Raw genomic sequence first — 1,030,559 nt, 5'->3', positions numbered from 1 at the left:
GGTATGTGAACAATGAGACTGTTTTGTATTGCGTTTTCTTTCGACTTAAGTTTAACTTAATTTCAGTTGATTTTATTTTTAAACAGTACCTGATCACCTTTATTTTTGCAGTTGAGCAAACGAGTGTAGAGATATCTTTACGTTGCGTGGTTGCCGAAGCCCGTGGACATCATGAGGTTGCATTCATTGCAACCAAATTGCATGCATTGAGACATAATGAGGTCGGAATCATAATTGATTGATAATACTAACGATCTCACAGTATACCATTCTAAGCCGACATGACATGGCAGCTTCTCGATAGAAACTGGTCAAATGGTGGTGGTACCTACATATCCGGACTCAATATGTTTAACCACCAATAAAAATGCACTATATTTTTTATTTCTATTTGCTGAAATGAGTAGATCAAATCACAGCCCATCTGGTATTAAGCGGTTACCAGAGCACATAGACATCAGTAACGTAAATGCCGCCACCCACCTTGATACATGAGTCCCAAGTCTCAGTTCTATAGTACAACGGCTGCTCCACCATTCAAATCAAAACGCATTACTGGTTCAACCAGAAATTGTCAGGGTGGTGATACCTACAAAACCTCATGCAACCAGAAATTACGCAAATTAATTTTTTTTATGTTATTCCTTCACTTTGGTAGTCATAATCGTTAATATTTGTTAAGTAGGTATTTCATTAGAAAAACTGGTATCTACTTGTGGGATTCGAGCACCGGCACGGTCGCATTGCTCGATACGAGTGCACCAGACGTCTTATCCTTTACGCCACGACGACTTCTTGACCCGGTCACCGTCCTAGTCGAACCCGTCGCTTGCGACGAAGGGCTCGGCGAGTCAATTAACCCATAGACACAGCCCACTGAGTTTCTCGCCGGATCTTCTCAGTGGGTCGCGTTTCTGATCCGATGGTAGATTCTGGGAAGCACTGCTCTTGCTAGGGCTAGTGTTAGCAATTTCTCTCAGGTTGAGTCTGTGAGCTCACCTACCCGTCGAGGCATAGCTCGAATAGTCCCTTAGGCTACCAGCGAATAGGTAGGGGAAAAAGAGAGATAAATCCTAGTCTTGGTCTCAAGTATAGTTATAACGGCTGCCCCACCCATGAAACCAAAACGCATTACTGTTTCACGGCAGAAGTAGGTGGTGTGGTGGTACCTACCCACGCGGACTCACAAGAGGTCCTACCACCAGTAATTACGCAAGTTATAATTTTGCGGGTTTGATTTTAGTACACGACGTTATTCCTTCACCGTGGAAGTCAATCGTGAACATTTGCTAAATGCGTATTTCATTAGAAAAATTGGTACCCGCCTGCGGGATTCGAACACCGGTGCATCGCTCAACACGAATGCACTGGACGTCTTATCCTTTAGATCAGGACGACTTTCGGACTAGGTAGGTATGCTTGAGACCTTAGAACTTATATCTCAAGGTGGGTGGCGCATTTACATTGTAGATGTCTATGGTCTCCAGTAACCACTTAACACCAGGTGGGCTGTGAGGTCGTTCACACATCTAAACAATAAAAAAAATCTTGATTATAAATTGGTGTTATTTCTTAGGCATGGAAGTCGTTCGCTAATCTCATATCAACTTTGGAGATGTTTTAAAACGAGGATTATTATTATTATGCTCCATAAATTACCTAATTGACGCGTTGAAGTCTTTACAACGCTATCAAACCAATTAATGAACCAATTTTAATATAATTTTCAAATATAGCCTTACTAAACTTTAAGTAGTATCTCTAATTTCGCTCAGTATCAAAAAATACCAACTGCTTGAGTGTCTTTAAACGATATAACTATCTTTGTTTCAAAAATATCGACCTATTAACAAAATTAATAAAATAAACATTAAAGTTGAAAAATTCGAAGGAAATTCACAACGCACACGCATAGATCCATCTGAAATCTCACGATTGTTGATGTACACTTAACACTAGACTAGACAAGCGAAGTTTTCGCACCATCTAGAACAATAAAAAGGTTAGAACAATGGTTTGATTTAACCCCTTATAAGCAATTTCATTGCCCATCAAACAATCCCTTAAAATCTACATGGGGTCATTAATACCTCGATATGCCATAGGTAAATATTGCTACAAGCAAAACATTGTTTTTTATTTACCTGAAACATTTATTACTGCGTTATCTTATAAATTAACAAACATATTAGCTTTTTAAAAAAATTAAATTTCAATTGCAATCTTTTAGACGTTAAACTACTCCTACTCCTCGTTTAGGTCCCAATGCTGAGGGTCGTGACCACCTCGCAACAAGAGTTTATTGTGGATCACTCTACGCCATTTGTTCCTATCTGCCGTCGAATGTAGAGCATCGTGGACTGTGGTATCGAGAGCAGGGCGGATCTGGTCAGTCCAACGTGTAGGGCCTCTACCTCGTGGTCTTTTTCCGTCCACTTACCCAGTAACCATTAGCTTCTCCAAGTTTGGCTCCAAGCAATGTGGCCAATTTTTTCATTTTTTATATTGCTTAGATGAGTGGACGAGCTCACAGCCTACCTGGTGTTAAGTGGTTACTGGAGCCCGTAGACATCTACAACGTAAATGTGCCACCCACCTTGAGATATAAGTTCTAAAGTCTCAGTATAGTTACAAAGGCTGCCCCATCCTTCAAACCGAAACGCATTTCTGTTTCACGGCAAAAATAGGCGGGATGGTGGTACCTACCCGCACAGACTCACAAGTGGTCCTACCACCAGTAAAAATTATTCCAAAACTCTACGTAAGCAGATGGTAGAAGGCCTCCTCTTTCTTGTCTGTATCTGGAGTTCTTGGAGGTTTAAAACACATCAGTGCGACGTGTTAAAGCCAATTATCGATTAAAACACCCAAGAAATCTATGTAAAGAGATTTTTCATAACCACTTCACACCAGGTGGGCTATGTGCTCGTTCGTCTCTTTTAGATTTGAAAATAGTAATATAAGTCACCGAATCAGCAATGTGATGTCTGCAAGCTGCTGTAAATAGAAATCTTTAGCTCAAGGAATTTTGAAAATTACCAAAACCTTTCGTTGACCACTACATTCATCCAGAATGCATTTCACAGACCAATTAGCGATTTATCACCTAAATTTACAAGGAATTTGCCAGCAATGTTGTTTCTCGAGTCTAATGAAAGATGCCAGGTTAAAAAATGTTTGATAAAATTCTATGCGAAAACTTCGAATTTTCTAAACTTCAGTCTAATCAGTCTAATTATTCTAAGAGGTTGGTCTTAAAAACCTAAAAATTTGATTTTGAAAGATTATGCTGACTGTTAATCTATACATATAAAAGTCGATGTGCGTATGTACATATATACATATAATATGTTCCCTATAAACTCCGAAATGGCCAGATACATTACAATAAAAAAAAAAACAAAAAATCTTCAGATTCAGGACAAGCGCATGATCCCGTGAAGTTTGGTAGCGACCGAATCAAGTCAAAAGCGCAGTCAAATCAGAAATCGGCCAGAAAAGCAAGCCGGATTTGACTAGTTTGCCATAGACACAAAATAAAAACCAGACGCTTCAACTATGGGTTGTAATTTATTGCGAAGTTTATTAGGTATTGATTGGTCCAACTTCTTTGGCTCCATTATAAAAATAAAGTACACATCGGATTCGAATTAAGTATAGACCCTAATTTTTTACGCAAGTAAAACATACCAACAGCGATACTATTTTAGTTTACATTCCTTAAAACTCTTTGCCACGACCTACGAAAAAATATATTCCGATAGCTTTTTAAAAACCAACTATCCTTCTAATAAATCTAATGCTAAGTGGTTATCGGTGTTCATAGACGTCTAAAACGTCATCACCCATCTAGAGACATACTCTTACCAATTTTATACAGCTATGCTGGTGTTCACAAACGACTGTCAAAATAAAGTAATAAGAGTGCTAAAAAATCAAAGCCTAAAAGAAGACTAAGACGCGTAATTGTCTTGAGGCTTGTTTAAACCAAGCGGGCCGTGAACTTGTCAGACAGCGACTTTATCTTTTATCATATTGCATTTTCCGCACAAGATCATCATCAAGAATCGCATAAAATTCTTCTTACTGGTGGTAGGGCCTCTTGTGAGTCCGCACGGGTAGGTACCACCACCCCACCTATTTCTGCCGTGAAGCAGTAATGCGTTTCGGTTTGAAGGGTGGGGCAGCCGTCGTAACTATACTGAGAACTTAGAACTTATATCTCAAGGTGTGTGGCGCATTTACGTTGTAGACGTCTATGGGTTCCAGTAACCACCAGGTAGGCTGTGAGCTCGTCCACATACCTAGGCAAGAAAAAAAAAAAAAAAAAGTATTTAGCGTGAAACATTCAGCATTAAATATCGAAACGTAATAAGACTGTTTTAACAAGCAACCGAACCAGTTCGTATAGGTTCGGAACGTTCAGACGGCAACAATTAATACAAACGGCAGATCAATCGGTTGTCGAATACTGCAAGAGTTGAGGACGCGGTACAATTTATGAAAAACAACGAGCCGCCATCGATTTTTTTTTATTGCTTAGATGGGTGGACGAACTCATAGCCTACCTTGTGTTAAGTGGTTACTGGAGCCCATAGACATCCACAACGTAAATGCGCCACCCACCTTGAGATAAGTTCTAAGGTCTCAAGTATAGTTACAACGGCTGCCGCACCCTTCAAACCGAAACGCATTACTGCTTCACGGCAGAAATAGACAGGGTGGTGGTACCTACCCGTGCGAACTCACAAGAGTTCCTACCACGAGTAAAATTACGCAAATTATAATTTTGCGGGTTTCGTTTTCATTACACGATGTTATTGCTTCACCGTGGAAGTCAATCGTGAACATTTGTTGAGTACGTATTTCATTGGAAAAATTGGTACCCGCCTGATATTCGAACACCGGTGCATCGCACACCGGTGAATGCACCGGACGTCTTATCCGTTAGGCCACGACGACTTCGAGTTCAAGTTTTAAATTACGACTTACAGAATTCAGTTTCACTCTTGTATTAAATTGTCCACTAACTAATGCACGCAAGAGTTAAATTAAATCGAAAGTGTAACTCAATGTTTTTTTTTTACAAATTTATGTGAGCAAATACGCTGACGGTCCATCGCTTGCTATACGGTTGCAGAAGCCTTTGATAGCACAATGCGAATGTCCCTACTTTGAGTTCGTCCAGACAGTTCTCAGAATAGGCAGAATGGTGATACCTATCCGTCCGGACTCACAAGAGGTCCTAACGGGTAGTAGTAGTCCGGACGGATAGGTACCACCATTCTGCCTATTTCTGCCATGAAGCAGTAATGTGTGTCGGTTTGAAGGGTGGGGCAGCCGTTGTAACTATACTGAGACCTTAGAACTTATATCTCAAGGTGGATGGCGCATTTACGTTGTAGATGTCTATGGGCTCTAGTAACCACTTAACACCAGGTGGGCTGTGAGCTCGTCCACCCTTCTAAGCAATAAAAATTTTTAAAAAAAAATTATCAATGTGGTAGACGTGTATAAAGGCTATCCGCCCTTCAAACCAAAACATTGGCTGTTCCGCTCTAGGAATAGACAGATGATTCTTGATTACGTTAGTACCTGTACACGAGCGGGCGATGTACATATTCCTTGTACTATAATCAATCATGAATCATGAAAGCATATTTTTCAATTAAAAACTACACAAAACATATCCGATGAATTTCACGATAGTAACCAAGACATCCACAGGCACTGAAAAAAAAAACATTTTTTTGTATAATCGCTATCGCTTACATTACAGGGCATAACCTCAGTAATCGCTCCAGGCTGATTGATGATACTCCCCCTCCCTTGGCGGGGTTACCCTGAGTGATCCATTGCTATGAGATCTATTACGGGGCCTACATTACCACACTGCTAACTAAGCTGCGTTTTATTTAACACGTTATATAGCGAATTTCGGTCGACTCTTGTACTTATAGTAGTATATATGTAGATGCTTAACGTCAGAAGGTTCTTTATGAGACCCATTTATTCTTGTACTATGTTTAAAGAACTATTCTCAACGCTAAATCGATATAATCAAACCTAATTAACAAATATGTGTTGTTAATATATTTTTACTACCTTCGAAATCAGACGATCATGCCCACCTCGTGGTGAGGACACAATACTTCATGAACAACAGTATAACCTGCGACATAACAAACCCTGCCAACCCTCTGAGTTTCTCGCGGGATCTTCTCAGTGGGTCGCAATTCTGATCCACTGGTAGATTCTTCAAAACACTGCTCCTGTTAGGGAAGATGTTAGCAAAGTCACCCAGGCTGAGCACTGAAAACACGTTCTGTATCTATCTATGTAATCTAGTATAGCCTCTTGAGGCTACCAGCAATAAGTAGGCAATAACATAGCAAGGCCTACCGTTCAGAGCTTAATGCAACATTGCTTCGATCAAAATCAAACCACTCCCTATGAGCTGTGGCTGGGAGAAATGTATTCTTTATTCTTTATTGTACACACAGTTAATATTACAGTAATTGCGTAAGATATAAAAAATGGCGAGCTTAACTCAACAATTGAGTTTTCTACCAGCTAACCGTTCTTAACGAAGGAAAGCTTTAAATGAGTGGGTAGAAGAATACAATCTATCTGAGACATCACCTTTAATTTCGTCTATTATTATTTTATTTTGTACCTTTATTTTACTTTTTGTAATTTATTTTTATTAACTTATTATCTACAATTGTTTATTTGTATATAATGGAATATTTGAACTTCATTTCCACCGACTTCAAGACGTCCTATTGAAAAGTTGCACCTGTATCTAGGACTGATTTTTTTAATTTTACAACTTCGTTCTAATATCGGGACTAACATTGACAGAATAAACAAAAGATGAATTGTTAATTCGGTTTGCTACATACTTAAGCGTAGTTTTTTAATTTTCAAACTACATTTATTGGTTACATTACATTAAATCCAGAGCAATAATCTATATATCCAGAATCATCATAAACGATAAGCAAGCAGAAAACAAATAAAAACTTTGAAAATAAACGAAGTGTAGATCGATAATTAATTAAAACTGTATTTAAATATTTTCAAAATAAATGTAGTGTAGATCATTAAAACTGTATTTAAATATTTGAGGTATTGAAAGATAAACAAATAAAACTACTTTACTTCTTTACCTTTACTTCCCCTCTCCTTAATACATAGTTTAACTGAGTAACCCTTTGACATTATAATAAAATTATTTGATAATAATTTATCGGATTCTGATTGTTTTAATTTAGATGATGACAGTATCAAAAATAAGAAAAAAAACATTTTTATTGTTCGTGCATGATCAATAGACATTGATACATTTCGTTGCATTTAGTACGACAAATTATTCATAGATGTCGCTGTACTAAATTGTCTATTTTCGGGGGCAACGTAAAACAATACAATGTGAAAACAAATTACTATATAGTTTAAGTAAAATTATCAGTCATCAATTACATTTACAAGTACTGTATTGTTCATCAAATAATAAGTCCTAAAACCACGAAGCAACAATAATGTAACGCTAAAATGTAAAATTTAGTAACATATTTCTAGTTAGTGGTATTGCTCAGAATATACGTCAGGGTTGCGTTGTTCAATTAAACCACCAGATTTGTTTAATTATATTTGTTATTAAAACTAAATGTCTCAATATGATGACAATGACGGTTAAGAAAAACCGCGCTACGAGAATAGCAAATAGTTCATGAATGTTATAACCGTTTTCTGATTTACAGATACAAGCCCTACCGATTTCAAGAAATGATGATGGTAGGTTTTTAGGATTTAAGGTGTTGCGATAATCATCATAGAGCATAAGACATTTGTCGGATGCCTGAATCTCGCTTACGACATTTTCAAGATAAGCTTGGATATCCTACATACCTAAGTACAACTTCCGAGCAAAAACATTTGGACCGTCGGACTACCGAGCAATATTACCCGCTCGGTGGAAGATCTTTCGTCATATACTCACAAAAGCATTAAATTAATTAAATATTCTAGAATATAATTAGTTCTAAGAGTGCAAAGGTCTCGCATAAGTCAAATAACGTCTAAAATAATATCATGTATAACCTTTTAAAATTTTCTAACCTTAACTTTTTTTTCCTATCTAAGAATCTAAGCTAATGGTCTAGAGAGACCATATCAGCGTCACTGGGCTAATAGGTGCCCTCACGGGGCTCAAACCTGACGACGTTGCTAACACGAACCCTAGCAAGGGCCGTGCTTCGCAGAATCTACCACCGGATCGGAAACGCGACCCACTGAGAAGTTCCGGCGAGAAACTCAGTGGGCTGTGTCTGTGGGTTCGTCGTTCGTTGGGTTCGTCGTTCGTCGAGTCCTTCGTCGCAAGCGACGGGTTCGATGACAACGATGACCGGCGCTTGGGGAACCTAAAAGCAACGTTAGTGGATCTTGAGGATCCGAGGTGACGTGTTTTGGGCGACGTCGACTGTTTACCATTCGGTCCGCAAGATCGGCAATGTAGTTACCGGTGGCCACGATGAAAGGGTTCTCGTGTCGTGCCACTTTATCGAAATGACACATTGATGCTGACTGTAAATACTTACTGATGGAGTCTAGGTCCAGGTCGTCGTGAGGGTCTATAACCTTAACGATTAAGATTATCAGACAACAAAAATCCTCCAATTTTATGACATTACTGATAAAATAACACAAAAGTATGGTAAATTTATTTGGAATGAAATTGGCAACCCTCAAACATTTTAACATTAACTAGTCAAAGAATTATTATTCATTATTTGCAGTACTGTCGTGTGGTCCGTCTCTCATTGAGTTCTGTGGTGTGCATTAATGTGTTCGCGGTCGGTACTCGCTAAGTGTTTCTCTGTAATGTGTACCTTCAAATATGCGAATAAACATTTTCGATATGCCCATATCACTTATTCAGAGTAGAGCCATAAAATACCTGGCAACTTTAAGATTAATTTTTAACGCCTTTGTCTCCCTTTTACATACATTTTTTTATATTGTATTTGTATTGTATTATACAGATCGTTGAGATCGTTGCGGAATTTCCAAAATTTCAATCAAATTGGGTGATCCTTTTGTGTATTAGTAAATTAAGCGCACGATTTTTTTTTTTCTAATCGTGCTTATATCATACTTTCGGTCCAGTCATGCCCGACTAAACCGCAATCAATGAATTTTAATATTATTCAGATAGATGCTATAATTTGAATGTTTGAGAAAGCTCTTTTTATGTCAATTTACTACGGCGATTTTGTGTAAGTCGGTAGTTACTATACGGACGCTACCTAGTGCTTACCTACCGCCCTAATACGAGTATAGTACCTATAATTTTGGTATATAATAAATATTTACATTGCAATGAGCGGGCGCATTTACGAAGTAGTCTCCAGTAACAATTCAAAATAAATTGGACTGATTACTCGTATTCCGTCATATTTTAAGTCAATAGGTAAGATCGGATAGTTAACACTAAAACAGAAAAACGAAATACCAAAAATTTAAAAAAAGAAAACATTTTGGGTATGAATACCTAAAATTAAACATAACGTAAGTTGTTGTGAATCGTTTATTGATATTTATTACAGAACGTTATTTTGCATTCCTCTTTGTATAAACCTAATTCGTTCAAATCGGATCGTTGCTCGTCGTTGGCCAACAACGGGCAGAAAACAAAAAAAAAAACAATTAAAATTAAATGCTATTTATGTTTCGGTCGTTGTGCTCGGCACTAGGGGGGTTAAGGGGAGGTGACGATGGGCACCATTTGTTCGCGGGGCTGTTGCTGTTCCGGCTTCGAAGACGCAGCCTCAGGTTGCTTAGCGGGTCCGGTTTTCGTGATCGGTACGATCCTTTCGCCGGCATTAGGTGGAGGTCGTTTCGGCGCCGTGACGGTGAGCACGCCGTCGGAAGACAACGTGCTGACCAGGTCGTTGACCTCGTATCCGGTCGGCAGGATGTACCGGCGGGTGAACTGACGGGAAATGAAGCCGTGCTCGTCCTGTTTCTCCTCGTGCTTGCCTTCGACGACAACCGTGTTGTTCGACGCCTTGACCGTGATCTCGTCTGGAGTGAATTGCTGAACGTCTAAAATAACCTAGAAATTAAAATATTTTTTATTTATTTATAGCTTAGATGGGTGGACGAGCTCACAGCCCACCTGGTGTTAAGTGGTTACTGAAGCTGATAAACATGGACAACGTAAATACCGCCACCCAACTTGAGATATGAAGTCCAAGTTACAACGTTACATTACCTATAGTTACAATGGTTTTCCCACCCTTCAAACCGAAACGCATTACTGCTTCACGGCAGAAATAGGCAGGGTTGTGGTACCTAACCGTGCGGGCTCACAAGAGGTATTAGCACTCTAATCCTCCCTCCGCAGAACCTCTGGGTCTGCGGAGGGACTTCGGTTCCCTCTGTATTTTGTACCGTATGTTCCATGGGGAGTGCTCTGAGGAATTATTCGAGATGATACCGGCATCTCGTTTTTACCACCGCACCGCCCGCCACCGGAGTAGAGTTCATCCATACTACCTGGAGCCACTGCGGTCATCCACAGTGCGCTTCCAGAGATCTTTTTTGCCACGCACCATCCGGCTATGGAATGAGCTCCCCTCCACGGTGTTTCCCGAGCGCTATGACATGTCCTTCTTCAAACGAGGCTTATGGAGAGTATTAAGCGGTAGGCAGCGGCTTGGCTCTGCCCCTGGCATTGCTGAAGTCCATGAGCGACGGTAACCACTCACCATCAGGTGGGCCGTATGCTCGTCTGCCTACAAGGGCAATAAAAAAAAAAAAAAAAAAAAAAAAAAAAAAAAAAAAAAAAAAAAAAAAAAAAAAAAAAAAAAAAAAAAAAAAAAAAAAAAAAAAAAAAAAAAAAAAAAAAAAGTAATAAAGCTCAGTAGGGTTCTAGATGAGTATTCAGATTAGGAATATAAGAATCAACGTATTGTATGCATTACAGGAGCGACTATGCGAGCCGAGACATGGACTTAAGATCAGCGTTAGTGTCTTCGTGCATTCTTATTCCCGGACCCCGTTCAGATCAAAATGTGGTTTGAGGTGAATGTTTCAATTGTGTTTTATTGTAATGCATGATTTGTTGACGTCAGAAACTATCAAGGTGGTGGCATGCGAGTGGCATCTCGCTATGATTTACATTGCGTGTTCACGAAATCTGTATGAGTTTTCCAGTAATGTCGAAAGCGCTTTACATATGCAGGGCGTAGGCGCAGCGGCTTCAGGGAGCGCCGGACTAGGCACTTTCAAATATTTTTTTCCTACCTATTCTAGTAACCTCGAGTGGTTATTGTAGATTCACCGAGCTAGTAGGTGAGCTCACGGGGCTCAAACTGGGAGTATTGCTAACACTGGCCCTATCAAGAGCCGTGCTTCGCAGAATCTATCACCGGATCGGAAACGCGACTCACTGAGAAGATCCGGCGAGAAACTCAGTGGGTTGTGTCTATGGGTTAATTTGCTCGTCACTTTCAATGAAGCTGTTACATTTGTATCTACTCCATTTTGTACGCACGCTTACTAGAGGGCGCTAAGGTACTGGTCGACAACCTTGTCAACCAAAATAGCCAAAGAAATATACATTACACATAATTGATTTTTTTTTAAATATATTTTTATAGCATTGTGCCTTATATAGCCAGAGGAACTGTGAAAGTAGCCCCGGTAATTAACAAATTAAAGAGCGGACGGTTAACGTGGTATGGACATGTGATGCGTAGAGAGAAGATGCATGTGACTAGGAGATGTATGGAAATGGTAGTGCAAGGTAAAGGGGGAAGAGGTCGAACGAAGAAGACATGGATGGAGTGTATGAATGATGATATGAGAGAGAGAGAGAGGAGTGAGTGTTAAGATGACGGCTGATAGAAGAGAATGGAAATGAAAAATTAGCTGTGCCGACCTCACCTAGTGGGATAAGGTGGAAGAAGAAGAAGAAGAAGATATTTTTATAGCCTTGTGTTTCAAAAATGTTTACTCTCGTCTCTTACAAAGCAAGATAATAAATATAATTCCGTGCTTGAACTAAATATTTCGCGGAGGAGCCTTAGCCGAGGAATCAAAGAACCGTATGTAACTCGCGAGCTGCGGGTTGTGGACCACTGCTGCTAGGGCAATGATTCCACACGGGCCTTACGTCGGCTAGAGACGACTGAATAACGTTATTATACTAATAAAAACATATTCCTATTTCGCAACGAAAACGATAGAAACAATATACACAGCATCTCGTAATACACGTCGGACAGAAGCAGCGAATTAATTTTCATGGTTCACGACTTTAGCGCAGCCAACTTCATAATGAGCTCATTGCTATATTGGCGTTACGAATGCAACAATTCTACGTTACATAATAATTTTCTTGTCAGACTACCTAAATGTTTTACGCTGAAGACTATTTAACTGGAACGTGGATAAAAATTTGAGATTTTAAATTACAATCGTTGCCCAATAAATGTGCGTTCGTATTAGAACGTGCATTCGGATATTACATTCATTATTGTTTTCGTTTTAATGTGATCTAGAAAATATCACCGGTCCCAAACACATGATTTTGATTACAACTTAGTACGTCAGGTTTGAGTTCGTAACACAACGTAGGACTTAAATACCTTACATACCTTTACCTACCTACCTACCTTGAGATATGAGTTCTAAGGTCTCACTTTTAACAGTACAATGGCCGCCCCACCCTCCAAACCAAAACGCATTACTGCTTCACGGCAGAAACAAGCAGGGTGGTAATACCTACCTGTGCGGACTCACAAGACGTCCTACCACCACCAAGATAAGATAAATAAGATACGCCTTAAGAATACTAACCTCAAATTTCTCTTTCGTCAAATTGATCGTCGAAGAAGATTCCTGCCTGGCTAAGCTCGCCCTCCAAGGTCTGAAGTATGAATTTCTGAAGAGCGAGGTCGAGGGGAATGAACTGATGGAGGATAACAGATCGTCCTTCTTCAGACCCATGCCGAAGTGCTGGTCCAGTAGTCTGGAGGGGCGCTCGATACGCTCCCAGTCATCCCACCAATCGCGAAACATCATTGGTACTATCGACATCTAGAATTCAAATAATGTAACTTATTAAATGAATAACAAAGCTAGACCTTGAATTCTTGGCACAAAATGAAAACCGACAACTTCAGGACATAATATAGCAGAACATATTGCTAACATGTTAACGTATATTTAGAGTAATTAAGTACTTTTACTGTACCACTCATAAATAATTCGCACATTACAGATGACTTTAGAGCTGGCAAAATTAATAATACTGATCAAGGATAATAACAATCTCTATATTTTTCTGAAGATTTTCACAAAACTATAAAAAAAAATTTTTTTGCGACTAAATTTCTTGTTACACTGTAATGCAACAATTTTATTTATCTAAAATAAAAAGCAGCTTGTATTATGAATGCAAAACATATTATTATGATTATTTTACAGACAATACTTATTATTTTTCGTTTCAGCCTTTTCTAAATAGCCTTCCTGGTTATTTTGAAATTTGAATTCTAATTCACTAAAATCCATTAAGAACGTACCACCAACCACGTTTTAATTCGTTCATAAACAGTTGAACTATTTAAATAACAAATCAAACATTGTAACTTCCAATGATCATCAGAAGCATGAGCACCTCATAGAAACGATCACGATAATAACATTGAAACACCAAAAGCTAATCAAAATTATCGTGAGTTTAATTTCTGTTTATTTGAGGAAAATAGATTCAATCTAACCCAAGATAAACTTTTGTTTTCTCTACTTTTAGATAGAGTTCTTGCGCGATCCGGTCCGGTCGTAAATTGACAAGGCTGTTCACGATTCAGAAAGTCAAGTAAACATAGATATTCCGTAACGGTTTATTTTCGGAGAACACAGTACGTCCAACACAAACGAAACGTTGGAATGCATGCGCATCTTCTGTGAATTAATTTGGGACTATCCATGACCTCTAATTTTATTAGTATCCGATTTACTATTTAATGACAGGCAATAATAGCGTGAATGGGCAAGCGAGCTCAGTCGCCTGCGAGATGTTTCGGGAGCCATAACCTTGGAAATCTCAAACTCTCGGTTTCAATGGAATAATGGCTATCCCAACCTTCAAACTGGGACATGTGATACCCAACAAGACGACCGGTGAGCATCGACAACACGTTCTACTAAAGATAAAAATTAATTGAGCAGATTCAATTATATATGAAAATAGGGTGAGAATATATTAATAGACTAGCTGACCCGGCAGACTTCGTTTTACCTCAATCGATAAATAAAAGACCTAAACTTTTGTATAAAATAAACTTAAAACAAACAAAAACAATCTGTCCGACGGGGGACACATCAAAGGAAAAACAAAATTGTTATTTTTATTTAATTCCGAGCATTTTCATATTTATCTATCTTTTAAACCTTCCCTGGACTTCCACGAATAATTCAAAACCAAAATTAGCCAAATCGGTCCAGCCGTTCTCGAGTTTTAGCGAGACTAACGAACAGCAATTCATTTTTATATATATAGATAATAGATAATATCGGAGCCGATGATTCAAAACTAGTTAGTAGTCAAGCTAGGACGCCTAGCCGCATCTTCCGATTATTACCGATATTTACAATTATAAATTGAATCGGTTATGGAGTATTGAGCGCTTCTGAATGTTGCGCCGTGGTTCGTGGCTTTGATTCGCAAATCGGACAAACATTCGTGTGATAAACAGGTTTGTTTGCTCTTTACCTATTAATATATTTAAACATATATAAGTATATATGTCATTGCACACACTGGGAATCCTAATTTGAGGCCGGATGGCTGTGCGTGATTTGTGCCCAGTTATTTATTATTATTATTTTTAATTTATAATATATACTTGTATAATATCCTCAGGTCTAAAATCAAATAGTTTTTTTTAATTAAAAACTTTCAAATTTCTGTGATGAAATGAATGATATGAAACTAAATCTCTATGCTTAATTATACCGTCCTGAACATTAGGTACTGACCTTTTTCTGTTCACTAACACCGATTACGAATCTCAAAATAAAAATATAATTCTGGAACAATTCCGAGCATGAATCACCTGTGAACGGTTTTAGCTCTGATGCAACTGAGACTGAACTAAATATCTACGCGCCATCACTACGACATAAACAATAATCTTCTACTAAGACACCTACCTATACAGTGTTCTAAAAAAAAAACATTATTTATTTAAAATTTTAAATTGAATTGAGAAATGGAACGGATTTTGTTGACGCAAAATCAGCATTTTTTTTTCTTTCTGTTATTATGAATCTCTGTTGTTTTTAAAAGTATTTTTTAAATTAATTGTTCACGAGCATAAATCTACTGATTTAGGTTTAATTAACCGTACCAGTATAAATCGAATAGTATAAATTTTGAAGAAAAAAGAACTATATGCTAAATGCGTGATTTTAAAAATAGTCTTCATGTTGATTATATGGTTAACCAAGGCAATTGTGAAGAAAACGTACCTAATAATTGACCAAATATTGTTATAAAACATTCAAAGAATGATTTCTACTTTTATTTCACTTTCTTCAAGATAAACATAGATATATGTATATCCCCCCCCCCCCCCCAAATAATAAAAATATAAAAAATACAAAAAAAAATCAACGGGTGATATTACCGAATTATTCTTAACGACTAATATAACAATTCCTAGAAACGTCACCAAAATACACCATCAAACGATACCTATTTTATTGTAATTTCAAATTAACAAACTAAACACACAATTTAAACTTTGCGAATCAATCCCGCGTTTTATATTTTCATTTTATTATTACCGACGTTGCGAATACTTCAGTTATCGTGGTCACGGACAATTAAGATTAATTATGTATCTCACTCACGAAAATATATGAAAAAATCAAATTAAACACGCTCAAAAAAAACGAAATAATTTGTTTATTTCATCATTCATCATTATCCTGCCCTTCTCCCAGTCACCTGGGGTCGGCGCAACATGTTTTCTCCTTCCATACTCTTCTATCATATACCATTTCTTCGCTCACTCCTCTCCTACCCATATCGTCTTTCACACAATCCATCCATTTCTTCTTAGGTCTACCTCTTCCTCTAAATCCTTCCACATTCATAGTTACACTCTCTTAACAACCTCATTTTCATTCCGTCTCATCACATGTCCATACCATCCATACTTAGAGCAACATGAGAAGGAATTGTTTATTTATAAGAATAAAATAATAACATTAACATTGTTCATGAATTGAAGTCTAAATAAATAAGCACTATTAATTGTCAAAATCCAATAAGTTTTCCCGCCAAATCCGCGTAACCGGTAACTTTAGAAGACAACAAAACGTGTGTGTACATACCTTTTTTATTTAAAGTTCGTTGTGAGCGCGCGCTGCTCTTCTCGTGTGCTAGTCGTTTGACTACTGTTTGGACGTCCAGGCAAGTGATTTAAATAGAATTTTCAGCTGCCCACAACCGAATGATTCATTGGGAAAACACCTTGAACTTGCAAACGATGGGTGGCCATGATTTTTCTCAGATTTTAGCCTGAAGCGGTTTACTTAAATCAGATATCTTAGGGTTTTCACGAGTCATGAACATAATGAACAGAAGTATCCACCTACTTGTACTATTCAATTTTTAAACCGAATTTTAGTTTTGGCGTACCCAAAACGGAAACAGATACATAAGTAAATTAGTTGAAATTCGAGCACGTCAATCAAACTTGTGCAATCTCCATATTATATAAAAAAAAAATGCTGTTCGTTAGTCTCGCTAAAACTCGAGAACGGCTGGACCGATTTGGCTAATTTTGGTCTTGAATTATTTTTCGAAGTCTAGAGAAGGTTTAAAAGGTAACTAAATATGAAAATTCTCGGCATTAAATAAAGTTTACGTCTTTTAATTATCGATTAAGGCACTACGAAGTCTGCCGGGTCAGCTAGTAGATGAATAAAAATAACGAGCTATGAAAATATTCTCTTTCTACTGAAAGACCACGAAAATATTTAAAAATATACGAGACCTCTAAAACTAGGCTACAAGACGTTTAGATGAAACAAAGAGTGGCTTTGACAAAGCTAAATACTGTACACTTACGTTTTACTGATCACATTCATTAACTACGCTTTAGTTAATTATGCTTAGTCAATCATAGCTTTATTCAAAAGTCTGTTTATGCTTTATCGTAATTTATGCAGCGAATTTCATCTTTCCAAATACAAGAAACTTTCCTACAAACAAAAGAGACATTCTTCTTCACATCATCCATCATCAATTATTCAATTAACTTTATTCATATTTTATCCACAACTGATCAAAAGCATGGGCAGTAGAACGAAAATTTTATAAATAGCTTTCATCTACTGAAAATATGTAAACAGTGGGTGACTTTCGAGACTTTTCTATGTACGTACACGCATTTCAGAGGTCGTATCGAGCGTAGGTAGTTGCGATATCTACACATAAATGACGAAAATTTTCATCGAAACACGTCGGTGAGACATGTAAAAATAAAAGCGTTTGTCACCAATGTTATATTGACAACAACGTACTATTTATAGCAGCGAAGATGCATTGAATTCGTAGGCGGCAGTATATTTTAAAAACTATTTCAGTCAGATTACAGAATACACAATTTTGAAATGATTAACAATAAATATTTTTTCTCTAGTCTAGTCATTCTTTTTAACGACGAGAACATTAATAATTCTTATAGCTGATTTCTATTCACATTTTTAATTAAATCAATTCACTTTGACTCCTATTATCTTTTGTGTGTGGTCTTGACATGTATATTATAGTATATACATAGTCTAGATTATAGTAAGTCTAGATTAAGTTCCAATATTCAGCATCATTCATCATTTATAGGTAACAATATCAAAAGGCAACCTCAGTAAAGGTCAAGCCCATACGAAGCAGAAATAGCATGATACATTTCAAAATACTAATTCAGAAACCGAATACGAGTTTTTTTTTATTGCTTAATAGGTGGACGAGCTCATAGCCCACCAGGTGTTATGTGGCTACTGGAGCCCATAGACATCTACAACGTAAATGCCGCCACTTATCTTGAAATAAAAATTCTGAGGTCTCAGTTGTAACAGTACTAGGGCTGCCCCACCCTTCAAACCGAAACGAATTACTGCTTCACGGCAGAAATAGGCGGGGTGCTGGTACCCACCCCGTGCGGACTCACAAGAGGTCCTACCATCAGTAGTTATGCAAATTATAATTTTGTGGGTTTGATTTTTATTACACGAGGCTTTTCCTTCACCGTGGAAGTCAATCGTGGAGATTTCTTAATTACATACGAATTTCATTAGAAAAATTGGGTCCCACGAAAACCACAGCGGTGCTCTTCAAAAGGGGTCGCCCTCCGAATACCACTTCGAGCATCCCACTTCCTAATAAGCGCGTTAACACCTCCGCCGTTAGCCCCATCACTCTCTTTGGCCAGCCCATACCGTGGGCCCCGCAGGTCAAATACCTAGGCGTCACCCTCGACAGAGGGATGACATTCCGTCCCCATATTAAAACGGTACGCGACCGTGCCGCCTTCATATTAGGACGCCTGTACCCTATGCTTTGCAAGCGAAGCAAACTGTCCCTCCGTAATAAGGTAACTCTCTACAAAACTTGCATACGCCCCGTCATGACGTATGCAAGCGAAGTGTTCGCTCACGCGGCCTGCACCAACTTGAAGCCCCTTCAGGTTATTCAATCTCGATTCTGCAGGATAGCCGTCGGAGCACCATGGTTCCTGAGGAACGTGGATCGCTACGATGACCTGGAGCTCGACTCTGTCAGTAAGTATCTACAGTCGGCATCATTGCGCCCTTTCGAGAAGGCGGCACGACATGAGAACCCTCTTGTCGTGGCCGCCGGAAACTACATACCCGATCCTGTAGACCGAATGGTAAACAGTCGACGTCGCCCAAAGCACGTCATTACGGATCCTCCCGATCCATTAACGGTGCTTTTAGGCACCACAAGCACCGATCACCGTAGCGAATTAACCCATAGACACAGCCCACTGAGTTTCTCGCCGGATCTTCTCAGTGGGTCGCATTTCCGATCCGGTGGTAGATTCTGCGAAGCACTACTCTTGCTAGGGTCAGTATTAGCAACACTCCGGTTTGAGCCCCGTGAGCTCACCTACACACGTCAGGGTGAAGCTGAAATAGCCTCTGAAGGCTATCAGCACAGGTAGGGAAAAAAAATAATTGGTACCCGCCAACGTGATTCGAACACCGGTGCATCGCTAGATACGAATGCACCGGACGTATTATCCTTTAGGTCACGACGACTTCAAGAGTTAGTATTTTCTTCGGTTTTCGTGAGTCTTAGACATAATTGACGTGATCACGAAAACTGTAAAACATTCGAAATGTTGGAAAAAAAATATTGGCAATAAAAACACGAGATTAAACTATAAATGTAGTTTTAATTATCATTATTTGTACACAGCTCACGCGGAGCAAACTGCCACGACGGTCTTTGTACCAGTGGTCGGGTCTGCCAGTCGGTCAACCTAGGCCTCAAGCCCAGCCCACCTATATTGCATCGCCACGCATAGTCGGCGGCTTGCGTGCGTGCGTGGGACGCATTCCTTACACGCACGGCACATTGAAGGAACCGCTGATTATGCGAGGTCCTTGATCTTTTTTATTGCCAAAGAAACTAACCAAAATATGGCCCACCAGATAGTGAGCAATACCTGTGGTACAGTCAAGGTGCTGTCCACTTCAATAGACTCTCATCAGACCTCGACTGTAAAAAGACATTCCGTGGAAATCTGGAAATCCCGTAAAAGAGAGCTTTCCCTCCCTAGAATCATGTAGTAAAAACTGGTCGTATTATAGTAGTAAGAATAAACTCTGCTCTAGTGGTAGGTGATACGATAGTATAAAAGAAAACGACGATAGCATCTCGAGCAATTCCTGAGAAAACTCCTAGCGGACCATAATATGTGATAACAAAAAAAAAACATAACTTCGAACTTACCGTCAATAGTTCAGGCTGTATGGGCAATGTTCTCTTTGCCTGACAGATAGATAACTCAAACCACGGAATCAAACCATAGACCTATATAGTAGGGACACGACATATTGTTCTATACGTACAATTGCTTATATAAATAGCACCCATTTTGAAGGCACACACATAAACATATATCTATCTCGTTCTTACTCAGCACTTTAACTCGCAAGAAAACAATATAACAGTATTTCAGTGCGTACATAAAATGAAACATGAATATACGTAAATGTCTCCGTCTCCGTCTAATGAGGCCGAAAATCCGCCATGTTTTGCGCGCCAAATGTCATTGTCACGTCAGTTCGGCCGTCTGTTTTGGGTTGTACATTATTTATTGACTTTCATGTCGATTTAATATGATTGCTTATATAAAATTTCTAATTTTATCATGCTTAAAACGTACATAAATAATAATTAAAACATATTTTATAGGATCTCAAGAAGGTCGATGCCCCAAAACTATTATCTATATATATTTAAATTCATTATGGAGCCCTCATCCGAAACATGGATTATACACTTAATAATATATTTGAATCCGAAATATCGGATACCATTTTTCGGTCGGAATCTATTCATCATGACACTAATCATAAATACCTCTTTAAAATATTATGTCATCAAAACATATTTAGACATTCTGTTTAGATATTTCGGGAAAAAGGCTATCGACAAAATCTCTTCGGAACTATTTAAATAAAATAGTTTTATTCCGCAGTGAGTAAAACACTATTGTAAATTCGTTAAATATTTATTAATTAAGTGATTTTAGAGAGGAAGTCACAAGGAATAACTTTGTAATTTCATTAACGAATAAATGTTCTGTAGGTGTTTTTTGTTATCAGGCGGTCCCTTGATAAGTTTAAAACTTCACTCCATATATCCTTATCCATACTTCAAACATAAGTTTAAAACCGCACCATTTGAATCACTCTCAAGTGAGAGTGATTCAAATGGTGCGGTGCACCTTCCTTGAGGTGCACTGCGGTAGTCTGTTGCGGACTTTAGAGTCAGCAAAACAATTAAAATAGATTGTAATAGTCTAAGAAAAACACGTACTCAAAATACGATAACATTCAGCATGCTAGAAATGGGCTGATGGCACTGTACTATGCCATATCTTTATGTTTTGCGGCAAACGACAACTTTATAAAATCAGTGTAGCAAATTTTAAAAATCGTCATATCGTTTACTTGGAAAATTTGAAGCACAAACTCGTCTTAGATTTCACATAATATCTAAATCACATCATCTTTGCACATAACAATATACTTAATTCCTATTAAAGTATAATTTCTACAAATACATTCATACTCAACAATATTTAAACTAAGCCAAGAACGTTTATCGATAAAACCTACTAACATTAAAATCTTCTGGGCAGCACTAAAGCCGCCATGTTTTGTGGCCAGATGACGTCACAGTGGCACGAATTTTTTGTTGACGTTTCATTTCCATAGGTTTCCTACTTCAATGAATCAAACCCATGGAGTTAATAAGTACTAACTCTATGATCAAACCACAATCAAACACTCGAAGTCATAGATTAGACACATACATAGATTATACACTTAATATATTTGACACATATTTCGAAGTAAAATTAAAAAAAGAGTTAGTAAAATAAATTTTGTTTCAAACCGCCTAATAAATAACGACAATAATATCATATTCAACAGCAGTTAGTTATTTAGCAGCTTAGATTTAAAATATTAAAGAAAGAAAAAACACACTTCAAACAATTCAACCGCCAATATTCACCAAAACAATGCATGATCTTATCACCAACAAAGCTGATTGACTGATAAACTTAACTGTCTTTACAGGTGTAATTAAGCGAACCATTTAAAAATGTTACACAGTGTGAACAATCGTACTAGAAAACACGCGTGGTGTGCAAAATTACAATAAAGAAAGTTACATTGTTTAAACGCCGGCTTTAAATTAAATTGTTAAATCAGCGAAAATAACAATGATCACATTATTGCAATACCGATGGACAGGGCTCTTCCTTCTAATCACGGCCTTAGGAGCATTAACCCTTTTCCTGTATGGATTTTTTCCACTAAAATATCATTCAGGAAAATTTGCCCACATGAGTGACCTTCCTAACTTCATAGATGGTGTAAGGTAAGTATTCTCTATAAATTGATACTAACCCGACGAAAATTTTGTGTTAAAGAACTAATTACAGAATTACAGAAACTAATATATTTTCATTGTTTTTACGATAACACACATTGATAAAATAACATAAAATAATAACAATATGAAATGTTTCTCATGCGTATGCTCGAGCCTTGACTTTTTCTTGCTACTGCTAATAAATTATTGTATCACATTCATAGTACAATCTAATTTACCGGTCAAATGTATATCTATGTTAATTGTAAGTCTGCATGAATAGGAACCACAATCTTCCCTATTTCTGCTGTGAAGTGATTGTCTGATGTGGTCTGATGGATTCAGTACCTATATAAAAATTTCTCTGGGTGTCTCAACATACACCACATTCCTTTCCTTTTTGATTCCTCTTAGCTTGGGTAATCATTCAACATCCAATAGACCACAGTCTTAATTTAGATGTCATTACTATAATTCATATTAGAAGGGCTTCAGGAATTTAATAACAATAAAAAAACTAGCTAAGTGTAAATATTTTTTCTATTCAAGTATTGACGGACAGCAAGTATATAACTCTGGGGAGAATAGTGTGATTCTAATGGTTATTGATGGATTACGCTATGATTTTGTAACAGAAGAATATATGGCATATACAGGCCAACTCTTGAAGAACAAATCAGCTTGCATTTATGTTACTGTTGCTGAGCCTCCTACTGTGACTATGCCCAGAATAAAAGTAAGCATTTGTTTTTATATGTATTTTCATAAAGTTGGGCATTGTAAAAACCTTCTCCTTTTCAAAAGCTACCAGTGCACTATAAACTCAAAATTAAAACCAAAAGCTGTTAAAATTATTATTATAAATTTTCAAATTATTCTAACATAATTTACATTCTTATGTCTCAGTGAAAGAGAGCATTCAAATTATGGTCTCAAAAGGCTCAAGCAAACCACAAGAATTGTAAGCCTTTCTAAATTAGTAACAAACACTAAACTCCCCTGCATAACTAGAAAACTTTTAGTTTACTCCCATCACAGTACCAAAGAAAAAATACAGAATAGTGAAACAATTTTCTAAATTTCACAATTATAACATTTTTTTATTGCTCATGCACAGTCACCAGAACGGAAAAAGGAAAAAGCACAGTGGAGACGCACAATAAACTTCTGGAGGGACATATTCGCAAGTGTCAATTATTTCAAATAGTTTTAATGCTTTTCAAATTAATCAAACAGCCAAAGAACAAACGACACACCAATTTGCTAATTAAAGGAATAGAAAATTAATTCAAACAGTTTTTTCTTTGGTGTTGTGCAAGTTTGTTTGTGTAATTCTGCTTTAGGCCAGCTATAAATTTGTGAAATCATGTAATACCACTAACATGTCACTCACTAATTAGGCGAAATAAAAATATACTCCAGTTTAATGTTAAAGAACAGTAGTGTATTAGTAAACATACATATACACATCACAAAACTGTCATGGTACTGAACACTTACGCTTGAGCTAATAATTCAGTTAATTAAATAATAAAACATTAGAACAAAACACTATTTAAATGCCTTTATTTATACTAGTCCAATAAACTGGCAGTGGCATTCTTGTTGCAATGTAACTTATATAATTTTACTGGTCTTAATTTGTTGTTTAAGTGCCATTTTGCTTTAATTTGTGCGATTTGTGCCATAACTCGCATAACTGAAATTAACAAAAACTATTTAAATTCTTGGTCCTGCTATTATAGAGCAAGAGCCCGCGACAGCCAGACCTTCGTTATTTTATAAAAGCTGAAAGTTTCTCTGTGTATGTCTCCAACACAGGTAAGAACGACCCGCGATTATAGAGTTCCGATTGTGGTTACTTGGGCAGGTAACAGGCAGTAAAGGTATATAAAATAGTACCTTAAATTCGTTAAAGTATACAGGTTTGTTTTTTAATATTTACTCCAGAATATCTTTAGAAATCACGATATCCGTTGCCGGACACTTTTTCCAGTTGTTACCCCCTGCCAGACACCCTTAAACTTTAATAAATTTTAATTATACTTTCGTTATACTATAAAAGCTAAATTTTATATATGTTACTTAGGGACTTATAAAAATATGTTACCCCAAGAGCCGGACAGTTTTAATGGTTCTTACATCTTGCCAGACACATTGAGAGCCCGCTGTAGGTGCGAGCGCGAGGTAGCAACTGTTCAAGCGGGTGTGAGCGAGATAGAGTGCTTAGTCTATTGTGATCTTTTACTGCACATCAGCTGTCGTTTATAGGATTTATCCGTTCTAAGCAGTGATATCGAGGCGCTACTCGGCATGGGAAGCTCTGTCATTCTGGCGGGCGACCTAAATTGTAAACACATCAGGTGGAACTCACACACCACAACCCCTAATGGCAGGCGGCTCGACGCGTTAGTCGATGATCTCGCCTTCGATATCATCGCTCCGCTAACCCCGACTCACTACCCGCTAAATATCGCGCATCGCCCGGATATACTCGACATAGCGTTATTAAAAAACGTAACTCTGCGCTTACACTCGATCGAAGTAGTTTTAGAGTTAGATTCAGACCACCGCCCCGTCATTATGAAGCTCGGTCGCGCTCCCGATTCCGTTCCCGTCACGAGGACTGTGGTGGATTGGCACACGCTGGGCATTAGCCTGGCTGAATCTGATCCACCATCGCTCCCGTTTAGCCCGGACTCTACCCCGTCTCCTCAGGATACCGCTGAAGCCATAGACATCTTAACGTCACACATCACCTCGACATTATATAGGTTATCGAAGCAAGTTGTGGCGGAGGACTTCCTTCACCGCTTCAAATTGCCCGACGATATTAGGGAACTCCTTAGAGCTAAGAACGCTTCGATCCGTGCCTACGATAGGTATCCTACAGTGGAAAATCGTACTCGAATGCGTGCCCTACAACGCGACGTAAAGTCTCGCATCGCCGAAGTCCGAGATGCCAGATGGTCTGATTTCTTAGAAGGACTCGCGCCCTCTCAAAGGTCTTACTACCGCTTAGCTCGTACTCTCAAATCGGATACGGTAGTAGCTATGCCCCCCCTCGTAGGCCCCTCAGGCCGACTCGATAGTTCAATATCGACGACAATGAGGAAAATTATAAGAACGATTAAATATTTTTCTTTGACATGTAATATTTTGTTTGTACTTTATAATATTAAAATAACCTTTTTTATTTTCTATAATATTGCTATGAACGTAATAAAATAATATTTTTATTGGATATCTTAAAAGATCACAATAGACTAAGCACTCTATCTCGCTCACACCCGCTTGAACAGTTGCTACCTCGCGCTCGCACCTACAGCGGGCTGTCAATGTGTCTGGCAAGATGTAAGAACCATTAAAACTGTCCGGCTCTTGGGGTAACATATTTTTATAAGTCCCTAAGTAACATATATAAAATTTAGCTTTTATAGTATAACGAAAGTATAATTAAAATTTATTAAAGTTTAAGGGTGTCTGGCAGGGGGTAACAACTGGAAAAAGTGTCCGGCAACGGATATCATGATTTGTAAAGATATTCTGGACGAAATATTAAAAAAAAAACCTTTATACTTTAACGAATTTAAGGTACTATTTTATATACCTTTACTGCCTGTTACCTGCCCAAGTAACCACAATCGGAACTCTATAATCGCGGGTCGTTCTTACCTGTGTTGGAGACATACACAGAGAAACTTTCAGCTTTTATAAAATAACGAAGGTCTGGCTGTCGCGGGCTCTTGGGCCATTATATTAAAACTACTTTGGCTTCTACTAGATAGTTTTGGGAGAATTGAGAGTATGTAGTATAGCACTCTGTCCAATCCATTAAAAAAATAAAAAAATGTTATTTTCTGGGAAATGGTGCACAATGTTTCATGTAATTCTTCCTGATTTGCATACTGTGTTAATCATTGATGTAATAACTTGCAACGGCCCACTGATCAATTATGCATGTTGCCTTACCACACATAATTACATTCATGTAATAGATAGTATTTTTATGTATTCATTCAAAATATATTCATTATAGACTACAGCAATGAGGAAGTACATTTGTTCATTAGAAAATAAAGTTGCACAATTTGTTTGTTTGTTATCCAATGGCACAAAATAGGGCTACGTCCAGACATGGATGAGTGTTATCTGTTGATGATGATCCAGTGGAATTTTCTTTGTGTTGAACTAAGTTGGTGGTTTGATTTACGATTATCCACATGCCCGAATTTGTCCCTGATAAATTACAGAAAAATTATCAGTTTTGAGACATCTTTATTTTATAAAGTAATTTAAAAAGCACTTTTGATCTGCTCAGAAAAAGAAGGGCAAGCGAATATGTTGCTGCTAAAACAGATGTAACAAAATAAAATACACAAACTATAATTTCATTCATTCATTTATACATTCTTTATTTCTTGTTTTTCATTATTATTTGCTATATGAGTCGACTATTATCAAAGCCGGCAATGTGACTTTTGGACAATTATTGGTAAATCAGAAAAACGAATTATTGACTTTGTATTCCATTGGCAGTCACAAAACTCTTCTGAACGACATCTTAGATAAATAACAGGTTAAGTATTAACCTTTATTTAATGCAGGTTTTGAACCGTATTCTTTGAAGGAGACGATTATATTCAAATCAATCTGTATTGACATATCAATAACATTTTTTTGTCCAAATGCACAGATTGCCACCTTTGATAATAGACGACTCATATGTTGCTTTGATGTTGCTATTATTAATTGTAGTTACATTGGGTTGCATTCACTTTGTCACTATGTGCATGTCTCATCTTTTTGCTTTGTTTTATTTTGATCAGAAATGACTACTCGTGCAGGGTATACTGGAACCGTTCAAATCGATAAAAAAAAAAGCATTAATAACAATAATGCTCGCCGACTAGTTGATTGTTAATTGGAGGAACTTGAATGAAATGCATTATACATATTTATGAATTACATAACCAATTTTTCCTGGCCATATTACATGCATAATGTATGCATGTGAATAGGATACTCACATTCTGTAGTTGAAAGTATGTTAGCGGATGCTCTGCTTGCTAGCCACTTCGCGTGTTCATTTATTTCATATTGCGCGCAATGTATCACTACTTAAAATCAATTGATGCGCGGGGTCAATGCTCTCGAGCTCTCTTAGTTATTTACACGAAATCTGAACTACTTTCCGTAACTGATTAAAACGTTAGGGTACTAGTTTCGAACGGTTCCTATATACCATGTGTGGCGGGTAGCCATCATACAATGCAAGATATTTGACAGATGCTTGAATCTCGCTTACGACATTTTCAAGATAAGCTTACATATATACAAGTTCCGAACAACAACATTGTCTTGCTTCAGATTCAGGCATCTGTCAAATATCTTGCATTGTATGATGGCTACCCGCCATACCATGTAGAATGAATTGGGTCTACGATTGACATTGAGAATCAAACAATAATGTATAGTAACTCTTCTCGATTTCAGGCCATGATGACTGGGAGTGTATCGACGTTTGCCGATGTAGCGTTAAACTTCGGAGCGCCTGCTGTTCGAGGGGACAGCGTACTACGCGTCGCCGCTTCTAGAGGTCGACGCACCGTCATGTACGGGGACGACACCTGGATCAGACTATTCCCAGGCCTGTGGTCCGAATACGACGGAACCACTTCGTTCTTCGTGACCGATTATACAGAGGTAAAAATAAACATCATTTAATGATATGTGTCAAAAATAATATTTTTCATGAACTACCAACAATTTTACGAATAATTTTATTTTTGACGGTAGTCAGAGCGCATGGACACTACCGCATAAACGTTAATTTTTATTAAAAGTTCTTGACCTATATGGCCTTTTTTGGGGTAAAAAAAAAGTATGAAACTTGTCTGTATGATTGATTGGTTTCACAGAATAATTCGTAACTTAATAAAAGTGTATTCATTTTAGGTGGACAACAATGTCACCAGGCATTTAGACAAAGTGTTGGCGCCTGATGAAAAGAAACAACCGAAATTCGACCTTTTAGTACTGCACTATTTAGGCTTAGATCACATTGGTCACTTGGAAGGCGCCCGCAGTACAAAAATCAAACCGAAGCTAGTGGAAATGGATGAGATAGTGAAGAAGATTTATGTGGCCATGCAAAAATGGGTAATATTCTATATTGAAAGTATAAACATAAAGCACCTAAGAATGTCCCCTCACATCGTATAGATTAGGAATGTTCACGTCATCTCGGATCCTCCCGATCCACTAACTGTGTTTCTAGGTACCCCAAGCACCGGTCATCGTTCTCGACGAAGCCGTCGCTTGCGACGAAGGGCTCCGCGAGCAAATTAACCCATAGACACAGCCCACTGAGCTTCTCGCCGGATCTTCTCAGAGGGTCGCGTTTCCGATCGGGTGGTAGATTCTGCGAAACACTGCTCTCGATAGGGCTAGTGTTCACAAAAATATCAGGTTTGAGCCCCGTGAGCTCACTTACTTGTTAAGGTTACGCTGAAATGGTTTCTCAAGAGCATCATAGGTAGAAAAAAAAGGAATGTTTCGATTGTAGATAAGACAATAATATCTCGTTTCCGATACGTTTGGCTGAATGGTATGCAGCGGCTTCCTCCTGGCTGAGCCTTTGCTCGCCCACCTGTCCTGGTGAAACTGGAAAGGCCTCCGGGCCACCAGTAATCCTTCAATCATAAAAAAAAAAAAAAAAATGCAGCGGCTTGGCTCTGCTCCTGGCATTGCTGAAGTCCATGGGCGACGGTAACCACTTACTGTCAGGCGGGCCGTGTGGTCGACTGCCTACAAGGAAAAAAAAAAAGAATGAACGACCTAACAGTACTTCTTTTAATTAAAAACAGGTCTGTCAATGAAGAGTTGAAATAATTAATATATTCGTTTTTGAATGTAACTAGTAATTACGACTTGGTTTGTACATGAACGTGTTATAACGTGGAGGTTTTTTATCAGTGTTCATAATTATCTGTTTACAACATATTCATAATGCTATTATATACTACTAAGATAAGCAATGCTTGCCTTTAAATTTGTCACACGACTTATAGTGATTGCTAACCAAGTCCAAGACATAAGTACGATTAGACACGTTTTCTTTAGATATATGGCCACGATGAACAAAAATCATACGATGTGGTATCTAGGTAAACAAAAACTATTATATTTTTGTATGGAATTTTTTTTCACTTTTTTTTTATTGCTTATATGGGTGGACGAGCTCACAGCCCAACTGATGTTAAGTGGTTACTGAAGCCCATAGACATCTACAATGTACATGCCGCCACCCACCTTGAGATATAAGTTCTAAATTTGTGTTTAAATTTTTATGGCAACACTCGAAACTTGGTGTATCTGTTTTGTCGCGTGGTGACGTCAGAACCCCGGATATAATTTGTCAAAATGAACCAGATGCTTAAACTATAAAACTTGACTCTTGTACACGTGCGATCCTATATTTCCTAAGATCTTAATATTCTTATTCATTATAAAAGCATTTTCGACAGGATCGTAACGGAATCCTAATAGTTTGCGGAGACCACGGCATGCGGGACGCGGGGGGCCACGGGGGCTCCACTCCCGCAGAGGTTCTAGTTCCTCTGGTGGTCATAAAAAGTCAAGATTTCGAATGCCCACATCCGTAAGTTTACACTGATACAATCGCTGCAAAAAACTTTGATGACTCCCAAAATCATCCAAAGAATTGTGTGGATCCTCTAATTGAATTTAAAAACGTTTTTTTTGTTTTATTGCTTAGATGTGTGGACGAGCTCACAGTCCACCTGGTGTTAAGTGGTTACTGGAGCCCATAGACATCTATAACGTAAATGCGCCACTCACCTTGAGATATATGTTCTAAGGTCTCAGTATAGTTACAACAGCTGCCCCACCCCTCAAACTGAAACGCATTACTGCTTCACGACAGAAAGGGGCGGGGTGGAGGTATCTACCCATGCGGACTCACAAGATGTCCTACTGTTGGAACAGTATTGGGCAACGAAAATAGAATATTTAAGATTCTTTCATAAAATAATAAGCAAAGGAACACAAATTAAATATAACCTATAAAAGTAAAGTCGTGCTGCTTAAAGTGTTGGACGCCCCCTGGCTGAGTGGTGGGATGACCTCCGAAGGGTGGCCGGCCAGAGGTGGATGAGGAAAGCCGAAGACCTGACTCAATGGTGTAGATTATGGGAGGCCTATGTCCAGAAGTGGACCACTGTGGGCTGATGATTATCATGTGTGGCTTAACATTGTGGGTTGAACTTTCTTTGAAAACTGGCAATATTTAGTCTGAATGTCCTGCTAGTTCGTGTCGTCATTTTGGCCCGTAAACATATCTATCCTAAATACGACTTGTCCTGCATAATAAATAGCGTTCTTAATTTGTGATTATTATTGTATCAGATTAGGGCCAGGACCTACGGTGGCTCAGGTCGACGTTGCGCCCACGATATCCTGGTTGCTAAACGCCCCGCCCCCCGGGGATAGCACGGGCCGGATACTGCCGTCCCTGCTCCCCGCCGACACGAGACAGCATCTCTACTTACTTCACATCATAGCTGAAAGAATGGCAAAACAAAACGACTTGCCCACAGATAAAGGTACAACTTCCTGTTCCAATTTGTGTGAAGCCCGATTGTGGCCCTGCTCTGAGTAGGGCCCTGCCCTGAGTACGGCCCTGCCCTAAGTACGGCCCTGCCCTGGGTTCGGCCATGCCCTGAGTACGGCCCTGCCCTGAGTACGGCCCTGTCCTGGGTACGGCCCTGCCCTGAGTACGGCCCTGCCCTGGGTACGGCCCTGCCCTGGGTACGGCCCTGCCCTGGGTACGGCCCTGCCCTGAGTACGGCCCTGCCCTGGGTACGGCCCTGCCCTGGGTACGGCCCTGCCCTGAGTATGGCCTTGCGCTGGAGCATCAGACGAGAAAATTCGACGGTACTCGCAAGTGCTTTTGTTCAGTTGAGTTCGGAGCAGACATACGCTGGGTGTTCCGCTATTAACGTCTGTATTAGATCGCTCTTTAATTAAATATATAATTGTAGTTAATTGATGGTATAATTTCACTACGATGAAACCACGAATTCAATCAATTTTTTTTTAAAGGTCGCATGCGCTTTTCTTTTCATTTCGATAATGTGTAAATAAGACAAATTAGTTGCATGCAGCTTCAAGTCAAACAATTATTAATAAGTTAATTATTTAATTTTAAGCTTCAAAATTGATATACATGTTTTGTTTGAGCCTTTTTTGTCTCACAGCCCACCTAGGTGTTAAGTGTCGCCCATAAAAAACCCATAAAAAAATGAAAACTACCCTCCGCCTAGTGACAAGAGATCTAAATCAGACGACTAATTCGCAGCAGAAATAAACTAGAAGATGATGTTCTATCACTAGTATTTTTATAGTTTCGACAGGTGACCGGGGACTGCCACCCGCCTCGGTGTCCCATAATAATGATAATTATAATAATTCATTAATGAAAAAACAATAAAATAAACAAAGAATATGTATTAACAAACAAGTAGGCCTTCTCAACTAAGATTATGATATTATTTCATACAAATTCTACCTTATATTTACGTAACAGGCTATCAGTATTATTGATAGTCCGCAAGTGAACCATGGTACTATGGTTCAAGTACCGACAGTCATAACAGTCTGCTAATGTCTCAACTGTATTAAATAAAAATTCTCCCACCCTGGATACCAGAACGCATTACTGCTTCGCGGTATAAATAGACAGGGCTGTGGCCCAGGCGGGTTCATAAAACGCCCTATTGCCAATAATCACCCAAATTATAATTTTTGCAGGCTCGATTTTTATTGTACGATTGAATATAATGCTAATGGTGATTATTCCGACCCACTTTATAACGTGATAAAGGTCCCAATTGCACTAGAATAACGTACTCGTAGAACTCGACAAAGAGGTCGACGTGCAAACTAACCCAAGCATCAGCCGGTAGTAGATTCATTCGCGAAGCAATTGCTCTTGAGTTGTTAGGCCTCCTTCGGAGGCGCTCGGGCAGTTGTTAGCAAATCACACCCCTCCTGGGTGAGCATTTGCTCGCCCACCTGTCCTGGTGAAACTGGAAAGGCCTCTGGGCCACCAGTAACCTTTCAATCATAAAAAAAAACTAGAATAACGGCTGTCTATAAAACGTTAGACATTAAATACCTATATACATAAAATTTATTCTTTGTTACTAAAACAACTGTGTCCTTTCTTATAGAGTTTTACAAGCAATTCGAGAGGGCCGAAAATCAATTTGCCCACTATTTGGCGACCGGTCAGCAAAGCGCCGCGAAAATATCAAAAGAGTTCTACGAACAGTCGCTGGCGGAGATGACCGAGTACCTCAACGGAACCACGGTCGACTTCGACATGTTCTCTATAGTAGTTGCTATAATACTGCTTTATTTTGTAAGTTGCATTTAAATAATTTTAATTAAATTCATTCTCTACGAACGGATGGCCGTTGGGGCCAGAAAGTTCTTGAGTGGCGATCGCGTACCGGAAGACTTGCGTGGGTAGGCCTCCCACAAGATGGACCGACGATCTACTGAGATTCGCGGGGATCCGCTGGATGCAGGCAGCGAAGGGCCGGTCTTTGTGGCGAGGCGTGGGGGAGGCCTATGTCCAGCAGTGGACGTCTGTAGGCTGATAAGAAGAAGAAGAAGAAATTCATTCTCGAGCTATTTATCATCATTAGGAACAAATCAATACCGAACGACCCGATCTTATTTTCAAATCCGTCATTTGAACTACAAAACTCGACTGAAAATAACTTCGTAAAGTGTGACGTCATTTGTGGTCAAAATAATCTACTACCTTATACGTACGTACATTCGTCACACTAATGTTACCTCCGGTTTGAGCCCCGAACGCTCACCTACACGCTAGAGTAACGCTGATATAGGCTATCAGCATAGATAGGGGAAAAAAACTAATCTTAAATTTATTTTTATTCCAATGCCTTTTCCCCAAATTTCGACCGCGAATGTGAAGCCGTATCCGTAGTACAACACCTCTTTTCGGTGGTAGATTCTGCGAAGCACTGTTCTCGTTAGGGCCACTGTTAGCGACACCTCTGGTTTGAGTCCCGAGAGCTCACCTACACACTAGGGCATCGCTGATATAGCCTCGAGGCTATCAGGAAAAAAAAGTACAACTCGATTGATTTTACATTTTACATTGCAGATTGTCGCGTCGCTTCTGTGCGTAACTCTATACTCACTCCAGCCGGACCACAGCAGGAAACACAGTACGACGAAGCGAGGCTACCAAAGCTCTAACGCCGGTAGAATAGTGGCGTTTCTATTCATGCTCTGCTTGTCCGGTAGCGGCTTGATCGTCGCCTGTTTCATAACCGAAACCAAAAGTCAGCTGTGCTCGTTCAACGGGCTCTGGCTACCGGTCCTTTTAGTCGTCGCGGCAGCGTTCACAATAACATACTTCATCATGAAAACCGGCATCGAGAGAATAAAAAATCTGTCGTCGCTAAACGAGCTGAACGCGATCGATTTTCTACTGATCGGCGGGACAGTTTTCCATGCGTGGTCTTTCTTCGGCACGAGTTTCATCGAGGAAGAGCACATGACGTGGTATTTCTTCTGGAACACATTCATGTTTTTCGTTTTGATACGGAGCATCGTGGTTGTCGTTATGTATTGGAGTAAGAAGATGACCGGCGCGACTGAAGTACAAGAGAAACCTGGCTTAGATGAGAAAATGAGCGCCGTCGGTATCAGTATTGTCCCGAAATGGGTCCTACTCATAGCCTTACATAGGTTAGTGAAATATATTATCAATAATTAAATACCATAAGCAGGATTTTTTTTATTTATTTATTTCTTTGTTTAATCAGCTTTAAGCACAAAGGTACATTTAATATTTTACAAGGAGGATTTAATACAAGTAGTAGTTTTAATAGATATGGTATAATTATATAGATACATTAGTTTTAATGTTCTAGACATGTTGAAGGGTAGGTAGGTACCATCATCCTGCTGAGACCTGCCGTGAAACAGTAATGCGTTCCGATGCGAAGCGTGCGACATAATTCGGTACACAATATAATTCAGATCTCAACATCGTTCTCATTTGATACCAGACTAGCGGCCCGCTCCGGCTCCGCTCCGGTCTTGAACAAAAATTTCAACGATATTTGACGTTATTTTATTTTTTTATATAAAAGAACACTTCCCGACACTTTTTGTAAATAACAATGTGTTCTACAAAGTCGTAGTACATTATTTTATTCTATCATCAATAGTTTTCGCAGGGCACGCGATTTAAAGAATATTTTAGGTAATTTTTTTTACACCTTGAGTTACATTATTGGAGTTTTAGTAAGGATCCCTAATTTTTTTTCAAAAAACATTATAGCCTATGTCACTCGGGTATAGTGTAGATTCCAAACAGTGAAAGAATTTTTCAAATCGGTTCAGTAGTTTCGGAGCTTATTCAATACAAACAAACAAACAAATCTTTCCTCTTTCTAATATTAGTATAGATGAGCCGTGAGCTCATTCGTCCAGCTAAGCATTGATATTTAGAATAATTACGTGAAATAATTTCAGATATTTGCGCACCATGAACCAGACCGGGGACCGCTGGTTGTTCCTGCCGGACACAGCGGACTGGCTCAACGAACCTGAGAACTCGCTATACTTAGAACTCCACGTGATCATTGGTAAGTGCTAAACGATATTTTTTTTTAACGAAGTTCCTTATCGCGCGTTGTGAAAGGGGGCTAGACGGAAAAAATTCTTACAAAAAGTTGTCACAACACTTTTTAGATCCGTCATTCTGACCAATCAACGTGTAGGGGCTTATCGCGTGACATTGCTCGTATCCGATTGGTCCGCGTAATGAGTACAGTTTCTCGAGATAGCGTTTCAACAATAGTAATATAATTCATAGTATTGTTTTTTTCTTCTTCATAATGCCGTAATTTATTATTATAACTTAAAAAAAAAATTACAATTCCTTCACTAATTAATCGAAAGGAACTTCGTTCCATCCGGGTGTCCCTTGACACCTCTGAAGTTTTTTTTCTTCCTGCCTAAGCTGATGGTTTTGAAAGACCATTTTAGCGTAACCTTAACTAGTAGGTGAGCTCACGGGGTTCAAATCTGACGACGTTGCTAACACGAACCCTAGCAAGAGCAGTGCTTCGCAGAATCTACCACCGGATCGGAAACCCGACCCACTTAGAAGATCCGGCGAGAAACTCAGTGGGCTGTGGCTGTGGGTTAGTTTACTCGCAATAACCGGTGCTTGAGGTACCTAACAGCACCGTTAGTGGATTGGGAGGATCCGTTATAACGTGTTTTAGGCGACATCGACTGTTTACCATTCGGTCCGCAGGATCCAAACGCCGCCGCACGTACCTACTATCGGTCATTAACTTAGTTATTTAGCATTTACCAATTATTACGTATTTTTGTGGTCAGTTTTGAGACTTATTGTTTTTTTGAAGTGAAAACTTCTTTAGAATCGTTGTGATTTCAAACCGAATGCAACGGAAAAAACGACAGGTAAGAGACACAAATACAAAAATGTGTAGGATGAAGCCAGCAAAGAATGAGACAGAAATATACATACTATTTAATACAGCGCCATCTGTGAGATTTTTTAATACTAACGTGTGTATGAAAGCTCTTGTAGTGAATTTTACTATAGGATTATACGTGAAATTAAAATATCAATTCACAGAGGGCTCTACCTTACAATTATTTACTAATGACAAAATTTTACATATACTTAAGACGTTTAGGATAATTGTATTTTAATTTTGGAAGGTTTCACTTCTACCACGTGTGAATTGCACACATTTTGTATTTAATTTTTTTAACTACACATGTTTGATTAGTTAAAGATACTTAAGAGCCCAGTTAAATGTTTTGTTCTAATTTAAAAATAGTGGTGTATATGTACATATTTATTAAATCCGCGAATAAAGAAAATTTTAGCCGCGAATATAGGAATTGGGTCGTACATATTTGTTTTAATTCGCGAATAGTGAAAACGCGAATGAAGGAAGCGTGAATAAGGAGATTTTACTGTATATTATATTTTTTTTAATTTAGACCTCCTTTCTGTGTTTCAGGAACTATAATGACAGTATTAATATGTGTCCACAATCTCGTTTACACGAATAACTTGATGTACATCCACACGGCGCTGACGGCCGCGGCCGCGACCTGCACCTTCTGCTACAGGGTTGCCACGCACGCCGTGCACGCACCCTTCGAGGACATGAAGACCTGGGACCCCATTATAATCGTCAGCGTTTTCTGGGGAATCCTAATGGCCCAGTTCATATACGAGATCATCACTTACGTTGGATTCTTCAAAAGCTGCGGCGTCCATCCCGCCGAGCACGCAATGAACAGCAAAAAGTTCGATTACGTGAAACCTAAGACAAAAACTGAAGATTATATCTACGATCCGACAATTGAGGAGCCGTGGAACGTCGAGGAAGTCAAACTGAATCTCGCTCGTTCGCTTTCGCATCTGATGCTCAATAATATGATGCTAGTAATACTGTTGCTGATGAGACCGCACAACGTGGTAATGGTGCCCAGTGTATACATTACGTGTGTCGTGAGTTCGAAATGTGTGGACCATAAACTGCTGGATCGGAGGTCCGCTAGGAACACGGACGTCGCGGACGTTCTGAGCAGGACGCTGGTGCACATGTGGATCGGGATACTGTTCTTCTTCTATCAGGTAAGAAGACTTGTTGCAACTATGACTCTGCACGGAAAACATCTCATACGTATATGCACTTAAAGGGGTCAAATATAGCTATCATCTAATACAGCAAGGGCTCCGAATGGGTTTTTTTTCCAAAGCTCGATGGGGCTTAGTAATAAATGGATTCCCCAGCGTTAAAAAACTAAAAGGGGCTCCCAAACTTATTTTGTCTACTGCCCACTTTGAGAATAAATATTTTTTTAGCGCCTCCGCTTTTTCACCATTTAGAAACCACTATAGCCAGAGCTAAGTCGATGTCTAAGAGTCCTATTAGATGAAATTACAAATCGCCTCCCAAGGCTCTACACAACGCCCTCTTTTTTCTGGGTCGTAGCCCCCCTTTAGGCCTACAGCGCTCACAAAGGGGCGTCGCCCACATTGGGAAAGGCTGTAATACAGTGTAATTCGCCCGAAAAATTGTTCGCTTGATTATCAGTATATAGCCAATGACTCCTAAGGCCCTTTGGGTTAATTTCGTGTATTATAAAAATTTTCGATTGTTTTTTTATCTGACTTAAAAGAAATATATCGTTGTTGTCAAACCTAAATCTGCTATGTGCACTTTTTGAGATTTTTACTTTTTGATCTTTTTGTATAGTTCACAGCCCTATCTACCGTATAAAAAACTGTTATGTTTCTATAGCTTTAATATTTATCTATAGCTTTCATTTGATACAAGTTCTTAAAAATTCACATTCATATAAACATTTTATACGTAAATTTTTTTACTTGTTAATTCAAATTAGAGTTTTTGCACATAGCAGATTTTGGTTTGACAGCGACGATATTCAAAAAGTTTTTTTTTATTTCGGCTCGGTTCGGTATGTCTCGACTCCTTTTTTTTCCTAACTATCTGGAGCCTTGAGAGGCTATTTCAGCGTAACCTTAACTAGTAGGTGAACTCACGGGGCTCAAACCTGACGACGTCGCTAACACGAACCCTAACAAGAGCCGTGCTTACCAGAATCTACCACCGGATCGGAAACGCGACCCACTGAGAAGACCCGGCGAGAAACTCAGTGGGCTGTGGCTGTGGGTTAATTTAATCGTCGAATCCTTCGTCGCAAGCGACGGGTTCGACGACAACAGTGATCGGCTCGACTCCGCTGATGGTATGTTATTTTGACAGGGTAATTCGAACAGTCTGGCGTCTGTGGACCTGGGGTCGGGGTATGTTGGTCTGCGCGAGTACAGCCCTGTGAGGGTGGCGACGCGCATGGGGCTCCACGCGTACGCCGGACCCGCGCTGGCTGGCGCCGTGCTGTTCTGCACCCTCGCTGCGGAGGCCCGCGATTGGCAACAGTAAGTGATAGTACCCAGTAGTTAGACGGGTGGACGAGCTCACAGTCGGTGTTAAGTGATGAAGTGATAATTACGCAAATTATAATTTTGCTGATTTGATTTTTATTACACGATGTTATTCCTTCACCGTGGAAGTCAATCGTGAGCATTTGTCAAGTACGTCTTTCATTAGAAAAAATTGGTACCCGCCAGCGGGATTCGAACACCGGTGCATCGCTAGATACGAATGTAACGGACGTCTTAGCCTTTAGGCCACGACGACTTCAAAATGATTATCGCAATTCGTACATACAAACTACTAATCTTTATTATTATTTGTCTATAGTTGTCTATTGGTGAAATATTTGATTATAGAAGTATAATAGTCTTTGAAATTAGAACCTTAATAATGTTCAAACTTATAATTTCAATTAATTATAGTCAAAGGGGAATGCCCATTTTAGGCCCAAAGCGGACAATAGATTATAGAAAAAATACTTAGTGACTTAGTGCATTAATTTTGTCATAAATAAATATGCATTTACTTCCTTCCAAATGAGCGCCACTACAGTTTACAATAAGTACTTTAAAAAAAGTAGCTCTATTGAAAAAACAAGGATTTTGATTTTTGCGGGGAAAATATTGCCAGCTTCAAAACCTTTTACGTTTGAAGTAAATATTTTGAGTATATAAATAAATCATTTTAAGTATTAACATTAATCAATAGATTTTAATGGATTTTATGCACATAAAATAACATCGAAGACATACCCATTGGACTTTAACTTGTAACTATACTTGAGACCTTAGAACTTATATCTCAAGGTGGGTGGCGCATTTATGTTGTAGGTGTATGTGGGCTCGAGGAACCACTTAGCAACACCAGGGTGTCTGTGAGCTCGTCCACCCATCTAAGCAATAAAAAAAACTTTACTAGTATTGTTATTTAAATATGTACAACTAAAACAAAAACATAAAAAATAATGTGTACTCGTAAAAAAAAGATTAAGATATAAATAAATTATCGGTTATTTAAAAAAATAATCGATATATGAATTTCATGTAATTATTTTTCTTAATACTGACAACACTGAATTTAATCTGACCGACTGACACTTCGCTTGCTGCTTGAGGTGTTGTGCTTGCGTACAAAATGGTTGTGTTTTGATTTTTCTTCGATTTATTTCACTTTTATCATTAACGTTTCATACTACGACTAAAAAACATTGTGTGAATTGTGGTTTTACCCTGATCGAGATTTAAAACCGTGTATATGCTCTCCTTTGCTATTTTTAGATAATTTACTAATTGTGTATGAAGATGAAGAAAATATAGATATTTAAAGAATTAAGTGGGTTTTTTTATACCGTATTGGATAAAAATACATTAGGAACATCTTAAACATTAAGAAAAGAAAAGTTCTTGAAGTATCTCACAATCCGACACTTATTTATATAGAAAATTAACTTCAAAACGAGTTTCTATTTTTATTATATTTTTTATAATAGTGGCGTTAATTTAAATATATTTTTTAGATATCCAATACATTTAAGAATTTGAATCAGTACATTTTTATAGTAATATTCGATGTCCATCTTGGGCCTAGCACACTATGGAGAGTGGGCATTCCCCTTTCGAATACTGAGGGACCACTAGTTATAAAAAGGTGAAACTTAAACCGTAAAAGTAGTTAAAACTCCAAGTCGTGAACTCCACATAAATGTCACAGCAATTCATCACAAATTTAACATTTTAAAATTTCTTACAGGTACTTAAAATCAATATGGCGGGCTACAAACATATTGGCGCTCCACAGAGTATACGCTGTCGTCTTATATACAGTGATAGCGACAATATTTCGACACCATTTATTTGTGTGGTCTGTCTTCTCTCCTAAACTATTATACGATTTCGTTGCAACAGTCTTTGGTGTACAGGCGTTAGCTACCATAGGTTATATTATTTTTTTAACGCATGTTACGAGTTGGCTGGCTAGAGTACTAATCACTAGATCAGGACTGAGGTAAGTATTAACAAAGCAGAAAAGTGTAATATAATAAAGTTGAAAATGATATGATTGTTTTATGAATTTGTATATTTTTTACAAGGATGGTTTGGCTGAATTTTTTTTTTTTTTTTGTTAGTGGACATGCTCACAGCCCACCTGGTGTTAAGAGGTTTGTGGAGCCCATAGAAATATACAACGTAAATGCGCCACCCACCTTGAGATATAAGTTCTAAAGTCTCAAGTATAGTTACAGTGAATACACAGCTGTGGGTGAACATAGTTACGTACACATTAAACGTGACTAATAAAAATTAAATGATGCTGTGGTTAGGCGAAGGTTCTAACACTTGAGCTTAGTTCGTCGCCCGCATGGCGGAGCCACACGCGCAGGCGTTTTAAGCTGAAAGAAAGTACGTCAGTACATGTATGTAATTACTATCATAGATAATACACTTTTATAATATTACGGTTTTAAAACACAGGCAGCCATCGTTGATGTTAATTAGTCTAAGGAACTATGGAATCATAGATGACTGCATTCCTATAATATGTATAAATAGCAACATAAGTATGCGAAACCATAATTTTTGTATATGTATATTTTTAAATAAAACAAGTGTTTGATAAATTTCTTTATTCAGAACCTTTTTTTTTTTGAAGGATGAAAACTATTATTGTGATGCTTGATGATGTTTGCGAACAAGAAACATAGTATAAAAATATACATTATATATACATATTAGGGTTTAAACTGTGTTAAAACTCCCAAGACTGAGATTTTAAATGCAGCTCTTAGCGAAACGATTGAAGCGAAATAAAAATATAAAAAAAGTATTATCAAACATATTCCTTGAAAATACAATTGGAATGACTTTGTCTCTTATGTAGAAAATAGTCAAAAAATATATTTTTATACGTTTACAGTATCATTAATATTAATTATAAATAATCAAATAAATACATATGTACATGTTTGGCACCAGTCGTGAGTTCTGACACAAACACATACATTATACAGGCTGTTTAAAAGTTTAATGATGACTAGTGAATTTAAAACACAATTTTAAATCAAATTACAACAGATATTTTTGCCTTTACATTTTATGTTACCCTAAGGCTTTTCAATATTAAAAATCTCGAAAACGAAATATAATTATTAAAAAAAAAACTATATTATGGAAAATAATAATGTGCAATTGTAAATAGTTTTCTCAAAGCAGTATTCATTTACCTAAGCCTATACCCTTTTTACAATACAAACAAGAATAGAATTACCTAAGTGATACTAAAACTGCAACTTCTAAGGATATGGGACGAATAAAAATCACATGATATTCATATTATGTAACAGCTGAATTTTTTTTTTACATCTATTTCAAGTAATTTTCGATAATATGTACTTCTTATATTGATTAATGATTTAAATTTTTATAATATCAAGTATTATCAACATCAAACGTATGCATCCTAATATTGATTTATAATAAATTGATATTGAGCACATCAACAAGACTCCTTACTATTAGAACTGAAGTTAGCTATCTAAGTTGACAGCAAGTTCTACTTGAGTTTTGTTTAATTATATTGTTTATTATATAACAATGCCTAACTGTGATATTTATTAATACTAACACAACAGCGAATATTGAAGTCATATATCTTTTAGTAATCAAGTCAGTAGTATCAGCGTATTATGGTGTCCTTAAGTATAATGTGCACCTTCCACCGACTAATTCACTCCACACCAACAAAATCTCCATTAACTGGAAAATGGTAAATGTTTAGCATGAAATGTTTTTTTTAGTCATTGATAGTGTTCAAACTTGATTCACTTAAATGTTCCATTTTTGATACTGATCCTATTGAATATTTAAAAAAATTCAGAATTTTCCCAGTAACATGAATATTATTTTTTTCTCCTACCTACGCCGAAAGTTCGGTTTTCGTCCCGCTTTACAGGGAAGAAAGTGTAACTTTTTCTCCCTGGGTACAAGTGCGCATGCGCGTTAGTGTCTACGTCTGCTCTCACGCACCTAAAATTCTCCGCCATTGTTGTGCTCGGGTAATTTACAATATTGTGTTTAGTGTAAAAGTGAAATAAACAAAAGGCAATAAAATTTAATAGTGAAGTATTGAACAAAGATGAGTTCATCAGACAGTTCTTATTTAATTAGTAGTAGTACTATTTAAAAATAAAAAAACAGTGAAATTGGTTTTTTTTTATGAGTAAGGGGGGGCTCCGCCCCCCTGCCCCCACCTGGGCTTCACCCTTGGACCCCGGCTCGGTACTTCACGAACTTTCGGCCTGGTAGGAGAAAAAATAGTATGTGCACCGCGGGAGAAAAGTTGGACATTCCCTGCCACGTGTTTGCTATTTTACACGCGGGAGGCAATGTCCAACTTGTCTCCCTTGGTGCACAATGTACTATAGTTTACCAAAATTTTCATTTCCTGGTTAGAAAGAGTTTTTTTAAAATCCATAAACATAACACAGGTTAGTATCCTGATCGTTGTATTTAGGAAGTTTTAATACAGTATACCAGTAACACCAGCCAGATGGTCAGATCTAGTAAGAGAAGCACTTGGTAATAGTCTGGAACCATGCGATCCATGCCACCCATGACCGAACACTATGGAGGAAGGTCATATGTGGTCGAGATCCTCAGCAGTGAGGGAACAATATAGAATATAATACATTATGTACTGATAATAGGGTATTTACTTACATATGTTCTAAACATCGTAAAATGAACGTCGCGTCAGTGCGCCTGCATTTTATATCTGTATACGAGGACGCTGGCGACACCCACCAACAAGCTGAGCAGAAGCGAGCCCCACACTAGGATCTGCAGAATCATAAATAAAATTAAAAGCTAGTTTAGTGGTAGCTATCACAGAACACAAGTTATTGGACACTATGCCAGAATCTCATGACAATTTCAAGACAAGTTTTTTTTTATTGCTTTAGATGTGTGGACGAGCTCACAGCCCACTGGTGTTCAGTGGTTACTGGAGCCATCTACAACGTAAATGCGCCACCCACTTTGGGATATAAGTTCTAAGGTCTCAGTATAGTTACAAGAGTTGCCCCACCCTTCAAGCCGAAACGCATTACTGCTTCACGGCAGAAATAGTGCGCGGGGTGGTAGTACCTATCGATGCGAACTAGATATACTATATACATATCTATATATATAAAAATGAAACCCGTTTTCCGTTGTCACGACATAACATGAAAACGGCTTGACCGATTTGGCTAATTTTGGTCTTGAATTATTTGTGGAAGTCCAGAGAAGGTTTAAAATGTAGATAAATATGAAAGTGCTCGAAATTAAATAAAAATAACAATTTTGTTTTCCCTTTGATGTGTCCCCCATCAGACGGATTCCTTTTGTTTGTTTTAAGTTTATTTTATACAAAAGCTTAGGTCTTTTATTTATCGATTGAGGCACTACGAAGTCTGCCGGGTCAGCTAGTAGTATATAAACTTCGAAGAATTCCATTCGGACCGTCAATCTACCGAGCGATTTCACTGGCTAGGTGGAAGATCTTCCTTTTGCCGTTTCTTATGAATCTCTTAGTCGGTTTTACGACACCGACGGGAAAAAGTGTTTGCTGACACCTGTACGCTACATGAGGCCACAAACAGATAAATGCTCCAGAACATTTCTGGCTATAGAAAAATGATTGGTATATCATATTAAAGGCCCTCGCTATCCAAGACCTCAGCTTCAAAATACGATGATCAGAATAAACAGTCTCATTTTGAAATTCTCAAAATGCCCCTACTGACAAACTTCGTCAATGCAATTGAGGTCTGACAGCATCAGTGTACCATGCAGTAAGACCTCCATTTCAAAACGGGTAAATCTAAAGAGGGGAATGAGCCATAAAAAAATGTACTTGATGAAGTATAGCATTTTTTAAGATACACAAAAACACTTCAACATTAACACATTGCCAAACTAACCTTAGACCTGGAAGGTTTCTTATCGGGAGAGGGTGCATCGCTTTTCGCCGACACGTCAGTAGTGCCCAGCATACGTTTAGCCAGTTTCCTTTCCACAGAACGATCCCTAGAAGCTCTTTGTTCGCATCGTTGTAATTCTTTTTTAGCACCAGTATCCTCGGGGGCTGCGGCCGCCGCTGCTTTAGCTGCCTCCAGGGCTTCAGGGTTCCGTCCCATCGCAGATAGAATGCGTGATTTGCGATAAAGAGCTTTAGCGTTTTTCGGTTGACATGAAAGTACTCTGGTTACGGCCTAAAATATTTAATAAACGTATTTTTATGGCGAATCAACTTTTATATTTCAAACGAAAACAGTTCGTGTCTAATATATAGTAAATTTTTACTATTTTTAATCAAAATTTCGTTAAAATTTATTGCAATTTTGTATTAAATGAGTACCTTTGTACATTTTTTAAATCTGTCACACGGCGTACCTGTAAAGCAGCTTCATAAGCTCCGGCCTTGAGTTGAGCAGCAGCCATGTTGTTATGAACCCTGAGTCGTTCATCCAGCAACTCTTTCAGTGCCTGGTTAGCGAATGTGAGTTCCCCAGACGGCGTGGGATCAGTGATCCCTCCTTCGCTTTCGTCCAGAATGTCGAGAGCTCTCCGATATAGCTGCACCGCTAGTTGTGGTTCATCACGACCGTACCACCAGTTACCGCGGGCTCTACGACGAATTCTGAAATATTTTTTTAAACAAATTACAATGCGTTTGATACTTTGTTCTTTTTGTCCGGTTGGGTGATGGTATTAATATTATAGTGAGTATATAATAACATAGTACCAACAAATTGAATACGAACATACAAAACTCTCCATATTTCACAAGTAATCAGACTTAAGTAATTGAACTAATAAATAGCTATTAGTAAACTCTGTTTTCGGGCTCATAAGCTTATCTTTACAAGTAAAATGCAGGCAATTTTTTCATATTATATATTTTTTAAACATTTGCATATTTTTTTTGTTCTACATTGGTCATGACAATTTCACAAATTAGTCATGACTCATTAATTAGTGAAATAGATAATGGAATCCGTAGAAAATACAATAGGAATGTCGCCACTCAACATAAAACATGTGGATGGTGTTATATATACCCCAGCTCTAATAACCTGCCACGGATAAATAAGCATTTTTTTTACACAATTTTTATTTTTATTACACGATGTTCTATCTGCTTTTGATAAAGCTTAAAGGTTAATAAGTTTTTTGAAAAATCCTTGCAAGGCTTGAAATAAATATATATAGTTGCAAAATATTGCATCAATCTATATGAGTTGGACTGGCGTCTTACTGATTAAGACATGGCCAACTTCAATGCAATATGTTTTTAAATACCAACTTACCCTTAAAATAGCACCAAGTGAATATATTAAAGTTTTGTCCCAATTTAAATATTATTAATCAGTCAACATGTTTAACCAACTATTGCAACATTTGGTGGGACCTTGATAATATTATTCTGAGCTATATCAACATTATTCAAGGGCATTATGAAATCAACGTATTTGCTAATTTAGACTACAAAATTAACATAATTGAATATTTTAGGTATAAAATCATAATTAAAAAATATAAGTTAGAGGCCCATTGTGAGTCAGAAAGGGTAGTCAACACCATTTATGTCTGAATCATGGAACAATAAAAAGGCTGTTATACAATACTATTGACACTTCAATCCCATATCTCAAGGTGGGTGGTGGCATTCTGGTTTTAAAACTAAAGACCAGGTGAGCTAGGAGCTCATTAACCTATGCATTAGTAGTGCAGTGCCGTAGTATATATTTTAAATAATACACAAGCTTTATTCTGTGGATATTCTAATTATGAACTTAAAATCCAACAACTATTGTAATTCAACATAACTTTCATGAGTTTTTCTTTGCTTACGTATCCTACTGGTAAAATCATAATAGCAACATTAAATTGAAATATTTTTTTTTAGTTCTATTTTAGTTTAGCTATAAATTAAAAGTAGAAAATTATATTATAGTTGAAACAGAAACATAAATACATTACCCGATTTCCATTTTTTCCGCTATTGACAATACATCGTGTTCAGGTTCTTCTGACCAATCATGCAGCACTAATTTGGCTTCAAGCCATGTGTCTGGTCCAATAATAGGTCCTTTATACTTGGGTTCATCACACTGTCCGACTAATCCAAGGCTCTCACCTGGTTTAAGTCCCATTTCTCCATAGGCAAATCTTGGAGCAAGTTGCAAAATACATTCCTCACCTCTGTACATTAAAGTTAATGCTAGGTCCAAACCTTGCAATACCTAAAATATTAAATTTATTTAATGAAACAGTTTCAGTTGTTTTAGTTAAAATAATTTTACTCAATTATATAGAAGAGATATTATTTAGGAACAAAACTGCCCTAGATACTTTTCGTCTATAATTAGTTTATAGTTGCTGTAATGTTTATGGTTATTTTTTGTTGGTTTGCAATATGTATAGAGTGCAAGGGAACACATTCCTAAAAAGAAAGACAGTAGGTTAGTGGAACCTCTCAGAAGAAAACTGCAAAAATATGATTTAATTCTTAAATTCTCAAAATCAATAAATACATCCTATAAATACCCATAAATAATAATGATTATGAAACAATATAAATACATCTTACTAAAAAAAATATAAAGTTACAAAATCATTCATTTCTGAATAAAATTATATTTTTGAATATTTTTAACTGACATATAGATTTCAAATGCTATTCATCACTTTTGCAAAACTTTCATGCATTCATTTCTATAGTCTTAAATTTTATAAGATGCAAACAAAAATTATCTAATCAATATGGCCATCATATTACAGTATATAAAGTAATGCATATAAGTAAATCAAGGAAAAGATATCGCTCACAACAGATTTCTGATAAGAACAAATAATAGATCTTTAACACAAAAATATACCTAAATTTAAAACATTTTTAGTCTTTGCATCACCTACTTTACAAGATACTTTTTACTATAAACCCTCAAAGGCAGAAACTGATAAAATGTACTAAATATATTCATAATCCCAAAAATTATCATCAATATATTATCTGTGAATAATAAGAAACAAGAACTTCTGGAAATGACAAAGCTTCATATTAGCAGCCCTAAAGCTTTTTTTTAATCATCTTCACACAGATTATTCATAATTATTAAATTTGTTTTGGAATGTCTATCGCTAGTACATGGGTGATAAACCTCATCATCCAACCACAAAACCAAAATCAGTGTCAACATTAATGACTCTAGGATTATTTCAGTTCACTTCAAAAAACTTTATTAGATAATATATATTAGAATCAGTTTTAACTCACCTCATTGTCTCCTAAATATATTTTTATCTGATCTCTTTTCTCCACAATGTTGTTACTGTCTTTTATTTTGAGTTCATAGCTGATTCTGCATATGTCCCCTCTTTGTGGTCTGGATCCAGATATTTCATCCCCTTGTTTCAATATCTGCAAATGGGAGTTTCTTTTGCTTTGAAATGTAGCAAATGTTCCACAGTAGAATACTCTTGTAAGTTTTAGTCAATTGATGCAATTTCCGAGGTGATTTTACTACTTTATGCATTTGATTTTAACCATTAAACATTTTCTTCTTTTTATTAAGACTTTGGATACAAGTTTCCTTGTTTAATTTGGAATAAAAAATTAAAAGCGGAAAATATATTTGAAATATTTTAAATTTGCCTCATGTACAGTTATTTTTTTTTATATTAAAATTATGGGTTTTAGTTTTTTTTATCCCATTATAAAAACTTTTCGGTGAATAAATCGTTAAGTAATGAACGAAATTAAATTTTTATTTATTTAATCTATTGATTTAAAGAAGAAGTTTAGATTAATATTTTTAAACTTTAAGCAACCTTTTTAAGCAGAGCTCCGGACCCAAGAACATCTTGCCATTCGTCATTCTTTACTTCTGGGGATTTTTCCTTCTCTGCTGCGGCAGCTTCGGCAAGTTTCGCTTCCTCGATCTCCTCAGCAGCCGCAGCCGCTAAGTCTTCGAAAGAGCTGCTTTCAGACTTGTCCGTCAAAGCTTTGCTTTCTTCACTCATCTGTAAATAAAGCGTGGTGTTTGTTCGATCGTAAAGATAATACGTAGTTAATGTTTATCATTCAATCAACTATTTTCATGTTGAAAAACATCTTATCGACATCGCAACTTGAATTTATCAAGAGGACATTTATCTTACTCTTACCTTTAAAAGTTTCTAGAAAGCGAAAGTAACAGATAATATTTATATATTAACACACAACAAAACTAGGTAACAAGTAGGTACAAATAAATCAGAGAATATTTGACAGTATGACAATTCAAGTTTTTGGCTTTGATTCAGTGTGACCACTAGATATGTGTCGTTCGTTCAATTTTAGAGATTCAGATCAGTACCGGTAAAATGGGGCGATTAGGGATTGAAAGGCGAATCGGGAAAAAACCGGGAAAATCTTTCGACGCTCAATATAAGTTTTATATTCGTTGCAAAATCTTCCATTTTTTTGTAGTTTAATAGTAGAATGTTGAAAGTTCACAAAACAACTCTGAATATGCATGATAATAGCTGCTAACTTATAAAAAATCGCGTTTCAAATTAACTTCCTGTGGTGGTAATTATTTTAGTGCTAGAAACTTTGCTCTCTTTTATTTATTTGATAATAATAGAAGACGACTATGATTTATAAACGTTATTTAGTGTTTGAACCAGCATATATATTAAAGGTAAGTCTCAGTTGTTATTGGTTTTAATGTATTTGATTAAATAAAAATACATGTAAAAATCTGTTGTTCTTGGGGATATTGGGGACGTCTTAGGTACAAATAACAACGAAAAAGGGGTCAATTGGGATGAGAATACGTGAAATGGAAACGACCTAAGTATAAATAGGTACAGGTTTGTAGGGTTGTCTATGTAGTTATAACAATCTTTTTTAAATTTGTTGGTAAAAATCTGGTTTATCGAAGCGAAATTGGGAATAAGTCTTTAGTTGAAATAGATAAGCAATTTAATATAAGTAAGTCGATTTTGCAGAGACATGTAACAAGATCAATGAAATCTCAAGGTGACAAAAATGTTTCAGTAATACATAATAGAATATTTAATATTTGTTCAGAGTGGGGGTATTCATCTGATTAATCCATGGAATAACCGACACACCTAATCTCTTAACCCAGATAGAAATATCAGCCCCCTAAGTACTTACCAAGAACGGAGAAATATAAACCGTTTCTAAGAAAGCCCACTATATATGTGTAAATATATATATATATATATATATATATTTTGTTGTTACTGCACTGTCGATTGCACCTATAATTGAGGTGATGTCTGCCATGTACTTTTGTCAGTTTTTCAATTTTTTTTATTGATGATCACTTTGTTGGTGCAACTAAATAAATAAATAAATTAAAACTATATATAAAAATAAAAGTAGTGCCAACCCTAGCAAATTTCTCATTTCGTCCCAATTAACCGCAATTTTCGGGTAAATAGGGATTACACCTATTTTTGCATTTTTTGCTTAAACTGGAATGCTAGTTGCTTATTTTTAAATTAGACAACAAAGATGCCCCCAAGACTCAATCATTTTGATCCTGATATAGCATTATATACATCAACAACTACCTTAAAATTGCTCATAAAGTTGGAATTTGTCCCTAATCGCCCCATTTTACGGTACTGACCTGTTGACAAAATGATCCGGTTCGTACGACCCGTTCAGTCGAACGTTTGGGTTACCGTTTATTACATCAATTTATGACGTAAATAATATTATCAGGTTACTGGCTGGATAAAGTTTAGTATTGAATAACAGCTTAAAGGAACTGTTATAGTTCGATTGTTTACGTGAGATCAAAACAATCCAAATGCTTTATGCGACATTATGTGACAACGAACGACTGAGCGAGACGGGCGCGGGGCAATTTCATTTCATATATTTTTAATCCCTCAAAGACACCTTTTAATCTGGATTAGCGTTTGACTTGCCTTAAAGGTCTCTTTCCCAGGCCACAAAATCCAAATTCTTCCAAAAAGAAAAAGCATTAGACCTGCGCCTGTATGCTCTAATACTATGATTTCCTTGCACGTTTATAACACCGGTCACTCACATGCGCACGAATACGCAAACCCGCAAGTGTAGGACGACATTTGCAAATGATTATGCAAAGTTTTCGCTACATTCGTGGTTTTCCAAGCTGTGTCGGTTTTTTAACAGACATCAAAGCGCGCGAACCGCGAGCCTTCGCGTAGTCTCCCACACATTCGTTTGCCCAGTTGCGCCGACGATTACGAAGGTAACGGACGTATCGTCATTTTCATAGTTCGTGACGTCTACTGTGTAACGTATCTTCATCAAAAGAAATCCCATAAAAACAGCATGGCTGTTAATGATGTCTGGGAAAGAATTCAAAACTCTTTTTCTCTTCAATGTCTATTGACGAATTAAAAAGGAGGAGAAATTCGTGAGACATTCGTAAACAAGTGTAGGAGGAAGCGCAAACGGGTTCGCGAATTGACTACCGAACCCATTTGCACAGCTGCTAAGTTTGCGAATGAATGTTTGACGGCCCTTCACATGCATAATAATATGTAGATTTATAAGATAGTTGTATGTAGTGTTGGACGGTGAAATTTGAGGGGATTGGGTTCTGTAGGTTGATGAGGGGCTATTTAAAAACACTCTGCTTCATGGTTAATATAATTATATTGCAAACACTTTGTACACTATAACATTATTACAATGTTTTATTTTTTATAAAACTCTTAGATGTTGCTCTGACCGTGTCTAGATGAGAAGTCGTTGTCTTCACTGACGAGAACACAATTATTTATTTTAGACTTTTAAAATAATTCCAATATTCGAAACTGTAACCTTACATGTGTCAACTGTTGCCGGCCATTACTTTCATATTCAAACTCCAACATGTAGTATGTACTAATAAGACAGAGGACTTTTTAGCAGGAATGCGAGGAGTGAAGTTGTGTGAATTGTTTTATTCTGTATATTTAGTGTTTCTTCAGGTTTAAATGTGGTAGTGTGTGATTAATCGTGGCTTATTAACTGTTTAGTATCTGTAAAAGTACACAAATATGGGAAAATAAAACAAAGTCGCTGGACGTAGCTTCTCGGGATCTTCCAAAAAGTCCACAAAAAAGTCTCAGTAAACAATCAACTTTTTACTGAGATTATATTTCACCCCATACTATCTCATCTCATTTAATTTCATTTCATGTCAAGTGATTAACGTTCCAAATTAATCAAATTCATTTAATTTCACTTCATATTATCATTATTCAAAAAATATATATCAAAAGCGTAGGCTGTATAGTAAGATACCTGTGCCTGTCCGGTTGGAAAAATAGAACAACTACTCAAAAATCAGTCAGTCCATAGATTATACACTTAATATAAGTCAGTCTAAATTAAAAACAATCGATCGAACTAAAGTGAGTAAATCTGTAGTTCAAAAATATGCAAAAATATGAGAAACTTGAAAAAATCGGTGAAGGAACCTATGGTACGGTATTTAAAGCCAAGAATAAAGAAACACACGAAATCGTAGCGCTCAAACGTGTTAGATTAGACGACGACGATGAAGGAGTACCATCTTCCGCTCTTCGTGAAATATGTCTTCTCAAAGAATTAAAGCATAAAAATATAGTGCGACTTTACGATGTATTGCACAGCGAAAAGAAATTAACCCTAGTGTTTGAACATTGTGATCAAGACTTAAAAAAATACTTCGATAGTTTGAATGGAGAAATAGATCTAGATGTTGTGAAATCATTCATGTATCAATTACTTCGAGGACTAGCTTTTTGTCACAGCCACAACGTTCTCCATAGGGACTTGAAGCCACAGAATCTCTTAATAAACAAGAACGGTGAATTAAAGTTAGCTGATTTTGGTCTGGCCAGAGCTTTTGGCATACCAGTAAAGTGCTATTCCGCTGAAGTTGTAACCTTATGGTACCGGCCTCCTGATGTATTATTTGGTGCTAAGTTGTACACAACAAGCATTGATATGTGGTCTGCTGGATGTATATTTGCAGAACTTGCAAATTCGGGCAGACCGCTATTCCCAGGTTCAGATGTTGATGATCAATTAAAGAGGATTTTTAAGCTTTTAGGTGAGTTCATCATAATAAATCTCCAAAGTTTTATTACTCTATTCTGAATTTAGGAAGCCTAATTATGATTTTATATTGAAAACCACATAAGGGCTCTTGGTGACAATAAAAAGTCATATCACAAAACTGGTTTAGATCTTAAATTAAATTTGAATGGCCGAGTCTCTGAGCTTAATACCAACATTAACTGCATATAATTATGCAAAAGTAAGAACTATGATTATGTCTGATTGATGCCTTATTTAAAGGATCGGACAGATTATAACAATATGTAAAATAAATTTATTGAATTTTAACTCTCCCAACAAACTAGAGAGTAGGCTTACAATATACCATATCACCATTGCTACTTTATTCTGTTGGGGGCTTAGTAAACAGCTGTCTGATAATTCCACACATACTATTTTCTAGTCAACCCCCTATTAGATTGCAGATTCTGCATAAAAAAGTTAGAAACAATCTATGGGTTGGCATAAAGATTACCGGCCTGACAAAAGTTGTTAGCCTAGTCCTCCAAGTACAAAATAATATAAGAATGTTAATCCCAACACTCACGGTCGAACAATGTCATTAAGTAGGAATAGTGTTTCCTTTCCTATAACTTATTGTAATTGATGAACACTTCGGCATTTAAATAATAAATCATTTTTTTTACTAAAATAGTCAATCATGACATCATGTACCATATTAAACTAAAAAATACATATTATACCATTAAAGTTTGAACATGTGAGTCGTCTATTATCAAAGGTGGCAATCTGTACATTTGGACAAATTTTTTTTATTGATATGTCAATACAGATTTATTTGAATATAATCGTCTCCTTCAAAGAATACGGTTCAAAACCTGCATTAAATAAAGGTTAATAGTTAACCTGTTATTTATCTAAGATGTCGTTCCGAAGAGTTTTGTGACTGCCAATGGAATACAAAGTCAATAATTCGTTTTTCTGATTTACCAATCATTGTCAAAAAGTCAGATTGCCGCCTTTGATAATAGTCGACTCATGTTTCAAATTTTGTGTTGTTATTTAATTTTTTTGCTGAGTCATATTGCAGACCCCTTCTATATATATATCATAAATACTTTAATTAGCAAATGAATATAATTTTCTGCCATCATAAGATTTCTTCTTCTGCATTTCAGAAACTTACGGTAAACATAGTATTTATAAAAATGCCTACAGAGTGTACTGAAGTGTTACAAAATAATAGTTAACTTTTACATATTTTTAGTAAAAATATATAGATTTGTCTAGGAAAATTACATCAAAGCTCTTGCATTGTAAATATTGTGCCATTTGCAAAGACTTATTCATTGACATACAAATAGGAAGTGTGTCACTGGTATTGTATGGGTGTATTAATCTGTCAGTTATCCTTTTTCAATCAAACTATGTTTACTTATCAGGTACACCCAATGAGGACACATGGCCTGGAGTAACTCAACTGCCGGACTACAAACCTTTGCCTGTTTATCAGCCAAGTTTAGGCCTCGCCCAAGTTGTACCAAGATTGCCGGCTAGAGGTCGAGATCTACTCGCTCGGCTGCTCACCTGCAATCCAGCTTTAAGAATGCCAGCTGATGATGCAATGGCGCATGCGTATTTCCACGATCTCAATCCGTCAGTCAAGAATGATCGATGTTAACAATCAATCCATCCGTACAAATGTACGTCAGAACTTATTTATTGTGAAAAGAACTATGATGAAATAGAAGAGTGTTGTGAGGATGAGACTTAATTAGATTTTAAGAAAAGTACTGCCAAATACTGTATTTTTACCAAGTAATTTTAAATACCATAATATTGGGAATTGTTATGTTTCAAATTATATTGATAAGGTTCCAGTATTTGGCTACTAGTGATATTTTTAATCGATTTTATAATTATTACTGAAATGTCCTAAATTAAAATGAAGTTAACTTTATGAACAAATGGTTTACAAATGGACTTTAATAATGTGTAATATGAAAGATGAAATGATGAATTAAAAAGTAAAAACATATAAATATTAAGTATAATATTGATGCGTAAAACATAAATGCACTTTGAAACAAAACAAAATTGATTGTTAAAATGAAACTTATTTATATTTAGCAATGAAAATGTAGAGTCAGATAGCTGACTACATATTTAAAAAACTCACTTTACAAAATTGTAAATGTGCATTCACATTATTAGCAACTGACTCCACTCAAAGTGCATTTAAGTTATGTGCATGCTATATTAGTTATATAAGTAACTATTAATTAATTATAAATTTTACTACAAACAGTAATAGAAATCTGATTGTAAACAATACAATCCAATCTACATACTCAACTGTGGCACAGTAGCATGATCAAATCAATCTAGTTGCTACTGTACCGTCGGGCGCATACTCGATTCCCTGACAAAGACAGTCTTTGTTTAAGATTTTGTTATCGGGGTATTGTTTTTGCTCTGGCCTCGTATGTATCCATAATGCAGAAAAAATTCTAGATTTAAAAATTTCGTGTGAACAACTCGTCTTGACTTATTCTGCGGTCGAGAAAGATGTTTAACTTTACAAAAACTTGGAATTAAATAGCTAAAGGGGAATTTAATGATACTGATACTAAAACATTTTTTTAAAAATAATTTATTGTATTTTCATGTTCTAATGGAAAAAACCTAGAAACTATAGTAGAATTATTTTGTCGGTGCAGTTTGGGTCATAAAACATAGCCCTGGTAGGGCGGTGAGCATGTTGCGCGGGCGCAACGCCATTATCGATAAAAACAAATAAGTCATCGAAGGCAGATACACGGCGGCGGGGTGGTATACGAAGGGTGGTGAGACATTGTTATATTATGAGTCATTTAATTTTGTACTTACCTGCAAATTATAGTATTATGTCGAAGAGAAATGTGTTTTTATGCACTCGTTCTCTGAATTTCTTCAGTGACACAATGGCTACTCCTTTGTTTTCTATCAAAACGGCAGAATTTATTCAAAATAATATTTGCACGTGTTGTTATCAACAATGTGTTAAATTTTTCACTGAAATAAGAATAGATCTCGAAAAGTTTCAAAGTGTTAATTTCTGCCGTTCTCGTTAACTTGCTGCGTCGATATGTGGTGTAAGTGTTCGTTGATGTTTTCTTTCATTTTTATTACTAACCCACAAAATGACAAAACTAAACACACTATCGATAACGCTTATCGACAACAATAATGTGCATCACTATGCCCGTCCATAAGGCTCGTGAGTGGAAGAGAGAGCGAAATACTCGCTTCACCGCTCCGATTTTTTATGACCCAAACTGCACGGACAAAATAATTCTACTCTAATCTTAAAATATATTAATTCCCAGTCGAGTTAAAAGTTTCAAAAAACAGATCGGAAGATTATTAGATTGGCAAAATCATTTACGATAATTAACTCTTTCACCAAGTATCTTTCGTCAAAATGGGTCTAAACAAATTTCTCGCTAAGAGCAGAAATCTTAGCGAGGGTTAATGAAATTATTTCTGATTCTGATTCCTTTAGAATTAGAACAATAGAATTAATTATAGTGACACGTAAAGTTGACTATAAATAAAAAGCGTATTAAAAATCAAATTTATTACAAATGATTATTTCTGCTTCGTTTTTTCCTCGCCTAAATGTTATAACACTTATAACCTGCAATTGGGTGATACGTCTAAAATATTCACTCGGCTAGTCAATATGTAAGAAAAAAAATGTGTGACCGTGATTTCGAATCAAATCGGTGACGTAAGAGTTGTGAATGTGAATTTATATTATGATAAAGCGGTCGCCGGCCGTACCTACTAATGCATAAACTGCAGTTAGACTAACTGCAAAGGAAAACACTGCGTAGAAGGGTACAAATTAATTTTACTCTGAGTAAGGGAGCAGTGTGCTTAGTGCGAGTTTCTTAACGTTCTCGATAGCGTAAAAGTTAACTCAAATTTGTATGCAGTTGGAACAGCGCCCCTAGCGGCAAACATAAGCGAACGCTCCTACTCCCACTCCAACTTTTACGCTATCGAGAGCGTTAAAAAAATCGCACTAAGCACACAGAAAACGAATCACGATTAACACACGTCAACAAAGGATTATACACATCTAGAGGCTGAAATAAAAATAAAATTATGGTAGTACTTATTTTGAACATAAATATTTTTTGTTTTTAGTCATTTTATATTTATTGAACCTGCTTTGAAACGCAGATGACATAGTACGACAGCTCATTGATAATTTAATTATATAGTCGGCCGATTTAAAACTGTTGCACTGCGTGCAATACGAAAAACCGTAATAAAATCAATTTTAAAGTCAATGTTTTCTTTGTTTGCTCCTGTTCTGAATCACTATCATAATCTTAACAGACTCAATAATTAATACAAAGTATACCATTATACCTATGTACATACATATATACCTGACCTGGAGTGATGTTATGGAGCAAGCGCAAGACGGTGAGTGGAGACAACTTGTGAGGGCTCTATATACCAGCTGGGTACCCTAGGGCTACTAATACTATTAAGCACAGATGAAATCACTTCTCAAGTACTTAGTGATTATTATCAAAGCCGTTAGATAAATGTAACTGCTAAAGGTTGATAGCCACCTTAAATGTGTTCATAATTTATTTCGTTCTTTTAATAAAGTATAATATAATTGTTTTACTGGAGTACATGGCCATTTTTTAACGTAGTTTCACACTGTAGCGTTGAGGGGTTAAAGATAACAAACTATCATATAGTTTAATAAAAAAAGTAATTTTAATCACACATTTTCGGCGGCCTCGTCGAGTTCGGCGCTAATGTCTTTAGTAGAAGTCATTTCAGTTCCTGTACCAATAGTTTCTGAATAAGATTTGTTTAATAAGGAGGATTGTTGACTCATAGATTCTGTTGTATTTTTCATGGAAAACACATTTTCAACATTCGACGACGCATGCAGAGAGGTCTGAGAAAATTGTTCTGTCAATTTTAACATTTCAGAACCTTTCTTTTCTGTCAATTCATTAGCGTTATACGATACAGCATCGACATTTGAATATAATTTTTTGGAATCTAGGGAATCACCTTCAAATTGTGACGCTATCAAACGACTATGTTCGGAGATTTCTGCCTTGTTGCGATTTATAAGTTCATTAGCTTCTTTAATTGCTTCATCGATATCTTTTTGTGTCACACCAAATTCACTTCTAGGTTGTAAATCTCGGAAAAATTTAGGATCATTAATTTCTACATTAGTTTTATATTCTGTTTCCGTATTAACATTCTTAAATTCCCATTCTTTAGCTTCACTTGTAGGTTTCAATTCTATTTTTTCAGTAATACGTTCCAACTCTTTACGTTCACTTTTAGAATCAGATTCATTTGGTATGTTTTTAAGTTCTGTTTTGTTTTTTACTTTGCTATCAAAATTTGAGGCGATATGATTATATCCGCAAAATTTGATTGGTACAACTTTTCCTGTGTCTTTTAAAAATATTTTCGGAGCAATAATACTTAGAACACCATCTGAAGACAAAGTTGAAGTTACATTATCCGCCGGACAATCTTTAGGTAGTACATACCTCCTCTTGAATTGTCTGGAAATGAAACCCGTTTTATCTTGTCTCTCTTCATGTTTTGCTTCTACGATTATTTCACTGTCTGTTACTTTGACACTAATATCTTCCGGTTGATAATGTTGGACGTCCAGGCATATTTTATACTTTTCTTTTTCTTCTATAATTCGTGAGCCAAAATCATTCTGCCAACTTTGATTCCACCATGGCCGGTAAGAATTTCTTTGTGAAAAAGGTATTAGATAATCTTGGTATAAATTTGGGAATGACTGGCCGGAAAATGGTCTAAACGGACAACGTCTAAGAGGGTCCATTATATTTTAATGTACATGTGAACAAATTGGATATCGTATTGAAGTTTGGCAATTGAATCGAATGCATTTATAGAGCTCAGTGTCTTGACGTCAAAAACAATTAACATGGTTGTCTAATCCTTCTAATTGTAAACTTTTAATCCATGTCCCAACTTATACCACATATTATGTTTTCGGGTTAAAGATATTCTTTATTCTCAAAAGAATTACATAAATTCACTTAAATGAGAACATTAAAATAGTTACAATTACTTCAGATCGTACAGTACATGACAATAATGTTTTAAGGATTACTTGTGGCCCGTACGCCTTTCCGGTTTCACCAGGACAGGTGCGTGAGCAAAGGCTCAGCCAGGAGGGGTTGGATTTGCTAACAGCTGCCCGAGCGACTCCGAAGGAGATCTAATAACTCAAAAGCAGCTGCTTCGCGAATGAATCTACTACCTATCGGATCGGAATCGCGACCCGCTGAAAAGATCTGGCGAGAAACTCAGCGAGCTGATGCATGGGTTAGGTTGAACGTCAAACTTGTAGAGTTCGACGAGAACGGTTACCGGGATCCCTAAGCCTGCTCCTAGTGTTAGAGCTAAAGGCGTAAGTGCAAAGGTGATTGGATTTAATGGACCCGTAAGGACGTAGGTATCTAGGGCGCGCATAGCTTTATCGAAGTACCGTTCCGACTCTGACTTAATGTATTTCCGCATTCCGGAGGCCCAGGTCTTCGTGTAGGTCAGCGTCTCACTTCACACATAGCGTAAAGCGGCTACACGTGCATACAGACATCATAACCCGAATACCGCTGCTCATCTTGGAACAAATGTTTAGACGTCGCACGGAGAGACTGCTGCTGCCACGAAAAATAACTTCTGAGACCATTTTGCACCGAATTATTGTGCCTGCGTGGAGTCCACTATTGACTTTCAAATGAAGCGTGCTGCGAAATTGTGTCAGTTCAACGTATCGTGCTTCATCCTCTGGGCTTCTTTCTGGAAATTTCATCCGTGATCATGTAATTTTCAAAATGATCAGTTTCCTGTTAATATGACCTTGCACTTCAGTAGATAGATAGCCGATAGTCTCGTATGAATATTGAACTTTACAGAAAATTAACACGTTGGTACAATGGACCATCCAAAATTGTTCACTATTTCGCCAGCACCATATACCAAATTCGTCAATACGAGTGTATTCTAAATCTACAAAGCAAATTTGTGATGGAATTAGGTCTTAATTAAGTATACATTACGTATATAGGTGGGTACTAATTGATTTAACTTCGAGACTTAAAACACTTCTATTATTGAATGATTTTGAATGGGCGCAGAGATCTCATATTGAAGAACTAGTATACTCAAACCAAACCAAAGTGGAATAAAGAAATGGTTATTTCCATTATATTTTAAAATTCTGTAATGCAACGATTTCTGTACGTATAGTATGAAGTATACATTTTATTTACATTAAAGCAATAGTAATAGTTTATAATAATATACGAAATATTGACACCCCTAAGACTGGCATTTCTCGCAAACAAATCTTTGAACTTTAGCTACCTACCTACCTACTATATAAATAGCATGGCATTAATGTGTCACGTATTCGAAGATTGAAAGCGCGATTGCAACGAAAACAAAACATGCTAAATATAAAGCTGTAGAATTAATTTCTTTGTAGTTGTCTTTTACACCCTGTTATAATGAAAGGATTAGCTAGGTTAGATAATGTCTGGAAAAAGCCTTGTACTCTGCAAAGCACAGCTAGGGCTTCGCCCAACCTACTGCTTCCATCTTTGGACCAAAGACCCAATAAATCTGCTACTTTCATTTGACTTCTTAAAAACTCCATGGCCGTTTGGATTGTCTATAATCCAGCTGTCATGTATCTTGAAGTCCACAGTTAAAGAAACTGTATGTTTTGTACCTTATGTTACCTGGAGAGTGCTTCGAGGTATTGTTTCAGCAAAATGAGCATTGTTGAACTCCATCACCTGGAACCGCTGTCTTTATCAATACTGAGTTACGCAATGTGTTTTTCCCATTATACTTTGGCATGAACTTTTAGTCCTTTTTTTGAATCCTGAACTTGCAACAACTAAATAGGAATTCCAATTTTTCCAAGGATAAATAGAATTAAGACATGGGAAACTGCAGAACCTCTTTGTGAAAACAATGTCAGTGTTAGTTTTGCAGTGCCTTTTATTTTCTGGGTGCGAACTTCCTCCGAGGTTCCCGCGCCTAAGGGGACGCGCGGGGTATGTGGAACTTGACGATCTGCTGATGTTGGGAGCAGTTTTTTTTCGTCAGGAGGAAATCGCCGGACTTCCGCCCTCCACTGGGGATGGAGGGCGGGGCATGTCAGAGTCGAACTGACTAAAACCTCCTGTCGCTCAACAACCAACGTCCAAACCTCGCATGAGACAGAACTCATGAAGAGGCAGAGGGGGGAAAGTGAAGCGTTTAGTGCGGAGCACATCTCTCCCATCACCCTCCCCCTCGGGACGCCGGACTGGCGGTCGTCGGCGCCACGACCACCAGCCCTCTCGGTCGGCAGGCTATCCGAAGCCCGCCTAGATGGCGCCGGTTAGAGTGAGCTATCCTACGGAATACCCCGCTGGACCAGAACCAGCGTGAATCGAGGATAGCCGGTCTTCTATCACCCGGATGCTCTTGCGTAAAACGCATGCAGAGCAGCTTGCACGTCGTCTTCTTAGGCCCCCCTCGCCGGTCCCCAGACCGACATGTGAGGGGGACCCGAAACACTTAGAGGGCCAGGGCTTGGGCGAGATCCGCCTCCCTGGCCCCCGCTCGACGGCGGCGGGATTGTGCGTCTTTCACGCGCCTCGCCGCCTCCTTCTGCGAGATGGTGCACTCGCAGAAGTCGAGCATCACCTTCCACGACTCGTCGTCGCCGTGCATCGATGCCACAACACTCGTCAACGACAAGTCGTTCCCTATTTTTGCGACGAGGACACGGCGCCACCCCTAGAGCGCGGGCCCAAGGAGTTTTAGGGCCCTACCGCACTAAACGACTCCCCCGCACTCTTATACCCGATCGACGGGTCGTCGAGGCGATAGTCGACGACCAACAACGCCGACCTCCGCGGTACGGCGGCCCTACCAGGCCGCCCGGGCGATGCCGCTGGTGTTCCGTGATACCCTACTGGGTTAGAACCAACTTGCTGGGTCGGAACGCGATACACCGCCAACCGGGTTGCTCTTCCACAGTATATTCGGCGACGATAGCAACGACGACGCGAACCGCATCGCAGACCGCAGCTGCACACACCTCTTCCCATTCTCCTGGTGCCAGCGTGCTAGAATGACGGTGGCGTGCGGCGCAGCCTCAACCCCCTCAGGTTGCGCCGTGACTATCGCCGGGAGGAGACTGCCTCCTCACAGGGGTAGATTTGCAGTACCATAACATAACTGAAGTAACATCATGAAACATTAGATGCTACAAATTTTTGTTTGACAGTGACCACACCACTACTAAATTATAAGGTTTCAATTCTCTTTTCAGAACAGATATTTAATATCCTTGCTAAATTTGTTGAACCCTATTCATTAATCATTAATTTTAATGAGTTTGAATTGATGCAACATCCCAATTGTAAAAAAGTATTGAGTACAATTTAACTGATGTTTATTACAGATGTTCTTTAAAAATGCTTTTGTTTGTAAAATGTGTAAAGAGAGCATTCTGGAAAAGGAACCTTCTGAAAATTTACTACAATAAAAAAAGGTTAAAAAAAAAAACATCTTAATTCAAACCATCAAAAACTACATCAAGTACTATACTATAATCAGAGATTATTTTGTTGGTGTTCAAATGTCTATAGCATTTCCATTTCAGCACGCTTTCTTTTCCTGTGATTTGCAACCATATTAGCTGTTGTCAATGGAGTGTCTCCTCTTTGTAACCAGGTTAAAAATGATCTCTCAGTATTAGAAGCATCTGCAGCTTGTATTCTCTCACTAGCAGAAAGTGGTTGCATTGTGTTTATTGAGTCACTCGACATACTGGCAGCCAATAACATTCTAAACCTTTGACGATATGTCTGAAAATATTGTTTTTTAATGTTACCATCTATGTTTTTTGTAGTTGTTTGCTTTTGCACATTATTTATGAGACTTGGAATTAAGCTGTTGGCATACCAGAAAGGGTTATTTTCCCTGTTTATTAAGATTAATTCACCATAACAGGTAACTGAGTATTGCAAACAAATTGGTAAGTATTTACTACATTTAGTAAGTAGATGCTCTACTATACTAGTATAGTACGTTTCTCTGTTCTAACTTCTATAAGATTGTAATTATCGAAACTTACATTGTTTAATGTAGCAGCAACTTCGCTTTTGATATCATGTTTAGCTACATAGCATCCAAGTTCATAGAAATGCTGCCCTAACTTATGAAGATCGACCGCGCACGCATCCGCATTTAGGATCTCTCTATATGATTCTTTATAGATTTTTGGCAATTCTACGCTAACCAGAGGAGGTCTTCTAGAATATAAGGATTCGGCTAGCCATAGTGGTATTTCTACACTGCAGCCGGCTTTTAGGTCAACATCAGCAGCAGAAGGGTCTAAGAATCCTATAATACAATAAAACAAATAGAAACATTGATATATATTAATGTCTGCAATTCATTAATTGGTCAGAAGTTATTACATTTTACACACCCATTTTAGGAAGATCATGTAAAAATTTACATGGCACTTTTTCAGTTGTAACTAATATGTCTGTAATTGATAAATAGCCAGAGTTTTCAGTGGACATTTGTTTTTGTTTTGGAAATATTCTATTATTAATTTTCAGATTTTGAATAAGGCTTTGACAGTTTATTACCATGGCATTTGGTAATTTGGTAGGTAGTAGTAGTTTTATTTTTCCAACTGAAAAGACAAAGGTATCATATCATACCGCTAATCTGTTGTGTATTCTTTTTTTATGAAAAGTGATATAGAGCGAAATAAAATAAAGTTGATTAATTTGAAGCATTAATAAAATTGACATACAACTAATTGAGATGAGATCATATTGGATAAAGTATAATCTGAGTAAAATGGTGGATATTTGCTGAGATTTTTTCAGTGGACTTTTTGGAAGATCCCGAGAAGGTGTGGCTTTGTTTCATTTTCCCACATTTGTACACTTTCACAGAGACTAAATATTTCCAGATTTAAGGCTAAATCTTTCTAGTTCAATAAGGACGTGCGTCGTGATAATCGCCTTCTCGTTGCCGCCGCTGACTACTCCCCGACTCCGGCTCATGCAGTCACCGTCTACGCCTTAGACACATCCTTACGGATCCATCAGATCCAATAACCCTTACATTAGACGCCTTCAGCTCTAACACTAGGAGCTGACTTAGAAATCTCGGTAACCATACTTGTCAAACTCAGCAAGGGGTACGTCGTGCAAGTCTGATGCAACCTAACCCATATCTTAGCCTGTTAAGTTTCTCGCCGGATCTTCTAAGCGGGTCGCAATTCCGATCCGGTAGTAGATGCATTCGCGAAGCAGCTGCCCTTGAGCTGTTAGGTCTCCTTTGGAGGAGCTCGGGCAGACCTTTAGCAAATCCCTCGCCCACCTCGCCCTCGCCCACCTGTACTGGTGAAAACTGCAAAGGCCTCGACGCGACGAGTATTCATTCCTTCATTTAAAAAAAACTCATAAAGTAGTTGTACAAACATTTCTTTACATCCTAAGGTTAATTATAAGCGCGTGGGAGATTACATTAGATAAAAATATGCATTTTCTACTTTTTCTACATTTATAATATTTTTCTGTTTCTAGACAAAAATTCATATTAGAAAAAGTATTGACCAAAGTGACTGCTGGTGATCGAATCCTTTAAGCAGGTACCTACAAATATATTTTTAATGACTTTCATGATGAAGAAATAACATCATCATTATCCTGCCCTTCTTCCAGTCACCTGGGGTCGGCGCAACATGTTTTCTCCTTCCATACTCTTCTATCATATACCATTTCTTCGCTCACTTCCCTCCTACCCATATCGTCTTTCACACAATCCATCCATTTCTTCTTAGGTCTACCTCTTCCTCTAAATCCTTCCACATTCATAGTTAACACTCTCTTAACAACCTCATTTTCATTTCGTCTCATCACATGTCCATACCATCCCAAACGTGCACGCCTCAGCTTCTCTGTCACAGGTGCCACTTTCATGATGAAGAAATAACATCATGTAATGAAAATCAAACCCGCAAAAATTATAGTTTGCTTACTGGCGGTAGGGCATCTTTTAAACTCGCTCCATTAGGTGCCACCACCCTACACCTATTTCTATCCTGAAACAGTAATGCGATTCCGTTTGAATGTTGTGGAAGGTGTGTGACGGTATTTACGTTGTTGATGTTGATGGGCTCTGGTAACAACTGAAAACCAGGTAGGCCGTGAGCTCGTTTATCCATTTAAGCAATGAAAAAAAAATCCTTTTCATTCCAAAATTACCTAACGTAGATTGGGGGAATCGGGACCCTTTCCAAATCCAACACAAATTTCCAATGGATCTTCTTAAGGTTCAATTAAATTGAGATTAAAATGGTTCTGGCGGCTTAAATTTTTATATACGATGCGTTATATATATATCTTTTTTTTATTGCCTTTGTAGGCAGACGGGCATACGGCCCACCTGATGGTGAGTGGTTACCGTCACCCATGGACTTCGACAATGCCAGGGGCAGAGCCAAGCCGCTGCCTACCACTTAATACTCTCCACCATTATTATACATAGTTCATTACAAAATATACTCAAAAACTGAAAAAAACTGACCTGATGGACTGACCTAACTGAACTGATTCCCCATGGCTTTGGGGTAGATCAAGTTACTTAGAGGGACAATAAAGTTTTTCGATAGGGCTGGCTATTTAGTTGATAAGTACCTAACTTTAGGTAATTCATTTTTTAATATCTTTAATGAGTTACATAAGTTTGATGACTAAATTAAACTATTTAATATTCTTAAATGTAATTTTCAGTTCACCAATGTTAAATCTAACAACTCAACAAAATGAGTGTGCACTGTATTGTGACATCCCAGATATATCCCTATTCTAACTCTAGTCTCTATTCCTCCCAATTGTGATTCATTTCACTTTAATAAAATTTCTATAATATATGTATATTAATACTTACCCTAATCGTATTACATACATTGTCATATCCTTTCCAAATTTCGAACCTTCTAATTGATTCCTAAATAAAACTGGTTTCCCTACCTTTTCCACACTAGTAGTGGCAAATGCTCAAACCATCCGAGCCACAATAAAAAAATCTATGTTTTTTTTCCAACATTTACTGTCAAGTGTCATTTACTAAATTATCATAAATTATAAACATTATACACTATTTGATTATAACCTACCGTATTAAATTGTTTGTAATTCAATTATTGATAGGTAATGTACTTCTTGTGGAAGACAGGATTTCAATAAAATACCTCGTTAAAATTGTGTATAATCAATTTATCGTGTGTAAGTTGCACACGTTATCTTTCCTATTTAATGTAAATTTTCGGAATAATTTTTAGGTGCATAATGGATTCTGATATTGAAGTAGAAGAGTGCGAAGAGTTTTCTTATAGAGGAAACGCTGGAACTATAATTCTTATCAATGTATACGATCCCCTATCGTGTAAATTCCCACAAATTGCGCATGTTGCAACGTGTCAGGCACTCAAACATTATCTACGTACATCTACTTCGCATAATGTAGGTGTTGTCTTATATGGTATTGATGATCCAACTTCGAACATTAAAAACGTATTAGAAGTTATGCCATTGGCGCCACCTAACATGGATGACTATAAAAAACTAAAAAACATCAACATTCTAGCTCTCAAACAAGCAAAAGAATTAAGATTGTCAGATGCGTTATGGTACTGCAATAAAATGTTTAATAGTTGTACAAAAACACTATCCTCTCAAACTATTATTCTATTGTCAAGACTTGATACACCACCTCTGTCTGAGGATGAAACACCAACATTTGATAGAATTGTTGAATTGAATAATTCTGAGATAATTCTCAAATTAATTAATTTGTCTGACTCTGAATATGAAATTCATCAATTTTATAAAGATTTGCTATTTGAGGTAAATAAAAACTCATTGCCAAAATCAGTTTGGAAAATTGAAGATGTTACAAAGTTAATTCTAAATGAATGTGACCGTCATTTAGCGACCGCTCAGCTTATTTTTGAAATTGGGAATAATGTATCAATTGGTATTTCTATCTATAAACTATTGAAAAGCAACATAGAACCAAAGAAAGTGTATTTAAGTAATGAAACAAATGCTGTTGTAACTAGTGACACTAAAACGACTAAAGTTTTGGTAAAACCTGATACTGATATGGATATTGATAGGGTTGAAGAACAAGAAATGCCTTTACTTAAGTCTGAGCTGCTTCACTGTCAAGAATATGGCAATGAGATTATAGCATTCACTGATAATGAATTTAAAACTATAAATAACCCATTTGGTCCAGCGAAACTAAAACTGTTGGGATTCAAACCAGAAACTTTCCTCTGTAAAGAGAAATGGTTTTTGAAAAATTGTTCTTTCTTATTCCCTAATGAAAAATCAATAGAAGGTTCTACAACTGCTCTCAAGGCAATGCACCAAGCATGTATTGAAACAAAAACTGTAGCTATTTGTGTGATTTGTTCTAGAATAAATTCTAAACCTAACATAGTGGCTCTTTCACCCTGTACTCGGCCCCTTGGTTTAGATATAGATATTGGATTTGATGTCATACCATTACCATTTTCAGAAAATGTAAGGGATCTCTCAAGTCTTTTTTCAGATGAAATAGCAGATACGTCAGACACACAAAAAGATATGCTCAAAAATATTATTAATAATGTAAAGTTTAATTACACTCCAAGCATGTTTGAAAATCCTAAGTTGCAATCATTGTATAGAGTTATTGAAGCAAAAGCATTAAAACAAGATGACATAGAGCCTTTTGTTGATACCACAAAACCACTAAATAAAATATTTAATGAGATTGATGGGGAACAATTTTATGAACTATTTGGTCCATTCGGAGTAACCGCAGTCAAAAGAAATAGTGAAACAAAACCAGCTAATACCAAACTACAAAAGACTGCTGATGTCAATATTGATGTATTAGATCAAAGAGTTAAAGACAGAAAAGTAAATATGTATACTGTACCCCAACTTAAAGATATACTGAAACATAAGAAAGCAACAGAAGCTCTGACAGGTTTAAATAAAAGTAATCTAGTTGATTTAGTTTACAAATATTGTAGTTAAAACATATTTTAAAGGGGATGATTAAAACATATTTGAATTTAAGATGTTAAAAAATAAAATTGATATTTACTATATTCAGACTTTTATTGAGGAAAATTACATTAATGTAGCAACATTAAATTAAATCTAGTTAAATATATAAAGACCCATCAGCTGGTCCTAAATGGTGTATTCCAATTAACAATGCATCCACTAGAGTCCACACTCCAAGGCCACCAAAACTAAAAAGTTTACCAATGCCTTCTTGCCAATGACCAAGATAAAAGCGGTCAGCTCCAAAACCTCCTAAAGTTAATGCCAGAACAAGTGCTGTACCCCAACGAGTTCCTGATGTCCAGGAGCATCTTACTTTCTTAAGGAACCGCCTCTTCCCCAAACATATAACATCATCAGATACAGTGCAATTAGTTCTGAAACAAATTTACTTATTTAGTATTTACTGACTGATTTTTAAACTAGATGCATAAATACTAATTACTCAATATATTCAATATTAAACCCTAATATTGCATAAATTCTGGGTATTTAATAATGATGAAGAACAAAGTACTTGCTAATTTATACTCACAGATAGTATTTGAGAGGTGAAGCTAAAGAATTACAATTTGCCTTTTGTTCACAACGATGTTCCCATTTATCAGTTTGATAGCAAAATCTACACATTGAGCTTTTGTTGAAAGTTTTTAACCCCTGCAATATCCAAAATCATCATTATAAAACACACACAGGCTTATTTGATACTTAAATAAATAGATGGTACCAAACAGTAATTGATGAATGAATTGAAGTGTTTAAAAACATACCATTCTAGATGTTTTACTAAGACTGTTATTAGAATTAAACAAATAAATTTCAAATCTTTTGTGACTAGATATTACGTGCTTATAAATAAAATAAATTGCAACTGTAAAACTGATTGAATTAACATGTTCCTCAATTAATTTTATTTAAAATCAGTTTAGCTAGATAATAATGTTGGTTCTATTATTTATTTATTGTAAACTTATCTATTAATTTTTCAAAATGTTTATATTGTAGTTTCTTCTTTCCTTTTTTCAATATTCTTTATCTCGTTTCAATGTTAGCTTATATAGATATTTTAAGTTGTGAGGTATAGTAATAAAATATACAATAAATGTTAAAAATTAAAAAGCATTGCAGGATAACATGAACTTCAAGTCTATACATATTCTTGTTGGATGAAAAAACATTTGTATGCACATAAGAATAAAATTAAAGGGAAGTTTCTAAAAAGTGTGTCTACTGTAACATTCCAATTTATAATGGAAAATCTGACTTCTTTTGAGACTACAAAACTTAGGATAAAATATTGGTTTGAACAAGATATACGGAGTACTTGAGTATTTTTTTATATATTTATATTTTATATTATGTGTTATAATTTGATCCTCTTCTTTTCCCACCTATTCTATTAACCTCGAGGGGTTATTTATGCTAGATTCACCGAACTCATACATAATTTACATCTTTGTTAATGCAATAGATAGAACTGGGCACAAGATTTTAAGTTAATACCTACCCATCGAACACTTAGGATCTAACTTTAGATTTCTTATCAAATTTCATAGCCTCTAAAGTTTTACAGTAACTTTTGAAGTTATACTTCTTATTAGTATTCATTTTTAGTAATATAAATGACAAAATTATTATTTAATATAATTCATACTAAATATTATTAAATTATTAACGTTAAATATTTATTATTAATTATTTAATATTAAAAAAAAAAGAAATAAATTTAATAAAAATAAAGTATAATTTCTTACGTGCGTACATAAGTACACGCACCCTTTTTTAAATTCTTATTAATTAATACATCACTTACTTGACAAACTACTTTTGGTTTCACTGTACATGTATAATTATAGAAACCTCCATATCTGCAATCTATACTCCGGTTACATGTTATACAAGGGTACAGTAAAGAGGAACATTCAGTCATATTCTCTTGATCAACTGATGGACAACTTTTTATGTATTCTTCATTCTCACTAAAACTTACACCTTTGTCATTTGAATCACCTTTTATTTTATTCTCTTTACTATGAAAATCCATGTTATTATTAGCTAGAACCAGAGTAAATAGGAACATTTATTTTTGCTTATACATTTTTGCCAATTACTTGCTAATACACAACTAGAGTATTTATTCTAAATTATATAGTAGCTACTAACTAGCTAATTAAAGTCATAGTTAACTTTAGTATTAAATATTTGAAAATCTAATTAAGCATTACTATATTATATATGTGTATCTGTGCCGCTAAAGGAATTAAAGAAAATAGTTCCGTTATCTTACATATAGAATATTAATTTCTACGACTTAGGATTTGTTTATTTTCCTTACCCATATCGGTGACATGTATTGTGTTCATTATTACTAATAAAATCAAAATAAAACAGTCTCGAATGCTTATACGTAAAGGCAGAGTTCTATGCATGTTGGAAATCAAAGCATTTCTTCTTCCATCGAATATAGGTATCTTACAAATGCTCTATATAATGTTATGATTTACGAATAGTTATTAATTCATTTTCCATCTCAACAATAGCAATTGATTCTCAATTAAATTAAGTGTATAATCTATGGCAATTGATAGCAATTTTCACGTAGGTAGCTCCATTTTTTTTATGGGATTTTATGACCTGGTAACTGCGACCTTTAAGTCATGTCTTATTTTAATTTATATTCATATTTTTATGAAAAATGATATTATGGAGTGAAATGAAATGAAGATGATTAATTTGAGACATTAACCAACTGGGATGAAATTAAATGATATGAAATGAGATGATATGGGATGAAATATAATCTCAGTAAAATGGTGGTCATTTACTAAGATTTTATCAGTGGACTTTTTGGAGGATCCCGAGAAGTTAGATCCAGCGGCTTTGTTTCATTTTCCCACATTTGGGCACTTTCACAGATATTAAACACCGTTACTACACATTTAAACCTGAAGAAGCACTAAATAGACAAAATAAAACAAATCACACAACTTTAGTCCTCGTGTTCCCGCCAAAAAGTCCATTAGCTCCAATTTAATTTTCTGCACAGATTAAATTAGCTTAAAGTTTTTAAAGTGTCTAGGCTATGAAATATTGAACTAAAAATTAAGCTAGTCAAATCTGTCCAATATTGGGTGCTGTGATGTTTTCAATTATTTTATGTTTTTTTTTAACTTAGCCGTAGAATAGTGCATAATTTAAAAGCATCAAAATAATAAGAAAAGTACCTAATAACATTCACTTAAACTATGACTTTACTCTGAATGATGAGGGAACTACGTTCCGCAAATTAAAGTATGTCGTGAGATGTCTCGTTGAGTTCACATATTTTAAATGCTTTGTAATAACATTAAATAATAATTAAATAATAACTATGTCTATGCACAATATAGCAGTAGTGTTCGCAGCAGACTTCATGGCGGTAGTTAACCAGCTGTGGATAGTACATTTTTGGTCTCTCCCTACGAAACTGCCGTTTAGTAAATATAAGTCTATCTGTTGTAAAACACAATAGATAAATATGCCTTCATCATACACTATTAAAAACTGATGGTTATAATTATGTGACTGTAGATCAGTGCTTAGTGCGAGTTTTTTAACGTTCTTGATAGCGTTAAAGTTAGCTCATATTTTTATGGAATGGGGTCGTTTGCCTATGTTTGCCGCTAGGGGCGCAGTTCCAACTGCATACAAAATTGGGTTACCTTTTACGCTATCAAGAACGTTAAAAAACACGCACTAAGCACTCAGATAAAAATTTCCCTTTTGTTGTTTTTATATGTTATTTTTATTGCCGTATAGACAGATGAGGACAGATGAGCATACGGCCCACCTGATGGTGAGTGGTTACCGTCGCTCATGGACGTTAGCAATGCCAGGGGCAGAGTCAAGCCGCTGCCTACCGTTTAATACTCTCCACAAGCCTCGTTTGAAGAAGATGTCATAGCGCTAGGGAAACACCGTGGAGGAGAGCTCATTCCAAAGCCGGATGGTGCATGGCAAAAAAATCTCTAGAAACACACTGGATGAACGCAGTGGCTCCAGGTAGTATGGATGAACTCTACTCCGATGGCAGGCGGTGCGATGGTAAAAACGAGACGATGGTATCATCTCGAACAATTCCTCAAAGCACTTTCTATTAAATCATAATTGGTGGGTCGATCAGACACGTTTTACTCGTGGCACACCACGCATAGTTATACGTAAGGCGTGACACTTGACACATTTTTTTTTTATTCTTTTCTTCAAACTTCTTTACGATTGCCTAAAGCCTTCACTTTCCTTCTTAAAAACGGTGAGAATAGTGAGCAAAATAAACTTTTCATCTAATGATGGATACATTTCTCCAAGGACGCCTTCAGCTCTAACACTAGGAGCAGGTTAAGGACCCCGGTAACCGTACTCGTCGAACTCGACAAAGAGGTCGACGTGCAACCTAACCCATGCGTCAGCCCGCTGAGTTTCTCGTCGGATCTTCTCAGCGGGTCGCGATTTCGATCCGGTAGTAGATTCATTCGCGAAGCAGTTGCATTCGGGCAGCTGTTCCAGATCCCACCCCTCCTGGCTGAGCCTTTGCTCACCCACCTGTCCTGGTGAAACTGGAAAGACCTCTGGGCCGCTAGTAATGCTTCAATCATAAAAAAAATCTCCTAATATTTTGTTGTGTCATCAATTATGAAATCGTAATTAAAATTCTTAAAAAATGGTAAAAGAAATTGGGATTCAAAAATTTCTTAATTCATTTATTTAAAAAAAAAAACATATAGCATCTAAATAAATTATTAAACTAATTACACACTAAAAATATAAACTAGTACAATCTAATTGTCTATGTAAGCACTAAACAGGTTCGTCGAGTCGCCGCCACTCAAGTAATCTATATTTAAATTTGTTTTTCGACTATCCTCATTTTCTTTTGACATTTCTGTGATAGTAGATAAATCGGGAATGGCACAAGCTATAGGAAATATTTGTTTAAGATTTGATCCAGAACCGCCAGTATTTGACCTACATTGGTCTAAGTTCACATTAGAAGTATCATCTTCACTGAATAAAAACCACTTTGAAAATTGACATTCTGGTTGCGACGGAGTATGGGTTTCATCAGATAAATCTTCCGTCATAAGACTAGTATTCATGATTTCAATGTTCTTATTTTCGGAATGACCTAAATTCTCCATTAGATTATAATCATCCGTTTTTCTCGAGTCTATGCCTAAAATGGAAATATTTATTTTTATAAAACTTTGTATATAATTTCATTATAAATTTAGAAAACGGTGTAATAGAACAACATTCAATATCGTTAGGCATTATAATCACTAAGCAGTTTTATTTATTAGATAGTATTTTTCGACGCAAATTTCTATTGCAACATTTGGCGTAGTATTTACATAGTCGTGGGACATCAGGTATTTTTTATTGTAACAAAATTTTTGCGGCAAATTTTATTAATTACAAATAAAACTATTTTGAGTTTTTCAAGTATTTTCTTAATATTTATACTAATTACGAAAAGGTTACGAGGGGAACCGCGGGCACACTTATAATATAAAAATTACCTTGTTCGTTGTCTTTTGCATTAACGCCCATTTCTATTTCTTGTACTTCAGTCTCTAAATTAGGAAAACTACTTTGGGCATTTTTAAATCCCATTTCCTGGATCCAATCCCGTGATCGACTAGAATCGCTGTTCAAGGAAATAATTGTATTTGAGATATCAACAAATTCGACGCTGTCCGCTACACATTCATTTGTGTGTAGACAAGTTTCCGAATGATTATGTATAAGGTCCACGCTGTCATCGAGAGGAAACAAGCCTTCCGTTTCCGTGGCATTAATCCCGCTGTCAGTACAGATTGACATTTCGCTAATTTCATTTACCGATATGACGTATTTTTCTTTTGATCTGCTTTTTTTTCTGGGCCGTAGTATCTTCACTTTTATTATGTCTTTCTTTTTTCGAACTTTGTCGATTTTGGTAACGTAATTATTTTCGTCGCAATCCATAGCGTTTTCATCAATGACATTTATCGAAGGAGGGCAGGATCTCGCCCCTGCTCGAGAATATTCCATGTGTTCATCAATGGCTTCGATATTGACAGTTTTCGTTTTTTTTTCTTCTTTCTTTTTACGCGGCGTCGAGCATCGCTTCTTGCCTTTTGATTTCTTTGCCAGTACCGATATGTTTTCGTCGACTTCCATATCATTAACATTTGCAGGTTGGGATATCTTCTTCGCACTTTCTAACAGCAATTCGCTCAGTCTTTTATCTAAAGCGTCGGTCACGGATACGCTATCTCTCAAGCCAACATTGCCTATCTGATTCACGAGAGATTCCGAAATAGGCACATCCGTCGATTTATTCAGCCCATTCCCGCCGCTTACTTTCACTTCGCTCAGTTGCTCCATTAGAGGTATGGTGACATCCACTTCAGAAATCAGGTATGTACTGTGGTGGGAAATGGCCGCTGTATTTCTTTCTTGTTTTTCGTTTAGATTGCCAATGTGTTCAGTACTACTGATCATGTCTTTGCAGACAGAGATATTTTCGACCAGCGACAGTTCGGGAGATTGCGGCAGAGAAACATTACTAGAGCTACCGATGTCTGTATTTTGCGGCGAACGAAGATAATGTGTTTTGAGCGTTTCAATTCGATTTTCGGAAGACGCATTGAAACCATCATTAGCCATGGGAATCGTCTCCTCGATCTTATCCAGTCTCTTAAGGGGGCGTTTACTATTTGCGAAAAGATATAAATACGAATCGGTTTTGTAAATTTCACTGGAACTCCTAAGCGTCCGATTCTTTACGGGGATACCGCATAATGAATTATTAGAGTCCGTTGAATAATCTTGAGTTACTACAAGCAACTTTCTACCTACGTTACGTCTCTGTTTATTTTTATTTTTATTCGCCACAGCTGTCGGCAAATTTGATCTTCTTCTCCTTATAATTTTCGTGGGACTCAGATCGGAATCTTGATAGCCTTGTGTGCTCTCTGACGCGCGGGAGTTGTCGGGAGATGAGTATACGGATGGTATTGCAAAGCTGTTGAAATTAAAAAAAAAACAAAAGTTGCGTAAAGCTGTGACATGCAAAGCACAAGAATAAGCGTTTAGCGTTAAATAGATGGAAGCAGGTTTGCAAAGCTTTTAAATGAAACTCACCTAAATTAATACTACAATAACTTTTTTGTTGTTTGGCAATTCGAAAAGAGGCAGCATGTTTTTGCAAAATAAAATAAAATTCATGTGTGTTTTTTATCACGAGACTTTATTGATATCAAACATGCTCCCATTGAGTACATTAGATATTTTTTTGTCATTCAGAAAGAATTATTTACATTGTTAACCCTAAATTATCAATGCTAATTTCGCAATTGTACGAAAAATACCTAATTACTCTCCACAGTTAATTATTAATTAGTTGCATTATTGCCAGTAATAGTAAAAAGTAAATGCTCTGATTGCAGTGAATAACAAAATAACTGTTTTTCAATTTATAGGCAAAACCAAGAAATTGTCATAAAAATTATTAATCAAACTTTATAATTTAAATTTTAAAAAAAATCAATATCGTAAACATGATACAACTCAATAAATACATTTTCATTTGGCACATAAAAATATATAATCGCCTTTTTTGGAATAAAAAAATATCGTCAATTTTGCATAATGAATGAGATCTATAAAAAATTAAATGCATTTCGTTTTAAAACATTTCACACTCATGATTCGATTGTTAGAAGTTCTTTTAAATTTTTAGCATAACATTATCAACTATTTGATTTTAAATCCGAATCATCGGTCAATCTTACATATTAAATTCTTATTTTGTAAAACACATTAATTTGAAAATATATTTGAAATCTAACATTATTACACAATACGTCACGAGATTAACTCCATATTTTTGTTAAAACACTACACGCTACCAACTATAAAACTAGTTTTCATTTTAACCGTCAGATTTATGCCAAAAAAAAACATGTCCCCTCGAAACTTTACTTATAATTAATGACTACCTTCTATTCGATTTCCGAGTTGTTTTGTTGGTATTACTTGCGGTAATTCTTTTTGTGGCTTTCTTTGTTGGGAGCATGTACCGAATGTTGCTTTCGTCGATCTTGCTGGTGTTGCCAGATCGCCGCAATTTTCCAATAGAACTCCTTGTCGTCCTAACGCCTACTGCCTCTTCATCATTTGATGATTCTAAAAAATATCATTGTTTTACTCCCCAAGTGTTAAGGTTGACCAGCATTTGAGTAGTGATAGCTTGCATGTAATAGTTTATGTAATATGTAATATTTTCAAGATGACTTTAAATGTATTTCTTATTATATATAAATTGCGTGTCACGTTATTTGTCCGCGATGGACACCTAAACTACTGAACCGATTTTAACTTTTTTCTTATATGTGTTTTATTACAACTTAGGCCATAGGGTGGTTTTTTATTTCGATTAATGGTCGCAATATTTATTAATTAACAATAAAATGATTTGTTATGCTGATTATTGTTATTAATTGTAAGTTTCATAAGTCTAAAACAGATGGCGCCTTAAATAAGTTTTTACAGACAATTGTAATACTGTCTGACATTAATATCTCATAGATGGCGCTGTGTTAAAAATACCAACGTTTCACATAAGCTACAATTTAATGGCATCAACACCACGTGTTGCTGAGGCTAAAGTATAAGTGAAGTTTATTTCGTAGTGAACGCAATACAGTGAAATCCAATTGATCTTACTTTGTTAATTTTTTGTATTATCATAGCCGGCCACGTGTTATTTAGAAACAAAGCCTTAGCCACAGCAACGTGTGGCCGAGTCTGCTAGTAATAATATATATGTATAAATTCCGAACAACAGCATTCGGACCAATTTCATCAGCTCGGTAGAAAATCTTTCCTTTATCGTAAGCCCTCCAAAAATATAATAGTTAGAACAGAGTATAGGACGAGAATGTTTTATAAAATTTTAATTTTTATACAATTAGATTACATACCATTATTCGATTTCTTTGGCGATTTATTCTTTCGTGGTGAAACGGCCGGTTCTTTCAAGCTCTTTCTTTCATTGTCCGTTATCGATTTCTTACTGTCAGATTCATTTTTTTTTGTGGGTGTTCTTTCCTCTGAGGTAATCGATGTTCTAGATTTCTTTGGGACGCTGTGTGTTGAAATCGACGATGACTTCCGGGGTCGTCCTCGACCTCTGCAACATTAATTCAATTTTTAATACATTTGTATTATGCACTAGCTGATCCGGCAGACTTCGCAGTGCCTCAATCGATAAATAAAATACCTAAACTTTTGTATAAAATAAAATTAAAACAAACAAAAGGAATCCGTCCGACGGGGGACACATCAAAGGAAAAACAAAATTGTTATTTTTATTAAATTCCGAGCATTTTTCATATGTATCTACATTTTAAACCTTCTCTGGACTTCCACAAATAATTTAAGACCAAAATTAGCCAAATCGGTCCAGCCGTTCTCGAGTTTTAGCGAGACTAACAAACAGGAATTCGTTTTTATATATATATAGATAATCTCAGAACGTAATACCGGATGCTTTAGCTATTATAGAACAGAACAAAAGCCTGTATTGCCTGCATTTTCGAGATAAGCTACCATAGATATTAGATATGAGTCGTCTATTATCAAAGGTGGCAATCTGTGCATTTGGACAAAAAAATGTTATTGATATGTCAATACAGATTGATTTGAATATAATCGTCTCCTTCAAAGAATACGATTCAAAACCTGCATTAAATAAAGGTTAATAGTTAACCTGTTATTTATCTAAGATGTCGTTCCGAAGAGTTTTGTGACTGCCAATGGAATACAAAGTCAATAATTCGTTTTTCTGATTACCTATAATTGTCCAAAAGTCAGATTGCCGGCTTTGATAATAGTCGACTCATATACAGGTTCCAACAACATTCGGACCGTCACTACGTGGAAGATCTTGCCATTCATTTATGTTGTGATGTCTATGAGCCTTGATGACCACTTCACGCAGTGAAGTTGTTCATCCATCTTTCCAATAAAATACATTTATATGGTAAAAGTAAACAATTTTTATTTGTATCATTTACAGTTGTATACATAACATACACAAAACTGTTCAATAGTTATATACGTTTGTAAAAACAAATTGATCAATGTTAAGTCAAATGTGTTACAATAAGACTTATTTACTAACCGTTTAGTTACATTATCCTCTGAAGTTTTTGACGCTACAGTTTCTTTGGGATGTTCTTCTTTGTCGCGCTCTTCGATTTCTTTGAAAATTTCGCTTTCGATTTTATCGACTTTCTCGTGTGTAACTGCGAAATATTAGTCGTTTTCGAACAAGGTATTCAAAAATTCGATATTAATTTCTACTCTGTACGTTGTGGGTCACGTGAACGATTCGGATGATGATATCAGATCCGAAATCGGTCGAGAATATCATGCGGAATAATTAAAGTTCCCTCTGAAGGTTTAATATGCTTATGTTAACTCTTATACTATGTAATTAATATATTTATATGCTGTCCCACCCTTTGAATCAGAGCGCATGACCGCATAGCGTAGGAAATAGGCAGCATGGTGGTACCTATTCGTGCGGGCTTACAATACGCCCAAACATGAATTACGCCAATTTATAAATTTTGTTTTTGAAGTAAACTTCTTAAGACGCGTTGAGAGAAAAATTTAACTTACGACAGATTCGTTACGGCTTGAGAGAAAAGATACCATTTAGGAAGAGCGAAGGAGAGAAGGAGTTAGGTCGTTTCTCTTATACACATTCTGTTTATAGGCGTCGGCCACTAAATGGCTTGTTACTAGTTTCTCATTGCTCTTGTAGATGCCAGTAACATTTAACTATATTGTATTTTATTTAAAAACGATGAATTAAAAAAAAAAAATTTTTCTATATATGATTTTAAATATATAGAAGTGGCGAAGATATCGTTTCTTTTATACACATCATTCCTTATTACAAGAAAAAATTGTTTTAAGGATGAAAACCACAATACTATGTACCGCAAAAGAAGTTTCACTTCTTTCACGTGCACCAAGTTACACGCTCACCATTTTTTTTTATTACACGATACTTCTTCATAGTGGAAGTCGTATGTGAATTGCGTTGCTTGATACCTACAAGTACACGGGGTGTCTTATACTTTAGGTCACGACAGCACCCAATAATAAAATTTAGAAAAAATTAAATGCCATATCACTTCATAGTATAAAACAAAGACGCTTTCTCTTCCCTATATCCCTAAGTATGCTTAAATCTTTAAAACTACGCAACGGATTTTGATGCAGTTTTTTTTAATAGATAGAGTGATTGAAGAGGAAGGTTTATATGTATAATAACATCCATTAAATAGTGGAGAAATCAATAATAAATTACAGTTTCCGAAGCGAAGCGAGGGCGGGTCGCTAGTTTGTAATAATAAAAGATTTAAAAAACATGTTTAATAATAAAACCTGGGTCAAAAGCGACCGGCGTTGATTCACCGCTGGTTATAACCGTCGATTGTTCGGGAACTTTCAAAATATTATTCTCCGCGTTGTCCTGGTGCGTTTTTGTATCAATTATACTGACGACTTGTTTCAATACTGTCTGGATCTGAGGCCATCTGCCTTCCAAGTACACCTCCTGGGAAATGAAACACAATTTTTTTTTTTTTTTTTTATTGCTTAGATTGGTGGACTAGCTCACAGCCCACCTGGTGTTAAGTGGTTACTGGAGCCCATAGACATCTACAAAGTGAATGCGCCACTCACCTTGAGATATAAGTTCTAAGGTCTCAAGTATAGCTACAACGGCTGCCCCACTCTTCAAACCGAAACGCATTGCTGCTGCACGGCAGAAATAGGCGGGGCGGTGGTACCCGTGCGGAGGTCCTACCACCAGTAATTACGCAAATAACAATTTTGTGGGTTTGATTTTTACATGATGTTTTATTCCTTCACAGTGGAAGTCAATCGTGAACATTTTTTGAGTATTTGCCCTAATCAAAGTTATACCCATACTTATTTCATCAACATGTTAATTCTCTTTTCTAGATACGTTCCAAATATTACTGTGCGTTTGCTATTTATACAAACGCTGATAAATAATTAAATCAATTACCTCGTTATTTCTGGTCAGTTTAATTTTCATTGTTTTATTTTCATCTTGTTCTTCGTGAGCAGATTCTTTTACTTGCACTTCTTTGTGGCCTATGATATTAGAAATAAAATTGAAATTCATCAAATTGATATATAAAAGGCTAGTTGTAAAACAGAATAAAACTTAATAATTTTTTTTTTTTTTTTAAAGGAAAAAAATAAAACGCTTTTTTAATGCATTAAGTTCTGACGCTTTTGTATCAATGTAAATATCACTGTAGTTTTAATGGTCCCACTAGAAGTCTATGGGTGATTACATTAGAATAGAAATTTCGAATTAATCAGCATGGACAGCATTAATGTTATGATGTCTATGGACTCCAGTAACCCCGGCACCGGATGTGACGTCAGCTCGGTGTCCATATGCGCTTATGAAATATTATTGTACAGAAGGTCTTTAACAAAGACATTGGAAAAATCCGATATATTGTAATTTTTTATTTGCACGAAAACTATTTCAGTGAAAAATATAACCATAATAATAAATAGTACGTTTATTGTAATTCATCAGTAAAATGATTTAGTAAACACAATGCCTATGTCCAGCAGTGGGCAGATAAAGGCTGATGATGATGATGATGATGATGATGAATGCTCAATCAGTGATTTTCTAGAAATTGGTTAACGTTTGGAAACTTACTAGTGCTTCCAATGTTAGAGGGTCTGATGGTGTTTCTGAAAATAAAAATATATTTTGTTTACGAAATCATATTCTAGTGTTTTATTTTTTAAATTTCAATCGGAACACCGCTGATAAAACATGAATGAGGTTTAAACATTTTTGCAAGTTAGAGCATACATTCCGATTGACTGTTATTACTCTGTAGCAAATTGAATTTCTTAAGATTGCAAGAAACTATGGAAGAACTAGAGCAATTTTTTTAAGATTTCGGCTAATCCAGATCAAATTATTTAAAGAGGGGTGTTGTTCCGAAATTTAATAGACGCCTACGATACACTAGAATGGATAGCAGCTTGAATCTATAGCTTGGATGTCAAAACTTAATTTTATAATTTTAATGATCATAATTTTATTATTTTGAACGAAATTTAAAATATAATAAATAAATACATATTTGCATACAAACCTCGGTGCAGGTAGTATAGGAGAAAGAATAGGATCGGATTCGCCTTTTTTTGATTCCTCCAGTAATCTGTAACGACATTAAATGACTGATTTTAGGTCGTGTTTTTAGTTCGTGTTCTATGCGGAAGCAAGTCGTTATCACGATTAAAATAAGTTACATGACATTTATTCATTATTCAACAAACTAAATTTGAGATTTGGAGGTGTTTATATTACAATCATTATAATGTTTTTTTAATTATTATGTTCCACTGATATAATTCGTTCTGAGGACCCATATATAACAATCAATCAATATCAAATCGAACAAAACATAGACCTAATATTTAAGACAGTAACCGTTTTATCCAAAGTTCACTCGTTATTATGGTTACTATGATACTGAACATTACTAAGGATGGGGTGTACATAAATACATTCGAAATTCAACTTTGTGAGATGGCCTTTTTGTATCAAAATCGCCTTGGGAATCTCTTCTACGCATGCAGAAAATACTTTATAAGAACCAGTCACATCTTTGGTCAAATCCTTGCCTATACCCGCAATAGCAGGAAGACTAAATATGGACAAATTATTTGACTAGTCTCTCGGTATATTAAATATTTGCTTAAACATTCTTATTTAACTCAAAATTGTTAAACTTAGTGAAGTGAAGTAAGAAAGTGAAGTATTTACTTTTTCAACTCTTCAGTTTTCTTCTTTTCCTCGGCATATTTCTGTTTCCAATATTTCTCATCTTCAAATTCCGACTCGCCTGTAAATTTTACAATATCGATAAAGCAAACCATAGCAAGTTAGATAACAAAGAACATTTTCAAATAGTTCGTTCAATGATTCAATTCTCTGGTTTTATTATTTAAGTATTGTAAGTATTTAACGGTATAGTAATTTATGATGTGACAAAAATATTCTATTAAGCTTTATTTACTCACTATTAGGTTTGTAAGTGAGATAATTTTTAACCATTTTTCCGTCTTTGACAAGGGGATAAATTTTCTTGCCGTACATCACGAAGAGACCTCCTTCCTCTTCCAAAGACAGTATTCGTGCAGATTTCGGTTTTCTGCAAAAAAAATTGATCTTGTAATATTATTTATTATTTGAAGTCGTCGTGGCCTAAAGGATAAGACGTCCGTTAATGTCGAGCGATACAACGGTATTCGAATCTCGCAGGCGGGTACCAATTTTTGTAATGAAATACGTACTTGACAAACGTTCGCGATTGTCTTCCACGGTGACCGAATAACATCATGTAATAAAAATCAAACCCGCAAAATTATAATTTGCGTAATATATTTGCGTATTTACTGTACTTTTACTGTACAAGTGGCTAGCGTAACGTAAAGTTAGACGGCCGTACGACCCACCCGGTCAGCAATGCCAGGGGCATATCCAAACCTTGATTGATCCAAGATTTGTTTCTAACACACTAAGAAATGTCGCTTTTTCGTTTCGTGGAGTTTAAATCATAACAGTGCTAATAAAGTATTCACTTAAAAAATATATTCAAAGGTCTTTACATTAAACTAGCCGAGTCCTGCGATGTTACCCGCGGTTATTGTCGTACCGCGAAAAAGGCCGCGGGGCGTAGCTTGTCAAAAAAGTAGCCTAAGTTACTCCTTATATCATCAGCTACCTATCAGCTAAAGTCCCGTCAAAATCGGTCCAGTCGTTCCAGAGATTAGCCGGAACAATCAGACAGACAGACAAAAAATGTTATTTTAGTGTATGTACCGTATATAGTAGTAAAAAGCGGTTATTTCAATATTACAAACAGACACTCTAATTTATTTATATGTTCCTACTGGTGGTAGGACCTCTTGTGAGTCCGCGCGGGTAGGTACCACCGCCCTGCCTATTTCTGCCGTGAAGCAGTAATGCGTTTCGGTTTGAAGGGTGGGGCAGCCGTTATAACTATACTGAGATCTTAGAACTTATATCTCAAGATGGGTGGCGCATTTACGTTGTAGATGTCTATGGGCTCCAGTAACCACTTAACAAACAGCTGTGATCTCGTCCACCCATCTAAGCAATAAAAAATAAAAATAAATAAAATTTTAGTACCTAACATTCATATTAATTATTTTATTGAATTCCAATTCCTAGAACCATCGGCGCGCAAACAAAAGACACTTACAAATACTTCTTAGTTTGTCTGTTCCGTCGAGCCCGGGGCGGCGACACAAACACTTCGGTTTCGCTTTCCGATGTCCAATCGCTTGTACGAGAGCCCGTTTCGTTACTGTAAATTATCTATATATTAATACGTAAAACAAGAAAACCTTTTTACGAAAATTGCGCAGAGGGAGAAGTATGAAACTTTCCACACTTATAGAGAATATAGAAAAGGAGTGCAGAATGTTGATATCGAAATCTATGCTGTGTGCACTTTTTGAGATTTTTACTTTTTTATCTTTTCGTATAGTTCACAGCCCTATCTACTGTATAAAAAAAACTTTTATGTGTCTATAGCTTTTACTTGATATAGTTCTTAAAAATTCACCTTCATAGAAAATTTTATACGAAAATGTTTTTACTCATTAATTCAAAATACTTTTTGCAAAATAGAGATTTTGGTTAGACAGCGACAATATACTTTTTTAATTATGCATTAAAAATATATTAAATCAATAAAAAACATTACACACCCTATCATGTATTTGACACACACACACATACACACACACATATACTCTTTGTTTGTCAAATTTTTGTTAAAGTCTGTGATGAAATTGAGAATAGGTTAATAATGTTTGTCTTTAATATTATTTTGTCTATAGTGTAGTCTTGGGGAAATCTGCTATTATAGAAGTACAATAGTCTTGGTCAATAGAACCTTTTTTTTTATGATTGAAGGATTACTAGTGGCCCTGAGGACTTTCCAGTTTCACCAGGACAGGTGGGCGAGCAAAGGCTCAGTCAGGAGGGGTGGGATTTGCTAAGAGCTGCCCGAGCGCCTCCGAAGGAGACCTAACAACTTAAGAGCAGAACTCAAGAGAGACGCTTCGAATACTTTGCAACTTTTACAGTCGTCCGTGAACCATGCGATTATTTACTAGTTTTAAAAATGTATCATTGAAGCTTAGAGGATCTGGTCTATAAAAAACTAAAATATGCGTCAGTCTGTTCATCAAGAGATTCTCAGAGATCACTAGCTACTACTCCTTTCTTTTATACTATATGTTCATTTCAATTACTTTAAACCCCTACTCAAAGTTTCTGCCACTGTGTTGAATCTTCTTTATTTTTACGGGTTGTATTTTAAGTCCACACGGGTGATTATCACAATGAAATTTCTTCTATTTACTTCTGATCGAAAAGGGTGGGATTGTAAGTATTGCAATTCTGTTGGCTTGCACCTTGTGCTTTAGAGTGAGTGACGCTCCCCGAATCCTGATCACGCAGGAGCAAGTCACCGTTGTCGCCCTAGATACGTCCTTACGGATCTATCAGATCCAATAACTCTTGCATTAGATACCTTCAGCTCTAACACAAGGAGCAGGCTTAGGGATCCCGGTAACCGTACTCGTCGAACTCGGCAAAGAGTTCGACGTGCAACCTAACCCATGCTTCAACCCGCTGAGTTTCTCGCCGGATTTTCTCAGCGGGTCGCGATTCCGATTCGGTAGTAGATTCATTCGCGAAGCAGCTACTCTTGAGTTGTTAGGTGAAATTGGAAAGGCCTCCGGGCCACCAGTAATACTTCAATCATAAAAAAAAAGAAAAAAAGTGAGTGACGTTTATCAGCTTCGTTAACCACTTAACACCAAATAGGCTGCTCGCTGTGCTGTCAGCATAAATAAACAAGAAAAAAAAAAAAAAACTTTAATGTAGCTGTAAAAATTAACATATACATACTATTTTTGGTGTGGACTCGACTTTTTTAAACTTAATTTTGTCTTTCTGCTTGATGTTACTGTTCCTGTAAAGAAATAAAGAGATAATCAGATAATGAAATATGTATCTTAAATCTTTTATACCATATTAATTGTATTCAATCTAAAACAATATTTAAAATTTTCAGTTTCATTAATGAAGATTCTAACATTCATAAATATTTAAATAATATCATAGTTAGTAATAATACATAAACAAATTTTTCCATAGAAACCAAACTGAATTCAATCAATTTTTCTAAAGCAAAAGTTAAATTTTCAACATAAAACTCACCACTGGAAAATCCAAAAACATTAGCCAAGGCCTTTTTCCTTTGCAATCTGCCGATTTTTCTGTCCTTTTTCGGAGTTTTTTCGGTGTGACTCTCAGTTTCTGAATGAGATTGTAAAACAATTACGTCTTTTTTTAAAATGGCTGTCTGTATGTTTTCGAATTCATCATTAGATCCAACTTTGTTTATTGTATTGTTAATAGCTCCGCTTGTTTCTGAATCATCTGATTCTAAATTATTGAATTGATCAGCAAATAAGTTAACACTCTTTAAACATGGGTTTTCATATGCAGGTTTTGCTTTGTTATTACTTGGTTTTGATTTATTTGCAATAACATTTTCTTTCTTTTTGATTTCATTGATTTTTGCTCTATCTTTATCTAAGCCATTTTGTTCATTTTTGTTGTGTGTTGCTACATCCTGAAGTATTTCATCAAACTTTGTTGAATTCTCATTCTTTCTCTTCTTCTGTTCTAAAACTAAAGTTTCTTCTGAACTAGTTCTTTTTCTTGAAACATTTAATATATGTTCTTCTTCTTCTCTGTGTTCAGGAGATTTTTCATTTTGATTACTCAAACTATTCTTGCTCAAACACTCTTGATTATTGGGAATCAAAGTGTCCCCAGAACTATTTTGCGACTGTTTATTGTGATGCTGATCCAAAACCTTTTCCTTTTCAGGTGCTTTGATATTATTTGTTTTATCTTTATTAGAGTTAATATCTTGATGTTCTTCTACTTCTATTGTATCGTTTTTACTTTCAGCATTAATAGTCTCTTTTTCTTTTTCAGAATCAATCACAATTGTGTCCTGTGTTTTTGTGTTACTTTTATTTTCAATGTTAGCTTTCTGTGTTTTCTTTAAATTAATTGATTTCGATTTTAATGCTTGTATCCCAGAGTCTTGAATCTCACTCAACAATACTTCTTCAACAAATTCAGCAGACAGCCCCTTAGCATTCTTCGCAATATCGGTGATAGCCATATTAGAGCTATCGTCATCTTGCGGAAATTTTGATTCATTTCCATCATCAATACTTTTATTTGAATCTTCAACTATTTCCATTTTCGGTTCCTTATCGGAGTCATCAGATTCTGTTACAAAATCATTTAACACATCTTGTAAGGTTGGTGCAAGAGTTTGTGTGTAAGTTTTGTCTCTGAGAGTATCATCTGGTAACATGGTTGCATTTTCTTGATCATCAGGCTTTGGAGATTCTAATATTTTTTGTATATCTTCAGCTGTTTCATAGTAGTTACTTGTTACATTATTTTCATTTGAAGCTATGTTTGACTTTTTAAGAGTAGAATCTTTGCCATCAACTGAACTATTCAGTATCTCCTCTTCATCATTTCGACTTGTCTTTGATTCTTTGATTGTCTCATTATTAGTTGTCTTTTCTTTGTTGCATGTTTCAGCTAAAATGTATGGAAGTTATAAAAAATTTGGATCTTGTGTAATTAAAAAAAAAAAAAAATATTCACCATTACTGCCAGAACCATCACTATTTGTTTTAATTTCCAGTTTATTCATTTTATCTTTTGCCACAATATCACACCTGAAATGAATTTTATAATTTTGTCGTAACTTATGTTCACTTCATTTTAGCATGATGTGTAATATATTTTTATATGTTTTTTCTTACCCTTGTCTGAAACTGATTACTTCTTCCCTTGTCAGCTTATAATAAGGGTTGTGTATATCTGGTAGTATGCGTTTCAAAAATGTTTCTTTCAAACTCTGCCAGGTCCTGGTTGTTATCTAAAAGGTTTTTTTGTAGACCATTATTTAATACCAAATAGGCATACAGTTGGTGTTTAAGTGTTACCAGACTTCATACACACATACACCATTTAAATATCATTATTAATTTTAAATAAGACAAATTAGATTGGGGAAACAAAATAATAATACCAGAAAGTATATGGCCACATGCTGTGCTACATCTTCTTAAGAGGAATTAAAAGGTGAACGAGAATGAGTTATGATTTTTTATCTTCATAATGAATGAGTTATGATTTTTTATCTTCATAATGAATGACTCATGCTACATTATGTGAATGCCACCACTGAACATGAAACATGAGGTCTGTTTTAATTGTAGAGTATAACAGCTATTCTATACTTCAAATCAGAATATATTACTGTCTTATGACATAAATAACAAATATTTCACAGCAATATGGTAGAAAATAGTTAGGAAAATACTATTTATAAAGAAATTATAACAGCTGTAGAGACAAAAAATATTATTATAGATCCTCAGAATGTTGCCATCAAATATAATTTCTTTGTAATAATATGAAAGTAAAGTACAGGATGAGCAAAAGTGAGTGTATAGTCTAAGGAATACTTTAAAAAAAACAGCACAAGAAAAAAAAATTTTTTCAATAACCTTATGATTGTTTTGATAAAATATTACAAAATGTCTATATTTTAATAATAGGAATGATAGAATGTACATTTCTATATTGATGTATGCAAGAATTTCACATAAGAGAAGCATAATTTATTGAAATAGTTTAAATAACTACTCTAAAAAATCAGAACAGTCAGTAAAAAGTCAGTATCTGGTCACATGAAAATAGGGTGTGGATTCGAACTTTTCCCTAAAAAATGACATTACCTGATACAGTGAAGCGAAAAGACAAAGCATCATTTTTGAAAAATGTTGCTATTGTTGTCCAAGTGCTACCAGAAAATTATAATGGGTATTTGTAAGAGTTAGTTTTAAAAAAATATTTATTTTTTATAATAAATTATTTCTATTTATAAGAAAAGCCTTATAATAGTAATGCTTAAATGGCGACAAAAGTAACAGTAATATATTATTCGCTTCATTCATTTATCAAGTATCCCTAGGCTCTCCTAGTTGTCATTAAAGATTCCTTTATTGTTTTAGTAGCTAATAAAAAAATTATAGATTTTCTATTACCTTTACAAGAAAAATTTCATAATAAAAAAGAGAAACTAAACCTAAAACTTGAAGTATCAGTAACTGTAGTAACATTTTTACCAGACAAAACACTAATTATTTCTTAAAGTGTGTACCTTAACGGCAGCCGTATCATATACTATATATATCATACAGAGGAGGGCCGTTCGGATTGTCGATAATCCCATTCTCACGGATCGTTTGGAGCCTCTGGGTCTGCGGAGGGACTTCGGTTCCCTCTGTATTTTGTACCGTATGTTCCATGGGGAGTGCTCTGAGGAGTTGTTCGAGATGATACCGGCATCTCGTTTTTACCATCGCACCGCCCGCCACCGGAGTAGAGTTCATCCATACTACCTGGAGCCACTGCGGTCATCCACAGTGCGTTTCCAGAGATCTTTTTTGCCACGTACCATCCGGCTATGGAATGAGCTCCCCTCCACGGTGTTTCCTGAGCGCTATGACATGTCCTTCTTCAAACGAGGCTTGTGGAGAGTATTAAGCGGTAGGCAGCGGCTTGGCTCTGCCCCTGGCATTGCTGAAGTCCATGGGCGACGGTAACCACTCACCATCAGGTGGGCCGTATGCTCGTCTGCCTACAAGGGCAATAAAAAAAAAAAAAAATATACTATCATTCAATTCTGTAGCTATTGATTTTTCAGTTTTGTGTATTTCAATTCAGTGGTTATGAAAAGCTTTTGCTGTGAAAAAGGCTGATAGTCATTTTCATAATTACTCAACAGGGTATTGAACCATTTTGAGTCATACAGGTCCTCTTGTATTGGATGCAGCAGACATTATATTGGGAATACATAACATGAATCTAAGTCCTGAGGTGTCACCAAATATGATCAAATATAGACTGGGCATACTATAGTAATATGTAAATACCTAAATGTATGTCTACAAAATTGATTTTTTCTGTTGTTACTTTATGGAATTGTATCAGGTGAAAAACTTTCAGCTTTTCAACTTTATGTTAAGAGTTTAGATCTTCAAGTTTGAATTTAATTTCAATTTGTTAGATCATCAGAGTGCTACTTGTTTTGTTATGAAGAGTAGGCTAATCTGTGTAGTTGTCATTTCACTGGATTCATCCCAATTTCATTTGGATGTGTTGTAAGGTTCAATTTCTTGAGTTTTCTTGAAAAAATTGTATTACCTTGTAATAAGAACAGTGTTGCTGTAATTGGTAAATTTAAACCAAATTTGATACCTATTGAACAATGCTCAATCTGTGTGACCACATTCTGTTCTACTATTCAGAAATAGCTTACATTAGAATTTGCAAAATCCATCCACATTTTTCTACCTCTGATTTCTGAGTAGACTTTATGTTCTGTCAAGTACTCGACAATTGTTTTCATCTCTCTCATAGAATATGGTTTTCTAAAAATGAAAACATTATTTTTGAGAGAATTTACTATCAGTTTTAATAACATTTATGTAACTCAATATTATTACTAGATTATTCTCTTAATGTAATGATTCTCGAAGATAAAACTATTCGTGAATCTTTGATTTCATATTGGAATTTTTTGTGTATTTAATATGCAAATAAGAGGTATTCGTTTAGAGCTATGTAGTGACTTTGGAACAACAATCATACCAAATACATTCAGTTGTAACACTTGAGTATTTTTATTTATATATATAGGTTTCGCTCATTTCACTGTATTGTAGTTGTGTTTATGTTAGGAAATAGTTACGAGTGACACTTTTTCAAAAAATTATAATATTTAACTGTAATCTTGTATTGAAAATATTGTAATTAAAGCAGTGAAACGAATTAAATGTATACAGTTTATTGAACATTTTAAATGGAATTCAAACTAAAACTTGTACCTTACCCCGACATTTTGGAGGGTGTTCTTACTTCTTATTGATGTAGTTATTCACTATAAGATGAGTAAGTATTAAACGATTGAGAAAAAATAACAAACATAACTTAGACAAATTTTCGTATTTTAATCACTTTTGACTTAATATTTCATTGTAAACTTTAAATTTCGGTAAATACAAGCTAACCTCTCAAAGCTCAAACATGACAATCTCCATAGAGTTTTCTGTTTTTAGTGTATTTATTATCTATGATAGAGCTTCACCAGCTTAAACCTTCTGTTCAGTCAGTTCAAACTTTATCAAATAGTTATATATTTCCCATATTATTATTATGACTTCATAACAACACTAAGAAAAACCGACTGTTTTTCATTTTTTGAAAAGTCTACCCATAACTGTATAGTACTTAGTGCAATAGTTGACATCTTATTAAAAAAAAGAACAATAATAATAAATTAATCTGTCCAACCCCACCCCTCCCTTTTTCTTATACATAGTAACACGATTAGAAAAAAAGATATATGTATTTCATAACTAACATTTAAAACAGTCGAACAGATTCGAGCGACGATTGATGGAGACCGCGCTGCTGTAGATATTAATATAGTTTCAAATGATTCTGTTTATGGGAAAATAAAGACTAAGATACCAGCGAGCGAGCTTTCTTATTTAACGGTTTATATTTCGCCGCTCTTGCCAAGTAGTTATCGATAGATATTTTTATCTGGGTTAGAATATTGGGCTGTCAGTTAGCCCATGGATAAATTTATAAAAAAATATACCACCCATTAATTTCCTTCGGTTAAGAGAATCTAGATTAAAGCGGCGAAGTCTATCTCCATAGCTCGTTAGCCATCTTCCCAGATTGTAGTTTTATGACAAGTTACAGAGAAAAGGCTTTTGGACAATTTACCATCGTTTTTTGTATAGTTCATACAACGCAGCAATATTCCAAGGTACTGCATATGAGAGCATTATAAATTGTGATCTTAGTGCTTGGTTTTTAAAACTGTCTGCAGTTGCGAAATATAAATCCCAATGGCATAGTCTTTTCTGTTATTATCTTGTGTGTACTGTATTGCAGCTTCCTATCAATGTTCACACCCGGAACCCTAATAGGATATTCCTTAGATAGTAGTGCACCTGATATGGTCGAGGAGAATTACGTATCACTTACAGCCATTCAGACATACGCCCCTCGCACCACAAAAACAAACTGTATATGTCCCTCTATAATAATTCGGAGCAAGAAATGAGTTTACATTCCTAAAAACTTTAAGTCGTCAGTGAACATTTAAGCTCTCTGTACGGAAACATGTACCAATGTTGTTAATGAATACATTAAAAAGCAGAGGAGCCAAATGTGAGTCTTGAGGAGCTGCGGACAAAAAAGCGGAATACATCGACAAGTGATTTCCCGCAACGACCGTGATGAACATTCTGTTTGTCAAATATGATCGAAACCAATACAAAAACATCGATGATAACTTCGACTGCAGTAAGTTATGGTTAGCTTTGTCGAAGGCTCTACTAAAGTCCGTGTAAATAACATCCAATGATCCTCCATCTCAACATCTTGAGCTAAGTCTTCGACAAATGATAACAAGTTAGTAGTCGTGGACCTTGCTTTTAGAAATCCATGCTATTCTATAACTAAAACCTGTCTAAAATGCCATGTTAAAACAGGATACAACGCCATTTCGAAAACCTTAGCAAAAACAGTTAGAATAACGATAGGCCTATAGTTCTTCACCATGGTGATGTGACGACTCTTAAAAAGCGGCAATATCAGTAACTGTTTCCACATTAAACAACATACTCCAAAGCTCAGTGATTTATTAAATTTAATTGAAAATAATGGTGTTGGGCACTGCACACTGCGAGCGCTTACGGATAGGTATCGCTGTCCGGCCGCGAAGAACTCGTGCGTTCTGCTTTAAAGAGGGGAGGCAGCGGATACCAATGCAATCGAGACTATAATATTTTGTCTCAATGGAATTTTTAACTCCGGTTAACGGGTTAAGAGTGGGTAGGCTGAGAACACTGCAGCACATTTGTAGCAAAATATGTTTTTATAGATATTTATAGATAATAATATTTACATATTTATGGTATTTTATGTAGATTTTTCAAATAACGAAGCTAAACTTTTTTTTCCTTTCTGTTCAGGATCCAAATATGATAAACTTAATGTTATAGTGGATAACTATATATAATTTTTTTTTAATTAAATATAACGAAGTTATTTGTAATTCAATGTTCTCAAATTCTTTTGAATTTTTTTCCATGTGCTATGGCGTACGTTAGTGGATGGGATTGAACGTGCGGGTGTGCGTAGTTAAAATTGAAATGGAATTAAATGTGCATTGTAGTATTTCTGAGGGTGGGACCGGGAGGTAAATGTAAATGTATACCGTGGCCCCTGCTATGGAGGCGATAGCCGGGCTTGCGCTCTCTGGTCGGCGCAGCCAGGGTGCGCGACCCGTCATTCTGTCGCGAACCGACGCCGAGGTATCACCTCGAACATATTAACGTTTAAAGCAGAGTAGCTGGTTTTCAATTTTCACCGAATTTTTTTTCGGCTATTTGTGAAGCCATATCTTAGTTGTCTTGGTCGTGCTATTTCGGCGTTGGTGCCCTTTATAGTTAAAAAACGCACGCGTGCGCGATTGAGCGCGTGCGCGGCGGTACTTGCGCGCAACGACGGGCCGCGAGCATGCGAGGAGCACGGCGCTGCCGCGCGTAGCGAGCCAGGCCGTGCGCGCTATAGCCATGGGCTGCGCTTCATCCGCTGAGGAACGTGCTGCCCTTGCGCGCAGCAAGCAGATCGAGAAGAACCTCAAGGAGGATGGCATCCAGGCTGCCAAGGACATCAAACTTCTGCTCCTTGGTAATGAAGCTTTCTCCTATCTCTTTCTATCATCCGTCATGCGCGCGCATATTGCCGGTTCGGGCTCTATTGACTAAAACCTCAGAGAGGGTTTTCAATATCGAAATATTTGAAATGCTTCTATGCTTGTTTATTTATTTTATTATTTTGTAGTTTAGCTTAGAGTTAAGTTTTTTATGTTACTATGATAGTAGTTTTTATTTATTGTATATATAACAATAATTTATAATATAATAACATTTAGAATTAATAAAAAATATAGTATTGTTCACTGTAGGTGGCTTTTAAAATCAATATGATGGGTCGCAAGCCCGTCTATCTTCTCATGTTCTAATAAAAAATTGTCAACATAATTGTGACCGTTCTAAATCAATATTAAGTAGAAAATGTAATTAATATATATTTGAGCTATAGTTAACCATATGAGCAGTTAATCAGAAAAAATATCACCTATTTTAATAATTATTGTTTTCTCAATTTGATCAATAACTTTCCTTAGCTCAAAACCAAGAAAGGTTTCATCTGCGTTTCATACGTAGGTAAAATTTACATGTATTAATTTTGATAGTAGCTTTACTAACACAGGTTTGTTTTGAATACGAACTGTGATTTTATAGTTTTCATAACACAAAAAAAATACGGGTATTAAGAATAATACCCCAAATTTAATTATTTTTTTGTTTTTAGAAAAGGTTCAGGTTGACATGAAAATTATTTAGAAATATAACATTTTTAATTAGGTTTTTTTGTTCCGGAAGATCAAATTTGATTAGGTGAATTAAGTTACATAGGTACTCCTCTAATTCCGCAATGTTATGCATATACACACCACAAGAACATGAAGCTCTAGATTCAACATCAGGCTCATATTAGTACACCAGTAAATAATCAATGAAGTTCTATATTATTTAAATTGAGATACTTATTCTAATGAGATAATTCTGAAGTCTGAAAGCCTTTATAGTACTTACTTTATTCATAGCACAAGTGACAGGCACATTTGATTAGTTACATTCGACTATTTTGCCTACCTTTCATGATTTTTATGAAATTATGAATTATGGTTTGGTAAGTTGGCTGCTATAGATCTCAATAGAGTTAGACCTCATATCTGAAGGCGCAATTCACTTTGTGATGTCTATAGACTCTTCTTCTTTTCGTACCCATCTCGTGCAATAAAAAAATAATGTCTACCTTTTAAGGACCAGATATAATTTTTTATGATTTTATTGAGTCGTCATGTTAGGATGAACGACGAAATTAAAAGACCCAATATATGAAATAATCAAACGAAAAACTTTGTCTTGTCGATTTCAAAGTGAATCAGTTTGATTTTTCAATGTGTTACTATGGTGGGAGTAGTAAAACCTTTGAAAATTTATTGTCAATAGAATCAAACATCGAATGCTTTTGTAGTTAGGTACTCCCCGAATCCTGATCATGCAGGAGCCAGTCACCGTCGACGCCCTAGACACGTCCTTACGGATCCATCAGATCCAATAACCTTCGCACTAGACGCCTTCAGCTCTAGGAGCAGGCTTAGGGACCTCGTTAACCGTACTCGTCGAACTCGACAAAGAGTTCGCCGTGCAACCTAACCCATGAATCAGCTCGCTGAGTTTCTCGCCGGATCTTCTCAGCGGGTCGCGATTCCGATCCGGTAGTAGATTCATTCGCGAAGCAGCTGCTCTTGAGCTGTTAGGTCTCCTTCGGAGGCGCTCGGGTAGCTGTTAGCAAATCCCACCCCTCCTGGCTGAGCCTTTGCTCGCCCACCTGTCCTGGTGAAACTGGAAAGGCCTCCGGGCCACCAGTAATCCTTCAATCATAAAAAAAAAAAAAAAAAAAAAAGTTAGGTACTATAATATTATTTAAAATTTAGACAATTCTTGTTACGTATATAGAATACAGGAATTATTTCTCCTTCTGTGAAAATGAAATGCTGCAATTTTATGGCGATATTCTGACATATATCGAGTACATTAAGATCAATTGCAAGAATTAAGAAAGCAATTTTTGGACCTGATTAAAAATATTGGAAAACAAAATTCAAGGCCAGATAATTGAATTTACCGGTTGTGACAAAAAAAAAGTGAATAATTGTCTTTGGTCATTGTTCAATTAAAGCGCAATGTTTTATTGCGTTTGTTCTCTTTCGTGTGTAGTATTGTCACGCATGTGTGAGCGAGCTCGAACGAAGAATTCCGAAAGGATCCGAACGTCAGTCGAGCGGGGCGCGGTCGCTGTCACGGAGTGGAGTTGGTGCCTGTCATCCGGCCGCCATTATCTCGCATTTGAACGAGTTCGTAAAATCAATTTAAGTTCGCGTTCCCGTCAAGGGTATTCTGTGCCGGGAGCATTCTAAAATCGATAGATTTGTTACGGTGCATCTACTTGTTGGAGGAAAGTGATAATACGGATTGTACGATCAGTGAAAAGTGGTACTGTTAGGTTCGTGTATTGGGTGCTAATATCGTGTAGGGTGGCTCCGGTAGTGCCGGAGCGACAGGACGCGTGTAGAGCGCATGCTGAGAGATCGGTGAGAGCGCGCCCGGCTCGGGAGTCGGGGCGGCCTGCGGCCATAGCATAGGGAGAACTGCCGATATGGGGTGCGCCCAGTCGGCCGAAGAGCGTGCAGCGGCTGCTCGAAGCAAATTGATCGATAAGAACTTGAAAGAGAATGGTATTCAGGCATCAAAAGACATCAAGCTATTGTTGTTAGGTATGGTATTTTACAGTTGTTTCATGTCAACATTTGGCCGCACCCATGTAGTTCCTTTAAACGTAATTTAAAGACTTCGACGACGTTTTCATAGCCCCGTTACCGCTCAACTCTTTTAACTATTTCTGTGCTAGTTTCTGTAGTTCGGTAATGAATTCTAAGTACTTTCTCTCATAATGAATCTAATCACCATATTACAGTGCATGTGTAGTTCTATGTGTAATCGAAAGTTCTATTTTGTTAAACAGGACGAAACAAAATCATTTTAAAGGCATACAAGAGTATAATTATCTCTTCAAAATACATGCACAATTAATGTTACATTCCTCCAGTAATCGTTTATTTATCTTTAAATGTGTATTTTATGTTAAAGGCCAATATGTTATGATTTTGTTGCTATCAATGCCCATTTAATAAATCATTCTCGGTGTTTTAAGTTCTAAAATGGATTGGAAAACGAACTTGATGGTCAAAAATAAGATATTTTTCACTGAATTTCATTGAATTAACCTACTGTTTATATTCTCAACAAAATCATCCAAATGAACTAAGAAGACGAAAAAGAAAAGATAGATTTATTGTATGTTAATAAATCATATACATCCTCACCATCACCATCAACTCACATTAGGATACCCATATTGGCCATCAGCACCAAATGTTCCTTCATAGATATAAAAATAATGTATTGTCGCTAAAAGAAATTTATTGTACTTAAATATATTTTTTGTTCTTCTGTATGTCTTTTACCAAAGCTTATTTTGGTAAAATAAGTAACTAGTATAGATTAGCAATATAATAACATGAGAACCATCTCATGTATTATATGCTAAACATATTTACACACATAAATACCAATTTATGTGTGTAAATATGTCTCTAACATAGATAAGTTTTAAAAGTGTAGAACTTTCAAAACTTATCAACTAAAATGTTTTGTAAACATTCAACAATTTAAAATTGTATTTTACCATGGCTGGTTCCATTAACCTGTTGACAAAATTTTGAACCCTTGCCAATACTCTTCGGTTCACATCCATTCATGAATAGTTTTACTCTAGAATGATGTAATAGTAGTAGTATTATTTTATGTATTTCAGTTTTTGTATTCTTTAAGCCTATTTAAATTCATTAATTGCTATATATTTAACATTAGATATAGCTATTACATATAAGAGTTCTACTATTACCACAAACTATTAAAAAGACGAGCAAAAAATCTAGAAAAGTCATATAATCAGTACAAATTAAATGAAAACAAACCTTTTGTCACCAAAATCTGAAATTTCAATCTATCAGTGAGTTTATTTGTATATTAGCCAAAATGTTGTGTCACAGCAAACTGTTTTCAAAGATATATCTAAACAATAATGAGAGAACCAAATGAATGCAAAATCAATGTAACTCATTTCAAATATATGAAAAAATATTGTCATATAGCAAAACAAAAATTATTAAAATAGCCTACAAGCTATCTCCATGTTTAAAAATAGATTAAATAGAAAGCTATCTAGTTTTAAATGAAACAGAAATTTTGTTCAAGTAGTGTTTACCCAATGGTTAAAATTCAAAAGTAGTCAGTCACTGACACTTTCAAGAAGTATTTGCATTTTTTTTATTGATCTCACTAAAGGTATCAAACAAAAAATACAACAGAACCGTTTTGTTTTGCCTACGACTTATAAAATACAAATAAATTACTATATTAAATTGACTGTTAAATATAAAATAGTAATCAAACCTATGCTTTTGCCTTTGTTCCGAAGAATGGTTCATAGACAAAACTGAGAATATGCTGACATAATAAACAAAATATTTAATCCTTTCCCATGTAAATAGTCATTAATCATAAATTAATATAATAAGAATTGTATGCTTAGTCATGACCCTAATATGAATCATTTGGGTTTTCCTCAGTTCATTAGCATAAGTAATTACATAAGCTCAAAATGCTGTCTTAAAAATTATCATAAATTTAAATATTCACAAGTAAATATGAAAATGTAAATACAGTAAATCAGATTCACCTACCTTTTTGACTAACTTCATAAATTTAAAAACACAAATTTATGAAAAAATGCGCAAGAACATTGACTTTTAGTGATTATTATACAATGTCACAGATTGTGACTCACTCTATCTTAATTAATGATCTAGGAATTTGGAGGTGATTTTTTGTGTAGAAACCTAGAAAGTAGTGTACATCTAGATTCAAGTAATTATGTCTATTTCTGCTGTTGCAGCAGTCGTGTTCCAGATTGATGGGTGGATCATCCTTTACGCCAGGGGCTCTCAAACTTATTTTGTCTACTTCCCACCTTGAGATTAAATAATTTTTTAGCACTCCTATTTTTTCACCTATTTAAAAACCACTATAGTGAGAGCTCAGCCGGTGTCTAAGAGTCCTAGATGAAATTACAAATCGCCTCCCAAGCCTTTACACAATGCCCCCCTTTTTTTGGGTCTTTTACCGCCCCCGTTTAGGCCTGCAGCGACCAGAAGGGGGCGTTATCGCAAAGATGCAATTAAATTGAGTCTGTGACCTCATGTCTTAATTTTAATGCCAGCATTACTTTCTATGTCTGTGATTTTTGGTAAATACATAATACCATGTAGGCCATGAACACTTTCATCCTACTATAATATAAAAATTAAATGTAGCGCATTTTTGTCGAATTAGAATTTTCACATAATTATTTTAACTAGTGTACGCCCAATGTTCGAAATTCGACCTTAATAACTGACATCTCAAGGTCTAGATTCGTTTTCGGCTTATATTTTCTCTTTAGATCGGTTTATTTTGAAAGGAAACCTGGTCAATGGCTTTAATGTTATGAAATTAAGAAAAGAAAGATTATTGGCTAAGAAACAGGAAAAAAGCGGTACTTAACTGTTTTGTCTTTTCCTATTCATAAATGATACACAATTTATTTTTATGATACCCCTCATGTAGATAGTAATAATCGTGTGATTAAGATTTTTAGTTGATTCAATAATTTGAATATATTTAACCATAAATATATTTGTGATCTAAAAGAATACACATGCTAGCTAATAAGCTATACGATATAATACGATATACCTAATAAGGTATATCGTTCGTAATTCTTACGAAGTTAATTGATCTGTCACGTCATGATGTCGTGGCCATGGTGCGTACCAATCCGACCATGAACATCGTTGCTTGTAGTTTGACTTATACATATCATAGGTATGTTTCATTTTGCTATTTAATTATAGTTTCTATCACATCAATATAGAAAAAAAAAAAACATAGGAATTGTCAATGAAAAGGTGAATACAATTTGAGAATTATTAATTTATTTCTTCAATTCCAACTACAAATACGTAATACTTGTATAATACTTAATGTTCCAAGTTCTCAAATTCTCTCTAAATAAGAGAATAAGAGAGTGATATTGGGGCGTTATAAGACCGCATGCTTTAGTTGTTCTACCTAAATTTGTCTCAAAATAAACATGCAAACAGGGTCTGATCTGAAGTGCGGGATAGCTGTTATTCCGATGCAATGTCTTAAATCCAGATTCCTGGTAGGCTCTTACAACTGCTATCGATTCCACATTTCTCGTCTGTGTAACGAAATCGTTGATCTCTCCGCCTTTGAAGATAAAATTTAGTTCTCTTAGTGTTGTGTTCTATGGTAAATAACTTTGAAAATATCCAGTTATTTCCTTTTACTACCGCAATGCCCTGAACAAGAGCAGGGTGTTCCCGATCCATTAACGGTGCTTTTAGGTACCTCAAGCACCGGTCACCGTCCACGTCGAGCCCGTCGCTTGCGACGAAGGGCTCGACGAGCGAATTCATCCATAGACACAGCCCACTGAGTTTCTCGCCGGATCTTCTCAGCGGGTCGCGTTTCCGATCCGGTTGTAGATTCTGCGAAGTACTGCTCTTGCTGGGGTCAGTGTTAGCATCACTCCGGTTTGGGGCCCCGTGAGCTCGCCTACTAGCTAAGGTTACGCTGAAATAGCCTCTCAAGGTGATAGCTTAGGCAGGAAAAAAAAGAGCAAAGTTCTCCCCTATCATTTTAAAACAATTGTGGGATTCATATATCAAAGTGGATGGAGGAATACCTTTCGATTTTAGCCTTTATTAGCTTGATTAAACTTCCTAACTCCAGCTAGGACGCGACCTGTCCATTTATGTCTAACAAAAAGAAAATTGGACAATTGTGTCAACTTCATCTAAAATCACCGAGCTCTGGCGACTTTCCCAGTTTCTCTGTACTGATTAATGTAAAAATTCTAGTCGTGATTTAATACTAAAGTAATATAACGATTTTCTGTCTCATTTGTTACTTTAAGATTTGTCGTTTATTGTGAATGAATCTCACGACAACCTTGTTTTCGATTAATAGAGTTGTGTCAAAAATGTTCTTAAAAACATTGTACTATAGCTCGTAACTATGATGTCACCTTTGGTTAACGTTGAAGGGACTATCAGATGTAACTGGCAGATATTTTATCAGTTCACCGTCGTTTGAATGGCTGATCTTATCGGAATGATAGCGCAAAACGGCTCAATACCTGATGCGCACAGACCCATCAAACTGTTGATACAGAAAATAATTCTTGATATTGCTTTCGTCGTGTATTTGTAACAAATTTTAAATGGAACAACATTAAAGGGTTAGTATAAAGATAAAAAACATATCCCAAAATGTTAATGGAGTTACTAAATAATTCCGATTTTTTTTTATATAAAAATATTTTTTATATAAAAATATTTGAGATAGCCCGTAGATATCGGCTCCAGTAAACACTTAACACCAGGTGGTCTGTGAGCTCTTCCACCCATCTAAGCAGAAAAAAATAATTTAAAACAAAAAAATATTCAAATGTTTCATAAAGTTCTCAAACTAACGCTTATTATGTATAGAATTTGGCGAGATACCAAAATTAATATCTTTTGGTAAATTTCAAATTTGTTGTTGTGACATTCAGAATCCCGTATACGACATTTATAATTTAGTTCCATAATAACTCACTCTATTAGTTTCTTCTAAACATAAAATGTAACATTTTAAATTGGCGCGTCCTGCAAAAAAAAAACAATATTATTATTTACGAAGACCGGAAATTTAAGATAATGATAGAATGTATTTCAATCGAGTGCAGTTGTCTAAGGTGATTATATCTATCAGCACTGGAGGTCGGGGATCGGGCATTCTCACTTGGTGATTCAATTAAACACAAGTGGGGTCACGATACTGGGAACCTGTATTTGACATAGTTCGTTTCGCTACGCCTACGCGATACATTATACTTATAACGAGATGTATAATTTTAATTTCTCACTTTTGGAAAAGTAAATTTTAACAGCTGTTTCGGTTAATTAGTGCTTAAAGTAAATACAATATTGATTGTACGGAACTGTTTGCAATCGAATTTCCAATAAAGCTACTATACCATATTGAATGGTTTTTTTTATTAACTACTAGCTGACCCGGCAGACTTCATACTGCCTCAAACGATAAATAAGGCTTAAACTTTTGTACAAAATAAACTTAAAACAAACGAATTCCGTCAGACGGGGGACACATCAAAGGGAAAACCAAATTGTTATTTTTATTTAATTCCGAGCATTTTCATATTTATCTACCTTTTAGACCTTCTCTCGACTTCCACAAATAATTCAAGACCAAAATTAGCCAAATCGGTTTAGCCGTTCTCGAGTTTTAGCGAGACTAACGAACAGCAATTCGTTTTTATATATATAGAAGATAAACAAACGGACCTCTAGTCGATATGGTTACCAGAGACCATAACTATTCATAGGGTCAATGCCACTGTGTGCTTAGTGCGAGTTATTTAACGTTCTCGATAGCGTAAAAGTTAACTCAAATTTATTTGGAGTTGGAACGTTTGCCGCTAGGGGCGCTATTCCAACTGCATACAAATTTGAGTTAACTTTAACGCTATCGAGAACGTTAAAAAACTCGCACTAAGCACACTGATCACCTTGAGACACAAGATTGAAAATTCAATTCATTTATACGACTACCGTCTATTGGCTTGTTTGCAAAAATAGCCATGATACCGTGCGGGCTTGCTACCTGTCCCATCTCTAGTACCGAATGTTATTTTTCCCCAAAAAAAGCAACTCGAATTAAATCGTAACCCTCTAACCGAGCAGTACTACAGTCATATTCGTACCTATTTAGCAACCTTGCAGACGGCCCGTATATCGAAGCTTTCACAAGGCAACTTACATTTATTTTTCGTTGCTATTTTCAATCTACGAACGAGACGTGCATAATGTGAACTAAAACAGTTTACATTTAGCCGGGTAGGTAATTAAATGTTTTTTATATCATTGCGTGTTTTATTACGGCGGTTGGGCGTGTATATATATATATGCTTTCAACGGAACTCATCTTTTAATCTGAGTTGTGTTTTTTAAGAAAGTAATTTAATTTTTCAATTTACACATTAAATTATGGTTTTGACAACACCGTGATATAGATGGTAGGTTACTGGTAGTAGGACCTCTTGTGAGTCCGCGCGGGTAGGTACCACCGCCCTGCTTATTTCTGCCGTGAAGCAGTAATGCGTTTCGGTTTGAAGGGTGGGGCAGCCGTTGTAGCTATACTTGAGACCTTAGAACCTATATCTCAAGGTGGGTGGCGCATTTACGTTGTAGATGTCTATGGGCTCCAGTAACCACTTAACACCAGGTGGGCTGTGAGCTCGTCCACCCATCTTAGTAATAAAAAATAAAAAAAGATGTATGATTAAGTTTCAGGATCCGTATATTATTATATCAAGTCTATAGATATTTGTTTTTGAATCGCTAAAACGATTCGATATTGTACTAAAACAAATAAATTATTTATTTCTCATATTTGCTGATTATGTCTAAGCTCATTTTTCGGCAGGACTTTTAGTGTCACTTTTTGTATTTATAAAAATATGATTAAGTAAACTTTGTAATTTTGTTCTCAGGTGCTGGCGAATCGGGCAAGAGTACTATAGTCAAACAGATGAAGTAAGTAACCGTGTGACATTGCAATTACGAAATCTATGAGTATTTATCGGTATATATATTTAGCGGTAGGCAGCGGCTTGGCTCTGCCCCTGGCATTGCTGAAGTCCATGGGCGACGGTAACCACTCACCATCAGGTGGGCCGTATACTCGTCTGCCTACAAGGGCAATAAAAAAAAAGAAAGAGTAACGATTAATAATTAGAAAATAAGTATGCATTTAAACTACAAAGAAACAGGAAAACTGTTAACCGTAACAAGAATCGCGTTTGATTTAGAATAAAGATTACATCATTTAAGGTTTTTTTAAATACATATACTTATTCTGCTATCGAAAAATATGAAATATTTATCGTCTACTTAATCAATATCAATAACATAATCTACAATTTAACACAATACGATTGCTCACTATCCCTCTATCTACTAGTCGACAAACGTTTTTACATTCGTACGACTTCGATCAACAATAGTAACTAGATTTCGGGTCGTGCATAAAATCCGTCTCGTCAAATAACAGCGCACTTGAAATGTGAGCTCTTATTTTGTTTAGTTCACTTCAAACACAGCCAATGTCAACCCGTCTCACAATACCGCAGTGTGTATTCAAAAGTTGCAAAAATAAGGCCCGAAAAAGCAATTTAACGGCCGGAGTATCTTACTTTCGGTAAGTACATGAAGTATAAACTATATTGTAAGCTTTAAACTTATAAATAATATTAAATTTTGAACAAAATTACCGATTTTTAACCACCGCTACAAATGTTGGCCAAGGCTCGGCCAACACATGGACAAACTTTTGCTTAACAGAACAGTAAATGCATGGAGTAGATTTGTGTTGTAATAATTTTTTAAAATTTGTTAGCAGCACTTCAAAATTAGTTGGTTAAAATTGGTTAATGCTGCTTTTGTGTCTGTTTGTTGGACTCTCATTAGATACTTAGCTTTCCATTTTTATTTTAGCTTTCCTAGCAATCACGTGTGCAGAATGGATTTCGATTGTCGCCAGAGAAACAAGAGATGACTTTTATAAGCCAGCTAAGAACTCCGCTTATTGACACTGGACATCTTTGCCTTCCGTGCTCACGGCTACTGAAATGTGGCCGAAACATTGTAATAAAAATACCACGCTTGAAACCGTTTCAACGTTGTTTTATTATGTGCACTGGTCGCGAAAACTTAAAAATATATATTACACAAAAACGTAACGCTAATAAAATAATAAGTAATGTATAGATACTAACAAACATACATTTCCAAAAAATAAAAAGTAAACAACTAAACTTTTACTTTAATTCATTAATAAATTATTTTAGTGTTAAGCGCGACTCCCTTACCTCCTGTAGTAAATAGAAATCGGTATTTCAAGAAGCAAAAATAAATAAAGCAAAACGATGTTAGTTCTCAGAGCAATTAAGGGAAAAGTTACTTTATTTGTTGCACCTTAAGATTGATTTAACATTAAAAGTTGTTTAAAATATGTCTTTTTATTGGTAAGTGACAGGAGTAATTTATTGCTTTGCTCGTTTTATGTGACGAATGATCGTAAGTATTAGATAATGTTTTGGAGATTTGTGACTTTATTACTAGGTGCCATAGTTGTTATTAGTTTGAAAGTAAAAGTGTTTCAAAACTTTTTTCTCCGTTTGTTAGTAAACGAATGTAGCTATATAAGTATATATTCACGCGGACAGTTTTTGCTTTAATTTTGTACGTATCCCTTTATCTAGTTACTATTGTTGATCGAAGTCGTACGATGACGGATTAGCGACGCCGCGACGTATCGATTCCTCGGGTCGCACCATCACGAAGATAATACCTTTTTTTTGTTTTTTTTTTTATTGCTTAGATGGTTGGACGAGCTCACAGCCCACCTGGTGTTAAGTGGTTACTGGAGCCCATAGACATCTACAACATAAATGCGCCACCCACCTTGAGATATAAGTTTTAAGGGTCTCAGTATAGTTGCAACGGCTGCCCCACCCTTCAAACCGAAACGCATTACTGCTTCACGGCAGAAATGGGCAGGGTGGTGGTACCCACCCGCGCGGACTCACAACAGGTCCTACCACCAGTAAATATTACCTGTTAATATTACAACATATTGTCATTTTGATTCACATTTTGTTTTCGTACCTATTCTAGTAACCTCGAGGGGTTATTCTAGATTCCCCGAGCTAGTAGGTGAGCTCACGGGGCTCAAACCTGACGACGTTGCTAACACTAACCCTAGCAAGAGCCGTGATTCGCAGAATCTACCACCGGACCGAAAACGCGACCCATTGAGAAGATCCGGCGAGAAACTCAGTGGGCTGTGTCTGTAGGTTAAGTTACTCGTCGAGCCCTTCGTCGCAAGCGACGGGTTCGACGAGAACGATGACCGGGATATTTTTAATAGTAAATGATGTTTAAGCAATCTTCGAATTAGAATTACTCCGAATCCACTTAATGGCTCTCATTTCTTAAGTCGATACTCTAGTTGCTCTAAACACAAATTCGGCTCAGACTTGTACGTTTTTTGTTATGTTTCATTATTTTAAAATTATATTTTGGTTATCTTAATATCTTCTTATCTTATTATTTGAATTGTATGTTTTTTGAGACAAATAGAAGACAAAAATTCGGATTATATGGGTCTCGCAGATTATTTAAAATCTCTAGATCAACAAAGATATTTTAGTTTTTTCTTTTGTATTGTACGTCTCGTTCCCTTAAAATTTCTTTGTAATGATCCGTGATTACCATGACCAATGATTTTATCATATTTTAGATTACGGGCATCCTCTCATCCTCCATATTCCTGCTCCACGGTTACCGTTGCAGCTCATTTCATTCCTACTATCGAAAACAATTGAATTCAACTAGTTAGAACGCTTGTATACAATACCTATGACTAACCACAGCCCTAATGATCTCATCAGGTGGGGCTATAGAACCGTTTGCCTTTGTAAGCAAAAAGTAAATGGTGATAATACCTATTTTGTTAATCGGAAACGCGACCCACTGAGAAGATCCAGCGAGAAACTCAGTGGGCTGTGTCTATGAGTTAATTTATTCGCCGAGACGGTGACCGGTGCTTGAGGTACCCTCTTCACCGGTCCTAAAAAACCGGTGAAGAGGGTACCTAAAAACTGGTGAAGGGGTTTCAAAGCAGTGCGGGCCGCGATAGCGAACGCTACACCTACGTAGGCTGACCTTAGGTCATGACCGGGCGTATTGGTCAGAACTTTATGTGAGTGAAAAAGGTTGTAGACATAACCACGAAATATTACACTTTTTTCCGGTAGACAGCGGCTTGGCTCTGCCCCTGGCATTGTTAACGTCCATGAGTGACGGTAACCACTCACCTTCAGATGGGTTGTATGCTCATCTGCCTACAAGGACTGTAAAAAAAATGTTAAAGATATTTTATTAGAGGTACATAAAAATATAACAAATGCTTCATTTAAGGAAAACAGTATGCAGCAGCTGTCATATATATGCATGTTAATAATTGTAATTTAAATATTAAAAATACCTAGGAAACTTCGAGTTAAAATTAATCATTACATTCATCAATACATTAAATACAAGTCTTAAATTTATACCAATGTTATTGATTTGAAGTAGTAAGAAGTTTGTAATAATAACGAGGGCGATTCAAATAACTGTTATTTCCACAAATATGTCGATGATGACGTAACATCGCGTCCCGGATGCGAAAGATCTATACTGCACCAGATGCTTGACGTCAAAATAATCTGTAGGGGCTTACCCAACATCGATATTTCAATAATATAAAACTGCGTTAGCATGTTTTTGTTTTGATTTAAAGGAACTGAAATTGCAGTTTTGACGGGTGCCTGGATGGGATTTACTGAAAGTATAATTTATAAAGAAATATATGAGAAGAGTAAAACTTGTGATGAGTGGTAAATATTTTAGACGGAAATTGTTGTTTTGTGCCACGCAATAAAATAGTCGTCAAGTGGAAGAGTAGGTATATTCACAAAAACGTTGAAATAATTAATTTTTCAATGCGGATACTTCCCGTACAAAGGAATGATGCCACGGCGTGCCTATTGTTAGGTTGTCATGGTTTTTTATTTTGTATGGTAACAATCCTTTACCTTTAGCTTTTTACAACAAAGGAAGTCTATATATAAACATCGTTATACTGTCAAATAATGAAAAAAAAAAAAACTTTATCCCTACTTAAAAGTTACAGAATTACATGTAATTTACAAATTAACATTACAAAATTACATGTAAACTTACAAAATTATAATTTGCGTAATTACTGGTGGTAGGACCTCTTGTGAGTCCGCGCGGGTGGGTACCACCGCCCTGCCTATTTCTGCCGTGAAGCAGTAATGCGTTTCGGTTTGAAGGGTGGGGCAGCCGTTGTAACTATACTTGAGACCTTAGAACTTATATCTCAAGGTGGGTGGCGCATTTACGTTGTGGATGTCTAAGGGCTCCAGTAACCACTTAACACCAGGTGGGCTGTGAGCTCGTCCACCCGTCTAAGCAATAAAAAAAAAGGTTTCAGTTACCTTAATAATATATATAAGATGCCCATATAAGAAAAAATATTGTGTCCGATTTTTTCTTCTGGAGACATGAAACATAGTAAATTTTACATGAACACTATAAAGAAGTCATAACTACTTTTGTTACATTCTGCTCGGAGAAATATATTTGTTTGCAACTTATTTACGCTTTAAAACAATGTCTCATTTATTGTGGTTAGTAAATGAAGCGCTTATCTTTAAAGTTTCTCGTTCAAGAACAAGTCCGAAGTAATGACTAAGTAGAATTGTGTACATTAGCAACCGGTGCAATTGAACTATGAATCAGACGAGAGTGATCGATGGCTCTGTTTTGCTTCATTTAGTAGCTTGTTCGCAATTCACGCCTAATATGAAGTTGGTTTGTTTTCAATTAAAAATGTTTACTTACCTATAAAGGATCTATCAATGGCACAGGAGGTGGAGGTCAAATATATTGTACATAAAATGTATTTATTTGCGACTCTGCACAAATGCTTGTATATATTTAAAAAAAACCGTTCAGAAAGCAGCAGTATGTATTTTTCAAAATTACAATTCCTTTGAGTATCTCAATCAAAAACAAGCTATTTATGTGACACTTATGAAAATCTATGAACCATCACTTTTGTTTTACTACAAAATATTGTTGAGAAACACGTCACAAAAATAATTGTTTTACCAAGCCTTTAGGACTACCATTAGTGACTACCTAACGAACGGTGGTTCTAGTTAATAATATAACAACAGTTTACGATGAATATTTCAAATTAAATCACAACTTTCAGTGTTTAAGATGCGGACAAGAACTCAAAATGTCTCATCTTTGTGTCCCAGTTACTATACTAGTTCATTGTTTGTGGTATATATGTAATAATATATGTCATCCTTCATACTATCAAAATTTTTTGAAATGATTCGTAAAGATATTTATGGTAAAGAAACAAGTACAAATTGTCTAAGAATCGATTTTAGATCAATACGTTTATTGGGATTAAATTTAAATGTAATGATATAATAATGATATGATAAATGTGTATAATCGATAATCAAAAACATGATTAAAGTGATCATCGATCATAATTCAGTCATGTTGATTAAACCGTATCAGAAAACAAGTTTTCTTCTATCTTCCGATGACAAATAAATATATGGAGATTAATTTGATTTTTTCTTTGTACAGAATTATCCATGAAAGTGGATTCACAAATGAAGACTTCAAACAGTACCGGCCCGTGGTCTACAGCAATACGATCCAGTCGCTCGTCGCCATCTTGCGTGCCATGCCCAACTTGGGCATCATCTATGGCAATAGAGACCGAGAAGTAATTATCAATTTTTATTCATAACTAGCTGACCCGGCAGACTTCGTAGTGCCTCAATCGATAAATAAAAGACATAAACTTTTGTATAAAATAAACTTCAAAAAAAAACAAAAGGAATCCGTCCGACGTGGGACACATCAAAGAAAAAACAAAATTGTTATTTTATATTTAATTCTAAGCATTTTCATGTTTATCTACCTTTTAAACCTTCTCTGGACTTCCACAAATAATTCAAGATCAAAATTAGCCAATCGGTCGAGCCGTTCTCGAGTTTTAGCGAAACTAATGAAAAGCAATTGACTTTTATATATATAGATTTTAAATTTAATTTAAAACTATACGCCATAGTTTTTATCTGTGGTTAACATTTTCCGTAGAACACATAAGTTATAGGTATAATTTCTTAATATTTAAAAGAGAAAAGTCAAAAAGGATTTCATGTTCTAAAAAGCACTTTATATTCTAAAGTGGTCATATAAGTTTTATAAATGATAAAATATAGGATGGATATTTGAAACCGGATAGCGCGACTAGCTATTTAGCTGTATAGTTCTTAAAATAACCATTTGAAACTGCATCCAATTTTTCATCTCATTCAATTGTTTTCTTGAATTTCGAGCACCAAATTTTGACTTAGATGTTTATACAGTTTTAATATCCGTCTCAAATATCCACCATTTGTTATTTTTCGTTTCTAACATACATATATGTATTTAAAGTATATTTACAGCATACTATTAGTTTCGTCCTTATTTCAAGAATTTTTCCTAAAAACCAATATCCGTTTGTTTTCCGGAACAATAATCCGTTTCCACGAACGTGCTTCGTTGAGAGATCAATACGACGCATACTTTATTCACGAAAGCGCTCGGATATATTCCTAGCTTTGCTGCATATGGAACAAAAGTTTATTGCACGGCTCTCGTGCACGTGACAATATCGCTCCGTTGAACCGCAATAAATTTACGTCTCAACGCTCGTATATGTATATAATGATATAGAGTACTTCAGAATGAATAAACAATAAAAGTCTTCATTGCGTTTTCTGTTATATGTCTAATAAAAAAAACAAATATTTAAAGCCCTTAATCTCTTTTAAAATTAATATTAAAAATTAAACAGTAAACAGTAAACTTAACTCTCTCTTTACTCAATGACAGATTCACTGAATGATACTGACGAAAAATCCTTTTTTTAAACTAAAGAATTTTTAATGATAAAGATTTTTCTTTACATGTAGTTAATTATTTAAGCGCCGACAGACACCCTTCAATGCCCACGTCGTTATCAGAACACTAAACAAACCAGCCCGGAATGTGACGCGATAGCTTATCACTGTTCCGTTGTATCCATCCACCTGTAGAGGTGCATCTCATTATCATTTCCAAAACGTCACTGCTTACACAACAGAGCTGGATGCTCTCAAAACATTGTAATGAAATCCATTGTCACCGGTTGTGACGCACACAAATAATTATTATTGTCCTTTGACATTAGATGTCTTTACCGTAAAAATAAATTTGTCCGCATGTTTAATGTATTATTGCGTCACTAGCTCTTGAGATTTCAGAGCATTGTACTTTAAATTGTGTAATATAGTATAATATTTTGATGACCTCTTCACACGACAATTCGCAATAAATATTCCTTTACATAACCTTTATGTATGTGTGTATAGTTTGAATGATGTAGAAGAATTGTTCGGAGCTCGGAATGGAGATAACATTTAAGTGAACAATATTTTTAATCCATCGGTAATCGCATCGAACAGTGGATGTTTAACATAACATTAAATAACATGACATGTGGTAAAAGTAGTCGGTAGAATGGCTTTAAACTAAAAGTGTCTAGTGCCTGCCGCCCTCGTTCAAATGACCTATGCATATTAGGTGAGTGACTCACCGAGCAAATGGCGCATTCAATAAAACCCTTCAACGATACATGTACCTATTATATCTTTGGGAGACGTGATATCTGTACGATAACTTACGGACGCCGCGAATGTGGTGTTTGCGTCTAACTTAAAAAATGATTAAAAACACGTGTACAAAGGCTAAGTGTGCTGTATGACGTTGTCCGCTTTGTTTAAATACATGATTTCAATAATAGGTCAATTATCTACGGTGTCTGTATTATACATATAAGTAGGTAAAGACAAAATAGGTATTATTTTCTCTGTTAACTGTTTGTCTTGTTTTGTTTAATAGTTTTAAAGATCTTTAAATGTTGACAGTAAAAATATTAAGGAAATATGTAGTCTTCTTTTTGTTGTTATTCCGGTGCATGAAATCGTCGTGGCCTAAAGGATAAGACATCCGGTGCTTTCGTATTTTGCGATGAACTAGTGTTCGAATCCCGCAGACGGGTACCAATTTTTCTAGTGAAATACGTACTTAACAAATGGTCACTATTGACTTCCACGGTGAAGGGATAACGTCGTATAATAAAAATCAAAGCCGCATAATTATAATTTACGTAATTACTGTTGGTAGGACGTCTTGTGAGACCTTAGAATTCATATCTCAAGGTGGGTGGCGGCATTTACGTTGTAGATGTCTATGGGCTCTGGCAACCAATTAACACCAGATGGGTTGTGAGGTCGTCCACCCACCTAAGCAATAAATAAATAAATAAACATGTAGAATAGAGATCGCAGTGCATAAAATAAAACTTCCACTGTTCCAAATAATAATTAAAATTCAATTTACGCCTTGTTCATTTAACCGTCTTCGCCATCTTCCTATTCTCTGTCATTCTGTCTGTCATTCTCTTTTCCTTTTCCTTCCGTTTTGTCTCACTCACTTCTTAAAGCTCCGTTCCGCACTCTCTTCATACGTCCCATTCTTACTAATCCCACAAACATATAGACAAAATGTAATAAATCTAAATATGATCGAATTACGTTCATCGGGAGGAAAACTAACTCTTACAAACTATAAAGTTGAATGAAAACAATGTACATGTATTATTAATAACAACGGAAAAGAGTTTTGAATATAATCAACTGAGAAAATGTTAACTGAATATATACAATTTGTGTTTTAAAAATAGGTGGTCTCGAGCTTCGGAAATACGGGTGGGGTTGTTTGAATGGTTGTGTTCTTCGGGCCTCTTGTCGCCTGTGGGGAGGTGGTTCGCGCATGCGCACTTTCTCGTACCACCCGTCAATTATAAAAATCTCTGCAGCCAACAAGAGCATACTATATATTATATTAAAAGAACTGTTTATTAATACGCTTTTATTAGCTTCAGACGTATGTACGTTAGTATGGATGTTTGTAACGGAATCTTTGAACATGATTTTGACTCCCTTCAAAACGTCGGATCAACTCGAAATTTGGTATACTTATTGAGGACCGATGACAATTCAATATTTAAAAAAATATATTGATAGAATTGAAATTCAAGTAAAAAATGAAAAATAAATAATAGTTAAAAAAACTACCAAAATAATCATTTTTACTTACACTATTTTTTTTTTCAAATTTTTTTAAATTTATTTTCTATATATAGCGTATTTTGTTGGTTTTTTTAAACCATTTTTTCTTTTTTAAATATTTTTTGACATTGTCCTGTTGATATCAAATATATATATTATATGTATGTATAATAATTATTGATAATTTACAATGAGCTCAAAACTAGTTAATAATTTTATCTAATACAAAACGATATTTGAGTGAGCGTTGTATACTTAATATTATGATGTATTTTTTTTATTATTTTTTTTATACTTATTGTACACACAAAGAAAATACAATAAAAAAACAGATTTAAAGAATGTCTAAATACTATGTACAAAGGCGAGCTTAACTCATTCATGAGTTTTCTTCCAGCAAACCAATAGCAGAGTGAAATACGATGTATAAGAGGGGAATAGTGTACAATATAAAAGCTATTAAAGCATGATTTTTAAACTAAGCTTTAAAAAAAAAAAATCTAATATAAAATGAAAAATACATATAAATAAACATACATAAAACAATAACTTAAATACAATTAAAGTGACAGGAAATGTTTCTTCATTTGACTCGTAAAAACTTCTAGAGAGGAACTAGCACGAATAGGTTGAGGGAGAGAATTCCATAATCGCACTGCTTGTATTGTGATTGTATGAACGAATGCAGTTATTCAAGTATCTCTGTATTGCGTAACGAAAGCTTACACAGTTCCGAGCTACGTTTGAACGACTCGCTAATCCGATTAGCGCATCTCCTTTGAGATATCGGTTCACTAAACTCAAAATGAATATTCGCTCTGTTCGAAGATTCGAATGTACGATCGGATACGAATGTAGTAACAGTAACTGTGTAGAAATGGTATATTTTATTACCTAAAAAAAATCATTGTGAATTTAATACATGGTACATAGATAATTTTATTGCATGGACAAATCTATAAGTTAATTGCCTTATAACATTAAAATACGAAAGTTTTTCTATAAATAAATTTAATCGTCCTTGACATTTGGTTTATGATCGATCATACGGGTAATTTACAATTTAAAAAAAAAAACTTTATTCGAATATTCATTATTCTAATATTACGAATGGTCCTCCGGTAGTCGAAATTCGACTATAATTAATTGAAATTATAAGATTGTACACTATTATGATTCTATTGTCAAAGACTCTTATACTTCTATAATCACAGATTTCGCCAAGACTACACTTAGACAAATATTAATAAAGACAAACAATATTCAACCTATTCTCAACTTATCCACAGACTTTACCAATAAACAAAATCGTATATATGCGTATGTGTGTCAAATATATATTAGTGTGTAATGTTTTCTTTATTGATTTTTTTTTTTTTTAAATATTTGCGTTGTGCTGCACTCCTTCTCTATATTCTCGATAAGTGTGGGAAATTTTATATTCCTCCGTCCGCGCAATTTTCGTAAAAAGGGTTACAAAGATTTTGGTATTCACGAATATGGTTATTGCCTATCATTTATGTACAAAGTAGCTATTGTCGCTTAGTCACGTTTGCCTTTCAAGCGTCGATATAGATTAGTATAGAATCTATTGGTTTCTTTTTAACACTACGCGGTATTTGCAGAGCGATGGTAAGATGGTGTTCGACGTGATTCAACGGATGGAGGACACGGAACCGTTCAGTGAGGAGCTTCTCGCCGCGATGAAAAGGCTCTGGGCCGACTCTGGCGTTCAGGAGTGCTTTGGTCGTTCCAACGAGTACCAACTCAACGACTCCGCTAAATAGTGAGTACTTGAAGTTTTTTTTTATAGCTTAGATGGGTGGACGAGCTCACAGCCCACCTGGTGCTAAGTGGTTACTTACCCATAGACATCTACAACGTAAATGCCCCACCCGCCTTGAGATATAAGTTCTAAGGTCTCAGTATAGTTACAACGGCTGCACAATCCTTCAAACCGAAACGCATTACTGCTTAATCTACCTACCCGTGCAACTCACAAGAGGTCCTACCACCAGTGTTGTATTAGCATCAGATTGCGTGTGATCAGATTATTTGAAATAGGGTACCTGTTCATATTTGAGTTAATATTTATCGCAGTGTGGGTCGTTTTCAAATTTGGGTCCAAAAGCAAGTTATTTGATTTAATACCTTAATGTTACCGTAATTATAAGTACAGTAAATTTGTGGTCATGACAACAGGCACGTGGTCCTACAACTATATATTTTTAAACATTGTTCAATTAGGAGTTGTACATTAAAAACTACCCCAAATCTCATTCGTATCAGTGGTTCGAATTTAAAATTCTAACTCGTTTGCTATTTTTCCAGTAATGCGTGTTGAAATTCGGCAATTTTATTTAATCACTTTACTTCTATTCGCTATATTATTTTTGTCTAGTGAAACCCAGCGCAACAACTATCCCATTTAATTTGATTAGAAACTAAAGATGTACTAAGCTGGCCAAAAGTTAAACATCAATAAAAGAATACTACTCATTTCTCTTGTTCAATGTAAATTTGAGAGATTCATTCGGTATATATGTGGGCGTTACGCTGTAGGTCAGTTCAGGATGCCTCCACAATACGTTATATTTTTGAAATATCTGAAATAGAAATAGTCATTAGAATGTTTTTGTAATTTTGATATAAGTAGTGGTCCCGCAGTAGTTGAAATTCGACTTTAATTAATTTAAATTATAAATTTGAACATTATTATAGTTCTATTGTCAAAGACATAAACTTCTTTATTCACAGATTTCACCAAGACTACACTATAGACAAATAATATTAAAGATAAACAATACATATTAATTTATTCTCAATTTGACCAGACTTTAAATAATAAAAGTTTGACAATAAACAAAGTATACATGTATTTAAGTGTGTGTTTGTCAAATAGATGTTGTGTGCGTAATGTTTTTTTTATTGATTTAAAATGTTTTTTATGCATAATTTAAAAAAATATTTACATTCTGCACTCCTCTATATTCTCTATAAGTGTGGGAAATTTCATACTCCTCCGTCCGCGCAATTTTCGTAAAAAGGGGTACAAAGTTTTTGCTTCACGTATTAATATATAGATGTCTCGTAATTTGTATTACTAAATAATAATAAAAAATCAATGATTACCCTGGCCAGTAAAAGTTGCAATTCGACTTCGGCGAATCTCTTCCCGACGCACATCCGTCGACCAAATCCAAAGGGGAGTGACGCGAACGGGTGTATCCCTATTTCCTTCTGCTTGCGACAAACGTCCGACACTACTGTACGATCGCATGTTCTCGATATCTCGTCCGAGCTATGCCTCTTATCGAATTGATTCATCGCTTTTATGGGATATTGATCTTTGCCGGCAATATCGTTTTCTCGTAACCAACGTTCAGGCACGTATTCGTGCGGTGACGGAAAATATCGTTCTTCGTTCGATAATACATAGTGCGGGAACACTATATGAGTCTGGAAATAGGTATAGGTTTAGTGAAAACAACTCACAAGAGGCCCTACCACTAGTAAAACACAAATCAATATTAACTAAAGTATGGTTTAGTTATAGTTACTTCACTAGCTAATATTGAGGTTGAAAAACTTACGCCTTTTGGAACTTTGTAGCCAGATATGGTGGTGTCCGATTGAATGCATCGTCCGTTTCCCAAAATTACCGGTTTCATTCTAGAACATTTAAGTCGACTATTATCAAAGCCGGCAATGTGACTTTTGGACAATTATTGGTAAATCAGAAAAACGAATTATTGACTTTGTGTTCCATTGGCAGTCACAAAACTCTTCTGAACGACATCTTAGATAAATAACAGGTTAAGTATTAACCTTTATTTATTGCAGGTTTTGAACCGTATTCTTTGAAGGAGAAGATTATATTCAAATCAATTTGTATTGACATATCAATAACATTTTTTTGTCCAAATGCACAGATTGCCACCTTTGATAATAGACGACTCATTTAATACATTTCGAATGCATTATAATTAAAATAAATATTCTTTCATTCGAATTCGTGGGACAACATCAGACAGCACATAATTATAACAGATAACATTGATTAATAATGCGAAATAAAATATTTATTAACAAGTTATTCCGTTTACTGTATATAGGTAATGGTGAGGTAACAAAATATTCATGTGATTACGTCAATGGCACTGGCACATTACATTTGGCCATTCGCAGTACCTGAAATAAGTGATTTCAGTTTGATAAATGTAAAGTGCTCAAGATTTCTCGGCGAATGAAATGGCACTGATTTATAACATGGAACACATAACACGACATTTCGATATATTTTATCACGAGAATTAAATTATTCATTCCAATTAGTCAGACACGGCACGAAATAAACGAGTGCATTGAGAAATGTAATCGAACGCTGACCATCAATGATTATGTTACAATAAGACGATACATCGTATCATTTTTCTACAATGTAGGACTCATTTTTTTGTTGTTGCTGTTTTGTAACTGTTTGTCGTTGTTCGCAGTGTATAATATTATTAATCGTTGTGCTTTAAAATGGTTCTTTGTACGTTTAAGATATTAATGATTCACAAAAATACAACTAAAATAGCTACTTATATGAAATTAATGAATTAAAAATTTAATAATAAGAACTTACCGCAACGCTTCTTTTATACAAGCTTTCAGATAAGGAAGTTTGTCCAAGTCTTTATCATTCAATATCCTATTTTTCGGTAAATTCGTGTCTAGTTCTTTTTGAAGCGCTCTCTGTGCCCTAGGTACATTAGCTAATAAGTATAAAGAGCTCGCAGCTGCGGCGGCTGTTGTGTCCACCCCAACTAACATTAAATCTAAAGCCAGGATTGTGGCTACTTTCTGACCGCAATTTTTAGCCACCTGAGCACAGACTCCTTTATCAGTTAATCTTTTTAAACAGAGTAATCTGAAAGAGTCCAGTGCTTCGATATAGGTTTTGTAAGCGGGCGTTGAATATATTCTCCATAACGGTGCGGACAACTCCAATTCGGGTACACTGTGAAAAAATCCATGTATACATTTTATCATTTCCTTAGCGTCCGTTTTGGTATCGTTTAAACATCCTAATCGTGTGCCCAAAGCCCACGCGCCCACAGCTGAAAAAGAACGAGATTAGTGTCAAAATTTACCTTTTAAAACTCGTTAAGAAGATGATTTTTAAGTAACACTTATCGAGTGGCACTTACATTCGAGAGCCCATTTATAGAGCTCCGTGAGGAAATCTTTTGGAAGTTCCCTGTTCAGATCAAGGAGATGTTCTAATCTGAAAAATTGTAAACGTCTGTCAAGTTTCGATGTTTTTTTTTAATGACCGCAAAATACATTACTATACTCTATCCAAATATTCAAATATTGAATGCTAATGTTATTTTAAATGTAACGAAAGAAAATGTTATTCTCTTACGTTGAATGAGGTTTGTTGATTCCCGCAATGAGTCATTTAATCGTCGGTTCAAAACAAATGCGCAGACGTAGTTGTTAAAAACGGGATGTAGTCATTAAACCGAGATTTTACATTCGTATCATTGGAGATTCAAACTATGTACATAACATCCCAGGGGGGGACCTTATATGACAATACAATGTCTTGCTATTTATTAATCCGAAAATGTTATTTCTTCTTCGATACCTTGTCCATAAAGCAATATTATGATGATACCTCATTTTGGATACTTAACTTTCCCTGAATCCTCAATACTTTTATTAGTGGTTGGACATTATTGACTTCGCTCACAGGTCAATCCTACAATCCTATCAATATTAGCTTGTAATGTAGACTGGTATGCTCGTATAAGATTTTTAGATAAACAGCGAACAATTGAACACTTTGCATTTATTAGTTTCAACTTTTGATGTTACAGTTATTAAAATAGTCCAGTTTTAATTTTAAGCTATATAAAACTAAAGTTATATCTACTACAGATTTAATAATTAAAATAAATTAACAGTTTAACCAATTGCCATTAAAATTAACTTTTTACCACAAAAATCACCCGATAAGTTTTTAGTATTATTACATTATCAAATTAATTAAAAATCGTATTAAGGAAATTTAGATTGTTACCTTATAACAAAGTCATTAGCGACGTAATCTAACTCCGGTACAGCAGCACGTGCCGCTTCGGGAGCTATTAATGCTTTGGATACTTTTGACCGAAATCTTGACCACGGTTCTCCGTGACTGTTAAATAATTTATTAATTGATCATATAAATAACAATTGGTTTAAATAGACTTATTATCTTTTCGATTTCATTCTACTTACATTCCAATAAGTCCTGGTTCGTCTCCGAAGAAATCTTTCCTTAACTCTTGTTTGTAGTGCTTCAGACATGGAGCTGCGGCTCTGTGGGGCATCGCATCTTCCCTCCTGTATATCCTCGCGGTTTCTTCGGCGCAGAAAGGGAAAACGAGATCGGGATGACCGAATAGTTTGGCCACTTTAGCGGCACCGCCCGCGCCGGCTAACGATCGTAAACACCAAAGCGTCAAGTCCAGCCTTTTCGTTCTCCATGGTTTCCAGCCTAATGCGAACCTCCATGAGTTGCCGAGAATAGGCAGGGGCCTTGGTCCCGGCATGACTGTGTAACACCGAGCTTTGTCCATCGCGAATCGATCGTCAATGGAGTGTTCAGTCCCTAGGTTTAGTTTTGTTGTTGTAGTCACACAGTGGGGGCGTTTGTTGGTTACGTTTTCAGATGTGTCGTAATCCGCGCCGGTCGACCAGCCTGACGCAGTAATACTATACGCATGCGTAAAAAAAATGTATACGTAAGCTGCTTAACAGCTATGAACTAGCTATTCATGTACGAAAAATATAGTAAGATATGATATGTTATTACAGATATAATTTGTTGTACTAATCGTAATTGTAAATTTTGATAATGATGATATTTAATTATATACTGAAGTGACTGTTTTCTGTAAAAAAAATATCTAAAGGACACTAAAATTTCTAAAACTCTCTAATGCTGCTGCCACAGTAGTTTGATATTTCATTACTATTATAACACAGCGTATGTGTTTCGTATAGTGTGCAGTGCAAGCACCACTTAACATGCACTTGTAAATTATAGAAACTGTTTACAGCAAAACGCAAGTCATGCTTAGGGTATCGTGTAACACATAAGGAGCCTCGTGAGTTTCGTTGTTACACTATCGCTTGTAATATTTGTCCAACGATGGTAATACGTTACGAAATTAGTTTTATTTCCATCCAATACATACAATTTATGTTCCGGAATTATTTGCTCGATTGATAATGTGATACATGTGCGCTTGCTAAACTCCCCCCCGATGAAGGGCACGTCCGTGCTCTGTGCCGATTGGATCGTCCGGTCTGCCGACGTATTATGTACAGTGTCGCATCTTCCGCAATCACGTTAACAAATTAATTTCGCTATTAAAAAACGAACTGTCACGCAAATCAAACGATTATATCACTAGAAGCTAAAACGTGTGTCATGGTTAAATAGTCAAAATGTGTGTCAAATAAAACATTGCAGCCCATAAAGCAAATATTAATAACATATTTACTATTAAGTAAAATTTCACACGAGACAACTTCACCGTTGAACCGTATTGGGGTTTATAGCACTACCAACTACTTATGAGCGCTTGCAAAATCGGAAAACAAAGAATGACATAATTTGACTTGTTTTTCTTGTTTTCTTTACCGATCAAATGGTAAAAAGATTAAGATAGCCTTTATTAAAAATCTAATTGAAATTATTTATTTATTTATTTAATAACTAGGTCGCTAGCGCGATTTTTTAAATATGTAAGTGTACACTTATTATCTAGTTTTATTATTCTACACCGGTTTCTTGATCGTCTTGCTGTAGAGCATAGGCCTTCCCAAAGGCTCTCCATAATGTTCTATCCTGTGTTTTTCTCATCCAAGTTGTTCCTACCACTTTTTTGATGTCATCTACATTGTTGTCTTCTCTATTTCGATTTTCATATCTTGGACAACATTCTGTCATTCCTTTGGCCCATTTTTCTGTTTTATCTCGAATTATAACATCGTAAAATGATACTTATGAATAAATACTATGTACCTAATTAAACTGGGATAAGAGATTAGTAGCCTTATGCGCGAATCCAGACAACGGAAGTTCTTGCAGTACGGATAAGGAGCTCTTTGTAGAAACACTATTCATGTTTGTATGTTGATCTGTTTATATCTTATCGTAATCACTCAGAGATATATTATGTTTCGCAAGATTTCTTATTATTATTATGATGGTATTATGTTCAAAAACTATGGTCATTGCTTTTAACATTAATCAATATTAATTCAACTCACATTTTCAATCAGTAACAAAATAATTTGTAATGATGTACTTTGAGCTCATGAAAGGTACTGCCATTATTCCACCTACCTTTGTGTGTTATGAAGCATGTTAATCAAAAAAATTTGTGAGTTTGCGGTTTTCATTTAATATTAAGAATTTTATGAGTAATGTGTATTTAATATAGGTACACAATTTTACTTTTGTGTAGACCGATAGGGACGCTAATCGTGGATATATAAAAAAAACGACGATGCTCTCGTCTGTTTCGATGTAGTCAACCGACCAGAGAAAATCAGTTTTTTTTTTGTTTAAACATTTGCTCATTTATTCATTAACCCGAACCGAATAACTGCTGAATTAATTAATTCACATTAACTATTCTGTGTTCTATAGTTTAAGACTAAGAATACGTCTTTATCTGTACTGAAATCCATACAAAATCCCCATTTTAAGTATTTAACATTGAGCGACTGAGACCGCGTGGCATTTAGTATTTTGGGATGAATTTAATTTTAAGTTCTTTAAGTTTTGTACGTTTTTAAATGAATGTATTACAATAAAATACAATAGAACACGAATTCCTGAAGAGTTCCATACATACGATTCCCCTTTGTGAACTAAATTACCGTTCCACAACATGAAAATGCGTATAGGGAGAGTGGCAGTGAAAAAATTATGTTCGTCCATGTAAGTTAGTGAACATTATGGGATCAAATTCGAGGGGAAATATTATAATTCACCCGGTGACCTACTAAATAATTACCATTTAACGCGTCTCATGTGACGATGAATGAAATAAAAACGCGTACTGTGGAAGTGTTATACTATTTAGAGGAAAGTAGGTTTTGATTTGAATTTTATTGTTTTTTTTTTAAATATACAATACAGTAGAGGAATCCTAGCTTGAAGCCAGGATGTGACTTGTCAACGTTAATGCATATGTATAGGTATAGTTTTAAAAATATTGACATTAGAATACATTTTTTTGAACCTGTTCTACATTAGGATTTGAATTTTAAAAAAACATGATTAGCAAATACGGTGTTTTTAGGTCTATGGTTTGATTAGGGCTTTGGTGAAATAATCCTTCACTCCATATTAAATATTTATACATTCAACGTTCGATACATAGTTTCAATATATTCCGTATAATCATTATGATGTAAAACCGGTATCTAACTGAGATACTAAACGCCCACATTTGGAACTGGCCGCATGGAACAATTCGCGTTGACACATTTATGTGTTGGTCATACTATTCGCGCTAATTCAAGCAGATTTACGAATTATAGTATATTTTAACGATTGACTGTTCTTGCTTTGTGTACTTATTTGTGGTAAAAAAAGATATCTTATAAACGGGATTTTATTAGCAGCTAGCTTGTTAGCTCGTTATTAGAGCGTAAACCGTATGTGGTGGAAAAAATTGCAACTAGTTGTACCTGTAGAATAGTTCTCTAAACTTAAAACAATTCCGTCATAACTGGTTTCATAGATAAACTGAAGCAGAGAGAGTCAAAAATGTAACGTGTTTTAGTTTTAAGAGGTAGGGAGAAAATTACAATATTAAAAACTTAAATAGTTAAATAACTTAAATAAATAGTTTCATTTAGATCGACTCTTCTATTTTATTATTTGAATTCATCTGAAATACTTATAACTCACAATAATCTGAAATCGAAGTAAATTGTTTTGAAAAAAAATTCTACTAGTTGTACCTCTAGAATAGTTCTCAAACTTAAAACAAATCCGTCATAACTGGCTTCGTGGATAAACTGAAGCAGATAGTCAAAATGTAACGTGTTTTAGTTTTAGCGGGTAGGGAGAAACTTACAATATTGAAAACCAAAATAGTCCTCTATTTTCATTTAGATCGGCGCTTTTATTTTATTATTTGAATTCATCTAAAGTACTTATTACTCACTACAATGTGAAATCGAAGTAAATTGTTTTGAAAAAAATTGCGACTAGTTGTACCTCTAGAATAGTTCTCTAACTTAAACCAAATCCGTCGTAAGTGGATTCGTAGATAAACTGAAGCAGAGAGTCAAAGTGTAACGTCTTTTTGTTTTAGCGGGTAGGGAGAAAATTACAATATTAAAAACAAAAATAGTCCTCTATTTTCATTAGATCGACGCTTTTATTTTATTGTTAGAATTCATCTAAAGTACTTATAAATCAATACAATTTGAAGTAAATTGCTTAGCTTCTATGTTAGTCGGTTAGCGATCGGCGCGGTGAGCGTGATATCGAAAGGGCTTGACGGCGGCGGCGTGCAACGTGCGGCGGCGCGGCTCCGCGTATTGATCGCGGCCGGACCTGTTGCCGAGCGAGTCGACACCACATCATCATACATGAATTCTATGCGTCGGCAGCTCTTGAATGCACGCTGCAATCTATACCAATGATTTTTATTTCTATAACTAGCTGACCCGGCAGACTTCGTAGTGCCTCAATCGATAAATAAAAGACCTAAACTTTTGTATAAAATAAGCTTAAAACAAACAAAAGGAATCCGTCCGACGGGGGACATATGAAAGGAAAAACAAAATTGTTATTTTTATTCAATTCCGAGCATTTTTATAGTTATCTATCTCTTAAACCTTCTTTGGACTTCCACAAATAATTCAAGATTAAAAATTAGCCAAATCGGTCCAGTTGTTCTCGAGTTTTAGCGAGACTAACGAACAGCAATTCATTTATATATATAGACATAGAAGATAGATAATTGCAAAGGGATTTTTATTCTCTCGTAAAAATCACGAATTGAATCTCGAATATAATGTGACGAAGAACTAATTAACATTTGATAATTTATATCATTGGAATGAAATTGATGGTTTATATAAATTGAGTTATTTATTTCGATCGTTCAATTAAATACTATTAAGTAAATAGTACTTAGTATTGAACGATAATGAAATTATTTTGGCCGGTTCGAGTGTAATTCATCCTTGTTTACTGACCCAGTTAATGTTGACATAGGCTTGACGTCAGCAACGAACGGCCAGGACTGATGTGAAAAAAGCGTCAGTATCATAAACACTCGGGTTTCAACATTCAACACATGCCGCATTGCTTATGATAAGCATGTATTTTAGTTATAAGGACACTTTGCTGCGGAACTAGCTATATGTATTCATTTCTAGTTCAGTATTCATGGAATTTTTTATTGGCTTCTTTCTTTTTTCGATTTACTTGAACATTTTTTTTTAAATTTAATTCAATGCGGGTCTAAAATAACGCGTGTCTCGTTTGCATTTAATGTAAATCAGTCACAAGATAATGCTCGTTTGAATACTTGAATAAATATCGTCCATCTATCGTAAGTAAACTAGAATTTAAATTGTTGATTTACTGGAAATTGTTATTGTGATGTCATGGAAAGTGTGTAATGTGATTTGATTGCTTAAAAAAAAAGAGTCCGATGATATATATTATATTTTAAAATAACTCATCTTTTATATATGAAACATCTGCTAATAAAACGTAACATTGTGTGGTCAAGGCATCCTTAGCGGTTAGAGGTCCTTAAAGTATAAAAGCTGTAATTTATATAGTAAATGTTTCAACTGTAAGATCTTTTTAAGATGATAAAAAGAATAACAATTTCCGTTGCCTTGCGGATTGTATGTAGGTACTTTTTTTTATCGTGATCTAAGAGATCACGTAAGAACATTAGCCAAAAAATAATAAAATTATTTTGTCATTGTTTCTTGTTCACAAATTTTCAAGTTAATCGGGCGTCTTGAACTAGGCGAAAGTTACGTTGAAGGATACCGTTACCATAGAGGAGTGAATGAGCTAGAAATCTTAATATCTTTGTAGAACGGCTGTTTCACTATGGAAACCCGAAATAAGTGACTGTTTCAAAAAGACAGAAATAGGCAGAACCATAGTACCTACACGTGTGGGTTTATGACACGCGCTAGCACTGATTTAAAAGCAAATTAAATATTCCTTTATTGAATTTCAAGAGGTATTTATACTTTTACAACTCCCTCCTAAAAAATGAATATAGGACTGCGACAAGCCTATTTCTGCCTGGAAGCAGTAATGCGTTTCCGCTCGAAGGGTAGGGCAGCCGTTGTAACTATACTGAGACCTTAGAACTTTATCTCAAGGTGGGTGGCGCGTTTACGTTGTAGATGTCTATGGGCTCCAGTAACCACTGAACACCGGGTGGGCTGTGAGCTCGTCCAACAATCTAAGCAATAAAAAATAAAGCCACAGGCTGAGTCCAATGTTGTCTAGGTTTTGTGTTGGCACAAGGCCAGGGATGTCGGTTCCACAATCTATACAGATTTGCCCTTGAACTGTAGCACTCGTCGCTGACAGGGATCACGTAGATTCATACGTTTCTTGAAAATTCATCAACACATCAATCAATGTACGTACGTAATTGACTGGACTTCACAGTTAAATAGATTTACGTTAAACATATTTGTGGTGAACCAGGAGAGAATTCTTATGATATTAAGTTCGCTTATATACAGATTTTGTTATATGTATATAGTGTAAAGTAAATAAGAGCTTCGATGAGTGAATAATGTCATAGAATACAACTGCTGTTAAATGCCTACATGAGACTAAAGACATCATAGCGATACCACGACCCACTCCGGGAAATGAGGTCGTACTATCAATAGTATTATTAAAAAGGTAGATTGGTGGTGTTATCATGCGTGCTTACAATACGCTACACCAACCTATTGTAAGAATTAAAATAAAATGGCCAATTGTATACTTAAAAATTAGTAATAGTATTCTTATTATGGTTATTCTAATACTGTGAAAGATATTCTTCTTCTTAGTCGAATACTTCATTGCTGAAGGTCGTGTCCCTGAAAGCCCTTCGTGGCTCTTTGTACCATCAGCTTCAATTTACTTCGGTTTTCGGCTTATCTCAGGGCGCGACCGACCAACGGTTTGGTGGCCGGCCGGCGGGTCTTTTCCCTTCTACCTTGCCCACCACAATCAATCTGTCAAGGTTGTCTGGTGGTCGCCGAGCAATGTGACCAAAGTAACTAAGAACCTTCTGGTAGCAAATCGTCGACAGTCTCGTTTCTATACGAAGAAGAAGGTGAAAGATATATGAGTATGTAATAAAATTAATTGTTATTCCTTGTTGGTTGTGTTCTACATTCACTGATATTTGTGAATACAAATTAAACAGCAACGTACGTAATTATCTCAGTATTTAGTTGAACTAGAACGAAGCAAACTAAAATTCGTGAATTTGTAATTTCCATTTCGACCGACCGAAGAAATGCGGTGGAACAAAAAAAAAAAAATCTAATTGCAGAAATAAACCTTGCGTGACTCGAAGCATACTTTTTTCATTTCGTATAAGTTACCGGTGAATCGTGTTAGCGCTGGCCTTTCACACGAGACGTTTTAACTACTTATTTCGTAAGTACCCTCTCACGAATAATTAAGATAATTTGATAACACGTTCAAGTGCTTTACGTTGGTGGCTATAATTTTATTTTATAGCTTTGAATAAAAAGTGTGATTTGTATTTTTTATAAGTACAAATGTAAGTCATGTTTATAAACTAAACGTTACGACCGTGCTGCTGGCTTGGGTCACTTTTGAAAATACCATTCATAAATGAATTTTTTGATCATAATATGTTCTAGCACTATCACATAAGGCCCACTTCACCGGCTAATTAATTATATACATACAGAGACAGTAATAAAAATCTATTTTGATGCGGATCTTTTCTTTTTCTTTTCACTTAAATTAAATTGTTTCAAGCAAGAATCTCGTCGACCCGAAAATATCGATAAAGTACCAAACATAAAGTTATATTGTTTAAATTCATTATTATTGCTTTTAAAAGGTATGTTAATTTAACGTAAAATCAGTGAAGACTCGAATAGCAATTTTTCTTAGTAAAATAACATAACAATTGACGGTCCTTACAAAATGAAATCAGATAAAAGGGTTAGCTTAAATTTTGTACTTATTCTGTTTAATATCATTATCATATCGTATATTATGTATTCAGAAGTTCGACCTCTATTAAAATTTTCAGTTTCTGATAAGGTAGGTGCGTGTAATTCAGGATTGCGTAATGCACTTTTCAATTGTGTACATTTTACAGCTCTACGCGACTTTGACTTATACCATTGAAATGTCAGTATTATTAGTATACATCCTCTTATGAATAAGACTCTTTACCTCGTCCGGTTAATGTATTTTTATATCTAAAAATAGGATAAGCGTCCCGTCGCTTCGGCAACGATCGACCTAAAATAATCAACAAACAGAATAGTCGATTTTCCTTTCCATATAATATGTATTCCGGTTAGTGTTCCATTTTCAAGGGAAGGGATCTATTATCACAATAAAAGTGACACTTTTACCTTATTTACCAAGGTGAATGGCCCGCTACGCTGCATAGAGTTGATGCTTAAAACATCACTTAGAATTAGATTGAGTTGCTACTGAACATACAGCATACATAATTTTATGTACCATTATCACTTCCCTCATCGTACCATTGACAAAGCTTAGAAAGTTCGTTGTTTTTTAAATTATTTTCCTAGTGATAATAAAATCATAGATATTTTTGATTGCATACGACAAGGGGAAATTGTGAAAAGGCTTACTTTAGCGCTCTTCAATAAAACGGAGTCAGGATTAACAAAATAAAATCAGAAACTATGTAAGGGTCGCCAAAGAAAAATAATTGTTTTATAATCTATACTAATATATAAATCTACAGTGGTTTTTACAAATGTTCGGTTATAACTACTGAACCATGCATCCAATTGACTTGAAACTTGGTATTCATGTATAAAATACATGAACTTAATGGATAGGCTAATATTTATATCAGCGTTGGACTCTAATAATAATGACAATAAATAATAATGTTAATTTAAAAGGTCCAGTAAAGCGGGCGAGTGCAGCTAGTAGTTTCTAAAATCCAAACTGACTCACTAGTATTAACGTGACGTTTTTGTGACTGGGATGAAAAATTTAAAAGATCACGTTACTCAGAAATGAATGATGTCGTTGTTGCTAGTGAGTCACTAAGGCACGATCCGTGACGTCACGCCGATCTTTTAGACCGAATATTCATATTGGATCTCTTTGGAAGTATAGGCTCGATTAATAACCAATTACGAACAGTTTTGAAAAATATATTCTAGCGTAAATTCTAGAAAATACGCTGCGTATTGACGTCGTTCAAAGAGATACACTCGACAAAATGCAAAAGCAGAAACGTTCTTTAGCTGAGCACGAAGAGGGGGCTATACAAACGAATGCTGTATTTATTCAAGGATCGCGTGTCGTCTGCGAGCTCGTTAATATGTATGCGACATCACCGCCACCGTCGACTGCAACTAGTGGCAAACAGGATGCTAAACGTGCAGCTCGCCCTATACGATCATAGATTTCTAGGAGTGGGTAATATCGGTTTTGCCGCGTATCGAATCGTATCTATATATCGAGGATCAATATCGGATATTGAATCTATATATTTTCTGAATCTATATATTGATGGATGCTAGTAGTGATTCATGATATTTGAGATTTGAAACATTATTTTCAGTTTTTAGTATTTTGTGTCTTAATTTAAAATTACAAAATAAACCAAAAGAGACAGATACAAACACAAGAAATAAACTCAATTATTTGGATTCAACTAAAAATAGAAAAATGTGTACTTTAAAAATCAAACACAAAAAACTTTTAAGTATTTATAAACACTTGTCCAAAAATTCTAGTTCAAGGTCAAAGCGCGTGAAATTAAATTCAACGATGCAAATAGGCTATACTGCATTCAAGTTAGGGTCGAAAGTTGAAACTTCTTTCCTTAATTGTATCCTGCTGATACGCTAAGAATAATCTGCAGACATATGGACTTAAATATAAGGTTTACAATTGTATGGATAATGCCTGTTTCTGTTTCATTCATCACATGATATCCCTATCGTGCGCTCACTCACTCTGGCCGATTCGATACGAACCAAACGAATATTGCTGATATTAACGAATCGGTACGATATGCCGATGCGCATCACATCGAGCAATATCGTGTATCGGCTGATATCGAAATATAGATTTCGATTCACGAATCGGTCCGATATGGCGATGCGCATCACATCGAGCAATATCGTGTATCGGCTGATATCGATATATAGATTTCGTGCGGGGCGATATCGGATTCAACGATATTGCGGCGATATATAGATATTGAATCTATATACGATTTATATCACCCACTCCTATAGATTTCTATCTTTGATTTCTCGCTTGAGTGCGATTAGTCTTTAAATGTCTATAGGTTTAAATTAATTTGACGGTTTTACCGTCTCGGTGGTGCAGTAGTTAGTATCCCTGATTGCGGAGCCGAGGGTCGTGGGTTCGATTCCCACACCGGGCAAATGTTCGTGTAACGAATCGTTGGGTAATCATTTTCTATTTAAAATATGTATCTATTTAAACGTATGAATATAGTTTACACGAACTGTCACTTTAACCATTACATAATTGTGTTATTAGATGCTCACCCCAATTTCCAATAAAAAACCAATTTAAGTTTTCCATTGATTAATATAAGAAAAACGCTTTTATTCGTATCTTAGGTTACCCTATGCAATCGTTATCATTGATTTATATTCATTTACATACGTATAAAACCGTAGACATCATTTTAGGAACAATGTGTGTGGATGCCAAATATACTGCCATTGTTAAGGCACAAAAACAAATGAATGTGACCCAATACTATTTGAATGCGTGACTTAAACCACGTACACGTTGATACGCCTGACTGTGTATCCTAACAATATACCTTCTTTAAAATTTGACCTAGAATGTCAAATATCTTCTTCAAAAAACTAAACATCAAATGAGTCGTCTATTATCAAAGGTGGCAGGCAATCTGTGCATTTGGAAAAAAAAATGTTATTGATATGTCAATACAGATTGATTTGAATATAATCGTCTCCTTCAAAGAATACGGTTCAAAACCTGTATTAAATAAAGGTTAATGCTTAACCTGTTATTTATCTTAGAGGTGATTCAGAAGAGTTTTGTGACTGCCAATGGAATACAACGTCAATAATTCGTTTTTCTGATTTACCTATAATTGTCCAAAAGTCACATTGCCGGCTTTGATAATAGTCGACTCAATACAAACAAACAAACAATTTGTTTTAAAATAGAATGGTATGTGAACATTTTCATACAAGCGCCCATACACAAAGAAATTAATAAAATTAATAATTAAAATTAAAGTATAATTAAATTAAAAAAAAAGAACTAGTTTTCCAAACCAATAAAAACATATTCGTATTCGTTCCTTATCAATTCTGAATAATGAATACATTAACGGCAAATCGAACTGTAATTGCACACGTATTAAGCATTCTAAATTCACAGTGAAATCTATTAAGGAAACACAAACAGAATATTTTTATATAATTTTAATGCCCACTATCGCGCCCTACCTCCTTATGGTTTCTATTGTAAAAGAAAAGGTAAATTGATTAAATTTAAAAGTGATTAAAAATTCGAAATTATTCAAATCATGTTGAATGTTTAACTCTCTATTGTGGTATACACTAGTTTAAGTTCATAGAGTGTTTAAAAGAATAAAATTTGATTTTTTAAACCCTCGCACACTGGCAACGTTTTTTTTGGTTGTTATGTAATTACTAAAATGTAACTTACACATGATAATATCAATGTCATCTATATATTAATACGTGAAGCAAAAACTTTGTATCCCTTTTTACGAAAATTGCACGGACGGAGGAGTATGAAGTTTTCCACACTTATAGAGAATACAGAGAAGAAGTGCACAGTGCTAATATTTTTTGTAAATTATGCATAAAAGATACATTAAATCAATAAAGAAAACATTACACACACACTACATACCATGTATTTGACGCACACACGCATGCATACTATTTATTGTCGAACTTTTGTTCTTGACGTCTGTGGTCAAATTGAGAATAGATTAAATATTGTTTGTCTTTATGAATATTTTTCTATAGTGTAGTCTTGGCGAAATTTGTGATTATAGAAGTATAAAATATAATCATAATAGTGTACAAACTTATAATTTCAATTAATTATAGTAGAATTTCGACTACCGGTCGACCACTAGTTAGTGAAATTCAACAATTGTATTTTCGGTAATGCTCACGGTCTCCTTTGATTCTAGTTTCCTGGACGACCTCGACCGGTTAGGAGCAAAGGATTACCAGCCCACCGAACAAGATATCCTAAGGACTAGAGTCAAAACGACTGGAATCGTCGAAGTACATTTCTCCTTCAAAAACCTCAATTTCAAGTAAGTTGATCTTTTCAGGCAACGGCTTTAAATAGTAACTGATTATAGGCGATTACGGAATTTGCCAAACGAAGAGACATCAATTTATAAGGGGCAATAAGTATTTCAATAAAATTGTAAGTTGTATTTATAATTTGAAAGATGATTATAAGGCGACCATGAGTGATTGGTTTTTATTAGTTTAATGTACAAAATGTAGCCCTAAAACAAATGTTAACAATTGTCTGTTTGTTCCCCTGTGTTCAGGATTAAAGTGAACAAACAGGCTTATTGAAATTGTTGATTGTTGTTTTTCTCTTCAACGACGAGAAACGTGGCCCATGAAAATATGTCACGTGTTTCAGTAATACATATTTAGTATATTTGATAATGATTTCATAATCTATTAACTTATGAGATTCATAGTCTATCATGACGACACTAATACGAAATGAATATGTAGTTTGTCTAGAATTGTTAATCAATGTAATTACGCCTAAGTCAATCAGGGATTACAAATAAAGTTTGCACGCGCAAGGACTTTTATGTCGTCATTAGTAATGTTTCATTGTTGAATAATTGCAGTAAGTTTATAATTGTTTCTATTACATTCGTATGTACATAAATATTTCGAGCGCTTCGAACATTATCAGTATACATGGTTGAACTAGAGTGATATAGTGACGACATAAATAGTAGTATGATTCAATCAGTAACGCAAATTATGTTTCCAGATTGTTCGACGTGGGCGGGCAGCGATCGGAGAGGAAGAAATGGATTCATTGCTTCGAGGACGTGACCGCGATCATATTCTGTGTTGCCATGTCTGAATATGATCAGGTGTTGCACGAGGATGAAACAACGGTCAGTATATACAGTAATGAATGAGCCGATGATTCAGTTTTATTTATTTATTAAGAGTAAGATTATTATTTTTCTCCACCTTATCGGTAAGCAGCGGCTTAGCTCTGCCCCTGCCATTGCTGAAGTCCATAGGCGACGGTAACCACTCATCATCAGGTGGGACGTGAGCTCGTCTGCCTACAAGGGCAATAAAAAAAACCCACTATGTGGGGTCGGCACAGCTAATTTTTCTCTTCCATTCTCTTCTATCAGCTGTCATTTCAACACTCACTCCTCTCTTTCTCATATCGTCATTCACACACTCCATCCATGTCTTCTCGGTCGACCAGTTCCCTTTCTACCTTGCACTACCATTTCCATACATCTCCCTAGTCACATGCATCTTCTCTCTACGCACCACATGTCCATACCACGCTAACCGTCCGCTCTTTAATTTTTTTATTACGGGGGCTACTTTCACACTTCCTCTGATATACTCATTCCTTATCTTGTCCGTTCTTGTCACTCCACACATCAATCTCAACATTTGTATCTCTGCCGCATGCACTCCTCTTTCATGTTTCACTTTCGTCGCCCAACATTCAGATCCATCCATAAGATTAGTTAATAAAAAAAAGGTTTTAACATTATTGTAACCAATGTCGATGAAACGATAGGGTGTTGTGTGGAGGCTCCTGGTGATATCTCACAGGTCACTAATTTATTGGAAACTATTACAGACAGAAAAGCTGTTGTTTCTTATCATTAAGAATAATTAATTGATCTCAGATCTTATTTGGAATTTTTTACACATAAATATTTTACTAGAATTTTCGTCAATACATTTTTGTTGTTATATTATTCGAATTGCAAATATATAACTGTTATGTACCAAATTAATCACATTGCATTTAAATTTACAGAACCGTATGCAGGAGAGTCTAAAGTTGTTCGATTCTATCTGCAACAACAAATGGTTCACCGACACCAGCATCATCTTGTTCCTGAACAAGAAGGATCTCTTCGAGGAAAAAATTCGCAGATCGCCGCTCACCATATGCTTTCCAGAATATACAGGTATTTTATCGTTTTACTAATCACAATTTAGTCTGAGGATCTTGCATGAAAATATGTCTGACCGGTATTATTAATACCTAGTTCTTCATGACCGTAAAAATGGTAATTTCACAGCTTATGCATTGCCATTTGGATATGCCAATCCAAGGTCTGTATTCCCTAAGACTTTAAGCTAAGCCAGTTCGAAACTAAGTATTCTTGACCAATCCAGTGGCGTTAGGGCAGGAAGAAAAATAAATGAACAACTTTAATATTTATGCATAGTTTTACAAGATGTCAGTATTACTATTGTTTTTATTATTTTCATAGGAAGATGGTTATCGACCGTAAGCTCTTGGCATAATCATACACCGGGCTTATTGGCTTATTACTTATTAAGCCACGGACGGTTCAACAGCAATTACTAACAATTTTCAAACCTTATTTGAATATTTGGCATGCTGAGTAATCACCGTGGAGGAAAGTTTTCGGACCTTATATATTATATATGGTATTTCTATAGATCTTTCTTATTAAGTTCCCACACACTATCAGAAAAAGTATATACCATACGTCTGATACCAGACTCATCACAAACCGCTCGTGAGGCGCATAACATCTGCCCACAGCAATGATACTGAATGACGATCACGACCGCCCCGACAAGAGTGATACGACAAAGGAAAAAAAGCAATAGAAAATACATAATGATGATTATAATGCGTTATTTGCAGGCGCGCAAGAGTACGGCGAGGCGGCCGCGTACATCCAGGCGCAGTTCGAAGCGAAGAACAAGTCCACCACGAAGGAGATCTACTGCCACATGACGTGCGCCACCGACACGAACAACATCCAGTTTGTGTTCGACGCGGTGACCGACGTGATCATCGCCAACAACCTGCGCGGCTGCGGCCTGTACTAGCCGCCTCGCACCCGCCGCCACTATTACATATATTTATACACCGCTATTTTTATATCAAAAATAAAAAAAAAAACAGCGCTATCTAACCTAACCGATACACACGCTGCTAACGATAAAGATAATTCGAAAAACGAATATCGAAAAATCTAATCCCAGACCAGAGACAATCGTGTCTAATTTGTTGCAGGATTCTAGTAAACTACAACTTGTCATCTCGAATTAAATTCTGAATACTCGAATTACGATAATTCGAAAAACGAATATCGTAAAATCTAATCCCAGACCAGAGACAAGCGTGTCTATGAATTTGTTGCATGATTCTTGTAAACCACAACTTGTCATCTCGAATTAAATTCTGAATACTCGAATTACGTTCGAACGCGTGTATCCCGTAAAGCCTGTTCAAATTTATTTCTGGTAATTAAATCTAGTGGTGTATATATTTTTATGAGAAGTAAGCTTACTCGATATGTACCGCCGACGTGCAGTTATCACGAGTCACGCGGCTCCGACGTGCGGTGCGCGACTAGATGCGAGACGTGCGGGTAGCGTTTCATTTCCCTTGTAATATATAAACCGTCGTTCTGTTCTTCGTTCCGGACGAGCCTTCCCCGCTGGAACGTTCTCGTTAATACCGGGTCCGAGCGAGTCGATTATATCGATTATTCGCGAATCGAAACATAAATCGATTCAAAAGTTTGACATCTTTCGGTTGTTCGAAGTGTTGCGTTGAGAACTATTCGACCCGTCTGGACCTGCCGTTAGACATGTTTTTCAGTGGAATTAGCGATCTAGTGTTCGATTCTAAATTTTGGTGCTAGGCGTTCGTTCAGCGTTTGGTTCGTTCAGAAGTTCGTTCGTTTACGATCTAGTTGTGTCACCGTCGGCCTCGCTCCGGCCCCCCCGGAGCACCGGTCACTAACTCTGCTTATATACTCACTCTCTTACGGACCGAGGGGCAACAACCAATATTAGACATCACAGACAAAAAGTCGGATATCCGCCTTTTTGCAAAAATCTACTGGTTCGTGATTATTAATCTGTTCTTTGGTTGCTCCCTGATCATTAATTTTTTGTCACAATAATTTTTAAATATATTCTACCTAAAATAATCGCATATTCTTCACACATAAGAATCGAATCAATAGGTTTGAGTTCAATGGTTGGTTTTAAGTTACATAATAGAATGGATGTCCAACATTTTGACTCTTGATGTCAATTTTAAATTATTTGATGTTTCACACCGAACTGTAGTGAATTACGTGGAAATGTTCACAGGCCTATTATAACTGATTACAATGCATCATTCCACTATTAAGTATTAGCACGATGGAAATATATTTTTATACAATTTTGAAAACACGAACAGTAACTCTACGGGATTTAGAACCTTTGTTTATGTTCCGATATATCTTAGCTAATATTGTATTGTGAGCTGAACTCTTTCCTAACTTACTTGAGGTTTAGTACCTATTTTAATTTAAGTGATGTAAGCACAAACTATTTATTCCAGTTTAATCATTTTATAATGCCATATTTATATTCATTATTAATTTTTTGTCATGTCGTTTGGACATTTTGTACTTTTTAAGTTATAGCGTCATATCTAATCATCTATTAAAAAAATCATGTAACTATTTAATTTATAAAGGGCCTTGTTTAGTCTGCACTCTAAATGTATTCTGTATAATAAATTAAAAAAAAAGAAAATAAACGCACATGAAGTTGTTTCGTTTTCCTCTCGGCTAATGGTGGCTCTCGCTCTTACTTCATCACCATTATCATTTCATCACCATTCAATATCATTTGACAAATTTTTAAGGAAATATACAACATTGCATATAAAACTTTGCAGCCGATATTAATATAACATTGATTGTCTAGAAGTAACTCCTTTCAGTTACCGTTCACACTAAATGAGGCCCTGTATATTTAGCGTTTAAACAGTTAATATTGAATAAATTAAAATAGCATTATAATCGTCGTACCTATAATGTTAACATTATTGTAATTGTTCGTTGATGGAGTCTGTGACGTAGGACGTGCATTGTTTATCTTAATGCGTCAGAGCGGATGTTGCTTTTTTTTTTTTAAATTTGTCGTCGCAGATTCAGGTTGGAGTGATTATGTCGGGATCAAGCCAAGAACAGGAGTGTCAATGACCTTTTATACGTCAAATGTAAGTATGATTTGCGAAGCAGCTGATCCGTTGAAATGGCTTAAAAGTATGTTGTGATTTACATTATTTCATTAGTTTTTTTTTTTTTTAATTACGTTCTCGGGGAAACAGAATTGCGCGTCAGACCCGTTCCTGTTGTTGGTTTGATTTTAATATAGTTTAGTTTTTGAAGGCTTTGTAATATTTGTAAGCTACATACGTATTTTCGTGCAGCCGATATCTGGTCGTGGTGTCGTGTCTTCGCCGGCTCTCTGGTGTCGGTGCTGCAGTAACGTATCGCACAAGCTGCACAAAACTCCTTAGCGTATAGTTATCCACTTATGGCTACTATTCGTATCGAATGTAAGATTTGTGAGTATATAAACTATGTATGTATACATTCGCGAATTAGCGTAACCGATTCACCCAATACATATTATATACTATATAACATAATTTATTATTAATAATAAATAAATAAATAAAAACTCCTAATTTAAGCATTAGTACCATAATTGTATCAATAAACATAATTATTAATGCAATTAGACAGTAACCTTTACTATCGATTGTCATAGTTAGGTGATTTATTTTCATTTTACGTTTATGAATATGTAAAAATTGATTTAAAAAAAATGGAAAACGTAACGCCTACACCGTGACCGCGCGGGCCACACGCCGATCTAAAACGAAGCGCTCAATGTAATGCATCGTGAGGTTGCTTAAAACCAAAGATTTTGTAAAATGAGTCCTATTTAGGAGATTAAAATGAAAAGAAACATGTAGACAACCGAGTCGCGAGACATTCGTTAGATCGGGGGCCGCGGTCGAGTCGGCGGCATGCGGCGCGGGCCCACGCTCGCTTGTTGCTAGGTAGGTTTTTTACTGTTATGTAAACAATATGTGTACGTAAATTAATGAAAAAAAATAATAATATTAGAGCAATTCTACATTCAACCAGAAATTTGTAGTTAAGAACGCTTCATTACATTATAAAGATTTTGTTTAATGAGTGTACGACGAATGTGAGGTGGTGCATCATTCTGCTGGCTCCGTCGCGTCGTCCGCGCGGACCGCCATTTGCTTAATATTTCGAGTGAATGTGATGTAAATTTTGTACACTGCCGCATTGTTTATTCGCTCGAATCACGTTTAGTTTTGTAAGACTCGACGAGGGAAGGACCCGCAAGCGTGGCGCGGCGTGTTCATGCGAGCCGAGATGTTTGATCTCTGATGCGTTAGTTTTTTTTGAATCATCTGAGGATATCGAGTTCGGGTATGCGGTACGATAGTTCGGCTGGACTCTACTGGTGTTCGAACGATCAGTCCTCCGGACGTCGTCCGCGCGTCGTCGGTGTTAGTTAGCGAATGAACGACATCAGTAAGAGCGTTTCATTAAAAGTGCTGGGTCTTTGTCACTATAGTGTCGTTCTAACAAAAAAAAATATCACCATGCTTCATTCATATTTGCCAAAGTTATTACTAACCTCACTATTTATACATACTGAATGTTCTTTGATATCTAAATTATGTCTGAAAGTAAGGCAGAGGTCGTGTATGTAGTCGTATCGGTACCGATCAGAGTACAATGTTGGAAGTATCTATTATTAGAATTGATGAACATGTAAACATTTATTTCTAGTGCGTACGAGAGATCGGTCGAGTCGTCACCAGCGCGCGGCGGCCCTGGCGCCTAGTGGTGACTAATGGTGACCAGTAGCTTCCGGTGACGACGACCGATCACTCTGTTGAACAAAAGTTTATGGAAGTAACATTTTTAGTCACTAGTGTAATTTTTGAATGTGATTCAATCTTATCTTTATTTTTCTAAAACAAGTGACATCTTTGATCGTTTGTTTGATCTTTCCCGACTTATGTTTTGTGAATTGCATTTACTGAAAGCGATGTGTTTAACCAACGATGTAATTAAACAATATTTTCTCTTATTTGTATCTCGTCTGCACTGGTATTTTTTATTGAATTTACTATAAATGTACTTTAAGTGTATAATTTTAAATAATTACTGAAAATGATTATATTCTAATTTTTATGTTCAAATATATCATTTGTTTTTATTTATTCCTCCCAAACAATTCCCTTCTTTTTATATTATTAATATGTGTATAAATCTGTACCAGTGCAAATTTGAGAATAGTATCTACGGAATTGTATGATAGTAAACGACCATATACGACACGAGTGACTGGGCCATGCAAGCCGACGCGGCCTGGAACAGGCCTTGTCAGATCCCCGGATCTACTGTCGGTGGTTTGTGGTTTTAGGCTCTTCAAGCACTGATGATCGTCCTAACCCATAGACAAGCGTACTAACTCATAGACAGCCCACTGAGATTCTCGCCGGATCTTCTTTGGGGGTCGCGATTCCGTTTGGGTGATAGATTCTGCGAAGCGCTGCTTTTGTTAGGGCTGGCATTAGCAAATTCTCTCAGGTTGAGCTCGTAAGCTGCCCTACCCCTCCGCGCAAAGCTGGAATAGCCTCGCGCTACCAAGCAATAGGTAGGGGAAAAAATAAACGACTTTAGACTTGCACTAGGCTAAGACATTGAATTAGTTAGGTACTGTCGGAAGGCTCACACACGATAAACAACAAAAGCTTGATAGCATTTCGTTTCTCGTGAACTGATTCTTATTTAAAATAGAAAGTTTACGGCACGCAATAATATTGACACAGAGTAATATTTATTAAATCAATGCAATAAGTGCAAAGTTCAATGTGACTGATGGTATATGGTACCAGACTACCAACAATCGAAAAGGACAAAACATTTTCACTGAATGCACGTCTGATTAAAGCGCTGTACGGGATAATAAAGGTTTAAAAGAAAGAAAAAAATACTTTATCGAGTCAGTCTAATTCAAACCCGTCATTGCTTGCATTCTTTTCTTTGAGTAAGCGACGCGGCACGATAATCCTCATATTGTGGCTGCCTACAACTATATTTTCGACCCAGGCGCTAAGGCAACGTAAAACCAATGTCACCCCAAAACACGTCTTATCGCATCCTCTTGATCCATTCTCGATGATTTTAGACACGCCAAGCACCTGTTACCATTATCCATTCATCAGTAGTCGTTTAACATCTGTGGTGAAAATGAAACAAAATTACTTACCGTAATTTTCCAGTTTCTTTCAAAAAGTCCATTAAAAACTGTACCATCATCTTACTACTAGGTTCATTTCATGTCATCCTACACCTTTAGGCACTTTGAGAATAAAATTTATTTCGGGACAGATTCGTTACGACTAGAAAGAAAACATACAATTTAGGAAGAGCGGGAGTGAGAAAATGGACAGAGCGTCTCGCGACCCACTCTACCGTGGAGAGAAGGAAAGGACAAAGGGAGCTAGGTCGTTTCTCTTAAACACAGCATTCCCTATTACAAGAGAAATATGAGTTAAGGATGAAAAAGGAAGAATACCACAATATTACACACCGCATAAAAGTGTCACTTCTTTCACGTGCACCCTTTTTTTGGTGTACTTTACTGTTTGCTCAGGAGGCATTTATTACTTCAGACCTTAAAAATATTCAACCTATGAGCTTAGTTCCCATTGCCTCTCTAATGAGAACTAACAAAAAGTATACGAAAATAACCTCAAATGATTACAAACAAAAGTCAAATTCAAAAATCAATCAAAAGTGATCAGACTGTTTGGTTGTTTGGTACTTCTGTAAACATTGGAAACTTAAATATATTTTTAATATCGTTTAAATAATTGATGCTTTACAATGAAAGACTTAGTTGACGTAATGGCTTTGCAAAACAGACGTGAAAAGCGCGTACCCGACTATCGAGGCGCGCCGAACCACAGCTTAGCAACAAATTTTGTTTTTGAATGTGGAATAAAGCTTGGCTTGCAGCCTGCAACTATAGCAACTGCTGCCATATTTTACCACAAATTCTTCAAAGAGGCCGACAAGAATGATTACGACTGCTACGTAATCTGCACTGCTTGTTTGTGTGCAGCCGGGAAATCTCGAGATGAGCCTGTTAGGCTGCGAGATGCTGTAAATGTAGCACACAATTCGATAAATCGTGGAGCCGGTCCGTTGGAGTTAGGCGACGAGTACTGGTCATGGCGAAGTGCTGTAGCTCAAGCCGAGCTTCTTGTGCTGAGACTGCTGGGATTTAATCTGGAAGCGCCGTCGCCACACCGGTATCTATTGCATTATCTCAAATCGCTGCAAGAATGGTTTCCAGTAGCGCAGTGGCGTTCAGCTCCCATTGCTCGAATGGCAATGGCTTTCCTTCAGGATTTCCATCACTCACCAGCAGTACTTGATTATCGAGCACCCCATATAGCAGTGGCGTGTTTAACTTTAGCTTTACATGTATTAGGAGTATCAGTGCCATTGGCATCCACACTAGATGATGATGCTGCATGGTGTTCAGTAAGTTGTTTTGATTTTATATTCAATAATAACTAGAATTTTCACATTTAGTTGATATTATTTATAGCATATATAATTTCAGCTACTATTTATAATTAGCTAGAAATTATTAAATAATGGTGTTGACTGAAAATGATATACACTTAATACAGAGGATATCAACAAAGGGTTTTTAAAATAAATCAATTCTCTAATGCATTTCACTCAGAATATAGACAAAAACAATAAATAGAACAGCATTTATGAAATAGGAAAAGGCTAAATTTATAAGAAACACAAAATAGTCCCAATAGTCTTATATAGTTAGTTGGATGTAATAATGTGAACTTTGAAGCATTAAACCATCATAGAGACTAGTATTCACAAATAAAAATCAATACCAGATATGTGATAAGGCAAAGTTTATATGAAAGATTGAAAAATCTACAGGCAACTTTAATAAGATAGTTACAACAGAGTATATCTGGATTTCAGTACTATTAAAATAGTGCCTGATATTACATCTAAGTTATGTCAAACTGAGTATGATAAGATTTAATAGTATGTTATTTTTCAACAATATTAGTTTAGGTTTTTTTTTTTTTTTTATTGCCTTTATAGGCAGACGGGCATACGGCCCACCTGATGGTGAGTGGTTACCGTCGCCCATGGACTTCAGTAATGCCAGGGGCAGAGCCAAGCCGCTGCCTACCGCTTAATAGTCTCCACAAGCCTCGTTTGAAGAAGGACATGTCATAGCGCTCGGGAAACACCGTGGAGGGGAGCTCATTCCATAGCCGGATGGTATATATGGTATCTGTGAAAGATTCATATTCAATATGTGATTCTTGTATTTACAAAACAGTAAAAATAATACATATAGTAATAAAATGAAACCAATACTAAAATCTACTCATCAAATGTTTCAGGTTTTCACAAAGGATCTGCAGAAAGAAAAAAATTGGGAAATAATGGAGAAGATAATGCAAGTTTATGGTCGTGAACCGGAACCTTTGTAACATTCTCAACATTCTCAATGTCTAATTTTTTAATATACAGATGATGAAAGTTACAACTTAATTAAAAATGTCTTTTATTTAACACAAAATGTGTTTGACCAGATGGATATTACATAAATTTCCTTTCAAGTTTACAATACCTGGTGGTGAAATCAAAACTGAGAAAAACTTTTAGTTGGACACCTGTATTGAATGAATCACCTAATCTTTAATCATCAGATAGACTAAATTAACTTCTGAACTATTCCAATTTACTAACAGGATGATCATAGAACTGTTAGAAGCAAGCATCAAATTTGTTCTTGTGAATATTTTTTTTATTATGGGCGCCAGAGAAATTTATAGTCCTTATTTAAGTGGTTTCCTCTCATCAACAAAAACACTAGAGGTAGAGAAAAGCTGCATACCAAACAACACTTAATGTGGATGAAAACCATGTGTTGAAATTTTTAGTAATAGGTTAGCATTACTTACTATTCCGTTGACTTATAAAAATGAAATTTGACAGGAATCTCGGTAGGTGTATCTTACAGAACATCTATCTATAGGGAAAAATCTGAAAACCGTAAATATTTGTACGGAACCCGTGAATACGCGAGCTTGTGAAATTTTGCCGCCCCCTAAAAAGTGCCGCCCGGGGCGGTCTGCCCTCCCTGCCCCCACCACGCTACGCCACTGCACTAGACGACTTGCCCCTACACGTGTGCACGCTCGGATGACTATCGGACATATTTCCCTGCATAATCTTACCTATTTATTATATACCTATGCTAAAGATAATTCAATTGAAGGTCATGGGAGTTTTCACAATACCTAAAAAGACTAAGGTCTGACTAAAATTTTGTAATCAAATTTAGACGGATGGAACTATGGGTACTCCTTTGTAATATAAAACTGTGCTTTTTAAACGCTGAATCATGGCGTCCAAGACGTATTATTAATTAATAGGGATTAAATTGGTCTATTTTGTATTTTCTATACTAATATTATAAAGAGGAAAGATTTGTTTGTTTGTTTGTTTCGAATAGGCTCCGAAACTACTGGACCGATTTGAAAAATTCTTTTTCCATTAGAAGCCGACATTGTCCCTGATGAACATAGACTAGGTTTTTTAATTATTATTATTTTTTTTTTTAGTTTCATGTGTTTTAATGTTTCCGAAGCGAAGCGAGGGCGGGTCGCTAGTTGTATAATAAGATGGCTTCCTTCGACATTGTCGAGATGTTCATACATTTTTGAATTTAAAATGATAGCGATCGCTTCACATTAACTAGAGTTATCGTGTTTAAACATTTTACTACACACAGAGCCCCAACAATATTTCCAACCAAAATAGTAATTGACCCGCCACCAAATTTCCAAAACTCAAATTACGGATATTTTCATTAATATCGTCGTTGTGGCATAAGGATGGCATAAAGGTACTTAACAAATGTTCACGAATTATTTCCACGGTGACGGAATAACATGGTGTAATAAAAATCAAACCCGTAAAAATATTATTACCTTATAATCACTGACAGAGTAGAGCGTCTGGTCCACACGGGTAGGCACCACCACTATACTTATTTCTGTCGTGAAACAGTGAAGTGTTTCGGTTTGAAAGCCGGGGCAGCCGTTGTACTGTAAAGCTGAGACTTTAGAACTCAATGCCTCAAGGTGGGTGGCGGCATTTACGTTGTTGTTGTCTATGGGCTCCGGTGATCACATTACATATGGTGGGTCGTGGCTTGTCAATCCATCTATTTTTCTTCCTTGCCTATTTCGCTGTTAGGCTAGGGGGCTATTCCAGCTATTTCATATAAGCAATAACTGACATTTTCTAATAAATATATTTCAGACTACCCTCCACATTGGCTACTTCTAGCGGGGTATAGACAACAAAAAGTGAATGGTACCTTTTTGTTTGCAAGTGGTTTTTTGTCATTGATTCTTTTTGAGAAAAAGCTAATGAGCGTACTACCCCCTTGAGTAATTTCCAGTGCTCATGGATATCAAGAATACTAAGTGCATCGCTGAACTGCCGCCAAGTTTCATTGCACATAAATTTTATTTTCACTTAGTCCATTTAAGACGTTACTATCGAATTATAAAAACGATTCATTACATCAAGGATAGGCAAAAAAATAAACAACACATTCCTTTTTTTAGATCTACAAACAAATATAATTCAGTTTTCTAACATTTTACGATACATAATTTTTATAATTGTACAGGGTAAGCTCATGACGTGGGAAAAGCGGTACTAGTTTTCAACCGGCTACCGGATGTACAACGTAGTGCGAATTAACATTTCGAACCGAATGCGAAGTTGCATTGATATGCTCAATTTGTATGTAACAGGTATATTAACTATGACGACTTAAATTCTAGGGGTGTGAGTGAATATCTGGACCGTGGTCCGTATTAATGTGCTGTCAGGTTTTAAAAATCTACATTAGACACCAATGACTAGTATAATTGTATTCAAATGAATCACGCTACGTTTAAGCGTATCGAATTATAATTTTTTAAATCAGTATGCCAGAGATTGCGTAATTAATTACGTTAGCGCTTTATCAACGCTTCGTAAATGTTTTTTTTGTTGGTATTGGTATCGAAACTTCTGTGCGTCCCGTGGAAGACAAACAGAATCATTAAATTTCATTAAACACTTCCAATTTGTGCTACACGCGACAATATAAAAAAAATAAATTGAATACTAAAACACCGTTAAGCTTGTATTTTTGACATACATGAATAAAACGTACCTCACAATACTAAGTTTACTTTTTTTTAAATTACCTTTAATACTTCCACAAATACAATTTTAAATATTTGATACTGCAAACTACATACATAGACAGTAATAATATTTTATTATTATTATAATTATTATTATTGCACAATACTAATAACTACTGGGTTCAATGAAATGGGGACACACAGACATTACGGCGGTGAACACGTGGCGCCCCTCACCTGTACAACGTAATAAACACACGTTACACACGGATATATCGATACCTCACATAATATTAATGTAAGATATTATATAAACACCAATCACACGCAATAAAAAAAACAACATTTCAATTATTATAGGGCAACGCGAGCTGATTAAATTCGAAAAATTCACCATTCATTACCACACAATAGTTTTGCACAATGGCGGATCCAGGGAGAGGGTCATGGGGGTCATGACCACCCCTTGAGCTGGGTCCAGGACTTAGGTGGACCACTAATTGAATATAATGATTTTATTTATATATTTTGTCACCATACAGATTTTATGTAACTACATACCTTCAATATTTAATTAATTTAATATAATATAATAACTTTGTATAATGGCAAACGCTTGGGAACGAACGCATCTAAATTTGACTATGTGACCCCCTCCTAGCGCCAAAGCTGGATCCGCCCTTGGTTTTGCAAGGGTAAACGAACGTATATTACAGATATTAATTTAGCTGTTTCAACTAATTAATTAAAACATTATTATTTTAGCGTTTCAAAATACGAATAGTTCACAACACATTTCACAATCTCACACTAAAAAGGCATTAGGTCATACAACACCGTGAATACATTACAAAGTGCATAAGTGTGCGAGGGTATAAATAGTTGGGTTTGTTCGACTTAAGGAAGAGGCACTTGTAGTGAACAGAGCGACGGAGGACAGAGTGTTTCATTACAACAACAAAATAACTTGTCGTTTAGAACAACGGAAGCCTTAGTCACACAAAAAAAAAAAAAAAACATGTTAGTCAACTGTAAAGCGATGGTTACAACTAATATACAAATAATGTAAGCAACAGTTGGGACACCGGAATAGTGCAGTGCTAAATCTAAAAACGAAAATCAAACTTGTAAAATAAATAAAACTACTAAAACTTCTATGGCATCTGAAATCAATTTGTACATTTTTCTAACAAGGCGAGACACCGTCAAAACGCCTATGCCCGATTTCGACTACGGTCCTTTTAAAATTTTCCTAATCTACCAATATTAAAATTACAATAAGAAACGACAAAGAACTAACTACTACAATATTTAAATATAGACTTAAATATTTAGCGTTAACGTACGTTATCGCGTTCACCGACTTTGGCTGATGTTACAAATGAAATTAGAGGAAGTTCTAAATAAATAATACTGCGGGGGTGTTTCTACCTGACGGTTGTAGGCGCCATGCAAAGTTCTTTCGCTCCAAAACATTGTTAGGGATGTCATAAAGTTGACGTCATCGCCTTAACGTATTCGACGGTTGAGCCGTGTGTCGGTCACAGCGGTGTTTCCGGTGTTTGACAAACCTCAGATCTAACTTTTCATATTGTCAAAGAGCAAACAAAACAATAGGAACACTCTCTACAACAGAAGAAGAACCAATAAAAATATAAATTAAATAAAAATAAAAAAATTCAATGATAACACAAAACAATTCCTTGTCGATAACAAAATTAATACCAACAACAAAATATTAGAAATACTATGCGAAATAAAATAATCTATAAAATACATGATGTTTTTAATAATAACAAATACGTTTTCTCATTAATCAAAGTATGTTATGTGCTCCGGCATGTGTTTACAATAATTAGTCAACAAAACACCATTAATAAATTCAAAACGACATTAGCATGGCAGCACTCGGTAAACAACATACATCGTAAGAAATCGTCAGGGTTAATATTAAAATAACTATAAAAACAAAACATGTACCGTGAAAAGATTTAATCTAATCACTAAAATTAACTACACACTTTACCTAAGACAAATAAATAAATATTTTGTATGTGTACATATTTGGCTCGATATAAGCCTGCGTCAATTAAATGTATCGAATTTCTATAATAGAGTTCGCGGTTATTAGAAATAAAGTTGAACGTCGCACATTATCGTTCTGTATATATATCGATATATATTTTATGATATTACAACTAGCGCTCTTTACCCTTACTCTTCCATTAAGTAAACTTCCGACATTCCCAAGGCATCGTACTAAACGAAATATCGATAAATCCGATAACTGTTACGACTCTATTAACTAAACGATTGTGACTTGCATGTATTCATGTATATGGCACCTAGAATGAGCACATCCTTTGTTATTTCGTTTCATACGCAGTCCGTCTATGTCCGTGCGACTTACAAATATATAAATATCTAACGTTTTCTATCTAAAATAAGCGTAGATTCATTACAATAGCGCGCGACGTTCGACCAACGACAATGTGTTTTCTCTGTCAAATAAATAAGTAGCCATTTGAATTCGATCCGCGATTATGTCACATGTGTTATGCCACAGCAATTTTACTATATCAGTAAAACTTAATCCGTTTGAAATAATAATGTAGGTATATATAATATATATATATAATTTTTTTCGATGGTTTTTTTTTAAATTTGAGATCAAACGACAAATCGTGGAACTGATTTCGAAACGATCTTTATATTTTATTAATGAGCAAATAAGTCGATAATCTCGTGTACGCCAAGCGGTTGAGTTATGCGGTAGGCACGCCCAAAGAACATGCGTTACTGTTTCGATAATAATAATATTTTTAGTATGTTTATTGTAAGCATAAGTTTTTGTTTGCGTGTCGGGACCGCACCGGTCGCTCGCTGACTCACACGCCATTTTAAGGGATTATTAAGCTTATGCTGTCTCGATATGATAAATTGTGTAAACTCAATTAACAAACCAAAACCTTAATCTTATATCTTTTATTAAAAACGACATATTTTCGAAACAGCAAAACTTATTTAAAATTCACAATCGAACAATACGGTGCACTGTAAACTTGTTGCTTTATAGTGTAGACAACATTTGTAATTATTAACATTTCCCTTAAAACTTTCATGTCAATTTTTTTATTTGTATTTATCACTTATATTCATGAAACCATAAGTGTTACTGTTCGCGATTTGAAAACATTTTATATCGTACACCGTATTGTCTGATCATTAATTGAACAAAACAATATACATATATGTATATGTATGCAACGACTAAATCGGTATATATGTCAATTAAAGTCAAGAATATCCGCATTTTATAAAAAAAAGCTGTAGATGTAAATTTTTGCGATGCCAAAAATCATTTTAGCGGACAAATGACCCCAATTTTTTGCAATACATTTCGAGAAAAACGACCTGTTATTAACTTGTTGGGTAGGTATATAAAACCGTTTCTTTTTTATGTTTACATCAACTGTTTCAGTAATGCTTTAAATATTTATTGGAAACAATAGGTGACGCACGAGAATATTAAAAAATCTGAGGCTAATTTTTATTATATTCATCACTGATTAAATTGTGAAAACCGCTGTTACCTACATACTGTAAGCTATTGTTTAGTTAGACTCTCACGGCTTCATTCGAATGACGGATGGAGACGAAACTTCTAGAATTATCAAATAACATTAAGACTTTCGCGGCCTCATTTGAAAGGCAAGTCGGAATAGGAAACTTCTAGAACGTTAAGTTATCAAAGAGCACATATCGTCTTCTCGCATTAAAACTGTATAATCTCGAAACTTACTAATTTTACAGGAGTGTTTTAAAAGTTTAATATGTGATATTTTTAATATTTAATCTCTGCAACATTTTTTTTTAATTTTTTTTAAAGTAAGATAAAATTGTTTTAATTTTGTTAATAGTAAGTAGTCAAAACATAGGTAAAAAAAACAAAAAAAAAAAACTAAAACTAAACTACGCTCTTTTGACAGTATTTATTAGAAAAATACTGGCGATACCAAATGATTCCGCATTTTTTTTATTGCCCTTGCCCAAGCTGCTGCCTACCGTTAAATATATTAACTCAATTTCGAATATTAAATTGGAAATCTTTTAATGCGAAAAGACGGTATATCCCGATTTAGTCGTTGCGCGTTGGCGGGGGGGCTGTGTGTGTGAAGGCGGGAAGATTTACGTTGCGTGGAAGATAGGAGGTTGCGTGTTCGCGCGTCGGCCGTTCATCGCACGTCGGTGAGGTTGCTCTTGTCCCCAAACAACTTGACGAGCTGCTCCTCGTAGTCGTCGATGTTGCGCTTCATGATCTCCATGCACGGACCGAGGAGGCGCTCAAACGTCTCGACGTCCAAGACTGAAACGAGAACGTTGCGTACGTTAGTGGTGACGTTTTTTGGACGATGCGTTCCCTAACCGAGAAAAAACGTCCGTAACGTAAGATTTTGATTATTTATGTATAGTCTATCTACGTGATATCAATAAAAAAAATCATGTTAAAAATGTATATCCGAATAATTATTTTCTTTATACCTCGAATAGAACTTAAAATTAACATTTTTATAATAAACAACTTCGTTCCTATCCGGTGTCCCACGACACCACACATCATTTTTTTCCCCTACCTATGCTGATAGCCTTAAGAGGCTTCGCCTTGACGCGTAGGTGAGCTCACGGGGCTCAAACCCTGGCCACTGGACACTGGCCCTAGCAAGAGCCGTGCTTCGTAGAATCTACTACCCGATCGGAAACGCGACCCACTGAAAAGACCCGGCGAGAAACCCAGTGGCCTGTGTCTATGGGTTAATTTAGGACGGACAGTGACCGGCAGTGACGTCACTATTCATACATAGTACCACGAACATTAGACATGTGACATTCAAAATTCAACTGACGCGAGCCTAACGCGGTTAGCTTTACATTGTGGATTGGATAAATACATAAACGATTGGTATTTTGATGAGATGAGCAAACTGTTTTTTATTCATCATGAGGTATTATTAATCTCCTTCTCGTCACGTAGTGTTGAAAAGGGCAGACTTGATGCGTCTCACGATGTCCCGCCATCTCTCCCTGCTCGAGGCCATTCTACTGCACTTATTTAGGGGACCTCCCACTGCAGTTTTAATTTGGTCGGTCCACCGCATTGGTGACCACCCGCGCGCCCGCGCATTATTATTACCTAAGAGTAATCGTAATAGTCTCCCTCAGGAAAAAATATTCCCGGAACCTAGTCACTTCACAATATAAATGACGTCACCCATAGTAAGACATGACGTCTTCATTGTATATATATAAAGACGAGAGGAAGAATACGCGGTAAACAATAAAAAAAAACAGTTTCACGTGTAACCATGCGAACATAAAGATGTTTCTCGTAAATACAAGGAAGTTCTAATTAGTATGATGTACGTAAAAATATAATGTATTGTTTCGGATTTAAATAAAAACGTAAGTTATATCTTAAGAAGATTGAGATTTTAAACAATGATGAAAACGTTTTTTTTTGTTATGGAGGGATTCAAACTGTGAAACTCAATAGGTTATATATTATTATAATACGTATTCACAAGATCTACTTTTGTTACTATGAATTATTGGCATAGACTTTTATTAAGTAAAATTAATATTAACGATTTTGGTAAATTAATCGCCAAAACGTATCAAATCGTCGAGTATAAAAACTCACAGCCGTGACGAGCCCCACAATTAATATGATTATTTTATTGTATTACCAAGGGCACTGTATCTAATCGTCAGCGGCGCCACCTTCTGTGTATGCCTTTTTAAAATCAAAGACTACGTGTCTTTCTTTTTTTTTTTTAAATGCGATCACAATTTTATTTTTAATCTACGTCACACGTGATTTCCTAAAATCGACCGTGATCGTGGTTATCGAACTCCGTTCAAATAAATAAACAGCTGTATAATACTTACACGCCACCTTGGTAGCGCCAATAGCGTAAACAGAAGCGGCACGCGGCTTGTGGGTGACCAAGGCCAGCTCTCCGAAGTAATCACCTTTGCCTGTTGCAAACAAAAAAAAACATGTTACATTAATATATTTCATTATTTGGTTCAAAGAAATAATATTAAATGCTAATAAAATATTATTAAACTGACGAGTTTTTGTAATTTTTTAATTATAGTTTTTTTGGGTTTGAATTTAGTAAAAAAAAGAACATTTAGCAAAGATTTAAATCTTAAAATTTATATTAAACACATATTTGTGGGTAGTTTCTGTGCAAAATATACCATTTTTTTTTATTTTTCATGTCTGATGAATGTGTTATTACTATATATTAATATAGTTATATAAATATATACATATACAATTATATACGTATAAGAATATGTAAATGTTTTAATGCAATATTTTACTTTTTCTCTTTTTTTCAATGAAGAACGCACCTAAAACAGGTCTTTTAGTTGACTCGTAGAGAATGCCTTAGACATTAAATCCGGCACTATACTCTTGTGCATAAAGTTTAAGAAATAAATAAATATTTGAAAAGTCTTCTCTGTCAAATATTTAAAATATAACTAGTCAGGTCATAAGTATTGTCACACAGTAAAAACTTTTCTTTTAGAATGCTGGCCACAAAAAAGTTTATTGAATTCGAATTTCGAATTGTTCATGAAAATAAAAATGTATACTTTTAGAATTTTACTCATTTTTAAATATGGAGTGGACGCTTAAAGAAGACCGTGTTGCAGTTATTGCGTTGCATCGTTGCGGTTACGCGCCAATTAAAATTTTTAACATACTGAAAAATTTGAATATAACCAAAAGATTCGTTTATCGTACCATCAAACGATACAATGAAGACTCTAGTGTAGATGACAGGTCAAGAAGTGATCGCCCTCGGTCTGTTAGGACTCCAGCAGTGATAAAAGCTGTGAAGGCGCGAATTCAAAGAAATCCCAAACGTAAGCAGAAACTGTTGGCCCTTCAGATGGGGTTAAGCAGAACCACGGTGAAAAGGGTGTTAAATGAAGACTTAGGGCTTCGGGCATATCGAAGAAAAACAGGACATCGTTTGAATGCTTCTATGTATTTATATTTTTTGCATTGCCGCGCTCGACTTTTTTAATTTTTTTATAGTATTATAATTTTTATTTATAATTTTTTACTATATAAATATGTGCATTATTTCTTATTTAGTAATCTGTGAAGTTTGTAGTGTGTGTAGTTAGTTCTTGTTTTCATGTTGTTTTCAAATATATATATTGCTGTAACATGTCATAGTGTGTTATAAGAGATTGCTGTACATGCCTGTAACTGGCTTACATACCAGTACTTAGTTTTATACATGTTAATTTTAAGCTTGAATGTTTTGTGTGTATTGCTGTTGGTGTGTCAAAAAAAAAAAAAAAAAAAAAAAAAAAAAAAAAAAAAAAAAAAAAAAAAAAAAAAAAAAAAAAAAAAAAAAAAAAAAAAAAAAAAAAAAAAAAAAAATGCTCGTCTAATGGACCTGAGACTGAAGAGATGCCGCGCTTTGTTGAAGCGGTACGCGGGAAACAAATATCGGGAAATTCTTTTTTCGGTTGAAAAAATTTTTACCGTAGAAGAGAGCTACAACAAACAAAATGATAAGGTGTACGCACACAGTAGTGAAGAAGCGAGCAACCGTATTCCGCGTGTCCAACGAGGTCATTTTCCATCCTCGCTCATGGTATGGTCGGGAGTTTCTTATTGGGGCTTAACAGAGGTACATTTTTGTGAGAAAGGTGTAAAAACGAATGCAGTTGTGTATCAAAATACAGTCCTGACGAACCTTGTGGAACCTGTTTCTCATACCATGTTCAATAACAGGCACTGGGTATTCCAACAAGATTCGGCGCCAGCTCATAGAGCGAAGAGCACACAAGACTGGCTGGCGGCGCGTGAAATCGACTTCATCCGGCATGAAGACTGGCCCTCCTCCAGTCCAGATTTGAATCCGTTAGATTACAAGATATGGCAACACTTGGAGGAAAAGGCGTGCTCAAAGCCTCATCCCAATTTGGAGTCACTCAAGACATCCTTGATTAAGGCAGCCGCCGATATTGACATGGACCTCGTTCGTGCTGCGATAGACTGGCCGCGCAGCTTGAAGGCCTGTATTCAAAATCACAGAGGTCATTTTGAATAAACTTTAGTGTCATAAGAATCTATGTTTTGTTAAGTTCATTTTGGTATATGAATGGTTACATAATGAACAAACTTGTTTCAATTATTTTACATTAAACATGTGACAGAATTTATGACCTGACTAGGTATAATTTAGCTAGTCTTGTTATCGTCATAAAATACAGATGGACATAATATACATATGGCCAGCTGCTGATACCAATACCAAGCCGATATATTACAAAATTGTAAAGTCAGTTTTTTATGAAACAGAATAAAAAAAATTCTGAAAAGAGATTATATGGAACTTTAAATGCTAAACTGTGTAATTGATACTTGTCTTCATCAGGTGTCTCAGTGGTACTAGGTACTAGCTGTTAATAGTTTTTTTAATTGATTATATAGATGGACAAGCTCACTGTCTACCTGGTGTTAAGTGATTAACAGAGTCCAAACAAGAACGTAAATAACGTTTCCCAGTTTGAGACATGAGTTTAGTCTAAGGTCTCCGTTTTCACACAACGGCTTCAAACCGAAATGCATTACTTCTTCACCGAAAAAATAAGCCAGGTACCTACCTCGTGTGGACTCACAAGACGTCCCACCACCAGTAATTACGCAAATTAAAATGTTTGGTGGGTTTGATTTTTATTACACGATGTTATTCCTTCACCGTGGAAGTAATTCGTGATCATTTAATAAGTACATATTTGATTAAACAAATTAGTACCTGTCTGCGAGATTCGAACACTGGCACAACCGCATCGCCCGATACGAATGCACCGGGCGTCTTATCCTTTAGGGCACGACTAATTAAATTTGGCTTTGCCTGTCGCAAAGCGGAACTGGCTCGGCATTGGCAGTCGCCGTTCGAACCCCCACTACTTCTGGTCACTTTTACCAATTATAATATTACATATTGTAGTGCCTCCCTAATAAGTTACTAGATACCTAACGACTTTAAGTTAGCGTTTTTTTGTCATCGATGCGATAAATCCAAGAAAAAATAAACTCAACAAAAAAAAAAAACAATCGAATCACTAGATGATGCGATCGTTAATAAGAATAGCGTAATACGTACTATATTTTTTTTTTATTATCAGTTTGTCAAGAATTAGTTCTTAGTTCCTACGCCATACGACCACAAAGTTATTACGTTACAAGCACGTACATTTAGCTCAGGGTTCCCGAGGGAAATGCTTTAGTAATTGTATCCCTCCCGCAACAAATTTAATCAACAGAGACAGTGGATTCAGAAATTAGATTCCGGCTTTCACAAATTTATTTTTAAGACTCCGAAAAAATGCAAATAAAAGTGCAAATAAGTTTTATTTTTAATACTATTCCATCGATCAATGCGAATCGCTTGTTTGGAACCTTTTAAATTGTAAAATTGTATATTATTATAGTATTCTCGGAAAGCAAAATTGTTTCTGCATAAATTTGTTATAGTGCTTGTCCATATCGTTTGACCGATTCGTTTCCCATTGAAATTGATAAAAAAAAAATTGAAGTATAAATAAAACTGGGCCGTCATTGGTCGATCTACCACCAGGCGGCGCGTGCGTACGTTTTAATTGTGAAGGTGACCACAATTTTCCTGTTATGCGGATAAAACTATATGACGTATTGAGCTTGAGACTGTTTGTATTTAAATTGTCACGCAGTGTATTTCTTAGGTTGTAGATCGACTGATTAGGTATAAATGAATTAGAATTTTATGTGAGTTAAGGTTGTACAAATATTTAAAGCAGCTACTGCTTATTTGTTTTGTGAAGGGAAGCTTATTATTGTCAAGAATCAATTAGAGATGTTGACGATTTTCAAAAGCAGCACATTATTAATCCAGTCTCGACGACATCGAGACCTAAAGGATAAGACGTTCGGTGTATTCGTATCAAGCGAACTGCGACTGTGTCAGTGTTCGCATCCACAAGCTCAACCCACAAGGTACCAATTCTTCTAATGAAACACATATTTCACAAATATTCATGAATGACTTCTAGGGTGAAAGGTAATTACAACCAAACCCTAAAAAGCTAAAATTACTACTGGTATCTCGTGAACTCGCACGGGTAGATACCATCATCCTGATTATTTCGGTCATGATGCGTTTCGGTTTTAAGAGAGGGCCGAATAGCCAATGTCCTGTAACACTGAGATTTAGAACTCATGTCATGGCCGTGAACCACGTCCCACCGTTTAAGTCATATAAATAAAATAAAAAAACGGTGCGCGTGCAACTTGGTGCCGTGAATGAAGTGAAACTTCTTTTTCGACGTGTAGTATTGCGGTTTTCTTCATTTTTCATCATTAAATCAGATTGCTCTTGTAATAGGGAATGCTGTGTATAAGAGATGCGACATTTTCAACAATTAAATTATATATACAAAAATTAAATATTTATATATTTAAATATTTCATTAAAATATGGGATGCTACACGTTTGCTAACGCTCGCCCTGGCCTGTAACAGGTATACTACACGCACGCGTTCGAGTGCCGCGCATTTAATCTCGATCCGTCTCTTTCTATTCCATAGTAGCGTTAAACTTTTAACGCAACCTTGTTGGAAGTTGCATTAGAAGTTTCACTTCAAAAAATACAATTTTCAAAAAAAAGCTTCTTTCGAAATCCCTTTGAACTGATGTGAGATTAGAGGATCTTATTTGATTTTTCCAGTCTTCTTACAGTTATTGCTCAACCGAACTCTTTAGTTTCATTCTAATCTCAAGTACTGGCGAGCACGCAGTACTATAGTCCTAACTAATTGTCGTGAAGAAATCATGCATTTAGGTTTTAAGAGTAGGAACATCTGATTTGTAAATATCAAGGTCGAAGACGGCATTGACGTAATCGCATCGGTGGGGTTCGATAAAAGTTCAAAGTATGGGGCGAGACAATATTCATTAATCTAATAATAAATACATAGACAATTTCAACCGTATTATAATGTTATACCGGTATGTATATATTATTGACGTACAATATCTAATATATCGGGCCGAGAGTGCCTACACAATACAGGAATATAATTAGCAACCTCCGCGAGGCGACGTTCGCAGGAAATTCAATTTTCTCCATCAAGCAGGATGTACCGTCGAGTTAACAAGCTTTGTGTATTATATATTTATATTTGATCGTGTGTCCAATTTCACCGTGAAATGTTATATGTTTTTAAAAGCAGTGTTTCGCGATAATTACACTAATGTTCGGGTTAAGATCATGTAGGGGAAGCGTGTATTTTCTATAAATATTTATTTCCACATAAGCTTTGTTATTATTATTCAAGATATATACTAATCTTGGGACCACTTGTGAGTCCGCGCGGATAGGTACCACCGTCCTGCCTATTTCTGCCGTGAAGCAGTAATGCGTTTCGGCAAACCGAAGGGTGGGGCAGCCGTTGTAGCTATACTGAGACCTTAGAACTTGTATCTCAAAGTCGGTGGCGCGTCTACGTTGTAGATGTCTATGGGCTCCAGTAACCACTTAACACCAGGTGGGCTGTGAGTTCGTCCACCCATCTAAGCAATAAAATATATATGTATATTATGGGACGGTGTTCATCATTAAAATCTTTGTTGAATGAATAAATTCACAAACTCGTGATATAGAATAATATGTAATATTGATACACAAGACCACGGGTGAGTGAGTGAGTGTGTCGACATACCGAGACGTTTGATTTCGTGCTCGTTGCCGTCGTCGCGCGTGATCCGGATGCTGACGGAGCCATCCTCGACGAAATACATGCCGTCGGCCGTGTCCCCCTGACGGATGATCAGCTCGCCTTCCACCAGAGTCCGGGGCAGCAGGGCATCGGCCAAATTAGCGCGCTCGTACGGCTATAACAAAAAAAAAACATATACATAATTGTAAATAGACATGCTTTAACAAAAACCGACTTTAAATAGATAAAAAAAGATATTCCAAAACAAATTAATTCATCTTCTATAAATGAATTGCTGTTCGTTAGTCTCGCTAAAATTCGAGAACGGCTGGACCGATTTGGCTAATTTTGGTCTTGAATTATTTGTGGAAGTCCAGAGAAGGTTTAAAAGGTAGATAAATATGAAAATGCTTGGAATTAAATTAAAATAATAATTTTGTTTTTCGTTTGATGTGTCCCCCCGTCGGACGGATTCCTTTTGTTTGTTTTAAGTTTATTTTATACAAAAGTTTAGGTCTTTTATTTTTCGATTGAGGCACTATGAAGTCTGCTGGGTCAGCTAGTATACACTAAAAACTATAATCATCGAAATCGGTTGGCGTGATATTGAGTTATTCATATATTTGTCGCGCACGTACTTAATGCAAATTTAAGACTTATATGGTTTTCTCACCGATACCACTATCAGAACTGGACTAAATTGAAATGGGACCGCGGACACGGGAAGCATCAGCTTTCTAATAAAAAAGAATCATCAAAATCAATTCACCCAGTCAAAAGATATGAGGTAACAAACATAAAAAAGCGACAAACAGTCGAATTGAGAACTACCTCCTATTTTGAAGTCGGTTAAAAATCATTTTATTTACTAAAGAAAACCTATCAGATGTTGTTTAAAATTCACAAACGTAAAAACAATCCCACGATCAGGAGGCGTTTGCAATTCATTAACATTTCTTAACATTGACAGATAGCCCGAAGCTAGAGCTGTGTAAATAGTATGACTGTAGGTTAAAAAAAATACTGGTTTGAACAATGCGATAACGAGCTAGTAAGTTCTATTAAAGGTCGTCAAGTCAGTGAGTGAGTTGTAGAGAAAAAACATGTGCACCTTTTCGCGGATTCTAGACAATACCTTTCACGTTAAGGCCAATGTTGGAGAAGTTGACAATTCCAACTAGGTAGTACATATTATAACGCCAATCCGAAATATGATAAATGCTCTTACGCCTTTATTATTGCTTTAAAAACCGAGTTATGATCTACGAATTGTTGAATTGTGTTTCTTCAGTCAACTCCAAACATCTAAAGACGGAATATGCTGCGTGATCTAGTCACGCGCATTTATTATAAATACACTTTACAAAGTAAGGAATAATTTAGTTGCCAGTCAACGCGATAGAGTAGTCTCATGCCAATGGGTAATTGCGACTAATAAATAAAAAAACCTCGTAAGATGGCGATACTGAATATACATATATATATATTAAATTATTTCAGAAAAGCCAATTACGTAAACCAAATTTTGGCATTCGATTATTTTACGGGTGGTAGGACCTCTTGTGAGTGTGCACGGGTAGGTAATACCCACCCTGCTTATTTCTGCTGTCAAGCAGTAATAATGTGTTTCGGTTTGAAAGGTGTGGCAGGCGTTGTACTGTAAAACTGATATTCAGAACTCATGTCTCAAGGTGGATGGTGGTAGAGGCATTTACATTGCTGATATCTATGGGCTCTGGTAACCACTTAACACCAGATAGGCCTTCAGAGCAATAAAAAAAAATTCAGCACATCATTGTGTGTATCTGTGATATTCAGTAAGCGATTTGTCTAATTGTGTGCATTCTTTCATTACTAGGACCTTGCTAACGGGACTTTTTCGAATTGTAATCTTTAAATTTTGCCAATTATGCACACGCGTATACTTCTAAATACATAGTAAAAGGTATATTTATAATGAACAATTTGCTAATTTGAGTTTGGTAGGTTAATCATAAGTACTAAGGTATCTACATAGCTTACAAGTTATTTAATTGAAAACAGCTAATAGCATTTTGTCCTGATCAAGAATACGAAAATTATAACTTAATTAAAACGTTACTATTACGAAACATGTAATATTACTTTTACATTAGAGTTCTTATCACTTACAGCGTCACATAATACAATTACTTTATTTACTTATATATTATTTAGTCGGCGATTTCAATGACCCAATTAGAGTTCGTCCTACAATTGACCTGTACTTTTCCTGTTTGCATTGAAGTAATCGAATCAAGCACTATTAATAGCATACATGAGCACTATATGTATCAGAAGCAAACAGTTTAGTTTTATTGACACAGGTGAATTTTCTATTCAAATATTATCATCACAAAGATTCTTAATTTTATTAAGGACGCCTTCCGCTAACGTGTTTTCATCGAAAAATTTTGTTTTTGTTATTGAATCGGTTAATTTCAAACTCAAGGTTATGAAAGTTTTTTTTTTATTGGGAAAACGAAACGCAATAGTATTCGTTTTTTTTAAGATGATTTTTTTCAAGGTCAGCTTGTAGTGATCGGTTATAATCGTTGCTCGTGCAAACCGGTAATTCCACGGGTCAACCAATGGCTGAAGCTGCAATTACGAATTATTTTATCGTGTAGTCGGGTGAACATGTGTCACACTCGTAAATTTTTCGATCGTGATTCTTTTCAGTGTTATACAGATTTATCATCATTGTCTATATATACTGTATTCCTAGCTGAACAGACTCGATTTTGATTTTTGAGTTGTTTTAAGATTGGGAGAGTTTAATATGACATATACTTAATGGTACGGTTCGTCATTACAAATAATTTATTAAAAAAAAATTATTCACATATAGTATTTGTACGACTCTTCGCCTAGCTTACGATAGTGTCAATAAAAATGTTATAAGTACTTTTTGGCTTCCGCTACATTGTGTATTTGAGTTTATTTTACGAATACATCCACGTTCACATATTTGCTCAACAAAAATAGTAAAACTTGCAAATAATCTAGTTCAAATATGTACTTTGAACGAGCTGCCTCAATTGGCTATTACAATGCACCGGCCAACGCGTCCCTTATCAACCGTAATCTTAGCTTAAATCAGTATTAACTGATAAGCTATCGTTATAAACATACACGATATCATGTGACGCGGCCGATCTATTACATATTTTCAATTTTTATCGTCTACTTATCATCATTCAATTGCTTCTTATAACTTTCGATTGTCATTGAATATTGTCGGATTGTACGTTTGCGGTATGAGATTACGAAATATTTTCATCATACGCAGTTATTAATGAAATGTAGATTTCATAGTGAGATCGATTTTCACTATGAAAATAGTGTTTGCTTTTATTTTTATTTCAATTGCGTAAGTATTAAGTAATTACCTTTTATATTGTTGTTCTATCGTACGTGTAGTTTGCGGTTAAATCAGTCTACAACGTTGATAGAGGACAGTATGAAGATAAAATCGCGTTAGTTATAATTATGATCAAAAGTTAATATTATACAAACGATTTGTTTTAAGTTTTCGCGGCTATAGACATCACACAAACTATTATTTAACGTGTTCTTACAACGTATTTCACATTTTTTTATGAGAGTAAAATCGCCGAGCGCCGCTTCCAACAGCGCCGAAATACCGAGAACTTTATTATATGTGAACTTTGTTGTATATTTATGTAATTATACACACGTATCTTTCTGGCAGCTCGATGGAATGTATAGATAGATACGCAATGTTCAGTATAGTTCCACAACCACAGTTTATGATACGGAATGGATACGTGTTATAAACACATTGGGAACGTGACAAGGTTAGCTGCTTGTTGGGCGCACCTTTCTTTGAAACTATCGACTGCTTTGCCTTTACGATCGCACTAGGCGTCTAGACCTACTATTTCAAAACGTTTAACGAGCGTTTATTTCTGAGTTTCCGTTTCAATTGGTATGTCAAGACGACGACCCATTCTAATTTGGAACAAGCGAAACCTTTTGCTATTGAAAAATCCGAGTTATCTTTCCCTACCTAAGCTGATAGCCTTGAGAGGCTATTTCAGCGTAACCTTAACTAGTAGGTGAGCTCACGGGGCTCGAAACGGAGTGATGCTAACACTGACCTAGCAAGAGCAGTGCTTCGCAGATTAGCCCACTGAGTTTCTCTCCGGATCTTCTGTGGGTCGCGTTTCCGATCCGATGGTAGATTCTGCGAAGCACGGATCTTGCTAGGGTTCGTGTTAGCAACGTCGTCAGGTTTGAGCCCCGCGAGCTCACCTACTAGTTAAGGTTACGCTGGAATAGCCTCTCAAGGCTACCAGCTTAGGTAGAAAAAAAAAAAAGCTTCGCAGAATCTACCACCGGATCGGAAAAGCGACCCACTGAGAAAATCCGGCGAGAAGCTCAGTGGGCTATCCGAGTATAAAACTTAAAGTTTGCTCTTAAAAAGAATGTTAATGTAAATTGTCTGTAAAGAATCGCGAAGGCGGTTTGAAGGGTTCGGTTATTATTGATTGATAAGTTGTCGAGTAACGAAACTGGTCAGGTAATGTTTTCGGGACGATGAGCATTCGTTCGCTCTAGTGGAAAAACGTTGGGGTTCCGCGCCACACTCGGCTTATTGACTGTTCTCATGTGTAGTTAGTTCGCTTTGTTCGTTTAATTATAGACGTTCAGAAAGAACAAGGGGAGGTGGCTTGTCATTTTTTTCTTTTCTTTAGTTGATATTAAATTTACACGGGCCACTGCGAGCAGGCTGAGTTATCAAAACTTTCATATTTGAAGCCGTCAGCGCAAAAGTGGCCTAGCCCACAATTTTTCATATTCTTGCTTATATATTGCAATTTATTACAACCCTCAGACACAGCCCACTGAGATTCTCGCCGGATCTTCTCAGTGGGTCGCGTTTCCGATGCCGGTGGTAGATTCTGCGAAGCACGGCTCTTGCTAGGGTTCGTGTTAGCAACGTCGTCAGGTTTGAGCCCTGTGAGCTCACCTACTAATTAAGGTTACGCTGATATAGTCTCTCAAGGCTCTCAGCTTAGGTAGGAAAAAAAAGCAATTTATTTATAACATAACTTGTGATGCAAAACCGGCCTTTTTTTTTTTTTTTATTGCTTAGATTGGTGGACGAGCTCACAGCCCACCTGGTGTTAAGTGGTTACTGGAGCCCATAGACATCTAGAACGTAAATGCGCCACCCATCTTGAGATATAAGTTCTAAGGTCTCAGTATAGTTACAACGTTACGGCCTATCCATAGTCTCACTCATACATAACAGATGGCATTGTAAATGCTTTTGCCTACGAAGCGGTGTAAAAGTAAATTCTAACCTCACTATCTCCATACTAACTATGACAAGTTTAGGCCATTTTTGCGCTGACTGCCTCATTTATTGTAGGCGTTACGTATAGTTTAACGATAAATTTTTGTTTTTCAATGAAAATGAATTGAAGATGCGGCTCAGAAGTCTGCGAGACGCGCATATCTGCCCCAACTTTATTTTATTATTTGTTGAATACTTTGCTTTACAATGCGAAAGATTAAATTGGAAGTGGTAGCTTATTTGCTAAAACGAATGTTTGATGTGTTTTTCACTTGCGGTTATCTATTTACCTGTTATTGTTTGTTTTCGCACATCGCCGTATGTTTGGGCGGTACATTTCGTCTGAGCGTGTCATCGATTTCAGTATGTATATAAAATACTATTGGTACATTCGGGTGTTGCGTAAGTAATAACACATATAAAATTATTTAATTTCGTTAATGTTTTATTCCTGTTCATAGACTTCAATAAAATTCAATACTATCCATAAATCGTGAACGGCTACGTCAAAGTCACTTACTTAGCTAGATATTATAATTGATAAACGAGTTTGATGTAGACGGCATCAACAGTTCGCAAAGATTTAGCTCGACGACTCGTCCTTTATGTAGGGTAACGGTAACCACGCTTGTCGTAAAAATCATTTTTTTAAAGCTATTGCATAGCTTTTATCGCGGGTTTTGAGCGCGGCGACCGAATCAAGAAATTCCGTAACGAAAATAAAATCTAACACCCCCACTCCGCCTACCATGTAGCTCGCATTCAACACATTCACACGTTGCGCTTGTGTAGTGTTTGTGAATAAGCGCGCAGCGTGACGTCGCACTGTATGCGCATCATGAAAATTCTGCCCATCTCTCTCTCGCGCGGTCTAGCTTATGTGTGTGAAGGGGACAGTTAATGTTTTGCTTTTGTTAATGTTTATAAATACAGCGTTGTCATATTTTATTATTGTTTTTATATTAAATTATTATTGTCTTTGCATTGGTTATTGCTTAATAACACAAGTCAGAAATATTCAGGGAATAATTAGAAATCGTCAACTCAACGTTACGAGCCACAGAGGATATCAAATATGGAAGAGAAATTTATGGAAGGAAGATTTATAAAATCTTTAAAATCCGCTGACACTTTGGTTCACGGTTTTCTATATTTTTGTATTATAGTACATTAAATCTGCTTTAGCGTTAGCGCGTCGACTTGAAAGGCGTTCCTAGCCCATGTAGTGCCCGTGTTCAATCATTATCCTAGCGCCCTCTAGTAAGCGCGCGGTCAAAATGTATTAATTCATTGACAGTGTCGAGGAGTATTCTAGTAACCTCGAGAGGTTATTCTAGATTCATCGAGCTAGTAGGTGAGCTCACGGGGCTCAAACCGGGAGTGTTGTTAACACTGGCCCTAGCAAGAGCAGTGCTTTGCAGAATCTACCATCGGATCGGAACCGCGACCCACTGAGAAGATCCGGCGAGAAACTCAGTGGGCTGTGTCTGTGGGTTAATTTACTCGTAGAGCTCTTCGTCGCAAGCGAACGGATCGGCGAGGTGACCGGTGCTTGAGGTACCTAAAAGCACCGTTAAGGGATCGGGAGGATCCGTCATGACGTGTATAGGGCGACGTCGACTGTTTACCATTCGGTCTACCCCAACGGATCAGGTATGTAATTACTGGCAGCTACGACAAGAGGGTTTTCGTGCCGCCTTGTCAAAGTGGAGCCCCCTGATACCGCTGCACCATACGTAAAGCTGTCTCTGGTCGACTTTTCCACTTCGAGAACGGTTTACCTTACACAAGTTTTAAGGAAGATAATCATCGTTGTGCACAACGTACCTGCAGCGCCTTCAGCATCGGCACTTTGTCGAGGAGCTCCTCGTACAGCTTGCGTTTCTTGAATGCGCTCTTGAGCAGGATGCGACGGAACGTGTGGCGGTCCATGGCCCACAGAGCGCCGGCGGTCTGGGCCCGTACAGATGCCGCCCGCGGCATGTTGTACATCAGGGCCAGTTCGCCAAACGAACCGGAACCTTCGTATGTGTGGACCACCTACGAGACAATGTAAATGTAGGTTTTTTTCTTCAGGATTCGGTAATTTAGCAGCGTAGCGATTGAAATATGTACACATTAATTAGATTAGATATATTTTACGGACTCCCATCAATCCGTGACTACGTGAAGTTTTCGACATTTCTGATCTTTTAATATTTTTAAAACATACCCTCTTACACTGCCTCTTACTTTTATACTATATCGTTCTATTGTTTTTCTTACAATAGAGTTTCTCTTTCTATAGGCAAACGAGCTCCCGATTTATCTGTCATTACTTTTTTATTACAGATGGGTGTGCGAGCTCACAGTCCACCTGGTTTTAAGTGGATGCTGGAGTCTTACACCACAAAGCGAATGCCTCCGTCGACACCTACCTACATTTTAGACGGATGTCTTAGTTACATTAGAATTGGCGGCAAGTCGATAGCACTAACTCATGTAGACTTAGAACAGGTTCTAAATTAGCACTCAGGTAAGAATTAGAGGGCGTAGTAGAGAAAGATAAGTAGTTAAATCTTCTTGCCCTCATCTCACTATGTAGGGTTTGCGTAGCATGTCCTCTTAACCATTTAGGCCTACCATACGTCTATCATACGTCATCTGATCAGAAACGCATCGATTACTAACAAACAAACAGACATTACTTTCGATACATAAAAAAATATAATTTGGAAAAGTAATAATCGTTAATGAATACCGAAGTCCAAGACTCGAATCCATAATCCAATAATCCAGTTTCAATATTCAACATTCCTATATTTATTCATGGCGGCTAATTAAATGTCATGACGGAGTAGGCATCGTGAATTTCGACGGCTATCATTATATTAATAGCTCCTCAAATTCGGTAGTTATGCGTATCGCACTCTATTATTAGATGAGAAAATTCATGCTACGGACCAGCTGTAGCTTTCTACAAACAGCACTAGCAATTTCGTGAAGTTTTTCACTCGGGAACATAATAAAATGACAGGTTTCGTAATACTATGACGTCTCTAGGCCGAAAATTGCGAGATGTCGTCGTGCGTGCGTCATACCCTCACACATGTTCAGTGTTCTCAGGCGGTAGACGCTCAGATAAATCATATTATAATTACTAAAATACGCTATAACGTTATGTTAAAATAACGCAAGAATTACACGCCTGGACCGTCTCACTTTGGCGTATTCATAAAAATCTGTTAAAGTCATCTGCAAAATTGAACAGATGTTTCGGCCTAATCTATCCAATCATCGTGTAAAATAATTTTTCAATAATTTTTCGTTAAAAAGGACGAATATAAATTTCAACGATTAGTTTCAAAGTAGGTACATGTTTAGTTGAGACTATTACAATTTAGTTCATAGTTGACTTCTTTGATTAACTAAACATATTCAAATTGGTTTTCACAAATATTTGGAGCATTTTAACGACCTTCCGTAGCCGCTAATTTTGTTTCAAACCAAAATTCAAAGTATTTGAAAATTAAAATAGTTTAGTAATATTATTAATAGTAATTTGTACATACAAATTGGTTACCTTGACAACGGAACTCATATTAACACGTTGACTTCCATGTAGGTCACCGGTGCCCTACGCAGCGCATTCAAATAATTATGTCGATTTCTGTTACTAAGCGACTGGATTGCCTAACTTTGCCTACTTTTGTTAGTTAATGTATGTTTTAGTCTTTTAGATCTCTTAGAAATAGATTGATACTCAGAATTTTCGGATTCGTCTTTTCCAGAGTCTAGTAGATATTCCGGCGCCTTAATAAGAAATCGACATAATTACTGTTTAATATTGAACCTTTAATACAATAGGAATATTGTCTGATTGAAAATACACTGGTTCTGGGCATTTAGTTTATTGTAATAACTTCATATCTATCTATATGTATATAAAAATGAATTGCTGTTCGTTAGTCTCGCTAAAACTCGAGAACGGCTGGACCGATTTGTAATTTTGGTCTTGAATTATTTGTGGAAGTCCATAGAAAGTTTAAAAGTTAGATAAATATAAAAATACTCGGAATTAATTTTGTTTTTCCTTTAATGTGTCCCCCGTCGAACGGATTCCTTTTGTTTGTGTTGTTTATTTTATACAAAATTTTAGGTCTTTTATTTATCGATTGAGGCACTACAAAATCTGCCGGGTCAGCTAGTTTATAATAAAAATGGAGCACGACAAAACACGTCTATAGTTTGTTAAATGACCAGGAACGAAGAGAGCGAGACAGAGAGTGAAATAGCATATATCTATTTATTAGAATAATAAACAATTACTTCAGTGCGCCACGTGGGGCTCCCGGGAACTACATGGCAGTCAACGTGTTAATGAAGCCGTGTGTATGTAGTAAAAGTGCACTAACCTTTTCGACGCGGTCGTCTCCGGTGACCAGGACGTCGAAAACGCCGTTCTCGATGACGTAGAAGTTGTCGCCGTCATCGCCCTGTCTGATTACGTACTCGCCGGGCTCGGATCTCTTTTCGAACATCGCATCCAGAACCTTACGTGGAAGATGAATCATATTGTCATATGACATTTCAAACAATTTACATTAAACAGTAAAGCTTCTTTTCCGTTGCCTAATTATATTTTTTGACCCAAAATGGGACTTGCAAGTCACAAGGCTTTAATAAAATAAAAAAAAATAGAAATTGCGTAACTATTTATGGTAGGGCGTATTGAAGCGTTAGGGTAAACGTCATTTTATATCATTGAAACTTAGACCTTATTTCAACGTGACTGACGGAATTAATTTTGTGATTCCTCCAAATATGTTTTTTTTAAATACGCTTTTATTAGCTTCAGACGTATGTATGTTAGTATGTAACGGAATATTTGAACATGATTTTGACCCCCTTCAAAACGTCAGATTAACTTGAAATTTGGTACACTTATTAAGTACCGATGACAATTCAATATTTAAAAAATTTAAATTCAACTAAACAATGAAAATTAAATTATAGTTTTAAAAAAACTAACAAAATACGATTTTATAGAAAATCCAACTAAAAAATAGAAAATAAATTTGATTTAAAAATAGTGTAAGAAAAAATGATTTTATTGTAAAAAAAAAGCGTGGGGTGCTTTTCAAGATATTATCAAAATAACCCTTGTACTCATATCTGTTCATAAAATATTTATAACTACTGATACCATGCAATAATATTATTTAAAGGTTGAACAGCGCAAATATCGTACATATAAGAATAGAATTAGATAATGCTCTTGAAGAACTGACCTGCTGCATTTGCTGCGCGTCAAGAGAACGGAACAGCAGTATGCCCCGGACCGCCTCAGCGAGACGGGCTCTCTGTGCGTCCGACTTGGGGAACACGGCAGGGGCTCCTTCGTCAGAATCATCCTCTTCGGGGTCATAAGTCTCGGCGAAAACGGATTTGCGCCGATTGTTAAAGCGCGCCACTGGCGGCTCTGTTATACCAACATAAATATGTTTATAACGATGGTTTAGCTTTAACTATAAAATACCTACAAATACTAAATTTAAAAAATCCAGTAAGGATAAACTATAATATCTTTTTCAAAAATACTAAATTCAAATCAGCCATCGGTCTACAATTGTCTACATGGTTTATTGCTTAGCGATTGTTTGATGTATTCGCATAAAAAACTAAATGATTTTCCAATCAACAAACTATATTTTTAATTCTCTATAAAACACCTAGTTTATTACGTATATAGAATGTAGTAGACATCAGCATGAAGATTTGATTTGATTACATCGAATTAAGATAATTAACGGTATTTTGGGATACACGGTGTTATTTTGACAAGTCTTGTTTAAGTATTCGATTCACCGCAATCACTTTAGGCATTCCAATTATCTGATGCACGTAAATGTAAGGACCGGCTATCAATGATGGATGACTGTTACGTATGAGTTCTCATGACGACAATTTACGTCAATGAGATAAATGCATCGAAGCTACGAAATTCTTGAATAAGTACAAGATAATACGCATGCAGCCTCGCGCGACTGTATCATTTCATCAAATCGCTAGAAATGTCAGAGCTGCGTAATTTTTACTCCGAATTTTCGAAGTTAGAGATAATAACTATTTCAGCCCTTCCAATTCAAACATATAGTTGATACTTTGTATATACTACAAATAATAAATAAATAAAAGTTTAGTGGTCGAGCCCATTTGAAAAATTCTAAACGCGAATTCATGTAAAAGCGGTTTTATGCTTCTGTTATTAAGAATTATAATTACTGTAAGTTTACAAGTTTGTTTAAAGCTATATAATATTTAAGAGTAATTGGTATTGCTTCGATAAACTGGTTTTATATCTAGGCTAATCTTTTCACAAGTGAATTATTAATCTTGGTTGAAAATCGATTGCATGTAACTCTACTTATGTTTAACCGACATACGAACGACGCCTGTTTATTGATATGTTGCAAAGAGAAAGTAGGAATTGTCAATCATTCGTTTAAAATTCACGTCTTGCAGTGAGCCTCTTGACAAATTGCATCACAACATTAACTTCGAAGTAGCTGCATGTTTCTTTCAAAAGGATTCCTTTGCTATTAATAATTTTAAAAGAGTAAAAAAAAAACATGCTTTCAGAGAAACATTAGCTAATTTACAGTATCAAGGTTTTCCAGATAACAATGTGTAATATTAAAACATTTCACACTATTCAATATTATTGTGCCATTGTTGCCGAGTTGCATGATATCTCTACATCTCGGAATTAATGTAAATTTGAATAGATCTAACATTGTGTTTTTTAGCAAAAAAATGACATCATTGTCGATTTTTATAAGCATATAAGAGGATCAATCTAGTAAGCTATCTTAGATTTTACAGGCAATATATTACTCTGATAAAAGAGTAGATGACATCACAACAAAGGTGTTTACGACTAGCTGCTATTGAATAAGATAATGGCTATACTTGATCTTAGTCAAAGTAGATTAAGCGACAAAACGTAATTTTTCAAAATGAGTCACCGGGTATGTCTCTAATTTTATCTACCACATTTCAATCCAAAGAATAGGTCTTTACATGTACTTAAAGACACATGCTAACAGTATTATAGGAATTTTTTTAAAGCACACGCTAAAGCAAGCGTACAATTGCTCAAGGACTAATTAACAACACCTGATCAGTTCATTATGCTTTGTACCGTGTTACCTGTCATTACCTACATAGCTAATAATAAGTGAAACATACATAAAAATTCCAACATCTGTTTCGATTCACGGCGCCGAAGCGATCCGCGGGCTTCGAAAAATAATCCAAACTCATCAACACACAACTTCAAAGCGTCGAAAAAACAAACTCACAAATATGATGAACATGTAGTAAACATACTGAATTTATAACTCCACAAACAACTTTTTTTAAACACTTGCATTAGTCTGTTGAATTCTTACAAGCTTGTTAGTGGTCACTCAATGATAATGTATACTGTGATACTAGCTTTATGTACACAAAATGTGAAAATTACTTTATTTAATAAATTATTTAACATTTCAATGCGTTCAAGTTTACCTTGATACTAAAGGTGTTTTTGCTGCTTGACGACAGGAAGAATATATGCCTTCTTCAATCTTTGTGCCTCAATAACTTTGATAGTTAAAGAGAACTGTACCACACAGTATTAAGTGCAATATTTTATGATTTAAAAACATGTTTACTTTTTTCTCCTATACATATAATTAAGCCCAGCTGTAGTAGATATGACAAGAAATCACAGTTTGGCCTACCAAAACCAGCTTCCAAGCTGGGATGATGTTTGCAGGGTAAAATAGACATTCAAAAACAATTTACAAACACACCCATTTAACTTCATTTTATATGATGTCAAATTCTTTATAGGTTGTGTTTTAGGGTTTTAGTCTTGCTGATATTGTGTCTATTATTCAAAAGACAAGGCTTCAGGCATATGCAATTAATTCTACTTTTGCGGTATTATCCATTCCCAGTATCCTCCACTACACAGGGGATAACCCATTCTCTAGTGTCTCTAGTATCATCATCATGGCAAGGCTTCGAAGTTGAAACTATTTACTATCTTGTCTATTTAGGCCAAGTGTCAATTTTATATTTTGGAATGTTCTGACTGTAATTTTTAGAATGCAAGTAAGAATTCAATGTTACCAGTCATAAATTGGCAACAGCATTCTCGTTGTGCAAGGCCTGTAGTAACTGCACAATATTAAGGGGGCTGCGAGCCCATCTAAGTGGACTTGAGTGCAACAGATATGCAATATATGAGATTACACAATATGCCCTACTGCCTACTATACAAGTACTATGAGTAATGTTATAAATTATCACTCTCCCTTTTTTACTGTGTATTTCAGTTTTGGACCAGATGTATCAATCAAAGTGCAACATTTTTTTTGTACTGAGCTTGAAATTCCAATTACATAGTAATAGCAGCTATCCAGCTTTTCAACATAAAATATGGACCTTTCCATCTAATTTTGTGATTAAAAATCTTAAGTACTATGGACAAGCTCCTATGGAGACTGCAAACCACTTTTTTCTTAGTTTTATAAGAACGTAGTAAAGCTCTTAGTTTAAATTAAACATATTATTGTTATGTATTTTATTTATCAATTGGCAACCAAATGTTATCCCTTAACAGTATTGTAATAGTATTTTACGAGCAAAGTTGTAATGGCATATTGCCAAAGTCAGATGGCTATTATCGTAGGAAGCATGCTTCTGGTCCAAAAGAAATTTATTAAAGACAAAAATGACACAGTGTAATTATAGTTGTGTTTTTTATATTTCATTTTAAGGTTACTTCTTATAAAAAAAATATATTTTTTAAAACCAATTCTTCTTTTACTTTTTATTTATGAACAGTTGCTTGCATTTTAACCATTATAGAATTAGAATTTTTTTGTAAAATAATATCATTACACTTATTTTATTATAACTATTAAATTGATGTATTTATTTTGGTTGATGTATTTATTTTTCTATATTAGAGTAGTTCAGAGTAACACATTCAACAAATTATTAATAATAATGTTAATAAAATGCTAATTATCTAAAAATGCAACTGAACAAATACCTTGCAAAATAACACGGTTCTAAGCACTGGATGTGAAAAAAATAATTTTATGACAATCTATTTCCTCTCCTAGTTTATAATTTGTTAGAAATTAGGCCAGTGATCAATTAAAATTAACTGAGAACTACTATTTTATATTTATTTTATTAAAAATACGACGTTTTTAATCTTCCCACTTGCAGTTTCAATGAAACATTTATGGCCCTCACTAGCGAAACAAATTACTGTTCGTAAAGATGCAACGGTTGACGAAAACGGTCTTAATACAGTGTGTAGATGTAGTTTCCACAATAAATATCTTGACGCAAGATACCATCTACGAAATATACAAAATGTGTACCTTCTTCGTCTGATATTATGGACTCATCAGGTGTGCCGGCGACAGGACCCCGTACGATGGTCGTCGTCCTGTTGTTTTGTAACCTTGTGAAGAACTCGACCGCGTAGTTGATCACGTCCCCAGGCTGCTCCAGCAGATAACTTATAGTAAACTCCAATAAGATCTCTCTAAGGTCATCCGGGACTTGAATGCGTCCGCCCTGAGGCCTGCTCATTTCTAAAGGCGTCGCCTCACTTTCTCGATATTACCCGAGTGGAAATTGTCGAGCGACGCGTTATGATTAAAACTTGGATATCATAGCCATCGAATTAGCTAAAGCGAAACACCAACGAGCAAATTTACGATGGGGAAGTAGCACTACATACAAACGTTAGTAATAAATAAAACCACACTATTATACTAAAACTTTTTCAAATAATAGTTTCCGCTACTAAAAATTAAATCTAAAGACACACTTTTTACAAAATATTCTTCGTCCTCCAGCCTGACAATTTTATAAACCTCCCTTCACTAAAGTAAAAATGGCGAATTTTGATTGCCCTACAGTCCACACTCCACTTTACCTACTTCATCCCGTGAGATTCTTGCTAGACAAAAAAATACATAGACAATTTACGTAAATATTGATCAGTCTTTAAATCTTTGTTAGTTTATCTCTATGTTTCTAGAAAACACTTTTTGTTCAGCAAAATTTGTAAAAAAATTGTATTTTAATGAAATAAAATATTTAATTTGCCAAAATGAATATTTTATGTCTTACACTGGAATTTAAAATACAATTTTTCACAATTTGTTCAATTTTACGGCTTTGGATCTTAGTATTTTGAGCCAGATCCTAGTGTCTCTGTGCGGAGCCGCAATGAACGAGGGAGATTCCGTCAATAAACTATTAATCGTATCTATGTATGCATTTAACAATTTCCAAGCATTATTATGCCGATTAGGTATCTTTTAGTAGTATTTCGTTCTTTGGCTATAATAATATAAACTTACGTCCCCATGTTTATTGATTTAAAATCCAACCATCGATTATAGAAACTTTAAATCAGAACTTCGATGGATATTGACACGGAAAACTTACTCTTCCTGTCAAATTTTTATTCTTCTAATAAAATTTAAATTTAGAATCTGCTTTTCAGAAGTTAAATATTGTAAAAAAGTCCTTTGGCAATGTTGTTTTTAAAGAAAATTTATACACATTTATTCGTAAATGTTTTATTTTTGTCTACGCATTAACAATATCCATCTAATAATGGCACGTAGTCTGACGAACTTGTTGTTTTTTTACACATTTTGAATTTTAAATTAAACATTTTTTGTATAAAATTGAGTTTATTTTGCAAAAATGGCACGAAAGATTATACAAATATGCCAAGTGAAGTGCTATATAGCAGAAATGGAGGATAGACCCTCCATAGTAGCAGAACAATATTATTTGACCGACTCGGTGGTGCAGTAGCTAGCGCCCTTGACTGTTGGGCTGAGGGTTGTGGGTTCGATTTCCATACCGGGAAACCATTTCTGTGACATCTTTGTTTGGCCTTTGCCGGGTAGTTAATACCTATGTGTTGTTTAAATTTAACCGTATAATAATACTGGTAATAATAATGGTCACTGGTTCCCAGAGTACAAGGAATCTTAATTTGGAGCCAAGTGGACCGTGTATCACATGTCCTCGGTTATTATTATTTCTACAAGGATGCTTGACGCCTTCTCTGATTTTAAACGTTTTTATTTCGATTTTAAATTAACGTTCGCTTCAGATGGTAGCTAGACCTAGAATGGGTTTTAATTTATTTATCTTTAATGAAATAAAGCCTATAATACGGTTCCAAACTTAAGATCTTCGGCAATTTGTTATGCACCTTGTCCAACTTGGCACTATAGGTATAGGTATGTGTGATTATGAGGGTTTACTGTTTTAAATAAGTTAGAAAAGATGACCTGAGACGGCTCTCTTGGGTTTTTGTGGAAAATGAGGGCGAAGTGTAGACTGTTTTATTTTGTTAATTTGGTATTTCTTCAGATTTCAAAGTACAATAATAGTGCTTTATTTTCCATTTAGCATCTGTGAAAGTACACAATTTTTCTCGAAAAAGTGGCACTTCTCAATAATCTTCTTATTTAGGTCGCCTGTAACTACATACCCGACTACACACAGCCGCCGTGGCCTTAAACATGTCTTTGTGCTAACGTGCTTTTAGGCATTTCATGCACCGATCGCAAGTCTCGTCAAACTCGTTGAATGCGACGAAGGGTTCGTCGTGCAACTTAATCCATAGACACAGCCTACTGAGTTTTAGGCCACATCTTCTCAGTGCAATCACATGGCATCAGAAGAAGCCAATTGGTATTGAATACGAAAAAAAGAAGAGGGCTCTCTTTTTCCTTACATTACTTTAGTCTTTGGCCTTGTATGCAGTAAGCTATATAGATTAAATTAAAAATATAATGTGATCCTCGACTTTCAACATGTGTGCTTAGTGTGAGTTTTTTAACATTTTCGATAGCGTAAAAGTGAATTCATATTTGTATTATTGAAGTATGAAACCTAGTTTAAGATATGTATGCAGCTGGAACAGCGCTCCTGCCAAACGTAGGCAAATGTTAAAAGTTAATTTTATTTTTACGCTCTCTTTTTTTAAGGGATTTTATGACCTAGTAACTAAGACCTTTAGGTCAAGTCTTATTTTAATTTTAATGAAAAGTTTTTTAAATGAAATGAGATGAGATGATATGGGATGAAATATAATCGCAGTAAAATGGTGGTCATTTACTGAGACTTTTTGCACTTTCATAGATACTAAACAGTTAATAAACCACCGTTATTACATATTTACACCTGAAGCAACACTAACTAGACAAAATAAAACAAATCACACAACTTCACTCCTCGCTTTCCCTTCAAAAAGTCCTTTTACGCTATCGAGAACGTCAAAAAACTCACACTAAGCACACTGACCGTTTTATCTCGTGAGCTCTTGTGAGTCCGTACGGGTAGGCACCACCACCCTGCCTATTTCTGCCGTGAAACAGTAATGCGTTTCGGTTTGAAGGGTGGGGGAGCCGTTGTAACTATACTGAGACCTCAGAACTTCTATCTCAAGGTAGGAGGCGGCATTTACATTGTAGATGTCTATGGGCTCCGTTAAGCACTTAACACCAGGTGGGCCGTGAACTCGTTCACCCAGCAATAAGATAAAAAAATCAGATTTTTGATACAACACTCAACCCATAAATAATAACAATACAAGATTTGGCTTTTTGCACATTCAACCCTGTTCTTCTTTAATCTTTGAATTGACTTCGATCGTCTCGTCGGTCGAGTGGTTAGTGAACCTGATTACTATCTCACGGGTTTGGATTCGATTGCTAGTCGATATAATTACCTGAAAGTGGAACGTTTATATCTTCCCAAAGACTATTAATGCTAAACTTTATTTATGCCCAGTACTGTATTCCCTTAAATATTATCGACTAGCTGACCCGGCAGACTTCGTAGTGCCTCAATCTATAAATAAAAGACCTAAACTTTTGTATAAAATAAACTAAAACAAACAAAAGAAATCCGTCCGACGGTGGAGACGTCAAAGGAAAAACAAAATTGTTATTTTTATTTATTTCCGAGTATTTTCATATTTACCTACCTTTTAAACCTTCTCTGGACTTCCACAAATAATTCAAGACCAAAATTGGCCAAATCGGTCCCGCTGTTCTCGAGCTTTAGCGAGACTAACGAACAGCAATTCATTTTTATATAGATAGATAGATAGCAATAAGTACTATAATAGGTATATACTTACATATAATGTAAAAAAATGTAAATTTCTTTAAATTCATCTTTACTTAAGCATTACAGTTCGATACATAGGTTAGTTTGATCTTTTACTGTATGATGAGACCATTAACTTTCTCACGTATGCGTAACGGCAGGTACAGTTTTTGATTGGATAAACAATTATGTTGTTAAATGACTCGTAACAATTATATTCAGTACTTTCCGTATATACATCATCGTCCGAAAATAGATCCGGTTCTATTGTCTTTACACAGCTTAGTGCAACGCATTTCATCTTACTTAAGAAGACACACACATCCTGGACCGCTCTGCAACTTAGATACTCGCACTGATCCGACAGATACTGTATTGTAGCTCCCGGGTATTCGCATATTTTGCTTACCAAAACGCCTGCCCATTTCAGGAATATATCTTGTTTTATTGTGGCATCGGTATTCAACCAGGGCGTGGGTATAATGTATTTGTCATCTATTTTAATAGTCAAGCTCTCTATAAAATTTATAGAAATTAAAATGTTTTCGTTGTAACCGATGCGTTTTATGATGTTTGCAGATTCCAAATCCGCCAATTGTTGTATGAGTGCTTTAGTGTCTCCATTAATTTTCTGAAAAAAAAAAAATGTGTTACGTGAAATGGATTAATAAAATCTATCTAAGTGAAACTAACCAGTTTTTTTCTATTAAAAAGTTCTGCGTCCGACTGAATACTTAATTTAAGTTTCAAAAATGATTAAATGAAGTAACATTATTAGATAAACAATAATAATAACTCAGGTTCATAAACAAAAAAAAAATGCGACCGATTTAAAAAAATAGCTTATTGTATTAAATTATTTATAATATTCAAAATACATAAATACTCATTATAATATTCAAATAGTCTTTGAATAAAGTAGTTTAAGAGATACTGTAAACTAGGGGTCTTTTTTTCCCTACCTAAGCTGATGGTCTGGAGAGACCATGTCAGCGTCGCCGGCTTAGCTCATGGGCTTAAACCTGACGATGTTGCTAACACGAACCCTAGCAAGAGCCGTACTTCGCAGAATCTACCACCGGATCGGAAACGCGACCCACTGAGAAGATCCGGCGAGAAGCTCAGTGGGCAGTGTCTATGGGTTTATTTGCTCGTTGAGCCCTTCGTCGCAAGCGACGGGTTCGACGAGAACGATGAGCTAGAGGTCAATAGTTGATAGCAAAAGAAAATAAAGAATAAAATGTCTCCTTCAAAATTGGCCATACTTTAATTATATATATTTTGTCTATGGTACGGCCATTTCAATATCACTGGCTTTCACGGAAACTTTTGATTAAGAAAGTCAGCTTTACGTTCGGTTGAAACACTTCATCAATGTTATTCGGCTTACCTCTAGTTCATAAAATGTTGCACCGGATTCACCCTTTGAAACAATGTATTTCAGGACCTTACCCTCTGCACATGGATATGTTTGTTTTGTTTTAGATGGTATAGTAGCTTGTCTGGGGATAGATTTATATATATTAAAATTTTTACTTTATTATTTTTATTTTAAATTTAAATTTTGAACGTAAAAATGAAATTCGTTATATACAGGGTGTCCCAGAATGAATGGATAATCCTTGAACCCCGCACGGGACAGCTCTCCAGCGCTCAGAAAAGAATATCTAAAAAAAATAATTCCAAGTGATACCCAAAATATGATTTTTTTTAGAAAAACATACGTTATTTTTACTTTACTTCACATTCATGTGCACAACGGCCACAAAGTTATGAAATTTGTGTACTTTTTGGTGTTATCTTATTCCTGATAGATTATACTACTAGAAATACTTTAAATAATATAAGTATCTATGATACTTTTTTCACAAACAAAATAAGAACTTTAATTTTTAACCTGAAATTTGATATCAAAATAATTTTGGCGTAGTTTGAGAGTGTTTCATGTAAAAAAAAAGTATAAAAACGTAAGTGGCCAGCTATTTTAAAAAAATGCGCAGCTCCTACAGCTTACAAAATGGTATCATACATCTTTTTATCTAATACCACTACGAAGTTATTGCTATTGAGATGCAAAAAGAGTAAATACAACTAAAAAATAAGTCTTAATAAATTTTAATAATAATAAAAAGTCGGGTGTACACAAATCAAGCTTTATTCACAACAGGTGTTCAAGTTGTCTGCCACCGACTCTAATACACGCTCGATATCTTCTATTAGAGGCTCTACTAAGATAACGTCCATAGCGTCGTTCATTTGGAACGGTCAAAATGGAACCCAAACTACCAATCCATTTATTTGGATACGTGGCATTTAAATAAGAAGGGACGTTTGTACCATAATGTGCAGGGCAGCCATCATTCTGTAGCCAATGGGATTCCCTTACCTTCTCAGGCACTTTTTCCATTAAGTTCAGGAGATCATTTTGCAAAAAATTTAAATAGCTATGGGAAGATAAATTTGCCGGCAGTTCGAAAGGACCAATAATTATCCCGTTTAATATACCAGTCCAATAATTTACTTTGAACTGGTATTGCGACCTCTCTTCTCGCATTAAATTTGGATTCGAGAGTTGTCAGCTGTGCAGATTATGCATATTAAAGTATCCGTCTTTTTTTAAAGTAGATTCGTCGCTCCATAGAATTTTTCCAAAGAATTGTGGATCTTCTTCTATTTTTGCAAGCATTTATCGACAAAAAAACAATCTTGCATCGTAATCTCTCGGTTGCAGAGCTTGGACGCGTCTAATATGGTAAGGATGATATTTATTTATTTTCAGTACACGGTGCACGGTCGTTTTCGGGATTCCAGTACGCCGTGATATTGTTCTTACAGAGGGGTCTTGCTGAATTTCGTCAAGCACAATGTCTTTAGTATTGGCATGATCAATAATCAAGACTTATTTGACTAGTATATTAAACGGGATAATTATTACTCCTTTCGAACTGCCGGCAAATTTATTTTCTCATAGTTATTTAAAGTTTTTGCAAAATGATCTCCTGAACTTAATGGAAAAAGTGCCTGAGAAGGTAGGCAGTTAGTTAAAAGATTGGAATTGTTTACACATCATATCGTTCGGACAAAAAGTATTTATTTTTCGATAATTTGTTTGTTGTTGTTTAACCTATCTCTGTGCTTGTCACTCCTTCTTTCTCTTTGTTAACTTCTTGTGTGTATGTGATTAAATAAACTGTTTGTGTTTGTGTACGGAGTGTACCTACATTATTTAAAACCACCTACCAACCATCACAACCACCGAAGGTAATTGAGCTAAAACGCATTAATACAACCAAAGCAATAACTTCGTAGTGGTATTAGATAAAAAGATGTATGATACCATTTTGTAAGCTGTAGGAGCTGCGCATTTTTTTAAAATAGCTGGCCACTTACGTTTTTATACTTTTTTTTTACATGAAACACTCTCAAACTACGCCAAAATTATTTTGATATCAAATTTCAGGTTAAAAATTAAAGTTCTTATTTTGTTTGTGAAAAAAGTATCATAGATACTTATATTATTTAAAGTATTTCTAGTAGTATAATCTATCAGGAATAAGATAACACCAAAAACTACACAAATTTCATAACTTTGTGGCCGTTGTGCACATGAATGTGAAGTAAAGTAAAAATAACGTATGTTTTTCTAAAAAAAATCATATTTTGGGTATCACTTGGAATTATTTTTTTTAAATATTCTTTTCTGAGCGCTGGAGAGCTGTCCCGTGCGGGGTTCAAGGATTATCCATTCATTCTGGGACACCCTGTATATCTGGATCCATGGGAACTAAAAACTGAATGACGAAATTAAGAAATCGTGATCTACAAATTTTATCGTTAATTTATTCACTGTAATACACTGCAATGCAATATCGTTTAAAAATTAGCTGATGCACGGGCTCCCCGGTCCTATGAGATGTAGAGGAAGGCATCTGTTAATTTATTTAATTAAATTTTCACTTTGTTTTCACAATGTTTTTTTTCCCGACCTCTTCGCAGGTGGAAAAAGTGACTATTCCAGCTATACGCGGAGGAGTAGGTCAACTTCCGGGCTAAACCTGCGATAATTTGTTAACACTAGCCCTAGCAAGAGCAGTTCTTCACAGAATTTACCACCGGATCGGAATTGCGACCCACTGAGAACATTCGACGGGAAACTCAGTGGGCTGTGTCTATGGGATACTCATGTATGTGTGGTTCACATTAACAGCATAATATTTCTAGTTGATATTGAAAGATTCCTTTAGAGGACAAGTTTTCCTAGCCCCTTTTTAGAAATGCGCAAATTCAATGAATGAAAACTGATATTTAATTATTTACCTGGATAATTCCTTTAGTGCAGCATCAAAACATTCGAAATCGTTCATATATTTAGACATTTTTTTAAACTGTGTTTTATTTTTTAATGTTAGCGTACCGGACTTCAACTGATATTTAGTTTCGACCTCGAGCACGCTTATGTGTTCGTCTAAAATAATCGATGTTCCAGCAACATCTACGATTACCGGAATTGTAGATGAAATTATTTCTAATACATTAGCAGCTTGCATCTCCAGTAAGAAACAGTTTAACTCGCTCGATCCTTTGAAGCTGTTTTCGGGTAATTCAGAATCAACAATAGCCGCAAGATCATCAATGAAATCAGAATTGAGTCTGTCGGCCCATTTGCGTTGGTAACTAGCCGAAATCTTATACGAGGCCTTAACGGAATCTTCGAAATTAATTCTGTACAAATAATTGTTGAAAATCTTTTCTTTCGCTGAAACCGCTCCACTTTTCCTCAGCTGATCGAGGGCAGCCCGTAATGTCATCTCAGGATACTTCTTTAGGACGTTGAAAACTTTCTTACTAATTTCTATATTAGGTTCCTGGTTGAATGATAAAAACAACGAAAGAATTATTCCTTCTTTCAATGCTGCCTGTTCAGGAGCTTTGTAGAGACGAAACTGTTTATTCCCCGTCGAAGGGGTTATAGTAAATTTATTGTAAAAATCTTCGATGTCTAAGGCGATGCACGGCTGTTTTTGCGTAAACGAACTGCTCTGCACGATTTGATATAAGATCCACATCAACTCCAACATAACCAATCTGGCCTCGTGTAAAAATCTAGTCATATTACCCGAGTTACGAAGTCTTATTTTTTTTAACTGCCCCTCGTATTTCTGAACGAAGCGTCTTCGACTCATTTCGTTCAGTAAGCACTCCTTTTCATGTTGCCATGTCGCGTTTGTTTCGAGAGCAATAGCACGTCTGTGCACTGCACCTTGATTCTTCATAGGATCCTTGATACTAAGTATATCTTTAGCAACCACGTTCCTGACTGTGAGGCATCCGGGTTGTGAAATTGGACTCATTATTGTTATGGCAACTTTGCTGAGTATTATAATTCTGTCTTCTTCTTTTGTCCAACTTGCTGGACCTTCAACCAGCCTTTTTCTAGTTCTTGCTAATTGGATTTTCTTCTTTGCTCCCTTCTGAAGTTCAGTTGCTCGCTTTTTTCTTTTCTTCTTAGGTTTAGCCGCCCTGACATTCTTAGGTATTATGATTTGTTTTTGTGGACCTGACTTGGCAGCTTTTACATATACTGATAGCCAGAGACGAGGAATTTCCGTATAGAAAAAGGAATCGAAACCGCAGGCTCCTAGCCCATCGCCATACCGTTCTCCGTTATCGTGCTCTGCTACTTCATCAAATTTGCGTATTGGAGGAGTGAATTTTTTACGCTTGCGATCCACTAGTTTTATCTTTGTGTTTATGCTTATATTTTGGACTGTAGCCCAATAATCTTTCACATCATCAAAAGTTTTAAAACGATATGATTTAACATTGACGCTCGGGTTTGCGATAAGCCTAGGCCAAACGCCTGTTGTGTCAATAATTTTAGCATTTCTGTTAACGTAGAATAAGAAAGTTGTGGTATTATTATGGTCAATTGAAAGTACTGCCGATTGATAAATGAGTTGCACAAGACCGAACATTGCTAACATTTTGACAGCGGTTCTTACAGTGGTTGTCAAATTTGTAGACTGTAAGATCATGGTGTACAGATCGTTTGGGGCATCACGTAATTTAACATTAAACAACGACTCATCTATTTTCATTTTGCCAACATCTGATAAATTTTTTAACAAACAGATGGCGAATTGTACAGTCATTTCCGGTATAATATCGACCAGGGTGGTAAACCCCTGTGGGTAGTTGTGTGATTCAGATTTTATAGGTTCGAAATATACAAGCTTAATGATGAATTCGTGTAGCTTTTGAAGTTTCATATATCTTGGATACGGTGTTAAGTTTATTGGTCTTGAAGCGTTTCCAATATCATTTGATTTGACTAATTTTCCTTTTGCGTTCCAGGCAGCTCTGACGCTTATTTCTTTGTATTTCGATTTGATTATATCATCCGTCGCTTTCACATGTGAGGCGCAAATGAAATTCGTGTATCTGTTTTGAAATCCTGGCCATTTTACTCGGTACATTTTAATGTGACCATTGTTGGCCAATTTTTGTAAAAAGATTTTGAAGCATTTAGCATCTAACGGAGTCTCGCCTATTTCTGAAGCGACAAGAGTGCTGAGCGATATGTATCCGCATACACATAGTCGCTCTTTAATAACTTTGAGTACGCCATTAGCAAATCTTAATTGTCTTAAAGTTGGGTAGCTTTCGGTGTATAGTGGTTTTATTTTTGTTTGATCTAGGTCACAAAAAACTTTAACTTCAGTTATTGGATTGTCTGGGTCATTAGTTACACTTGTATTTGTTTTATCCTGAATGTCACCTGCCATTGCAACTTCAGTGGAATCAGATTGGTCGTTATCACATCTACTCGTGCTTTCTTGGAGGTACTCTAGAAACTTTTTCTTCTCTGTTGCATATGTGTCATCAATTTTTTCAGTATTAGCTATAGCAATGTACCTGAAACATTGTTGAATAAGTTATTTTATTTGTCAAAAGTAAAACACTTACACTATAAAAACAAAAGAATAACAAAAACTTGCCTTGCAGTTCTTTGTCTACCTTTATCTTCCAGAAAAACGCGTACAACATGTTTTGCCTTGAATACACCGCATATTATTCTACTTGTATATACTTCTACTCCAAGCATCTTAGATATGTCCACTTGAGTTAGACCCTTGCGGCCTGCTGCTAGTAGTAACTCATAAGCCTGCCTTAATATTGTCACACCTACTTTGTACTGACATTTGATAGGTTCCACATTGTTTTCGTCTTCTGAATCTGAGGACTCATCACTCTGAGGTACGATTTGAATATATTTTCTTTTCATTACTCTTTGTTTTTTAGAATCAATCACTTCTCTGTCTTCCTGGAAATTTTGATATGAAACTTGTTATATTTTGCAGTTAAGAACATTAGAGAGCCTAACAGGTGATTGGTATCGCCCACTGTGCTCATATTAAGTATTCCAATATACTATGCCGGTATTCAAATCCAATATCAGTTTTTGTTAAGTAATTGTTACTTTTGAGATGAGGACTTCTGACATGACTTGCAGTGATGTCAAGGGGCAAGCGTAAGAGGAGACAACTTGTGAGGGCCCTAAGTACCAGCGAGTTACCACAGGACTACAACAAAAACAAATGGCACCTAACATGTGTTCACAAACTACTTTCCCAAAAAAATAATTATATCGTGGAATTAAAATAAAAACTGTAATAATCAATGGACGTATTGTGAGCCCACAAAGTATAATATTTCTTTTTTAAATCGTACATTTCGTCTTGAAAATGGGACTGCTGTTAAACATCAAAGTCAAATTTCGATCTTATGTGTCAAGGTGAGCGGCGCTATTTACATTGTGGTGTCTAAGAAGAATGCTCCAGTAAGAACTTAACACCAGGTAGGCTGAGGGCTTGGTCACCCATCTAAAAAATATAAAAAAGTTGGATGTTGCAGCAAGGGCGTATTGACAAATACGATAACTTATCAGATATTAATAGATTAACTGCAGTATTCTAATACAATACTCTTAGTGAAATAAAAAACAGATTTTATTCAATACTTCTTTCACTCAGTCAAATTTATGACAAATAGTAACTTGGTCTATTTATTTTATACAAGTTATCATAAGAACTAAAAGAAGAATTCAATACTTACAATATTGAATATGTTAGCTCCTTTTTTCATCTTTTTTATTTGTGCTGAAGTCAGCAGGCCTTTTTTTATTAATACCTCTGTTCTTTCACTATAATCAGGTTTGCTTTTTAAATACTCCACAATATTATACAAGCCCCCTTGTTTTGGTATCGTAAGTATTTTTGGTTGGTGGTACTTCTTGAGTCGCAACATTAGACTTTTTACACCTCTTGAGTTTAGTACTTGCGTAACATATTGTACTTTTATTAAGTCTAAATCTTGCAGTTGTTTCCTATGGTAGAATAGACTTTTTGGTTCTTTAACTATTTTGTTGATGTTACTTGTACCAATTGTCATTTGACCCTGGAGTGAAAATGAAATTATTTTTCATATTAGTATTATAATTCAGGTGAAATGTTGGCAATTTCAAAATATTGATATGTTAATTTTAGAATTGTTTGATTTCATTTCTTTACTTAAATGTATTTTAAAATTTTGATAACATAACATTACAGTTTAGTTAATTATGAGAGAAAATCTAACGTATTTCACAGATATCCTGGCAGTTCTATTGTATTTAGCCTATGGGAAATTATATCTGATATCGTACATTTGCAATGAGCAATTGTAATTTTAAAATGTCTTCTAAATTAAAAATATAATTAATTAATACTAGACTCAACCAGGCAAAGGCTTAGGATAGATAGTAAGGTAAGACACTTAACCAAGAACTTTGGTAAATGCTATAGTGGTAATTTTAACTTACATTTTCTCTTGATCTTCCGATAAGCTCCAATATGCAGTAATGTATGTTGGACAAATAATTGAGGTATGTTATAGGCAAGTGTGGGCCCAAAGCCCTCCATCGTGCTTCTATGTTTGCCACAATCACTAATAAATCTCCATATTTTGATACCACCTCATCATAGGATATACATCTTATAATTTCATTAGGTAAAAGAGTTCGTTCTCTGTAATACTTGCAAGAACCATATTCATTCTCAATTGGATTATATTCATAGGGCCCATCAATGTATTCAGTCTAAAATAAAATGGAAATATTAGATTTTAGCGTATATAGTCCAAAGATACTGGACAAATTGAATATTTTGTGTAATGAATAATAGAAGAGTGTATTATAAGTTTACATAGGTAGTTACTATATACTACCTATTTTCTGTAGTGAAGCAGTTGTGTTTTGGTCCGAAGAGCCTCTGTACAATATTGATAAGAATTCTACCTCATATTATTATGTCAATATCAGTAATAGTTCTGACAACATGACGTCTGTCAGCTTGGGTGACCAATTAAGATCAGGTGGGCCCTCAACTTAATTAACTTATTTTACAGATAAAGGGTCATATTACAATCTTATCAAATGGTAGGGCATTTTGTAAACATATATGGTGGAATAGCACTTCTCTTTTTTTCTGTGACAACAACAATTATGTTTCAAGCTGAGTTAAGGTAGCACATATACTATTATAATAAGCGCTTCAATCTTAAATATTATACTGAAAAACATCTGCATGGTGGTGTCTATATCATCAATTTAATTGCTTGAAATTTAAAAGACATGGTCTTACTTAGGTTATGTTGTATACTTACAGGATCTCTGAAGTTACCACTATCTGGATCAACTAATGCAAACCTGTCTAAAATTGGAAATATAGGCACGGGTTCTGGCAGCAAATAGAAGCATAAACTATTTGAATTAATTATAGTATTCCATAAGCGTATCTTCATTTTCTGAGTTACTGGTAGAGACAGACGATGTTCTATTCTTCTCCATAGCAAATCGATTCCAATGCCTTCTAGGCCGTCCAAAGCTATTTCATCCAATAATATGTCTTTAAAATTAAAATGGAAATGTTTTAATCCATTATTCTGCATTTTGTTCTATTCGTACATATTAGTTAATATTTATCATTTTCACTTTTTAATTTTTTTACGGCTGTTACTAAAATGGCAACTCGACCTTTTAGCATTTTTACCACACCCACCCACATTACTATTTAGTGTGTGTTGGTGTGGTGTGGTTCATTCCCGATCCTGCGGAAAGAATGGAAAGCAGTCGACGTCGCCCAAAACACGTCATCTCGGATCCTCCCGATCCACTAACGGTGCTTTTAGGTACCTCAAGCACCGGTCACCGTTCTCGTCGAACCCGTCGCTTGCGACGAAGGGCTCGACGAGTTAATTAACCGTCAGACACAGCCCACTGAGTTTCTCGCCGGATCTTCTCAGTGGGTCGCGTTTCCGATCCGGTGGTAGATTCTGCGAAGCACGGCTCTTGCTAGGGTTCGTGTTAGCAACGTCGTCATGTTTGAGCCCCGTGAGCTCACCCACTAGTTAAGGTTACGCTGGAATAGCTTCTCAAGGCTACCAGCTTAGGTAGGAAAAAAAAAGGTGTGGTTACTATATTATCATGTAATGAAGTTTCCGAAAGGATTTCTGAAGTCCGATATGTTGATGACTACAAAACGCCGGCAACTCCTTTGTTTATAGGTACACTTAAGTTTGCTGTGCTTGGCTAAAACTGTTATAGACCATGATAATATTGGAATGGCTAACGTCTAATATAAAAACATGGTTCTTCGATTAGCGGCATGTTTTCGATTCGATGTATGAAGTTACCATGACCTTAAAGAGAGGACGACTGGAGTGTTTGGAGTAATCGTATTGAGCAATGCCACTTTAACTGGTGTACATGGTAGTTCCGATTTTTGATGAAATTCTAATGAAATACGTACGTGGCTCGTGTTCACGAATGACTTTTACGTTGAAGGCATTCCTTATTCGTGTAATAAAAGTCAAACCAGCAAATATTGTAATTTGCGTAATTACATAGACAGCAAGCCGCAAGGTCGGTAGCGACATTCACGTTGTGATGTTGGCTTAAGTGAGCTTCAGTTCTAGCTAGGTAAGCCATAAAGGAAAATATTCGAATGCGTAGGCTTAGGTAGGTTTTTAGAAGCCTTTAACGGCCTTTTAACTTAGATTCAGTATTAAAAAAGATATAAATATAATATTAAATAAAAAACCCAGCTAAAATTAGGTTAGCTCGATGGCATTTTTTTAACACAACATAATTAATATATAAAGCAGCTGCTTCACTGATCGAGCTTGCAAATCGAAATGGCAACCCATTGAACAGATCCAGCAAAGTGCAGGAGACCCTACTTAAGCCCGCGCGCCGTGACCCTAAAATCGCGAACTATAACATGGTCAGGAACGACAGGCTCTCTGCCCGTGGTGGTGGTACCGTCATTTACTATAGAAGAGCCCTGCATTGCGTCCCGCTCGATCCTCCCGCGCTCGCTAATATCGAAGCATCAGTGTGCCGAATCTTACTGACGGGACACGCGCCGATCGTTATCGCGTCCGTTTATCTTCCACCGGATAAGATCGTTCTAAGCAGTGATATCGAGGCGCTGCTCGGTATGGGGAGCTCTGTCATTCTGGCGGGCGACCTAAATTGTAAACACATCAGGTGGAACTCACACACCACAACCCCGAATGGCAGGCGGCTTGACGCGTTAGTCGATGTTCTCGCCTTCGATATCGTCGCTCCGCTAACCCCGACTCACTACCCGCTAAATATCGCGCATCGCCCGGATATACTCGACATAGCGTTATTAAAAAACGTAACTCAGCGCTTACACTCGATCGAAGTAGTTTCAGAGTTAGATTCAGACCACCGTCCCGTCGTTATGAAGCTCGGTCGCGCTCCCGATTCCGTTCCCGTCACGAGGACTGTGGTGGATTGGCACACGCCGGGCATCAGCCTGGCTGAATCTGATCCACCATCGCTCCCGTTTAACCCGGACTCTATCCCGTCTCCTCAGGATACCGCTGAAGCCATAGACATCTTAACGTCACACATCACCTCGACATTAGATAGGTCATCGAAACAAGTTGTAGCGGAGGACTTCCTTCACCGCTTCAAATTGTCCGACGATATTAGGGAACTCCTTAGAGCTAAGAACGCCTCGATACGCGCCTACGACAGGTATCCTACCGCGGAAAATCGTATTCGAATGCGTGCCCTACAACGCGACGTAAAGTCTCGCATCGCCGAAGTCCGAGATGCCAGATGGTCTGATTTCTTAGAAGGACTCGCGCCCTCCCAAAGGTCTTACTACCGCTTAGCTCGTACTCTCAAATCGGATACGGTAGTAACTATGCCCCCCCTCGTAGGCCCCTCAGGCCGACTCGCGGCGTTCGATGATGACGAAAAAGCAGAGCTGCTGGCCGATACATTGCAAACCCAGTGCACGCCCAGCACTCAATCCGTGGACCCTGTTCATGTAGAATTAGTAGACAGTGAGGTAGAACGCAGAGCCTCCTTGCCACCATCGGATGCGTTACCACCCGTCACCCCGATAGAAGTTAAAGACTTGATCAAAGACCTACGTCCTCGCAAGGCTCCCGGTTCCGACGGTATATCTAACCGCGTTATTAAACTTCTACCCGTCCAACTCATCGTGATGTTGGCATCTATTTTCAATGCCGCTATGGCGAACTGTATCTTTCCCGCGGTGTGGAAAGAAGCGGACGTTATCGGCATACATAAACCCGGTAAACCAAAAAATCATCCGACGAGCTACCGCCCGATTAGCCTCCTCATGTCTCTAGGCAAACTGTATGAGCGTCTGCTCTACAAACGCCTCAGAGACTTCGTCTCATTGATTTTCAAACTATTCAACATGGGCGTGCCGGATAGTCTCGTGCTCATCATACGGGACTTCTTGTCGAACCGCTCTTTTCGATATCGAGTCGAGGGAACCCGCTCCTCCCCACGACCTCTCACAGCTGGAGTCCCGCAAGGCTCTGTCCTCTCACCCCTCCTATTTAGCTTATTCGTCAACGATATTCCCCGGTCGCCGCCGACCCATTTAGCTTTATTCGCCGACGACACGACTGTTTACTATTCTAGTAGAAATAAGTCCCTAATCGCGAAGAAGCTTCAGAGCGCAGCCCTAGCCCTAGGACAGTGGTTCCGAAAATGGCGCATAGACATCAACCCAGCGAAAAGTACTGCGGTGCTATTTCAGAGGGGAAGCTCCACACGGATTTCCTCCCGGATTAGGAGGAGGAATCTCACACCCCCGATTACTCTCTTTAGACAACCCATACCCTGGGCCAGGAAGGTCAAGTACCTGGGCGTTACCCTGGATGCATCGATGACATTCCGCCCGCATATAAAATCAGTCCGTGACCGTGCCGCGTTTATTCTCGGTAGACTCTACCCCATGATCTGTAAGCGGAGTAAAATGTCCCTTCGGAACAAGGTGACACTTTACAAAACTTGCATAAGGCCCGTCATGACTTACGCGAGTGTGGTGTTCGCTCACGCGGCCCGCACACACATAGACACCCTCCAATCCCTACAATCCCGCTTTTGCAGGTTAGCTGTCGGGGCTCCGTGGTTCGTGAGGAACGTTGACCTACACGACGACCTGGGCCTCGAATCAATTCGGAAATACATGAAGTCAGCGTCGGAACGATACTTCGATAAGGCTATGCGTCATGATAATCGCCTTATCGTTGCCGCCGCTGACTACTCCCCGAATCCTGATCATGCAGGAGCCAGTCACCGTCGACGCCCTAGACACGTCCTTACGGATCCATCAGATCCAATAACCTTTGCATTAGATGCCTTCAGCTCTAATACTAGGGGCAGGCTTAGGGACCCCGGTAACCGTACTCGTCGAACTCGACAAAGAGGTCGACGTGCAACCTAACCCATGCATCAGCCCGCTGAGTTTCTCGCCGGATCTTCTCAGCGGGTCGCGATTCCGATCCGGTAGTAGATTCATTCGCGAAACAATTGCTCTTGAGTTGTTAGGTCTCCTTCGGAGGCGCTCGGGCAGTTGTTAGCAAATCCCACCCCTCTTGGCTGAGCCTTTGCTCGCCCACCTGTCCTGGTGAAACTGGAAAGGCCTTCGGGCCACCAGTAAACTTCCAATCATAAAAAAAAAAAAAAAAAAAAAAAAAAAAAAAGATCCAGCAAGAAACTGATCAGATCAGATTGATGTTTTAAGTGTATTGTTGAACGTCTTTCTGAGTTCAACGAATACAGTGACACAATTTCTGCTGTACTTGCTCACTGTAAACACGTATCTCTTAGAAAAACTATCTGAATTTTTTTATAAAGAGCTGAATCATATCGCATCGTAAGAGCTATTTTTATTTATTTAATGATTACCTATATGTGAGAACGAACTCATGACCAACTGGCACAAAGTGTGAATTGGAGTCTATAGTTATCACAACGTGAATGCCGCCACACACTGTGAGACATACGGTCGAAATAATAGTCGGGGAAAAAGTTTCTCCGCATTTAAAAAAAAAATCACAACATTTTTTAATATAGTTTATTTACATTTAACTAAAATAAGTAGGTACCATTTTGTCCGATAGCTTTTTGCCATCTTGTAGGTAGGGACATGATCCCATTGCTATAGAAGTTTTGAGGCTTCTGTTCAAAATACCGCGACAATTGGTTTTGGCAGTCCTCTCGTGATGTTAACCTGACACTGCCTAAAGAATTCTAAAGAGGCCGAAACAGGTGGAAATCTGAAGGTGCAAGGTCAGGACTATACGGCGGATGCATTAACACCTCCCAGCCAAGCTCTCTTAATTTTTGCTGAGTGGCTTCAAATGCGTCAAAACTATTTTGTGGTCAATTTCCAGTTTCCGATCTTGCTCCACTTTTTCAAGAATGGTATCCATTTCATCCGTAATAGGGCGACCAGAGCAATGTGCATCTTTGACATCAAATTTTCCGGCTTGAAAACGCTAAAACCAAATTTGTGCCACTCTTGCGGCTTGCGTTGCATTTTTACTTATTTTGTAGTAAAATTTTTAATTTTTTAAAATTTTGAAGTCGTCGTGGCCTTAAGGACCAGACATCCGGTGCACTCGTATATAGCGATGCACCGTTGTTCAAATCCCGCAGGCGGGTACCAACTTTTCTAATGAAATACGTACATAACAAATGTTCACGATTGACTTCCACGGTGAAGGAATAACATCGTGTAATACCAATCGTGTATAACCTCTCGTGAGTCCGCACGGGTAGGTACCACCACCCCGCCTATTTCTGCCGTGAAGCAGTAATGCGTTTCGGTTTGAAGGTTTTTTTTTTTTTTTATTGCTTAGATGGGTGGACGAGCTCACAGCCCACCTGGTGTTAAGTGGTTACTGGAGCCCATAGACATCCACAACGTAAATGCGCCACCCACCTTGAGATACAAGTTCTAAGGTCTGAAGTATAGTTACAACGGCTGCCCCACCCTTCAAACCGAAACGCATTACTGCTTCACGGCAGAAATAGGCAGGGTGGTGGTACCCACCCGCGCGGACTCACAAGAGGTCCTACCACCAGTAATTACGCAAATTATAATTTTGCGGGTTTCATTTTTATTACACGATGTTATTCCTTCACCGTGGAAGTCAATCGTCAACATTTGTTGAGTACGTATTTCATTAGAAAAATTGGTACCCGCCTGCGGGATTCGAACACCGGTGCATCGCTTCAACACGAATACACCGGACGTCTTATCCGTTAGGCCACGACGACTACAAAGCAGGGTGGGGCAGCCGTTGTAACTATACTGAGATTTTAGAACTTATATCTCAAGGTGTGACTTTTTGGCGGGAACGCGAAGAGTGAAGTTGTGTGATTTGTTTTATTTTGTCTATTTAGTGTTTCTTCGGGTTTAAATGTGTAATAATGGTGGTTTATTAACTGTTTAACATCTGTGAAAGTGCACAAATGTGGGAAAATGAAACAAAGCCGCTGGACGTAACTTCTCGGGATCCTCCAAAAAGTCCACTGAAAAAATCTTAGTAAATGACCACCATTTTACTGAGATTATATTTCATCTCATATCATCTCATTTAATTTCATCCCAGTTGATTAATGTCTCAAATTAATCATCTTCATTTCATTTCACTCCATAATATCATTTTTCATAAAAATATGAATATACATTAAAATAAGACGTGACTTAAAGGTCTCAGTTACCAGGTCATAAAATCCCTTAAAAAAAAATTCTCAAGGTGTGTGGCGTATTTACGTTGTGGATGTCTATGGGCTCCAGTAAACACTTAACACCAGGTGGGCTGTGAGCTTGTCCACCAATCTAAGCAACAAATTTTTTTTTTTTATCAAAAATCATCATTAGATTCACTCATCTTGACAGTACGAAAAATTAATAAAAATCACACATTTTCCTAATTTGAATTTGGAATTAACTTCTTTAAAATTTAAACTTTTAATGATACCAAAACCAGCCAGATACAAATAGTAGGTATAGCCAAATATATTTTATTAAAAATTCATACATATTATAATGCGAAAAGACTTTTTCTCCAACCTATTACTATTTGTATTTTATAATGGCTGGCCTACTAGTACAACCGGAAGTCGGAACGTATGACTGCTTCGCGGTACGAATAGACTGAATAGTTGGACCTACTCGTGTAGATGTACAACCCAAAAGTAATAGATGCTGGTTAGCGACAGCAGTTCACTTGTATAATAATCAGAGAATAGTGCTGCCCATTCTCCGGCGAATCACTTAGACGCCCTTTATGAAACCCACGGAAAGAGAAAAACTAGTCCTGTTCTAGCATAACTTAATATCTCTCGGGCTATGGAGTTAAAATGGAGGCAAATAAAAACATATACAAATTTCAATATTTATTTACTAAAGAAAAGGAATACATTTTATCCTTTGCTAAAATATTTAGCATAATAATGTTAATAATATTTTAATGAGAAAATGATCATAACATTTCATGCAATGATGGAAAAAAATACAAACAACGTTGTAGTTTTGCATTTTTTTACATCATTGACTTTCATTCTATCCGTCTCTAGATATAAAAAAATTGCACTCTATAAATATGGGCAGCGAATATAGTGTAACAGTTCTATCACTGCGAATTGCATTTGCATTATAAAATTCCTACTTAACCCTACGCCTTACAAGGGGATAGAAAAACTTCCTACTGAATGAAATACATATTACACTTCTCTCTACTATGAGTAACAAAACATATTTCATTCAATAGAAAACTAAGATTTAACGGAGCGTTTAAAAAATGTCGTATTAACGGTACATAAAAAAGACCGTTTTTGTATAGCTTTGTCAACAGTTTATACATAGGAAAATATGTTTCTTGAAACTGGAAAATAATGCCAAAACGGCAATCGTACGTGAAGAGTCGAGTTTCTAAAGAGCAGCAACTATGTGATACTAAAGGCACACTATTAGAAACTCATTTTCAGAGAGTAAAGTGTAGATAAATTTTAGCATAGTCTCAGTCCCCTTAAAACAGCTTTTCGAGACAATACTCACTAATCTAGCGTCTATAATAATACATTATACTTCTGGAAGTGAGTGTATGGCCGGTACGTAGGTTACAATGTCGACTACAAAAGTGCAGGTAAGTAAATTAGTTAGGCACTTTCCATAGTTTGTTAACTCCTATTTTCTTAAACTCATCTACCAAAATTATGCATTTAAATATTTGTGAAGTGAAACTTCTAATGCGACTTCCAAAAAGGTTGCGTTAAACGTTTTGACGCTACCAGAAAGAGACAGAGCGAGAGTGAATGCGTGGCACTCGAACGCATGCGCATAGGTATCCCGTTACAGGCCAGCGCGAGCTTTAGCAACTAGTAGCGTCCAATATTTTAATGAAGTATTTAAGAAAAAAAAAATATTTATTTTTCTATCTATAATTTAAAATATATCTATTATAATATAAATGTTGAAGATGCGCATCTCTTATACACAGCATTCCCTATTACAAGAGCAATCTGATTTAAGGATGAAAAATGAAGAAAGCCACAATACTACACATCGAAAAAGAAGTTTCACTTCATTCACGTGCACCAAGTTGCACACGTACCGTTTTTTTTTAAAATATATTTTCATGAACAGAATGTTATTATTCTATTTGATTTTTTGACGTTAGCATTGCACAAAAATTGTTGTTTCTGAGATTGTCTAAACTTACAAGCAATATAATATTAGTATGGTTTTGAATCTTTACTTGAAAAAATTATTTTATATTACTTTGAATGAGATTCTAAAAAGTAGTTTCTTTGAATTTCCGTACATAAGTGCTGTTTTCACAATTTTATTCCTGTTTATTCCACTGTAAAATACTGGAATAATAATTTGGTGGATAGGAAAATTAAAAAAAATGGTAGTAAAAAGTGAACGGTCGAGTTTCATACCTATTTTGTATGGCCAATAAAATATGACGATTGTTCACAGATTGTTTTAAGATAGATAAATATATATTATCAGAAGAATTAATCAGAGAAAGAGTTTTATCCTTGATATTTATGGATTTTTAGGTGATATTTAGGTACGTATTCGTATAATCTATTTGGATTTTTGCTAAATCCTCTGCTAAGTTTTATAGGTACTTACATTATTTTCAATAAAAGTCTTCGATTACTAACACTAAGGCTTTGAGTTTCATGAATAAAAAAGAAATCAAAATAAAGCATTCTATAATAATCTACGTTACATAACTTATGCATTTTTTTAATTAATTATTAGAATTTTTAAAACCATCGTAATTCTTCAAGCATGTTACAAATGTTTTTAAGAATATTTTACGATTAACTTTTCATTTATTTATAGTTAATAATCGAGTACAAAAATGTGGTTCAGTAACATGAAAATTGCTAATGTAAATATCGTTTTTTTTTTTTTATATATTGTAGTACAAAAAACAATAATTAACAACTCTTGTTCATTGAAATTTCTCGCTTACTTCTAAAACTTATATTATTTTTCTTTATTCGACAAAAACCTAATTTCATTACAGAACTCGCTATTTACAATAAATACTAGCCTCTCTTACGTATTACATGTTACGATTTTCTTTTTTCTTTTTTTTTTTTCTTTTTTTATCGGCACTGATAATGATAACCAAAATATAACAACAATTATTTTCCATAGTATTTTACAACTTCATGGCAGTGCACTTATCATGGCGTAAGGTATTATAATTAAAATATTAACAAGTTAAATACATTTGGTTATCATTCTCAAGCTGCACCAAATGATTCTAAAGAATAAATTTGTTTCGTCAAAGCTTCTATTATTATACACCATAGGTGTATTGAATGGAATATAAGTAATTTATATAGAAGGACTAATGTGCGTTTACTTAACATTTTTAAGAAAAAATGGCAGTTACATTAATTTTAAATCAGTTATTTTAAAATAAATGTTTAATTCATTAATTCTACAAAATAAATAATTTACAAATAATGAATTCTTTGGTATATGAAAATGATGATAATATTGAACTGTATATTAATCAGTTTGAAAATAAGGTTAATTGTTGACAACAAAAAATGCTATGAATTGCATGTAGCTTTACATGTTAATGTTTGTATTGAGTAAAATGTAGAGAATTATATTATTGTTCATATGTAGTGCTTGTTTCTAAAGAGATCACATTTTCATTGCAATTTGTGGTTGTTGCAGTGTTGCCAGTGTTATATTCAAATATACAATATTTTAATATTGGCTAGCCAATATAGCCAAATTATAAAAATAAGCAATGCTGAATGCTCCGCCACGCTGAAGGAGTTGACTTTTAATGCAATAAAGTGTGCTCTAGTATTTAGCTAATTTTTACCCATCGTTTTGGTTAGTGTGAAACCATAGTTTTGGCCTTGAAAACCTAGACACTAGCAATTTGAGAAGAAATCCTGTTCATAGCATTTTCGTTCCCAAGTTTAAAAAAAGAAATTACGTGTCGTCTACTGCGATATCTGCTTCAACGGTGTCCAATTAATTCTTAGATCCGTACAAAAGAAACACTAGTCTTGCCACCGTTCGCAGCACGTACTTAGGCACTAAGTTATTACATATAGAATTGACATTTCCTTACACATTCAATCTTCAACAATGAGCGGTGATGACTATTCAATACGAAATGAATATGAAGATTCAAAAAGCGATACCTAAATTGAATTAAGTTTCTATGAATCAACAAACTGGATCAGCAGGAACATTTGGATCGACACGATCGTTATTTGGCCCGCGGTTATTGAAACATTAGGGAAATGACAAACGAAATGAGAATACAATGATACATCATATAACGTATGTACAGGATGATCTTAGTTACGTTTTGTAACTTTAATATTGCGCACCAACAATGTTTCCATTGGCATTGCGGTAGCACAGTGCCTAATCCTAACCTATTCATCTATGTATACAATCTCTAAATTCTATAAACATTATCGAATTATCAAAACGATCTCCTAAGAATCTAGATACACCCATAAGAAGCACTTTAATGAATGAATAATCATCAGAACTTTACAAGTTTTTATACACATGATAAATATATAATTTTGTGTTACATTTATTTATATCATTGGTTTCAACTGTACAAAACTTTTTTCTCGACAAAACATGACTAGCCGCGAATATTCGGTACAGTATCGATTAAATTTTTAAATATCGATAAGATGATTATCTTAATCGCAGTGTAACTGTTTTACATAAAATTTACCACGTATAATCGATAACAAACATTCTAGGTACACGACGTGTTTAGCGATCGCCAGTGATATTCACGAAGTCGTGATGTTAGCGTGTTGTCGAGTTTATAATACTATGCCTAATTTTAGAATAAAGGTAATTCCCTATATTTAATGACTTTATCCTACAAATATTTGTATGTAAAAAGCATTCTGTGTATTAATTGCATTTTTTACATGTTAGACGTTTATACGTATGTATATTTTTTGTTCGCAACAATGAATTACTGACTATAAAAACTTGCAATTACATTCACTTTTTATATTAACTATTCATCAACATTTTATCAACAAAACCTTATATTTTCGTCTATATTATATGTAAACTATATTATATATCTCTAAACAATCTACAATTTGTTACGTTATTAATTCTTACATCAAACGAGAATAGTTCCGTTTAAAAAAAAAATGAGTCATCCGTGGAGAGACATGGTTCAGATCGTCTGTAATCCCCGTATATTTTTGGGAAGAATGACATCACTTCACACTGAAATGTACGATATCAATGTCTTAATTTTATCTCGTTATACAGTTCAAGGTTCGACCATTACAATCAATGGAAAACACACACAAATTAAAAATACATTTAGGCAACAAACATTCTTGTACGTTATTGTATCCACAATTTTATTCAAGTTATACTAATATAGAGTACAGCACGGTTGTCAGATTACTCGAGCAATCGAGTTCTCATAATACAATCAATTTATAATACAATCGAATCAATATTGTAGAAAGTCGATTTTGGAATGTCACGTGTCAATTGAATTCTTGACGAATGATCACGTGAATTCTTATGATGCACGTAATTTGTATCATCAGTAATTATTCAATAAAGCATTATAATACAAAATGCAAATCGATAAATCACTAAAAATCGTTTCTCACAGTTCGAGTCACATTTGTTACAAAACCGATCACTCAATAAATAGTTCAACACCGGAATGTCACGATCGGTTGTCGCGTTTCATTTAACGCTAATGGCCTGTTTCTAAATACAACCTTTAATATAATAATATGCGTATTTATTCTCTGCAACCAACAGAGGCCATGCTAGTTATAACACACTCTGTAAGTGGGGCTTACGTAGGGTTACATCACATAAGACATTCGGTCTTACTCTTATGCTTCAGTCGATTGATTAGACGTACAACGTTTAGAGTGGGCGGCTTTTATCTTAGAATCAATATTCGTATTTCAAATTTGAATGTCCAGTAACAGTGGCGAAGAAAAATGAACTGACACCACGCTTGTTGTGTTGTAACCGAAATAACGGTCGCTCAACAAAGACTACGTGTACGTGTCAGTCGGTGTTTCACACTTAAGTGACTCACCGATATTTAAATGTAGCCTACACAGTATAATGCGTTTTGATCAATAGACTGAAGCAAAGCATAGATTTAATTTAAATTTTTTGAGACTTTGATATTATCGAGGGACCACTAAGTTAGTAAAGGATTGGTTGTATGTAGAAACTGACAGTGTTTCGTCGAGTTTAGGGGCGGACGGTGCGGGGCGGCACACTAGTTGCGGTAGATGTAGGCGCAGGGCTGCGGGGCGGGGGGCGGCGGCGTGGGGGGACGCTCGCCCGACGGCGACGGCGACGACGAGGGCGGCGAGGGGGACGACGACGAACCGGCGCTAACCGTGCCAGACCCCGAACCGCTGCTACGCTGAGACACTGCACACAATATATTTCTAATTAATATTTTGAACAGCGAGGTTTTGAGTTGTAGTGGCTTTATTGGATTTCGTTGGCCAAATCAAAAAATTGTTGATGATATTTTTTTTATTATTGCATAGATAAGTGGACGAGCCCTGGTGTTAGGTTCTTATCGGAGCCCAGACATATTTTTTTTTCTTTTTCTTAGATGGGTGGACGAGCTCACAGCCCACCTGGTGTTAAGTGGTTACTGGAGCCCATAGACATCTACAACGTAAATGCGCCACTCACCTTGAGATATAAGTTCTAAGGTTTCAGTATAGTTATAACGGCTGCCGCGCTCTTCAAACCAAAACGCATTACTGCTTGACGGCAGAGCTAGACAGGGTGGTACTTAAACGAGCGGACTTACAAGACACCCCATTACCAGTAAATCTGTCCTTTGTATTATTTTACCAAAGTTAAATAATATAAATATTCTCACCCAACGTATGGTGGTGATGCGTATTATGTTTGTGATGGTGAATCTGGTCGCGCGAGTCCGCCCCGCTTGTTTCTCAGAGATACACTTTCTTCACGGAACGCGTCGTCGAGAAGCCGTTGTCGTTGCCGCGCCGGTACCCATCGCCCTGTGGTCCGAATATTCCTGTGTTAACTAACATGCCACAAGTGAATATGCGTGCGTGAATTAAATGGAACATGTTAATAGTTATTACAGTATTCAAGTTCATATAAGCGTTGAAACATCACGATATTTGTATTATTAAAAACGATGCACGTGCAACTTGGTGCATGTGAATGAAGTGAAACTTCTTTTTCGATGTGGTGTGGTTTTTTAATTTTTTTAAACGAGATTGTTCTTGCAATAGGGAATGCTGTGCATAAACATTTATATTATGTAGATTTCAAATTACAGATAGTTTTTTTTTTTTTTTTTTTTTAATATTTCGTTAAAATATTGGATGCTACTCGTTACTGCGTTCGAGTGCCACGCATTCATACTCGCTCTGTCTCTTTCTAGTATGGTAGCGTTAAACGTTTAACGCAACCTTCTTGGAAGTTGTATTAGAAGTTTCACTTCAATAAATTTTGATAGATTTAATTTAATTCGATATTTCATTTTAATTACACGATAGAACAGGCAGCTAGCCTTAGTAGATTACACTTATGCGAACTTGAATAATAGGATAATGTGATGGATCATGAAGAGTAGTTGAATAAAAAAAAAAAAAAACATGAATTTAATGAATGGGCAGGCGATATGGAGTTCTATTCGAGCAGATATTGATTTCTTCAAAAAATTCAAGTATTCAATGTTATATGAAAATGATACATTCTATTTCTCGTAGGTTGGTTTTATAAGTCAAAGAATTATAGAATAATAGTTAATCTGTTAGTTTAGGTAAGCAAGCTATGATACGTTCGAGGTATTAGACGAGGCAACAACCAAAGAAGGTAAATAAGTTGATATGTGATCATGGTGGTTATGAAATATTCAATGAACATGAAGCTGGGAAGCCAACAGATGAAGAATTGAAAACGTGTTCACTTACTTCGTGTTTTAATTCGGTAATATGTTGGAAACATTGTTACAAGTAGGTACTACACAGTTTAATTCCTATTAATTGTTATAATTAGCTTATACATAAAAAAACAATATGGGGAAGTACTTAAAGTAATCTAAATTATATTAAAATAAAGTTTCAGGTAGCAAATTTTCAATACTAGTCAAAATTTTACTAATAATAATACTTTTATTATTTTTCACTGAGGAACAAGAAAAAAAATCGTTGTTTTTTTGTTATGAAAATTACCACCTGAAAAGTTTTACTTTACGCGCTCTTCTTATGGAAAAAAAACCTGTAAAATCTACAGATAAAGGGATCCATGCAAAATGAAAGAGGAGAAGTAACTGACATTGACCTGGTGAGAGCGGAGGGTGCCGAAGTTGTCGCGGCGGTACGCGTCCGGCTGGAACTGGAACAGCGTCTCGTGGTGAGGGTGGTAGGGAGGATGCTTCCGCAAGGTAGCGCGGGGGGACGCCGGCTTCGGCTGCGGCGCCAGCACGGGCTCGGCGTACGTCACCTCCTCGACCTGCTGCAGCAGCTTCGGTTCGGCTTGGATTCTGCTAAGACATCGTAAATAATTGTGTATTTTTTTTTTGTTTATTGCTTAGATGGGTGGACGAGCTCACAGCCCACCTGGTGCTAAGTGGTTACTGGAGCCCATAGACATTTACGACGTAAATGCGCCACCCACCTTGAGATATAAGTTCTAAGGCAGCCTTTCTCAAAGTGGGCGATAACGCCCCCCTGTGGGCGCTGCAGGCCTAAAGGGGGCGGTAGGAGACCCAGAAAAAAAATAGGGGTGTTGTGTAGTTAGTGACTTGGAAGGCGATTTGTAATTTCATCTAGGAGGACTCTTAGACACCGACTGAGCTCTCGCTGTTATGGTTTTTTAATAAGTGAAAAAATGGGGGCGCTAAAAAATATTTTATTCTCAAAGTGGGCAGTAGACAAAATAAGTTTGGGAAACCCTGTTCTGAGGTCTCAGTGTAGTTACAACGGCTACCTCGCCCTTCAAACCGAAACGCATTACTGCTTTTCGGCAGAAATAGGCAGGGTGGTGGTACCTACCCGTGCGGACTCACAAGAGGTCCTACCACCACCAAAATCGTATTAGGTACCGAGTTCGTTTACATAGTTTCGAAGTTGTTATGAAGTTTCTCGCCGGATCTTCTCAGTGGGTCGCGTTTCCGATCCGGTGGTAGATTCTGCGAACCACGGCTCTTGCTAGGGTTCGTGTTAGCAACGTCGTCAGGTTTGAGCCCCGTGAGCTCACCTACTAGTTAAGGTTCCGCTGATATATCCTCTCAAGGCTATCAGCTTAGGTAGGAATTTTTTTTATCAATAAATGCCATTGAAGTAATAAGATGTTTCAAACCTATTGATGTTCTGTCGCTGTTCGAAATATTCGTATTCAGTATCGGGATAGGGCATGTTGTCGTCTTCGTCCTTCTTGCATCTTCTTCCGCAAATGTATCCGGCCGCGAATCCTGCGCCCAGGGCTGCCAGAGCGCCGGCGGCTACAGCTAATGCAAGTGTTTCAACGGAGTATGCTGCTGGTGGTGGATCAGCGGCCAGGACTTCAGGTCCTGTTGAACAAAGTTACGTTTAGCAAATGATTTTTCCTGCCTTAGAGAGCGATACAGACTCTCTTCCGGCAGACATCACATACATATCGACGCTTGAAAGGTAAACGTGACTAAGCGACAATAACTGCTTTGTACATAAATGATAGGCAATAACCATATTCGATGCGCAAAAAAATATATCGACGCTTGAAAGGTAAACGTGACTAAGCGACAATAACTGCTTTGTACATAAATGATAGGCAATAACCATATTCGATGCGCAAAAAAATATATCGACGCTTGAAAGGTAAACGTGACTAAGCGACAATAACTGCTTTGTACATAAATGATAGGCAATAACCATATTCGATGCGCAAAAAAATATATCGACGCTTGAAAGGCAAACGTGACTAAGCGACAATAACGTCTTTGTACATAAATGATAGGCAATAACCATATTCGATGCGCAGAAAATATATATTTCTAGGTCTATTAAAATTATTTCAATCCTACAGCTACTAGCTAGATTCTACTACAGCTAGATTCATTAAAATAAATTTTGTTTTCAGGTATTTCAACTTTAAATTAGTCTACTGTAAAGTTCACGCATTGTCGCTTAGTCACGTTTGCCTTTCAAGCGTCGATATATTTCTAGGTCTATTAAAATCATTTCAATCCTACAGCTAGATTCGTTAAAATATTTTTTTTCAGGTATTTCAAATTTAAATTAGTCTACTGTAAAGTTCACGCATTGTCGCTTAGTCACGTTTGCCTTTGAAGCGCGATATATATATATATATATAACCTTCCCTGGACTTCCACGAATAGTTCAAGACTAAAATTAGCCAAATCGGTCCAGCCGTCTCGAGTTTTAGCGAGACTAACGAACAGCAATTAATTTTTATACATAGAGATTTTGTCTACGACTAAGGACAAGTTGAGTATCACTGATGAAATATTTCTGTAGTTATTCAATTAGGTTATTATATATATATATATAAAAACGCTTAGACAGGTGACTGAATTCATCTGATTGAGTTAAATGGTTAGAGAGCCCATAGACATTACTAAGTGAATGCTGTCATCGATCTTAAGACATGAGATCATTAGACATCTTAAGATATGAATTATAGTATATAACAGCTGTTCCATCCATCAAGCTGAAACATATGACCTTACAATACGCCTACCGTCAGTTAGCACGTACCTTCATTGTTGTTGCTATTTCCCTTCCCATCCTTATCTTGGACAATATTGATAACCTCGCCTTTATTTTCTCCTCTTGCGTCATCGTAAAGACCCGAACTTAAACCACCCACTGCACCTGCGTCTTTACCTACAAACAAAGTATAATTTCAACACCTTTTTGGAATTCATTACGTGATTCATACAAGCAAAAAGTCGATATCGCAACAGTATTGTGTGACGATTTAGCCACACTTGATAATGGAAAAGCTTCGTAAAGCCGTATGGGCAAGTATTATATTGTTATGCCGGTAAGAGTAACCCCATTTATCATCAAATAGCAGAAACGAATATCAAAAGAGCTAGCTAGAGTACTATCGGGTGACATTCGAGAAGTGTAACGCCATCTATTATCAAATAACAAAAATGTGATCGAAACGATCTTTATGGCCGCTCTGAATGTAGCCGTCAGTACGAACTTGCTCATGGTACAGTCGGGTGGACATTTCATAACCAAGTTTTTTTTGTTGTTGTAATTAATAACGATAGCAACGAGAAACAAATAACAAAGAAATAGCAATATGAAAATATTCTGAACGCGACGATACTGTCATAGCTCAGCGAGTATGTCATTGGTGTACGAACGTAGCACTCACACAACGCGCGGGTGGCGAGGACGCTTGTGAGCGGAAGACAGAGCGCGCGGGCATGCCCTGCCTCCAAGGTCAGCGCACGTCCCGCTGATACCTGATTTTGTGTTCTGCGCAGCGTAATGCGGCTAGGTTCGGAGCGGCCATAAAGTTTGGCGAGTACTATACTATCAGAAATGTTCTTGATAATTGCAGACATGTCGTGTTGCCTATAAAATCGTTGCAGAGATGTGACGAAAGCAGTTTGTAATCAGTTCTACTCGAAGCGAAACAGCGAACGGATCACTTGAATCGATGCGGACGAAGAGAATTGAGAATTGTGAAGTGGACCTTTAGTGTTGTAGTTGTTCAATAGAGTTTTTATTTGTACTTCCGTGAAGGTTTTATTTATCCCGACCTCTAGCGCGGAACAATACTATTATCGTGCGTTTTATAAGTCATTACTGTGAGGGCAGGCAGTATGGCTTCCCGTGCTGACACTCTGGTAGAAGGAGTTTTCGTCCAGCCAGCGACTGACGCCGTGCGAGTACGCTCGACACCGTCCGGCTTGTTTGTCCCACGCACAGTACGGATCTTGTAGAGCAACACATTCGCTGGGGAAAAAAACAAGCGCATTGTAAAAACCGTTTTAAGATTTTACCTTGAAATCACTTTCAAGAATTATTCTTTTAAGACAACGATGGAATAATCAAACCAGTGAGTCGTTTGTTTTTAATTTGTAAGATGAGAACTTAAGGAATGAACAATAATTATTTTATAGGCGAATTTTATATAAGTTTCACGAGTTGATTTTTTTTTATTGCTTAGATGGGTGGACGAGCTCACAGCCCACCTGGTGTTAAGTGGTTACTGGAGCCCATAGACATCTACAACGTAAACGCGCCACCCACCTTGAGATATAAGTTCTAAGGTTTCAAGTACCTATAGTTATCACGGCTACCCCACCCTTCGAACCGAAACGCATTACTGCTTCACGGCGGAAATACGCGGGGTGGTGGTACCTACCCGTGCGGACTCCCAAAAGGTCCTACCACCAGTGAAAAATTAATTCCGCTAAATGTTTTTAAAAAAATTATCACAATCGGTTTATCCAGAATAAAATCTGAGGTAACACATAAAAAAACCGAGTAATTGATAACCTCCTTTTTTGGAGAGGGGTTAATAATAGTGAGACAAGGCACGGTTTGCTTGTCTGAAATTTAGTATAACTTTTATATAACATACTAGCTGACCCGGCAGACTTCGCAGTGCCTCAATCGATAAATAAAAGACCTAAGCTATTGTATAAAATAAACTTAAAACAAACAAAAGGAATTCGTCCGACGAGGGAGGGACACACACATCAAAGGAAAAACAAAATTGTTATTTTTATTTAATTCCAAGCATTTTCATATTTATCTACCTTTTAAACCTTCTCTGGACTTCCACAAATAATTCAAGACCAAAATTAGCCAAATCGGTCCTGCCGTTCTAGAGTTTTAGCGAGACTAACGAACAGAAATTCATTTATATATATATATATATATATATATATCCTGCAACACTTTTGGCATCCAATGAACACAAAAGTACATTTAAAGTGGCGACCACCGACATTTGGCGACCAATATGCGGTCGCCACTTTGTTTCTCAATATTTTTTACACCAGTCAACTGTAGATGGAGTTATGGTTACTATATCAATTTTTGAGATGGTCACCAAATTGCCTCAGAAACGTTTGGAAAAGCATATCGCAGTGTCGAGCGGTGCCGCCAGAGGGTGTGTATACGTAGCGCTGTATATTGGCTTTTACCATACCGATGATTTGGCGTCGCCAGCCAGCTCGAAATTTCGCTTGTGAACAACGTGACGTTGCCGACTATTCACTTCGGATTCAAATTATACAAAACTATGTACTTATTATAACGTGGGTGTAACCCACTTATTAATAGTAGTACTAGTAATTATTTCGGTATTACGGTCGGTACATTGATATTGATATTTTTTTTACTAAAAAAGATTTTTTGGTGTCATATTTGCAATTATACCATATATGATCATTATACACCTGATGAATGTGACTGTAATTATCAAGCTAGGTTCATCTAGGTTTACTTCTACAGATTGATTAGTGGTTAATTCTCTTTTGTTTATAATCAAAATGGATAAAAAGCAAACGAGAAACGGATAATATTATAACAGCCGGCATTATAATATTCTAGTCGCTGTTTATGCGCTAAGATTTCTTGTGTAGAAGAAATAAATCACCCTCAAATTCCTGTGACACTGAAACTTTGCAGATTACTAGGTGTCACCGGTGACACCTTATTTCGGATTTTGATTCTTAAGATAATAAAAATCATATTTAAATAACTATAGCGAAAATCAAGAATCGAATAGTCATAACAAGTCTCTTTCGTTTTCTCATTAATGTTCGAAACATTAATTTCAGATTTTTCAACACTTCTGAACCAAGACTTGATGATTATACTAAATTATAATAAATAATTAATATATTATTATTATTAATAATAATAAAATAGGTATTTGGATATGATTTTCTAATATGGCAGTGTGCTAGCTGCCTCCTGTCACATTCTTAACAAATAAATTATTTAAACTCAAGGTCTTAAACATAACTAAATCTGCAGGTACAGGTGGCAACAGAAATTTGTGACGAAAATAATCTTGAAAAAAGAGCGAATTTCACATTGAATTCTAATGTTAATTCAAGTACATTCACAAATTAGTACATTGTGCACCAAGGGAGAAAAGTGGAACATTTCCTCCCGCATATACGCTTTTTTTACAATAAAATCATTTTTTCTTACACTATTTTTCAAATTTATTAAAATTTATTTTCTATTTTTTAGTTGGGTTTCTATAAAAGCATATTTTGTTAGTTTTTTTAAACTATTATTTTTTATTTTTTAGTTGAATTTCAATGTTTTCAATTTTATTTTAATATTGAATTGTCATCGGTCCTTAATAAGTATACCAAATTCTGAGTTAATCCGGCGTTTTGAAAATCATGTTCAAAGATTCCGTTCCAAACATACATATGTCTGAAGCTAATAAAAGCGTATTAAATACCACAAACACACAAAAATAAAATAAAAAAAGGCTACGTCTTGCTGCTTGAGCAGTGCCCATCTGCGGAGGTGGTGGTCCTTGCTGACTTTAACGCTCATCACCACGAGTGGTTGGGGTCCAAAACCACTGACCTCCCGAGTCGGGCAGCCTACGATTTCGCTTTGTTCTACGGCCTCACTCAGCTGGTGACACAGCCCACCCGTGTCCCAGACATTGAGAGGCACGAGCCTTCTTTGTTGGACCTTCTGCTGACATCTCACCCAGCTGGATACAGTGTGGTGGTCGACGCTCCACTTGGATCGTCTGATCACTGCCATATCCGTACTGCAATACCACTCTCTCGCCCTAGTCGTCGAATGATGACCGGGTTTCGAAGAGTTTGGCGGTACAGGTTAGCAGATTGGGACGGAATGCGTGAATTTTACGCATCCTACCCATGGGGGTGCCTCTGCTTTTCCTCCGATGATCCTGACGTCTGTGCAGACCGGCTTGAAAACGTGGTGCTTCAGGGGATGGAATTATTCATTCCTTCTTCTGAGGTGCCCGTTGGGGGTCGCAGCAAACCCTGGTATAATAAACCTAGCAGGGATGCTGCACACCTCAAGCGGTCCGCATACGCGGCATGGAATGATGCTAGGAGATGCCAGGACCCCGACATTTCGGAGGAGAGGCGGAAATTTAACGCCACCTCTAGGTTCTATATGAAGACTATTGCCAAGGCGAATTCGGAGAACGTTGCCAGAATTGGTAAGCGACTGAAAGGCTATCCCTCTGGGAGCCGTGCTTTCTGATCACTGGCTAAGGCTGCAGAAGGCGACTTCTGCAGGTCTTGTCTCCCACCACTACGTAAAGTCGATGACAGTCTGGCCCATAGTGCAAAAGAGAAGGCTGACGTTCTGGTCAAATTCTTCGCCTCGAACTTTTTTATTTATTTATTTATTGCTTAGATGAGTGGCTCGTGTGATGAGTGAGCTCACAGCCCACCTGATGTTCTTACTGGAGCCCATAGACATCTACAACGTAAATGCGCCACCCACCTTGATATAAGTTGTAAGGTCTCAAGTATAGTTACAACGGCTGCCCCACCCTTCAAACCGAAACGCATTACTGCTTCACGGCAGAAATAGGCAGGGTGGTGGTACCTACCCGTGCGCACTCACGAGAGGTCCTACCACCAGTAATTACGCAAATTATAATTTTGCGGGTTTGATTTTTATTACACGATGTTATTCCTTCACCGTGGAAGTCAATCGTGAACAATTGTTGAGTACGTATTTCATTAGAAAAATTGGTACCCGCCTGAGATTCGAACATCGGTGCATCGCCTCAACACGTATGCACCAGACGTCTTATCCATTAGGCCACGACGACTACATTCGACGACGACGAACTCCACTATGGATGACCGGGGCGCCACACCACCCAACATCCCCTGGTGTGATAGCTCTCTGCCTGAGATCTGCTTTAGACAGTGTGCAGTCAGGCGGGAGCTGCAGGCCCTGGACGTCCATAAGTCGAGAGGGCCAGATTGCATCCCTGCAATGGTTTTGAAAACCTACGCCCCTGAATTGACACCTACGCTAACGCGTTTGTATCGCATCTCGTATAGTACTAACTAACAGGGTCCCGTCTTCATGGAAAACCACCCACGTCCATCCTATCCCCAAGAAGAGTGACCAGTCGGACCCATCGAGCTATAGGCTTATCGCGATAACTTCCTTGCTTTCCAAGGTGATGGAGCGAATAATAAATACACAACTCCTGAAATGACCGACAATACGGTTTCCGTCACGGTCGCTCAGCCGGCGACCTTCTTGTATACCTTACTTACAGGTGGGCTAAAGTCTTGGAGAGCAAGGGCGAGGCTCTTTCTGTGAGCTTCTTATCACGAAGGCCTTCGACAAGGTCTGGCATAGGGCACTTCTGTCGAAGCTACCATCTTACGGTATCCCCAAGGGACTCTACAAGTGGATCGCTAGCTTTTTGGATGGGCGGAGCATCACGGTCGTTCTAGACGGTGGCTGCTCCGATACCATGACCATTAACGCTGGTGTTCCACAAGGTTCGGTGCCCTTCCCCACGCTTTTCATCCTGTATATCAATGACATCTATTGATGGCATGCATTGCTATGCAGATGACGGCACGGGGGATGCGCGATATATCGGCCATTTGAGTCTTTCACAGAGCGTGGTGCAAGAGAGACGATCTAAGCTTGTGTCTGAAGTGGAGAGCTCTCCGGGGCGAATCTCCGAGTGGAGTGAATCGAACTTAGTTCAATTCAACCTGTTAAAGACAAGTTTGCGCGTTCACTGCGAAGAAGGACCCCTTTGTCGTGGTGCCACAATTCCAAGAAGTATCCCTGAAACCTTTCACGAGTATCGGAATACTTGGAGTCGACATTTCGAGCGATGTCCAGCTTCGGAGTCATTTGGAGGGCAAAGCCAAGATGGCGTCCAAAATGCTGGGAGTCCTCAACAGAGCGAAGCGATACTTCACGCCTGGACAAATACTTTTGCTTTATAAAGCACAAGTCCGGCCTCGCGTGGAGTACTGTTCCCACCTCTGGGCTGGGGCTCCCAAATACCAGCTTCTTCCATTTGACTCCATACAGAAGAGGGCCGTTCGGATTGTCGATAATCCCGTTCTCACGGATCGTTTGGAACCTCCGGATCTGCGGAGGGACTTCGCTTCTCTCAAAATTTTGTACCGTATGTTCCATGGGGAGTGCTCTGAGGATTTTTTTGAGATGATTCCGTCATCTCGTTTTTACTATCGCACCGCCTGCCACCGGAGTAGAGTACATCCATAACTACTTGGAGCCACTGCGTTCATCCACAGTGCGTTTTCAGAGATCTTTTTTTGCCACGTACCATCCGGCTTTGGAATGTGCTCCCCTCCACGGTGTTTCCCGAGCGCTATGACATGTCCTTCTTCAAACCAGGCTTGTGGAGAGTACTCAACGGTAGCCAGCGGCCTGGCTCTGCCCCAGGCATTGCTGAAGTCCATGGGCGACGGTAACCACTCACCATCAGGTGGGACGTATGCTCGTCTGCCTACAAGGGCAATAAAAAAAAAGGAACTTAATAGGACAAATTTATGAGGTCTGCAAAGTTACCACTTACAATATTTTAGGGTAAACCTTAATGTAGATTTTTCAATGTAGTTTATCTGTTTCTCCTACTGAACAATTATGGCATTAAGTATATTATTTTCATAATTTTGATAATTGACTGCACATGGGTTTCGACAATTATAAGATCTGTGAATGGTAGTATATTTTGTCAGTAAGTGAACATGTCAGAAGTACACGCTAATGGGAGGAAGTCCGACGTTTGTAGGAATGAATTAAGTATACGGAACAATATACAGAGTTCCAATTTATTTCCAAAAAAACGGTAGACTTATCTGTAGTGAATTGATTAGTAATATATTTAAATATACGCGGATGGAGTAAGTACACCAATGTAGTTTGGTGGTCAAAAGTACTGCGAAGAATATTGATATTAGTATATTAGTATTTTCTAGGATATTGCGACAAGGTGAATTTCGAGTTACATAGTCAGTTTCATATTCGTTAATACGTTAATATACATGATTCATTTTGCTCTAAGTTTATTAGAAGTGGTGGTTGTCAGAAGGTTGGAAAATGAAAGGTTGCCAAAAGAGTTACGGGATTTATATATATATATATATATATATATATATATATATAGATAACATATTAAACTTACGAGCACGAGCTGATCTTATCACTGGAGCACCTATGGAGCCTCAAGCTGAGTACTTCTCTATCGGAGACGGCAATGAGTCTGGCGGCGTCCCGGCCGGCGCGGGCGACCCGCAGCGCGCGCACAGGCGAGCCAGCGGCGAATGCTTGTAGCTCCTCAATGACGATCGGCACGGCGCGTTTGTTTGAATCATACGAAATCGCGTTGACCGCTTTTATTATTTTACCATTGTCTGTAATAAAAGGAGTAATGTGTACGTTTTTGTTATAGATAATGATGTTCTAGATGCTTAGACGTAAGATCGAATTCTCGATGTAAAGCGTCTGTAGTCCTTCGGCCTGCTTAGGCGTTAGAAGTAAAGATCAGTAAATGTAGATATATTAAAATATTAGTTGTCTAATTGTATAGGTATTATTCTTAAAAATTATCAAAAAATAATTTGCAAAAGTTTAATTATGCAAATGCTTTATTTATACTTTGGTTATCTTTATAATTTGAATGTCTAAAATTACTGATGTATATAATAAATTTTCTTTAAAAACAAATAAACTTTTGATACTAAATCAAATACAATTATTTTGTTAAACGAAACGTATTTATAGTTTACCTGTGCCAATAAACAGTACGTCATACGCTTTCCCGCCCGGAGTCTTCACTTGTGGATCTACTGCGATTTGCGTAAATCTGTAGCTGTAATAAAACATACAATGTAATCGTTAATGTCAAGTTTTTTTATTGCTTATATGGGTGGACGAACTCGCAGCCCACCTAGTGTTAAGTGGTGACTGGAGCCCATAGATATCTACAACGTAAATGCCGCCACCCACCTTGAGATATGAGTTCTAAGGTCTCAGGATAGTTGCAACAGCTGCCCCACCCTTTAAACCAAAACGCATTACTGCTTCACGGCAGAAATAGGCAGGGTGGTGGAATCTACCCGTGCGGACTCACCAGAGGCCCTACCACCAGTAAATCTATTTATGTAATGGTATTCACAGGGTGTTGTACAAAATGTAAGAGCAATACATGTTTCGGCTCGTATCTGATACTTCTCGCCTAGGTACATAATATATTGTCTGCCTCTAGCCTCCCGGTTTGAGCCCCTCACCTACTAGATCGGTGAATCTAGAATAACCCCTCGAGGTTACTAGAATAGGTAGGAAAAAAAATTTGCCTCTAGGAGCAGATACATTTTTTTTTTGTTGCTTATATTGGTGAGCGAGCTCACAGCCCACCTGGTGTTAAGTGGTTATTGGAGCCCATAGACATCCACAATGTAAATGCGCCATCCACCTTAAGATATAAGTTCTAAGGTCCCAAGTTTAGTTACAACGGCTGCCCCACCCTTCAAACCGAAACGCATTACTGCTTCACGGCAGAAATAGGCAGGGTGGTGGTACCCACCCGCGCGGACTCACAAGAGGTCCTACCACCAGTACTTACGCAAATTATATTTTTGGGGGTTTCATTTTTATTACACGATGTTATTCCTTCATCAAGGAAGTCAATCGTGAGCATTTGTTTAGTACGTATTTTATTAGAAAAATTGGTACCCGCCTGAGATTCCAACACCGGTGCATCGCTCAACACGAATGCACCGGACGTCTTATCCGTTAGGCCACAACGACTTCAAGAATGTATATACTTTTATGTATATACGTCTATACTTCATTAAATGTATATACTTACTGAAAGCTAGTCCTAATAACGATAGGTTCTCCAAAGAACGCGGGCACAGACTCGTCCATTAACGCGTGGGTTTTTATGAAATTCAATGTTTTATCCGGCAGTTGTCTCGAGTCGTTATGACAGGTTCCCGGGCGTGGTTCAGGTACCTGGCAAAACAAATACACAATTAGTTGATGGAATTTAGTAATTGGAGTCCGGGTAGCGGGGTCTTTGACATTTAAGAAAATTCGTGTTTCGAAATCGGTACTAAAAATAAATAATAGTTTAAAAAAACTAACAAAATACGCTTTTATAGAAAAATTGTTTTTATGCTAAAAAAGCGTGGGGTGCATGGTATCAGTAGTTATAAATATTTTGTGAACAGATATGAGTAGAAGGGTTATTTTGATAATATCCTGAAAAGCACCCACGCTTTTTTACAGTAAAATCATTTTTTCTTACACTATTTTTGATTCAAATTTATTAAAATTTATTTTCTATTTTTTAGTTGGATTTTCTATAAAAGCGTATTTTGTTAGTTTTTGAAACTTATTATTTATTTATCATTTTTTAGTTGAATTTTAATTTTTTCAATTTTTTTAAATATTGGATTGTCTTAAGTATACCAAATTTCGAATTAATCCGACATTTTGAAGGGGGTCAAAATCATGTTCAAAGAATCCGTTACAATCTAACATAATATACTAACATACATACGTCTGAAGCTAATAAAAGCGTATTAATAACTAAATAATTTAATTATTTTGTTCTATATACGAGTATAGACGGCGAGCTTGTTGCTTATTAGACATTCTTCTTTCTTTACCGGTTAACCATTGGGTTATAAATTATAGTTCTCTGAGGCAATACAGATAAGGCACTTTAGGTAATACAAGAAAGAAATTAAATAAAACACATTGCGAATACTTCTCATACATAACCCCTATATCACATGCCTTTGTAGTTACACATAAATACGTACATAATTCAAAACTAAGTAAATATATTATTATAATTCCAAAATGAGGGAAAAGTTCATAGATCGTGAGGCGCGGTCTGCGAATAATATTCGTAGCCGCTAATTTCATGATGACTTCGGCCGCATCATCAAAAGCGCAATGACGTAGAGCCTTAAATGGAACGCCTCAGAGCGAGGTAACGCCGCATGAGTCATGTTTTTTCGTGCGTGCAGCTGGCTCCATCGAATTATAAGACGTTGTCACGTCAAAACAAAAACTTACTTTAGCATTGTTGACAGGCAGCCAATTTGAATTAAAAGCGCTTTGTTCCTTGAAAGTTCCTTCGAACGTGTCGGCTATGTCCTGCATGCTGAACGCACAGACCGCACTCCCGGATATACTGTTAGGCGGAGTCGTGAATGTACCGTAGATTAGTTGAGCGTTTAAGCCTCCGTAAACGCCCTCAATTAGTTCGGTCGTCGATTCTGTAATGCAACACGAGAAAGCCTGTAAGACGAATTATGATTTGCAAAACATTATAAATAACTTATTTAATTTATAATACTACTAGCTGACCCGGCAAACATTGTTTTGCCATATATAAGATTTCTAGGGAATTTCTAGTGTAGAAAAAAAAACTAACTTATTGTAAGTGTGTAAGGATGTGGTAAATGAGTGAAAGAGGCATGTAGCGCTGTGGACGTTGAGGGAATATATAATAAAAATAACAAAACCTCATTCAACCACATAATACCTCATTATAACAAAAAAAAAGTCCAAATAAAAATAATATGTTAGGGGTGGACAACCCTAATCACTTAGGGGTATGAAAAATAGATAGTAGCCGATTCTCAGGCTTACTGAATATGCATAAAAAATTTCATGAGAATCGGTCAAGCGGTTTCGGAGGAGTATGGGAACGAACATTGTGACAGGAGAATTTTATATATGTATTAGATTAAAACTGGTATTTAGCGACTGTATACAGTACAGTTTTGCGATTTCATTCGATTTCTTATTTCTTGAAGTGAAGCTCTATGCTTCTTCTTCTCTAATGCGACTTCCAACAAGGTTGCGTTAAATGTTTAACGCTACCATACTAGAAAGGGACAGAGCGAGAGTGAAAGCGTGGCACTCGAACGTATGCGCGCAGTATACCTGTTACACGCCAGCGCGAGTGTTAGAAATGAGTAGCGTCTAATATTTTAATGAAATATTAAAAAAAAAATTAAAGTATATTTATTTTTCTATCTATAATTTAAAATACATATAAAATAAATGTTGAAGATGTCGCATCTCTTATACACAGCATTCCCTATTACAAGGGCAATCTGATTTAAGAATGAAAAATGAAGAAAACCACAATACTAAACATCGAAAAAGAAGTTTCACTTCATTCACGTGCACCAAGTTGCACGCGCAACTTTTTTTTTATGTAACATTAAATAAATTAAAAAAGGTACTGACGAATCTCGTTAAAGTAAAATGGGAAGTCTCCGGCGACTGAACAGTTCAGTCTTGATTTCAGGAACGACGTCCAGCGCTGCTTGAACCTATGCGGACCTCCTCGATCATCACGACAGACTCTAGCAACTCTAGAAAAGACGGACTGAAAAAAAAAATACATTTAAAATAAAATAATAATAATAAAATAATAACTTTACTTATTAAAATTAAACATTTAAGTATTTTATTACTGTATCTTAACTGAACTGAAACTGTATCTTATTATTGATTTCTCCACTATTTAATGGATGTTATTATACATATAAACCTTCCTCTTCAATCACTCTATCTATTAAAAAAAAACGCATCAAAATCCGTTGCGTAGTTTTAAAGATTTAAGCGTACATAGGGATATAGGGACAGAGAAAGCGACTTTGTTTTATACTATTTATTATTTATATATTATTATATTATTTTTTTAAAGCCATGTTTAACTTAAAACTTTGTATACATGTAATGACTATTTATTTTAAGGAAAAATATAGTTATTAAAAGCAATCGCGATGTTAACTAAACAGGAAAAAGCATTAATTATTTCTCTTTCATTGTTCCTTTTTCGTCGAACCCTATAAACATTAAAAACGTAGATACTACCACCTACCTTGAGATATGAGTTCTAAGTCTCGCCCTACCACGAGTACACATTAATCATGAAACTCACCTTGCCGCAGTTAATGTATTCCACTGCTGTTTCTCTGAAGAAGAAATAAACGAAATTTCCGTGCACCAGTGAATTCACGAAATCCGGAGCTGTAAACATAAAATATGACAATTATTTCTCAGTTCTGTCAGAATAATTGTTGTTCAAATTGAATACGGCTATATCGTTCTAGAACGTTCGAAGTTAATTAAATTCGAAGATAATATTGGTGTTCAATACCAAATAAACGTCATACAGGTGATGCAAAGGGACGTTTATCGTAGGCGCTATAATTCTAATACGAACCTAATCGGATTTAGCGATTGTTGACGCGTCATACGTCACTCAAACGACGCGGGTTCAGCCCCGTTCTAAATTCAATTAAATTGACGGATGTGTATATGTCTGACAGCCGCATTCGAACGCATTCAGCTGTGTGGACATTACCGATAGCGTAACGTTTGTTGTAACCATTGATTGTAACGATAATATAATCTGTATATTAATTAATACGTGAAGCAAAAACTTTGTATCCCTTTTTACGAAAATTGCGTGGACGGAGGAGTATGAAATTTTCTACACTTATAGAGAATATAGAGAAGGAGTGCACAATGCTAATATTTTTTTTAAATAATGCATAAAAGATACATTAAATCAATAAAGAAAACATTAGACACACTACATACCATGTATTTGACGCACGCACGCGTGCATATTTATTTAATATTTATTGTCAAACTTTTGTTCTTGACGTCTGTGGTCAAATTGAGAATAGATTAAATATTGTTTGTCTTAATAAAAAAAAAAATATAGTAGCCTTGGCGAAATTTGTGATTATAGAAGTATAAAATACAATCATAATAGTGTACAAACTTACAATTCTAATTAATTATAATTGAATTTCGACTACTGCGGGACCTCTAGTTTAGATAGATGCTTGTGATTTAAAGCGAACAAATCTAGAATACGTTGACTTTGTAATTTAAATTATAATACAAATGCCCTTTTTTTTATTGCCGTTGTAGGCAGACGAGCATTCGGCTACCCTAATGGTAAGTGGTCACTGTCACTCATGGACGTCAGCAATGCCAGGGGCAGAGCCAAGCCGCTGCCTACCATTAAGTACTCTCCGCAAGCCTCGTTTGAAGAAGGACATGTCATAGCGCTCGGAAAACACCGTGGAGGGGAGTTCATTCCAAAGCCGGATGGTACGTGGCAAAAAAGATCTTTGGAAACGCACTGTCGATGAACGCAGCGGTTCCAGATAATATGGATGAACTCTGCTCCGATGGCGGGAGGTGCGATGAAAAAAGGAGATGAGGGGATCATCTCGAATAATTCCTCAGAGCATTCATAGACCATACGGCATAAAACACTGTTCTATTTTAATTTTTATTACACTAAGTCCAAGAATGACGTCATATTATGATTAAAACAACAACTTCTAATATTACCATCGTTACCATATCAAATATTGGTGGTAAATTAAATTAATAATGTTATATTGCCTTGTTTATGCGTTCTAACCATTTTTAGATTGCTAGGCTTACCCGGAAGTATAGTTACATAATTATCGTTTGTTTATTATTTGATCCGGAAACTATTATATATGTTTTTCGCTAATTAGTGTTTGAGCCGGAAACGGAAGCTGAACGTTGCTTGTATTTAGAAATCACTAATAAACAGTGTGTAATGATCGACCCTGATAAAAATAAGTATTGAGACAGAAAACTATTTTTTTTTAAATATAATAAATAAAGTTAACTATCATTATTCGCCCAAGTTGCAGTTTCATACAACAATTGTTACCACTGTCTACGTTGTAAACACTATTATTCTTTCTTCACGGGTTTTTACCACGATTTACACATCTAGTAGATTTTCGATGCATCGGCGCTGTTGTAAATTATGATCACGGATAGTGAAGACTGCGGTAAGGATGTTAAGAATAGACAAAACTGTCTACTTTCTTTCTATTTTAGAATTGTTACATCATTACTGGCCGCGACAATATGCTTTTATGTTAGATGTGAAAATTGGTGAAAGAGCCTCTTAAATAACAATATTTACAATAACAATCAAAATATTGTAACGAGTGACAATCAGTTAACATAAATATGGAGATACCTGGTATTGTATGGTTTGATAGATAACCAAATATTCAAACACAAAAAGTAAAATGCATGAGCAGTATATTAACTAGTAATTGATAATTAAAATTAATTCTTAATATCAATGCAGATCGACTGTAATACTGTCGAATGAAGAAAAACGCACCATACTTGTTTTGCTGAAAAGACTGAATATGCTTTATTTGCACTTCAGTCTTTTGGCATCCACTGCTGGGCATAAGTCTGTTTTATATCATAATGTGTGCTCGCCCCACACTCTCATCCACATCCGCCCTGTCGTCTTGACTATGTCATCGGTCTTCCGGCACTTACATAAATTAAAATAACCTTTACGGTTCCATTATGCGTTTATTATTTTAATTTTACTATACAGCGGAGAATTAAAGTATTCACAAATAACTTCGTCCGTGATTACGCAAATTATTAAGTCTTCGTAAGGGTGTTGTTAATGAAAATAATAAAATTCGAAATTAAAACGTAAATATGGTTTTTAATCTTGTCAGCGTCTCGCGGAATGTAATTACAAAGAAAATTAATTTACCGTTCAATGTCATCGAGTCGTAGGGTTCGGTCTGCAACGGTTCTCGGTATATTATTGGTTCTATTCCACTGAAATCCGCAACTGTCCCCGAATATAATTCGCCATCTGTAAATCATAATAATCGACAATATTATTGATCATTTTTGACAAACGTCAATCAAATTATTAGAGTACAGGTATTAATTCTACTATAATACGGTATTTTACAACACGGTTCCACTCTAAAACGAAAAGAAAAATTCCCAAAACCTCTCTTTATAAGACGGCACTTCTAAACGAGATTTTTGTTTAAAATTATTTAGAAAATTATATTATGAATATGCAATATATACGAATAACCAAAGTTTTGCGGGTTATTTTTTATGTATAGGAGGTAAAAAATACGTAGACGCATATTTGAATGTTTAATTCAGAAAAAAATCTCTTCTTTTTGTACTGGCTTCTAGTCTCATATAATATGGTTTCGCACAACACTGAACTTTTTAGGAACGTATCTATCGTGTTATAGGAGGGCCACCTTTATTTAAGTTATACTGATAAAACAATACAGTAATTGATAGTCGTATCATACCATATCTTAATTTAAAGTATACGAAAATAAACCTTATTTCAACACGCAAAATAGCGATTTTAAAACGATTCATATTACAATTATATAAGAATCGATAATAATTTCTAAAGTAAATACAGGATTGCTATACATATCTGCAATGTGCATAGTTACATGAGCAGAATTACGACGGAAAAGCTTTACATGTCCAGTCATCTATAGGGTTGACAGGTATATTTATCTATACTAATATATAAATCTACAGTGGTTTTTACGGATGTTCCGTTATAACTACTGAATCATGCATCCGATTGACTTGAAACTTGGTATCCATGTAGAAAATACGTGTACTTAATGGATAGGCTATTATTTATATGAGTGTTGGACTCCCTAATAATAATGACAATAAATAATAATGTTAATTTTAAATTCCCAGCAAAGCGGGCGAGTACGGCTAGTTTGTAATAAGCCTATTGTGTTCTATTTTAGGATAAAGGCTCCCATTCGAGATGTCAGTTGCGTGTCTTTGGATTCATGGCTCTACAAAGTAATGACAAGACGATCTTTACGCACGCAATGGCAAAGTAGGTATTAATCCATTAAAAAAAGCTAAACTAAGATTAGGTTGACTAAGTATTAGTGTGTTACATAAATTATAAATACTCAAGTTTCCAACTACAGTACTCGGAGAGTCAGTCTACTTAGCAATAACGATCGGCGGGGGAACTTTATTTTGTCGTCTACTCCAAAATAGTCATAGATATCTGACGCAAACGTACAACATTCCTTAAATTCTAATGGAATTTAAATATTTTTAAATATACTGGTGGTAGGACTTCTTGGGAGTCCGCACGGGTAGGTACCACCACCCCGTCTATTTCCGTCGTGAAGCAGTAATGCGTTTCGGTTCGAAGGGTGGTGTAGCCGTTGTAACTATACTGAGATCTTAGAACTTATATCTCGAGGTGGGTGGCGCATTTACGTTGTAGATGTCTATGGGCTCCAGTAAGCACTTAACACCAGGTGGGCTGTGAGCTCGTCCATCCATCTAAGCAATAAAAAAAAAAGTTTCCCTGAATTGTTACTCTGAACTTTCAACAGAATTTATATTATACACATATAATAATTCAATACCACATCATCTTGAGATCTTAGTTTTTTTCGTAATAAATATAATAAACATACTTTTCTTATTTCTTTTTGTTTTCATATTACGTCGATGCGATAAGTAATATATCTTTGGAACACAAATTTTAATTAAAACAAAGTGTCTGACTATGTTTGAAGACCTGAAAAAATTCAATAATTAATAATGAATCACGGGTACGCAAAAAACATCAAAGTTGACATTAGCTTACGTTTTTTTTTTAATGTACGACTAAAAGATCTACGCTGATACTGCCAGCCCTAAGGATCTATATGGTAAGACTCATCGGACAGAGCTCCCCGGGGCGTCGCTGCGCTTAATTGGACCAGATCAATAGGAGATAACTAACCGTGTCCACTCCTTGTAAATGGACATACTGGCCACATATAACATGTGAACTTTAATTGAATTTATTACGTATGACGCTTTAAAGCATAGCTCTATTGTATATTAACCGTGGCTAGGGTTTAATATAAATGAGTAATTTTATAAAACACAGGCAAGGAAATTATACTTAATATTTAATAAATATGGCTACCAATTTGTGACTTTAATATACGATATATATTTGTCGCAAGATCTGTGTGTATTTAATTAAATTTTCACTCAATAGATAGCTTTTTTTATTTTTTATTGCTTAGATGTGTGAACGAGCTCACAGCCCACCTGGTGTTAAGCGGTTACTGGAGTCCATAGACATCTACAACGTAAATGCGCCACCCGCCTTGAGATATCAGTTCTAAGGTCTCAGTATAGTTACAACGGCTACCCCAACTTTCAAACCGAAACGCATTAGTGCTTCACGGCAGAAATATGGTACCTACCCGCGCGGACTCACAAGAGGCCCTACCACTGTAATACATAAGTATGAATACTACGGATATCTACCCAAAAATATATTTACACGGTGTAAACCACTTAAAAATGATTAACCATTTCGTATTTTTAAAAACCATCCAACACATCTTGTGCAGCCGTTAATGCTTAGAGATAAATGCGTGTGAACGTGCAGGGGTAGGGGGATGCGTTAATTCAAAGAAAATTGCACAAAGGGACGCTCTGACTGTTATTGATGGTGTTCAGTCTCTGCGAAGATGCGTTTGTACCGTGAGGGGAGTGCTGTAGATGATATTATCGGAGGAAGGTATGGTGGAAACTATTGGAAAGGTTAATTAGCTATAGAACAGGAAATTAGGATAATGGAAGTTGCGCGGGTAGGTACCACCGCCCCGCCTATTTCTGCCGTGAAGCAGTAATTTTGAAGGGCGGGGCAGCCGTTGTAACTATACTTGAGACTTTAGAACTTATATCTCAAGGTGGATGGCGCAATTACGTTGTAGATGTCTATGAGCTCCAGTAACCACTTAACACCGGGTGGGCTGTGAGCTCGTCCACCCATCTATCTAAGCAATGAAAAAAAAAAGTTTCCCTGAATTCTTACTCTGAACTTTCAACAGAATTTTTATTATACATATATAATAATTCAATATCACATCATCTTAACATCTTAGTTTTTTTCTTAATAAATATAATAAACATACTGTTCTTATTTCTTTTTGTTTTCATATTACGTCCATGTGATAAGTAATATATCTTTGGAACACAAATTTTAATTAAAACAAAGTATCTGATCCGAGGATAAATTATCGTTACTCTCTGTTAAGATTTAGCTTCAAGACATATTCGCATTCTACGAAATATTATCACAATAGCGGTAAAGCCAGCTACTTAATTTCGTAATATATCTTTTAGAAACTTGGGAAAGAGAAAGTAAATATATTTTTCCACAAAGGCCTCTGAAAGACTTTTGTTTGTTTGGGATAATCTCTTGTCCTTTTCAGTTGCGAGGCCAAAATGGACTAGCTTGCGCGGGAAATAAAAAGGAAACACAATACCTTTTAATATCACGAATAAAAAATATTCGTATTCATGTAAAACATCCCCTTCATTGACCAGAAGAATAACAATGGCCGTTGAAATATTGAAACGCGTTGTACAAAGAATAAAGATTCTTTATTAATTCGGCTAGCATATGCTTTTGCAATTAATTATTGATAACTAGCTGACCCGGCAGACTTCGCAGTGCCTCAATCAATAAATAAATAACTAAACTTTTGTATAAAATAAACGTAAAACAAACAAAAGGAATCCGTCCGGGGGGGGGGGGACACATCAAAGGAAACACAAAATTTGTTATTTTTATTTAATTCCGTGCATTTTCATATTTATCTACCTTTTAAACCTTCTCTGGACTTTCACAAATAATTCAAGACCAAAATTAGCCAAATCGGTCCAGCCGTTCTCGAGTTTTAGCGAGACTAACGAACAGCAATTCATTTTTATATATAGAGATTGCGTTCGTTATGAATAACTTTAAGAAAGGTATTCTGATTTTGGTGGTGGCGAGGTGGGTGGCGCATTTACGTTGTAAATGTCTATGGGCTCCAGTAACCCCTTAACATCAGGTGGGCTGTGAGCTCGTCCATCCATCTAAGCAATAAAAAAAAAAATCGAACGAAGATAATTTGTGAAGGCTTATATTCGAAGCGGCCTACCGAAGCTATAGCGTAGCCCTAGTTCAACGATGTAAATATCCAGCACACTGCATTTCAGCACGCAGCGAAGTCACGTCGTGAAACGTACAGGCATTCCCATTGAAGCGGCTTTCAATGCAACAATGAGTGGCCATTGTACGCCACTAGACTGTGTAAGTGGGTTTAATCGATACGAAAAAGATTTTCCTTTTCCTAATTTCCCAACAATGGGAGCGACTGCGACGGATACGCCGCGCACATGTGACCCGGTTAGCGGAAAGGGTTCAACGCGAAATTGTCACTAATATAAGAGTAGGTAGAGTTATACTGGTCTTAGAAAATGTGGGTGTGTGTTATTTTCACAATTGTGCTACTAATATTTTATAACAATAAATAAGATATTATGTTAATGTTTTATGTTTAAATGTATTACTTTAGTGGGCAGATGAGCGAACAATACACTAATGCTAAATGCTTATCATCCCTAATGGACACTGGGAATGCTGGCACAATCATACTGTTGTCTACTGCTGCTTTAAAGTTCATTCTAGATCCGGAGCGTTGCCAATGTTAATTTATTTCAAATTCAAAAGAAGGCGGATGTTTTAAATTCGTGGCGCATGTATGTAAGTACATAAATTTCCCGATTAGAAATTAAACGAACAGTTACGACAGACAAGGTTAATAGATAATTATATTTTTGTAACTACAGGTGATAGAACGTCTTGTGAGTCTGCACGCGTAGGCAGAAGCAGTAATGCGTTTCGGTTTGAAGGGTAGGGCAGTTGCTGTACTGTACTGAAAACTTAGAGCTCATATCTTAAGGTTTGTAGATATCTATGGGCTCCACTAACCACTTAACACCAGGAGGGCCGTGAGCCCGTCCAACCATCTAAGTAATAAAAAATCGAGGTTAGAAGAATGATGAAACTAGACTAAGTTACGTATTTTAATTATAAGATTGTATTATGTGTGTTAAGGTGCTAGTTACACGATTGTGACACTTTTAAAGAATTTCTAAGAACTAACACACCAATCTATACTTCTATACTAATATTATAAAGAGGAAAGATTTGTTTGTTTGTTTGTAATGAATAGGCTCCGAAACTACTGAACCGATTTGAAAAATTATTTCACTGTTTGGAAGCTACACTACTCCCGAGTGACATATTTTTTGAAAAAATTTAGAGCTCCTTACTACAACTCTGATAATGTAACCCAAGGTGTAAAAAAAATTCCTAAAATATTCTTTACGTCGCGTGCTTTGCGAAAACTATTAATGATAGCATAAAATAATACTACGACTTTGCAGAGCACATTATTACTTACAAAAAGTGTCGTGACAGCATATGTCAACTATTATAGTAATGCCGCAATAAGTATTCTTTTATTTAAAAAAAGAAAACAACGTCAAACATCGTTGAAATTTTTGTTAAAGACCCGAGCGGAGCCGGAGCGGGCCGCTAGTTTTATATATGAAGACTAAACTCAATGTAGTCCAGCCAAGGACTTAGTCCTTGAAGCCCCGTACGTCGCTGTAAGCTTACACGATTCACAAATGCAACGTGTTCTCTGTAACGGCAGTGGTAATGCTATGCATTAAGCACTAAGTGGATTACATTAATCCAATTAAATTGGATCCAATATTTGTGCTCGTTTGACTAATTGGTTTATGTGTTTACAGAAATGGTTGATTTTATTGGATGTCTTATTTGAAATCGTGCCCGTTTTTAGAGTAAACCAGCTCTGAGCTTATTTTCTTTCCACAGCATAAATATCGCCATCCAATTTGAAAACGTCACGCCTCTGCTATTTATTTATGTAATGGCTGTCTTATTTTTCAAATGCCGAAATGATTTTGTTTTTTATTGTAATTATTTTTTCAGAATGTTCCTTTTCATACTCATCAAATCCATTGATACGAACTAATCACATTTATGGAAGATTTTATCGAAAACTATAAATTGTTAAAATACTACCAATTTTAACCAGGTTTAGCTGAGATGCTACAATAAATAAGGCACCCACTACATGTTTTATTTATTTATTGCTTAGATGGTTGGACGAGCTCACAGCCCACCTGGTGTTAAGTGGTTACTGGAGCCCATAGACATCTACAGCGTAAATGCACAACCCACCTTGAGATATAAGTTCTAAGGTCTCAAGTATAGTTACAACGGCTGCCCCACCCTTCAAACCGAAACGCATTACTGCTTCACGGCAGAAATAGGCGGGGTGGTGGTACCTACCCGCGCGGACTCTCAAGAGGTCCTACCACCAGTAAGTACTTATTTACTTATTTTACTTATATTAATTATGTTGAAGCGACAGTAGAGAAGAGTTTTTGCGTACCAGCATAAACAGCAGTAGAATTATGTTCAGGGTCATAAGGGCAGACTGCCTGTCCAGACTTCTCCCTCTCCATGTGGTACGAGTCTCGCTGGACTCCGTACTCTCTGCAGAAAGGCTTGAAGCTATTCGTACCGCATACCAATAGCCGTCCTGGGCCCAGCGAGACCAGGACGCGAATGTAGTTCTGACAGCTCTCCTGGAAACAAAAAAATATATTGTACATTTAAATTTTAAGTTTAACATAGAATAATTGGTATTTAGTCGGAACCAAAACCAATCCACAATGGTTCTCGAAAAAACTAATAAATTTTGCTTAAATATGGAACATTTTATTTGGATTAGTTACTTTTTAACTTGACTTCATTTTATATTCTACACTGAAACTAAATAGGATCTAATAGAGAAGCTGAAGTTATTTTCATTGTGATTACTAAGTCATATTTTACGCACGAATTACCGGCGACGACGGCTTGAATATACCGTCGCGTCGCGTCGTGTCGGCTTGTTTCCTGAGATAGCTTGGCTGATAATTCGATGATACGTGTTATGACTGTGGCTATCCTGCCAGTTCTTTATGAAATCCTACCGCCTAGTTCGTCAAGTGACCTCGATTATTTTATTCATCTTAATTCAAATGTTTAGTATTCGTATGACAGGATTATTTAGTATTGGTCATTTAAGAAAAAGAAAAAAATAGCCTTTTACGTTCATCGGGTACATCGTATAATACAGTTTATACATAACAGTTTATTTTCGACTTTATCCTTATTCCAGTTCTAGTTTGGAAATTTAGAAATTTTTGTTTTGTTTCATAATTAAAATTCTCACGTTTTATTATTGAACAATTCAGAATCAATTAATGTACATATACACATGTTTTTAATATTAAAACACTTCCATTCATATAACACAACGTATATGTGTGAGCCATAATTTGATTGCATTTGCATATCCATAGTTCTCCCAGATATTGGGCAGTTATCCAATTCGATGGCGGTTCTATTTGCTAGATTCCGTAGCAATCTTAATGGGTGTGTATGCTGAGAAATGATATTGTGAACCTAAATGCAATTGGGCAAACCAGTGGAAATTTCCGCTTAGGCTTTATTTATTTAGTGTGTTTAGTTTTTGTTGTTTTCAACGTGAATTGTTGAGTGATAATTGTCTTTAAAGTCACAGTTTAGGATGTGATCTCAATGTAATGTAATCTCAATGTAATATAAGGATATAAACAGACTAGTATACATATCGACGCTTGAAAGGCAAACGTGACTAAGCGCCAATGCGTGAACTTTACAGTAGACTAATTTAAAGTTGAAATACCTGAAAAAAAATCAATTTTAACGAATCTAGCTGTAGGATTGAAATCATTTTAATAGACCTAGAAATATATATTTTTTGCGCATCGAATATAGTTATTGCCTATCATTTATGTATAAAGCAGTTATTGTCGCTTAGTCACGTTTGCCTTTCAAGCGTCGATATGTTTTACGATACATCACTTTAAGCATCATTGCGCGCATGGAGTTATAAGAAACCTAGACAAAAGATATTTTGTTTTAAAATCGCGATGGAGTGAAATCACTGGTGTGAGCTGGGCCGTGATTGCTCAAATCGGTTAGCCTTCTCAGCTTATCGTATCCGTTCGACTCGATGCCACTGTAGGTATTCAGTTGCGACTGAACAGATATGATCGCGCCGCCATACATGTAGACATTGAGTCAGCATTAACATCGAGCGTGACGATTGCGAGGCGTCTTCGACATTTCATTTCCTTAATGAATCCATGCCAAAAGATTATGAAATTCATTGTCTTGCTATGTAGTCTATTTCAATGCTTATTGACCAGGCAATTATAAGCATATTATAGGCATAATATTACTTAGTATAATGGTGGTAGGACCTCTTGTGAGTCCGTACGGATAGATACCAACGCCATGCGTATTTCGGCCGTGAAGCAGTAATGCGTTTCGGTTTGCAGGGTGGGGCAGCCGTTGTAACTATACTGAGACCTTAGAACTTATATCTCAAGGTGTGTGGCGCATTTACGTTATAGATGTCTATGGGCTCCAGTAACCACTTAACACCAGGTGGACTGTGGCTCGTCCACCATCTAAGAATAAAAAAAAATCTTATTATATGTTTATAGTTTGTCTCAGCGAGATAAATGACACAACTATTCAACTAACAAAAAAAATATCAAAATAGCTTAAAAAAAGGAGCCTCGCCATTTAATATTTAGATAATTTAGGAAAAAACTGGCTAAAAATTACGATAATAATCATAAACAAAGTTAATGTCGTATGTAAATGACGATTTTCAGAACAAAAGAAAAACTCTTTTATGCGGAGGCGTACCTGATAAGACTGCTATTTAGTTCATTAGTTACATAAAGTTATTTTCGTCAAGCATAAGTCAGCTACTTCAACTAGTCGTATTATTGTTTTGTGAGTAGGACGAAGTACTAAGAAACAGTCGTAAGTTTGTGAGAGGTTTCCATACAAGAGCGTCAGCTGTGGCCATTACGCAAGCTGACTCGAACGCATCCCACAATCCTTAATAGGGACGTCGCGTTTCATTTCTGATTAAACTTTATAGTATGTTTTGTTTGTATAAAGATACAATCTGCATTAGTTAAGATATCTTATGGTAGTTTTTATTTTTTATTTTGATTGCTTAGATGGTTGGACGAGCTGACAGCCCACCTGGTGTTAAGTGGTTACTGGAGCCCCTAGACATCTACAACGTAAATGCGCCACACATTTTGAGATATAAGTTCTAAGGTCTCAGTATAGTTACAACGGCTGCCCCACCCTTCAAACCGAATCGCATTACTGCTTTACGGCAGAAATAGGCAGGGTGTTGGTACCTACCCGCGCGGACTCTCAAGAGGTCCTACCACCAGTAAAGTGGTAGTATGCCTAGTTATTAATCAGATACGGTAATACTCACACTAATTCCTATTAAGATTTGCCGCTCCAAAGTCTATTGTGGAGTTGATGTAATGATGAGAACCGTTAACTACCAGTTAATTAAAACCAGTCTCATTAGGTTTTAATCACTAGATCTAACATGTTTCGGTAGGCAGCGGCTTGGCTCTGGCCCTGGCATTGCTGAAGTCTATTGGCGACCGTAACCACTCACCATCAGGTGGGCCGTATGCTCGCTCGTCTGCCTACAAGGGCAATAAAAAAAAACATGTTTCATTTTTATTCATCATCATTCTCTTGCCCTTCTCGCAGTTACCTGAGGTCGGCGCAATATGTTTTCTCCTTCCATACTCCTCTATCATATACCATTTCTTCGCTCACTCTCCTCTTACACGTATCGTCTTTCAAGCAATTCATCCATTTTTCTTACATCTACCTCTTCCTCTATTAACAAGTTCTTTACTAATAAGTAGGTTTTATTTTTAAATTTTCACTTAACAAATCTCCAGTTGAAAATTAACTATGCCATAAAACACAGAGTTCATTAACATCACATATTAAGTATTTTGTTAAGAAAATAACGCGACTTGGCTCTTATCTGTTTGACAGCTTACCGTGCTGAGGTAGGCGAAGGTTGTCGTCACTGAAGAAGTTCCAAAAGCCGTAGAAGTAGGGCGGCACAAAGCGGCTTGTGCACAAAATGAGGAGACGCTTATACCCAGTAGTTAAGTTTACAATCGTCCTATTGGTCCCAAAGTTCCTGTTAAGAACATAATTTGTATAACGCTGTTCGCATCTCAAAAGCGACATCCTTGATTGTCACTATGGTAGTAACCATTCTGTTCTGATTGAAGCTATGCGACTGTTGCTATTCTATTGTTTATTATGAAGCTTTCGTTCTATGTTCTGTGTTTGAAACGTAGTCAAAACATATTTATCTATTTAAAATCCATAGTTTTATGCATATCTTTGCATCTTCGCATCTTAATATAAATATTATATCTTGCCAGTTTGATAATTTTCGATCAACGGACATTTTCCTATATGTTTTGATAAGTGACAAAATATGGGTATATCTTTTTGTTTTTTTTTTAAATTATAAGCCATTTTTTCTGATTTCTAGCCGCTTATTTCAACTTGATGCCTGGATAACTCGGTATCCGTTCCTGACTAAAATGGCCTTGAGTGTCGAACTGACAGACGTACAAGAAAGTGATGCCATTAGAATCCTGACTTCTAACAAGCCAAAAATGTTTAGTTTTTATGTAAATTACTAAAAACACATCAGATATATTTAAAAAGGCGTGGCCTTTTCATGTTTGTCCCTATTAAGCCTCATGATATTGATTTTCATATTGAAGTACATGTTTTACTTCAAATTGTGAACATTGATTTAGGCAAAATCAGTTGAAAAACAAGAAAAAACTCGAAGTCAATTGAATTCCTGTAAATTTATTTAGGAACCGGCTGCATTCGGAGCACGTTACGACGATGTGTACTGTTACGAAATAGAGAATCATTACAGAAGGATCATATGAAAATAATGATTTCAAACAAAAAAAATTTAAACTATATTATTTCGATATTGTCAAAGTCAATGAACATTATTAACATTAAAAAGCTATTTGCACAATATTTCTCATTGTAGTAACTTGAATGGGGATGCAACGACTGAAAATATTAATTAGTGCATTTTTTTTTATTGCCTTATAGGCAGACGAGCATACAGCCCAACTGATGGTGAGTGGTTACCGTCGCTCATGGACGTCAGCAATGCCAGGGGCAGAGCCAAGACGCTGCCTACTGTTTAATACTCTCCACAAGCCTCGTTTGAAGAAGGACGCGTCATAGCGCTCGGGAAACACCGTGGAGGGGAAGCTCATTCCATAGCCGGATGGTACGTGGCAAAAAAGATCTCTGGAAACGCACTGTGGATGAACGTAGTGGCTCCAGGTAGTATGGATGAACTCTACTCGGGTGGCGGGCGGTGCGATGGTAAAAGCGAGATATCGGTATCATCTCGGATAAATGGATTTGTGCCGACGAACAACATGGCCAGAAATTGTTTTTTGATCAATGAAATGACTATATGGAAAAACTACATACATATACACATGATAACAACAATACGATATTAATATCATTTCCTTTCACAAACGAGATTTGAAAAGAGTCCTCAGACGGTATATGTGTGTACGTACGACTTGTGTACGATTAAATGTCAAAAACTTTCAATTGAAACTATTTTCTATAATACAAAATAGATTGAATGCTTGTATAATGCATCTTGCATTAGTTTTTGTTAAAATGAAACATATTAAACATTATTAGATTTATACATCTGTATTGCATTTATTTTGTGTCACCATCGTTGTCGTGCAATCTCGATCCTGAATTTCTCTAGTCCCATGAGCGGCGAGCAATCACTTGCAAAGAGTACTACGGACTTTCGAAGGACTTGTTACTTTCACAGAATACCTATTCTACGTATATCTATCGATTGGTATTTTAGTGCATTTTTATCTTACTGTTTCTTCTTGTTTTAGAATAACCATACAATGTTGCAGAATTTCTATCGATCTCCGCTTTTTGTGATATAGTAGATGAAGTATATACTATGAGATTGCTACTTGAAATTTGAAATTATATGTTATTTTTTTATTGCCTAGATGTGTGGACGATCTCACAGCCCACCTGGTGTTAAGTGGTTACTGGAACACGTAGACATCTACAACGTAAATGCGCCACACACCTTGAGATATAAGTTCTAAGGTCTCAGTATAGTTACAACGGCTGCCCCACCCTTCAAACCGAGACATGCATTACTGCTTCACGGCAGAAATAGGTGGGTCGGTGGTACCTACCCGCGCGGACTTACAAGAGGTCCTACCACTAGTAATTACGCAAATTATAATTTTGCGGGTTTTAATTTTATTACACGATGTTATTCCTTCACCGTGGAAGTCAATCGTGAACAATTGTTAAGTACGTATTTCATTAGAAAAATTGGTACCCGCCTGCAGGATTCGATACGATTATCATGAAGACGAAACTCCAAGTCCAACAAAATGTCAAATTTCAAGATACTGTTAAGTCTATCTATGTACAAAGGAAAGTGTACTGTCAATATAAAATACTAGCGACCCGCCCTCGCTTCGCTTCGGAAACATTAAATTTTATTATTGATTGTTGAGTCCCGTTATGTTACCGGCGGTTATTTTCATACCGCGGGTGACGCCGCGGGGCGAAGTTAGTCTAAAAAAGGTAACCTAAGTTACTCCTTATATCATCAGCTAAATCGGCCCAGCCCTTCCAGAGATTAGCCGGAACAAACAGACATAAAGACAGACAAAAATTGTAAAAAACGTTATTTTGGTGTATGTACCGTATATATATTCATATGCATCTAGTAAAAAGCGGTTATTTCAATATTACAAACAGACACTCCAATTTTATTTATATGTATAGATAAAAAAAATCAATTTTCCTTTTTACACGATTGACCACGAAAACCATAAAATTTTGGGAAGGTCGAAAATCATAAAGCGCGAAATTGAACAATAAAAGTTATTGAACTCATGTCTAGTTTAGACTAAATTACGTGATAGTGTTGTCACTATTCAATAGTATTGGAAAACTTAAAATGTTTTAAAACAATACATATTATTAAATAAGAATATATTACAAACGCTGTTTTTAGGTATTTCCAAATAGTATTTAGAGGACGATTTCGGTATATTTAAAGAAAAGCTGTTCTTTATGTGTTACAAAAAGGAAATATTTCGTTACTGAGGAGAAATATAATCACCCAAACTTTTTGTATGAAGAAACGATACTTAATTGAATTCTTTTAAAGTCTGTTACTTTATATAAAAGTCGGTTTTAAATTACAAATGTTGTACTAATACTTTCTTACTCAAATTCTTAATGAGAGTGGAATTAAAGAAATATTTATTCTCGATTACATTCGTTCGTTTTAAATTTTACAAAGTAATATGTTCGAGAAAATTTTTTAATGATCTTCGAAGCCTTTATATGTTAAAGCAGGAAAAAAACAGTTTACATCCAAACAATTCGTTTCTGGTAAAATTACCATACCTAGTCTAAGTTGGATACTTAGACTTATATTACTAATTGTTCTCATTAGACGCCTCGTTTACTTTGCTTGAGCTTCGCAACTATCATCAGTAGAGCAGGAACTTATTAAACTGCCTCTCACGTTGCCAAATGGTTGCAGTTACATTAATCGGTCTAGTTATTCCGTTTTGGAACAGAACGAATGAATATTTTGTTAGTAGACAAATTCGTTGGGCGTAATCAAATAAAATCATACTGCAGATCCCAAGAAATATCTGTTTATCTAATTAGTATCAGTTATCAATAAATAGCGTCTGTGTTGTCGTTTCAAAGTTATAAAATTTGATGCAGAAGTTCTAGAAGATTTGTAGGCTCCATTTTTTTTATTGCTTATGTGGGTGGACTCACAGCCCACCTGGTGTTAAGTGGTTACTGGAGCCCATAGATATCTACAACGTAAATGCGCCACCCACCTTGAGATAAGAGTTCTAACGTCTCAGTATAGATACAACGGCTGCCCCGCCCTTCAAATCTAAGCGCATTACTGCTTAACGGCACAAATAGGCAGGGCGGTGGTACCTACCCGCGCGGACTTACAAGAGGTCCTACCACCAGTAATTACGCAAATTATAATTTTGCGAGTTTTGATTTTTATTACACGATGTCATTCCTTCATCGTGGAAGTCAATCGTGAACATTCGTTGAGTACGTATTTCATTAGAAAAATTGGTACCCGCCGGCGGAATTCGAACACTGGTGCATCGTTCAACACGAATGCACTGGACGTCTTATCCTTTAGGCCACGACGACATCAAAATAACGTAATACACGTATACATGCTCCATGATAAAACGTCACTGATATAAGATTTATTTCTTTACAGTTATGAAACCTTTTCCCTTCTATAACTTTTATAAAACAATAAAAAAACAAAATGTGTGCAAATCACACGTGGTAGAAGTGAAACCTTCCAAAATTAAAATACAATTATCCTAAACGTCTTAAGTATATGTAAAATTTTGTCATTAGTAAATAATTGTAAGGTAGCGCCCTCTGTGAATTGATATTTTAATTTCACGTATAATCCTAAATTAAAATTCACTACAAGAGCTTTCATACACACGTTAGTATTAAAAAATCTCACAGATGGCGCTGTATTAAATAGTATGTATATTTCTGTCTCATTCTTTTGTATTTGTGTCTCTTACCTGTCGTTTTTTCCGTTGCATCCGGTTTGAAATCACAACGATTCTAAAGAAGTTTTCACTTCAAAATTTTCATCACGTTAACAAAGGAAAACGTCAATTAGCCTAATGAAATTAACCACCAACAGAACTCTTTAATTTAACCAACGTTCAGTTATAAAACAACAAGGTATTTCACACAATTTTATCTTAATTATCGTTACCGAGAAATAATACAGTTGCTCGTAAAAAGTAGTTAACGTGTCGGTTGAATTGTTTAGTGTTTCTTTAAATGGTCGGTTTTTATAGATATTTTAAGTACATTGCAGATATAGCGTGTGTTTATTTATAGTTTCAGAAGCTTTAAGTTTTGCGGAAATTAATGCAATTTTATGAAATAAATTCTATTGTTTGTATTTGTTCTTTTACTTATTGTGCTTATATTTGTTTTTGGAAATCAAATTATTTTTTTTTGCTTATATTGGTGGACGAGCTCACAGTCCACCTGGTGTTAAGTGGTTACTGGAGCCCACAGACATCCACAGCCTAAATGCGCCACCCACTTTCAGATATAAGTTCTAAGGTCTCAAGTATAGTTACAAATGTAATTAAATTAAAAATTAGAATTTTTAAATCTTTTATATTTTTACAACGTTTTCAGCGATGCTTTTTATTTGCTTGAACTTGACAATCAAAGTTCATCACAGCTATCAAAATGCCAACTTTATAAAAATTTGAAACATTACAAAAAAAAATGTTGAAATATTAACAGCTCAGAATGACAATCAGTAAAATGAGATTTTATATTAATGTACAAAATAAAACATGTTCTCTCCGAGCATTAAACAACAGCATCGCTTCGGCATTCCAGAGTTTGTATTTTCGCAAAATTTCGTGGACTCATTCACATGCCACAATCCTGGAATGGCTTGAAACGAGGCCGCTCATTAACCTGAACTAAAATAAGATTATATAGAGACGCGTCTTGCCGAGCCTCGGAGTTCACAGTCGATTGCCTTTTTAATTTGCCGACATTTAGACAGAACACCTGCCAGCTATTGACTCGGAAATTGTATTAAGATATCGATGGGTATTAAAACTGAATAATACGGTGTTGTTTGTATTTGTTATAAATTGTTCTGTGATGTTCAAAACGTATCGTATTCGCGTTACGTTTATTCAATTGTATTTAAATTATTCATGATATTTTTGCAATTTTTGTTAGATTTTTTGGCAAGACTTCTGGTATAATATCATTTAGGCGGATAGCGTTATATGACCGAAGATATGTTTTATTTGCAAGTAAAAATAAGTCATTGTATTGAAATTGTCGTAGCAGCTATCTACGCAAATATTACTACGGCGTAGACGGTACTACAACGTAGGAGACGCTCTACGGAGTTACTGTATCCATGTCAGCATAGATGCGTAGCTGAGCTTAATTTATTACTAGACAATGACCGAGCTCTGCTCGGGATTTTTTTTATGTTAAATTGTGTTTTTTTGAAATTATATTTAAATACGAATTACATATTGATAAAATTATGAAATATTCCAAGATCGTTTAGGCATTGTTATGTGAACACGTGAGTTAAAAAGGCACAAATAATATAAATAAACAATTCATTTTCTTGGTCTAACCTTAAACCAAACACTCATTGGCTTCGGGTGACTTAACAACGCCATCTGCTGAAATAGCTTTAGTGTTATTGTGTATTTAAGGCACTTAGTTGCTCTCAATTATGAAAAAGAGTATTATTATTCGCCAATACATGTCGGGAAGAGTCATAAAGTTGATTATAGATAAAGTTGATTTTTGAAAACACGAATAAAACAACATTTTCTGAAAATAAATCGTAGCTAGATCGATTTATTGCCCCCGAAATCCCCTGTATACTAAATTTTATAAAAATCGTTGGAGCCGTTTCCGAGATTCAGATTATATATATATAAGAATTCCTCGTTTAAAGGTATAAATTAAGATAAGATAAGATAAGATAAGATAAGATAAGATTAACGTTACATACCTCATCTTTTCCTTTAACGACGCACATCTTGACGTCATTCTCGGGTGAGTACCAGATCAGCCTCCGCTGCTCCGTCAGGTCCGTGAGACTTAGGTTGTACACCACGTTCCTGAAATGAAATTATGTTTACAACATTTGGGTCTCGTAAAACTAATGAACCCTGTTCAGAGTTACGACTGTCCTAACTAAGCTCGCTCACTTATAATACGCCTATAAAACTCCTCAAAAACCTCGAAATAATAAACAGTTGTAAAACAACTTATTTCTGGCCACTTAGTTCTTCTAGGATGTCGGTCAAAGCACAGTTCCACTTTGAATAGAACTGTGAGTCTCTAATTACTGATTCGACTTTATTCGGGCGGGATAGTTCACTTTAGGGTGGAGATTCAAGCTCATAGTTGTTAGGCGAATGTTTGTTTGTGGTTTTAATCGCTCTTGGAGTTGAGGGTTCAGGTGAATTTAGTTGAAATGAACGTTCATATTGCAGGCTTTGTTTACGGTCGTTTATCGTGTCTCATTGCAGGTCCCTTGTTTGGTTTCGTGTAGGATAAGGTGAAACAATTCACTTTGATGTGTTTAGACACGTTACTGTTTGATCTCGCGAGGGATGGTGATAGGAATTGTAAGCCCGCACGAATTGATACCACCATCCATTCCAGTTCGAAGGCTAGAACTGCTATTATAGAATTTAGACCTCATGCTTCAAGGTAGGTGGCCGCACTTATATTTTGATATCCATGGGCTTCAATAACTACTCAATATCAGGTGGGTTATGAGCCAAATGACAGACTTACTGGTGAATAAAAAAATCGTTAGGCTGTTAGTGAGGAGAGACAAGTATGAGACCGCAACCTCTTAAACTATTTCCATATGAACCATGATTAAGAAAAAAACTAATATTTATGGCATAAAGAAGATGTTTGGATAAAAATAACATAACAGGTACAGATATGTAACCCAAATCAACGATTTTATAATTTTACAAAATTATGAAAGTGAACAAAAATAATCGACTTGATGTCGAGAAAACCCCACGGAATCTAATACATCTCGCAACATGACGTTATTAGGTCAAGGTAAAAATAAGGCATATTATAGATTTTTCTTTGGATCGGTTATTTTTTTTATTAAATCTATATTGAGATGATAATGTAAGACGAAAGAGATATGTCTAAGGACAGATATTGAAACAATAAGGAAAAATGTACAATTTGTTGATACCGGAATGACTGATGAGTGTGCAAGCTGTGAAAGCAATGCATCAGTGATTTGTAGTATAAAGTAGAAGTTTGGGATGAATGAATGTTGTGAGAGAGAAATAGAACTTTTGAAAATTTAGAATGAAGTCAATACTAATAAGATGAGCGACGGACGATCACGTAATGACATACATTAAATCAATTTTATTTGAACTTCCTTGAGGGTTATGGAAGTAAAAAAAAAACATTCGAAGAATATGACATAAACACAATTGTTGTGAAAGTGGACAAAGATTTTTCGGACAATATTGCGTACACAATATGTCGAGCAAAAGTTCACATTCTGAGATCCTCTATTTTCAGGTTCATTTAAAGCACAATGGTTGTTTTCCGAGATATTACTAGCACAAAGATTACAATCTAGACTAGACCTTTTGTGTTTGGAAAAATCCTTTAGGCGGAAAAAGGTCAAATCATCGTTATTGTGAAACACCGCGAATGTAGTGGTACTAATACAGATTTTGTTTTCAAAATAGCAATGTCAGTGAGTTAACAACTTCTACTTATAATGGAGGTGGTATTTGGCTTGTGATTTTTGAAAGTTTTTGTTAAAAATATACGTTAATTTAATGTGAAAAAAGCGCTTTAATTTATTCTATCCTGTTCCTTCACAACAGACCGAAAACAACGGTCAAAACTTATGACAAAATAGGATAATGATTATAAGTTTTTACACACCGTATTTATCACCAGTTTAGTGCATTCGATTTACGTCAGTACATAACTAATGTCTTCTGAATACACAATTTAATAATGAATTGTGTGACAAGTTGTGGCAATTCATTAAAGTTGTCAAGTCATACCTGCGCACTGTCTTGCGTAATTGCGAAACTGCCTCAACCCTTAATTAAGATATTTAGTACAGAAATTTCTTAAAGAAATTATGAGGTAAACTTTACCAATTATAACACAGCTGAATAACCGGTGTGACTTACATAATGTTTTTGAGATTTAACAGACAAACTTCCGTTTGCTCCCAACGGATTTCAACTTGAATTTTATTGATATTGCAATAGAGTTTTAAATGGCAATTTCATAAAGTTTTAATAGCACTTCTTTGTTTAGGATCCGACATACTGTAGACCTGCTCGTTTCGACCTCTGATTCAATTTTTACGAGTATTTTATTGAAATGGAATTATAAAAACGGCTATTCGAGCAATAAATGGACAGGAATTCTAACTAAAACACGTTTTTGTTTTTAAATTTATTTTTGTATTGTTTAAATTACATTGAACGTTTCGCTTCGCTTTTGAATTCTGGATTGAATGTTTCAGATGTTTGGAATTTTATATGACTGTAAATGAATCGTGAAGTCTATATATTAATAGTTTCATGTCCTGATTGATGAATACCAAACCTAATGCGCTGGGACTATAAAATACTCAAGAAATTTATATGTATTTATCACACAATTAGCGATAGTCCAAGCGTAACGTGACGTATACGAAGGTTTCTACAAATGTTTATGTAAAGTCCGCGATGTTTTAGCTTTTTCAATCTCCAGGTTATACATAATTTATAGGTTATGTATAAAATTCGTTACACCAAAAACGTTAGTTGTAAATCCTTAAGTGAGGTTATGTTTCACACAAAAGCCAGACATTTTAGATATTTTGTGCGATTGCATTTGTTTCCATCAATTGGCTAGGGGTCCGGCTACTGGAAATAAGGGAAACGACCATAATTTGGCAAAGTAAGGGGAGCCAATTTGCGGGAGCCCCAACCCCGCTCATATTTTATGCCCTAACCGTTTTTTGTTGACCAACGAAGTGGCATGATGTAATCAAGCAATCTTACACAAACAAAACCAGCTCATAATCTCATCTGTGTTGCAAATCGAAAAACGCCGTTGGCATGTTTTGAGATTTGCAAAAATCTCTTAGAGATGGATCCCTAAGCATAATTAAGTGTACAATATTTATTTAGCTTGGTTTGCTTTTACTATGTATGTTATTTACAGGAGATTTTAACAATTATCGTTTTACATACGCTTTACCCTATTCTATGACTTCAACACTTGCTGTTAAGAATACAAACTGTCATTAAGCCTATAATCTTGTTTACGCAATTCACGACTCTAATCTCCCCACGGTATGGATAGATTGCTTCGTATGATTGCACAATAATTCGTATGGTTTGGTGGGTTTTTCACGAAAGAACTCACGTCGATAATTTATTGTACCGAAACCTGAACTGGTCAAATATAAAGAACGATGTTATCTAAGATTGTTTGGAAAATTTGGAAAAATTGTTTTCTTCCTTTTTTTAAACTACATATATTATTTTGCGTTAATATAGATAATGAAGATCGTGGAAAGTTTGTATTATAATCGGGAAAATTCAACGGACACGCTAGCTGCTGCTAGCCGACGGCACAAAGTCTGTATCCTTTGTCAATTATACGCTCCAATGATTCCCGCCAAAAGGCGGACCGCGGCCGCCATTTTGTGTGTACGACGATCGTCAACGACGTCTATTGTTCGGGCAGTCATTCATGTTTTTGTGTTCTTCTATCTAATTCCGAGCTTTCTGATTGATGGTCAGACCCTACAATTATTTTCGTGTCCTCGCCGTGATTATTTTTCGTTTCTAATTCTCGACGAAATAAATCATCTAGAAAAAAAACTTTTGCTCTGTGGGAAATTAAAAATAAAACAGCGGCCATTTCGAAAATCAGAATCGCTCTCATCAATATACATGACGCACACGCGGCCAATGATCGAATCGGAATGAAGTCGTCAATGTTGTCAGTACTTTTATAAATGAAATTTACATAGTAAATAAAATTATTGGTTTAATTCAAGCGACTGTTTTCGCAGTGCATCTACGTTGGCACCATTTATATTTCGTGCTGATACAAAATGAAGTATGTAATTCAATCGAACTTTAATGAGAATGTACTGTAGTTAATATTAGTAATTAATATATTATGCAAAACCTGTTTTTATATCTGAATAGTTTCGCTATTGTAATCCGCTGTAGTGGCAAATAAGTAATGCAGTTCAGAAGCGCAAGAATTTCCTCTCAAATTTATCTGTTTTTCGTCTATACCGAAAATCTATGCTGTATGTGAGAGTCTTAAAGACGTCAGGGGATTACTAGGGGTCCATAAAATGCCTTCTAACTAGATGCAATAAAACAGACAAAGAAAACAGTGGGGGAGCAGAGGCGACGGTTCTGTCGTCGCTACGATAAATTATAGATAGCCTGACAAAGTGACTTTATCTTGGCTACAAAAATTCCCCTCGAAACAGCGTTTCTATTTGTAATCAGCAAACAAAAACGAGATAAGGATATTTTTTTTCTGGCTGCATTATACGGTGATTCGCCAGTGAGATTACAGGATGTGTGGTGTTTTCAAGAAGGGAAACTTTTTTTAATCACGGTCTCTTAAATATTTTCTTGGACGTAGAGAGATGAGGTATTTTGAGACCATAAGTAGTATCAACCTTCTATCACCGCCGAAAACCATTCAGACGTTTCGGTTTGATGGATGAGACAACTGTTATATACTATAATTGACATTACGACCTCACAGCTCAAGATAAGTGGCGTCTACTACATGAAGTGTATGCGTTTAATAAATTAACATCAGAGGGATGTATGTAGTATGAAGCCTTAAGAAAAAGTTTTTAAATCTATGTTTGCAAACCGATCATTGGAAAATGGACGAATTAGACAGCCTTAATTGAAAACTGCAGAAAATTGTAGTTCAAATAGGTCTAACTAAACCAACGGAGCGGTTGAATGAACGAACGAAGGAAGAAGAAAACAATAGATAGGCGTCACCAATATTTTCAAGTTCTTTTATTTCATTATCTCATTCAATAAACTAACCTTTTCTACGAACATACATATTTTTTTTTCGGATGCGTTTTCCCAAGAATATTCTTTTGGCATGTAATAAGTATTCTATTTGAGATAAAAAAAAAACTTTTGTTTTTAACGTTTATGTCAAATTTGAATTTCGAATGGAGGCATTCAGTCGTCTGCGAGTGCAATTTGTTTGCATGCGCCCCGCTCGGCGTCTATATTGGAAAAGTTACGAGTCCGGTTTAGAACAATATCAATAGAATAGTGGCACACGTGCGCCGGCACAAATATTTGTAAAGAGCAACAAGCTTTGAACCTGAAACAAAAACTCAAGTAGGATTTAAAGAGTTTTATTGAAGTGCCGTTAACGATGTCTTTTTAGAAATATTTAACGTCGAAGTTGACGTCATACCGGCCGTAAGATTGCGTGTCCATGTGGAGAATTTAAAATAAGTAGTGGTCCTGCAGTAGAGAAATTCGGGGGAGTGCTCTGAGGAATTATTACAGATGATACCGTCATCTCGTTTTTACCATCGCACCGCCCGCCACCGGAGTAGAGTTCATCCATACTACCTGGAGCCACTGCGGTCATTCACACTGCGTTTCCAGAGGTCTTTTTTGCCATGTACCATCCGGCTATGGAATGAGCTCCCCTCCACGGTGTTTCCCGAGCGCTATGACATGTCCTTCTTCAAACGAGGCTTGGGAGAGTACTTAACGGTAGGCAGTGGCTTGGCTCTGCCCCTGGCACTGCTGAAGTCCATGGGCGACGGTAACCAGTCACTATCAGGTGGGCCGTGTGCTTGTTTGCCTAGAAGGGCAATAAAAAAAATCCGACTATAATTAATTGAAATTATAAGTTTGAACATTATTATGGTTCTATTGTCTACTTCTAGAATCACAGATTTTGCCAAGACTACATTATAGACAAGTAATGTTAAAAATAAACAATATTAACCTATTCTTAATTTGACTTTATGATGACTTATGATAGACTTTAAGCAATAACAAAAGTTTGACAATAAACAAAGAGTATATAGGTATGTGTGTGTAATGTTTTTTTTATTGATTTAATGTATTATTAATGCATAATTTAAAAAGAAAATTAGTATTCTGCACTTCTCTATATTCTCTATAAGTGCGAAAAATGTCATACTCCTTCGTCCGCGCAATTTTCGCAAAAGGGTACAAAGTTTGCTTCACCTATTAATATATAGGATTTCCTGTCCTACGGGAATCAGACATACATAATGCGAATTGACTATCAGCCTAACAGTCAGGAGCGCTGGTACTGCTACTATTAAAACCTGTGCAGTTCATGCGCAGTAGAAGTGAAACCTTATGTATTTATGAAGTACTAAAGGTCCCGCAGTAGTCGAAATTCGACTATAATTAATTGGAATTGTAAGTTTGTACACTATTATGATTATATTTTTTACTTCTATAATCACAAATTTCGCCAAGACTACAATATAAAAAATATTAACAAAGGCAAAGAATATTTAATCTATTCTTAATTTGACAACAGACGCCAAGAACAAAAGTTTGACAATAAATAGTATGCATGCGTGTGTGCGTCAAATACATAGTATGTCGTGTGTGTAATGTTTTCTTTATTGATTTAATGTATCTTTCATGAATTATTTTAAAAAAAATATTAGTATTGTGCACTTCTTCTCTATATTCTCTATAAGTGTGGAAAAATTTCATACTCATCCGTCCGCGCAATTTTCGTAAAAAGGGATACAAAGTTTTCAGAGCTTCACGTATTAATATATAGATTCTATCTCATTTCCCTGCAGGCTAAATTTTAATAGGTATATGTTTATCTCTTTTTAGTGTCATATTCGTTTCTACAAGTTGCATAATTTCCCTTTCATTGAGTCTCGGTCAAGTCTTCACTAAATAAACAATTATCGCTAAGTGACAGATGATAGCAAACAGATGTTTTATTTATTAACTCGTTACAATATTGTAATCTTAAGGTATTACATAAGAGCGAGACGACAACGCGACGTAGCTGCGGTCTTAGATCCCGTCAATATTGCAAAACTTTCGCATCTGCCCCGAAAGAGTTGAATGTTACGAGATTTATTGCAATTGCTTCACAACTCACAACAAACATTCGTGTTTTCGATTATGTTTTTTTGAACACGCTTTCCTTAACTCGATCGCTATGGAAATTTGCTGGTATATACTATAATATTATTACTATTATTTATTTACCATTACCTTACCGTTATTTCTCGAATATTTTTTTCAAAACGTATGTAGTTTATTGTATGACATATTTAACCATTAAATCCACAACTAATTTTGTAATTTTGATTTGTTTACTAAATGGCATTAGTTCGCTATCGTGAAAGTTATTTGTGAATGCGAGTTACGTATTTTCTCCTAGAAGAATTGGTACCTGCCTCCATTTCCCCCGCAACAACGAATACACCGGGCATTTAGACATATAAATATGTAAGTTATAAATATGTTTAGGGATAATACCAACGATTAGCTCACTATTAGGTGAGTAAATATTTCTCTTCCACATTCCAGCAACGTATAATTGAAGAAAGATTTCACACTTCTAAATTCAAATATTGTTAAAGTATTTAATTGAATTATATATATTTTTTGCTTTTCACTTTTATTACAGTCCACAGTAAATATATTCTTCTTTTATTCCGTCTCATTCCTTTTTCCCTACTTTAAAGGTCTATGTTTTTCCCCGTTTTGTGAATTATTTTGTCATTTTCATAAAAAAAGTAATAATAGGAAAGTCTTCAAAAATAGAACACGAATTTCGTTATACAATTAACGTATTCCACGTATTTTTAGGCGGCCGATTCCATCCAGTTTTTACAATGTTAATTTGGACAAACGCTACATGCAGTCGATTTAACGAACCGAGATAAACCCAAAATAACACATCGACCGACCGCTGCGCTCATGTGAAGTTCGCTTCTGTACACGTGAGCCAAATAAAATATTTCTCGCTTTCGCACATGCACGCTCGTTTAAGCAGCCAGTGAAGAAGGCGCCCTCTCGATTATTTAGCGTGCTCCGTTTCCGCGCAGGAACTAAGGTCTCATTTAATTGGACATCCGGCAGCCGCCCGCATACAAATTCTTAACATTTTAATTAAAAGCGTTCAAAGTGTTCAAAATACCGACCGCACCGAGAGCCTATTGTTGTCTCACTCTGACGGCAGCGTGATTTATGACCCACGGAAATGGAAAGGGTTGCTTTCATCCTTCGGCGAATTTTGTATTTTATCCGAAATGAAATATTTCATTTTTGTGACAATTCAAACTGTAGGAAGAGTACGACTATAAGAATTGGAACAAGGCTATTGACCGGATACAAAAATTTTATTTGTGTAAAAAATCTCGTTAAATAACATATGATACTAGATTGCTGTCGAGTTCGATTTCCTTTAGTGCAACTTTAGTGAAAACATTTGGCACTCGGAATCAACAAAAACAAATGAAAACTTCTCAGAAAAGACATGCTGTATGTTGTTACAGACACTGAGTATTTTGAAATTGACTTGAAAACACATCGACAAGAAAGCAATTAGATTAAGAAAGGAATTCAGAGCTTCCGCTCTACCCCAACGTGAGTTACATATTTAATGATAAACACGTCAATCACTTATCGGATTACCTCAATGTGTCGAGCTCAGTGAGAAATCCTCTAATCTCGTTCGAACCGTCACTGTGTAGTGTGAGGCGGGGAATTTTGAAAACAATTAACCGAATTATTACAAAAGGTAATGTGCAAGTGTGTAATAGTATAGTGTAGTTACAATCTGTAATTCATGTTATGATACAAAAAGGAATCGGCTTCGATTTCTGAATTTATTTTTGAAATTTTTCCCTACGACAATATTTAGTGTGTTATTTTTATATTTATCATTCACCCAAATCTATATTTAAAATGACTAAGTTGACTTTTCGATTTTAGTATATTATATTGCAATGTGAAACTGATATTATTCAATAAACTTTAATGGTGGTAGGACCTCTTGTGAGTCCGCGCGGGTGGGTACCACCACCCTGCCTATTTCTGCCGTGAAGCAGTAATGCGTTTCGGTTTGAAGGGCGGGGCAGCCGTTGTAACTATACTTGAGACCTTAGAACTTATATCTCAAGGTGGGTGGCGCATTTGCGTGATGTCTATGGGCTTCAGTAACCACTTAACACCAGGTGGGCTGTGAGGTCGTCCACCCATCTAAGCAAAAAAAAAAAAACTAATTTATTTTCAGTTAGTAATGTATTTCCAAAAAGGAACTTATACAATCTATTGAAGGACAATAATAAAACAGCAGGAAAATATATAGACGAAGACAAAAAAGATTTTATACAAATAATGTTTTCGATAACAAAAAAATGTATCAAGCAAATTCAACGAATCTCCATCAGAAGGTGGCGTACTCACACACTTAACAAGTTAACTGATCTGTTTTCCCTGAAACTACTTTATTTGTTTAGGCTCCAACAAATAGGTACTGGGCAGGGTTTAGCAGGGACCGCCTCGGATTGCGTCCACAACTCTTGTATTGTTTAATGAAAAGAACGCTCAGGGAAAACGTATGGCCGAAATAATACGGTTGTTTTATTTACTTGCTTGTACAAAAATAAAGATTGTGTTTGTTTGTTTGTTGAGGATGTGGCCGGGCACTGTACGGAATAAAGAATTGGAGGCAAGGTCTTTGCGTTCTTGACTTGAAACGGTGCAATTCCGATATAAGTAAGCAGGAAACATCGGCGGTGTGAAGCACCAATTGTTTCCTTGACCTTGTTTTAGGCAGTATCTATGTATGTAAGTAGCTTAGAGTCAGCATTTGATCCAATAGATCTGAATAAATTACGTACTTAACAAATGTTCGCGATTGACTTCCACGGTGAAGGAGTAACATCGTGTAATAAAAATCAAACCCGCAATATTATAATTAGCGTTATTACTGGTGGTAGGACCTCTTGTGAGACCGCACGGGTAGGTACCACCACCCCGTCTATTTCTGCCGTGAAGCAGTAATGCGTTTCAGTTTGAAGGGCGGGGCAGTCGTTGTAACTATACTGAGACCTTGGAACTTATATCTCAAGGTGGGCGGCGCATTTACATAGTAGATGTCTATGGGCTCCAGTAACCAACCTTAACATGAGGTGGGCTGTGAGCTCGTCCACCCATCTAAGCAATAAAAAAAAGACCAAATTACAATTAAATTAAATTTAATATTACATTCTATTTATTTTATTTTGATACAAATGCCCGAAAATCAGACAAGTGGATGAGATACAGAAGATAAGGATAACCAACAACGTTGAATAATAGCCGTTATTATTCAGATTTGAATGCGTGTTGTTCCTCCATTAGCTTTTAGGAAGTGGAGAGAACCAGTTCACGGGGCGCAATTACCTTCCTGAAAAGGCCGGTAGGGTTGAATACTATTGACTTATGTTATTTTGTGTCGCAAGGAGTTTCCATGAGCCCTCTCATTCCGCTAATTCTAATTGAAGGGTACATGCCCTCGCGAGCCGCCCCACTCAACCTTGTTTGTACAATAGATACTAATTTAGCAAAGTTATACACTGTGACTTGCTGTTTGAATGGATGTGCTTTCACTGTATTTGAATTGCAAATCTTATGTGACTTTTAATATATGTAGTTTTTTGGGCTTCGAAATATTTGTGGTCGTGAATTTTTTATATTATCCACTAACGTTAGCGTGATTTTCGCGTGAATGTATACTACAAAATACTGTTAGAATTATTTTAAGTCAGTATAAAAATCTCCTATCGGGGATATGCTTAAGTAAGGTTTAATAAGGCTTTTTAGTTTTGTCAGAATTAATGAGATACCTAGCTACAACAAAACAGAATGACTTTAGGGAGGAATCTTAACTAAGCTCATACGTTAAAATCAAGGTGATATCGTCTTCTCGCATTAAAACTGTATAATCTCAAAACTTAATAATTTTACAGGAGAGTGTTTTAAAGGTTTAACATGTTAATTTTTTGAAATATTAATCATCTTTGCAACATTTATTTTTTATCAGTTAAAATATGTGTCTTTTAAAGTAAGATAAAATTATTTATTAATTTTGTTAATAGCAGCCAAAACATAGGTAAACTAAAAAAAAAACTAAAACTAAACTACGCTCTTTTGACAGTATTTATGAGAAAAATACTGGTGATGATGCTAAATGATTCCGCATATTAACTCAATTTCAAATATTTTGGGAAATTGAAATTTTAATGCGAAAAGACGATATGTACTCTGTTCAATGTGGCTTCATTCAGATAGTAATTCGACTAATGCATAGAAATATTCCGCGAATCATCATTTGTCTGACAGTTTCGTGCCCAGAGAGAATGCTTCACGATCTGAACGATTCGCGAAGGCTCCCTAGGGAGTACTCCAGAAAATATCTCTGCCTAGTGATGGATGCGATGATTAGCTTAATTTCTTTTTTGCCACGAACTATATCTTGTGTGTCATTTCATTTTACAAAGATAAGTGTGAATGCTAAGGCTAAGCAATATATTATGTAGTATTTGCAATTGTAATCTTAAAAAAAATTTAATTTGCTTAACATTCATGAATTAGGTATAGACGTTGGTCTTCAAATGTTTAAATGACAATCTTGATTAAGATCCTACATTATTTTAAGGGTGCCAACAGTATTAAGATTATTGTTAATTTATAACTAATACCTTTCTTTAAATTGGTTATTTAATGGAAGAATGAAACAAGAAGACAGTATGACGCCTAACTATATTTGTGCGCCTTAATTATCGGTAGTTTCTTATTGATAAGATTTTCTTAATGTCTCATAGCGTATAGGTTAATTATTTACGAACTATTTATATTTCATTAGAAAAATCATTTATAGAAGAAAAAAAAATCGTAAAAGATGACATTCGAGAATAAATCAAACACAAGAAAAGTGAAAGTGGAGGTAAATACAGAAACTGTTGTAGAAATTTAAATAGACAAACAGATATAGATATAGATAGACAAACAGATAGGTAGGCAATGCCCCTGGCATTGCTGAAGTCCATGGGCGACGGTAACCACTCACCATCAGGTGGGCCGTATGCTCGTCTGCCTGCAAGGGCAATAAAAAGAATAAAAAAAGATATAGGTGCGTCGCCGAGTAACCTTTCTATACTCAAGCAAACATTTCGAATGAAATATTCAAATGAAGTTAGTAACTAAATCAAATACGCTTACTAATTTGAATCTATTACAAAAGAAGAGTAAGCTCACGAAATAAACCCTAACTTGGGTTTGATTCAATAAAATACAGCCTTAGCCAATTTAAAGGCGTAATTGAAAGTTTTGTATGAGCATGACAAGCGGCTCTGAATAATTTCGCTTTCGGAGGTCCGTTATATCGTGAAAAATAAATGTTTTCATTGCCGAAATTGATTTTCGTTTTGGTCTTGTATGAATATGATTAATTAGGAGCGGATTTATTTATGAAAGCTAACAGTACGGACATGGGATTTTTGTAAAAAGTAAAAAGGCTATGTTCGAGGGGTTAGGGGAGGTTAAATGAATGTACGATTGTAACTTTTATATTGGTTTTTTTTTTCGCGAATGTTGTCCGTTTTAGCTTCGAAATTTTTACCTGGTATTTTCAAGGAACAACACGTGTTATTTTAAATGTGTTAGTTATGTTCAAACTTTTTATTTGCTAAATGGTCTCTGCGTTTTTATCGATAGTTCAGCAAAAGAGTTATACATTTTAAGCCTGTGATACGATGTGCAGGGTATACCGAAATCGTTCCTGAACACAAAAAAAGTAGAGTTGTGGATTCATTCATTCTTTATAGCAATAAAGAAACCATATTTACAAAAAACGTAAATTTTTATTTTAAATATAGTGTTTTGGTAAGCATTACTTTTAGTGTATTTTGTTCGAAAATAAGGGTAGCGTAGTCAGTAGTGAGACGAGCTTGGTTGTTTACTCTCAGTGATTTGTAATTGTTTCTTGGTTTGGTTTGTTTCTTTTATTTGTGTTTTTATTTAAGTCCTAGTTCATTATGTATTGTTTTGTAAAATTAGTTTAAGCCGATGGCTGTGTTGCCAGAGCTTTCAAAAAATAAAAAAGTAAAAAGTTTGGTTGTGTACGACTTTTTGGCGGAAACGCGAGTAGTGAAGTTATGTCATAATTTCATCATTCTCCTGCCCTTCTCCCAGTCACCTGGGGTCGGCGCAACATGTTTTTTCTTTCCATACTCCTCTACCATATACAATTTCTTCACTCACTCGCCTCTTACACATATCGTATTTCAAGCAATGTATGTACATTTGTAATCATATCATCATCATCATCATTCTCCTGCCCTTCTCCCAGTCACCTGGGGTCGGCGCAATATATTTTTTCCTTCCATACTCTTCTATCATATACCATTTTTTCGCTCACTCCCTTCTGGTTGTGTGATTTGTTTAATTTGGCTATTTAGTGTTTCTTCAGGTTTAAATGTGTCATAACGGTGGTTTATTAACTGTTTAGTATCTGTGAAGGTGCACAAATGTGGGAAAATAAAATAAAGCCGCTGAACGTAACTTCTCGGGATCCTCCAAAAAGTCCACTGAAAAAGTCTCAGTAAATAACTACCATTTTACTGAGATTATATTTCATCCCTTATCATCTCATCTCATTTCATTTAATTTCATCTCAGTTGATTAATGTATCATCTTCCATTTCATTTCATTTCATTTCACTCCATACTATAATTTTTCATTAAAATAAGAATATAAATTAAGGCTTGACCTAAAGGTCTTAGTTACCAGCTCATAGGTTGTTTACTGTTGTGTATAAAATCGGAGCGCTGCTGTTTGGGATTAACCCACAGATACAGCCCACTGAGTTTCTCGCCGGATCTTCTCAGTGGGTTGCGTTTTCGATCCAGTGGTAGATTCTGCGAAGCACTGCTCTTGCTAGGGTCAGTGTTAGCATCACTCCGGTTTGAGCCCCGTGAGCTCACCTACTAGTTAAGGTTACGCTGAAATAGCCTCTCAAGGCAATCAGATTAGGTAGGAAAAAAATATTTAGGATTACAGTTGAATGAACTACGGAACGGAGCTCAGCCCGCTGTTATCGGTTATATCTAACGTTGAGTACCCCCACTTTAGGACCTTCTCTCGGATCCTGCTGAACCATTCTCGGTGCTTTTAGGCATTCCAAGATGCAGTCACCGTTCTCGTCGAGCTCGTCGAATGCAACGAAGAGTTGTGGCACTCAACTCACAGATACAACGTACTGAGTTTGTCGCCAGATCTTCTCAGTTACCAGGGCATGTGTTAGCACTAATCTCAGCCTGAGTTCTGTGAGCTTACTCAGTAGTCGTGGTGAAGCTAGGTTGCCCCTAGAGACTCCTGGTAGAAAGGTAAAAAAATCCCGTTCAAGCTAGTTCAGATGAATATATTTCTTATTAATGATATTGTATGGATAAAATTACAATTTTTTTTATTGCTTAGATGGGTGGACGAGCTCACAGCCCATCTGGTGTTAAGTGGTTACTGGAGCCCATAGACATCTACAACGTAAATGCGCCACCCACCTTGAAATATAAGTTCTAAGATCTCAGTTTAGTTACAAGGGCTGCCCCACCCTTCAAACCGAAACGCATTACTGCTTCACGGCAGAAATAAGCAGTGTGGTGGTACCTACCCGTGCGGACTCCCAAGAGGTCCTACCACCAGTAAAACAAATCGCTACATCATATAATTTTGGGCTGTTATTTAAATAAGAAAGTGTCTGTCTCTTTCAGTCTTCGAAGTAACACGTTTCCTTTCTTTTAGTATCATTACGCTTCCCGTGTAAATTTACAATCTCGTATTTTTTTTAGATCTAAGAATTATACTAAAAACAGCATATAAACACATTTCGGAGAGTAGGATGTCGTAGAGGCATCGTCAGGAAGCACCGTTTGGCCGTTATGATATGACAGTACGGTTGTGTGTGATAAGACTGAAAGACCAGCTACAGACCGTTGTTTGCGACAACTGGTACGGCTTTGTATCGAGCAAAATGAACATTTAAATGTTTAATGAAAATTTTAACTTTTGTTGAAGAACGTTTTTTTTCATATATACAGTCGTTTATTAGAGTTAGCAAATCCATAGACACAGCCCACTGAGTTTTTCGCCGGAACATCTCAGTGGGTCGCGTTTCCGATCCGGTGGTAGATTCTGCGAAGCACTGCTCTTGCTAGGGTCAGCAACACCTCCGGCTTAAGCCCCGTGAGTTCACCTACATGTTAGGGTGAAGCTGAAATAGCCACATCTCAAGGCTATCAGCATAAGTAGGAAAATAAAAGGGATAACTTCTACCAATGCTTTTAGATTTTCATACTTTTATCTCTGATACAGTTTCACCACTCAGTAGGTTCAGGAATGAACTTACAGTTCGATATTTTCAAAATATCTTACATACGTTTATCCAGCTCCAAACTAGAATTTCCTGTACTATTGGAAAAAAATACACACTCAAATACGTTTAAATATAGACACATATAGATATTAAACACCTAGCCAATAAGCATACAAACATCACAAGAATCACAATCACAAGAATATTTGCCCGATATGGGAATTGGACTCACGACCCAGCATTCAAGGACGCAACTACTACACCATCATGCGAGTCAATATATTTAATACAAATTTAGAAAATCATCCATATTGGAATCATATACATAATTCAATCTGTTCACACTGGTGTTATGTGGACTACAATTTTAAACCCATATCTCAATGTCGTTACAATCTTGAAGCACGAAGGTCTGATTCTCAATTGCTTCTACCAATTACGCAAATGTATATAATTTTGCACCGATGTCTTTACGAGAAGATTTTGGTCCGTTAACGCGGAAGTTATTCGTGAGTAAACGAGAAATACTTAATTATTTAGGAGAGGAGGAAATTTATTTATATACAAGGTCGAAGTATCAAAGCTTTTGATTACGCTAATCACGTTTTGCTTCTGCGGAATCATTTTGTAAACAAAGATAAATATGTATTTTGTTTTCTCAAAATCAAACCTTTAAATCTAGGATTTTCAATGGAAGCGTTACCGCAGTAATAAGCTTGTATTATGTTAACGATATACTGATAGCGTTCCGTGTACATATGTGTGGACGGAACAACGTTAATTTCGTTAAAAGGCCGCACAAAAGAGGATCGCACCCTCTATAGCGGAATAACATTACATGGGACGCGGCCCGAATAACGTTTCCGCACGGTAAGCGAACTTATAAAATTAGGCTTTGGGCCTTGAAACAAGTGCCGTCGCTTATCGTCATCTAGAAGATTATTACATACTAGCGACCCGCCCTCGCTTCACTTCGGAAACATTAAAACACAAATGAAAAAAAAAAAAAAAATTAAAAAAAGTAGCCTATGTTCATCAGGGACAATGTCGGCTTCTAATGGAAAAATAATTTTTCAAATCGGTCCAGTAGTTTCGGAGCCTATTCGAAACAAACAAACAAACAAATCTTTCCTCTTTATATTATTATTATTATTATTATTATTATTAGTATTTATTAGTATAGACGTCATCAAAATAAAACGAGCTATTTTTAAATGAGCAGATGTTGCGTTGTGGTGAATAAGAGTGGACTGTATTATTAGTTTGATATTTTTATTAGTTCATAAGTGACAAATTAATGAATTTAAAATTAATGAATATAAGAAATATGAAATAAATGTGTCTGTCGCCCTTGGCGGCTGGAAATGAAAAGGGATTGACATACTTTTTTATGTAAGCGAGATCCTAACAAAGCTGCGTATAGTCACACGACTTTCTTTTATTTATTTATTTCTTCACCCTAGCGTGTAGGTGAGCTCACGGGGCTCAAACCGGAGTGTTGCTAACACTGGCCCTAGCAAGAGCAGTGCTTCGCAGAATCTACCACCGGATCGGAAACGCGACCCACTGAGAAGGTCCGGCGAGAAACTCAGTGGGCTGTGTCTGTGGGTTAATTCTCTCGTTGAGCCCTTCGTCGCAAGCGACGGGTTCGACGAGGACGGTGACCGGTGCTTGTGGTACCTAAAAGTACCGTTAATGGATTGGCAAGATCCGTAATGAGGTGCCTAGGGCGACGTCGACTGTTTACCATTCGGTCTACAGGATCGGGTATGACGATTTTCTATTTATTAAACGGTCTTAAACCTTTTAGTGCTGAGCTTATTTTCATATATTTTGCAGGAATTGCTAAAGGGTTTTTAGAAAAATATTAGTACCTCATTAATGAAGTGTGCACAGAATCTTAATTATTTTACTCAAATGTAGATTTGCATAATTCTTTTTGTTATGTGTCAAACTACACAAACGAAATATATTTTTTAATATTTATTTAACAAAAAAAAAGAAGACTGCGCAATAGTCGGTAATTGGACGCATTAATAGAGTCGATCTATCGACGGTTCGCGCTCTATGGGTTAAAGGTCAATATATAATGCAATGTAAATGCCTTCACATACGTTGGGGCATCAGAGTCTCAACTGTGTTGTATGAAGTATGTTTAAACCGGAACACATAACTGTTTCGCGACCGCGCCGGCTTTTAACACAGCCCGCTGCCCGTAAAGTAATTAGGCTAAAAAGCAACCGTCATACCCGGTATTAAGAAATGTAAAGAAACTCTTGCCAGTGAGAGCTCGGGAACACCCTTCACGCTACGTGCATATAGTTTAGTGAGAAGTGGAGAACAGCTTCACATCATTCCCGAACCTGTGGCCTCGGTCGTGAGAGACATCAAATTTAAATCTAAATTTTTTTAAAGGTTATTTCTGGATTCGCAGATTTCGTATACAAATTTATGTAAAATCTTACACGTACTGTATGTAATACTTAATATAACTGTGGCGTTTAAGAACGCATCTTTTTATGATGCGTAAGTCGGAACGCACGAGAGGTGGAAAAAAGAATATAGTCTGTGACACGGGACCTTTTTTACCGCCGAAAATTTAAAACATAAAAATAATTTATAATGTGTTTAATAACTAATGTAATATAATTACTTCGAATTGTTTATACCGCTACAACAATAAAATTTATATTGTTTCAACTGTGGTGTTAATTACATAAAACACGACTTTACGGCGAAATAAAGAAGGGACTCCCTCATAACCATACCAACAACAGCACGGAAATTCTCTAAAAAATCCCCAAAAAAAGTCCTTCAAAAGTGGAATTCCTTAAAAATATACCGCTTGTGATTTATATATTTTTTCGTGGCCACACTGAAATGTTAGTTCGGAAATCGTGCGGACGTCTTTGTTTGTGTGTCACTACAATCGTTTAAGTAGCATTTAAACACGCCAATGAAGATTGATTGTACGATAGCTAAATGAAAACATAATTCAGTCGAAACGGCCGTTCGCAAATGTACCTATTTTTAGATTTTAATCAAACACCGAAATGAGCATCGAATAAATTGTTTCAGCTATTTCCGTGGAAACCAAATAACATTGGTGACTATTTATGTCATAATCAAACAAACATAATTATTGTGGTTGATTGGTTAAGTAATCTAATTAGGTCATTTTTCATGTTAGCATCATTGGAAAATACATAAAACTTAGGTGTCAGTCGTTCGATTCAAACAAATAAAAAGGATCGTTGCTTGTTCTTTTTCGCGCACCCCTTCAGCGAAATCGTTTCGACATCGGTTTCATAACAACCTTTTTGCTCCCTTTAATAAATCCCCCGCAGAACACAGTTGAGTTCAAATGAGAATTTCATCGGGCCACGTCGTGACCATTGTCATGTAAATCTGATTTGGAAAGAAATGCAAACTTTGCTGGAACGGATGAATATTTCAAATTATACGACTCAACTAGACGTTCGTTGTGGAAAATATTGCGCAATTCACCACACACGTATCTGCTTCACTACATAGTATAAAAAAAAAACGCTTTCTATATCTGTCTGTCCCTATGTATGCTTAAATCTTTAAAACTACGCAACGGATTTTGATGCGGTTTTTTTTAATAGATAGAGTAATTGAAGAGGAAGGTTTATATGTATAATAATATCCATTAAATAGTGGAGAAATTAATAATAAATTACAGTTTCCGAAGCGAGGGCGGGTCGCTAGTTTTATATATATTTACTTTGGGGAACGTTCTGTCTGTGATTGTAGTTCGTTTAATGGAAATTCCGTGCCCAAATCGAGGTCATTTAATCGTTCGAAATTAACTACGTACGAAAACGCGATACAGTATTCTGATACATATCTAGTGTAATCTAGTATTATTTTTCCTAGAAATGCATGTTTGAAATAAAAGCTCCCGAGAACTGTTTGGAATATGGATTCTGTATTGGTTCCTAGTGTAAAGGCTTAAACATATCGATTGTCACATTCTAGATGGATCACAAGTAATATTGCCTTTAAAACGTGTTGGAAATTACATAGACTACATCAAATAGTTAAGTCGATGACAGAAAATTGATTTATAAAAATAATGAAAAATAACAAATTTTATTAAAGCTAGAAAGTAGTTATGATCAAGACATTACAGACTTAATGATTGGGATTGATCGTTTCGATACTTTCATATTATGACAGTAACGCGGTAAATTTGTTGCTAATATATTTCTTAAAATTTACGTTTTAATTTCGAATTTAATTTATAATATTTTTATCGACATCGTCCCAACACTATATAGCAATAACGTGGCAACTGTAGGCCGGCAGCGCGGGGTGTTTTTAAGTCTTGCCTCCGTTCAAATAGAGCCAAAAATCTTTATAGATGCAAGCGAGAAAGCTGCATACCACCTGCCTTACGAATAAGAGAGACAGAAATATGTACATCCAAGTTAGCCTTCTGTGGTTACTGGTAGATACAGCACGTTCTTACCGCTTCAGACTATGTGGTTAAGGGTACCCGAACTTTACAGCGAATTGGAGTGGAGTTGGAAAAACAAATAACTAAGTATCTCATTTGAATGTATAAGTTGGAGACTTTTAAAACGAAATAGGTGTTACCGGGCACGGTTGGGTTGCGGTTATCCGGCTGTCGATGCGGCGGACACTTTCATCAAGTTGTTCTCATATGAATTTAGGCACGCTTGTCTTAAAATGTACTGACGAAATTAGAAAGCATTTATATCAAGTACTTTTATATCATTTTAGGTTAGAAATAATGTATTGATATAATTTAATGTTGCCTGAATTGTCGAAAAACTCACAGAAATACACAGTCTTATATAGTATCAATGCAATCAATCGTGATATAGAGGACCAATGCCTACGCCTTTCAGTGAAAACAGGACCTATCTGAACAAATATGACCCGATCACTTAAAGAGGCCTTCTTCACAATGTGACGACTCAGAATAGAAATTTCTGTCGAAGACGAAATAGGAGAGCTAATTACGCCTAAGGCAGCATAAGGAAAAGAAGAAGAAGACTAATAAAATTGAAATTGTCATGTTTCAATTCTGAAATTGCTCTCGACCTTTATATAGTTAGTTGGCTGAGATAATTTTATTCCGATTTTGTTTATATATCTAATAAGTTTTTGACATTTTTTGTATTATATTTCGAAATCAATTTAAAAGTATTTTATTAAGAATAGTAGTATTATCATTAATAATGTATCGATGATGTATGAGGTTTAAGCTGTACCAAAAACCTGAAACCTGAACAGAGTTTTTCGACAGAATAACTAAATTGTTATCGATTACCATTAAAATTATTTATTCGTGAGATCGATTCATCTAAATTTGAATGTTCAAGGATCTTTCGCATGTAACTTTCCCTAAGGCGATGGTTACTTGAATTTTATAATGGCCTGTAGACCGAGAAGGTACATTTTGATACTTCGTTCTTTTATGTAAATAAATAAAAAAATTTCAGATGTGGATTTTGGAAAACTTGATTTTTCTTATTCTAGACCAACGTTTCTCAACCTTTTTTCCCGTATCCCTCAATAAAACTTTTTGTTTATGGTCAGTCGGTTTTCATAAAGTAAATTATAAGTTTCACTTTAATCTATATATTGTAGACATAACACATGTATTAAAATGTTTATTTTACCATTACACATATAATTTTCACATAACCTTGCGTAACTCCGGGAGTATGCTCACTACAGGCTGGGAATCGCTGTTCTATACTAACACGCACAGGTGAATCCGTCCAGACGTTTTGACAAATACATTAGTAAATTTCTATATCCCGTGAGACGTTTTTTGAATTTATTACTTGGTTAATAGGAACTATGAAAACCATCTCTAACACGATTCTGTAGATTGTATCTTGAAATGAATATTTATAGTAATAATGTAGCCGAATCGCTTACCTGCCGCCTACGAGTAAGTAATTTCCATCTCTTAGCAATAATCTGAAGAAGTCTGTGTGGGTTTCGTTTCCTAAGAACTTGTGCGTGTCGTCAACTCCTGTAACAAAAGAAATTTTGTTTTAATCTTAGTAAAGCACAAATAAAAAAAAACTATGGTCACTATTATTTGTATATATCATACATTCGGAACCTGTAAATATTGGTTTATCATATAGGAACATTTTTATTTAGAGCATTAGATATGTGGTTACTGTCCTTATAAATTGAAAGATCTTCCACCGAGCAGCTATCTTTGCTTCTATTCGAATGTTGTTGTTTGTAAGTACATACATAACTTATAATATGCAAGATTTCTTAAAATTGTCATTGGCAAGATTCATTATTTAGTCACATTTCTTCTATTCAGTTACAAATATGGCCATTAATTTGTACATTTTTAGCACAAATCAATTCGATTCCAATATTTTTTTAATTATGGTACGTCACAAAAAATTGAGTTCCAGTGGTGATACCAAAAACGGATTAGAAAGAGGATGGACGGATTTACCTGGTCCTAACATCCTATACACAGTCTATGTATGATCATGGCGCTTGCAATAGCACCGAAATATCGGGTACTCATAATGTGAAAATTGTGGTAAGAACTCGTTGAATAAAAGTTGGTGTAATAACATTTTATAACTAACTAGCTGACCCGGCAGACTTCGTAGTGCCTCAACCGATAAATAAAAAACCTAAGTTTTTGTATAAAATAAACTTAAAACAAACAAAAGGAATCCGTCCGACGGGGGACACATCAAAGGGAAAACAACATTGCTATTTTTATTTACTTCCGAGCATTTCATATTTATCAACCTTTTAAACCTTCTCTGGACATCCACAAATAATTCAAGATCAAAATTTGCCAAATCGGTCCAGCCGTTCTCGAGTTTTAGCGAGACTAACGAACAGCAATTCATTTTTATATATATAGACAATAAGCTACTTCTTAAAAATGAAAAATTATTCTGGAGCCCTGGGCCTATGTGTCCACCCAGAGCAATCTTACGACCATTACGAATTCTCAAAAGTCAGAAATATAATCAAAATATTCGAAGATAAGTAATTCGTTGAAGACTATATTAATATGGGATTTCTCATGATATTCCGAATCAGAGCGAATATTCGGAATTATGCTAAGTTATTTCGCGAACAAAATTCACGTTACATACGAATCCAATTAAGTTGAGAGCACGTAGAGGTTGCCTTTTTATCTTAATAAGATTGTACTGTGATCGGAAAGAAGAATAAGACAATCAGTTTATTGATAATAATTTTCGATATCATGATTTTTCGTAGAAAATTAATCACGGACTCTTTGCGGATTGTTATTCAGAAAGAGAGGGGGGAGTTAATACCAAAGATGATACTGGACAAAGATGATCCTCAGAGCACTCAACATAAAACATCTGGTACAAAAACAAAGAGAAACGAACTCTGTTGAAAACCACATAGTCCAAGCATCCAGCGGATCCAAGCGAACCTCAATAGGTTGTCGATCCATCCATTCCCCAAGACGAACCACACAGCATAGCCAGTATATTCAGTTTGTCACCAAATTTTAAAATTTCTTTCTTATTCTTATATCTTAGTACAGGTAAATCGATCTTGCTTCACACCATGAGGTTCATATCTCTCTCCATTTGTCCGCTTTAAAGAAGGATAATAATATCGACTAGAGGTCCCGCAGTAGTCGAAATTCCACTAAAATTAATTGGAATTGTAAGTTTGTACACTGTTATGATTGTATTTTATACTTCTATAATCACAAATTTCGCCAAGACTACACTATAAAAAATATTAACAAAGACAAACAATATTTAATCTATTCTTAATTTGACAACAGACGTCAAGAACAAAAGATTGACAATAAATAGTATGCATGCGTGTGTGCGTCAAATACATGGTATGTAGTGTAATGTTTTCTTTATTAATTTAATGTATCTTTTATGCTTTATTATAAAAAAATATTAGCATTGTGCACTTCTTCTCTACATTCTCTATAAGTGTGGAAAATTTCATACCCCTCCGTCCGCGCAATTTTCCTAAAAAGGGATACAAAGTTTTTGCTTCACGTATTATAATAATATCGATATCTGATCTTATGTCTCCTTAACACGAACAAAACTACTTAACATGACTTTTACTATTTTTATTTAACAGTTTCCAGCAAGCAAGAACTTACATTGGTGTTTTATATATTTAAAGAGAGTAGTTAACGCAATCAAAACTGGACCATCATTACTGAAACATCGTAACTTAAATTCATTGTTTGTATTGCATTTTCTCTGTTATTTTTGGCCTTTTATCCAGGTTAAAAAGCGGTTTAGAAAAGTTTTTATTGACGCTACTGTCGTTGAATACTAAACTAATACTAAACGAATACTAACTATACTAAATCAACAAAAATTCAAAAACAGAAAAGAAAGCGTTTATTTTATATTTAAGTAATATCACTATCACACTACACCTATCAAGGTTCATCTCTGCACCCCCCTAAGGTAAACTGTCAGAGAATGCCTATGGCATTAACTCCGCCTCTATACTGTCTAGTATATAAAGTTATAAATAAAAAAAAAACGATTTGAAGTTTTTGGTCTTTACCTACTTAAAGTTAATAATGTTTTTTAAAATAGCTCGTCATTTTCTTTAATTAAATAAGTCGTCCTTCAGCACGTTATTGTAGTATTCAATAGTATCTATCAGAAATGTTTTTGTAATGTTGGCTACGTAAATAAAAGACTGTTCCAGTTTCTTCACTGTATAATGGATTTCGAAATTATCGAAAAAAAAAAAAAACTAAAAAATATTCTAGATGTTCTAACAAAAACACTGACCTGAAAAATATTGCTTACCTAAAAGTGAGACATTAAAATAAACTGTCGAAAATATCTGGCGAAGAGTCTGGTCTGGAATATTGATTATGTCTCGCAGAGTTCAAGACTTATATTGTGTATCAATGCTAGCTAGTTTCAATGCTATATCAAAAACCTTTTAAATATCAGTTATATAATAAATTCAAAAAGCGTTTGCATACACTTTGCGAAACACATTTTTCTGCTGAGCACGTTTCACGTGATTAGTGAAAGTATTAATTAAATCGACTGAGTTGTTCTCGCTTAATTTATACATTCAGACTAGACAATTTATCTAGAACCTTCTACTCAGACCCAAAGGATTTAACTTAGCTTCAAATGAGGTTCCAAATAATGGGCGTGATACTCATTAACGACCTTTTGTCATGAACCCAGAGTAGGTCTTTTGACATCTGATATCATTTACCAGTTAAATTAGATTTTGAATCGTAGCCGTTTAGGTTAAGGTTTTGTTTATTTTGCGTATAATTTGTAATAAAGGATTCAGGAGACCTTGAAAGATATTTTACGAGGGCGGCACTGAAAATTTCGGGAATTAACGAAATGACACAACATTACTATTTAAAAATGTATTTATTGCTTTTCGAAGTATTCTCCGCGAAATTTGACACATTTTTCCATACGATGGAACCAATCATTGAAGCAACCATTCCATTCGGAAGTTGGGGTCTCCAAAATGGCCGTTTTGTAGGCGTCCACAGCTTCTTCAGGTGATGAAAATCTCTGTCCACGCAATTTATTCTTTATTTTAGGGAAAGTATAGAAATCATTAGGGCTTAGGTCGGAGCTGTACGGCGGATGGTCTAATAATTCTATGTTTTCTTGCTCTAAAAACTCTTTTGTTCTGTGCGCGGTGTGAGAACTCGCATTGTCGTGATGGAGGATGATGCGGCGGTTGCAGTTCTCTTTACGGAGTTCAGAAACGACCTGTGGCAAACAAATGCTAGCATACCATTTTGCATTAACCGTTCTTTGTCCCTCAAGAGGAATAGTCGTAACATGGCCGGTTTTAGAGACAAACGTGGCCACCATTTTTTTTGCAACACTCCGTGAACGAACAATTTTTGTAGGCTTTAACTCATTTTCGAACACCCAAACTCGTGACTGGTTTTTTGTTTCGGGTTCGTACGCGTATATCCAGGATTCGTCACCTGATACAATTTTGTATACAGCATTTGAGGATCCTGCGTGGAATCTTTCGAGAGTTCTGACGCACCAAGTAACGCGAGCCGCTTTTTGCTCTTCACAGAGCGAATGCGGTATCCATCGGGAAAACAACTTTTTTACACCTAATTGTTCATGCAAGATTATTTGTATTTGACTCAAGCCAATGTCTAAAGCTGCCTGAATTTCGCGGTATGTCACATGTCGATCTTCCTCAATCAGCTTACGCACAGCATCAACGTTTTCTTGGGTGACTGCAGTTTTTGGACGACCTTGACGGGGATCATCACTGAGCTTGACACGTCCACGTTGAAACTCAGCAAACCAGCGATAAATTGTGGTTTTGGATGGGGCTTGATTACCAAATGCAGAAATTATCCGGTCAACACACTGTTTTTGTGTTAAACCACTTCGAAAGTCATAATAAATCATCGCTCTTGAATTTTCTCGAGTCAATTCCATTTTCTCAACGACTAAACAAGTTTACAAAACCTCGTGACAAGACCGAGAATCTTTTTTTAAATAAATAAATGGTATTCGATTTTTAAAACCAAGGAGTTTTCAATTAAAAAGATTTTAATATGACAGGAACAGTGGAAATATTCCATTCCCGATACTTTTAGTGCAGCCTAGTAGTTATCAAAAGTGCCTATCTTGGTATTATATTAAATCACAATTTGCTGAAGCACATTCTAAGACTAAATATTTAATAAGTGATATTAAACCTGTCTCTATATAGTAAGTTTTCGATTGTCTTTGTAAAACTAGCATATGGGTCACATGATGGTAATGTCACTCATGGATTTTGATAAAGTTAGAGACTCAGCCCAATCTGCTGCCTGAATTAGTTGGATTAGTTACTGTAAGTTATAAAATTATATAGCCAAATACATGCCAATGTCTATGCCACTAATGCGAAGTTCTATTTCTGTATCTCTGAAATGTAGATGGTAAGAAGTTAGCTATATTTCCGTATCTTTAAAAGGAATACAGCTAGCTTTCTGTGTCTGCAACCTTGACCCATTTCCTCAATATACTAATTTGGTCGTTGAAGTAATGTTGGCTCATGATGTCGTAAAACGAAACAGTAAACTAAGCCCGACCTAAATGGTATGTACTCCAAATTTAATGGTATGCTGTACTGGTTTCCTGGCATTTTATTATTCCGCTACTGTAAATTTAATTTCACCTCGTTGATTTTGGACTGTATGTCTTTAGGTTTTTACTGCTGTATTGTTTAAAAAAAACTCCGCCATAATTTCATAGATACTTTTTGTTTTGCGTTTTTTTTTTATTGCTTTGATGGTTGGACGAGCTCACAGCCCACCTGATGTTAAGTGGCTACTGGAGCCCATAGACATCTACAACGTAAATGCGCCACCCACCTTGAGATATAAGTTGTAAGGTCTCAGTATAGTTACAACGGCTGCCCCACCCTTCAAACCGAAACGCATTACTGCTTCACGGCAGAAATAGGCAGGGCGGTGGTACCTACCCGCGCGGACTCACAACAGGTCCTACCACCAGTAAAACAGGTCCTACCACCAGTAACAACAGATCCTACCACCAGTAACAACGTGAACACGATTATTGCGTAAAAGGAAAGGAATGTCAAAAAACGACGGAACAAATTACTGATTTATTGTTGGTAATTTAATTTTGGTAATTTATTTCTCTACGGGTATATAATTTCGTGACAACCACCAATATGAATATTGATTCTTTTTTTTTGCATCTAAAGTTTTGTAATCGACAATCGATAGTATAAAATTTCTTAATCTAAAATGCTAGGATTTTTAAATGTGTTGAGTAGTTCCCGAAGCCCAAATACATTAACGAGGTAAATGCCGCCACCCACCATGAGACATAAGACATAAGTCTCATTTTTTTAGTATAACGGTTACCCCGTCCTTCAAACCCAGACTCATTACTGATTCACGGCAGAAATTGGCAGGGTGTTGGGACCTATCCGTGGGGGCTCACAAGACGTCCTACCACCAGTAAGATGCTGAAATCCAGTATTTTGCTTACGACTTCATTCCTGTTGACTAAATGTGTTCTAATTTTATGAGCACTTCGCACTCAAAAGAGAGCCTGGTATGAAAACTAACTAAAGAAAATATTAAATCCACTAGTAACTTTCTACGGAACCATTGGAGGTCGTGCAACAAGTACATTTCACTGTATATTTGAATACGTGGTCATGACACACGAATTTCCTGGAGCCCTTATCCAGTCCAATGACCAATAATGCGAAGGGGCACTACAGAAACCTTCGCGTCTCCAGATTAAGATGAAAGCGTTCACTTGCGCGTGAAACAATATTCATAAAAACCGAAGACGTTTCCTATTCGAGAAGCATAAAAACTAGAGTGCGAATAACATGACAAGTAAAATGCTTCGTCGGTAACGTACGATAAAATCAGAGATTACTCAAAGGGGCCTTTTTATGTCGAAGGATAGCTTCACGAGTCTCTTATAGATGTAGGTAGGACGAAGACAGTTCGGCGTGACGGTTTTATACCTATAAACGTGAATGCTCCAGCGTCTAGGTACATTACTATATATTTGAACAAGTGCGTCAATGACTGAAACAGGTTACGTGCGTCTTTCTTTAAGTTTTGAGGGAATTTTCATTGTCGAAAATCTCCAAACATTGTTTTATTTAAAACTAATTTTAATGTTTAATCTCGTCTGAGATCAACCTGTGACAACGAAAACTGTAAAAAGTACCTGTAACGTCGGAAATAATAAAATGAAAATGATAAAAATGTGTGGTGTCGTGGGAAACCGGATAGGAACGAAGTTCCTTATTATGAAAATATTAATTTAAAGTTCTATTCGAGGTATAAAGAAAGTAAAACTGGAGGTTTCGCAACAACCCACGGCATTCGGTAACGTGCGAACTTATTGTGGTTCACTTCATTTGCATAAGAGTTAGTGTATTACGCAAACGAACGCTCTGAGATCGTGATAAATGAATGATAAAAAAATGTTATTTTTTGTGCGTTCTTACAAAGTTAAGTCGTACACTGTGTGCATTACTAATTTGTACGTGCATTACTAATAAAAATCTTACGTTACGGACGTTTTTTCCCGGTTAGGGTACCCCTCAGCATCATCCTATGAGGAACTTCGTTCCAAAACGACATTAAAGTGTAGTAAAATTGGTTTTAATTATGGTTACGCGAAAGTCGAAGCAAAAATCCTTCTCAAGGTATTTTTTATTGCTTTTCTAGGCAGACTAGCGTATGGCCCACTAGATGGTGAGGGGTTACCGTCACTCACGGACGTCAGCACGGGCACAGCTAAGCGTTGTACACGAGAGGCGATTAAGACTTGTGTCTGAAGTGGAGAACTCTCTGGGGCGGGTGTCCAAGTGGGGTGAACTGAATTCAGTTCAGTTGAACCCATCGAAGACACAGGTTTGCGCGTTCACTGCGAAGAAGGACCCTTTTGTCATGGCGCCGGAATTTCAAGGAGTATCCCTGCAGCTTTCCGCGAGTATCGGGATTCTGGGGGTCGATATTTAGAGCGATGTCCAGTCTCGGAGTCATTTGGAAGGTAAAGCCAAATTGACCTCTAAAATGTTGGGAGTTCTCAACAGAGCGAAGCGGTATTTCACGCCTGGACTGAGACTTGCGCTTTATAAAGCGCAGGTCCGACCTCGCGTGGAGTACTGCTCTCACCTCTGGGCCGGGGCTCCCAAATACCAGCTACTTCCATTTGACTCCATACAGAAACGGGCTGTTCGGATGGTCGATAGTCCTGCTTCGCGGATCGCTTGGAACCTCTGGGTCTACGGAGGGACTTCGGTTCTCTCTGTGTTTTATACCGCATGGTCCATGGGGAATGCTCTGAGGAATTATTCGAGATGATTCCCTCATCTCCTTTTTATCATCGCACCTCCGGCCATCGGAGCAGAGTTCATCCATATTATCTGGAACCGCTGCGTTCATCGACAGTGCGTTTCCAAAGATCTTTTTTGCCACGTACCATCCGGCTTTGGAATGAACTCCCCTCCACGGGGTTTTCCGAGCGCTATGACATGTCCTTCTTCAAACGAGGCTTGCGGAGAGTACTTTATGGTAGGCAGCGGCTTGGCTCTACCCCTGGCATTGCTGACGTCCATGAGCGACGGTGACCACTTACCATCAGGTGGGCCGTATGCTCGTCTGCCTACAAAGGCAATAAAAAAAAGCCGCTGTCTATCGATAAGTAGTAACTTTTTTAACAAATTGTCTGTGGCATCAGTAATTTTCTCTTTTCGGGACGGTTCTGTATTGGTAAAAAAATTTTTCGGAAAAAATATCAGCAAAGTATTGAAAATCACGTACTAATCTATAATATAATAGTATTAGTTTAAATAAGTTAACACGATACCAGGTGTAGCCATAATAAAAATATTGCGATTTTCGTGTGAAAGATGAGAGTTACGGGTGGTAGAACCTCTTGTGAATCCGCACGAGTAGGAATCACCACCCTGCCTATTTCTGCCGTGAAGCAGTAATGCGTTTCGGTTTGAAGGGTGGGGCAGATGTTGTAACTACATTTGAGACCTTAGAACTAATTTCTCAAGGTGGGTGGCGGCATTTACGTTGTAGATGTCTATGGGCTCCAGTGACCACTTAACACCGGGTGGGCTGTGAGCTCATCCAACCACCTATGCAAGAAGAAAAAAACTTTTTTTGTTGCTTTGAGATTCATTAAAACACGAGTTCGGTAGTAACTTCAAACTTGAAGTATTTAACTCTTAAGTTATTTCCAATTGTATTTTTTTTATTCTATTTACTTATTCAATAATCATTTTAATAAGTCAAGTTCAAGTCCTGGTGTCATTTTAATGTTTTGAATTCAATAATCTTTTTATGACATTATTTTTTCTATTTCTGAAGATTACAGTAAAAAACTTCTGAAGATTTTTCCTGTTATCTGATAGTATTTTTATCCAAAACTCGGAAACGAGAATTCTAGAAAAATCCGAAGAGAGCGAAAATACAATTTCTTTTTTATATCCCGAAAGGACGCGTTTTTTTGGACTTTGATATAATCTGTGGACGAAACTTATCTGATAAAAAGTTGGAGAAAGTTTCAAAAGGCACACGGATCTTCAGCTTAAACAACTTTTCAGTTCACTGTCTCAATTGATAACGCACGTACCTTTTAATTCTATATCATTCAATACCTATCCTACATCAATTTTGAACTCTATTTTATTGGAAATAAAATCATTTGGGCACTATTTTGTTGAAAGACAAGAAAATTTATATTCGTATTTATTATTATTATTGATATTTTCAAATTAAGTCTTGATTGGACGTTAATTTTGTAAGTTGATTGAGGCAAGTAGTTCCTTAAGTGTGTAGGCTAATGTAAATAAGACGTGAAGAGTTTGCCACTAGAAATACAACCCAGTTCCATTATGCACATAGATGAGATTTAATTACCAGGTGTATTTGTATTTCTTCCAAAAACTACGTTAAATTGGTCATTCTAATCATCTTTTAGAGCAAGTGTAGCCTTGTATGATAAATAAGTATCCGTATTATTAAGCTCCCCGGTCAAGTATCTCCACCAAACTAATATTAAAACACAACAAAAACTGATTAGTCACCCTGACCAAGCATCAGATCTCTAATGAGACTTTTAATTAGTTGAGAAATAACGAACGTTCGAACCGGCCTAATAAAACTTTAGTGCTGAGATAACTGAAAGTATAAGAAACGGGTATTCTTTTTCATTAGATAAGACGATGAACAGATAGCAATATAACTTAATGGCTCCTTTATAAGACTTCTATTTTTATAGATAGCTTATGGTCCGAACTTTGAAATCGTTATCAGCGAATTCGAACATTATAATGTTTAAGTACCGTTCAATGGGTGGGATGGGTGGACGAGCTCACAGCCCACCTGGTGTTAAGTGGTTACTGGAGCCCATAGACATCTACAAATAAATGCGCCACCCACCTTGAGATATAAGTACTAAGGTCTCAGTATAGTTACAACGACTGCCTCACCCTTCAAACCGAAAGGCATTACTGCTTCACGGCAGAAATAGAGGGGGTGGTGGTACCTACCCGTGCCGACTCACAAGAGGTCCTACCACCAGTAGTGGAAATGGAAATTTATAATATTTCTTGACCAATAAATTTTTGAGTTGAAAAGATAAGCAGGCCCTGTTTCGGAGCTGCTATTTAGTCAGATTTCCTTAATTAAATTGTTAACACACTTGCTAGATTAGTTACGTGTACAAATAAACTTATTAACAAAGTACAGTTGTGTCCTCCTTGCGTCGTATTCCTCATTGCTGAGGGTCGTGACCACCCTTTTGTATCACCTTCGCACGCACGATCTTTCTCCATCCATTCTTGTCTCTGGCGGTGTGGAGGGCGTTGTGAAACGTGGAATCAAGAGCGGTGCGGATCTGGTCGGACCAACGTATTGGGCTGCGCCCCCGAGGTCTTTTCCCATCTACCAGTCACGATGAGCCTCTCGGCCTCTCGAGACAGTTGTGTTTGCAGTGTTAAAAATATGTACATATATACATAAATGACATGTACATACATATATACATAAATGACATTGAATAAATAAAGAAATAGTTTTAGAAATTTGATACAGGAGAATCTAACAGTAAAATGATTATTATTTTTTTTTGTTTGTTGCTTAGCTGGGTGGACGAGCTCACAGCCCACCTGATATTAAGTGTTTACTGGAGCCCATAGACATCCACAACGTAAATGCGCCACCCACCTTGAGATACAAGTTCTAAGGTCTCAAGTATAGTTACAACGGCTGCCCCGCCCTTCAAACCGAAACGCATTACTGCTTCACGGCAGAAATAGACAGGGTGGTGGTACCCACCCACGCGGACTCACAAGAGGTCCTACCACCAGTAATAAACACAGTTAATAGTTTGTATGCTTCGTACCGGTTGCATAGTTTATATAAATTTTGATACAAATATGTTTGGTTTATGTGAAAAAACTGCTACGCCGTACCTAGCTCTGTTAACAACAGTTTGTCAAGCAGAGACAATTCCTCGTGGATCTCATCGCTGATCTTGAGATATTAGCTCAAGTCTTAGTTCTTATCTGCATTGGAATAAAGTTAGTTTCGTTCTTCAAACCGGACCACAAGCTATTTATTAATTATCGGGAAAGTATATTAATTGATGCATCAAATTTCATTCGATCACAATGCTCCAAGTGTATTTTAACCTGTGTTGAAGGTGAATATTCAGTACCAAGTATTGTGTGAAGAAACTGTTCTGATTTAATAAAAAACCTGTTTTTGTAGGTTTTAATGATGGTAGCTTTGATCTTAAAGCTCACACAGGATGACGTAATTTGTGTGTATTGTCTCGTTAAAAGATTTAAGTTATAATCACATTACACCAAGTATCCTTGAAGACCGTCAGCCTATTTAACTGTATAAAGTATTTTGATTTAGTCAATATCTATATATATATATATAAATGAATTGCTGTTCGTTAGTCTCGCTAAAACTCGAGAACGGCTGGAACGATTTGGCTAATTTTGATCTTGAATTATTTGTGTTAGTCCAGAGAAGGTTTAAAAGGTAGATCAATATGAAAATGCTCGGAATTAAATAAAAATAACAATTTTATTTTTCCTTTGATGTGCCCCGTCGGACGAATTCCTTTTGTTTGTTTTAAGTTTATTTTATACAAAAGCTTAGGTATTTTATTTATCGATTGAGGTACTACGAAGTCTGCCGGGTCAGCTAGTACACAATAATACATAATTTTCCTATTACTCTGTACTATGTCTTTTTTTTCTGTGTGTACATAAATAAATAAATAAAAAATAAAAAATTATAAGCACAATAATAGCGTTTTAAAGTAGTTGTAGTCAAAAGAATAACATATTATATTCGCATGCTGGTTTTCCGTAGAGGAATCGTGTAGGCGAGGTAGCAATTTTTCTAATTAAACAGGTACTTAAAACAGGCGTTCGCGTATTTCTTCCAGGATGAATTGATTAATATAATGTAATAAAAAACAAATTCTTAAAATTTATAGCGTAATTACTGGTAGGTTGTCTAAATACACCCTCCTTCGCACGGCTAGTGGAGTATATTCTTACTATTTCTTTCACGAATCAGTCTTGCATTTCAGTTTGATGGATAGAACAGGCGTTGGGTAGAACAGATGGGGGTAATGACATCATGTGTATGCGATGGTCTGCAGGGAAATCGTCGTGGCCTAAAGGATAAAACGTCCGGTGCATTTGTATCTAGCGATACACCAGTGCTCGAATCCCGCAGGCGGGTACAAATTTTTCTAATGAAATACGTACTTAGCAAATGTTCACGATTGACATCCACGGTAAAGAAATAACATCGTCTAATAAAAATCAAACCCGCAAAATTATAATTTGCGTAATTACTTGTGGTAGGACCTCTTGTGAGTCCGCACGGGTAGATACCACAACCCTACCGATTTCTGCCGTGAAGCAGCAATGCGTTTCGGTTTGAAGGGTGGGGTAGCCGTTGTAGCTATACTGAGACCTTAGAGCTTATATCTCAAGGTGGGTGGCGCATTTGCGTTGTAGATGTCTATGGGCTCCAGTAACCACTTAACACCAGGTGGGCTATGAGCTTGTCTACCCATCTAAGCAATAAAAAAAAAGAAGGTAATTGTCGCCAATAATAAGTTGATACTCTACAAAACTTGCATACGTGTACGGTCATGACTTATGCAAGTGTAGTGTCGTCATGCGTAGGCTGTAGGTTCACGCGATTCGCATACATGTGAACAATCTCCAAGTAAGTAATACAGTCACGCTTCTCCAGCATAGCCGTCGGCGCATTATAGTATGTGAGGAATGTAGATCTTCACGACGATTAGAGCGTTTCTTCGAGAAACCGGCACGGCACGATAATCCTTTTATCGTAGCGCAAGTTACATACCCGACCCAGGCGAAGGGGTAACAAACAACCGCAGTCGTCCTAGACATTTTGGATCCTTCCACTATCAGTGCATTTAGACATTCTAAGCACCGGGAATGTGAGTTCCACTAGTTTGATGTGACACTTAACCCTTAGACGCAACCCTCCGGTTTGAGCCCCGAGAGCTCACCTACACGCTAGGGTAACGCTGATATAGCCTCTCAAGGCTACCAGCATAGATAGGAAAAAAAGATACAACCCACCGAGTTTTTCACCGAATCTTCTGAGTGAGTCGCTTCCGATCCGATAAAAAATTCAGCGAAGCATTACTTTTGCTAGTGCAATTAGAGAGACGTTAGGAGTTCTTTCAGGCTGAGCCACATGAGCTCGCCCATCACTCATGTTGAAGGTAGAATAACCACTCGAGGCTACTGTTAGATAGGTAACCAAAAAATCGTTATGATAATAGACTCTGGTAACCACTTAGCATCAGGCCGTGAGCTCATTTACCCATCAATACATATATTTTAATTAGATTTATATACGAAACATTTTACATTTATTACTGGTGGTAGGACCTCTTGTGAGTCCGCGCGGGTAGGTACCACCGCCTTACCTATTTCTGCCGTAAAGCAGTAATGCGTTTCGGTCTGAAGGGTAGGGCAGCCGTTGTAACTATACTGAGACCTTAGAACTTATATCTCAAGGTGGGTGGCGCATTTATGTTGTAGATGTCTATGGGCTTCAGTAACCACTTAACACCAGGTGGGCTGTGAGCTCGTCCACCTATCTAAGCAATTTTTTTTTTTATTATAAATGTAATAAATATTTTATAACAAAACTTAGAGTTTATTTCACTGTGTAATCATCATTAGGTATACGCTTTTCAATCTACTATATTAATTAATAGAGTATTTGTAAAACGGGAACTTCGAGTAAGTTTATTAGATTGTAATTAATGACAAGGCGATATTAGAATTCGATTTATCTAATTAATTGATATGGCTTGTCGTCAAGGAAAATTGTTAATTACTTTATATATTAAAAAGACTTCAAATGGATCTGAAAGTTTTTTAATAAGAAAAATAAATCATACATTATTCTGCTAATATTTTTATATTCTCATTAAAGGCGAAACGAGTGTACGGACCAGCTGATGGTGAGCGATCATAGACGTCGGAGCTGCAATGGCCACTGCAATTTTATATAAATAAGCCCACAGAAGTAAGCTTGCAAAAACGTGAATCGCGCCAACAATAATTTTAAGATCCTACGAAAAATAACAATAGGATTAGGTATTACGAGAAAAGTCCAAGTAGGTTAAAATATTGACATAGGAAACGGTATCGGGATGACATCTATGTTTTATATTAATCTGTATCTATATATTTTAGTATGTATGTTTAATAAATCATATTAAAAATGGTTAACAGATTTTACGAATGTTATATTGATGTGTATTCAAACCACGTTCGTTGGCCGCATGTGCGGATTTAATTGCCTGCATTCGCACATTCAAGCACCATGGAAAGTATAATAACCTTAATAATTATATATATTTTTGGAACGAAGTTCCTTATGGGACGATGCGGAGGGGTTTTTATTTATTTTTTATTTTCGGGCCGGGGGCCGAACCTCCTACGATGTCCGCGCGCCTAGGGGGCGCGCGGGGTATGTGAGACTCAACGATCTGCAGGTGTTGAGAGCAGATCGCGGGCCCAAGGATTTTAGGGCCCACTCACTAAACGACTCCCCTGCACTCTTACACCCGACGTCCGATCTCCGTCCGGGGTCAGAACCTGGTCAGAGTAGGGGGGTTCCCGCGGTCAACACTACAACCAGACACGCGGCGCCACCCCGAGGACGCCCGTCCGACGGGTCTTCGAGGCGATAGTCGACGACCAACGACGTCGGTCTCCGCGGTACGGCGGCCCTACCAGGCCGCCCGGGCGGTGCCGCTGGTGTTCCGGGATACCCCGCTGGGCCAGAACCAGCCTGCCGACGTGATGACGGTTATTATTATTTCTATGATAGAACATAATTAGGCTTCATTATTATTATTCATATAAATAGCTGTTTCTTTGTATATTATTATTATATATTTTTTATAAAACATTGCGAATAAAATAAAGTTGATAACATTGTAAAGTATTTTTATTTGTATCAATAAAAAAACATAATAACAAATGTATACCCGAATAATTATTTTCTTTATACCTCGAATAGAAATTAAAATTTATATTTTTATTATAAGGAGCTTCGTTCCTATCCGTCCGTGTTCCACGACACCACACATTTGGTTTTTTTTTTTTTGTAAAAACGTAATTCGACTTTACTTTAGTACTGATATTGAACGAAACCGTTATGTTAGCTAATTCTGCATACGTATCGCACGTAATATCGCATCCGCACTAACAATGTACTTTCCAAAGACTCTCCGAAGCAGCAGAGATTATTTTTTCGTCATAACGACGAAGATTTTTTTTTTTTTTTTTTATTGCCTAGATGTGTGGACGAGCTCGCAGTCCACCTGGTGTTAAGTGGTTACTGGAACCCATAGACATCTACAACGTAAATGCGCCACATACCTTGAGATATAAGTTCTAAGGTCTCAGTGTAGTTACAACGGCTGCTCCACCCTTCAAACCGAAACGCATTACTGCTTCACGGCAGAAATAGGCGGGGCGGTGGTACCCACCCGTGCGGACTCACAAGAGGTCCTACCACCAGTAATTACGCAAATTATAATTTTGCGGGTTTGATTTTAATTACACGATGTTATTCCTTCACCGTGGAAGTCAATCGTGAACATTTGTTGAGTACGTATTTCATTAGAAAAATTGGTACCCGCCTGCGGGATTCGAACACCGATGCATCGCTTCAACACGAATGCACCGGACGTCTTATCCTTTAGGCCACGACGACTTAACGATAACGCGTTTACGAGCGCTACATCCGGTGTCGTTCACCGTTTCGGATCACCTTTACAGAATCCGCTTCTATGTAATGTCTCGCATCGTTCACGCGATAAGCCAGAACTGTTATAGCGTTTTCATTAAATAAGTTCATGAGCTTAATTATAATAGAATTTATTAATAGTTAGTAACTGTATTTGTTAAGAAAGTATTAATTTTTTAAAAGCCTTATGTACTTTCTAAGTTTATTTAGTCGAAAGATGAGGAGAACTCGTCGGTTTTCAGGTTTTTTTGGAACGAGGTTCCTTATGGGACGATGCGGTACCCGGACCGGGAAAAACGTCCGTAACGTAAGATTTTTATTAGTAATACACACAGTGTATGACTTAAATTTGTAATAACGTACAAAAAATAACATATTTTTATTATATATTTTTTATAAATCATTGTGAATGAAATAAAGTTGATAACTTCGTAAAATAGTTTTTTTTTATTTTTATCAATAAAAAAATCATAGTAAAAAATGTATACCCGAATAATTATTTTCTTTATACCTCGAATAGAACTTAAAATTAATATTTTTATAATAAGGAACTTCGTTCCTATCCGGTGTCCCACGACACCACACATCTTTTTTTTTAAAAACGAAATCATTTTCCCACAATCTAAGTTAACAGTGACAGTTATTAATACTTTAAAAAGTAAGTTGGTTGTATATTTCGTTTTGGCTGTAGATTGACAGACGGGGTCACGTAACACACCGTGAGTACTTGAGATATGAGGTCGAAGTCTCAACTGCATTGTTTAACGGCGGTCCTATGCATCAAAGTGGATTGTATGACTGCAGCGCGGTATAAATAAGCAGAACGGTGACACTCATTTGTGCGGGCTTACGTCATACCATCGGTCAATTCTTTTATTTAGTTTTATTTTCGTTTTAATTACGTCATCGACTCCTCATAAAACAATGGACCGGGAACAGCGCAATTAATAAGGTATGGAGTCAACTTAAGTAATTGGCGTTGTTGTAGGAACTTGAGTTGGCATGTCAAAGCTGCCCAGCGTCGCTAATGTTGTGAGGCCAGTTTTCTGCCAATACCTTATTGAAACTATTGATATTGACGTGACAACGTCTTATAATTCGATGGAGCCGGCTGTATGCACGAAAAAACATGACTCATGCGGCGTTACCTCGCTCTGAGGTGTTCCATTTAAGGCTTGAAGTGCAAGCGAGAGCGCGCAACGAGCGACAAAGAGGCACAATCGGCCTCCGCGTTTGGCAGCGTTCGACATCTGTCTCTCTCCTATTTGAGTGAGCGATGCATCCGCGTGGACAGCTGCTATACAATAATACATTTATATGTTTTCGTCAAGTATGAAGTTCAGTGAAAAGTGAATGTGGTGTCAATTGTTTATAGCAACGATAATTGCGATAATTGAAAAATGAAACCATTCCATCAGTATTTTCTTATGACGTTGTCACGTTCAATTATCGTCAGGAAACCGACTTTACAGATAACCGATTTAATTTTTTATTGTATCTTCTGACTGCCAAAGCTGAAAAACAGTCGAAATGTACCAAGTAATAGACGCGAAATAATAAGCCGTAGAAGCAATATTAATTATCTCAATAATAAAAGTTCTATAAAATCAAGTTATTCTACTACGGACAAAATAGAACCTGAATTTTATGTACAAAAAAACGATTAATCTATTACTTGAAAATTTAACTGACACCATTTCCTAGGTTAGTGTTTAAGTTCCTCAAACACTAAATCCACGTGTCGCTCTCCCGAGAATTCCAGGTAAGTATCAGACTTAAATGCATTAACCTAATCTTGGCCCTCAACTTTGAGCGCTTGAGTGCTATCAAGCTACAAGGAAGATAGCAAAGTGATTGTTTAACAATATAGACGTGCTTGTACTTGGCGCTGTTTCACAATCGCTAAATAATAGTTTAAAGATTAAAAAAATAATCTCCCTCAATTAATCGACGGTTTAGGAGAATTTAAGAGATTAAGAGAGAGACAGAGAAGAGAGAAAACATACTTCATTCAAACACCAAAACGCATTAGAAAACATTCAACAACAGATACGTTTGTACAATAGGCGGTCTTATCGCTAAAAGCGATTTCTTCCAGACAACCATCTGATTACCCGAAATTCTGAACAGATAAAGATACAACAGATACATACATACAATAAATAGATATAGAGATTTAGAAATTGATTAAGCAAACAGAATTTTCCTTGTTGAGAATTGTTTTTGCTTTAAAATCGATAAGACGCAAAATCGATTCTATAACGTTTTGAAGGTATTTTGAAATGCTGTAACAACCAGCAACAGAGTATCAAAACGTGCAAAAGAAATTCTAATTTCGAACGCAATAAACACGAGAAAATTGTGTAGAAAAATAATTGATTGAAAACAAAACTGAATAATACTTATAAAAACCAGTTAATAAAAACGTACAGATTTTTCATGTGGTAGTCTAGAAGCGTATGTGGATCCTATTATGCTTCTACTAGACGTTTAAGACCTGGGGCTTAGAATACCTTTTGAGCAAGTTCGTTATACATTTCCGGTTGGGAATCTATTGGATTATTCAAATGCAATCTGTGAACTCAATGGACTGGCAATATTCAAATATTATATGCTGTCAAAGCTGGAGTCACTGGAGCCACTGGGAACATCATTTGCCGGATCTTCGCAGTGGGTCGCGATTTCGATCCGATGGTAGATTCAGTGAAGCACTGCTCGTGCTAAGACAGATGTTAGCACAGTCTTCTAGGGTGAGCCTAGTATGTATAACCACCCGGGGTTACCAGCAGTGGGTAGGCAAAAAATTCAAATTTGGTCAAAAATCAAAGTTCGTTTACTGTAGTTTTACAACTGACACTGAACTGATGTTATAAATATGTCGGAGACGGTCATTAGTTTGGTAGCTAAACGAAGTCGAAGACGGTCATTAGTTTGGTAGTTAAATGAAACGAAGCACGATTCCCGAGAGATGGCAGCACGATTACAGTATCGTCTGGTGGGGAATTAGTTCTTTATAAGCAGTTGCGCGGAGTGCACGCATTTGAGTGGATGCGTCTTGGTGTAAATACCACTATCTTTCGACAGTCAGTGCTGTACAGTATTGGATGTGGAACGTTGTCTTTGACGATTAGTACTGTCCCTATTGCGGTGGGCGCACGGAACTCTATCTGTGACAGACAGTACTGCCCTATGTGACCGATATAATTCACGATTGTCATTTAATTAGTTCAGTCTCCATTTTTATAGTTCATTTAAATTACTGGGGTACGATCGGTGATTATTTAATAGTAATAAATTCCTATGTGCTATTTCTCAGTTACATTCCTGATGTCTGAGTCTTAATCCGACAAACAAATAAGTGAAACCAAAAAAGAATAGGATAATAGAATAATTTGTATCAGTAATTGTAGATGATTAAGACACTGTGACGAGGTTAAGCGAAACTGAGCTGTGTTAACGAACTCTTGAATGTAGTAGGAGTACCTGAGTGCTATCAAGTTTCATGGTAGACTCAATGGTTCTTATGCAAAGCCTTTTGATGACCATTTAAAGGTAATATTGCGCGAAATGAACGTTTTTGCTGATTAGAATACTCATTCCATAATAATAATTATTGAAAAGTACATTGGTATTAATTACTTGGAATGTAAAAATATTTTTATGTTTATAAATTTACATTTTTAAATGTGAAGTGGAAATAAAAAAAGGATGCGTGTACTTATGTACGCGCGTAAGAAGTTATACTTTATTTTTATTAAATTTATTTCTTTTTTTTTAATTTAAATTTTAATCAATTTGAAAAAAAAATCGATTAAACAACATCCTCAAACACGCATATTGGACATTCCTTTTCTTGACATCGTATAAATTAGGTAATTCTCGGTACGATTCGGAAAGTTCACCTGCGGCTAAATTCAGACTCGCTCAGTTACGTCGTAGTAATGAGCGATTTAGTGGGCAACTTCATTCTGTTAATTTTGTGTCACGGTGCGCGCGCATCGTAAAATTTCACTCTCATAAATTTTTCATAACGCGCCTAAAGAAGTATAACTTCCAAAATATAATATATATTACATTTTCTTTTTATAAAATTTCTTAGGATTAAAGGCAAATAAATCAGTGCTATATCAAATTTTAATACTTTATCTCCAAATTTCTAGATGGGCTACTTATAATGTAACAATAGGTTGTGTTTCATTCTTTGAACCAAATGTATACAGTGTGATTTTTTACAAACATCTTTTTCCCATCAGAATTGCTTATTTTGTTTTCTCGTTATATTTAAATTGAACACTTAAAAGCGGTTGTCTAAAAGTTACTCATCTCAACTATTATTTTAAATTTTAGAATTCGTTCAGTCGCACGTTTACGACCAAGTAAAGATTTTAAAATATAATTTGAGTATCTTCAGACGAATTCTTAAAGCCCATCCCGTCCATAAGTCTTCCAACAATCAAATCAAATATAGAATTTTTTCGGATAACGTAGAAGCGAAGGTTTATTTCCCTCATTGTTTGGCAAAAAGAGTAGGCGATAACATACGGGCGTCGTTAGCCGTTGCCATGGCGTACCCGGGGCCATTAAATCTAACGAGCTGGGACTGAAGAGGACAAAATGTCCAGCGTGCCAACAATGACCACCTTACCTTACTAGGCCGGACGTTGGGCCCCTAAACTAAACAGCTACATAGCGATTAAAGTTTAAATGAATACGTACGGTACTTTAGTTTTCCGAGAATAGCAAATAGTACATAAGCCCGTTGCAATTTCCACGAAGTGAAATCAAACAGTAAGTGTACTTTTGTTTAACTAAAGCGAATGCGTCTGCTTATTTTAAGAATCGAGCTAAATATTTGCGTTACGTAAAACAATGGTTATTTCAATTCTTTAAACGGAATGCAAAAATAGATAGCATCGGTAATAACTAGAACAGTAATCCGCGTCTGTGACTCCACGGTGTTTCTTGATAGAACGTAGTGTTGAAGGTAAGAATGAATGATAGTAACTTCTATGTGTAGTAAAATTAATCAGGATATTACAAATATGTATTGATGTGAAACACATTTGAATTGGTTAACATTGTAAAAATATTAACTGCTTGAATTTTAGTAGCGACTAATATGTATAATACTTATAAAATTGGTGATTGCCTTTTAAGCGTCATCAGTCAATAAATCATCGTATATAAGTTACATAACAGCATAGTTCAGTAATATAAAATCATGCACATCATTAGATATTTGTCGAGAATAATTAATCTCTATACCATAGTATATGTTTATAAATCGCTTGATTAATGGCCCACATTATGGCACGAGACATAATGTGATGGTTGTTAGAGATGAACCTTTTGCTTGGACAATTCACAGAAACATTCTTGTCGAAGAATACTTAACTTTTATATTATACCTACTTATTGTTAGTTTGTATTTAAGCATTTTATTATTGACTACTAATAAATATTAATAATTATTTAAAATTATGAGAATTAAAATATTTGATTATTTATTTCTAATTTAAATAGCCGTTGTTCAGTAAAAACTGAGCCTTAGAACTCATGTCTCAAGGTGAGTGACGGTATTAACGTGTTGATGTCTATGGGCCCCGGCGACTACTTAACACCAGATGGGCTGTGAACTCCACTATCCATCTTAGCAATAAAGATACAATTTGATGTGGCCTAAAGGATCAGACGCATAGTGTACTTAATGTCTAATATTCGAAAAATTGAGAATCAGCCTCATGATTGGGGCCGGTATTGTACTATTAATATTAATTCCGGTAACCACTTAATATTATCATGTGCGGCGTGAAATCGTTTTTATGTCTACTAGTGCAATAAAAATGAAATTAAAACACCAATTAATGATCCTCAGGCTGCGACGTAGGTATTTTAGCCCATATTTGAAAAAAACATTGATATCTATTGCCTAACGTCATGTAGTAGCTTGATGTGCTGATGAGTAGGTTACATAAGATGCGAAATTCATTCGGGTGTTTGTCTGTGCGCCTGTACAACAAAATCCCACAAGATGTTCAGAACCTACTTCGATATAGGTTTAAGAAAACTATTAAAGAACATCTGTGCAATAAAGCCTACTGATTTGTTCGCTCCAGGCACTTCAATATTGCAATAATCGTTACGTTATAATACTTCTTGTAAAAATGAATATTTAAAAAAAAAATACATGCCCGCTGAGTTTCTTGCCAGTTCTTCTCAGGACGGAGGCTAGTTTTTATGAATTGGCTTTAGTTATTTTTGACGTTCAACAAGAATGTACTTCCATTTATGTTGTATTAAAAAAAAATGATCGATTGATTTGATTGAGTATTAAGAATTTCTTGAATAAATCTTATTTTAATACCAGAACGATTTGAATTAAATTCAGTTGTCCGTGATCAAACTATGTCTTTGTTTGCGCTGCGAGCACTAATGAAGAGATACGCCGGCTCGTTTCATTCAGCTTTACTGTATGTACTCTCTTGGTATTCTGTAACAAGATCCTAACAATAAAATATACTGGATTCTCTTTCTGTTTTCAGAAGATACGTGTTACGGGTGTGCTCTTTGTAAATATTGTGAGATTTTACATTTTTCGTCAAGTTTGTATTTGAACAACTGTCAAGGCTGTAATAGACAAGGATTTCACATGACCATGACTGCTCTTCCGAAGAGTAACCGACTATGATGATGATGATGACAATGGTGATGATGATATATACGAAAATATCGAATTGTATACGATATGAAATCAGAACGGTTTTAGTTTACTTAATATTGTGTTTACAGGTATTGATATTGTGTTTACTGGTTGGTGATAGGACCTCTTGTGAGTCCGCACGGGCAGGTACCACCACCCCGCCTATTTCTGTCGTGAAGTAGTAATACGTTTCGGCTTGAAGGGTGGGGCAGCCGTTGTAACTATACTGAGACCTTAGAACTTATATCTCAAGGTGGGTGGCGCATTTACGTTGTAGATGTCTATGGGCTCCAGCAACCACTTCACACCAAGTGGGCTGTGAGCTCGTCGTCGTTAATAAAAAATAAAAAGTTTGTATCACATATCCTTCCCGCTGGATCGATCGTGCGTCATTAGGTAAAGACCATATTATACATAGTTTTGCCTTTCGTAAAACAAGGCAGACAAGGTCAAATACCGAACGGTGGGAAATTAACATCTTATTCGAGAAGTGTAAGCGAAAGGGTGTTTTTTTTTTTTTTCTTTTTTTTTTTATCGCCTACATGTTATGTGGTTACTGAAGCCCATAGACATCTTCAAAGTAAATGCGCCACCCATCTCGAGATCCCCTTTGAAAGTCTTTTAAAGAACAATGGAGTTCCATTAAAACGATTTATGTTTTTATAAATTCCAGCTGAAACCTCAAAAAAAACCTTACAATGATAGTTGATTAAATAATAATACGACCAGCCACAGTCCCCACTCTTTAATCTCTTAATTTTGTATGATGTTCTATCACAGACGACAGATAGGGATCCCCAGAGGAAACCCCGACAAGGAGAAATGAAAATAAAGCGTTGAAAACCCACAGTTTCCTCATTGTATTCAATGTATGATTTATGTAAAATTAAGGAGTATTTGACTTATTTCATTTCTGAAAATAATAATTATGGACAGTTTTGTATCCTGTATGCTACTCATATATGCTATAATACTGTATGATATCAGTTTTTATTAATTATAAAAGATGAATTAAAAAACCAAATTATAATTCTTTTGAAGGTTATTGTAATGTTCCGATCTATTTGAAAACATCGCGATTATTTTTATTATGCATATTTATAATATTATTATAATGACTTTATACAGTGAATTCCTTTTTTTTATGATTGAAGTATTACTGGTGGCCTGGACGCCTTTCCAGGTTCACCAGGACAGGTGGGCGAGCAAGGCTCAGCCAGGAGGGGCGGGACCCGCGCAGCTCCGAAGAAGACCCAACAACTCAAGAGTAGCTGCTTTGCGAATGAATCTACTATCGAATCAGAATCGCGAACCGCTGAGAAGATCCGGCGAGAAACTCAGCAGGCTGATGCATGGGTTGGGTTGCACGTCGAACTCTTTGCCAGTTCGCCGAGTACGGTTACCAGGAACCCTAAGTCTGCTCCTAGTGTTAGAGCTGAAGGTACTAATGCAAGAGCTATTGGATCTGATGGATCCGTAAGGACGTGTCTGCTGTTGCGACCGCTATAAGCCCATATATACTGAGAGCTAAATGTAGCATATTAGGAGCAGACAAATCTTCATTTTTATCATCTTTTTCTTTTCTCCGCCTTTTTTACGGAATCTTCGGTTTTTTAGGATACTTTATTACTGGTGATAGGACCTCTTGTCAGTCCGCATGGGTAGGTACCACCGTCCTGCCTATTTCAGCAGTGAAGCAGTAATGCGTTTCGGTTGAAGGGTGTGGCAGCCGTTGTAACTATACTGAGACCTTAGAACTCATATCTCGAGTGAGTGAAGGCATTTACGATAGGCTCAGGTAACCAATTAATGCCGGTTGGGCTGTGAGATCGTCCACCATTTATGCAGTAACAAAAAATAAAATTGAGTGACAACAAAATAACGTCGCCGTCGTGTCAGCTCTTAATATTAAAATCGATTATAACCTTTTTATTAATGAAGTCGATAGTTATAAGTCAAAATTGAATTTGTATAACTAGAATTAGGATATCAACCAATACCCGATTAATATAATCAAAAGATGAATTGTTGAATGCAGATTAGATGGCATTATATAAATATTAATTGTGAAGGGGAACGCTTGAAAAACCCGATCGAAACCAGTGAAGCAAGTCACTACCACAACAATTTCGAACATTAAAGGTAAGAATTAAATAATTTTCGGAGGCAAGAAAATTAATGAAACCAAACATCTTCGAAAGTCAAAAAGAAAAGATCAATGCCGTAATTTTATCGTTCAAGAAGCAAAATTTCATTAAGAAAGTATTTCGTATAAAGAAAATTCTGATGAAATTAGGGTTCCAGAATAAATCACTTGCGCGTAAATAACATGTACTTATAAGGATTTAATTAGCGGCCCTCGGAGGCTTCCATCTGTGTCTTCAGCGTTACGTTTATTTGAGAGCAGGATAATGATGTTAATTTAAATATTAGATGTTGTCAGCGTATTCTCTGTTAAATCATTGAGCTTTTTTAATCATTGTTATAATTTGTATTCGGATGGATTTGAAAGCGAATTTTTGATGATATCTATCTATCTCTTAGGTTTATGGCGTTTCCTTTTAGATTTCGCCAATGTCAAGTGTATTTAATACTCTGCTTTCTATAGCGGGCTTCGTGAACGAGCAAGGTCACAGATATTCACTAAGAATTAAGTGAGTAGCTAAGAATGTTTGATGACAGGATCTCTGTTGATTTACCTAAAACAAATAAGACGCACACAATATATATACAGGGGTTAGTTCGATAACAGACAGACAAACTACAGCTTAATATTATTATGGTTAATGAATGAACTAAGAATATAAACGAAAGGGGAGTTGACAAGGGAAAGAATAGATTTGAGATCAATGGGGCGAGGAATATCAGGAGGAAGGAGATCATAGAGGGAGGAAGATAGACGAGGACAACTGAAAAACATGTGATTTGGAGAGCCTTCGTCAAGACCACATTTTTTTGATGATAGCGACTTACGTAATATTCCAGTTTTGAACACATTCTATTAACCACGGCCCAAGTTAGTTGTAGAAATCGTGTTCGTGCTTTGTTTTCATAAGCGTCAATTGTGATTGTGATTAGCAAAATTGTACCAAAAAATTGAACGGTATTGCAAATGTTTTGCCCTACAAATGTTCTGTTTGCGTTCGTACAGTCAGTAGTGAGATTGTTTGTGGCGGAACAAAATGTGACTCTTCAGTTTGAAATTTGAGGAAATACGTGATCGAATTTATCAAATAGTTGTTTATACATAACAAATACAAAAACTTGCTCATCGATTCACTGCTATTGGGTATTGAGGTTCGAGCGTGAATTTATGATCGCTTCGAGGTACAAATAGGTAGGACTTTACAAGTTGTTTATCCTTGTGAATACACAGGAGTCATTACACAAATTTACAGAACCATGTTACTCCTTCATCGAGGATGTCATTTTTTTAAATATTTTTTTATTGCCCGTGTAGGCAGACTAGCGTAAGGTCCACCTGATGGTAAGCGGTTACCGTCGCTCATGGCCGTTAGCAATGCCAGGGGCAGAGCCAAGCCGGTGCCTACAGTTTAAATTTGTGATTACATATTGGATGCCTAAACAGAAAGATTGGCATTTGTCCTAACATTTGATACTCTCTGTAGTGACAACATTCTGTATGAGGCCACCGATCATCTCATTCGTTTGGTCATCGAACCTTCTACTAATTATAATGTTTAATGTTGCGTAATATTAATTATATTCATACAGTTTATATATACAGTACATATAGCACAGAACCGGACCGAGTGGAGAATGACATACAGTCACGATTCTCAGCATTGAGGGAACGACCAAAAAGAAAGAAATATTAATAAAAATGTCACCTTGAATTTTGCGGATTCCTGACCTAGATTTAGTGAAAGGCTAAAATGCTGAATTCCCATTTATATTCCAAACTGAGGTCTTACCGATTTAATTTCCTGCACACGCTGCACCGAGACATTTCACTACACTTCGATATCAGAAAGTTGGATGTTAAAATTCAAAAGTTGCGGATCGAGAAATCTTATTAAAGTTGAATTTGTATTTGAGGTTTTGGAGTTCGAAACTTTAATCGACGTTAAACTGTTAACTTAAATTGAAATATGAGGAAAAGCTCATTGAAAACGTCTGGGTGTTTGTTGTTGTTAGTTGATTTGTGATCGCTTTAGGCCTTTGAGTATCTTTAAATACTTAGATCCTTACCAATCAATTACTAAGATTGGTGTTAAGCTTTGGTAGGATGTTTTTTCTCATTAATTAAAAAAGAAACACAAAATATTGTAATGTCAAAATAACGGCGTTTTATTAAATGTGTATAAAAAACTTTTTTTTCTGTCTGTTTGTTCCGGCAGATCTTCGAAACAACTAAACCGATTTAGACAGGAATATCACTGCCAGATAACTGATTTTATAATAAACTAGCTGTACCCGTGCGCTTCGCTGGGCATTTCAAATTAACGTTATTATTTCTCACCCCGACAAAGATTCTCATCATTAAGGCCCCCGCGTCTGATGTAGGAAGTCCAACACTCATATAAATATTATCCTATCCATTAAGTACATGTATTTTCTACATGAATACCAAGTTTCAAGTCAAACGAATGCATCGTTCAGTAATTATAACGGAACATCCGTAAAACCACTGTAGATTTATATATTAGTATAGATGAAATATTTTGAAGAAACACAATTATGGTACAGCACAAAAAAAGTCAATGGAAATGTGAACAAAACAGGGAAATATAATATTAATATGGAAATAAGACCTAGGTCATCTAAAATTCAATGGTCTTTTCAAGTTACAGGCAAATGATCTCAACGTGGTTTACGTGGTTTAGTATGGTTACCACTATCCTATAGCATTCGCATTTTTTTTATTTTTTTTTTATTGCTTAGATGGGTGGACGAGCTCGCAGCCCACCTGGTGTTAAGTGGTTACTGGAGCCCATAGACATCTACAACGTAAATGCGCCACCCACCTTGAGATATAAGTTCTAAGATCTCAAGTATAGTTACAACGGCTGCCCCACCCTTCAAACCGAAACGCATTACTGCTTCACGGCAGAAATGGGCAGGGCGGTGGTACCTACCTGCGCGGACTCACAAGAGGTTCTACTACCAGTGATTACGCAAATTATAATTTTGCGGGTTTGATTTTTATTACACGATGTTATTCCTTCACCGTGGAAGTCAACCGTGAACATTTGTTAAGTACGTATTTCATCAGAAAAATTGGTACCCCCCTGCGGGATTCGAACACCGGTGCATCGCTACATACGGATGCACCGGACGTCTTATCCTTTAGGCCACGACGACTTAAATGACACTGGCCATACTGAGATATGAGATCGTAGTCTTAGTGACATTGACATAATCATTATAGTAAGTACCTACTCTTCAAAACCTGAACGCAGTTCTTATGCACCAAGTATATACGTATACAAACATATAGTGGACCGGAAATGCAGAACGTTTCCCAGACAGTTATGGATGCGTTTCCGGCGGTCCAACGTTCCGCCCTCGATTAATCTTGCACACCTTTAGGCGAAGTTGCTTTAGTTCTGTACTTCGAATGCTATGGGCATCTGTCTTCGGAGAGTTAACGAGAAATGTTTGAATTTGTTTGTAAATAGCGTTAACTGGTACATTATTGGCAATATTCGAAAAGCAAAGTTTTTTTTATTGCTTAGACGGCTGGACGAGCTCACAGCTCACCTGGTGTTAAGTGGTTACTGGAGCCCCTAGACATCTACAACGTAAATGCGCCACCCACCTTGAGATATAAGTTCTAAGGTCTCAGTATAGTTACAACGGCTGCTCCACCCTTCAAACCGAAACGCATTACTGCTTCACGGCAGAAATAGGCGGGGCGGTTGTACTTACCCGTGCGGACTCACAAGAGGTCCCCCAGTAACTCGGGACTATGGGAATTTATTTCGTAACTCAAATTATAATACTGTAATTAGCGTAGGTGAATTTGCATTCCTATCTATCTTTCAACTTTCTCATCACCCGTAAGTAGTAACTCCATCAAAAACAGAGTACTTCACATGATACTGGCGGTTCTTTTTGGAATTCGAATTTCAATATCTATCCGACATTCAAATAGATTCGGAAAATGCATTGTAAAAGACACCAGCTGACGTCGGAGCGGTTTGCTCGGGTGAAGGGGACGAGACTGTCATTCGCACAGCCTTCCGCGCCAGACTTACACAACTTGTCAACAGACTTTATCTTGTTTCAGCGATCTTTTTACGCTCGTCGGCAACGGGATTCTGATTAATGTTAAGCCTCTTTACTGGAACGTTGTGATACACAAATTGAGGCAATTGCGCTGTTAGTAGTCGCGATGCTCCTAAATGGCGTCGTTTGTAGATTAGTAGCTTTATTTTTGATTGTAGTGCTCTTTCGGATTTCGAGATTACAATGTACACACCAACGCGAATTGTGACCGAGTGAATGTATGATCTTAGAACGTTTTACTTTCTTTTTAGTAGCAATAGGTGCTTTTCTATACTAATATTATAAAGAGGAAAGATTTGTTTGTTTGTTTGTTTGTTTGTTTCGAATAGGCTCCGAAACTACTGGACCGATTTGAAAAATTCTTTTTCCATTAGAAGCCGACATTGTCCCTGATGAACATAGGCTACTTTTTTTAATTTTTTTTTTTTTTGTTTCATGAGTGTTTTAATGTTTCCGAAGCGAAGCGAGGGCGGGTCGCTAGTAATGTAATAAATTTAGATGTAACTAAATGTACTAAAGCATTTCTTTTCGCATCTCAATGCCGAATCGATTTGGAAACACCATTATCTTAGCGCAAAACAAAAAGCCAGAATGCGGAAACTTCGAATGTTTCCGTTGCAATCTTGTCCCGCTGAGGGACAATTAATCTTGTGTATTTTTTGTGCAGAGTGCCGAAGCTAGCCCCTATTACGATGTTCGATGTCGAATTTCGCTTGACTTTGAAACACAAACGGGTCTTATTTTGTGTCATTGAAGAGATAGAGATAAGATAGAAATAAGATTGAAGAAAGTCAAACGAACAATTAACTGCTATTGAGCCCTTGCCACCAGACCTGAGCATTGGCAGTGACATTGCTAATTTTCTGAACTTGCGCTCTCTTTTTTGTAATGTTTTATCTTGCTTATATTTTGAATTCTGATTCACTAAAAGTCACACGTTAATGTTTTTGTATTTATAATTTAGTTTAAAAAGATTTGGTTTACTCTGAGGAATGGTTTGAGATGAACCCATCATCTCAATCTTACCATCGGAGTGCTCTCCGTTGCCACTGACTAGAGCCACTGCGTTCATCCACAATGCGTTTCCAGAGATCTTTTCTGCCACATACCATCCTGCTTTGGAATGAACTTCCCATCTTGGTGTTTCCTGAGCGCATGACATGTCTTTCTTCAAATGAGATTTGCGGAGAGTAGTCAAGGGTAGGCAGCGGCTAGACTGTGTTCCTGGCATTGTTGAGGTCCATGAGCGACGATAACCACTCCCCAGCAGATGGGCTATATGCTCGTCTGCCTACAAGTGCAAAAAAGTTGATAGCCTAGCGGCTTTTAATTACATTAACATTCTTCTCAGTCGTATGCACTCTTGGCAGAGTGGTCGTGGTCATAATTTGGGGTGGTGGTGCGCTTCACCAGACGTCGCCCTTCCTCGCGTACCGCAGCCCTTGTGCACTCGTTGACGGGACCATTTAGAGCTGCCTTTATTTGGTCGGTCCGTCGTAACGGTGATCATACATACATCGACTTAGTTTTTATTTAAAACTAGCTGATCCGGCAGACTTCGTAGTGCCTCAATCGATAAATAAAAGACCTAAACTTTTGTATAAAATAAACTTAAAACAAACAAAAGGAATCCCTCCGACGAGGGACCCATCAAAGGAAAAACAAAATAGTTATTTTTATTTAATTTCGGGTATTTTCTTATTTATCTATACTTTTAAACCTTCTCCGGACTTTCACAAATAATCAAGACCAAAATTAGCCAAATCGGTCCAGCCATTCTCGAATTTTAGCGAGACTAACGAACAGCAATTCATTTTTATATATATATATGTAGAGATTTGTTCTTTTTGAATTTGGGAGCAAAGTAAGGAATGGGCTAGATCACTGACTTCTTAAGCTTGCTTCTCAATCGAAATCAAACGTTTCTTATAGTCATGGTCTGCTTGTATTGAAAATTATCTTGTTACAGCGTGCTGACCTATTCGGAAGCATCATAGTCATTCTGAGATTATATGTAAATAACGAAGTCTTATACCTACTAAATTGTTAGTCGTTAGATCTACTGTTCAGCTATTCCGATAAAATACAATTATCCTTTTGATATCGACTATTACATTTCATTCTACAAATTTTCCCAGAATTCAGTAATAGCGCTCGTATAGTGGAGAGAGTTAATTCGTTCCGGGAGCCATTTCGTTCGTAGCGGTGCCCTGCATCGTCTTTTTGTTCCTTATCTCATTGTTCCTCTGTGATTCCATATCGATTCTTTTAAATTAGTTAACAGATATGTATGCTTAGAACGTATCTTTTTTAAATCGACTAAAATAAACAGCTTTATATTTACTCTTACTAAAGCTATTATTAGAATAGTAACTGAGTTTCACGTGATGACGTAAAATTTGAGGGGTGAAAGGTTTAAAGTGAAACTTTTATTACATCGTCTCAAACTTTTTCGCCTGTGTGTTGCATGTCGCGTGACGGTCGGCCGCGGAGTAGGGATAAGGTGAAAGGCGCTCGTAAGAGCAGCTAAGGCCAATATGGCGGTGCCTATAGTTCGCAGCAGCTGACCGTGTAGTGTATAGACTATTACTCATTTGTGCCAGTGCTCCACGCTATTTTGTTTGTTTTTGTCAGTGCTTAATGTAAATGCTATTTATCAGAGTTAAATGTTTTTATTTTTTTATTGCTTAGATGGGTGGACGAGCTCACAGCCCACCTAAATGTCTATAATGTGAAAAAAAAGTTTCACTTTTGGTGAAGGTGGTTTCATAAAACCAAACAATTCCTTTTTTTGGTTTAAACGAGATTTTTGTAACTTTACCCATTTGAAGTTTAAAATTTGGTAAAAATATCATAACAAAAAAGCTTCTTCGGCTATTTGAATGGAGTAGACTTAATTGAAGCTCAATCAATAATACTGAACTATTGATGCTAATACCAAATAAAACGCACATTTAATTACAAAGACAAATGTTGCTTTTTAAGCGAAACGTAGCTTAAACCAAATACCCTTCAGCTCTCGATATTTTCAAGTTAGTTGCTTGAATTAAAAGATTGATAATTTTGATCAATAATATTTCAATACGACCTGAATACTAGTGAATTGCTAATCAGTAAATCCTTGATGTTGCTATCTGAAGTGTCTCGTTCATTGAATGTAGAGAGAGGTGTAGTTAGTGTCGTGTTCAGTTGTTATCCGCATTTCACTGTGCACGGTAGAGGTTTATATAGGAGACGTCGCGTGCCAAGCTTGCATAATCTATGAGGTGCACTAAACTGCGGTTACGGGTTGCTAGATACGTAAACAAATTTCGCGGAATTTATTACAATCGCTTTTAGATCGATATGATAGTTGTTATTTATTTACCTGTTGGGGTGGTTGCGCTCGCTGTTTGTTTTGACGTGACAACGTCTTATAATTCGATGGAGCCGGCTGTATGCACGAAAAAACATGACTCATGCGGCGTTACCTCGCTCTGAGGCGTTCCATTTAAGGCTTGAAGTGCAAGTGAGAGCGCGCAACGAGCGACAAAGAGGCACAATCGGCCTCCGCGTTCGGCAGCGTTTGACATCTGTCTCTCTCCTACTTGAGTGAGCGATGCATCATGCTATCTATTAGTAGTATCTATTATTAGTAGTATATTTCATATTATATGTAAACGGTATATATCTGTTGTCTGTGTATTGTATGTATATATTTTCTATAATAATGTATTGTCTTTAGTACACCGCAACATACCTGCTATATTTTTATATTTTCCAGAATTTCTGTAAATTAAACGGTTGTCTGGAAGAGATCGCTTTTAGCTATAAGACCGCCTATTGTACAAATGTATCTGCTTTTTGACTGTTTTTTTGAATGTAAATTGTGTTTTGGTGTGCAATAAACTGTATTCTCTCTCTCTCTCTCTCTTTCTCTCTATCTATTATTATTTACATTTTACAAAATTTTGTCACTAACTTTTCGTCAGTTAAGTATCCTTTCCAAACAAAGAAATGTTGCTATATCAATCCTCAGTGCAACTTTAAAACCACGTATATAAGCGCACAATTCGTATTTTGTATTGTAACCGAATATTTAATGTCGGATAGTGAGTGTCTACATGAATATTTCGTGTTACTGCAGTACTCAAATAAAGTACATCCATATTGCTGGCAGCATGAATTTTGTTACGCTCATGGCAACATTAGCTGTAATGTGAAATTCAAAGGTTTCTAGCCTAGTGATTTTCTAAAATACATTATAATGGAATAGAGGCTTTGTGTTTTGTACTATCATATGTGTTTTGTATATACGTATGTACAGAATGTGTAATATTTGTTAATGTCTATTTATGTATATTTATTATATTCAATATTGTTTAGATCATATTATTTTTTTACTTTGTTTAGATTTGGACGTATATATTTAGTTTATTGTATGTATATATTTCCTATAATAATGTATTATCTATATTACACCGCAACATACCTGTTATATTTTTATATTTTCTAGAATTTCTGTAAATTAAACGCTTGTCTGGAAGAGATCGCTTTTAGCGATAAGACCGCCTATTGTACAAATGTATCTGCTTTTTTGATTGTTTTTTGAATGTAAATTGTGTTTTGGTGTGCAATAAAGTGTATTCTATCTCTCTCTCTCTCTCTCTAGATGTACGAGAATACATTTCGGCTGATTAAGTTATAGATAGCATAATTGGCATCATATTTTGGAAATTTTGAAAACAAGCTGTTTTGTAATACTGCAACAAAAATCAATGTAACTAACGTCGAGATTGCAAAAAAAAGATTTCAAGTTATAATATTATTTTCACCGAAATCGTAAGAGCTTACGGTCTACATAACGGTGAGTTATCACTTAGTGTATTATCGCGGAAGGGAGTTCATTCTAGAATCGAATGAATATAGAAAAGAATACTTATCGAAATACATTGTTTATGAATGAAAATTTTCCAAGTAAATGGTTGAAATAAGGACTGAATCACCTCGAGATTTCACAATAACATCCCCGTAATTACGGAAATTTACAAATGTACATATAATATAATGTTATTTCTTTAAAACGGAATGGGTTTTTGAATACGTATCATATGAATTACTTAGGAATAAACAGTTTCTGCCAGATGATTATTAAGCTATTGCATAGATTTTATCGCGGGCCTTGAGCGCGGCGACTGGATCAAGAAATTCCGTAACGAAAATAACCTGACACCCCCACTACGCCTACTATGTAGCTCGCGTTCAACACATTCATACGTTGCGCTTGTGTAGTATTTGAGAATAAGCGTGCGGCGTGATGTCGCACTGCCGCATGCACATCATGAAAAGTCTGCCCATCTCTCCCTCGCGCGGTCTAGGTTATGAGTGTGAAGGGGACAGTTAATGTTTTGCTTTTGTTAATGTTTATAAATATAGCGTGGTCTTATTTTATTGTTGTTTTAATATTAAATTATTATTGTCGATTTATAATTGCATAAGTTGATAAAAGGTTGCTATGCAATAGCTTTATCGCAGCAGTCTCCGAGTGCCACACTTTTTTTTTTAAATAGCATAGAATAAATAGCACAGAATATGCACTGTTCCGCATTTTTTTAAATTGTAGCATCATTAATACCGAAGGCATCAAGCAGACGATTTTTAATCGAATAATGCTTCTTCTTTTTATTGTAGAATTGAAATGCGTAGCTAAATTCACAATAGCGTGAAATGTAGTCTGTAGAACAATAACATTACAGAAGGCAAATAAACATGAGTATTAGGACGCTTGCACACGGAGATTACGAGTTCGTCTATTGCATAATGGTATTACGCAGTAATGCGCGCCTCGACTCGAGTGCTGCGTCTCCGTAGAATTACCGTGTGCAGACGGCTTTAAATTCGTTTAGAATAGCTTTATCGTTAGTGAGCGTTTAAGATTTTGCTTAGAAGTGAAAGAGAAGACGGTATAGTTTATAAGATTTAGTTTTATGCTTTTTTGCATTTAATGTTTTTTAACAAAAATTATCTAAAGTAAATGTATTTATAAAAATTGAGCTCACGTTTAGTATGACATGACATGAGTTAGCTTCACGCAGATCACATATACTGACAAAGGCATGTAAGATATTAAAGGATATGCAATGTCCAAGAAGGTTAATAAAAAACCCACTTATATTTCAAATTTATCTGAATCTTTAGGTAAATAAATAGGTTTGTGGCGATAAGACTCCTCATACGTCTAGTTCAATGTTCAAATGTAGCCACAACTATGTGTAATTAAATAAATAAACACGGTTAAAAAGACTGTTTTTAAATTAGAAACAGTTACGTTATGTATCTATCACCTACTTAAAACAAATAAGGACTGAAATTAATTTATGAGCCAATCATAACGTAGGTAGCCCGTAGGTACTGAAGATATTGGTGTAAGTGATAAAGCTATCTAGTTTCATGGGACAATCATTTTACAAATGTGATTGATTGGCAATTACGCGGTTAATAGTGCAAGAGCCCTGTTAATAAGATAAGGTAATATAGCACTTCGTAGTATTTGAAAATAGTTCTTTTTTTTCAGAAAACTACGGTGACTTAATACATTTTTTTTTCCATTTACAGCGGGAGCGCTAATTTTAATTTCCTGGCAGAGTTACAAGACGTCACCCCGAGATTAATCCGTGTGTGTAAATATTACGGTTCACTCCTTCGCTGTGTACATATTACAGACGAATGCAGGTGCTACGTATCCAACATTAATTATAGGCTTTTATTAAATTTAAGCAATCTTGAGATACCATCTTGTTTTGTATGAACAGTTTCCGTTGGCGTTTTGTAAAATGCTAAATATAATTGGGATATCAATTTTCAGGCTTTTGAAACTTACTATGCGTCCTACTACCAATAATCACTTGTGAATGTTAAAATCTAAACAAAAGCTTTCTTTCTTGGAGAAGCAGAGGGTTTTAAATCTTATTGGCAATGACAGCAAATCTTTAGAAGTTCAAACTTCGTTTATATATTCGTTGTTCCTACTCATCGAAGCAATGGAATTCTGTTCTTTGAATCAGACAATAAGAGAACCGTTAGGAATTCGTGAATCCAAATAAGTCGAGAAATAACTTCGAAATTTTACATTTCGAAATAAGCATTCGATTTTTTGCTTTTAATTTCGCGTAAACGCCGGAAGACGTCTATTGATACTGTCGAATATTACGATACCGGTGGCTTATTTAGAAATCGAGATATGAATGTTTACATTTTTTTTTTAAATGATGCTGCAGCTTACATTTTGTTTACTATTGAAACGTTCTGTTTTTGTGTTATATCTATATATATATAAATGAATTGCTGTTCGTTAGTCTCTAAAACTCGAGAATGGCTGGACCGATTTGGCTAATTTTGATCTTGAATTATTTGTGGAAGTTCAGAGAAGGTTTAAAAGGTATAACCATTTTGTTTTCCCTTTGATGTGTCCCCCGTCGGACGGATTCCTTTTGTTTGTTTTAAGTTTATTTTATACAAAAGTTTAGGTCTTTTATTTAACGATTGAGGCACTACGAAGTCTGCCGGGTCAGCTAGTTCCTAAATAAAATAAATTTAATTTTTAGAGCTTTTTTAAATCTGTTGTATCTTTGCTTTTCTTGTACTAATTTTAAATGTTTAGGCTCACTGTAAATTGAATACAAAAACGCTTTCAAGTATCAAGTGAGTATTAAATAATGTAAAATAAAATAGAAATACTGCTAATGGATATTTAGTGTTCTAATTTTAGCGATAAAACGATTTGATGCATTAAAAGTATAAGTTAAAAATAGTAAGTGAGTAAAGAGTGGTTGTGAATATCAAAATTGTTTATGTTATTGCTGTGCTTCCGGGCCCATTGAAAGCAGAAAATATCTCGATAGCATCGGAACGTTCTATCGAAATACTTTCTTGAATATTAATTATGTATTCTGTTATTAAGTGCGGAGATGAAGTTGAAAAGTTACGTCCAATATCGACGGAAACTTGCTCTGAAATGCCGTTGATTTGTGCAAAACTATTTTTAATTTCCCCTCGGGCAAGGCCGAACTCATTTATTAGTTTCGGATCGCAGCGAGCGACATCTGGCCAAGAGTTATACTTTGAATCCAACGAATGGCGTTACAAAATATAAAAGGCTGGCTTGAAAAAATATGGACAAACACTTCGGCAATAAAATACTCCGAACGGCCATTTTTTTGCTGCAAGTAGCAAGGAAGAGCAATAAAATAGTTCAATTTATGTGAACCGATCCCGAATCAAAGTAGCAGTGAATTTTAAATTGAAACAGATTATCGGAATTAGACATTTAAATCATCCTAACCTTTAATTATTTTTATTTGAAACGTTTTTTGTGTTTTTGTTTTTCTTCTAAGTAATGATTAAATAATTATATAAATAAATCATGTATATATGATCAGTAACACAGAGCTGTGGAGGATCACTAAGCAGACACCAATGGAGAAGGAGATCCTTACGCGGAAGTGGCATTGGATTGATCACATTTTGAGAAAGCCCGATACCCACCTATCAAGGAGAGCACTGACCTGGAAAGTGTCTGGCAAGAGGAAGAGAGGCCGCCCCAGAACAACTTGGCGTCGCTCGGTGGAGCAGGAGCTAGGAGTCTTGGGACATGACGTGGGGGGAGCTAGAACAGACTGCCCAAGACCGAAGCAAATGGAAAAATTTGATTCGAGCCCTACACCCCAGCAGAGGGTAATAGGAAAGAATGATGATGATAATGATATATGGCTTTACTTGGCATATTCCAGTATATTCTTACACTTATGTAGCGACAGCAATAATAAAAATGTGTTTTTATTTAGTATATATTTCATATGTATTTCATCCATTGCCATATCAAAGAGATAAATATAGAAGTAAAAAGGTTGTTATGTAAGAGTTTCCTCTTTTAATAAGACTGGACTATCCCATGAAGAGAGTTCGAAATCAATCTGTTTCCTAAGTCGATTTAGGCGTTAATGAGTTCCAGTAACCGTCGAAACAATTACCAAGTTTTGTAATTAAATTTATGCTCATAATAGACCGGGACACGTTGGAATTTGTAATGATATTAAAACTTCGTGCAAACATTAGTTCTAGCAACTAAGTTTCTTTTACAGTTCAAGTTAGATTGTTAAGATTATTAATAAGAAATTATTTTCTTATTAATAATCTTAAAAGAAAGAAAAGAGATTCTTTAAAAATTACTTTAATTTGTAATAAGAATATGAAATGCTTTTGAAGGCAACTTGAGAATGCATAGGAAAGTGTTACTGTAATAGTATATTCAACTGGGAATTTACATTTACTTTAAACATAATTATTCGAAGTATTATTTTAGTTTGGAATAGAATGAATTTTGAAATTTAAAATTTTAAAGAATTCAATCTAAATTAGCATCTAATTTAAAATATCGTGGGGGAGTCGACCCCTACAAAAAGCTAGCACAATATCTTACATTTGATACAGAGTATAGTGCGGGGGCTTAAATCGGATGTGGCGTGGGACGTTCGCCAAATGCCTGCCTCATTCGGGTCAATGCGGCTCGCAGATACTATCGGAATCGTTTCATTCTCACGTCGAATAAGTGTGCACGACATTCAGAACGATTGACTAGTACTTTAGATAGAGAAGTTTGTTCATAGGAATATATATAACGGTACTGGTGGTAGGACCTCTTGTGAGTCCGCACGGGTAGGTACCACCGCCTTGCCTATTTCTGCCGTGAGGCAGTAATGTGTTTCGGTTTGACGGGTGGGACAGCCGTTGTAACTATACGGAGACCTTAGAACTTATATCTCAAGGTAGATGGCGGCATTTACGTTGTAGATGTCTATGGGCTCCGGCTCTTAACACTAGGTGGGCCGTGAGCTTGTCCACCCACCTAATATTTACTAATATTTACTAACAATTACGCCACGGTAACTGATCCCGTGATAAGTTCGTATAGAACTTGTGTTACAGGTACCAGATAACGGAAATAAATGTAAGATTTTTATTATACACATACATATATTTAATATACGTCCATAACCCTGGAATAGACATTTATATTTATCATACAAATATCTTCCCTTGGCGGGATTCGAACCCGCGACCCCCTTGTGTAGTGACCATGTCACTTACCACTACACCAGACAGCCGTTATACCTACCTAAGCAATACAAAAAATGTTTTTGACAATGACATCGCTATATTTGATCATAAACTTGGAGACAGCTTTCTTGAACCAAGTGAAGGTTCATTTGAAATGGCAAAGAAATGTTTCTTCGCCGTATTTCACAAATATATTAATTGGAATTTCCTAACTTCACAACAATCATCATACTAACATCAATAGATTTTTTATTCAAGTTTAATATAAAATTAAATATGTAACAGAAATGCAGTATTTAGAATTTATAGCAGTTGTTTTAGTCAAAGATTCTGCAAACAATATGATAGAATTCTCGTTTTTCAAAGTTTGTATAAAAATAACAATAAATAGTCAAATCACTATCACTAAATCTGTCAGCTTTTAATGTTTAAATAGCTAAAGAAGACGAGTCAACAGATATTTCGTTACTTTCACGTCTATGCTCATCACTACATAGTATAAAACAAAGTCGCTTTCTCTGTCCCTATATCCCTATGTATGCTTAAATCTTTAAAACTACGCAACGGATTTTGATGCGGTTTTTTTAATAGATAGAGTGATTGAAGAGGAAGGCTTATTATGTATAATAACATCCATGAAATAGTGGAGAAATCAATAGTAAATTACAGTTTCTCAAGCGAAGCGAAGGCCGGTCACTAGTAGGTTTATAAACGCGAAAACTATAAACGGTCCGAATTTCGACTGAAAAAATATGAATCGAAAATCGATATAAAATGTACATGTCGCAGGGCGGAAGCGGATGTGGCGCCATAAATCCGCTGTTCGAGACCGCCCAGCGTACTTCCGGGTGGAAAATGCGCGCCCAAACTAAGGCTTTTTTGTACTATAGTAGTTATGTGCCATTGTTATCTAAAAAAATGTTTTTACGTCCCGAAAGTTCGTGAGCACTATTTCCCACATTGTGTACTTTATTACTGTGTTAATGATATTAAAGTAATCCCTATTTCTAATCCCTAATACTTCTAATTCTTCCATGCAGTCTTTCAACTTATAGTTTGGTTTATCTTACAGTTTTGCTCGATCTGTGCGAAGTCGATCTTCTATGAGAGAGAGAGAGAGATTAAACGAGAGATTATGAACTAACAAGGATATTATTACTATGGAAGTTAGTACAGAAGTTTGACTATTAGCTCGGGTAAGGGTAGTTATAGATTCTTGCTCTGCTAATCTATTTCTGCCACGAAGCAGTCATCGGTTTGAAGGGTTAGAGGATAATCATTATTCAGTACAATAGAGGTTCGGAGCTCGATTTTTCAAGGTCGGTGGCGACGTTCTAATACAGAGGCTTCGGAAACTACTGAACAAAAAAATTGGCTGAAAATTCGTTCACTCGTGTAGAACTAAAAAAGTAAAGTGAGTAGTAGATAAACTCAATGTTTTTTTTTGAGTTTAGTGGAGCTTATTCTTTAGGAAACGAATTTATTTTAAAGTTTCGGTATGACAATGTGCACTAAGATTGAGCGTACCCTAAAAAGGGTAATGTCCTTTCAGTCAAGTATGCTAATACATAAAATTTATCACATAGCACTTGAACATGAAGTCTATCGTATTCAATGGTCATGTCTTCTTGTATTGTTTCATCCCAAATTAATTATTTCCATAGTTCAAATCTCAAGCGTGGACTGCTTTACGGCAGTAATAGGCAGGATGCTGGTACCCTATCGTGACAGCTCACAGTATGTTTTACCAAAAGTAATCAGAACTACACAGCTTCACTGAGTACATTTTTATTATTTTTTTTGTTAATGCAATGAGTTTGTGTTAGTAGTGAATATAAAGATTATTTAAAGTGAATTCGTTAATTTTTATTCCAATACGGTTAGCGTCCTCGGGTATTATTAACTATGCCAGAGGAACAGTTAGATCACTGTAAGCCACAACATCAATACTGAGTACCAATAGGCGATTTATTTAGTGACAGTGTGTCACATGTCACATTTAATGACTAGACTATTTAAAATTAAATAAAACTATAGTTATATAGAATAAAATAATTACGTATTTATGCAGTTCCGTATCACATATAAAGAAAATATATCGCAACACTTCAACTTAAGATGAATCCAAGGTTTACTATTAACGAAGATTGATAATACCGCAGCGTGCGCCATCCATCACTCGCTACGTAAACACGCTTCTGCCTTGACAATGCCAATAACTGTCAATGTACAGCGCATCGTGAAATATCTCGCGACTTATGAAACTTTCGGGTGACTGGTATCGGATTAAAGGGAAGATGTTTCAAAATTAAATGTTAACGGCTGTGCCCTAAGCGAGACTAATATTTCACTAAAACGACCTCTTCAGCGTTAAATTTAGCGTTGATTTTTACAGCTTATATATCGAATATTTTGATTGGATTTGGGGAGCATTTGATTCTTAATTATTGTGCGGTTGAGATGAAGATATCAACTCAAATGGCAGCATTATACGATGTAACGAATCAAATAAACAAACACAAATATTTATTCACATATACTCAACAGTTAAGACACACGATCATATAATATATTTTTTTTATATTTTTTTTATTGCTTAGATGGGTAGACGAGCTCACAGCCCACCTGGTGTTAAGTGGTTACTGGAGCCCATAGACATCTACAACGTAAATGCGCCACCCACCTTGAGATATAAGTTGTTAAGTTTCAGTATAGTTATGTGGCATCATCCTGCAACGGCTACCTGAGTGCGGACCTGCGCGCAAGGATCAGGTGATGCGTGCGCGCGCCAATCAGGAGCCAACGCGCGGCCGCGTTATCGCAGGTGACGCCGGGCTGCTGCGCCGGGAGTCCGCCACAAAGCCTCGTACTGATCGCGCGTTTCTCTCTCATTATTGTAAATTCATATATTTGTTAGTCGTTTGTTTTGTGTCTCGTTAATTTGTTAATAATCTGTAGTGTATCGTGTTGTCATAATATATAACTATTTCCCGTATTGTTTCGTTTAATTTACCGACATCGTTTTGCTTGTGGCCGGACGCCGTTCGGGTTCGATTCCTGGACGTATCGACTGTTGGTGGGTTGATACCTGAATATAACCCGCTACATTGGTGACCCCGACGTGATCGTGGATCGACGTGCATCATGGCTTCCAAAAAAGATAAGAGCAGCGCGTCGACTAGCGAAGATACCGGCGGTACCGGAGACAACACAGGGCCGAACTCAGAGGTGAGCCGAGTGTCTGTACGAGTGCCGCCCTTCTGGCCTGAAGAACCGGAGGTGTGGTTTGCGCAAGTCGAAGGCCAATTTGCCCTCGCTGGCATAAATAGCGACAGCACCATGTACCACACGGTGTCATCACAGCTCAACCAGGAGTACGCTAGGGTGATGAAAGACATCCTAACTGCACCACCGCTTATGGATAAATACAAAACGTTTAAAGAGCAGCTAATCCGTCGGATAACCGTGTCCAGAGAGAAAAAAACGCTACAGTTGCTGCAACACGAGGAGCTGGGAGATAGAAAGCCGAGCCAATTCCTACAACATCTACAGTACTTGGCCGGACCGGACATTCCGAGCGACTTTCTACGGACGGTGTGGACCAGTCGGTTACCTGTAAACATACAAACTGTTGTAGCATCACAACCAAAGCTGGACCTCGAAGGCGCAGCCGAGCTTGCCGACCGCATCGTGGACATAGTGCAGCCGTCAACACCAGTAATAGCCAGTGCCGGATCAAGGACTACTTCGACAAGTACACCCAGTTCTACATTAGAGCTACGCATAGAAGCGCTGTCGAGGCAAGTAGAAGCACTTGTAAATATACAGAGCCGCCGTGGCAGACAGCATGGAAGATGCGACACCCGTTCCAGGTCAAACTCGCGCCACATACGCTCCAGGTCCAGAACTCAAACACGGCAACGACCAGACGACCATCCACACTGCTGGTACCACTTTGAGTTTGGAGATAAGGCAAAGAAGTGTAGACAGCCGTGCAGCTACGCCTCGGAAAACTCCAAGGGAAACCGCTAGTGGCCTCAACCGGTTGTCCCGCGCCATCAGGCCGAATCTTCGTCGTAGAGCGAAAAAGTAAGGTGCAGTACCTGGTCGATACAGGGTCGGACTTATGCGTTTACCCACGTACAGCAATACGAATTCCTGTACAAGCCAAAACAAAATACGAATTATACGCAGCGAATGGCACGATAATTGCTACTTACGGGCACGTTAACTTACACTTGGACCTAGGCCTTCGAAGAGACTTCCGATGGCGTTTCGTGATAGCTGATGTGTCAAAGCCGATTATTGGCGTAGACTTTCTCAGCTTTTACAACCTGCTCGTCGATTGTAGAAACAAAAGGCTACTCGACGGACTCACATCACTTTTCGTCACAGCACCACACCGGGGACGGATCAACGAACGATCAACGAATCCGTTCGCACAGTACTGAGCCATGAAGGTACGAAATACCACGACCTATTACGCCAGTATCCAGATATTACTCGTCCAGCTGGTAAACACGTTGATCCTAAGCATACCACGGTGCATCATATAAGAATAACCCCGGGTCCGCCAGTAACCAGCCGCCCGCGACGTCTTGACCCAGAGAGACTCCAAATCGCTAAAAAGGAATTCGAAGAAATGCTACAGAACGGCACCGCTCGAAGATCCGAAAGTTCGTGGTCCTCTCCTCTTCACCTCGCACGTAAGAAGGACGACGGCTGGCGACCGTGCGGCGACTACAGGGCACTCAACGCTCGCACTATACCAGACAAATACCCTGTTAGAAATATTCAGGACTTCACATACCAGCTGGCAGGTAAGACGATATTCAGTACTGTGGACTTAATAAAGGCCTATAACCAGATACCAGTTCATTCTAACGACATCAAGAAGACGGCAATAACAACACCATTCGGCATGTTCGAATTTCCGTTCATGACGTTCGGACTTCGGAATGCCGCGCAGACATTCCAACGTTTCATGGATGAGGTACTCAGAGGCTTAGACTTCGCCTTTGTCTTCTTAGGTGACATTTTGGTATATTCGTCATCCGAAGAAGAGCATCGCCAACATTTAAAAAAACTATTCCAGCGTCTTCAAGAATACGGTGTTCTAATCAACGTTGCTAAATGCCACTTCGGCAAACCAGAAGTCACATTTTTGGGATTCCACGTATCCTCTGCCGGAATACGCCCACTCGAATCGAAGGTGCAAGCCATTTTAGATTTCCCCTTCCCTGCAACGATTAAAGAGCTTCGACGCTTTTTAGGTATGATCAATTTTTACAGAAAATTTCTATCAAAAGCCGCAGAAATTCAGGCACCACTTAACGCGCTGCTATGTGGAGAAAAGTGCAGAGGGAAACAGCCGATTGAAGCAACCCCAGCGCTACAACAAGCTTTCGAGAACTGTAAACATTGCTTATGTCAATCCGCTCTTTTAGTACACCCGGACGTGAACGCTGAACTAACCATCCAGACTGATGCCTCAGATAAGGCTATCGGAGCCGTGCTCCAGCAACGAACGACAAAAGGTTGGGCACCATTAGCTTTTTTCTCCAGGAAACTAACGTCATCCCAGAAGAGGTACAGTCCGTACGACCGAGAACTGCTAGCAGTCTACGAAGCGATACGATACTTCAGATACATGGTAGAGGCAAGGACATTCGCCGTGCTTACGGACCATAAGCCGTTGACTTATGCCTTCACCACACGTCGAGACAGCTGTTCACCACGACAATACAGGTACTTGGACTACATTTCCCAGTTCTCAACCGACATCCGCTACATTCCCGGCAAAGACAACGTAGTCGCTGACACTCTTTCCCGCATCGAAGAGGTAGGAGCTGCGACGATAGAGTACCAGTCCCTCGCCCAAGCTCAGAAAACCGATGCCGAACTCAATAACCTCATCCGAGAAGGCTCAAGTCTCACACTCAAAAGTGTTAGAGTACCCGGCACAGATGTCGACGTGTACTGCGACATGTCAACATCAGTTCCACGACCATACATCACTGAGCAATTCCGAAGACAGGTATTCCATAATCTGCACAACCTCAGTCATCCGGGTAGAAAGGCTACAATCAAGCTCATCACCGACCGCTTCGTATGGAAAGGCATACGCAAGGACTGCAGCAAATGGGCGAAGGAGTGTCAGAAATGTCAACGCTGCAAGGTGCATAAACACACAGCAGCACCTTTGTCCGAGTTTAAACTACCTACTGCTCGTTTTCGTCACGTACACATGGACATTATCGGACCTTTACCTATTTCTGATAGTTACAGGTTTTGTCTTACGCTTGTTGACCGTCACAGTCGATGGCCCGAGGTAATTCCCCTGCGCGACATCACCGCAGAGACCTGCGCCAGCGCCTTTGTCGCTGGCTGGGTCGCCCGCTTCGGCTGCCCAGAACACATCACGACCGACCGGGGCAGGCAATTTGAATCTCACCTGTTCAAAGCTATTGCTACCCTGGTCGGCACCTGCCATCACACAACGACGGCCTACCACCCCGCAGCCAACGGCCTTGTCGAAAGGCTACACCGACAACTCAAAGCAGCCGTCATGTGCCACGCCAACCCACGATGGACCGAAAGTCTTCCCATGGTACTGCTGGGCATCCGCAGCGCCTGGAAAGATGACATCCAGGCATCCGCAGCAGAACTGGTCTACGGTGAGCCTCTCCGCTTACCTGGACAGTTCTTCAACACATCCGCAACACCCCCAGGAGACGACAACGACCTGGCTTATCGACTACGCGGACATATGAACAAACTTGCCCCTCGACCGACTACATGGCACAGCGAAAACCGAACCTTCTACGTGCCTAAGGACCTAAACACGACATCCCATGTGTTCTTGAGGCAAGGACCCCTCCGAAAGTCGCTCGAACCACCATACATTGGCCCCTACAAAGTCTTAAGAAGAGGATCGAAATCGTTCGACATTGAGGTAAATGGCAAACAATTAACCGTCACCATAGATCGCCTAAAACCTGCCTATATCACGCGAGACGATGGCAAGAGAGAAGACAAACAGAAGACCAGCGAGGCGAGCGAAGAACATCAGCGTCCAGTACAAAAGACGAGAAGCGGCCGTACAGTCACCTTCCCGGACTACTATCGACCGTAGCTATCGGTCTCGGCGGGGGAGTGCTGTGGCATCATCCTGCCACGGCTACCTGAGTGCGGACCTGCGCGCAAGAATCAGGTGATGCGTGCGCGCGCCAATCAGGAGCCAACGCGCGGCCGCGTTATCGCAGGTGACGCCGGGCTGCTGCGCCGGGAGTCCGCCACAAAGCCTCGTACTGATCGCGCGTTTCTCTCTCATTATTGTAAATTCATATATTTGTTAGTCGTTTGTTTGGTGTCTCGTTAATTTGTTAATAATCTGTAGTGTATCGTGTTGTCATAATATATAACTATTTCCCGTATTGTTTCGTTTAATTTACCGACATCGTTTTGCTTGTGGCCGGACGCCGTTCGGGTTCGATTCCTGGACGTATCGACTGTTGGTGGGTTGATACCTGAATATAACCCGCTACAGTTACAACGGCTACCCCACCCTTCAAACCGAAACGCATTACTGCTTCACGGCAAAAATAGGCGGGGTGGTGGTACCTACCCGTGCGGACTCACAAGAGGTCCTACCACCAGTAATTACGCAAATTATAATTTTGTAGGTTTGATTTTTATTACACGATGTTATTCCTTCACCGTGGAAATCAATCGTGAACACTTGTTAAGTACGTATTTCATTAGAAAAATTGGTACCCGCCTGCGGGATTCGAACACCGTTGCATTGCTCGATACGAATGCACCGGACGTCTTATCCTTTAGGCCACGACGACTTATTTAGTGACATTTTCGGTTTATTTATTGACAATCGAATAATAAACGCGAACCCGCATTTTTAAATAGATGTAAATACAACTGGGGCTCCTTGTGTGTGACATGACCAATCTACGTATTTATGCTACGAAACAATCATTTTGTGTTGAGTCTTTTAACGTTCTCGATAGCGTTAAAGTTAACTTAAATTTGTATGGAGTTGGAACGTTTGCCTAATTTTGCCGCTAGGGACGCTGTTCCAACGTTAACTTTTACGCTATCGAGGACGTTAAACGTTAAACTCTGCCCCTGATCTTTTCAAATATAATCTCAAGTCACTGGAACATACATACATACAAAACTCAGCGAGAAACAGATTTCAAACGTAGACCAAAGGTGCTAATGCATTTCGACCTTGCGTCTAAAACTTAAGGGTGAGTTTATAATTATCTTGTTTTTTATGTCAGAGCAACAGCTCCGCTTAACAGGACATAGGCTCGTACGTCATTTTACTATGATAAAAGATTGGTTTCCATTCCCCGTATCTTTTAAAGCGCGATGCAGTTTCGTAGCCCGAGGCTTGCATATCTGCGTTTCCCATCAGGGGTTACAAAGCGCGTTGATTACGGACTAGGCCGCGGGCAAAGCGTTTGAACTCAACCTTACATGTCCCGGGTTGTCCTATCGCACTCATTGACAGTAAACTTTGTACTATTTTCTTCGGTTTTCCCGATCCGTAAAAGTATAATTAAAACTCCTTTTACGGTTTAATTTAACGATTTTTATGGCCATTTTTTACGGAACACGTCCATGACAACGAAAACTGTAAAGTATATGAAACGCCCGAAATAGTATAATAAAAATAAGAAAAACGAGAGTAACCTCTAAATGTGGTTTTAATTAAGTAAATTTTGTTTCGTCTAAATGTTGTTCCTACTTAGTAGTTTTGTAAAAAGTAATATATTGTTCGGTATTTATATTTATAGCCCTATCCAAAATCACAGAGCAAACAAAAATACACACAATACACTGCAAAGGGGAATCATAAACATGACATTTTATATATAATTGTTTATAGTGTGCCACCACTGGTCGATGTAGTTGTAAAAAAAATCTGGTCGTACATAGCATGTGTGTTGTATTGTTTACAAAAAAAAAATAGCTTCTTTCTAAATCAAGTTTTATTGAAGCTAGCCAGTAGACAGCGACCCAACACAAAATACAGTCCACAGCCCGAAACACACACAAAAAAACACAAACACTTTCCACAAAATTTAAGTAATGGTAGTTAATTTAGAAAGGGTTTTTGTTGTCTTAATTTTTTTAAGGGATAAAATAAGTTACATAAATATTGAAGGGAATAGGGTCCAAATAATAGTGAACAGTTGATCTACGCACTAATACATCAACACAAAAAGTAATAACGATCGATTCGCGTTTACAAACGAATTCGAAAGACGACAATGTCTTCGGTAGAAACGAAGATTGATATCCCGCCGCGGGTCATCCATCAAACGATAGTGCCGACTTCACAGCACATACCCCGGAAACCCCCAAACAATGACTTAACAACAAACGAATTAATCATTAATAATCTCACACAAAAACCTCTTGACAATCTGATTGTTATAAAATTTCGTGGTGAACAATAAAAAAAACTTTCGCGCATCTATTTTTAAGTCATTAATGTTTTCGTAGTTGGCTTTTGTTATTTAATGTACGTATGTTGACCGGGTGGATTCAATAAAACAGTTTACAACTTTATTGACCTTTTAATAGGACACAAGAGACATTTTATATCTTTCAAAATCGATCTTACTTTCTACGGATAATAATGCATTGAAATTCGATAAAACTTTTTTTTTGTCTACCTATTCTAGAAACCTCGATGGGTTATATTAGATTCAATGAAAGTGTAGGCGAGCTCACGGGGCTCAGCCTTGCGAATTTGCTAATACCTACTAGCATTAGCAAGGGCAGTGCTTCGCTGAATTGACCACCGGCTTGGAACCTCGAAAGGTTAACGTTAGTATAACTTACTAAAGCTTTTTACGTCGAGACTGTGCGAGAATATCCCACCATCTATTAGTGCTGTGCACTCAGTCGGTTGTGAAGGAGTTACACAATAAAATCACTTTAAAAAATCATGGCGATCTATTTCTCCGTTTCCACGTAAAAGAAGGACAAAGATACTTTCATATTTAAAATATTATAAAAAATTATAAATATGGAATTATGAATATCAATATGGATTGTTCACTTTTTACAATTCAATCGAGATTTCAACGTCTTGTCTCAAAACGCAGCTTCTCTGTCCATATTTAGCAATAAATAAAAATTATAATCCGTAAGAACTAAATTTGTAAATTTAATTAATGTGATTCACATTATTATTGATTTCAAAGGACAATTTTATCTTTTAGGTACTTACTAACCTACTGATAAATATGTTCGTTTACTTCTAAATTGTTTACCAAAATTGTTTTCAAATACTTTGTGGTAAAATGTATTTTTTTTGTTTAAGACGAAATGATCGAAGTGAGTTAAACGTGGACAGCCTGAATTACATTTCGTCTATTTCGTCTAGATGGCAGTGATATCCACGTAATGTAATTACTATGCAACTGGCGAGCCGCTTGTTTGCAGTATACACGGGTTTTCACTCAGCGTTAGAACACCTCGAGCGTGCCCACTTGTGCCCGATTTGTATTCTGTATTGTATTACTATTATAAAGGATGTCGGTGTAAGGTTCAATGTTATAATTTAAAATTGACATTGACTAGTATTCATTGTAAGAATATTTTTGTTTAAACGTAATATTTATGATGATGAATTTTAATTGAATATTCGGTTCAGTAGTTTGTCGTCGTTTAGGATATTAACATTGTAATACTGGTCTTTAAAAATAATATTATACCTATATAATCAATCGTTTTCTCCTTTTCTGTCGTCTTGTTAAGCCTAAAGAAAAGTCACCTTGTCAAGTATCCGTCTTAATCTCTGTGTCTGCGTCTTCTAGACATAGTAGGTCAAACAAATGTCCTGCCAACGCCACGACAATATCCTTAGAGAGAGAACACTTAGGAGTCTTTGTCTACAGAAAGTAAGAGAAAAATATGAAGGCAACATGGAAGAAAGTTAAGTAATATCTCTTAATACGTTGGCATAGTTCAATACGTACGGCACAGTCAATGGTGGCCTTGCATTCCGTGCCCTTTGAGTTTTTATTCTTTTTATTGCTTATATGGTTCGACGAGCTCATGGCCCACCTGGTGTTAACTGGTTGCCGGAGCTCATAGACAGCGTAAATGCTGCCAGCCACCTTAATTAATAATAAAATTAATTAAATAAATAATAACACTATTTTAACATAAGTGCTCATTTCATAACATAGGAATGCTTAATTAAACACGTCTGAGTTTATACATTTATTGTTGCCTTTATAGGCAGACGGGAATATTGTCCACCTGACGGTAAGTAGTTACCGTCACTTATGAACATCAGTAATGTCATCGTCAATGTCAGTCCTACTGGGAAATAGAATTAAAAAAAAAAAAACTTCAGAAGTGTCAAGGGACACCCGGATGGAACGAAGTTCCTTTCGATTAATTAGTGAAGGAATTGTAATTTTTTTTTAAGTTATAATAATAAATTACGGCATTATGAAGAAGAAAAAAACAATACTATGAACTAAATTACTATTGTTGAAATGCTATCTCGAGAAACTGTACTCATTACGCGGACCAATCGGATACGAGCAATGTCACGCGATAAGCGCCTACACGTTGATCGGTCAGAATGACGGATCTAAAAAGTGTCGTGACAACTTTTCGTAAGAATTTTTTCCGTCTAACCCCCTTTCACAACGCGCGATAAGGAACTTCGTTCCAACAGCCGTGCTGAAAAACGAATATTCATTTGTGCCGGTATACTAAATGACACATAAATACATTAAATTATTTTATATGGAATGTGTTAATAGAATAGTTGTTTTTTTGTGTACGTATTTTTAGAAATTAAATTATCTGTACTCAAACTAGGCAAAAGATATCCCAACTTGGCAGGGAGGGCTTTGTTGCACATTTTTAACGATATAATATCGTAAAAATGTTAATCTAAATACGAACGATAACAGATTTATCAAGCAAGCATCAACCCTAACAGCACAGCATTGGCGCGGATCGTAGTCCTTAGTCCGAGCCCGGAGTCCGCCCTGGGCTGTTTTACAACTACGCTGCAACACACAGAAGGCTTTGTTACGAATCCAAAAACGTGTCGCGAAATGAATAACGATGTTTTCGAGTTGGACATTTTGTTATTTTAGTTTGAAAGGTTTCAACACGAGTTACTGAGTTTTCATAATAAATTTTGCACATGTTCCGTTTTTTGGTTATAGGTTTCAATAAAGCGCTAAAGGTTTATTTTATTCGACAGCATAAATAAAGTTTGGATGTTAAGAATCTCAAAAGATTAGACGTTAAATAAATAAAGAAATTTCATTAAATACAAACCCCTCGAAATTTGAATTACATTCGAGAGAAATTGTCTAATTACCAAGCGCCTGTCCATGTTAATCCAACGCGTCTATTTATTTATTCACAAAGGCTTAATTTTAGGCGGCATAATCCGGACGATAATGGCATGCGTCTGCGACTAGTTTCACTGCATTTGTAATGCATGCCCTCGCCCACCGTCGGCAACTTCAGACTGAAATTAGAATTGCAGATATTTTGTCGTCTCGTTGCGCGAAACTTGCGGTTCGGGGCGCAGTCTTATTTATTACTTTTAAAGTGACGGAGCGATAAGAGCCGGGATGTCTACTGTTGAAGAAGATATAAGATCAAACTTTAGGTTTATGTTAAATTCGAGTATTATGGCGATGCTCAGCTGGTTTTAATTAGACTGTTTCAAAACAGCTTTTTTTTTCTTAGATAGGTGTACGAGCTCACAGTCCACATGGTATTAAGTGCTTACCGGAGCCCATAGATGTCTACAACGTAAATGTCGTGACCCACCTTGAGATACGAGTTCTGTCTCAGAATAGTTACAACGGCTGCCCCACCCTTCAAACCGAAACGCATTACTGCTTCTCGGCAGAAGTAGGCAGGGTGGTGGTACCTATCCGTGCGGACTCACAAGAGATCCTACCACCAGTAATTACGCAAATTATATTATTTGTTAAATACGTAATTCATACGAAAAATTCGTACCCGCCTGCGGGATTCGAATGCACCGGACGTCTTATCCTTTAAGCCACGACGACGACATAAACTGCGACATTAAGCGTAAAAATGACAGATCGTAAGAAATCAGATAATTTGTATAGAATATTTTGCAATGTGACGTGGAAGCTTAGTACGTTTGTTGTAGGTACTTCAGAGAAGCTATCATCAGTGTACCTAACAATAGGGTGCGTATAGTTAAGGCAAATGTGTGTTTTACATACACTAGGGAAAGTCATAGCGGAGCGTGGCTGGATTTCTTTATTATTTTATATTAAAACCATAATAAAAGTATAATATCGGACGACATCTGTACAAACAAGACAAACCCGTCAACGAGGCACTTTAGCGTAAATTTTCCAAAAAAAAAAACGAATTAGGAACGTGGATCCGTAACCCAAACAAAATATATTACCATGAGAACGCGACCAAACAAAAGAGTCTGTAAATGAATACTTTTTCAATTAAATCACGGCCTTTTTTAATTAAACGGATGCTTAAAGGCTGTCACGGCTCATGGGGCAGTGCGCCGTTCTGTGACCCGCCCTTAATACCGATTGACATTTTACAGGGGCGCGAAAAATATATTTATCGACTGTTTATAGGCGTTTTGTTGTAGGAGCAATTGTGACAATACGTAAAGCCCTTAAAGCCTTGTCAGTATTCTGATAAATAGCTCAACGTAACTGTCAATGAGTGATTAGTTTTAATAAATATTCGTAAGTGGCTTTATGGGTTAGTTGCCCGGTGAATTGAGAACTGAAAATAAAAAGGCTACTGAAATTTGTGTTACAATTGCTTTTTTTTGTCTAGTGTTTAGCAGCAGGTCAGGTTCCAAAGTCCGACTCACAGTCATAATCTCTGTTAAAGTTTCAACATTTAGGGTCTGCATTAATTCGTATATCAAACGTGTTTTCTGTACCAATAATAGCACGGGAGAAAATATACGGTAGGTTGAATTTAGGACGCATATTTATATTGTATTTTACTTGTTAGTACCTATACTTACGAGCATAATGATGACACATCGCATGAAATGACATATGTCATCAAGACCCAATTAAAGAATGAAAGTAAATACTCAACTCCCCTTTCGTTTATATTCTTAGTTCATTCATTAACCATAATAATATTAAGCTGCAGTTTGTCTGTCTGTTATCGAACTAGCCCCTGTATATATATTGTGTGCGTCTTATTTGTTTTAGGTAAATCAACAGAGATCCTGTCATCAAACATTCTTAGCTACTCACTTAATTCTTAGTGAATATCTGTGACCTTGCTCGTTCACGAAGCCCGCTATAGAAAGCAGAGTATTAAATACACTTGACATTGGCGAAATCTAAAAGGAAACGCCATAGACCTAAGAGATAGATAGATAGAAAGTAAATACTTTTTTGTCAATTTCAGAGGAACCTCTAACGGAGCAAACACATAAGTGGTTAAATAAGGATAAAATATGTGACACATGTCACCCTAATCACGAGAAGCCATTTCATTATCAAATAATTAAGTAATCAACCAAAAAAAACCTAATAAAGATGAAAAAGAAAACAAGGGACAAAAAATTTGTGTCATACATAGATGAAAAAAATAGACGTACATCATTAATAATAAAAGATGTAGGCATATTTTTTATATATGTATTATGTATATGGGCAGAAAATCTGTAAAAATAATAATGACACTGTTAAAAGTCTGACTGAAACTTGACTGACTCGGTGGTTGTCCTGGGTTCGGTTCCCACATCGGACATTGTGTGATGAACAATGTGCTTAGTGGAAGTTTTTTAATGTTCTCGATAGCGTAAAAGTTAACTCAAATTTGTATGCAGTTGGAACAGCGCCCCTAGCGACAAACGTATGAAAACATTCCAACTTTATTCCAAAATTGATTTAACTTTTACGCTATCGAGAACGTTAAAAACTCGCACTAATCACACAGGTAGGTCAAAATCATTTCATTCAGTTCCGATTGCATCGCCGTACAGTCCGGACGCGTTCTTACGAAAAATTGTCGCTGCCGTCGCGATCTTGTGTCCTGAGTTTCACTGCACTGTCGTTGTCGCACCGATCGCGGCATTGTTGTGAATTCTTGACGCATTGTCGCTGGCGTCGCGACCTTGGATCGTAAAAACAATTCGAACTTGTTGATTGTGCATTCGAAACGACATCCTCACTATCATTTCACGCATATCATATTATTAAATTTATTTATATTATTCGGCGAGCAAAATAGTCTTTTTAAAGACTGAACCCCCACTGCGATCACCGCTTGTTGTGGCACTCACAACCCAGTGGGGCCCCACCTTCCAAACTCCACCCCAATCCCCAGCCAACTGCCGTTTTCACGGCAAAGGCACTCCCCCCCTTTGTTGCTGGTAAAGCACAAGGGGTGAACTCCTACTCAGGGGACTCGCCTTTCGGCGAGTGTGCCTTAAGTCCCGGGGACGCCCCCCCCGGGCAAAACTACGATGGAAGAAGAAGATAACCCCGCGTTGTTCGCGAAATTCGTTCGAGAGTACTGCCCGGACATTATGTCGAAGTTTAGGGCGTACAAAGCTAGCCTAGTAGCCGCGACTATCCCCGACTCACCGATGTCGCCCCCCACCCCCGCGCCCGCGTCGATCGCGTCATGCGCGGCATCGAGCTCCGGCTCCGACTCCGAGTCGGAAATGGAGTTCGAGTCGGCCGCCAGCCCCGAACCCGGACCCTCGGATGGGTTCCATACCGTTACGCGCGGCAAAAAACGCGCCCGTGCCGTGGAACCGTCCACGGCGCCAAAACAGCCTAAGGCCGCGAACGCGTCGCGTCCTAAAGTCGTGGTCACACCCGACTCCCCTCGCCGCGAAACTCCGTCGCCGAAACCCGCGCCCGTCAACAAAATCGTCGCGCCCCCGCCCGTAATTCTACGCGAAAAATCCGCGTGGAACCGGGTATCCCAGGCCCTTACGGCCAACAAAATCAACTACTCCCAAGCGCGTAATCTCGCGCACGGGATTCAAATTAAGGTCGCAACGCCGGGCGACCATAGGGCCCTCACTTCTTACCTCCGAAAGGAGAACATAGGATACCACACCTATGCACTCCAGGAGGACCGCGAGCTCCGCGTAGTAATACGCGGAGTACCAAAAGAGCTCGACGTCGAGCTAATCAAGGAAGACCTAATAAGGCAAACGTACCCGATCATAAGTGTGCACCGTATGCACAGCGGGCGCGATAAATTCGCATACAACATGGTTCTCGTCGCGCTGGAACCAACCGCCGAAGGCAAACGAGTTGCCTCAAGCCTCCGCACCGTTTGCGGGTTATCAGGGGTCACCGTCGAGGCCCCACACAAAAAAGGCACTCCCGGTCAGTGCCATAGGTGCCAACTGTATGGCCACTCCGCGCGCAACTGCCACGCGCGTCCGCGGTGCGTGAAGTGCCTCGGAGACCACGCGACAGCCGACTGTTCGCGGGTCAAAGAGACAGCGACCGAACCACCGAGCTGTGTGCTCTGCCAGAAGCAGGGCCACACAGCCAACTACCGCGGATGCCCCAAGGCCCCGCGGAAGCGTCTGGCCAACGCGCCTCCAAAAACCGTCGGCCCAAAGACTTCGGCGCCCCGCGCGCCGAAACCTGCCTTCGTGCCGGCACCGGTGCCCACCGTCTCCGCGTGGGCAAAACCGCTGCCGCTCACGTTGGCAGGAAAGCCACCGGCACCCCAGCCCCTGCTCGCGCCGCGCCCCGCCCCCGCCCCCGCGCCCGGTCCCGCGCCTCGCCCCGGCCCCGCGCGGCCTGCCGTTAACGAATTCTCAATCGTGCGCGATTATATCGCCGCGATAAATATCGACCGCATGCGTGCGTTCGCCGACGCCATGCGCAGAGCGGTCACGGCCGAAGACCGCCTAAACGCGACGTTCGAGTACATCGACGTCATCGAGTCCGTCCAGCGCACGCTGGTTTGATTACCGGTAATCAATGGCGTGCAACGGTAGGGAAAAACCGCGTTCCATAAAGTTAGCATTTTATAATGCTAACGGACTCGCGCGTCAGCGCGATCAAGTATATGAGTTTCTCCGCGATAATCTCATCGACATCCTTCTGGTGCAGGAGACCTTCCTAAAGCCCTCGCGTCGCGACCCCAAAGTCGCGAATTACGTCATGGTTAGGAATGACAGACTCTCCGCCCGCAAGGGCGGGACTGTCATTTACTATAGGAGGGCCCTGCACTGCGTCCCTCTCGATACTCCCTCGCTCTTACATATCGAGGCGTCAGTGTGCCGCATCGCGCTGACGGGACACCAGCCGATCGTCATCGCATCCGTTTATCTCCCCCCTGACAAACCCCTCCTGAGCAGTGACCTCGAGACACTGTTCGGTATGGGGGACGCGGTCATCCTGGCAGGCGATTTAAATTGCCACCACACTAGGTGGAACTGCCATCGCACGAATGTGAACGGTAGGCGTCTCGACGCGTTCATAGACGACCTCACATTCGAAGTATTCAACCCCCCGACCCCCACGTGCTATCCGTACAACGCCGCGCGTCGTCCGAGCACAATAGATCTGGCACTGCTGAGGAACGTAACTCTGCGCTTACGCTCCATCGAGGCAATGTCAGAACTCGACTCAGACCACCGACCTGTCGTCATGCAGCTCGGTCGCCCACTCAACCGCGAACCAGATACGAGGACCATGGTGGATTGGAAGAAGCTGGGCACGTGCTTAGCTGACACCGCTCCACCAATCCTCCCTTGCGGCCCGGATTCAACTCCATCCCCCGAGGATACTGTCGAATCCATAAACATCTTCACTGATCACGTCTCGACGGCGATCATAAGATCCTCGAAACAAGTCGATGTGGAGGACTGCTTCCACCGCATCAGACTTTCCCCCGAACTTAGGGACCTCGTTAGAATTAGAAACGCGGCAATCCGGGCCTACGATCGATATCCCACGGATTCAAACCGGACTCGGATGCGTCGCTTACAGCGGGAGGTCAAATCCCGCTTAAGCGACGCCCGAAACGAAAACTGGGATAGTTATTTAGAAGAACTCGCGCCCACTCACCAAGCATACTGGCAACTAGCTAGGACCCTCAAGTCCGAAACTATAGCCACTATGCCGCCTCTCGTACGCCCCTCAGGCCAACCACCGGCTTACGATGACGATGACAAGGCAGAGTTGCTGGCCGATGCACTGCAAGAGCAGTGCACCACCAGCACTCAACACGCGGACCCCGAACACACCGAGTTCGTCGACAGGGAGGTCGAGCGCAGAGCTTCCCTGCCGCCCTCGGACGCGTTACCCCCCATTACCACTTCCGAGGTCAAGGAGGCGATCGATAGCCTGCAACCACGGAAAGCTCCCGGCTCCGACGGCATCCGCAACCGCGCGCTTAAATTGTTACCAGCCCAACTGATAACGATGTTGGCCACGATATTAAATGCTGCTATGACGAACTGCATCTTTCCCGCGGCGTGGAAAGAAGCGGACGTTATCGGCATACACAAGCCGGGCAAACCGAATAACGAAACCGCGAGTTACCGCCCCATCAGTCTCCTCCCGGCGATAGGCAAATTATACGAACGGCTCCTTCGTAAACGCCTCTGGGATTTCGTATCCGCGAATAAAATTCTTATAGACGAGCAGTTTGGATTCCGCGCCAGACACTCGTGCGTCCATCAAGTGCACCGCCTCACGGAGCACATCTTACTAGGGCTGAACAGGCGGAAACCCATTCCGACAGGAGCCCTCTTCTTCGATATAGCGAAGGCGTTCGACAAAGTCTGGCACAACGGTTTGATATACAAACTGTATAACATGGGAGTGCCAGACAGACTCGTGCTCATCATACGAGACTACTTGTCGAACCGTTCGTTCCGATATCGAGTCGAGGGAACGCGTTCCCGGCCCCGTCACGTCACAGCCGGAGTCCCGCAAGGCTCCGCCCTCTCCCCGTTACTATTCAGTTTGTATATCAACGATATACCCCGGTCTCCGGAGACCCATCTGGCGCTCTTCGCCGATGACACCGCCATCTACTACTCGTGTAGGAAGAAGGCGTTGCTTCATCGACGACTTCAGACCGCAGCTACCACCATGGGACAGTGGTTCCGGAAGTGGCGCATCGACATTAACCCCACGAAAAGCACAGCGGTGCTCTTCAAAAGGGGTCGCCCTCCGAACACCACGCTGAGCATCCCTCTCCCGACTAGGCGCGTCAACACCCCCGCCCCCGCCGTTCGCCCAATCACGATGTACGACCAGCCCATACCGTGGGCCCCGAAGGTCAAATATTTAGGCGTCACCCTCGACAGTAGGATGACATTCCGCCCCCACATCAAGACGGTACGCGATCGTGCCGCCTTCATCCTAGGACGTCTCTACCCGATGATATGTAGGCGAAGTAAAATGTCCCTTAGAAATAAGGTGACACTCTACAAAACTTGCATACGCCCCGTCATGACCTATGCAAGTGTAGTGTTCGCTCACGCGGCCCGCATACACTTAAAATCCTTTCAAATTATTCAATCCCGTTTTTGCAGGATAGCCGTCGGAGCCCCGTGGTTCGTCAGGAACGTCGACCTCCATGACGACCTGGACTTAGAGTCCATCAGTAAGTATCTGCAGTCGGCGTCCATGCGCCACTTCGATAAAGCGGCACGACACGAGAACCCTCTCATCGTGGCCGCCGGTAACTACATTCCCGATCCTGCGGACAGAATGGAAAGCAGTCGACGTCGCCCTAAACACGTCATCTCGGATCCTCCTGATCCACTAACGGTGCTTTTAGGTACTTCAAGCACCGGTCACCGTTCTCGTCGAACCCGTCGCTTGCGACGAAGGGCTCGACGAGTAAATTAACTCTCAGACACAGCCCACTGAGTTTCTCGCCGGATCTTCTCAGTGGGTCGCGTTTCCGATCCGGTGGTAGATTCTGCGAAGCACGACTCTTGCTAGGGTTCGTGTTAGCAACATCGTCAGGTTTGAGCCCCGTGAGCTCACCTACTAAAGTTAAGGCTACGCTGAAATAGCCGCTAGGGCTATCAGCTTAGGTAGGAAAAAAAAAAAAAAAAAAAAAAAAAACAGGTAGGTTTGCTCTGTGTCTAGGTCTGTGTTATCTATATATGTATTTATTTAAACGTATATGTATAAGTATGTTTATCAGTCACTGGCATCCATAACACAGAGAGCCCTAAATTGGGGCCGGATGACCGTATATTCTCAAATAATATTATTATTATTATAAAAAATCAAAAATGATAAAATTGTTTTTTTTAACAGTGACGTACAAACATACATCGCTCTAACAATAATTATTTTAGCTAAAGCGCTTATAGAATATTTTCATGAGAGTTCGCCATTTTTCGGCGGCGGGTGGCGAAGTGGTTGAAGCGATTGCCTCATTTCGGGTCTGGCGTTCGTGTGCGACTCGTCCACTTCAAATTAACGAACTCTTTAAAAGTCACCACACTCGAAAACTGTTCAACATGTACCCTACAGTACGCATTAATAATTGTTTATCGCGGGCCTGTTCGGAATAGTTCGTGAAAAAATTTAAATTCAAATGAAATTCCCAACTAGATTGCGACGATTTAATGAATCTACAAATTTATCTGAAGTTTATTGCTTGAAATAATCTAAACGTAACAGTATTCAAAGCTATCTTAGATTCGAAATTCGATTATAACATTGTTTTCATTAACGATTTTATCAACGAAATTTGTCCGTCCGGGAACCTTTGTAAATAATTATGTTTTACATAAACATTTTAATCTAAATCGTAACTTCATTTCAATGCAATATTGTATCGATCCATTCATTCGTTGCAATATCAGAAATCTCTTTGATTAGTTCCCCGTCGGTAGATCGTGCTGAATGAGAGTCGAATCAACTCCTAAGTGCGGTCAGTCTAAACCGCAAGCTGTTAGTCTAACACTCGCCTCGGAAATAAAGCGCTGCAGCTGTTCGAAATATTATTACGCATGCGTATGGCGTAACTACTCTGGTTGGGTTACCATATAATTTGTCTATAAGGAATCCTTAAAATAATAGTTTTCTCATTCCCGATCCTGCGGACCGAATGGAAAGCAGTCGACGTCGCCCAAAACACGTCATTTCGGTTCCTCCCGATCCACTAACGGTGAGGTATCTCAAGCACTGGTCATCGTTCGCGTTGAAACCGTCGCTTGCGACAAAGGGCTCGACGAGTAAATTAACCCACAGACGCAGCCCACTGAGATTCTCGCCGGATCTTCTCAGTGGGTTGCGTTTCCGATCCGGTGGTAGATTCTGCGAAGCACGGCTTTTGCTAGGGTTCGTGTTAACAACGTCGTCAGGTTTGAGCCCCGTGAGCTCACCTACAAGCTCGGCGAATCTAGGATAACCTCTCGAGGTTACTAGAATAGGTAGGAAAAAAAAGATCGTTTTCTTATCGAGAAATTTAAAACGGAGCAAAACTATAAACGTTCAGTGGGCAGTGGTTTGGCTCTGCCCCTAGCATTGCTGAAGTCCATTTCTCGACGGTAACAATTCATCACCACCGTATGCTCGTCTGCTTACAAGGAAAGTAAAAAAGTATTTAGTTCTGAATGAAAAATAATCCATCACTATAAAATATACTAACAACGTAAGTCCCGTAAAAACGGGTCAAAGAAGAGTATTAAATTGACGCTAAGTCTTGCTTTAATCCTAATCAAAATGTAAAAGCCGGACATATCAGGATAAATCCCTTGGCATGGTAACCCCGCACTGTCAGCTGATCTTCACACAAATGGTTTTACGAGTATTCGTGTTTTGTATGTGTGTGTTAGCTTACCCACATCGGAGTCGGTTTTATCATACACCAGTGAGAACGAGAAAAAGACGAGATCAATATTTTGAGGCCTGTGAATAGAAAATTTGATTTTTTTTGTCATTTCTAGTTTGTTATTCCTCTTTATATAATATTTTCAAACTGGCAATTTTCACTGTAGCTAACGCTAAATAATCGCTTGCATTATACATTAAAGCATTGAATCATCTAAAATTAATAGCTTCTTGAAGTGCTAACAAAGTTTCCAATTAATCGAACCAAAGACGTGTTAATACATACAACAAAAACAAATAGACAGCTGAACACAAAAACTCCTAAACATCTTATTTTTTATTAATCGAATATGATTTCATGTTTACTATAAATTCACAATTCGACTTTACGATACTAATATTACTAGAAACGGATTTCATTATTATTTATAAAAGTTAACTCAGTGCAGGAAAGACAGTAGAAGAAGCAATGAGTGACGAAGAAACTTCAATGAACATTGTAGTGATGTAGTTACGTCGGATGTCAGTGCGCATTCTTCAACCACCTGTATTATTAAACAATCAATTCTACACACCGATAAATTAAATCACTACTAGACACATAGATGCAAACAGCACATAACATAAAGGGTTACCCAATGACACATATCTAATAGCACTACATGATGCGTATAGAGAAATGTAAAAGAGTAGAAAAGAGCACACAGTAACATCAAAGGCGAAATGAATATAATTAAAAATAATAATAATAATAATAAACAGTTATCAGGAATTGTGCGAATGTGATGAGATTCCAATAAAAAAAAAACAATATTAAAAACAGCAACTAAAAACACAGACTCAAAAGAAAGTGAATAAAAATTTTGTATCGTTCTTTATTAATTTGGAGAAGAGCGGAATTTAGATTCGCTGGAAGGATTTTTGATTTCGATTAGCTAATTTGGATTTCATTTCTGACGAAAAACAATTCAGTCATAACAGAATTAATAAAATAAATGGATAGTATAGGAATTAAAAGTACGCCGATTTGGCGTAAATTGTAATCTTGGTGTCATGAAATCCATTAAAACAAATTACTCACACGTACGTATGTATATGTCCGGCCAATTGATAAACTGAAAATAAAACTCGACAAATCAATTTAATACAACAACCATTCGTATATTTTGATATTATACCTTGGAGTCCTTCGCCAAGTGGCAAGGCTCACCTGAAACTGAAGAAATTATTCATTAAAACAATCTTAAAAGGAAATTTAAATACGTTAAATAGTAAGGTAAAAATAAGGTCATAAATTGTACATTTCTTTTATAGCTGTCATGTTTTCATCCGAAATTAATTTTTGTATCAAAAAGTTCGAAGCTTACACGAAATTCCCTTTGAATTTATTTAATACATGCAACGAAAAATATTCAAATTGACATATTTTCATAAGATAGTTCAATGGAATTCACTGCATTTTATTAACAAAAGTGGATTTTTCGATATTGTGATGAACAGTTGGACTTTCAATGCGTGCATGTTGCTAAAACGTGCTACTTATTAAAATTCGAAGCTTCAATTGTCGTATATATTCAGATTTAAATATGAAATACACCGTTCGCATACAATTAATGTTCCGTCATCAATTACGAACGGGTCTGCGGCACGTTTAATTGATAGTAGTGTTATGAATCGGCACAAATAATGGAACCACATTTAGATATTGCATGTTTCCGGTTAATGTTGTATTATCCCGATCATTTGGAACGTTCATATTTGTTTGAATTTCATGCTCCCGAAATTAATAAAATTTGTTTTGATAATTAGTTGCTTATTAACTTACGAGATTCCATATAAACTTTGTGTTATCGGGCAAAACTAGCACATCGTTATGCAGATCGTAAACAGAAAAAGCTAATAAAAATTATAAGCAAAACCAACTTCATGATATTTTTATTTTTCCAAGATATCGCGAACGAAATTGAAGGATTCAAACCGAGGCAGCCGTATATAGGGCAATAAGTCAACAAATGAATCCGGTATGATACATTGCTGGCTTCAACGCCAATATCGTCGGCATATAAGATTTCTTCCTTAGATTTATCACCCTCTACGCAAATAGTCTCTGTGATGGATATTGCGAGTTGCGGGAGACTCGAGTGACGTTGTGTTGAAATTAAGCTACCGAGATCAACTACTGCGGAATATTCTGGTCATATTTCCGATGATATAATATTAAATGTGAATTGAAGATTGGTAACGAGATTTCAGATAAGCTGCTATAGTGATTTCAAGGGTCTTCGTAACTTCAACTGCTTAAAAATTAATAGGAAATAAAGTTTACCGTTTCAAATGTGGTAGAAGAATGTATTAGCAATATAACAATTAATTTTAGACATTAATATTATACATTTCTACAGAAAGCTCAACTTCTGAAGATTTAGATATATGTACATGTCTCATACATAGCTACATATTATATTTCAAACCATTGGACATTATAGAATACTTATAGGATAATATATAGGACTAGAAGATAAGAAGGACCAATGGGATACGAAAACTGGAGTAAGATTTGATACAATTTTTCTTCGAAAATAAGTATAATGTAACAAATACTTGTTTTAAATAGAAAAATAAATCGAAATACATATTACTTTAGTAAAACAAATATACAAGTCTATGATGATTTCAGAGTTTGGAAGTCATAAATACAAACTTTCTCACAGATAATAGACTGATAGAATAGAATTATTATCAGTTAGAGTTATTCTCTTGTCCAAATGGAATATTCCAAAAAAATGAATACACAGTGCCAAGTTTTGATTTAATTTTCATTCAAAAGGAAATTCAATAAAATTGGTTAATTCAATAATTAGACAATATTGAATGTAATGACCTAAAATTGAGGAAAAATTTCTCAAGAAAAGTAAGAGAATTCCAACCTGTATGTTATTAATAACGTCTATTATTATCTTCTATTCTAAAAGAGAAAGAATACTGGGCGGATATTACAAGGTTCCAAATTCAAGCAAAATAATGAGTAAAGACAACAAAATATTGCTACTTTATTTTGAATAGAATACGGTAGTGGTCGATATCGAAGTACAGTTCCAATTAAGTTTAAATTTAGTTGGTTTGGCATTCCGGGCCGGATTAGCGGACCGTGTAGCCTGGTCAGCGACGGTCTGGTAATCAACCGGCTGCCGAATTAATCGCCATTATTGATTCCGTATTAATTGGAGCACAGTGGCTGTGAAATCACTGCGATTTCCTAAGGCTGTTTGCAGCGCTTGGAAAAATACCGCTCTCTTCGGTACTGTTCGAGCTCTGTGGTTTTCCGTCTTGTATCTTCTTTGGTCGGCGTCGATCTTTCTTTTAAATGTTACCGTGGCACCGTGTAAAGCCTGTGGCAATGACAGCAGTGACATTTTATAGTAATTTCACTTATTTCATTCAAAATTTGGGTGTGGCAATCTTACCAAAAGTGATGGTTAACTTAGCCATTTTTGTTTTTGGACTTAAATATCAATAATATTTAAGAAAACAATAGATATTTGATTACATTTCAACTATGCATAAAATACACTATCAAGCTGATTGATTGCCTATTATATTCTCATAGAGATTTTGTAAGAAAAACCTTTCCAAACTTTTTTATCTGCCAAAAAGTGGCAAAGTTGCCAGGTTTCACGGCATAAATAAATATAATCAAATTTAAAAATGTTTTTAGGTTCGAAGAAATTGTCAGTGGTACACGGTAGTGCTTCAATAAAATGACTTTAAATTAAAATCATTTTCATGCTATTTAGTTCATAAACAAAAAAATATCAACTATACATAATTTTAAATAACTATACAGAATGTTTAGCTAACACATTTGAAAACAGTCCAAAGCATCTTGCAAAATGTTTAGTCATTCAAAACCACTAGAGTGCGGACGCCAGATTCATTCCATTTGATTGGATCATGTGTGTCAATAGCCAATAACAATTGATTAAGTTGGTAACACTGCAACGCCATCTGTCGCCGATTGTTCTCTGACTTTGTGACGTGAGTTGGCAAAGTAACTAGAAAGTTGGCACGCTGTTGGCCAAATATTGGTGTGATTTGCCATTTACACTACGTCTAAATAGTATATAGAACATTTGTTTCATTTGAACGATACACACATATGTGGTTTTGTTAATATATTTATATAAACATACTTTATATATTTTAATTTAAAGGGTCAACGTGGAATTAAGATGGTTTTGTGCATTACCGGAATTAAACTTTACTACTTTTACGGTGCAATATGTTATTTTTATTTTAAAATTTACGTGATTACGAATAGTATTTGAGAAGCCGCGTAATGAAAATATTAATGGGAATTCCCATTTGACCAATACCATATTTAATGTAATTTTTGTTTTAGATATTTATTTATTTATTACAGAACAGTAACAGAAAAACAACATACATTTTTATCAAACATCTAAGCAGATCTGTTGCTAATCCACGGATTTCTGATGCAAATACATTCATCAGAGCTAATGCATAGGAAGTAATCAGTCGCAGGAGCCGTCACAGCGGCAAAGATATAAATCAAACCGGATTAAACCGGTTTAGGGGTGATGATTGTAAGAATTCAGGGGCGAGTGGATGAATGAAGCGAAAAGCGCTTTATACTTTTCAAAATAGCGAGAAGTAATTAAATATTATTCATACGTTTATTGAATTCTGTTTATTTCAATTCAGTTATCAATTTATTTCACTTGTTTCGTTATGATTCGAGTATGTCTATTGACATATACAGCATAATGTAATCAATAAACATTTAATAGTAATCATGACCTTTGTACGTGATATTGACAGTGATACCGATTGAAAGAGCCGTCAAGGCAGCCGATATATAAATCAAACTGGATTAAACCGGTTTAGGGGCGATGACTATAAGATACGAAGGGGTGAGTGGACTGAAACGAAAAGAACTTTCCTTTAACGAGCTGTTGTAAAATACTTTCAATTATTGAGTGGAATATAATAATTACTTCCTTTTGGTAAGTGAGCATTTTTTGGTCGACACCATAACAACATATACGCGGTGATATAGACACGTTATACTAAACCACATAACTTAAAAAGTTCGTGAGTCTTAAAATAAACTCCCGGGCTAAACTTAAAGCCTTGATAACACCGGCAATAGAGTTGGCTTTTAAAATTGTATTTGAATTGAAGCGAAAGTTATTTTTAAGCTATTGCATAGCTTTTATCGCAGGCTTTGAGCGCGGCGACCGAATCAAGAAATTCCGTAACGAAAATAAAACCTAACACCCCCACTCCGCCTACCATGTAGCTCGCGTTCAACACATTCACACGTTGCGGATTTGTAGTATTTGTGAATAAGCGCGCGGCATGGCGTCGCACTGCATGAGCATCATGAAAAGTCTGCCCATCTCTCTCTCACGGGGTCTAGCTTATGAGTGTGAAGGGGACAGTTAATGTTTTGCTTTTGTTAATGTTTATAAACATAGCGTGGTCTTATTTTATTATTGTTTTAATATTAAACTATTATTGTTTAATTATAATTGCATAAGTTGATAAAAATGCTATGCAATAGATTTACCGCGGCAGTCCCCGAGTGTCACACGTGTTTTTTTTCCAGTTTCGATCTCCATGGAATAAAAACTAGGAATAATTGCGACCACATTGAGTTTGCGGCGTCGACATACTTATCGCATCTGTCAATGGAAAAGTGTCGTGTCAGTATTGCATAATTTTTTATTTATGTTCTAGTTTGCAAACTCGGTAGTGTTGTCGTCACTCCGGTCTCGTTTTGAAAATAAGCACTGGTTGTGTGCGTGCAACTGACGGTCCGTTCAGTCGGGATAGGATTTATGGCGAAAAAAGAGCGCATTCATGTTAACCTTGTTTTTTTTGTCGATAAATAAAGTTTTTCTATTGTCTATCGAAATATTTCGGTGCCCTGATATCGATGAGTTTGCATCGATACACATAGAGTGGCGGCGAATGAAAACAAAAAAAATGCTCAACAGTTTCAAACCGATGACGTAGTGTAGTGTTTGATTGATATTTTTTTATCGGTTCATGTTACTTTTTAGACGTGTTAATTTTTATATATGACATACTAAGATAAGAAAAACCACTAACGCGACCGACGCCCTAACTTATGCACTAAAACTATAATGGAAATGGGTTGGCCATGTCGTGAGATATACAGTTCAGAGATGGATTGCGAAATTTACATCTTGGAGCAGCCCAACGGGCAAGAGAAGTCCAGGGAGACCACTAACCAGATGAGAAGACGATCTTAGACGAACAGCTGGCCCAAACTGGATAGACGTAGCACAAGATAGAGACGCTTGGGCATCTTTGGAGGAGGCCTTTACCCAATCCGGGGTTCTTGCTAACTAAGTTTTACTGTTTCATTACAAAGCTCTCTTTTACATCCTAAATACTAATACATACATTTATATATAGGTATATAACTAGTCAGGTCATAAGTATTGTCACACAGTAAAAACTTTTCTTTTAGAAAGCTGGCCACAAAAAAGTTTATTGAATTCGAATTTCGAATTGTTCATGAAAATAAAAATGTATACTTTTAGAATTTTACTCATTTTTAAATATGGAGTGGACGCTTAAAGAAGACCGTGTTGCAGTTATTGCGTTGCATCGTTGCGGTTACGCGTCAATTCAAATTTTTAAGATACTGAAAAATTTGAATATAACCAAAAGATTCGTTTTTCGTACTATCAAACGATACAATGAAGACTCTAGTGTAGATGACAGGTCAAGAAGTGGTCGCCCTCGGTCTGTTAGGACTCCAGCAGTGATAAAAGCTGTGAAGGCGCGAATTCAAAGAAATCCCAAACGTAAGCAGAAACTGTTGGCCCTTCAGATGGGGTTAAGCAGAACCACGGTGAAAAGGGTGTTAAATGAAGACTTAGGGCTTCGGGCATATCGAAGAAAAACAGGACATCGTTTGAATGCTCGTCTAATGGACCTGAGACTGAAGAGATGCCGCAGTTTGTTGAAGCGATACGCGGGAAAAAAATATCGGGAAATTCTTTTTTCGGATGAAAAAAATTTTACCGTAGAAGAGAGCTACAACAAACAAAATGATAAGGTGTACGCACACAGTAGTGAAGAAGCGAGCAACCGTATTTCGCGTGTCCAACGAGGTCATTTTCCATCCTCGCTCATGGTATGGTTGGGAGTTTCTTATTGGGGCTTAACAGAGGTACATTTTTGTGAGAAAGGTGTAAAAACGAATGCAGTTGTGTATCAAAATACAGTCCTGACGAACCTTGTGGAACTTGTTTCTCATACCATGTTCAATAACAGGCACTGGGTATTTATTCTAACAAGATTCGGCGCCAGCTCATAGAGCGAAGAGCACACAAGACTGGCTGGCGGCGCGTGAAATCGACTTCATCCGGCACGAAGACTGGCCCTCCTCCAGTCCAGATTTGAATCCGTTAGATTACAAGATATGACAACACTTGGAGAAAAAGACGTGCTCAAAGCCTCATCCCAATTTGGAGTCACTCAAGACATCCTTGATTAAGGCAGCCGCCGATATTGACATCGACCTCGTTCGTGCTGCGATAGACGACTGGCCGCGCAGATTGAAGGCCTGTATTCAAAATCACGGAGGTCATTTTGTATAAACTTTAGTGTCATAAGAATCTATGTTTTGTTAAGTTCATTTTGGTATATGAATGGTTACATAATGAATAAATTTGTTTCAATTATTTTACATTAAACATGTGACAGAATTTATGACCTGACTAGGTATATTGTTTTAAAGTTTTACTTTGTAAAAGCAAGAAATAAATGGCTTATTATGATTATTATTATAATTTTGATATTACAGCGAAGTTAGTCCACTGTACGTATTGCAAAATTTTCAATTACTATACAGAGGGTGTTCATTCCGCCCGCAGCTAGTCTTAAACTACTACGGAGCATTTCATCCACGTTCAGGATATTTCGCGCCATATGTCGGGATACACTTTAACGCCTGTTTACTGGGGCTCGGCTTGATGAGGGTTCCAGATAAGATGTATTTTATGGTCGAAACTTTTTAAATTTAATTAAAAGATTTAATACTTCAGATAAGCGTAATAAATCCGCTAAATTATTTCTTTAGGCCCTCCGCAGAATTATGTTCTCGAAACAAACTTAATTCTCGACGATTCCTTTCAATAAACCCCTAAACATCTCGATCGACAGCAAAGTAAAACAGAAAACTTTGTACAAATAGCCCTAATTATGTACAAAATAAAATAATTAGACGCTCAACACAAGCTTCTGAAACTTTTCCAAGACTTTATTGTGCGAGATTAAACCTAAATATTGCTACAAAGTAAAAGCCGAACTCTCAGTACAAGAGGCCACCAATTTGACAGTATTTCAGTATAAATAACACTGATGAATTCCGTCGAGCTTTTAACAGAAAGTTGAGATCGGTTCGAGTCGGTCGCGGGCTTTAAGTACAGTTGTTTTGCATCGAATTCGACGACAGCCGATGGAAATTATGAAGCACATCCGACGAACCTATAGCGTTCGGTGCGTTAATTAAAGTCAAACGATTCACAAACATAATAAGAAATTTAGATTACCGCCGCGATGAGTGTTTATTTGACAGCGGGAGTCATTTGAATAAAGGTTTTTGGGAGACGTTTAATATTTCAACAATCAGGGTTGACTAAGTGCAAGCTAACTTCCATCGGGCAATTAACGGAATTTGCAATTCCGAATTCGCCATCGTTAGCGACGGAAAAGAAATACGAAGCGAAAAATTAAGGAGTGGCGGAAAATAAACATAAACCGACTGGGGAAAAAGATAACATAAAAATACTCGGCACAACGTTAAGAATGGAAAAATTTTGCACGAAGTTTCAAAACGAGTTAGCCACCCGTAAACGTGACTTTAAAGGGAGAGTAGGTATCCTTAATTCAGTTTGAATTTATCAAATGGTTCTAATTAAGTTTATTCTTCACTTGGAAGTCATTTAGTTGCGTTGTCTACTTGTGAAGTGTCTTTGAACTGGAATTGCAGCTTTATACCTGAAACAAGAGATAGACACATGAATTTTATATAAAGTACAGGGTACAGTTAACATAATGTTTATTGCTTAGATGGGTGGACGAGCTCACAGTCCACCTGGTGTTAAGTGGTTACTGGAGCCCATAGTCTACAACGTAAATGCGCCACCCACCTTGAAATATAAGTTCTAAGGTCTCAAGTATAGTTACAACGGCTGCCCCATCCTTCAAACCAAAACGCATTACTGCTTCACGGCAGAAATAGGCAGGGTGGTGGTACCTACCCGCGCGGACTCACAAGAGTTCCTATCATCAGTAATTACGCAAATTATAATTTTGCGGGTATGATTTTTATTACACGATATTATTCCTTCACCGTGGAAGTCAATCGTGAACATTTTTTGAGTACATATTTCATTAGAAAAATTTGTACCCGCCTGAGATTTGAACACCGGTGCATCGCTCAACACGAATGCACCGGACGTCTTATCCTTTAGGCCACGACGACTTAAATTAAAGTAAATATGAAATAGACCCGTGTCAATATTAAAATACGTTCGTTTTACTTTGCTTATAAATTAAGTACAGAAAAAATTATAGTAACTTATTATATAAAAGGGCAAAGCGAAATTATAGTCATTGCATGTTTGTGTCTAAAATTGCCTGCAATATGTCTCTGGATCCTGCAATGCGGTATACTTCGAGACCCAGAGCTGAGATTGATTCTGGATATTTCCCGCTGCGAAGGATCCGCGATTGAAAATAATCGTTCCCCTCGCTCTGAATGGCGATCCAAAGGATTATTTCTTTTCTTTTTCCTTTTGCGCCATCGTATACGAGATGACACTGTCTAAATTAAAATTTATCGAAGTTGGCAACACACTGACTCAGATAAAAGTTACAGTACAATTTGGTAATATTTAATTAAAACTGCTTTTAGAGTTTATTATTGCCATTATATTATATCCGATGTTTCGAATATTTTACATTCTTGTGGTTCACGGACGAATAAGTGGAATATTCGTTGACATTGGTATATTGAGCTATCTACGGTCAATTTGGTAGAAAAAAATCGTGATTTTTACGTTTCATTTTACACAAAAAACTAATAATACCTTAAGGCAGTCTATTTTATTTCGGTTTTCATCTTAACGATAGTAGATACAAGGCATTAGATAAGTATTTTTTAGCAGTATTTTATCTATTTTGAAGCGGTTTTAATAAGTTTGCGAATTTCCCAAAATTCCCACTTTTCAACAGCCAACATTAACTTTCCTCCGCAAAAATAGAATAGAAGTTATAAAATATGTAAATAATCATTGTGGACCATAGACAAGAATCAGATTTTACTAAATTTAAATTTAATTCACGCACTATTTCGGCTGATTTGTAGTAGCTACAACTACATATTAAAATAACTGACTCTGTTTACAATCCTAAGTAAACGGTTACCTGAGATTGATGTTTATGAAATTAAATTAATTTCTCCGTTGTATTCGACCATGGTGTAAGGTAATAATAATATAGTACAATATTGGACTAAGGCAAGAACAATAACTGTTGTCTTTGTTTAAATGCAAATTCAAAATAATTTATTTTAATTTCAATGTTTTCCTGCACATTTATTGAATATGAAATTCAATCAACATTCTGAAGAACGGGAAAAACAAAGAGTTTTAATGTTTTTTTTTAAATCTTCAAATTAGAATGATTTTAATGAAAGAGGTTTAATACTGCAGCAGTATAAGGCGGCACTACGAATCCCCATGTAGTGTCATCTTTTGTAGTAACTAACCATAACTTTAACGTGAATTGTTCTACAGAAGTATTAGAATTGTAAACAACAGTTAGTCAAAATGTATTCACTATTGGACACAGGTTTCTATCAAGGTTGCCTATGTTGAACAATTCTATGCTGTCCCATCAGCAAAACAGTATCCACACGTCACGTCATACGTAAGTACCACCCGTGTATTACCGTTGTGACAATCTTGGTTTACAGTTTGAAGAGTGGCTCGTAAAAAGGTACTCAGACAGTAATGTACTGTGAGCGTACCTTGATCATTTTTTTTATAATGTTGGCACGCAATTTCAACCTTTCATCATTCTCTATTGGGAATGTAAACTATAATTCCATTTTTTTTTTCATTTTAATTATTATTGTTCATAAATAATAGTTTCTAAATAACACAGCAGTCACTGTTAGATCTAAGAAATAAGATCGAGTATCGAACAACCGTTAAACAAAGGGGCAGCATTTTTAATTTTCACATCTGTCGCTTCGTTTGCCCCCTTGATAAGGTCAGCCATAGTTGACTACCAAGCGGTGTGGGCTTAATGGACATTTGAATAATTTATTGGCATCGTAACGGGCTATTTCAAAACAAATTAAGTTTTATATTGATTGCATTACACGCAAATGAATCCATGACGCAGTTGCTTTTATTGTATTGTTAAGTTAACAATGCCGAGTTTATTAGTGAATGGAAGGATGTAGGTTCGGGAGACTAAATTAGAACAGAACACCCTTTTTTTTTTTTTTTTTTCGGGTAGAGGGCCGAACCTCCTACGAGGTCCCCGCGCAAAAGGGGCGCGCGGGGTATGTGAGACTCAACGATCTGCATGGTGTTGTGAGCAGACCGCGGGCCCAAGGATTTTAGGACCCACCCACTAAACGACTCCCCTGCACTCTTACACCCGACGCCCGATCCCCTCCGAGGTCAGAACCCGGATGAGGTAGGGGGGCTACCGCGGTCAACACTACAACCAGACGGCGCGGCTCACCCCAAGGACGCCCAGCCGACGGAGCCTTCGAGGCGAATCGAAGGCTCTGAAACGTCGGCCGTCTCGGTACGGCAGCCCGTCGGGCCGCCCAGACGGTGCCGCTGGTGTCCCGGAATACCCCGCTGGACCAGAACCAGCCTGCCGGGTCGGGACGCGATACACCGTCGACCGGTCGCTCTATTCACTCCACGGCAGCGCGCTAGAGTGCTGGTAGCGCGCCGCGCGGCCTCACCCCCTCAGGTCGCCCCTTGACCTTCACCGGGGGGAGACCGCCACCTACAGGGGCCGGGACGTACGGGCGTATTCCCGCCTCCGGCCCCCGGCTCGACGGCGACGGATCGGTGCGGAAAGGGAAGAGCTCTCCCTCTCTCGCTCCGCCGCCTCCTTCTGCGAGATGGTGGACTCGCAGAAGTCGAGCATCGCCTTCCAGGACGCATCGCTGCCGAGCATCGTAGCCACGACGCGCGACAGCGAGAGGTCCTCTCCAATGACCGCGACGAGGGCGGCGCGTTGCTCGTCGAATCCAGAGCAACGCGCCAGCGTGTGTTCCGCTGAGAACAGAACACCCTCTTTCACCTTTTTTTTTTATTGCCTTTGTAGGCAGACGAGCATACGGCCCACCTGATGGTAAGTAGTCACCGTCGCTCATGGACGTCAGCAATGCCAGGGGCAGAGCCAAGCCGCTGCCTGCCATAAAGTACTCTCCGCAAGCCTCGTTTGAAGAAGGACATGTCATAGCGCTCGGAAAACACCGTGGAGGGGAGTTCATTCCAAAGCCGGATGGTACGTGGCAAAAAAGATCTTTGGAAACGCACTGTCGATGAACGCAGCGGTTCCAGATAATATTTTTAATAATTTCTAATCTTAAATACAAAATAAACAGCCTTTATTCTTAATTCTTCATTTGACAACTCTCTCTGACATATCAACACACCTTATTTCTTATGGCAGTGTTGTCAGTATCGAAATTATCGTTAATTATCTGACTATACACATAGATTATTAGGTTTTTTTTGCTCTGGTTTGGTTCGTCTACCCAACAAACGTCTTACCTCGTTTTTAGTGGCTATCAGAATCAATAGATATCAAAAATGCGAATTCCATCTTGAGATATAACGTCAAAGTGTAGTCTAGTACACTACCTGCTCACAATACGGTTGTATAACAAAAAATCTATTTCAATCAACACCTTATGAAGCCTTCCCTAACCAGTTGGTCTTTTTTTTTATTGCCATTGTAGGCAGACGACCATATGGCCCACCTGATGGTGAGTGGTTACTGTCGCCCATGGACTTCAGCAATGCTAGGGGCAGAGCCAAGCCGCTGTCTACCGCTTAAGGACCTGGTATTTAAAGAGGTCATTTATACGGTGCGTATTGTGAGGACGTTTCTTATTTTGAAACCCTAAAAACCGGCGGTTTATGTCGTACACATCGTCACCAGCCACGATCTATTTTCGTACATAACAACTACAATAGATTATCAGACGTTGATTTGACACATTGTAATACTGGAGACGTTACCTACACATTTGTGTTATATAATACTAGACATGTTACAAAATTAGTTGACGTGATATTGAATTCAATCTGTCGATCGTGTGGTGTCATTACTGAGATTAACAATTACAAGAGGTTAACCTCACGTCATTATGTGACGTTTGACATTTGCTAATGTCAAATTCAAGAAATACTATAAACTATAATTCAGTGTACAACAGAACTATACTGTTGAAAATCGATGTGTGGAATTTATGTTGAAACATTAAAATTATTTCACTGAATTTCTTTTTTCATTCGTTCTTTCTGTTTTCAAATCTAGTATTTTGAGTTGTAATTTTAGAATATTAATTATTATTTAAATTTAGTTCATTAGTTAATAAGTGAATCTTGTTTTTTTCTAAATATAAGCTGTTATAAATAATTAATGCGAAATTGAATTTGGGAAATTTAATTATTATGTTATTCGGGAATATTATAGATAAATTTTATAAATATGTATTTACCACAAGACTGTAAAGGTGCGTAAGTTTCGACGAGCAAAAGATAATAATTATGCAAATTAAAAATTTTGCTGGCTTGATTTTCATTATACAAAGTTATTTCTTTACCGTAGATGTAATTCGTGAACTTGAGGTAAGTAGGTATTTCATTAGAAAAACTGATATATGTGGGATTTGAACACCGGCACAGTCGGATTGTTTGATGCGATAACACCGGGCCCCTTAGACCACGACCACTAAACCTACCTAAATACTAATTGCCTACGAAATTTGAAAACCAACTTCAATTAAGGGCAAACAATAAAAAAAATACTCGTAAAAATAACTAGATTTTTTAAAAGTAATAATTGTTTCAATTAAAACAAAGTCATTCAAATACGAAGCGATTAAATCTTCATCGTCAAAATTTTTTTCTTTATCAACTTGTTATCAAAACACGAGACAATAATGACGTAACGTAATGTATCGCATAATTCTAAAGCAATTGAATGCTTCTTATTTTACCTGATAAATTTTGCGTCTGTCCTCGTCGGAGTTGCAATTCCGAGTATCGTTATCGGATTGTCAGTACAAATAACAGGCACCTTTCAACCCCCCAGTCAAAAGACTGCATTGCAGAGTCCGACGCTAATCCAATAAAAACGCCACACGGTTAGCGAGACTCCAAAAACACTGTGTTTTCATGATTTTTAGACGGCTTTCATATCTGTATGATGCAATTAACTGATCACGATCCTTCATGTGTATAAGCCGGTATTAGGTTAGGTCTGTTTGAGTTTATTATTTGTCTGGCCATTGAAATGTACGTACTATGAAACTTTTTACTGAATGTTTCAGCTTTTATATAATGATATTCCGTCTTCTAGTTACTTCGTTCGATTGCTATTAATAGCCAGTGGATTGGAATACTTTACGTAGACTTTTTCGGAATCTGCTAGAGGTTCTTTGGTTAGGTCTTTAATTAAATGAACTCTGGTTATTTTCGTTTTTGCGTATTGAGGAAACTTGCCGTTTATTTTTGTTGCAGAAACTTGTTATTTATATTTATTCTATTTAAATAAATAAAATCACTATCTTTATCTGGTTTTTACCATCGCGCCGCCCGCCACCGGAGTAGAGTTCATCCATACTACCTGGAGCCACTGCGGTCATCCACAGTGCGTTTCCAGAGATCTTTTTTGCCACGTACTATCCAGCTTTGGAATGAGCTCCTCTCCACGATGTTTTCCGAGCGCTATGACATGTCCTTCTTTAAACGAGGCTTGTGGAGAGTATTGAGTGGTAGGTAGCGGCCTGGCGCTGCTCCTGGCATTGCTGAAGTCCATGGGCGACGGTAACTATACACCATCAGGTGGGCTCGTCTGCCTACAAGGGTAATAAAAAAAAAACTATCGTATTTAATCTAATGTACTAAATATCTTTTATGTATAATATAATTTATTATTTCTGATGCTGTTTGCTTAATATTCCATCATTATATATTTCATTTGTGCTCGTAAATAATTCTAGTTTTCATGTTGGCAGTCCATATCCCACGGTATATAATGTACTCTCGATCCGGACCAGTAAATGGGGCATAACTAGGCATTAGACAAATTGGCTGAGAGCCAGCCGGCGCCCCATGGCGTTGTGCTATCGTTATTATAACTCCGTATTTACCCAACGTGCATACGTAGTACACGAAGTTCCATAAATCTTGGGTTTTTTTTTTGTAATAAATCCATCGAAATCAATTTGTGTTCGCAAGTAGCACATTTGGAGTGTGGTTAAATAAGTTATATGATTCAGATTCATTCATAGACAACTTTTTTATTGCAAATACTTGAAAAGAAAATATTTATTTGTCAATAATAGAAGAATGTTTTGATACATTTTAGTATATATTACCGAAATAGTGATACGTTGGAAATTATAATACATATTAAAATATATTTTATAATGGAGGATATAAACCTTGAACACTATTAGTTTTTGCTGGGTAATATGAAGAGAATAATTAAATAAGCACTCGTTAAAATATTCAATTTACTCATATAACAATTCAAACACTTTATTGGGTTAAGACAATATTCCCGTAATATTCGAATGTACCATTAGGTTACTTAATGACAGAGACATAAAAGCTATTATGCTCTGTAGCGTTTCGACAATGGCCTGTTGCAAAGCGCATAAGTCCAATACAGGGTTACCAATTGAAACAAAGAATCACCAATAGAGACATTATTTTTATATTAATTTGCATTTCTTAATTATTTTAGGAACGAAAATTGAGAAACATTGTGTCCATTTTCTTGTATTTTGTTTTCGTAGAGTTAATTCATTTGTATATTACGAAAATAATAATAGTGTTCCAAAGTTTTCTGGTTTTTTACTTATTCGATAGAAAGTCTTCAAAAGTTAAGGCTACCTCGAGTTTTATTCGTGAATTATTATCGTAATATGTTTTTGTGAATAGTGAATTAAGGCTCCAGAGAGGAAATTCAAATGTTGGTAACCCTGGACCCAAAGAACCTGCAGTCGTTAATCTTAATGCAAATTCGTGCCAAGCACTCTAATGGAGCCCGTATTTACTATTTACACGTCTTATTCTTCACGTTAAATTACGCTGTACGTGGTGTGAATTGCTGGGAGTTCGCTTAAATTGGGATTCGGCTGGATTTAGTTCGAGTCTGGCCGCTATGTTGCTTAGAATATTCGCTCAATTGAGTTCTTTAGTTATACGTATTGAAACATATAAGATCAGTAACGATTAGTATTTCTGCCGTGAAGCAGTAATGCGTTTCGGTTTGAAGGGTGGGGCAGCCATTGTAACTATACTTGAGACCTTAGAACTTATATCTCAGGGTGGGTGGCGCATTTACGTCGTAGATGTATATGGCTCCAGTAACACCTCCAGTAACACCAGGTAGGCTGTGAGCTCATCCACCCATCTAAGTAATAAAAAAAAAACGTATAAGATCAGTAATTATTTGTGTTTTAACTGGTACGATTTTCACTATCATTGTATTCGAATTTCACGATATTCGAAATGGTTCGGTCAGATAGCTTTTCCAGTACTTAATGCCCCTTAGTATTCTTAACATTATTGTCTAGGTTTGACACGATCACGTCACCTTATTTGCTGTAAATTACATTTCAAAGCCTTGATATAAGCGGGGTCGTACTAGTCTGATTCATGTTTATCTGTAGCGTAAATTTTAGTTACCGATTGGCCTTTCCTCGCAAAGCTCTCTGTGAAAGCTGTTTGATTTTAGTAATTCGTAATTAATAGTATTGTTTAAAAAAATTGGAATTTTTGACGTAGTTACTCAAAAAGGCGAAGTCTGTTAAATGTTTTTTTTTTATTGCCCTTGTAGGCAGACGAGCATACGACCCACCTGATGGTGAGTGGTTACCGTCGCCCATGGACTTCAGCAATGCCAGGGCCAGAGCCAAGCCGCTGCCTACCGTGAAATGAGGACCTTCAAAATTGTGTGGAATAACGTTTTTTACAAGCAAAACATTTAATTGAGGTCATACATTGAACTGTATGCTTTAATAGTCATTTAGAGATGCGGACTCATAAATTGTTATTAGCGAATGTCGTGTAAATTGCGAGAAAATCTAGGTATTTTGTTAGTTGCCTCCTGCTCGTGGCCCTGTTAACGTAATCTTTACTGTCGACCTTTCGGTTCCATGAATTTAAATTTGCTGTTTAGCTGCTGGCTCAGCAAAAATAAACATTTTTTTTATTAGGATTTCCCAAAAATTAGGGTAAGTAAGTATTTAATAAAACATGGAACGTTTTTTTTTTTAAATAACCTATCGGCGTAAATTGTTATTTGTTGATATAACCTCAAGCCTTTTTGTGAGTAGATTTTTCGAGCTATTTCTAATGTGATGTGTGTAATAAAGAGCATGCATGTGCCAGAGCTTTTAGACATATGCGATGATGTGTAATTTTTCACGAGGGTAATCAGCGGGTTCCCCTTTTTCCTTGTCGACGAAAGAGCTGTAGACATAATGTCAGCCTTTTTTGCGACGTTTTATTCGCGCGAAAATCGCAATAAGGGGTGGGGTATACGGGGGAGATTAATGTCCCAGCAGACGTATCCGTTGACACTACCACTTTGATTACGAATGTTGCTTCGTATGTCGTTTGTCACGAAGGCTTATGCTTTTGTTGCGTGTCAATGCACGTTTTCACGCTTCATTTTTCGTCGATATCTGTGTGTCGCCGGTCGAGGCTCTTTGTGAACGAAAGTACCCGGGACTTTGAAGCTTTGTCACTCCAATTCTATTTTGTATTTTGCAGTTTATATTTTGTTTACTTAAAACGCTACTAGTGTTGGCCGTCAAAATTATTCGTTAAATCAGAGACAAAATATATATGAAATAAACCTTAAATCAGAGACAAAACCAATATGACAAAAAAAAAATACACGTGTGGCACTCGGAGACTGCCGCGGTAAAGCTATTGCAAAGAATTTTTTATCAACTTATGCAATTACAATTAGATAATAATATTTAAATATTAAAACAATAATAAAAAAAAGACCACGCCGTATTTAAAAACATTAACAAAAGCAAAACATTAACTGTCCCCTTCACACTCATAAGCTAGACCCCGTGAGAGAGAGATGGGCAGACTTTTCATGATGCTCATGCAGTGCGACGCCACGCCGCGCGCTTATTCACAAACACTACACCAGCGCAACGTGTGAATGTGTTAGCCCAAGAGCCCGCGACAGCCAGACCTTCGTTATTTTATAAAAGCTGAAAGTTTCTCTGTGTATGTGTCCAGCACAGGTAAGAACGACCCCCGACTATAGAGTTCCGATTGTGGTTGCTTGGGCAGGTAACAGGCAGTAAAGGTATATAAAATAGTACCTTAAATTCGTTAAAGTATAAAGTTATTTTTTTTTATTAATTACTCCAGAATATCTTTAGAAATCACGATATTTATTGCCGGACACTTTTTACAGTTGCTACCCGCTGCCGGACACCCCTAAACTTTAATAAATTTTAATTATACTTTCGTTATACTATAAAAGCTGAATTTTATATATGTTACTTAGGGACTTATAAAAATATGTTACCCCAATAGCCAGACAGTTTTAATGGTTCTTACATCTTGCCGGACACATTGAGAGCCCGCTGTGCGAGCGCGAGGTAGCAACTCACACCCGCATGAACATGCGGGTGTGAGTGTGACTGGCTGTCGCGGGCTCTTGCTCTATGTTGAACGCGAGCTACATAGTAGGCGTAGTGGGGTTGTCAGGTTATTTTCGTTACGAAATTTCTTGATTCAGTCGCCACGCTCAAAGCCCGCGATAAAAGCTATGCAATAGCTTAAAAAAAACTGAACGATGTTCTGATTAAAAACGTGTAAACAATCCGTTTTTCGATTTTCGAATGTATCATCGATCTATCAATTTGGAAAAACAACGATGCCCCAACAATGCCAATACGTAATCGAATTGGCGGTCGCTAGCCGCGCCGGGCTGCTCTACTCGCTTTTTGACGTGCTATCGTTAAGGGAATCTGTCGAATTATTCTCATGAATATTTATTCGTTCGTCTGACGCTCCGAGGCACCGTAATGGCACCACAATGGCTTCTGCATTTCGGTACGATGGGCGCAAGTGCAGAATATTGGATCGTTATTTTATAAATTGAGTTAATTTTCTAATAGAAAGCCAATCTCAACCGAACTATACTGAGATCTTAGAACTTATATGTCAAGGTGGTTGGATTAAACAAATTAAAATTAACAAAAAAAAAACAACTAACTTAATATTTGACCGTTTAGTGAATTTTATTTGAAAAGTTGTTTTTACGGAATCTTTGTTTTGACACGTAAATACTTCAACTTCGAATTCTATTAATATTAACTTTTTAATATCTTTAATGAGTTACAAAACTTTGATGACTAAATTAAACTATTTAATATTCTTAAACACTAAATAAAAGTCATTTTCAGTTCAACAAAGCTAAATCTAACAACTCAGCAAAAGTATTGTGACATCCCAAATTTGTCCCTATTCTAACTCTAGTCACTATTCCCCCAAATCTACTGTACATAGTATTATTTATTGTTTTTATTTTGCTATACTTGTTTTTAAAATGTATTTTTTTTATGAAATTGTTTACGAATATTGTTCTAGATTTTGTTTTTATAGTAATTATTAAACAACTGCTTGTGATCATCTGACATAAATTTCATTATTTACTACGAGTCCCGATGCAAAATAGTTCGTCAAGGTATGGAAAGTAGTCCAAAGCGTAAAAAAGGACTTTAAATAAAAAGTCAACCACAAATTGAGGAACGTTTTAAAGTTTATTATAACATAACTGAAATTGTTTCATGACTTTACATAACATAAAAAATTTAAAAAAATATTCTAAAAACATTTTTTTTTATTGTTTAGGTGGGTGGACGAGCTCACAGCCCACCTGGTGTTAAATGGTTACTGGAACCCATAGACATCTACAACGCCACCCATCTTGAGACATAAGTTCTAAGGTACAGTTACAACGGCTGCCCTGCCCTTCAAACCGAAACGCATTACTGCTTCACGGCAGAAATAGGCGGGGTGGTGGCGCCTACCCGCGCGGACTCACCAGAGGTCCTACCACCAGTAAAATGTAACCATAATGCAAAAGTATTCGTCTACCCTTGTCACTCACGCAAAATCGTAATATATTAATTTTAATAATATTAATCAAATTGATCAATAATTCTATTAATCCACGCCTGTTCCTATCTATTTACGTACATTGGATTGGTACGGTGATCGTATCTCGAAGCCGATTCGGTCGTTGAATCGCCGCGATCCCGACGGGATCTCGTGATCAGAGCCCAGGATAGCTGTCTATCACAGGGGCTCGATCCGAGTTAAGCGCTTTCCCGCTTTATCTCTGTTGCTCACCGCGCACACTGTTAATTCAAAGCCGCTAAGTATTCACATGCAGCATAGACTCGATTTCAAAGTGAAGTTGCAAGGAGCGTCAGTTCTCCAAAGCGGTCTTCGGTCAATTTCAAGTTTTGAATTAATGATAGGAGTTCATAACAAGTCTGTTGAATTTCTTATTGTGATTTGCTGCTTTTTTTGGAACGAAGTTCCTTATGGGACGATCCGAAGGGGTACCCTAACCGGGAAAAAACGTCCGTAACGTAAGATTTTTATTAGTAATGCACACAGTGTACGATTTAACTTTGTAATAACGTACAAAAAATTTAATATTTTTTTATCATTCTTAGAGTGTTCGTTTGCGCAATACACTAACTCTTATGCAAACAACCGTGAATGAAGTGTACCACAATAAGTTTGCACGTTACGGAATGACAGTGGGTTGTTGCGAAACCACCAGTTTTATTTTCTTTATACCTCAAATAGAACTTAAAATTAATACTTTAATAATAAGGAACTTCGTTCCTATCCGGTGTCCCACGACACCACACATCTTTTTTTGGATATCCATATACCATGCAAATAGCGCTTAGATGAGATTAGAACCTCCAAGATAATATTTTCAGAATTTAAATTGTTTTGTATTCCTTAATTTGTTATATTACCAGCTGTTACCCGCGGCTTCACCCGCGTAGTGAAGGAAAAGCATCAGTGTAGTTTAACATCGGAATGTGTGGTTTTTCCGTATAAATGTTAATCTATATAACCATTCTGATCTAATACTATCACTTTGGAAAAAAATTATATCAATCCGTTGCTTCGTTTCGACATGAAAGAAGGACAAACAAACCGACACGCTTTATATATATGTATATACATAAACACACTCGACCAACACACTTACAAATTTAATGTAAGGAAATAATTACATACGGAAACATCAAATATAAACATGAGCTGGGCCCGTGGGCTGGTGATGATATTTTTCTACCCTGTGTGTACCTTGTGTGTGTGTTTCATTACAATGACTACAAGAAAAAACAATGATCTAATTTAATAAGATCAGACATTCTTTATACACATATCGTGATAAAAGTCGTCCATTTTCGCCAGCGGCGCGATCTCGATATGCATCTCATTTTAGTATCAAATGTTCAAAGTTCAAACAAAAGCCCGGCAAGATCGTGTAACTACACATAATATCGTTAGCGGAACTCCAGATAACAATGCATCGTGTAGTTCAACCATTCGATACCGTAGCTCTAACAAAAGCTCTGAGATTACATAGAACAAATGACGTCAAATCGAATATACTACACAGTCTGTGCATTCCAGAACATGGTAACGATGAGAAATTAGTCTATTTATTTAATTTTTTTTTTATGGCTTAGATGGGTGGACGAGCTCACACCTTGAGATATAAGTTCTAAGGTCTCAAGTATAGTTACAACGGCTGCCCCATACTTCAAACCGAAACGCATTACTGCTTCACGGCAGAAATAGGCAGGGTGGTGGTATCTACCCGCGCGGACTCACAAGAGGTCCTACCACCATTAAAGAGTAATTTAAAGTTTATTTATTCTTGTAATTGTTCACTTTAGTGCGAGCAGGTACCACTATTCTGCCTATTATTGCTCGGAAGCAAGCCTTCCGGCCTGAAGGTAGGTACTGCCCTTACATGATACAATGGCGATTTCTAGCTTATGTCTCAAATGGTGATCGCATTCGCATTGTTTTGTCCCGAATAAAGTTTACATCAGATGGGCCAGGAGTTTGTTCCCTTATTCACACAGCAAATTATCTACGCAGTAAAAATACTAATAAAAGATAAAGTAGAGGAATCCAGTCACAGGTTGATGAGCTACTTCGATTCATAAGTGTAATAAATCGACTGCAAACAAAAACAGATAGGTAGAGGCTGTGTGGTGGGTGACATCAGCCTCTATAAATACGACCAAAACGACCAACCACTCTGAAAAGAGAGAAACAATTAAGAAAAATCTTCAGTCGGATAGACACTTAAGATCTAAGGTCCTTTGGACTTAAATTATATTGTACAACGCACATAGGGTGACATTGATTTGACGACTACCATAGTCCTAGATCCTAGATATGGGAGACTTTTTTCTTTTCAAACAACAGTATCGGTTAACAATTAATTATCGTAATGGTTTTGTAAATATCTGTCGCAATGAGTACGTTCATTGAGTGGTTTAGAGGAGGTATAAATCTCAATCATAATTTGCGCACGTCAGTACAGTGCCGGCGCGGCCAATGATTGATGGAGATGGGCTTGTGCGCTCGTTCTGAATTCAAACCAGCCTACCGGGCGCCGCCACGTGTCATAATGTCCGACGTTAAAGTGAGTTAATTAAATATCTGTTAGTTTATTTCTCCCGTTCGTGTTTATCGCTCTTTTAATGTCATAATATGTGTCCTAGTTTTAAAGATAATTTAATATTCAGTACGGTCGGTTACAGAAGTGCATTAGTTTTCTAACTATTTAAAACTCGCCGAAACATCTAAAGCACTTTAAAACGTCTTTTTTTTTTTTTTTTTTTTTCCACAGGAGAAAATCGCCGGATCCCCACCCGCGCGGCAGGTGGGGTATGTGGGAGTTGAACCTCACTAAAAACTCCTGCCGCTCACAACCGGCGCCCTACCTCGGACCGGGCCGGAGCCCAGTCGGGGCTATTGAAACGGCGGGACAGGGTTGACGCAGAGCACATTACATCCATCCCACCGTCCCACGGACGCCGGACCGGTGGCCGCCAGCGAAACGACCACCGGTTCCCTCGTTCAGCGGGCCGAGAGCCCGCTTTGATGGCGCCGCGTTACACCTTCCCCCAGAGCGGTCGGGGGAACGCGGTCTACCATCACCCGGCTTCCTATTGCGGGTGAGCGTGCAGAGCACGCCACCCCTCGTCTGGGTCCCTCCCCGCACAAAACGGGTGGGACCCCTAGCTCTTAGGGGGCCAGGTCACGGATACGACCCCGGTCCCGACCCCCTGCTCGGCGGCGGCGGGTTTCTGCGTAGTGAGGAGAGCTTTCCCTCACTCGCCCCGCCGCCTCCTTCTGCGAGATGGTGCACTCGCAGAAGTCGAGCATAGCCTTCCATGACTCATCGCTGCCAAGCATCGACGCCACGACGCCAGGCAGCGACAAGTCAGGTCCTATCTTTGCGACCAGGACACGGCGCTGCACCTCCCAAGCGGGGCAGACAGCGAGCGTATGCTCCGCCGTGTCCAGGTCGTGTCCACAATGGTGACACCTCGTCGTCGGCTCAGCCCCTATCCGGCGCAGGTACTTCCCGAAGCATCCGTGCCCGGTCAGCACCTGCACCAGACGAAAGGTGAGACGTCCCTCGCCACGATTCACCCAGTCATCAAAGACCGGGTAAACCGCCTCGACGGTCCGTAGCCCCCACGTGGGGTTGGCCAATCGCCTCGACCACGACTCGAGCACGGACCGCCGAGAATGGGCCTTCCGCGCCCGCAGCTCACTCTCGGGGACACGCGCCACGCCCCGAGCACGAAGCTCGCTGCGCCACCGATAGTCGGCAGCGAGCGACTCCGCCTCCAGCTCCCATGGCGGCGTCCCCGCCAAAACACACGCCGCCTCGAAGGAGACGGTGCGATATCCGCGGATGACCCTGATGGCAACGGTGCGCTGCGGCCGGCGCAAGAACCGAGCCATAGTGGCCCGGTTGCGCGGCTCAGCCCACACAGGTGCACCGTACAGGGCCATCGATCGCACCACCCCCGCGTAGAGACGGCGCACAACCTGATCCGGTCCCCCAATATTCGGGAGCAGCCGGCTCAAAGAACCGGCCGTCCCCATCAATCGGGGGACCAGCTCCGCAAAGTGAGCACGAAAGGCCCACCGGCTGTCCAACACGAGGCCGAGGTACTTCAACTGCACCCCGACCCCTATCCGGACGCCTCCAACCACGATGTGGGTGTCAACGGGTGGCGCCCTCCGCGGCCCGTGAAACCACAGAGCCTCGGATTTATTGAGCGCCACGTCGAGACCCAGCCTCCTTATCCTTCCGACGACGAGAGCCACTCCCGCTGTGGCGAGACGGGCAGACTCCCTAAAATCATCCCCCCGGGCCACGACCAACGTGTCGTCCGCGTAACAAATAACGCGGAGGCCCGGGAGGAGGGCGCCCCTCAGCACCCAGTCGTACCCGATATTCCACAAGAGGGGGCCGAGAACCGACCCCTGCGGAACACCACGCACGACCGGAAAACGATGAAGGGTCCCACCGTACCCGGTACATACGACCGACCTGGCCCCCAAATAGGACCCAACCAGCCGGCGGAGGTAGAGGGGCACTCCATGCCTCTCCAGTGCCCCCCCTATCACGGTCCAGGGCAGAGTGTTAAATGCGTTGGCGATGTCAAGAGACACCGCCAGCGCCACCCCACCCCGAGAAACGGCCTCGTCCGAGAGGGACCGCACGCGAAGAATTGCATCCACGGTCGAACGGCCCTCCCGGAAGCCGTACTGCTCCGCCGACAGGTCAGGCCCCACCCCGACCAGGTGCCGAACGATGCGGGCAGCCAGAATACGTTCCAGCAATTTTCCCGCCTCGTCCAGCAGCACGATAGGACGATACCCGGCGGCTGTATCCACCGGGCGCCCCTCCTTCCTCAACAACACAAGTCTACCCGTCCGCCAGAGCGACGGAAACCGTCCCGACTCCAAGCAGCCATTATATAGCTCAAGGAGCCGGTCCCCCAGGGCACCGAGGGCCAAGGCCAATACCCGGCCGTGGACTCCGTCCGGGCCGGGGGCCGTGTCTTTCGCAGTCATCTTGACAACGGCCACCCGGAGCTCTGCCTCGGTAATACGAGGCACCTCAGCAGGAGCTTGGCCGTCGACGGTGTCAGACGGCCCGCCCATAGCGGGAGGGACAAAACCCTCCCGCTCCTGCGGGAACAACGCCGAAACGATGTCCCGCAGCTGCTGGGGCTGGAGACGCTCAGTCATAGAGGGGGCCCACGGGCGCAACTTGCCGCGTACCAATTTGTATGGGCTCCCCCACGGATCCGCTTCGAGCGCCTCCAAGAGTCTCTCCATGTTCTGCTCCTTGGCCCGCCTGATGGCCAGCCGCAGGGCGTCCTTCGCAGCGCGATATTCGCGGTGCAGCCGAGCTTCCTCCTCCGCGAACGCGACGGGCTCGTCGCGCCGCAGGCGGCGGCGACGGCGGTGTCTAGTGCACCGGCGGCTCGCCCGAATGGAGACCGCACGCAGTCTTGCAATTTCGGGCGACCACCAGGGCGACTGTCGCCGTCCAGAGTGCCGAGAGCCGACCCGGGGCATCGAGGCACCACATATGCGGTGCATCGCGCCCCGGAACCATTCGGCCTCGGTTTCCACATCGACAGGTTGTGGGCGCTTGGGCGCCCACGCCGCCACCATAGAGGCCTCCACCAGGAGCTCCCTGTTCAGGAGCTTCAGTGCCCACCTAGGGAATGACCGGGATGCACTCTGCGGGGGGTCAACCCCGCGGGCACCTGCAGCCGGCGTCGGCGCAGGGGCAGAAAGATCGTACCGGATATACCGGTGATCGGACAACGATTCCGCCCCCACCACCACTCTCCAGCCGAGGATGCGCCGCGCGACGGGCGAGCTCGCGAACGTCAAGTCCACGATAGACTCGCCCGTCCACCGCACGCAAGTCGCGATCGAGCCCCTATTAACGATACAGAGACCGACCGCGACCGCCCACTCCTCCAGCAGCCTACCACGAGCGTCCGTGAATGGGGAACCCCAAGCGACAGACTTCGCATTGAAGTCCCCCGCCAGTATCACTGAACGGGGAGCGAGGTGACGAGCGATCACCTCTAGCCCGTCCAGGAACCGCTCGAACTCGACGGTAGGCCGATTCGGAGAAAAGTACACCCCGATCACGACGATATTTTCTAACTGTACCGCGACGATCCCGGGGCCCCTGGTCACCATCGCCAGGGGGGGGACCATCGCGGTTCTTCTGATATGTATGGCCGCCAAGCCATCAACGTCCCCAAACCAACAGTCATCCGCTGGGGGAACGAAGTATGGCTCGGCGACCACAGCCACGTCAATTGACCACTCCGCCATGGTCTGGAGCAACATGTCCTGAGCCCCAGCGGAGTGGTTCAAGTTTCCCTGCAGGAAGCGATAGGTGTGATCCATTAAGACTGAACCACATCCATCGCTCCCTCCCCTACTCCATTGCCCCCGCTATCGGGCGCGAACGCCTCAGCGGGGGACAAAGTGCCGGCCGGTGCTCCCCCGGCCAACCGCTTCTTTTGACGCCGCTTAGCTTGGCGGCGCCGATTTCGTTCAGCATTCTTGCTGGCCGGAGGGCAGGCCTTGCCCCCGGCCCGGTGGTCAGCCTTGCGCCCGGCCGCCGCACATAATAAGCAGTGCGGCGCAGCCGAGCACACGGCCGCCTTGTGTCCCGGCTGACCACAGCGAAAGCACAATCCGCTGCGGTCAACGGCACTCGCGCATTTAGCAAGGCAGTGCCCAGTGCTGAAGCACCTAAGGCACCGCCAGGCGCGTGGTTCGAGAAGGCGCACGCGGGCCGCTATCCAGCCCACGCGCAACCTGCCCGGTTCCCCCGACGGTCTCCCGGGCGGAGGAGCAGCCAAGGAGGTGGCCGCCTCTACCGGGCAACGCACCCAAACAGAGCCAGCCCCGGTATAACCGAGGCGCAGCTCGCCTACGGTTATATTCTCCAGGGCGCAGTTGCCCCGGGCGGCAATAGCCGCCGCCACCTCATCCTTAGTGGTGCAGTCGTCCAGGCCGGTCACTCTCAATTCAGCCATTTTGACCGGCCTGTGCACTCGAACCTCCTCCTCAGGCAGAACCGTACGGAGCTTCGCCGCCAGACGCTCCGCGATGCCGGAACTATCGGCACCGGGACACTCTAGTAGCTTGGCCCCATTGGCCGTCAGCCTACAGCGGAGGCCCTCCCCCGCCCCGATCTCGTCCAGATCAATAGCCGCGCACGCCCGGGAGACTACATCTCCGTATGACACGCCCCTGGCCTCGGCGGCCGGCAGCAGCGTTAAGACCACTGCCGCCGACCGCGGCGCGCGCGTCGACTTCTTCTTCGTCTTCTTTTTCTTGGCGGCCACAGGCGCTCGACCCTGTTGGGGAGCAGCCTGAGACGCCGCAGTGGCCGGTGCTCCACCCACTTGGGGAGCTGTCGGTACGGCCCTCTTGGCACCCCGCCGGGCCACCACATTCCACCCCTCGTCCATGTTAGACGGGGGCGGGGGCAGCGGACGGGGTTGAGGCGCTTGCGATGTGCACTTCGCGTTAGCGCCGCCCCCCCGCTTGGCTCTGTCTCGCCCCGGGCCCGCCCTAGTAGCTGTAGCCTGTACGGGAGTGGAGCGGGTCACTGCAGCACCCGACACCGCGGCATGTGTAGACGCAGGCCGTTCAGCGTCACCAGCGACAATACGTTTCGCTTCGAGAGCCGCCAGCCCGCCACCCAGCCTTTCCATTACAGCCTGGACGGTGCGATCGATAATCTCGTCCAGGCTGTAGCAATTCGGTTCCGGCAGGCCCAAGATCCGTGGCCCCGCGGATCCCTGCTGCCGCTCGACGGCCGTCGCCTCCCTAGACCGCGGCGACGGGAGACGCGAACGCCGCTGTACCGCGCGCGATGGTGGCAGCACGGGCCACGGGTCGCCAGCCGCCGCTGAGGGACAGGGACCCCGAGGGACCCCGGAGACCAGCGGCGACACCGCCGGCACAGATGCCGGAGGAGTCCGCGACCCAGCGGCACGCGGCAACGCGGGCGACGACCTCGTCGCGGCTACCCGCTTGGTAGCAGCAACCTTGCCATCGGGCCGCTGCTGCGCCTGTAGCTGTGCTCGGAGCCTCAAATTCTCCGCCATCAGCTGCACCACCTGGTCATTGGCGGAAGCAACCGAAGGCAGAACCTTCGAGACTCGCGAGACGACTTCCCGCAGCCTGCGGCCAGCAGCTTTGGTTTTGGCACTGGTCGCCGCATACGACTTGACGGTCTTCATGGCCCTGCCTATGACCAAGGCAGGGTCCCGAAGACCGCCCTCCTCCTCTTCTGTCGTCCGCCCGTCCAGCGAGGCGACAGACATCGACGCCGATGACGGCGCCGGTGACGGTGCGCCCTTCCCCCGAGCGGGTCTCCCTTTAGGGGGCGGCATCTCCTCCGCGGCAGAGGCCGAATCGGAGACTACCACCACTTTCTCCGGTGGGGCATCCGTGTCAGAGGACGACGTTAGCCCCCCCTTCCCTTCGCGGGAAGAAACTCCCCTCGATTTCCTCTTCCGCCTGACTTTCCCTTTCGGGCCAGCCGCCTCGCAGTCGCTGACGAGCGCAGAGCGCGTCGAGCCAGCGCTGGCACACCTCGGTTCGACGGGTTTTCCGCTGCCCGTCGCACAGCCCCCTTCATCGTGGCATGCTTTGCCCCCCCCAGAATACGTGGGGCAGCATGCTCCCACCGAAGTGGAAGCACGGAGGGATTCTCCACCTAGAGTGGTACCCTCCTGGGGTAATGTTTTTTGTAAGTTTGCCATCATTCATTTCGTTCCTTTGTTATTTAACCAGGGGTCGGTCCCCTGGGACGGCCCTCACGACTGGACACCCTCCAGCCACTCATCCCATCACCGGGCACGTCACAGGCTTAGGATTAGGGCATTTTTTATAGAGGTTTGCATCCTCGCGGCCCCTACTAGGCAGCGGCCCCCGCCCCCCACCAAGTGGGGATTACGGTATGGGACAACCCTTGGGACTAGACTCCCTCCAGCCATTCATCCCATCGTCAGGTGTCAAAAACTTGGGATTGGGGCATTTTTTATAGAGGTTCGCATCCTCACGGCTCCTGCTAGGCAGCAGCCCCCGTCCCCTACTCGGTAGGGATTGCGGTGTGCTTCTTCGAAGCCACGCCGGTAAACCGGTACCCCCCTTTGGGGGGCCTTCCCCTGTAGCCGCCAAGAGGCAGCCGGGGACATGGCAACCAGCGACCGGAAGGGAGTGCCCTCCGGTTCACTTCTCATCCACGTGGGGTCTACCATTACTGACAGACCCACACGTCTGACCACGGTGTGGCCACGCCGGCGTACCGGTACCCTCCTCTGGAGGGCCTTCCCCTTTAGCAGCCAAAAAGCTGCCGGGGACATGGCCTAGCATTCAAGACGGCTCCAGAAGGGAGCCATCTCCCGCTTCACGCACCCTTTGTCCAGCAAAGGTGGGAAAACGGGAACACGGTGTGCAGTCCTCTTTGTTCACGGCACCCCTGTGCAGACAACGCTGCTCCACGGTATCGGGGTGCACGCTTAAGCCCCACCGCCGCGACAAGGCGAGACCACGTTCGGTGGGGATTTTAAAACGTCTTAGGGTAAGATGGCAGTACTTACACTACTATCCTGCTACTTGCGGTGAAAGTTGTCTATTTACATTTATATTCACCGATAATTAAATATAACTAGTCAGGTCATAAGTATTGTCACACAGTAAAAACTTTTCTTTTAGAATGTTGGCCACAAAAAAGTTTATTGAATTCGAATTTCGAATTGTTCATGAAAATAAAAATGTATACTTTTAGAATTTTACTCATTTTTAAATATGGAGTGGACGCTTAAAGAAGACCGTGTTGCAGTTATTGCGTTGCATCGTTGCGGTTACGCGCCAATTAAAATTTTTAACATACTGAAAAATTTTAATATAACCAAAAGATTCGTTTATCGTACCATCAAACGATACAATGAAGACTCTAGTGTAGACGACAGGTCAAGAAGTGGTCGCCCTCGGTCTGTTAGGACTTCAGCAGTGATAAAAGCTGTGAAGGCGCGAATTCAAAGAAATCCCAAACGTAAGCAGAAACTGTTGGCCCTTCAGATGGGGTTAAGCAGAACCACGGTGAAAAGGGTGTTAAATGAAGACTTAGGGCTTCGGGCATATCGAAGAAAAACAGGACATCATTTGAATGCTCGTCTAATGGACTTGAGACTGAAGAGATGCCGCGCTTTGTTGAAGCGATACGCGGGGAAAAAATATCGGGAAATTCTTTTTTCGGATGAAAAAATTTTTACCGTAGAAGAGAGCTACAACAAACAAAATGATAACGTGTACGCACACAGTAGTGAAGAATCGAGCAACCGTATTCCGCGTGTCCAACGAGGTCATTTTCCATCCTCGCTCATGGTATGGTTGGGAGTTTCTTATTGGGGCTTAACAGAGGTACATTTTTGTGAGAAAGGTGTAAAAACGAATGCAGTTGTGTATCAAAATACAGTCCTGACGAACCTTGTGGAACCTGTTTCTCATACCATGTTCAATAACAGGCACTGGGTATTCCAACAAGATTCGGCGCCAGCTCATACACAAGACTGGCTGGCGGCGCGTGAAATCGACTTCATCCGGCACGAAGACTGGCCCTCCTCCAGTCCAGATTTGAATTCGTTAGATTACAAGATATGGCAACACTTGGAGGAAAAGGCGTGCTCAAAGCCTCATTCCAATTTGGAGTCACTCAAGACATCCTTGATTAAGGCAGCCGCCGATATTGACATGGACCTCGTTCGTGCTGCTATAGATGACTGGCCGCGCAGATTGAAGGCCTGTATTCAAAATCACGGAGGTCATTTTGAATAAACTTTAGTGTCATAAGAATCTATATTTTGTTAAGTTCATTTTGGTATATGAATAGTTACATAATGAATAAACTTGTTTCAATTATTTTACATTAAACATGTGACAGAATTTATGACCTGACTAGGTATATATAAATTAATTGCTGTTAGTTAGTATCGCTAAAACTTGAGAACGCCTGGACCGATTTGGCTAATTTTAGTCTTGAATTATTTGTGGAAGTCCAGAGAAGGTTTAAAAGGTAGATAAATGAATGAGAATACTCGGAATGAACTAAAAATAACCATTTTGTTTTTCCTTTGATGTGTCCGCCGTCGGACGGATTCCTTTTGTTTGTTTTAAGTTTCTTTTACAAAATACAAAAGTTTAGGTCTTTTATTTATCGATTGAGACACTACGAAGTCTGCCGGGTCAGCTAGTATACTATAAATTCTTGTGCGTAAGTCTTATCTAATAATACAATAGCGCGCGGTTATACATTTGTGACCGGCGCGAAAGTACGATGTCCTAAATTTATTAATAGATTGTTTATGGTTTAATGACACTTTATGGCATCACTAGGGGCCTCGGCTCGGGAAAATAGATCACCCTTAAAATAATAATGCGTTTTCATTGGGAGGGCTCTGAAATATTAATTTTATGAAATCAAAAGGGTGGTGCGCTGTCATCAATATTTTTGAATCTCCGGTATTCTCTTTAGCTTCTCAAGTTTGTAAAGTTATTTAGTTTCTCTTTTTTAACTATCGTTTTTGTCTTACCTGCCCAGCTACTGGACTTACTTACCTATGCTGAATACACAAAACCATCGACAAATTTTTAAGCGTCTAAAATTCCGATATGGTAAGTCAAAGTTATATATCAGTTTGAGAATTGTTCTTTTTTTTTTTTTCTTTACCGGTAACCAATGGCGCAAAAAGGTAGAGAAAAACCGTATTCCCTTACGTTAGCATTCTATAATGCTAACGGACTCGCGCGGCAACGCGATCAAATTTTTGAATTCCTCCGCGATAATCTTGTAGATATTCTATTAGTGCAGGAAACCTGTCTGAAGCCCTCGCGTCGCGACCCGAAAGTCGCGAATTACGTCATGGTTAGGAATGACAGACTCACCGCCTCCAAAGGCGGGACTGCCATTTACTATAGGCGGGCCCTGCACGTTGTCCCTCTCGATACTCCCTCGCTCTCACATATCGAGGCGTCAGTGTGCCGTATCTCGCTGACGGGACACCAGCCGATCGTCATCGCATCCGTTTATCTCCCCCCGGACAAGCCCCTTCTGAGCAGTGACATCGAGTCACTGTTCGGCATGGGAGACTCTGTCATCCTGGCAGGCGATTTAAATTGCCACCACACTAGGTGGAACTGCCATCGTACAAACGTTAACGGTAGGCGTCTCGACGCGTTTATAGACGACCTCACCTTTGAAATAGTCGGTCCCCCAACTCCAACATGTTATCCGTATAACATCGCGCTCCGTCCGAGCACTATAGACCTGGCATTGCTTAGGAACGTAACTCTGCGCTTGCGTTCCATCGAAGCAATGTCAGAGCTCGACTCAGACCACCGACCTGTCGTTATGCAGCTCGGTCGCCCTCACAACCCAGTCACTGTTACGAGGACCATGGTGGATTGGAATAAGCTGGGCACGTGCCTAGCCGACGCCGCTCCGCCAATCCTCCCTTACGGCCCGGATTCGAATCCATCCCCCGAGGACACCGTCGAATCCATAAACATCATTACCGATCACATCTCTTCCGCGATCATTAGATCTTCTAAAGAAGTCGATGTGGAGGACAGCTTCCACCGCATCAGACTGTCCCCCGATCTTAGGAATCTCTTAAGAGTTAGGAACGCGGCAATCCGGGCCTACGATCGTCTTCCCACGCATTCAAACCGGATTCAGATGCGTCGTCTACAACGCGAAGTCCACTCCCGCTTAAGCGACGCGCGTAACGATAATTGGCATAGTTATTTAGAACAACTCGCGCCCTCCCACCAAGCATACTGGCGACTAGCTAGGACTCTCAAATCCGAAACTACCGCTACTATGCCTCCCCTCTTACGCCCTTCAGGCCAACCACCGGCATTCGATGACGATGACAAGGCTGAGCTGCTAGCCGATGCACTGCAAGAGCAGTGCACCACCAGCACTCAACACGCGGACCCCGAACACACCGAGTTAGTCGACAGGGAGGTCGAGCGCAGAGCTTCCCTGCCGCCCTCGGACGCGTTACCCCCCATTACCACGGACGAAGTTAGAGACGCGATCCACAACCTCCAACCTAGGAAGGCACCAGGCTCCGACGGCATCCACAACCGCGCGCTAAAATTTTTGCCAGTCCAACTGATAGCAATGTTGGCTACAATTTTAAATGCCGCTATGACGCACTGCATCTTTCCCGCGGTGTGGAAAGAAGCGGACGTTATCGGTATACATAAGCCGGGCAAACCGAGAAACGAAACTTCTAGTTACCGTCCGATTAGTCTCCTCTCGACGATAGGAAAAATTTACGAACGTCTCCTTAGGAAACGCCTCTGGGATTTTGTTACCGCGAACAAAATTCTCATAGACGAACAGTTCGGATTCCGCTCTAAACACTCGTGCGTACAACAAGTGCACCGCCTCACGGAGCACATTCTGATAGGACTAAATAGGCGTAAACAAATCCCGACCGGCGCCCTCTTCTTCGACATCGCGAAGGCGTTCGACAAAGTCTGGCACAACGGTTTAATTTACAAACTGTACAACATGGGAGTGCCAGACAGACTCGTGCTCATCATACGAGACTTCTTGTCGAACCGTTCGTTTCGATATCGAGTAGAGGGAACTCGTTCTCGTCCCCGTCAACTGACTGCCGGAGTCCCGCAAGGCTCCGCGCTCTCCCCGTTATTATTTAGTTTGTATATCAATGATATACCCCGGTCTCCGGAGACCCATCTAGCGCTCTTCGCCGATGACACGGCTATCTACTACTCGTGTAGGAAGATGTCGCTGCTTCATCGGCGACTCCAGATCGCAGTAGCCACCATGGGACAGTGGTTCCGGAAGTGGCGAATAGACATCAACCCCACGAAAAGCGCAGCGGTGCTCTTCAAAAGGGGTCGCCCTCCGAACATCACTTCGAGCATCCCACTCCGTAGTAGGCGCGCAAACACCTCCGCCGTTAGTCCCATCACTCTCTTTGGCCAGCCCATACCGTGGGTCTCGAAGGTCAAATATCTAGGCGTCACCCTCGACAGAGGGATGACATTCCGTCCCCATATAAAAACGGTACGCGACCGCGCCGCGTTTATTCTAGGACGACTCTATCCAATGCTTTGTAGTCGAAGCAAACTGTCCCTCCGCAATAAGGTAACTCTCTACAAAACTTGTATACGCCCCGTCATGACGTATGCAAGCGTAGTGTTCGCTCACTCAGCCCGCACCCACTTGAAATCCCTTCAGGTTATTCAATCACGATTCTGCAGGATAGCCGTCGGAGCGCCATGGTTCCTTAGGAATGTGGATCTCCACGATGACCTGGAGCTCGACTCTCTTAGTAAGTATCTACAGTCGGCATCGCTGCGCCATTTTGAGAAGGCGGCACGACATGAGAACCCTCTCATCGTAGCCGCTGGAAATTACATACCCGACCCAGTAGACCGAATGGTAAACCGTCGACGTCGCCCAAAGCACGTCATTACGGATCCTCCTGATCCATTAACGGTGCTTTTAGGCACCACAAGCACCGGTCACCGTCCTCGTCGAACCCGTCGCTTGCGACGAAGGGCTCGACGAGCGAACTAACCCATAGACACAGCCCACTGAGTTTCTCGCCGGATCTTCTCAGTGGGTCGCGTTTCCGATCCGGTGGTAGATTCTGCGAAGCACTGCTCTTGCTAGGGTCAGTGTTAGCAACTCTCCGGTTGAGCCCCGCGAGCTCACCTACTCGTTAGGGCGAAGCTGAAATAGCCTCTCAAGGCTATCAGCATAGGTAGGGAAAAAAAAAAAAAATTTTTTTTCAAAATCGTCTGTATCAGTATACAATCAATACATCAATAATTGTTTATTAGGCAGCAGTTCGATTAGCATTGCTCCTAGCATTGTTGATGACCATAAACAATAATGACCCCTCACCACTAGGGGTACCCTTTGCCCGTCTGCCAACCGTAATAAAAAGATGGGCTAACAAATTATTTTATGAGCTAGTACTGTTTACAGCTACGTTATCATATAATTAGAAATATATATTTTTTGGAAATGTTAAAGGATAGAGACAAATGCGAGGTTGAAGATTTAGGTATTCTTCACACCGGACACTTTATTGCTTTGCGGCAGAAGTAGACGAAATCTTTCTGCCTACACGTGCTAGCCGACCACCGACCACCGAAATCTAAACCACATAACACCGAATCGATTATTTGTACTTAATGTATTTAAATGACTTTTAATGTGTAATGTAATAAATATTTCTGCAGTGTATGTGGGAGAATCATAGCTTGTTTCGTCTTTGGTAGAAATAATAAACCGGTCTAATACTTTTGATGACAGTGATGTACAAAAAAATGTACATAATATACTAACAAATGGAAGTTATAAAAAATATCTTGATATTGGTTAACATAACATCTAATTGGAATTTCGTTTTGAACTAAAATAATTTTTAGTTAGTACAAGACAAAGTGATATCAGAAACAGTATAATTAAAAACGCCGTCTGGTAAGTTCTGATGAAACGTATCGCGATATTGGATTCTGGCGGCGTGAGCAACATTTGTTGGCAACTACGACCAGCTAGAAAGCGTCACAAAGTAATACATTCGAACGAAGTTTACCACTTGAGGCCAAGTTGAGTTGTACGCGGACTGCATCGCTCTCGCTGGCCGAGTGTTACCAGATATTAAAAACAAAAAATAATCAAAGAATTGTGAGTCAAACTGAGTCAAACGAGCATTGATTTTAAACTCTACTTTTACTTGCTATATCTTCTAGATGCTAGATTGCTTTATAAAAAAATTATAAATTGATATAATAAGCGTTAGAGTCTTATGTTATATGTACCTACTTAGAAAGAAGATTAAAAGTTTCTATTTTTAAAACTGAATACATATTTGCATTTTTTTTATTGGGCTCTGATGTATTTACATGTATGATGTATTTAGAGGTATAAACGATCATTTGCAGAATAATACATTTTTTTATGAAATTTGTCTTAAAATTACAGGCATGAAAATAAAATTGTACACACGCTATTTTTATTAAGTTAGTAAATTTATAAATGATACTAATATCCTAAATATAATAGGTATTTCTATTGTAATACAATAATATATGTTTAAAATACAACGTACCTACTGTCATCTTTCATTTCTATTAAATTTAACCAAAATAGACTTACAAACTCTTAGACAACACGGACACAAATTTAAATCTTGTAAAATATCGAAGGGTTCTTGCAAACTTAAATAAATGGCAACTCTATTCTGAACTCAATATATAAGATTTTGAAAGTTTTTTGTTTGTTTCTTCTTGTTTCACGCAGTAGATTTATACCCGTAGGACTCTCGCGCAAAAGCGTATTTTGGTTTCATAGTATTTAGATTGTGGTAGTGTAAAACTATAAAAATACTTGTTTTTAGTAAGCGAGTGTAGTTCATTCGTATCGTAAAAACCAGTAAGAATATTAAGTAATCAGAACGTGAATTCCCTGAAGTCTTCATGGCCTACTAGATAGATAATTCTGACGTATTAAGCAAAGCGACTATGCCGGTGTTCGGACCAGAGTTTATAATGCCAATAAATACATTATTTTAATAAATAATAATATCTCTATCTATCTATCTAATAATATCTCTTTTAAACGTAATCGTTTAAAAGAGATATGGGATCCCTTGCTAACAAACAGCATTTAGGTTTATTTATTATTGCGTAGGTGGGTGGACGAGCTCACAGCTCACCTGGTGTTAAGTGGTTACCGGAGGCTATAGCCATCTGCAACGTAAATGTCACCACCCACCTTAAGATATGAGTTCTAAGGTCTCAGTATAGTTACGATGGCTGCCCCACAATTCAAACCGAAACGCATTACTGCTTCACGGCAGAAATAGGCAGATGCGGACTCACAAGAGTCTTACCATCAGTTAGGTTGCGTGTATTAAGTAAGTAAGTCATAGTCATGTAAGTCATAGGCTGTGGACATAAGACAAATCACATAGTATTATACATAGTATTAGCCGGACGCAGAGTAAGCGATCGTTGGCCTTAATTAATCACGAAATTATGTAAAAGGGTCTCGGATTCGCGGATGTGCGATCGTGATAACGGACTTTGTGCTTAGTCTGAATTACAAGAGAAGCGTTTTAATGTTCATCATTCAGTACGTGCAATGAAAGAAAAACTATCAACTGCGCTCATGATTTAGTCATAATTTATACTGCACATAACCAAAAATTCCAAAAACTAATCTTGAAAATAGTGTAATGGCAAACATCTTGAAAATCATTACAGTATCTATATATTAATTCTTCTTCTTCTTCTTCTCTGTCGTTTCCTCATTACTGAGGGTCGTGACCACCTTGGTCTAGTTTTTGCACCAGCTTCCTCCAATGCTGCCTGCATTCGGCCTGCTTAATGGCGCCCGGGACGCTGGTGTTTGTGGCCTCCTTGATAATGTCCGTCCACCTGATTGGCAATCTTCCTCGACTTCTCTTTCCTTTTATATATTAATACGTGAAGCAAAAACTTTGTATCCCTTTTTACGAAAATTGCGCGGACGGAGGAGTATGAAATTTTCCACACTTATAGAGAATATAGAGAAGAAGGGCACAATGCTAATATTTTTTTAAAAGAATGCATAAAAGATACATTAAATCAATAAAGAAAACATTACACACACTACATACCATGTATTTGACGCACACACGCATGCATACTATTTATTGTCAAACTGTTGTTCTTGACGTCTGTTGTCAAATTGAGATTAAATATTGTTTGTCTTTGTTAATATTTTTTATAGTATAGTCTTGGCGAAATTTGTGATTATAGAAGTATAAAATACAATCATAATAGTGTACAAACTTACAATTCCTATTAATTATAGTCGAATTTCGACTACTGTGGGACCTCTAGTATTGATTATTATCCAAAATGAATACACGCAAACTGAGCCTTATGATTTTTTTATGAATGTCATTAATTTCAATTGTTCATCTCGAATTCTTAATCCTTTAATTATTATCTGTACTTGTACCAACTGACCAGCCAAAGAGGAGATTTAACGAGACGGCAAATTCTGAAAAACAAGCGACCTCGACGAGGGTCAGACACTGAAGGTACAATTAAAAAGCGAAATGTGAGCCAAGGATTAAACCAACCCGGGGATGATGAGACGATTTACCGAATAATATTCGTTAAATTATTTCTGACAGCGGAATAAGACAGAAATCACGTTTAGAGTTGCCAAACTTTGCTTTGTAATATTATCGTGTAAATATTTAACACTTTTAATATTGTGACAAAAGATCTCAATCGACTAGATGTGGTTTTAATTTTTGAATTTCTTTAAACGCTTCTATTGTGAAAACGAATGCATATTTTCAATTACTGAACTCATTTTGATTTGTTATAACATATTATAATACGTACTTATCTAATTTTTTTTCCCTGAAAGTATCACACACTTTTAACACTGTCGAAATTTATATCTACTAATGTTACATTAATATATGAATGTGATATTCCCCAATTGAACTTTATGATCACATTAAAGATATATTTCTATTTAATATAACTGAAATATAGTAAATAATATTTTTTTTAAATAAATTCATTTAAGTGTTAGACGACTGCTTGTGACAGTCCCGAGGCTAGCTTTCACAATAATAAGACCACCGATAGGGCACCAAGGTAGGTGGAAAATTTTCCTTTACCAACGTCGGGAATCAAGAAGAAAATATCAACTTGATATTTTCTAGTTTAATTAACTTGGAATGTCACTGCATTCGATTGTCTTGTTTAAAAATAATTGTATTGATTTTAAATGCGATGTATGTAATTTGCGGCCTCGCCTGTACCGTTTTATGAAATATGTAGAGGTTAAATTGTGGAGCGAAATTACTTAGGTACACTCAAGAGCGGAAGTGTCCAGAATAACTTTGGTCACAGGTGTACTTCCAATATTGAGATACACTAAATTGAGTTTTACATTGTTATATGTAAATCTTAAACTTCAAACTATGAGCCTTGGTAATATTAAATATGAATAACTAAGCTAAGCTATAGAGCAGATTTCTGCCAAGAGAATGCTTGTGCTGATATGATTAAAGTATTGAATATAATTAACTGGATGAAATGGATTTTTAAATTAATACTTAAAGACAGTATTATTATTTTTTTAAATAAGGAAATTAGTGCCTATTTTTGATTTGTTGCGAATAATAAATTGATAACCACTAAATATATTTTTCTAGTTTTTTTCTTGCCCTTGTCCCACATATGTGGGGTTATATCACGATGCATAAGGATTTGGTATGAGGCCGTCTGTCTCACGAAAACCACACTTTCAAGTTTCAGCTTTTGGTATTTCTATTATCTCTTTTTGGTTTCACAATTATCAGTAAGTATCAGTCATAAATAGTATATTTTGATTATTCAATTTCTAATCAATAGTTTTTTTAGACTAGAATTCAAAAGACCAATCACACGCATATTATATCTACTAGACGATGACCGAACTTTGCTCGGTATTTTTTTTATATTTTACATGAAAAAGACAAATAAAATAAATAAACAATTCATTTTCTTGGTCTAACCTTAAACGAAACACTCATTGGCTTCGGGTGGCTAAATAACGCCATCTGCTGAAATAGCTTAATAGTATTATTATTCACCAATAGATGTCGGGAAGATAAAGTTGATTTTGAAAACACGAATAAAACAACATTTTTTGAAAATAATTCGTAGCTAGATCGATTTATCGCCCCCGAAATCCCCAGTATACTAAACTTTATAAAAATCGTTGGACCGGTTCCGAGATTCAGATTATATATACAAGAATTGCTCGTTTAAAGGTATAAGATAAGATTTAGAACACGTAGCTATGTAGAAAGTTAATTGAATCGGTTACGGACTTTAAATGAATTTCAACTGAAAGATGATACAGTGTAAATATAACAGAGCTAACATTCTATCATAAATCACGAGGGATGATTGAGCAATTAATAATCCATTCCGATGATTCACGGCATCAAACTGTGACGTAGTGATGAATCAATAACAAAATATATTTTGATATTGCCCCCGGGAACATTTAAAACACACTCATTCAATTAGGGTTGTTACTTATCAGAGATTGTGTTATCACCTTTCGAAACGGCTAGTATGAATGCATAGCGGCAGAAATAAGCAGGATTATCACATCGACCCGTGCTAACTATTTTTTATTGTTTTTAGATTTGTGGACAAGCTCACAGCTTACTTAGTGTTAGCATATATACACCAGAGCAGATAAACTAAGTCTCAGTTTTTATATAACGATACATCTAGTGACCGGGAGTGATCACCAGGAGTAAACGCAAGTCAGGGTCAAGTGAAGACAACTTGTGAGGGCCCTATGCACCAGCGGAGTGCTCTAGGACTACAACAACAACAACAACAACAGTACATCGGCTTTATGGTAGAAATCAACAAGGCTATGCGGGGTCACTAAACGCCCTAACACCAGTAATATGCCAACCATTAGTAAATATAATTCAAATACTATTTTACTAGATTTTATTTTTATTTTTTATAGCTTAGATGGGTGGACGAGCTCACAGTCCACCTGCTGTGAAGTGGTTACTGGAGCCCATACGTAAAATGCGCCACCCACCTTGAGATATAAGTTCTAAGTTCTCAGTATAGTATAGTTACAACGGCTGCCTCACCCTTCAAACCGAAACGCATTACTGCTTCACGGCAGAAATAGGCGAGGTGGTGTGGTACCTACCCGCGCGGACTCCCAAGAGGTCCTACCACGCTTCTTTCAGTTGTCTACCGTCTTATGTTCTAAGTGTAATCAATAATATGTACGACCCAGATAAAATTAATAAAATAGAATACGGAATAGTACTTGTTTTTGAGCAATTTTCTATATTAATGAACTAATTATGATCGATTTCAGTAATAGCTGTTTATTAAAATGGAAGGGTCTAAATCGCCATCGCAAGACATCGTGTCGTGACGTAATAATGAATCAATCGGGAAATGAATTTTGTTATTGCCCCTGGGAACACGTACGCTAAGGTTGTCAAAGCTATGTTTCTAAATATATTAGAAAGTTAAGATAATACGTTTTTCGTCGAATTTTCAAAACATGACCGTTTGGGAGTTCTGTGTTAACGCCGAAAACGAATTTGAAATATCACTGAAGATAGTCTGATGTTTCATTCTCTGCTGCTAATCTAAGTTTTATTAATAGGGTAACATCTAAAAGTGTAAATATCGCGAAAACTTGCCATTTTTTATTTATTCTTTTAGAGATATATTCGTGGCATGAAGTTCTGTTATCGTATTTCATAACACCGTAGTTGATAATTGAATTGAATTGATATTGAATTGAATCGTGTAATAAAAATGAAACCCGCAAAATTATGAGTTGCGTAATTACTGGTGGTAGGACCTCTTGTGAGTCCGCGCGGGTAGGATGAAGTCGTCGTGGCCTAAAGGATAAGACGTCCGGTGCATTCGTATCGAGCGATGCACCGGTGTTCGAATCCCGCTGGCGGGTACCAAATTTTTCTAATGAAATACGTACTCAGCAAATGTTCACGATTGACTTCCACGGTGAAGGAATAACATCGTACAATAAAAATCAAACCCGCAAAATTATAATTTGCGTAATTACTGGTGGTAGGACCTCTTGTGAGTCCGCACGGGTAGGCACCACCGCCCTGCCTATTTCTGCCGTGAAGCAGTAATGCGTTTCGGTTTGAAGGGTGGGGCAGCCGTTGTGACTATACTGAGACCTTAGAACTATATCTCAAGGTGTGTGGCGCATTTACGTTGTAGGTGTCTATGGGCTCCAGTAACCACTTAACACCAGGTGGGCTGTGAGCTCGTCCACACATCTAAGCAATAAAAAAAAAAAAGGCACCACCTCCCTGCCTATTTCTGCTGTGAAGCAGTAATGCGTTTCGGTTTGAAGGGTGGGGCAGCCGTTGTAATTATACTTGAGACCTTAGAACTTATATCTCAAGGTGGGTGGCGCATTTACGTCTTAGATGTCTATGGGCTCCAGTAACCATTTAACACCAGGCGGGCTGTGAGCTCGTCCACCGATCTAGCACTAAAAAAAAAAAAGAATTCCCGTAATTACTGACAACTGTGATCTCGCACGGATAGACACTTTCATCTTGCCTATTTCTTTCCCGAAGTACTTGTGTGTTCCTGTTCTACAATATCAGTGTGGGTAGTCTCGTTTATCGAACTGAACACAAAAAAAACTGCCAATGTAGTATTTATTGCAATTTAATCTAAAAGCGCGTCTGTCAGCCCTAATGTCGTGCGACCGAAAGCCGTGCGGTAGGACGGTGTCCCGCATTCAATTACCGTGATAATATCACGCAACACCACAATTACGATGCTAATCCGTCAATCGTATACGACCCGACACTTCGATGCGCCCTTACACGAGCTGCATTCACGGATTGATGCGAAATTTGGTTCGCGAGATTTGGTCTGTTTTCGAATTTGTTTCCGAGAAATAGGCAATGAGATGTTAGCGATAATTATCAACACTTATGAAAATGTGTTTTTTTTTTTCAATACAGTTTTAGGCCCAGTCAGTGCTGTAGTAGCATACAATGATATATGAGGTTATCCTACCCTCAAACTAGACCACATAATTACTTCATAGTATATGATAAAATGCTCTACAATCAGTTCTAAAACTGAGAATTAGAGGGTTATTACTGTTAGTTTTTAAATAGCAGACAAAAATTAAAATTTAAGCCACTATAAGTCAGATAAGACGTTTCTAAGTAATTTGCATATACGATCTACTACCATCTAAACCATCTACATATACTTGTGATCAATTTTGGCATCACAATGTGCGCATGAGGTCTGAAAGTTTGAAAATATAGATCAATGAATCCGACCGTGAACGACAGCATTCCTGATTAGATTTTCCTATTAGAATATCCCAGTTTGGATTTCGATTTTTTTTCCGTCCGGAAATACAAAGAATGCGTTTCATTTTGTAAATAATTTCGAATCAAATGTGATGATATTTGCTTAAAAAAAAAGTGCTTGCGTACAAAGTACACATGTCAGAAGTGAAACTTTTTTGGCGAACTAATTTATAAGTCTTGCTTATGTATTTGACTTAGAGGAAGGGAAAAGGAAGATATGTTCCCGCCAAAAGTCTGTCAAATGTCAATCTCAAACCTCAGTGTTGACAGTCACATTATGTTTAGATTTCTAAATTGTAAATGAGTAATATTTTGCCAATCGAATTGACTAATTTAATTTCATGCTATTTGATTAATGTTCCAAATTCTTTTCATTTCATTTCAATTCCTATTAACATTTGTCACAAAAAAATTATAAAATTAGGCTGTATGGTATGATACATTTGCCTTTCCAGTTGGAAAAATACAACTATTACTACTGACATTTGACAAGTACTTAATTTCAATAGTAGTTTGATGTCACTTCCGTTGCATACCTGCGTGACGTTCTGGAAAAAATTTACCCTCATGCGCCTAAAGAAGTTTCACTTCAAAAAAACATGTAAAACATTATTGACGAAACGTAAATAATCGAATTTTCTCCAGAAAGTGTTGGTGGGGCGCAGTCATTTCATATTCAATCGCTTCGTGTATCGAGTGGCTTTGATCTAACATCATTGATATTTGCCAAATAAAGTAATATATCAAACCGCATTACTAGGGTGCTTTAAACGGGGACGTACTTAGGTTGTATTACACCACGAATTCCGCCATTTCTTTTTTTGAATTTAAAACGATCGATTAATCGGATAGTATTGTAGTTATTGAGTATTTGGAAAACGCCAATGCTAATCATTTATATATTAAAAGTTTTTTAATTAAACTCTATATCACAAACCAGAATAATATTATATGATATAACTTAGCAGAAGGCTAGATCAACAAGGTTATAAAGCAAGAATGTTAATTCATTCTTTGAAAGTAATTACTAATCGATTTGCGTTAGATAAACTGCAAATTTAATTTTTCTTTATTTTGTTACTAAAGACAACTTTTTATTTGACGCCAATTTAAATGTAATTATTTTGAAGGTATTTCTAAAATGATAATAGTAGCGTTATTAGATTTCCTCAAATTTGAAAAATTAGGAGGTACTGTGTGGAAACCTGAATTCAGTTATAGATTAAAAACAAAAGTTTAATACCTAAATGCGGGCCTGTTCTCTAAGTTCCGCGGGGGAACAGAGAACATAATCTTGACCGATAAGTGCCCGAACGTCATTATATTTATTGCCGAAAGCAAGGGGGTGTTGATCGATCGCGTCGCACGTCTGTAGATTCCGTTAGAAGGAGTGCAGTGGTCACTCAAGTGTATACTATTTGTTTACTCGTATTTTGATTCACGTCGTTGCCAGCATTGTGTCAACGTAACCGTAGTTAAAACCATAAAACCATGGTAACCGACATAGCCCAAAGGATTGCGACGTTGAAGTGGCAGTGGGCAGGACACATTGCTCGTAGAACGGATGGTCGTTGGAGCAAGAAAGTCCTTGAGTGGCGACCGCGTACCGGAAGACGTAGTGTAGGTAGGCCTTCCACAAGATGGACCGACGATCTATCGAGGTTCGCGGTGATCCGCTGGATGGAGACAGCGCAGGACCGGTCTTTGTGGCGAGGCTTGGGGGGGGGGGGTATGTCCAGCAGTGGACGTCTGTGGTCTGATAAGAAGAAGAAGAACCGTAGTTCGAGCAGTTGTACTTCTAATAGACTGCAATGAACACTATTGAAATTTCAAATACTGAAAAAAATGTACTTTAAAATAGGAGTTAAGGGGTGAACGACTAATAGAAGATCTGCCGAACGGGTAAAATTGCTCGGTAGACCGATGATTCGAACGGAAAGTGTTCTGTCATAGCCACCCGCTTCAAAAGCCCATAGACATTAACACTTCATGAATGTACCCATCTTGAGACCTGAGATCTAAGTCTTAGTTGGGGTAAAGGTAACAGCTGTCCCACCCTTCAAACCGGAATGTATTGCTAGTTCGCGAAATGGTAGTGGAACTGACCCGTAGGGGTTCACGGGACATCCTACAATCAGTGATAAAGCAATTTTGCGTGTTTGATTTGTATTACATTATTTTATTCCCTCATCGTGGAAGTCATTCGTGAACATGTGCTAAGAAAGCATATCATAAAAAACTATATACCTGCCTGCGGGATTCGAACACAGGCACAGTCGCATCGCCAATACGAGTATACCGGGCATCTTATGTCTCAAGTTGCGACAACCAAAATAAATTTAATTTACTCCCGTTTTTTTAAATTATTGTATCTGTGCGCTCTAGAATCCAGAACATTGGGTTGCAATTTTGTTTTTTCAGAATATTGGAGTTGAAAAAAATATATGGGTCAAACGCAGTTTCTTTATTATTACACATGAAATAAACGGTGGGTATGTTGTGAATTTTAAGCCGCTAATCACACAACATACCATCCTCGTACCGAATTTAGAATCACTGGGATTTCAAACTCACGCAGGGATTAGTCATAGCGTAATACAATTGTTCATACGGTAACGAAAGATAGGTAGTGTAGCAGCAAATCGTGTGGTGTCGGACCAATCCTTCAACAAAGTGACCTTGTCAATTTTGCCTATATATTAATTAGTGATTGTAAAACAGAAAACAAATCACAATTAAAATTATTATTAATTTATCTTCCTTTAAGTTTATCAAGGCAGTTCACACTAAATTTGATTGTATACTTCCAAAATTATACATAGTTTATAAGTTGTTTATCTCTTCAGAACAAAGGATTTGATATTGAGAAATCAATGATGTCGTTATTTTTGTATCTTCTGAAAATATTCCTTTACAATGTCAATGTGAAAATACATCATCATACGATATCGATATTGAACAACGCGAAGAAGCTAACCTATGTATCGATTTGGCACATCGATATGACTCGCTCCCACCGCATTAGCGTTAAGGATGTTTTATTGTATCGATAAAGCCGATTTACAAACGCTGAGGGAGCTTGATATTATGATGTGAGATATTAGGACATTTTATCGAGTTTATAAGATAAGTATAGCACGTGAGGTATTAGTGTAGTCGGTTTTTTTTAAGTTGCATGAAAAGTGCTTTAGTTGAATGATCTCTTATTTGTTGTATAATATTCAAATTGTACTTGAGCAAACGATTTAAATTTGTTACGGTATCTATGAGCTCCGACATGAAAATATTTTTTAATGAAGGTGATATAAATCAATAACCATTTCACATTAGGCGGGCCGTGTCTTCGTTTGGTTTAGCTTAAAAATTAAATCATGTCTTTGTCTATTGACTACAATGTCCTTAAGCGGGAAGCCGTTGGTTTTGACTAATTGAACGTACGTATCCGAACAATAAGGATAAGCATAAAATGTCATCAAATTTTTGCCAAAATCGCTTTTCTTCAAATCCATATTTGTATATTTCAATGCATGCATGCGTCTTTTTATTAGCGCATAGCACATCTCTCTATCTAGAGTTTAATGTTAAAGATCAATTATTTAAATCAATTTTATACTAAAACTGTTTTGCCTTCGCAGCGACTTCGATTTCAAAAGTTAATAAAATGGACCGACCAGACGAGCTTATTTATTTAATGTCGAGGAATAATAGACTAAGCTACCGCTCTCTGTACTTTTGAGCCGATTATGTGTGTTACCTGTAAGAAAAAAGTATTCCCTTTTAATGTTATCAAAGGCAGTAAGTAACCTGACGAACTTTTCGTCTAATTTAGTGAACCTACTTACTGTACGATAGACCCGAGTTCGTCGTTCCTTTTTTTTTAATATTATTTATTAGAGCCATACACCTATTAGGTTAAGTCAGCTAGTTCGTCTCTTCTTGAAGTCGATATTTTTGCGGAAGAAATTTCAGACTCTGATATTAAATCTAACTCGCGTTTCCGATACTGACAGGAGAAATTCTAATCTACTATTGCTATTGTGGGGCTATTGAAGATGCAACGCTTGTTTCCTATTAAAAAAAGGGTTCACAAAAAACTTACGAACTATCAACATCTACATTTGTTCGTATACTTAAACAAAAAACAGGATTTGTTAATATTAAAAACATTAAATGTACAACTAAACAAACGTACCTATTCGGACATAATAGTCATATTTAGGAAGTTCTTTTATGCTAAGTGCGCGGAAATATTCTTTCTATTTTAGTATCCATTAATGTTGAGATATGGCTAATAAGCAGCGTGAGTCCAGTTAAAAGGCGGCTAAGAGCAAACTCCTGTCCCATATTTTGGGAAGTTCGATAATAACGTCGAATATTATGACCGGAACGGATTTGATGTATTGATTTGATCTAAGTTTTTTAAAGGTTTTTTTTTGTGAGTACCAAAGCTGTTTCAGTATGCACTTATAGGAAGATGTCGTATTGTACAGTATGGGGAAAAATAGAAGTTTGGTTTATACTAAGTTTCGCATCTTCAATAGTCCCAGATTAGAATTTCTTCTGTCATGATCGGAAACGCGAGTTACATTTAATATCAGACTCCGAAATTCATTTGGCAAAAATACCGACTTCAAGAAGAGAGGAACTACTATACTTCTTCGCTAGTTTATACTAAAAATCGGCTTGGCTCTGCTCCTGGCATTGCTGGTGTCCATGAGTGACGGTGACCACTTTCCATCAGGTGAGCCGTATGCTCGTCTGCCTAAAAAGGCAATAAAAAAAGGATTAAATCGTATAAGCTAGAGTCTCTAGCCTAGCTTTTAGTGTACTTTTGCGATAAAGTATTATGAAGTCACGATATTTTTTTATTTTATAAATTTCTTTAATTAAATTTAAATATTAACATAAAATTTACTAGTGGTAGGACCTCTTGTGAGTCCACACGGGTAGATACCAACACCCTGCCTATTTCTGCCGTGAAGCAGTAATGCGTTTCGGTTGGAAGGGCGGGGCAGCCGTTGCAACTATACTGAGACCTTAGAACCCATATCTCAAGGTGGGTGGCAGCATTTACGTTGTAGATAAATCTATGGGCTCCGTTAACCACTTAACACCAGGTGGGCTGTGAGCTCGTCCACCCATCTAAGCAATAAAAAAAAGAAAAAAATATATTCGCACCGTTCTATTTCTGATGCAAACTTAAATTATGTTCCGATCTTGGGCTAGGATAACCTGGTAATGCAGTTGACCTTGTCATACGGTGGGCAGTGGTATCCACTGTGTCCATTAGTTATTAATCCGTGAACGTATCTGCACACGTTAGCCTGTAAAAAATTATATAGATATACATGATTTAGGCTCAATTAACGAATAATTTCCTGCCTTTCATCATATTTGGTAAATTCTGTGTATCATATCACGAATACAGATATGCTGATAAATACTAGATGACAACATTTTGTACAGATATGCTGATAAATATTAAGATAGATGACAAATTTTTGACGCGAATCCCCTAAACGAAACCAGATCGGCCGACGAGAATATAATTTTCAAGATAATTGTGTTTAATTTGAAACCGATAATTAAAATATTAGTTTACACGTTAATTATTACGTATTATATTAATAAGCCAAATTACGGTACATGTATTAATTAACTAAGCGAGAGTATTTTCGTATTAATACGAGATAACTATTAATTTAGATTTAATATTAATCCACTCCACGGTGTTTCCCGAGGGCTATGACATGTCCTTCTTCAAACGAGGCTTGTGGAGAGTATTAAGCGGTAGGCAGCGGCTTGGCTCTGCACCTGGCATTGCTAAAGTCCATGGGCGACGGTAACCACTCACCATCAGGTGGGCCGTATGCCCGTCTGCCTACAAAGGCAATAAAAAAAAACTTTAAGATCGAGTTTTTGTAGGTGTAATAGTATTCCAGTAGTAGCTTAGCAGCATTTGCATGATTATTAGGGCGTCGTATTCTCCTAAGCCTAGCTAATGAAATGCTCGTAGTTAGGAGACTTGTTCTGGAGTTCTTTTTCCTCATAGCATGGGTTTATGGATAACTTTCGCAATAAAGAAGTAAAAATTAGATATACAGTAATTCCCCTATAATGGTGGTAGGACCTGTTGTGAGTCCGCGAGGGTAGGTACCACCACCCTGCCTATTTCTACCGTGAAGCAGTAATGCGTTTCGTTTTGAAGGGTGGGGCAGCCGTTGTAACTATACTTGAGATCTTAGAACTTATATCTCAAGGTGGTTGGGGCATTTACGTTGTAGATGTCTATGGGCTCCAGTAACCACTTAACACCAGGTGGGCTGTAAGCTCGTCCACCCATATAAGCAATAAAAAAAACTAGTAACGTGGTGGATTGGTTCAGCGTTGTAGGAGTATCCGCGTATGAGAACGCAGCCATGATAACGCGCATATAACGCGTTATGTACAAATTGTTCACGTTTAACTTTCTCGTTATTTCTACAGCTTTCAGTATACATATTTATTATTAATATTCTTAATTCGAAAATTAGGAACGCAAAGTAAATGATAAGTACATATCCACTGTCTACCGTCACATCCTTTAGGTCAAGAACATATACAATCGCGATGGCCATGCAAGCACGCACGTGTTCCAGTTTGAAGAACTGGGCATTCGTTGTATTGTATAATTGAGATTTCGAACTCATGCTGAACCCACATTGGGTGAAGGCAATCAGAGTTGTGACTGCTCCATAAGTTTATCTGCCTCTCTTATCTAACAAAATTAAACAAATGACAGATTTAAAGAATACTAACTAGCACATGTTTTCTTTGGAACAAAAAAAAAAGAGTTTACGTGGAATTTAGATAAAAATATGTATCAACTGTTCCCGTTCGTATCTACCTAGTCAGGTCATAAGTATTGTCACACAGTAAAAACTTTTCTTTTAGAATGCTGGCCACAAAAAAGTTTATTGAATTCGAATTTCGAATTGTTCATGAAAATAAAAATGTATACTTTTAGAATTTTACTCATTTTTAAATATGGAGTGGACGCTTAAAGAAGATCGTGTTGCAGTTATTGCGTTGCATCGTTGCGGTTACGCGCCAATTCAAATTTTTAACATACTGAAAAATTTGAATATAACCAAAAGATTCGTTTATCGTAGCATCAAACGATACAATGAAGACTGTAGTGTAGATGACAGGTCAAGAAGTGGTCGCCCTCGGTCTGTTAGGACTCCAGCAGTGATAAAAGCTGTGAAGGCGCGAATTCAAAGAAATCCCAAACGTAAACAGAAACTGTTGGCCGTTCAGATGGGGTTAAGCAGAACCACGGTGAAAAGGGTGTTAAATGAAGTCTTAGGGCTTCGGGCATATCGAAGAAAAACAGGACATCGTTTGAATGCTCGTCTAATGGACCTGAGACTGAAGAGATGCCGCACTTTGTTGAAGCGGTACGCGGGAAAAAAATATCGGGAAATTCTTTTTTCGGATGAAAAAATTTTTACCGTAGAAGAGAGCTACAACAAACAAAATGATAAGGTGTACGCACACAGTAGTGAAGAAGCGAACAACCGTATTCCGCCTGTCCAACGAGGTCATTTTCCATCCTCGCTCACGGTAGGGTTGGGAGTTATTGGGGCTTAACAGAGGTACATTTTTTTGAGAAAGGTGTAAAAACGAATGCAGTTGTGTATCAAAATACAGTCCTGACGAACCTTGTGGAACCTGTTTCTCATACCATGTTCAATAACAGGCACTGGGTATTCCAACAAGATTCGGCGCCAGCTCATAGAGCGAAGAGCACACAAGACTGGCTGGCGGCGCGTGAAATCGACTTCATCCGGCACGAAGACTGGCCCTCCTCCAGTCCAGATTTGAATCCGTTAGATTACAAGATATGGCAACACTTGGAGGAAAAGGCGTGCTCAAAGCCTCATCCCAATTTGGAGTCACTCAAGACATCCTTGATTAAGGCAGCCGCCGATATTGACATGGACCTCGTTCGTGCTGCGATAGACGACTGGCCGCGCATATTGAAGGCCTGTATTCAAAATCACGGAGGTCATTTTGAATAAACTTTAGTGTCATAAGAATCTATGTTTTATTAAGTTAATTTTGGTATATGAATGGTTACATAATGAATAAACTTGTTTCAATTATTTTACTTTAAACATGTGACAGAATTTATGACCTGACTAGGTAGTATGCATAGTGTATTTTTATCAACCTAATCAACCAAACGGTTCTTGGTTAAACTAAAGCAACTTCTCAATTACAGAATACCGATAAAATCATATAAGTTGCAATATCGGATCTATACGGTTACTGCACATATCAAAAAGTCAGCAACTTCTGACATGGCCCGGGGCACTCCCGCCAACAAACTTGTACATTAGAGATGAAGTTTCACACGAACTTACCCGGACCAAGAATTCACGCAATGAAACAAATCTTGAGGGAGCGTGCTTGTCGTATTATTGAGTACCTAGTGTCGCGTCCATTAGCACTGGTTAAAGACCAGGAAGAAAAACGAGAATACGAAAAGATAGGACATTTTCAAATTAAAAAAAAATACGTGTGGCACTCGGGGACCGCCGCGGTAAAGCTGTTGCATTAGCATTTTTTATCAACTTATGCAATTATAATTAGACAATACCTAATAATTGAATATTAAAACAGTAATAAAATAAGACCACGCTATATTTATAAACATTAACAAAAGCAAAACATTAACTGACCCCATCACACTCATAAGCTAGACCGCGCAGGAGAGAGAGAGATGGACATACTTTTCATGATGCGCTTGCAGTGCGACGTCACACCGCGCGCTTATTCACAAACACTACACAAGCGCAACGTGTGAATGTGTTGAACGCGAGCTACATGGTAGACGGAGTGGGGAGTGTTAGGTTTTATTTTCGTTACGGAATTTCTTGATTCGGTCGCCGCGCTCAAAACCCGCGATAAAAGTTATGCAATAACTTAAAAATGCGGATGTGTACCTTGGTTTAGTAAAACATATAATTTTCGCAGAAGTTTAGAGAGAGTTCTTTGTTTGAAGTGGGGATATCATAAAATGTAAACGCTTCCATGTTTTGAAAACAACGAGGCACCCTTCATTTAATAGGTCGGACGGAATTATCATCAAAATATTTTGACTATGCAGTTTGGTTTCTGGAAACTTCTTGTAAACTACTTCGCTGTGGTCAGTTGGTTTACTGAACTGAACATACGATTTCTTTCACTAAGGAAATAACCTTGTAATGTTAGGAATATTTATACACCTACTTATTTACAAAACAAGGATTGGAATTATAACATAATTAATAATAATAAAAATATGGAAAATAATGTTTTTTTACATGTGTAAATCAATATAGAAAACGTTTTAAGGAAATGTTGGAATCGAAAAGGACTTCTCCAAGAAATTTCCACATGAGAAACGTGTACCGTCAAGTGTAATTTGGCGACAAAAATGTTTTTATTGGCGGCAAATTGGTCTGAACACGTTAAATCCATTAAGCTGGGAACTTTCTGCGAATGGAAATTATAATTCTATATATCTTCTGCTCGTATATGATACAAAAATAAACGGTACATTTTCACTGTATGAAAAAGGAAACAACGGTTGCTTCTACGTTGATCAAACTGAACTCAGTTATAAAAATATCCGATCCATGAAAAAAAAATGTGTGGTGTCGTGGGACACCGGATAGGAACGAAGTTCCTTATTATAAAAATATTAATTTTAAGTTCAATTCGAGGTATAAATAAAATAAAATTGGGGGTCATCGCAACAACCCACGGTCATTCGGTAACGTGGGAACTTATTGTGGTACACTTCATTCACGGTTGTTTGCATAAGAGTTAGTGTATTGCGCAAACGAACGCTCTGAGATCGTGGTCAATGAAGGATAAAAAAATATTTAATTTTTTGTACGTTATTACAAAGTTAAGTCGTACACTGTGTGCATTACTAATAAAAATCTTACGTTACGGACGTTTTTTCCCGGTTAGGGTACCCCTCCGTATCGTCCCATAAGGAACTTCGTTCCAAAAATTAAAATCATTTAAATAAATTCTAATCTTTATCTAATCGTTCACAGGATTATCGCAATGAGCTAGACCAACTTCCACAAATTCATTTAGTATACATTTTCTTTCCAGGAACCTTCGGAATTCATTGCGAAACAGTCCGTGATGAATTTACGTCGTCAATCCGCTTGCATACATTTTCGAATCAAAAAAAGTTCGCTTTATTTCTCTCTCTATCATATAAATCGTTATACTGAGATTGAATGTCATATAGAATGTTGAAGGATATTTTCTTGTCTTAGAACGAAGCATGACTTGTCTTTAGTTCATATAAATATTTTGTATTGTCTACGTTTTTTAATAGGGACTTTTCTGTCTATGCTTGTACAAATTAACTTTTTTTATTGCCATTTTAGGCCACCGATGACTGGTCGATTAGCCAATATTAAACTGTGAAAGTAGTTATAATGACTATCACGCTAGTTTGTATTTTTTTTTTTTTTTTATTGCTTAGATGTGTGGACGAGCTCACAGCCCACCTGATGTTAAGTGGTTACTGGAGCCCATAGACATCTACAACGTAAATGCGCCACACACCTTGAGATATAGTTCTAAGGTCTCAGTATAGTCACAACGGCTGCACCACCCTTCAAACCGAAACGCATTACTGCTTCACGGCAGAAATAGGCGGGGCGGTGGTACCTACCCGTGCGGACTCACAAGAGGTCCTACCACCAGTAATTACGCAAATATATATATATATATATATATTTTTTATTGCCTTTGTAGGCAGACGGGCATACGGCCCACCTGATGGTGAGTGGTTACCGTCGCCCATGGACTTCAGCAATGCCAGGGGCAGAGCCAAGCCGCTGCCTACAATTTTGCGGGTTTCATTTTTATTACACGATGTTATTCCTTCACCGTGGAAGTCAATCGTGAACATTTGTTGAGTACTTATTTCATTAGAAAAATCGGTACCCGCCTGCGGGATTCGAACACCGGTGCATCGCTTCAACACGAATGCACCGGACGTCTTATCCGTTAGGCCACGACGACTTCGACTTGTATGTACAAGTATAGAAAATAAAAGTGAATAAAATAGGATTTAGCGTCATACTTGATTCATGAAATATACTTTGCCAAGTTTGAAATAATAAAAATCTAGTTTTGGGCCTTTGTAATTTGTCGACGAAATATAAAAAATATGTATAACATACCTACTTTTCCAGATTTTAAAAATAATACTATTCTAAAATAAAAAAAAATTAACGAAATTACGTCATTATAAATCAACTAGCCGTACTCGCCCGCTTCGCTGGGCATTTAAAATTAACATTATTATTTTTTGTCATTATTATTAGGGAGTCCAACACTCATACAAATATTAAACTATCTATTAATTACAAGTATTTTCGGCATGGATTCCAAGTTTCAAGTCAATCGGATGCATGGATCAGTAGTTATAACGGAACTTCCGTAAAAACCACTGTAGATTTATATATTACTAGCGACCCACCGTCGCTTCGCTTCGGAAACTGTAATTTATTATTGATTTCTCCCCTATTTAATGGATGTTATTATACATATAAACCTTCCTCTTCAATCACTCTATCTATTAAAAAAAACCGCATCAAAATCCATTGCGTAGTTTTAAAGATTTAAGCATACATAGGGACAGACAGATATAGGGACAGAGAAAGCGACTTCGTTTTATACTATGTAGTGCTTATAGTATAGTGAGTGATTATAGTATAGATAAATTTCACAAACTAAAATACTAGTAAAGCAAAAAAAACATGATATGAATTCTACTAAAAGAACATCAAAAAAAAAAGACAAGATCGATACCGTATACAATACAAACCTGCACAAAAAGGCGGGGTAGGGCACCCAATGTAATTTCCGCCGGCAATGGACCGTGATCACTGGCGAAATTCCGACAAAATTTCACCAATCGGCGTTATTAAGCGATCCGCGAGAACGGTACGCGTTTTGTGCCATGATGTATGGAGGTCCGGTGATCGATGCTCTGATGGACTGTTCGACTCCATTCAGAAGTTCGTTTTATTTCTTTTACCTTATAGGCTCGAAGAAAAAATTCTATTTTAACTCAGGTTTAGTGTCTATATGCTATGATGATCGGCCAGAATAAGTAAGAGACATAAATAAATGTTTAGTTTTAATACAATCGACTCAATAGGCCTTGACATGAATATTCCTTACACAATCCAGTGTCGTGTCTTTTTTGATTACTTGAAAGCTGTTTAGTAATTCCCGTTCATTAAAGTGCTAAAAGCACATACTTATGCGCCGCAAAGGTCGAGACTATTAACATTTTTTGAAAGAATTTACAAAATTATAAACAACATTTGAATATGTTTGTTCTTGTTAAAAATGTAAAAACCTCCATGTCAGTACGACTCGAAAGGCGGGAAATGCATTTGCAAATTAGATTTTCGTTCCCCTGCCGACGCGACGGCGTTATCGTGTCTTCAACCCGCTTGTCTTCAACCTCCGGTCACAGACGAAGGATTTCGGCAGCCATCTTTTTATTTGAAAATACTTCAATATTGTTTATGGTATTCGCGAAATAAATATAAAAAATTTATAGAAACATTTTTGAATTAAACACAATAAAAAATTACCGGGTATGCATTAAATTTTTGATCCTAAAATAAATGATAAAACCTTATAGGAGTACATATTTAATAAATAGAAAATTTCTCATATTATGAGGTCTTAAACTATATCTGCAAAAAATCTTGATTTTCATATTTAAAAGTCATCGTGGACTAAGATAAAAAGACTAGACTATTCGTACGGAGCGATGTCACTACGCCAGTGTTCAAATCCGAGTAGGTACATATTTTTTTTCATGAAATACGTACTAGGAATCAAATCTCCAAAAAATATCTGGTAATTTTCGTAATTACGATTTGTGAGTCTGGTCGGTAAGTATCACCGCCCTCCCTATTTCTGGCGCGAAACAGTAATGCGTTCCGGTATGAAGGCCGGGATACCCGTATATGGTTGAGACTTAGATCTCACGTCTCAAGGTGGAATTTACGTTGCTGATGTCTATGGGCTACGCTAACACCAGATCTTGTTAATTTGTCTACGATTTTTTTAAATCTAATATTGTGTGTGTTCATTAATACGTAATTAAGGAGTTCGATTGAGTTGTAATTTAGTATAGTTTTTGTTGAAAGTTCTGAGTAGGTTTCAACAAAAAAATAAGAGTATTTTGTGTATTTATTTTCGGTTTTGATTTCTTCTATTTTCAGTTTTAATTTACTATATAACTGGTTGTGAATGCTTGCTATTAAAAAGTCTTGTTATTTTATACTTGAAAAGGAAAGAAAAACTAACTAGAGAAACTCTCCGGAAATCTACTACCATGCCTACGTAGATTCCACGAAGTTTCCAAAATAAACCGAATTCACTGAATCTAATATCGTAACAGCGCCGCGTGTTCGTGTTTTTCAATTCGTATTTGCACCCCCCGGGCTGTAAACAACTAGTCTCTATGTATTAGGAAAAACCAACGGCGGTTAAAACCGGCGGTTACTGGTTCACACTCGATTTGGCAAGGAAATTGCTGCGTCTCGCTCCGCTTACATTCTAACATCGGATGCACAATCTCGTTCTATCCAAACAATACGAATAAAAAGACGATCCGTAATCCGTTTTTATAGAAGGGATTTTTCAAGTTTAAAAATTCAATTTATTTCCTTGGATTAGATAGATGTTCGTTTGATTTTGTTTACGCCGAATGAGCACATGCTTTATATAAATACAAGTTTTTTTTTGGATTTACGGCTTAGAACATTGATAAACTTTTTCGATATCGTTGACTAACGTTTTCGCAAAGCACATTTGTCAAGTTTTGAAGTTGTTTTGAATTTTATTTGTTAGTTTGATTGCTTGTCAACGTCAACGTCAACAGCAAAGAACATGGTCACCATCAGGGCCCTGAAAACGCGATACTTTAAGACAAATATTTTGTTGGTGTGGAAACTAGCGACATCTTGTAGCGCATGCCCCTAAATTCACAGGAGCAATGAGAAACTAATCGAAGCGAAGCCATCTAGTGGCCGACGCCCGTAAACATTTTTGTTGAGTGCTTGAGTTGCTTATCTAGAACTAATTATATCATATATATTCATTATATCGATGTTGTTCACTGCCTCACCATTCAACTTCAAATACACGAATGCTTCGTGGCACAAAAAATACAAAATATACCTTTTGCAGACTCCAAAGAACATAAAACAAATTTGAATTTAATTAATTTTATATTCGTTGCCAAGGATTTTTCTTCATTCCGATTCTGAAATTGATGTTTATCATCATACAATGCAAAAATTTGTATATGTTTATAAATGTAAATCATAATACATATTCACGAAGCTTTAATATCATAAAGCCAGAGCAGCAACGGTGAAAATTCCAATTTAATATTGTTCTTAGAAATTTCCGGCCCGAGACCATGTAATAATTAAAATATGTTAGAAAACGATCCTAAAAATATTATAATCCTGTGAAGTGTGAAGCCCGGCAGCGTTCTGTTGTGAATGATTAATTTTAGATATTATACTTTTTAAAATGCTATGTGCTCCACGCCACTTTTCTCATGTTGGTGGTACTGTGCCACAGATCAATTAAGCATAATTCAAATATATCGGTTAACACGAGCCAGTCAAACAAACAAATTTATTGTTATTTAAAAGATTAAAGACATCTTTAAACGGTATTTCGCTCGCTTGTGACTTCTAGAAAAACTAAAATAATCTGTAATTAACTTAGTCATTAAATTTATTTAAAATTTACTTATTAACTTCGTTACTGTGTTTTTTTTAATTACGCTAGATGAGTAGACGCTACCGCGTGTAATAGATATATACATAGATATGATATAGACGTATTTATATAAATATATTTAGACATAGACCGTATAGGCAATAGTAACGTCGCTAACTACCTTGAGACAAATCGCCTAAAAATTTTCTTGTTGTGTTTCTGGGTGAACGAGATTACAGCCCGACTGGTGTCCGGTGGTAAGCGCAACCCATGGACAACGTGAATGACATCGCACCTCAAAGTATGTGCTAAAGTCTCAATTGTTGTTGAACAATAGCTGACCCAGACTTCCAACTAGAAGTCATGACTGTACCGCAGTTGAAACAGGAAGGGTGAATGCACTTCATCCGGGTCCAACCGCGATGATGATTTGGCTATGATTGCTTTGATTTTTAATATACGAACTTATTCCTTCATCGTGGTAGTCGATCGTGAACACGTAGTAAGTAGACAATTGCTTAGAACAATTGGTAACTATGAGTACAACAAGCGTCTTAAATATTTTAAATGTTGGCTATAAAATTTAAATTCTGTATTCAGAATATATGATTTTTTGTTGTGGAGCTACTACGCCAAAGAATGCATTTTTTTTTGTTAGGCCATATTGAAAGTGCCCGCGGTTAGGTGTCCCGGTCCAGCCTAGATTTTCAGTGACGCTCTCCCGCATGAGGCTTGTATACCTATATGATGTTCATTATACAATTGAGCAAAAACTTCATATCTCAAGTTGAGTGAAGGCGTTAGTTTTGTAGATTATATAAATCTGTTAGCTGTAAAACAAACTGGAGAGAATATTAATACAGTGAAAACACTCGGACAGAAAATAATATATTGAAATTTGACATTGCATAAACAGTAGGGCGAGCACGCGTCCACCTCATGTTAAGCGGTTTCCTAAGCTTATAGACGATACAATACGACTTCTACTACGAAAATTTAAGACATGAGATCAAAGCCTCTATTGTATTTTTAGCAACTGCTCAGCTTTCGAACAGGAACGCATAAGGTGGTAAGATATAAGAACGCATGGTAAAAGAAGGCAAAATTGTGGTATCTCACATAACCTCGCTGTGCCTTACTCACTGATAATCTAATTGAAAAATTATATCCAGACACGCGGAGTACGTTGAAATTCACGAGTATTTAAAAAAATCATGTGTTAGAAATACCTCAGTAAATACCAAAGCACGAATTCGTACTAAAAACTTAACCTGATCTCAGAGATGTAAGAGGCGTGAAATGAGAGCCCACCCGTAATTGGTTCATATTTGCACGAAGGCTGCTCTGAGTGGAAAAATTGGCCAATTACAAGGGAAAAATATATCGGATACTCGGGAGTAGATGTTTAATTGGCTCCTTCGGTTAGCGATTTAGTATTTGGTGGTTTTTCTTTGTAATTGTGTCTCTTAATGAAAGCACTTCACTTACGTGAGATATTTCTTTGACGATTTTTGTTTGGCAGTCGAGATTTTTTCTTTTTCGAAGAATTGTCATTTGTTTATTCTTTATTGGACACACAGTTAATACAATACAATAATTGCGAAAAGTTATGAAATGGCGAGCTTAATTCAACAATTGAGTTATCTACCAGCTAACCGTTCTTAAAGAGGGAGAGCTTTACATAAGCGGGTAGAAGAGTACAATCTAATCAATTTACTTATTGATACAATACACAACAATAATAGTAATAATTTAAAAAAAAACACTAATACATAATATATCAGACTATATACATACACAATTACACACATAAATAGCATTTGTTTATTGTTTATTATTATAGTTTATTATTATTATACAACAATTGTTTATTATTATAACACGATATTGGGAATTTAGCTTCAGTTAGTATTTGTCGTTTTCCTCGTAGTACATTAAGTTACAACTTCATAATCACAAAACGAATATTAGGATTAATATTTGATGGCGATCCCACTTCTGATGACGGCGCCAGGTATGGCTGAGCGGTATTTTCCGTCATCATTCGTATTCGGTAGAACTCAGTTTATTGCAATAAAAGTCAATAACACCTTTTGAATAATAATTATTGAAACTCAACACATAATTTTCACAATGACAGGGTAGACTGACAGTTTCGTTGCAACTGACCGACTGACAGATTGACTGACACTGACTGACTGCCTGAGACTGAATGACATACTAACAGACTGACTGACTGAGACGGACTGCCTGTCTGACACAGAATGATACGACTCTGTCCACGTACCGCCATTTTATACTCTGGCGTTATGGCGTCTACCCTACATTTTTGTGATATTTATCAAAATAACATTTTATCATTTAAAATAGTAATCAAAACAATGTCTTAATATTACTAAAGTCGTTATCCACGACATATTTAATAATGAGCTACGAATTGAATAAGAAGTGCAGGAGCATATAACCTAAAATCAGTTCTGTTGGTTAGCTTCTGTATATCATCAAACAACCATCCAAATTCAAATTTACATACGACAAGTTAATCCATAGTGCAATGACCCCGCCCGATAATTCGTCCAAAAGGAGACATCGGTGGCAAAGCGGCTGCGATCTAGTGGGGGACTTAGAAGGGCCGAGATTGGTACAATCGGCAATAAGTGCAAGGGTAACTGCAGGCAATCTGCCCAAATGGACCGACCACTGATTTATGAAACGACCGTGTCTTGCGCTTAGTTTCCTTCGATATTTAAGACCATTACTAATACCGACCGGGCTTCGTACAAATTCAATAGTAAATTATGAACGAAATTTTGTTATTGCATTTGCTTTACAAAATTTTTCATTGGTAATATAGTAATCATTTAAAGAAGCACTAAAACTCGGATCAACAAAATGAAAGACGTACTTTAATAAAAAAAAAAGATGTGTGGTGTCGTGGGACACCGGATAGGAACGAAGTTCCTTATTATAAAAATATTAATTTAAAGTTCTATTCGAGGTATAAAGAAAATAAAACTGAAGGTTTCGCAACAAGCCACGGTCATTCGGTAGCGTGGGAACTTATTGTGGTAGTAGTACACTTCGTTCACGGTTGTTTGTATAAGAGTTGTGTATGGCGCAAACGAATGCTCTGAGATCGTGGTCAATGAATGATAAAAAAATATGTTATTTTTTGTAAGTTATTACAAAGTTAAGTCGTACACTGTGTGCATTACTAATAAAAATCTTACGTTACGGACGTTTTTTCCCGGTTAGGGTACCCCTCCGCATCGTCCCATAAGGAACTTCGTTCCAAAAAAACTTTAAAATAGAAACGAACGATACAAAAAAAAATACGCATATTCAGAACGGTTACGGAATTAGGAATAATGAATGGATCTCACTGGAAGAGGCATGCCGTTTGCGACGTCAGAATAAATGCGGCCATTATCTTTGTGAGTTATCGGTGGGCGGCGATTGGGAGGGAGTGTTTACTCAAAGCATTTGCCTGATTAGTTTTTCTATCCGTAATGCAAACTGTATGAGTTGCTAAGTAATTGTAACTATCAATGCTCGGAGTAGCGTTCTCTCGGCGTACAACACTTCTCATTTCTTTTACAAATTTTATGACAGACGGGTTTACAAGCTCATAATTCTAAGGTATTAAGTGGTACCGAAAATATTATAACATTAATTCCTGGTAAATAAGGTGGGTATCTTGAGACATGAAGTATGAATTGTATAATAATTATTCCAATTACAATATTTAATGATTTCATCTATATATTAATACGTCAAGCAAAAACTTTGTATCCCTTTTTACGAAAATTGCGCGGATGAAGGAGTATGAAATTTTCCACACTTATAGAGAAAATACAGAAGTTTTTTTTTTTTTTTTTTTTATTGCCCTTGTAGGCAGACGAGCATACGGCCCACCTGATGGTGAGTGGTTACCGTCGCCCATGGACTTCAGCAATGCCAGGGGCAGAGCCAAGCCGCTGCCTACCGAAACCTAAGAAGTGTACAATGCTAATATTTTTTTAAAGTAATTCATAAAAGATACATTAAATCAATAAAGAAAACATTACACACACTACATACCATGTATTTGACGCACACACCCATGCATATTATTGTCAAACTTTTGTTCTTGACGTCTGTGGTCAAATTGAGAATAGATTAAATATTGTTTGTCTTTATTAATATTTTTTTATAGAGTAGCCTTGGCGAAATTTGTGATTAGAAGTATAAAATACAATCATAACAGTGTACAAACTTACAATTCCAATTAATTATAGTCGAATTTCGACTACTGCGGGACCTCTACTTTTTATTATTCGATGTGTTATTTACTTTAATGTGAAGGTCGTTCGTGCTAATGATTTAAATACGCATTGCATTAGAAAATATTCTACCTAGTGGATTTGAATGCCGGAATAGTCTATTACAAAAAAAAAAAATGTATTTACACAAACATTTTCATATTTAATGAAAAAACAGCTTTACTTTTTTTGTACATCTTTGCATGCTATTACACTTAATTAAGTCGATAAATCTTCTTTGCGCTCGCAATGTAAGTTGTACTTTTCAGTTTATAAATTTTAAATGATTTCATTGAAATAGAAGATAAACACAGATACTTCATAAGCATCAATGCAACACAAAATAAATCCTCGAAATTCCAATTTGAAATGACTAATGAATAATAATGATAGTGAATTATCAATAATTAATGACTAATGAATAATCATGTTCAATTACATAATTGTTCGAATTTGATTACATTATTCGGAACGTTGTGAATGTATTAGTGTGGTTTTTTTTTGTTTTTATACCGTCTATTTTAGTTAACAGTAGCCATCAAATAGCTGCTTTGAATTCGTTGAATGATTCAAACAAAACTGAATTAGTTGCTGAAAGCTGAATTAGTTGTTCGAATTTATACTGTTCCCTTATTTCGTACTGAATTCACAGAGCTTCGGTTCATAAATCAAACTTAAATATTAATTGGAGTTGAGCTAAACGGAATAAATAAGCAGCTTTAATTACGACTATTCACGGCGAGTCTTAATATTATATAGGAACATTTCCAACACATACCATAGTTCTGTTATTATTAACGTGTTAATATTATTTAAGACGGATCATGATAAATATAGACCATACCGATCTTTGTGGATGTTAAAATGAAATGTTCTACCCTCATTTATACAGAATAAATAAAGAGAAATAAAAGTGTCTCATACGTTTCTTTAATATCGTTTTCACAAAATTTACATATCCAGAACTCTTCGGAGTTGCTTGGATAGGCGATTTTGCAAGTCAATATTGCAGCCAAATATATTACTCGAGAACATCGGCTTTTCAAGATATTGAACTATTCAATGGGCACCGAAAAGCATAAATTTTCAACGCTTAACCAAAAATAATGAATTATTGGGTCAATTCAAAATTTTATCGCGGTAAACAAATTGTAAGGGCTCATGTTAAATCACGGTAATAAATAAAAACTATTACCATTTTATAACGAGTATTACGATAATAATGTTGGCCAATATATCAAGTCGTTAAAATTGTCATATCAGAATATACTTCAATATCGCGGTTATAATCATGAAATATTATTGAACGTGGGGTGTCCAACCGAAAACAATTTTTCGGCTTCGATTCAGGGATGCCAGTAATTAAAAGAACCTTCAATTAAATGTTCCACAGCTTGAGCCAAGGAACCATATATTTAACTTGTTTTCCTTTTGTAATTCAAGTGTTCCTCTATAAATACCGACTTCGGAACGAAGACTTCATCATCGTATTGAGAATGAACCGCGTAAATCGATAGCTTGTAACAAAATGACGACAACAACCGTGGAATATCGATAAAAATAAATGGAGCCGCCCAGCATCAGACGCGATATGTCGGGATTAAGCAGAGCACATCAATAAGTAGCTTTCAAAATTCAGCGCACACCGGGACGCGAAAGAAACGAGAAAAAATTGAAAGGAGACTCAAATATGTCGTCTGAATATTAAAAAGCAAAATACTGAATAATGCAGTCGGCGAGCAGCGAATGATATAAGAGCTGTAAGACGATTGTCGGGGCTATTTGCAAGCCATTAGTGCTGATAAAACGTAACAAAATTTGGCGCAGTAACGAAATGTGTTTACGACGCTATCGACGTTCGAAAAGTACTTTAGATACTTTCATGTGTGTCATATAACATATTTTTTTGCCTCATAACTTGCTTCGTACTTGCGGTTAGACATTCTGAAACAGTATATTGGGAATTGATTTGATATTATATTCGTATTAAAGATTAACTTAGAACATTTGTAGGCAGGCATTTGTGGGCAGCGGCTTGGTTCTGCCCCTGGCATTGCTGAAGTCTATGGGCGACGGTAACCAGTCAACCATCAGGTGGGCCGTATGCTCGTCTGCCTACAAAGGCAATAATAAAAAAAACATTGAATACGTTTTTATTTCTTTGAAATTTTCACTCACTCTCTGTTTCATTGAAATCTCTTGGCAAATTAGAGTCTGTAAGTAGAATTTATGTATATCCGACTTATTCTTTTTTATTTGAGGTCAGTTAAAAATAATTGTGTTTAGAGTATGTAATACGCATTTAGCATCTTGCTACTGACAGTTACATATTCCACGTCTACTTTTAAATTATAAGATGTAATAGTGAAAGAGCCCTCAAAAAAAAAAAGGCTGCAATATTAACTGATCGGGGTTTAAGTGGTGGTAAAGTAAGTGGATAAAAAGAAATAACAATCTTAGAAGAAATCTAAAAAGTAATTTGTAGCTAACTTAAAATAATCTTATACATTAATTAATGTGCAACAATTCCAGTCACATTTGTAGTTACGTTGAGACCCAGCTGATCCGGCAATCAACCCGAAATGCGATTTTGTCGGACAAATTTTTGGAATTCTTATGAAAAACTGTTGTTTGGTAAATAAAGAAAAAGCCATATAGCAGTACGTAGGGAATACCTATCACATAGGAGAATATACTATGAAGTCTCAATGTACCTGAAGAATTATTTCTGAAAATGCACTCACTGTCCTCAAGTAATTGGTTCCAGGAAACCATGGCGACGATTGGTACGTTCATAAAACGGGATTGCATTATCTTTATTAGGTGTAGAGCATTGCTTGTGAGAAGTCCATTACAAATCGATAATTTTAGGAGCTTACTCCATATCCTACTAGCATAATAAAGAAAGTTGGATTGATGGATGTCTGTTTCTCTTTCACACAAAAAGTACTCTACAGATTTTAATAAAACCTCACACCGTAATACCCTCTTATAACATCATTATAGCAGACACGTTATTAGGCACCTCAAGCACCGGTCATCGTTCCCGTCGAACCCGTCGCTTGCGACGAAGAGCTCGACGAGTAAATTAACCCACAGACACAGTCCAGTGAGTTTCTCGACGGATCTTCCCAGTGTGTCGCGTTTCCGATCCGGTAGTAGATTTTGCAAAGCACTCCTTTGCTAGAGGGTTAGCGTTAGCCACGTTATCAGGACTGAGCCCCGTGAGCTCACCTACTCGTCCTGCGAATCTAATAAAGCCCTCCAGATTACTAGAATAGGTAGGAAAAACACGTATGGCACTCGGGGACTACCGCGGTAAAGCTATTGCATAGCATTTTTTTTTATCAACTTATGCAATTATAATTAGACAATAATAATTTAATATGAAAACAATAATAGTATATTTATAAACTCTATATTTATAAACATTAACTATCCCGTTCACACTCATAAGCTAGACCCCGCGAGACCCCACACAACGTGGTCTCGCCTTGTCGCGGCGGTGGGGCTTAAGTGTGCACCCCGATACCGTGGAGCAGCATTGTCTGCAGAGGGGTGCCGCGAACTAAGAAGACTGCACACGGTGTTCCCTTTTCCTACCTTTGCTGGACAAAGGGTGCGTGAAGCGGGAGAAGGCTCCCTTCTGGAGACCTTTTGGAGGCTAGGCCATGTCCCCGGCAGCTCTTTGACTGCTAAAGGGGAAGGCCCTCCAGAGGAGGGTACCGGTACGCCGGCGTGGCCACGTCGTGGTCAGACGTGTGGGTCTGTCAGTAATGGTAGACCCCACGTGGATGAGAAGTGAACCGGAGGGCACTCCCTTCCGGTCGCTGGTTGCCATGTCCCCGGCTGCCTCTTGGCGGCTACAGGGGAAGGCCCTCCAGAGGGGGGTACCGGTTTACCGGCGTGGCTTCGTAGAAGCATACCGTAATCCCTACCGAGTAGGGGACGGGGGCCGCTGCCTAGCAGGGGCCGCGAGGATGTGTACCTCTATAAAAAATGCCCTAATCTTAAGCTTGTGACGTGCCCGGTGATGAGATGAGTGGCTGGAGGGAGTCCAGTCGTAAGGGCCGTCCCAGGGGACCGACCCCTGGTTAAATAACAAAGGACCAAAAAATGATGGCAAACTTAAAAATAAAATTACCCCAGGAGGGTACCACCCTAGGTGGAGAATCCCTCCGTGCTCCCACCTCGGTGGGAGCATGCTGCCCCGCGTATTCTGGGGGGGGCAAAGCATGCCACGATGAAGGGGGCTGTGCGACGGGCAGCGGAAAACCCGTCGAACCGAGGTGTGACAGCGCTGGCTCGACGCGCTCTGCGCTCGTCAGCGAAGGCGAGGTGGCTGGTCCGAAAGGGACAACCGCCAAGAAGATTAGGCGGAAGAGGAAGTCTTGGCGAGCTTCCTCTCGTGAGGGGGTAGGGGAGCCAGCGTCATCCTCTGGCGCAGATGCCCCGCCGGAAAAGGTGTTGGTAATCTCCGATGCAGCCTCTGCTGCGGAGGAGATGCCGCCCCCTAGAGGGAGACCCGCCCGGAAAAGGGGCGCGCCGTCACCGGCGCCATCATCAGTGTCAATGTCTGTCGCCTCGTTGGATGGGCAGACGACAGAGGAGGAAGAGAGCGGCCTTCAGGATCCTGCCATGGTCATAGACAGGGCCATGAAGACCGTGAAATCATACGCGGCCAATGGCACCAAGACCAAAGCCGCTGGTCGTAAACTGCGAGAAGTGGTCTCGCAGGTCTCGAAAGTTCTGCCATCAGTTGCTTCTGCCAATGACCAGGTGGTACAGCTGATGGCGGAGAATTCGAGACTTCGAGCACAGCTCCAAGCTCGGCAACGGCCCGATGATGGAGCAGCGACGTCCTGGGTCGCTGGAGCCCCTCGGAGCTCCCGTCTCCCGGCGCTGACTGGTGATCAGTGGCCTGTGCTGCCACCACCGCGTGCGGCACAGGAGCGTCTGCGTCTCCCGTCACCGCGCTCTAGAGAGACGACCGCCGCCGCGCGGCAGCAAGCACTCGCGGGGCCACGGATGCTGGCTCCGCCAGAACCGAAGACCTTCAGCCTGGACGAGGTCATCAACCGCACCGTCCAGGCTGTAGTAGAAAAGCTGGGCGGGAGGCTAGCGGCTCTCGAGGCGAGAGTGACTGTTTCGGCCGACGTTAGGCAACCGGCGGTGACGGGTGCTTTGGCCACCCGTTCCGCTCCCGTACGGGCTCCGGCCACCAGGTCGGGCCCGGGACGGGATCGAACTAAGCGAGGGGGCGGCGCTAACGCGAAGCCTCCATCACAAGCACCCCAGTCCCGTCCGCTGCCTCCGCCCCCGTCAGACATGGACGAGGGGTGGAACGTGGTGGCCCGGCGGGGTGCCAAAAAGGCCTCACTGGCAGCTCCCCAAATGGGTAGAGCGCCAGTGGCCATGGCGGTTCAGGCTGCACCCCAACAGGGTCGAGCACCTGTAGCCGCCAAGAAAAACAAAAAAACAAAAAAAGGGAAGAAGTCGTCGCGGGCGCCGCGATCAGCGGCAGTGGTTCTAACTTTACTGCCTGCCGCTGAGGCCAAGGGCATCACATATAATGATGTGATGGCCCGGGCGCGTGAAGCAGTCAACCTGGACGAGATTGGGGCGGAGGAGGGCCTCCGCAGCAGGCAGACGGCCAATGGGGCCAAGCTGTTAGAGTGTCCCGGTGCCGATAGTCCCGGCATCGCGGAGCGTCTGGCGGTGAAGCTCCGTATGGTCTTGCCTGAGGAGGAGGTGCGGGTGCACAGGCCGGTAAAAATGGCGGAATTAAGAGTGACCGGCCTGGACGACTGCACCACCAGGGATGAGGTGAGAGCGGCCGTCGCTACCCAGGGTAACTGTGCACCGGAGAATGTAACCGTGGGTGAGCTGCGCCGTGGTTATAACGGGGCCAGCTCAGTGTGGGTGCGTTGCCCGTTGGAGACGGCTGCCTCCCTGGCTGCTCCTCCGCCCGGGGGACCGTCGGGGAATCCAGGCAGGCTGCGCGTGGGCTGGATAGCGGCCCACGTGCGCCTGCTTGAACCACGCGCCCGGCGATGCCTCCGGTGCTTTAGCACCGGACACGGTCTCGCCAGGTGCACTAGCTCGGTTGACCGCAGCGGTCTGTGTTTCCGCTGCGGCCAGCCGGGCCATAAAGCGGCGTCCTGCGCGGCCGCCCCGCACTGCGCTCTGTGCGCTGCGGCCGGGCGCGGGGCTAACCACCGGGCGGGAGGAAAGGCGTGCCTCCCGTCCGGTGATAACACCGAACGCAACCGGCACCGGAAGTCAGAAGCACCGAACGCAACCGGCACCGGAAGCGCCGGCAGAGGAGAAAGTTGGCCAGAGGAGCACTGGCCAACGCTGTAATCCCCGCTGCGGCACCGGTGCCGGAGGGTGGGGGCAGCGGTGAAGGGGAGAGAGCGATGGATGTGGTCCAACAGTAATGGACCGCACCTATCGCTTCCTCCAAGGAAACCTGAACCACTCCGCCAGAGCTCAGGACATGCTGTCTCAGAGTATGGCGGAGTGGTCTATAGATGTGGCTGTGGTCGCCGAGCCATATTTCGTTCCCCCGGCAAATGATTGCTGGTTCGGGGACGATGGAGGCCTGGCGGCCATAGCCATAAGAAGAGACGCGGCGATCCCCCCCCTGGCGATGGTGACCAGGGGCCAAGGGTTCGTCGCGGTGCAGTTGGAAGGGACCGTCGTGATCGGGGCGTACTTCTCTCCGAACAGGCCTACTGTCGAGTTCGGGCATTTCCTGGGCGGGATCGGGGCGATTGCTCGCCGCCTCGCTCCCCGTCCGGTGATTCTCGCGGGGGATCTCAATGCGAAGTCTGTCGCATGGGGCTCCCCCCGCTCGGACGCTCGTGGTAGGCTATTGGAGAGGTGGGCGAACGCGGCCGGCCTCTGTTTGTTGAATAGAGGTTCGGTTGCGACGTGCGTGCGGTGGCAGGGCGAGTCTATTGTGGACGTTACGTTCGCAAGCCCGGCCATCGCACGCCGTATCCGCGACTGGAGAGTTTTGGAGGGGGCGGAGACACTGTCAGATCACCGATATATTCGGTTTGATCTCTCCGCCCGCTCCACAGTCGCGGACGTCCACGGGGACCACCCCCGTGGTGCGTCCCGGTCATTCCCCAAGTGGGCACTGAAGCGCCTGAATAAGGAGCTCCTGATGGAAGCCTCTACGGTGGCGGCGTGGGCGCCCATGCGTCCACACCCGGTCGAGGTCGAGGGAGAGGCAGGGTGGTTCCGGGACACGATGCGTCGCATCTGTGATGCGTCGATGCCCCGGATCGGCCCTCGACTTCCTAATCGCCAGGCGTACTGGTGGTCGCCCGAAATTGCGCAACTCCGCGTGGAGTGCGTTCGGGCGAGGCGCGAGTGCGCCAGGCATCGCCGCCGCCGCCTGCCGCGGCGCAACGATCCGATTGCGTTCGCGGCAGCAGAGGCCCGGCTGCACGGCGCATTCCGCGTCGCGCAGAGGGCATTGCAGCTGGCCATCAGAAGAGCCAAGAACCAACACATGGAGGGTCTCTTGGAGACGCTGGATGAGGATCCGTGGGGGCGGCCCTATCATATGGTGCGCAATAAAATGCGCCCATGGGCCCCCCGATCACGGAGCGTCTCCAGCCTCAGCAGCTGCGGGACATCGTCTCGGTGCTTTTCCCGCAGGAGCGGGAGGGATTTGTCGCTCCCGCTATGGACGCGCCGCCGGACTACGACGGCGAAGTCCCTGCTGAGGTGCCCCATATAACGGGGGCGGAGCTCCGTGTGGCCGTTCGCAAAATGTGCGCAAAGGACACTGCACCCGGCCCGGATGGCGTCCATGGCCGGGTTTGGGCCTTGGCTCTTAGTGCCCTAGGGGACCGACTCTTGAGACTTTACAACTCCTGCCTCGAGTCGGGACGGTTTCCTTCATCGTGGAGGACGGGCAGACTCGTGCTGTTGAGAAAGGAGGGGCGCCCGGCGGATACTGCCGCCGGGTACCGTCCCATCGTGTTGCTGGATGAGGTGGGCAAGCTGCTGGAACGCATTCTGGCAGCCCGCATCATCCAGCATCTGGTCGGGGTGGGACCCGATCTGTCGGCGGAGCAGTATGGCTCCCGAGAGGGCCGCTCAACGGTAGACGCGATCCTTCGCGTGCGGGCCCTCTCGGAGGAGGCCGTCTCCAGGGGTGGGGTGGCTTTGGCGGTGTCGCTCGATATCGCCAATGCGTTTAACACCCTGCCCTGGTCCGTGATAGGGGGGGCGCTGGAACGACATAGAGTGCCCCCCTACCTTCGCCGGCTGGTGGGTTCCTACTTAGAGGACAGATCGGTCACGTGTACCGGACATGGTGGGATCCTGCACCGGTTCCCGGTCGTGCGCGGTGTTCCACAGGGGTCGGTGCTCGGCCCCCTTTTGTGGAATATCGGGTATGACTGGGTGCTGAGAGGTGCCCTCCTCCCGGGCCTGAGCGTAATATGTTACGCGGACGACACGTTGGTAGTGGCCCGGGGGGGGAGTTTTGCTGAGTCTGCCCGTCTTGCTACGGCTGGGGTGGCGCATGTCGTCGGCAAAATTAGGAGATTGGGCCTCGACGTGGCGCTCAGTAAATCCGAGGCCATGTGGTTCCACAGGCCCCGGAGAGTGCCACCTGTCGATGCCCATATCGTGGTTGGAGGCGTCCGTATCGGGGTCGGGGTGCAGTTGAAGTACCTCGGCCTCATTCTGGACAGTCGTTGGACCTTCCGTGCTCACTTTCAGAACCTGGTCCCTCGTTTGTTGGGGGTGGCCGGCGCGCTAAGCCGGCTTCTGCCCAACGTCGGGGGGCCTGACCAGGTGACGCGCCGTCTCTATACGGGGGTGGTGCGATCAATGGCCCTATACGGGGCGCCCGTGTGGGGCCAGTCCCTGGCCGTGGGGGTGGCGAAGCTGCTGCAACGGCCGCAACGCACCATCGCGGTCAGGGTCATCCGTGGTTATCGCACCATCTCCTTTGAGGCGGCGTGTGTACTGGCTGGGACGCCGCCTTGGGTTCTGGAAGCGGAGGCGCTCGCCGCTGACTATAGGTGGCGGGCTGAACTTCGTGCCCGGGGCGTGGCGCGTCCCAGCCCCAGTGTGGTCAGAGCACGGAGGGCCCAATCTCGGCGGTCCGTGCTGGAGTCATGGTCCAGACGGCTGGCTGATCCTTCGGCTGGTCGTAGGACCGTCGAGGCGATTCGCCCGGTCCTTGTGGATTGGGTGAATCGTGACAGAGGACGCCTCACTTTCCGGCTTACGCAGGTGCTCACTGGGCATGGTTGTTTCGGTGAGTTCCTGCACCGGATCACAGCCGAGCCGACGGCAGAGTGCCACCATTGTGGTTGCGACTTGGACACGGCAGAGCATACGCTCGTCGCCTGCCCCGCATGGGAGGGGTGGCGCCGTGTCCTCGTCGCAAAAATAGGAACCGACTTGTCGTTGCCGAGTGTTGTGGCATCGATGCTCGGCGACGACGAGTCGTGGAAGGCGATGCTCGACTTCTGCGAGTGCACCATCTCGCAGAAGGAGGCGGCGGGGCGCGTGAGAGACGCACAATCCCGCCGCCGTCGAGCGGGGGCCAGGGAGGCGGATGTCGCCCAAGCCCTGGCCCTCTAAGTGTTTCGGGTCCCCCTCACATGTCGGTCTGGGGACCGGCGAGGGGGGCCTAAGAAGACGACGTGCAAGCTGCTCTGCACGCGTTTTACGCAAGAGCATCCGGGTGATGGAAGGCCGGCTATCCTCGACCCACGCTGGTTCTGGCCCAGCGGGGTATTCCGTAGGGTAACCCACTCTAACCGGCGCCATCTAGGCGGGCTTCGGACAGTCTGCCGACCGAGAGGGCTGGTGGTCGTGGCGCCGACGACCGCCAGTCCGGCGTCCCGAGGGGGAGGGTGATGGGAGAGATGTGCTCCGCACTAAACGCTTCACTTTCCCCCCTTTGCCTTGTCATGAGTTCTGTCTCATGCGAGGTTTGGACGTTGGTTGTTGAGCGACAGGAGGTTTTAGTCAGTTCGACTCTGACATACCCCGCCCAGTATCCCCAGAAAAGGGCGGAAGTCCGGCGATTTCCTCCTGACCAAAAAAAAAAAAAAAAGACCCCGCGAGAGAGAAATGAGCAGACTTTTCATGATGCGCATGCAGTGCGACGTCACGCCACCGCGTCGCACGCTTATTCACAAACACTACACAAGCGCAACTTATGAATGTGTTGAACGCGAGCTACATGGTAGGCGGAGTGGGGGTGTTAGCTTTTATTTTCGTTACGGTATTTCTTGATTTGGTCGCCGCGCTCAAAGTCCGTGATAAAAGCTATGCAATAGCTTAAAAAAACATACACACACACACACACACACACGTTATAAAATATTACGATTAACGTACGACAGATGGCGTGCGAGTGGTTCAAAGAAATAAATGTTTTTCATAGAATCAGCAATAGTCATAACGAAACGTGTGTGGGCTTCGGTAGTTTATGTTATGTAATAATATTGTATTAAAACCCTTTTTTTAACATTTAATACTTTAATACTTACTCTGTTAAGATAGATAAAATTGTCTCAAAACTTTAATAAATAAAGTACAGACCAAGAGCCTCCTTTTTGGTGCTAATGTACAGTAACAGATTTGTAGCAAGTAAAACACACGATGTGGTCATTACAAGGGATAATCCTGGGATAAGTGTGACGTAACGCCGGTCGCCCTTAGACAATTCGACAGATTCCCCGTTTTAAGATAGACATTTATCACAATCACGAAATGGTTATGTACATCCTATTGTGTTTGTTTCATGCCCTCAAAGGCAGGCAAGCTTATGGCCGGAAGAAAGGCATGTTATGACTGCAGGAAATATCAGAGAAGGGTATTTATTCCAGCATCAGAATGCCTGGTTCGTATTCGTTTATTTATGGATCCTCCCGATCCATTAACGGTGTTTTTAGGTACCTCAAGCACCGATCACGGTCCTCGCGGCGAGTAAATTAACCCATAGACACAGCCCGCTAAGTTTCTCGCCGGATCTTCTCAGTGGATCGCGTTTCCGATCCGGTGGTAGATTCTGCGAAGCACTGCTCTTGCTCGGGCCAGTGTTAGCAACACCTCCGGTTTGAGCCCCGAGAACTGACCTACACGCTAAGGTAACGCTGATATACCCTATCAAGTCTATCAGCATAGGTAGGAAAGAAAAAAAAAGTAGTATAGTAGGGAAGAATTTTGTTGCCGAATTTGGTAAAAGTAGATACGAGATCATCTCAAATATTTTAATTCACTCTTAATGGAACGTGCGGTGCGTAACTTGTGGAGTACTGTTATAGCACTGTAATTGAAGTGTTGTAGTAAACACTTTAAGCGCGCTAACCATGTTAAAACGTAACATTATTATATACAAGTTGCGAAAAATAATATTCAAGCAGACAGTCCTTTTTTTATTGCTTAGATGGGTGGACGAGCTTACAGCCCACCTGGTGTTAAGTGGTTACTGGAGCCCATAGATATCCACAACGTAAATGCGCCACCCACCTTGAGATATAAGTTCTAAGGTCTCAAGTATAGTTACAACGGCTGCCCCACCCTTCAAACCGAAACGCATTACTGCTTCACGGCAGAAATAGGCAGGGTGACAGAACAAAAACAGTTACGCTGTAGAAAAAGATCTTCTGCTGCCGTATGTCTTATAGATTTCTCTTCACATATCGAAGGGTTCTAAACGATTAAGAATTTCGCCAATTTCAAAAGACCCATAAAGTTCTATTTTCTATTAATGCATAAAATATTGCATAAATTCGAGCGAATTTACAAACTGGAAGGAATTTTTTACATCCCATCACAAACGAGCCATTAAGACAAAAATAGACCTTGGAATTTTCATCTAGCAAATGCAATTTTCGACAATAAAGTGCACACGGTCCATTACTGCTCGTAAGTGGTGGCAGTAAACACCCCGCGGGGTGCTATTATACTAGTTTATATTCACACTTAAGGTTTATTGAAAGCCTTCTGGTCTGATACTGCATTTTTAAACGTTCGAAGCAAATGGGCGGCGAGGGCCCCAGATATTTATAGTTTCTCGTTTTCTAAGCAGTAGCTGAAGTCTATTTTACATTGTTTCCTTTACCTGTAATTTTAGTTAGAATAGTTTGTTTGTAATAAGACATAATAGTCCCGCAGTAGTCGAAATTCGACTATAATTAATTGAAATTATAAGTTTGAATATTAATAGTGTTCTATTGTCAAAGATTAATAGAGTGAACTAGCGGCTATAGCAATTAATTAAAACGTAAATAATACTTGAAAACATTGTGTTTACTTGTATATGAAAAAATATAATTCAGAATGACACCGCACATCAAAAGTAAAAAAACATAATTCAAATTCAAATGCAGTGCATCATAGATAAGTATACGTGGACAGCATCACGACCTTCCAACACCTTCTCTATTATGCTTTTATAATCACAGATTTCGCTAAGACTACACTAGACAAATAATATTAAAGATTGCAAATATTAAGCTATTCTCAATTTGACGACATACCTTAAGCAATAACAAAAGTTTGACAATAAACAAAGAACATAATATATGTTATTATTTGTGTGTGTCAAATACATGGTAGTGCGTGTAATGTTTTTTTATTGATTTAATGTATTTATAACTGATAATTTAAAAAAAAATATCATTCTGCAGGCCTTCTCTATATTCTCTATAAGCGTGTTATTTTTCACACTCCTCCGTCCGCGAAATTTTCTTAAAAAGGTGTATGAAGTTTTTGCTTCACGTATGCAGGCCCTTCACAAGGTGGACCAATGATTGCTGGATGTAGGCAGGGTAGGGTCGGTCGTTGTAGTGAGGCTTCGCGGAGGTCTATGTCCAGCAGTCGTCTCTGGGCTGAAAGATAGATTTTGAGATCCCCTTGGTGATGTTTTGGCCGTTTTATTGTACAATTGAGATAGTTCTAAGATGGGTAACGAGTTTGCGTTTTGATGTCTATGATATTCTTTTCTAAGCAGTACCTTAGAATCACGCGTTCGACGCCACTTCAACGAGTTTGACTTCGAAGTGGTATCCGAAGATGGGCGTAATTTTTGTTGCAATCCAGTAATTTTTTAATGCCAAATCATCTTTCAATTAGTGTGCCTATCGATAATTTCAAGTCTACTTCTTTACGTTGCTCACTAAAGTTAGGTCCGAGTTAGACTAGACTTAATTATACAAATGACTGATTCGACAGCATTGAAATCTATCCTAAGTCCTATCAAATTCACACGCCCCTCGCATATTATGGTCCATTAAATTTACTAACAATTATTCGGGACATTCCCGATGGACTTTTACATGTCATTAGGTTTTTACGGGACAACGCTTTTAAATAGATTTGTTGATGAATCATGTGTTAGTAAATTTACTATTTAGTGCCATTATATACTATTTTAAGGAATAGATCTATTGTTGACTGACGACCAAAATAACTCAGTCTACGCTAAAGTATTTCCAATTTTAAAGACCGTGTTTAAAGCACAAGTTCAAATAAAATATTTTTGTTGAATTCAATGTGGTATTTTTTTTTTTGGTTTTCGCGCCTAGTAGATGTAAAACGACTTTTACGGTTTAATCACGCGTCTCTTACTGTAGTTATATTATTTCAGACATTTGTAATAATTTACAGTTTTCGTGGCCACAAAAGATCGACTAAGATGTTATTCGTCGTCATTAGAATTTTGTGCTAGCTACGATCTATTTTTCTATAAAAAAAATTCTAAATTTTAAGTTTAATTTCACACAGAACGAACTAAAACTGACTGATGACTTGGGTTTTCGTCTTCACGATAGCGATATCCTCGCGAATGGAAATTATGGAAATAATTTGATTTGATGACAACAAAAAACGCCAGATTAAACCGTAAAAGTAATTTTAATTGAATTCAGTGTGGTTTTACCGATTGCAAACATTAGTGACAGAGAGTGGGAGATTGGAATATAACTATCCTCTATTTAATTACTTCTTGGATGGTGAGCAGAGAATCCTAAGTAGATAATGAGCTTTATACAGATCATGCTGAGAAAGCTGTCGCTCTTCGTAAGGGATGGGATTGAAATATTAATTGGGTTAAAATGACGGATATTTTTATTGTCTTTAGTATAAGTTTGACCCAAGTTCATCAATAGAAGTCGCAAACTGAATTGTTCTACCTTTTTTTTTTCGGGCCGGGGGCCGAAAATCCTACGAGGTCCCCGGGGCCTAGGGGTCGCGCGGGGTATGTGGGACTTGACGATCTGCAGGGTGTTGGGAGCAGACCGCGGGCCCAAGGAATTTTAGGGCCCTACCGAACTAAACGACTCCTCTGCACTGTTACACCCGACGTCCGATCTCCGTCCGAGGTCAGAACCCGGTCAGAACGCAACTCAACCGCAAGGTATACTCAATTTTCCAAAATGCGCATGGAACGCATGACGGCAGAAGTAAATGGACTGTTTAAACTGATAGAGCTTAAATGTCCGGAGTAGTCCAGACATTTTATTTGTTTGTACCTTAATTTTTATATGATCCCGTAGGCACATATAATTTTATTACGCAACTTTCGTTATGTTACGACCTTGTTTTATAGTGGTGGAACCATCTGTGTACACCCATAAACTTTACAGTTCGGTCGATATCGTTTCCTATGGACTATAGAGAACGGGTATCTCCAAAGGGTTCATCCCTTTGTGTGTGTATATAGCCACGCCGCTAACTTCTAAATTATTTTAGATCTGATTTCCGTGTCCGACCCATTCATATTTGTATGTCTATTTCATGTTCATTTCAAATAATGAGCTAGTGATTATATCAAAGTAAATAAGTTCGTCTGAAAATTAGTGTTGCTTTCTTCTTCACTAGCGAATTTATTAAGGTAAGCAACAGCCTATTTCTGCCGTGAAGCAGTAATGCGTTTCGGTTTGAAGGGTGGGGTAGCCGTTGTAACTATACTTGAGACCTTATAACTTGTATTTCAAGGTGGGTGGCGCATTTACGTTGTGGATGTCTATGGGCTCCAGTAACTACTTGACACCAGGTGGGCTGTGAGCTCGTCCACCCATCCAAGCAATAAAAAAAAAAAAAAAAACTATTTGAATAGTGAGTGTTCCTTTAATATATAAATGAATAGTTGTTTTTTTTCTCCCTACCTATGCTGATAGCCTTGAGAGGCCATTTCAGCTTTTCCTTGACGTGAAGGTGAGTTCACGGGGCTCACGGGGCTCTAGCCGGGTGTTGCTAACACTGGCCCTAGCAAGAGCATTGCTTCGCAGAATCTACCACCGTATCGGAAATGCGACCCATTGAGAAGCTCCGGTGAGAAACTCAGCGGGCTGTGTCTATTGGTTAATTAACTGGTCTAGCCCTTGAGGTACCTAAAAGCACCGTTAATGGATCGGGACGATCCGTAATGACGTGTTTAGGGCGACATTGACTGTTTACCATTGGGTCCACAGGATCGGGTATGGAATAGTTGTATAATATATCAGGAACTTTTATCCGTATCTTTATCTGTTGTGAACCTATGACACCGAAAACGCAATTACGTCATTGTCACGTGAAGGTGTGAGTGCCGAGTGTGTGTAAAAGCGATTACTGGAAGACAACTATCGGACGACAATTAAACTCCGAACTTTGGCTATTGCTTCCGTTTTCCCTTTATATTCCTAGTTGCTTGGACTTAGATTTGTTGTTTTGTATTATATAAGGACCGGACGGATTATTTACGGATATTATATTAGTGGCACCTTAAATATTTGCGCATAGTGCCATAAAAATGAAATGCGCGAATCGTTTTTAAACGTGTTTTTTTTTTTACATATAGCTTAAATTTTGTTTTGAAACACCAGTTCTCAGGAAGTGGAAGAGTAATTTTCAAATTAAAGTAGGTACTTCTACGAATTCGAGTAAGCTTAACATTGTAATCAGCTTTATGAAATCTCCATTCTATTTATAATAACTAAGGGGAAATTAATCTGATAATGAATAATATAATTATTAATAAATTTAATTATTTGGGAAATTAATCTATTTCATTATTCATTGTCAGCTTATTATTCATTATCAGATTAAAATTTAAAATTAAATAATTATATTATTCATTATCAGATTAATTTCCCCTTAAACAAAAATCAAAGGTTTACAAGTCAAGGTTTACAGGTATCAAAGTTTACAACAAGATTCAATTCATCAATCAAGCTATTCGCAAAAGGAAGAATCGGAGGTTTATTTTTACTATTTCTACTATTGTCTGAGTGACGGTGATCAGGATATCGCTTTTCGTTGGCCGAAGACGATCATGTTACTTTTCATTGAAAGTCCCATCAAGCGCATACTCTTGTATCAAAAATACTAGCAATAATTATTTTCTACTGGTAGTAGAATGTATTGCAATCCCACATGGGTAGGTAATCTTTGCTGCGAATTATTATTCAATAGTAATATAAATAATATAAAGATCAACCAGCAATTGTTTCCGGTTATATTTTCCAAGTATTTTCCTGTAGATAATACGTAGCAAAAGAGACAGTATGAAGCAAAGCGCAACTATAAATTTTCAGAGACATGTAAGCTAAGAGACGGCTGGTCCGTTTAATTATCCGCATTCCGGGTGGACAAATTGTTCGGTGGACCTCGTTCCCGGATATTAATTTCAATACATTGTCTTTACCCGGGAAGCTGCAGCGATTATTTTGAGAGTGGCCGAAACGTTGCTGTCTGAGAGAAAATATTGGATACAAAATTCTTAGGTTTATCGAATTATCTTTATCATCGCTGCGATTTAAATATTTATATCACCGAAATCTCATCAACAACGCAATGAAGTGCCAAAAATAAAACCACTATTTTATTATTCATTAGTGTTCCTGATAGCGGCTCAATGTTTTATGTACTTATCAATTGGTATTAAGACGTTAATATTCGCGCTTCAAGCAAGGTAAGCTGAAGCATATATCGAATTAACTTTATCATCGCTGTGATTTAAATATTTATATCACCAAAGTCTCATCAACAACGCGAATAAGTGCCCAAAAATAAAACCACTATTTTATTATTCATTAGTGGTCCTGATAGCGGCTCAATGTTTTATGTACTTATCAATTGGTATTAAGACGTTAATATTCGCGCTTCAAGCAAGGTAAGCTGAAACATATACCAGCCTTACGAGCCCGTTACAGTCGGATCGGCGTACTGACAAACGATCCTTGGGACTCACGGTGTACGCGAAATCGTGAACTCCAGCAAGCCATACGACCCCGTCGAGATATGTTTTAGATAAAGATTATTTATACAGTGTCTTATTTTACAAATCCAATTTCCGTGTGAATACACGGGCCGGTTGTAAATAACGCAGACAAAGCTTCGCCTGAATCGGGCGTTGTTCGTTCGATACATTATGCAGACCACGCTTCGTTGCGCCGAGCAATGAGCTTTGTAAATACGCACGCTGAACGATGCTCTTTGTAGTTTATTAATCTTTTTAGTGAAACGTAATTGTTTCATTTGAGTTAGTAAATGAAGGTTATCGAGAAGGTTATAAGAACGATCGTCATCATCAGCCTTCCACGGTGAAGGAATAACGTAGTGTAATAAAAATTAAAACCCGCAAAATTATAATTTGCGTAATTACTGGTGGTAGGACCTCTTGTGAGTCCACGCGGGTAGGTACCACCGCCCTGCCTATTTCTGCCGTGAAGCAGTAATCCGTTTCGGTTTGAAGGGCGGGGCAGCCGCTGTAACTATACTTGAGACTTTAGAGCTTATATCTCAAGGTGGGTGGCGCATTTACGTTGTAGATGTCTATGGGCTCCAGTAACCACTTAATACCAGGTGGGCTGTGAGCTCGACCACCCATATAAGCAATAAAAAAAGCTTGTATCTATTCACTACTGGAGGCCTCTCTCATAGTCCACCACAATGAACGATCCTTCGCCTTCCGCATCCAATCTTTCCCAGCATATCGCCGCAAGTCATTGGCCCACCGGGCAGGGGGGCGCCCCACGCTGCGCGTAGCGGTACGTGGTCTCCAGTCACAAATATATTAAGTACTAGCTGTATCCGTCCGCTTCGCTGGGCATTTAAAATTAACATTATTATTTCTCACCCCCACAAGTATTTTCATCATTAACGCCCCCGCAACTGGTGTAGCGAGTCTAACACTCATACAAATATTAGCCTATCCATTAAGTACATGTATCTTCTACATGGGTACCAAGTTTCAAGTCAATCGGATGCACGGTCCAGTAGTTATAACGGAACATCCGTAATAACCACGGTAGATTTATATATTAGTATAGATTAAGAACGTGCAACCAAATAGCCAAGCACGTGAATTTGAGTTTATTTACGTTATATTAAGACATAATACACGTTTAGTTCACAAAGAAAATAGTCAAACAAAAGAAATTAATGAATAAACTAAATTATTGGTTAGCGTCTAAGAAAACATTTTGGTTCCAGCAAACAAAGCTAATTCATTTATTTCACCCCGACGGCCGTTAGCGTTATCGGATACACGTTTTCGGCTCCATTAATTTCGAAAAATCTATCGATATCTTAACTCTGTGCCATCTGATGTTCCACCCTAGCGATATAAAAAAAAAACACACGACGTGACGCCGAATTCTTATCCGAACAAAAAAATAATGCGGATAAGTTCTTGTAGCATCGTTGCGGCGGGCGCTATAACAACCCGCAAAACAAGACCGTGCACTTCTTATCGTGACAGTCGAAAGGCACTTTTTCATTTTCCTTTTTGTTCCGGGCCGGTCGCGTTTTTTGCTAGTGCACGGCTGTCTCTGAGGGCGCCCGGCATAGTGGAAAAGTCACGTGATTTAGAGACGACAAAAATGCTATATTCGTAATGTTACATGTGTGAACGTTACTTGTGGGTTTGCGTGACATATTTTCTTAGTGTCGAGGATGATAAATGGGTAGATAAATCACAAAGAAAGCGAAATTTTCTTTTTAAAAGTTTTATTTCTACGTATTCGAAGAACTTTTGTGTTTATTTCTGACACAGAGTCATTTATTTCGTTTATATATTTGCCTAACTCAATTTACTTCGATGACAAAGTGGGTAAATTTCATGTATAGACGGAATGGTTCGGTATTTTTTTTATTTTAGCATATTTTATTACGTATTTTAGAATATTTATTTTAATAGTTTTCCTTTACGTTTCATAATTATGTTCATCTATTTGTGTTCAGTGAGCGTAGTACGGTTAAAAATTTGAAAAGCTATGCGAAATTTTACAAGAGTTTGCCAATTAATATTTTTGGTTTTTGTGTAGTGTGGTCTTTCTTAAATCATAATCCTGTACACTAAATATAGATTAATTTTAGTCAAGTCAATGTATACAAATACCAACGTGCCAACGAGTTTTTTGTTTCATCGTGAATGGCTTTTGCTCAGGTTTTTTTAATTGCCCTTGTTGGCAGATAAGCATACGATCCTCACAGGTTACCGTCGCTCATGGGCGTTAGCAATGGTAATGGCAGAGCTCAGCCGCTGCCTAAAATGTATCATGTTATATAATTTCTTTCAGGCATCGTACATACAACATTTTTCAAATACCTACATCAAGTCTTACATAGCGTCGTGCTCGTTAAACTCAAGCACTGTTTGCATTTACATTTACCAAGTACCATTTAAGAGGGTGAATATGAAAGAAAAAAAAAAGACTCTTTGAAAGGGTGGTGTACCAAAAACTCTAATTTCCGCCGGCGCCACACCTAAAGTGCTTTCCGATTCAAGTTCGGTCGTTCGCCCTTAATGACAATGCCTTCATAAGTTGAAAGTTAGAATATTCATGAAGTTTCAATTAAAAATATTTTTTTACAAGGACAAAAGGACTAACAGATTTGAGTGACTGAAATTTTTGCCAGGCATTAAACGAATATATGCAACTTCTTACTTGTCAGCTGTTATATATTTATCTACGAGTATATTAGTTACCACAGAAATTTTCAAACTAAATAGGTATAACAGTGATATAAATCTCTTTAATCAAATTTGATATTATTAAAAAAAACCGCGGAATTGTCCCGGTTTGTCAAAAATTTGTCACGCAATATCGAATGTAATCATCGATCCACGTTGATATTGTTATTTTACCAGTAATAAATAATAAGAGATTTCTTGTTTGCAAAATTCAATTCGAGACCTTTACTAGGAATATATTCTGACCATGTATCGTAATGCATACCAACGAGGGATGCTGACCATATTTTTTAGCGTCGGTTCTAAGCCTTTGGAAATATGGGACACACATACTCAAGACGGTTATATTACACGGTTTTTAGATCAAGACATAAAGTCTATGGTATTAGAAATACTCGGAACTAATGTAAGTACAACGTACATGACGTGCCCTAAAGGAAAAACTGTTTTAGGAATAACTATGCCTTTTCTAGTCATGATAGTCAAGAACTTGAAAAAGTACTTTAGTTTTGAAGTTACCATCCTTGATGAGACTGGAACACGAAGACGATTTCGTGTTTCAAACTTCCAAAGTACTACGCAGATTTTACCACTGTGCACCGTTATGCCAATAGGACTATCAGAAGGCTGGAATCAAATACAATTTAATTTAGCAGAATTCACCAGACGAGCTTACAACAAGCAATTTGTGGAAGTGCAAAAACTCAAAATTAATGCAAATATTCGGCTCAGGAGGATTTACTTTACTGAACGACTCGTACCAGAGGATCAATTACCACCAGAATATAAGTTGTATTTTCCTTTAGCAAAATCAGCTAAAGCAAAGAAAGGATCAGTAGAGCATGTTAAGGAAAACGTTAAACCATCTACATCCTTGCAAATTGCTGTAGAAACACCAATTGAAGAGAAGAAGGGTAGCAAAGTTGACATAACCAAACAAGGTTCTAAGGCTTCATTACGTTCTCTCAGGAAATCTACGTCGCATGAGGTGAGAATATCACAAGAAAAGATTCAGGAGGTTCCTGAAGAAAATGTATCTGTTTCAAAACACTCTTCAGAACGAACTGAGTCGCAAACGGTAGTTAAAAGTGGAACAGATGTATTTGATAAGCACGAAGCCAGTATAACAGGGAATGAAAATATAAATAATGAAAAATCAAGTGATAATGTGGAAATTACGGAAATCATGCCAAAAAAGTCAGAAGAATCGAATCAGGAACGTGTTGAGGTAACAGAGGAAACACAGGCTACTGAGGAAACGCAAGTAACCGAGGAAATACAAGTAGCTGAGGAAACACAAGTAACTGAGGAAATACAAGTAGCTGAGGAAACACAAGTAACTGAGGAAACACAGGTTGCCGATGCAGCCACAGATAGTACTGCTCCACCAGATGTTGTTCAATAGGTAGTTTAATTATTATATGAGTGTTGGATTAGTGAATAATATTTATTAATAGGTTTTCGAAATAAAATAATATTATAATAAATACTTGCTAAATTTTTTTTAATAGTATTTTTGCATTAGCTAGAAACGGTATGACAAAATTTCAAACACATGAATATTCGATTTAGGACAGTGATAAGACTATTATAAAAATATTGATTTCGTTAAATATACGACGAGTATGCACTATAACTTAGACGCAGCTTCGTTCTTGTTCATGTAGAGAAAATAACCTATTTATCTACATCAGGAATAGTGTTATTTTCAATGAAAGGTGTGCGTGCAAAAAATCATGATGAACGATTTAGTAGTAAGGACCTGAAAGGGTAATAAGTAAATTCACTTGCACTTTAATACTTTGGTTAGAATAACAAGAAAACTTACCTTTTTACAGGATTCCGATAGAGGCACCCGTCACGCGCGGACGTGCTCATCGACCACTCGATCGCCCGGCCTTTGTTCGCCCGGCTTTTGTTAGCCCGGCCATTGTTCGCGCGGCCTGTGTTCGTGGTACATCTGCCGACTAAGTGCTCTTCCTGGAAGTTTTTATTTGTTTTGTTTCCTTTTGTTATTTCTGTGTTCGTGGTACATCTGCCGACAAACTGTCTTCCTGGAAGTGTTTAATTGTTTTGTTTCTTTTTGTAATTTCCGTTTTGTTGTGATTTTTCTTTGTCCTGCAGTAATCGTGCCGCATCGCCACCTGTGTTCAATAGAACCGCTCAGGTCCGAGAATTTGGGGCCTCGCCGCAAGGCGAGTGTTTTCTAAGACCCAGGGTAGCCCCACCTGGGCACGTAGACATCATGGACGCTGTATTTGCGGAATTTCTCCGGCTTCGCTACCCAAAGCTCACTTCCGAGTTTCAGGCCTTCAAGGCCGATCACACTGCGAGCCCTCTCGTGGACTCCACCGAGCTCGCTGCTCCTGCGTCGCCTGTACCTGCGTGCAAAGCTTCTGCATCGAGCACCGCAGCCTCCGTCGTGCCTGCCGTTCCCGCGTCGCCTATACTGGCGAGTAAAACTGCTGCGTCGTCCGCCGTGGTCACCGTTCCAGCAGCGCGATCATCCGCGGCCTCCGTCGCGCCGTCCAAAACACCTACTCGTAGGTCACCTGCGCCCGCCTCCTCGTCCTCCGACTCTGACTCGGAGATGGAGGTCGACCTCGCTCCCGCCTCATCGACGGATGGATTCACCCTAGTGCAAAAGGGTAAGAAGCGTGCCGCGGAGTCTCGAGCTCCCGCGGCCGCTAAAATTAGCAAAGCCGCGAACGCGTCGCGCCCCCGCCCTCAGACTCCCGTTGCGCCTCCAGCCCGTGCCACTCCGTCGCCGCGTCCGGTGGCACAAAATAAAGCCCAGACCCCTCCCCCGGTAATCCTTCAAGAGAAGGCAGCTTGGGAACGAGTTTCCCTGGCCCTTAAGGCCAAAAATATCAATTTTACGAATGCCCGTAACCTCGCGAACGGCATTCAAATTAAGGTTCGAACATCCGACGACCATAGGGCCCTCTCTTCTTACCTCCGTAAGGAGCGTATAAGTTTCCACACATATACGCTCCAGGAGGAGCGCGAACTCCGTGCCGTTATACGTGGCATCCCTAAAGAGTTGGATGCCGAGCTCGTCAAGGCCGACCTTCTCGAACAAGGCCTACCGGTTAACTCCGTACACCGCATGCACACAGGCCGCGGAAGGGAGCCATATAATATGGTTCTCGTCGCCCTCCAGCCTACCCCCGAGGGTAAGCAAATATTCAACATCCGAACGGTCTGTAGCCTTTCCGGAATCGCAGTCGAAACCCCACACAAGAAAGGCACACCTAGCCAGTGCCATAACTGCCAATTATACGGGCATTCTTCCCGTAACTGTCACGCGCGCCCCCGATGCGTCAAGTGCTTAGGCGATCACGCCACGGCCCTATGCACTCGCGATCAAATAACCGCGACAGAACCGCCTAGCTGCGTCCTGTGTCGAACACAGGGTCACCCCGCAAATTACCGCGGATGCCCCCGAGCCCCGAAAATAAATCGCCGCGTCGCCCGCCAAAACCGCCTCCGAGCTTCCGGCCCAGACATCAAAGCCTCGGCACCCTCTGTGTCGCAGGCTAAGCCAGCGTTCGTTCCGGCGCCGGTGCCCAGTGTCTCGGCCTGGGCGAAACCGCTGCCGTACATGAACACGGCTACAACTCCCTCCTCCGCGATTCGTCCCGCCCCCGCGACTCGTCCCTCTCCCGCGACTTGCCCTCCGACCGCGTCCGACAATCTCGCTTTAGCGATCGACTTCTTTCAGTCGATCAACTTTGAGCGCGTTAACGCTTTGGGCGACGCCATTCGCTCTGCCTCCACTGCACAACACTTTATCGCCGTTGTGCAAGAATACGCCGACGTATACGCGTCATTAAATACGTACGTCCTCCCCTCACTCCGCCGGTAATCAATGGCGTATATAAGTAGAATAAAGCCCCTATCCGTAACGATAGGATTTTTTAACGCTTACGGTCTCGCAAATCAGCGTGATCAGGTTTCTGACTTTTTGCGTGACCATCAAATTGATATCTTTTTAGTGCAGGAGACCCTACTTAAGCCCGCGCGCCGTGACCCTAAAATCGCGAACTATAACATGGTCAGGAACGACAGGCTCTCTGCTCGTGGTGGTGGTACCGTCATTTACTATAGAAGAGCCCTGCATTGCGTCCCACTCGATCCTCCCGCGCTCGCTAATATCGAAGCATCAGTGTGCCGAATCTCACTGACGGGACACGCGCCGATCGTTATCGCGTCCGTTTATCTTCCACCGGATAAGATCGTTCTAAGCAGTGATATCGAGGCGCTGCTCGGCATGGGGAGCTCTGTCATTCTGGCGGGCGACCTAAATTGTAAACACATTAGGTGGAACTCACACACCACAACCCCGAATGGCAGGCGGCTTGACGCGTTAGTCGATAATCTCGCCTTCGATATCGTCGCTCCGCTAATCCCGACTCACTACCCGCTAAATATCGCGCATCGCCCGGATATACTCGACATAGCGTTATTAAAAAACGTAACTCTGCGCTTACACTCGATCGAAGTAGTTTCAGAGTTAGATTCAGACCACCGTCCCGTCGTTATGAAGCTCGGTCGCGCTCCCGATTCCGTTCCCGTCACGAGGACTGTGGTGGATTGGCACACGCTGGGCATCAGCCTGGCTGAATCTGATCCACCATCGCTACCGTTTAGCCCGGACTCTACCCCGTCTCCTCAGGATACCGCTGAAGCCATAGACATCTTAACGTCACACATCACCTCGACATTAGATAGGTCATCGAAACAAGTTGTAGCGGAGGACTTCCTTCACCGCTTCAAATTGTCCGACGATATTAGGGAACTCCTTAGAGCTAAGAACGCCTCGATACGCGCCTACGACAGGTATCCTACCGCGGAAAATCGTATTCGAATGCGTGCCCTACAACGCGACGTAAAGTCTCGCATCGCCGAAGTCCGAGATGCCAGATGGTCTGATTTCTTAGAAGAACTCGCGCCCTCCCAAAGGTCTTACTACCGCTTAGCTCGTACTCTCAAATCGGATACGGTAGTAACTATGCCCCCCCTCGTAGGCCCCTCAGGCCGACTCACGGCGTTCGATGATGACGAAAAAGCAGAGCTGCTGGCCGATACATTGCAAACCCAGTGCACGCCCAGCACTCAATCCGTGGACCCTGTGCATGTAGAATTAGTAGACAGTGAGGTAGAACGCAGAGCCTCCTTGCCACCCTCTGATGTGTTACCACCCGTCACCCCGATGGAAGTTAAAGACTTGATCAAAGACCTACGTCCTCGCAAGGCTCCCGGTTCCGACGGTATATCCAACCGCGTTATTAAACTTCTACCCGTCCAACTCATCGTGATGTTGGCATCTATTTTCAATGCCGCTATGGCGAACTGTATCTTTCCCGCGGTGTGGAAAGAAGCGGACGTTATCGGCATACATAAACCCGGTAAACCAAAAAATCATCCGACGAGCTACCGCCCGATTAGCCTCCTCATGTCTCTAGGCAAACTGTATGAGCGTCTGCTCTACAAACGCCTCAGAGACTTCGTCTCATCCAAGGGCATTCTCATCGATGAACAATTCGGATTCCGTACAAATCACTCATGCGTTCAACAGGTGCACCGCCTCACGGAGCACATTCTTGTGGGGCTTAATCGACCAAAACCGTTATACACGGGAGCTCTCTTCTTCGACGTCGCAAAAGCGTTCGACAAAGTCTGGCACAACGGTTTGATTTTCAAACTATTCAACATGGGTGTGCCGGATAGTCTCGTGCTCATCATACGGGACTTCTTGTCGAACCGCTCTTTTCGATATCGAGTCGAGGGAACCCGCTCCTCCCCACGACCTCTCACAGCTGGAGTCCCGCAAGGCTCTGTCCTCTCACCCCTCCTATTTAGCTTATTCGTTAACGATATTCCCCGGTCGCCGCCGACCCATTTAGCTTTATTCGCCGACGACACGACTGTTTACTATTCCAGTAGAAACAAGTCCCTAATCGCGAAGAAGCTTCAGAGCGCAGCCCTAGCCCTAGGACAGTGGTTCCGAAAATGGCGCATAGACATCAACCCAGCGAAAAGTACTGCGGTGCTCTTTCAGAGGGGAAGCTCCACACGGATTTCCTCCCGTATTAGGAGGAGGAATCTCACACCCCCGATTACTCTCTTTAGTCAATCCATACCCTGGGCCAGGAAGGTCAAGTACCTGGGCGTTACCCTGGATGCATCGGTGACATTCCGCCCGCATATAAAATCAGTCCGTGACCGTGCCGCGTTTATTCTCGGTAGACTCTACCCCATGATTTGTAAGCGGAGTAAAATGTCCCTTCGGAACAAGGTGACACTTTACAAAACTTGCATAAGGCCCGTCATGACTTACGCGAGTGTGGTGTTCGCTCACGCGGCCCGCACGCACATAGACACCCTTCAATCTCTACAATCCCGCTTTTGCAGGTTAGCCGTCGGAGCTCCGTGGTTCGTGAGGAACGTTGACCTACACGACGACCTGGGCCTCGAATCTATACAGAAATACATGAAGTCAGCGTCGGAACGGTATTTCGATAAGGCTATGCGTCATGATAATCGCCTTATCGTAGCTGCCGCTGACTACTCCCCGAATCCTGATCATGCAGGAGCCAGTCACCGTCGACGCCCTAGACACGTCCTTACGGATCCATCAGATCCAATAACCTTCGCACTAGACGCCTTCAGCTCTAGGAGCAGGCTTAGGGACCTCGGTAACCGTACTCGTCGAACTCGACAAAGAGTTCGCCGTGCAACCTAACCCATGAATCAGCTCGCTGAGTTTCTCGCCGGATCTTCTCAGCGGGTCGCGATTCCGATCCGGTAGTAGATTCATTCGCGAAGCAGCTGCTCTTGAGCTGTTAGGTCTCCTTCGGAGGCGCTCGGGTAGCTGTTAGCAAATCCCACCCCTCCTGGCTGAGCCTTTGCTCGCCCACCTGTCCTGGTGAAACTGGAAAGGCCTCCGGGCCAACAGTAATCCTTCAATCATAAAAAAAAAAAAAAAAAAAAAAACCTTTTTACAATAAATGTTTATGGTCTTACTATTATAACAAATGACAACGTCATAAGGATTTGATATTTCAAAACTATTAGCCCCACAGTTACGAAAAATGTTCAAAAACACTTACCAAAATGGATTGCTGTCAATATTCTACAGTTGCGGATCGAACCCTCTGGCTTTATGGGATATGGAAGTGAAAAATGGCCATATAAAAAGGCTGACTGATAATGAAGTGAATTCAGTAGTCTTGGAGATCGTGAGTACAAATGTAGCGACTACTTTCATAAGATGTCCAAGGAATGATCAAGTCTTAGGTATTAAATTACCATTTTTAGTCATGATAATCAAGAATTTAAAAAGGTACTTTTCATTTGAGATTACGATTTTAGATGACAAAAATATGAGAAGAAGGTTCCGAATCTCAAATTTTCAGTCGACAACTAAAATAAAACCTTTCTGTACCACCATGCCGATTGGCCTATCCGGAGGTTGGAATCAGATTCAATTTAATTTATCTGATTTTACAAGGAGAGCTTACGGAACTCAATTCCTAGAGACATTGCGAGTCCAAATTCATGCTAATGCAAGATTAAGAAGAATATACTTTAGTGAAAGGCTTTATACCGAAGAAGAATTACCACAAGATTATAAGCTGTATTTACCATTGGAAAGGAAGCAAAAAAAGGAAAAACCCGAAAAAAAGGAAAAAGAAGTTACTTCCAAGGTTCCTAAGCTTCGAACTGAGGTGCCCATTGAAAATAAAGTTGAGGCCATTCAAGAGGAAGTTCCGAGCAAACATAGTACTGCCGGAACAGTCACTCCTGCTGTTACAGAGGTAGGAGATGAGCAGCCAACAGATGCCCAGTTAACTGATGAAACTAATATCGTAGTCGCAGACGATAACCCACAAGAAGCTGAAGATGTCCTAGAAACAGAACCCCCAGTTGCAGAAGAATGATTATTTTTATTGTATTATTGTTTGTTAGTTCTGTTTAATTTTTGTGATTATGTACTTATATAAAATCGGTTATTGGAATATTATAAAATGAAGTTTGATTCAACCAACACGCTTGAGTATTTTTTTTCGGTAATATGTTTTTCATTACGTGCTTCAAATTTGTGGTGGTGATTGGTAATTGGTGATTCCTCTTAGTTCAGTAATATTTGAATAACTTCGCTTACCTGCAACAAAAAATGTATATTTGTTTAGTGATATCATAAATAATAGTTAAAGATTAATAACAATAGGTAGAACTCGGTTTTAAAATATTGTATTTTATTCCAATTTCTTATTGGGCTCTGGGTAATCATTATGAGATTAAAAAGCAGTAACTAAATTAATTTTAAATCACTCACTATGTAAAACTATGAACATTCTATGAAGTAACCGGGACTATTGTATGCTAAATTGAATATAAAACCGTAAAACGACTGTCAGGAGGCGAATTCCCAAAAAAATATCTCGGCGCGACCTTTACAACGAGAAAAATAAGGTCGAACTGGGTTTTAAATATGCAAACATTCATACGTACTGACCTTTTCCCGGTCTAAGTTTTCAACGAAATGAAATTGTGAGCAAAAGAAAAAGAACTGCAGAGAACTATTATGAAAGGAATCAGCGAAAGAGCAGCCTTTAATCATTTATGTATTACAGAATGAGAAACATTGAAATGTTATTCTGTTATCTTTATGTGTACGAAGTAAAAGTTACAAGAATAAAACATATTTACGAAGATAAGGATGATTTATGAAAATAATGATTTGCATAATATATGTACATATTATATTATTATATCGTTTTCATTTTTTTTGTACAAAGATAAAAGTTGCGTTTTTCCGTTTGTGACATATTTTTTTTGGGAAGCAAATACATTAATCACTTTAATGTAACAGTAATAGAAATATTTATTCGAAAAATAGGTATAAATTATAGGTATAAATAATTAAATTAGAAATCCTAACTTTTTTATTGCCCTTGTAGGCAGATGAGCATACGGCCCTTCTGATGGTGAGTGGTTACCGTTACCCATGGACATCAGCAATGCCAGGGCCAGAGCCAAGCCGCTGGAAAACTACTATACTAACTACTTATAGAAAGCTTAGCACAGTTCTCACTTATTGAGAATCTGGTTATTTGTATGCTACAACTATGTAAGACATTACTGAAGGAAGATGAGACTTTTGTTTTAGCGGCACTATATGTAATTCAAGGGCGGTTTATGCATGTTTTTATTCTTTGGCTTCGGGCATGTGTCGCGACGGGGTGACGGCAGTTGAGCGCCTTGTGGTGCAGGGCAGGTACAAGACCGCGCGTCAGTACACCGCTACAAGGTACCGACCAAATAAAGGCAGCTCTAAACGGTCCCGTCAACGAGTGCACAGGAAGAGCCGCGGCATGACAGGAATGGCAACGTCTTGTGGACCGCACCACCACCAGAAATCATGACTACGACCACTCTGCCAGGTGCAAACGGCTGAGAAGATTTTTTTTAAGCTTTTGCATAGCTTTTATCGTGGAGTTTGAGCGCGGCGACCGAATCAGGAAATTTCATAACGAAAATAAAACCTAACACCCCCCACTCCATCTACCATGTAGCTTGCGTTCAATACAATCACACGTTGCGCTTGTGTAGTGTTTATGAATAAGCACGCGGCGTGACGTGGCAGTGCATGCGCATCATGAAAAGTCTACCCATCTCTCTCTCGCGCGGTCTAGCTTATGAGCGTGAAGGGGACAGTCAATGTTTTGCTTTTGTTAATGTTTAGAAATATAACGTGTTCTTATTTTATTATTGTTTTAATATTAAATTATTATTGTCTAATTATAATTGCACAAGTTGATAAAAATGCTATGCAATAGCTTTACCGCGGCAGTCCCCGAGGCCCACACGTGTTTTTTTAAATTTCTAAAGTGACATTAGTTCAGACATTTAGTTCAGAAATAATGGGTAATTCTTAGTTATAACACATTATTAGTCCCTATACTAAGTTAAAACGTATAATATATATTGGATGTTGGTTACAAGTTATTAGTTACTCTTGATTTGTGTTTACATATGTTGGACATGTTACACTGTTTATATACACGACCTCGCAGTATATTCGCCAGCATAAACGTTGGCAATAAGTTACTATGGCGTGGCGAGCGATAAATCACGTAGCGACGTAACGGTTCATGTATGGTATAAGTTACGAGCGGATCAAATGTTGCTTTAACAAACTTTTTGAATGGTAGGCATTGTAACGACCAGTGTTGTGGATTTACAGTTGAAACTGTTAAGTTAGTAGATGCATTTTATTTGTCGATTTGGTTTATTGATTTTTTTGAGTTGTCCTATTTTTTGTTTTATCTACACAGTGTACTGTTATTTACTCTAATAATAAGTTTAAAAAATAATATCCTGAAAAGCACCCCACGCTTTTTTTACAATAAAATCATTTTTTCTTACACTAATTTTAATTAAAATTTATTAAAATTTATATTCTATTTTTTAATTGGATTTTCTATAAAAGCGTATTTTGTTAGTTTTTTTCAACTATTATTTATTTTTTATTTTTTAGTTGAAATTCAATTTTTTCAATATATTTTTTTCAATTTTTTATTTAATATTGAACTGTCATCGGTCCTTAATAAGTATACCAAATTTCGAGTTAATCCGACGTTTTGAAGGGGGTCAAAATTATGTTCAAAGATTCCGTTACAAACATACATACGGCTGAAGCTAATACATATAAAAGCGTATTAAATACATGTCCTATGACTATGTTTCGTTTTTTACGCATAAACATGTGAGCGAGTTCACAGCTCACTTGGTGTTTAGTAGTTACCGAAGCTCGTAGACCGGAAGGCAAAATCTCAGTTACTTTGTATTAGACTTTCCCACCTTTCGAATCGAAACGCATTATTGCTTTGCAGCAAAAATAGGCAGGGTGATATGTACCCGGGCACGCTCTTCCACCGCACCACTGGCACTTTACCATCATTAATGCACAAACTTTTTTTTTTTTTACCATACTACTAGTATCCATATGTATAATAACTTGAATTCCTCACCAATCTTTAATAACCCTCTTTCTTCTTTAGTTTAGTATGTATGTAACGGAAACTTTGATAAGCCATTTTCATCGACTTTGAAACGTTCGCTTAACTTGAAAATTTGCACACGCATCAAGGGCTGCGGGTAATAAATATGTATAATAATTTTAAACCTTCACTCTAATATCCTGAATAGTATTATGAGGATAAATAAGATGAAAATTAATTGTTAGTTCGATTGCTATATAAGCGCTTTTCATTTAGTTTTTAAACTAAATTTTATTACTAAATTAATAATTGTAATCAATATGTAGGTTTGAAGGGTGGAGCAGCCGTTGTAACTATACTTGAGGCCTTAGAACTTATATCTCAAGGTGGGTGGCGCATTTACGTTGTGGATGTCTATGGGCTCCAGTAACCACTTAACCTGGTGGGCTAAGTGCTCGTCCACCCACCTAAGCAATAAAAAATTAAAAGTAGCGGTATAGCAAAATTCAGGGTACATTTCTTTAACTTGAGACACCACTTAAACGCCTTAAAGAGCTGATGTAGTCGTCTTTGAAACAAGAACACCTCCATTTTCGGTTGCAGCTTAAGTTGCGTAGTTAATTTTGTCGTCATTATAATAATTCACTTCGCTTATAACTTTTTCCATATTCCAATAACGATGTGAAGCTATGCGAACAGTTCGCGTTGGCTTCGCGTAATATTAAAGCTTTAATTTACAGCTGCATTATTAAACCGACGCAAAAGATTGGTCATAAACAACCTCCAGCGTTGAAAATTTTCGTGAACGTTTTTAATTATTTTTTACTTTGCTTTCATTACAATTGAGTGTTGGTTAGTTTTGAGGGTTTGTCCCAATCGTTACTATTTTGTGCCATGCAAATCACTTTAAAATTTATGACTTCCTATATCCTATCCTTCCTTTGGTGGTAGGACCTCTTGTGAGTCCGCGCGGGTAGGTACCACCACCCTGCCTATTTCTGCCGTGAAGCAGTAATGCGTTTCGGTTTGAAGGGTGGGGCAGCCGTTGTAACTATACTGAGATCTTAGAACTTATATCTCAAGGTGGGTGGCGCATTTACGTCGTAGATGTCTATGGGCTCCAGTAACCACTTAACACCAGGTGGGCTGTGAGCTCGTCCATCCATCTAAGCAATAAAAAAAAAATAACTTAGTGTAAGACGCCCCCAGGCTCGGTGGAGTGACGATCTATACAAGGCAGCTGGCAAAATCTGGACGAGAGATGCCGAGGATAGTGCCCAGTGGCGTGGAATTGGGGAGGCCTATATCCATCAGTGGACTGCTATAGACTGTTGATGATGATGATGATGATGACAATCTTAAGATCCTGATATAATTTGAATAAAACTAAAACTAACCATAACACTATACAGTAGAAACAAACTTGTAGTAGATGATCTCAATAAATCTCTTATTCTCTTATCTCTCTAAAAATTACTGTATTTGGTGATATATTTCTTTAACTTGATATATGGTGGTGATTTATTAAAGGAAACTGAAAATCATGGCTAATTCAGAACAGGACCACGCTCTACGGTCATTATCGCAATCCGCAGACCAGAACATGAAAACAATTTGCCAGTAGGCGTGCTCCGGATGGTCTAGTCAGCTCACGGCGACTAATTTTTGAAGTCGTAAAATTTACGACAAAGGGAGAATAATCCGTTCGAAGTACGGGCCGAGATAAACGTGCCGGGGTTCCGGAATGAATACGGTCAGCGAAAAAACAAGAAAGGCTTTTTTTTTTTAAATTAGGAATAACGTGGCAATATCCGGTTGTTTTCTTTGTATCACGAAAATAGGTTAGGCTTTTTCGCGCGAATTGTGTGAGAGTATATCTGTTTTCGTTTTCATTTACTTCTTTTTCATATAGGTAGTGAGTGCATTTTATTGCTTTACGATGAGAAATATTTTTTTTTTATAATTTATAAAAAAGAAAGATAGCATTCAAAGTACTAAATTTGCTTCAATTAAAGTGGACAATGCACAATCATTATACTTGAAAATTAACATATAAATTCAAATAAATATTTTTATTTTTTATATTGAATGTTGTTTGCTGACGCTCCTGTGACACTTGCCTAAATTAAAGGAACGACCGCCATACTTGCAGATGCAGATTCAATTAGGTCGGAACAATAAGCGTACAGTGTCTTAACAATTGTCTTTGAGAAATATTTTTATTTAAGTTATTGTGGAAAAATTTAGAACAAAAGAGTAGGAAAAGAGGTAGACGATATAAAAATAAATATATGTAGATATTTCTTAGAAATATACGTTTTTATTTTTTTATTGCTTAGGAAGGTAGACGACCTCACAGCCCACCTGTTGTTAAGTGGTTACTGGAGCCCATAGACATCTACAACGTAAATGCCGTCACCCACCTTGAGATTTGAGTTCTAAGTTCTCAGCACAGTTACAACGGCTGCCCCACCCTTCAAGCCGAAACGCATTACTGCTTCACGGCACAAATAGGCAGGGTGGTGGTACCTACCCGCGCGGACTTACAAGAGGTACTACCACCAGTAAAATATTCGACATTTTTCCAGTAAATAAAGTTGCTTGAAATCATAAAAAAATAATACCGCTTAAATCAGAACCGCCGAAGGATGAGCGATACCGTTCACAATATTTCATGTTTAAACACAACTACGGCATTATCTTTGCGTTACGTACGTAGGCTTCTGTGATTTTTGGCGCCCTACGGGACGGTCATAATTTAAAGGATGCGGCTGCTTCGCACTGATAAACGCGACTATCGGTTATTTACTGACCACACGCGAACTTTACTGCCTGTCGATATTGTCGTAGTGAAGGGAGCCGCGTCATTATAAACAGTACAAGCTTTATTTTCTGCAAGTTATAGGCCTGTTTATGTAGCGCGATTTATCATTCGATTCTTTAATTCTATAAATATATTGAGCTACTAGTTGACCCGGCAGACTTCGTAGTGCCTCAATCGATAAATAAGAGACCTAAACTTGTGTATAAAATAAACTCAATACAAACAAAAGGAATCCGTCCGACGGGGGACACATCAAAGGAAAAACAAAATTGTTATTTTTATTTAATTCCGAGCATTTTCATATTTATCTACCTTTTAAACCTTCTCTCGATTTCCACAAGTAATTCAAGACCAAAATTAGCGAAATCGGTTCAGCCGTTCTCGAGTTTTATCGAGACTAACGAACAGCAATTCATTTTTATATATATAGATTATTGAAGATTCATTACAAGCTTATTTAAAAATACAATTCATTTTCATTTTACGATTGTACTCAAATATCAAACATGCAAATCTATGTAGTTTATGAGATTGTACGTAAACAAGTGGCTTTTGTTCTCTATTTCTCAGTCCGATTGTAATGAAATATAATATGTGTAATAGGATCAACTCACATGAGTGCAACCTAAACTAATTAAACTCCTCTCTCTTCCTTCATATGCATTAGACAGAGACAGCGTCTGTGTGCTGTCAGCTGTTATAAATACCGTTCTTAATGCAACAAATGGAGACTATTAAATGGAAATTATAGTGTAGCGTAAAAATACTGAGTCGGTTTATTTACTTGAAAATGTATCTGTGAATTATGATAAAAATGATCGTCTAAAGACTTTAGAAGTTATATCAGTAGCAAGTCTATTTGTTAGCAGCTAAACGTGGTAATTCAGAATATTCTAGTGCATCATCTTGAATTACCCAGAGTATTTATTACCCGGGGTAATTATTGCTAGTTCTAATCGTGTTTATTATTTAATATAAATATTTATTCTAATCTAATTGCAATACTATAATATATATAAGAAAACTAGCAGACACGGCCACACGTAGCTGTGGCTAAGGTTTTTGTTTCTAAATAACACGCGGCCCGCTATGCTTATATCAAAAATTGACAAATAACAATAATTGAATTTCACTGTATTGCGTTTACTACGAAATAAGTTTCACTTATACTTTAGCCTCAGCAACATGTGGTGTTTATGCCATTAAATTGTAGCTTATGGGAAACGTTGGTATTTTTAACACAGCGCCATCTATGAGATATTAATGTCAGACAGTATTACAATTGTCTGTAAAAATTGATTTAAGGCGCCATCTGTTTTAGACTTATGAAACTTACAATTAATAACAAAAATCAAAAGAAGAAATATTTTATTGTTAATTAATAAATATTGCGACAATTAATCGAAATAAAAACTATCCTATCTCTCAAGTTGGATCGAACTGCACATGGTGTGCGAATTTTATTATAATCGGTTAAGTGGTTTAGGGGTCCATTGAGGACAAACATTGTGACACGAGATTTATATATATAAGAAAATAATACAACCGTTAAAATCTCTTCAATAACAATATCCCTTGACGAATTATTCAATTAACACACGACACATAAACATGTATCAGAAACTCCATTTGTACAAAACACTATTTCATACCAACAGAACATTTCAATTTTAATTTCCTAAACGTCGCGTAGTTAGGTTATTTATTACATATTGTTTGTTGTCGCCCCTAATTTTGAAACAGAAAATATGTATAGTAATAATGCATAAACGTTATAGATATGCGTACTTTGGCATTAAAAGGACTAATATATATATATTTTTTTATTGAATCTGACATTTGTCACGCTCACGCCTTTGTGGTGAGAGAGCTTTAACTATGAATGTGGAAGGCTCTAGAGGAAGAGATAGACCTAAGAAGAAATGGATGGATTGCGTGAAAGACGATATGTCTAAGAAGGGAGTGAGTGAAGAAATTGTATATGATAGAGGAGTATGGAAGGAGAAAACATGTTGCGCCAACCCCAAGTGACTTGAAGAAGGGCGGGAGAATGATGATGATGACGTGCTTGTACATACATAAGCCCTAGATTCGTGATTTAGAGATTAGAGATTCGTGCTCACCGCCTATCTGGTGTGGAGATGTCACCAGCGCATAGTGTATGTATTTTAATTTTCACTTGGTGTTAAGAGGTTCCCTGAGCATCACAATTTGAATGCCACCACTCATCCCGAGACACGACTTAATTAGAAAAAAACATTACCTGCCTGTGGGATTCGAACACCGGCACGATCGCATCACTCGATACAAGTACACCAGCCATCTTATCGTTTAGGCCCCGATGCCTTGTGTGTTAACGAACAATTTCAATGTTTATCTTGTTTAGATCCTTTTAGACTATATTTACTGACATCCCACATAAATCTCATATCTGTTAAGATCGCTATTATCTTCCCGAGTGTCAGTAGACTTTGAAATTTTTATTTGATTAGTGCTGTGTTATCATTCGGAAGGAAAATTTTCCACCGAGTAGGTGATATTGCTCGGTAGACCGACGGTCCAAATGTTGTTGTTCGGAACTTGTATATATGCAATCTTATCTTGAAAACGTCGTAAGCGATATTCAGGCATCTGTCAAATATCTTGTGTTCTGTGATGGCTACCGGCAATAAGTTACATTTCTAAATAAAAAAAAATACATATTATGTATCAAAATTGATCCTTGATTAATATTATAGTAATTTTCTCCGAGATGTTGTAATGTGGCTATAAATTGGATATTTTTGAGAATGAATTGTATTTTTTAACCCTTTGAGCGCGAACCATCGATAGATGGACTCTCAATTCATGCGTATAAAGTACGGGGCATCGGAATACCGACTAATCGCGCAGTTTGATTATAGGTACATATTAGGTATCGACCTGTACGGACGGTTCTTAGCGCGCCCATATATAGCCTTTTAAAAGAGTTAATAATATTTATAGATAACCATATTAAATTAATTTGACGTGAATTTAGGATTGATTTTTGTATTTTTTTAAGCTTTACAAGCTACTTTTTTTCAAAAATCCTTTGCAATTACTGCAAAAAAATTTGAAATTAAGCTCAGCACTAAAAGGGTTAAGGTAATTAGTTTATGTAGTCGTTAATAGAGGACGTGATCCATCGCGCTAACGAGATGTCGTAGCAAGATATATAGCTATCGAAAGAATCTTTTTTACACTAAGTACATACTATTGATAATTAGATCCTTGTTGTCGTAATTATAAAAAAATTATGACGACACGTAAGATTTATATTAAATATTAGTATAAGTGTTCAGTTTTATTATTACTTAGTATAGTATGTATTAATATTTTTTAGAGTTAATTAAATATTGTTATTTTTATAATCGTTGGTAAATTATTCTGTTATTTCGATAACGATTAATAATCCTGTAATCGACTAAATGGCAATTTAAATTTAGAGCGGGTAACACTGAATTGAGTTTCGCTTGTCATGGCAAGCATAGAGAATAGACTTAGCATGATGGCGACCAAATGTTAAGTCATTCATTCTCTTGCTGACTTCGGTCGCACGTGATAGTCATTTTCAAACCCATTGGCACTAAATCACTTATAATTATTTTAATTGATCGAATAATTTAACAGTCTGTTTGATTAAAATGGTAATGCAGTGCAGTATTCATAGTACAACGTTTCCTGAAGTTCAACGCCCACTATGGATTTCTTTGCTGACACACAAAAAAAGAATCATACGCGATACCCAAGCTCCCGATGCCCCGATAAGTATTTTTATTTTTTTATTGCTTAGATGGATGGACGAGCTCACGGCCCACCTGGTGTTAAGTGGTTACTGGAGCCCATAGACATCTACAACGTAAATGCGCCACCCACCTCGAGATATAAGTTCTAAGATCTCAGTATAGTTACAACGGCTACCCCACCCTTCGAACCGAAACGCATTACTGCTTCACGGCGGAAATAGGCAGGGTGGTGGTACCTACCCGTGCGGACTCCCAAGAGGTCCTACCACCAGTGACGAATGAAATTGTAGGTGAAGTTGAGGATTAATGCCTAGGTACGCGAATATGTCCATGTAAATGTATGAAAGATTAAGAAATTTGACTTTTTAAATACATACATAATTACAATTCGGTTTAATCACAGTTAATGCAAACAAACAACTGTTTTGCTGCATCCAATCTTTTGCTGGTCATTTTTACGTATTTTATTAATTGCCGCTGCACACAATGCTGCAGAGTACACGAGGGCACGTAACGTCCGCTGAATATTCATAATTAGAGATTGTATCGCTTAATAAACACCCTGTATAGCAGTCCGCTCACGTGTCGCTAATGATCAGGACAGTATTAATTAAAAGAATTTTAATTGTGCCCCGACTCTGCCCTATTATAGTTCGCTTAGTACTTTATATTAGGATTAATAATGGTTTGCAATTTCTTCAATTTCGTGTAGAAATTTACATACGTAGACGCGTATGTTCTACGATTTCTGCTACGACCTGCTACGACAATGGTTATTGAAGGTGTAAATTTCAGAAATTATTTATCTTTTATTCTCATAATGAACCTTTATTGAAGTTCTGAGTAGTTTTCGATAGTGATGAAAGAGTTGAACATTTATCATGGAACGTGATTATTTTTTTTGGTTATGTTCATTCGATCTTATTTTCGAAGCTGTCATTAACTTTTGTGTCCATGTTTTTCATGATACCTACATTTAATTCAGTAATGCATTATTAAGTTGACACGCACATGAGCATTGATCGTGAACACGTTATATGTATGTTACTTAATAACGAATAAACAATGTTACGCGAAGCTGACAGTTTAATTTCGCGAGTGAATTGTTCCAATGAACGAAGCCGACGCAGATCGGTCAACGGGGTTAATGACCCGTTGACGTTTTGTCAAATTACGCGGGGTTCTAACTTCTGTTACATTTTATGATGTATTGTCATGAGCTTGATAGCCGTTTTTGTTCCAATTATGTACGTTGATTAAATTTATTGTTGTGATAAATACGAGTATACACATACTTCCTGAATTAGTTTTAATTTTAAAATATCATTTGTGACTTTTTTTTTTCTTGCACAGATCTAATTCACTGCAAACAAATCTCACCTAGCATAGATAAAATAAATGCAATGAAAATAACATGGGATTGTTTTTCCACACGACACCGTGAAAATCACAAGGGTCATTGCGTGGTTGATAACATTAGTACGGGTCTAGTTTCCTTAAAAACATACATAAATCACCGGTCTACGTACCCTGACTAATTACGGTTTAATTTAGAGAAACAAAGAGCAAACCGGGGCACTACTGGGAATGGGAAAGTTCGCCTGATAAATACCCTAAATGTGTGTCGCAAGCGAAAAGGGTACGGCCCAGCGGAAGTTTTTATATCGAACCTCGTGTGGCCTTTTCAGGATAGAAGTTATAAGTGCCCTAGTTATTGTTTCCGAACCTACACGCATTTCATGATTATTATTTAGTTTTTACATGTTCGGAATTGGTTTTTAAACTTATGTGAATTTTGAAGCGTTTGTCTTGATTTCGTAAAAATTATATACAAATTTAATCTGATTCTGATTACAAGTTGATAATCTTTTAGTTTGTGGATTCTCCTGATATTATTGAATGTTTCATCCACCTGGAGGCGTGAGAGCGAATTGTTAATTTTATAGCATAGCGGCTACACCGTTCAATTCGGAACGCATTGCTCCTTTACGGCAGAAATATCAGCCCGTCAATATACCCTACTACTAGTAAATAATATAATCATAATTTTCAATCATTAATGCACGAAGTCCATAAATATACATACTTCACGAAACAATCATATATATTAGATTAGTCATACTGCTCTCTACTTTGAAAATAGCTCTCGAAAAATCTTCGAAAAATAATAGCTAAAAACGTATAATACAAGTTATTCTCTAGACCGCAAAAAAGCAAATACGATGTATCATATTTGATATAAAACAACATTAAGAAGAGTGACAGGATAATGTTAATATTTAGCGAGTGTGTATTTTCTTTTGTATAAAAATAAGCCCATTAAAATTTATTTGTATTTTATGTCTTATTTTGTCTTCGAATACTGTTCATTTTGGATTAATAAAACCACGTTAGTAATAAGATAAAAAATATATAATTGTAATAAATAGTATGAAGTAGAGATTTTTATCGGAAAGAACAACCTCTATATTTACAAATGAATTTCGATAATTTTTTAAATTTCATTAAATCCGTGTAATAAAATGATAAAATTTAACAAATATTTTGAACAATCACATTAGTTAAATAAAACATACTAAGGAGGGATCAAGAGAAACCGTCAATCAAACGAACTTGAGTAACGATAATTGAAAAAGTTAACAATTTCTGGCTACCTACCTATACAGACGATCAGAAAACGCGAATTATTAAACCAATTAAAAGTTCCCAAAGTCGGCAACATTAACTAAATTAACGCACAACAAATTCCCAGTAAAAGTTATACAAACAATCCTTTGCCGTCTGATTTTATTTGTGAACGACCATTCTGCATACGGTTCGCTATGACTTTTACAGCTTCGTTGATGGTAAAGTTATTAGGCCACGAAAACATCGATTTATACTAAAGTTTTGAAATAAAACCAACGTTGTTTTCAATTTTTACTTTTCTTAAAGACTGTCAATAGTGAAGCATTTTATAGGCAATTTGAATATTTAGTTACTTATAAATATATGTAAATTCACGCATATTTTATTGTTACATAATTTGATATACTAATAATGAGGTGTGATAGGCTTATACTTCACAGTTTTCGCGGTCACGGTCAATCGCGTTTTGTTTTTAAATATTCTAAAGGCTTAATAATATAACCTAATCCTAAGTACTTAACAAAATCGTATTTTCTTCGGTTTTTGAGAGTTACAGACATAACTAAAACTACTTTTACGGCTTAGTCTAGTATAGTGTTGTGGTTATTGTATTATCATCATCGAAGTCTTTTTTTTTTATTGCCCTTCTAGGCAGACCAGTATACGGCTTACCTGATGGTGAGTGGTTACCGTCGCCCATGGACTTCAGCAATGCCAGGGGCAGAGCCAAGCCGCTGCCTATCGAAAGTCTTGAAGTATTTTGAAAGATACTCATTTTTTATTTTCAATTTTTGATTTTAACGAAATCATGAGATTAGATACTTTATACCTTATTAAATTAAATTAACTATATTATATTAAATTCATTAATTAAGTTAATTTTTTTTTCCTAAACACACATATTTACATTCATAATACTAAGAGTGAGTTTATCAAAATTCCGAAAAAAATGCGCGCGCCTTATGAGTCATGTGAGAACCGTGCGTGAAAAAACGTTTTTAATTAATACAAAGCCTCGAAATTTAGGTCAGAGGCTGAATGTTTGGCATTCATTCATGCTCATAACATCAACGAAAATGGCTTTCCGTACATTTTTTTTTTAAACACAGCTTCCTACAAGTAGGGCGTACACGTAACCCTTTTATGAATTTTTAAATTATTTCGTTTGTGAATATACAGATCGTGTTTCCAGCAGCTTAGATTACATGTATTATTGCCGCTAGTGTGAGCCTGTTCGTATAAAATATTCAGTCCAGCACGATCCCTTGTCGTTTGAATATGAAACTTATAACCAACGAGCTTAGGTATGAAATCGCTAAATACGGTAGCCAACTCATTTTCCGCCGACATTGAATATTCTGCTATGTTTGAAGAAAAAACAAAGTGTTAAATTGCGTGGGGAGTCGCCTTTGAGCGATGATCGTTCAGAGGAATTTGATCCGTATTTCGGTGTTTTTATGGAGTGTTATTGTTTGGAAGTGTCGCGTTGTTGAACGTGGAAAGGGTAGCCGGTTCCTGTTACAGGAGACATGTAGAGGATGTGGGTCAAGTGGTAGATGACAAAAGTGTGAGTAGCGATGTGCCGCGTCTTGAGTTCGTTTACGCTGTTTCACTCGGCTCGGCTCTGAGGACGTTTTGTTTGCACTGTGTTACATTCCTATTTACTAGGTTCAAATTAGATTTGCAGCAGCCTTATCACGCGTTTGCATGTTATAATTAATGACGTTGTTCTAATCGTATCCATGACGCTCTTGTGAACAGAAAACGAGGAAGCTGCGTGGTGGAATTCGCTTTATGGGTTCTGACAATGACTTAATACCAGGTGAGTCATGAGCACGATCCTTCTATATAAGAATATAGATTTTTTTATCTTTTTTATTGCTTATTGCTTGGATGAGTGGACGAGATCACAGCCCACCTGATGTTAAGTGGTTACTGGAGCCCATAGACATCTACAACGTAAATGTGCCACTCACCTTGAGATATAAGTTCTAAGGTCTCAAGTATAGTTACTACGGCTGCCCCACCCTTCAAACCGAAACGCATTACTGCGGCAGAAATAGGCAGGGTGGTGGTACCTACCCGTGCGGACTTACAAGAGGTCCTACCACCATTACTTTAAGATTTACTTGATTAAGTGGTTAACCGGACCCCATAGACATCCACAGCGTAAAGACGCCATAGATATGAGTTCTAAGGTCTCAGTATAGTTACAACGGCTGCCCCGCCCTTCAAACAGTTTTTAATTTAGTTTTTAATTGTTACTGGTCACCGTCACGAATGGAAATTATCAATTCCAGAGTTCGCTATCTCAAAGTAAGATTAATATTGTGATTTCTATGGGCTTAGGTGATCACTTAGCATAACGTGAGCATCTCGTCTACCAGTTTTATCTAACAGTGAAAGTAAATTTAAGGACATTTACAAATACTAGAGGTCCCGCAGTAGTCGAAATTCGACTATAATTAATTGGAATTGTAAGTTTGTACACTATTATGATTGTATTTTATACTTCTATAATCACAAATTTCGCCAAGACTACACTATAAAAATATTAACAAAGACAAACAATATTTAATCTATTCTCAATTTGACAGCAGACGTCAAGAACAAAAGTTTGACAATAAATAGTATGCATGCGCGTGTGCGTCAAATACATGGTATGTAGTGTGTGTAATGTTTTCTTTATTGATTTAATGTATCTTTTAAGCATTATTTAAAAAAAATATTAGCATTGTGCACTTCTTCTCTATATTCTCTATAAGTGTGGAAAATTTCATACTCCTTCGTCCGCGCAATTTTCGTAAAAAGGGATACAAAGTTTTTGCTTCACGTATTAATATACAAATATAATTGTGAGCAACATGAACTATTTCTAAACGCTATAAAGTTTTCGAAAATAATATTTAAGTTAGGTATTTCAGATTAGGTTTTTAAAAAACAAAGATGTAAGGATTGTAATTACGTAAGTTGTTCTAGAAAAATTGTGACGTTTGAAAAAAGAACAAAAACAACGCGGTTACCTAAAAAGGAAAACGAAGCACACAACGCAGTAATTTTTCATAAAAAAACAGAGACGCCTAATTAACTGAATTAGTGAAGAGAAAATATTTAATTTAAATTACATCATCATTGTTTTGGTAATTTATGGTTCTAATTTTATTGTGCGATAAGAATGAATGTTCCTTTCGTTTCCTTTTAAATTGCTTACTGTTTTGATGTTTGCTCAGAAATGCGTTTAAACACGACCTTCATTTTAATTTTCATAAGCGCCATTTACCCTGTGCACGTTATCCATGAGCTCCGATTGATGAAGATGGATATTATAACCTTTCTAATGTCATTGTTATCTGCTTGTCATTTTCATTTATTATAAATATTATACCCAGCCCGAATTCGTAATTTTTTCAGTTCGTAAAATAAATAAAAAATAAAAAAGAGTAAAACTAATGGCATTCGGGGACTGCCGCGTTAAAGCTATTGCATAGCATTTTTTATCAGCTTGTGCAATTATAATTAATCAGACAATAATAATTTAATATTCAAAATAAATAAAAATAAGACCACGCTATATTTATAAACATTAACAAAAGCAAAACATTAACCCCTTCACGTTCATAAGCTAGACCTCGCGAGAGAGAGGTGGGCAGACTTTTCATGATGCGCATGCAGTGCGACGTCACGCCGCGCGCTTATTCACAAATACTACACAAGCGCAACGTGTGAATGTGGTGAACGCGAGCTACATGGCGGACTGGGGTGTTAGGTCTTATTCTCGTTACGGAATTTCTTGATTCGGTCGCCGCGCTCAAAGCCCGCGTTAAAAGCTATGCAATATAGCTTAATAATAAAATATAATGATAATAAAAATGTAAGAAAACCGTAAAAGTAGTTTTAATTGAACCTTTCTAATTTATTTACTCACGAGCCGTATTATTCAACTCGGTTACAAGTTGAATATGATTTGTTCACTTGAAGGGTTGAGCGCTCATAAATATGCGCGTATCTTACGATCTCGAAATCGTGCCGTTTATCTTACACCGCTACATTAACTACGAAAGCATCAACATCTTGAAATATGCCTTTCACAGATAAAATTAAGATTCATTTTGCTTTTTTGGTGACAGTCTAGGCGGAGCTCGGATCCCTTCTGAAATTATTCTCTGTGAAAATTCAAGGATTTTGTATAGTTACACTTCAAAAACAAATTGTATCATATTATGAATGTAATTGCTTAAGAGAAATGGAAAATAAAAGGAGCCCTAGCATGGTCTAACTACTCAAGATGAAAACAAACATTTTACAGATTTAACTGAATTATTGAAAGACAATTCATCCATAGTTGTTTTTTTTTATTTTCTTTTCGGGTAATTTGTCACAGGCGAATAAATTTTATAACGATATTTGGAAATTATATTACATACTTTAAGTTTATCTCATGTCTAATATCAAAATTACAAAATGAAATTGCACAATCGATAAAAACACAAGTGAAATAAATCAAATCGATTCATTGCTCTTACTTTCAACTGAGGGCTATAAAACTCGCATCAGCGTATTCACGAAATAATTGAAATAAAACAAGGAAAATATCGAATCTCCCTGCGACCGGAAGGCGGTACGGAAACACGTACCCACTTCAGTTCATTAAATTTAGCCTAAAACTTCACGTGCTGATTTGATATTCAATTTGGCGCTTGCACGGACCGCCATAAATTTTTTATAGGGGCATAAAACTCGTTGGCTTGTGGATCCTTTTTTTTTTCAAACGCCAGTGAAAGGAAGCGGCGCCTGGGAATTGCCGCGGATAGATTTCGGACTTGATTAGTTTCCGTTTTTGAAAGTTATAATTTTATTTATCGAATCCAAATGCGATTTCAGAGAAATATCGAATCGAACCGAAATATAAGTGGATCGTTGAAACCGATTTTTCTTTTATTTAAACACATCGGCAGTACGTATTTTACATAATTTTTTTTTATGTTAATTGGTTAAACCATACAGATTATGTAATTAATAAGAGCAATTCATTCACATTTACACACATAACATTTTTACTTTCAATAATAATTCATATGTAAATTCTATGTTTCACGATATTATTTAAGTAAGGCTTAAATAAAGCAATAAACAATTGGCCATTAAGAAAAAAGAAAAAAAAATGTTTTGCTGGGACACCTCTAAAAGGAAATAGCGATTGGCTGTGTGCCTGTCAGTATTTTTCATGAGCAAGGGCAAGTAAGTATCTTAAAATTTAAAATTTACAACTATTTCTATAGCCGAATAATAATCCGTATTACTTAAGCGAGTGCGTTCTCATTAACAGTGCAATCCGAAGGCGTTTTTTTTTTTCACGAATGAGCACACAATACATTTTGTTGGCCGACCCCGTTCTGAGAGCGGAGGCGGTACGAGAAAAGTACTCGCTCATTATCGTTTTCCGGACTGGCACCGGTATCTCAAGTGGTAGAAAACAATACCCGATCCCGAGGCGAAACGCCTGGATTTCCCAAGTAATACTGTATAATACGGTTTTTATTAATGGCAAACGAGCCTCGCGGAAAAATGTTTAAATGCATTTTTAACGGGCAGCGGTCGTCGTTAGCGACTCTGTTCCATACAAACGCTGTCGTGTTATATAACATAATTGTATAAATATTTCTATCTAGGTTGTTTATTGTTGTTTTTAAATGACACTCAGTTGTTTATTATGACTCAGCATCAAACGAAAAAGAATACGGATTCGTATGTTTTGCTTTGTACTTTCTGTTTTCCATTTTTGGGTTTTTTCTTTCTTTTCTTGATTCTTGAGCTTCTCGAGCTTGAGTTTTTGGTTATTACTGTAGGATTGGTAAGAACGGAACGTATGAAAAGAGTGTGGAACGGAGCGTTAAGATGTGAGTGAGAGAAAACGGAAAGAAAGGGAGAAGAGAATGACAGACAGAATGACAGAGAATTGGAAGATGGCGAAGACGGTTGAAAAATGAGCAAGACGTAATAGAAGTGTTAATTATTTATTATTATTATAACAGGAGATTTTAGAACAGTGAAAGTTTTATTTTTTGCGCTGCGATCCCTATTCTATATTACCACATACGAAACAATTATTTGAAATGTTCAATTTGAAAAGTTTAAGCCATGTATATCTAGCGTTTCGCTTTTCGTGTCGATATAAATGAGGCCAATGGACGTATTTCATTGAAGTCTCGAATGAAACTGAAACTATTTTTTTTATTTTTTTTTATTGCTTAGATGGATGTACGAGCTCACAGCCCACCTGATGTTAAGTGGTTACTGGAGCCCATAGATATCTACAACGTAAATGCGCCACCCATATTGAGATATACGGTCTTAGGTCTCAAGTATAGTTACAACGGCTGCCCCACCCTTCAAACCGAAACACATTCCTGCTTCACGGTAGGCAGGGTGGTGGTACCTACCACCCGTGCGGACTCACAAGAGGTCCTACTTAACTTATTAAAAATTAAATATATTTTAACGTACGATAATATAAATACTTGGGAAACGCTATGCAATTTACAATACAATAGATAGTCCCCCTATTTGAATTATATTCCCCATCCAGAAATTATTCATGACATAACGTCCCATACTCTTTTTTTTTTACATTAATCAATATCCTTATACGCCAGTCACCGTGAAGGGCGGAAGGACGCCGGAAGTGTAGCGCTAAACTCGGTGGTTAATTGCGCGAAAGGGAAGCCTTTCACTGCGAATATCGAACGATTAAATTATACGCGAGCATCGGGTAACGCGCGAGGATCTTGTTACGAGAACTTTTTTCTTTAATTAATTTATCTATATATATAAAAATTAATTGCTGTTCGTTAGTCTAGCTAAAACTCGAGAACGGCTGGACCGATTTGGTTAATTTTGGTCTTGAACTATTTGTAGAAGTTCAGAAAAGGTTTAAAAGGTAGGTAAATATGAAAATCGGACGTCGGACGGACTTTATTTTTTATTCTTATTGGTTCAATAATATATTTGACGATGCCAGTCATCATTCATATTCGGTAGAACTGAGTTTATTGCACTAAAAGTCAATACATAACCTCAATAAATAATTTTCACAGGGTAAACCGACAGTTTCGTTTCAACTGACCGACTGACTGTCGGACGGACTCACTGATTGACTGATTGACTTACTGACTGACTGGCCGACTGACTGACTGGCTGACTGACTGTCTGACTGACTGACTGACTGCGACTGAGACTGACTGACACTGACTGAGACTGAGACGACTCTGTTCACGTACCACCATTTAATTATACTCTGGCGTTACGGCGTCTTCCCTACATTTTTGTGATATTTATCAACGCAACATTTTATCATTTACAATACTAATCAAAACAATGTCTTAATATTATTTAAGCCGCTATCTACAGCATATTGATTTTCATTACTTGTTTATGAACACATTATTTATCTGATTATTACAATTGGTCTCAAAAAGGTTACAATTAATTCGACAACACCACGTTAAATGACTAATGTACGCGTTTGTCGTAATTTTTATTTATTTATTTAGAACATTGTCGATCTTAGTTGCATTGATTACTGGCTACCTATCTGTGATCCCTATCATGCCGAGCATTGGGAACTGAGTTTTTTGTCAGTCCACGAATTTGTAGCTACATTTCGTTAGCCGTTTCAACAATCATTGATATCATATAGGTAACGAATTCATCTGCCCATATTTCAAAACATAAATATAATATAATTATCATTAGTAATTATATTATACGGCTATTTTCGTGTGTGATTTGATTCATTTATCGATCTTAAACGTCGAAAACTCCCTTTAGTTCAGCACGGCCACGCAAATTGTAAAGTTTACGAAACTTCGAAAACTTAAAGAAATACGGTGTGTACTAAGTTTTATTTTCATGGTCTTATTTAATTTTAAAAACCAAATAAGATTTGTTTTTTTTTTGAGTGTTTCATTTTTAGCTCTTTGTAAGCGTTAGTCGGGACAGTCGTAATAGTGATTATCAAAAAATGAAAGTTTCACCATTAAGAACATTTTTATTTTACTCAACACACCAACGAAACCATGGAACTAGATATTATCGGTGTGCACTAAGTTTTATTTTCGTGGTCTTCTTTAATTTTGAAAACCGAATAAGATTTGTTTTTTTTTTGAGTGTTTCATTTTTAGCTCTTTGTAAGCGTTAGCCGGGACAGTCGTAATAGTGATTATCAAAAAATGAAAGTTTCACCATCAAGGACATATTTATTTTACTCAACACACCAATGAAACTATGGAACTAGATATTATTTTCAACAGAGCGTACCACCCACGTGAAAAAGTATCGATATCACGAATCGATATCGACAATTCGGCACAGCTGTATGATAACGAATCCGCCGTAAAAAGCGCGACCAAATTGCCTCTGAATATAAATCACTCCTCGCCGCTATCGCATTCCGATTTATACGATGCGCATTGCTGATATTTTATGAATTATATTACGTTTGTATTTATTATGATTTTCGAATTTTGTTGCAGTTCATTGACGGTATTCTCGCATTATTAATTACCCTGTTTTATATGAAAGTAGATATCGTAACATCACATTTGGGAGGCAGCGGTCTGGTAGCTACTAAGCATCAGGTGGCCCGTACCCTCGTCTGCTGACAAAGATAATCAAAAACGTAATTAGCGTTTTATCTTGTAGTAGTGGGAAAAAATGTTTCCTAATTTATTTATTAATAACCATAAAACCATAAAGCCCATTCATGGTCAATTAAACAAAACAAAACGAAAAGAAAACTATTTGTTAAATAGATAAGAAAAATATTACCTACAACACGTTCTACCGCGATTTTCAAATACTACATTTATTTTTAATATCACCGGGAATTATCATGTTTAGTTTTATTACAAACTAGCTGACCCGGCAGACTTCGCAGTGCCTCAATCGACAAACAAAAAACCTAAACTTTTGTATAAAATAAACTTAAAACAAACAAAAGGAATCCGTCCGACGGGGGACGCATCAAACGATAAACAAAATTGTTATTTTTATTTAATTCCGAGCATTTTCATATTTATCTACCTTTTAAACATTCTCTGGATTTTCACAAAAAATTCAAGACTAAAATTAGCCAAATCGGTCCAGCCATTCTTCAGTGTTATTGAGACTAACGAACGGCAATTCATTTTTATATATATAGATAAATGAAACCAATCAAGACAAAATATCAAGGCTGTTATTGACAATTATCGTGCTATGCTATAAATAGTTACAAAATGTTTTGTCTCCTCCATTAGTAACCAGTTCTAAAGACAAGCGAAAGAGCCAAATACTGCGTAACTAAAAAGTTGCAGTCTGGAAAAAAAAAAGTTAAAAAAAGCTCGCTACATTCAAAACGCATTATTAATAATAATGCTTTTCGAAAATCTCACTTTTAATAGGAGCATCTGAACTAAGTTTTATCTCTGTAATCCGGGGCACAAGGCAAGTTTCACGACTAATCGAGTTAACTTAAGCGATTTCCTTGCGGCTGAAAAAAAAAAGAGAAAAAGCTCAGAAGTAATGGCATTTCCTTGAAACTTCCACCGTCTATCTGGTGTTAAATAAAGTTCGCCGTTTATGGGATTGTTGTATGATCTTTTATTGATTGCTATTTTTATTATTATTTTACAAATCATTTGAGTATTTTAAAACTAGGTCTAGCCTGTCGTACGTGCTTATTAGGAAATGGTTGTATTACTAGCATTACGGAAGAAAATGAACTAAGATAACCCGTGTATTTTAGAAATAGTGAAAGATAATAATTATATCCATATATTGCATTTACTTTCCCAGGGTTTTATTGATCAATATAAAACCAGTTGATTATCTTTTGCATCGCACTGTGGAGTGGGATGTTTTTGGAAAAATTACTTCGTTTAGTCAAAGGAATTGTTTGAGATGATCTCGTCATCTCATTTTTACCACCGCACCGCTCGCTACAGGAGCAGAGTTCATCCATACTACGTTTTTATTTTATTTGTTGCTTAGATTGGTGGAAGAGCTCACAGACCACCTGGTGTTAAGTGGTTACTGGAGCTCATAGACATCTAAAACGTAAATGCGCCACCCACCTTGAAATATAAGTTCTAAGATCTCAGTATTGTTACAACGGCTGCCTTCAAACCGAAACGCATTACTGCTTCACGGCAGAAATAGGCAGGGCGGTGGTACCGCGTGAACTCACAAGAGTTCCTACCACCAGTAAAGTTGAGCCACTGTGCTCATCCACAGGGTATTTTTCGAGACATTTTAATCTATCAAACGGCATTAGAATGATTTTTGTACTTCAGGTTTTTCTGAGCACTATGACATCTCTTCCTTGGAATTTGCGCAGTGGACTCAACAGTAGACAGAGATTTTGGGGTCGATACGTGATGGTAACCATTCACCATCAGGTGGGTTATTTTCACATCTGTCTGCAATGGTAATAAGAAAAAACAATCGTTTAAAACAAGAATGTATATCATAAATTCTAAGCTCAACAATCAACATTAAACACCCGAAAAATACCGACAAATCAATTTTTAACGAACACAATTAGCGAAAAAACGCGTACGTCGGGAAGTCAACGAGATTTTAAATCATTAAACGCCCTAACAAATATAAAGGAGAAGCAATTGTCAAGTGTCTGACTCTAATTGCAGACGCTTAATTAGTGTCTGGGGAAAGCGTGAGTGATTCTGAGAAGTGTTGTGTCTTGAGTATGTCTCGTGGTACATTTGCTTCCTAGAGTTTTCGCCAACTTTCTCTTTGAATTCAGCAAGTATTAAATACTTGACAATTAATATGAGTACGCTCTCCAAAATTTAATAATTGTATCCTCATTAATGTGTTGAATTGCGTGTGTGATTTGAATTGGTTACAAAATACATACATATGTATATTTAAATTTTTTAATGTTTACTCTCCAGCGAATATGTTTGTAGTGACAAAAGGTTCAGGGTTGGATGAAAAACTTGAACTTGAGTTTATTTTTAAAAGGAATATCTCTTTACTTGTTTACTTACATACTGTGTATGTATAATTTTTGTACGTTTTAGGCTTGTGTGACATAATGGATAAGATAGCCGTTTTAAAAGCCGATTTAGAGAGATCAAATCATCATAAATAAATATAATCATTATAGTATTATAATTTCGATGATAATTAAATAGCATTCTGTTTGCAATACTGGCACATCTAAATCGCATTCGGGCGTGATCGGACGTAATCGGAATACCCGAATACGCAGATGTCACTGGATGTCAATCGACAAGACTCACGCGCTTATTTAAGTTTTAACATAAAAAGAATATTCTTCGAAATAATAGGGGTTAAAGTATGAAATTGTCGTTTTATTGTAATAGGTACTTCGAATTGACATAAAGCCTTCATGGTTTGAGATTTTTAGTGAAACTTTATTCAAATGGTACCTATGAGGTTCTTCTTTTAAAAAATGTGCAACATTCTTTAATGGACTTTCAGTTGTTTTTTTTATTCAGCTTAGACAAGAAAGATGGATACTTCGGAAATTCGAGTGATTTTTGAATACGAGTTCCGACGCGGAACTAACGCTGCAGAAGCAGCTCGCAATATCAATGTTGCGTTTGGAGAGGGCACTGCTAATGAACGCACCGTGCGATTTTGGTTTAAACGCTGTCGTGATGGAAATAAATATTGATTTGAAGAACGAACCACGTGGAAGACCGCGCACTCATGTAGATATTTTGATTAAATAAATAAGTTAAGTGAAAAAAATTAGTACAAATCGGCAATTTCATACTTTAACCCTCAATATAATATAATTACTATCTCCTTGTGCCTAGCTTCCTTTACAACGCTTTTTGTTGTATACTATCAAAACATTATAATCGTTTATAAAATAGTGTGATTGTTTTTTTTTATTGTTTCTGAGTGCAAATTTCCCGTTAATGTGGTAATAAATAACAAGCCACAACGTAAATTAAGCTGGCAATTTACTCGCCAAATTAAGTCATAATTTTATATAAGTCTTTATATTAATTTTTGCCTCGAATCAATCATATTTTTCGGTTCAAAGAGAGCGGTTATCATAATACATTATTATTGAGACCAAAAACTAATATCTATGGTCTCTTGTAATCACATAACACCAAAGGTCGTCTGTCCAGACAGAGTAATATAAATGATGTTATAGCTAATTCTATACACTAGAACGACACGCAGATTAAGCGCACTGTTCTTTTTGTATCGCTACGAAACATAGGAAACTTTGTCATGGATCGTTTGGAACCTCTGGATCTACGGAGGGGTTCGGTTCTTTGTGTGTGTTTATACCGTATATTCTATAAGGAGCGCTCTGAGGAATTGTTTCAGATGATTCCATCATCTCGTTTTTACCATCGCATCGCCCGCTACCAGAGCAGATTTTATCCACACCTCCTAGAACCACTGCGTTCATCCACAGTGTGTTTCAAGAGATCTTTTCTACTACTCACCGTCCGGCTTTGGAATGAGCTTCCCTTCACAGTGTTTCTCGGGTGCTGTGACATGTCCTTTATCAAACGTGGCTTACAGAAAGCACTGATCGGTAGCTTCTGGCATTGCTGACATCCTGAGCGACGGTAACCACTCACAAGCTCATCTGCGTACAAGGGCAGTAAAAAAGTTTCTCTTGTAGTAGCAGCGCGTAGCTTCGTAGCACTGGAGACACGAATCGAATAGTTTACGGCTTTTACCTGCAACAATAGGAAATTTTCTTTAATTTGCACGTCATGAATTGCGTGGTCAATATAATTAGAGACTTTGGGCTTTGTCACTAAAACAAATCAAAAATAAACTATTAAAATTTTAATCGTAAGTAACATATATGTAGCCATTGAGAGAGTTTTTACTGGAGGTAGGACCTCTTGTGAGTCCGCGCGGGTGGGTACCACCGCCCTGCCTATTTCTGCCGTGAAGCAGTAATGCGTTTCGGTTTGAAGGGTGGGGCAGCCGTTGTAACTATACTTGAGACCTTAGAACTTATATCTCAAAGGTGGGTGGCGCATTTACGTTGTGGATGTCTATGGGATCCAGTAACCACTTAACACCGTGTAACAGGTGGGCTGTGAGCTCGTCCATCCATCTAAGCAATAAAAATAAAAAAAGTAGCCTTTATTCATTCCATTAATAATGCCAACTCATTACTGACTATAGGCCGTCAGATCTGTGCAACACATGTTGCTTTACGTATATGAGTTCAGAAAAACCGATAATATTGTGACCGGTAGGTATTAATACGAAAGGCACGCGCAATGCCGCTGGGTCACGAGCACTTTCAGATTTTACCAGTAGTTCAATAGTAAATAGAAATATTATGATTAATTATTCCACATTAAAACCTTTTAGTAACACGGAATACCGTTGAATTCATTAATAAAGTGCATTCTGGTTATAGTCAAAGATATATACGTATATATGCGCTTCTGGAAATGACAGTATTATTTTTTATAAATGATTTCAGATAAAACAGTGCTGATGATATATGTATACATACATACATAGCGTGTAATAAATACATACTTTGTAGGTAAGGTGACCCATTTTTTTTATAGCTTAACAGGGTGTTCGATTAAAAGACTCATCCAGTGTTAAATAGTTACTGAAGTCTATAGATATCACAATGTCAGTGCCACCGCTATCTTTGAGGCGTGAGATCTATGTAACAATTACATTATGGCATTTCACTGGGCACGATTGCACCAGGCGTCTTATCCCTTAGCCCACAGCGACTTTGAAATAAATGCGGTTAAATAAACTTTTGATACCTTCTATACAAATAAAGTAGAGTTATCCAAGCAGAAAAGAAGTTCCCGTGAAACAGTTGCAATCAAATAGTTATGTCTCGCAAAAACAAACTATGCTCAGTGTATTCAAACTGCTCAAACTTCCAGTAGATTTAATTCCGTCCTCAACTTATTTGTCCGTTAGTAAACATGTTTGTTTCCACAAATGCTCCTTTGATATAATCTTAATGTCGGTCGCTTTACCTGTTCTGTCAGCGGATAAACTTGGCAGACAGTTTATGGCAGTTCCAGAATGGAAACTTTGGTTAAACTTTAATTCTGTGTTAGTTTATTACGAGTTAACATTCGGCTAATGTCTGTGCCTGAGTGTTTAAATTTGCATGTGGATATGTTCAATTATCTCGGAGCATAATTAGTTTTGTTTGTTTTTGGCTATTTTATTTTGTTATTTAAAGAGTAATTTGTGGACGAGATCTGTGTGATTTTATTGTTATAAACAAATTTCAAGGTTAACCCGTTCTTTGTAAGTTAACTAACTAGCTTTTGCCCGCGAATTCGTCCGCGTGGAATAGTTCACAAAGAATGCGTTATTTTAGAACAAATTTGGTTAGCATAAAAAACGTTATAGTGAACCAACCTTAACATATTATGCTGTCGCGGACTTTTTTTTAAATCTTTTAAAAGGGAACAATTCTGTCATACATTATTTTAGCGAAACTTTAACCGTTTTTGCAACGTACGAAGCGGAAGCTCTCAAAAGGTAAAAATAACTCCGATTTTGAAACATTCTTTATTGGTACTCCGCTTGTTTTGGTCTTAGTGTTATATTATAGCCTTCCTCGATAAATGGGCTATCTAACACGGAAATAATTTTTCAAATTGGTTCAGTAGTTCCTGAGATTAACGCGTTCAAACAAACAATCTCTTCAGCTTTATAATCTTAGTATAGATATGCATTAGGTTATTCGTTCGTGTTCTTTAACCCACAGATACAGCCCACTGAGTTTCTCGCCGGATCTTCTCAGTGGGTCGCGTTTCCGATCCGCTGGTAGATTCTGCAAAGCACTCTTCTTGCTAGGGTCAGTGTTAGCAACACTCCCGGCTGAGCCCCGTGAGCTCGCCTACTAGTCCGGTGAATCTAGAATCACCCCTCGAGGTTACTAGAATAGGCAGGAAAAAAAAATCGTGTTCTATGCGTTGATTTCGGGACGTATGAATTCAAACTTTGTGCAGTAATTGTTGGCACTACGGGAAAAAACTGCCTATCGTCCATAACAGGAATTTGCGACTAAATTCTGCATCTAACAAGTTATATTATTATAGATGATAAAATACATTAATTTAGTCAATTTAAACAATACCGGAGTATACGAACCATCAATAAAATCATTTTGGGGTGTATGTGACATTTACTTTTTATACTAATTGGTATATCCATTCGATTATAGTAAACTAGAGTTATGATAAAAGCTGTGGATGTTTTGAAAGAACGCAAGGTTTCCATTTTCGGCAATATAAACATACTATGTATTTCTTTGAACTTCAATGTTTGTACTCTATACCCGATATACATATATCCGTGTTTTCACTAACCAATCTACGGAGGGTCGAAGGGCCCTTTGGTCGTGCACTTTGAATTAGGGCCAATAAATTTTCGGTTCCGCCTATTGGGCCCCGCTATAAGTTCTTTGTATTACTGACCCTTGGTCATATGTCTTGGCTTGTCGTGTTGTATTGGCCAACAATAACGAGGGAATTAATTTATGTATGGTAACGATTTTCCAATTTCGAATTTGGGATTAATTGGATGTCATTTTAAATTTATATTTACAACGAATATGGAAAACCGTTTTTTTTTAAATCTTTAAATTACATACCTCGAATATTTTGAAGACATTTTTTTTAAATGACTAAGTAACATTGGGTTGTGTTTTAATGACAAAAATCCCAATTTGTATTTTTATTTGACTTAATGATTCGTAAGGTAAACTGTAAGCCGACTAAAAAAGAATTAAACCTCGCTAATTTCAAATCTTTCATTGATATTCCTTTGAGATTAAGTTCAAATTACAATATCACAGATCGGAACCTCCGAAAAACACATTAGCGACCGTAAGTCATGAGCAATAAAGTCGTTATTAGTATGTAACAGGTCATTATCCAGTTAGGTGGGCAGTAAACGCATATTTCACGGCGCTCCCTTGTTTACTGTTGTAACTAAAACAATGGTTAGAACAACAGTAATTATGCTTCACTGATATGGACTTGCACGTTAATATGTCGGATTATTTTGGTTTCTATAACTACACGCTAAACAAACGTTAAGCAATTTTAGGTTAATATTTATCATTTTTACCTTGTACTTTCCCAGTTACCGCTCATGTTCTGGGGTTTCTGGGATTTTTGTCAGTGGTGGTGGTGGTATGTAATGATTCAGCCCTGCCTATCTCTAGTGTGAAGCGATATCGCCTAAAAATGAGACTAAGACCTCATGTCTCAAGGCAGCTTCTCCGAAATCCACTTTACAAGGTGAGTCGTGAGCTAGATCAATAAATTTGCTCTGAGTAAATTTGCAATGAGTGAAAGATGAGGAAAGATACTGTTTAAATTTTTATTTATTTATATCACTAGAGCTGTAAACTATAAGGTATAATCATTCCATGTGTTATCTTACGGCCTGGCCACGGGGATCGGCGGTGCGAACAGCGAAGCGGTGGGCGAGGCGACCATTCGCGCAGCACCGTTTGCAGGCCACGGGTACTCACGTTCGCCGCCGCGACTAGTAAGGAAGTCCGAAAGCGAAATGTCTATATCGAAATTATCTCGATATTGCTTACAAATTAATAGTTTTTTGGTTCAGGACCTATTATTTGGAAAAGATTGTGAAGTACATGATTTGAATAAGAATCGGAGTATACCTATAGATGGAGAATTCCACAAGAAGTACGAGAAATACTTTGGGTGGCTAGACTTCCAAATAGTTGGTCTAGCTAGTATTTCAGCTATTTTATTTTTTTATTGCTTAGATGGGTGGACGAGCTCACAGCCCACCTTGTGTTAAGTGGTTACTGGAGTCCATAGACATCCACAACGTAAATGCGCCACCCACCTTGAGATATAAGTTCTAAGGTCTCAAGTATAGTTATAATGGCTGCCTCACCCTTCAAACCGAAACGCATTACTACTTCACGGCAGAAATAGGCAGGGTGGTAGTACCCACCCGTGTAGACTCACAAGAGGTCCTACCACCAGTAATTACGCAAATTATTATTTTGAAGATTTCATTTTTATCACACGATGTTATTCCTTCACCGTGGAAATCAATCGTGAATGTTGAGTGTTGTTGAGTACGTATTTCATTACAAAAATTGGTACCCGCCTGATATTCGAACACCGGTGCATCGCTCAACACGATTGCACCGGACGTCCGTTAGGCCACGACGACTTTAAAAATATAAAATAAAAAATAAATAAAAAATAAATAAAAAATAAATAAAAAATATAAAAATTTCGGCGTTAATTTTTCGCGGCGAAAACAACTAAGCTAATTTAATCACTGCACTATTCGCCGCGACTACCGCTCGACTCCGTGGCTCGCGCCGTCCGTATTCATGCATTTGTTTTGCTCGCCCGCCGCATCGCGCGATTCGCTCGGTACATTTCGCCGGTCGCTTCGCCGGTCGCCGGTGCGCGTGGCTTGTTAGGTACATTTCTATGCGCTTGTTTTAGTCGCTAGACGCTTCGCCGTTCGCACCGCGCGAATATTCGCATCGGCGAATGTCCCGTGGCCAGGCTGTTAGGCAACTGAAATTAAAACTATAATATAGTCATTTCGATAATTATACTATATTATATTTTAAAACTAAGTACCGACGGAACCATTATACATATTATACATTTATTTATCTGTGTAAAATAGAAAATTCTGAGACAAAAAAAAAGTAAAAATTATAGAACAATATCTGATTTATAAATGGAATGTGAAGTTCCAAAATCAAAATGGGACCGTTCTGTTGCTATTCCGGATATGGACAGAGCATTTATAATACTGTAACAAGATTTTCGAAATAGCATTGTCCGTCGTATTCTGGTGCGGAGGTCGAGTTAGCGCGAACAAAATACTGTATTCCACGAATGTACGTATTTGTTTTCGAATCACGTCGGACACGGGGGGAGGGGGTAAACATGGCGCGGGCAGGGGTAGGGTTGCAGCGTTTCAGAAAAATATTATATTATACATACGTACGTTTTTATTTGGGTTACAGCTAACGTTAAATTAAATACAAAAGTTGTCGTGTTGATTCGAACATAATATGTTTTTCATTGTAACAGTTTAAAATGAATTTATGTAAAAACGAAATTATTTTGCGTCTCTGTATTGTTATCCTATTTTATTGGTCACACTTTATGGTCGTAGGAATAAATTAAAATGCATCTGATGATGTCATACGTAGGTATAAATAAATTCCGTAGCAGCTATACGAAAGAATTAAATACTGCCTCCAACAAGTTTCTAACTCTTTTGGTATAGTTATGATAATACCGTCAGACTTGTTGGTTAATTTTGAGCTTGTTTTATAGATTGATTTTATGTTTGATTTTTACTCAAATATATTTTCAATGGCGTAATTGAGTAATCGATCTTAAGGCTCACTTGGTGTTAAGAGGTTACCGAAAGCTATGCACATCATAAAGTGAATTTTGCTATCCATTTTATTAATACATGAGGTCGAAATATCAATTGTATTTTACAAGAACAATCTAACTCTTCAAACTGGATGGAACGACTACTTGGCGGCAGATATAGGCAAGATAATATGTAATATTTAAAAATAATATTAAAAAAATATAATATTTATTTATGATATGCTGTACACCAATGAACGCCGGTTTGGTATTACAGTACGCTGATGCAGTCCTCAGAGAACGCTGCCGTCCATTATCTGGTGAATTCCATAATCGGTTATACGGTGTCGGTACGTAGTTTTATTGCGCAAAATACTATATTTATTTAAATATCTAAATAATATTTTTTTTTTTTAAATCTTCTCAACTAATTTATAGCAACAATTTTTAGTAATTTGTTTAATGCTTTTGAGAACGAAAATTACAAATGCTTATTTTGTTTTTTTTTTTGTTTTGAAACTGAGCGTACAGAATAGGTACTACAACTTAATATTAAAGTTATTTACTGTCTGTTGTAGTGGTAAATGACATGGTCACAACACAAGGGGGTCGAGGGTTCGAATCCCGCCAAGGGAAGATATTTGTATGATAAATATAAATGTCTTTTCCAGGGTTATGGATGTATATTAAATATATGTATGTGTATAATAAAAATCTTACATTTATTTCCGTTATCTGGTACCTGTAACACAAGTTCTATATGAACTTATCACGGGATCAGTTACCGTGGCGTGTTTGTTAAAAAAAAAAAAACTAATTAACTAAACTTCGCATTGATGGCAACGCTGAATCTGATAATTATGATACAAACGATTTGTTTTCTAAGTCAGAGTAATATCAGAGCAACGGCTAAGACTAATTTGGCTTTTTAACAATATGAATGACGTCATTTTTTTAATCTATGCTTGTTTATGCTTGTTAAAATGAAAACTAGACCATTTCTTGAACAGAATAAGTCGACAGGATTCTTAATTTTATATATATTTCCTGCTAATTTAGGCCAGCTATTGATCGTTTTTATATCATAAAAAGTTCAATTAAACATTACAAATTTGTAGCAAAAAATAATTCGTAAATAATTTATTTATTTATTTATAACTTCTTATACTAGAAAGTATAAAGGCGGACTTAATGCCATAGGCATTCTCTAACAGTCTACCTTAGGGGAGTGCAGAGATGAAGCTTGGTAGGTGTAGTGTGAAGGTGATATTACTTAAACATATGTGTATATATAACATACATAATATTTATAGATACAAATACTCGTACTTAAATAAATACATATACATAAATATATAGATATATATATAAATATACATAAATATATACATATACATATCATAAATATATACATATAAAAACATAATAATCATTTTAATTAAAAAAAACAGTGTTGTTCTAGGCTAGCAACCCTACACGTAGGTAATGGTCGAAAAATTACACACTCACTCGGCAGTGAATTAGTGAGGGCGTGTAAATGAGGCAGACAGTGGAACCTTAGCCGCCGAGATTGCTACACTGGCGAAATTCTCAAGATAACGGCACCCGTGTGCTACAATTCACTGAAGGATAGTGCTAATTGGGTTGTGATTCTGGCAACACTCAAATTGATGATACATAATGGATTGACGCTAGCAATAAAATAGTTTTTACGACTGTACACGGTCTGCTCATTTAAGGGCACAAAGTCGAAGTACGATTTGTGCCGGAAACAATCAGGACGATGGTTGTGTTAGCTATTCGTGCAGGTCAACAAATTTCTATACCACAATTTTGCAATTCAATAAGAGACACACATTAATTGATTTTGTTCGATAATATCAACCTAATCACTAATGATTTATATTAAGTCTACAAAAATCTAATAAGTAAAAACATGATAACAGAAATAAAAATAAAAAACCGCGCAGTTAAGTATTTAAACAATTAATGACACGACGCAAAGACAAAAGCATAACACAACAACAGTTGAAATTTCAACGCAAACCCGCGACGACTTTCATCCCGGGAATGTACACTCAGCTTTAATTACTACGCAATTTTATCGTGTGCACGAAAAACACAAAGAGCATAGTCGAAATACTAAAGTTTCTGTTAAAGAACCGCCGCCGGGGTTGTAACAATGCGGCCGCCATGTTTGATTTGCGTAGAACAAAGGCGCCGACACAATGGCCGGTGACGTTGCCGTCTCATGCGACTCTCGATACCGCACTCGAATGAGAAATGGTGTTATTGATATAGGGAATGATAAAAACTTGCGGTAGGCAGCGGCTTGGTTCTGCCCCTGGCATTGCTGAAGTCCACGGGCGACGGTAACCACTCGCCATCAGGTGGGCTGTATGCTCTTCTGTCTACAAGAGCAATAAAATAAAGTAACTTAAAATGTGACAAGACTCTAAGCCTGTTTCTACATAATATCTCTCTAATAAATCTCTAACCCATAGACACGGCCCGCTGATTTTCTCGACAGATCTTACCAGTGGATCGCGATTCCGATCCGCTTTTTTTATTGCTTTTTTAAGCAGACGAGCATACTGACCACCTGATGGTAAGTAGTTACCTTCGCCCGTGGACATCAGCAATACCAGGGATACAGCCAAATTGTTATCTATCGGTGAGAATGCTGAGTATGATGTATATGGGCTTCGGGCCGTGAGCTCATCCATCCATCCAGGCGATAACATAATTTAAGTAGTGTGAAATACGATTGGCCCGCCTGCGGGATTCGAACACCAGTGCATCGCTCGATATTAATACACCGGACGTCTTATCCTTTAGGCCATGACGACTTGTCTGTCTCACTAACATATCCTTCAACTAGGAACGCACGACTGTTTCTCATAGTCTTACCTACATGTGTGGTATTAGAATACGCTCTAATACCAGTTTATTAGAGCTATCACTAGTATTTTAATAATTAATTACTATTACTGAAAAAAATAACCGGTAAAATTAAAAATAATAAATACTAGTGGTAGGACGTTTTGTGAGTCCGCACAGGTAGGTACCACCACCCTGCCTATTTCTGCCGTGAAGCAGTAATGCGTTTCAGTTTGAAGGGTGGGGCAGTCTTTGTAACTATACTGAGACTATAGAACTGATATCTTAAGGTGGGTGGCGGCATTTACGTTGTAGATGTCTAGTTCTGGTAACCACTTAACACCAGGTGGGCCGTGAGCTCGTCCACCCATCTAGGCAATACAATAATTTAAGTCCTGTAAAATACGATTGGCATCGAGCATTATAGTCAATCATCACATTGACCAATTTGTGACTTCAGTGAGTTTTTTTGTTAAGAATAAACAACACGGATCTTCGAAATTAAGAGACACATTATAATATGACGATCACATTCAAATTCGGAATACGGGTTCCATCGGGCCGGAGGATTTAATCCGTCCGAACGGCTGAGCCGTGTAATTGTATTCATGATTCGGCATCGTGTGCGCCGACCATTACATCGGACCCCACGGTTTTAATGACCGTCTCTTACAACGCGGAAATGATGCGGATGACGTGATTTCGTGATTAATTTAGATTCTGTTGCTGAATTTATTTAGTTAGTAGTAGTGCCGACTCATTGGTTATTTGTGACAGTATTTTTTTAGGTTGCTAGGAATTTAGATACGCTTAGAACGTATGAAAGGAAAAAAATGGAAGTAAAGAGGCCTAAGGGGTGTAGTCCCATTCGCTGGTTCAGATCAAGACGACTTTGGACTCCAGCATCAATGTTGCTATCCACTGCGTTGAGGACAGGAAGGAATGGAGGAACATAGTCTCGACAAAAGTGGTCCGTAAAGGTCACGACCCTCAGCACTGAGGAACAAGACGCACAGAGGGAGGAAGAAAACGTATGAATCACAACCAGCTCACTGAGCTTTCTACCAGGCTCTTAAATCCTTGCCAATACGGTTTTCGTCGTGGCCACAGCGCAATCGCAGCCCTTGTGAATATCACGGATGATATCATACTTGGCATGGATAGCAGGAAACTGACGGTGTTGTTATTACTGGATTTTAGTAATGCATTTAGCACTGTTGATTTTGACATACTTCTAGCCATCCTTTGCTCCATTAACATATCTCCGACTGTAGTTGATTCGTTTTATAGCAACCTTTCTGATCGCCGACAGCGTGTCCTACTAATATTATAAACGCGAAAGTTTGTAAGAATGTGTGGATATATATTTTTTACTCTTTCACGCAAAAACTACTGAGTGGATTTTGATGAAACTTTACAGTAATATAGCTTATAAATAAGTAGGAAAAAAAATCTGCGGTCTTATTTTCAAAATTAATAATCAATGAAATGTTCCCGTAGAGAAGCGAGGGCGGATTGCTATTTATAAATATACACAGAGAATGCCTTTTCTTAATGGTGTAAAGAGAGCGTAGGTGTACCAGCCTACTCGTTAAAATTTTGGGAATCTTAATTGATAAAACCCTTTCATGGAACGCGCACATAGAAGGTGTTTGCATCAGCTCGATCTGAGACGGTTACAAAATTTTCTTTCAATCATTACTAGTACGATACTAGTACGGTAACCACTCACCATCAGGTGGGCCGTATGCTCGTCTTTTTTATTATATTTTTTATTGCCCTTGTAGGCAGACGAACACACGGCCCACCTGATGGTGAGTGGTTACCGTCGCCCATGGACTTCAGCAATGCCAGGGGCAGAGCCAAGCCGCTACCTACCGGTCCAAGCCGCTGCCTACCTCCTATCTGCCTCCAAGGGCAATAAAAAACACTTTCTACTCTGAAATCGAAATAAAATCAATGAAATATTACCTACGTTATGAATGCACTAGACATTTTGTTCAACGGGAATGGTACCTGCGAAACTCGAGTCTTATTGTCTCTCGGCATTGCTGAATTTCCTTTTTTGTTTTATTGAAAATTTTATGGAAATTTAATTTTCGATCATAAAAAATGTTGCGCAAATTTACTCAATGCATAATAGTTCACATAACTATCAAATTAGTGACACAATCCATAGTGTAAAGAAATATGAACCTAGTAATTTGGAACTCACAACTAAAATGAAATTAGTTAATCTTTTTTAGCGTGTTCGTTTTGTGCAGAGGATATTTTAAGGTTTACGATAATAATGTCCGATTCATGTGATTTACTCGCCATTTCGAGAAGGCGGCACGACATGAGAACCCTCTGGTCGTGGCCGCTGGAAACTACATACCCGATCCTGTAGACCGAATGGTAAGCAGTCGACGTCGCCCAAAGCACGTCATTACGGATCCTCCCGATCCATTAACGGTGCTTTTAGGCACCACAAGCACCGGTCACCGTCCTCGTCGAACCCGTCGCTTGCGACGAAGGGCTCGACGAACGAATTAACCCCTAGACACAGCCCACTGAGTTTCTCGCCGGATCTTCTCAGTGGGTCGCGTTTCCGATCCGGTGGTAGATTCTGCGAAGCACTGCTCTTGCTAGGGTCAGTGTTAGCAACTCTCCGGTTTGAGCCCCGTGAGCTCACCTACACACGTTAGGGTGAAGCTGAAATAGCCTCTCAAGGCTATCAGCATAGGTAGGAAAAAGAAAAAGGAAAAAAAAAAGTGATTTACTAAAAGAGTCGATGACCTCTCAGAACTATATAATATATAAAATAAGTATTACATAAGTGTTTAGCACGTTGACTGCCATGTAGGTCACCGGTGCCCTACACGGCGCATTCAAGTAATTATGTCGATTTCTGTTACTAAAACGTCTGAATTGCCTAACTTGGCCTTCTTTTGTTTTTGGAACGAAGTTCCTTATGGGACGATGCGAAGGGGTACCCTAACCGGGAAAAAACGTCCGTAACGTAAGATTTTTATTAGTAATGCAAACAGTTAACTTAAAACAGTTAACTTAACTGCAAAGACTTAACTTTGTAATAACGTTCAAATTAGTAATGCACACAGCGTACGACCTAACTTTGTAATAGCGTACAAAAAATAACATATTTTTATTGTATATGTTTATAAATCATTGTGGATAAAATAAAGTTGATAACTTTGTAAAGTAATTTTTTTAATTCAATAAAAAAATCATAATAACAAATGTATACCCGAATAAAAAAAATTCAGAGTGTATTAGATATTCCGGTGCTTTACCAAGAAGTTCAAAGAGAGAAATTGACATAATTACTTCAGAGCACCGCGTAGGGCACCGGTGACCTACACTGCAGTCAATGTGTTAAAACTCGTATTTATCGTACAAATTGACGCTTGTAAGGCAAACGTGACTAAACGACAATGCGTGAACTTTACATTACACTAATTTAAAGTTGAAATACCTGAAAAAAATTATATTTTAACGAATCTAGAATGTAGGATTGAAATGATTTTAATAGACCTAGAAATATATTTTTTTGCGCATCGAATATGGTTATTGCCTATCATTTATATACAAAGCAGCTATTGTCGCTTAGTCACGTTTGCCTTTCAAGCGTCGATACGTACCTATATGTCATTCAGTTTAAGTATTAGCATGTCTCCGGCCGGTTATCTAGTAACAGGTATGTGCCGTGTAGATTTATTGCGCCGTCCCGATATAGTTCATGTCATGAGAACGGGCGGTGCAAATGTCGCAGGCTGGCACGGACGCCCGAATTATTCATGACCCAGGCGGCCTTGTCTGCAAATTTTAGTACCCACCCGTGTTTGATACCGGAATGCAGTCGCTTACGTGGACGATTGAAACTCACGAAAACTTTTAGTTGAGACCGAAAACTTCTACTACATCCTCTGTAATTAGTTCTTGTTTATATTCTTTTTAATTTTTCTAATAATGTACTCGTATTAAATTTACTCGGGTGTGCGATAAGAGAACTGAAATTCTTCGTATTATCTATACTAGATAATGACCGGATCGGTATTTTTTTCTTTTTTGATAAATTGTGTTTTTTAGAAATTATATTTAATTACGAATTACATAAATTGATAAAATGATGAAATATTCCAAGATCGTTTAGGCATTTTTAAGTGAATACGAGTTAAAAAGACACAAATAATATAAAAAAATAATTCATTTTCTTGGTCTAACCTTAAACCATTACCATAAACACTCATTGGCTTCGGGTGGCTTAACAACGCAATCTGCTGAAGTAGCTTTAGTGTTATTATGTCTTTAAAGCAGTTAGTTGCTCTCAATTATGGAAAAATAGTATTATTATTCGCCTATAGATGTCGGGAAGAGTCATAGAGTTGATTATCGATAAAGTTGATTATTGAAAACACGAATAAAACAACATTTTCTGAAAATAAATCGTAGCTAGATCGATTTATCGCCCTCAAAATCCCCTGTATACTAAATTTTATAAGATTTGTTTTGTTTATTTTTCTATACGAATTTATCCAACGTTGATGGTACTTATTGAATGTCTTGATGGATACAGTATATGTAAATTTTTTAGGGATGAGAAAAAATATTAAATATTTCGAACGAGGTTAGACAGATTCCTATTCTACAGTTTTCAGTCCATCAGTGATCATAGCGTTTGTCTGTCATTAAATACCAGCAAAACAAACTCCTGAATTATTAAGTTCAAATAGCTAATTAATTATGTTACTTGATGCAATATGCATAAGCAAATGGCCACGCGTAGCTGTAATCAGTGTCAAAGCAATTGACCTAGTCACTTAGGAGATAGATATACATTAACTCCATATTATCTACGTATGATATATTTGAAGCCAAACTAGTTTAATGGTCTCATATAAGGAAATTGAACGATGGAACACATTGGAAATATTAATCAAAGACAAGAAAAGTCAAGAATTAGTCACTCAATTAGTAGTCAGCGTCGTAGAAATGCTACAATTCTTGATTTTTGGAGTTTACTCCTTTAGAATCGATTTACATATATAGGCCCGGGGTATGAAAATTATGGGGACCAAAATCGTACTAGCATGTCACACGAAATGCGTTATGCGCCTGATTGCGCATGTCACACGAAATGCGTTATCGCAGGTGACGCCGGGCTGCTGCGCCGGCAGTCCGCCACAAAGCCTCGTACTGATCGCGCGTTTCTCTCATTATTGTATTTTCATATATTTGTTAGTCGTTTGTTTTGTGTCTCGTTAATTTGTTAATAATCTGTAGTGTATCGTGTTGTCGTAATATAGAACTATTTCTCGTATTGTTTCGTTTAATTTTTTATATCCAGTAAACTCCAGTCGTGCGTCGGAGCGGACACACACACTTTTTTTTGTAATATACCCCATTTAATAATTAAGTTATTGAGATAAGATCGTGAGTGTTTTTTTATTTATTGCCTTAGATAATGTCGTAGTCCGCGATTGAAGAAGTTGATATCGTGAGGTAGGTAAAGTAAAAGTTGATGTCGAAAATTTTATGGTGTAAAAGCGTTTTCAATGCTTAAGTAGAAATTTTGACGAATGTGACGTGATTTATTGATGTATTTTGTAACCTTGTTTGAAATATACATATATAACATTGTACTGTTTTTACTGGTGGTATATTTACATTTACTGGTGGTAGGGCCTCTTGCAAGTCCGCAAGGGTAGGTAACACCACCTCGCCTCTTTCAGCGGTGAAGCATTAATGTGCTTCGGTTTGAAGAATGAGGTAGCCGTTGTAACTATACTGATGCCTTAGAACTTATATCTTAAGGTGGGTGGCGCATTTACGTTGTAGATGTCTATGAGCTCCAGTAACCACTTAACACCAGGTGGGCCATGAGCTGGTCCACTCATCTAAGCGATAAAAAAAAAACTGTCAAAACTGTCTTAATAAATACGGATGACACTGCTGGATCATGAAGTACTTGAATATAAATAATTAAAATTTCGACGTTTTTTATTTTTATGAAAAAAATGCAATTTCTCAAAATAAAATATGACATTATTTTATTATACGTCAAACGAAAATACTTTCCGTCAAAAACATGTTTTAAATCAGCCCAAAACAAAAAGTTAACAAAAAGAGGATACAAGAAAAACCTTTACTTAACGAGCATTGTTTGTCTATGGCTTCGTCTGGGAAGTGTTCTCAGTATTTATAAATTAACTAGCGACCCGCCCTCGCTTCGCTTCGGAAACTGTAATTTATTATTAATTTCTCCACTATTTAATGGATGTTATTATACATATAAACCTTCCTCTTCAATCACTCTATCTATTAAAGAAAACCGCATCAAAATCCGTTCCGTAGTTTTAAAGATTTAAGCATACATAGGGACAGACAGATATAATAACAGAGAAAGCGACTTTGTTTTATACTATGTAGTGATACGCATTTACGCTGCGTCATTCTTTTAGATTATGTCCAGAACTAACCTAAACTTTACCATTTTTTTGCTATTTTCTTTAAAAATATTTGTATACATAAAAGGAACATTGGCTAAACAAATGTCTTATTATTCTTCGGGTAGGTTCCGCGGGATGCGAGGACCATTTGTCAAGATAAAGGATCCTCACAAAGTTGCCAGATAAGAAGTAAGTGTTACATGCAAGGAGATTTGCACCTATGATTTGTATGAAATTCACTGTTTTATTTCAAGGAAATAGTCATAGTAACAACAATATTTGATACAAAAATAGCTTCTAATGCCTTCTTCTATCTAGTCCGTTACAGCATAGATGGGTGAAAGAGTTTACGTCCCATTTGGTGTTAAGTAGTCAGCGATATCCATAGACATCTGTTATCCGATGCTATTTCGTCATCAAGGAAACCGTTTATGATTTCCTTTAAAAAAATTGATTACTGCTTGCGAGATTTAAACACAGGCACAGTCGCATCGGTTGATGTGAGTATACTAGACGTCTAACCTTCGGCCGCGGCAACTTTTTACTATGACTTAATAATTTTATTATTCCTTATGTAATTTAATTGAGTAGTGTTGATGACTATAGATGAGATTTTGAAGACATTTCGAAGGCACGTTTATAGAAATAAACAAAATAAAACAATTGTGCCCTAATGGAGTGCACCTGCTCAAAAAATATACACTATTTGGACAAGTACAAGGTCGCAAAAGGAGAATCCGTAGACCTAACGCAAGATGTAACGCAGTCGTCGTGGCCTAAAGGATAAGACGTCCGGTGCATTCGTGTGTAGCGATGCACCAGTGTTCGAATCCCGCAGGCGGGTACCAATTTTTCTAATGAAACACGTACTCAACAAATGTTCACGATTGACTTCTACGGTGAAGGAAGAACATCGTGTAATAAAAATCAAACCCGCAAAATTATAATTTGCGTAATCACTGGTGGTAGGACCTCTTGGGAGTCCGCACGGGTAGGTACCACCACCCCGCCTATTTCCGCCGTGAAAAGTAATGCGTTTCGGTTCGAAGGGTGGGGTAGCCATTGTAACTATACTGAGACCTTAGAACTTATATCTCGAGATCGGTGGCCCATTTACGTTGTAGATTTCTATGGGCTCCAGTAACCACTTAATATCAGGTGGGCTGTGAGCTCGTCCATCCATCTAAGCAATAAAAAAATATATATACAGAAGACCTTTTGCACAATAGACCTAGGAAACTTAGAACTGGAGGAACCTTTACAAGAGTGGGATCCAATGCAATTTTTTTTGTATATAATTTTAATGGGATAAAAGGGGGTTTTTATAAGTAAATAAGTAATATAAAAATGTATGTGCGCATAAGTTTGCAAGTTATTATCACGATATTATGTTCTAAATAAATGTTATATCTAATTTGATACTTCATGAAATACGGGCCTTTAAATTCATACAAAAGTTTTCTTGTAGCTCCTAATTTCATGTTTCTGGCAATTAGTTTAGAAGTAGATATGATGTTGAGAAGTTTTTGATATTAGGAAATTTGAAAGTACCCGAAATTAGTTTGGAGTTTTAACCTTGAACATCTCTCAGGTTTCCAACATCAAATAAATAAAGAACCGTGCGTTTTCCGATACGTAATTGCCCGTTATATCGAAGTAAAATTATTGCCGGTTATTATCATAGCTTTTTGCCTATCAACAAAGTCACAGCGTGTCACAGCAACTATGTACAGAAGATTACGATTATGAACTTGATTGACTTCACCATCGTATCAGATATTTACAGGCTTTACAGGCTTTAAAAGGCTTTACAAAATAAGCATTTCTGTCCTCAACTATCGCCAGAAAAATATTTTATTTCATCACGATAATAAACTTGATCATAAAAAGGAACCGATGCATTCACGAAATATAAATAATTAAAGAGCTGAAACGTAATTGCCGATACTCAATACCTTGAAGGGGTCAGGTCAGTTATAATTAAAGAAAAATAACTCAGGCAATTTTCCCCTTTTGTTGAGGGGTGGGTCAAGCTGAGTTTTTTGTGACCCGTTTTACCTTTTATTCACTTTTCCGTTTCATTTAATTTGGCTCGTCCGACGTCGCGTCGTCCTTTGCCGGCGTTATCCATTTGACCAAGTTGACACCCCTAGGTTAATTTTTTTTCTTTGCAGCCAGCAAAAGATTAGTATCGAATCTTGTTTATTTCACTGGATATAAAGATCCTCGTTATTCCGTAAAGTTAAATGGAATATTCAGATTTATGTGTAGCTCTTTTTTATTTATGCTATCAATAATTGATAAAAAAAATCTCTTATATAACGTAGTCTTTTAGTTAGGGTGCCGTCTAAAAAAATTGTGATCTGAAATAGTTTTGTCTTGCTTATTAGTCTTAAGGGTTGAAAATAACACATGGTGTACTGTAAGGGAGCGCTTGAGGTTGTCTTAATCGTCACAATTTTTTTAATAAAAATAACCGGTATTTTAAAGTCCTATACCGATTTTTTAGTCACTTATACTGTAAAATACCGAATTTCATTAAAAAATATAGTCTATCATATTAATTTAGAAAAATGTTTTTATCGTAGAATATCTATGAAAGTTTTCAGTACACTTCAAACTGTTTATTATTTATGTATAATTTTTGTATTTTTTTAATTAGGTAGTAAAAGAATATTCTTTGACATTCTGTTTGATTCATGTCACTGTACTGGCTCATCTTATTGTGCCTTTAATTTTGTGAAGTATCTAGTCAAATTGTGATATATTCCTAATACTGATCAATATTGTAGAACATATAAAAAAAGCTTGAAATACAATTAAGGTTAATAGGTCTTTCATAGGTGTTGCTAAAATCTTTTAATCTATGCTTATACTTAAATACACAATTAAAAAAAAAAAGTACATTTTATCTCTGTAATGATTACTCTTGAATGTGTAAATCTTCTGTTACCCGTAAGATATCGTCTCGCACGCTTACAGACGCAGTTCAAAGTAATTAATTTGTCGACTCGCGAAAATTAAAATTACCCCGGCACACCGGAGCGAGTCTCACGTACGTACAAACACGATTTGAATAAATAATGCTTGGGTGTCACAGAATGAAATTATCGCGAATTTATCTAAAGAACACATGTAATTTGCGAGGATACGTTAGAATCACACCACTCTGGATTCCGAGCTGAATGATAATTGTTTGTTTGGTTGTCTTAATTACGTGAAGACAATTGATAAACCATTAATCGTACTCTAATAGATGTGTTGTGTCAATTAGTGCTGTTATTATATGCGTTAGTCTAAGCCAAAACATTTTCTTTTAAATACACATAAAAATGCACATGTAAATTCCGCTACACAAATTAAAACAAAACATTGCGTAGTCAATGATATTATTTCTAGACTTATGGTTAATCTTCGTATATTTGCTTCCCAGCTGTAATATGAGGATTATTATTTTCTTTAGGTCAGGACTAAATCGCCAGACTTTCGCCTACACGGTAGGCGGTGTTTATCGGAGTTGAATCATCTAAATCTTCATATCGTTCAATAGCCGGTGTCTCATCGTCGGATGAAACAGAAAACCGTCAAGGCTGATGGGGAGCAAGGTTTCGGGAGGAGTGCACTGCCCCCGCCATTCTACCCCCACTGGAGGAGGAATACGCTGTCGTAGACGCCATGTCCATCGTGCTTCTTATTCGCGGAATATAAGAAGCTTTCGTGTATGGCGCGGCGACTTTATACAATGAGGGTACCAAGCCGTACCAGAGCCAGTTAGGGTGATAAGTACGGACATCCGCTTGTTCTTTGGCTTCTAGAGAACATTACATGTCGTCTTATTAGATCTCTCTCACTGATAATTTATATGAGGTAATAGTCTAATACATAAAATAAGATATAGGGTCATCACTCATTAGAGAATTAGATAAAAATGGTTGACGAGATTTATATTATAAGACACTATAAAGGAAGTACGGAGGACGTAGTAGCAATTTCTCGAGGAAGCCATACATGTACACAGATTAATCAACTATCCTGAAGACTTTATCATCTACAATAAGTATTTGTAGATGACAAATATGCCCTTTTAAACGATATTTTAAACATACGCGTTGCATTAAAACGTTATACATTAGATTTCGAAGTTAATTTCAAAGGTGAATTCATATTTACGCTTACGAAAAAAATAATTTCATTTAAATATTCATAGGTCGATTTAAACTCCGCATGATTGTCACGTTCCAATTCGTGAATATGAAAATACGTGATTAATAAGAATTGTGGTACACTCGCACAATAATAAATCCTATTAGCCAACAAATACACAATCATATCCTGTTAAGTAACAAGAAAATTTGCGAGAATAACGCAGCAAACGGTCCGGGAGGTCGGGAAGGAAATATAATTATCCGTGTTTATACATCCATAAAATAAATAAGGAAAACAAACGTAATTAATGAACAAATCGCTAGTGGAGACGAACTGTGTTACGTATCAACGCTACATACAGGCGAAACCAAATAACGCAGCCATATATTATTTCACGTAATCCCCGGAATGATGCAACACGCGTTACAAGGAAGTCTGATTAATATTGTGTGAAAAAGCTGTACGTATTTTTCAGACGGTCCACGATTAGCCGTGAGCCGAAATGGCTGAGAATTTATATTTACGATAAAGCGTTTAAGAGGAGTTTAAAAATTAATTTGAACAAAACGGGCGAGAAAAGAACATAATTAAGATAATTAAAAGCAATGGATAAATCCAATTAAGAATTTTCGTGAACTAAAAAGTACGTCACTAACATAATCGATCACGAAGCCCAGAGCCCAAAGGATAAAGCGGATTAAAGGGGCAACAGGATTAACTCAAGCAGTTTTATTTTGAAGTTACTGGTTTTTTTTTTCATTTGGTTCGTTTTATTTGCTATTGTCGATTTATTGTATGATTAATGAATACGTAATTATCAAATGAAATTTGAAAATTTGCTTCACGGCAGAAATGGGCAGAGTGGTGGTACCCACCCGCGTGGACTCACAAGAGCTCCTACCACCAATAATTACGTAAATTATAATTTTGCGGGTTTGATTTTTATTACACGATGGGAGTCAATCGTGAACATTTATTGAGTACGTATTTCATTAGAAAAATTGGTGCCCGCCTGAGATTCGAATACCGGTGCATCGCTCAACACGAATGCACCGGACGTCTTTCTTATCCGTTAGGCCACGACGACTTCAAATGTTTGGCTGATTCCAGGAGAAAAAAACATCCACATCGCGATGTGTAAGTAAATTTACTTTCTAAAAAGGTAGGAGGCCTTCCGATCCGGGCCGGAGATATTATCAAAGTATTGACCGGAACGTCTCGACTGTTTTCAGATAACGTATAATTACATTTGGGTAAACCGAATGTTCCAGGTACATTAGGGGTCTTATATTTTAATATAAACATATCAACACCCATCGTCAGTAATGCTTTTAATTAAGTTCTTTAAAATGATGCCTCTTTAACTAATAACGTAAAAAACATCTAAAAAAACCTAGTTAAAGTTTTTTGTACCAAAGCGGAAGTTAAAACACGCCATTTTGTCGGAAAGTTTTATTGCCCTCCACAAAACGGCTCCAAAACAGTGGGCCAAATTTAAATTTGCTTGCGAGTACCACAATGCCACCACGTCCAACTTTAGTATGAGCCGTAAAGTTAGGGCAGTTTTTATGTGGTTTTGTTTCTTTGACCGTCAATGGAGATGTAGAGTCAATTGCTTTTTCTTAGTCAAAACAGATATAGCCCACTAAGTTTTTCGCCGGATCTTCTCAGTGGCTCGCGTTTCCGATCCGGTGGCAGATTCTGCGAAGAACTGCTCTTATTAGGGCCAGTGTTAGCAATACTCCCGGTTTGAGCCCCGTGAGCTCACTTACACGTCAAGGCGAAGCTGAAATAGCCTAGGTAGGGGAAAAGAGAAAAAAAACTGCCGTGCACGTACTTCTTGATATAGATATATATTTATTAATAATTTATTGCTACGTAATAGTGCTTAATAACGCGAATTTCAGTATCAAAAGAGAAGAAATCAGTATGAAACTTTACGATGCTGTTTCATTATTATTTTTTCCAAAAACATCGCCTTTCTTATTTTTATTTCTCATCATTCAGGTTAAGAACAATATGAAAGGGTAAGGGAGCTAGACATCCGAAAAAGGCTCTCTGCCATCGCCGGGACCGTGCTATGAGCTTCTTCGGACACATCATGCGTTCTCCAGACATGAATTAGAGAAGCTCATAATTGCGGGTCGCATAGAGGGCAAACGCGCCGTGGGCAGAACACCAGCCAGATCTAGTAAGGGAAGCACTTATCGAACACTGTGGAGGAAAGTCACATGTGGTCCCAATCCTCAACAGTGAGGGAACGAAATAGAATAACAAAATCAAACCCAAAAATGTTTTTCAATATTCTTCAGTTTCATTACAATAATAGTATTACTAAAGGAACGAATCTATGCAGGAATGTATAAGGTCGGAGACAGTAAGGTAAAAATTACAAAAGTAGAATAAAAACAAATATAATACGGTTTCCAAATGTTTGTCGAGAAAAGGGAACGGTTTTTCATCGCGAATCCTGTTTATCCTGACGAATGGAAGTTGTATTATTGCGGCTCGCCTGAGAACTGAACTTAAGACCTGTGTTTATTTCACCCAATTCTTTTGTGTAAAGCGTTTTATATTAATTAAATTATTTTCATTTACTGTATACATTGATTAGCGTAAAGTTTATTATTGTAAATTGAATAAAGTTTGGTCGAACACGATTAACGAAATTGAAATTTAATTATTAATGGCAAGTTTTTAAGTAAAATTAGTTAATAGTGTATGAAACAGATAAATAGGTACACAATTGCCTTAAATTTACTAGCATCAACAAAATGGCCACCATGTTTAAAACTCTATTTAGGGTGTAATTGAATGTACAATAAAAAAAACTATACTAAAGTAGGGGAGAACTTTTGTGGTACGCTTTCGCTTCGTTTGTCGTATCCGGATGAGACATATATATTTACTGATAAAAAAAAAAAATTTAGGGTATCCAACATAATAAATATAAGCTAGAAAATTATATTTAAATGTGAAGAGCTCATTCTACATCGATTTATGGATAGCTGGTTTACTTCAATGAAGAAAAAAAAAAGTAACAAAATAATTAGTTAGATAATGAATAAGTTGCGAAAAACCCCATTTAATTTATTATATCGTTCTTTTGTTCTTAACAAGTGTGTTAAATACTAATTTAATCCGACATTTTTATATACATACATACATTCCTCTCAATCGTTTCCAATCGTTTCGAAGCGTGTACCAAAAAAGCTACCATCCTACACTGAACTATAGAAAACAGACGCTGCTTGATGACGAGTTCTTGAAGTATCTAGATGATTGTCCGAAATTTGATCCACGAAACTCCATGCATTCTTATCCACCATTATATCTCCAGAACGTTAATTTTCTTCTATTTCACTTCTTGCACAGTCCGTAAATAATGCATACATACATACAAATTTACATACAGGCGTAGCTAATAAAAGCATAAGCTAAAACATAAACCATTCCCTCGACAGAACCACTTTCATCTACCATAACATTCAGTCGTAGAAGGTGTCGAGAGCCCGTAATCCCGGATCAGTTTAGTACATCCAGGAAAAGCGTCACAGTCGAGGGGAATGCAAACTGGAGTGCATTACGTTTTTCAATCTTGATAATTTAATTTTAGGAATGGAGACTTCGCGATGTCGGATCCGGATATTTCGTTAGACGCTTTAAAAGATCCAACAAGGAAATCTTCTTTTATTTATTTCATATAGCTTTATTTGAAGGATTCGTAGTAGATATCTAGGTACGCTTTGTTTTCTTGTATGAGGAAAGGAGGGAGATATACATATTTGTTTATCGGGTAAATGAGTTAAAGAGCTCATGGCCTACTTGGAGTAAGCAAGTTGAGAGGTTGGCCTAACTTGAGACACGAAATCTCATCTTTCATAATATATACTCTGAAAATGACGATTGCTTTAGAACTATAGGCCGTATAGTCTTATCTACCCCGACGAGTTTACAATATGCCACAATTAATAAATAAGTTAATGGCTCATTGACACGTGTGCCTAGTACATGCAATACCATTATTTAGTACTAGTTGACCCGGCAGACTTCGTAGTGCCTCAATCGATAAGGTATAAAATAAACTTAAAACAAACAAAAGGAATCCGTCCGACGGGGGACACATCAAAGGAAAAACAAAATTGTTATTTTTATTTAATTCCAAACATTTTCATATTTATCTAACCTTTTAAACCTTCTCTGGACCTCCACAAATAATTCAAGACCAAAATTAGCCAAATCGGTCCAGCCGTTCTCGAGTTTTAGCGAGACTAACGAACAGCAATTCATTTTTATATATACAAATATTTATATCTATACTAATATTATAAAGAGGAAAGATTTGTTTGTTTGTTTGTATTAAATAGGCTCCGAAACTACTGAACCGATTTAAAAAAATCTTAAACTATTTGTAAGCTACACTATCCCTGGCTATATTCTTTTTTTTTAATTAGGGCTCCTTGCTAAAACTCCAATAATGTAACGCAAGGTTTAAAAAAAATTACGAAAAAATTATTTACATCGCGTGCTCTGCGAAAACTATTGACGATACTCGTAGAATAAAGTCATCTATCTTATACCTTTAAACGAGCAATTCTTGTATCTATATACGTGAAGCAAAAACTTTGTATCCCTTTTTACGAAAATTGCGCGGACGGAGGAGTATTAAATTTTACACACTTATACAGAATATAGAGAAGAAGTGCACAATGCTAATATTTTTTTAAAATAATGCATAAAAGATACATTTAATCAATAAAGAAAACATTACACACACTACATACCATGTATTTGACGCACACACGCATGCATACTATTTATTGTCAAACTTTTGTGCTTGACGTCTGTTGTCAAATTGAGAATAAATTAAATATTGTTTGTCTTGGTTAATATTTTTTATAGTGTAGTCTTGGCGAAATTTGTGATTATAAAAGTATAAAATACAATCACATTAATTATAGTCGATTTTCGACTACTGCGGGACCTTTAGTTAAAATAAATTTGTAACTGTTTCATAATAGCAAACGTTGATAGCACCCGTTAGGCTATGTACGTTAGATAGACTCTTAATGACGTACCACTAGCATTTAAAACATCAGCGAAAAGTTGAAAAACCGCAAACCGAATCGACAGCAGACGTCATTTCACGTTCAATCGATAAAGTGACCGATGTAACCGCGAAACAAATTATACGACGGAAATTAAATTCCATTGTAATACCGGTGTTTTGTATTAAAACACGTAACACGTACGTACTGCCCTACGTCTCTAGGGCCCATTAATAACATGGGCATGCTGCTCCATTATGGAACTCGATTTGTGGCTCTCGTTAATTACTTTGATTATGATTGGATCAAAGTTTTTATTAGTTGATTTCGTTTGTTACAAATCACATTCATTTTACAGGATTAAAATGATTTTGTTTGTGAATGTGCTAACACTGACATCACGAAACAGAACCCGTTCTAGAATACTATATGATAGGTTTGACACCACTAAGAAAATTCAATGAAAAACGAATAACTAAAATGTAATATTTTTATCTTTTTGCCATTTGATAATCTAAATTTAAAAAATATGTAAATGTAAATTATAGAACCAAAAACGAATGAAGCTAAATAAATACCAAAAGAATATATGGTACGTTGCGATGGATATACTGTCAATACAACCTATGGAAACTTGAAGTCACACAGGCGTAAAGCTCATGACAAATCCCTATGCAGCTTGATAAGAGGACATGCAGCGCTACCATATAATCTCAGATGAGTGCGACAAGAAGAATAATTATATTATTTGATAGATCGTATAGAGTGAACGGCATATTGGACTAAATATTTTAGACCTTATAACAGATGCGAAAAATCTAGCATCTCCAGATTTCACGAGTGGCATTGACTAGCGGAAGGGAGACTTTTTTCCTCGGAGTTTAAAGTTGTTTTAAGTTCGTTAATCCATTGATATAATAGTTGTAACTGCTACTAGTTAGTACAGTGTGATTTAGGCTTGACCTCCAGCTGAAGATATCCTTTGAATTCTGCTTATCCCGCAGGAGTCGCACCGCCTACCTTCGTCGAGTGAAGGCAAGATGAGGATTTACTCCCGACTACAGTACCGATAGGAGCCGGCCTCTGTGGATGATCCAGATCGGAATGACGGGAAAGACCCAAAGCCACGCAGGATAGATTGAAATTAAAAACGATCGGGTAGCGGTGTATCGCGTTCCAACGGGGTATCCCGGAACAACAGCGGTATCTCACGGACGGCCTAATTCGTGTGATAGCCGACGTAAAGTCGTTTTTTTATGACGCTTTTGCCGATCTGGTATTCTTAGATCAGGCGCGAATTTTGTTATGTTTTCGTCTACTACTCTAATACCATTTCGTGAGGAAGTGCAGGTGAATCACTTGATAAGTCGCTTCAGCAGTCCCACATAATACGTTCGCTTTCATGCCACGAGCTTCTACATAGTAGGACACTCGACCGCTGTTTCAACAAAAACTGATAATAGATGTATTGTTTTACCCGCTTCAATTGTGTTTACAGTCGACTGTCAATGCATTACTGAAAGCGTTTAGAGATGAAAGATTATTTGAAGATTTATTAAATATTTTCTTGTTTTATTTTAAAAGACTTTTACTCTTATTTGGATGATAGAAATTTAGATGTTATGCTAGCAATTATCAATGACACTAATTATTGAGGTTCTGTGCGAGGCAAAGATGATTAAATCTCCTTTTAGATTTCGTGTTTACTTTGTTTGGCAGCGGTCAGAGGAATTTTATCATCACGGCTTTCAATTCTGAATAGATAAAGCGACGCGGCCGAGCCTAAACTATGGTCTACGATACCACGTCCAACCATTGGCAGAGCTCCAACAACGTAGTCCGACCTAACCCTCACAAATCGACGTCCCAGCGCTTGAAACGGAACAACCAATATTAAGCCCTAACAGCACAGCAATACAGGTGAAATTTACGAGCGACTTACGTTGTAACAGAAAACATTTTGAATTCAAATGTGTCGCCGATGCCGCTGTGTTTCCAATATTCTATATCAATAAAGCGGAATGGCTTGTGCACAAAATAAGCCCGATTTCGGGGGAATATCGTTGTATGATGACTGTGCAGGTGTACCCGTTTGAATATGTTTGTGTATTATTTTATGTTTTACTTAGATCCGACGCGTCAGTGTTTTAAGTCCGCATTCGTTATTGGAAATACCAGTTTACTTGTGTGTGCTGATTCGATGCTTCTAATCTCCGCAACATAGATAAATTTTCGTAATATTAGATTTCTGTTTTTATTTTTATTATATGGGTAAGCACGATCACCCGGTCCCAAATGGTATATAGATCCGGTCCCATAGAAACTTATATGAGTTTAAATAGATAATAAACACCCAGAGAAAGAGCAAATAAATCTGTTCATCACACGAATGTGTGCCCGATGTGGGAATCGAACCCGCGACCCTCGTTACAACAGTCAGTGTGGAGAGTACTTAAGGGTAGACAGCGGTTTGGCTATGCCCCTGGCATTGCTGAAGTCTATGCGCGACGGTAACTACTCATCATCAGGTGGGCCGTACGCTCGTTTGCCTACTAGGTCAATCAAATAAAAAAAGAGTCAGTCATCGATCGTCTAGTTTTAGGAATAACTTAAATTCTGAGATTTCATCAACATATCACCTATATAATATGTGAGTCGTCTATTATCAAAGGTGGCAATCTGTGCATTTGGACAAAACATTTTTATTGATATGTCAATACAGATTTATTTGAATATAATCGTCTCCTTCAAAGAATACGGTTCAAAACCTGCATTAAATAAAGGTTAATAGTTAACCTGTTATTTATCTAAGATGTCGTTCCGAAGAGTTTTGTGACTGCCAATGGAATACAAAGTCAATAATTCGTTTTTCTGATTTACCAATCATTGTCCAAAAGTCAGATTGCCGCCTTTGATAATAGTCGACTCATATACGTCAGCACACGGTGTATTACGAAGAAAGTTTAAACGCTCATTCGAAAATACAGCAATTGAAAATTACTGAAATACTTAAATTCCGAACTGAAATAATAACAGCTCAGTACCACCATTTTAGTTAATTAATACAATGGGTAAGTTATAAATAACACTAATTTTCTAGGGTAATACTTAAATAATACTGTTATTTTTAGAGTTATTTTCAGCGTTTATAGGTAAAAGCGATAACGATGATTAGATTAAAATTAAATTAACTTTCTCAACGTAATGGTTTCGTTATTGGAATGAAAAGCATAATTTACTTTCAGGTATTTGATTGATTGTGAGACTAGTTATGACTACAAAGAAACTATATTGATAACGTTTTACCAAAGAAATTCTATGTTTGAAGTCATTCTAATTCTAAAGTCATTTATAAGTATTCACATTCATATTCATTCTAAAGTAGGACCTCTTGTGAGTCCGCGCGGGTGGGTACCACCACCCCGCCTATTTCTGCCGTGAAGCAGTAATGCGTTTCAGTTTGAAGGGTGGCGGAGCCGTTGTAACTATACTTGAGACCTTAGAACTTATATCTCAAGGTGGGTGGCGCATTTACGTTGTGGATGTCTATGGGCTTCAGTAACTACTTAACACCAGGTGGGCTGTGAGCTCGTCCACCCATCTAAGTAATAAAAAAAAACTTCATAATTGTTTCGTCATTTAATTTCATGAAACGGCTATCTATACTAATTACTAATAATATTATAAAGAGGAAAGATTTGTTTGTTTGTTTGTTTCGAATAGGCTCCGAAACTACTGGACCGATTTGAAAAATTCTTTTTCCATTAGAAGCCGACATTGTCCCTGATGAACATAGGCTACTTTTTTAAAAAAAATTTTAATTTTATTTTTTTGGTTTCATGTGTATTTTAATGTTTCCAAAGCGAAGCGAGAGCGGGTCGCTAGTCGTATATAAGTCGAAATTAAGCATGACGTAAATACTAGGTCTTTTAAATTTGTAAAGGAACAACTTAATTCAGCTTTCGGAATAGCGTCAAGCAAAGAAGCAACGTCGACCGCTAAGGCGAGCTGTTCTGTTTCCAATTACAGCTTCATACAAAGAGTTAACAGTACAAAGCGTCCTCTGGCAATCCTCCCGTGGAATTACTCTTAAACCACTCTCGACTGCGATACAGTATTTTTTTTTTTATTTATTGCTTAGATGTGCGGACGAGCTCACAGCCCACCTAGTGTTAAGTGGTTACTGGAGCCCATAGACATATACAACGTAAACGCGCCATACACTTTGAGATATAAGTTCTAAGATCTCAGTATAGTTACAACGGCTGCCCCACCCTTCAAACCGAAACGCATTACTGCTTCACGGCAGAAATAGACGGGGCGGTGGTACCTAGCCGTGCGGACTCAGAAGAGGTCCTACCACCAGTAACTACTTCTTACTATTTTATGGTTTACGTTTCAGAAGTTTTAAATAAATAAAAAAAAAACTCCATTCTTCATTTCCCTTCAGCTTTCTATAGCGGAAGGCAAAGGGTTAACTGATATAAATCTCAGATGTTCATACATAAAATACTTCAAAACCATAACCATAGACAGGAGGGAATTGGCAGGGCGAAGCAATATCTTGAAATGAAAGTCAACGAATTTTAAATCTTAAATCCGGACCGATAAAGTGCACGAGATGTGAGCATAAGCATGTCGATAACAGAAAGATTGTTCAAATACGAAAAGGGCTTATCAGAAATATGCTCCGAGACGAAATTGATCGTACATACTAAGTTTTAAGGTGAGTTTTCTATCAATGGATCCTACGTGCTTACGGGGATGACCCCAAGGTCTTAACCCTCACCCTTGGCATTTCGCCAGAGTACTTATACAGAGACGGACGTGTCTGTCTAGAGATGTCTGGTATAAGGCTTCTAGATAAATTCTGTGCGAAAAAATAATCCTGCTTAGAACTGTCGTGTATTTATTATCAGATACTATTTTTGGGCTTAGCGCCGAATATCTTACGAGATGCTCACGTTGAGGGGGATGCGCGATGTATATAGTCTCCAATGAACGAGGGGGTGCGCGTATATATATTTTATAGTTTCCACCCGGTCACCCCGGTCCCCGTCCTCGTCGAGCCCGTCGTTTGCGACGAAGGGCTCGACGAGCGAACTAACCCATAGACACAGCCCACTGAGTTTCTCGCCGGATCTTCTCAGTGGGTCGCAGCACTGCTCTTGCTAGGGTCAGTGTTAGCAACTCTCCGGTTGAGCACCGCGAGCTCACCTACAAACGTTAGGGTGATGCTGAAATAGCCTCTCAAGGCTATCAGCATAGGTAGGGAAAAAAAAATAGTTTCCAAAGAAGGGATTCACTTAACGCCTCCCATGAAGGCTCGGCCTTATCAACCGTGTCCCACCAGAAACAACCGGTAGAAAGGGGGATTATAGTCAAAACTGGTATCGTCGGAAAATTACTATACGTCAGTCAGAACGGTCGATGGCTCGTCAAGACTAAAGCGGAGTCGCTGGTGTTCCGGGAACCCAAAACTGTCTTTAATTAATTTTATATTTTTCGAAGGTGAAATAAGATTTACAATACGACAAATTCATTGTTTAAATAGAGTTGTGTAGAGCGTGGACTGTATTTTGTGCTGGTCGCTTCAATAATTCGGTATATTTAGAGAGAAGATTATTTTTATTTTATTTTAATTAGTTACAACACGTGCACGTACGACCTAAATTGTTGATTGATTTACAATGACTGTGTTGTCAAAATTATTATTCTATTTCAAAATTCAAAAAATAGTAATAAAAACTTCATGTTTAGAATTGCTCTAAACAGAGTTGCGTTTTAAAACAAAACTAAAATTACGTACACATATCTCCTTCTTCAAAATTGCTATTCGCATTTGGAATAGTCATTCTGAAATTCCGTATGAGCAAAATGGAAATTATTTAAAACAATTCGGCATGGATCTCGATCCTACGAGTTCGTGTTATTTCAACAAACCTATATAGTCCGTATTTTCATTTTACTATCTGGTTCAACGTCCAAAGATTTTGTAACTCAAATTTTATGTTGATTGTATTCATATGACATAACGTCGCTATCAAAACAATTTCTGCTGTGTTTTTTGGAGATATCGATATTTTGATGTTTATTCACTTTCAATATTTCAAAGCCGTGTTTTCCCACATTTTTTATAATTGCCCTTGTTGGCAGTCGAGCATACGGCCCACCTGACGGTGAGTGATTACCGTCGCTAATGGACATCAGCAATGCCAGGGGCAGAGCCAAGCCGTTGCTAAGGCAAAACTCGTTTTATGACGATCAAATAACTAAATAGGTTCTCGTATAACTTTATTACGAAATATTGCAAATTTCACTTGCTAGTGTGGTTCGATATAGTAAATTATGAAAATTAAGTTTTTAAGATATGATTCCATACTGTAAATACTAACAAAAAGTGTAGCGTTTTCAATATTTATTTGATATTGTACGTGAGGACGCGAGCCGAAGTTATCATAAAAAATGCAATTAAGGTTTAATTCCTAATTCAATCAAACTATAAAAAGAATTTTATAAATGATGGATTAGTGAAAGTTGTTTGCTACAACCGTGTCTTCTCAATGTTTAAGACTAATCGTGGATTCTCAAGCTTTAAGACCAGATGCACGATAAACTATTTCTATAATCATAATATCATGTTGTTTATTGGTACAAAAATTATAGTTACTATTTTTCTTTTATATGTGTTGACATTGCAGACTTAAGGTTGTATATCCCTCGCTGTAGCTTATGAAACTGAAAATTTCTTTCAAATTGTTCTAACGTTTCAGCATGTCGGAGTTGCAATTTAAAAAAAAACCCAATTATTGTACTAACATGCGAATGTTCGTAGATGCGATTTACGCATAAAATACGTACCAAATAGAACGTGCTTCTGGCAATTCCTTACGCCTAAAATGCATTTTTTTAGCTCTCACGCCTACTTCATTGCTTTTCATATTATAATATTCGAATCTAAAACATCTACTCTATAGTAATTACACGCTAGGCAGCAAAGAATAGACCCTCATAACGAGTACTTAATATTTTGTGACGTGCTTTAATTAAGCCAAAAAAACTGTCCCTTCTACAATTGCTTGAACACAGAAATACGCCTTTTATTGTTTAAAATACAATAGAGGCTTGACTTGGTCGAGAACAATGTGGCCGCCCCATTATTTTGCAGAAAGAAAACAAGGTATTTTCATTAATGAAGTTGAAGTTTAATTGCGTTTTGGGAATGATCTCCTTTCGAAGTCTGATCAACTGCTGACTGACATTATTAACGCTTGTTTGACTAAGTGGGTAAGCTGATGGTTCACAATATATTTAATAAGTGGTAATATGTAGGGCCTATAGGCATCACGATTTAAATGCAGCCAGTCTGTTTAAATTTAGAAAAATAGAATTGCAACCTATTAAATATCTGTACTAACCAATGTCTGTTAGTATCTGTATTATGTTTGCTCATTTCCGTTTCCTATATGATCTGTGAACGATGTCTATGTCTTTCAAGGAAAAAAAAAGTTCTTTCTGTAAAATGTGTATTAATAAAAGAATCCAGTAGCATCCAAGATATAGTAAGCTCCTATGATAAACATAATATCGAGTCAAGCCAGTCTGTTTAAATTTGGAAAAATGGAATTTCAGTCTCATCCAAACTCAATCCAAAAAACATCTTGAATTATATTTTACAGAGCACTGAATAGTTTTCATTTGTACTATTTTTCCCTTCAGAAGGATTTATTATTACGTTATTAGTCCTCTACAAATTTTACGTTGATAACGAAGCTTCGATTCTAAATTGAAGTACTTACAAAAAAATGTAATTTTAGTTGAAGAACTAATGGATTTATTTTATTACATATTATTGGAAATTCGATTTGCACTTTGAAATTATTAGAACTTTTTTTGTAAGCCTTTTTGTTCAATAAACTAAGATTTTTTTACTATATATTATGCTAATACTTTATCGAGGGATGAAAGGTTATTTGGCTTAATCGACATTTTGGCAACTTTACAAGAGAAATATTTAAAGTTTAAAATTTAATGGGGCAAACTTAATCGAAGTTAAATTAAAAACATCGAATTGTTGATACTAATCTATACATATAAATAAAATTTGAGTGTCTGGTTTTAGTATTGAAATAACCGCTTTTTACTACATGCATATGAATATATATACGGTACATACACCGAAATAACATTTTTTACATTTTTTGTCTGTCTGTTTGTTTGTTCCGGTTAATCTCTGGAACAGCTGAACCAATTTTGATGAGACTTTCACTAATAGGTAGCTGATGATACAAGGAGTAACTTAGGCTACTTTTTTTAGTCCAGCTTCGCCTATCAATAACAAAATTTACTGCTTCCGAAGCGAAGCAAGGGCGGGTCGCTAGTACCAAATAAAACCGACGTTTAATTACAAAGATAAATGTCGCTCAAACCTTTCGATATGTTGTATATATATATTACATATGTAGCCAAGTTATTATTGTATTAAATGTAGTAAAAAGTAATGTATTTGCGCGACGTATCTGAGCAACGACGTATCTATCATATTTGAGAAATCAAAAAATTAAATTGCGAGTAGACTCCGCGAGATTCTATGAAAAAGTCCAAAGCTCAACAGAGAAGATGTTTCGCGGTCGTCTGACTGTTAGTGATAAATTGAAGTAATAAACGCGAGATTAAAATCGTTCTCCTTACAGCAAAAGTAGTAAAAGGATATTTTGTTACTCTATTTCTGCCGGGAAGCAGTAATGCGTTTCGGTTCGAAGTGTGGGAAATACTTGAAACTTTAGAAATTATATCTCAAGGTGGGTGGCGCATTTACGTTGTAGATGTCTATGGGCTCCAGTAACCACTTAACACTAGGTGGGCTGTGAGCATGTCCACCCATCTAAACCATAAAAAATAAATAAAAAACATGATTACCTATATAATAATAATTCCTGTCTTATATAATAACGAACATTTAAAATATTTTTTTATATTAAATGTGTTTTAATATATCCACCCTGAGTTACCCTGAGAGTCTTTGTCGATTTTCTCTCGGTGATTAAAGTCATTCCGAATCGGCGGGAAAGTTATGACTATTTGAAAGCAACATGAATAAAAACTTTAATTTTCACCATATTGTATAGTATACATATAGCATAATAACTATATATGAGTTGTATGGTTTTTAAATCATGTTATCTTGCGGCAGAAATAGGCAATATGGTGGTACAAGGTCATAAGGTCAGAGTATAAGGTCACTACATATGCCCTACCACCAATATAAATGGCTGTAAATTACTTAGTAGCGTCTAACTACTTTTTTGTGCGTTAATTTTGATTTACAATTTACTTCTTTTCGCGATTGCGTGTATTATTATAATAAAATTTATTTTAACGTTTGATGTTTTCATCGTAAAAATTATAAAGCTGTCGCAAGTAAAACTTCGCTTTGAGGCGACCTTTATAGTAATTGCTAGTTCGGATGAATAAAAACAGGTTAATTACCGCCTTTATTCGTAAATTACTGTGATGTTAACGGCGTCAAAGATTAAAAATTTTCACGTTTTTTTTCTTCATTTTGTTAGGTTAGGTTAGGTTAGGTTACTGGTGGTAGGACCTCTTGTGAGTCCGCGCGGGTAGGTACCACCGCTCTGTCTATTTCTGCCGTGAAGCAGTAATGCGTTTCGGTTTGAAGGGTGGAGCAGCCGTCGTAACTATACTGAGATCTTAGAACTTATATCTCAAGGTGGGTGGCGCATTTACGTTGTAGATGCCCATGGGCTCCAGTAACCACTGAACACCAGGTGGGCTGTGAGCTCGTCCAGCCACCTAAGAAATTAAAAAAAAAAAAGGTACTGATAGATTTCTATTAGGAGACGTATAGAAAATTGTAACTGCATTGTACACTTTTACTTTTATTTTTTATGTCTTAGATGGGTGGACGAGCTCACGGCCCACCTTACCCACAGTTAAGTGGTTACTGTAGCCCATAGACATCTACAACGTAAATGCGCCACCCACCTTGAGATATAAGTTCTAAGGTCTCAAGTATAGTTACAACGGTTGCCTCCGCCTTCAAACCGAAACGCATTACTGCTTCACGGCAGCAATTGGCAGGGTGGTGGTACCTACCCGTGCGAACTCACAAGATATCCTACCACCAGTAAATACAATGCAATGCACTACAATGCAATACAATGCACTACAAATTTAAAGATATCAAGCCGTACAAGTCTCGGGTTGGTGGCAGTTACATTTCAAACTTGGTGACCTGTGAGCTCGTTCACTCGTCAAAGCAATAAAAAAGACATTAATTTCCCGAACGTTTTCCACGCTGTCGAAAAGTCTTGTGTAAAAAGCAAATTTATCAGTTCTTCAAAATTTCTATGCGTCAATGTTAGTTTGTTTTGTGAGAATGGCCAGATGCCTTGACTATTTTTGCCGCAAAGCAATCATGCTTTGTCTATGAGATTTCGACCTCACATCCCAAGTTATTCGCCAAGTTTAAGAGCTCTAGTTGATTAAGCCGATAACTTAACTAACTTGGTTATATAATGATCTCCTATATTAATTGATGTACGATGAGGGTTCGGTAATAGTTCACTGTTATTTTAGCATTTAAATCGGTATTGTTCAAATTTTAGTCTGAAATATATTTTACGTAAATTACAAGTAATAAAAAAAATATATATACGCGCCATTTCAAATAATCCGATTTCGATAGTTCAATCATTAGCGACTTGACGTATTTTACAATTGAAAAGAATATATATTTTTTTTTATTGCCCTTGTCAGCAGACGAGCATCGGCCCACCTGGTGGTGAGTGGTTACCGTCGCCCATGGAATTCAGCAATGCCAGAGGCAGAGCCAAGCAGCTGCCTACCGTTTAAAGCCGTTGCCTACCGTTTCTATTAATATTTGTGCTCTGTGGCGGAACTTTATCGCTACTGTGTCACAGGGTTCGCATTCAATCTAATATTTGGTTTTCAGGATTGGACAATACTGCATCTCTATGTCATAGTTGGATAATACTATGTAATATGTTTGAAGTCGTCGTGGCCTAAAGGATAAGACGTCCAGTGCATTCGTGTGTAGCGATGCACCGGTGTTCGAATCCCGCAGGCGGGTACCAATTTTTCTAATGAAATACGTACTCAACAAATGTTCACGATTGACTTCCACGGTGAAGGAATAACATCGTGTAATAAAAATCAAACCTGCAAAATTATAATTTGCGTAATCACTGGTGGTAGGACCTCTTGGGAGTCCGCACGGGTAGGTACCACCACCCCGCCTATTTCCGCCGTGAAGCAGTAATGCGTTTCGGTTCGAAGGGTGGGGTAGCCATTGTCACTATACTGAGACCTTAGAACTTATATCTCAAGGTGGGTGGCGAATTTACGTTGTAGATGTCTATGGGCTCCAGTAACCACTTAACACCAGGTGGGCTGTGAGCTCGTCCACTCATCTAAGCAATCAAAAAAAATATGTATTCCCGATATTCATGCCACAGGAGGAATTAATATTTTGAGGTGGTTGTATATGTTTTAAGTCGTACAATAGGCAGCGGCCTGTCTAACACACTGGTATTGTTGACGTCGATGAATGTCGCTAACTAATACAACGACAATCAAAGAAAAATTACGTTTAATTGTAAATATAACCTTTAATCAATTAAAAATATTATTCACTACAGAAGAAACATTCCTCATGAACGTGTAACTTCCAAACAACATAAATACACCTAAATAGCAAAAGGTATAACAAATACTCAACTTGAACAAGTATCTCGAGGGATTCGGATCTTGATAAATTCAATAAAATGATAATAATATACGTCTTCAAGACGCCATTACCGGCAGATGTCGACCCCCACGAAATTAATGCAAACGACAAGCAAAAAAAATGAAATTATGTCCTGACCCACATCCGAAAATACCTTTTTGAATATGAATAATGGTTATCAAGTAATTATAATGGTAGGTGTATACAAATGAATGTAGCGTTTTGAATTTTATAATAATAATTTACTACGGTAGAAATTTTAATATTTTATTTTAGGTTTGTGTTTTTTTTAATGTTTGTTCACGTAGATCCGGTCGTAGATGGTGAGAATCAGGAATACCAGAGTTCGTTCCTTTTTGAGTTGTGGTAAATCATCTTTTCTCTCTCTCTCTCTCTCTCTCTCTCTCTCTCTCTCTCTCTCTCTCTCTCTATCTCTTTCAAATGCACCGCGAATGAAAGCACGTCTATTTGGTTAGAAGAAAATCACCGGTTCATTTATAAAAATGGTAGACGAGGCTTGTCGGATTTGAGCCGACTAAAGCCCCCTATCGCTCAACAACCCCTGAGGCGAAATCATGCATAAGTTCAGTATTCGCATTTAATTATATTTATTCCGGTAGTCGCATTAGGCGCGAGCCGTATACTTTTATTTATTTATTTTTAATTGCTTAGATAGGTGGACGAGCTCACAGCCCACCTGGTGTTAAGTGGTTACCGGAGCCCATAGATATCTACAACGTAAATTTGCCACCCACCTTGAGATATAAATTCTAAGGTCTCAAGTATAGTAACAACGGCTGCCCCACCCTTCAAACCGAAACGCTTCACGGTGGTGGTACCTACCCGTGCGGACTCACAAGATGTTCTACCACCAGTAAAAGTTGTCAGCCTATTTAATAATAAAAACATCTGAAGCATTAACTAAGGACTGCTTCAATTATCTTTGAGGAGATATGTTTATAAACATTTTGCTATGCTATGGCTGACTCTACGAAGCTATTGAAAAACGATCCTTGTCAGTTCGAATGGTCAAGCTATAATCTTTTCACTTCATTCGGTCGTCTTCTGTATTTTTTAAGTGAGACGAAACTGAAGGTAGTAAGTACTATCTATGTATGACTTAAAGATCTAAAAGTTGCGTAAAGATATTTATATTCAGCTCGCATTTGCAGACAAAGCGAACCGTTACCCACAGGCACTCTTCTCTTAAAGTGGTCAATAAACGCTTTCAAGTACATTGTCATGAACGTACGCAGGAGTGGAGGGTAAAAATATATCCCCAATAGAAATACTAAATACTAATCTCAGAACCGGAAACATAAAGGCGAAAGAGTCGCTTTTGTAAACACGCAGTTCTTACTATTAATTTCAAATAAAAGGAAGGTATATATGATTTTCTCAAACTTAACTCGAGCATATACTTACAAGATTATAAAATTGAAAAACAAGACTGAATATATACAAAGTCAAAGATCTATAAAGAGTGTCAAGAGACTTTCCTGAAGACAAAACAAATGTTTTTACTATTATATAACTAGTCTTTATTTTTTGGAACATATCAACTACACCCTGTATAGTCTATATGCATATGTACATAGATTACTATATAGACTATACAAAGTATAGTTGACAACTGCATGATATAAATGATTTCGTTTAAATTCATCATTCATCATCATTAAAAACGAACCAATTCAACAGTTTCAATGCCGATGCAAGTTTCACATCATACTACTTACTGCTTCATACGCTAATCAATAGTGTTTCTTAATTATGTAGGTAATTTCTTGAAAGCGGTAAGCTCTACCAAAATCTACTGCACTATATAGTTTAATAGGTTTATAGTCTATTGGTATATTAAAGATATATAAATTAAGCTTATGTTTTGGAATCCTAACCGATTCCAAAACCATATTTTCTAGAAAAGCTGGTAAATAAAATACAGTTACTGATTAAATTTACGATTTCTCCTTGCGTTGTGAAAATTCGAGTGCAAACTTGAAACCTGTGATTAAAAGTACCATACAATTTATCGGTGTTTTTGGACGCTACGATAAATGGCCTCTGCAGAGAGTATAAAACTGGAGGCGTTAAGCTGACTATTTCTAGCAATGTATGTTTTTTTATTTCCCTTGTAACCAAAAGAGCATCCAGCCACCTGATGGTGAGTGGTAACCATCGCCCATGGACTTCAGCAATGCCAGGGGCAGAACCAAGCTGATGCCTACTGTTAAGTACTCTCCACAAGCCTCGTTTGAAGAAGGACAAGTCTTAGCGCTCGGGAAATACCGTGGAGGCGAGCTCATTCCAAAGCCGGATGGTACGTGGCAAAAATGATATCTGGAAAAGTGGCTCCAGGCAATATGGATGAATTCTACTCCGGTGGCTGGCGGTACGATGGTAAAAACAAGATGATGGATTCATCTCAAACAATTCCTCAGAGATTATGTAATGTATAGGGGTGGCGATCACCTATTACGATTAAGCGCTGGGTTGGTTACGATTAAGGATTAAGACACCTTTAATGATAATAAGTGCAATCAATAAACACCCCAGAAACACTAAAAGACTTATGTGCTACGCTTGAAAATCCCAAGTCTTCGTTAACTTCTTTATTGGGAGGGCTTTGAGCTCGCTCGTCTAACTGAGCAATAATAATAAAATAAAATATTACTAGCGTTGATGAAGGACGCTTACCACGTACGTATAAGTGAGCTATATTTTACCTTTGATTTCAAGAAAAATATATAAATTAACTCGCTTCTCCGCGATGTAAGTAACATAGGACTATTAAGGACTAGAATAGGTTAACCGCTATGTTAAAATGTTATTAATAGTTTGCCGAAGAATCTATCCAGTAAAAAGGAAGCTTGTAACAGTATTTCAAAGTTAAATAGAATTGTTTTTTGAAACATGCATCTCGTTCAAAAATAGAGGAGAAATCGAGGGAATTAAATTTCTGTGCTTAATCAGCACTAAAATTGCAACCGTAAAATGCTAAAAAAGGGTCCAGAATTAGTCTGGGAACTTGAAAAGTAAAATTTCGCAGCAACCCAGCTAAGTATAACCGGTTTGATCCGGATCCAATTAGTTCGACTTCGTCACGGCTCGTTCGAGAGCGATGGATTTGCAGTTCCGCCTTTTAGGACTCAGGTTGAATTTTTAATGGACGGAACTGTGGAAAGTGCACTGAAAACGCACAAAAATAAATAGTTTTAAAACTAAACGCGAACCTATCAATCCGTTATCGAAAAAGAAGGAACAAATAACAGAAATAGCTCGCTAAATATTTGCTTGAGCTAACCGGTTTAAAGGGTTTATGAATACTGTTTGTTCCGAAATACATATAATTCAGACTTTAACCTGATGTTTAAATGTGGATAGCACTTTACGCGTTTATGTCTGAGCTCCGATGACCACTTAATAATTGAACTTTAAGTTCGTCTGAATTAAATGAATTAAGGCAATAAAAAATAAAAACCAATAGTTTTCTATGAGTCATCATCATCATCATCATCATCAGCCTTTATCTGCCCACTGCTGGACATAGGCCTTCCCCAATGCCTTCCACATAATGCGGTCCTCCGCTTTCCGCATCCAACGACTTCCCGCCGTGCGCACTAAGTCGTCAGTCCACCTGGTTGGAGGAATTTTTATAAATAATATTATTATTTTTTTAAATTTCTATGAGTACGAATACTTAAATTGAGAATTTTAACTGACGCCAAAAAAGGGAATAGGTACGCTTATTTTGCGAACGTTATAAAGTAAGGTTGTTAGTTCGCCAAAATAAGCGCTTCCAAAAGTATCACGTTTCTTACAATTAAAAGTTATCTGTACCGATTCTGCGCAGGGTACAACAAACCCGACTTCCCCACGCTTTACCTCATCGCGTATTCTCCGGAGCACGCAAAAAACCATTCTCAATTTGAAATGACGATTACATCCCGAGAAAATGTCTGCTAAAGATATCACAAAGGTTTGTGGTCTTATATTACGCTGATTATTAGGTGGGTCGCTACCTTGCGGTTTGAATAGCGGCAGACGGTCCTGATTGAGAGGAAATTATGATAGAGTATATTATAGGATCGGTAATGTGTTTCAGAATGTGATACAAACTCAAGTAGAGTTCAGGGAATGACGTTATGGAAAATAGTAACATTATTGAATGGGCGGTAGGGTTTTACATCAGAGCGGTCTGTCCCGATATTTCGGAGAATATCATCATCATCATTATCATCAACAGCCCACAGTCGTCCACTGCTGGACATAGGCCTCTCCCAATCTACACCACTGAGCCCGGTCTGCTGCTCTCCTCATCCACTTCTTGCCGGCCATCGTGCGGAGGTCATCGCACCATCTAGCCAGGGGAATATACATATCTCAAATTACGGAGCTACTACAACTTTCTAATTTTCCAGGCCTTATTTCGGAGTGTTGGTCATAGGCATGATTTGGAGTATCTATGTCCATGGAGAGAATTTTCAAAGCCTTATTCCAGAGGGTTGGTCATAGGCATGATTTGAGCTCTCTAGGTTCTTAGAAAGAATTTGGTTTACTTCGTGATTTATACAGTTGTTTAGGCAGTGCTCTAACGAATCGTCCAAGATATGCCGTCATTTTGGTCATTTTTTAAATCGTACTACCCGTCTCAAAAGTCATTCCTACTAGCTTATTGGCATGAGAAATTACTTTGTAGTTTTCAAATTATACTTCAAAAGAGTACCTAGCGCTGTGGACAGTTTCGTGTCTGTAAGCCTGACATCGTTAGTCATTGAGTGATGATAGCTTTCAATATCACACGGCACGTGTACGTGAGTCATCCATGGAAAATAATATATACATACTAGCAGACCCGACATGTTGTTCTGTGAATGCATACACAAAAATTAATTCAAGTCGATCCAGTCGTTTAGTTGCAGCACCTATTATATTTTATATATATAAAGATATAAAGATAAGCACTCACCATTTAATAAAACAATACTAAAATACAAATATTTGGCACAAAGTAATGAAACATATTTAAAGGATGGAACGGCTGCTTTATAAGGACAGTTCAGTGATGGCTTAAGTAAGTCTGCTCATGTACGTCAATAGCCTCCTGAGATTCATATAGGTCATCAGGAACTTCATCGCTTGTGTTACTTTAGTTATAAGTGATTTTGCATCATGATTGAGCTCATTCATAAAATATAACATTTTATTATATTTTAATTCAAATATCTACAATCTTTTTTGCATATTAATTAAAGTTCAAGAGATCACTGCGATCATCAAATCGTTTGTCACCGGAATCCCTCCAAAGCCCCTCTCGCCTCACAAATGACCCGACATGAAAACATCACACGAGGTTGGAATAAAATCAAAAAAGTTAATCTTGAGCTCACCCCGTGTCGGCAACACTGTCGCTTTGATTTTCCGCAACTGTGCCCACGACTATTGATTCCAACTGATTTTCGAAGGATCGTCGTGCCAGATCTGTACTAAAGATGTACAGCGTGTTCCATAAAAAGTACATATAAATTTATATATTACTAGCGACCCGCCTTCGCTTCGCTACAGAAACTGCAATTTATTATTATATATTATGGATGTTATTATACATATAAACCTTCCTCTTCAATCACTCTATCTATTAAAAAAAACCGCATCAAAATCCGTTGCGTACTTTTAAAGATTTAAGCATACATAGGGACAGACAGACATAGGGACAGAGAAAGCGACTTTGTTTTATACTATGTAGCCTATCACTACATAGTATAACTAAGAACTAAGAAAAAAATAAATGTGTTAATATGCTATGATAGGTATTTAATAGATCACTCCACATGTCAGTAAATAATCTAATTTAATTATTAAACCCGTACAAAAACACTCCTTTACATGATCAATACTGAGTAAAATCGCATTATTTTGAAGATTTCTTAGCAGCTCTTTAATATAAATACGACAATAGGAAAAAGGGTTAAATAAAAAAAACAAAGTTAGTATAACGTTCATTAACGATCTCAGCAGTAGTAGACATACAAAAAAAAGCGATTAACCTCGCGTTGATTACACATTACGCCAGTAGCAAATTTAAAAGTTTCTTACTCAGTTTTCACTGACCTGGGAACGTTAATGTTTATCTGACTCATTGTTTTTTATGACGTCATCAAAAAAATAAAAAAGCCACTGAATGCATCTCTGCACGCTCTCTCCAATTTTAATCGTGAGGGTTATGATTTTGCGGTTTAGGGGTGGCCGACGACAGGGTAGTTTCCTGTATTAATCAGTCGACGCTGGGAGATACTGTTTATAAGCACTGTTGTTCTTCCCTAAGGCACGACTAGCTGAGGCGACTGTTTTTTTTTTTAATTTTTAACATATTGTGGAACTAGGATAGAATACTCACTTTATTCGATATTACAAAATTATATTATCAATTTCATTTTTATTTTATTTGCTTAGATGGGTGGACGAGCTCATAGCCCACCTGGTGTTAAGGTGGAGCCCATAGATATCTACAACGTAAGTGCGCTACCCACCTTGAGATATAAGTTGTAAGATCTACTGAGATCTTAGAACTATACTGATAGTTACAACGGCTGTCCTACCCTCAAACCGAAACGCATTACTGCTTCACGGCAGAAACAGGCAGGATGGTGGTACCTGCCCATGCGGTCTCACAACAGGTCCTACCACCGGTGATTCCTACTATGCAATGATTTCATTGCACGCATTCGGAATTAGTCTCATACATATATAAGTATATATATACATTTTCATACACCGTGTTTGTTACGATAGTTTGAGGTTTACGGAGAATCACAGATTTATTGAGGCATTTCAATTGGTCCAAAATATTTCGGCACTTGTGATATTGGTGAAGGTTGCAATTTACATTAATGGAACATGAAAAAAAAAATCAAATTACGTTCCGAAAATAACGAAACATCATTTACATTTACAAGTGCCGCCATAAACGGAATCACTCCATGAAAAGAACGATCCCTTACTTTATATTAGCTCAATATTCATCGTTTACATTTTTCAGAATTACAGCCTATCAAAATTTTTTTTACGAGATGCTCTCCGGGTTATCTCTATTTACGATGCCACTAAGGAACGTCTAAATATCCTTTTGAATATAAATTGACTTAACATAACATTTAGTAAATTCAATGTAGCTCCGAAAGCATTTTGTTTAACGTCGAGAAGATCTTGAGGCGGTTCGGGAAGGTTTTATATTAATTTTATTGGATCAGATCGCCCCTCTTACTCATTTTATTAAGGTTTCTCTAAGAAATAATGATGTGCTTTTGTATAATATTTTATTCAATATCTGAATAAACGTTATGGACAAGTATTTAAATAGAATGTACTTGAATTAAGGTCTAAAAGGTTTTTAATCTACTTAGCACTTCTCATACTTTTTAAGTAGTTTATTCTATCGGGATTAAAAGCTTCAAATCGAATTTTTCTCGCATAATTTTAGTATGAAAATTATTAGTAGACTATTACTGGGTCTTTCGACATTGATACAAAATATTATAGTAACAGTAGGTACTTTTTAGTACGTAGATCGGTGAAGGAACCCACGGTTCATCTGGTGTAAAGTGGATTGTAAGCTCTTCAAACAACACAACGTGAATGCCGTCACCCACCTTAAGACATTCTCGTAACTTCGAGGGGTTATGCAACCTGACGAATTTGCTAACAGTAGCCCGAGCAAGAACAGTGCTTCGCAGAATCTATCACCGGATCGGAATCACGACCCACTGAGAAGATTCGGGGTGAAACTCAGTGGGCTGCGTCTGGGAGTTTGAAACATGACAAAAGTATAAATAATATAATATAAGCCAATTAGAACGTATGTCCACTTCATCAATTCATTTTACTTGCCTTCCAGAAGTTCCAACATTTATTGTTTCCAAAACAAGTTCGTCATTTAGATATCCGCGCGTATAATATTGTTTTTCTTCCAAATCGAAATCATTAAACATCGCTAAACATAGCAAGACGTCTTTTTAAATAATAAAAACTAAAAGTAATATTCCTGGCGACATCACTTTTAACATTTCAAAGTGTCGCTTTTGAGGACCAAGTCCACCGTTTATTTTAACGCTGGTAACATTTTTTGAATTCTTTTTTGGTGTATTTGGATCTTTTATTTTGTCCTCCGTATTTAATGGTAAACAGGTAAGCTCAATTTCACGGCTGTTTTAGATGTATGATAAAAATGAGCATTAGGAAAAAAAAGCTTTATGAAGGGGTGTTTAATGGGAGATTCAAGGTATTTATCTTAAATTATATGGAAAAAACCGCCAGAAGCGTAATATCAGCTAAGAAGGTGAGGAAAAAATTTGAGAATTAAAATCAGACTAGTTTGTCCTCTAGCCTATAATGTATATTATTATATACACTTAAAATAGCTCATAGACGATTTTACGTACTTGAGATGTGATAATGGAGAAGAATCCTAAGAATACGATGTCATTAAGATTTGTTTAAAAAAGAGCTTTGGATCAGGTCAGCATTGTCTTACCGGGAGTCTGCCCGTCTGGCGTGCGCAGGCGTGGCACACGTCGTCACAAGGATCCGACGGCTGGGACTCGAGGTGGCGCTCGACAAAACCCAGGCCCTGTTGTTTCACGGGCCGGGACGAGCGCCGCCTCTGGGTGCCCACCTCGTGATCGGAGGCGTCCGCGTCGGGGTCGGGGTGACCGGTCTTCGGTACCTCGGCCTTGAACTGGATGGTCGGTGGAACTTCCGCGCTCACTTTGCGAAGTTGGGCCCTCGACTGATGGCGACGGCCGGCTCTTTGAGCCGGCTGCTTCCAAACGTCGGGGGTCCCGATCAGGTGGCGCGCCGCCTCTACATGGGGGTGGTGCGGTCGATGGCACTATACGGCGCGCCCGTATGGTGCCACGCCCTGACCCGCCAGAACGTCGCCGCGCTGCGACGTCCGCAGCGCGCGATCACGGTCAGGGCGATCCGAGGATACCGCACCGTCTCCTTCGAGGCGGCGTGCTTGCTCGCCGGGGCGCCACCCTGGGACCTGGAGGCGGAGGCGCTCGCTGCCGATTACCGGTGGCGTAGCGACCTCCGCTCTAGGGGGGAAGGGCGCCCAGGCGAAGGAGTAGTTCGAGCGCGGAGGCTCCAATCTCGGCGGTCCGTGCTGGAGGCGTGGTCTCGCCGCTTGGCGGACCCGTCGGCCGGCCTCCGTACCGTCGAGGCGGTCCGTCCGGTCCTCGCGGACTGGGTGGGCCGCGACCGCGGATGCCTCACCTTCCGGCTGACGCAGATGTTGACCGGCCATGGGTGTTTTGGCCGGTACCTCTTTAAGATAGCCGGAAGGGAACCGACGGCGCAGTGCCACCACTGCGCGGACCGCGACGAGGAAGACACAGCGGAACACACGCTGGCGCGTTGCTCTGGATTCGACGAGCAACGCGCCGCCCTCGTCGCGGTCATTGGAGAGGACCTCTCGCTGCCGCGCGTCGTGGCTACGATGCTCGGCAGCGACGCGTCCTGGAAGGCGATGCTCGACTTCTGCGAGTCCACCATCTCGCAGAAGGAGGCGGCGGAGCGAGAGAGGGAGAGCTCTTCCCTTTCCGCACCGATCCGTCGCCGTCGAGCCGGGGGCCGGAGCACAGTGGGTCGATACTGTGATTTTAGTGACTTAGGGACCAACTTTGTTTTTTTACATTTTTCTTTATGTAGATAGATAGAGCTCGTTAATCTCAATAATAATTGTTTTGGGCAAAAATTACAAAAACTTTATAGTTTGGTCAGAAAAATGTGTTTTGTGATTTTTTTGTATGGAGCGGGTCACATTAAATTAAATTCCTGCTAAGTACCGCGAGGTCCCGCTTTGAAACTTTATTTTCCTTACACCTTGTCTAGTCTACTATCATTTGATGCTATGAACATGTGCATAAAGTTGCAACTCTGCCAAATAAATGGATCGAAAAAAATGAATAAATACATAGAATAAAAACCTTTTTATTTTTTTTCGTAAGTGCTTTTAAGTTAAATTTGATATGGATTATTAAGTAAAAGCACGTAATGATACCCATAATTACATAATACCTAACAACAATACATTAGGAGGTCTCTAATTAAGCAATCTCTCTAATTATTAAGATAGTTAACATTATTTAATGAGGATAATTAGTTAAGTAGCCATTACTGGGTAGTAGAAAATATAGTAAACATTTATTTGTCTCTGGAAGTATAAAGTGACCATGTTTATTATATACTAACTAGTGTTCGTTTATTCGTACTACTACTAACATCTCGTGATTGTCGTTGTGATCTTGCTGTTTCCGTTATAATTGATAATTTTGTTAACAATTTAGGATTATTTATGATTTTAAGAGAGCAACTACAGTCGCTGTCTGATAATAAAAAACTCTTTCAATTCCTACAAAATCAAATAAACGTGACCAAAGAGAAAAATGTTGAGCTCCAAAAATTCTGTACGCAATTTTGTTCAAATATAAGTGCAATATGGAAACGAAGTAGTCGCATGTTAGCACAGTTTATAAGAAAAAAATGTGATTGGTTAGAATGTGCAATAAACTGGCCCGAAGGAATGATACCTGAAGCTATCAACACTGCACATGAAAGGCTCGAGATTTCTAATACTGAAGATGTTGAAAATGTACCACCCTCAAATGTATTACAGAAGCCTCGACATCTATTTTTGCACCTCGAAAACCTTTTGAAGAATTGGGATCCAGGCAAAAACGAAGACGCATTGAACAAATTTACCAATCGCTTTCGTTATCCCCGGATGAAATGAAAGCTACTACAATTGCTAGTTTGAGAAACACTAGAAATGAAGATGTAGGAGAAATAATGAACCACTTGTCAAATCACCCCGAAGATCTAGAAAAAGTTAATGAGTATTTAATTACAAGTAAAGTGAAAAGTAGTACATATTCTCCCGATAAGGCAATATTAGTTTCACTTAAATTAAGTGGCAGTATATAAACCTAAGAGAAGCAGCAAGTGAAAATGGGTCTGATTTATACCCTTCTTAATATAAAATTAAGCAAGAAAAGACCAAATGTTATTCAGGGAAAGACGAGGTAATTATTACTGAAGAAGGAGCTGCTATTAAAATGCAAGCATTACTAAACTTGGCGCTATATAGGCTTTTAGATGTGATTACTTCGGATTTGGACTTTGCAAGAGAGCTACTGCTTATAAGCAAATAGGCTTTGATAGAGCCCCAGGTCAAAGTAATTATAAACAAAAAACTGAAACAGAGTTTGATGATTCATCTACTTTCATGGTCAGTCTAGTTCCTATAAGGCTTCAGAAATTTGATGGAACAACTGTTTGGGAAAACGACCTACCCTCATCAACTTTTTATTGCCGTCCAATAATGTTTAAATTTACAAAAGAAACGCAGTCAACAGTGACAATTATAAAAGCTAGCATAACAGAAGAAATAGAAAGACTTCAGCCATCAAAAATCAAACAAGTTGAAGTTAAGCATCAATTGCACATGACGATGATAGACGGCAAAATAACCTCATATTTTTCAGAAACATTTTCTGCTGTCTGTGATATTTGCAAAGCAAAACCGTCAGAGTTTTTTGGAGTGACTTGCTTATCAAAGAGAAAATAATGAAGAAATAATCCAGTATGGAATGCCATCTTTACATGCCTGGATAAGATGCATGGAGTGCTTACTTCATATCGGTAAATATAATTTTATTACTTCACAATTTTTTCATCGTATGTAGTTTCCTGTGAGATACCTTTTTAAATGACACTTTTTTTGTTTACGTCTTATCGTTTGGACTTCAAGAAATGGAGTTGCAAGGGGCGATGACAAAGAAAAAATAACAACCAGAAAAAGTGCTATACAGCAAGCGTTTAAAAAGGAATGCGGTTTACTTATAGATGTTGTCAAGCAAGGAGTAGGAACAACCAATGATGGCAATACTGCCAGAAGATTTTTCAGGGATGCAGAAGAAACAGCCCGCATAACAGGAATACGTAAAGATTTAATAGAGAGGTTTCACGTGATTCTTCACTCTGTTGCATCTGGAGAGCGCGTTTCCAACTTTTCGGATTTTTTTAGATATACTGCAGAATTGTACGTTAATTTATATCCCTGGTATTATATATGCCTTCCAGTATCCATAAATTGTTAGCACATGGCAGTGATATACAATAATGAAGAACTTTGGTACCATTCGTATAGGTAAACTCTCGGAACCCAGCGGAAGCTCGCAATAAAGATTTTCGGAAATATACAGAGAGTTGTTATTCAAGAATGAGAAGTAGAACGTCGACTAATGAGGATATTTTACACAATCTTCTTTCGTCTTCTGACCCAAAGATCGAAAGGTGAAACAAAATATATAATATTTAGAGAGATTGCATAATTAGAGACCTACTAAATGTATTGTTGTTAGGTATTATGTAATTATGGGTATCATTACGTGCTTTTACTTACTAATCCACATCAAATTTAACTTAAAAGCACTTACGAAAAAAAATATAAAGGTTTTTATTCTATGTATTTATTAATTTTTTTCGATCCATTTATTTGGCAGAGTTGCAACTTTATGCACATGTTCATAGCATAAAATGATAGTAGACTAGACAAGGTATAAGGAAAATAAAGTTTCAAAGCGGGACCTCGCGGTACTTAGCAGGAATTTAATTTAATGTGACCCGCTCCATACAAAAAAATCACAAAACACATTTTTCTGACCAAACTATAAAGTTTTTGTAATTTTTGCCCAAAACAATTATTATTGAGATTAACGAGCTCTATCCATCTACATAAAAAAAACTATAAAAAAACAAAGTTGGTCCCTAAGTCACTAAAATCATAGAATCGACCCACTGTGCGGAGGCGGGAATACGCCCGTACGTCCCGGCCCCTGTAGGTGGCGGCCTCCCCCCGGTGAAGGTCAAGGGGCGACCTGAGGGGGTGAGGCCGCGCGGCGCGCTACCAGCACTCTAGCGCGCTGCCGTGGAGTGAATAGAGCGACCGGTCGACGGTGTATCGCGTCCCGACCCGGCAGGCTGGTTCTGGTCCAGCGGGGTATTCCGGGACACCAGCGGCACCGTCTGGGCGGCCCGACGGGCTGCCGTACCGAGACGGCTGACGTTTTAGAGCCTTCGATTCGCCTCGAAGGCTCCGTCGGCTGGGCGTCCTTGGGGTGAGCCGCGCCGTCTGGTTGTAGTGTTGACCGCGGTAGCCCCCCTACCTCATCCGGGTTCTGACCTCGGAGGGGATCAGACGTCGGGTGTAAGAGTGCAGAGGAGTCGTTTAGTGGGTGGGCTCTAAAATCCTTGGGCCCGCGGTCTGCTCACAACACCATGCAGATCGTTGAGTCTCACATACCCCGCGCGCCCCTTTTGCGCGGGGACCTCGTAGGAGGTTCGGCCCTCTACCCGAAAAAAAAAAAAAAAGGTCAGTATTGTCTACCACTCGCTTTAAAGGTATCCTCGAGCATTTGGTCACGTGGCCAGAAAATACCATAAAGATCGATAGTGAAAAGGTGGTAAAAGAATTCTAATGGTCTCAAACCTTTTTTTTATATATTTTATATGTTATTGTTAGATTAAAACACCGGATAGCTTAGAAAGACTATTCGTGACAGGGAAGATCGAGGGAAAGAGACCGCGCGGGCGCAGTCCGACAAGGTGGTTCGACCAAATCCGCACCACACTAGAGATCCCATTCCACGACGCCCTTCATGCGGCCAATGATCGGAGGCGCTGGCGGGACATCACAAGGAGTAAAATCATGTCGAATTATAATGGTCACGACCCTCAGCAGTGAGGAAACGACGCGAGGAGGAGGAGGAGGAGTTAGATTAAATAAATAACACTAAGTTTTACACAGTTATACTTTGTATTTATTAATATTTAATATAGATGAAAAAACAATGCGGTGGATGTCACGGAGTAAAGAGACAAGTATTGCCATAGATTATATATCATCTCATATTCGTATTGAGTTATAAGGCGCCAAATTTAAAATTATTTCAACAGTTATGAATTGTGTATACACAATTGTGGTGCTACAAAATATATTGCTTACTCTGTTTTTATGCTTTATGTCTGCGTCTATAGTGGCAGTGTAGGACTTGAACACATGCTAGTTCTAGACACAAACTGGACAAGGGAAGTGCAACTGAAAGTTTGAGCTATTCACCAATTTAAAAAAACTTTTTTATACCAAAGAATGAATTAAATTTATATTATTATAAACTGTTAGTTGTCTGAAGCAGCGAAACACCTGACATTGTCATCAGGGCATTGATCATAATTATCTCAGTACAAACCCACAGAATTGGTTACAAATTAGTGTATCCTTTTATTTCTTATTACACAACAATCGACCAACTAATTTATTTTTGAAGCATGCGGACATTAATGAAACTGAGAAAATCAAATTACATGAACAGACTCATCGATCCCAATTATATATGGCCAAGAAAACATATAATCCGGCTCCGGCTATGGAATGAGCTCCCCTCCACGGTGTTTCCTGAGCGCTATGACATGTCCTTCTTCAAACGAGGCTTGTGGAGAATATTAAGCGGTAGGCAGCGGCTTGGCTCTGCCCCTGGCATTGCTGAAGTTGGCATTGAAGTCCATGGGCGACGGTAACCACTCACCATCAGGTGGGCCGTATGCTCGTCTGCCTACAAAGGCAATAAAAAAAATTTATGAAACAGTCATAAATACAAATACAAATTAACGTGACGTCACGTATACAATTAAGTTAGTTGTGCAAAATTCGTCTCTATTTAAAAAGTCGTAAGGGTTTTATTCAACGTTGTTGTTTCTGGTGCTTAATAAATCATGCATAAATTGTACAAGTCACAGGCCGATAAGTATAGTTAATTAAGTAACGATTGCCGCAATCAAGAATTACAACTCAATAAAGGTGTTTTCACCACTAAGCAAATTCGACAGTAAATCTTTTATTGTACCTCATTAAACTTCCTAGAATCACAAATACCATTGAGGCCGTGTTACACCGGTTACAACGTGAAATTATCGTCTAACTTTTTCATTATAGTGCACAGGCAGACCAACTTGCTTAGCATAAAGACCACCACTGAATTCTACCTCGAGATTTGAGACCGTAATCTCAATTGTATTGTTATATCGGCTGTAGTATCTCTCTTCAGTGGCAATTAGTTCTCGCTAAGTCCAGTTATGAACAAGGTGACTTTATCTGACTTTTGCTCTTTGTGTTTTAGGCAGCCAATAGATATATGAAATAATAACTTATAACTTTAGAGGCTTTCAAAAAAGGCTTTCAAAAAAGGCTTAAAAAAAACATACGAAATCAAATCATCCGTAGATCATCAATAGATTCCATTTTTTTAAGATCTATTGACGTCTACCAATAACTTTAGAACTGATTTCAGATAAAGTACAGAAATAAAAAACAGTTCGAAGAATTTCACAGTTGTCTTTGTAGACAGACGAGATGGTCAGTGGTCAACGTAGCTCTCGGATATCAGCAATGCCATTGGCACAGACAGCTAAGTCGCTGCTTACTGCTATTACAATTATTGAATATGGTTTAAGAAAACGAATATATTATAGAATGCGCTCGTGGTATCTCCAACTTAAGTTTAACAACCGAGAAACAATGTGCTCTTACTTTATTCAAGTTAGCGGTTAAGCTTTTATTGCTGATATTAAGTGAGGTTTAAGAGACAGTAAAACCAACTAAATTTGCGTCTTACGTTACTCAGTTTGCAGAGTCTGCCGTCCCGAAAGAAGCTTCTATTTATTTAAATTGTTTAATTAGATTAGGGTGACTAGTTTTTTTCTTTTCTTTCTTTAGTATAAAACTGAACCGCGGCGAAATTAACATTTTTTATTAAAACAGACTGGCAAAATACTTAATTTTTAAGGGCTCTGGCCATTGTCGTTTCTGTTTAGGAAAGTGGACTGGAATATAAAGTATACTGGAAAATATCCTCTTCTAAAACTCAAACAACCATGAAATGTAGAAGAACTTAAATCGCATAGTAAAATGCACTGTTGAAATATCTATTCTTAACAGAAGTTAGCTGTGACATACTTCGATCAGTTTGATATCCCTGATAAAGCAGCTAAATAAATAAAATTACCCGGTGTATTTTCTCTGTGTTGTATCATAATATCTCCATAGGCAAATAAAACACGGTATTCTGTACTTAACAAGGATATACAGGGTGACTTGTAATTCGACGTATTCCTCTTGGGATGTGATAATACATCTAATTTCCAACAAAATTAACCCTAATGTCCCTAATACCAAAGTGTCTCATTATCGAGATATTCAATATTTTTCGTTTTGTTTTAAAAAATCCCGAATTAACTGCAAAAAAATTATTAAATAAAATGCTAGTATTTTGAATTAAGTTGTTTGAATTTTTATTAGTTACCAATACATCAACTAATATTTATTAATACTGGCACGAATGTCAAACATTTTAAAATAGCATGTGATTTCTTATAAAATTTTGTTTGGATTCTCTAATTTGGTCGATAGAAAACTGGATTTATTTTGAAAAATGAACTAAACATTAAGCATATTGTGTAAAACATTAAGTATATTAAAGTATATTGACTATGTGAACTATGTACCAACGATCTCCTGAAAATATAAAAACAAAAATACCGCGTATTTGATCTTCATGGAACGAGTAAATAGCAACTCTAATCGGTTTTTGACGTAGCTTTTTTCACAGCAAACAGACACTTTATGCGGGCATTATTTGTGGAGGCGTCACCCGTACACCGGCCGGCGGATGTTGTTAATGGCGGAAAATGGGGAAAATTGGGCTATTCATTTCCCAGGTCCAGACCGCAGCCCGCCGCGCAAATACGGCCAGGTACGAAATAAACCTATTTATTTAGTTTAAATGCTGTGGTACTAAATGCTTACTTGATAAACTAATCGTGTTGGTTTTGTATCTAAATCGAGTGCACAATAGTATTCGTGCTGCATCGAATCTAGATCCAATAAAACGGGTTGAAGATTTATGACCATGTTAAGTGGAAGTATTGCGTTTATCTCTATATATTATAAAAATGAATTGCTGTTCGTTAGTCTCGCTAAAACTCGAGAACGGCTGAACCGATTTGGCTAATTTTGGTCTTGAATTGTTTGTGGAAGTCCAGAGAAGGTTTAAAATGTAGATAAATATGAAAATGTTCGTAATTAAATAAAAATAACAATTTTGTTTTTCCTTTGATGTATCCCCCGTCGAACGGATTCCTTTTGTTTGTTTTAAGTTTATTTTATACAAAAGCTTAGGTCTTTTATTTATCGATTGAGGCACTACGAAGTCTGCCGGGTCAGCTAGTTTTGAATACATTTTTAAATCATTGTCTGTTTTGAAATTGTCTAGCCGTTTAGTTTTGACTTGAGTTGACTTTCTATATTGAGTTTAATCATAATGCAAAATATACATCTATATATATAAAAATGAAACCCGTTTTCCGTTGTCACGACATAACATGAAAACGGCTTGACCGATTTGTCTAATTTTGGTCTTGAATTATTTGTGGAAGTCCAGAGAAGGTTTAAAAGGTATAAAAATATGAAAATTCTCGGAATTAAATATAAATAACAATTTTGTTTTCCCTTTGACGTGTCCCTCGTCGGGCGGATTCCTTTTGTTTGTTTTAAGTTTATTCTATATAAAAGTTTAGGTCTTTTATTTATCGATTGAGGATTGATAATATAATATTGGCAATTAAATTCCATTTCAAAATATTATCATTACAATATAATCCTGGAAAGGCCATAGTTATTTTTGTGTACTTATATTTAAGATAGAAAGTCACCTAAAAATCCAAATGATTGATCTTCAGTCTACGTTAGGTAGTCAGTCTATGTTAGGAAAATGAAAAATTGTCGACTTCGACAAGAGTGACCGAATTTTAAAAGCACTTAAACGCGATAATTTATGGCTGCGACCCCAAATCTTTCTGTAGCTAAATCTGAATCTTATACTAAGGAAGGGAAAAACCTGCCGGGAGCGAAAATACCATAAATAGCCATATTATCCGATCGGCTTCATCCCGCCAGCAAATTCCGAACGAAGTTCTCGTCTCCAAGGGAAATATTTGTGTTTTACAGAGCACCGCATTTTCGCATTTACGACCCGTGTTCGATTTGATTTGCCCATACTTTACGAGTATACCGTGATTTTTCGATGTATGATTTGGATAATATTTGTGTTTTGTTGTTGTTAGTTTTGATAACTTAATATATCTGTATATTTAACCTTTAAACAAAAAAATATAAAATATATCTATTAAGCATTTACTAATTGAATGCCCAATGTTTAATGCAGAAAGACATACTGCTGCCTTGCCTGTGTGTTTGTTTGACTGTTTAAATAATAATGTAAAATGTACTTTAAAATTCATGAAAGTTATAGATTACCATAGATTAATTTAATTATAAGGTTATAGTGGTCGTTAATGAAAGTTGCTGTTAAAAAGCGACCTTAAATAAATAAAAAAAAAAAAAATATTCAATATTTTTATAAAATGGAGTTCTTATAATGTTTCTTATTTTTTTGTCTAAACAAAATGCATGCAAGAAGCTCTTACTTGCATTATATTCTTCAAAGAAAAAAAATGGAAGCAATAAAATCAATCTAATGTCCTAATTGTCACAATCCTAATTGTGTTATATACATTTCATTACACTTCATACTGCACACTACATTCAAGACACAAATTTATATCAAAATTTAAATGGGCACGTATTCTTTGGCTTCTGAAAGCCAACAAACACCATACATAAATCTGTTTATGTACTGCCTTACATATTACGCCACGAATGGTAGTATCATTAATCTTCGTAATAAATATCAGTTCTCCCTCTCCGTTGTCTCAGTAGGCGGCTGTGTTATGATCCCGTCTGATGGTTGTCGTGTCGCGAGCACTTAATAAAATGCTTTTTTCCAATTTATTTTTATTTCCACCGCCCCATGTGGAATGCCTTCCTTAAGTTTATTGTAACGAATGATGTCGAGCTGTTAAATTACCAAATCTAGAAGCGCTAAGGAAAATAAGAGCATGACATTTTAGATGTGAAGTAGATTGATGATATAAATTAAGCTTTAATAAAGAACAATTTCTGAAGATGATCTCACACGCTTCTCGAGTGATCTATCGCTCCGTGGATATTTTATTAAATTCTACATCTACAAAACTGTTCATCATACGCCTGAAGTATATTTACGACGTTTCAGCATCCACGACCTCCATTAATATGGAGATTGCACCCTTTAAAGATTTAGAAGGTCTGCTTAAGCCCAACCTTTTCTTGTATTTCGATATGTTATTCTAAAGGAGGTTAGCGATGATCAAGACTGTCTGAACTCTTTTCTCAGCAGTTCCAATTTTACCATGGGTGGATACTAAATGGCCAGGGTAGTGCAAATTACGGCATTCGGTATTTATTCAGAACCTCAGCATTCTTAATTAATCCATATCTTTTTTTTTACCTATACCTATCTGCGCGGTCTCACAAGTGGTCCTACCACCAGTAATTACGCAAATTATAATTTTTCAGGTTTGATTTTTATTACACGATGTTATTCCTTCACCGTGGAAGTCAATCGTGAACATTTGTTGAGTAAGTATTTCATTAGAAAAATTGATACCCGCCTGCGGGATTCGAACACCGTTGCATCGCTTCAACACGAGTGAACCGGAGGTCTTATCCTTTAGGCCACGACGACGATTAATCTTCTAAATTTATTTAAAATTTAAAATCTTTAAAATTGATGTTTGAAACTTAACGGACCAAGCTTCAACTCTATAACATTAATGAACTCTGACTTCACAACAACGTACCTACTAATCGGCGTCCTAACGCTTACCTCAGATCATCTAATTAAGACGGTTTTTATTACGTTTTCTCGTTACTTTGTCTATTACGAATGTTATGAACGATTTTCCGCGGAGCTTCGGTATGGTGAAACTGGGTCACCGGGGCGGAAAATATGGTTGGCCCGTGATTGCGTTCTTTGCCTTGTAAGTTTTTATTGAATGATTGTCAAATGCGGTCTCAGACGAAAGTTCCGGACAAAGTTATGGCCAACAAATAGCTGTAATAATATGGATGATCCCGCAAGTTTGTTAGGGGTTGTTTTGTGTGTTCAACTATGTTTTTTAACGTTTGTCAACAATTGTAGAACTTTAGCTAAATCGTCTGCTAACGTAATTATTTATGTATAACAAAAATCAAATAGATGTAAATGAATAGTTTTATTTTGTTGCAATTGATGTTCATTAAATAATGAATGTTATAAGCCCCAGAATTATGATTTTTAATAAGCATAAAAAAATTAAAAGGGTTAATGTCGTTTATTTATTAATTATCTAACATGTAAAATAAGCAATTATATCGAAGAAACTATTCATATAATGTGTGCCACTCGATGTGGATTTTATTTAATTAAAGTTAAAAAATTCACGTGTCATTAGTTACAACAAAAAAATCTGTTTTTATTTCTTAAGACCCTGCACACAGTTTTCAAAATAAAACATGACGTTTAGTAATAAAAATAACAATATATTTTATATGAACTTTAATAAAACTCGAACCGAACTTTTAACCGTTTTATCACCGGAACAGATAAATAAAAGTGTACCCGGCCGGCCGCTCCAATGCGCAGAATGCACTGGACGCAAATAAATTTAGTGTTTTTCATTTCCCTCTATTCTTGTATGTCGGTTTTAGTTTCACAGGATGAAAATAGACGATTTTGTTTTGATTGCCAACAATACAGAATCGATTCTAAATGGCACGACAGGCCTTTTTATACTTGTTTCACAAATACAGCGTTTAAAAGCTTAGCAGTTTTCGTTGAAATTTAAATGGCTACGTAGCATGGACGTTTACTTGTATCACAAAGTTTGTGTTTTCTTGTTGGCTGTTAAAATGTGCCTTCATAGAATAAATAAATAATAATAATAAATAAAGAAATAAATATTTATAATACTAACAATCACGCCACGTGTACTGGTCCCGTGCTAAGTTCGTAGAGAACTTGTGTTACAGGTATCAGATAACGGAAATAAATGTAAGATTTTTATCATACACATACATATATTTAATGTACATCCATAGCCCTGCAAAAGACATTTTATATTTATCATACAAATATCGTCCCTTGGCGGGATTCGAACCCGCGACCCCCTTGTGTAGTGATCATGTCACTTACCACTACACCAGACGGCCAGAATGGCCAACGTTTCTAGACCTTGTTGGTCTTATGTTGAATCAAAGCCCAAAAAACGTACACGTGCACATTTCGCAATGACCGCACGAAAAATCGAGAACCATATATCTTGATTTAAGTGGCTATCGGTAGCTATGTAAAAAGAAAAGTTCGGAACGCGGAGCTCGTCCACCAATAAATAATACCACAGGGTGTTGGCTGCAATACATAAATTGGAAAGACTTTTGACAGCAGATCGGATAAGGAGGGGGTGCAACTCTCACAGGGGGCGCTTCCTGGCATCTTTATCGCGATTATAATCGGCTCAGCTCGGACAAGGGGAATCAGAATGACAAGCTTGCATTGTGTCACAACGATGATATTGCAGCGATGAATCACGTCTTTTGTTCGCTCAGCAGAAAAATAACAGTTATTTTATGGTGGTTGTATTGATTTGATTGTATAGTGGTCGTTTGGTTTGGATTTTTTATCATTGTAAATGGGCAGAAAAAGTCTTGACTCAACTGGTACCAAAGCCTAGATATTAGCCCTAGAGGCGTCCTTACGGTACCAACAGATCCAATAGCCCTTGGACCCTGGTAATCGTACTCGTCGAACTCGGCAAAAAGTTCGACGTGCAACCTAACCTAAACATCGGCCCTCTGAGTTTCTCGCCGGATCTTCTCAGTGGGTCGCGATTCCGATCCGGTAGTAGAATCATTCGCGAAGCAGCTGCCGCTGAGTTGTTAGATCTCCTTTGGAGGCGCTCGGGCAGCTGTTAACAAATCCCACCCCTCCTGGCTGAGCCTCTGTTCGCCCACCGGTCCTGGTGAAACTAAAGAGGACTCCGAGCCACCAGTAATCTTTCATTTAAAAAAAAACCTAGATGTCACTGCGTGCTATGTCATGAAAGATCCTATGGATCTGATCTCGGTGCTTTTAGGCATTCTAAGCACCGGGTATCATACTCTTCGAATGCGGTGTGCAACCTAATCCGTAGACATGTTCCACTGAGTTCCTCACCGGAACTTCTCAATAGGTCGCGATACCAATGCGGTAGTAGATTAAACGAAGCATTGCTCTTGATATGACAAGTGTTAACAATATCGCTCAGGCTGAGTTCCGTCAGCTCACTTACCATCCTGGCAAAATTAAACTTACTCCTCGAGGATATCAGCGATTAGGTTAGAAAACCTTTTTTTTATTGCTTGGATGAGTGGACGAACTCACAGCCCACCTGGTGTTAAGTGGTTACCTCTAGCCCATAGACATCTACAACGTAAATGCCGGCACCCATCTTGAGATATTAGTTCTAAGGTCTTACTATAGTTACAACGCATAAGGCAACGCACTGGCGTAAACGCTGGTGACCGTGGGCGGCGGTGAATCACTTACCATCAGGTGACCCGTCTTGCTCGTTTGCCTCTTAGATGTTATAAAAAAAAAAAAAAAAACGGCTGCCCCACCCTTCAAACCGAAACGCATTATTGCTTCACGGCAGAAATAGGCTGGGTGGTGGTACCTACCCGTGCGGCTCACAAGAGGTCCTACCACCAGGAAGCTTGGAGGCAACGCTTCAACTTTAAAATAACGAAAATCTACTTAAACAATAGTACTGATTGGTAATTATTATACTTCGATCAAAAATTTGTTGATGGAAGGTATTATAGTAGTAATACATAGTATAATATATAACTGGTGATTAACTAAACTCTCGCAAGAGTCGTGTTGATGCACAGCCTGTCTTATTTAGAGAAGGAATTAGTATCTATGTATAACAATTATTGTTAAGACCGTTAAGGGCGAAACCTTGTGAAAGTCTCCGCAAAAAACACAAGCCTTTTTTAACTAAGTGTAGTATAGACGTAATCGCAATCCCCTTTTTTTGCGGTTACCGACGTTCAAACTTAAATATAACAATCTCAAAATATAAGATTTAGTTTAAAATGAATTCTGTAACACAATAAATTGCCGTGAGAAAGACGATATGGGTAAGAAGGGAGTGAGCGAAGAAATTGTATACGATAGAAGAGTATGGAAGGAGAAAACATGTTGCGCCGACCCCAGGTGACTGGGAGAAGGGCAGGAGAATGAATAAATTGCCGTGACTTCAAAACCTCAAATATAATAATCAAAATATAATCTCTTTTCTATTTAGGTACGTCCCTAATAGATTTATGATAAAAGACAATTTATAACTGTCAAGAAGCATTACATTCGAAGAAGAAGCCGCGAGTTAACCTATACTCCGGATATTTTAATAAACGTGCCTCGGGGATGAGTGAATTTCGCATGACAAAAGGGCTGTCACTCATCGTATTTTCGGCGATATTTGCTGAGCCATTGTTCGTGTAAGTTGGTTCATGTCGTAAACCGTGTGACGTCACACAATTTTGGCACTCATTTGAGAACTCGGTAAAAAACTTTTTATGAGGATGTACGTCTAAATGTATGCTGATGGTTTTTATGTGTACTAGAGTTCGACCAGTGTTCAAAGCTGGACCCTAATCACTCAACCGAATCCTCAAGATTTAGATCAAATAAATGTAAATTTTTGTTCTGATGTTGTCCATTTTCCTTGTATAGATGGTAAGAAACCTGTCTACAATTATTTTTTTAGATCACTGGAGCTTATTCATAAGCGGTTATTTAACAAAAAGAATCGGTTAACAATCAGACGAAAAATGCGAATAAACTATTCTTCACATATTGTACAGATTTGTTCATTATGTGACATATAATAGGTTAAATAAATAAATAAAAACCATACAATTTTCGTATGAGTAACCATGACCACGAGTTTTAGTATTCTGAGTCCGCGTCAGGAGACTCCATCACGATCTTGCCGAGTTAATCTGCGAAACAATCCTGCATATCCGTTTGAAGTCTAGTACATCCCTTAAACAATGTGTCTCGAGATGGATGAGAAGCAACATCCGTGTTCAGTATATGCGCTCCACTAAAAACTTAACAGTGGTAAATTTCGTCTTTCCATCTAGAGCAATGAAATAATTCACCACTCAAATTCGCTGCTTTGTCAGATGAGTTCCAAAAACACACCAAATAAAAATGAGCAAGGTTAAGTACATTCTCGGTGAAGCATTCAGTGTAATGATTTATTCTGACGAGCAATAAATTACCTCAATGATCTTCAATTCTCACTCAATACAGCAAATCAAGAAAACGCTACGTAACTCTCCGATTTACGCATCAATTACTCAGTAGCCCTTCGCGCCACAAACAAGGCGTTTCTTTCGAAGGCTTACTCTCGTATTACTAAGGCTTAATTTTGTTTTATATAACTATACAATATGTCGTACTAAAACAAGTAACCTTATTTTTAATTGCAATAATTATTGTCTATCCATAAAAAAAACACAGTTGACACATTCATTTTTATTTTTATTATTTCAAAAAACTATTTTCATTCATCGATACCTTAATCGAAATTGTCATAGTCCGAAGCTGCAAACTTATGAGTCTTAATAATAATTAAAGACGTGTTCAACAATGACAATCGAATGAGATACGACTTCTGTAATTAGCTCTGCTTGTGTCACAGTCCGCTCTCGCCGCAGAGCGAAGTCAATAGGCGTCTACAATATCGTCGGATTATTTGCAAATTGGTTCAATTTGCCGAACATGGCTACGCTTTTAGTGTGCGCCATTTAATATGTACCTCTTTCGACTTTGTTTACTAAATACGATCGGAGGTGTTGTAAATGTCGAACGAACAATTGCTACAGCTTCATACAAAAAGTAGGTACTTTAATGAACCAAAATTTGTTCGATGTGAACTAACCTAAGATTCGTAAAAGTCCTCCCTTTAGTTTCGATAAAGCTAATGTCTTCTTCACAAGTTTGTGTAATGATATTTGTTATGATGATACTATTATAATGATATTAAAATTCTGATATTGCCAAAGACGTGACACGATAAGCTTTGTTGCCTCAAAAATGGTAGCTACCGCTAGAAAAATATGACAATTTAAATATGAAATTCAATACGTACGTACACCTTACCACTACTACGAATACTAAAACTATAAGCGTAACACGAACGTCAAGTTTCAAAGGTGTGCGTAATTCAAACTTCTTCAAACATATTAAATTTTATGGTCCCCAAACACCATAACCGTGTAAACCTGCCTACGTCATTAAAGGCAGGTGACATAATGTCGCCTAACGTAGATAATAATATTTTGCAAACTTACACCCGTAATAAAGTTTGGGACGCAAATTACTCGTGACGCGGACTAAAATCCTTGTCCTCGTCCCCGGGATCGACCCACTGACCAATCTGTTTAATAATTTTACTACTTCCAAAACTCTAATAAAAATAATTGGTTATAAAAAATATACATTCTAAATGTTACCAGAACTACTAACTAATGGCAAGCTCATCCGATACCTAAACACGAAGCTTGCAACCCCTTTCCGATCCACTAGTTCTCGTTATATAGAATTTTACATGCCGCGCCGTATGCACCGTGCGACAAACACGACTGAGTTACCGCTACAAACAAGCGACTTGTTTATTCAATTGGTATAAAAGCAAGCCCTTTATTCGTCCGGCTGGAACCGGTTACAGCCGGTTACGAATCCGAGTCGCGTTGAAGCGTAAAAAACGCGCGAACATCGCGGTTGCCGTGCGACCACATGCGGGTTGTGGATACTCCATATTATATAATAATAAAATCGGTTGTCTGTAAAGTCGGTTTACTGATGATAGTTGAACGTGACAACGTCATAAGAAAATACTGATGGAATGGGTTCATTTTTCAATTATCGCAATTATCGTTACTATAAATAATTGACACCACTTCACTTTTCACTGAACTTCATACTTGACGAAAACATGTATATTATTGTATAGCAGCTGTCCACGCGGATGCATCGTTCACTCAAGTAGGAGAGAGACAGATGTCGAACGCTGCCGAACGCGGAGGCCGATCGTGTCTCTTTGTCGCTCATTGCGCGCTCTCGCTTGCACTTCAAGCCTTAAATGGAACGCCTCAATGAGTCATGTTTTTTCGTGCGTGCAGCCGGCTCCATCGAGACGTTGTCATGTCAAAAAACTTTTAATTTAAATATTTAGGCTTTCATCAATAATAATATGAATCGATGCGAGTATCTTATTTATTGATCGATATCTCGTCCTTTCCAGAAACTTTACGTTCTTGTAAAATTGAAAACAGTTCAGTAATTATTGTACTATGTTTGTGTAGGTTACAGATAAGTGTGTATTTATCTGTGGAGTTAAATAATTATTCCTGGTCACGATCGTACTATTAATGCAAATCCATTTGATGGATCAAAGAAAATCGTGTACGAACCAAAGCTCTGTGCATGATTGCCAAATATTTACATACATATCGTCAAAGACATCAAATACAAGTCGCATCGAAATGTGTACAAATAACTTATGAAATAGGGTTGCGCTATGGGGACCAACCATTAATAATGAAAACATAACTTATAATAGGTTGCTAACTAAAACACCCAAATGAACGAATCAATTAGAAAATGCATCAAAATAAACCACCTACTGCGTTTTCCTGGGCCGGTTCGTACGAAGGGGACCCACCCTAAAGAAAAGGTCGTTGACCCTTCACCCAGCTCACGCTCGCGTTACGTTCATTAGAAATTCCTATAGCCGTCCTTTTTACACGCATTACAAAATCAACTAACCGTCTCTTCAACTAAATAAATAATTCCTAAAACTCATGTGTTTTGCCGCTTAAGTGCAATGCGATACGCGCCCTTATCGGGCAAATAATTGAAAGTGTGCCATAAATTCGTATATGTTCGAAAATTGAAACAGAGCCTGAGATGGTTCTCAAATTTTCGACGAAATTACCATACTGTAGTTGATGATATTTCCATAACATTACGACTTGTGTTATGAATGTAAATCGTTTTCAGTTCTACAGAGAGATACTCAAGAAACTGAACTGTAATTTGAAACTTGTGTAGTTGTGTTTAAAACTACCTAAGCCAGTATTCGTTGTTGCGTGATCCACGTGTACGCAACACATCATTCATTCTTGATAAACTATAAACTTTGAAAATAAAATTGGACTTGTTTTTTTTTTTGGAACGATATTTCGTAATGTATTCAGAACTTTGATCAACTAAAAATATTATTATTCCACATTATAATTTTATAACTATGCTAATAATTTTGACGATGTCATGTTAATCTTTGCATTTTATGACGTTGGCTTTCGTCTAGTTATGATCACTTATTTATTTATGAAGATTACCTTGAAAAGATTCAAAATTCAAGTCTAACTTTTTCCATTGTTGAATAGGCAAGCTGTGCGAGTTAATAGTTATATAGTTAGTTAATAGTTTTTTTTATTGCCCTTGTAGACAGACGAGGTAAACGGCCCACCTGATGGTGAGTGGTTACCGTCTCTCATGGACGTCTGCAATCCCAGGGGCAGAACTAAGCTGCTGGCTACCGCTAAACTAGTTACCTACCGAAACCTAAATCATCATAATATGAACACCAATCTTGTGATGCATGTGTTCTACATTTCTCACCTCTTAGAAAGGAACGCATTACTGCTTCACGACAGAAATAGGCAGAGGACGGTAGCTACCGTGTAGGTTCACAACATGCCCTTCCACCATTTATGTAAATTACAACATTTTTTCGAGTTTGTCTTTACTTTTAAATGAGTCGTCTATTATCAAAGGCGGCAATCTGTACATTTGGACAAAAAAATTTTATTGATATGTCAATACAGATTTATTTGAATATAATCGTCTCCTTCAAAGAATACGGTTCAAAACCTGCATTAAATAAAGGTTAATAGTTAACCTGTTATTTATCTAAGATGTCGTTCCGAAGAGTTTTGTGACTGCCAGTGGAATACAAAGTCAATAATTCGTTTTTCTGATTTACCAATCATTGTCCAAAAGTCAGATTGCCGCCTTTGATAATAGTCGACTCAAATATAGACCGGTACTCACTGCGGAAGTGGATACCTAAAATAGCACACTACCCTACTGTTCAATTAGACTGAAGAAGAAAAAACTTTATTTCAAAAAAAGAATACCATAAACAAGAGAAGTCAATAGAGTGCATCTCAAAAATTTACACTCGGAACTTAAGCACGTTACATAGATAAGTATACAAGTGCACAATGAAAACCACAGACTCGTAAACTTTTCAACTACGAACTAAAGTCGCACCGATACAAACACAACACATTTTACGTTCCGTTTTACGCTTTTGTTTACTATTATGGGCGTCAGTAAATACGCTATAGTAATGTATAGCCGATATTGGTATTAATATCCCTCTTAGGCTCTTTACGAGGTAGCTTGATTTATGTTTCGTTTATAGGTATTCTGTGTCAAAATGTTAGAGTTGTGTTAAATTTGAGCTAGGAATCACTGGTTTAAATCTTTTAATCCCGGGTGTTTGTTAAGTTAAGTATGTATTTCCTTGGATAAATATTATCGAGCGTCTTATCTGGTGGTAGGACCTCTTGTGAGTCCGCACGGGTAGGTACCTCCGCCCCGCCTATTTCTGCCGTGAAGCAGTAATGCGTTTCGGTTTGAAGGGTGGGGCAGCCGTTGTAACTATACTGAGACCTTAGAACTTATATCTCAAGGTGTGTGGCGCATTTACGCTGTAGATGTCTATGGGCTCCAGTAACCACTTAACACCAGGTGGGCTGTGAGGTCGTCCACACATATAAGCAATAAAAAAAAAAATATATGTATCTTTCAGACCACGATGCCTTTTCAACACTATTACTTACTATTCTAAAGACAAAAAAAAAAAAAAAAGGAAAGCTCTTCATTTTCGAGGATCGTAAAACTGACCCGACCGGTTCCCGTGAGAACTTTTTTTTTTATTAACCGCAAACAGAACTTAATTCGTTTTATATACTCTCTTAATAATTCGAAATGAATTTATTACTTTTTAGAAACATACGTATCGATCGTAACTTTTAATGGGCTGCTTCGTAATTGTTGTACATCATCAAAATCGTAGAAGATAAAATTGGATATAATTTTTTTTTTTACAGAAAACATCGTATTGTATTTGATAAAACATTAATAGAGCAACAAATCATATAGACAATAAATAAATACGGTGCATAAAAATTCAAATAGTTAATTGATGAAAAACAATCTTGAATGTTGTTGAGTTTAGAGTTATAAAGTCATAGAGGCTACTAAAAAGGAAATTATTTTTAAATTGGTCACAAACTTTGGGATTGTCGAGGAGTTGACGCATCGATAGAAAATTGTACAATATAGTCATATACTTGCTAGCAAAGAAAGATTAAATGGTTTAGAGCCAAAACCCTTTGCCCATCGCAAAGCTACAAAAATGCGCGATTAGAAAAATGAGTAAATTGAGTGTGTATATGAATATGTATGTGAATATACGAGTATATGCTAGAGGTTATATAAAGATATATGAGTAAATTTTATATTATTATCATGATATATTATTGTGTACGTTGTTGTATGTGATTATATATACCGTGTATGTGTTTGTATATGTATGAAGTATTATTATCAGTTTGGTTATTTTCACATTAAGTTATGCACCTACCACAGAATCCTACCACCCTTGGTTGACTGGTAGATAATGTCTCAGGCATTAAGTCCGCCATTGTACTTCTGTGCATTAAGTTAAATAAATAAATTAAAGGATGGCTCCAATGTGAATTTGAACAGACCACGGAGGAGCAAATAATTCAAAATTCAAATAGGAATACTGACAAGACAGCTTATCTATGCCGCGATAGTGGAACAGACAAAACGTAATGTCTTGTGACGGCCGTCCGGAGCCGCGGAGGCGGAAAATTAAGCAGACTGCCGCTGACCCGCATGTAGTACAGACTTCCATGTAGACAGTATTGTAATGGAATTGATAACGTCTACATGCATATCGTGTTCTATGCGTGTTTTTGATTAGATTCCGTTGAGGGGAAAGCGGTGTGTGATAGTTTTGATGTCGGTGAATCGGATTAGGTCATTGGCTTATCTGGTGAATTCAATTTCATCTTTTGTATAAGATGTTATGAGCGAAGGGTTTGTATTATGTATTTTTAATGACAAAAATATATATTAACTAGCTTTTGCCCACGACTCCGTCCGCGTGGAATAGTTACTTTGTCATAACGCTAAATTTAGCCCCCCACTTTATTTACGTAGAAAGTGAAAATATTTTTGAATTATAGAATGTTATGGAGCTATTTAAAACCCCTATTTTGAAACATATTTTATTGGTGCTCCACTTATATTAGTCTTACCGTGATGTTATATAGCCTATAGCCTTCCTCGATAAATGGGCTATCTAACACTTAAAGATTTTTTTAAATCGGATCAGTATTTCCTGAGATTAAGGCGTTCAAACAAACAAACTCTTCAGCTTTATAATATTACTAGCTGAAACGGCAGACTTCGTAGTGCCTCAGTCGATAAAGAAAAGACCTATAGGTACGTTTGTATAAAATAAACTTAAAACAAACAAAAGGAACCTTTTAAACCTTCTCTGGACTTCCACAAATAGTTCAAGACCAAAATTAGCCAAATCGGTCCAGCCGTTCTCGAGTTTTAGCGAGACTAACGAACAGCAATTCATTTTTATATATATAAATAGATTAAGTATAGATATAAGTATAGATACAGAAATTGTTGTTGTATTAAGCACATCATTAGAAACTAAGATGGCAGTGAGCGTCATAGGACTTCAGTATCTTTGTGGAACGCCCAAAGTCGCATTTGCTTCATCTGCGACAATCATATAAATTACCGAGATCGCTGTCGAGAGCATTCCCAACACAATAGAAAAACAAGTAAATTTTACATGTACTAGAGGTCCCGCAGTAGTCGAAATTCGACTATAATAAATTGGAATTGTAAGTTTGTACACTATTATGATTGTATTTTATACTTCTATAATCACAAATTTCGCCAAGACTACACTATAAAAAATATTAACAAAGACAAACAATATTTAATCTATTCTCAATTTGACAACAGACGTCAAGAACAAAAGTTTGACAATAAATAGTATGCATGCGTGTGTGCGTCAAATACATGGTATGTAGTGTGTGTAATGTTTTCTTTATTGATTTAAAGTATCTTTTATGCATTATTTAAAAAAAAATTTTAGCATTGTGCACTTCTTCTCTATATTCTCTATAAGTGTGGAAAATTTCATACTCCTCCGTTATACGCGCAATTTTCGTAAAAAGGGATACAAAGTTTTTGCTTCACGAATTAATATATAGATATTAAATAGAAGAGACAAGAAAGCTTGCTGATGACGTAGAAAATAGCTCCGAGCCAGATTTTCGTGTATTTTCTTTGTGAGATGAAGGTATAACGGGTACCTGAAACAAATAGAGAAATAATTAGTACAGTATTCTACTAATGAGATCTCCGTATAGTCTTTGTTCTGTGAAACTGATTTCAAAACAAGATAATAAAAGTAAGAACGTTCTAATAAGGTCTTAGATTTCATTTTGCTTTTGCAATATTTATTTTTTTAATCAAAAATCACCAATTGAACGAAAACTATCATAATAAGATTGAAATAATGAATTTAATTAAAATATTTTATAAAAAGCCTAACTTTTCTAAATGACAAAAAAAAACGGTATTATTGAAGCCTTTTGGGGCTCAAATTGTATGTTGCACAGAGAACAAAGCTAGGTGATAAACTAGAAATAAAAGCGGTGCAGCAACACAAATATAAAAATCTAATACGATAAAAACGTGAATTCCATTTTACTAGGCCAAAACGTGAGTTGGAACAACATCCACAAGGGAAGCCGACCGAGGGAGGGAGCTCCAGTATGAATCCATAGAAATGAATAAAAAATAGCTTCCACAAAGGGCGTACGGGTCAAAAGCGAGATACCTCTGAGTGTAATAAAGTCTCTCTTTTGCCGTGAGATCCCGCCAACGTTTCAAATTAAAAAGTAATGCGGCTTTCGCCAATTGTAAAGGAGGCTGTTTCGTGAACGCTTCACTCTGTGATCGCGATGGGGAATATGTTACGTGATTTAATTTTTTTGTGTGGATTCTGCTTTTTATACTTTCAGTAATAGCATGCCAGATTTGTGTATTGCTCAAAAATTTTGAAAGTGTGATGAATATATAGGTTTTCTATGAAGTTCTGCCTCTCAATATACGGTAGCCCGCTAAGTTTCTCGCCGGATAATCTCAGTGGGTTGCGTCTCCGATCTGTTGGTAGATTCTGCGAAACACTGCTCTTGCTAACACGATGAATCTAGTATGACCCCTCGAGGTTACTAGAATAGGTAGAAATATACATAATATAATAATGGTATTGTAATGACGGTTTTCCTAATACCGCCTAACAAATTGAAACTAATAGGTAGGGATAGTTGAAATAGACCTACCCGTGCAAGTCCATTATTCTGAATTCTATATTTTTGTTCGTTTATGACTTCGAAACGATCAGTTAAAGTGCCTGGCAGTGCATCATGTCGCTTTGTTTGGCTCGCAAACTAAAGTGAATTATGGGAGAATGCACGAAACAAATAAGAGCAAAGTTTGAAACTGTACGTTTTGCACAAGCGTCGCTAAAATTACGAGAACGAAAAACTTTAAGGATGTTTTTCGGTGGTCCTAAGCGTTTCGAAAAGTAAAGAGCTTTAAACTTTGGTTTTTAAAGAAATTTATGACGTCTCTGGGAAAAAAGATCCTGGATATTTATTTGTTTTATATAACACACTATTTAGGTCGATACTCTAATTGCATATTCTCTGAGTCACTGTTTCAACGAACTAACATTCAAGTATAATTTTAAGTATATTAAAACAGTCACAATTTGGGTTTTCTTTGCACGTTTAACTAATGAAGCCCGTACAGACTAAACGAAAAAAAAAATCAAAACAAAGTTTAAATGACAAAATCATTGCGCAACACCAAACAAGAAGGTAAAGGCTATCGGCTCGAGTTGTTTACCCGAGTTTCCTTTTGACAGTCGCTTTACGCTCAGCAAGAATCGGAAGAAAGGTGTAATCCGACCCTTACTCTTGAAGTATCTCGAGTCTTTTCAGATATCAATATTGTACTTCTTTTAAGATCAATGACCTAAATTCAGGCGAGTTGTGTTCGGTCGATATCGGCGATTTTGGGGTGTGCGAATGCCACCGATTTCGTGGAATAACTACTTTAACGAGATTCGTTTTTGGTAATTCCATATTCAAAATTAAAATAAAATTTTCTTTTTTGTTTTGAAATGTACAGATTATGTAAAACTACCACTCGTACAGTAGAGCACCACGTCTGGCAACACAAGTGAAGTAAGTAACAGAAGCTTCGGTTGTATTAAATGATATTTTCCCTGTTAGCACGACGCCTGCATGTAACATAAACCTATTGAGCGACCACAAAAGCAATTTATCCGAGCATTACTCCGCAAAACAAGATCAAGTACCGGGGAACTTTATCAAAGATCTTTGTAAAGATTTCGCCCTTAGTATTAAGTAGAACAGCACAGTCTCCTTCAAACAGAAATAATGGGAGGAGATAACGATAGAGCTGCGCCATTACCCAATTGGGTAAGCGGGGATTCCTTTCTTTTGTCCGAGTTTATCTCGTCCGCTGAAATATGATCTGCAACCGGTGCTTTGATTGCCGTGCGACCTATCAATTTCGACAAAAACTCTTATGGCTTACAACGAACAAAAGATATCTACATAGCATGTCCATCGAGCCATTGTTGACGAACTGTTACTGTTTCACAAGTTGACAGCTCATTAAAGAGTTTCTGTCAAAAATTAAGGTATCGATGGCAGAAAAATAATAATATTACTTATTATTTTTACAACACTTTCTACGGAATAATATTGGTATGTGTATTACTAACTTTTACATAAACAGCGAACACGGGACATGACGCAAACAAGATACGAACTTCTTTATTAAAATTTATGAGTTCTATCAGACAACGAAAGTTTTTCAAGCCTGTGTTTTGTTACGTATAGGAAAACGGGTGCCGTTTCGTTTCTTTAGGCTATTGAATAAATAAAATGTGACACCTACTTTATGAAAGTAGAATACGTGCGGGCATATACAAAACTCTTTCAAATACTTCGGTTCGTTTCTTGTCTCGTGTTTTTCTTTCTTTATTGCTTAGATGGGTGGACGAGCTCACAGCCCACCTGGTGTTAAGTGATCACTGGAGCCCATAGACATCTACAATGTAAATGCAGGTCTCAGTATATTTACAACGGCTGCCCCACCCTTAAAACCGAAACACATTACTGCTTCACGACAGAAATATGCAGGGTGGTGGTACCTATCCGTACGGACTCACAAGAGGTCGTACCACCAGTAACAGTCGTGTGGAACAATAACACTACTTATTACATTAGAATATGAATGTATTACGCAATTTTTTTATTATTTACATATTAAGATTAACCCTTATATGGTAATAGGTTTTATGTTAATCATTAATGTTTTTTTACAGTTAATGAAATAAATATTTAAATTGGTAAGAACACGAAAGAAGCCACGTAACTATATGAAATTCTTAGGTACAGATACGAAGTTCTCCAAATGAAATTCCACTATGAACTATGCGTAAATTGAGGCCTAATTGCAATTCCTGTCCAAGCCTATATTGCATACGATGTGAATAGGACTCACATGAGACCGCCTGCAAATATCGCTGGGAAGATATTAGTTTTTGGCTATACGGTATGCAAGGATATTATTGAACGGATTCCCTGTCGAAAATGTATGAATTTTGGAAACTGCTTTGTGATTTTGCCCTTTAATCTCAAACGCAAATTGGATAGTAATTTCAATTTACTATATTTGAAACTAATCACTATCATATATTCTGTACACTGTTTTTACCGAATATATTACAAAGCATGTTGAGGTAAGTTAATTATAAATGTTCAATAATTCAATTTAGAAACATCGTTTTAATGTTTGATCAACTAGTATAAGTACTATACGACGATTTGTTGAAAGGACTCGAGCGCCACCTGTCGTACTTCAATGATATTTCCCGAAGAGTTAAAAAGGACTGTACCAAGTTTCAACTCAATCGGCTAAGCGATGCGCGAACGAATAGAACTCGCACAAAGTAAAAAAAAAATGCAATACCTTTTCAAATATCTTCATATTACATAAAATTGCTTGTGATAGTTGAATTCTATTCTATAGACGTCCACTCCTAGACATAGGCCTCCCCCAAGCCTGCCACGAAGATCGGTCCTGCACTGCCTGCATCCAGTAGATCCCCATGAACCTCAATAGGTCATCGGTCTATCTTGTGGGAGGCCTATCCACGCTACGCTTTCCTTATGAGAAGGCTCAAGGTCACCCAAAGAGCAATGAAGAGGGCTATGCTCGGAGTTTCCCTACGAGATCATATAAGAAATGAGGAGATTCGCAGGAAAACCATGGTAATCGACATAGCCCAAAGGATTGCGACATCGAAGTGGCAGTGGGCAGAGCACATTGCTCGTAGAACGGATAGCCGTTAGGGCTGGAAAGTTCTAGAGTGGTTAAAATATTAATTTAATTCGTATAGTTTTTATTATTTCATTTAGAATAGTTACTAGATTTTGGCCAGCACCTTCGCCTGAGTGGATGGAGACCCGTTCTCATTAATGGGTTGAAAGATTCCCTATACTGTTTCTCTAGGTTAAAAATATTTGGCTAAACATTTCGTTAGCATCGATTTACTGGTTTAGGCGTGAACGTGACAGACAGCCATTCGTATTTTTAATACGCTTTTATTAGCTTCACACGTATGTATGTTGTTAGTATGTAACGGAATCTTTGAACATGATTTTGACCATGATTAACTCGAAATTTGGCATTCTTATTAAGGACCGATGACAATATAATATTTAAAAAAATATATTGAAAAGATTTAAATTCAACCAAAAAATGAGAAATAAACATTGGTTTAAAATATAGTTTACAAAAGTACTTTTTTATTTTTTTTGAACTATTGTTTATTATATTAATGAATGAAATGTAAAATACAATATATTTTTTAGATAAAAATACAAAATGTTAATTTAATTTATCATACAAAAGATTCCGATAGCGAATACTTTCATCGTTCGAATACAATAGCTTTATTATAAAAATATACACTAAATATATACAACAACACTCCAATTGGACGGCAAAGGAAACCTACCGTCGCGTCCGCTCCGTTATCCGGGCCAAATGAATCTTTAATAAGGCAAGCCTCAAGCGAATATAACCGTATAACTTCATCTTTACTAATAATAAATTTATTATGGTTGTAGCCACAATTTCTGGATAATACCTTAGTATTTCGCAGCTCGGATCCAGCGAGCAGTCATTTACGATGCCGCGGCAATTTCCCGATAGGTAAGTAAGTAGTAAAATATATTAATGTACGTCCTGTGTATGTAATGAAAGAAATTGTTTTTGATACCATCGAAAATATCCGACTATTAACTATATTATGTATTAAGCAAGAATATATGATAGTATATGTCAAATAAATAAATAAAATCTTATTTAATGTGTGTCAAAATATATTAACACTGTCGTCGCCGCGTCGGTTCGGAGACATTCTTCAAGGATTGTCGAAAAAAATCAGAGTACAGTTTTTTTTACGGCCCACCGGATTGCTCGTGTTCACATCGGTGATGACGTCATCATTACTGAAAACACAGCTAAGGTAGAACACCCTTATATTAATATACAAACGGAAAATCAACCTCGCATCTCAAGACTCAATTTTATTCAGTATTTTATCCAGTAACAATATAAAAACATCACCACACTATGACGTAGTTATTGTATACTATGCGTGACAATAAATGCTTTTAGCTTCTTAAATTCTGAATAAATAGACTTTTGTACTTAAAAACTAAACAATCGATTGTTTTTCTAATAGTTATGTTGCTATACCTGCGCCCCAAGCTTCCGATTAGTCCCGTGATTCGTTGAAATAATCATGTAAGTTTCATACGAGCAAATAGAAGGTTTTAAGTTGGGCTGGGGCGCCGAACCGGAAGGCTGGAGTTATAATTTTCAGAATATCCGGCATTTACTGCGATTAATGCTCCGGGAAAGACGTTTAGGATGAATAATAACGTAATAACAATAGGCCAAGCTCCGTATATTTTACATGTAGTTAGTAGGGTTTCAAGTTGAAAAATATTTAGTAGCGTAAGAAAGAGTTTAACAGAAAATAATTATTCGGCTTCAGAAAAACTGATCTTTTTACAGACCGAGTAGCATGGCAGAAAAGTGATTTTTATTTTATTTTTTATTGCCCTTGTAGGTAGACCAGCATACGGCCCACCTGATGGTGAGTGGTTACCGTCGCCCATGGACTTCAGCAATGCCAGGAGCAGAGCCAAGCCGCTGCCTACCATAAATAAAACTGTTATATAATAGACTAGCTGTACCCGTCCGCTTCGCTGGGCAATTAAAATTAACATTATTATTTCTCACCCCCACAAAGATTCTCATAATTAACGCCCGCGCAACTGGTGTAGGGAGTCCAACACTCATATAAATATTAGCCTATCCATTAAATACATATGTTTTCTACATGGATACCAAGTTTCAAGTCAATCAGATGCATGGTTCAGTAGTTATAACGGAACATCCGTAAAAACCACTGTAGATTTATATATTAGTATAGATTATACTCGTAATAAGATTAACCCATATTTTGTTTAAATGTGACAGCTTTAATTAAGCATATTGTTATCACAACAAAACCTTTTCAATAATTCCCTCTCTCATATTTTATTCACAATGGCATTTCGAAATAATTAAGCCTGTATCATTACTTATTAGCCTGCATTAACCTGTAGCGCATCATTTAGATGGAAGTAACATTTCACGTAGGTAACTACTGATTACTGATTGCTGATCTTGCATGGCAAGTACCATCCTTTTTTTTATCATTATTCCCTTTTTTATTAATTGACTAGCTGACCCGGCAGACTTTGTAGTGCCTCAATCGATAAATAAAAGACCTAAACTTTTAAAATAAACTTAAAACAAACAAAAGGAATCCGTCCGAGACGGGAGACACATCAAAGGAAAAACAAAATTGTTATTTTTATTTAATTCCGAGGATTTTCATATTTATCTACCTTTTAACCTCTCTCTTTTTACCTTCTCTGGACTTCCACAAATAATTCAAGACCAAAATTAGCTAAATCGGTACAACCGTTCTCGAGTTTTAGCGAGACTAACGAACAGCAATTCATTTTTATATATATGTATATAGATAGAAGATAGGGTAGCTATTATATGTCTAATAGTAAAACAGAGATGTCAACCACAGATTACCATAGAAATAGAGGCTCGCACATGAATTCAGTCGCTCGAAAAATCTTTTAGTACTGAATGAAAATTATACAGAATATCTATAACAATTCACGGCTTGTTTCCATTTATTTTCATCATGTTTGTCCGCTTCTATTCAATGGAATAAATTATAGTCCAGAAAACAATTTGAAAATAAAACAAATGTATTAAAGCCCTAATTTTAGACCATTATTTTCAACCGCGAAACACTTGAATACGCGGAGACCCAAAATAAATGAAGTCATTGTTATATGATACTAACACAATAATTATGAACCCAAATCGGTAACAATAGCATGAATAACGTTTTCCTGCTTATTTGTGTGGTAATTATATATAAAAAAATACTCCTTAAATTTTATAACTGAGTGGTGGTATTGCAAACCACTCACACGATCCGCCAAAAAAATCACTACGTAACCATTATTTTGGAACAAAGTTCCTTATGGGTCGATGCGGAGGGGTACACTAACCGGGAAAAAACGTCCGTAACGTAAGATTTTTATTAGTAATGCACACAGTATACGACTTAACTTTGTAATAACGTACAAAAAATAACATATTTTTTTATCATTCATTGACCACGATTTCAGAGCATTAGTTTAGCAATACATTAACTCTTATGCAAACAACCGTGAATGAAGTGTACCACAATAAGTTCTTTTTTTTTCAGATAATCGTATCTGCACAGTCTAATAAAAGAACTGACTATCGTTTTTTATAAATCATTGTGAATAAAATAAAGTTGATAGCTTTGTAAAGTAATATAGTTTTTTTTATCAATAAAAAATCATAATAAAAAATGTATACCCGAATAATTATTTTCTTCATATCTCGAAGAGAACTTACAATTAATATTTTTAAAATAAGGAACTTCATTCCTAACCGGTGTCCCACGACACCACACATCTTTTTTTTTTCCAACAAATGTGATGACAGTACGCCGATATAATACTTGGATAACGCCGCTGCTCATTTTCCGGTGAATCGCTTGGATGACGGGAAGGATTAGGGAGGTGCTATTTTAGGTCTCTTTATAAAATTTTTCCGGGCCGGGTGGAAGGCAGAAGATCCCGCGGCCGCTCACCGACCCGCTGGACTGACCTAATAAAGAAGGCAACTGAGTCCACTATGGTCGAATGTACTCGTAACGCTTCGAACCGCCAGACCTGGAAGCGCATTGCCTGGAGGACGGTTGTCGGGAGCATGGGCGACCTAACAAGTCCTACTGCACATACAGCGTCAACGCAACCACGACCACTCTGACAAGAGTGTCCGACTGAGAAGAATACAATTTTTGTTAGATATAATACGATACATTTCATTAATTATGATGTAAATCTTCTATTTTCCGAATCAAACATATATCACACTTACCCCAAAACCATGTCCAAGCTTTGAACCACGGCTTACAATTGATTGACGTAATATTCAGATAGGTAAATCCCTTCACAGCGGACTAACGATCCGAGACCGCAATTTCCCTTTAGAATTCACATTCAGATTGTTAGACAGCTAAATCAATTATTGATGGTGCAAAATTAAAGGAAATTGTACCGTTTACATCTATAGGCAACAGACATCGCGTGTCTCGGTAATGAAACTTGGGTAAAGCACTCGAGGGGCGTTATTTTCGAATCTGAAAATTCAAGAGACATTTTCGCCCGCAACGTCGTAGACATTATCTCGATAGCTTGACGGTTCGAGCAGCGGCCACTGTCTCTCGAGACTGCTGAAGCTGATTTATGCTACTTTCGTATGCATTTTATTAAAGTTTTGACGCTTTTATTTTCGTTTATTCCCTTTTTTGAGGTTTTACTTTAGTTTAGAACGTAGTTATACGTGATTTGAGGCCGTCAGCACAAGAATAAGCTTAAGCTTACTGCTTACCATAGTTCGCATGGAGATAATGAGGTTTGAATTTACTTTTTCACTGCTTTGTACGCAAAAACAATACGCGCAAAAGCGGTAGGCAGATTTTCCATCAAAATTTATTTATGTTTTAAATAAACTGCAGTATAGTATAAGCACGAATATGAAAATTGCGGGCTAGGTCACTTCTGCGCTGATGGCCTCATTTGATTTACGTAAAATTATCTAGAGCGTTCTATATCTACTATGTTTTTGCTTTTTAGACCTTTTCCTAAATGTTTGATCGTTTTTATAAAAAATGAAATAATCGAATTTGCAATTTTTAAGTATTGATGTTATGTGTATTATAAATAAATTTTATAGATTGTTTCGTATCTCAACAATACCTATATCATTTATTGTTCTTAATATCTACCCGCAGTCTTCAGTTTACGAGTGATCAAGGCGATTGTAACAACGCAGGAATATATGGGAACTAGTGTAATGTGAAAATCGTGGAATCTTCTTAATAATAATATGGGGTATCATTTATATTTTGTAAAATTGGTCTGGGTTAATTTGAATACTTTTCGTTATATTTGTAGTTGGATATTAAAATAGGCCCCTTAGTAACGTTTCGTGCGGAAGTAAATGAATGTAGCGCGATTTGATGAGGCTACTAATTCTTTAGTGGGGCGTTTTAGTTGCATTGCATCGTTTAGTTAAGGAGGTTAAATACATACACATTAGCTTTTGTAATAGACATTTGTGTTCTTACTTTATATATTCACAAAAGCATTTTGCTTTGCTTTGAATTCTTCTTCTTCTATTATACAAAAACGAATTCACCGCCATCTTTCATTTCTGTTATAAAATACATCCCTAAAATAGCTTGCCAAGGAAAAGCATACCGAATATTTCTAAAACGCGTAACAGCTGGTCATAAATTTACAATGGACCGTAACCGCGAGGTGCAACAGTCTTGCAACACTGAATTATTCAACCACCAGTCTCGAACAAACAGAATCAAAAATTAAACTTAATTCGCCTTGGGCTGTTAGCGATACGGCCCTTTGTGTTTAATACTTGAAGTTTCTTCTGTCTACTCTGATGAGAAAATCTCAAATCAATATAAGCGCTATTATTAAACTTCCCATTCGATTGTTTATCTTTAATTATATTAACATTTTCTTAATTTACCATAAGTGTATGTTTTCTTTTCTCGGAGCAATGAGACTGTGGACATATTTTTTTTTTTTTAAATAGCCTATGTGTTTAATTTTTTTCAGTATTCTAAGTTTATTATACGCAAACCAGAGGATCTAAATAGGTATGATGATATTATTATGATTATAGTTTTTCCAATAACTAATTAGAAGTAATTAGGATAGAAATTGACTAATTATATATCATACTCAATTTTCTCTTGGAATCCCGAACAATTGGTACCTTTTTCTTGTCTTTTACTTTCACACTTCCTCTGATATACCCATTCCTTATCTTGTCCATTCTTGTAACTCCACACATCCATTTCAACATTCGCATCTCTGCCGCAGGCATTCCTCTTTCATGCTTTACTTTCGTCAGATGAGTGAAGACGATTTTTTTTTATTGCTTAGATGGGTGGACGGCTCACAGCCCACCTGGTATTAAGTGATTACTAGAGCCCATAGACGTTTACAATATAGATGCGCCACCCACTTTGAGATGTAAGTTCTAAGGTCTCAGTATAGTTACAACGGCTGCCCCACCCTTCAAGCCGAAACGCATTACTGCTTAACGGCAGAAATAGGCGGGGTGGGGACATCTACCCGTGCGGACTCACAAGAGGTCCTACCATCAGTAATAATAGGGTAATAATAATAATTACACAGATTTCGTTTTTGGGTTTTCGTTCGAGCAAAAATATGCCTAGTCGTATAATTCTGATACACCTTTGCCGCCTAACTGCAAGACTTAATTTGACGAAACCCAGGAGGCAGGTTTTAACAAAATATATACGAAGAAAATTCTGTCCCTAAATAAGTCCTGAGAAGCTGAGCTTACATACACTTGAACGGTAGATGGAACTCGACTTAGATATTTTACTAAGTGCCTGAAGTAAGTATGCCTTCAAACATACACCTATTTACATTTTAAACAGGTAAGGTACGTGTCTCGCATAAAATACAATGCTGTTACTTACTTCTCGTTTATTGGGCCTGGCTTCGAAATAAATTGGGACGTAACAATTTGTTAAGTTTCGCGATTTTTAGCCGAAATTCGGCTACTGTGAGATCAAAAACCCGAAATGGTAATATTATTAATTTAATTGCAAACAAAGATTGAGAAACGTTTTCATTAATAGTATTTAATAACAAACAGCTAATTAATAGTCTTCATATATAGCGACAATACTATTGTACAAAGTAAGATTAGTTCAAGTAGGAAGGTCTTGAGAATTTCATCTCATGTCTCAAGACGGGTGGAGATATTTACTTGGAAATGTCAATGGGCTTCAGCAAATCATTGTAGTATTAATACAACTTATATAACCTAAAATAGAAGGCCCCAAGCTGCATAGAGTGATCGCTCATACTACAAGACACACCCAAATTCCAAATCTCAAATATCTTTAGTAAAGTATCAACTCCAATCTGGAATCTTTTTACCGAGCTATATATTTCGACCGTAAGGCAATCATGCGTCTTGGTTTGAAATGTGGTAGTCGTTACAAAGTACCGACAATAAGAACTTCAATCTCATATCTGATAATGGGTGGTGGCATTCACAATATCTATGCCACCATAACCTAGCTCGCTCGCAAAGAAATATGACTCTTATTTCACCTTATCGTCTTGAGTACGAAGTAAGCCGTGAGCTCACTCAATAATAATAATAATTTAATTAAAAAAAAAAACAGAAAATATCCAACCCTAGCTTGGTGTACGGTAGAGTCACTAATTACCAGACAGACGATGCAATAACAACAGAAGAACCACCGGTATTGTAAAATTATAAATTATAAATTCTTATATTATAAATTCTGCAAAATTTCGTTTTTTAATTAAATTAAATTATTGTAAATTTAAAAATAATGCAATTACAACTTAAAACTGTTGAACGCTCGTGTACAACTCTGTTGACACCACTGCGCTTTATAGCAAGCGAAAGCCATCGCTTTTCTATATGTCATGGTTTTTTTGACCGTTTTCCATCTCTACATTTATAATATTTTTGAACAGCCGTTTCGTATTGCGGTCCCACTCGAGAAACGCGCACACGTGCTCAAGGACCTCTTTTTAAGTAGCGCTGGGACAATAGAATTCGTTCTTCAAACTACAAAACGGTACATAATTTGGGTATATTTCAATGGTATTTCTAAAGCGTTCGTGTAGCGTACGCGTACCGGAAGGTGTAGCGTAATTAGGCGTACGAAAATATGGAGCGAAGATCTGATAAAGACGGGCGGAATTCGCTTGATGCGGGCAACGCAGGACCGATCATCGGGTAACACTATGACAATTGCGTTTATATGCTATTGATATTGCTATCATGACTATTTTTTTTTTTTTTGAGAAAAACAAATACTTCATTAATGATATTCAATAATATTATTGGCTATCTAAGACTGATGGTTGGTTTGGTATGTTTTGTTATCAAATGGTTTCTAGAAAAGGTAATGAATTCCGTCTAAGCTCAGCAATGACATAGTTTTGTCCCTAGTATTAGTGATGGTCACAGACTTTGACCACAACTTTCCACCAAGTGGACCACAAGCTCATCTACCATTGAAGCTGCAAAGACAACAATAAAAAATAATGAAATCGGTAACAAACAAACTAACTCACCATTAGCTAAATCTGATCAGTTTAAAGTGAACGCATGAAAAACACCATCCTGTATTAGGCAGAATGTTCTCGAAAAGCAGCATCTCCTCGTACCAAAGTAATGAAGCGTACCAATGTATGCCAGTGCGTCTGGCAAGTACAGTAATTAATTACAACCGCCTCAGTGAACGGCTGTCACGAGGCCCGATTATCCCACTAATCTTCCCGGCGCCAGCAATTTGCAAACAGAACTGTTTATAAAAGCGGAATCAGCGTATAATATGTACCCGGCTCGGACTCTGGAAAACACCGCGAGTAACTCTCTCATTATTCGCAGACTGTCGCTGCAAATTAGTGTTAAGCTCGTGTGTGTGTTTGAGGGTCGTGCTTGTTTAGTTTTTGCGGGTAAACTTTAATGTTTATGCGTTTTAGAATTAGGACTAAGGAAAATTTTAAAGTTTTAAATTATTTTAAATTCCCCATATAATATTACCACGAAGGACATATCTTAAGAGAGAAATACGAGAAATGGACCAAAATAATTACAGAGTGGTACCCACGGGATGGCTGTAGAAAAAAGGAGAAGACAGCCAAAACGTTGGGAAGATGAAATAAAGAGTGTATGTAGCCGGCCCGCATTGGAGTCGAATGGCCAAAAATCGAAGAACCGAACGCCGAACGGAATAATTGATTATAAGTTGCACTTAAATTTAATTTATTATTAAGTTAGTAAAACAGCAATAAAGGCTTATTATTATTATTATTATTATTATTATTACCACGAATATATGAATGTTCAATCCGAGAGTCCGGTCCGATTTAAAGTGATTATATGATTGTACCAGCATGTCGGACTTTGAATTTCGGTTCGAGCCTGTCCATAATAATATTACTGTGTGAGTCTTTTTTGAAATAATTGCAAACAAACCAAACACGTATTTTAGTGTGTAATTATGTGATGTACGTTATTTACCATATTTAATTTTAATCGTTGTTTTTCTAATGCTATTCAGCATCACATTCTTGTTGGAACTAAAGATATTTAGGGATACTGTAAGGTTTTTTTTGTTATTGCTTAGATGAGTGGACGAGCTCACGAATGGTTACCGGAGCACATAGACAACGTAAGTGCCGCCACACACCTTCAGATATAACCTCCAATATCTCAATTTATAAAGTACAACGGCTGCCCCACCCTTCGAAGCCCATGGCTTGGGAGGTTGCCATCATTCAAGGACGCTGTTTATTTCTGCCGTGAAGCCAAAGGGTGGGACAGCCGTTGTAACTATACTGAGAACTTAGAACTCATATCTTAAAGGGTGGGTGGCGGCATTTACGTTGTAGATGTCTATGGGCTCCAGTAACCACTTAACACCAGGTGGACTGTGAACTCATCCACTCATCAATGCAGTAGAAAATAAAAATAAATATAACAATGCTACCAGCATAATCATGCCACTACTTACCCAGAAAATATAGTATCTTTGAACATGACGAATACACTTACCATTTTATGAATTTTTAATGGCTTAATGCGAAACAGGCTGTGATATTGTAATCATACTTGGTAGGACATTTGCGCGGCCGGCTTACCAAATTTCAACACAAAGTAATCTCAGGGACCTGGCGACCCCCTATATATCACAAACTTGTGACATTCCCTAGATAATATTTCAAAGGAGACGATGTAGCATGGCGAAATAGTGTAATTAGCCGGTCTACTTCAACGTCGGATTTAAAGATCATTAACAAATACACGGCCTAAATAAATTTGAGTGTAATTGGACATTCTAAATTAAGGCCTTCGTTAATTGGTTATTTATTGTGTTATTAAAATATTTCAGTGTCGTTTTAATTTGTTAAAGTTTATACTCATACGCAAATACAGATGGAACTTTTCAACGTAAATTATTTATATTTAATAGACAAAGACAAAATAGTTGAGCATCATTTTGTTCTGTATTAGTTAATCGATTTTTAATTTTTTTTAGTTGTAACTAGTGACATTATACAGATTTTCGAAAATCACTATCACCAATAATTCCACAAATAATATTTTTTGCAAGCTCTTTTCTGAACCTTTAAAAGCAGGCTGCTAACCACTGAGAAAATAAATAGCTAAGTATACTAACACTTTACCCTACTTCCTAAAATATTCTTACTACTCGTAAAATATATAAATAATTTTTTTTCTTTCTTATATATTCGTTCCCTAACCTACCACCACCTACTACCACCTACCCTAACCTACTACCACCTACTTTTTTTTCTTTCTTATATATTCGTTCCCTAACTCACAATACGAGATGAAAGAATCCTTGCTTGAGTCCGGTGAATTAGTAAAGTTTATTTATAATTTACTAAGAACATAAATAAGTAACATATTTTAGTTAAAATTACCATAGTAATTCAGAACACTGATTTAAAAAAATGAAAGTTTTCTCATTAGCTGCCTAGCTAAAATTTATGCTACTGCCCTTGAATCTAAAACTAGTATCAAACATAGATTTAGTTTAAAAAACTCATTAGCACGGTCATTTCAAAATGGAACGTTGTACAAAAGATATTTCGCTGTTATTGTAACTAAAATGGATTCAATAAAAAAAATGAATGCAAATAGAATACGTTGACAGAATCCGTAATAAGTACCTGATTCTAATTTTAATAGAATTATACCGAAACGGAAATGAGGAGATCGGACGCGGTGATCGGAGTCGAAATTGAAAACCTATAATATTATGTGTTGCTGTAATCATAATAACTAGAGGTCCCACAGTAGTCGAAATTCGACTATAATTAATTGGATTTGTAAGAATCACTATTATGATTGTATTTTATACTTCTATAATCACAAATTTCACCAAGACTATAAAAAATATTAACAAAGACAAACAATATTTAATCTATTCTCAATTTGACAACAGACGTCAAGAACAAAAGTTTGACAATAAATAGTATGCATGCGTGTGTGCGTCAAATACATGGTATGTAGGGTGTGTAATGTTTTCTTTATTGATTTAATGTATCTTTTATGCATTATTTAAAAAAAAATATTAGCATTATGCACTTCTTCTCTATATTCTCTATAAGTGTGGAAAATTTCATACTCCTCCGTCCGCGCAATTTTCGTAAAAAGGGATACAAAGTTTTTGCTTCACGTATTAATATATAGATATTAGAATTTATTCTTATATACTCGTTTCAAACCGACATTTAAAAATAACATGGTTTTTTTTTTAATGCCCTTGTAGGCAGACAAGCATACGGCCCACCTGATGGTGAGTGGTTACCGTCGCCCATGGACTTCAGCAATGCCAGGGGCAGAGAGAGCCAAGCCGCTGCCTACCGCTTAATACTCTCCACAAGTCTCGTTTGAAGAAGGACATGTCATAGCGCTCGGGAAACACCGTGGAGGGGAGCTCATTCCATAGCCGGATGGTACGTGGCAAAAAAGATCTCTGGAAACGCAATGTGGATGACCGCAGTGGCTCCAGGTAGTATGGATGAACTCTACTCCGGTGGCGGGCGGTGCGATGGTATTTATTAAATATTCTTAAAAAGGTATCAATATTAATTTTTTAGACGAAGAATAAATGTAATTATGAAACAAATACAGGACTTATAAATTACTTAAGCTTTGATTAACACTTTTAGGATGTTTATATGTATGTTTATGTATTTTATTATGTATGAATTCCGTTTCCGGTATTGAAAGTGTCAACACGTACGCTAAAGACCTCCGCGTGAAATAACTTATAAACAGTGCAAAAATAGTGAATACAACACTATTCCAGTGACAATCTAATAAAACGAAGACTATTAAGTTACTTAGAAATAAAAATCAGTGCAGGCGATTACTTACTACGAAAATAAATAAATTCATTCACTGTCATTATAACCTAAAAAGTGATAATAAATAGAATAGACTCGTCACTTACATAGTGCCAACCTTACAACATTTCATACAGTGTCAGTCATAGATTATACACTTAATATATTCGAGTGTCAGTGACGGTAGTCGATATCAACATCGGGGCTGCCAGTAAAATAATTAAAAATCTCTACAAAAAACAGTGAAAACACCACAAAACTAGAAAGTTACCAGAGTAGTAAACCAATATGGATAAAAATATGGAATTACTTCTACGTAAACTCGAAGAGAAATTAGATAAACAAGCCGACCAGATAACAAAGGCGGTAACTAAGAACGTCACAGAAGCTATAGACGAGAAAATAAATGCGATAATTGAAGAAAATAAACTCCTCACAAACAAAGTATCCGAACTAGAGTTGAAAATTAAATCCTTAGAAAGAGAGAAACGAAAAAACAACCTCGTCTTCTTCGGAGTAGACGAAATAGGAAAATCCGAGCGAGAATTAGTAGATTATATAAAAGATACCATAGAAGATCTAGGAGTGCAAATGAACAGCCAAGAGATTAGTAACATATATAGAATCGGAAGAAAGACGGAAAACAAAAACCGACCAGTCGTAATTTCTTTAACAACCCTGTGGAAGAAGCATCTTGTACTCAAGAACAAGTCTAATCTCCCGTCAAATATATATGTTAAAGAGGATTACTCCAAGGAAACTCTGGAAAGGCGCAAAAAACTACAATCCCAAGTGGAAGAAGAAAAAAAGAAAGGTAACATTGCATATCTAAAACATGACAAGCTCATAGTAATAAAACCGGACGACAATAGCAGAGAAAAAAGAAGGCGAGAACCCTCAGATTCTCCCAATCAAGCAACACAGAAAAAAATCAGTACAAGTAATTTAGCCAGAAATACAACCAAACCAAGTACTAAAATACAGAAAAATGAAATTATAAGACCAAATATACTGAGTTATATAGAGAAAACAAGATCCGATACCTGCCCCAATACCCCAAAAAATTAATTAAGGCCCTAGAAAACCGGAAACAAATAGAAACGGCTAAAACAATTAGACTTAAGCAAAAACAACGAACAAATTGTCTCCCACAACGGCTGGTCTCCGCGGGAGCACTAGACCAAAACCCTCCAGCAAAAAGAAACGAAACATTCCACATTGCAACACTCAACACAAGAACTCTGCGAACACAGGAAAGCCTACTTGAACTGGACAAGGCGTTACAAAATATAAAACTGGATATCCTGGGAATATGTGAAATGAGAAGGCTTGATGAAAAAATAACTGAACGAAACAACTACATATTATATCAGAAAGGTGAAACAGCAGGCCAAAGAGGTGTGGGCTTCTTAATTAAAAAATCATTGAAGAACTTTATACAAGAACTGATAGGCATTTCAGACAGAATAGCAATACTCAACATTAACTTACCAAGATACAAAAAACCCTGGACAATTATACAAGCATACGCACCCACAGAATTAGCATTGGAAAGTGAAAGAGAGGGATTTTACTGCACACTATCTGATATTATAAAAAAAATATTATAAGAACTTTCTCATAGTCATGGGTGACTTTAATGCACAAGTTGGCTGTAGAGAACCCGGAGAAGAACTGATAATGGGCAAACATGGATTTGGAAAGAGGAGTGCAAACGGACATCGACTAATTGAATTTTTACTACAAAACAACTTAACAATACTAAATTCGCTCTACAAAAAAAAAACCCAAAACCAAGTGGACTTGGATATCACCTGATGGAAAATATAAGAATGAAATCGATTTCATAATAACTAACAAACCAAAGTTTTTCCAAGATACACACATTATTCAAAACTTAAATTTTAATACGAACCACCGTATGGTACGTTGCCGTTTAGAAAAGCATCAACCAAAAAGAAGTAGAAATAATATTAAAAATAAATTGACATTAGAACAACACAAAGAAAAAATAGATTCATCGTCCATCAACACACTGAAAGAAATAGTAAACTCGAACAGAAGTGTCACAGAAAAATATGATCTCATGGTCACACAACTGTCAAAATTGAGGAAAGTAAATGCAACAAAAGATGTGAAGTTTGGTGCGAAGACAATGGAGCTCCTAGAAGAACGAAAAGTACTTATAACAGACAAATCAAAAACTGAAGAAAACCGTAAGTTAATATCTAAACTGAGCAAAGAGATTCGGGAAAGCATAAGAAAGGATAGGAAATTAAGAAGAACGAAAAAATTAGAAGATGAAATTCTAAGAACAGGGAGAACAAGAAAAGCTTTTAAGGAATTAAGAGAACATGGAGTGGAATGGATACCAAAACTAAAAAGCAACAGCTCCAAACAAGCAACAAATCGCAGAAAAATTCAGAGTCTTGCTACAGATTACTATCGAACTCTTTACTCGGACAATGACACCGACCGAGAAAAGACCGCCGTTAACGATCCTAGTACGAATAATAAAAAAGTACCACCAGTACTCTTGCAAGAAGTACAGAAAGCCATCATGTCTCAGAAGCCAGAAAAATCTCCAGGACCCGACAGTATATCAAATGAGCTGATTAGAGGTAACGAAGAAGAAATAAGCCCAATCCTAACCAAGCTATTCAATGATATTGTAACAACAGGTGTCATCCCAAAACAATGGAATGAGTCACATATCATCCTCCTCCATAAGAAAGGAGATAAAGATGATATTGGCAACTACAGACCAATCAGTCTAATATCAAATGTGTACAAAGTCTTCGCAAAAGTAATTCTAGAAAGAATAACAAGGGCTTTAGACGAAAACCAACCGATCGAGCAGGCAGGATTTAGAAAGAACTACAGCACTATAGACCACATCCACACAATCAAACAAGTTTTGGAAAAATACAATGAATACCAGAAGACTTTGTATATCTGCTTTATAGACTACTCCAAAGCATTTGACAGTATAAAACACAAATTTATTTGGCTGAGTCTAAAACAACAAGGAGTGGACGATATATATATAGAACTAATCAAATCCATCTACAAAAAAAGTAAAAGCAGTATTAAATTAGAGTCAAAAGGAGACCCCTTTCCAATAAACAGAGGCGTAAGACAAGGTGACCCATTATCTCCCAAGCTGTTTAATGCAGTACTGGAATGCACATTTAGAAGATTAAACTGGGATAACTATGGTATTATAATCAATGGAAGTCGCCTCAATCATTTGAGATTTGCAGATGATATTATCTTGCTAGAAGAAGATCCTAAGAAACTTGAACACATGATTAAAGAAATAGTAGAAAAAAGCAGAGAAGTAGGGCTAGAAATTAATGCAGATAAAACGAAACTAATGACGAACTCAACAGAAAGGAACATAGAGGTAAACGGAACCAAGTTCGAATATGTGAAGGAATTCGTTTACCTAGGACAAATTATATCTTCTGAAGACTCCATGTCCAAGGAAATAAACAAAAGAATAGCATGCGGTTGGAAAAAATACTGGTCCTTGAAAGAGATAATGAAGAATAAAGATCTAGGTATACATATCAAGAGAAAGACTTTCAACACTTGTATTCTCCCTTGCATGACTTACGGATGTGAGACATGGACACTAACTGACAAACATAGAGAAAAACTTGCTAAAACAGAGAGAGCAATGGAAAGAAGCATGTTGAGTATCAGACTTAGTGACAGGATTCGAAATTGGGAAATAAGAAGGAAGACAAAAGTAACGGATATAATAACTCGTATAGAAAATCTTAAATGGAGTTGGACAGGACATATGCTACGTTGCAAAAAAAACAAGTGGAGCAAACAAGTTACTTTATGGTATCCAAGAGGGGACACCAGAAGACAGGGGCGACCAAAAACGAGATGGAGCGATGATATACGCCTAACCCTAGGACCATACTGGACCAGAGTTGCAGAGGACCGAGCCCAATGGAGAGAGCTGGAGGAGGCCTATGCCACGAGGCACGCCGAACTCCGAGATATACTATAAGAAATAAAATGTAAAAAAAAAAAAAAAAAATAACACAAAAATGTTAAATTTCATGGTTGTAGTTCGGAAATAAAGGGCTTTATTATTATTATTATTATTTATGTATATATGCTAATATAGCTGACAAAATTGTTATTTTTTTATTGCTTAGATGGGTGGACGACCTCACAGCCCCACCCTTCAGACCAACTGCCGAAACGCATTACTGCTTCACGGCAGAAATAGGCAGGGTGGTGGTACCTACTCGTGCGGACTCACAAGATGTCCTACCACCAGTAATTACGCAAATTATAATTTTGCGGGTTTGATTTTTATTACACGACGCTATTCCTTCACCGTGGAAGTCAATCGTGAACATTTGTTGAGTACGTATTTCATTACAAAAATTGGTACCCGCCTGGAATTCGAACACCGGATGCTCAACTCGAATTCGATCTGGTAACGGTTTACGATATTGTTAAGAACAATAAATGGTTTATTATGAATGCTCTTTGAATGAATGTGAATGCGTTAAAATAACACTCAACGTTGGTACATTATTATTATTATTTTTAATTGTTTAGATGGTTGGACGATCTCACAGCCCACCTGGTGTTAAGTGGTTACTGGAACCCATAGACATCCACAACGTAAATGCGCCACCCACCTTGAGAAAAAGTTCTAAGATCTCAAGTATAGTTACAACGACTGCCCCCCCCACCTTTCAAACCGAAACGCATTACTGCTTCACGGCAGAAATGGGCAGAGTGGTGGTACCCACCCGCACGGACTCACAAGAGGTACCACCAGTAACAGATTGGGTTTTTGAAAAAATCGATTTTATAAATCCTGTGTCGCTTTTGTACATAATATACGCGACTAATATAAGGCTGCTTAGCGATTCAGGAAATTTCTAGAATCGCGAAATCCAAACCAAATTATTTGTTTCGCAGCACGAAGTCGTTGACCCCATTCATCAGCTGATATTTAATAGTTCATTGCGTGTATCTCTCAACTTATAATTTGTAACCATTGATGCAAGTATTCAATTCAGTTTACCATCGAAAGCGGCTTTTAATCATTTTGCATATGGAAATGGAAAATGAATTTGAGCTATTTATCACGGACTCGATTTTATGAATACAAACGCAAATCCAATCGAATCAAACTGAAAGCACGAAATCAGAGTGTGTTAGCAATAGTCAGCAGCTTGGCTATGCTGATAAGACTAATGTTGCGACATACACCTTGTGACAACGACTGACGATTAGATCAACTAGAGGTCCATCTGTTCACAACGTAATAAAGTACAATCATTTTTTTTTTTTATTGCTTGTATGGGTGGACGAGCTCACAGCCCACCTGGTGTTAAGTGGTTACTGGAGCCCATAGGCATCTACAACGTAAATGCGCCACCTACCTTGAGATAAATGTTCTAAGATCTCAGTATAGTTACAACGGTTGCCCTACCCTTCAGACCGAAACGCACTACTGCTTCATCGCAGAAATAGGCAGGGCAGTGGTACCTACCCGCGCGGACTCACAAGAGGTCCTACCACCAATAAGTTATGTCAACATTTAACGAAAGAAAAACGACATATAAAAGACTGCGAAGTATCAAAACAAGCAACAGATGGCCCTTGACGTTAATATAAAATTAATTATATCAACGAAGTAAAATTAAGGATTCAGTGAAGAGGCGCCTACAAAACGACCTCCCTCCGCTATAATACTTATAAGAATATTTTTCTCCGAAAAAATACCGGTCCCAAATTAAACGAAGCCAATTCCGATACTTTCGATTGTTTTAAGCTATTCACGGCAATTAACTTAATACGGACAAAAGCTACGACGAGGAAACCTACGAAAATAATTGCGCTTTTCACAAAGGTCAGATGCCGCGGCTGTAGAATAAAAACATTTATTATATTATTAACATGGTCAAGAGATTTTTCATTTTACATTTAAAAAAAGATGTGTGGTGTCGTGGGACACCGGATAGGAACGAAGTTCCTTATTACAAAAATATTACTTTTAAGTTCTATTCGAGGTATAAAGAAAATAAAACTGGAAGTTTCGCAACAACCCACGGTCGTTCGGTAACGTGCGAACTTATTGTGGTACATTTCATTCACGGTTGTTTGCATAAGAGTTAGTGTATTGCGCAAACGAACCCTCTGAGATTGTGGTAAATAAATGATAAAAAAAAAATGATATTTTTCGTACGTTATTACAAAGTTAAGTCATACACTGTGAGCATTACGAATAAAAATCTTACGTTACGGACTTTTTTTTACCGGTTAGGGTACCCCTCCAGATCATCTCATAAGGAACTTCGTTCCAAAAACTGTTCATTTATAAGGTCAGCATAGATCTAGATAATAATATATTATACTTCATGTTGAGCTGATAGCGGACATCCTACACCGCTACAGTTCAATAATCGTAACATGAGGTTGACGTCTCAATGACATGTCTGTATTTGATGTGTGAGCATCCTGACGGCCCATCTACTGTTCAATGCTTCGGTAGCCCATAGATATCACAACGTGAACGCTATTTTATCTTAAAATCTCCTCTGCAATATCACGATCCCTTAAATTGTGTTCAAATAAATTCAACTATCGCGTGAATATTATAATTACTGTCTGTTTATAACATCGATACCGTTATAATATCAATTGGGTCCATCGTGCCACTTACAATACCTTCTAAGCACAGTCGAGAATCCTCAACCATATGGCTTAGGCGTTAAAAGTGACAATCGAATAACAACTGTGAATAGTCAATGACTAACATGTGTTTTATCCCACACGTATCGCTCAATCTGATTTTATCGTTACAAATTGTAGTCAGTCAAGCCATTGCCAGTAAAATCTCTTTGATAGTTTTTTTTTTTCTATGAAATACTAACTCCTTTAGTTAGACAACTAAAATATTAATATTATAGTTGCGTAATTTGCGATGACATTTAGAGATGTGGACACACACGGGTGTCCTGAATGTTTGTAACAAATTAAACAGTAAATTCAACCTTACGACCTTATGTTACTAGTTAGGTAGCCGCAGTCACGTTGTAATCTCAGTTTTATGCCGGTTGCCCCACCAATCAAGTTCAAAGACATAACTGCTTTGCGGCCCAAACAAGAAGGATGGTGATACCTACCGTGCGGGTTCACAAAACGCCCTACCTCTAGTAAAGTACGTATTTTGGTTATTTTACCAAAATATTCATTACATTATACGATTTGGAGTTGATAGACGGTAATTATGTACAGTTACGACTAATATCCTTATATTTATAAGGACATGAGTAGCTTGTTTTGTAGGTGCATCGATATTAATTTATTGGTAAGCATATGCTATCTAGATTCCTGACAGCTGCTTGAACGGATTTACTACAAAAGCAATAAAAAGACCGACGCTCGAAGTACACAGACAACATTACCCTGCATTACCCAACAGCATTTTCATTGATTGTATGATGTATATTTTGGACCGCAAGGACCACTATACTGCTTATTTTTGCCGGCTTTAATAATGCATTTTTAGATCGGACCTCATGTCTTAAGATTGTGGTATTAAGCTGATGATGTCATTCCTGTGACATCTTAACACAACAGGAGCCGAGCCCAGCTGAGGTTCAGCCCCATGAGTTCGCTAACCAGTCCAGTGAAGCAACAAAGTGGGTGGAATTTTATTTGCTCATCTAAAGCAGCCAAAATTGCAATTTATTTAATATCATTCCACTGCCCACCCGATTGAGTTGAATCTTTTCACTTGTAGTAATATGTACGTGCCGGATTATTATTTTTTTATTCTTTCTTTAGTTCTCAAAGATGTCTGCGATAAATCACGTATGAGTTATCAAATGAACGTATTGGATATAAGTAGTTAGGTGATATTACATCCGTATTAAGTGTAGAAGTACGCGACACGTTACAAAATTGATATTCGAAAGAAACATTAATATCCTCGCAAATAAATGCATGGTAAACATATAAAAACATTTATTCTAGAGCAAACAACATCATCTAGAGAAAACAATCATAAGAAACTCGGCGAGTCCTCAAAAAGTACTTAAACTAAATAAAGACTCAACTATTTCAATTGACGTTACAAAATTCCCAGACAATTTCAATTATCTGATCATCGCAAGCAGACTGAATTCTCAAAACGTTATTCTGGTCAACTTCAATTTCTTACCATCAAGGGCATATTTTTCGTCTAATATTAATGTATTTGAAATCCCATTAAATTGTACAATTTTATGTCAAGATTTGAGTTCAAATAGTTCGAATACCATAGTACATATTATATTGTAATGTTACATCCATAGTATCGAACACAGTAGCGGCGCTTTGAAGTTGCGCTAGCTGATAGCACCATTGAAAGTTCGATATTAACGTCTTTTTCCTACGACAGATATATCAATTTTTTAAATAAATATAATACCTATTTTAAATATTTCCATGATCGAATTGACGCTGTTGATAGAATACTCAGAGATAGATTATTCTATGTTAATTAATGTTGTCAAATTATCGAAGGCTATCTAAGCAGTAACTCTTCGCAGAGAGATGACAAACTGTCCCCTTATCAAAACGGTCCGCGACTGAGCCGTGTTCTTACTCGGAAGACTTTATCCCATGAAACGCAAGCGATGTAGATTGTCCCCTTGCAATAAGGTGACACTACAAATCTTGCATATAGGCAGTCATCATTTAAGCAAGTGTAGTGTTCGCTCACGCAACCCGCACACACATAAACACACCCACCAAATCATGCAATCCCGTTTTTACAGGTTAGCGGGCGGAGCAACGTGATATTTGAGAAGTGCAGTTATTAAAGACGAAGGTTGAAGGGTCAAAGGAAATTAGAACCGATATGTAAGTATGAAGTAAGCGTCAGAACGCTTTTTCGATAAAGCGACACGATAACCCACTTATCGTGGTCGCCTCTAATTAAATACTCGAAAATATTTTTTACTGGTGGTAGGACCTCTTGTGAGTCCGCGCGGGTGGGTACCACCACCCTTTTTTTTTTTTTTTTTTTTTTCGGGTAGAGGGCCGAACCTCCTACGAGGTCCCCGCGCAAATGGGGCGCGCGGGGTATGTGAGACTCAACGATCTGCATGGTGTTGTGAGCAGACCGCGGGCCCAAGGATTTTAGAGCCCACCCACTAAACGACTCCCCTGCACTCTTACACCCGACGTCCGATCCCCTCCGAGGTCAGAACCCGGATGAGGTAGGGGGGCTACCGCGGTCAACACTACAACCAGACGGCGCGGCTCACCCCAAGGACGCCCAGCCGACGGAGCCTTCGAGGCGAATCGAAGGCTCTGAAACGTCGGCCGTCTCGGTACGGCAGCCCGTCGGGCCGCCCAGACGGTGCCGCTGGTGTCCCGGAATACCCCGCTGGACCAGAACCAGCCTGCCGGGTCGGGACGCGATACACCGTCGACCGGTCGCTCTATTCACTCCACGGCAGCGCGCTAGAGTGCTGGTAGCGCGCCGCGCGGCCTCACCCCCTCAGGTCGCCCCTTGACCTTCACCGGGGGGAGGCCGCCACCTACAGGGGCCGGGACGTACGGGCGTATTCCCGCCTCCGGCCCCCGGCTCGACGGCGACGGATCGGTGCGGAAAGGGAAGAGCTCTCCCTCTCTCGCTCCGCCGCCTCCTTCTGCGATATGGTGGACTCGCAGAAGTCGAGCATCGCCTTCCAGGACGCGTCGCTGCCGAGCATCGTAGCCACGACGCGCGGCAGCGAGAGGTCCTCTCCAATGACCGCGACGGGGGCGGCGCGTTGCTCGTCGAATCCAGAGCAACGCGCCAGCGTGTGTTCCGCTGTGTCTTCCTCGTCGCGGTCCGCGCAGTGGTGGCACTGCGCCGTCGGTTCCCTTCCGGCTATCTTAAAGAGGTACCGGCCAAAACACCCATGGCCGGTCAACATCTGCGTCAGCCGGAAGGTGAGGCATCCGCGGTCGCGGCCCACCCAGTCCGCGAGGACCGGACGGACCGCCTCGACGGTACGGAGGCCGGCCGACGGGTCCGCCAAGCGGCGAGACCACGCCTCCAGCACGGACCGCCGAGATTGGAGCCTCCGCGCTCGAACTACTCCTTCGCCGGGGTACCACCACCCTGCCTATTTCTGCCGTGAAGCAGTAATGCGTTTCAGTTTGGAGGGTGGCGCAGCCGTTGTAACTATACTTGAGACCTTAGAACTTATATCTCAAGGTGAGTGGCGCATTTACGTTCTAGATGTCTATGGGCTACAGTAACCACTTAACACCAGGTGGGCTGTGAGCTCGTCCACCCATACAAGCAATAAATAAAAAATAAAAAAAACTCAAGCGATCGGGCAGCACACAGCCGCCGTCGCCCTAAGCACGTCATTTCTAATCTTCCTGACCCACTCTCGGTCCTTTCAGGTATTTCAAGCACCAGTCACCGTTGTCGTCGAAATCGTCGAATGCGAGGAAGGGTTCGACGTGTAATTTAACCACCACAGACACAACCTACTGAGTTTCAACGGATCTTCTCAGTGATTCGCGATTCCGATCCAGGGATACATTCGGCAAAGTACTAGTCTTTACCACGGCAGATGTTAGTAGGGTGTATCAGTCTGAGCCCTGTGAGAGTACTAAAATCCATTTTTATTAATATAGATCCATAGTTGAAACACATAACTGAGTTTAAAAAGAACAGTACTAAATTAATTAATTAATTTTAATATTAAACTTTAACCGCGCACAAAGGTTACACCTTAATTTTTATTTTCCCACGTGATCCTTATATTATTTATCTATTATATGCCAAGTACGGGCAATTCTAACTGCAAAATGCACAATAGTACAATAGCACGCACACTACAACAATACAAAACGTTATTCATTCTGGTGCAATTTAAAACAAGAACTTCTGAAATTGAAAGTCAAAATGCCACAAACAATACCACCAAAAGCGTAAAACCAACTGCGACTTTTGAAAGGAGCCAGCCAACCATGCGAATTTACGAGAAACTCTTGGACAAAACCGACGCAGGTCCTGGAGAGACAAATTCCCGCTTACACGCCGAATAATAACCACCCACAACAATTCCTGAAATTGCAGAGGATTTCACTCCAATTGTACGAGTCGAAGAATGTTGGATGTTCCATTATGATTCGCTTGGTAATTGCGCGTTTTCCAGCAAACCGTCAGTGCCTTGTTACTATAACTGATTAAAAACGAAATTCGCTCCGCCAGTACAAGTAATGTAATTACGACGATCTGTAAAATGCAAGGCGTCAAAAATGGCGTCAACCGTGAACAAACACGACGTAAGCGAGTTCTAATCTGTGCAGGGACAGTCTGTTATGTTTTGTTAGGAGACTTGGGTAGGATAGTGGCTAGTCCCGTATTAAAATTAAATTTTGTGCAGGCTGCGAAGGCGGGTCAGCGCTCGTCCGTTATTGAAGAGAAAATGAAAGGCAAGCGGGTTGCCTCATCGAAATATACCCGGTTCAGTTACTATTATTGCTCATAAAATACATTTACATTAATTTAGTTTCAACTCCCACGTTTATGAATGGACTAAACAGAATTCAGGTTAGGGAATCAATTTCTGATGGTGTTTATTGTATTTTGAATTTCGAAGCCGTCGGTTTTCGTTGTCGTTCATCAGAATGATTATTAATTAAAATAACTACGATGAGTAAGAGACACATGCATTTTTGGAGCGAAGTTCCTTATGGGACGATGCGGAGGGGAACCCTAACTGGGAAAAAACGTCCATGACGTAAGATTTTCATTAGTAATGCACACAGTGTACAATTTAACTTTGTAATAACGTACAGATTAGTAATGCACACAGTGTACGACTTAACTTTGCATTAATGTACAAAAAATAACATAATATTTTTTTATCATTCATTGACCACGATCTCAGAGCGTTCATTTGCGCAATACACTAACTCTTATGCAAAAAACCGTGAATGAAGTATACCACAATAAGTTCGCACGTTACCGAATGACCGAGGTTTGTTGCGAAACCTTCAGTTTTATTTTCTTTATACCTCGAATAGAACTTAAAATTAATATTTTTATAATAAGGAACTTCGTTCCTATCCGGTGCCCCACGACACCACACTTTTTTTTCAGATAATCGTATCTGCGCAGCCTAATAAAAGAACTGACTATCGTTTTTAATTTGAAACGATGCCAAAAAAGTAAGGATCTCGTGCAAGCGCGGGCGTCGGAACTGCTCTACGGTATGCGATTACTTAACTTTAGTGCGGCTGTGGACCGAATTACATGAAATGGCGCCCAACGTGGGGCTCGGTATAAGCAAATTGTGAGAGAACGAACGCCTTCAAATTGCAAATTCTAGCGGCTCTGGCGCGTTTTGTTCGACTCAGTTCCCGCAATTCCCGCACACAGTTCCTTACATTATTTAACGAAGTAGCCGAAAGAGATTTTACAGTATGACTTCGTTAAATGACTCCATAAAATTTCGTCCGGATAGTATTGCAGTGCTTACATTTAAACTACACGGCTTGTTCTTGTTATTTGTATTTGATTGGATTTCGCTGTTACGAAAAACCACTCGTTGTCATTGTTACGAAATAAATAATTACAAAGAACAATCTCTGCCCTAATTTTCTCATTCGAACGAAATATCTCTCACAATTATTTTTCTGGGCATACCTATATCGACGAAAAACAAAAAACAAAATTACGAAACAAATGTACATATTAAGAACAAACGAGCGACCATTTGGCGTGTAATTTCATCGGACTTTTGTGGGAAGTCGCCCCACCCATTTCGATATTTCGACTGAAAGAATAAATGCCCGCCAATAATTTTAACAAATTCCCTGCCCCGCTCGGCATTATGTTTTGCGACAGAGCAATCTGGGTCGTGATTACGCAACGAAAAAAAAAACGCTAAGAACCGCCCTTCTGCGACGTTACATCTTAATGTAGCCACAATATACATAATGGCAAGATATTTAGGCAGCGAGTGCTCCTGACTGCTATAGATCAAACGAAGACATTACCACAAAACGCTTGTTAGATACCGACAGCGTAAAATATTCGAAGCGCTATGATATATTTGAGGGATATGGTAATAGTGACTGCGGGACTTCGGGGACTCGTATAGTGCGGGGGCCGTCCACGACACGAAAAAAACATATCGAGATAACAATCTTTTTGTTCTTTATGATATTGAAAGCCACAATGGACAATGCGCATAGAAATCTCGTGGTACAATTTTAAACAAGCATTACAAATCGAGATAATAAGGTCTGAAAGATAAACTATATTCGTAGATGAATCCGGTTCTAGAAAATTCGTCATTAAGTCTACTTCAACGGATTTTTGAGAACATACAAGCCCATTATTGTTAACTATTGCCCGTAAGCTGTTTATTCGTTAAAGTCACGCAAAATTAAGCTAACTTCAACGTTTCATCTACAGATCTTCTATTTCAAAAGAATTGATAGGTAATATTTGTGATTACAATCTAATTATCTAATTATATTATCATAATCAATTTGGGAAATCACACAAGCTCAGGTAAAGCTTAGGCAAGCTTACGTGCTTGAAATTTTATATGTAATTTGATACACAGATACAGGTTATTTAAATAGTAGATGGCATATTTCTAACAAATTATTATACAAATTTAACTATATAAGAACCATAAATTGGACACATCTTCAATAAACTTTCTGAGATTCATCGACAGTTTGATCTGTTGTCAAATCTGTTCGTTTAGTATATTTCAAAAATAATGAAAAATCTTATTATAAACGATCTATCAGCAGGCATCAAGATAATAAATAATATGTCAACCTTGAATTATTTTGAGAACTATTTAAAAGATGAATTTTAGATACAATTTTACTTACTCCTTAAGGCTTACTGCAAACTCGATCCAATCAGAGCCAAGTAATTGTTTTAGCATTAATACAAAATGTTGTTTACCTGCAAAGATATTAAATAAAAAAAAATGTGTGCGTGTACTAGTGTACACACGTAAGAAGTGAAACTTCTTTATGGCCTTATTTTTCGAAAAATGATCTACATGCAACTTTCTAGAAATTGGTTAAATAAAGTTAAATTAGATAAAGTTTAAACAAAAGGATTTTATTATCATAGACATGAATACAAAAAAGTTAAATTAGATAAAGTTTAAACAAAAGGATTTTATTATCATAGACATGAATACAAAAAAGATGGCGCGTAACGGAAAAATGTGACGCGTAACCGAAAAATGTGACGGTAAATTTTTTTCCAACGCCGATAAAGAAGTTTCACTTCAATTAGTTTACAAATCGAAAAGTTGCTTTTTCAAAATTATGGACCATTTAGATTTTCACATATCTACTAGCTGACCCGGCAAACGTTGTGTTGCCTTAAATAAGATTTCTAGGGAAATTCTACTGTAGAAAAAAAACCTCATTTAACCACATAATACTACATTATAAACAAAAAAAAAATATCCAAAAAATTAAAATAAAAAATAAATGTTTGGGGTGGACAACCCTTTTCACTTAGGGGTATGAAAAATAGATAGTAGCCGATTCTCAGACCTACTGAACATACTATTGATACACAAATAAAACCAAAAAAACATGGCTGAAAAATGTATAGCTCTCAAATATATTAAGTGTATAAATCTATGATGTATAGTGAGAAGTAAGGACAGGAGACCGGCTTCGTCCTCATCCCTACTACGTGATGTTTGCTGGATGAGTGGTGACACCTGGCGGGGATAGCTGATCGATTGATAGTTCATCAGTAGTCGACCGGCTAGGGTGGGAGATCAAATTCAATTTTTAAAAAATCATAATTAAAGGAACTTGAAATTATAAACTCTGAATAAGAATTTATCGTAGTACAATTATAATATTTGATTGCCATCTTGCAACCTTATTGCGGATCTGTGCATAATGGACGGATGGAAAAATAAGGGTTGATCGTATAAGAATGAAAATTGAGAGTAATATGATTTTTTTATTTTAAGTCATGACAAAATAAAATAAAAAACTTTCCCAAAAAATTCAAGTTTATAATTAACAATTAAAAAAAATGGGGGTTGATCATAGAGGGATGAAAAATTGAGAGTAACATCAGATTTTTTATTTTAATTCATGACAAAATAAAAATAAAAATTATAACCTGGCCAAAAAAAAATAAAGTTTATAATTAACAAATAAAAAATAGGGGTTAATCGTAGAGGGGTGAAAATTTCAGAGTAATATGAATTTTTTTATTCTACGTCATGACAAAATAAAAACAAAATTCTCGCAAAAAAATTTAAAGTTTTTAATTAGCAAATAAAAAATAAGGGTTGATCGTAGAAGGGTGAAAATTGAGGATTGTATGTATTTTTGTATGTTGTATCATAAAAAAATTGAAATTAAAATTTTTGTCTAAAAATTAAAAAAAAAAAATTAAGGGTGGACTACCCCTAACATTTAGGGGGATGAAAAATAGATGTTGGCCGATTCTCATAGATACCGGATAAGCACAAAAAATTTCATCAAAATCGGTCAAGCCGTTTCGGAGGAGTATGGCAACGAAAACTGTGACACGAGAATTTTATATATTAGATTCATTTATATATTCTACACATATAAAAAAATTCAAAAATTGTCTTCTTCTGAGTAAATAACTAAATATGTATTATACTATTGATGATTCGTCATTTAAACAATTAACGCTAATTGATAGGTAATTGAACTCCTCTCTACTAAAACAAAAATAATGGTACCTTATTAGCATAGTATTATATTGATTCATTACGTAATCAATTAATAACTAATACGATACGGCCTCCACAATATCCTACTCAAATTTAGGATAACAAGACGTCAAACGTTACGCCCATCATGCAACTGGCCCCCAAAACGTTATACAGACGACCACTTATCCATTGTTCATACGTCCTATTAAATCCAGCGTTCGCATAAAACAATGGATCGGTATCGATGCATGCCAAAGCCTTGTAAAGACCTGCCACGTATCTGACAACAGTGTCGGAGTGTTCACTGAGAGACTATTCAATAAACTCAACAGAACAACAGCTAATAATCTCCGATATTGTTTAAATCTAATCGATGCGTTGTCTTACTGGGTGCGATGAGCAAACAGGCTGATGGTCCACCTGATATATAATGGCCATGGATACATACAGACATGATATGCTGTTGCCCACCTTAAGAGAAGAGGACGATTTTATTGTATGACAACCCATATTCAAGGCAGAATTAAAGCAGATGGTATTATCTCTTCGTGCGGGCTACCCCCTACAAAATACGCCCTACCCCAAAAATTACATTATACAATTTGGGAGTTATATCTTCTTTATAAATAAAAATGAATTGCTGTTCGTTAGTCTCGCTAAAATTCGACTGAAAACGGCTGGACCTTTTGCCTAATTTTGGTCTTGAATTATTTGTGGAAGTCCAGAGAAGGTTTAAAAGGTAGATAAATATCAAAATGCTCGGAATTAAATAAAAATAACAATTTTGTTTTCATTTTGATGTGTCCCCCGTCGGACGGATTCCTTTTGTTTATTTTAAGTTTATTCTGACAAAAGTTTAGGTCTTTTATTTATCGATTAGGGCACTACGAAGTCTGCCGGGTCAGCTAGTTCTTAATATATGACGTTACTATTCCTTCATCGTGGCAATCCGTGTACACGTTTCATATAGGAATTCAGTAAGGATAATTGGTACCTGTCTGCGGGATGGTAGCACCGATACCAATACAGTAAAAGCTCTTCATTCGCGCTTCATTCATTTAATGATAAAAAAGATTCCAATATGTAAGCAGTTATCCTTGGTAAACGCGCTTTTCCATAATCATGGTTTCTGTATTCGCGGCAAATTTACGGAATATATACCTTGCAAATAAAGAGGTTTTGCTATACACTGGACGTCTTATCATTTAGGCAAACGATTAAAAAAATATAATTAACATATAAATGCTATGATACTTTAGTAAATATAATAAATACGATGGGTAAAAAAAAACTTTTTAGAAGTTCGACTGTAATAAATTTCTTCATATACGAAGAGTTTCCGCAATTCTCATATAAATTTTCCTTGTACGTTTATGGCCCGAACAGCATTTCCTCATTACAATATTACGTTATTATTTCCAGCGTGTCATTAAAACTTTTCACTGAATCCGTTGTGGCGCCGTTTTCGTATGATTGATGAATATAATATTAATGAAACTTGTGAACAGGGTCAATTCTGCCACTAAGTAATATTGCTTTGGCATGCCGGCGTATATCAATAAATTGCATGCTATCATCATACGTAACAGAAAGTAGACAAAATGAGAAAGCCCTATTAACTGATGGATTTCGAATGGAATGACATATTTAGTCATTTGTTATCATTATTTTCATCGGAATAATTCTTACATTATTCTAAATTTATGAATTATTATTCAGAGATTTTAACCTCGCCGCTAGTTGCCAACAAGCCAGCTATGAACAATTTCAGGGCAATGATTTAGAAAGAACAACCTTCCATTTCTGTACATACATCTACAGTTTCTTTAGCTTACTTCAATTTAAAAAAGCAATACCATAAATCAACCTACAATATCTTTCAAACGTAGGATCACAGTACTCCAGCAGCAATATTAAGTATACCTACGCTATACTAAAATTGTAAAATCGAACACAGAAAGACTATAGCATTTAACAAATTAATTTAAGTATACCGGTGCATTTACGAGAGAAATGAAGCCGCTTTAAGATTTTCTTGTAGAACTATTCGAACACAGAGCCAACTATTCGGATTAAGGCGCTAGTCTACGTCTCGGAGCTCTCGACTACGACAGTACAAATTCTATTAACTATTTCGATTCGTATAGTTGTGCTACGAAAGTATTTTTGTACTGCATTTTCATAAAGAATCCGAAACCGTACTAAAATAATACTTACTTTCCTTACTGATTTGTAATTTAACTGTACTATGTTTCAAACAAATCCGATGTCTTACGTCATACGTGGGCTACGAAAAAAATATTTTTTATATTTATATTTAGATTTCTAGATGTAGATAGTGACACGAATCCAGAAGAAATTAGAGTTAGGCGGGCCGTAGGTTCTTCTGCCCGACTATTCCAATAAGACTAATCTATTTCTATACTTAAAACTTACTTGTTTGTTTTCGAAAGAACATTGTTTTCTTCGAAATAGCTAATCTGAGTCAAAAAAATTAAGAAATTAAGAAATACAGACGTTTCAATGTCGAAATAAATATTATCCATATTTTCACTTTAACAATTAGTAAATGGAAATTTTAGTTGAATTCCTAATTCGAACAGAGTCCCGACCAATTATACCGAGATGTCTTACGAGATATTATAATTACAGTCAGTTTCCAAGTCCCTAGATATTGTTTGAAGAGCTAAATAAACTTCACAAAGTGAAGCCCCCAAGCGGATCGAATTACGACTAGAGGCCTTATGTAAAATTTCTCACATGCTACAATTAATCTTTCTTAATCTAAACTTCGGTACGGGTTATAGGCCGAGGCAGGGCTATACAGACACATGGCTAGTTGCCAACGAAGCCTCCAGCCAACGATTTATAATTCCGACCGTTTCAGCTACACACCGAGTAGATCTTGCGTTAACAAATTGTTGACGAGACAACCGAACAACGTTGTTTATGAGTTGTTTGTGAGAACGTTTCCAAAACTGTTATCTTTGATGCTCATATTTTTGGCTGGCGCGATTCGCCGCGGTATCAGATCGAGAGCTCGGGAACGGGTTATTTTAAATCGACAGCATTTCGTTAAACCGTACGAACACATTCTATTTATATTTAAATTTTTATGCGATAATAAAAAAATCGTCTATACAACGTCAAGTAAACGAGAGTTTTTAATCTTAATAAAACAACGAACTTTTGAAATTATATAATATAAAGTTCTTTCTAAAAGCTCATTTTTGTGATAAGTGCTTCTCTACTTTTACAAGACTCGTGTTTTGAAGTGTATACTTTATAAGTATACATTTTTTTTTTCTGTGCGTGTTTTTGTCACTGAATTCCTAAACGGCTGGACCGATTTTAATGAAATTTTCTGTGTACCTTCAGGTGGATTCGAGAATGGTTTATATTTACAAATCAGACTGCGTTGCAGTCGGTATCTTGGTTATTTTCTATTCAACTAATCTATCTTTCATAGAAATTATTTATATGGCAAAACAACGTTTGCCGGGCCAGCTAGTTATAATATAAAGCTCTTTCTAAAATATCATTTTTGTGATATCCGCTACTTCTCTAATTTTACAAGACTCGTGTTTTGAAGTGTATGTGTGTACTTGAATACATTCGAAAACTCAAATAAAATCGGTGGGGTATCGACACATTGCCGTTAGAAATGGCACGGTATTATTCTGAAATCGTCACTCCCACGGTGAAAATTGATCTCGGCGCGGGACGCCGTATGAAATATTGAATCGATATAAGTACATGAGAATGCAATTCGGTTCGTTTTTTGTAAATTATGGAATGTTTTGCGCTTTTGCGTTCTAGAGGGTAGCTCCTTTGATGATCGATCTAGAATGGAATCGCGTTGAAATATCGCTACAAAATATTTATGGTTCAAACTGTGAAGGTACATAGATTTTTAAATTGGTTCAGACCCACATAAAAATTTATATATATATACATATTTCTTTGCTTAGATGGGTGGACGCGCTCACAGTCCACTTGGTGTTAAGTGGTTACTGGCGCCCATATACATCTACAACGAAAATGCCGTCACCAACCTCAAGACAAGAGTACTAAGTTCTCAGTTTTTATAGTACAACATGTGCCCTACCCTTCAAACCGAAACGCATATCTGCTTTAAGGCAGAAATAGGCAGGGTGGTGGTACCTACCCGTACGGACTCATAAGACGTCCTACCACCAGTAGGTGTACATATATGCTTAGTTTTACTGAAATAGTAATTACTTGTTCGAACCTTTCAATAAGAGCAGTCGTCGGAGTTGATTTGAAATTAACGGTAATAATTTAACCCATAGACACAGCCCACTGAGTTCCTCGCCGAATCTTCTCAGTGGGTCGCGTTTCGGATCCGATGGTAGATTCTGCAAAGCACGGCTCTTGCTGGGGTTCGTGTTAGCAACATCGTCAGGTTTGAACCCCGTGAGCTCACCACTAGTTAAGGTTACGCTGATATGGTCTCTCTAGACCATCCGCATACGTAGGAAAATAAAAATAAAAAAGGTAATAAATATTCTGGAAAAAAAAATTAAAATTCATAATCCGAATCTTAAAACATAATTCTGCATAATACGTCTCAGATTAAATGTTCTCATTTTAAAAAGTAGTTCAGTATAGCGTTCCCTGTGCTTTCAACGGTCGCGCGACTAAGTGTAGTGACAGTACATTACTCACGCGCGGCAGGGAGCCCGGGGCTGCATCGTTTAATCTTGTACAGGAAAACTTCTCACTTATCGAAAGGAAATGGATAATCTCGATTCGAGTCGGGGCCCCACCGATGCTTTCGTTCTCAAAAAATTCAATGACGGATATGCCGCGTAAAGAAATTTTCGATTTAACATTTGAAAACCGAACGTTCATTCCATGGGGTGAAACAATAATTTTGATAAAAATTAAGTTTAAAACCGTGACACTCCGACGAACGTCGTTGGAGATAATTAAAACTCTTTTTACGGTTCAAAGGTTTTGAATACTTAACAATTTCTCTGTGGTCACGAACGACTGAGGGATTATTCGGCCATAGATTATCTATATGTGATGATGTTTCACTATTTGTGTATGTATAATCTATGGACGTTAATTTACGTCAAATTTTCAATTAAAATATTTCTCGTCAGAAAATCTTTTTAAACTTACTGGTAATTAGATGTTCTTATGTTTTTTTTTATTGCTTCGATTAGTGGACGAGCTCACGGCCATCGTGGTGTTAAGTGGTCACCGGAGCCCATAGACATCTACAACGTAAATGTCGACACCCAATTTGAGACATGAGTTCTAAGGTCTCACTTTTAATAGTACAACGGCTGCCCCGCCCTTCTAACCGAAACGCATTACTGCTTCACGGTAGAAATAGGCGGAGCGGTGGTACCTACCCGCGCGGACTCTCAAGAGGTCCTACCACCAGCAATAACGGAAATTTTTGCGGGTTTGATTTTTATTACACGATGTTATTCCTTCACCGTGGAAGTCAATCGTGAACATTTGTTGAGTACGTATTTCATTAGAAAAATTGGTACCCGCCAGCGGGATTCGAACATCGGTGCATCGCTCAATACGAATGCACCGGACGTCTTATCCTTTAGGCCACGACGACTTGAGTCATACTTATTTGAACTCTGAACTACGACTTTATTATGTTCTTAACATTACATAGTGTTCTTGTGTAAATGCATTTCAACAATCTTATGTTACTCGTCACGACTAAAACATCGGTATCGAAAGAAAAAAATCACGATCAAGTTATTATTGATTGGAAGCAATCACTCTCTTTTGTTTGACTTTCTTATTTTTACCCACAAAGAAAAGTACAAAATTGAAAATATCGTTTTTCATTCCGAAAACATCTATTTTCGTTGCATGTACTATGTGTCGCATCGGTGTCCACTACATATACTGTCATTTTGACTTGACAAAGGTCAGAATAAGTGACAGTCCCTTAACATCCGAGTCAATTGACATGTTAGGCACAGCGATATATTGTGTTGCTTTTAAAAAAAACAATAGGTATTGTTTCCTTGCTTTAATAAAGGTACATTTTCTATAAAAACTCAAAGATCTTTTTGCCCAATCTCTGGTCGTAGGACAGGGTTTAGATAGACATAATCTTGTTTACTTTCCGTAGTTAAAGGCATACAAGGATATTAGATATTATGTTTGAATTAAAAATCAAACTTGATCATTACGTAACTGCGCCATTTTGCAATAAGTGAAAATTAACTTGATAAATGTGATCTTCGAATTTCCGCGCTTCTTGGTTAAGTTATGAGTGAGCTCAGTTAAAATTTAAATTTAAATATATTTTTTATTAGATATTTCGTTATTTATCAACTGAGCTTATTTTAATGAGGTAAATGGATCTCATATTGTTTCGTATAAATAATTTCAGTTACTTCGTTTCAAACATTTATTTTCTCGTGAATTAATCAGGTAGTCACTTATTTAACGCGAAGTATCATCCAATAACATTAATTTTATTACAAAGGTCTCCGTAATGGAGTCCCGACTCAAAATTATATACCGTAATAACAACTGAAGCTAATCTCGGGGATAAGTTTATTTTCGGGATGTTTCCGCAAATTTGTTTGAAATTCTTAATTGAAAAGGAAAATTCACACTGAATCTTGTGTAACTACTAATACCTAACTTTGTATTCACTGACCTCAAGCAATTCCAGGTGCCTAACAAATCAAAAGTCTACTGTAAAAGCAAATTTTACAACACGAATAAACGAAATAAAATTAGTTTCCTGAATTCAGACATATTCATACTTTGTCCTTGGATTTTGAAGTTAGGAAACAAAATTCATGGAGCGAAAGATTTTGACAAAGCGCAATACTCAAACTTCGTTCGAAGATGGACTTGTCCATACATAGCACTCAGGAGGAAATATTCGTTCCAAAGCCGAATGGTAGACGGCAAAAATATCATATTTATATTGATTACATAAAATAGGTCTTTTAAATCGAGATAAATTATTTATGTATACATTTTCTACAATCTATTATCAGTAACGTATATTACTATGTATACGCTACTTAATAAGATAGCACTAATTGAATTTAACACCGTTAAAATAAATGTTTCTAAACTAATATTTTAGCACTACGAGTATGTTAATAATTCACGGAATGTTAAATAAGTCACTGCCATTTGAACTCTTTTTTTTTTACACTAACGCAGTGGGTAGTAAGATAGAAACATTGAGAGTGATATTTTTGTATGTATTATTCTATTTTAATGAAAAACATAATGCGTTTTTTAGCGATTGATTAGCACGACGATCAATAAAACTATTAAATTAAATTGATACTATAGAAGTACCATAAACTACAATTTCCGAAATACAGCGAAATTACGCAATGGAGCTGAATTTTCTAGAAGTTGCTACATAGTAAAAATAATGGGTTTGGCCTCTGCATGTGTTTCATGTATTGAACAGTCAAAGTCAAGTAGAGGCGGGCCGAATGAATTTTTAATGTTCTCTCTTTGGAGCCCTATTCTAAATAATTCACGTCGGCCAAGCGATGTACTAAAATGAATTTCCAAGAAAAATACTGACTGAAAGTTAAGTGAAAACGTACAATAAAGCCGTGTTATGTTTTAGCTTATTAGACTACGCCGTTCTCGTGAAACGAAACGGCCAACAAAGACGATATTCTATTTGTAAATCTTCTTCAAATTGCGTTTATCTTTATGTTTAAAAGTTATCTTTTTGCGGTAGATGAGCAGACTATTTCAGACGACGTTTATGAAAAAACAACGAGAATAACTTCTTACTTTGAAACTACTACTAATAAGACTTCTATTACTACTACTACTATTATGACTTCTTTATGAAATATGAAAACACCTATTAAAGTCTTTAAATTGTTTTGTATGATTGGATAATTTACATAAGCCCACACTTTAAGCAAATGGTTTAACCGCTAGCAGCTAACCTCTAAATATTTGGGATTTAACCAAAACTAATCTTAGACCGTAGTCGGCGACCTATTTAACACGAATTCTTTGTCAACTTTAATGTGTTTCGAATCTAATTCTAGTTTTGAATTTATTAGAATGAAGAAACTGTGTGACATTCCAAGTCGATCTTGAATATGCGTAGTGGTATATTCACAATTTTTAATAACTTCAGCAATTGTTCTCCAGTTTTATGCTGCGAAAATCGTATTCGACAAGAAAGTAACCACATTCGAAGCACGAAAATTACCTACGTAATCATTTGGGATTAATAAACAACATTTATAAAATAATTTATATCTATCGTTAATTATATTCAGTTTTCAATTAAATATTATTGAATTCTTTTTACTAAGTTCGTATCCTGATGCACAAGATGCCGGATTTATGAGTCATATAGTCGATGAGTTAGGATAATATTCCACAACATATTGTGGATGACAATTGGAAAGTACCATTTTTTACGTACCATGTTTTACGTAGCATACATGCGTATAAAAATCAAGTCCAATTTATTATATTTATAGATTATCTCCCGCATATTGTGAGCTCGCTCGAATTGGTTTCATCACTCTGCCTATTTTTAGCGTGAAATTGTCATCTAAAATAGTCTTTGTTACAAACCAATTAGGAGTTTGATTTAATTTATGATATAATTAAATCTACTTTTACAGTTTTATCTCGAGTTTTTTAATTGACATCATATTGTTTCCGACTTTACAGCTTTCATGGTCACTGACGATTGATCAGCGCTGGCCACAATATCTATATTGAGTTTTATGTTAAACAAAATTGAATCCAATAGCAGCTTTGTGTTTAAGTTGATATTTTTATCTCTTGAAGGACTGTATAATTTTTTAACACTGTTTATCCAAACGTAACAGTGTTTTAATCAGACTTAAGATAGTTTTAATCGGAAAATTGAAACTCAATGAATAAAAACAAACTACTGGTTTAAAATTCCATAAATACATTCTTATATCTTTGTAATTAACAAATTCAAAGACAAACTCTTTTCATAGTTCAGGGCGTTAACCTCGCCAGACCATTTCGTAAACTTGGTACTGAGGGACGTGTCGCGGCTGCACCAGTTTCCATTTACTGTATTGACGTGGCCGCAACTTGCAAATTTTAGTCGGAAACTCCTTTGAGAGCACCTAGCCAATCTATGCGCAGTAAGTCTGCCTTTAATTTTCCATGGACAACATTGTATGCAGGAAAGTTTGGCTCTGTAATGCTAACGATGACGCTGCCTTATGTAACTCAGGCCAATTAATTGGCTCCGAATATTGAGGTAATTTTGCTATTTGTGAAACATTCTGAATTGACAGAGTAATTCTCAAAGACAAGGATATATTTTAAATACGGCCGTTTGAGACAAATGTCTCAACTGATCGTAAAAGTTTCGCCCATGGACAACCAAAACGTCGTAATCGCTATGTAGTTTTAAGAAAAGCAATTCGATTGTCTCTCTTCAAAGAGCTAATGGCCGCAAAGCTATATTTGACTATTTTTTCACGCAGACAAATTTTTTTTGCGTACAAATTACTTCCATCAAACTGACAACCAGAGTAGCTCTTTCGTTTCTTCAAATTGATTTTTTTATGATTGAAGGATAACTGGTAGCCCTGAGGTCTTTCCAGTTTCACCAGGATAGGTGAGCGAGCAAAGGCTCAGCCAGGAGGCATGGGATTAACTAACTGCTGCCCGAGCCCCTCCGAAGGAGACCTACCAGCTCAAGAGAAGTGGATTCGCGAATGAATCTTCAAATTGAATAAATAGTACATGCATATATTTATTTCGCAAGGAGGCGGCCAGTTTTTTTTATTTTGAGAATAGCAGCCATTGAAAACATTATCGCGAATTTTAAACACAATTAAAACTACTTTTACACAATTAAAACTTCGTATTTATTACTTTACATTTTACGATCACCAAATCTGTGTTTATCTAAAACGTCAAAAATAATAATCGTAAAATTTTCAGTTTTAATTATTAATTTAGCAAAACTACTACGGGTATCAAAGCTTAAACAATGAGCTGACAATGTCATTCAAACTTCAAAAAGATCGGTCTAATTGATAGCTACTACATAAACAGGAATGGGGCGTAGAGTTGCGTAAGACTTCAAACCCTAATCAAACCCAGGATATCGACATGTCACCATTGAGCGCTATTAATCTGGGAAGCGCCAAATCAAGGTCACGTACCGACAGCCCGACAGTTGTCGCTTCGGAACACTTTATCTCACAGATACACGTGTACTGGTCTGACCTCGTTTTGAAGCTAAAGAAATATATCTTTCATGTAAAGCAATTGAGACTTCGAGGTTACTTCATGATATGTAAGCTCCTCGTGCAACTACGACAAATCTATCTATATATATAAAAATTAATCGCTGTTCGTTAGTCTCGCTAAAACTCGAGAGCGGCTTGACCGATTTGGCAAATTTTGGTCTTGAATTATTTTTGGAATTCCAGAGAAGGTTTAAAGGTAGATAAATATGAAAATTTTCGGAATTAAATAAAAATAACAATTTTGTTTTTCCTTCGATGTGTCCCCCGTCGGACGGATTCCTTTTGTTTTTTTAAGTTTATTTTATACTAAAGTTTAAGTCTTTTATTTATCGATTGAAGCACTACGAAGTCTGCCGGGTCAACTAGTATTAAATAAATAATAATATAATAGTTTAAAAACAAACCAAAAAATACGCTGGAATAGCAAGCCGAATTAATAATTAATTTCACCTTTGTTTTATCTAATTGATACGCATGTTACAACGAAGTTATAAAATTATTGTAGTGTCATCAGTTCTTGATTGAATGATTGAAACGTATTCGTCGCCATTGGAGTCGATGTCATAAAATGTCATAAAATGACATGGACTTCAATACAATTCAAAAATTTGCTTTCAAGCTTTCACACAAAGATACATAGATAACAAACTAATCAAGGCATGTTAATAATTTGTTGTACATTTCTGTTATAAAAATATGAAGCCTTAATTAATCATTAAGAAAATACAAGATCGAAAACTGCTTCATAGTTATTATATTAAAGATATTAATTACCTAAGCTCTTTTCTACTGAAAACTCATTACTGTTCAAATTGCTTTTTCATTTTCATATTGTAATGCTTACAAAAAGTTAATAAGTGAACTATTATTATGCTTAAATAATGTATTATGTGACATCATTATTATTTAAATAATAAAACCGTTACGTTTGCTAAAACCAATTTCTTTTTTTTCAATTTCTTTTATTTTATTCAAATGAATTGCAGAATTTCGTATTTTGACGTTTAACATTTTGGTCTTTGAAGGCAGGAAAACTTATAACCCTTCTGATGGTAAGTCGTTACTATCGCTCAAGGACATCATCTACACCACAACCCACCGCTCAACTTTTACTCCGTTATTGGTAGGACCTCTTGTGAGTCCGCGCGGGTATATACCACCACCCTGCCTATTTCTGCCGTGAGCATTAATGCGTTTCGGTTTCAAGGGCGGGACAGCCGTTGTAACTATACTGAGACCTTAGAACTTATATTTCAAGGTGGGTGGCGCATTTACTTTGTAGATGTCTATGGGCCCCAATAACCACTAAACACCAGGTGCGGTGTGAGCTCGTCCACCCAACTAAGCAATAAAAAAAAACAACATTGTCAAGTCCATAGTTCGCGCTAACAAAGCACCGAGTATAATTTATTCTTTCGTTTGGAACACCTTTCATTCCAGAACCAGAAATATTAACGGAACATGGCCTAAGCTTTTTTAATTTATTACTTAGATGGGTGGACGAGCTCACAGCCTACCTGGTGTTAAGTGGTTACTGGAGCCCATAGACATCTACAACGTAAATGCGCCACCCATATTGAGATATACGGTCTTAGGTCTCAAGTATAGTTACAACGGCTGCCCCACCCTTCAAACCGAAACACATTCCTGCTTCGCGGTAGGCAGGGTGGTGGTACCTACCACCCGTGCGGACTCACAAGAGGTCCTACTTAACTTATTAAAAATTAAATATATTTTAACGTACGATAATATAAATACTTGGGAAACGCTATGCAATTTACAATACAATAGATACGAGGTAAATGCGCCACCCACCTTGAGATATAAGTTCCAAGGTCTCATCATAATCATCATCATAGTCGGTTGCTCTTGGCAGAGCAGTCGTGGTCATGTGGAATTCTTGCTCATTAAAGCCTTGACAAATGTTTTCCACAGTTTGTGAACCGAGGCCCGGCGCACACACTCGTTAAGTGGGGTTTCAGTAAGGTCTTTCACCTGATCAGTCCAACGCGTGGGGATTCGTCCCCGAGATCTCTTACCATTGACCCTACCCTGAACAACAAGTTTCTCGATAGACTCTGCTGGCCATCGCGATACGTATCCAAAATATCGAAGAATCCTGGATTGCACTGTTGACGATAACCTGTGAGAGATATTTAGTTCTTTTAGGATCGAGGCGTTGTTGCGATGCTCAGTCCAAGATATACGGAGCATCCTTCTCCAGCACCACATTTCTAATGCATCGATCCTACTTTTTAATCTAAGGTCTCATGTATGATTAAAACGGCTTCAAATCGAAACAAACCGAACCAAAGTCCTTCAAACCGAAACGCATTACTGCTTCACGGCAAAAATAGGCAGGGTGTTGGTACCTACCGGCGCGGACTCAAAAGAGGTCCTCCCACCTTTACGCAAATTATAATTTAGCTAAACTAAAAGTACTAGAATTTACGATACAACAACACGCTTACGACTGGCAAACAACCTTAATAACAACGTTCCGATCGATACGGAACTCAATAATAACAATTGAAGTGGTGCACTAATTTATGAGCCTATTACTGGCACACATAAGCCATTAAGCCATTAGCTTTTACATGCTAATCTGTTATTGATAGAGGGCAGCTTGTGTTAATTACCGTCCTTGAGGTCCGAAGCCTCTCTGTATTATCATTTATAATGCGCACAGTGGAATGAGCAGCTAAAGAGAATTCATCCTTTTATGACATTATTACAGATATTTATATAGTATTATTTGTTCACAATGATTACATTAAAAAAATATATACAATACAAATAAATAGTCTTACAATTGTTTTTTGTATTTTTTTATATATTTGGGTGACCGAAGTCATCGCTCATCTGGTCTTCAGTGGATATCGGAGGCCATTGATATTGTTCCGTATTACCCGCCTTCAGACATGAGGTTTCAATGAAGCATCTATTGTATAACAGTCGTCCCATCCAGAGATAGAAGGTATGGAATGGAATTTTATTACTCGTGTGGATTTAGAATATACCCTACCACTAACTCATTGCAGCAATCACATTCGGATCTTCGTATTTTTACTGGTGGTAGGACCTCTTTTGAGTCCGCACGGGTAGCTAGGTACCACCACCCTGCCTATTTCTGCCGTGAAGCAGTAATGCGTTTCGGGTTAAAGGGTGGGGCAGCCGTTGTAACTATACTGAGACCTTAAAACTTATACTCAAGGTGGGTGGCGCATTTACGTTGTAAATGTCTATGGGCTCCGGTAACCACTTAACATCAGGTGGGCTGTGAACTCGTAAACCCATCTAAGCAATAAAAAAAACTGTTCTGGCTGAGCCTTTACTCGACAACCTGTCCTGGTGAAACAGGAAAGGCCTCCAGACAACCATTAACCCTTCCTTCTTAAAAAGAACACCTTTGGAATCTTTTACTGGTTTTTGAAATTTATTTAATTTTAACTCACATCAAACATTTAGGGGCTGAATTTCAGCACACAGCATCAAGAGTCCGGTTAGCTTGATTGCTAATTCGTTGAAAAAGAAAAATTGGTTTTTTGTTCGAGGTACCGTATGCTCTTACTACTATATTATTCACCTCGTCTAGGAAGTGGCGGAAACTAGCAAACTAGATAAGTTTTAAAAGGACAAAGTTAGATGAATCCTGACTGCATAATGACGCAGATTAAAAGTTGTTGATTGTGAATTCTAAAGAGTTTCGGTTCGGTACCGAGCAGTTATTAATGTAATCCTCGGTTACAAAGTAGGGTACAGTTCATAAATAAGGATTATGTCAATATAATCCAGCCAAAGCGTTTTATGCTGTGTGCGTTAGACAAAGTCTTCGCTTATAAGTCATTCAAGCTATTACCCACTTAAAATGTGGCCTTAAATTATTTACCACCGTATATTATTAACATTAATTTAAGATGGATAAATAAACTAATTAATGTTCTAGGAAAAAGAAACAATTCATTTATGATCAACATGAAATTCGTTTATTTACGGAATGCAAACAAATACACTGTTTTAACGGTTTCATAATAACAAAATAAAAACAAATTATAAAAAGAAACAAAACAAAAAAAAAGCCACGAAAAACATTTCAGTCCAGAATTATTAAGGAAGCTTACCTTAATCCGGTCCAATTAAAAAGAAAACTGGATTTAAATAAATGAAAACAGAGTGAATTCGTTAACAATAACGTTACTTCGAACCACGCGTTCTGTTTCGAGAGATTAAAGGCGATTAATTTCTGTATACCAAAGCAGTCAGGGAATTGTTCTATATTTTATACTAGCGGCCCGCTCCGGCTCCGCTTGGGTCTTTAGCAAAAATTTCAACGATATTTGACGTTGTTTGTTGTTTAAACAAAAGAACACTTATTGCGGCATAACTATAATAGTTAGACATATGATGTCGCGACACTTTTTGTAAATAATAATGTGCTCTACAAAGTCGTAGTACATTATTTTATTCTATCATCAATAGTTTTCGCAGGGCACGCGATGTAAAGAATATTTTAGGTATTTTTTTTTTACACCTAGGGTTAAATTATTGAAGTTTTAGTAAGGATCCCTAATTTTTTTCGAAAAATATTCTAGCCTATGTCACTCGGGAATAGTGTAGCTTCCAAACAGTGAAAGAATTTTTTAAATCGATTCAGTAGTTTCGAAGCCTATTCAATACAAACAAACAAACAAATCTTTCCTCTTTATAATATTAGTTTAGATAAATGAACAAAAACAACGTAAGGCTGGTAGTGATAACGAGTTACGGACGGCCATAGACACTAGGAGTGGGTAATATCGGTTTTGCCGCGTATCGAATCGTATCTATATATCGAGGATCAATATCGGATATTGAATCTATATATTTTCTGAATCTATATATTGATGGATGCTAGTAGATTTTCTCGATTCATGATATTTGAGATTTGAAACGATACGCTGATATAATATCATAGTAGATATAGATTTAAGTCAACGTTATACGGTTGGTTTTCTGATATCAATTTATAATATGATCTTAAAGTAATAAAAAGAACATGAAAATAAAAATATCAAAAAAACTTTCCTTCATGCTTTTACCAGGCTTAGGACTGGCTACATTATTTTCAGTTTTTAGTATTTTGTGTCTTAATTTAAAATTACAAAATATACCAAAAGAGTGTAGATTTCAAAAGTTTAATACAAACACAAGAAATAAACTCAATTATTTGGATTCAACCAAAAATAGAAAAATGTGTACTTTAAAAATCAAACACAAAAAACTTATAAGTATTTATAAACACTTGTCCAAAAATTCTAGTTCAAGGTCAAAGCGCGTGAAATTAAATTCAACGATGCAAATAAGCTATACTGCATTCAAGTTAGGGTCGAAAGTTGAAACTTCTTTCCTTAATTGTATCCTGCTGATACGCTAAGAATAATCTACAGACATATGGACTTAAATATAAGGTTTACAATTGTATGGATAATGCCTGTTTCTGTTTCATTCATCACATGATATCCCTATCGTGCGCTCACTCACTCTGGCCGATTCGATACGAACCAAACGAATATCGCTGATATTCACGAATCGGTACGATATGCCGATGCGCATCACATCGAGCAATATCGTGTATCGGCTGATATCGAAATATAGATTTCGATTCACGAATCGGTACGATATGGCGATGCGCATCACATCGAGCAATATCGTGTATCGGCTGATATCGATATATAGATTTCGTGCGGGGCGATATCGGATTCAACGATATTGGTGCGATATATAGATATTGAATCTATATACGATTTATATCACCCACTCTTAATAGACACCGCAACGTGGTCATACATACTGCTCAGTTTGAGAGCCGTGGAGTCGAAATTTCGATTTTCGTCTATTATAAACAACTATACCTTAACCGTATTTACGTTTACCCGTACATAAGCATTTCTGCACAATAGTATATACTAGTGACCCGCCCTCGCTTCGCTTCGGAAACTGTAATTTATTATTGATTTCTCCACTATTTAATGGATGTTATTATACATATAAACCTTCCTCTTCAATCACTCTATCTATTAAAAAAATACATGTGTGCAATTCACACGTGGTAGAAGTGAAACCTTCCAAAATTAAAATACAATTATCCTAAACGTCTTAAGTATATGTAAAATTTTGTCATTAGTAAATAATTGTAAGGTAGCGCCCTCTGTGAATTGATATTTTAATTTCACGTATAATCCTAAATTAAAATTCACTACAAGAGCTTTCATACACACGTTAGTATTAAAAAATCTCACAGATGGCGCTGTATTAAATAGTATGTATATTTCTGTCTCATTCTTTGCTGGCTTCATCCTACACATTTTTGTATTTGTGTCTCTTACCTGTCGTTTTTTCCGTTGCATCCGGTTTGAAATCACAACGATTCTAAAGAAGTTTTAACTTCAAAAAAACCGCATCAAAATCTGTTGCGTAGTTTAAAAAATTTAAGCATACATAGATAGGGATATAGGGACAGAGAAAGCGACTTTGTTTTATACTATGTAGTGATACCTCCTTTTCCTGGTAAAATACTTATCAACATAAATGTTCAAAAATGGTATGATAATAGATTCAACCTATATGTATATCATCAAAACTTATTTTGCCATTCCCAAATCATATATTACTCATACATATTATATTATGGGAATTCTAATAATACAATCGTTTATTGTATTTTACACAAAAAACAAGTGAATTTTCATGAGTAAATAATTGTAATGGCAAAAGAAAATGCAAAACAAGTAAGTAGCTCGAGGGATATTTTGCGAAGTGGATATATCCAACTTCGTACAGCTATTTATGCACATAAATAAATAAGTAAAAATAAATAGAATATAAAGTCATCATTTTTTCGTAGTGTGCCCTATCGAGTTTTCGTACCGAAACTATAAGGTTTAAAGAAATATTTCTCATTAATTGCTAATAGCAACTCCAGAGATATTCGCTTCTGCCCTTTACGCTCGAATAAATAATTTAAACTGGAGTCAAGACCCAAGATTTACTTAAACAAAGGTGGTTCAGTTAATAGGGTAATACATTTTGGTCATTTCTACAATCCAAAACAGGCCAAGGTTTCATTGAGATTGAGCGAGTGACGAACGTTGATTTCATGCAGAAGTCGGCGATTATGAGCCTATATCGTCTTCCGATTCACCTGTTTTTATATTGTCCCTGCGGTCACAAGACAAATCTGATATGTAGCAACACGAAAAAGGGGATGTCTTCAGATTGTCCAGTGATATGAATTCAGTATTGGGTTAGTTAAATCAATACGGTTTTAGTATTTTTTTTTTATTGCCCTTGTAGGCAGACGAGCATACGGCCCACCTGATGGTGAGTGGTTACCGTCGCTCATGGACTTCAGCAATGCCAGGGGCAGAGCCAAGCCGCTGCCTACCGCTTAATACTCTCCATAAGCCTCGTTTGAAGAAGGACATGTCATAGCGCTCGGGAAACACCGTGGAGGGGAGCTCATTCCATAGCCGGATGGTGCGTGGCAAAAAAGATCTCTGGAAGCGCACTGTGGATGACCGCAGTGGCTCCAGGTAGTATGGATGAACTCTACTCCGGTGGCGGACGGTGCGGTGGTAAAAACGAGATGCCGGTATCATCTCGAATAATTCTCGAATAATAAAGATAAACTGCCAATGCCATGTTTATTGTCGGAGTAATTCATTGAGTTGTATTGATAACACTCAAAGAGGAATAATAGCAAACATAGACAGATGTTACTAGCTCTAAAATTCAGTACGATAGTGATCATGAGATTTACAACGAAGCAGAGTATCAAGAACTCAATATTTTCTTGAGTCATTTCTCTTTGGATAGTCCATTGAGCACACATTAAATTTTAGATCTTCATCGATATCAATAGAGCCACAAAATTTATCTAATTCTATAATCAACGTATCTTACTATTGTGTCGTTACAACTATATAAAAGACTAGCTGTACCCGTCCGCTTTGCTGGGCATTTAAAATTAATATTATTATTTCTCACCTCCATAAAGATTCTCATCATTAACGCCCCCGCTACTGGTGTAGGAAGTCCAACACTCATATAAATATTAGCTTATACATTAAGTACATGTATTTTCTACATGGATACCAAGTTTCAAGTCAATCGGATGCATGGTTCTGTAGTTATAACGGAACATCCATAAAAACCACTGTAGATTTATACATTAGTATAGATAAGACTTGATTTGTTATATTACGTTTAATCAACAAGAAAACCTAAACCCAATACAATATTTACAAGTCGTAGCGATTTTCCTTTTCGCAGTTTCATCACAAGAACAAATCAACGAATTATTCGGACGAAAACATGCCTGATAGCGAAAAGCGTTTCCTGTATAATTCCGCCGTCAAAACGACCTCGGCCCAAAGACTGACCACAGCACTTAGCGAATTAAGCATGTCACAAGTTAATGGATAATGCAGACAAGGGTAAAGGGCATTAAGGCAAATTAGCCATGTCTGTTCTGCCCAAGACAGGTCTTAAATGGTGGTATCTAAAATAATTGCGGGATTAACTAAGTCTTAGAAACTGGGTCCGATAAATTGTCAAGATTGAATTAACCCGTTTACTCGCGATACATGGATGATGTAAATAAGCGTTGAGTCAACTTAGTAGTAATCTTTAAATATATATATATATATCTTCTGTGCGTGTGTTTGTCACTGAACTCCTCCTAAACGGCTGGACCGATTTTAATGAAATATTCTGTGTATCTTCAGGTGGATTCGAGAATGGTTTAGATTTACAAATCGCTGCAGTCGATATCTAGGTTATTTATCTTTCCTAGTAATAATTTATATGGCAAGACAACGTTTGCCGAGCCAGCTAGTAATGTATATATTCATAAATGTAAACAAGTAAAGGTTCGTAAGGTGTGTTGTAACCTCATAGACATCTTTCAGCCTATTTCTGCCGCGAAACAGCCATCACACATCAAACAGGCACATAAATTCTCATTTGAAAGGTGGGGTAGCTGTATCACAACTTCGATATACGACTTCGACATCACGTTTCAAGTTGTCTGCAATTCTCGTTGCAGTGTCTATAAGCTCTGGTAGCCACTTATCAGTGAGTAGGCCATGGACTTATGCATTTATTTTTCTATTGCCCTTGTAGGCAGACGAGCATACGACCTACCTGATGGTGAGTGGTTACCGTCACCCATGGCCTTCAGCAATGCCAGGGGCAGAGCCAAGCCGCTGCCTAGCGTCAAGTACAGAAGCTTTGTTTGAAGAAGGACATGTCATAGTGCTCGGGAAACATCATGGAGGGGACCAATATTATAATTTACGCGATTAAATAAAAGAAAATATTGAGCAATATTTAAATTTATATGTATTGTATGATGATAAAACCACTATGCCCAGTTTGTTCTCACATCTAAACACATAAATTGACACATCCGTTTTAAAACGTTTTGTTATCAACTTCTTATAAACTAGGGACATTGGTATAATTTAACTGTCTCCTGTTCGTGTCTCCAATTTCTAGTCCTGTCGGGACGATCTAGAGACACAACGGTTACGTTAAAGGGCATTGAATATGGCTTTATAAGGTCGTTGACTCTTGTGGTCTTTTAGATTTTAGTGAATAAACTTCAAGTTTATCATTACGTGTTTATTTGAAGTGATTAAGCGATTTCACACATAATGTAATCAACTTTTTTACTAAAATATATACCTTTATTTCTTGATCATATACGTGATTCAATCTATTATATATATATAAATCTACAGTAGTTTTTACGGATGTTCCGTTATAACTACTGAACCATGCATCCGATTGACTTGAAACTTGGTATCCATGTAGAAAATACATGTACTTAATGGATAGGCTAATATTTATATGAGTGTTGGACTCCCTACACCAGTTGCGGGGGCGTTAATGATGAAAATCTTTGTGGGGGTGAGAAATAATAATGTTAATTTTAAATGCCCAGCGAAGCGGACGGGTACAGCTAGTACAAAATAATTTTAGCGAGATAAGTTACAATTCATAAGTAAACACATGTACGTCCTTACGTTACGTAACGACGAAGGAAATAGTCGTGTCACGGACAATCGCCTACCTACCCCTGAAACTTCCATCCATAAAATGCTCGACGAAAAAAAAAATCGAAAATAAAAATGTTTTCGTCTAGCCTCCGTGGCGTCACACGTTCATAAATCAAATAAAATATATCCCGAGAAGTGGCAGATTAAGTGATTCGTAGGAAAAGTTGTTCGCCAAACAGCGAAATCCATTAAAAGGGAGTCCTTCAAAAGGGAAACCAGCCTTAATCTGTTTATCCGTCTGCATGAAATCTTTGCGTATTAAAGTGCGTGTAACTAAAAGGATATTTAGTTATTTACAAGAGGACGCCGGCCATGCTGGAAGTCGAATTAACGATAGTAGCTATTTTATTTATTTACTAGCTTTTGCCCGCGAATTCGTCCGCGTTAAATAGTTCACAAATAGATTTGTGTGAGAATGCTTTATTTTAGAATAAATTTGGTTAACATAAAAAACGTTATAATGAGCCAGCCTTCACAAATAGACATATGCTGTCGCGGACTTTTTTTTAGATCTTTTAAAGGGGAACAATTCTGTCATACATTATTTTAGCGAAACTTTAACCGTTTCTGCAGCGCACGCAGCGGAAGCTCTCAAAAGGTAAAAATAACCCCGCTTTTGAAACATTCTTTATTGGTGCTCCGCCTGTATTGGTCTTAGCGTGATGTTAAATTAGCATTCCTCGATAAATGGGCTATCTAACACTGAAATATTTTTTTAGCACGTTCAAACAAATAAACTCTTCAGCTTTGTAATATTAGTATAGATTGTGCAAGGGTGTCTTTTGATTCTGCACGGATAAGTATCACCACTTCCTCTATGATTATCGTAAGGCAGTAATGTGTGTAGTTTGAAAGAAAGCACGGCCTTTATACATAGTATTATATTATTTAGACATCGTGTCTTAGATAGTAGTCTTAGTCAGTAGCGGTATTTACGTTGTGATGTCTATGAGTTCTGGTAACTGTTTACTTAACAATAGACGGACCAATATCGGACGAACGGATATCGTTAACCAGTCTATAGGACAAAAAAAAACCAACTGTAATCATTACGATAAACCAAACAGAACTAGAGTATGTTTATGAAGTCTGATCTAACTACATTTTTTATACAAGCATAATTCATAGCATGATAATGTCCAACTTTTGATTTATTTAACTTTGATTTATTTATTTATAGATTTCACACGTTAGCTTAACCTCTGAGTATAATAAGAACAGAAACTGTAACAAAGCTTTTAGGTTAAGACCACTGAGTTTCTCGGTGGAGGTAGACTCAGCGAAGCACTGCTCTTGCTAGTTTTTATAGTTAATTATCAAGTCTTGCTTGGTTCAGTTCCGTGTATTCTCCTATCAATCCACGCGTAGTTGGAATAGCCCTTTAGCCTACCAACAATTAGGCAGGGAACAAAAATTTAGCATAAAATTGTTAAACTTTCAATTATTACGTCATCATGGAATTAGAGAAATTCTGATGACTGTAGAGGTATTAAAAGTACAATATTGAGTCACCCTGATGATGGATATCAAAAGTGTGCCACAAAAAACTTTAAAGCCAACGTGGATGTGAAGTAAATGTAGACAAATGTATGTGGTTTCGAATTTTTGAGAACATTCAAAGTTTTTTTTTCTTCAAATTATTTACTACTTGAACTTAGACTGACTCCAAGTAAATCTTATACAAGATACTACTATCGCCGCCACCCATAAACCCAGGATTACATCATAGAACCATTACCATAATACTAAAACATCAATTTACAATTTTCGGCAGCAAAACCTCCCCCGTGACGCATTAATGAATGGCTTCCGTCTAAATACAGTTAGATTTTTAAGACACGTACAAATTACATCTGAAGATGAAAGAAAAAGTACATTTCACAAATCAATCTAATCGAATACGGAAACGATATGAACAGAAAAATGAATTTCTTGCATTATGGACGATTTTCACAGCGAGAATTCCTCTGAAGGTACGCGTGGCTTGTAAATGAAGTTTAATTAGAAATTAAATCTATCCGTGCTGTCTGTATTGGTTATTTACAATTATACAATTTTATTGAATTGCCTTGCAGAGATACAAATTCAGAATCACAAGTCACGAAGTCATAAGAGTAGACCACATTTGAATTAAAAAAAGATCGTTGCGTTCGTCTCAAATTACTCGTAAATAGATAACGTATTATATAGAATATTTTAACTGATTACTGCCTACATTATTAAAAGTATAATTAATATTTCAATAAATCATACATGAACGTCAGTAATATTTGTATATATAATATAAAATTCCCGTTCATTTGAAGTAGGATACGTATTTTTTTTAAACCCACAAAGCAAATCTATCTCCATACAAAGCCAAAGTTTGCACGCGTTAGGGAATATATTTTTTGTTCGCCCGCACGTTACCGAAGTTGAGATTATTAAATTTTTATAACATCAGGAAAGCAATTTCACTTTTTTTTATATGCGTCCAAATAAAAATTACATATTTCACGGATTTATTTAATTTATTACGTGTAAGCTGTGATTTATTAAGGATGGTTGTGTTTTAGTTAAAAATGCTCCATTCTTTGTTTGATTTGATTGTACAATTTCAATGAAAAAATATTTGCTCTGCAAAATGCAACTTTCTCTTTAATTATTTTATTTAATGTACTAGATGAATTCCATAGATCTGACATGCAAATCTACAGTTTCCAAAGTTGCTTGTTTTTGTATTACTGAAGTGAAAATTTCTAAGGTGAGAATATAAGGTCTAAAATCGATTAATTTTTCCGTTTTTTCTTTTTTCAAGGCATTTGTTTTCCCGTTTCCTATCCTCATATACTAAGTAAGTCTTGGTTATCGGGCTACAATGGAACGACAAAGACATCCAACCCCATTAAAGTGAGTCCCTATCCAAACACAGTTAATCCTTCCCTTTCTCTTTTGCTGAAAAAAAAAAGGTAAGGATAAAAACAGTAACAAGGTATGATAACAAGTAGGCGACGTAGAATCGGATACATCGCAATCCCGGTTTACAAATAATCGGATAATCCGCTTTCCACGAGCCCGTATCGAGATTTCAACGTATCCGCCACATTTAGTATACACAATATCCGTTTTAGCTACCACAGGTAAGACGGAATCCGTGTATTTATGAGTTGCGAATTCTATACATCTACAATCTACACGTATGTGCGTCACGACGTGTGAAAGCGATTCTGGGATTCATATAACACGATTTTCGTGTGTTGTGATTTTTTTTTTTCGAAAAAAATGTTTTTCCATCGTCGTAAATATGCTACGCATTTGTGGTATTAAGCTGGTATCATATTTTTGTGCGTGATTTTTTCGTTCTTGTAATTAAATTTTACACGAGGCAAGACTAAATTACAGCATACCGTTATACAAGAAGTCACTCTTTCTTCAGGCTGTTATAATTGACATTGATGCGATAATTGACATTGAATGCTAAATTACCATATTTCTGCGTTTCTCCATTAGTTGAAATCGAATCACTCCAACGAATCAATAACACAACATCCGCAACAGAATCCATTCAAACATTCGCAGCCCAACTCAGATCCCGAGGGTAATCACAATATGGTAAACTAGTTGTCGAGTTTGTGCTCCAGACCCTACATAGTTTACAGGTCAATTTTCTTGTTAAAACATTCCAATAGTAATAATACTGGGTAGGGGCGAACGATTGTTTGTGATGTTGTGTAATTTGTGAGCGATGCCTGTGTGCAGTTGTCGATCGAGGATCTGTGACTTCATGGAGTTCATATGACTTCCTAATACTCGTTGTTTGTGTGTGTGTGCTGTGTGATAGTATGTGTTGCGGCTTCATTTACGTATTTCGAAATCAATGTATATCACAAACACAGTTCTTGGCCAACTGAAATAAATAAGAGTAAAAAAACATGGCTATAATACGATTAATTAAAACTAAATTTAGCATTTGATTTACATAGCAAGTAAACTAAAGCGCAACTTTAGTACCTACTTTCAAAAATTCTTAAATAGGTTGAAGTTTCAACAGTAATGCACTGTTTGCATTAAGCGGCACAAAATATTTTTAAATAATGTGAATCACTTAATTTTAAGAGTTATAATTTTTGTTGTTATTTTTATAATCTTTTGCTAATTTTTTCTGTTATTTTGATAACAAATTATTATTTTGCATTCGACTAAATGATCATTTTAAATAAGAGCGGATAACACCGAATGATGTGTTAAAATCAATGTTTGAAGGATTGCTGGTGGCCCGGAGGCCTTTTCAGTTTCACCAGGACAGGTGGGCGAGTAAACGCTCAGCCAGGAGGGGTGGGATTAGCTGACAGCAACGAGCGCCTCCGAAGGAGACCTAACAACTCGAGAGCAGCTGCTTCGCGAATGAATTTACTACCGGATCGGAATCGCGACCCGCCGAGAAGATCCGGTAAAAAACTTAGCAGGCTGATGCATGGGTTAGGTTACTCGTCGAGCTCTTTGCCGAGTTCGACGAGTACGGTTACCTGGTGTTAGAGCTAAGGGCGTCTAATATAAGCGTAGGCTAATGTAGGCGTCTAATCTGTTTACAATGGCGAGCGAATGTCAAGTCATTTCATTCTCTGGTTGACTGCGGTCACGGGTAGTGGTTACACACAAACTAAACAATTAGCTCTAAATCACTAATTATTATTGCAATCCCTAACTGTTTAAGGACTTTAACTGTTTGTATAATTGAAATACTGAAAAGTCAACACTATGGTCTAAATATTTCGATGATTCCTAAACATCAAAATCCACCATGGATTCCTGAGCTGACGAGTTCAATAACCAACTATCATATGCGACAGCCCGGCCCCTCGACGCCTCGATTCATACATAATAGCATTAACACAATCCATAAAACATTATACAAACAACAATAAATATCTTCTTACAAGGACATTTAATAAATAAAAACAGGCCATTTCAATGCCTCCCTCTATTTCGTAGGACACAGACAGGGTATTGAAGGAAACAATTTATACCGTACTTTTCACTTTTAAACTATGTTTCAAACTTCTAATATCGAAATGCACTTTATCTATGAAAACGTTCTGTGCTCGAGGCGGGAGGGCGTACATCAAAGATGTCTTCGCGTTTATGATGGGGACTCTCGTTGCAAAAGCGTTAAAGCTGACTTTCAACCATTCAAATTGAAGCCATATTACTGAGTTTTACGATACACAGTCGTTCGGTAGGTCGTGATACATACGATGTTTTTTACGATACGGATGTCGTGCTGCTTCTTAAGGGGACGGTTTTTGCCACAAGCCGTCAGCGTAATAAAGCCAATAAAGTTTACAGCCTTTATCTCGAGCGGTGTTCAGCACGCTTGACGTTTGACTTAAGGTTTACGAGTTGAATTTCAAGTAATTTATTTCGCATTCAGGCGCGTTTGTGTTAATTGCACGTTTGAGACAATGAATACGATCATTAGCGTGTGTTTTCGAGGTGCTTATTACAACGTAACATTAATTGTTACATTTTGTTCCGTAGATGAAAGATACGTGAGCGTAATTAGTACGCGAAATGACTCTTTGCCTTATTTCCGGGAAGGTTTTGTGTGCAATTAGTTGTGCGTGCTTTTTTTTTTTTATTGCTTAGATGGGTAGACGAGCTCACAGCCCACCTGGTGTTAAGTGGCTACTGGAGCCCATAGACATCTACAACGTAAATGCGCCACCCATCTTTGAGATATAAGTTCTAAGGTCTCAGTATAGTTACAGCGGCTACCCCACCCTTCAAACCGAAACGCATTAACTGCTTCACGGCAGAAATAGGCCGGGCGGTGGTACCTACCCGTGCGGACTCACAAGAGGTCCTACCACCAGTGTAAGTGCGATTTTGGCTACCCTATTTTTACCACAAATGGACTTGTCCGCGGCTCTTAACTTAAAAGAAGTTTACGACTATGCTTTACGAAAGTATTAGCTAAGGCTTCCGTATCTAATCTAATATTTCATATAATCTTATCTTTCATATAAAGTCTGTCTAATCTATTATAATCTGTCAAACTGTCTAATCTACGAGTAATCTTTCATATAAAGTCATATATACACATTCATAGAAAAATATCTACATATATCGCATAAACGGTCGTAGGCGCGTCGAACAGAAAAACACAGAGTAAAAATATAGTTTTACGAATAAAAGACAAGTTACGTTAGTCACAAGAATTTTTTTTTTTACTTATGTAATAAAATATCAAAATTAGTACGTTAAGCTATAGAAATATTTTTTCATGTTTCATTCGAAAGTGTCCTAAACGCTTCAAAATCTACTTTGTACATTATCTACATCGCGATAAAAGCGAAAATCGCTCAGATGAAAAGAATTAAATGAATACTACCACAACGTACTCACAATAGACATTTTCTGACTGGAAGCCTGTTTACATACCTGAAAAAACACGACAGTATTAATATTATGAAAGGTTATCAAATTGAAAATGGCACAAACTAACTACACTTGTTATCGAGTTCGTTTTATCTTCTACAATAATTAAACAAGGTTGCAGAATAAAATCTGAAAAATAATGCTGTAAATAATGTATCTATATGTAATATATGTAATATAAATATGTAATAATTGCATGTTCTATGAGTATTTTGAAGAGTTATTTGAGATGATTCCGTCATCTCCTTTTCAACATGGAAGCAATCCCTACATTCTAGATTCGAAACTGCATTTATACACAATATGTTTCCACAAAAAAAATGGTCTATCATAGAAGGCAATGATAAATAATCTATATATATAAACATGAATTGCTGTTCGTTAGTCTCGCGAAAACTCGAGAACGGCTGGACCGATTTGGCTCATTTTGGTCTTGAATTATTTGTGGAAGTCCAGAGAAGGTTTAAAAGGTAGATAAATATGAAAATACCTGAAATTAAATAAAAATAACAATTATGTAGTGCTATAAATTTTGACATATTCACTCTTAAAAGAATAACTAAATTAAAATTGAATGAAGAATTAAAATCCGAAACACCTTTAACAGTGTCATGGTATTATCAGACTGTCAAACCGTGGGTAATCAAAGACGTCGAGCAGTATTAATTCAAAATCAGACACTAAAAACCTCCGGTTTATTTTTGACTGCGGCAGACAAAGAATGCTCTCATTGTATAACGAAACTCAGCCTGGATTCATATAATTTATCCATGCCAGTACTGAGAATATTTTCATCACTATCTGACGCGAATATTAGATAAATAATAAATAATAGTTTAAAAAAACTAACAAAATACGCTTTTATAGAAAATCCAACTAAAAATAGAAAACAAATTTTAATTAACTTGAGTTAAAAATAGTGTAAGAAAAAATGATTTTGTTGTAAAAAAAAAGCGTGGGGTGCTTTTCAGGATATTATCAAAATAACCCTTCTACTCACATCTGTTCATAAAATACTTTTAACTACTGAAAAAAAAGCGTGGGGATGCCCACGCTTTACTTATTTTTCATTTTTTAGTTAAATTTAAAATTTTACAATTTTCTTTAAATATTGAATTGTCATCGGTCCTTAATAAGTTTACCAAATTTCGAGTTAATCCGACGTTTTGAAGGGGGTCAAAGTAATGTTTAAAGATTCCGTTACATACTAACATACTAACAGATATACGTCTAAAGCTAATAAAAGCGTATTAATAAACAATCCTTACAAAAAAAAAAAAACAATAAGTATGCGCGGAATACGTTCCGGCGTGCTACAGTAATTTATTGGACAAACATACGTATTATTTATCTATAATTAAATATAAAATACAGTGCGTGTATCGAACACGCTCTGGCGTTAATTTTCTAACTTTTAATCGTATTAATTTTTGATACAAAATTGGTAATTCCAAGTTCATGAATGTGTTCCGTAATATGATGGAAACTTCGTTGTATCGACAAATTCATGAATCGATTTATCAATAATTATTAATAAGCCTTACGTATAAACGTGATTGATAACTAGAACGAAGTGATTAATTGACTAGCTAAACGGGCGTAAGTAAAAATGTGGTATAACAAAAAGTGGTTAAATTGTAAATATGTACATATTTCAAAAGAAATTATTATTAGGGATGGCAAATTCAGATAAATTTAGTTTAAAATAGATGTGTCGCACGATCCACATTAAATTGTAATTCGTAAATATTGACAGCACTTTTTACACACTTTATTCACGGTGCCGTAATTATTAAATGTCATTCTTAAAACTTGTGGAATACTCAGAAAAAAGATATGAAAATCTCCCGTCAACAAGTTCAGGATTCCTTAGTAATATTGTCTCCCTGATTTAGAAGTGTGTTTTATATCTATTAGGGAAGTCACTTATAAGTAGAATTCAAATATAATTTTCTTATTGAGATAAATATCATATTTAGGCTTACACGGGTAGTTACCACTATCCTTTATTTTTGCGTTGAATGACATCTATCTATATACATATATAAAAATGAATTACTGTTCGTTAGTCTCGCTAAGACTCGAGAACGGCTGGACCGATTCGGCTAATTTTGGTCTTAAATTATTTTTGGAAGTCCAGAGAAGGTTTAAAAGGTAGATAAATATGAAAATACTCGGAATTAAATAAAAATAACCATTTTGTTTTTTGTGTCCCCCGTCGGACGGATTCCTTTTGTTTGTTTTAAGTTTATTTTATACAAAAGTTCAGGTATTTTATTTATCGATTGAGGCACTACGAAGTCTACCGGGTCAGCTAGTACTAATATATAAATCTACAGTGGTTTTTACGGATGTTCCGTTATAACTACTGAACCATGCATCCGATTGACTTGAAACTGGGTATCCATGTAGAAAATACAAGTACTTAATAGATAATGTTAATTTTAAATGCCCAGCGAAGCGGCTGAGTACGGCTAGTATTATACAAAATATACGCCGTCACTTCTAAAATTTCTAAAGTACCATTTTGACCAATGCAATCGCAGTCTCCTCTCTGAACTTTCCTTAGGTATATTCTAACGCTGCAGCTAAGGCACAATGTGTATAATTTAAAACTCATAATCGCTTACACAAAAAATTCACGAGCGATTAGAAGTGACCTCGCTTTTATTTTTTTGTTTTATGATTTATTACGTGTGCTGAAATTTATACCGAGATTTAAGGCATTGATTTCCACTGGGATCATCCGGATTGTTTGTACAGAGATAACACTCAGCTGTTTTATTATTAAACAAGTGCCCCGGAGCGAGTACTACTAATCTATATAAACAGTCACAGACAAAACAATTCGGTACATTTTGTCTCAGTGTTTCTTAACTGATTTCCTGTTATTCTTTGTTTTTTGAAACGTTTTTCTTTGAAAGCCTTTCAACGAGTATTTAGTGTTATCAGTTTTAAAAATATGACAACAAATTTCTGTTTCATCTTAAAGAATCTATTTTTTATCGCTTGTATGTGTAGACGAACTCAGCCCACCTGGTTACTGGAGCCCATAGACATCTATAACGTAAATGCGCGACTCCAATAGAGATACAAGTTCTAAGGTCTCAAGTATAGTTACAACGACTGCTCCACCCTTCAAACCGAAACGCATTACTGCTTCACGGCAGAAATAGGCGGGGTGGTGGTACCTACCCGTGCGGACTCACAAGAGGTCCTACCACCAGTATAAATGTTAATAATAAACCTTTTTTTGTGTTGTAGAAAATTTTTCTTCTTCTTTCTCTTCTGTTTTGTTACATATTAATGCATAAAATTAATATAAATCGTAAAGTTTCTGTGATAATAGTAGAATTTGAAATTAAAAAATTCGAAACCTGCAATACAAAACAAATCACGATTTATTTCTAGCCGGCTTCATGAAAAACATGAACATGAAACTAAAGTTTTAAGAGATAAATAATCAGAGATTATAGTCAGAGAATCGTTAACATACATGTGTAGGCTTCACACTGAGAAACGATACTAGTGATAATTAACTCACAAGAGTACAAATTGAGACTGTAGGCTTAACAGCCTGGCCACGGGACATTCGCCGATGCGAATATTCGCGCGGTGCGAACGGCGAAGCGTCTAGCGACTAAAATAAGCGCATAGAAATGTACCTAACAAGCCACGCGCACCGGCGACCGGCGAAGCGACCGGCGAAATGTACCGAGCGAATCGCGCGATGCGGCGGGCGAGCAAAACAAATGCATGAATACGGACGGCGCGAGCCACGGAGTCGAGCGGTAGTCGCGGCGAATAGTGCAGTGATTAAATGAGTTTAGTTGTTTTCGCCGCGAAAAATTAACGCCGAAATTTTTATATTTTTTATTTATTTTTTATTTTATATTTTTAAAGTCGTCGTGGCCTAACGGACGTCCGGTGCAATCGTGTTGAGCGATGCACCGGTGTTCGAATATCAGGCGGGTACCAATTTTTGTAATGAAATACGTACTCAACAACACTCAACGTTCACGATTGATTTCCACGGTGAAGGAATAACATCGTGTGATAAAAATGAAATCTTCAAAATAATAATTTGCGTAATTACTGGTGGTAGGACCTCTTGTGAGTCTACACGGGTGGGTACTACCACCCTGCCTATTTCTGCCGTGAAGTAGTAATGCGTTTCGGTTTGAAGGGTGAGGCAGCCATTATAACTATACTTGAGACCTTAGAACTTATATCTCAAGGTGGGTGGCGCATTTACGTTGTGGATGTCTATGGGCTCCAGTAACCACTTAACACAAGGTGGGCTGTGAGCTCGTCCACCCATCTAAGCAATAAAAAAATAAAATAGCTGAAATACTAGCTAGACCAGCTACTTGGAAGTCTAGCCACCCAAAGTATTTCTCGTACTTCTTGTGGAATTCTCCATAGGTATACTCCGATTCTTATTCAAATCATGTACTTCACAATAATTTCCAAATAATAGGTCCTGAACCAAAAAACTATTAATTTGTAAGCAATATCGAGATAATTTCGATATAGACATTTCGCTGTCGGACTTCCTTACTAGTCGCGGCAACGAACGTGAGTACCCGTGGCCTGCAAACGGTGCTGCGCGAATGGTCGCCTCGTCCACCGCTTCGCTGTTCGCACCGCCTATCCCCGTGGCCAGGCCGTAAGTGTGGAGGCACGCGCTGCCTCGGCACTAAAAGGAATGCAGGAGCGGCGCGCTGCCGTCACTTAGATCTAAGCTAGATTAAGATAGGTTTACTTAGGTTAAGAAAAAATTGTAAAAAAAAAGATTGGAGGAGAATAGCAACCGCCCCCGACGAAGAAAAAAGAGTCGACGAACAAGAAGTAAAAAAGAAGATGAGTGAAGCGGGAAGAAGAAGAAGACACAAGACGACGCGGTGACTACAAAATTCGAGTGAACTCAAGAAGACTCTTCTCAGTCAAGCGTTAATTGAAGACAACGTGAAAATAAGAACGTTTTAAAATCGTTTTTTTATGTTGAAAAGTTGTTATGGAAGATCTAATCAAACACTATTTTAATCATATATAATATAAGATTGTTTTTACAAATTTCGGTTAGCAAGAGACCATCTTGAGAAGGCGTTTTTTTTATTGCATTAAGTATTGAATGAGTTCACGACCCATTTGGTGTTAAGTGATTACTGGGTAGACATCACAACTCTAAATACGGTCATCCGCCCTGAGATTTTTACTGGTGGTAAGACCTCTTGTGAGTCCGCACGGGTAGATACCACCACCCTGCCTATTTCTACCGTGAAGCAGTATGGCATTTCGGTTTGAAGGGTGGAGCAGCCGTTGTAACTATACTGAGGCCTTAGAACTCATATCTCAATATGCAGTGGCGGCATTTACGTTGTAGATGTCTATGGGCTCCGGTGACCACTTAACACCAGATGGGCTGTGAGCTCGTTCAGTCATCTATGTAATAAATAAAAAAGATTTGGAGTCTAAACATTGGTTGTATAATATGGCGCCGTTCTCACCATTCAAACTGAGACGAAGCGAAGCTTAAGACGAAATCATCTAATGAATTGAAATATATTTGGCTGTCCATATCTTGATGGTTTCTTGGTATTTGACTTATTGATTTTAACATATTTTTATTAAAATATGTTACTTATTAGTAGAAGAAAGTCAATTAGATAGTCACCAATACGTTGAGTCTTATTTATTATTATTATATAAAAATAAATTACGTATTGGGTATATAGTTACAATGTCCATACACCTATTCGGATTTTCTAAGTAGTAAAACTGTATTGGCGATAAAGTCTCTAGAGCTTAAAGGAATGTTTTAATAAAAAAAAAATTTTTTAATTACTTAAATAAATTATTAATTTTTAGACAGTTCCGTGAACAAATGTGACGACATTCGAAATAGTTTTTAACATAATATTAAGTGTATAATATATGGTTTTTAATTTAACATCCGTCAATGTCTTTGTCAAAGTTTAAATTACATCGTACATTCGGGATACTGTAATGCAGTCTCAAGTCACATCGCAGTTCGGAAGATGCATTAGCTGATAAACTACGTGAGCTCGTATAGAACAATTCAGGGTTGCCGGTATTTAAATTTTAAAACTACTATAACGATCATTAAGTTAAATCTTTCGTAATGGATGATCGGTATTTTGAGGGACATTTACAAAAGAAATTAGATTTTAGTGAAATAGGAAAATATATTTTTCACGTAAATATAATATATACAACACAAGCAATTTATAAACATACTTTATTTATTGTTTTGTTGTTTTGTGTACATGGTAACATTCAGTTCTACTGCGTCTATATTTTTGTAGATCCTCTTAAAGAAATCAACTTAGTATTGTGGATCCTCTTGGAAAACCAACCTGCCTATTTCTGCTCTGATTTTTATAGCCCAAGAGAGCCACTATTGCAATTTAAATTTGGAATTTCGACCTCATACCTCAAAGTGGGACGCGGCATTTTTGTCATATCTAAAGGTGTCAGTAACCAGTAAACGCCGTGAGCAGTGAACTCGATTACTCACATTGTAAAAAAATCATTGTGTTTGAGACTAATTGTAATAGTACCAAATTATGACATGTCCTTCTTCAAAAGAGGCTTGTGGAGAGTATTAAGCGGTAGGCAGCAGCTTGGCTCTACCCCTGGCATTGCTGACGTGCATCAGCGACGGTAACCATTTACCATCAGTTGAGCCGTATGATCGTCTGCCTGCCAGGATAATAAAAAAAAAGTTCTTCTATATGTTCGTCTTCAAGCGATGCACAAAAATTTACACTGGCGAAGATAAGTTCACGCATATTCATTTCAATAAAATTTTGAACTCAACAAAATCAAAACAAGAAATCATTTCTAATCGTAAAGTACGTACGTCTTAATTAAAATATTGAATAGTTTTTTTTTTGTTTTTATCAGACATTCCGAACATTTCGTATTTTTGACAACCCTGCACCTAAAATGTTCGCGTGTGAGAATCGCGTTGCAGTCGTGTCACCTGTCAACCGCTTGCTTAATATCAAATTACTAAACGCCAACAACCAACACTGCACGTAGTATATATACCAGAGGTAGTAGAATATATATACCTATACATAATATATTAGAAGAGAAAAAAACTAATATAGCTTAATAGCTTAAAACTGAAACGACATTCGCGATAAAGAAATGACATAGTGTGATAAAAATCAAACGGATAAAATTTATAATTTTTCGTTGGCACAAATGAGTAATAGTTAATACACTACACGGTCAGCTGCTGCGAAGTATAGGCGCCGCCATATTGGCCTTGGCTGCTCTGACGAGCGTCTTTCACTTTATCCTTACTCCGCGGCCGACCGTCACGCGACATGCAACACACAGACGAAAAACTTTGAGACGATGTAATAAAAGTTTCACTTTAAAAACTACAATTTTATTTGGAAGTTTATTTTCATCATTAACCTTAGAATATATTTCACCAACATCAAATGGTAAGTTACAAATGACGTATTATGAACGTACATCGACACGAAATCTTTCTCCTTTAATAACGGTAATGAACGGGCTATGCACTGCACTCACGTCACTTGTCAGGGGCGTGTTTAATATCAAATTACGTGTGTCGGGCTCGTTCCCGCCATATTATAATAGGATAATGACGAAGGCAGCTATAACATCGAATAGTGCATCTCGCATTCGAGAACTTGTCACAACTTCGACGTCTGAGATTCACTAGAACTCGAAATTAGGAAATAGAACTGCACATTATTAGCAGCTATTAAAAATATACTAAAACGGAAATTATACATAAATAAAATTAGAATATTTGTAAATGTTAGTGATGTGTTATTGTTTAATAGTCATAAAAAGTAAGTCCGATGCTGGAAGTTTCCAGAGATACGCTATAGCAACCGTCCCTACTCGCAACCGGCCCTACTCTGTCCGCACTCAGGGAATTCCCACGACCTTTACCAGATCGTCGATCTACACTGTGAAGGTATTCCTTACACACGGCTCTTTTAGACCGTAGTCAGTACTTAGGAACATTTTGACTCCAGCTGTCTGTGTTCCAACTTCACTGCGAGCTATGTGACTGTTTCAACCTCGTATTCCTTGAAACTATTTCGGTTGGTATGATTCTTCTGTGGATCACTGGATTGGTAATAAAATCGAAGGACAGCCCTCTCTATTGCTGTTCGAGCGATTTTAACCCTTCTAATAAGGGCAATTAAGAGCGGCCACGTCTCATTGCCGTATGTCATTACCATCAACATACTGGTCAAAGAACTGAGACCTTCTGATATCATGACATATAATTGTTGGGGCTGTGAAAGATTTCAGTATCGCAGTAGAGCCTCTGCCTCAGTGAGTATCTCAGTAGAGCCTCTATCATAATATGTACATGGGCAAGACGAAAGTCATATCGAATGGCCATGTTGGGCCCACTCCAGTAAAGATCCTTCCTCTTCCTCTTTCTTCAAAGAAAGCAATAAAAAAAGATCGGAGCATTTACCCTTGCAAATGGTTTTTTTTACTTGGTGCAATTTGTCAAACTAGATAGGTCTAACTTCGAGAAAGAGGCCAACATGGACTAAATTCCCATTGGAAATACCGCAGTATTAAAAAATCTTCGAATACTCCAAATACTTGAAAAATATCTGTAGTATAAAATAATCAGAATGGTAATCGTGACTCGAAAGACACTGAAAGTTTTCCATTGAAAATAATATTTCCCAAAGTTATAAAGACGTCTAAATTAGGTCGACAAAACCTTAAAATATTCTTACACGTGTAAACTCCTGGAAACTTGGTTAAAGAGAAATTGGACGGTCTGACTTTCGCGAAGATAACTATTGATTTAAACTAACTTCATTTTACTCTCTTCATCCTCAGTTCATTATATTCAACTTCCAAAGGTACGAACGAAATGAAAGGTCGAGCATTTTATTTCATTGCAATTAATTTTATTATGAAACTAATTTATATTATTTATTTTAAATTTCATATATTCCATCCTAATAGTAGTTTTAATTATATATCTACGATTCGCCAAATTCGAAGAAAATACTATATTGATGAGCCTCTTTCAAACAAATACATTTTTTTAAAATATATTTTACATTTGCCCTATTTTCAATATCAAACAAAAAAAAAATGAAACTCGTAGTCACTTTCCGTTAAATATGGATACATAACGCTTTTTTTTACGTTCAAAATTTGAGAAAATAACGATATCATTTTGTATTCATGTCGTATTCAATAGTCTACTTACCAAAGCACCTGACTTGCGTCTGCAGGCGGCGACAGAATACTAATACATCGCCTTTATAGTGCTGTCAGCATCTTTTGACATTGACCGCGAAAGTAATCTCGTTCTAGACCCTATTACGAAGGAAGTCATTACCCACATTGCGTTTGTTAAGATTCATTTATGCAATATTCACAGCATTTTACGACCGCATATTTTATAAAGTTAAATATCATCGTAAAGACATTAATGTTTTTTTTATTGTTGTAGTATGGCTTTCGAGTGGATGGATTGACGAAATAATAGCAACAACAGGAAGCCAAGGGAAAAATGGAGTAAGCTGAAGAAGGCCTATACCCGAAGTGGGGTTCCAATAACTTAAGATTTATAATTGTAATTTTTTAAGAAAAACTGATTTCCTTTTTTTTGGTAAGGTGTTGGAAATAAAATCATTATTATTATTTCGTTATAGCTTTTGAGTTAACGTCCCACATTATGTGAGGTGGTTAACGAAGTCCATAAATATCGCGACCTTGAGAAATTTAATGTATATCAACAATCCCACCACCCAATCAAGAACGATTGTTTTTTTTTACCAACAAATTACCTACCATCACCATTTTTTAAATTGATTGACCCTGCAGCACAGGTGTTACCATCTCTGACTACCAGGCCGAGGGCTCGAATCCCACTTAAAATTGAAAGTTCGTATGAGTATCATGCTTAATAGCTATGTGTATAAATTCAATGATTGTATTGTGTGTAAGGTTTGTATTATATGTAACGTTTGTATGTGTTTCCGTTTCTGATTCTCGTAGTACATAGAATTATTCCGTTTTGGAAGCGGATTACGTGTCAGATTACAGATTACGAGCGTGTGCCTTGTACCTGATTATTCATTTATTTGTACGCCATAAAGATTTTCTATTTAGATCATTATTGTTTCGCAAACGTTTTACCATTACAATTACAATGTAGATTTTCTCCAAACTTCTTCTTCTTCTTCCAGTGCCTCTTCAATCCTGAAGCTTGGCCGTTAGCTTCCTGTATTCATTTCTGTCAGCAGCCAGCCGGAACAGCTGTTCGACGGATGCAATACCGGTCCACTCCCAGATATACCGGAGCCATGACTTTTTTCTTCGCCCAGCACGTCTTTTTCCGTCCACTTTGCCCATCATTATCAGCTGCAGCAGCATGTATCGATCGTTCCTGAGCACGTGGCCGAGATATTCTATCTTGCGCTTTTTGATAGAAGGCAACATTTTCCGGGACATATGAACACGCTGAAGCACGGTTTCGTTCCTGACCCTCTGCGTCCAACTAATGCGTAATATGCGACGGTAGCACCACATCTCGAATGCCTGTAGGCGTCCTGTAGTGTCCTCTACAAACATCATTAGTCAAAAGTGAAAATTGATATATTCGCGATCCGATTGCCATTGCTAAACCATTAATCGTGATCTCGAATATACGGTGAATACATAATAATGTTTTAAGTGGGGCATCGGTCACTTGGGTGCAAAACAGGCAAATCGCCAGTTACATCAGAGTTACGTAACGAGACCTAACTTACGCGGTAGGATTATTTGAATGCGGAAAATGTACTGACGCTTTACACATTCGAAATGAAGCGGCTTTGACCTCTCAAAGTCGAACAATTGCGACTTTAATTATTATTACAAACGAAATCCCTTTTACGTATTCTTTAAACATATTCCTTACTGGACTGCAAGCGATACTTTCGCGCTGAAGATCTTACTTACGCTACATAATTTTTGAGTGATAATCGTATTTTTTTTTTGCTTTGATTGGTGGACGAGCTCACAGCTGGTGTTAAATGGTTACTGGAGCCCATAGATATCCACAACGTAAATGCGCCACCCACCTTGAGATATAAGTTCCAAGGTCTCAAGTATAGTTACAACGGCTGCCCCACCCTTCAATCCGAAACGCATTACTGCTTTACGGTAGAAATAGCCAGGATGGTGGTACCTACTCGCGCAGACTCATGAGAAGTCCTACCACCAGTAATTACGCAAATTATAATTTTGCAGGTTTGATTTTTATTACACGATGTTATTCCTTCATCGTGGAAGTCAATCGTAAACATTTGTTGAGTACGTATTTCATTAGAAAAATTGGTACCCTCCTGAGATTCGAACACCGGTGCATCGTTAAACACAAATGCACCGGACGTCTTATCCGTTAGGCCACGACGACTTCAATGATACGACTTCATTTATACATGTCCACTTTATCTCTGTTAATAACTCAAAAAAGTTTGTTAATTCTCCTGAAGTTGTCGTGGCTTCAAGAGCAAGATACCGAATATCTTATACGATATTATGGTACTGATGTAAATGCTCTCGACAAGTATATTTTTTCCTAAGAAAATACGCTATTCAAACTTATTCACGAACTAATTCCGCGATGAAAGTACTTTGAATAATGAATAGTAAAACTGTATACTAGCTATGCTTACTAAACGACCAGATAATATAAAATAAATTATTACTTATACTTAGAATGTTATAGTAAATCAATATATAAACTTAATAGGTAATAATTATACGTGATACATACATAATTATTATGTATTCATTCTAATCTTAGATATTAAATTTGAGACGATAATTACTGGTTGGTAGTACCATGTGGATATTTGTGGTGCGAAGTTCTGCGTTCTGGTTTGAAGGGTGAGAGAACCATTATACAATACAATTGCAATTACATCGTATCTAAAATGAGTGGCAAAATTTAGGTTACCATGTCTATAAGCCGCGGTATGGGCTGTGGGTAATAAAAAAAGTATTGTATGGTTGTAATCGAAAAAGACTCTTATTAGGTCTGTAACAGTAAGCTTAAATTTTATTGCATATCTAAAGTCCATTGTTAGAATATAAAGTATATAGTCAGAATATACAAAACATTGTGTTTTTTTTTGTATTTATGTAACCGAAGTATAACTTCTCATTAGAACCGTACCGCAGCTATTCTTGTTTGCCGTCAAATTCAAAGTGCGCCAAAATTATTATCATAAATTTTTTTGCGTAATTTATTACGGGTACTTAAGTAACTGATATTTAAAAAAAAACTTAGCTTTTTCATTGTGTGCCGTTAAAATTTTGGAACCGTTAAAAACATCGCGACAAAAAAGGTTGAGAAACACTGCTCTGCAACATCTGTGTTCTTATACCTATTTAAGATATAATAAAGGTAAGCAAACTTGTCATTCATCCAATGTTAGATAACAAACTGCCCATTCAAGTTAAACTTTCATAATTACTTAGAGAAACGTACTGATTTATGTTTTCAACTCTACGGTAAGAACGTAAGGTTCATTTTAGTTTACATTTCAATCCAGATGGTCGAAGCTAGCCACAAGCTATATACCTACTTATCGCTAAATGAAGCAGTTGTCTTAATTTAAGCCGTTTCGTTTACAGAAAATTACTTTTGTTTGACAATGACGACTTAAATCAGATTATTGTGTTCCATTTTAAATTACATTTTAAATCTTGTTAAAGTTTGAAACTCAAGCCCAAAAATGTATTTTTTGCGTAGACGGATGTGCGATCTCTCGGCTCACCTGGTTTTAAGTGGTAGCCGGAGTTCGTGGACATCACCACCCCCACTTATTGTATAATGGCGATCGTTTAAATCGAAAAACATGACTTCGCGCCAACACTACTGTAAAGGGAGTGGTACTTACTCGTTCGAACTTACAATACGCTTTACCACCATTTTTTTCCAGGATGATCACGAACATAACAGAAAAAAACACTCAAATCTTTCGAAACGTGGCAATTAATTTTCCATACGATATACCTCTACATTTAACGCCTTAGCGTCTTTGATATCATCATATCTTTCTTCATAATCTTTTTTTTTTTATTACTCGAAAACTATATTTTAATCATGATATAAACTCATAGAGAGGCCGAGGGAATCCAGTGATTAGCTTCGAGGTTAGCTATGAGCTTCACATTTAATTTAATTTCACGCCTTCCACGATACGACAAATCTAATTAGGATCCAATGCCGACTTTGATACGTGGTCTGATTTTTATAACATTTGTTTCGGTTATTTACCAATCATGGATATAAACAAAGGTACTTTTATGGTTTAATCTCATATATATTATTTTAATTTTATCGTTTACTAGCGACCCGCCCTCGCATCGCTTCGGAAATTGTAATTTATTATTGATTTCTCCACTATTTAATGGATGTTATTATACATATAAACCTTCCTCTTCAATTACTATATCTATTAAAAAAAACGCATCAAAAACCGTTGCGTAATTTTAAAGATTTAAGCATACATAGGGACAGATATAGGGACAGAGAAAGCGGCTTTGTTTTATACTATGTAGTGACGACATTCGGAACAAACAATTTTCGTGGTTACGCACAAATAGGAATATCAGAATTAGGGACCATCGCTTTTATTAAATAAAAATTGACATTTAAGTTTCATTGAACACAAAGAATAGAATCAGTATCTTGAGTGACAAGTGTGATCTTTGAGTGAGTGATCTTTGAGTGAGAGTGATCTTTGACAGTGTTAATTTTAACAATTTGGTCGGCAGGAACTACGAAAACTAAAGTATTTCAAATGTCGGAAATTATGAACAGAAAATAAATAAAATATGAGATTAAGCCGTGAAAGCACTAATTACTTCATTAATAAGAACCGGATATACTGTAATCAACCGCATTTTATGCAAGTAAATAAAGGGAATTTATGTTGAGCTCTTTATATATTGTTGTTCATTCGTTGTTCATTCCAAATTTAAGGCATACGAAGTCTCGGTAATAAAAATGATAAAATCATAGAACAACCAAGTAACGGGACAAGTAGCTCTTTATCGAGAATATTCCATTCCACCGGACGATACTCAATACTTTGAGTGCTATTCAACGTGCGGGTAACTTTATCCTTTGCGAGAGTATGCCGCCGCACTCGTGCCACCTGTGAAGTGAAGTCTCTCTCATTTTGCAGTGTTATAACCAATGTATTCAGGCACTGCAGTCGACTTACAACCTCAGTCGTTCGCTAGTTACATTTCAGTTTTACTGCAAAAAGGTCTTCGGTAGACAAATTTGTTTTTCTACGAATACATTTTTGACGTGACAACGTCTTATAATTCGATGGAGCCGGCTGCACGCACGAAAAAACATGACTCATTGAGGCGTTCCATTTAAGGCTTGAAGTGCAAGCGAGAGCGCGCAACGAGCGACAAAGAGGCACAATCGGCCTCCGCGTTCGGCAGCGTTCGACATCTGTCTCTCTCCTACTTGAGTGAGCGATGCATCCGCGTGGACAGCTGCTATACATTATTTACATTTACATGTTTTCGTCAAGTATGAAGTTCAGTGAAAAGTGAATGTGGTGTCAATTGTCCATACAAAATATCTAGCAAACAAATAAAATTAAAATTTTCTTTTGAAAAATGAAACCATTCCATCAGTATTTTCTGTCACTGTGTCACGTTCAACTATCGTCAGTAAACCTACTTTACAGACAACCGATTTTTGAGTAAATTTGTGCAATATTTTAAATTTCATATTTTTAGTCATACGACCAGATATTTCTTCTCCAGGCCTCCTTCGTCAATTTACTCTGCTTTACCCACAAACATCCTTAGCAGCAGTGTCTTCGTAAGAAATGTATTCAGCTTTGTTGGGTATATAAAATGCAAAGATAAGATTCGAATCAATACATCACCACTGAATAGTCGCACGGTATATTTGGGCTACACACGTTGGGAAGGCATTACGAGTTTTACACTATGCAAAGGAATCCTGAACTGCGGACCGACTAGAGATGTCACGTTTTCCAATAACTAAATACGTATTCGATAGTTTCAAAACTATGTCGATATCGGTAGTTAATTGCAGTAGTTACACGCGACTTACGTTACAGCGGATATTAATAAACAACAATATTGCGCTATATACTAAACACGTATTTACTGTGTGTTGGAATGTGTATTGTTACTATTACTGTATAAATAACAACATATTGCGCTATGTACTAAGCACGTTTTTACTGTGTTTTGAATGTGTATTGTTACTATTAAATAAATACTGTTGTGTGCGTTCTAAGGATTTTCGATGTGCAACAGAAATGATAATATTGTTAGTAATTAAAAGTCAACTCTTGTTATAAGCTTGATTTTTAATTGTCACATAAAAAATATTTATAATATTATTTGTGTGCATAATGTATATTGAGCTAGGTTATAATTGCTATGAATAATTTATATCTGATAATTGAATATCAGCTTTAAGTCAAGTATTATCAGTCTGGTGTTGGCTTAGGGAATCGAATGGGATTACTCCTAGGATTAATAGCTTGGTAATTATTCCATAATTGGGTTTACAGCCGTTGTAAACACGCGTGTAGTAATAGCCTTGATTTTATTTTTTTTGTTGTTGATAGAATTAAAACTCCTTTATAGTATATTTCAATTTAATTCGACTAAATTTTCTTCAGACGTTCTGGAATAATTTACAGTTTCTGTGGTCATGAACGCCTCCGAAGTTAGAGAGAGAGAGAGTATTCTTTACTGTACACCAAAAAACAAATAAACAGTGCGATACATTAAATACAAGTTATTTGCCGACATTTTAATAGTATGGTAGGTCTAGCAGTTTGACTTGAAGTTTCATTTACACGATAACAGTCCATCTGTGATTGGCATCTGTCAATGTTTTTTTTTTATTGCCCTTGTAGGCAGACGAGCATACGGCCCACCTGATGGTGAGTGGTTGTCGCCCATGGACTTCAGCGATGCCAGGGGCAGAACCAAGCCGCTGCCTACCGTTTAATATTCTCCACAAGCCTCGTTTGAAGAAGGACATGTCATAGCGCTCGGGAATGTATACCTGTACCTATTAAAGTTATTGATTTCTTTACTAATCTGCTACTCATTGTTTTTTTGGAATTTAGCCGTGTGGCCAGTTCACACGAATAAGTCCCTAGAAAAAAAGAGTAGTTATCTATGTATTTTAGCCGTCAGGCAAGCAAGCAAGTCAAGCAAACTTGAATTCACGGTTGCCATACATAAACAATTATTTCCCTTAATACTAAACGATTGGCTATCGCTAGAGAACAGGTAGTATCAATATGCACTATTAGCACGCCATGTCGAGTGAGTCTGTGATCATTTGCAAAAAAACAAACCATCCTAAACAACAAAAGCTGTATCTACCAAGTTTGAAATCAATCAGATAACGACGTGCCAATCCATTCAAACAAATATGGCTCAAAGATATTTTTGAGAAAACTACGAATGCGTTTATAATTGTAATTGTCATTGATATTATTTCGCTTATTTAGCTTGCGTCTTTACTAAAGTAATTGAAATCATATATGAAACAAAATGTACAATAAATAATTCAAACTTCGTTCTCGTATGTATTGAAATGATTGGGTTATGCCAAATTACGTATATCGCAGAGCAAAGAGGAATACTGAGGCAATTTTCCGCTTACATAAAAAAAAAACTGAAACAAAGAAATATATTCTAAAAACATTGGTATTCTGAAAGTCGAGCGTTTATCAGTTTGATTGACATAAGCACAAGGAAATTGTTAGGTAAATGTGGGTCGGTTTGAACAGTGGTATTATCGTATTTTTGGATTTATATAGTTCATAGATTTGTAATGAATTCTAGTTCAAAGCCCTATACAGTATTTTCATGAAATTTTACAGTTCTTGGAAATAAAATCCTGCTATTTATGTTTATCGAAGTGATTAATAAAAGCTTTTTAACGAACATACAATTTATTTTCTTTGGTTTTAAAAGCACATGCTATGAAACTTACAAAAATAAATCTAACGATAATCTCGAGACTAATAAATCAAAGTCATAGTATACTCGTATAAAGCTTAGAGCCAGAGCTTACAGGTTCACGAAATTTTAATTTAAATCAGTCTTAATAATTACGCGAACTGAAAATATTAAAAGCAGGATTGTCAGAAGAACATATCTTGTTACATACTATAACGCAGTTTTTGGATATGGTTCATATGTCATATTTGTAACTATAACTAGGTACTGTCGTTAGTCACATTCGGATTAAATCAATGTGACCTTCATGAATTCGCTTGGTGTGTCTTCCATTTTCATTCTCTAACCAATTTTTAAAATAATATTTTAAGATAATTTAATTTTTAAAATAATATTTTACAATAATGTAATTTTTAAAAAAATATTTTAAAATAATGTAATTTTCTAAATTATGTTTTAAAATAATATAATTTTTAAAACAATATTTAAAAAAAACTTATGGTAATTTTAATTAGGTGCATGAGTATGTTTACCTACTTTGAACTTTAGTCGTGAACAGAAACCTTTGGTTTCCCTAAAGTAGCTCTAGTGCCACTCAAAAATATATCGAGCTGAGCAATTACTGTATTAATTAATTATAAATAAAAATAAATGTGTACATTAAAACCCAAAACAATATTAAGCTAGGCAAAGTTTAAGAGGACAGACATCACCTTTTTCATTCTCACGACAAGTGCGAAACGTAATGTATGGGGATAATGATTTTTTTTAATGCTTAGATGGGTAGACGAGCTCACAGCCCACCTGGTGTTAAGTGGTTACTGGAGCCCATGGACGTCCACAACGTAAATGCGCCACCCACCTTGAGATGTAAGTTCTAAGGTCTCAAGTATAGTTACAACGACTGCCCTATCCTTCAAACCGAAACGCATTACTGCTTCACGACAGAAATAGGGACGGTGGTGGTACCTACCCGCGCGGACTCACAAGAGATCCTACCACCAGTAAACACGCATATTACAATTTTGCGGGTTTGATTTTTTTTACACGATGTTATTCCTTCACCGTGGAATTCAATCGTGAACATTTGTTGAGTACCTATTTCATTAGAAAAATTGGTACCCACCTGAGATTTGAACACCGGTGCATCGCTCAACACGAATGCACCGGACGTATTATCCTTTAGGCTAAGACGACTTCCAAAGAATTTAAAAAAAAACAGGCCTAAAGATTTAAAGTGAAAAAAAAATTCTTAGTTAACCGTTTTTTCCCATAAAAAACTACAGCAGTTCCTCATTCTTTTTCGGAGATCTTCCGATCTGTTACTCGAGATTTGCTCTCTTCTTCGTATATTCGTGTCCAAGCTTCACAAGAACGTTAAAATTAGTTTTAACCCGATTATTCAAATTTTGCTACTGTGATGCCTTAAAACCAACACCTGATGCAAAGAAGCACAGCACCGTACCCGCGAGGATCTAATAACTTTTGCAAAAACTTTACGCTGTGTAATTAATTAAAGAATTTATATTTTGACATAGCTTCCAAGGTGCCTTTTAAAAAAATTGTTATAGCGAAATACATTATCTGAATAGCTTGTTGTTCAATTAGATTAAATAAAATCGTGATAAAAACACTAGTAAATTTATCTCTTTTTTTTATTCACTCACATCGGAATTTTTAAAAATTCACTGTGTCTGTCATAGCAATATGACGCAGACGAGTGCAGTAAGCTGTCAAACTGCAGAGAGATGAATGTGCAACAAATAATGACGAGGCTTCACTAATAAAGGGTAGATTGTTATTTTCTACGTATTTTAAGTAAATATTAAATAATATTTTTATTAACGCATAATCGAAGCCAAATTTTACTGAATAAATTAATATTATAAGTTAATGGAAAACTAGATAAAGATAGCCTATACTATAAATCTTAAAAAAAATAATTCAATTTTTCACAATAGAAAATTAGTAATGATTAACTAACAAAACTGATTTGAAACATCGGCCTTATTTAGTTGAAACAATACGTGCAAGGTTAAGCAGTGATTTAAATGAAATTAATCATAAAAGAGTCTCCACAAAAAAAAATTGGCTTTATATTTTAAAAAAATATTGTAAAACACTTAGGTAATATAAAATGTCAAAGTTACTCTATCTGTGTTGTGTGGGACTACGATATCGAATAAAAACCAAATCCCGGGCACAGGTGATGTCACGTGAGTGACCTGCTCCGGGATTACAGCCGTAAGCCTCTCAGAGGACTCAAAGCTTCGACTTACCGACCTTCTGCGGGTTTTATAATAACTTTGATATTTCCTGTAATTAGTTAAAGAAAGATTTTAGCTTTATTTTTTCGTTACGTATATATATACCTATATAGTGCAGCTTAGTAGCGTTGTCTTGCTCGTTTCGGAAATACTCAAACGTGTAGTATATAAAAATCTACAGTCTAAATTACTAGATTCTTACAGTACCCAATATGACTTTGACTTAATATTGTGGTACTTTTCTTAACCGCTCTGAATTTTTTTTTTCTTATTTGGGTGGACGAGCTCACATCCCACCTGGTGTTAAGTGATTACTGGAGCCCATAGACATCTACAACGTAAATGCGCCACCCACTTTGAGATATAAGTACTAAGGTCTCAAGTATAGTTACAAGGGCTGCCCCACCCTTCAAACCGAAACGCATAACTGCTTCACAGCAGAAATAGGCAGGGCGGTGCGGACTCACAAGAGATCCCACTACCAGTAATTACGCAAATTATAATGTTGCCGGTTTGATTTTTATTTCACGATGCTATTCACCGTGGAAGTCAATCGTGAACATTTGTTAAGTACGTATTTCATTAGAAAAATTGGTACCCGCCTGCGGGATTCGAATACCGGTGCATCGCTAGATATCAATGCACCGGACGCCTTACACTTTGGCCACGACGACTTCAAAACTTCGACGACGAGTATAGTTATACCTCCACATTTAACGCCTTAGCGTCTTTGATATCATCATATTCCAATCTTTTTTTTATTACTCGAAAACTATATTTTAATCATGATACAAACTCATAGAGAGGCCGAGGGAATCCAGTGATTAGCTTCGAGGTTAGCTCTGAGCTTCACATTTCACAAGAGGTCCTACCACCAGTACTTTAGGGTTCGTCTAGACTTAATTCATTCGAGAACATATGGTCGCCCTCAATGGGTTGCAGTCTCAAATGTTTCGAATACCGGCTATCTCAACCTTTAGACGCAAATAATTGTTTTGTAAGCAAAACATAGTTCAGTGTACCTGTGCACAACCAATGCCAACAGCTAATTGTGTCTAAAAAAATATATTATAAAATCTTATCAAAAGATATTTATTTCTGCACTACGCTATTCCCGTATTAGCCTAAAATTACTTCTCTCTAAATAAGTTAGGAGGAAAGTCTTAATTCTGATTAATAGCCGTGTAGAGTTAAGAACTTTTTGACTGATTAAAAAGAAATTGATCAATGAAAATAATCAACGCCAGGTTATATAATACCATAATTTTATTTAATCGTGGGGGTCACCCCCGATAACCTGGCAAATTCTTAGGTGATCTTATCTATAAAAAAATAGTATTATCCAAACCAAACAACGAATTAGTCCAATGGACATAAAAACAGAAGCATCTAGTCTAAGAAAATCTAAGGAAAAGAAAACATGCTACGTGCATGAATGAATTCGATATCAAATTAATTAGTGACGACTATTCAACCCGTAAATTAAATTAAAACTTATGACTGCTTTATGACCAAAATTGAAAATGCCAGGTCACAATATACCCTTCAGTGAAATGATGCTTACAGATGAAATTTTAAGTCAAAACATTTTCTTTCGTAAATGTCTAGCCTTTTTCTAGTCAATTTTGGATGTTATATCCGGAACTTGGTGACTTATCTCGACAAGAGATTCGGTAAGAGTTCATCGAACATCAATATTTCCAAAGGAAGTAGCTGCAACAGCCAAAAATACTTTAGGATAAAAAAAATCACATAAATATTTTGTATTTAAATTTATTTGCAATCAACTCTAACAATGAACCTAAAAATAAAAACCTTAAAAATAATAATATTTTTTTTTATTTTTTATATTGTATAGTATAGTCTATGTACCGAATGTTTTGATAGTGGCTAACCGTTGTCACGCCATAACAATTTTTATGTGTCGTGTTTACTTTATTTCTAAAATCAAAAATAATAATTAACTAATTTATCAATTTTTTTGATTTGTATTAATTTATGATGACTAAGACAACTGTGCAGTGTAAGATAGTGATTGTTGGAATTCGTATTATGGTAAATATTGTAATGTTGACAATGACACAGACCCAGGGTCTCTATAGGATTGTTTGTCAAACATAATATATAGGAAAAAAAGTATCAAATAGCAGAATAAAATCAGAACGTAACCAACATGGCGGGAATATTCTCACACGTCACAACGTGCAGGCCGCATGGGAAATACACTTGATTGCACTGATTCGCTATTCTGCCACCCCGCACACGGTGCATTCTGATTTCACAACGTTTTTCTACTTTGATACACTTTATAACGCTTCTATTGCGCTCTGTTGCAGAACTTTATGTTGTTTGGTTGAAAAAAAAGAAAGTGCGATCCATCTATTGTATATATAAATCAATCACTATCTCTGCAGTCACCACTTGACAACTTGTGGACGAGTTCCCTTTATCTTTAAAATGTTCGTAATCATTCTAATAAAACTTTATAGAAACAAAAACTAAGAAAATTTCCCTACAAAACAATAACAATTTAGTTGAATAATATTTGGAAGAGAGGTCTGTCGGTTCTGTTAGTTCTTAAATTTTAGTTTGCTAGCTAGTTTTTACTTAAGCTAAATACCTCAGAAGTGATTCACGATTTCGTAGGGTAGTTTTTTTATTGCACACAACTTGGTGAACAAACTCACAGCTTCCTAGATGTTTCCTAATTCTATTTCAATAACTAACTCTCCGATCATCTTTCAAAACGGACTGCCATAATTTGATTTTGCGAGTGTCGTAGTTATGTACGTTTTTACATGAAACCATGTTCGGTATTTTTTTATTTTACTTATTTACTAGTGGTAGGACCTCTTGTGAGTCCGCGCGGGTAGGTACCACCACCCTGCCTATTTCCGCCGTGAAGCAGTAATGCATTTCGGTATGAAGGGTGGGACAACCGTTGTAACTATACTTGGGACTTTAGAACATATATCTCAAGGTGGGCGGCACATTTACGTTGCAGATGTCTATGGGCTCCAGTAACCACTTAACACCAGGTGGGCTGTGAGCTCGTCCACCCATCCAAGCAATAAAAATGATCCTTGTAAAGAGATTTCCCAAAATTTGTTTTGCATTACACATAAACTTTTTTTTGCTTTAGATCGGCAAACAATTTAAGCTACCAAATGCTAAGTACTTACCGATTTCATAAACGTCACAATTTTCTGTCATTCACCTCAAGACATAGGGCTTAATAACATTCTTACTTAAACACATATACTTTAATAAAACAAAGTAGTTTCTCGAAATTAGACAATTGAACGAAGTCGATTTATTTATTAATGCAGTCGACACTTGTAGTGTGCGCACGTGAACTGAGATCCTAATTAGATTTAACACATTACATTTTGTTTATTTATTACTTACGAGTGAAATTATGCCTTGTATTTAATTTTTTGCATGATTTGATGGGCTATCTCAAGGCCCATCTAGTTTTAATTCGGTACCAGTGCCCATAGACAGCAACAACGTAAATGCCTTCATCGAACCTGAGAAATGAATTGTAAGTCTCAATTTTAACAGTACAACAGCTGCTCCAGCCTTCAAACCGAAACGCATTGCTGCTTCACTAAATATGTATTGTACGCTACAAACTAAAATACATTTTTTAAGACGGTGAGATTAGTTTATCGAATTTAGGTTTCATACTTCAGTGATCGAATCTCATTGACATAATTATCACAATGTTACTGTCACAATGTCACTGTCATTATCACGGGACATCAAGATGAAGTCGAAGCATCGACATATCATGGCTCATTATGCCACCGTGGCTCAGCCACGGTGGCATAATTGCTAAAAAATGTGAAATTGAGTTAATTATACCACAATGATTTTTTTTCCACTTAGATATGGTTTGATTATTTATTTATTTTTAAATTAGTCTCCTTTCAAGTCTAGACTTCAAACTACAAAAGTAAAATAATAGAGACAGTCATTAATTACCTGTCAGAAATATTTAGAATCTTCATTAGTATTACGAAAACTGGCGTAGTGTAAAATTGACAAATTTACATTTGTGTCGCAGTCGCTACAAATGAGCGATATGTACATTTACGACTATCTCAATATATGCTCAAGTATTTACAAATCTAAATATATATCTATATATTGATACGTGAAGCAAAAACTTTGTATCCGTTTTTACGAAAATTGCGCGGACGGAGGAGTATGAAATTTTCCACACTTATTGAGAATATAGAGAAGAAGTGCACAATGCTAATGTTTTTTTTAAAATAATGCAGAGAAGATACATTAAATCAATAAAGAAAACATTACACACACTACATACCATGTATTTGACGCACACACGCATGCATACTATTTATTGTCAAACTTTTGTTCTTGGCGTCTGTTGTCAAATTAAGAATAGATTAAATATTGTTTGTCTTTGTTAATATTTTTTATTGTGACAAAATTTGTAATTATAGAAGTATAAAATACTATCATAATAGTGTACAAACTTACAATTCCAATTAATTATAGTCGAATTTCGACTACTGCGGGACCTCTAGTTAATATAAATTCAGTGAAAATCTTAAGGCGACGTAAAATTTTCACTAAATAGAAAACGAGAAAATTCTACGAGCTGCAAGTTTTCCTTTCGACGCATACATATAAGGATATGATCTAATCGTTGGAAAAATGCGATGTACGTTGAAGTTACGCACTACACTCGACGTTCGCAAGCAGGAACCGTGGCGGGTGCGTCTTGCACAACCTACTTCAATATTAACTGGCGTGCTCGGGTATCCTGCACAGTGATCAACACTAACAGCACAACACCAGTCGACATGTGCCACAAAATCATTGTGAGTAGTATAATTTACGTTTGTAAATAAAATCTTTTCTGTACTCATTCGAAATTTGAATTGTATTAAAATCATGGCCGAAGGTTTTTTTTTAAAACTAAACAGAAAACTAGGTATAAAATATTGATGTGTTCGAATTGTACTCAGTGTTTTGAAATTAACAGCAAATCGTTGACTTACCTTTTTTTATTCTTTATTGGAGCCATAATACACCTATAAGGTTAAGTCGGCTACCTTACCTTTTAAAAAGAAAGTTATGATAGTTGTTTATGTTCAGTTAGTAGAAAACTGTTTTTTTTTTTAAATTAAAGTTATCGAATATTTTACGATTTTTTTGTCTTTTTTAATAATATTGTATTGAAATAAGGACGTACTGAATGCGTTTGTTAATTGGAAAAAAGGCTTTTACATCTTATTTATTTTTTAATAATTTCCGTAGATTATCTTTAAATTCTATGCTCCAAATATTCATTATGTTTTTTTTTCTACCTATTCGCTGATAGTCTAAGAGGCCATTTCAACTTCTTGCGGCCGGATTATGTCAGATACATATCGAGAATCCAGTATAACAATGTGCGAAACACGGACACTTGTTAATGGTAAATAGACGTTTTGACTGGCCGATTTCAATTTCTAAGTAAATAATAGTATGCAAGGTGAAAACTGATTAGATTCTGTGGCACGTTTCGTTATTGCAGCTATGCACTGATTAAATAAGTAACCGCCGTGAAATGTGTGTGCATTTAATCGATTTCATACTAAACAGGATTTTATTCGAATCAAATTAACGAATTTAAGACTTTGAATATATTTTTTAATTATTTATATATCTTTTTATTCTTTCTGCTGCAATGTCATTATCACTACCAATATTAAGATCCAACATTCGATTACATCAGCTAAATCAGGGGGCAAGGTCCTGAAATAGTGACTTGAATTGGCATATTCATATCAAACGAATACCAACAACATTTTGTCATGTTTCTTTTTTTTGTGCGTTGAAATATACAAAGACGTAACACAAATATAAAATGGTTTGTGCAAAAGCGAGTTTAATTCGTTCATTACTTTATTTTTTACGAACAATTAGTTTAAAATAAGATTAAAATATCAAGCAGCAACGTATAAATAATTACAAAAATTACATAAAAGTGTTTTTTAATATAAAACATAATATAAATACGTAGAATATACACGTTTTTGCAAATGCATTAACGTTTTGTTTGTGCAATGGTTATATTAATATGAAATGAAGTAATGTTCTTCTAATGTAATAATGTTTGTCACTGGTGGTAAGACGTCTTTTGAGTCCGCACGGGTAGGCACCACCACCTTGTCTATTTCTGCCGTGAACCATTACGTAACATCATTCGGATTGGAAGGCTCTGGAACCGTTGTATTGTAAAAATTTAAACTTAGAACTCATGTCTCAAGATAAGTGGCGGAATTTTCGCTGTAAATGTCTATGGGTCCCTGTAACTCCTTGAGTGAGCTCGTGTCTACCCAACTCAGAAAAAAAATCGTCTTATTTTTTTTTCCAGTTCGTCCTGGCTGCCACGGTCGCCATGAGCCTGGCTAACCCTTTGCCAGAGCCAGAGCCGTTTGGTCACGGAAAAGTCACACAGTAAGTTACCTTATATCAGTTTGGCCAGTATCTGATGATAAGTTTGAGTTTGACTAGCATTTGACGGTAACTTATCGAAATCGGTCCGACCGTTTCCGAGTCTATAGATAAAGCACACATCGATTTTTGATATAAATAGATTTGAAAGCAACTATCGTTAGCAACTGTTATTCACACCACGAACTGCACAACTTACAAGAACATCTTCAGTAGGTCAACGACCCGATAGTCTCTTCGGTCTAGTATTTAATGACCCTGACTATTGTACTAAATATTTGGTATTCGAGGTCTGCATGTGCTTGTTCATGTCACGTATGTGTTTTTGGTATTTCATAAGACGCAAATAAATCTTAAATCTATATATATAAAAATGAATTGCTGTTCGTTAGTCTCGCTAAAACTCGAGAACGGCTGGACCGATTTGACTAATTTTGGTCTTGAATTATATGTGGAAGTCCAGGGAAGGTTTAAAGGTAAATAAATATAAAAATGCTCGGAATTAAATAAAAATAACAATTTTGTTTTTCCTTTGATGTGTCCCCCGTCGGACGGGTTCCTTTTGTTTGTTTTAAGTTTGTTCTAGACAGAAGTTTAGGTCTTTTATTTATCGATTGAGGCACTACGAAGTGCCGGGTCAGCTATAAATAATAAATATTTACTAACAATCACGCCACGTTCACTGGTTCCGTGCTAAGTTCGTAAAGGACTAGTATTACTTGTATAATATTACCCACACAGTAAATTGTTGAATGTGCGTAAATTATCCTGAATTTGCGCGAGATACTGTGTTGGATGCGTTTGTTTTAAGAATTTACGTGCAGGACGAAGCCTTATGTGAGTTTGTTGCCAAGATTCTGAGAATACGTGAAATAAAATTCATGATACGTACTTTATGAAGGTTCTTAGAAAATCACATTTTTTTTATTGCTTAGATGGGTAGACGAGCTCACAGCCTACCTGGTGTTAAGTGGTTACTGGAGCCCATAGACATCTACAACGTAAATGCGCCACCCGCCTTGAGATATAAGTTCTAAGGTCTCAAGTATAGTTACAATGGCTGCCCCGCCCTTCAAGCCGAAATGCATAACTGCTTCACGGCAGAAATAGGTGGGGTGGTGGTACCTATCCACGCGGACTCACAAGAGGTCCTACCACCAGTAAAAAATTGTGTAAAGTAGATTAAATTCCATTTCAGATCTCTTTTAAAAATAATTTAATGTCAATTTGTTTTTAAATTACGAGTATTAATTCCGAATATCTTCGTTACAGTTTCAGGATCCACGTACCTTACGAAGTGCATACTCTGCACCATCACCACACCCACGTTCAGAAAGTGCCTATCATAAAAGAAGTGCCTGTAATCAAGGAGCTGCCTATCATCAGAGAAGTTCCGGTCGTGAAGACACTGCCTATTGTTCATCCTGTTCCTGTGCCCATTGTGAACACAGTCCATGTTGAGAAACCTGTGTTCCTGCCCATCCATGAGCATTTAAGTTATTCGCATTGGCATTAACGTGGTTTGTAGGTGTGTATTCAGAAACGAGCTGCGTCATAGGTATTGTCGTTACGCACGAACGACACGTGTTCGGGAAAATTCATTTTCCAATCCAAAATCAATATTTCTTTTTTATATGAAAATGGTTACTTACGGCTTACCAACATGCAAATAATTATCCTAGTCAAAATAGTTGCATAAAAAGCCAACAAAACAATGTAAAATAAAATTCGTTACCATTCATGTTTCTGAAGCGCACTAGTGATGTAGTTAGTGATGTAAATAACAAGTTTTATATTCACTTATGCTATCGTTAATATAAAAACAACGTTGTTTCGATCCACTGTGATAATACGAAATATACTTGATACTAAAAAAGCAGTTTTTTTTTTTTTTATTATTTTATATTTATTTAAGCCAATAGTTTTCTTTTGTTTCATGTATAGTTTTGTTCTCGATTTTGCTTAGTGTGAAATAGCCGGACTGCGACCTACGAGCTGGGGGTGGTAAGCCAAGCATGTTAGAGTTGAACCGATTAAAATACCCTTATGCTTAACAACCCACGTCAGATGATATAATACTCTCACCCAATGCAAGCTAGGCAGACAATGTATCACATTGTCACAGGACCGAACAATTTTTAAAAAACACTTAATGCTACTTTTATTCTGCTTCAAATTTAATTACGAGAGTGTATCTTATTCTAATGTTCACTGTTCCACCTATCATCGATGAATCGTGGCGATTCAATTTTCAAATGTAAAGTTATCGTAAAGCCATTGTTCAAACATATCGCTGAAGTGCCGTGACCATCAACATTGGCGGCTCGCGGCCTATTATGGCCGTGTCAAACTCGCAGCCATTTGTTTGTCAAACCGATGACATAAAGGCAACCAGTTCGCAATAAAATTCATTCCGTTTTAATTTGTAATTGCATTAATCAATCGATGTTGGATGTGAACAGTAATTAATTCGATTATAAATTTACTTGCGATTTATTGAACACATTAAAACTTTTGATGTGTATTCATTGGATTAATTTTTAATTCACGCTATGCTTTTAATACCTATCTCATGATAACTTCAAGTATTTAAGACATTTTTTATCTAGGATTTTTTTTATTGCCCTTGTAGACAGACGAGCATACGGCCCACCTGATGGTGAGTGGTTACCGTCGCCCATGGACTTCAGCAATGCCAGGGGCAGAGCCAAGCCGCTGCCTACCGCAACGGAATCTTCTATGTCATATTATATTTTCTCAGGAATTGTTTGAGATTATCTTGTCTTCCTTTTTAGCTTCGTCACACTCTCCAACGTCGCAGAATTAATCCCTACTAGTAACCTGTCATTCATCCAATGCGTTTCCACTGAACACTTAACATCTATCATTCGGCTCCAGAATCCCCTCCGTGATGTTTCTCGATCGCTATGTATAACTTCAAACGATTGCATGGAAAACATAAGAAGCAATAGAAACATGAAATAATATGCGGTAGGCAGCGGCTTGGCTCTGCCCCTGGCATTGCTGAAGTCCATGGGCGACGGTAACCACTCACCATCAGGTGAGCCGTATGCTCATCTGTCTACAAAGGTAATAAAAAAAAAAAACATTAAGATTTTTTGTTTGTTACGTCCTAGCTTTTCACCCGCAGCTTTTTCTACGTATACTTTAAATTGAATGGACGGAGATCCGCAGTTAGATGAAAGGTAGATTAAGTTCTTTCCAAACTATATACAAGAAACAAAACATAATAATAATATTTAATACAATGTGACTTCTAACATGGAAGAATATGTAATTCAATTCAAAACTGTTTGAATAACAATAAAGCCTATGATGCAATGTGACCTCTAATATTGAAGAATATATAATTCAATTCCAAAACTGATTAACAACAAAGCCTATATGTTGTTCCAAATTAATCCCTGTCTATTTGTAAAAACATTCATTACTGGTGGTAGAACCTCTTGTGAGTCCGCACGGGTAGGTACCACCGCCCCGCCTATTTCTGCCGTGAAGCAGTAATGCGTTTCGGTTTGAAGGGTGGGGCAGCCGTTGTGACTATACTGAGACCTTAGAACTATATCTCAAGGTGTGTGGCGCATTTACGTTGTAGGTGTCTATGGGCTCCAGTAACCACTTAGCACCAGGTGGGCTGTGAGCTCGTCCACACATCTAAGCAATAAAAAAAAATTAAAAAACATGGCCTACTTGTGACAGACAGAAATTATTTCTAAAAATCGCTGATTCGTCTTACATTATCCTTCTTTAGTTACCCCTGTTTACTTTTATTAGTTTACTTCGATTTACCGATCACATACATCGGATTCCACTGTTTTATTTTAATCTTTGACGAAGCGTGTTGCGGATAATAACATGTACTTTTAGGTTAGCAATATTGTGTTCTTTTTTTTTATAATAAATAAATTTTAATCACTGTTATGAATTCAGTTGACCCAAGGCGAATATGTAAAAAATGAAAGTTTTAACACTGTAATTCCCACATAGCGGACGCGTTACGTACAAACGTAGCGAAACCCAATTTAATTTAAAATTTGAAAAACAATTACGCTACTGTAGCAGCTTCGTATAAATCACGTTGTCACACACGGACGCTTGAATTCCACCCAATTAATTCTTTTGTACTATAAGCATTCGTTATTGATAATTACTTCGTTCGCGAACCACTTGACAGTCTGGTATCAGTTAAACTGAATCAGCTAAAGTTAATTTTTAAACGTTAATATTACACTTTGTGATATTGAAATAAAAAAACTGTTACAGTTTGAAATAAAAACTATTGGTTGAATAGCTAAGTGGATGATCATAAGGTTTTGATTTAGCTATTTTTTCCTAATTTAAAAAAATTAAGAGATCCCATTTTCTTAAGGCATTTTTTTTTTTTTCAAAAATAAATCATCACACTAAAAATGTAATCTTTAACTTGATTAAACAAGAAGTAATTTAAAATACATAAATATTATACAAATAAGTTTTAGCGCATTACAAACAATTTATGACGTAGGTGAAAGACTATCCAGAAATTTCCAATACGCCACTTTCACATCTTATTGCGAAAGTCACCATAAATTCAGTATTGTATCAAAATGGTTGAAATCTTGTTATAATTGTTTTAATTCCATATAAAGAACATGCTACGTCACAGCTCGGAGTTAAAAGCTCAAAAATTCCCAAAAGACCAGTAAAGCACACGGAAATCACGAATTAAATTCGGACACATTTCAACGAAATATAATTTATGATTGCGGTCGATCACTGTTAATGAGCTTACACGAGTGAATAGGCTTAAATAGACAATATTATAACTAATAATATTGGTTTGAGCGGAAGAACACTTCTGTGGTAGTTCTAACCTCAAATATTAAGTGTGTTATTTATGGTTCTAACCGCGATCACTGCAGTCAAATTAGCGTATTTTAGATTTCGATTACTGTATTTAAAACTGGCGTTAAATATTCTGTATATTGGTGGATTTTTATGTTAAACGAATCAATGGTGATTCTGAGGCACCCGTTATGTTTGTTAAACTTATGTAGAGGATTAGGTGACCAAAAATCAATTTTTAGTATAATTCATAAATCAAGTTTGACACTAATTTGTTCACTTCTATTTTTTATGGTTACTATACAAATTAGCCTTCGGTTAATTAATTAATTTTATTGTTTTTTTTTTAATGTCATCCGATTAAAACGACGGTGATTCGGATATATGTATATATTTTTGTTACAACGGCTTCTGAAAATTTCGCTAGTGATTTGTCATTAATGAAAAAAATAAGTTTAAATACATTTAATAAATTTTGACAAGTTTTCATTCGATTGTATTTTTTAAAGATTTTTTTACGTTTTTGGGTCAAATTTGAATCACGCCATTGTTCTCATTCACGATTCCCAAAATGTTAAATGTTCTACCGAACGCCTATTTTGAACGACATATTATTCTGTAAATAATGTTTTTAAGCTAAATCACTTAGGTCAACGACAAATCAATACGTTTTTTATTAGCTAAATCTCAAACTGACATTTTTATAAAGTACTAGAGGTCCCGCAGTAGTCGAAATTCGACTATAATGAATTGGAATTGTAAGTTAGTACACTATTATGGTTGTATTTTATACTTCTATAATCACAAACTTCGCCAAGACTACACTATAAAAAATATTAACAAAGACAAACAATATTTAATCTATTCTCAATTTGACAACAGACGCCAAGAACAAAAGTTTGACTTAAATAGTACCTATGCATGCGTGTGTGCGTCAAATATATGGTATGTAATGTGTGTAATGTTTTCTTTATTGATTTAATGAATTTTTTTTGCATTATTTAAAAAAATAATAGCATTGTGCACTTCTTCTCTATATTGTCTATAAGTATGGAAAATTTCATACGCCTCCGTCCGCGCAATTTTCGTAAAAAGGGATACAAAGTTTTTGCTTCACGTATTAATATATAGATTATAATATGTTTGTATTAATAAAGCTACACACAACGTAGCTTGTTATTATCCAAGTTATTGGCTGCTCAATTTATCATACGAGACAGTAAACAATTATGCGGGTCAGCTATTTCTGTATGCGAAATAATGAACCGGAAATTATGAACAATCGGAAATTTCAGGAATAACTTGTGAAATCGATTCGTTTGAGTTTTGGCGTAATGACAGCCCATCGGAATGTGCATGCTGGCTTTGTGATTTCATGCGATAATTATTTAATTCAATGACGTTTTGAAATAATATTAACCCGTAATTGGCAATTTTATAGTTATAACTTTGTTTGTTGCTTATTGAATTTTCATTTGTATTATATAATATTATATTATGTATATATTATATTGAATTTTCATTCTTCTTTATTCTTTATTTGTACACACTGTTAATAAAATACAGTAATTGGGATAAGATATAAAAAAATGGCGAGCTTAACTCAACAATTGAGTTATCTACCAGCTAACCGTTCTCAAAGAAGGAAAGCTTTACATTAGTGGGTAGATGAGTACAATCTAATTAGTAATACAAATAACAAAAATAAACACTAATACATAATATCAAACTATATACATACACAATTACACACATAAATAACATAAACATATACATTCTTGTTTTGTTTTCTTTTGTTTTTTTTTACTATTATTATTATTTTTGTTAAATCTCTGTTCATATATTAATGTAATGCATGCTGTGATTGCCTCTAATTAGAGTTGCAGTTATCAATTGCTCTATACATGTCAATGTTATTTTATGTCTTACTGCAAACGCTGCTGGAAATTCTTAAAAAAAAAAAAAATTGTTAGACAGCGGTACGGTTGCGTCTCTGGCATTGTCGGTACACATGAATAACGGTAACCAATCACCGTCCGGCGGGTCGTAACTTCCTCTGTCATCGAAGGCCATAAAATTAACATTAAATTGATTCAATTCACATTTCGAGCTTGCTTGTAAATACATAGCAGCAAAGTGATATTTGTGATTTTTATGAACTCCAGCTACTTAAACCAGGTATTTTTTATCTATCTTTAAACCAAAATCAAACAATTCTCTTTAGTTAGCCATATCAAATACCAGCCGTACTCGCCCGCTTCGCTGGGCATTTAAAATTAAGATTATTATTTATTGTCATTATTATATTAGGGAGTCCAACGCTCAGATAAATATTAGCCTATCCATTAAGTACATGTATTCTCTACATGGATACCAAGTTTCAAGTCAATCGGATGCATGGTTCAGTAGTTATAACGGAACATCCGTAAAAACCACTGTAGATTTACATATTAGTACTAGCTGACCCGGCAGACTTCGTAGTGCCTCAATCGATAAATAAAATACCTAATATTGTATAAAATAAACTTAAAACAAACAAAAGGAATCCGTCCGACGGGAGGCACCTCAAAATTGCTATTTTTATTTAATTCCGAAGCATTTTCATATTTATCTTCCACAAAAAATTCAAGACCAAAATCAGCCAAATCGGTCCAGCCGTTCTCGAGTTTTAGGGAGACTAACTAACAGCAATTCATTTTTATATAGTATATAGATAGATATATAAAATAAGTTATATTAAATTATGACTACTTTATATTTAAAAAATAAAAAAAAACTTTTCTAAGTGAGACCTCTTATAACGTTCCAATTTATACTAAACACAGAACAGAATCCAGTAATACCTAAACAAATCAATGTTGTCAATTGATCTAGTCCATTCAACCTTCACCTGCCTTCAAGATCGTCTGGACAAAGGAGGCAAATCTCCAAATTTTCATTGAACACTGCACCGCCCGAGTTGTCCGGTTGTTTGAGACAGTTACAAAGTTCCATAACTATCCGAGACCGTGGCCGTGCCTGTGTTTGGACGTCTTCGATAATTCAATGCTTGTCGATATATTAGCTTAACAATAGACTTAAGCTGTCACGTGAACTTTGCTTTTAGACTCTAGATTTGTGTTACCCTAGTTTGAATTTAATCTCGAAAGCTATTGCTATTGTGGGATTATTTCGGTACGAGTAGCGCTATTTAGTTTCAATATGATAAATTTTTTCCTACCGAAGGGTCATACTAGATTCACCGAAAAAGTTGGTAAGCTCACGGGGCTCTAACCTAACGAAGTTGCTAACACTAGCCCTAGCAAGAGCAGTGCTTCGCAGATTCTACCGCTGGATCGGAAACGCGATACACTGAGAAGACCCGGCGAGAAACTCAGTGGGCTGTGTCTGAGGGTTAATAACGATAATAGTCTGATTAGCTAATAAGAAAAATGGCCAATCAATTTTTTTTTAAATTGTTAACATGGGTAGGCCCACCTGGGCCACCTGGTGTTAAGTGGTCACCTAAGCCCATAGAAATCAACCACGTTAATTTCCCCGCTTATTTTCTTGTCATGAACTCATGTCAAGTACTGATTCTTACAATACAACGGCTGCCCCGCCCTTCAAATCGAAACGCATTATTTCCTCACGGCAGAAATAGGTAGCGTGGTGGTACCTATTCGTGCTGGCTTACAAGACGCCCTACAGTCTGTTTACCGTCTCCTATTTAGTAGCAGCATTCTGACTTTATGTTCCTATCTAACCTTTTATATCAGTAACCATAATTTCTGTCGATAGTTGCAGTCTAAGCCCTAAGCCTCGAGAAAGTTCGTAGTATTCCATAGGCAATAAAAAAATATGTCATGTGCAGTGAGGCATCTTTATATAATGAAAATAAAACAAAAGAAACATTTATCTATACTAATATATAAATCTACAGTGGTTTTTACGGATGTTCCGTTATAACTACTGAACCATGCGTCCAATTGACTTGAAATTTGATATCCATGTAGGAAATACATGTACATAATGAATAGGCTAATATTTATATGAGTGTTGGACTCCCTACATCAGTTGCGGGGGCGTTAATGATGAGAATCTTTGTGGGGGTGAGAAATAATAATGTTAATTTTAAATGCCCAGCGAAGCGGACGGGTACAGCTAATTTTCTGTAAAAGTCCTTCGATGATGTATTTCTCATGTTTTTTTTGTTGTTTTTAATTGCAACAGAAACAAGAGGTAAATGAAATTTACGTTGTAGATGTCTATGGGCTCCATAGTAACAGTGGGCCGTGAGCTCGTCCGTCCAACTAAGCAACAAAAACCTTTTTTTTATGAATGTAAATAAACGTTTATGATCATTATTAAATATTGTTAAATTTCGTGTGTGCTGATATCGACTGTCGCAACTCACGCCATCAACGCTAGTTTGTACTCAATATGATACATTATGAACTAATGAAAGAGAAAACATTCGTGTCAGCCCCGACGCCATTTGTAGTAGTTATCTTTAAATACTATTATTTTTTAGTATACAATAGGCAAGCAACACATAATATTGAAAACATGTTTATACTTTTATTAGTATCTATTTATACTAGTGGTCTCACCACAGAAGTCGAAATTCGAATATAATTAATTGAAATTATAACTTTGAACATTATTAAGAGATAGATTTCGCGAAGACCACACTATAGACAAAAAATATTAACCTATTCTTAATTTGACCACAGACTTCAAAAGTTTGAAAATAAACAATGAGTACATAATATGTATACATATTTGTGTGTGTGTGTCAAACACATGGTAGTATGTGTAATGTTTTATTGATTTAATATATTATTATTATGCATTATTTATAAGAAATATTAGCATTCTGCACTCCTTCTCTGTATTCTTTATAAGTGTTGGAAATTTCATACCCCTCCATCCGCGAAATTTTCGTAAAAAGGGGTACAAAGTTTTTGCTTCACGTATTAATATATAGATTCATTAGATTGACATCCATTACATAAATAATACATGACGACGCTTGCAGCTGAAAGTAAGTATTGTATTTTTTGACGAAGCATGTTGCTGATAACTTTATTTCTGTAATTTGACGAAGCATGTTGCGGATAATAACATGTGCTTTTAGGTTAGGAATATTGTGTTCTTTTTTTTTTATAATAAATAAATTGATTTATTACTTAAAATTTAAAAAAATAATACATGCACTGCCATCTATTGTCAGCTCTGTGTATTAGTATATTACGAGAAAGCGATTTAATAGAGAAATGGTCCGTTTCTTTAGATGCAGCGCTTACAGAATATAACATACCTAAATGAAATGACATATTTTAACACTATGTTAATTATTCAAGCAATGTGATCAAAATACTAACATCGGTGACGGATTTTGGTGTAGTAACTTAATATGTAATATGTAATTGTAGTCATTAACTGATACTAGATAAGACGTGAAAACTTGGTTCAACAGAATGCTTTAGCCTGATAATCTTATCAAATGATCTATTAAAAAAATGTATATTTTATAATTGTTTTTTTTTTCATCTATAAATGTTCAAACATTGTCGCCTTTTATTTTTTAAGTTATCGGAATTAATGACGTTATTTTTTTCGTAATTTCATATTATATTATAATTTCTAAACCCGTTCAAACGAAATCCATACAATATTCGGAATAAAATTCTCAGAACGAGATCTGTTTTAAGAAACGATCCCATCTTACTTTACAACTCAGTTTTCAGATGAAAAGATTACCATAATCCGAACATTTATACCGCAGAATTAAAAGACCTTTATTAATATTAAACCGAAAGCGTACTCTAAGAACGAGAAATTAATGCCTAATATTGCATGGGCGGCCCTCTCGACTCATTTGTTTAACTCATCAAGGAAAAGATCAATTAAGAAGATTAGTTATCGTCTTTAAAGATTACGTCACAGCGAGGAACGACAGGGCGGCGGGGGATATCGGGAGAAGTGACGAAAATAAGTTTTGTTTGACGCCTGTGGCCGGGAGGTTGCTCGCTCCGATTAAACAATGATATTTTTCAATATCAAAACGGAGTATTATTCTAGAAATACGCGTGTTATCAAACAAACTCAAAACTACTTGATAATCGTTATAGATTTCTATATCAATAATCAAGTCTATTTACATAAAAAAAACTGATTATGCTACCTTAAAAAAAAAGGTTTTCACTTTTGCCTCTATTAGTAGACGAGCTTATCTTATATCTTAAGTGGTTATCGGAACCGATAGACATCACCACCGCCACTTATTGCGTTATGACTATTCGATCTTTCTAACCAAAACGCATGAGTACTCCCGGTGACACTGGGTAGGTCTACCCCTGACCTTGGTACCAAATCGTAAAAGTAGTTATAATTATATCCACGGCTCGCGGAAACCGAAGAGAGTACTAATTAGATTGTGGTAGATCAATGGATCTATAATATCCATTGATATAAGTACAAATAATACACACATGTACCTACAATCCTTGCAAATAGATAGATGTTCAATGCAGTAGACCACGTAACCAAAACCCTTGCCGCATTGTGTCCTCGTGCGGTGTAACACTGGTATTCCTATCGCTTTGAAACTCGGAGGGATATCATTGGAAATTAATATATATCTTAAATATAACAAGGTAAAGAAAAAACATTTAAAAGCCATTTTCTCGTGTTGTTTGTCAATCGACTCTTTTTGAAGTTATACTTCTTTAGGCGCGTTATGAAAAATTGATGAGAGTGAAATTTTACGACGTGCGCGCACCGTGACACAAAAATAACAGAAATGAAGTTGCCCACTAAATCGGTCATTATAATACGACCGACGTAACTTGGCGAGTCTGAATATAGCCGCAGGTGAACTTTCCGAACCGAGAATTTATACGATATCAAGAAAAGGGATGTCCAATATGCGTGTTTGAGGATGTTGTTTAATCGATTTTTTTTTTAAATTGATTACAATTTAAATAAAAAAAAAGTAATAAATTTAATAAAAAAAAAGTATAACTTCTCACGCGCGTACATAAGTAAGTACACGCACCCTTTTTTTTGTTTAGTATTTACTGACGAGCTTTAGGGTCATCTCTAAAATGCATTTAAATATTGATGTACCAATGATTAAAGACGAATTTCGATCATTGCATTCGAGCACTATGCACCTTTAATAAATGATTGAGTAATTTAAACAAAACTCATAAATCACCCAAATCGTTATTTAAGATACTTTATATCAAAGTGGGGCCGTTAAAAACATTGACCCTGTTTATAAACCCGGTTGCACTCGATTCACCTCAGCCGAGGAGCAGTCGAAGTAGAAGTTTTCTAAACTTGTATTAATTCTGTGCTAAAACAGTCTCACACACCGATATTATAGTTTCACAGAACTTATTCCATTAAGACTTCTGTTGCACAGCTTCGTAGCTTACTTAATTATTTAATTTCCTCAAACTCACACTTAGAAGGTTTATGACATATACGAATTGTTATGACCGAAAATGTTTACTGTTTATAAACTAAACGCGTTTTTTTTTTTTTATTGCTTAGATGGGTGGACGAGCTCACAGCCCACCTGGTGTGAAGTGGTTACTGGAGCCCATAGACATCTACAACGTAAATGCGCCACCCACCTTGAGATATAAGTTCTCAGGTCTCAAGTATAGTTACAGCGGCTGCCCTACCCTTCAAACCGAAACGCATTACTGCTTCACGGCAGAAATACTCACAAGAGGTCCTACCACCAGTAAAAACTACCGGCATATGCGTATTTACGTAGTAGATGTCCATGGGCTCCAGTAACCACTTAACAACAGGTGGGCTGTGAGCTCGTCAACCCATCTAAACAATAAAAAAATAATAAAAAAGTCTTATATGTATGTATTTTACTTAATTATCGAAAAAGACTAATGTATTACCTCAAATAATACGTACACAATTATATACATAAAACTTTTTTTAGTGAATATTAAAAGAAGGGAGTGGCGCACAGACAATTGGACGAAACGGCGCCACTCGGTCATTGAACCCGATATCCATATGCTGAACGCAATTCACAATGCTAAAATTTTAATTTATGAAGCCATTAACGACTGTAAAAGTCAATATCTGAAGCTGTTGCATAAATTATATTACTTCAGTTCAAGTTCACTGAATTGTTTCACATTCGAACGAACGTTTTTGAGAGTTTCTTGTTTTGCGTACAGTTCAATTATCAGTAGGTACTAATGGTCCCCCGGTAGTCGAATTTCGACTATAATTAATTGAAATTATAAGTTTGTACACTATTATGATTCTATTGTCAAAGACTATTTATACTTCTATAATCACAGATTTCACCAATAATACTCCACTTTAGATAAATTTAATATTAACAAAGGCAAATAATAATTAATTTATTCTTTCACAGACGATAAGCAATAAAAGTTTGACAATAAACAAATAGTAAGCATGCGTGTGTGTGTCAAATACATGGTAGTGTATGTAATGTTTTTATTTATTGATTTAATGTATTTTTTATGCATATTTTAAAACAATATTAACACTTTGCACTTCTTTTTTATATTCTCTATAAGTGTGGGAAATTTCATACTCCTCCGTCCGCGCAATTTTCGCAAAAAGGAGTACAAAGTTTTTCATGTATTAATATATAGATGAATGGTACTGTGTTCTGTACCGTGTGTTTGATGAGACGTACTCTCAAGAATTAATTGAGTTGATTCATCCTCATTTCTATTTTAATATTGTTCCATCCGCCGCTGTGGTAGTTTAGTAATTAATCCTTACTTCCTTTATATTTCTACACCCTATATTCAACACTCACAATCCGATTTCCGCAAGTCTGTGATGTTTCCCGGGCGCTATGACATAATATCGTTATTTAAACGAAGTGTTAAAAAGTCTTAGGCCGGTTACAGTGCTCCACCGACCGTCTGTGCGTACGTTCCGTCCTGACGGTACGCATTAACCGATCGTCAGTTTGCTTCATTCAGTGCTCTCCTGACCAACAATCTGACCGGATTGGTATAGTCGGTACACAAAATGGAAGCGTTTGCAAATAGTTTAATTGCTGCTTATTATTTTCGAAAATGTTTAAGGAACAAAAGACGTAGATGTCACGTACATCCAATCGTCGCCCAAAGAGCATTTCAAAGGGAATTCACTACTTTATTATTCATTATTGCGCGAAAATAAAAATATTTTTTTTTTATTACTTCAGAATGTGGATCAAAAGTTTTGATGAATTATCAGCACATACTTCTTGCCAGGCCTTTAACTCGGCATCGCGGTCTTTATATGACACGTGGCCTTTGTCCCAGACCAGTTGACGAAGACGAACATCGGTGATTAGGCGTTCGGGGTGCCCAAAACACGTCATTAACGGTGCTTTTAGGTACCACAAGCACCGATCACCGTCCTCGTCGAACCCGTCGCTTGCGACGAAGGGACGAGCGAATGAACCCATAGACACAGCCCACTGAGTTTTTCACCGGATCTTCTCAGTGGGTCGCGTTTCCGATCCGGTGGTAGATTCTGCGAAGCACTGCTCTTGCTAGGGTTAGTGTTAGCAACACTCCGGTTTGAGCCCCGTGAGCTCACCTACACACGTTAGGGTGAAGCTGAAATAGCCTCTCAAGGCTATCAGCACAGGCAGGATAAAAAAAGCATTGCTGACGTACATCGTCATCAGTAACAGTTCAACAATTAGAATGATCTTCTGTATTCGTAGACAACAAATAATGTTCTATCTATGTATTATTTAAAAAATTGAATAAGTGTAAATTTAAACTAAATTTTAAGTAACCGTAATTAAGTAGTTCATCGCGGTTTCATCATAAAACAACGTAACATAATTAATCAAGCTCCTGAAAAAACATGACATATTTTTTCTCAAAGTCATTAGGGGTCGTAACGTGAACTGGGTAAAGTCTAGATTGGAGAGGGATCATTAATAATTTAGTATATTAATCAGGAGCCGCTAAGCTCTGCCGATGACTGGTCTAGTCCGTCTAGGCATTGTTTAACACAATGTAAGAAAAAAGTTTAATCACGCTGACAAAATCGTAACTATCGATTTATTAAAAAAAAAATTAAAAAGTTTGGGTCGCTGTCACCTAATAGAACTTAAAAGATCATTCACTTTCTGAACTCTTAACTTCTTAACTGCATTTTATTAATAAATTACACCAAAAAAAAATTTTTTTTTTTTTCGAAATTGAAACACGATAAAGAAATGAATGATGAGTGTCTGAATTACTATAAAAAGAAAAATTCACTAAGTGTTGCCCTCTTAAGCTTACTCATAACTTCAGTAAACCATCAATGATTTTCCTTATAAATAAAGCTTTTATTTCTTCAATCGAATAACGTCGACCTAAATTCAGCTGTATGGCAATTTAACTTTAGCTCCAAAATGGTATGTTCTTTTTTGCGTCAAGTAATAAATGTTTAAAGTTTTTCTAACACGCTATGGTGGCGTGACCGAAATCCGAAAGGAATATAGGCCGTGTTTGCAAATACATAGATTGGTGTACGTTTTGTAACTACGTTGATGTGATAGCCAATATAAGTTTAACCGTCAAAATCTATCAAAGGATATAGGTAAGTCTACCGCAAAGAGCTCTTGTTAAACATTGCTTCTAGAATAATATTCGATAGCGTTCTATTCCGCGAAGTAATCTCCAGTTGCAAATGAATTTCAGTACCGTAATATCGTGATACACAAAGTCTATAAATATTAGGCATCAAATTAACCAATATCTCGGAAATATCAACTCGGATACCTCGGTCGGGGACTAGTTTATTGACATTATGCAGAGTCGCAAAGCTCCCGTCTAAGAGGTAAAGCTCACAAGAAGCGTCCGTACACCGACGGAGAGAAAACCAGGTTTTTAGTTGAATATTTCTTGAAATTGCAAGAATCCTGCTTTATTCGAACAGATCTTAACTTGACTATTGCATCTTTGAATACAAAGTTAAATGTTACTAAGCCCGTTTCACTAATAACAGTATATGTTAATAATTAAGTTCATTCGTAATTTTATTTTTATTTTTATTGCTTAGATGGTTGGACGAGCTCAAGACCCATCTGATGTTAAATGGTTACCGGAGTCCATAGGTATCTACATGCCGCCACCCACCTTGAGATATGAGTTCTTAGATCTCAGTATAGTTACAACGGCTGCCCCACCCTTCAAACCGAAACGCATTACTGCTTCACGGCAGAAATGGTCAGGGTGATGGTACCTACCCGTGCGAACTCACAGAGAGGTTTGATTTTTATTACACGATGTTATTCCTTCACCGTGGAAGTCAATCGTGAACACTTGTCAAGTACGTATTTCATTAGAAAAATTGGTACCCGCTTGCGGGATTCGAACACCGTTGCATCGCTAGATACGAATGCACTGGACGTCTTATCCTTTAGGCCACGACGACTTCAATATTCTTCATTCATGTACCTAAGTGAAGCTATCTAGCTAACTGGTGGTGGCAGGTTATGTAAGACATAGATTTCCTAAATTCAATGCCGCCACCATAAGACATGAGATTAAAGCCGTATTGTAGCTATAATGACTGTCCCATCCTTCAAACTGGCACAAATCAGTGTAAAGGTTTACCTGAAACAAAGAAAAATAAATTTAGAATCTCTTTACATATTTACATATTTAGATATACAATAATTAATAACAATTTCACGATAACACACCGTGAAGGGATTGTGCCAACACATTAAGTATACTTAAAGCAAAAGTTACGTTGTGTGTTACGTATTAAGGTCCCTTGTCCTAATCACCGATTACTGTACCGTCCATTAATCACGTTGATTTGATTCTGTTGATCTTATTTATGTGATTATCAAAAAAAACGGAGGTATATATAATAATAAATATCTCTAGATTTCATTATTTTAGTAATTATAGCTCACAGGGAGAATTTTCTACAGTATTTTGGATCGTAGCGATAAAGTTAAATAAATTATTATTGTTAAGCTTGGTCAGTTGGTTTTTACGCGTAATTTGAAAATAGTTCATAATATTCGACATACTCATATACATCATATGTCACACATATATAAACATCGTTTACTGTCTTATCGTATGTGTCATTAGATGTAATTATTGATACTAGAGGTCTCGCAGTAGTCGAAATTCGACTATAATTAATTGGAATTGTAAGTTTGTACACTATTATGATTGTATTTTATACTTCTATAATCACAAATTTCGCCATAGCTACACTATAAAAAAATATTAATAAAGACAAACAATATTTAATCTATTCTCAATTTGACCGCAGACGTGAAGAACAAAAGTTTGACAATAAATAGTGTGCATGCGTGTGTGCGTCAAATACATGTAGTGTGTGTAATGTTTCCTTTATTGATTTAATGTATCTTTTATGCAATATTTTAAAAAAATATTAGCATTGTGCACTTCTTCTCTGTATTCTCTATCAGTATGGAAAATTTCATACTCCTCCGTCCGCGCAATTTTCGTAAAAAGGGATACAAAGTTTTTGCTTCACGTATTAATATATAGATAATTTGCATAGTTTTTATCGCGAAACTTACTTTATATATGTAATGTTTCGTAAACTATTCTAAATAAATTACTGTAAAATAAAGTTTTAATCAACCCTACGACTTATCAATATAATTTTTTTTTATACCAAAACAATAATTGTTTTATTTGGAGCCATAAAAATAAATTTTGACGCTAGCCAATATTCACAAATAAATGATATGGGCGATATGGCTATCGTAGGGTCTATAACTTGGTACGCAGTTGATGAATTTGTATGTTAATCAAGTTGTCGAACGACAAAATAGAGTAAAAAGCACAGCTAATGTGCTGCTAGACTTGTCGTCTCGTACGCGTTTTAGCGGCGGATTTAATTACCAACGAACTCCCAAAGATATTTCACGTGAATTGCATTGAATTCAATACGCGTCCGTGTTATTTTATTCTTGACTAGCTGCCAGCTCCGGCTCCGCTCGGGTCTTTAACAAAAATTTCAACGATATATGACGTTGTTTTATTTTTTTAAATAAAAGGACACTTATTACGGCATAACTAAGTATAATAGTTAGATATATGCTATCATGACACTATTTTGTAAATAATAATGTGTTCTACAAAGTCGTAGTACATTATTTTATTCTATCATTAATAGTTTTCGCAGGGCACGCGATGTAAAGAATATTTTAGGTAATTTTTTTACACCTTGGGTTACGTTATTGGAGTTTTGGTAAGGATCCTATTTTTTTTCAAAATAGATTGTAACCTATGTCACTCGGGAATAGTGTAGCTTTTTTTTTTTTTTTTTTTATTGCCCTTGTAGGCATACGAGCATACGGCCCACCTGATGGTGAGTGGTTACCGTCGCCCATGGACTTCAGCAATGCCAGGGGCAGAGCCAAGCCGCTGCCTACCGTTTAATACTCTCCACAAGCCTCGTTTGAAGAAGGACATGTCATAGCGCTCGGGAAACACCGTGGAGGGGAGCTCATTCCATAGCTGGATGGTACGTGGCAAAAAAGACCTCTGGAAACGCACTGTGGATGACCGCAGTGGCTCCAGGTAGTATGGATGAACTCTACTCCGGTGGCGGGCGGTGCGATGGTAAAAACGAGATGCCGGTATCATCTCGAACAATTCCTCAGAGCACTCCCCATGGAACATACGGTACAAAATACAGAGGGAACCGAAGTCCCTCCGCAGACCCAGAGGCTCCAAACGATCCGTGAGAATGGGACTATCGACAATCCGAACGGCCCTCCTCTGTATGGAGTCAAATGGAAGAAGCTGGTATTTGGGAGCCCCGGCCCAGAGATGGGAGCAGTACTCCACGCGAGGCCGGACTTGTGCTTTATAAAGCAAAAGCCTTTGTCCAGGCGTGAAGTACCGCTTCGCTCTGTTGAGGACTCCCAGCATTTTGGACGCCAACTTGGCTTTGCCTTCCAAATGACTCCGAAACTGGACATCGCTCGAAATGTCGACCCCAAGTATCCCAATACTCTCGGAAGGTTGCAGGGATACTCCTTGGAATTGCGGCGCCATGACAAAGGGGTCCTTCTTCGCAGTGAACGCGCAAACTTGTGTCTTTAACGGGTTGAATTGAACCAAGTTCAATTCACCCCATTTGGAGACTCGCCCCAGAGAGTTCTCCACTTCAGACACAAGTTTTGATCGTCTCTCTTGCACCACGCTTCGAGAGAGACTCTGATGGCCGATATAGCGCGCATCCCCCGTGCCGTCATCCGCATAGCAATGCATGCCATCAATAGACAGCATGTCATTGATATACAGGATGAAAAGCGTGGGGGAGAGCACCGAACCTTGTGGAACGCCAGCGTTAATGGTCATGGTATCAGAACAATCACCGTCTACAACGACCGTGATGATCCGCCCATCCAGAAAGCTAGCGATCCACTTGCAGAGACCCTCGGGGATTCCGTAAGATGGTAACTTCGACAGAAGTGCCCTATGCCAGACCCTGTCGAAGGCCTTCGCGATATCAAGGCTCACAGCAAGAGCCTCGCCCTTGCTCTCCAAGGCTTCAGCCCACCTGTGAGTAAGGTATACAAGAAGATCGCCAGCTGAGCGACCGTGACGGAAACCGTACTGTCGGTCACTGATCAGCTGGCGATCCTCCAGATACTTCAGGAGTTGTATATTAATTATTCGCTCCATCACCTTGGAAAGCAAGGAAGTTATCGCGATAGGCCTATAGCTCGATGGGTCCGACCGGTCACCCTTCTTGGGGATAGGGTGGACGTGAGCGGTCTTCCATGAAGACGGAACCCTGTTAGCGCAATAAGAGAGGCGATACAAACGCGTTAGCGCAGGCGTCAGCTCAGGGGCACACGTTTTTAGAACCACTGCAGGGATGCCGTCTGGCCCACTCGACTTATGGACGTCCAGGAGTCGGAGTTCCCGCCTGACTGCACACTGTGTAAAGCAGATCTCCGGCAGGGAACTATCACACCGGAGGATGTTCGGTGGTGTGGCACCCCCGTCGTCCACAGTCGAGTTCGAGGCGAAGAGTTTGACCAGAAGGTCAGCCTTCTCTTTCGCACTATGGGCCAGACTGTCATCGGGCTTGCGTAGTGGTGGGAGACTAGACCTGCAAAAGTTACCTTCTGCAGCTTTGGCGAGCGACCAAAAAGCACGGCTCCCAGAGAGATAGCTCTTCAGTCGCTCGCCAATTCTAGCAACGTGCTCCGATTTCGCCCTGGCAATAACCAAGCTTCCAAATAGTGAAAGAATTTTTCAAATCGGTTCAGTACTTTCGGAGCCTATTTAATACAAACAAAAAATCAAATCTTTCCTCTTTATAATATTAGTATAGATTATTGTCTTCAAATAACTTGGCGTTCAAAGAGCAAAATCATCAGCACATCATCATCGTGATGATGCTGTCACATCATCATTGGCGTGACTACACAAATTGGCCATCCCAACATGTGAACTAATCAGAAATTCTTCAATCAATACGTGCACCAATACCATTGGCACATGCATTGGTCAACGTGATGAGGAATCGTTGTCTTAACTGCAATGCAGGTTCAGGGAACTCCACAGAGCCGTGTTTAAATACCGTGTGAATTTGAACCAGTGTAAGCAACTTCCGTGTAAGATACATTACGAAACTTTACACTAACTTTTCCAAAGCTCGATTCTCATACACGGTATTATACAGTTGAAAGCCAAACACAGTTTTGACGTAAGCAGAGTAACTTACACTTTAGAGCAATTCGGTAAATGGGCGTAACAAGTGTTCAACTAACATAATTAACTAACCAATCATTCTAGATTACATTTCATTTCATTGATAACTATTATATAACGCTCGAATAAGCAATCATTCTAAGTGAATATAATTCTTGAATGTTTTGAAATACATGATGAAACATGCGTTCAATAGCTAATGGAACGAGGTTATTACTGGTGGTAGGATCTTGTGAGCCCGCATAGGTAAGAACCACCACCATACCTATTTTTATGTAGATTAGCACACGGACCGTCTGATGGTGAGTGGTTACCGTCGGTCAAGGACGACCGTTGAGTACTCTGTGCAAGCCTCATTTGAAGAAAGACATGTATGTCATAGCGCTTAGGAAGCACCGTGGAGAGGAGTGGAGGAAACGTACTGTAGATGAACCATGATAAAAACGAGATGATGGGATCATCTCAAATAGTTCCTTCGAGTACTTTATACAGAAAACAAAATTAAACATCATAAATCGTTTATTAAAAGATGCATGTGACTAGGAGATGTATGGAAATGATAGTGCAAGGTAGAGGGGGAAGAGGTCGACCGAAGAAGACATGGGTGGAGTGTGTGAATGACCATATGAGAGAGAGAAAGAGGAGTGAGTGTTGAGATGACGGCTGATAGAAGAGAATGGAAGAGAACAATTAGCTATGCCGACCCCTACTAGTGGGATCAGGTGGCGAAAATGATGATAAAATCGTTTATTAAAGATGTTTAAACTTTATATATTCTATTTAAAGATAGGGTTATATGTAACTAGCGACCCGCCCTCGCTTCGCTTCGGAAACTGTAATTTATTATTGATTTCTCCACTATTTAATGGATTTTATTATACATATAAACCTTCCTCTTCAATCACTCTATCTATTAAAAAAACCGAACAAAAATCCGCTGCGTAGTTTTAAAGATTTAAGCATACATAGGGACAGACAGATATAAGGACAGAGAAAGTGACTTTGTTTTATACTATGTAGTGATTAGAGGATAACAATGCAATATGTCAAACTTTTTTTTTTTCAATACAAAGCGAATGTCGATGTAGCTGAAGGATCCGCATTGGGCAGGGGGTGGCAAAAGGAGGCGAGGGCCAACGATCAGTCACTGTCAAGTTGCCGATAGCGAACGACGTCTCCGTAAAACGTAGAATTTTATCTCTAACGATATCAATTCGTATTTTTAATCGAAACTTCTCTTTTTTGACGGACAAGCGCTGCCTCAAGAAAATTGGCTGATTTATGAAATTGTTTCTCTACTCCCGGACACTTTCAGAAAGAAGCTTAGCTTATACATCTTCATTAACTATAACAATGTAATTACATAACGCAAAGGCATTTTGAATCATAACCAACGTTTATTTAAAGTTTATTCCTCACTAGCGACCCGCCCTCGCTTCGCTTCGGAAACATGAAATTTTATTATTGATTATTTACGACATCACATTAGAAATCTCAAAAATAACAGTACTTCTCCGCTATTTAATGGATGTTATTATTCATATAAACCTTCCTCTTCAATCACTTTATCTATTAAAAAAAACCGCATCAAAATCCGTTGCGTGGTTTTAAAGATTTAAGCATACATAGGGATATAGGGACAGAGAAAGCGACTTTGTTTTATACTATATAGTGATACAGCTTTCTGATATGAATATCGAAGGCTACTAAAACAGCGAAAGATGACATCTTTTGAAATTCGTTGAGAGTTGCAAGTATTAGAAAACGTCTCGCAGAGTTCAATGGGATCTTTATATTCGTTCATTTCATTGAAGGGCATGTTGGAAACGTCATCGTATTCTCATCAATTGAATCGCTCAACCCGAGCTACAGAACGGACCGGCAGGGATTTATTACTTCACTGATTTTTTTCAATTGCTCCGAACGCTACCAAGCGGGATTTATAAGACATTCCCTCACAAGGAGTCACGTATTTCTCGTCTCACTCGTTTCTGGCCGCCGCTCGAGATGACTCGGACGATGGGACGAAAAAAAAAAAAAAATGAAATCGACGTTCACGACAAGCCCTCGAATCGGAGCAATCAGATATTTTTTGCGATACAAGAAAAGTATCCGATTACAATAGAATTTCAATTTTCGCGGAAAAAAATCCGATCAAGGATCGTCGTATCGTTATTTGTAAAAGTCGCGTTTTTTTTTTTTCTGCGAACTTTTGTTTTTTTTTTCTTCGATCTACACAAACTTAAACACGGGATCGACATCAAAGGAAATAATCATTTCCATTACAAAACTTCAATTCGGGCCGTTAGGGACTTCAACTGAAACGATTACGTACTATAAAGTTGTCATTGCGAGCCTTATGTTTCGTTAAAGTGATAGTTTCAGACTTTTTAACCCTTTATAAGGGCGGACGAGCCCCTTGGCAATCTGGTATAAACAAAAACTAGACGATGACTTTTTTTTTTTTTTCCTACATAAGCTGAGAGCCTTGAGAGGCTATTTCAGCGTAACCCTAACTTTAGTAGGTGAGCTCACGGGGCTCAAACCTAATGACGTTGCTAACACGAACCCTAGCAAGAGCCGTGCTTCGCAGAATCTACCACCGGATCGGAAACGCGACCCACTGAGAAGATCCGGCGAGAAACTCAGTGGGCTGTGTCTGAGAGTTAATTTACTCGTCGAGCCCTTCGTCGCAAGCGACGGGTTCGACGCAATCGGTCTTTTTTATATTTTATATGAAAAAGACACAAATAATATGGTCTAACCTTAAACCAAACACTCATTGGCTTCGGGTGGCTTAACAACGCCATCTACTGAAATAGCTTAATAGTTTTATTATTCAACAATAGATGTCGGGAAGAGTCAATCGATAAAGTTGACTATTGAAAACACGAATAAAACAACATTTTCTGAAAATAATTCGTAGCTAGATCGATTTATCGCCCCCGAAATTCCCTGCTACTAAATTTTATAAAAATCGTTGGAGCCGTTTCCGAGATTCAAATTATATATATTAATATACAAGAATTGCTCGTTTAAAGGTATAAGATTATGACTATATCTGCCATGAAGCAGTCATAGGTTCCACCTTAAGGATAGAACAGAAGTCATTCGTGAGAACTACTCCTTCTACAAGCGTATTTTAAACACCTATAGAATTAAACTATCATTTAACCTACGAGATGATCGTAAATGACAACTAAAATGACATTTCTAGCTCCAAGACTAAACTAGCGAAGAATCGTGATATAACTATTCGTACAGATCCTTTTCGAATTGAGTCAATAAAATGAAAAAAGACAGATAGTTTTTAGTTTTATGTATTTTTTTGTTAGGTGGCGACAACTTGCAAACACAGACACAACATCAATTATAAAAGAAAAACAAACATGTAAATTTCACAAAACGATTAAAACTAATAAAAATTTACATTGAACTCGTACGAAGTTTTCCGAATCTAAAAATCTAAATAGGTAACAAATTGAATATGCAATACACAGAAGTTCTGACAAACAACAGACAAAATATTATTCTAATTTTGAAATATGTAGTCTTGCGCAGTAATTTATTAAAAATAGTTCCAATGATAATATTTCATAGATAAAAGGGTATTTTTTATTTAGTTTTACTGCTTAGATGGGTGGACGAGCTCACAGCCCTAGTGTTAAGTGATTACTGGAGCCCATAGACATCTACAACGCAAATGCACCCCCCCAACTTGAGATATAAGTTCTAATGTCTCAAGTATAGTTACAGGGTGTGCAGATCCGAATTTATTTAAGTACGGCACTCTTTCCACTATTAATAGTGATGATAAAAGTATAAAAACGTAACTATGTAGTAGATTATTAAATAGTAATTTATACTTAATTTATTTTTGTTGTGAGGCTTATGCATTAATTGCAAAAAAGTAATATAATTATGATCATATACATACATATAAAACATAATACATTTTTTTTTTTTAATTATTATTTTTTGTTTGTTTGTTTGCTATCATCTCCCGATTTACTCAAGGAGTTTTTTGTTTGAGTTTCACAGGTAGATAGAGATTAATTTCGAGTAGAATAAGCTTGTTCCATTAAAATCGATTGTGACAAAATGTATCATCGTCATAAAGCATTTTGGGAGTTATAATACTTTTCTACTCTTATATATTAGAAATTGTATAGCAAAAAATAATATTAGTACAAAAGTTACTGTGCGTTATGTTTTACGAAAACAGTAAACAGCTTTTGACGAAATTCAGTATGGAAATAACAAAACCAATTTACATATGTCTCACTGCTGAGTACGATTCTCTGCCTATGCTATACAAAATCTAATCCACGCAGAGCAAAGCTCCGAACCGACAGCTATTAATAAAGCTTTTAATATTAATCATATTATTTGGTTTTCACAAAATAAATATAATCCACTAGTTATTCATTACATTTTACGTAAAAACAGGTTTTGGTAATGCCATTAATAAAGATAAATAGCTCATACTAATGAATATTCATTGAAGGTTCCATAATGTTTCGAAACACGCACACATGAAAAAAAAAACTTTGGATAACAAAAAAAAACTTTCAATTACTGATAATGTGTTGTGTTTTGTCGGCTTAGTTAGTATATGACCAGTCATTGCTAAGTATTTATTGGAGTCCATAAATAGCACGACATTAGAAAACTTACGGCAGTTATGAGTGTCTCACATTTGACTACCTCGCGGTAAAAATAGGCATGCTGATGATTCTTACAGCGTCTTACTAATACTACGCTAATAAGGAAATCACACGGAAATAATCTGGAATTGGCTACACCTCGAGTGAGATGAGGTCACATAGCGGCATTTTAAGATATTCATTAGCTCGGTTTAAATGTTTGTCTGTTTGTTTGCATGTAACGGAATCTTTGAACGCAATTTGCAACGATAAAAGACGTTCGTTTAACTTCAAAATTTGCAAACGCATCAAGGACCGTTGACAATACAATAATATTAAAAATTAGCTCTAAATTCAACCGGCTCAAAAAAAAGAAATTAATTGTTAGTTCTATTTGCTATTTAAGCGTGTTGTATTAGTTTATAGGATTTGGTTGGATCAGGTAACCGCGCTCACTGCACTTTTCTGTTACGACCACCCTGAAAGAAACCGAAAACTGAACGAAATGGAAGCTGATGGTACAAAGAGCCACAAAGGCCTTTCAGAGACACGACCTTCAGCAATGAAGTAGGTATTCGACTAAGAAGAAGAAAATTATTGGAACGTGGTTCCTTATGGGACGATACGGAGGGGTGCCCTAACCGGGAAAAAACGTCCGTAACGTAAGATTTTTATTATTCATGTATAGTCTTAGTATGATGGCTATACAGTGTCTAATGTATAGTCTACGTGATGACGGTTATTATTATTATTCATATTAATAGCTGTTTCTTTGTGTACATACATTAATATTATTATATATTTTTTATAAATCATTGTGAATAAAATAAAGTTGATAACTTTGTAAAGTAGTTTTTTTTATCAATAAAAAAATCATAATGAAAAATGTATACCCGAATAATTACTTTCTTTATACCTCGAATAGAACTTAAAATTAATATTTTTATAGTAAGGAACTTCGTTCCTATCCGGTGTCCCACGACACCACACATCTTTTTTTTATAAACTATACACATATTTTTCTGTTTAATAACTAACCGCTTAGCTCCATCTTATGTGGATAATTTACTCCGCATCTATACAAAAACTATCGGATCAATCGATACTTCCCGTCCCAACACAATTATTATAAATGAAACGATAGATGTCAACAGCTATTTATAAATTTATCTCTATTTCGAAACAAGGGAGCGAACAATATAATTTGTTAGAGAACTGACAATTTGAAGAGCATCGTATAATAAATTGAATTAAACTATTAATAATCGATAGTCTTGAGAACCCGATAATTTCGTTACATCAAGTCTCTATTAATCAAGTTCGTTTCGAATTATTATTTATCGATAATCAATTAATTGGTTATTTTCGAAATCCTTTTATAACTTTTAAGCTCCTGTTTCAAATAATTTTCAAATTTATTGTAAACTAGCTGACCCGGCAGACTTCGTAGTGCCTCAATCGATAAATAAAAGACCTAAACTTTTGTATAAAATAAACTTAAAACAAACAAAAAGAATCCGTCCGACGGGGCACACATCAAAGGAAAAACAAAATTGTTTTTTTATTTAATTCCGAGCATTTTCATTCATTTATCTACCTTTTAAACCTTCTCTGGACTTCCACAAATAATTCAAGACCAAAATTACCCAAATCGGTTCTCGAGTTCCAGCCGTTCTCGAGTTTTACCGAGACTAACGAACAGCAATTCATTTTTATATATATAGATAAGGAAAGGTACTTGTAAAGACATTAATTGTTACAAATCTGATATATATAGTCTCGATTCGTCGTGGCCTAAAGGATGAGACGCTCTGCATACACATTTTGAGCATGTCTGTGTTTTAATCCAGCAGTCAGGTACCAATGTTTGTAGTGAAACATGTACGTACATATTTGACACATGTTCACGAATGACTTCCAAAATGAAAGAATAATATAATATGTGTACATAGTATAACGTTTTATTTTATTTTATTGCATAGATGGGTGGAAGAGTTCTCAGCTCACCTGGTGTTAAGTGGTTACCGGAGCCCATAGACATTTACAGCGAAAATGCCGCCATCCGCCATATGAGTTCTAAGGTCTCAATACAACAGCTGCCCCACCCTTCAAAACGAAACGCATTACTGCTTCACGGCAGAAATAGGCAGAGTGTTGGTACCTACACGTGCGGACTCATAAGAAGTCCTAACACCATTAATTACGCAAATTATAATTTAATAAAAATAAAACTTGCAAAATTATAATTGGCGTAATTCATTATTAGTGATAGATAGGGTGCTCTGTAAGTCCTTAAGGGTAAGTACTACATCCATCCTATTTTTATCAGAAAGCAGCCAAGTAACGCATTCCAATTATGGGATACAATTATTGACACTTAGAACTTGTGTCTCAGGTTGGGCGACTTTTACGTTGTGAACCCTGCTAATTTCAGTAAACACTTAACACCACGTGAGTCTAAAGTTCATTCACCCATTTATGCAAATAATACAGTGTTCTAGTGCATTCGAGATTCATATAAGGAGAAACAGTGGAACAGACAAACATGATTATCGTCTGTGAATATTCTTTGCGAGGTCAGCGTCGGCGCCAGTGAGCCACGAAGGTAGTTCCGTCAGACGTGACCGCCCTCGCCACCCCTAGCATGTTTACTCTCCGTCGTTCAAAACCTAGACTTTGCACCTTTAAATTTAGCGAGCACGATCATACCTGTTCCGTATGCGTTACAATCTACTTCAAGTTTTCGGAATAAGTATTTTAATAATTCAGTAGAATGTTTGTTTTGAATTTCTTCATAATATACACAGTTCTAAAAAACTGTGCAGACAATACTGGGTAGTCAAGATAAGCTATTATAGTACGTTATAGTAGTTTTAGAAATAATATATAAATATTACATGTTTATCAATCTTATACCTTTAAACGAGCAATTCTTGTATATATAATCTGAATCTCGGAAACGGCTCCAACGATTTTCACAAAATTTAGTATACAGGGGATTTCGGGGGCGATAAATCGATCTAGCTACGATTTATTTTCAGAAAATGTTGTTTTATTTGTGTTTTCAATAATCAACTTTATCGATAATCAACTTTATGAGTCTTCCTGACATCTATTGGCGAAAAATAATACAATTTTTACTGCTTAAAGACACAAACAACAAGATGGCGTTATAAAAAAAAAGCCGAGCAAAGCTCGGTCATCATTTAGTATTTATTAAGACACTAGCTAACCCGGCAGACTTCGTAGTGCCTCAATCGATAAATAAGAGACCTAAGCTTTTGTATAAAATAAACTTAAAACAAACAAAAGGAATCCGTCCGACGGGGGACACATCAAAGGAAAAACAAAATTGTTATTTTTATTTAATTCTGAGCATTTTCATATTTATCTACCTTTTAAACCTTCTCTGGACTTCCACAAATAATTCAAGACCAAAATTAGGCAAATCGGTCCAGCCGTTCTCGAGTTTTAGCAAGACTAACGAACAGCAATTCATTTTTATATATATTTGAATTTCGTAATTCAATATGGATAAATGAAATTATTATTCAGAAGCGATCACCCATTATCAGCACTCCTTTAGTGGATTGAAAAGTTCGTTTTGCAGCGTAAAAAGTGAGAATCCGTACAGTCAGCAACAGAACGGAAATTAAACTTTTCCTAAACACTTTTTCTTTACTTTTCGGCATCCCTGGACGCTGCCGATACGGAATGGATTATTACGGAATTTAAAAAATTATCGGAAATATCAATCGGTCAACTACTTGGAACCACTTTTTTACTGGTGGTAAGACCCCCTGTGAGTCTGCACAGGTAGGTACCACCACCCTGCTTGCCCTATTGCTTAGATAGGTGGACGATCTTACAGTCCACCTGGTGTTAAGTGGTTACTGGAGCCCATAGACATCTAGAACGTAAATGCGCCACCCACCTTGAAATATAAGTTCTAAGGTCTCAAGTATAGTTACAACGTCTGCCCCACCCTTCAAACCTAAACATATTACTGCTTCACGACAGAAATAGGCAGGGTGGTGGTACCTACCTGCGCGGACTCACAAGAGGTCCTACCACCAGTAATTACGCAAATTATAATTTTGCGGGTTTGATTTCTATTACACGATGTTATTCCTTCACCGTGGAAGTCAATCGTGAACATTTGTTCAATCGAACAAACTTTTCATCCTGAGGAGACTGTATCAAATTTTCAAATGACCAATTTGACGCAGATCATACGCGAGCACAAAAACACAAACCAAGTAATGGAGATAAAATACTACGTAATGTATAATTTGGATTTTTATATCCAATATTCACTTTTTGTCTCAAATAACTCAGTTAGTTATTATAATATCATTTGTAAATAATTTCGAGCGAAATATTTCTATTTTGTATTTCGATTATTACAAATGACTATTACGATAGCTTGAACAAAGCTGAGGTTATTAAGTATTAAGTTTCATTTGCCATGAAATCTAATATTGAATTAAATTGGAACAAAAGATTTAGTGAGATATCATATACGAAATCTGTAATTAAGATTCATAAAGAACTATTTTTATGTTTGCATTATAGATTTTGTCGAAAAGAAAATTAAAATAGATAGATACGGTCATAAAATAATGATTGTATCGGGTATCGATACACACGTAATATATTTGTCTTCTACAACACATTAATAATTTACTCGTAATGGTAACACAGCTGAGATATTGACCTCATTATGTTATTTTGTTATTATTAACAGTTTAGTAATAGTTATTTTGTTGTTAAATAACTCATTTTTAGGCTACAGTAAATACTCAATATCAATTGCGTATAGTTATAAATTCTAAGTTGCTCATTGGCTGTGTGTGATCACGGCACTGAGCATGAATCTTTATTAAGATGTAGGGCTTTTAAAACACAGAAAAATAGCTGAACTTTTGCTATAAAGTAGGCTATTTCCATAGCGAATTCCACTGTCTTTAAATTTTGAAAATTACGAAATGGCTTTCCGATAATACTTGCTTTTTTTGCAAAAATCATATTGTTTTACTGTAACACATGCTATCACATCAAGACTATGTAATTTCAAGACATAATGAAACATGACAGGTATGTAAACTTAAAAATAGGATCATAACTGATTCTAAAAACGCGGCGTCTGCATACGAAATGGAGACTCGTGTGTCGCTCAATGTAGGGGGGCCTAACAAACCGTATCGGCACCCGTCTGCCGGCCCTCTGTTTACTCGTTCCACAATAACTCTATTGTATGACTAACTTTTCACATTGTAACGGGTTATTGCGAGGAAACTGAAGAACTCGCGGCTATAAGTATTTGATTTCGTTTACGATTTAAAAACAGTGCCCTTGTCCGGTGAAAAGAGCAGTTGAGACGGTATTAACAGTTATATGATTGAGAGTTACAAGTGAGCAGACGAATTCGCTGCCTCCTATAGTTAAGAGTGTCGTGTAATAAAAAATCAAACCCGCAAAATTATAATTTGCGTAATTACTGGTGGTGGGACCTCTTGTGAGTCCACACGGGTAGGTACCACCGTCCCGCCTATTTCTGCCGTGAAGCAATAATGCGTTTCGGTTTGAAGGGTGGGGCAGCCGTTGTAACTATACGGAGACCTTAGAACTTCTATCTCAAGGTGTGTGGCGCATTTACGTTGTAGATGTCTATGAGTTCCAGTAAACACTTAACACCAGGTGCGCTGTGAGCTCGTCCACACATCTAGGCAATAAATAAAAAACAAAAGGGTGGCAACGACCTGGCTTTGCCCTGGCATTGTTGACGTCCACAAGTGATGATAACCACGCACCTGGCCGTACGCTCGCCTGCCTTCACGGACAATAAAAAAAGTCAAATCTTAAAGTTTTTCTATATTCGGTTAATAAAAGCATTTAGTAATTAATCTATATGTATAAAAATGAATTGCTGTTCGTTAGTCTCGCTAAAGCTCGAGAACGGCTGGACCGATTTGGCTAATTTTGGTCTTGAATTATTTGTGGAAGTCCAGAGAAGGTTTAAAAGGTAGATAAATGAATGAAAATTCTCGGAATTAAATAAAAATAACAATTTTGTTTTTCCTTTGATGTGTCCCCTGTCAGACGGATACCTTTTGTTTGTTTTAAGTTTATTTTATACAAAAGTTTAGGTATTTTATTTATTGATTGAGTCACTACGAAGTCTACCGGATTAGCTAATATTATAATAAAAAAGATATTCATTCAGACGAAATAAAATTAATAACGTAAATTCCGTTCAAAGTTTAATCAAAACGTCATACTATTGGCCCGAGTTAAATTTTAATACATTCCGCTGAATGTTTCTCCAATTACAACAAGTTACGTTCATTAAGCCAAAAAAAGTATGAAGAAGAAAATTTAATGAGCCCATACCTATCATTTGCATTGTATAAGTTACAGCTCTTAAACTCTTAAAACCAAAGGATAACTGTTTCCCAAAAGAAAAATCCGGATGGCGCAACCTATATGTGCCCATAGTACGCCAGCAATAACTACAAATTTACGATAATTTTTTTCTTATAGTGACTATGGTCAGTGAATACGTCGTGTCACTGGATACAAATACACATATTAGTGCCAAATACATTTTTGTTCCTATTCAGAATCTATTAAACAAAGTTATAAGTCTCCACAAATACGCTGCAAGCCACATGAAGTCGTCGTGGCCTAAAGGATAAGACGTCCGGTGCATTCGTGTTGAAGCGATGCACCGGTGTTCGAATCCCGCAGGCGGGTACCAATTTTTCTAATGAAATACGTACTCAACAAATGTTCACGACTGACTTCCACGGTGAAGGAATAACATCGTGTAATAAAAATCAAACCCGCAAAATTATAATTTGCGTAATCACTGGTGGTAGGACCTCTTGTGAGTCCGCACGGGTAGGTACCACCACCCCGCCTATTTCCGCCGTGAAGCAGTAATGCGTTTCGGTTCGAAGGGTGGGGTAGCCGTTGTAACTATACTGAGAACTTATATCTCGAGGTGGGTGGCGCATTTACGTTGTAGATGTCTATGGGCTCCAGTAACCACTTAACACCAGGTGGGCTGTGAGCTCGTCCATCCATCTAAGCAATAAAAAATAAATAAAAAATAAATAGATAAATAACAATAGATTCATTACAATATCAATAAATCGTAAGAAGATAATTAATTTTTGGAACGAAGTTCCTTACGGCAGGCTTGGAGGAGATAGGGATTTTGCTGCGCGACCGAACTGAAAAAAATGCGATAGTAAAAACCGTAAGAAAAAGTCCGTGGAATAAAACCGTTAAATGAGACGTGCGCACGCGCGACAGTCGTATACACAAGCGAGTAGGGTATAATACCTTTCTCTTTCTCCTACCTTTATTTTTTTTGCAAATTGTGTCGATTCTACATTAGCCGAAGGAGCTTCGTTCCTACCTGGTGTCCCACGACACCACATTTTAGTTTTTAATTGTTCATTGGCTCGATGTAATTATGTTCTGTGTCGCAAATATCATAAATATACAAACGCTCGACAGCAAACTAAACAAGATTCAACTAATATTAGTTATGCCAAATAAGGTAAACATTAGACGGTGTTTATCTAACAATACACATAAACTATTACAGTACAATACAGGGCGTTGGTATCATAACGTATTTACCTCTCCTAAAAAACAACACGAGAGAGCAAGACGAAAGAAATATCTAAATCTTAGAACTTAGTAACAAGTTATAATTAGCATTTGACTCGAGTGCCCTTAATCGGTCTATAACCCCGCGCTGTCAGTCGAAATATAGACTCATACGTAAGTGGTACATTAACATTTTGTACTAATAAAGATATGAAATAGATAAGGATGAATAATATGTAAAGTCAGTCTTCTTAGTGAATACCGTGAGCGCACCATTTAGTGAATTTAGTCGGCGAACGAATTCTATGATGAAGGATTGACATAGCATCATAGATAGGGTTTGTTGATCGCGTATTTACTTTTATTTTTATTTTTTTATTGCTTAGATGGTTGGACGAGCTCACAGCCCGCCTGTTGTTAAGTGGTTTCTGGAGCTCTTAGACCTCTACAACGTAAATGCGCCACCCACCTTGAGATATAAGTTCTAAGGTCTCAGTATAGTTAAACGGCTGCCCCACCCTTCAAACCGAAACGCATACTGCTTCACGGCAGAAATAGGCGGGGTGGTGGTGCAAGTTATAATTTTGCGGGTTTGATTTTTATTACACGATGGTATTCCTTCACCGTGGAAGTCAACCGTGAACAGTTTGTTGAGTAGGTATTTACACCGGACGTCTTATCCTTTAGGCCACGACGACTAGATGATGCTAGACTAGATGGCTAGATGCTGATATTTTGAACTGTGAGTGCTTATTGGTAGATGCTACCACCCTGCTTATTCCTGCCACGAAGCAGTAATGCATAGGACATAAAGAATTAATCTTATGATGTGTAAAGTTTCGGCAACCTATATGCCCTGAGATTCCTCTCTCTACCACATCTACAGCAAGTTTTGTTATTTTATTTCGATGATTACTGGTGGTAAGGCGCTTTGTGAGACCATGCACCATCACCTTACAAATTTCTGGCGTGGAACAGTAATGCGTTTCAGTATGAAGGGTGGTGATGAGTTGTACTTTAAAACTTAGAGCTCATATCTCGAGTTGGGTGGCGGCATTTACATTGTTGATGCCTATGGGCTCCGGTAATCACATAACAATAGATGGGCCGCGTGTTCCTCCACCCATCTAAGCAATAAAAAAGTTTATTCAGCATGATGAAGAAGAATGTCATTATACCGATTAACGTCACGTAAACTTAGGACTGTTCCATCGAAGATTGACGTTTATTTCATCTCAATAATGAAAACTCTAACGTTTTCCAATAAAGCTTTGAAAACCCGTGTTCGTCTACAGTCGCGATTGAAACACGATCACGTTTCGGCACTGTGTCTCTCAGTGTCACCGTCACGGGTCGGACGTGAATGATCTTCAACCAGTCTTTATTAAGTCACCAGTGTAATCTATTGGTTAGATTAACGAAGGCATTCTTACTTCACACGTTTGAGTGGTCGGAGCGATTTGTGTAAATTGGACTGCTGATTAGATTCTTCCCCCGAACCAGCCGGTCTTAATCATTTCGATTCATTACTCGCTAAAACTGAGATGTGCCCGTGATTAATTGACTTGTTTTTCCGTTTACAATTAACGGATTTATTCCGAGTAGATTAATGCGAATTGAATTTAATACCGCGTTTGAGCGTTGCCTAATTAGCGGAAAATTTCACTGAAGAACAAACGTTGTATAGTAAGGCAGAACCGTAGGCTCATCCGGTTAATTAAGGCCGTATTCCAGGTTTTCCATATAGCATGGAACATTAGTTTATTATGCAGACATACTGGCTTGTGAAATGTAGTTTAAGCACTCTACTTCTGAGCACAATCTTATGTCTTTGGACATGTCATTAATTACAACATTTCATAAATATATAATTTAGAAGTCTTTCTAGAAAGTAAGTTTGACAAGAACTCAACTAAGCATGGCTGTACCCCTGGTATGACTTGCGTCGATTAGCGACTTACCGTGACTTACTATTAAGAGTGACAATTCACTGACTCATCCTCCGGTCACCGTTCTCGTCGAACCCGTCGCTTGCGACGAAGGGCTCGACGAGTAAATTAACCCTCAGACACAGCCCACTGAGTTTCTCGCCGGATCTTCTCAGTGGGTCGCGTTTCCGATCCGGTGGTAGATTCTGCGAAGCACGGCTCTTGCTAGGGTTCGTGTTAGCAACGTCATCAGGTTTGAGCCCCGTGAGCTCACCTACTAGTTAAGGTTCCGCTGAAATAGCCTTTCAAGGCTCTCAGCTTAGGTAGGATAAAAAAAAAAGAACTCATTCCTAAGAAGAGTGAAAACATCCAAAGAATCGGTGAACGAAAACCCGTAGTCGCGCGCCGGGTCCAGAACTGAATAAAAAGATCTACTTAATAATAATAACATTGTCAAGTCCATTGTCCGTAGGGTTGACCCAATTACGGTCCGCTAGCACCACATTGGAGCGAAATTGTTCGATCTGTCTGCGGAAATTAAATTTTCTGAATACCTCTTTGTGAAACGATAGAGAAAGCAAAAGTGTAACGTGACCGTTCGGAATGGAGCTACGGTATCTTGTCTCACTATCTTTAACAATAACAAGATTTCGCTCTGCTTCGATTTCGCTTTATCGAAGTCTTCTGTTCGAACTGCATCTCTGCTAGATACACGAACTATATATTATAAGAAACCGGCAATTTTCTTGACAATTATTATACGTAGATATGAAATGCGCTGGTCATTACGTTGGCAGCAGTAGCAGCAGCTTTTATTATGTTGGTATTTAGCGTCATTATTATAAAACTACTAGCTGTACCCGTCCGCTTCGCTGGGCCTTTAGAATTAACATTATTATTTCTCACCCCCACAAAGATTTTCATCATTAACGCCGCTACAACCGGTGTAGAGTCTAACACTCTTAAAATTATTAGCCTATCCATTATGTACATGTATTTTCTACATGGATACCAAGTTTCAAGTCAATCGGATGTATAGTTCAGTAGTTATAACGGAACATCCGTAATAACCACCGTAGATTTATAGTATATTAGTATAGATTATCTATCAAAACCTTTCATAACCAATGTAAAATGAGTTCTGTAGGCATATTTTTTTATAATAATTAATAAAAATGCTACAGCAATACACATTTGAATACTCAGTACATCTTTCGCGAAGCATGTCAGAATGGTGAAGAATGCTTCAGCATAAGTCCGCTAATTATACTACCTGATACACACGGAGTTTATTTATTTTATTTAAAATAAATTAAAAATGTTTTTGATTACTTTCTTGATTTTTCTTGCCATCAAAAACGATTCGATTGTTTAATTACTCGTAAATATCTTTGAAGTCGTTTACAAATCAGCAATTCTCTCTTAAATATTGGTCGGCTCATACAAACCGAATCCAACTGGAGCTTTTCAATATACATATATATTTTTTAATTCCGTCATTTCTTTTGCCGATTGCGAATACCCCGCAAGGATAACAGTTAATCGAAGGAGATCGCGATTAAACGTTGCGGCGTATGGGGTGGGATTTTTCTCAATTAATTTGTTATTTCGGAGAGTCCGCCGTTCGGCTCGGCGGAACGTATTGTCGGCCTCGGGGCCATTGTGTGTGTTTTTTTACGCTGACGAAGCATTTTCCGTGGAAACGTTTCTAAGGCTTTTGTGCGCGATACCCTGAGGGATATTGGATGCTACGGGATGAATAACTGTCTGTTAAATATATATATATTCGTGTGATATGAAAATATGTTTGGTGTGTAAACCGCGACGCAGAATGAACGCTATGAACGGACATTCCTAAGCGAAATATTTTATGTAGTAAATGCACAGAAGCAAATTGGTGAATAATTTTGTCATCTTATCGTTTTCGGAGTTAGAAGCTCTGATAACTATAAGGTAGATTGAGTTCGAAATTGGTCGCCGTCAATATTTTTGCTATGTCTTTGTATAGTCATTGTATAGTCTACTGGTGGTAGGACCTCTTGTGAGTCCACATGGGTAGGTGCCACCACCACCCTGCCTATTTCTGCCGTGAAGCAGTTATGCGTTTCGGCTTGAAGGACGGGGCAGCCGTTGTAACTATACTGAGACCTTAGAACTCGTATCTCAAGGTGGGTGGCGGCATTTACGTTGTAGATGTCTATGGGCTCCAGTAACCACTTAACGCCAGGTGGGCTGTGAGCTCGTCCACCAATCTAAGCAATAAAAAAGTCAGAATCTGAGTGCAATTCTTCTTTGTCTTGTATTTTAGTTACGCAAAACACAGGAAAAAAGTTATAGCTTGAGGTCGCTGTATGTATAACGTTCTGTGTATTAATAATCTCCACCATCATATCATTTTATTCAGCGAAAAATATATTTCTAGCGATCGTATTAAAAGATACTGAGAAATTTCAACAAGACGTATTTTCTTTTTTGTTTATTTACAAATTTAGACAATTTAGGCCGTCTGGTGTAGTGGTAAGTGACATGGTCACTACACAAGGGGGTCGCGGGTTCGAATCCCGCCAAGGGAAGATATTTGTATGATAAATATAAATATCTTTTCCAGGGTTATGGTTCTATTAAATATATGTATGTGTATAGTAAAAATCTTACATTTATATCCGTTATCTAGTACCTGTAACACAAGTTCTTTACGAACTTATCACGGGACCAGTTAACGTGGCGTGATTGTTAATAAATATTTATTTATTTATTATTTATTTATTATTATTTATATTCATAGAAAACTAAATATGCTGGGTGAGGTATTATTATAGTAGTAAGACAATGAAACGATTTGATAAACAATCCAGAGAGACATTATGCCTAGATAAACTTTCGAAGCTCTAATTTATGAATGTCAGTAATGTTTCCATCGGTCAGAACTTAACAATTATACGATATGGAATAAAAATTTTAGCTAAATTATTTAAGGGAATTTTAACAAAACAGTTGCTGCAGTTTTAAAATCGAAAATAATTTGAAACGTTCATAGCTTGAACAGCAGACGTTACGGCTTCATCAATCCATAAATTTTCCGTTCAAATATTGAATATAACATATTAAGATGTACACAAGAATAACGTTTCTCAATTTCCAAAAAAAATAATGAAAGCCTTTCTTTTCGTACGTTCTAAGAAACGGATGGGGATGAGGATGTTATATGAAAAAACATTACCAAGAATTAGAATTGTGACGCAAGGAAAACAGGGAGGCGCGTGTCGGGCATACACAAGGGTTCCGTGGTCAGAGAGTAAAAGCATGCTATTTAAATTCAACTGTGACTTTTTGTCTCTGAACTGTGATCAGTGTGTGTGTATCAGGCGATGCGATATCGGAATTCCAATACAGGAGGCAGCTACCAATTTTTCGAAATCTATCCGAATTGGTACTGTCATGAAGTTTTCATAAATTCCAATTTAAAGGATAGCTGATAGATAAATCTATACTAATATTAATATAAATCTACAGTGGTTTCTACGGATGTTCCATTATAACTACTGAACCATGCATCCGATTGACTTGAAACTTGGTATCCATGTAGAGAATACACGTACTTAACGGATAGGCTAATATTTATATGAGTGTTGGACTCCCTACACCAGTTGCGAGGGCGCTAATGATGAGAATCTTTGCGGGGGCGAGAAATAATAATGTTAATTTTAAATGCCCAGCGAAGCGGACGGGTACAGCTAGTTTTCTGTGAAACTCCTTCGATTATGTATTTCTCATGATTTTTTTGTTTTTAATTGCAACAGAAACAAGAGGTAAATGAAATGATAATATGAGTGTTGGATTCCCTAATAATGACAATAAATAATAATGTTAAATTTAAAGGCGCAGCGAAGCGGGCGAGTACGGCTAGTACAATTATAAATTCGAATGTTTCACTAGGTGTCAGTCAAAGTTCACACTGTCAAGTCCGATAATCACAATACTGTACGCTATTATGGCATACGGTAATGACGAAATTGTACGGATTCCGGTTTCTTCAAGTCGACTGCAGAGCCCTAAAAGAATATATAAAGCAAATTTAGGACAATGTTGGGACTTGTTCAATTCTTATACAACTTTGACTTCGTGTCTTGAAGTGGGCGGCGGCCATCATTGTGCGTACTCTTATAGCTGTTCTAAATCAAGCGGAACGTGAGCTCGTCAACCCACCTATAAAACACATAAAAGAGAAACGATTGTCTGACCATTGAAAGAATGCGCTCCTAGCAGGTCTTGATCCAACTGACAATCGGGCTTTAAGGTGGCGTCGAATTTGCGATGGAAACAATTTTGTTGTTTCGCCGTCCCACGATTACCGATCTTTTTTTTTATTGCTCAGATGGGTGGACGAGCTCACAGCCCACCTGGTGTTAAGTGGTTACTGGAGCCCATAGACATCTATAACTACCTTGAGGTATAAGTTCTAAGGTCTCAAGTACAGTTACAACGGCTGCCCCACCCTTCAAACCGAAACGCATTACTGTTTCACGGCAGAAATACGCAGGGTGGTGGTACCTACCCTTGCGGACTCACAAGAGGTTCTACCACCGGTAAAACCCATCTGAATCCAAATGACTGTAAAAGCTTGCGATAAATGTTCTAATTGTGTATCACACTAATGTGACATCTAAATGTCGGATCGATTTCATTCTCTCGGCGACCGGACAATAATCTTTTTACAATTTATAAATTCACAAACATCACGCACCAATGTAAGTTTGAAGAAGTCTTGACGACTTATATTTACTGGCGGTAGGGCATCTTGTGAGTCCGCGCGGGTAGATACCACCACCCTCCCTATTTCTGCCACCAAGCAGTAACGCTTTTCGGTGTGAAGAGTGGAGCAGCTGTGGTACTATAAAACTGAGACTTAGACCTCATGTCTCCAGGTAAGGGACGGCATTTACGTTGTTGATGTCTATGGGCTCCGGTAACCACTTAACACTAGGTGTGCCGTAAGCTCGTTCACCCAAATAAGGCAAGTCTTTTTTACCATAACAGTACATTTAGTAACAGCAATAAATGGAGTTAAATTATGTGAAAGTACTATGCAGTAAAGAAAGAGCGTTGTGTAAAAGTTGCACTCTGTAATAAGACCGGGTAATTGTCTATTACCTGAATTACTTAAGAACTTGCTTGCAGCGGGTCTTAGGTGGTTCTCAGCAAGAACTTTTAAGTAAAAACTTCACAATAATTATCCGATTATATCATTATCGAAGGCTTACGGCCCCTATTACTATTATTACAGATGAGCCAATAGCTAGATTATCAATCTACTGCAATACCAAATAAAAGTTGATGCTGAGTCCATCGATAACGCGAATGACCCCCTCCATCCCAGGCCTCCATCTACTCGAAAAATCGAATGCCGAATTACTTCGGTATAACGACCACCATGACCTTCCTCCAAGAACACGTGACTTATTACTGGTGGTAAGACCTCTTGTAGTCCGCACGGGTAGGTACCACCACCCTGCCTATTTCTGCCGTGAAGCAGTAAAGCGTTTCGGTTTGAAGGATGGGGCAGCCGTTGTACCTATACTGAGACCTTAGAACTCGTATCTCAAGGTGGGTGGCGGCATTTACGTTGTAGATGTCTATGGGCTCCAGTAACCACCTAACACCAGGTGGGCTGTGAGCTCGTACACCCATCTAAGCAATAAAAAAAACAAATTTTATGCAAACAAAGAAATCAACGAATCACCAATCAACAAGAACAAGAATTAAGACGAAAAAGGGAACGCAGTCTATTGTATGCAGATATTTCTCAATACAGATTTTATCAAAATACAAAGAGCAATACGACCGGGTACTTTAATGACTTGTAATCATTGTCGATTAGCTGCTAAATACTAGCGCACGACACCGATCATTGGATTCTATGGTTTGATCTTATGCAACGAAGGAGATACTGGTACAATTGTACTTTCTACGTGCTGAAGGTGGTTTAAATAGAAAGACACTTCACAGACTCAAAAACTGTTGTTTATGAGTCGATTTTAATGAAACGCAAAGATAGTCAACGAACAAATATAAGAACAAGAAGCCTAGTAAGTTTTATCAATGAATTTGAAATATTTAGGTAAAATTTTGACATAGTTACATCCATGGGATATTCAAATAATGGTTGCGTTTTTTTTTTACTTTTTTTTTAAATGAAATTTATGGTTAGCAAATTAATAATTTATTTATTTACTACATAAACTCTTAAATCATGACCTAGAATACTAATTACATATTTAACGAGTTGAGAGATTACGCAGATGGAATCAACAATATAAAATTAACCAATGATCCTCACACTAGGCATAGCCTGTATCGTGAGGACCAAAAGGCGATTTACTATGTATATAATTGACCTCAAAACGACCTCACTATTATTAATAATTATTACGCTCAAAAACATGCGTTACAAGATTTAATATACAATATAATTAAAAAAAATTTAGTAATAAAAAATTAATAGCATAGTTATAATAATACTGTTTCTGTAATGTTGGCAACGTGTCCAAATAAAATAAAAACTTAGTTACGTATACATACAAGAGCATTTTTAAAAAGAAAATAATTTGGCCGAACGATGGGCTATAAACAATCGAAAACAAGTTTTCTGGAATAAAAATGATCTATTGCGGATCCCGCTGCCAAATTCCAAGTAGTTATGACATAAAGGTTTCAATACCTTGACCTCTATTACGCAAAAACGCCCGTTATGAAATGCCGCGACGGCCTTAATGGCTTTCGTGTCCTATAAAATATAAGAACGTTCGTGAAAAACGCCGATGGGCAGAGCCAAATATCCGATCTGTTCCACATTATGTCGGAAGAAAAACAGAGTTTTTACATTGAAGATGACAACATAAAATTTGTATACAGAAACATTAGAAGTTTATGCCACAAGATGTGATCGTAAAAATCAATGCTCATTTTTTGACGTAAGTACATTAGCTACGATTCTTTGAATAGCTTCCTATGAATGAATTCCTTCTTTCTTTGAATAGGTAGTTGACAGAAGTTTTTTTATATCTCATCGAAAGGCAAAATCAAGGAAGTTTTCAGTTCAGTTTTATTTGCGTCTTTGAGCGAAACAAACAACGCTTATCATATTGAATGCTCGCCGGATCTTCTCGGTGGGTCGCGATTCCAATCCGGTGGTAGGTTCTGCGAAGCACTGCTCTTACCAGGACTAATGTTAGCAGATTTTCTCATGTGAGCTCATCTACCAGTCCGATCTTAGTTGGAATAGCCCCTTACGTTACCAGCGAAAACGTAGACAAAAAATTTATTGAGGAATGATATTATCCTTCAAATTTGCTATACTATTTATATTTCAATACCCGGTTTCAGAGAGAGAAAAAAAACAGAACATTCTCTCACCGTCCCCTCGGGCAAATTATATTAAAATATTTCTTTAATCTAATAATTCTCTTTTATTCCATTTTTTTAATTAATTAGTAGAACATTAACCCACCTAATCTAAGAAGTCCATTACACTTAGACTTATTACACAAACGCCTGATTGAATGCAATTGCAATTGTCTCGTAAGCACAAACAATGCGGGGCTCAATCAAACGGAGCGAATGACCACAATTAAGTCCATTAACCAGCTCTCTTAGTTATTACAGCGAGACAAATACTCGTAAATAGTTGTCTCTATATAACCTTTATGTAACTAGAACTTGCAAATTGATTAGGCAGTGGTCTCGGAATTTATTGTGGTAAATTCTTTGTTTGTTAATTTAACAATAACTCTCAAGATCCTAACCGAAGACACATTGATGACACCAATTAAAATTTTAACCATAAAATCAATATTTTTTATATTTTTTTTATTTGGTGTTAAGTGGTTACTGGAGCCCATAATAATATATATCTACAACGTAAATGCCGCCACCCACCCTGAGATACGAGCTCTAAGGTCTCAGTATAGTTACAACGGCTGCTCCACCCTTTAAGCCGAAACGCATTACTGCTTCACGACAGAAATAGGCAGGGTGGTGCTACCTACCCGTGCGGACTCACAAGAGGTCCTACCACCAGTAAACAGTATTTATGCATATTCATCTGGACCGCCTTGGTAAGTCTTTTGGATGCTCATAATATATTTTTGTCCAAATAAAAGCTTGGAAAAGTAGCCGAGGTGATTGGAAGACAAATATACAAAATAATTACAAACAGATTTATCGATATATGGAAAAAAATGTTTATTAATTTACAAAAAAAACAGTAATGATTTCCATTACACACTTCCTAATTTTGGTTTTCAGAGATGGTACAATTAGCGATACCAGAACGAATCACGGGCTGACGATGCATTCGGATGCATCCTCGAAGATCCTCCCACGTCCATTATAGGTCCTAATGGGTTGATTTAAGTGAGACATCACTCCTTTCATCATATCAAAATATCATTTCCCATATGTTTTGGGAACACACATCGATAGCACAATTTATTTAATAACTAACGCCATCTATTGGCAGGTTCAAATAAATTCACCAATACCTTTGAAAATCGAATTGGGCAGTCACTGGTATATGTGTCGTTATACTCGTCGGAACTTGAAAAATGTTCTCGTGAAGGCAAACAAAAGTTAAGCGTAACTTGTGTACCTAATTACCGATTCGGTTCGGAAACCTTTACGAGTTCACGAAGCTTGTTTACAAAACTTATTCGTTAACTCCCCGAAATTTATCTAGGCCATATTTTTAGTTGAAGCGCGAACAAAACATCCGAATTATGAAAGGGGAGCAGTTTTAAAACAATTCCGCCAAGTTTTTCATCGCTTCCTTCCTTTCGGCTAAAACCGCAATTTATCAAGACGATCATTTTGTACGCGAAAACTGTTAGAACTTTTGGGAGCATTCGAAAGAACCGCGACAAGAATACTCTGGTGAACACCATTCTAAATGGATTGAACCAAAATGTTCTGAATATTTGGGCCGAAACAGGTATCTTCTTTACATAAATAGAAATGTTTTAACAAAAACCGACTTCAAATAGAAAAAAAAAGATATTCCAAAACAAATTAATATACACTAAAAACATAATCATCGAAATCGGTTGGCGTGATATTGAGTTATTCATCGATATGTCACGCACGTACTTAATGTAAATTTAAGACATACGTGGTTTTCTCATGGATGCCATTATCAGAACTGGACTAAATTGAAATGGGACCACACGGGAAGCATCAGCTTTCTAATAAAAGAGAATCATCAAAATCGATTCACACAGTCAAAAGTTATGAGGTAACAAACATAAAAAAAATACAGTCGAATTGAAAACCTCCTCCTTTTTTGAAATCGGTCAAAATTAAAATTATTATTATTATTATTATTATTAAAAAATTATACTTTTTATTTTATATTACTTATTCAAATCTAATTATTTTACGTTAATGTAAATACAATCATAAAGCATAATGTTATATGTGTATATGCCTAATCATTGTTACAGTGCAAATCTAATCTACAAACAGCACGTCATAGATTTAACCCCAAATGACGTCACACGTAATGATGTAACGTCCGAATGTAAATCAAGAACAATGCAGTTCCTTATTGATCAAGATGGACTGCGGCACTTAAATTATTTTGTCGATTGGCTCGACTGTTGTGCACCAGATTAACTTACACATCCACTTATGCATTGTGTTCAAATAAATTTGGCCAATTTTTTTTTATCTAATGTAAAATGGTTATTGCAGCCCATAGACATCAAAAAGTGAACGCAGCTACCGACTTTGAGACGATTTTTGAGGTCGAACTCTCATGTTTTTGTTACATTTGTGTTGATCTCAACAACTATCAAGTTATAATTTGATAAGACAATACTTTTTATCACCATTCTTATTAATATTCTACAAAAGACCACAATCGTCTGCAAACTATTTTAATAACATTGAACAAGAATCAATAAAGCGAACATATGGATGTTCAAACGTGTCCTATATAATTGACATATCGTGTGACCGAATGTTGGCAAATCAACAGTTAAATGTCTTCCGTAACGAATAGCTTGTCTAAATATACCAGGGTTGCGACATAAATTTGATTCGGGCATCCCATTTTTTGTACGAAACAGTAGCTTGTATCAAATATCAATCGTGTCGTGTCATTAATTTTATGACTGTGTTCCCTTAATTCTGACTTAAAGTGAATTAGTAGGAAGCGTAGAGTGCTCTATTTAATTTAAGGTATTTATTTTATAATCTATACTAATATTATAAAGAGGAAAGATTTGTTTGTTTGTTTGTTTCGAATAGGCTCCGAAACTACTGGACCGATTTGAAAAATTCTTTTTCCATTAGAAGCCGACATTATCCCTGATGAACATAGGCTACTTTTTTTAAAAAAAAATTTTTTTTTTTTTTGGTTTCATGTGAGTTTTAATGTCTCCGAAGCGAAGCGAGGGCGGGTCGCTAGTAAATAAATAAATATATTTTGTGTTTTGCGCATTATTTTATTCTGTGTGTTTGGGCTAATGCCTTTGCCATTATCGGACATGAGATTCGAGTTGTATAAATACAACCATCAAGACGAAACGCATGACTGCTTTGCGATAAAAATTGGCAAGTTGAAGCTATTAACTTGTGTGTGTCATCCATAATGTATTTGTTAATATGACGCTATTGCGAACAATATCCGACTTCGTGTTTCAACCGCATGGGAGTCTGCTCCTAAAAATTAGACGGTTTGAAAATTCGTCAGCCAATTTTCAAATATAAAAAAAAACTGTAAAATAAAAAGCAAAACTCAGACATTACGTCACACGTCACAACATAAAAAAAAAACTCGAACCACTTTTATGCCGTTAATAATTCTAACCAATTAATTTCACAGTGTAAGAGCAGCACCCACTTAAAATGAACTGCCGATGGCAGCATGCAAAATACGTCCCTGTTGAAGGCTGTTACGTTCCAAATTGCTTTGAGAGTTCGTCTGAAAAACCAATTCCCATATGAATGATCACAGCAGTGGGGTCACAAGTTGAAGTTGGTAAAAAATGGTGGACGCAGCTGTTTGGCACATGGCGGGAGAGCTTACTATTCAGTAACTGTTTCATAAAATGTTACAGAACTATGTAGTATTTTGCTTTTTCTGTTTTTAAAAAAAAAATGCAATAAGGCTCTACTTCTTCAGTATCGAGAAATTTAATTTAAGCCTCCCGTCTGTTCGTATACGTGTTTTAATATAATATATAAATTTTTCTCTTTCAATTTGGTAGATCAAATCACAAAATTCACTTGGCAAACTGACCTTTTAAAATTGCTATATTTTTACATGACCCTTACATGCACCATTCTTACATGACTGTCTTAGTTATAAATTGAGGCATAGAAGGAGTTCTATCAACATAATTTAATATAAGTCCTTAATGGAGGCAGCAATAAAACTTTCATCTCCGACACTGCTGATGCACAAGGCGCTTCAGGACAAGGTAGACTATAAGCTCGTCTAACCTTAATAGCAATAATTAATCAAATTCTTAATTTAATGTAATTCAAGGTTAAATACCACAGTATCTGCCGCGAATTTATCTTAGATTTGGGAAAACAATTTCACAATACAATTCAAACATCGAAAACAACTTATTTCTGACCAATGTAAATTGATAGTCAATAACTAAAAGGCCGTTAACTTTTAATTATTTCAATTTCGTCTAAACAATAAAGATCAATATCGCACAGCATCCATCCAGCGTCCGCATCGTAAGGAACCCGAGGGACTGTACCGCTCCTAAGCAATTACGTGTGACATGTGTCATAAAAAGCCACATTCGTGACGGCGTAACATCGATCGCAAACAGTTACTTTAATATAAATAGGTCGGTATCAATTTCATCTTCTTTCAAACCAAAATAAAATGGCAGTACATGATTAAATTTTGCTATAGACGTAGATAGATAGGTTTGTTAGTACTACATGTCGACTTTAGTAATAATTGGAATGCTTATAAAAACTAGAGGTCCCGCAGTAGTCAAAATTCGACTATAATTAATTGGAATTGTAAGTTTGTACACTATTATGATTGTATTTTATACTTCTATAATCACAAATTTCGCCAAGAGTACACTACAAAAAATATTAACAAAGACAAACAATATTTAATTTCAATTTGACAACAGATGTCAAGAACAAAAGTTTGACAATAAATAGTATGCATGCGTGTGTGCGTCAAACACATGGTATGTAGTGTGTGTAATGTTTTCTTTATTGATTTAATGTATCTTTTATGCATTATTTAAAAAAAATATTAGCATTGTGCACTTCTTCTCTATACTCTCTATAAGTGTGGAAAATTTCATACTCCTCCGTCTGCGCAATTTTCGTAAAAAGGGATACAAAGTTTTTGCTTCACTTATTAATATATAGATGAACCTGAGGTATTTTGGAGACATTCAATTAAAACACCTATTACGATTTCACATGAAGATAAAGCGGTAAACTCCTTTGACTGGTTATATTACCGAAAGTAGGATTTAGCCGCGCATCTAAAAATGTCTTAAAAGTATTGGATTCCGCATTTTTACGGCGTATTACACTGATTTACGTACAACACGCTCATATCGCTTTATTCAGCGGTTTTACGGCCACCTTTATTGCTAAAAGTGGCTTATTCTTGAGAGTTTACTGTTTATCTATACATGTTTGTCATTTACTTTAAAAGAGAGACGTCGTTAAGTGACAAATTCAATGTTTTGAACCGACTTCAAATAAAAGAGGAGGCTTTAACTTCAACTATGTGGTATATTGTATCTTATTGGTGGTAGGACCTCTTGTAAGTCCGCGCAGGTAGGTACCATCACCCTGCCTATTTCTGCCGTGAAGCAGTAATGCGTTTCGGTTTGAAGGGTGGGGCAGTCGTTGTAACTATACTGAGATCTTAGAACTTATATCTCAAGGTTGGTGGCGCATTCACGTTGTAGATGTCTATGGACTCCAGTAACTACTTAACACCAGGTGGGCTGAGAGCTCGTCCACCCATCTCAGCTATAAAAAAAAAATACGGTACTGAATTTTTTATTTATTTCTTAGCTGGTTATTATTTCCGTAGTCGTTAGTCGGGTTTTCTAGTATTTGTAGTTGGTTTTTTGTTTTGTTAATATTTTGTATTATATACATAGAAAGGAATTAATAATTTATTTCGTCGTTTGATATGATTTTCTATACAAACTATTGTGGTACATATCTACCATAAATTATTTTACGCCGTATAGTTTTTTGCAGCGCAAACATCATTATACAATAAAACCAGCCATTCATTTTAGTTCAGTGCATAGATTTGTGAATGAGCTTATGGCCCACCTGATATAAAGTTACAACCACGCAGAAGTAATGTTTATCATATTAGTTTATCTCAACATTGAATATAAAAAAATATAAAAATTAAAGCTTTTTTTTATATATATAGATAATAAACACCCAGACAACGAGAAAATCAACCCGCTCATCACACTAATGTTTGTCCGATGTGGGAATCGAACCCACGACCCTCGGCGCGATAGTTTGGCGCGCTAACCACTCCACCATGGAGTCATATTCAATTACTTGTCGACTCCAAAATAAGACATAAAAAATACTTAGTGAACTCAAAAGTACTACGTACTATTGCATAGAACAATGGCATATTACGATTAAGATAATAAGACAACAAAGCCATCAAAGTAGTCGTTTATTACATTAATAATGCACGCGCCGCAAACTTATCAAGAGATCATAATATCACATCGCAAAACTTGTAGTAACTACGGCTCGACTAATCTAATGTCACTAAGGAAGTAAGTAAGCGTAAGTTGACTTGGTAACGGGAACGGAGTTCCGAAGTTCTCGACTTCCCCGTGTCGGTTCATTAATTATAATGGGCATAAATTAATAACGAACGAGATGACGCCGTCGGCAATACGAAATTATCGGACATATTGAATTTTTAACGTCGCGCCAACACCCTTCACGTAATTTAGATTGGTTTAATTTGCGGTTGTATCGTGTTACACCACGAAGCGTGTGTTATATTGAGTTGCACTTCATAGTTTGCTTGTTACGACGCCGACTTTCGTCGTAAATGAGGTAATTATATACCTATATATTAAAATTATTGGTGGCAAGGAAAACACGCATCGGTTAATACCACCAACGTGCATATTATTTATCGCAAAATGGAGCCCACTGAGTTTCTCGTCGGATCTTCTCAGTGGGTCGCGTTTCCGATCCGATGGTAGATTCTGCGAAGCACGGCCCTTGCGACTCTGATATAGCCTCTCAAGGCTATCCAGCTTAGGTAGAAAAAAAAAAGCAAAATGGTCATACAAGTTGCAAATCTGATGCATAGGTACACGTGGTGATTGATATCTGTGGGATCCACTAAGCAATTAAAACTTACTAATTTCGAAGTCTAAATATATGTGTCCTAACCTAAGCAAACAAATTTTTTTATTTTTTTTATTGCTTAGATGGGTGGACGAGCTCACAGCCCACCTGGTGTTAAGTGGTTACTGGAGCCCATAGACATCTACAACGTAAGTGCGCCACCCATCTTGAGATATAAGTTCTAAGGTCTCAGTATAGTTACAACGGCTACCCCACCCTTCAAACCGAAACGCATTACTGCTTTACGGCAGAAATCGGCAAGGCGGTGGTACCTACCCGTGCGGACTCACAAGAGGTCCTACCACCAGTGATTACGCAAATTATAATTTTGCGGGTTTGATTTTTATTACACGATGTTATTCCTTCACCGTGGAAGTCAATCGTGAACATTTATTAGGTACGTATTTCATTAGAAAAATTAGTACCCGCCTGCGGGATTCGAACATCGGTGCATCGCAACAACGAATGCACCGGACGTCTTATCCTTTAGGCCACGACGACTTGTCTCAAAAATTTTAATACCTTTAAGAAATTTAGATTATACTTAGTTCGATTAAGCTTTATCAGTGTAATATAATATATTTAGCGCAGCTGTTTTAACGTCTAATACACCATGCACATTGGTACAAAACCTATGCTTGTATCTGTGTGTAATGACAGGTATATATGTATAACCATCAAGTTATAAATAAGAAGTGAATTCAATAGTAATCCTATTCAATGAACAAATTGGGAACCTTCGCCTTTTTAGCATACATCGTCAATATTTCAAGGAACAGCTATTCTAAATGTCAAACCCCAATCCAAGGAGCGCCAGCCTCTCAGAATCGGCTTTGGCTTGTAAGTGAAACACAGTCGGTGTTCTTGTGGTCATGTCGTGTTCCAATAATTAAAATAAAACTTTTTTTTTTTTCGTAGAAATAATTATACCTAATTATGTGATGAAATAACAGTTTTTTAAAATCAAACACGTAATAATTGTAAGTCGTAATTTCTGGTGTCGTATCGTTTTTTTTTTAATTGGATAGTTGCGTGGACGAGCTCACCGCCCACCTGGTGTTAGGTGGTTACCGGAGCCCATAGACATCTACAACGTAAATGCCGCCACCCACCTTGAGATATGAGTTCTAAGGTCTCAGTATAGTTACAACGGCTGCCCTACCCTTCAAACCGAAACGCATTACTGCTTCACGGTAGAAATAGGCACGGCAGTGATACCTACCCGTGCGGAATTTCAAGATTTCCTATCACCATTACGCGGTCCGTATTATAAGCTATGGGATCGTCAATATCATGATTCTTCCTGTTGTTGTCTAGAAACAATTTAGGGTTGCTATATGAACAGCAGTCTTTATTTCTAACATATTAAAACTCAAACTCGCGAATCATGTATTGCCGATTTCTGTTGTTTGTGTGCGAGCGCGGAGATTGGTTTAACATGAAGCAGGCTTTAAGCACCTCAACCGATAAGAAAAAAAAAATTGTGTGTGTGTGTGTGTGTGCAAATCACACACGGTAGAAGTGAAATTTATAAAATATAAAAATAATCGCAAGGGTCAACCACTCCGCAGTACAATGGAGCAGCCTCAGCCTGGGGAACCGCCTGAATGATCACGGTATTCTGAATTTCCTACGCCAGGTATGTAAGTATGATTTAGTCAGAGAAATACGAGAACGTCTATCAACTGTGTAACATCTCGTCACCGCGATTCAGGAATTGTTAAATTTACATGCAGCGACATTTGTTGATAACTAAATAGAAATAATTGTAAATCATCTTTTACCTATATAGTATGAAGTACCACCCTCTGCGAATTGATATTTCAACTTCACGTATAATGTGTTCTATCTCAATTTCGTTTTATCGAGTTTGAAATCACATCATAACGATTCTAAAGAAGTTTCACTTCAAAATTAAAACGGAAACATCTAGTCTTATCTTAAGTCAATTTCCGTTACGTTCTATTTTATTCTAGAATCCCACCTCTATTTTCGTACTAAGAAGGATTTTATCAATTATTCGTGTTAAACTGTTCCTTATTGATCGGTGTAAAGCAGGCCTTTTCGGTGCTAACGTCTGCATTGAATGTTTTATAAATGGCTCTACAGAATCAATACGTTCAGTACTTTGTAAACGGCCGTCTGGTGTAGTGGTAAGTGACATTGTAACTACACAAGGGGGTCGCGGGTTCGAATCCCGCCAAGGGAAGATATTTGTATGATAAATATAAATGTCTTTTCCAGGGTTATGGATGTATATTAAATATGTGTATGTGTATAATAAAAATCTTATATTTATTTCCGTTCTCTGGTACATGTAACACAAGTTCTTTACGAACTTCTCACGGGACCAGTTAACGTGGTGTGACTGTTAGTAAATATTTATGTATTATTTGTATAGGCATTTGAATACGTAAAATATAATAATACCACATGCGATCACAAATTACTATTTCACGTTTTCAGAGATTTTCATTATATTACATATTGGTAATTGTAATACCATATTCATTACAGAATTTTAAAATTAATAAACTATTATAGATTAACAATATTATTTTCTATAATTACTTCCCCTCTTATTATTATACATACTAGCGAACCCGGCGAACTTTGTTCAGCCACACGGTTTGTTTCAAATACATCAACCAGTCAACTTCAAAATTCTATTATAATTAACACAATTAACCATAGAATATATTACGTTGTCAGTTGCGTTTTGTTATAGTTACCACGTTTTATGTCAAGTCCCACGGGAATGTGATAAAAAGTATCCTAAGTCCTTCTCCTGGTTCTAAGCTACCTCCTCACCAATTTTCAGCCAAATCAGTTCAGTCGTTCTTGAGTTATAAATAGTGTAACTAACACGACTTTCTTTTATATATATAGATTAAAGATTTTCAAAAACTTCTCATGGTAAACAATATATGTTGTTTATCAGATAAGAAAGTTAGGTACACTGTCTTCGCTATTCAATTTTATACAAACGTGTCTAGGACTTTACATTTTTAAATGGCTTTTAACAGTCACATAAAAGTGAATACATATTCAGGTGATAACTATCCTTGCAGCCTCATGATTTGTCCTATTGCCGGCAAATGCGCAATTTATTTGTAAATACTAAAGTGAGTGACTTATAATAACACAATGTTATATTCACTGGTGGTAGGACCTCTTGGGAGTCCGCACGGGTAGGTACCACCACCCCGCCTATTTCCGCCGTGAAGCAGTAATGCGTTTCGGTTCGAAGGGTGGGGTAGCCGTTGTAACTATACTGAGATATTAGAACTTATATCTCGAGGTGCGGGTGGCGCATCTACGTTGTAGATGTCTATGGGCTCCAGTAACCACTTCACACCAGGTGGCCTATGAGCTCGTCCTAATCATCTCTCGTATCTAAGCAATAAAAAATATATATATATATATTCCTTCGTCTTAGAAGTCATTTTTGGAAACGTATTAAAATATAACGATTTGAATCCCGGCATAGCTGCATCATTCGATACGAGTACAACGGACGTCTTACCAGTTAGGCTACAGACTCTTCGTCCACTTCGACCATACATTACTTATGTATGTATGTACGTATGTCTGGCGACTGGCGACATCCAGACGTCTTCGCACGTTCCCGATATAAAATAATCAATATAACCATACTCTATTTGTTAGAGTCGTTTGAAATAAGCTCTACCAATTATATCGAAGAATAAAAGGCGATTTGGTTTAAGCAACATTTTAGCAGCTTTACAGGAGAGCCATATAAAGTTTCAAGATTTAGAAAAAATATCATAACAAAAAGCTTTTTCACCTATTCGAATGGAATAAATTTAAGTGGAGTTCAATTAAAAATATCGAGTTGTTGATGCCAATACCAAATAAAACGAACCAGTAATTACAAAGATAAATGTCGGGAATTAGGTGAAATGTCGCTTAAACTAAAGCTCCTCAATACGATAATTAACTGTATTGAAATACATATATAATAATATACGCAATTATGAACTGACTTATTACTTTTTAAAACTTAAAACATATCAATATGTTTTAAAGATTAAATAATCTCGACACACATTCAATTAGATTACGTATGTATGTTATCTATATATCTATATATATAAAAATGAATTGCTGTTCGTTAGTCTCGCTAAAAATCAAGAATGACTGGACCGATTTGGCTAATTTTAGTCTTGAATTATTTGCGGAAGTCCAGAGAAGGTTTAAAAGGTAGATAAAATATTAAAATACTCAGAATTAAATTAAAAAAAACAATTTTGTTTTTCCTTTGATGTATCCCCCATCGGACGGAATCCTTTTATTTGTTTTAAGTTTATTTTATACAAAGTTTAGGTTTTTTATTTATCGATTGAGGCACTACGAAATCTGCCGGGTCAGCTAGGCTAATTTTGGTCTTGAATTATTTGCGAAAATCCAGAGAAGGTTCAAAAGGTAGACAAATATGAAAATGCTCCGAATTAAATAAAAATCCCCCATCGGACGGATTCCTTTTGTTTGTTTTAAGTTTATTTTATACAAAAGTTTAGGTCTTTTATTTATCGATTGAGGCACTACGAAGTCTGCCGGGTCAGCTAGTAAACTTATAAATAACTTAAGAGTTCTATGTGCCACAATTCAAACAGCACACGAATACAACTACATATCATACGCACGAAACAAATTTATCAAACGTCCATCGATATTTCAAACAATAAACGAACATCAAAACTAGATTCAATAGTCGCGGTGCATCTTTATCACCGGCCATTGAACTCGAGCCAAGTTCAAGAGTAGAAGGGCCGCTTGCACGGTTATATTTAGGGCACTAAATATACTCAGTGCAACTAGCGTTTCCTGTCTCTTTTACGTTGCCTGTGAGCTCTGTGTTGCGCAAAATTGACCGCAAATGTTGTTCCAATTTTAGTTTAAAACTGAGAACAGGTTGTGTTGAGCGCTGTTGATAAACATAAATACGACATTTTGTTCTGTATGTTGTTTTTATATGAATTTTAATGTAATACAGTTTAGGCAAAGTTAACAAAAAGGTTTAGTTAAAGGCCAAATTTTGCTGGTGGTGGGACCTCTTGTGAGTCCGCACGGGTAGGTACCACCACCCTACCTATTTCTAGCGTGAAGCAGTAATGCGTTTCGGTTTGAAGGGTAGGGCAGCCGTTGTAACTATACTGAGACCTTAGAACTCTTATCTCAAGGTGGGTGGCGGCATTTACCTTGTAAATGTCTATGAGCTCCGGTAACCACTTAACACCAGGCGGGCCGTGAGCTCTTCCACCCATCTAAACAACAAAAAAAGGCAAGTTAAGAAAAACGTTATGTGGGACGCCCCCTAGTTAACTAAGATCTCCGAAGGGTGACTGGCAAGAGGTCGATGAAGAGAGCCAAAGGACCGGGCTCAATGGTATGGATTTGGAGACGCTTATGCCCAGCAGTGGAAGACCGTGGGCTGATGATGATGATAGTATAGGCATCGGTTTGACTATGCGCCCACCGTTTCTGATGCCTATGAGCATCCTATGAGCGACTACTTAAAAGTTTGCCCTACGTTAGTCATCGTCACAATAGCAATAAAAATAATTGTATGTAGAGTATTACATGAAATTTCTCATCAGACGTCAGCTTTCAGCTTAATCTATTTATATGTAGTATAAAGTATCAAAACGTGTTGAACAACACGATGTTCGATAGTACTTATTGTACAAAACAAATTATATGTTAGCAGGCACTGAGAATTTACATTCCTAATCTTGTAGTGAGGCCGTAAAATTATGAAAAAAACCATTACGAAAAATAAAATTACAGGTTACTTTCTCCGAGTTGTTTTTTTTTTAAATTTGATTATCGCCATTTGCATAGGGACGATTTAACTCCCCAAAAAAAAAACCTATAGAATATTTATTTGATAGAAACTAAATTCCATATGTCACACGTAATAGGGTCTTACCCACCCTTGGCTGTTACGTTCCCATTGTTGCCAGCGCACATTGTGCAAGAACCACCTGGCTCATTAACGAAGCTTGAGCCGCTACCAAATTATGAAGAGCTCTCGGAGAAATCATATGTTTCCACGCTAGTTAGACAAATTAACAATACATGGAACATTTTTTTTTACTATTTACGTACAAAAAAACTAAATAACTAAATAAATAATGAATTGTGGTGTGCTTTATGATGATTACTATTGAAGATTTATTTTTGGACAGAATCTGAATTTATTCTTATTCATCGTAAATTGGGAAACAATATATTTACGTGTTACGTGTTAAATGTCATAATAAAACACGAATGTTTTTTTTTATTGCTTAGATGGGTGAACGAGCTTACAACCCACCCAGTGCTCCTCAGTGGTTACTGGAGCCCATAGGCATCTACGACGTAAATACGCCACTTACCTTGAGATATAAGATCTAAGGTCTCAAGTATAGTTACAAACGGCTGCCCCACCCTTCAAACCGAAACGAGTTACTGCTTCACGACAAAAATAGGCAGGGTGGCGGTACCTTACCTACCCGCGCGGACTCACAAGGGGTCCTACCACCAGCATTTGTTACCTGTATTTCGTAAAACAAAATAATAACATCATATAATTCTCGAAGATGCCAAAAGTTGCCCTTTTTGGACGGCACACGATAAAATCACCGCAATATAAAAATCTTTCGTGAAGAAATTTCACGTGATTCGAACGATTTCCGCAAAATACCGTTTGTAGTTGCCAAGATTTTTCACCTGACTTCACGGCGCAAGAATCCGCTAAGCCTGCAGGTGTCTCCGCTGAGTGGTCGAGGAACACGTTTCACTCGCCTACCGCCTCACGTCACTGGCCCATTTCTTACGACCCATTGACTCTGAGCCCATTCATCGGTGCTTTTCAAATGAGAAGGGGTTTTAAATGCGCCTCATTACAAATAAGAAGTATGAAGATTTACGGTTTATTGTAATCATCGAAAAGATTATTTCTTTTGCAAAATAAATTCTCAGAAAAAATTATGAAATAAAAGAAAAATCCGATTTCAAAAAATTGTAACAGACTATGTTATTAAAGAAATTGCAACGGAGGACAAAATTCGTGGTATTCAAATCGAATACTTTAAATTACAAATATATGTTTTGTTACTTTACTTGTCCCCGGTTAAAATAACTTTTCATATTGCTTGTTATTAAAACCACTTTTACAGTTTAATCTCTCTAGAGCTTATTATTTGTATAATATTTCCGTCGGTAGTTACCACAATAATCAAGACTGGAAACGAATAACACCTCAAAACCGTAAAATATTCTAAACGTTGCAAATAATAAACGCTAGATTAAACCGTAAAAATAGTGTCAATAAAAAAGATTACTTACCTTCCACTTTTTAGTTCATATTTTGATGCAATGGTGTTAGGTATTGTTTTATGTAATAATGTATTTTATTGCATATTTTTCAGTTATTTGATTTCAAATGTACCTAACATTAAATCGTGTTCCATATTGTACAATACAACGAGTAATTATAATTTTAATTATGTTGTATTATTTCCGTAAAAACGCATAACACACAAATACGCTTGACGAACATTTTCCTTAGACAGTCAGGCAAAGCCATCGCACTCTTGACATACGCATACGTCCAGAAAATGATTAGAGAACGAAGTAAAGTGATGCGTCCATTTTTGGTTCTTCGATTAAAATCCGACAGCGCATTAACATTTAAGGGCCTTAATGACGAACGTAGCGGTCCAACTAAAAAAGTTTTTTTCCAGAATGTAACAAGACCAGAAGCGATCGCTTCCCCCCGACAGCGCTAGCTAGTGATTAACTTCACTTTAATCCCGGTTTAAAACTTCCCGACAATGGCCTAGGCACACTCGCGGGCTGTATCCCACAAAAAACGCACGCTTCCTTTCCCCGCTGAGGATTTCGACAAATATTTTTATTACTAAACCAATGTTTGCGTTGCCCTCGTCAGCAAGGGTTGGATAAAACCACCATTCATTCGCCATCTTTCTTTGATTCTATTTCTAACCCATTTTTCATTCGGATATGAATAGAACAGCTGGCACGATCGATTGCGGAACGCTCTTTCCCTGTTTTTTATGAATGCGTTACAAAATATCAAAGAGACGTATGCGATTAGGAAGAAAATACGGAAAAGAATCCAATTTTTTCAATACTGAATAATTTTCTTTGCACGTTTCTCTTATCGTTAGCTATAGGATCTCCACGAATTGCAGTTGCAAAACAACAAATGCAAAATCCATTTTATATAATAATATGTATTAACATATAACTTATTTCAGCAGTGAACATATAATTGTTATTCGTTTAACTATTGTCCTCTGAACGTACTTTACTTTAAAAAGACGAGTTGATGCTTTGTTTCTAATCAAAACTTAACAGTATACAATTATATATTGCTTGAAGATCGGTATTACTTTTATCGCTATTACATCGAAGTCTCAATCTATTGTATGGTAGGTATCTTCATTCAAATTAGAATGCACGACTCGCGGTAAACTTTGGCAGGACACCCGTGCAGACTTAGGGCATAACCTACCTCCACGGATGTAATAGTTAAATTATTACGCTTCATCTTAGCCTTTGTTAGTTCATCTCTACGCTGAAATAGCCTCTCAGAGTCTCAAGGCTATCAGCTTAGGTAGGGAGAAAAAAAAGTGAATCTTGATTCTGTAGTAATAGCTTGACGACAATACGATGTTATTAATTGTTTCTGTTGTTAAAATTATATTTCTACTATTAAGCTATAAGAAGATCCAAATAGTCTTAAAAATTAAAACAAAAGCAATGGTAATCCCGCGAAGACAATGCATCGTGCCGCCATAAAGCTGCCCCTCTCCCGCCTGGAGGCGCCATAACTGGGCCCCCCGCGCCTCAGCCGGATCCGGCGTCGCCACGCACGTGCGTGCTACTTGTCTCCACAACTCGACTTCCACTCAAACGAAACAATACCTTACCTCTTTCTGATAGATCTCATTTCTTTTCCTCAAAGATTCGGGGAGACGCTTTGCAATCTATTAGTCACCGTATCGCTTTACCATTAAATACATTTCGTTTTGCCGCGCCGCCTGCATTCCTCTTGATTCACAGCGATTGTGTTGTCGATGAATGTTTGAACTTTCGTGCCTTTTTTGATTAGCGGTTACGTTCCTGTTGTTGAATTATTAAACGAATTGTCCTTATGTAATTGATCGCTTACACATTAATATCATTGTATAGAAATGAACTTTACACTGGTGGTAGGACCTCTTGCGAGTCCGCGCGGGTAGGACCACCGCCCTGCTTATTTCTGCCGTGAAGCAGTAATGCGTTTCGGTTTGAAGGGTGGGACAGCCGTTGTAACTATACGTGAGACCTAAGAACTTATATCTCAAGGTGGGTGGCGCATTTACGTTGTAGATGTCCATGGGCTCCAGTAACCACTTAACACCAGGTGGGCTGTGAGCTCGTCCACCCATCTAAGCAATAAAAATATATATATATATATATTTTGAAATGATTTACGACCTCTTCATTCAAATGGCATTCATTAAAAAGTTATTAATTTTTAAACGATTAATTACGAGCACTAGTAATATTACAGAGGGGAGTTTTCTTGCTACTTAATTTAACAATGTAGACTTGTCATTAACGAAATATCATCTAACCAGCATTATGCACCCCAACCTCATAACTGTTCCTTTGAGTATTGGTTCCTGATGAATGACTCAATAAATACCCATAAGGTACAACGAGACACGTTCGGAACATTCCGGGATATAAAAGTATTATTTTGTTAAGTAATTTATTACTTCTTCAGGTTGTAAGCGCACGGTTATTTTATGGGACCACTTGAACGTCCTCTAATCCCCAGTAGTGAAGGCACAAAAGAGGGTGTCGGTACCCATAATATAACTCCATAAACAGTAAAGAATTAAATTCTGATCGCAAGCACCTGTACGAATCTGTGTCTATAAATCGAGTTTTTGTATGAAGCTTTTTTTGAGAACTTTAAATCGATTCTTACAAAGCTCACGGGGGGTCCGGCTTTATTATGATATATTCATCTTTCGTACACGGATATTTAAATTTCATTGGATACGTTAAATAGTGTTTCCTTAGAGCTTGTACTAAATCCATTCAAGTAATATTGAATGAGTCATCGGCCTTTGACTCAGAGAAATTTCCTGCAGCATCCAGTTTGTAGTTCGCAGCACGTTTCTCTGGCGCATACAACCGGTCTAGATAGATATAATGTGTATAACTAATCATTGAACCTGTATAGAAATCGTCGTATTTATCGTAAAATGTTTTTCCTGTTTCAATCTGTGAGTAGTAGAAAACTTTAATTCTAAGAAAATCAAAAGAACCTAATCTTATTATTACGATTTGTTAGATGACGTGTGTTTAGAAGTCAACAAAGCTGAACATCATCATTATTCTCCTGCCCTGCCTCCCTAGTCAACTGGGGTCGTCACAACATGTTTCTCCTTCCATACTCTTTTTTATCCTTTCATACTCTTTTTATTTATTTGTTTTTTATTACTTAGATATGTGGACAAGCTGATAGCCCACCTGATGTTAAGTGGACACTGGAGCCCATAGACATCTACGACGTAAATGCGCCCACCTTGAGATATAAGTTCTGAGGTCTCTAGTATAGTTACAATGGCTGCCCCGCCCTTTAAGCCGAAACGCATTACTGCTTCACGGCAGAAAAAGGCAGTGCGGTAGTACCTAACTACGCGGACTCACAAGAGGTCCTACCACCAGTAATGACGCAAATTATAATTTTGCGGGTTTGATTTTTATTACACGATGTTATTCCTTCACCGTGGAAGTCAATCGTGAGCATTTGTTGAGTAACTACGTATTTCGTTCGAAATATTAATACCCGCCTGGGATTCGAACATCGGTGCATTGCTCAACACGAATGCACCTGGACGTCTTATCCTTTAGGCGACGATGACTATGAATACTATGACTATGAATACTCCTATATCATATCCCATTTCTTCGCTCACTCCCCTCTTACAAATATCGTCTTTCACGCAGTCCGTCCATTTTTTCTTAGGTCTACCTTTTCCTCTACTTCTCTAAACAAAGCTGAACGTTAACTAGTAATTCTACAAAATCGTTTTGAAAAAAGTGACAGAAGCCGATGCGCTAAAATCTTGATCTAGTGTACATCGATATGGGCACAGGAGTTCACGGATTGCTCGAAACTATACGTTTACCAGAGCCCTTAGATAGCACAACGCTAATGCGACCATCAAGCTTAGGATAGAAATCGATGTATGTATATAGTAGGAACCATCAACAGCCACCTTGCTCCTAATATGCGACACAGTATTGTTACACAGCACAACGAGGCTGATTAGAAAAATAATATTTTTTAACACATATTCGGTATCATTAAAAATTAATAAGTAATTAACTGTGCATTCTTCGACCTTGGCATACGAAATAATATGCTACTGATTGCATGATGTGCATTTGTTAGGTAATAAAAACTGAACGTTTTGAGGTCGTCGTGGCCTAAAGGATAAGGATGTTCGAATCCCGCAGGCGGGTTCCAATTTTTCTAATGAAATATGTACTTAATAAATGTTCACGATCGGCTTCTACGGTGAAGGATATCATGTAATAAAAATCAAACCCGCAAAATTATAATCTGCGTAATTACTGGTGGTAGGACCTCATGTCAGTCCGCAAGGGTAGGTCTCACCACCCCGCTTATTTCCGCTGTGAAGCAGTAATGCGTTTCTGCTTGAAGGTTGGAACAGCCGTTGTAACTATACTTGAGACCTTAGAACTTATATGTCAAGGTGGGTGGCGCATTTGCGTTGTAAATGTCTATGTGCTCCAGTAACCGCTTAACACCAGGTGGGGTGTGAGCTCGTCCTTCTAAGCAATAAAAAAAAACGCAAATGTCCATTAAAAGGTATAATTTTCAGTCTTGTTAGGGGGCCAGCACATTCTCTTAGGTTGAGCCCCATGAGCTCACCTACCAGTCACAGCTTAGCTGAATAGCACCTTAGACTATCAGCGAATAGATAAAGAAAAAAAGTTGTCGTTAAGTAAATGTGATAATTAAAGTCATTTAGATAGTAGGTACTGACTCATCGGAGTCTAAAGAGTCTTTATTTATGTTTAAGTAATGATTTTCTATTTAATTGTTATCATAAAAATCAATTTTAACCTTGTTTAACATTCATCTAACTTGTACTCATTCGATTACATTGTACTTACTCATTCGATCATTTATGCCACCGGTGGCACAATAAAGAATTGAACTAGTCAAACTTAATGATCAATTTTCGATTAACAATACCAGACCGTCCCTTGTCATTATTTATTACCCTCGTAGATTAAATTTCAGCTTTATTGTCTCAAGATATGTCATTTGATATCGCATTAAATCCACCCCACGCCGTTCATTAAGCCAGATACTGCGGTCAGTTTGACCCTTCCAATTTCGTATAAAGTATCACGTTACCAGTGAGGTGTTGACTCTCTCGCTACGAGTGTGCCCACATCAAACACTAAAACTGTTGCATTCTAATTAACTGAGTTAGACACGAATAAAACTTTAATAAGCATTACCGTAAGCTACACAGTTAAAAGCTCTTTAAGCGCTTTCTTTGGTGCCCATTAGAATTTCGACGCATCACCTAAAAGCGATATGAGTGAAACAATAGACGGATGCGAGGCAGGATATGCGGCCGACACATTCGCGTCTCGACGAATGACGTCAGCTATTTCCATTTCAACGCTATCCATTAAGAAATAAAAGGGAATGTCCGATTCACGAGGAAACATAACATTATCGAAGGCATTGTGCTGGGCAGACAAAGTTCCGTGCGCTACGTTAAACATCGCGTGGATCGCTAATCCAAGCGTAACATTGCAAAACGCAGAACAAACTGCTTTGCTTTGTGTTGCACTAATGAGAGCCACGTGTCTGGCCCCCGCAATGCAGAATGCACAATAAAACAATGACGACAGTTGTGCTCTCTGGCTTTTATACGAACAGGACTAACTGTCGCGTGACACTGTCCCGTTGTGGACTTACCGCGAAATTCACTCCTAGACTACTCTGTGTTCAGTGATTCTTTCGAAAATGATAAATATACGATGTTTCTCGCGTTCCGCAACTTTATAGCGCGTTTTCCGAATTCGTCATGAAAACTTTTTGAATTTTTTTCCTACCTAAGCTGATAGCCTTGAGAGGCTATGTCAGCGTAACCCTAACGTGTAGGTGAGCTCACGGGGCTCAAACCGGGAGTGTTGCTAACACTGACCCTAGCAAGAGCAGTGCTTCGCAGATACCTACCACCGGATCCGAAACGCAACTCACTGAGAAAATCCGGTGAGAAACTCAGTGGGCTGTGTCTATGGGTTAGGAAAACTTTTAGCGACATTTCAATTCAATAAACCTTTTAAACGGCTCCACCAAAACAAATCTTATAGCATCTTTTACAGTTTTGGCGAATTTTAGACAAAACTCAAAACATTTTTAACAACTATCGCCGTAGTAAGATTCGACTGTTTTACAGATTGCCGCAGATTATAACTAAAAAAGAGACGGCTACTCTACGGCTTAAGTAAAGGTTGTTTTAAAGTGGAAATTGAAGTTATTTTAAATCATACTGTATAAAGTAATTGTTCACAAAAACATGGTTTTAAAATGTTTTGTTTAAATCTTAGTTACTGATGTTTTTGGTAACTTGAAACCAAATACTTTTAGAATTTTATATACGCCAGAAAGTGAAGTTACTCGCAGAAATAAAGTTTTATAACGTGCAAACTTTTATTTTCAACATAGATTGCCAAAAACATTCCATCGAACAGAACCAAAACAAAACCATGTGCCCTCTTTTATAACTGTAATCTCTCGGAGATAACTTTCTTCAAAGGATTTAAAGATCCTACGTCCTTAATGAGCTTTATCAAACCGTTCACGTCCGCTTTGAAGACATGACAGCTTTGACGTGAACACGAAAACTTTTGAATGGAGTGTTTGTTCCCGCGTTGTCGTCAAACAAAACAACGTAAACACTACAAACTCGGATGTACGACAAGAAACCGTAATAGGGGCCTATCGAGATCGACTTCAAATGTTATTATGTGTGTTGTTGTACAGCGTTCCCTAAATTAAACACGTTTTCGGGGGGATTCTTGGTGGACTCACCTAATTGTGCGAAGACTTTCGGCCTGACGTTCTCTTGCCAGGCTGCGGCGGCGACGGCGATGAGTGCCGCGACCAGGGCACAGCGAAACATGATCATGGCACTAGTCACAAGTCGACATCACTTGGAGATCACTCGCGTCACGCGGATCAGCGCAGTAAGAGCAGGCAAGGCGCTCGGCGGCCGGCGGCTGACTGGCGGGCAGGGGGCGAACACGGGGAACGCGCCTGCGCCACGGGCGCCCCGCGGTCTCGCATGCGTGGGGCTGCGGAGTGCGGACCTAGCACGTGACGCAGCCCTCCTCACCCGCAGCGCACCCTCCACGACCCTGGTACGTCATAATCGTGTTAAAAAAAAAACTCCCTTGCATATCCTAATGAACGCCTAAACCTGCAATTACATTCAGCATGTATCCCCCAAAAGCACCGGGGTATTTGTTTGTAAACGCCCCTTAGCTAACTAAAGCTAGCTCTAGGTGTTTTAAAATGGCGGGATATTTCAAACTGTGTACGTTAAATTTGATCTACGAAAACTTGAATGTAGAGTCACGTGCGTAACCAAAGATCTCTTAGTTTAATAACTTGACTAAATTACTGCTACACAGGCCTTATAAAATGGCAGGAATGTTTTAAACAGTTAAACATCTCAATTACTTTGATAAATTTACAGCTGAATGTGGGTAGAGTCGCGTGTATAGCGCAAGGTCATGTCACCTTATTAATCATTGCGAAGTTTACTAAGTTACAATGTTAAGTCTTTTCAAATAGCGGGATATTTATAACTTTGCATATGAACTTCGAGCAATGAAAGCTGCAATGTAGAGTAACAAAATAAATACATAAAAAGATTTTACAACCTTAACGATTCTAGACTCGAAGAAATTATAGAGATAGCTCTAGGTCTTTTCAAATCGCGTGGATATTTCAAACTATGCTGGAATGTAGAGTCGTGCACCTTAATGGTTCAAAATTACACTCTTGCAAATGCATCTTCTCTTTTTTAAGCTATATTTAAACAAATAATTGTTTTGCGACGTAACTTTATTTATCTTAACATTGAAAGCCAGCTTTTATTGACAAAACGATTTCAACATGATCATAAAACTTATTAAGTTTTTAAACACAAGTAAGATCATATTTTTCGTCTAAAATTTGAAATCATGTATTCCGAAACATCTTATCCCATAAATGTGTAATTTTATTACAATCAAATTTGAATCGAGACTGGCAGCGCGCTCATTATTGTCAATTAGATAAAGTTGTCTCACGTGACTTAATTTTATTCTGAACTCGGTTTACTTCAGGTGACTGTTAATGGTAAACCATCCGAAAACTATACTATTGTTAACATATTATCATACGAAGTAATTTAAAACCAGTCATATTCTGGTCGGAGGTTTGGGTCTAGCTATTAACCAAAAAAATGGCAGAAAACTAACAGTTCACTTGGTGTGAAATAAATACTTGTGCCGACAACGTGAATGCGGTTGACGGTAGGGCGCCCGTAGGAATACAGTCAAACCTGGATAAGCGAGAGTTCAAGGGAGCACAATCTCATTCTCGCTTATAGAGGTTTCTCACTAACCCGAGTTTCTTGCTAATGCAGGTACATGGGTAGCGTTTCTCTCTTATAGAGGTACGCAGCTTGAATGGTACTTCGATAAGGCTATGCGTCATGATAATCGCCTTATCGTTGTCGCCGCTGACTACTCCCCGAATCCTGATCATGCAGGAGCCAGTCACCGTCGACGCCCTAGACACTTCCTTACGGATCCATCAGATCCAATAACCTTTGCATTAGACGCCTTCAGCTCTAACAGTAGGAGCAGGCTTAGGGACCCCGGTAACCGTACTCGTCGAACTCGACAAGGAAGGAGGTCGACGTGCAACCTAACCCATGCATCAGCCTGCTGAGTCTCTCGCCGGATCTTCTCAGCGGGTCGCGATTCCGATCCGGTAATAGATTCATTCGCGAAGCAGCTGCCCTTGAGTTGTTAGGCGCTTGACCTTGAGCTGTTAGCAAATCCCACCCCTCCTGGCTAAGCCTTTGCTCGCCCACCTGTCCTGGTGAAACTGGAAAGGCTTCCGGGCCACCAGTATCTTTCAATAATAAAAACAGGTACGCAGCAATAACAAGTCACAGCAAGTACGAATGTATTCCTGTGTTAATTCCACGAAATAGAATAGGTTCAATATAGACGAGAAAACAATACAAAAACAATGGTAGGAAGTTCCGCGAAAGTTAAGAATGGGTCATAAAATAGCAGATGTTAAATTTATAATTTGTTTTGTCATTTGTTCCTCCTAAATAATATAAGTAAATAAAGCTCGACTGTCGCTTATAGAGGTATAGATAAGTAGCAGTCTCACTTACGGAGGTCCATGTGGGAAAAACGACTCTCTCTTACAGAGGTTTCTGTTTCTCGCTAATAGAGGTTTTGGGAGCTTAAAATGACGGGTCCCTGGCTATTACTCTCACTTATAGAGTTTTCTCACTTATCCAGTTCTCACTTACCCAGGTTTGACTGTACATACCACCATCCTACCTATTCCTGCTGCAAGGCCACCGTGCATTCCGATTTGAAGGGTGGAACACCACAATAGAATTTACCATGCATTCCAATCTGAAGGGTGAAACAAAACAACCGAACTAAGTTGAGATTTCGTCATCACATCTCATGGTAAGTGATAGGTTATTCACCTTGCTATATCTATGGCAGTTAAGTAAGTCTATCTACAACAAACCTCTTTATTTAAAATGAACTGAACCATAACTGCTCCATCCCGCAAACCGGAACGCATGACTGCAACTGCACCCTCGCATTTTTAGTGGCCTCACTTGTTTTCCTAGCTCGGTCCCTAATTTCCATGTAAAGTTCTGACTAGGCTTCGCTGGTACGTGTGGGTAGCACCGACCTGCCTATTTCTGCCACGAAGCAATCGAATGATTAGCAAAGTAATAGGGCCGTCGTACCAATGCAAGACAAATGAGACCATAACGTTTACTTTGTCTCAAGGTTGACAGCATTCACATTTGGTGTCGATAGGATCCGGCCTGCACCGATTGCGGTTTTAAATCAAATCAGTTTTTATTCTAGTAGACCTTTACAGGCAAGCATAGAAATAATCATAAACCACCTATTATAAAAGCAAATTTCAAGGCTTACTGCTTTTCGAACATAGTATTCTGTCTTATGCTATGGCTACGTTTTATAGTTATTTTTTATTGCTAATATTGGTGGATGAGCTCACAAACCACCTGATGTTAAGTGGCTACCAGAGCCCTTAGACATGAACAACGTAAATGCCGCCACCCTTTTTTTTTTTTTTTTTTTCGGGCCGGGGCCGAACCTCCTACGAGGTCCCCGCGCCTAGGGGGCGCGCGGGGTATGTGAGACTCAACGATCTGCAGGTGTTGAGAGCAGATCGCGGGCCCAAGGATTTTAGGGCCCACCCACTAAACGACTCCCCTGCACTCTTACACCCGACGTCCGATCTCCGTCCGGGGTCAGAACCCGTTCAGAGTAGGGGGGTTCCCGCGGTCAACACTACAACCAGACACGCGGCGCCACCCCGAGGACGCCCGACCGACGGGTCGTCGAGGCGATAGTCGACGACCAACGACGTCGGTCTCCGCGGTACGGCGGCCCTACCAGGCCGCCCGGGCGGTGCCGCTGGTGTTCCGGGATACCCCGCTGGGCCAGAACCAGCCTGCCGGGTCGGAACGCGATACACCGCCGACCGGGTTGCTCTTCAACAGTATGTTCGGCGACGACAGCGACGACGAAAATGCGGACCGCATCGCAGTCCGCAGCCGCCGACGCGCCGTCCCGTCCTCCTGGTGCCAGCGCGCTAGAGTGACGGTAGCGTGCGGCGCAGCCTCAACCCCCTTAGGTCGCCCCGTGACCATCACCGGGAGGAGACTGCCTCCTCATAGGGGCTGGAGCTGGACAAACGCCCTCCTCCGAACCCCGGCTCGACGGCGGCGGCACGGCGCCGAGAGGGAAGAAGAGCTCTCCCTCTCCCGTTCCGCCGCCTCCTTCTGCGAGATGGTGGACTCGCAGAAGTCGAGCATCGCCTGCCAGGACTCGTCGCTGCCGAGCATCGTAGCCACGACGGTCGGAAGCGACAAGTCCGGTCCTATTTTTGCAACGAGGACGCGGCGCTGCTCCGCGAAAGCGGTGCAGTACGCGAGCGTGTGCTCCGCCGTGTCCTCGTTGCAGCCACTGCAGTGGTGGCACTTCGGCGTCGGCTCCCTCCGGGCGACGAGGTGCAGGTAGCGACCGAAACAGCCGTGTCCCGTGAGCACCTGCGTCGCTCGGAAGGTGAGACGTCCTCGGTCGCGATTCACCCAGTCCGAGAGGACCGGGCGGATCGCCTCGACTGTCCGTCGCCCGTAGGCGGGGTCCGCCAGGCGGCGAGACCACGCCTCGAGCACGGCACGCCGAGATTGAAGTTTCCGCGCTCGAACTTCCGCCGCGCCGGGACGCGGCTCCCCCCTGGAGCGGAGATCGCATCGCCACGCGTAATCCGCAGCGAGCGCCTCCGCTTCTAAGTCCCAGGGAGGCGTCCCAGCTAGCACGCACGCCGCCTCAAACGAGACGGTGCGGTATCCACGAACCGCCCTGACCGCAATCGCGCGCTGCGGACGTCGCAACGCCGCAACGTTGTCACGGGTCAGGGCGTGGCACCACACGGGAGCCCCGTACAGTGCCATCGACCGCACCACCCCCGTGTAGAGGCGGCGCACTACCACGTCAGGCCCCCCGACGTTCGGCAACAGCCGACTCAGCGAGCCGGCAGCCGCCATCAGTCGGGGACCTAATCTTTCAAAGTGAGCGCGGAAGCTCCAACGACCGTCCAGTACGAGACCGAGGTACCGCAACCCGGTTGCCTCGATCTCGACGCGAACGCCTCCGATCACGAGGTGGGCCCCCTGAGGCGGCGCTCTCCGGGCCCCGTGAAACAACAGGGCCTGGGATTTATCAAGCGCCACCTCCAGACCCAACCGTCGGATCCTGCCGATGACGAAGGCCACCCCCGCGCAGGAAAGACGAGCAGACTCGCGCAAATCCTTCCCCCGGGCCACGACCAAAGTGTCGTCCGCGTAGCAAACTATGCTTAGACCCGGGAGAGGAGCGCTAAGGGCGCTCCGCAGGACCCAATCATAGCCGATGTTCCACAAGAGAGGGCCAAGGACCGACCCCTGTGGAACACCGCGCTCAACGGGGAAGCGGAGCACCGTCCCACCGTGCCCGGTGCACACGACCGACCTATCCTCGAGGTAGGACCCGATCAGCCGACGGAGATACGCAGGGACGCCATGATACTGCAGCGCCCCCGCGATTACCGACCAGGGCAGGGTGTTGAACGCATTGGCGATGTCCAGGGACACCGCCAGTGCAACCCCACCCCGGCCGACAGCCTCATCAGAGAGGGCGCGCACGCGCATCACCGCGTCGATGGTCGAGCGGCCCTCCCTGAATCCGAACTGCTCCGCTGACAGATCAGGACCCACTCCCGTCAGGTGCTAGACGATGCGGGCGGCCACCACCCGCTCGAGCAGTTTTCCCGCTTCGTCCAGCAACACGATGGGACGATACCCCGCAGGTGAGTCCGCAGGGCGTCCCTCCTTCCTTAGCAGAACAAGTCTGCCCGTCTTCCACTGCTTTGGAAACCGCCCCGACTCGAGGCAGGCTTCAAAGAGCCGCACGAGCCGGTCCCCAAGGGCACCGAAGGCCAAATCCCAAACCCGACCGTGAACACCGTCAGGGCCGGGGGCCGCGTCTTTCCTCCGCATCCTCGACACGGCCGCACGAATCTCCTGCTCCGATATGCTCGGAGGAACCACCTCAGCAGGGGCATCACCGCTCACGTCAAGGCGTGGCGGCACGCCCGTGAAGGGGGGCTCAAAGTCCCTCTCCATCCGCGGGAATAGCCCGGAGACAATATCCCGCAGCTGCTGAGGCTGGAGACGCTCCGTCACCGGGAGCGCCCACGGTCGCAATTTCTTGCGTACCGTCTGGTACGGGCGCCCCCAGGGATCCTGATCGAGCGTCTCCAGGAGCGTCTTCATGCTCTGAGACTTGGCCTCGCCGATGGCCCGACGCAGAACCTCCTGCTTCTCACGGCAGTCGGCATGTAAGCGGGCCGCCACCTCCGCGAAATCCATACCGCGAAGACGGCGACGGCGGTGGCGGGCGCTTCGGCGGCGTGCCCGCACGCACTCCTCTCTGAGGAGTGCGATCTCGGGCGTCCACCAATACGCACCACCACGTGGAGCGCGGCCGCTGACCCGGGGCATCGCAGCATCGCAGACGCGACGCATCGTACCCCGGAACCAATCGGCCTCCGACTCCACGTCCACTAGACGCGCGGGCATCGGCGCCCACGCGGCCACTGTGGCCGCCTCCACCGCGAGCACCTTATTCAGGCGCTTCAGTGCCCATCGTGGGAATGATCGGGGAGCGCTACGCGGGAGCTCCTCCTCGCCGCGGGCGTCTTCGGCCGGCGTATTCAACGAAGTGGAAACGGAGAGCTCAAATCGGACAAACCGATGGTCCGAGAGCGTCTCCGCCCCCTCGAGAACACGCCAGCCACGGACACGGCGTGCGGCGGACGGAGACGCGAACGACACGTCCACGTGTGATTCCCCGTTCCACCGCACGCAGGTCGCGACCGAACCTCTGTTCAGAAGACAGAGACCGGTCGCGAAAGCCCACTCCGACAGGAACTCGCCGCGCGAGTCCGTGCGGGGTGAGCCCCACGCTGTACATTTAGCGTTGAGGTCCCCCGCCAGTATCACCGGGCGAGACTCGAAGCGATGAACCAACGCCTCGAGCCCACCCAGGAACCGTTCGAACTCAGCGAGACTCCTGTTCGGAGAGAAGTACACCCCGATCACGACGGTTTCGTTGACCCTAACTACGACGTACCCGGATCCCCTGGCCACCATTCCAAGGGGGGGTAACGCCGCTGACTGTCGCATCACGATCGCCACGGAGCCATCAACATCTCCGGCCCAGGAATCCTCCCGGTCGGGAGGTACGAAGTATGGCTCCGCAACGATCGCGATGTCGATGAACCACTCCGCCATGGTGTGGACGACGAGATCCTGCGCCCTGGCGGAGTGGTTCACGTTCGCTTGGAGGAAACGATGGACGTGATCCATTATTGAGGTGTCACGTCCATCGCTCCCTCGTCTTCCGTCCCACCTTGCGGCCCGACGGCCGCGGCGGGAACTGACTGGCCGGCTGCTTTACACGCAGCCGGCTCTTCCTCTGCTATTTTCTTCTTTTTCCCGCCACGCCTCCTCTTTGTGGAGGAGGGGGCGGAAAGACAGGCCGGGCCCCCAGCCCGATGATCGGCCCGCCGCTTCGCCGCGTCGCATAGCACGCAGTGTGGCGCGGCGGCTGTGCAGGAGACCGCTTTGTGTCCGGGCTGGCCGCAGCGGAAACAAAGCCCGCTGCGGTCCACGGCCGATGGGCACCTGGCGAGGCCGTGCCCGGTGCCGAAGCACCGGAGGCATCGCCAGGGGCGGGCCTTCTGTAACTGCACGTGGGCCATCACCCAGCCCACGCGCAGCCTCCCTGGTGAGTCGGCGGGCCGACCTTGTGGAGGCGTACCCAGGAGCGTGGCCGCCTGCATAGGGCAACGCGCCCACGCAGTGAAGGCTCCAGAGTAAGAGCTTCGCAGCTCTCCCACTCTGACCTGCGTGAGGGCGCAATTGCCCTGCGATGCAATGGCGGCGGCCACTTCCTCCTTTGTGGCGCATTCATCCAGGCCCGTCACTTTGACTTCTGCCATTTTGACGGGCCTGTCTATACGCACCACTTCTGGGTCCGGCAGGATTTCACGGAGCCGGGTTGCTAGCTTGTCCGCGGCCGCACTGGTGTTGGCACCAGGACACTCCAGCAACCGGGCCCCGTTGGCGGTGTGCCGGACTCGGAGGCCACCCTCCACGCCCATGGCATCCACGTCGACGCTAGCGCGCGCCCGGGCCATCACCTCCCCATAGGTAATGCCCTTTTCCTTGGCAGCCGGCAGCAGCTCCAATACGACAGCCGCCGACCGCGGGGCGCGCGGTTTTCTTGCCTTGCGCCCTCCCTTTCTTTTCCCTTCAGTTGCTGCTCGACCCACTACCTGGGGAGCCTTGACTGTCGGAACGGGACGGGGGTTAGGTACGTCTTGCGCCCTCCTTCGACCCCGCTTCACTACCGTCGTCCAGGCTGCGTCCATGTTGGACGGGGCGGGAGGCAATGGACGGGGCTGGGGGTGTTGCGCTGGCTGGGCGGCATTCACACACCCCTTTGGATTGTTGCGGCTTCTGCCAGGCCCCGCCTTCGCAGGCTGGGGCGGGGCAGAAGCAGCAGCCTGAGGCCTCTCAGGTTGGGCGGGTGTTCGTCGCCCAGCAGTCTTGGACCGTGTAGTCAGTTTGGCCGCAGTGGCGTTCGCGGGCGCCGGTGCAGCCGCGGTCTTAGGCGTTAGTGATGCTTGCGCTGGCCGCTCGTGTGCCAGCGGTGGCCTCGCGCGCACTACTGTAGAGGTGCGAGCCTCAAGAATGGCTAGGCGCCTCTTGAGGTCTTCGATCTCCTTATCTTTTTCCGCCACTATGGCCTCTTGCACTTGGGATGGTGGTGGTGGGGAAACTGAACTGCCCCGCTGTCTCCTTACACCATCAATGGCCACACGCATTGCGGCCATCTCCTCCCGCAACTTTACACTTTCCGCCCGAAGCTCTGCATTCTCACTCTGAACGCAGGCGTACAAAGCCTGTAGGCTCTCCAGCTGCGACCGCAGGCCAGCTGTTTCCTCCGTGGCAGTGCGCTGGAGAAATGCCTCTAAGAGCCTACCCATGGCAGTGACCACGCAATTCAGGGCATGCACGTACGTGCCCTTTAAGGAGCCTGATTTGCTCGCCACCTTGGAGACAATATCCAGAGAGGTTTCGAAAGTTTTGTGGAGGTCAGTGGGTTCAGTCTCCATAAGGGAGCGGCACAACCGCTCAACCTCTCCCTCCCTGATTCGTTCGGCCTTCCCACAACGGGTTCTCCCGCCTCGCAGCGAGCCGGCTGCCAATCCGCCGCAGGTTATCCGAACATCCTGTTCTTTGGCAGACGACGCCGCAATAGTCGCCGGTCCTTCCTCGACCGCCAAAAACTTGGCGGGCGCGGGTTCAATTTCCGAGGAGTCGGAGGGAGCGGAAGTCACCGGTCTCTTGACCGTTTTCCGCTTCCTCCGAGTTTTCGCATCAGCGTTGGCTCTGCTGGCGAACCGTCCGGTAGAATTCCGAAGCAAAAGCGGCGACTCTCGACCACTCGACGCGTAGCCCCTCGCAGAGCTTCGCGTCGAGCGCAGTGAGAGTGCACTGTCGCAACGCTCAGGATGCACGAATAGATCTTTTTCGCGGCTCGTGCTGCCGCCTCCTTCCTCTAGGCAATTGTTGCCCCCCCCAGAATACGAGGGGCAGCGTGCCTCCGATTGCTCGGAGGCACGGAGGGATTCTCCTCCCGCTGAGCGGGAGGTACCCTCCTGGGGTAATACTGTTTCACAATTGTCCATATTCATTTTTTTTCCTTTCTTATTTAACCAGGGGTGAGGTCCCCTGGGATCAGGTGATGCCCTCGGGACTGGACTCCCTCCAGCCACTCATCCCTTCACCGGGCATCGGAGCTTGGGATTGGGGTATTTTTTATAGAGGTTTACGTCCTCGCGACCCCGTGCCTTGCGGCAGCGGCCACCGCCCCCCACTCAGTGAGGATTACGGGTTGGTCGGCAGCCCACCGGGTGCACAGGGCAACTCGGCAGACCACCTCCCCACGCTCGAAACGAGCAACCACGAAGCCACGCCGGCGAACCGGTACCCCCCATATCTGGGGGGCGTTCCCCTGTAGCCGAAGCCGGGGACATAGCAACCAGCGGTCAGCAGCTGCGAAAATGCAGCGCTGACTCACTTCCACGACTACGGGGCACAGGGTGCCACCGCTCACGGCAGGCCGGCGAACCAGTGCCGTCGGAAGCTGCGATCTCCAGAAGGAGCACTCTTCACTTAGTAAAGAGTGTGGAGAGCGCAGTCCTTCCGCTCCTCCTAGTGCTGATTTTGGTCCGCGTCATCCGATCTCTTTCGTTGCAAAGCCTATCTAAGCTATCCTAAGCCTAACCCTAAACCTAGGACCTTAACCTACAAATAAACCTAACCCTATACCTAGGACCTTAACCTACATCTAACCTAACCCTATTACCTAGGACCTTAATCTACATCTAAACCTAACCCTAAACCTAGGACCTAAACCTAAGAATCCTTGCAACGAAAAAGATCGGACGATACCTCTGGGAATGTCGCCCAGAGGATCCCGTTATCCGCCACCTACGGACGCGCCACGGTGGAAGTCCAGCAAAACTCCCCCACAGACGGAGCCCCCGGCCACGCAGAGTGCGCACCGGGGGGCCCGCCCAGGTCCCGGGAAATGCCGCCACCCAACTCAACCCAATCATGAGTTGGAAGTCTTAGATTTACAATATAACCGCTGCCCCACCATTAAAATCGAAACGCACTACTGCTTGGTGACAGAAATAGATAGATATTGTTCATCATTATCATCTCAACCTGTTCACTGCTGAACAAAGGCCTATCCAAGTTATGTCTGCTACCACCTGCTTTCAACGTGACCCAACGATTTTCCCTAGGTCGTCAGTTCATATGGTAGGTGGACGTCCCAGACTGCGCTTGCCGATACGTTGCCACTCGAAGATCTTTCTGCCCCATCGACCGTCCGATCGTCACGCTATATGGCCTGCCCACTGCCACTTCAGCTTGCTAATCCTACGGGCTATGTCAGCAACTTTGGTTCTTCTACGGTTCATCAAACTTCTGATTCGTTCTCGTAGAGAACCAATCCTACCAATCATACCCAGTCCTCTCCATAGCTCGCATAGGCAATGTACAAGACAGTTAATTTTTAAAGACATTCTAAAACAGCAGCTCATTATCTGCGCCCCTGAAATCGCTGATGTCCATGAGCTACAATGACTACTTAAGTTCAGGTGGGCTGTATGCCCGTCTGCCTACTATGACAACAAAAAAACAGTATATAAACACAAATTAGAAGAGACAGGTCTGCATTACATTACATCAACACATCTGCCCGTTTTAATTAATGAAAATGCAATCCCAATCAAACATTATAAAATACAATCAAGGGAATATCAACAAAAAAAAAAACATTATGAGCTAAGAGCGATACGGCAGATTAATTAATAAAGCGTGCTATATTTTTTATTTATTTTGGTTCCGTATCAAAGTACCCCGAGTAGGGTCGGTAGAATGCATTGTGCTAGGTCCGTGTGAAAATCAATAAAATAAACATTTTGCGCGACTTCTTCGACGGGAACGGCACGATGTACACGAAAATCGAAATACAAATAAATAGGGGACGACTATGTTTATTCAATGTCAACTTGACCGGAGTTTATTTGGATAACGTACAAACTTATTTTATGTTTTGATTATAATAAAATTTGAATCGTATATTTTTTTTAATATGGAATGCGTTAATACAATCATTTCTTTATTTGTATACTACTGCTGCTATCGATTGAGAAGACAATACAAAAATGGATTAATTTTTTTATTTGCTATAATTTATTTATCTTTTTTTTATCTTATTTATAAAACGAGCCAACAATTAATTTTAATTAATAGGCGACTGTATTCTGTATTTAACATTGTTGTATTATATTTTAGTGCCTGTTTCGTTTGTTACACAATGGTTTATAGATAGGTAAATAAATCGTTATTTAATAAACTTTATTCTTGATATCGCGATGGAAAATAATGAAAATAAAAAATAATTATTATTATTTAGGTAAAGCTACTTATAAATAGAAAATAAGAAAAAAAAAATAAGATAGGTAAATAAATTTATTAAGCAGCTCAAAAATTCGTGGCACTCATGATAACTCATCTGCATACTTTTTTACGTAACAAGTTACTTTTTAGTATAATGAACCCACTGATAATTTAATATATCTATTTCGCCAATAAGAAAATAAGATCCATTAAAAGTCTACATAGTAGGAGTAGAATTGGTTCATTGCTAATTCAATTTGTGAAAATTGAACTAACTTCACATTTTTTTATTTCCACAGGAGGAAATCGCCGGATCCCCACCCGCGCGGCAGGTGGGGTATGTGGGAGTTGAACCTCACTAAAAACTCCTGCCGCTCACAACCGGCGCCCTACCTCGGACCGGGCCGGAGCCCAGTCGGGGCTATTGAAACGGCGGGACAGGGTTGACGCAGAGCACATTACATCCATCCCACCGTCCCACGGACGCCGGACCGGTGGCCGCCAGCGACACGACCACCGGTTCCCTCGTTCAGCGGGCCGAGAGCCCGCTTTGATGGCGCCGCGTTACACCTTCCCCCAGAGCGGTCGGGGGAACGCGGTCTGCCATCACCCGGCTTCCTATTGCGGGTGAGCGTGCAAGCACGCCACCCCACGTCTGGGTCTCTCCCCGCACAAAACGGGTGGGACCCCTAGCTCTTAGGGGGCCAGGTCACGGATACGACCCCGGTCCCGACCCCCTGCTCGGCGGCGGCGAGTTTCTGCGTAGTGAGGAGAGCTTTCCCTCACTCGCCCCGCCGCCTCCTTCTTCTTTTTTTTTTTTTTTTTTTTTTTTTTTTTTTTTTTTTTTTTTTTTTTTTTTTTTTTTTTTTTTTTTTTTTTTTTTTTTTTTTTTTTTTTTATGATTGAAAGTTTACTGGTGGCCCGAAGGCCTCAGCCAAGAGGGGTGGGATTTGCTAACAACTGCCCGAGCGCCTCCGAAGGAGACCTAACAACTCAAGAGCAATTGTTTCGCTAATGAATCTACTACCGGATCGGAATCGCGACCCGCTGAGAAGATCCGGCGAGAAACTCAGCGGGCTGATGCATGGGTTAGGTTGCACGTCGACCTCTTTGTCGAGTTCGACGAGTACGGTTACCGGGGTCCCTAAGCCTGCCCCTAGTATTAGAGCCGAAGGCATCTAATGCAAAGGTTATTGGATCTGATGGATCCGTAAGGACGTGTCTAGGGCGTCGACGGTGACTGGCTCCTGCATGATCAGGATTCGGGGAGTAGTCAGCGGCGGCAACGATAAGGCGATTATCATGACGCATAGCCTTATCGAAGTATCGTTCCGACGCTGACTTCATGTATTTCCGAATTGATTCGAGGCCCAGGTCGTCGTGTAGGTCAACGTTCCTCACGAACCACGGAGCCCCGACAGCTAACCTGCAAAAGCGGGATTGTAGGGATTGGAGGGTGTCTATGTGTGTGCGGGCCGCGTGAGCGAACACCACACTCGCGTAAGTCATGACGGGCCTTATGCAAGTTTTGTAAAGTGTCACCTTGTTCCGAAGGGACATTTTACTCCGCTTACAGATCATGGGGTAGAGTCTACCGAGAATAAACGCGGCACGGTCACGGACTGATTTTATATGCGGGCGGAATGTCATCGATGCATCCAGGGTAACGCCCAGGTACTTGACCTTCCTGGCCCAGGGTATGGGTTGTCTAAAGAGAGTAATCGGGGGTGTGAGATTCCTCCTCCTAATCCGGGAGGAAATCCGTGTGGAGCTTCCCCTCTGAAATAGCACCGCAGTACTTTTCGCTGGGTTGATGTCTATGCGCCATTTTCGGAACCACTGTCCTAGGGCTAGGGCTGCGCTCTGAAGCTTCTTCGCGATTAGGGACTTATTTCTACTAGAATAGTAAACAGTCGTGTCGTCGGCGAATAAAGCTAAATGGGTCGGCGGCGACCGGGGAATATCGTTGACGAATAAGCTAAATAGGAGGGGTCGCCTCCTTCTGCGAGATGGTGCACTCGCAGAAGTCGAGCATAGCCTTCCATGACTCATTGCCGCCAAGCATCGACGCCACGACGCCAGGCAGCGACAAGTCAGGTCCTATCTTTGCGACCAGGACACGGCGCTGCACCTCCCACGCGGGGCAGACAGCGAGCGTATGCTCCGCCGTGTCCAGGTCGTGTCCACAATGGTGACACCTCGTCGTCGGCTCAGCCCCTATCCGGCGCAGGTACTTCCCGAAGCATCCGTGCCCGGTCAGCACCTGCACCAGACGAAAGGTGAGACGTCCTTCGCCACGATTCACCCAGTCATCAAAGACCGGGTAAACCGCCTCGACGGTCCGTAGCCCCCACGTGGGGTTGGCCAATCGCCTCGACCACGACTCGAGCACGGACCGCCGAGAATGGGCCTTCCGCGCCCGCAGCTCACTTTCGGGGAGACGCGCCACGCCCCGAGCACGAAGCTCGCTGCGCCACCGATAGTCGGCAGCGAGCGACTCCGCCTCCAGCTCCCATGGCGGCGTCCCCGCCAAAACACACGCCGCCTCGAAGGAGACGGTGCGATATCCGCGGATGACCCTGATGCCAACGGTGCGCTGCGGCCGGCGCAGGAACCGAGCCATAGTGGACCGGTTGCGCGGCTCAGCCCACACAGGTGCACCGTACAGGGCCATCGATCGCACCACCCCCGCGTAGAGGCGGCGCACAACCTGATCCGGTCCCCCAATATTCGGGAGCAGCCGGCTAAAAGAACCGGCCGTCCTCATCAATCGGGGGACCAGCTCCGCAAAGTGAGCACGAAAAGCCCACCGGCTGTCTAACACGAGGCCGAGGTACTTCAACTGCACCCCGACTTCTATCCGGACGCCGCCAACCACGATGTGGGTGTCAACGGGTGGCGCCCTCCGCGGCCCGTGAAACCACAGAGCCTCGGATTTACTGAGCGCCACGTCGAGACCCAGCCTCCTTATCCTTCCGACGACGAGGGCCACTCCCGCTGTGGCGAGACGGGCAGACTCCCTATAATCATCCCCCCGGGCCACGACCAACGTGTCGTCCGCGTAACAAATAACGCGGAGGCCCGGGAGGAGGGCGCCCCTCAGCACCCAGTCGTACCCGATATTAACTAACTTCACATAGGAAAAGTTCAGTGAAATTTTAAAGTAAATGAAATCGATTTCAAGGCTCCGTAGTAACAGTACAAAAAGTACACTTTGAATCTTCGAGTCTCGTGATCCAATTAGAATAGAACATAATAATAATAATTCATTGCTTCGTAGAAACCGATACCGTAACTCGAGATTTTGTACGAAATAATGACCGTATTATTTTATCTTATAATAATATTATAATACTTATTTTCATTCTCATTACATTCCAATGTTACTGGACCGATTTGAGGGAGGGTATGGAGCCCTTAGACATCTGCAACGTAAATGCGCCACCCACCTTGAGATATAAGTTCTAAAGTCTCAGTATAGTTACAACGGCTGCCCCGCCCTTCAAACCGAAACGCATTGCTGCTTCACGGCAGAAATAGGCGGGGTGGTGGTACCCATCCGTGCGGACTTACAAGAGGTTCTACCACCAGTAGAATAGGGGTTAGGGCAAAATTTAGCTTTTGATCAAGTAGGAATGAAATCTGATCAAGAAAATGAATGAATGGTCATTTGGAACAAATCCGCCACCGATGGTCACAAGAATATCTTAATAGAACTAACTACGTAGTATTGACTATAAGTTTCGCACACTTAGACTCCTTAACATTAGATGGCCCGTGGCTGTCCATATATCCAAATAGACGGATATACACAAATACAAACAGATCAACAAAGCATTGACTATTACGACGGCACGCTATGTAATTATGGCGTAGTGTTAATCCGTTGCAAGTTAAACTATATACTGTATACTTACATACGTATTGTTATAGGTTGATTTTTCAATTATGAAAGCTAAATATTGGATAAAACGCAATAAATCAATCAGTTTTATGATTACATTCGAACGAATAAAATAATTAAACTATTCCACTTATATATTTGGTCAGTTTCAAATTTACATCTGATGATCGGAGCATGCGAATTTAGTTTAAAAAACTGAATGCAAATGTTATCTGTAATCTCTAGTTTTTGTCCTGGCTAATTCAAATGAAAGTTATTTTTTATTACTCAATTTTCAGTCTAGAGCAATTAAACGCCGCCTTCTCTTACAATTCGAAAAGAATAAGGAAATTCGTGCTTATTAAAATTTAATAAAGCTCATGAACTTGGTGTTAAATTGGTTCATCGTTTTTTTAAATCAGTTAATAATTACCTGTCTTAATAATTCGAAAATCTGTATTAAAATTATTAAACAAAAGGTGAATTCTTTCCCAAAAATTCCTTATTTTTAATAATCTGCTAATGCGACTGAGTCTTCGACCTCCTCCAGCTGACCAGCTCAGTGGATTTTCATTGGACTCCGGTGACAATTAAAAATCAAATAAGCTGTGCATGTAGATATAGCTATACCAGTTAATAAGCTATACTAATATATAAATCTGCAGTGGTTTTTACGGATGTTCCGTTATAACTTCTGAACCATGCATCCGATTGACTTGAAACTTGGTATCCATGTAGAAATGTACTTAGTGGATAGGCTAATGTTTATATTAGTGTTGGACTCCCTAATAATAATGACAATAAATAATAATGTTCATTTTAAATGCCCAATCGATCGGGTACACCTAGTAGGTACATAAATAAAATAGTGCATAATTTAACTCGTAGCTTATAATTAAGACTTAAAAATAGTGTGCACTAAAATATATTAAGAAAATAAAGTTTATCTCGTGACTGCATTCGTATTCAAAGCAGAAGAAAGAATTAGTTGAAGAAAAACGTGTCTTTCATAATATTACGTCGGCCGGCGTTCGTATTTCTTAAGTCCTCAATTGTTTTGAGGCTCGAGACAGATACAAGCAAGCAATTATGCAAACCCACTAACAAAAAATTTTTTGAGGTAAAACGCAATAAGTTTCTCTCTTAACAAACTTTCAATCTATCTAAATTAATTTCAAAAGACTCAAAACTAATCGTTGCGCCTAGGCTATAAAACCAAATTCCAATATAAACTTAATACAGTTATCATTATTTATTATTTTTATCATTACTACGGTTAGGGTTACATATTATTCGAAATAAATAATTATTTATTTATATGTTAAGTTTATTTTCCATTTGAATTCATGGCCTCAAAATATCGAATAGTTCCCGACATTAACAGCGGCAACCAAGGCAATAATCGTCTTTGACCCAAAACCGTAATTACTACTAAAACGTTGAGTGCTACACTTAAGAAATCTAGAAAAGATGTTGTGGTATTGTCCTACAGACCCTGTTTTGTAGATAGCAACTAAATGCACTCCTTTGCCACTTGTTGATTACTGTTGATTTTGCTCAGCCACAAAGACTAGTAAACGCTAAAATATAATCGAGTGACTGATGGTGGAGCGAATTACCAGCTAATTTCTGCAGCGACCCATTTGACACCATAGCTGTGTTACTAACACTTCCACTAAGGTATGATGGTATCACGGCTTTGTCCGTAAGTGAATTGGTCGCAGTCTGGAACGTGCGTCGTCGCATATCAAAAACGACAAAAAGTACAGTTTCTTTGTTTTTATTCTCGCATAGATCTTGACAAATGAAATCAGAATTGTATAATATAAACCAAATAATGTCCAAAGTAGTGGCGCTCTAATTCCACCCACGTTAATTTAAATAAAAAATGTATAATTTTATATATTGTACCATGTATTCGAGGCTCATCAGACACAATTGTATCAAAGGTGGGTCAGGTCATACATAACAAATATACAGATAACAAAATATATTTTTTAATAAAAATTTCTTGTCAAGTTGTTTGTCCGTGATAAGCTTCTCAACTAATGAACCGACTTTAGTGAAACGGCACACACTGTATGTAATTTGGTCCAACTTGAGAAATAGGATAATTTTTTTACCTCAATTTATAATAGCATTATTTTTATTGCAAATTATTTATTTAGCAAAGGACAATATACATTTCATTTATGCTACAATGTATATTTAAGTAAATAACAATGTTTATTTATCTATGGATTCTGTATGTACTGAACCGTTGATCCGATTTTAATGAAATTTACATCATTCCAGTTGTCTAAGACATCGCAACGGGCCAACCATTATTGATAATTGGTTACTACCTATACTATCCGCACTATAACCATGCACATATTCGACAATACTCTTTTTTATTAAGAACCATAACAAAAAATGCCAGGAATTTGTATGCCTTAGTTTCCGACAGTGCAAAATGACCTTTAACTACCGATGAAAAATCATAAAGTGAACTACGTAGACTATTGAACGTAGTTTAGTATTTGTTTTTAATTCTGAACTATTGCGCTAGCAAGAATAGTCATCAAAAACTAATTAAACAAGTCAATTTAACTGGGCTTTTTTTTATTGCTTGGGTGGGTGGACGAGCTCTGAGTCCAGGTGTTAAGTAGTTACTGGAGCACATAGACATCTACAACGTAAATGCGCCACCGACCTTGAGATATAATATCTAAGATCTCAGTATAGTTACAACAGCTGCCCCACCCTTCAAACCGAAATGCACTACTGCTTCACGGCAGAAATAGGCGGGGTAGTGGTACCTACCCGTGCGGACTCACAAGAGGGCCTACCACCAGTAATTATGCAAATTATAATTTTGGGGGTTTGAATTTTATTACATGATGTTATGCCTTCACAACATTTGTTAAGTACGCATTTCATTAGAAAATTTAGTACCCACCTACGGGATTCAACACCGTTGCATCGCTAGATAGGAATGCACCGGACGCCTTATCCTTTAAGCCACGACGACATTTACAACAAACTCAAAAAAAGGGCCGAATTATCCTCGAAATATAAATCTCACAATAGAAAAATGTAAAATCCAAAACAATAAATAATACAAAGCATTAGCGAAAGGACAAAGGGACGTCTGTCTCCGTAACGTTTCCTTTTGATTTGTGGCAAAGAAAACGACCAAGGGTGATTTTCTACCCAAAAATACTGTTGTTTTAAACATGTTTTCTGTTGACGTCTGAAAGAATCCGAAATGAATATCTAGGCCGTAATTTAAGGCGAATATTAAAATCGCCGATGTAAGACGGACTTTTATCTACTTGATTTATGGACATGACAGTTTTGCGTTATATAAAAGTGCTAGCCTTGATGGCCGCCGGTCCTTAAAACTAGATTTTTTGCTCAGTATTTTTGGCCATCAAAAGAAAAAAATGTTTTGCAATAGAACAGTTATCTTTGAATTTAGAAAACTCAACATAACTATACATGTTTTGTTGATTGCCTTAAAGTAGACATTATTAAAGTTTGTAGTAAACAAACTTCTTTCGTACACATGAACCCGTCATTTTTAACACTAAACTCGAGATTCTCAAACAGAAAGAAACAATAATAAAGCTATAGATTTGGCTTATGTCATTATTTACAGTAGTCCTCTGTACATATACCATCAAATAGCTCGGCTGTGGGCGTAGGGTGCCACAAAAAGACGTGCTTTTATGAGGATAGCTCCAACCGAAACTCAAATAGGCGTTTGGTTGGAACGATGAGAAACTTTTGATCTCGGCTTAAAACGGCCAGAGTTAATACTCGTAATGTACGTTAAAAAGGTTCAGTCATTCTGTATACACCATGAGTCTTGAGGTAAAATCGTACGTATTATAGTTTAATGTTTTTTTCTCGCATAGGACTCGCAGCTTACCTAACAACGAATATTCGATAATAATCCTTAGCCACGACACATGAAGTCTCAACTGCTTTTCATTAATGACTATCATCATCATCATCTTAGGCCTTATAGCCCAGGGTGGGCCTTGGCCTGGTCCAGTATGTCTCTCCAGACCGCTCTGTTCAGGGCTTTCTCCTTCCAGTTCTTGACGCCCATAGTTTTGAGGTCACGCTCCACGCCATCCAACCATCGGAGTTTGCATTAACGACTATCGCAACCTTCAAATCAAAACTGATTGATTCAGGGGTGAACGATACCATTTAGTCACAGACTGAATCTACTAAAGACACCTACTGGTAAGATCTCCTCATAAATTATGTTTTAGAAACTTTAAAAATAACAGAAAAGAAAATACAAAGGTTGTATTAAATAAATAAAATTTATCTCAGCTAGCGATATTATTCAATAAATGAAATCGAGAATATAGGTTCGAAGTCGGAGCGCCAGTGACATACAGTCTGATGTAGTAAAGCAACAGAATTGCAACAAAAAAACGATAGATGCAGCCAATCAATCTACATTTACAATCATATGAGTATCGACCCAGCGCATAGTTTGAAGGAAAATATTGATACTATTCCGTATTTCTATACTATAGTCTTTCTTCTTTACTTAAACGCTTATTTACATAAAAATATATGTTATATATCAAATATATATATAATACTTAAAGCCTACATGGGTATATACCACCATCTTACTTATCTGTGCCATGAAGTCATGCCCTTTCCTTTAAAGTATGGGACAGCCGTTATAGAAAAAAAGTCTCATATTTCAAAGTCGCCGTTCTCAAATTGCGATATCTATAGGCTCCAGTGGATGAACACCACGAGAGACGTGTAAGCCTGCTCATACAGCTAAGTAACAAAAATATCTATGGTAATGAAAATTAGATTCGTGTTTTGAATAAATATCTATTTTTTTCTTATTTCATCTGTTTCAGACTTGTTCTCCTAGGGGAAAATAATAATTTGGGGCCATTAAATCCCGAACGCTTAATGTCATCATATACGTAACGTATTTTTTTTCCTACCTATTCGAGTAACCTCGAGGGTTTATTCTAGGTTCACCGAACTAGTAGGTGAGCTCATGGGGCTCAAACCTGACGTCGTTGCTAACACTAACCCTAACAAGAGCAGTGCTTCGCAGAATCTACCACCGGATCGGAAACGCGACCCACTGAGAAGATCCGACGAGAAACTCAGTGGGCTGTGTGTGGGTTAACGTAACGCAAACTGTGTCTGTTATGTATTAAATTGTCATTGATAGTGGCAACGTGAAGTCAAGTAACTCTAATTAACTAAACAGTCCAAATTATCCTTAAATACTTAGTCGTTTATTTACGTGTTTATAACATAATCTTCACAAACGTTAAATAAAATCGCAAGTATCAAAACTATCCGTTTCGCTATACAGTTCATCAATGGAATCGAACTGCTCCTGCGAATAGTTTAGAAAAGACTTCATTTGATATATGCAGAGGGTAACTCCAATAACGTATACGAAAACTGATTCTCTCCGGTCTGGCCCTTTTATTGACATAAATACATTTGCAGACACGTTTCATCTTGTTACCGGATAAATCAATGAGACAACATTTGCACAGGGAATACAATGATAATAGAGATTGTTGGACAAAACTGATTGGAATTAATTTAGAATCGCCCTAATAGAATTCCGAATTCAAATAATTATTGTCGATCCAATACAATAAAAGAACATGAATTTTTCATTCATTCAAGAGCTAAGTAAATTTAAGGTAATATAGTTTGTTTTAAACAGGTTCTATGAGTCGGCTAAGCCCTTAACGGACAGGCTCGTCATACACCCTACTACTTACATATTACTTACTAGCTGACCCGGCAGACTTCGTAGTGCCTCAATCGATAAATAAAAGTCCTAAGCTCTTGTATAAAATAAACTTAAAACAAACAAAAGGAATCAGGATTCAGGATATTCAGGATATTATCAAAATAACCCTTCTACTCATATCTGTTCATAAAATATTTATAACTACTGATACCATGCACCCCACGCTTTTTTTTACAATAAAATAATTTTTTCTTACACTATTTTTAATTCAAATTTATTAAAATATATTTTCAATTTTTTAGTTGGATTTTCTATAAAAGCGTATTTTGTTACTTTTTTTAAACTATTATTTATTTTTCATTTTTTAGTTGAATTTCAATTTTCGCAACATTTTTTTAATTTTTTTTTAATATTGAATTGTCATGGGTCCTTAATAAGTATACCAAATTTCGAGTCAATCCGACGTTTTGAAGGGGGTCAAAATCATGTTCAAAGATTCCGTTACAAACATACATACGTCTGAAGCTAATAAGCGTATTAAGAATAAATAATAGTGTTATTATCAAAAATTAAAATTCCGTCGATAAATTCAACTATTCAGATCATAAACTTCAATCAACTGTGCTCATGCAGATGAACTCTACTCCATGCCATTAGGTGTCTCAATCGAAGAAGCTAAGATCGTTTCCTTAATAACTATACCAAATTTCCAGTTAATCCGACGTTTTGAAGGGGGTCAAAATCATGTTCAAAGATTCCGTTACAAACATACATACGTCTGAAACTAACAAAAGCGTATTAATAATAAATAATAGTAGTTATTATCAAAAATTAAAGTTCCGTCAATAAATTCAACTTCAATCAACTGTGCTCATGCAGATGAACTCTACTCCATGCCATTAGGTGTCTCAATCGAAGAAGCTAAGATAGTTTCCGATGAAATTTATAGGTATGAAATTGAATTGACGGGTAGCCGCCGCGCCGGGACGAGCTGGCGTGAAATTATCTCGCCAAGTGCAACATCGTAGATTAAGTGAAGTCTATCCTTGCACCCGAGAGGACTTGCATAGAATCATGAACGGAGCACTTTCTTCAAATTATCTCCAGAAGTACTCAGTTTGTCTTTAGACTTTGTTTTAAAGTCCAACACTCTCGTGAACTAGAAAACGTTAAGTTAATTTTAATCCAGCTATTTCGAAGGCACGTCACGCGACCGATAAATTTGGATCAACCATGCTTATCAATTAATAATTGATGTCTGGTCTTCCAGCAGTGAAAGCACATTATAAAAAACTTTAAATTACATTGAAACCCAGTTCATCCATTAATTAATTATAACACTTTCACACCGTATTGAAAACGTTATCTTAACTCTTCACACACTTGCAACTTTTGTTTTTCTTAGTAGGCAACCCTTAGAATAACCGGAGAGATCGATTGCCCCACTTTATAAAGAAAATAAACACACAGGAAAAGTGGCGCCAGTTAAGCATTTTATAGTGGCGTGATAAGACGGAGGCTCAAATATATTCTGTCGATAGTTTTATACTTTAGTAGCGGCATCGCCTTTTACGTCATAAGACTTAATCCTTTGCCAATATTTATTTAGTACAATATCTTTAGAGGAAATCGTATGAAGCATCGTATGCGGGACCTTAGTAAAAAATTCATCTAAATGTAATTCTACTTTAGTGTTGTAATTAGTTTCGTAAAACGCTTTTCAGTCAAGAGTAGCAAGAATAAATAGACTGAAGTCTATCCAGACTGAGGCATTTGTTTTATAGATTTTAGCTTCATCAGACCCTTCAAAGGGATTAGGTTTATAGCTTCAATAAACTCTGACGACTTTGCGACCAAGCTAGTCCTATACTTTATTACTTAAAGAGTAATGATTTATTTTATTTTAATATATATATATGTTTTTTTTTTCAGTGCATAAATAAAATGTCAATGTTTCTTTTTTCGAGTTTCATGGTTTGAAGAAAGAAAATATAAAATATTGTTCGTAATCTGTCAGTTATTTCAATTACAATATTGATCCATGAGCTTCCATGAGCATCGGGAATAAAAACAAGTAATGACTAAAAGAATATATTTTCATTTATGATACTGGCCTAATGATATTAAAATAAGATTAAGGTTTTAGCTAAGTCCATAAATAGGTACATTAAATCTAGTGGTACTTCTAAAGATTAGTTAATATTCATAGCACGATGTCTTTCACACTCTGGTTCAGTTGTAATTCCACAAAATCAAATTAACGTGTCTGCTTTCTCGTTTTTCTAAGAAAACTTGTGTTTTAGCTCTCAGATAACTTTGTTAATTAAATTTTGCATTATTTTTCGTCGGAGGAAGGTACTCCTTCACCCTGAGTTGAATTACACGTTGCGTGTTTTATTATGACCAAATTCTATGAAACCTATGTTCGCAGTATTCTGTTCAATATGAATACATCTGATCTACTTAACTTGTATTTTTTTTTCACTGGTAGTAGGACCTCTTATGAGTCCGCACGAGAAGGTACCACCACCCCGCCTATTTCTGCCGTGAAGCAGTAATGCGTTTCGGCTTGAAGGGTGGCGCAGGCGTTGTAACTATACTGAGATCTTAGAACTTATATCTCAAGGTGGGTGGCGCATTTACTTTGTAGATGTCTATGGGCTCTAGTAACCATTTAACACTATGGGCTGTGAGCTCGTCCACCCATCTAAGCAATAAAATAAAAAAATGTTTTATATCTGTTAAAAAATTACTATGTTCTACATTTTTTGGGGGTGTATGACATACGACACTATGAACTGTACCGATATTTAAGTGAATTGAATAACAAGAAATACAATGGAAATATTATGTATTTGTCGACATTCGCGACGAAACTGTTCCATATTAAATTATGAAACACGGTCTTATCGTGACCATTATATGTGTCATGTGTTATTTTCACAATTACAAATTACTTTTTACGATCACAGCACTCATCGCCGTTGTGGAGTTCATCGGTACGTACGACTTAGAACCACTTACAGATCGTGCAATGCGTTTCCAGAGGTAATTTTTCCACTGTACTAATATAAAGCTCTAGAATTGTACTGGTGGTAGGACCTCTTCTGAGTCCGCGGAGGTGGGTACCACCGCCCTGCCTATTTCAGCCGTGAAGCAGTAATGCGTTTCGGTTTGAAGGGTGTGGCAGTCGTTGTAACTATACTGAGACCTTAGAACTTATATCTCAAGGTGGGTGGCGCATTTACGTTGTATATCTATGGGCTCCAGTAACCACTTAACACCAGAAGGGCTGTGAGCTCGTCCACCCATCTAAGCAATAAAAAAAATATAAAAAAATCTCGCACGGTATTCTCTAAGCACGAAGTGAGGTAAAATACTAGGTTAAAGGCAACTTAAAAAAGTAAAAGAGATTACATTTAAATAGATAAAGAATACTAAATACGTAATAATTTAAACAAACTAAATTAATATAAAAATACGAAAGGTACTTTAAGCCACGCGAGCCACGACTTTGCTGAAACACGAATTATAAAATCAATGTAATTACGAGTCACAATCTTGTGATGCGATTATCCGGAGTCGGGTAGTTCCCAAAATAGAGTCTGAGCTAAGGAAGGGTTAATAAGGGGATGCTGTTAATTTCGCTCCGGTGAAAGCGTGAAAGGGTTGCCAATTAAAAATTAAAGTTTTCAAGAGTTTCTTGCTTTTACCAGAATGCGACATCTGCGCAGCATTGTCGTGATTGTCATCGGTCATTATGTGACCTCTCATACTTTAGATCGAGATTCGAGACTGATGGATCTATGATACTGCTGAGAGCTCTCTTCAACCTAGTTTGAGAAGAGAAATAACATCGTGTAAGGGAATTTATTAGACCTCTTGTGAGTCCGCGCGGGTGGGTACCACCGCCCTGCCAATTTCTGCCGTGAAGCAGTAATGCGTTACGGTTTGAAGGGTGGGGCAGCCGTTGTAACTATACTGAGACCTTAAAACTTATATCTCAAGGTGGGTGGCGCATTTACGTTGTAGATGTCCTTGGGCCCCAGTTACCACTTTACACCAGGTGGGCTGTGAGCTCGTCCACCCATCTAAGAAAAAAAAAAAAAGTCATCTAGTTTGAATAACAGAATGTCGACAATCATATTTCGTACAAATTAAATACAATTAGAAATTGTATGCAAACGCGCCGGTTACATTTCCGTCCGAGAAGTTAACGTAAAAGTTAAATCACAGGTCAACGAACAGGAATCTTGGCAGTAACCGTATTACCACCTCGGGGAGGACTTCAAAGCGACTCATTAGTCAGTAAACATAGTCTAGGATGGAGGGAATAACGGCTACTCATTACTTAGCCTCGATTCAAGGAAACAAGACGCCGACTATATTTAAGGAATACCTGCACGCTTTGACTACAATTTCACAGAGTTTTTTTCGTTCTTTACCACCGCCGCTCTCTAAGCTGGTGGTACCGTGAAGACTAATAACATACTTGTAAACGTTCAAGATAAAAGACTGTTTACAAAAAAAATTACCTTGTAAATTGAAAATTGTAATTGTAAATTGAACCACAAAACAGTTGTATGACTGCAATTGCACCGAGTGTCGTGCCTATTAGATATTTGAAGCTTCAATCTAATTATTTGTAATTGAATACTATCCAATGGCCACACGACTTCTGCACCAACTTGCAGAAGCAAGCAGCGGGGCGTGAGAGGGAACGCTTCTCTCTCGAGAAACAACCAGTCATTCACCGTTAGGCGGGATAAGGATGTCACTCCCAGACCTGGTCCCCCAAAGTGTTCATAGTCCCCTTCTAATACCAATTTGAAAAACGAGTGATCTTCTCTAAGCGCGCCTTATAAAAAAACAACTGTATAACAAAAGAACATTCTCCGACCAACACTAGTAGCAGGGCTACATGCAAGGACCGAATCATCATCATCTCATAATCATAGTCGGTTACTCTTGACAAAGAAGTTGCGGTCATGTGGAATCCTGGTTAATTATAGCCCTGGTAGTTGTTCTCCATAGTTCGAGAACTGAGGCTTGGCAAACGCACTCGTTAAGAGGGGTTTTGGTAAGGTGTTTCACTTGATCAATCCAGCGCATGTGGCTTCATCCACGAGGTCTTCTTCCGTTAACCCTACCCTGAACACCAAGTTTCTCGTAGGGATAGGGTGATATATATCATCGGTCCCCGGTAACCCCATAAAGCCAGGTGGTTGAGCTCGTCTTAGAAAACAAAATTACTACATATTTCCCGTAACAACTTTTACTTCTTTGTTACCTTACACGAGCTTTAAGAATAAAATTATCTTTTAAATGATCAAAAAGGTACTTTTTTTTATAAGGTTTCTGGTTAAATTACAGTAGACTTAGGTTATTGGAAGTCATATACATATTTTTGCGTGTAACTTAAATATTTGCTTTAAATCTTACACGTGGAATGTTAGGCAGCCAATAAAATGAGAAAAAATCAAACACGCTAAAACTAAAATGAAATTTCATTAAAGACATAATTTTTTTTACCAAACTTTATAAATACGTCTTTATAAAGTAAAAGAAGTAACTTTTATTTGTATATTTGAGATAACCTCTGGGACTTATGGTTCGAGTCTAAAATAATTCCACTGATAAACGAATAGATCAAAAACTAACAAAGAAATATTAATTTTTACATATTAGATCGATGAGTACCTTCATACATGACATTTGGTTTTGTTTGGACATTACCATAGACATTTTATAAATGGCTGTTAAATTGATTAGTACTTTTATAGGCTTTAGCTGCATACTGTGCAAACCAACACGGCTATTTACCGATTTTATTGTAAATTTGATATGCAATTTTTATTTTATTTTATTTATTTCATTTACTTCAGATTTTGCATCCATATTACATTCATTAACATTTCATATAGTATACCAGAATGAAATAAAAATAATAACTACAATCTCGGGATAAAACAAAATCAATAATAATAATAAAAATAATAATAAACAGGCGTAGATAGAGATAGAGAGGCAATAAACCATACTACCTCTCTATCTCTCTCTCTCTCTTTTAATCAATATTTATCTAAAGTTTAATTAAATCAAACGCCAGATTAAAATTCAAAGTCCAATACACATTAACGAAACAAAAAACGATTAAAATATTACCAAATATACGAAATACATATTTGTTTTCACATTTCAGGGACGATACGTCGCAAATGTGATACAACTGACACAATCGGCTGAAATTGAAAATGAAAACCCATGTACAAAGGTATTCAAATGTACTATGATAAGGGATTAGAGTGTTTTCGTCCGCATAAAAGGAGTAAATTGATTCAAATACACACATTAAGATACGTACAGGCAGATGCGACAATGAAATTCGGTAATAAATCACAAAGGTGAGCTGTAAAGGGTTTATCGTGATTCCATTGGGTTCATTTAAACTTAAACATGTTTATTTGGAGCTCGGATCCGGGAAAATACGGAACGGCCGGTTTATTCGTTCCCTTTTTTTTTTAAATACAAAATTGGTTTACACAATGATCATTTTGGAATCGCTTTTTTCGATAACATGTAATTCTGAAACTAAAATAACGAACGTAATCTATATATTAATACGTGAAGCAAAAACTTTGTATCCCTTTTTACGAAAATTGCGCGGACGGAGGAGTATGAAATTTTCTACACTTATAGAGAATATAGAGAAGAAGTGCACAATGCTAATATTTTTTTAATATAGTGCATAAAAGATACATTAAATCAATAAAGAAAATATTACACACACTACATACCATGTATTTGACGCACACACGCATGCATACTATTTATTGTCAAACTTTTGTTCTTGACGTCTGTTGTCAAATTGAGATTAAATATTTTTTGTCTTTGTTAATATTTTTTTTAGTGTAGTCTTGGCGAAATTTGTGATTATAGAAGTATAAAATACAATCATAATAGTGTACAAACTTACAATTCCAATTAATTATAGTCGAATTTCGACTACTGCGGGACCTCTAGTTTCGATAAAACCTTGAAAGTCATTTCCAAGACACGTTGTGAGTTTATACTATTTATTTAGACATATGAAGAAGATGAACAATCACAATATATACAAAAAAAATCACAATGTCCAACGTTTCATCGCACATAGCACGTCATTACGGATCCTCCTGATCCATTAACGGTGCTTTTAGGTACCACAAGCACCGGTCACCGTCCTCGTCGAACCCGTCGCTTGCGACAAAGGGCTCGACGAACGAATTAACCCATAGACACAGCCCACTGAGTTTCTCGCCGGGTCTTCTCAGTGGGTCGCGTTTCCGATCCGGTGGTAGATTCTGCGAAGCCCTGCTCTTGCTAGGGTCAGTGCTAGCAACACTCTAGTTTGAGCCCCGTGAGCTCAACTACACACGTTAGGGCGAAGCTGAAATAGCCTCTCAAGACTATCAGCATAGGTAGGAAAAAAAATCCAACGTTAGTATTACAGGTTACGTCATTTTGTCTTGTTAAAGTTTTATACAGTAATTCTAAATATCGAATCAACCTCGTGGATTTTTTTTTAAGTCATTAAAGGACAAAGTTTTCTTTAAAAAGATGTGCTAAAAGTTTTAAGTAACGAAAGAACGACTGCAGAGTACCTACGGAGTAGTTCAAGGCGAGCGGAATTAAGTGAGCTAATTCTACATATATGTATGTGAACTATTCTGATATTATGTCTTACGTTATGAATCATTCACATTGTGGACTTGAGTTCCAGTTTTTTTTTTCTTTTTTTTCTGCTTTATCTATTCGCTGGTAGCCTGAGGGACTATTCCAGCTATGCCTGGATGATTATGTGAATTCACGGGCTCAACCTGATAGAGTTTGCTAACACGAGCCACGGAAAAGCAGTGCTTCGCTGAATCTGCGACCGGATCTCACTGAGAAGATCCGGCAAGAAACTCGGTGGGCCAAAATTCCACAAATCGCGTAACTAAGTAAGCTGTAACCTTGATACCGATATATATATGTCAATAAGAAGAAATAAAACAAAACGATATTTTCATTATAACTGAATGATAACTGAAATCTATATATTAATACGTGAAGCAAAAACTTTATACCCCTTTTTACGAAAATTGTGCGGACGGGGAGTATGAAATTTCCCACACCTATAGAAAATATAGAGAAGAAGTGCACAATGCTAATATTTTTTTTAAATAATGCATAAAAGATACATTAAATCAATAAAGAAAACGTTACACACACTACATACCATGTATTTGACGCACATACGCATGCATACTATTTATTGTCAAACTTTTGTTCTTGACGTCTGTGGTCAAATTGAGAATAAGTATTGTTTGTCTTTGTTAATATTTTTTATAGTGTAGTCTTAGCGAAATTTGAGATTATAGAAGTATAAAATACAATCATAATAGTGTACAAACTTACAATTCCAATTGATTATAGTCGAAATTCGACAATTTTTTTTTTTTTTTTTTTTTATGATTGAAAGTTTACTGGTGGCCCGAAGGCCTTTCCAGTTTCACCAGGACAGGTGGGCGAGCAAAGGCTCAGCCAAGAGAATTTCGACTACTGCGGGACCTCTAGTATGTATAGTTCGATCACATCACAGGACATTTAATTTAACCTTAACACTGTTGTATAATTGACTGCCGTTATTATTAAACAAAATAATATTCAAACACAGAAAGGGAGCAATCTTCTCTGTGCAAACATTTTATATCGCTGTTATAGAATTTTAATTAAAAACAACACGCGTTTGTCGCTGTGATCATTCGTCGAATTTGTATTGAATATGACTTCCATTCGCCAATGTTTGCGATCGGCGTGCCCAAGTAATTAATTAAAATTGGTGAATTTCCTCGCGGGCAGTATGAATAAGCTCGTACGTAATATACCTAATAGAACTCGGAATTTCGACTTTATGAACATTTTGTTACGATTGAATAATAATTGATTTTAGCATGAAAAAAAATCGTATTAATGTGACTTCGAACGTAATTGAAAACTTATAGTGATGATTCAGTGTTGAAGTTAAGATTAGAAAAAATAGTGTTACCCTTAATGTATCTGTTTCACGTGTATATCTATTATAAGCGTTACTTGATAGGGATTAGAAAATGTAGTTTCCATTTTAAGATAGTATAGGTACTGTTCAAGATTTGAACGAAAAAACTCGATTATTCCACATTGAAATAATTTACAACCATAATTAAAACTGATCAATAGATAATTTACAAACCCAGAGTTCTTTCGTGGATAGGTACTATCAAGCTTTGGAATTATGTACCCTCTCTGATTTTCCCTAACCGCATTGAGATGTCCCTCTTCTAACAATTTTACGGAGAATCTACTATCAAATATCAAATAGTAAGCAGTGACTTTGCTGTACCCTGGTATTTTTATTGTTCGCGGTTCCTGACGGTGACTTAACATCAAACGGACCACCTGTTTGCTGTTTTCGAGCAGTAACAAAGAATGCAACTAGCGCCATCTGTTACTTAATGCGAACAAACTCTCAAAAGGGAGAACAGGCGAGCGCTCTTCATGACATTGTTTTAATAATATCTGTTTCAACAGAGATAAACAGTGAATGCCACTTATGTGATTATTAAATCCCCTATTCCCGCTCGGGATGCAACTGTGGGATCGTTCGTCAGGGCTATAAAAATAAATTACAATGTTAAATTTTGCACACCCCAAATCGCAGGGGACTTGTCGATTTGTTCCGGCATGTCGTAGCTTTTTATTAACGGTAATATTGATACAGTAATCATTTAATTAAAATAAACAATCGATTCTAATGCAATCTAGTCGAATTTTAATTCAAAACAATCCTGTCTATGGCTGCGGTGAAGCAGTGATGCGTTCTGGCTTACATGGTGGGACAAGCCTTCTACAATAAATTTGAGATTTCTTCATCATGTCTCTTGGTAGGTTATGGATGTAATATTGATGTAGACTCACATTGTGATATCTATGGACTCTAGTAACCACTTAAACCATAAAGCCATAAACGCAATTAATGAATAGCAAAAAAAATCCACAAGGTAAATTAAAAGAAAAATTAGACTGCACTATAATAACGAAATCAATTTTATTTTCTAAAAAACTGCACAATCACAAACTGAATTACTTTACTCGAAATATCAAACCTAAACTAAAACAAACACTTCGAATCGGCCCAGCCAGCGCTATCGCGAGCAAAGACAAAAGACGATCAATAACCATCCAACTTCAAATTAGTTAAATTATTCAAATGAAATTCTAAAACAGCAAAACCATTATTTGATTAAAACTATTGTCGTTGAGAAATTCAACGTGAAGGTGATAGAGAGGTACAGGGTCTTTGGTCGTCGACCGAGCGTTGGATATTTCAAAAGCAAGAGCGCTAGAAGCATGCATGGAATTCGAGCCTTGTCACCTAGAGGCGACACTGATGTCGAATGCCATGTCTTTACCGACTAGCCGCGCTACACGTCCAACATTCTTAGATCCCCGATAGCATAAACGAGCCGTCACAAGCCGTACTGTGTTCGCTGAACAACTGGCGCAAATGGAGCAACTTTTATTGGCACTGGTATTTGAAAATGATGTGTAGGATTTATAGGATATTCCAGCGAGCAACATCAGTTTCCGCTTCGCTGTATTTTTAATAGAGTTTTATCTGGACGACGATTCCATACATGGGTCTACTTGTGGTAGGACCTCTTTACTGGTGGTAAGACCTCTTTTACTGATGGTAGGATCTCTTGTGAGTCCGCACGGGTAGGTCCCAATGCCCTGCCTATTTCTGCCGTGAAACAGTAGTACGTTTCGGTTTGAAGGGTGGGGCAGCCGTTGTAACTATACTGAGACCTTAGGACTTATATCTTAAGCTGGGTGGCGCATTTACGTTGTATACGTCTATGGACTCCAGTAACCACTTAGTACCGGGTGGGCTGTGAGCTCGTCCACCCATCTAAGCAATAAAAAAATTTGCATACTTTCTTTTGAAATGTCTCGCACCCGATTGTCAATCATAAACTTATACTCGTACCTATAAATTATTATTTCTATATTCTATAATAGCATATTATTATACTGGTGGTAGGGTTCTGTGTAGAAGCCCGCCCGGGTTGGTACCACCGTCCTGTCTATTTCTGCCGCAAAACAGTAATACTGTGTTCCGGTCTGAAGGACAGGATAGCCGGTGTAACATACATAAGGCTGCCCATCCAGGCCACGATAGGCAGCGCATCTGAGTCACTGATGTAGTTTGGATGTCTATGGGCGACGGTTATCATTTCCCATCAGATGAGCCGTAAGCTCGTCTGCTTATAGAAAGCAATTAAAAAAAATAAAAAAGTACATATTTATTTGAGAACGTAATTGTCTTTTTTTGTGTTTCTTATTTTCCTTTTCTTCCGTCTTTTCGATCCGCGAAAACTTAATACTCATAATAACACAGTTTATTATCTGATGCTTAATTAACATTTCCAATGTTAAATGCGTAAAACAATTTAATAATAAAGACAAAAAGAATTGTGGACTTGGAACAATGGGATGTCCCTGCTATAAAATGCAAATATTTACACAAAAAGCTTTTCCAAGCTACTTTTGGAATATGTTTAAAATATGACATTTATACTATGATAGAGGCAAATTATAAAGAAAAAACATGAATTATATATGCGTTAATGGTGTGGTTCATTTTAAAGTTATAATAGATTTTGAAAAATGAATTTAGTGAGTGACAAAATGCCACGTTCGTTCTGCTGGAGTAGACGCATTAGTCCACAAAACTTTTGAAATATTAAGGTCGGAACGGGTAATGAACTCGAATGAGAATTCGTCAAAGTGCCTTTGCAAGGGCAAAGAATATTAAATGTGGGAACACGTGCGACAAATCACTACACTATGAACGTCTTCTCGAGATATTCGTTAGTTTAGTTAATGCCAACTACAGTTTTATTGCGGTCATAATCCAGTGCTAATTATGTGTTCATCCAGTTCAATCCAGTGCTAAAATAAATGCAACTTTTGAGCAGCGTCATAACTCTTTTAGTTACAAATAAGATAATGCCTTTTTTCCTCGTGACTTGCAGTTGTTTTGGCAAGGAAAATATATATGACGTAAGCATAGAGAGCTCATTTGCACGGTCATGGCTAACTTGATGTCCAGTGACCATCCAAATCCAGAAATAGTGCAACGCAAAAATCGCCAGTACGTTGGTAACATGAGGCATAACGTAAAAGTTCAATTATAATTGTCTTAAAATAACTAACGCCCTGCCTTTTAAAATGGTGTGCATGATAGTATTGTGTTGGCACAAAGTTATTATCCAAATCAGCTTACACACAGCAACACAAGAATCACATCACCGGTGTGGCGGGTAACCATCACACAACACAAGATATTTGACAGATGCCTAAATCTCGCTTACGACATTTTCAAAACAAGCTTTCATATGTACAAGTTCCGAATAACAACATTCGGACCATCAATCTACCCAACATTATCACCCGCTCGGTGGAAGATCTTCCCTTTATCGTATACCTACACCAGTGACTGTTTTTTATGTAGATATCTACATTAGCTAATCACAAATTAAAGTTTTAATCGAAACAATATTTTAGACGACACTCAAACTGAAATTACAAATTCTTGTCTATTATTTCCCAATCATATTTAAAGGAAACCTTTCAGCAAGGTCCGAAGATAAATTATGAATTTAAAAGCGAACTCAACACTCTTAGCTGCCGCTTTCAGCGTTAATGATTAAATAGTGTTTCATTCTCCTCGACCCATGATTAATTAATAAGGCTAAAACATACGATATTTAGTGGAAGCTACCGCGTAATAATCACGTGGATCCTCCATCGACAAAAGCACCCATTACATCAAAAATAAACCCGTTCCATAACCAATCCCCTCCATGTTTACTAAGGGCTGCTCTCTTATAAATATGCAAATATTATCCGGCGTTTAGCTTGCCACTGCAATAATATTTATATTGAAATTTACGCCCGTCCGTCCTTGAACTTTGACTACTATTATACTGTTCAAACAATATTTTTACATTCGATGGTCGGCCATTAGATTGGTAGTGTTATCTGTGTTTGACAACCTCCGGTCTAATAGAATTTCGATGCTATCATTGTATCATCCGGATCTTCATGCGGTCGTTCTGACAGCGAATAGCTCTTTTATAGTAGATGTTATATTGACAATTGTGATTTACGCCGGAAGTGACCAAAATCGATATAAGCGTGTAGTAGATTCTGATCGGGTGCCATTATTGGTATTTATATTTTAAGAGCATAAAACATATTAAACAGTTGAAATACGTAATAATATTAAATTATTTAGTATAATATTTGTCAAGAATATTAAAAAAAACACTGTAAGTCCATAATACTGTGGTCAAACTCTTAAAGTAGATATTATGCAACAATAACCAAAAAATGTCCGATAAACAATCTCCGATAATTACCCTTACATAAAGTTATAAATATCTAAAACAAGAACTATCATGGGCACAACGAAGAGTTTCATTTCCACTTGTTTTAAATCAAACCAACAAACTATAAACAACAGACTTGCAATTGTAATTTCGAAGAGAAATGATAGCGAATAAATTTAAAAAAAAAACCTCTACATGGGGACATCTCAACAATCCACAATGACGCCACAAAACAGCGACAAGCGAACTTTCCGGTGACACGGATGTAAGGGCTCGTTTTACAAAGGACAGCAATAAACCTGTCCGCAAACGTCCGCATTCTCTTATAAAAGATACAGCTCACATCACTGCAAAATGGCGCAGGCGTCACTCCCACTTTCCCTAATAAAGTAGGCATCGTAAAAAACCACTACAATCATCATAACTTGAAAGTGGACATCGGCGATGCGCCTTTAAAAATTAATACTCACTCAGCGATATAAAGTTTGAACAATGTTATTGTAATTGGGTTTTCAGGAGTCCTACGGATGTGGTCGTATTTTGATCGCATTTTCTAGGGAGTTTCATATTAAAATTTAATTTTTCAAGCAGAGGCTTCGTTGACAATTATATTGTGTGTAGCCATGATACGGTTGCAATGTATTATTCATTTTATAAAATTGTTATTTTTTTGTCTCAAAACTCTCAAAGGCTTTAATTAATTTTTAAGCGTAAGTTAATTAACGTAATAGCAAATTTTGCAACTAAAAAAAACGTGAATTCATTAAAAACAGACGTTACAGAGCTCCAGGATAATCTGCTTAAAAGTTTAAAGCTAGCATAGAGTAAACGCACCATAAAATGAGTTTCGAACAGAAAGGGGACACAGATTAGAAATTAAAATTAGTTTCGGCGCTGCGTCCACTCCACCGAGCTATATTTATTGCTGACAAAATAAAATGTTACATTTAAATATCTTTTTCCTCACTTTGCTTTGATTTTACAATGCACAATTTAAAATATGATTCATTGTTTTGCATACTTTTAAAACAAACGCTACTTTGCTGGCTAATCAAAATAGATTACTGATATAAACAACGATCGCATGTACGGACCAGATTTCATATGATTCCAAATAATTCAAATTCAAATCCAAAATCTTGAGAAAATGATCTAGAGGCCAGAAAATCTTACACGCCATTAATGTACCTATTTAAGAAACATACAAGCATACGAACCTGGCTAATTAGCTGCCCAATTTCTGTCCGTATTGTGAGATTTCACATTTAACAATTATAATACTAGTCTTGTCTTGAACTCTTGATTTCAAAATATTTTGTACATAACAACATTATTATCGCCACCCATCCTGAGACATAAAGTCAAAGACACATTGAATAACTTATTAGTGACACATTCGCTTAGAAAAATAGCTTACTTAAATACTTCCATAGACAACAGGTAAAATAGGTCTTATCCTTTAGATCACGACGGCTTATAAAATATCTTGATTTACTGGCTCAAGTATTTTCAAAGGTTATCTTCGCGCAAGTAGTCGATTACTCTTTTTTTTCTTGCCCTTGTAGGCAGACGAGCATACGGCCCACCTGATGGTGAGTGGTTACCGTCGCCCATGGACTTCAGCAATGCCAGGGGCAGAGCCAAGCCGCTGCCTACCTTAAAACTGCAATTCGATTAAAACATAGTAGGTTGTCGAAAACGGTTATTTAATTAAGTCAAAAAAAAAACAATTAAGTACTGAACCTAATTATTTAATTCGCATATATTTATACCACAGATGACGTATTTTTTATTTTCTGTTATATTACTTTTTGTCTCGGTGTGCATAATAAAATAACAATGCTAACAATATTTACATATTAAACTAAGCAATTAGCCAATAACGTTTAAATGTCAGGCGGAAACAAATGGAAACCGTTACAGCTAATTTGATGCCCGCTGCAATGTTTAGAGGCAGAGTGTAACCGTACAAATGTGCAATATGCTCCATTTTGAAATTTGATTTTCGAATATATTGACTATTATACGCGATAGAACTCTGATTCGTTCTAATTATAATAACACGACAAATTATATTTGTATCCGTCGATTTGTATATGTCCGGATTTGAAATTTTCTATCCGTGGTTAGTTACACATAAAGGGTAGGAGAATACCATATTTCCTAAATAAAAACTTTCCACCTTAACTCGAAAAATTCCGACGATAAATGAATAATACAGCGTATTAATCTTATACCTTTAAACGAGCAATTCTTGTATATTAATATATACTTATATAATCGGAATCTCGGAAACGGCTCCAACGATTTTCATAAAATTTAGTAAACAGGAGATTTTGGGGGCGATAAATCGATCTACGATTAATTTTCAGAAAATGTTGTTTTATTCGTGTTTTCAATAATCAACTCTTCCTGAAATCTATTGGCGAATAATAATACTATTTTTCTTAATTGAGAACAACTAACCGCTTTAAAGACACAACAAGATGGCGTTATCAAAAAAAAAAAGCGAGCAAAGCTCGGTCATCGTCTAGTAATTATAATCAGAAGACTTGAACGGCTTATAAATTTTAGAAGATCAAAATGATTGCAACAGAAATACGTACTACGTAAATACAGCTACGTTATATGTATGTATATACGTTTTTTGGCAAACTGCAAAGCATAATAGGGTTGTAGAAGCGCTACACTTTTACGAGCGTCGTAGCGCCCGTAGCGTTTTACGTAGCGTCGCTACGAAAAAGCAGCACTGAACTTTGTGGGTTAGTAATTTTCTTCTGCAAATAGTAACTCCTGAATGTAAACGTAACAAGCGTAAAACTGCCCACCCCGAGCGCATTTAACCTTTGTCACAGTACACAGTAACAACATTATTCATTGTGTAACAGTTTGATGCGGATTACTCAAAATCATAATTTGCTCTGGTGATATTACTTAGTTTAGATCTAAAAAAAAACACGATTTACTTAACGTTTCGCCTTTGTTGATAAAGACAAAAAAAATTGAGTGGTTACATATTGCAGAAAGCACTCGATCACCGAGATCCTAATTACAAGTTCAACAATTAGCTATCCGAGCTTTTAACGAGTCGAAATAAAACCACTTGAACGGCTTAAAATCACGTCGAATATTTTTATTCTAGAATTTTCCACGTTTTAGAACTTTTCTTTGCAAAAAGAACTTGACCGAGAGTTCGACTCAGAATTTTATCTCATCAATGAACCCGAGCGAACCCAAAGAGTATGTTAAGCATTTCGGATTTAATTAACGAGAGGTAGCGCTTACCCAGACACTACCAGTCTATTTATCGTCGCGAAGCAGAAATGCGTAATGGTTTGAGAGGTTTGACAGCAGCTATACTACAAAATTGAGATTTATATCTCATTTCTCAAGAATGGCGGCATTCTCGTTATGACCTCAATGGCTCTGGTAATCACTTAACACGAGATTAAAGGTGAACTCGTTCGCCCGTTATCATAATAAAAATATATTTATATGCGAAATAAAGTTACTTTGATTTAAGCACTTTGATTTCTAAAAATAACCTAGTACGGCAATCAACTTACAGCACGTTTAAAAGTTAAAAATAATTCGTTTAGGAGCCTTTTCTTGATTAGGACTCTGTAAAGGGTCAAAAGATACTAAGGCGCCATTATGTAGGCCTCATTAATCATCGTTTAACAGATGTTGCGACGTTAAGCCTTCTTATTGAAATGATCTTGACAGCATCATATAAATTGGAACCTGTTAGGATCACAAATTTTGTATTATGCAATTAATGAAAGTAGCATGGTTTTTAAACAAAATATCTTAATCGGGTTAGGTCAGCTTTAAGCAAGAAGGTCAAGCTCTTCTTGTACATGGTTATCGTTGGTCACAGATCGAATACGCAAATGTGGCATAAGGCCAAATTTAATGGTTATAGACGTCAGCAATGCCAGGAGTACAGCCAAGCCGGTGATTACTCAGTATATGACATATAAATAAAAATCATAAGCATAAGTGCTTTGCCACAGAGCTAAGAAGGGTAATAGTAATTGTAACGCTCCCAGCGCTGCATACTTTGAGACATTACTTATAAGCCTCAAATGTACGGACATCACCACTGTTGAGAATTTCTTCGCTTAATTATTATACTGTAATGTATGTTAATATTTTATAGTATTTTATAATATTTAATAATTATTATTATACTGTAATAATGTGGCGTAAACGCTGGTGACCGTGGGCGGCGGTGAATCACTTACCATCAGGTGACCCGTCTTGCTCGTTTGCCTCTCGTTGTTATAAAAAAAAAAAAACCTATAACTTGTATTTGCTCAATTATCGAAATTCCCGTCACTAGAACTTTACAAGTAAGATTCATTTTATTAATTTGATTTCTGCGTAGCCAGTTTCAAGGCTATGAAAAAATACAGTATAATAATAATACAAATCGTAAAAAGGTACGTACTATAGCTCTGTAGTTTGAAAGAAAGGACAAAGGGAATAAAAGACCCGCTATACTACTATGCCTTTGCTAATTTATATATAGTTTTAAAGTGAACTGCTAAAGACTAAACCGTAGTAGCAGTAACTAGATGTGGTCGACGTCTTATATTTGTAACTATTTACTGGTGGTAGGAACTTTTTTGAGTCCACAAGAGTAGGTACCACGCCCTGCCTATTTCTGTCGTGAAGCAGTAATGGGTTTCGGTTTGAAGGGTGGGGCAGGCGTTGTAACTATAATGAGGTCTTAGAACTCATATTTCAAGGTGGGTGGCGGCATTTACGTTGTAGATCTCTATGGGCTCCGGTAACCACTTAACACCAGGTGAGATGTGAGCTCGTCCATCCATCTACGCAATAAATAAATAAAAAGACTTCTAACTTATAGCAAGACTCTCTATTATAAAATGTAAGATTCTTAAACCTAAACAAATTCACAGCGACCACAGGGTCCGGTTAATGAATAGTACAAATGTAAATCAAGATAACTCAACTAAAAATTCGCATACCACTAATTTCATAACATTAACCAACAAACGAGTTCGTATGAAACAATGCCGCGAAAACGTGTAGAATAATACATTGGCGGGATTTCGCAGGTTATTCTGACCGTCATTATTATAACACCGACGTGATTTCATTTAAATGGGTTTCAGTGAAAACAACCTGGATTGACACCGACACAAGACACGTTGAACACAGAACCGTCTATTATTACTAACATTAAAATTAATAACGAAAGTATTTTTAAAAAAAACACTCTATTTTGGTGTTTTGTTCTAATCCCAACTCACAATTTTCATTTATTTTGATTATAATAGGCGTATATTTAGCTTCTTTTTTTATATCCTACCTATGCTGATAGCCTTGAGAGGCTATTTCAGCTTCGCCCTAACGTGTGTAGGTGAGCTCACGGGGCTCAAACCGGAGTGTTGCTAACACTCACCCTAGCAAAAGCAGTGCTTCGCAGAATCTACCACCGGATCGGAAACGCGACCCACTGAGAAAATCCGGCGAGAAACTCAGTGGGCTGTGTATATGGATTAATTCGCTCGTCGAGCCCTTCGTCGCAAGCGACTGATACGACGAGGACGGTGACCGGTGCTTGTGGTACCTAAAAGCACCGTTAATGGATCGGGAGGATCCGTAATGATGTGCTTTGGGCGACGTCGACTGTTTACCACACGGTACGGTCTACAGGATCGAGTATAATTCAACTTACCGGTTTGCTCATTCGAGTATTACGTAAAACCACAGAACCGAATTAAACATTTGTCTATAAATGCTCATATTTAGACTTTTAAAGCCGGCATGTTAAATAATATGTCGCCACGACAATGCCGCTAAGCAAGGTGACCTTACATTTTATGTACAAAGCGAATAGAGCAACAAAAGATGGCTAGCGTTAAATAAAAATTCTAAAATATCCGATATTAACGTACAAGATAATACAAAAGCTAAAACATTTTGTATACTAGCGACCCGCCCTCGCTTCGATTCGCAAAAATTAAATTTTATTATGGATAGCTGAATCTCACAATGTTACCCACGATTATTGTCGTACCGCTGGCGACGCCGCGGGGCGAAACTAGTCCAAAAAAGTAGCCTAAGTTTCTCCTTATATCATCAGCTACCTATCAGTGGAAGTCTCGTCAAATTCGGTCTAGCCGTTCCAGAGATTAGCCGGAACAAACAGACAGACAGACACACAGATAAAAATTGTAAAAAATGCTATTTTGGTGTATGTGCCGTATATATATTCATATGCATGTAGTAAAAAGCAGTTATTTCAATATTACAAACAGACACTCCAATTTTATTTATATGTATATGTATAGATGTATAGGGTAAGGTTCTAGCAAAACAACTATTATGAAAGATGATCACGTTTAAATCCGCTTGTTGTTAGCGTTTCATACGAACTCCTAGGTTGCTCATCGCTCATTCTCCTAATAAATTGATAGTCACATTTGTAGGTAGGATAACAAATACGCTATGCTTTATCTCAATTAGAATTTTGCATCTAAGCTTTGTTAAATTATAAAACACGTACATATTTACTCGTCATTTTATTTAAGAAAAGTTTAGTGAACTGAATACAGCGTCTAACCTTCTGTATTCACTATTTTATTTTGTGTATAAAGGTACATAGAGCGCATGACGCGGACCTTTCTATTAAAATTCTGCAAATAACAAAAGGGACACGAGGTGTTACTGCCCCTCGTCTGTTTACCTGTCCCCGTGTTTAAAAAGGAATGTAATACAATCCCAGTCATTTTCATTATTCACCTCTACATCAACGCTCTCAGTGCGGGCGTGATCATTCTTTAGAACACTTCAAAACTTTATATATACATCTCTACTTTACGCAAATCTAACTAAAAACTCAGTAGCGCAGTAGTAACCGTCTCTAAGTGCTAGATTGAGGGTAATTAGTTCGATCCCCGTCATCGGACAACCGTTTCTTCATATATGTGAATATTTATTTAATAGTATCTAATTATGTGTGTGTCTTTCGTTCCTAAAGTATCCCGTAGTATTCAATTTTGGGATTATAATATGGCCGCTTGTGATCCGTTCCCGATTATGCATACCACTATTGAGAGACATTAATATATTTTGTAACGTCAACAAAAACACTTAGATCCCTATAGTATATATTTATGTAATAGTATCTAAGTATGTGGATCAGTTTCTCGTTCCTATAGTGTTCCATAGTATTCAACCCATAGACACAGCCCACTGAGTTTCTTGTCGGATCTTCTCAGTGGGTCGCGTTTCCGATTCGGTGGTAGATTCTGCGAACCACTACTCTTGCTAGGGCCAATGTTAGCAACACTCCGGTTTGAGCCTCGTGAGCTCACCTACACGTTAGGGTTAAGCTGAAATAGCCTCTCAAGGCTATCAGCATAGGTAGGGGAAAAAAAAGTATTCAATTTTGTAACCAACTATATAAGCGTTTGTGATCTGTTCCCGATTATTCATATTATTATTAAAAGACATTAATATATTTTGTAACGTCAACAAAAACACTCAAATCCCGAAAGTATAACTCTTAAACCACGAAATATAAATTTCGACTCGACTGAGAATAGACAACTATACAAACTCACCGAGACGTGTCTCAACAGGTGAAAACTCATACAACTAACAAACTAGTTACCGTCCGACACTCGTACTGAACCGTTTAGAGAAACAATGGCACAACGAAGCATCAAATATTGCCGCTGCAACAATTTTGCCAGTTTCAACCGCATCGCTTACTTTGCTTTTACGAATCTAAAACGTTCCGTTTCACGACTCGAAGTTTAGGCGAAGAAAAAACTTCATGGGCCACTACGTCACGTCACGAAGGAACACAATTGAAATATTTTACAAACATAAACATCATAGATTGTATCTTTCTAAGCCGTGTACTTTAAAAACTTTTATCGATTTATCGAACAAAAACCATTTCATTCGAACGACGCTGTAAAACCACTTAAAACCATTCCATAATTTAAAAGTAAGTAAAAATTGCACTTCATAAAACGTATAAAACCCACAAAGCGCCTTGATACCAAAGTTCAGCTTTTATATCAACGGGACTAAGAGAATAACCATTAAACATTTCCTTCGGTCTGCGTGCAATAAATGAATGAAAAACTTCGGTATCCAACTTGGTAGATACAATTGATAACTTGCCCGAAGCTAACTTTTTGCTTCAGATCCATTATTGACGTTAGAGCTCCAGGAATTCTATGACGGCTTCAACCTTTCATTGTATCAACTTTATAAAAGATCCAAGAATCTCAGTACCTATTCGATCTAATATAAATGAAAAATATAAAAATGGTGAGTAAAGTACTGAAAATCTTTATATTTTTCACAAATCACTTGTATGCAAAATATTAGTGAAACGCATTGGACGTTGTTGTTAATACTTTCAGTTTTTTTATAGGTAAAGTCGTGGTTTTTAGCAAGCTTTTATCAACTGGGAGTGTATCTATGTTTATTTCTATGTAACAGAATCTTTGAACGTCATTATCACCAACTTCAAGAGGTCAACTTAATTTTAAAATATGCACCAGCATCAATGACTAATAACAGTACAATCATTTTATAACTTCGCTCTAATATTTGGACCACTATTACCAAACCAGATAAAGAAAAATTTTAATTAGCTGTTAGTTCAGTTATTATTATAAGATGTTGATATTTCTAGATTACTCCATGCAACTGAATTATTTTTTATGAAACCAACGAAATATCAGATATGAATGAAGACTTTTCAAGGAGACTAGGGAAAATCACATCATGCTCTAAGCAAACATTTTAATTACCACAAAGTACACCCGAAATTCTGTTTTTTTTTTAATTATACATCGCCATAAACGCGGAAAATTAGTTACTGTTTTGACTGAACTTTAATTAGTTGCTGGTTCAGAAAAGTAATCAAGTCTGCAGTGTATCGTCTCGCAAGCCAACTTCTGGAGTACGAAACCAACTCTTAATTGTTTAATAGGACAACTGGAGAATTGTTTCCAAACGTCACCGAGTTAGAACCAGACGTAATTATACTGTAGAGTAGACATTGTAGTCATCAAGCAATTCGGACACGGATTATTTCGTTACAATTGAGATTTTAACTTCATTTGTCTTAACCTCATATCTTTCTTTAGTGTTTTATACAAGCTGGGGTTTCTATGAGCGCTGCCAACCGTATAAAACATTCTCAAAATGTTTCGTTTATACCTTTTCAAAAATGCTGATACTTCAAAACTGCTACTAGACACTGAACTCGTTGCAATGATAAAGATAATAATACCGATTTTTAAGCTATTGCATAGCTTTTATCGCGGGCCTTGAGCGCGGCGACCGAATCATGAAATTCCGTAACGAAAAAAACCTAATACCCCTCACTCCGCCTACCATGTAGCTCGCGTTCAACACATTCATACGTTGCGCTTGTGTAGTGTTTATGAATAAGCGCGTGGCGTGACGTCACACTGCATGCGCATCATGAAAAGTCTGCCCATCTCTCTCTCGCGCGGTCTAGCTTATGAGTGTGAAGGGGACAGTTAATGTTTTGCTTTTATTAATGTTTAATATAGCGTGGTCTTGTTTTATTATTGTTTTAATATTAAATTATCATTGTCTAATTATAATTGCATAAGTTGATAAAAAATGCTATGCAATAGCTTTACCGCGGCAGTTCCCGAGTGCCACGCGTTTTTTTAACAAAAAAAGTGTAAGGTCGGTAAACATGGACTTGTCTTTTAAATATTAAAAGGTAAGAGTTTCCTAACTCTCACGATATTTCAACTGAGAGAATGAAATTGACAAATCGGCTGTGAACTCTCATACCACTAAAAGATACCGTTTCAATGAAAGTCCTATCGTTTAATTAAATAAGGAATGCATTCTTGCCACTTGATGAGTGATGTGAAAGTGGTGTTATTAAGAAAATCTGTATCCAACTGTATATCTTCTTCCAATCTATATGAACAGTGGACAATATTTAAGAGAGATTCTGCTTCTTAGAAAATTGTGCCCTATAATTTAATATTTTTTAAATCAAAAAATAAAAGATTTTTTTGTATTATTCAGATATAAAAGGCATAAAACTCTTCAAATCCGAAACAATCGCAATAAGCTTTTAGCATTCGAAATAAAGTCCGGTAAAGAGAATACGCAATTATGGCAACAAAAGCGACGAATATCCACTAGAAAAAAGCACTCTGGAAGCAAACAAAAAACGACGTTGATGTACGAAAAATGGGTCATCGAATGAAGTATCGCGTGTGGCCAGTCTAACGAGATCTCTCGAAATGTACGTATCATCGGACTGTTATCGCGTAACTTGGAGGTCTATTTCAATGGCTACTAACACAGGTGGACAAAACGTCGCGTATTCGATACGATTCGCATGACCGTTCGTTCATTCTCGATCTACATTATTATTCCCTCCTCCTGTTGACGAACATTCAGAATATGAAGTTAAAAATGAATGTAATTTGAAAACTTTAAACAAGAAAAGCGAAATATTCTTACCCTAACGTAAATTTGAAATGAAATGTTCAGTAGCATCATTGTCATTTACATCTTAACACAACGAAAATTATATTCAAAAAAGCGACACTAAAAAGAGACAAACTTAAACATCTATACGAACTACGAACCTGTGAGGGAATGAGATTGAATACTTCTAAAGGCTTCACTTCTAACGCGTGTAAGGTTTTCCCCTTTTTTTATATGATGGTTTATACGTTTTTTTTTTTCGATTCCTACTTTTATCGTAACAAATTTCCTTTATATATTTTATTGGAATCCTTATAATTTTTATTTGAAATAAATGATTTCTGAGAATTGACATTTAATATATTCTTAGTAGTATATTTGGACTTCGTACATCAAGCGACGCTCGATTCGGGAAATTCCCCATGCATAATACTTAAAACGAGTACATACATTGTATAGTAATTTATTATAACACAATTAATAATGGAAATAAAATCTTATTTTATATCATTGGGAGGGCGGTATAATATAATTATTTTCGCTGACAAAGGAAGCAGGAGTGGGGGGGGGGGGTTTGAAATGATTAAAGTTTGCTTACAGGAGCTGCACAAAACATTCATCATAATCAGACATCCACCGTTGGAAATAGGTCTCCGATAAGTTTTGCCACTGTGACAGTGTGGGTACACTTTCCACAAAAAGTATAAAACCATAATTATTTTCCCTGTACAGGCTCACAAGACATCCTACCACCAGCAAATAAATGTGCCATTATAATGATCACTATACATTTTAATTATGAGACAGGTGAATATAGAATTCATATTACCGGAGCAGACTAATAAGTAACATTTCAAAGATCAATGAGTAATAATTATCCTGTTGTATGTGCATTTACTTAAAAAACTTATTCACTTACACTTCATATCATAATTATAATCATTTGATAAATAATATTAATATCCCATATATTAATAATCATGAAGAGAAGTAGCAAAAAGTATTTAGACCAAGAGCTATCCTACATTTGTAAGTCTTGTTAGGTACTGATTTTGCTGTTGAATAATCTCATGACAAAACGGGCCTTTTCTCCAGCTCATCGCTACTGTTTTCTCATTTTCTGTAAATTTAGAATTGTGATGTTTATGTTTAGCTATGTTTACTTTACACTAAGTAAGTTGGTTGTAAACTCAGCTCATATAAAACAACAAAAAATAATCCTTGATTTTGAATCCAATGGTCAAGTTGGAAGTAGCAATTTTGGAAATATGTGCCAAATATAAGTGTGCCATAGATATTAGTTGTGCCAATTCTACTTAGTCTAGTTAGATGTGGGCAAAATTATTTATGTTATCTTTTAGTACCTCAGCTACAAGTGGAGAAAAAGCATGTATCAAATCAAATCAAATCAGCTTTATTTCATATTATCATCCAATTAGCTAGAAATTAACAATCTGAATTGTAAAATTTAAATATGTTATACACCATAAAGCACAAGTACATTATCAGATTTATATTATGTATTATATATTATATATTTAGATTATATTATGTATTGTGTAAGTGTTATATTCCCTTGAAAGTTTATAATCTTGATCTGTACTTTATCTTTTCTATCACTGTTACTATTTTTTTAAATCTTATTTAATTTCAAAATTTGAATTTTTACTGCAATTATGTTTCCATAAATGAGTTTCCAATAAAATAGCGAGTTTCCAAAAAAATAGCAATAGCCTAATAATAGTAAATTTAAAAGTACATATCCAGCGGCTTCATAAAAACAAAAAACGGCACCCATGTAAAAATTTTTTTTGTCTAAAACTTTTCATCTAAGAACACACAAATAATTACATATATTCTATAAGCTCTTGTTAATTTTGTCTCGTTGATGAAATTTTTCGAATTTATATTGTATGCCCAGAATTTAAAGAAGCATAATTCAATGTGCAGACAAAAAAGACAAACAATTCTAACTTTTTTAATTACTAAGCCTTATGGTCATGCACTATATCAGGCAAAACACAAAAAAGATTTATCATTGATTTATTACCGTATTAAATGATGTTACAGTGTGTTTTAGACTAACAGTTCTATATAAAATGCAAAAACTTGTTAAGTACGTTTTTCACAGCACCCGAAACACCACAATATTATAAATGTCCGTTAAAACTTTTATCAAAATACGACAATTATTTTTTTTACAAATTATAAACTTTTGAATTTCAATAATATCACAGTTCCTCGTGTTTTTGTTGTTGTTATTCCGCCATATTTAAATTAGTGAAAGTGACAAGTGAAACTGACAATAACTGGTTGTCAATGTCAATCGGTTGACAAAACCATTCCTTTTCTCACAAAAATACAAGTACATACAGGTATTTATTATTAAGCACACTTGCTGACTTGTGCAGAAAATAATGAACAAAAGGTGTTAAACTTTTTGCTATATCATAATAATAAGATTGACAATAATTTCGAAAAAGCTTGTGTCATCAATATTAGTCAAATAATGTGACTTTCACCTTTGACTTTCACAAAACGACATCATGAAAGAAAATCCAAAAAAAAACTTAAATTTAAATATGTAAACATTTTTAGAATGAATCCTCATATAGTCAAATCATAATAATATTTATTTTAATGATATGCCGGGTCCAGATGTTCGCACTCATGACAATGTTCTCGGCGAGATGTCAGCAGAGCCTACGGCTACGGTACATAGCGGTGTGGAAGCCAAAACTGAAAGGAAACTGACGGTTCTTGAAAGCCACGGTTACATGCTTGGCAGAACAATTGGGTCCGGTTCCTATGCAACTGTTAAGGTACATCATCAATACAAAAAGAGCTGTTTTGTAAAAAGATAAATGAGCACAAATTTTCTTTCAGGTGGCCTCTAGCGACAGACATAATTGTCAAGTTGCTATTAAAATAATCAGTAAATTTCAAGCCCCTGGTGATTATTTAAAAAAGTTCTTACCTAGAGAAATCGAAGTAGTTAAAGGCTTAAAGCATGAAAACTTAATACGTTTTCTTCAAGCAATAGAAACCACACATAGGTAAAAAACATTTTAAAATTTCCTAATTATTTTTTATTGAGTGAACAAGCAAATGGCCCTAATTGAAAACGGTTACTGGAGTCCATAGACGTAGCAATGTGATTGCCACCACCCACCTTGACACATGAGAATGTAGTATCGGTTCTATTGTATAACATCTCTCGTTACAGCTATCACATCCTTCAAGCCGCAATGCGTGATTGCTTTGCGGTCGAAATAGATAAGATCATAATACTTACTCTTGCCAAGTTACAATAAGCTCTACCACCAGTAAACTCGATTATTTATCGCAGTACGCTGATATAATAATCGGAGAACGTTGTCGTCCGATCTCTGGTGAAACTGTTTTTTCCGACACCCGTAGAAGAGGTAGAGGTAGAGTGCTATCCTATACCACTCTACACATCCAAAATTATCCAAAATTCCAAGACATGATTAGTGATTTTTAAGGACCAGACTAATCAAACAATAGACTACACATTGCAAATGAAATTTCCTACTCGTAAACTGTAAAACCTGTAGAAACTGTAATACGGAATTATTACACATTTACATTACTCATTTATTTGTACGACACATAAACAGTCACTGATTGAATAATGAGTGTATAGCTGAGATTGTTTAAAAAAGTATTTTTTTTTTGTATTTATGGCGCACAGGGTTTACATAGTAATGGAATACGCCGAGAACGGGAGCCTGTTAGACATTATACGAAAAGATCAGCACATCGATGAGACCCGTGGACGTCGCTGGTTCAAGCAGCTGGTCGAAGCTGTCGATTACTGTCACGAACGTGGTGTTGTTCATAGGTATCTAAAGAGAAATTTAAAAAGATATTAATTTTAGGTGGATATTATATAACGCAGAGCTGTGCCTATCTCGATATTCTTGATGTTAACATATTGAGAACTTAAAGTCTATTCAAATTTATCGATAATATGTAGCTAAACAATCTGCAGTGTAGTTTTATTTTGTAGATTTAGATATGTAATACATTGAAAGTATATTGATCCTACTTATCTATCCAGGGACATCAAATGCGAAAATCTCCTGATGGATCACGGCTTGAACATAAAACTTTCCGATTTTGGCTTTGCTCGAGGGCATATGAAGCCGAAAAACGGAGTTTTCGCCTTAAGCGAGACATTTTGTGGGAGTTACGCATATGCGTCACCCGAAATTTTAAAAGGCGTTCCGTACAGGCCACAGGATTCTGATGTTTGGAGTATGGGAGTAGTATTATATGCCATCGTCTACGGACGTCTCCCGTTCGACGACACCAATTACACACAATTACTCAAGGTTCTAATTATTGGAATGTAATATTTTAACCTTTCCTGCTAAAGTTTCACCGACCGCGTATAGCTATTTTACCCACTCAGAATTTTAGCACTGGTAGACATAGATGCCAACGATAGGAATCTATCGAAACAGAACAAATTGGTTCATAATTAATTTTGTCGGTATATTTTAACTGCGTGTGTCATCTTAAGTAATCGAAATAGGTACCTACCGCAAATTAAATGGCTTAATTTTTTCGGCCAATTAGCTAATAGATACCATTTAACGTTTGAATAGTACCTACTTAGCTCGTCAGTTTTCGTTGAAAAAATAGCACAACGCCCTTTCTAAAGAGAAGGTCAGCAAAGAATGAACGAAAAGGCAGTTTAGTATTCAATTACAATAAATTTATGATTAAAGTATCAAAAATTTATTTTATAGACACACACAGAGATAAAATGCGCCTGGCTACACTAAAGTACAAATAGTAGTTATGTCTCGCACTGAAAGGTTTTGATAATGCTGAAATTAATGTCTGTGTGTGGGTAAAAGTAGCATTTCATCAATTATTAATATTGTAATTTACAGCAAGTTCAAAATAAAGTATCATTTCCCCGTGAACCTAAAGTGTCTGCGGAGTGTAGGAAACTTATAACTAGGATACTAGCCCCATTAAAAATGCGAGTAAAGATCCCTCAGATTCTAGCGGATCCATGGCTCAACCCCAACCAGCAATCTAAACATGACGAAACGGATTTACAAGTAAAGTTGAATATTTTTTTTACTACTAAAACTAAATAAGAAAAAATCCATAAACCATCGTAATTATATTTAATAGGTACCTGTATTTTTAAATATATATATTTTAGGTAGGATGCATAACTATCATAATCATTCCTAACATAGCACCTTCAGCATTGATATGTGAGGTATACACAATGCCTACATACGTATATTGTATGTGTACCGAGAATTTGAGACCCGAATTGGATGTTTCAGATCGGTCGCATTGTGCTTTCAAGTTAACTGAGGAGTATTCATAGTGCATCATAGAATAATTTTATTCAAATTCAACAGGAACACGCGAAAACCAGCAAAGAAGAGATAAAAAGTGTCAACATCGGAACCGTAACGTACGATAGAAAATTGGAAGAAGTTAAATAAGTTTTGAAACCAAAATAAAGACAGTTTACAAAGACTTATCTTTTATTTAAAGGATAATTAAAATATAAAATTGGCTATTCTGGCTATATAAATCGTTCTGCTACAATAACTAAGTAAATGGTAGCGTTATTTAACATTTACCAACAGCTAAGCAAAATAATGTCCAAGCCATTATACACTGAAGATTAATTAATAGTTTCTGTATTGAGAAGTACTTCATTACATTGATATACCCGAAAAACATAAGTTTATTATATACCTATGAAGGTAGTGACGTAGGTACATTTATTTCTATTTCTGATAGGTTTAATTTCAGATAGGTACTGAATTTAAATAAGTTTGGTAAGATTACTAATTTTCAGCGTAGTTGCATAGCGGTCGGTGATCGACAACTGATTTCATCATCTTCCAATTCAAGAGCGGTCTTAATCTTAATTTTTTTCGTTTTTTTAACACATATGTAGGATATGATAAACACCACGAAATAAATAGAAGCGGCAATCCAACAATTTCTGGCTACCTAAAAAATAACAGACAATTTTAGCAGATTTTATGTTACAATAATTTAGGGGTCAACGATAAAGGGAAGATCTTGTACCGAGCGAGTGACATTGCTTGGTAGTCCGACTGTCCTTGTATAGTTCGGAACTTGTATATTTGCAAGCTTATCTTAATGACGTTAGCGAGATTCAAGCATCTTTCAACCGTTTTGTGTTCTGGGGTTTTTTTTTGGCAGGAGCTACCGCCACAAGTAACGAATACAACTATTGAGACTAGAGACTGTAGGCGATGAAGATGCAAAGCATGTAAGCAATATTCGTTGGTCAATAGATAAATTGCGGAAATTGTGGATCAAAGAATCTATTCGTAACATGCGCCATATGTATTGAGAGGATTGCCAGGAATTACAGGAATGCAAGTGACTTGGATCGGTGTATCACTTATATGCATTTTTCAGCCATAGAGTTACTATTCTAACTGGAGTGCTTACTTCGTTTGACATAAAAACTAAAAATATACTTTATCTCTATGGCTTAAAGTTTATTTTTAAATAGCAAAAGATGTAAGGAAAAACGGTCTGAAAAGAGAATGATTATTAAGTGGTGGTGTCCCTCTCGCACATTTTACAAACAAAAAGCAGTGTTGCTAGCTTAGAGGATTTTCCATAAAATCTCGGAATTTGGACCCCCGTCTTAGTTATCAAAAATGGCTTTTAGTGGTTAGTGGATTTTTTAGTAGCTTGGGTGTTGTTGAAAATTATCGAAAAGTTTAAAATCAATCCACTTTACAGGATTTTAAACATTTTATGACAATAATATATCTAAATACATATTATTTAAACGATGTGACTTAAACTTAACTAGAAAATGTTGCGAGAATTTAGAATTTCCATCACCGTCAAAAATTAAATTGGTTCAAAATAAACGTACAAAGTTATGGTGAAATTAGTTTCTGATGATGACAATTTATTAAAAAAAATTATATAAGAAGTATTGATTATATGAAATATATTGATTTTTAATAGAACATCATATATTAATAAAGCTTATTAACAAAAAAATATTGTTCTATGTTAATAAGAACTCTGTTTAATGGAAAATTTAATGGTAGGTACGTAGATTTCTGATGGTTTTCATGTTGAATTTGGTGGGAAGCCAGATTAATTGTTGGCATCACCGAAAAAGAGCTATGAATGGATTAAAAGAAAAATGGCGTCTATTTACGTTTGTAGTGCGAAGTTAAAATGGCACTGATACAGCTTGTGGCTTGTTTTTTTTTCGAAAATCGTGAAAGTTTCCGTGTAATCATGGTGAACACTTTTAATGTAAGTGGTTTTAAGCGAGAATCGTCTCCAGTTTGTGGAATATCCTTCCGTATGTCAGATTCATTGATAAATTTTTACTAGTGTGAGCATATATTTTTAAAATGTGAGATATTTTTTCTCATTATAATATTTAATACCATTTGTCTTGTAAATTGTACTTAATCTATGTCATATACTAAATTTGAAAAAACAATCGTGAAAACTATAATTTTGCAATGTATTTTTCATATTATAAGAGCCATCACGTGGTATTTTTTGAACTTTTTTTATTGTATTGAATAGCGTCGCACGGAAGCATGTATATCATTTGCCTGACGTTAAGCGAACGAGTAGGATCTTCTAGTAAATATGACGTTGGAATTTCTGGAAAATGTCCTATATAAAGGTCAAACAAGAAGTATCAAGTACTCAAACGCAAGAAATAAAAAATACCCCGAGAAAAGCAAAATTACGACAAGATGTTAAGGTATTGAAACAAAAACTTAAAAGTCGCGAAATAGTGATTGTAAATATAAAGTCGATTTTAGATTTATTAGAGAAAAATGGCGATTTTTAATTGAATTGAAATTTAAATTGCGAAATTTTAATGATACTCATGGTCCACTTAGATATTGATTAAAATAAATTATGTATTTCGTTGAAAAAAAAGAATTTACTTAAAATAGAGGAAATGTTATATTATAAGAGTACAGAAAATTAACTGAACTTAATAATAATAATATGTACAACCAATATTTTGTAAATAGAGATCAAGTACTATGTGTATCGTGTTATGTGTATTGACTTGTCATTTAAGAGTTATTTAATTGTCTACATATAACAAATAAATGAATTTCAGTTCATTTCATTTTATTACCCATTGTGTTTTATTTCCTAAAATGTAACTAGTAGACTTAATATACACGTGTCATGAAAATAGCACAGAAGTAAAAATACAAACAATTTTAAATCAATTGAAGATGTGAATGTAGGAAAAGAGCACCCGATACGCGCAGACCATGTGTGTTGCAGTGTCTCACTCAGTGTGTCAAATATTAATTTGCACGGCCCACTTAGCCAGTGCATTAAAGTAGGAATTGCGTAATTAAGTTCAACATAATATATGATTTAAGTCGCGGTTGAGTATTCGGACGTTAAACACGAGTTTGAGGAAGTTTAAGTAATAGAACTGAGGTAATGATGTTTGTAATAAAACTCAGTGCTAGATTTTCGACAACGCAGCAATTTCCAAAAAAAACCGTCGAAAAAAAGTCACCATGACGACGAAGCAATGCTTAGAATTGAATTTACATAAATAAAAGGTTGCAAGCACGTGTTTTGTATTTACATAGGGTTACATAGAATTACTTAAGGTAAATTCAAAACTTATGCATGTGTATAATTTTGTCCTATAATTAAATTATATATGGTCACCACATTAGACAAGGACACCGCGACCAAAAAGTATTCTCTTTCGAGACCGATTTCTCGGCATTAGACAGCACTCCAGTTGTAGGTACTTATTAACTCCATGTTTTCAGCTTTTAGTTATGGCGTGCTTATCATTGATGACTGGTATTATGAGAATATTATACTACAAACCGCTATACTATAAAAAAAAGATCACCTCTTTATCGAAATCGTCATAATGGGTATAGTAGGTATAACACAACACTATATTACCTAATTTACTATAAAACTAAGACATCGTAAGATGAAAACGCATCAGCTATATACCTATCCCAAGTTTCACGAGCCGTTATCGATTCAATTGAGACTTTGACCTTGTGTCTAGGAAAGAGTACACTGCTGCTCCATCAAGATACTCGTCGTGATGAAACGTAAGTATAGTGAATGATATTTAGTTGCCCGTTACACATTTAGGTATGTGGCAAACTAAAATGAGTTAAAAATGTGTTGGTTCAAATTTTAGAATTTAATTATCATCAATATTATTGCAACCGTCTACTGCTGCTAAATACTTATAGATTTCTGCGACAACACCGCAAGAAAGCAGCCCATATCCATGACGTTTTCGCGGTGTTAATGAAATAATCAGGTGCCCTTCTGGGTGGACGGCCCAAACCTCGATTATGGTTACTTTTTTTCCCTACCTATGCTGATAGCCTTGAGAGGCTATTTCAGCTTCGCCTTGACGTGTAGATGAGCTTACGGGGCTCACACCGGGAGTGTTGCTAACACTGGCCCTAGCAAGAGCAGTGGTTTGCAGAATCTACCACCGGATCGGAAACGCGACCCCCTGAGAAGATCCGGCGAGAAACTCAGTGGGCTATGTCTATGGGTTAATTTATACGTCGAGCCCTTCGTCACAAGCGACGGGTTCGGCGAGGAGGGTGAACGATGCTTGAGGTACCTAAAAACACCGTTAATGGATCGGGAAGATCCGTAATGACGTGCTTAGGGCGACGTCAACTGTTTACCACTCAATCCACAGGATCGGGTATGAATGGTTACGTTATCACTATTCATGAATCATTTCGCCCGAAATGCAATATCAAACCTTTTGATAATTTTCATGTGTCTTTTTTATGAAGTCCTCATAATTACTGTACTCCTCAGCTTCCACGTCGTCAAGCAATGTTAACATTTCCTTTTTGTACAATGTTCCCATAATTATCTGTTGTATTAAATCATTTCATATTATTATACATTGAATTAAGTTTTTATAAGTGCAGACGAAAAGTATCAAGGCTAGTTTTCAGGTTTAAACATCTTTCACGTTTATAATTCCACGATAGCCTTTTTCTTAGTATTAATAGATGTTGAAATTAAAATAGCAATAAGTAGCTTCAAAATTAGATTTTAAGGCAACCAAAATAAAAAATATGTGTTTCACCGGACGATTCTAGTTCTAGGATTTGAGGTCAAAGTTGTAAAATAGCTTCATTGTCATCGATCTTTGATAATTCTTATTGTGCAAATTTCAATTAATCGGGCGGCTTGAAATTATATAGTTATAGTTAGATATATACCTATATTAGATATAGTTCAAAAATTTTAAAACTGCATTAATGTATTCGTCATTTTTAATAAAATTTGTAAAATAAATAAAACACGAAAATCCACACTTAACCGCGTTCGAGCACGCATTAGATAATGGGCTACGTGTAAATGTGTACCGCCGTCGCTGGCCAACTACCTTTGATGTTAGACCAAAAAACTCACATCACGCCACCCCTCGACAATAGCACGCGCCATAAGCCATGCGACACCACTAGGCACTCCACACCCTGGCCCACCATAGTGGTCCATCGCGATGGCCCACCGTGTAGTACCTCTATTACAGTTGTTGTGACTATTTTCGACATACCTATCTATGTGTATATGAACTACCATAATCTGATAAAATTTGATAGATACTAAAATATTGTAAATTTGATTACCAGCTGTATAGTGCCCCAGACGCTAATAATCATACAGCAATTTGCACAATTATAGGAGAAAACCATTACGTATTACTTATTTCAACAAAGACACCACGCCACTGTCACCGTCACATTGACCAAAAAGAATGAATATTGGGCCAAATTTTTAAATTGTGGCTACATTGACGTCATTTAAGCCCAAATACACAAGTTGGCTATAGATCTTACGATTCGTTAAAAAGAGGTATAAAGCTATCTGGTTTAAGCGACTTTTCGCTTGTTAAGCGACATTTATTTTGGTTATTAAAGATACGTTTTATTTTGTATTAGCATCAAGAGTTCGATGTTTTAATTTAACTTCAATTAATTTTACTCCATTCAAATAACTGAAAAAGTTTTTTCGTTATGATATTTTTTTCAAATTTTCGGGTTAAAGATATTCTTTATTCTCAAAAGAATTACATAAATTCACTTAAATGAGAACATTAAAATAGTTATAATTAATTCAGATCGTGCAGTACATGACAATAATTTATAGTAACAACATGCGGTGCTGTGACAATTATTTAACAAAAACTATAAAGATTATTTTCTTAAAATGTATAAACAGGGTAGATTACCACCGAATAACATACGAAAGGGTAGATTACCACAGAAGCGAGGTAAGTACAGCGATCGCCTCGACCAGCCGCCGGCCGCTCGGTGGCGGGTAGATATTGGCGCCACGAGGAGCTAGTTCGCATGGATGTGGCATTGGTAAAATTTTCAAGTTTAAATGGCTCTTCCGTAATGTTGCAACAATGTTGCTCAAATCAATTAGCCTTTCACTTACCCGATATGGATTACCAAACAACATGCATAGTTCTGTATTTACATCTTGACTTGTCTGTTTAATATTGATATGAAAAGACAGTCATATGATCCAATTGAAACATGAGAGCCTTTTACCTTTTTTATTTTATTTTTTCGCTTAGATGGATGGACGAGCTCACAGCCCACCTGGTTTTAAATGATTACTGGAGCCAATAGACATTTACAACGTAAATGCACCATCCACCTTGTGATATAAGTTCTAAAGTCTCAGTATAGTTACAACGGCTGTTCCACCCTTCAAACCGAAACGCATTACTGCTTCACGGCAGAAATAGGCAAGGCGGTGGTACCTACCCGTGCGAACTCACAAGAGGTCCTACCACCAGTAATTACGCAAATTATAATTTTGCGTGTTTGATTTTTATTACACCTGCCTTAGAATTGTGACTTAGATGTCTCAACACGGCTGGCTGCATTCATGTTGCGATCTCTGTGGGCTCCAGTAGCCATTTAACAGCGGGTGAACCGTAAGCTCGTTCATCTTTTTATGGAAAAATTGTATTCAAGTCTGGTTTTCCCAAATTATTTGGAAATGGGTGGCATCGCGTGAGTGGCCTGACTGGCCGCCAGCCCTGACGGTGATTCGCTTAGAGCGTCTTTGGACTAAGCCGCACATTGGGTTGTTGACCACTGTAACCACTCCTACCTTCCGCCGATTGTCTTTACGCGGGGCTCATCGTTCCAGCGACAGTGCAGGGAAAACCTTTATTTTATTATTGAGCGTTTATTAATACTTGACATGTTACAGTTTAGCAACTTTAAATCACAGGTGTGAAAAAAAATTTTTATGTTTGTCTTCTTGGATTTGTTCAAAAATACCATTTGACACCATTTAGTTTCATAGTCTATTACATTTCACACTATTTAAGTTCCATTTAATTTATTATACAAGGCATGGTTTTGGCCTTTGCTACAAAAGATTTGACACATTCACTTTGCCTATCCAGTAGTCTAATCAAACAAAAGGTGTTGTTTATTTCTAAGTTACTTGCCAATCTTCAACAAACTGCTCCGTTCAATTTTAAGCAATCTTCACTCATCATAGGACACACTGAGACCATAAAGCGTGAAAATGTGAATCAAACAATAATCAAACATTAAATATCTTTATTTGAAGAAAATCTAAGCATTAGACAATGTACCTACAATTAGTTTCTTATGTACAGTATTATATGTGTGGAAGTAATACTTATACTTATTTTAACAATTCATGTATTTTTACACAAAATTAAATAGCATATAATATTTTTTATTGTTACTATTCCAATCATCTAAATTGAAGTAGATAACTCATTCCAATTTCAAAAAGAATTTTAAAATAATTTAAAAGTTTTGTTTAAATAAGTGGGCTGATGACTTGTGGCAATATGCTGGAAAAAATTGGATGCGAAAGGTAGAGGATCGTTCATTGTGGCGGACTATGGGAGAGGTTTACATCCAGCAGTGGAGAGATACAGGCTGACGATGACGATGTTTTAATAGTTTGAGTAATATGTAGCTAGCTATGTTTACCTATATTGTCAATTGATAGAAACACAACTTAATTACAGACATAATTACATATAGCAACCTGTTTCTGGCAAAAGAAAAAACAATTTTATAATGGAATGGAATTAACAGCAAAAATAACAACTCCTTCAATATTACATACTAACTGAGGAACGATTATTCAGCCAAAATTGATGTCCAGATACAACCAGTGTAATCAAGTACAACAATGCCGCAATCCAACAATTTTGTGCATTCTGAAAATAACAATGTTTGTATGTCAAATACTAATACTAAAATGTTATATTTAGGTTACATGAAAAATATCATTCTGTTTAACAAATATAAACAGGAACATAACTAAGAAATTGAAATTTAAGTCAGTCTTACCCACAGATACTGTTATAAACACAGACGGCTCGTCTGGGAGTATTGCTCCACTAGTGATTGTAACAACTTACAATCACGAGAGTCATTGCCTCATTCCCCAAGAATAGCAATAAAGAAAAATCATCTACTACTTGATACTTTTTTAAGAGGAAATTGTAATACACAACCCTGATTTTGAGCATTAATGGTTTTTACCAAGTGTTAATGCAACTTTTTTCTGAATATACTTTACATCATTTTTGGGTATAATGTTTGGAAATCCAAGAATATTGTCTTACCAGGGTATATCCTTTTTCCACTTCAATGACGAAGTCTTCGATAGAATGAGGCGGATTTTTCTCATCAAATGGTAGATCCTCCAGCAGAGCGACAGCTCGAATATAATAAAAGACGCCCATCAACGTCTGAAAAATCAAATAGGTATTGTAATGTCGAACTTGACTAGATTGTAATTCCAAATGAAAGATTGCAGTATTCTCACCAACTGAATGATGCCCCATACGCTCAAAACTAGGCCACAAAGCGACAGTTTTGGTCCACACAGTTTGCAGCCCATTTTGTACAATTTTTGAGCTAAATAATCAAAATCTTTAATACTAAATATCGACCACTAGCTGTCAACTAGGGACTAAAAATGGATTCTCACATGATCGTGCATTGTCTATGACACTTGTAAACCTTGTGCCTCCTCTTAACACTATATTAGTAGATGTAGATATGTATAGTCTGTGATTATAAAATGCTATAAGCAATATATTATGATTTAAAATATAAAATTAATATGTAGAGCAACGACTCTCTCACTACCTTATATATCAGTAAAATATAGTCTTATATATCAGTAAAATCGTGACTACAAACTTTGATATGGTCGTATCGTATTTCTATTTCCTGCCTTTAAACGTTGATCCATTGCGGTTTGAACAGTAGGAAGTAGGTAGGAATACAGTTGAGACTCATGTCTCGGTGACGGTATCCGCAGTAACATTGAATACGACGAGGCCACTGGTAACATTTAATGCCACCAGGTGAGCTCTGACTGGCTCTGAGATAATTTACCCTAAAATAATTAAAAAAAATAAAAATAGTTTTAAAAATGCCATCACATTCCCGTTTCAATTTTAGCATTTGATCATTTGTTTTCATTTTTCTTACGACAACACACCCTCGTATTTTCTCTTGAAAATTTGTCTGTATAGGCTACATTTCTGTTGCTTTTTCAATGCACGTTTCTAACATAATAGTCTGTACATAATTCACAGACCACCGAGATGTAGTGAGATTCATAGACCATCGTCACCAATAAACAACATTTGCTGAAACTGTTACCTACTAAGTGACACATTCGCTCGAATTGTTCTGTGTCTTTAGGAAAAATAAATTTCGATAATGGTGGATCGTTTAGGTAGATATTCACATTCATCGAATCTATAAATTATATTAGTTGTCCTACCAATGAAATACTATCAGTTATGTAAATAAGAACATGAATTATTGGTCATCGCTTGAGCGCCCACTTTCCTTTGACGTCAGTTTGATACAGGGCCCAACAAGATATTAAAATAAGCATTTTTTTCATTTTCCAGTGAATAGTGAAGCAAATGCAAGAAGAATTGCAATGGTGGAGAGCTGCTTCGGCAGCTCGGGACAAGTAAGTTGTACGATACCACATCCAAACATCTAGTAAAACTTGACAATAGCTTTATCACCCGACAAACTAAAGAGATAAAATCTTGAACTCATTGTGTGGGATTGTCGGAGGTAGTGATTATTGGTGATATCACACTTTTATCATTACTATGCGTTTCATATTTGTAAAGTTAACAACAATATTTACTGCACACTTTCTATTTTGACCACACATTTTTTGACACATCAACAACTCGTTTTACTAACAACCGTTAATAAATTGGTATTATACAGAAAATTATATTATTAAATAAATTTGAATGCTACTTTAACATGATTTAATGCTGTTATTACTTCAATAGTTAAGTCATAGATTAAAAGCCTCATCATTTAAAGTTATCAAATCTCACAAACATGTTGCTGTTCATAGGAAAAAATATATCTATATATTTATTTGTTTCTAGCCTCTAGCAGAGCAAGGGCGGGTCCTTGTTGGTGAAGGTGTCTTGACAAAAATTTGCAGGAAAAAACCAAAGGCACGACAATTCTTTTTGTTTAATGACATTTTGGTGTATGGCAATATAGTTATTAACAAGAAAAAATACAACAAGCAACATATCATTCCATTAGAGGAGGTTAAGCTGGAGTCACTGAAAGATGAAGGACGTGAGTACATCTGTTTAAAAAAAATATAATTTAGACAAAAATTAACCCAAAAGTGCCACTGTTAGTATAATAAAAATGAAGGCATAAAAAATCAATATTCATACTTTATTGAACATATTTTAAATTCAACTCCAAACCCTCTCACCAGAGATTTTAAAGCTTGCATTCAAATAATACCTCATGAAAACCTCATGAAAAGTAAACATGCTTCGATTTTAACAATATGTACATTCAGGCTTTTTGCATTTTTGTAAATACAGTATAAGATGATTTGCTTCCATTATAGAAGTTTTCTCATGTAATGCATCTGTCCAACCGTACACAATGGATTATGCACAAATGATTCACATTTAACCTTTCTTGCTAAAAGGATTGAAATCCAAAGAAAACAATATTATGAGCAAAGTGTGTGTTGTATTAAAAACAAGCTAGAAGCGTTATAAGAGGTCCTACCACTAGTAATTACGCAAATTATAATTTTGCGTGTTTCATTTTTAATTACACGATGTTATTCCTTCACCGTGGAAGTCAATTGTGAACATTGTGGAGTACGTATTTCATTAGAAAAATTGGTACCCGCCTGAGATTCGAACATCGGTGCATCACTCAACACGAATGCATCGGACGTCTTATCCGTTAGGTCACGACAACTTGATGAAAATAAAATGTTCATGTAAAAACTGTTAAACACTATCATTATTTGTTGTTGTATAACAGATAATATCTGGCCTAAACTGTTGGACATTGGGATTAAATATCTCCCTACAAACCCAATAAGGATTTAAATTTAATTACCATAAGAGTAAAAGTTGATACTATATTATTAAACAAATTGCTTATAAGTTTTTACATAAAATAAACACAACCAACAGTCTAATTAATCTAAAATATGGAAATTAATATATTTTATGGTGTTATTATTATCTGAATGAGTTGAAATTGTACAAGTTATTTATTTCAATAAAATCACAGTAAAACATTAAAATGTATTTGAGATTACATAATAAAAGCATGACACACAGCCAGGTTGTGAATCATTCATCATTATCATTTCTAGCTGGTTTATTGACATTGATCTTTTAAAGTTGATGAGTCAGCCTCTGTATATGTTTTGTGTGATTTTTATTGTGTTTTGACTTTATCAGAAGGATATTAATGTTACACATATCAAACAGTGCATACTGTAGCCTACAAAAGTTCCAACAACATGAAAGTAATTTTGAAAGTAGTTTTAAATAACATATAAATAAATTCGATGAAAACTCGTCTACATTAGGTGATATTTTAATAACTAAATAATAACTAAGAATAAACTTTCAGAATTTGCAGTTTGAAATTGAAATAAACCAAAATAATAATTATTAAGAAAAATGTTATTTTGTATTCTGACCTAAGTAACACTCTTTTAGAATACCGTAATGGATGGTTAATCCGTACTGCATCCAAATCATTTGCTGTGTATGCTGCTACAGCCACAGAAAAAGAAGAATGGATGGCTCATATTGAAAAATGTATAGAAGATTTATTAAGAAAAAGTAAGAAAATTTGTCTTGTATCTCATACATTGAACAATGACTGATTGTGTTGTCGGATCTTCGTAACTCTCGGTGCTTTTAGGCTCATCAAGCACCGGCTACAGTCCTCGTTTAAATTGTTGATTACGAAAAAGAATTTGACACGTGACTAACCCATAGACATAACCTACTGAGTTTCTGACCAGAACTCCTCAGCAGGTGGTGACTCCACACAGCACTATTTCTAGGGCTAGTGTTAGCAAACTATGAGCTCACATAACCTTCCACACGTAGTTCGTATAGCCCTTTAGGCTACCAGCAAATAAGTAGGAAAAAAAAGATGTTATATTGATCATTGTATTGTACTTTTCTTACTTACTTTCTTCTACTACTAATATTCCTCTATTCTTATTATTTTGTAATGAATGGAGTCCTTATGTAACAAGTGTAATGCAAAAAGTCCGATGTGTTTTAAAAAAGTATGATTTTCCCTTTCAACTGAAATGTATGATTGTTAAACTGTAGAAATATACAGGTGCATATCTGCAAGTTTGTTAAACAACCCACCAGTAACTAAAATATTGCTTTATAAGGTGGCAAGCAACCTCCTTCAGAGCATGCAGCTGTTTGGGTACCAGACAATGAAGCCTCAATATGTATGCACTGTAAGAAAACACAGTTCACTGTGATAAACAGAAGGGTAAGTTGTATAACCTATTTGTTGTTATTATAAATTTTAATTAGAATTTGCATGTGGACTGTTTGAATTGTGTTGACTGAAAATATGACTAATAATTTTTTATTTGCTGGACTATATAAAACTTTTAAAGTCTTTTCAACATAGTCCAATAATACCGTTTATCAGTACCTAACCTTAAAAATATCACTGCTAACTCCAATAAAACTCTCACATGTCAACTTTTACGAGTATTTAACAGGAAGTTAATGCAAACTTCATAAACTTTGAATTTTCTAATTAATGGTGGAGGGACACCTTTTAAAGTCTCCACGGGTAGACACCACCGCCTGTCTATTTCTGCTGTAAATAACTTTCAGTTTGAAAGTGCAACTGAAACTTAGACATTATGTCTTAAGTTGTGTGATTGCGTACGTGTCGTGATGTCTATGGGATCCAGTAACTACTTATCACCAGGTGGACCATGAGCATGCTCAAGAAATAAAAAACATGTGTAAGAAATAAAAAAGATTATTGAACGCAATTTCATTCCAGAGGTTGATTATCTTAATGGATGAGAAATGTAATGAGTGAATGTACATTCACCCGTTTTGTACTAATGGCAAACAAGTTCCTAATTAAAATAAAGTAACCTTATTCAAGTCGCCCACAAGCAAGTAACGGTAGGCAGCGGCTTGGCTCTGCTCCTGGCATTGCTGAAGTCCATGGGCGACGGTAACCACTCACCATCAGTTGGCCCTATGCTCGTCTGCCTACAGGGGCAATAAAAAAAAGTAATAGCGCCCTCTGCCGTTTTTCCCAAAAACAATTATATTTTGCAAAAAGTCTAATTTTTTTTATTGCTTGGATGGGTGGACGAGGTCACAGCCCACCTAGTGTTAAGTCGTTACTGGAGCCCACAGACATCTACAACGTAAATGCGCCACCCACCTTGAGATATAAGTTCTAAGGTCGCAAATATAGTTACAACGGCTGCCCCACCCTTCAAACCGTAACGCATTACTGCTTCACGGCAGAAACAGGCAGGGTGGTGGTACCCGCGCGGACCCACAAGAGGTCCTACCACCAATAATTACGCAAATTATAATTTTGCGGGTTTGACTTTTATTACACGGTGTTATTTCTTCTCCGTGGAAGTAAATCGTGAACATTTGCTGAGCACGTATTTCATTCGAAAAATCGGTACCCGCCTGCGGGATTCGAACGTCGTTGCATCGTTAGATACGAATGCACCAGACTTCTTATTACACTACACTCATTTTGTACTAATGGCAAATAAGCAGCTTCCTAATTAAAATAAACTTATTCGGGTCGCCCACAAGTACGTAAAATAGTCCGCTGCCGTTTCTCAAAAAAAATAATTGTAGGCGCCACATTATTTTGTACATTAATTGTATTTTACAAAAAGTGTATAATGTCTCGGTCAACAGCATCATTGCCGCAAGTGCGGATCCGTGGTGTGTGGTCCGTGCTCGTCGAAGCGGTACATCCTGCGCGGCCAGAGCGACAAGCCGCTGCGCGTGTGCCTGCAGTGCTACGACGAGCTCAGCAGGGAACGCGTCCGACCCCCCAACCAGCAGCAGACCTCGGCCAACACCACGCCCGGTTAGTGCTCATCCAAGCTAATAAACTTTGCATGGGACTTGAAATCAAAATTGTATTACTGTATTGCGCTGTGTGTCTAACAAGAGGTTAAAACGCACCTAAAGCCCGTAATTTCGGATAGATTCTTAGATGTGTTGCCACTTCGACAAAGCGGGACGACACGAGAATCCTCTCATCGTGGCCGCCGGTAACTACATTCCCGATCCTGCGGACAGAATGGAAAGCAGTCGACGTCGCCCGAAACACGTCATTTCGGATCCTCCCGATCCACTAACGGTTCTTTAAGGTACCTCAAGCACCGATCATCGTTCTCGTCGAACCTGTCGCTTGCGAAGAAGGGCTCGACGGGCGAATTAACCCATAGACACAGCCCACCGAGTTTCTCGCCGAATCTTCTCAGTGGGTCGCGTTTCCGATCCGGTGGTAGATTCTGCGAAGCACGGCTCTTGCTAGGGTTCGTGTTAGCAACGTCGTTAGGTTTGAGCCCCGTGAGCTCACCTACTAGTTAAGGTTACGCTGAAATAGCCTCTCAAGACTCAGCATAGGTAGAAAAAAAAAATGTTGTGTAAATTCATTAGGCTGATTTAAGATTAATGATTTTTGTCAGGCCAATCTGTCCGCTTGCCTGTTTGCGTTTAACGCCGGTAGGTGAGCTCTTGGGGCTCAAACCGAAGGTGTTGCTACACTGGTCCTAACAAAAGCCGTGCTTCGCAAAATCTACTGCCGAATCGGAAACGCGACCCACTGAGAAGATCCGGCGAGAAACTCGGTGGGCCGTGTCTATGGGTTTGGTTACTCGTCGAGCTATTCGTCGCAAGCGACGGGCTTGGCGAGGACGGTGATCGGTGCTTGAGGTACCTAAAAGCACCGTTAATGTATCGGGATGATCCGTAATGACGTGTTTAGGGCGACGTCGACTGTTTACCATTCAGTCCATAGGATCGGGTAGTTAGTTAAGTGGCGCATTGATGCCGACTGTATATACTTACTGATTGAGTAAATGCCGGTGATGCTAATCACGCGTAAATCTACTGCTTTAACTGTAAATGTGAGTTCGATTTTAAGCCCCTTGGTCTTCAAGTTGGCACTAAAAGCCACCATAAATATCCGTAATAAATCGTTATCGTATCGCTAACTTGTAATGAACGATTATTGTATTCTGTAGTACAATGTGAATGCGCTGCCCACTTTCACAAATAACGGAACTACTTTGGTCCATGCCTGCCCTCTAAGTACTAGTTGGGCAAATTCTGGTAGAAACACATTTTTCCTGTAGAAACGGGCTAACCATACTACCGTAAGAAGAGTAGTACCACTGGTGTAATACAATCAAAACTTCTACATAGACGACGGTATTTACATTGTAGTATCTAAAGGCTCTGTATAACCACATAACCTCAAGTAGACAATGAGTTTTTTTTAATTACCAAATAAATTGAACATCTAATTTCGATGGCGGTTACAAATTGACGTTAGTATTTTTTCTACAAGAAGGGCCATGGACATCTAAATTTTGATAGCATTTATTTGTATAAGATATAATGTAGAGATAGCAGCGTGCTTATCATACGTGTTTTTTTTAACACGATAGTGGCGTTTGTTCCCTAAACAATCCTTACTAAAATTAGATTAGTAATTGATAAGGATTCGTTCTTTATTTAAAAAAAAAAAAAAAAATTTTTAGTAACTGACATGAGAAAAAGCAATCTGATACCAGAAAACTTAAACTATAGTAAGAGTTGTTTTGTTTGAACTGAGTGATTTCGAAACGGATAACCTCCCGAGATTTATTTCGCATTTAATTTAAAATAAGAACTGTCATTACGCGATGTCCTGTTTCGGAATCGTTTGGAGGGTAAAGCCAAGTTGGCGTCCGAAATACTAGGAGTCCTCAAAAGAGGACACTTTAAAGTGTCACACACTAAAGCGGCACTTCACGCCTGGACAAGACTTTATAAAGTACAAGGCTTTATAAAGTACTAGTCCGGCCTCACGTGGAGTAGTAATCCTATACCTGGGCCGGGGCTCCCAAATACCAGCTACTTTCATTTGACTCCATACAGAAAAGGGCCGTTCGGATTGTCGATAATCCCATTCTCACGGATCGTTTAGAATCTCTGGGTCTGCGGAGGGATTTCGGTTCTCTCTGTATTTTGTACCGTATGTTTCATGGGGAGTGCTCTGAGGAAGTGTTTGAGATGATACCATCATCTCCTTTTTTACCATCGCACCACCCGCCACCGGAGTAGAGTTCATCCATACTACTTGGAGTCACTGTGTTCATCCACAGTGCGTTTCCAGAGACCTTTGCCACGTATCATCCGGCTTTGGAATGAGCTCCCCTCCACGGTGTTTCCCGAGCGCTATGACATTTCCTTCTTGAAACGGGGCTTATGGAGAGTACTTACAGCGGCTTGGTTCTGCCCCCGGTATTATTGAAGTCTATGGCCGACGGTAACCACTCATCATAAGGTGGGCCGTGTGCTCATCTCAAGAGCAAAAAAAAAAAAAAGAAATAATAATATTATCAAAGACCATCAAAGCTAATCATCGAATTGCAATCGTTACAGTTAAAACCGATACGGCCGGTTCCGGAGGGGACTCCTCGGGCGACGAAGACAGTGATGACGATGATATCAATGCTGAAGAGAAACACGACGAGGTATGTTTTGAAAGTACATTAAAAAAAGCGCTTACTCTTGAAACCAATTTTAATTCCCAAATTAACACCTTTATGCCAGCTTGTTAGTAATGTCCACAATTTGATAATATTTTCGCAATTAACCAATCAATTCAAATTTTTGTATGTAATAATTTATCAGGTAATATTTAAGCTCGTTTAGAGTACAAGTGAGGTGGCTATTTTAATTACTGTAGTATAAGTAGTTTAGGTTATTTATATTCATGTAATTAATTACTAGAATTATAACTGTTGATGATTCTAAATGAAAAAGTATTAACTATTTATTATATGAGTAGTGTTGAGCTGTTTGAAAAGATTATATATTGTAATGTAAGATAAAATTTACTAAAAATTTAAAAACTTTTGTATTAGAAGCAACATTTTATAGTATATATTTGATTACAACGTACATGGATTTGAAAATGCACATAAAGTATTAAAATGTATGTAAAATATTCTTCTGTTTATACTACGCCAAATGTATGTATGCCAATCATTTAACATTGTATGATTCTTTTAGGTACACGTTGGTCTGTCTATTTACGGAACCAATAGACATAACAAAAATATCCAAACGGAGTTTTAGGAAAATCTAGAAAAAGAGGTGATTTTTTATAAGGAGATCAGGGTACGGTGTTATGTGTGGCTAGTGTTTGTATAGTTTTGGAATTCATATTGACTTCAAGAGTAAGCTTCTTTGCAGCGATTGTGTATGATTTCAAATGCTAAATGTTTCTCTTTTTATGTGTCAATTAAATTGTTAATAAGCCATAAAAATTATTATCCTACATTAGTTGAAATCCCATCTACAATTATCCCTAGTTCTTCCTGTATAGTCACTGAAGTAGACAAGAATAAGTTTTTGTTTTTTTTTTTGTTAATTAAACGTTTCCCAGTACTGTTATGTGTCTGTAAAATATTTCTTCAATTACCTTCTAGGGATTCACGAGTTATAATGGTGTGAAAAACGGATTGGGAAATAAAGTCACAACAGTATAGTACAAAATAATGCTGTGTAAGTCGAATGCTATTGTGAGAACAATCATGCTTTAAAATTTGTGTTTGTTCAACATTATCACTTGCCTTATTGGTGAATAGCCGAAATAATATTAAACAAGACAGGCACATCCCTGGCGGTCTGTTTGTGTGACAGCTGTCAAGATATAGATCTGTAATGAACAGAACGCATTTATAGGCAAACGTGTAAACCAATATTTCCACAAGCATGTTTTTTTTTTTAAAACATTTTTCTTACAGACGTGATAAGCTTGGTTTTTATTTTTTAATCTGAACAAATCCTATTGACAAGACCTTCCTGTTGAATTAAATTATCGACGTGTAATAAGTTTGTTTTGCTTTGATTTATACAGTAACATAAAGTAGATTTTTTTCTGTAATATTTCATGTTTTCGTCCCATTTCATTTTGTGTTGGGTTTTTTTTTGTGCGTCAATTCATATTTTTTGGTTTGTAAAAAATGCTCATTGTCATACCGATTTAACCCTTGAAATTTAAAATAATTTACTCTATTCAAGTTTTTTAATTGGTTGCCTAAAATTTATTACATTGTAATTATTCATTATGTAACACACCTAGTATTTGTATGTAATGTAATTAAGATCAAACAAGGGAATTGAAAAGCAGTCATTAGCTTTTATTTAGAAGATTGATACGGTAGCAAGTGAAAACTAATAGAATACCATTAAGCATATAATTTACACCATACTATTTTTAAAGCCAGTACGTGATCGCCACTCCAGGATCTTTCTGCCACGTACTGGCAAGCGCAGTGTGGGACGGCCACCTACTAGATGGACCGACGACCTAGTAAAAAGCGCTGGGTCTCGTTGGATGCAGATGGCAATGAACCGGTCGCACTGGAAATCTATTGGAGAGGCCTATGTTCAGCAGTGGACGGCGATAGGCTGAAATGATGATGATGATGATTTTTAAAGCTAAGGCAACCCTGGGTGTTTAACCTTTTCTGGAGCAAATAGACCCAATAAAGTGAATATCCCTACTCACCAACATGAGATACGTCTACACTGCATTGGCACTTTATTGTCCTATCTTTGAAACAGTAATCCATGATTGCTTGGTGACAAAAGTAAAGAATACAGCATCATTACTAGCAAAATATCACATTATAATCATTAAGCTATAATGTAATTTTATTCTCATTACAGCCAAAGTTCTACGGTGACAGCGAAAAGACTGAAGAGACCAACAATCATTCGTCCAAGGAAGCCGCCAAGTAATTGTTGAGAAACTGTCCCAACGCTGTCCATAATATACATACAGGTAAATCTAAATGTTTTCAATGTTATTAAGAATAATAAGACGAAATTACTTTGATTAATTTTAAATTTATTATTCACGTTTTTAAATTTTTTGGTTAAATATGTATGAAAATGTATAAATGACTAATTTAATATAACCGTAGTTAATACTTATCGTCATACAAACAAACTGCGTTTACTTGTAAATTATCCTGGTGCATTCATTTATATGAACTGAGGGAATATTGTATTAGTATATATTTTTTTTGAAAATTTCAAATGACAAAATTCAATTTGTGTAATTTGTTTTCAATTTTAGATAATTTTAGTTAAATTTATCATTGAGATGGAAATGATCTTTCTAAAGTGTTAAAGGAATGATATCTAAATAAGAAAAGATAATATAGAACCTAAAACAATATTTATTTGAATAGAAACAAACTGTTGTTGAGTTGCTGCATATTGGCTTAACCCCTTAACACCTAGAGCTCTTGCTCACCTATCTAAGCAACAAAAAAATAAAGGTGAATCATGCCACTGATGTATTAGGAGTATATATTGATCATAACTACTTAGCGGTGTTGACATATATAGGATTGTCGTACCTGCCACTGCAGGCTCACAATAAATATGCTAACCCAAATTTTGTAAAGTATTAAAACGAATTATAGTACTGGTTCGTGTAGGTACATTGCGTGCATTACAAAAACAATACTCGAATTGAATATCGGATTCATATTAAACATTTCAAAATACATAATATTATTATTATGGTCCTAATGTATTATAGATAGGCTACCATACAGAATAAAGATTTTTTTTAATAGACTTAATTAGTCAAGCCCCTAAGAAAACTACAAACGAATGAGTATTAAACTGATTTATCTAGAAAGCAGACCCAACCCCCTAACTTCCGAGTTCGAGTAAAAGACTATTTAAATTCTAAAAAAAAATTTGTGCATTTCGAACAAATTTCAATTTTTTTAATGTTATCAGAATTCAACAAAACTATAATGTAAACCAAATTCGGTAAAGGTTTCGAACCCACCCTGTATATGAGTTGCGTCCTTTGAAAATAGGTATTTAAAGAAAAGTGTGCTGTTAAAATTGACCAGTACTCTACCAAATATGGCCTTCTTAAATTTATACATTAGATAGTTACAGTTGAAGTCGAAAGAATTCTCGTCTGAAATTGTTATGAATAGTTTTCCGATTAGATCTTTTTTTAACGTCATTAAATGATTTGCTTTGTTTGAAAACAGTTCAAATGTCACCATATAGTGTTAATTCGCATTGATCAAGTGACTAGCGTGAAGATCGCTGCCAAGATGGTAGTTCAATATGTTTTATGGAGACAGTAAAGTCAAGTATTTTCGTATCAACTATTTTTACGAAGATACGCGTGCCGTAAATATCTGGCATATGTTTATATATCAAAAGCCCTATGGTTTTCTATGATATTTGTGTTGTTTACATAACTTCAGATTATAAGCAAACACAGCATGCAATAAATATCAATTAATGAAATTGAATGCACTACTTCGCCAATACACTACATTATACCATACTATATACTCGATTATTAAGCGGCTAGCTGGGATGATGGTATGTAAAAAGGCGCAATTAACTGCAAACGTTCACGCGCGAAGGAATGCGATATACTGTATCTCCGAATACCCAGCAGTATAGCTCGAAACATGTCTATATAATCGTCATTGCATCCAATTTCACTGTAAATCCATGCCAGTCTTGGTAAAAGAGAGATAAATTGTACCCATGCATGTGTACAACGTGTTCCATTAAGGCTTTCGGTAGGCAGCGGCTTGGCTCTGCCCCTGGCATTACTGAAATCCATGGACGACGGTAGCCACTCACCATCAGGTGGGCCGTATGCTCGTCTGCCTACAAGGGCAATAAAAAAAAGGCTTTTCTGGAAAAAACGATTTTCGCAAGTCAACAAATTAATGTGAATCAGCCAAATCAGGACATTTCGTTTGTTAATTAATTATTGATAAAAAATATTTATTGTTTTTGCTTACAACATTACGGTGGTTTTAACGGATGTTTTAAAAGTGTTTAGTTAAAATAATTAATCAATAAGCAATGTTATTTTAGATACATATTTAATAATTTACACGTGGAATATATATGATTGTAATTAGTAAAACACTTATAGTTTTCTATTTTGCTATATATTTGAAGTGTTTATATCGAGATAACGTTTAATTGAAAATTTTACTTTCCGAGTCTTGTAATTAGAGCATCACATTTTAAAAGTAAACATTTTCATTTCAACGTATTCTCTAGCACTGTTTTTTGTATATTAGAAATTAGTTTATAAGAGGTGCATTGAATAACGTTAAGTCGTATTTAGTTTCATAATGAAACAATAATATTATGTTTTATATAAAAAATATAAGTTAACGAAATGTTAGATTGAAAGTCACTTTTTATTTATTAACGACCTATTATGTAAACTAGGCCTAAACATGAGTAACCAATGCGTGCATTGTTTTTGTTAATTCCAGAATTAGAACTAAGCGAAATATGTTAAGATATTGTTTAATTTTTCAGTTGACAAAAATATACAACTATTTTTTAGAATAACGCATTTTTTTTTACTTTATATCCATTATGCATACTGTCTTCAATTGTATAAGCATATTATACAAGGAACAGGACAGTATTTCTATATTTTTTTTGTTTCTAATATTACGAAATTGCTTTTGGCACCGTAGTGAAACATGTCGCTTGTTTTAATGCCATATTCAAATAAGTAAGGAGCTAATATAAAGAAGGTATTCTTATGGTTTTGTTTTTTGTTCACCTGTAACAAGGACATGTAACCGTTTTCACCTTTTTCTTGAGGCTGTCTAGATCGCGGACTCATGATGACCATTGTTGCAATTTAACGCTTCGATACTGTGCTCTCAAAACGATTTAGTCTTGGTGTCTATAGGGCTGTAACGGCTTAAAAACATGTACTCAATTGATGAGCTTAAGAATTATACAAAAAAAAAATACATTTTTTACTTTGTCCTGCTCAAAAAATAAAAGCAGTTTTAGAATTTGACGGTAGCGTCCTCTACCCAATAGGAAATTTAAACCATCCAAAGATCCAAAACACGAAAAGCCACAAACTCCAGCTGTTTAAGAGTTCAATAACAAAAACACATGCAAAAGGATTTAATATATATATTATAAAAGATGTATTTTAAACAAATCATAATCCATACTTATTTAACATTATTAACTATTAATAAGTTTCTCTAACATGATAATCCCCGTATTTGTTTCATTTAGTATATAAAAATAATTTTTATATTCTTAAAACTATAAACTCCTAACTTACTCTGTATAGTTATTGTCAATAACACAATATGTTCCACTTCATACGCTACAACAATACACAAATATCATTTTACGATTAGGCAAAAAAGAAAAACAAAACGTGAAAATGACATTCAATCTAAAAAAAATATTTAAATTTAAATATTGTTTTTTTTTATTGCCCTTGTAGGCAGACGAGCACACGGCCCACCTGATGGTGAGTTATTACCGTCGCCCATGGACTTCAGCAATGCCAAGGGTAGAGCCAAGCCGCTACCTACCGCTTACACTGGTACTATTTTGGAAAGAGAAACAAAACGGTCTAAATGTTTTTTTTTCTCCTTATTTAGCTAACATTAGCGGCCAGTTCGAACCATTGCCGCAGCGCGTCTCCCAGTACAGTTGGTAGCGCGGATATATCCCGCAATATTAGATAGAACGGGAACGGGAACGAGTCTAAATACGACTCGAATCTCAACAGGCTGTTCGTAGCGGGGTCTAGTATCGGTCGTCTGATGTCCATTATCGAGTCCTGGAACAAATTACTTTCAATTAGCCCCCGAAAGTCCAATATCAAATGACTTCAAAACTTGAATACATTTTTAACCGACTTCAAAAAAGGAGGAGGTTCTCAATTCGACTGTTATTTTTTTATATTTGTTACCTCATAACTTTCGACTGGGTGAATCGATTTTGATGATTCTTTTTTATTAGAAAGCTGACGCTTCCCGTGTGGTCCCATTTCAATTTAGTCCAGTTCTGATAATGGTATACACGAGAAAACTATATAAGTCTTAAATTTGCATTAAGTACGTGGGCGACAGATACTTAGATGTATAACTCAATATCACGCCAACCGATTTCGATGATTATTGTTTTTAGTGTATATTAATATGTTTTGGAATATCTTTTTTTTCTATTTGAAGTCGGTTTTTGTTAAAGCATGTCTATTTACAATATTCCCCCTACCTATTCGCTGGTAGCCTAAGAGGCTTTCCAGCTATGCGCGGACGGGTGGATGAGCTCACGGGCTCAACCTGAGAGAATTTGCTAACACTAGCCCTAGCATGAGCGGTGCTTCGCAGAATCTACCACCGGATCGGAAACGCGACCCACTGAGAAGATCCGGCGAGAAACTCAGTGGGCTGTGTCTGTGGGTTAGTTCGCTTGTAGAACTCTTGGTAGTATTCGACGAGTTCGACAAGGACGGTGACCGGTGCTTGAGAAGTCTAAAAGCATCGAAAGTGAATCCGGGGGAATGAAAGAAATGTTTCGGGCGAGGGCGGCTTTGCGTCGCGGTGGGATAAATACTGTTACCACCTACCCTCAATACAGGTCGAAATATCAATTGTATAATTGTCCTACAATACAAACCAGAATGCATGACATCTTTTGGCAGCAGAAATAGACCAGATGGTGGTACCTACCGATAACCGCTACCACCAGTAATAATAAAATAATTATACCTTACATTGCATCACACAAGTGAGGTAGGTATTTACTTGGAAAAACTGCCGGAGGATTTGAACAGAACTTGTTATTACAGACAAAACATTCGTATAGATTTGAGAAAGCTCACCTTATTATGAGGGTTGTCGATGATGACGTAAACTAAGAATATCCCTTGCTGTTTCGCCCTTCTGACCGCCTGGAGTACCTTCGTTTCACCTTCAGAGAATATTCCTCTACCGTCGCTTACTATAACTAACAATTTAGCGTTCAGGGCATCACTCTTCACGGTCTGTTCTTCGAATAAAACCGTACAATAGTCCAGCAGTTGAGCTATCTTAGTTTTATTCTGTTCGAAACGTAACTGTTCGAGAATCTTCGAGCCGGAATGTTCTGAGAATTGTTCGGTGAACGGGTGCAAGAGGTTCGGTTTCTCGCCGAAACTCAAAACGGCTAAATCACCTGATTCCAGTAGATTTAAAGCCTGGAAATAAAAATAAAAATGTATTATTGCTGTATTTATCAAAACACCCGTTATAAGATCATTGATTGGTACCGCTTGCTCAAATATCACAACAAGCTGTATATTCGCACATTGATAAGACTGACCCTATTAAAAAAATTCTTTTTTTTAATTTGAAGCACTTAAAGTTTCATCAAACAGTCGTGTCGTCAATAGTTTTGCACCAAAATTAATAAAAAAGAAAATATCAGAGTTATACTTTTCGCGCTGAGAGGCGGTATATAACTATCCACGGTATCTACCTATACCGGTATTTATCCACTATTACAAACACAATTTTCCGTATAGTGGCGGTATTTTTAATAATGTGCAATATACATATTACTGGCGGTAGGACCTCTTGTGAGTCCACACGCCACCACCCCGCCTATTTCTGCCGTGAAGCAGTAATGCGTTTCGGTTAGAAGGGTGGGGCAACCGTTGCAACTATATTGACACCTTAGAACTCATATCTCAAGGTGGTTGGCGGCATTTACGTTGTAGATGTATATGGGCTCCAGCAACCACTTAACACCAGATGGGCTGCGAGTTCGTCCACCAATCTATAAAAAACTTCTTATCTAGTCTCATATAACACGGTTTGGCACAACAGGGACTTTATGGGAACGTATCTACCGTTAATATAAGTATAAGAGGGTTAACTGTATTATAAAAATTAAAATGACCCTTATTCACCTGAGATACGAGCGCTAAGCTCTCGAAGGCCAACTCTTTGCTCCTGTTATCGGACATAGAACTGGAATCGTCGACGGCTATAGCGATCTTGTACTCTCGTTTTGCCGGCTTTGTCCTCCGCAGCCAGATGCGATCCTTGCGGAAGTGTGACGCGATGTATGGAATAATTCGACGCATGTTAATGGCACGACCAGTTCGAAAATCGCCTGAAAGTTGAAAAAATATTTCAATCTAATAATGATATAGTCACACCGAAATGCTGGAAGAGTCATATCGCGTCACACAGTATTTATAAGTTAGATTAGTTTTCGTTATCGTGTTGTTTTGTCGTATAGTTGTAAGGACCATTGTGTACAAATTCAACACTTTGTCTTGCTTAGTCGTGTGCACTTGGCTTATTTTGCAAGCCAGATTTTGTTTCTTTTTACTTTTTGTTATTTTTTATGCATATTTTTAGCTTTTGATGTGTATTGTGTGCGAAATAAATAAATAAATATTGCTATTAAGAAAAAAAGTGTGTATAGTTTACCCGCTCGTCGCGACCGTCCAGTGGGTTCTAGCACCAGACGCAGCCGTTCGCAGAGCGCGCGCGCGGACGCGGCCGAGTCCCGCCACAGCGCGCGCCACGCCGCCGCGCCCCCCGCACCCCCCGCCCTACCGCACGCCAGCCACTCCCGTATACTCATGTACTGCTCGATCGTCATCTCCTCCGGTTGGACATCCTCTTGCTCCAATCTGTAGACGAAAATATATGCTTTAAGCTTTATTCAATTACATGGCAAGACCTGATGTTCGTCAACAAATTAATAAAAATTGGCTCGGAAGACAGGCAGCTTATAAATCAAAACAAAGGTAAATGGTATGATGAAATAAATAATGAAATAGTTATTAAACCCTGGTTCGCTAGGAGCAAATCTTTCTGTAAAAAGAAATTCTACACACAAATTTGTAGACTGAGATTTGTCCATTGCAAATTTAACGCTGATGACTGCTTTACCGAATGAAAATAAGTTCACCAAATTGCAATGAATGCTCCTTAAATGAAGAACAAACAATACTTTACTACTTTAAGCTCTACCAATATCCCGGCCTTGACTTCATTATATGGATTAACCGTCAACCGACTTAAGTGAGGCTGTATCCGAAGTGTTATAGGCAAGTTCTTCTTTTTCTTTATAATTTTTGACTCCGGCACAGTTTGTGCATTAGCCAGCGTCAAGTAATAAGATTTTTATGATTCGCCGTTTTAATTATTTACACTTGATGAATAATAAAAAGCGAAGGAAACTTAATCAATTGGCATGAAATTAAATGAAATGAGATGAGATGATATGGGATGAAATATAATCTCAGTAAAATGGTGTTCATTCATTGAGACTATTTCAGTGGACTTTTCGGTGGATCCCGAGAAGCTACGTTCAGCGGCTTGGTTTCATTTTCCCACATTTGTGCACTTTCACAGATACGAAACAGTTAATAAACCACCGTGTTTACACATTTAAACCTGAAGAAACACTAAATAGACAAAATAAAACAAGTCACACAACTTCACTCCTCGCGTTCCCGCCAAAAAGTCCTTAAGTGCAAGTTGAATATTTGGTTTTTACAGTCATAATACATAATTACCATCTAAAATGTACTTGAATTGAAAACTATTTAACAAATGATGACACAAAAGCTCGTACGTCCATTAAAAAAAAAACATTTATAAAGACAATTCGTACCGTGTATGATAAGTAGTGTCAGTTCCTCTGGCAACACTAGAGGTATCAATTTTTTCTCCTTCCACTTCCATACCGGTTTCGCCAGTGGGCTCCTCTCCGGTTTCATTTTTGTTGCCAGATTTATCTTTGTCTTTTTCAGCACTTTCTCCCATCTTTTCCGGTTTAAGTTCTTTCGATTTCTCAACCTTTTTAAAAGACATACATATTGTATAATTTTTTTTATTTATTAGCATAATTAGCACCTTAGAACTTTACGAAATAGCATAACAAAAAAACATCACTATCGTTTTTTTGTATGATTGTATGAAAATTTCTTGTCTTATTGATGTCATTTACATAACAAAACTCGAAAAATAAAACACAGTAATTTTTTATTCTGTGCTTATTTTAAAAGGCTTTTAGAGGTCACAAAAACATCAGTGACGTAAAACACATGACGTCACAGAAATGTTTTTTAAATTATACCTGTAATTCTTCATCGTCAACTTCCATAGGAACTTGTTCATCTTCCTTCAGTTCTTCGCCTTCATCTTCTTCTTTCTGTATCACCGGCTGTTCATTGGCTTGTTCTTTGGTTGCTGCGTCTAACGCCTTTGAAAATTGAACTATATATATTTTTTTTATTACTTATATGTGTGGACGAGCTCACGTCTCACCTGGTGGTTACTGGAGCTCATAGACATCTACATCGTAAATTCCGCCACTCGCTTTAAGAGTTTCAAGGTCTAACAGTACAACGGCTGCCCCGCCTTTCAAACCGAAACGCATTACTGCTTCACGACAGAAATAGGAAGGGTGGTGGTACCTACCCGCGCGGACTCACAAGAGGTCCTACCACCTTTAATTACGCATATAATTTTGCGGGTTTGATTTTTATTACACGATGTTATTCCTTCACCGTGGAAGTCAATCGTGAATATTTGATAAGTACGTATTTCATTAGATAAATTGGTACCTGTTTACGAGATTCGAACAGCGTTGCAACGCTCGATACGAATACTCCGGGTGTCTTATCCTTTAAAAAGAATCGTATGATTTTAGACATCAAACAATGTCTTATGTTATGCTAGCTGACCCGGCAGACTTCGTAGTGCCTCAACCGATAAATAAAAGACCTAAACTTTTGTATAGAATAAACATAAAAGAAACAAGCGATCCGTCCGACGGGAGACACATCAAAGGTAAAACAAAATTGTTATTTTTATTTAATTTCGAGAATTTTCATATTTATCTACCTTTTAAACCTTCTCTGGACTTCTACAAATAATTCAAGACCAAATTAGCCAAATCGGTCCAGCCGTTTTCGAGCTTTAGCGAGACTAAAGAACAGCTATTCATTTTTATATATATATAAAGGTATTTTGTGTGTGTTTATTTAGTATTATTACAACTGGTTTCAGTGACATAACGTTTGATTTTGTTTGTACCTGTAAATCATCCTTTTTAGCTTGTTTCACATGTTGGAAGGCATCGGCGTCGCTTTCATCTTCATCATTGACATCGCCGCCCTCTTCTGCGTTATCATCTTCCCGCTCAACGTTCAATGTCTGCATTTGTTTATGTTTCCTCTCAGTAATGTCACCTGCGTAACCAAAATGCGAATGTAGAAACAATATAAAACAACGTGCAGCTATAATTGGTTGGTTCCTTATTGCTTGAAATCGAAACTGGGTCTTATCTTTTGACTGACTCGGTGGTGCAGTAATTCGCAATCCTGACTGTTGCGCTGAGGGTCGAGGGTTCGATTCCCACATCGGGCAAACAATCGTGTTTTTTTTTTATTTATTTTTTTGCTTGGATGGAATCGTGTAATGAAAAGATTGGTTTGCTCTTTGTTTGGGTGTTTATTATCTATATATGTATATCGTCGTTGCAAATATAAAATCTCCTATTTTGGGCCAAAATGATATTTTCATATATTATGAAAGTTATTTTGAATATCATTTTTTTTTATTGCTTAGATGTGTGGACGAGCTCACAGCCCACCTGGTGTTAAGTGGTTACTGGAGCCCATAGACATCTACAACGTAAATGCGCCACACACCTTGAGATATAGTTCTAAGGTCTCAGTATAGTCACAACGGCTGCCCCACCCTTCAAACCGAAACGCATTACTGCTTCACGGCAGAAATAGGCGGGGCGGTGGTACCTACCCGTGCGGACACACAAGAGGTCCTACCACCAGTAAATATCTAATATATATAATCAGCAAAAACTCCCATGTGCATATCTCAATATTCCACTTTATTAAGCGTCAATCTTAAAAAATCCTAAGTGTCGGTTTGTATTTTATTATAGATCAAAGTACCCGACGTGCTAAGATTTTTTTTTTTCAGTAGGTAGTTTTATTAGATTTTCTCGAAAAATACATTTATACACATAGGAGATTTCAAATTTGCAACGACGATATAATATTGAAACGTATATAACTATGTATATCAGCTACTGGTACCTGGGTAATAAAGGGAATCCTAATGTGGGGCCGAAAGACCGTGCGTGATTTGTTCCCAGTTTTTTTTTCTTTCTTTTAGGCCACGACAAAATTTTACATATCGTTAAAAGTTAGGATAGAGATAATACAATGAACAAGTTTAATCAGACGCACATTATTTGACAGTTCTCGGAAACAAAATCTTGATGTCCAAAAGAATGCTCCGTACCAATTAATATTTAGTACAGATTAGCAGAGTCACTATATTCGACTCTACTAAGACTAGACTACACGTTGCACGCCTATCTATTGATTTTCACATTCCAAGCCCACCTTAGAACGCATCGAATTTTCCTTAACGTCCGCCCGATTCAATACTAGATGGCGCTATTGAGATATATATTAGTGCCAATACCTACTAATAGATGGCTCTGGCAATAATAAATTGAAACTTGTTATTAACCTAGTATTCGTTCCTCGTCTGTTTTCCCTGGTTTGTTCTCGTGTTTGTTCTTTTTCTCCTGTGTCGCGTCAGCCCGGTTCGCGACCTGCTTCTCACCGCGATGACCTTTATCGCTCTTGTCGAGTTCCGAACGGCCCATTGACTGTTTATCTTCGCCCACTTGTTCCTGAGCTTGTTCCTAGAGTAAATGCAACAAGTTGCTAAAATCGTGCCACTAAGCAGCTTGAATTAGGTTAAAGTTAAAGATATGACAATTTTTTTTTTATTGCTTATATGGGTGGACGAGCTCACAGCCCACCTGATGTTAAGCGGTTACTGGAGCCCATATACATCTACAACGTAAATGCGCCACCCACCTTGAGATATAAGTTCTAAGGTCTCAGTATTGTTACAACGGCAGCCCCACCCTTCAAACCGAAAAGCATTACTGCTTCACGGCAGAAATAGGCAAGGCGGTGGTACCTACCTGTCCGGAGTCACAAGAGGTTCTACCACCAGTTTCACCAGAACAGGTCAATTAGGTAGTACTAAGTTAAAGATACGACAAAGTTTCAATAGAAACGGATGTATGAACTGAAGTTTCAATCTACTTTTGAATATAGTCGTAGCCAGAGTCGTTTGTCACGGCAATAAGGAAAAAATTAATAGTACTTACGAAAGGCGCTGCGTCTTCATCTTTAGCCTGTTCATCGTTAGTCTCGACATTATCGCTAGTACCGCGATCGATTTCAGCGTTCTCTGCCTTCTCTCCCGCAGCCTCATCATTATTTGATGGATTGGCTTGTGGATTAGGTTCCTGGCCTTTTTCCTGTACATCATCATCTTCATCAATCTTCTCTTCGTTTGGTGGAAGTTTGTCTTCTTTTTGTTCCGGTTCCTGTTCTTGGGTCGGCTCGGACGACTGAGCTTCGCCGTCTGTATTGGTTTGATCGTCTTCTTCTTTTTCTTCTTCATTTTCTGTCGATTCCTTGTCTTTTTCTTGCGTTTCATCTTGCTTTTCCTGTACACAAAAAAAACCTTTAATAACTTAGTTTCTTTTTTGTTCAATACATTACAAGGGAAATACTTATTAAGACTGAAAAACATTATTCATATAAATGGGCCCCACCAGCGAATCAAATTGGTATTTATATAAAGAATTTTATATTTTTATATTGCATTTTATGTTAGTGAATACATCGAATTTGTTATCCGTGAGATGGTGAACCATAGAAGAAATGAAAAAAAAATCACATAAAGAAACATGTATAGTCATTATTACCCCTTTGATGCTGATGATAGTACTAGGAACTCATCAATCATTGTCAAGCATACCCAGCATACTCTTTTAACTTTACCTCTTGTTCCATGTTATTTTTTTCTCCGTCGTTTTGGTCATCGCCTTCTTCCTCGTCACTGGATACTTCTAGTCCGTTCTTATTATTCTCTTTTTCCTCAACGTTCTCTTCCTTCGACTCTTCCGGAACATCCTTCGTGACGTCTATCTCAAATGGATTCTCCGTTTCTGTTTCACCTTCCTGTTGGTTTGGAAGAGACGTACGTGTAAGTAATTGAGCCCTTTCCACTAGAGACTCATTTAAACCAACAGCTTCCACTATCGTGTAAGTTATTTTTGTCGCAAAATATTCTTACTGTTGATTTTGATGGGTGAGACATTACAATTGATTTATACATTACAATTGAGACTTTGACCTCATGTCTCAAGGTGAGCGGGAGACATTCATGGTATTACGTTTATGTGAATTGGTAACCATTTATCACAAGGCATGCGTGAGTTCGTTTACTAATCTACGCATAAAGAAGTCATAGAAAAAGAAGTACATAAATATAACATGGTATTAAAAAAAAAGGAGTTGAAAAAATAATACACAATAATTATTCTCTCGACCAACGTTTACATCTAATAAGATTAAAAATTTCCTTTTCTATACAATAGAACATTAAAGAAACAATGATGATGTCTGTATCGCAGGGTTACTAAATGAATCAACAAACATATTTCGAAATATCTCGATTAGTTAGTGCTAATTGTTAAACTGTTATCAACACGGGGGTTATGATTTATTTGGTTGATAACTTCATATTACTTTTCTTCGTATATAAAATTCAAACAATTGTTTTTCTTTTTTAAATAGAAGTCAATAATGTCAGTGTTGTAATTTAATCGATTTTTATTACAAATACGGATGTTAAAGTTTCAGTTATATTTTATAGTTTGAATAAACACATTTTTTAATAACTTTTTAGATTTAAGCAATCGTACGTACATCTTCACCTGGCTCTTCACCATCAATATCCATGTTCTCAGGGAGATCGAAATCTTCTGGTTCTGGAAGTTGGGGCGCGTTGCCATGATATGGATCCACCTGGTAAACAAAAAACCAAAGCAATTGATACAATATTGTCCATGTATGATGTAGGGTCCTTTTTCCCCCTTGATATGTAAATGAGCTACCCCAACTTGTGTTAAGATCAGTTTTTCCCAAAGAAAAATATACCTGGGGGATTTGAACACCGCCATAGAAGCATCTACGTGGAAGAGGAAATGCTAAGATCCGAACTTATGGCTGGATTTGGGGGAGGCCTATGCGAAAGCAAAATAATCTTTGCCGATGTCAAAGGTTTAGAAAAATGAAATTAATAGTATGTACCTAAATATGAATTAAAGTCGTTAATAAAGGCCTCTAAAAAAAAATTAAAAAAAAAATGTCGCATTTCTAGATACGAATACATCTGGCGTGTGACTTTAGGCCACAACAACAGTAACCTTAATGCCTTGTTCAGAAAGTTTACTGCGAAATAATCCTGGATTCCAGTTGACATTTTAGCCGTTAGTCCAATTAAAATTTGATGTCTTAAAAGACGTTCTGTTAGTTAGCAGTATCTTAAACTCCGTTAAATGCTCAGGTCAAGTTGGCCACGAATTACTTTTCCTAACTATTTTTATAAACAAGGTTTTTAAAATAATACCCACATGATCATCATCGACTTCCGGTTCTTCCATTGTATTTATGTCTTTCTTTTGTTTTCGGTCTTTCCCTTCAGCGCCGTCGTCGGTACCTTGTTCTTCCTCTTTAGCACCCATTTCCTTCTCGCCCGTGCTCTCACCTTTACCTTTTTCCTCTTTATCCTTCTTCCCTTCTTGTTCATCGAGATCTTCTTCGTCTTCTGAACCCCAGATTTGTTGATCCAACCTGAATTTGATTCATTACAGATTAGTTTCAATATTCTGAAATTCGACAGCAGCTTACGGCCTAAAAGTGCTAACAAACACTTTAATAAAATGTGTAAATCTATAAACAAAAAATGAAGTTCTTAGAATCAAAATGCTTAATTTGATTAGGTAAAATAAGTTAACTAATATTAGTTATTTTTACTAATAGTAGGTATTTTAAGCCCAGACGAGTACCACCCTACCTATTTTCGCCACAAAGCAATCATAGTAATACATTCCAATTTGAAGGGAGGAAAAAGCCTTTTTACAGTAAAATTGAAACTTCGACCACTACTCTCAAGATGGATGACAGTGATAGTGGAGTGACCACTCCCATTTAAACAATTAAAAAGTTAATATTTACAATTTAAATAAGTTAACATATTTTAACCCAAAACATTTCTCACCACAGCTTGTAAAACATCAAACAAATTTTTTACTTACTTTTCCGCGGCATTATCAGTGTCGCCCATTTGTTTGTCGGCGTCGTCTTCATCGTCCTCTTGTTCTGAATCGTCACCTAAATTTAATAAGATATAAATATTAAAATTATGCATTCGGGTTACATAGGTTTTGAATGAAGACTCACCAATTTGATGCCCAATTTTACTACTTATGTAATCAAACAATCATTTTTTTACCTCAATACCAATGTTTTTGACAAAACTATATTTGATTTTTAAATATTATTAATTTGTTAAGCCAAGCATATATTTTTGTTACTTTATTATTGATTATTTAGTAAAGATAACCAATCTTATTTTTTTCTAGTTAATTATTATAATTTTGCAAGGAATATCCTTCAATAGTTTAGAACTTTAGAATAAAACAAATATTGTCGTTTACAAAAGAAAAAAAAGAAAACACATTTCAAGATGATTGAAACTTCTCCTCTCGGGATTTTAATGATAACTTGCTTAGGGGGAGCATGCTTCGGAGATTAGAATAACTAGTTCAAACAACTGAAAAGAGCAACATTGACTACTGATTATAGCCTACGTTAGAGTCGTAGCGTTTGATAAACACTTGCGAGATAAAATAATATATTAACAATTAGGTAAATGTTTTATTAAGTGAATTTTTACTAATTTCGAATATTAAATAACTAATAATAAGCAAAACTTCTTAATTAATATTTATTTTCCAAATAGGAATTAATAAATTATCAACAAATGTCTAAGATATTCTTTTTACACAGTTTTTTTGTAATCATCTGAATTTGTTCATGAAAGTTTTTGCTATTTTTTTCACGACTACAATCATTTCCAAGAATGGATTATAAATACTATACAACCCTAAAACATCAAGTATCCACATCTATACACCGACATCTTGATGAATGTTAAGGTTTAAATACGACAAACTATCATCACAATATACCTTTTTTGTCAACATCTTGCAAGTGAGAATCGAAATCATCAGTCATGTTTACACCCTTTTCTTCTTCTTTACAATCCCTATCTTCTTCTTTCTGCTCTTCTCCTGGACGTTGAGCATCGTCTAATTGGTCCTAATGAACAATCGAGTTCGGAAAATTAGTGAATGTTACATTATAATGAAACACAATATATTTCCACTTGTCAATATATACCTGATTTTCTATTTTATCTGATACATCTTTCTGTCCCTCTCCCTCGCCTAACCCGACACCTCCAGATAATTTACCTGGTCCACCCTCACCTTCACCTTCCTCCATATCCAAATCAGAGGGTTTGCAGAATCTAAAAATAATATGATATTATCTTCTATAAATATATAAAAATGAATTGCTGTTCGTTAGTTTCGCTAAAACTCGAGAACGGCTGGACCGATTTGGCTAATTTTGGTCTTGAATTATTTGTTTTTCCTTTGATGTGTCATCCATCGGACGGATTCCTTTTCTTTGTTTTAAGTTTATTTTATACAAAAGTTTAGATCTTTTATTTAACGATTGAGGCATTACGAAGTCGGCCGGGTCAGCTAGGTTCATATTATATAAAAAACTCAATTTACAGTAGAACTGTTAGTAAAATTCATTGGTAAAATATCATTAATTAATACTACTTATATTTTTAATGATTTCGTACGTACCCTTTGGACGATAAGTCGGAGAATATTTTCAACAAAACGGATAACATCTTACAAGACACTCTATGGACAGCTACTTTTTGCGTTACGAAATATTGGACGAATAACATAGTTTGTTCCAATATCGGTACAGATCTCATCACAATGTCCTTTACATCGCAAACATCGCCTCCACTAGCCAAATATTGTACATAGTTGTTCAACAGGCCGGATGTTTTATTTATTAAAACGTCTAATTGTAGCATTTTTGAATCATTCGATATTTTATCTTGCAAAAGCTCTTTCAAATGTTTGTCTTCAAGTATATCTTTGGATTCTTTTTCGCTATCAATTATCTCATCGATAGCATTAATGACCTCAGTGCTTTCATTCAAATTATCTCCCAAATGTTTTTTGTATATTGATTGTATGATTAATAGCATTGTGGCTATTAGATCTTCTGTTTTACTTATCACGACATCCCTCGAAATTTGTGGTGTAGTTATGTCGTTGTTCCCGTCCAAACTGCCTAGTTGTACCAAAGTTTGTTTCATATATAACGATAAATCTCTTACACTTCTCAAGATTGGATGTTCTGGGGCCGCAAAGCCGATTTCGATATTTAATACAAATTTATATTCGTCTAGAATGGCCTCTATTTCGTTGATCATAGTTTCTAAATTGGCGTAACATTCGTCAACTACGTCTATATGATTCTGGGAAACCAACGGGAGCTCCGAGTTTAGTCCTATTTTCTTTGGTATAGTACAGGACAACTTGAGCAATGCACTTTTCTTTTTATTAACGTTCGTTATTAGAGATTTTATTTTTTTATTAAGTTCACACCATTCGTCAGAGTTTTTGAAGCACTTTACAATTTGAGATCCAGATACTATTGAGTCGAATTCCGGTTCTACATCTGATCTCAGACCTTGTTCTGGACAAGATTTTAAAACTATATTGAACTGTTCTAATACAAGACTACAATTTGCGTAACACTCGCAAAGAATGTCAATTTTCGAATTTATTGTAGATATGTTGATGCCGTCTGTATCAATGTCTAAAGCGTTGGTCAGATTCGTTGTGGCAGTTCGTAAATCGCAAAGCAAACGCGAATATTTTGATATTGATTTCTTCTGTGTGTTTGTTAATTTCTGAAAAATTTTAAAGGTAATGTATCACTAAGTAGATCAAATCGATGGGTGAACTATGGTAGCTATTTGGTTTAAGCGACATTTCGCTTAATAAGCAACATTTATCTTTGTAATTAAAGATGCATTTTATTTGGTATTAGCATCAACAGTTCAATGTTTTTAATTGAACTTCAATTACTCCATTCAATACGCCAATAGCTGAGTTTTTCTATTAGGATATATTTCCAAATTTTAAACTTTAAATGGCTCTCCTATAAAGTTGCAAAAAAGTCGCTTAAACCAAATAGCTTTTCACTTCTCGAAATATTTTTAGACGATAATTTATAATAGTTCAATTTTACTTAGGCAACTACTGCGAAGGTTTAAAAGACAATCTTCTCTTTAAATCATGTAACTGGTCACACAAAAAATAAGTCTTCAATTTTGTTATGTATGTATGATAGATAGAGATATGAATGTAAATTTAGATGTTAAACTCACCATTAACTGAGCGGCGAAACCTTTACATCTCTCTATGTTCTGCATGCCCAAATCTTCGTGCGGTGATTGTAGAGCTAACGTTAAGAATCGGTGACGTGCTATATTTTTTTGGAAGTATTTCTCGCAACCGGACCAGAGCAACGACAGCGAAGCGTCACAGCGTCTAAAATAATTATTATACATACTTATATTATTGTCCTATAGAGGTTTTATTAATTAAACAAATATACCCAAGAAAAATTGAAAAGTTCGAGTCCCTATTCCAAAATTTCCGATTAATATCGAGAATAAAAGGGGTAAATGAAATATATATTTTTTGGTAATGAAAGCATGTATGCACCTTTATTCACATTAATTGCATACGTTTCCATAAAATATTATAGATGAATTATGTTAAATAAATAATTTAAATGCTCTCATTTATTATTAGGTTAGCACGTGGGCGAAAATGTACTTAAATGCAATAAAATATATTGTCAAGTGGACATTTTATTAATCTGAAACTAGACTAGTGTAACTTTTTAAATTTTTTTTATTGCCCTAGTAGACAGACGAGCACACGGCCCACCTGATGGTGAGTGGTTACCGTCGCCCATGGACTTCAACAATGCCAGGGGCAGAGCCAAGCCGCTGCCTACTGTAATGTATAAAGTCTATTGTTCTGTTTGAAACAGATTGTTTACCAGGAGCATTAAATAATAGACCTTAACGAGTAGAAAAAATGCTTACGCAATTCACATGCTCGGGATTGCACTGTGTAAACGCAAACTTTAAATCCCAATAAAACTAGCAATATTAAATCATACCTGCTCTTCAAATATCCCATAGCGGCATCTAAGTCAACGGGCGGTATCGTGAAATCGTACAGGTCATCTGACGTTGACAGGACAACCAGACCCGTTCGATAGTTGAGGCCCAATTTGGCGAGGTACTTGAACAAATCGGCGAGTGCCTTGCGCTTTTGTTGAATTATATTTTTCGCTTGAGATTTTTGTTTTTCTTTGGCCAGGGACGTGTCGACCTGTAAAATCATTTCATGATCTTTTCACACAGGTTTTTCTTTATGTGCAATGTATGAATTGTATAATTCGATGTGTAATTTCAAAGAGAGTTCACTTTTTTTATTACGTAGACATGTGAACGAGCTGGCGGGATACCCGACACTAAATGATTACCCTGGCCTATATAATTACATTCAAGCTGGAACTTTTTTTTTATTGCTTACAGGGTTGGACGAGCTCACAGCCCACCCGGTGTTAAGTGGTTACTGGAGCCCATAGACATCTACGACGTAAATGCGCCACTCTCTAAGGTCTCAGTATAGTTACAACGGCTGCCCCACCCTTCAAACCGAAACGCATTACTGCTTCACGGCAGAAATAGGCGGGGTGGTGGTACCTACCCGCGCGGACTCACAAGAGGTCCTACCACCAGTAATTACGCAAATTATAATTTTTCGGGTTTCATTTTTATTACACGATGTTATTCCTTCACCGTGGAAGTCAATCGTGAACATTTGTCGAGTACGTATTTCATTAGAAAAATTGCTACCCGCCTAAGATTCGAACACCAATGCATCGCTCAACACGAATGCACCGGACGTCTTATCTGTTTTGCGGCAGTGATAAACTAGAGAGAGTGTATAATTAAAAATCTCTCTTGACTGCCGCGTTGATCTAGTTGTACCTGTCTTTCTCTCGTATTCACGTTTCCTGTATCCATCAGTGTGATTAGTGCGAGCTTTTTAACATTCTCGATAGCGTCAAAGTTAACTCAAATTTGTATGGAGTTGAAACGTGCCAGCTGCATACAAATTACAATTAAATTAAATTATAGTCATCTAGATTAGTTTTTAAAACAAAACCTACATACCTCTAAAGATCCTAGATGGGTGTTCGTCTCAATAATTGTCGTCACGAAATCGTCCAGAGCTTGTACCAGTGACGGATATCCGGTATTCGCGATCGTATCCTTACAAAGGGTCTTCGCTTTGTTGAATAAACTAGGAATTTTTGCTAGCAGGCTTCCTTCCGCCAAAACTTTGGACGGCTGCTCCGCTTGATCTAAATATTTCTGGATTCAAAATGATTTATGAAAATAAATGAAATTATTAGTGATGTTCATGTTCTGTAAAGCAAATGTTACTGAGTTTCTATTGTATGATATTTTTTTTCCATTGTTTACAAGATTCTATTCAAATATTTCTTGACGTCGGAAGTAAAAACTTACATACGAATTGACGACTTTTTAATACATAATTTATATAATGCCTTTATTAAATCTATTACGAGATGAATTCGACACAATCTAAGAATGTTAAGGGGTAAAGTGAGAAATTTTATTAAGAGTTTTTAGTGTATAAATCAGTTATTTTATTTTAATACGCATGCATTTCGATTTGATTAGTAATGACGTATTAGTATTATTCAGTATATTACCTCCATGTTATTAGGCTGCAAACGAAAGTTTTGAAACTATTAGTATATAGTAAAAGTGTATTAGAAAGAGAATAAGAATGAACATGCAAACAAAATTCATAATAAAAAAATCTTATATATTTTTTTGTGTTAACATAATTATCGTTTCTCGGGAATGTTAATGTTCTCTTCCATTTAAAGCAATTTCAAAAACAAGACAAAACGTGTGTATCAATATGTATCAGTAAGTTATAAGTTAAAGCCATTGTGCAGAATAATATAAAGTGAAATTGCTGGATTACAATAGACCTTTAAACAATTGATTAAACTTAAAACTAAAAATGTAGTTTTTATTAAACTAGTGCAACCCGGTCACAATACGCTGTGACCATCGCTATTTGTTTGAAAAAAAAAAAAAAAAATTTATTCAAACTACTCGCGCGCCACCTCTCGGACGTTGATGGTACTATGGCAAAAACTTTTCCTTTCGTGCCAACAATAACTGTATACCGAATTTTATCACAATCGAATAAATTGTTTAAAGCTCATAGATGACAAAAATGGAAAGATTAATTTCCATTCTATAATATTATGTATAATAATTACTGGAAACAAATCCCGCACGGTGATCCGGTCCCTAATTAGGATACCTTGTGTTATACATAACAGAGATTGACATAGATACTAATATACGTTTTAAATATAGATATATATCTATAATTTTATACGTAAAGCAAAAACTTTGCATTCCTTTTTACGAAAATTGCGCGGACGGAATGAAATTTCGTTATGAAATTTCCCACACTTCTAGAAGAGTGCAAAATGTTAATAATATTTTTTATTATGCATTATAAATACATTAAATCATTAAAAAAATATTACATACACTACCATGTATTTGACACAACAGCATAGATGTATATACTCTTTATTTATTGTCAAACTTTTGTTAGTCTGTGGTCAAATATATTTTTCTTCTTTTTTTGGCAATAGCGTTTACGTTTTGCCAATGACGTAACTGGTCAAATTGAGAATAGATTGATATTGTTTGTTTATAGTTTGTATATGGCGAAATCTGTGGTTATCGAAATATAATAAATAATCTTTGACAATAGAACAATAATAATGTTCAAACTTATAATTGCAATTAATTATAGTCGTATTTCGACTACTGGGGGGCCACTAGTATAGATAATAAACGCCCAGACAAAGAGCAAACAAAACTGTTTGTCACACGAATGTTTGCCCGATGTGGGAATCGAACCCACGACCCTCGGCGCGTCAGTCAGGGGCGCTATCTACCGCACCACCGAGCCCGTAAAAATACTATACTAGGGTTTTTATATATCAGTAATACTATTATAATAATGGAGGAACATAGTCCTAAAAAAGTGCTTCGTAAAGGTCACGACCCTCAGCACGGAGGAGGATTATAATAATGTTCAGAATATTGACCTTGATATTCCTTGGCAGAACGAGATGGTTTTGTGGGTCGATCATGTACGCGCCCCCAGTTGGAGCCGTCGCTGTGGCCCTTTTCGGCCTGTCCCATATACCGACGTGATCTGTTGTCACGTCCGAAGTGCTATCCACCAGGCAGCTTAGAACGCTTTCCTTGAGCACTTTCTAGAAATAAATATATTTTTTTTTAAAACAGCTGTATGTGTTTCAGACTCCGAGCATTTATTGTAACTATACTGAGACCTTAAAACTTATATCTCAAGGTGGGTGGCGCATTTACGTCGTAAATGTCTATGGGCTCCAGTAATCACTTAACACCAGGTGTGCTGTGAGCTCGTCGACAGACCTAAGTAATAAAAAATAAAATGAAAAAAAAAAATTTAAGACATGAGTGGACGAAAGGGATATGATACAATTTATTAATTTTCAGAAAACGGGCAACAAACATAAGCCCAGAGTTTTAAGGTCTAATATGGTTTGTAGGCACATAGCACCTTCATTCAATGTTAAAAATCAAAAATCTTATAAATCGTACTTAAGCCCCTCATCCACTCATGTCCTAAATTATACTGGTTTTTTTTGGTAAAAGGCTAGTATGACATGTGTTTTCATAATAATATGTATTTTATAAACGGGTGAACGAATTATCGCCCCACCTTCCCAACACCAGAGCCCAAGGCATTAACAACGTGAATGTCCTACTCCTACGCACCTTGAGACATGAGGTCCAAATCTCAATTTTACTGTATAACGGCTCCTCCAACTCTTCAAAACGAAACGCCTGACAATTTCACAAGAACTATTCAGGGCGGTGGTTCTTATTGGTGATAGGACCTCTTGTGAGTCCACACGGGTTGGTACCACTACCCTGCCGTGAAGTAGCAATGCGTTTCAGTTTGAAGGGTGGGGTAGCCGTTGTAATTATACTGAGACCTTAGAAATTATATCTCATGGTGGGTGCCGCATTTACGTTGTAGATGTCTATGGGCTCCAGTGACCACTCAACACTAGGTGGGCTGTGAGCTCGTCCACAGATCTAAGCAATAAAAATAAATAAATAATAAAAGTGACAAGCCCACCTCAAACTCCTTCGTGTGTTTATGTAAAGCTTTATGAGCTTTTTCGACAGTGTCTTTAACACTCCAGTAGCTGAGATCACGATCCCAGGTGCAGATCTTGACGTAGTCGCGCAGTTTCTTTTCTATGGGAGCGCGTTTGTCCTTTATCAACGCCAGCACTTGCCCGCTGAATTGAGCGTAGTAATTGTATGTATTCCACAGTATGGAGAGGAGTTCATCTGAAAGATATAATCGAGATTAAAAAGTACTGTCACTAAAAAAACACAATCGTTCAGCGATTCTTTCAGTGCTTCTCGTGTGAGAGACCTTACATTTTTTTTTTTTTTTTTTTTTTTCTTAGGTAATTGGACAAGCTCATCGCGCACCTTGTGTTAAGTGGTTACCGGAGCCCATAGACATCTACAATGTAAATGCCGCCACCCACCTTGAGATATGAGTTCTAAGGTTTCAGTATAGTTACAACGGCTGCCCCACCCTTCAAACCGAAACGCATTACTGCTTCACGGCAGAAATAGGAAATAGTAATTACGCAAATTATAATTTTGCGGGTTTGGTTTTTATTGCACGATGTTATTCTTTCGCCGTGGAAGTCAATCGTGAACGTTTGATAAGTACGTATTTCATAAGAAATTTTGGTACCCGCCTGCGGGATTCGAACACCGGTGCATCGCTACATACGAATGCACTTCAATACTCTTATGGTTAATTTCAAATAAAACACCAATAAACTCCCTTACCTCGTCTCGGACTAGACTCAAGGTGTATTAAGTGACAATGATACACATACAATATATCCAGCCTGACTTCATACTCGGCCAAATTAGATTTTTCCATGAAATCCTTCAATACGGATATAACCCTGTCAGCTGGGACGGGCTCATCAGAGGTCGTGTCCAGGTAAGTTTTTATCACGGAATATAAGTAAAACCAGTATTTGTGGGCCTCTGATTGTTTCCTGAAAGCAAAAACGTAGAATTATTAAGTTTATTTGAATTCATTTGGCATAACACCACCAGCCTTTGTCGGTTTTGCTTCCTTACGTATAGTTTATATATTACCTCTCGTGAGTCCGCACGGGTAGGTACCATCACCCCGCCTATTTTTGCCGTGAAGCAGTAATGCGTTTCGACATTAAGGGTGGGTCAGACGTCATAACTAACTATACTGAGATCTTAGAACTTATATCTCAAGGTGGGTGGCGCATTTACGTTGTACATGTCTATGGGCTCCAGTAACAACTTAACACCAGGTGGGCTGTGAGCTCGTCCACCAATCTAAGCAATAAAAAAATAAATAAAAAATAAAGTTTAATAATGAATACCTTTGATATAGATTGTTCAGGCACTCCTTCCAATGAGCCATCTCAAGTTTTCTCCAGTTTATAATCTGTTGTCCAACGGCCAATGATATTTCAATTAAATTGTTGCCTTTATGAGCGTTTTTGTTCCATTCCTCAATCTTATCTCGAAGCAACTCAAGACCGGTCAAGAAACGCGATACCGGGCTCACTAGCGGGAAACATAGTATCCTATTCACTATTATGATTATCTGAAAACAGTAAAAAAATTAACTACAGACATTATTAAAAACAGTTTGACATTTACTTGTGTTTAAATCCAATTTATTGTGGTCACAAAAAATATGAGGATTTTTTTTTATTGCTTAGATGGGTGGACTAGCTCACAGGTTTATAGGCTGGTGGCTGCCCCACCATTCAAACCGAAACGCATTACTGCTACACGGAAAAGATAGGCAGAGTGGTACCAATCCGTGCGGACTCATAATAAAAACAGTTGGACTTTTACTCATGTTTAAATCCAATCTATTGTGATCACAAAATGCGTGAGGATATGTAAAACAAAAATCTACTCATTAGTAATGTGTAGTCCCCTTGAAAATCCACTAAAATGGTGAATACGGTATGTGACGTATGAAAATCACCGTTCTGGCAACCACGACAATTCATTTAGAAGCAATATGCTCACAGGTATTGTTTGGAAGCTCCAGCTTTTGCTTTTCAATTTGCCTGCCTACTATTAGGAGCCGGTGCATTCATCTAGTCTTTCTAAAAATCATTTTTAGCTTCGGATAATGGAAACCCTCCACAATTCTTGTGTAACCAAACCGAAATTTTATTTTTTACTGGTGGCAGAGAGTGTAACCCACACGGATAGGTACCACCACACTGCCTATTTCTGCCGTGAAGCAGTAATGCGTTTCAGTTTGAAGGGCGGGGCAGCCGTTTTAGTGTAAAAACCGAGACTTAGTATTCATGTCTCAAGATGGGTGGGCAGTATTTAGGTTGTTGATGTCTATGAGATCCGGCAACCACTTAACACCAAGTGGACCATCAGCTCATCCACTCATACGTCATTAAAAAAAAGTTACATTGATTTTTATTTATTCTACTCATAACTCTAGACATGCCAGTTAATTCATTCAATTGGCATACCTCTTTCAAAGTGGGGAAATCTGGCCATTGATCTAATAATTCATTGGTGCTCTCTTTAACTTTATGTAGCAATGGTACACATTGTTTTGTTTCCGATACCCACGGTGACCGATAGAAATCGGCTTTGCCGCTTGAGAATTCTGAAATATAAAATAAATCAATGTGTTATTCTTGTAATCCGATAATTCCCATTTAAAATATAAATCAAAGTGGTCAATTCAATGTCGATAGAAAAAGAAAATGAGTTTCACCTTGTCCATTAACCTTCTCTTTAATCTGCGATATGATAACCATTAAACTGGGTGATATGATTCCTTCAAAATCTGCATCCAGAGCCTCCCAGCTGTTCTGTATGACACGACTGAATGTCGGATAGCGTTCAAAGAACGCGGATACTAAATCGTTTCCGACCAACTTTTTTCGACTGGGTAACCATTCCGCTTCAGTCATGTGACGTACAAAGTTCGAATGCCATTTATAAATTAAAGATACGTCGTCTAAAGAAATGAGTTGCTTTAGTTTATTATCGGTCAGTGGCTTCTGTTTGATCGGTTTCTGTTCGAGAGTCGGAGGTTTGAACTCTGAGAAGTCTTCATCTGAGTACGAGGGGAACATTTCGAGAATTTCTTCATCAGCCATAGCGTCCTCATCTTCATCTTCGCATTTGGATCTAGAATGTAATATTCGTAATTTGAGAAAGGGTATTAATCTAGAATTACGTACGTTTTAAAGGGTCACAATTGATTAAGTATCACAAGGAATGATAACTGCCAATAAAATGTGTAATAATGTAATAATCGGTAGGCAGCGGCGTGGCTCTGCCCCTGGTATTATTGACGTTAATGAGCAACGATAACCATTCACCATCAGGTGGGCCGTACGCTCGTCTGCCTACAAGGTCAACAAATTATTTTAAAGTAATCATAAGACCGTTACGCCGTCGAATAGCAGAAACTAATATCAAAGGAAATAGTAAAATCTAGAACGCTCGAGAAGTACAACGCTGCTATCTACTGTCAAATGGCGGAAACGCATATCGAAAATACTCGACTTGTGAGGAATGTTCTCGATAAACCTAGAGATGTCGTATCGATTATAAAAGGGCTGCAGAGATGGCACGAATTCAGTTAGTAATCGGAACTACACGAAGCGAAACAGCGAACGGATCACCTGAAGTGAAGCGGAAGAAGCGAGTTGAGAATTTTAAAGTGTTCTGAAGTGTTCTAAGTACTTAATACAGTGTTAATTTGTACTCCGATAGAATTTTTATTTATCCCGAAACCCAGCGCGTAACAATAACTTTATAATATAAATATAACTAAACTTACTTCGTGACATATAAGGCCTCGTCGTCTTGTTTTTTCTTTTCAATGTCTCTCTGCTGTTGTTCCCAGGCGGTGACGATAGCGCTGAGTGTACCGAGCATGGCATCTACGGACATCTTATCGATCTTCTCTGATGCAATACAATGCATTTTTAACTCCACTAAATTCATTTTTAGCACACTGCAAAAAAAAACATACATAGCGTAATGGATATCTAAAAGAATGTTAAAACAAGTTATATTATAACCTTTATATGTCATAGCGCTCGGGAAACAACATGGAGGGGAGCTCATTCCACAGCCGTACGTTACGTGGCAAAAAAGATCTATGGAAACGCACTGTGGATGACCGCAGTGGCTCCAGATAGTATGGATGAACTCTACTCCGGTGGCGGGCGGTGCGATGGTAAAAACGAGATGATGGTATCATCTCAAACAATTCCACAGAGCGCTCCTCATGGAACATACAGTACAAAATACAGAGGAAACCTACTTCTTATACATTCGGAGACCGGAGGTCATAGTCGACAACAACGTAAATATTGCCACTCACCTTAAAACATTAGTTCTAAGCCTCAGTTCTATAGAACAACAATTGCCCCAACTTTCCACGAAAAAGCATTACTGCTTCAGAAGTAGCTTGGGCGTTGGTACCTACTCATGGTAACAATAATTACGCAAATTTATATTGTTTGGGGGTTTAATTTTTATTACACAATAGTCCTTCATCGTGGAAGTGATTCGTGAACACGAATATATCATGTACATTAGCAATATTGATACCTGTCTGAGTGCGGATATCGAACATCGGAAACTTTGAGGAAAGTGGCGGCATTAATGCTGTAATGTCTTATGGGCCGCAATTAACACTTGTGACTGTAACGTGTGGCAATTTACAAAAAAAAGAAAAAAAAACATAAATATATAAATATTGTACTTACGAAATCCATTCCGACTCAACATTAAATGTATCCACGTTCGATCCCAGCAAATTCTTGTTCAAGAACTGAAGGAATTTCGGATTCACGAAACGATTCAAGTGCTCTCCTTTCGCGTCCTTATTCGATATTGCAATTGGGTACTCTATCAAAGCCGATACGATTTCTCTCTGTGTCGGCCCTTGTTCGATTTTAACCATTAATTCCTTTATAACATCGCTTATACGTGTAACGCTATACACAGTTTGCGATAAGGAATATTGTAAGGGCTTCGCTAAATCGGGGAAGGCATCCGAATATGTTTCGATGATCTTCTTATAAAATGCTTCAACAGAATAAAGCCACGAAGCTGTTTCTTTGACGACCGTATGTGCGTTCTGTACGAGTGATTTGTTCGGTCCCGCGCCATTTTGATATAAACTATTTGATGCGGTTATCAAGTTGACGGTAACGTCTTTCACCGTTTTCTCTGAGAGCACGGATTTAGCGAAGTGTTTGCAGTCCTGAAAGACAAAGCTAGTCAATAATACGTCATTTTTTTAATAAATGCATTAGTAGTTATAACAGTTGGTATAACCATAGACCCAGTAAATACTGGAAGAGGTCAGTAGTCTTCATGCTTGAAAAACCCCCCGAAATGACTGATTCCACGATGCAACAGTATAATAGTTGCGAATATTTGGCATAACTGATATATGAATTGTAACGTCCATTTTCGAATTAGGATAACATAAATTTTTACATTATTAAAAATACATTTTATGATTTAATCTTGGATTTTTAAAATGTTATATATTACTTCTGACGTTTCGAAAACTTTGGGATTATTGTAATCCCGAATGACTCAGGCTCAATTATGTCTAAGAGTCGAAAAATCCAAATTAAATAGGTACTACACACTATATTATATATAACTTTAAATCAGGGGCTCCCAAAGTTATTTTGTCTACTGTCCACTCTGAGAATAAATTATTTATTAGCACCCCCATTTTTTCACCTACTTAAAAACCACTATAGCGAGATCTCAGTCAGTGTCTAAGAGTTCTCCTAAATAAAATTACAAATCGCCTCCTAAGCCTCTACACAACACCCCCATTTTTTTCTGGGTCTCTTATCGCCCCTCTTTAAGCCTGACGCTGACAAGGGGGCGTTATCGCCCACTTTGGGAAAGGCTGCTTTAAATCAAAACTTACCTTCACGAAACTACCGTACGTTGGTGTTTCGGGTCTGTATGTATTACCCAAAGCATATTTTTCCACTGTCGCCAGCGTTTGTTCTTTTAATTGGAATATCTGACTACAATATGGATGTACTTTATTCAAACAGTTTTTGATTTCGGGATCCTGCAGGTATTCTCTGGGCACAGACGAAGGTTTTCTGATGTCCACCGCACTCGTAATCGTACCACTGGTCAAACCGTGAATATAATAAACGCTAAGTAGACCATCGAACATTTTTATGTCTTCTTCAATGTATTTTGCTTTAAGGCGGTATATTTCTATCTGATCCACCGGATTCACTTCGGCCATGACTTCGACGAACAAAAGACTCGTTAGTAACGACAGTTGTGCTGTTAATATTTTCATTTTAGTTTTATCTTCCGTCGCCTTTAATTCGTTGTAAACTTTCAGAGTTTCAGTAAGCATGTCTGTTAATCTTTTATCTTTCAATTGTAGTACTGTGTCGATGTTTGAAGTATTTGTATCTGTGTTCGCTGGTTTGGTTTGACTTACGATTGATTTTAAATACAACGTGAGCTGTTCAAATTTTTTCAGTTCAAATTCAGCATCTGATTTCCTGGAATAAGACAATGTGACGTCACCATTTTCTTGCAATCAGAAGGTAATAGAAGAAAGTTAATGAAAAAAAGGAAATGTAATGTATGTAAGAGTGAATACATGTAAGCATATATTAGGTTACGTAACTAACTACAGTATTGTGTCGGCGTGCGTGCGTACGTGTTTGATGTGTGCGTGCGTGCGTGCGTGCGTGCTGCGTATGTGCTGCGTATTTGTGTGTGTGTGTACGTGCGTTGCGTGCGTACGTGCGTGTGATGTGTGTGTTTTGTGCATTTCATGATACACAACTTAAGCGTTAATTACTAGTAATTCTCTAAATTTGGGCCCTTGATTGTTTAATTGCTATGAATTTCCACGCAAGGTGTTTCGTGAAGTGCATTTATCTCTTATATTTAGTCAGTTACGACCGTAGCGTGTAAGGCATTAGTGAAGAACACAAATGATTACATCACTCAAAACTTACGTTTTAGAAGTAGCCGTTGCATGTAATGTAGCGATATTCTTCCAAATAATATTCAACAATGAATCTAAATGCAAAGAATATTGAGCTCTGTCTTCAATAGATATTGTCTCATAAGCCAATACATGACGATCGCCTAGAATGAATTATAAATTGTAATGTTTTAAATGTGATGGTTTAAATTTTATTTTATAGCTTCGATCAACAATAGTAACTAGATAAAGGGATACGCACAAAATTAAAGCAAAAACTGTCCGCGTGAATATATACTTATATAGCTACATTCGTTTACTAACAAACGTAGAAAAAAGTTTTGAAACACTTTTACTTTCAAACTAATAACAACTATGGCACCTAGTAATAAAGTCACAAATCTCCAAAACATTATCTAATACTTACGATCATTCGTCACATAAAACGAGCAAAGCAATAAATTACTCCTGTCACTTACCAATAAAAAGACATATTTTAAACAACTTTTAATGTTAAATCAATCTTAAAGTGCAACAAATAAAGTAACTTTTCCCTTAATTGCTCTGAGAACTAACATCGTTTTGCGTTATTTATTTTTGCTTCTTGAAATGCCGATTTCTATTTACTACAGGAGGTAAGGGAGTCGCGCTTAACACTAAAATAATTTATTAATGAATTAAAGTAAAAGTTTAGTTGTTTACTTTTTATGTTTTGGAAATGTATGTTTGTTAGTATCTATACATTACTTATTATTTTATTAGCGTTACGTTTTTGTGTAATATATATTTTTAAGTTTTCGCGACCGGTGCACATAATAAAACAACGTTTAAACGGTTTCAAGCGTGGTATTTTTATTACAATGTTTCGGCCACATTTCAGTAGCCGTGAGCACGGAAGGCAAAGATGTCCAGTGTCAATAAGCGGAGTTCTTAGCTGGCTTATAAAAGTCATCTCTTGTTTCTCTGGCGACAATCGAGATCCATTCTGCACACGTGATTGCTAGGAAAGCTAAAATAAAAATGGAAAGCTAAGTATCTAATGAGAGTCCAACAAACAGACACAAAAGCAGCATTAACCAATTTTAACCAACTAATTTTGAAGTGCTGCTAACAAATTTTAAAAAATTATTATAACACAAATCTACTCCATGCATTTACTGTTCTGTTAAGCAAAAGTTTGTCCATGTGTTGGCCGAGCCTTGGCCAACATTTGTAGCGGTGGTTAAAAATCGGTAATTTTGTTCAAAATTTAATATTATTTATAAGTTTAAAGCTTACAATATAGTTTATACTTCATGTACTTACCGAAAGTAAGATACTCCGGCCGTTAAATTGCTTTTTCGGGCCTTATTTTTGCAACTTTTGAATACACACTGCGGTATTGTGAGACGGGTTGACATTGGCTGTGTTTGAAGTGAACTAAACAAAATAAGAGCTCACATTTCAAGTGCGCTGTTATTTGACGAGACGGATTTTATGCACCGACCCGAAATCTAGTTACTATTGTTGATCGAAGTTTTATAGTGACAGAAGATTATATTTTCAATTAGTTGTCAATAAATAACACGAGGCATTTTGAAAAAAATATTTTCGTATATTTTTTAAGTTCGGTGCTAGTGCAAAGTAAACCAATACATTTTCTACATTCGATGCCATCATCAGTTTTTTTTTTTCCACATTAATAATCGGTATTGAAACAATTCAATAATGCTACGGGAAGTAAAATGGTAGTCTCATTGTGCTAACACTTTTCAGTCAAAAAGGATACGAAATAAAAATAAAGAAGATAAACAATTGATTTCAATAAAATTTTAACTAAGCAATTGGTTATTATTTAAAAAAAGTAGATCGGGAAAACTCTAGGAAGAAGAAGAACACACAACCGAATTAATTCACAAGCAATTCCTATCAATCCTTTACTGCTATGTCGGTTCATGTCCGCAACATATTGCCATTTGACAGACTGCTAGCGAAACTCGTACTGAATGAGTGTAACAATGCCTTTAAAAAAATAATTAAGAACCTACTACAATCATAAGAAACGTACTAGCTTTTAATAAATTAATTGTAATGTAGGCAGCGGCTTGGCTCTGCCCCTGGCATTGCTGACGTCCATGAACGACGGTAACCACTTACCATCACGTGGGCCGTATGCTAGTCTGCCTACAAAGGCAATAAAAAAAAAGTTATTTCTTCTTACATCGTATCTATTAAAGTGCTTCGAAATTTTGCTCCTGCGTACGCATAGCGTTTGTTTAATGGCGAATAAATAATCAATCAAGTTCAAACAAAACGCGCTGTAAAAGCAAATATAACGTACCGTTTTCAACAGGGGAGACGGTAACTTTCTGGACATAATAAGGTAATACAGGAAGGTTCTCAGACAACTTTTTCGTGTTGACGATGGCTTCTTGTAATTCTTCATCAGATGTGGCTTTATCTATATTCAAGAACGGTGTCGGATACATCGCTGGCGAGTTAATAAACGCTTTGAATAACTCGTCCCAAAATCTCGCTGGTATTGACGAAAGTCTGCAAAAATTCATTACAGTCTTAGACCATCGCTAATTCATGACCATTATACACAGAAAATCTTTACGTAATTGACTTTAAATTATTAATTCTACAATTCTGGACATTTCAATATTTTTTTGTGGTTGTGTTATAATGAGGACAGGCGTGCTACATATACTCATATTCCCATTGATGTTATTAACATTATACCTACCGACAGTTCTTACATACCTATTCCTTAACGCGATCAGTCAAATTTACCGATGATTAAAAAAGTTTTTCATTTTATTATTCAATGCAGCAGATGCAGATAGTGGATTTTTATTGGAAAACAAAACAAAAAGAGTGTCAAAAATATTCTATGCATCATCCAATCGTCGTATAGTTTGATAAAGATATTGAAACGGTTTTAAACGCTTATAAGGTTTTAAAACGGTCAATTTGATTGGTACCAATACAGTTTTAACATTAGACATCTGCTATATTTTACTAATAAAAAAACACCATTTAAATTTCCAACAATAACAAATAACAATCTTAATCAAATTTATATGTATATTAACAAGATTTCTAATCCATTGTAACCCTGATACACTAGAAGTAATTCCGATTAATTTATATTTTAAAAAAACGTCACCAACCTCTCATTTCGAAGTTCTTGATCATTCCCCAGTAACTTCGCAAGCACTCTAAGCACGTCCAGCAAAGCAATCGGCAATCCTTTTGTAGCTGTGGCTATTTGAACAATGTATTTCAAAACTTCGCTGCAATTTCCCTCCAACACCTCACCTTCTGATGTTGATAGTTTATTCGTCAATTTTAAGAAAATCAGCTTTAACGAGCTCAATACTCTTTGTATGACATACGATGCTACTGGTAACAATTTAATGTCTCGTTTCGTGTTTACTGATATCATGGCGGACTCTAATTTGGTTAAGTTTTCTTTTATTATTGCCAGTTTATCTTCATCAGGTACGTCCAACGCTAAGGTCACGTCAGATACTGTAGCAAGATCTATCGAAAGTTTGTCTGTCTGTCTTTCAAGCGGTATGTTCATATTCAAAGACAATCTGTTATAAATGTCCGTTCTGATTTTACATAGATCATATTCTGCTTTGTTCACATACAATTTGGGCTGGCCGTAGAGCTTTCTCAGCTTCTTGCTCAATTTCGTTTTTTCCGAACTAAGTTGATCATTATTCAGATCTATAATACGAACGGACTTCGCGAATTCCTCGACCATCGCGTCGTTATTTGACATCTTAAAAAGTTCATGAATCAAATACTTGTGGGTCCATTTCATGTGAAGATATATCAAAGGAACGATGTCCTCTCTCAGAGTCTGACGTTTTTTCGATCCAGATTTAATAAACAGTGGTTCGTATGTCAGTCTTATAAGTCTGTCTCTCCAGCTGAGTAGCTGTAACACGCGACACGAAGACTTGTCGTCTAAATTGTGCTCAGCTTCCATAATAGCTCGTTCAATAAAAAGATTAATAGTTCTCAAATATACAGTGCACTGTTTCAGTATAGGATACTCGACGAAATCATTAGTCATTTGACCTTTTAGGACGGCCTTCGAATAGTCGTATGCAGAAAAATAATCTTTACAATGTAACGACGAAAGGTATACAGACAAAAGTTCGTTGTAAAGCAATAAAGTTTCGACATTTATCACTTTAAGAACGTTATCACTAACACTTTGAGACTCCGGGAAGTATCTTTTATACATGAAATCCATTCCAACGGTTTCGTTGAAGTGAACTTTGATTTGTTTATTCAATTTTGAAACTAAATCGATGCTATCCGTTTTTTTATGTTTTAAAATATCTTCAATGATTGTGTAGGTTATGTGGAATGTTTCTTTGGAACACTTAAAATAGGTTGTCAATAAACTGAATATAGTGTATAGAACTTTTTCAGTTGTATAGTCTGTATCAGTGAATTCTCGACTTGCGATGTAAGCTATTTGCTGAGCGATCTCCAATGATGAGTTCGCGCAAAGACCTTTCGCTCTTAACGTATGCGTTGTATCACTAGGTTCCTTGAATTCAAAACCATCAATTAACTGATTCAAAGCTCTCAGCATGCAGTTTTTGTTTTCGGCCAGTGACGCTATGACATTTGAGGCGAAATCTCCTCCGCATCTTGGTTTTACATATATATCCGAAAAACTGTTAACGAGAGCTGTTTTAACCGATATACCCCTTACGATTTGCTGCCAAGTCAGATGCGATGCTTGTAATAGATGCGATATGGTTGGTCTTTCAAAACCTAGAATATTAAATACATATGTTAATGTTTAAAGAAAATAAAACGATTAGCGTGGTGTGGACACGTGATGCGTAGAGAGTAGATGCATGTGACTAGGAGATGTTTGGAAATGGTAATGCAAGTTGGGGGAAGAGGTCGACCGAAGAAGACATGGATTGAGTGTGTGAATGACGATATGAGAGAGAGAGGAATGAGTGTTGAGCTGACGGCTGATAGAAGAGAATGAAAGAGAAAAATTAGCTGTGTCGCCCCACATAATGAGAAAAGGTGAAGAAAAAAAAAACTTTTAGAAAATTGATGAGGTTTAAGGCGTCTTTAATTTTTTTTTTAAGCACCGATAAAATATTAGTTAAATTACCTTTTTTTTTGCCTACCTAAGCTGAGAGCCTTGAGAGGCTATTTCAGCGTAACCCTAACGTTTGTAGGTGAGCTCACGGGGCTCAAACCTGATGACGTTGCTAACACGAACCCTAGCAAGAGCCGTGCTTCGCAGAATCTACCACCGGATCGGAAACGCGACCCACTGAGAAGATCCGGCCAGAAACTCAGTGGGCTGTGTCTGAGAGTTAATTTACTCATCGAGCCCTTCTTCGCAAGCGACGGGTTCGACGAGAACGGTGACCGGTGCTTGAAGTACCTAGAAGCACCGTTAGTGGATCGGGAGGATCCGAGATGACGTGTTTTGGGCGACGTCGACTGCTTTCCATTCTGTCCGCAGGATCAGGAACGTAGTTACCGGCGGCCACGATGAGAGGGTTCTCGTGTCGTGCCGCTTTATCGAAGTGGCTTTAGCTGACTGAGTATTGATTATCCACCCAACCCGTCCTATGTAAATTACTTGAAAAAACTTAGATAAATGTTGTACGTTCATTTATAATGGATAAACTCTAAGGCTGTCTCAATCATTCTTTAAACTACCACAATCAGATCTTCCGTTAAAAAATTTGGAAGAGTACAATAACGGTGAAAGTGAGAAAAATGCTGCAGTCTAAACGACAAACCCTACACACTTAGCCTACTTATTTACCTATGCGTGACTAAAAATATCTTGCTTACCTTGAACGAAAGCTGCCATCGCTTCGTGACATTTGATGGATATCTCATGGTATTCGCTTGGCAAGTCGCATGAAGACAACAAGGCCACTAAATCCAAATAAGTCAAGGTCTCCGACAAGCTCGCGTTCCAATCATCAGATCTGAGTAAGAAAATCTCGACACCTCGATTTCTCATAGCTCGCGATATTTCACCATATTTCGGATCCATAGTGAAAAAAACTCTGAAATTCGGATGTGGCTTGATTTCACTTACGTCCCCTCTCTCCAGTATACTCAACACTCCGTTGGGTTCTAATAGACCATTTAGACGATCTAAAACAGCTGCTGACGTGAGATTTACGTTATCGAGAAGGAGCCACGACCCTTCCATCATAGTCTTCACTAGTAAAGAATCGACCCACTCAAATTTTCCACCTACATTTATCGACTTTCCTTTTGAAACTCTGAATGCTAATAAATCCAAGACGTTTACAATTTTTGTTATTTTTTCGCTCATACTGGTACAAGTGGCGTTGTACTGAAGTAGCTGTTCACTGTGTTTTTTGAGGAATTGTATTTTCCCTTGGAACTCTTTTGTATCGTCGTTTCTGTCACAACTAGTGCTTTGCAACGTTTTGTACTCATACAAGTTACTCAATAGACACTTTGTTTTCAACTCATCCTTTTTACTGTCCAACCAGATGTTTCTGACCGTTTGTATCGTTATAGTTTCTATTTTGTCATAAATGATTTCGAGGTTTCTATTATAGTCGACTTGCTCGAAGCCGCCTAGTAAGTCGGAGACATCCATGGCCGACGTCACGGGAACTACTTGCAAGTCGTTACCAGTCAAATCGGCAAGTAATTGAACAGCACTGCTTTTGCCTGTGGCCGACGAACCCACAAGTATTGACAGCCAGTTCATGTTGACGCTCTGTGCCAGGGCTTTCAAAGTAGAAAGTTGATTTCTTAAAACTAAGAGATTCGTTTGAATGGATCTTCTGTTTTTGAACTGTTTTTCGACGTTTCTTTCGATAGATACATCGCCGATTATAACTTCTTTTTCGTTTATTAAGAACTGTGGTATGCCATCGCTTCTCGGGTAGTCGGGTTCGAAAAATTCAGTATATGTTTGGATCATTTTGCCTTTGTCTTCGGCGGTCCTCATGCGATTCACATACAGCATATCAACATATTTCCCAGGACAAATTTTACTGTCACCGTTTTGATCTTTAATAATAGCTTCACACCATCTTTGTATGTCTCTCAAATTCATCTCCCAAGGGCTACCTCTATGTGCCCAAGACTGTAGCTCAATAATATCATGGGCGACTTTACAGTTAAAATGCACAATTCTGTGGAGAATATCTTTGGGTATGGATGGATATTGAGATTCGACAATATAAATCAAGTCAGCTTTAGTTAAAGTATCAATGTACACTTGAGTGAATCTATTCAAGAATGAAACTGGGAGACCTCTTCTTGCTCCGCCTTGTTTCAAAGGATTCTGACAAGCGAACAATCTTGTCTGTTCTTTCACTTTAAACGTTCTGCCTAATTCAGGTATGAAAACTTCTCCCCTGTGATCTAGGCAAGCGTTGAGACCTTCTAATACAGGTTGGGGAGCTAAGTTTAATTCGTCCAATAAAATCCAATCGCCGTTTTGGAGCGCACTCAGAAATGAACCCTCCTTGAATGTGAAAGATCCATCTTCAGAAGGCAAATCGGTACCAAATAAATCAGTTATATCCTAAAAAAAATAAAAACAAACAATACTGATCAGAATTGCTTAAAAATATGAAATGGCTATTTATCTTTGATTAAAAAATACTTACAGTTTGGTCACTTAAATTTATCCTCACAACTTTGTGGCCCGATGATTTTGCTATAGCCGTGACTAAGCTCGTCTTTCCAACGCCTGGATTCCCTTCGAGGAGTATTGCCTTATTTAATTGCAGGCCGCGTAAAAGCCGCAATGTATTAGCACCTGTTGTAGGAGCTGTGAACGTAAACTTGTCGCGTTCACCACTGACGTCATAGTTAGGACCAACTTCTATGTAAAAAGGCTTTATTCCAAATTTACTGCAATCCATTTCAGCTGTGAACTCGTTTTGTTTGTTACCAAGCATAGATCGGAGATTATTCAAATATTCCGGCCCTATAGTCTTGATTTGGTCTAACAAGAAATCGATAGCGGAATTTCGCAATGCAGTTAGAGATGCTGAATCAATCTGACCCGTCAATGCTGTGCCAAAACAATCCAAAAATGTCATACATGCTCCATGCACATATGCTTCAGGTACATCTAATAGTCCTTTAGCTACCGTAACATTAATAAACTGAACCCACGAAAGCAAGTCACGAATACTGAAAGGAAACTTGCAGGTCACTTCAGAAGTTTTTAACCATTCAGTGAAATCTAGTATTGAAGTGCCTATGCCAGAGCTTCCATCTTCTTGGTTTCCCAAAGCTATACCTTTATTCACACTCTTCTCAAGAACGCCCAATAAATCTTCCCTGGTAGTAACACTGTCGCACCATATTTCAGTGAATCTGTTTCGAAGGGCTGGAGATAGTTCTTTCTTACCGAAATCTCCACCAGGATTCATAGTGCCGATAAAATGGAAATTTTCATTGGCAGTGATAACGACTATGTCTGAGTTATCCTCCATTCCCCTTTCGCTAAGAACTAATTGGCGTTCAGGTTCGAGTAAAGAATTCAATCGTTCCAGGACACTGTCGTCTGCAAGCGATATTTCATCAGCCAAAAATATATCTCCGGTTTCCATGGCCTTGATCAAAGGACCGTCCACCCATTCGAACAACCGACCATCGTTCTTATGCTGACGTACTGGCCTGAGACCACCCAAAAAATCTGAACTCTCAGTGTGCATATGACAATTTACAGATAGCAGCTGACGTTTGTTCATTGCCGCAAGAACTTGACAAATCGTGGTCTTGCCACATCCAGTCTCTCCGACAAGTAAAACCGGTTCATTGAATTTAAACGCTTTCGCTATCAATATGGCTAATCTCCTCATGTTGTAGGTCCAGACTACATGCGAGAACTCAACCAGTTGATTGTTAAAGAGACTTTCTAATGTAGATTTTGTCACTGGCGACGTTCCTTGGTGGAGACTGAAAAGATTGTCGGGATTTACGGTTCTTTTGATATTTTTCTGAACGATTTGTTCAATAATGTATCTCTCATCGGTCTGTCTTACTTTTCCAGCGAGTATGAGGTAACCTTCATCGGCTATGTGTTGATCCCAATCGTAAAACTTCTCATCAGTGAGACACTCTTTGGACGCATGTTTGTATCTTTCACCCCATCTAAATAAGTCTCTTAAAGTTATGAAGCCATCTTTACCCTGTACAGCCGCAGATCCTCGACGTCTTATTTGCAGATCTGCCATAACAGCTATCATTTTTTTACTATACGCTGGAGGTACATGACATCTTTGATGCAGTATCGTTTCCAATTCTCGTTTGGGTATTTCATCGAAATGAAGCTCAACAAATCTATTTCGGAAGGCGCGAGATAGCATTTTGCGCCCTCCATACAAGCCTGGTGGATTCTGGGTCGCGAATAGCATAAAGTTAGGATCGGCTTTGATAACTTGTTGTGTTTCTGGTATGAACAATTCTCTATTATCATCCAATACTCTGTTCAAAGCTTCCAGTACGTCACTCGGAGCTAAGTTCAATTCGTCCAAAATAATCCAATATCCTTTTCTCATGGCTTCAACAAGAACGCCTTCTCTGAACACTAATTTACCACTTGAATCTGTGGCGTACGAACCAATATATTCTTGTAGATCGGTGTGCTCGTGATTGTTAATTCTCACACAGTAGTTTCCAGATGCCTTTGCAATGTAAGTGATAAGAGAAGTTTTTCCTACAGACGTATCGCCTTGTAGCAGAACAGGTAAACGACCCAAGGATACGATTCGCGCTATATCCCTTAGATTTTTTCGGACCGTCGGAGTGAGAATGTAGTTTTCTGGAATGCATACTTCTAATGTTCCTTGTGGAATCCAATGACCTTCGAAAAGTAGAAAGTTTTGGCCTAAAACCTGTGGCTCTGGAATGGTTTGATTAAGAACAGATTTTATGTTCTTTTTTCCTATAACAGCCCTGTAATATAAAAAAAAATGTCGATTGTTTTCTGTGCACTAAAACTGACCTAATTACATGACGTTAAAATCTTTAATTCATATTTAATAAGACATATAACTTACTTGGCAATCATGGCTTCTACGATAGGATGCGAAGAGCTATCTAATTGCGTTAAGAAAGATAAACAAAAAGCTTCGTAAAGTGACCTTGCCACTGTTCCGCATTTTGCTTTGGAGGCAGCCGTTAAGGCTCTGCATAGAGTACGAAGGGAATAGTGTGGCGCATTACCTACAGAATATACAGATGTTTTTATTTTATAGGTTTCATGATATTTAAAATTGATATTTCATTTAAAAATTTGAAAAGTTTTTATATATATTCTATATTAATTACCTGCGCCGTCGACTAGATTCAACTTTGCCTCTTTTCTTATACCAGAATAGAAAGAGTAAATTGCTTCCAAAGTTGCCCCCGTGAGATTCATATGATATAAATAGTCCCCTATGAGCAACATCAAATCATTTCGTTCGGTTAACTCATCTATGAAGAATTCGGTAAAACGGTTTCTAAGGCCAACGGGTAAATCTTTTTTACCAACATCTGTGGCTGGATTCATGCACGCGAACAATGTGAAATCGGCATGTCTTTTTATAGGAACTTTATCACCTTTTTCTAATAAGTCTATAGTGTCATTCTTGTCTTCTAATAGTCCAGCTAAGCATTCTAGAATCTCAGCTGAAGCCAAATTTATCTCATCTAGTAACACCCAATGACCTTCCTGCATAGCTTTCACTAGAGAGCCTTCTATAAATGCAAAAGTTAATTTAGAAGCGGCTTTGATTTGTTGTTCCAATTTGGCCAGTTTGTAGCCAAACATTAACCACCTCTTCAGCTTAATTTCTTTTTTCTCGGCATTTAATCTATTAACGGCTGCTTTATGACTCTGTTGCATCAGTGCCAACAATGCAGTCCAACTTTCTGTTTCATAACAAGTCTCTACGTGACTCAGAAACTTGGTATTTTTTTGTATGTTATAAAAATTACGGAAGAGCTCTTGAAATTCGTTTTTGATAGGTTTTATGACGTATTTCAAGTCGACCGGCTTATAACCACCCAGCAAGTCCGCCGAATCCGACTGTTGGTTCATATTGATAACGATTAACTTATGTCCCGTCTGCTTAGCCAAGTACTGGACGGAAGATGTTTTCCCTGTACCGGTTTCGCCAACAAGCAACACAGGCTCGTTAGACATAACGCAGCACGCTATCTTCTCCAATAAGCATGCGGACTGACGAGTAAATGAAAAGACCACTTGCTTATTATCAAAATCAATAGTTTCTAAGCTTTTCTCTAGCCGTGGTACTTTAGCTCTTCCGACTTCAAAACAAGCGGGGTGTAGCGATACGTTTGGCTTGTAGTGTTTGCAATAAAATTCCGATTTGGTTTCAACAATACCTAAGCATGTTCCGACTTTTTTTGCTAGCTCCAACCTATGTTCCGGTGTTGAAACCGAACAAGTGAATATGTCGAGAGCATCTTGCAGTACTTTGAGAGCAGATCCTGGACTTGACACATCAAAACCTACGACAGCTCGGGAACACCATTTCATCAAATCTCTTGTGGATATAAGTCTTGAACCCCTTATTAAATTTATATTGGAGTTTTTTTCAATAACAACCTCAGTTGTCTGTAATGAAGTGTCGTGATTTCCTACGGAGAACATCATGAATACCTCGATGATTCTCGAGCAAATTGTATTCAAACTCGGATATAATGTCTGTACTATTTCACATAGCTCGGACCGAGAAAGTGGTTCGACATTGATTTGCGTCAAATGTTTCTGTAAGAGTGTACTAGAGTTGGACATTTTCTTTTGGAAACCATAATTTGTTGTTAATGTTCTGAAAATACACATTGTTTGGTGATTTAAAATATATGAAGGCGATAATAATGCGTTATTTTCTAAAACAGCGGTCGGGGAACCGGGGTAAATTGCCCCAAATGGGGTAAAATGAAATTTTGGAGGGTTAAAACGAAACTTTTGTGAGTAAAAAGTATATATTGAAGTGAAACTTCTTTAGAATCGTTGTGATTTCAAACTCGATGAAACGAAATGGGTTTTTTTATTGCTTGTATGTGTGGACGAGCTCACAGCCCACCTGGTGTTAAGTGGTTACTGGAGCCCATAGACATCTACAAACGTAAATGCGCCACACACCTTGAGATATAGTTCTAAGGTCTCAGTATAGTCATAACGGCTGCCCCACCCTTCAAACCGAAACGCATTACTGCTTCACGGCAGAAATAGGCGGTGTGGTGGTACCTACACGTGCGGACTCACAAGAGATCCTACCACCAGTAATTACGCAAATTATAATTCTGCGGGTTTGATTTTTATTGCACGATGTTGAATGAAACGAAAACATATTTTTTTTTCTTTCAAAATTATCGTGGGGACTATACTATGAAAGATGCTGAAAAGAAGCGATTTCGTTTTTTTTTGTTCTTCGCCATGGGGTAATATCAACGTACACAAAAATATTTTGGGGTAATAATTAAAAAAGTTCCCCGACCGCTGCTCTAAAATGATACGCACCTCTGAGTTACGAAGAGCTGAAAACCCGGGGTTACAGGTAGTGAATCTCTGTACCCGGGTACACATAGCGTGTTCCTTTCTATGAGCGAGCTGAGAGTTGAAGCAACGTCTAATGCAGCACAGTCAATATCCTCTAATAAAAGCCAATGCCCATTTTGTACAGCCTGTAAAAAAATATATTGGTACAATAGTTTAAATTTTTTTTTAAATCTTGTTATCCAAAATCTAAAGTTGTATAACATTAAAAAACTTTTAAATCTAACAATTTAATAAATGTCAAATATTTTTATTTTTATTGCATAAATGAGTGGACGAGCTCACAGTCCACCTAGTGTTAAGTGGTTTCCGGAGCCCATAGACATCGACAACGTAAACGCCGCAATCCACCTTAAGATATGAGTTCTAAGGTCTCAGTATAGTTAGAACGGCTGCCCCGCCCTTCAAACCGAAACGCATTACTGCTTCACGGCAGAAATAGGCAGGGCGATTGTACCTACCCGTGCGGACTCATAAGATGTCCTATCACCAGTAAAATGAGTAATAATCTACGAAATCATGACGCACGGTGTGAGAGATATCTCAAAAAGGAATTTAACGAATTCGCTGTTGCGTATTGAATAGTCAAACGCATGAAAAATCCTCATCAATTCAATAAAATATTAATCTGAATCATTGAAATGAATTATTTAGGATTTGACTTTTTTAAACATATTGAACATGACCTTCGTACATAGGGCCGGTTTAAAAACAGCTTATACCCAATAAAATGATACAATAGAAAGCAATACAACTTTTTCAGTGGACAAATGATAAAATGCAAATATCGCTCAAGGTTAGCTTTTCGGTCATCCTTGAAGTACAAAAAACCAACTGTATTAATATCAATATTGTATAAGTATCGCCTTTGACATAATCCATTTTAAATTTGTACGTTGTGTTTGTTCTGAATTGTACTAAATTTTGTAATTTTTGAACAAGCCACTAGTAAGAAGAAGGTTTATCAATGGGGATGGGGTTTGGCGAAAATATAAAACTTATGACTACAATGCCACTCCTAGTAAGTTTTCCCATATATGTTAGAAAAGTCTGGTAACAATTGTAAGTATACCTTTTTAAACACTGTTAATGACCTATGAGACATATGCTGACAAAATGAATTAGCAATAGCGTTCACTGCTGCAATGATGGCACCACTATATTGCTAGGAAGGACAAGTAACACAGTCTCTCTTAATTACTAGCATTGTAAGTATAGCGGTAAAGTCATAGAATAACAAAAATCCATAAACCTGAATCACGCTAATTCCTTTTACACCATAACTTTGCATATAAGTTGCAAGCATTTGAGTCGACCATTATCAAAGCCGGCAATGTGACTTTTGGACAATTATTGGTAAATCAGAAAAACGAATTATTGACTTTGTATTCCATTGGCAGTCACAAAACTCTTCTGAACGACATCTTAGATAAATAACAGGTTAAGCTAATACTTTATTTAATGCAGGTTTTGAACCGTATTCTTTGAAGGAGACGATTATATTCAAATCAATCTGTATTGACATATCAATAACATTTTTTTGTCCAAATGCACAGATTGCCACCTTTGATAATAGACGACTCATTTAGAGTGTCTGTCTACTGAGCAAAGACATTTACTCGTTCATAAATCTTTCATTTGTCATTTGCTCTGTGTAACTATAATTGTGATCAACAGCACAAGGTGTGCTGTGGTAGTCCTCTGCCCGTGAAGCTCACAACATTTTTTACATGCATACACTTACTGCATTCTTTAAAGTTTTTTTTTATATTTCATTAATATTGATTCTGTACAACACAGAAGTGTTGTGTCTAAGCTTTCTCTGAGCTTTGTTTTGAACTATCTACCTGTGCTTGTGTTCATTGCTCTTCAAGTTTTCTACGATTTGTAAAAGTTTTGTGTTTAATAAGCTGTTTATGTCAAATTCGAGGAATCATTCTAACCGCAGACCTGAGGCGCCCTATCACCTAACATACAACTCACACAATCGACCCATAAATACCATCATGATATATCAATTAATTTGAAACTGTAGCAATTACCTCAGTTAGTACTCCTGGACCCCATTTAAATTCTCCAGGAACATCAGTACATTGATGAGAGCCAAGTAGCATTCGAGAATCAGTCTGATCACCCAACTGTACTTTCTTGAAAGCGGTACCTTTTCGACCTGTTATAGCTGCTAAGTGTTCCACAAGAGTAGTTTTCCCGGAGCCTACTGGTCCCATGAGACAAAGTGGTTGACCTAAAAAAATCCTCAACTTTTATGACAATCTAAATGAGCACTAAAATACATTGTAACACAGTTGGCTTTTTAAGGAATTCGGAAAATATGTCAAATCTCACATTTAACAGATACTGTCTAATTTATTTTTTCAGCTTTTCACATAAACAATAACTTTAATTAATGAAAATTTAAAACATCAAACATTAACAAAACATGTTCGTGCATATTAAATCATAGATAAAAACAATATTCTCAAATACAGCATACCTGAAGCAACAGCAAGTGCAAGACTTCTCAAATTATTGACCGTCGATTTTACAGGAACCAAACTACCATTCTGAACATTGTCCTTATCATACAATGGTAACAGGATACCATCAATATTAACTACATTATCAATAATAAGTTTTTCATCTTTGACCGTTTCATCAAAAGTATAGCATTTGAAATTTTTGGGAGTGAGAAAGTGAAAGACGTCTTGTTGAGAGAGTTTCATATTGTTCGATAGTATCTTTGCTTGTGCTTCTGTCATATTAGTTAAGATCACCATGCATTCTTTAACCATCCTGTATAGAAATATAATATTTATATAAGACAGTATCATATAGAGGGGTAAAAGGTTATATGGTTAAAGCATCATTACAAGAGAGCTATTTAAAGTTTATACTTTGGAAAAATAATCATAACGGAAAAACTTGAACTGCTGATGTTAATACCAAATAAAACAGACATTTAATTATTATTATTTGTGCATATTTAGCAAAATGTTGCTTAAACCCTTATCACCTTTCACCCACCGATATATTATTTTTAGTATGTTTAGTAGTTAATTTCATTTTTAGATTGAAAATTCACTGAAATTTCACTTATATTTGAGTCGACTATTATCAAAGCCGGCTATGTGACTTTTGGACAATTATTGGTAAATCAGAAAAACGAATTATTGACTTTGTATTCCATTGGCAGTCACAAAACTCTTCTGAACGACATCTTAGATAAATAACAGATTAAGTATTAACCTTTATTTAATGCAGGTTTTGAACCGTATTCTTTGAACGAGACGATTATATTCAAATCAATCTGTATTGACATATCAATACCATTTTTTTGTCCAAATGCAGATTGCCACCTTTGATAATAGACGACTCATTTCTCAAACTAAATTTTATTATGAATTTTGAAAGATTTTCTTTTATAAAAGAAACGTTTAGAAAAGTATTGTAAGGTTACTAAGTATGTGTTTTAATAATAGCCTAGTGAGATCTGCTCCCCAAGATAGATAGGCAGTGTTGTTGTTGAGTCCTAATATGAAGATATTAAATATGTAGTATTTATACCTTAATTTTTTACACAATTAGATATCAACTGACACATCCATCTAACCATAAAGGAATGAGGAAAAAACTGCAACCTACTTTTGGTTGGTCTAATAAATAAATAATGTTACTTTGTGCTACTAGATCATTTCCATTCAGGCTTCTGCAGCAGCAATTCATATATTCGTAACGTTGTATTCAAGAATTTCAGTTACTCAATTTTATTTTTACTTACCATCTTATCTCAACGTTATCATGATTACTGAAGTTCTCAACAAATTTGGTCCAATCCCATTTAACAGACAATTCGTTTGGCAGCTTCGTAAGTAAAGTGTAGCAGCAGTTCACTATTTGTTGATCATTAATCTTCTGTCTGCAGTCGAGCAGCCGACGTTTCTTTGGAGCAACATTGTAACCTTCTTCGTGATATATGAACACCTCAAATGGTGGTACTTTATTGATCTCAAAGTATTTAAGGGCATATCTGAAAATGAAGTTGGTTTACATAATTCAAACATAGTGACTATTACAAAGGATTATAAAAATTTAAGAAATCTCATCAATAAAAAACTTAACTATCAATTTACATGCATTCATATCATCATTCATGAGTCTAATGTTTTCAGTTTTTCATGTTTTCAAGGTTAATAAATAAATAAATAAAAAATTAAAAATGTTCGTCAATAACAACATGATGTGTCCTGCTTAAAAATAATTTGCAGAGTTCTCACTGATGGGAAGACTTTTTTCCGACTCACCAACAGGTTAGCATTATACCTTCTAGAGCAAAAATGACGTCAGCTAAACAATTGCTTTAATGGACGTAAAATGTCTCTATGAATTTTTAGAAAGTACTAAGAGTTTAGGATTCTAGAGTTGGATTATAAAATTTCTATGGAAACTGTATTTAAAAAACAAGGAAACTTTCCCTAATTAATTGTTTTAGGATTCATCACTACTAGGTGAATGGTTTAATTATGCTTAGAAGATATCTTAGAAACATTCATTTTATTTGTACATACCTTAAAGCTTTCGAACTAGGTAGAACTGTCCAAATTTTATTACTAAATGAAGTTAACAAACACTTACTGCAAAATATCAGGGTGATCACATAAAGTAGCTAATATCACAGAATACTCCAAATGAGCAATCTTTTCAGAATCACTACATTTTATGTAATCAGGGCTGGAGAAAATAGCTTTTAGTGGTATCTTCAATGACACTAATGCCAGTAGTATATTTGATAAATATGTTTTGAACAATATAGCATCATCAATTTTGAGAATGTAATCTGATAAAATTTTCACAATATCTTGAATTTCTAATGCTTTTTTTGATAAAGATGTCTGAAAAAAAAACCATCTTCATTATTTATTGCATACATCTTGGATTTTTGTTTAGTGTCAAAGTGGGATAAATAATACTAGTCTTACCAAAGGACAATCCAGGAGTTATTTTTACTAATTTATATTTACATATTGATAGGATACGGATTATAACTGTATTCTCATTAAAAATAGGTGTTTGATTACATTTCATTAATTACATTTCAGTTAGTTCTGAAGGCCTCCAAAATAATAAGAAAATAGTGCTAACCTTAAATACTCGACGATAAATTATAATTAAGTCACATGTGTGCCTTTAATATAATTATCACCATTAATGAATTTACTTTGTTTATCAACATGCAATTCGAAAGTGAACTTTTTCGGTATCTCAAAAATTTAATTTCACTGAAATTCTATGTACGTAAATACTGGCAGGGTAATGCACGGATATAAATAAGTGAAATAGATATTTTGGTTAAATAACGATAAACAAATACTAACCTTTAGATTTTCACATAATATCTTGAGCTCCTGGGTTCCTGTTTCAGAGCCTATTTTGTTTAGACCAGACAACATATATGAAATAGACATCTTACCAAGCCTTCAGTTTACTTTTTCATTCAGAACGATAAAACTTAGAGATTTTCATTAATATTAAGCGTGCCGCAAGTGCAGCACGTTCTCAACAAACACAACACGGTAGGTAGGTCTACCACGTGAATTGTTGACATTGACATTGACAACGACATATTAGTTTTAAAGTCATTTTCAACCATAGACCTACTTCAGTGCTTTCAACATAGATTTTCAAGGAAATGTAAAACATACACTGTACAAAAGAAAAATTTGTGCAAAAGTAATAGCACTCATACTGATCTAATTCGAACGAGAATTCGCTTAGGATAATTAATGAATAAATCTTGCAGGGCACAACCCGCTGAGTTTCTTGCTGGATCTTCTCAGTGGGTTGCGATTCCGATCTGGTAGTGAATACAGCGAAGCTCTCCTCTTATTATGGCTTAGGTTAGCGATTTCTTTCAGGTTATATCTCGTGGGTTCGCTTACGAGAACATACGTAGCTGGCCTAGCCCCTCAAGGCTATCAGCGATTATATAGGGAAAATATATTTATAGCAACATTGAAGTGTTTGTAATGTCAAAATAAGCTTCTTACTTTATGCACACAAAGAATTAAACGGTGTTTAAAAATAAACCTTCTGTCTGTCGGCACTTATTCTGGCGTATCTCCAAAACAGATATCGATTTTATCTTTCATTGACAGCTAACGAATGGGCTAAGAAGTATCCAAAGCTACTTTTCTTTTAAGAAATGAAGCTGATGAAATTGTAAAGATCCAACCAACTACTTTTATTAACGTTGTGTAGGTTGGTAAAGATGCTGTGCAGAAATGTACAAGATACTACCAAATTTTACATTAGACAACACATGAACACATTGCAGGGCTGTCAACGAACCGCCAACTACATGTTTTTAACCCACCCAGGCATAAAAGTTCCAACATCTTATTATTTGGTGTCTTACGCCATCAACCGCTTTTAATCTATTATACGACGACAATCAGCAATTTTGCATCGTTCAATTTAAACAGTACGAAGCGTAATTAATTGAATAGTATTGAATACTAAGACTAAATTTCATAATATGGCTGTATAACAACCGAAACGCCACGCCGGCTGCACCGGTAGCCGCACCTGATCGCACGTTGCGACCAATCAGGGGCTCTCGTTGTCGGCTCCAAGCGCGACTCAAAGAGTAGTGAGCGAGGGGTTTCCCTATTAGAACGCCGCACGCGCGCCTTTCATTTTTACTTTTATTACCATTATCCATTTGAAGTATATCAAATTACAAATAAAATTATTGTGTCTTTAAAATGAAAAGTTGGTAATTTATGGGCAACTTTCTACTGGAAATGACTTTTGGCGGGAACGCGAGGAGCGAATTGTATGAAATGTTTTTTTTTGTAACAACGGTGGTTTTTTAACTATTTAGTATCTGTGAAAGTGCACAAAATGTGTGAAAATGAAAAAAGGCGCAAGACGCAGCATTTCAGAATCTTTCAAAAAGTCCAATTGAAAAGTTTCATTAAATAACCACCATTTTACTGAGATTATATTTTATCCCGTATAATTTCTATGAGAGAGGAGTGAGACAGGGAGATGTGATATCTCCGAAACTGTTTATCACTGCTCTGTAGGATTCCTTCAAGCTTCTGGAATGGCAAGGTCTTGGCATCAATATTAACGGCGAATACATCACTCATCTTCGGTTTGCCGATGACATCGTGGTCATGGCAGAGTCGCTGGAAGATTTAGGGCGTATGCTCGGTGACCTCAGTAGGGTTTCTCAACAAGTGGGTCTTAAAATGAACATGGACAAAACAAAAATCATGTACAATGTCCATGTTGCACCCACCATAGTTACTGTTGGGAGTTCTACTCTTGAAGTTGTTGACGAATATATATACCTAGGACAGGCAGTCCGATTAGGTAGGTCCAACTTTGAGAGAGAGGTCAGTAGACGGATCCAACTCGGCTGGGCAGCGTTCGGTAAACTGCACAACGTCTTCTCGTCCAAAATACCTCAGTGCCTTAAGACAAAAGCGTACAACCAATGTGTGTTACCAGTGATGACTTACGGCTCGGAGACGTGGTGCTTCACTAGGGATCTTTTTAGAAGGCTCAAAGTCGCGCAGCGAGCTATGGAGAGGGCTATGCTCGGCATTTCTCTACGTGATCGAATCCGAAATGAGGAGATCCGTAGAAGAACGAAGGTTGCTGACATAGCCCGTAGAATTAGTGAACTGAAGTGGCAATGGGCCGGCCACATAGCACGAAGAGAGGACGGTCGATGGGGCAGAAAGATCCTGGAGTGGCGACCACGTACTGGCAAGCGCAGTGTGGGACGGCCACCTACTAGATGGACCGACGACCTAGTAAAAAGCGCTGGGTCTCGTTGGATGCAGGTGGCAATGGACCGGTCGCACTGGAAATCTATTGGAGAGGCCTATGTTCAGCAGTGGACGGCGATAGGCTGAAATGATGATGATGATGATGATGATGATAATTTCTATTCATTTAATTTCATCCCGATTGATTAATGTCTCAAATTAATTAACTTCATTTCATTTCACTCCAAATATTTTTTCTTAATACAGAATAGCATAGATTATACACTTAATATATTTGCAGAATAGTACCGGTAAAATGGGGCGATTAGGGATTGAGAGGCGAATCGAAAAAAAAACGGGAAAATCTTTCGACGCTCAATATAAGTTTTATATTCGTTGCAAAATCTTCCATTTTTTGTAGTTTAATAGTAGAATGTTGAAAGTTCACAAAACAACTCTGAATATGAATGATAATAGCTGCTAACTTATAAAAAATCGGGTTTCAAATTAACTTCCTGTGGTGGTAATTATTTTAGTGCTAGAAACTTTGCTCTCTTTTATTTATTTGATAATAATAGAAGACGACTGTGATTTATAAACGTTATTTAGTGTTTGAACCAGCATATATATTAAAGGTGAGTCTCAGTTGTGATTGGTTTTAATGTATTTGATAAAATAAAAATACATGTAAAAATCTGTTGTTTTTGGGGATATTGGGGACGTCTTAGGTACAAATAACAACGAATAAGGGGTCAATTGGGATAAGAATACGTGAAATGGAAACGACCTAAGTATAAATAGGTACAGGTTTGTAGGGTTGTCTATGTAGTTATAACAATATATTTTAAATTTGTTGGTAAAAATCTGGTTTATTCATGATGTCTTTGTCTAGAACTTTTATTCAAAATTATCAATGTGTTATTTTATTGTTTGGTAAATATTTATATTATCAGAAATCGCCTGACTTCCGCCCTTCACTGGGGATGGAGGGCGGGGCATGTCGGAGTCGAACCGACTAAAACCTCCTGTCTCTCAACAACCAACGTCCAAACCTCGCATGACAAAACTCATGAAAAGGCAAAGGGGGGAAAGTGAAGCGTTTAGTGCGGAGCACATCTCTCTCATCACCCTCCCCCTCGGGACGCCGGACTGGCGGTCGTCGGCGCCATGACCACCAGCCCTCTCGGTCGGCAGACTATCCGAAGCCCGCCTAGATGGCGCCGGTTAGAATGGTCTATCCTACGGAATACCCCGCTGGGTCAGAACCAGCGTGGGTTGAGGATAGCCGGCCTTCCATCACCCGGATGCTCATGCATAAAACGCGTGCAGAGCAGCTTGCACGTCGTCTTCTTAGGCCCCCTATATTATCAGTTACGTATTGTTTTCTATTTTTAGATATGCCTCGCGTGTACGTATCAAAGAGTGCAAAGCCTTTTATGAGATATGATCCTTTAATATTAAAAACAGCAATAGAAGCCTATGAAATTGGGAATAAGTCTTTAGTTGAAATAGATAAGTAATTTAATATAAGTAAGTTTTTTGCCACGTACCATCCGGCTATGGAATGAGCTCCCCTCCACGGTGTTTCCCGAGCGCTATGACATGTCCTTCTTCAAACGAGGCTTGTGGAGAGTATTAAGCGGTAGGCAGCGGCTTGGCTCTGCCCCTGGCATTGCTGAAGTCCATGGGCGACGGTAACCACTCACCATCAGGTGGGCCGTATGCTCGTCTGCCTACAAGGGCAATAAAAAAAAAAAAAAAAAAAAAAAAAAGTAAGTCGATTTTTCACAGACATGTAACAAGAACAATGAAATCTCAAGGTGGACAAAAATGTTAATATTTGTTCAGAGTGGGGGTATTCATCTGATTAATCCATGGAATAACCGACACACCTAATCTCTTAACCCAGATAAAAATATCAGCCCCTAAGTACTTACCAAGAACGAAGAAATATAAACCGTTTCTAAGAAAGCCCATTGTTGTTACTGCACTGTCGATTGCACCTATAATTGAGGTGACATCTGCCATGTACTTTTGTCAGTTTTTCAATTATTTTTTTTTATTGATGATCACTTTGTTGGTGCAACTAAATAAATAAATTAATTAAAACTATATATAAAAATAAAAGTAGTGCCAACCCTAGCAAATTTCTCATTTCGTCCCAATTAACCGCAATTTCTGGGTAAATAGGGATTACACCTATTTTTGCATTTTTTGCTTAAACTGGAATGCTACTTGCATAATTTTAAATTATACAACAAAGATGCCCCCAAGACTCAATCATTTTGATCCTGATATAGCATTATATACATCAACAACTACCTTAAAATTGCTCATAAAGTTGGAATTTGTCCCTAATCGCCCCATTTTACGGTATACACAAAAGATGAAGTTGTAGAGTGGGATATCATCGCCTTTTAGTTGGAAAAATGGCTAATAAACTGACAGTTTGAAGTTTTGAACTTTTTGAAGTAAAATAAAACAATAAAACCCGCGAATTACCAACTATGGAGGATCAAGTTGTTATACTTAAAAACTTTATAGATTTTTTGTTCGTTTGTATTCTCTCATTAGTACCTACTCACTACTCAGTTATTACCAATACACACTGTGTAGTTACTACATAGTAGCGACTATATACAATTTATTGGAAATACTACAAAACGCACTATACATTTTTATTGAAAAAAAAAATGAATAATTCTCAAAGCTCTGATTTCTTTGACGAAAGTGGTGATATATCGTGCGCTAGCCCGAAGTTGATATCGGTACTGTTTTGAAGATGCATATTTGATGTATACGTCTATACTTTTGTTTTCAAAAAACTCTTATTTTAGGATGAAGTTCATGATGGTTTATCTCATGACGACTTAATATCCAAAACAAAATTTGCTCTGAGCGGTGGCTTCCGAAAAGAATTGAAGAAACCTACTTTTTATAATTATATTTTATCACTGTTAGATGATTGTGGAAAATGCATTTCTCAAGTAAGAACTTAGTAAACTATTTAACTATGTAAACAGTTGGTTAGTCTTGAACCAGAAGCTCTCAGAGAAGTCATCAAAATGTTAATACGCTTCTTTTCTTAATTTCAGAGCCTCGATCTTATAATTAGTACTTTATCAGAAACAACTATATCAGTTGACGTACTTGTTGAACATTTGATGGATGCTGTCTCCATACTACAAATGCTATCAGAATGCATTAAAACAGTTATTGAGGTAGCAGTAATGTCATGTTGCAGAATACAAAATTTTCCAACGGCCACTAGCCGCATTCTGATGATTGTATTTATGCATTGTAGGGACAGGTTAGTTTGATATTGTTTTAAACTATATTGATCTTGTTTTATTGCCTCTGAAGAAACTAGCATCAACCTATCCGAGGAATAAAAGACATTATGTAATGCAGCCTTAAAAATAAATAGAACTTTATGGTGGATTTTATAACTAATTTGTATAGGGTTAACATGTATCATCATAAGCAGTGGTTGAGAATAAATTTACTAAGATGTAAGCCTTAGCGATTATTATTAGGAAATGTTTCTGGTTTTTTTACCCCTAAATTATTGAGAGTTCACATCAGGCAGGCAGCTGGTCAGGAAATTGTGGGTTAAATCCATATGGTGAATGATAAGAGGGCATTCTTTGCCGAACGCACATAATGTGGTGTAAAGACCAAAGAAGAGATTTTGTTTACTCCATTTATAACTTTTATTAAATTTTAGTCTATCTTTCAATTAAATAAATAACTAAGAAATTGGAAATTAAATGAATAATAAAAATCCACATTTATAATTGGAGTCTGAATTGATTCTGTGAATTATTCTCGCAGTGAAGAATTATATGGGAATGTGCTTAAAAATGTTGAAAATCAACTGAAAGATTTATTCCGTGCCTGTCATGAACTGCAGTTAACATATTTAATGGTGATTGAAAAAAATTTTGCATTTGACCTTACTGAGAGAGAGCACTTGCTTATTCTTTTTGATGGTAAGTAAAATCAACATTTAATTTCATTTAATTGTGCCAGTTTGACTATGTTATACACATGATAAGAAAAATATAACTACAAAATTTATAGGTAGAAAAAACCATCTTCAATTACAATTAGCATAATTTCATTCAGGTATGTGTTGCATACGAAATACATTACCACAAATCTATTAATGTTAATTGTTATATTTTTTCCAATTTGTAAATTCCATTCACTGAGGTCAACTACATTAAATATAATAATGTGATTTATATAATTTTCTTTCATAGCTTTAGAAATAAATTTGAAGATTGGAGAGTTGGTCCAGACATTAGACATTAAGACAATGGCTGAACAATGGAAAGGATTGATAGCAGTATATGAAAAATACTCAACGGCTTTAATTGATACGAATATTTTTAACGATTGTACTGCAGTTCTATGTGGTATGATAGAAAACAATTTGAAAACAGCTCTGCAGGTGATTAATTTTTAGATTATTATTAAACATTATTATTAATTATTAGGGCAACCATTGTAACTATACTGAGATCTTAGAACTCATATCTCGAGGTGGGTGGCGGCATTCACGTTGTAGATGTCTACGGGCTCCAGTAACCACTTAACTCCAGGTGAACTGTGAGCTCACTAATCCACTCATCTAAGCAATAAAAAAAAACATTACACTGATTGAGTATTTATGAAATTGTATTATTTCAGTCTTTCATAACCACATCTCATTTTCAAGTTACTGGTGGTAGACGTTTTGTAAATCCACACAGATAGGTACCACCACCCTGCCTATTTCTGCTGTCAGGGTGGGGTAGCTGCTGGACTGTTAGAGCTGAGACCTTAGAACTCTTGTCTTAAGGTAGGTGGCGACATTTGTGTTGTTGATGTCCATCCGGTAACCACTTAACACCAGGTGGGCCCTGAGTTCGTCCACCTATCTAAGCAATAAATAAAAAATGATTTTTTTTTTTAAAAGATACTAATTCAATTGAAAACATACACACAACAAAATACAATAAAATTCTGAAGTAAAATTTTAATTCAACTGTCTGTAATGTTATAAAAATTAGGCGACTAGGTACAATGTTTAGGAAAGCATTCTATAGTCGGAACCATTTCGATAAAGCGGCACGACGCGAAAACCCTCTCATCGTGGCCGCCGGTAACTACATAGCCGAGACGAAATGGTAAACGATTCACTAACGATGTTTTTAGGTACCTCAAGCACCGGTAATCATTCTCGTCGAACTTATCGCTTGCGACGAAGGGCTCGGCGAGTAAACTAAGCCATAGACACAGCCCACTGAGTTTCTCGCCGGATCACCTCAGTGGATCGCGTTTCCGATCCGGCGGTAGATTCTGCGAAGCACTGCTCTTGCTAGGGTTAGTGTTAGAACCATCGTCAGGTTTGAGCCCCGTGGGCTCACCTACTAGCCCGGTGACGCTGACATAGTCTATAGACCATCAGCTTAGGTAGGGAAAAAAATAGAACATTAACGGTACAATCTAATTGTTAAATATTATTTTGTGTTCCAGGCAAATCAAGATGAAAAATCAATTCTAAGATCGCTCAAAGTAACCGGTTTCACTCTAAAGATCTTAGTTAAGATATGCATAATTTTTAGGCTTGCTTCAGTTAAAAAACATCAACATTTAGTCGATCTACTTATTTTTATAATTATGTAAGTTCAATTTAAATTTGTATATAAAGCTATAAATTAATATTATATAAGGTAAAGTGAAAATATATGATCAGTGTTTGCCGCCAAGCATTGCCCCGAAGAGTAGTATGTCAAAACGTATACATACGCCCTTTCCCCGCTCCACGATATCATTAAGCTATCATTATTAACAGAGGCCTTAATTAAAAATGCTATTTCAGGAACTGTAATACAAGCAGTGAGAATTCTGAAAGAGACAACAACACAATAAATACTTATGTATTGAATCCATCAGAGACTCTTTTAAATGAACTTATGCTGGATGAAAATTTTAACAATGTATGTATGTTTAAACAAAATTGTTTTATAAAAGGAGATTTACAATCTACTTAAAATTTATTATTCTTCTTCTTGCGTCGATAAGCCTCAATGATAAGGGTCGTGGCCTCCTCTAATAACTTTCTCCTGGATTATCCTGCGCCACTCTTGCTTATCCTCGGGTCTGTGGATAGCAGCATAGATAGATAGATACTTAAAATCAAGCATTGTTTTAATGAATTATGTAGAGCCATTCATCAGTGAAATGTTCTAAGAATACACATTGAATACAAACCATTTCAAGATTGTCAATTAGTAAAACTGCAAAATATTAGCCAGGATAACGTGGGATAAAAATTTTTTAAGCTATTGCATAGATTTTGTCGCGGGCCTTGAGCGCTGCTTGAGAGCGGAATCATGAAATTCCGTAACGAAAAAAACCTTACACCCCTCACTCCGCCCATCATGTAGCTCGCGTTCAACACATTCACACGTTGCGCTTGTGTAGTGTTTGTGAATAAGCGCGTGGCGTGACGTCACACTACATGCGCATCATGAAAAGTCTGCCCATCTCTCTCGCGCAGTCTAGCTTATGATTGTGAAGGGGACAGTTAAGGTTTTGCTTTTATTAATGTTTAATATAGCGTGGTCTTGTTTTATTATTGTTTTAATATTAAATTATCATTGTATAATTATAATTGCATAAGTTGATAAAAAATGCTATGCAATAGCGTTGCCGAGGCAGTTCCCGAGTGCCACACGTTTTTTTTTTTCGTGTATGACGATGCCTCTATTTTAGTTTAAAACCAATACAGATATAAATTCTTACTATGGGTTCGGTTTATTCTGAAAACGTTAAACAATCATGGAACCTATGATTTCAGCATTACAATTTTTCATTTGCAATCTCATTTTATGTAAATTCTTCATTTATATTATAACACCGCTAGTCTTACCCGGTTATATATATATTCCTAAAATAAAATTTATGAATTTAGACGTTTTGTCATTTTTAATCAAGTTCAAAAAAGAGGTTCTTAGTTTTAATGTAATTTTTTGTTTGTTTTGTGAAAACTCTGACATTTATTTATTTATTACTTTCTATTTATTGAACCACACCATTATTATGATTACAGACCATTCTCAACTGCAATATAGAAAATTTACTCCGAGAACGCAAACTATCGGGCTTCGTGTCACTACTGATGTATCTAATGAAAACGATAGTACATAAAAAAAACACGAAAATCTCGAAGAAGAGAATCATCGAATGCGTATATGGTTTTCTTCCTTACTGTGAGTATAATGCATACTCCGATTATAACTACTCTTACGGTTTAATATTATTTCCGATATTTCGAATACTTGTCTAGTTTTTTTATTTTTATTGCTTAGATGGGTGGACGAGCTCACAGCCCACCTGGTGTTAAGTGGTTACTGGAGCCCATAGACATCTACAATGTAAATGCGCCTCCCACCTTGAGATATAAGTTCTAAGGTCTCAGTATAGTTACAACGGCTGCCCCACCCTTCAAACCGAAACGCATTACTGCTTCACGGCAGAAATAGGCAGGGTGGTGGTGCCTACCCGTGCGGACTCACAAGAGGTCCTACCACCAGTAAAATATTCATGGTAATAACGGACGAAATAAGGCGTTGAATTCTATAAATTCTATAATCGAAATTAATCTAATATGCACTTGAGACAGCGGCACTGTACGTCTCTGTGGCTAGTTAAATACGTCACAGGTTCGAGATTGATTTTATATTCAGTTGATCGATTTTCCTCAAAGTTTTTTTTTTTTTTTTTTTTTTTTTTTTTATTGCCTTTGTAGGCAGACGAGCATACGGCCCACCTGATGGTAAGTGGTCACCGTCGCTCATGGACGTCAGCAATGCCAGGGGCAGAGCCAAGCCGCTGCCTACCATAAAGAACTCTCCGCAAGCCTCGTTTGAAGAAGGACATGTCATAGCGCTCGGAAAACACCGTGGAGGGGAGTTCATTCCAAAGCCGGATGGTACGTGGCAAAAAAGATCTTTGGAAACGCACTGTCGATGAACGCAGCGGTTCCAGATAATATGGATGAACTCTGCTCCGATGGCGGGAGGTGCGATGATAGAAAGGAGATGAGGGAATCATCTCGAATAATTCCTCAGAGCATTCCCCATGGACCATGCGGTATAAAACACAGAGAGAACCGAAGTCCCTCCGTAGACCCAGAGGTTCCAAGCGATCCGCGAGCGCAGGACTATCGACCATCCGAACAGCCCGTTTCTGTATGGAGTCAAATGGAAGTAGCTGGTATTTGGGAGCCCCGGCCCAGAGGTGAGAGCAGTACTCCACGCGAGGTCGGACCTGCGCTTTATAAAGCGCAAGTCTCTGTCCAGGCGTGAAATACCGCTTCGCTCTGTTGAGAACTCCCAACATTTTAGAGGCCAATTTGGCTTTACCTTCCAAATGACTCCGAAACTGGACATCGCTCGAAATATCGACCCCCAGAATCCCGATACTCGCGGAAAGCTGCAGGGATACTCCTTGAAATTCCGGCGCCATGACAAAAGGGTCCTTCTTCGCAGTGAACGCGCAAACCTGTGTCTTCAATGGGTTGAACTGAACTGAATTCAGTTCACCCCACTTGGAGACCCGCCCCAGAGAGTTCTCCACTTCAGACACAAGTTTTAATCGCCTCTCGTGTATAACGCTTCGAGAGAGACTCTGATGGCCGATATATCGCGCATCCCCCGTGCTGTCATCCGCATAGCAATGCATGCCATCAATAGATAGCATGTCATTGATATGCAGTATGAAAAGCGTGGGGGAGAGCACCGAACCTTGTGGAACACCAGCGTTGATGGTCATGGTATCGGAGCAGCAGCCGTCGACGACAACTGCGATGCTCCGTCCATCCAAAAAGCTAGTGATCCACTTGCAGAGTCCCTCAGGGATCCCGTATGCTGGAAGCTTCGATAGAAGTGCCCTATGCCAGACCCTGTCAAAGGCCTTCGCGATGTCAAGGCTCACAGCGAGAGCCTCGCCCTTGCTTTCCAAGGCTTCAGCCCACCTGTGTGTAAGGTATACAAGAAGATCGCCAGCTGAGCGACCATGACGGAAACCGTACTGCCGGTCACTGATCAGCTGGCGATCCTCAAGATACTTAAGAAGTTGGATGTTTATGATTCGCTCCATCACCTTGGAAAGCAAGGAAGTTATCGCGATAGGTCTGTAATTCGAGGGGTCCGACCGGTCACCCTTCTTGGGGATAGGGTGGACATGAGCAGTCTTCCATGAAGACGGAACCCTGTTGGTATTGTACGAGAGGCGATATAGACGCGTTAGCGCGGGTGTCAATTCAGGGGCGCATGTTTTTAGAACCACTGCGGGGATGCAATCTGGCCCACTCGACTTATGGACATCAAGAAGCCGAAGCTCCTGCCTGACCGCACGCTGTGTGATGCGAATCTCAGGCATGGAGCTGTCACACCGGGAGATGTTGGGCGGCGTGGCTCCCCCGTCATCCAAAGTCGAGTATGAGGCAAAGAGCTTGACCAGAAGGTCAGCCTTCTCCTTCGCACTATGAGCCAGACTGTCATTGGACTTACGCAGTGGTGGAAGGCTTGACCTGCAGAAGTTACCTTCTGCAGCCTTAGCCAGCGACCAGAAAGCACGGCTCCCAGAGGGATAGCTATTCAGTCGCTCGCCAATTCTGGCAACGTGCTCCGACTTCGCCTTGGCAATAGCCCTCTTAGTGGTGTTGACAGTTTAAGGGAAATGAAGAATTTATTATATGTAATAATAAATCACCATTTTATCTTAATGTTATTTATCATTCAAGTTAAAATAATGGGGAAATAATTAATTAAATTTGTCAGAAATGCTTTTAAAAACGAATTCACGTTATGAAACACACTCGAAATGTCGGAAATACTAAATTGGTTTGCAGTAAATGTATATATAAATAGTATAAACGGTTAAGTGACGAAACGCTATATTCATTCTAACCAATCAATATCGGGAGGCTAGTACCGATACAGTCCGTGAATTAATTCAAATTACTGTTTTTTTAATAAATATCAATGATTCAATTTTACAGACAAATTTATATTACTTTCCACATTACATCTATACTAATATATAAATCTACAGTGGTTTTTACGGATGTTCCGTTATAACTACTGAACCGTGCATCCGATTGACTTGAAACTTGGTATCCATGTAGAAAATACGTCTACTTAATGGATAGGCTATTTATATGAGTATTGAAACCCCTAATAATAATGACAATAAATAATAATGTAAATTTTAAATGCGCAGCGAAGCGGGCGAGTACGGCTAGTTTAAATATATTTTGTAAAATTAAAACATTTTAATTTTTTTTAATGATTGATCAATTTTTTTTTAGGTCAAACAATCCTAAAGCACAGTCGGAGCACGTACGAAGACTTGTTGGTGAAAATGGCAGCTTTAATAATGATTATGGATAATGAAGAATTCGAATTTTTAGAGAGACGTATGCTTGAAGCAATACTCGGTACAGAATGTTTTAGTGCATTGTTTTCGTCCAACCTCTGGAGTTTAATGGGAAGGTAAAATTTAAATTTGCTTGTAAGTGTCTCTAACGTTTCCAATGTAATGTGCTAATCAGTCAGCCGGCGTAACTGGGTAGGAGAGATAGAGAGTGAGAGAGTGAGTCAGCTGTAGTTGTAAAAGGCGACTGAGGGAGTTGCCGGTGAAGGGGCAGCAGCGTTCTCTGAGTATTTTCGAAGTCGTCGTGGCCTAAAGGATAAGACGTCCGGTGCATTCGTATGTAGCGATGCACCGGTATTCGAAACTCAGGCGAGTACCAATTTTTCTAATGAAATACCTACTCAACAAATGTTCACGATTGACTTCCACGGTGATGGAATAACATCATGTAATAAAAATGAAACCCGTGAAATTGTAATTTGCGTAATTACTGGTGGTAGGACCTCTTGTGAGCTCGCGCGGGTAGGTACCACCGCCCTGCCTATTTCTGCCGTGAAGCAGTAATGCGTTTCGGTTTGAAGGGTGGGGCAGCCGGTTTAACTATACTTGAGACCTTAAAACTTATATCTCAAGGTGTGTGGCGCATTTACGTTGTAGATGTCTATAGGCTCCAGTAACCACTTAACACCAGTGGGCTGTGAGATCGTCCACCCATCTAAGCAATAAAAAACTAAAAAAAGTATTATCCATCGTTAGGTTTGAGCCCCGTGAGCTCACCTACTAGTTAAGGTTACGCTGAAATGGTCTCTGAAGACCATCAGCTTAGGTGGGAAAAAAAAAGAGTATTATACGACTGCGGTCGGCAATAGGTATTTACTAATTGTAGGGAATGCTATGAACCCGAGTATTCGCCATACTCGTGCCCACGAAGCATTACATAGGGTAAATACCTGTTATCCAGTGTGATTAGTGCGAGTTTTTTAACGTTCTCGATAGCGTAAAAGTTAGCTCATATTTGTATGGAATGGGATCATTTGCGTACGTTAGCCGCTAGGGGCGCTGTTCCAACTGTATACAAAATTGGGTTAACTTTTACGCTATCGAGAACGTTAAGAAACTCTCACTAAGCACACTGAAGTAAATTAACCTTATTTCCCGTTTTCTCATGACTCAAGGTGAGCAGCCATTCTTCTTTAGGTCAGGGTCAAAGTAGATATTAAGACTAGAGATTAAGATTCCAGATAATGAAAGTTACAACTACATAATATACATACTACCTATGTGTAAAACTATAAAATAACGTTAAGGTGATTGACATTCTTTCAGAATAGTCCCTGGACAATTGCTGTTGAATCAAATCGTCTCTCTGTGTGAAATATACGAAAAACTGCAGTCCAACATATTGTTTTTATATTCGCCACAAAGAATACATTTGAGTTTCACTATTCGAAACATATTTGAGGCTATGAATAATGAAGATAAGTTGAAACTGTACAAACAATTTAGTGCACAAAATGAAAAAAATGTAAGGATATTGGCAGTTTTAGGTGTTGAAAATTTACCTGCGACGCTCCGAAGTAAGGTTGAGGACGATGTTCTAGATAAAGTAATGGAAATTCAAAAATATATTGATAATGGAACTGGCCTTGTTGATGTCGACAAATTGGTAAGATTTTTTATAATTTAAATTTTAATTTATTCTAAAATTAATATTCGAAAACGAATACTAATTTTGATTAACGAAATTAGACCATTATTTTATTAATGTTGAATCACCTATATATGTAAAAAAATTAGTTATTATTTCCTATTCATCCAATTAGAATATAATTGTCAGTAAATTAAAGTAAATCACAATCATTTTCATTTTACAGATTAGTACAATGAATCTGGCGGCAACGTGTACACACAAAAGTGATAGAAGGATATTGGAATTTATTACAAGAGGTTGGGAGAGAGTTTGTCCTGAAAATAACGATATTTTACAATCTAAATTGAATACAGGATCCTTGTGGTACTTACAGTATTTAGAGGCGTTGATGTCAATGACGTCCACCGAAAGTATAACAAGATATCAAAGTTCTTTGACAGGAAAGGTACAAATTGTCCTTTTTTATTGAATTCACTCTAGTTTCATGAAAATTTCGTTTTTGAATGTTAATTTATCTTCTCTCCTGACACATCAGATCGCCGCCGCGCCGTGTTAATATAACCAGAGATTTATCAGCTTGTTGCTAACCTGACTTTAGTCTTCGTGGCCTAAAGGGTAAGACGTCCGGTGCATTTGTATGTAGCGATGCAACGATGTTCGAATCCCGCAGGCTTAACAACCAGGTAGGTGGGCTGTGAGCTCGTCCACCCATCTAAGAAATAAAAAAGGTTATCCTATAGCCTATCTGCTCGAGGCGGTCCGCCCGGTTCTCGTGGACTGGGTGGGCCGCGACCGCGGATGCCTCACCTTCCGGCTGACGCAGATGCTTACCGGCCACGGATGTTTCGGCCGGTACTTGCACAAGATAGTCGGAAGGGAACCGACGGCGCAGTGCCACCACTGCGCTGACCGCAACGAGGATGACACAGCGGAACACACACTGGCGCGTTGCTCTGGATTCGACGAGCAACGCGCCGCCCTCGTCGCGGTCATAGGAGAGGACCTCTCGCTGCCGCGCGTCGTGGCTACGATGCTCGGCAGCGGCGCGTCCTGGAAGGCGATGCTCGACTTCTGCGAGTCCACCATCTCGCAGAAGGAGGCGGCGGAACGAGAGAGGGAGAGCTCTTCCCTTTCCGCACCGATCCGTCGCCGTCGAGCCGGGGGGCGGAGGCGGGAATACGCCCGTACGTCCCGGCCCCTGTAGGTAGCGGCCTCCCCCCGGTGAAGGTCAAGGGGCGACCTGAGGGGGTGAGGCCGCGCGGTGCGCTACCAGCACTCTAGCACGCTGCCGTGGAGTGAGTAGAGCGACCGGTCGACGGTGTATCGCGTCCCGACCCGGCAGGCTGGTTCTGGTCCAGCGGGGTATTCAAGGACACCAGCGGCACCGTCTGGGCGGCCCGACGGGCTGCCGTACCGAGACGGCTGACGTTTCAGAGCCGCGCCGTCTGGTTGTAGTGTTGACCGCGGTAGCCCCCCTACCTCATCCGGGTTCTGACCTCGGAGGGGATCGGACGTCGGGTGTAAGAGTGCAGGGGAGTCGTTTAGTGGGTGGGCCCGCGGTCTGCTCACAACACCATGCAGATCGTTAAGTCTCACATACCCCGCGCGCCCCTTTTGCGCGGGGACCTCGTAGGAGGTTCGGCCCTCTACCCGAAAAAAAAAAAATTGCCTATCTGCTGACCGCCAAAGTGGTAGTTTCTGCATAAATAGCCCTAAACCACTCAATTTATTTGGGAATTTCCAAAATAACAGTAAACTTATTTTAAATGTTTACAATGTAAAACTCCCCTACTTTCCTATGTAAAATAGCCTGTCTAGGGTTTAGAACAATTCTGAAGGTATCACAAAAGTGAAAAATTAAGTAAAAAATGGCGATTGAGTTGCTTAATTTTTTGAAATTATTACTTCCGTTAAAATACATTTTTTTTTTCCAGATCCTTCATGCAATCTCAGGTTTAATGGAAACTAATAATGAAGAATATCAAATATTATTGATCGGTTTCATGTGTCGTTTAGCATCATTCGATATTCAAGATGATTATAAATTTATAGAAAACATTCTAGAAAAATTTAAAGCATTGTTAAAAGATTCAACAACAGCAAAAATAGCTCTTAAAAAATTACAACACATGAAAAATAACAAGAATGTTGATAGAGTTTTAAGAAAATTAATCAGAGAGGATCCTTCTTTGGGAGATTTTTTAAAAACTGAAATAGATGATCACATTTTGCTAACCAACAATGTTACGTTCCATCATAAATGCTTACAAAATGCTGATGTTCCTTTAAAAAGCTCCAAAAAAACATGTAGCGGTAATTTCGATTTAGCGGACATGGACACGATGTTTGAAAACGAAAGTGAATCTCAGCCGGTGTGTAAAAAAGCTAAATTGAACTATAGCGAAGCGGATGTAATTATTTCAAGATTAGAAAACGACGTTTCAGCTCTTTGTAGCATAAAAAAAAACATTTTCACTAGACATCAACTAAGCGAAATAAAAAACATTTGTGATAAATTGCAAAATATACTAGAATGTTGATTGATTTTGCAGTTTCATTTTAAATTAGTTCGTGTATAAATGTTGAACAGCTTGACAGTACGAAAAATAAAAATCACGCATTTTCCGAATTTGAATTTGGAATTATCTTCTTTAAAATTTAATCTTTTAATGATACCAAAACCAGCCAGATACAAATAGTATAGCCAAATATATTTTATTACAAGTTCATACAAACTATAATGCGAAGAAACTTTTTCCCCAACCTATTATTAAATAATAAATAAAACAAAAAATATTTCCACATTTATATTTATTGTTGTGTTAAAAAAAAAACTATACAAATAAGTGAATGACAATAATAATAATAATAATAACCATACGTCTAGGTCGATGTTACACGCACAAATTGCTCATTTGAATGAAACGAAAGCAAAGAACCAAGGCGGTGTAACATCGGCCTTGGAATACACTAAAATATTTAATTGATACTCGGAGGTAATAAGACCATAGTTAAGTGTCGAAATAGTATCAATAAACATCAGTCACACCTGAAATATGACATCAAACGCCGATACCACCTACGCATTTATTGTACAGTGGTACAATACCGCAATCCGCTAACAATTCAAGGTGTAAAGTAGTAACCATTACTAGATAACATCTAATTTAAACGTACTAACTTTCATTCTTTCACTTAACATCTAATCGTCTTATCGATCTTTTCGTAACATTGTGATGTTTGATGGTTTTTGATAAAATATTAGCTACCTAATCTTAAAAGAATATTGCCATGACAGTGACAGATGTGGCGAACTGCTGTTCCCATTTGAAGCGTAAGCCTAAAGCAGATTTATACAGCTAAAACTTAATAACGTAAAATATAAAATAAATTATAAATAATACAAGGAAAATATAATTAAAATCGTGTTGGAATCAATTGTCTTATAGGAAAAAATACTAAAAACCGTTTCACAGACAACTTCTATTAACGTTGAATGATGAACACACATCAAATATTTATTTATAAATCGTTCATATCCAAATTCGTGCTTCTATTCACAGTGCAACAGTAACAGCGTGTCAACGAGTAATTAGCATCCACGCAAGGGCGGTGGGCTTATTGTTTATAATAAGATTATGGAAAAAAAAATGCAATTTTCCGCCTTTTTTATATTTCCACATAATTATATTTTCGACTGCTGAATACTCGTTCTCATACTGTAATATTTTTGTGACATAAAATGCAAAATTCAATCTACCCCTAATCCCAAAGTGGTCAAGTTTTTTTTTTTTGTGCGAATAATTTGCATTTTTACTGTGTCCCGGCAAACATTTTATGTGTGTAATCTCATAAATTTGTTTTTCGATTGGAATGCTGGTGTCACTGTAATTCAATATATTATGTAATGTCCTCAGATCAAAAAACTAAGACGTTTTAAATTAAAGCTTACACTGAAGACATACAACTGATTACTAAAATATTTTTCTTTTCAGACAACAGAAAGTCAAAGAATTGCTTCTTGTTTCTTGATCTGAGGTACGTACGTTCTGTTAACCATTTTTAGAAGAACTACTTAGCTTCTACATCTGTTTTATAATAAGACAAAATCGTAAAGTAAGAAACTGATTTCGTTTATTTACTGAAATTCTTTTGAAGTTCTTCATGTAAAATTATAGTGCGTCAGTATTTAATTAAAACAAGATACTATAATAAAACAAAAAGAATGCACCACTATTTTTAATTACCGCATAATAGTAATTACGCGTTATTTTGGACATGTCTATGATTAAAACGATTGGAAAATCGTTATAGATAAAAATAATCCCATCAAAAAGCAATGGATAACGTTGATTTGTTTACACCCTCAACTACGGTCCATATAAACACTTCGTTCATAAATCGCGCGGCGCACTCAGGTGACCACAATTTGATGAAGGATTTTTGAAAACTTATAACAGCTTTGTCATCCTACGGTGAATACATCCTAAATAAATATTTACAGCCTGTCCCCTTTCCTGCATAACCTGCATTTACACTCGGTAATTAAAAACTAGCGGTGTTCATTGTCAAAACTAAGTAGTTATTGTATAATTTCGTCAACATTCTCTGGCGTCTTAAAATGTTTTGCAATAAAATAAATAACAAGAAAAAAATATACTTGTGATTTTAAATAACAAATATTAATCAAGGATAAATAGTAAATCTTTAAAATTCTTATTTAGGCCAATTAGTATTAGATGGTTCATAATAAATTGCACTACCATATCAAATTATTATTATTATATGTGGCAACATTATATTTTTACTTAAATTAAAGTCTTGGCACGAATAAATAAAAGTTTTTTTTTTGTTGTTGTTGGAAATTACGAAAATTAATCCGGTGTCGTTGAGCATCATAAGTATATATTTCGATTATCATAACATAAGGCCGAGGGGCAAAACTGACACGAATACTAAACAAGTTGACTTTCATCCGATAGCACACGATAAGGTTATACACAGCGTTAAATAATATCTAAATACTAAACATCAGAACGTTTAATATGTATACAAAATTCAGTTCTTTATTTGGCTTCAATCACCAATGCCGTTACGTCTACAATAAACATGGTACACGAAGCTGAGAAATACCCGATCGGTTTCCTCGAAACACAAATGTTCGTGTCGTGCATTATCTCGCACGACATTAGTACAAATCCCTGCCGAGCCTAAAGTTCCTTCTGAACACGCGATACATCGCACTACGCTCATAGCGTCCCTACACACGCCCGCGCAACCTACACTCCACCGATTCGGAACCGACAAATATTAGAAATAACAAAATACACGTGCTTCGTTTGCATTAAAACATGCTCGGTAATCCTCAAGACGAGAACAGAAAACAATTGTTGATTTTTTTAGAACACTCGACTATTTTATGAATGATAATGAGCATGTGTATAGTGATCATAAAGTGAACGATTTAAGCTAATTTTTTAATATTATTATGTCAGAGGTATAGTCGAGACGAAGGTTTTTCAAATTGACCTGCGCTGCGATCGCTGGGTTCGAACGCACAAGTATATTTATTAAGTTCATCCACCCTTAAATTCGTTCGTGGAAATTTAGCATCATACCGGCCATCTTGGTTGTATAATTAAAATTCCAACTTATTTAGAAAAAAAAAAAAGAACCTAATTGCAGTGGCGGCACACAAACAAGGGCAGTGTTATATCTTCAGCAAAAAAATCAAATATACAAGCCTCACAATAAACTTTTGTAAATGTATACAAATAAGTCGGCTTATATATTTATATATCTCAGGTATTCATTGTTTACCGAATTTCATAAAATTAGAGAATCGGATAATTTGATAGCTTCGCGACAAAAATGTACTGGATGATGGAAAATGGTTTCGTGATTTTTGATTTGTCGACGATGCGAATTGAAGGGTTAATGTTGTACACACAGCATTGCGGTGCGGGTTCGGTGCGGGCTCGGTGCGGGCGCGGTGCGGGCGAGCTAGGCGGCGCGGTGCGCGTGCGGACAGCGCTGCAGCTCGGGCGGCACGTGGTACAGCGCCGCACCCTGCACGCCGAACGGTGCCTGCAAACAACGAACCACGGTTATTACTATTTTATTTTTTTCTTTTCTTATGTTGCTTATATTGGTGGACAAGCTCACGGCCTACCTGATGTTAAGTGGTTACCGGAGCCCTTTTTACTGGTGGTGGGACCTCGCGTGAGTCCGCACGGGTAGGTACCACCACCCTGCCTATTTCCACCGTGAAGCAGCAATGCGTTTCGGTTTGAAGGATGGGGCAGCCGTTGTAACTATATTGAGACCTTAGAACTCATATTTCAAGGTGGGGGGTGGCGGCATTTACGTTGTAGATGTCTATGGGCTTAGTAACTTAACACTTAACACCAGGTGGGCTGTGAGCTCGTCGACCCATATGAGCAATAAAAAAAATATTTTATCTTATAAACATTTTACAGCACATCTATTAAAGTTGGCGAGTCAGAAGGTATCTTTTAACTATTTATATGAATGTAACATCTTATGTTAGAAGGTTTATCATATAAAGCTACAATTATTAAATTATCTTTTAAAGAATATCATAATACCAGAATAGTAATTTTAGGTGCCTTGCAAATTAGCTAAAATTCTCGACAAATAATATTATGGATTCTTCGAGATATGAAGCCATGAGAACAAATTGAATATGTAATCGGTGCGCTTACATAATGCGAGTGTGCGTGTCGATGGGGCGGCAGGGAAGGCCTGGCTCAGTAGGTGGACGCCTCCTTGTACTCCGAGTTGTCCATGGTGAAGAAGTCTTCGAGCTTCCACTGCAGGGTCTCGAAGGTGGGCCGTTTGAGGGGATCCTTGTGCCAACACTCCAGCATGATTTCGTAGAGGGCCGGCAGACAATTCTGCGGGCACGGCATGCGGTACCCGTGTTCCACTTGGTGTAGTACTTCAGCATTGGTCATGCCTAAAACAAACATTCGTTAATAAGCAATTTCTGTAATTTTGAACTTTTTTTTCTTTGTCGTATAACTTTTGTCAGTGCGATCGTGGTCGTCATATTAATTTTTTTAATTTAAATTAAGGTATAATAAATAAAATTCATGAAAAAATACAAATGATATATTAACATTTTCACCGATGAATTCGTCTTGCATATTATAGGGCATTATTTCCTCAACCAAACATTACAAATACTCTACAACCAAGTGCTCAAGATTGAAACTAGTCTGACGTATAGAGCAGGAAAAAATATATTTATAATACTACAGATAAACGATTGGAGAAATAAACATCTTGAGGAAGCCGAATTCACATTATTTTCTAAATATTTACCAGATATAAAAATCTTATAGTCTAGATAATTATGGAGTAAGCGGTGCACTTGTTTCGAGGTTTTATTTTTAAAACATTCAAGTCATTCACAAATCGCCACTCGTTTTGTTGATGACCAGGCCTCATGAGCATACCTGGGTAAGGACAATCTTATCTATACTAATATATAAATCTACAGTGGTTTGTACGGATGTTCCGTTATAACTACTGAATCATGCATCCGATTGACTTGAAACTTGGTATCCATGTAGAAAATACACGTACTTAATGGATAGGTTAATATTTATATGAGTGTTAGACTGACTACACCAGTTGCGGGGGCGTTAATGATGAGAATCTTTGTGGGGGTGAGAAATAATAATGTTAATTTTAAATGCCCAGCGAAGTGGACGGGTATTCTAGATAATTATGGAGTAAGCGGTGCACTTGTTTCGAGGGTTTGTGTTTGAAGTACCGATGGTTATATTCACAAATCGCAACTACTTTTGTTGATGACCGTGCCTTATGAGCATACCTGGGTAAGGGGTCCGGCCGTACGTGACGAGCTCAGTAAGCAGGATTCCAAACGACCAGACGTCAGATTTGATTGAAAACTTGCTGTAGTTCGCCGCTTCGGGTGCTGTCCATTTTATAGGGAACCTTGCACCCACGCGAGCTTCGTATTCGTCTTCCTGTGGGCAATGCGGGATGAATGTTAAGAGATTTGTTTTAGAAGTTATATTTGTAAAATTTTAAAATGGCATTCCATAGCATGCATGCAATTTCATATTATATAATTATCCTTACACATAATATTGCAATGTTGGAATTAATTGTAATTAGATATTATTATTTTATTAATTGATGTTTATGATATGAACTAATACGATTGACGTCAGAGCTTGCTGATTCATTAGAACCGTGTTAGTCAAAATGATAATTCATTGAACATTCTTCATAGCGGTCGATTAAAGATAATCATTACGAAATACACAACATTCGATTTAATTGTAGTACTAATAAATTTACCGTTTATTTTGAAAGTGGTGTAAGTCCATTTTTGAGAAAAATTAGCTATCACGTAATTCATGCTTAATTTAATGTAATTTTTTTATATATAATTAGTCCGTATTTAATTTCTCAAAAAAATCCCATGTTTTGTACAACTTAAAATCGGTCGGTAAATGAAATTGCATAATCATCGATTATGAAAGTGGTGTAAATCCAATTGGCAGAGGTAGGTGGCATAGCCAGACCTCATATGATTTGCCTGTATTTTTAAATCAACAAATATAGTAACCTTTAATTTTCTCGAAACAAAGAAAATGGACTTACACCACTTTCAAAATAAACGGTCCAAATATAGGCTAATAAACCTATATTTTTTTTCGGTAGATTTGAAGAAATAAACTAAAAGCTATTATGTTTGAGACACAGTGTAATGCAAACGAGCATCGTAAAACAATTTTTATTATCAATTTTCATGCAGTTTACGTAAAACAAAAATATGTTGTTTGCAGACCGTACGTCTTTTTTTTGTTGTTGTTGTTGTTATGAATTCACTACGTATTCAATCGGTCTTCGTCGAGACTTTTTTTTTAGAGTTACACGTTTGAGTCATACAAGTTAGCCGAAGCGAGCGAGGAAAAGCCACAAACGGCTGGTTTGCGGTCGGTCTTCATTTGCTTTCTTGTTTATTTTTAGCACCTCACTTCTTTAAACTTCCTTTGTATACGTGTACGTGTGTAAATGTGTACGGTTTTACAGGAAATTCGATTTATCGTGTGAACGTAATTAAACGAATGAGGCGGCACTCAATTATTTTAGTGTTTCGTTCCTTTCAATATCAAAATTGACTTGCAAACGTGAGAGTTGGTGTGGAATGCAATAAAAAATACAGCCTCATTTCTCACAGGTATTTGGTAATTTATTTTTATTTTTTATTGCTTAGATTGGTGGACGAGCTCACAGCCCACCTGGTGTTAAGTGGATACTGGAGCCCATATACACCTACAAGGTGAATGTGCCACCCACCTTAAGATATAAGTTCTAAAGTCTCAAGTATAGTTACAACGGCTGCCCCACCCTTCAAACCGAAACGCATTACTGTTTCACGGCAGACGTACCTACCCTGGTACTTATGACCGATCTGGTCGGACCCGGCGTAAGAACTTTGAAAGTTCGATATTGAAATTATCAAGCCGCGTCTGGTTTCAAATTGACATATGACAGCGACTCACTTTGATCAGTCTGGCCAGTCCGAAGTCGGCGATCTTGACGATGTTACCGTCGCCCACGAGGACGTTCCTGGCCGCGAGGTCTCGGTGGATGTAGTTCTGCGATTCCAGATACGCCATGCCGGCCGCTATCTGGGCTGCCATGTCGATCAGCTGCTGCAGTTTCAGACCGCGACCTTTACCTAAAGTGACACAACGATACATTACCGAGACGCACTCTGGAAAGCGAGATAGTAAATCCTAACTTGGAACTATGACAAGGAACAAGCGCAAGACAGGGTGAAGTTTTTATTTTTTATTGCTTAGATTGCTTGCTTAGATCAGCGGTAGGGGAACCGGGGTAAATTACCCCAAATGGGGTAAAATGAAATTTTGGGGGGTAAAAATGAAACTTTTGTGAGTAAAAAGTATATATTGAAGTGAAACTTCTTTAGAATCGTTAAATTATTAGTTATTGTTTTCTTTTCAACATTATCATGGGGGCTATAATATGAAAGATACTAAAAAGAATATTTTTTTAATATTATAAATAATATTTAAAATATTTTTTTGTTCTTCGCCATGGGGTAATATCAACTTACACAAAATATTTTAGGGTAATAATTAAAAAAGTTCCCCGACCGCTGGCTTAGATGGTTGGACGAGCTCACAGCCCACTTTAAATGGTTACTGGAGCCCATAGACAGTTACAACGCAAATGCGCCACCCACCTTGAGATATACGTTCTAAGGTCTCAGTATAGGTACAACGGCTGCCCCACCCTTCAAGCCGAAACGCGTTACTGCTTCACTGCAGAAATAGGCCGGGTGGTGGTACCTGCCCGTGCGGACTCACATGAGGTCTTACCACCAGTAAAAAAGTGGAGACAGCTTGTGAGGGCCTTTTGTACCAGCGTAGGACTACTACTACTACTAAGACATTACAAAAAACAAATCTCGGTTGAAAAAGCCTCAGCTTTAACTCAACTAATATTTCGGTGTGACTTCGATTGATTCATTCGTTGGGAAGAACGACGCATATACATACATAACTAAAGATTTTAAAGGTAAAAGTTGAAAGCATATTTTTATGCCTTTGTTTTCTATTTTCAGACTAAACGTTTCAATGACGCTAATTTGAATGTTCTCAGAGCGAAACTCAAAACGTATTTTTTTCAACATAAACTAACTAATTCATAAGCGACGTTCTCTCACACATCCGTATATAACAATGGCGTCTGCGGCAGGATGAACGCTGTCATTGTCACGGGCGCAAATTCTCCGTAATCGAAATTATCAAAGAGGGTTTTATAACACGAATCATAATGACAGAACAAAGAGGGAACTGGCGCCGGTGAAGATACAAATTTAATTACGAACAGAGATTTTAATCGAAGGACCCGTTAAAGATATGTGCGAATTCAGAAACGGTACATGCACATTGAACGCCATTTCGTTATGAAATATGGAGGGCGGTATGCGTTAACGTCACGTTTTCCTTATGCAAAAAAATTAATACTAATATTATAAAGCTGAAGAGTTTGTTTGTTTGAACGCGCTAATCTCAGGAACTACTGGTCCGATTTGAAAAATTCTTTCGGTGTTAGATAGCCCATTTATTGAGGAAGGCTATATAGGCTATATAACATCACGGTAAAACCAATACAAGTGGAGTACCAAAATAGAAAATGTTTCAAAATAGGGATTCAAATAGCTCCTTAACATTCTATAATTCAAAAATATTTTCACTTTCTACGTAAATGAAGTGGGGGGTAAAATTTAGCGTTATGCCAAAGTAACTATTCCACGCGGACAAAAGCTAGTATAAAAATAAATTTGCTTCATTCAAAATTGAGTCTAAACTAAGTGGTCATAGCGGCGTTTTTCGTTTCGCAACATCTACACGAAAAGTAGCGTAATAATTACCTTGTAAATAATCCAATAAAGAACCGTGTTTCATGAGTTCGGTGATTATGTAGATAGGCTCTTCAAGAGTACACACAGCGTATAGCTGGATTAGTTTGTTGTGCCTCAGCTTCTTCATGATTTGCGCTTCAGCGAGGAAATCCTTTGGGTCCATTGTGCCGGATTTGAGAGTTTTCACCGCGACCGGAGTCGTGTTGTTCCACAATCCTTCCCATACTTCTCCGAACTGACCGTGGCCGAGTTTCCGAACAAACTTCAATGATGCACGATCGATTTCCCATTGATCACGTGTTCTGTGAGACAGGCCTTCTGTCACCGGTTTCTCGATCTGCAAATTATATTGCACGTTTCAAACTACAAAAAACAAATAGGGAGGACTGACAACTATTACTAAGTCAGTGGGAGTAAAGTAAATAAAAAAATTTAGAGGACATATTCCCTAAGTTAGTTAGATTTGCATTAACAATTGTTCTTGATGTAACTATACTTGAGACCTTAGAACTTATATCTCAAGGTGGGTGGCGCATTTACGCAGTAACCACTAACACCAGGTGGGCTGTGAGCTCGTCCACACATCGAAACAATAAAAAAAGTCCTTTAAGGCGTCACAATGTTGTCTTTCATGTAAAGTTACGATTGTACAACAATGTGTGATGATATATTTTTTTAATAATGTATCATATAAATTTAAGCTTTATTATAACATAAATTCAAACAACCTTGACTAAGAGTAGAATACTGGATAGAGATGTCAGACTTCGTACGTCCTACACCAATATCAGATACTCTTTAAAAATAACATCTGACGAATACATTCCAAATAACGTGTTCTAATAGAGCCGTTATATTGTAAAGTATCAAAAGATGACGATAAATATTGAATTTACGTGGAACAATAGCTCGTTAAAATAACAATTACGATTGTCGTGTACCGTGCGATTAATGCAACTTGTCTTTTTTTAAATTTTTTATTCAAGATTGAGAGCTTCTCGCTTCGTTAATTTTATTCTCTTTGGTGTATCTCTTGAAAACAGTCAAGGTGAACTGTCCTAAATATTCGACTTAAGACAGTTAATTCTGTTAATTCAGTTAATTTCTGTAAATTAAACGTTTTTCTGGAAGAGATCGCCTTTAGCGATAAGACCGCCCTATTGTACAAATGTATTTGCTTTTTGACTGTTTTTTTTAATGTTTTTTTTTTTGTTGCTATGTGGGTGGACCAGCTCAAAGCCCACCTGATGTTAAGTGGTTACTGGAGCCCATAGAGATCTACGACGTAAATGCGCCACCCACCTTGAGATATAAGTTCTAAGGTCTCAAGTATAGTTACAACGGCTGCCCCACCCTTCAAACCGAAACGCATTACTGCTTCACGGCAGAAAAAGGTAGGGCGATGGTACCTACCCGCACGGACTCACAAGAGGTCCTACCACCAGTAAAAATAATGTAAATTGTGTTTTGGTGTGCAATAAAGTGCATTCTCTCTCTCTCTCTCTCTCTAATTAGACGTAATTTTGGCTTAACAAAGACAACGATTACGGCGGCCGGCCATCAATCGTACACGTCAATAAATTGGAAAGTTTGTTCTCACATAAATTATCCGCTTAAATACCATGCTATTACATATCGCCTTTTCGCATTAAAAAAGTGTACAATTTCCAAAAATATTCGAAATTGAGTTAAGATGCGGAAATATTTGGTATCACCAGTATTTTTCTCATAATTACTGTCAATAGAGCGTAGTTTTTTTTTTTAGTTTCCCTTTTTAGACTACTATTAACAAAATTAATACATAATTTTATCTTACTTTAAAAGACTGTAATGTAACTAGAAAAAAATAAGTGTTGCAAAGATGATTAATATTAAATATATTACATGTTAAACCTTTCAAATACTCTCCTGTAAAATTAGTAAGTTTCGAGATTATACAGTTTTAATGCGAGAAGACGATATAGATTCATGCCAAGTGCTTAAAGTGTGATTTTTTTGTTTTATTGTTTTGCATCGCGATGGTGAGCCAATGATCGTGATGTAGACTGACAGGCGTCAAGTTGCGGCGCTCGATGCAACAAGACAAGTACTTGCGAATTAAAAATCATGCCGCGTTCTTAGTGGTAATATGAAACCGTCGTCGGTACTGCGGCTAGCGACCGCGAACGCCCGTCTGCTAGGCCGCGTGTGCCTGTCACGCGTTGCCCCGACCAAGCTTATACAACAAGTCCTAACAACAAATAAAACTCGTATGCAATTGGAACAGCGCCCCTAGCGGCAAACGTAGTCAATCGTTCCAACTCCATACAAATATGATTTAACTTTTACGCTATCGAGAACGTTAAAAAACTCGCACTAAGCACACTAGTCTAGAACGTGAGCTTATTATAAGGACCGATACCGAATTATAATCGTGCGTCCGTCTAATCACCGTGGCCATCCATTAGATGTGCTTCATAAAAATTTCAAACAGCACAATGGTCTTTTATCGGATCTCGCGTGATTCAGCCGACGATTGTGTGTATTTTATGATTTAACTGTGACTATTGAGAACATATGCATTTGCAGTTGACGTAAGCGTCGTCACAATATTTGCTTATAAGGTTTATTGCAAAAACTGAAATGTTACGTGATTACGTAACAATTCGATTTTTGCAATATCGATTGATTAATCGATAACGCTTTCAATTTGAATTTGAGAACTTTTTATTTTGTACTGGCGTTGGTTTCATTGTTCGTTGAGTTCACGAGATATATTACACGATGAAAGTCTGACCGTCTATTATTTCAGAAGACCTACGTTTCCGGTCATTTATCTACTAGGCACTTCGCACTTCTCTATTACACACCCGTAGGTAATTATAGGTATAGGTATTGGTATCTTCCGTGACTTCGTTAATATTGTAGAAACGTTCGTTGTATTCGTATCCAGTGAAACTATGGCGGGGCTCAAAACCAACGCGACAGCCGACTAATTTTTCTAAGCATCAGAGCACATAAAATTATTTAATTATCGAATTTACGTACTAGTCTCGTGTGGTGAAGTATTTTGAGTATGATAGAGAAGGTATCTTATTTATTTTTACCGTGAAACAATTGTGGAACCCAATTTGCAGCATGGCAGAGTCGTTTACAAAATAACTGAAACATCGACCTTATGTCTAAAAGTGGGCGGCATTAAGCCCTTCTGACCATTGTCATAACAAAAAAAAAACGTAATGCATTTTCAAGTTCCGTGTTAGCTTTAGCGTTTTGTTTCTAATTCGAGTTTACACGCCCACGTTATTGACCGTTGGTCATTTGAGTCGACTAATATCAAAGCCGGCAATGTGACTTTTCGACAATTATTGGTAAATCAGAAAAACGAATTATTGACTTTGTATTCCATTGGCAGTCACAAAACTCTTCTGAACGACATCTTAGATAAATAACAGGTTAAGTATTAACCTTTATTTAATGCAGGTTTTGAACCGTATTCTTTGAAGGAGACGATTATATTCAAATCAATCTGTATTGACATATCAATAACATTTTTTTGTCCAAATGCACAGATTGCCACCTTTGATAATAGACGACTCATTTAACACAACATTTATCCATCATAGTACGTATTAAGGTGAATTTACATTTACAAATCGCGATTGCTCAACGATTTCGGTAAGAATCGTTTACGATTGTCCAACGCTTAGATTTTTGGCAAGATAATTTCAACTTTGACAGCTAGCTACGTAACGTCCTAAATTGTATGTTATCATACTTGTTCGCATTCGCAGTTGTTGTGGCTAACAAATATTAAGAATATATCTAAACTGTAAAAGCATAAGGTCGATTATCGAGGATTTATATTTTTTTAAACTCTAATTAGTTTTTAATGTAACTTAGACTTATGCAAACATTTTCAGGATCAAACTTCTTCAAATAATCTCTTTGAGAGTTATAGTCTGGCAATCGAGATACTAAGGGTGAAAAAATATTATACATAATAAATAGACGGAGAAAAAATTCAATGAATCACCTATGTAAATACGAACGTGTATCTAAGTGATTATGGCAGAAGTAGAATCGACCTTACAGCTCTGATGTCTAGGTAGTATATCATTTATCTTATAAATTACGGTGGTAGGGTCAACGGAGGCATAAGGGCAGAATTAGGCAGAAGTACCAACCTGTAGGGGCAAACACACAGTATACGCCCATAAATGTTCACGATTGATTTCCACGGTGAAGGAATAACATCGTGTAATAAAAATGAAACCCGCAAAATTATAATTTGCGTAATTACTGATGGTAGGACCTCTTGTGAGTCCGCACGGGTAGGTACCACCACCCTGCCTATTTCTGCCGTGAAGCAGTAATTAATGCGTTTCGGTTTGAAGGGTGGGGCAGCCGTTGTAACTATACTGAGATCTTAGAACTTATATCTCAAGGTGGGTGACGCATTTACGTTGTAGATGTCTATGGGCTCCAGTAACCACTTAACACCAGGTGGGCTATGAGCTCGTTCGCCCATCGAAGCAAAAAAAAAAAAAAACGCCTATTACCTGTAAGCACCTACACGAATCGACGACAATTAAATGTAATAAATGTATTCTGCGTCGGCAGCACGTTTCGCAATGCGTTTAGGTGACGTGTACACGTGTAGGAACTCACGGAATGTAATAATTTTGTTGTAACTTCGGTATTAATACGTCGGCCTTTAAATAAACATGTATATCCGACCTTGAACTTCTGAGGCTAGCGATTGTATCAATAGTCTTAATCTTACCTTCGACGACAATAGATATCGAAGCGGCATTCGATCCGCTGTTCGGCGGTGGTCGGTCAGTAAAATTACATAAATTAAACGTCTACGTGACATCGCTCGACTGGGTTTTACATAACTTTCCATTTTATTGCCTTTTGCATTAGAGGACAATACAAGTAAACGAGTGATTGATCGTTTCTATTTAGTTAAAATGGACGTGTATTTTTGACTACTAGCGGAACCGTAGTAGTCGAAATTCGACTATAATTAATTGAAATTATAAGTTTGAACATTATTTGGGTTCTATTATCAAATACTATTTATTATACTTCTATAGTCAAAGATTTCGCCAAGACTTCCTTTAAACAAATATTAATAAAGACAAACAATATTTAATCTACTCTCAATTTGATAACAGAATGCTTATATTCTGTTATAATGTCTGTAATTAAGAAAAGTTTGACAATAAACAAATAGTATGCATGCGTGTGTGTGTCAAATACATGGTAGTGTGTGTAATGTTTTTTTTTATTGATTTAATGTATTTTTTATGAATAATTTAAAAAAGTATTAACATTCTGCACTCTTTCGCTATATTCTCTATAAGCGGGGGAAATTTCATACACCTCCGTCTGCACCATTTTCGTATAAAGAGGTACAAAGTTTTTGCTTCACGTATTAATATATAGGTGACAACAAAAGGAACGTATTGTTGAATAACAGATCCCGTGCACCGTATCACTTCAAATTAATTATGAACAGTGACCGATCGGAACCGTTTCCAGTGTGCTCAGTTCGAGTTATTTAACGTTCTCGATAGCGTAAAAGTTAACGCGAATTTGTATGCAGTTGGAACAGCGCCTCTAGCGGCAAACGTAAGCAAACGTTCCAACTTTATTTTTTATTTTTTTTATTGCTTAGATGGTTGGACGAGCTCACAGCCCACTTTAAGTGGTTGCTGGAGCCCATAGACATTTACAAAGCAAATGCGCCACCCACCTCGAGATATAAGTTCTAAGGTCTCAAGTATAGTTACAACGGCTACCCCACCCTTCGAACCGAAACGCATTACTGCTTTATGGCCGAAATGGTCCTACCACCAGTGATTAGACTCCATACAAATTTGAGTTAACTTTTACGATATCGAGAACGTTAAAAAACTCGTACTAAACACACAGAGCATCGTGTTCATTAACATTGTAAAGCAATGCAACAGTAATTGTTTATCGAATACGATTCGAAATGAACGTCGAACAATGGTTGCAATTAAAGAAAAAAGAAAAAAATAGTAGGAATTTGGTCGTGTCATAGAACTGGGGGAGCTTTATTCGCCTTACAAACACATGTTTACCTTGAATGCACCGGTGCATTGTAATTAATATGCACTTTTTAGGCTAAGCCGCAAAACTTTATGAGTAACTTCATTGTTGTTGTCTTACACAAAGAAGTTGTGAATGGAATGGATTCATAGATGTTTTCATCACAGTATCCGGGCGTTTCACGTTTTGTTTTCTTAAAACAGTAGTTTGAGTAAAAGCGACACCCGTCATTAAAATTATGCTATAAATATTCGCTGAAGTGCCAACAGGAGCTATTGCGGTCCAATTTTATTAGTTTACTAGCGACCCGCCCTCGCTTCGCTTCGGAAACATTAAATTTTATTATTGACAGTTGAGTCCCGCGATGTTACCCGCGGTTATTGTCGTACCGCGGGTGACGCCGCGGGGAAAAGCTAGTCTAAGAAAAGTAGCCAAGTTACTCCTTATATCATCAGCTACCTGTCAGTGAAAGTCCCGTCAAAATCGGTCCTGCCGTTCCAGAGATTAGCCGGAACAAACAGACAGACAGACAGACAAAAATTGTAAAAAAAATTATTTTTGTGTATGTACCGTCATACGCATGTAGTAAAAAGCGGTTATTTCAATATTACAAACAGACACTCCAATTTTAATTATATGTATAGTCTAGCGGCCCGCTTCGGCTCCACTCGGGTTTTTAACAAAAATTTCAACGATATTTGACGTTGTTTTATGTTTTTTAAATAAAAGAGCCGCAAAAATAAAATTATTGCGGCATAACTATAATAGTTAGACATACGCTGTCGCAACACTTTTTATAAATAATAATGTGTTCTAGGTACAAAGTCGTAGTACCTTATTTTATTCTATCATCAATAGTTTTCGCAGGGCACGCGATGTAAAGAATATTTTAGGTAATTTTTTTACACCTTGAGTTACATTATTGGAGTTTTAGTAAGGATCCCTAATTTTTTTCAAAAAAGATTATAGCCTATGTCACTCGGGAATAGTTTAGCTTCCAAACAGTGAAATAATTTTTCAAATCGGTTCAGTAGTTTCGGAACCTATTCAATACAAACAAACAAACAAATCTTTCCTCTTTATAATATTAGTATAAGTATAGAAGTATAGATATAGAACACGTACATACATACATACATTTTATTCCTATAATCGCTCTTTACGGACTTTATTAAGGAACGTGGGTGAAAGAGAAATTTGTGGAATAAGTTTAAAATAAATATATTTCTATCTCATTCCTCCAAAGCAATACGAAAGAAATAGCTGCAGATCAGAGAGAAAATATCTTTTAAGTCCCTATTATTCGATACATTGTATTTACCAACCCTAAAACTGTCCTAAAATTAATTTTATTGTAACGTGTGTCTTTTCCTGAAAAAATATGGTACATGTTTCAATACAGTGAATAAATTTGAAGGATATTAATATATAATAATAGATAAGTTGGAAATTCGTGCAATGTTGAATCAATGAGGCAATGAATATAGTACGCATAGGGTACATACGTATAATAAATATAGTAGGGTATTTAATGTGTTTAGTAATCAATGTTTAGGTAAAAATTGCAGGGTAGTCAAGTATCGGAATATATGTCGGTACTTTTGTTTAATTGTTAAGCAAGCTTACTGGTGGTATTAAGAACGGGCACTGTTAGATTCCGATATTTTGTGCATCTTTGCTGCGAAGCGGTCATTCGATTTGATGATAAGAATAGCTGTTGTATGATAAAATGGAATCTATGCCCTCATGTCTTCAGGTCGAGTTTATGGTGACTATGTGCACCGATAAACATTCTACGCTTCGTGGACCGCGAAATTGTCCCGTACGTCAAATGGAATTTAAGACGCAATTTGAATATTCAAAAAAAAAAGTCGGTATTGAAAGTTCAAAAATTTTCAAAAAAAACAAGACGAAATATGAAAACAAATCACATATTTTTCAATTGTCTACAATGTTTTGTTTATTTAATATAATAGACAAATAACATTATTACGAAAATAATATTTTTAGTCCATTGTTATTATGTGTGTGTTATGAATTAGTAAATTTAAAGTTAAATATAATAATTTGGATAAAATGACAAACAACTGATTTTTTCCAGTGATTAAGTCGTTTTGTATGCCTTTTATGAAAAGATGAACATCTATGGCTCATAATGAAGACACTGGCCGAAAAAAGGTTACGTTAGTTCAATGACTTGCGTTTTAAAAGATTTTCTTTAAGAATTCCAAATTTATTAAATACTTCCCTTGCTTTCAGCTTTCAGGCCTTTAGTGTATTCAAGTTAAAAAATAATAATATAGAATTTGAGGACAGTAAAAAATTTATGCATAAGAAACTAAAAACGATTTCTACCAATAAATTTCGCACAAGCCCTTTTGTTTTCAAAAACACTTGGTTACGTCACACGTACCACAACAAGCAAACACGGATGAATCCGTCTATTCACGGAATATACTACACAGAATAATAATGTACTTACAAATGAATAGACAAAACTAATCTCGAGTTATTGTTATATCAACAAGGTTTTTTTGCGTATTTAGTATCGGTTCTGACCACAAAATGAAGACTAAAATTTTGCGAATTGAACTACAATCAACTTTTAAAATATTCTTTATGGAAATATGTACGACAATAATAATTGTTATTAGCGGTGTCTGTATGTTGTTGCGTTCGTACGATAACTCCGTAACGAAAGCGGGGCCTTCTCGACCTTGCCGCTAGGTCGTCGTAACTGGAACGGGCCATTTTTTGTTCGTAAATGTGTTTAATTATATCACATTATTATGTGTAATTGGGCTTCAGAGTGGCGTGGAAGCTAACGTGCTGTAACGAAGCATTTTAATTACGACAGAACTAGAGCAATCTGCCTCACAGTATCTCTACCGATCGTTCTTCGCTCCGGGAATCCGATGAGGAAATCATTGACTTTTAATAATTGTATTCGCGACTAATAAGTCAAATTAATGTCATTTTATTTTTTAATGATAAGATGGGTGAATCAGTAAATACCACCACCCACCTTGGACCATATTTATAAGACTCAATTGTATAAAGGCTGTCCCAATATTTGAAATCCTGGGATGGATCCTACTACAGTAATCCTTACCATGTTTTCCTAGATTCTTATTATGAGTATTTTTTTTAATTGCTAGATGGGTGGACGAGCTCACATCCCACCCGGTGTTAAGTGGTTACTGGAGCCCATAGACATTTACAACGCCCACACTGAGATATAAGTTCTAAGGTCTCAAGTATAGTTACAACGGCTGCCCCACCCTTCAAACCGAAATGCATTACTGCTTCACGGTTATTATGAGTATTAGTGTAAAGCTTACATTTTTATATCTACGGGCTGGGAAAGCCGCTTGATTTAAGTTAGGCCTATGTCTGTCCATCTAACCAAACAGATAATAGAGCATTAAATCAACATTAATGTCTCAAAGCTCGTGTGAAAACCGATTAAGCATAACATAACGCATAAGGTATAATAAAAAACTGAATTATTATAGTGTTAATGACGAAATCACGAGACATTTATGCAAATAGGCGAAATCGATATTAAAGGTTAAATCAATAAGGTAGTTTCATTTTCCGCGTAAAGAAACTCCGAGAATTCAGGGACAAGTTTTTTTGTTTTGTTTTGTTTATATATTCGTAAATTCGCAGACGTGTTTTTGTTCCATCAAGTGATAAACGATTACAGGACCTTCTAAATAACGTTTCCTGTAGTGTCAAACTCGAAAGACTTCTCATCACCGGCAAAGTGGAAGGAAAGAGGCCTAGAGGGCGTAGTCCCATGCGCTGGTCCGATCAGATTAAGACGACTTTGGAATCCAGCATCAATGTCGTTATCCACTGCGCGGAGGACAGGAGTGAATGGAGGAACATAGTCCTAACAAAAGTGCTCCGCAAAGGTCACGACCCTCAGCACTGAGGAATACGACGCACGGAGGAGGAGGAGGTAGTGTCAAACTCCATTTGAAATTGAAACAACGGTCACACTAACTTTTCCAAACGTGTGATCGCTTCACGTCAAAACATATCTGCATAAAAGTAAATTAAACCTAGTTTCTTGACAATAAAGGCATCGAAACCGGAAGAGTTTTAAGTTAAATGAATAAGACTTATTTGATGAGTTAGTTCACTCATCGTAATCCTCAGCCCTTTGCGGCATAGACCTCCCGTTTTTATGCCATACAATTCGATTGCCCACTATTCTCATCAAAGTCTGCCTGAATTGGTTCAGTGGCTCGTCATATTTTCTCGTTTTTTAACAAAGACAAGCGGTTGAGAATTTTTCTTTTTTTATTGCTCTAAATGGTTGGCTATTGAAACTCAGAGACATCATAACATGAAGGCCACCAGTCGCACTGAGATCGAAGTCACAATTAAATTGTAAGACTCTCCAAACCTACAAACTGAATGACTCTGACGTTACAGTAACATGCAGCATTGTACCATCAAGCCGTTCAGGCTCACGATACCAGAGTACGCACGTGCTGATTTTGAATTCCACAAATTATGCACAAAAGATAAGCAACGTTTTTTTCAATGTTTCGACCTTGTTCGGTCGCCACTGTTTGATTGTTTCATTGTGCTTACTCTTAAAAGTTACGTCAGAAGGTCGGGTCAAGCTCACGAGTTGGACAGGTCGACCGATCGCTTACAAAGCTTTACTTACATACAATGAATTACTAAATATTTTTTTTTTCTTCATAAAATAACGATTATAGTGAACCGTATAATTTTATCACAGCTGCGTGACGAACGAATGGCCATGGGTATTTCTATTCAACTAGCTGCGATTGAAAAAGAAGGCTCGAGTTTATATTAACTTAATAAACATTGCTTATTTAGGGTTAACTATAAAAATTTTTTTTTTATTTTGTTTTATTCATTGTGAAGTGACTGACCTGAACGCAAGGTTTATTGAGGGCGACGCATAGTCCGTCTGCGTCCTTGCTGTAGTGCTCGACGAGTTCTTGAAGTGTGCGGAAGGTTGTGCGTCGGGCTATGAAAAACCCTCCCTCGTCCAGTTGCCGGATGCGATAGTGTTTCACTGTGTCACCGTCTCGTACTGTTGACAAAATGAACTTACAATAACCTATACGCCTCTTTCTACCTAAGCTGGTTAACTATGGGGTTATAGCCCACTGAGTTTCTCGCCGGATCTTCTAAGTGGGTCGCGTTTCCGATCCGGTGGTAGATTCTGCGAAGCACGGCTCTTGCTGGGGTTCGTGTGAGCAACATCATCAGATCTGAGCCTTGTGAGCTCACATACTAGTTAAGGTTACGCTGATATGGTCTCTCTAGACCAAGAGCTTAAGTAGGAAAAAAAATCGAGATGAAAAAAAGGTGGTTATGCCAGCGTAACGCAACATTACGTATCAACTGTATTGTAACATGTATCAACAAACGTAGAGCACGGGTTGTAGCTTCATCTACGCCACTCAATTCCGGTTCGAACCAAACCGCGGTCGAAACATACACGTGCCCAGTGGGAGGGCGTTCTAACGTTTTATTATCGCTTCTGGTAGATTTACAGCTAGCTCGATTTAGGCCACGAAAAGCGATGGGCTATTATCGAATACAAGCGTTCGTCAAATCCACACAATTGACCGCGGCGCAAGAATAAATTCCACACCCATTGAACATATTCTCACAGAAGTTATTTATCGATAGCAGCTATATATTATTTTTCTTCTAAATGGCACAATAGAAAGTTTTTCTTGGAAGCGAGCAGCGTTCTTTATCGACGACATTTGTCTTGAGATTTAGTCAAATAACTTGTAAATATTCTCGTTCAAAGCTTGTGCTGGTACACAGACCTTGCAAATGCAAATATCAGCATTAATCACTGTTCTTAGAATCGTAACGTCAAGCTTTTGACAGTTGTTCGATTCATTCGATAGAGCCAATGATTATTTTCTATTAACGAGTATCAATTCATAGTAATAAACAAATGGGTCGGCTAAATTAATGTTATTCGTAACGCAGTATTTATTATCTTATTTTAAAACAGTGTCTTTGATTTATTTCACATAGCCCCGGGCATGTTGTAGAAGGTTTCTTACTATCAAACTCTTTATCACAAGAGAGTTGGCTGAATAGCCGCTGCTGTGATAAGTACGTGATGTATTGTTAAATATTTAACACTCAAACTGTTTCTCACTAAGCACAAGGAATTCTTGTGTGTTCGACTTTTCTTCGACTGAGCGAATGAATACCATTCACTTGGTCATAGAGTCATCGTGGACAAGCGAACTTAGCAATTCAATTTTTTTAAATACGAATTAATGCATTTTATTCGATAAAAAATGCATTGTATTTTCTAATCTTTAACGAGATATCCCTTGGTTTCAATCTATTGAGATTTAGATTAAAACAAACTTCAGTTAGTCGTGACCACGAGATCCGAAGTGAAGTTGTTCGAATCAGAGTTTGTAAGAGATGTTAAAATAATTTTAATTATTATTCAGAATCAAGTGCTAAAGTTTGAAGGTATCGGGAAAAGTCCATGTACGAATTTAGAATTTTATTGACAAGCGATTTTTATTTTTAAATCATAAAATGCTGTCTTATTGGAATATTTTATTACCATTTTTTGCTTTGTGAACAGTATTGGGAATTTTATTCAACTGATTTGAATAGCTCGACATTTAATTAATGCTCTCGTATCAGCTTATATTCGTACATATGTATATACTTCAGTGACAATTTTATATATAAATAACTTTTTATTTTGCATTTGTAGCTTATATAATTTTCTAGTGAATTCCATTTTCCTTTGTTTTCCTCAAGAAACTTAATTAATGTGACCTTGAACATACTCTTGCGACACATTCCTAAGTTCTTATGCAAGAAATTTCCTAAGGATCACAATAATAATATTAATTGGACCTCATTTTGTCATTAGATATCTATATGTTTAATTGCACTTATTACTGCGATGTATGGATGTTACAAATTGTTCGAATACATTCTTAAAGTAGCTTTTTAAATAAATACGTTGCATGTTTTTAAGTGCGCATCTCCCCGCACAGGCCTAACTTATGTCTCCACGTACAAGATATATAACAATAAGTCTATATTGAAATAACCATTTAGATGAGCCTCCTTTGTTCCCACGCGGCACTCGCGCCGGGTTTTAGAAAAAAAAATATAACCGGTTCTTGCGTTCGAATATTCCAGAACAAGTATGGATGCGTTCGTATAATAGCATAGACAGCATCGGATACAAATCTAGATTTGTCTACTCCCATAAATGTGATCACAGTTTTGTTTTCCGTTTTTGCTGGGCATAAGATAAAGCGAGCATTTTCTGCTAAAAAGGAAGTCCTATGTTTTACCTGATAGTGAGAAGTCATTGTGGCGGCTCTCAGAATCACGGATAAGGAAAGCGCCATGCTCGTTTTCGGGTAGTAACAGTTTCTTTTCCGCTTCGATCCGTTTTATTTTGCGGAAGTACCATCTGAAACAAAACAAAGGCTACATTGAAAAAAAAAAAACATCAAAAAAGTTTTTACAAATATTTCAATAATGCAATTTTTATATCGTGCGCTATATACAATACTTGGATAATATATATGATCGTTAAAGCTCTCGCATACAGTAAGACTCGTGGGTGACTCAACTCACACGTATGAATACCATTCAGAATTCAATTGACGTATGGCCGAGGCTTTGAACAAAAGCATGAAGTACAAAAACAGCTCTCGATTTTAACGAGTCCATTGCAAAAAGCGAATATCATCCGCCGTCTAGATTATAGTGTATCATAATACTAACTATTGAGTTTCATCAAAAGTCATGTCTAAAGGTAAACGTTGCGTTATGATGCAGAAATAAGAGCACACAATTCAGGTTCATTTCTTGCTCGGTTGCAAAATCAAGCCACGGGGGTCTGACAATAGTCGTAGTAGGTATTGCATCAAATCTCGCGACAGACCGACGAGGTCGTCGGGCTCATGAGATTAAAAAATACTATATCTAACTAGTACAACGGCACAACGGTAAAAAGCACTAAAAAGTTCTGTTCTCCTTTCAGCACGTATAAAAACCAGCTGTAACTTTGTATTCTCTATGAAATATATATAATTTTATATATCGTATTTTTGCATTAAAACTTTATAATCTCAAAACTTACAAATTTTATAGGAGAGCGTTTTAAAGGTTTAACATGTGACTTTTTTAATATTAAATCATCTTTGCAACATTTCTTTTTTACCAGTTGCATTATAGTATCTGTCTTTTAAAGTAAGATAAAATTATGTATTAATTTTGTTAATAGTAGTCAAAACATAGGTAAACTAGAAAAAAAAAAAAAACTAAAACTAAACTATGCTCCTTTGACAGTATTTATGAGAAAAATACTAGTGACACCAAATAATTCCGCATATTAACTCAATTTCGAACATTTTTGGAAATTGTACACTTTTAATGCGAAAAGACGATATCTTACCGAGAAATGCAGAATGGCTCACAAAATATTACACGATGCAGTTTTGTATAAAAATGATTTTACTACAGAAAAAAAAAGTTTATTATTGGTTGTGTTTATGTAATATTTACATTAGCGAACTTAGCGTCTAAGGCATTATCTATTATAAAGAGTCTAAAGGTTGTTTTATCGTGATAACTAAGATTGACCAATAATTTGTTAGTGCTCACTGTCCGTGACGATAAACCGATGATTGGACGCTGATTACTATTGTTCATTGAATTATTCCACTACTGTAGCACGCGGGAGATCGTTGACGGTAATCACAGAAGCGATTCAAAGTTCGGATGTGTAACGCTCTGCACGATTTACCTCTTTTTAGTTATTACTCAAAAACAAGCTATGAAATCCAAATCGAATTCATGAATAATAAAAACGTAATTAATTACGTATGTTTTTATTATTATTATAGACTTCATTTGCGAGCTATTACGAGTACGTGTATCTGTTTATAAAAAACAGATTATTGTATGTAGTTTACGGCTAGTAAGCCAATACAGATCAAAATATTAATTGTTGAAATGTCATTGAACGTATCGTCTTTTCGCATTAAAAGTGTACAATTTCCAAAAATATTCAAAATTGAGTTAATATGCGGGCATCATTTGGTATCACCAGTATTTTTCTCATAAATACTGTCAAAAGAGCGTAATTTTTTTGAAGTGAAACTTCCTTATCGGCGTTGGAAAAAAATTTACCGTCACATTTTTCGGTTACGCGTCACATTTTTCCGTTACGCGCCATCTGTTTTGTATTCATGTCTATGATAATAAAATCCTTTTGTTTAAACTTTATCTAATTTAACTTTTTTGTATTCATGTCTATGATAATAAAATCCTTTTGTTTAAACTTTATCTAATTTAACTTTATTTAACCAATTTCTAGAAAGTTGCATGTAGATCATTTTTCGAAAAATAAGGCCATAAATAAGTTTCACTTCTTACGTGTGTACACTAGTACACGCACACATTTTTTATTTTAGTTTACCTATGTTTTTTCTACTATTAACCAAACGAATACACAAATTTTATCTTACTTTAAAAGACAGATAATGTAACTGGTAAAAAATAAATAATAAATGTTGCAAAGATGATTTAATATTAGAAATATCACATGCTAAACCTTTAAAACACTCTCCTGTAGAATTAGTAAGTTTTGAGACTATACAGTTTTAATGCGAGAAGACGATAATATGTATTACAAATTCGAATACACTAAAGATAGATCGTGTAGTACAATGTGAGCTCTATAATAAACACACAGGAAAAGTTGTGTGCAATGTCGTTAGACTAATAAAATGCGATCGTGGTGCTGAAAGGCTAGTTAAGTATGGTAATAATAATACCTTCGTTGAGGCCTCGTCACGCACAGAAGGCATCCTTAGGGTTAAAGATCGATTACAAACAGATAACTGACGAAGGTCTGATAGTGGAAAACGCAATCAGAATCGTATTGATGTGAATTAATTTGATGATTTATTAACAACGCTGTACGCAGACGGAAAGTCCGTCGTGAATTTTAATATACAAAAGAGATTTATTTTAAAGTTAAATTAAATGTTAACGTTTACATTTTTATGTTTGACTAGCTGACCCGGTAGACTTCGTAGTGCCTCAATCGATAAATAAAAGACCTAAGCTTTTGTATAAAATAAACTTAAAACAAACAGAAAGAATCCGTCCGACGGGGGACACATCAAAGGAAAAACAAAATTGTTATTTTTATTTAATTCCGCGCACCTATTTTCATATTTATTTACCTTCTAAACCTTCTCTGGACTTCCACAAATAATTCAAGGCCAAAATTAGCCAAATCACTCCAGCAGTTCTTGAGTTTTAGCGAGACTAATGAACAGCAATTCATTTTTATATAATAATATATAGATAGATTTAAATACAAAATTCAATGTCTTAAAAAACTGCATAGGTAGGTACACTACACACTTCGTTTTTTTTTCGTCAACAATATGTTTACCTAGGACAAGATAAACATATAATTATGCACAATTAACTAAAGTTAAATTTTAAGGAAAAACCGAACAAAAAGTTTACTGATCGAATAAATATTTGATTCATTTTGAGTTTATTTACAAACAGTTCACGGACAGATTGTAGATCGCGGGCTTCACAGTGACACGAGAAACCACAACTTTAAACATGAACCGGTAACCCGTGAAATTTTGCATACAAGGCGATCGCTTTGTGACAGACAAATAGCACGACCTTGACCTCGTAAGGGGAGAAATCGTCATCCGAATTATGAATCACGATGATACGCGTATATTAGTGTATAAACACAGCCTTCGCACCTTCCTTCGAATTCATTACGGAAATGTGGTGGAAACATAAATATTAATGACGGACCCGTATACATATTGGGTACACGGTTAATTTTGTATATTATGCACGGAGATAACGAAGTGTAATAATAGTAATGCTAATATGCGCATAAAAATAAACAGCGAATGACATTCCACAAAATCTGTTTTCTAGTTTGCAAACAGATTTTCGAAAGTGCAAGCAACATTGTGCAAATATGACTAACTTTATTGTCTAAGACTAGAAAAAGCTAGGTAAAAGTGTCAAACATTTTAGTAACGGGTGAATGATAGCTCAGAAAGATACATTTGAACATATAACGAACCGAATGTATTTGTATATAGTACTTACTAGCTGTACCCGTCCGCTTCGCTGGGCATTTAAAATTAACATTATTATTTTTCACCCCCACAAAGATTCTCATTATTAACGCCCCCGCAACTGGTGTAGGGAGTCCAACACTCGTATAAATATTAGCCTATCCATTAAGTACATGTATTTTCTACATGGATACCAAGTTACAAGTCAATCGGATCCATGGTTCAGTAGTTATAACGGAACATCCGTAAAAACCACTGTAGATTTATATATTAGTACAGATGAAACGGATATAATCATATCGGTGAATGTGATTATGATATATGTTGCATAATATGCAGGTAAAGTAACATTTCATCCATAGGTTTGTTATGACTAATGTGAGGAGACGGAAATTCCTAATCGATAATAATCTACGATCTTACATAAGTTTCCGGTTCGTAGAAGATAAATTGAATAGTACAATTGATTTGAAATTGGTTATATTTTCAACTTAGCCGACTCAACTATAATATTATTGTGTTTTACATTTTCAATGGCTGCGTTCATGATGTTTGCACAATTACAACACATACATACATATGTACACCTGTCACTTTTTGTAAGTTCGTTTTTTTTATTGCTTAGATGGGTGGACAAGCTCACAGGCCACCCGGTGTTAAGTGGTCACTGGAGCCCATAGACATCTACAACGTAAATGTGCCACCCACCTTGAGATATAAGTTCTAAGGTCTCAAGTATAGTTATAACGGCTGCCCCACCCTTCAAACCGAAACGCATTACTGCTTCACGGCAGAAATAGGCGGGGTGGTGGTACCTATCCGCACGGAGTCACAACTGGTCCTACCATCCGTGAATACTCGTATTAGGAATGTTCAAAATAGTATTGTAAGCTCTAAAAAAGGGCCTAACAAACAACGTAATTAAATGAGGCTTAATTTATTGAGGTACGAATCAACATTAGCAGCCCTCTGACACGAACGCGGCTCGCCTATCTAGAGTTAATTACCTGACTTTCGCTTAGAGTTTTATAATAACGAGTTAAGAGTTAAGGAGACGCATCGGTCGTCGAACCTCGCGAGCGGCTCATGTCGCCACTTCTTTTTTTGCTAATCCAGTCTCGGCTGGCTCCTGACTGCTCGCTAGATGGGTAATCTAATTATAGGTACTCCTTATTACGAACAAGTACTTACACGATTTAAACATTTATATACTTTTTTGCGTGCATCGATACAGTTTGATTTGATTTAGCTATTTATAGACGGTCTGAGTACTAAAGTTGTTAACGATTGGAAAGGTTCTTTTATTAGACTATAACGTAGACGTGTGCTGTATTGGAAAGGAAATGTCTAGGTTTATGCATAATACATAGCAAGAAGTAGGTACGTAGGTAAAATAAAAAGAATACACCTTTTTTTTGTGAAATTTTCTATATTAGAGGTCCCGCAGTAGTCGAAATTCGACTATAATTAATTGGAATTGTAAGTTTGTACACTATTATGATTGTATTTTATACTTCTATAATCACAAATTTCGCCAAGGCTACACTATAAAAAATATAACAAAGACAAACAATATTTAATCTATTCTCAATTTGACAACAGACGCCAAGAACAAAAGTTTGACAATAAATAGTATGCATGCGTGTGTGAGTCAAATACATAGTATGTAGTGTGTGTAATGTTTTCTTTATTGATTTAATGTATCTTTTATGCATTATTTGAAAAAAATATTAGCATTGTGCACTTCTTCTCTATTTTCTCTATAAGTGTGGAAAATTTCATAATCCTCCGTCCGCGCAATTTTCATAAAAAGGGATACAAAGTTTTTGCTTCACTTATTAATATATAGATGATGTAACACCTGATTGGAAAGAGCCTTAATCGTTTCTTGGTGTAATAATGTCGAATGAAATGTGTCAAACGCCGCTATAGTTCTCTAGCAGCATTGTAAACAAATAAGTAATACCGTGGGATCCATTATTGTTAATGAATTAAATTGTTTTGTTTATCTTCTTATTATATATAAGTTATTGTTTACAATAGTAATTATCAGAGTAAAAAATCCGTTTTCATCACTGAGCCTGCAGTAGAGTAAATAAATAGAAGAAAATATCAAAGATTCCTGATTAACACGTAAACGCATTTAACACGATTTCGTATATTCATCTGCTGTATTTGAGACACGAAGATTTATTATTAAAAGCCTTTTATAGCACTCGTCGTTTTAAATAAAAATAGTAATTGTAGCACACCATGATGACGTTAAAATAAATCTAAATAAATCTCGGTAGAGGTTCATGTGAACATGGTTACGAATTTTCTTCTTCAAAATTGAACAAAGATTCAGATGCAAACCGGCCCACAAACCCCATTGGCGATTATTGTATTGCGAACGGTATTTTTTGTGAGTAATATAGGTTCCTCCGTTAGTTATGATGTCTTGTTATAGATAAGGATACAGACTGTCTACGATGGATGAATATGAATGGAAAATTTAAAATTTTCGAAACAAAAAATATTGTCAAGTTAGTTTTCAAACGTAAATATATTATAGAATTAAATGTAGCGATGAAACCGATAAAAATAAAACGATAAACAATAAGAACTAAATCAAAACACAACAACGTCAGACAATGATTTGGCGGTAGCCACTATTAGCAGAGTTCACAATGAGTCGTTAAATGTAACTACCTACTTGTTAATCACTTAAGGGAATGATGATGCGAAACGGCGAAACAACCGTTGGTGGCTACTGCGAATAGTTAATTGAAATGCGTTAGATACGCGCCGCACTCATCGTTCCAGCGAATACGTCGCGACGCAATGACAGATCCCTGCAGGACGATAAACGAATTAAAAAAAATTTACAATAAATCTTGATTAATTGCCCGTATACCGAATAAATTTTTATACGTCTACTAGCTGACCCGGCGCAGACTTCGTAGTGCCTCAATCGATAAATTAAAGACCTAAGCTTTTGTATAAAATAAACTTAAGACAAACAAAAGAAATCCGTCCGACGGGGGACACATCAAAGGAAAAACAAAATCGTTATTTTTATATAATTCCGAGCAATTTCATATTTATCTACTTTTTAAGCCTTCTCTGGACTTCCACTTGAATTATTTATTCAAGATCAAAATTAGCCAAATCGGTCCAGCCGTTCTTGAGCTTTAGCGAGACTTAACGAACAGCAATTCATTTTTATATATAGAGATAGAAGATAAATTTATTGACACGAAGATAGAATGCATACGAAACATGCGCAAAAGTAATAATTATCGTTAGAGGCAGACGCGAACGGACGAGAAGTCGGGCCGGCAATGTCAGCAAAAAAAAAAAAAAAACAAAGAACGTATCATAAAAAAACCAGTTGTATTGTTCTTTCGCTGGAGACGACCTCAGGCGTCGTGATAAGGCTCAAGTCACTTCTATCGCTTTTCTTACACGTGGTTCGTTTTTCCGTTAAAGAATCAATTCAATTGTTATATGAAGCACTAACTAGTCTATTCTTTCAAAGGAGTTTTTATTTTGTCACATTTTACACGATTCGAATTAAGTTATTATTAACAGTTGACACAATAATTCACTAGAAAGTCTCGGTGTGCGATTAGAAGAAAAAAAAAAACAGTACCTAATTTTTAATGCCGCGAAGCTGTAAGACGTCACGAAATGAAACCTAAATCGTCCGAGATAGTGAAAGTGAACATGAAGCAAGGCGATGTTATTAAACAATTTTTTTTGTTGTTATATTTTCACGTCTTGTCCGCACTTAAGACTTGTCTCACCTATGGGTGTAACTATCGGAGCTTTTGTGCTCTGTAATATTACAACGACGAACATTGAAAATAAGGAAAAAATATCTGTAGTTACTTTTGATTCCGTGCACGTTGACTTTCAGCCCTGAAGGCCAAATCTGCATTCATCATTTGTCATGAACAAATAACACAAAACATCACGTTTCATTGTGACATAAACTTTTTCCACTGGCACTAATTGTGAATTTTCTAAAATCGACAGCACGTTTTAACGTTATCAAAGGTACAAAGAATCCATCGACACAAATAACAAACAACAGTGAACTGCAGACGCGCTATTTCAAATAGGTGTACAAGAATTTGTGACAAGCCACACTCATGTGTATTACGATACTTTAATCATGCCGTATCTACTCCGATTACTTTAATCATCATTTAAAGCAATGTTTTATTAAGATTTATTTTGTTATCGGCGATTAACTAACGACATAATTTGTTTCCAATGATTTGTAACGATAGCAAAATATAGTTTTATTTTAGCAATATGTATTTTTTTATGTTAGATGGCTTACAATTAACGTGTAAGGTAAATAAAAATACACGATTGTTATATTCAGTGAAAAAAAATTTGGTGTGGAATTTTCGTGAATTTTAAATGAGTGTGAGAAATCGCAAGAAATAATAAACTGACGTGAATGTGTATGTTGTTTGTACCGATTGACGTATTTAGTACAATAGGATTGTTGATGAACGTTGAAACAACTTCGATGTTTTCAGAACTGTAAAGTCCCAAACACACTTAAAGAATGTTTGGTAAAACTTCAAAATCTTGCATGGAAAATGAACCAGCTTCTAAGATATCGTTGGTATTCAAATGATTATCAATGAAACGCGAATATATTATAGTAGGTGAACGAATTCCACACAAATTTTACAAGGTCTGTGGGTGAAACTAAGTGAATGCATCCGCCTGTGCAATAAGTTTTCGCAACACAGTTTTAACTATAAATTAATTGTGTATGTGAATTTGAATTCAAACTGATCAACAAAGAGCCACGAATATGATTCGGAACGAGTACTAAAATCAATTATTCATGTCCCAATTATTCATGAAGAGGAGCCCGGAAATGTATTTCCCGAACAAATGTACGTCAAAAATTCAAAGCACAGCCGCTTCCGATCGATCAGTTGTTTTGTTTCGTGAGCTTCACCTTCACGGTTCACTTCCTGGACCGACTTCCAGTTGCCAAACTGTGGAGAGGAAGACGGTGGGTGACGGTGCACCGACCGACCGCGCTGTCAGCCTTGGACGCGAGCACCCTGCATTCTAATCGGACGGCCTTGCGGAAGCGCGTGCCCCGAACTGTTCTCCTAACACAGAACAGTATCACAACACCATACAGAAGATGCTGCTCATGAACCACTAATTCCGCTATTTTACAAATTCTGAATAGATACTTAAAATTCATCGAATAAATAGCAGTAAATAGCAATACAGGTATTCAGAATTCGTATTATTGGCATGACAACTAAGACTATTTAGAGCTAGTTCTCAGACTTATAACCAGTTTCATTACACTCAATGAAACGAGTTAGGATACAGAAGAGATGACACGAAAATGTCATAATGAATTTCAATACTTACAGCATATTATTTAATTTCATGTGGGCATACAAATTCTGTGTGTCCAAGTTCTTATTGTTATCGCTAGTTCCAGACATGCGCCTTGCAGTTCGCATCCAGCTGCCTCTTTGTCGTCGGAATCCTTTGTCAGATTTAAGTAACTGGATGTGGCGTTTGACGAGATCTTGCCACTTCCATTTCACTGTAGCGGGCGAATCACTGGCTGCATCTTCTTTACATATTTGTAGACCATCACTAAACCTCCTCATGTTTTGTAAATAAATTTCATTAGATTTTGGTGGAAGACTTTTTCTTCTTTCGTCGGCAACGATCACCGAATTTTGATCAGCTATCCATTTCGTAATGAAATCATTTTTATCACAGACTTGTGCAATCACTGGATCTTCTTTTGGCGGAGGCGGAATCCAATCCAAACTTACCCACTGACTAGATTTAGGTTTAGATTTGAATATCACATCGACTTCATCATCGCAATCAGATGAACCAATTGAACAGACAGAAGTTTTTTTTCGTGGAAAGCGAGAACGAATACATCTACTAGTGGGTGAAGTTTCAGTGTTCGCGCTTACATCCACAATGTCCTCTTTTTTAACATCCTGCAAACTCTTCAGGCAGTCAATATTAACGTAAGAGTTTTCGGAGCAAGAGGAATCAAGACTAAACCTAGGGGCACTTTTATGAATATACCTAGACCTTACAATAACTTCATCGCAAGAAGGCTCAATTTTGCCACCACCAGTTTCACGTTCGTTTGTTAAAGAGATTCTTCGTTCATTTGAGATAACATTCTCCATTTCGATAATTTTTGTCATGCTAGGAAAAACATTTTCTTTCTCTAATTCATCTATTCGACTTAACTTTTGACTTGAATCAGTTTCATGATTTTCTGTGATTGTTGAAAAAGAATTATCTTCGTTAAGTTCTATAATTCTAGTAATTCTTTGCGGTGTTTCATTTTCTATGAATTTTGTAGTTTTATCATTTTCAAATTCAATGATTCTCGTGATTCTTTGGGGTGATTCTTGTTCACACTCAATGTGACCCATATTGTTGGTTTCTAACCCATCATTCAGATCTATTATTCTAGTTATTCTTTGTGAAATGATGTCGTGATTTGTGGTTTTAGTATCTATAGATTTTTGTTTTATAGTATTTACTTCTACACAAAGATCCTCCAAAGGCTCCTGCGAGTCAATATATTCTAAACCATTCGATAGAATTGGTGCATTTTCTAATTCTAAAAGTTTTTTAGCTACCGCTGACAAATTTTCAAATGTTGTTACCTTTTCCTCACGAGAATTATTACGACTTTTCGCCTTCTGTAGCGCACTTTCAGAGAGGAATACACATGGCACTTCCACTTGCATAGACATTTTACGTCTTCTTGTAGAATTTTCTTTCTGTTGATTGATATCATTTTCAAGGTCTTCTGTAACAGAAGTATGTGGTAGAACTATCGGAGTACCGGCGACCATTCGCAAGAAATCAGTAACTGCAGCTATATGCGCTCCGGTAACAGCTCCTTGTAATTTTACACCGGATACCTGATGCGGCACAAGTTGATTATCGCGTATACACCACACTACGGGCAAAGCCCCCTCAGACACCATCGTCGTTTAGTCTTATCTAGATTAAATGTTTTTGATTTTATAAATTATTAATCTTTGTTATAACACAAATTGTTCCTTAATTTTTTTTTATTATGAATTAAGTTCACTGGCGCATTTCCGGACCGCGTCCTACGCGTTTACTCAGTAAAGAAAACAAAAACTGAAACACATAATCTTTAAGTCTAAATGACTGCATATCGCGATCGCGGCGTGGGAGTAGGCGTCGTGGAGCGCGGTGTGCGTGCGCGTCCGGCGGAGGTCGCGAGAGATAAGGCGGTGAGAGTCGCACACGAACAAACGCAGCGTGAGCCGCTCCCCGCCAGCGGCGCACCATCACCTTCGATCATACATCAATTTTCATCTGATGCACTCCTCTGGCGAATTATGTAACGGTATGGATGACCTATATAGGCTTTTGTAAAACTTCCCAGACTCGATTAGTTATATAAAAAAAATAACCTGAGTGATAAATTTAGACTTCAAAATGAGCATTGTTTCTAAAACGCTAATGGATATTATTCACGCATGCAATTGAAAATTAACAGTATTCTAATTTCACACGACACGTAAAATGACCATTAAATAACTTTTTGGAGTCTAGACCGAAACTGATGCCAATTGTTTCTTGTCTTGCAATCTTCATTTTATTTGCATAAAATATGCAAGTACTGGAATTCAAGTAGGTTCGTTACGGTGACGTAACCAATGCGGACCAAAATTAGTAAAACATTCGCCGACCACGGACGTCGTTTATAGTCATTATCAACAATTTAGATTCTTGGTGATTAATAACTTATTACTGCATTCGATATGGAAATGAACGAGTTGTCCAATGGTTACAGCTTGCGCGGGAGCTTCAACAAAGCCGTCATAAGTCAGCCCTGCTCGTGTCGGGTACAGTTAGGTCGAATTGTGTTTGTTCTATTCAGGTTAGGGACAGTTAATAAACTCATCAGAATATTGCATTGTGCATCAAAGACTATACATATGCTGGTGGGCTCAAAATACTATAAATTATATTTAGATATTGATAAAACAACGTTGTGAAATACGCTACTGAAGCTTAGCCTTAAAAAAAAAAATTTTTTTTATTTAAATTTAAAATTTAAGCTTTAAAATTTAAATTTAAAGATAAGCTTAAATTTTGTTTTAAATGTAAATTATGAAAAAAATGAAATGTAAATTTGATAATTCTTGGTAATTGTCTGAGCTGTCTGGTATTTCTATTTCTAAAAAGCGATTAAACAAGCCAACTTGGTTAATAGATGCGGCATGCAGCACGCAGTTATTACATGTGCTAAGTGCAACATTGACAAACGCAAATACCAATCGGTTGCGGACAGTTAGGAACGGCGCCATCTCAGCTTGCGATGCGCCACCCGTATCTGGGACGGGCAAATCAAGTATTAATTACTCATACGATGCCCTAATGAACGCTCTCTGTATATGAGTGGCGTTGACGATTCTTCGTATTATTAAGGCTCAAAATGTTTATTTCCGTTTAAGTCTTTTGAAAGCACAAACAACACTGTTTAACTAAACAAAATGTCTAATTTAATTAATTTTTTTTATGGCTTAGATGGTTGGACGAGCTCAGTCCACTTGGTGTTAAGTAGTTACTGGAGCCCATAGACATCTACAACGTAAATGCACCACACACCTTGAGATATAAGTTCTAAGGTCTCAAGTATAGTTACAACGGCTGCCTCACCCTTCAAACCGAAACGCATTACTGCTTCACGGCAAAAATAGGCAGGGTGGTGGTACCTACTCGTGCGGACTCACAAGAGGTCCTACCACCAGTAATTGCGCAAATTATAATTTTGCGGGTTTGATTTTTATTACACGACGTTATTTCTTCACCGTGGAAATAAATTGTGAACATTAAAATCGCCCGAGTGTAATTTAAGACTGATAAAACAAAAAAAATACGATACGATCTAGTTAATTAATGCTTTTGGATTAGACAGTATACGAGTTACAAATAAATTTAAAATGTAAAGATATAATGTCATTTATAATTCAAACCGCATGAGCATTCACAATCAAAATGCACATAAATTTTTATTCAATAAGTGTTTCGCAAAAACTTACAAGTTCATCTTAAGTTATTGTTACTTAGAAAAATGAATAAGCACTATAAGCTGTAACCTTTTAATATTAAACAGGTTTTATATGACATCGTTAATGATACCTAGAAGTGTTGTAATTTGTAATACCATACGCAAAAGCCTATTTCCTTCGCTAACTAACTATTATCATTCTTTAGAGAGATATACATTTTAAATCAAACTGTATAATTTTAACAAAGTTAATAACAGGAACGGAAATAGTATTAGAAAGTGCATAAATATCAATTTTAGTAATCTCCTTTTCGGAACGAAAATTATTAGAAATCTTTTCTTTTTCCTCCATTGTTATTTCTGCATCGAAGACGTTCATGCAATTATACCAATTAGTAGAAAAATAGCGTCAACGAACGCTATGTTGATATTCGAGAGATAACAAGAATTATAGAGTTGACAGTGTCAGTATCTTAAACGTTTATTTATTATCACAAACAAACAAAAAATTAGAAATATCTATATCAAAAAACAATTACGAAGTCTACTTAATTGAATTAAAAAAAAAAAATGATATAATATATTTTTACTATGTTTTTATAGTCGTTGTATTTTGGGAATAAATAAATAAGAGAACATCATTAACAAGATACTTCAAATTGGCGTAAATAAAATTATATTATAAAATATTACATTATAATAATAATAATACCAACAAAGAAAGGATACGTAATATAATTAGAAGAATATACCCACATCATATAAATTCACAAAGAATTTTTAACAAAAATATTTTTAGTATGACGTGAATCGTGAACGACCTCCGTGGTCAATAAACAAATCTCGCATCGTTCGAAGAATCACTTTTCATTCTTGGCAATTTGGGAAAGCCCAACTGCTACAGGACAAACGATTTTAAGCGTAACACCTAAGATACCTAATTTCAATTTTTATTATTATATAATCAATTCTATTTTTTGATTATTGTTTTATTAATATTAATATAAATAAATTAATATAAAAAATTAATAATACAATAATAATTATGTATTATTAATAATGTACTATTACCATTAATTGTAACAGAAATGTGTCTGCAAATTGATATCATAATAATTTTTCATTTATTAAATGTAGTTGAAGTTTCAAATAATAGAGAAGCAGGGTTATTTTTGAAAATTGTCACGCAAACATCAGAAAACACGAACAAAGACAACTTCCTTACATAATGACGTCATTTGGGTGCAGATATTTTTTTCCTACCTATGCTTATTATATTGAGAGGCTATAACAGCTTTACCCTAGCGTGTAGGTGAGCTTTCGGGGCTCAAGCCGGAGGTGTTGCTAATACTGGCCCTAGCAAGAGCAGTGCTTCGCAGAATCTACCACCGGATTGGAAACGCGACCCACTGAGAAGATACGGCGAGAAACTCAGTGGGCTGTGTATATGGGTTAATTTACTCGCCGAGCCCTTCGTCGCAAACGACGGGTTCGGCGAGGACGGTGACCGGTGGGTGCAGAATAAGCGACGACTAAACCACATAATATGCCCACAAAACGCAGTGATTAGCTGCAAGGTGTCAAAAAGGCTTTAATTAAATTATTATTATTATTAATAATAATTTTTCACAAAATGTTTGCCAAATAATCATTTTAATTTAATTAACATCCGTACTTCTCGACTCGACCGTTTGTTTTCCTTTCATATAAGCATTATTTATGCCTTTAATCTGAATGCTGGAAAGGTTTCATTAAATTTCACGATAAGCTCGAGGTATTGTATGTACATTATTTACATACATTTATTTCCGCGAACACAATTCACTGCATAAATGAGCGAGCTTCAAATATGAAAGTGTAATGAACGATATTAACACGAAATGTACTGTTTGAAAATAAAATACACGCCACATAAATACCAATTATAGATTTGTGTAATGTGATTTATCACACACGTTCATTGTATTACAAAAGTTTGGAATTCATAAATAAAAACTTACATACAGATATGATATTTCCAATTAATATAATATATCAGGTCTTTAGATTCATGAATCCTAATAAAAGAAATTAAAATAAAATCCAAAAAATGAAAGTTTCGTTGTCTACAAATTGTATTTGGAGCATGCAGTCTGCTGTGTCTCATTGGGTCACTATGTACATACATGTGTATAAAAAAACGTATGCAGTATTTATTACTGAAATGTAGGACTCACGTTTGTTGCTTCAAATGCATCGGATGCAGAATTGAAATTAGACGATTAGGATCACCACGTTTACCTTAAGCAATCATAAGCTCCGTCGTACTTTAGGTTAACTAGATTTTTTTTTGATAACGCCATCTTGTTGTGTCTTTAAAGCGGTTAGTTGCCCTCAATTAAGAAAAATAGTATTATTATTCGCCAATAGATGTCGGGAAGAGTTGATTATTGAAAACACGAATAAAACAACATTTTCTGAAAATAAATCGTAGCTAGATCGATTTATCGCCCCCGAAATCACCTACCTGTATACTAAATTTTATGAAAATCGTTGTAGCCGTTTTCGAGATTCAGATTATATACATATATATTAATATACAAGAATTGCTCGTTTAAAGGTATAAGATAAAATATATTATTTTGTGATTGTGATTCCGTAATTGTTTCAATCTGACCAACTGGGTGCAGTGCAGTACTTAGTGTTCCTAATAGTTGCGCCGAGGGTCGTGGGTTCGATTCCCACATCGGGTAAAAATTAGTATGATGAACAGTTTTTTTTGCTCTTTATCTAGGTGCTTATTATCTATATATATATTTATATAAACTTATATCAGTATCTATATATCTCTCTCTTTCTATAACACAGGGAATCCGCGGTGTGGGCGGCTTGTGCCCGGTTATTAATTTATTTAAAAAAATTGATACTAAGAACATAATTTAGAGTTTATCACAAAAATACCTTCAGTATAAAGCCTGCACAGGAATCGCTTCCGAGGCCGACACGGCATTAAAATGACGTAAACGGCTAACAATAATCATTTAAAAATACGTCGTTTAGTTGGTAAAATTATATTGACTTGCCAAATCTTACGATATAGCTGCTAAAATATTTACGGATTGAGATGAGACCATAGCCTATAATATCCTTTCCTGCAAAACGTACTTGGGTACGGAATATGGTGGATTTGATTAAAGGGTTCTTCATTCAATATAGCAGTTAATCATCTCATCTTAATCATTACTTAATTACTGGTGGTAGGACCTCTTGTGAGTCCGCGCGGGTGGGTACCACCGCCCTGCCTATTTCTGCCGTGAAGCAGTAATGCGTTTCGGTTTGAATGGTGGGGCAGCCGTTGTAACTATACTGAGATCTTAGAACTTATATCTCAAGGTGGGTGGCGCATTTACGTTGTAGATGTCCATGGGCTCCAGTAACCACTTAACACCAGGTGGGCGGTGGGCTGTGAGCTCGTCCACCCATCTAAGCAATAAAAAAAAAAACTGCATCTCTGAAGTTGCTTAAGCTTATAACGCCTCCTTGTTCTTTGACATTTTAATTTTGTTTTCGTTAATCAAATGTACTCATCTATAGCTTCTTAACGAGAGAATTAAAATAAAACAGATAGCACGCGGATCATGTTATGGTTTGCCTGTTTTGTAATAAAAAAAACCTTGAACATTATTATAAACAAGTCGACTGCAATTTTTGTTGTTATCGAAGTTTGAGACGGTAGCACTGCCACATTCTTTATTTTCTGGATTATTTTCCACTATATAATAAATAAAAAATCTATACTAATATTATAAAGAGAAAAGATTTATTTGTTCTTTTGTATTGAATAGGCTCCGAAACTACTAAACCGATTTGAAAAATTATTTCACTGTTTTGAAGCTACACTATTCCTGAGTGACATAGACTATAATATTTTTTGAAAAAAATTAGGGATTCTTACTAAAACTCCAATAATGTAACCCAAGGTGTAAAAAAATTATCTAAAATATTCTTTACATCGCGTGCCCTGCGAAAACTATTGATGATAGAATAAAATAATGTACTACGACTTTGTAGAACACATCATTATTTACAAAAAGTGTCGCGACAGCATATATCTAAGTATTATAGTTGTGCCGCAATAAGTGTTCTTTTATTTAAAAAAATAAAACAACGTCAAATATCGTTGAAATTTATGTTAAAAACCCGAGCGGAGCCGGAGCGGGCCGCTAGTTAAAAATAAGCCTTCATGAGTAAAAAAACACTATTAAAGTTTAATTCTGCCTCTATTACATTTTAGGTTCCTGCCTTTTGAATAGTCTATAACGTTTTATCATATTCAGAGCTCACGAAAAATCCAAGACCTTAGGTGTTTTCATTATTATTTCCTTTGCTGTTATTTCCTCGTGCATATTTTAATTCTGCTGTTATTGAGGCTGTTGGTTTGACGGATTGTATTCGAACGATAATCCGATGTGTATGACACGAAGCTGAGATATCGCGGTTCGAGGAAGCCAACGGTCGGCGTGATCGGCGAGTCGCGGCCGGCGCCAGGAGTTGGCGCCCGCCCGGCTAATTCGCGGAGCGATTTTTTACTTCCATCATAAAATTATTCAGTACAAGTTAAGTTTGATCAAGTAACTCTGAATCACATTTTAGCATTGAGCAAATTTAAAATTTATTATTGAAGTAGCTTTTGCCTGCGACTTCGTCCGCTTTTTTTTTGCTACCTTTGCTGAAAGCCTTGAGCTTGAGAGGCTATTTCAGCATAACCTTAACTAGTAGGTGAGCTCACGGGGCTCAACCTGACGTTGCTAACTCGAACCCTAGCAAGAGCCGTGCTTCGCAGAGTCTACCACCGGATCGGAAGCACGCCAAAATAGCCAAATCGATGGACGCGTTGTCAAGTTATGCTATTAAGAACAAACAGAATTTAATTTTATTTCTACCTAAACAGAAATGAAAAGAGGCTTGTTACATGATTGTATTGGTAACCTATTTAAAACACTTTTGCAAACATTTTTATAATATAATTGGACCAAAAAAACAGATGTTATAAATATTAAAATTAGTCTTATCGTAATTTTGCTAAAGAAAAATGTCAAGATTTTTGTTTGGAATATAAGGTTAATGAATATCGTTATTACCTTTACAAGTAGACAATCAGACGGTCTACCTGATAGTAAGTGGTCACCATAACTCACAAGCAAGCCGCTGCTTACTGCTAATTACTTAAATAATCGCGATAAAAGCTGCATTTTACTGTCTTTTAGGTGTTTTCATAAATAAAAAAAATATATCTTACCAGCGTTTACTACTAAGCTTCTAACAAGAATATAATACCGCCGACAATTTACAAAATGTGAATAATTTAAATAATTTTCGACACTTTTTACTAGATCATTCAGTTTGTAATTTAACAATCAAACCGTATCTAGCTGGCGAGTTAAAGATTTTTGAATCAGCCAGTCGGAGTTGGTTGGCACGGCTATTAATTTGCGTAATAGAGACGCCACGCGTGACTGATTTAGCAAATCTACGTAGAAATAGATGTGGTCACCCGATAACAGCTTGACTTTTATGTTAAAACATTGTCCAATGTAACATTTGCTCCAACGTCCAATGACCCGAATGAAACGTTTTTTTTAAAGAAAGCGATATTTTGACTCTTTTCGTAAACATTATCAGTCTAACCAAAGATTTTACAGCAAGCTTCATAAATTATGATCTGCACAGCTGTAATAAAATCAAGTTATTGATTTTCTAATTTACGATGCAATTTGGTGAATAATGGTTATAGAGAAACTCATGGGAAACGAGAGGGGTCAATGTCGATAATTGGTTATTATTGGTACTAATGTGTAATTTAATTCGCCTGTTGTAAGCATCTCGAAGGTACGTCAATCTGCAGATTACGGTTTTAAGAGGTTGCGTTCTAGACGCAAGCGTAGAAAGTTGCTTGTGGCGCGACTGGACGGCGCCCGCATATGTCCTGCGATCCGCATTCTCCCTTCCAAGCTCTAAATAAAAATAAAAATAAACAAAATAAAAAAAACGCAACGTCGTAAAATATACTGTATCGCCAAGTAATGAATTTACAGGACCGAGGCAAAACGAATAGAGAACGGCTGCCTGTGAATTAACCGGTAAGAAAACTGCCAGAAGATGTGTAATAGTACAACAATGTTACTAAACTATGTTGCAAGTAATAAGGTTAGAGCAATATACGTTCCTGCGTATTTTATTGTGAAGATTTCGTCGCAATAATCTGATTTGAAATTTATTTCAAACGAATTTTAACAAAAAAGAAAAGAAAAATCGTCTATATATAAAAAAATATCCTCATTGATTACGTGTTGTCTCAAAAGGTTTAGTTATGGTTATTATTTGAAATGCGTTATACGGGGAAAAAGGCGCTTAATGATAAAAATAATTTAGTGTGTTATATTAATTATTTCTTATAAATGTTTATATAAATAATTAGACGATATTTAGTAATTAGGACATTAAACACTGTAAAATAATCGAAGCGTTGGAAATAAAAAGCCCGAAATTAAACAGTTAAAGTTAAAAAAAATCTTTCTTGTATTTGCGAAAACCGAAGAAAATACTATAGGATGTATAATTAATTCCCAGACAGTATTTTTTTTATTTCAGAAATTGTAAATTCCGAGTCAAATGTAATAAAAATAGACCGTGTTTCTCGATAAATATTCAACGGAGGCACAAGCGCCCACAATGCTCAACATCTGAAGTTTTATCTTAGGGTTTATTTGTAGAAAATTACAGTTTATCTACGACATTAGCTGCAGTAAATTGAGTGTAACCTGTCATATTGAATCAGGTTATGGACGCGAGTGTGCACTTCTGAAATGTTTTGTATCTTGCGACTATTATTTAGGTGTAGAAATAGTTTCTTTGATGCGTCTCAGTTTTTTAGGCACGCAAGATTTTGATTAAATATAAAAACAATAACATGTTTCACATACTTTCTCTTTGTCATTTCATTCTGCACTATTATTCAAAATATTATAAGTATTGAATGAGTAGCATAACTATTCGTGTTCATAACGTCTTACGTGTTCACAAATAGTCACGGAGGACAACTACATTAAATTAATAAAAACGTGACGACGACTGCGTTCAATTCTTGTTTATCTGCCAATTTAATAGAAATAAATCTGGAGAAAAACCCATTAATAATTATTGCCACCATTTAATGATAACTAGTGGCCCCGCAGTAGTCGAAATTCGACTATAATTAATTGAAATTATAAGTTTAAACATTATTATGGTTCTATTGTCAAACATATTATACTTCTTTAATATAATCACAGATTTCGCCAAAACTACACTATAGATAAATAACATTAAAGACAAACAATATTAATCTATTCTCAATTTGAACACAGATTTTAAACAATAACAAAAGTTTGACAGTTGACAATAAACAAAGAGTGTATTTATATGTATGTGTTGTGTCAAATACATGGTAGTGTGTGTAATGTTTTTTTTGTTGATTTAATGTAGTATTATTATACATAACTAAAAAAAAAAAATTGTATTCTGCACTCCTTCTCTACATTCTCTATAAGTGTGGGAAATTTCATACTCCTCCGTCCGCGCAATTTTCGTAAAAAGGGGTACAAAGTTTTTGCTTCACGTCTTAATATATAGATGTACGCGACTGTCGTCACAAATTCTAATAACGTTGATGTATCGAGTTTGACAACAAATAAAGACGAAGACAACACAGTTAACAATTTTGATAATATCAACTACAACAAAAGCGAAACATTTAAACTAAACAATTTGTGTGCAACAACAACGGCGTTATTAATAACGATGAAAAGCAAAACCTTAAGATTTCTTCAAAGGCAGCCTTAACCCACATTACAGAAACAGTCATGGAGGAATGTCACGAAAAAGCTAAACGCTATTCGGATAATGGTAGTGTTACAATCGCATCTGCGGTGTCGGGTCGATGAACGACCTAGCTAATCGCGAGGCTGATGTCTCGGACCCGTTTAAACTAATATCAAATGCAAGATTAAATTTTTTTTATTCTTGAATTTAATGAATTTTTTTGATATTCGTTTTTATATGAAAATTAAGGAAATACTCTAGTAATTATGAGACGTTTATATTTTAACAAATATTTAAATTGTAAATCTCCTAATAGTTTAAACGCTATATATTATTATACCGCTCCAATGTTTAAGGGCCAAGTTCTTTGGACCTTGAAAGTTGAATGGGCGTATTTTACGCTGTTATATAATGCATTCAATAAGCTTGTTATATAAGTCGTGTGTATAATTGATTTGGAATTGTCGCCTCTGATCAACGTTGATATCTACAATGACTATACCGGACGTAAAAATACAACATAATAACATATCGAGATATAAACATTCAAGTTATTCGATAGTTCGCTTTATACCAGTTTTGTTGACAAGTGGCATAACTCTCACTTGCGGATGTCGCATCGCATCTCGTGTGTGCACGACGCTCAATTGCTGATAAATTGGCACTGGCAAAAAATATCATTTTCGCTACATACATTTGACGTACATACGTTTCTAATCACGTCATAACTGGGTCAACGGAATTTTTCGACGCCAGCAATTCACTGAAAGCCTTTTACATCACTTCTCGCAGCTAATGCCTGGCACTACCAGGATCCGATCAACATGACACGCACTGTGGTTAATCGATGAGATTTTTTTTTTGTCATTATTTTAATACCGCCAATATTTATATTGGAGATCATACATATTTTAATTTGCAATGAAACCTCTCGATTGATTTCAATTTATAATTAAGATAAGCCATCGCGATATGCATGACTTATTAGGGGACAGTGAGATTGTTTTGAATGACAGGCGCATTTTAGACTTGGACAAAAAACTGGGAACGAGAGAAAGTTTTGGCGAAATATCATAACGAAATGCTGCATTCGAAAATGATCAGTAATCAGCGTGGGTGTATGGCACAGCATTGCGATAATTGAAAGTGCCATCACTTGCATTCGGTCTGAACCAAATCAAATGTATGTCAAGTTGTTTTCACGCTCTTTTGCTAGCTTAGTCTTGGTGCTAGTAACGCAAAGTAAATCGTCACGGGTCAGAGGATCTTGCATGATAATATTATTTGTGCTTCCTTGTTCTCTGAGATATTCATATTTCTGCATTATATATTTATAGTAGTAGTATCCTTCTATTGAACTATCTATCTCTGGTAATACGGATATTAATCCAAATTATTTCTGTGCCAAATCAATTTTATTTTCCGGTTTGAACTGCAACACGGCCATTAATCAAATACGAGAAACGGATCCAGTATTGTATATCATAGAAGAAGACGACGCTTTGTGTTGTCTGTGAGATCCAATAAATACCTAACACGAAGAGGCAGGATCTTCAGCTCGTGTGCGCATTATCCCCGATAATAATTGTAAGTGGACTACCTTTGTGCCTAAATCTTTTGTATTTCTCTTAAAATATGATTCAATAAACAATTATGAACAAGAGGAATAAGAATGTTGTAGTTTATACTTTAGTTAATCAATTTTTCCTAGGTCCTAATTCCGTTGTGTTAAGATATAAAACATCCTACTTTTGTATATTTTCACAGTAAGCATGTGGGTATATTCGGCTAATTAAATAGGTGTACTACTTAATTTTAAGTCTGGACGAACCAAACGATCTCCAACTGGAATCCCAGTGACTTTGGTTTTGCCCAGCAAGGTATCCTAGGTCTGTATTTAAAGCAAATAACATATAAATCCACATACGTGCTTGGGACTTTTACACGGAGCTTGGACGCGTGTACTTTTGATTGAAGTTTGGCTTATGTTTAATTCCCGTTTGGGAAAAAATAAGGGTTCTTGTATCTCCCGCGGTTGCCAAGTCTGTATGCATTCGAATCCTATGTTTTTAGGGTTTGCTCGGCTTCGGTTCCTAATCGATATGTCTGTGTTTGCAATATTGGTTTATTTAGTTATTGGACTAACCCTAACGCGGAGTCCGATTAGCTTGTTGAATGGTAGTATTTAAATCAAAATTATAGAACGAAGATGGTATAGCAGGTTTAATTTATTTAGCTACAGAAATTCTACTAAATAGGTAATCTAATGAAAAATACCAATTCATTGAACATGCCGTCTTAAGTGTTAGTCCTGGCAGTAATTTTAATGCAACTAAGACATCCATATTATATGTAAAGCTATAGGCGGAGACATTTACACTCCGGTCCCGTCGGGGCGGAGCTGGGATAGCACCTTGGCGATCAGCAAAAAGATAGGGAAAAAACACTGATAACAGCTTATTAATCACATTTTGTTCTGTTGATCTGTTGTCAAATTCTGTTGTCTACTTTCTCGCTTACCTGCTATGCTGTAAACAAAGAACAGTCTCACAAGACGCAGGACAGCACGTAGCTATATCGCAAGAGAGAGTTGGTAGGTACGAGTAGACGTAATAAAATAACAGTAATTACTTTAGTCAGTGTCTATTCTGTCTAGTCTGCACAGTTTACAGTGCGTTTTATACTATAATGTGCTCACGTCGTCACCGCCAGTCCCGACTGAAAACCAGCTTTAGTCGCTTTTGTGCAGTCATCATTATGCTGGACTGGAGTCGGATTTATGGATTTATAAAGAGTAAAATTAAATGATTTATTGCTAAACGTTCAGTAGTTTACGATTAATAAAGTTATGTATATAAATGACAAATTTTTTTTCCTGCCTATGCTGATAGCCTTGAGAGGCTATATCAGCTTCGTCCTAACGTTTAGGTGAGCTCACAGGGCTCAAACCTGAGTGGTGTAAACACTGGCCCTAGCAAGAGCAGTGCTTCGTAGAATCTGAGAAGATCCGGCGAGAAACTCAGTGGGCTGTGTCTGTGGGTTAATTCGGTCGTCCCGAGCCCTTCGTCGCAAGCGACGGGTTCGATGAGGACGGTGACCGGTGCTTGTGGTACCTAAAAGCACCGTTATTGGATCGGGAGGATTAATGACGTGTTTTGGGCGTATATGACAAAGCTACTTGTTGCAGCTATGAAATTCATCTTTACTATGCAAATTTATAATAAATATATTACAATATAACTATTACAACTTAAAGTGCGTCTCTGAGCTAATCTCTTCGTCACTTCGTCAAGGTTCATCGACAAATTTAATATTTTTCGCTTAGCTTTAAAAGGCACGTAGCCGATGATTTCTTAACTTCTTTTCACATAAATTATATTCAATATAACGTGTTCAAATCAATTTACGTCAGTTTATTTTAAGTTCCATGTCCTCAATTTCTTTACATTTTTCCATCTGCTATTTCAAAAGTCAGAAGGACATACAGATTTCTTCTGTGCAAAATAACTATCACAATAATTATTTATACAACATGAAAAACTCACTAAGTCTCGATATTTTTTTTGTTAAATATAAATTTTGGTATCATTAACTGTCCTATTTCTGTCATGCAGTACTCATACGTTCCGGTTTAAGCTAAACACTTAACACCAAACGGATCATGAGCTCATTTCCACATATTGCATTAAAAATAAAAAGCGTTGCTCAACTCTGAGAAGGACCTCACCAACTGATAAGTTCCGTTAAATCAAGTTTTTGAATTCACTTAGTATAATTGAACCTCGATCGATGACTTTTTGTTATTTTAGTTCCTGGAAATGGATGAACAATTCTTAAGTACTGCAGTTTGAATTTAAGTTATTGAGACTTATGAAGTGAACATCACATCGTAACGTTTTTAAATCGATTTCACATTGAGCATTTTTGCTTTAATGATAAGCATAAATTATCTTATATTTAAAAATGTTAAATATTTTTTATTATTTAGCGCCCACGAGAGTAATTGTTTCATCGTTTTCAATTAACTAGTGGTCAAGTTTGAACATTATTATTATGCTATTGTCAAAGACTATCATTTTACTTCCTATAATCACAGATAACGCCAAGACTACATTATAGACAAATAATATTAAAGATAAACAATATTAATCTATGCTCAATTTGACCATAGACTTTAAGCAATAACAAAAGTTTGACAATAAACGAAGATTAATTAGATACGCGTGTGTGTGTTGTGTCAAATACATGGTAGTTTGTGTCATGTTTCTTTTATTGAGTTAATGTATTTTTTTGGCATAATTAAAAATAAATTAGCATTCTGCACTCCATCTCCATATTCTCTACAAGTGTTGGAAATTTCATACTCCTCCGTCCGCGCAATTTTCGTATAAAGGGGTACAAAGTTTTGGCTTGACGTATTCAAATATAAATAACAAAGTAAGAAGTTAATATGTACTGAACATTGAAAAGCACAAGCAACAAGTAACGCTGTAGGCAGCGGTTTGGCTCTGCCCCTGGCATTGCTGAAGTCCATGGGCGACGGTAACCACTCACCATCAGGTGGGCCGTATGCTCGTCTGCCTAGAAGGGCAATAAAAATAAAATAAAAAAAATTAGACTTTACAATAATTTTAAACATTCTACAACTTGCTCCATATGTTAGTCACCATCGTCACGAACTTACATCCACGCACAAATCTTAGTTTCTACATAAACTTCTAGGAATAGTTATAAGAGGTGGTTCGGCTTCCAGTGGAAACATGCGATAATAAGGTTTAATTGCACACCACCTCTGCGCCTATATTTAGCTACAAACGCTCTGGAACTGGCAGCGCATGCGACCAGTGCAATTACGTAAAGCGGTTGAGCCATTTCTAATCTAAAAATAATCGTAGGCTTTACACAGATCGGCGCCACCGGGGTTGTTCTACGAGAAAGTATTATTATTCCTTTGACATTGTTCAACATTACAAAAAAGTATTTCGTGACCGACCTTCGATCGTCTGATTTTAAGAATTTTTCAGATGCCGATTTCTTTAAAAAATGATACTAAGTGAAAATCTAATATTACTATTATTTTACATTAAAAATAAACTTGAACATCTAACGTTAATTTAAATTATTTACAACAATGTTAATAACATAAAAGAATGAAGCACGTAATTGAATATCGCGTTAGTAATATTACTTCTCTGTTACTAAGTATATCCGCGATATGAACGAATACATCATTGGCGCCAGTAACAGATAATCGTTAGTCTGCGCGTGCGACGTGAATTTTCCCTAAGAAGTCGGACTATTAGGGAAGCTATCATTAACGTGGCGACAAGACCGATCACCCGCTACAGTCAGCTAGATACTACGTGCAAATATGTATACTGTTTCACTTATTTCCTAAATATCAAAACATCTATACTCAATATTATAAAGCTGAAGAGTTTGTTTGTTTGAACGCGCTAATCTCAGGAACTACTGGTCCGATTTGAAAAATTCTTTCAGTGTTAGATAGCCCATTTATCGAGGAAGGCTATAGGCTATAATATATTATCACGCTAAGATAAATGCAAGCGGAGTACCAATAAATAATGTTTCAAAATCGGGTTTTAATCCCTTTTGAGAGCCTCCACTGCGTGCGCTGCGGAAACTGTTAAAGTTTCGCTAAAGTAATGTATGTATGAGAGTCTTCTCTGTATCTGTATGTGTCTAATGTATGAGAGTCTCTTTTGAAGTCAGTTAAAAAGCGTGATTTTGGTACCTTAAATAACTCTAACATTCTATTATTCAAAAATATTTTCACTTTCTACGTAAATGAAGAGGCGGGTAAAATTTAGCGTAACTATTCCAGGCGAACGAAGTCGCGGGCAAAAGCTAGTTAGTCATAAAAATTAAGTTTACCTGCTATTGAATGCACTAAATTATAGTTTTGGTAAACTTATCGATATACGCAGTCAGTGCACGGCTAGTTTTAAAGCAAACATAAGGCGAACACATACCGCGACACATCAACAATGGCCTTAATTGGTCACGATCTGGGCCGCTACTCTCTCTCAAATCAAACGTTGAAGCCCTAGAACCCTACTTATCTACCCATACTCTATCACACGATAGGACGATCCGCCCTACACGCAAATACTGTTCATTATGCAATCCTACCGTGTCAATGACCTCTACTTGTTTTGTTGTTTCAATGATAGGATGGATCATTTGAAGAGGGACTAGTTAATTTCGTTTACTGTTACTTGTTAACGATCGTACGTTTTCTGAAAGGTTTAAGTGATTAGTTTCATTTAGTCGGATGATGTAATAATATGTATTATGTAGGTAGGCGTCGGGTCAACTTAAAATGGTGATCAATTTGTGTTTGCAAAACAAATTTTTCTCTTACCTACGCCGAAAATTCGGTTTTCGTCCCGCTGTACAGGGAAGAAAGTGTAACTTTTCTCCCTGGGTACAGACAAGTACGCATGCGCGTTAGTGTCTACGTCTGCTCTCGCGCACCTAAAATTCTCCGCCATTGTTGTGCTCGGGTAATTTGCAATATTGTGTTTAGTGTAAAATTGAAATAAACAAAAGGCTATAAAATTTAATAGTGAAGTAATAAACAAAGATGAGTTAATCAGACAGTTCTTATTCAATTAGTAGTAGTTTATTTAAAAATTAAAAAACAGTTAAACAGTTTTTTTTTGTTTTTTTTTTTTGTTTTTTTCAATTTTACACGCGGGTAGAAATGTCCAACTTTTCTCCCTTGGTGCACAATGTACTATTTTATACGATACATTCAAGGTATGTTATTAGATGCAGGCGATCAAGCAAAAGTATCTGTTTTTAACCACAATGTTCATTGAGTGTACGTTTACAGTGCAGTGCTTAGAAAGGCGCGCCTGCAGGGCGCTGAACTTAAGATGCATCCTGTCTCCAGAGACGGTGATGTCGGCCAGCTGCCTTTAATTGGGAATGCGGGTTCTTAGGAATCCGCTGCTGACACACTCCGACTCGTTGATCATCATGGCCAGGTCAATTGTACGGTTTCCCGTATCTGCAAGGCATTTCTGATAAGTAAAATTGTAGCTTTATATAAATAAGGCAATATTTGTGTATCAACAAACGTTATTTGAAATATTTCTAGTAATTTGCATTAATGAAGTAGTGTTATTCAAAATTATCATAACATACGGGCTGCTTAGCCTATAATTTACCCGTTGGTGTAATAATAGATCTGTGATGGCACATTCTAATGCAATTATGCTGAAAAATCTAGTTTTAGCTCAGTACGATGTTTATTAATAACTATATATGACTATTGAGTATGTATTAATAATGTTTATATGTCGTTTGTCATCCCGGACGCTGAATTCAGTGAGGCGGCCCACTTCCTGCAGCCGAGTCGCGTATAAACATATACCATACGACTCGATAAACGAAACCAAAATGCACTAAAAAACTTATAATACTTTTTTTTTTCTTTTTTCAATTCTTATACAGTACGATGTACGGTTAAAAAAGAAATGAAAACAAAACCCAAAGTTAACATCAGTCGGAAGTGTCAATATCTCATACGCGCGCAGTAAGCCCTCCCATGAACTGTTTGTTTTGTTGGCTCCGCTGGTTTTATTCAAGTCATCAAGCATACCGTTAAGCAAGCTGCAACCGGGTAATATCTATTGGCCGGCCGCATGTGCGGTAGCCGTGCGACAACCACATTATAAATTGAAGGAAGAAACCCAACGTTTTACTATTTGCCATACAATTTGCGTGTTTGACTAGGAATAGTTTCAATGTAAATACGTGTCTCTGCCTGGACGGCATTAACCATTGTTTGTTTTCAAGAAGAAGTATTTACCGTTTCAGTACTGTTAAGTGTGGGAACAGCAACATTTTAACAACATTTATACCTTTCTGTTTAGTATCGGTAATGGAAAATTATTATTGTACGGATTCTTGTTTCTTTGTTTTTGTTGAATATCTCTCTGCTCTCAAATTTTAAGTCATATCATTTTTTTTTCCTTTTATCTTAGTGATTTAAGAATACTATATGATTCATTTATACAACAGAAAGATTATGCATGCTTTGTGAAAATGTTACAGCTATACAATGCACCTCCGGCGATTGACGTGAGTCCTTCACGATTCACTAGGTATTCTATCAAAGGAGTATCGGATGGAGTCGAACGGACGAATAAAAACTTGCATTACTCACCGACATGACACAATTGTGACGACATGTTTGTGAGAATCTTATTCTTCTCAAATTAGTCTTCTATGAAAATATCATAATCATAATAAGAAAACATCATAATTTTATAAGCGCAAAAAGGTTTTCTTCTTTTAGGCGTAACGTTTATAAGTTAATTTATCAGTCAGGTCATAAATTCTGTCACATGTTTAAATTAAAATAATTGAAACAAGTTTATTCATTATGTAACCATTCATATACCAAAATGAACTTAACAAAACATAGATTCTTATGACACTAAAGTTTATTCAAAATGACCTCCGTGATTTTGAATACAGGCCTTCAATCTGCGCGGCCAGTCGTCTATCGCAGCACGAACGAGGTCCATGTCAATATCGGCGGCTGCCTTAATCAAGGATGTCTTGAGTGACTCCAAATTGGGATGAGGCTTTGAGCACGCCTTTTCCTCCAAATGTTGCCATATCTTGTAATCTAACGGATTCAAATCTGGACTGGAGGAGGGCCAGTCTTCGTGCCGGATGAAGTCGATTTCACGCGCCGCCAGCCAGTCTTGTGTTCTCTTCGCTCTATGAGCTGGCGCCGAATCTTGTTGGAATACCCAGTGCCTGTTATTGAACATGGTATGAGAAACAGGTTCCACAAGGTTCGTCAGGACTGTATTTTGATACACAACTGCATTAGTTTTTACACCTTTCTCACAAAAATGTACCTCTGTTAAGCCCCAATAAGAAACTCCCAACCATACCATGAGCGAGGATGGAAAATGACCTCGTTGGACACGCGGAATACGGTTGCTCGCTTCTTCACTACTGTGTGCGTACACCTTATCATTTTGTTTGTTGTAGCTCTCTTCTACGGTAAAAATTTTTTCATCCGAAAAAAGAATTTCCCGATATTTTTTTCCCGCGTACCGCTTCAACAAAGCGCGGCATCTCTTCAGTCTCAGGTCCATTAGACGAGCATTCAAACGATGTCCTGTTTTTCTTCGATATGCCCGAAGCCCTAAGTCTTCATTTAACACCCTTTTCACCGTGGTTCTGCTTAACCCCATTTGAAGGGCCAACAGTTTCTGCTTACGTTTGGGATTTCTTTGAATTCGCTCCTTCACAGCTTTTATCACTGCTGGAGTCCTAACAGACCGAGGGCGACCACTTCTTGACCTGTCATCTACACTAGAGTCTTCATTGTATCGTTTGATGTTACGATAAACGAATCTTTTGGTTATATTCAAATTTTTCAGTATGTTAAAAATTTTAATTGGCGCGTAACCGCAACGATGCAACGCAATAACTGCAACACGGTCTTCTTTAAGCGTCCACTCCATATTTAAAAATGAGTAAAATTCTAAAAGTATACATTTTTATTTTCATGAACAATTCGAAATTCGAATTCAATAAACTTTTTTGTGGCTTTTTTGTGGCATTCTAAAAGAAAAGTTTTTACTGTGTGACAATACTTATGACCTGACTAGTTATTGTTTTTAACTAAGTACTTATATTATAACATCATGTTATTACGATGATGATGTTGATGCGCTACCGAATTATGTATCGATGTAATTTTTTTTTTTTTTTTTTTTTTTTTTTTTTTTTTTTTTTTTTTTTTTTTTTTTTTTTTTTTTTTTTTTTTTTTTTTTTTTTTTTTTTTATTGCTTAGATGGGTGGACGAGCTCACAGCCCACCTGGTGTTAAGTGGTTACTGGAGCCCATAGACATCCACAACGTAAATGCGCCACCCACCTTGAGATACAAGTTCTAAGGTCTCAAGTATAGTTACAACGGCTGCCCCACCCTTCAAACCGAAACGCATTACTGCTTCACGGCAGAAATAGGCAGGGTGGTGGTACCCACCCGCGCGGACTCAGGAACGAAGAATGGAAATATTATTGTTCACGGGTTTCACAAATCACCACAAGAGATGACATGCCCTTATTGGATTGATTTCGAATTCGACAATAATAATTTGTATGTTTTTAAATATATAATTCGCGGTTTAAAACTTTCAAATGTTTTATTACTATAACATCTTTTCACATCCTTGTATGATAATAACATATTTCTAAGATAAAATTTTCATATTCAATTATATAATTTCATATTCACCGTCAAGTGTTTAAAATTCACGGTAAGCATTCTTAAATTATGTAACATGAAATGATTAGTTGATTTGTGGACTTAAAAGTTATTCATTAAAAGAAGCTGGCGCCAGACTGTCGTATAAATGTATGACAGGTATATTATGAAATAAAATTGTACAATTTCATGTAAATAGTAAGTAATTAAAGGAACAAATTATCGTTAGCGACATATAAAATTAGTATTATCTGTCACGGTGTGCGTCGTCCGTGACTACTTTACTTTCGCTTGCAAATTTTCTAGTACAACGGTAAGTCCGCTGACTCGTTGCGCAATGATCACAAGCGTGGTAAACGCTTGCAATTATTATTGTAATTGCGTTTTAATATAAAAGAGGCTCAACCGGCGGTAGTCGCGGGGAAGCGAGAAGGCATATTTCAGGCAGGCCAATTTCGTTTAAATTTATTGAACACCTTAGGTCAATTCAGAATAAGCGGCAATTTGGAAGTCATGTGTTTAATTAAATAACAAGAACTGTGTGCTTAAAAACTGCGCCTGTAGACCTCTAGTTACGCCCCTCACTATTGAACTGAGGATCATGGGTTCGATTCTCACTACGGGCAAACATTAGTTAGACGAACAATTTTTTCTAATTATTTGTCTGATGAGTAATTTATGTACACGTTTAAAATATACATACGCATGTATATCAGGATCTGGTTCCCACAATACATGAATCCTAGTATGAATAGTCCTCCCATATGACAGAGGGTTTCATACAAAAAAAAACCTTTTAACGAAACGAAAGTGAAGTAAAAGAGAACTGTGAGAACAAAACTGGGTCAATATTTCGGCTTAATTAAGATTCGTTTATTTTATCATTTATTAAATATAACTAGTGGTCCCTCAGAAGTCGAAATTCGACTGTAATCAATTGAAATTTTATGTTTAAACATTATTATGGTGGCCAAATACTATTGTACTTATATTATATAATCACAGATTTCGCCAAAACTACACTATACATAAATAATAATAAAGACAAACAATATTCATCTATTCTCAATTTGACCACAGACTTTAAACACTAACAAAAGTTTGACAATTGACAATAAACATAGGGTATATTTATATATATGTGTTGTGTCAAATACATGATTGTGTGTAATGTTTTCTTTATTGATATAACGTATCTTTTATGCATTATTTAAAAAAAATATTAGCTTTGTGCACTTCTGTTCTATATTCACTATAAGTGCGGAAAATTTCATATTCCTCCGTCTGCGCAATTTTCGTAAAAAGGGAAACAAAATTTTTGCTTCACGTATTAATATATAAGTAGATGAAGAAATACACAAAGCTATACAAAAACTTAAAAATACGTACCAATTCGTTGTTTATTGTACTATTACAATACTTTAAAGGACCAGTTCAATAACCGGATCCCTTTTTATTTACATCTAAATGTGCTATTTACGTAACTAATCGTGGTATTTTTGAGATATAAAGTGATCGAATATCATTCGATTATCAAATCTGCGATTTCTGATTTAATTTAGCTTACAGAAATTCCAACACCTAACATCCGTTTCATAGATGTTAATGATAAGACAAAATCTTTGATGGGTGGTCCTCAAACGCGATAATACTGGCACTGAACTATGTATTTATCTACGTATTCTTTATTAATAGTGCAAAAAGCGATAAATGGACAACGAAGTATACAATGCGAATGCCGTCACAATTTTCAAGCACGAGGTTAAGGTCTCAATTGCTTTTTTTATTGGTCTAAATGGGCAGATGAGTTCATTACACATTAGGCTAAATAGTGGTATCTAACGTGAGGACTTACAATAAGCTTACTACTAGTAAATCTGTTTTAAAAATATTACAATAGTAAAGGTTAGATGCTTGTTATAGAATGACCGAATATTTGCTGAATTGAAATTTAACAGTCAAAAATAATATTTGCGTGAAGAAGGCACGACACTGGTCCTCAATTATAAGCTTATAAGCTGGATTAAGAGAGGATATTTTTTATCATGGTGAATGACATAGCAACACTGGGTATAATATACTGCTACAATAAATATGATAGATTGTTTGCTAATTCGACATTTTGCGTACCAATACATGTTCATATATCACGTATCTACAAGTCGACTTATGGACCAGAGCGACACAAAAACTTATCTCGAGAAAATGCAACGTGTTACATTTTTTTTCTGATTTACAAATTTGATGTATGTGAGATTGCAGAGCAACTCCCTAACGTCGACAAAAGCCACTGAAAAAACTCAATTTGTCGTTGTGAGCCATGGCCACGTGGTACGTATTAAAAAACCCATTAGACTTATAAATTGTATGACGTAGATTGTACTCTACGGATGTATCTTTGATTAGAGGAATGCATAATTATAATTGGTGACTTGACTTTGTATCTCATTATCAGTGCCGTTACGGCATTTTATACTTTTTTTACTAAGTATAATTGTTCAATTACATAATGAGCTTTCTTGAACACAAACGAGACACTACGTCGAGGTTAGATAATTAGGAGGTTCGATGTGTTATTTGCGGAACGTTTTTAAATTAAGTCTACAATTTTAAATAGTATTCTTATCATAAAATGGACTAAATGAGTCGACTATTATCAAAGCCGGCAATCTGACTTTTGGACAATGATTGGTAAATCAGAAAAACGAATTATTGACTTTGTATTCCATTGGCAGTTACAAAATTCTTCGGAACGACATATTAGATAAATAACAGGTTAACTATTAACCTTTATTTAATGCAGGTTTTGAACCGTATTCTTTGAAGGAGACGATTATATTCAAATCAATCTGTATTGACATATCAATAATTTTTTTTGTCCAAATGCACAGATTGCCGCCTTTGATAATAGACGACTCAAATGCAGTATTTTCGATTGGTTACATTTTCGAGAAACTGTAGGTGGAAAGGATATGATGAAGGAAAACGTAATTTTTTTTTTGGTGGGAAGGGAAATGTTAATAGTTGTTTTTGTTTTTAAAATATAAATATTGCTGCGTCAAAGAACTACATATATAAACCTTCTATGGTGATTTTTAATAAATTAATATACTTAAAAACATTGTTTTAAAAATCAATTAACAGATTTTGTTTTTGTTCATCGAGAGACAAACGGCACACAAGTATACGGTCTACTTAATGCTAAGTTGACGAGGACTTCAGCAACGGCAAGGGCAGACCCGTTTTAAGCCTCGCTTGAAGAAGGATATGTCTTAGCGCTCGTGTAAAGGAATTCATTTCAAAGTCCGATCATTCATAGCAGAAAAAATCTTTTGGTTGTTGCTGTGAAAGGAGCGGCTTCGTGTTGTCGAATGGTATGATGGTAAAAAGGAGATGAGGGAATCATATAATCATCTTTAATAGTTCCCAGAGCACTCCCCATGGAACATACGATATAAGACACAGTATTTTAGTGGACCCAAAGAATCCAAACGATTAAGGCGAGGAATTGGATGCAAAAGAAAATCTGCGGTAATTTGACCAGACTTGTCACTATCGACACCCGTGGTCATAATTCTGGTAAGCGATGCTCGACATATGCGAGTAAGTCATATAGCCGGAGGAGGCGGGGTGTGAGAGAGCACTTCCTTTTCGCATCGATTCGCCCCCGTCGAGCCGGGCACTGGAGGAGTCTTTGCCCAGCTCTGACCCCTGCAGGAGGCGGAGACCGTAGGGGTAGAAGCCGCGGAGTGCGATACCAGCACCCTAGAGCGCAGTAGATATTGAAGAGCGACCGGTTGGAGGTGTAGCACGGGTCCAACCCTGCTGGCTTTTCTAGTATAGCAAGGAATGATTACCAATGCCCGCACACATCACAATTTGAATACCGCCAACCACCTTAATGAAGTTTCAATTAAAAACACAATAAAAAACCAATTTTTTCAGAATACTTTGCTCAAAAAACTCAGATTTTTTTATTCCTTACTATTTCATTCACTATTTACAATACATACAGAAGAAATTGCAAGACCTAGCGCTCATGTCCTGCCACATTTTTGTTAAGATTAGTTTTTATATGCCATGTTGCCCAAGCATTCCTCAACAATTTTTTAAAATCAAGTAGTGATTGCACAAATTCTGAAAAGCATTTTATTTTGTGTCTGAACTGTATATTATTTAGGCCCTTGTTTATATATAATATACATTTTAAAGACTGTACAATTCAGAAAAACTAAAGATCTTTTTAATATTGTTATGGATATAGATTGAGCTTTTTAGAAAATTAATTGGGATATTAAATATAGCCTTAATTTTCTCTATGAGTATTACAAGGTGCATATTAATAAACAGTATAAATTAAACTTATTCCTTATCCATATCAGTACAATACTCAAAATGCTATGAAAGTAACTGAAATTGCCTGAACATGTGTTATCTTAATTTATATGCATCACTTTTTTTAGTGCATTCATTGCCGAACATAATATAATGGCCTGGTTTATTGTGGGATGATCACACTGCAGCTGTGTTCACCATAACACCAAGAAAAATAGATGAATAAACAAAACCTTATCTTCTCACTTAAATTATTTTACATAACATTTCTTGATACATTTTGGTTTTATTGATATAATTTTATAATAAATTGGATATTTATGAATTAATTTTATAATTAAAACTGCTAGTTGAACAAAAAGATGGAAACAATTTAATCAATTTTATACAAGCTTAACTACTAACAAGAGCATATCTTTCACATTGTTAGTCACTTATAGACCTTTTTGATTTAAATTAATAACTGTGTATCATGAACAAATGATATCCCTTGTGAGAAGTTTGAATAAAGTTTAGAAATAATAAAAGTTTTGTATGAAATCCTGAGCAACACATGTTCTTTGGAAGACATTTTTATTATTGTCAGAGGTTCACAGGACACTTAACAGCAAGCAGCTACCAGAGCTTATAGACACCACAGAGTGAATGCTGATACCAACTTTGAGATGTATTCTTACAAGCTTAAATATTTTCAGTACAATAGCCATTTTACTTTTAAGCTAGAATATTGAGAGCTATGTAGCAAATATAGTAGAATCCACCTGTTTAGGTTAGCAATACATCTTACCATTAATCTCCTATCTCCCTTTAAGATTATTATTTAAAATTTTCACATTTTTTCTTTAAATTAGGATTTATATTAGTTCATGGGAAATGCTCTGAATTTCTACCAAGCATCTAAAGTAAAGCAGGCACTAAACTTATAGCTAAAGTAAATATACAATGTATAAAATATTAAGATTATAAACATCATCGTTGTGTATTACTAACATTGAACGACCATTTCAAAATCAAAATACTCCAGACAAGCTTTTGTGTTTTATCTATAATTGGTTTTTTGTCTTAATTTTCATTAACATCTTCAGCTAATTGATAGCTAATACCTGGTATTTATATATTAGCAAGATTGGCTTCTATGCACAACTAATTAGAGGCCTTAAGAAATGAAGTCAAAATTGGATCTGTACTGGAATGATTAGATAGCCTTTTTAACTGCAAAAGGTCATTTTGTGTGAGAAATAGATGGTGAAGAATGGTGGTCTCTATTTGTGCAGGTTCAAATCTTTTAATTTCATGAGCTTTCATGTTAAATGCTGCATAGTAACCTGAACCACCCATTTCACCCAACCCAGTTCAACAAAAACTGTTTATTGTAATGTTTCATATTCAAGCTACTTGGCAAACGTGGATTTGCTAGAATTTTATAAACTATTTAGATTGCAACGCAATCCAATTTTAGTTTTATTTTGGTTGTCAGTATTGTCATAAAATTTGACAATGTAGGTATTTATTTGTTTACTTGGATTATATTTCTATTCACTAGAAATAAAATCCATGTTTATCTAATACTATATTCAATTTATAAAATTAATTATAGATGTAACTGTGTACACAATTAAAGCAAATAAGGATAAATAAATGTATTGTTCAATTAAGGGAAAATTATGCCATTCAAAATTATTTATATTTGTGTTCAAATCTAAATAGGCCATACAGTTATAGCAAATACATGTTTGCCGAGTATTAAACAGTACAGTGAACAGTTTTGTTGAACCGAGTTGCATGAATTGAACTATTTACAAGGAACGGAATTCTTTATTGGATTGTGTCATGTTGTTATAAAACAAAAATCCGCGGTTGGTAATATAATTAACAAGTGAAACGGGTTAATTTCAATGTACAGAAAATAAAGTCGTTTAAAGGAACCTCTCACTACCGAAACGATTGCATAAAAACATGTATGTATTACTCACGGTTCGGCCTCTATTGACTGCAGGCGCGCCACATAGTTTGAAGGAATGTAGCCCTCTTGTTTGGTTTTCTTACTTCTAGCAAGCCACCAGTCACCTTGTGTATCATTAAGAATTTCCAAATGCTCTCCCTTTCTAAAACTCAGGTCTTCATCGGTCCTGGCATCGTAATCATACAGCGCTACAAATATTCGAGTGGGAGGGACCTCACTAGTATCTGTACCCTGATTTACCGTAGATCTTATCGGATCTGGAGGCGGGGTAGGCACGGGGCTCTGAAATTGTCTAGGGTCTTCCTCGTGAGGATTAGGCCTCTCATTTTTGTTTTTTGAATCCTTTTCTCCTGTGCTACTAAAGCAATTCCCCATTTTCTCTTTACAAGGTGAGACTGGTATCACTAGTTTCGTGTCAAATCACACACTTGCTTGTACCCAAACAATTGTTCAGAGTTTTTAAATCTATAAACATCTTATTTTGTCACATTAAAAGTAATAAAACTGAAACTAAGCCAATGTTTTTATCGTAAACAAAGAATACAAAACCACGATCGGACATCACTGTAGGCCACCATTTTGATTAACCATCGACAATTTTTGTGATTTTGGTATAAAACATGAGCCCTATAAATTTTAGCCCCAAAATAAAGTAAACTTCTATTTTTTTTTTGGAAAATGCTCAAACAAATAATGACTGGTTTTCTAAAATCAGATTATTTTTAAATTTATTGTGTTATAAAGGGTGTACTGTAGTGACATCTATATAAATACGGAAAACTAAAAACAAGATTCATGTACGACAATTAAGTCGAGACTAAAATTATTATTAATATATAGCACTAGATGGCGCTAGTGTCAAAAGTTCATGTTAAGCTTTCTAATTTAAAACAATTTTAACCATTTTGATTCAGACTAGGATTGCAGTTATGAGAATAATTAAAACTTTTAGTTCACATCTGAAGTTAGGCCAATGTTATTAATACATGCGTGCCTTCAATAGGAAGAAGAAGTCTCACTTTTATCACTAACTTTGTAAATACATAATAATATTAGCAAGGAAACTGATAATATTTTTTTAGCAGGAGTTTCAATGTGATCTAGGTACGTTTCGTTTGCGATTTAGCCTTTATTGTTTTTGAAAGCATTTAACAAGAGGACAAAGAACGCTTTTATCTTACTAATTAGGTATTCATTCAACAGATCTTACAAAACTAAATGTATTTTATATAAAAACTAAACCGTAGAATGTCATAACGAGTTTATTCAAAAACCGTCCCTTGAGTTGTCTAATTAATTAAACACGAGTTCTTGATAAGTCTAAGCCAGCGAGGGGTAGATTGAAACTTTTTGTCCTAGGGCTGTGACATTTTCATAACATACCTATTAACTTTTAGGGATGTTTTTATTGCTGTACACGGGCAGACAATCTAACGGCCCACGTACTTTGTGCTAAGTTGGTCGTGGCTTATAAGATAAAAAAAGATGTGTGGTGTCGTGGGTCACCGGATATTATAAAAACGGATTATTATAAAAATATTAATTTTAAGTTCTATTCGAGGTATAAAGAAAATAATTATTCGGGTATCCATTTTTCATTATGATTTTTTTATTGATAAAAAAAATTACTTTACAAAGTTATCAACTTTATTTTATTCACAATGATTTAAAAAATATATATAATAATAATATACAAATAAACAGCTATTTATATGAACTAGAGGTCCCACAGTAGTCGAAATTCGACTATAGTTAATTGGAATTGTAAGTTTGTACACTATTATGATTGTATTTTATATACGCCAAAACTACACTATAAAAAATATTAACAAAGACAAACAATATTTAATCTATTCTCAATTTGACAACAAACGTCAAGAACAAAAATTTGAGAATAATAAATAGTATGCATGCGTGTGTGCGTCAAATACATGTGTAGTGTGTGTAATGTTTTCTTTATTGATTTAATGTATCTTTTATGCATTATTTTAAAAAAATATTAGCATTGTGCACTTCTTCTCTATATTCTCTATAAGTATGGAATATTTCATACTCCTCCGTTCGGGCAATTTTCGTAAAAAGGGATACAAAGTTTTTGCTTCACGTATTAATGTATAGATAATAATAATAACCGTCATCATGCAGACTATACATTAGCCACTGTTTTTTTTTTGCTTAGATGTGTGGACGAGCTCACAGCCCACCTGGTATTAAGTGGTTACTGGAGCCCATAGACATCTACCAACTAATGCGTAACATGCGACGGTAGCACCACATCTCGAATGCCTGTAGGCGTCTTGTAGTGTCATAATTCAGGGTCCACGTTTCGCAACCATACATGACGATATGCACATGAGTAGCCTGACTCGGAGCTTTATATTCAGTTGACTACAGCAAAGAACTTTCCTCTTTTAATGAAATGTCATTAAAAGAGGCTCGAGCAATTTCTATCCGGGTCTTGATTTCTTGATCAGATTCCCATGCTTCATTTACCCAAATACTTGTACTGTCGTACCCGCTCTAGATGTTTCCCAGCCATAGATAAGCTTGAATTAAAATCCGGGTTTCTTGAGGCTACCATGAACTTGGTCTTGTTTATGTTTATTAACTCATTAACCTTATTCACAATTGCTTGAAAATCGGCTTCCGATGCTGCAATAAGGATATTGCAATAAGGATATTTTATTGCTTAGATGAGTGGAATAGCTCAAGGCCCTCTTAGTGTTAAGTGGTTACTGGAGCCCATAGACATCTACAACGTAACTAAGGCCGCCCTCCTTCAGATATGAGTTTGTACAGTACAAATAGGCAGGGTGGTGATATTTATCCGTGTGGACTCATAAGGAGAAGATTTCTCTAAGATGATCAAGTCAACTCTTTTTACCTATTGCAGAGCCCACCATGAAATGAGCTTTTTTCCTTTACCTATTCGATGGCACCCTAAGAGGGTATTTCAGCTACGCTAGGTTGGGTAGTTCAGCTCACGGGCTCTACCTCAGAGATTTTGGTAACACTAGGCCTAGTAAGGGCAGTGCTTCGCAGAATTTACCGCCGGATCGGAATCGCGATCCACTGCGAAGATCCGGCGAGAAACTCAGTGGGCTGTGTCTATGGAAAATTGAGTTATAGAGGTTTTTTTAAAAGGAGTGAGAGTTATTAATTAGCGGTGTGTGCTTTCTCTGTGCCCCTGGAATTGCTGTTGGCCATGATCTATTGTGACGTGACGTATGATTCTGATTTAATTACGTAGTGATCTTGACGTTTGTACCACAGGCCCTCGGCCCTTCTCTTCTCCCCTTCTTCCTCTCAGGAGGGCCGGAGTCCGACATAACCCGGTCCGTTACCCCCCTCGACCGGGTATCCGTAAATGGATTCCCCAGCGTTAAAAAAAAACGAGGTTAGATTGGCCAAGGGAATTGGTATCCTTGCAAGGGATTACCAATAATATCGCCCGTCAGACATCCCTGTTAGAAAACTTTTGTAAGTTTTTCGGGTTACTTATTGCACTCGAGTTCTTGTTCGTAAAAACTGTGAATAAAATTTATCTGAAATAAAAACAAAAAAACCGCTTAAATGGCAATCCCCATTTAATAATTAATTTTATATTTCTTAAATCCTGTTGTTGCTGGATTTTAGAGCGAAGTGATAAAATTTTGTGTAATATCATCGGCCCTTGATCTGTGTATAATTTTTAATGCTAATCATAATTCTTGAAGTTGGTGAAAATGACGTTCAAATATTACATTACATACAGAAACAAACGTCCATAACCTAGCAAGCTAATAAAAACGTTTTAAAAAATAGATCTGAAACTGTATTAAAAAAAAACTGTAGCAATCTCGATTAAATTGCAATCCGCACTGGCTCAGAATTGTTGGAACAGTTGACTGTAATTACAATTAGTTCAGTTCTATCTACACTGCTGTTTCAGAAGATAGTACTGATTGCAAGCTCTGCGAAAAAATAGTTGAGCTGAGAATTCGTTAAGAAACTAAATAGTTAATATGGATCAGACGCTCAGTTTAATAATAGGCTTTAAGCTCGTGCAGCCAAGATCGATAGACGAAGACACTGTTTAAGGAATGATAGCCTTAAATAATCTGCGAACTCTGAGGTCTTTGAGTCATCTCAGTGCCTCACGCTTCTGTTTGTGCGAGTTTGTATTGAAATAGGATAACTTCTCACTTAAGCTCATGAACCACGGAAGCACGAAATAAATGTGTTTTTTTTTTTATTGCTTAGCCATGGGTGGACGAGCTCACAGTCCACCTGGTGTTAAGTGGTTACTGGAGCCCATAGACATCCACAACGTAAATAATGCGCCACCCACCTTGAGATACAAGTTCTAAGGTCTCAAGTATAGTTAGTTACATTATGTGCATTATGTCATATTACATTGCCTATGAGCTCCGATGACAAATAAATGCCTGAAGCGAAACGGAAGAAGCGAATTGAGAATTTTAAAGTGTTCTGTGTTTTCTAAGTGATAAATACAGTTTTAAGTTGTACTTTAGTGGAACATTTATTTATCCCGAACCCCAGCGCGTAACATTAACTCAGTGTAAGGCGTGATGCTTTAAATCAATGAATATTTCCATTACAAACATTAAAACACACAAACTTATACATCTATAACATCTTTATTTTATTTTCATTCGTCGTTTTCATTACGAAAATTTAAATCGGCCATAATCACTGACACCTCAACATTTACATGTGCTTTTTTGTTTTATTATTAAGAATTAATATGAAAAATCACTACTTCCATAATTTATTGGTAACCCTAAACAGCTATTAATAAAAAAAAATTGAAAAACAAAAGTGACAATGGTTACTTTCTTTTGTATCTGCCTATTTATATATAAAATCTCGGTCGACGCTAGTAGGTATCTTTAATAAAGTTATTTGGTATTCAGGGTTTGGGTGGACTTGTTTTTGTCTCTTATGTATATTTTCGGTACACAAAACAGAAATGAAAGTCTTAACTTGGAGCCGTTTACTAGTGGTAGGGCATCTGGTAAGCCCACATGGGTAGGTACCATTACTCTGCCTATTTGTGCTGGAAATAGTAAAGCATCCCACAGACACAGCCCACTAGGGTTTCTCGCCGGACCTTCTCAGTGGGTCGCGTTTCCGATCCGGTGGTAGATTCTGCGAAGCACTGCTCTTGCTAGGGTTAGTATTAGCAACGTCACCAGTTTAAAGTCCCGTGAGCTCACCTACTCGTTCGGTCATGCTGGCATAGTCCTCTAAGGCTATCTTAGCTAGCTTAGGTAGGAAAAAGAAAGTAATGCATTTTAGTTTGAAGGGTAGGGAAGGGTGGTGTGGGTTGCACTGTAAAATTGAGAGTTATATAAAACTCATATCTCAAGGTGAATGATGGCATTTACATTGTTGATGTCTATAGGCTCCGGCAACCACTTAGTACCAGGTGTTTACAACCCACAACTCATTTTCCCATATAAGCAATAAAAAAGGAATCCTTTTGTCAATCGTAATATTCTTCCACTTCCAAAATACAATTGTTAATATATTCTGTGAGTAATGGGTTACTATTTCCGTACTATTTCTACAGAATGTAATTACTTAAGAAAACAAACGATTTCGGGCGACGTGCCAATAAAATTACAATGTACTCGTAATTAGACATATGTGAGGCGCCATTGAAGTCATGCTTTGAATTATTTAAATTAATTTAAATAAAAAGCTCCTAAGTTTGCAAGATAATGGATTTGAAGGGTTAGGCGCCTGTTTCACATACTTATTAGGCAGTGGTAATCGGGTATGCGTTACCGTTAGAACGCACAAAATTTTTCTTCGTTCGCCTTCGTTTCGTTGATATTTTGGGACTTTTTACTAGTGGCAGGACCTCTTGTGAGTCCGCACGGGTAGGTACCACCGCCCTCCGTCACCCCGATAGAAGTTAAAGACTTGATCAAAGACCTACGTCCTCGCAAGGCTCCCGGTTCCGACGGTATATCTAACCGCGTTATTAAACTTCTACCCGTCCAACTCATCGTGATGTTGGCATCTATTTTCAATGCCGCTATGGCGAACTGTATCTTTCCCGCGGTGTGGAAAAAAGCGGACGTTATCGGCATACATAAACCCGGTAAACCAAAAAATCATCCGACGAGCTACCGCCCGATTAGCCTCCTCATGTCTCTAGGCAAACTGTATGAGCGTCTGCTCTACAAACGCCTCAGAGACTTCGTCTCATCCAAGGGCATTCTCATCGATGAACAATTCGGATTCCGTACAAATCACTCATGCGTTCAACAGGTGCACCGCCTCACGGAGCACATTCTTGTGGGGCTTAATCGACCAAAACCGTTATACACGGGAGCTCTCTTCTTCGACGTCGCAAAAGCGTTCGACAAAGTCTGGCACAATGGTTTGATTTTCAAACTATTCAACATGGGCGTGCCGGATAGTCTCGTGCTCATTATACGGGACTTCTTGTCGAACCGCTCTTTTCGATATCGAGTCGAGGGAACCCGCTCCTCCCCACGACCTCTCACAGCTGGAGTCCCGCAAGGCTCTGTCCTCTCACCCCTCCTATTTAGCTTATTCGTCAACGATATTCCCCGGTCGCCGCCGACCCATATAGCTTTATTCGCCGATGACACGACTGTTTACTATTCTAGTAGAAATAAGTCTCTAATCGCGAAGAAGCTTCAGAGCGCAGCCCTAGCCCTAGGACAGTGGTTCCGAAAATGGCGCATAGACATCAACCCAGCAAAAAGCACAGCAGTGTTATTTCAAAGGGGAAATTCACCGTTTATTTCCTCCCGCATTAGGAGGAGAAATATCACACCTCCGATCACCCTCTTCAGTCAACCTTTACCCTGGGCCAGGAAGGTCAAGTATCTGGAAGTCCCCCTGGATGCATCCATGACATTCCGCCCGCATATAAAAACAGTCCCCGACCGTACCGCATTAATTTCGGCAGACTCTATCCCATGATCTGTAAGCGGAGTAAAATGTCCCTTCGGAACAAGGTGACACTTTACAAAACTTGCATAAGGCCCGTCATGACTTACGCGAGTGTGGTGTTCGCTCACGCGGCTCGCACACACATAGACACCCTCCAATCCCTACAATCCCGCTTTTGCAGGTTAGCTGTCGGGGCTCCGTGGTTCGTGAGGAACGTTGACCTACACGACGACCTGGGCCTCGAATCAATTCGGAAATACATGAAGTCAGCGTCGGAACGATACTTCGATAAGGCTATGCGTCATGATAATCGCCTTATCGTTGCCGCCGCTGACTACTCCCCGAATCCTGATCATGCAGGAGCCAGTCACCGTCGACGCCCTAGACACGTCCTTACGGATCCATCAGATCCAATAACCTTTGCATTAGATGCCTTCAGCTCTAATACTAGGAGCAGGCTTAGGGACCCCGGTAACCGTACTCGTCGAACTCGACAAAGAGGTCGACGTGCAACCTAACCCATGCATCAGCCCGCTGAGTTTCTCGCCGGATCTTCTCAGCGGGTCGCGATTCCGATCCGGTAGTAGATTCATTCGCGAAACAATTGCTCTTGAGTTGTTAGGTCTCCTTCGGAGGCGCTCGGGCAGTTGTTAGCAAATCCCACCTCTCTTGGCTGAGCCTTTGCTCGCCCACCTGTCCTGGTGAAACTGGAAAGGCCTTCGGGCCACCAGTAAACATTCAATTATAAAAAAAAAATTAAAAAAAACCACCGCCCTGCCTATTTCTGCCGTGAAGCAGTTATGCGTTTCGGTTTGAAGGGCAGCCGTTGTAACTATATTTGAGACCTTAGAACTTATATCTCAAGGTGGGTGGCGCATTTACGTTGTAGATGTCTATGGGCTTCAGTAACCACTTAACACCAGGTGGGCTGTGAGTTAGTCCACCCATCTAAGCAATAAAAAAAGACTAAAATAATTTTAATTCAATCCGAACACATTGATGTTTTTTCTTGTATTTAATGAGTCGACACAAACTGTCTATAGTTAAGTAGTATACAGAACCGATAAACATTCTAAATTAATTTTGATTGATCCTGAACTAATTTCCAAATAGTTTCAGGGGTAGTTTGAGGCAACGATAATTTATAGTTCGTACATACTTTTCTAAACAAACTTTCCAATTCAGGGATGCTTTTCAGTTTGAGGGACACATTATTAGTTAGCCAATAGCTATTATTTCAACGAAATTGAGTCTTCGACTCCAATTCTTAACTACGATATTGCAGTTGTGATTTCTATGGGCTACGGAAAAGAACAGAACACAAGCGATGGCCACGAGTAGGTCTGTTCAGTTGTAGTACATACAATCTAAATTCGTAGTTCACATTTTTTGCTTTTTCCACGACAAATACGAGCTTTAAGCGCTGAACAATAATTAGCGTATTTTAACTTTAAAACGTTACATATTCTAGCAATTTCAGCTTAAGTACTTTAGTAAATTCCGACAATAACGTTGCGGACCAATAAGTTTTTTTTTATTAGTACTAATAATTGCTTTGGAACGCCTCTCATTGAATTTTTTTTAGATTGTTTCTTTTTGAAAACAAAATTCAAATTATAATTGCACTCAAATAAATTCGGATTATTACATTAATTTTTAAATTATTTTACTATACTTTTATTGCGACATCACTCTGTAATACTGCATGCCGAACGTTTTGTGAGCTACTTAAAAAAAAACGCTTTCCTTCTCGTCTCCCTAACTCGTTCAGACACTAGCATCCTTCATTAAAACAGACCTTTGTCTGTCAATGTACCCTTTTCAAGGCGGTCAATTTATTTCCGGCAAACGCGATTTGAGCATAAATGAAAGTGGCGCTAAGAGTGCATTCAACTATAGTACACTGCAACATTGGTCGCATATTTCGTGTCGCTTAGCATATAATTATTGCAGGCATTACCTGGCCGCGCAGCACGGATGCAGTATTAACATAGAATGCGAAATTGTAGCCAACATTTGCCGTAGCGGATGGTCCTATTGTATGCACGACCGTCATCGAATTATGTGCTTCATCTACATTTCCTGTGTAAAATTTATATTCTGTTTGTGGTTGTCATATTTGAATCCTTGGATGAAAGATTTCAAGCGCGATTCTGGTTTCATGTTACCTTGTAAATTGCTCACGCTTTTTACCGTCAAGTCTCAAATAACTAATTTAAATTTCATTACTAATTTTGCATGTACCTTCGTGTTATTTACTAGTTTTTAAATAGCATTAGCGGTCTCGTTGTGCCTGTTAAAAATGATTAGTCAAAATGAGTTGTTTCCCTTTTGGAAGTTATCGTGTCGTATTATTACTAGTTAAGGACGAAAGCGTGTATTTTATTAATTTATTTTTTTAATGTTGACGAAGGCAACCTCATGCCATCGCTTGTATTATTACACAAAGCTGGCGGCAATCACTCGGTAAGCTCCGGTAATCTCTTAACACTAGGTGGGGTTACGGAATAAATGAAAGAAATAATCTCAGTTGAAAAAGTCACGTCAATATATCCAAAATTAGGATCGTAAGAAACATAATACGGCTTAAGTTAGAATTGATAAATTGATGACTATTTATTGTAACACTACAATTAAAAGAAAGAACAGTAAGCCTCCAAAGATTCATCAAAAGTATAACAATTGGTGGCGTTATTATCTCGTCCAGGCAATCTCAGGTATCGGGAGGATCAATTGAACAGAAAAGAACGTTGATTTTCAATACAAATAAAATTTAACACTACAGACACTTAAATAAAACTAAAATAATACACATACAAAACCATAGTCTATACAGTATATAGTAAGTACATACGGTACGTACAATATAACAGTCTATACAATACAGTCCTTCAGTTTTGCGAGTAATTTTGCGACTTAGTTACAGTAATTAAGACTCAATTTTTCAATGAATTCCATTTCTTACATTTAAAGTGTACAGCGATAATAACAGAGAGCTCCGCTCTATTCGATTGCTCGAACCGGAATGTTTTGTGCGTTTTTTTTCTTTTATTTTCCCTACCTAAGCTGATATCCACAAGCCTTGTTTGAAGAATGGTACGTCATAGCTCTCGGAAAACATCGTGGAGGGGAGCTCATCCAAAGTCGGATAGTACATGGTAAGAAAGGTCTCTGGAAACGCACTGCGATGGCGGGCGGCACGATGCTAAAAACAAGATGATGGAAGCATCTCAAGCAATTCCTCAGAGCACTCGCCATAGAATATTTAAGTCGGTCCGCACACACGTCAGAATCACCAGAGAAAAAGCAGAGCGGCCCCCATGGGTAGGATGCGTTAAATTCACGCAGTCCATCCCAATCTGCTGAAATCATGACAACACTTGAATAAAGCGCGGAACACAGTGTGTGCTCGACCACGGATTGTGTGAGAGACTGACGCAGGGCATGGAAGGGCCCCCAGTCCCCCCTGCGTACGTTCACCGGGATCCACTCCAGTCTCCGACTCCGGCTCGATAACTGCACGACAGGATTTTACACCGGTTGGCGGGACAACTTCCTGAGCGGAGCTTAACCCTCCTCATGTTCCAGGTATCATCATGATTCACCTCCAACAAAGAAGAGGAAAGGGAAGGAATAGAACTGGATCTCCAACCCACACGCTGGAACTCATCTAGGCTATTATATATATAGTCGGACTAGGTCCCATCACTGGATATGTTTTCTGCACCCGTTTAGCACCACCCTGGGTCACTTGTAGGGTATCGCGGGTTAAGCCTACGGAAGCCGGAAGCATCAACCCCCAATATGTGATGTACCCCCAATTATGTATAAAAATATCTTAAATAGGTTATTGAGACCTACGGTAGGCAACGGTTTGGCTCTGCTCCTTGCATTGCTGACATTTATGGACGATGGTAACTACTCACCATTTACTGGTGGTAGGACCTCTTGTGAGTCCGCGCGGGTAGGTACCACCACCCTGTCTATTTCTGCCGTGAAGCAGTAATGCGTTTCGGTTTGAAGGGTGGGGCAGCCGTTGTAACTATACTGAGACCTTAGAACTTGTATCTCAAGTTGAGTGGCGCATTTACGTTGTAGATGTCTATGGGCTCCAGTAACCACTTAACACCAGGTCGCATTACTCCTTCACGGTAGAAATAGGCAGGGTGGCGATACCTATCCGCGCGGACTCACAAAAGGTCCTACCACCAGTAAAACATTAAGACAACCTTACTGTAATGACTATTTTTCTTCCGGCTATTGATACCAAACAATTAAACAATAAAATGACTTCAAAAAGCAGACACGTCGAAAATGGCATCCATCTTCAATCAATAAAAGTAATGTAATCCTCAATAACGAGCAAGATAATGTCAGTTCGAGTATCAATTTATCAAGCGTTCAGATAATTTTGTGAGGTTTGACACTGAACCGCGTACAAGGCTGACCGAACTAATGGTTTATGCGATTTTATTTGTGGGAATGCATGTTGTGGTGTTATTACGTCACCCAGTGGGAAACTGATTAAAAGGGAACACGTTGACATATCAGAGCACTTCATCTGTAACCCGACCTGAGAATAGCTTTGAAATATCTAAGAAAATTAAATTTGAATTGTATTTCATAAGTACTTATAAACGGACACATTTATTTCTAATACAAATAATTTAAAAATAAATGAAGTGTTTTTAAATTGAGATTTTTTTAATTTCAAACTACATCCAACGTATGTTTATCTCTATGTATAAAAATAAATTGCTGTTCGTTTGTATCGCTAAAACTCGAGAACGGCTGGACCGATTTGGCTAATTTTGATCTTGAATGATTTATGGAAGTCCAGAGAAGGTTTCAAAGGTTTAAAATAAACATGAAAATGCTCGGAATTAAATAAAAATAACAATTTTGTTTTTCCTATGATGTCCCCCCCATCGGATGGATTCCTTTTGTTTTAGGTCTTTTATATGTCGATTGAGGCACTACGAAGTCTGCCGGGTCAGCTAGTAGGTAATAAAAACAATGAAATGTATAATTAAACAGTAACCACTTAAAACCGGGTGGGTCGTAAGCTAAATCACAGATGAACATATCGGCTTATGGCGTCACCGCCATGTTGTTCGAGCTTGCAAGAAGTTCTTACTTCGCATTTTTTTTTAAATATCAGCATAAATACACTCTATCAATCTAAACTCACAAAAAACGATTCACAAATTCTAAACGGACAAAGATTCAATTAGAATCTGAATAAACTTACAATAAAATTAGAATTAATCGAACTTGGCACACAGAAAAATGTGACTCGACTTAAATTTAGTTCCAAACGAGATTTCTTGTATTAGTTAAGGTAATATCTGTGACTATCGAGGGTCGCTTGAAATCATGATAGACAGGACCCGCATATGTAGTCGAAAAAGCAGCTGACTCTTTTATGGAAAAAAATCCTCAATCGCTTGATAGGCTGAATGATACGGAGACGACGTCGCTTGCCCAGAATAAATTAAGTGCTCGCCAAAACCGTCCATCCGCCCGAGGACACGGTATAAAACGGAAATTTCTCCCTTATTAAATTCAAGGCGACTGTTTATTTCTTATTCACACTAACGAAACGCCCCTATGCACGCAATACTAAAAACAATTGTTTACGTAGTCACGTTTCAAATAAATCCAAGTCTATTTACGGCACTGCAAATGAATCTATCATTTCTATAGTTCTTTTAGTTGTGAATAAACAATTGTATGAGGAATAAGCACAGCGTTGCCATGTCCATGAAGAATCTTAAGGATCAAGTGGATCGTAGGCTATAGAAATTCGCTACTTTCAGGAATAAACTACAAACAAAGATAAATAAGACTACTCGAAATGTTGACGTTTCTTGATGACAGCGTAATTGTTGGTTGGATATTAATGCTCGCACGAGTAGTTACCACAATCCTTTTTTACCGGGTACGGAGCCGGTTTATCTCGTACTCCGGCGCCTCCAAAGAGAAAGAGGAGCAAGAGGATGAAGACTGAAGTACTCCTCTTCTCCCACCAATTCATCCTAGGAGACTTACGCCTTGAGAAAAACGTGCAGATTAGCTCGCCACATGAGCTGACAAGACTCGCCCAGCAGAACGACTATCGACTAAACTACACAGAGCTTTGCCACTGCGGCTAAGCGGGAAACCCGGTACCACATTTGTGCGCGCCGTGGGTCTGCTTTCATCGGCTTCTGTCCCGATGTATGTTAAGTGGGATCTATCGCTGGGGACTTCTTCTCTTCTGGGCTTCCTCGGAGGCTTGGCCCAGGCCCTGCTTCCGTAGACGTGGTCCGTTGCTTTCCCGGTGGAATCGTAGACGGCACAGCGTGCTGCCAGCGTGCACAAGGAAGTCACGTGGCCGGTCTGATCGCACTAGTAGCAGTTGTGCGTTCGACCGACGACGGACACCGGGCACCCACATGGCCTAGTGCATGGCAACGGAAGCATTGCAGCCTCCGGACATTCAGCAGGCAGACGCGGACGACGCTCCACCTGATGTGCAGTTTCGGTGCTCCATCGACCTTTTTCGCCGCGGCGACCGGCAAACTGACGAGGAAGTTACCGTTCGCGTTATCAAAGAAACGGCGAGACAAGATCTCAGATTGCTGTAACGTTTGTATATATTGAACAAAGTGCCCAGATATTTCATTTAGTGTGTAGTAGTGACATGCGCGAAACTTTTTAGTAGCCTTTATAGCCTCACCACAATATAAGTTAGACTCTGTTATTAATAAACATGGTTTGTTTTTAAATGGCGCTGTAGGCTGACGAGTTTACGGCACACCTTTTTTTTTATTGGATGGATGGATGAGCTCACAGCTCACCTGGTGTTAAATGGTTACTGGAGCCCATAGACATCTACAACGTAAATGTGCCACCCACCTTGAGATATAAGTTCTAAGGTCTCAGTATAGTTAAACGGCTGTCCCACCTTTCAAACCGAAACGCATTACTGCTTCACGGCAGAAATAGGCAGGGCAATGGTACCTACCCGTACAGACTCACAAGAGGTCCTACCACCAGTAGAAAAGAGATCATTGCGAAGATTGTGGGTTTATTTATTTACCCCATCGAAGAAGAGACCTGAAATTGGTTTCCAACAACAGAGAGCGGCATTGGTTCCGGTCTCTCGGTTTTCCTTTACCGATCGATTTAACAGTCTCCGGAAACAGCAGTCAAAGTGTCAAGATTGAACTTTATTCTAACGTGTGCATTAGGAAATAGTGGCCATATTTTACTGTAAAAACGAAAGTTGTGATTAATTCCAATAAAAGAAATACTTTAGGATCTCTGACTTTATTGCTGTTAGATAAATAAAAAATTACAGACAATCTTGTTGTACTACATTTAATAACTATGTACGTGTTGGGGCTAAAAGTAATCAGTTCGCTACGTAATCTGGGCTTCGGAGTTTTCTATCAGTCTTTTGTGATTCCTGTGTAAATCTAATTTACCTTTAATTAACACAAAGCAATAGTGAAACCGGCTTAGATTATCATTTTGTATAAATTCTCTTATATTTAATAAGTTTTCTTAAGAAAAACAGCGCCCACTTAGTTTCTCGTCGGATTTTCTACGTGGGTCGCGATTCCGTTCTAGTGGTAGAATCTGGAAATCACTACTCTTGCTAGAACTTGTGATAGCAAATTCTCTTAAGTTGAAACCGTGAGCTGAGCCGTAAACCGTCCCTTAGAGCCCCTTCTCTGGTTGCAGCGAATGAGAAGAAAAAAAAAACGTACAAAACCTACGTTACGTAAACATACGTTGTTAGAGGTATATTCGATGATGTCGTGGTCAAAAGAATGGACTAATATCAAGCGATGCGACTATGCCGGTGCTCGAATCCGCCAAGCAGGTACCAATTTGTGTTTCTTAACACTTTATTTATTGTTTATCAACACAAATATTCATGAAATGCTTCCATGATGAACGAGTAACATCATGTAATAAAAATAAAATCCGCAAATATAACAATTACTGCAAGTAGGGTATAAGCAAGTATGTATGTATAAGCAAGGCAGATACCACCTTTTTTTTAACGCTGTGTAATCCATTTACGGATACCCGGTCGAGGGGGGTAACGGACTGGGTTATATCCAGTCTCCAGAGAGGAAGAGGGAGACGAGGAGGGCCAAGGCCCTCCACGTCCCCAATTCCTCGCCTAATGATACTACGCCTTGCAAAAGGCAGAAGTAGTCGTGTTGAGCGATGCACTGGTGTTCGAATCCCAGGCGGGTACTAAGTTTTCTAATGAAATAAGTACTCAACAAATGTTCACGATTGACTTCCACGCTGAAGGAATAACATCGCGTAATAAAAATCAAACCCGCAAAATTATAATTTGCGTAATTACTGGTGGTAGGACGTCTTGCGAGTCCGCGCGGGTAGGTACCACCACCCTGCCTATTTCTGTCGTGAAGCAGTAATGCGTTTCGGTTTGAAGGGTGGGGCAGCCGTTGTAACTATACTTGAGACCTTAGAAGTTGTATCTCAAGGTGGGTGGCGCATTTACGTCGTAGATGTCTATGGGCTCCAGTAAGCACTTAACATCGGGTGGGCTGTGAGCTTGTTCACCCATCTAAGCAATAATAAAAAAAATTGGCACTCATCCCTCAAAATCAACTACCGACTAAGCCCCATCGAGCTCTACCACACCGGCTACACCAAACCTATATATAGTAAGGAAGATACCACCCTGCTCATTTCAGCCACGAAGAAGCCATACGTTCCAATTTAGGTCTGAAACATCTATTATATTACACGATTTGGACACAGATCTAAAGGCTCGATCTTTGTGCACAATGGAATAGGAAAAAAATCAGTCAGTCCATAGCAAATTGTGACCCGGGCGTCCACATATTCTGTTCATTTTTGGCTGCTTGCTCTCGAAAGCTGAACTCTATAGAACAAATAAATAAGATTAGCTTAGCAAGCTAATATTATTTTCCATTAACGTTGAAACAGCACGCAGGTAATGCATTTTATTATGATAATTTCATGAGAGATTACTTTAACTTTAACTTTCTTAGTTTTACTTCTTCACAATTAATTTTAACTACAAATTGAATCTTAAACCGCCATTAGACTGAAATTCAATAAAATATTAAAAAACATTACAGAATTCATAATGGTAAAGATTTTTGTTCGATCATTTTTATCTTTGACAACAATTATCAAATTAAAAAACAATTTTAAATTAAATCCTCGAGGTCGAATTCAAATCAATCTCGGTCGTAGAACAAATTACGAATTTTCCGATAGCAAAATTCGATGGTCCACCGAGGCTTGAATCTTCGTTCCAATAATTCCCTTTTTTAGCGGCCCAAGTTTGAATACACCGAAGGAACGCATTATTTTGCTTTAAGACGAAAGTTCAAATTTTAGAGAAGAGTATGCAAATGACACTTTTCGAAAAGTTTGTTTTTAAATTTTGTTCTTATTAATATTTTACTAGATGATGACCGAGGTTTGCTCGTTTTTTTTTTAATAACGCCATCTTGTTGTGTCTTTAAAGCGGCTAGTTGCCCTCAATTAAGAAAAATAGTATTATTATTCGCCAATAGATGTTGGGAAGAGTTGATAATTGAAAACATAACATTTTCTGAAAATAAATCGTAGCTAGATCGATTTATCGCCCCAGAAATCCCCTGTATACTAAATTTTAGGAAAATCGTTGGAGCCGTTTCCGAGATTTAGATTATATATATATATATATTAATATACTAGAATTGCTCGTTTAAAGGTATAAGATTTATTCTATTCATGGGAGCTCAGCAGCTCATTTGGTGATAATTGATTAACGAAACCCATACATCAAGTAAGTTTTTAATTGTACTTTTTAATGGGAAAGTGTTGCATTATAATTTTGAAACGTGATTTTTTCAGAGTCAATCATAATGAACATAATATAAGAGTGGTGCTGATATAGGTAACGACTGGTTAATGATGCGTATTCACATTACAGACGTTTTCGATTTGGTAACAAAAAAAGAACTAAGAATAAGCTATCACCTAATAATATAATTTACAAGTATTTGCATGTCCTCACATCTTTTATAGGAAAGTAATAGTCGTTGGTAATTATTTTAATTACTAACTTCCTCTATAAAGCAAAATGTAAACTTCAATAAATTATCGATACGCTGCTTCCTTGTGGCGACATGAGTACTAGACGTCCTCAGCTGTGGCACTCCGCAATTTCTAATCTGTCATTAAGCAGGTTGTTTTGATCATTATTATTGTAAACTATATGTTTAACATTGCACACTACTGCTCTAATATTGTGATCTTTATCTTTATACTTCCTTTACCTACATTTATTTAAAGTAAGTAATGTATTTTGACGTCAACCATTGGTTCTGCAAAGTATCAGTGCCACATTTTAAACTAAGTAGCTGTTTATTTGAAATACAGTTAATTTTCGGCTAGTCTCTTCTTTCTTTCTTTTTCTAACGAGATATAATATTTTCCTCTGATTATATACTTAAATGAGTGATTGAAGACTAGCGAGTGAGCGCTGCTTGCATATATATAGTGTCTGCAAATTTTAACTGATTAAATAAATTAATACTTTAATGTTAGAACAAAGTTCACAGCTTAAATGACACAACAAAAGGCGGACCTCATTCTGACACGACTCTTCTTCCAACAACAGAGGAACACCGTATCAAATTGGAGATTTAAAGATAATCTTGATAATTTTTAAGTTCTTTAATGTCTACTAACACTAGGTGGGGTCGGCACAGTGAATTTTTCTATTCCATTCTCTTCTATCAGCCGCCATCTCATCACTCACTCCTCTCTCTCTGTCATATCGTCATTCACACACTCCATCCATGTCTTCTTCGGTCGACCTCTTCCCCCTCTACCTTGCACTACCATTTCCATACATTTCCTAGTCACATGTATTTCCTTATCGGAACATTTTGTAGCTGACCACTCTAGTCATTCTCTTTATTCATCAACCTTTCAAAATACTTCTTCCATTTATATCTTATTTCCTCATCATTTCTTAACACTCTTTCACGCACTTAATGTGGTTAACATCTCTTTCATCCTCTCTTGCTTTGGCTATCCTACACAGGTTTTTTTGTCCTTCAGGTCTTTCTAGTGATTCATACAATGCATCTTTGCCTTGGCTCTGGCAATAGCTACAGCCTATTAGCTACCTTCTTGCTTTCTTTATATGCCGTCTTCAACTTCTCTTTCGTGACCAAATCTGGGGAACCTGTGCATGATAATATTTCAGTTCTACTACAAAAAAAATTTGGCCGTCGCGGTATACCTGCTACAAAGTATATAGAATTAAGACGTAGGCAGCCGCTTGGTGGTACCACTGGCACTCTTAAAGTCCATTAGTAATGGTGACTACCCACCTTCAAGTGGGCTGTATGCTCGGCTGCCTATAAAGGCACTAAAAAGTATACAAGCGGTGAACGCGTTAAGTAAATGAATACAAACAAAAATACGCAGACACAGCTCACTCAGAGAAACAACAAGAGCGTTGGGAAGGCATAATAATGTCTTCATGTCATGACTTTTTACCAAGGCTCGCCAATGGATGTTTAACATTTAAAAAAAAATCGATCCGCAATAAAAATAAATAGAAATTGAATTCGAAAACACAATGTCACTCTTAGAGCAGAGCCGATGACATCTGTAATTCGATTGAAACGAAGTGGTTGTCATCTAATGCAGTAAATGCATTTGCTTAATGTAGGTTAAAAGCAAGCCTAGTACATTCGTCATGCGCTAAGAGCTGTGCTATTTATAAATCGACTACCACATTACCTCTGATTCAGTTGAGGTTTCTGGATTACTTCAAGAAACTTAATGGATTGAGAATGTCCCACATTCGTCTGCACACAATAAGAACATACAACACAGTTAAAATAACGAATGGGAAGATTCTGATAGTGCTTTTTTTTTGTTTTTGACGATATGAGCTCACTTGGTATCAAGTGGCCATCGGAGCACTTAGACTAACTAGATCATTACCGTGAGCTTGAAGTCGAAGAGTCAATCATCTCGAAATACGCAATTATTTTGCAGGTTCCGTAGTGATATTGTTCATGACTACCTTGTAGACTGAAAGAACATTTTATATCAAGATCTGTTGCTGATGACGGTTTGTATAGTCACACTGGAAAAGAAATTTCGGTCCATCTGGATAGAAGTGGTAGCCAAAGGCCAGCCTACCATCTCCGTGTCTTGTTACTGTGGATTTCGTATCTCGTTTGAAAAAAATATTTTTATCATAACGATATATGTAAATATCATGATGACTATGTAACAACAAAGCAAATTCGTAAGTTTACGATTTTTAAGTAGGTGTAAACATAGTTTTTATTATGGAAATGTTGCGTGTCTATTTGAATTGACTACGTCTGTTTGTTTACGTTGTTCGTATGAATACGCGTTCTCATAAATTATGTGCTGAAATTTCAGAGAGATATTTTATCGTTCCGTACGATCACCATGGTTCCAGCTGTAACGGTTTTAATTGTTTATTAATAAAATTCTATATATATAATATTAAACATAAGCAAAAGTTTGTTTACAAAGGTTAATTTTACATATTTTTGAATGTAAGCTTTACGTAATTCTTTTTGAATTTTGTATTTTGATATAGCTGATGGAAGTCTGTTGTTTATTTGTAACAATCGTAACAAACGTTTTAGGTAAGTACTTACATTTTATTGTGGAAATATTTTGCTCTGTCTGGGACGTGGAAGCGTGTGAAGCTCCCTCAAGGTTATCAATTTACGCCGTCAAATCTATTTCAATATAAATCAGACCTTTCTTCTGACAAAAAGTCTTTTCACGTTGATGTATTTTTCCGAATTATTTTTTTTACCGAAAACTGCCCCACCTCGAATTCATGTAAAAACCTCATTGTCGGATGTAATTAATTAACTACTTTACGTCCGTAATGTGCCAACAATGAAAAGTCCGTGCCGAAGAATGAAAACGAATCGAACGTTTTCTTTTTTGTTAATTAATTATGAACAAGGCTTTGAGAAATTTATAGCTCTGTGGAATTCATTAATCTAACGACCAAGGTAAGCTGAACTGATTTCGGGGACGAGTACTTATTCTGACAAATTCAAAGCCTGTCTGGTTATCGGAGCCCATTAAAATAAAAACGTGTATACCATCTACATTCATCCATGAAGTTAAAGTCTTTACTGTTATGTATAACGGCTATCCCACCTTTTAAATATGAACACATGGCCGCTACATGGCATAAATAGACAGGGCGGCGATACCTACTCGAGCGGACTTGCAGTACACGCTGCTACCGTACACGTGTTTCTTTTCTTCCCATTTTTCCTTTTCAAATTGTTTTTTTTACCTTACGTATTCAGTTTTGTTCTTCAATTAGCCTATTGTTTTTATAAAAGCGACACCAAACCGGAAAAATGACGAAGAAAACAGGTCGTAAATAATTCACTCGCGTTAGTATCGTAAGTTTAATTTTTTTTGTCATGATTTCTCCAGCATTAGAATGCATATGTCATTCGTATAACCCTAATCTAATACCATAATCTGTTTTGCTCCGTTGTTATATTATATTATTACTAGCGACCCGCCCTCGCATCGCTTAGGGAACTGTAATTTATTATATACTAGCTGACCCGGCAGACTTCGTAGTGCCTCAGTCGATAAATAAAAGACCTAAATTTAAAATAAACAAAAGGAATCCGTTCGACGGGGGACACAACAAAGGAAAACCAAAATTGTTATTTTTATTTAATTCCGAGCATTTTCAAATTTATTTACCTTTTAAACCTTCTCTGGACTTCCGCAAATAATTCAAGACCAAAATTAGCCAAATCGGTCCAGCCGCTCTCGAGTTTTAACGAGACTAACGAACAGCAATTCATTTATATATATAGATAACAGTATTTCTCCACTATTTAATGGATTTTATTATACATATAAACCTTCCTCTTCAATCACTCTATCTATTAAAAAAAACCGCATCAAAATCCGTTGCGTAGTTTCAAAGATTTAAGCATACATATGGATATAGGGACAGAGAAAGCGACTTTGTTTTATACTATGTAGTGATGCGAGTATATAATGTTTCGTATATTTTAATCGGATTAACAGAATAATTTAACATAGGCATGTGAATAAGCGGGCGAATCGTGTAAACTTCTGGATGGAATTGTTGTGTTCTAAAGGTATTGTTCGAGATGATCCTTCCATCTCCTTTATACCCTCTCATCATATGCTAACGAAGTCCGCTCCGATCTATATAAATATTTTTTGCACAAGCTATTTCGCTCTGGATTCAATAGGAATCCGTCTATTCTATGCAGTTGACGTTAATTGAATCCAGTCGAAATTTCGACTTAGCGGCTCAGCGTTCCTGTTTGTTATGGCTATGAACTCCAGTAAGCACCGATGACCCGCGAAATCCCGTGTACCGTAATAAAAGAAAAAGGATTTTTGGGTGTTCATTGCTCTTGTAATCTCTTGGTTTTGGTAATATATTTTTTTTTTATTTAACTTATTTACTTCAGATTTTGCATCCATATTACATTCATTAAAATTACATATAGTATACCAGAATTAAATAAAAACAATAACTACAATTTTGGAATATAACAAATTGATTTGTGTATGATGTTTTATGATTTGTGATGGTTTTAAAATCCATGTTCAAGTCAGCATAGGTTAATGTCAGAAGAAACTCATTTATGAAGAGTACAATATTAAGAGAGAGTCGTTCTTACAACAGTTAACAGCACAGCATCCATAACTATTTTTTTTTTTTTATTGCTTAGATGGGTTGACGAGCTCACAGCCCGCCTGGTGTTAAGTGGTTACTGGAGCCCATAGACATCCACAACGTAAATGCGCCACCCACCTTGAGATACAAGTTCTAAGGTCTCATGTATAGTTACAACGGCTGCCCCACCCTTCAAAGCGAAACGCATTACTGCTTCACGGCAGAAATAGGCAGGGTGGTACCCATCCGCGCGGACTCACAAGAGGTCCTACCACCAGTAAGAAAGCTAGCCAAACTTTGAGTCGAATCAACACGTGTCTACAGGTGACTTCTATCATGAAAGAATTACGTCGTCTAATGAAAGGTGAGCAACAGCACTGACATTATGATTCGTCCATACAGGCACCGGTTATTTAACATCAAAAGGGCTATGAACTTGGTTGTTTTTATATGGAGTAACAAAGCGAAGTCTGCGAAGCCTACTATATTTCTCGGACCTCGAAACAAATCAAATGCTCGACAATCATATTACTGTCGCTGGATCGCTTGAGATTGTTTCCCGTTGAGATATTTTCTTGAAACAATTAATTTTTACATTTATATTAAACAGTTTTGATTAATAAATAGAAAATCGTCTGTAATGATAACAAGACAGGTTTCAAGAGTGAAAATAGCGCCTAGTTCTGTCAGTACAGTGTTGATCGTCGTCAGCGACGAACGAATACGGCGCAACACACGATATTCAGAAAACATAATAATATCCATTCGCTTTTCTATACGATCGACCACATTTTTCTAACTAGTGCTATGCCAGTGGATTACAATAGTAAGTATTGAACAAACATTTGTCTTTATTTAGTTTTCAACTATTATCGGTTTCTGTAAACATTGAAATTTTGGCGGTTTCAATTTGGTTTGTTCTGTGTTATCGAAATTTTTGTGAGAGGAAAGCGTTCGAGATAAACCTTGAGTTGTTTGTGAGACGGTTAAATTGGGCGCTACGGCCGATAGTTTTTCAAGTGTTTTGTGCAAAATGCAATTAAAGTAGCCAAAAAAAATGAGGCAATCTTCATTTAAAAATCATATTACGAATGTTGTTTTAATTTTCTAACGTCGTACTGATTTAAGGAATGCGAATATTTTAAAAATTAATGTTATGTAATTTTATGGATCTGAAAGAAAAGTCTTAAAGTTGATTAACACTTACACTGCTCGCAAAACTATCAAAAATTCCGTTTAGTTAATCTCTTTTAATTTTCTTTTTTCGTATTTTATTTTTCATTATCAATTCATTAGTCTTCTATTTACATATACATATTAAATAATGACGTAAAATGTTCACAAACATAATGAAACACGTTTAAGCAATAATAACGCGGTCTACAAAACGAATCTTTTGAAGTCGATAATGTTTTATTTAAATGCTAGCGACCCGCCCTAGCTTCGCTTCGGAAACTGTGATTTATTATTGATTTCTCTACTATTTAATAGATGTTATTATACATACCTTCTTTATTATATATACCTTCCTCTTCAATCACTCTATCTATTAAAAAAACCGCATCAAAATATGTTGCGTAGTTTTAAAGATTTAAGCATACATAGGGACAGACAGATATAGGGACAGAGAAAGCGACTTTGTTTTATATTATGTAGTGAAATGAAAATTTTATAAAAACTTGTGATTTTTCTACGGGTGGATGCTTAATAATCTTTCTGTTGTTAATCTGTTACTGAAGCCTATAAATAACACAATGTGGATCCCACTATTCACCTTGAGACACTAATATGAACTCTAAAATGAAATCTCAGTGGAATAACACTTATACTTGAAATAGGAACTGCGGCTTCGCGATAGAAATAGGCAGGATCGTGGTACATACACGCAAAAATTCCTAACACCATAAGTAAAACTTTGTTTTTAATTATTTAATGTTTTTGTTTTTTTTAGTCTAAATTCTCTAATACTGCTTTATTAATATTATCACTGTTGTAGTGTAAATAGCTTTGAATATCAGTTTAAAATTTCAGCGTGCAGACAAAACGCGTAAAGATACAGATTATACAAAACAAAAAGGACAGGTTATTTTCATTAAATGAGATATTTTGAAATCTCTAAAGAAAATTAGATACATTAAAGAACTTAGAAAAATAACGTTAGATAGTATTTTCTTCTTTTTTCACGAGTCATGGACATAATGAAAACTAATTTCACTTTTAGAAATAAAATTATTTGCAATGTTCCGAATAAATTAGTTTTCGTGTTCATGAAATGCGCAGTCATTTCAAACCGTAAAAGTCTTTTAAATAAACATTCTGTTCAACATTCAAACAGACGTATATCCTTTATTAAGTATAATTTATCTTTTACGGAACAAGTTCATAAAAATAATGACAGTAATTTTTAAATCTTCGTATAGTGGTAGAACTATTATTAATTTGCATTCTGTGATAAACTTAGTGAAATATGTTATAAAGATGTCAGGTACTGTCGAATAATTCGTCCTTGCCATCAAACGTATGGGTTTCAGAACGATTAGCATATATTAGTAACATTTACATGCCAATATCAAAAAAGAGATTAATTCACAGATATTTCTCACAGCTAAGCAGTAACTTATTATAGAAAAAAAAAATTACAAAAAAAGACGAACTTGCAAAACTTAACAAAACGTAGTTACAGATGCACCCTATATAAATATTATTGTTATTACACTAAACAAACACTCCTTAGAAAATATATCAAATTTTATTTGAATTTCATAAATTTCATTTATAGCTAACTGTATTTTCCAGTCAATACAACATTGATTTGTAAAAAAGTCATTTAACTTCTTAAATTGGTTTGAGTTGTTGAAAGGGAATATTAATTTCCTGTAACAAAATACTGTGACGACAAGAGTTGCGGCATCTTAATTTAAAATATTGAAAATTTCTCGGGGTGAGCTTATTATGTATACTCGAATATATGTGACTAGCTTTTGCCCGCGACTTCGTCCGCGCGGAATTGTTAGTTTGGCATAACGCTGAATTTTAACCGCCTATTCATGTACGTAGAAAGTGAAAATATTTTTGAATAATAGAATGTTAAGGTGCTATTTAATGTACCAAAATCACGCTTTTTAACCGACCTCAAAAGAGGAAGTTATTAATTCGACCATCTTTTTTATTTATGTATGTTCGACCGGATCGGAAACGCGACCCACTGAGAAGATCCGGCGAGAAACTCAGTGGGCTATGTCTATGGGTTAGTTCGCTCGTCGAGCCCTTCGTCGCAAGCGACGGGTTCGACGGGGACAGTGACCGGTGCTTGTGGTACCTAAAAGCACCGTTAATGGATCGGGAGGATCCGTAATGAATGAGCTGTCAAAGTTCGAGCGACCCTATTGAAAAACCCTATATTATGTATGTACTTAGTATCGTGTGGAAGGAAGAAAATGAAAAAGAACGCCCGGGTAGTACTAGAATCTCGTTATTTATGTTACGAACTAATCATTAGGTCTAATTTATTGTGCCGAAAGGTTTTTTCGCTTATCAAACAGGTGAACCTTGAGCTCGATTATAAAGTCTTCTTGAACATTAGAAAACGTCTCATTGTTTGATGAAACATTATTCTAATATAAAATAAAATGATTTCAAAATGTAAATTTGTTCAATATAGTAATAAAGCGTGCGGGCTTAGAAACTAGTGACGACTGTACCGACAATGTTATCTATGAAAATATTAGTCAAGCAAATAAATGAACTCCAATATTTTTAAAGGATTTTTGATAACAGAATATGTTATAAAAATATTTTCATTATATGAGCCAGAGGTTATATTCAGTGGCAATCAGCGCCCAGAGACAACCCACTGAGTCTCTTGCCGGATCCTCACAGTGGATCACGATTTGTTGATAGATTCAGCGACGCACTGTTATTGCTTGGGCAGATTTTAGCAAATTCTTTCAGGCTGAGCTTCGTGAGCTCACCCCAAAAAGTAAAGCCTGAATAGCTTTCGACCAGTATTTTATAGTAGTAAGTGAAAAAGGCTATACACAACAACAGCGTAGATACTGCGCCCACCTCGTGACATATGTAAAGTTCTAGAAATTCCTATAATATTGTGTAGCAGCTGTCCAACTCTTTGAACCATAACATATGACTGCTTTATAGTAGAAACAAAAATATCCTATCCTAATACAGGATTAGGATTAGGATAGGTTATGGATCCACAAAAATCCTACAATAAACGGACGAAAAAATCAATATACGTTGAGCTCCTGTTTAAAGTAACTGATAGTAAGTAAGTCAGCATTGTAAGTTAACACGGATGGAACCATAGATTACCTAGATCGTATTAATTTTCATTTAAAACAAATAAGTATAGCAGAATACGAAGTCTTTGAATTATGAATACACACATACACACATGGCTCGTCTGGAAGATCTGCAGAATGGTGGAATAAGATATTAGTATTCAATTCATGAATATTTCATATTATGTTCGATGCAAATAGGAATGTTGGATTAACTGTATTAATACTGAATATCAAATCATAAATATTATATATTTTTGTAATATTTAAGTGTTATTACCAACAAGGCTTTTATGAGTTATCGAGGTCTTTATAGTGTGTTAGGCGTAGTTCTAATGACGATCAAATGTAAGAAAAAGCAAATTTAAACGCTAACCATAACTACTAATGTATATTTTTCTTTAGACGCTTACTTGCGGATCGTCAGGTTTATTCTAGGCTTTTCCACTGTGGTAATCAACAAAAGTGCGGTACTTAACCCAAAGCACTTTTTTTTTTTTTTTTTTTTTTTTTTTTTTTTTTTTTTTTTTTTTTTTTTTTTTTTTTATGATTGAAAGTTTACTGGTGGCCCGAAGGCCTTTCCAGTTTCACCGTGGGCGAGCAAAGGCTCAGCCAAGAGGGGTGGGATTTGCTAACAACTGCCCGAGCGCCTCCGAAGGAGACCTAACAACTCAAGAGCAATTGTTTCGCGAATGAATCTACTACCGGATCGGAATCGCGACCCGCTGAGAAGATCCGGCGAGAAACTCAGCGGGCTGATGCATGGGTTAGGTTGCACGTCGACCTCTTTGTCGAGTTCGACGAGTACGGTTACCGGGGTCCCTAAGCCTGCCCCTAGTATTAGAGCTGAAGGCATCTAATGCAAAGGTTATTGGATCTGATGGATCCGTAAGGACGTGTCTAGGGCGTCGACGGTGACTGGCTCCTGCATGATCAGGATTCGGGGAGTAGTCAGCGGCGGCAACGATAAGGCGATTATCATGACGCATAGCCTTATCGAAGTATCGTTCCGACGCTGACTTCATGTATTTCCGAATTGATTCGAGGCCCAGGTCGTCGTGTAGGTCAACGTTCCTCACGAACCACGGAGCCCCGACAGCTAACCTGCAAAAGCGGGATTGTAGGGATTGGAGGGTGTCTATGTGTGTGCGGGCCGCGTGAGCGAACACCACACTCGCGTAAGTCATGACGGGCCTTATGCAAGTTTTGTAAAGTGTCACCTTGTTCCGAAGGGACATTTTACTCCGCTTACAGATCATGGGGTAGAGTCTACCGAGAATAAACGCGGCACGGTCACGGACTGATTTTATATGCGGGCGGAATGTCATCGATGCATCCAGGGTAACGCCCAGGTACTTGACCTTCCTGGCCCAGGGTATGGGTTGTCTAAAGAGAGTAATCGGGGGTGTGAGATTCCTCCTCCTAATCCGGGAGGAAATCCGTGTGGAGCTTCCCCTCTGAAATAGCACCGCAGTACTTTTCGCTGGGTTGATGTCTATGCGCCATTTTCGGAACCACTGTCCTAGGGCTAGGGCTGCGCTCTGAAGCTTCTTCGCGATTAGGGACTTATTTCTACTAGAATAGGAAACAGTCGTGTCGTCGGCGAATAAAGCTAAATGGGTCGGCGGCGACCGGGGAATATCGTTGACGAATAAGCTAAATAGGAGGGGTGAGAGGACAGAGCCTTGCGGGACTCCAGCTGTGAGAGGTCGTGGGGAGGAGCGGGTTCCCTCGACTCGATATCGAAAAGAGCGGTTCGACAAGAAGTCCCGTATGATGAGCACGAGACTATCCGGCACGCCCATGTTGAATAGTTTGAAAATCAAACCATTGTGCCAGACTTTGTCGAACGCTTTTGCGACGTCGAAGAAGAGAGCTCCCGTGTATAACGGTTTTGGTCGATTAAGCCCCACAAGAATGTGCTCCGTGAGGCGGTGCACCTGTTGAACGCATGAGTGATTTGTACGGAATCCGAATTGTTCATCGATAAGAATGCCCTTGGATGAGACGAAGTCTCTGAGGCGTTTGTAGAGCAGACGCTCATACAGTTTGCCTAGAGACATGAGGAGGCTAATCGGGCGGTAGCTCGTCGGATGATTTTTTGGTTTACCGGGTTTATGTATGCCGATAACGTCCGCTTCTTTCCACACCGCGGGAAAGATACAGTTCGCCATAGCGGCATTGAAAATAGATGCCAACATCACGATGAGTTGGACGGGTAGAAGTTTAATAACGCGGTTGGATATACCGTCGGAACCGGGAGCCTTGCGAGGACGTAGGTCTTTGATCAAGTCTTTAACTTCCATCGGGGTGACGGGTGGTAACGCATCAGAGGGTGGCAAGGAGGCTCTGCGTTCTACCTCACTGTCTACTAATTCTACATGAACAGGGTCCACGGATTGAGTGCTGGGCGTGCACTGGGTTTGCAATGTATCGGCCAGCAGCTCTGCTTTTTCGTCATCATCGAACGCCGCGAGTCGGCCTGAGGGGCCTACGAGGGGGGGCATAGTTACTACCGTATCCGATTTGAGAGTACGAGCTAAGCGGTAGTAAGACCTTTGGGAGGGCGCGAGTCCTTCTAAGAAATCAGACCATCTGGCATCTCGGACTTCGGCGATGCGAGACTTTACGTCGCGTTGTAGGGCACGCATTCGAATACGATTTTCCGCGGTAGGATACCTGTCGTAGGCGCGTATCGAGGCGTTCTTAGCTCTAAGGAGTTCCCTAATATCGTCGGACAATTTGAAGCGGTGAAGGAAGTCCTCCGCTACAACTTGTTTCGATGACCTATCTAATGTCGAGGTGATGTGTGACGTTAAGATGTCTATGGCTTCAGCGGTATCCTGAGGAGACGGGATAGAGTCCGGGTTAAACGGGAGCGATGGTGGATCAGATTCAGCCAGGCTGATGCCCAGCGTGTGCCAATCCACCACAGTCCTCGTGACGGGAACGGAATCGGGAGCGCGACCGAGCTTCATAACGACGGGACGGTGGTCTGAATCTAACTCTGAAACTACTTCGATCGAGTGTAAGCGCAGAGTTACGTTTTTTAATAACGCTATGTCGAGTATATCCGGGCGATGCGCGATATTTAGCGGGTAGTGAGTCGGGGTTAGCGGAGCGACGATATCGAAGGCGAGATCATCGACTAACGCGTCAAGCCGCCTGCCATTCGGGGTTGTGGTGTGTGAGTTCCACCTGATGTGTTTACAATTTAGGTCGCCCGCCAGAATGACAGAGCTCCCCATGCCGAACAGCGCCTCGATATCACTGCTTAGAACGATCTTATCCGGTGGAAGATAAACGGACGCGATAACGATCGGCGCGTGTCCCATCAGTGAGATTCGGCACACTGATGCTTCGATATTAGCGAGCGCGGGAGGATCGAGCGGGACGCAATGCAGGGCTCTTCTATAGTAAATGACGGTACCACCACCACGGGCAGAGAGCCTGTCGTTCCTGACTATGTTATAGTTCGCGATTTTAGGGTCACGGCGCGCGGGCTTAAGTAGGGTCTCCTGCACTAAAAAGATATCAATTTGGTGGTCACGCAAAAAGTCAGAAGCCTGCGACGCAGAGGGTGCCGAGGCTTTGATGTCTGGGCCGGAAGCTCGGAGGCGGTTTTGGCGGGCGACGCGGCGATTTATTTTAGGGGCTCGGGGGCAACCACGGTAATTCGCGGGGTGACCCTGTGTTCGACACAGGACGCAGCTAGGCGGTTCCGTTGCGGTTTTTTGGTCGCGAGCGCAGAGGGCCGTGGCGTGATCGCCCAAACACTTAACACATCGGGGGCGCGCGTGACAGTTACGGGAAGAGTGCCCGTACAATTGACAGTTATGGCACTGGCTAGGAGTGCCTTTTTTATGGGGGGCTTCGACAGCGATACCAGAGAGCCTACAGACGGTCTGTGTGTTAAAGATTTTCTTACCCTCGGGGGTAGGCTGGAGAGCGACTAGAACCATATTATATGGCTCCCTACCGCGACCGGTGTGCATACGGTGCACAGAATTCACTGGTAGGCCTTGTTCTAACAGGTCGGCTTTTACGAGCTCTACATCTAACTCTTTAGGGATTCCGCGTATTACAACGCGGAGTTCGCGCTCCTCCTGGAGCGTATACGTATGGAAACTTATACGCTCCTTACGGAGGTAAGAAGAGAGGGCCCTATGGTCGTCGGGTGTTTGAACCTTAATTTGAATGCCGTTCGCGAGGTTACGGGCATTCGTGAAATTTATATTTTTGGCCTTAAGGGCCAGGCAAACTCGATCCCAAGCTGCCTTCTCCTGAAGGATAACCGGGGGAGGGGTCTGGGTTTTATTTTGTGCCACCGGACGCGGCGACGGAGTGGCACGGGCTGGGGGCGCAACGGGAGTCTGAGGGCGGGGGCGCGACGCGTTCACGGCTTTGCTAATTTTAGCGGCCGCGGGAGCTCGAGACTCCGCGGCACGCTTCTTACCCTTCTGTACCAGGGTGAATCCATCCGTCGATGAGGCGGGGGCGAGGTCGACCTCCATGTCCGAGTCAGAGTCGGAGCACGAGGAGGCGGGTGCAGGCGACCTACGAGCAAGTGTAGGTGTTTTAGAGGGCGCGACGGAGGCCGCGGATGATCGCTCAGCTGAAACGATGGTCACGGCGGACGACGCAGCAGTTTTTCTCGCCAGTATAGGCGACACGGGAGCGGCAGGCACGACAGAGGCTGCGGTGCTCAATGCAGAAGCTCTGCACGCAGGTACAGGCGACGCAGGAGCAGCGAGCGCGGCGGAGTCCTCGAGAGGGCTCGCAGTGTGATTGGCCTTGAAGGCCAAAAACTCCGAGGCGAGCTGTGGGTGGCGAAGTCGGAGGAATTCCGCGAATACAGCGTCCATGATCGCTGAGTACCCAGGTGGGGCGGCCCCGGGTCTTGAAAACACTCGCCTTGCGGCGAGGCCCCAACTTCTCGGACCTGAGCGGTTCTATTGAACACAGGTGGCAATGCGGCGCGATTACTACAGGACAAAGAAAAAGCACAACAAAACAGAAATTACGAAAAGAAACAAAACAAATAAATACTTGCAGGAAACCACTTTGTCGGCAGATGTACCACGAACACAGAAACAACAAAAGGAAACAAAACAAATAAAAACTTCCAGAAAGAGCACTTAGTCGGCAGATGTACCACAAACACAGGCCGCGCGAACAATGGCCGGGCTAACAAAAGCCGGGCGAACAAAGACCGGGCGATCGAGTGGACGATGAGCACGTCCGCACGTGACGGGTGCCTCTATCGAATTGACCCAAAGCACTCTCTGAAGTTCCGAAACTTAGACGCTTGCCTGGCTTTCCGCGTCCTGAAACTTTGAATTACGAAGTGTAGATTATATAATACAATAAACACATACAAATATTGAAAATTTTCTCGTGTTGTTTTTGTTTTTGTATATTTTATGTTTGGGCAGATTAGTTGACCATATGGTTGTGGAGTTTCCGGAAGCCGAGTTTATATATAGCAATGTTAATTTTGTCACCCACGAGATCGAGTTGCAACTTTTATTTTATTTTATTAAAAATATATATATGCACAAATTGTAGATTTTGAAGGTTTCATTACACTATGTTGTTCCTTTATTGTGAATCAGTTCGTGAACACGTTTTAGGTACATATGTATGTACGTGTATCATCAGATACGTTGATACTTGTCTGGATTTGAAACCCGGCATACTCTTACCCGGCTTATCATGTGTGGTCAAAGTACTGTATGAAGTACATAGCGCTTGTGTTTAAAAAAGACCGGACTATGCGAATGGATACGGCTTATTGGCAATATTGCTTACGAATTATCTCGCTGCTCCTTCTTGTAACAGTGTGAATTAGGTTATGCTCTTTGATTCCGCAAGCAATTTTAAGAAATCTAATTTTGAAAACATGTCCCCTTCCCCACACGGTAAAAAAAACGTGTGACACTCGGGAACTGCCGCGGTAAAGCTATTGCATAGCATTTTTTATCAACTTATGCAATTATAATTCGACAATGATAATTTAATATTAAAACAATAATAAAACAAGACCACGCTATATTAAACATTAATAAAAGCAAAGCCTTAACTGTCCCCTTCACACTCATAAGCTAGACCGCGCGAGAGAGAGATGGGCAGACTTTTCATGATGCGCATGCAGTGTGACGTCACACCACGCGCTTATTCACAAACACTACACAAGCGCAACGTGTGAATGTGTTGAACGCGAGCTACATGGTAGGCGGAGTGAGGGGTGTAAGGTTTTTTTCGTTACGGAATTTCATGATTCGGTCGCTGCGCTCAAGGCCCGCGATAAAAGCTATGCAATAGATTAAAAAAAAACAACGCGGTCTCGAATTCGTTTCGAAAGATAAATTATTTCTTAAATGTTATTGTAAATTTTACTGAGGATTCTCTAGTTTAAAAAATACTCAGGACTATTTCGTTCTACGTGTCATAATAGATACCCATTAAATAAAACCCTTTATCACAGTATGACAGTCAGCCTGTTATAAATATTATCCTATTTTGTACCATATTAATTTGCGGGCAACCTTGTTTACCTTTGCCTAATACCGGTATGATGAAGTGACTCAATAAATCAGCGCTAAACGCTAAAATTTACCTGACAAACTACGAATTATTGTAGTAACTCATTCCCGAGTATAAATATTTGGATATTTTGACCACAGAGCAGAAGCATCGTAGCCGCAGGCAAAGCAATTTCCGCCCCTTTATTGCGGATGGGTGCAAACCTCTTCAATGAAGTAGTGAGATTTATTTACATCTCTTTACTCTTTACTGGATATCGAGGCGCTGTTCGGCATGGGGAGCTCTGTCATTCTGGCGGGCGACCTAAATTGTAAACACATCAGGTGGAACTCACACACCACAACCCCGAATGGCAGGCGGCTTGACGCGTTAGTCGATGATCTCGCCTTCGATATCGTCGCTCCGCTAACCCCGACTCACTACCCGCTAAATATCGCGCATCGCCCGGATATACTCGACATAGCGTTATTAAAAAACGTAACTCTGCGCTTACACTCGATCGAAGTAGTTTCAGAGTTAGATTCAGACCACCGTCCCGTCGTTATGAAGCTCGGTCGCGCTCCCGATTCCGTTCCCGTCACGAGGACTGTGGTGGATTGGCACACGCTGGGCATCAGCCTGGCTGAATCTGATCCACCATCGCTCCCGTTTAACCCGGACTCTATCCCGTCTCCTCAGGATACCGCTGAAGCCATAGACATCTTAACGTCACACATCACCTCGACATTAGATAGGTCATCGAAACAAGTTGTAGCGGAGGACTTCCTTCACCGCTTCAAATTGTCCGACGATATTAGGGAACTCCTTAGAGCTAAGAACGCCTCGATACGCGCCTACGACAGGTATCCTACCGCGGAAAATCGTATTCGAATGCGTGCCCTACAACGCGACGTAAAGTCTCGCATCGCCGAAGTCCGAGATGCCAGATGGTCTGATTTCTTAGAAGGACTCGCGCCCTCCCAAAGGTCTTACTACCGCTTAGCTCGTACTCTCAAATCGGATACGGTAGTAACTATGCCCCCCCTCGTAGGCCCCTCAGGCCGACTCGCGGCGTTCGATGATGACGAAAAAGCAGAGCTGCTGGCCGATACATTGCAAACCCAGTGCACGCCCAGCACTCAATCCGTGGACCCTGTTCATGTAGAATTAGTAGACAGTGAGGTAGAACGCAGAGCCTCCTTGCCACCCTCTGATGCGTTACCACCCGTCACCCCGATGGAAGTTAAAGACTTGATCAAAGACCTACGTCCTCGCAAGGCTCCCGGTTCCGACGGTATATCCAACCGCGTTATTAAACTTCTACCCGTCCAACTCATCGTGATGTTGGCATCTATTTTCAATGCCGCTATGGCGAACTGTATCTTTCCCGCGGTGTGGAAAGAAGCGGACGTTATCGGCATACATAAACCCGGTAAACCAAAAAATCATCCGACGAGCTACCGCCCGATTAGCCTCCTCATGTCTCTAGGCAAACTGTATGAGCGTCTGCTCTACAAACGCCTCAGAGACTTCGTCTCATCCAAGGGCATTCTTATCGATGAACAATTCGGATTCCGTACAAATCACTCATGCGTTCAACAGGTGCACCGCCTCACGGAGCACATTCTTGTGGGGCTTAATCGACCAAAACCGTTATACACGGGAGCTCTCTTCTTCGACGTCGCAAAAGCGTTCGACAAAGTCTGGCACAATGGTTTGATTTTCAAACTATTCAACATGGGCGTGCCGGATAGTCTCGTGCTCATCATACGGGACTTCTTGTCGAACCGCTCTTTTCGATATCGAGTCGAGGGAACCCGCTCCTCCCCACGACCTCTCACAGCTGGAGTCCCGCAAGGCTCTGTCCTCTCACCCCTCCTATTTAGCTTATTCGTCAACGATATTCCCCGGTCGCCGCCGACCCATTTAGCTTTATTCGCCGACGACACGACTGTTTCCTATTCTAGTAGAAATAAGTCCCTAATCGCGAAGAAGCTTCAGAGCGCAGCCCTAGCCCTAGGACAGTGGTTCCGAAAATGGCGCATAGACATCAACCCAGCGAAAAGTACTGCGGTGCTATTTCAGAGGGGAAGCTCCACACGGATTTCCTCCCGGATTAGGAGGAGGAATCTCACACCCCCGATTACTCTCTTTAGACAACCCATACCCTGGGCCAGGAAGGTCAAGTACCTGGGCGTTACCCTGGATGCATCGATGACATTCCGCCCGCATATAAAATCAGTCCGTGACCGTGCCGCGTTTATTCTCGGTAGACTCTACCCCATGATCTGTAAGCGGAGTAAAATGTCCCTTCGGAACAAGGTGACACTTTACAAAACTTGCATAAGGCCCGTCATGACTTACGCGAGTGTGGTGTTCGCTCACGCGGCCCGCACACACATAGACACCCTCCAATCCCTACAATCCCGCTTTTGCAGGTTAGCTGTCGGGGCTCCGTGGTTCGTGAGGAACGTTGACCTACACGACGACCTGGGCCTCGAATCAATTCGGAAATACATGAAGTCAGCGTCGGAACGATACTTCGATAAGGCTATGCGTCATGATAATCGCCTTATCGTTGCCGCCGCTGACTACTCCCCGAATCCTGATCATGCAGGAGCCAGTCACCGTCGACGCCCTAGACACGTCCTTACGGATCCATCAGATCCAATAACCTTTGCATTAGATGCCTTCAGCTCTAATACTAGGGGCAGGCTTAGGGACCCCGGTAACCGTACTCGTCGAACTCGACAAAGAGGTCGACGTGCAACCTAACCCATGCATCAGCCCGCTGAGTTTCTCGCCGGATCTTCTCAGCGGGTCGCGATTCCGATCCGGTAGTAGATTCATTCGCGAAACAATTGCTCTTGAGTTGTTAGGTCTCCTTCGGAGGCGCTCGGGCAGTTGTTAGCAAATCCCACCCCTCTTGGCTGAGCCTTTGCTCGCCCACGGTGAAACTGGAAAGGCCTTCGGGCCACCAGTAAACTTTCAATCATAAAAAAAAAAAAAAAAAAAAAAAAAAAAAAAAAAAAAAAAAAAAAAAAAAAAAAAAAGTGCTTTGGGTTAAGTACCGCACTTTTGTTGATTACCACAGTGGAAAAGCCTAGAATAAACCTGACGATCCGCAAGTAAGCGTCTAAAGAAAAATATACATTAGTAGTTATGGTTAGCGTTTAAATTTGCTTTTTCTTACATTTGATCGTCATTAGAACTACGCCTAACACACTATAAAGACCTCGATAACTCATAAAAGCCTTGTTGGTAATAACACTTAAATATTACAAAAATATATAATATTTATGATTTGATATTCAGTATTAATACAGTTAATCCAACATTCCTATTTGCATCGAACATAATATGAAATATTCATGAATTGAATACTAATATCTTATTCCACCATTCTGCAGATCTTCCAGACGAGCCATGTGTGTATGTGTGTATTCATAATTCAAAGACTTCGTATTCTGCTATACTTATTTGTTTTAAATGAAAATTAATACGATCTAGGTAATCTATGGTTCCATCCGTGTTAACTTACAATGCTGACTTACTTACTATCAGTTACTTTAAACAGGAGCTCAACGTATATTGATTTTTTCGTCCGTTTATTGTAGGATTTTTGTGGATCCATAACCTATCCTAATCCTAATCCTGTATTAGGATAGGATATTTTTGTTTCTACTATAAAGCAGTCATATGTTATGGTTCAAAGAGTTGGACAGCTGCTACACAATATTATAGGAATTTCTAGAACTTTACATATGTCACGAGGTGGGCGCAGTATCTACGCTGTTGTTGTGTATAGCCTTTTTCACTTACTACTATAAAATACTGGTCGAAAGCTATTCAGGCTTTACTTTTTGGGGTGAGCTCACGAAGCTCAGCCTGAAAGAATTTGCTAAAATCTGCCCAAGCAATAACAGTGCGTCGCTGAATCTATCAACAAATCGTGATCCACTGTGAGGATCCGGCAAGAGACTCAGTGGGTTGTCTCTGGGCGCTGATTGCCACTGAATATAACCTCTGGCTCATATAATGAAAATATTTTTATAACATATTCTGTTATCAAAAATCCTTTAAAAATATTGGAGTTCATTTATTTATTTATTTGCTTGACTAATATTTTCATAGATAACATTGTCGGTACAGTCGTCACTAGTTTCTAAGCCCGCACGCTTTATTACTATATTGAACAAATTTACATTTTGAAATCATTTTATTTTATATTAGAATAATGTTTCATCAAACAATGAGACGTTTTCTAATGTTCAAGAAGACTTTATAATCGAGCTCAAGGTTCACCTGTTTGATAAGCGAAAAAACCTTTCGGCACAATAAATTAGACCTAATGATTAGTTCGTAACATAAATAACGAGATTCTAGTACTACCCGGGCGTTCTTTTTCATTTTCTTCCTTCCGCACGATACTAAGTACATACATAATATAGGGTTTTTCAATAGGGTCGCTCGAACTTTGACAGCTCATTCATTACGGATCCTCCCGATCCATTAACGGTGCTTTTAGGTACCACAAGCACCGGTCACTGTCCCCGTCGAACCCGTCGCTTGCGACGAAGGGCTCGACGAGCGAACTAACCCATAGACATAGCCCACTGAGTTTCTCGCCGGATCTTCTCAGTGGGTCGCGTTTCCGATCCGGTCGAACATACATAAATAAAAAAGATGGTCGAATTAATAACTTCCTCTTTTGAGGTCGGTTAAAAAGCGTGATTTTGGTACATTAAATAGCACCTTAACATTCTATTATTCAAAAATATTTTCACTTTCTACGTACATGAATAGGCGGTTAAAATTCAGCGTTATGCCAAACTAACAATTCCGCGCGGACGAAGTCGCGGGCAAAAGCTAGTCACATATATTCGAGTATACATAATAAGCTCACCCCGAGAAATTTTCAATATTTTAAATTAAGATGCCGCAACTCTTGTCGTCACAGTATTTTGTTACAGGAAATTAATATTCCCTTTCAACAACTCAAACCAATTTAAGAAGTTAAATGACTTTTTTACAAATCAATGTTGTATTGACTGGAAAATACAGTTAGCTATAAATGAAATTTATGAAATTCAAATAAAATTTGATATATTTTCTAAGGAGTGTTTGTTTAGTGTAATAACAATAATATTTATATAGGGTGCATCTGTAACTACGTTTTGTTAAGTTTTGCAAGTTCGTCTTTTTTTGTAATTTTTTTTTTCTATAATAAGTTACTGCTTAGCTGTGAGAAATATCTGTGAATTAATCTCTTTTTTGATATTGGCATGTAAATGTTACTAATATATGCTAATCGTTCTGAAACCCATACGTTTGATGGCAAGGACGAATTATTCGACAGTACCTGACATCTTTATAACATATTTCACTAAGTTTATCACAGAATGCAAATTAATAATAGTTCTACCACTATACGAAGATTTAAAAATTACTGTCATTATTTTTATGAACTTGTTCCGTAAAAGATAAATTATACTTAATAAAGGATATACGTCTGTTTGAATGTTGAACAGAATGTTTATTTAAAAGACTTTTACGGTTTGAAATGACTGCGCATTTCATGAACACGAAAACTAATTTATTCGGAACATTGCAAATAATTTTATTTCTAAAAGTGAAATTAGTTTTCATTATGTCCATGACTCGTGAAAAAAGAAGAAAATACTATCTAACGTTATTTTTCTAAGTTCTTTAATGTATCTAATTTTCTTTAGAGATTTCAAAATATCTCATTTAATGAAAATAACCTGTCCTTTTTGTTTTGTATAATCTGTATCTTTACGCGTTTTGTCTGCACGCTGAAATTTTAAACTGATATTCAAAGCTATTTACACTACAACAGTGATAATATTAATAAAGCAGTATTAGAGAATTTAGACTAAAAAAAACAAAAACATTAAATAATTAAAAACAAAGTTTTACTTATGGTGTTAGGAATTTTTGCGTGTATGTACCACGATCCTGCCTATTTCTATCGCGAAGCCGCAGTTCCTATTTCAAGTATAAGTGTTATTCCACTGAGATTTCATTTTAGAGTTCATATTAGTGTCTCAAGGTGAATAGTGGGATCCACATTGTGTTATTTATAGGCTTCAGTAACAGATTAACAACAGAAAGATTATTAAGCATCCACCCGTAGAAAAATCACAAGTTTTTATAAAATTTTCATTTCACTACATAATATAAAACAAAGTCGCTTTCTCTGTCCCTATATCTGTCTGTCCCTATGTATGCTTAAATCTTTAAAACTACGCAACATATTTTGATGCGGTTTTTTTAATAGATAGAGTGATTGAAGAGGAAGGTATATATAATAAAGAAGGTATGTATAATAACATCTATTAAATAGTAGAGAAATCAATAATAAATCACAGTTTCCGAAGCGAAGCTAGGGCGGGTCGCTAGCATTTAAATAAAACATTATCGACTTCAAAAGATTCGTTTTGTAGACCGCGTTATTATTGCTTAAACGTGTTTCATTATGTTTGTGAACATTTTACGTCATTATTTAATATGTATATGTAAATAGAAGACTAATGAATTGATAATGAAAAATAAAATACGAAAAAAGAAAATTAAAAGAGATTAACTAAACGGAATTTTTGATAGTTTTGCGAGCAGTGTAAGTGTTAATCAACTTTAAGACTTTTCTTTCAGATCCATAAAATTACATAACATTAATTTTTAAAATATTCGCATTCCTTAAATCAGTACGACGTTAGAAAATTAAAACAACATTCGTAATATGATTTTTAAATGAAGATTGCCTCATTTTTTTTGGCTACTTTAATTGCATTTTGCACAAAACACTTGAAAAACTATCGGCCGTAGCGCCCAATTTAACCGTCTCACAAACAACTCAAGGTTTATCTCGAACGCTTTCCTCTCACAAAAATTTCGATAACACAGAACAAACCAAATTGAAACCGCCAAAATTTCAATGTTTACAGAAACCGATAATAGTTGAAAACTAAATAAAGACAAATGTTTGTTCAATACTTACTATTGTAATCCACTGGCATAGCACTAGTTAGAAAAATGTGGTCGATCGTATAGAAAAGCGAATGGATATTATTATGTTTTCTGAATATCGTGTGTTGCGCCGTATTCGTTCGTCGCTGACGACGATCAACACTGTACTGACAGAACTAGGCGCTATTTTCACTCTTGAAACCTGTCTTGTTATCATTACAGACGATTTTCTATTTATTAATCAAAACTGTTTAATATAAATGTAAAAATTAATTGTTTCAAGAAAATATCTCAACGGGAAACAATCTCAAGCGATCCAGCGACAGTAATATGATTGTCGAGCATTTGATTTGTTTCGAGGTCCGAGAAATATAGTAGGCTTCGCAGACTTCGCTTTGTTACTCCATATAAAAACAACCAAGTTCATAGCCCTTTTGATGTTAAATAACCGGTGCCTGTATGGACGAATCATAATGTCAGTGCTGTTGCTCACCTTTCATTAGACGACGTAATTCTTTCATGATAGAAGTCACCTGTAGACACGTGTTGATTCGACTCAAAGTTTGGCTAGCTTTCTTACTGGTGGTAGGACCTCTTGTGAGTCCGCGCGGATGGGTACCACCCTGCCTATTTCTGCCGTGAAGCAGTAATGCGTTTCGCTTTGAAGGGTGGGGCAGCCGTTGTAACTATACATGAGACCTTAGAACTTGTATCTCAAGGTGGGTGGCGCATTTACGTTGTGGATGTCTATGGGCTCCAGTAACCACTTAACACCAGGCGGGCTGTGAGCTCGTCAACCCATCTAAGCAATAAAAAAAAAAAAATAGTTATGGATGCTGTGCTGTTAACTGTTGTAAGAACGACTCTCTCTTAATATTGTACTCTTCATAAATGAGTTTCTTCTGACATTAACCTATGCTGACTTGAACATGGATTTTAAAACCATCACAAATCATAAAACATCATACACAAATCAATTTGTTATATTCCAAAATTGTAGTTATTGTTTTTATTTAATTCTGGTATACTATATGTAATTTTAATGAATGTAATATGGATGCAAAATCTGAAGTAAATAAGTTAAATAAAAAAAAAATATATTACCAAAACCAAGAGATTACAAGAGCAATGAACACCCAAAAATCCTTTTTCTTTTATTACGGTACACGGGATTTCGCGGGTCATCGGTGCTTACTGGAGTTCATAGCCATAACAAACAGGAACGCTGAGCCGCTAAGTCGAAATTTCGACTGGATTCAATTAACGTCAACTGCATAGAATAGACGGATTCCTATTGAATCCAGAGCGAAATAGCTTGTGCAAAAAATATTTATATAGATCGGAGCGGACTTCGTTAGCATATGATGAGAGGGTATAAAGGAGATGGAAGGATCATCTCGAACAATACCTTTAGAACACAACAATTCCATCCAGAAGTTTACACGATTCGCCCGCTTATTCACATGCCTATGTTAAATTATTCTGTTAATCCGATTAAAATATACGAAACATTATATACTCGCATCACTACATAGTATAAAACAAAGTCGCTTTCTCTGTCCCTATATCCATATGTATGCTTAAATCTTTGAAACTACGCAACGGATTTTGATGCGGTTTTTTTTAATAGATAGAGTGATTGAAGAGGAAGGTTTATATGTATAATAAAATCCATTAAATAGTGGAGAAATACTGTTATCTATATATATAAATGAATTGCTGTTCGTTAGTCTCGTTAAAACTCGAGAGCGGCTGGACCGATTTGGCTAATTTTGGTCTTGAATTATTTGCGGAAGTCCAGAGAAGGTTTAAAAGGTAAATAAATTTGAAAATGCTCGGAATTAAATAAAAATAACAATTTTGGTTTTCCTTTGTTGTGTCCCCCGTCGAACGGATTCCTTTTGTTTATTTTAAATTTAGGTCTTTTATTTATCGACTGAGGCACTACGAAGTCTGCCGGGTCAGCTAGTATATAATAAATTACAGTTCCCTAAGCGATGCGAGGGCGGGTCGCTAGTAATAATATAATATAACAACGGAGCAAAACAGATTATGGTATTAGATTAGGGTTATACGAATGACATATGCATTCTAATGCTGGAGAAATCATGACAAAAAAAATTAAACTTACGATACTAACGCGAGTGAATTATTTACGACCTGTTTTCTTCGTCATTTTTCCGGTTTGGTGTCGCTTTTATAAAAACAATAGGCTAATTGAAGAACAAAACTGAATACGTAAGGTAAAAAAAACAATTTGAAAAGGAAAAATGGGAAGAAAAGAAACACGTGTACGGTAGCAGCGTGTACTGCAAGTCCGCTCGAGTAGGTATCGCCGCCCTGTCTATTTATGCCATGTAGCGGCCATGTGTTCATATTTAAAAGGTGGGATAGCCGTTATACATAACAGTAAAGACTTTAACTTCATGGATGAATGTAGATGGTATACACGTTTTTATTTTAATGGGCTCCGATAACCAGACAGGCTTTGAATTTGTCAGAATAAGTACTCGTCCCCGAAATCAGTTCAGCTTACCTTGGTCGTTAGATTAATGAATTCCACAGAGCTATAAATTTCTCAAAGCCTTGTTCATAATTAATTAACAAAAAAGAAAACGTTCGATTCGTTTTCATTCTTCGGCACGGACTTTTCATTGTTGGCACATTACGGACGTAAAGTAGTTAATTAATTACATCCGACAATGAGGTTTTTACATGAATTCGAGGTGGGGCAGTTTTCGGTAAAAAAAATAATTCGGAAAAATACATCAACGTGAAAAGACTTTTTGTCAGAAGAAAGGTCTGATTTATATTGAAATAGATTTGACGGCGTAAATTGATAACCTTGAGGGAGCTTCACACGCTTCCACGTCCCAGACAGAGCAAAATATTTCCACAATAAAATGTAAGTACTTACCTAAAACGTTTGTTACGATTGTTACAAATAAACAACAGACTTCCATCAGCTATATCAAAATACAAAATTCAAAAAGAATTACGTAAAGCTTACATTCAAAAATATGTAAAATTAACCTTTGTAAACAAACTTTTGCTTATGTTTAATATTATATATATAGAATTTTATTAATAAACAATTAAAACCGTTACAGCTGGAACCATGGTGATCGTACGGAACGATAAAATATCTCTCTGAAATTTCAGCACATAATTTATGAGAACGCGTATTCATACGAACAACGTAAACAAACAGACGTAGTCAATTCAAATAGACACGCAACATTTCCATAATAAAAACTATGTTTACACCTACTTAAAAATCGTAAACTTACGAATTTGCTTTGTTGTTACATAGTCATCATGATATTTACATATATCGTTATGATAAAAATATTTTTTTCAAACGAGATACGAAATCCACAGTAACAAGACACGGAGATGGTAGGCTGGCCTTTGGCTACCACTTCTATCCAGATGGACCGAAATTTCTTTTCCAGTGTGACTATACAAACCGTCATCAGCAACAGATCTTGATATAAAATGTTCTTTCAGTCTACAAGGTAGTCATGAACAATATCACTACGGAACCTGCAAAATAATTGCGTATTTCGAGATGATTGACTCTTCGACTTCAAGCTCACGGTAATGATCTAGTTAGTCTAAGTGCTCCGATGGCCACTTGATACCAAGTGAGCTCATATCGTCAAAAACAAAAAAAAAGCACTATCAGAATCTTCCCATTCGTTATTTTAACTGTGTTGTATGTTCTTATTGTGTGCAGACGAATGTGGGACATTCTCAATCCATTAAGTTTCTTGAAGTAATCCAGAAACCTCAACTGAATCAGAGGTAATGTGGTAGTCGATTTATAAATAGCACAGCTCTTAGCGCATGACGAATGTACTAGGCTTGCTTTTAACCTACATTAAGCAAATGCATTTACTGCATTAGATGACAACCACTTCGTTTCAATCGAATTACAGATGTCATCGGCTCTGCTCTAAGAGTGACATTGTGTTTTCGAATTCAATTTCTATTTATTTTTATTGCGGATCGATTTTTTTTTAAATGTTAAACATCCATTGGCGAGCCTTGGTAAAAAGTCATGACATGAAGACATTATTATGCCTTCCCAACGCTCTTGTTGTTTCTCTGAGTGAGCTGTGTCTGCGTATTTTTGTTTGTATTCATTTACTTAACGCGTTCACCGCTTGTATACTTTTTAGTGCCTTTATAGGCAGCCGAGCATACAGCCCACTTGAAGGTGGGTAGTCACCATTACTAATGGACTTTAAGAGTGCCAGTGGTACCACCAAGCGGCTGCCTACGTCTTAATTCTATATACTTTGTAGCAGGTATACCGCGACGGCCAAATTTTTTTTGTAGTAGAACTGAAATATTATCATGCACAGGTTCCCCAGATTTGGTCACGAAAGAGAAGTTGAAGACGGCATATAAAGAAAGCAAGAAGGTAGCTAATAGGCTGTAGCTATTGCCAGAGCCAAGGCAAAGATGCATTGTATGAATCACTAGAAAGACCTGAAGGACAAAAAAACCTGTGTAGGATAGCCAAAGCAAGAGAGGATGAAAGAGATGTTAACCACATTAAGTGCGTGAAAGAGTGTTAAGAAATGATGAGGAAATAAGATATAAATGGAAGAAGTATTTTGAAAGGTTGATGAATAAAGAGAATGACTAGAGTGGTCAGCTACAAAATGTTCCGATAAGGAAATACATGTGACTAGGAAATGTATGGAAATGGTAGTGCAAGGTAGAGGGGGAAGAGGTCGACCGAAGAAGACATGGATGGAGTGTGTGAATGACGATATGACAGAGAGAGAGGAGTGAGTGATGAGATGGCGGCTGATAGAAGAGAATGGAATAGAAAAATTCACTGTGCCGACCCCACCTAGTGTTAGTAGACATTAAAGAACTTAAAAATTATCAAGATTATCTTTAAATCTCCAATTTGATACGGTGTTCCTCTGTTGTTGGAAGAAGAGTCGTGTCAGAATGAGGTCCGCCTTTTGTTGTGTCATTTAAGCTGTGAACTTTGTTCTAACATTAAAGTATTAATTTATTTAATCAGTTAAAATTTGCAGACACTATATATATGCAAGCAGCGCTCACTCGCTAGTCTTCAATCACTCATTTAAGTATATAATCAGAGGAAAATATTATATCTCGTTAGAAAAAGAAAGAAAGAAGAGACTAGCCGAAAATTAACTGTATTTCAAATAAACAGCTACTTAGTTTAAAATGTGGCACTGATACTTTGCAGAACCAATGGTTGACGTCAAAATACATTACTTACTTTAAATAAATGTAGGTAAAGGAAGTATAAAGATAAAGATCACAATATTAGAGCAGTAGTGTGCAATGTTAAACATATAGTTTACAATAATAATGATCAAAACAACCTGCTTAATGACAGATTAGAAATTGCGGAGTGCCACAGCTGAGGACGTCTAGTACTCATGTCGCCACAAGGAAGCAGCGTATCGATAATTTATTGAAGTTTACATTTTGCTTTATAGAGGAAGTTAGTAATTAAAATAATTACCAACGACTATTACTTTCCTATAAAAGATGTGAGGACATGCAAATACTTGTAAATTATATTATTAGGTGATAGCTTATTCTTAGTTCTTTTTTTGTTACCAAATCGAAAACGTCTGTAATGTGAATACGCATCATTAACCAGTCGTTACCTATATCAGCACCACTCTTATATTATGTTCATTATGATTGACTCTGAAAAAATCACGTTTCAAAATTATAATGCAACACTTTCCCATTAAAAAGTACAATTAAAAACTTACTTGATGTATGGGTTTCGTTAATCAATTATCACCAAATGAGCTGCTGAGCTCCCATGAATAGAATAAATCTTATACCTTTAAACGAGCAATTCTAGTATATTAATATATATATATATATAATCTAAATCTCGGAAACGGCTCCAACGATTTTCCTAAAATTTAGTATACAGGGGATTTCTGGGGCGATAAATCGATCTAGCTACGATTTATTTTCAGAAAATGTTATGTTTTCAATTATCAACTCTTCCCAACATCTATTGGCGAATAATAATACTATTTTTCTTAATTGAGGGCAACTAGCCGCTTTAAAGACACAACAAGATGGCGTTATTAAAAAAAAAACGAGCAAACCTCGGTCATCATCTAGTAAAATATTAATAAGAACAAAATTTAAAAACAAACTTTTCGAAAAGTGTCATTTGCATACTCTTCTCTAAAATTTGAACTTTCGTCTTAAAGCAAAATAATGCGTTCCTTCGGTGTATTCAAACTTGGGCCGCTAAAAAAGGGAATTATTGGAACGAAGATTCAAGCCTCGGTGGACCATCGAATTTTGCTATCGGAAAATTCGTAATTTGTTCTACGACCGAGATTGATTTGAATTCGACCTCGAGGATTTAATTTAAAATTGTTTTTTAATTTGATAATTGTTGTCAAAGATAAAAATGATCGAACAAAAATCTTTACCATTATGAATTCTGTAATGTTTTTTAATATTTTATTGAATTTCAGTCTAATGGCGGTTTAAGATTCAATTTGTAGTTAAAATTAATTGTGAAGAAGTAAAACTAAGAAAGTTAAAGTTAAAGTAATCTCTCATGAAATTATCATAATAAAATGCATTACCTGCGTGCTGTTTCAACGTTAATGGAAAATAATATTAGCTTGCTAAGCTAATCTTATTTATTTGTTCTATAGAGTTCAGCTTTCGAGAGCAAGCAGCCAAAAATGAACAGAATATGTGGACGCCCGGGTCACAATTTGCTATGGACTGACTGATTTTTTTCCTATTCCATTGTGCACAAAGATCGAGCCTTTAGATCTGTGTCCAAATCGTGTAATATAATAGATGTTTCAGACCTAAATTGGAACGTATGGCTTCTTCGTGGCTGAAATGAGCAGGGTGGTATCTTCCTTACTATATATAGGTTTGGTGTAGCCGGTGTGGTAGAGCTCGATGGGGCTTAGTCGGTAGTTGATTTTGAGGGATGAGTGCCAATTTTTTTTATTATTGCTTAGATGGGTGAACAAGCTCACAGCCCACCCGATGTTAAGTGCTTACTGGAGCCCATAGACATCTACGACGTAAATGCGCCACCCACCTTGAGATACAACTTCTAAGGTCTCAAGTATAGTTACAACGGCTGCCCCACCCTTCAAACCGAAACGCATTACTGCTTCACGACAGAAATAGGCAGGGTGGTGGTACCTACCCGCGCGGACTCGCAAGACGTCCTACCACCAGTAATTACGCAAATTATAATTTTGCGGGTTTGATTTTTATTACGCGATGTTATTCCTTCAGCGTGGAAGTCAATCGTGAACATTTGTTGAGTACTTATTTCATTAGAAAACTTAGTACCCGCCTGGGATTCGAACACCAGTGCATCGCTCAACACGACTACTTCTGCCTTTTGCAAGGCGTAGTATCATTAGGCGAGGAATTGGGGACGTGGAGGGCCTTGGCCCTCCTCGTCTCCCTCTTCCTCTCTGGAGACTGGATATAACCCAGTCCGTTACCCCCCTCGACCGGGTATCCGTAAATGGATTACACAGCGTTAAAAAAAAGGTGGTATCTGCCTTGCTTATACATACATACTTGCTTATACCCTACTTGCAGTAATTGTTATATTTGCGGATTTTATTTTTATTACATGATGTTACTCGTTCATCATGGAAGCATTTCATGAATATTTGTGTTGATAAACAATAAATAAAGTGTTAAGAAACACAAATTGGTACCTGCTTGGCGGATTCGAGCACCGGCATAGTCGCATCGCTTGATATTAGTCCATTCTTTTGACCACGACATCATCGAATATACCTCTAACAACGTATGTTTACGTAACGTAGGTTTTGTACGTTTTTTTTTTCTTCTCATTCGCTGCAACCAGAGAAGGGGCTCTAAGGGACGGTTTACGGCTCAGCTCACGGTTTCAACTTAAGAGAATTTGCTATCACAAGTTCTAGCAAGAGTAGTGATTTCCAGATTCTACCACTAGAACGGAATCGCGACCCACGTAGAAAATCCGACGAGAAACTAAGTGGGCGCTGTTTTTCTTAAGAAAACTTATTAAATATAAGAGAATTTATACAAAATGATAATCTAAGCCGGTTTCACTATTGCTTTGTGTTAATTAAAGGTAAATTAGATTTACACAGGAATCACAAAAGACTGATAGAAAACTCCGAAGCCCAGATTACGTAGCGAACTGATTACTTTTAGCCCCAACACGTACATAGTTATTAAATGTAGTACAACAAGATTGTCTGTAATTTTTTATTTATCTAACAGCAATAAAGTCAGAGATCCTAAAGTATTTCTTTTATTGGAATTAATCACAACTTTCGTTTTTACAGTAAAATATGGCCACTATTTCCTAATGCACACGTTAGAATAAAGTTCAATCTTGACACTTTGACTGCTGTTTCCGGAGACTGTTAAATCGATCGGTAAAGGAAAACCGAGAGACCGGAACCAATGCCGCTCTCTGTTGTTGGAAACCAATTTCAGGTCTCTTCTTCGATGGGGTAAATAAATAAACCCACAATCTTCGCAATGATCTCTTTTCTACTGGTGGTAGGACCTCTTGTGAGTCTGTACGGGTAGGTACCATTGCCCTGCCTATTTCTGCCGTGAAGCAGTAATGCGTTTCGGTTTGAAAGGTGGGACAGCCGTTTAACTATACTGAGACCTTAGAACTTATATCTCAAGGTGGGTGGCACATTTACGTTGTAGATGTCTATGGGCTCCAGTAACCATTTAACACCAGGTGAGCTGTGAGCTCATCCATCCATCCAATAAAAAAAAAGGTGTGCCGTAAACTCGTCAGCCTACAGCGCCATTTAAAAACAAACCATGTTTATTAATAACAGAGTCTAACTTATATTGTGGTGAGGCTATAAAGGCTACTAAAAAGTTTCGCGCATGTCACTACTACACACTAAATGAAATATCTGGGCACTTTGTTCAATATATACAAACGTTACAGCAATCTGAGATCTTGTCTCGCCGTTTCTTTGATAACGCGAACGGTAACTTCCTCGTCAGTTTGCCGGTCGCCGCGGCGAAAAAGGTCGATGGAGCACCGAAACTGCACATCAGGTGGAGCGTCGTCCGCGTCTGCCTGCTGAATGTCCGGAGGCTGCAATGCTTCCGTTGCCATGCACTAGGCCATGTGGGTGCCCGGTGTCCGTCGTCGGTCGAACGCACAACTGCTACTAGTGCGATCAGACCGGCCACGTGACTTCCTTGTGCACGCTGGCAGCACGCTGTGCCGTCTACGATTCCACCGGGAAAGCAACGGACCACGTCTACGGAAGCAGGGCCTGGGCCAAGCCTCCGAGGAAGCCCAGAAGAGAAGAAGTCCCCAGCGATAGATCCCACTTAACATACATCGGGACAGAAGCCGATGAAAGCAGACCCACGGCGCGCACAAATGTGGTACCGGGTTTCCCGCTTAGCCGCAGTGGCAAAGCTCTGTGTAGTTTAGTCGATAGTCGTTCTGCTGGGCGAGTCTTGTCAGCTCATGTGGCGAGCTAATCTGCACGTTTTTCTCAAGGCGTAAGTCTCCTAGGATGAATTGGTGGGAGAAGAGGAGTACTTCAGTCTTCATCCTCTTGCTCCTCTTTCTCTTTGGAGGCGCCGGAGTACGAGATAAACCGGCTCCGTACCCGGTAAAAAAGGATTGTGGTAACTACTCGTGCGAGCATTAATATCCAACCAACAATTACGCTGTCATCAAGAAACGTCAACATTTCGAGTAGTCTTATTTATCTTTGTTTGTAGTTTATTCCTGAAAGTAGCGAATTTCTATAGCCTACGATCCACTTGATCCTTAAGATTCTTCATGGACATGGCAACGCTGTGCTTATTCCTCATACAATTGTTTATTCACAACTAAAAGAACTATAGAAATGATAGATTCATTTGCAGTGCCGTAAATAGACTTGGATTTATTTGAAACGTGACTACGTAAACAATTGTTTTTAGTATTGCGTGCATAGGGGCGTTTCGTTAGTGTGAATAAGAAATAAACAGTCGCCTTGAATTTAATAAGGGAGAAATTTCCGTTTTATACCGTGTCCTCGGGCGGATGGACGGTTTTGGCGAGCACTTAATTTATTCTGGGCAAGCGACGTCGTCTCCGTATCATTCAGCCTATCAAGCGATTGAGGATTTTTTTCCATAAAAGAGTCAGCTGCTTTTTCGACTACATATGCGGGTCCTGTCTATCATGATTTCAAGCGACCCTCGATAGTCACAGATATTACCTTAACTAATACAAGAAATCTCGTTTGGAACTAAATTTAAGTCGAGTCACATTTTTCTGTGTGCCAAGTTCGATTAATTCTAATTTTATTGTAAGTTTATTCAGATTCTAATTGAATCTTTGTCCGTTTAGAATTTGTGAATCGTTTTTTGTGAGTTTACCCCGGTAACCGTACTCGTCGAACTCGACAAAGAGGTCGACGTGCAACCTAACCCATGCATCAGCCCGCTGAGTTTCTCGCCGGATCTTCTCAGCGGGTCGCGATTCCGATCCGTAAAATGTTCATAATATCATTATGTATCTTATAATGTGCGTTTCATGCATTTTGAGTAGTTTGAGCTATAAAGTTGAAAAGGTTCAGACGTTAATCGTATCAATACGATCAAAATAAATAAATTCGATTGCATCATATTCCAATCTCAGTATTCAGACTCAATCAATTTCAAATCTCGCGTTATCAAAGAGACGGCGAGATAAGATCTCAGATTGCTGTAACGTTTGTATAGATTGAACAAAGTGCCCAGATATTGCATTTCAGATAAAACTATTTCGTATCCGAAATATCAGAGTGTGGTAGTGACATGCGCAAAACTTTTTTTGCAGCTCTTAAAACCTCACCACAATATAAGTTAGACTCTGTTATTAAAAAGAAGAAAAGAGAAAAGATGAACTGTGGAAATGAACGAAGAGTGTGAATGGAGAGATGACGTATAATGGACCTGAAGGGAAACAGAGGACATGATGCGCCAACTTCACATTGTGGGATAGGGTCAAGAAGATGAAGAAGAAGCTGTTTTTTATAAACATGGTTTGTTTTTAATTGCCGTTGTAGGCCGAGGAGAATACGGCCCACCTTTTTTTTATTGCTTAGATGGATGGACGAGCTCACAGCCCACCTGGTGTTAAGTGGTTACTGGAGCCCATAGACATCTACCACGTAAATGCACCACTCAACTTGAGATACAAGTTCTAAGGTCTCAGTATAGTTACAACGGCTGCCCCACCCTTCAAACCGAAACGCATTACTGCTTCACGGCAGAAATAGACAGGGTGGTGGTACCTACCCGCGCGGACTCACAAGAGGTCCTACCACCAGTAAATGGTGAGTAGTTACCATCGTCCATAAATGTCAGCAATGCAAGGAGCAGAGCCAAACCGTTGCCTACCGTAGGTCTCAATAACCTATTTAAGATATTTTTATACATAATTGGGGGTACATCACATATTGGGGGTTGATGCTTCCGGCTTCCGTAGGCTTAACCCGCGATACCCTACAAGTGACCCAGGGTGGTGCTAAACGGGTGCAGAAAACATATCCAGTGATGGGACCTAGTCCGACTATATATATAATAGCCTAGATGAGTTCCAGCGTGTGGGTTGGAGATCCAGTTCTATTCCTTCCCTTTCCTCTTCTTTGTTGGAGGTGAATCATGATGATACCTGGAACATGAGGAGGGTTAAGCTCCGCTCAGGAAGTTGTCCCGCCAACCGGTGTAAAATCCTGTCGTGCAGTTATCGAGCCGGAGTCGGAGACTGGAGTGGATCCCGGTGAACGTACGCAGGGGGGACTGGGGGCCCTTCCATGCCCTGCGTCAGTCTCTCACACAATCCGTGGTCGAGCACACACTGTGTTCCGCGCTTTATTCAAGTGTTGTCATGATTTCAGCAGATTGGGATGGACTGCGTGAATTTAACGCATCCTACCCATGGGGGCCGCTCTGCTTTTTCTCTGGTGATTCTGACGTGTGTGCGGACCGACTTAAATATTCTATGGCGAGTGCTCTGAGGAATTGCTTGAGATGCTTCCATCATCTTGTTTTTAGCATCGTGCCGCCCGCCATCGCAGTGCGTTTCCAGAGACCTTTCTTACCATGTACTATCCGACTTTGGATGAGCTCCCCTCCACGATGTTTTCCGAGAGCTATGACGTACCATTCTTCAAACAAGGCTTGTGGATATCAGCTTAGGTAGGGAAAATAAAAGAAAAAAAACGCACAAAACATTCCGGTTCGAGCAATCGAATAGAGCGGAGCTCTCTGTTATTATCGCTGTACACTTTAAATGTAAGAAATGGAATTCATTGAAAAATTGAGTCTTAATTACTGTAACTAAGTCGCAAAATTACTCGCAAAACTGAAGGACTGTATTGTATAGACTGTTATATTGTACGTACCGTATGTACTTACTATATACTGTATAGACTATGGTTTTGTATGTGTATTATTTTAGTTTTATTTAAGTGTCTGTAGTGTTAAATTTTATTTGTATTGAAAATCAACGTTCTTTTCTGTTCAATTGATCCTCCCGATACCTGAGATTGCCTGGACGAGATAATAACGCCACCAATTGTTATACTTTTGATGAATCTTTGGAGGCTTACTGTTCTTTCTTTTAATTGTAGTGTTACAATAAATAGTCATCAATTTATCAATTCTAACTTAAGCCGTATTATGTTTCTTACGATCCTAATTTTGGATATATTGACGTGACTTTTTCAACTGAGATTATTTCTTTCATTTATTCCGTAACCCCACCTAGTGTTAAGAGATTACCGGAGCTTACCGAGTGATTGCCGCCAGCTTTGTGTAATAATACAAGCGATGGCATGAGGTTGCCTTCGTCAACATTAAAAAAATAAATTAATAAAATACACGCTTTCGTCCTTAACTAGTAATAATACGACACGATAACTTCCAAAAGGGAAACAACTCATTTTGACTAATCATTTTTAACAGGCACAACGAGACCGCTAATGCTATTTAAAAACTAGTAAATAACACGAAGGTACATGCAAAATTAGTAATGAAATTTAAATTAGTTATTTGAGACTTGACGGTAAAAAGCGTGAGCAATTTACAAGGTAACATGAAACCAGAATCGCGCTTGAAATCTTTCATCCAAGGATTCAAATATGACAACCACAAACAGAATATAAATTTTACACAGGAAATGTAGATGAAGCACATAATTCGATGACGGTCGTGCATACAATAGGACCATCCGCTACGGCAAATGTTGGCTACAATTTCGCATTCTATGTTAATACTGCATCCGTGCTGCGCGGCCAGGTAATGCCTGCAATAATTATATGCTAAGCGACACGAAATATGCGACCAATGTTGCAGTGTACTATAGTTGAATGCACTCTTAGCGCCACTTTCATTTATGCTCAAATCGCGTTTGCCGGAAATAAATTGACCGCCTTGAAAAGGGTACATTGACAGACAAAGGTCTGTTTTAATGAAGGATGCTAGTGTCTGAACGAGTTAGGGAGACGAGAAGGAAAGCGTTTTTTTTTAAGTAGCTCACAAAACGTTCGGCATGCAGTATTACAGAGTGATGTCGCAATAAAAGTATAGTAAAATAATTTAAAAATTAATGTAATAATCCGAATTTATTTGAGTGCAATTATAATTTGAATTTTGTTTTCAAAAAGAAACAATCTAAAAAAAATTCAATGAGAGGCGTTCCAAAGCAATTATTAGTACTAATAAAAAAAAACTTATTGGTCCGCAACGTTATTGTCGGAATTTACTAAAGTACTTAAGCTGAAATTGCTAGAATATGTAACGTTTTAAAGTTAAAATACGCTAATTATTGTTCAGCGCTTAAAGCTCGTATTTGTCGTGGAAAAAGCAAAAAATGTGAACTACGAATTTAGATTGTATGTACTACAACTGAACAGACCTACTCGTGGCCATCGCTTGTGTTCTGTTCTTTTCCGTAGCCCATAGAAATCACAACTGCAATATCGTAGTTAAGAATTGGAGTCGAAGACTCAATTTCGTTGAAATAATAGCTATTGGCTAACTAATAATGTGTCCCTCAAACTGAAAAGCATCCCTGAATTGGAAAGTTTGTTTAGAAAAGTATGTACGAACTATAAATTATCGTTGCCTCAAACTACCCCTGAAACTATTTGGAAATTAGTTCAGGATCAATCAAAATTAATTTAGAATGTTTATCGGTTCTGTATACTACTTAACTATAGACAGTTTGTGTCGACTCATTAAATACAAGAAAAAACATCAATGTGTTCGGATTGAATTAAAATTATTTTAGTCTTTTTTTATTGCTTAGATGGGTGGACTAACTCACAGCCCACCTGGTGTTAAGTGGTTACTGAAGCCCATAGACATCTACAACGTAAATGCGCCACCCACCTTGAGATATAAGTTCTAAGGTCTCAAATATAGTTACAACGGCTGCCCTTCAAACCGAAACGCATAACTGCTTCACGGCAGAAATAGGCAGGGCGGTGGTTTTTTTTAATTTTTTTTTTATAATTGAATGTTTACTGGTGGCCCGAAGGCCTTTCCAGTTTCACCAGGACAGGTGGGCGAGCAAAGGCTCAGCCAAGAGAGGTGGGATTTGCTAACAACTGCCCGAGCGCCTCCGAAGGAGACCTAACAACTCAAGAGCAATTGTTTCGCGAATGAATCTACTACCGGATCGGAATCGCGACCCGCTGAGAAGATCCGGCGAGAAACTCAGCGGGCTGATGCATGGGTTAGGTTGCACGTCGACCTCTTTGTCGAGTTCGACGAGTACGGTTACCGGGGTAAACTCACAAAAAACGATTCACAAATTCTAAACGGACAAAGATTCAATTAGAATCTGAATAAACTTACAATAAAATTAGAATTAATCGAACTTGGCACACAGAAAAATGTGACTCGACTTAAATTTAGTTCCAAACGAGATTTCTTGTATTAGTTAAGGTAATATCTGTGACTATCGAGGGTCGCTTGAAATCATGATAGACAGGACCCGCATATGTAGTCGAAAAAGCAGCTGACTCTTTTATGGAAAAAAATCCTCAATCGCTTGATAGGCTGAATGATACGGAGACGACGTCGCTTGCCCAGAATAAATTAAGTGCTCGCCAAAACCGTCCATCCGCCCGAGGACACGGTATAAAACGGAAATTTCTCCCTTATTAAATTCAAGGCGACTGTTTATTTCTTATTCACACTAACGAAACGCCCCTATGCACGCAATACTAAAAACAATTGTTTACGTAGTCACGTTTCAAATAAATCCAAGTCTATTTACGGCACTGCAAATGAATCTATCATTTCTATAGTTCTTTTAGTTGTGAATAAACAATTGTATGAGGAATAAGCACAGCGTTGCCATGTCCATGAAGAATCTTAAGGATCAAGTGGATCGTAGGCTATAGAAATTCGCTACTTTCAGGAATAAACTACAAACAAAGATAAATAAGACTACTCGAAATGTTGACGTTTCTTGATGACAGCGTAATTGTTGGTTGGATATTAATGCTCGCACGAGTAGTTACCACAATCCTTTTTTACCGGGTACGGAGCCGGTTTATCTCGTACTCCGGCGCCTCCAAAGAGAAAGAGGAGCAAGAGGATGAAGACTGAAGTACTCCTCTTCTCCCACCAATTCATCCTAGGAGACTTACGCCTTGAGAAAAACGTGCAGATTAGCTCGCCACATGAGCTGACAAGACTCGCCCAGCAGAACGACTATCGACTAAACTACACAGAGCTTTGCCACTGCGGCTAAGCGGGAAACCCGGTACCACATTTGTGCGCGCCGTGGGTCTGCTTTCATCGGCTTCTGTCCCGATGTATGTTAAGTGGGATCTATCGCTGGGGACTTCTTCTCTTCTGGGCTTCCTCGGAGGCTTGGCCCAGGCCCTGCTTCCGTAGACGTGGTCCGTTGCTTTCCCGGTGGAATCGTAGACGGCACAGCGTGCTGCCAGCGTGCACAAGGAAGTCACGTGGCCGGTCTGATCGCACTAGTAGCAGTTGTGCGTTCGACCGACGACGGACACCGGGCACCCACATGGCCTAGTGCATGGCAACGGAAGCATTGCAGCCTCCGGACATTCAGCAGGCAGACGCGGACGACGCTCCACCTGATGTGCAGTTTCGGTGCTCCATCGACCTTTTTCGCCGCGGCGACCGGCAAACTGACGAGGAAGTTACCGTTCGCGTTATCAAAGAAACGGCGAGACAAGATCTCAGATTGCTGTAACGTTTGTATATATTGAACAAAGTGCCCAGATATTTCATTTAGTGTGTAGTAGTGACATGCGCGAAACTTTTTAGTAGCCTTTATAGCCTCACCACAATATAAGTTAGACTCTGTTATTAATAAACATGGTTTGTTTTTAAATGGCGCTGTAGGCTGACGAGTTTACGGCACACCTTTTTTTTTATTGGATGGATGGATGAGCTCACAGCTCACCTGGTGTTAAATGGTTACTGGAGCCCATAGACATCTACAACGTAAATGTGCCACCCACCTTGAGATATAAGTTCTAAGGTCTCAGTATAGTTAAACGGCTGTCCCACCTTTCAAACCGAAACGCATTACTGCTTCACGGCAGAAATAGGCAGGGCAATGGTACCTACCCGTACAGACTCACAAGAGGTCCTACCACCAGTAGAAAAGAGATCATTGCGAAGATTGTGGGTTTATTTATTTACCCCATCGAAGAAGAGACCTGAAATTGGTTTCCAACAACAGAGAGCGGCATTGGTTCCGGTCTCTCGGTTTTCCTTTACCGATCGATTTAACAGTCTCCGGAAACAGCAGTCAAAGTGTCAAGATTGAACTTTATTCTAACGTGTGCATTAGGAAATAGTGGCCATATTTTACTGTAAAAACGAAAGTTGTGATTAATTCCAATAAAAGAAATACTTTAGGATCTCTGACTTTATTGCTGTTAGATAAATAAAAAATTACAGACAATCTTGTTGTACTACATTTAATAACTATGTACGTGTTGGGGCTAAAAGTAATCAGTTCGCTACGTAATCTGGGCTTCGGAGTTTTCTATCAGTCTTTTGTGATTCCTGTGTAAATCTAATTTACCTTTAATTAACACAAAGCAATAGTGAAACCGGCTTAGATTATCATTTTGTATAAATTCTCTTATATTTAATAAGTTTTCTTAAGAAAAACAGCGCCCACTTAGTTTCTCGTCGGATTTTCTACGTGGGTCGCGATTCCGTTCTAGTGGTAGAATCTGGAAATCACTACTCTTGCTAGAACTTGTGATAGCAAATTCTCTTAAGTTGAAACCGTGAGCTGAGCCGTAAACCGTCCCTTAGAGCCCCTTCTCTGGTTGCAGCGAATGAGAAGAAAAAAAAAACGTACAAAACCTACGTTACGTAAACATACGTTGTTAGAGGTATATTCGATGATGTCGTGGTCAAAAGAATGGACTAATATCAAGCGATGCGACTATGCCGGTGCTCGAATCCGCCAAGCAGGTACCAATTTGTGTTTCTTAACACTTTATTTATTGTTTATCAACACAAATATTCATGAAATGCTTCCATGATGAACGAGTAACATCATGTAATAAAAATAAAATCCGCAAATATAACAATTACTGCAAGTAGGGTATAAGCAAGTATGTATGTATAAGCAAGGCAGATACCACCTTTTTTTTAACGCTGTGTAATCCATTTACGGATACCCGGTCGAGGGGGGTAACGGACTGGGTTATATCCAGTCTCCAGAGAGGAAGAGGGAGACGAGGAGGGCCAAGGCCCTCCACGTCCCCAATTCCTCGCCTAATGATACTACGCCTTGCAAAAGGCAGAAGTAGTCGTGTTGAGCGATGCACTGGTGTTCGAATCCCAGGCGGGTACTAAGTTTTCTAATGAAATAAGTACTCAACAAATGTTCACGATTGACTTCCACGCTGAAGGAATAACATCGCGTAATAAAAATCAAACCCGCAAAATTATAATTTGCGTAATTACTGGTGGTAGGACGTCTTGCGAGTCCGCGCGGGTAGGTACCACCACCCTGCCTATTTCTGTCGTGAAGCAGTAATGCGTTTCGGTTTGAAGGGTGGGGCAGCCGTTGTAACTATACTTGAGACCTTAGAAGTTGTATCTCAAGGTGGGTGGCGCATTTACGTCGTAGATGTCTATGGGCTCCAGTAAGCACTTAACATCGGGTGGGCTGTGAGCTTGTTCACCCATCTAAGCAATAATAAAAAAAATTGGCACTCATCCCTCAAAATCAACTACCGACTAAGCCCCATCGAGCTCTACCACACCGGCTACACCAAACCTATATATAGTAAGGAAGATACCACCCTGCTCATTTCAGCCACGAAGAAGCCATACGTTCCAATTTAGGTCTGAAACATCTATTATATTACACGATTTGGACACAGATCTAAAGGCTCGATCTTTGTGCACAATGGAATAGGAAAAAAATCAGTCAGTCCATAGCAAATTGTGACCCGGGCGTCCACATATTCTGTTCATTTTTGGCTGCTTGCTCTCGAAAGCTGAACTCTATAGAACAAATAAATAAGATTAGCTTAGCAAGCTAATATTATTTTCCATTAACGTTGAAACAGCACGCAGGTAATGCATTTTATTATGATAATTTCATGAGAGATTACTTTAACTTTAACTTTCTTAGTTTTACTTCTTCACAATTAATTTTAACTACAAATTGAATCTTAAACCGCCATTAGACTGAAATTCAATAAAATATTAAAAAACATTACAGAATTCATAATGGTAAAGATTTTTGTTCGATCATTTTTATCTTTGACAACAATTATCAAATTAAAAAACAATTTTAAATTAAATCCTCGAGGTCGAATTCAAATCAATCTCGGTCGTAGAACAAATTACGAATTTTCCGATAGCAAAATTCGATGGTCCACCGAGGCTTGAATCTTCGTTCCAATAATTCCCTTTTTTAGCGGCCCAAGTTTGAATACACCGAAGGAACGCATTATTTTGCTTTAAGACGAAAGTTCAAATTTTAGAGAAGAGTATGCAAATGACACTTTTCGAAAAGTTTGTTTTTAAATTTTGTTCTTATTAATATTTTACTAGATGATGACCGAGGTTTGCTCGTTTTTTTTTTAATAACGCCATCTTGTTGTGTCTTTAAAGCGGCTAGTTGCCCTCAATTAAGAAAAATAGTATTATTATTCGCCAATAGATGTTGGGAAGAGTTGATAATTGAAAACATAACATTTTCTGAAAATAAATCGTAGCTAGATCGATTTATCGCCCCAGAAATCCCCTGTATACTAAATTTTAGGAAAATCGTTGGAGCCGTTTCCGAGATTTAGATTATATATATATATATATTAATATACTAGAATTGCTCGTTTAAAGGTATAAGATTTATTCTATTCATGGGAGCTCAGCAGCTCATTTGGTGATAATTGATTAACGAAACCCATACATCAAGTAAGTTTTTAATTGTACTTTTTAATGGGAAAGTGTTGCATTATAATTTTGAAACGTGATTTTTTCAGAGTCAATCATAATGAACATAATATAAGAGTGGTGCTGATATAGGTAACGACTGGTTAATGATGCGTATTCACATTACAGACGTTTTCGATTTGGTAACAAAAAAAGAACTAAGAATAAGCTATCACCTAATAATATAATTTACAAGTATTTGCATGTCCTCACATCTTTTATAGGAAAGTAATAGTCGTTGGTAATTATTTTAATTACTAACTTCCTCTATAAAGCAAAATGTAAACTTCAATAAATTATCGATACGCTGCTTCCTTGTGGCGACATGAGTACTAGACGTCCTCAGCTGTGGCACTCCGCAATTTCTAATCTGTCATTAAGCAGGTTGTTTTGATCATTATTATTGTAAACTATATGTTTAACATTGCACACTACTGCTCTAATATTGTGATCTTTATCTTTATACTTCCTTTACCTACATTTATTTAAAGTAAGTAATGTATTTTGACGTCAACCATTGGTTCTGCAAAGTATCAGTGCCACATTTTAAACTAAGTAGCTGTTTATTTGAAATACAGTTAATTTTCGGCTAGTCTCTTCTTTCTTTCTTTTTCTAACGAGATATAATATTTTCCTCTGATTATATACTTAAATGAGTGATTGAAGACTAGCGAGTGAGCGCTGCTTGCATATATATAGTGTCTGCAAATTTTAACTGATTAAATAAATTAATACTTTAATGTTAGAACAAAGTTCACAGCTTAAATGACACAACAAAAGGCGGACCTCATTCTGACACGACTCTTCTTCCAACAACAGAGGAACACCGTATCAAATTGGAGATTTAAAGATAATCTTGATAATTTTTAAGTTCTTTAATGTCTACTAACACTAGGTGGGGTCGGCACAGTGAATTTTTCTATTCCATTCTCTTCTATCAGCCGCCATCTCATCACTCACTCCTCTCTCTCTGTCATATCGTCATTCACACACTCCATCCATGTCTTCTTCGGTCGACCTCTTCCCCCTCTACCTTGCACTACCATTTCCATACATTTCCTAGTCACATGTATTTCCTTATCGGAACATTTTGTAGCTGACCACTCTAGTCATTCTCTTTATTCATCAACCTTTCAAAATACTTCTTCCATTTATATCTTATTTCCTCATCATTTCTTAACACTCTTTCACGCACTTAATGTGGTTAACATCTCTTTCATCCTCTCTTGCTTTGGCTATCCTACACAGGTTTTTTTGTCCTTCAGGTCTTTCTAGTGATTCATACAATGCATCTTTGCCTTGGCTCTGGCAATAGCTACAGCCTATTAGCTACCTTCTTGCTTTCTTTATATGCCGTCTTCAACTTCTCTTTCGTGACCAAATCTGGGGAACCTGTGCATGATAATATTTCAGTTCTACTACAAAAAAAATTTGGCCGTCGCGGTATACCTGCTACAAAGTATATAGAATTAAGACGTAGGCAGCCGCTTGGTGGTACCACTGGCACTCTTAAAGTCCATTAGTAATGGTGACTACCCACCTTCAAGTGGGCTGTATGCTCGGCTGCCTATAAAGGCACTAAAAAGTATACAAGCGGTGAACGCGTTAAGTAAATGAATACAAACAAAAATACGCAGACACAGCTCACTCAGAGAAACAACAAGAGCGTTGGGAAGGCATAATAATGTCTTCATGTCATGACTTTTTACCAAGGCTCGCCAATGGATGTTTAACATTTAAAAAAAAATCGATCCGCAATAAAAATAAATAGAAATTGAATTCGAAAACACAATGTCACTCTTAGAGCAGAGCCGATGACATCTGTAATTCGATTGAAACGAAGTGGTTGTCATCTAATGCAGTAAATGCATTTGCTTAATGTAGGTTAAAAGCAAGCCTAGTACATTCGTCATGCGCTAAGAGCTGTGCTATTTATAAATCGACTACCACATTACCTCTGATTCAGTTGAGGTTTCTGGATTACTTCAAGAAACTTAATGGATTGAGAATGTCCCACATTCGTCTGCACACAATAAGAACATACAACACAGTTAAAATAACGAATGGGAAGATTCTGATAGTGCTTTTTTTTTGTTTTTGACGATATGAGCTCACTTGGTATCAAGTGGCCATCGGAGCACTTAGACTAACTAGATCATTACCGTGAGCTTGAAGTCGAAGAGTCAATCATCTCGAAATACGCAATTATTTTGCAGGTTCCGTAGTGATATTGTTCATGACTACCTTGTAGACTGAAAGAACATTTTATATCAAGATCTGTTGCTGATGACGGTTTGTATAGTCACACTGGAAAAGAAATTTCGGTCCATCTGGATAGAAGTGGTAGCCAAAGGCCAGCCTACCATCTCCGTGTCTTGTTACTGTGGATTTCGTATCTCGTTTGAAAAAAATATTTTTATCATAACGATATATGTAAATATCATGATGACTATGTAACAACAAAGCAAATTCGTAAGTTTACGATTTTTAAGTAGGTGTAAACATAGTTTTTATTATGGAAATGTTGCGTGTCTATTTGAATTGACTACGTCTGTTTGTTTACGTTGTTCGTATGAATACGCGTTCTCATAAATTATGTGCTGAAATTTCAGAGAGATATTTTATCGTTCCGTACGATCACCATGGTTCCAGCTGTAACGGTTTTAATTGTTTATTAATAAAATTCTATATATATAATATTAAACATAAGCAAAAGTTTGTTTACAAAGGTTAATTTTACATATTTTTGAATGTAAGCTTTACGTAATTCTTTTTGAATTTTGTATTTTGATATAGCTGATGGAAGTCTGTTGTTTATTTGTAACAATCGTAACAAACGTTTTAGGTAAGTACTTACATTTTATTGTGGAAATATTTTGCTCTGTCTGGGACGTGGAAGCGTGTGAAGCTCCCTCAAGGTTATCAATTTACGCCGTCAAATCTATTTCAATATAAATCAGACCTTTCTTCTGACAAAAAGTCTTTTCACGTTGATGTATTTTTCCGAATTATTTTTTTTACCGAAAACTGCCCCACCTCGAATTCATGTAAAAACCTCATTGTCGGATGTAATTAATTAACTACTTTACGTCCGTAATGTGCCAACAATGAAAAGTCCGTGCCGAAGAATGAAAACGAATCGAACGTTTTCTTTTTTGTTAATTAATTATGAACAAGGCTTTGAGAAATTTATAGCTCTGTGGAATTCATTAATCTAACGACCAAGGTAAGCTGAACTGATTTCGGGGACGAGTACTTATTCTGACAAATTCAAAGCCTGTCTGGTTATCGGAGCCCATTAAAATAAAAACGTGTATACCATCTACATTCATCCATGAAGTTAAAGTCTTTACTGTTATGTATAACGGCTATCCCACCTTTTAAATATGAACACATGGCCGCTACATGGCATAAATAGACAGGGCGGCGATACCTACTCGAGCGGACTTGCAGTACACGCTGCTACCGTACACGTGTTTCTTTTCTTCCCATTTTTCCTTTTCAAATTGTTTTTTTTACCTTACGTATTCAGTTTTGTTCTTCAATTAGCCTATTGTTTTTATAAAAGCGACACCAAACCGGAAAAATGACGAAGAAAACAGGTCGTAAATAATTCACTCGCGTTAGTATCGTAAGTTTAATTTTTTTTGTCATGATTTCTCCAGCATTAGAATGCATATGTCATTCGTATAACCCTAATCTAATACCATAATCTGTTTTGCTCCGTTGTTATATTATATTATTACTAGCGACCCGCCCTCGCATCGCTTAGGGAACTGTAATTTATTATATACTAGCTGACCCGGCAGACTTCGTAGTGCCTCAGTCGATAAATAAAAGACCTAAATTTAAAATAAACAAAAGGAATCCGTTCGACGGGGGACACAACAAAGGAAAACCAAAATTGTTATTTTTATTTAATTCCGAGCATTTTCAAATTTATTTACCTTTTAAACCTTCTCTGGACTTCCGCAAATAATTCAAGACCAAAATTAGCCAAATCGGTCCAGCCGCTCTCGAGTTTTAACGAGACTAACGAACAGCAATTCATTTATATATATAGATAACAGTATTTCTCCACTATTTAATGGATTTTATTATACATATAAACCTTCCTCTTCAATCACTCTATCTATTAAAAAAAACCGCATCAAAATCCGTTGCGTAGTTTCAAAGATTTAAGCATACATATGGATATAGGGACAGAGAAAGCGACTTTGTTTTATACTATGTAGTGATGCGAGTATATAATGTTTCGTATATTTTAATCGGATTAACAGAATAATTTAACATAGGCATGTGAATAAGCGGGCGAATCGTGTAAACTTCTGGATGGAATTGTTGTGTTCTAAAGGTATTGTTCGAGATGATCCTTCCATCTCCTTTATACCCTCTCATCATATGCTAACGAAGTCCGCTCCGATCTATATAAATATTTTTTGCACAAGCTATTTCGCTCTGGATTCAATAGGAATCCGTCTATTCTATGCAGTTGACGTTAATTGAATCCAGTCGAAATTTCGACTTAGCGGCTCAGCGTTCCTGTTTGTTATGGCTATGAACTCCAGTAAGCACCGATGACCCGCGAAATCCCGTGTACCGTAATAAAAGAAAAAGGATTTTTGGGTGTTCATTGCTCTTGTAATCTCTTGGTTTTGGTAATATATTTTTTTTTTATTTAACTTATTTACTTCAGATTTTGCATCCATATTACATTCATTAAAATTACATATAGTATACCAGAATTAAATAAAAACAATAACTACAATTTTGGAATATAACAAATTGATTTGTGTATGATGTTTTATGATTTGTGATGGTTTTAAAATCCATGTTCAAGTCAGCATAGGTTAATGTCAGAAGAAACTCATTTATGAAGAGTACAATATTAAGAGAGAGTCGTTCTTACAACAGTTAACAGCACAGCATCCATAACTATTTTTTTTTTTTTATTGCTTAGATGGGTTGACGAGCTCACAGCCCGCCTGGTGTTAAGTGGTTACTGGAGCCCATAGACATCCACAACGTAAATGCGCCACCCACCTTGAGATACAAGTTCTAAGGTCTCATGTATAGTTACAACGGCTGCCCCACCCTTCAAAGCGAAACGCATTACTGCTTCACGGCAGAAATAGGCAGGGTGGTACCCATCCGCGCGGACTCACAAGAGGTCCTACCACCAGTAAGAAAGCTAGCCAAACTTTGAGTCGAATCAACACGTGTCTACAGGTGACTTCTATCATGAAAGAATTACGTCGTCTAATGAAAGGTGAGCAACAGCACTGACATTATGATTCGTCCATACAGGCACCGGTTATTTAACATCAAAAGGGCTATGAACTTGGTTGTTTTTATATGGAGTAACAAAGCGAAGTCTGCGAAGCCTACTATATTTCTCGGACCTCGAAACAAATCAAATGCTCGACAATCATATTACTGTCGCTGGATCGCTTGAGATTGTTTCCCGTTGAGATATTTTCTTGAAACAATTAATTTTTACATTTATATTAAACAGTTTTGATTAATAAATAGAAAATCGTCTGTAATGATAACAAGACAGGTTTCAAGAGTGAAAATAGCGCCTAGTTCTGTCAGTACAGTGTTGATCGTCGTCAGCGACGAACGAATACGGCGCAACACACGATATTCAGAAAACATAATAATATCCATTCGCTTTTCTATACGATCGACCACATTTTTCTAACTAGTGCTATGCCAGTGGATTACAATAGTAAGTATTGAACAAACATTTGTCTTTATTTAGTTTTCAACTATTATCGGTTTCTGTAAACATTGAAATTTTGGCGGTTTCAATTTGGTTTGTTCTGTGTTATCGAAATTTTTGTGAGAGGAAAGCGTTCGAGATAAACCTTGAGTTGTTTGTGAGACGGTTAAATTGGGCGCTACGGCCGATAGTTTTTCAAGTGTTTTGTGCAAAATGCAATTAAAGTAGCCAAAAAAAATGAGGCAATCTTCATTTAAAAATCATATTACGAATGTTGTTTTAATTTTCTAACGTCGTACTGATTTAAGGAATGCGAATATTTTAAAAATTAATGTTATGTAATTTTATGGATCTGAAAGAAAAGTCTTAAAGTTGATTAACACTTACACTGCTCGCAAAACTATCAAAAATTCCGTTTAGTTAATCTCTTTTAATTTTCTTTTTTCGTATTTTATTTTTCATTATCAATTCATTAGTCTTCTATTTACATATACATATTAAATAATGACGTAAAATGTTCACAAACATAATGAAACACGTTTAAGCAATAATAACGCGGTCTACAAAACGAATCTTTTGAAGTCGATAATGTTTTATTTAAATGCTAGCGACCCGCCCTAGCTTCGCTTCGGAAACTGTGATTTATTATTGATTTCTCTACTATTTAATAGATGTTATTATACATACCTTCTTTATTATATATACCTTCCTCTTCAATCACTCTATCTATTAAAAAAACCGCATCAAAATATGTTGCGTAGTTTTAAAGATTTAAGCATACATAGGGACAGACAGATATAGGGACAGAGAAAGCGACTTTGTTTTATATTATGTAGTGAAATGAAAATTTTATAAAAACTTGTGATTTTTCTACGGGTGGATGCTTAATAATCTTTCTGTTGTTAATCTGTTACTGAAGCCTATAAATAACACAATGTGGATCCCACTATTCACCTTGAGACACTAATATGAACTCTAAAATGAAATCTCAGTGGAATAACACTTATACTTGAAATAGGAACTGCGGCTTCGCGATAGAAATAGGCAGGATCGTGGTACATACACGCAAAAATTCCTAACACCATAAGTAAAACTTTGTTTTTAATTATTTAATGTTTTTGTTTTTTTTAGTCTAAATTCTCTAATACTGCTTTATTAATATTATCACTGTTGTAGTGTAAATAGCTTTGAATATCAGTTTAAAATTTCAGCGTGCAGACAAAACGCGTAAAGATACAGATTATACAAAACAAAAAGGACAGGTTATTTTCATTAAATGAGATATTTTGAAATCTCTAAAGAAAATTAGATACATTAAAGAACTTAGAAAAATAACGTTAGATAGTATTTTCTTCTTTTTTCACGAGTCATGGACATAATGAAAACTAATTTCACTTTTAGAAATAAAATTATTTGCAATGTTCCGAATAAATTAGTTTTCGTGTTCATGAAATGCGCAGTCATTTCAAACCGTAAAAGTCTTTTAAATAAACATTCTGTTCAACATTCAAACAGACGTATATCCTTTATTAAGTATAATTTATCTTTTACGGAACAAGTTCATAAAAATAATGACAGTAATTTTTAAATCTTCGTATAGTGGTAGAACTATTATTAATTTGCATTCTGTGATAAACTTAGTGAAATATGTTATAAAGATGTCAGGTACTGTCGAATAATTCGTCCTTGCCATCAAACGTATGGGTTTCAGAACGATTAGCATATATTAGTAACATTTACATGCCAATATCAAAAAAGAGATTAATTCACAGATATTTCTCACAGCTAAGCAGTAACTTATTATAGAAAAAAAAAATTACAAAAAAAGACGAACTTGCAAAACTTAACAAAACGTAGTTACAGATGCACCCTATATAAATATTATTGTTATTACACTAAACAAACACTCCTTAGAAAATATATCAAATTTTATTTGAATTTCATAAATTTCATTTATAGCTAACTGTATTTTCCAGTCAATACAACATTGATTTGTAAAAAAGTCATTTAACTTCTTAAATTGGTTTGAGTTGTTGAAAGGGAATATTAATTTCCTGTAACAAAATACTGTGACGACAAGAGTTGCGGCATCTTAATTTAAAATATTGAAAATTTCTCGGGGTGAGCTTATTATGTATACTCGAATATATGTGACTAGCTTTTGCCCGCGACTTCGTCCGCGCGGAATTGTTAGTTTGGCATAACGCTGAATTTTAACCGCCTATTCATGTACGTAGAAAGTGAAAATATTTTTGAATAATAGAATGTTAAGGTGCTATTTAATGTACCAAAATCACGCTTTTTAACCGACCTCAAAAGAGGAAGTTATTAATTCGACCATCTTTTTTATTTATGTATGTTCGACCGGATCGGAAACGCGACCCACTGAGAAGATCCGGCGAGAAACTCAGTGGGCTATGTCTATGGGTTAGTTCGCTCGTCGAGCCCTTCGTCGCAAGCGACGGGTTCGACGGGGACAGTGACCGGTGCTTGTGGTACCTAAAAGCACCGTTAATGGATCGGGAGGATCCGTAATGAATGAGCTGTCAAAGTTCGAGCGACCCTATTGAAAAACCCTATATTATGTATGTACTTAGTATCGTGTGGAAGGAAGAAAATGAAAAAGAACGCCCGGGTAGTACTAGAATCTCGTTATTTATGTTACGAACTAATCATTAGGTCTAATTTATTGTGCCGAAAGGTTTTTTCGCTTATCAAACAGGTGAACCTTGAGCTCGATTATAAAGTCTTCTTGAACATTAGAAAACGTCTCATTGTTTGATGAAACATTATTCTAATATAAAATAAAATGATTTCAAAATGTAAATTTGTTCAATATAGTAATAAAGCGTGCGGGCTTAGAAACTAGTGACGACTGTACCGACAATGTTATCTATGAAAATATTAGTCAAGCAAATAAATGAACTCCAATATTTTTAAAGGATTTTTGATAACAGAATATGTTATAAAAATATTTTCATTATATGAGCCAGAGGTTATATTCAGTGGCAATCAGCGCCCAGAGACAACCCACTGAGTCTCTTGCCGGATCCTCACAGTGGATCACGATTTGTTGATAGATTCAGCGACGCACTGTTATTGCTTGGGCAGATTTTAGCAAATTCTTTCAGGCTGAGCTTCGTGAGCTCACCCCAAAAAGTAAAGCCTGAATAGCTTTCGACCAGTATTTTATAGTAGTAAGTGAAAAAGGCTATACACAACAACAGCGTAGATACTGCGCCCACCTCGTGACATATGTAAAGTTCTAGAAATTCCTATAATATTGTGTAGCAGCTGTCCAACTCTTTGAACCATAACATATGACTGCTTTATAGTAGAAACAAAAATATCCTATCCTAATACAGGATTAGGATTAGGATAGGTTATGGATCCACAAAAATCCTACAATAAACGGACGAAAAAATCAATATACGTTGAGCTCCTGTTTAAAGTAACTGATAGTAAGTAAGTCAGCATTGTAAGTTAACACGGATGGAACCATAGATTACCTAGATCGTATTAATTTTCATTTAAAACAAATAAGTATAGCAGAATACGAAGTCTTTGAATTATGAATACACACATACACACATGGCTCGTCTGGAAGATCTGCAGAATGGTGGAATAAGATATTAGTATTCAATTCATGAATATTTCATATTATGTTCGATGCAAATAGGAATGTTGGATTAACTGTATTAATACTGAATATCAAATCATAAATATTATATATTTTTGTAATATTTAAGTGTTATTACCAACAAGGCTTTTATGAGTTATCGAGGTCTTTATAGTGTGTTAGGCGTAGTTCTAATGACGATCAAATGTAAGAAAAAGCAAATTTAAACGCTAACCATAACTACTAATGTATATTTTTCTTTAGACGCTTACTTGCGGATCGTCAGGTTTATTCTAGGCTTTTCCACTGTGGTAATCAACAAAAGTGCGGTACTTAACCCAAAGCACTTTTTTTTTTTTTTTTTTTTTTTTTTTTTTTTTTTTTTTTTTTTTTTTTTTTTTTTTTATGATTGAAAGTTTACTGGTGGCCCGAAGGCCTTTCCAGTTTCACCGTGGGCGAGCAAAGGCTCAGCCAAGAGGGGTGGGATTTGCTAACAACTGCCCGAGCGCCTCCGAAGGAGACCTAACAACTCAAGAGCAATTGTTTCGCGAATGAATCTACTACCGGATCGGAATCGCGACCCGCTGAGAAGATCCGGCGAGAAACTCAGCGGGCTGATGCATGGGTTAGGTTGCACGTCGACCTCTTTGTCGAGTTCGACGAGTACGGTTACCGGGGTCCCTAAGCCTGCCCCTAGTATTAGAGCTGAAGGCATCTAATGCAAAGGTTATTGGATCTGATGGATCCGTAAGGACGTGTCTAGGGCGTCGACGGTGACTGGCTCCTGCATGATCAGGATTCGGGGAGTAGTCAGCGGCGGCAACGATAAGGCGATTATCATGACGCATAGCCTTATCGAAGTATCGTTCCGACGCTGACTTCATGTATTTCCGAATTGATTCGAGGCCCAGGTCGTCGTGTAGGTCAACGTTCCTCACGAACCACGGAGCCCCGACAGCTAACCTGCAAAAGCGGGATTGTAGGGATTGGAGGGTGTCTATGTGTGTGCGGGCCGCGTGAGCGAACACCACACTCGCGTAAGTCATGACGGGCCTTATGCAAGTTTTGTAAAGTGTCACCTTGTTCCGAAGGGACATTTTACTCCGCTTACAGATCATGGGGTAGAGTCTACCGAGAATAAACGCGGCACGGTCACGGACTGATTTTATATGCGGGCGGAATGTCATCGATGCATCCAGGGTAACGCCCAGGTACTTGACCTTCCTGGCCCAGGGTATGGGTTGTCTAAAGAGAGTAATCGGGGGTGTGAGATTCCTCCTCCTAATCCGGGAGGAAATCCGTGTGGAGCTTCCCCTCTGAAATAGCACCGCAGTACTTTTCGCTGGGTTGATGTCTATGCGCCATTTTCGGAACCACTGTCCTAGGGCTAGGGCTGCGCTCTGAAGCTTCTTCGCGATTAGGGACTTATTTCTACTAGAATAGGAAACAGTCGTGTCGTCGGCGAATAAAGCTAAATGGGTCGGCGGCGACCGGGGAATATCGTTGACGAATAAGCTAAATAGGAGGGGTGAGAGGACAGAGCCTTGCGGGACTCCAGCTGTGAGAGGTCGTGGGGAGGAGCGGGTTCCCTCGACTCGATATCGAAAAGAGCGGTTCGACAAGAAGTCCCGTATGATGAGCACGAGACTATCCGGCACGCCCATGTTGAATAGTTTGAAAATCAAACCATTGTGCCAGACTTTGTCGAACGCTTTTGCGACGTCGAAGAAGAGAGCTCCCGTGTATAACGGTTTTGGTCGATTAAGCCCCACAAGAATGTGCTCCGTGAGGCGGTGCACCTGTTGAACGCATGAGTGATTTGTACGGAATCCGAATTGTTCATCGATAAGAATGCCCTTGGATGAGACGAAGTCTCTGAGGCGTTTGTAGAGCAGACGCTCATACAGTTTGCCTAGAGACATGAGGAGGCTAATCGGGCGGTAGCTCGTCGGATGATTTTTTGGTTTACCGGGTTTATGTATGCCGATAACGTCCGCTTCTTTCCACACCGCGGGAAAGATACAGTTCGCCATAGCGGCATTGAAAATAGATGCCAACATCACGATGAGTTGGACGGGTAGAAGTTTAATAACGCGGTTGGATATACCGTCGGAACCGGGAGCCTTGCGAGGACGTAGGTCTTTGATCAAGTCTTTAACTTCCATCGGGGTGACGGGTGGTAACGCATCAGAGGGTGGCAAGGAGGCTCTGCGTTCTACCTCACTGTCTACTAATTCTACATGAACAGGGTCCACGGATTGAGTGCTGGGCGTGCACTGGGTTTGCAATGTATCGGCCAGCAGCTCTGCTTTTTCGTCATCATCGAACGCCGCGAGTCGGCCTGAGGGGCCTACGAGGGGGGGCATAGTTACTACCGTATCCGATTTGAGAGTACGAGCTAAGCGGTAGTAAGACCTTTGGGAGGGCGCGAGTCCTTCTAAGAAATCAGACCATCTGGCATCTCGGACTTCGGCGATGCGAGACTTTACGTCGCGTTGTAGGGCACGCATTCGAATACGATTTTCCGCGGTAGGATACCTGTCGTAGGCGCGTATCGAGGCGTTCTTAGCTCTAAGGAGTTCCCTAATATCGTCGGACAATTTGAAGCGGTGAAGGAAGTCCTCCGCTACAACTTGTTTCGATGACCTATCTAATGTCGAGGTGATGTGTGACGTTAAGATGTCTATGGCTTCAGCGGTATCCTGAGGAGACGGGATAGAGTCCGGGTTAAACGGGAGCGATGGTGGATCAGATTCAGCCAGGCTGATGCCCAGCGTGTGCCAATCCACCACAGTCCTCGTGACGGGAACGGAATCGGGAGCGCGACCGAGCTTCATAACGACGGGACGGTGGTCTGAATCTAACTCTGAAACTACTTCGATCGAGTGTAAGCGCAGAGTTACGTTTTTTAATAACGCTATGTCGAGTATATCCGGGCGATGCGCGATATTTAGCGGGTAGTGAGTCGGGGTTAGCGGAGCGACGATATCGAAGGCGAGATCATCGACTAACGCGTCAAGCCGCCTGCCATTCGGGGTTGTGGTGTGTGAGTTCCACCTGATGTGTTTACAATTTAGGTCGCCCGCCAGAATGACAGAGCTCCCCATGCCGAACAGCGCCTCGATATCACTGCTTAGAACGATCTTATCCGGTGGAAGATAAACGGACGCGATAACGATCGGCGCGTGTCCCATCAGTGAGATTCGGCACACTGATGCTTCGATATTAGCGAGCGCGGGAGGATCGAGCGGGACGCAATGCAGGGCTCTTCTATAGTAAATGACGGTACCACCACCACGGGCAGAGAGCCTGTCGTTCCTGACTATGTTATAGTTCGCGATTTTAGGGTCACGGCGCGCGGGCTTAAGTAGGGTCTCCTGCACTAAAAAGATATCAATTTGGTGGTCACGCAAAAAGTCAGAAGCCTGCGACGCAGAGGGTGCCGAGGCTTTGATGTCTGGGCCGGAAGCTCGGAGGCGGTTTTGGCGGGCGACGCGGCGATTTATTTTAGGGGCTCGGGGGCAACCACGGTAATTCGCGGGGTGACCCTGTGTTCGACACAGGACGCAGCTAGGCGGTTCCGTTGCGGTTTTTTGGTCGCGAGCGCAGAGGGCCGTGGCGTGATCGCCCAAACACTTAACACATCGGGGGCGCGCGTGACAGTTACGGGAAGAGTGCCCGTACAATTGACAGTTATGGCACTGGCTAGGAGTGCCTTTTTTATGGGGGGCTTCGACAGCGATACCAGAGAGCCTACAGACGGTCTGTGTGTTAAAGATTTTCTTACCCTCGGGGGTAGGCTGGAGAGCGACTAGAACCATATTATATGGCTCCCTACCGCGACCGGTGTGCATACGGTGCACAGAATTCACTGGTAGGCCTTGTTCTAACAGGTCGGCTTTTACGAGCTCTACATCTAACTCTTTAGGGATTCCGCGTATTACAACGCGGAGTTCGCGCTCCTCCTGGAGCGTATACGTATGGAAACTTATACGCTCCTTACGGAGGTAAGAAGAGAGGGCCCTATGGTCGTCGGGTGTTTGAACCTTAATTTGAATGCCGTTCGCGAGGTTACGGGCATTCGTGAAATTTATATTTTTGGCCTTAAGGGCCAGGCAAACTCGATCCCAAGCTGCCTTCTCCTGAAGGATAACCGGGGGAGGGGTCTGGGTTTTATTTTGTGCCACCGGACGCGGCGACGGAGTGGCACGGGCTGGGGGCGCAACGGGAGTCTGAGGGCGGGGGCGCGACGCGTTCACGGCTTTGCTAATTTTAGCGGCCGCGGGAGCTCGAGACTCCGCGGCACGCTTCTTACCCTTCTGTACCAGGGTGAATCCATCCGTCGATGAGGCGGGGGCGAGGTCGACCTCCATGTCCGAGTCAGAGTCGGAGCACGAGGAGGCGGGTGCAGGCGACCTACGAGCAAGTGTAGGTGTTTTAGAGGGCGCGACGGAGGCCGCGGATGATCGCTCAGCTGAAACGATGGTCACGGCGGACGACGCAGCAGTTTTTCTCGCCAGTATAGGCGACACGGGAGCGGCAGGCACGACAGAGGCTGCGGTGCTCAATGCAGAAGCTCTGCACGCAGGTACAGGCGACGCAGGAGCAGCGAGCGCGGCGGAGTCCTCGAGAGGGCTCGCAGTGTGATTGGCCTTGAAGGCCAAAAACTCCGAGGCGAGCTGTGGGTGGCGAAGTCGGAGGAATTCCGCGAATACAGCGTCCATGATCGCTGAGTACCCAGGTGGGGCGGCCCCGGGTCTTGAAAACACTCGCCTTGCGGCGAGGCCCCAACTTCTCGGACCTGAGCGGTTCTATTGAACACAGGTGGCAATGCGGCGCGATTACTACAGGACAAAGAAAAAGCACAACAAAACAGAAATTACGAAAAGAAACAAAACAAATAAATACTTGCAGGAAACCACTTTGTCGGCAGATGTACCACGAACACAGAAACAACAAAAGGAAACAAAACAAATAAAAACTTCCAGAAAGAGCACTTAGTCGGCAGATGTACCACAAACACAGGCCGCGCGAACAATGGCCGGGCTAACAAAAGCCGGGCGAACAAAGACCGGGCGATCGAGTGGACGATGAGCACGTCCGCACGTGACGGGTGCCTCTATCGAATTGACCCAAAGCACTCTCTGAAGTTCCGAAACTTAGACGCTTGCCTGGCTTTCCGCGTCCTGAAACTTTGAATTACGAAGTGTAGATTATATAATACAATAAACACATACAAATATTGAAAATTTTCTCGTGTTGTTTTTGTTTTTGTATATTTTATGTTTGGGCAGATTAGTTGACCATATGGTTGTGGAGTTTCCGGAAGCCGAGTTTATATATAGCAATGTTAATTTTGTCACCCACGAGATCGAGTTGCAACTTTTATTTTATTTTATTAAAAATATATATATGCACAAATTGTAGATTTTGAAGGTTTCATTACACTATGTTGTTCCTTTATTGTGAATCAGTTCGTGAACACGTTTTAGGTACATATGTATGTACGTGTATCATCAGATACGTTGATACTTGTCTGGATTTGAAACCCGGCATACTCTTACCCGGCTTATCATGTGTGGTCAAAGTACTGTATGAAGTACATAGCGCTTGTGTTTAAAAAAGACCGGACTATGCGAATGGATACGGCTTATTGGCAATATTGCTTACGAATTATCTCGCTGCTCCTTCTTGTAACAGTGTGAATTAGGTTATGCTCTTTGATTCCGCAAGCAATTTTAAGAAATCTAATTTTGAAAACATGTCCCCTTCCCCACACGGTAAAAAAAACGTGTGACACTCGGGAACTGCCGCGGTAAAGCTATTGCATAGCATTTTTTATCAACTTATGCAATTATAATTCGACAATGATAATTTAATATTAAAACAATAATAAAACAAGACCACGCTATATTAAACATTAATAAAAGCAAAGCCTTAACTGTCCCCTTCACACTCATAAGCTAGACCGCGCGAGAGAGAGATGGGCAGACTTTTCATGATGCGCATGCAGTGTGACGTCACACCACGCGCTTATTCACAAACACTACACAAGCGCAACGTGTGAATGTGTTGAACGCGAGCTACATGGTAGGCGGAGTGAGGGGTGTAAGGTTTTTTTCGTTACGGAATTTCATGATTCGGTCGCTGCGCTCAAGGCCCGCGATAAAAGCTATGCAATAGATTAAAAAAAAACAACGCGGTCTCGAATTCGTTTCGAAAGATAAATTATTTCTTAAATGTTATTGTAAATTTTACTGAGGATTCTCTAGTTTAAAAAATACTCAGGACTATTTCGTTCTACGTGTCATAATAGATACCCATTAAATAAAACCCTTTATCACAGTATGACAGTCAGCCTGTTATAAATATTATCCTATTTTGTACCATATTAATTTGCGGGCAACCTTGTTTACCTTTGCCTAATACCGGTATGATGAAGTGACTCAATAAATCAGCGCTAAACGCTAAAATTTACCTGACAAACTACGAATTATTGTAGTAACTCATTCCCGAGTATAAATATTTGGATATTTTGACCACAGAGCAGAAGCATCGTAGCCGCAGGCAAAGCAATTTCCGCCCCTTTATTGCGGATGGGTGCAAACCTCTTCAATGAAGTAGTGAGATTTATTTACATCTCTTTACTCTTTACTGGATATCGAGGCGCTGTTCGGCATGGGGAGCTCTGTCATTCTGGCGGGCGACCTAAATTGTAAACACATCAGGTGGAACTCACACACCACAACCCCGAATGGCAGGCGGCTTGACGCGTTAGTCGATGATCTCGCCTTCGATATCGTCGCTCCGCTAACCCCGACTCACTACCCGCTAAATATCGCGCATCGCCCGGATATACTCGACATAGCGTTATTAAAAAACGTAACTCTGCGCTTACACTCGATCGAAGTAGTTTCAGAGTTAGATTCAGACCACCGTCCCGTCGTTATGAAGCTCGGTCGCGCTCCCGATTCCGTTCCCGTCACGAGGACTGTGGTGGATTGGCACACGCTGGGCATCAGCCTGGCTGAATCTGATCCACCATCGCTCCCGTTTAACCCGGACTCTATCCCGTCTCCTCAGGATACCGCTGAAGCCATAGACATCTTAACGTCACACATCACCTCGACATTAGATAGGTCATCGAAACAAGTTGTAGCGGAGGACTTCCTTCACCGCTTCAAATTGTCCGACGATATTAGGGAACTCCTTAGAGCTAAGAACGCCTCGATACGCGCCTACGACAGGTATCCTACCGCGGAAAATCGTATTCGAATGCGTGCCCTACAACGCGACGTAAAGTCTCGCATCGCCGAAGTCCGAGATGCCAGATGGTCTGATTTCTTAGAAGGACTCGCGCCCTCCCAAAGGTCTTACTACCGCTTAGCTCGTACTCTCAAATCGGATACGGTAGTAACTATGCCCCCCCTCGTAGGCCCCTCAGGCCGACTCGCGGCGTTCGATGATGACGAAAAAGCAGAGCTGCTGGCCGATACATTGCAAACCCAGTGCACGCCCAGCACTCAATCCGTGGACCCTGTTCATGTAGAATTAGTAGACAGTGAGGTAGAACGCAGAGCCTCCTTGCCACCCTCTGATGCGTTACCACCCGTCACCCCGATGGAAGTTAAAGACTTGATCAAAGACCTACGTCCTCGCAAGGCTCCCGGTTCCGACGGTATATCCAACCGCGTTATTAAACTTCTACCCGTCCAACTCATCGTGATGTTGGCATCTATTTTCAATGCCGCTATGGCGAACTGTATCTTTCCCGCGGTGTGGAAAGAAGCGGACGTTATCGGCATACATAAACCCGGTAAACCAAAAAATCATCCGACGAGCTACCGCCCGATTAGCCTCCTCATGTCTCTAGGCAAACTGTATGAGCGTCTGCTCTACAAACGCCTCAGAGACTTCGTCTCATCCAAGGGCATTCTTATCGATGAACAATTCGGATTCCGTACAAATCACTCATGCGTTCAACAGGTGCACCGCCTCACGGAGCACATTCTTGTGGGGCTTAATCGACCAAAACCGTTATACACGGGAGCTCTCTTCTTCGACGTCGCAAAAGCGTTCGACAAAGTCTGGCACAATGGTTTGATTTTCAAACTATTCAACATGGGCGTGCCGGATAGTCTCGTGCTCATCATACGGGACTTCTTGTCGAACCGCTCTTTTCGATATCGAGTCGAGGGAACCCGCTCCTCCCCACGACCTCTCACAGCTGGAGTCCCGCAAGGCTCTGTCCTCTCACCCCTCCTATTTAGCTTATTCGTCAACGATATTCCCCGGTCGCCGCCGACCCATTTAGCTTTATTCGCCGACGACACGACTGTTTCCTATTCTAGTAGAAATAAGTCCCTAATCGCGAAGAAGCTTCAGAGCGCAGCCCTAGCCCTAGGACAGTGGTTCCGAAAATGGCGCATAGACATCAACCCAGCGAAAAGTACTGCGGTGCTATTTCAGAGGGGAAGCTCCACACGGATTTCCTCCCGGATTAGGAGGAGGAATCTCACACCCCCGATTACTCTCTTTAGACAACCCATACCCTGGGCCAGGAAGGTCAAGTACCTGGGCGTTACCCTGGATGCATCGATGACATTCCGCCCGCATATAAAATCAGTCCGTGACCGTGCCGCGTTTATTCTCGGTAGACTCTACCCCATGATCTGTAAGCGGAGTAAAATGTCCCTTCGGAACAAGGTGACACTTTACAAAACTTGCATAAGGCCCGTCATGACTTACGCGAGTGTGGTGTTCGCTCACGCGGCCCGCACACACATAGACACCCTCCAATCCCTACAATCCCGCTTTTGCAGGTTAGCTGTCGGGGCTCCGTGGTTCGTGAGGAACGTTGACCTACACGACGACCTGGGCCTCGAATCAATTCGGAAATACATGAAGTCAGCGTCGGAACGATACTTCGATAAGGCTATGCGTCATGATAATCGCCTTATCGTTGCCGCCGCTGACTACTCCCCGAATCCTGATCATGCAGGAGCCAGTCACCGTCGACGCCCTAGACACGTCCTTACGGATCCATCAGATCCAATAACCTTTGCATTAGATGCCTTCAGCTCTAATACTAGGGGCAGGCTTAGGGACCCCGGTAACCGTACTCGTCGAACTCGACAAAGAGGTCGACGTGCAACCTAACCCATGCATCAGCCCGCTGAGTTTCTCGCCGGATCTTCTCAGCGGGTCGCGATTCCGATCCGGTAGTAGATTCATTCGCGAAACAATTGCTCTTGAGTTGTTAGGTCTCCTTCGGAGGCGCTCGGGCAGTTGTTAGCAAATCCCACCCCTCTTGGCTGAGCCTTTGCTCGCCCACGGTGAAACTGGAAAGGCCTTCGGGCCACCAGTAAACTTTCAATCATAAAAAAAAAAAAAAAAAAAAAAAAAAAAAAAAAAAAAAAAAAAAAAAAAAAAAAAGTGCTTTGGGTTAAGTACCGCACTTTTGTTGATTACCACAGTGGAAAAGCCTAGAATAAACCTGACGATCCGCAAGTAAGCGTCTAAAGAAAAATATACATTAGTAGTTATGGTTAGCGTTTAAATTTGCTTTTTCTTACATTTGATCGTCATTAGAACTACGCCTAACACACTATAAAGACCTCGATAACTCATAAAAGCCTTGTTGGTAATAACACTTAAATATTACAAAAATATATAATATTTATGATTTGATATTCAGTATTAATACAGTTAATCCAACATTCCTATTTGCATCGAACATAATATGAAATATTCATGAATTGAATACTAATATCTTATTCCACCATTCTGCAGATCTTCCAGACGAGCCATGTGTGTATGTGTGTATTCATAATTCAAAGACTTCGTATTCTGCTATACTTATTTGTTTTAAATGAAAATTAATACGATCTAGGTAATCTATGGTTCCATCCGTGTTAACTTACAATGCTGACTTACTTACTATCAGTTACTTTAAACAGGAGCTCAACGTATATTGATTTTTTCGTCCGTTTATTGTAGGATTTTTGTGGATCCATAACCTATCCTAATCCTAATCCTGTATTAGGATAGGATATTTTTGTTTCTACTATAAAGCAGTCATATGTTATGGTTCAAAGAGTTGGACAGCTGCTACACAATATTATAGGAATTTCTAGAACTTTACATATGTCACGAGGTGGGCGCAGTATCTACGCTGTTGTTGTGTATAGCCTTTTTCACTTACTACTATAAAATACTGGTCGAAAGCTATTCAGGCTTTACTTTTTGGGGTGAGCTCACGAAGCTCAGCCTGAAAGAATTTGCTAAAATCTGCCCAAGCAATAACAGTGCGTCGCTGAATCTATCAACAAATCGTGATCCACTGTGAGGATCCGGCAAGAGACTCAGTGGGTTGTCTCTGGGCGCTGATTGCCACTGAATATAACCTCTGGCTCATATAATGAAAATATTTTTATAACATATTCTGTTATCAAAAATCCTTTAAAAATATTGGAGTTCATTTATTTGCTTGACTAATATTTTCATAGATAACATTGTCGGTACAGTCGTCACTAGTTTCTAAGCCCGCACGCTTTATTACTATATTGAACAAATTTACATTTTGAAATCATTTTATTTTATATTAGAATAATGTTTCATCAAACAATGAGACGTTTTCTAATGTTCAAGAAGACTTTATAATCGAGCTCAAGGTTCACCTGTTTGATAAGCGAAAAAACCTTTCGGCACAATAAATTAGACCTAATGATTAGTTCGTAACATAAATAACGAGATTCTAGTACTACCCGGGCGTTCTTTTTCATTTTCTTCCTTCCACACGATACTAAGTACATACATAATATAGGGTTTTTCAATAGGGTCGCTCGAACTTTGACAGCTCATTCATTACGGATCCTCCCGATCCATTAACGGTGCTTTTAGGTACCACAAGCACCGGTCACTGTCCCCGTCGAACCCGTCGCTTGCGACGAAGGGCTCGACGAGCGAACTAACCCATAGACATAGCCCACTGAGTTTCTCGCCGGATCTTCTCAGTGGGTCGCGTTTCCGATCCGGTCGAACATACATAAATAAAAAAGATGGTCGAATTAATAACTTCCTCTTTTGAGGTCGGTTAAAAAGCGTGATTTTGGTACATTAAATAGCACCTTAACATTCTATTATTCAAAAATATTTTCACTTTCTACGTACATGAATAGGCGGTTAAAATTCAGCGTTATGCCAAACTAACAATTCCGCGCGGACGAAGTCGCGGGCAAAAGCTAGTCACATATATTCGAGTATACATAATAAGCTCACCCCGAGAAATTTTCAATATTTTAAATTAAGATGCCGCAACTCTTGTCGTCACAGTATTTTGTTACAGGAAATTAATATTCCCTTTCAACAACTCAAACCAATTTAAGAAGTTAAATGACTTTTTTACAAATCAATGTTGTATTGACTGGAAAATACAGTTAGCTATAAATGAAATTTATGAAATTCAAATAAAATTTGATATATTTTCTAAGGAGTGTTTGTTTAGTGTAATAACAATAATATTTATATAGGGTGCATCTGTAACTACGTTTTGTTAAGTTTTGCAAGTTCGTCTTTTTTTGTAATTTTTTTTTTCTATAATAAGTTACTGCTTAGCTGTGAGAAATATCTGTGAATTAATCTCTTTTTTGATATTGGCATGTAAATGTTACTAATATATGCTAATCGTTCTGAAACCCATACGTTTGATGGCAAGGACGAATTATTCGACAGTACCTGACATCTTTATAACATATTTCACTAAGTTTATCACAGAATGCAAATTAATAATAGTTCTACCACTATACGAAGATTTAAAAATTACTGTCATTATTTTTATGAACTTGTTCCGTAAAAGATAAATTATACTTAATAAAGGATATACGTCTGTTTGAATGTTGAACAGAATGTTTATTTAAAAGACTTTTACGGTTTGAAATGACTGCGCATTTCATGAACACGAAAACTAATTTATTCGGAACATTGCAAATAATTTTATTTCTAAAAGTGAAATTAGTTTTCATTATGTCCATGACTCGTGAAAAAAGAAGAAAATACTATCTAACGTTATTTTTCTAAGTTCTTTAATGTATCTAATTTTCTTTAGAGATTTCAAAATATCTCATTTAATGAAAATAACCTGTCCTTTTTGTTTTGTATAATCTGTATCTTTACGCGTTTTGTCTGCACGCTGAAATTTTAAACTGATATTCAAAGCTATTTACACTACAACAGTGATAATATTAATAAAGCAGTATTAGAGAATTTAGACTAAAAAAAACAAAAACATTAAATAATTAAAAACAAAGTTTTACTTATGGTGTTAGGAATTTTTGCGTGTATGTACCACGATCCTGCCTATTTCTATCGCGAAGCCGCAGTTCCTATTTCAAGTATAAGTGTTATTCCACTGAGATTTCATTTTAGAGTTCATATTAGTGTCTCAAGGTGAATAGTGGGATCCACATTGTGTTATTTATAGGCTTCAGTAACAGATTAACAACAGAAAGATTATTAAGCATCCACCCGTAGAAAAATCACAAGTTTTTATAAAATTTTCATTTCACTACATAATATAAAACAAAGTCGCTTTCTCTGTCCCTATATCTGTCTGTCCCTATGTATGCTTAAATCTTTAAAACTACGCAACATATTTTGATGCGGTTTTTTTAATAGATAGAGTGATTGAAGAGGAAGGTATATATAATAAAGAAGGTATGTATAATAACATCTATTAAATAGTAGAGAAATCAATAATAAATCACAGTTTCCGAAGCGAAGCTAGGGCGGGTCGCTAGCATTTAAATAAAACATTATCGACTTCAAAAGATTCGTTTTGTAGACCGCGTTATTATTGCTTAAACGTGTTTCATTATGTTTGTGAACATTTTACGTCATTATTTAATATGTATATGTAAATAGAAGACTAATGAATTGATAATGAAAAATAAAATACGAAAAAAGAAAATTAAAAGAGATTAACTAAACGGAATTTTTGATAGTTTTGCGAGCAGTGTAAGTGTTAATCAACTTTAAGACTTTTCTTTCAGATCCATAAAATTACATAACATTAATTTTTAAAATATTCGCATTCCTTAAATCAGTACGACGTTAGAAAATTAAAACAACATTCGTAATATGATTTTTAAATGAAGATTGCCTCATTTTTTTTGGCTACTTTAATTGCATTTTGCACAAAACACTTGAAAAACTATCGGCCGTAGCGCCCAATTTAACCGTCTCACAAACAACTCAAGGTTTATCTCGAACGCTTTCCTCTCACAAAAATTTCGATAACACAGAACAAACCAAATTGAAACCGCCAAAATTTCAATGTTTACAGAAACCGATAATAGTTGAAAACTAAATAAAGACAAATGTTTGTTCAATACTTACTATTGTAATCCACTGGCATAGCACTAGTTAGAAAAATGTGGTCGATCGTATAGAAAAGCGAATGGATATTATTATGTTTTCTGAATATCGTGTGTTGCGCCGTATTCGTTCGTCGCTGACGACGATCAACACTGTACTGACAGAACTAGGCGCTATTTTCACTCTTGAAACCTGTCTTGTTATCATTACAGACGATTTTCTATTTATTAATCAAAACTGTTTAATATAAATGTAAAAATTAATTGTTTCAAGAAAATATCTCAACGGGAAACAATCTCAAGCGATCCAGCGACAGTAATATGATTGTCGAGCATTTGATTTGTTTCGAGGTCCGAGAAATATAGTAGGCTTCGCAGACTTCGCTTTGTTACTCCATATAAAAACAACCAAGTTCATAGCCCTTTTGATGTTAAATAACCGGTGCCTGTATGGACGAATCATAATGTCAGTGCTGTTGCTCACCTTTCATTAGACGACGTAATTCTTTCATGATAGAAGTCACCTGTAGACACGTGTTGATTCGACTCAAAGTTTGGCTAGCTTTCTTACTGGTGGTAGGACCTCTTGTGAGTCCGCGCGGATGGGTACCACCCTGCCTATTTCTGCCGTGAAGCAGTAATGCGTTTCGCTTTGAAGGGTGGGGCAGCCGTTGTAACTATACATGAGACCTTAGAACTTGTATCTCAAGGTGGGTGGCGCATTTACGTTGTGGATGTCTATGGGCTCCAGTAACCACTTAACACCAGGCGGGCTGTGAGCTCGTCAACCCATCTAAGCAATAAAAAAAAAAAAATAGTTATGGATGCTGTGCTGTTAACTGTTGTAAGAACGACTCTCTCTTAATATTGTACTCTTCATAAATGAGTTTCTTCTGACATTAACCTATGCTGACTTGAACATGGATTTTAAAACCATCACAAATCATAAAACATCATACACAAATCAATTTGTTATATTCCAAAATTGTAGTTATTGTTTTTATTTAATTCTGGTATACTATATGTAATTTTAATGAATGTAATATGGATGCAAAATCTGAAGTAAATAAGTTAAATAAAAAAAAAATATATTACCAAAACCAAGAGATTACAAGAGCAATGAACACCCAAAAATCCTTTTTCTTTTATTACGGTACACGGGATTTCGCGGGTCATCGGTGCTTACTGGAGTTCATAGCCATAACAAACAGGAACGCTGAGCCGCTAAGTCGAAATTTCGACTGGATTCAATTAACGTCAACTGCATAGAATAGACGGATTCCTATTGAATCCAGAGCGAAATAGCTTGTGCAAAAAATATTTATATAGATCGGAGCGGACTTCGTTAGCATATGATGAGAGGGTATAAAGGAGATGGAAGGATCATCTCGAACAATACCTTTAGAACACAACAATTCCATCCAGAAGTTTACACGATTCGCCCGCTTATTCACATGCCTATGTTAAATTATTCTGTTAATCCGATTAAAATATACGAAACATTATATACTCGCATCACTACATAGTATAAAACAAAGTCGCTTTCTCTGTCCCTATATCCATATGTATGCTTAAATCTTTGAAACTACGCAACGGATTTTGATGCGGTTTTTTTTAATAGATAGAGTGATTGAAGAGGAAGGTTTATATGTATAATAAAATCCATTAAATAGTGGAGAAATACTGTTATCTATATATATAAATGAATTGCTGTTCGTTAGTCTCGTTAAAACTCGAGAGCGGCTGGACCGATTTGGCTAATTTTGGTCTTGAATTATTTGCGGAAGTCCAGAGAAGGTTTAAAAGGTAAATAAATTTGAAAATGCTCGGAATTAAATAAAAATAACAATTTTGGTTTTCCTTTGTTGTGTCCCCCGTCGAACGGATTCCTTTTGTTTATTTTAAATTTAGGTCTTTTATTTATCGACTGAGGCACTACGAAGTCTGCCGGGTCAGCTAGTATATAATAAATTACAGTTCCCTAAGCGATGCGAGGGCGGGTCGCTAGTAATAATATAATATAACAACGGAGCAAAACAGATTATGGTATTAGATTAGGGTTATACGAATGACATATGCATTCTAATGCTGGAGAAATCATGACAAAAAAAATTAAACTTACGATACTAACGCGAGTGAATTATTTACGACCTGTTTTCTTCGTCATTTTTCCGGTTTGGTGTCGCTTTTATAAAAACAATAGGCTAATTGAAGAACAAAACTGAATACGTAAGGTAAAAAAAACAATTTGAAAAGGAAAAATGGGAAGAAAAGAAACACGTGTACGGTAGCAGCGTGTACTGCAAGTCCGCTCGAGTAGGTATCGCCGCCCTGTCTATTTATGCCATGTAGCGGCCATGTGTTCATATTTAAAAGGTGGGATAGCCGTTATACATAACAGTAAAGACTTTAACTTCATGGATGAATGTAGATGGTATACACGTTTTTATTTTAATGGGCTCCGATAACCAGACAGGCTTTGAATTTGTCAGAATAAGTACTCGTCCCCGAAATCAGTTCAGCTTACCTTGGTCGTTAGATTAATGAATTCCACAGAGCTATAAATTTCTCAAAGCCTTGTTCATAATTAATTAACAAAAAAGAAAACGTTCGATTCGTTTTCATTCTTCGGCACGGACTTTTCATTGTTGGCACATTACGGACGTAAAGTAGTTAATTAATTACATCCGACAATGAGGTTTTTACATGAATTCGAGGTGGGGCAGTTTTCGGTAAAAAAAATAATTCGGAAAAATACATCAACGTGAAAAGACTTTTTGTCAGAAGAAAGGTCTGATTTATATTGAAATAGATTTGACGGCGTAAATTGATAACCTTGAGGGAGCTTCACACGCTTCCACGTCCCAGACAGAGCAAAATATTTCCACAATAAAATGTAAGTACTTACCTAAAACGTTTGTTACGATTGTTACAAATAAACAACAGACTTCCATCAGCTATATCAAAATACAAAATTCAAAAAGAATTACGTAAAGCTTACATTCAAAAATATGTAAAATTAACCTTTGTAAACAAACTTTTGCTTATGTTTAATATTATATATATAGAATTTTATTAATAAACAATTAAAACCGTTACAGCTGGAACCATGGTGATCGTACGGAACGATAAAATATCTCTCTGAAATTTCAGCACATAATTTATGAGAACGCGTATTCATACGAACAACGTAAACAAACAGACGTAGTCAATTCAAATAGACACGCAACATTTCCATAATAAAAACTATGTTTACACCTACTTAAAAATCGTAAACTTACGAATTTGCTTTGTTGTTACATAGTCATCATGATATTTACATATATCGTTATGATAAAAATATTTTTTTCAAACGAGATACGAAATCCACAGTAACAAGACACGGAGATGGTAGGCTGGCCTTTGGCTACCACTTCTATCCAGATGGACCGAAATTTCTTTTCCAGTGTGACTATACAAACCGTCATCAGCAACAGATCTTGATATAAAATGTTCTTTCAGTCTACAAGGTAGTCATGAACAATATCACTACGGAACCTGCAAAATAATTGCGTATTTCGAGATGATTGACTCTTCGACTTCAAGCTCACGGTAATGATCTAGTTAGTCTAAGTGCTCCGATGGCCACTTGATACCAAGTGAGCTCATATCGTCAAAAACAAAAAAAAAGCACTATCAGAATCTTCCCATTCGTTATTTTAACTGTGTTGTATGTTCTTATTGTGTGCAGACGAATGTGGGACATTCTCAATCCATTAAGTTTCTTGAAGTAATCCAGAAACCTCAACTGAATCAGAGGTAATGTGGTAGTCGATTTATAAATAGCACAGCTCTTAGCGCATGACGAATGTACTAGGCTTGCTTTTAACCTACATTAAGCAAATGCATTTACTGCATTAGATGACAACCACTTCGTTTCAATCGAATTACAGATGTCATCGGCTCTGCTCTAAGAGTGACATTGTGTTTTCGAATTCAATTTCTATTTATTTTTATTGCGGATCGATTTTTTTTTAAATGTTAAACATCCATTGGCGAGCCTTGGTAAAAAGTCATGACATGAAGACATTATTATGCCTTCCCAACGCTCTTGTTGTTTCTCTGAGTGAGCTGTGTCTGCGTATTTTTGTTTGTATTCATTTACTTAACGCGTTCACCGCTTGTATACTTTTTAGTGCCTTTATAGGCAGCCGAGCATACAGCCCACTTGAAGGTGGGTAGTCACCATTACTAATGGACTTTAAGAGTGCCAGTGGTACCACCAAGCGGCTGCCTACGTCTTAATTCTATATACTTTGTAGCAGGTATACCGCGACGGCCAAATTTTTTTTGTAGTAGAACTGAAATATTATCATGCACAGGTTCCCCAGATTTGGTCACGAAAGAGAAGTTGAAGACGGCATATAAAGAAAGCAAGAAGGTAGCTAATAGGCTGTAGCTATTGCCAGAGCCAAGGCAAAGATGCATTGTATGAATCACTAGAAAGACCTGAAGGACAAAAAAACCTGTGTAGGATAGCCAAAGCAAGAGAGGATGAAAGAGATGTTAACCACATTAAGTGCGTGAAAGAGTGTTAAGAAATGATGAGGAAATAAGATATAAATGGAAGAAGTATTTTGAAAGGTTGATGAATAAAGAGAATGACTAGAGTGGTCAGCTACAAAATGTTCCGATAAGGAAATACATGTGACTAGGAAATGTATGGAAATGGTAGTGCAAGGTAGAGGGGGAAGAGGTCGACCGAAGAAGACATGGATGGAGTGTGTGAATGACGATATGACAGAGAGAGAGGAGTGAGTGATGAGATGGCGGCTGATAGAAGAGAATGGAATAGAAAAATTCACTGTGCCGACCCCACCTAGTGTTAGTAGACATTAAAGAACTTAAAAATTATCAAGATTATCTTTAAATCTCCAATTTGATACGGTGTTCCTCTGTTGTTGGAAGAAGAGTCGTGTCAGAATGAGGTCCGCCTTTTGTTGTGTCATTTAAGCTGTGAACTTTGTTCTAACATTAAAGTATTAATTTATTTAATCAGTTAAAATTTGCAGACACTATATATATGCAAGCAGCGCTCACTCGCTAGTCTTCAATCACTCATTTAAGTATATAATCAGAGGAAAATATTATATCTCGTTAGAAAAAGAAAGAAAGAAGAGACTAGCCGAAAATTAACTGTATTTCAAATAAACAGCTACTTAGTTTAAAATGTGGCACTGATACTTTGCAGAACCAATGGTTGACGTCAAAATACATTACTTACTTTAAATAAATGTAGGTAAAGGAAGTATAAAGATAAAGATCACAATATTAGAGCAGTAGTGTGCAATGTTAAACATATAGTTTACAATAATAATGATCAAAACAACCTGCTTAATGACAGATTAGAAATTGCGGAGTGCCACAGCTGAGGACGTCTAGTACTCATGTCGCCACAAGGAAGCAGCGTATCGATAATTTATTGAAGTTTACATTTTGCTTTATAGAGGAAGTTAGTAATTAAAATAATTACCAACGACTATTACTTTCCTATAAAAGATGTGAGGACATGCAAATACTTGTAAATTATATTATTAGGTGATAGCTTATTCTTAGTTCTTTTTTTGTTACCAAATCGAAAACGTCTGTAATGTGAATACGCATCATTAACCAGTCGTTACCTATATCAGCACCACTCTTATATTATGTTCATTATGATTGACTCTGAAAAAATCACGTTTCAAAATTATAATGCAACACTTTCCCATTAAAAAGTACAATTAAAAACTTACTTGATGTATGGGTTTCGTTAATCAATTATCACCAAATGAGCTGCTGAGCTCCCATGAATAGAATAAATCTTATACCTTTAAACGAGCAATTCTAGTATATTAATATATATATATATATAATCTAAATCTCGGAAACGGCTCCAACGATTTTCCTAAAATTTAGTATACAGGGGATTTCTGGGGCGATAAATCGATCTAGCTACGATTTATTTTCAGAAAATGTTATGTTTTCAATTATCAACTCTTCCCAACATCTATTGGCGAATAATAATACTATTTTTCTTAATTGAGGGCAACTAGCCGCTTTAAAGACACAACAAGATGGCGTTATTAAAAAAAAAACGAGCAAACCTCGGTCATCATCTAGTAAAATATTAATAAGAACAAAATTTAAAAACAAACTTTTCGAAAAGTGTCATTTGCATACTCTTCTCTAAAATTTGAACTTTCGTCTTAAAGCAAAATAATGCGTTCCTTCGGTGTATTCAAACTTGGGCCGCTAAAAAAGGGAATTATTGGAACGAAGATTCAAGCCTCGGTGGACCATCGAATTTTGCTATCGGAAAATTCGTAATTTGTTCTACGACCGAGATTGATTTGAATTCGACCTCGAGGATTTAATTTAAAATTGTTTTTTAATTTGATAATTGTTGTCAAAGATAAAAATGATCGAACAAAAATCTTTACCATTATGAATTCTGTAATGTTTTTTAATATTTTATTGAATTTCAGTCTAATGGCGGTTTAAGATTCAATTTGTAGTTAAAATTAATTGTGAAGAAGTAAAACTAAGAAAGTTAAAGTTAAAGTAATCTCTCATGAAATTATCATAATAAAATGCATTACCTGCGTGCTGTTTCAACGTTAATGGAAAATAATATTAGCTTGCTAAGCTAATCTTATTTATTTGTTCTATAGAGTTCAGCTTTCGAGAGCAAGCAGCCAAAAATGAACAGAATATGTGGACGCCCGGGTCACAATTTGCTATGGACTGACTGATTTTTTTCCTATTCCATTGTGCACAAAGATCGAGCCTTTAGATCTGTGTCCAAATCGTGTAATATAATAGATGTTTCAGACCTAAATTGGAACGTATGGCTTCTTCGTGGCTGAAATGAGCAGGGTGGTATCTTCCTTACTATATATAGGTTTGGTGTAGCCGGTGTGGTAGAGCTCGATGGGGCTTAGTCGGTAGTTGATTTTGAGGGATGAGTGCCAATTTTTTTTATTATTGCTTAGATGGGTGAACAAGCTCACAGCCCACCCGATGTTAAGTGCTTACTGGAGCCCATAGACATCTACGACGTAAATGCGCCACCCACCTTGAGATACAACTTCTAAGGTCTCAAGTATAGTTACAACGGCTGCCCCACCCTTCAAACCGAAACGCATTACTGCTTCACGACAGAAATAGGCAGGGTGGTGGTACCTACCCGCGCGGACTCGCAAGACGTCCTACCACCAGTAATTACGCAAATTATAATTTTGCGGGTTTGATTTTTATTACGCGATGTTATTCCTTCAGCGTGGAAGTCAATCGTGAACATTTGTTGAGTACTTATTTCATTAGAAAACTTAGTACCCGCCTGGGATTCGAACACCAGTGCATCGCTCAACACGACTACTTCTGCCTTTTGCAAGGCGTAGTATCATTAGGCGAGGAATTGGGGACGTGGAGGGCCTTGGCCCTCCTCGTCTCCCTCTTCCTCTCTGGAGACTGGATATAACCCAGTCCGTTACCCCCCTCGACCGGGTATCCGTAAATGGATTACACAGCGTTAAAAAAAAGGTGGTATCTGCCTTGCTTATACATACATACTTGCTTATACCCTACTTGCAGTAATTGTTATATTTGCGGATTTTATTTTTATTACATGATGTTACTCGTTCATCATGGAAGCATTTCATGAATATTTGTGTTGATAAACAATAAATAAAGTGTTAAGAAACACAAATTGGTACCTGCTTGGCGGATTCGAGCACCGGCATAGTCGCATCGCTTGATATTAGTCCATTCTTTTGACCACGACATCATCGAATATACCTCTAACAACGTATGTTTACGTAACGTAGGTTTTGTACGTTTTTTTTTTCTTCTCATTCGCTGCAACCAGAGAAGGGGCTCTAAGGGACGGTTTACGGCTCAGCTCACGGTTTCAACTTAAGAGAATTTGCTATCACAAGTTCTAGCAAGAGTAGTGATTTCCAGATTCTACCACTAGAACGGAATCGCGACCCACGTAGAAAATCCGACGAGAAACTAAGTGGGCGCTGTTTTTCTTAAGAAAACTTATTAAATATAAGAGAATTTATACAAAATGATAATCTAAGCCGGTTTCACTATTGCTTTGTGTTAATTAAAGGTAAATTAGATTTACACAGGAATCACAAAAGACTGATAGAAAACTCCGAAGCCCAGATTACGTAGCGAACTGATTACTTTTAGCCCCAACACGTACATAGTTATTAAATGTAGTACAACAAGATTGTCTGTAATTTTTTATTTATCTAACAGCAATAAAGTCAGAGATCCTAAAGTATTTCTTTTATTGGAATTAATCACAACTTTCGTTTTTACAGTAAAATATGGCCACTATTTCCTAATGCACACGTTAGAATAAAGTTCAATCTTGACACTTTGACTGCTGTTTCCGGAGACTGTTAAATCGATCGGTAAAGGAAAACCGAGAGACCGGAACCAATGCCGCTCTCTGTTGTTGGAAACCAATTTCAGGTCTCTTCTTCGATGGGGTAAATAAATAAACCCACAATCTTCGCAATGATCTCTTTTCTACTGGTGGTAGGACCTCTTGTGAGTCTGTACGGGTAGGTACCATTGCCCTGCCTATTTCTGCCGTGAAGCAGTAATGCGTTTCGGTTTGAAAGGTGGGACAGCCGTTTAACTATACTGAGACCTTAGAACTTATATCTCAAGGTGGGTGGCACATTTACGTTGTAGATGTCTATGGGCTCCAGTAACCATTTAACACCAGGTGAGCTGTGAGCTCATCCATCCATCCAATAAAAAAAAAGGTGTGCCGTAAACTCGTCAGCCTACAGCGCCATTTAAAAACAAACCATGTTTATTAATAACAGAGTCTAACTTATATTGTGGTGAGGCTATAAAGGCTACTAAAAAGTTTCGCGCATGTCACTACTACACACTAAATGAAATATCTGGGCACTTTGTTCAATATATACAAACGTTACAGCAATCTGAGATCTTGTCTCGCCGTTTCTTTGATAACGCGAACGGTAACTTCCTCGTCAGTTTGCCGGTCGCCGCGGCGAAAAAGGTCGATGGAGCACCGAAACTGCACATCAGGTGGAGCGTCGTCCGCGTCTGCCTGCTGAATGTCCGGAGGCTGCAATGCTTCCGTTGCCATGCACTAGGCCATGTGGGTGCCCGGTGTCCGTCGTCGGTCGAACGCACAACTGCTACTAGTGCGATCAGACCGGCCACGTGACTTCCTTGTGCACGCTGGCAGCACGCTGTGCCGTCTACGATTCCACCGGGAAAGCAACGGACCACGTCTACGGAAGCAGGGCCTGGGCCAAGCCTCCGAGGAAGCCCAGAAGAGAAGAAGTCCCCAGCGATAGATCCCACTTAACATACATCGGGACAGAAGCCGATGAAAGCAGACCCACGGCGCGCACAAATGTGGTACCGGGTTTCCCGCTTAGCCGCAGTGGCAAAGCTCTGTGTAGTTTAGTCGATAGTCGTTCTGCTGGGCGAGTCTTGTCAGCTCATGTGGCGAGCTAATCTGCACGTTTTTCTCAAGGCGTAAGTCTCCTAGGATGAATTGGTGGGAGAAGAGGAGTACTTCAGTCTTCATCCTCTTGCTCCTCTTTCTCTTTGGAGGCGCCGGAGTACGAGATAAACCGGCTCCGTACCCGGTAAAAAAGGATTGTGGTAACTACTCGTGCGAGCATTAATATCCAACCAACAATTACGCTGTCATCAAGAAACGTCAACATTTCGAGTAGTCTTATTTATCTTTGTTTGTAGTTTATTCCTGAAAGTAGCGAATTTCTATAGCCTACGATCCACTTGATCCTTAAGATTCTTCATGGACATGGCAACGCTGTGCTTATTCCTCATACAATTGTTTATTCACAACTAAAAGAACTATAGAAATGATAGATTCATTTGCAGTGCCGTAAATAGACTTGGATTTATTTGAAACGTGACTACGTAAACAATTGTTTTTAGTATTGCGTGCATAGGGGCGTTTCGTTAGTGTGAATAAGAAATAAACAGTCGCCTTGAATTTAATAAGGGAGAAATTTCCGTTTTATACCGTGTCCTCGGGCGGATGGACGGTTTTGGCGAGCACTTAATTTATTCTGGGCAAGCGACGTCGTCTCCGTATCATTCAGCCTATCAAGCGATTGAGGATTTTTTTCCATAAAAGAGTCAGCTGCTTTTTCGACTACATATGCGGGTCCTGTCTATCATGATTTCAAGCGACCCTCGATAGTCACAGATATTACCTTAACTAATACAAGAAATCTCGTTTGGAACTAAATTTAAGTCGAGTCACATTTTTCTGTGTGCCAAGTTCGATTAATTCTAATTTTATTGTAAGTTTATTCAGATTCTAATTGAATCTTTGTCCGTTTAGAATTTGTGAATCGTTTTTTGTGAGTTTACCCCGGTAACCGTACTCGTCGAACTCGACAAAGAGGTCGACGTGCAACCTAACCCATGCATCAGCCCGCTGAGTTTCTCGCCGGATCTTCTCAGCGGGTCGCGATTCCGATCCGTAAAATGTTCATAATATCATTATGTATCTTATAATGTGCGTTTCATGCATTTTGAGTAGTTTGAGCTATAAAGTTGAAAAGGTTCAGACGTTAATCGTATCAATACGATCAAAATAAATAAATTCGATTGCATCATATTCCAATCTCAGTATTCAGACTCAATCAATTTCAAATCTCGCGTTATCAAAGAGACGGCGAGATAAGATCTCAGATTGCTGTAACGTTTGTATAGATTGAACAAAGTGCCCAGATATTGCATTTCAGATAAAACTATTTCGTATCCGAAATATCAGAGTGTGGTAGTGACATGCGCAAAACTTTTTTTGCAGCTCTTAAAACCTCACCACAATATAAGTTAGACTCTGTTATTAAAAAGAAGAAAAGAGAAAAGATGAACTGTGGAAATGAACGAAGAGTGTGAATGGAGAGATGACGTATAATGGACCTGAAGGGAAACAGAGGACATGATGCGCCAACTTCACATTGTGGGATAGGGTCAAGAAGATGAAGAAGAAGCTGTTTTTTATAAACATGGTTTGTTTTTAATTGCCGTTGTAGGCCGAGGAGAATACGGCCCACCTTTTTTTTATTGCTTAGATGGATGGACGAGCTCACAGCCCACCTGGTGTTAAGTGGTTACTGGAGCCCATAGACATCTACCACGTAAATGCACCACTCAACTTGAGATACAAGTTCTAAGGTCTCAGTATAGTTACAACGGCTGCCCCACCCTTCAAACCGAAACGCATTACTGCTTCACGGCAGAAATAGACAGGGTGGTGGTACCTACCCGCGCGGACTCACAAGAGGTCCTACCACCAGTAAATGGTGAGTAGTTACCATCGTCCATAAATGTCAGCAATGCAAGGAGCAGAGCCAAACCGTTGCCTACCGTAGGTCTCAATAACCTATTTAAGATATTTTTATACATAATTGGGGGTACATCACATATTGGGGGTTGATGCTTCCGGCTTCCGTAGGCTTAACCCGCGATACCCTACAAGTGACCCAGGGTGGTGCTAAACGGGTGCAGAAAACATATCCAGTGATGGGACCTAGTCCGACTATATATATAATAGCCTAGATGAGTTCCAGCGTGTGGGTTGGAGATCCAGTTCTATTCCTTCCCTTTCCTCTTCTTTGTTGGAGGTGAATCATGATGATACCTGGAACATGAGGAGGGTTAAGCTCCGCTCAGGAAGTTGTCCCGCCAACCGGTGTAAAATCCTGTCGTGCAGTTATCGAGCCGGAGTCGGAGACTGGAGTGGATCCCGGTGAACGTACGCAGGGGGGACTGGGGGCCCTTCCATGCCCTGCGTCAGTCTCTCACACAATCCGTGGTCGAGCACACACTGTGTTCCGCGCTTTATTCAAGTGTTGTCATGATTTCAGCAGATTGGGATGGACTGCGTGAATTTAACGCATCCTACCCATGGGGGCCGCTCTGCTTTTTCTCTGGTGATTCTGACGTGTGTGCGGACCGACTTAAATATTCTATGGCGAGTGCTCTGAGGAATTGCTTGAGATGCTTCCATCATCTTGTTTTTAGCATCGTGCCGCCCGCCATCGCAGTGCGTTTCCAGAGACCTTTCTTACCATGTACTATCCGACTTTGGATGAGCTCCCCTCCACGATGTTTTCCGAGAGCTATGACGTACCATTCTTCAAACAAGGCTTGTGGATATCAGCTTAGGTAGGGAAAATAAAAGAAAAAAAACGCACAAAACATTCCGGTTCGAGCAATCGAATAGAGCGGAGCTCTCTGTTATTATCGCTGTACACTTTAAATGTAAGAAATGGAATTCATTGAAAAATTGAGTCTTAATTACTGTAACTAAGTCGCAAAATTACTCGCAAAACTGAAGGACTGTATTGTATAGACTGTTATATTGTACGTACCGTATGTACTTACTATATACTGTATAGACTATGGTTTTGTATGTGTATTATTTTAGTTTTATTTAAGTGTCTGTAGTGTTAAATTTTATTTGTATTGAAAATCAACGTTCTTTTCTGTTCAATTGATCCTCCCGATACCTGAGATTGCCTGGACGAGATAATAACGCCACCAATTGTTATACTTTTGATGAATCTTTGGAGGCTTACTGTTCTTTCTTTTAATTGTAGTGTTACAATAAATAGTCATCAATTTATCAATTCTAACTTAAGCCGTATTATGTTTCTTACGATCCTAATTTTGGATATATTGACGTGACTTTTTCAACTGAGATTATTTCTTTCATTTATTCCGTAACCCCACCTAGTGTTAAGAGATTACCGGAGCTTACCGAGTGATTGCCGCCAGCTTTGTGTAATAATACAAGCGATGGCATGAGGTTGCCTTCGTCAACATTAAAAAAATAAATTAATAAAATACACGCTTTCGTCCTTAACTAGTAATAATACGACACGATAACTTCCAAAAGGGAAACAACTCATTTTGACTAATCATTTTTAACAGGCACAACGAGACCGCTAATGCTATTTAAAAACTAGTAAATAACACGAAGGTACATGCAAAATTAGTAATGAAATTTAAATTAGTTATTTGAGACTTGACGGTAAAAAGCGTGAGCAATTTACAAGGTAACATGAAACCAGAATCGCGCTTGAAATCTTTCATCCAAGGATTCAAATATGACAACCACAAACAGAATATAAATTTTACACAGGAAATGTAGATGAAGCACATAATTCGATGACGGTCGTGCATACAATAGGACCATCCGCTACGGCAAATGTTGGCTACAATTTCGCATTCTATGTTAATACTGCATCCGTGCTGCGCGGCCAGGTAATGCCTGCAATAATTATATGCTAAGCGACACGAAATATGCGACCAATGTTGCAGTGTACTATAGTTGAATGCACTCTTAGCGCCACTTTCATTTATGCTCAAATCGCGTTTGCCGGAAATAAATTGACCGCCTTGAAAAGGGTACATTGACAGACAAAGGTCTGTTTTAATGAAGGATGCTAGTGTCTGAACGAGTTAGGGAGACGAGAAGGAAAGCGTTTTTTTTTAAGTAGCTCACAAAACGTTCGGCATGCAGTATTACAGAGTGATGTCGCAATAAAAGTATAGTAAAATAATTTAAAAATTAATGTAATAATCCGAATTTATTTGAGTGCAATTATAATTTGAATTTTGTTTTCAAAAAGAAACAATCTAAAAAAAATTCAATGAGAGGCGTTCCAAAGCAATTATTAGTACTAATAAAAAAAAACTTATTGGTCCGCAACGTTATTGTCGGAATTTACTAAAGTACTTAAGCTGAAATTGCTAGAATATGTAACGTTTTAAAGTTAAAATACGCTAATTATTGTTCAGCGCTTAAAGCTCGTATTTGTCGTGGAAAAAGCAAAAAATGTGAACTACGAATTTAGATTGTATGTACTACAACTGAACAGACCTACTCGTGGCCATCGCTTGTGTTCTGTTCTTTTCCGTAGCCCATAGAAATCACAACTGCAATATCGTAGTTAAGAATTGGAGTCGAAGACTCAATTTCGTTGAAATAATAGCTATTGGCTAACTAATAATGTGTCCCTCAAACTGAAAAGCATCCCTGAATTGGAAAGTTTGTTTAGAAAAGTATGTACGAACTATAAATTATCGTTGCCTCAAACTACCCCTGAAACTATTTGGAAATTAGTTCAGGATCAATCAAAATTAATTTAGAATGTTTATCGGTTCTGTATACTACTTAACTATAGACAGTTTGTGTCGACTCATTAAATACAAGAAAAAACATCAATGTGTTCGGATTGAATTAAAATTATTTTAGTCTTTTTTTATTGCTTAGATGGGTGGACTAACTCACAGCCCACCTGGTGTTAAGTGGTTACTGAAGCCCATAGACATCTACAACGTAAATGCGCCACCCACCTTGAGATATAAGTTCTAAGGTCTCAAATATAGTTACAACGGCTGCCCTTCAAACCGAAACGCATAACTGCTTCACGGCAGAAATAGGCAGGGCGGTGGTTTTTTTTAATTTTTTTTTTATAATTGAATGTTTACTGGTGGCCCGAAGGCCTTTCCAGTTTCACCAGGACAGGTGGGCGAGCAAAGGCTCAGCCAAGAGAGGTGGGATTTGCTAACAACTGCCCGAGCGCCTCCGAAGGAGACCTAACAACTCAAGAGCAATTGTTTCGCGAATGAATCTACTACCGGATCGGAATCGCGACCCGCTGAGAAGATCCGGCGAGAAACTCAGCGGGCTGATGCATGGGTTAGGTTGCACGTCGACCTCTTTGTCGAGTTCGACGAGTACGGTTACCGGGGTAAACTCACAAAAAACGATTCACAAATTCTAAACGGACAAAGATTCAATTAGAATCTGAATAAACTTACAATAAAATTAGAATTAATCGAACTTGGCACACAGAAAAATGTGACTCGACTTAAATTTAGTTCCAAACGAGATTTCTTGTATTAGTTAAGGTAATATCTGTGACTATCGAGGGTCGCTTGAAATCATGATAGACAGGACCCGCATATGTAGTCGAAAAAGCAGCTGACTCTTTTATGGAAAAAAATCCTCAATCGCTTGATAGGCTGAATGATACGGAGACGACGTCGCTTGCCCAGAATAAATTAAGTGCTCGCCAAAACCGTCCATCCGCCCGAGGACACGGTATAAAACGGAAATTTCTCCCTTATTAAATTCAAGGCGACTGTTTATTTCTTATTCACACTAACGAAACGCCCCTATGCACGCAATACTAAAAACAATTGTTTACGTAGTCACGTTTCAAATAAATCCAAGTCTATTTACGGCACTGCAAATGAATCTATCATTTCTATAGTTCTTTTAGTTGTGAATAAACAATTGTATGAGGAATAAGCACAGCGTTGCCATGTCCATGAAGAATCTTAAGGATCAAGTGGATCGTAGGCTATAGAAATTCGCTACTTTCAGGAATAAACTACAAACAAAGATAAATAAGACTACTCGAAATGTTGACGTTTCTTGATGACAGCGTAATTGTTGGTTGGATATTAATGCTCGCACGAGTAGTTACCACAATCCTTTTTTACCGGGTACGGAGCCGGTTTATCTCGTACTCCGGCGCCTCCAAAGAGAAAGAGGAGCAAGAGGATGAAGACTGAAGTACTCCTCTTCTCCCACCAATTCATCCTAGGAGACTTACGCCTTGAGAAAAACGTGCAGATTAGCTCGCCACATGAGCTGACAAGACTCGCCCAGCAGAACGACTATCGACTAAACTACACAGAGCTTTGCCACTGCGGCTAAGCGGGAAACCCGGTACCACATTTGTGCGCGCCGTGGGTCTGCTTTCATCGGCTTCTGTCCCGATGTATGTTAAGTGGGATCTATCGCTGGGGACTTCTTCTCTTCTGGGCTTCCTCGGAGGCTTGGCCCAGGCCCTGCTTCCGTAGACGTGGTCCGTTGCTTTCCCGGTGGAATCGTAGACGGCACAGCGTGCTGCCAGCGTGCACAAGGAAGTCACGTGGCCGGTCTGATCGCACTAGTAGCAGTTGTGCGTTCGACCGACGACGGACACCGGGCACCCACATGGCCTAGTGCATGGCAACGGAAGCATTGCAGCCTCCGGACATTCAGCAGGCAGACGCGGACGACGCTCCACCTGATGTGCAGTTTCGGTGCTCCATCGACCTTTTTCGCCGCGGCGACCGGCAAACTGACGAGGAAGTTACCGTTCGCGTTATCAAAGAAACGGCGAGACAAGATCTCAGATTGCTGTAACGTTTGTATATATTGAACAAAGTGCCCAGATATTTCATTTAGTGTGTAGTAGTGACATGCGCGAAACTTTTTAGTAGCCTTTATAGCCTCACCACAATATAAGTTAGACTCTGTTATTAATAAACATGGTTTGTTTTTAAATGGCGCTGTAGGCTGACGAGTTTACGGCACACCTTTTTTTTTATTGGATGGATGGATGAGCTCACAGCTCACCTGGTGTTAAATGGTTACTGGAGCCCATAGACATCTACAACGTAAATGTGCCACCCACCTTGAGATATAAGTTCTAAGGTCTCAGTATAGTTAAACGGCTGTCCCACCTTTCAAACCGAAACGCATTACTGCTTCACGGCAGAAATAGGCAGGGCAATGGTACCTACCCGTACAGACTCACAAGAGGTCCTACCACCAGTAGAAAAGAGATCATTGCGAAGATTGTGGGTTTATTTATTTACCCCATCGAAGAAGAGACCTGAAATTGGTTTCCAACAACAGAGAGCGGCATTGGTTCCGGTCTCTCGGTTTTCCTTTACCGATCGATTTAACAGTCTCCGGAAACAGCAGTCAAAGTGTCAAGATTGAACTTTATTCTAACGTGTGCATTAGGAAATAGTGGCCATATTTTACTGTAAAAACGAAAGTTGTGATTAATTCCAATAAAAGAAATACTTTAGGATCTCTGACTTTATTGCTGTTAGATAAATAAAAAATTACAGACAATCTTGTTGTACTACATTTAATAACTATGTACGTGTTGGGGCTAAAAGTAATCAGTTCGCTACGTAATCTGGGCTTCGGAGTTTTCTATCAGTCTTTTGTGATTCCTGTGTAAATCTAATTTACCTTTAATTAACACAAAGCAATAGTGAAACCGGCTTAGATTATCATTTTGTATAAATTCTCTTATATTTAATAAGTTTTCTTAAGAAAAACAGCGCCCACTTAGTTTCTCGTCGGATTTTCTACGTGGGTCGCGATTCCGTTCTAGTGGTAGAATCTGGAAATCACTACTCTTGCTAGAACTTGTGATAGCAAATTCTCTTAAGTTGAAACCGTGAGCTGAGCCGTAAACCGTCCCTTAGAGCCCCTTCTCTGGTTGCAGCGAATGAGAAGAAAAAAAAAACGTACAAAACCTACGTTACGTAAACATACGTTGTTAGAGGTATATTCGATGATGTCGTGGTCAAAAGAATGGACTAATATCAAGCGATGCGACTATGCCGGTGCTCGAATCCGCCAAGCAGGTACCAATTTGTGTTTCTTAACACTTTATTTATTGTTTATCAACACAAATATTCATGAAATGCTTCCATGATGAACGAGTAACATCATGTAATAAAAATAAAATCCGCAAATATAACAATTACTGCAAGTAGGGTATAAGCAAGTATGTATGTATAAGCAAGGCAGATACCACCTTTTTTTTAACGCTGTGTAATCCATTTACGGATACCCGGTCGAGGGGGGTAACGGACTGGGTTATATCCAGTCTCCAGAGAGGAAGAGGGAGACGAGGAGGGCCAAGGCCCTCCACGTCCCCAATTCCTCGCCTAATGATACTACGCCTTGCAAAAGGCAGAAGTAGTCGTGTTGAGCGATGCACTGGTGTTCGAATCCCAGGCGGGTACTAAGTTTTCTAATGAAATAAGTACTCAACAAATGTTCACGATTGACTTCCACGCTGAAGGAATAACATCGCGTAATAAAAATCAAACCCGCAAAATTATAATTTGCGTAATTACTGGTGGTAGGACGTCTTGCGAGTCCGCGCGGGTAGGTACCACCACCCTGCCTATTTCTGTCGTGAAGCAGTAATGCGTTTCGGTTTGAAGGGTGGGGCAGCCGTTGTAACTATACTTGAGACCTTAGAAGTTGTATCTCAAGGTGGGTGGCGCATTTACGTCGTAGATGTCTATGGGCTCCAGTAAGCACTTAACATCGGGTGGGCTGTGAGCTTGTTCACCCATCTAAGCAATAATAAAAAAAATTGGCACTCATCCCTCAAAATCAACTACCGACTAAGCCCCATCGAGCTCTACCACACCGGCTACACCAAACCTATATATAGTAAGGAAGATACCACCCTGCTCATTTCAGCCACGAAGAAGCCATACGTTCCAATTTAGGTCTGAAACATCTATTATATTACACGATTTGGACACAGATCTAAAGGCTCGATCTTTGTGCACAATGGAATAGGAAAAAAATCAGTCAGTCCATAGCAAATTGTGACCCGGGCGTCCACATATTCTGTTCATTTTTGGCTGCTTGCTCTCGAAAGCTGAACTCTATAGAACAAATAAATAAGATTAGCTTAGCAAGCTAATATTATTTTCCATTAACGTTGAAACAGCACGCAGGTAATGCATTTTATTATGATAATTTCATGAGAGATTACTTTAACTTTAACTTTCTTAGTTTTACTTCTTCACAATTAATTTTAACTACAAATTGAATCTTAAACCGCCATTAGACTGAAATTCAATAAAATATTAAAAAACATTACAGAATTCATAATGGTAAAGATTTTTGTTCGATCATTTTTATCTTTGACAACAATTATCAAATTAAAAAACAATTTTAAATTAAATCCTCGAGGTCGAATTCAAATCAATCTCGGTCGTAGAACAAATTACGAATTTTCCGATAGCAAAATTCGATGGTCCACCGAGGCTTGAATCTTCGTTCCAATAATTCCCTTTTTTAGCGGCCCAAGTTTGAATACACCGAAGGAACGCATTATTTTGCTTTAAGACGAAAGTTCAAATTTTAGAGAAGAGTATGCAAATGACACTTTTCGAAAAGTTTGTTTTTAAATTTTGTTCTTATTAATATTTTACTAGATGATGACCGAGGTTTGCTCGTTTTTTTTTTAATAACGCCATCTTGTTGTGTCTTTAAAGCGGCTAGTTGCCCTCAATTAAGAAAAATAGTATTATTATTCGCCAATAGATGTTGGGAAGAGTTGATAATTGAAAACATAACATTTTCTGAAAATAAATCGTAGCTAGATCGATTTATCGCCCCAGAAATCCCCTGTATACTAAATTTTAGGAAAATCGTTGGAGCCGTTTCCGAGATTTAGATTATATATATATATATATTAATATACTAGAATTGCTCGTTTAAAGGTATAAGATTTATTCTATTCATGGGAGCTCAGCAGCTCATTTGGTGATAATTGATTAACGAAACCCATACATCAAGTAAGTTTTTAATTGTACTTTTTAATGGGAAAGTGTTGCATTATAATTTTGAAACGTGATTTTTTCAGAGTCAATCATAATGAACATAATATAAGAGTGGTGCTGATATAGGTAACGACTGGTTAATGATGCGTATTCACATTACAGACGTTTTCGATTTGGTAACAAAAAAAGAACTAAGAATAAGCTATCACCTAATAATATAATTTACAAGTATTTGCATGTCCTCACATCTTTTATAGGAAAGTAATAGTCGTTGGTAATTATTTTAATTACTAACTTCCTCTATAAAGCAAAATGTAAACTTCAATAAATTATCGATACGCTGCTTCCTTGTGGCGACATGAGTACTAGACGTCCTCAGCTGTGGCACTCCGCAATTTCTAATCTGTCATTAAGCAGGTTGTTTTGATCATTATTATTGTAAACTATATGTTTAACATTGCACACTACTGCTCTAATATTGTGATCTTTATCTTTATACTTCCTTTACCTACATTTATTTAAAGTAAGTAATGTATTTTGACGTCAACCATTGGTTCTGCAAAGTATCAGTGCCACATTTTAAACTAAGTAGCTGTTTATTTGAAATACAGTTAATTTTCGGCTAGTCTCTTCTTTCTTTCTTTTTCTAACGAGATATAATATTTTCCTCTGATTATATACTTAAATGAGTGATTGAAGACTAGCGAGTGAGCGCTGCTTGCATATATATAGTGTCTGCAAATTTTAACTGATTAAATAAATTAATACTTTAATGTTAGAACAAAGTTCACAGCTTAAATGACACAACAAAAGGCGGACCTCATTCTGACACGACTCTTCTTCCAACAACAGAGGAACACCGTATCAAATTGGAGATTTAAAGATAATCTTGATAATTTTTAAGTTCTTTAATGTCTACTAACACTAGGTGGGGTCGGCACAGTGAATTTTTCTATTCCATTCTCTTCTATCAGCCGCCATCTCATCACTCACTCCTCTCTCTCTGTCATATCGTCATTCACACACTCCATCCATGTCTTCTTCGGTCGACCTCTTCCCCCTCTACCTTGCACTACCATTTCCATACATTTCCTAGTCACATGTATTTCCTTATCGGAACATTTTGTAGCTGACCACTCTAGTCATTCTCTTTATTCATCAACCTTTCAAAATACTTCTTCCATTTATATCTTATTTCCTCATCATTTCTTAACACTCTTTCACGCACTTAATGTGGTTAACATCTCTTTCATCCTCTCTTGCTTTGGCTATCCTACACAGGTTTTTTTGTCCTTCAGGTCTTTCTAGTGATTCATACAATGCATCTTTGCCTTGGCTCTGGCAATAGCTACAGCCTATTAGCTACCTTCTTGCTTTCTTTATATGCCGTCTTCAACTTCTCTTTCGTGACCAAATCTGGGGAACCTGTGCATGATAATATTTCAGTTCTACTACAAAAAAAATTTGGCCGTCGCGGTATACCTGCTACAAAGTATATAGAATTAAGACGTAGGCAGCCGCTTGGTGGTACCACTGGCACTCTTAAAGTCCATTAGTAATGGTGACTACCCACCTTCAAGTGGGCTGTATGCTCGGCTGCCTATAAAGGCACTAAAAAGTATACAAGCGGTGAACGCGTTAAGTAAATGAATACAAACAAAAATACGCAGACACAGCTCACTCAGAGAAACAACAAGAGCGTTGGGAAGGCATAATAATGTCTTCATGTCATGACTTTTTACCAAGGCTCGCCAATGGATGTTTAACATTTAAAAAAAAATCGATCCGCAATAAAAATAAATAGAAATTGAATTCGAAAACACAATGTCACTCTTAGAGCAGAGCCGATGACATCTGTAATTCGATTGAAACGAAGTGGTTGTCATCTAATGCAGTAAATGCATTTGCTTAATGTAGGTTAAAAGCAAGCCTAGTACATTCGTCATGCGCTAAGAGCTGTGCTATTTATAAATCGACTACCACATTACCTCTGATTCAGTTGAGGTTTCTGGATTACTTCAAGAAACTTAATGGATTGAGAATGTCCCACATTCGTCTGCACACAATAAGAACATACAACACAGTTAAAATAACGAATGGGAAGATTCTGATAGTGCTTTTTTTTTGTTTTTGACGATATGAGCTCACTTGGTATCAAGTGGCCATCGGAGCACTTAGACTAACTAGATCATTACCGTGAGCTTGAAGTCGAAGAGTCAATCATCTCGAAATACGCAATTATTTTGCAGGTTCCGTAGTGATATTGTTCATGACTACCTTGTAGACTGAAAGAACATTTTATATCAAGATCTGTTGCTGATGACGGTTTGTATAGTCACACTGGAAAAGAAATTTCGGTCCATCTGGATAGAAGTGGTAGCCAAAGGCCAGCCTACCATCTCCGTGTCTTGTTACTGTGGATTTCGTATCTCGTTTGAAAAAAATATTTTTATCATAACGATATATGTAAATATCATGATGACTATGTAACAACAAAGCAAATTCGTAAGTTTACGATTTTTAAGTAGGTGTAAACATAGTTTTTATTATGGAAATGTTGCGTGTCTATTTGAATTGACTACGTCTGTTTGTTTACGTTGTTCGTATGAATACGCGTTCTCATAAATTATGTGCTGAAATTTCAGAGAGATATTTTATCGTTCCGTACGATCACCATGGTTCCAGCTGTAACGGTTTTAATTGTTTATTAATAAAATTCTATATATATAATATTAAACATAAGCAAAAGTTTGTTTACAAAGGTTAATTTTACATATTTTTGAATGTAAGCTTTACGTAATTCTTTTTGAATTTTGTATTTTGATATAGCTGATGGAAGTCTGTTGTTTATTTGTAACAATCGTAACAAACGTTTTAGGTAAGTACTTACATTTTATTGTGGAAATATTTTGCTCTGTCTGGGACGTGGAAGCGTGTGAAGCTCCCTCAAGGTTATCAATTTACGCCGTCAAATCTATTTCAATATAAATCAGACCTTTCTTCTGACAAAAAGTCTTTTCACGTTGATGTATTTTTCCGAATTATTTTTTTTACCGAAAACTGCCCCACCTCGAATTCATGTAAAAACCTCATTGTCGGATGTAATTAATTAACTACTTTACGTCCGTAATGTGCCAACAATGAAAAGTCCGTGCCGAAGAATGAAAACGAATCGAACGTTTTCTTTTTTGTTAATTAATTATGAACAAGGCTTTGAGAAATTTATAGCTCTGTGGAATTCATTAATCTAACGACCAAGGTAAGCTGAACTGATTTCGGGGACGAGTACTTATTCTGACAAATTCAAAGCCTGTCTGGTTATCGGAGCCCATTAAAATAAAAACGTGTATACCATCTACATTCATCCATGAAGTTAAAGTCTTTACTGTTATGTATAACGGCTATCCCACCTTTTAAATATGAACACATGGCCGCTACATGGCATAAATAGACAGGGCGGCGATACCTACTCGAGCGGACTTGCAGTACACGCTGCTACCGTACACGTGTTTCTTTTCTTCCCATTTTTCCTTTTCAAATTGTTTTTTTTACCTTACGTATTCAGTTTTGTTCTTCAATTAGCCTATTGTTTTTATAAAAGCGACACCAAACCGGAAAAATGACGAAGAAATCAGGTCGTAAATAATTCACTCGCGTTAGTATCGTAAGTTTAATTTTTTTTGTCATGATTTCTCCAGCATTAGAATGCATATGTCATTCGTATAACCCTAATCTAATACCATAATCTGTTTTGCTCCGTTGTTATATTATATTATTACTAGCGACCCGCCCTCGCATCGCTTAGGGAACTGTAATTTATTATATACTAGCTGACCCGGCAGACTTCGTAGTGCCTCAGTCGATAAATAAAAGACCTAAATTTAAAATAAACAAAAGGAATCCGTTCGACGGGGGACACAACAAAGGAAAACCAAAATTGTTATTTTTATTTAATTCCGAGCATTTTCAAATTTATTTACCTTTTAAACCTTCTCTGGACTTCCGCAAATAATTCAAGACCAAAATTAGCCAAATCGGTCCAGCCGCTCTCGAGTTTTAACGAGACTAACGAACAGCAATTCATTTATATATATAGATAACAGTATTTCTCCACTATTTAATGGATTTTATTATACATATAAACCTTCCTCTTCAATCACTCTATCTATTAAAAAAAACCGCATCAAAATCCGTTGCGTAGTTTCAAAGATTTAAGCATACATATGGATATAGGGACAGAGAAAGCGACTTTGTTTTATACTATGTAGTGATGCGAGTATATAATGTTTCGTATATTTTAATCGGATTAACAGAATAATTTAACATAGGCATGTGAATAAGCGGGCGAATCGTGTAAACTTCTGGATGGAATTGTTGTGTTCTAAAGGTATTGTTCGAGATGATCCTTCCATCTCCTTTATACCCTCTCATCATATGCTAACGAAGTCCGCTCCGATCTATATAAATATTTTTTGCACAAGCTATTTCGCTCTGGATTCAATAGGAATCCGTCTATTCTATGCAGTTGACGTTAATTGAATCCAGTCGAAATTTCGACTTAGCGGCTCAGCGTTCCTGTTTGTTATGGCTATGAACTCCAGTAAGCACCGATGACCCGCGAAATCCCGTGTACCGTAATAAAAGAAAAAGGATTTTTGGGTGTTCATTGCTCTTGTAATCTCTTGGTTTTGGTAATATATTTTTTTTTTATTTAACTTATTTACTTCAGATTTTGCATCCATATTACATTCATTAAAATTACATATAGTATACCAGAATTAAATAAAAACAATAACTACAATTTTGGAATATAACAAATTGATTTGTGTATGATGTTTTATGATTTGTGATGGTTTTAAAATCCATGTTCAAGTCAGCATAGGTTAATGTCAGAAGAAACTCATTTATGAAGAGTACAATATTAAGAGAGAGTCGTTCTTACAACAGTTAACAGCACAGCATCCATAACTATTTTTTTTTTTTTATTGCTTAGATGGGTTGACGAGCTCACAGCCCGCCTGGTGTTAAGTGGTTACTGGAGCCCATAGACATCCACAACGTAAATGCGCCACCCACCTTGAGATACAAGTTCTAAGGTCTCATGTATAGTTACAACGGCTGCCCCACCCTTCAAAGCGAAACGCATTACTGCTTCACGGCAGAAATAGGCAGGGTGGTACCCATCCGCGCGGACTCACAAGAGGTCCTACCACCAGTAAGAAAGCTAGCCAAACTTTGAGTCGAATCAACACGTGTCTACAGGTGACTTCTATCATGAAAGAATTACGTCGTCTAATGAAAGGTGAGCAACAGCACTGACATTATGATTCGTCCATACAGGCACCGGTTATTTAACATCAAAAGGGCTATGAACTTGGTTGTTTTTATATGGAGTAACAAAGCGAAGTCTGCGAAGCCTACTATATTTCTCGGACCTCGAAACAAATCAAATGCTCGACAATCATATTACTGTCGCTGGATCGCTTGAGATTGTTTCCCGTTGAGATATTTTCTTGAAACAATTAATTTTTACATTTATATTAAACAGTTTTGATTAATAAATAGAAAATCGTCTGTAATGATAACAAGACAGGTTTCAAGAGTGAAAATAGCGCCTAGTTCTGTCAGTACAGTGTTGATCGTCGTCAGCGACGAACGAATACGGCGCAACACACGATATTCAGAAAACATAATAATATCCATTCGCTTTTCTATACGATCGACCACATTTTTCTAACTAGTGCTATGCCAGTGGATTACAATAGTAAGTATTGAACAAACATTTGTCTTTATTTAGTTTTCAACTATTATCGGTTTCTGTAAACATTGAAATTTTGGCGGTTTCAATTTGGTTTGTTCTGTGTTATCGAAATTTTTGTGAGAGGAAAGCGTTCGAGATAAACCTTGAGTTGTTTGTGAGACGGTTAAATTGGGCGCTACGGCCGATAGTTTTTCAAGTGTTTTGTGCAAAATGCAATTAAAGTAGCCAAAAAAAATGAGGCAATCTTCATTTAAAAATCATATTACGAATGTTGTTTTAATTTTCTAACGTCGTACTGATTTAAGGAATGCGAATATTTTAAAAATTAATGTTATGTAATTTTATGGATCTGAAAGAAAAGTCTTAAAGTTGATTAACACTTACACTGCTCGCAAAACTATCAAAAATTCCGTTTAGTTAATCTCTTTTAATTTTCTTTTTTCGTATTTTATTTTTCATTATCAATTCATTAGTCTTCTATTTACATATACATATTAAATAATGACGTAAAATGTTCACAAACATAATGAAACACGTTTAAGCAATAATAACGCGGTCTACAAAACGAATCTTTTGAAGTCGATAATGTTTTATTTAAATGCTAGCGACCCGCCCTAGCTTCGCTTCGGAAACTGTGATTTATTATTGATTTCTCTACTATTTAATAGATGTTATTATACATACCTTCTTTATTATATATACCTTCCTCTTCAATCACTCTATCTATTAAAAAAACCGCATCAAAATATGTTGCGTAGTTTTAAAGATTTAAGCATACATAGGGACAGACAGATATAGGGACAGAGAAAGCGACTTTGTTTTATATTATGTAGTGAAATGAAAATTTTATAAAAACTTGTGATTTTTCTACGGGTGGATGCTTAATAATCTTTCTGTTGTTAATCTGTTACTGAAGCCTATAAATAACACAATGTGGATCCCACTATTCACCTTGAGACACTAATATGAACTCTAAAATGAAATCTCAGTGGAATAACACTTATACTTGAAATAGGAACTGCGGCTTCGCGATAGAAATAGGCAGGATCGTGGTACATACACGCAAAAATTCCTAACACCATAAGTAAAACTTTGTTTTTAATTATTTAATGTTTTTGTTTTTTTTAGTCTAAATTCTCTAATACTGCTTTATTAATATTATCACTGTTGTAGTGTAAATAGCTTTGAATATCAGTTTAAAATTTCAGCGTGCAGACAAAACGCGTAAAGATACAGATTATACAAAACAAAAAGGACAGGTTATTTTCATTAAATGAGATATTTTGAAATCTCTAAAGAAAATTAGATACATTAAAGAACTTAGAAAAATAACGTTAGATAGTATTTTCTTCTTTTTTCACGAGTCATGGACATAATGAAAACTAATTTCACTTTTAGAAATAAAATTATTTGCAATGTTCCGAATAAATTAGTTTTCGTGTTCATGAAATGCGCAGTCATTTCAAACCGTAAAAGTCTTTTAAATAAACATTCTGTTCAACATTCAAACAGACGTATATCCTTTATTAAGTATAATTTATCTTTTACGGAACAAGTTCATAAAAATAATGACAGTAATTTTTAAATCTTCGTATAGTGGTAGAACTATTATTAATTTGCATTCTGTGATAAACTTAGTGAAATATGTTATAAAGATGTCAGGTACTGTCGAATAATTCGTCCTTGCCATCAAACGTATGGGTTTCAGAACGATTAGCATATATTAGTAACATTTACATGCCAATATCAAAAAAGAGATTAATTCACAGATATTTCTCACAGCTAAGCAGTAACTTATTATAGAAAAAAAAAATTACAAAAAAAGACGAACTTGCAAAACTTAACAAAACGTAGTTACAGATGCACCCTATATAAATATTATTGTTATTACACTAAACAAACACTCCTTAGAAAATATATCAAATTTTATTTGAATTTCATAAATTTCATTTATAGCTAACTGTATTTTCCAGTCAATACAACATTGATTTGTAAAAAAGTCATTTAACTTCTTAAATTGGTTTGAGTTGTTGAAAGGGAATATTAATTTCCTGTAACAAAATACTGTGACGACAAGAGTTGCGGCATCTTAATTTAAAATATTGAAAATTTCTCGGGGTGAGCTTATTATGTATACTCGAATATATGTGACTAGCTTTTGCCCGCGACTTCGTCCGCGCGGAATTGTTAGTTTGGCATAACGCTGAATTTTAACCGCCTATTCATGTACGTAGAAAGTGAAAATATTTTTGAATAATAGAATGTTAAGGTGCTATTTAATGTACCAAAATCACGCTTTTTAACCGACCTCAAAAGAGGAAGTTATTAATTCGACCATCTTTTTTATTTATGTATGTTCGACCGGATCGGAAACGCGACCCACTGAGAAGATCCGGCGAGAAACTCAGTGGGCTATGTCTATGGGTTAGTTCGCTCGTCGAGCCCTTCGTCGCAAGCGACGGGTTCGACGGGGACAGTGACCGGTGCTTGTGGTACCTAAAAGCACCGTTAATGGATCGGGAGGATCCGTAATGAATGAGCTGTCAAAGTTCGAGCGACCCTATTGAAAAACCCTATATTATGTATGTACTTAGTATCGTGTGGAAGGAAGAAAATGAAAAAGAACGCCCGGGTAGTACTAGAATCTCGTTATTTATGTTACGAACTAATCATTAGGTCTAATTTATTGTGCCGAAAGGTTTTTTCGCTTATCAAACAGGTGAACCTTGAGCTCGATTATAAAGTCTTCTTGAACATTAGAAAACGTCTCATTGTTTGATGAAACATTATTCTAATATAAAATAAAATGATTTCAAAATGTAAATTTGTTCAATATAGTAATAAAGCGTGCGGGCTTAGAAACTAGTGACGACTGTACCGACAATGTTATCTATGAAAATATTAGTCAAGCAAATAAATGAACTCCAATATTTTTAAAGGATTTTTGATAACAGAATATGTTATAAAAATATTTTCATTATATGAGCCAGAGGTTATATTCAGTGGCAATCAGCGCCCAGAGACAACCCACTGAGTCTCTTGCCGGATCCTCACAGTGGATCACGATTTGTTGATAGATTCAGCGACGCACTGTTATTGCTTGGGCAGATTTTAGCAAATTCTTTCAGGCTGAGCTTCGTGAGCTCACCCCAAAAAGTAAAGCCTGAATAGCTTTCGACCAGTATTTTATAGTAGTAAGTGAAAAAGGCTATACACAACAACAGCGTAGATACTGCGCCCACCTCGTGACATATGTAAAGTTCTAGAAATTCCTATAATATTGTGTAGCAGCTGTCCAACTCTTTGAACCATAACATATGACTGCTTTATAGTAGAAACAAAAATATCCTATCCTAATACAGGATTAGGATTAGGATAGGTTATGGATCCACAAAAATCCTACAATAAACGGACGAAAAAATCAATATACGTTGAGCTCCTGTTTAAAGTAACTGATAGTAAGTAAGTCAGCATTGTAAGTTAACACGGATGGAACCATAGATTACCTAGATCGTATTAATTTTCATTTAAAACAAATAAGTATAGCAGAATACGAAGTCTTTGAATTATGAATACACACATACACACATGGCTCGTCTGGAAGATCTGCAGAATGGTGGAATAAGATATTAGTATTCAATTCATGAATATTTCATATTATGTTCGATGCAAATAGGAATGTTGGATTAACTGTATTAATACTGAATATCAAATCATAAATATTATATATTTTTGTAATATTTAAGTGTTATTACCAACAAGGCTTTTATGAGTTATCGAGGTCTTTATAGTGTGTTAGGCGTAGTTCTAATGACGATCAAATGTAAGAAAAAGCAAATTTAAACGCTAACCATAACTACTAATGTATATTTTTCTTTAGACGCTTACTTGCGGATCGTCAGGTTTATTCTAGGCTTTTCCACTGTGGTAATCAACAAAAGTGCGGTACTTAACCCAAAGCACTTTTTTTTTTTTTTTTTTTTTTTTTTTTTTTTTTTTTTTTTTTTTTTTTTTTTTTTTTTTTTTTTTTTTTTTATGATTGAAAGTTTACTGGTGGCCCGAAGGCCTTTCCAGTTTCACCGTGGGCGAGCAAAGGCTCAGCCAAGAGGGGTGGGATTTGCTAACAACTGCCCGAGCGCCTCCGAAGGAGACCTAACAACTCAAGAGCAATTGTTTCGCGAATGAATCTACTACCGGATCGGAATCGCGACCCGCTGAGAAGATCCGGCGAGAAACTCAGCGGGCTGATGCATGGGTTAGGTTGCACGTCGACCTCTTTGTCGAGTTCGACGAGTACGGTTACCGGGGTCCCTAAGCCTGCCCCTAGTATTAGAGCTGAAGGCATCTAATGCAAAGGTTATTGGATCTGATGGATCCGTAAGGACGTGTCTAGGGCGTCGACGGTGACTGGCTCCTGCATGATCAGGATTCGGGGAGTAGTCAGCGGCGGCAACGATAAGGCGATTATCATGACGCATAGCCTTATCGAAGTATCGTTCCGACGCTGACTTCATGTATTTCCGAATTGATTCGAGGCCCAGGTCGTCGTGTAGGTCAACGTTCCTCACGAACCACGGAGCCCCGACAGCTAACCTGCAAAAGCGGGATTGTAGGGATTGGAGGGTGTCTATGTGTGTGCGGGCCGCGTGAGCGAACACCACACTCGCGTAAGTCATGACGGGCCTTATGCAAGTTTTGTAAAGTGTCACCTTGTTCCGAAGGGACATTTTACTCCGCTTACAGATCATGGGGTAGAGTCTACCGAGAATAAACGCGGCACGGTCACGGACTGATTTTATATGCGGGCGGAATGTCATCGATGCATCCAGGGTAACGCCCAGGTACTTGACCTTCCTGGCCCAGGGTATGGGTTGTCTAAAGAGAGTAATCGGGGGTGTGAGATTCCTCCTCCTAATCCGGGAGGAAATCCGTGTGGAGCTTCCCCTCTGAAATAGCACCGCAGTACTTTTCGCTGGGTTGATGTCTATGCGCCATTTTCGGAACCACTGTCCTAGGGCTAGGGCTGCGCTCTGAAGCTTCTTCGCGATTAGGGACTTATTTCTACTAGAATAGGAAACAGTCGTGTCGTCGGCGAATAAAGCTAAATGGGTCGGCGGCGACCGGGGAATATCGTTGACGAATAAGCTAAATAGGAGGGGTGAGAGGACAGAGCCTTGCGGGACTCCAGCTGTGAGAGGTCGTGGGGAGGAGCGGGTTCCCTCGACTCGATATCGAAAAGAGCGGTTCGACAAGAAGTCCCGTATGATGAGCACGAGACTATCCGGCACGCCCATGTTGAATAGTTTGAAAATCAAACCATTGTGCCAGACTTTGTCGAACGCTTTTGCGACGTCGAAGAAGAGAGCTCCCGTGTATAACGGTTTTGGTCGATTAAGCCCCACAAGAATGTGCTCCGTGAGGCGGTGCACCTGTTGAACGCATGAGTGATTTGTACGGAATCCGAATTGTTCATCGATAAGAATGCCCTTGGATGAGACGAAGTCTCTGAGGCGTTTGTAGAGCAGACGCTCATACAGTTTGCCTAGAGACATGAGGAGGCTAATCGGGCGGTAGCTCGTCGGATGATTTTTTGGTTTACCGGGTTTATGTATGCCGATAACGTCCGCTTCTTTCCACACCGCGGGAAAGATACAGTTCGCCATAGCGGCATTGAAAATAGATGCCAACATCACGATGAGTTGGACGGGTAGAAGTTTAATAACGCGGTTGGATATACCGTCGGAACCGGGAGCCTTGCGAGGACGTAGGTCTTTGATCAAGTCTTTAACTTCCATCGGGGTGACGGGTGGTAACGCATCAGAGGGTGGCAAGGAGGCTCTGCGTTCTACCTCACTGTCTACTAATTCTACATGAACAGGGTCCACGGATTGAGTGCTGGGCGTGCACTGGGTTTGCAATGTATCGGCCAGCAGCTCTGCTTTTTCGTCATCATCGAACGCCGCGAGTCGGCCTGAGGGGCCTACGAGGGGGGGCATAGTTACTACCGTATCCGATTTGAGAGTACGAGCTAAGCGGTAGTAAGACCTTTGGGAGGGCGCGAGTCCTTCTAAGAAATCAGACCATCTGGCATCTCGGACTTCGGCGATGCGAGACTTTACGTCGCGTTGTAGGGCACGCATTCGAATACGATTTTCCGCGGTAGGATACCTGTCGTAGGCGCGTATCGAGGCGTTCTTAGCTCTAAGGAGTTCCCTAATATCGTCGGACAATTTGAAGCGGTGAAGGAAGTCCTCCGCTACAACTTGTTTCGATGACCTATCTAATGTCGAGGTGATGTGTGACGTTAAGATGTCTATGGCTTCAGCGGTATCCTGAGGAGACGGGATAGAGTCCGGGTTAAACGGGAGCGATGGTGGATCAGATTCAGCCAGGCTGATGCCCAGCGTGTGCCAATCCACCACAGTCCTCGTGACGGGAACGGAATCGGGAGCGCGACCGAGCTTCATAACGACGGGACGGTGGTCTGAATCTAACTCTGAAACTACTTCGATCGAGTGTAAGCGCAGAGTTACGTTTTTTAATAACGCTATGTCGAGTATATCCGGGCGATGCGCGATATTTAGCGGGTAGTGAGTCGGGGTTAGCGGAGCGACGATATCGAAGGCGAGATCATCGACTAACGCGTCAAGCCGCCTGCCATTCGGGGTTGTGGTGTGTGAGTTCCACCTGATGTGTTTACAATTTAGGTCGCCCGCCAGAATGACAGAGCTCCCCATGCCGAACAGCGCCTCGATATCACTGCTTAGAACGATCTTATCCGGTGGAAGATAAACGGACGCGATAACGATCGGCGCGTGTCCCATCAGTGAGATTCGGCACACTGATGCTTCGATATTAGCGAGCGCGGGAGGATCGAGCGGGACGCAATGCAGGGCTCTTCTATAGTAAATGACGGTACCACCACCACGGGCAGAGAGCCTGTCGTTCCTGACTATGTTATAGTTCGCGATTTTAGGGTCACGGCGCGCGGGCTTAAGTAGGGTCTCCTGCACTAAAAAGATATCAATTTGGTGGTCACGCAAAAAGTCAGAAACCTGATCACGTTGATTTGCGAGACCGTAAGCGTTAAAAAATCCTATCGTTACGGATAGGGGCTTTATTCTACTTATATACGCCATTGATTACCGGCGGAGTGAGGGGAGGACGTACGTATTTAATGACGCGTATACGTCGGCGTATTCCTGCACAACGGCGATAAAGTGTTGTGCAGTGGAGGCAGCGCGAATGGCGTCGCCCAAAGCGTTAACGCGCTCAAAGTTGATCGACTGAAAGAAGTCGATCGCTAAAGCGAGATTGTCGGACGCGGTCGGAGGGCAAGTCGCGGGAGAGGGACGAGTCGCGGGGGCGGGACGAATCGCGGAGGAGGGAGTTGTAGCCGTGTTCGTGTACGGCAGCGGTTTTGCCCAGGCCGAGACACTGGGCACCGCCGCCGGAACGAACGCTGGCTTAGCCTGCGACGCAGAGGGTGCCGAGGCTTTGATGTCTGGGCCGGAAGCTCGGAGGCGGTTTTGGCGGGCGACGCGGCGATTTATTTTAGGGGCTCGGGGGCAACCACGGTAATTCGCGGGGTGACCCTGTGTTCGACACAGGACGCAGCTAGGCGGTTCCGTTGCGGTTTTTTGGTCGCGAGCGCAGAGGGCCGTGGCGTGATCGCCCAAACACTTAACACATCGGGGGCGCGCGTGACAGTTACGGGAAGAGTGCCCGTACAATTGACAGTTATGGCACTGGCTAGGAGTGCCTTTTTTATGGGGGGCTTCGACAGCGATACCAGAGAGCCTACAGACGGTCTGTGTGTTAAAGATTTTCTTACCCTCGGGGGTAGGCTGGAGAGCGACTAGAACCATATTATATGGCTCCCTACCGCGACCGGTGTGCATACGGTGCACAGAATTCACTGGTAGGCCTTGTTCTAACAGGTCGGCTTTTACGAGCTCTACATCTAACTCTTTAGGGATTCCGCGTATTACAACGCGGAGTTCGCGCTCCTCCTGGAGCGTATACGTATGGAAACTTATACGCTCCTTACGGAGGTAAGAAGAGAGGGCCCTATGGTCGTCGGGTGTTTGAACCTTAATTTGAATGCCGTTCGCGAGGTTACGGGCATTCGTGAAATTTATATTTTTGGCCTTAAGGGCCAGGCAAACTCGATCCCAAGCTGCCTTCTCCTGAAGGATAACCGGGGGAGGGGTCTGGGTTTTATTTTGTGCCACCGGACGCGGCGACGGAGTGGCACGGGCTGGGGGCGCAACGGGAGTCTGAGGGCGGGGGCGCGACGCGTTCACGGCTTTGCTAATTTTAGCGGCCGCGGGAGCTCGAGACTCCGCGGCACGCTTCTTACCCTTCTGTACCAGGGTGAATCCATCCGTCGATGAGGCGGGGGCGAGGTCGACCTCCATGTCCGAGTCAGAGTCGGAGCACGAGGAGGCGGGTGCAGGCGACCTACGAGCAAGTGTAGGTGTTTTAGAGGGCGCGACGGAGGCCGCGGATGATCGCTCAGCTGAAACGATGGTCACGGCGGACGACGCAGCAGTTTTTCTCGCCAGTATAGGCGACACGGGAGCGGCAGGCACGACAGAGGCTGCGGTGCTCAATGCAGAAGCTCTGCACGCAGGTACAGGCGACGCAGGAGCAGCGAGCGCGGCGGAGTCCTCGAGAGGGCTCGCAGTGTGATTGGCCTTGAAGGCCAAAAACTCCGAGGCGAGCTGTGGGTGGCGAAGTCGGAGGAATTCCGCGAATACAGCGTCCATGATCGCTGAGTACCCAGGTGGGGCGGCCCCGGGTCTTGAAAACACTCGCCTTGCGGCGAGGCCCCAACTTCTCGGACCTGAGCGGTTCTATTGAACACAGGTGGCAATGCGGCGCGATTACTACAGGACAAAGAAAAAGCACAACAAAACAGAAATTACGAAAAGAAACAAAACAAATAAATACTTGCAGGAAACCACTTTGTCGGCAGATGTACCACGAACACAGAAACAACAAAAGGAAACAAAACAAATAAAAACTTCCAGAAAGAGCACTTAGTCGGCAGATGTACCACAAACACAGGCCGCGCGAACAATGGCCGGGCTAACAAAAGCCGGGCGAACAAAGACCGGGCGATCGAGTGGACGATGAGCACGTCCGCACGTGACGGGTGCCTCTATCGAATTGACCCAAAGCACTCTCTGAAGTTCCGAAACTTAGACGCTTGCCTGGCTTTCCGCGTCCTGAAACTTTGAATTACGAAGTGTAGATTATATAATACAATAAACACATACAAATATTGAAAATTTTCTCGTGTTGTTTTTGTTTTTGTATATTTTATGTTTGGGCAGATTAGTTGACCATATGGTTGTGGAGTTTCCGGAAGCCGAGTTTATATATAGCAATGTTAATTTTGTCACCCACGAGATCGAGTTGCAACTTTTATTTTATTTTATTAAAAATATATATATGCACAAATTGTAGATTTTGAAGGTTTCATTACACTATGTTGTTCCTTTATTGTGAATCAGTTCGTGAACACGTTTTAGGTACATATGTATGTACGTGTATCATCAGATACGTTGATACTTGTCTGGATTTGAAACCCGGCATACTCTTACCCGGCTTATCATGTGTGGTCAAAGTACTGTATGAAGTACATAGCGCTTGTGTTTAAAAAAGACCGGACTATGCGAATGGATACGGCTTATTGGCAATATTGCTTACGAATTATCTCGCTGCTCCTTCTTGTAACAGTGTGAATTAGGTTATGCTCTTTGATTCCGCAAGCAATTTTAAGAAATCTAATTTTGAAAACATGTCCCCTTCCCCACACGGTAAAAAAAACGTGTGACACTCGGGAACTGCCGCGGTAAAGCTATTGCATAGCATTTTTTATCAACTTATGCAATTATAATTCGACAATGATAATTTAATATTAAAACAATAATAAAACAAGACCACGCTATATTAAACATTAATAAAAGCAAAGCCTTAACTGTCCCCTTCACACTCATAAGCTAGACCGCGCGAGAGAGAGATGGGCAGACTTTTCATGATGCGCATGCAGTGTGACGTCACACCACGCGCTTATTCACAAACACTACACAAGCGCAACGTGTGAATGTGTTGAACGCGAGCTACATGGTAGGCGGAGTGAGGGGTGTAAGGTTTTTTTCGTTACGGAATTTCATGATTCGGTCGCTGCGCTCAAGGCCCGCGATAAAAGCTATGCAATAGATTAAAAAAAAACAACGCGGTCTCGAATTCGTTTCGAAAGATAAATTATTTCTTAAATGTTATTGTAAATTTTACTGAGGATTCTCTAGTTTAAAAAATACTCAGGACTATTTCGTTCTACGTGTCATAATAGATACCCATTAAATAAAACCCTTTATCACAGTATGACAGTCAGCCTGTTATAAATATTATCCTATTTTGTACCATATTAATTTGCGGGCAACCTTGTTTACCTTTGCCTAATACCGGTATGATGAAGTGACTCAATAAATCAGCGCTAAACGCTAAAATTTACCTGACAAACTACGAATTATTGTAGTAACTCATTCCCGAGTATAAATATTTGGATATTTTGACCACAGAGCAGAAGCATCGTAGCCGCAGGCAAAGCAATTTCCGCCCCTTTATTGCGGATGGGTGCAAACCTCTTCAATGAAGTAGTGAGATTTATTTACATCTCTTTACTGGTTACATTGGTTACCGAGCTAAAGTTTTTACCCAATAACTTTGAATACACTTTCAGAATTTTATATTTAATTTCAAAGAATATTTAATTTTAATAAGATATGACTTTGTACAATACAAATGGTCTATAAATAAAGAGAAATTTGAATCTTCGTGCACTTTCGAAGTGCAGTGTACCAAGTTTTAAATCAAATAATTTCTTCATGAGTCGAAATTAAAAGACGAAGCGTGCTTAGGATATTTTATTTGGATGCAAAGTACCCTTAGCATACTGTCGTTTATCACTATTGTTGAGTACATATGATGTAAGATATAAATAGGTATATAGTAGTAGGTAGTATATAAGTATAAGTATGATGTATGATGATATACATGAACAATTAAATAGTGGTTGACATTCAAATAATTTTAATAGTTCTAAACAGAGTGACTTCAATTTTCTTTTTAGTTTTGTCATTTAAATGTTGTGAGTAATCATAAACTTTCACATTTATATATTAAAAAATAACCCTGGGGATTACTGTGCTCTAGTTTAGTGATGTTAATTATTTATCAAGTCCAAGTTTGAGTACAAACATAGACAAAATTTAGGGTAATGAACTTTTGTAGACAAGTGAATTAAAATGTTCTGGTAAGGTAATAAATTTGTAAAAAGAAAACCGTTGAAATAAGTAATGGTTAATGTTTTCAAAAATAAAAGAATGTGTCCATCTCTTAGCCGTATTGAATTAATTGGAGTTTAGTCCTTAAAAATCGATTTAATTTTAAGGCCCTGTTAAAAAATAACTTGGAAAATCGAGCGTTAACAAAATTACATCGTTTCTCATTGAAATAAATTAATATACTTTATCACATAGCGCTTAGCCTACAAAGTGTATTATATCCAATTGTTACACCACATCTAGGGTCACTTTGGTGAAATCTTTAGTTGACAAATTTCAGACATCTGTTTTAACAAAATATTAAATTGCCATATTAGGAGTATTAAAAAAAATATACAACGAATTATTTTATTAATTAAAGATTCCTCAGGTCGACTCGCGGCGTTTGATGATGACGAAAAAGCAGAGCTGCTGGCCGATACATTGCAAACCCAGTGCACGCCCAGCATTCAATCCGCGGACCCTGTTCATGTAGAATTAGTAGACAGTGAGGTAGAACGCAGAGCCTCCTTGCCACCCTCGGATGCGTTACCACCCGTCACCCCAATGGAAGTTAAAGACCTGATCAAAGACCTACGTCCTCGCAAGGCTCCCGGTTCCGACGGTATATCTAACCGCGTTATTAAACTTCTACCCATCCCACTCATCGTGATGTTGGCATCTATTTTCAATGCCGCTATGGCGAACTGTATCTTTCCCGCGGTGTGGAAAGAAGCGGACGTTATCGGCATACATAAACCCGGTAAACCAAAAAATCATCCGACGAGCTACCGCCCGATTAGCCTCCTCATGTCTCTGGGCAAACTGTATGAGCGTCTGCTCTACAAACGCCTCAGAGACTTCGTCTCATCAAAGGGCATTCTCATCGATGAACAATTCGGATTCCGTGAAAATCACTCATGCGTACAACAGGTGCACCGACTCACGGAGCACATTCTTGTAGGACTTAACCGACCAAAACCGATCTATACGGGAGCCCTCTTCTTCGACGTCGCAAAAGCGTTCGACAAAGTCTGGCACAACGGTTTGATTTTCAAACTTTTCAACATGGGCGTACAGGACAGTCTCGTGCTCATCATACGAGACTTCTTGTCGAACCGCTCTTTTCGATATCGAGTAGAGGGAACCCGCTCCTCCCCGCGATCACTCACGGCTGGAGTCCCGCAAGGCTCCGTTCTCTCTCCGCTCCTATTTAGTTTATTTATTAACGATATACCCCGGTCGCCGCCGACCCAGCTAGCCTTATTCGCTGACGACACAACCGTTTACTACTCAAGTAGAAACAAGTCCCTAATCGCGAGTAAGCTCCAGAGTGCAGCGTTAACCCTCGGACAGTGGTTCCGAAAATGGCGCATAGACATCAACCCAGCGAAAAGCACAGCAGTGTTATTTCAAAGGGGAAACTCACCGCTTATTTCCTCCCGCATTAGGAGGAGAAATATCACACCCCCGATCACCCTCTTCGGCCAACCTATACCCTGGGCTAGGAAGGTCAAGTACCTGGGAGTCACCCTGGATGCATCCATGACATTCCGCCCGCATATAAAAACAGTCCGCGATCGTGCCGCATTTATTCTCGGCAGACTCTATCCCATGATCTGTAAGCGGAGTAAAATGTCCCTTCGGAACAAGTTGACACTTTACAAAACTTGCATAAGGCCCGTCATGACTTACGCGAGTGTGGTGTTCGCTCACGCGGCCCGCACACACATAGACACCCTCCAATCCCTACAATCCCGCTTTTGCAGGTTAGCCGTCGTAGAACGTCGACCTGGGCCTCGAATCGATCCGCAAACACATGAAGTCAGTGTCGGAACGTTACTTCGATAAGGCTATGCGTCATGATAATCGCCTTATCGTTGCCGCCGCTGACTACTCCCCGAATCCTGATCACGCAGGAGCAAGTCACCGTGGTCGCCCTAGACACGTCCTTACGGATCCATCAGATCCAATAACTCTTGCATTAGATACCTTCAGCTCTAACACTAGGAGCAGGCTGAGGAACCCCGGTAACCGTACTCGTCGAACTCGACAAAGAGGTCGACGTGCAGCCTAACCCATGCATCAGCCCGCTGAGTTTCTCGCCGGATCTTCTCAGTGGGTCGCGATTCCGATCCGGTAGTAGATTCATTCGCGAAGAACTGCTCTTGAGTTGTTAGGTCTCCTTCGGAGGCGCTCGGGCAGTTGTTAGCAAATCCCACCCCTCCTGGCTGAGCCTTTGCTCGCCCACCTGTCCTGGTGAAGCTGGAAAGGCCTCCGGGCCACCAGTAATCTCCCAATCATAAAAAATTAAAGATATTTATGCTTTCAGTCACATAAGAGATGGGTTTATTTATGTTCCTTTGTTTATACTATACGAGTATATCAGGGGTCGCCAAATGGCGGACCGCCGACCCGTTTTGTGTGTACCGCGAAAACACAGCAACTTGCACTACAGAGTACGGAAGTTTCTGGATAAAATTTGTGTGTGGTAATAAATATCCAGAACTGCAAAAAATTGCTTTGTAACTTCTTACTTTGTTTGGGTCAACATATTTTTGTGAAGCAGCATTTTGGAAGATCTTTAAGAATAAATTTCGATCTCGACTTACTGATGAAACAACCCTAGGATTTAATGTCTCGCTGCAACAATTTTACTCCAAACTTCATACAGACAGCAACAAAAAAGGTAATTTTTTCATTAATGTTTAAAAAAATACTTTTATTATATCCGTAATTATATTTGTTTATTGGAATGAAGTTCCTTATGGGACGATGCGGAGGGGTACCTTAACCGGGAAAAAACATCCGTAACGTAAGATTTTTATTAGTAATGCATACAGTATACGACTTAACTTTGTAATAACGTACAAAAAATAACATTTTTCTTTTAACTTTTATCAATAAAAAAATCTTAATAAAAATGTATACCCTAATAATTATTTTCTTTATATCTCGAATAGTACTTAAAATTAATCTTTTTATAATAAGGAACTTCGTTTTTATCCGGTGTCCCGCGACACCACACATCTTTTTTTTTCTATAAATTGTTAATCGGACCGCAATGCTCATTTTATTTCTTAAAGCGGACCCCGAGCGAAATGAATTAGTGACCCCTGCTATATATAATGATAATCGTAATAAAAAAATTCGAATCGCAAGTCGAAGTTAACACGCAGTGCTTTTATTATTTATTATTATATATTTTATTTTATTTTATATATATTTTATTATACTTACATTATACAGTTGATAATACTGAGTGCTTGAATGAAATATCTATAATATCAAAGCCATCTCAATTCATCACCGAAAAACAACTCAAAGAAACTGAATTATTTCTAATTATTTTGTTTTATAATTAGCGAGAAATACCAATACTTGATGATGACTTACAAAAGTCAGTCGTCAAGAAATAGATAAATAAGAACAGATAGAACCAGCTTGTTGACGAGTTTTAAGAAAAGTAAGCTATGAACGAATGTTAGATATTTGAGATTATGATGAACAATCTAAATAACAACAATTATAATAGTAAAACTAAAATAATCATCATATCTAATTATCTAATCGTTTTTTTTAAACAATCACGCCACTGTAACTGGTCCCGTTCTAAGTTCCTAAAGAACTTGTGTTACCAGATAACGGAAAAAAATGTAAGATTTATATTACACACATACATATATTTAAGAAACATCCATAATCCTCTAAAAGTCATTTTATATTTAACATACAAATATCTTCTCTTGGCGGGATTCGAACCCGCGACCCCCTTGGTGACCATGTCACACACCATTACACCAGACGGCCGTTAATTACTTGCCAATCTAATTGTTGCAATATTAAAAACGTTAATTTACACAAATGCTTAAACTAAATTTAGTTAATACCATTTTATTGTATCCATAATACGAGAGATATATAGAACATAAAAGTTTCCGGGGAAATCACGATGTTTCAATACATTTTACAAAATTTGCTAGCACTTACATTTTCCCTAACACATTTCTCACTTTGCTCCATTTCGAGGATCCTTTTCACTGATATGATTACTACTCATATCCGCATTCCCTACGACGTACGGTGCTTTATTGAGTTCGCGTGAGGTTTGACTTCTGATTTCATATTTATGAAATGACATTTCTGATAACACTCATAAGAATATTCTGTGTATGTAATACGTACCTATTACCGGCGCTATTATGGCCGTGAACGCTCTTTATACATGTATTCAAACAATTATTACATGTTTTATTTTTATTATAATCAATAATAGAAAATGTTAGAGGTGGAGGGGGAAGAGGTCGACCGAAGAAGACCTGGATGGAGTGTGTGAATGACGATATGAGAGAGAGAGAGAGGAGTGAGTGTTGAAATGACGGCTGATAGAAGAGAATGGAAGAGAAGAATTTGCTGTGCCGACCCCACCTAGTGGGATAAGGTGGAGAAAAAGAAGAAGAAGAACAGAAAATGTGAATGTCCGCTTATAATTTCATTATTTAATTAACATTAATTTATATCTTATGTTTGTTATTCAACACCTTCTAATTCCTTATACAGAAATAATAAAAAAAACTATACTACAACAATATTTTGTATTATAATAAATAATAAAAAAATACATGTTTTAATAAAAAACATAAGCAGTATATGTTTTAAATCATATCAATCGAAATGTAAACTAAAGCGATTGGTTTAGAATAAAAACTTATTCAACAGGTGTGGTGTTTGTGTATATGTTAATAATACGATCTATTCAAAAAAAAGTAAATGGACTCAAATGACTTGTATAAGAAAATAAAACCATAATTTTTGTTTCGTACAGACAAGATTGATATAATGAATGCAAATACTAGATGTGACCCCTCGGTTTCACCTGCATTAAAAGTGAAATACCGTATTTTGGAGTTTATTAAATACATTAATTAATTTATAAGCACGATATTTTGTATTTAATTATAAACGATATAGTAGCGAGCGACATAAAAGGTAACAACAGTATTAAAGTTATCTGACAGTTTAAAATAATAAGCGATGTAGACAGAGGGATTAAAATAAAATAAAAAACGTGTGGCACTCGGGAACTGCTGCGGTAAAGCTATTGCATTTTTTATCAACTTATGCAATTATAATTAGATAATGATAATTTAATATTAAAACAATAATAAAACAAGACCACGCTATATTAAACATTAATAAAAGCAAAACCTTAACTGTCTCCTTCACACTCATAAGCTAGACCGCGCGAGAGAGAGATGGGCAGACTTTTCATGATGCGCATGTAGTGTGACGTGACGCCACGCGCTTATTCACAAACACTACACAAGCGCAACGTGTGAATGTGTTGAACGCGAGCTACATGGTAGGCGGAGTGAGGGGTGCTAGGTTTTTTTCGTTACGGAATTTAATGATTCGGTCGCGCTCAAGGCCCGCGATAAAATCTATGCAATAGCTTAAAAATATTGTGATTTAAGATCATGTTCATATAATATTGTATTTTTTTAATGAAAATTCTTAATGTAAGAGACGATATTATTAATTGTATTAAACGCGGCAATAATCTTGGCAAATGTACAAGTAAGTATTCAAACATACATTTTTGTAACATATTTTATATACATATGTGCTAATATTAATTGTATTATCGTTTTTTGTCACAAATTATGTCTTAATATAGAAAATTCTTTATTTTGTTATATTTTATGTTGATATTAAATGAACACGTGTGTCGAAACGTCGCATATTTAACTACATAATGTTTTATTTTTATAGCAATCCAATTATTGTAATTATTAAAAATTTGCATATTGGGCGCCGTCTGCCTCCGATAATTTAATAGTTTGATTAGGACATTGTTCAAATAAAAATGTGTGCGTGTACTAGTGTACACACGTAAGAAGTGAAACTTGTTTATGGCCTTATTTTTCGAAAAATGATCTACATGCAACTTTCTAGAAATTGGTTAAATAAAGTTAAATTAGATAAAGTTTAAACAAAAGGATTTTATTATCATAGACATGAATACAAATAATACAATTATTTCACTTTACCTTTTTGCTACTAAGATTATTACAGCATTTTAATAATACATCTCTTTGATATCATAATACCCTGGTACTTTTCTTCCTATAAATTAATAATAATAGCACGGTCCACGTGGTGTTAAATGGGGTTCCTGAGGTTCGTGAAGTTTGACCCACCTTGAGACATGAGGTCGATTTCTCAAATCCGAAACCATGCTTCAGAACATACCGCCGTTAATTATTAATAAATCTCTTTGCTATCATAATACCCTGGTACTTTTCTTCCTATTATTTTACGTAATAACAGTAATACAGCACGGTCCACGTGATATTATTAAGTGGGCTCCCTGAGATTATTGGAATTACAAAATGATTTCCGTAATCCACCTGGAGACATGAGGTCAATTTCTCAAATCGGAATCCATACTTCAGAACATACAGCCGTTAATTAATAAAGAAGGCTGTACGTCAGAGTAAAGTTATAATAATACATCTCTTTGATATCATAATACCCTGGTACTTTTCTTCCTATTATTTTACGTAATAACAATAATAGCACGGTCCACGTGATATTAAGTGGGTTACCTGGGATTATTGCAATTACAAAATGTATTCCGTGACCCACCTTGAGACATGAGGTCGGTTTCTCAAATGCGCATCCATACTTCAGAACATACAGCCGTTAATTAAAAGATGGCGCGTAACGGAAAAATGTGACGCGTAACCGAAAAATGTGACGGTAAATTTTTTTCCAACGCCGATAAGGAAGTTTCACTTCAAAAATTGAGGTAATATTTTTAAATGCTCTGCCACGTCCACATATAACGACTATATGGCCATGCAAAGAAGTTGAAGGCACAAAGCCGGTTTTTTTTGAATCAGAGAGGTATCGATAACAATATTGTAACAAACTTTTCAATACTAGAATTTATTTCCAATCTTTTATCAGAGGATTTCTGTTGTTTACAGCTTTTTTTAACATTTTCTTAAGAGTTCAAAAAGTTATTTCGTAACGAATTATTTTAAACTAAATTGCTAAAAGTACTAATTGTTGTTTAAACGGTTAGAATACTAACATTCATCCGAGATAAATGCATGAAACTGCACATTAATTGAGGTTGGATTTCCGCAATCCACATTTTCATTCCAGTAATTATTCCGTCGTATCTTGTGTACTCCCCGGGGAGATAATTACGGCTCCTTGATTACGTGAATTTGTCCAGGTACAAATAAGTGGCTTCCACAATTATGTTCGTCCCACAAATTCCGTAGTGCCTCATTCCGCATTAAGGTTTCCCTTTGTCAATCGCGGTTTTATTAAGTTTCGCCTTTGAATTTCCGTGTCTCTGTTTTGCCACGTTTTTATTTTGGTTGGAAATAAAATTAATCTTGGCGTTATAAATTACTTAAGGCAACGTAAGAAAATACAATTCAAGCTAATAACTACAATAATTTATCATTAAGGAAAAAGGTAATAGTTAATAACGCTGAATTATTAAAATCCGCCATTATATAGGTGTTTATAGCTTACGAAGTTCATGACCTAGCCAATGACGCCACTCAACTTGCAAAATGTGGTGTTCAATTCCTAACTGCTTGCTGAAGTATTTGGCAATATGGCGGTATTCACCCGTGCGGGCTGGCAATATGAATATGGGCAGTACAACATGTACAAACGGTGTTTGACACTCCATACAAACGATTTAGAAAAAATATTTCGTGTCTCTAACATGTTATGTAACGATATTATAGTGTAATTGGAAGCAAAGAGGTACGACATAATCGATGCTCTCAAGATTTTATTTCTGGGTTTGTTGAACTGAACTTTTCGTCTTCCTGACGCACAATAGAAATACGATTTTGTTTTTAACTTCAAAGGCGTTGTTTGAAGTGAACTAAAGTGGCATAAGTTCAGCAAATATAAACGAACTCACCGAAAATATGAAAGGTTCGGACTTGAAGATGTTTTCACTTTTTGCGATACTCAAATATTTGTAGGATACATCAGCCCTGGGAAAGGGTTATCATTTTCCGGAACATCAAAAAAGGAAATGTATTATAGTATTCAGAAGATTAGCTTTTGGTGATAGATATAGATATGTTACGTTTCTGGTTTTGAAATAGAAAAATCTTAAGAATCCCTTACCCTTACCCCGCAAAATTTCTGTTTTAATTGGTGAATGTTTTCTTCAGTTTTCGTAAATTTAAAACTGATCGTCTATATTCGTCCATGACTAACAAAATCGTAGTGTTTAAAACGTAAGAAGTAATAAAAGTTAAATAATTAATTTATCAGTTTAAATTTTTAAAACACTAAACATCCATTAATATATCCATCGTGAGATATTAGAAATTCGTAATAAAATCTTAATAAAATATATTTTATATTTATTCTATTATATAAAAGATTATTTAACAGTACCAATACGTTTTTGAATATCCGTTCTTTTTTTGGTATTAAAACAGCTAGAATAAATAACTACAGCCGTTGTTTCAATTAAAAAATGAAAAATTGTTCATAATTTGTTAAACGGCAAGCTGCCTCAGTTAATTATAGGCTTGGAACTTTGTAGGAATTCTTATTAAAAAAAAATAGTAGCACGTTCTGGAAGCGTTGAAAATATTTTAGCCATAAATTATTATGTAAACAATTAATATCAAGATTAAAAAGCAACGCTGTCATAAAACCGAATATGAACTACATATATAGAAGTTGCTTTGTTTGTGAGTGTTTCAAATCCATCTTAATTGAAAAGTCCTGTATTCTATTGCAATATGATTATCCTTCAAATTGTAGTATTGTAGTATTATTATTACCTACTTGAAATTTCACAAAAAATAGTTTCGTGAAAATATAATATTCATCGTGTACTATTAATGACTTGTCCGCTGTACCAGAGTTTGAAATCTTTCAACATCAAATAAAAATTATCAAAACTGATTTAATAATAATTTTTCATCATACCTTGTGAATTTGTCAAAATTGATTATTACGATATTTTTCTATTTATCGGGTTTTCATCTATAACAAGCTTACATACTTCGGATTATTTCATTTATTTTTCAATATTTTTACAAAAAGTTTTGTACTCTACGGGTTTAGTATTCATTAAAAACTGAACATGAAATGACTGCACTATCTCTTTATTAAATTTTAAATAACTCCATTCGCACCCGTAGCGAGGTTTATTCAGACTATGTGGAAACTCCACGCTAATCTTCAGTTCATTTTCAGAGATCTTTTTGCCAAGTACCATTCTGCTCTGGAATGAAATCCCGTCGCTAGAGCTATGATAGGTCCTTCTTCAAAAGATATTTGAAAAGTATCTTAAGCAGTAGACAACGGTTCTGCTGTGTTATTATCTAAAATAATAAAATATGCATTGCGTTTGTCGCCACTAAAATAATTGTCATTCGAAAACAACATCGTATGAAGTTTAGTAATTATTTTAGTATATATTTTGGGGATTACTGTTAAGCTATTGTTTCTGCTAGCTACTTTGTTGATATTTGAAATCTATTTAAATATGTATGCAGTAGAAAATATTTTTAAAGATTAAAATGCAAAGACTCCATTTCTCTAAATATCTGGTGGTGTCTATGTACCTGTAGGCGTTACGCCAGGGTTTTCACATAAAATCTATTACAATGAAAATACATTACAATTCTATGAAACGTTAACATTACTGGTTTATTACAAAAAGCAAAAAAATATTCTTTATTGTACACACAGTTAATATTACAATAATTGCGTAAGATATAAAAAATGGCGAGCTTAACTCAACAATTGAGTTTTCTACCAGCTAACCGTTCTTAACGAAGGAAAGCTTTAAATGAGTGGGTAGAAGAATACAATCTAATCAATTTACAATCTAGACAAGAACTTAATAAAAAAAAAAAAACAAAAAACACTAATACATAATATATTAGACTACATATATATACATACACACATAAATAACGTAAACATATACATACACGTACATATATAATGAAATACATAAAATAAATATATATAAGTAATACTAAATAGATAGATAGTGCTTCTTTAATGCCTTCCTGAATACCTCAAGTGAGGGACTTGCACGGATTGAGTGTGGAACTGAGTTCCACAGACGCACAGACTGCACAGTGAACGAACCGCCGTAGCGGCTGGAGGAGTGAGGGGGAAAATTAAGGAGAAGGGATCTACTTGTACGACAGGGTACACCTCGGGGCATCTGGTAATCGAAGCGCTCACGGAGGTACCGGGGAACAGCTGGGTTATTAAGGATGTTGAACAGCATACATAAAACATGTACATCACGGCGAAGTCGGATAGGTAACCAATTAAGTTGTGATCTGTACTGCGAGACATGATCATATTTGCGTAAACCAAAAATAAAGCGTATGCATAAATTTTGTAACCAACTTCTTGTAAGCAACTTCTTAGTTTTTACACAATTAGCCATTTTGTATTAGTTATAGCAATTACAACTTTTTTTATACAAACAAATTATGTAATTACTGCAAAACAATTCACAAAATATAGCTTAATATTCACAATACATATTTTAGTGATTTTTACATGACCCTGACATTGGTTTATTTTACACTAGCGGCCCGACCCCCGCTCCGCTCGGGTCTTTAACAAAAATTTCAACGATATTTCACGTTGTTTTATTTTTTTAAATAAAAGAACACTTATTGCGGCATAACTATAATGGTTAGACTGATATATGATATGCTAACTGAGATATGCTATCGCGACACTTTTTGTAAATAATAATGTGTTCTACAAAGTCGTAGTACATTATTTTATTCTATCATCAATAGTTTTCGCAGGGCACGCGATGTAAAGAATATTTTAGGTAATTTTTTTACACTTTGAGTTACATTATTCGAGTTTTAGTAAGGATCCCTAATTTTTTCAAAAAAGATTATAGCCTATGTCGCTCGGGAATAGTGTAGCTTCCAAACAGTGAAAGAATTTTTCAAATCGGTTCAGTAGTTTCAGAGCCTATTCTATACAAACAAACAAACAAATATCTCCTGTAATATTAGTATAGATAAATTACTTTTAACTAATATAAACGAACATTATTATTATCCAGCCTAATAATACGCCAACAATATGATTACCATAAGAATTGCAATACATACTTAATCAAATTATTAATGTTAATTATAACATAATTTACTATTTATATGTTATGCTTTATTAATATTTGATTATTTTAACAATCACTTGTGTTTTTAAACAATAAAATAAACATTAAACATATTTTGTACACTTTCACATCAAAACAGTGTCTACTAAATATTAAATATGGTAGAATAGCAGTTTCATCTTACTAACAGTAAATAAATAATAACATTTGATAAACTAAACTATAAATTATATTAATTATTATCAATAGTGGCGTTTGCGCCCATAAATCCATGACACTCAATGGGCCGTCAGCTGACTTGATCATCTATGGTAACTATTTAACATGTAAAAAAAGTCTGGAAGTTTGTGGAAGAATTTAATTTCCCTTCACGGTTGAATTTAAGTTGTCTTTTTTTCATAGCTGCGATGCATAATTAATTGCATTAAATGATTTGTGAGTGAAATTTGAAATAAAATCGCCCATTACTATCATTACACAGGCTGCAAAGTGAACGTCAGATATACTTTATTGGTGGTAGGACCTCTTGTGAGTCCGCACGGGTAGATACCACCACCCTGCCTATTTCTGCAGTGAAGCAGTAATGTGTTTCGGTTTGAAGGATGGAGCAGCCGTTCTACTGTTACGGCGGCATTTAGGTACGTTGAAGATGTCTATGGGCTCCGGTAATCACTTAACACCAGGTGAACTGTGAGCTCGTCCACACAAAAAACAAATAGTAATAACACCACACACCAGAAAACAAATATGGAACCAAAATTTTGAATTTGAAATTTTTATTAGACTATAGTTTTTTTTTTTTTTTTTATGATTGATGGATTACTGGTGGCCCGAAGGCCTTTCCAGTTTCACCAGGACAGGTGGGCGAGCAAAGGCTCAGCCAGGAGGGGTGGGATTTGCTAACAGCTAGCCGAGCGCCTCCGAAGGAGACCTAACAGCTCAAGAGTAGCTGCTTCGCGAATGAATCTACTACCGGATCGGAATCGCGACCCGCTGAGAAGATCCGGCGAGAAACTCAGCGAGCTGATTCATGGGTTAGGTTGCACGGCGAACTCTTTGTCGAGTTCGACGAGTACGGTTACCGAGGTCCCTAAGCCTGCTCCTAGTGTTAGAGCTGAAGGCGTCTAATGCAAAGGTTATTGGATCTGATGGATCCGTAAGGACGTGTCTAGGGCGTCGACGGTGACTGGCTCCTGCGTGATCAGGATTCGGGGAGTAGTCAGCGGCGGCAACGATAAGGCGATTATCATGACGCATAGCCTTATCGAAGTACCGTTCCGACGCTGACTTCATGTATTTCTGGATAGATTCGAGGCCCAGGTCGTCGTGTAGGTCAACGTTCCTTACGAACCACGGAGCTCCGACGGCTAACCTGCAAAAGCGGGATTGTAGAGATTGGAGGGTGTCTATGTGTGTGCGGGCCGCGTGAGCGAACACCACACTCGCGTAAGTCATGACGGGCCTTATGCAAGTTTTGTAAAGTGTCACCTTGTTCCGAAGGGACATTTTACTCCGCTTACAGATCATGGGGTAGAGTCTACCGAGAATAAACGCGGCACGGTCACGGACTGATTTTATATGCGGGCGGAATGTCATCGATGCATCCAGGGTAACGCCCAGGTACTTGACCTTCCTGGCCCAGGGTATGGGTTGTCTAAAGAGAGTAATCGGGGGTGTGAGATTCCTCCTCCTAATCCGGGAGGAAATCCGTGTGGAGCTTCCCCTTTGAAATAGCACCGCAGTGCTTTTCGCTGGGTTGATGTCTATGCGCCATTTTCGGAACCACTGTCCTAGGGCTAGGGCTGCACTCTGAAGCTTCTTCGCGATTAGGGACTTGTTTCTACTGGAATAGTAAACAGTCGTGTCGTCAGCGAATAAAGCTAAATGGGTCGGCGGCGACCGGGGAATATCGTTAACGAATAAGCTAAATAGGAGGGGTGAGAGGACAGAGCCTTGCGGGACTCCAGCTGTGAGAGGTCGTGGGGAGGAGCGGGTTCCCTCGACTCGATATCGAAAAGAGCGGTTCGACAAGAAGTCCCGTATGATGAGCACGAGACTATCCGGCACACCCATGTTGAATAGTTTGAAAATCAAACCGTTGTGCCAGACTTTGTCGAACGCTTTTGCGACGTCGAAGAAGAGAGCTCCCGTGTATAACGGTTTTGGTCGATTAAGCCCCACAAGAATGTGCTCCGTGAGGCGGTGCACCTGTTGAACGCATGAGTGATTTGTACGGAATCCGAATTGTTCATCGATAAGAATGCCCTTGGATGAGACGAAGTCTCTGAGGCGTTTGTAGAGCAGACGCTCATACAGTTTGCCTAGAGACATGAGGAGGCTAATCGGGCGGTAGCTCGTCGGATGATTTTTTGGTTTACCGGGTTTATGTATGCCGATAACGTCCGCTTCTTTCCACACCGCGGGAAAGATACAGTTCGCCATAGCGGCATTGAAAATAGATGCCAACATCACGATGAGTTGGACGGGTAGAAGTTTAATAACGCGGTTGGATATACCGTCGGAACCGGGAGCCTTGCGGGGACGTAGGTCTTTGATCAAGTCTTTAACTTCCATCGGGGTGACGGGTGGTAACGCATCCGAGGGTGGCAAGGAGGCTCTGCGTTCTACCTCACTGTCTACTAATTCTACATGAACAGGGTCCACGGATTGAGTGCTGGGCGTGCACTGGGTTTGCAATGTATCGGCCAGCAGCTCTGCTTTTTCGTCATCATCGAACGCCGCGAGTCGGCCTGAGGGGCCTACGAGGGGGGGCATAGTTACTACCGTATCCGATTTGAGAGTACGAGCTAAGCGGTAGTAAGACCTTTGAGAGGGCTCGAGTCCTTCTAAGAAATCAGACCATCTGACATCTCGCACTTCGGCGATGCGAGACTTTACGTCGCGTTGTAGGGCACGCATTCGAATACGATTTTCTGCGGTAGGATACCTGTCGTAAGCGCGTATCGAGGCGTTCTTAGCTCTAAGGAGTTCCCTAATATCGTCGGACAATTTGAAGCGGTGAAGGAAGTCCTCCGCTACAACTTGTTTCGATGACCTATCTAATGTCGAGGTGATGTGAGACGTTAAGATGTCTATGGCTTCAGCGGTATCCTGAGGAGACGGGGTAGAGTCCGGGCTAAACGGGAGCGATGGTGGATCAGATTCAGCCAGGCTGATGCCCAGCGTGTGCCAATCCACCACAGTCCTCGTGACGGGAACGGAATCGGGAGCGCGACCGAGCTTCATAACGACGGGACGGTGGTCTGAATCTAACTCTGAAACTACTTCGATCGAGTGTAAGCGCAGAGTTACGTTTTTTAATAACGCTATGTCGAGTATATCTGGGCGATGCGCGATATTTAGCGGGTAGTGAGTCGGGGCTAGCGGAGCGACGATATCGAAAGCGAGATCATCGACTAACGCGTCAAGCCGCCTGCCATTCGGGGTTGTGGTGTGTGAGTTCCACCTGATGTGTTTACAATTTAGGTCACCCGCCAGAATGACAGAGCTCCCCATGCCGAGCAGCGCCTCGATATCACTGCTTAGAACGATCTTATCCGGTGGAAGATAAACGGACGCGATAACGATCGGCGCGTGTCCCGTCAGTGAGATTCGGCACACTGATGCTTCGATATTGGCGAGCGCGGGAGGATCGAGCGGGACGCAATGCAGGGCTCTTCTATAGTAAATGACGGTACCACCACCACGAGCAGAGAGCCTGTCGTTCCTGACCATGTTATAGTTCGCGATTTTAGGGTCACGGCGCGCGGGCTTAAGTAGGGTCTCCTGCACTAAAAATATATCAATTTGATGGTCACGCAAAAAGTCAGAAACCTGATCACGTCGATTTGCGAGACCGTAAGCGTTAAAAAATCCTATCGTTACGGATAGGGGCTTTATTCTACTTATATACGCCATTGATTACCGGCGGAGTGAGGGGAGGACGTACGTATTTAATGACGCGTATACGTCGGCGTATTCTTGCACAACGGCGATAAAGTGTTGTGCAGTGGAGGCAGCGCGAATGGCATCGCCCAAAGCGTTAACGCGCTCAAAGTTGATCGACTGAAAGAAGTCGATCGCTAAAGCGAGATTTTCGGACGCGGTCGGAGGGCAAGTCGCGGGAGAGGGACGAGTCGCGGGGGCGGAACGAATCGCGGAGGAGGGAGTTGTAGCCGTGTTCGTGAACGGCAGCGGTTTCACCCAGGCCGAGACACTGGGCACCGGCGCCGGAACGAACGCTGGCTTAGCCTGCGACACAGAGGGTGCCGAGGCTTTGATGTCTGGGCCGGAAGCTCGGAGGCGGTTTTGGCGGGCGACGCGGCGATTTATTTTCGGTGCTCGGGGGCATCCGCGGTAATTTGCGGGGTGACCCTGTGTGCGACACAGGACGCAGCTAGGCGGTTCCGTCGCGGTTTTTTGATCGCGAGTGCATAGGGCCGTGGCGTGATCGCCTAAACACTTGACGCATCGGGGGCGCGCGTGACAGTTACGAGAAGAATGCCCGTATAATTGGTAGTTATGGCACTGGCTAGGTGTGCCTTTCTTGTGTGGGGTTTCGACGGCGATTCCGGAAAGGCTACAGACCGTTCGGATGTTGAATATTTCCTTACCCTCGGGGGTAGGCTGGAGGGCGACGAGAACCATGTTATATGGCTCCCTACCGCGGCCTTTGTGCATGCGGTGTACGGAGTTAACCGGTAGGCCTTGTTCGAGAAGGTCGGCCTTGACGAGCTCGGCATCCAACTCTTTTGGGATGCCACGTATGACAGCACGGAGTTCGCGCTCCTCCTGGAGCGTATACGTGCGAAAACTTATACGCTCCTTACGGAGGTAAGAAGAGAGGGCCCTATGGTCGTCGGGTGTTCGAACCTTAATTTGAATGCCGTTCGCGAGGTTACGGGCATTCGTGAAATTGATATTTTTGGCCTTAAGGGCCAGGGAAACTCGATCCCAAGCTGCCTTCTCTTGAAGGATTACCGGGGGAGGGGTCTGGGTTTTATTTTGTGCCACCGGACGCGGCGACGGAGTGGCACGGGCTGGAGGCGCAACGGGAGTCTGAGGGCGGGGGCGCGACGCGTTCGCGGCTTTGCTAATTTTAGCGGCCGCGAGAGCTCGAGACTCCGCGGCACGCTTCTTACCCTTTTGTACCAGGGTGAATCCATCCGTCGATGAGGCGGGGGCGAGGTCGACCTCCATGTCCGAGTCAGAGTCGGAGGACGAGGAGGCGGGCGCAGGTGACCTACGAGCAGGTGTTTTGGAGGGCGCGACGGAGGCCGCGGATGATCGCGCTGCTGGAACGGTGACCACGACGGACGACGCAGCAGTTTTACTCGCCAGTATAGGCGACGCGGGAATGACAGGCACGACGGAGACTGCGGTGCTCGATGCAGAAGCTTTGCACGCAGGTACAGGCGACGCAGGAGCAGAGAGCACGGCGGAGTCCTCGAGAGGGCTCGCAGTGTGATTAGCCTTGAAAATCAGAAACTCTGAGGCGAGCTGTGGGTAGCGAAGTCGGAGGAACTCCGCAAATACAGCGTCCATGATCGCTGAGTGCCCAGGTGGGGCGGCCCCGGGTCTTAAAAATAGGCCCCAACTTCTCGGACCTGAGCGGTTCTATTGAACGCAGGTGGCGATGCGGCGCTATTACTAAAGAAGAACACAACAAAATAGAAATAACAAAAAGAAACAAAACAAATAAACACTTCCAGGAACACTTTGTCGGCAGATGTACCACGAACACAGAAATAACAAAAGGAAACAAAACAAATAAAAACTTCCAGGAAAAACACTTGGTCGGCAGATGTACCACGAACACAGGGCGCGCGAACAATGGCCGGACTAACAAAAGCCGGGCGAACAAAGGCCGGATGATCGAGTGGTCGATGAGCACGTCCGCACGTGATGGGTGCCTCTATCGGAGTGTAGACTATAGTATTTATGTAAGTAACTTATCACAATAATATTTGCGGAAAACCACTGTTCCGAGGAAATTTTCTCTTCGTAGTAGCTCCGTATCCAATATCCATGGACAGTATAAGATATCTTGGAACCTTATTTTATTATCTATACTTATAGTTTAGTGTACATCAAAATAAAACATTTAATAGGTTTCACAAATCACAAATCAGTATTGATAAAAATTACACATATTAAAAGATTATTTAGTCTTGTATGCTAACATTATGCCAGTTACTACTGCTTGAAAGTATAATTATCGTTTCTTTCAGCGGTGAAAATTACGATTTTTGTTTTTACAGATATCTGCCCCATAAATATTTTGATTAAGTTATTTTGCTAAATATAACCCTTTAATCCAATGTAGGCAAAAGGAAAGTCAACTTTAACCTTCCTTTTCTTTACTAGAAAATAATAATATATCGATGCTTGAAAGGCAAACATGACTAAGCGACAATGCGTGAACTTTACAGTAGACTAATTTAAAGTTGAAATTAATTTAAAATATAGCTGGGAAATACCTGAAAAAAATTGTAACGAATCTAGCTGTAGGATTGAAATGATATTAATAGACCTAGAAATATATATTTTTTTGCGCATCGAATATAGTTATGGCCTGTCATTTATGTACAAAGCTGTTATTGTCGCTTAGTGACGTTTGCCTTTCAAGCGTCGATATGAAAATAAATAAACATATCTTGATAGATCAAGTTTTCGAACAAAAGGAAATCATGTTTTCATATTATTAATGTGAGTTAATTGCTTAATTATGAACTCGAACCGGAGCCGTGGTATTGTTTTCAATCTATTTGTATTAAATGATTTGTCTCGACGATTGATTTAGCATTATCATGGTTAATGATGCTATAAATTATACTATTATATTGCGCAGTATTATTTAAGTATTTTTTAGATCGTAGTATAGTCGAAGATATAGTATTTTTTGTTGTTGCTTAGATTGGTGGACGAGCTCACAGCCCACTTGATGTTAAGTGGTTACTGGAGCCCATATACATCTATAACGTAAATGCGCCACCCACCTTGAGATATAAGTTCTAAGGTCTCAGTATAGTTACAACGGCTGCCCCACCCTTCGAACCGAAACGCATTACTGCTTCACGGCAGAAATAGGCAGGGCGGTGGTATATAAAAGTTGTTTGACAAAAACCTGAAACATCGTCATCATCAGCCCACAGTCCACTGCTGGACTTAAGTTTCTCCCAACCCACACCATTGAGCCCGATCTTAGCCTTTCCCTATTCACCTCTTGCCGGTCACCATTCGAAGATCATCTTACCTGAATCGCGCTAACGAAATTCACAAGAAATCATTAATAAATGGAAGTTGGAATGACAACATTGGGACTGACGGCGTCAATCGAAGTTGGTCTGGTGTTAGTTGACCCTTTTGTACCACGAATGAGAGAAAGAGAGAGAGAGATAGTATTCTTTATTGCAAACCAATAAAAGAAACAATGCAAAACATTAAATACAAAAAAAAAGTACAATTGGCGGTCTTATCGCTAAGAGCGATCTCTCCCAGACAACCATTAGGTGGAAAAGAATCGTTTGGAAACTAATTACACGCGGTTTACCAATCAATTGAAATATATATATGTATACACATACACACATACACATACACAATTCCTAACATATATACATTTATAAATATACATACTAATATAACGTAATAATAATGAGTTTTGATTTCCGTTCGCAGTCAATATTTTCTTTAAAGATATTTGATATTCGTAGTCAATATGTACTCTTTCTTGCTTCGTATGTGTGTGGAATAATTGTGACCGCGCCTAGGGGGCGTGTAAAGGATGTGGGACTTGATGATCGGCGCGTGTTAGGATCAGACCGCTGCTTTAGGATGTTGTATGGCCCTACCCACCAAAAGACTCCCCTTGTACTCTTTCGACCGACGTCCGCTCTCCGCCTGAGGGTTACGAATATACATTAAAGGATATATGAACCTACTACTACTGAAGCTTATGAGGTTATTTAACTTCTTCTTCATCCTTATACATATAATCTAAGCTATCTATTGTGTAATGACGCTACTGACTATTTAATTTGTTTTGAATTATAATCAGTTAGTTGATATTACGAAATATTAGTTTATACTAGTTTTGGTTCTGCGTACTCCATACGCGTTTGTTTTCTGCGGACAGCAAAGCTAAAATGCAATATATTATTCGTGTGTTAGCTTGCGATAATAGTTACTAAAAACGCTATCGATTCTATGAATTTTGTTATCTTCGCGTTAGAATGAAACCTTAGATCTATCGGGAAGAGAGTGGTTACGATCTTTCAGGTTGTGGACACATATAGTAACGTGAATAGTATAATAGGTAAGCCGATGTCTATCACTTGAGAAATATTTAAATTAATTGATGTGCTACGGAAAAAGCCGTTTAAAGCAGCCTATTGCATCGCTAAAGAATATAGAGACCATGAATTTTGTTCCAGCAAACTTATCGAGCCAAATCTAAGGCTCCTCGATTTTATATTCATCAGCATTATAATAATATGTCAGTATAACAGCTTGCTTCCTTATGATCCCGTGATATAACGAGTATCCCACGTCAAGTTGAACCGACCCAATGTATTGCAGAATTGATTGATCGCACTGAGGAAGCTTAACATTTCAGAAGTATTCTGACTTTAACTTCGAAATTTCTCAGAAGTTTTCGACCGCTTTATTATAGGTGGTTATTATCGCTAGGGACATTAGCACTCGCAGGAATGCTACCAAAGTCTTGCTTGTCTCAAAACTTTTCAAATTTTGTTTCAAGAAGCATGTTGTATATTATTAAGGAGACCTCGAGTTTGTCAAACAAGCGACTCTCGCATGCCCTCTATTTATTTCCATTACACATAAAATACTTAATAGTTTACGTGTATCAAATTTAAACATAGTATCGATGTATATAGCTTTGCTTTTTTCACACGGATATGAACTATGCATTTTCAGGAAACATTATTATTGATCTACGATCAAAGTGAGTAAAATGTAATCATCATCATCATCATCATCAGCCTTTATCTGCCCACTGCTGGACATAGGCCTTCCCCAATGCTTTCCACATAATGCGGTCCTCCGCCTTCCGCATCTAACGACTTCCCGCCGTGCGCACTAAGTCGTCAGTCCACCTGGCTGGAGGACTATTAAACTTATTTATCTGAACGCAATAACGTATGGAAGCTGTTCATTTGCTATATGTTTGATCGTAAGATTCCCTTTTCATTCAATAGGCTACAATGAAATCGGATTTAAAAAAAAGTATGTTTATTAATAAAATAAAGGTTGTTGAAATATACTTGTGAGCTCTAGCAACGTATGTTACCACTCGTGGTAAAGCAGATTGTAAAGACAAGATTATTGTAACTAATATAAATTGAACAAAATTGTACTGGTCGCTACACGAGAGTTTCTGAGAGTGTTTGTTTATTTTCAGGATTTCGCCGACGATGGAAAAGCTATGTAACTCACCGTTGTTCATTTTAAAACTACTTCATACGTGCCGCGATATTTTGGTTCAAAAAAAGACTATTATTTCTTGAGGTTAACAGTGATGTGATCTTTCCCCGTTAACAATGCTGTCGGAAAACGAAACCCGAAGTAGTTACGACACTCAGACAAATCTTTCCCACATCTCCGGCAATTTGTTTGAAGATGCCAGTATAAATTCCCTATTGAACCACGGCGGGAATTACACTACAAACATCGGACAAGTGCTCAAAGTGCTCGAAGATTGGAGAAACAGATTCAATATAACCGTTGTTAAAGAATGCGATGGAACAGAATACTGCGCTGGGGAGTTCCGAGATTTGATAATAGCATACAACAGTATTCACGGCTACGTCAGTTTGTTGGTGAGTCGATTGAATATTTTTCTAATAAGTCAAGATAAAAAGCGTCCGTACTCTGACGTGCAAAACATTGATGTATTCAAATCAATTGCTGCGACTGTGCCAGGTACTTAAGCGAATCCACAACAAGGTCATTTGGTTTCATGTGGATTGTATTCTATATTTATACATTTCTATATTATCAATATAATGTAATAAAGGATAAAGAAAGTCTGTACGCCAGATTGTTCACCCACTTCCGTTGTGGTGGTCGGTTTCAGTATTTTGAGCGACCCCCTTCTTCATCACTGGACAATTCTTCGGTGACCGAAGTGATCGCGAATTTAAGCCATTCGATTGGTGATTATGTAAATAGAATTTGAGAATCGCAAATTTGCTCAAGAAATTTCTCATGTTGCCGCGGCAAGCATTTTTTCAGTTGAAATTGCACTAATTGTCGAATTTAGGAATAATTTATTATTTAACTACATTCGATAATGTCTATTAGTGCTGATTTTAAACGTATACAATCACTTTTGATTTCATAACGTAAACCAATTATGTTTCAAGAGCCAACTTTTAGTTCGTACTTCTTTACAATGTTTATATAACACAGATTTGTTTTATGTAAAATTAGTAGATCCATCTGTGGTTACGCCTACGTCTCTACGGAAAGTACGCTGGGAATTTCGAGATTTCATATTTATTTATTTGAACTTTTGTTGGAGATAGTTTTGTCGAAAAACACGCTGCTAAAACGATATTGTTTTTTTTCCTCTGTATATTAAGAGAGAGAGCAATCAAAACGCACTAAGATTTGTAATGAAGTGAATTTTTAAATCTTAGTTTCTTTGAGGTGTAGTCTATTGTAATTTAATTAATCTAAAATTGATAATTGTAATGATTGATTTATAAATGAAAAAAAGATGATAAATGAAGTATAACGTAAAGTTTAAACAATTGAAAATTGATGAAACTCCTACACATAAATGATATGTTTATAAAATATTAACATTATAATAATGATCTAGTGTATAATTTTCGGTAGGTCTGTCTTTTTGGTAGTCTCGCCAACGCTTTTAATGTAGCCGTGCTGACGAGGCGAGATCTCGCAGTGGCTCCCATAAATCGACTGCTAAAATGGCTTGCAGTAGCTGACGTCTTCGTCATGATTGAGTATGTTCCATTCGCTATCTACAGGTATTTGGTGAGTACTTTTTTTTTTGCTTAGATGGGTGGATGTGCTCACAGTCCACCTGGTGTTATTTTTTTATTTTTTTTATTGCTTAGATCGGTGGACGAGCTCACAGCCCCCTGGTGTTAAGTGGTTACTGGAGCCCATAGACATTCACAGCGTAAATGCGCCACCCACCTTGAGATATAAGTTCTAAGGTCTCAAGTATAGTTACAACGGCTGCCCCACCCTTCAAACTGAAACGCATTACTGCTTCACGGCAGAAATAGGCAGGGTGGTGATACCTACCCTCGCGGACTCCACCAGTAATTACGTAAATTATAATTTTGCGGGTTTGATTTTTATTACACGATGTTATTCCTTCACCGTAGAAGTCAATCGTGAAGATTTATTTTGTTAAGTACGTATTTCATTACATACCTACGTTCAGTACGTTTTAATTCCTTTTTCCCAATTGCTAAAGAAGGGTAACCTTTTTCAAACGTATGTAGGCTGGAAAGTATGTATCTAAAATGTATGTCTAATTATTTGGCACTCTATATAGCCTAAGCCTTATGAAGGATTTAAATATATGAGATGTGATTAGATACACCTCAGTCCTGGGACCGATATATTAATGGTATCCGCGATAAAATAATAGATTTTGGTCAATGTTATCTGATTGTGGTATTAAATAAGTTTAAATAAACAAAAGACCGACCCGTGTATAATTTTAAGATCTAGGTTAATGAAAAATCTACTGAAACCATCCAGTTTTCTTCTGTAAATAAATTTATTATTTAACTTTTAGTGATTTTATGAAAGAATTAACTTTATGTTCAATTGAATGTTGTTAAAAGGAGCATAAAAGTTAAATGATATCGTAAACCAACGGGCTGCCAACCTAGGTATTAATATTAACTGCCAGTTATCCTCACAATATTGGACTTTAATTCAAAGCTGTAATTTTGTTATTGATTCTAGAAAGATTCAGTTTCAAAATCAGAAATATTTTTACTTAGTTAAGTTTTCGTTGAATGTGGAAACGGCAAAAATAAACAATTTTAAAATGTTTATCTGTCTGTCTGTCTCCATGTTCCGGCTAATATTATGCTATAATAAGGCTCGATAGATTTACGATAACAAATAAGTTATGTTATAAGGAGTAACGTAAGCTTTGGTTTTTGAAAAATATTTAGGATTTTTCGCAAAAAAGAAACCCATGAAAATGTTAACAAATACTGATTTATTACGGAAGGGAAGTTATTAATTTCGGGCAAAGCTACAAGATATATTTTATTTATTATATATTTTATTATTTTTATTGCTTTGATGGGTGGACGAGCTCACAGCCCACCTGATGTTAAGTGGTTACTGGAGCCCATAGATATCTACAACGTAAATGCGCCACCCACCTTGAGACATAAGTTCTAAGGTCTCAGTATAGTTATAACGGCTACCCCACCCTTCAAACCGAAACGCATTACTGCTTCACGGCAGAAATAGGCGGGGTGGTGGTACCTACCCGTGCGGACTCACAAGAGGTCCTGCCACCAGTAATAAAGAAAGTTTATCTAGAGCTTTTACACAACAATGTACTATAGGCTCTGAAAAGTGTGAGATAGGCATTTCAATGGTGAGGCAGTCTTTCATTCATACTACGAGTAGTAGTAGTAGTGGTATAAGATTGGAATAGATTGGATAGTACACACCGATCACCGATCAAGAAAAATAATGGAGCTTGCTCATGTTTTTAATAGTCTTTTTTTTCTCACAGTTGTTACCCGGTCAAGAAGACCGTCCATACTCCTGGGCTGCATATATGCTGTTTCATATGCACTTCACGCAGATATTCCATACAGCGTCAATACTGTTAACCTTGTCTCTGGCAGTTTGGCGATATCTTGCAATCAAGTGAGTATACCGATTTTATCCTTTAGCCTAAGACGCCTTCTTTTTTCCTAAATGACTTCTGACTTCTATCGACTAATGCTACTGTGTAGAGGTACAAATATTGCAAGCAAGTATAATTTTTACAAGAAATACTCAACACGTGTTCACGTTTCGCGTGGAAGGAATATCGTTAAATATTGAAAAAAAAAAACTCGCAAAATTGAACATACCTAATAATGGTATGGTAGATATATTGTGATTCTTTACATCCAACTTGTTTCTGGCATCATACATTCCGATTTAAGAGGGTGAGTCGAAAATTATAAAATAAATATTAAAATTAAGCCCTTTAAGTATGTTGATGGCGCCATTTATCGTGTGATGTGTATGTAGTAGTTACTAATTAACACCAGGTAATCCATGCGCTCGCTCGAACCTTTAGCGCTGTGCTAAAAGAAATTGAACCCTAAAGTGACGATTACGCAGAGTTATCAATTGACTGATTACCTATAGTAGATCCTAAATCGCAACCACAATTTAGTCTGAATAAATTTCATTAGAATCGATACAGTGAAGTTTACTAATTTCTGTTAGTTTTTTATTATTGTTAAAATCGATTCCACTCGTACGACCTGCCATTAGCTGGTTTCACAGCATTTCCATACATTATATACACAATATATCTTCATTTTCTCTGATGTTGGGGGCTTCGGAAAGGCTTTTATCTACTGATCCCATTGTACCTTATTGTTTGAACAATGGCTCACATACTATTTATTAACTCTTTGTGAAATATGAAGTCAAAGAAAAAAGAGCAAGTTTTTTTAAAAAAAAAACCTCATCATTGAAAATTTTCCATAGATTTTTAGTAATAAAGGAATAAAATTTATTTATATTTCGTTATTTTGGACTTGCTTCAAATGTTTCCTAATAATTTGTGTACCGTATTAATTTCAAAGTCGTTAATTTAGTTTTGAATATTTTATAATAGAGAACGATGGGAGTTTTAATACGAAATATTCAAATCGAAATATGTATTTGGTTATTCAGGAATCTTTTGTTGAAAACTTCGGAATAATTTAGCAGTGAAATTTTGAAAAACAATAATAGCTATCAAGATCTATTTAAGTTCTGAAATTGTGTTAAAAGCCTATTGAATTTTCAAGCTCCGGTTGAAATACAAATTCTCACGGGTCTCTTAAGCTTTTTTTTTTTAAGGCAAGAAAATAAACCTAATAGAAATTTGTTACCGAGACGGCAATACGTCGCGTTGACGCCCGAAATGTGGGTCGTCTGTGAAGTGAATCTTTGATCGTGCCACTAAGCGCCTCGACCACAAGAGAAATGGAATGTGTGTGTGTGTTTAACGTTATTGCTCTAACACAAAAGAGTAGTATCACGTCCGAAATAAAACGAAAAGGACTTTTGAATTTTCAGTTTTTTCTATTGTTTTCGCGAGTAGTAGGTATATATATATACACTTAGAATGGTATATATATATACACTTAGAATGAGTGAATTAATTTTAACCACATATAACATATGTGGTTAAAACCCTTATATGGCACATACCATTCTAAGCTTCAAACTCGACTTAGTAAAACGCGCGAAAATGTAAAATTACATAAGTAAAATTTGTTACGAGCTAAATGAATGTTATTTTGAATTGATTACTTTAGTAATCAAATTAGCCTAGGATTAGATTAACCAAAAAAAGATTTAGAAGCCATTCAATTTGATTCAGGCTGTTAATATGTAGTTAGGCTTAGTAAACCTTTACTGGTGGTAGGACCTCTTGTGAGTCCACGCGAGTAGGTACCACCGCCCTGCCTATTTCTGCCGTGAAGCAGTAATGCGTTTCGGTTTGAAGGGCGTGGCAACCGTCGTAACTATACTGAGACCTTAGAACTTATATTTCGTGGTGGGTGGCGCACTTACGTTGTACATGTCTATGGGCTCCAGTAACCACTTAACACCAGGTGGATTGTGAGCTCGTCCTCCCACATAAGCAATAAAAAAGATATATTTAGATAGATTTTTATTCAGTAATGTTAGGTTTCAATGGACGGTAATTGTTTTTTATTGCATCGATAACCGATCGAGTTCACGGCTTATATTACCAGGGCCCGTAAACATTACGTTATTAATGCCGTTACCTACCTTGAGACATATATAGCGATATGATGTCTCAATTATACAATACAATGGATGTCCCTTCAAACCATAAAGTATGATTATTCGCAGAAATAGGCACGGTGTTAGTTAGATTTGAGCATTGAAAATCATTCAAGGAATAAATTTTGAACACAAGCTTTAAGCGAGTATGAAGGAATATCCAGATATCGGAAATGTTTGTTACGGAAAATCTACGCGCGTGTATCTAAATACGAATGATGTGGGACGAATCTTTTCAAAGCAGACGTCTGGATGTTTGAATTAACTCGATACGTTTCTTTACCCATCCATTGATTTAAAACAGAGTGTATAGTAACGTACGACGCGCACGTATTTCTTTGTTTAACAAATCTGAAAGAAAAAAAAGCAAAGATCTATGAATATTATCATGTGAAATGAAAGATTGTAGGTATCGGTTCTCTATTTGCTGTATTAAGTTTTGATATTTGACATTTCCTATTGTTTTTTTTTCTAGGGCTGACGGATATGATAATGAAAAGTTATTGGTAAATTTCACTTTTTTTCACATTTGTCTTTTAAGCACTTGGGGAAGTAACATAAATTGCCTATGTTTCATTCAAACACAGAAAATGAGTCGTATGTGTAGGGTAGGCGTTGTGTAGGTAATATGCCAATAATATTGAAACGCGCTGGAGTTCGGGATAAATAAATGTTCCACCAAAGTACAGTAGTATTGAAATAACGATTATTCCGCTCTTTGGAATGGAACATGTGATCACTTTGGCACAGGCTGGATCCAACCAGCAATCTAAAACCTCAAATAATATTTACTAATCCTACACCAGTCGACTACGCAATTAAGTTCGCATTGTTTTCACAGATATCCGGCTCACAGTCCAATATTATGCACAGATAGGCGATGCACAGTGGCCATAATGTTGAGTTTTGTGCTTCCCTCTATACTCTGCATACCATCGTACTTTGTAAGTATTTAATTTAACCTATTTGTTTGCACTAACAGAGTGAGCATTAATATAGAATATATGTTAATCGACAAATTAAAGAGTTATACATGGTAAATATCATCTCATAGACTGTAAAACAAAGACTTAAGGCTTCGTCAAACAGAACGCGTAATTAGCGCGCGTCAGGGCGCTAAACTGACGCCGCGCTATGACGCCGAGATGTGTTGTACTACTATGGTAACATACCGTCAAACAGAGCGCCAGCGCAATAAGCGCTGGCGCTATAACGTGCGCTAATTACGCGTTCTGTTTGACGAAGCCTTTAGAACTCATGTCTCAAAATGGGTGGCGGCATTTAAGCTGTTGATGTGTTGATGTCCTGTAACCATTTAACACTATGTGAGCTATGAGCTCGTCTACTTATACAAGCAAATAGAAAAACCTCAGTTTTAGATACAAATGAAAATTCAAATCTTTACCAGCACAAAATTACAACGCTTATAAATCATATTTAGACTAACAACAACAGCATAATAGATTTTAACTACTAACACTATTAACACTTACTAGTGGTCCTCCGGTAGTCGAAATTCGACTATAATTATTTGAAATTATAAGTTTGTACACTATTATGATTCTGTTGTCATAGTCTTACTTCTATAATCACAGATTTCGCCAAGACTAGTTACACTATAGACAAATATTAATAAAGACAAACAATATTGAACCTATTCTCAATTTAACCAAAGACTATAAGCAATAAGAAAAGTTTGGCAATAAACAAATAGTATGCATGCGCGTGTTTGTCAAATACATGGTTAGTGTATGTAATGTTTATTTCATTGATTTAATATATTTTTTGATGTAAAATTTAAGAAAATATTAACATCCCGCACTCCTTCCCTATATTCTCTAAAAGTGTGGGAAATTTCATACTCCTCCGTACGCGCAATTTTCGTAAAAAGGGGTACTTACAAAGTTTTTGCTTCACTAATACATAGATACTAGAAATTGGATCGTATATAAAATAGTTTTGTGAACTCCACTTGCCTCTGATTTTGGCACAGAACTTTTCAAATTACTGGCTTGTTTCACGTTACGCACGCCTATTTTCGCCCAAGTAAAATTTGCTAGAGGTACCTAACAATCGGTTTTGGTAACGATTATTCGTTCGAGTACGAATTAAAATGTAATTATTTAGTGTTAACTTCTGAAAACCTCTAATAATTTAAATGTTACTTTTTACATTATTATTATAATAACTAGCTGACCCGGCAGACTTCGTAGTGCCTCAATCGATAAATAAAAGACCTAAACTTTTGTATAAAATAAACTTAAAACAAAAAAAAGGAATCCGTCCGGAAAATTGTTATTTTTATTTAATTTCAAGCGTTTTCATATTTATCTACCTTTTAAACCTTCTCTGGACTTTCACAAATAATTCAAGACCAAAATTAGCAAAATCGGTCCAGCCGTTCTCGAGTTTTAGCGAGACCAACGAACAGCAATTCATTTTTATATATATAGTAGATAGATAGATTACAATTTGTAAACGTGGTGACGCCCGGTGTACTATCACACAATCCAATACTGTTGTTGGAATGCCCAAAGCAGATATAAATGTACCAATGGTATATACAATTCAGTGGAATCTTCCACTTTATGTTTGACGGCATTCAAATTGTTATGTCTATGGGCTCCGGTAACCACTTAACATAAGGTGGGCCTTGAGCTGATTCGCCCGTGTAATCAATAAAAAACACTAAATGTTATCATTCAACAGTTTCCCCACCTTAGATTTTGTCACACACAACATACTAAACAATTGCGCCGTCGTAGCATCGTATTCTATTGATAAATGTAAAATTACTTTATATATCATTTTATTAGACTTGTAGTCCTCCTCCTCCTCCTCCGTGCGTCGTATTCCTCAGTTCTGAGGGTCGTGACCTTTACTGAGCACTTTTGTCAGGACTATGTTCTTCCATTCACTTCTGTCCTTGTAGGAAGGAATATATATTAGCTGAGATGTAAACCTCTCGAGTCGTCAATTACTGTCCGTTTACAGGAACGCCTATAACAAACGGCTTGAAATACCTAGTCATATCCTAATTAATGTAACATGATTAATAGCTGTTAATACCAGAAGGCGTATTGACGTATCGATAAATGGATTATTTGATTTATTTGAGTTAAAAGCCACTTTCACGTTCTACTTAGAAATTCGTTTGCAATTTTAATAGCCATCGCCTTGATTGATAAAGGTCAGAGGGTTCAGTTGCTAAGGTTTTGTTCGTTCACACCTAGGAATTATTGATTCCACTACTGTTACTGAAGTGAAGGCTTTGTTGTGAATTGAATTGGGCTAGATTTTCACTTCACTGTCGGCTTTGATAGTTCTGACAATTGAAGTTAAGGAATCCTTTATTTTAATAATGAACATATTCTGCTCCAGTGAGTAACTCGAGTTAAATTTGTGGAAACTGAGAAACATGTTATTTTTCGAGATGAATGCCATTGTTATATGGCCAATAAAATATCTTAAAAAGGTTCCGTTGATTTAAGACGGAAGAATAAACAAGTTTTTTGTTTAAAACTTCGGTCTATAAATATTTTTAATAAAAACTTTGAGTCTTACAACATGTTGCTTCTTTTTAAATGTAGCCCATTGGTAACACTTCAATAATTAGTCATAAAACTTTAATTGTGTTTTAATACCAATTAAAAATAATACTAAAAATTTATTTTAAAAATACTATCGGAGATTGACGTGCAGATTGCTTTATCATGTATTATTCATTCTGCGGCATTTCTTTTCATTCCAGGTCTTCACAATCCATAAAGACTTCTCATACGACAGGAACGCCAACGTTTTCTCGAAAGTTTATTTCGTAGATTCCGATTTCGACGGATACCTCTATCATATTAATTTCTGGGTACACGCTGTCTTAATCAAATTACTGCCATGCGTCATTCTCACTATAATCAGCGCTTGGCTGATCCGAGCTTTATACAGGGCCAATTATAGGAAGAAAATTCTCAAAGGGTACAACGCGTGTCCAGCTGAGACGATTGTGAATGGAAAAGGAAATATTTTCACTCGCAGATCGACAAAACGGTCTAAAATCGAAAGAAGAACCGACAGAACGACTAAGATGTTAGTCGCTGTACTATTATTGTTTTTACTGACAGAGTTTCCTCAGGGTATATTAGGTAAGTGTCTTTTGTCTTCGAACCCTATGGGATATGTAAGATTATACATATTAAAAGAGTACTTATGGTTATAAAAGATAAGATTGACGAAAAAAAGACAGATAGCGCTCAGTGAATCCTACGTTTTCTTTGAGAGAAATCAATAATCCTAATTAGTAGCTTCTAATGTTAAAATAAATTGACGATCTAGATTGAGTGGTTGGTTGGGAGCGATGTCTAAAGATCAATATGCTGACTCAAAACTCTTAAAAGCTATGGATGGTGGGGAAGTTTTAATTGGTTTTTATTGCTAAAATCCTCAAGATTCAATCAAGATCAACATAATTTATTTGTTTGGTACTTAATAGGATTAAGTTTATTTTAAACTGAGTCAAGGGGAAAACGGTTTTAAGAGGTATTCAGTGGACCGTGGAATTCTATACGTGTCATATATCAAACATCTATTAAACAAAACATTGAAGACTTAATTAGAGCAACTGATCAGATCATCACTTGTTCAACTGTACTGTTAAGTAGTCTCAAACTTCAAACAAGAAAATGGCAAGGACGGTGGAACTTACCTACATGCTGGAGACTATAACCTGTCATCAGTAATCAAATGACAATGTGTTATGACTGATAGAAATCCTACATAATTATTAAAAAAAAAATTCAGTAAATCGGTAGGGGGTAAAATGGAATTTATAATATTTAGTAGAATCATTCATATTGAACACTTAACATATTTTTTTTAAAGATTATGGCGTACTGCGTCTGAATATTTACCAGTGAAACCCACGTTTTGCTACAACTATCGCGAAATATGTTATAAATTACGTTAAGTGTCATTTGGTACTTAATATACTAGATACATTACCTTAACAGCCAATAAAAATCGCTTGAAATTTCAACTCAATCGCATGAAAGAATTAGCAGAGTCACAACAAAAATCTTTCCTTTTAAACAGTAGAAACTAAAAAAATCCTTTTTTTTTTCAAAAAATATTTCCCAGCGTTTTATTTTAGTATTACTCACGACTTTTATATTATGAAACTATTATATTATATTATAATACAATTTTTATTTTTTTATCAGGACTCCTGAGCGGAATTTTGGGGCGATGCTTCTTTAAGCATTGCTACAATCTATTTGGGGAGCTAATGGACGCACTGGCCCTTCTCAACGGAGCAATAAACTTCGTGTTATACTGCTCAATGTCAAGGCAATTCCGAACCACATTCGGGCAGATGCTGAGAACGAGATGCGCAAAGACCTACCGGGCTGGATCCCAGACCGAACTGCAGACTACCTATGTGTAACGACGGCGAAAGTTTGTTTACGTGTAAACAAACATAAGTGAGGATCTGATAAATTTCAATACCGCTGTCGGCCAAGAACTAATAATTTAGGATTGGGTGGTGAAAAAGCAGAAGAAGAAAAGAACAATGAAATTTGTTTGAAACTAAATAAGCGATGCGAAAATTTTGACGTGAAGTGACAGATATTTTAAGACAGATATCGGTAAATTTTGGATAATTCGAAAACCTCACAGAAACAAGTCTTCTTTCCAAATGCAAACGCTAAGTAAATACGTGAATTTGTTTACCTAATTGTAGAAAAGTTCTCAATCATCATGGAGTCAACATCTCTCATTTAAGAAAAATGATCGATACTACGTACTCGTACGAGTGTTCATTCATTTTGGCGTCAAATTTCATATGATAACCTCACTTGATTCAACTGTTTTAACGCTTCATGCGAAGACAATTTATTCATAACGATAGTTTGGATGAAGCCACTTAGTTAATCGAAACTTTCCACTAGTATAAAACTAGTATAAAATATTTAGAATGTTCTAGATTAAGATTCTTAAATGCATCATTCATCTCGCTTGGCCAAAGTGACGTAACAAAAACTACTCTAGTTTAAGAAATCGCAAATTAGAGACTTAGCGAGTTCTATGATATTCAAAATTTTTGTAAACATGAAAATAAAACAGGAAGCACGTTCACAGATGGTCATGATCTTTTAGTAATACATTGGCATAGTCAAACATGAGTAATGGTTAAGATTTAAATTTCCCACTGAAGTCAGAAAAAGATAGTTTAAAAACTTTCAACAAATTTTGAGATTTGATCTAGAGAATATAATACAACCGAATGAGTATCGAGGGCTGAACTTACAAAATGAAATCATTTAGATGACTCTAAAATTAATTAATTAATACACATGATTGTTGAAAGGAATGAGTATTCAGATTTCTGAAGAAGTTTTATGGTTAGGTTCGTTGAAATACACTTTTAATTGTAAATAATAAGCCATATAGAATGTACGTACATGTGTACATATATATCGTTGTAGTCAACGGTCATATACATTCAGAAACCACCTGCGAAATGCAAATTGCATTTTCGTAAGATGTACAAACTTTAATTGTAGTTGGAAACGGTGATAGTTGAAACTTACAATCTTATTTAGTTGTGCGAACTTCTGTAATTATTCGACTTTTAAGTAGATTTAGCCGTTAGGAGTTTTAAGTCCTGTAGAACAACTAAGTCAGCTATATGCTGCATACTCTTTAGTAAAGAAATGATAATGATGTAATGTTAATTTATATGATAAGACCAGAATTTATTATTTTAAAAATCAGTCCTTGGTTGTATATCATAATTATTTAAAACATGAAAACTTTCTTATAACATTGTTTTTTTGGCTAAAAAAAAGTTGAGCACCTCTATTTTATCTTTGTGTAAAAGACGCTTCATTTATGATACGCATGAAAATATTATATTGGCACCAAGTAAAACGCTGTGTAGCTAATAAATCTTATCTAACGTATTATTAGATTTACGAGCCTGTGTTATTCACAGAAGTTTTATGCTTCAAAGATCTGAAACGATCCCAACGGTTTGGTACGTTCACCTGGCTGAAATAAATACCTAAATTTCATTGTACGGCTCTTGTTTGAGCCGAATGGTTTAAAATTTCTTTTTTAAGCTTTCCCATTAGGCCTTTCATTCAAACGAGAAATTTGGTTGTTTATCAAATAAAAATGTCTATAAAAACTTGCTTTTGATATTGTTATGTAACATAGTTTACCATTATTTAGAGTTGTTAATGCCTAAGCGGACATATTTAAATAGGTTAAAGTTAGAAAAAAAAAAGGTTTTTATAAAAAGAGGATAACCCTCTAGCATCGATATAATTCAGCAATGCACGTATTTGATAAAAACATTACTTATCGACTTTTACAGTGGTGTTGACCGTTACTTTAAGCTTTACATAGATAACATACATACATACATAGATAACATTAGTCTATGATTTCTGAATAAAACGTATAATGTTACATAGTGTTTAGAATGTTTAGAGGTCGCTCTTCGTATTACGGGTTTTAAGTGTGAAATTGTTGTGTAAGAATGCGAAATTGAGATAGCGTTTAAAATATTTAGTTTAAACGAAGTATATAGATATTTCTTACTCAAAATTTCTGGCTGTAGATTACAATGTAACACACATTTAGTATTAAAAAGAAAATATGTGACTGTTCAATTAAGTCTTAAGCCAACGCAGATTTTGCAAAATTATTGTTTTTTTTGTTGGTCTCACTGAAATTTAAATTGAAGAAATTGTGAATCAAAACCTTTGTAATTAAAATATTCTTTTTTGAAAATATGAAATTTTGATCTGTGTAAAGTTGCAGAAACGATAATAATAATATTTTATAACTTTTGTCTTACGAAGCACAAGTCGGGCCTCATGTGGAGTATTACTACCACTTAGGGCCAGGACCCCCAAATACCAAGTACTTCCATTTGACTCCATACTGAAGAGGGTCGTTTGGATTGTTGACAATCCCATTCTCACGAAACATTTGAAACCTTTTAAGGACAACATGCATTTGTATACCATTTATATAAAAATCTTATGACAAGACATTGGATCGATATTTACATACAAAAAACAAATTTTAAGTTATATTAATATTTGTTAAAAATATTACTATGTATGTATATATTATAATTATTTAATATGCAGTTTAAAAATGTGTGTAAAATAAAATGAATGCGGATAATATAATATAATAAAGAACAATGCTAAAAAGATGTAAATTATTTCCCTTTTTTTTTTCAAACAAAATTATAAATATACACATAAGAATTCTAATTTCAAAAATTATACTAACAAATATAAGGTCTCTTTTGTTCATGAAGAAATTTCTGAATATGCAACTCCATATTGGTGACGAAGATGTTTTTTTTTAAAATGTCACAGTTAGGTTGAAACCCATCATTGTTCCGATCCATTCGCTATTCAACAGTGTACCAACGAACTTCTATTCTTCTATTCTTCTATTATTTGAATACACTTCATAACCAAAGGCCGGATCCCGGAGAAGCCTTCTCTGAATCATTTAACTAATTTGAGGGCGTTGTCGTTGTAGCCGTTTTAGGGAAGGTAGTCACTTTATACAATTGGCTAGATGATCGCCGGCGATTTATTTTCTATTCAAACTTGCACAAGATAATCAAATTATCAACTTATCTGGATGCCGCCAGACAATGTGAACAGAGCCGGGTTGTTCAATGAAGAATTTGGAGATTTTTTTGGAGGGGCATGATTTGCAAAGAGTGCTTCGCCGACACCACTTCGCCCCACATTTTAATTTAATTATCTTTCTTCAATACCGTGATCTGTACTCCAATGGCTTGTCCATCTCGAGCTTCAGGCACCACTTCGAAACCTACTTGTAGTCATTTGGCTACTCACTACATAGTATAAAACAAAGTCGCTTTCTCTGTCCCTATATCCTATGTATGCTTAAATCTTTAAAACTACGCAACGAATTTTGATGCGGTTTTTTTTACTAAAGAGAGTGATTGAAGAGGTAGGTTTATCTGTATAATAACATCCATTATATAGTGGAGAAATCCATAATAAATTACAGTATCCGAAGCGAAGCGAGGGCGGGTCGCTAGTGCTTTTTTTTCCTCCTACCTATGCTGATAGCCTTGAGAGGCTATTTCAGCTTCGCCTAACGTTTATAGGTGAGCTCACGGGGCTCAAACCGTAGAGTTGCTAACACTGACCCTAGCAAGAGCAGTGCTTCGCAGAATCTACCACCGGATCGGAAACGCGACCCACTGAGAAGATCCGGCGAGAAACTCAGTGGGCTGTGTCTGTGGGTTAATTCGCTCGTCGAGCCCTTCGTCGCAAGCGACGGGTTCGACGAGGGCGGTGATGGTCGCTAGTGTATAAATAAATGATATTTTCTTTAAAATCCACAAACCTGTTAGTGTAATAAATTGAATATAAATTGTTTGCTCTAATACAAATAAAAGGTAAACGAACTGTTCAATAAGCGCTGGAGTTCGTATATTTTTTGTCTCCAAACCATAAATCCTGATTACCGGAATAGGGTGAACCCAATTTGCATTTTGCACGGCCAGTATTGCCCTTTCAGTGGCGATTGTCATGCAGAACATACCCTTGTCGGTTCTTATTCATCGTTATCGAACACTTTATTAAGTATTGTGTTATATTACCATCTGGTTTTGTTATAAAAATACACTCTTAGAAGAAAGAATATGTGGAATATATTATTTTCTTCATAACGTTTCTTAAGAGTGAGAGAGAATTTCTTAAGAGACGTTGAATTACTGCAATATAATATATTTTTTTTATTGCTTAGTTGGGCTCTCAGCCCAACTGGTGTTAAGTGGTTACTGAATCCCATAGACATCTACAACGTAAATGCGCCACCCACCTTGAGATATAAGTTCTTAAGTCTCAGTATAGTTACAACGGGTGCCCCGCCCTTCAAATCGAAACACACTGCTTCACGGCAGAAATAGGCAGGGCGGTGGTACCTAGCCACGCTCACAAGAGCTCACAAGAAGCCCTACCACCAGTAATTGCGCAAATTATAATTTTGCGGGTTGGATTTTTATTACACGATGTTATTCCTTCACCGTGGAAGTCAATCGTGAACATTTGTTGAGTACGTATTTTATTACAAAAATTGGTACCCGTCTGGGATTCGAACACCGGTGCATCGCTAAACACGAATGCACCGGACTTCTTATCCTTTAGACCACGACGACTACATTTGTGGTCCCTACATCTGGGATGAATTGAACTTATTGTGATTCAGTGACATTAAATACTGTCATATTCTTTCTCATCTTTACACTATTGAACGTAATCCCAAAGGTCTGTTGTCTACACTTAAGTGAGCTTGTAGTTTTTTATTGCTCATCTGATGGTAAACGTTTATCTGGGTCTATGTTCATCACAAAGTAAAGACCTGTTTATCCGAAGATGGAAGTTTAAGTTGCATTGTATAACTTCGTCCCTGACCAATTGAGTTGCGGAATTTATGCTATTCTATGTATCTCTGAGCCCTTGTCACTGCTTGACTCTAAGTGGACATTAGGGCACACTGTTTAGCCTAATAACTGTTTTTTTTTTTTTTTTTTTTTTTTTTTTATGATTGAAAGTTTACTGGTGGCCCGAAGGCCTTTCCAGTTTCACCAGGACAGGTGGGCGAGCAAAGGCTCAGCCAAGAGGGGTGGGATTTGCTAACAACTGCCCGAGCGCCTCCGAAGGAGACCTAACAACTCAAGAGCAATTGTTTCGCGAATGAATCTACTACCGGATCGGAATCGCGACCCGCTGAGAAGATCCGGCGAGAAACTCAGCGGGCTGATGCATGGGTTAGGTTGCACGTCGACCTCTTTGTCGAGTTCGACGAGTACGGTTACCGGGGTCCCTAAGCCTGCCCCTAGTATTAGAGCTGAAGGCATCTAATGCAAAGGTTATTGGATCTGATGGATCCGTAAGGACGTGTCTAGGGCGTCGACGGTGACTGGCTCCTGCATGATCAGGATTCGGGGAGTAGTCAGCGGCGGCAACGATAAGGCGATTATCATGACGCATAGCCTTATCGAAGTATCGTTCCGACGCTGACTTCATGTATTTCCGAATTGATTCGAGGCCCAGGTCGTCGTGTAGGTCAACGTTCCTCACGAACCACGGAGCCCCGACAGCTAACCTGCAAAAGCGGGATTGTAGGGATTGGAGGGTGTCTATGTGTGTGCGGGCCGCGTGAGCGAACACCACACTCGCGTAAGTCATGACGGGCCTTATGCAAGTTTTGTAAAGTGTCACCTTGTTCCGAAGGGACATTTTACTCCGCTTACAGATCATGGGGTAGAGTCTACCGAGAATAAACGCGGCACGGTCACGGACTGATTTTATATGCGGGCGGAACGTCATCGATGCATCCAGGGTAACGCCCAGGTACTTGACCTTCCTGGCCCAGGGTATGGGTTGTCTAAAGAGAGTAATCGGGGGTGTGAGATTCCTCCTCCTAATCCGGGAGGAAATCCGTGTGGAGCTTCCCCTCTGAAATAGCACCGCAGTACTTTTCGCTGGGTTGATGTCTATGCGCCATTTTCGGAACCACTGTCCTAGGGCTAGGGCTGCGCTCTGAAGCTTCTTCGCGATTAGGGACTTATTTCTACTAGAATAGTAAACAGTCGTGTCGTCGGCGAATAAAGCTAAATGGGTCGGCGGCGACCGGGGAATATCATTGACGAATAAGCTAAATAGGAGGGGTGAGAGGACAGAGCCTTGCGGGACTCCAGCTGTGAGAGGTCGTGGGGAGGAGCGGGTTCCCTCGACTCGATATCGAAAAGAGCGGTTCGACAAGAAGTCCCGTATGATGAGCACGAGACTATCCGGCACGCCCATGTTGAATAGTTTGAAAATCAAACCATTGTGCCAGACTTTGTCGAACGCTTTTGCGACGTCGAAGAAGAGAGCTCCCGTGTATAACGGTTTTGGTCGATTAAGCCCCACAAGAATGTGCTCCGTGAGGCGGTGCACCTGTTGAACGCATGAGTGATTTGTACGGAATCCGAATTGTTCATCGATAAGAATGCCCTTGGATGAGACGAAGTCTCTGAGGCGTTTGTAGAGCAGACGCTCATACAGTTTGCCTAGAGACATGAGGAGGCTAATCGGGCGGTAGCTCGTCGGATGATTTTTTGGTTTACCGGGTTTATGTATGCCGATAACGTCCGCTTCTTTCCACACCGCGGGAAAGATACAGTTCGCCATAGCGGCATTGAAAATAGATGCCAACATCACGATGAGTTGGACGGGTAGAAGTTTAATAACGCGGTTGGATATACCGTCGGAACCGGGAGCCTTGCGAGGACGTAGGTCTTTGATCAAGTCTTTAACTTCCATCGGGGTGACGGGTGGTAACGCATCAGAGGGTGGCAAGGAGGCTCTGCGTTCTACCTCACTGTCTACTAATTCTACATGAACAGGGTCCACGGATTGAGTGCTGGGCGTGCACTGGGTTTGCAATGTATCGGCCAGCAGCTCTGCTTTTTCGTCATCATCGAACGCCGCGAGTCGGCCTGAGGGGTCTACGAGGGGGGGCATAGTTACTACCGTATCCGATTTGAGAGTACGAGCTAAGCGGTAGTAAGACCTTTGGGAGGGCGCGAGTCCTTCTAAGAAATCAGACCATCTGGCATCTCGGACTTCGGCGATGCGAGACTTTACGTCGCGTTGTAGGGCACGCATTCGAATACGATTTTCCGCGGTAGGATACCTGTCGTAGGCGCGTATCGAGGCGTTCTTAGCTCTAAGGAGTTCCCTAATATCGTCGGACAATTTGAAGCGGTGAAGGAAGTCCTCCGCTACAACTTGTTTCGATGACCTATCTAATGTCGAGGTGATGTGTGACGTTAAGATGTCTATGGCTTCAGCGGTATCCTGAGGAGACGGGATAGAGTCCGGGTTAAACGGGAGCGATGGTGGATCAGATTCAGCCAGGCTGATGCCCAGCGTGTGCCAATCCACCACAGTCCTCGTGACGGGAACGGAATCGGGAGCGCGACCGAGCTTCATAACGACGGGACGGTGGTCTGAATCTAACTCTGAAACTACTTCGATCGAGTGTAAGCGCAGAGTTACGTTTTTTAATAACGCTATGTCGAGTATATCCGGGCGATGCGCGATATTTAGCGGGTAGTGAGTCGGGGTTAGCGGAGCGACGATATCGAAGGCGAGATCATCGACTAACGCGTCAAGCCGCCTGCCATTCGGGGTTGTGGTGTGTGAGTTCCACCTGATGTGTTTACAATTTAGGTCGCCCGCCAGAATGACAGAGCTCCCCATACCGAGCAGCGCCTCGATATCACTGCTTAGAACGATCTTATCCGGTGGAAGATAAACGGACGCGATAACGATCGGCGCGTGTCCCGTCAGTGAGATTCGGCACACTGATGCTTCGATATTAGCGAGCGCGGGAGGATCGAGCGGGACGCAATGCAGGGCTCTTCTATAGTAAATGACGGTACCACCACCACGGGCAGAGAGCCTGTCGTTCCTGACCATGTTATAGTTCGCGATTTTAGGGTCACGGCGCGCGGGCTTAAGTAGGGTCTCCTGCACTAAAAAGATATCAATTTGGTGGTCACGCAAAAAGTCAGAAACCTGATCACGTTGATTTGCGAGACCGTAAGCGTTAAAAAATCCTATCGTTACGGATAGGGGCTTTATTCTACTTATATACGCCATTGATTACCGGCGGAGTGAGGGGAGGACGTACGTATTTAATGACGCGTATACGTCGGCGTATTCCTGCACAACGGCGATAAAGTGTTGTGCAGTGGAGGCAGCGCGAATGGCGTCGCCCAAAGCGTTAACGCGCTCAAAGTTGATCGACTGAAAGAAGTCGATCGCTAAAGCGAGATTGTCGGACGCGGTCGGAGGGCAAGTCGCGGGAGAGGGACGAGTCGCGGGGGCGGGACGAATCGCGGAGGAGGGAGTTGTAGCCGTGTTCGTGTACGGCAGCGGTTTTGCCCAGGCCGAGACACTGGGCACCGCCGCCGGAACGAACGCTGGCTTAGCCTGCGACGCAGAGGGTGCCGAGGCTTTGATGTCTGGGCCGGAAGCTCGGAGGCGGTTTTGGCGGGCGACGCGGCGATTTATTTTAGGGGCTCGGGGGCAACCACGGTAATTCGCGGGGTGACCCTGTGTTCGACACAGGACGCAGCTAGGCGGTTCCGTCGCGGTTTTTTGGTCGCGAGCGCAGAGGGCCGTGGCGTGATCGCCCAAACACTTAACACATCGGGGGCGCGCGTGACAGTTACGGGAAGAGTGCCCGTACAATTGACAGTTATGGCACTGGCTAGGAGTGCCTTTTTTATGGGGGGCTTCGACAGCGATACCAGAGAGCCTACAGACGGTCTGTGTGTTAAAGATTTTCTTACCCTCGGGGGTAGGCTGGAGAGCGACTAGAACCATATTATATGGCTCCCTACCGCGACCGGTGTGCATACGGTGCACAGAATTCACTGGTAGGCCTTGTTCTAACAGGTCGGCTTTTACGAGCTCTACATCTAACTCTTTAGGGATTCCGCGTATTACAACGCGGAGTTCGCGCTCCTCCTGGAGCGTATACGTATGGAAACTTATACGCTCCTTACGGAGGTAAGAAGAGAGGGCCCTATGGTCGTCGGGTGTTTGAACCTTAATTTGAATGCCGTTCGCGAGGTTACGGGCATTCGTGAAATTTATATTTTTGGCCTTAAGGGCCAGGCAAACTCGATCCCAAGCTGCCTTCTCCTGAAGGATAACCGGGGGAGGGGTCTGGGTTTTATTTTGTGCCACCGGACGCGGCGACGGAGTGGCACGGGCTGGGGGCGCAACGGGAGTCTGAGGGCGGGGGCGCGACGCGTTCACGGCTTTGCTAATTTTAGCGGCCGCGGGAGCTCGAGACTCCGCGGCACGCTTCTTACCCTTCTGTACCAGGGTGAATCCATCCGTCGATGAGGCGGGGGCGAGGTCGACCTCCATGTCCGAGTCAGAGTCGGAGCACGAGGAGGCGGGTGCAGGCGACCTACGAGCAAGTGTAGGTGTTTTAGAGGGCGCGACGGAGGCCGCGGATGATCGCTCAGCTGAAACGATGGTCACGGCGGACGACGCAGCAGCTTTTCTCGCCAGTATAGGCGACACGGGAGCGGCAGGCACGACAGAGGCTGCGGTGCTCAATGCAGAAGCTCTGCACGCAGGTACAGGCGACGCAGGAGCAGCGAGCGCGGCGGAGTCCTCGAGAGGGCTCGCAGTGTGATTGGCCTTGAAGGCCAAAAACTCCGAGGCGAGCTGTGGGTGGCGAAGTCGGAGGAATTCCGCGAATACAGCGTCCATGATCGCTGAGTACCCAGGTGGGGCGGCCCCGGGTCTTGAAAACACTCGCCTTGCGGCGAGGCCCCAACTTCTCGGACCTGAGCGGTTCTCTTGAACACAGGTGGCAATGCGGCGCGATTACTACAGGACAAAGAAAAAGCACAACAAAACAGAAATTACGAAAAGAAACAAAACAAATAAATACTTGCAGGATACTTGTCGGCAGATGTACCACGAACACAGAAACAACAAAAGGAAACAAAACAAATAAAAACTTCCAGAAAGAGCACTTAGTCGGCAGATGTACCACAAACACAGGCCGCGCGAACAATGGCCGGGCTAACAAAAGCCGGGCGAACAAAGACCGGGCGATCGAGTGGACGATGAGCACGTCCGCACGTGACGGGTGCCTCTATCGGAATGGCCTAATAACTGTATGAAAACTAATTTAAACTGTCATCTTTTAAAAGAATAATTTGTTTTAAGCCAAAACAGAGCTTAAATGAGTATGCTAATTAAGTACGTTCAACTGAAATTTTACTGAACCCGTTTCCATCCGCAGCTTCGTCCATTGGCAATTTAATTCGCGACTGTGTGGAAACTTTTTGATCTAAATACCGAGAAAAAAGCAAAGCTGGTTAAATTATAAAGTACCTTCAGCTGTAAATTGTATACCGCCGTTCCGAAGGGCCAAAAAAGGTACAAGCAATTTTGAATGAAAATGAAGACCTTTTTTTAGAAAAGTTGTATTAAAATTTGTACGGGGAATAACAAAAATAAAGTTTCAGTTCATGTTTACGAAAACAGCCTCTATAACCGAAAGCATTAAATGTAGCTATTGTCCATGGCATTAACAATGTTGTACGCGATCAAGTTTAGCGCTTGTGAACGCACTTCACAAAGCGTATATAATTTGTTTTATTTTTACCTTTTTAGTTGCAGTAGTCATTTCTGTGTTTTTTCCCTACTTATTTGCTGGTAGCTTAAGGGGCTATTCCAACTACGCGCGGACGAGTAGGTGAGCTCACGGGCTCAACCTGAGAGAATTTGCTAACACTACCCCTACCTAGCTAGAGCAGTGCTTCGCAGAATCTACCACCGGTACGGAATTGCGGCCCACTGAGAAGACCCGGCGAGAAGCTCAGTGGGCTGTGTCTATGGGGTTTCTGTGTCTAAAGAAACAAATTTACGTAGACTAGAGGTCCCGCAGTAATTCGACTATAATTAATTAGAATTGTAAGTTTGTACACTATTATGATTGTATTTTATACTTCTATAATCACAAATTTCGCCAAGGCTACACTATAAAATATATTAATAAAGACAAACAATATTTAATCTATTCTCAATTTGACCACAGACGTCAAGAACAAAAGTTTGACAATAAATAGTATGCATGCGTGCGTGCGTCAAATACATGGTATTTAGTGTGTGTAATGTTTTCTTTATTGATTTAATGTATATTTTATGCATTATTTAAAAAAAAAATTAGCATTGTGCACTTCTTCTCTATATTCTCTATAAGTGTGAAAAATTTCATACTCCTCCGTCCGCGCAATTTTCGTAAAAAGGGATACAAAGTTTTTGCTTCACGTATTAATATATAGATTCAATTGTTGACAAATGACTCACTCAACTTAACTCAGTAGTCGGCGAACGACGGAAACTAGAAAGACGATTAACGAAACGTCTCAAAAGACTGAAACGAAAATAATAAACGAGAGATTAATTGCCTTTGAAATAATTTATTAATTATGTCTACGACTTGCAAAAAGCGAGGAGAATATTACAGATAGAGACTTCTAGATAAATACTTTTCGGTAGGCAGCGGCTTGGCTCTGCCTCTGGCATTGCTGAAGTCCATGGGCGACGGTAACCACTCACCATCAGGTGGGCCGTATGCTCGTCTGCCTACAAGGGCAGTAAAAAAATAATACTCTTTTTTGTCTACCTCACCGCCAGTGGCACCGAGGGGTTTTTCTGAATTCGCCGCGGGTTGAACTCACGGGGCTCAGTGACGTGACTAACATCTGCAAGATATACCTAGAGCCAGTCCCGCAGAAGTAAAACGACAGCTTAAAGCATTAAGACAACTAATGACCAAAGCAAATTCTCTTTATCGTATTAAAAAAGGTTGAGCAAAACGTCTTCTGTAAATAGCGGCCTTACGATTTGCGGTCGTGTGAAAATCAATGAAATTAGAAATTCTAAACTAACCTATACACTCTGTACACTTGGGATCTGGGTCAAGGATGAGATTGTAATGACAAATTTGCTGGTACAGTAGTTGTTGACTGCTGGACCCAGGGTCGTAAGTTCGATGACAATATCGGGTAAACATTCGTGTGATAAACAAGATTGTTTGTTCTTTGGGTATTTAATATCTATGTCTTTACCTATGAAGTTGCCGCTTTACAAACTTACCAACTGAAATGTAATCTATACAAGGCTGACAATAAAATTTATTTAAAAAACATGGAATTCAATGCAGTCCTTTGTTTATTGATTAGTGTTTTTGTTTTCACTATATTTGTATTTTTTTTATGAATTTGGACGCGACAAAAATACAAACAAATATATTATTATGTCAGAGGAAGCAATGAGTCGAGTTGATTCCTGTTTACATGCTTAATGTTTATTATTATTAGTTTTACGTTGTAATTACTTTTATAATTCCTAATTCTATTTTATCTTGTTTGTTACGTTTTTTCTATAACTTTAAAACCTTTCATAAAAATAAACTGTAATAAAAGGTCCCATAACTGTAAATCACGTAGGCAGCGACCAATCAGAGCAGAGCGTCTTGTCTCGAGCGTGGTCGAGGCGCCATCTTCACTTTGGAGAAAGCTTGTATTGTGGTGTGACGCATTTTGTGAGCATAAAAACGTATCGAGTTGGATCGTTGGATATAGTTAAAGTGAGATTGGTGCACCGAACTCGCTGCTCGGTCTAAACTGTTGTATTCCTACAATATTACCGTGGAATAACAAAATATCGTATAAACTGAATTAAACTACTGATAAAACGGCATCCATTGTGTTTTGTGCTCGCACTTTAACCCCATGACGCCCACTAAGCCCGCAGCCACTAATGGCGATATCGACGAGGAGAGCCTTTCCCCGACATATATAAAAAAATCATGGTCACTGTTGGGTGGTCTAGTGGCGGTGTAATTTATCACAGCTCCTTACATCAGCACCAGCATTGTCGCAGATTTGTGATGTGAGGAACTGGATACAATGATGGAGAAGCTCCCGATTCTCCAGCCAGCCTTAGTCAATCAATCGTCCCCGCTGCTCCTATACTAACAATTACCACTGCGCTGACAGTGGTGCATATTTTGATTAATAGAAATAAAAAATATTTATAAGAAAATGACTTTAATTTTGTGTATACTAAAAGACAATGTTGTTATAGTACCGTTAAAAAAAATTATATTGCACATTTACCGATAGACACAGCGGAGCGTAGATTTCACTACCCTCAGGCCGACTCGCGGCGTTCGATGATGACGAAAAAGCAGAGCTGCTGGCCGATACATTGCAAACCCAGTGCACACCCAGCATTCAATCCGCGGACCCTGTTCATGTAGAATTAGTAGACAGTGAGGTAGAACGCAGAGCCTCCTTGCCACCCTCGGATGCATTACCACCCGTCACCCCAATGGAAGTTAAAGACCTGATCAAAGACCTACGTCCTCGCAAGGCTCCCGGTTCCGGCGGTATATCTAACCGCGTTATTAAACTTCTACCCATCCAACTCATCGTGATGTTGGCATCTATTTTCAATGCCGCTATGGCTAACTGTATCTTTCCCGCGGTGTGGAAAGAAGCGGACGTTATCGGCATACACAAACCCGGTAAACCAAAGAATAATCTGACAAGTTACAGCCCGATTAGCCTCCTCATGTCTCTTGGCAAACTGTATGAGCGTCTGCTCTACAAACGCCTCAGAGACTTCATCTCATTCAAGGGCATTTTCATCGATGAACAATTCGGATTCCGTGCAAATCACTCATGCGTACAACAGGTGCACCGCCTCACGGAGCACATTCTCGTAGGACTTAACCGACCAAAACCGTTATACACAGGAGTTCTCTTCTTCGACGTCGCAAAAGCGTTCGACAAAGTCTGGCACAACTGGATAGTCTGGATAGTCTCGTGATCATCATACGGGACTTCTTTTCGAGCCGCTCTTTTCGATATCGAGTAGAGGGGACCCGTTCCTCCCCGCGACCACTCACGGCTGGAGTGCCACTAGGCTCCGTTCTCTCTCCGCTCCTATTTAGTTTATTTATTAATGATATTCCCCGGTCGCCGCCGACCCAGCTAGCCTTATTCGCTGACGACACAACCATTTTACTACTCAAGTAGAAACAAGTCCCTAATCGCGAGTAAACTCCAGACCGCAGCGTAAACCCTCGCACAGTGGTTCCGAAAATGGCGCATAGACATCAACCCAGCAAAAAGCACAGCAGTGTTATTTCAAAGGGGAAACTCAGCGTTTATTTCCTCCCGCATTAGGAGGAGAAATATCACACCCCCAATCACCCTCTTCGACCAACCTTTACCAGGGCCAGGAAGGTCAAGTACCTGGGGGTCCCCCTGGATGCATTGATGACATTCCGCCCGCATATAAAAACAGTCCGCGACCGTGCCGCATTTATTTTCGGCAGACTCTATCCCATGATCTGTAAGCGGAGTAAAATGTCCCTTCGGAACAAAGTGACTACAAAACTTGCATAAGGCCCGTCATGACTTACGCGAGTGTGGTGTTCGCTCACGCGGCCCGCACACACATAGACACCTTCCAATCCCCACGTGAGGAACGTCGACCTATACGACGACCTGGGCCTCGAATCGATCCGCAAACACATGAAGTCAGTGTCGGAACGTTACTTCGATAAGGCTATTCGTCATGATAATCGCCTTATCGTTGCCGCCGCTGACTACTCCCCGAATCCTGATCACGCAGGAGCAAGTCACCGTCGTCGCCCTAGACACATCCTTACAGATCCAATAACTCTTGCATTAGATAGCTTCAGCTCTAACACTAGGAGGAGGCTGAGGAACCCCGATAACCGTACTCGTCAAACTCGACAAAGAGGTCGACGTGCAACCTAACCCATGCATCAGCCCGCGCTGAGTTTATCGCCGGATCTTCTCAGAGGGTCGCGATTCCGATCCGGTAGTAGATTCATTTGCGAAGCAATTGCTCTTGAGTTGTTAGGTCTCCTTCGGAGGCGCTCGGGCAGTTGTTAGCAAATCCCACCCCTCCTGGCTGAGCCTTTGCTCGCCCACCTGTCCTGGTGAAGCTGGAAAGGCCTCCGGGCCACCAGTAATCTTTCAATCATAAAAAAAAAGGTATCACTAGTAGATTATAAAACATGTAATGAATTTGATGAGTGGACGTTGTCATGCCGTCAGCTAAAAACAGAAATGATTAATAACTGTTCATTTTGCTTGCGCTGAACGTGACTACGGGAATATTAACGTGACTACGGGAATATTAAGGTACCGTGAAGAGTACTTCAGACGTGAAAAGTTAAGTTGATGTGACAAAGACGTTTGCTGTCTCGTGCTTCAGCATTCCTGTATCCAAGGAGAGGTGAATTATATTAAGAAAAAAATAAAACTCTTCCAGGTAGGAGTCAAATTGGGATTCCGTAAATGATTCGGTGTTGTGCGAAATATACACCAATTTAAGAAACTAATATTAATATTTTTTAAGATTCTCTTTTGATATATATTTAAAAATTACTAGAGGTCCCGCAGTAGTGGAAATTCGACTATAATTAATTGGAATTGTAAGTTTATAAACTATCATGATTGTATTTTATACTTCTATAACTACAAATTTCGCCAAAACTACACTATAAAAAATATTAACAAAGACAAAAATATTTAATCTATTCTCAATTTGACAACAGACGTCAAGAACAAAAGTTTGACAATAAATAGTATGCATGCGTGTGTGCATCAAATACATGGTATGTAATGTGTGTAATATTTTCTTTATTGATTTAATGTATCTTTTATGCATTATTTAAAAAAAATATAAGCATTGTGCACTTCTTCTCTATATTCGCTATAAGTGTGGAAAATTTCATACTCCTCCGTCCGCGCAATTTTCGTAAAAAGGGATACAACGTTTTTGCTTCACGTATTAATATATAGATTTGAAAATGTCATCATCCTTTTCAAAGTGATGAATGACATCATCGGTCCCATAAAGAAATTTGTCGTTGTCTAAAAAAAATATAACAGGCTATTTTTCGAAATAGTTTTTTAAGTATAAATTAAAAAAAAAAAAAAACAGTGCCCATTACCAGTGCGAATACATACACTAAATCATAATCAAACAATAGATAATTTAATCAACCAATCAATCGGTACCATCAAGAAGACAACTAAAATTACTTTCCATTTTTAAAACAATACAATTGCATTATAATCAATAAGTGACATGGTCACTACACAAGGGGGTCGCGGGTTCGAATCCCGCCAAGGGAAGATATTTTTATGATAAATATAAAACTCTTTTTCAGGGTTATGGATGTATATTAAATATTAAAATATATGTACGTGTATAATAAAAATCTTACATTTATTTCCGTTATCTGGTACCTGTAACACAAGTTCTTTATGAACTTAGCACGGGACCAGTTAGCGTGGCGTGATTGTTATTAAATATTTATATTATTTATTTATTTATAATCGGATTACTATTCGTTACCACTGCGAGCACCACCAATTAATAGTAAGCGTAATTGAGGCAGACGAGCTTACCGCCCATCTGATCTTGAGAGGTTACGGAATTTGAAAGTTAAGAAGGCCAGATCTTAAAAAAATTACTTTTATACATGTCCATAATTTGGTTCCTTCGTGTTCTGACTGTTGATAGCGTAAGAATTAGTAGCTTGCATCACTAATCGAGTTGATTCATTCGTCAGAATATGTTTAGGGCGTATACGACGGTTTGCTGTTGAGTGATCCCAGTCAGTCTCCTCACATTACTGATGTCTATCCACGACTGCCTTCAAGGTTAAAAAAACGAGTACGTTCGAGAGCTACATCATCGTAATAATAATAATAGTAAAATAATTTATTGCCTTTCACACAGATATAGATCAATACATTTAGATAAATAAAAGAAAAGAAAAAGGTAAAAGGAGGTGGCTCAGCTAATACTCTTAAAAGTCGATAAATCGAACAGCGCTGATTCTCAGTTACCCCCCTTTCCTTTTGGTTCTTTGCGGGAATCAAGGCTAGGTACGTGTGTACAGAGTTAGAACGTGGTATAAGCTGGGAAAAGTCTACGTTCCTTAAGTACTGGTACTTTTTACTGGTGGTAGGACCTCTTGTGAGTCTGCGCGGGTAGGTACCACCACCCTGCCTATTTCTGCCGTGAAGCAGTAATGCGTTTGGGTTTGAAGGATATAGCAGACGTTGTAACTATACTTGAGACCTTATAACATATATCTCAAGGTGGAGGGCGTTTACGTCGTAGATGTCTATGGGCTCCGGTAACCACTTAACACCAGGTGGGCTGTGAGCTCGTCCATCCACTTAAGCAATAAAAAAAGTACCACGGTATTCTGAGGACTAGACCAAGGAAGCAGGATTACAAGGCTGAGGGACAGTCCAAGAGGGTTCTGATTGCCTGAGTGTACACCATACTTGCCTAAATAAAGACCAGAGCTGCCTTTGCGTAAATTAAAAAACGCAAAGTAAATAAATGTTTATTGTTAAAGCTCCCTTGTCACTGACAACAGAATCAGCAGACATCATTTCGGGAAAAAATTTTCATTAGATAAATCAAATTTATTACATTGCATTTGGGCTATTAGGCTTTTAATGCGATGAAGGGCCATGCCCTCAAAGCTGTGACGTCATGTGGCGAAAAAAATATTATTAATGTCGGGTCATTAGCGGGATTATATTGTACATCGATATATCGCGCGCTGCCAGTAATGGGTTTGTTTTCATAATATTTTCTCCGTGTTATTATTTGCAATGAATACAGCAAATCATTTTATTTTTATTTTCTCTCAATATATCGTTTTGAGTATACAGCTCGGTCCAGTTTCATTTGTCACGTATAGTTCACAAATCAATGAGCGTGATCAACTGAGATAAAAAAATTATAATTTGCGTAATTACTGGTGGTAGGACCTCTTGTGAGTCCGCGCGGGTATGTACCACCGCCCGGCCTATTTCTGCCGTGAAGCAGTAATGCGTTTCGGTTTGAAGGGTGGGGCAGCCGTTGTAACTATACTGAGACCTTAGAACTTATATCTCAAGGTGGGTGGCGCATTTACGTTGTAGATGTCTATGGGCTCCAGTAACCACTTAACACCAGGTGGGCTGTGAGCTCGTTCACAAATCTAAGCAATAAAAAAATAATAATAATAATAATTTACTTTAATTTGGTGTTGTTTGTTGTAGGTTTTTTTGGGTTGTAATATTAGTGACAAGCGGCCCGCTCCGGCTCCTCTCGGGTCTTTAACAAAAATTTCAACGATATTTGACGTTGTTTTATTTTTTTAAATAAAAGAACACTTATTGCGGCATTGCTATAATATAAGTATCTACAGTCGGCGTCGATGCGCCACTTCGATAAAGCGGCACGACACGAGAATCCTCTCATCGTGGCCGCCGGTAACTACATTCCCGATCCTGCGGACAGAATGGAAGTCGACGTCCCCAAAACACGTCATCTCGGATCCTCCCGATCCACTAACGGTGCTTTTAGGTACTTCAAGCACCGGTCACCGTTCTCGTCGAACCCGTCGCTTGCGACGAAGAGCTCGACGAGTAAATTAACTCTCAGACACAGCCCACTGAGTTTCTTGCCGGATCTTCTCAGTGGGTCGCGTTTCCGATCCGGTGGTAGATTCTGCGAAGCACGGCTCTTGCTAGGGTTCGTGTTAGCATCGTCGTCAGGTTTGAGCCCCGTGAGCTCACCTACTAGCCACGGTTACGCTGGAATAGCCGCTCCAGGCTACCAGCTTAGGTAGGAAAAAAAAAGCTATAATAGTTAGACATATGCTGTCGCGACACTTTTTGTAAACAATAATGTTTTCTACAAAGTCATACTACATTATTTTATTCTATCGTCAATAATTTTCGCAAGGCACGCTATGTAAAGAATATTTTAGATAAATTTTTTACACCTTGGGTTATATTATTTGAGTTTTAGTAAGGATCCCTAATTTTTTTCAAAAAAGATTATAGCGTATGTCACTCGGGAATAGTGTAGTTTCCAAACAATGAAAGAATTTTTCAAATCGGTTTAGTAGTTTCGGAGCCTATTCAATACAAACAAACAAATCTTTCCTCTTTATAATATTAGTATAGATATGTTAAAAACACAAACCACTCAAGGCTTTTCGGTAAGCCGGCATGCTAATGGCGCTTCGTGTACTATTTGGTTACCGGACAACCAAAGAAAATGAATGTGGCCATCTACTTCAATAAATCGAAGTCTCAATGGTTTGGTTTAATTATCGACTATTCCACCAAATTCCTTCAAACCGGGACGTATGACTGCTTTAGGGCAGAAATAGGTAGTCTGGTTGTACTATGCGGGTTCAATCAAATTCTCCAGGTATTTACTTAACTAAAAGGAAGCCACGCTTTTAAATAGTCATTACTATTAAAACTGTCATCAATTGTACTTTGGGACAAAATTTCTCTACCGAAATACACCCTGAAACAGTATTGTATGAAACTTCGATATGTGGTTTAATAAAGCGTGTTTTCGGTACATGAACAATTTACTACAGAAGATATAAGTGTGTATCGTCATTATGATTTGTATGTTTCATACGTTTTAGTACAACAGGGACACATGAAAAATGAATCTAAGGTAAAAAAGAGGATGATTTAAAAAAAAATTGGTTGTCTGTAAAGTTAGTTTACGGACAATAGTTTTACGTGATGACGACATAAACATTGATGAAAAAGCTCGCGGGCGGCGTTTCACTAGCAGAACTATTCAAACTGATAGCTCTGACGTCACGTGCGAAAATAAATAAATGTGTCACGAGCCAACGCTTCGGCCGATCGTGCCTCTCTATCGCTTGATCCGCGCTCTCGCTTGCACGCTCAGGCTTGGGCGGAACGTGACACTTTTCCGTGCGTGCACTCGGTATTCATGGATTCATTAGACGTTGTTATCACGTCAAAAACATTCATTGTTGTTACAAAATACAACACAATGCTATACAATATAAAACACAGCGCTTAAGTACACCAAACGACAGTGTATAGATAAGGAAATGAAAAAAATATAAACTCATAACTAAGGTAAAATGCTGAAAGTCATCTCTTCCAGTCAACCTTCAAAATTATCTTCAACTATGTCCAAACATGTGTTTTCTTTAGCAGCGTCTGGGTTATAATCTGTTTAATTTTATGTCTATCTTGTTGTATTAGAAAACAGTTGTTAACCTTTTAAACTAAAGCAACGCTTAGCAAACATCTGTTTCAACTGATTTTATTGGTATAAATTTTATTTTCATTCATTAAATTTTCATTCTTTAGTATTCCTAGAATACACAAACTTTATTCATATATGATATTCTTGTGTAAAGAATTATTTTACGTGGTGTAAATACTAACAGTGTAATAAATTCCATAACTTTTATTTTAAAAACCCCGCAAAATATTAATGAGTGAATAATTGTACACGCATTTGAAGACACGAGAATATAATTTCACTGGAAATATTTTCAATTGTTACTAATATAAGTTTCTTAGTGTGCTTTCTTTATTGCATTCATAGATTCTATCTGCTTAATATTTACTAAACTTATACATTGAATGCTTGAAGAATAACAAACACACATACATACAAACATTTTATACATGATGCTTAATTAAAGATCAATATAATTAATATACGATTCATGCAACTAACGTAGCGTATTTTTTAAATAAAATGAAATGCCGTGAATTTGTTATTAACTTTAAGGTTAGGTTTTAAAGATTAGAAATACTCAAAAAATTGCTACATTAAGACTTTCTTTTTGCATCCAAGCTCCCACCGACAGAGCCCGGAAGAGATAGAAGCGGCGACCGCAATCAGCTTTATAAGTAAACGCACGACCACCTCAAAGACGTTTGGGGGTCAAGGACAGAGTGAAAATCTTCACCGAGAGGGTGAAATTGCTCAGTAGACCGACAGTCCGGCTGTTGTTATTCGGAACTTGTATTTATATAAGGCGAAAATGACTGAATGCTCGGTAACACTCACTCTAACCGGCGCCATTTAGGTGGGCTTTGGATAGCCTGCCGACCGAGAGGGCTTGTGGTCATGGCGTCAACGACCGCCGGTCCGGCGTCCCGAGGGGGAGGGTGATGGGAGAGATGTGCTCCACACTAAATGCTTCACTTTCCCCTGTTTGCCTTTTCATGAGTTCTGTCTCATGCGAGGTTTGGACGTTGGCTGTTAAGCGACAGGAGGCTTTAGTCGGTTCGACACCGACATGCTCCCGTCCGCCATCCCCAGTGGAGGGCGGAAGTCTGGCGATTTCCTCTTGACCAAAAAAAAAGCTCGCTAACGCCGTCAGCGGTCCTTTGGGCTGTACAGACCGTGTTATTATTGTGCTGCTCCACCGGAGCAGAACCAGTTTGCTTGCTGGCTTCAAACGTGATATAGGTACTGTCAAGCGCTCGTTCCTCAATCGACTGATCGATTTTTTTCCTATCTAAGCTGATAGCTTTGAGAGGCTATTTCAGTGTAACTTTAGCTAGTAGGTGAGCTCATGGGGCTCAAGTCGGAGTGATGCTAACACTAACCCTAGCAAGAGCAGTGCTTCCCAGAATTTACCACCGGATCGGAAACGCGACTCACTGAGAAGATCCGACGAGAAACTCAGTGGGCTGTGTCTATGGGTTAATTCACTCGTCGAGCCCTTCGTCGTTCGGGTTCGACGAGGACGGTGTCCGGTGCTTGTGGTACCTAAAAGTACCGTTAATGGATCGGGAGGATCCGTAATGATGTGGTGATCGGTATACCAGAGAGCTGAAACACGTGGCGCAGCTTCGATTTCACCAGTCACTCCCAAACGTCACCAACGCCTTTCTCTTGTTCTAGGTTCGACGTCGGTGGGTCGGTATGGCGAGAGCCCAATAGCTCTCTCTTGCGGCATTTACGTTGTAGATGTTCTATGGGCTCCATTTAACACCAGGTGGGCAGTGAGCTCGTCCACCTATCTAAGCATTAAAAAATGAAATAAAAATGTGGACGCGATGCTGTTCATCCCATGCCGAGCAAGCAACCAGCACCGGGTTCTCGTTGCTGCCATAATAGTGACACACTATTGTGTTGTAATTTAGACCATATGAAACCGTGTCTAGCCCAAACATTCTCCGCACTGAAGACAGCGTCAGAAAGCTTCACGGAGAAAGCGGCACGGCTTGATACTTTTCCTGGTGGTAGGTCCTCTTGTGGGTCTACGCGGGTAGGTACCACCACCCTGCCTATTTCTGCCGTGAAGCAATAATGCGTTTCGGTTTGAAGGGTGGGGCAGCCGTTGTAACTATACTTGAGACCTTAGAACTTATATCTCAAGATGTGTGGCGCATTTACGTTGTAGATGTCTATGGGCTCCAGTAACCATTTAACCCCAGGTGGGCTGTGAGCTCGTCCACACATCTAGGCAATAAAAATAAAAAAAAACATCGAATACGATGTGCAACACTGAGACACATAGACAAACTACTGAGTTTCGCGTTGCTGATCCGGTGGTCGATTCACCAAGGCGCTGCTCTTCCAAGTTTTGGCAATTGTCTCAGGCTGAGCCTCGTTAACTTACTTATCCGCCTGGCAAAGCTGGATTAGACCCTCGAATATACAAGCGATTAAGTAGGGTAAGAAAAAAATCTTGTAGTAAAAGTTGATTTTTTTTCATTTAAGCTACGTTTCCGCTATAAATTTAAAAAGGTGTACAGAACATACATAAAGCACTACGCATTAACCGTTTTTGTTTATTTTCTAAAACAGTATATATTCTTGAACATATTTACAAGTTTGCACAAGTTTGTTTCTACCATAAATTAATAAATCTGACATATCGTAGACAACATGCCTGTTTTACTCATCTCCTAGTAAACTTTGATTTTATCTTTAGAGGATGTTTTGTTTGTAAAGGTAAGTCGTGACTAATAATTATTCGTTTGTATTGAAATTTCAGCACATATCTGGTCTTTTTTGAGAGGGTTTTTAGAGCATTTAAGAAAACTTTACTGTAACGAACTCAAAAAAATCTTATTCCAGCATAATACAGGTGCGGCCGACGTTTTTCAGAGCCATCTATTAGTCTCGAAGGCTCCGTCAGCCGAGCGTCCTTGGGGTGAACTGCGATGTCTGATTGAAGTGAGACCGCGGTATCCCCCTTGCCTCATCCGGGTTCTGACCTCGGAGGGAAACGGACGCTAGGGCGAAGAGTGCAGGGGAGTCGTTTAGTGGGTAGGGTCCTAAAAAATCCTTGGGCCTGCGCCCCCTTAGCGCGGGGACCTCACAGGGGGTTCGGCCCCCAGCCCGAAAAAAAAAAGGTAGTGCTTTGTTACTTTTTTATTCTCGTATGAAGTTTTGATTGATTTGATTCGTCTGTTTTCCGTCTAGTTTTATACAAATCCATTTTCGGTTTTCTGAAAACCTTTAGCGGCATCCAACAGGTTTCTCATCCAACTATTTGTTACAGCAATATGAAATTGTATCGCATTCAAATTACATTCGTTAGTAATTTTACACGCGATCGCGAGCCATTTCAAATAACGAATGTTAAAAAAAAAATTTTCTGTAGATCCTATAATAAATATTCCTTCATCCAAACACTCGTGTGCTCATTCAAATACTCATTCCGCTTAATCGATCATTAAAATTCAGAATTCTCTCAACTCTGGTACACTCTATAATCCTGGAGAGTTAATAAAACGAAATTTGATAGTTTTGTATGTTTGAAACAAAGCGATATATCGTATACTAGGAGACCGCTCCGGTTTCGCTCGGGTCTCTAACAAAAATTAAAAAATTTAAAATTATAATATATACACATTAACCCTTATATATTTGCCTTAGGTTTCTAAAAATAGAAAATTAAAAAGATAGTTTGAATATTATTATTTTAATGAACCTATATTTTCATTTAAATAATATTTGTTTTATCTACTTATTATTATTTTGATATTTTTGTTTTTCTAATTTTCTTAAAAAGGTCATAAATACAAAACAAAAGCCATTGAGTTTATTGAGTCAGAGCTTCTTTGTAAATATTATCTGATGTTGTTTTATTTTTTAAAATAAAAGAGCACTCATTGTACCTATCAGACATATGCTGTCGCGACACTTTTTATAACTATTAATATGTTCTACAAAGTCATAGTACATTATTTTATTCTATCATGGGTAGTTTTCGGAGCGCACGCGGATGTAAAGAATATTTTAGGTAATTTTCTTACACCTTGGGTTACATTATTGGAGTTTTAGTAAGGATCGCTAATTAAAAAAAAAAAGAATATAGCTTATGTCACTCCGGGATAGTGTAGCTTCCAAACAGGGAAAGAATTTTTCAAATCGGTATAGTGGTTTCGGAGCTTATTCAATACAAACAAACAAACAAATCTTTCGTCTTTATAATATTATATAGTACATATAGTATAGATTATGAGCGTCGATGTATTAATGGTAATTTCATTTTCTTTTCATCGTTCATATGTTCATCATAAAACAACTAATCATAGAGGGTTAAAGAGCTATATATTCTCTATTGTATTTATATTTGTAGACATTTTTTCTGGTGTAACTATATAATGATTTTTATTTGGTAGAAACAATCAGTTTGTATTTATTTTACTATAACATACATATAAACATTTACTCTACAATAAGAAATTCATCTCTGGCTTGTTCTTTAATTGTTCAGCAATTTACGTGAACAGTAACTACTTCTATTTATTACGCTGCTAAAAATATCTGGAATTATTTTAACACGGCGTTCTCGCATCGTAAAAAACAAGCAGTGAAGCAATCCATATGTTAGGTATTTTATCTATACATATAAATAAAATTAGAGTGTCTGTTTGTAATATTGAAATAGCCTCTTTTTACTACATGCATATGAATATATATACGGTACATACACCAAAATAACATTTTTTACAATTTTTGTCTCTCTGTCTGTCTGTCTGTCTGTTTGTTCCGGCTAATCTCTGGAACGGCTGAACCGGTTTTGACGGGACTTTCACTGATAGCTGATCATATAAGAAGTAACTTAGGCTACTTTTTTCAGACTAGCTTCGCCCCGCGGCTTCACCCGCGGTACGACAATAACCGCGGGTAACATCGCGGGACTCGGCTATCAATAATTAAATTTAATGTTTCCGAAGCGAAGCGAGGGCGAGTCGCTAGTAAGTAATAAGTTATTTTGATATTGAATAACCAGCAGTTTACTAATCTGGCCTCAGGTGAAGCGTCCGAATGAAAACTATCTTAGAAAGACAAGTTGTACTGTGTGACATTCATCCCCACCACAAAATGGTTCGATAGAATCAAAAAATTCTCGCAGTCCTCAAAGCACAAGAATGGTATGCATTGGAGGAGTCCGGGGTAAATAGAAATCTCTTATGAAGGCCAAGAGCGACTCATCTCAGTTACTGTAGTAAATAGTTGAGATAAAAAGGAAGTAAAAATATGTTTTCATCTCGATTAAATTCAAAATCGTATTATGACTCTGCCTTATGTTTTCAAATGAAATATATGAATACCCTTTATACTTTAAATAATCTAGATACTATTTCATGTAGATAACGAACATTTATGTCCGTGTTACACAGTACGTAATGTAAATTAGAGACGCGGTTCTATCATGGTAATAATAATAACGTCTATATAATTAATTTTAGTTGTTGTTACGAGCAACACAAAATATTGTGTTTTAGTTCAGATGAGTATGTAGTGAGTTTCAAAATTTATACGGATAAAGATGTAGATTTGGGTTGTAAGTTAACTGTTATTTGGTATGTAAGTCATGATTTTTAATACTGTGAAGAAATAGTCTTTGTGTTTGCATCTCTCTCGCTGCTGTCTATTTAGGACATTTACGACAAAATAAGAGCCAAATGCTTTGTTAAGAATTTAATGGTTCGATTCGCTCTCATAACTCAAAATAAAACGGAAATCGCCGGGTTTGTGTGTTAGTGCGGTTGTTAACCTTTAAATTTTACACTTTAATTAAATTTAAGTTAAGATATTACGTAAACCGAAAGTTGTTTTTCAATTATGTAGGGAAGAAGTTTTTTTTTTTTTTTTTTAATTATTGCCCTGTCTGTAGAGATTCATGATCGATCGAGAGAATTTCACGATTTTCCTAAACCTAGGTTTGGGAAATTTACATCATTATTTGCGGCCAATGATTGCAGATTGATGACCTACCAGTCACTTGGTACAAAAACATCATCAACTGTGAAGCTCAGCTATACCTAGTCAGGTCATAAATTCTGTCACATGTTTAATGTAAAATAATTGAAACAAGTTTATTCATTATGTAACCATTCATATACCAAAATGAACTTAACAAAACATAGATTCTTATGACACTAAAGTTTATTCAAAATGACCTCCGTGATTTTGAATACAGGCCTTCAATCTGCGCGGCCAGTCGTCTATCGCAGCACGAACGAGGTCCATGTCAATATCGGCGGCTGCCTTAATCAAGGATGTCTTGAGTGATTCCAAATTGGGATGAGGCTTTGAGCACGCCTTTTCCTCCAAGTGTTGCCATATCTTGTAATCTAACGGATTCAAATCTGGACTGGAGGAGGGCCAGTCTTCGTGCCGGATGAAGTCGATTTCACGCGCCGCCAGCCAGTCTTGTGTGCTCTTCGCTCTATCTATGAGCTGGCGCCGAATCTTGTTGGAATACCCAGTGCCTGTTATTGAACATGGTATGAGAAACAGGTTCCACAAGGTTCGTCAATACTGTATTTTGATACACAACTGCATTCGTTTTTACACCTTTCTCACAAAAATGTACCTCTGTTAAGCCCCAATAAGAAACTCCCAACCATACCATGAGCGAGGATGGAAAATGACCTCGTTGGACACGCGGAATACGGTTGCTCGCTTCTTCACTACTGTGTGCGTACACCTTATCATTTTGTTTGTTGTAGCTCTCTTCTACGGTAAAAATTTTTTCATCCGAAAAAAGAATTTCCCGATATTTTTTTCCCGCGTATCGCTTCAACAAAGCGCGGCATCTCTTCAGTCTCAGGTCCATTAGACGAGCATTCAAACGATGTCCTGTTTTTTTTCGATAAGCCCGAAGCCCTAAGTCTTCATTTAACACCCTTTTCACCGTGGTTCTGCTTAACCCCATCTGAAGGGCCAACAGTATCTGCTTACGTTTGGGATTTCTTTGAATTCGCGCCTTCACAGCTTTTATCACTGCTGGAGTCCTAACAGACCGAGGGCGACCATTTCTTGACCTGTCATCTACACTAGAGTCTTCATTGTATCGTTTGATGGTACGATAAACGAATCTTTTGGTTATATTCAAATTTTTCAGTATGTTAAAAATTTTAATTGGCAAGTAACCGCAACGATGCAACGCAATAACTGCAACACGGTCTTCTTTAAGCGTCCACTCCATATTTAAAAATGAGTAAAATTCTAAAAGTATACAATTTTATTTTCATGAACAATTCGAAATTCGAATTCAATCAACTTTTTTGTGGCCAGCATTCTAAAAGAAAAGTTTTTACTGTGTGACAATACTTATGACCTGACTAGTTATAACTAACTGCCTATCACTAAGAACTATTTTCGAGACATAACGTCCTTGTACTGTCTCAACTATTTGTTCAAATTAAAATCGCATATAAATTAACTTATTAGTCCTCGGTCCGCGTAAATTGGTTTCGTCGTATCCATGTTCTTGGACATATACCGAAATTGTATCTCAATACTGTCACGTATTCATATTGACGAAGATTACGTTAATATTCAAATGTCACTTGCGTTTGATCCCTAGATGGGAATATGTGTTACATACATATGTAGAAATGCTATGAAAATATTATCGAATCAATTTTTGTGAGGAGACTAGTTGAATAAACAATATCAGAGGTCGTAACTATGGGTTAGAAACACTTTTACTGTAGAGAGAGGGATTACAAATAGTTTCATTGTATTTGTTTTAATTTTGTTTAGATATTTTAGTCATTCAGCGTGATAAACCTTTTTTTAAGTTATGGTTGACTTTGATATAAACTAAATTTTTTATTGTATTGATGGGAGAACGAACTCATAAGCCATTTGGTGTTAAGTGATTAAATGAGCTAGCTTAAAGGCGTCATAATGTGAATACCTTGACGCGCCTCGAAATACTTTTTTTTGCTTTTTTGTAGAGCTATTCTGCTTACTTTGAGCAGTTGCAGTAGCCACATACCGCTACGTAGGCCGTGTGATTTATGGTAAAAAACCTAAACCTAAAAAAATCTATTCGATCTCCTTCGAAATTAGACAATGGTAGAAATGGTAGACAATAAAGGTATGAAGTGTGTGGTCAGTAAAATTCAATATGGATATAGGTATATTAATACTTAAGAATAGTTTAGCACTCAGTTTAGATTAGTTGAAATGGTAGAATTACCGGATTTCTATGAGGCAGTCTCTCGTACTCATGCTTAAGGGTATTTACAGTGTGAATGACGCAATATAAACTGTTCTAAATACTGGCCTTATCAAAAAGCAATCGATTTCTTTTCTCTTCTATTTAATTTCGAAGATTGTTGAAGTTGTCTTTATTAAATTTCATTCCCGGCTCTAAAGGTAATTTATGAAAATAAATATTTTTTTGAGACCATAGGAACTTTCTCGAGAAATTAGAAGATAACGATTTGCTTACAAGCTTGTGCTGAGAAAAAAGTGGAAAATAAATTTAAACATCATGCGTACTTTTTTGATTGCCTTTGATGAGCTCCGCCATGGTTTTTTTTTTTCAGTTCACAGCCCGCCCGGTGTTAAGTGGTTACTGGAGCCCATAGACATCTACTACGTAAGTGCGCCACCCACCTTAAGATATAAGTTCTAAGCTCTCAGGTATAGTTACAACGGTTGCCCCACCCTTCAAACTGAAACGCATTACAAATTCACGGCAGAAATAGGCAGGGTGTTGGTACCTACCCGCGCGGGCTCCTAAGAGGTACTACCACCAGTAAGTGGTCACCGTCACAATTATTACATTATCAATGCCAAGAACACCATAAAGCCACGGTCTCTCATGACTGACTCCTCAAACTTCACTTATCATGAAATATTTTTTTATCATCCATAGAAATACTATAGAACCTTTGATGCGTGAATTTTAAATTCCAAATTTCCAAATTCGCCAAATACACTTTAGTTTATAGTCGTCATGGCCTAAAGGATAAGACATTTTTTTTTTTTTTTTTTTTTTTTTTATGATTGAAAGTTTACTGGTGGCCCGAAGGCCTTTCCAGTTTCACCAGGACAGGTGGGCGAGCAAAGGCTCAGCCAAGAGGGGTGGGATTTGCTAACAACTGCCCGAGCGCCTCCGAAGGAGACCTAACAACTCAAGAGCAATTGTTTCGCGAATGAATCTACTACCGGATCGGAATCGCGACCCGCTGAGAAGATCCGGCGAGAAACTCAGCGGGCTGATGCATGGGTTAGGTTGCACGTCGACCTCTTTGTCGAGTTCGACGAGTACGGTTACCGGGGTCCCTAAGCCTGCCCCTAGTATTAGAGCTGAAGGCATCTAATGCAAAGGTTATTGGATCTGATGGATCCGTAAGGACGTGTCTAGGGCGTCGACGGTGACTGGCTCCTGCATGATCAGGATTCGGGGAGTAGTCAGCGGCGGCAACGATAAGGCGATTATCATGACGCATAGCCTTATCGAAGTATCGTTCCGACGCTGACTTCATGTATTTCCGAATTGATTCGAGGCCCAGGTCGTCGTGTAGGTCAACGTTCCTCACGAACCACGGAGCCCCGACAGCTAACCTGCAAAAGCGGGATTGTAGGGATTGGAGGGTGTCTATGTGTGTGCGGGCCGCGTGAGCGAACACCACACTCGCGTAAGTCATGACGGGCCTTATGCAAGTTTTGTAAAGTGTCACCTTGTTCCGAAGGGACATTTTACTCCGCTTACAGATCATGGGGTAGAGTCTACCGAGAATAAACGCGGCACGGTCACGGACTGATTTTATATGCGGGCGGAATGTCATCGATGCATCCAGGGTAACGCCCAGGTACTTGACCTTCCTGGCCCAGGGTATGGGTTGTCTAAAGAGAGTAATCGGGGGTGTGAGATTCCTCCTCCTAATCCGGGAGGAAATCCGTGTGGAGCTTCCCCTCTGAAATAGCACCGCAGTACTTTTCGCTGGGTTGATGTCTATGCGCCATTTTCGGAACCACTGTCCTAGGGCTAGGGCTGCGCTCTGAAGCTTCTTCGCGATTAGGGACTTATTTCTACTAGAATAGTAAACAGTCGTGTCGTCGGCGAATAAAGCTAAATGGGTCGGCGGCGACCGGGGAATATCGTTGACGAATAAGCTAAATAGGAGGGGTGAGAGGACAGAGCCTTGCGGGACTCCAGCTGTGAGAGGTCGTGGGGAGGAGCGGGTTCCCTCGACTCGATATCGAAAAGAGCGGTTCGACAAGAAGTCCCGTATGATGAGCACGAGACTATCCGGCACGCCCATGTTGAATAGTTTGAAAATCAAACCATTGTGCCAGACTTTGTCGAACGCTTTTGCGACGTCGAAGAAGAGAGCTCCCGTGTATAACGGTTTTGGTCGATTAAGCCCCACAAGAATGTGCTCCGTGAGGCGGTGCACCTGTTGAACGCATGAGTGATTTGTACGGAATCCGAATTGTTCATCGATAAGAATGCCCTTGGATGAGACGAAGTCTCTGAGGCGTTTGTAGAGCAGACGCTCATACAGTTTGCCTAGAGACATGAGGAGGCTAATCGGGCGGTAGCTCGTCGGATGATTTTTTGGTTTACCGGGTTTATGTATGCCGATAACGTCCGCTTCTTTCCACACCGCGGGAAAGATACAGTTCGCCATAGCGGCATTGAAAATAGATGCCAACATCACGATGAGTTGGACGGGTAGAAGTTTAATAACGCGGTTGGATATACCGTCGGAACCGGGAGCCTTGCGAGGACGTAGGTCTTTGATCAAGTCTTTAACTTCCATCGGGGTGACGGGTGGTAACGCATCAGAGGGTGGCAAGGAGGCTCTGCGTTCTACCTCACTGTCTACTAATTCTACATGAACAGGGTCCACGGATTGAGTGCTGGGCGTGCACTGGGTTTGCAATGTATCGGCCAGCAGCTCTGCTTTTTCGTCATCATCGAACGCCGCGAGTCGGCCTGAGGGGCCTACGAGGGGGGGCATAGTTACTACCGTATCCGATTTGAGAGTACGAGCTAAGCGGTAGTAAGACCTTTGGGAGGGCGCGAGTCCTTCTAAGAAATCAGACCATCTGGCATCTCGGACTTCGGCGATGCGAGACTTTACGTCGCGTTGTAGGACACGCATTCGAATACGATTTTCCGCGGTAGGATACCTGTCGTAGGCGCGTATCGAGGCGTTCTTAGCTCTAAGGAGTTCCCTAATATCGTCGGACAATTTGAAGCGGTGAAGGAAGTCCTCCGCTACAACTTGTTTCGATGACCTATCTAATGTCGAGGTGATGTGTGACGTTAAGATGTCTATGGCTTCAGCGGTATCCTGAGGAGACGGGATAGAGTCCGGGTTAAACGGGAGCGATGGTGGATCAGATTCAGCCAGGCTGATGCCCAGCGTGTGCCAATCCACCACAGTCCTCGTGACGGGAACGGAATCGGGAGCGCGACCGAGCTTCATAACGACGGGACGGTGGTCTGAATCTAACTCTGAAACTACTTCGATCGAGTGTAAGCGCAGAGTTACGTTTTTTAATAACGCTATGTCGAGTATATCCGGGCGATGCGCGATATTTAGCGGGTAGTGAGTCGGGGTTAGCGGAGCGACGATATCGAAGGCGAGATCATCGACTAACGCGTCAAGCCGCCTGCCATTCGGGGTTGTGGTGTGTGAGTTCCACCTGATGTGTTTACAATTTAGGTCGCCCGCCAGAATGACAGAGCTCCCCATACCGAGCAGCGCCTCGATATCACTGCTTAGAACGATCTTATCCGGTGGAAGATAAACGGACGCGATAACGATCGGCGCGTGTCCCGTCAGTGAGATTCGGCACACTGATGCTTCGATATTAGCGAGCGCGGGAGGATCGAGCGGGACGCAATGCAGGGCTCTTCTATAGTAAATGACGGTACCACCACCACGGGCAGAGAGCCTGTCGTTCCTGACCATGTTATAGTTCGCGATTTTAGGGTCACGGCGCGCGGGCTTAAGTAGGGTCTCCTGCACTAAAAAGATATCAATTTGGTGGTCACGCAAAAAGTCAGAAACCTGATCACGTTGATTTGCGAGACCGTAAGCGTTAAAAAATCCTATCGTTACGGATAGGGGCTTTATTCTACTTATATACGCCATTGATTACCGACGGAGTGAGGGGAGGACGTACGTATTTAATGACGCGTATACGTCGGCGTATTCCTGCACAACGGCGATAAAGTGTTGTGCAGTGGAGGCAGCGCGAATGGCGTCGCCCAAAGCGTTAACGCGCTCAAAGTTGATCGACTGAAAGAAGTCGATCGCTAAAGCGAGATTGTCGGACGCGGTCGGAGGGCAAGTCGCGGGAGAGGGACGAGTCGCGGGGGCGGGACGAATCGCGGAGGAGGGAGTTGTAGCCGTGTTCGTGTACGGCAGCGGTTTTGCCCAGGCCGAGACACTGGGCACCGCCGCCGGAACGAACGCTGGCTTAGCCTGCGACGCAGAGGGTGCCGAGGCTTTGATGTCTGGGCCGGAAGCTCGGAGGCGGTTTTGGCGGGCGACGCGGCGATTTATTTTAGGGGCTCGGGGGCAACCACGGTAATTCGCGGGGTGACCCTGTGTTCGACACAGGACGCAGCTAGGCGGTTCCGTCGCGGTTTTTTGGTCGCGAGCGCAGAGGGCCGTGGCGTGATCGCCCAAACACTTAACACATCGGGGGCGCGCGTGACAGTTACGGGAAGAGTGCCCGTACAATTGACAGTTATGGCACTGGCTAGGAGTGCCTTTTTTATGGGGGGCTTCGACAGCGATACCAGAGAGCCTACAGACGGTCTGTGTGTTAAAGATTTTCTTACCCTCGGGGGTAGGCTGGAGAGCGACTAGAACCATATTATATGGCTCCCTACCGCGACCGGTGTGCATACGGTGCACAGAATTCACTGGTAGGCCTTGTTCTAACAGGTCGGCTTTTACGAGCTCTACATCTAACTCTTTAGGGATTCCGCGTATTACAACGCGGAGTTCGCGCTCCTCCTGGAGCGTATACGTATGGAAACTTATACGCTCCTTACGGAGGTAAGAAGAGAGGGCCCTATGGTCGTCGGGTGTTTGAACCTTAATTTGAATGCCGTTCGCGAGGTTACGGGCATTCGTGAAATTTATATTTTTGGCCTTAAGGGCCAGGCAAACTCGATCCCAAGCTGCCTTCTCCTGAAGGATAACCGGGGGAGGGGTCTGGGTTTTATTTTGTGCCACCGGACGCGGCGACGGAGTGGCACGGGCTGGGGGCGCAACGGGAGTCTGAGGGCGGGGGCGCGACGCGTTCACGGCTTTGCTAATTTTAGCGGCCGCGGGAGCTCGAGACTCCGCGGCACGCTTCTTACCCTTCTGTACCAGGGTGAATCCATCCGTCGATGAGGCGGGGGCGAGGTCGACCTCCATGTCCGAGTCAGAGTCGGAGCACGAGGAGGCGGGTGCAGGCGACCTACGAGCAAGTGTAGGTGTTTTAGAGGGCGCGACGGAGGCCGCGGATGATCGCTCAGCTGAAACGATGGTCACGGCGGACGACGCAGCAGCTTTTCTCGCCAGTATAGGCGACACGGGAGCGGCAGGCACGACAGAGGCTGCGGTGCTCAATGCAGAAGCTCTGCACGCAGGTACAGGCGACGCAGGAGCAGCGAGCGCGGCGGAGTCCTCGAGAGGGCTCGCAGTGTGATTGGCCTTGAAGGCCAAAAACTCCGAGGCGAGCTGTGGGTGGCGAAGTCGGAGGAATTCCGCGAATACAGCGTCCATGATCGCTGAGTACCCAGGTGGGGCGGCCCCGGGTCTTGAAAACACTCGCCTTGCGGCGAGGCCCCAACTTCTCGGACCTGAGCGGTTCTATTGAACACAGGTGGCAATGCGGCGCGATTACTACAGGACAAAGAAAAAGCACAACAAAACAGAAATTACGAAAAGAAACAAAACAAATAAATACTTGCAGGAAACCACTTTGTCGGCAGATGTACCACGAACACAGAAACAACAAAAGGAAACAAAACAAATAAAAACTTCCAGAAAGAGCACTTAGTCGGCAGATGTACCACAAACACAGGCCGCGCGAACAATGGCCGGGCTAACAAAAGCCGGGCGAACAAAGACCGGGCGATCGAGTGGACGATGAGCACGTCCGCACGTGACGGGTGCCTCTATCGGAATGGGATAAGACATCCGGTGTATTCGTGTGTAGCGATGCACCGATGTTCGAATCCCGCAGGCGGGTACCAATTTTTCTAATGAAATATGTACTCAACAAATGTTCACGATTGACTTCCGCGGTGAAGGAATAACATCGTGTAATAAAAATCAAACCCGCAAAATTATAATTTGCGTAATCACTTAATTAATTAGACAATGTATAATAATTCCAAAAAAAAATCATTTTACTGAAATCCTTTTTTTTTATTTTAGCAGAAGAAATTTGATACTTTTTTTTACATTTTTATTAACAACACAAATAACCCTAACCACTCTTATAGTACTTGTGAGAAAAGTTTACGACCGTGCGTGTGAGTTCATATTGATTGTGATGATTCTGGTTCCAATTCGAGATGCTATGATTGCTTTATCTACAGCAGAAATAGGAACTAACGCATCAAACTCGCACTAGCCTAATATTCTTCCAGTTTTTTTTTTTTTTTTTTTTATTGCTTAGATGTGTGGACGAGCTCACAGCTCACCTGGTGTTAAGTGGTTACTGGAGCCCATAGACATCTACAACGTAAATGCGCCACACACCATGAGATCTAGTTCTAAGGTCTCAGTATAGTCACAACGGCTGCTCCACCCTTCAAACCGAAACGCATTACTGCTTCACGGCAGAAATAAGCAGGGCGGTGGTACCTACCCGTGCGGACTTACAAGAGGTCCTACCACCAGTAATTACGCAAATGATAATTTTGCGGGTTTGATTTTTATTGCACGATGTTATTCCTTCACCGTGGAAGTCAATCGTGAACATTTGTTGAGTACGTATTTCATTAGAAAAATTGGTACCCGCCAGCGAGATTCGAACACCAGTGCATCGCTCGATACGAATGCACCGGACGTCTTATCCTTTAGGCCACGATGACTTGGGAGTCCGCACGGGTTGGTACCATAACCCCGCGTATTTCCGCCGTGAAGCAGTAATGCGTTTCGGTTCGAAGGGTGGGGTAGCCGTTGTAACTTACTTGAGACCTTAGAACTTATATCTCGAGGTAGGTGGCGCATTTACGCTGTAGATGTCTATGGGCTCCAGTAACCACTTAACACCAGGTGGGATGTGAGCTCGTCCACGCATCTAAGCAATGGGGCCCTTCAAACCGAAACGCACAGGAAGAATATTAGGCTAGTGCGAGTTTGATGCGTTAGTTCCTATTTCTGCTGTAGATAAAGCAATCATAGCATCTCGAATTGGAACCAGAATCATCACAATCAATATGAACTCACACGCACGGTCGTAAACTTTTCTCACAAGTACTATAAGAGTGGTTAGGGTTATTTGTGTTGTTAATAAAAATGTAAAAAAAAGTATCAAATTTCTTCTGCTAAAATAAAAAAAAAGGATTTCAGTAAAATGATTTTTTTTTTTAATTATTATACATTGTCTAATTAATTATGTGTTTCAATAGGAATTTAAGTTGTCCAGGTAAATTTTTTATCTTGTTGTTTATTTAATGTTTATTTATCTATATATTTACTTTAGTCACGAGATAAAGATTACTTTTCAGTTGTTTATGTTGACGTTTCTTTTCTTTCCCTTTCCCAGCTTAGGCGGGATTGGCTCTCCTAATTATTTTGCGCCAGGGACTTCTGTCCTGACTTCTCACACTGTCACGTTGGGTCTAAATGTTCGGGTCATATTTGTCCACCATGTACCCGGGGGGTGATATCCTCTGCGCCTTTTTTTAAGCGGTGCTAGTCCAGTGCCCAATAAACGGCGTAGTTATGGCCTCTCCGTGTCCGTATCATTTAAGACAGCTCTTGTGAGTTTTTCAGCAGTTGAAAGGAGCTTAAAACTTCCCTGTATGTGCTCATTTTGCACATTGTCGAGCCTGGTTACATCCCCAAATCATCTTAGCGTTTTCATCTCGTTTGTTTTTAGAGTTTTTACTCGTGGATTTTTTCGTTGTCCAAGACTCGTAACTAGCACAGAGCATTGCAGGTTGTATTTATTATCGTATGTAGCGTCGACGAAAGCTAGCTATAAAGATATCCTACTACTACTGGTGGTAGGACCTCTTGTGAGTCCGCACGGGTAGGTACCACCACCCTGCCTATTTCTGCCGTGAAGCAGTAATGCGTTTCGGTTCGAAGGGTGGGGCAGCCGTTGTAACTATACTGAGACCTTAAAACTTATATCTCAAGGTGGGTGGCGCATTTACGTTGTAGATGTCTATGAGCTCAGGTAACCACTTAACACCAGGTGGACTGTGAGCTCGTCCACCCACAAAAGCAATAAAAAAAAAGGTAAAACCAGTTAAAACACTAGTAAATTCTAACAAAAACTTTACTAAGCTTATTTATATCTCATAATTAAAATTCGCGAATCAATAAACGTAATCGTATTAGAACTGAAAGAGGAGAAACGTGAAATGGAGTATTGATTCGGGGAAATTCGAGATACAAGACTTGCGACTTAATGAATTGTAATTTCGGGAAAATAATTAAGAAGCTTCGCATCGAAGTCTCTTATTTGATTATCGAAAACTATATAAGCTGACTGTTTTAGTGAGGTATTGAAATAATCTATGAACGAAGAGATAGTCTTTATACAATAAAATTATGGCTTCGACTGTCTTAGAGTATGTGGCGTCATTCTCGATCTGATATCTGTTATATTCTTCTTCTTCTCCATCGCTTCCTCATTGCTGAGGATCGTGACTCCGTTTCAGCTTGTCGACTGCCAGTCTCCATCGGTTCCGGTCAGTTGCCTGGTGTAGTGCAGCGCTAAGTGGTCCGCTGGTTTGCTCGGAGATCTGGTCGGACCAACGTTTGGGGCTCCGGCCTCTAGGACGTTTTCCTTCTACTTTTCCAGTGACGTTCCAAGTTATCGACACCTCTGCGGGCAACGTGGCCAATTATATTAATCAATATAAAATTGTAGCGTCGTTGTTGTAGAACTTTTCTTTCTTTTGCTTTAAAAAGCATTTTTGCTACGTTATCAATGGACTCCAGTAATCACTTAAAACTAGAAAAAGAGGTCGGTTTACCTATCAATAATAAAAGTGTAAGTTAGTGTAATAAAAATAAACATTATGGTGATGATGGAGCTCTAATGAATGTGTAAATATTTTTTGGATAAATTAAATTAGATAGCAGTTTGGATGGGACCTAAATATTAATCAAGGATACTAAGTCTCCTAAAGACTGTCGATATTGACCACCCGCGAACTCAATTTTTATAAGGCACATGTGTTTAAAGATTGTTCGGAAAGTTTGAAAATGTGATGTCACCCCAAATTATTGATTTGGAATATAGACTTGATTTAAGAACAGCAGCAGAGCACATTTCCACGCTTTTATATCTAACCACCTATCTCGAGACCATGTACCTACTATTTTCCGGATATATTTCCTCTTTTTGCTTTTTCATTCCATTTTGAAGCTAAGAATGGACTACCAAATTCTACCTTCCGTACGGACTACCTCCTGACAAGGCTTCGCAATGACCCTATTTTTTGGCAACTTTTTGAGCAGAATTGCCAGAAAATTCCTTATAACCTGGAAATGACACGATTTTTTGGCAACTTTTTGGGCAGAATTGCCAGAAAATTTCATATAACCTGGAAATCTTGATAGTGACAGGATTTGCAGGGAATTGCAAGAAAAAAGGCCAATAAGTCGAAGTCCAACAATGGACGAATTAAATATCCCCCCAAGTTATTCATTCAGATATTTCATTCAGCGTGGCACTTGATCAAGCGGCTGATCGCATCAAACGGAGGCTACTACTACTATTGAACTACTAGGCTGGCTACAACTACTACTACTACTGAAAGAGTGTTTTGGAGTCACGATCTTCAGCAGTTAGTATAGAATTGGGGTTATAATTAACTATTCCATATTCATATTGTATATTGAGGTCCTGATGCTCGTCTTCAGGTAAAATGTCATTTAATATTGAAATCAATCAATCAATCTATTTTAGCGCGGTAATGAAACAAACAAACATAGCAGATAAAGCTTTCGTTATCCGGCATCTCTTTTATTTACTTAACTAACAAAGGCTGCCCAGTAATTTAGGAGGCTTACCCAACGAGATTACGATACGTTAAAGGTGAAGGCTTCTTCTCGTAAAGCAAACGTGCAACAATGTAACAAGAGATGGGATTTCGCCCTAATTGTCTTCGCAGCTCGGTCTGTAATAAATTATACTATATCTTTGTTACTCTTGTTAAGTAAGTATGTTAATTTCTTGTGAAGCATTTTGTAAAGTGTGCGATCTTACATGATACTTTGCTATAATTTTTACTAGTGAAACCGGGCACACTCCGCTATCACTTTCTAAATGTCCATATAATATATACTACTGTTTGTTCAAGCTATCATCACCTGTCTAACGTTGATGGTAAGAAGACAAAAAAACTTCTAAAGTGTCAACAACTTTTTTAAATAAATTTGTGATGATAAATTTAGAACTCGTCTCTGTTTTTAACAGATTTCAAGTGATTTTATTAATGCCATTGTACGCAGAAGAGCATTCATACTGATGGTAAGTAGACGCTGTCGCTACTGGTCATAACTAGTAGGTTCATGTTTTTTAAACGCGTATATTTACACAAAATAAATATGTATAGATTATAGATAGTATAGAATATTCGGACAGCAAATGCAAAGAATATACGGACAGCAATAGAAAAGCGCCGATTTCCATTTGATGGTTGAGTAATTAAAAGAGGTATGTAGTAAGTGCCTTTTTATATGAAGGCCTAATTTACCGACTTAGGTATGTATTCATTCAGTTTTCAATACTCTCGAAGAGTTTATTTTTGATCCTATTGGTATTTTGTGCATAGGTATGCCGTCAAAAAAGTAGGTTCAGATAACAAAATACAAGATGAATGAAAGATTTGGGTCACATAAACTAATAACAAGGTTATTTTGGGAATAGATAGCTTCGTACCATATGCTTAAAAAATAACTACATCTTATTTTAAATATTGACAACAAACTACCAAAGCTTGAATTGGTAAAAAAAGAATAAATTAATCACTAGTACTTTATTCATAAAACGTTAAATGTAAATAATAAGCTTCTTCTTCTTCTCAATCTTCTAACTCTTGACAGAGTGATCGTGATCGTGTTGGAGGGGCAGACTTGATGCGTAATAAGCTTATAATGTAGTTTTAAGCTTACAGGTGTAATCAAATGCAACAAGAGACATGGTGATTCAAAAGATAAATTCCTTGAGAAGCTCTTCCTCTTTTTCTTGAGAATCCCTTGAGAAGTCGTAAAGAAAATAAAATTAGGAATGCAATTAAGTCCGGTGCAGAAGATATTTACCGTCCATCGTTATGGTACTATAACTTATTAGAGTTTTGTAGATGACCAAGAAAGTATTTCGCATCAAATATCTAACTTTGATATACCCTCAGATTCAGAGGAAACAGTTACGTAAAATAATCTAAATTCGTGTTGTATCGGCCTTTTGGATCAATTTTATTTCCGTTTCTTGAATACAATGTGCTTCAGAAGGTCCATATCGAACTAACTATACGAACCGTTATCGATAAATCAAATAAAACAAAAAAAATCAGATAAAACAAAAAAAAGCGGTACTTTAGAAATTTAAGTAAATCCTTACGCGGACTTAGGTCACTATATTTCCGACACACATTGAACGACATTATCTTTTGTATTTTTGTAATCCAAGATATAAAATAAACAAAAAAAAAATGCATCACGTCACTACAATTTCCGATGGTGAAATTTCCGACGTGCTTTATGAAACATTCTGCAAAAACATTAGATGCAACAACTGGCATATTTAAAGTCGTAGCTCATTATATGAATGTGCTTTTGTGTTATATCAACGCGTTCATTTCTCCAGAGATTGGATTCTCATTGGATGTGATAAAGTCTCTGTCTGTATTTCTGCACGTGTATTCAGCGTTCGCATTAGGTTACTCAAGTGACTTAAATGGGAATAACTTAAGCGTGAGCCTAACACGATTCATTAGAAATTGTGAAACGCATTTATCTAATGAAAACTAAGTTTATGTCCTAATCTCGTATTAGCAGTTTTAATTAGGTCTACTGTTAGCGACCATCGATGAAAATACCACTATAATTTACTTCCTAGAAGTTGAGATTATAAAATATTCTTTTAAATAATGCATTTTGCGGTTTCTGACGTCATGGCCATTAAAGTGGTAAGGACGAGAGATGACGGAAAATACCCTACAACGCACCCCCTTCCCATTAATAGGAACAATGGCTCATTAAAATTGGATTGGATTACTTCGTCTTTTATGTTATACATTCCAATGTATAATAATTTTCCCCATAGTATTTCATTACAACGATACTTACTCATGAAGTAACACGTACGATAAATATAAATCACGATTATTGTCAGACACAATAGCAAAAGTAAATTTCACTATAATTTAATTTATTAAGTTTTCATTTTTTTATTTCGTA

General features: G+C 37.8%; 25 protein-coding genes and 9 long non-coding RNA genes across 67 annotated transcripts; 17 read left to right on the top strand and 17 right to left on the bottom strand.

Annotated features, from left to right (window-relative positions):
• Positions 1–9,574: 9,574 nt before the first annotated feature.
• LOC778468 (heat shock protein 1) lies at positions 9,575–17,584 on the bottom strand. 6 transcript variants are annotated; one of them, XM_062673828.1, is made up of 4 exons: positions 17,476–17,584; positions 16,420–16,606; positions 12,871–13,110; positions 9,575–10,120 (listed from the first exon to the last, which is right to left on the bottom strand). In XM_062673828.1, the coding sequence occupies exons 3-4, from the start codon at positions 13,108–13,110 to the stop codon at positions 9,764–9,766; spliced, it is 597 nt and encodes a 198-aa protein (XP_062529812.1). In that variant the 5' UTR covers positions 16,420–16,606; positions 17,476–17,584; the 3' UTR covers positions 9,575–9,763.
• On the top strand, positions 14,630–40,930 carry LOC101736874 (GPI ethanolamine phosphate transferase 2). 5 transcript variants are annotated; one of them, XM_062674032.1, is made up of 14 exons: positions 14,630–14,774; positions 21,928–22,231; positions 22,775–22,961; positions 23,343–23,408; positions 27,722–27,931; positions 28,184–28,387; positions 29,755–29,888; positions 30,656–30,852; positions 32,482–32,672; positions 33,450–34,039; positions 34,832–34,944; positions 36,364–36,986; positions 38,143–38,315; positions 40,063–40,930. In XM_062674032.1, the coding sequence occupies exons 2-14, from the start codon at positions 22,074–22,076 to the stop codon at positions 40,319–40,321; spliced, it is 3,105 nt and encodes a 1,034-aa protein (XP_062530016.1). In that variant the 5' UTR covers positions 14,630–14,774; positions 21,928–22,073; the 3' UTR covers positions 40,322–40,930. The 5 variants fall into 5 exon arrangements, with proteins under 5 accessions (XP_062530016.1, XP_021206383.2, XP_062530018.1 ...); XM_021350708.3 differs by lacking the exon at positions 14,630–14,774 and adding an exon at positions 21,556–21,715; XM_021350707.3 differs by lacking the exon at positions 14,630–14,774 and adding an exon at positions 21,646–21,782.
• Positions 40,922–48,705, bottom strand: LOC101736506 (peptidyl-prolyl cis-trans isomerase FKBP8). 2 transcript variants are annotated; one of them, XM_004922350.4, is made up of 8 exons: positions 48,522–48,705; positions 48,186–48,377; positions 47,632–47,775; positions 46,335–46,597; positions 44,745–44,991; positions 44,273–44,563; positions 43,029–43,148; positions 40,922–42,065 (listed from the first exon to the last, which is right to left on the bottom strand). In XM_004922350.4, exons 2-7 carry the CDS (start codon positions 48,375–48,377, stop codon positions 43,062–43,064), a joined length of 1,224 nt encoding a protein of 407 aa, XP_004922407.1. In that variant the 5' UTR covers positions 48,522–48,705; the 3' UTR covers positions 40,922–42,065; positions 43,029–43,061. The 2 variants fall into 2 exon arrangements, with proteins under 2 accessions (XP_004922407.1, XP_062530024.1); XM_062674040.1 differs by having other exon boundaries at positions 40,922–43,148; positions 48,522–48,689.
• A 3,077-nt stretch (positions 48,706–51,782) lies between these two features.
• On the top strand, positions 51,783–54,144 carry LOC100316861 (cyclin dependent kinase 5). The gene is given in 2 exon segments (NM_001168581.2): positions 51,783–52,450; positions 53,862–54,144. Coding segments are annotated over 2 exon segments (897 nt in total). The 5' UTR covers positions 51,783–51,792; the 3' UTR covers positions 54,101–54,144.
• Positions 54,145–56,023: 1,879 nt separating this feature from the next.
• Positions 56,024–63,211, bottom strand: LOC101736387 (uncharacterized). Of its 2 annotated transcripts, none has more exons than XM_062674041.1 (3): positions 62,988–63,211; positions 62,642–62,910; positions 56,024–62,372 (listed from the first exon to the last, which is right to left on the bottom strand). In XM_062674041.1, the coding sequence occupies exon 3, from the start codon at positions 58,313–58,315 to the stop codon at positions 57,209–57,211; it is 1,107 nt and encodes a 368-aa protein (XP_062530025.1). In that variant the 5' UTR covers positions 58,316–62,372; positions 62,642–62,910; positions 62,988–63,211; the 3' UTR covers positions 56,024–57,208. The 2 variants fall into 2 exon arrangements, with proteins under 2 accessions (XP_062530025.1, XP_004922406.2); XM_004922349.4 differs by having other exon boundaries at positions 62,999–63,208.
• Positions 63,212–65,615: 2,404 nt separating this feature from the next.
• Positions 65,616–67,699, top strand: LOC101736121 (X-ray repair cross-complementing protein 6). Its single transcript, XM_004922347.5, has 2 exons — positions 65,616–65,744; positions 65,876–67,699. Exon 2 carries the CDS (start codon positions 65,883–65,885, stop codon positions 67,623–67,625), a length of 1,743 nt encoding a protein of 580 aa, XP_004922404.2. The 5' UTR covers positions 65,616–65,744; positions 65,876–65,882; the 3' UTR covers positions 67,626–67,699.
• On the bottom strand, positions 67,691–70,274 carry LOC101736256 (TM2 domain-containing protein almondex). Its single transcript, XM_038017663.1, has 4 exons — positions 69,994–70,274; positions 69,472–69,713; positions 68,194–68,315; positions 67,691–68,035 (listed from the first exon to the last, which is right to left on the bottom strand). Exons 1-4 carry the CDS (start codon positions 70,085–70,087, stop codon positions 67,756–67,758), a joined length of 738 nt encoding a protein of 245 aa, XP_037873591.1. The 5' UTR covers positions 70,088–70,274; the 3' UTR covers positions 67,691–67,755.
• A 2,102-nt stretch (positions 70,275–72,376) lies between these two features.
• LOC101736609 (eukaryotic translation initiation factor 5B) lies at positions 72,377–90,097 on the bottom strand. Of its 3 annotated transcripts, XM_038017661.2 has the most exons (18): positions 89,873–90,097; positions 89,300–89,411; positions 86,733–86,848; positions 86,572–86,645; positions 85,090–86,505; positions 84,778–84,841; positions 83,057–83,161; positions 81,852–81,982; positions 81,595–81,673; positions 80,921–80,986; positions 80,473–80,507; positions 79,795–79,883; positions 79,146–79,317; positions 77,869–77,992; positions 76,667–76,875; positions 75,683–75,869; positions 73,217–74,706; positions 72,377–72,870 (listed from the first exon to the last, which is right to left on the bottom strand). In XM_038017661.2, exons 1-18 carry the CDS (start codon positions 89,878–89,880, stop codon positions 72,476–72,478), a joined length of 4,872 nt encoding a protein of 1,623 aa, XP_037873589.1. In that variant the 5' UTR covers positions 89,881–90,097; the 3' UTR covers positions 72,377–72,475. The 3 variants fall into 3 exon arrangements, with proteins under 3 accessions (XP_037873589.1, XP_037873590.1, XP_021206370.2); XM_038017662.2 differs by lacking the exon at positions 73,217–74,706; XM_021350695.3 differs by lacking the exon at positions 89,300–89,411.
• A 2,539-nt stretch (positions 90,098–92,636) lies between these two features.
• Go (G protein alpha subunit Go) lies at positions 92,637–133,264 on the top strand (the record flags this gene model as incomplete). Of its 2 annotated transcripts, none has more annotated exon segments than NM_001173381.1 (8): positions 92,637–92,754; positions 102,442–102,484; positions 108,194–108,335; positions 113,400–113,560; positions 130,275–130,403; positions 131,117–131,246; positions 132,149–132,302; positions 133,016–133,201. In NM_001173381.1, coding segments are annotated over 8 exon segments (1,063 nt in total), but the record flags the coding sequence as incomplete, so codon positions are not given.
• On the top strand, positions 102,502–103,764 carry LOC134200687 (uncharacterized). Its single transcript, XR_009975702.1, has 2 exons — positions 102,502–103,148; positions 103,445–103,764. It is a non-coding gene; the product is annotated as an uncharacterized LOC134200687 (long non-coding RNA).
• LOC105842283 (probable cytochrome P450 49a1) lies at positions 113,958–118,838 on the bottom strand. Its single transcript, XM_038017659.2, has 7 exons — positions 118,048–118,838; positions 117,848–117,964; positions 116,970–117,046; positions 116,405–116,879; positions 115,368–115,446; positions 114,907–115,233; positions 113,958–114,380 (listed from the first exon to the last, which is right to left on the bottom strand). The coding sequence occupies exons 1-7, from the start codon at positions 118,386–118,388 to the stop codon at positions 114,267–114,269; spliced, it is 1,530 nt and encodes a 509-aa protein (XP_037873587.2). The 5' UTR covers positions 118,389–118,838; the 3' UTR covers positions 113,958–114,266.
• A 5,668-nt stretch (positions 133,265–138,932) lies between the features above and the next one.
• Positions 138,933–140,841, top strand: LOC101735856 (cyclin-Q). Its single transcript, XM_004922345.5, has 2 exons — positions 138,933–139,775; positions 140,684–140,841. The coding sequence occupies exons 1-2, from the start codon at positions 139,113–139,115 to the stop codon at positions 140,771–140,773; spliced, it is 753 nt and encodes a 250-aa protein (XP_004922402.1). The 5' UTR covers positions 138,933–139,112; the 3' UTR covers positions 140,774–140,841.
• A 2,696-nt stretch (positions 140,842–143,537) lies between these two features.
• Positions 143,538–170,854, bottom strand: Pka-r2 (cAMP-dependent protein kinase R2). Of its 3 annotated transcripts, none has more exons than XR_009975598.1 (8): positions 170,064–170,843; positions 165,906–166,096; positions 165,030–165,167; positions 162,463–162,675; positions 155,295–155,466; positions 149,444–149,533; positions 144,929–147,863; positions 143,538–143,734 (listed from the first exon to the last, which is right to left on the bottom strand). XR_009975598.1 is itself a non-coding variant. In XM_012693644.4 (8 exons), the coding sequence occupies exons 1-7, from the start codon at positions 170,275–170,277 to the stop codon at positions 147,733–147,735; spliced, it is 1,149 nt and encodes a 382-aa protein (XP_012549098.1). In that variant the 5' UTR covers positions 170,278–170,854; the 3' UTR covers positions 143,538–143,734; positions 147,690–147,732. The 3 variants fall into 3 exon arrangements, 2 of the variants coding, with proteins under 2 accessions (XP_012549098.1, NP_001104823.1); XM_012693644.4 differs by having other exon boundaries at positions 147,690–147,863; positions 170,064–170,854; NM_001111353.1 differs by lacking the exon at positions 143,538–143,734 and having other exon boundaries at positions 147,733–147,863; positions 170,064–170,277.
• On the top strand, positions 158,466–168,171 carry LOC119629958 (uncharacterized). The gene is made up of 3 exons (XR_005245803.2): positions 158,466–158,682; positions 162,967–163,150; positions 165,843–168,171. It is a non-coding gene; the product is annotated as an uncharacterized LOC119629958 (long non-coding RNA).
• A 3,034-nt stretch (positions 170,855–173,888) lies between the features above and the next one.
• LOC101735724 (uncharacterized) lies at positions 173,889–183,934 on the bottom strand. Its single transcript, XM_004922344.5, has 7 exons — positions 183,538–183,934; positions 182,696–182,971; positions 181,951–182,292; positions 180,834–181,159; positions 178,153–180,750; positions 175,226–175,337; positions 173,889–174,466 (listed from the first exon to the last, which is right to left on the bottom strand). Exons 1-7 carry the CDS (start codon positions 183,820–183,822, stop codon positions 173,936–173,938), a joined length of 4,470 nt encoding a protein of 1,489 aa, XP_004922401.3. The 5' UTR covers positions 183,823–183,934; the 3' UTR covers positions 173,889–173,935.
• A 6,695-nt stretch (positions 183,935–190,629) lies between these two features.
• LOC101735585 (semaphorin-1A) lies at positions 190,630–693,496 on the bottom strand. Of its 6 annotated transcripts, none has more exons than XM_012694300.4 (18): positions 693,189–693,496; positions 645,711–646,036; positions 253,608–253,704; positions 232,210–232,318; positions 221,992–222,187; positions 215,409–215,513; positions 212,757–212,845; positions 212,057–212,198; positions 210,872–211,074; positions 209,652–209,797; positions 208,570–208,652; positions 207,966–208,194; positions 201,606–201,754; positions 200,534–200,662; positions 199,137–199,347; positions 198,111–198,321; positions 196,678–196,848; positions 190,630–196,211 (listed from the first exon to the last, which is right to left on the bottom strand). In XM_012694300.4, exons 2-17 carry the CDS (start codon positions 645,805–645,807, stop codon positions 196,768–196,770), a joined length of 2,277 nt encoding a protein of 758 aa, XP_012549754.1. In that variant the 5' UTR covers positions 645,808–646,036; positions 693,189–693,496; the 3' UTR covers positions 190,630–196,211; positions 196,678–196,767. The 6 variants fall into 6 exon arrangements, with proteins under 6 accessions (XP_012549754.1, XP_062530021.1, XP_062530020.1 ...); XM_062674037.1 differs by having other exon boundaries at positions 196,678–196,822; XM_062674036.1 differs by having other exon boundaries at positions 198,117–198,321.
• On the top strand, positions 275,879–277,289 carry LOC134200631 (uncharacterized). Its single transcript, XR_009975626.1, has 3 exons — positions 275,879–276,029; positions 276,102–276,348; positions 277,040–277,289. It is a non-coding gene; the product is annotated as an uncharacterized LOC134200631 (long non-coding RNA).
• LOC110385901 (uncharacterized) lies at positions 314,774–315,753 on the bottom strand. 2 transcript variants are annotated; one of them, XR_002431151.2, is made up of 3 exons: positions 315,665–315,748; positions 315,536–315,569; positions 314,774–314,999 (listed from the first exon to the last, which is right to left on the bottom strand). It is a non-coding gene; the product is annotated as an uncharacterized LOC110385901 (long non-coding RNA). The 2 variants fall into 2 exon arrangements; XR_009975607.1 differs by lacking the exon at positions 314,774–314,999 and having other exon boundaries at positions 315,314–315,569; positions 315,665–315,753.
• On the top strand, positions 397,151–398,523 carry LOC101735446 (uncharacterized). Its single transcript, XM_004922342.4, has one exon. The coding sequence runs from the start codon at positions 397,284–397,286 to the stop codon at positions 398,439–398,441; it is 1,158 nt and encodes a 385-aa protein (XP_004922399.1). The 5' UTR covers positions 397,151–397,283; the 3' UTR covers positions 398,442–398,523.
• Positions 404,072–405,070, top strand: LOC101735955 (cilia- and flagella-associated protein 20). Its single transcript, XM_062673840.1, has one exon. It carries the CDS (start codon positions 404,134–404,136, stop codon positions 404,980–404,982), a length of 849 nt encoding a protein of 282 aa, XP_062529824.1. The 5' UTR covers positions 404,072–404,133; the 3' UTR covers positions 404,983–405,070.
• LOC134200690 (uncharacterized) lies at positions 563,853–566,276 on the top strand. The gene is made up of 2 exons (XR_009975706.1): positions 563,853–564,055; positions 566,083–566,276. It is a non-coding gene; the product is annotated as an uncharacterized LOC134200690 (long non-coding RNA).
• Positions 580,501–583,971, top strand: LOC101735305 (uncharacterized). Its single transcript, XM_004922341.4, has 3 exons — positions 580,501–580,734; positions 582,276–582,358; positions 583,628–583,971. Exons 1-3 carry the CDS (start codon positions 580,573–580,575, stop codon positions 583,869–583,871), a joined length of 489 nt encoding a protein of 162 aa, XP_004922398.2. The 5' UTR covers positions 580,501–580,572; the 3' UTR covers positions 583,872–583,971.
• Positions 627,604–629,001, bottom strand: LOC134200689 (uncharacterized). The gene is made up of 3 exons (XR_009975704.1): positions 628,680–629,001; positions 627,990–628,103; positions 627,604–627,841 (listed from the first exon to the last, which is right to left on the bottom strand). It is a non-coding gene; the product is annotated as an uncharacterized LOC134200689 (long non-coding RNA).
• On the top strand, positions 688,412–689,256 carry LOC110385899 (uncharacterized). The gene is made up of 3 exons (XR_009975705.1): positions 688,412–688,643; positions 688,846–688,972; positions 689,079–689,256. It is a non-coding gene; the product is annotated as an uncharacterized LOC110385899 (long non-coding RNA).
• A 141-nt stretch (positions 693,497–693,637) lies between the features above and the next one.
• Positions 693,638–696,673, top strand: LOC101746605 (testis-specific serine/threonine-protein kinase 3). 2 transcript variants are annotated; one of them, XM_004922336.2, is made up of 6 exons: positions 693,639–693,960; positions 694,025–694,194; positions 694,854–695,003; positions 695,223–695,496; positions 696,064–696,237; positions 696,553–696,673. In XM_004922336.2, exons 1-6 carry the CDS (start codon positions 693,784–693,786, stop codon positions 696,637–696,639), a joined length of 1,032 nt encoding a protein of 343 aa, XP_004922393.1. In that variant the 5' UTR covers positions 693,639–693,783; the 3' UTR covers positions 696,640–696,673. The 2 variants fall into 2 exon arrangements, with proteins under 2 accessions (XP_021206330.1, XP_004922393.1); XM_021350655.2 differs by lacking the exon at positions 696,064–696,237 and having other exon boundaries at positions 693,638–693,960.
• LOC101747017 (ribonuclease kappa) lies at positions 696,664–701,997 on the bottom strand. The gene is made up of 3 exons (XM_004922340.4): positions 701,848–701,997; positions 700,965–701,081; positions 696,664–697,159 (listed from the first exon to the last, which is right to left on the bottom strand). The coding sequence occupies exons 1-3, from the start codon at positions 701,911–701,913 to the stop codon at positions 696,998–697,000; spliced, it is 345 nt and encodes a 114-aa protein (XP_004922397.1). The 5' UTR covers positions 701,914–701,997; the 3' UTR covers positions 696,664–696,997.
• Positions 701,998–703,797: 1,800 nt separating this feature from the next.
• On the bottom strand, positions 703,798–705,236 carry LOC732881 (salivary secreted ribonuclease). The gene is given in 3 exon segments (NM_001046882.1): positions 703,798–704,447; positions 704,859–704,984; positions 705,062–705,236. Coding segments are annotated over 3 exon segments (303 nt in total). The 5' UTR covers positions 705,137–705,236; the 3' UTR covers positions 703,798–704,345.
• A 589-nt stretch (positions 705,237–705,825) lies between these two features.
• Positions 705,826–718,259, top strand: LOC101746459 (pleckstrin homology domain-containing family F member 2). Of its 4 annotated transcripts, none has more exons than XM_038017826.2 (9): positions 705,827–705,985; positions 706,167–706,231; positions 706,674–706,875; positions 708,285–708,410; positions 708,983–709,089; positions 710,517–710,691; positions 713,262–713,353; positions 713,895–713,978; positions 715,560–718,259. In XM_038017826.2, exons 1-8 carry the CDS (start codon positions 705,970–705,972, stop codon positions 713,958–713,960), a joined length of 849 nt encoding a protein of 282 aa, XP_037873754.1. In that variant the 5' UTR covers positions 705,827–705,969; the 3' UTR covers positions 713,961–713,978; positions 715,560–718,259. The 4 variants fall into 4 exon arrangements, with proteins under 4 accessions (XP_062530015.1, XP_037873754.1, XP_012550167.1 ...); XM_012694713.4 differs by lacking the exon at positions 713,895–713,978 and adding an exon at positions 714,314–714,389 and having other exon boundaries at positions 715,560–715,633; XM_004922335.4 differs by lacking the exon at positions 713,895–713,978.
• Positions 718,260–718,831: 572 nt separating this feature from the next.
• Positions 718,832–763,201, bottom strand: LOC101735682 (midasin). Of its 2 annotated transcripts, XM_012694238.4 has the most exons (42): positions 762,990–763,201; positions 762,250–762,506; positions 761,396–761,644; positions 760,112–760,410; positions 759,660–759,862; positions 757,582–757,745; positions 755,379–756,886; positions 755,108–755,273; positions 752,702–755,003; positions 750,888–752,616; positions 748,199–749,831; positions 747,364–747,575; positions 745,075–745,207; positions 744,006–744,609; positions 742,816–743,315; positions 741,879–742,055; positions 740,802–741,220; positions 740,551–740,690; positions 739,420–739,646; positions 738,836–739,053; positions 738,099–738,316; positions 737,014–737,184; positions 735,580–735,594; positions 735,014–735,214; positions 733,948–734,162; positions 733,142–733,304; positions 731,532–732,661; positions 731,053–731,182; positions 730,842–730,971; positions 729,906–729,981; positions 729,222–729,441; positions 728,515–728,613; positions 727,585–727,764; positions 726,903–727,247; positions 726,248–726,425; positions 724,781–724,935; positions 723,819–723,944; positions 723,354–723,538; positions 722,159–722,364; positions 721,630–721,835; positions 720,562–720,915; positions 718,832–719,514 (listed from the first exon to the last, which is right to left on the bottom strand). In XM_012694238.4, the coding sequence occupies exons 1-42, from the start codon at positions 763,077–763,079 to the stop codon at positions 719,329–719,331; spliced, it is 16,119 nt and encodes a 5,372-aa protein (XP_012549692.2). In that variant the 5' UTR covers positions 763,080–763,201; the 3' UTR covers positions 718,832–719,328. The 2 variants fall into 2 exon arrangements, with proteins under 2 accessions (XP_012549692.2, XP_062530014.1); XM_062674030.1 differs by lacking the exon at positions 735,580–735,594.
• Positions 745,870–747,038, bottom strand: LOC134200686 (uncharacterized). The gene is made up of 2 exons (XR_009975701.1): positions 746,349–747,038; positions 745,870–746,052 (listed from the first exon to the last, which is right to left on the bottom strand). It is a non-coding gene; the product is annotated as an uncharacterized LOC134200686 (long non-coding RNA).
• Positions 763,202–767,800: 4,599 nt separating the features above from the next.
• On the top strand, positions 767,801–780,021 carry LOC101735408 (FIGNL1-interacting regulator of recombination and mitosis). Of its 2 annotated transcripts, none has more exons than XM_021350591.3 (12): positions 767,801–768,163; positions 768,233–768,382; positions 768,491–768,705; positions 769,230–769,387; positions 769,661–769,851; positions 770,919–771,064; positions 771,265–771,382; positions 772,498–772,657; positions 775,762–775,945; positions 777,153–777,492; positions 777,701–777,922; positions 779,412–780,021. In XM_021350591.3, exons 1-12 carry the CDS (start codon positions 768,089–768,091, stop codon positions 780,015–780,017), a joined length of 2,565 nt encoding a protein of 854 aa, XP_021206266.2. In that variant the 5' UTR covers positions 767,801–768,088; the 3' UTR covers positions 780,018–780,021. The 2 variants fall into 2 exon arrangements, with proteins under 2 accessions (XP_021206266.2, XP_021206269.2); XM_021350594.3 differs by having other exon boundaries at positions 767,803–768,163; positions 768,240–768,382.
• LOC110385889 (uncharacterized) lies at positions 771,305–772,474 on the bottom strand. The gene is made up of 2 exons (XR_002431131.3): positions 772,191–772,474; positions 771,305–771,545 (listed from the first exon to the last, which is right to left on the bottom strand). It is a non-coding gene; the product is annotated as an uncharacterized LOC110385889 (long non-coding RNA).
• Positions 780,022–780,271: 250 nt separating the features above from the next.
• LOC100862655 (tyrosine-protein kinase Src42A-like) lies at positions 780,272–840,218 on the bottom strand. 4 transcript variants are annotated; one of them, XM_012693697.4, is made up of 8 exons: positions 839,632–840,218; positions 802,354–802,475; positions 799,918–800,081; positions 788,945–789,272; positions 787,044–787,222; positions 785,339–785,495; positions 784,203–784,456; positions 780,272–783,564 (listed from the first exon to the last, which is right to left on the bottom strand). In XM_012693697.4, exons 1-7 carry the CDS (start codon positions 839,994–839,996, stop codon positions 784,248–784,250), a joined length of 1,524 nt encoding a protein of 507 aa, XP_012549151.2. In that variant the 5' UTR covers positions 839,997–840,218; the 3' UTR covers positions 780,272–783,564; positions 784,203–784,247.
• Positions 840,219–946,440: 106,222 nt separating this feature from the next.
• On the top strand, positions 946,441–992,367 carry NGR-A20 (neuropeptide receptor A20). Of its 3 annotated transcripts, none has more exon segments than NM_001134246.2 (7): positions 946,442–946,579; positions 978,510–978,927; positions 979,952–980,110; positions 981,855–981,991; positions 984,987–985,089; positions 987,897–988,284; positions 989,359–990,052. In NM_001134246.2, coding segments are annotated over 6 exon segments (1,290 nt in total). In that variant the 5' UTR covers positions 946,442–946,579; positions 978,510–978,648; the 3' UTR covers positions 989,583–990,052.
• The last annotated feature ends 38,192 nt before the right edge of the window (positions 992,368–1,030,559 follow it).

This window comes from Bombyx mori, chromosome 19, assembly GCF_030269925.1.
Source record: "Bombyx mori chromosome 19, ASM3026992v2".
NCBI lineage: Eukaryota > Metazoa > Arthropoda > Insecta > Lepidoptera > Bombycidae > Bombyx > Bombyx mori.
Note: the sequence above shows the minus strand (reverse complement) of the source record. Positions and strands in the feature narration are given on the sequence as shown.

Bases quoted from the DNA above. Each gene is read 5' to 3' on its own strand.
- LOC101735408 (XM_021350591.3), top strand. From the start codon at position 768,089: ATGAATAATTCTCAAAGCTCTGATTTCTTTGACGAAAGTGGTGATATA. The intron at 768,383-768,490 runs GTAAGAACTTAG...TCTTAATTTCAG, and splicing joins GTGGAAAATGCATTTCTCAA to AGCCTCGATCTTATAATTAG. The intron at 769,852-770,918 runs GTGATTAATTTT...TTTGTGTTCCAG, and splicing joins ATTTGAAAACAGCTCTGCAG to GCAAATCAAGATGAAAAATC.
- LOC100862655 (XM_012693691.4), bottom strand. From the start codon at position 813,155: ATGGTGTCTGAGGGGGCTTTGCCCGTAGTGTGGTGTATACGCGATAAT. The intron at 789,273-799,917 runs GTCAGTCACTTC...TATAATTTGCAG, and splicing joins TCAATAAACCTTGCGTTCAG to ATCGAGAAACCGGTGACAGA. The intron at 787,223-788,944 runs GTAATTATTACG...GTGTCACTTTAG, and splicing joins TTTATTGGATTATTTACAAG to GTAAAGGTCGCGGTCTGAAA.
- LOC101736387 (XM_062674041.1), bottom strand. From the start codon at position 58,315: ATGGACCCTCTTAGACGTTGTCCGTTTAGACCATTTTCCGGCCAGTCA.
- LOC101736874 (XM_062674032.1), top strand. From the start codon at position 22,074: ATGATCACATTATTGCAATACCGATGGACAGGGCTCTTCCTTCTAATC. The intron at 22,962-23,342 runs GTAAGCATTTGT...GCTCATGCACAG, and splicing joins TGACTATGCCCAGAATAAAA to TCACCAGAACGGAAAAAGGA. The intron at 28,388-29,754 runs GTAATATTCTAT...CATTTTCGACAG, and splicing joins ATGTGGCCATGCAAAAATGG to GATCGTAACGGAATCCTAAT.
- LOC101746605 (XM_004922336.2), top strand. From the start codon at position 693,784: ATGCCGGGTCCAGATGTTCGCACTCATGACAATGTTCTCGGCGAGATG. The intron at 695,004-695,222 runs GTATCTAAAGAG...TTATCTATCCAG, and splicing joins GAACGTGGTGTTGTTCATAG to GGACATCAAATGCGAAAATC. The intron at 695,497-696,063 runs GTTCTAATTATT...TGTAATTTACAG, and splicing joins ATTACACACAATTACTCAAG to CAAGTTCAAAATAAAGTATC.
- NGR-A20 (XM_062673797.1), top strand. From the start codon at position 978,649: ATGCTGTCGGAAAACGAAACCCGAAGTAGTTACGACACTCAGACAAAT. The intron at 978,928-979,951 runs GTGAGTCGATTG...AATTTTCGGTAG, and splicing joins ACGGCTACGTCAGTTTGTTG to GTCTGTCTTTTTGGTAGTCT. The intron at 985,090-987,896 runs GTAAGTATTTAA...TTTTCATTCCAG, and splicing joins TCTGCATACCATCGTACTTT to GTCTTCACAATCCATAAAGA.
- LOC101735955 (XM_062673840.1), top strand. From the start codon at position 404,134: ATGTTCAAAAACACTTACCAAAATGGATTGCTGTCAATATTCTACAGT.
- LOC101735585 (XM_012694300.4), bottom strand. From the start codon at position 645,807: ATGATCATGTTTCGCTGTGCCCTGGTCGCGGCACTCATCGCCGTCGCC. The intron at 232,319-253,607 runs GTAAGCGATTCG...ATTTCATTTCAG, and splicing joins TACTTACTCGTAGGCGGCAG to GAACGTGGTGTACAACCTAA. The intron at 208,195-208,569 runs GTAAACTATAAA...CTTTTATTACAG, and splicing joins CGTACTGTTTATTGGCACAG to ACAATGGTAAAATAATAAAA.
- Pka-r2 (XM_012693644.4), bottom strand. From the start codon at position 170,277: ATGAGCAGGCCTCAGGGCGGACGCATTCAAGTCCCGGATGACCTTAGA. The intron at 149,534-155,294 runs GTATGTCGACAC...TGTTTGCAACAG, and splicing joins GCACGAAATCAAACGTCTCG to GCAAAGGTGATTACTTCGGA. The intron at 147,864-149,443 runs GTAAGTATTATA...TTCTCGTTTCAG, and splicing joins TGGCGCTACCAAGGTGGCGT to TCTTGGACGTCGAGACGTTT.
- LOC105842283 (XM_038017659.2), bottom strand. From the start codon at position 118,388: ATGGACAAAGCTCGGTGTTACACAGTCATGCCGGGACCAAGGCCCCTG. The intron at 116,880-116,969 runs GTAAGTGCCACT...GTTCTTTTTCAG, and splicing joins CTATAAATGGGCTCTCGAAT to CTGTGGGCGCGTGGGCTTTG. The intron at 115,447-116,404 runs GTAAGTTCTTAT...TAAATGTTCTAG, and splicing joins TGTATAAAAGAAGCGTTGCG to AATGAAACCGGTAATTTTGG.
- LOC101735682 (XM_012694238.4), bottom strand. From the start codon at position 763,079: ATGTCTATTTCATATATGTTGTCTGGTCTAAACAAAATAGGCTCTGAA. The intron at 757,746-759,659 runs GTAATTGCTACA...ATTTTTTTACAG, and splicing joins GTCCAGGAGTACTAACTGAG to GCTGTACAAAATGGGCATTG. The intron at 755,004-755,107 runs GTAAGTTATATG...TTTATATTACAG, and splicing joins GTAGAAGCCATGATTGCCAA to GGCTGTTATAGGAAAAAAGA.
- LOC101736609 (XM_038017661.2), bottom strand. The intron at 86,646-86,732 runs GTAAGAAAAAAC...AATTCATTTCAG, and splicing joins GTAATCAGTTTCAGACAAGG to GTGTGATATTGTGGCAAAAG. The intron at 81,674-81,851 runs GTGAGTAAATAA...TAAAATTTACAG, and splicing joins TCTCACTTACAAACCTAATA to GCGAGTCGGAATTTGAAGAT.
- LOC778468 (XM_062673828.1), bottom strand. From the start codon at position 13,110: ATGTCGATAGTACCAATGATGTTTCGCGATTGGTGGGATGACTGGGAG. The intron at 10,121-12,870 runs GTTAGTATTCTT...TTTAATTTCTAG, and splicing joins TGACGAAAGAGAAATTTGAG to GTTATTTTAGACGTTCAGCA.
- LOC101735305 (XM_004922341.4), top strand. From the start codon at position 580,573: ATGTACGTTGAAGTTACGCACTACACTCGACGTTCGCAAGCAGGAACC. The intron at 580,735-582,275 runs GTGAGTAGTATA...TTTTTTTTCCAG, and splicing joins ACATGTGCCACAAAATCATT to TTCGTCCTGGCTGCCACGGT. The intron at 582,359-583,627 runs GTAAGTTACCTT...TCTTCGTTACAG, and splicing joins GGTCACGGAAAAGTCACACA to TTTCAGGATCCACGTACCTT.
- LOC101735724 (XM_004922344.5), bottom strand. From the start codon at position 183,822: ATGCAGAATAATGGATTAAAACATTTCCATTTTAATTTTAAAGACATA. The intron at 182,972-183,537 runs GTAAGTATACAA...ATTTTATTTTAG, and splicing joins GTGGTAACTTCAGAGATCCT to ACTGAATACATTGATGGGCC. The intron at 180,751-180,833 runs GCAAGTTTTTGT...ACAATGTTTCAG, and splicing joins GGTAGACAAAGAACTGCAAG to GTACATTGCTATAGCTAATA.
- LOC101736506 (XM_004922350.4), bottom strand. From the start codon at position 48,377: ATGAGTGAAGAAAGCAAAGCTTTGACGGACAAGTCTGAAAGCAGCTCT. The intron at 47,776-48,185 runs GTTGCTTAAAGT...TCCCATTTGCAG, and splicing joins CCGGAGCTCTGCTTAAAAAG to ATATTGAAACAAGGGGATGA. The intron at 43,149-44,272 runs GTTAGTTTGGCA...ATGATTCTGCAG, and splicing joins AGAAACCTTCCAGGTCTAAG to ATCCTAGTGTGGGGCTCGCT.
- LOC101735856 (XM_004922345.5), top strand. From the start codon at position 139,113: ATGAAAGACTTAGTTGACGTAATGGCTTTGCAAAACAGACGTGAAAAG. The intron at 139,776-140,683 runs GTAAGTTGTTTT...CAAATGTTTCAG, and splicing joins ATGATGCTGCATGGTGTTCA to GTTTTCACAAAGGATCTGCA.
- LOC101736256 (XM_038017663.1), bottom strand. From the start codon at position 70,087: ATGCATAGAACTCTGCCTTTACGTATAAGCATTCGAGACTGTTTTATT. The intron at 69,714-69,993 runs GTAAGGAAAATA...CTCTGGTTCTAG, and splicing joins AATACATGTCACCGATATGG to CTAATAATAACATGGATTTT. The intron at 68,036-68,193 runs GTGAGTATAAAT...AATTTGTTTCAG, and splicing joins TCACCTCTCAAATACTATCT to AACTAATTGCACTGTATCTG.
- LOC101746459 (XM_062674031.1), top strand. The intron at 708,411-708,982 runs GTAAGAAAATTT...TTGCTTTATAAG, and splicing joins AGAAGATTTATTAAGAAAAA to GTGGCAAGCAACCTCCTTCA. The intron at 709,090-710,516 runs GTAAGTTGTATA...CTCGGTCAACAG, and splicing joins TCACTGTGATAAACAGAAGG to CATCATTGCCGCAAGTGCGG.
- LOC101747017 (XM_004922340.4), bottom strand. From the start codon at position 701,913: ATGGTTTTCTCCTATAATTGTGCAAATTGCTGTATGATTATTAGCGTC. The intron at 701,082-701,847 runs GTAATCAAATTT...TTAATACAACAG, and splicing joins TCTGGGGCACTATACAGCTG to ATAATTATGGGAACATTGTA. The intron at 697,160-700,964 runs GTTTGATATTGC...GTTATTTTTTAG, and splicing joins CACATGAAAATTATCAAAAG to GTAGCCAGAAATTGTTGGAT.
- LOC101735446 (XM_004922342.4), top strand. From the start codon at position 397,284: ATGTATCGTAATGCATACCAACGAGGGATGCTGACCATATTTTTTAGC.
- LOC101736121 (XM_004922347.5), top strand. From the start codon at position 65,883: ATGGATTCTGATATTGAAGTAGAAGAGTGCGAAGAGTTTTCTTATAGA.